Source organism: Prionailurus bengalensis, chromosome D4 (genome assembly GCF_016509475.1).
Source record: "Prionailurus bengalensis isolate Pbe53 chromosome D4, Fcat_Pben_1.1_paternal_pri, whole genome shotgun sequence".
In the NCBI taxonomy this organism is placed as follows: Eukaryota; Metazoa; Chordata; class Mammalia; order Carnivora; family Felidae; genus Prionailurus; species Prionailurus bengalensis.
This window is the reverse complement of record NC_057359.1, coordinates 82,567,165-83,719,093: the sequence shown is the minus strand read 5'-3', so window position 1 is coordinate 83,719,093 and position 1,151,929 is coordinate 82,567,165. Positions and strand designations below refer to the sequence as shown.

Here is a 1,151,929-nt window from a genome sequence, read left to right as displayed (position 1 = left end):
TGATCTCCTGTAATTCCCAGAACAGCTTTATAAGGTGTAGGCTTCATTCCCATTTTACTCCTAAGCAAATTGAGGCCCAAAGAAATTAAGCTCTTTGCCTAAGATGACATATGAGTAAGTGGCAGAGTTGGCTTTTGAATCCAGGTCTATCTGATACCAAAGTTACAACAGGCTTCCTCCCTGCTCTGCCTGAGCAGTTCAACAGTGCTGAATATGAATGTCTGGAGTTTGTAACAAAACTCAATAATGGCCTTTGGTTGAACTTTTTGCTATTAACAAAACAAAACCCTATGAAACTAATAAAGGATTAATTTCTGTAAGAGGTGAGTAAATGGACCTAGCCAAATTAATCTGAAAAGTGGTGCCATCCCCCAAATAGGTACAGTACTACAGACACTGAATCTATGGTTTCTCAGAACACAGACAACCCAACAAGGTGGCTTCCTGGAAAAAGTAGGAGCGCCACTGCCAAAAACCTGGGAAATACTGCACTCAGTCTACCTTCCTCTTAACTGATTCCCAACCTTCGTTGGCATATTAAAGGCTCTGAGAAATCGTACCTGAAGAAAGCTAATTTCTGTTTAGCCCAGGGCCTACAGAAAAGTATTTAAACATGGAATATTTTTTTCTTCCTGTTAAAATTCTGCTGGGACAGTGTTCCATGGAACAAAATGTAGAACATTGCTCTAAATTTATAAATTGCTATGGAACTAATGCTGAGCTTTTGGTTTCCTTGAGTGCCAGGCAATAATCTGGAAGAATAATAAAGAAACATACATAGAGCAAGGCAAAGCACAGTACTTGGCGTTTTATACGCATTACATTACTGATTCCTCAAAGTCACCCTCTGAAGTTGATGCTGTGAAGATCCCATTTTACAGATAAGAAAACCGAGGCCCAGAAAGGGTAAGTAATTTGCCCAAGGTTACATAACTCATGTAACCTCAGGAATTAGCATAAGCGAGCACTGAGTGCCTCCTGTTACGTAGGATTTGTGCTGACTTCCTTATCCTAACGCAAACCCTCTGAGGTGAGTAAGATCATCTCTAGGGCCACAGCTCTGGCTTATGTCAGAGTCTGAAGCCAGAAACCACCAAGAAAATGATGGGTGTTGAGATCAGATTGGATGTGGCTACATGGATCCCTCCCTTAGGAATCATTTCCCTCAGGCAGCTTGTGTGACAGGCACTTCAGGGGTCTCACCACTCGAGGTCTAATTCCAGCTCTTCCCCTTACCAGTTGTATGTGGCCTTGACCCAGACTGATACCTCTCACTTTCCTGGCCAGATAAATGGAGATGACGTGCCTGTCTTAGGAGTTAAGGAGGACTCACTGTCCCCGGTTGGAAGCTGTTATGAGGGGAGCCACAAACCCTCACACCCCAATAACAGAAGCCCAGAAGAGCCACAGTCCACCTCTCTGGCTTTGGCTGCCCACCAGGGTTTTAAGTCCACAGTGGTAACCAGCTCTCTGAGATGCTGTGGCAAAAGTGCCCAACCGTCAGACCTAGGGCTCTCGGAGTCTTGTTCCCTTGGCAACAAGTCTCACCATGGAGACCACAGCCCCATCCTTGCCCTCCCGGCAAGCTCCCTCTCCACAGACCTTTCCTGTTCAATACCTAGTCCGAGGAGAAGTGTAGGAACTGAGGAAAGCTCCAAGGAGGCCCCTCCTCAGGGTGAGGAGTTTGAGGCACAGCCAGCAGGAGAGGCAAAAGGAACTCCCATTCTTGTGTCCACTCTATGCCCGGCAAGGTTCTGAGGAGTCTACATACCGTGTCTTTTAGGTTAAAAGCCCAGCACTTTTACATAGTGGAGACCAAGGCTCAAGGAGACAAAACGGACCAGCCCAAAGTCTCACAGCTGGTCACTGTTGGAGCTGACACTTGCATCCAGGGTGTCTGACCCAGGACCCCTTGTTTCCTCTGCAACTCCCTACCCACACTGTGAGTCACCACGGCTACGAACTGGGGAGGGTCAGATGGTTGCGTGAATCCCCTCCGCCCTGGTTGTCGCATGAGTAGCAGCCAGCAGCCCGTTGAGGCTTGGGCCGGGCCCTGCGGCAGCAGAGGAACTGCACTATTTTAAGCCAGGGCCAGCAGGCCCCATGTGGGCACAGGGAGGGTGGCCTCGGGCCCTTGGCCAGCTTCCCGGAAGTCACCATGGCCTCCCTCCTCTCCCCTGAACAGCTTTCTGAGGCAGTCACTTCCCAACAAACAGGAAGGAGGCCCTCAGGCCAGGAGACCTCCAGCCCCAGCTTCCTTCTCCTACCCACCCCCCTCCCCCCATCTTCTCTACATGGGGAAGCCCACCAGCTAGCTACGTGCCATTATCTGGACTGACTCTTAGCAGGTGGGTGGCAGGGGGTCTGGACTTCTGCTTGGGCTGCCCCAGTTCACCCATTGTGAGTCTAGGGCCTCCACTTGCCCAGGCCCTTTGCGCCCTTGCCTACAGCCTTATTTCTCATATCCATTCCCATTGAAGCTGGCCACTGTGAGCCAGAGAGCAGAGCAGATGTATCCCCAGACTGGTCCGACTCCAGGACCCTAGAGAAAGACAGACTAAGAGACTGAAACAGAAACAAACTGGGACATTGCCAGAGAAAGATTGAGGCAAAAACAGTGATAGACACAGATTAATCATGGCAGAGACAATATTAGAGAGATGCTCAGAGACAAAAGCCGAGAGAAGCAAAGAGACAGCTGCAAAGGTCTGGGGCCAAGAGGCCAGCAGAATGGCTCTGAGTGGTTTGCTCCCGACCACCCCCCAAGTACAGGCCCTGTCTCAGGGCTGTGGGGGGCCCACCGGCTGCGCGGCTGAAGAGGAATGTGGGGAGCAAGGCTGGGTCACCCCTTGAGGGCCAAGCGTGTGCACTGTGAGATAAACTACTCCAGGAAGGGGGCCCCAGCTGCGGCTGCACGCTCCAGGAGCATGGCGGAGAGGCCCAGGCCCAAGGCTGAAGCCCCAGCCCTGTCAGACACCAAGCCCCTGCACCTCCTCCAGAGGATCTCTGCCAGGCCTCAGATTCTAGAAGGTCCCAGGTTCCTCAGCCCAGCCGTTAAGGGCATGCAGATTAGGTGAGTATCCCATTTGTAGACCTGGAAACCCTGCCAGCCATAGAGCCTCACCTCTCCAGCTCCAGCCGTGGTCCTGGCTCAGGCGAGGGGGTGACCAGGCAGAGCAGGGACTCGTGCAGAGGAGTGCAGTGGAGGGGGCGGCTGTGCACAGGCCGCTGAGTTGTCCCCATGCAGCTTTGTGCACTCATGTGCGCCAGTGTGGGTCTGTGTGCGTTATCCATGTGCTTCCAGACACGTGGGCGTTTGTACACATGTATGCATCCACGTGCTGCCAGGAGTCCTACTCTGCCTCCACTAGCCCCTGCCTTCAGACTAGAGACGTAGCCCCCGGAGGCACCTGGTGTCTCCCACCCCCACCAGGTGGCCCAGTCCAGAGAACCAGGAGAAGAGCAAGCAGGTCTACTGCCATCCCCCTACCCCCCTCCCCACACCGCAGCTGAGGCTCCCGCTGGCCACGGCCTTGACCTGGCACTACGGACTTCTCTGACATTGGCATCGGATCTGAACATCTGGCAGCAGGCTGATAAGGGGTGCAGCGGAAACAGCCTCCGCTGCTGCCAGCAGCCCCACCCCCTCCTGCCCTGCGAGGGGTCTCCACATCCACACTCCCCCTGCCTCCAGCTCCAGGCCTGGCCCCTCTCTTGTCTCCTTCCCTGCCTCAGTCTCCCTCTCCCCCATTGCCACTTTGTCTCTCTCTCTCTCTCTCTCTCTCTTTCTCTCTCTCTCTCTCTCTCTCTCTCTGAATTGCTCTCATTCTTTCCACCTCTCTCCCCTTCCTCTGTCCTGTTCTTTCTTTCTCTCTCTCCCCGTCCCTCTCCCTTTCCCTTTCCCTCTCTCTCTTTATTTCTGGGTCTGTTAAATGCTGTCAATGGGTCTCTTTTCTCCTCTTCTGCCTTGTTTCTCTATGGGTTCTTTCTTTGTCTTTCTACACTGTGCCCCAACCCCAGCCTGATGATTCTCTCTCTCTCCTCTCCATTTCAGTTTCTAGGTCTCTAGTTTGTTTGTTCCTTGTTCCACCGCCAGGAAATAGGCCTGGCACTTTGGGAAAGTCCCCACTTAGAAGAGAGACCCTGGGCTTTGTTTGCTTGGGGAGGGAGGGAGGGGAGCCTGGGTCAGGACTACACCCCTTCTCCTTCCCCTCTGGGTGGGTCTCATGGCCTGGGACCACCTGGGCTGGAGCTTGAAGCAAAGGACAAATAATAGGCCACCCAGGGGCTCTGGCAGAGCAGAGAGGATTCTCACTCTGCAAGCCCGCTGTGTGGATTCAAATCCTAGTTCCATCACACCCTTGCTTTGTGACTTTGGGAAGACACCTCGTCTCCCTGAACCTGAGTTTCTTCATCTCTCAAATGCTGCTCATGGAAGGTGAGGAGAAAATACTGCTTAGCTCCCAGGATGGTGGAGGCTGACCACAGGTGTGGAATAGAGGGGACCCAGCACATAGGCACTTCCGTGTCAGGGCCTTGCCATTCCCTGCCAGCCTCACCCAGTAAGGGTGAGGGCAGAGGAGGGGCTGTGCAGAGGAAGGGGATGCCCATAAACATATCCAGGGCAATCAGAGGAGAGGAGCTCCCAGCCTGAGTGGCAGAAAGCTTCCGCTGACTGCCTAGGGACAGGAGGGGGAGACAGCAGAACTCTCCCTCCCACCCCCCGCCGGCAGCATGTGGGGCCTGTGGGGCCTTTGGTGCCCTGTGAGTAGTCATTCAACAAATGCTCACAGATGCTTGCTTGCTCTGTGCTGGCTGCTGTGGCCCCAGAGATAAATCAGCCCTGAGCCTTTCCTTGAGGGTTCCCCAGGCCGGGGTGAGTCACCCTATCACAGAAGGGCAAACAGTGTTCAGGATGATGGTGCAATCTCAGACTCAACACAGAAAGGGCCCCTGAGGACTGACTGGCCAGGCCTTCGGCTTGCTGCTTGTTTGTGTTTTGCTAACATTTACTGAGCACACATGACATGCCAGGCAGCCACTGAGCATGTTACATGTATTGTCTCATTTTGTCCCCATTTTATGGAGAGAATGTGAGGCTCAGACAGAGAGGTGATTGGTCCCAGGTCACACAGCTGGGAAATGGCAGAACCCGGATTTAAGCCAGAGTCTCCACCATGAATCCCCCTCAGCAGTTCTACTCAGGGCCCAGAGGCTCACCAGGAGACTGACAAAGCCAGGCTAGTTCTTTCCATGACACCACAGTGTTGAAAGACCCTGTTTTGTCCTATTATAAGAAGGCAGTGAAAGTGGACCTCATTTCATGGTCTCCCATCAAATGACGTGCAAAGGACCATGGTTGTTTGTTGTTACATGTATGTGACATGTTGGTGATGATAAGGTGGTTGCTGGGATATTTCTTTCTTAAATTCAGAGGACTGAATGGTATCAATCCAGAAACAAAATCATTACATCGAAATAGGGAGACAATGGGGCGCCCTTGATTTCTGCTCAGGTCATGATCTCATGGTTCGTGAGTTCGAGTCCCATGTCAGGCTCTGTGCTGACAGCGCAGAACCTGCTTGGGATTCTCTCTCCCTCTCTCTCTCTCTCTTCCCCACCCCTGCTCACTCTCTCCCTCAAAATAAATAAATAAGCTTAAAAAAAATGGGGAGACTAGTTAGGTTCAGTCATATGCAAGAGAAGTATATCTTATAAGATGAATTTTTTCGGTGGATGAAGAAGGCATAATTATGAGGTCATGCATGTTGAGAAGTAAGTGATATGTTATGTCACAGGTAGAAATTAGAATTTAAATATAGTAAAATTAGACTATAGTAGTCCCAGGTGCCTGGGTTGCTTAGCTGGTTAAGCGTCTGACTTAATCTCAGCTCAGGTCTTGATCTCAGGGTCGTGAGTTCAAGCCCTGCATTGGGCTCTGCGCTGGGCATGAAGGGCTATTAAAAAAAAAAAAAAAAAAAAAGAATAAAATAGTCCCCCGTATCTGCAGAGGATACATTCCAAGACCCCCTCCGGATGGCTGAAACCATGGATAGTACTGAACCCTGAATACACTATGCTTTTTCCTATACATACATACCTATGACAGAGTTTAATTTATAACTTAGGCACAGTAACAATAACTAATAATAAAATGGAACAATTATAATATATCCTATATATCCTACCTATAATAATAAAAGTTATGTGCATGTGGTCTCTCTCAAAATATCTTGTACTGTACTCCTCCTCCTTGTGAGGTGATAAAGTGCCTGCGTGATGAGAAGTGAGGGGAATGATGGAGGCACTGTGACAAGGCGTTAGGCCACTACGTGTTGACCTTCTAACAACACGTCACAAAGAGGATCATCTACTCCCTGACCCTGGTTGACCACAGGTAGCTGAAACAGTGGAAGGCAAAACCACGGATAAGTGGGGACTACTGTATACTTAATCGGTAGAATCAATTAGTTATGACCGTCAGGAAGATTTTTGTCTTGTATGTACTTTCACAAAGCGAAAGTGTGTTCAGTGGCCCAATGAGGAAGACACACTAGGTTTTAAATAGAGTTGACCTCAGTTATCCAGAAAATCCCTGTTCCTCCCAAGCCAGATAAGTGAGGTGCTGTGTGATTGGCCTCCTTCCTCAAATGAAGGGGTGTGGTGAGAGTTTTCAACAATGATTGTCCCATGGACACCTGTGCCCTGCCCCAACCCCCAGGACCAATGTCTATGAGGTAAATCCTCCAAGAACTGAGACTTCTTCCCTTTTTTTCCCTTTTATCCTGTGCCTGGCATCTAGTGTGCACTCAGTGAACGTGAGGTGAATGAAGGAATGCACAAAAGAGGGTGTCAGGCAGCAGAAGGGTGCAGAACAGAGCTCTTTTCCCTATGGGACCAAGACAGTTCAGGACCTGTCTGGACCTGGAGGTTGGACAGGGACATCCCTGGCTGCGTGGGGAGGCCCAGCCTACTAGACAAAACCCCCTGCCCTCTGCCCTGCCCTATCCTGCCCTATCCTAGCTACCCACTTGGCCCAATCCTGGCCTAGCTAACCACCTGGCCCTGAATACACTAATACAGTCCAGCCTCAGCTTCCCCAGCTAGCAGCCCCCAGCAGATGGTGACATTCAGGAAAGCCAACATGGAACGCACCGGGGAGGTGTTTAGTCAGCTCACCTGATTGCCTTCCATTCCCCTCTTCCTCTCTTCACCTTCCGGAAGAGTAAAAAGATCAAGCCAAAGCAGCAGGGCCACCTGGTCAAGTCATCCATGCCCCTGTCTCCACTCCAGGATGACCTGACTCCACTCCCATGTCTGGGCCAGGCCGGACCCTGCCGGGCCAGGCCCCAGGGAGGTAGCCATTCAAGGGGAGAGAGGCCAGGCTGCAGGCCTGGTGGGGGAGCCGCCCATAAATCAGGCCCCACTCCCACCCAGTCGCTAACAAGCGGGGCTGCCTACCCGCCTACATGGGGTCCCTGCCTCTGGGCTCCCACAGCGGCCTGGAACAGCCAGCTGGCCAAGGCCTCCAGAGTGCCTTGGCCTCCACCCCCACCACGGCCCCCAGATAGATAGGGGTATTTTTTTTTCTTTTAGGAGAAGAAAAAAAAATAGACCTAAATGAAGAGAAACACCAACAAAGAAGGAGAGAGGCCTGCAGAGTCACGTGGGGGCAGAGACCAATTGGGCCTCCGGTGCCCCCCCGCCCAGGGCGGGGAGGAGGAGGACGGACGGACAGGGCCAGCCTACTGTCCGCCTGCCGCCCGCCGTGGCGTGAAGGAGTTCCTGTGTGCCCACCGTCACCGCTGCCCCACCTGGGCTGCCGGAGTCTTCCCTTGGACCCCTGGTGCCCGCTGTCCACCCTCATCCGGCCTGAGAGTTCGCCTTCCGCTCCGTAAGTGAGGGCCTGGGCCCAGGCCTCTAATGGCCAGCCTCCCTCCTCAGTGCCTCCCTGCGGCCTGGGCCGGCCACTGCCTGCTCTGCTGAGTGACTGGTGCCCGCAGCTCTGGGTAGGGAAAGGGCCAGAGATCGCCCCAAACCTGCCCTCCCATCTTGCCACCCCCTCTTCTTCCCCGGGCAGCTAATGGGAGGAGCTAGTAGGCCTGTGGGGACAGGCCCTATGGGCGTCTGCGGTGTCCCGCTGTCTACTGGTGGCCGAGCGTTCACAGCGCTGTGTTGGCCCAAGCCTAGCAGTCTGCGAACGTGTCCATGTTCCCTGGGCCTGTCTCTGGGTCTCTGCGTCTCCCTGCCTGTGTATTTGTGTGTCTCTCTGGATTTGCGTGTCTGTCTCCAACGCACTTCTGTCTGTCAGTCCCTGTTCTGTGGCCCGTCCAGATCAATGTGTGTTTCCCTGGGTAGGTGGGTGAGGGGCTTTGAGTCCCCACATGTTGAGCTGGCACCTGGGGCCGTGAGGGGTGGGTGCAGTGTTGCCTTGTTCAACCTCAGGGCTCCCAACCTGTGATAGTGTGACCTCTGGGGAGGGGGGGAAGGTGAAGGGAGAGGAGGAGAACCGCCTCTGAGCCCAGCTCCCTAGACCACTGGGTCCCCCAGCCCAGACTTGTGCTTACACTGCCTGGGTCTTCTTCAACAATGTCCAGGAGACCCTAGCCTTTCCCCTCCATACCCTCCACTGCCCACTCCTGTTTTCCTCTTTCTGAGGGTCCCTCCCTGATGGAGCTCAGAGCGCCTCCAGCTCCGGCAGCCGCTAGTGTTTCTCAGGGGTCAGATGTGGGGATTCTGCAGCTAAACCCCAGCGGCTCTCCTTCCTCAGCAAGATTCATCCATGGCATCTCACAGAAACCACAGAACCCCTTCTGTAGGGCCAAATGTTTCCATTTTACATGAGGAGAAACTGAGGCTCAGAGAAGCAAAGGAACCTGGCCGAGTTTGCACAGCAAGTGGGCTGGCTACCCATTCCGTCCTTAATTCCACAGGGTGAAAGACTGAGGAATGGTCTGCGCGGAGTCTCTAGCCCGAGGGACCAAGGTGCCAACTCCAACCCAAGCCGGGTGGTGGGGGCGGCTCAGGTCAGGGTCCCAGACAAAGTCAGTCGAGGCCAAGGGCCAGAGCCTTCAGATCGGTTGCATCCCTGTGGGTACATAATTGTGGTTTCCCGCACCGCCCCCCCCCCCCCACACCCCTTGAAGACCCGGCATTTTGGCCTTGCTGATCTCAACACTTTTCTCCGCAAAGGGGGCAGGGGCAACATGTGAGGTGGTGCCTTTCTCTGGTAAATGAGTAATGGGGTAGACTTTCCCCACCCAGAGCAAGTGCTCAGCCTGGTGCAGCCCAGGGACCCCTTTGTCCCCGGGGATGCTGGGCACTCCCTTACCCCCTCCCCCAGCCCAGGTAAAAGGCTCAGAATGGGATGGGGGAGGGGTTCCTCTATTCTCCTAGCTCCCGCTCCGCGCCGGTGACTTCGGGTCCTCGCCAGACCTCGGAAGATTCCCATTTCTGGCAGAGCAAACTGAGGCCCACGGAGGAGAGAGGGCGTGCCGCAGGTCTCCCAGCTGGATACTACTAAACTCTGCCGCAGTGCTAAGGCATGCGTTTTGCCAACACCACTTCGGTTCATCCGCATGCCCATTCTTACGGAAGTCCAGTCGTCATTACCACTTCGCAGATAAGGAAACTGAGGACCAGTGTGTGTGTGTGTGTGTGTGTGTGTGTGTGTGTGTGTGTGTGTGTGTAGATTTGCCTAAGTCTCCAGTGAGGAAATACGGCATGGCCAGGGCGAGACCGGGTTTCTAGCCTTGAACCCGTGCCTTGGCCACGGACCCCCACGTTCGCCCTTACCCACTTCCATGCTGCAAAACGATCAGCGCCCCCAGCGTGGTCCTTGCCACGACTAAGCTGGATTCGCAAACAGAGGCTCGCCTCCTGGGTGGCTCGAGGCTCCCCGGCGCTCAGCACCTGCCCGGATTCCGAGGCGCCCGGGCTGGGAATGGGGGGCCGAGAGGGTGAGGGTAAAGGCGCTAGCCAGCCTAGGTGGCGGGGGAGGGCGCGGGCCGGGCCTCCGCCCCCGGATACCGCACGCGCTGATATAGAGGGGCCGGCCCCTGGCCCCTGCGAGGCGGGTTCGCGCAGCGCGCATTGGCGGCGGAGGGGCCCGGGTCCCAGGTGCGGCCCGGGAGGCGGCGGGGGGCGGGGAGGCAGGGTGGTGGTGGGGGGGGGGCGCCGAGGCCCCGCGCCCCCGCCTCCCCGCCCCCGGCCCGATCGGCCGTCATCGCGGGCAGGCGGCGCTGCGCCCGGGTGCGGCTCATCGCCGGCGGCGGCGCGGCCAGGAGGTGCGGGGCTCCGCGCGGGCGGGACGCGGGGCGCTGCTGCTCGCAGGAGCCGCCAGGTGGGCGCCGGGCGGGCCGCGGCCGCCGTCGCGCCCCTTCTCGCTTCCTGGGCCCCGGCTCCGCGCACTTCCCTCCTTGGGACTTCGACTCTCCGCCCGAGGTCGCTCCCCCGCCTTGGGCTCGGTCCCCCCGGAGCCCGGGAGGTCTCCGCCCGAGGTCTCGCGCCCGGCCTGCGACTCCACGCCCGGCGTCTCGGCTGCGCCCTCCCTCCGCCCGACGTCTCGGCCTCGGCGGCACGGACTGCGCCTCCCGTTGCCGTCGCTGCCGCGGGCTTTGTCTCCCTCCCGGCCCGGGGGCCCCGGGCGGCTCGGCGCTTTCGGGCTCTCAGTCCCGGCGCCGTCGTTCTCTGCCTTTCCCGGCGCGAGCCCCTGGCGGGGTCCGACCCTGCGGGGCCACGCCTCGGAGCTCGGGCTCCCGGCTCCGGCCGCGTTCCGCGCGTCTTCCCGTCCCCGGCCCCCTTGCTGGGCGCCTCCGTCTCTCCAGGTTTTCTCTCGGTGTCTCTGTCGCCCCTCTCTGCCTTCTTCTTTCCCGGTTTCTCTTGCCTCTCGGTGTCTCGGGCTGTCTGTCTCTTGTCTACCGCTGTGTCTCTGGCTCTGCATCTGCCTTTCCCAGGTTTTCTCTTGGGCCTCTGTCTCTCGGTGTCTTTGATCTCTCTCTCTCTCTCTCTTTCGTTCTCTCTCTAGCTCCCTATCTCTCTGTCTGTCTCGTCTCCCCCTGGTTTTCTCCGCTCGGCATCAGTGTGTCTGTCAGTCTCGGGTTTTCGTTGTCTCTGTCGCCCCAGGGTGCTCGCTCCGTTAGGCAGCGTCGGTCGGTATCTCTCGCTTTCGCTCTGCCCATCTCTCTGTCTCCCTCGGACTCTGTCTCTGCCTCCTTCGTCCCTGTCCGATTCCCCAGGACACTCCGGCCCCACTTTGGCCGGGTTCATTGGTGTCTCCCTCGCGGCCGAGCCCATCTCGTTTTCTCAGAATCGGGGTTTTGTTCTCAGACCAACGAATCCGGATCCAAGCGCACCGAATCCGAGGGTCCCCGATCGGGCGCCACGCAGACCACGCCGGGAGGGCCCCTGGCCCGGGCGGGGGGCGGGGGGGGGGGGAGGGACGCGGGGCAGGAACGCTGGGACAGGGTCGGTAAAGGCCGAGCAGGGGCCGCCCCGGCCACATCCCACTGCGGGCTGCTCAGGGCGCTCCGATGGGTGGCCTGCCACGAGCGGCCTTGACCCCCGCGCGCTAATGGGGGACAGCGCCGTGGGGGCGCCGGGCCCTCGGCCCCCAAGTCTGCCGCGCTGCGGGTCGCGTCCCGCCCGCGGTGACCCCCTCCTTCCTCCGCAGGCGGACGCCGCGGGCATGGACTATTCGTACGACGAGGACCTGGATGAGCTGTGCCCCGTGTGTGGGGACAAGGTGTCCGGCTACCACTACGGGCTGCTCACATGCGAGAGCTGCAAGGTGAGCAGGCGGCGGGCTGCGGGCCGGCAGGGCTAGCTAGGCGCGCGGACGGCGGGCGAGCCGGTGGGACGCGGGGCGGGGGCAGGCCCTGCCGGGCGGTACAGAAGGAACCGGGCCCCGGGGAGGGGACGCGCGGCCTGCCCGCCTCCCGCGCTGACTCCGCTCTCCCCAAGGGCTTCTTCAAGCGCACGGTGCAGAACAACAAGCACTACACGTGCACCGAGAGCCAGAGCTGCAAGATCGACAAGACGCAGCGCAAGCGCTGTCCCTTCTGCCGCTTCCAGAAGTGCCTGACGGTGGGGATGCGCCTGGAAGGTGCGCGCGCCGCGCTGTGGGCCTCCGACCGCTGACCTCGCTGTCTGTGGGTGCGGGTGGTAGGAGCGGTGAGAGGAGGGCACGAGTGGCCTTCTTAAAGTTTCCGGAGCCGGCCGGTGGCCCCTCACTGTGACGCTAGAGCCCGATCTCTGCTGGGGAGGGGTGAGAAGTGGCCGGCTCTGTCTGGAGAGGAGGTATAGAGAGGCTCAGGCCCTCTCTACAGCCTCTGAGAGCCGGGGCAGCACAGGGCAGAGCCCTGCAGAGCTCCTCTTCTGCAAGGAGACCTACAACACCCCCACTGACCCCCCAACAGCCGCGAGAGCCAAGGTGACCAACACCTTTACCAGAGTTCAAGTCCCAGTGCCTCCACTCACAGGCTGAGTGACACTGGGCAAGTTCCTTAACCTCTCTGAGCTGCAGATACCCCATCTGAAAACTAGAGCTGATAGTAGTGTCTTCCTCCTAGAGTCAGTGTGAGGGAATGGTACGGAAAAGCCAGCACGTAGTAAATGCTATTATTGTTGTTATTGTTGTTGTTGTTGTTATTGTTATTACTATTATTATTATCATTGTCATCACTTAGGTTACTATCTGTCCATCATCAGGCTTCACGCAGCCAGCCCACCCAAAAGGTTCACTCAGGCCATTCACTCAGTGGATGAGAGTCCTTCCACCATGTTCTTGGGTGGGCCCTGAGAGGTTGAGGGAAAGGGGAACAATTGGTCCCACAGGACCCAGGCCCATCCTTCCCTTCCCAACCCCTTCCTCCCGGCTCTCAGTCCAGAGGGGAGGAAAAACGTTTCGGCAGGAAGAACTCAAACTTTCTGAGGGTGGACACTCGTAGGCTTCCACCCTGCTGGCCCCAGCCGGGCTGTGCGCCGAGCAGACAGCTGTTGGCTAAAGTTTTTAAGCAACGTGGAAGCCCCTAGTGGCCCTGAGAGCCGCTGACCACACGTCCTGCCACCTAGAGGAAGGACTCCTAGATGTGAGGGGGATGTCCCGACGTCCCCAGCTCCAGGTCCTCACTGGTCAGGAGAGCTTGTTGCTGCAAGCAGCAAAACCACCCTGACGGAGCCTGAGGGAGCAGAGCTGGGCTGTGCACCCCCGTGGCAGGAAGATTGGCTGAGTGGACCCCCAAGACACCTCCCTTGCTGAGCCCTCTGCCTCCTACTGTCTCCCTTCTCCCAGGGCCCAGGGTGGGGTCCTGTCTGAGCAGGGGCTGGGGCCACACTGCAGCTGCAGAGATGCACCTGTTGGATCTCGCTGGTGACACATTCTTGGCCAGACGGAGGGACATCTGGTCAGCCGGGGAGGTCCCTTCTCCTAGCACAGAGCCCTGGCCAGCCCTAAACTCAGCTTCATACTTGAAGGCAGTGGGGGAAGCCAGAGTCATTTTGCAGTAGGGGTTTGCCAGAGACAGGCAGTCAGAGTCCAGGAGCAGCTGGATCCTGGAGACAGGACTGGATGCTGTGAATAAAGCTGACTAGGGTCTCCTTCCTGTTACCTACCATCTCTCGGCTCAGCCTTGTGCTAGGCCCCTGAACCCACTCTTGAGTCACCAGCAGCTCTCCGGTTGAGTCACGTGGCCCGATACCACTCAGAAGGATGAGGGTGGGCAAGAGGCAGGACATCTGGGCCAAGGATAGTGAATTCTGCCTGGACGAATCCAGGAACACTTCTGGAGGTTGTGACCCTGGGGGCTGGGTGTTTGGCAGGCATGAGAGAAGGAAAGGGTTTGAGGCAGAAGGAATATCCAAGGCAAGGTGGAGGAAGAAGGAGCCATGCCAAGCAGAGGAGCAGAGAGATGAGGAGTGGAAAGAACATGGGGTCTTGTAAGGGATGACCCAGGAATGGTAAACAGGGCCTTGAATGCTGTGCTAAAGGAGATTGATTTCACCCGTGGGCAGTGGGAGCCATGGAAAGCTATTGAGCGGGGAAGTGACACAGGTCTGTTTGGGAAAGATCCGTGAGTGTGGCATTATGGCAGGAGGCTTGGAGGGCGTGAGTCTGACCCTCTGCTTCTGCCCACAGCTGTGCGTGCTGACCGCATGCGGGGTGGCCGGAACAAGTTTGGGCCCATGTACAAACGGGACCGAGCCCTGAAGCAGCAGAAGAAGGCACAGATTCGAGCCAATGGCTTCAAGCTGGAGACAGGCCCTCCAATGGGGGTGCCCCCCCCACCCCCTCCCCCACCGGACTACATGCTGCCCCCTGGCCTGCATGCACCTGAGCCCAAGGGCCTGGCCTCTGGTCCACCTGCTGGGCCACTGGGCGACTTTGGGGCCCCAGCACTGCCCATGGCCGTGCCCAGTGCCCACGGGCCACTGGCTGGCTACCTCTATCCCACCTTCCCTGGCCGTGCTATCAAGTCTGAGTACCCAGAACCCTATGCCAGTCCCCCACAGCCTGGGCCACCCTACGGCTACCCAGAGCCCTTCTCCGGAGGGCCTGGTGTGCCTGAGCTCATCCTGCAGCTGCTACAGCTGGAGCCGGACGAGGACCAGGTCCGGGCACGCATTGTGGGCTGCCTGCAGGAGCCGGCCAAGGGCCGCCCTGACCAGCCTGCGGCCTTCAGCCTCCTATGCAGGATGGCTGACCAGACCTTCATCTCCATCGTGGACTGGGCACGCAGGTGCATGGTCTTCAAGGAGCTGGAGGTGAGTCCCTCCTCCTGCCTGGCTTGCCATTGGGGTGTCCTCTTGGCTGCCCTAGTCTCAGTTTCAGTTACCCCTTGGATGGAGCTGTTCTGCCCACTGGCTTTGGGCAGTGTCTGGGCACAGGGAAGCCACACTGGGGACACTGAGGACTGTTTCTTACCCCTATCCCCCTCTCCTTCATCCCTCCCACCCTCTTTCCTTCTTCTTCTCTGTTTCTTGAGTCTCTATCTCAAGACTCTGCTTCTTTTGTCTCTGCCTCTGTCTCTTTCTGTTGTCTTAGCCCTGGTGTGCTATCTCTCTGTATGTCTATTTCTCCAGCCCCTTCAGTCGCTGTTTCTCATCTGGTCGGGTCTCTGTAGGCATTTATCTCTCTTTCTTTGAGACCCTGAGCTCCCCCAAAAGACTAGCTGAATCCTTTGGAAGCTGTCTGTGGCTGTCCCAGCCCAGTGTCTGGAAGAGGAGACAACTGATCCTGGCCTCCCATTTGGAGAGGCCACCAACCCCTATCAGCCTCAAATGTCATAGTTGGGGGTCTTTGTATCTCAGAGTTTGGGGTGCTTGTGGATGTTCTTCTTCCCAGCTAAGGTGAAAGCTCTTGCTGTCCCTGCATCTCTTGTGCATGATGGTTGGTCCCACGAGTGGGTGTCTGTGTGTGCAGGGGGAGCTGGGGGGTGCGGATTGCAGGGCCTGTCACCGATCTTCCCAGAGGAGACCACCTTCCTTTTCTGAAAGGCTTTCCTTCCCCTGGTTTGGAGTACCTGCAGCTAAAGTAAGCCAGAAAGCAGCAGGAGAGACTGAGGCCAGCAAGGGGAGACCTTCCCAGTCATCCTGCCTGGTGCTCTGATGGGCCCAAGGCCCGGGAGCTGCCCCTCTAGTGCCCTGGCTCCCTGCGATCAGGGTGCCAATATCAGAGGTCCCTCGAGCCCAGCCAAGGCCCAGCCCTCGTTGGCCTGGGGACAGACAGTCTTTAGTCCAGGCCTATCGGTGTTTGCCTTTCCCAGGCCAGCCCCACTGGCTGTTCCGGGGCGGGGTGTAAACAGCAGGGCCTGTTGCCCTCCCTGCTGGGGCCACTGCAGCCTTGAGCAGCATTGTCAGTGCTGACGCCTGGGCTTCCTCCAGGGGCATGTGGCCGGATGGGCCGGGGGCACTGCCTGCCTGGGCTGGGCACAGGGCGGGATAAGATAGGAGGTGGGCACTGTCAGCCCTTGAGGTGTCATGGGACTGGGGGCCTGGGTTACTCCAGGAGTCAAGAGTTGGTGGTGATGATTCCTGCTTCCACGATGGAGGGTCTGGGGATATGTCATGTATCTGCCACGGGGTGGGACTTCTCACCCTTACCCCCTATCTAGGCCAACCGCATGGATGGGATAAGAGGCAGGGTCTTGAACAATCCCATCTGCCTCTCACTGATGGCTGGAGGCCCTGGTTGGGGATGAGGATCCCAGGACCCTTGGGTTGGTTGCCAGCTTCTCCTCCAGACTTCCCATGAGGCCCCTGTGCAGAGGGGAGGAGGAGCAGAGCATTCCTGGCTTTCCAGAACTCTGGATCCAGGGGCAGGGCACTTCCTCTGGCCGCCTTCCTAGTCTCTTGGGGTTTTTCACACAGGATGGGAAGGGCTTTTGTCCCAGCTTTGCTGAGTGTTTTTTCCTGCTTCTGGCTTCTCTGTGGTCCAAACTTTCCTGCTTCCCCTTCCCAGAATCTCTGAATCGTGCCCAGGAATATGAACCATGGTCACCATCCTCTGTAAAGGAGCCTTGCAAATAAGTACCAGCCCAGCCCATGAAAGGGCCTCTCATCAGCCATGTGGAACTTCTTTCCTACTGGTCCAGTGAGCCCTGGCTGGTGTCTGTTTGCAAAGCCAGAGGTGGGGAAGCAGAAAAGTGGGAGTGGTGCTGAATGACCCTGGACTCCCTTTTGGGTGACCATCTCCCTACCTCCAGGCAGCATACATCTTAGGAAACAGACTCTCTAGCTCTGAGAGTGGGGCACTTGGGCTGGGCACAGGGGACATTGAAATGAACTGGACCCAGGAGGCCTCCAGGCTATTGGAGGAGACAGACACACACACAGAGCTGATGCCCACACAGGCTGCCGAGGGCTCTGAGAACGATGCAGAGGGGGCGGTGGGGCCCAGGAGGAGGGAAAACTGACTCTGTCTAAGGAAATCAGAGGTTTCTTTGATCTCTGCCTTTCCAGGAAGCAGTCCGAGAAGGTTGAGGACATTCCAGGAAGGGGGAATAGCATAGAGTAAGATCTAGGAATGTGAAAAGGCATCATGTGGTAGGGGATTTCAGGTGGCCCTCTGTGTCCGGAGAGGTTGGCAGGGTCAGAAGCAGAGCTTGGACCAGAAGTGGGTCCTCTGGCAGTAGGTGACAGACAGCCTGCCAGAGCTGGCGGGGCCCCACATCCTGGGTCAGAGAGGGCTCCTACCACAGAGCCGGAGCTCTCCCTAGAGGCCACTCACCCCTCTATGGTGCTGATATCATCTCGCTGCCCAGGGGAAGGCCTGGGGTCTTTGCTGAGCTGTAGGGATGCTGTGGGCGCTGTGCCCTCTTGGAGTTCTCCTCATCCCTCCTCTTTCCCAGCTTAGATGTCCCTTGGTCTCTATTTTTCCATCTCACACAATTGTGGAGTGTTAGATCTGACAGTGGCACCGAAGTTAGTAACAAAGACCAGAATCAGAGAAGCCTGTGTTCAAGTTCCAGCTCTGTCAGCCCTGCCACTTACCACAGGTGTGACTTTGGGCAGGTGACTACTACTCTGGGCCTCGGTTTCCTTATCTATAAAATAAAGGGAGTTGAAATATCATCTTCCGCATGGGGTGGTGGTTGTAAGGATTCAGTGAACCAGGACAGGTAAAGATTTCCCACAGGGTACGGCACACAGGTTAGCAGGAATAGGAGCTCCCGTCTGTCCCCTCGGCTGCTGCCCCGTGTAATCTATACTCTCAGGAGGCGCACAGGCCCGGCCAGGAGGCATGAGAAGGGATAGACTGCACCCAAGCTCCTCTGAGCACTAGTGTTCCTCTGGGAGCAGACGGGGTCTGCCTTGCCCTGGGCTTATGAAGCACCTTTGTATGATTCAGGGTAGCAGAAACACCTGTACCCGCTGCCCGGTGGAGGGCAGCGTGTAGGTCCGGGCACTCAGCCTCTCTGGACAGTTCCCGGGAAAGACAGGCTGGGAGGCTGCAAGATAGGAATCAGGGAGGGGGAGGGGAGGGCCAAGAGTGCCTAATGACCCATCTTGACATCACTTCACCCCTCAACATCCAGCTCGGAGGCCCCCGATTGGCAACAGATTTAACTGCTCTGATATATGGTTTCGTTTAAACAGCAGTAACTCTGTCAGTCCCGGGCTGACAAACGATGGCCTGCCGACCACTTGGCTGAGAGAACGCCATGGCTGGCCCGTGGCATGTCAGCCACCAGAGAATTACAGAGCCCACTGGCCTTCGGCTGCCAGACTGATCAGACCCCAGGGGGCTCCAGAGGGGGACCTGCTGGGAGGGAGGTCAGCTTGGCACCCATAAATACCCCTTCTCCAGGGCAGGCTGCAAAGTGTCAAGGCTCCAGGAAGATTTATGGCAGACCGGCAGGAGGGGTGGGTGGCTGGTAGGCTGAGCAGACAGACCAGGCCAGTGAGGGACCCCAGGGCCGGGATGCAAATGTCCTTGTTCCCAGGGTGGCAAGGAGGTCTGAGGGCAGAGGAGGAACCTTTGCTTAGGGAGAAAGCTAAGGAAGGTGAAACCACCCTCTTTGGTTAAGTGAGCCTCTTAGCCACCTGCTGTCCTGTGGAGAGGGGCTGGCAGCTACAGCTTTCTGATTTTCTTTTAAATAAAGAGAAGTGTGTGTGTGTGTGTGTGTGTGTGTGTGTGTGTGTGTGTGTGTATTCATCTGTGTGGGCAGCGATTTGGAGTTTGGTGTCTTTATGTGTCCATCTGTCCATCTAGAGGAAGAGCAAGTGAAAAGTCCATTTGGCTGGGGGTAGATGGGAACCCAGGCTGGGGCAGCATCCACAGGAGTGCCAACCATGGGTCCACAGAGCCCTTCACCACTGATGCCCCTGTGCTCATATGTTTTCTCTAACCAAAAGAGGGAGGATTTTATTTTTCCAATTTCTCAGAACAGAAAATCAGGGCAGAGTTGGATATGTGGCTCAGCTGGGAATCAAACAGAGGGCACAGGGCACCAAAGCTTAGCCACCATATTGCATCTCTCTGCCCTGTGCCTCTCCCCCCACCCCACCCCCCCACCCGTCAGCCCGTAGGCAGGGCTGCCCCCACTCCTGGGGTCTGAGGTCTGGGTACAGAGTCTGCTCCCAGGGCTTGGCCAGCTGGGTCACTGTGACCCTCTTGCTTTGTGCCCGAAGCTCAGCCTGCTTATCTCCTAATTCTCCCCCTTATCTCTCACTTTCCCACCTCCCCCCCCCCCCCCCCGTTCCTTCAAGCCAGGCAAAGGGGCCCCGATGGGGAGGGGGAGCCAAGCCCAGCCCTGCATGCCCTCCCTCCCACTCTGCTTCCAACTGGGTTGTCCAAGGTAGGCCAGTTGACCCCCTGGCAGGTACCTTCTGCTTGGGCCTTAAGACCTCCTGGGGACCTCCAGAAGACCAGCCCAGTCAGGAGCATCTGAACAGAGCCCAGATCCCTGTGGTTCCTTTAGGCAAGCCACTGTCTCCTTATCTATAACATGACAGAATGGTGATAGGACAGAGGTGAGGAGTCCAGGGTGTGCTGGGAATGGGCCTGGCCACAGGTGCTCACTGAGGCTTGCCTCCCTCCTTTAAAACTAGTGGGGAACCACTCCTGCCAGTGGTTCTTCAGGGATTGGCCATTTCTTGAGGAGAGATAGGAGAGATGTCTCTGTGATTCAGCCCTGCCTGAGTCTCAATCTCTTCTGGCCCCTCCAGTTCAGGGCCAGGGGTGGCTGAGATCTGGGGCCCCCTGCTGGGCTCCTCGCTCTGATGGTACTGGGGGTCTAGAAAGCACTTCCTTCCAGGAGAGGAAGGGACAGGTGTGTGGGTTCTTGACACAGAGATGAAGTGAGCAAGGGAAGGTGGGGGGCTGGTGACTCAGGGCAGGACAGAGATAAGCCCTCCCTCTCGTTCTTAGCACGTGGGGTCAGGCAGGTGAGGCCGAAGGGAGCCTGATTGTGTGTCCAGCTGCTCCCCCACTCTTCCTGCACTTGTTCTTGCCCTCGGCCTGAGGACAGGCCCCAGGCTGCCCCCAGGAGGGGGCAGGGACAGAGGGTTGCAGAAGGAGGCTTCTACCCCTCAGAAGAGAGAGTTATTCATTAGGCATTGCCAGTTCTCCTCAGGCCAGGGGCGGCCTGGGTCTCTCTGGCCCCCGAGTTGGGGGCTGTTTCTCTGTGCTCTCTGTACCTGTCTTGGGAGCACATATCTGTGCATCAACTGCTCACCGACCCGTCCTCCGGGAGCCCAGAGATGAGCTGGACACCTGCCATGCCTTCCCAGACCACACAGGTATTGGGGAAGACAGAGGCGTGAATTGGTGCCATCAAATGTTGTGACATCCAGAGGACAGGATTGGGGAGAGCTTTACGGGGATGGTAACAAGAGTGCCATGAACTCCTAGGTGGCCAGGGTGAGTCTTCTTCCATACCTTGTGGTTTAGGGCACAGATCTAGAGCCAGACAGAGCAGTGTGACCTTGGGTGAGTTGCTTGATCTCTCTGGGTGTCCTTTCTCCATAGATTGGGGATAACAGCTATACCACCCTAGCTTCGTGGAGGTGCAGTGCAAAGACTAATAGCTATCACGGTCTGCATTCATCACAGGGCAGGGCCCGGTAGGGTACCCGGGAAGCACCTGCCAGGTAGCTGGTGGTGGGCTAATGAGCTGCAGATGCTGAGGGGCACCGGAGTCTGTACTGTGTCTTCCGAGGGTGGCGTGCAGTGCCCCGTGCAGGTCTGGACACCCAGGAGAGCTCAGTATTTTGTCACCATAGAGGGTCGTGGACTGAGAAGGCCAGCTATGTCTCTGGCCTGGCTCTATCTCTCTCCCAGGAGAGTCCCTCGCCTTCTCCAAGTGGTAGATTCTCATCTGAAAAAATATGGGTTTTGGCCTGGGGATCCCCAAGGACCCATCTGGCTCTGGCATCCGATGGTTCCGAGTCCCATTTGCCATTGTCACGAGTGTCCTTTCTTGCCAGGCTAGAATGTAGTGACCCTCCAGGGTGGAAGGACATCCCACACAGAGGTAGTCTCTGCCCTCTCGCTGGGTGCCCGACTGCAGCCTGGGTGTTCAGAATCTGCCCTCCTTGTATTTCTGTTCCTGCTTCAGATGGACCATTGCCAGCCACCTGCTCATTCCAGGCCAGATCTTGGGCCAGAAGGGCGCTCCCTTCTCACAAGCCTGAAAGTTGTGGATAAGGCCCAGGGAAGCCCTCTGTTTCCTCTTCAGGGCTTGTTTTTTGAGCTACTGAGGCTGCCAGAGATGCGACCACAGGCCAAATGGGCACAAGGTTGAAATTAATCATCTCCCCTCGCATTTGAAGGACGTCTTCACAAATTACTTTCATGAACATCATTCACCAATACTTATTGAGTACCTAACATGTGCCGAACCACCTTCTAATACTGTGCCCACTTTACAGATGAGAAAACAGAGGCTCAGAAGGCTATAGAATTTGCTTAAGGTCATGCAACTTGTAGAAGCAGAGCTGGGGCCTGAAGCCCGGCCCGTGTGAGCTCTAAGCACCCCCATTGAACCTTGGTTTTGGTTTGTTTTGCTAGAACCTTGCCACACTTTGATGAAGTAGGCAGCTAGGCAAAAAGGGCACAGACAGGTTAAGTAGCTTGCCCAGGTCACATACCCAAGGGAGCCCCTGAATTATGAGTTGGAAGAGGGAGGGGTGAGGGGAAGGTACCTGGCTGGACCCCGCACCGGCATATGCCTCTTCCCTCCAGGTGGCCGACCAGATGACCCTGCTACAGAACTGCTGGAGCGAGCTGCTGGTATTTGACCACATCTACCGCCAGATCCAACACGGCAAGGAGGGCAGCATCCTGCTGGTCACCGGGCAGGAGGTGACCAGACCCTACTGTGCCCTGTGCCAGGCCCTCATGTGCACTTCCAGAGTTCTGAGCCCGGAACAGATCGTAGGCCTCTCCAGGGCTGGCCCTGGGCTGCCGAAATGTCAGCCCTTCCCCCAAGTTCATGCCCGATCTCCCTCTGACCTGCCCTGGCCCTGGCCTTGACAGGAGGCAGCCCCTGGGAAGCATCTCAGGGATGTGGGGAGGTCAGGGAGGAGGTGATGGTGACACTGGGTCTAGAAGAACAAATAGGGGTTGGTCAGGTAGTAAAAGGTTGTGGGGGAATCAGCCTCACCCACACCACAGCAGAGGGGACAGCATGGGCAAAGGCGTACAGGAGGACGTTTAGAACTGCTGAGCCACCAGGGGCTGCCAGTATATGGAGGTGGGGGGCAGGAGCCCTGTGGTGGGCGGGGTGAGATGAGAGGTAAGCCTGGAGGGGTTGCTGGGGGCTGAGGTGGGCAAGACCTTGCAGGCCCTAAATCCTGAATAAACAGAGGAAGGGCAAAGGAATTTGCTCCTCTGTCCAGAGCGAGCGATTAAGGGCACTAGGGTACGAGCTGGGAACTCCTGAGATTCAACAGGACCAACTGGAGAGTTTCAAGCGCAGAAGGGCTCATGCAGGCTGTTTCTGAGGAAGCCCAGGGAGAGGGCAAGATAGTGGCTGAGGGCATTGAGGCCACTGTGTAGTGCTGGGGACCTGGAAGGGGACAATGCAAGGAGGAAGACCCCAACTGCGGGGAGGAGGTGTGGGAAAAGTGGAGGGAAGGAGGGAGAAAAAGAAGAGAGGCTGATGCCAGGGCCTGGGCTGGTGGAGGGAGCATCAGTCCTGAGGGGGCCACAGGAGCAAGAGTGGGTCGCCAGGCCCCCTAGGGGTGGGGGGCGGGGAGGCTGAGGCCCTGCTCCCCATCCCCTATCTGTAACCCAGGCCCTCAGTCATCGTGCTCAGTTCTTATCCTGAGAGTCTCAGGACATCCAGGGCCAGGGAGTGCTGGTCCCAAGGGTGTGACTTGAAGGTCACCTATGAATGCACTGAGGAGAGTCTGAGGTGTGAGTGTGTTTGTACTGGCCCATGTCAGCATGTGTGCGGGCTGAAGCGTCTGAAGGCCATGGGGATGTCCAGTGTGCGTGTGCGTGTGTGTGTGTGTATGCATGTGTGTGTGTGTGTGCCTGTATTTTATTGTACAAAATCTCCACACAGGTAAATGTGTGGTTGTTGAGATGTGCCTGTCACCATGTCAGTGGAGACTCGTACACGGGCACGTGTCTGTCGTGTTACCTTGTGATGTGACCATACCAGGGCATGTGTGTGTGTGCGTGTTCCCTTCATGAAGTGGGTAGACCGCCCTGGGAGTGTGTCCGGGTGTGTGCGTGTGTGAGCGAGCGTGAGCTGAGGTGTGACCACATCCCCAGTCTGGGTGTCCACGTGTGGCTGTGTGTGGGGCCCTGAGCAGTCAGTGGCCCAACCCATGTGCGGCCAGGTGGACCGCCCCCGACCCTGCCCCACACTCTGCCGCGTGGCCTTTGCTGCAGATATCACCCAAAACGCAAAAGCCGCTTGTACCACGGGCCTGGTGGCAGCTCTTTGTGTGCAAAGGACCCGCCAGCTCTGCCCCTGCACCCACCTGCCCCGTGTTGGCTCTGCTGCCGTGAGGCCCTCAGCTCCCGGCAGCGTGGGGAGACCTGGGAAAGCTGGGCCCAGCGTGGGGAGAACTGGGGCTTGGAGGGCTCCTGGGGCGCGGAGAGATGTTGCTCCCCCCCCGCCCCCCCAACGCACCCGACCCAGCGCCAAGGATGGGCACTCCTGCCCACCCCGCCCAGGGCCTCCCATCCGCCCCGCCCCTCCCCCCACCGTCCCTCGTCCGAGCCTCCCGCCCACGGCCCGCGGAACCCCTGGCCCGTCCTGTGGCCCGCGCCTCCCGACGCTGACGTCTGTCTGTCCAGGTGGAGCTGACCGCGGTGGCCGCCCAGGCGGGCTCCCTGCTGCACAGCCTGGTGCTGCGGGCGCAGGAGCTGGTGCTGCAGTTACACGCGCTGCAGCTGGACCGCCAGGAGTTCGTCTGCCTCAAATTCCTCATCCTCTTCAGCCTCGGTGAGTAGGCCCGGCGCGGGGCGGCGCCGGGGGCCAGGCGGGTAGCCGGCCAGGCGTCGAGAGGCCTCCATGAGGCTGTGCCCCTGGCGGCCTTGGCGGGGCACGGACCCCTCCTGTCGTGAACAAGGGTATGAAGGGACCTGGCCCGGCGCCTGGCTCTTAAAATGGGGGTTGTTTCCTCTCCGGGCCTCAGTTTCTCTGTGTGAAAGTACAGAGGACCAAGACAATGTCTAAGATTTGCCCGTGTGGGATATGGACACCTTCTGAGAATTCGTAAAGTCCTGTCTGGCTGCCCTAGAAAGGTGCTCATCCCTCCTCCAGAAAACACCTGTGTGATTTCAGAAGCTTCTGTTCCCTGGCTGCCATCCCAGGCTCCCTGTTTTCCCTGATTCCCTGCTCTGGGGGGGGGGTCCACATTCTGGCTCTGGGTTCCTTGGGGCCCAGACCCTTTACTCACTCACTCACTTATTCATTCTACAAACACTTGCTGACCATCCGCACTCTGCAAGGCACTGGGGACATGGAGTGAACAGAAAAGATCCTAAATCCATATTGTCACAGAGCTGACCTTCTCTTGGGGGAGAGACCATAAGCACAATGTGATTAGTGAGATATAGAAATCACTGAAATGATTAGTAGAACGTATCACCTGGAAGACTGTGGTCAGTGCTAAGGAGGGAAATAAAGCAGAGAAGTGGCAGAGGGTGAGCCCAGCTCACCAGACCTACTCCCCAAGTCAGGTGCCTCCCTCTCACTGCCTTCTGGACCCGCCCAGCCTCCACCCTCCTCTGGGCTCTCCTCAGGCTGGCCTGCCATCCTCCTTCACCTAACAAGCCATCTCCAGCGTCTTCCCTGTGTCCAGCAATGCTGTGAACATAGACATGTCCTTGCTGTCTGGTGGCTCCCAGTCCAGGAGAGGCCTTCAGCTAGCGCTGTCACTGTCAGGATGGGGACAGACAGATGGGGAACCCCATGTGGGGAGCAAGGGCTCTGCCTAGAAGGTTTCCTGGAAGAGGGACATCTGAGCAGGGTTTTGGAGGATGAGTAGGAGCTTGCCGGAGGGATAGATCTTTCAGCAGAGGTATAGATGGGATGGAAGGTCAGAACAGAGGGGCATGAATGCTTTGTCATTCGGGGAGGAGGCAGGATTCAGATGTCATTTTTGTGGCAGATGACATCGGCCCCAGTCAGTGAGGGAGGGCCTGCTCAAAAGTGGGTGGGGGGAGTTGGGGAAGCCAAGGGGAAGGAGTCAGCTGGGTGGGGGGTGGTGATTAATGAAGCGTTGATTGCGATTGTGGGAAGCCCAGTGCTCAGGCTGTGGCCCTGTGGCTGGGTGCCTGGGCTGGTCTCCCGACCCCAGCACAGCAGGGGGGTAGCTGGAGGGCTTACCTGTAAGGCTGCACAGGTTGGTAGGGGACGGCTAAGGTGTGGGATAGGGACAGAATCTTGGGCTGCCAGTGAGGAGCTGGGACCTAGAGCCCTTGCAGGTCCTCAGGGGCCCAGGCCAGGCTGGGGGAAGCCCCTTCCTTTCTCCCCACAGTGGTACCCACTTCCAAGCCTTGTCTTTGTGAGCTGCCAGGCTCTGGGAACTGGCTCAGGCCAAAGCCATGGTTGAGTGTGGTTGGGGGTATGGACACCCCAGGAGGTATGTGCGTGTCGGTGCCTTTGCTTCTGTATCTTTGTTTTCGCACATGTGCAGACTAAGAACTTTCACAGGCTTGTGGGGTTTTACGGGTCATGTTGTATAAAGAATCTGTAATTGGCGAGTGATGGGAGATTGGAGGCAAGAGGGATTTAGCGATCTGCGGCGGTGTAGGGGCTGTTGTGAGGTGACAGTTCTTGACCTGACCGTCAAGAGGCCCCTGGGGAGATCCAGAGGAGGGGTGGGTGGAAGGTGGGATGCCAGCCATCAGTCTCCTTGGCCAGGCCTTCCTGCAGAGAGGGCACCATGTCTCCGGCCTGAGGCACACCCCTGCAGCCTCGGCCCCTCTTCCCAACAAAGCCCTGGGTGCTGGGGACTGCTAGGCCAGCATGGCTCTGGCCTCTACCGGGCGATTAATGCAGGACTCCTCCTGGTATGGGTGTAAGGACAGCAAGGCTGAGCCCAGCCCTCTTTTCCTGGGTCCAGGTGAGTGGCTGAGTTCAGAAGCATGAGTGCTGGCCCCTCCTTCTTGCCAGCCTTCATCCTGCTTTCCAGAGGAGGTGGCTGAGGCCTGGGAGATGGGGACTGTCTGCAGTGCTTGGCTGGCATAGGCCGGAGGGGCCGGACTCAGGAGCGAGAGCACGTGCATGCATGTGTGCACCTGGGCACATGTGCGAGGCAGGGTGGAACAGCAGTTAGGGATGGGGACTAGGGACGGACCACCTGGATTCTAAATCTGGACTCTGGCTGTGTGCCCTTGAGCAAGTCACCCCACTCTCTGAGCCTCTATTTTTCCCATCTGTAAGATGGCCGTCGTAATAATCCTTAATTTGCTATGAGGATTTGATGAGGGGATTCCCCCCAAGTACTCAGAGCGTGGCCTGGCCCCTTGGATTGTGTGGGTATTGTTTTCCTTCTAACGGTCATTACCATCAGTGAGCAAATGAACAAAGGAATGAATGAAGTGAATGAATGAATCAGTCTCCATCTTTATCATGTGCTGTGTCTGGCACAGTGCCTTGTCACAGGCGTGAGGGTCTGGCTGAGGTGGGTGGGGGAAATGCCCAGCCCCAGCAAGTCAGAAACAAACTCCAGTGAGGCTGAGTCTGGGATGGGTGGTGGGGAGGAGGTCCCGGTGCCTGGGCCTGCCTGAGCTCCTGGGAAGGTAGTGGGAGAGGAGGCCAGGTAAGCCACAGAGGCTGTTGGCTGATAGGTTCCGGGTTCCAGAAGGAGACTGAGCAGTCCAGTGTGATCAGATTTGGGCCAAAGAAAAGGAGCCAACCCCACCTAAGATATCAAGGAAGGCTTTTCGGAGGAAGAGGGGCCTCTGAGCTGGGCCTTGAGGTATGAGTAGGAGTGTTCTAGGTGAAACAAAGCAAGCAGCAGCAAGGGCATTCCAGACGGAAGCCAGAGCTTGTGCAAAGGGATGGGGAATCCTGAAAGTCTGGTGTGACTGTGGGGCAGGGAGGGGGGTGGAGAGGAGGCTGGGAGGTTGGGCAGGGACGGAGCTGTGTGAGGCCTCCAATGCCAGGCCAAGTACCTTGACCCTTACCTTGGGAAGGCTTTTCAGCTGAAGTAACATGATCACATTTGCATTTTAGCAAGGTCCTTCCAACTGCAGCCTGGGAGCGGGATGGCAGGTGGCAGCCCGGAGCCCTGCAAGAGGCTAGACCCAGGGCTGGAGTGAAGGAGACAAGTTTGGGCAAGAGGAGGGGGAAGATTTGCCCAGAGTCGGGAAGGTGGGAGGGGATTTCTCCCCTGTTCCAGCCCCAGACCACCAGGAATAGGTCCCCAAGGGAACTGGAGCCCAGAGAGGATGGCCACTTGCCCGTAGACCTCCAACGGGTGTGGTGGGCGTCACCCTTGGGGCGGTGGCTCCCTGGGCTGGGCAGCCCGAGCCCCTGTGACGACTGTCCCCCACCGCACCCCGCCTCCAGCCCACTCAGCGCCTCCTTCCCGCCTGCCTCCGCACAAGGGTGCCATTTGGCGTCTAAATAGCTGTCTCCCTGCAGGCGTGGAGGCAGGTAAGGAGGTTTAATTAAAATTAGTGCCTCTCTCCTGGCGATCACGGTGTTTATGAAGATGGGCCCGGCTGGCATTGTTCCGCAGAGGACTTAATCGAAGCTTAATGGATTGACCTAACATTCGATTTCCTGACTTCCATTGAGGCGGCGGCAACAGCGTTCCCTCAAGCGTTTGCAATTTCCCCACTGCTCCGCGCCAACAAAAGGCGGCCTGAATAGCAGCCCCACTCGAGGGGCCATTGTGCGCGGGGGCGCCTGCCTGAGTCACCGCGATTGGGACAACATTCTTTATGCCTCGCAGGAATGAAAGGATTATTCAAATATTCAATTAAACCGTGAAAAGGGGGCTTTTCTGAGAACCGGGGGGCCCCCAGCTCCGCAGAGCTATAGCAGGCTGCTCTCTGAGGCGGGGGGGGGGGGGGGGGTGCATCTCCCAGCCCCCTCCCGCCTCCCCCCTCCCAGCCTCCGCCTCTGGGATCACTGGAACCGCAGGCTGGGGTTGGGGGGGGGGGGGAGCACGCCAGGCTTTTCTCCCACGTACCCGTCTCCAACCTGCGGCATCCCAGGGCCCAGAGCTGGCATACAGATGAGGTCCGGACCTGGGGTGCCCTGTGAGGCAGAGATTGGTTTGGCCCCATTTTGCAGATGACAAGGAAACTCAGCTCAGGGGAAGGGCCTTGCCCAAGGTCGCCGGGCTGGTGGTGGAGCTGGGATTGGAACCCTGGCATGTTAAGGGGGTGTCTCCAGGTTTGTGTGACCCCCCGCTCCCGTGTCCAGTGGGAGAAAGGCATGGTGTTTGGTGGGGTGGTGGCTCTGTCACACCCATCATCCCGCAGGGTCTTCACAGCAGTCCCTTTAGATGGAGGCGCGGGGAGGTGGGAGACGGCATATGACTTGGCAATGGTCCCCTCCAGGGTGAGGAGAAAGGTGAGTATGGAGTCCAGAGTCGACCCTCTGGGGAAACCTAGGATCCCAGAGATGAGGGCCCTTGGACAGGACCCCTGGATTGGATGAAATGTCAAGTTTTCACATCCAGTCTCTCAGGAACCCATGTCCAAGCTTGACCCTGCCTGTGCTTACCCACTGGACTTTGGAGCCAGCAGACCTGGGTTCGAATCCAGACTCGGGCATCTCCTGGGTGTCCCAGGCTCAGCCCACTGTCCCTGCACCTGGGGGATGCCCTTTCCTGCCTGCCTGGGTGTCTGTGGGGATTCACTGAGCCAGTGCACGGTGCCCAGCGGGCGCCTGGGAAACCGGATGCACTTATACTGTAGTCATTGGGGCTCAACTGGTGACTGCTTCCTTCCCCCAGCCCTGTAGCCCACCACATGGGGACAGCGGGGGTCTCCAGTCTGCAGAGAGCTAGGAATGGGGGCTGTCCCTGAGAGCTGTCCTTGCTCTGCACCCACCCCCTGCACTCCACCTCATTGTCCCTGGTCCGGGGCTGTGGAGAACAGTAAATCCTGGTAAAGCCAAGGCTCTGGTCCTCCCAGTCCCCTCCCACTGCAGACTCCACTGCAGCATCCTAGCCCATCCTCCTCCACCCCCAGATGTTTCCTCTGGGCTCCCTTACTGCTGTGTGGCCTTGAGCTGGTCCCTACTTTTCTCTGGACCCCCAGGTCAGAAGACAATGTCAGGAGAATTGCCCAGCCTCAGGAGTGGTGGGAGGTGAAGGTAGACAGGACCCTATGGGATGAAAAGAGGTTGGGGTAGACATGGGGCCAATAGTCACCTCTTATGCCTAGGAGGTCAGCTTTGGAGGGGGTGGGAGCTTCCCATGACCTTTGAGTGTATCTGGAGGAGTCCAGGCTAAGGAGCAGGGCTGCAATGTACAGTTGAACAGGCTGTTCACTGCACAAGGGCACCTAGGCAGGGGGTGAATAGGGGCTGAAATCCAGCTTGTGTGCCCCTTGCCATACCGTCTCTGTGGACAAAAGGGAACTTCTTTCTAATTGCCACAGAGGCACCTTATGGGCTAATGGCGATCCTGGGCAGGCGAGGAAGAATATGACTGTGGCTCACTTACTGAAGGGAGATGAGGGGGCCAGGGATGGGGGTGGAGGATTGGGGCCAGATCCTGCCATACGCCCTGGGCCCAGCTCGGGTTTCCCTAAATCCGACTTTGGACAACATAGGCCTCAGCGGGCACACTGGGGGCGGCTGGGGATCAGGGTTGCCAGGAGCATCAGGCCCTCCTGGCGCAGTGGGTGTTAAGAGGGATTAGAAGGGCCAAGGGCTGCACATGCTGGGCTCCCGACTCCCCCGCAGCAGTAGGGCTGGTAGTCATGGGGGCAGAGGGAAAGTGGATGGATGACCATTTTCTGAGCCACTGGACGCCACATCCCAGGCAAGGCCCTGCTGGATTGGGGGATGGGGGACCAGTTCTGTGGATTCGTGCTGAACCTCACCCAATAGGCAGGTCACCAGCTGGAGGTGCTGCCCAGGAGCTGAAAGAGGCCTGCCAAGCAGTGATGAGGACTCTAGTGACAAGAAATGGACCCTCTCTGGGTGCCCCTGGGGGCCTAGGCCCCTGTGCAGGCCCCCAGACCCAAGCTCCGGCCCCTGCAAGGTGGGCACGCCCCTTTCATAGCAAAAGAAGACCTTGCAGGCCAGGAGGGGACAGGGCACAAAGCCACTGCTCCTAAATCGTGGGGCCGGGATTTGAACCCCCATCGGCCTCACTCCAGAGACATTTTATTTTTTGTGTCTTCACTGGACCTCCACTGGGTGTGGAGGAGGCATTGGTCACACCCCTCTTTCCCTGGCACAGGTGATCCCTGGTCCACGCAGAGCCGACTGCCCTCCCGTGCCTCCCACAGGCAGCCATGCCTTCACGTTTAACCTGGATTCCTTGTTTTGTCCCTGTTCTCACATAAAGTGCACACTCTGTACAAGCACTTTTAATTTATGTAGATGACTCTGTCTTGTAGATCTCATTCTGGATCTTCCTTCTCTGTTTTTTTTTTCCACTTAGCCCTATGCTTTTAAAGATCTGTCCATTTTTTCTGTCTGCTCCATTACTTCTACTGCACAGGACTCTCTGTGGTGCGGCCACCACACAGCCATCCAGGCCACCTCCATAAATGCTGCTGCAGTGAACATCCGTGTCCCCCCAGGGGCCCCAGGAGAGAATCTCCTTGGGGTTCTGGAGCTTCTTGATTGGTCACAGGAGTGCCTGTCACTGTCTAGAATAGGGCCACCAGTACATGTGCCTGGAGGCTGGGAGATGGGACCCTTGCAATTACAGTGTGCCTGTCTGGTGATAGTGCTGATGGTGGCCACGATGAGGATGATGGTGACAGGAAGGTTTTGACCCGGCGATGGGGACGGTGTTGATCATGGTGGGGTGAGAGTAGAGATAGCAATGGTAACAAATTGGTCTTGTTACGTGCCAGACGCTGTTCTCCAAGCATTTTCCACCTGTCAAGTCCCCAAATTCTCCCAACGGTCTTGTGAACTAGGTGCTGTTGTCACCGTTCTGTAGGAAATTGAGAAGTCGAATAACACGTCCAGGGATACAGCTGGTGATGTTGGTGTGGTTTTGGAGACGATGAGGGCGTTCATCATGACCAATGTGATGATGACAGTGGCAGTAATGATGGTGACAGGTGATGGTGGTTGGGTGGGTGATGGTGGCAGTGGCCGTGTTTGTGATAATGACGGGGGTCAGGGTTGGTGACTGCCGATGATGGCAGTGACTGGAATGGCTGCAGTTTGGTTGATGATGGTGGCAGTGGCCGAGTTTGGGAGAAAGCCGGGGCCGTCAATATCGGTGATTGAAGGTGGCGGTGTTCCTCAGCCATGGCGATTGGAAGACTACGTCGTTGACGGTGGCAGCGCCCCTGTCTTTGGTGCTGATGGGGATGTTGGCGCTCATGTTGCCAGTGACCGTTGATGATGCGATGGGCTGGTGATCGTGACAGAGCTCCTCCCTTTGCAGATGTGAAGTTCCTGAACAACCACAGCCTGGTGAAGGATGCTCAGGAGAAGGCCAATGCCGCCTTGCTCGATTACACCCTGTGCCACTACCCGCACTGCGGGGACAAGTTCCAGCAGCTGCTGCTGTGCCTGGTGGAGGTGCGGGCACTGAGCATGCAGGCCAAGGAATACCTGTACCACAAACACCTGGGCAATGAGATGCCCCGCAACAACCTGCTCATCGAGATGCTGCAAGCCAAGCAGACTTGAGCCTGGGCTGGGTGGGGCTGGGCCCGGGGCTGGGGTGGGGGTCCAGCCAAGCCCGGGGCCCTCCAGATGGTTTATTTTATTATGCCGATCCAGGAGCCCCCACCCTGTAAGCCCCTGCCCCTGGGCTCCCTGAAGCCCTGTGTTTGGGAAGGTGGGTGAGGGTGGACAGGGCCTGGCTGAGGTAGGGCCGCCCCACCGGCACTTGCCTGCCACTCCGAGTGTCCCAAGGAGGCAGCTGCTCACCACCCCTCCCCCTCCCCTTGCTCCCAGCTGTCTGTCCGGAATCCGGAGCACAGGTCCAGGGAGGAGGTTCGGGATTCCCTGGCGGGCCTCCATGTCCCTTGGGTCAGAAGTCATCCCTTCCCCCTCTCCAGGAAACAGAAGCAGAGAGAGGTTGAGCGGGCATCAACTGGGGGAGAAGAGAGGGTCTCCAGAACCCCCTTCCAGAGACCAGGAAGGAAGCCCTCTGTTTTGTAAACTAGGGGTAACTGAGTTTGCAAAATTGGGCAGGCGCTGTGGGGCCTAGAGGGCTCCGGGGGGACGGGTTAGGACACAGACCTCCTCCCTAGCCCTTCTACCCCATCTGACTTCTGCAGGGGAAACTCTGACACGCTATCTGAAAACAGTTTCACCTAAATCGTCTTTCTGCCCCTCTCCCACCAGAGGAGAAGCTTGGCACACTCCACGTTCTCCCCCCACCCACAGTTGGCCAGCCCGGGCTGGTATGTATCTGCAAGGCTGTAGTCAAGAGGTTTGTGGGCTTAGGGGTTTTGTTTCTTTCCAGATGCTCCTTGAAAGGTATGTATGTCCAGGGCAGGGGACAGAGTTGAGGATTGAGGCTGGGATTTGGGGATTAGCACCAAGTACAGCCCATGGTTTCTCCCCAAACACCCGCATGCCAAGTACCCCATGGGCGGTGCCAGACCACTGTTTCTGAGCCCCCACTTCAATCCGGAGAAGAGCTGTTGCTTGCCCCTCCTCAATGAACAGCAGAGTGCCCTGTCGGGGGTGATGGGCTCCAGAGTGTCTGTGTATGGGAATATGGGTGAACTTGAGGAGGGCGTATGGGTCTCCAGCTTGGGGACATTGCTGATAAGCCCCTCCCTTGTTGGCCTCATCCCCTTGGGTCCCTTGCTGCAAACCCTTGAAGCTGGGCTTCGGCTCCCTGGCCTCCTGCCCTATGTCCTGAAAGACACGGTCCAGGGCCAGGCACTAGGGAGTGGCCTTAGCTGTCCTCTGTCCGGGGCTGGGCGTCCACTGTTTTTCCTGCTTTCACGTTGCCACTGCAGCTTGTGCTGAGCCTGCCCAGTGGGAGGTGACTGGGCATCCGTGCTCCCCTGCCTTCCACTGCCCTGTCTTGGTCCCTGCCCCTGCCCACTGTGATGTGTGCCCCTGCCAAGGCCAGAGACCCACAGCCCCAAAACAAGAAGTGCCCTTAAGAATCTCCCCAGCCCCTGCAGCCCTGGAATAAATTTTGCAATTAGTTTCCAGCTCCCTTTGTCTATTTATGTTCCGGGGCCAAAGCGGAACCTCCCAGGTGGGTGTGGGTGGTCGAGGGTGGTGCAATGCTCTGATTGGGATGGAGGTGACAGATAACCTTTGGTTCAAAATCTGGGGCCAAAGTTGGGGCACACCAGCCACTGTTGGGGAGCCTTTTGGCCCCACCTCATACCTGGGACCTTGCGGTACCCAGGAGGCTTGGGAGATGCTTAGGTCTTCCTGGGCTTCAGCCTCAGTTCCACTACAGCCATGCAGATGGGGGCACCTCAACCACCTTGGGCAGATGGGGGCAGTCATTTAATGAGCACCTACTGTGTGCCACCCCTCGTATCCCTGCCCCTACCACAGCCCTGTGAGGTAGGGGTTAGAATCCAGGAGAGGGACTTGGTCAGTGACCTGCAGGGGCAGATTCAAACCTGGGTCCTCTCGATTTTGGAGCACTGGCCCTTTCCTCTCTGTCCATCTGGTGGCCCCAGGGCCGGTCCCTCTCACTGATTCTCTTGCCCTCCCACCCCCGCTGAGCACAGCTGAGACCTGAGGAATGCCTCCTCTGCTCTAGACCTTGTCCCAGGGCTTCGCCGGCTTTCTCTGTCCATTTTGTCTTCCCATCTGCTTCTCAAAGCCTCTTTGGCAAGTGGCAGCTCCAGATTACAGCCAAAGAAACCAAGATACAGAGGGGGCGAAGTGACCTGTCTGAGGTCACACACCAAGAGGGAGTAGAGCCATCATTCAAACCTCCATCGTCCTGACCAACCTGACTACTCCTGCGGCCACCCCTGGTCCACTTCTGGCCTCTGTGCACGTTAGAAAAAGATGCCGGGGCACACAGCTTGGCAGTGGCTTTTATGCAACGAAAGCGTCCCTTTCCCTCCCGGCACCTTCAGAAGGGAAGTAGGTGCTCTTTTTCCTGCCTCTGGGGAGCATCAGGTCTTTTGGGAAGGCTCTCTTAGTCATCTCACGTTCCTGTGTGATCCATCGTGTCCCAGGGCCGGGTAAGATGAGGAAGTGAATGATTCTGCCCCTGGGGGGGGGAGGGGGGGACAGGAAGTGTTCACAGCAGCGGGGTCATCCAAACTGGGTTTTGAAGGTTTTGAAGGTCCACCGGTTAAACAACAGTTGGGGGCAGTGTGGGCAGAGGCAAGAGTTGGAGCAAAGGGATGGAGGGGTGTCAGCCACGGGTATCTGGGGACCGAAGCAAAGTTACTCTGGCTGGAGAGTAAAGAGAGTGGGTGGTGGGGAGGGAGGGTATGGAGCAGGAGGAGGGAAGACCCGAAAGGACTCCTGGGTGCCCACCCCTGGACCTCTCCTCCTGCCAGTGCATATGATTAGTTGGTGGGGAGGCAGGAACCTCCTGGAAGGCGGCAGAGGTCTCTGCAAAAGCAGGCCGTAGAGACCAAGTGCCTGCCCAACTCAGAGCCACCTCTTTGCTTCCCTGGCAACCCTGCTTCTGCACTGGGGCAGCAGGTGGCCGGGCTGAGCGCCCTGTTCTGTGGACCTTCGGTGGTGGTACCCAGCCTGCCCCGCCCCGCCCCTCCCCCCTGCAGCACCACTGTGTCTTCCTGGAGCAGGCAGGACGGCCTCTGTCTCCCCCTCCCTCTGAGCCCGCTGTCTTTCATCTCTTTCTTTGCCTGGGGTGGGGAGGGGGGGGTCTTCAAGGGCTTAAACATCATCTCCATGCAGCAGGTTCTGCGGTCCCACGGTTCCCTGAACATCTCTGAAGACAGCTGACATTCCTGAGTGCCTACCGTGTGCTGGGCCCAGGGACTACCACACAGGACTGCATTTACCCCTCTTGTCATCTGTGGGGTGGGCCTGATGTCCCCCATTCTGCAGATGACGGGCTTTGGAAGGTTCAACAGCCCCCGTCTCCAGAATGAAATAACCAGACCTCTGGCCTTTCATGGTGGGTCCACCACCCCCGGACAGACAACCCAGGTGGGGCCCCGAGCAGAAGTGGCACATAAGGTGGAGAGAGCAGGGAACAGCTTGTGCCTCCCTGGGTCTCAGGGCTTCTCACACAGCCCTGCCCTGCCTCCACTCACTTGTGTCTGGAGTGGCTTGCTGCCTCCTCCAGGGAGGCTGCTCTCCCGCTCCTCCCTCCTGGGTTGTGCCACATCCTCTGGCCCCAGGAGCATTTGAGCCAGGCTGAGGGCAGGAGGGCAGTGTTAGCAGCCCCTGGGCCCCTGCTTCACCTGGCTTCCAGCTCAGGGCCCGCCTTGGCACAAAGCCCTAACACATCATCACTGCTGCTCACCTCGGCCCCCAGCCCAGCTCTAAGAAGGGACCCGTGGCCCGTGGTCACAGAATCAGTGGTGGCAGGACCTGCTCCCACAGCCAGACTCCAAGTCCTCCTGCAGGATGACCCATCATACCTGGAGCTCGTCCCACCTGCCCCCTGCCTTCTCCAAGCAGTCTGCCTGGGTGACTCCCACTCACAGTGACTGCCCCCGCCCCCTGACCCCCATGTTACCCAGCCGGGAGACTGTCTCTGGCCTCAGTTTCTTCCTCTGTACAATAGGGGTGATAGTGTTCACGGGGCTGAGGTGAGGACTCACAGCTCTAAGGTGGTCAAGGGCTCAGTACCAGCCAGGTACACAGTAGGTGCTAATAGATGTTGGCTGCACCTACCCTGTTGAAGCTGGGGCTGTCTTGAGACCAAAAGACAAAGTGGCAGCTTCCCTTGTCCCACCCTTTTCCCAGGAAGCCTGGCAGGTGACCCCCAGAGAGGAACAGGTCACAAGAGTACCCTTTATTGCTAGCGATACCACAGGGCTGTCAGAATTTCAAGGCAGGTGGGGAGGGTCAGAGCGGGTAACAATCTTGGACAGAAAGTTAGGGGGACTGAGCTGTGGGACCTGGCAGGGTTAGCACAGCACCTGGGAGGGGTTGGGGGGGTGCTCCTGAGGGAGAGGCAGTAGGTGGTGGCGGAGGCTGCTGTCTGTCCCTGGGGGGGCCCCCAGTTGGGCCTTTTAGAGGCTTGGAGTCAAGTCCGCATGCACTCTCTCTAGAAACCTGGGAGGAAAATGTTGGGCTGAGCTGGCAGATAATCACGGTGGGGACCCCTGGAGGGGAACTGAGGCTGGGGGAAGACGTTGGTGGGGATTCTGGACTGGGGAGACCCTGGGCAGTCTCCCATAAGCCCTCTACGAGCCTCAGTTTCTCTAAAGAACACCTGATGCCCAGAGGGCTCCCTGGTTTCAGGAGGGGCGGTGGCCGGCAGGTATCGCGAGGGACACGGAGCTGGCAGCCTTCACTCCCCGGCACCTTGTGTTCAGGCCACCTGAGAAGGTCGCAGGGTGCGGGGTGGGGGTGGCGAGGGCGCCCGAAGGGCGGGGCAGGTTGGGGGTCCGGAGGAGGGCGGGGCCGGCCGCAGAGCGAGGTGGAAGCGGCTCCGTTGCTACGAGCGCCCTTAGCAACGCACCCATTCAGCAGAGACAAAGGCGCTGTCACTTGAGCGCAGAGGCGCCGCTGCCGCTCTTGTTCCCACCCGCGCCGCGCCTGCGAGGGTGGGGGGAGGGGCGGGATGGGGGCGCCGGCAGGCCCCGCGGAGGGCCTACCGCGCGCTGGCCTGCAGGGGGCGCCTCCTGCGCACTTTGCAGAAGGGGAGCTGAGACTCCAGGGGACGGGGACACCAGCTAAGGGTGGAGGCCCGCTGGGAGGCTGGAGTCCTACAGACTTGGGTTTCAAATGTGCCTCCGCTGACACCTCTGTGACTGCCCCTGTGCCTCACTTTCCCCATCTGCGGGGTGGGGCCTGACCCCAGCTCTGACACTGCTCAATTTCCTCATCTGCACGGTGGGAGGATGGTTTCCCCGTGTCCCCGGATTAAAGGAGTCAGCAGATGCCGGGCTTTATAAAGCCCAGAACCCAGCTCTGGTTAGGGCTGCACGAACATGCCTCTTGCCCATGCCAGAAGGAATCCCTTGGTTGGTTTGAGGCTGGGCAGTGCCTGGCGGCCCCTCCTACCTATGTAGTCTTAAACCTATGTTTTAAGACTGAGGGAACTCAGGCTCAGAGAAGCTGACAGTGACCACAGTCCCCTCAGCTCGCCTAGGGCCAGGCTGAACTCCCCAGGCTCAGTCCTCTCTCCTTGAGCTGCGCCTGGGATGGGCCCAACCTTGCCCCGCTGCCCCCAGGCCCCCCTCATCTGTCCAGCTGGGGAAACAACCCAGAAGGAAAGCACTTGCCTCTCACCGGGTTTGGAAGTCATTTCAGGGCACAAGGCATCAGAACAGGGGCTCTGAGTGGGATGTGGCCAGGAGGCTGAGGGGGGTGGGGGAGGCAGACAGAGTGGGTGCACAGAGGAAGGCGGGCTCCTTGCGCACTGGCCCTCCTGCAGCACCAGCTCTGGGAAGGGTCCCAAACCCATTCCCTAAGTACACCTCTCCCAAAGAGCACCGTGTCTCCGGGCCAGGCCTACAGTGTGCTAATGGAAGACTTCAGGCTTCCACGAGGCGTCAGGTGTGGCTGCTTCTCAAATCCCTTCCATCCTGGTGCAGTGGGGCTGAGGGGGTGTCCGGGTGCCAAGGGCAGAGGGGGGACCCCCCTGAGATGGGAGCTGTACCTGATGCCTTGAATGCTGTCAGCTCCACAGCCTGAGGACAGAGGAGGCTGTCAGGGGGGTGGGCCCCTACTCCTTCTGCTCCCCCTTGCCCTGGGGGCCCTCGGCTCCCTTGGTGATGACTCCCCCACTACCCATGGCCTTGGCATTCAGGTTCTGCCAGTGTGCAGTGAGCACCTCCCATTGGCTCCCAGTGCCCTCGCACCTCCTGAGGAATGGGGCCCCTTGGATCCCCAGAGGAAGCCCCCCCCCCCCCCACCCTACCCTAGTCCCTGTGGGACATACTTGCTAGCCCCTTGGCAAAACCCTGCCACCCCTGTCCCAGCCTCACCGGTCTCTCAGGTTCTGCAATGGAGGAGAAGGTTGTGGAGATTCTGGGGCTGTGGGTCCCTAGCCGGGGAAAAACACTCGAGTAGGTGAACTTTTAGGAGGCTGAGGCAGGAAGCTCTTTCTCTGCTCTCCTGCCCTGGACAGGACCTCATTATCAAAGACTCTAAGGTTCCACTCAGACTTATTCCACAGATTAATGATGGAGAAACTAAGGCCCAGGGAGGGAAGGTAACTTGCCCAAGTGCACACAGCAGGTAAGCTAGGAAGCTCGTATTGAAACTCCTGGCCTGGCCTTACCCCCGTGCCCTGTCACAGGGCCCCAAACCTCATCCACCCACCTGACTTTGGGAACCCCTAAACCCCATCTGCGTGGAGACCCAAGGAAGACGACCCTGGGCAAACCCTGCCTCTGGGCTAGGAAGCAGGGGCCCCTGTTCCCTGGTGGTGTGGGAAAAAATAAGCCATTTCTAAGCTACCTTCCAGGCCCCATGTTTGCAGAATTCCCTGGGCCTCAGTCTCCTTGTCTCTCAGATGGGTTGACATGATCTGCCATTGCCTTCTCAGCTTTACCTGAGCACTGGGGAAACTGAGGCACTGGGTAGTACTCAGACTGGAGGGTGGTGTGGCCTTACCTCTAATAGCCAGGTGTCTTCGGGCTGGAGCCAAGGCTACAGGGTTGTTCTGAGAGACCTCCCAGGGACCAAGGGACCTAGGGTGGGACCCTGGGCCTATGGGGCTGGAGCAGACCTGAAAGAAAGGGGTGTCAGCACTGGAATCCTGGCTGTGAGTGGGACCTCCTGGCTCCCAGGATCCCCACCTGCCTGCACCCACCATAAATGCCTCTGTTGCCTTTTTCTCAGTCATCCTCTGCAGGGCATTCCGGACCTAGGGGATGGGAATTTGGGGTCAGTCCTGGGACCCTCCCCTGACCCCCTGGCCACAGGTCCCCAGCAAGTAAGCCCTACCCACCTCACCCCCCGGCAGCCAGCGCCCTTGACTCACCTCCCCGTTGTAGGCAGCGTAGACCAGGAAAATGTATGGCCCCTGGGGACAGACCCAGGATGAGGGTGGGTGTCACTGCCCGGGACCCCCTCCCTCCCACCTGGCCTGGGGCCGCAACAGAAACACACCCAGAGATACCCCGAGACATTCAGAGATGCAGGCTGATGATCACAAACCCTGCTGACCCACTGTGCCCTCCTGCACTTGGGAGGGGGCATCTGTGACATTCTACAGCAGAGAGAACCAGAAGGGGGCTTGCCCCACTACCCCCCATACCTTCAGCCTCTGGCCATCAGGCAGCCTCTTGTCCTCTATGCCTCTGTCCCCTGCCACCTGCCCCATCCTCATGGCTGCAGGAGTGGGTGGTGGGAGGGGGCACACCTTCCTGTAATCAAGGCTAAATCAAGTCCTGGAACAGCAGACCTGTGAATGCATTCTGACTCGTGCCTCTAGCTGAGTGTCTCTCCCAACCTCCTCCGTGTCAGAGGCCTGGCCTCCCGCTGTGTGAAGGACTCAGCACAGTGGCCGAGTCATAGCTGGCTCTTACTCCCCACGCATGGGAGGACCAAGAGGTCTTGGCCACTCACAAAGTAACTTGGGGTTACAACCCTCATAGCAGCTCCATGATGGGGGTGGGGGTGGGGGTGGATTAATCCTATTTGATGGGGAGGGACCCTGGGGCCTGGGGCAGGAGACAGAGCAATGAGTCCCAGGCCCTGGAGTGTGGCTAAGCAGAATGGAATTTAGAGCCTGGGCCTTCCTGATTCTACCTGGATAGGCAACAGCCCCTGTCCTGAGGTCAGACTAGAGCACACGGGTTGGGGTCCAGGGGGCTCCTTGAGGCCTCAGACAGACCCTGGCGTCTCCCCCCCACCACCCCCCCCCACCGGTCCCCACAGCCAGCCTGTCCTCTCACTGCAACTTCTGCACTGCCTTCCCTGTCCTGTCTCCTTTTACCGGCTCCTCATACCCGAAGGCATCTTTCCAGACTCCAGCCCAACCACACCAGCGCCTGCCTAGCATCCTCCCAGGCTCTCTGGTGCCCCTGGGATCATGTGTGAGGTCCTTACAATGGCTCAGGGGACCCTGTGCGGTCTGGCCCCCATGTCTCCTCCTGTCCCATTTCTCACCAGCTCACGTGACCCCCGTTCATGTCTCCATTGGATCTCACCATGCTCCCCTGACTTCATTCTTTCCCCTCACCGTGTCTGGGTGTTAGCTGAGAATCATTCTCTCCAGGGAGCACCCTCTCTGCCTCCCCATGAGTGGCTCCTCTGTCCCCACACTGCCCCCACGTTCCTCTGGTCTCTCAGCCTCAATCATGCCAGGCTGTCGGAGTGTGGTCTTGGTGTTTGTCTCTCCCTCAGGCTGAGACCTCCAAGGATAGATTCTTTGATTCTGTGCACGACTATCCTCTTTAGTAAAGAACACAGAGCAGGTGCGGACTGGCTGAATGAAACCGATCCGCTCCCGTTCACGGTGCTTCCGGTGTGTGCCAGGTATTTGGCTTTGCCCTTTGCAAGTATCCTCTCAGTTGAACCCCACAATGACCCCATGAGGTGGAGAATATGATCCCCCTTATAGAGATGTGGAAACTGAGGCCTGTTTCAATGTGTCGGGGCCCTCTAACAAGACTCAGCCCAGGTAAGTGTGAGCCAGAGCTGGTTAAAAGTGAGGCCCAGCTCTCCCACCACAAAACCCGACACGGGAGCCACAAAGAAACAAATCAGCCCTGAAGAGCAAACGAGGCCCGGCTGAGCTCAGTCCCTGTACCCCAGGCCTGCTCCTTGCTCAACTCAGTAGGGAAGGAAGGCGGTCCTGAGGGCAGGTGCTGCCCGGTGTATGCCCCAGACAGAGAGAGGGACGGCGGGAGGTGGGCAGGGAGAGGAAGACAGGGAGGGACAGCAGGTAGATGGAGGAGAGGGGAGAGGAAAGGCAGGCCTGGGGAGGGAAGCTGGGCAGGGACCCAGAGCCTGACCGGGGGACCTGCCCGCAGATGGTCACAGGACATCAGGGTGGGCCCAGGTCTCACGCCATCTGACCCCGCAAGGCAGCCTGTCCCCTCCTTCACCGGGAGACCTTGGTAAGGAAGGTCTGAGGCTGACTGGGAGGGGAAGAGAGGTCATGCTCAGAGACAAAAGCTAGAAGGGTCAGGGGTCAACAAAAAGGGAGACAGCGAGAGGCCCACGGAGGGAGGGCCGGGTGGGATCCAGGCCAGAGGCGGAGGGGGCTGTGATGGAGACAGCCTGAGACAGAGAAGGAACCTCAGAGAAAGTTCAGAGACGGAGACATGGCTCCGCCTCTGCCCACCTGAGGGCCACGCAGGGACGAAGCTACAGTGGTCGCCATGGCGATGGGCCGCTGCTGCCCTGGATGCCACTTGGGAGGCAGGGTGGAGGGCTAACCGGGCAGTGGCCCAAATTCGAACTGGGGGAGCTCCAGGAGCGTGGGGCTTGTTGTGTCAGGGAAGGGGTGCAGCACCGCCCCTGTCCCCTGGCCACTCAGGCCCACGCAGGTCTCTGGGAGCTGTGCTTCTTTGGGAATAACTGGAACCCCAGTTTTTCTTCACTTTCTGGGCCCCTCTCTTGGCATGGCCTCCATTCTCCCCCAGCAGTGGCCCCCGTCTTTCCTCTCTCCACTCCCACACCTGGCCGAGAGTGACGAGTCCCCACGGCCCTGGGGGAGCCGACACCATGGACCGGGACCCTGGTAATCACCACCCTCTGCACCCTTCCTCGCTCCCTGCCCTCTCCCACCCTCCACACTTCACTCCCTGGCCTTGGCCATGGTCAGCGCCACAGGAGCATGGCATTTTGCTGCTTCCTTTCCTGCCCTGTCCCCTGTGCCTGGAACGGTGCCTGGCACCTGGTAGGCATTTGGCAAATACCACGTGGATGGAAGAAAAGCTGGGTCAGAGCCCTTCCCGACCTCAGCCCCACACCCTGCCCAATCTGGGCAGCTCTTCCAGGAACAGACCAGGCCCACGTGCAGAGGGCTGAGAACACAGACTCTGGACTTGGGCCCCAGCACTGCTCCTTCCTCCTGCGGGGCCCTGGAAATGACCTCATGGGGTCTCAGTTTCCCCATTTGTAAGGCTTATTCGGAGATAGAAGTACGAACCTGGCCCGGGGCCCGCAACACTGAGGTACCCCAAGTGGCTGCTGACAGCCTCGGGCCCCTTCTCCCAGGAGAGGACAGAGGATCCCCAGGATGAGCTCCAGGTCCCATGACTCTACAGAATTCGTACCCGATTTCCTGAGCTTGCTTTGTCTCTCCCTGGGTCACCCCACTTCTCAGCCCTGACAGGAGCTGGGAGGAGTAGGTGCAGACAACAGGGAGGGGTGCTGGGGGTGCAAGGGAGGCCGAGGGCAAGGGCAGGGGCAGGGGCAGGAAGGGCCCTGCTTGGACCCACCTCCCTCCCAGCACTCGGTCCCCTGGGTCGTGCCTGTCTGTGTCCATGTCTGGGTTGCCCACACGGCTGCAAACCCCCTGAGGACAGGGACCCAGTCTGTCCCCTCTCCGTGGTGGCTCCCGGACACGGGACCTGACAGGCACCCAGGAGGGTTCCTGCAGCCCCACTGTTACTGCCTCACCTAGGCGGGCTGGGCACTGTCCTCCTAACCAAACCCTTTTCTGAAGTGTTGTCCTCACCAATGCAGCAGCCGATACTGTCCCACAGCGGGCCACCCGCTGACCCCGAGGGGAGAGGTCACCAGCGTCCTGCACCCCTTCCTTGGCTTCTTGCCGAGACCCAAAGAGTCTCTAGTACCAGCCAGGGGGCTGGAACTTCTGCCGCATCCCTGAGTCTCTGGACCTCAGCTTCCTCAGCTGTGAAATGGGCCTCAAATCCTTCCCAAAGAGGCGCTGCCTCTTTGATTTGAGGCTTTGTTCCCACTCTTGCCCTCACCCTCTGGCCTCTTGACAATGCCTCTGGTTGCCGTGGTGACTCCCATGACGGAGAAGACACTCCTTCCCCCAACTCTTGACAAACCAGTCACTCTGAGCTCCACCGAGTGTCAGAGCCCTGGTCCCAGATGGTCCGGGGCCCAGAGGTACCTGGAAGGAATTGAGGCCCACGGCGGCGTAGGCCCAGGCCGGGCTGAGGTGCACCAGCGTGCCGACCAGCCAGGTCAGGCCCAGGACGGGCAGCAGGACCAGCACCGGCTTCACTGTGGCCCTGCAGGAGAGCGGTCGGGGCTGAGGGAGGCCAGCACGGCCCGGGGGCCCTGCAGGGTGCTGGGGAGGGCTGCAGCTGGGAGGTGCCTGGAGAGGAGCCGGAGCTACACATCAGGAGCCGCTCCTGACTTAGGTGTAGCTGGAAGCTTCGGCTGGACCTCCTGCCCCTTCTCAGACACAGAAGTGGTATGAAGTAGGGTAGCGGCACTTGGGAGACGGGGTCCCGGTCCCAAACCTGGCTCAGAGGAAGGGCAGGGCAGCCGTCCCGAGGGACGGCTGAGGACTGGGCAGTGGATCCAGGGGGCGTGGAGTCTAAAGAAGTCTTCCCTCCTCAGGGGCCCCTGGGGCTCCCTGGCTTTTCGGGGACCTGCTGACTTAGGCCTCACTGCCTTTGGCAGAGAACGGGGGGAAGAGGAGGGTCAGGGGTGTCCTCCTTCTGGCAGGATGTGGCCCTGGAGAGTGAGGGGCATTCTTGGCAGGGGTAGGGACCTAAATCCTCACTCTGAACCTGAACTTCTGGGGACTGCCTGAACCCCGGGTCTCCCCTACCTTGTCCCTACTGGGTCATCAGTGCCATCGGTACAAGGTGAGCCCCCAGGACAGAGGCTTGTGTCTATATCCCCTCCCACTCACATACACTCAGGATTGATTACCATCCCCCCAGGGGACATGCATGGGCACGTGCTCACACGTATGAGTGTGCAGGTATGCACAAGCCGGGACACATGTGCACACGCAGGCCCGTACATAGCCTTGCACACGTGGCCACGTGACCACGTACCGCCACCCTGGACTCACACATGCTCACACCCGACGAGCCTCACATCTGGCTGCCCCACTTCTGGCCCTCACCATATCTGGATTGTGACTTGCTGCCGCAGGCAGGGCTGGGGGCTCAGCATGCGGGCACGGCGGCGGGCACTGGACACAGTGACCATCACTACGCGGACCAGGATGCAGGTGTTGGCCTGGAGACCCGGTGTCAGTGGGTGAAACGGCTTCCCCCTTTCCCAGTACGACCCTCCCCTCCAGGACCCTAGGCCTCCCTGCTCACAGTCAGCACGAAGAGCACGGGCCCCACAAAGGCCCAGATGGTGTCCGTGTGCACATTGAGCCAGCAGTGGCCAGTGGCCACATAGTCGTCGGGGGACATGGCCACCGTGATGGCCACGATGGCCACGGGCACGCCTAGGGGAAGAATAAATGCCCTCAGGACCTCGCCACGCATTCTGTCCTCTCCAGGACCTGGCCTCCAACCCAGAGCCGCAGCCCACAGCTGTCCCACGGTAGCAGGTGCACTAGCGGGCACGGGGAGCTCTGGGAAGGGGGCTGGGTGGGCCCGATCCTTCTGGGGTGGCCTTGGAGCCCTGAGTAGCTGGGGAGCGGGAGAGCGAAACTGAGCTGAGGGCTCAGGCACGGGAGTCAGGGGGGATGGAGGGTGGTGACTGGCACGGGGGTCAGCGGGCCACGAATCGGGGAGACGGCGCTAGCAGTGGGGGGTTGAAGTGGTGGGAGTGGAGAGGGTTAAGAAGGGCTGGGGCTGGGTAAAGCTGGAGGGCGACTGGGCTGAGGAAACTGAGCTTGCATCAGGGATGGGGGTGCTGGGCGCCAGGTGGAGATGGGGATCGGGTGGTGTCGGGGTGGGGTGGGGTGGGACAGCAACAGAGGCCATGCGAGGTAGAGTAGGGAACAGAGCAGGAGTGGGGAGCAGAGGGGCCTCACCCCAGCCCGTGGCGTAGTAGAGAGTCATCCTGGGGCCTGGGCGCATGCGCACGGCCACCACCTTGCTCCATAGCAATAGGCCCTCCACCAACATCCAGGAGAATGCGACCAAAAAGAGGAGATGCATTGCAGCTGTGACGGCCACACACGCCACCTGTGGGCGGGAGGGTGGCAGATCCCTACCAAGGCCAGCCGTGGCCACAGCCCTGCCCTGGGTCCCATACCCATGCCTGGCATTGCCAACCCAAAGAGGTACCGGCGGGGAACATCTCGGGGAAGTGCCCTGGGCCCAGCTCCACCATTCTGGCCGTGTCCCCACCCAGCCCAGGAAAATGGAGCCAAGTGACGATGTGGGGGGCGACCCAGGAAAGATTGGCACCCCTCTGAACTCACAAGCACGCCTGCCGGGTGCCCACCTTGTTGGCCTTTGCCCACTCGCTGGCCATGAGGAAGCCCTCGGCAGAGGCCAGGGAGAAGGTGAGGTTCTTGTGGACCGTGGCTCGCTCTGACCTGGGGACCCTGGACAGGCAGGGGTCGGTTAACAAGGACACCACCACCAGCCCCCACGCCCCTACCAGCCCCTGCCTGCTGGGGTCCCTGGGGGTGGGCTAACCATGGGCAGAGACGGCAGCTCCACGGGAGGCCCACAACCCTAAGGGGGGCCCTGGGGCAGGCTCTTCCGGGGCCAGGGGGAGACGTGCCCGGAGGAGGCCCACGGAGGTGGCCCACGGAGGCCCCCATGGGTGGGCTGGGCCCCGGGGTGCCGGGCGGCTGTGCTGAGCTCATCTCACCCAGCTGCCAGGAAGAGCAAGAAGGCGGTGGCCAAGGCGCAGAAGGACACTCCGCAGCCCACAAACGACAGCGTCCTCAGCAGCGACTCCTCCCCGGGGCTTCTCTGTGGGAGGGCCGGAGACCCCAAAGTACAGCGAGCCCGTCACGGCCCTGACCTGTCCAGACCAGGCCTTACCCTGCCCTGGTCCGGCGAGGCTCCCCAAGGCTCCCCGTCTGCAGTGAAGCAGGGGTGGGGACAGCACCGGCCAGCCAGGCCAGGCCAGGCCTGCACACAGCAGGCACTTAATAAGAGAGCGTTTGCATGGCCTCTCCTGCTGGCCCTCCCTAAACTGGCCCTGATGGGTCCCGCTTTCCGCTTTCGCTGCTGCAGCCGCTAAGAGCTGGCTCGGAAGCGACAGACACACCCACTGGGAGCAGACTGCGTGTGACCGCCCCCCGCTGAGGAAGGGGCCTGGAGCTGACAGGCAAAAAACGGCCACGCTCTGTTTCCACAGGGCAAATGTGTCGGGAGCACGCTTTTCTGGCATGCTCCCCAACGCACCAAGTGACCCCCGCATTCCTGAGGCTCTGGCTCTGCCTCACTCAACCTCAGAGTCCCTTGGTGGCTCTAGTAATGCACCTCCCCCGCTCTCCTCCGGGGATTTGGGAATTTGTAAATGCTGGGCCCTCCCAGGGGCCTCCCCTGGGTCAGTCTCCTTTCACGTCTGAGGTCCGAGTTCGGCTCAGCCGTGGCTTTACCTACAGGCTCTTCGCCTCCAGCTGAGACCTCTTCGGCCCTGACACCCACGGGCCCCACGGCCCTTCACCCTGAGGCCTGTCTAAACCTGCTACCCGCCTGTGCCCTCTCCAAGATGACTCCCTTGTCCCCCAGCTGCCCAGACCTTTGTGCTGGGCCACCCCTTCCTCCCCCAGTCTGCCCACTGTTCCCCAGTGCAGGGCCCCTGCCCTCTGCCTAGGCGACTGGCCCACAGACCCCTCTTTGCTCTTTGCTCTGCCAGCCCACTCCTGGCACCAGTGGGGCTCCCTCAGGGCCATCCAACACCTGCTTAACATGTCCACGTCCGTGCTCTGCCCATCGGGTCTCCTCTAGGCTCTGTGCCACCTGACCCACGCCACCTTGCTCCTCCGCCTTCTTCTACTCCAGGACCTAGCACTGGAAGCTCCAGACAGTCAAAGTTCTAGAATGTGTCCAGCCTGCCTGTCAGTCTAGCCTCCTTGCCTTTGCTCAGACTGGCCCTCTGCTTGGAATGCCTTTCTGTTCAGTTCTTGGTCATCCTTAGACTTGGTTCTGACATCACCTTCGCCCACTCCACCCGCCCAGCCCTACCCGCCCCCCCCCCCCCCGCCCCGGTACTCACCTGGACGTCATACACCTGCAACAGGACAGCAAAGTTGGTGCTGTGGTTGCAGAAGCACGCGGTAGAGTCCCGGTACAGGGTGGCCACAGAGCAGCCGGTAGTGGCCCAGGAGCCCCCTGTGTCTGGGCTGGGGGAGGGGAGGGAAGAGAAGGGCTCCTGAAATGGGGTGGACATGGGGCTGGGGGTAGGTGGCAAGCAGGGGAAAGCCTCTCTCCAAAGCGTGGGGCCCATCAATGCTCTGCCTCTAACCAGCTTTGTGACCTTGGGCACACCTCTGCTCTTCCCTGGGCCTCAGTTTCCCATCTGTAAAGTGTACTTAACGCTCTCAGGGACGGTAGGGGGATGGGGCTAATACTGGCGATTACCACTGATTAACTGCATAACTTACTAAGCAACAGTGATTGATGTTCGGCTAAAGATACAGGGCAGGGAGCTGGGGCTAATCTCTGAACCCTCCTCTGCTCCTTCAAATGCCCAAGGGCCATGGCTTTGGATAGATGTCAAGTCTAATGCTTATTTGATGGATGAATCTCTTCCCAGGCATCCCACAGAGTGAGCCTGCATATCTCCTATGATGGGGTGCTCATTACCTCCTGGGTCACAGATTCTCTTGCTCCGGTTTGTCCTGGAGCTGCTAGGTAAGAGATTGAGGCCACCCCCATAAGAAAGGTGGCAAATGGAGACCAAAAACACACCTCATCTTCAAGAAGAATGGATGTCTTAAAAAAAAAACAACAACCCAATTGTCTTATTTAAAGAACTTGAAAATGGCAACTCACCTGATGCTGAAGTTCCAGAAGGCACAGACAGGTTCCACCAGTTCCTTCGGGAAGGCCTAAGGGCAGGAAACAGGTGTAGAGCAGGTGTGTGTGTGTATGTATGGAAGGGAGAGAGAGTCTAAGAGGATGCAGGGGGACATTGAGGCCTCTTTGAGTTTGAGGGTCCAGGGGTTTGCCCAACGCGGGTCATGGGTGAAGAGGTGGGAGAAAATGCCAGCAAGGAGGCAGAGGGGAGGAGGGGTGAGTAGGCTTTCATGCTAATATTGAAATATTTCATGCATAATATTGAAATACTGGGAGCAAGCTAAATGTCCATCTTTTGGGGAGCGGTTAAATCGTGGTGACTCTTCCCTCTTGGGATGCTCTGCACCCAGCAAGAGGAACAAGCAGGTGTCAGTCTACTGGCAGGGAAAGAGCTCTGTTATACGTTGTTCAATAAAGACAAAAGCTGCACCTTGTTATACATGGTATGAGCTCATTTGCATAAAAAATACATCCGGTCTATATAATTGTGAAAACACACACACAAGGCCTGGGATTAAATGCACAGCTAATTTAACAATGGCTAGGTCTCAGTTTGAATGTGTTATGATGAACATGCCAGTTCTTTGGTAATTAAACAACGACAACAGTGTTGATTTTATGTCATTAAGCAGTGAGGAGACATCAGGCAACCGGTGGCAACAGCCCCAGTCCAGACAGGGAAAGCAGCCCGAGCTTAGGACTTGGGCTATTTGTCCCGACTGGAAAGAGTAACAGCAATGTCACCTTACTAGACTATGACACTGTGTGTCACATTCTTCATGTTTTTTATTGTGGGCGATCATCCTAGTAACCTAGGAGACAGGTATAAATTCATGTAATTTCAAACAAGGAAACAGCTTCAGAGAGGGAAATTAATCTGCTCAAGATCACACAGCACAGAGCTGAGGCTGGGTCCTGACTTGGTTATGCTCTTTCCAATAGTCCATGACGATGCCTCCAGGGAATGTAGTATTTCTTGGGTTGACTGAATTATCACCCCATGTATTCATTCGTCCATAATATTTTCCCCGGGGTCTCAGATACTATGTTGGGTGCTGGGAACACAAAGAAAACCTGCTGTTTGCTTTTGAAACGGATAATCATTACACTGCCGGTAGCATTTTCAAGTGGTATAAACGGAAAAAGCAGTGTTGACTGTACAATCAAAAGCCAAAAAATTATGTATTTGTGTCCAGGAGCCCTATACCTGGCCACATGTCCCCAGGAAACAGTCACCAGAATCAAAACGTATTATGAGTTGGAGTGCCCGGGTGGCTCAGTCTGTTAAGCATCTGACTCTTGGTTTCAGCTCAGGTCATGATCTCACAGTTCATGAGCCCAAGTCTCACATCGGGCTCTGTGCTGACAGCACAGAGCCTGCTTGGTATCTCTCTCCCCCCCTCTCTCCCCCTCCCCCACTCATGCTGTCTCTGTCTCTCTCAAAATAAATCAATAAACTTAAAAAAAATTTTTTTAAATGTATTATGAGTGAGGATTTTCACAGGGTTAGGCAGGGTTACTTGTAATAGAAAAAAAAAAAAAACACGCTGCAGATACTCAGGACGCATGACCAGGAGACGGGCACGTTCATTTTGGACCATCCCTGGGGAAGGTGGTGGAGCTGGACTTGACCTCAGTCAAGGCTTATACATGCTAGGACTAAACAGCAATGAGAAAGGATGTCTATGACCAAGACAGTGCCAAAAACACCAGCAGGGAAAACAAGAGACATAAATGTTTACATGGCTCGGCTGAAAGAGCAAGGACTTTGATTTTGCAAAAGCAAAAGCAAAAAAAAAAAATTATGGTTTTAGGAAAAATTTAAGAAAAATTGCAGGCATTAGGAAAAACAAATTATGGTACATCCATGTAGTGGAATCTTACTCAGCAGTACAGAGGAGCAAATTATTGAAACAGGCAATAATATAGATGATTCTCAAAAACACCAGCTGACAAATGAACCTTGAGCACAGCATGTACTATATGATTCCATTTATGCGAAACTTTGGAAAAGAGAGACATAATCTATAGTCACGAGAAGTAGATCACTGATTTGGGGAGAAGGCTGCCTGGGGAGGGGCCCAAACAAGCCCTTTGGGAACGTGGAAATGTTCTTTACCTTGACTGGGGCAGTGGTACCTAAGTGTGTATACTGCTCAAAACCCATCAGGTTGTCTAGTTAAAGTGGATGTTTTAGTGTCTGTAGATTTATCTACTTCAATCAAATCGGTTTTTAAAGTCTTGGGATGACATACAAAAGACTGATAAGATGTGGTGTGGTGTGGTGTGGTGTGTGTGTGTGTGTGTGTGTGTGTGTGTGTGTGTGAGTGTGTGTGTGTGTGTGTGTGTGTGTGTGTGTGTGTGTGTGTCCAGGATTAGTGGTTGTGGGCAAAGCAGACTTTGGCTTTCTCTGAAACTACTGTTTCAAAAGCAGGAAGGAATTTGTGTATTTCATGTAATGAAATTAAACATTTCTTGGCCATCTTTCCATGTCAGTTTATGGAAAAATATCTCATTCCTTATATGACTTCTGCTGACTGTTCCACTGTGTAGCCCCACATGGCTTTTTGAGCCATCCCCTCTTGGTGGACATTTAGGCTATTTCCTCTCTTATGAGCACATTGCAGGGTCCTTGAGGACAATGGGATGGCTTGTGAGTTATTTTTCTTGAACATTTTTAGACTTTGGTTTAAATGAACAAATATTGGGGTATGGGAAGACCAAATCAGGCTAAGTGTACCGGTGGTGGTGGTTCCCAGAAGCACCCCCAGTACCTGGGTCTGGTGTTGCAAGTGAAAGGTCACGGCCGTGCTGACCTCCCCGGTTTCATCCCATACCTCAGAGGAGATGATGGCTGACCCCACCTGGGTGCTTAGAAACCTGTGGGGAGAAGGGGAGCTTTTAAGGGCACCATATCAGTTGGCTGTGCGGCAGAGGTCATGGATGGCTGAGGTCATCTCATCCAGGCCCCTGTGTGGGAGATGACACCCTCTGTGTCCAAAGAAACACCAGGAAATATCCTGTGCTTGAAATTTGGGCATCTGGGTTCCAGTCTTGCCTTGGGGACTTGGTGGTAAATTCAGTAAGCCCTGTCTTCTCTCTGAGTCTCTGCACTGACACCAGGACCCTAGACAGTAGTTGAGCCAGGTTCCAGCAGCATATCTTTGGAAGGCCCAGAGATGTGCGTGTCTCAGGGATGGGGAGGGTTTGGCTCTGGTTGCTAAGGGCAGAATTACCTACCAGAATGATGGCTCTGGGATGGGATGGAGGCCTGGCCTTCCCTGGGGAGGGGATCCAGACCCTCAGCAGCCTACTGGGTAGGGCCCACTCACCTCTGCAATTTGCTTGCCTCTTCTGAGCTGTCAGGGGCCTGGGGCTCCAGGCCAGGCTCCCCTAGGGTTTGCCGGAAGACACTCGAGCTGAACCAGCTGTGGATCACGGTGACTCCAGAGAGGCCTGGCTGAGTGGGAGGAGGCCTAAGACCCCACCCTGTGGCTGAGCAAGCACCACAGGTTGGCCCCGAGGGAGATGCTCTGCCCACCTTACTATCAGGGAAACTGAGGCTCAGAGAGATTAATTGACTTCCCAAAGATCACCCGGTTAATAAGTGGAGAAACGAGAATTCCAACCAGCAACAGGGCATGCACTTAACCTGGCAGCTCTAAAGCCCTTTGCCTCATGTCCTGATTCCCCAGCCCCGGGTGACAGCAAGGGTGGCGGCTCCCTCCACCACCCACTTCTAAGAGGAAATGGGTGGGGTTCAGCGGAGGAGACCAAGTGAACACCTACTATGTGATAAGCACTTTTAACCCCACAGCAGCTTACAAGGCAAGTACTAGCATGAGTCTTCCAGATAAGGAAACAGGCTGTGAACAGTGAGGTGACTTATTCAAAACGGCAGAGTTAACCCAGGGCTAACTGGCACTAACCCAGACCCCAGCAGGGCCCCACCACCCCCTCACCCTCACCCACCTTTCCCGAGGAGGCGCTCCACTTCACCTGCGGGGATGCGGATGTGGCCGGGCCCCTCCGGGTGCCCACCGGGCACCGTGAACACATAGCCCTCCGTGCCAGCCTCCGTCAAGCGTAGACTCCGCACCTCCAGGCCTGGGATCAAATGGGGTTGGGTGGCTGGACCTTCCAAGGGAGGTCTTTCTGCAGAGCTGGCCTAGCCAGCAGGGGCTGCCTTCCCTCTCCCCACCACAGGCCTGGGCCACTATTCCAGCTCAGAGAGGTTCAGCGACTCGCCCAAGGGAGATCTGACTTCTTCAGGTCTGGGGGAGGGGATCACTAGAAGCAGGTCCCTGGGGGTGGGGCAGGACCTGACTATCAGTGAGCCATCAGAAACCACTGGGCGCCTGGAGGACACAAGTTTTGCCAAAGTTCCCCATAAGTGATCTCCCCCAGTCAATCTACAAATACTCACTGAGTGTGTACTTGGGTCTGGCCTGAGATCCAGAAATGACTCAGAAATACCCCCTGGCTTTCAGGGAGCTTTGGCAAAAACGAAGTAATTATCACAAAATGCAACAGGAGATATTTCCAAGACATAGGGGTAACAGCAAGAGGAGGAACTGTCAGGAGAGAGCTAAAACCAGGCAAGGCATCCTAGAGGAGCTGATGCCCAAACAAGGTTCTGAAGGCTATACGGGAGTTTGCTAGGAGGTCGAGGAAGAAAGGGCATTGTGGATGGAGGGCGCAGCACAGACAAAGGCAGGGGACAGAATGGAGTGTCTGCGGTGGTGCTGACAGCTCCCAGTGACCAAAGCTGAGAAGAAATGTCTGAGCCCGGGCCCCCCCAGGGCCCAGATGTGTGGGACGGGTGCACAGCAGGCTCACCGACACAGCGACGCTGGATGTGCATTCGGGGCCGCCCAGGGGTCAGCGTGGTGCTCAGCAGGGGTGCCAAGCGCTGTAGACTTGCCACCAGGGCCATGGGTCCGCCAACCACCTGGGAGGAGCCACATCTCAGCCCCTCCTGCTTTGCACCTGCGGCTGCCAGCCACGACCGCTGTAGTTAACACATTCTCAGAGATCTGTGAAGTGGCCTGCCTGCTCCAGACCCTCGGTGGCCCCGTAGGGCCTCCAGGATCAAGTCCTGGGTCCTCAGGCTGGTGTTTGAGGCCCTGCCCGATCGGCCTCCTCTGACGCCTCCAAGCCACGTCATCCTCCAGCCCAGGAGAAGGCCTGGTAGTCCTCCGTGCCTGCTGGCCGGTTGTTTGCTAGCTGGGCACACTCTGCAGGCGGGGCCATGCCTCCCCCTCCTTTGATCTCACTCTGTGCTAGACCTATAGAAGGGACTCGACCTTTCGGTTCCAAAAGGGAAGCCGTGTGGGGGGTGAGGCCAGGTGGGGGCGGAGGGAGGGGGCTTGCACTAATGGAACAGCTACTCTAGGCAGGGCAGGTATGATCACCTCTGTTCTCCAGGGAGGAACACCAGGGTTCAGAGTCCAGCTTTTCCTAGCCTACCACAGTGCCTCAGTCCCTCAGCCAAAAATGGGTTTATACCCTTCCCAGGTTGGACGCTCGCTGCCCAAACAGGGGAACCGTTCTGTGGAGCCGGCCTCCCTCGCTGTGTCATCTCCATCCCGTCCCCAAGCCTAGGTCCCTGTTCTGTCCTCTGAGGCCACAGAGGCACCATCTCTGCTCCTTCTGCCCCAAAGGCTTTCAGGTGATGTCTATGATCCCTTGTTCTCTCCTTTCTCTAGGCCAATCACTCCCAAGCCTACAGCCACTTCTGCCAGGATGACGTTTCCAGCACCCATGCCATCTGGATAGCATCTCTCTATGCTCTCCTGAGTGTCTGGGCTGTTTTGGAAGACAAGATGGCTGAATACTCAGCATAGAGGACCTGCCTCTGAAGGTGGTCAGCAGAATCTTGGATATGGGGGGGGATCCTTATGGATTCCTGGCTCTTATTTTCAACCACAGAAGCTATTATTCAAGAACAGTTGTATGTGGAAGTTCAAGTTACATCATAGGTAAAAGAGGAGCTTCTCTCAAATGCAGAGACGGACCCAGCGATGGGTGCTGACTCACCCACGGCTACACAACAAGCTGGTGGCAAGGACGGCAAGCCCCCCTGCCCCACCCAGCCCTGCCAGCCTCACCTCGCTGATTGAGAGCCACGCACCAGCCAGCTGCTCCTCCAGGACCAAGCTGGCCACAGACACGATCCCCTGGCCTAGCTGCTCCCAGGGCCCTGTTAAGGGCTCTGGCTCCCCAGCCCCGAGGGCCGTCACTCTCTTTAGGAAGTGCACGACAGCCAGCAGTGCAGCCGGCCCCAGTGGAGCTGACTCCTTTGCCAGGACCCTCTCCAGGATACCCAGGAAGCTGGAGGCCTCAGCCAGCGACAGGTGTCCAGGGGCTTCAGAGAGGGGGTCAGGAAGCAGCTGTGGGCAGAGGAACCACTTACTGCCGGCCTGGCTGTTAGGAAGAGATCTCCCAGGGATCACACTTGGGCCCCATTAGGGTCTTCTTAGTGGGCACGTGTCTAACCCAGCTCTCCAGAGCTCCAAAATAGGGAATACAAATAACCTTAATCCCTGAAGACACATTTGGTGGGTGTCCCCTTTATAGGTGAGGAAACTGGGCGGCAGGGAGGTGACCCATAGTGTCCCCAGACTCTTCAGCCCCCAGGAAGGGGGCTCACCACTATGGTCTTGGCCAAGGCATTGACTCGGCTGATAACATCCTGGCCAGGCCACGACTGGGCATCCTGCAGCCGCTGATAAGTGTCTGCAAAGGAGGGAATGCCAGGCTGGGTCCTGAGCAACACCGCCCAGAGGTGCTCCACCCACCATTTGCTGCCGAGGGAGGAAGAGCATGTCGATAGCTGTGCGTCCGGAGCCTTACACAGTGTTCTAGATGGGGAAACTGAGGCATACAATGGCAAAATCATTTGCCCAAGGACACACACCTGGGGTTCGTCCCCAGGTCTGTCTGGCCCCGCTGTCCTGTGGTTTGAACTCCGTGGAGACCCTGAGACTTTGAGAAGATTCTAAATTCCCAGTTTGTGCCAAGTGCTCACTCCCTCTCAGCCTACACTGGTCCATGCCCAGTTTCCCCTTCAGCAGAGCCCTGGGGACTGCCAGGGCGCACCTGTCCGGTAACAGCAAAGGAAGAAATGTGGTTGAAGGCAGAGCAAAGAGCCCTCAGTGCCGGATCCTGGGTTCCACGTAGGGCACTCTTCTGAGGGCACTGGCAGGGATGGGAGAAGTGTCAGCGCTTTATCCTGGTTCTCCAGCAGTCCCTGGAGTCACCTGTTCGGGCCTTGAAGGCACCTGCACACCTTAGGGGGCCAGGACGCGTAGCCCCGGAGTTAGGGGGCGACGTGGTAACCCGGGTGAAGGACGCTGCAGCCAACACAAGGCTGGGCAAGGCGGCCAAGGGTCGAGCCTACTCAGGCTACTGGGACTGGGCTTTTTGCCCGACGTCTGGGCGGCTTGGGGGAACGTGACCAGAGCTGGGCGTGGCCAGGTTCACAAGTGGTGGGCTGGATTTTGAGCTCACAAGGAAGTGCGCAGAAGCCAGGGGGTGGGGCGTTGAGCAGAAAGGCGGGGCGGGGCCTACGAGCCAGAGGGCGGGGCGGGCCATACCTGGACAGAGCAGGCGCACCCGCAGAGGCGGCAACAGCGAGGGCGTGACGTCCAGGGCGCCCAGGTCCCAGCGGAAGAGCAGGCCGCCGGGTGGCGGCGCGCAGGCCCGTGCCCGACGCAGCTGCGCGGGGCTCAGGGCCCGAGCCCACAGGTGGAAGTCGGTGAGGTTGCCGCTGAAGGCATCGCGCGCCGAGAAACCACCGCCCAGAGAGTCCTGATCCTGGCCCAGCACGAGGATGCCGCCCGCTGGCACCGGGTGGCCCGCGCCCAGTCCCCGCGCCCCGGCGCGCCGCCGCCCGTCGGCAAACAGCGCCCAGCGCCCGCCGCGCTGCTCCCACGTGGTGCACACGTGGTGCCAGCGGCCGTCGGCGCGGAAGGCGGCGCGGAAGGGCGCGTGGTGGCCGCGCACCACCAGCGCCGCGTGCACGGCGCCGCCCGGCTCGGCGAAGGCGCGCAGCTGCAGCGCGTTGGCGAGGGAGGGCGCGGCGAGGGAGAAGAGCGCGGCGGCGTCCGGCGAGGCGGCGTCCCACTGCACGTGCGCGCACGCGGTCAGCGCCCCCAGCGCGGGTAGGGGCGTCCGCAGCCGCGCCGCCCTGTCCGCGGTCCGCTCGCCGAACACCAGCGCGGCCGTGGGGAGCGCGCCTGTGGGGACACGCGGGCCGGGACCTCAGTGTCCTCAATCTGCGCACTGCCTCTGACCACCCACTGGCGGAGCTCCGGGGCCCCTCCTGGGCTTTCGGGTGTCTCCCAAACTCGGGAAGGAAGAAATGGGGGCTCCAGTGCCCATACCCAGGCGGTCAACCCTGCATTTCAGTTCTGGACGAGGGAACCTGAAGGTGCGACGGGGACTTCTGGGCTCCATTCGGTAGGACTGTCACTGTGAGCTCCGGTCTCTGGAGCCCCCCCCCCCCCCCCCCGCCACCTCCTCCTTCCCACTTCCCAGGCCCTGGGCCCACACTCACGCCTCTGGGGGGGTCTTCGCAGAGGGGCCTCCCTTTGGCCCACCCAGATGGGGTTGGGCAGCCGTGGAGCAAGGACCTCAGCTGGGGGCGCCAGTGCCAGGTGGCCAAAATGCTGCTCACATGACTCTTGAGCCTGCCACCAGCTCAGCTGCTGCCCTGGGAACTTGCACACCCCGTCTGGGGTCTCCACCACCTCACCGGGGTCCACTGGAGCTGCAGGGTCAGAGGAGACACAGTGTGGGAGAGCAGTGTGTGGGCCTGTGACCCTTGGAGTGGGCTGGGCGTGGTGGATACTGAGCTAGGAGTCATTTGGGTCCGAATGCTCTATGACCTGGTGGGTCTAGTCCTTTTGTTTTGTCATCTGTATATTAGCAAGAATAAAATAGACACAAGTGAAACCTTCACCCCATGGCCGGGGATGGTGGGGCTGAACTAAATGGCATCTGCTCCCTTCCTTTGCCTTAGAGGCCAGTGCACCAGGTGGACCACAGGCTGGCGGAGCTGGGGAAAGGGGAGCCTCTCTGGGGCCCTCATACCAACCTGGGAGCCAAGAGTTCCTTGCTTCACCTGGGGAGTTGGAGGGTGTCCCAGAGAGACTCCTTATCTGAGAGAGAAGAAGACAGGTTGGGGCTGGGTTGGGTCCCCACCCCAGTGTGTGCAGTTAATGGGTGCTCTGGCAGGGTGCACCGGAAGCTGCAAGCTCTGCAGTCAGACCTGGGTTCAAGTCCCACCCAGAGTGTGATCTTGGGCAGGCGCTTCACTGCCTTGAACCTGTTTCTCCCGCGTGAGGAATAAACAAGCTGATGAGTGAATGCAAAAGGTGTAGCATCAGTGGATGCTTTTAGTCTGTTGTTATGCCAGGGGCTTAGCCTGTGTGACCTTTGCAGTGGCCTCAGAGGTGGCCACTTGGAACCCAGCAGCTTTGAGTCTCCCTTGGCTTCCTCCCCCACATCCCCCCACCAAGTTCAGGTACCAGGAAGTAGAGGAGGCAGTAGCACCAGGAAGCCATTCTGGATCCAGCAGGGGCCAGTGAGGGACAGCAGGGGTCACAGGTGTGGCCAATGTGGACTGAAAAGGAAAAACGCAAAGGAAAGTAGCTCAGCATCCTGCCTTACTACCCGCTCTGGCACCTACGGGGTCATATTCCCCATGTTTGGCTCCCAGACCTCACTGGGCTGGGAGCCCAGGATGGGCTGGGCACATCTATGTGACATTTACTTGTACAAAAGGATGGTCTCCAGGAGCCCCTTCTAGGACCACAGCTGGGAAACACTGTAGCCCTGGTGAGCTGGGAATGGCAGGGGGTCAGGGGGAGGGAAGGCCAGAGAATGGTGGGAACAGAGTGCAGGACCCTTGTAGGTCTCCTTGTGTTCTTTTGGGCTCATAGGTTGGCATTCAAGGTTCTGCTTAATGAGGCCTCTTCCAAGCTTTCTGGCCTCACCAGTCTCACTATCCGCCCCTGCAACCACCTTTCCCCCTGCCCCCCAAGCTGCTCCCATTCCCCCATTTCTCCAGGCAGCAGCTCTTCTCCAGAGCTTTGACCATCCTGTAGCTCTTGCCCGGACTGGCCTTCCTCCCTCAGTGGCACCTCCTACAAGATCAGCTTGTGATCCCTTCATCTGCTCAGCACCCTGGCCAGGCGCTGTAGTGAGCTGAGGATCCCCTAATTGTGGGTGGTTTGGGCATTACTCTTAAAAGTCTGGGGGGCTTCAGGCCTCCTGGGTCTCTGCTCCAGCAGTGGCCAAGCACAAATGGGTCTCAGAAAACACTGGAGATGAAATAATGCTCCACTGTGTCCTGCCAGCTGGCCTCATGCCATCTGGAAGTCTGAAGCCGTCACCAGTGATAATTCATACCCTTTCCCCCTTTCCAGATAAAGTGCCTAAATATGAAAATCAAGCACATCCCAGCATGGGAAAACATGGGGGTTCACACTTTGGACTCTGAAAAGCACCAATTTATTGTCGCTTTTCCCCTTTTTAAACAGCACCTATGTCCGCCCTCCTCCACCCCCCCCCAACCCCCACTTTAGTGGGTGGGAAATGGTATGAGTCTGGCCCAAGACTGAGGCTTGGTGCCTAGTCTGTGCTGGGCACACAGTGTGGGCTCAATAAATGCTGATTGTCTCACTCCCCTGTTCACTCTGCCTGTATTTGCCCCCACATACTCCTGGCCCCCCCTTCCTTGCTCACCAAATACTCGTTGGCACCCAAAAGGGAGATGCGAGGTCTGGCCGCCACTGCGTGTCCCTCCTCCGCAAGGGGCCAGTGGGGAATCCCTCTTGGGCTGATGGGCCAGGACCAGGGCCTCCCCTTCACCCGCGCTGATCCCTCTCCTCTTCAAAACCCGGGTCCTCACCTGCTTCGTCTGGCCCGGCGCCTACGGTCGGCTCACTCGCTGCGAACTGTTTCTGGGACGGAAATCCAGCAGCGGAAATCTGCTAGCTCTCTGCCGTGCGGTGGAAACCTCGGGTGCGGGGCGGGGCCGAGGCGGTTCCGGGGGCGGTACTAGCAGACCCCGCCCCTCGACCCCAGCCCCGCAGTCAGGGACGCCCGCCGTCTGGGCGCGCGGAGGGCAGGGCAGGCGCCCCAGCCGCGAGAGCAGTGGGAGGGCACGTGGGGCGGGCCGCGGGGAGTTCCCCCGTTTCTGGACTGGACCCGCCGTGCCTCTCCCCCCTTGAGTAGAAGGGGTCACCTTGGGAGGCTTGGATCCCAAATAAATTTGTGGATCCTTTGAACCAATCCCATCTCAGGCTGGACCGTGGGAAAGGAGGGAGCGTTCAGTAGCCTGCGCTGGCCCCCTGCAGGCCTCATTTCCTTTACCTTCAACCCACCGCGAGGAGGGGCCACCATGAGGACTGAGGGCTCTCCCCCAGGTTAGACAGCTAATGAGTCGCAGAGCCCAGCCTTGAACCTGGGTCTTTCGGTCTTCATCCAGGCCATTCAAAACGTAAGGGCGAGGTGACAGGAGAGGCCGCGCGCGTGCGTGCGTGCGTGTGTGTGTGTGTGTGTGTGTGTGAGGTGGGGGGAATTGAAAAGTTTTGGCCTCTGAGGGCAGAGCCTGGGACAAGTGGTGGGGCCAGGAGCAGGGAGAGAAGCTAAGGGGACGGGGGAGGGACACAGAGGTGGAGCTCCCAGGAGGAATGATGTGCATCTGGGACCCGTGACACTCTCCTGCCTCAGTAGCAGGGATTCCTGCTTGGGAGGGAGATCAGACAGATCCAAGATCACCTCGACTGACCTGAAGCACGTTGCCTAATTTCTCTGAGCCTCAGTTTCCCCATATGTAACATGTGGATAATAGTACACAAGTCATGGGGCTGCTGTGTGATTTAAGTGACTGACAAAGCCTGTGGCTTCTACCTGGTGCGAGGCATACAGTCCGTTTAATATCCTTTATTTTTTTTATTTTTTTTAATTTTTTTTTTTTCCGTTTAATATCCTTGTCAAAACTTACCTTACAGTTGTTAAAGTAGCCTGCTGGCTGGGGTCCCTGGGTGGCTCAGTTGGTTGAGCATCGGGCTCTTTTTTTTAAACTTAAAAAAAAAAATGTTTATTTTTGAGAGAGAGAGACAGAGCATGAGCAGGGGAGAGGCAGAAAGAGGGAGACACAGAATCTGAAGCAGGCTCCAGGCTCTGAGCTGTCAGCGCAGAGCCCGATGCGGGGTTTGAACTCACGAACCGTGAGATCATGACCTGAGCCGAAGTCGGACTCAACTGACTGAGCCACCCAGGCGCCCCAAGCATGGGACTCTTGATTTTGGCTCAGGTCATGATCTCAGGGTTTGTGATTTTATATTAAATATAAATATATATATTTATATAAATAAATAAATAAAATAGCTTGCTAGCAACATGATGGTTTATATTTTTTCAATTGTTTTTATTGTGGTAAAATACATATTAAAAAAATTACCATCTTATGATGATTTTTTTTTTTTACTTTTATTTTCTTAAGTAATCTCTACACCCAATGTGGGGCTTGAACTTACAGCCCTGAGATCAAGCGTTGCATGCTCTACTGACTGAGCCAGCCAGGCACCCCAATGGTTTCTTTTTAAAAGAATAGGGAAGGGAATCAAAATGATGATATATTGGTGTCCAGTGTGCTCTTCCTCCAGCTTTCCCTAGGCTCGAGAATTTTCAAAATAAAAGTTGGAAGATAAGAGGTCCCCATTGGGGCAGAGTTCTGAGCACTTCCCAGGTTCCTGGGCCTGCAGACTGTCTGCAGAACTTGACTCTCTTGTGTCTTTGTGGCCCACTCACCGCCCCCCCCCCCAGGGGAAGCGGAGATGGTGGGCCCTCCCACATTTGCCCTCTCTTATTCAAGGCAAAGACTCTTGGGGCCCCATTTTGAGTATGTGCAAACTGAGCCCAGAGAGAACACTGAGCTTCACATAGCAAGGAAGAGGTGAACCCAAGGTCTGCCTCTTAAGTCCACCCTCATTCTCTCGGTGGGTGCAGTACGCTTTGTATCGACCCCAATTCTCCCAGCCTCCTTTGCATGCCTCCTGTGTCTCCTAACCTTCCTGTCACATCCCAAATCTCTCCCCATTGCCTAAGTTACCACCTTCCCAGCATTGGTAACGCCCCTGCCCAGGGACTCTGAGCCAACTCCCTCCCTTCAGTGGGGTCACATTTCCTAGGAGTCAGTCCTGGAGATGGCCAAGTACTAGGGGGCGAGAGTGGGCCTCCACGGAGCCTGAGCTGTTGAGACCAGTTTGGGCCACATTCTAACCTAATCTCTCCTCCCCAGAGCCTGGGTATTGTCCGACTGGCAGCCTAGGGCCATTCATCGCCTTTACTGGCGGGTGGCTCTGACAGGCCTCTTGTCTCCGTAGACAGGGCCTGGAGGCTGTGAGTGAGTGATAGCCACTGGGGTCCCTGGGCTCATTGTCTGTGTAGATGGGGTGAGGGGCAGTGGGAGCTGCCAGAGGTGCTCATCCTGGGGCCTGGCCCTGCTTTGGCCCCTCAGCCAAACTGTCCATAGTCCAAGCCTAGGAATTTTGGAGGGAGGAGCCAGCAACCAGGACATTTTCACTTCAGGGTTGCCACAAACCCAACAGAATTGGAGCTTAGCCATCAACCAGCTTTTCTGTGACCTGGGCAAGTCTCTGTACCCTGTATTTTCTCACACAGAATGTAGAGAATCACCCCTTCTTCTCAGGGACATAAAGGGTGGCTATGAGAAGAGAAGTGTGAGTATCAGAGCTGGGGGAGCCCCACAACCTGCCCAATTGTCACTTTTCTCCAGGAGCGACTGGCTCCTGCTCTGTAGATAAAAGTGAGTCCCTTCCCCTGCCCCTATCCCCCTGCTAGCCTGGGTCCTGAGAAACCGGATGGGCCCAGGACCAGCCTTGCCTCCCTCTTGCCCACTCCAGCCCCTTCTCCACTCAGCAGTCAGAGTGAGCTCTGCAAAGGGTCCATCTGCTCCTGTCCCTCCCCTGCTCAAAACCTTTCTGTGGGTCCCTGATGCTCCAGGAGAAAGTCCAACCACTGCGTGTGGCTAACACTATCCATCTCTGCCCTCCGTCCTCCCTCACTGGGCTGCTGCCCTGTTACACTACAGCCTGTAGCCAGAGTGAAGATCTTTCTGTTCACACCACCAGACCTTCACACATCCCATTCCCTTTGCCCAGGAATGGGCAGGAGGGCCCCTCCTCCAAGGCCTTTGTAGCTCATTTCTACTCATCCTGCAGGTCTCAGACTTCCTAGGACGCTTTCCCTGCCCCCAACGTTAAACTGTTTCAGAAACCCCCAGGTCCCCATAAATGCCGGGGAACTGACTGCCTGTCTGCTCCTCCTCACCACCTCCCCCTCCCCTGCCCCCCAGCACCCGGGCCAGAGCCTGCCAGAGTGAGTGCTTTGTGTTTGTTGAAGGACTGAAGGAATGATCTAACAGATGTAGACACACCCAGACGGACGCCTTGTGACTCTAAGATTGGTGGGTGTGTGCTTGGGTTGGTGTGGGGGGCAGTGGGAAGAGAATTCTGCTTTAGCGGACCCCCACGCCAGATACCCACACCACTCATTATGGCCGCTAGAGGGCGAAACAGCTATTTCTTGGCCAAGCTGTTTCCGGCCCTTCTCAGCCAGCGTGAAAAGATAAGTTCCTCCTAATCCTGTCCCCACCTGTCCCCACTTGTCCCCACCTGTCACTGGGGTAGCTCCATAAGCCAGAGGCAGCTGATGAAGTGGCCTCGAGCCGGGAGTCAAGACCCCTCCTTGCCCCAACCTCCGTTCCAGGCCCCCCTCTGGCACTGACACGCACAGGGACCCAGGTGACCATGTCTCTGCACTTGCTCTTGGTTTCCCTCTCTTGTAAAGTTGGGCTTCTTGCCCCAGCTTAGAGAGAATGCGCATGCATATCTGTGACATATTTGGTCTGAAGACTGGTATGCAGCAGGCGCTCCATAAATACCTGTACGTATTAGGGGAAACCAAGAACCAGAGACAGAAAGTGAGCTGTGGTCGCGTAGCAAATCCACGGCACGGCCTAGCCCTCCCCTTTCCTCACACAGCCCACCCCACCCCACCCATCTGTTTTCTCCAAGTGCAAAAATATTTTTACCTCTATCTGACATGACAGTGCTCCAGCAGGTGCAGAGTTTCTTTTGGGGGTGATGAAGGATTCTAAAATTGACTCTGGTGACGGTGGCACAATTGTGTCAATGTACTAAAAACAATTAAATTGTGTACTTTAAGTGAGCGAATTGTGTGGCATGTGAATTATATCGCAATAAAATGTTATTTTAAAAAATATAATGTGCAAGAAAAAGTGGCAGACTAGGAGTCAGAAGACATGGCTCCTAGTAGCTGCATGGATTCTTGGGCCCTGTTCCCTTCCCCGGTGACTTGGATCCTATGCCCCACTCTGGCTTCCTGCCAGCAATTTTTAGGGTAAATTGGAAAGTTGAGTCGTAATATGAGCAGAGTTGAAACCAGCATCAACAGTGTGGCCATTTCTATAAAAATGAATCTCTTACTCTCCAAGATGACTGGCTAAAGAAATGAACAAATACTTTACCAAAGAGGAAAAAAGAAAGTGAAAAATACATGGGGAAAAATTTTCCTCCTCAGTTTTAAACAAAAGAGTGAAAACAAAAGCAACTTTAAGATACCGTTTTAAAATGGTAAAATTGGGGGCACCTGGGTGGCTCAGTCGGTTGAACATCCGACTCTTGATTTTGGCTCCTGTCATGACCCCAGTGTCGTGGGATCAATCCCCACGTTGAGCTCTGCACAGAGTGTGGAGCCTGCTTAAGATTCTCTCTCTCTTGGGACGCCTGGATGGGTCAGTCAGTTAAGCGTCCGACTTCGGCCCAGGTCACAATCTCGCGGTTAGTGAGTTCGAGCCCTGTGTCGGGCTCTGTGTTGACAGCTCAGAGCCTGGAGCCTGCTTCGGATTCTGTGTCTTCCTCTCTCTCTGCCCCTCCCTAGCGCGTGCTCGCTCTCTCTCTCTCTCTCTCTCTCTCTCTGTCAAAAATAAATAAACTTAAAAAAAATAATTCTCTCTCTGTCTCTGCCTCTGCCCCCTCCCCTGCTTGTGCACACTCTCTCTAAACAAACAAACAGCAAAGCTAAAACAATAAAAATGGTGAAACTCTGTGCTGGCACAGTTGTAGTGAGATCAATATCCAAATACTGTTACACCATGTAAAATAGCACACTCACTCTTGGAAAGTGATAGGCTAATATATTAAGAGCACCAAAAATGTTAAAATCTTTGACCCAAGCAATTCAATTTATGTTTGGGAGAGACATCCAACTAAATGAAAATGCTTCATGCATGAATATGTTCATCATAGTAGTACGTACAATATTGGAAATGTCGGCAGCTCGTGTCCAACAAATACATTATGGCTTATCCACTTGAAGAAATACTTATTGTCAGACCATTAAAAAGGAGAATTACAAAAACAGTGTACAGATAAGGAAATTATAAGTGACATAAATTAAAGGGGGAAAAGTAGGAGTTAACTTATGATAAAGGAGCCAAGAACATTCAAAAGGGAAAGGAGAGTCTCTTCAGTAAGTGGTGCTGGGAAAACTGGAAAACCACATGCCAAAGAATGAAACTGGACCACTATCTTATACCATATACAAAAATTAACTCAAAATGAGTTAAAGACTTGAGCATAAGGCCTGAAACCATAAAACTCACGGAAGAAAACATAGGCAGTAAGCTGCTTGACATCGGTCTTCATGACGATTTTTTGGATTTTACACCAAAACCAAAAGCAACAAAGGCAAAAACGAACAAGTGGAACCATATCAAACTGAAAAGTGTCTACCCAGCGAGGGAAGACATCAACAACACGAAAAGGCAATCTGCTGAATGGGAGAAAATATTTGCAAACTGTGTGTCTGATAGTTAATCCAAAATACATCAAGAACTCGTACAACTCAGTTGCAAAACAAACAAGCAAAAAGCAACCCAATTAAAAAATAGGCTGAAGATCTGAATAGACGTCTTTCCAAAGGCATACCGACAGGTGCAACAGACACATGAAAAGACAGACGCTCAAATTCACGCATCATCAGGGAAACGCAAATCAAAACCACAATGAGATATCGCCTCGCACCTGTCAAAATGGCTATTACCAAAAAGACCAGAAATAAGAAGTGTTGGCGAGGGTATGGAGAAACGGGGACCCTTGTGCACTGTTGGTGGGAATGCGAACTGGTGCAGCCACTGGGGAAAACAGTATGGGAGGTCCCCCCAAACATCAAAAATAGAACTACCATATGATCCAGCGTCTGAGTTCTGGGTATTTCACTGAAGAAAATGAAAACACGAACTTCAAAAGGTACCTGCATCCCCGTGTTCATTGCAGTGTTATTTGCAATATTACAAATCATGGAAACAACCTAAGGGTCCGTTGGTAGATGAGTGGATAATGAAGATGTGGTGTATGTATATATATGAAATATGATTCAGCCATAAAAAAGAATGAAGTCTTGCCATTTGGGAACTTGAGAACATCATGCTAAATGAAATAAGTCAGATAGAGAAAGACAAATACTATATAATTTCCCTTATGTGTGGAATCTAAAAACCAAACTAAGCCAAACCACTGAGCTCACAGACAGAGACAACGGATTGGTGGTTGCCAGAGCTGGTGGGTGGGGGTGGGCAAAATGGGTGAAGGGAGTCAAAAGGTACAAACTTCCAGTTCAAAAATAAATAGTTCATGGGGAGGTAATGTACAGTACGGTGACTCTAATAATACTGTAGTGCATATTTGAAAGTTGCTAAGAGGATAGATCTTAGAAGTCCTTATAAGAAAAAAAAATCTGTATGTACAGTAATAAATGTTAACTAGATTTATTGTGGTGATCATTCTGCAATATAGACAAATATTTTAAACCACTGTGTTGTACCCCTGAAACTAATATAATGTATGTCAGTTTTACCTCAATTTTTAAAAAAAGGAAAGGAAAAAGTAGGAAGCAAAAAATTATGTGTTGTATAATTGTAACCAAGTACAACTCTAAGTAAACTCATAGACATTATTGGAGACCAACGTAGCATTTGTGTCCTCCTTTGTTTTCAGCATGTTCTTTCTCCACCTCCCTTGCAGCTACAGATAGTCATGTTCCCATTAAGATATAAACCAAAGTCTCCTGGAGGAATTCAGAAAAATCTTTTTGCTTTTCTGATAAAAGGGATTATCACTGTTTTCACCATCCTCTCCTCCTATTCTCTTCTGTCTGGAATGCAGGTGAGGTGCCTGGAGCTGCAGCAGCCATTTTGTGACCATGAGGCCCCAAGAGGTTGAAAAGCAACCTATCAAGGATGGTAGGAACAGCAAGATTTAAAAATCCTGGGTCGATGGCATCATTGTGCTGCCTCCCAACCTAGAAACCACCTACTGTCAGTCTTTTGTTATACAAGGAAAATAGGCCACCATTTCTTTATTTTATTTTTTTAAATTTTAATGTTTATTTATTTTTGAGAGAGATAGAGAGAGAAAGAGAGTGTGAGCAGGAGAAGTGCAGAGAGAGAGGGAGACACAGAATTCAAAGCAGGCTCCAGGCTCCAAGCTGTCAGCACAGAGCCCGACGCGGGGCTCGAACCCATGAACTGCGAGATCATAACCCGAGTTGAAGTCGGATGCCCAACCAGCTGAGCCACCCAGGAAGTCACCCAGGAAGCACCGTTGTTGTTAGTTGCAACTGAGAGCATTCTTAACTGATACGTGGACAAAGACGTGAAAATACACTGGACGGTGTATGAGATTTGCAGGTAGATAAACGGATTCAGATCCCATTTCTTCCATTCTGTTTTTGTATCTGTGAGTTCAGGCAAGCCACTTTGCCTCTGAGCCTCAATGTCCTCAGCAATGAAACAGAGCTAAGGACACCCACCTGTTGGGCTTTTCAAGGCTAGAATGACAAGGCAGATTTAGAAGTGCTTAGTGATATGATATCCATGTTTAGTCTTATCAAACTAAAAGTCTGAACTGATACAAAAACAACAAATGAGCTCATTGTGGTAGGAAGGGGAATTTGTCATGAATTTTCTCCCTTCCTTCCTTCCTTTCTTTCTTCCTTCCTTCCTTCCTTCCTTCCTTCTTTCCTTTCTTCCTTCCTTCCTTCTTTCCTTCCCTCCTTCTTTCCTTCTTTCTTCCCTCCCTCCTTCCTTCCTTCCTTCCTTCCTTCCTTCCTTCCTTCCTTCTTTCCTTCCCTCCTTCTTTCCTTCTTTCTTCCTTCCTTCCTTCCTTCCTTCCTTCCTTCCTTCCTTCCTTCCTTTCTTCCTTCCTTCCTCTCTTCTTTCCTCCCTTCCTCCCTTCCTTCCTTCCTTCCTTCCTTCCTTCCTTCCTTCCTTCCTTCCTTCTTGTCCCAAGTAATCTTTAAGGCTGCTCTTGCTCTCTGGCTTCCAGGCAGTGACCCCACCTTTGAGTGGAGTGTCTGGACCTGAGACAGAGGGCTGGCGTTCGGTCCTGTGTGAAGGTAGCGGTAGGTGGAGCTCGAGGCTCACGGCAGAGCTGGGCCGGGGCGCTGGGCTCTTCACCTGGTCCTGGCAGGCGGGCGGGCACTGGGGAGGCTGAGCATCACGGCTGTGACTCGAGGTAAAAATAATCAGGGAAGGACAGCTGCTTCCTTGTCAGCAACCAAGAGGGAAATAAAGCTCATGTCCCCTCCAGCGAAAACCTGCTCTCCGGGTCCCCTGGCTCCTGCCACCAACTGCTCGAAGTCTGCGTGCCAATCCAATTTGAACGCCTGCGATTCACCCCAGAGACGGCTTATTTTAACTTCATCAAGCGCAGAGAAAAACATCCAGACTGGAGTAAGTGGGAGGGAGGAGAAGCCGCTTGGGGGCCTAGGCCGGGAACGGGGCCCAGCGCTTCTGCCCCTCCAGCGGGTAGACTTGGGGTCCCCTCCTCCTGACCTGGTTCAACAATTGCCCATGTGGTTAATTCAGCCGAGGCTCAGTGTGCGTGTCATGGGTGTTCCCTGAAATCAAGGGGGTAAGTTAACCACACGGCCCAGCTCAGAAGTTCGTCTCTGATGTCCTCAACCTCCTGTCCTGTCCCCTCTCTTCTCCGGTGCCCTCTCTGGGGCTGTAGCGGAAGGCCCAGATGTGCCGTATTCTCTCAGGCCTCCGTGCCTTTGCACGGCCGCCGTGCCTTCCACCTGAACTGCCTTTCCTATTTCTCTGTCCACAAGTTCTAGAGAGTTCCCAGTCATTCCTTAAGACTCTGCTTTCTTGGTGTCACTGGCTGCTTCCACGCCCCTCCAGGCAGATTGAGCTGTTCTCTGTGGGTCCCCCCAGGATTCTGTTTTAGCAAGGAAGTGGGGTGTCTCCTCTCCTTCCTTCTTGTCCTTTTTATCCATCTCTCCTCTCCTCGTTTCCGGCAAACATACGCAGCCTCTCCTCTCCACCAGGCCCTCTGTTAGCTGCTTGGGACAGATGCGGATCCCAGCTAGTCCCTGCCCCCAGGTGGGGTCTCTGGAGACAGTTGTCAGCATGAGGAGAGGTGATCTGTGGGGGCAGCCACACAGCCGCCTCCAAATGACAAAGTGAAGGATAGTGTTTGCGTTTCTCGTTTTCCTCCTTTATTATTATTATTTTTAATCAAGGGATAGCACAAGGAACATTTCTGACTTCTGCTCTGATTACCAGGGACTCACATTTTAGTTTATTCATTACTCTCTTGTTTTTGTGAGCATGCGGTACCTTATTAATGAAAATAATAACAAAATAACAAATATTTAAATAACAAAGTTTAAATACTATGTATCAGAAAACCCAGTACATTAAATAAAAAATTAAAAAATTGAGATAATAATAAAAGAACTGTAATTTAAAATTAAAATTCTTTTTATGTTTATTTATTTTGAGAGAGAGAGAGAGAGAGAGAGAGAGTAGGGGAGATGCAGAGAGAGTGAGAGACACAGAATCTGAAGCAGGCTCCAGGCTCTGAGCTGTCAGCACAGAGCCTGAACAGGGCTCGAACCTGAGAACTGTGAGATCGTGACCTGAGCCGAAGTTGGACGCTTGACTGACAGAGCCACCCAGGCGCCCCTCAAATCAAAAAAAAATTTTTTTTAATGTTTATTTGTGAAGGAGAGAGAGAGAGAGAGAGAGAGAGACAGAGCACAAGTGGGAGAGGGGCAGAGAGAGACAACGGAGACCCAGAATCCGAAGCAGTCTACAGGCTCCGAGTTGTCAGCACAGAGCCCGACACGGAACTTGAACCCACAAACTGAGAGATCATGACCCGAGCTGAAGTTGGACGCCTAACCAACTGAGCCACCCAGGTGCCCCCCAATTTTTTTTTAATGTTTATTCATTTTTGAGAGAAAGAGGGAGAGCATGAGTGGGGGTGGGGGTCGGGGGGAGAGAGAGAGAGAGAGAGAGATAGAGAGAGAGAGAGAGAGAGAGGGAGGGAGGATCCGGAGTGGGCTTTGCACCGACAGCAGAGAGCCCAATGTGGGGCTTGAACTCACGGACCATGAAATTACGACCTGAGCCCAAGTCGGACGCTTAACTAACTGAGCCATCCAGGTGCTCCTGAAAGTAATTTTAAAATTAAGGTTTACTTTTTTGCCTGGCTTAGTCTTGCTTGCCCTGCCTCCCCAGGGGGGCATTTAGTCTGCATGCATGGTTAGGTTAGGAAAACGCAGTGTCCTGGGCTCCAGTGGGATGAAGAACTTACCTTCTGCCACCTCCCTGCTCTGGGGTAGGAATCCGGGGCTTGTTGATCTGTGACCCCCCCCCCCCACTGCTGAGCCTGGGGGGTCAGTTGTGCAGGGACAGGACTCGGGGCTGGACAGAAGTTGTCCGTTCTGCAGGTCTGGTAATTTGGAATTTCTGGAAGTTGTATTGTTTCTCAGGCTGCATCGGAATGGCCTGGCATCCGGGAGAGAGTGTTAGCACAACCCAGGCTCAGTCTTGGGGGGTGTGGGGTGGGAGATAAGGGGATGGGGAGGGTGGGTGCTGCTGAGGCAGGCCTTTTGGAGGGTAGGTAGACGGGGTGAGAGGCAGAAGGTGGGATCCTAGATGTGTGTGGGACTGGCAGGGAGGGAGCGATGACAGACCGGGAGATAGAAAAGAGGGAACTGGTGTGGTGGCTCAGAGAGGTAAAGCAAGTCACCCAAGGCCACACAGCTGCAGTGGCTGAGGTGGGCTTTGACCTCAGCTCTGTCTGACTCCAACACCCACACTCACCTCCCGTGAGTAGTGGGCGGGGCCAGCTTGAGACACGATCCCTGGGGTTGACCTTGGAGTCCTCCACACCTTTGTCCTCTTGCCTCCACACACTGTGGCCTCCAGATGGACCTCCTTGCAAGAGGTCAGGCTGACCCCAGTGGGTTCCTTCAATGGTGTCCACACCTGAAAGGTTGGATAGGGAAGCTATCCCGTGAAGACTGCCACAGAGTAGGGTGGAGAGTGCCCAGCCTGGGGGTCAGGCCAACTGGGAGTCCCCACGTGCTAGCTGTAGTAGGCACCCATCGCTTCCCGGGTGCCAGCACACCCCCTTCTTCGGGGAAATCCCCCTTCGCCACCACTCATGTGACCCCACTCTGGCTGCCTCTCCTCAAAAGCAAACAAATGAGGAACACAAAACACACCAACTGTAGGCTTGGGCCACGGTTTGTCCATTTCTCTGGTCATGTGTGGAGCTGTGGAGTGAAGAGAGCAGGGGCCCTGACTCGGAGTTTCTGAGTAGGAACAATGTGAAATCAGAACTGCTTGTGGCCAGGTATCATGGGGTTAAGTTTGGCTGCCTCTAACAAAAATTGCAAATAAAAGTAGTTTAAACGTGCAAGGGTTTGTTTGTTTGTCATGTAAAAGAAGCCTTGTGGTGTCCAGTCCAGGGCTCATATTACTGGCATGGACATCCAGCCTCATGTCATGGCCCCAAATGGTTGCCAGAGCTCCAGCCATTACACCCACGGTTTAGGCAACAAGAAGGAGAAAGTGGAGAAGGGCAAAAGAGGTGCTCCCTCCAGCGGAGTCAGCTTGTCTTCCCTTAGGCAACCTTCCCATAAATACCATAGAATACCTTCATTTACATATCGCTGGTCATAAGGGAGAAATGTTATTTATCACCTGGACATTTTACTGTCCAAATAAAACCAGGCTTTCATCTCTGCCAGGGGCTACATTTCTTGTTGTATCCGTATGCAGGGGGAGGGCATAAAGCAAGCCAAGAGGAGGGCGCTCATGAGATAGGAGACAGAAAGGAACAACCACACAGAGAGGGAAGGAGGGTGGAAGGGAGAGAAAGGTACAGAGACAGGCAGAGAGAGAGAGAGAGGCTGAGGGACTCACTGAGTCCCTGAAGGCAGCCCCCTCCTCGGTCTTCCTGGTCTCCTGCTCCAACACATGCTCCTTTTTCTCAAGTGAGGTTGTACTGAGTCTCTGTCACTTGTAACTGGAAGAGCAGGCAAGGATTTACCTTTTGTGAGCCTTGATTTTTTTTTTTTTTTGTTCTGAGAAATGGGGATCCTATTGCCCACGAGGCAGAGCTGTGACAATGACTAATGGTGGCAGTGCCCACCAAGCACACAGCACAGGGAGCCCTGCCCGGGCATCCCGTGACCTGGAGCACCTGCCGTTTCTCCTGTTACTTCCTCCTGTCCAACTCCAGTGATCCTGCACCACGAGGGTTTACATGGAAACTGCATCATGTCTGACCCAGGGAGCTGGCCAGGCTCGGGTGAGTTTTCTGGACGCCTGCGTAGTGTGGGGTGAAAACTGAAGAAGCCAGAAAAACGGAGAAAAGGGAAGGGCGGGGCTGGAGAAGTGCCAGGGGCAGAGAAAGCCACTGCCACCTTGTTCTAGGGGCATTGTCAGAGCCTGAGGCCGGGTGCCAGGGTGCCAGGCATCGGGGAGTCCATTCTGAGCTTGGACACTGTGGTGGACCCTGTTCAGGACCCTTTCCTGCTCCTTCTGGGAACAACACCTGATTTGGGGGGAGCCCCTCCCTTAAAGGTAAGCCTCTGTGCTGTTGGGAAGGGCTGATCCTGCTCGGTGCTCCGTGGGTGGTATATTTGTTTTCTAATTACTGCCATAGCGAATTACACAAATTTAGCTGCTCCGTATATCACAGATCGATGACCTCACAGTTTGGTGGGTCAGATCTCTCCGTCGGCTCAACTGGCTGGCTCCTCTGCTCTGGGTCTCACAAGGCCAAAATCAAGGTATTGGCTGGGCTGTGTGTGTTTCTGGAGGTGCTGTGGGTAAATCACTTGCAAGCCCATTCAGGGTGTCAGCCAGATTCTGTTCCTATGGTTGTGGGACTGAGGTCCTTCTTCCTTGCTGGCTGTCATTCAGAGGCTGGGCTTTGTCCTGGAGAATCGTGTGTTGTGTGTGTGTGTGTGTGTGTGTGTGTATGTATATGTATGTGTGTGTATATATATATATATACACACACACACACATATATGTATATAAAAATATATATGTAAATATATAGAAAAATATATATATAAAACATATAGAATATGGAGAGGGAGACAGAGACAGAAGGACAGATTTACTTTAAGGAATTGGCTTGTAGAGGATTATTGAGGCTTGGTCAATCCAAAATCTACAGGGCAGGCTGGTGGGCTGGAGACCCAGGAAAGAGTCGTAGTTCAAATTCAAATGTAGTTGGCTGGCAGAATTCCTTCTTGCTCTGAGGAGGTCGGTCTTTAGTTCTATTAAGGCCTTCAACTGATTGGATGAGGCCCACCCACACTACAGAGGAGAATCTTCTTTTTTTCAGGCGCCACTGCTTTACATGTGAATCTCATCCAAAAACACCTTTACAAAAACATCCTGAATAATGTTTTGCCCAACATCTGGGTAAAACTTGACACATAAAATTAACCCATCATAGAGCAGTACCTAGGTTAGTGCTTAGTTGAATAGCCAATGATGGAAATCAGGCTGGGGAGGGCATCTTTAGAATTCTGCCTCCCACAGGGGGGCATATAACCCAGGTTTATCCAGTCAGGGTATGATTCTATGTCCCCGGCCCAGGAGATGGGTTGTAGGATGGACACATGACCCAGGTAGCTCCCTGGGTCTCCTACGAGAATTGCCGAAGGAGTCATTGCAACTGGGGCAGCCAGACTGGGAGAATGGTGCTCATCTCTGCCACGCTTTAGGGAAAAGTCAAGTGAACACAAAGCCAAGCAAGAAGAGAGCAAAACCAAGAACAGGAAGAAGTTCTTGAGGCTATTATTTGTGTGCTGAATCCAGCCATCTCTGAAGTCGGCACTGATCAGTGTTGCTGAAAACCGATTCTCCCAAGCCAGTTCACCGCCAATCAATTAACGAATGATTACATCTCTAAAGAAACAGGCAATTGGCCAAATGAATCGAATGTATCTGTTAAACAAAAATTATTTCTTTTCACTAGGGCTTAGAAGCACGTCCATGACCCCTGTAGCCAGAGAATTAGCTCCTGGCATCCTGCTGCCCCAGTAGATGGGACATCTGGTGACTACGGGATTGAGCTATGCATCACGAGCTGGCATTTCGGGTCCTCAAAGTCTTAGGTCCGGTGGGTGCAGTGGCACCACCTCATCATATATGAAAATTGTACATTAGTGTTTGGGCTCAACCAGGTTCAGAGGACAGAGCTCTGTGACTCTGAGGCCCGGGCCTGGGGCTCGCGAGGGCTGCTGTAGATACTCACCCTTCAGGCCTCAACTCCAAGCCTCCTGCCCCCCTCTCATAAGGACCCTATGACTACATTCCGGCCACAGCTCCTTTCCACTTGACCTCGAGGCTTGGCCACTGCCCTACTCTGGATGCGGGCTCACGAGGGCAGGTCACTGGGCTCAGCCTCTCTCGGCTGGAGACCGAAATGAACAAGTCTGCCTCTGATCCAGCAACGCTCACAGAGCATCTGTTGTATGCCTGGCACTTCATTTGCTTTTGCCAGTCTGGGGGGCAGGCTTCTCATCTCCTTTGTGGGCATGGAAGACTCAGAGAAGCCAAGCGGCTTGCCCAAGGTCACACAGAGCGGAAGTAGCAGGTTGGAAATGAGGTCCAGGGGACTCAGGCCCATAGACGGCCTCAAGGACGTCAGCCTCTCCTCATCTCCAAGTCATTTTTCCAGGGCCCCCAATTTTAGAGTTCTAGCTCAGTTCCCTCTGAGTTCCGCAGGAGTCGGCTGGGGGCTCTTGGGAACAGAAGACATTAGGTTTCCTGTGCTGGGGGCCCCCTGCCACCCGGCCCCCAAACTACTGTCACCTTTTAATAGATTTCTCAGGGAATGAGTAATTTGTTGCTGGTGCCGGCTTGGCATTCGGCAGGAAGTCCCTGCAGGCCTGGAAGGTCAGCATGGAGCCACTCAAAGGCAACCGCTGGAGGAAGATAGTGGGTCAGTGCTGGCCGCTTAGCACAGCTGTGCCGCCAATTACTGCCCGGCCTGCTTCCTGCCGCAGACGTGCCCAGGGCCAGGGCTTTGAACCCTTGCAGGGAGGCCAGCTTCCAGTAAACAACCCAGGGCAGCGGGCAGATTGACAGCAGAAATGCGGGCGGCCGGCCGGCCACTGGTGCTGCTCACTGCTTCTGCTGGCAGATGGACAAGACCATAGTCCCCTGGGGGTCCCCCGGTCAGGGGCTCGGGGGCCGTCAGAGCGTCTGAGCCTCACTGCTGGGTAGACAGGCTCCTGCTACGTCCAGGGGGATTTCTAGGCCATAGTTTCTGGGCCACCGAAGATGAATTTTTTTCTGGGTCGGGAAATGAGCCTGGTCTGGGATCCCTTCCCAGCCACCAGCCTGGGAGCAGGGATTTGGAGAAAGAACTTGCAGACGGACAGCAGCGTCCTGCTTCTTCCTCTCTCCCCAGGAAAGCTCCAGAAAGATCTGGGGTGCAATGGTGGCACTGCCAGGCTCTCCAACACCATCTTATTTGGCAGCTAAAAGGAAGGAGGTGCGCTCACTGCACGACTCTGTTTATGTGAAGTTCTAGAATGTTTGGGTATTAGAAAGTGATGGTCTCTTTGAGGGACCGACTGGAGGTAGCAGGAGGGAACTTTCTGGGCGGGGAGTGGAAGTGTTCATATCCATCTTCGTACTCTACTTCACATCCTTCCATGCACAAGCAGTAAATAGATGGATGTGAAGTGATATATGTGGGCTGGTGCTTGTCCCTAAGCAGCCACCTCAAGGCAACTGGCCCTATCCCCGTGGGGTGGGGCCATTAACTAAAGCCCCGGCTGTTGACACTTTGGAGAGAGAACTTGGGGTGCCCACCAGCCCCCGATGCTTCACTCACTGTCTGCCATGTTCCTTCAGGGCTCCCATGGGTCCAGAGGTGAATGGCTGTTTCTGTGCCCATGAGGCTGGATGGACCTAGCACGTGCTCCGTTGAAACATCGCATTGTGCCAGAGAGCAGACGGGGACTAAAACTTGTGGGGAGCCATTTTGAAAGGGCTCCAATGGCCAAATTTGGGGCAATGGAAGATCAAAATGATGAAGAACGTGAATGGGTTATGACATAGAATAAAAAAGAAATCCTTGAATTTGAAAAAAAAAAGAATTAAAAAAACCCCAAGGGATTCCTTACAAAAGAGGGTCAACTAAGGAGCGATGGAAACAGAAAATGGCATCTTATAGTGAACAAAATCTGGGCAGAAATCATCAGTGGGTGTTACCACCAGTGGGTGAAAGACTACTGGGAATAGGGTACGCACGCAGTTTTCAAAGAATTAACCCACAAATTGGCATTCTAATTATGTAGAGGAGAAAATTGTTTTACAAAAAGAGAAATCTGACAGATACCACCTCACCCAAATGGTTAAACCTCAGACCACTAATTTTGGGGGACACCTGGGTGGCTCAGTTGGTTAAGCATCCAGCCCTTGATTTTGGCTCAGGTCGTGATTTCATGGTTCGTGGGATCAAGCTTCCCATTGGGCTCCATGCTGAGTGTGGAGCCTGCTCGGATTCTGTCTCTCTCCTCTCCTGCTGCTCCTCCCCACCCCCCTCAAAATAAATAAATAAATAAATAAATAAATAAATAAATAAATAAATAAGCATTAAAAAAACCCACCAATACTGGGATAAGCCAATATCTTCTGCACCCTGAGAAAGGACACATCACTTACGAAGAACTCCTTCCAAAAAATGCTTACCTGCCCAAATCGTCAGACAAGTCTATGCTGAGGACCATCCTTCAGAACCACTGACCTGGCCTCTTCAAGAGAGAAGAACAAAAAGCCTGGAGACTGTTCCAGATTGAAGGAGGCTAAAGGGTCACAATGACCAATTCAATGGGGATCTCTGATTGCATCCAGATCACAAAAGTCATAAAGGTGACACTGGAGAATATGCAGACTAAATATTAGATAATTATATTGAAACCTTATTAAATTGCCTGAATGTGACAATGGTAATATGGGGGTTTTCGGTCTTTTTTTTTTTTCTCCTCAAATCTTATTAGGGAATAAGTGACAAACATAATTGTGTATATCTAGAGTGTACAGCATGATGATTTCATTACATATGACAAAATGATTACCAGTATCAAGGAAATTAAACACATCCATCATCTCCCATAGTTAACTTATGTGTATGCGGGTGGAGGGGAGGGCGGGGTCAGAGTGCTTACCATTTCCTCTCGGCAACTTTTAAGTATGCAAAAAATGTCTACATATGTATCCTTCCCCAAGGAACAATTACAATACTTAGCTTTCTTTCTTTTTTTTTTTTTTCAACGTTTATTTATTTTTGGGACAGAGAGAGACAGAGCATGAACGGGGGAGGGGCAGAGAGAGAGGGAGACACAGAATCGGAAACAGGCTCCAGGCTCTGAGCCATCAGCCCAGAGCCTGACGCGGGGCTCGAACTCACGAACCGCGAGATCGTGACCTGGCTGAAGTCGGACGCTTAACTGACTGCTCCACCCAGGCACCCCAATACTTAGCTTTCAATTCATCAATGTTTACTACCCATTGACAGTGTGCCCAGTGCTGTGCTGGGTGCCGAAATAGAAACAAAAAGAGAGTATCTGCTCTCAGCCCTCAGGGACCCCCAACCTCACCGGGAGACCACAGCTAGATTCCCAGGCTCCAAGCCAACCCCTGGTACCAGATGAGATTAGGGTCCCCAGCGATCCAAAGCTATCTGCTCTGTTAGCGGGGGTTGAGACTAATCCACTGGTCTCTAAACTTCTTCTTCTTCCTTTTTTTTAAAGGTGTGTGTGTGTGTGTGTGTGTGTGTGTGTGTGTGTGTGTGTGTGTAAGTAATCTCTACACCAAATGTGGGGCTTGAACTCACAACCCCGAGATCAAGTGTCACATGCTCCATCGACTGAGCCAGCCAGGTGCCCCATCCAAACTTCTTAATTTCTTGTTTCTTTATCTACAACATGATTTCCACTTGGGAAAATAAATATATATATATAAAGTATGTATTTATATTTGTATATATATTTTATTTATTTATTTATTATATATATATTTTCATATAAAATTAAAAGCTAACTTGAGTGTATGACAACACATCTAATATTTACAAGGATGCATTTTTTCCCTTCCAGTTTTATTGAGGTATAATTGACACGTAATATTGTACAAGTTTAAGGTATCCAAATAGTGATTTGAGATATACATATATTGAGAAATGATTCCCACAACTAGTTAACACCCGTCACCTTATGTAGTGACAAATCTTTTTTATCTTGTGATGGGAACTTTTAAGATTTACTAAGTAGCTTTCAAAAATAGAATACAGTACTGCTACCCAGAACTCATTTATCGTTTTTTTTTTTTTTTTATGCATCATTGACATACAATGTCATTCGCTCCAAATATTACTTTCAGGTGTACAACCTAGTGATCTGACAATTCTATACATTACTCAATGCTCACCAAGGTTTCCCCGTATGATATTATTACAGTATTATTGGCTTTATGCTCTATGCTAGACTTTTCATCTCTGTGACTTATTTATTTTATAACTGTAGGTTTGTGCCTCTTTATCCCCATCACCTATTTAACCTACCCTCCACCCCCCTCCCCTCTGGGAACCATCAGTTTATTCTCTGTATTTAAGAGTCTGTTTGGTTTTTGTTTGTTTGTGTTTGTTTTGTTTTTTAGATTCCACATATAAGTGAAATCATAGGGTATTTGTCTTTCTCCCTCTGACTTGTCTCACCTCGCATAATGTCCTTTAGGTCCATCCGTGTTGTCATAAATGGCAAGATTTCATTCTTTTTTATGGATGAGTGATATTCCATTGAGTATATATACTACACCTTCTTTATCCATTCATCATCTATCGCTGGACACTTCGGTTGCTTCTATATCTTGGCTATTATAAATAATGCTGCAATAAATATACAGATGCATGTATCTTTTCAAATTAGTGTTTTTGTTTTCTCTGGGTAAATACCCAGTAGCAGAATTACTGGATCTTATGGTATTTGTAGGCATTGTGGTTTTGCAGGAGAATGCCCTGTAGAAGTATTTTTGGGGACAACTGAATTCAGTGTGTGATATTTGACTGGCTCCTGGATCACAAAAATCATAATGGATGGGTTTTTTAATTAAAAAAAATTTTTAGGTGATCTCTATGCCCAACGTAAGACTCAGACTCATGACCCCAACATCAAGGGTCATACACTCTACTAACTGAACCAGCCAGATACCCGCATAATGGTTGTTATTGAGATAACTGGGGAAATTTGAAAGTAGATTGAATAATAGAGAGCAATACTGCATCCACACAATGGTATTGTGGTTAGGTAGGAGTATGTCCTTGCTTTTAGGAGATTCATGCTCTAGTTTTTAGGGGTGGATCGTTGTGTAAAGTCATGTAACTTTCAGTTGGTTCATCGGAGAGACGGGGAGGGGGGATTGTTCATTGCATTACTCTTGCAACTTTCTGAAGGTTTGAAAAATTCCAACATAAAAAGTTGGGGAAAAATAATGGCTATGTAGAGAATTTGAAAACAAAATGCAGAGAGGCACAAGGAGTAAAATGGGAATAGCCTGATATCCCACCAGTGAGGAATTACAGCTGTTAGTAACATGATTTTTTTTACATACATAATGTACATATACGTTATAAAGTTGGAACCACGTATACTCTGCTCACTTCTCACTCTTTCTTCTGTCATTAAACATGCATTGAGGGGCGCCTGGGTGGCACAGTCGGTTAAGCGTCCGACTTCAGCCAGGTCACGATCTCGCGGTCCGGGAGTTCGAGCCCCGCGTCGGGCTCTGGGCTGATGGCTCAGAGCCTGGAGCCTGTTTCCGATTCTGTGTCTCCCTCTCTCTCTGCCCCTCCCCCGTTCATGCTCTGTCTCTCTCTGTCCCAAAAATAAATAAACGTTGAAAAAAATTAAAATAAAATAAAATAAAATAAACATGCATTGAAAACACATTTTTTAATGGCCTCTTATGTTCCATCAAAAAATATTCAGTTACTCTCCTGTTGTTTGACATTAAAGCGGTTTCCAGATTTTCTTTAGATTATTGCTATATATTATAATATAAAGAATCCAGTATAATATCTAATATGTGTAATCCACTATCTAATATATACCCAATATATAATACATTATAAAATTCAATATAATCCATTTTAAATAACCCCACAATGAACATCTTTGAGGATAAGAGTCCTAGGAGTGGAATTTTGGGGTTAAATGCCCTGAACTTTTTCAAGGATCTTGAACTTAAAAAAAATCCAGCTTTCCTGAGGTACAATTGATACACCAGAAAAAAAACTGTATAGATTTAATACACACCGTTGGATGAGTTTGGACATGTGTATGCATACATCTGTGATGCCCTTACCACAATCAAGGCAATAAACGTATCCATATACCTCCAGTAGTTTCCTTTTTTTCTTATGGGGTGTGTGTGTGTCCCAAGGACACTCACCATGAGCGCTACCCTCTTAACAAATTTTGAGGTGCACAATACCGTGTTGTGAATCGTAAGCGCTGTGTCATATAGGATTCTGAACTATTTGGCAAATGGCTTTTCAGGAAGCTTGGATCATTTTACACTCCCACTAACAAACTACAAAAGTTAGGCACATCATTGCTAACACTGAGTGTTATTATTAGAAAAAATGTCTTTGCTAGATTTGATAGTGACAACAGCACAGTCAGTGAGAATGGTCCGGTGGACACAGTTTGGTCCTTCTCTTGCCTGACTGTCCTCGGGACCCTCCCTCCATCTCCAGCCTTCTCCCCCGTCGTGGTGGCTGTGATGTCATTCTCCCCTGGTCCCCGCCTGCCTCCCCGCCTGTGCCTTCCCTCCCCACTTCGCCCGTGCCTCATCTTTACTTGCCTGATAAATTACCGTCCCTGGCCTCTGTCCTTGGCTCCCCTCTCTCCCTCTGCCCACCCTCCTGTGGCATCGTATCCACACTCGGGACTTGCACCACTTTCTCGAGAACTCTTGTACCTCTCCCCAGCCCAGCCCTCCAAGGCAAGATGTCCTAAGGGAACCCACGTGGAAATTCCTGCCCCCCAAGTCAGAGCCCTGGAGAATGTCACCATCTCCAACCTCTGACCACATCCTGTCTATCCGACTTTCTGTATCAAGACTTTCTGTCTTGAAACTGTTCCCTTCTTGCCAAGGTCACTGCCATCACTCAAGTTCAGGCCACCTTCGTCTCCTCCCTGCTCTCCTACTTCCGGCCTCTCCCTGTCCATCCATCTTCTGACCAGTTGCCAGGTTGATTTTCACAACACGCTGTGTGATCGCGTCGTCCCCCTGATTAATACCAGAGGAGGGGCTCCCAGGTCCCGCCTGCCTTGCTTCCTGCCGAGTGTCCAACTCCCCTGCCCCCAACCCCTCTCATTTAATGCTTCCCCACATGCCCGGCTCTTTAATGCCTGCACAGGTCTGCTCAGCCTGTCCCTTCCTTCGGGAGTGCACATTCTCTTCCTCCTGCCACCCCAGCTAGCCAGCTCCTGCTCCTCCTCAAAGTTCTGTTCACACTCCCACGTTTTGTTTAAAGGACTCGCTGACGCCTTTCCTCCCCTGGGGGAGCTGCCCTCTCTTTCTTTGTACTTCTTTGTACCCTGTGCAGTCCCTATCAGAAACTTCTGGTCTTTTAACTCTCTTATTCATTTCTGTATTCGTTTTTCTTGAGGGCAGAGTCTTTGTGTTCCTGTGCCCGGCACAGTGCCAGACACAGAAGTGAAGTTTGTTCAAGGAATGTCTGAATGAATGAATGAATGAATGAGGTAGCATTTGCCTCGCTGTGGAAAGGCACGGCAAGTCTAGGACCGTAGAGAAGATACAGAGGAGGATGTGCCTCGGAGACACATTCAGAGGTAGGCTTAGCTGGAGAAAGCATCCGTCAGCTGTGGTCCAGCAGCCCCAGGATGCCTTGTTTGGGTGAAATGCTCTGCTCAAACTCTCTTTGTCAAGTAAGCAGCCCCTTCTCCCAAGAGAGGACGTGCTGCTTCTCTGCTCACAAGCCTTCCATGGCTCCCCAGGGCCCTTGGGACACGCCCAGGCTTCAGAGCCAGCCTACCTGTCCCGTATAGTTGGAGCCCACCCAGCTTACTATCCTCACCTCCCCACCTCGCCCCTGCCCTGCGGCCACACCCACCTACCTACTCTTCTGCAGACCTGGTAAGCCCTATAACCTGCCCCCCCCCCCCCCCACGCCTTTGTATGGGCTGTACTTCTCTTTGGAAAGCTCTTCCCTTCTCTCTACTCTCTTCCTCAAAGGCCTGGTGTCAGCTTCACCTCCCCAAGGAGGCCTGCCCTCACCGACCAGGTACTCACATCTACCCGAATCTCCTCTGTGATGCAAACAATCCCACTTTCTGCAGCCCACACTCCAGGGACCCACATGTCAGCCTTGACTCTCCCTCCTTGAGGCCATGGGCCTGTCCCTTGTCACTCTGAGTCTCAGATGCTCTTTCTGTTCCTTCCCACTCAGGGCATCCCCCCTGTGATTCCTGCCCTCATGGCTTATTAAGAGAATCAGATATGTTGAAAGGAGAGGCCGGGACAGACCTGGGTTCAAATTCTGGTTCCTTTGCTAACCAGCTACGTGACCTTGGGCCAGGCACCTCCTCTCTCTCAGCTTGCAGTTCCCCACCCTTGCGCTGGAAATCTAACAGCACCACCTGGGTAGCTGGGAGGATTAATGAGGTTGTGGCATGTAAAGTGCTTAACAGAACACCTGTTCTACATCTGGAAAGCTCTCAATTGGTGTTGACCGTGATGATTAAACCAGGCAGAGAAAGGATTTATAATAAATTCTAACGTGCTACGGTAGCGGGAGGTATTCGCTGATTTCCCAGAGACTTGTACAAGCTCCAGATGGGAAAAGGGGGGGGTGGTGCCCACTCCTGCTCACCGTCAGCTGGGGGGGTCACTCCACAAGGGCTCATTTCATTCTCTGGGGTTAGGTAGTGAAACACCCATCCCAGGCCTTGTTTACAGTGATTGGGATTTTGTGGGTCTCCTCAGGGAACCCCAAATCCGCTAAGTGTCCCAGGGGAGTCCGGAGTGGGTGGCGGGAATCCACATGGCTGGGACACGGCCGTGGGCCCGCTGTGCCTTCCCACTGGGCGTCTGTGGCTGGGCAGCGCGGTTCGGCACCTGGGCGCTGTGCCAGGCGCCCTGAAGCCTGGAGCAGCTGCTCTAATTCATGCAAAGGAAGGCGCCCAGGTTTGCCCTGTCTATTTATAGCTTATTTATGAAGAAGGAAAAACAAGGGCCCAGTTGCCTTAGCAACCAGGAGCATCATGGGCTGCTTTCCCTGCGGTGGGAAATTGGCCAAGACTCCCGGTGGGGGGCACCCCCGGATGTGTGTGTATCCTGACAGAGGATGGGGGTGAACCTTCTAGGACCTGTCCCACTCTGGATTCCTAGCAGCCTACAGGCCACCTCCAGAGGCCCCAAGACAGGGAGGGTGCTTGCCAGGCCCTTGGAAAATCCGGGGTGGTGCAGGGGGCCACGCACACCTGAACTCTCTGTGGAAAGGCACATTCTGGTCTCTCGGTCTCGGTGCTGACTCCTGTCCTGTGGGTGCCCACCCTGCTGCCTCAGACCCTCTTGGGAACGTCTTCTGGCTGTGATCTGATGCCCCTAAAGGGCACTTAGTGCAGTGAACTGAAGATGTAGTTCCCAGACCAGCACTCCTTAAGGCTGTGATCTGGCCAAGAGCCTGGCACCAAGGAGGGGCTTTAATAAATACTGAATGAACGCATAAATGAAGTGCTTTCATTCAAAGTGCATGGTCTTAGGACGCATGAGGTAAGGGGAGCATTGTAATGTTCTCTCATTTTACACATGGGGAAACTGAGATTCAGAGACATGAAGAGACCAGCCTGAGATCACACAGCTGGGAAATAGCTGGGCTGGATGAGAATCCTTGGGGAGGAAACCTTGCTTTTGCTCGGGCAAAGCCCCAGGGAACATGGGAACTTGGGTTCCAGCTGAGCCGTAATCGAAGGGAGGTGTGGTTCTGTGTCTGGTCTGGGGCTGAGAGGCATGTGGTTTATATCTTGACTGCCAGTTGTCAGCTGTGCAGCCTTGAATCATTGGCTTCACCTCTCTGGGCGTCAGCTGTTTCATCTGTAAAGTGGGGCAGTGATGCCCGGTCCTTGGGGACCTCTAGCTCCCCGAGAGGGTGGGGACAGTATCTGTCTCCTAATCGTCTGTTTTTCCAGTGTTGGCACAGTCTCAGCGCCTGGGATGATCAGGAGATCCTGTGTACACAGCAGATTGGGTGTTCTCAGGGAAGGTGGGTTGTTAACTATATTACTAGGGAACTGAGGCACAGAGAGCTTGATGGTTCCCCTGAGATCACACAGCCAAATCCAGAGCTTTACTGGTCTGTCAAGTTTTGGGGCCCTTGCTGGGGATTAAGTGGGACTGTGTCCACACCCTGGGGAGAGCATTCTGGATGGGGTTGCAGTCCCAGGGGACAGCAGTCATGTTGGACAGGGAGGCTGAAGCAGGGGTCTCTGAGTGCTGGGGACTGGGAGCTGCCCTTCAAACCACTGAAGGGACCGAGGCCCTGTCACAGGCTGAGTGGAGCTTGCCTGGCCTTGGGCTGAGCCTCTCAAAGGCCAGGCCCAGGCTGCCTGGAGGCTCTCTGTCGCCCTCTGCTGGCTCCAACTGTCTTTGCTGGGCCACCTCCAGAGGCCCCAAGACAGGCAATGCCTCCCCTCCAGCTGTCTGAGAGCGATAAAGGTACCTAAGAGATCCACGTAAGAGGAATGCCCCGGGACAAACCGAGATCACAAATCATTTCCATACCCTCTCCTGGCTCCTCTGGGTCTCACCCAGACTCTATGGCAACACAGGCGCCCTGCCACCGCCCTCTGTGGGCTGCGGGCTGCTGTGCTTCCTTTGCCGCAATCGCATTCGAGTCATCACTGTATCTGGTGATTGACTGCCCATCGTTGACGTTCCTTGGCGTGTAGAAGCATCGCACACTTCTGCCTTCAAGTCCACAAAGCTCTCCCTGTGTGAATGTCTGTCTGTAAACTCGCCCCACCTTTATTTATTTATTTATTTATTTATTTATTTATTTAGAGACAATGCAAGTGGGGGAGGGGCAGAGAGAGAGAGAGGGAGAGAGAGAGAGAATCCCAAGCAGGCTCTGTGTCATCAGCACAGAGTCCGATGTGGGGCTTGAGCCCAAGAACCATGAGGTCATGACCTGAGTCAAAATCAAGAGTCGTCACTTAACCAACTAAGCCACCCAGGCGCCCATAAATTTCCCCTTGTTAATAGGACATCAGTCATACTGGGTTAGGAGCTACCCTAATGCCCTTTTTCTTGTTGTTTTTTTAATGGTTATTTTTGAGAGAGAGAGACAGAGAGAGAGTGCGAGAGGGGGAGGGGCAGAGAGAGAGGAAGACAGAAGTTCGGAAGCAGGGTCTGTGCTGATAGCAGAGAGCCAATGTGGGGCTCAAAACCCAATGTGTGTGTGGGGGGGGCCTGGGTGGCTCACTTGGTTGAGCGTCCAACTCCGGCTCGGACATGATCTCACAGTTCGTGAGTTCGAGCCCCATGCCGGGCTCTGTGCTGACAGCTCAGACCAGGCTTCGGATCTTCTCTCTCTCTCTCTCTCTCTCTCTGCTCCTCCGCTGCTCACGTTCCATCTGGCTCTCTCTCAAAAAAAAATAAACATTAAAAAAATTAATTAAAAAAAAAAAGAAAAGAAACCAATGCGGGGTTCATAAGATCATGACCTGAGCTGAAGTTGGATGCTTAACTGACTGAGCCACCCAGGCACCCCCCTAATGACCTCTGTAACTTAATTCCCTCTGTAAAGGCCCTGCATCCAAATTGGGTCACATTCTGAGGTATTGGGGGTTGGGACTTCAACATAAGAATCTAGGGATGACAGGGGCGCCTGGGTGGCTCAGTCAGTTGGGTGTCTGACTTTGGCTCAGGTCGTGATCTCACAGTTCGTGGGTTCGAGCCCCACATTGGGGTCTGTGCTGACAGCTCAGAGCCTGGAACCTGCTTCGGATTCTGTGTCTCCCTCTCTGCCCCTGCTGATGCTCTGTCTCTCCCTCAAAAATAAAGAAATTAAAAAAATAAAAAATATATATAAAAAATAATCTTGGGGTGACAAAATTCAGCCCCTAACATGCGGAGAGGAGGTACATCTGGTTCATCTTGTGTTCATTCCCTTGAGGCTGGGCCCAGGGCAGGAGTGAGAGAGTTTGATGAATATTGTAGAGGCCGTTCTAGGATTATTTCCTGACTCCCACGGCGTCCAGGGCATGTCAAACTGTCCTGTCTTGGTCTTATGGTGATGAGTCTCTGTCATCAGGAAATGGACTTCTCTAGAGCAGAGCTCAGATCTTCTCATTTTTGACAATCACCAGAGGATACAGTCAGACTTTTTCATCAGTAGATTCCTGTGGAGGTAGGTAGGTGAGGCTTCATTTTCCTAATTCCACACAAAAGGCCCAGAAAAGTAATGAAAGAGAATTCAATCTTTGACAAATATTTATTGAACACACAGTTGTGACAGACTCTGTCACTTCATTCCACAGTTACCGAGGCTGTCGCTTACTTGCTATGAAATGAATGTATTAATATTAAGTACTATTTATTGAAAAGCTGCTATACGCCAGGGATACAAGCTTTCCGTGTACAATTTTTCAATTCTTACAGCAGCCTTTTACAAATCAAAATAAAATTAATCTAACATAAAATGCACCGTGCAGTTCGGTGGTTTTTAGTATATTCACAATGTCATGTAATCATTACCACAGCCTAATTCCAGAACATTGTCATCACTCCAAAAAGAGACTTTGTGCCTCTCAAACAGTCACTCCCCATTTTCTCCTCCCCCCATTTTCTAGCAACCACTAATCTAGTTTCTCACTGGAAACTAGTGATTTGCCTAGTATGGATTTCACAGAAATGGAACCATATTACATGTGATTTTTTTGTTTTTGTTTTTGTGCTGAGCTTCTTTCACTTAGTGTGTAGTATTTTCAAAGTTCATTCCTGTTGTAGTATTTATCAATGCTTCATTCCTTTTTATGGCCGAGCAATATTCTGTTGTATGGATGTACCACATTTTGTTTCCAAATGATGGACATTTGGGTGGTTTCTATTATTTGGCTATTATGAATAATGCTGCTATGAATGTGTACACGTTTTTGTGAACATATGCTTTTGATTCTCTTGGGTATATACTTCAGAGACAAATTGCTCAGTCTATGTTTAACATTTTGGGCAACCGCTGAACCGCTTCCCACCAGGCGTGTATGAGGGTTCGGGGTTCCCCATAATCCTCACCAACTTTTGTTATTTTCTGTCTTTTTAATTATAGCCATCCTAGCGGGTGTCCATTGTGGTTTTGGCTTGCATTTCCCTAATGACTGATGATGTTGAGCATCTTCTCATGTGCTTCTTGTTCATTTTCACAGCAGTCTCTTGAGATAGCTGTTATTTCCATTTGGCAGCAGAGGAAAGAGATTCAGAACTGAGAGGACTCGCTCAGTGTAAGGAGGACGTGGCACTGTGCCTGGAACTCGCGTGTGTCTGTGTCCTAAACCCCCATGGAGTCTGATCAACAGTAGACACAGCTCTTGTGTGGTCAGCAGGAGTCTGGTCTCCGTGCCACCAACTTGGACAAGTCCTTTCCCGGCCCCCAGCGTTAGTTACTCCTCCGCGCCACTTGGGGCGAAATACTCCAAACACGTCCGGGCTCCTCTAGGAGTCCAGAACTCTAAGATCAATCGCCCAGGCGCGGAGTTTGCCCCGCCCCTTCAGGCCAGGTCGCCGCAGGCGCCGGAAGTGCCCTGCTCTTTTTTTACTAGTTCCCGCCCGTGTTCCGGAAATACTTTCTCGGGAAGATGGCGGCTGTGTCGGTCTATGAGTCCCCGGTCGGAGGTTTCTCTTTTGATAACTGTCGCAGGTGTGGCCATGCCCGGGGCCAGGTTCAGGGCGGGAGTGGGAGTGCGGTGCCGGGGTCGGAGCTGGGCCGCGGTCTGATCTGGGAAGTCCAAATGAAGGGTGAACGGCGGGGCCTGCGGCCTGCGCCCCGCGGCCCGTGTGACTCAGGGGAATGAGGGCCTGAGAGTGGGTTTCTCTCAAAGCCGAGTCTGCCTTTCCGCTTGCCCAGCGCACCCGGCCAGTCCCCATCTCTGCCTCCTTGGGCGAGATGCGACCCCTCTCTGACGCTTTGCATGCCGAATAACGCGACACTAGTCCTGATCTTGAGGGGATTCGGTGAACAGAGGGATGGAAAGCGAATAGTAGCTTTTCTCTTCCTGAGTTCCCTGTTAGACATTCTTCGTGCCAGTGCGGCGCAAGGTGGTCCTGCCCTTCGACGCTTTATTCTCTGCTTTGCTTTCAGAAATGCCGTCTTGGAAGCTGATTTTGCGAAGAAAGGGTACAAGCTTCCAACGGCCCGGAAGACTGGCACGACCATCGCGGGGGTGGTCTATAAGGTGAGCAGGGATAGGCCGGCAGCAGCAGCAGTGACAGCTGATTACAGGATGCAGGCCACTTGGCCTCCTTTCGCTTCTCTGGGCTCTGTCAAGAAGGGTGCATATTTCAGAGAACGTCAGGAAAAGGGCCTTTGGGATTTGTCGGGAGGTTTTGTGCGTTTATCAACAGTTTATATTCTTTTCTCACTTTGCAGAATTTTTGACAGGAGACCAGTACTTTTCTGTCTTAATGTACTGCTTTGGGAAGCGGGGTGATATAACGGGAGAATACAAGATTTCTGGTCAGACAGGTGTATGTAGCCATTTAACTTTTATGCTGCTTCCAACTTTGGGCAAGTCACTTCTCACAGCCACGCTTTCCTGCCCATCAAATGAACAGAGTAACTCCTGCCTTAAATTGTTGAAAGGTCGAAAGAGAGAATGGTTATCGTGGTTAAAGATAAAGGGTGGCATATTTTATTTTATTTTATTTTTTGAACTTTATTTATTTTGAGAGAGAGCGAGCTTGCACACATGCGTGAGCAAGGGAGGGGCAGAGAGAGAAGGAGAGAATCCCAAGCAGGCTCCATGCTGTCAGCGCAGAGCCGGACTTGGGGCTCCATCTCACCAACTCCTCAAGGGTTTGGGGGAAGCACGGGACGGCTAACATTGTTTTCCCTAGAGTAGAGAGGTGTGGGTTTGTATATGTGAACTTGTTTTAAAATATATGTTTTTAAAAATAGGATGGCATAGTTCTTGGAGCAGATACAAGGGCAACTGAAGGGATGGTTGTTGCTGACAAGAACTGTTCAAAAATACACTTCATATCTCCTAACATTTAGTAAGTATCAGTTGGTTTGAATAGCTCTTATATTTTCAAACTTGCCAGAGCCAACATGGAATTTACTGTGTTCCTTACTAAAACCTGTTGTTTAACTTGTATTTTCTTTTTATCTCCCTTAAATGGTATTTTCATCTGCCTGTCACCTGAGCTGGTTATCCTCACGTTCTCTCTTTGCTTTAGTCTTTAATTCGCTTGGTCCCAGTTCTGTTTCAGCTGTTCCGTCTGCTAAAGCCTTAGTTCATATGCTTGTTTCTCAGCTGGACTATTGCATTTGTCATTTATCTGTTTGTTTGTTTGTTTGTTTATAGCAGATTAAAACCCCCAAATCGTTTTTTACCTTGAGAGAGAGCTCAGGGGAGGGGCAGAGAGAGAGAATCCCAAGCAGGCTGTGCAGGGTCAGTGCAGAGCTTGTTGTAGGACTTGAACTCATAAACCGTGAGATCATGACCTGAGCCAAAGTCACCTGCTTAGCTGGCTGAGCCACCCGGGTGCCCCTGCATTTGTCATTTAAATGGCCTCTTTGCCTTTGGTCTCTTTATTATCTGTTCTTTTGCCATATTGAAGTTTGTAAAACACAGATCTGATTATGTCCTTTTCTTCTTTAAAAACATTTCAAGAGACTTTTCACATTTCCACACTGCTTTCAGAATAAAATTGAAACTCTGTAGCATGATATTTAAGATCTTGCACAATGTCACAAAAATTTACCTTTTCAGCGTATTTCGCTGCCATCGTCTTGTGTTCCAGTTACAGCCAGACTCTATCTGTTCGCTTCATCTCTAAGCTCTTTCACCTTTGCTTTTGCCAGTCCCTCTGCTTAGAATTGCCCTTTCTTCTTGTTTTTGCAGTGTTTCTTATTTGATCCTTTCAAATCCAGCTCATATGAAACCTCTTCTCAAAAATCAGAATTAATCGCTCTCTCCAGTTTCCCATAGCATTTTGTGCTAATGCTACTATATCGTATTATATAAGGTATTATAAATTTTGCCTACTTTTGTTTCCTGCACTCAACTTTGCAATCAAATACTAGGACTGTTTCATATTTTCTTTATTCTCAGCACTTTGGAATGGCTGGTACCTGGTGGTAAATGCTTGGTGAATGTTAAATTTTAAGGTTTTTAATATGTCTTGCTCTTTGGTACAACTCAGATATGTTTTTAGGAGTAGTAAAATGCTCAGTCTGGTAACAGCACAGAAGGTAATGATTTGCAATGTTCTGTTGAGGCGCAGAAAATATATTTGCATATAACAAGATGAGTGTTCTCAGTTTCACGTTTATGTAAGATTAGTTAACAGTGCAGAATATGCGCAAAAACATCTCTCTGTGTACCTAAACTTGATGGAAGTTATCCAAGAAGCTCCACTTCTAATTGAGCCCTTTGGTAATTGAATTTCATCTAAGTTTCTAATTGTATTTTTTAGTTGTTGTGGTGCTGGGACAGCTGCAGACACAGACATGACAACCCAGCTCATTTCTTCCAATTTGGAGCTCCACTCTCTCTCCACTGGCCGCCTTCCCAGGGTTGTGACGGCCAATCGGATGCTGAAGCAGATGCTTTTCAGGTAAGATTCCAGGATAGGGGTTTCTATAGCATCTTTTTCTTATGTCTTAGGTTTTTGGCATCTGGGAACCTAGAAACTACAGAAAAAGCATTCAGGTATACACATTTTATTCTAGAAATCAGGTGTTAACCATTTTAATTTCAGAAGGCTTTTGATTATGTATTTGAATTTATGGGGTCTGTTTTTTTCCCCCATGAAGGTAACACATGTGACCAACCAAGTCATTTCCGGAGGCATAGGGTATTACTGGATTACAAACAGTCCTCTTTTGTTTATAGAAAGAAAGTTACCTTTGAGTTCATCTTGTGAACACAGACACAGACACTTGGTTTTTTTCTCTCTCTTGTAGGGACAAAGTAGCAGTGAAATAAAAAATTGTATTTGTAGTTGGCTGTGAGTGGGTATAATAACATTAATATTAACCCACATTTACCTGTTTCTTTGTGCTGGGTCCTGTGCTTCGTGCTTTATGCATGATCTCCTTTTATCCTTGGAACTCTGAGATGGGGACTGTTAACATCAATATTTAAGTGAAACTGAGGCTTACAGAAGTATAGTCACTTGCCTGATCTGACCTTCATGCCATGCTGACTCCCACCCACAGCTCCTCTCAGTTTTGTCTCCTTTTTTTCCTTAATCACATCATCACTTTACGTTTGTGTAGGTCTCCTGGTTTTCAAATCCTAAGTCTCTTTTCTCATTTGCTTCTCATTTGCTCCTTGTAAAGAGAAGAGAGACCGTGTATTAGAGCAGAGCTTGGAAACAGCCTGAGCATTTAGTCATGGGTTAGAATACTAGCTTCTCTTTTGGAGACCTGCATTACCTTTAATAGATTCTCTCTTTCTTTTTCTCTCTCTCTCTCTTTTTTTTCTTTTTGAAGTTGACCAGAGGCCTTTATTATTCTGGTCCTCCTCATTCATTAAGCAGCTTACAAAAAACATTTTCTTTATCTCTGCTGCAAGCAGCAGCAGCTGTATCGAGGCCTGCAAGATTAAAGGGAAGCAGGAATAGAAAGCAAAGATTGTAAGCTGCCAGCACACAGGCCATGTTCTGCTTGTAGAGAAATTATATTTGGGTCACAGTGTCTTTAAAATTATAGTGGTCAATAAATCTAAATTGGGGAGATTGGAATTAAAAATCTGGATTTCTAGCTTTTTAAAAACATTTTTATTTTTCCTGGCTTCTTTTGAAAAAATTCAGAAAGAGGGTGGGATGATAGGTGGCAGTAATCTTCTGGAACTGAGTGGCAGATGTTGCCTTTAGAAGTGGGAGAAGTGCTGTGGTCTGTCGGTGCTTGCCTGGTTTCACTTCCTGCTTGCCTGGCCCTTGCCTTCCTGTGAACTTGTGGGTCTTTGTCTGTCAGTCTAGCATGGCCCTGGGCTCTCAGCACGTGGCTGTGAGGCACAGCGTAGCTGTGTAGCAAGGGCTGTGGCATAGTTCCCATTTTACAGGTGGGAAGACCAGGACTTAGAAGTTTATGGGTAGGAAGTCTAGTCGTATCTACCTAATCCGTGCTCTGGCTGTACTGAGCCCTTATGTCAGTGATTTCCTTTTATGTCCATGGTCATCGTTGTAATCCTGGAGAATTATCGCTTATCAAATAAATTTTCCCAGTACAGTGGTGAGAACTTGTTAAAGCACATCTGTTATCAAGAGGTCTGAAGACCTTTGTGATTTTGATTTTAAATTTAAAGCTCCCTCTGGTGGTTTGTGTGGTGCATTACATTTAAAACAATTTTTAAACTTGTAAAATTGCAGTTAATAGCAAATGTTCAAGATGCTTTCCAGTCATCTCGCTAAACCTAGCAGATGTTTCTGTTAATCTCTTTAGAGTGTTTTAGGAATTCTAAATTCACTTTTTTCAATGTTTTAATGTTTTTACTTACTTTGCAAAATTTGCAAAATTTTAGTTACTTTGCACAAATTAAATTTTACCAAAGTTTTGAGAGGAACATTTAAAAATTTAACCGGGATGCTTGCGGTTCATTATATCTTCTTACATTTTTGTTGAGTTACTTAAAATGAGTTACAAAAAATTAAGTGGTATAAGGGGGTTTGACTTTAGAGGTTTTGGTTCAGGTCTCAATAAAGCACTTAGAGTTGTGTGACCTTGGGCTGTTCATCTGACCTTTCTTAACCTCATTTTCTTCCTCAGTAAAACGAGGATAATAGTTTCTGACTCTGACTGGAGGAGGAAATGAATAAAGAAGCAAGGCTTACAATAATGCCTAGTACAGGGCCTGATGCACAGTTAGATCCCCATAAAATTCAGAGGCTGAGAAAGAGAACAAGATGTAGTCAGGGTGCTATTACTGTTCTATTTTTCCCAGAATGACCCATTTCTGTGTAGGTGAGTTGGTGAAGAAAGGGGGTTTGATAAATAGAAGTGGACATCTTTTTCCTCATTTAAGCAGTTTTTTTATTTTACTTGTATGATGGCTGGATGTATTACTGTTCCTTCTGAGCATGAGCCTCCTAGTTGAATCTAATAGAAGTCTTTGTGGTTCTGTATTCTAGAAACTCTTTGAATATATAGAGACTCTTTTATTTATTATATTAGTGGTGCTTTTTTTCATAGGAAAGAATAAATATACATTGTAAAAAGGTTGGAAAATACTGAAAAGCCCAAAGGAAAAAATAAAGATTTTACAATTCAGGGAGAATCATGTTTTGGTTGGGTGTGTGTACTCCCACTCTTTTAAGTTGTTTGTTCACCCATTCATTTGTTCCTTCTTTGCTTCCTTCCTTATTACTAGCGTGTGTTCACAGTAAAACTTAAGACAGAAGATAAGAGATAAACTAAAAATACAAAAATTATCTGAGTTCCTACTACCCATAAGCAGTTGGTGCTAGCAGGTTACTGTATGCCTTTCAAGCTTTTTTTCCATTTACTAATACATATTTTGTTCCATAAAAATGGGATCATAGTTGTGTATTCTATCCTAGAATACAACCTAATCTTCCCATCTGCCAGTTCATGTTGCATAGTTTCCATTTGGAGCATTTCAAAATGAATATCACCTTTGAAACAATTTTTGTAAAAGTAACATGCGATGATTATAAAAAATTCCTACGGTGGAAATGTGAAAAGAAGGAAGTAAATGTCACGCGATGTTTCGTTACCTAGACACAGATATTGTAAACCTTTGAGAACTATTTCTTCCAGACGTTTTATACTGTTGCTTATGTGCTCATTTATTACCAAAATGGAATCCTGTGTGTGGTTTTGTAACTGACCTGTTCTCATAATAGTATATCGTGATTGCTGTTCCCAGTAGTAGAAGGGTTTTTACCTTGAGCCCACAGAGGTGTTCCGGAGACCTGTAACCCTCCCAAAACAGTAGAACCTGTGTGTACATTGTTATGGGGTCAGGGTTTTTACCTTGAGCCCACAGAGGTGTTCCGGAGACCTGTAACCCTCCCAAAACAGTAGAACCTGTGTGTACATTGTTATGGGGTCAGGGTTCCACAATATGAATCCGTTTTTCAAAGGGGTCTATGACCCATCAGTATTAACTTTTGGTGGTATCGCAGTATTCCATTCTCTAGATGTGCCATAATTTAACCAGTTTTTAATTTTAACAATATTGCTCGTTTTAAGGTAGTCCATGAACCTTTGAAACATAGAACCTTTAGGTACTTAACTTGTGTGATTGATTTCTCAGGCTGTATTCTAAAGTAAATTCCTAGAAGTGGATTATTGAGTCAAAGGTATGCATGTTGAACATTTTGATACATACTGCCAAAACCACCCTTTGGAAAGGTTGTACTAAGTTGCACTACCATCAGTAGTGTAGGAGAAATAGCCAAACTATGGAAAGAGCCCAAATGTCCATTGACTGATGAATGGATAAAGAAGATGTGGTATATATGTTCAATGGAATATTACTCAGCCATCAAAAAGAATGAAACCTTGCCATTGAAATCTTGCAACCACGTGGATGGAGCTAGAATGTATTATGCTAAGTGAAATAAGTCGGTTAGAGAAAGGCGGATACCATATAATTTCACTCGTGGAATTTAAGAAACAAAACAGGTGAACATAAGGGAAGGGAGATAAAAGAAGAGAGTTGGAAGCAAACCTTAGGAGACTTTTTTTTTTTTTTTTAAATGTTTGTTTGTTTTGGGGAGTGGGGAGGGACAGAGAGATGGAGACACAGAATCCACATCAGGTTCCAGGCTCTGATCTGTCAGCACAGAGCCCGATGCGGGGCTCGAACTCACAGACTATGAGATCATAAACTGAGCCGAAGTCAGTCGCTTAACCAACTGAGCCACCCAGGCGCCCCAAGAGACTTTTAACTATAGAGAACAAACTGAAGGTTGGTGAAAGGAGATAGGTGGGGGATGGGCTAGATGGGTGATGGGTATTAAGGAGGAAACTTGTGATGGGCGCTCGGTGTTATATGTAAGCAATGAATCACTAAATTGCACACCCTGAAACCAGTTTTACTGTATATGTTAACTAGAATTTAAATAAAAACTTGAAATTAACAAAAATAGTGTATGAGAAAATGTCACACAGATCTGGATCGTGTAGTGTTCTGTTGCATAGCTATATATATCAGTTTGTTTAGCTAGATCTGTTTCCGCTTTTTTGGCATCATAAACTGTTGCAGTAAACATCCTTGTGCATTTATTTCTGTGTATCTGTCTTAGTATATCCTTAGAATTTGATTCCTGGAAGTAGCGTTTCTGGGTCAGTTTTTGAGGATTACAATAACTTGCCAAAGTATTTTGGATTCTTTTAAAGACATCAGACAGAGGTTATATTTAGCTTGGAAGGGAACTAACTGATTATTGTTGACTTTATGTAAACACTGTGTCTGGTAGGCAGTTGGGGTAGTGGGTCAGGCACTGGACCTTGCTGGGGGTGGTGGGTCTGGTAATTCCCCCTCCTTATCCCAGAGCCCAGAGAGCTAGTCTTGACCCTGCTATTACCTCATGTGGCTTAGGACTTGTTTCTTTTCCTCTGCCTGGGCCTCTGTTTTAAGACTGTTTTAAAATCCTTTCCTGCTCTTTGATTTTTCACTTCTAACTGGAAGATTCTTTTTTAAGATTTTATTTCTTTAATTTCTATACCTAGTGATCAAGATCAAGATCAGGAGTCACACGCTGTACCAGGCGCTCCTGGAAGATTCTTTCTGAAAGAACAGTTTGGTAGTCAGGCATGGGGGAAATATTGGACTTGACTATTCTGGTTACCTAGAGCACTTCGTGATGAGTAGTTATGTCTCAGACAGTCTATAGTTAGGGCTTTGATTGGTTCTTGTGTTTATTTGTATCAGTTTTAACAATTATATCATTAGGCAAATTCAGCATGTGCTCATTTCGTTTTTCTTCCCAAAGAGCTAAAGGCACATAGTGGAGGGCTTTAAATCTAGCACATTTGTCTAGCATAGCAATTCTAATGGTAAAAAATGGAACAAATACAGGGAAAGCAATCTGTAGAGGTAGAAAACCAACCAGATAAAGGACACAGAGGAGGAGATAAGTGCACAATTACACAGAGGTAGGGTGGGGTGGGAAAGGTATCCCCTGCCATGTTCCTGAAGAGGCGTAGCTTCGTCCCGTGGGCAGCAGCAGTGGGTTTTATAGGGTATTGTGGAGTTATTCCGCCGTTCACTTCCACGTATGATGAAATATTTTTCTCTTACCCAATATGAGCTTATATGTATGATGATAATTTTGTGGGTTTATTCAAAAGAGAAGGTGTTATTGACATGAGCCATCTTCCTGTGAGGCTGCGGTGAGGTGAGGTTGAGAATTTGAACAGCTTGAGTTTAGCCGCTCCTCAGAGTTCACTTTGAAAGTAGCTTATCTGCTAATCACTGAGAGGTGTGATGGGAAGGGTGCCGATAAATTTTGGAGTAAGCCAAGCTTGGCTCTGAGAGATTGGGCTGGCACTTAAGGTCTTTGGGTTCGTTTTCTCTTCTCTAAAGTGAGAATGATCCTCTTTTAAAGGGAGTTCTGTGACTAAGGAAATAGGCACGTTGGAGGGCCTCACACAATTGAGTCTGTATGGGCTGATCGTGGTGTTCCAACTCATGTTCCTTCAGTCCACATTTTGTTCCCATCAAACAGTAACCACTAATGAAACAGTAGCAGTATAAGAAAGCCTTTTGTTGTCTGACTTCTCATACAGCTTTTGGGTAAGTTACAGTGATGCATTGTAGACTCATTTTTTTTTTTTTTTTCTTATACATACTCTGATCACCAGGTATCAAGGTTACATTGGTGCAGCCCTAGTTTTGGGGGGAGTAGATGTTACTGGACCTCACCTCTACAGCATCTATCCTCATGGATCAACTGATAAGTTGCCTTATGTCACGATGGGTGAGTGTAACATTTCCCTGATGCTTCAGAATCCTCTTATTTGCCAAGGTGGTCTCTTAAAGAGCTGGGCTATTTCCCATTAGAGGAGCCAGGGCAATATAGTGCTTTGATTCATTCTGCAACATTTATTGAGTTCCTCCTATGGGTTAGGCCCTGTTCTAGGTGCTTGGGATATAGCAGTGAACACAAGTTAAAGATTCTTGCTTGCAAGGAGTTTGTATTTTAGTGGGGGTAGACAGACAGTAACAACAACTGTTATGAATATATTAATATTTTAGAAAGTGATAAATACTAGGAGAAAAAGTTATGCAGGTGATTCTGTACTACAGTTACACAAGATACTACCTTTGGGGGAAACTGGGTCGAGGCCGTATAGAAACCCAGTGTATTATTTCTTATATCTGCATGTGAATTTACCATCATCTCAAAACAAAAGGTTAAAAAAATTAACGCAGGGTAAGGGGGCTTTGGAGTGTGGGAGTGGAAGTCAGAATATAGTATTAAATAGAACAAAGTAGGCCTCAGGGTCAGGTTTCAGCAGAGAGAAGTTAGAGTGGAAGCCTCGTGGTGGGAACACGTCTAGTACATGCATTGACTTTTTTTTTTAAGCGAGGGTGACTGGGGCCCCTCTTAACTTCTGAGAGATCAGAGGCATTTAATTCCTCTCTGAACCTTGATTTCCTCACCTGTGAAATGGTATCAATAATATCTGCCATATACACCAGGTTGTAAGGATTAGAAGTAATGTATATAAAGCATCTGGTCAAATGCCTGGTCTATGATAATGGTTACTCTTTTCAGACTAGCTTTCTACATTTGTATTTAGCTCTAAAGGCTAGTCAAGAGTATTTTTTTTTTTTTTTTAAAGTTTATTCATTTTTGGGGCACCTGGGTGGCGCAGTCGGTTAAGCGTCCGACTTCAGCCAGGTCACGATCTCGCGGCCCGTGAGTTCGAGCCCCGCGTCAGGCTCTGGGCTGATGGCTCAGAGCCTGGAGCCTGTTTCCGATTCTGTGTCTCCCTCTCTCTCTGCCCCTCCCCCGTTCATGCTCTGTCTCTCTCTGTCCCCAAAATAAATAAATGTTAAAGTTTATTCATTTTTGAGAGACACAGAGCACTAGTGGGGGAGGAGCAGAGAGAGAGGGAGACACAGAATCCGAAGCAGGCTCCAGGCTCTGAGCTGTCAGCACAGAGCCCGACACGGGGCTCGAACCCACAAACTGTGAGATCATGACCTGAGCTGAAGTCAGACGCTTAACCGACTGAGCCACCCAGGTGCCCCAAGAGTGATTTTTGCTTTTAATGATCACACACACGTGCGTGCACACACTTACACACAAAGGAGTGATAAAATTGGGATTTTCAAATTACGACTTTTATGTTAAATTTCTGAGTCAAATTGGGTAGGTGCAGAAATTTGAACAGGTCATGTGTAGCTGGTATTTTTCCAGCTGTTGTTTACCTCTTATGTTTTTTGTCTTGGTATCTTGGCTCTGAAGAGCTAGGAGAACTGCCTTGAATAGTTTGGAAATTGCCAGTTTGAGACCTTGCTATTCCATCATGCTCTCTAGCCTCTTAGAAGGTTTTTAGACAACAGATGTTCCGTTTGCTGGGGAGAATGATTTACCCCCAGATACCATCTGGGCGAGTCTTTTGTAATTATTTTAAAATGAAGATACTTACAGTAATTTTAGAATTGTTCGGAACTGCTTTATTCAAATATATTTGTTATCTCCATCAAAGTACTGTTTTTATTTCTCCCTGTTTGATTGATGCCCTTAAATGGAGGTAAAGATGAATTAGCTCTTTCTCTTAAGTAGTTGCTTTTCTTCTTTTTTTTAACTGTAAAAGAATTTCACACTTGCAGAAAAGTAACAGTAATGTACAATGGACAGTCATATGTACTCTTTACTCATATGTGTCAGTTAACATTTTAGGACACTTGTTCTCGCTTTCTCAGACCTTATTACCGTTAACTTTTTGTGTGGAATCATTTGAGAGTAAGTAGCGGACACCATTATCCACCTCTGAGTCCTTTACCTTGTTCTCTTACGTTACCTTGATAAAATCATCACATTCAGGAAATTTAACGTTGTTACAAAGCAGGTTCAGTTTTAAGCTGGGAAAATTGGTTTCTTTTGCTTTTGACCTGTAGTAATTTGTCTTCTGAGCCCAATCCCGAATTCAGGAAAAGTTGTTGAAAGTGAGCAGTCAGGCGGTTGTGCCGCATGTACTCTCCCTCCTGGTCGACAGTGAACTTGCTCTTCCAAGTCTAGCGTGTCTCCAGGGTGATGCTTCTCAGCCTGAACTCAACGTGGCCTACTTCTGTTGAGAGATCTTTGCTCTACAGAGTCTGCTTTTGCTACCGTGAAAGACCAGATTAAGGAGCAGACATTTGTAACATCTGATGAATACACGAGTAAATGATTACTTTGAGCTGCAGTTTGTTCATCTGTTCATTTATGTGCCAACTATTTCTTGCCTTCTCTGTCTAGGCACTGTGGCTGGCTCCACAGATAGAGATGAACGCGTGGATCTTTGCCCTCGATATAGTCGCAGTGTAGTGAGGGAACCAGATGTATGAACTGACAAGGGCAGTAGGTAGCAAGGCCAGTGGAGGCCCGAGGGAGAAGGGATCACATGGAAATGGGAGGATCTCAGGAAAAGCTTTGCTTCACATGAACAGAATCTTAAAAGAAGCATAAGTTACCTTCATTCATCTATCAGATACTTTACTTAGCACTCACGGTGTGCTGGGCACTGTGCTAGGTGCAGGAATACAGTGGTCAGTACAGCACCTGCCCTCAGAGCTTAGAGCCTCATCTGGGAGACAGGAATTTAAAAAGTAAGTACAGGGGCGCCTGGGTGGCGCAGTCGGTTAAGCGTCCGACTTCAGCCGGGTCACGATCTCGCGGTCCGTGAGTTCGAGCCCCGCGTCGGGCTCTGGGCTGATGGCTCAGAGCCTGGAGCCTGTTTCTGATTCTGTGTCTCCCTCTCTCTCTGCCCCTCCCCCGTTCATGCTCTGTCTCTCTCTGTCCCCCAAAAAATAAATAAACGTTGAAAAAAAAATTAAAAAAAAAAAAAATAAAAAGTAAGTACGCATTCATCTGAAAGAATGCGCTGTGCTAAGTGCCCTGGAGGAAAAGAACAGTAATACGAGAAAGTAACAGGCAGGAATATGTGGATAATGGCTGTTTGGGAGGTCCTTACTGAGCAAGTGACATTAAAACATTTTCTAATGATAGTAATTTACGAACATGACAAAACATTCAAGTGGGAATATTACATGAAAAATAAGTGTGTTTCGTATCCCTCCTCCAAAGTAACCACCTTTAAGGTTTTTTTGGTGTTTTTTTCCAGATAATGTTTTATGAAACCGCTTCATGTATCTGTATCAGTCTGTCACTATTAAAGATACACAAATGAAGTCATACCAAACACACTGTTCCCTTACTGTTAACTTGTTTTGGAGAGGTTCTTTATCAGCACAAAAGAAGTTCTTTATCATGTAGATCTGTATCACAATGACAACTGCATAGAAATGCATTATATGGCTGTATGAGGACTTAACCTATTCTATTGATGCATATTTCTGTACTTCAGATCAATTCCTAGCAGTGGAATTTCAGGATGAGGGTATGTGTATGTATTGTTCCTGGTCCTCTGTGGCAAGCGACAGAATTACTGGATCATTTAAGGAAAAGAGAAATATGTTGGAAAGGATAGTAGGTGGCTCATGGAATAGCTGGGAGGGCAGGAGCTGGATGTGGGGCTGCGAGCAGTGTCAGAAATCCTTCTGTGGCATAGGCTGCCACAGGCGAGCACAAAGTGCTCCAGACCGCGCTGGGGCCACAGGTGCTGCTGGGGCCTGGCTCAGCCTCCCTGACTCTTCTGGAATGGATTCTTCCTGACATCCCTTTCACCACTGCTGGAGAGTTCCTTATTGGCTGGGGGGGGGGGGGGGGCGGGGGGGAGGAGGGGGGGCAGAGATGCTTCTAATTGATGAAGTTTGGTCACTCCTAAGGGGGTGGGGTTCCCCAGAATAGGAAGGGAGTCCTACTATACACACTGCCACTGATCAGCCCAGCAAAGTGGCAAAGGGCCATATAGCTCATTCTGCTTTTTGAGAGCTGTTGCCAAATTGCCCTCCGAAAAGATTGTACTAGTTTATATTCCCACCAAGAGAATGAGATTGCCGTTCTCTTAACAACCTTACCAACACTGGGTATTTGTGCCAGTCTGATGGGTGAAAGATGGGAAGACGTAGCACGTAAGCAGAGACCTGAATGGTAAGTAGAAATTTGCCAGGAATTCCTGCCCTGCTCCTTGTCCGCAAGGAGAGACTTCAGGCCCTGTGTGCACTAGGGACCTGTACGGTCGAGGAACTAAAGGGCCAGAGTTTGCTGGACGAGTGAGGCAAGTGCTCTGGGTGGGGGGAGTGCTCAATGCAGGGGGCAGAGCTGAAGCTAAGACCTTCTGGAAGGTGGAGTAGAGGTATGACTGGAAAGCTAGGCCCGAGAGGGTCTCAGTGATAGAGGCCAAGTTGTTTGGCTTTTGTCCTGGAGGTTCCCATCTAAAGTTTTCACGCCAGAGAAGGATGGGATAAGGTTTGCTTGTTAGAGCAGTCTTACGGCTGTCGGAAGGAGGATTGGCATCAGGGAGTCTGAGGCAGAGATGGAGATTGTATCTGGCCAGAAATATTGAGGGTGTGGCGGGGTTTGGTGACGGTAGCGGTGGCCACTGTCTTTACAGCGAGCCCTCGGTAACCAGCTGACCATTAGACCAGATCGCAGGCGTCTGGCTTCCATCCTCTCCTGACTTCTCAATGCCGGTTCCTTCCTGGTTCTTGACTGCAGTGGCGCAGTTAGCTCCTTCACCTGGGGTCACCTCCCTTCCAGTTGGGCTGTAGGCCCCTTTTCCTGTCTCGTTTCCTGTTCCTCCTCTACCTGTCCCCTAGGCCTTTGTTGTAACAGAGGCACCTTGTACCTCTCGCCCTCCCCTGGGTTGGCTCCTACACCCCGCTGTTGTAGTGCTGCCTTCCTTCCGAAAGGCCTTTTCTGCCCCCAGTGTTCCTGCTGCTCATCGGGGGTCTAGCCCAGAAGCCAGTCCCTCGTGACTGCGCCAGGCTGAGTTAGCAGGTCCCTCTCGGGGCATTCCAGGATTCCCGCCTTGTCTGCTCGGCCCAGCTCTTGTCCCTTCCACGCATGCGAATGTTTGGCGAATGTTTGAAATCTCTCAGAGCATAGAATCTGTCTTGCCTCCAGTGCCCCAGAGTCCTGTGTGACTCAGTGAATATTTGATGGCGAAATAATTTTCTGATTCGCTAACTGGCTTGTATCAAAGAGTATCTGAAACTTAGCGTTAGAAACCTTAGCTACTCATTATTTTTGATGAACAGTTTCCAGTACCCTTGGAATGGAGTTGATTTATGATTTAGGTTGTGGTGCATATGGGGGGCCTGAGGTCCGCTGTGAGAGAATGGCACAAAGCATTGGGGTAAGGTTGTTGGTTTTTTTTTTTTTTTCCTTTAAAACTCAGTATCATTTCACATTTAAAGCGTCTTTGTGCCAGAGTCTCCTAGCGCTCTAGTGCTGTCACATTATTTTCAGTTAAAATTCTATGCGAGGGATGCTGCAATTGCTGTTTTATTGACGAGAGGCCTGAACTCAGATTAAGTGGTAACTTGCTTGTTATTGCGGCAAAGCTGGGATCTGGACTCTTCCGGCTCGGGCAGCCCTGGTACAACACGGCTGCTTTGATTTTACCTCTTACAGATGTTACTTCATTAAGCTATTAAGCCTTGCTTCTGAATACTGAAAATACCTCTACAGATTCCCAAAGGGCATTTATTTGTTTTGCCTATTTTCGACTGCCTGTGTGCGGATTTTCTATCCTGCATATTAAAAACGGTATTTGCTGAAACCACTTTGTAGTATCAAAGGAAAAATTTAAAAATTATACAGTTTTACCATCCAAGACAGCATGCTTTTTATTTTTTTGATTTTTATTTTTTCCAATCCAAGTCCGTTGTGAAGAGGAACGCTTTAGCAGAGAATATAAAATAAAACATAGTTTTTGTACTGCCCTGGCTTGGTGTTTGTCATTTTTTAAGTTGCTTTTAGCCATCGTTCCCTTTGGAGCAGGGCTGGCTCGAGTCTCTCCCTATGGCGATGGCAGGTGCCGCACTGCCTTTCTTCCTAACCAGCCAGTTCTTCTGGCTTCCGGCTTCCAGTCGTTGCTGTCGTCTTCCCTCCCTCCCTTCTCCTTTCCTTAGTTCTTTTTTTTTTTTTTTTTTTTTTTTTTGAGAGGGTAGGGAGCTGGATGTTGAGAGAAAAACCCCGCAATGGCCAAAATTTGGTGGATCTTGTTTTAATTCATGTTACAGCAGGGGCAGGACATGGATTGAGGGTCCTGACACACTCCGCCCCCCACCCCCCAAACCCCCTCCCCCCTGGGCACAGTTGAAAAATTTGCATGCAACTTTTGTTTTTAATGTTTGTTGATTGCGTGAGAGAGAGAGGGAGTGAGAGAATCCCAAGCAGGCTCCACGCCATCAGTGTGGAGCCCGACACAGGACTTGAACTCATGAACTGTGGGATCGTGACCTCAGCTTAACTGATTGAGCCACTGAGGTGCCCCTGAAAAATTTGCGTGTAACTTTTGACTCCCTCAGCACTTAAGTACATAGTAGCCTATTGGTGACTGGGTAGCCTTGCTGATAACGTAAACAGTCCAGTAACACATATTTTGTATGTATTATGTACTGTGTTTTGTTTTTTGTTTGTTTTTTTTTTAAATTTTTTTTTCAACGTTTATTTATTTTTGGGACAGAGAGAGACAGAGCATGAACGGGGGAGGGGCAGAGAGAGAGGGAGACACAGAATTGGAAACAGGCTCCAGGCTCTGAGCCATCAGCCCAGAGCCCGAAGCGGGGCTCGAACTCACGGACCGCGAGATTGTGACCTGGCTGAAGTCGGACGCTTAACCGACTGCGCCACCCAGGCGCCCCTGTACTGTGTTCTTTTGATAGAGTAAGCTGGAGAAAATGTTATTAAGAAAATCCTAAAGAAGAGAAAATACATTTAAAGTGCTGCCCTGTATCAGAAAAAAATGCATGTCTAAGTGGACCCATACGGTTCAAACCTGTTGTTATTGGGGGTGAGCTATAAACCAAACGTCAAACTACAGACACAATAGAAGGCCTTCCTGAACGAGATGTCCCACGCAGCATTAGCATCCACTGTGGAACTGAGGCTTTTCCTAAGTGTAGCTTAAGTGAGAAAATGAATATTTCATGGAAATTCCCATGTTTTAGTTAAGTTACGAGTTTTTTATTGCGAGAAATAACAAAACTTTGTAATTAATCTTCTTTTTTTTTTTCTTCCCTGAATGATTTGACAGTAAGAGCTGGAAGCTACAAATTACCCGTAAGACAAGGGTGTCTAAATTTTGTCTACCCATGGGCTTGCATTGGCCACTAGCCAGGTGCCTGAAGGCTACTCTTAATTTACATGGAATAGAAGACACCTGTCTTGTCTTGTGCATCTTTAACATGTTGGCACAGCTTAGTGAGCACGGAGTCCAGGAGCCCCTCTCTGAGGTCTTGCTTTCCTCAGGATTTACTTGGGAGAAGAATGTATCCAGTTCCTTGAGGTGTGGCCCTTGGACAGCTTCTGTCCTAAAACCTGTTGTGGACGTGATGTTGACCGTAATGACAGCAACGTTCAGTCAGCAGCTTACCCGTTGCATTGCCGGCAGCTGTCGTGAGATGCTTTACTGATTGAATCTTTGCAACATTGTGAAGCGGTTACGATCGTCCCTGTCTCACAGGTGCAGAAATCGAGGCTCAGAGAGGTGTGCTCACGGTAGACAGCCAGGGTGTGCGTGAACTGGGATGGGGACCCCAGCCTCTGTGACTTTTCTCCCTTGGCCGTATTATTGCTGTGAATGGTGTGTGGCATGTGGTCCAGACCAAATGTGATTTGGTGCATTCTCAAAGAAGAGGAGAGGGCCCCTTAGGTTTTGTTTATTATTTTTTTTAAGAGAATAATTTGCAAGAGACTGCAGGTGATTGATTAGTGTGATTGTTGAAAGCCAGGCAGGATTCTTTGATTTTTCTTTATTAAGAAAGGGAAAAGGGTTTGGGTTGTATATTATTTTATAGACAAAATGGGGGCTCTTTTAATTCTCAGATTAATTAGCTTTTTCTTTTAACTTGCCAGCTTTTCTTTATTAGGCAAACTGAAATAGTGTCAGGAGAAGCTTGGGGACCATCTTTTGCTATTAGTTTGGCAGTGTTCCTTGTAGCGGCATTGGCAAGGTATATAAAATTTTTATTTTTGCCCACTTATTCACATAAGAATTAATATGAATACAATTTCAAGCATGACATTCCTGGAAATGAGGCCCTTGGACAATTTAGGAATACTAACTTAAGGAATAAACATTGGTATGCACCATTAGGGAAGACTTGGGGTCATTGCCAAGGCCATCCAGGTAAAATTTGATCTCTAGGTAAACTGGTTGTAGGATTTCCTAATTACTGGAATGTACCTCTCAAGCCCCAGTTTACAGAGCCCCCTAGTAATTAAAAAGATTTGGGACAGGGTAGTAAACGTACTGGATGTCTCACCTTGTGGGCAAAAAAAAACGAGTCTTAGAATTAACTTGGAACATCAGTAGGGAATTCAGACCTGCCATTTTCTCCGTATTTTTACACTAAAGTGCAACCTTTGTGCAGACATTTTGATATCTCCGCATGACTTGATTTTGAAAATTTTCCTGCTCTGGATCAAATTAGTGCACTGCAAGATGACAAATGTTTCTTCTTTTTTTACTTTTTTTATTAAAAAGAATTTTTTTTCTTCTTAACGTTTATTTATTATTGAGAGAGCATGAGTATGGGAGGGGCAGAGAGAGGTGGAGGCACAGAATCTGAAGCAGGCTGCAGGCTCTGAGCTGTCAGCACAGAGCCCGATGCGGGGCTCGAACTCAAAAACCGCGAGATCACGACCTGAGCCGAAGTTGGACCCTCAACCGACTGAGCCACCCAGGTGCCCCTACTTTTTAAAATTTTTTAAACTTTATTTATTTTGAGAGTGAGAGAAAGTGCAAGTGAGGGAGGGGCAGAGAGATAGAGAGAATGAGAGAGAGAATCCCAAGCGAGCTCCACACTGTCAGCATGGAGCCTGATGTGGGGCCCGAACTCACAAACTGTGAGATCATGGCCTGAGTCGTAGTGGGATACTTAACCAACCGAGCCACCCAGGTGCCCCAGCAGTTGTTGCTTCTGTGTTCATTTTCAACTCTTAAATCAGGTGTGGACTCAGCATCACCGCATGTGGTTCATAGGCCTACATAAAAGTCATTTTGGAGGCCGTGTGGACTTCATGGCTCCAGCATTGCTGGGGAGTCTTTTCCTAATAGTGTGGGCTGAGTGACTGTGTAGGGGTTCCACAAACATGAGTCTCTGTCAGTCCTAGACTGATGCTCAGACCCTGCTTTCCGCAGGTCAGGGGCTCTGCAGTGGACGGCACCCCATGCTGTTGGGGGCTTTGTCAGACAGGGACTTCTCAGAGCGGCATTTCTGTAAACCACCTGAGGCATAACCTAGAATCCTAGAGAAAGGCGGAGCCCCTGGCTCAGTCCTAGTCCTCCTTGTCCAGGGCTGCTCACCTAACCTTTCTGAACCCCAAGTCCCTCATTTCAAAAAAGAAACTGCTTTTTTTTTTTTTTTTTGACTTGGGAAGGTCCCAGGGTTATTGGGATGCTGCAGTGTCACGTTGTGTGTGAACACACTGTAAGAAACCATGTATTTTTCTGTGCATCTGGTGCTCTTGACATTGTTTTTCGAGGTAGTGTGGGAGTCCAGTTGGGCTCAGATCTAAGTCCGACATTTACTAGCTTTTGACCATGAGCATTGATTTCATCTGTAGAATGGGGGTTAGAGGAGCTCTCCCATGGGAAACCATACATAAAACATTCTTCGTAGCCCAGGGAAGGTGTTCAGTGCACGATATCTTGATTATTTTAGTGCTGATACATTCCCTGTGTGCAGTTCTGTACACTAAGATTTCTCTGGCAGTTTTCCTTGCTTCGATTAAGTACGGTGCATTTCAGAGGATTTAAAATGTACAATGCATGGATTTTATATTTTAACATTTGTGCTGCTGTGGAATACCAGGAAACGAAACCACTGGAAACCAAAGATTCACGGAAGTGGGATCATGCATCTTGATTCCTGGTTACTGTGAAGGTGGTATATGAAGCCAATAGATGGTGCCGTTATGTAAGAAAAAGAGACAAATGTTTACTTTTAAAATTCATCATGTTGTTGCAGGGGATGTTATCTAGCCAGCCCTCCGCAGCTCTTAATCTTTTCTAATTAAAGTGGACTTTGTTCTTGGTTCCGTGTAAGAAAATATTTAATGTCTCCTCTAGGTAAAATTGAATTAATACGTAGGGTGCTATTCCACCTGTTTTTTTCCTGCTCTGACATTTTACCGTCAAAGTCTTTTCTGACTTGAGTTCAGTCCTTCGTCTACCCCCAAGTCAAAGCCCTTGCCGGCAGTACTCTCAGAACAGTGAAATGCAGCCCTTGGAGTTTTAATTTCTTTGCTTTAAACCCTGCTGCAGAGAGAGTGAGGCTAACTAATTCATCTTTACCTGCTCTTGTTTCAGAAGTGGGCCAGAATTGGCCCTGCTACAGAAAAGGGCCTTTATTCTCTTATAACCTAGTGTTCGATGGTCTTTCACTTATGAGACAGACTAAGCGGAAAGGCATTTTATGCATTGGAACACTTTTCACTGTGGAGTTCATTAGAGCAGGGATTTGCTGTCAGCCGTATCTGTCATGACTAGCTGTGTGACTTTGGGTAGGTTCCTTCACTTGTCTGGACTTAGTTTTTTTCAGTCTATAAAATGGAGGTAAAACCAGCTCGTCCCCAGATGGACTATGTGAGAAAATACATGTAACGGTGCTTTGCGCATTTTTTCCACCCTGTAGGATTTCTTATTTGCGCACAGGCTCTGTGGACCAGATAAACCTTTCATGGTGATTCAGGCCGGGTGTGTCTTACAAATGATTAAACTCTGTGGTCCTTGGTCCTTGAGGGTCTGAGGGACATGAAAACTTGAGAAAGGCCTGCGAAGTGGGACAACCTGTAATTTGGGAAGTTGTTTTGAAACGTGGACCAGAGTGAAGGATGCCTGTGAAAGACCTGTCCGTTCGGACTGCCTTGAGCTCCTCCAGCAGGAGGGAGGAGTGGGTGCCCCGCGCCCACGGTGCTGAGTGAGCTTCGGTGTCCTGGGGGGGCCTAGTGCTGCGGGAGACTGAGTGAGAGAGGCCTGTTTTACGAGGATTTCATCCTCCGTCTTATCCCCGAAGCATAGGGTTAGGTGGCTTCTCTGCTGGAAGGAGAACCATTTCCATCCTCATACCGTGGCGTTTCTTAAAGATACATTAATGAAACTTTCACTTTTGAGGCCTGGATGCCCTGATTTTAGTCTTTTCTTAAGAATTCGTGTTTTTAGCCTGTCAGGTCAGTGAGATGTTGCAGTTGCAGTTATAAAAAAAAGTCCCTGTTTCCTTCAAGTGGCATTTTAAATTACTTAGAGTAAAATTTAACCCCTTTTTGACTATATCTAGAAAAGGAACTGCATTTTTTTGGGACATTAGTTTTTGAGTGAAAATGTCGGATGCTTTAAAAATCTATTTCTAAGCATATTAAATGGAATAATTTTTTTTTTTTATTCATTGGGAATAAAAGGTAGACTCTTTGACATTGAGGTACATTTGCTGATGAAAAGGAAGCATTCTATCCCCTCACGAGGGGTTTAAATGTAATACTCAGTGCTTACTCAGGAGTGAAAACATCAAATTAAACTGTTTATGCTGACAAAGGACAAATCTGGATTTCAGCAACCCATGCAAGATTGTCTGATTGCTTGGCCTGCCTCGCCTGGAAGCTTTTGGCCAGGACTTATAATGAAATGCACGCATACAATTAAACCATTTCAAGTCGGTGTCTTGGGTTTTCCCGAGCGATGTGAGGTGCTCCACTGCTCTCTAGTGGCTGAATGTGGTCCCCTAGCGCCAACATTGCTTTATATTCATAAATCAGCTCTTCATACATTGGCAGTGTTGGCCTCCAGAGCAGGCACTAACACCGGGAGACTAGTCCTTGTAGACAGGAACGGAGTGAAAAATGATCCCAACCCATGGGTCTGCGGAAAGCACCGAATTTTACCCGGGACGAGTAGCCAGTTGACAAACAATGAGCAAGTGTGAGTAAGCACTCTGTCTGGGAGATCTGACACTGATGGATTAGAATGTTCTGTGTGTTACTCTCTTATCGCTGCATACATCTTACACCTTGGCAGGCCACAGTGGCAAACAGGTCCTTGGGCACTTAAAACAGACCGCTCCTTAGCAGAAGGAGCAGCTTTTTTCCTGAAAAGCTCTGGTTAAATTGATTTGGGGGAAAAGCAGTAGAAATCCATTTCCGGCTGCCTGTCAGAACTTCGTGACTTTGAGAAAAGAAATTTTGAAGACCTCTGTTTCCATTAAAACTGCCAACCCTGGAACTTGTTGAGGATGATTGTATAAAATAGCTCCTGGAGGACGGGGACTTTGTCTCAGAGTAATTACAATAGCTAGTTTTTATTGGGCTTTTCCTGAGTGCCAGGCCTTCTGCTTTCTGTGTCCTTCAAGCTTCCCAGCCACGCAGTGAGGAAGATCCATTCTGCCGTCCTCTCCGTTGTACGTTGTACGGGGGTGGAAGCTAAGGCCGGGGCGGCGTGGCTGCCATACTTGCAGCTTTCGGGCGACAGTTGCACTGGGCTCGGAGTGATGGTGCGTCCTGGAGCAGCTTGGCCGCCTTGCGGGGCGGGGCTCTCAGCGCCTCAGTGATGTGCTGGGGCAGACGGTGAAGTGCCGGAATTGTGCCCCCTCCTGCACAGCAGTGTGCCCTCTGAGCCCTCTGCCTGGCGGGCTCCTGGGATGGTTTGTTTGAAGGAAGGAGGGGAAGTCGCCCTTCTGAAACGTGGAGCCACGAGACCTGGGCTTGAATCTTGGCTCCACTTCTTATTGACTGTATTGCTTTTGCCAGTTGAGCCTGTTTCCTTGCCTGTAAAGAGAGGAAATACCTACATCGCTTGAGTTCAGGGTCTGGGACCTAAAAGGCTCTCAGTAAATGCTTTCCCCTTTTCCCGTCTGGGATTTTGTGAGCATAGACCTTCTTAGAAAAAAGCCAAATTCTGCCTGCTGGCTTTCAGTTCCTTCTAAGAGTTGGACTTAGAGCATTGGGTTTTAGAAAATTCTTTCAGTCTTTAATTTCTTCAGCATGTCTAAAAACATAGATTCTAGAATTGCTGAGTTTGATTTCGTGCTTTAAAGAACACTATGAAAATAACATTTCATGGCTTTTCAACAAAATTCTTCTGCCCTCGAGCTCTGTCAGTTCAGGTGTTTTTGAATATACAGAACAGGTAAAAGTGATCGATAGTAAAATTTTCTTGATACCCTTCCTATTTTGTCCTGAATTCCTTCTGAAAAAGTGAAGGTCGCACTCACTGAAGTACTGATGTTGATAAGCTAAGATCAGAAATACCTTCAGAGGTTTTAGAAAATGGAGACTAATTTCATTGTTCTTTTTATTAAAAAAATTTTTTTGAATGGGCTTGTTTTAAAATAAATAGAACAGGTTCTTGAGTGGCATTGCTAAACAGTGAACGGCATCTGTTTAATCATTTAAAACATTTAACTAAAATTTCAATCCCATTTGAATTTCCAAGCAAAACTACACAAATTAACCATACTCAGATGTGTGCTAATCATTCTGCTGAAATCCGAAGAAAAAGCAATTTAGAAAGCATGCTTTTTTTGCAGTGGGGAGCTAAGAAAATATAGCCGTTTCCAGGCTTACTTGTTAATCTCGATTTCACGCGTTTGGTTTTGCTACGTAAGAGGCCACGTGGTGGAATGGAAGGAGCATCAGAACGATCTGGGTTCAAAATCCCAGATTTGCTGATCAGATTGGTTATGTGATGTGGGCAAGTTCCTCACCTCCTAGATTCTGTCTCCCCTTTTGTAAGATGGGACTACTCCGATCTGCCATGTCTGAAGAGCAGACAAAACCAACGGGACTGTGCTTTGAAATTTTTTAAACACTATGTGTACTGTGTTATTGTGGTCTGTTTAGTGATTTGTGTGCCACAGTGTAGACTTCTGGATAAGTGGGAGCTGGCTTGGGGCTGATCTGCTCAGAGGACTTCATGATAAAGATGCTTTTACCTTGAAGGCCGTACTAAGGAGGCCCTCCTCAGGACGGTGGTAGACACGGTGTGTATATTTGTTTGAGATGATTGATTGCTGTCGTTCCTTGGAAGTATTGACTCCTGCATGGATTGACCTTCAGGCCCCTGGACACAAATTTCAGGAATTAGCTGCATGCTGCTGCTCTTAGCATGATGGTGACAGCTGGCAAGATCTTGGGGTTTTTACTTTTGCTTTTGGCTTTTTCCATCCCTGTACCATGTCAAATTCTTACTTTCTCCAAGTTTATACCTTAAAAAAATTGTAAGTAATGTCTGGTCTTTTGAAGAAAAAAAAAATGTGAGTAAACAAAATAGTATCACTCAGATATAAGCATAATATTTTGACTTATATTTTTCTAGATTTGTGTAGTATGTGTCATAGAAGCTTCTGTGTTAACATTGCTTTGGAACATGTTTTTCCCCTCTTGAATATTTTATCATGGACATCTTATTGCCAAAAAAATATTGTGTTAATGACTGTATACATAATATTGTTTATTTTTTCCTATTGTCTGATTGTTTACCTCTAGTGTTTTGTTTTTTGTTCTTCTAATCTAAACAGTGATCTTTTTATATACATAGTTTGGGTACTTATCCATTTATTTCTTTAAAATAACTCTAGCAGTGGAATTGCTGGTGGAGATGTATAACTTTATCCTTTCTGATTGATGTTTCTAAGTTGCCTGATAAAAAAGTTCTATTCATTTTTGCTTCTACGAGTGTGTTAGATTTGCCTGTTTCACAACACCTTTGTCAGCCCTGGGTATTATTTTTTTAATCTTTGTTAAATGTAAAAGTCAAAAAAATGATTATTTAATTTAAATTCATATTTCTTTGATTACTAGTGAACTTGAACAGTGTTTCTAAATGTACAGGCCTGTCACATTTTTTCTTTTTTTGTCAACTGCTGTGTCCTTTTTTCTGTTGGCATATTGGTGTCCTTTATCTGTGAGCCCTTTTTATTTATTGATGCCCTACATGTTGCATATATTTTCCTGAGTTTCACAGCCTATATTTTACATTGTTTACAGAAGTTGGTCCCCCCCCCCCCGCCCCCAAACCAGTGGCCTGCTGTTAATAAGAGCAGATACTTCATTTTAAAAGATTGGCTGGAGGTGTGGCCCCTTGGCATTTTTGCCTGGGACCCCCTTCTCCTGGAGGTTAGCAGTGTGGATGGCCCCGCCCCCACTGTCATCTTGAAGCGGGTTAGGCCCCGACAGTCAGAGATGGGGAGCAGACCTGCTTTCCGGGACCCCACAGGGTATCTGTTGTGGGAGGAATTCTTTTAATGGCCACTAAACAGGAGCAGCCAGGGTGCAGTGGTACCCACCTGGTGGCTGCAGTGGATCAGGGAGCGCAGGGCAGTTCCTGGCCCCCTCAGGCGGAAGAGGGCTGCGTTCTGTATCCTTCCCCCATCCCTGTCTCCACAGCTTGGCTGCTGGGTGGTTTGGGAGTCCCAAGGGGTTGATCAGGGAGGAGGTGGGAGGTGAACTAGGGACATACGGTGGGTGCAGGAGGTGAGTCAGTGGATAGGGAGCCACCACTATGTCTTGCACCATTCTCTTTTCTCTTTCTTTCTTTCTTTCTTTTATTATTTATTATTTATTTATTTGGAGAGAGAGAGGGGGAGAGAGAGAATCCCAAGCAGACTCCTGCTTGTCCGCACAGAGCCCGAAGCGGGGCTCGATCTTACGACCGCAAGATCATGACTTCAGTTGCTGTCAAGAGTCGGACGCTTAACCAACTGAGCCACCCAGGTGCCCCGCACCATCGTCTTTCTAAAAGCTGGTCACTGATCGCACCTCGTTTTTCTGTTTTTTTTTTTTTTAATTTTTTTTTTTAACGTTTATTTATTTTTGAGACAGAGAGAGAGCATGAACGGGGGAGGGTCAGAGAGAAGGAGACACAGAATCTGAAACAGGCTCCAGGCTCTGAGCTGTCAGCACAGAACCCGACACGGGGCTCGAAGTCACGGACCGCGAGATCATGACCTGAGCCGAAGTCGGCCGCCTAACCGACTGAGCCACCCAGGCGCCCCTCGTTTTTCTGTTTTAAAGAGCTTCGTTCTGGAAGCAACACTGGCTACTCAGCAACTGTGGGTGGGCTGCAAAAGGCAGCCTTGGTGGAGGTTGCTAAGGAGCAGCTACATGGAGACTACGAATGAGACGGGCTGTCTAGTAAAATGCAGGAGCCCACGGAAGGCATTTTACCCCTGTGGTATCACAGAGGTTTGGACCAGACCAGGACATATAATATGACATGGTTTTGTGGGTGTAAAGCCTTTTTTTCCTTTTGAACACTGAACTTGCTTCACATCTGAGTTTGTCTTATATTCACCCCAGTATGGTAAATTAGGCAATAAATGTCTTTTCCACTTTATCAAGGCATTTATTGCTATCATCACTCCTTCAGGGCCAGCTCAGAGTTTTCCCCAGCTCCTTCATTTGGACAGGTGCCCTCAAATCAGCCTGGCTTAATTCAGCAGATTCTATTTAGTGCTTGCTGTGTGCCTGAGACTGCTAGGGATGGGGGTGCAGATACGAACCCTCGTGGTGGGGGTTGGTCAGGGAAAGCTTGTGGGAAGAAGCAGTCTCTCGGCTGGGGTTTGAAAGGTGACTAGGAATCCTATAGACCGTCAAGGGGGCAAAGGGCATAGCATGTGCCAAGGTGGGATTGGCTTGAAGTGGTATAATTTAGGAAATTATTATCAGTTTTATGTTGGTGGGATGTCAAGTGTATGTGTCAGGGCTGAGAAGGGGGTCGAGGGAGACAGAGACCCGATCGTGGAAGGTCGTGCACGTCTGCTCTGGTCAGTTGTGGTAGGAGAGGGTGACTGCCTCAGGTCACGCCTGAGACAGAGTCCTGCCGTGTGTTTATTCTGTAATGCCAGACAAGAAGCTTTACTGCTTTAGTGGGGTGACTGAATGGCATGACGTGATGCGTAGCCCATGGCGGGTGCTCAGTGTGCCCTGGTTTCTTCCTTCTTGGCTGCCTTCTCCTCCCTGCTGTTAGATAAGCTCTTTGAGGTCAGGCCTCACACCTCTTGCTCCTTGAGCCCATCCTGCATTTGTGGAAAGCATCCTCTCTCTGACCTGTGTTTCCTTCACCTGACATGCCTGCCGTCTGAAGCAGAGGCCCTCGTCTCCTGGCCTTTCTGTTCATGCATTCCTGAACGGGAAGCCAGGTACTTCTGACTAATTGTCTAAGGTGACCTTGGTTTTGGAATAGAAAAACCAGTGTAAATGCTCCTTAGAAGATCGTTTGCCTTGGTTTTGGATTTGGAAGTGCCACGTTTGGGTAGGTTGATGCTGAAATAATGGAATGTATCAGGGCATTACTGTGGCTTAAAAATGGGATATAATATTTAAACATTTTGTCGGTCCGTGGCTGCTATACTAGTGTGGCATTAGGTGATTTACTGTATATAGTTTTAAGTGGCATGGAAACAAGATCTAGGAAACCTGAGTGAAATTATTAAAGAATACTGGTCTCCTGGAGTTTACCATCTGTTTTTTCTTTTGAATGGCCAGCTTCCGTTCCTTCCCCCAGTTGCATTGCCTTGAAATTATGTGAGGATTTGCATCTTGTTCTCTGGCCACTTTGGGCAATTGCAGTCATTTTTGAAATTCTGACTTCAGTTTTCTAAATAGCCGACACACGTTCAGGGTTTCCTAGAAACCTGTTGACAAAAAGTCCACGGCTCTCCGTCTCCTAGCGCTTCCACGGATTTCTGAAAAGGGGGCGCCAGAGTCCTCCTTTCCTAAAAAGCTGGGAGCAGGAGCTAATTTGCAAGTGATTTAGAAATTGTTTTTAATGTTGAATTTCCCTTTCTTTTCAAGTTTATTTGGAGTCTGCTTATCTTTGATCTCCGGAGCAGCAGAATCAGGCAGTTTAGCAAGCTTCTGCCTTCCAGAAGACTTCTCCATACCATGCCTGTGCTCTGTAGGTTGGAGTGTGTGTGTTGGGGGCGTGGTGTGAAAGGGGAAGTGGAAATACAGCGGGATAAATACCCCCGTGTCCTTTCTACATTGACCTCACCTGCAGCTTCCAGCTCTTGAAAAAAAAGTCATCCTCTCTGATAATGTGAGAAGCATCCCCACACTGAAGAGACTCTTTTTTGGGCAACAGTTTAGACATAGTACATAATTTCTGCTTATAGAAATTTTGCCTGCAGCATTGTTCCCTAACAGGAAAAATAATATTTTTGATAAGGGAAGAATTATTACATTGAGAGGAAAGTACTTTTCATTCTTTAAAATATTAGATGAAGCTAAACAGAAGGAAATATATGTGCCCAGGAAAAATTAGAGTAAAATTAACCTGTTTATTATGGTGAACTGCCAAAGAAAGGGTGACCTGAGAGAAAAAGAACAGGGCTGGTAATTTTTAAGGAAAAATGTCTTTTAAGGTAAGCTTAAGCTTAGTTTTCTCTTATACAGTAATTGATTACAGTTTTCCACAAAGTTGTTAGCTTTTAGGTTCCCTGCCCTTCCCTGTCTTGTCCTAACGTTTATTTCAGGCCTCTGGTACATTTACCCGTAGCTCTTCAGAGGGAGATGCTTGAGCCAGATTGGATTAGGCAAGGCTGCTCTTGGGCACATTTGGTGTCTAGAAATGTTTTCTTCCGAGATTTTCTTATTTGCAGTTTTCTTGTTTCTTCATGAGAGCTGGCCTCTGTTTTCCGCACAGAACCAGCTTGTCTTTTTACTGAAGTCCAAGACTGGCTCTCACCTGGGCCTTAAAACTGGAGTTACTTTTTCTTCTTGATCCCTGAATCTCAGAGTAAATGAGTGACTCACAGAACGTTGGTGGACTTTGACTCTATTTTCAGGTTTTCAAGGACATGTTTATTAACGAAATTCAGAGGCTTGGCTTTGGTGAATTTGCTCTTGCTTATCTGCTGGTTTTATTTGGATGCACTGGTTTTATAGCTGTTTAATTTCTCTCCTTTCCAAAGGGCTTTTAATATCTCTTTAGATCCCCCCCCCTTTTTTTTAAGGAGAAAAAAAATGGTAAGAGGGGAGAATGGGGTTGCCTTTTGCTCCCAAGCCTAAATGAATAGTCATTGCTTGTAATACCGGTCTACACTTGACGCTTCCTACTGCTTTAGATGTGATGTATCCGGTGCTGGGAAGGTAATGATCCTCAACCACAGCAATATTCCATAACAGGAGTATCTGTCATATTCATCGGGATTACCATGTTCGTTGATTTGTGTCTGTAAATCTGCTGTTTCTACCCTTTAAATTTGATCTATAATTGGACCTCCTTAAATGGTTCAGATAAGGTAGTCTGTATTTTCTCAATGCAGCGTGGCTGTCAGCTTCTCCTTTTTCATTATACATTCAGCAGACTTGATAAAATCAGCAGGACACCTCATTTGAAACTGTTTAATCGCTGCCTTTTTCCTTTGCTAAAACCATTGAGGTGGTCAAGCGATGTACACAAATCATTTTAAATAGAAAATATGGTTTTCTCTGTGACCCAGCTAAATAGATAGTGTTATGCAAAACAAGTTAAAAAGTAATAAATGCCAAAAAAATCTTCTAATTGGAGTAAAAAATTGTGGGCAACTCTATCCTCTCTCCAAAAGTACAGTATCCTGAAATATTGCCAGGACTCTGTAAAGACAAGATGATGGTTTTCTAAAGATTCTCTGGTTTCTGAACAAAGCAAGTTTAAATTTTCAAATAGTGCTGAGCTGCCTTTTACATTCATTCAAAGGGGGCCCACGCTTATTTGTAATGCCTTTATATCCTACTTTTGTAGGGAGAATTTGCTGTCTGTTAATATCTATGCAGCATAACCTTTCAGCCATTTGCTATTGTGATAATAAATTTTTGTTTCTTTGTCTGTCATTTTGTCTACTCAGCTGTTACTCTTCAAAGTGCGAACTAAAAATAATAGCTCCAAATAAATGCCACATAATAAAGTGTTTTACAGTTGAAGCCGGAATAACCTGGTGGCTGCGGCTCGCAGGCCTATTACCACTGCCGGTGCTGTGGTTTCTTCCCCGTGTGTCAAGGTGACTCTACCAGGGCCAGCTCATTAAAACAATCTATTCTTTCTAACTGGCCTGGTATTTAGCGCTGTACCCAGCAGCCTGCCAAGGCACAGTTGTGGAGCACAGGTCTCAACAGCGTAGGATGTATGAAATTATGTGCCATTCACTTTTCTGAAAAAATACAAATTCCCCATAACCTCATTTTCATGCTTCAGCGTTTTATTGTGAATAATTTACAATTACTCCTGTCAGTGGTGGATGTTGGGCCAGTTGCGGGCTTACCCGAGATAGTGGTAAGTGTGACTTCAGGCTTTTGAAGAGCATTGTTTACCTGGTTTATGTGGCCCTGTAGGATTAATATTTACACCGCGCTTGAGTGGGACGCTGGGCGTATTTTGCCATTTTTGCTGCCCCAAAGTAAACTCGACATGGAGAAGCTGGGAGTTGGTAAATACACTAAAAATGCATCTTTTTTCTTTCAGGTTCTGGTTCCTTGGCAGCAATGGCTGTGTTTGAAGATAAGTTTAGGCCAGATATGGAGGTATGTCGGTCCCTGCAGTTTTCTTCTCTTTCACGTGTTTTTCCAGTTGTATGTTGGACATTTACAGATCGGTTGCCAATTCCTCCAGAGCTCCTATAGCACTGCTGTTAGCTGGAACGCTCTTCGGCGCAGATAAGCATATTTGCTGAGAAGACAGGTTGGTTGCGAGAGCCTCGTTTTGGAGTGGCCCTGCCGTGCCCTCCCTCAGGCTTGGGGAGCCAGCACCCCTCAGCTATTTGCTCTGGCCTCTGGGCTGTCCGGGAGTCTTCTTGGCTGTAGATGCTGCTGCACCGTGGAATGTTTTTGTGTGCACTCAGCTTTCTGTGTTACGGTATCTTAAAATGACAAGTTTTTTTGTTTGTTTGTTTGTTTGTTTGTCTTCTCACCGAGAACAGAGAAACTGTGTATATCTTTGCATGTCACACAGACCTGGTCTGAAAATGGAGGCCGCTTAAAAAGTCCCTATAGATGGTTCTGCATCTGCCAGAAGATGGGGACAAGATCGCGTGTGTAGTGGACCATGCTCAGAGGGTGATCAGGCTCTGGTGTCTCTAATATATTTTTAGGAGGTTCCGTATTATATTTTCTTTGGTGGTGGGGGAGGGTGGTACCTTCTGAATGGCATTCCACCTGTCTGCCTTAGTGATAGATGTACCCACCATTAAGCAACTTCCCTGTCTCCCAGACCTCCAAGAACAAACCCACAGGTCTTCCATTGTCCCTTTCGAAGGAGTGTTCCGTATGCTTGTGTGCATGAGACCGCATTATTCCTCCACTGTGCTTTGTCTCTGCCGCTCAGCCAGCTTGTGGGCACAGAGGTCCTGAAGGCAGCCTTCACTACCTGCTCTTGGTCTGTTGATAGTTGTTAATTTTGTGATAGGGAGTAGCAACTTGTTTTCGACAATTTAGTAGGCTCTTTATACCCTCTTCTTTAATAGGTAGGCATCTGCCGTTTCTGCCTTCACAATATTGTTTTCTTTAGATACCAGAAGATGTCTCTGGGAGTTGCTTTTTTTTTTTTTTTTTTAATTTTTTTTTTTCAACGTTTATTTATTTTTGGGACAGAGAGAGACAGAGCACGAACGGGGGAGGGGCAGAGAGAGAGGGAGACACAGAATCGGAAACAGGCTCCAGGCTCCGAGCCATCAGCCCAGAGCCCGACGCGGGGCTCGAACTCACGGACCGTGAGATCGTGACCTGGCTGAAGTCGGACGCTTAACCGACTGCGCCACCCAGGCGCCCCTGGGAGTTGCTTTTTGACAATGCTTTATGCCTAATCATCTTCGGAGAAGATTGCATGTTAAAACTTTTTGATTTTTCCACCAGCTCATTGTCATCAGAGCACCAGCTGTCATTGGAACCCTGAAGCTCTCTCTCTGCCCTTTAGGTTTGGGCCAAGTGCCCTGAGAGCCAGAGGATGTAGGGTTATGGATGCTGCCCAAGCAGGACAGGGGTCTCCTGCCAGAAGCCTTGTTGCCCTTGGTACGTGACGTTAGCACACACAAGTGACTTCGTCACAGATCGCTGGATTTCTCCCCTTTGTTGGACATCTGCTGGAATTGAAACATAATGACTAAAGATAGGATTTAGCTAGGTGTTTCGTAGTAAAGATAATAGAGTCTTGCTCCAATTAAGGATAGTAAGCAGGTCTAAGTATCAACTATAAATGAGATTAGGATTCTGTTCTCATTTCTCAATGTGAAAATTTATTCCCAGATCAGCATTATTTTCTGTTTGGGGTTCTTAAGTACTGAGAAAAAATAAGATGTACTAGGTCACTTAAAAAGAAAAAGAAAAAAAGGTCTCCCAGTCTCCAGACTAAAGGAGAGGAGTTCCTGAGGCTTCACAAATCTATTAGAACTAACGAAGGTATGGGGAGAAAGACTCTGATGATTTTTGTTTAGAAAATCACCTCAGTAATGTCAAGCCCTCCTTTAAACCACATTAATCTTTTCAAATTTTCTTGAAAGCTTTGTCTGTTTCCAATTGATTGGAACCTCCATATGTTAGAGAAAAATGGGAACTGCAGAAAAAGTTGAAAGCATGAGGTATATTAAAAGTGACTTTAACCCTCTGCTAAAGTAATTTTACATTATTTAGAGTTTGGATTTGAAGTGACTCAAAGGCCATGAATTTAATATTGATGTGATTCGAGGAAGTAAAGGGAAATGTGGTCATCCCTTCAATAAAATTTGTGCTATTATCAGTCTGAAGAATGTGTTCCTTAGATCAATTTTGTATGCATCTCAGACCACTTAGTGTTCTGTATTAGCTATGAGACCTTCAAACAGCCTGACCAGATTCCCATTTCAGATTGATTAATTAATTTCCCAATTTCAGGTGACTGGTTTTGTTCACTGAAGTTGTTGAAACTTGACACAGATGGACAGTGAACAGAATCACTTCATTGTGAAGATGGTAGTAACCTGTTTCCCCAGTGAAGTGGGTTTAAATGTAAATAGAAAGCAAATAATAGTATAACAACTATCTGTGGATAGTATTTACTCTAACGGGACGTTAATAGATACCAAGAGAATTTATTATAGAGACTGAGCAGCTGACTGCTGGCCACCGTGCTTTGTTTTGATGGAGATTATGTGATGTGGTTTCAGCGGAGGCTAAGACTGCCAGTCAAGGTTGAGAGGATGAGTTTTAGTGACTTCTTTGCTATGAGAAAGAATTCAGCAAGGTGTCGTTTCTGGTTTGCATAGAGCTCGTGGAAACATTTTGGTTTCAGATTTCCCAACTTTATTTTCCTTCTTTCCGGGAAGGCTTTCTGTCTCCGTGACAAGAAGCCTTCCGTGACTTTTCTTTCTTGCCTGTCTAGAGATTGCAGGCTCGGGTGGCTAAATCTGCTTATTCCTTCCAGTATGAGAAAGGATTATGGACATGTCTCACGCAGAGACCCAGGAGAGCGTTGCTGCCTCTCAGAGTGTACGTGGATTGCTAGGACGGTAGCTGTTCTACACGTCACAGAATTGCGTAGGGAAGGGGCCATTTTAGGCTAGCATAATTACGTATTTTTTGCCAGACAGTCATTTTTAGTCCAGACTCATTGAACAAACTCTTGGCTTTTTTATTGTCAAAACAAATCCATAAGAGGTACTCCATAGCCCCCCTCTCCTTTTTTTCTTTTTTAAAACTACAGACCTGTGCCTCAGACAGTGCTGGTCCTAGACGATAGTATTTGTAGACTGAGAGCCCCTGTCTCCTCAAAAACCTCGTGTTCTTATTGCCTTTTGCTACACGGTCCAGCGTGGTAGCCAGCAACCCCACATAGCTACTGAGCATTTGAATGTGGCTAGTCTGACTTGAGAACACACTGAGTGGAAAATACACACCAGATTTCAAAGACTTAGTATAAAAAGATTGGAAAATAAATTTCATTAATAATACTCTATTGATTACATATTGAAACAGTGCTACTTTAAGTATATTGGGTTAAATAACAAATTACTAAAACTTAATTTCACCTAATTTTACTTTTTTTAAAATGTAGCTAGTAGAAAATATAAAACTACATAGGTGGTTCACATTATTTCTGTTGGACAGGGCTGGGATAGCATTGTTTCTTGAACTTGTCATTTGCACATCACATTTAAGGTTTCTGCCATATCCAGGTGCCACCTGTACTACTACTACTGTTATTATTTAAATATTTATTTTTTTAGAGACAGAGACAGAGTGTGAGTGGGGGAGGGGCAGAGAGGGAGAGAGAGGGAGGGAGACACAGGATCTGAAGCAGGCGACACAGGATCTGAGCTGTCAGCACAGAGCCCGATGAGGGGCTTGAACTCACAGACCACAAGATCATGACCTGAGCTGACGTTGGATGCTTAACTGACTGAGCCACCCAGGTGCCCCTGTGCTATTATTTTTCTTGAAAAATATTTTAAAAATGAATTCACTGTTTTACAAATTGAGACATTACCATTTACATGTAATAAAATGCATAGATCTTAATTAAGTGTACAGTTAGAGAGGTTTTGGCATTTGGGTTTTTGTTGTTAAGGTTTATTTATTTATTTTGAGAGAGAGCGTGAGCAGGAGAGGGTCAGAGAGAGAGAGATAGAGAAAGAATCCCAAGCAGGCTCCACGCTGTCAGCATCGAGCCCGATGCGGGGCTCAATCTCATGAACCATGAGATCATGACCTGAGTCAAGATCAAGAGTTTGGGATGCTTAACCGACTGCATTACCCGGGCACCCCAGATTTTGGCATTTGTGATTCATTTCCTTTCTTGTCAGTTCCCTTTCTCTTCTTCCCTACAACCACTTCAGTTCACCTTTTTAATATAAATTTAGTTTTTAAATATAGTTTGTAGCTGTGAAATCCTGGGTTTGATGTGTTGGTTACTTTTCCCCCCAAAACACATGAAAGTGAGTGCACACTATTAATAGAAATTAAAAATGTATTCATGGCATCACCCATCGTGTGTCAGCCCAGGGGTATGAATATTAAACTTTGGGAAATGTAGGGCTACATTTCCACTCTACCACGGCCCGTCTTGGCAGCTTGCTGTTCTTTGAATTTTTTTTTTTTTAATGTTTATTTATTTTTGAGAGAGTGAGCGCAAGCATGAGTGGGGGAGGGGCAGAGAGAGAGGGAGACACAGAATCTGAAACAGGCTCCAGGCTCTGAGCTGTCAGTGCCGAGCCTGACGCGGGCCTCGAACCCATGAACTGGGAGATCATGACCTGAGCCGAAGTCAGACGTTTTAACTGAGTGAGCCACCCAGGCACCCCGGCTTGCTGTTCTTTGAGTACAGGGTGTACATGCTTGTCATTGAATCTTCACTGCTGGTGTCAGCCAGCAATGCATGCCCTCAGTTGCTTCTTCCTTTATTTGTGTCCTTGTCCTCCGTTGTACACCCCTGTCCCATTGTTTTAAGGCTGTTTTCGGGGACATCTCCCTCACTTGCCCTTGATAGGGGGAGATCCTTGAGGGCAGAGGCCATGAAATCATCTCTGTTCTTCAGCTTCTTATGTTCAGTAGGTGTTTGTTGAGTTGAGACAGAGTAACCCTGCACGAAAGTAAAATCTGAGTCATCAGAAACCACTTGGGAAATTGAGGGGACTTTCTCTCCTTCCGACCTGGAAAGTGCTGAACGTTTGTTTGAGATAACGGAGGAAGATAACTACTACAGTTCTCAAATAACATACAGCGTTGGGCAGAGTCAACAGAGCAAACACCCCCATTAAGTACACAGGTGACACAAAGATGGAGCAAAGGGCAGATGCTCATTGGGAAATTATAGGCCAAAAAGCAGAGCAATGAAACCCAGCTGGGATTCATGAATGGCTAAGACAGGCCTCTGCTGTTTCAAGTTATCTGAGCCGATGATTTGCCTCAGGTAGAAGCCCTGGTTCGTGGTTGCACAGAAGCTGTCAGCTAACCATGTGAGTTTAAGGGACAAGTAGAGTCTTTAAAAACCTTCAGGGTACCTGGGTGGCTCAGTCAGATGAGCGTCTGACTTCAGCTCAGGTCATGATCTCACAGTTCCCGAGTTTGAGCCCCACGTCGGGCTCGCTGCTGTCAGCACAGAGCCCGCTTTGAATTCTCTGTCCCCTTCTCTCTGCCCCTGCCCCACTTGTGTGCTCGCTGTCTCTCTCAAAAATAAATAAACATTTAAAAATTAAAAAAAAAAAAATCCCCAACCCGGTTGTGACCCTGACACTGCTTTTAGTGGTCTTGCAATTTTCGTCTTCTCGTCCTTCTCCTTGCTGTTCGTCTGGAAGTCCTCTGAGGGCAGGAACTGTGCTTCTTCATTTCTCTTTCCTCACACCTAGCATGGTAACTGGTGCATGGTGGGCATTAAACCAGCATTTGCTGAGTGAGTGGTTGAAAAGGTGTCAAAAACTGCTTTACTTCATCGTTCCCAGATTAACCCTCCTTCGATGTGGCTTGATAACTTCACCTTTGGTGTTCATAGTACTCAGCTGTGATAGAAATGAAAGCAGAAAAAAATTGAATTACTTGTGATAAATTCCCGCTTTATTTTTATCAGCAAAGGTGCTTATTTGCTCTGTATTAGCAGAGTAGTGAATCTTGAAATGTGTGAGTTGACCTAATGACAAGGGGTCAGTTACGTTAGAGGTTTTTTTTGGTGATGATGAATTGCACGGAGCCGTTCCCCCAGATTTTTTTTTTTTTCTATTGTTAAAGCTGGGATAAGAATTAAGCCCCTGATCCTGGTTATTACCCAAGGCTGGCTAGACAGGAAAAATTGTGATAACCACACTGTGGCCTTTTGAGTCCATTTTCCAGTTAAGTATAAGGGATTTGACTGAAATACCTGGAAATAATGGTGTTAGCTTTGTGAGGGTATGTATCTTGAAAATTGTTACAATTGCTGAAATAAAAACATTTTATTTTAGGGCGGGGAAGGAATGAAAGGAATCCATCAGATAACTTGGGTTAGTTTTCTTTCCATCCCACTTCTTTGTAAGAAGGAATGTTTTCATTTTGCCCAGTGAGAAATTTAAACTCTTGAAGATTATAATTCATTAAAACGGGTAGAAGATTAATATTTAGTCTGTCAAGATCAATACTGTCCCCTCTTTGCACTAATTGTCAGAAGAGCGTGCGAGGGCCGCTGAAGGGTAGCGGTGTGCGGCAGGACCCTCACATCACAGGGAGATGATTCAAAGGCAAACTGTCCTGCACCCTCTGGTATCGACTTGCAAATTAGCATCTGGAATCTAATTAAACAAGCTTAATGAAAGTAGCAGCTGAATGCTGCTGGAAAAGACAATCAGCTTTTTTCCCCCTCTCTGATACATATTCTGTACTATTGAAGTTGGTCACCAAACACATCGTGTGAGCACAGTTAAAAAAAATTAGCATTTATTTGAAGAATAGAAACTGTTTTTCATTCTGTTATGCATTTGGCATGCTCTGGCGTCCCATGAGAGCCATGCCACAGCAGATAGTGCACAATATTTATAAATCCATGACAGGCAATAATAGCAACTTGAAAAATTCTTTTGCTAGAATCTCAAGTTGAGAGCTGCCAAAAGCGGAGAGGATCAGATCTGCAGTGGCAGCTGCTGTGCCCTACAGTTAGAATTCTAGACTTTGAAGATGCTCAGCTTAAAGAAATGAAGACTGCAGGCTTAGCCAATTTTTGCAGGTTTCTAGAGCTCTGGCGCTCTGCCTTTTGAAGATGAGTTGCTGAAGCTCCTACCACTGCCTGAGGCGTGCTAACACCAGCAGGATCTTTTTTTTTCCCCAGTCTTAGTGTGTCTTCAGTTTTAAGTAGCACATGCTTAGTCAGTGCCAACTCTGATGGTCCTTTCTCTGGTCACAATACCGAGGGATGAGCTCTTACCCTGTACCCTTCAGAGGGAAGCCGCGAAGATAGATGGTGACGTATACAAGTGCCACTTCAGCCGTCTGATTTATGGAGTCATATTTCATCGCTCGGCAAGTGCTGGCCTCTAGAGAAGCCCTTATAGATTGCTAAAGATGTGAGCAGCTATCGCCCTAAAGGCTTGTGGTTACCTCACAGACGTGATGCCAAACACCTAGCTACCGAAGAAACAGAATTAATCTGTCATCGCAGGCAGCTATAGATCCACTTTAAATAATGAAAGAGTTCATACCAATATGGTGTCCTGACAGCAAATCTTGGAAGTAACTATAGTTGGGTTTTTTTTCTTTTTAAGTCTGGTAGTAGAAAGATACTGAAGTTACAGATTCGTTTGTCCTTTGCAGATGGACAGTAGTGTAAGTGAGCTGCATTATTTTGATTGAAAAGAAGAATTTCTTCAGTTTGGCACATAGACGGGTCCCCAAGGAACACATGGAGGATGGGTTCAGTGTGGTCAGGTGGAAAGGGGCAGGGTTGCTTGGGAGCTAGAGGATTGGGCTGTGAGCCTGTCTCCACTGTCCTCAGGGCATGACTCTTGAGTAAGCCACGGCCCGAGACTGTTCATCTAGAAGATGGGGATCCAGAGACCTGCCTCGAGGTCGCTGTCAGGATTAGATGTGGTCTGTAAAACACCTTATATGGTGGCTCACACAAAATTGGCTCTAAAATATGGCAGCTGCTTCTGTCTTTTAGTTACTCAGTGGTAGGATACAAACCTCACATAGCAACGACTAGATATGATTATTTGTACTTGCATCAGGCTTGGAGATTATAGCAGAATATAGAGGCGATTTCTCTTTCCCATCTAGAAGCTTAAAATCCGAGACAGACTTATGGGGAGGTCATAATGACAGTAGAAGAAGCCTGCTCAACACATACCACGGGCTGTGGAAGGATTTGCCTTTCTGCGGTGATGGGGGAGGAGGTGATGAAGATCCAGTAATCACGGTAGCCGATGCTCGTTGAGTGTTGGCACACTGTGCCAGACTTTTCTAACCGCTTCCTCGGCATTCTCTCCTTTACTTTTCAATAACTGTGCGGGGTCTGTACTTTGTTAGCGCTGTTTTGTGGAGCGGAACATGAGGATGTGGGGAGGTCAGATACCTTGCCCCGGGTCACACAACTAGTCAGCGGTGGAGTCACCATTTGAATCCCGGTCGGTCTGTCGGTCTGGCTTTAGAGCCCTCCGGCGCGATCCGTCACTGTGCCATTCTGCCTCTTTGCTAGGCTTGAGATTCTCTGACAACAGAGTGGGGAAGACATCTTACTCCAGGTGAGCAGAGGTCTGGGCTGCTCGGGCTGTTCCTTTTCTCTGATGAGGTCTTGTGAAGACGGCAGGAAGCCAAACAAATGTCAGTGGAGGTGCGTAAACCTCTTCGGTGAGCTCAGCGATTGGAAGGAGCCCAGGAACAGAAAGACGCAAGGAAGTTTAGAAATCCAGAGATACTGGGATCTATAAAAAAAAGTCACTTGGCTGTGAAAAATATATTTTTTCCTCTTTGAATTCATCGGACTTTTTCATCTTTTAACCCTTCTTCACCCCAAATACCCCGTGACTGGCTTTCTTCCCCCGCGAGTTTTCAGATATTTACAAGGGAGCTGTTTTCTCTATATAGGTAGCGTTTAGCTGGTATAAGCCTCTTCAGATTTAGTAATGAGACCAAGAAGTCCTTAAATATTGGTGAATGGCATTTGTCCATTTGAGGCAAATCATGAATAACTTGAACAAAAATAAAAAAAAAATAAGCAAGACTATCATATTTGAATAATGAGGTGCTCTTTTTTTTCCCAACTGCCAAAACTTTTTAATCTTCGTCAACAATTGTTCTGTCCTCCGTCTTATTTCGGTTGCATCTGTGCGACTCTGAGCTCAGGAGCCCTGACAAGCGGCATATGAATTCTGTATTCATTAGTGATCTTGATCCAAATGCCTCTGTCCCTGCCACGGGGGCTCAGGTGTGGAAGCTGCTGGCTAATCCCGCCAGCTGACATTCAGAGGTTTAATGACTCCATGGGTAGGTGACCACTCGCTGGGAGGGTTGCTGGCGGAACCCACACAGCAGACAATGGAGATCAAGGAAGACTATCAGTGTTTAGCCGAAGCACCTTCCTGTGCGACTTGAACCCTGTTGGCATCAAACAGAGTTTTAAGTAAATGCAAAATTAAAAAAAAAAAAAAAATCTGACCTTCGCTAGCTCTTATAAACAATGGTTTTTCTGTCCTGTATTGATATTGATGGGGTTTAAGACTGTTTTTCTTGTTACACTTTAATGGGTGTCAGCTTAATGAGATGAACTTGACGCACTTTTCCAGATTTTACGTTTGTCTGGTTGCTACATCTGTTTAGGGGTCGTATGTATGTCTGGGAAAAATACATATAGTTAGAGCCTAAATTCTTTCATATTAAATGCTTTTAAGGATCTGTGCTGACGTTTTTGTTTACTGTGATCTCTAGCTTTGAAAAAAATACTATTAGAATGTGAGTTCTTTGACTTGTGATGTGTCATAGGATGTTTTGACTCTTCTTTATTAGGTCCTGTAGTCTAAAAATGTTGGATGCCGGGGTGCCTGGGTGGCTCAGTCGGTTGAACGTCCGATTCTTGATTTCAGCTCAGGCAGGTCATGACCCCAGGGTGGTGGGATCGGGCCCTGCATCGGGCTCTGTGCTGAGATTAGATTGGAGCCTGCATGAGATTCTCTCTCTTTGTCCCTCTGCCCCTCTCCCCCACTCATGCTCTCGCTCTCTCTGAAATAAGTAAGTGAGATAAAAATGTTGCAGGCCTTTTTTTAAATAGTAGCTTCTTCAAGACATAATTTACATCTGTACAGCTCAGCTACTGTAAGTGTACAGTTCCGTGATTTTTGGGCTGTTCACAGAGTTGCACAGCTATCATCACAGTCACTTTGGGAACATCTCCATCACCCGCAGAAGAAATCCCATCCTCATTAGTAGTCACTCCTCATTTACCCTCAACCTCCCCAGCCCTGGGCAATAACTAATCTACCTTTTGTCTCTATAGGCTTGCATTTTCTGGACATTTTGTATAATAGGAATTATACAACATGTGGTCTTTTGTGACTGGCTCCTGTAACTTCCAATGTTTTCATAATATTTCATCCATGTTGTAGCATGTATTGGTACTTCATTCCTTTTTATGGTTTAATACTATTCCATTGTGTGGACATAACCACATTTTATTTACCCATTCATTCGTTGATGGACATATGGATTGATTTTACTTTTAGGCTATTATGAATAATGATGCTATGAATGTTTGTGTACAAGTTTTTGTGTGGGGCATCTACTGTCATTTCTCTTGGGTATACATACCGTGGAGTGGGATTGCCGGGTTGTATGGTAACTCTACGTTTAACCTTTGAGGAACCATCAGACTGGTTTCCAAAGTGGGCTGGGTCACTAGATGTGCATTAGTTGTGTCTTTACTGTTGAATAAAACATGTATTAATGTTCCTTAATAATTTTGTCTCTTTTTGGCCCTGTGTAGAATTCTTAAGTAGCAATTTCCAGTGCAGTTAAACAGTTAATTTTAGAAATAAACAGATAGTGAAGTTGGTGTTACGATTCCATGGGTGATTAGGAGAATCACTATTAAACCTTTAGATGATAAGGAGACCCTACTGATGGTTGTTAAAGCTTCTTACCAGATCAGATATGTTGAGTTGTCCCCCGTTTACAAAGTGAGTATGTTCTCTTAAGTTGGAGCACACTAGTGAATCTAATTTGCAGAGGCACAAAGGGACTTCTTGAGTTAAGGTTACTCCCTTGGATCTTTTCCTTTTGTGATGTTTTATAAGGCAGATGGAAGTTTGGTCTTACTCCTGATGATTCAAGAGCAGGACTTTGCTCCCTATGGTACAGAGTTTGGGATTTCACAAGTAAATGCTTCTCTCCCCCTGATTCTGTGGGATTCTTTAGTCTCCCTTGACTTAGGAATGGCCACTTCAGTGTCCATTCATCTGGCTGAGTCTGTTTGTCCTCCTCGCCTCTCTGTCCTCAGACCCTCAGTTAATGGTGGTGGCGGGCCATCATGTCCACTGTCACCGTTTTTCTTCTGTCTGTGATACAAGTTGAAGTTCAGAGTGGAATATTTCTGGGAAGGGGCAAAGAAATTTTAGAAAGGGTGTCTTAATTTTTCTCACTTAGTTTCAGGAAATAAAAGGGGACTGGATGGGAGGAGGCCCAGAAAGAAAGGTGTAGCTTACCAAAATCTCCGGCGTGCTGGGAATGGGCTCCTCTGGGGGCCAGGCCTCTAGGCTTCAGTAGTCCGCAGATCTTCGGGAAGTGATCCTGTGTAAAATGCGAAGTCCTCTATCTCCAGATCTTTGAGGCCGTGTGGAGAGTACTGCAGGTGCCACACTGCCACAGTCACTGGCTTGGAGAATTCTTTGTTGGTTTTCTGCCAAAAACATTTCTGTGCAAAAATTTTTCCCACTGTGCTTATGTACACTGAATTTCATTTTCTTGTAAAGTCAATATGTAATCAATCAGCAGGTACTTATTGGGCACCAGCTGAATGCGAGACATTACACGACACTTGGTGCTGCGATCCAGAGGTAGGATTGCAGGAGGCTGTTCTGTATGATGGTGGAACGTTCTTATACGGCTATGGGCAAAGTAGATTGAAAAGGAGGGATTATTTTACTCTGTGGTATATAGGTAATTATTTATGATGCATTTCTTTGGAGCAGGTGTTCCCATTTGAAATGTTTTCACTTTACATATTTCCTGTAACTGAGAAAGGCAGGGGGAAATATTCCATACAGGAGAAATATTTCAGAGTATATTGCTTGCTGCACCTGTGGCAAAGATCCAGCAGGCAAAATGTAACTTCTTTGTGACCAGCAACTCTTCAATCAGAGAGAGGCAAGAGCTAGTTTCTAATGTTGAATAGAAATAAATGTTTGGTGACTTTCAACTGCATGGGTAGAATTAATAGGAAGTTATTATTGTTAACACAGTATTCTGGATCATGTTATTAAAGAGAAAAAATGAACTTCTTTATCCGTCTCTTACCAAATTAAATGGTCTTTGCTAAGTTGGGTCTCAGGGACATAATTTAAGACACTAAAAATGTCCCCTTTTTCTGTTACTCAAGCCAAGACTGGACTGCCATAGCTCCTTGGAAAAAGAAATACACTCTTTTATTATTTTTATTATTCACTGATTTCTTTCCATCCTGCAACTCTTATTTTATAAAAATTTTGAATCGTAGCTACTTACTGAACAGTGGCTTTCAGGAGAAGAGGGGGAAACTCCCCTGAATTTCACTGTCAAGTAAGGCTGTGTGTCAGGAATCCAAGAGGCTGTCTGTGGTTAGAGGCTCGTGGCTCTTAAACAATGGATTTCCACTTTTCTTGTATATAAGTTAGAGGAATATAAGAAATGAAATATAGGACTGAGTGTTATTGGATGGTAGCTTAGAATCTTATAAGTTTTGCCTTGGCAGGTAATTTGGCATAAATTGTTAATGTAAATCTGGGTTAGTGGTGAAGACGTTATTTTAGTAAAAAAGATAAACTGCTGATTAATTCAGCATAGAACTCAATTACAAATTGAAAGTGTCTCTGCGGGACTCCCGGACCCTAAAGACAGCAGATGTTGAATTGATACTCCAGCATATTTCACAGTGGTGTGAAATATTAACATGGTTTATTATACTTGTGTGTGTGTGATATCAGACAGGGAGGGGGAGAGGTGGTGGGCTTGTGGGTGTGCAAAGCAGCCAAACATTACACATTCGCTCATATACACTCAGTGTGATTAAGAATTTTAGGAAAGTTTCATCTTTTTTTTTTTTTTTTTTTTTTAAATGAAATAGCTCTGTGGAAAAATGAAGTGTAAAAGAACATTTGGGGCTAAATATTTAAATGTGGTACCTGTGTACATTTACGTTATACATGTAAATGAACATAAAACAAAGATGGTAAACTTACACAAGATATTTAAATGTTTTTTAAATTTTTTTAATGTTTATTTATTTTTCAGAGACAGCATGCGAGAGGGGGAGGGGTGGAGAGAGAGGGAGACACAGAATCCTAAGCAGGCTGCAGGCTCTGAGCTGTTAGTACAGAGCCTGATGCGGGACTCAAACTCACGAAGTGTGAGACCACGACCTGAGCTGGAGTCAGATGCTCGAGCAGCTGAGCTACCCAGGTGCCCCAGATACTTAAATGTTAAATGGGACCAATGTGCACAAGAGTAGGGGAACTTGAGCAGTTGATCTGTCAGCTTTCATGGGCTGGGAGGTTTTCATGGGCTGCTGTCCTAGTTTTACCTTCTGATCCAGAGTGGATGGGAATTTAATAATGCCCCTGTAATTTGCATGGGCACAGAAGTTTTGTTTCACACTCTTCATATATCTGTATCAACTCAAGGGGGAAAATCAGCAAATATTATGTATCGGAAGATCTGAATAAATGGAACTGCCAATATTTGAAGAGATTAGCAATTTTTAAGAGGCGTGAGAGTAAAGTTGGCTTAGATGAGCTATCTCAAAGCCATTACTACAGTTATGACAGGTTTTTTGTTTGTTTTGTTTTTTTGCATCACAGCCTAGTCTAGGTTTTGCTAGCTGAAGTAAAAACTGTTCCAAAAATAGCCAGATGATTATGGTCAGAACGAATATACCCTGGATACCTTCTGTTGTTATGAAGGCTTTAAGAAATGGTGCTTTCTCAAAAACACCAAAATTGGCAAAGGCGGAAGGGTAGTGCGGGAAGAAACGAGAAGTTTCTGGGTACCTGCGTCATCAGAAGGACCTCTTTTATATCCCCATTGAGTCACCATGAGAACCCTTGGAAAGTATTGAGACGCGGGCCTCATTCAGAGATGCGAAGGGTGGCCTTATGTTCCGTTCACCTAAATCGTATTTTGATCTCCGAATGGGTGCCAAGCTCTGTGCCTGGGTATGAGCCATGGTCCCTTCCTTAGCGACATTTATAACTTAGCGGGGCCGACAGGCCTACGAGCCACTACTGAAAGTAGGGCATGAAAAGCACAAGAATGCAACATCTAAGGGGGGCACAGAGGTAACCCAGGAGGGGAATTGGTGGGATCTGTCTCGGTACTTTAAGATGACCTCAAAGCACATGTGACTCCTCGCTTGAATTTTTTCATCTTGGGGTTTGAGGAAGAGGTGGGACAGGGAGCCTGCAGAAAAGGAGAGACCATCCAGCCAAGGGGCATCATGTTACGTACAAGGGTGCAGGGTGGGGAGAGGTTCCTGCTGTAACTGTTTCTCAGTTGTATAACCCTGGAAGTTTGGACAGCTGAAGATATTTGGAAATAGGAAAACGAAACTCCAGACGGTGTCCAGAGTTGTCTGGGCGGTCATTTCCTGAGTCAGTGTGGCCTTTTAATTAGCATCCGCTCTTCAGTGTGGGATAAGGCCGAGCCTAGCATCCCTGTCCCTGCGTGTGAATATTTAGTGTAGAAAGCTGCCACGTTCCATTAGAGGTGGTTGTGCTTCGGCAGTGGGTGCAGGAGCTGCGTAGACTTTTCAAATGTCCTTTGAGATTTACGTGGCAGTGTAATTGGGAGATGCTGGTACTTAGTGTGTTGTGCATGGTGGAATGTGAGATTACCTGCCGTAATGAGACCCCAGCAGCATACCTCAGGAAGGTAGTTAAAGTTTTAACCTTAACGGGTAATGTTACTTGTGGGTTTCTGTGAGGTAATTTATACTGCTCTCCCCTAACCCTGAAACTGTGTGGAAACAAAAATAAGAAAATGGTATGAAGTTGTGCTAAATTGATATTTTAAAATTCTACCCGGTAGTACAGATTTTGGAAACTGTTTGCGGCGGACAGCGTGTAGAGCAGAGTCGCGCTTGGAGTCGTTGTCACCCTGTCATAACGTTGGAATACGGTTTTTCTAAACTTGGAACTGCGGTGATACCAGAATATTGAAGAGATTTAAGGACTCACTGACTTTGATTCCTTGACAAGTACAGTGATTTCTTTTAACTGAGGTAAATTGAGTAGGGGTGACAGAGGAGCGAAAACGAGGCACGATGGAAAGTGCGTGCCTGGGCTTTGAAGATGTCTGGGCGCGAAGATTGATTTTTGCCTCTTGTGTAACCCCTGGAGCCCCAGTGTATGAAATCCAAAATCCAGGCGTGAAATGGGCTTAAGTCAGTACTTGAGGGTACTCTTAGGAGGACCCTGTTTGTAAATTGCACTCAGCTTAACAAAAGTTTGTTCTCTTATCCTCTGACTACTACTTGCCCTGAAATGTCAAGAGAAAATGAAACTGCACTTGCCTTTCTTGATCAGTTTTGGTTAAGATTTATAATCAACCCGTGGCCTGATGGGAAAATAAAGTTAAATGGTATCTTTTTTTGATATACTGGGTGGTTGGAAAACAATTTGACTCATTCTGTTTGCTGAGAGGTTTTATCCATGTAGGCAAAGGAAAACCTTTGAATGTGGTACTGATGTGGTGAATCGATAGGCTGTTGTTTTGGAGTTTGAGGAATGTACATTCTGTATTAGAGAAATTCATCAGGATGTTCTTAGTTTTACCAATTGTTAACAAGCACGATGAATTGCTGGAATGTTTGAGTGGCATTATGTAAGCTTGCAGCCTTGAAGAATTTTAGAGGTGAACTATTTTAAAAAGGTGAACCCGTGAGCGGTCATCAGTTACACCTAAGGATTAGGCGAGCATCGTTATTGATTTTGGAGACCAGTCGTTCTGAGGTTCTCGTCTTGAGTGAAAAAAAAAACATGGGCTTGTGAGTCCGACAAAACTGTGTAGAATCTCAGACCTTCTGTTGTTGGCCATGTGCCTTTGGGTTAGTCCTTTTCCCGGTCTGAGCCTTTGTCTCCTGGATTTGTAAATTGGACGTAAGGATTGTTTCTACCTTAAAGGGTTATTCGGAATAGTAAGTGGAAGAATGCACTTGGCACGGTGCCTGCACACAGTAATGTAAGTTCTTTTACTGTTTTCTTTTAGGATATAATTTATAATGAAATACAATAAGTGAAAATGTGCTACTTAGTACAGTTCTTATTGACATGGCAATAAATTCTGTATGGAAGGTGTTCATGTGAACACAGGGTTTTATGGCATCATTTTGAATTTCATTTTTAGTATAATGGTTACTCATAATTGATTTGCTCCGAACTGGGGGTTGAAAAAGCAGAATACTGAGTTACGATCCGATGCCCATTGCATCAGTAGTTCTGCACGAGTTAGGCTTTTGGTAGCGGTGTTTGTGAACATTAGAGAAAGGGGGAGAATTAGATCAGGTTAGCATCTATCATGGATTTCCTGTGTATCAGGCACTGTGCTAGCAGTTTCTCCTGTGCATAGAGTACGTTGGTTTAATCCTTCTGACCACCCCGGTGCCAGATGGTTTTAGGCCTCTTTTGCAGATGAGGAAATTGGGACTTAAAAATGTTGACTTTACCACCAGGGTCACATAGTTCATAAGTAACAGGACTTGGATCTCCTGGGTCTTCATTTTCTTAAATTCTTTGCCGCAGCTCCTCCCTCCCTCCTAACAACCTTAAGTAAATGAGAGGGTATCTGAAGGCCGCGTGTGCCTGGGATCCCGGGAAAAGGTGATCAGCCGGGAGCCTCACGGAGGAGCGTCTGAGTTGGTAGCTCCGCACGATCTCCACCCACCTCTTGCCCCATAACTCCCCCCATCTGCTGTCTGCTTTACTTAGGTCTGTTCACTTTTACTTCCTTATAACTTTACTTTGCACACGGCCAAAACCTCATGACCACGATTTTCCCTTAGAACTTCACATTCTTTTGGCTCTTGCCCCCACAGTTGACGAACTCCCATACTTTTTCTGCCACACTCCAGAGGCCAGACAAGCATACTTGGAGAGCCCCTGCCACCAATGAAGTGGCATCTAAAAGTTGGCAAATGTTTTGGTTTTTTTCCAGAACAATAGCTTTTACTGGCTCTACCATTATCTTGTCTGTTTTTGGTGACACCTGTTAGGGGTGCCTACCGCAGGAGCTTACTGGTGCCTAGAATGTATAATTTAAGTTAATCATTGCCTCCCATCAACCTACCAGAAAAACAGCTGCCAGGAAGTTATAAAAGGCCTTTCTGTGGTGGCCGAGTTTGTTGAGAGTTGGGTCAGTGCCCGTGACTGATGCTGGAAGTCTGGGCGGCACCCTCCACTTCCCGTCTCCTGCACTCCCACCTGACCACCGTTTCCTCCTCGCCATGCCGGCCTCCCAGTGCTGTTGATGGTCCCTCTCCCTGCCCCTGCCAGCCCACCACCATCTCACTGAGGACGCTGTAATCACCTGCTCCACTTTCGCCTGCTTTGGCCTCTCCTCCCCTCCTGCTTCTGGGTTGCGGTTTCGTAAAGCTCAAACCTAACTACATCGTTTGCCGGCTTAAAATCTCCACTTCCTCTCACCACCTCACATGCAGGGCCCGTGAGGTTCTCTGGCATTCAGCCACCCTGAACTACCTACCTGACCACACCTTTGTCCTCCTCCCCACTGTCATGGTTCTACTCCTTCCATCACTTCTGCCCCTTGGCTTGGCTATCATTTACTTGTATGTCAAGACTCAGCCCAGTCTTCATCACCTGAGCCCCATGACACCTCTGTACCTGTAGTTCTCCCATCAGGCCTGCCTCTTAAGACTTCTTTACCACATTGTAATGAGCTTATCTTCTTTTATAAATATTTTAATGTTTATGTATTTTTGAGACAGAGACAGAGTGTGAGTGGGGGAAGGGCAGAGAGAGACACACACACACAGAATCCGAAGCAGGCTCCAGGCTCTGAGCCGTCAGCACAGAGCCCAGCATGGAGCCCAAACTCACTAACTGCAAGATCATGACCTGAGTAGAAGTTGGATGCTTAACCGACTGAGCCACCCAGGCCTGTAGTGAGATTATCTTCTTGTTTCCCTTCTCAACTCTACACTTTGGGCAAGGTCTTTGCTCAGACCTTATTTCCAGTGTTTAGCACAGTGTCTGCGGAGCACAGGAGTTTCAGCGTTAGTAAATGTTTGCTGAACCAAGCTGACCCGTACATTTCTTTCAGAGGTTTTGCATCATTTGAAATTTGCTTCGTACGTGGTCATCTTTAAACTTCCTCAGACAAAGGTGCTCTGTATTACGATGGATCTCCTTCTAGTCCTTCATAATCCTTGTGAGACTCCAGAAGCAGGATTGTGCTATAACACAGGCCCCGTAATAACCTTCCCACATGTGCCCTGCACTCTGCAGTGCTTTCTGTCCTCCAGACTTTGGAGGTGGGAAAGGCTCAATGTGAGCGTGGCTCTTGTTTTTTATCTTTGTTGTGACCCAAGGAACAAATTCAGTTCATTTTTCCCCCCTCTGTTTTCATCTGCAGGAATTTATTGGCAGAGTTATCACTGACCGCTGGAGAGAGAGAAATATTATGAAGATCTTATTACTACCTGGGGCAACTTGGTTTTCATTTGGAGGATTGTTGAGCATATTTCTTACTCTTTCTTTAAATCCAGTCTTGTTTTTTTCTCTGATTATATTTGATTCACTGCAGCCTTGGAAATATATATTTGTATACACATATGCTGTGAACGCTGATTTCTTCTTCTTGCAGAAAGCAATATGTTCCTGTCTCTCTTGGTCCTTTTCCCTCTGGAAGCTTAGGTGTTTTTCCTTCCATTCACAGTCTCAGAATCCAGCAAGACCTCTTGCTCCCCACTGATCTTCCTGTGGCGGGATAGGAGCACCTAGGCTTTGGTGATGCAAGGCACTGACCTGGCACCCATCCCTGACTCCCAGTCAGACACGGCCGTGTGCCATGAGTGCGTCAGCCAGCCTTTCTGGAGCCTCAGTTTCCTCTGCTCTCAGGCGACGATGAGGAGGATTAACTAAGTAACATAAACATTTGGCTCAGACCCAGGGACGTGGTGGGTTCCCCTGTTTTCTCACACCCTGGCCTCTCCTTCTACCCTAGAACTTGCTAACAATTCTGTTTGTAAAGTCTGTGCGTCGGGGACGTTTCTGTCCCTTTATTCCTCCCAACAGCCCCTGGACAGAGGCATTAACTCTGTTCTTCCAACAGGCACCCCGTGGCTCCCAGAGTTCAGTGCCGTGTCCGTCAGTGACCCAGCTGTCCTGGCTTTTCTCTTTCCGTAGTGGCAGCTTCTGGCCCATTTTGGCTCTGCAGCCTCAGACCTCTCTTCTCCTGGCCCTGAGTTGCGATCAGGCTCTTGCATCCTTCAGTGATCTGGGACAGGCCAGCTTGGCAGTGGCGTTGTTGGTAGTTCCTTGAATGTGAACACCCCTTCCCATCCCTGCTGAAAACCTCTGAAATCACTCCTGCACTCCCCGCAGGTTGGTCCTTCCCTGTTTGCATCACCTGGGTCCTGGGTGCCCAAACAGCTGTGGGGGAAAGAAGTGGCAGCACCCTGTAGACCTTAAAGACACAGTCACTGCCTCGCTCCCCACCAGCTGCACCTCAGTTATGCCTGACAACCCGCAGGATCACACTGGCGGGCCGGGCCCCGTGGACCCCAACAGTTCGAGCCACAACCAAAACTTGGACACCTTTGCTTTTGTCACATAGCCCAGTCTGAAAAAAAATTAACCTTTTCCACCGTAAAATATGTGGCTACACGTGGGGTACGTCACATCTGTTACACAGTGCGGGAAGCATTCTGCTTGTGGGGGGGGACTGTTTTAAACACTTTTTTGAGCTCTTTAAATTTTATTCAGCCATCAGCCACAAATGACTCCTTCAGGCCACATCAGTGGCATAGGCAGAACCCCGGTGTGTCCACAGGCCACTGTGGAATGTTACGTTTAAACCTCTTCTTCTCACGTGTTTAAGGGTCTTTGAGTGCTCTTGTTCCCTGGTCCCCAGTTGGGACTGGTGCACTTCTGGAACTATCCCTTTTGGTCTGATCTGTCTCATAACTCATTTCATCTCTGAGTTTGGCAAAGCCACGAATGCGTTTGAAGATGGTGTTTCATGTTTTCATTTGTCGACATCCGCACCAAGCCCCGTGCTAGCAGCCTGGGATCCGGGGATGGAGACGGGGTGATTTTGGTCCTTTCGTTTGAACCCAGGCTCTCACCACACACCTGGACTTGTAATCTTTTCGGCTGCGGATCATCAGAGCAATAGCAGTTTTTGCCGTTTCGAGAAAATCGAAGTGACAAAAGATAATGCAGGTTTCCCAAGATGAATTTGGACTGCTTCAGTTCTCTTTGGCTAAAATTCTTAGTTTTTAGTAAAGGAGCAAACTGTCATGAACTAAATGGTCCTTGCAGATTTCCTAGCAAACGGGAAAAGTGATGGAAGCTGTGAGAGAGTTCAGCTGTGTCGCCATCCACAGCTCTCCCCGGAGCAGAGGTAGGACAGCCACTGTCCCCTGACTCCCGTGGGACGGTGGGGTGGAGGGCAAAGGGAGGCACCTGCGGTACCCCAAAGCCAGGAGAGCCAGGGCAGCCCTGTTCTTCGTGAAGAAGGCTGAGTGTTTCTTCCTTTTTCATTCAGTGCCTCAGCCACACAAATGGGCCAAGTTTCCCAGCAAATAACTCATTGCATTTCTTTCTCAATTCTTAAAAAAGTTCTAGGTCAAGTTAGCTGTTTCGGATGGCTTGCCATCACAGGTACTCTCATACTCCAAAGCCGTATCTAAAAGTAGTGTGCCAGGGTTTCCATCAGATGCACATTTAATGTTTCGCCCGCCCCTAATGCATGTAAAACGCTGCTCAGCACGCGTAACTGAATGGTAGAACGTAGAGGGTTTATTTAAAGGGTAGTAATTTGATGCTGAACTGTCCAGGGTGCCCATTGGCTGGGGCACCTGCATTTTCCTCTGGCGACATTCCCAATCTAAAAATCACTTAAGTGAGAAGAGAAATTCCATTGTAGCCGTAGGCAAGGATGATGTGGAAAAGTTTCTTTGCAGTACTATTTTGGACCTGCACCATAGTGGATGCCGAGGTAATCTATCAGTTTGTGAGTGTCTACAAAATGCAACTCTCTAGATAACAGGTTTAAAGTAAAGATTTAATACAGTCTCCATCTCCTATGATGTTGCAGTGACAGTTTAAAACTCATTCTCTAAATCTCAGCAGACTTTATAGCTAGCAGTGGGCCAATATAAAGTTTAATGGCATTACAACACATAAATCATCTTTTAAAGATGCTACTAGTAGCTCCAATATTAAATGCAGACAATCGCCTGTGTTATAAATAATTTATCAAACACCATTTCAGATTAGCCTTCCATGCTGAGTTATTTATTTTAGCCTTTTCTGTACGATTCCTAAGGCACTTTTTGAAAGATCCATTACTGGTCAGTTTAATGAACTTGGGGGTCTGTTTTGTCCCCTCAAGCACTCGGGTACAGCTGTGGTGACCATTACATGGCCGACGTGGACCTCTTTGTGCCTTTTACAAGTGCTGCCCATTTGTCATGTAGCGGTAAATGGAGCTGCACATTGGAGTCGAGGGACACATTGCACGATGCAGTGATGGAGACAAACAGATAGCTCTATAAAGTGCTGCTTGTCACAGCTGACTTGTAGTACAGTACATCACTCTTATTGTAATCTCATTTAAGAAGCCGGGGTGGCCCGGGGGACTGATATTCCCAGTTAGTTTGGGCTTTGTAGCCATAAAGCAGGAAGTGCTCCTTTTATATTCTCTGAACTTTTAGGGAGTGTGCTTTTTGCTTGGATTAATTATTACAGGAACTTCTTCACAGAACTGGGTGCAGATTCGTCAGCAGGTTTGTTTGGACCTCCTTCTCCTGGCCTGGGGTCTGGTCCAGGCGGTTGCTGCTTAGAGATAAACGGTCTCTGTGCTTCCAGGAGCCCTCTGGCTTGCTTCATTAAATAAGTTACCTTTTATTAAGCAACAGCTATATGCCAGACACTATAATAGGTGCTTTCTATACCTTATTTCTAATTCTTGCAGAAGTCCTGTGGTAAATCCTAATTTGTCATCACCGTACTACAGGGAGGGGAGAGTAAACTCAGAGAGGTGAAGTGACTTGTCTATGTTTGCATAGCAGTAAGTAAGAAACGGGGTTCAGACCCAGTCTTTCTGCCTCCACCTCTGCCAGATTAACTTTTAATCACCAGGTGGTGGTGTTTTGGCTGAGGGTCTCAAAGTAAAAGGAAGCAGCCATTGGGCCAGAGGGCCATTTTTCCGGAAGCCAGGATGAGTCCTACTGGTTGGTGTGCACACTGAATCCAAGTTCCCCTGTGACTAGCAACGTAAATCCATGAGCAGCTGGCTGGGGGAGGACGCCGGCCTGGCAATGGGAAAGAGCATGGCACCTGGGCCTGACCAGCTGGGGTCACGGGCTCTGCAGGGTCCTCATGAGAGCCCCTCTGTAGCAGCTGTCCCTGGGCAGATGCTCCTCAGAACTCAGGTTACCCCATGGCTTCCAGAAAAGGGAGCTGCAATTTCTCTATGACGAATGAATTCTAAAGGAAGAAACGGTGCTTCCTGCATTTATTGTGGGCCAGAGATGGATAAAAATGTGGTGTTTTCCCCAGCTCTTGCTTTTAGTTTGTGGTTCTTCTCGATGGTATTCTTAAATATTTGGTAGAACTTGTTAAAGACAAGAGTTGTTTAATTGTGAAACTCCACTATAAAGAAAACACAGTATGAATATGCCCAGTAGCATATTTGCATATGTGTCTAGAATTCTGAGCATGGAAATACAGTGGTAAAAGACAGTCTTCGACATACGAAGCATTTCCTGGAACATAGTAGGTGTCTTTTAAATATTTGTTGAAGACATTAACTGTGTAAATAACGGGTAGACAACAAGTCCTTGGTAATTTTCACCCTGTTCGCCTTTTGACAGGTTTTGGTGGGGGTGGGGAACATGGGAAATAAGACATGGCTTCTTAGTACTGATCTCTACCATATTATTACAGTATAGAAATGTGTAAGGCGTGGTCTGTGGGCAAGGGAAACAGTGCTCCCCCACCAGTTGTGGAAATGACCACTGGAGGAACTGCTAGTTGGCCCAGAGATTAGTTGGCAGCCACCATCCTTCTCTTGAACATCCCCGGCTTCCAAAGATCCTAGGTGATTGAGGAGTGACATACCCCGAGTCAGGGAACTGCTGTCCACTGTCCCTAAGTCACCAAGCAGTCCCCAGCCCCCAGCTGAGCAGGTTACTTGTGAGCTGGTGTGGGGCTGTGGCATTCTGGCTCTGAAGTCCAGTGGACCTGTTTTACTGGTTACTAGCTTGGTGACCGTGGGCAGGCCATTCACCCTCTCAGCTATAGTTTCTTTTCAGTACTAACTTCAGAAGAGGGTGAAGGGCAGAGGTAAAAACGATGATTGGCAGTATGCCTGACTCAGCACTTGACACGTTGTAGTTGGTGCTCAATAAAATGTAAGGTTCATTCCATTTCATGGCAGCTTCAATCCTGTGTACATGAGATGGGGGTGGGACTGGAAATAAGATTGCAGGCTTGTGAGATTTTCTTCCTTAAGGAATTATCTTCTCTAGAATTGGTGGGGAGGAGAAGAATTTAAAAGGCATATTTTCTCAATTTTTAAAAGCCTTTTATACGTAAACAATAGCACACACGATAATTTATCAATAAATCAAGCTATACATAGTACATTTTGTACATTTTTAAGTTATTTAAGTTCATCTATTTACATCACAGAATATTTGCAAAATAGAGGCAGATTCACCTGTGATCTCTGCACTGTCGCATTCTGGTATCTGTGTGCCCAGTTGAATTCATGGACATTAGATATGCATGCCTGATATCATGGGTAGATCTCCGTTTCCTCGGAGTCTTCCCCCATCCCCGTCCCCAAAATCTGCATTCAGTCCTGAGTGCTGCCAGTAGGGTTTGTGACACCCACCGGGTGCTGTTGGCTGGCTCGAGGCACCGGCAGCAGTGACGAGAAAAGCCGTGATGACAGAGCAAAGGAAATCCTCAAACAACAGAGAAGAGAAAGGAAGAGGAGAGGGTTGGTCAGGAGCAGGGGAATAAGGAAGGTGCCCTACACACACGCGCATGCGCACATGTGCAAATCTAGCCATTTAGTAAGAGAAACAAGTTGGAATGAGGCTTGACGGGCAAGTGTGTTAAGTTACTGGTTGGTTTTTGCTGTCTGTTTGGTAGCAGCAGCCATCTCCCTAAGATGCTTGCTTTGCTACCACTTTCACTGGCTTTTGGCCTGTTGGGAGCCCCAGGAGAGAATTCCTGGTTAGAGGATCCTCTGTGAACGGATTCTCACGGGGCCGTAAATGCACAAGAGATAAACCAGCTCCGTTGGTCCCACATGGGTGCCACTCAGGAAGTGAAAAAACCTGGTGGCGTAAAGATCCAAATAACCCCTCAGCTCCTACTGCTGGGTTGCTGAGGATCCCACTTCCAGCAGAGCCCTCTCTATCCTTCTCCGAGTCTGTAGAGGGCGCTCATGTCACTGGAATCCCACTTCCTGGCCTAGGGCAGGCAGAGGAGCAGGAACCCTGAGTGCCTCAGATCCTTTCGCCAGGGAAAGTCAGCAATCTGCCCTTCGGCGATCTCAGGACGCCTTTGGGGCAGGGAGTGATATTTCTCAAAGGGTGGTATTTAGATGAGCTCTTTAGTTCAGCTTGCACGCTTAGGCACTCACGTCCTGGTGGATTAGGAAGGGGCAGCACAGGTTAGAGTCCCTTCCTTGGGAGAATGGTTCGTTTTTGTCCTTCTTGCCTGGAGAACTTGTATTTGATGTTCTCCACGTCCCACTGTGCTGCCTCCATCACCTGCCTTCGGTTTTACTGCCTTGTTTTCTACATGCCAGGCACATGGCCTTTCAGCCCTTCCCGAAGCTTTGCTGACCCGGCTGGTGTTCCCACGGCTCCTTCTCAGTTATCTGTTAGCCCATATCACACTTGCCTTGTAGTTACTTAGGTCTCATACCCCCACCGGACTCTAAACCCCTACAGGGCAGAGACCTTGGGGCCTCATCCATCTCTTCAGCCCTAGCTTCTAGCATAGGACCTGGCGTGTGAGAGGCCTTCTCGGGTAAGAAATGAATTAATCCACTTAAGTAACTGTTGGTGACTTAGACTTGCTTCTAAAATGAGTAGAAGAGAGAGTGATTCAAAGAAACGAGTCACTTCGGTGAATTCGTAGGCTCTTTATTAGAAGGCAGTAGATTTTCTTGGGTAAGAGGTCCTGCCCTTGGCTTTGCCACCATTTTTCTAGAACTATAATGTTTTGGTGTGTGTCCTACCACCCTCCCTCCCCATGATACTGACTTCTTCATTATGTTACCTGGAGGCGGGTTCCAACCATTATTGCACACTTTTGACCAGGGGTTAGCAAACTACAACCCATGTGCCAAATCTGGCCCACCGCCTATTGTTAATAAAGTTTTATTGGCACGCAGCCACACACATTTGTTTATATATTGAGTGTGACTGTTTTGTGCTACCATGACTGAGTTGAGTAGTTATGACAGAGACAGTAGATCTACAAAACCTAAAATATTTACTTCCTGGCCTTTTACAAGAACAGTGTACTGACCCCTCTTTTAGATGACCCGTTGCTGTCTGCCAGCCCACAGTCCTCGGTTATGCAGGGATTATCTGATGTGAAGCAGCATGTTGAAGAAGGGGTACGTGCATAAAGGGTTTGAAACACCTGGTTCCAGCACTTGCCATTCGAGGAACATTCAGCACATTGTTGTGGTACTGTGAGATCTCTTCTTCATCTATAAAACGGGCATGGAAAATGTCTGCCTCACAGGTGATTCTGTGCCCTGCTTGTGAAAGCACTCTGTGGATGTCCGAGCAGGCCCTCAGAGCAACTGTGGACATTATTGCTGCTGTTCTCTTTCTCAGGAGGAGGAAGCCAAGAAACTGGTGAGTGAAGCCATTGCAGCTGGCATCTTCAATGACCTGGGGTCTGGAAGTAACATTGATCTCTGTGTCATCAGCAAGAGCAAGCTGGACTTTCTCCGCCCGTACTCCGTGCCCAACAAGAAGGGGACTAGGTGAGTGAAGGAGATGAAATTCTGCCTGTGGCCCTAACTTCCTTGGCCACTCTCAATCTCTCCGTGGCATTTCAACTGGGTTTTCTTGACTGTTAGCCACGTTAGGTTTAAGTAAATCCAGTGTCCCTGGGCCGGCCTTACACAACAGACCTGTGAGTCATTATTTGCTTTATTTGCTGTCAGGTGTAGAAAAGTGATTTAATTTGAAAATGTTGGTGGGAGAGGGAGAGCAGGGCCCAGGAAAGAGCCCTACCCTGGAGGGTTGTGGGGGAGAGGTTCGAATCACCTGGTGTTCTTTCTCTGGTCTCTTAAAGAAGCCCCTGAATTCTGTATGAAATTCTGCGAGAAGCATTTTTTGGGGAAACCAGCCCATAGCTTTTCTCAGAGTGGTCCAGGAGTCGCAAGCAGTTATAAACCATTCGTTAGGAGTCTCTGAAAGTCTTGGGAGCTGACTGGTGCCTCCTGCCCTCCAGGGAGCCCTGTCCTTTAGCCCGTGGCCATGTGCCGAGCAGGCAGGCTCTGTGTGTCGGTGGTGCAGCCCGGGCTCGGACTGGGGGACAGGGTTCTAGACGATTTGCTGAATAGAAGTGGAAGGTTTCCAGCCCTCGTGGCTGGAGCATGCGGACGAGCTGCTCATTTGTGGTCTCCCGTGGCCGTCCGGCCGTCCTCTGGCTCCCGGCCTCTTCTGTGGCCTGCGTGGCTCAAGACGTGGCTCCTGACCGCTGCTTCCAGCCGTGTCCGTGCGAATGCAGCACGGCAGGATTTATAAACTCGACCGCTTCCATTTCGCCCCACATCTAGCCCAGAGTGTGGCAAGCACCTTCTGGAATGCTTACTTTAACGCTCACTACTCATACCCAGATTCCAAATCGGGATTAATTACAAGGAAAGAGTAGAACATTGAGAACCAGCACTGCGCTCGGCATTGTGGGAACTCCCGTGTGCTCATGGAGGGTAGGGCAGCTCAGCAGCAAGAAGTTCTCGCTCAGGGGTTGGAGAAATGTCGTTGCCTGGCGTGTGACTTTGGGCGTGTCATTGTCCCAGTCTTCGAAATGATGGAGCTAGATTAGGTGATCTCTAACGACCTGTGGGGTACCTGGCGCCGTACTGGGGGAGCAGGCTTTGCCAAGCTCCCTGATGGACTGCCTCCCCCATTATTTGCAAGATGCTTCGTGAGCTGAACAAGTCCATGGCGAAGAGTTCGGGGAGGGGGCGTGGTTACACTCCATCCAGACTGAACGGTGTCCTGGGTGAGGATTCCGGAAGCCATGTTTGAGCCACGGAAAAGTATTTGTGTTGGACAAGGAACCTGTGCTCAGCAGTAGCACATCTTACGCTGGCTTTCCTCTGGAAAGGAGACTGAACGAGAACAGAAACAAAATGATCCCGTCGGCTGGTTGTGAAGATTCAGTGAGGTGGTGTGAAAGGTGCTGGGCCCGTGGCAGGTGTGGGCAGCCTGTTCTCTAGACAGAGCTTGCTCGCTCCTCGGTGCCTGGGCCCTGAGGCAGGTGCCATGTGGCGTCAGGCCCTGTGATGACAGTGTGTACTCTGGGATCTTCCTGTCACCTTTTCTGCCAGTGGCTGATCGCTGGGGCACTCCCTGGGGTAGGGGAACCTCTCCCAGAGTGGGCAGTCCGGGGGGAGAGCGTGGGGGCAGAGCCTCAGGCCTGGGCAGGTGCAGACCCGGCCCTGCACCTTCCTCTCGGCTCTGCCCCCAGTCCTCCGCAGCCCTGCTCCGGGAAGGAAGCCCTCTCTGCATGCCGACACGGGGCACCATGACCAGGGTGGCGGGCGGCTCCCGCGGCCAGGCCTCCCACAGATGTTGTGCTTCGGAGGAGTTGGGCACAGCAGCCACGTGGGGCTCTGGCTCCAAGAGGACAGGCTGCCAAGGGCCGGTCTGGGGGAGGGAGCCATGTCTTCACACCGGCACGGGCGGGTGGGGCACATCTTTAAAAGGTGCTGCTGGTCCCTCCTTGGGACCCGAAGGTTTGGCAGAAACGCGGCCAGCCATTCTTTGCTGCTCAGGCTCCTCTGACGTCACCCACTTTTTTCTGCTTCCTTCTCCCTGTTTGAGCACAAGTGCCCATTCGAGGGGGTGATTTTCGAGGAGCATGTGGTCATGGCACAGCTAGCAGCCTTCTGTTAGTCCGTGCCAGATTGACAGAAATAATGTCCCAGCTGGGGACAGACCAGAGGAACAGTTGGATTTGTACTGTTTGACGATATTGTAATTCCTGGCCCCAGTGTGAGAATTAGCAGCTCAAATGTGGATCTCACAGACCACTTGTGCTCAGAGAAACCGCTGTCGACTCAGAGAGAGGTGTGGGGAGTGTCGTCGCGGTGATCCGCCACGCCGCCACAGGCAGCAGGCCACCCTCCTCGAGGCTCAAGGGTGTCGTCAACAGTGACAAGCCCAGAGTGCGGCTGTGGGCCATTTTTATACTTAAAATGTTCTTGAAGTGTTCAAGATAACATTTAAGTCATCCTTTTTTCTATACAAGAGAAGGGTGATGGCGGCTTAACAGATCTGCTTCCCGCTGATACTGAAAGGTGCTCTTGGGAGGTTGATGCTCGAAGGCAAATGACCAAGTGTTTCCCAGCATCTTCTGGGGATGGTAAGGTGCTGGGGAAGGAAATCTTAGTGCCCATTAAGTGCCACGTGCTCTACAGGAGTGCTTTTAATGCACATCTCTCCCAGGCGTCCCTATTTTGTGGCACTTGAGCACCGAGGAGAGCGAGCCTTGGGACGGCTGAATGAATCCCCCCCAGGCTACAGAGCAGGGAGTCAGGAGAGCCAGGCTCTGCGTCCGGGCTGTTCGCCACCTTACCTGAGCGCATGTCCCTCACTCCGGCCCCGTGTGGGGCCCCTTGAGGAGATCCTAACTCGGCCTTTGTTTCTGTCCCGTTAGGTTTGGCCGGTACAGGTGTGAGAAAGGGACCACCGCAGTCCTCACGGAAAGGGTCACTAGCCTGGAAGTCGAGGTGCTGGAAGAAACCGTGCAGACGATGGACACTTCCTGAATGGTGTCCGTGGATTGGGGTGGCGGGGTTACTGCTCTACCAGACAGGGGGCAGTGGAGGCTCCCCCGTGAGACATTCATTTGGCAGTGTGTGCTGATGAAACCCAATAAAAAATGAAAACCAAACTGAGTGGCTGAGGTCTGGGGGTCGTGTGGTTTTTTTGGCCACCAAGGCCCAGTGACCCGGCCCGAGTGCCAGTCTGTGTTCAAGCAGGCGTGAGAGCAACGTAACCCTCCTGAAAGCGGGTGAGGCCTCATCCGTTGCAGAAGTCAGATGGACCTTTCTCCCCACCCCTTGTGCTACTTCTCTTTCTTCAGGGCGGTCCCAGGTTTTCTTGTTTTGTTTTTTTAGGGTGAGGGCAGCACAGCCTTTTACCTCAGCAGCCAAATAGGAAGAAAGTAGAGACGATCAGTTCTAAGTACCCAGAAAATGCAGGTAGGTTAGGTGGACGGTTTGCTTCTCCGTGGCTGTGTACAACTGGGTGCGCTCCACTTGGGCCAGTTTCACGAAGTCAGAGGAACGCTTTGGGGCTGTCGGTAATGAGTAGGATACCATCATTTCACAGGCACTCAGGCCTGCCGAATGGTTGAAATCTCACGCCTCCAGAGCGTTCTGGAGTAGGCGGTGTTGCTCTCATAGTGTTGGACGTAGATGGCATGCAGAAAGCAAGTTCATCTGGGTCTGAGGCGGATTCTGCCAAGGGTGACACAGTAGAGACTCAGAGCCTTAAAGAGTAGGTGTTAAAAAAACCTGTGTGGAATCAGAAAAACCTTCAGTGGTAGAGGCGAGGCGGAAGATAGGGCTTCGACTCTCCCCTAGAGATGGCGTGCTGGGATACACAAGAAAGAGTCCCGGCACCAAGGTCTTCCAGAAGGAACCCACTCTCGGTCCAGCCCCCCTGGTTAAAACTGCAGGGAGAGGGGTAGGGAGGACAATGCAATTACTTAGGGCAGCATTGTGGCTGACCATTGTCAGAATTATCTGGGGAGCTGAAGAAAATTCCAAGATTACTCAGAATGCCTGGGGTCGGAGAAATGTTTTTTAAAGGCGCCTCAAGAAATGTTGCTGACACACGAAGCTGTTGTAAAATTATGAATCCATGAATTGTACACATTCACAGAAGTGACCCCTCTTACCCCGTTTTATTTCAAACATGGAGAACAAGTACAAAGCAAAGGTTGCATCTGAAGAAAATGTCTCAAACCCGACAGTGTTACAGTAGAACAGAGTTCACACATGGAAACAGAGCAGTGGCCCAGCCCAAGTCCTTCATCCCCAGGGAGGCCTGGGCCCCTGGTCAGCAAGTTGGCTGCAAGCGGACCACCTGACCAGAACGCTAACAGAGCGGGCGGGCATGTCTCTATCTAGCTGGAGGGCTGAACTGTCACCAAGTCAGCGGGTGACAACTTAGACCATTTGAGGATTAACTTGAGTATAAGCAAACGATTTCCTTCAGAGCTTGAGTTTTCCTTACGTTCACATTTATAAATTAGTCTTCACAGTTAATCCTATTTGGGAACAAATAAATGAACATAGTTCTGGTTTCCTACGCATAATACAGCTGTATGTTAACTCTTGACTTACATGGTCCATGGGTCAGTTTTGTGAAGGGGGAGGGGGGGAGTGGCAACCATTTTGGGATCGTCTGCAAGGCAATGATGCTAGGTAACTTGCAGATTTTATTTCAAATTCTGTCAGCAACGCTGAAGGTAGATAGTCCCAGTTTACAGATGAAGAAATTAAGGCTCAGGCTAAGGAAGATGCCCAGGGTCGCGGCAGGAAGTTGCAGAACCAGAACTTGCACAGAGAACAGCCCAAGGGCATGTTTTATATTTGTATTTTTTTTTTTTTTTGTACCCCATGCTTCCTTCCCACAGAGGACAACGCTTAACACTGATAAGTGACCTGCCAGCACTGAAGCAGGTGACGGAAGTGCCTGCTACATGGCAGGTGTTCAGGAGAAGGCGGCTGAGCCGGACTGCATGGAAGGCACACGTGGCTTCCCAATATTATTTGCCTTCTGAAGCTCTGTGCCAGATGCTGAGCTCTCCTCATCGTCATTCGAGTTATAAACATAGAGAAAATATTAGGAAAATCACTCTGCTTAAAAAAAAATTATTTCCACCTTATCCTTTTACAACAGAGCAAGCACACAGCTCGATTTTTTAAAAAAGATTCTAAGAGCTAAACCGAACTTGCTACTAACCATTTTGAAAGGCTCACTACAAGTCACACGGTCTCCTGCAACCCCCCTGTTCTTACAAACCTTGACAGGTCACTGAAGGAATTATCCTCAAGATTCACATTACAGTCCAGACACATGGGGCGCGTCAGTGGCTCGCCCAACCACTCACCCTTGGTAACAACCCAGCTGAGATTGTCCACAAAAGTTTAAAGAAAGGACTTTCGAATTTGACCACCAGTTAACGTGTGACCAGTGCCCCTCCCCCCAGCTGCTCTGCATTCGGCATCTGCTGTAAAGCCCGGCCCCCTTGGGGAACCCGCTGAACCCTCTTGTCTTAGTTGATCTAGGCTACCAGGCGGCCACTTTGGAGAGAAGACTCAAGTAAGGCAAAGTGGTGCGGCTCTGATAAGGCACGCCGCGTCCACATTCAGGTGCTTGAAGTCCACACGTGCATCTGTTTGGCAACCTGGTGCACATATCCGATGTCCGGTCTCTGGTTGGGGTCGGGGTAGATGCACATACTGACCAGTTCTCGCAACTGTAAGAGAGAGAACGCTGCGTGTTATTTGTAAGGAAGCAGCAGCCTCTTGAGGCTCTGCCGGCACTTGACCTGTCTCGACTCCTTCAACCCTCGCGGCTCTGGGGGGTGAGGGCTGGCACTTCCAGTAAGTGACAGGTGTGCAGGCACGGCCACCGCGGAGAGCCAGCCGAGAGCAGTCCTGCACCTGTCCGGCCCCGAAGGCCATGCTCCGAGACCTCGCAAGCGGGTACGTCCAATCGTGAACTTCCAGCTGCCCACGCTGCTGTGTGCGTGTGTGTGTGCGCGCGCGTTGTCGGTCATGCGGATACCCAAACCAGAGGACAAAACTCAAGGCGAGGGCTTATTGATGATAATAAATGCATTAACATGCAGCAGGGCTGCAGTCTGCCCACCCCCTGGCCTCTTTATTGTGCTCATGAAAGACAGAGCTTTTAATTATACAGACACCGAAGGCTGCTCCTGCCTCGGGGTGGGGGAGGGGCGCCTTGAGCCTCTGATCGCCTCGTTCTTCTGATAGCCAGAGTGCCAATTATTTTAATGGTAATTAAAATAATGACCTTAAAAAGCCTACGTCTCAACTTGCATCACTGGGCTCGCTGCAGTTTTAAATACCTGGTGCTGGAGGGGCTGGCCGGCCCTGGGGTCGGGGGCAACGGCGGAGAGACTCTTGGTTCCCAATAAGGGGGCTCGTGCGGACTCGGTGGCCACGCTCAGGGAGTCTGGGGAGGGCGGAGGGGTCACACGGAGGCCCCGGGGCTACTGTACGTGCTCCACGTTTCACACCTGAGGTGTTTCGGGGTGCAGACGAGGTTTTTCCGGGTCGGGCATTGGGAGCATCTCCTCCAATCCGCGTGCCGCCTTTTTGGGGTTCCGCTGCTTTCTCGGCACCGGGGAGCCCCCCGACAGGCGCTGAGGCCGAGTCTGCGGTCAGCCCAACACGCCTGGAGTCTGAGGCTGCCCACGACAAGCACGTACTTTTCAGAGCCCGACGGCAGTCGGGAAGGTGGCGGCTGGCCCCTGACAGCTTAATGTACCCAAGAAAAACACATCAGGGTAAAGTCATTGTGACTCCCAGTTACTCCTCTGTGAGTGGACTGTGCGGTTGGCAAGAAGAGCAAGTTTGGTAAACTTCAGACATCAAGAGAAACAGACAATAAAGTGTCTTTATACCCATTTCTAAGAGGTGATGTAAACTTCAAAAGTGAGGTGTACTGAGTGACTCCAGTGCTAAGAAGCATCTCTCCTTAACACACTGCCTAGAAATGCTGGGTGTACGAGGTGAAAGCCAGATGCCCTGGGGAGTACGAGGTCACGGAGTTGGAATGATGGACTTGGGAGGGAAGGGGGCTGAGGGCTTTACTCAGCAGATTCATTCATTTCAGCTTCTGTCTGGAAGGCAGAGAGAAGTTGTGATCTGCTCCAAATTGCAAGTCTAAGCTTCTAAATGGTACAGAGTTCCAAATTTGTTCATTTACTTATTTTTTAAAGTTTTGAAAATGCTATTTGTTTATTTATTTATTTATTTGAGGGGGGGGGGGACAGAATCTGAAGCAGGCTCCAGGCTCTGAGCACAGAGCCCGACACGGGGCTGGAACTTGTGAACCGTGAAATCATGACATGAAGTCGGATGCTTAACTGACTGAGCCATCCAGGCACCCCTCCCAATTTAAAACGGTAAGAAAAGAGGGGCCCCTGGGTGGCCCAGCTGGTTAAGCATCCAGCTCTTGATACTGGGTCAGGTCATGATCTCACAGTCATGGGATCGAGCCCCTTGTCGGGCTCCATGCTGAGCATGGAGCCTGCATGGGATTCTCTCTCTGCCCCTCCCTCTCCCTCACACACACACACACACGCACACACACACTCTCTCTCTCTCAAAAATAAACTTAAAAAAAAAAAGGTAAGAAAAGAAAAACCAAATGCAACTATTGGTTAAGAAATCTAGTTTTTCCTTTCCTGCCAACTTCCACTCCAGAGCACTTTGACTTCTTCCAACGATATGTAGAAGAATTCTGTAAACCACTGAGGCAAAGGCCATGAGACTGTGTACTGAACAACCCAAGGAATGTGTACTCCTGGTCCTCTCTCTCTCCTCTGGGAGCGTGCAAAGCCAGTGAGCACGGCCTTAAGTACGAAGGCTGCCAAGAGAAGGGTGGCTGACGACCCTTTTGGCCGGCCTGCCTGGACATGGGGTTCAAGCACGTTGGGAGACCTGGTCTCTGCAGCTCAAGCCCCTGGGAGACCAGGGCTGCCCCTTTCAGAACCTTCGGGATGGGGATCGCAGCGAACTGCACAGGTGGCGCCTCATCCCAGCTGGACACCTGGGTACTGGAGACATGCGCCATCAAGATACGCTGGCACAGTGGTTGGGGGCGGAGTCTCTGGGTTCAAATCCTGCCTCCACCGCTCGCAAGTTATGTGACCTTGGGAAAGTTACTTTAACCTATCCGTGTCTCTGTTTCCTCAGTAAAATGGGAGTTGGGGAGCGGGGAGGACTCAACGGTAAGTCATAAACGTGGGCTGTTACCGTGACAGTAGCTTCCGGTCAGTGTTAGCCTGGTGCTAAACTGAGCGCATCACGTGCATTACCCTCATCCCTACGCCGACCCTGTGAGGTAGAGTCTAGGATCATCGCCACGTTACAGATGAGGAAACGGAGACTCAGAAGGGACTCACCCGAGAGCGGTGAAGGGAGCGTGCAAGTGAACACATCTGTCTACGCCCTCAGCCAGGCTGTGTCGTAAACCTGCCCTTTCATCTTCACATTTGATTCACAAAGGTGAAATCTTAGCCCTATTTTCAAGAAGACGGACCTGAGGAAGGGGACACTCAGCCAGTAGCTGGCACGACCCAATGCCAGACCTGCCCGTCTGTACCCAGAGCAGAACGCTGATGGTAAGAACCCAAGGTGTGACTCAGGTCTGTGACAGTAGGGAGACCAGTCCGCTTGCCGTGGCTTCCGGTCGTGGGAGCGGAGTAGCAGCCGGCCGGCCGGGCTACGGGGCCAGCCAAGGCCCCGCCGCCTCCCGCCTCCGCATCTGGTTCCTGTTGTCCGACACCACGTGGAGCCCGTCTCCGCGACCCGCAGCAGCGAGCGTCCCACTCAAGCACCGGGTTGGGAGCCAAATGGGCAGAAGTGTGCCCACGGGGCCTCCCCGGCCAGCTCCTGCTGGATTCGGTGCCGGTGGGCAGGCCACAGACTGCTGCTGGGGGCCCACACTGGTGTCTGTGAAACCTCTCCCGTAAAACTAATCTACTTTGCCCCCTCACTGAGTCGCTTTCCCAGAAATGTCCACCCGGCGAGGTGAACCCCCGCTCAACCCCACAAGATGCCTCTGCTCGTGAGCCACTGCTGGCCATCGGAGTCCCCAGGTCTGGTGACAGCAAACCCACCTTCTCAGAGTAATGTTCTCCAGGGAGAGGTGGGTAGTCACATTGCTCGATCTTCTGACAGAGGGAGAAGAGGTTCATTTTATCTCCATAGAAGGGGCTCTGGAGAGCTGCCATCTGCAAGGGGAGAGGGTGAGAGGCATGAGTTTGCAGCCCTGAGGTCCGGGGACAAAAGGGACCGCTCCGGATGGCCGTACGGTCCTTCTCTGGTCCTTGCTGCGACTGTCGGGCAGGCTGTCTTCACAACCCCGACGAACCTGGGATTCAATAGAAAGCAGCAGTTTTAACGTGATCCTTGTCATATAAGCAAAGCAAGCGGCACAAGGTTTCAGTGACAAAACCCGAAGGGCAACGAGGCGGGTGGAGCCGCGGGCAGGCACACCCCGCCTCACACCTCAGCTCCCAAGGCCTGAGTTTTGGCCGTGCGTGCCGCGCCGGCAGACGGAAAGAGGCTCTGCTCACCGGGATCGGGGCCCAGCAGGCCCGCTCTGGTACCCTGTCTTCTACTTCTAAGAAGCAATTCCAAAGACACCCGTGGGAGGATGTCCGAGGAGTACATTCAGGGAATTACTTACCCGAGGACTAGCGTGTTGGGGGGTGGTGGGGAGGTAAGGCTTTGGTTTGCATGCTGGCTATTTCGCTAGCTGCGAGTTCAGGGTTCTCTGTGGAAGCTGGACGCCCAGACATCATCAGGGAGGAGGGGCGGGAGGAAGAAGGCTGGCCGTTGGCCGCCGACGGCAGGGGCCTGGGACCCTCCGCTCGGCAGAAGCTCCAGGGTGGAAGCAAGTGCCCGGCTCTGCGCTCTGCCTGCTGTGTCTTCTGTCTTCTGCCCTCTGGTCTCTTCGTCCATAAAACGGAAAGACGCTCCACGCACAGGGCTTTGGTGAGGTGTGGCTGGCACCAGAGGTGCCAGGAGCTGGGGCTTCCTGGACTCCCCACCCCGACCGTTCAGGGCTCTACTGGCGGGGTGTCTTCAGAGGGGGTACGTGGGAGCTACGGGCGGCTCCGTCAGGCAGCCGCGTGGCGGCCCAGTTCAGGGCCCGCCGGCCCCATCTGCTGATTCATCCACGATGGGATTCAAGTGCTTCTTGTCACTCCCACTCACTGTCGCCTGCCTCCGAGAGATGGCCCAACGCCTCCCGCTGATGAAGTGCCCTTGGGTAATTGTGCCTGCCCGTCCGTTTGGCCTCGGTTCCCTTCGAGGAGCCGGGCTGCCAAGGCCACTCTGTGCAGACTCCTTGGCCGGGGCACTGGGCTACCCGAGGACTCCTCACTTGTCCTCGGGCCCCGGAGGACAGGCCAGCAAGCGTGATCTCAGGGCAGGAAGGAGCCCATGGGTGCTGGGTTTATGGGTGCCCGCTAGCTTTAGTGTCCCAGTCTGCCCCCCATCCTCTGTTCACCCCCGTGAACAGGTCTGGCGGCCTCCAGGGCAGGGAGGCCTCCTTCAGGAGGGCCCAGGGGGCTTCAGACCTAGGCAGCATCCTTGGGTCTACACACGGCCTTTGGGGAAGCAGCCGAGCGTGACCTGGAGACTGGTTTCCTCTGACCCCGGTCCAGGCGTCTGCCCGGGGCGGCACCTGTGCGCCCAGGTGCCTGGGCCACGCTCGAGCTTTCAGGTGGACGTTTAGGGCCGGCCTCACCCCTCCTCCCATGACCAGGGACTCCGACCCCCCCTGAGGAGGGCTGCGGGGAGTGGCCCTGGTCCTCGGCAGGGAAGGCTGTGTACGTGGAGGCCCTGCCCGCCGCAGGCTCCGCCAGCCTGACAGGGAGCTGGCTTTACCACTGAGTGTGCAAAATGGCATCGCTCGGGCGATGCGTTTCCAATAGTTAAAATGAGAGCCTCGGGTGCAAAGGGTTAATTGGGCAGCTTCAAAAGGACATCTGTTGCCACAGCGGAGAGCAGCTGAGGCTCCGGGGCGGTCACTCGGGGTGATCTGCGTGCCCCGCGAGTCGTGGCTAGATGATTAAGACAGATTTTCCTGGAAAGTGTTTCTGCTCAGAGTAGAAAGGACATTTAAAATGTTGGTCCACTAACACAGGCCCTGGCTTTCCATGTGTTGGAGCTGGGAGGCTGGTGAAGCCCTTCGACGAGCCAACCTGGTCTGCACGAACCTTGCTGTTTAGGAGTCCAAAAGGGCCCCAGAAATTGGTGGCCTTCAGCGCACCCCTGCCTCCTTTCCGGCATCCTCCCACACAGGCCTGACCGGGGTCGGCAGCGGCTCCACCAGGGAAGCCCTCCCCACCGGCCTCCCCGCTGACAGCGGCTTCTCCATCCACACAGGCAGATTCTAGTGGCAGCGACGTCCCCCCACCGCTGCCCCTCCAGCTGCGGGCCCTGGGCCTTCCACCCGGATCAGGGCACTGGGCTGTGAAGGAACCTCGGGCTGCCCGAGAGGCTGGGATTAGAACGATTACCCCGAACGACGAGATCCTCGCACCGGCGACCACCCACGTCTGCACGGGCGACGCGGAGGAGGAATCGCCATTTGGGGCCGATCCTGGCTGTCTGTCAGGGCTGCCGGAGCCGTGGCTCTCAGCGCTGCTCCTCAAATGCAGAACTGTCCCTCTGCAGTGTTATCGGGATGACACACGACCGGGGACCTGGGAGAGTGCCGGCACTCGCCCCCGCGGGGGGTGCTCGGAGAGACTGGTGTGCGATCTGAGATGTCACAGGAAGAAGGGCAACTGCCTTTGACTCCTGCTCTGTCGGGGCCTCCGACGCCCATCTTGTCACCTAGTGTCTCCTAGAGGCCAATCACCAAGCGGTCTGCGGCCCTGTTCCGCCACGAGGTAAAGGGCAGCAGGACCACGCTCTGGGTCAAGCCATGATTCCAAACGCGCCTCTGCGCCAGGGGCGGCTGATTCTTAGTCTGTCTCCCCGACTGCTTTCTTGCTGGGTCTCAGTCCCTTGAGGCTGCTGCGAGAAGGTCCCCTGCCGAAGATCCTGAGGCTGGCACCGGATGAGCCAATTCCTTTAGCTCGTGCTTCAGAGCTGAGCTCTCGTGTAAATAAATAAATTCCGCAGAGCCCAGGCAGTCCGCCGGACTGTAGTGAAAACAAAGCCCCGGGCCTTCTAACAAGGCCAAGCCCCAGCATCTCTGGGACAGAGGGGAGGCTGCTGAAGTCACTTGGGGCACCTGGCTCCTCACTACCTGGTCTTTCGTCTCCCAGGGGCTCTGGGCAGAGGCCCGGGTCCCTTTCTCCACCAGGGGTGCCTACTCCAGAAGGCCTGCCCGTCCTGTGTGGCCAGGGCCTGGCTCCTGTCCACAGGGGAGTGGGCTCTGACAGGCAGCCTGGGGACAAGCGCCCATCCTGGCCACTTTCCTGCTGTGTGACCCTGGGAAGTCTCTCCACTTCTCCGAGCCTCAGTTTCCTCCCACAGAGCCAGGCAGGGACTGGCCTAACGTGATTTCCCTGATTCACCCCAACGTCCCGGGCGGCGCTGGCCTGGCGGGGCTCCCCGCTGCTGAGCCAATTGGCCGGTTTCTCCTGGTGCTGACCTTTTCAAGACAGATCCCGGTTTGCGCCCACTCCTGGGGGACACAAGCCGGTGCTTTGTGGCAGCTCCTCACTAGCCACGGGTCCAACATCAGCATCTTAAAGTGACCTCAGGAGTTCCTCCCTGGATACGGGGATGCCGTGAAAGGGGCATGGTGGGCTGAATAAAGGCTCCCAGAAACGTCTGTCTCTTAATCCTTGAAGCCTGTGAACGTGTTACCTTAAATTCCAAAAGGGAGTCAGCAGATGTGATCGAATTAAGTACCCCAGATGGCAGGTTCTTCTGGGTGGTCCAAGTGGGTCCTATATGTAACCACAAGTGTCCTTACATGAGGGAGGCTGAGGGGGATTTGACTGCAGAGGAGGAGACGTGTCGCCAGAGTGCTATGGGAGGGGGTCACGAGCCAAGGAATGCAGGTCACCTATTTTCCATGGAAAAGGCAAGGAAACGGGCTCTCCCTAGAACCTGGAGAAGGAACCAGCCTCACCAACACGTGCTGTCCACTGAAATCGATTCTGGATTTCCGGCCCCCAGAACGGTAAGCGGATAATGTTGTTTTCGACTTCGTGATAACCTGTTACAGCAGCCAGAGGAAACTCACACGGGGGGCTTTTGAGACTTCCAGTCCATGCTGGGGCTCCGGGAAGGGCAGGCCTGGCCGCATCGGGCAGGTTTTCTCTCGCTCTGTGCTGTTGCCCCAGACCTCACGCGCCCCCCGCCCCCACTGGGCTCAGGTGTGTCCCTCCGGAGCCATGCCGAATCCTCAGATGTGGTCTGGAGGGGCTGCGTGGGCGCGGAGCCTCTGTGACAGCTCCTCTCGCCGGCGCTCCTGGAACCCACCACAGGCTGCTTAGCGGGAGCTCCAGCCGTGTCTGCGGGATGCTTCCTCCCAATTACCAAGCCCTGGGCACAGATGCATCTCCCTCCCTGTCTGCTGGGAAAACATCCGCTCCCCGCGGGGCCGGGGGTGTGGGGAGAGGGGTGGTGTCCTGCAGCAGAGCCCCTGCCGCCTGACATCCTCTGAGAGGCTGGCCACGGCTGGCCACATCAGCCACACTAGCCCTCTTCTGTGGGAGGCCCAGGTCCTTAGATCAGTGCCCGCTGTCCCCAAGGATGTCAATGCCCGAAGGACTTGACTGATTTCATTGACCTCCCACTGCCAACACGTCCCTCCCCGGCTGCCAGCTGTGCGGCCCCCCATCCTGCCGACATGTAAATCAGCTCGGCCGAACGAGAGACTGGTGCTGGTGAGCCACAAACGCGGACGCTGCCTTGTTTAGACGCGTGTTTAGGTGCCACCGAGACCCAGAGGACCGCCTACCGGGAACCCACGGGCCGAGTGTGGCGGGCCTGGGTGGGCATCGGCCTCCAGAAGCCGAGACAAAGGCTCGGGCAGGGAGCAGGGCGGCTCTGTGCCCGGGGCTTGGCACAAGCACAGGGAGCCAGCTGCCACCCTCTGGCCCCGGGGAGATGAGCCTGCTGCCTGCCGCACCCACCCTGGGCTCACACCCTGGTCGGCGGCCTGCGTGTCTGTCTGTTTATGTTTGCAGACCCTCGGGGTTCACAGAGGTAGGAAGCGGCTTACGGAAATCCCAAGCCTGGAATGGAAAAATAAGAGGACCAAACCATCTGGACCAGGGACGATATCCATGAGGGCAGGGGGACAAAGCTGAGTCCTCCATGGAAAAGGGGGCCAAGCTGCACTCTGGTTTCCTGCTGGCCAAAGCAAAAAGGGAAATGTGGCCAGTTGTGGAGTAGATGCCAACTGATCGGCCTGCACTGGGTCAGCAGCTCCAGGCAGCGGGTGGTGGTGGGGGGGGGGGCAGGGGTGGGGGATAATGAACTTCAGTGACCTGCCTGCCATTGCCAGAGGGCTTTCTCTGAGCCACGCTCTGTTGGTGCCTCACAGCAAGGGACGGTGTGACCCCATTTTGTACTGGGGCGACGGAAGCTCCTGGAAGGAGACGCTGACTTGCCCCAGGGCCTTCATGGGGTGAGGGGGCAGCTGAGCTCTGAACGCAGGTCCTTCTGCCCAAAGTGGCCCCACACCAGGATCCTGCGCGCTCTCACCCAAATTACCGCAGCAGCCATGTGAGTTAGCTGCATGCACACGTGTGCACAGTCGGATTCAAACTCGCACGCCCTGCCCCCTGCTACGCGGAGGGCATCTGCCTGGTCCTGGGAGACCGGGAGCGGCAGCCCGGCCCCCTGAAGACTGACCCCGGGGTGGACGACGCCCGGTTAGTGGGGGGCTGGAACCCCCTCCTCAGAGGGGCAGGGGGGGCAGGGCTGTGGGTACAGGAGCACGGAGCCCGGGGAGGGTGGGCTTGGCTTTGTCACTGGCCTTAGCCCTGGTGGCCCTGGTGTTCACCTGAAGAAGAGACTGTACTTGGAGAGATGGCTGGAGAGACCCCGAAGTCATGATTCATCTTGGGAGGCAGATCCCGGTGCCAGAGATTCTGAGACTCCGGAGCTTTGCCCACCTGGCTTTCATTCGTTGTAGGCAAAACGCAACCGAACAAGCCCTCTGGGGCCATTACGAATGTGCAGGCACGTGGGGCACCCAGTAAAAGCGGGTTTCTTTCCTTTCCTGTCATCCTTGCTGAGGAGAGTTCCGACTTTCATCTCTTTTCTCTTGTTGCTAAAGACGCCAATTCCCCTCCACATTCCCTCCCGCACCCACTGTCCTTCCCAAGGTCACCGCCCACCCCCCTGCTCAACCACTCTGACTCCCAAACCCCACGGCAGCCGGGCTGTGGAGGGAGACAGGGACGGGGAAGGATACAGAACGCAGCCCTCTTCCGCCTGAGGGGGCCAGGAACTGCCCTGTGCTCCCTGATCCACTGCGGCCACCAGGTGGGCACCACCACACCCCGGCTGCTCCCGTTTGGTGGCCATTAAAAGAATTCCTCCCACAACAGATGCCCTGTGGGGTCCCGGAAAGCAGGTCTGCTCCCCATCTCTGACAGTCAGGGTCCGACTCCCCCTCAGACCTTCAAGATGACACCGTGGGTGGCCCACACTGCTGACCCCCGGGAGAAGGGGGTCCCAGGCACAAATGCCACCTGGCTTCCTCTTTAACCACTAGGTTGCTTATTTAAAATGAAATGTCTGCTGCTCTTAAAAGCATTTGAGTTGCTGTGAAGTTTCAACCTTGCAAAGGGATCAGTTTTGACCTCAGAGTCTCAATCAGTAACGTGGGGAGGGGGGACCCTACTGCCAAAGGCCCTGACCACAGAGGCAACCACGGTCCCCACGTGGATCAGCAGCGGGCAGCTTTTTCCTTAAGTTCACGCCCAAGGACTGTGAGGTCAATTCCCAGAGGCAACAGTCCCAAGGAAGCCAAGAAACCAGTCTCCGTGACACCCACACACTCCCGGTGGCCCCTGGCTGCTACCTTGAGCGTCGCCGCCCTGGCGGTCACGGGCCACGTCAGCGTGATAAGGGGCCTCTTCAGCTTCTCACTTCTGAGCCAGACCCCACATGTGCTCAAGTCAGCTCCGGGGAAAGCAGAAAAATAATCAAGGTTCCAATTTTGAAAGCAAACCGTGCTTTCTGGTCTCCTGGCCCTTGGAGGATTGTCAAAGCCTTTCACATCTGTTGTTGCATTTATCTGGACGGTGACGGTGCAGGATGGGTACTATTCCCATTTTACAGATGGAGAGGCGGGCTCAGCAGGATGCACAGAATCCCAGAGCTGCCCAGCACGACGGGGCCAGGGCCAGGGTGCTGGAGGGTGTGGCTGCCAGCGTGAAGACACGGGAGGGCTCAGGCCCCCTGCCCTCCCACTGGCGGCTGCAACAGCTTCATGGCTAAGAATGGCTTGTGCTCCCAGACCCCCAAGGGTGGCTGGCCAGAATGAGCGGGAGCTTCTATTTGTTCATGGCGTCTCATGTCTGAGCCTGCCAAGACTCAGAAATATTCCCGTCCTGGGGCGCCTGGGTGGCGCAGTCGGTTAAGCATCCGACTTCAGCCAGGTCACGATCTCGCGGTCCGTGAGTTCGAGCCCCGCGTCAGGCTCTGGGCTGATGGCTCAGAGCCTGGAGCCTGTTTCCGATTCTGTGTCTCCCTCTCTCTCTGCCCCTCCCCGTTCATGCTCTGTCTCTCTCTGTCCCAAAAATAAATAAACGTTGAAAAAAAAATTAAAAAAAAAAAAAGAAATATTCCCGTCCTTCCATCCAGATTGACCACCACATCTGGAAGTGGCCATTTGGTGGCTCCATTTCATGGCTCACGGGAGGGAACAGTGGTCTTTGGTGAGACCCATATTGCTGAGCCCGGGAGAGTGTGGACACCCTCTGTGGCGAGGGCTTCGGAAGCACGGGCCAGAGCTGACCCCTTCTGTCCCCAACAGAAGCCTGAGGCATGGGTGAATGTCAAACAGTGGACAGGAGCACCCTGGTTACCAGGGAAACTGGGGCAACCAGACCCCCTGCCTGTGCCACAAGCAGACACTGGACTCCGTTTCTAGTCTGTCTCCCTCTGAGCTGCCCAAGGGTGGCATGGAACCCAGTCTGCCACTGGTCACACATCTAACAATGTCCTCCAGCCCAACGGTGTTACTCAGGCAGACGATGGGCTGAGTGGGGTGAAGGGGACAGGACCCGGATGGTGCCCATGTCACAGGTGGACGCCGTACATCCCTGGGTTCCCACCTTGAGCTGGTCGGGGGAGCCCTGCCCCGGCTGGGTCCCTGACACGCGTGCCTCCCTGAACGCCGCTGAGCCGTGAGGCAGACACTCACCTCATACAGCAAACAGCCCAGAGACCAGATGTCGGACTTGAAGTTGTAGCCATACTCGTGGATCCTCTCCGGGGACATGTAGTACGGCGTCCCCACTGCAACACAGGAAGACGGAAGAGGGGTGGGTGCTTATGCTCTGTGTGGGGAAGGACGTAAGGGGGAGGGGAAGGTGTGGAGGCCGGGGAGAGATCCAGCCTTGGTCTCCCCGGGCGCCTGGGCAGCCCCCTCTCGCTCTCCGCCTGTCCCTCCTCAGCCAGAGGAGACGCTGGACAGGACTGGAGCTCCCACACCGGGTAGGGTGCTAAAGCCCCTGGGGACAGGGACCTCCTCGGACCTGAGAATCAGCCTGGGGGCTGGGCAGCTGGGGACAGTGTTTCTGCCAAGGGCCTGGGGGTGTGGGATGCAGTGGCCAGGCTCTGGAAAGCAAATGATCAAATGTCCTTTAGGGTGAGTGCTTGAATCCTAGAAGAGTCCAGATTTCTCAACAGTGGGAAGGAAAAAAAAAAAAACACCCAAAACCTGTTAATGCTGACCTAACATTCGTGTTCCTAACAGTCCCCCAAGGAGGCATACCCACTTTACAGATGGGGAAATGGAGGCTCAGAAAAGCGGCGGGACTACGGTTCAAACACAGATCTTTAGGCTCCAGGAAGTGAGCTCTTAGCCACTACCCTTGGCTGGCACCAAACGGCATGTCCAGACTTGGGGTTGGCCAAGATGTCTTAAATCAAACCGAGGACAGAAAAGATAGTAACCATAAAAGAAAAGACTGATAAATTGGACTTCACTAAAATTACGGACTTCAGTTCCCCAAAAGACCATTTAGAGAGTCAAGGCAAGCTGCAGGCTGGAAGAAATCAGTCCTTCCATACATATACCCAACAACGGCCCCATACACAGAATATTTTAAAGCATCTATAATTCAGTAAGTAGAAGACAAACAACCCCCCTCTCTCAAGTTAGCAAAAGGCTTGAAAGGGCACTTCACAAAAGAGAATTTCCAAGCGGCCAATAAGCACATGAAATGATATTTGTCTCATTACTCATCAAGGCAACACAGATTAAAAGCATAGCAAATTACCACCATCCACCCACCTGAGGTTAAAGTTAAAAAGACAGATATAAACCAAGCCTGATGATGTGTGTGGGGGGGGCAACTGGAACCCTCGCGTATTGCCGATGGGGACAAAAAAATAGTACACCCACCTTGGAAAACCATCTATCGAGCTGAAAACGCTGCTGATCCCATAACCTGCCAGGTCTGTTCCCAGGTCAATGTCCAAGAAAAATGAGTGCTTCTGTCCATCAAGAGCCACGATCAAGAATGTGCAAAGTGGCTTTAGTCACGATAGCCAGAAACTAGAAACAAAAGCCAATCGACGCTAGAATGGATAAATTGCGAACGTGGCCTGTTCACACAATGGAACAGTAAACATCAACAAACAGGAGCCACGAAACCGATCGATCTCGCAGACACGGTGTTGAGTGAAAGCAACCGTGACAGAAGGGCATGCGCTATCTGATTCCATTTTTATCAAGAACAGGATATGTATATACGTGAGAATTCAGTTAAAAAGCAGAGGGGGCACACCCTTGACGATGCGGAATTAATTGTACAAAGATGAGAGGGTTTCCTGAGAGGAGGTGAGCTCCTCATCACCAGAGGCATGCAAACTGCAGCAGAGGGGCTGCTTTGGCGGGGCGGAGGAGGGGCCCAGAGCCAGGATTTGTAAACAGATCTGTGGTCTGAGACTCTGATCCCAGTCCATTCGGAGGATGACTGTCCTGGATGCTTTGCAATAGACCTTAAAGGTTGCTACACAGAGAACATTTCCACTGGCCTGCAGATGCCATCTGGACATGATGGTGGCTGCTGCTGCTCCAGCCAGAGTCTGTGTAAGGAGCCGGAGTCCAGGGGCGCCTGGGTGGCTCAGTCGATTAAGCGTCCGACTTCAGCTCAGGTCATGATCTCACAGTTTGGGAGTTCGAGCCCCGCGTCAGGCTCTGTGCGGAAGCTCGGAGCCTGGAGCCTGCTTCGGATTCTGTGTCTCCCTCTCTCTCTGCCCCCCCACCCCGCCCCGTTCATTCTCTCTCTCTCTCAAAAATAAATAAACTTTAAAAAAAAAAAAAAGGGAGCCGGAGTCCAGCTCGGCAGAGGCTGAGCCTGACATGTGGCTTGTGACCTGCGATGGAAGGATGTCCTGCGTCACAAAACATGCGCGACCCTGAGGGAGAACAGGCCTTTCAGTGAGCTGGAAAACGACAGGTGCCCTAAACCAGGGGCCCAGGCTTCAGAAACTCGTGGGCCAAAGACATGCTGGGGCAACTTTGATTTTGCCAGGTAAGGTGGTTTTAAAAGTACAAAACCCCAACTTCCAGTTAGTGGCACTATTATTATAAAAAGAGAAGGCAGTTTAACACTAGAATAAGTGGGAGAACTCACAATCTCAAACTCGAGGACGGTCCTTTACATTGAAAAGTTTAGCTGTTTGAAAACTTGATTACCTTCTAGCGTTTTCTCAAGTCATTGGAGACGGATGAGGACTTACCATGGCCAACTTGTAAAGGCTGTGAAGAGTGATGGGAAGCCCTGCTCTGGGCTTGAGCGCCCTGGGGCAGGACCTTGTTAACCAAAGGGTCCCGGTGCCCTGTGCAGGACCAGGCCCCGGGGGGCATCTTCTAAGTGCCTACTCACACAGTCAATGAATCCGTCCTCGCGTCACTGTTAACACCTTTTTCTTGCAGCCTAATGCACCGCCTGTTTAATGTACTGCCGTGGAGGAGCCTACTGGTTGGTGCTGTATGTGGACACCAACACCCTTGGATGGCAGCAGTCCTCAGCAAGGGCAGCAGCCATCACTTAAATGCATGTTGGAGAGACGGCGTCCTATATGCAACCTCTTGTATATTCTGGTCACGAGGGAGCAAAATGAATGGGCAAATACGAAGTGGATGACCAGCTCTCAGACCAGACGGTAAGGGACTCTGGCACCAGGAAGGCTGTGGATGGAGGTCAGGGGCCCTGTCCCTCAGCGAGGGACAGCAGTGTCCACTCCTGGCCACATTTCACCCCTACACCTGGGCCTCTACGGAAGCAACTTGGGACAGATGCCCTGCAGCGTGGCCAGGCCCACCTGAAAGAGAAAACTTCGAGTGCCCGGCCCCTGCTTGAGACCCCCATACTGCCACCCCAGCCCAACCCTACCTGCTCTTCAGTTCACCTCTGTGCCTTTGCACATGCTGTCCAGGTAGGCTGCCCCTCCCCCAGCCAGGGAAAGCTAGCTGCTCGGTGAGGCCTGGACTTCTGGGTTGTCCCTCTTTTCCGTCACCACTTTCTCCCTCCTCGGGCCTGCCTGTGGTGAAGGCCTTGGGGAACGTGGGGAAAGAAAGGTCAGGGAGCACCCCTTCTCTCCCATGCTGCACCCAACCTCCAACCTCTCCATGGCTCCTTCTGCTTCTACCCGTTTCCACAGTGCGGGGGAAAGGCAAACACCCAGATGAACGTGGACTTTCTTCTAAGATGCCAGTGCTGCAGATTCTATCCATCTGCCTGTCCATCCATCCATCCATCCATAATCACCCATCTATTGTCTGCTTATCTACCCATCCATCAGTCTATCTATGGTCTGTTCATCTATCCATCAGTCCACCCATTCATCTGTCCTGCATCCAGTGTTAACTGAGCCTTGATGTTGTGCTGGGCCCTCCCAGGAGTGGGCCCATCAGGAAGTAGTGAGTTTCCAGTCCCCGAAAGTATCTAGAAGGACACAGAGAAAGGCTGGGGTGACCAGGAGCTGCAGCTGAATCACTTGTAGAAACCTGTTAAAAACGTGGACCCCGGCCCATCCCCAGACCTGTGGGATCAGAATCTCTGGGGCCAGCGCTCGGGACACGGCATCTCTCCCTAGCTCCGGGGAGATGCTGACACATGTCACAGTCTGGGGGGGCTGCCCACCCCCCATGGTTATGCTTTCAGATGCCAAGACACCTGTGGAGCAACCAAGCTTACGAAGTGTTAACTTAGGGAAATCTGGCCTGTCCCCGCTGGGCACTGGGTCCTCGTGCCCCCACCCCTGGGCCGATTCTCCAGATCTCTTGACCCCACCCGTGAGCCTTAAAGTTGGGGTGCTCAGCTTGCGCTGGGTGAACACAGCACCTCTTCCTGTTTTGTCAGCTTTTCCTGGGAATAAGTCTGTAAGACCTGCTTTCTATACTGACAACAGATACTCAAACGCAACGAAGCACAATGCACAACTTGCATGAGTTTGAAAGATAAAATGAGACACTTCAAAGAAATCCCAAGCTTGCGGCTGGCCCTGGAGGATGCATCCCAAGCCCCAAGGGAGCGGTGATTCTGGGGAAGACTGGGAGAAGCCAACAAGAGGAGGGGCCCTGAAGGCCACAGCCGACTGGGTCCCCAGTCCTGCCCCAGGGGCCCCTGGTCACTGCCAGCAAAGCAGCAGCGCAGACTCTGAGACACTCAGGCGGGCCCAAGCCCCCTTCCAGCAGCCTTCCCATTGGAGCCCCAGCCCCGCCAGATCCCAGCCAGCCCCCACCCTCACTCCTCGCAGTGGGGGACGGAGCTGGCGTATGAAACAGGAGCCTAACAAACCCGACCTTCCCCGCGTCTTTGCCTAGAACTCCCGGATTTCAAACCGGGTGGATATCAGAGGAGAACGTGGGACCTCAAAGCGGAGGCTGATTAAAGGGGCCGCATCCCAGAGATGCGCCACTCCTGTCAAAACAAACTTTGCTGCGTCTGGAGATGCTTGCCGTGTTTGAAACGTGTTCATTAGATATGAAAAAGGCAAAGATTTCACATGAAGGAGACGCTGGCGTCTGTGGGCTGCACTTCTTCCCCACTCGGCAGTTTTGAAAATGGCTGGAGAGATGGGGGTCCCCGCCGGACACCCACCTGCCAGGTGTGACTGGGGGCTGGGACCCCGAGTGCAATCGTGGCGGCAGAGGTGGGGACCGCATGGACTCGAGGCGGCACGCGCTTCAACCCCTCAGCAGGAGGGAACTGAAATTCTCTCTCCCAGCCTCAGTTTCCCCAGTGGTGCAACAGAGGGGTTGCACTTGAGGGTCCCCGGAGGCCTCCGCTCCACCTCGTGGAGCCTTGGCTTCTCTCTCTGGAAAACAGGGACAGGACAACTGACCCACCGGTGCAGGTGGAGGGGCTCTGGGAGGCCCCCTCGGGCCCCAAGAGGGAGAGGTGGACTGCAGCCAGGAGGGCGGGGGAGGGGGCAAAGCGAGCGAGCAAGTGAGGGAGTGGGGGAAGAACACAGGAGGGAGTGAGGACCAGATTCCGGAACCCAAGGAGTGGCTGGCTCCCTCCGGGCTGGGCCCTGTGACCCACATTTCCATCTCACTGTGACCTGTCTTGTGAAACTCCCTCCCCACCCCCAACATCCAACCAGGCCCCACATCCTGAGAGTGCTCCCCTCCCCTCCACCCACCGACTGGCTTGGCCCTCCCTGTCCTGCCTATTCCCACCCTTCCTCTGCCCCAAGGCGGGGGCCCCTGCCCCCCATGCCCAGCTGGCTTCTTATCCCCCCAAGGGAGAAAGGCCAGGTCCTCAGCCTGGCATTCGAGGCCTCTCCAGACTGTCCCCGCTCCCCGCGACACTGGATCTTTGGGCAGCCACATAGGCACCTCCCTGCCACTCTGTGCAGCACCCTGTTATCCAGGTGTTAGGGTCTCACCCAAGACGGCCCGGGGGTGTCAGATGGGAAGGCGGGCGGCCGCGCTTCGGGCTCTGGCTGGAGCACCCCGCGGGCACCGCGAAGGTGCTCACCTGGCGGCACCCAGGCTTCCTCCTTTGTTAATGGACGGGGATGCTCCCCTCCCCCAGGAAGGCTGCAGCACTGTCGCCCGTAACACCCGGGGTACAATTATTAGAACTGCACTAGGACGGGGGAGACTCTAAGTGGATTCTGCATCCTGCCCCCCCTCCCGCCCCCAGGCTGTAAGTTCCAGAGAGCAGGGGCCTTCCTGGTGAGCGGGCCGGGGCCGGCCTGGCACAGAGCCGGCCAGGTGAATGGGCGGACAAACAGGTGAGCTGCAGTTTGCTTCCCAGGCAGGATCCCATCTTCCTGTGCTGTCCTCTTGAGACCCTCTCCTTCCCTCTCTGGTGTCAGCTCAACCAGGAACAGCCTGTGCCCTGAAAAATGCCAGGGTGTGGCAGACAAGCCAGGTGCCCCTTGCCAGCCAGGTGTGATCTCCCGGGACCTCCACCAGATCAGAGTTCAGAAACCAGATGTACCTGCCGAAGCAGGTTCTCTAGGCCAGTTACTCCCAAGCGTCCCGGCTGCTGGAACGGGCAGGAGGTGGCCCAGGGGACGTATCTACACGAAGCGGGGCCCCCAGGGGCGCTTGGCTGTGAGGTCCGTGTGCCCACTCAGCAGCTGTTCCCCAGGGCCCACCCGGTGCCAAGCGTGGGCACGCTCACGGGACTGTCAGCGTGGCAAGGACCGGAGGCCATCCTCCCTGCCTGCAGCCCTGCCGGGAGGGTAGATGAGCTTCTCCCCTGAGTGGCTGGGCACCCAGAAAGCTCATCTGGACTCAAGCCCATTTCCCAGGATGCCGTGGGTGTGCCTGGAGAGGAGCGGACATCTCAAGGAGCTCTAGTCCCTGCGGGCCAGGTGACTACAGGGATGTGGTATCCCTCCCTCTAGGCCTCAGTTTCCTCATCTGTCAAATGGAGATAATAAACCTCGTCTGGGCTGACTTTTTAAAAAGCCACACATGTTTCAGACATCTTTTAAGCCTTGTCTTCTTTGTTAACTCACGTCTTCGGTGAGGTCGGTGATTACAGAAAACAGAAGCAAAGGGGCAGCCCTGGGAGGATCGGGCGTGGCCCCGGACCCCCCCAGGGCTGGTCAGGGCACAGTTTAGAGACAGGAGCCCGGCACCCAGCCCGCACACAGGGGCCCTCAGGGGACAGTTTTGCCTGCCCCTTCCCACACCACCCTGGGACTGGCTGTGTCTGGGGGCCTCCTGAGAGCAGGGAAGGCTGCGGGATCCCATCTCCAGCACCCAGCCCTGGGCCAGGGCGGTCGGCCAGGAGAAGGGAGAAGGAAGGAAGTTCTGCCCTGTGGTCAGGCCAGGGGTTGACAGCCTGGGAAAGCCAGTGCGCCCTGACCGCTGTACCTGTCTGGGCTGCCCCCACTCGGACCCTGCGAGGTGGCTGAGGCCCGGCACGCGCCCTGGGCACAGGCTGCCTCCCTGCCCACCCCTGATCCCAGCCTGCGGCCGCCCCGTCACTGCCGCCGAACAAGCAGGGCCTGCTCTCCCAGCCCTACAATTTGTCTTGCAGCTGCCGCCGTTGCTCGGAGCCAGACACTTGCTTGTAGCTTGTGAGCTGTGTATGGGCAAATCTTTCATTTTTCTTTCATTACGCCGGCGTGTACTGTCACTTAATTTTTATGTATGCAATCCTTCCTGACAAATATGATCTGCTGCCTGGTAATTCGTCTGACGCTCATTCTGTTCCGCGCTCTAATTACGGCTCCTATTCCTGACACCGAGGCAGCCGCTCTGCCACCGCTGGGTACCGCACCTGTCAGCCCGGCCATGGCATGACTAATGCCCTTTCATGCCAGCCTCGTGTTAGCAAATACAGAGGCGGGGAGGGGCCCGGGGGAGGGAGAGGCAGAAGGGGATGCGATTTGCATAAGCCTTGCCAGGGGGTCAGCAGCCTCAGGAGAGGAGGTGGTTGCCAGGGTAACGTGGCTCCCGCCACCGCATCCCCACATAGTAGGTGTGCAGGGACAGCGGATACATAATTCATACTCACGCGCGGGGCGTGAAGGAGCCCTGACCCCCGAGTCCCTTTCTGAGTCACGATGCAACGGCAATTAGTCTGATATCTTGCCGGAGCAAATGTGTGCAGGAGACTTAGCTGTGGCAGACCCGCACTGTGGAGAGGGGGCCTTTCTCCCACGTCGGGGGGGGGGGGGGACTTCGGGCCCTGGGTTTCAGCTCTGTGCCGTCTTGTGGTGGAGCCCAGCCCTCGGTTCTGAGAGTGGTCCTGGGGGCAGGGCCTCGCCAAGCCCCCTGCGGCCTCTCAGCTCCCTGGCGTCCCCTGGACACGGGCACAAGGCCCCAGGAGGGCTCCTTCCATCCACCACTGGGCCCCGGTCGCTGCTCGGAGGCCTCGGGAAGACCCCGGCCTAGCAAGCAGCCTTTTCCCCAGTTCCAATTCCTTCTCATTAATATAATAAGTGCACCAGTCCGAGTCGATAAACTCACACTGTCGGACGAGCCCGTATTTCTGCCCGTTCCTAATGATGTGATCTTAACTGGCTCTGACGAGCGCGCAGTCTCCTCCGTGGAGGGACCGAGAGGAGGGACCTGACTGACAGGGGACAGAGGCAGTGGCTTTAACTCTTCTCTTTGACAGTTGCCCTTGAGTGTCTGGCCTTTTGAAGCTCTTAAACCAGAGAGGTAAACAGTCCCAAACCCACCGAAGCACTGATTTTCATAAGGAAGGGTCTGAGGGGACCAGGGAACAAGGCTTCCTCTCGGCACGGCAGGCTGGGGGGCTCTGGAGGGAGAGCCAGCACAGCTTCCACGGCCCAGCCCTGGTCTTCTGGAGGAAGCGTGGGCTCCGGAGGAGAGGCCCGTGTTCGAGTCCTGGCTCTGCTGCTATGTGACTCAGAAGAATCCCTCAAGCTCCCAGGTTCCAGATTCCTCGTTGGCACAAAGGAAGGGTCCTGTGGACCCTCACGGCTATTGGAGGTGTGAGTAAAGTGTCATAAACGCAGGGGACGTCCTTTCAAGCCCTGCCCACACCCCACATTCAGACACACACACACACACACACACACACACACACTCGCTCAGGTCGGAGCTGCTGATCTCTTAGTGCACTTCTCCTGATCGTGTGCTTTACCCGAAAGCCTCTAAGCCATCGGGACCTGTATGAACAGTGACAGATTCCACCAGGAAAGTGTGTCTCCGGGAGAACACCTCGCTGTCACCAGAAGCTGCTGTCTGTACTCACAGCATGCCGCAGGCACTTGGGGAGAGGGTAGGGGACACACGGGCTGGGGCCGCGGAGAAAAGAGTCGTTCCCAAGGGAGGGAGTTGGCCTTCACAGGGCAGGTAAGCCTCAGGAGCACCTTCCCCGGCGAACGCCACCTCCAAGAACCAGGGACAGGCTCGCTGGGAGCAGGATGCCCCTGCCATATCTGCATCCTTCCCACCAGCCCTGGTTAAATGCGGATATGCCCTGCTGTAACGCACAGGGGACCCCCACGTCTGTGTTCCACTGGGGGCCTCCCGGTTTCTCTTTCCTAATCAAATGAAAACTCCTCATCCTCCAACATTCCACGTTTCATACCCAGTCACATACCCGGTGTATGGATTCGGAACTGGCATTGCTTCACGGAACCCGAAACCCATGCGTGCCCAAGTATATCCCCAAGCCCAGCCCTCAGGTGCTCTCCAACTCCAGGAACGGTACCGCCCCAGCGAGCCTGGCGCTTAGGCGCCCCCGTCTGCGGCGCCCCCGCGCTCCCCACTCTCCGGCTCACCCGTCCCCTGCTCCCTGCACCACAAGCTCCCCTGCACCCTTCACAGTCCAGCGACAATGTCACCTCCTGCTGGGTGAGACCCTGGTAACCTGGTCCCTGCGGCTTCAAAACTGCCGTGTAAAAGCCAAAACCTGAAAGAGTGCCAGTGTCCCCCACCAGGAGGACTGGACCGAGCGTGGGGCATCCATGGGATGGAACACGACGGGAGAAAGAGAAAGACGGGACCGCCGTCCCGGACGGGCTCTGCCGTGCTTTCCTGGAACGGGCGGCGAGGCAGTGTGAGGACGCAGGGGACCCCAATCCGAGGCCTCTCAGTTCGCCCCGCTCTGGGTCACTGTGGTGAAGAGGTGAGTAAAGACTAGGGCTCAGGAAGGTAAGTTCCTGCGTTAACGGACCAAAGGCCCTGTGTGGTGAACATTCGCATCTCCCCACAGGGTCGCCCAGGACCGCCAGCCGCTGCTGGGATGTGTGCACAGGCTCCTTACCTAGGGAGTGGGCTGCGGTGGTCTCGGAGCTGAAGAAGCGACCCAGGCCGAGGTCACCAAGCTTCACGACGCCCGTGGCCGTGATGAACACGTTGGCAGGCTTGATGTCTACAGAGGAAGAAGGCAGCTGGTGTGGGGGCAGAAGTTGAGGGGGGTGGCGGGTAGGGTAGGACCCACGGTGTCGAGCATCTTGCGGGTCCTCGGGGGAATCAGAGAATGGGCACGTGCGAGGCCCTGGGCTGGACTCCCGGACTCCCCGAAGGCCAGGCAAGATGCTCACACGCCCCTGTCCGGGGAGTACAAAGTGGTCCAGCTTCCTCACGGATGTCCCCAGACCATTCTCCCCAGAGCACGGAACGCTGCCTCCTGGGCCCCAGGGGTGCCCAGCACCCCCCCCCCACCCGCGGGCTCTGGGGGGGAGTGGCAGTGCCCGGACCCCGCGGGCTCTGGGCGGGGGAGTGGCGGTGCCCGCACCCCGCGGGCTCTGGTGGACGCGTACCTCGGTGCATCACCCGGCGAGAGTGCATGTGTTCCACGGCGCTGCACAGCTGTGCGAAGTACTTCCACACCGTCCTCTCGGGGATGAGCCGCTTCTGCTTCTTAAAGTACTGCAGTGGGGAAGACAGACAGGCCTGGGGGACGGGCCACAAGGGAGGTGGCCACGGGGCAGTGCCCCTGTCCTGTCCCCAGTGGTAGCTGGCACCTGGCACGGGGGCGGGTGGTCAGGCTGCTGAACAAACAATACATCTGGAACAGAGGGTGCTGTGCTCCCGTCTACACTTCAGCCCCAGACGGCCCTCCGTGGCCACCGGTCCGCCCCCACCCAGCGCTGACCTCCCTGCGGGTGGAGCAGGTCTGGCCCAGAGTGAAGGTCCTAGAGGACTTTGCAGAACGGATGCCTGGTCTGCATCTTGAAGGCTTCTCTCAATCACACTTTTCCTGGCATTTTCCGGACACATGCCCGTCTCCCACACAGCCTGATGGGGAAGCTCCTTGCTGGAGCAGATAGGCACGGACTCTGTCTGCCCCTCGCCCCAGCTTGGCCCAGAATGGGGGTACCCGATGCCTGGTGGTTAAATCCCAGCTGCCCTGTCCCCGGGAACCGGCAAATCTCAGTGCAGCAAGGAAATGGCAGGGCATTCTTGAAAGGACCCCCCAGTTTCAACAGGCACTAATCTACTTCATTGCCTGAAAAAACATATTTAATGCTCCAGAAAACAGAACGAAACCCAAAATGCCACCCAAGCTGCACTGAGTGAGCCGTAGGTAACCAAAGGTCCCGGAAGGAGCACACGGGGAAGAGGTCCTCACCCATGTCCCTCCGGGGAGTCTCCTGTGAGCCAGGCCTGAGGGGTGGCGTGGGGGGTGGGGCAGTGACTCACGCACACCGTTAACCTGAGTACTGGGTTTTTGTTCAGAGGCTTTTTGCTCCAGAACAACCACCTTTTCCAAAGCAGCCAGAGGCGAAGCCATAGGCCCATTTGTTCGGGCAGCTGCTTGGGTGCAGGGAAGACAGTGGCCGCCCCAGGACACGCTCCTGGCCTAGGGAAGGGAGTTTGTGGCGGAAGACAGGACCTGGGCTCACACGGGTAAGCACCCACCTTGTGCAGCCACTGTGCTGGGCCCTCAGCAGGAGTGACCGCACCCTTCTTACACACGAGGAAACCAAGGGCCACACAGTAGCTGGTAAGGGGCTCAACCCCAACCTCCCAGGGCCAAGCTCTTAACCCTAATTAACTCTGAATGACACCGGTAACCACCGGATGAGGGACTGAGCTCAGAGAGGTTCAGGAACTTGCCCAAGGTCACGCAGCTGGAGTGCCAGAGCGGGGACTTGATCTGGGCACCTCCGACAATGGGACGGTCATGGCCGAAAGCCCCTGGCCTGGCAGTAAAGCCCCATGAGGCTCTCCCGAGGCTCCATTCTGGGACAGGGACCTCACGGGTGAGCTGCCGAGGCTCCCAGCACAGACCGCTGGCGCAGGACCCCACTCCCCTCCACGCTGCCCCGGGTCTCTGTGGTGGGTTGGGCTGGAACGTTGTTTACGCTGTGATGTTGGTTAATCCTCATTACAGCTTTTAAGCTCGGCTGCGAATGGTGCTTTTCTAAATGTCACGTCCTGTAAGCGCCGTGTGACATTTAGCAGGAAGGCGCAGAGTCTCTGGTGGGTTTTGGGGTGGCGGCAACTCTCAGCTTCACTGTCCGTCATAAATAACGTTGGCGCTGTGGCGGTGGTGGCACTGCTTGGCCTGAGGCTGCGGGCCCTTGGGACACAGGGCCTAGGCCAGTAGCCTTCAGGCTAGCCCAATGGGGCGGCCGTGGTGCAGCCTGGCCTGGGGCCCCGGCAAGGTCCCCAGCTCCCCTCAGTACCCAGAGGCAGCCAGAGAGTGGGAAAGGCCACTCGGGGAAACTGAGCTCCTACCAAGTCCCAGGCGTCGTGAAGAGCGTATTACAGATGGGGAAACTGAGGCATAAGGCCCCCTTCCCGCCAAGGGAGGAGGGTCTAGCAGGTGTGTCTGCCTCCAGACCGAGGGTGTCTCTCCTGCCCTGCCTCTCCCGCTTGCTGGGGGCAGCACCCAGCCAGGGCCCTGCAGGGGAAGCGGCTGGCACTGCAGCAGAGGGAACAGGAACAGGCACGGGGGAGGGCCCTGTGACCGAGGGAGAGGAGGTACCGTGTCAGGAGGGGAGGGCTCCTGAGATGGGGCCGGGAGGCCGTCCCCCAGAAACCCGGCGGGTATGTGACCAACTTGATCTCTGGGCTGGTGTGGGCCCTGAGGAGGCCAGGGAGAAGGGGAGGGCAGCTGGGGAGGGGGCACCCCACCCCCCAGGCCAGGCACAAGGTGCTGGACACCCACACGCCTCCCTTCTCTCTTTCACCCGGAAGGAGCCTGCACCCAGCCCCGTACCCAGCACCCCCCTCCCCCACCCCACAGTCCCTCACGCACCCCCAGGACAGAGATGGAAACCGGGCTTTGTGGGCAAGGGGTTTGATTTGCCCAGTCGCCAACCCCCGACTGTTTGATTCCAGCCCCGCTCTGCTGACTGAGATGCTGCAAGGGGCCTGGGGTCTGCAGGGGCTTCAGGGTGCAGCACCCTCGCCATGGGCCACGTCCCAGGGCCCTTCCTCTGTCTCCCCTCCACCTCCTGCTCACGGATTCCACTCCCACCCTCCACCCCACCTTCTGCTGGGCATCTAGTCTTTCTTCTAGAACACCATACAAACCATATCTATTCCCCACCATGAGTCCCGTGGAAGCTCCCTGCTGACCTTGGGGCAAGGTCTCGAATCCTGGGCCCAGACGGTGAGGCCCTGGGCGACCTGACTGCCCCACCTCCCCCCGCACTCCCTGCCTCCACCTCACCCAGTACTTTGTGGACTCTGGACTGCTCATCCCACTGGGTTCTTGCAAGGTGTTCTGCCACAACACCCCCTTCCCCCCCTGCGCTGTCTCCTTCAGGTCTCAGCTCAGGCCACCTCCTCCAGGAAGCCTTCCCTGGCTCCCACAGGTCCTGAACTTGGCTCGCTCACATGGACTTGTGACTTTTTGTTCATGGGTCTGCCCTCCTGTTAGAAGGCAAGCTCCCTGAGGGCAGCACCCACGCCTAGGTCTCGGCACCCAGCGGGTGCTGGATGCGTGTGTGTTCAGCAAGAGAACGACATGTGAAGGAGAAACACAGGGTGGGGGGGTGGGGGGGAGAAGGAAGAACTAAGACATGATAGAGCACATCTGTTCCCACCAGGGATCTGTGTGGAGATTAACATCCCGGCAAACACATTAATATGTCAACGAAAATATAAAAGCAGGTGATAACAGCTCAAGTAATGCCGCTTCCCAACGACGCCCGAATTCCTAGGAGCCAGATTTCAGAAGAGCAAGCGCTGAGCAATTGCTCAATCCCCAGCGCCTGGTGGGAAAGACGGAAAACCCATGTCTGGCCCCTTTTGCAAGTGTTGCCGGGAGCAAGGTGGGGGCTCCGGTGTAGCTGGCCTCGCTCAGAAGCAGATGGACTGGGCTGGGGGAAGGAGGCGGTGGGGGCCCATGGCCAACAGCCTGCAGGCTGGTCAAGCCAGCAGGGAAGTCAGGGCCTTGAGGGAGGAGCACAGAGCGGGGTGGGGGGCTGAGGGCTGGGGCTTGGGGGTCCCACAGAGAGGCTGTGTGGCCTCAGGCAGGCCACTAAACCTCTCTGAGCTCTGCTGAGGACGGTGTGTGCTTAGTGAGTGATGTGTGTGCTCAGCACGGTTGTGGCTCACAGGAGGTGCTCCAGCAATGGAGCTGTGATGGTTCCTGAGTCCAGAGTCTCGGTTGGCCTGGGCCTGGGCCTGGGCCTCAGGATGGGGGGCAGTGGGGGTAGGGCAGTATGGGGGCTGCCGTGGGACACAGAGCAAGAGCCAGACCTGGTAAGTCATTCAACCTCTCAGAGACCCCCGCCTCAGCCACTGCATGGAGTGAGGTGTCCCTCCAGCGCCGGAGCGGCCCCAGGGGGATCACTTGGGTGCTGATGCCTGGAGGCCCTGGCTAGGAAACAGAGAGCGGCGCCACACAGGCACGGCGCTATCCCCCGTGTTACTGGGTATCCTCGGGTAAGTCTCTTAGCCTTTCTGGGCTTAGTTTTCCCTTTGGAAAGTTGGACGCACAACACCTTTTCCCAGATTCTGTGAGCTGGGGTCTGACCTAACATGGGGTTCTATCCCTGTTTCTACCGTGAGGCAGCCTGTGGGCAGCCTGGGGCAGTGGGGACAGCCAGAGGCGTGCTTTCTGTCCATGGCTGACCCTCTCCCAGAGCCTGAGCGGGCACCCTCCAGGCCACGGCTGAGGCCTGTGAGGCACTGGCCAGGGAGGCTGAGTGGCCCTGGTGGACAGCCTCCACCCGAGGCCACAGCAGCAAAGACCCCAGGCCGAGGGGCTGCCTGATCCTGGGCTCCCTGTGTCTGGACGGCCCCCGGGGCCGGCCTGCCTGCCGGCCTCACTCACCTTGATCATCTGCGAGAGGTCACCCGCATCGGCCAGCTCCAGCACAATGTTCAGCTCGTTGTCCTCAATAAACGAGTCCAAATACTTGATGATGTTGGGATGGTTTAGTTGCTGTCCAAAGAGAGAAAGAGGGGGAGGCAGAACCAATGAGGGCCGGTCCAGCCTAGCGCCTGCCCCGTGCTGGCTCACAGCACGTATTCATTAGCAGGGCCCTGGCTTTGCTACACAGGGGAGTGTCTTGGGGGAAAGGCCTGTGCTTGGGAGTCAGGCAGACCCAGGCAACACTGGGAATGCCTTTCTGCATCTCTGAGTCTCAGTTTCCCCATCTGTACAATGGGCATAATGTATTCATGAGTAGTGAGCATTAGATGCGCCAAGGCCTCTAACGCAATGTCTAACTTGGTGACTGCCCGGACCTGAGACTCCACGGACACCTGTGGACAGCATCCTCCTCCTCCTCCTCCTCCTCACCACCCGTGACCCTCGGCAGCAGGGCTGGGCCCCCACCGCCCTACTGCTGTGCTCAGCAGGCCTGTGTTGGTGCTCCCAAGTGCGCCCATCTCCCTTCTTCCTCCCTCCTCTCATTTTGACACATCCTTGTGAAATCCTGAAAAAAAAACCCAACAGTTCCTGGCGTGCTCCGTGCTGAAGCCCTGCCTCTGGCCTGACCACCATGGCCCACGTGCTTTCCAGACAGGACAGCTCCCCACCAGCTGGAAGTCAGCCCCCGCCTGGCTAAGAGGGGACAGACCTTGGCAACTTTTTATAACTCAGACTGACTGTTTCCACCAAATGATTCCAGAGTCTGGGAAAGCAGAGGGGACTCAAATATTCTGCCAGGGCTTGGTCGGCCAAGTCCACGGGGGCGGCTGTCAGCAGACAAGCAGAGGCCACCGTCGCACACATTTTCTAGAAGACCTGGAAGTTGCTGTGAGAGGGGTGTGGATTTGTGCTGTGTGCCGACCTGTGCCTGTCTTCGGATTCTAAAATGAGGGGGACCTTGGCAGACATCACATGGCTGTGCTATCTGCCATTCGTTCTTTTCCCAAGCCAGGTCTGGGTGCGCAGACACCCCTCAATCAGAAGCCACAGGTGGCCTCTGTCGCTGGCCATGTGTCTGCCCCTCCCTCGACTCCACTCTCTCCTGGTGTCCACTGCCTGTCCGAGCCCTCAGGTCCCTTGTCCTGGGTCTCACCCCCTTTGTCAGCACAGCAAACAGCATGATTATAGTCTTAGCCTCTACATTTAGGGCTATGATCCGTTTCAAATAAATTTTTATGTACAGTGTGAGGCAGCGGTCAAGGCTCACTTCTGTCCCTTTGGACGTCCAGTTTTCCCAGCACCTGGGTTAAGAGTCTTTCCTTCGTCCACTGAACTGTTGTGGTGCCTTCGTCAAAAGTCACCTTTACCCGGATTTTGTTTTGAGGCCTTCCCGGAGTGAACGCTGGCCATCACATCAGCTGATATTTTCCATTTACCAAAAAAAAATATCAAAGCGAGTGGAATGCTGGCACTTGATCAAGTTGAAAATGCTTTGAAGTCTCGAATGCACCTTATGATGTGCCAGCGCTGTTGTTATTATAAACGAGAGTCCCCTGCTCTTTCAGCCCACTCTTGGAGCTCACCTCCCCACCTCCCCACCTCCCCGGGGGAACCTTACATCCTCCCAGGGAGGCCTCCCCGACACCCACCAAGGTCATCAGCAGACTGGGCAGCACAGTTTTTCAAATGACTTGGGAAGACTGGAGGGGGTTTGGGTGGGAATGAAAGCTTCCGTCAAGGGGGCTGTTACCTCGAGGTGCTGGCTCCTGGGGGGAGGAGGGGGAAGCCTCTCTCCCTGCTCCCAGGGCAGGCCTGAGGAGGGCAGGTGACGTAAGGGCTCCCTCGAATACCCCGCCAGGCTACAAAGGTACAGGCTGGGGCAAAAAGGGACCCCCAGAGGTCAGCTGGGGGCAATCCCCAAGGCCTGGAGAGGGAAGGGACTGACTCTAGAGGATGAAGCTCGGTCCAGAACCTGGTCCAGTAACCGAGGGCTGCTGTCCACCCAGAGTCCCCTTCTGAGCCTGCAGCCTGTTGGGGAGCTCAGGCGTGTCTCAAAGGGGACACACCTGGGCCAAGGATGTAGAAAGTGCTCCAAAGATGCGAGTGGTGGGGTTTCATGGTTTGTGAGCGGGGGAGGGGTAGCTGCTTTGGCTTCGTGTATCTAGGGTTCAGGTAAGTAACACCTCAAGATTCATCTCCAGTGCGGCTCCTCCTGGCAGCATCGATCACCCTCTCACTCTCTGGCATCCCGACAATCCACGCCCACGTCTCTCTCTCTCTCTCACAACCTGGAGCTCCACAGGGTGGGGCTGTCCCTGAGGTCCCGTGCCATGCCCTGGCGGTCGTGCTGGCTGCCGAGGGATGGACGACGGACAGATGGCCAGACGGAAGGAAGGCAGAGGTAACAGTAAAGGGCTCAGGTCCCCCCCCCCCCCCTTGAATCTCTGCCACCAGGGGCTTTGCTCCGTCCCACTCGTGGCCCCGCTGGGACGTGACACGGCAGTCTGTGAGGATCTGTCTTCCCTGCTGGCTGCAACCTTGTGCCCAGCACTCAGTGCTGCTCAAAACTGTGCTGACTGTATGAACACATGATCTCTGCCCGTGTTCCGACAGGGTCCGCCTTCCCGCCCCACGTCTGGGGGGGCGGGCCTCTGCACTAGGAGGTTTTGGGGTTCGGGTCCTGGCATGAATGACGTGAATGATGTTGCCCAGTGGGCCCTCTGAGAACTGTGGTTCCCTTTGTTTTGCAGGAAACACCTCGCGCCCTGGCGCATCCTGTTGACTTCCTCTGGGCAGGCGGGGAGCTGGATCGGCGTTCTGGAAAAGGGCTGGCGGTGAGCGGCAGAGGTTGTGACCACGATGACAAGGGCTGCCTGTGACCGAGCACTTGCACACAACAGATGCTACACTGAGCCCTTCCAACCCATTTTCTAATTCCCCCGGCACCTGAGGACAGTCCTGTTGTCATCACTCCCTTCTACAGATGACAAAACGGAGGCCGTGAGTGGTCAACAGCTTGCCTACAGCCACATAGCTAGTGAGTAAGGGGTATGCCCACTTCCAGAGCCATGGTCAATGGCACACGGCCACACTGCAGCCTGAGGAAGCCCCCGGAATAGGCCCAGGTCGCACCAAGCCTCACCTATGACTTCACTGAAGCCCAGGGACCCAGAACAAGCTGGCTCAGTACGAGCACACGTACAATTCCTTACTCGTTGTGAATGGCACATGTGCATTCTTGGCCACAAGAGAGGAGAGAGGGTGGGTGACCATGACAGCAGGTCCCCAGGGCTGGGAAATCAGTCTGAGTCCTGAGACCACACCCAGGTCCCAAAGTCGACTGCTAAGGTAAAACTTTAAAAAGGTTATCCGAAGGGGATTTTTGGACCTGTAACAGTTGGAGTTAAGGACACCTCCCTGTAAGCCTCCCTGGGACCCATCATAGGCAGGGTCACAAATCACATCAGGCCGCATCCCCCGCTGCTCTCAGCCACTTCAGGGGCCTCCCCGTTCCCGCGTTCGAGTCCCACATCCCAAGGGTGGCGTCCGAGGCCGCCACCACCTGGCTCCCCAATTCCACACTGCGGGGATCCCCCAGCCTTCCAGAGTCTGGGACGGGACCCTGCCCTCCTTGGGCCCTGGGTCAGCCGGCATCCCTCGCACAGTCACACCGGCTGCCTGCCCACTCCCTGCTGCCTGGAAGCGGCTGAGGGCAGGCAGGGACCAGGCCTGAGAGCCCAGGGAAGACCCGACAGTGTAAACCGCTAACCAGAAATCCCGCAGTGGGACTTCCACATCGTTGCGACCAGCAGCCCCACTTTACCAGAAGGTGTGGAGCGAGCCCTCTGTCTCCTGAAAGGGGAGGACCTACTGTGTGCTCCACTGTGCTGGGCCCTCCTCGGATACTATTTTACCTCATCTTCTCCAACTGCCCGTATCCCGTGAGGCAGGTGTTCTCACCACTGAGCAGATGGGCAAACTGAGGCTCCCGGAGGCTAAGGCACTTGCTTAAGGTCACACAGCTCGTAAATGAAGACATGAGGATTTGAACCTAGGCTCCTGGGCCTCCGATACGCGGAACATTCCTCCTCCTCCACCACCCGTGAGACCCCAGGCAGAATCCCAAGCCTGGGGAGTAGGGAGGGATCTCCAGGAGAAAGCAGCCCTAGTCTGGGGGCGAGTCTAGTCCAGAGAGTTCTGTTGTCTCTGACTCTGGGGAGACCAAGGAGGAAGCCAGCAGGGAGGAGAAAGGAAAGGACACAGATACCACCACCCCCGCCCCCCAGCCTCCTGTTTGGGTAGGTCTGGGAAGAGCTAACAGGGTGACAACCCTCCAGCACCAGGAGCCCCGGGCCAGACAACTGGCTGTGAATCCTCTCCTGCATCCCGGGCTGGCCTTGCTGAGTCACCCGGGTGGGGGCATCTCCCGGGTGGCAGTGATTTGGTGCCCTCGGGGGAGGACTTTGGTGCCAGGTGCTGGTGTCCATAAACAGAATCAACGTGGGGCAAGGACGGCCAGTCTGGGGGCGCCATGAGGCCTGGGCAGAGGTGAGGTGGGGCCCACGCCCGCCCAATCATGAGAAAACAAATGGACCACTAACCCTCAAAAGGGTGTTGTTTCTGAACCTAACCGGCTGCGGTCTGTGACAGCCAACAGGTGGCCCAGGGCGGGGACCAGGCCACCGCAAGGAAGCAAGGGGCTCCTGCTCAGCCCAGGGCACTCACCTTTAGGAGGCCAATCTCCTTGACGCAGTCCTGCCTGGCTTTGGCGTCCATCATCTCGAATATCTTGGGTGAGAGGAAAAAGAGAGAGAGTGGTCAAAACCCAGCTCCCGGGACCCCCACCGGGAGCCACAAGAATGGGAACTCCCACCCTGGCTCTCCCACCTCCTCGCCGAGGGACGCCATAAACACAACGGCTGTTTACCGGGTGCCCATCCTGAATCCTGGGAGGATTCAGCCAGGCGCTCTGGGCTGAATCCTCCCGTGAGGCAGGGGTTACTGGTGCCGACTTATAAAGACCGAGAAATGCAGTGACTTGCTGAGGTCACCCACTGGTAAGTGGGAGGCCAGGAAACGTGCTTGGAGCCTCAGTCTTCACCTCTGGAAATGGGGCCAATAGCCTGGCCTGACCTCCCAGGTGGTCACGTGGGCTGAGTGAGAGGGTGTAAGCACAGCACCTGCCACCGCACACCCTCCCCCCCGCCACCCCGGGGCCCGTTCAGTGCCCGTTCGCCGTGGGCCCTCAGAATACCTTCTGACTCCCGGCAACAAACAGAAGGTCCCCACTACAAAACCCGACATGGCACAGAAAAGCAGGACAAAGAGGGCCAGGCGAGCCCCTCCTTGGAAGACAAATCAGAGCAGAAAATGGGCCTTTTCTAAAGAGAGGAGCCCGCCTCTCCTCCAGCGACCCGGAGCCACATGTGCGGTTTACAGACCAGCAAAGAAACCATCTGTCGCCTGGGTCCCCACCCGTGGCTGCGTCTGCGTCCCCTCCTCTGCCCAGGCTGTTAGGCTCATTCTCGAAGGACAAATGAGCAAACTGAGGTGTCGGGAAACTCTGCTGGGGGATTTAAAGCCACCTTCTGTGGCAACGTGCTGTTCAAACGTGCCCAGTGGCTCTCACTGAAACGCATCCTGGCAGGACTCTGCGGCTGCCAACCCATCTGCTTGAGCCCCCTCCTCCATTTCGGGGGGACACGGAGGTCAGGAAAGGCTCTCAAACCCAGAGGCGACCAGCAAGTGCTGAGTCGGTGTGGGTCAGAGGCTGAGCTCCCCCTCAGCTCGCTCTGTGGGCCCGGCGAGATGGATACTCACGCCTCTGCGGTTCTTCTGATCTGAGAAATGGGGTGACTGCCCTCACCCACAGGACCGTTCTCAAGACACGACCCGGTATACAGTGGTGCTCAATGCATGCTCATTTGCCTTTTCCTCTAAGGCTCACGATGAGCTTTCATCAACAGGAGCCCACCTAATCCTTCCCACAGCCCAGTGAGCTGGGTGCCGATTTCAGAGGAAGGGTCGAGGACTGGCCGAGGGCCACAATGTTTAGACACAGAAGCTGGCTCCCGTGATGTGGTTTTGACCCCATGGGCTCACCTGCACCTTCTTTAGAGCCACCGTCTTCCTGTCCAGCAGGCAGGTGGCCTTGTACACCTCGCTGAACTGTCCTCGGCCTATCTTCTTCTCGATCTGGAAGTCTGCCAGCGAGCAGCGAAAAGACAGGGTGTTCGGGTGCCTCTGGAGGAGATGGACAGAGGGGTATCAGTAGCCAGGCTGTGGTGAGGGGCCGGGCCCTGGGCAGCTGGGGCCCCTTCCAGAACCTGGCAACTCCAGCAATGCTCCTCCAAGGCCACGGAGAGACTTTGAATGCCAACCTCACTGTCAGAGACTCCATCGGCCCCCTGGGTGCTGTCCACACCACAACACCCCCCACTCTGTAGATGAGAATCTGAGGCTGCTGGTTTCCCCCATGGCACTTAGCACCACCCCTCATTACCTGATCCCACGGTCATCTGCTTGTTTCTGTCCCGCACTCCCAGAAAGCTGACTCCCTGGGGCCAGGGCCTCGCCCACCTTGTTCACTCCTGAAGCCCTTGTGCCCAGGCTGGAGCCAGCAAGCAGAGCAGGTGTGAAGGAAGTGACCCACCAAGATCACACAGCTAGGGCGAGGCCCCGCTGGGTCTCACTGGCCCCAAGGCCCTCCACGTGTCGGCCCCAACCCTAACCCTACGAGTCATTGTAAGATGTGACTTCCCCTCCCGGGGTAGCCAATCCCATCCAAGAGATGAGAAAACCAAGATTAAATCTGCAGTCTCACCAGTCCGAGCCCCTTCTTTGAATAAACAGGCCCCTTTATGGCAACATGAGGGATCCAGACACTTCACGGTGACTCTCCAGGGGCCAGCACAGAAACCCACAACTGAGCAGTATGACCTGCCCAGGGATGGTGCTGCCCAGTGAGGCAGCAGTGGCCACGTAGCCCCTTGCCACCCCCCCCCCGCCCCCCACAACACATGTGCAAAGTGCTCTGGGGAGAAGGAGAGGAGGGGGTGCCTTCTTGGGCCCTGGAAAGGGGAAGAGGAGGGGAGGACGGCGAGGATGCCTTGGCTCTGGTCTGCCCCGCGCTGGCCTGCCAAAATACGTCCTCCTCCTGCTACCCGCCCCCTCGCGCCACTCTGGGACAGGGGGTCACCGCCACTGGGGACCCGCCCCGGCTGGGCGGCGGTGTGAGGACAGGGTCTCACATATAGAAGGGGGACAGAAACATCTGTGGAGTTCATTTTAGGGGGTGAGGGTGAGGCAAGAGGCACAGAGAGCCCCACCCAGGCAGGAAGGGACAAGTGTCTGAATTTTCTGATGCGAAAAGGCCTCTTCCAGACTTGGGCCGGAAGCATCCAAGAGGGTGGAAGATCAGGAACTTTATTGGGCTGCCTTCTGGAACTCTCCTTCGCCCGAATACCAACTTTTAGACAAATAAGCCCCGGAAGGAGCCTCCGGAGCCCTGTGGGGCTGGCATCCGTCTCAGTACGTCTGCTCTCAATCAACCTCGAGTTTTTCCTTCTTTTTCTTTGCTACACGAATATGTTCGGTTTGAACTGTGAAACAGGCGAAGATAAGGAGAGCACGCCATCGCGGCGAGGTGAGTAGAGTTAGCAACCTGTTATGGTAACTCAAAGTCCTCGCCCGACAACCACCCACGAAGCCTTTAAGACCCCACGTGCTCTGCCCACCCACATCCTCACACCTCTGCGTCCTTGCTATTTTATGACTTTCTCCTGGTCACTTCGCTTCTTCCACACTGACTATCCTTTTTTGTTCTCGCTGGGCCTTCTACCTGGAATGTCCCTCGGACGCCTCCCTGCTTCTCTCCCTTCCACACTTCCGACTCTTCCCCCTTGGTGTTCACCTTCCAGCATTCCCAATCCCATATTTTACTTAGTTATCTTCTTTGTGTCCCGACCACGAGAAGGTATGCCCCACAGAACGATGTGACATGCTGTAGGCACTCAATAAATGTTTGTTCAGTGAACAAATATTCACATATATGGAGATGGTGTACTTTTTAAAAACACAAAATCGTGGGTGCCTGGGTGGCTCAGTCGGTTAAGCATCCGACTCTTGATTTCGGCTCGGGTCATGATCTCACGGTTTGTGAGTTCGAGCCCCGCACAGGGCTCCTCGCGGAGAGTGCGGATCCCTGCTTGGGATTCTCCCTCTCTTTCTGCCCCTCCCCCACTCACACGTGTGTGTGTGTGTGTGTGTGTGTGTGTGTGTGTGTGTGCGCGTGCACGCTCTCTCAAATAAACTTTAAAAAACTCCACAAAATGGTGTGAACGTTTTACTCTAAGACTTGCTTTCCCCTCTCTCAGCAACTGATGGATATTGTCCACTGACAGTGAGTTAAATAACTGCCAAATATAGTCCACAGTAGGCTTGTTTCTAGTCTCTCATCACTACAAATAACGTTGCGATAAACATCCTTATGTAGATCTCCTTATGCCTATTTTCTGGGTTGCTCACTGGTGACCTTGGGCAATTACACAAGCTGCTGGGTCTCAGTTGCCTTGTAAGGCAGAGGTATAGAAGCATGCCTGTCTTATAGGGTTGCTTTAAGGATCACGTGAGATTGCTGAGTACCACCCCCAGCACACAGTAGGTGCTCAGTGGTTTTTATTACTGACAAGTGGGGGTGGATCAGGAGAGAGGGGCCCTGAGCTGCTACTCCTCACCCCGGCCTTTCTGAACCTGCCCAGACCCAGCTCTGTGCCAAGGAAACCCTAACAGCACCCGCCTGCCAGGAGTGAGCGATGGAAGTCCGAGGCTCACAGCCTGCTGCCTCCTTCCCTCAGCAAGGTAACGGTGGGGCCAACCTTGGCTCTGAAGTCTTGAGGCATAATTACCTCTCCTGGTGAGAGATTTGAAGATGCTTCCTAGGGGGGCGCTGAGCAGAAGGCAGGGCTGGTGGAGGAGGAAGACCACAATCTTATCCACCCTATGCCAGTGCCTGTTCTAGTAAGTTGTTCAGTAACAATTAACCTACTTATATACAAAGTGCCCATGTAAGAAAGTACAAGCATTTATTGAGCACTTACTGTGTGCCAGGTACCGTGCAGAATACTTCCCACGACCCTGTGAGTAGGCATCACTGTTATCGCCATTTTAGGAAACTGAGGCTCAGAGGGGAGGCAGTGACCAGCTCCAGACCTCGAAGTGAGTAATGGGAGGGATTTGAACCTGGGACCCGAGACTCCAGAGTCCACGCCCTTTGCGCTATGCTGTGTGGCCTCCCAACTCAGATTCCTCCTCGGCTTTTCCTTCAAGATCCCGTGACTGGCCAGGTCTAGGCTTCTTGCTTCTTGCTTCCAGTCACCTGAGCCCCACCCTGTCCCCCGAACAGGGGCCTCTCCAAAACTGCGCCCCTTAGTCCCCTCCATGTCCCCTGAGCTGAGGCCCTCACGTGCCCAGAGCGAGTGCTCAGGGCACGTGTGTCCAATGACACAATGGAACGGGCTCAAAGCAACCTGGTGCGCTGTGGGACTTGGTAATGCAGCCACTGTCACTTGTGAAGTGCAGCTGAAATCACACACCCTCAGAAAAAGTCACCTACAATGCATCAGTTACTGTACTAGCTGCCTACACAGATTTTGTGACTTAAGTCTCCTCACAGCTGGTCAGTGGGGAGCTGAGACCTGAACTCCCTGACCACATAGAGTCAGCTGCACTGAGAGGTGACATGGGCAGGGCCCCTCCCCTCTCCAGGCCTCAGTTTCCCCCCTGGGACAGCGAAGAGTTTGGAGGAGGTGATCTCCTAGGGTCCTTGCTCTGCAAACACTAGGTGAGAAGCCATCGCAAGTGGCTGGAGTCCCCAGCACTCTCTTGTCCACCCCAGAGATGTGCCCTGAAGGCCATGCTGCCCAGAGGAAACTCCCAGAGGACAGAGGTGACATCCCGGCTGGCATCCAGAGACTCCAGATGCACATCTGCATATGCGATGACCCAGATTTGCATTTCCTGTCACAACCCAATTCGACCTAATTAGAGGAGTGAGCTCCTGTGTGGGGGTGGGGGGAGGGGGGTAGGGAGCAGGGGCGGGTTCCTCTGGCAGCAGCACAGCCTGTGAGGGGGACAGTCTGGGCAGGCTCAGGGCCACCACCATCCTCACAGGGGTGGGGATGGGGCCCTGTCCCCAGGGTGGCCTCTGTTCAGGTAGGGGACACCGCGGGCCACACGGTGCAGTGCCCGAGCCAGGAGAGCCCTGACTCAGATTTAACTCAGGGGATGTGAGCAGAAGAGGAAGAGGTGAAAGGAGTCATGGCCCCATAAGGCCAGACCTCTCTCCTCAGCCACCTCCAAGGCTTCCTCCCCTGCTGGGGCAGCCCTCAGCCAGCTCGCTCTTGCCCTACAGCTGAGGTCATCCACAACAGGGGGACGTTAGCGTTATCAGCCCCAGGATTCCTCGGAGGATTCCAGATGATGTTGGTGCCAACCATCCAGGGAGCTCTGAGCTGCTGGGCAGACCGGGGGGCAGACCGGGGGCTGGTGGCGAGCAGCTTGCACTATGGAGATGTCAAGGTAATACCTCAGCCCTGATGGCCTTTCTGAAAACTGTTCGTCTAATAATCCTCACTGCCCCCTGTTACATCTTGGACCCCACGCTGGCTCCCGGGGAAAACAGGCACCAGCCCTGGAGCACGGGTTGGCAGAGGGGTGACCCCTGCTCTGGCTCCATCAGCTGAGACACGGACACTGGGGTGCAGAGGCTGGAGTTCCCATCCCAGATCTGCCACTTCCTGGCCGGGGGCCTTGGAGAAGCCCTCTGGGCCTCAGTTTCCTCAACTGGACAATTAAGGTAATAATAGTGCCTCCTTTAGAGGGCTGCTAGGGGGTAAGAAAGTTACCGAATGAAGGCTCTTGGAAGGGCGCCTGGCACGTGGGAGATGCTACAGGGTTGTTAATGTCATTACTGGTATTGGCATTGCTCTGTCCGAGGTGTGGACCTCGGACAAGGTCGGCGCCTGCCTCCTAGGGGGCTGGGGACGAGCTGAGGCAGCGAGGTCGTGGCTGTTGTTATCACCATCACCATCACCATCATCCCCACCCCACGGAAGGTCTGCACTGGGCCTATTTCAAGCTGTGGGCTCTTTGGCTGTGAAAACTACAATGAATTTTAAAATAGGAGAATAAGATCAATGGTATGCCATTTCCTTAACACCCACCATGTCAGACGCCACGTTGGGGGTTTAAAGTATACCATCTTGGGGCGACTGGCTCAGTCGGTTAAGCATCCGACTTCCGCTCAGGTCGTGATCTCACAGTTTGTGAGCTTGAGCCCCGCTTCGGGCTCCACACTCTCTCCCTCTCTCACTGGTCCTCACTCATTCATGCTCTCTCTCTCAAAAAAAAAAAAAAAAAATATATATATATATATATATATATATATACACACCATCTCAGTCTTCACGGCCCCATTTTACAGATGAGGAAACTGAGGCTCAGAGAGGTCACTTACCCATCGTCACCTGACTGCAGTAAAGCAGTGAGGTGGACGTGCCCCCGTAGCCTTCTGACTTCATGGTCCCCTACACGGGTCGTCCAGGACTGTTTGCCAAGGGACTGAGCTAGACCACAGGCTCGCTCGCCTCCCTTTGGAGGGCTATTCTGTGAGCCACTCACTGGGAAAATGTGGCTGGAAATTCTGACTCCTCACCCCCCTTCCCCAAGGTGGGAGCCCCTTACTTCTCCCCCAGAGGAGGAGCAGATGGGCAGAGAGGCCGGGAGGCGGCGGCAGGGGTGCTGACCCGCTCTGGTGCTAGCTGCGGTGAGCCCGCGGGGGAAACACCATCTCAGAGAGAAGAAGAGCCTCTGGGCGACTCCCTGGGCAGCAGGAGGCTCGGCTGAACCAGGAGTCCCCTCTTTCCCTGATCCCATCCCTCCCCCAAGAAATACCACCAGCCTTCTCAGGCCAAGGCCAGACATGGCGGGCTGGTGAACCACCCCAGGACAGCCCCTCCCCAGAAAGCTCAGAGAAACCCAGGCTCTCTTCTGCAAGTCAGATCAAATTAGGCCACGAACACCTCCCACCCTGCGCTAAGTTGAGTTTAAAATGTTTGAACCACAATAAGCCTCAGCTCAGCCATCGACAAATCCTTAAAAAAAAAAAAAAAAAAGGAGCATAAAATTACATGTTAAAAGAATAAAAATGCATTCGCCCAATTAATTTTCTGAAATCTCATTAAAAAATTTAGCCTGACTAAGTCAGACTTCTGACCTGAATTTTAATCATCTTTACACTGAATGGGTCTTTTTTTTTCCCTGATATTTGCAATGCATCATTAATTTTAAGGCAACTGTTTCTGTGATTTTAAAAAGCATACTTCATCAGAATGACATTTCCTGTAAACGAATTTCACCTTTAAAGACATCTGACATTGTGTGTAGGGAACTTCTAATGGGTTCGGTATACGTGTATACGGTGATGTGTTTTAAATCTGTGTTACACAGAAGAGGGGCATGATTTACAGAGAGTCCATATTGTCAGGCTCTTCACGAGGCCATCCCTGCTCAGCTCTTCACAATCTGGCTAATTTCAAGCCCAAAGCTCATCTTCCCTCTCGTAGATCTCGTGACGAGAAGGCGGGGTGCCGTGGGGCCCCAGGACCCGGGGTGACTCCTGGCTCTGCCCCTCAAGAGCAAAACGCACACGTTATTTACCTCGATTTCCTTCCCTGCGAAACAGAGTTCTGAATAAGACCTGGTTCTCTGAGTCGGGAGGAGGATGGGATGAGGTCAATGCCAGGTGTCACTACTGGCAGCATGGCCGCCATGACCGTCCCAACCTGAAAGTCTAGACTCTGCTCCGAGGGCCACAGGCGCGTGGGAACAGTGAGCAAGATGCCCAAAACTTGGAAGTCACCTGGTAACAAACCTAGAATCATCTCAGCTGCGGTGCGTCCCCCAGGACAATTCCCACTAACTGAGCTCAGAGAAAGCTGAGCTTAAACATACATAAAAGAATCTGGAACCAGCCCCGATGACTAACGAGCCAAGACTTGAAAGGGGAAAGGCATAGAGAGCGTCAGTCATCCCACCACGAGGTTGGATACATCCTCGACTTCTCTCTCCCTCACCCCTTCAGTTACCAAGTGCAGTTGCCTTTCCCCCCCGGAAGTCTCTGGAATCTTTTCTCCCTGTGTTCAGCCATTTAAGACCGAGACAGGGAAGGGAAGGGAAGGGAAGGGAAGGGAAGGGAAGGCAGGCTTCCTCCTATTTTCACCTTACTTGTGCCTTGAGCGCCAGCAACCGGTGTTCTTTCAAAAACGCAAACTCCCCTGTCCACCTAAGACCCTTAATGGGCTCATCATTCATTCACTATAGACTCAATTTCAGATGACACAGCCTTTCATCAACACCAGGAAGCACTGGCATTTAAACACCTGCCTAACCTGACTGGTCCTGCACCTTCAAGACTGGCTCCTTCCTCCTCCTGGGACATCCTCTCCGTCCTGCCCCACACTCCTGATCGTTGCCAGCCCACACATCATCCCTCTAGAGCTCCCCCGTCCCACCCCACCCTCTGGGCTCCCTCAGCATCTGCCCATCCCTCCGTGGGGCCTTCCACCTCTCGTACGGACTGTCTCTACTTCTGTGTGGGGCTCTTTAGCAGACCCAAGGCAGAAATGAGACAGGTCCTTGCTGAATTTATGACACGTCGGCAAACACTTCTTGAATTTTAAAAGCTGTTAATATTTGGCCATTAAATCTTACCTAACTACCAACACTGCTTTGGGAAGATTTTTATAAAGATTTTGGCCTGTGTGATTCAGATCTAAGAGGCAGCTGTCTATCCATCCCGTGAAAAGTAACGTGCATTCCTCTTTCTCTGAATAGGGCCGAATGTAACTGAACTTGGCGTGCCCCAAGCAGGTTTGCAAAGACTTTCCAGATGGAAGACACATTAACCAGGGCTTTCTCAGACAAGAGCACCTTTCTCCTTCTTGGAAATTCACGTGGTTCTTAGTGGGTCAGCTATGTTTCATTCCTGACGATAATGGTCTGCAGCACGCTGGTAAAATCATAAGGCATCGGGACATTAACGCTTTTTTTCTCAACTGCATTCATTCGTTCATTCATTCATTCACTCATTCATTCATTCATTCATCTGAAATCTCAATGATTTCACATGTGATTCCACTGGGTTCAGCAAACATATTTTCATAAGCTGACAGCTCTCACAGCTAGAAAGCTCCTTGAAATGACAAACCATTAGCCTGCAGCACAGAAAGTTAACGAAACCAGTTTGGAGTGTTTGTTAAGTTGTTCTTTTGACACTGTGGGTATTTCCAACTCTGGGCTCCTGAGTCGTGAAAACTAAAATGAATGTTAAAATATGAGAATAAAATCAGTGACAGGGGCGCCTGGGTGGCTCAGTGAGTTAAGGGGGGGGGACTCTTGGTTTCAGCTCAGGTCATGATCTCACGGTTTGTGAGATTGAGCCCCACACCAGGCTCTGTGCTGACAGTGAGGAGCCTGCTTGGGACTCTCTCTCTCCTTCTCTCTCTCTGCCCCTCCCCAACTCACACTCACGCTCTCTCTCTCAATAAGTCAATTTTCAAAAAAGAGTAAAATCAGTGACACACATCTCCTTGACACCCACAATGAAAGTATACCATCTCACAGCTCCATTTTACAGATGCGGGAACTGAGGCTCAGACAGGTCTTTTACCCAATGTCACCTGGCTGGTGACGGATGGAGTTGGGAAGTGAGCCCCACCTGGTCTAGAGCACAGTATTTTTGTCACTGTGGGCCCTGGCTCCTTCCTCTAAGGATGATTTCAGGGAAACAGCAGGGTGTCCTGCCCCGAAGGAAAATGCCTCTGTGGTCAATTTGAGGAGTTTCTATGGCCCGAAACTGGCAAGATTTGGGCCATGATGTCTCCCCAGCTGGGGTTTAAATACCGGTGCTTCCTGAGTGGAGGAGAGAGGAAGCGTCTGTCTTCATTCCCGCGCGAACCTGCAACAGTGCCGGTGTGAACACGGCTGTGGACCCCAGTTCTGCAAACCTGGCCAGATGCTGGTGGGTGTGGGGGCACCTTCACCGACAGCCGCTGCCCAACGACGAGTAATCGCGTCTAATTACACTTAACTATGTCATTACCCACTCCAGCACGTGCGACGAGAGGCCCGGACGCTGCGGCCGCCGCAGCCCGCCGCCGCCTCGCCTTGTTCGTGAAATAATTACGGGGCTCTCTCCTCTGCCAAATGAGGCTGTAATTAACCCTAATTGCTCAAAATGCAACTGGCTAATTCTGGGAGATTAATCAAGGGGGACTCAATTGTTAGTGAATGACTTAATATGACAAATTGCTACATCACCCGAGGAGGCCCCACTGCCCCCAGCCATCAGTGAGATGTCCTGGTGGACTCTGGACCAGCCGTGTCCATAGGCCTTTGGGCTTTCTGGGATCTGTGTCTCCAAATTCCACATAGGAAATGGGCCCGCATCCCATCCAGTAATGGGAACGAAGTACGAACAGTGTAGATGTGCTTGGACAGCCTGCGAGTGCAAGAGCATGGGTACACACACACACACACACACACACACACAGCGTCTACCAGTTCACACATCTGGCCTCTGCGTGAACCTATAAAGGTGCTCCCTCCCTTGGGCTGACGCAGCTCTACCCTGGGAAGCATGGCTTGATGAGAGCTCGGGTGTAGAAGGATTTCAGACCCGTCTGCCTCCTTGGCCAGGCGCCTTTGTGCAGCGTGCACCTGTACAACTGCACATGGCAACCCTGGCCAAGCAGGTCAAACACCAGCCCACCTGAAGTCCTCTGACAAGAACTAGGCAGTTAGTAAAGGCTGGTACAAGCCTTCCGTGCCTCAAGGAGGTAGCTGTCTCCGAATCTCCCCCTGATTCAGGTCTCACGGCTTTGGGGAAAAAGCCAACCCTGGACCTGACTTTTCATCATTCTAGGCTGTGCACCAGACCCTACAGCACCTGGCCCTGGCTCTCTGTCCTCCCTAGGCCTTTGTATGCCACTTCCTCAAGAAGCCTCTCTGGCCATCTAGTTTGGATCGTGTGCCTTTTTCGAGCTCCATGGGCCCCCGAGTTTCTTCTGCCTGGCTCATCTTTCTCCCCCAGGAGGCTGTGTGCTTTCTAGGAGCAGAACTGGGTCCGTCGCACACACTGCCAGGGCTATACTACACGTATCTGTAGTTCATCCAGTCAGCAGGCATCGAGGGGCTCCTCTGTGCCTGGCCTGGGATGATGTGACCAGTGATGCCTCGCCCCAGAAGGTCCTCTGTTTAGGAAGGGAGACAGACTCAGGAACCAGCTCCCCAGCGGGACGCTGTGGCCATAACCCAGCACCCGTGCGGCACAGAAGAAGGAGTGGGGTGGAGCCGGAAGGCTTCCTAGAAGCAGCAGCATTTGGACTGAGGCCTGGAGGAGTTGGGGAGGGCACCCAGGCCCAGGGAACAGTGTGCACAAAGGCACGGAGTGCACAAAGGCTCGGAACCCCAGAAACTGTCTTCAGGGAAGCTGCAGGTGGCTGCCTGGCTCTCCAAGGATCTACATCAAGGCCGAGGCAGGTGTGAGGAAACCAGCGTCCTGAAGCTCTGCTGGTTCTAGACAAAGAGGCTGAAGAGGGCCAGGGCACAGCTAAATCCAAAAGGAAGGCCGGCCTCAGCTCAGAGCGAGGAAGCACTTTCCGACCCCGCGCACAGGCTGCCCCAGAGCCCCTCACTCTCTCCTTGGGGCCTCCACAACATGGCCTTTCTACCCAGCGTGGATCCCACCGAAATAAAGCTGTTCCAGGCACATGGCAATCCCAGGGACAGACCAGAGTCCGGCACAGAGAAGGCTTCTCTGAGTGCTGCTGAAACAAGGGCTGAGCTGGTGGGCAGTGAGCCCCACTCCCACCCCTGGATGCATTCGAGAAGCGACTCTGTCTAGTGGCTGCTGAGGGGCGTCCTCCAGTGCCCGGGATAAAGCAGCCTCAGGGATCTGTGTTCCTCGGTGAATCCCCAATGCTCTGCAGACAAAGGAAGAGGCCTCACCTGTGGGTCAGGAGGGTGTGCGGGCCCCGGCGTGTGGCAGAGGTTGTTCGGGCTCCCTCCGTGGGGCATGTGGCTGGGCTGTCCGGCCATTCTGCATGCCAGCCTCACAAGGCACAGGCTGCAAAAGAAAACAAGGGCTTTCTTAGACACACGCCTGTTTGCTTTCTCTGCCGGATGGCACTGGGATGAGGCGGGACTGTCAGATTTTACATTTTCCAGATAGACCAGCCCGGGTGCTGGGCGGCCATCCAGCCCAGCAGTGCCTGGGCTAAGACTCGATACCCGATGTGACACGCTTTCCCTCCATTATCCTGTCTGACTAGGTCGCTGGGGTTATCTCTCCCCACTGGATAGAGGAGGTGGAAACATGCTCTGTGCAGGGAAAAGTCTAAAGGTGGCCCCCCTTCCAGCCAAGGATGTGTCAGATTCAACCCCACAAGTGCTAGGCTCCAAAGCCTTGTTCTTTCCACATTACTGTCCACCCCATGCCTCCTGGCAGAAAGTTACAAAGCCCCGTCCCCCATTACCACCCCCACAAAAACCCAGGTTGGCAGCCTGGGTGGTCAGGAGAGAGACCGTGAGCCAGACTGCATGCAGCGGCTGCAAGAAGGACCCAACCTCTCCATCCTCGCTGATGCCCTGATGCACAAAGCACTGGGAAGGCCAAGGCCATGGGGGCCCCTCACAGTGCCGCATACTCCTCGGGGCAGGCGCAGAGCCCTCTGTACAGGGGAACCGCCCCTTCTACCCCCAGGGGTTGGGCTGCCACGTCAGAGGCCCCCAGAAGAGTCAAGGACGCTAGCCACAGCAGCCGCTCCTGATTAAGCACCCACTAGGTGCCCAGGCCTGCGCTAAATGCCATCTAAGAATCACTCCCAGTGTCCCTTCCACCCCCGGGGTCACAGGCAGCCTCTGCTGGCCTCCCTAGCAGAGGCCGGCCTCGGGGGCAGGGACCAAGGCTGAGGCACACAGAGGCAGCTGTACAGCCAGAGGGGAGAGCCAGCATCCGGCTACCATGAGCCTCCTGGATGCAAGGGGAAAAGCCCTCCTTGGGAGGAAAGCCTTTCCTCCACCCACAGGCATTTCTGCAGCGCCTTGTCTGTCCAGGGCCAGGCCTGCGGAGGATGAAAGGGGCTGACGCCCAGGAGGCACCCGTCACACTGCAGGCATAAGGTGAAGGCCCCCGAATCTGGCTGCCTCTACTTCTACCAGACCCCGCCCTGGCTGTCCCACGGACTCGACACATCCCAAATAGAGCCCCTGAGGACTGGCCCAGGCTATTGGAGCAGCTTCGTCTATATCCTCTGGAGAGCCAGAGTCCCTAGGAATCAATGACCTCCGTCAATGACCAAGGGGTCCAGATGAAAGTCAGTGCCCTTGCCTTGGGTCAGGATACTCTGAGGTGTAACCCACACTCCAGAGCCCTGGGTGGGGCCTCCCCCGCTCCCTTATGGTCTTCCCCACTCGGCCCTCTCCGGGTCTGCTACTGGGGAACCAACCTAAGACATCACTTTCTCCCCGGACACACTCTGCCTCTCTCAATCTTGAACCTGGTCATCTATACCAGTCAAATCCCAAACGGAGAGCCTTCCCCTGGTCTAGTGGCTCAGCAAGCTGCGGTACCTACCTCCTAAGTGAACACATGCCCCCATTAACAGGGGTGTCTGGGCTGCGGGAAGGGAATCTCTTCCTTCCTCCCCGCCGTAGGTTTTTCCAGCCACAGTGGGTGGCATCCAGCCCTCCCAGGCTCAGGGATGTCTGTGATGCCTTCTGATCTATCAAAGCATGTCCACCAAGCCCCAAATGACCCACGATGCTTGCCTCCCCAGCTCTGCCCCCGAAGGGACCCCCGGCCACTCTAGAGCCTGCACACTGGCATGATGGGGTCCAGTGCCCATGCTTCCTCTGCCCTCCAGACGGGCCCAGCTCCTCCCTCACACGTTTTCTCAGCTGTTTCGGGGGGAAAGCCGCTCTCCGGCACACCAAGTAGACGGCAGAAATCAAGGCACCCAACTCAGGCTAGCAGGGGGAGCCTCCGGCGGCGGAGAGGGCATGCAGGGTGGGGGCTGCGTCCCGCCAAAGCACAGTCCGTGCTGTCTCCTGTCTGTGAAGCTGCCAAGACGGAGCCAGTTTTGACCCACAAACATGGCATTTTATGTGATAGATGTCTTGCTCCCTTTTTTCTCTTATCTCGAATAGGCAGCAAGGGGAGGGCACCGTGGGGGTGTCTATACCTCTGAGGCCTCTCCCCCCATCAAACCCCTCCCTCTGTCCCAGCGCGGGACTCACCTCCCACCTGGGTCCCCGGGTCTCCCAGTGCCTGTGCCCCGCTCACTGAGCCCCGCTCCACGTGGGCCACGGAGGCTTCCGGAGATGGGACCACAGCCCCCTCGGCATCTCCCGGCCATCTGTGCCTGAGCTCCCACACCGGAGTGCACGCCCCCAGGGTGACAGGGTGAGGACCAGGAGGAAGAGCCCCAGGATAAACAGACAAACACGAGCAGCTTCCTGAGGCAGCGCTGTTACTCAGGGGGGTAAACGTGTGCAACAATAAACCGGGTTTGGAGGGAACAGAATGTAAAATGCGCATGCATTTTAAGATAAAACCGGAGACTCCTGCAGGCTCTGCGGCTGCTCGGGGCTGCACCCCCAGACCCCTCAGGGTGACATGTTCACCGTCCTCTGCCCTTAGGGAGACCTCCAGGGAAAGGTTGGAGAAGAACTGTCTTCAGCAAGAAGGTTCTGTCTTTATCTTAGAAGGTGCCAGAGTGGCCTAGAGGCCAGGTGCACGCATGTACTTGCTCATCCGCCCACCTGCTGACTCCGGATGCCCCTTCCCTCATCACACCCCACCCAGCCTGTGGGGGGCCGTGGGCCTGGGTTTGTATCTCAACACTGTCACTCACCAGCCAGGAGCCTGGGCGCCACACTGGGCAGAAGCTTAGCAGGCGTTTGCCTGGGTCATTCCTACCCGCCCCCGCCCCACCTCGTGTGGTATTAACAGCGCCCTCCCAACATCTGCACCCAGAGGCAGCAGACTGCACGCACTCAGGGCTTCTCGGGAGACCCCAGACCTCACACGGGGCTCCGGGGGCACTGTCCAGGGGTCCCTGGCCTCATCAGAAAAAGAGTAATTAATAATGGTAAGTCAACGATTATGTACCCTTCTTATGCTAGGCCTTGCTCTATACACTTCACCTCTTAGCCCACCTCGTTTTAACAACGCCATGAGAGAGGGTCTATTATTGTCCCATTTTTCAGAAGAGGAAACCGAGGCACAAGAAGGTTAAGAGATTTTTCCCAGATCCACAGCAGTGGAGCCAGGACTCAAACCCACGGTGGCATCGTTGCCTAAAACCACCACGCTGCACTCCTCACAGGCTCTCAGTGGCAATTCATCATCTTTCTTTGTTACATACAAAGTTGAAAACTTCCTATGTCGTCTCCCCACCGAACAAACAGTCCCCTCAAAAACAGGACCTGTGCTGGGTGGGCAGGGGTGAGGGGCACGAGGGGCCATTTCCCCCACAGGGGCCCCACAGACAGGAGCCCCCAGGGTCCATGCCCTTTGGGACGGCACCGGCACCGTGGTGACTCAGCTCTGCCGTCCCCGGTACCTTTGCTGCCAACCCCCTGGAGCTTTGGTAAATTACTGTGCCTCGGAGTGGTTCTGTCCAGAACCTAATGGAAGGGTGGCTCCATGTCCTCCCCAGTGAGGAAGAGGGGCCTTTGTTCTAGGAAAGAAGCAGCCAAGGGGGACTCTGCAAGTCACAGAGTCCCAAGTGTCAGAGAGGGACACTACACAGGGGAAGGAGGGAAGAGGGAACGGGAGGGGGAGAGGAGGAGGAGGAAGGGGAGGAGAGAAGGAGTGGGAAGGGAGGGAGGGAGGGAGGTAGAGAAGGAAGAGGGGATGGTTGGGAGAAAGGCATGGAAGGTTCTCTGAAAAGAACCTTCAGTTTTTTCCGGTGGGCCAGATCTTTCCCTTGCATCCTGGGGCTGTTGGGAGACCCATTTTATAGATGAGGACACAGGCTCAGAGAGGGGAGGCTGGAGGTCATGTGGCCAGTAAGCTGCATGGGGAGATTTACTCTCACTGACTCCAAAGCCCTTCCTGGGTCCAAGATAGCCACTGCCTCTCACTCTCCAGGGGCGCTGGATTTCAGAGATTTTGCATTCTGTCTGTCTATACCTCAGTGGAAACCCAACCCCTTCACCCTGGAAATTCCTGCCAAAAACTGCTTCTTAGGGAGTGTTGATGCAGAAAGCCCGAGGCACACAGACACAGAGAGCAGGGAAAGTCCCTCAGCACTCATGGGCATCTCATGGGCATCTCTGGGTAGCACAGGGAGCAAGCTGGCTGCCTGTGCCTGGTGGCTCCCGCCAAGTTGCAGAACAATGAGGCTCAGGCAGCCAAAGCCCAAGTCAGGGGCCAAAAATCCGTGGAATGTGAGACCCAGGCACAGACCACACTGAGGGCCACCTAAAAGAGGGCCTTTCTTCTACAGGAAGCAAGGGCTCTGCGTTTCCAAGGCAGGGGGGATGCACAGTGTGGCTCCCAGCCTGGGTTTTCAATGTGTGGGCGTCTACCAGGTGCCCGGGGACCGAATCAGGATGCATCTAAGGGTTTAAGCAAGGCCTGCTGGGGAGTCCAACTGCCTAGGTTCAAATCCTGGCCTGGCTTCATTTAACCACGCAGTGTCTCAGTTTCCTCATCTGGAAAATGGGGCTAATAAGTAAGATGTTCCTTCCTCTTAGGGTCACTGAGAGCATTAAACGTGTTACCAGATGTAAATGCTTACAGCAGAGCCCGACACAGGTGAAGGCCCTCTGAGATGCTAGTCGCTCTCAGTATGGTTATCACTAACCCTCACTGGGCAACAGAGGGCTGAGTGATCGCCTCCATGTGACAGACACGGGAACTGGTGCTCAGAGAGGGGTAGGGGCTTGCCCAGGGTCACGTAGCTGGTAAGTGACAGAGCTGGGGCTCTTGGCCCCCAGATCTTGCTCTTTCTGCCTCACTGCACGTCCTCCTCAGGACCATTCTGGAACAAATGCTTTTATCACTCATGTGAAGCATGGCTACCTTCGCAAAGCCCCCCGAAACTCTCCTCCAAGCCCTGGCCTTTGGACAAGGCTCTTACTAATATGGGGCCTGGGTTTCATCTGGGCGCTCCCTGGAAGGGATCGGCTTCTGGGCTGGGCAGTGAGGTGTCTCCAGTGGCCTCTCTGACCAGGACTGTCACCTGGACCTTGCCTCCCAACTTCTGGAAACTTCACCTAGAAGAGTCGTGTCCCTCCTTACCCTACTGACAAATGCCACGCCTCGCGGAGGCTGGCAGCTCAGTGGGGCCCTTGCCCTCCCCGTGAAAGATGACTCAAGACTCCAGGTAGGCTCAGAAAGGCTCAGGGCGAGGCCCCGGCTTGGGGCGGGTTCAGGGGGGTCTGTGCGCGTGAGGATCTGTGTGTTGGGGGTCTCATGGTGGTGCATTCCTACACCGTGTGGGCGCAAGTATGTGTTTATACCCCACTTTGTTCCCAGACCCTGAGGCAGAAACAGCGTGTCCTGCCTGCCCTTCTCAAAACGTGTGCACGCAGGTCGGGTCCTCCTGATGACCGCGAGACTTTGAGCCCGGCCACATTCTGGGTCCGTCAACTGAGGCAGGGGCGTCACTGCCCCTCATTCAGGGGTGGGAGTGGTGAAGGCCAACGCGGCTCCCCGGCTGCCAGGCTCTGCCAGGCCCTCAGCCTCCGAGGCTCAGCCTCCACCGGAAGCCAGCCCCCACGCCAGTTTCCCTGAGGAAGGCCCCTCTCGGACCTTCCAACGGAGTGAACAGCTTTACGGGTTGTTTTCCCAATGCAGGAAACTATCGCTGTGACTTCCCACCCTCCCCTTTCCTCCCTGAACAAGTGACCCAACACCAGCGTGGGCACCAGGGACTTTCCGTCTGTCCAGCAGGCTCCCGGTGGCGGAAGCCCAGGATGGATGCCCACCGCCCGAAGCCGTCGGCCAACCCAGAGAGGAGAGACGCCACAGACCAGCACTGCCTAACACACCCCTTCACTTACGGAGATCCGAGGCCCAGCCAGGAAACGCGGCAGCTCGCGGAGCCTGGCCGCTGGTAGGGTCAAGGCTAGACCAGCTTCAGCACCACAACACCCACTTCGAGCTCCTCCCCTGAGCTGAGTCACCTGAACAGCTCCCAAGAAGCCCAAGAGGTGCCATCACCCCCATTTTGCAGATGAGGAAACTGAGGCTCTGAGGAGAAACAGCCCTTGCCAGAATCTACACATCAGAGAATGCTGCCATTTAAATGTGCTTCTCAGACCAGCGAGGCCGTGAACAACCAAAGAAACTCCACTGACTTCATGCCCCAGGACGAGGCCTGGGGCCGTAAGGAATGTCCTACCCACGCAGACCGGCTGGTGGGGAGAACATAACAGCCGCCACTAATGGAACATGTGCCGTGTTTGTACCCGGCCCGTGCCCAGTGCTGTGCGTACCCTGCTCCCTTACAGCAACCTTACGGCGGTTGCTATAATCTGCATTGTGCAGAAGAGGACACACAAGTTCAGACTGGTTAAGTGATGAGCCCAAGGTCACATAGCACACAACAGGCAGAACTGACCCTTGAAGCCAAGTCTGTGTGACTCCCCCGGTCCATACTGCCTTGGGAGAGTGAATGAATGAATGAGTGAGTGAGTGAGTGAGTGAATTCTGGCCCAGAGGTTTGGTTCTGGCTGCTGCGTCCTTCCCCCACCCTGGCCTCACTTCTCTTCTGGTCTTGGGATAAGCAGACGTTACCCATTCATCATTTGACAGGAAGCAGCCAGATCTCAGGCCAGAGTCGTGGGGGCCTGGGAGCCATAGGGGATGAGCCACAGATGGTGTCTGGTTTCCTGACTGGTCCTATGTCCCCTCACTCCCCACCCCCAAAGCCACACATGCTGCTCCGATTCCTCAGCTCCAGGACCAGTAGAAGACTGTCTTCTCTAAGACACGGGACCGCGACCAGCCCCGTCCTTCCAGGATGGCAGGACCTCTGTACAGCGTGGGCCTGCAGAACCTAGAGGTCGGCAGCTGATCTCCTGCCTCGTAACCCAACCGCCAGCCCACAACGGGAAGGTTCCCTCCCCTGAACACACAAATCCCAATCTGCTGCTTCCCACCCACAGCTCCCCAGGCCAAGGCCCACGTGCCTGGACACGGCATTCCAAGTCCTGCCCGGCCGGCATGGGCCTGCCCTCCTGCATTTCCCAACTCCTCCACCCCACCCCAGGCCCCTGAACAGAAGGGCCTCCCCTTCCCGACCACATACCCGTGTGGCAAAGTCCCACCCGTACATCAGGACCAGATCCTGGGTCCTACTCAGACTTGACACTTCCTGGGAGGTCTTGGTAAAGTCTCACCTCAGATGTCTCCATCCACAGAGAAGCAACAGTCGAACCCTGAAGAGCGGGCACACAGGGGCAGTGGGGCGCTACCAAGGCCCCCCTTCCCCATCTGCTGGCGTCTAACTGATTTCTTGGTCATTCTCTCTTCCTCCTCTGCTGGCCTCTCAAACAGGAAACCCATCTGTGTGGTCATCTCTAAACCGTCAGTGTCTCGCCCAGGGCCTGGCGGAGGGAGCAGGCTGAATAAACTTCTGACCAGCCAGGGTGGGGAAGCCGGTGGTTCCTCCCACGCTCCTGAAACCCAAGCAAGAAACGTGTGCCTGGGTGCGCAGGGCCCCCCTGTCTCCGATCAGACAGAAATCACCGAGCCACTCAAAACAGACCTCTCCTCACACTGCAGGGCTTCCCAGAGCCTTTTTAAAATTGAGAAGGTTCCTAATCACCTTTCATTTCCTCCTGCTTGTTTAATCAAACTCGATTCTGGGGAGAAAAAAAATATATATATAGGAGCGGGACACATCTCGTCCTTCAGTTAAAGGAGCAGTGAGGCAACTCGTTTCTGTCCAGGAAGGCCTTTGGCTCCAGGACCTGGTGAAGGCCATGCCTCATCCCACCCGCTGGGAAGAGGAAGACACTTGGCACTTCCTCTGGGCCAACGCGGCACCTCAGCACATCCCCGCCGTGAGGTCTGCAATGACCCCATTTCACGGAAGGAGAAACCAAGGCACAGAGAAGTGACCCACCAAGCCCCGGCCTCCAGCAGGATGGCAAGTCCTGTGTTTGAACCGAAACCTAACTCTCTCCAAAGTCTGGGCTTTAATCTCATTCGCTTGGGGCAATCCTTGGAGACCACCTCGGAGCTGGAGGAAGCTGGGATCTCACTCACTCACCCCTTGGGCAATCCCACCATCCCAAGGACCCCTGCCCTTTAGATAAATGACTTCAGTCTCTCCTCAAGGCCTTCGCAGACTCTGCTCCCCCTCCCTGGCATGAACTGCCTCCAGGCAAACCTGGCTCCTGCTTCAGAACCCAACCTGGGCTACCTCCTCCAGGTAGTTTTCCTGGACTCCCTCAGTCAGCTACTCCTTGGCTCCACAGCCTTTGTCCTCGTGTTGTCGCTGCCTGTTCACATGCTTTTCCCTCCCCAGATGAAGATTTCCTTGAAGGCAGAGACCAAGCCACTCATCTCTGCAGCCCCAGCAGGCCACAAAGGGAGGGCCAGGTAAATGGCTCTCATCTAGTCCGTAAACGCCAGAGGCCAGAAAGGAGAAGCCTGAGGTCCTGGGGCCAGCTCATCCCAGGGGCCACTGGCAATGGATAATTTCAGGGAGAAATTCCTCTACCCCCATCTCCTGTCTCAGACCACAGCTACTGCCCTGACAACCAATAACGAAAGGAAGAAACCCAGCGGAGCGGCCCCCAGCTTCGGTGTTTGGGAAAAGCGTGCCCTGGGAGCCACCATAATCCCACCCAGGGATTTCCACACGTGGGACGGTCTTGACCCCCTTGCCTTGCCTTATTTGGTTTCCCGCCCCCGTCTTAAGGTTTGAAGGGAGAGCTATCCCTGGTGGGAGAATGTTCTGCGGAGAACTCACTGCTCAGACATCAGACACGAGCCCAGGCAGCCGAACTTCACCCGGGAGAAATAAAAGAATTTTTTCTGCCTCCCTCATAACCTCAGGGCTTCTGGCAGAGCCCGCGAAGACGCAGTGTGAAACCTGGTATTGACAACTGCCCTCCCCCGCAAGCTGGGTGGTGGCAAAGGTCATGCCGGGCTAGAGATGGTGCTGACCCCGCTGGCAGCCCCCACCAGGCGGATGATCAAGTGAGCAGCAGTGACAGAGGTACAGCCAGGTCGGGTGCCCCAGGAGTCCAGGCCCCAGAAGTCTCTCCTGCCTGCCTCCCTGCCACTTGCTGTGCACACCCTTGCGGCAAAGGTGGCAGCAGGAAAGAGTGAGGGCTTCCCCGTAGCTGGAGACAGGGCAGAGGCCAGTACCTTGCAAAGTGGCTCCTGAGAAGCTCGGGAGAAGTGCTGCTCAGCTCAGGGTCGAGGGTGGGTACGTGCAGTGCAGGGGCCTCTGGGCATCTGGGAGGCCTCTCTGTGCCAGGGCGGGTGAGGGAAGAGGGGCCGGCCCTGTCTCGGTGTGGGACTTCCCCTGCCCGAGACTCCCATCCCCAGTTCCTGCCAAAAGGAAACTCCCCCACCACCCGCTGCTCCAGAAATAACTCCGCTGCCACCTCCGTGGTGAATGGAACTTGTCACAGCCACCGGGGAGCCCTATGCTCACCAGGGACTGGAATCTGATGGCAGCAGCCACCAGACAGCCTAGGAAAACACAAGCGTGCCCCAAACCAGCAGGCTGGGAATGCAATCAGAAGGCACTCTGGGATCGCCCAGGCCTGCTCCCCTTTTACCTTCCGGGAAACTGAGGCTGGAGGACAAGAGGCTGGCTAGGGCCGTGAGCACAGCAGTGGCAGCATGTGGCCAGGACCCAGCCTCCCTAACCCCTTCCATACCCTACGATGCTCAGGCAAAGGGATGTGCTCTCCAGGCTCTTTATGAACCCCTTTCCCCCAACCCAGAACCAGGCACACTGCCAGCAGACGGCAGGATTAAACCAGCCTGGGCTTTGGGAAGGACAAGGTGTCCCTTCCCTTGTCCCTTGCACTCCATCCCCACCCGTCCCTGCTGGGGCCCAGCAAATGCTAAGAAGTATAAAAGTTCTTGCTGTCCCTTGAAAAGCCTAACCCTTTCTAGTCTCTTCCTTTGTAAGCTGGGACAAAGATATCTGTTGCCTGAGAGAGGAGAGCTTTGGTAGGAGGTGGCCCTGCTTCGGAGTCCTGGGTCTGCCATGCCCCAGCTGCGGGTACCCCAGCGTTACCACCCTGGGCTGCTGGAGGGGGCCGTGATGTTACATGAATCAAAAGTACTTAGCCATGGGCCCGGCACATAATAGACACCCAATCAATGGAGTTACTATTGATTATTATTACATCCTTATTCAGGACCCATACTCTCCCACCAAGGCTGTGGATCCTGGAGCTGAGGACTCAGCGTGTCCCTGCCTTCCCTTCTTCCATACGTCTTCCCAGCTGCTCTGTGTGTGCAGGGTCTAGGCTGATGGCCGGTCACCCTGAGGTGACTCAGACAAAACCCCGCTGCCTTTATAGTCTCCACAGGAGAGGACCCCCAAAACACAGAAGCAGATCCAAAGGCCAGAAAAGAACATGAAAGGTACCTCCAGGAAAAAGACTGATGCATTCTCACTTTGGGCCAGGCAAGGTCACGGACAGCTTTCTACAATAGGTGGAGTATGAGGTGGCCTAGATGGATGGGCAGGTTTAGGAGCAGAGGGGAAGGGACACAGTGGGATCAAGGGCACGGAGGCTGGTGGACCTGAGCAGATGTGAACTTGGGAAGGCTCCAGGCCGGCCCCGGACCTCGGTCTCCAAAAAGCACCCCTGTGGCCAGCACCTGCCTCCTCCTCCAGAACAAGAGCCACCTCTACCCTGGGCAAACTACCCCCCCTCCCCCCCACCAATGCCCCATCTGCAGCTCGACCGCTGGGACTGACACAGGCATATGGCAGCTGAGGCCCCAGAGGGCACATGGAGCCAGATCCTGGCACCATGGCTCGGCCACCTGCCAGCATACCTTCCCCGCCGGCCGGGCCCAACTGTCGGGCATATGCCAGGTGCTGGGCCCCTGGGTGGCCGCTGCTGGGTCCAGGCCAGCCTTCCACAGGCCTGTGGGGTAGACTCTGTGCCCAGGCCCTGGTGCGTACAGCACTCAAGGACCATCCTCCATAACCTCGCTATGGGGGTGTCATCGGCCTTGACTCACAGAGGAAGCTCCAGACTGGCTGGACCAGGTCCCTGAGTTGGGCACTGTCTAATGTTTTTCTTCTGCTTCTGGGATCCTGTCTGCTGGAGAGGAATTCTCTCCAGGGCAGAGAGCTGCCTCTGAGGGGAGAGTGTGCTCCTGTCCCTCGGGACACAGCACAGCACCCAGGGAAAACAGATTCACACCGTGTGAGCCAACCCCAGGGAGCCTTCCTCTTCCTCCTGGGCCTGAGGTGGTGAGAGACCTCCAGAAGTCTAACTCAGCTCTGCTCAGCCCCTGTGCCCTCGAACACTCATGTTCACTGCTGGTCGCTCCCCACGCCTGTCCACCTGGGACATGGAAGAAGGGGCAGAGCGGTGCTGGGGGGGGTGCCGACAGGTGCACCAGCCCCTCTGTCAGCTGCAGGGCCTCCTGAGCTACCACGTGCCTCCGGCACCATCTCCACAAGGCTGAGCTCCACTTCTCCATCCAGTCCTGCCACCCGGCACGGAGTTACTGGCCAACAGACAATCACAGCTTCTGGGGCCATACCTTCTGGGACAGGTGAGGTCCCTGCGCCTTCCTGTGTCAGGATCCTCGCTGACCCAAGCAGGGCCTGGGAAACGCAAGGCCATTTGTGACCCATACAGGTGATTTCTGCTCGGAGCGGTGGCATGTGGCATGGTGGCTGGCCGGGGAGGGGGTGTCGGGGTGGGGCGAGGCTAGGGCCTGGGACTCTCCCAGGACTGCGTGGCCTTGGGGAAATCTCGGCCTGTGTCTGGGCCTCAGTTCCCCACCTACAACATAGTGGGTCAGCTCCACAGTCGAGGGGTTCTTTCTGTGCTGACGCTTTGTCAGCTGACGCTACAACCTCCTTTGTAGGAGGTTGACGGAGGCCTTGCTGGTGTCCCCGGCTGAGCTCAGGGATCCTGTATCTAATCATGTGTGTAGTGCTGGGAGGAAAACCAGATCTTCTGGGTCTGGAATTGCTGAGGGGACACCTGTCTGGTTCGAGAAGACTTTCAGAAGCCCCCTGAACACTGCCCTTCCCCACTCATGACAAGCCACAGCATATGGGGGCATGGCTCACACTCACCACCCCCCCCACCCCGCCCCGGGCTCCCAGACACACAACCACGGAGTTGAGTACGTATGTGGGAGGATCACACACAGAGTACCCCCTAAGTGCGGCGTGCTGGGCCTGGTCCTTCTGGAGTGAGAGCTGCACACACTCGAGCCACTCGTGTGCTCATAAAATAACCCTGCAAGGCAGACACTGCATCCATCTGACAGTTGGGAGAACTGAGGCTCAGAGGTCACGTGGCTTGCCGGAGGCATCCCAGCTGGAGAGAGGCCGACCCTGGATGAAAAATGCAGGCCTGAATCCTCGCTCACCTGGACATCCCCTGCAGTGTATAGACTAGGTTCCTGCCCTCAGGGAAAAAGGCAAATGTGGTGGAGAGGGGACGAGAGCAAAGTGCTTATCTAACGTTGCAAAATCACAAAAGGGGCCACTGCTTCTAACTTGAGCCAATCAAGGGGGCTTCAGGGAGGTGGTGGCTCTTGGTCCACCTGGGACCAGAGGGCCAGGGAGTCAGGAGGCAGCCCGGCACAGGCTCTAGAGTCAGAGAGCCCCAAGTTCAAATCCTGTGCTGCCTCTGTCCAGCCACATGAGCTCCAGGCCAGTCCCGAAGTCACCTCGTTGTCGCTCCCTCCTCTGTAAACAGGGGGCTGGGGAGGACCCACTTCTTAGGGTTGTTAAATGAGGACATGCAGGCAAAATACCAGCCTAGGACTATCAGGACCCTGGAACACACAAGAGCTCAATAAACGTGGCTGTTGCTATTATGATTACTCGTTATCATCGTGAAAAGGACAGTGCTTGTTCAATAGCAAACCGTTCTGGCAGCTCACTCTGCAAACCAACTGTTCACAATAAGGCCAGTCTTCATTCTCCAGGGGACCCCAGTCTCATGGCCAACCGGGCCCTTGGGCCTGCGGATGTGGCTGGAGGCACCCGTGGTCTCTGGGGGATCCCCCCTTTCCGGAAACACGGGCAAGGCCACGCTAGCTCCTGCGGCATTCTCTCGGAAGCTGGGAAGTGATGGCAAAGCGTTTCACAAAGTTACCAGGACGATGAACCTGGGCCGCCCCCCTCCCCCAACCGTCTCAATAAAATAAATCTTGGCCCGCGGCTGGCGAGAGACCCTATATATTTACATGACGATCGTGCCTCATGATCACAGGGCTCGTGGTTCCGGCAGGCGGCGTGTGGCAGGGACGCCGGCGGTCCTAGGAGACTCACTATTTTCCGGCGACTTTTATTGTCCATTATATCCTGGCGTTTACAGGGCTCTGCTCCGGGCCTGGCAGGAATATCGCACACAGTGGGGCCGGCCGCCGCACAGCAGCTGTGTCTCCGGGGCTCATCCATCCCGCCCAAGTCTCTGGGCGACACCAAGACCCCCAGGAGCCGCGGGGGCTCCGGCGGGACAGGGCTAGGGATGTGTCCCAGGCACAGCTATCACCCCCCACACGGACCCCCAAGCCGTCTGCTTGGCTCCAGTCTGGGGTCCCAGGCCGGGGACACTGCTAACTCTGTGGCCTTGGGCCTGCACAGGGGAGGGTGCAGAGGGGCGCTGGAGCCACTGCTGGCTCGTGAGGGCCGCTGGCTACATTCTCAGGGATTTGGGGAGACAGTTGCTATCACTTTGGTTGCTTGAAATCAAACACGGGAGGAAGATTTACACCGTGGAATTTGGCAAACACTAGGCGCCGGGGCTCTGGACAAGTGCCTCCCTCCACCCCCTCCCAGGGAGCTGTTCGTTCAACACTTGGCAGCAGACTCGGGGAGGGAGTGACCCAGTGGGCCGCTGTGGGGTACGGGAACTTCAGAGTCAGGTGTGGATCCTAATTTCCTCAACCACTTGCCGTGTGGCCAGAGAGGAGTTATTTCCCCTTCTGAACCTCAGCTTTCTTATTGGTAAGATGGGGACATACCTAAGTTCCCAGGGCCGCTGCGAGGCTTAGAGCACCTTATGGGAAACCCCCCTGTGTCGTGCTTAATACGTATCAGGTGCTTAATAAACAGTAACTTTTGTCACTTATTCATTCAACACCTACCTGAGCACCTACTCTGTACCAGACACTGGGGTGGGGGTGGGGGATACGTAAATGCCCCGGGGTGGGGGGGGAGGGATAAATATTTAATTCTTCACATCTGGACAGTTCTTGAACGTCTGCACAGGGATTTATACCCACACCATCTTATGAAGCCGCATGACAACCTGGAGAGGTGGGCAGAGCGGCATTTCTGAGACAGGGGCTCAGGGGTGGGCATGATTTGCCTGAGGCCCCTGTGTGGGGGTAGCAAGGTGGGGCTCAGCCTTGAATCCCCCACCTCCTGCTGCAGGTCCACCGTGGCACCCATCTCCGAATTCCCAGGCTCAGCCGGGCTGGCCCCCCGATGGTGCCCGGCTGACCTCAGAGTGAACCCACACACAGAAGACAGGAGAACTAGGAGCCAGGCGACACCGGTCCAGCATCCTGGCCGCTAGTCTCGGCTCCGCGGCCTCCCTGCTCCAGGCCCTCCCCTCTGGGCCCCAGGATCTCCATCAGAAGGTTGACAGGGCTGCACTCGGGACGCTGTTGGCCCTGACGGGCCAGCATCTGTCTCCAGGCTTCCTGGCTTGGCCAAGTGTCCCCTCCTGTCCACAGCCAGAGAGGACTCGGGCGTGTCAACACCTCTTATGCTCCAGCTGGGTCCCAGGTAAGCCAGGGCCTTGTGGGGGGGAAGAAAGAGGGGAGTGAGACGGCACAGGACTCCGACCCAGCTACCCTGGGTTTGCTAACTCACCCTGCTGGGCAGGGCTCGCCTACCCACTTCATAGGTGAGGAGAGTTAAGTTCGGAGGGGTGACCCCAGGCTGGCAGCATCCAGGGCTCAGGGCTGGGGTCCCCAGCAGAGATCAGGAGGCCGCCAAGCCCCTCGGTTCTGACGCCCTGGAAGCCTACGGATGGGACGCTCCTGGCTACCCTGGACTCAGCCCAGAGGGACTGCAGAGCATTTTGCCGAAACAGGGGAGTGAGAAAAAACACAGGCAACACCGATGACTCAAAGAACCTTTGCAACAGGAGGTGGGCGGAAGTGGGTGGCATGCCTGGTGGGCTTCAGCTCACTTCCTAGAAGGATGTGCCACCAGCTTTTGCGCCCGTCACACGACGGTCAGCATGGACCTGTATTCGGGTGGTACCTCCTGGCCCGCCCGCCCCCAGGGCCATCACAGGCTGGCAGGTGGGGGCCGTCCACCTGTCAAGGGACGGAAACTTCTCATTCCACAGATGGGGAAACTGAGGCCCGGGAAGCGGGGTGGGTGGGCTGGCTCAGGGATACACAGTAGGGACTGAAGTCTTTAAACTCCTTTACCAAAAAGGTAATTTTTCTATTTGGGGAAACAGGAAAGGAGAAATCCTCTGGAGCTTCAAAAGAAAAAAAAAAAAAGGGAGAAAAAAGAACTAGCAGCCGAACAGAATTGCAGCAAGGCCCCCAGCCAGCCCAAAGAGGTTTCCGAAATTCTGTGCAGTCTGAAGTTTTGCGGGCTGGAGGGTCACGCGATTTCCTTTGCAAGAGGCAGAGTTGAAAAAGTCTGACTGAGGGTGAAGGGGGAGGAGGGAAACGTCCACGGGACTAGAAATCATGAGTTTCAGCCTGGCTGCCCCAGTGACTTGCTGGATGACCGCAGACGAGTCCCTTGCCCTTTCTGGGCCTCAGTTTACCCTTATTCATTTACCACGTGCCAAGCCTTGTTCTAACGCCACTTAAGTGACGTGAATCACCCCTCATAGGTACATTATTATCTCCGTTTACAGAAGGGGAAAACTGAGGCATAAAAAGGTCAGGCACGCTGTGCTGGTGAAGGGCTGGGATCTGGAGCAAGGTGATGCGGTTCCAGAACCCACGCTCCCAATGACAAGGCCCTCTCGCCTGCAGCATGCTGATCTCCAGCGGGCATCCTGCTTTTAGGGCCTTTGCATCTGGGGCTTGGATGCCAGCAGGCCTGTTTCTGAAGACACTGGGCCATCCTCCTCAATCTCGGCTGCCGTTCTGAGCTGCTGTCTTTTCTGTGACCTCTGATTGTGTCTGTTTGCTCAGCAGCCTTTATAACCACAGCCTGGGGCTTCGGGAGGCTCCCAGGTCACTGCAGCCATCGACTCATCTCTTTGAGCCTCCCTGGGTGCCGGGAGTCGGCGCAGGAATGGACGGCCCCGCTCTGATGTCCATTTTGGAGTTTTACACACAGGTCGGCCTCTGGGACCGCGGGAGGGAGACTTGCCATTCAGGCATCCAAGAAAGAGGGAAAAAAACATCTATTCATAGCCAGACAGAGCCCGCTCTGTGGAAATGATGCTACCGACGTGACAGGCAGCCCAGCTGTGTAAGAGATTCCCGAAAAGCCTGACCTGGGAACGTCCACGTGGAAGGCTCAAAGGCTTGGGTGGTCACCGAGCTTATAAAATAACGCCTGGATGCTCAACCATGAAATTCCTGAGGGAATCAGGTTCTGACCCAAAACCTGTCTTCCAAAACAAAATTCTTCAGACGACAGACATTTTTTGGCTTAAGCAAGCAGACTGCTGATCTGTTTCACCCTGATCTCTAACGTAAGGAATACTCAGGCTAAGAACAGCCACCGTATCATGTGATCCTACCCCAGGCCACACACCACGTCACATATTTCGTCCACTTGCTCATCCCCACAGGGCGGGGATTACTATCTCCATTTTGCAGGTAAGGAGACTGAGGCTCGGAGAGGAAGATGTTTGCACAGCTGGGAGACCGCGGAGGTGGAGGTTTGAAATCCGGTGCCAGCCTGGAGCGGAGGGAGCTGGGGACAGACCCAGCGGAACCACGGAGGCCTGGCACACGTGGAAGAGGAGAGAGAGAGGTCTCCACACCTCCATCCCTCCACAGGCCTGGGAATAAGTCCTGCAGAGGGAACGGGGCGGGAAGGGCCGCCATGACTGCAGTTAAAACGACCAGCGAGGCTGCCTCAGTCCTGCCCTTTCAAAGACACCGGAATCCATTAACTGAGGATGTTGCGCTGAGTACCCAGAAAGTCCCCCATACCACGTTCAAACTGTTGCACGTCCGTGGCAACTGCTAGCCCAACGTGTGCCATTGCCACACTTCTGTTTATTCCTGGGAGCAGGAGAAACTCTGAATCCATTCGAGAGCTCATGTCTCATCAGAGACCTCAGAAGGGCCCCAAGGAAGCCAGCAGTCCCCATCCTATATCTTCAAGACCGGAAACCAAGGAACCGAGCAAGGAAGTGTCCAAGGACGTTCAATCGTTTGTTCACTCAATTTTCAAACACGTACTATGACCAGCCTCTGTCCTCAACGGGGCTCCTTGTTTACAGACAGGAGTCTCACACCAACACCTACAGCCCAGCGACATCACTGTTGTGTATGCCCAGGGTGTGGTGACCCAGGGAAAGGTATGTGCAGTCTGTGTGTCCCATCTCAGAATGGGAAGCAGCTCTGAGCAGAGGAGCAGGGGGAGGGCACTCCAGGCAGGGAGAACAGCAGGTGCAAAGGCCTGACGGCTAGGCAAGTCCGGCATCAGCTGTGGGACAGAGGCCCAAATGACAGCAGTGGCCTCAGGTCCACAGCAGAAAGTCTAAAGCAGGACTGATCACGGCCCGTGAGCATCTGCACACAGGGCTCATAAGGGCTGCAAAGCCCTTCCAGTGCTCTTCTGCACACCCCTCTGCCTCCCACGGCACCAAGCCCAGGCATAATTTTACTCAGTGCATCACGTGAGGAATCAAAGCCCCACATGTGGTTTAGCGGCACCTTCCCTCCACCAATGCTACTGCACACACTTGACCTCCTCACGCCTACCATGATTAGCTCAGGTAACTGTGTCCATCCCCAGGAGCAAGGAAATGCCTACAGAACCTTCCTCTCAAGGGACTATGTTGGGACCAGGTCTCAAGAGTGCTGTGAAGTGTACTTCAGGCCCCACGATACTCTCTCTTATCTGGCTTGTTTTTCAACGTTTATTTATTTTTGGGACAGAGAGAGACAGAGCGTGAACGGGGGAGGGGCAGAGAGAGAGGGAGACACAGAATCGGAAACAGGCTCCAGGCTCTGAGCCATCAGCCCAGGGCCCGACGCGGGGCTCGAACTCACGGACCGCGAGATCGTGACCTGGCTGAAGTCGGACGCTTAACCGACTGCGCCACCCAGGCGCCCCTTATCTGGCTTGTTTTTATTGAGCACCTACTGTGCACCAGGCTCCGTGCGAGGCACTGGGAAGATTCACAAAAGGGGGTTACAAGCCACTAAGTCACACAGCCATCTCCTAATCGTTCGGGGCTGGAATCATTACTCCAATTTCAGAGTGGAGGCGATGCAGAGCTCAGAGAGGCCCTGGGACTTGCTTGAGCGAGATCACTGGCGAGGAGGTGTCAGGGCTGGGATGCTAACCCAGAAACGTCTGACCACAGAGCCTGTGCCAAACTAGATAAGGGTCCCTGGAGGAAGAGAAGAGACTGGATCCCTCCTCCCTGCCACACAAGCAGCCTTTTATCCACAAAGCAGGCAGAGGCTTCACTGGTGGTACTGCTGGGAGTGGCGGGGCCCTGTCATTGCCGGGAGGGGCCCCCTCCACGCCAAAAGCACAGCCAGACTTATGCAGAGCACTGGGGGGGGGGGGGGGGGCTCTCGGTGCCAAGGTGTCCTAGCAGGTGCCACCGAAAGACTAGATACTGATGGCCTGTCTTTCAAAAAGTTGAAGTGAACCGATCCACTCATGTGTGGTGCCTGCATTAAAGGACAGAAAGAAGTCTAGGACGCAGAGCACAGACTCTGGAGTCAGAGTGCAGGGTGGCTAGGTCCCCTCCCATGAGACTGTCCAGTAGGGAGGGTGTCACACGACCTGGCCCTGGCTGTGGCGATGGCGCTCCCTCCCTGGATCTGGGTCCTTGAGTGCATCTGTCCCCTCCAGCAAGCACGTCAGCAGGGATGCTGGGGCCACCTGGGTCCTGCAATCATAGGCGGCCTTAGCAGTCCATCTTGGGGACCCTGTTTTAACTCAAACAGCGGCAGACACTCCCAAGTATGAACACTTGGCAATGCCCTATCCAGAACAGGCCTTCCTCCTCACCCCCTCAAGTCCCTGTCCCAGGCTGAACAGTGTCCTCACAAAACTCGTGTGTACCTGGAATGTGGGAATATGGCCTCATCTGGGAATAGGGTCTTTGTGGATGTCATCAGTGGAAGATGAGGTCACACAGGATTAGGGTGGCCCAAACCCAACGACCGGTGTCTTTATAAGAAGAGGGACACACAGGGAGAAGGGCATGTTATGACAGAGGAAGGGACTGGAGTGATGAGTCTACGATCCAAGGGGCGCCAAGCATCGCTGGCAACCACCAGCAGCCAGGAGAGAGACGTGAAACACTCTCTCCCTCGGAACCTCCAGAAGGAACCAACCCCTGCCAACACCTTGATTTTAGGCTTCTGGCCCCAGGACTGTGAGAGACTAAACTGCCGTTGTGATAAGCCCCCAGTTAGGGGGTGATTTGTTATGGGGGCTCTGGGTAACTCATCCACTCCCACCTCACCCCCAAGCATGGCCGCTGTTCACAGGCCGCCAGCTCCCCAGCCTCCCCAAGCACTGAAGACTTCCTGGAAGACTCCAGGCTCAACTTCTGTTTCTCAGGCTGCAGAGGAAATAAATCAGTGGTTCCCAGGTCTGGGGATTTCACAGGCCTGTAGCGTTTCCCCTAAATTCTGAAGATGGACCTTAGAAGGTTGCCAACTTTTTTTCTGGCACCTACGATAAAATTCCCACCTATTATCACCGTCCTGCGTGAAAGAGGACACCTGACATAAGAAAGTAGTTGACGCCAGGCCTGTCTTTAAGTTTTCTCATTTCCTATAGATGGGTGAGAATCTCACACAGCCCTGGGCCTGGCGTGGATTTGGCATTGGGGAACCGGCAAACTCAAGCCAGCGTGCCCTCCCGAGTGATTATTTTTATTCAATCCTGGCCGAGGAGAAGTGAGGCTGGCCTCCCCCACTCTCCTCTGTGGACGAAAAAGGTTTTCTCCCTCTCAGAAATTTGCCCAATATACCCCAGTTAACCTGTGGGTCATTCCAGACTGGGTGATCTCCCAGCCCCAGGGAGAAGGCATTCCAGGCCAGTCAGTGAGGGAGGGTCCTAAGGAAAAGAAAATACAAAGGAAAAAGCAGGGGAAGGAGAAAGAAGCCCAGACCCTTCTTTTGAAAAGAAAAAAAAACCAAAGCGTGAAATTACTCAATGTACAGACATCACGGGCCGGATGACTCCAGCTCTCTTCAAAGACACCTCGTAAACCCGCACCCGGCCTCAGAGGGAAAGGCCAGATGCCAGGCACTCCAGAAGGAGCTTTTCGAAACATCTGGCCCTGGCGGCTTGATGACCCAATGGAAGCCAGTCACCCTGTGCTTCATGAACGTCGCACCCACGTGTGCCACGTGGTAACCCGTGAGGTGTGCTGGGAGAGCCGTCCAAGGGATAAAGCTTTGTATGAGCGTGAGGAATGCTTCTTTTCCAGTAACTCAAGAGCGCTAATTCCCCCACAGAAGATGCCCCAAAAGTGGAGAAACTTTTGCCTGGAGTGCTAGGATTAACGGCCATGCAGGGGTGGCCTTGCTGGGACAGTCTCGGGCACAGGGCGGCCAACCTCAGATGATAAGGTCTGATGCTGTCGCTTTCCGGGCCGGAGCCCATCGCTCCCTCCCTCCCATTCTGCAGGCCAGGGGCAGGGTGGGCCCCAGTTCTCAGGAAGCCAGGAAACACACTCTCTTCTGGGCGAAAGGCCCAGATTCCTTGAGCGGTCACAGGACACGCTTTTTCAGAGCTGATCCAAAGCCACAAGCGCAGACTGGAAGTTTCTTTGGGCAGCGTGAACCTGTGGGGACACAGACAGGCACACCTGGAACTCCAGGCTGAGAGCCGGCCAGTGAGCAAGGCCCCAGCTGGCGGCAGACTGGCCGGGGCTCTACGGACCTCAGTTTCCTTTTCATCCCGTTGTCATGCATCAAGTATTTCTTGAGAAGCCTACAAAGCCAAGCGCTGTCTGAGGCACAGACCCTACCCATCCCCCCCCCCCGAGGGGTCAAGTGGTGGACACAGACATTGGACCGCAGTAAGCACTATGGGGAAAGTGTAGCTGAGGAAGGGGTCAGGCCATGCAAATAAGGACATGTGGCTTCACAGGGTCCCTGGCACAACTAATTCAGACTGGGTAGCAAACTGCTTAGCATGTAATCAGCACTCAGATAAGCCAGGTCCTCCCGTCCTCCCGCTGCCCAGGTAGAGCACCCGAAGCCAGAAAGAGGTGGGCTGGGTGGGTGCTCGGGGACCAAGTGGGTTTGGGGCCCTATCTAGCCCCACATTTCCTGGGGAACCAAGGGGCCGCCCCCCTACCCTGCCCAACCCTGGCAGACTCCCTGCTTTTTCTGCGTGGGAAAGTTCTGCCTCTGACATCATGCCCACAGTAACGGGTCAAAGCCACCCCTTCTCTAGCCAGCAGGTGACTGTCCTTCCTGAATTTGAACCTGGGCCCCATCACTTGTTTGCTGGGAAACCCTGGCCAAGTTTCATTCACCTCTCTGAGCCTCGCCTTCATGATCTGAAAATGGGGAGGAGACCTACCTAAAAGGCTCGCTTGTTCAATGACGTGGCGTAGATCAAGTCCGCAGGGTGTGACCGGCACACAGGAGGTGCACCTGCCCCATCTCCGCCCAGCACTGAGGGGAGGGGGGGCTTACAGGAGGGAGGGGCCCTGGTGCAGGAGCAGGAGCGCAGGCCTGGTCTGGGCAGGCCACGTCCAGCCCTGGGGGAGCTCGGTGTCCGGAAGGAAAGGCCAGACAGAGGGACCAGTGCTCTACTGGGAGCGGAAGTTCACACACGTGGGCAGACCAGCCTCAAGGCTTCTCTGCTGGGTGTCTTGGCCACAATCCTCACCTCTCTGAATCTCAGTCTCCCCAACTGAAATATGGCTTCTGGAGATAATAAAAATGAGACCCTAGATACATGAAGTCACCCAGCCAGTAAGTGACACATTTATCTCCTTACCCTCCTCTGTCCACTCAACATAAAAACACTCAGACTGCATCCCCAGCAGGTGCTAGGACCTTTGGTGGGCGGGGTGGCTAAGCCCCTTAATGGCAGGCAGAACCCAGTCTCCTTTAGAACCACCTGGCTCCGTGGGATGATACCCAGCGGCTCCTGGGCTAGCCCAGGCTCACCCTCCTGGGAATCTTGCCTCCGTGGAAAACTACACCTGGACAGATCCCAGGAACAGCCAGCTTCTCCGCTGGGCGCGCCTACCACACCACACTGCCTTACACCAAACCTGAGGCTGTGAGCGCCCCTCACTGCACAGCTGACGTCGGTTGCCAGACGGGCCGACTCCCAGCGGGCAGGGGCGGGGGGAAGCTGTGGCCCCAGCCCGCCCCTCAACACACACCACGTGTCACAGAACGCAGAACTCAGGAGAACTTTGCCTCTTTCACGGCTTTGCCTCTGACTTCTCCAGATCAATCAACCGACCAAGCAATCAATCAATCAAGGGAGGATCAGAATTCAATCACAGTGACAACACAACTCGATCCTTGGGAAGCACATTAGAACCAGGGATCCTGCAGATTAATGAGACGGCCTGGAAATCGGGAAACGAATGTAGTTAGGGACAGACAGCTCAAATGGGCCTGGCCCTTGGCTGATGCACTGGCACGAACTCCGACTTCTCTCATCCCCAAGAATCAGAACTGCTTCTCTGACGGGGAAGAAAGAAATGACAAGCAGAAATAGGATTTAGGGAAAATAACACACCCATGGCACCTTTCCCCCCCCTTCCCAGAGCAGTGCTGCAAGCTTTACATATTTTATCATTTATTCTCACGTTGTCCCCAGCAAGTCCTAGGCGTTGGCCTTGCCTTTCACAAGAAAGCTGTGAGGGAGGCTGGGGTGCGGAGGTGAGGGGCCTCCCGCCAGACACCCAGCAGGAAGGGTTGGGGTGGCGGGTGGGGAGGTGGGCGGCTGGGGTCGAGTCAAAGGGATGGGACTGCAGCCTCAGGCGGCTGAGAGGCTCCGAGACCATCCACACTGTCATCCACGCCGGCGCCTCTTCACCCCCTCCTGGTCTTATCACCTACCCTCACCAAGCCATTTTCCACACACGCCGCCAACACCACCACCCCTCCCGTGTCAGCCTTCGAGGCAGCCAGGTAAAGCCATCACTCCAGAGCTTAGCATCGAAGGCCTCCTTGCCTGTCAGACCCCAATCCCAGGTGGCACCTGTCATCCACCACGTCGGCCCCAGAGAGCGTCTTCTGGTTTCCCGCAACCCCTGCTTCCCACCCCCAGTGCTCCACCCAGCATGCCCTCTCCACCCGACTATCCCCTGAAGATCCTCCCAGGTTATCAGCACACGGGCTCCCAGAGGAAACAGATCTGGGTCCAAATCCTTGCTGTGTGACCTTGGAGAAGTCCCTTTACCTCTCTGAGCCTGGGATTCACTTACACAATGGAGCTGTTTAAAGGTGAAGACTAGCTGATGATAGCAATGTGAACCCCTGAGGGGTGCTCTGATGAAAAAGTATTAATAGCAATAAGAGGAGAAGCTGTTTAGGAAAAGATAGCTGATGATTCTATAGAAACAACACGCTGTTAAGAGAATTGGCACTGGCAGAGGAGGTGCTGGGCACAGGGTTGGGGGGCCTCCACCCCTGGCTGGGTGGAGGCCTAGGGGCAGAACTTTCCCCCCTGAACACACCCCAGTGACACACAGGCCCCAAGCTCACTCTGAGCTAACCAGGGACCAAGAGATGCCTCAGTGTGCTGCAGGGTCATGACTGCTTTGTAATTCTTCTGCGTTCCCTCTGGTTGCTAGCCTCGCCCTATGGCTTTCGTGGGCCTTGCCCTCACCCCAAAGCCAGGTATCAAGGGCCAACCAAGGAGACTCAAAGGGCACAGAGCTCATGGTCCCTCCCTTTACTGATGAGAACAGAGAGCCTGCCCCCCCCCCCGCCCCATACCCCCCTCCCCCCGCAGCTGCCCATCAGGAAGTCGCTCCTGACATCTTGAAGCGGCTCAAGCCACGGTGGAACGTTCTTTCTAACCTGCAGCCCCAACAGCTTTGCTCCCTGACACAGGGTCTCCAGGTAGGATCCCAGATTGCCGACCCCAGGCCCCATCACTTGTGCCGTCTGCTCTCCTCTGAGAGGCTCACGGCACTTCCTGCCCGGGAATGTGAGCAGGAAGCGGGGCTGAACCCGCCCGGCTGCCTCTTTCCTCCTGAGCCCAGGCTCTTAAGACCTAAGGAACCAGCCATTTGTGGGAGTTTGGTTTTTCTCTCTTTTTCTTTCCTTTCCCCTCTAAGCAAAACTGCGTGGCAGCCGCTCCTGCCTCTGTCCCCAAGGCAGTTCGAACGGGCCCATCTTGTCCTTGCAGCAGTGACGGCGGTAATTCCGTTAATGGGAAGCAAGACGGATGGTTCATGGTGCCCAAAGTGCAGGAGGCAAGGAATCGGGCCGCCCCCGGGGGGGAAGGAAAATGTTGCCGGAACACACCCTCCTTTGGGGCCTTATTAGGTCTTGAAAGAGCTGCCGCACTCGCTAAAACCTGCTTTTGCCAGCAGAAGCCTCACTTTACAAATACACAACAAAAAAACCCGTAAATGGGAAGAAAACCCTGCAGATTAGGCTCCCCTGCTGCAGTGAGGCGGCGCGCCCGCTCAGAGCTCAAGTCTTTAGCCTCGTCGTCTCCGGGTTTAAATAAATAGGTCTGATCGCCGGCTCACCATTTCATGAATATGGAATATACGGCAGTTTCCTTGCTGTTTGAGGGCTGTCTGCTAATGGAGGAATGGGACAGTCCTGGAAGCATTTCCTTTGAAAAGGCCTGTCTGTCCCTGATGTCAGGAAACCCTATCGCCCTGGTTGTCAGTCCGGGGAGGACCCTTGACACCTTATCTTATCACCTACCCCCGCCTCCATTCCCCAGGCCCGGTCCCCAGGCCCACGCTTGCCAGGCCGTCAACTGCTATAATTTCTCTGGTCTTCTGCCCTGAGGGTCAGGGGCATCTCAAAAGCAATTTCACTGTGGAAAGGGTGTCCATTTCCAAAAGTTCGCCAGGACCCACCCTCCTCCAATTCAGAATCAAGCCGCTGAATTGCTCTTTGGGCTTCAGTTGGTCCAAGCGCAAAATGAGGGTGGAGGGTGACGCCGGCAGGAGACAGCGGTGGAACAAGTGGAGGCAGGCAGCTGGGGCTGTGTGACCCTGGCAAGCTGAGGAACCTCTCTGGGCCTCAGCCTCCTCATCCCTAACACGGGGCTAACACTACCCGCCTCACAGGCGTGGAGGAAAGAGTAACTGCAATCACTTCTCAGGCCAATCCGAGCGTTCTTCTCGACCACGCCCTCCCGCGGCACCCAGCACAGCCTTGACACATAGTAGGTGCTTGCTGAACATCTGCTGCTCTGGGCGGAGCACGCGGTTTTTGACGCCCAGAGAAACAGAAACACCCGTCCGCACTAGAACACAGTGGTTTAGGATGTGTGCTCTGGGAGCCAAAGGCCTGGGTTCGAATCCTGACTTGGCCACAGACCCACTGTGGGCCCCTGGGCAAGTGACTCAGCTTCGCTCGGCCTCCCTCTCCCTGTCTGTAAAATGGGACTAAAGAGCCTGGCTCACAGGGTCACCAAGAGGAGTCAGTGCAATAATACGTGGCCAGCGCCTGCCCAGGTTGGCCCTGGTAACCAGCAGCCCTGAGACCGAGCAGTCCAAAGTCTTGGGAATGCCTGAGGGAAAGTTCCCACATTCTAGCTGGGAAAACCACTTTCTCAAAGCAAGCCCCGTGATGCCATCCCAGCACCTCCCGGGAGAGCTGGGACCTGGAACAACAGGCAGTATGTGAACTCTCAGGAGACTGCCCTTGGAGGGAAGAGAGAGACTGCAGGAGCATCACCCCAGGAGGGAGCCTCATGGCGGGGATGGGGGGGCACCCTCACCCCTCCCCACACCACAACTCCCATTCATCTGCCTCCAACACTCGGAGGCAGTAACACTGGACACACTTGACTCATTTCTTGCTTGTGACGGCTCTCCCCAACCAGAATGCCAGCCCCGTTTTGTCTCTTTTGTTCATTATGCCCCTTAGAACAGTGCCTGGCTCTGTTGGATGGATGAATGGCGAAACAAAGCAAGGAAGGGACGAATTCTTCCGGGAGGGCAGCTCTGGGCTGAGTGATGGCTAACGTGGTCCCCGTGTGCAGAGGAGCTCCTGAACATCACAGGTGACACCAAACTACAGTCCTCGCCCCACACAGGGTTGCTTGTTGTCAATACAGTAACAGTCTCTAACTGCTGAATGGCTGTTATGTGCGTTGCTTACCTCCCCGGGTCAGGAAAACTCCCCCAGGGACAGGAACTGAGATTTCCCCCTCGCTCTGCCACGTGAGAAAACTGACGCCCCCGGTGGGAAGCAACAAGTCAAGGAGAGTGGTGAGCAAAAGGCGGAGGCGTGGCTCATATCCAGGGTGTCCAGGTTAACCCCCCCCACCTCCCTCCTCCGTATCTGGACCTAAGCCCGCCGCACGGCTGGCTGGTCTCGGAGGGGAAGAGCTGGAGCGAGAGCCTCGGGACGTGCTCCCTGCCAAGAAGGGTGTTTGCTCACAGGCAGGAGCTGACAAGCAGCAGGGTCTGGCTCCCGTCCCGTCCCCGTGCACACGCAACGGATAGTGGAGGCAGAAGACTCAGCCAGGTGATGGCCCCAGCCACCCAGCCGAAGAGCACTCACTGGCTTTAGGGGTCAGCCAGGCCTGGGTTCAAGTCTCAGTTTCCAAACCACGTGGCTTATAGCTTTAGACCGGTGGCCTCAATCTCTGAACCTCAGTTATCCTCACCTGAAAAATGGGGCCAGCCCAAAGTTGTGGGGATTAACTAAGGTAACACGGATAAAGCGTTTGGTCACGCTGCTGGCACACAGTAGGTACTAAACAATAAGCAATAGTTAACTTTCCCAAGCCTCCCTCATTCATGTTTTCAAGAGTGGCCAGATGTCCACATCTTGTAGCTGCCAGGCCCCCCAGTTTCAGGGCTGAGAACAGCGTGGGAAGCTGGTGGAATCTGAGCTCCCCACCCTCTCTGATCTCTGGGGCACCACCTGCTTGGCATTCTTCCTGAGCGAATGGGTCAGGACCTTGTCATTTGGTTTCTGACCCTTGTCACTCAAGGATAAGAAGGCGGAGGGGATGGGTTTGTCGGTACGATAACATCTGGCAACAACATGAGGAGTGAAATCAGGGAAGGGGGTGGCATTTCCAGTTGGCTCGTGTCCATGTCTATGGTGTGGGCTTGGCAAGAGAGGCCCAGGGTGAGGAGAGGGACCAGCTGGCCAGCTGATAGCATTCACATTGCAGGCCAGTGGTCTGCAGATAGCACCTCACAGGGGAGCTTCTCCCCCGGGTAAGATCCGGCCCCAAGCCCGTGCGGGGACGATACAGGGGCCGTGCTCTTGAAATTGGCGTCCTGGTGGGAGGAGGCTGCAGCCCTCCCACTGGGGCCAGCTTTGCACGCACTGCACGTGACCAGCGCAGTCTCGTCTTGCCCTGCCCTCGGAAGGGAGCCCCGTGCTTGGGAGTTTCATACTTGTGTCCGCTGCCTTTCAAGTCTTCACTTTACCTTTGAACTTGTGTTTTTTAAGTGAAGTCTGGTGGAATAGTGGTGCACGTGCTGGGGGCTTGGGGCCCGAGCCTACAGGGACTTCCACTCCTGACCCCTAACTCATAACCCCTGCCACCCTCCACCCTTGGCAGGGGCCCGAGTGCAATCAGGGGGTCAGGTGTGCCACAGGGTAACTGCAAGGGTCTGTCCTTGCCCTGTGAGTGTCCCTGCGCCCAAGGAAGCACGGCATTTAACAGCCAATAAAAACCACCGTGACGGATGGAGAGAGACTGACGAGGAACGGGTTTTTTTCCTGCTTTTTAAACAAGAAGACCTGCATTTTCACCTTGTGCTGGGCTTCACAAATTATGTAGTTGACCCTACCTTCCATTTATACGACCTTCTGACTCCTATCCCCTAGCCTGGAGGCCCTTGGGGACATCCCTAGGCCTCCACAGATTAGAAGATACCACGTGGTCTGCGACGATCACTGGCCCTTCCCTCACCCCTGCCCCCAGACCTTCTTTTTGGAACCCCTGTAGTTGGTCACTTACTGCTGTCTTGTGGACCAGGCCCAGTTTCCAGGGCTGGGGATGTGACGATCAACAGGATGCCGAGCAGTGACAAAAACAGGCAGGGCCGATGGTGGCACAGACAGGTGGAGGGAGCCTCGTCCAGCGGAGCCTCGGGGAGGCAGGGAAGGAATGGTCCACACAGGCGCACTGCCTCCCGAGGTGGGGAGTGGCCTCTGGGAGATGGCAGGAGCCCCTCATCTGTAGGGTGGTGACCCAGGGCTTACCTCGCAGGGCTGTCGGGAGACCCAGGGGCTACTGTTTTTAGCGCCCCCGCGTCGCACTGCAGGGACAGGGTAAGGCTCAGGTAAAGGCTGGGGCCCAGGACGGACTGCAGACAGCACCCTCCTGAATGACCACAAAGCCAACAGAGAAAAGCATGGCAGAGGGGCAGAACTGCCACTTCCTGCGTCCCCACCTCGTGCCAGGCACGTGGCCTGGTGGCTCTGCTGGCACACAGTCACCCCTGCTGGGCTAGACATTTGTTCCCAGGGTTTCTACTCCTGCCTGACATGTCACAGACGTCATCTTTCTTTCTGTGATTCAGGAAGTCCAGTCGGTACCAGGTGGCAGTGGCAGCTTTTCCGACAGGACTGGTCACGGGCAGAGCAGAAGACACAGTGACTATGAGCTCAGACTGCAGCCAGCCTGGGTTTGGTCCTGGGCCCCTCCAGCTGTGGAGTCTAGGGCAGATCTGACCTGCCCGGGCCTCGGTGTCCCCTAGGTCACGTGGGATTATCAAGAGCCTCATCCTCGTGGGGTTGCTCTGAGGATCAAATGAAATGACATCGGTGAAGGGTATGGCTCACAGCAAGTGCTCAATAAATGGCAGCCACTGCTATTGTCACGAAACCCAAAAACATCAAATCAAAACCCTGAGCGTCGCGTGGTGCTTCCCAGGATCGCGTGAATCCGCTCCCTCCTTTCCAGCATCTGCCCCGACTCTGCTCCAAGACTACACTCTCCCCCCATTGTCATGGCGCATCAGTCCATAAATATTTAAACAACATGTCATCAGATTATTATAACATATGATCTATAGCACTGATGTGCTGCAGTTCTGCACATTTGGGCTTCGTTTTCAGAATATCGAGACATAAAATATTTATGTATTTAGCCAACCACGAGATCTCACATTCTGTCTCAAAATGCTGGGTGGCGGCAAGATGCGGAACTGAGACGCAACGTGTGAAGGAGATGCCTTGTTCTCACGTCGGTTCCTGGGGCATCTGGATTGTTTCTGGTTCATTCCAGGGCCTGTGAACGGTGGCTGGCTGGATTTGCCACAGGAAGCGGGGGGCCAGGACCAAAAGACCCCATCAAAATGCAGTGAGAGTTCAAGCCACAAGGCACTGGATCATTTTCATTCAGCATCTCTATGGGTCTGTGCATAGTAGGTGCTCAGTAAACGACCACAGGGAAATGAATTCACCTGTAGCCCACACCACCACCCAGAGGGCTGGCACCCAGCGGGGATTCGGTAACATTTGCTCTTCTGTTTCATTCTGTCCCCAGTGCCCAGCACCAGTCCAGGCACAGAGTGGGACCCGGTAAATGTTGCCAATGAACAGCAATGGAAAGAATAACGCGTGACCAGATAAATCACTTAATTAGCTAATAAATTAATGAGGGATAATGACTCCCTGTCTGCTGGTCCGGATCACACAGTGTGAGACCTTCCTCCTGAGAAATAAAGGCTCTCCAGTAACCCGTAGTGGATAGGCAAAGGGTTTTTTTCTGGGTAATTAAATATCTCGATTGCTAACATTAGCACATCACAGTGACCATATGTCCTAGAATTTTCAGCACCGTGCAATTTCAAAGATGCCGCCCCGTAAGCCATTCAAGCATCCATGAACTTCTTACATACTAGCGACCAAAGAGCATCTTCCACACTGCCTCTCTTGTCCCCAAATGTCACTAAAATGCTTGTACAGACCACTGCCCTTTTGAGAGTTTGGAAACTGTGCTCATCATGTGCCTAAGCTCTAGATGGGTGATATCTGAAGGCCTGGGATGCCACAAAAGCATGTGCAAACCAAAGTTGTTAGCTTGAAGTACAAGTATTTTCTGTGCATTAGTTCCCAGATGCTGTGCTGTCACCACTAAGAGCGGGCAGCCCTCACCCTTGTCCCCAGCCTCTCCACAGAGAAAAATCCAGTCTTCATTTCCTCTTGGGTTAGCTGAGGAGGCTGGCATTTAAAACAAACACAAAAGGCCACTAAAATTCCTGGGGGAGATGAACGAAGGAAATGCATACACACTGAGTCAGGCACACCAAGTCTGCACTTGAGATGCTAGTGTAACTAAATCCGGCTGGACTCAGCCGGACCCGCCAAACGTATGGGGGGGCTCCCTCTTCCCCAGCTCCCTGTATGTCTGCCATGTGGTCCCCGGTGGTCCCGCAATCTGGGCACCCACCCTGGTGGCCTGCCAAGGCCACACCAGCTAGGGAATCACTTCCTCTTTCAACTCCCAACCCCCCGTTTTCTGGGCTGGGTGAACTGCAGGCTCTGCTCATTTGCTGCACAGCAGTGTCTGTGCCCAGAGGTGGCTTGGGAAGGTTAAACACCTCCCTTTCCCTAAGCAAACCCCAAAAGATATGTGCTCTGAGAAAAAGAAGTATGCCTGATAAAAAATGTAGCTTTAAGACGTGCACCCACTCAATCCAACCCAATGCTGCTCCTATACGGGCATCAAGAATGGCCCCTGCAGCGCCTGGGTGGCGCAGTCGGTTAAGCGTCCGACTTCAGCCAGGTCACGATCTCATGGTCCGTGAGTTCGAGCCCCGCGTCAGGCTCTGGGCTGATGGCTCGGAGCCTGGAGCCTGTTTCTGATTCTGTGTCTCCCTCTCTCTCTGCCCCTCCCCATTCATGCTCTGTCTCTCTCTGTCCCAAAAATAAATAAACGTTGAAAAAAAAAATTTAAAAAAAAAAAAAAAAGAATGGCCCCTGCAGAGAAGGAGCAAAGAAAAAGACCCCAATAACTCTGGGAGGTACAAGCCCTCTATAAGTGTAGGTTTCTCCCTTGGAATAATTTGAGCCTTTCTCTAAGAAACCTTTTCTGAACAGAGAAGGGTCAGTTGGACACAACTCAGCCCTTGTCTGTCCACTGGGAGAAGCAAAGTTTGCTAACAGGTTTAGTAACTTCACAAAGACACTCTTCAAGGATCCTGCCACTTGCTCACTTGAAACTTTCCATTCATTCAGTAAATACCCATTGAGCACCGACTACGTGCCAGGCCTAGTGCTGGGCACGGGGGATACAGTGGTGGTTCGCAGGTCAAGTCTTACCCTCATGGAGCTTACGTTCCAGTCTGGGAGGGAAACAACAAACACAGGAAATCAGGAAGGGGTAGGGGTGCCGAAGAAAAATAAGGCCAGGTCAGGGAAAGAGGAGTAAAGGAGCGAGGGACTCATTTTGACAGGATGGGGATAACAGGGTCACTTTGGAGAAGTGACTTTTGGGGTGTCCTCAATGAAGGCTAGGAGCAAGTCAGGGGAACACTGGGGGGGGGGGAGGGGGAGGATTTCAGGAAGAGGGGACAGAGGGCAGTATCTGCTTGACCCATCTGAGGAAAGGTTTAAGGAGGCCACATAGCTGGAACATAGCAAGCAAAAGAAACACTGCTGAGCATCGAGGCTCCAGAGGGAGCAGAGCCCCACTGCCCTTCCAATAAAGGCCAACCCCCCCCCCCAACCGCCAAGGTCCCGCAGGCCTCAGCAGTGTCTTTTCCCACCATTTGCTCCTTGCCACGTGCTGTTCCTTCCAGCTGCCTAGGAGGCCCTCTCCCAGGCCCTGGACCTGGCCACCAACTCACAGCCCACATGACAGGCACTTCCAGATGGCAGCCTCTGCCCTCTGACTCTGCAGACCAGACCCCGATGCGGCCGGCTTCCATCCAGCACACATGCTGATGGTAATTAACTAAGCACATATATCCTGGATTCCCAGTGTCTGTTTCTTCGTTCACACAGTGGGCATAATGATGACATCTACATCAGAGAACTGCTGGGAGGACCAAATGAGTTAATCCCCGTAAAGGGTGGGGCGCCTGGGTGGCTCAGTCAGCTAAGCATCCGACTTCGGCTCAGGTCACAGTCTCGTGGGCCGTGGGTTCGAGCCCCACGTTGGGCTCTGTGCTGACAGCTCAGAACCTGGAGCCTGTTTCGGATTCTGTGTCTCCCTCTCTCTCTGCCCCTCCCATGCTCATGCTCTCTCTCACTCTGCCTCTCAAAAATAAAATAAACGTTTAAAAAAAAAAATCCACGTAAAGGGTTAGAATGGAATGACGCATACAGTAGGTGCCAGGTCTATGGAAGGGGTCAAGAGCTGGGGAAGTGGCAGAGGTCTCTGATTTCACACTGCTGGGGGTCTGCCCACAGCCCACGACCCCATCCCGCAGCCCACCCACCCACTCACCCTGTGGTCTACCTGCCCTTCACCCCAGCCCTCTGAGACCTCCAGGCAAACCTCGCGTTTCCCTCAAGGCTGGCTCGGATGCCCTCCCTCCTGGAAAGGGTTCCTGCTTCCCCAGAGAACGAGCCCCAGAAAGATGCCTACTGCAGACGTTCACCAGCACCCAGAGGAGCTCGTGACACAACCTCTGTCCTTACCAGGTTGTTAGAGGCTGTGGGGTGGGGCCCTGAGAGGGTCTCTGGGACCCAGCTCCCAGAATAAGGCCTGACCCAGACATTGGGATGTATGACTCGAATCAATGAGTGAACGGACGGCCGCATACCAGCCGGCACAGGCGGGTCTGGTTAACCAGAGTCCATTCCACCCGCACAACTGTGCACGGGTCTGTGTTTCTGCATCGGACTCCTCGCCCACAGCCCAGGCTCAAGCACCATGACCAGAGCCTTGGCCTGAGAAGCAGGACAGCGTCCATGACCTTGGGAACTGGTCACAGTCTCTCGGGGCCTCAGTCTCCCCATCTGTAAAATGAGAGGCTTTCGTGCTTTTATTTTTAAGCATTGGAACCTTGTGAACATTTTTTCCACGTAACATAAAGTTGACCGTTCTGAAGTGACCAATTCGGTGGCGTTTAGCACATTCGCAGTGTTATGCAACCGCCACCTCTCTCTGGTTCGGAAACATTGTCATCACGCAAAAGGAAACCCTGTACCCATTAAGTGGTAGTTCCCCATGCTCCCCTCCCTCAGCCCCTGGTAACCACCAATCTGCTTTCTGTCCCCACATGGACTTATAGATTATGGATGTTTCATATGAGAATGTTTTCTTTTTTTTTTTTTCTTTTTAACGTTTATTTATTTTTGAGACAGAGAGAGACAGAGCATGAACAGGGGAGGGTCAGAGAGAGGGAGACAGAGAATCTGAAACAGGCTCCAGGCTCTGAGCTGTCAGCACAGAGCCCGATGCGGGGCTCGAACTCACCGACCATGAGATCATGACCTGAGCCGAGGTCGGACGCTTAACCGACTGAGCCACCCAGGCGCCCCGAGAATCTTTTCTTAAAATGACTCCTGTGCGAAGCCTCCTTATGTAAAACAGGTAATGGGGTTAGTGCTGTGGGAAGACAGGTCTGCCCTGCGCGACAACCCCCCCCCCCCCCCCACCGAGCTAGAGTCCCTCTCCCTTAGTGACCCTTCAGGGAAGGCTCTGATCCCAGACCCCTTTCTTTTCACAATTCTGGTTCTAACGTTGGATTTCTTTTTTTTTTTTTTTTTAACTTTTTTTGGAAGTTTATTCATTTTTGAGAGACAGAGGCAGAGCATGAGCAGAGGCGGGGCAGAGAGAGAGAGGGAGACACGGAATCCGAAGCGGGCTCCAGACTCTGAGCTGTCAGCACAGAGCCCGACGAGGGGCTCGAACTCAGGAACCTCGAGATCCTGACCTGGGCTGAGGTCAGACGCTTAACTGATGGAGTCACCCAGGCGTCCCTCTTTTTTTTTTTTTTTTTAATGTTTATTTATTCATTTTTTGAGGGGGAGGAGGGGCAGAGAGAGCTGGAAACAGAGAATCCCAAGCAGGCTCAGCACTGTCAGCGCAGAGCCCCACGCAGGGCTCGAAATCACAAACCGCGAGACGGTGACCTGAACCGAAATCAAGAGGGTGTCGTTTAACCGACTGAGCCACCCAGGCGCCCTAAAGTTGGATTTCTAAGGCAAGTCCCCCCTTCACCCTCCTCCCTGCCAAACAGTGTCCAAGAATCAAGGGCCTCAAGCCTGGTGCTACTGGCCCATTTTCCCAATGAGGGAGTAGAGGTGCAATATTCCAAGGTGGCTCCGGAGCCCACTGAGGCTCTCCCCTCCCCACACACAGCACGGCAGGGTCTCAGGTGTGAAGAGCGTTTGTGGCCCATGGAAGCTGCCTCAGGAGGGGCGGCCACTTCCGTGGGACAAGGACCCCCCCCCCCCTTTAGGGACAAGCCAGCCTGACAGAACCCCAAATGGCTTAGGAGGGAGCGCCAAACACGCACGGCCTCTCCCCGCCCCCACCCGGGGCCCGGGCCTCGCTGTGCGGACCCTCCGCGAGGGCTCCCTGCCCCCGGGCCCGGGGCTGTGACAGCCGCTTCTGTCAGCACAGACCTCTGATGGGGCCCGACGCTGTGTAAATAATTAACAAAACATCTGCCTTGCTTAATAACACACTGTGGCTGACACAGCTCTCGGGGCCTCCCGAGACCCTCCGACTCCAAGAGGACGCGTCAAAACCTTATAAGGCTCCCTTTCCGAGCCTCGTGGGGGGGCGGACGGAGGGCAGCACAAGACACTGACTTCTACACGTTTTCCTGGGCCGCCCAGAGCACCCGGACTTAAAGCCCGCCTCGGTCCAAACCGCGCGTCTCTTCCCGGTCTATTTTGAGGGTCATGATCACGGGGAAGTGCTTCAGCGGCCCCTGACACTGCTTTCAGCCTCACTTAGGGCCTCAGTAGGCAGGGGCGCTGAAAATGCTCCGGACAGAGAAACAACCTTCCTGGCCCAGTGACCCCGGCCCGGTGACCCTAGGAAACAACTAGTTTCCTCACCTCCCATAAAATCTCGGGGCAGCACTTCTGGGGTGCCACCCATGTGCTGAGGGGTTTATATCCATTGTTTCCTGTAGTTCTTCCCTCAAACGTTATGAGGTTCTGATATTGTCTCTGTTCCCCAGTTGGGGAAACTGAGGCTCCGGGAGGTGAATGGCTTGCTCTGGGACTCCCACCTCGCTCCATTTGGTGCCAAAGCTCAAGTCCCTAATGTGATCGTGGGTTAGTGCCTTCCCCTCCTTGGGCCCCAGTCTTCATTCTGTAAAGTGGGCGTGTGGTTCTTCTCTGGACTGCTCTGGACTCACCAGAGCTGAAGGTCACTTGCAAGGCAACGGGTACCCCTTTGCACGTCTCTTCCTGACAACTCCCAGTTTCAAAGACTTTGGGGACAACAAGGAACAAGGCAGGGCAGACCTCGGGGAGAGGGGTGGTGGACAAATTCCAAGTCTGCCACTCACCTGCAGTGACAAGGGCTCTGAGGGACCAACCCCATATCCTCAACTACAACTTGGGGGCTTTGGGGAGCTCTCCTCTAAGGCGCCAGCTCCGTTTCTCAAGGTCAAGCACCGCCCCACCCCCAGCCTAATTTTGAAGTGTGGGGCTTCAACAACTCGAGGAAATGCAGAACCGCAGGCTCTCAATGGCAGCTTCCCTCCCCCTTCCCCTGCAGAAATTCCTTCACACTCTATGGAATTCCTACATAAAGCCCCTTTTTCTTTTCTATGAGGTCACCATCACACAGATGTCTAAGAGAAAGAAAGATCGGCTCCATGCGGATCAAGGCAGTTGGAACTGAATGCATTTCAGATCCCGACTGCACCACCTTTCAATTCGGCTGGCCCCTCGCTCGTCCGTCCCCCAGAATCCAGCCAAAGCAACCAGTTGGGTTTGGGGTGCGGTGATCCTGCTCGTGGATGCCAAGAGACCCAGCCAGAAGACCGGGCCTTTGCCACCAGACCACCCGAGCAGTCGTCTGTGGAAAAATCCAGAATTGGAGACAACACAGCAGAGGCTGTATATGTGGGTCTGTTTCCACACAAGCAAGTCCGTTGGAAGGACAGATGTCAAACTGCTAGATCACACTCCACGTTCAAGTTCCCAAATTGAACGTCACAGGAAATTACACCACCAACTGATTTGCCCCAATGTCCGCTCCTGTCTGGAAGCTGAGTCTGAGAAGGCTGTTGGTTTAATTCAGTCTGGGCCAAAGGAAGAGACTGCGAGTATGTCACCCAGCTCAGACAAGAATGGGCGAAGCCACTGACCTGATTTTTTTCTTTTTAAAATAAAAATATTTTCGGGGCACATGGCTGGCTCAGTCGGTAGAACATCTGACTCTTGATCTCGGGGTCGTGAGTTCAAGCTCCACAATGGGCATACGGCTTAGCTTAAAAAAATACAAGTCTAAAAAAAAAATAAACATAAAACATAAAACCTTTTCTCCAAAGGCCATCTTGTCACTACCCAAAAGTCAGACATTAGAAGATGGTCACACACCAAAAAGCCACTGAAGATCTTTGGCCAATCCTGGTCATCATCTACCACCCACGCATTTCGAAGCCATTTCCCAGACCCCCCCGGGAGGTGCTTAGACCACCCCAGATGACGCCCCACACACATGCCAGGAGCAGCCTTGCTCCCCAAAGCTCCACATTCTGGTCACCAGCACTCTGGCAACCATCCGAAGTGATGGCCAAAAGAAAGGCCCGTGGTATGTGCACACCGCTTCCTAAGAATGACATCAGCAAAAATAAATAAATAAATAAATAAATAAAGATAAAAATGTAGGAACAAGGACTATTTTTACCTCCCCAAATCGCAGGCCAGACGGGAGAGAAATCCATCAATGCCAGAAATGTGGCTGAGCCTTCGCACAAGATCTATTATTTCACACCTTAAATTAACGCATCTCAAAGCAATTTGCAAATGTTCATCAATGTGCAGAACACGCTCAGAAGGGAGAGGAATGCCTTTTCCTTCCCAACATCAAAGGACACTTGCAGGGGCCCCACACACCCCAAGCGGCACAGGTCCGCACGCACAACATTCCTTTCAAGAACAGCATAGTATAAACCGTGATAAAAAGGAAAACGAACAAGGAAGAGAGACAGGCACGGGGCTAAAATGGCAAGTGACAAGCAGCCTACATGGAAATGATCCTGTTGTCAGGTATTCAGCATTGGGAGTCGGGGCCCTGGGGGTAACGCGCCATCACTGGGGGTCCAGCACTGGGCTCTGCCTGAGGGCAGTGCCCCAGCTTGCTCCCTCCCCACGCAGGCCCAGAGATGCCAACCCATGTTTAATCTCGGATGACTCACCAGGGTCCTCCACTCCCCACCCGCTAACTCCCTTGCTTGGTCTGACCCGAGAAGAGGAAGGGAATATTCTTCTCTTTTCGACAATTGTTTTGACACTTCCCTTCTGAAACCAATCTTTGGCACTTCATGAGCAAAGAAAAAAATGTGAACTGTAGACCTTTCTCTCTGACAGTCCTGGCCCTGGGCGTGGGTCATCCACAGCAGAAGGGCAAGAGTGGACAAGGAAGGAGGGCAGCACCTTCAGGAAGCCCTGTCCCGGAAGGCTGGAGCCGGCCGACGAACCCAGCCCTGAAGGAACCTGGAAGACAGTGACCATTACTTTCCAGGTCCAGTGGGAAGACTGCTGGCTCTGCTCAGACCAGCCTGAATTCAACTCCAGGGTCAACCGCACGGCAGTCCACGATCCTCGGCACGTTATTTAATCTGTGTCCCCAGTTTCCTGTAAAATGGGCATCAAGATAGTTCCCATCTAAGGGTGCCTGGGTGGCCCCGTCGATTGTGGGTCCAACTCTTGATTTCAGCTGAGGTCATGATCCCAGCGTCGTGGGATTGAGCCTTGTGTTGTCAGGCTGCATGCTGAGCGTGGAGCCTGCCTAAGATTCTCTACGCCTCTCCCTCTGCCCCTTCCCTGTGTTCTCTCTCTCTCTCTTTCTCTCTCTCTCTCTCAAAAAAAAAAAAAAAGTTTTAAGTATTCAAATAGTTCCTATCTCATAGTGTTGCTGAGTGGATTGAGGGAAATAAGCCTAAAGCTTTCAGTATCGTGCCTGGCACACAGGAGACCCTCAATAAATGGTGGCCCCTAATTGTAGCGCTACCTACAGAAAATTATGCACATCGTTTCATCTCTTTGAGCCTCAGTTACCCATCTGTAAAATGGAGATAATAACCCCCTACATCCTCATGAAGGTTAAATGAATAGATGTGTGAAAACACCGAGCACCCCGTCCGCGCACCTTCAGAGGACAGGCCTGAAGTCAGGCAGGTGACAGGATCCTGCCTCCACCTCCTTTCAGCAGTCCCAGGACACAGGCTCGACCTCTCTGTGGCACAACTGTGATCAGGGCACCGTAGGGGGCTCCATGAGCATGGCTTCCTTTCCCCCTTCCCTGCCCCTTCCTTGCTCGGAGCCACTGGAAACGCCACCGGGCAAAACCAGGAGCTTTGATTCTTCAAACCCTCTTGAAACCCCAAGCCCAGACCAACCTGGGCCACCGCTTCAGTCTGAGACTTTGTTTTGTGAGGACAGAAACTACTTTTTAGTCATTTCCGAAGCAGACTGGGACGGCAGTGGCTGACAAACCACAGGGACCATTTTAAATCCTGGGCCTTTTCTTCTGGGAAGTTAGGCAAGAACCTTCCCAAATGTTTGCCCGTGGGGCTCTCTGCCAGGGAGTGACTCATCTACAGCTCCCCACAGGCATATTTTATTTGGGGGTGGGGGATGGAGGGAGGGCCTGGCCTTGAGGGGAGAAGGAGAGGCAGCATTTCCAGCAAACCCAGAAGGTGTTTTCTTCGTTTTTTGGGGGTTTTTTTTTTAGGACAAAAAAGAAAAAGAATGTGGGTCTTTTTGTTTCCTTCCAGGTTTTGTTTGCTAAAAGAGACGTCCAAAGTTCACTCTGTAAGCTGCTGCTTGGGGAACGGGGCGCTTCCAGCCGGCTCTACATCCCTTTCAATGAAATTCTTCTTCCATTAACACCACGGATTTTTAAATGTGCCTCCAAGATTTGCCTGCGCACGACATTTTCCCCTCAGAGAGGCAAGCTGAGTTCTGAAAACGCAGGGGAACTAGGGCGCTCCGGAGTTTCCGAAGTTGGCCTTGAAGCAATTGAGACCTTCAACTGCAGAGATTTTCAACATTTCTAAAGCCCCCCCCCCAAAAGCCGTCCCTCAAAGCTGCAGGACAGACCTTGGAAACCAGCATCCCCAGCGTGCTGTGCTGTTTCTTACTGTCTTGGGGACTCACGCTTGGAGCCCAGGCTCAACAAATGCATCAACTGGACGAGTATTCATCTACTTAGCAGAGTAAGCAGAGACAGAGAGACCCCCGGATACACAGACTAGTATCCTGGGACCCCTAGTCTCCCCAGGGTCAGGCCCCCCAGGCACAGGGGAAAGGTTAAAATCTGCCAGGGCCGGAGAGGGGCGAGAACAAAGCCAGGAGACCCAGAAAGAGTATTTAGGAAGAAGTGAACACAAGTCCTCCGACACCAGGCCAAGTAGCTCTGCCAGACCCACCATAGCGCCAGCCCAGCCTGGGCACCCGGGGGCCCCATGCAGGGTCCCGACAGCGGGCCCCACCAAACGCCTGGCTCTGAGGCTTCCCTCTCTGCCAGGCCCAGCCTGGCTCCACCGGTCTGACCGCTGGCCCTCATTCACCACACAAGGCCCAGCACCCACCAGGTGCCCACCCCTGGCCTACTTCTCTCTCCATGGGCTCCCTGGCATCGGGGCCAGGGGCTGACGCATCATGCAAAACGCCCTGTGGGTGCCAAGGGGGGCCCTCGGCCTCCATAATAAACACACTCCCACACTCCCGGACACAAAATACACATCCGCACGCACGTCTGTACACTTTAGTCCTCAAAGGCTCACAAATGCACACAGAAACCACTTGTGAACGCTCACACACGTGCGCGCACGTACTCCCCGAACCCACACAACTCCTTCACAAAAATGGGATCCCACGTGAAGCGCTTGGCACACTCCTTGGCAAACAGTAAACAATAAACGTCCAAAAGGGAGCCACGCGCGCGTCCCCCGCACTCCTTCACCGCAAACCCCACCACCCAGACCCTCCGCCGTGCACGCGCACACTCGGGCGCACACCCCGAGGGGCAGACGGACACACGCCGCCCACGCACGCTCGGACGCACGGCCGCCGACACACTCGGGCTCTCGCGTACACTCGAGTCCCGGCCTCCCGCGTACACCCCCGCCCGCCGTCCCCCGCCGAGTCGCGGCCGCGCGCGCGAGCACGCGCACCCCTCTCGGCCCGGCTGCGGGTGACTGCCCCGCCGCCCGGCCCCCGCCCCTTCCCCGGCCCGATCCCGCCGGGCCCCGGCCCCAGGCCACTCACCGGCGCGCGGGCGGCTCGGCTGCCGGCGGGAAGAGCGGCGCGCGGCCCGGCGGGCGGCCGGCCGGAGCGGAGGGTCCCACACGAGTCGGCGGCGCCGCGGCCGCACGCCCGTCCGCTCGGTTCCGCCGCCGCCTGCGCGGGCCCGCGCGCGCTCCCGCCCCTCCCCACCGCGGGGCCGCGCCGCCCCCTGCGCTCGTGCGCGCTGCCGCCACGCTGGCCCGGGGGGCGCCCCGCGGCTACCGCCCGGCGCCGGGACCGCTCCGCGCCCCCGAGCCGTTTGGACCCCGGGTGGTCCGCTCGGCCGAGCCGCACCCCGCGCCCTACTTCGAAGATGGGGAAACTGAGGCCCAAACTCTCACAGCGAGTCAGGCCCAGCAGACTCCCCTCCACCCCTCCTCGGGTTCTAGACGTTTAGGATTAGGGTCCGCGATCAGAGGACTCGTGGACCCCTCCCATCCATTCTTGTGTACCCATCACCTAACGTTGCTCCCTTCACGGCCCTGGGCATACTGGCCAGTCAACCAGCGCTTATTGTGCGCCTACTGCATGTAGGCACTGAGGTAGGCTCCAAGGATATCTTGATGTGGCAAAGGTGCTGCTCCCTGCCCTCAAAGTGCCAACATCTCCTCATCTGGAGCTCCCCACTTCCTGTGGACCCCAGGACTAGTAAGAGTCAATGTGCAGAGCTTTCTAGGAGAAGGCTCTACTAACGAATGCTTAGGAGACAGAGTCTCCATGGGGCCTCAAAGGTTGCTGCTCAGTTCCCTGCCTCACTTCCTAAGGGAACCCGTCTCCCCCACCCCACCCCCCATCCCCAGAGGGGACGCTTCTAGCTTACACGGTTCCTGTTTCCACACTGGCTGCTTCTCCTCCACATGCAAAACTGTGCTATGTTCCCGAGGAGGACTGGAACCAGGGACTGACACTGACTGCCTGACTACTGTCCAGCTTGGTCACAACACCGTGCTGGGCACAGAGAGGATACCCCAGTATTGCACCTGGCTGTGATCTGTAACAACAATGATACCAACCGAGTACCCACTGTGTGCCAGTCTTACGACCGCACCGCCATTCTGTGAAGGAGGCATGAGGCTGCTTTCGTGTCCATTTTACAGAAGGGATACATGAGGTTTAGAATAGAGGCTGGAAGAAACAAATTCTCTTGCTTAAAGTCACCCAGATGGTAAGCGGTTGAACAGGTAGCTGGGCCACAGATTGTCTAATTCCAGTGCCTGCTAATCTAGGCAATCCTACCGCATGAACAACATAGCCCTGGGCTGCCGGTATAAGGGAGGACAGATGGGGAGGCAGCTGGCCCAGAGGACCCAGCTCAGTCCCAGCCCTTCCACAAACCAGCAGGAGCAGAGTGGATCATTCGGCACATTTGTTAGCCGTTTAGTAGGGGACTCATTTACAACCTCACTTCACATGATATACGTGACAATAAATACCAGGTAGATCGAAGAGATAACTATAAGCAATAACATTGCAAAAAGTAATAGAAATAAATAGAAGTTCTGAGACAATGTGTTGCATGCAGGGTTACTAGCAGATCAGTGGTATTGACCACATCCACTCAGCAAACAGTAATTGCTTCATTCAATCACCCGACGCCTATCTCTGCACACCTGATACCGGTCAGGTACTATTCTAGGCCCTGGGATATGCTTGGGAACAAAATACAGCCCTGACTCTCCTGGGGCTTCAATCTGGAGGGTGGGGCGTGGGGAGAAGAAATTGCTAATATGCATGGTGTGGTTAATAAGTTTGGTGGAGAAAATAAAATAGGAAAGGGCTAGGAGAGCTCAGGGGTGCTTTTTCATAGAAGGTGCTGGAAGAAGGCCTCTCTGATGAAGTGATACTTGAGCAGAGGGGAGGTGATGAGAGGTCTTCTGTATGTAGGACAGGCCCAAGGTTCCAAGAACAGTCCTGGTAGGCTACAGGACAACCTGAAATTTCCCTTGGAAGGAAACTTTGAGAGCAGTGTCAGACCGCCAGGAAGAGAAGCCCTGGTGTAGGATTTTGCAGTTTGCAAAGCCCTACCCCAGCCTCGTGGAGCCCCTTTAACAGGTACTCCTAATATCCTCATTTTCTAGTTAGGAAACTGAGGCTCAGAGAGGCCAAGCAGCATGCCCCAGGTCACACAGCACGCAGCCAGCTGCAATCAGCAGAGATGGTTCACACCTCCCGCGAGCTGACGCCAATGCAGAGTGTTAGGGGGATAAAGAAGGCTTGTGCACCTCCCCGCCCCCTTCCTGCCCTCTTGGACTATAATTCAGGAGCTGGCAGGGTGGAGCATTCACTGTTTTCCCGGCCTTTCTCCTCCTCACCCATTTCCTTCCCTCTGGCATGGTCCCAGCCCCAGGTGGATACGCTGAGGGCAAAAAAAAGCAGGTCAAATTCAGCCCAGAGACCCTCCAGGTTCCCTGCACTCCCCCCACTATGTTGGCCAGGGTAGGGGGTAGAGGGAAATGGGTGCAACCTGAGCCCCATTCAACTTTTGTTTTTAACTCAAAGGATTTTTCAGCGAGTCCCCAAATGAGTCACCGTGAAGAGGTGCTTCGCAAAATGACTCCCAGAATTAGAATCAGCATCTCCCTGCGCACGCTGCCTGACACCTCCTCCCACGGTGGCATTTGTGAATCTAGTCTGGGAGAAAGCCTCTCTCTGTTCACCCCCGAGAGTTTCAGGATTAAGCCCATGTCGTTTCATTATTTCTCTGCATTAGGGGAAGAGAAGCTACCATTGCTGGCCCCTTCTCCACACCCAGCTCTGCATGAGGCATTTCATTCTCCCAGCGTGCCTCGAGATGGGGGCCGTGCTCTCTGTTTTACAGATGAAGAAACTGAGGCTCAGGGTAATAGAGTGGTTTGAACACAGCCAGGATTTGAACCCGGGTTTGCTGTTGTTGTCAGTATTTGGGGAGGGAGCAGTGGGGGACGAGAGAAGGCCTGAGAGACTAGAATCAGAACCAGGCCCTTTGGACACAAGGTCGTCTTGCCGGGTTCCCAACGATGGGAATTTTTGGTGGGGGGACAATCTCGGTTTTCCCAGGAAGTCTCAACTCTGCTTATTGTCTGGACGAGATTACTGTTAACAGCATCCCTTTTCAGTCCAAGAAAGTCTCGGTTCGGGTGATCGACGTTAGGGTCACCTGGTTGTATGCAAACGTCACTGCATTGGGGGTTTCAGTTTTTACATTATATGCGGTGCAAAATGGGGGCCCCTTGTCTGCGGGGCCTTGTCCACATCCTGATGACTGCACTTCCAACCGAGAGTTCATGGAACTTTCTAGGAGTAGCAAAACCCAGCTGGCTGGGGAAGGAGTCAGGGCTGTGTGTCAGGACTCTGTCCCACCCCAGCTCTGCCACTTACTCCCTGTGTGACCCTGGGCCAGTTTCCCAGCTGGCAAAGTGAAGGGCGGATCTCCAAAAGCCCTGTCAACTTTGACCTTCTAGGGTTTCCCATTGCCCGGTGCATGCTGGGAAACCAACTAACAATTTTGGTAAGGACCAGGAATGCAGGGAGCCTCCTTCCCTTCCAGGCCATCATACGGTTCACTTTTTTTTAAACAACGTACCTCATTTTTAGCTATTTTAAGTTTTAAAATAGTGTTCTAATTTATTTTTTGAATAGCTAATACCCACAGCTCGAAATTCAAAAGGTGCCGGAAAGGTACGCGGTGAATTCCCCTCCAGCTACCTCCTTCTTTTCCCTGGAAGTAACCAGTATTGCCAAACACACTCTGTTCCCAGGCAGTGTGTTTTGTGTGGTTGTGTGTGTGTGTGTGTGTGTGTGTGTGTGTTTTCTCATTTTTCATACAAATGATAGTGTCTGGTCCACACTGCTGTATGCCTTGTGTTTTCTTCACTTCCTTGGAGACTGGTTGCTATCACTTCGCAAAGAGCTACTTCCTTGTTTATGACTGTGTAGTACTCCAAAATATTTGCATTTCATCCCCCTTACATTGGCATTTGCTCTGTGTACTGTTCTAAGCACGGTGGGAGATAACAGAAGTTTTGGTCATGGCTCCAGCTCCCAGGGACTTACAGTCTGGTTGGGAGACAAGAAAAACCGAAAATACTGGCGGGATGAAGAAGCACAGGTTCTCTAATGATCCCCAAGTTCATTTGTGAGGTTTGGCTTCGGCGCTAATTTGTTTCCAGCTCCAGGTATGGGTAGGGCTGTTGGAAGAGCCCCGACGCGGGTGCTTTAAGACTTGAAAACTCAGGAGTGCAGATTCAGGCATTCTGCTTCTTCATTCTGGGCCTCGGTGTGCTCATCTATACAACGGGGGCAGTCGCCCTCTCTGCAGGACGGTGGTAGTCACGTGAGATCGTGTTCCTGAAAAGGCTTGATGAAGAGTGAAATGCTCCCGGGCCGGAGGGGCAGGGAGCCTGATGCAGCTGTAAGGAACGGAATATTAAGTGAGGCTAGCGTGCCTCTTCCTGGCCAGAGAGAAGCATCTGATTAAGCTTTTTGTGCTTTTCTGATCCTGTGCTAGGAGCTGTTAAACAGTTATCTCCTCCCATCTTTGGCAGTGACATTCGCCAATTCCGGGTGTGCTACAGGCCAGTCCCGGAAGACCCCACACCCGGAAGAGGCCCTGGAACGTGGAAACGACATAAGCCAACAATCTTAAGTTAAGGCATGGAGGGCTGTTGGGGATCACATCCCTACTCTCGTAACAGATGGGACTGGTTCCAAGCCACCCCAGCAAGAGGCAGAGTTGCACCCAGGGATGTTGCCACACCCCTGCACCTCCCTGCAGTTCCCTCCACCACCTTCCGCTACTTGCCATTTCAAGGAACAAATTCAAATGCTACTGACGAACTGACGAGGGGCAACAATCCAGCACCATTAATACTAGTGTGTCCTTTTAAAAAAATTTTTTTAATATTTATTTATTTTTGAGAGAGTGGGGAGGGGCAGAGAGAGAGGGAGACACAGAATCCGAAGCAGGCTCCAGGCTCTGAGCTGTCAGCACAGAGCCTGACGCGGGGCTCGAACTCATGAACCATGAGATCGTGAGGTCATGACCCGAGCCAAAGTCAGATGGTTAATCAACTGAGCCACCCAGGCTACTAGTGTCCCCTTTGCTTCTCCAAAGTGACTTAGATCAACAACCAAGTATATGGCCCCCTTGTTATTCAGCTCAAATGGGTCAATTACTGTCCAGGTGAGTAAATCAATCATCACCTGCAGCGGGTACAGAGTCAGGCACTGGTGTGGTCCACGCATCTGTTCTGTGACGTAGGTAACAGTGTCCCCGATGAGAAAGTTTACAGAAGAGAAAACTGATGACGTTCGCCAGTGTGTCTAAAACACGGTTTAAGGGGGCATCTGATGGTTGCACAGTCTGTGTTCCCACCCACTCGGCTTTGAACCCAGACAGCAGGTCCCAGGCTGGCCCCCAGGCATCCAGGCATCCAGTTGGCTCTGGGTGCCAAATGAGGGGTCCAACTATCCTTCTAAAAGCATGTGGCTAAGGTGAGCCTCCTCTGGGCCCTCCCCTGCATGCCTAGTTATGCTGGCCACTCTCAGAGCAGACAGAGGCAAGGGGCCCTCTGGATTTAGGGCCGATGACACCAGCCATCCATCCATCAACCCCAGATCCCAGACGTGTAGGGAGTGTTCCTAAGGAGGAGACGAGCATTCGGTTGTTGCATTTCTCAGCCCTGCCCCTCCCCACCCCCAGTTTTCTGGGAACAGGTACAGTTTTTCCAGGCATCAGGACATGCCAGGCACATCTTGGGGACACAAAGAGGAGGAACCAGTGGAGACTGGAGACTGGCAACTGGGAGTGAGGACAAAGAAGGCAAGGCAGGGAATCAGAAAAGGGTTGATTGTTTGAGAAGGTGCTTGCCCGAGTCTGAACCTTGCCACTCCCTACCCACATCCTCAGACCGGCCCTCTGTACGAGGAATGGGGGCAGCGAGGGGCTAACCCGTCACTGGGAAAGAAAATCCATTTTCCCTCATCCGATGATATTCTGAGGGACTTGGTTTTGGGGTGGCCATTGCTGTTTGGGGGTGATTCCCCCGAGGCAGGATACATGGGTAGAGGAGCACACCAGTGGAGAAGCAGTCAGTCTGGGGATTCCAGAACCCCTGAAGAAAGAGACGTATGCGGGCACTGCCTGGCTCAGGAATGCAGGCTTTGGGCACTGAAGGGAGTCGCTCTGGCAGACCCCCGGGATAGGCAGCCATGCTGACCCCACGCCTTCCGCCCGAAGCCGGTTGTCAAATAGCACAACCTGGTCTCATTTCTCAGCCCCCCAGAACTGGGCTGGGGCCAAGGGGCTTGGCAGAAACCCAACCTCGGAGCCAGTCAGACCAGGGTTCGAAGCCTGGTTTGCCACCTGCTAGCCATATGGCCATGAACGAATCCCTCACTAACCAGAGCCTCAGTTTCCTCAGTGGGAGACTGGAAGTGATGACCCCTTTCTCACCAGGTCATGATTAGGCGAGGATACCAAGTCATCACGTGGCTGAAAATAATATTAACGTCAATGGTTTATCAGGCTTAAGACCTAGCGCTTTACATTTTAATTTTTTTTTAACTTTTATTTATTTTTGAGAGGAAGAGAGAGAGAGTACGAGCAGGGAAGGGGCAGAGAGAGGGGGAGACAGAGAATCTAAAGCAGGCTCCACGCTGCCAGCGCAAAGCCCAACGTTGGGCTCGAACACATGAACCAAGAGACCGTGACCTGAACTGAAGCTGGGTGCTCCACTGACTGAGCCACCCAGGCGCCCTGTACTTTACCTTTTACACGTGTCATTTCATTTCATTATCCCAACAAGCCCTTGAAATGAGTGCCAGCGTTATCTCCTTTTCAGATATCCACACAGCTGGGGATTTACCTCAGTTTCTACACCAGACCAAAAAAAAGGCTCAGAGAGGTAAAGTGACTTGCCCAAGGTCACGCAGCCAGGGGGAAATAGTGAAGCTGCAACTTCTAATAGATATGCAGACATATTGAGCTGGCACAGCTAACCCCAGACTCTCATCTGTAAAATAAGCATAATGATACCATGAATCACTTCCCACTTCTGGCAAATCCCATCCTATATGCCTTTATTAAAAAAAAAAAAAAAATCCCTGATTTGTAGCGCTTGCCAATTTCCATGGTGTAAATACTCCCACCATGGCTGATTTAAAGCTACCAACAACAGCCTTCACAGTTCCCAAATACTGAGCCGCCGGTTCTTAAGGATCAGCTCTCGCCAGCCAGTGCAAACCTGGCCAGCACATTGCTGGTCCCATCTATCCCCCTCTCCAGGTTCTAAAGGGTGGCCCTGGTATCAGTGCCTTAATATCCAAATTTCCTCTGTTAGGGAAGAAGGAAGGCAGCCAGCCTGTCCTGAGTACCTACTGTGTGCCAGGAGCTATGCCCCTACATCCAAACCTAGGACCTCTTTTTATCTTTGCAACAACCCCTCAATGAAGGTATTAGGATCTCTGTTTAATAGATGGGAAGAGTGAAGCTCAAAAAGAGTAACATCCACTGGCTAAGGTCACCCAGAAAGTAAATGGCAGAACCAGGATTCAAACCCAATTTGCCTGCTGACCAGACTCTTCCTTCCTTCTTTCCTTCCCTCCTTCCTTCCTTCCTTCCTGCCTTCCTGCCTTCCTTCTCCTCTCTCCCTTTCCTCCTTTCTTTCTCCCTTTTTTCCTCCCTTTCTTTTTTCTCCCTTTCTCTCTCTCTCTCTCTCTTCCTTCCTTCCTTCCTTCCTCCCTTCCTTTTCTTTCTTTCCCTTCCTCTTTCCTTCTTTCTTTTTTTCTTTTTCAGACTCTTTCCACCGAAGCAGGCTGTGTCCAAGTAGTCTGACGTGAACAGGTCATTGCCCCTTTCTGGGTCTCAGTTATTGTATCCATAAGGAGAAGGAATTGGGTGGATCAATATCTAATGATCCGTTCTGGCTTCAGCGAGTCACAATTTTAAGATTCCAAGTGGGATCTCAGTGGGGATGGGTGCTCATATCAATGGGCTGAATGCATCCCTGAAGAATTGTTCCCGTTAACCAGGGAGAGACGCACGCGGGAAGGGCATAGTGCCAACACGTACCTGGGATACGTGCACTTGGGAATCAGGGTGGTGTTATACAACCAACTTGGATCTGAACCCCGACCCCTCCGCTTCCTGGCTATGTGATCCTGGGCTAACAGCTTCACCTCCCGGGTTGTTTTTGGTGCTGCTAGAAGCCTGCCCTGTTGTCCTGGAAGCCTAAAGGGGCCACGAAGGGTCCCAAAGTGGAATCCTTTGCTGCAGGTAAAAATGGCAAAAATCCTCCGTCTTTGTAAACTACCACAACTCCTTCCCTTCTCCAGCCCCCCGTCTCCCCAAGTGGATTTTAGCAAAAGCCAATGCTCTTTGCTCCCCAGTCTGGAAGCCCAAACCAGCTGAAAGCAGAGGGGAAGGCCTGAGGTTTCTGTTTCCAGCGAAGGCAGAAGCCAAGTCCCTCCCCCCTCCCCACCCCCGCCAGTCTGGGCCCACCTCCCTCTGGCCTGCACCGGCTGGCTGGTCTTCTCAGGTTTCTGAAAGCCTGTGTTCCCAGAGGAGGCATTAAGGATGGAGGAATGCAGACCCGGGTGTGACGGTTGAGGGGCTGTGCTGAGAAGCAGTCTGGAGAGAGAGCCCCCCCAACCCCGCCAGCTGCGCCCCAGCCCAGCCCCCACTGGAGAGGAGGAGAAAGGAAGCGGAAAGGAAGCCAATCCAGCAGGCTCTCAGAGGAGTTCCTGTGCTCTGGGTTAGGAATTCTTGTGTGGGGAGGGGTGGGGAGTCGGGAGGGCTCAGACCGGTCAGAGAGAATGAAGGAATTGGTTAATCAGGGGGCTTGAGACAAGAGCGGACAGGGTCCTGGTCAAAGGCGCCTGATGGTGAATATGAGAAGGGACGGATATTTACTGAGCAGCTATTGCTTTCCAGGCATCGGAAAGCCTCTTTACCCGGGTAACCCAGCTATAAAATTGGGCCCTCTTGCTCCCAGCCCACCACCCATCTCAGCAGGGAGTCACATCCAAGAAAAACACGAAGCAAGCAACCCGCAAGCAAATGCATAGGATTTAAAACAAAGATTATCCAACCCAAATCCAATTCCCAAACTCTGCAAGGCAAAGCGGCTCTTTACTGAAGCCCTCTGGAGCACGGTGGATGGAGACACACGGAATCAGCACGTCCTGCTGGGAGACTTCCTAAAGTCAGCTCCAGACAGCACGCCCTCTCTCCAAAGTTTGCTTCTCGGAGCTCCTGCGGATGTCTCTCTTCACCTCTGCCTCTCCCGGATTTCTACACTCCTCTGTCACCAGGGGGTCATGGATTCTGGTTTCCTCCGGACAGCCCTGGCTTAAGTCTGTTTATTACTAACAGCGCCCCCTTGCATGCTCAAAAGGGTCCTGGGAGAACAGTAAATGCCCCGGCTTTCCTCCTCACTCCCTGCCGACCTCCGGTCAGCCAGGGTCCCTCTGCCTAGCAGGCTTGCAAGCAAAGGGCACCCTTAGAAGTCAAGGGAAGGAAAGAGGTTCTTCTGCCAGCACTTTTATTGTCTTGTCTCCAGCACCTGAGAGTTTTCTCGTTTATTCTAGACAGCAGTGACTTCGCCAATCAGTCTGCATTCTCTCGATGAGAAAATTTAAGGCCCAGAGCTTAACACTTGGTCAAAGCCAAACATCCAGTGTATCCCAAAGTGGAGACTCAGACTCAGCTCTGCGTGAGTCCAGACCCCTTATGTTTCCCATGAGATCAGGTAGAGTGACTGGAAGGTGAGGATCAGCGTGGCACATCCTTAATTTCCAAGAGAGGAATCAACAAGAAACCAACAAGCTCCCTCATGCTACATACAGAGACCCTAAGGCCCAGAGAGGGTTTGTGCCTTGCTCAAGATCACATAGCGCGTAATGACAGAACTTGAGCTAGAACCAGGCACACTTAATCCCAAAACATTCCTGGTTTTTCCTGAGCAGACAAGAAGGCTTGGTGCTACTCGAGGAGAAAGCCAGAGAGGCCTCGGTCACCAGTGTTTCCACCCCCACCCCCAACCCCCACCCTGTGTTGGTCCCACCCATACAACTAAGTATCTGTCTTAGTTTCCTTGTCCAACAGACCTTTCTGGAGTCACTTGAAGGAACTCTTCTCCTGGCCTGTCCTTGACGGCCCCTCTCCCAGAGAAAAGAGCCTGCTCCCAGACCCCAAGCAATCCCACAGATCGGAGGAGATGTCACGAGTGTGGGAATAGTGTTCACACCCTGGAAGCTCTCACCGCAGTCCCCATTTGTCAAAGGCACCAGTGTGGAATGCCACATCAGAGGTGTCTTGGGTAACCATGTCACCCAAACTTAATATGGTATTTAAGACCCTCTCTCCCATATGTATTCTATGCTCCAGCCATTCAGTTCTAAGTGGACCCTGTTTTTTCTAGTCATCAGGCCTTAGCACATGCTGTTCCCTCTGCCTGGAGTGTCCTTTTCCTTACCTGTCTGAAGAACTCTTGTTCATCCATCAGGATCCACATCAAATGACCCTTCCTGGGGCATTAATAATCACACTGAGGGGTCCTATGGATTATTTACAACCAGTATCCTTCTGATTGGTCAGTGACCAGGACAAGTAGGTTTTTAAATATTAAGGATCTTTCCCAGCCTGTCCCTCTCTGAAGTCTTCCTTGACCCTAGACAGGGTCATCCTTCCATCTCCCAGGGTCCCTTGTCCCTCCCTCTGCTGTAGCCCTTCTCCCCCTGGCTGGCGTGGTTGTATGTGCCTCCCCCCTAGATGGTGAGCTCCCGAAGGGCAGGGACACTGACTGGTCATCGTGGTGTCTCCTTAGGTCATGCCAATGCCCAAGCGGCCATGCTAGCCCTTTGGGTACAGGTGCTGATCCCTGGAGGTGACTGCCAGGAGCTGGAGGAGCACCAGGACACTTCGAATTTGTCCCCGTTTTTGACAGGAGGTGCATCCTATGGGCTCTCACATCGTGTGTGCTCTCACATCAGCCCACCCCTTCTAGCTGACAGGAGTTGGTCCCACTTTACAGATAGAGAAACCGAGGTATACAGAGATAAAGAAACTTGGCTAACTAAGTGACGGGCCTGGGATTTGAACCCTGGTCTCAACCTAAACTGTCTACTCTTTCCATGCAGTTGCTGAGTCCCAAGCAACCTTGCGTGGAGAAGGGCATGCTCACAATGGGGAACTGAGGAGCATACACTCACTCTCCCCACCTGCAGCAGCCCCAGGCCAGGGGGGGGTCACAGAAGTGGGACTGACCCTTTGCCGTGAGCCCCCCATCACAAGCCTCTAGGTCAAGCTGGCTTTGGCTGCCCTTAACATACATTCCAGACAAGGATTCTAGGAAACGGTTTTGCAGAAGCTGTGGGGCTTTCCAATGAACCAAAGGCACAAATGACCCTCCCACAGGGTCACATTTGCACGGAGCCCTTAGAAGATCTTCTTTGTCCCAGATGCCACCCACATGTCCAGCTCTGTGTTGCTTTCAAGGGGAGTTCAAGGTGGCTTGGTGGAAGCAGCCCCAAGCCTTGGGTCATGGCATCTGAGTTCAAATCCTCACTCCAGTGTTTAACTTGCCCTATAACCTTGGCAAGCCACTTGACCTTCCTGACCCTTACTGGCTTTGTAAGGTGAGGGGTTGTTGGGAAAATTAAACGTGGTGATTAGTACCAAGTGCCTGGCATGGGGCTGACGTTTCCTCTACAATGGGGATTGACCGGGAGCCTAGAATATTCCCGTCTTTCCGGAGAGGGTCCCTAGTCTCCTTCCCTCCAGTCTCAGTAATCTACAAATTCCCCAGGTAAGAGCACCACACCCCCTTCCTTAACATAACCAGGTTTGACCTTCAGGCTTGTGGGTGGGGAAAGCACAGTCTTTTTCCCTCTGTCCAGAACACTCTCCTTTGAAGCCCACGTGGGAGGCCCCGGGCCTCTTTTAGATGAGACTTTGCTTGAGAGAAAGTCCCTGTACTCCAAGAAACAGAAAGCAGAGTCTTGTCACCTCCACCTCCATGTGGTTTGGACAAACTTTTCAGTATCTGGCTGAGCTGCAAACGCAATATATGAAAATTCCAATTTATTGAATACAAAAGTCACGCCTGGGGATTCACTGGTGGGTTCATTTAAGTAGTCGGCTCCCCTACTTACATTGTAAATGGGTCTCCCTTTATAGAATTGCAAACCACACACAACTTCTCAGATGCCTCCGTAGAGTCAGATAAAGTAGTCTTCCTGAAGTTCTACTGCATGCTGGAAGGTACCTGAGCAGGCATCTCAAGTGAACGCTTCTACCCTGAGCTTCACCGATGATGAAGCCAGCACACATCCAGCATCTCACCTAACTCACCAGAGAAACTATTATCTCCATTTTCTTTCTTCGCCTTCGCCTTCTCCTTTCTCCTTCTCCTCCTCCTCCTCTTTCTTCTTTTAATGTTTATTTATTTTTGGGGGGAGGAGGGAGAGAGAGACAGGGAGACAGAGGATCTGAAGCGGGCTCTGTGCTGACAGCAGAAAGCCCAATGCGGGGCTCGAACCCACAAAAACCATGAGCTCATGACCTGAGCAGAAGTCCAATGCTTCATGGACTGAGCCACCCAGGCGCCCCTATTATCTCCATTTTCCAATCTGAAAAACCAAAGCCCGCACAGCGGAAGAAACTCACATCAACTCCCACACAGAGTTAGGACCCAACAGGACTAGAGTGACCTCTCTCCTTTCCCTGTGAACTCATCTCTTAAGGCAGAGTTTGCAACCTTTCCTCCAGCTCCCATAGAGTTGGTTTCTCTTCTCTGGGTTCCCTGCAACCAACAAGGTGAAGTCTCAACTCCTGAGAATGACAAGCTGCGTTCTGACAGCTACCGGTTTCTCCAGCCCCAGCGTCATCTGTGTTCCAGCTTCACAGAACACCCCTCCTGGCCCCCAAAATGTGACTTAGAATTATCACCCATGTGAATGCTTCAAAGCTGCTAATGTGGAATGGGAAGGGTGCCACGGGCATGAAGGTCATAGATGGGTGCGTGTGGACCAGGGCTGGGCTAGGATGCAACAAGCTAGACGCCCAAGGCGCAAAATGTCAGGAAATGGTTTGTCGATAAGTTAAACACAGAATTAGCATATGACCCAACAATTCCCCTCCTAGGTATGTACCCCCAAAGGACTGGTGTCCACAGCGGCTCTATTCACGATAGCCAAACGGTGGAAACAGTTAAAATGTCCATCAACAGATGAGTAGGTAAATGAAATATGCTATATCCATACAATGGAATATTATTCAGCCAGAGAAAGAAATAAAGCGCACCGATACGAGTGACCACACGAATGAACCTTCAAAACATTCTGCCAAATGAAAGAAGCCGGTCACAAACGGCCACATATTGTGTGACGTCCAGAACAGGCAAACTCATAGAGACACAAAGCAGATGAGTGGTTGCCGGGGGCCGTAGGAGGGGCGAGATGGGAGTTTCCTTTGGGAGTGATGAAAATCGTCTGGAACTAGATGGTTCCACAACAGTGTGAATGTAGTCAAAACCACTGAAATGTACACTTTAAAATGATTTCAGTGGTAAATTTTATGTCGTGTGTATTTCACCACAATGAAAAGAAAATGTAAGGAAGCAGTCACTCTTGGGTGCCGACCCGTCCCGCATACCCTGTGCGCACACGTTTTGTGCCTGGGTGCCTCAGCCACCCATTCTCACCCTGGTCCTGGTGTCTGCAGTCTTCTCCGTGGAAGAGAGAATTCTGTGTTTGCTCTGTAAGTTCTCTGCCTACCACCGCCCCTGAGAATCCTTTCTTTGGCAGTCCCGTTCATGGGCTGATGCAGAATAAAAACATTTGGTAAGCAGACTCAGAGATAGGGAATTCAGAGCAGGGATTGCCTGGGAACAGCCAAGAAATAGTTATTGGAGAGAAAAAAGAAATTATAGAGAAAGAAAACAGAGAGGGGGAGGAAAGAGAAGAATTATGAGGCTCAGTTTTTAGAAGAGCTTTATTGAGATATAATTTACATACCATACAGCTCACCCATTCAAAGCGTACAATTCAGGGGTGCCTGGGTGGCTCTGTCGGTTAAGCAGCTGACTTCAGCTCAGGTCATGATCTCACGGTTCGTGGATTCGAGCCCCACGTCGGGCTCTGTGCTGGCAGCTTGGAGCCTGGAGACTGCTTCAGATTCTGTGTCTCCCTCTCTCTCTGCCCCTCCCCTGCTCACACTCTGTCTCTTTCTCTCTCTAAAAAATAAACATTTTAAAACAGTGTACAATTCAATAACTTTTGTGTATAAAAAGGGTACAAACTGCCACTTATAAGATAGATGTCTGAAGTACAGTGTGGTACCTATAGATCATAATACTCTATTGTATACTTGAAAGTTGCTAAGAAAGTAGATCTTAAAAAGCTTTCACCTCCCTCCACACACACACACAGTAACCAAGTGAGGTGATGGATGTGCTAACTAACCTGACTGTGGTACTCCTTTTGCAGTGTATGCTTGTATCAAATCATTGTACCTTACATTGTACCTTAAACTTACACGATGTTGTATGTCAATTACATGTCAATGCAGCCGGAAACAAAACAAATTTTAAAATGGTTTTTAGTATAGTCACAAATAGGTCAGCTGTCACCAAGGTCAATTTTAGGGCATTGAAAATTTTTTTTAATGTTTACTTATTTTTGAAGGAGAGAGACAGAACGTGAGGGGCGGGGGGCAGAGAGAAAGAGAGAGACTCAGAATCTGAAGCAGGGTCCAGGTTCCAAGCGGTCAACACAGCACCCGATGGCGGGACTTGAACTCACAAACCATGAGATCATGTCAGACGTTCAACTGACTGAGCCACCCAGGTGCTCCAGTTTGAGGGCATTTTTTATGACCCAAAGAGAAACCATTTTTCTCTTCCTTCAACTCTTGGTTACTGCTTCTAGGGATCAGGGTCAATGTCTGCCTGTGGGAATGGGACATCTCTGGAAGGAGGAGCTGAGGCCAGAGCCGGGGGGGAGCATGGCAGCAAAAGGCCCTGAGCAGACACGAGGTAGAGGGACACGTGGTTCAACCACTGAGGACAGCAACCTTAGGATCGCTAGCAAAGGCGAAGATTCACATGTCTAAAGACCTAGCTGTTCCACTCCCGGTTTAAAACCGAGGGGCTTTTGCATTTGTGCAAGAAAATGAAGTAAGGGTGATGAAAGGAAAAGGAAACAACTTTAGTATCCCTCAGCAGAGCAAAGAATCCTCCTACTGTGGAACATGTGCACGGGGGCTGTTACATGACAAGAAAGTGCATGACTCCCTGTGCACGTAGCAACACTTTTCAAAAACATGGTGTCCCATGAAAAAGATCAAGTTGTGAGAGACCGTATGTAGTCTAAATACTATATGTGCATTTTGTCACACATTTTATCATACAAAAGCAATCATATATAATTTTTAACTTCTTTTAGACGGAGAGAGAGAGAAAGAGAGAGAGAATGTGGCCACACGCACACGTGAGCAGGGGAGGGGTAGAGAGAGGGGGAGAGAGAGAATCCCAAGCAGCCTCCACACTCAGCACGAGCCTGATGCCCAGCTCAATCAGTCCCATGACCCTGGGTCATGGCCTGAGCCAAATCAAAAGTTAGATGCTTAACTGACTGAGCTACCCAGGCGGCCGTTAACTTTATTTTGAAACAATTTCAGACTTAGGAAAAGGCTGCAAAATAGAACAAAGAATGTCTGTATACTTTCAGATTCCCTAAGTGTTAACATTTTACCATGTTTGCTTTGTCAGCGTCTCCTCACTATATAAACACATATATGTACTTTATCATTCTTACCCCTCTAATCTCTGTAGGGGTATAGATATAGATACATATATAGATATATACACATACATACATATATACATATACATGTAGGAGGCATGCACAAAGAAACACACAAGCATATTCTTTTTCTCTGAGCTATTTGTCTTTTGTCTTGTTTTTTAAAGATTTGATTTTTAAAATAATCTCTGCATCCAATGTGGGGCTCAAACGTACAGCCCCAAGATCAAGAGTCTCATGCTCTACTGACTGAACCAGCCAGGTGCCCCTCCTCTGAGCTATTTGAACGTCAGTTTTACTGAGATATAATTTACATATGATTAACGTATGCCTTCTAAGTGTAGGATTTGAAGACTCTTGAAAATAGAATATGGTCTTGTAACTACCACCACAATCAACACACAGAACATTTCCGTCACCCCCAAACTCTTCCATGCCCCCTTGTAGTCCTTCCCCCCCCCAGCTCCCCCTTATAGAAATTTTATGAGTTTTGTTAAGTCTAGAAGTTCTAGAAGTTTTATAGTATTATATTTTATGTCATTCAAGGAATTTTCCTCTTTCATCTAAGTTGTCAAGTTTATGGTCATAAAGTTAGGCATAACATTCCCTGATTATCTTTTCAATATTCTTAGCATCTACAGGGATGTACTTGCTTCCTTTTTGATATTGCAACGTGTGTCTGTCTGTTCTTCCTGATCAGTTTGGCTAGAGGTTTATCAATTTTATTTACATTTTCAAAGAGCCAGTGTTTGGTTTCATTTATCTTCTCTATTGTTTTTCTGTTTTCTATTCAGTGATTTCTAATCTTATCTTTGCTTTTTCCTTCTTCTTGCTTGCTTTGGGTTTGATTTGCTCTGTTCTGTCTAGTTTCTTAAGATGAAAGCTTAGGTAATTGATTTTGGAACTTTCTTCTTCTTGAATATATTCACTTTGGAGCACTTGGGTGGCTCAGTTGGTTAAGCATCAAACTCCTGATTTTGGCTCAGGTCATGATCTCATGATTCATGAGTTTGAGACCCATATCGAGTTCTGTGCTAACAATGCAGAGCCCGCTTGGGATTCTCTCTCTCCCTTTCTCTGCCCCTCCCTCGTGTGTACCCTCTCTCTCACTCTCTCTCAAAATAAATAAGCTTAAAAAAAAAAGAAAATGAGTATATTCATTTTTAATACTATAACTTTCCCTCTATTATGCGGCTTTAGCTGCATCACACAGACTTTGATATGTTGTGTTTCCACTGTCATTCAGTTCCAAATATTTTATAATTTTCTTTGTGATTTCTTTCCACCTATTATTTGCTTATGCATACAGGTATATTAAAAGTCAAAACAAAATCCGTAGACGAAAATGATACACAACAGCTTCCAGATGGGGCTTATCCCTGGGAGTTGAGTGACAGATGGAAATAGGATAGAAGAAGCGGTAGATATTAACAAAGCTCACCAACATTTCAGTTCTTCTTCTGAGCACATGAAACGATTACACTTCACTGACCCTTTGAAGTTGTACAGGGACATATGACTTGCTTTAGGCAATGAAACGTGAGCAGAAGTGACATATGCCGCTTCCAAATGGAAACATCTAAGAGCAAATGTGTGAGTCTTCGTGCTCCCTTCCCTGCATGGTGAGCCTTGGAGTCTCTTGTTGAGATCACAGCATCATAAAATGATAGAGCAGCCATCAGCCTGGGGTCCTGGGAGACTACAATAAATACAGCTCTCTCCAGGCAATCCTCACTGGATATAGAGAACAAGAGAGAAATAGACCTTTGTTAATTTAAAGCTACTGCGGTTTGGGGATTGTTTGCATAACCTAGTCTTTCCTGATGAATAAGGGAGCTTTGATGGGGTAGTTGGTGCGTGAGTGTTTGTCATAAAATCTTCTGTAATTTCTGCACATTTTAAATATTTAGTTTTTGAAAGGAAAGCAATATTAGGGAAAGAGGGGAAGTAGAAGAGGAGGAGGCGGCTACTGGGGTGTTGGGCTCCTTTGTTCTAGCTGTTTCTCTATCTCTAGCCTCTGGGTTTGGGCGAGTCGGGGGAGGGGGGCCTGACTGATTGTTTCTTCAACCAGATCATCATCAGGCCACTTGTCACCATCTGGTACATTATATACTTATTCGTACGTTTATTGTCTCTCACCCTGTAGAAAGTGAAGTCCTTCAGACCGGGGACTTGACGACCCCAGCATCTAGAACAGTGTCTGGCATCCAGCAGCAACTCAGTACCTGTTTGTTAAAAGAACTTACGCAGAAGGTTGATTCCGCTGGTTATCTCTGCCCAGAGAGGACACGGACCTCGTCTTTACATTCCTTCTCACTTCCCTCAAAGCGAACATACAGTGGAGTTGATGGAAGTGTGAGCAGCTGTTTACTCAAAGGCTCATTTATAAGTTCCTAAGCCATGTTTCTGTGCAACGTGTGTGTGTGTATGTGTGTGTGTGTGTGTGTGCACGCCTGCATCTGTCTGGGCTTGGGATGAGGGGGTTGGGGGCCGTGTCCTTGTGTAGACATCTTCTTCTACTCCATCCCCTGGCCAGGAGGCAGGCACAGACAGCGCCTCCTCACCAGGGCCTTCCCCACAACCTCAGGGAAGAGCCTGGAGCTTGGCTTTCTCCAGCGGACGCAGGGAACATGGGCCTTGCTCCCAGGGCTGTGGTGAGCTCCTCTGGCAGCCCCTGCCCTGGGACTCGGCTGAAGAAGTTCCCTGGCCACTTGGGCCCAGAGACGCTCTGGCTCCACCAGCCCACGCAGAAGCCTGAACTCGTGTAATTAGACATAATGACACATGGCGGGAGCTTCCAGCATCTCATGCTCTAATGACACATCAGCCTCCCAGCCCATCTCAGGGGCCAGCGAGGCTCTAATTAGGTCTGGCACCAGCAGGTGGGACAGCCAAGGGGTGAGGGGGCAAGGAAAGAACCTTGGCCTCGGAGTTCATCAACCTGCGTGCCGAGTCCCGTTGGGCTACTTTTTGACTAGGAGGCGCTGGGCGAGCCAGTTCATTTTCCCAAGGTTTCATTTTCTCATCTGTAAGATGGGGCCGTAAATTCATACCACACAGGGCGGTGGTGAGGAGGGTGAGTCCTCCCCAGGGTGCTGCTGGGGGACTGGGGCTGGACTGCGGTGGGAATGGCCTGTGTTTGGGGGAGGGTCTGGGTGCAGGGGAAACCACCAAACCTCCCAAGGCCAGTTTGGCCAAAGTTAGTCCTCCAAAGGCTCGTTGAGGGACCACTGCCCCATATTACCAAATCGTCCGGTTTCCCAAAAACTTGTTTAAGAGATATTCTTTTCAGTTGTGTTAAGCGTACATTTTTCTGTTAAAAAATTTTTTTTGAATGTTTTTATTTATTTTTGAGACAGAGAGAGACAGAGCATGAGCAGGGGAGGGGCAGAGGGAGAGGGAGACACAAAATCCGAAGCAGGCTCCAGGCTCCGAGCTGTCAGCACAGCGCCTGACGCGGGGCTCGAACGCATGGACGGTGAGATCATGACCTGAGGTGAAGTCAGAAGCGTTCATTTTTCTAATGGATCTAGTCCCTTCCTGGCAGCGTGTCAGGGGTTATTCAATGTGACCAAAGCTCAGCATCGTAAGACCCACACTCTTCTAGTTTATTCTTCTTTTAAGATAATATCCTATGAATATTTTTTCATTGTATCACAGGGGAAATTTTCATTTTAGACTGATTTTGAAAAAATCCCTTAAGAAGTCCTTTTCTGTTTTCTCAGGCCTCTAGCATCTGGGGGATTCTCTAGCAGATTTTGCTAAATAGGCAACTCCATAAATTGTCCAACTGCATTGCTTTGCTCAAAACGTGTTTCTGTTCATTATATTTCTCGATTTTGATTTCAATTTTTATTAAAATTGTACATGCCCTGTGTTCTGCAAGACTTACAGTGCAGCGTCCTATCTAATCTCTTTGCCCTCGATTCCCAGCCACCAGAGGCAACCGCTTTCAACAAGACACAGCAGTTTCTGTTTCTTTTACTTTTGCGCTTCTAAATAACATGCTCATATTGGGTTTTTTTTTTAATTTTATATGAATTCATTGTTTATTGTTGAAAAATCCTTTATCGAATTAAATGTATGAAATATCAATGTATATACAAAGGGATCTCACACAATATATACCATCACCTTTAAAAAGGCAGGATGAGGGGCGCCTGGGTGGCTCAGTCAGTTAAGCGTCCGACTTCGGCTCAGGTCATGATCTCACGGTCCGTGAGTTCGAGCCCCGAGTCGAGCTCTGTGCTGACAGCTCGGAGCCTGGAGCCTGTTTCAGATTCTGTGTCTCCCTCTCTCTCTGAGCCTCCCCCGTTCATGGTCTATCTCTCTCTGTCTCAAAAATAAACATTAAAAAAAATTTTTTTAAAGGCAGGATGTAAGTCATAATAATGGGTTCTCTCTATTCCCTTTTATTTCTTTTCCTTAGTCCTTTCTGTTTGCTTGTTTAAGTAAACTCTATACCCACTGTGGGGCTCAAACCCATGACCCTGAGATCAAGAGTTGCACATTCTACTGACTGAGCCAGACAGGTGCCCCTGTTCCCTTTTATTTCTTGATTTTCAGTTTTATTTATTTATTTTCATTTTTTTGTAAAGAAGTTTACTTTTTAATATTTATTTATTTTTATTTTTGAGAGAAAGAGAGAGAAAGAGAGCAAGCAGGGCAGGGGCGGAAAGAGAGAGATACACAGAATCCAAAGCACGCTCCAGGCTCTGAGCTGTCAGTGCAGAGCCGGACGCGGGGCTGGAACTCACGAACTGTGAGATCACGACCTGACCTGAAGTCAGACACGTCACCACCTGAGCCACCCAGGTGCCCCTTGATTATCAGTTTTAGATTGAATTTACTGCATTTTCTACTTTAGCAAATAAGAGTTTCCTTCCCATACGATCCCCTTCCCTGCTTCTCCTGGTAACATCTTCCTTATATGATCAGATCATAGTTTTGGGTTAGATAAATATTCACAGTTTATTTTGTGACAACGTAAATGTTATTGATAGCCCAGCCACGGAGAGTACTATGATTGCATTTACTTTCTTGTACATGTTTCTGTTGCTCCTGGAGTTATTCATCGTCCTGGTTTTTGCTTGCTTGGTTTCAGGGTGTCCATCCCGATTAACCCCAAACTCTCTACCAGGAGATGCGATCATCACACAACCCTCAGCTTCCTCTTTTTCTCAGAGATATACACCAGCAGTCTCCTTCAGCACTTTTACAAAGTTGTGCTGCGTGGGATTAAAAAAGAATTTTAAGGGTGCTTGGGTGGCTTAGTGCATTGAGTGTCCAACTCTTGATTTCAGCTCAGGTATGGCCCCAGGGTCATGGGATCGAGCCCTGCATTGGGTTCATAGCAGAACGTGGAGACTGTTTGATATGTTCTCTCTCTCCCTCTGACCCTCACCTGCTCTCTCTTTCTCTCTCTCTCTCTAAAATAAAAACAAAATAATTTTAAGATACTTCAAATTAAGGAAAAGATGCACCAATGATGCTAAGAACTCCGAACGCCCACCCACGTTTCACCAGTTGCCCCATGATATGACTTATAGAAAGTGAACCAGCCCAGTGTCCTTTCCTCCATCCTGCCTTGGGTTTCACACTCTTGATGTTTTAAAGATAACAGGGCGGTCATTTTGCAGAACGTTGCTCGGTTTGGGTTTGTTTGTGTTTCCTGGTAATTATGCCAGGATTGTGCATTTCAGGGCAGGGCGCCACAGGAGAGACACTGTGCTATCTCACTGCCCCTGTCAGGTGCCGCTCAATGTCACCTTGTTCCCACTGGTGGTATTAACTTCAATCAATTCACCATTTGACCCGGTTTCTCCATTGCCGAGGGCTTGTGTTATTTTGGTATGAACGAGCTTCTGGGTGGGGATACTTTAGCACTATGTAAACACAGCACTCCTGGGTCGCCTGGGTGGCTCAGTCGGTTGAGCATCTGACCGCGGCTCAGGTCGTGATCTTGTGGTTCGTGAGTCTGAGCCCCACGTCAGGCTCTGTGCTGACAGGTCAGAGCCTGAAGCCCGCTTCAGATTTTGTCTCCCTCTCTCCCTGTCCCTCCCCGGCTCACACTTTGTCTGTCTGTCTCTCTCTCTCAAAAATAAATTTGAAACATTTTAAAAATTGAAAAAAGAACCCCACTCCTTATTTCACTTAGGTTTAGCCTCCCTTGTGGTCGCTTACTTGAAATCATCATCACGATCATAGCTGCCAAGAGGTGATTTTTCTTCTTCCTTTATTGGTTGGCATTTTCTGGTAAGGAAAAGCCTTCTCTTCTGCCCCTTTGTTCATTTGTTTGTTCACAGCCGCGTGGCTTCGTGGATTCCTATTTTGTTTGATGGGCTATGCTCTATTGCTCATTTGTTTTGATATTTGAATTATATGAGGTTTGGTCCCGGCTGGTTCTTGTGCCCTTTCAACCTGTCCCTTTGATCTCCGGGCACTTTCTGACACCAGGCGCATCTTGTGCTACTCTGGCCCCGCCTCAGAGCCAGCCATTCCTCCAAAGAGCTCGATTTCTGTCTAGGGGGAGGACGGTATTTGGAAAACGAGCTCTCGGTGCTCAGTGTGCTTGTTACTGGAATGTTGCTTCTCCCAGACCTTTTTGGTGAACAAGCTGGAGAAAAACACATGCACACACATGTGGGCACACACACACATGCACATATGCATACGCATGCACACACGTGTGCAGCCCACACCTGCACATATACACACACACACACATATGCACACACATACACACAAACACACACTTTAAAGGACACATTCTTGCTAACAGCTCCAATTCCAATCCAACACCACAGGGTTCTTCAGTGTCCTCCTTTCCACATTCACGCCTGCCTCCCTTGTCAGCGAGAAACCTGCCTCCTTTAACCTGCGGTGGTTGATTCATCTGCTCCATCCCCTGTCTATACCCGTCCTCTGACCCTCCAGGCTGTGGTCCCACCCGATTTTAACTCTGGCCTCACCAGGGCCACCAGCACCTGCCCGGTGACTTTCAATGGGATGCACTGAGAAAGGAAGGCAGGCAGGAGGAAGAAAGAGAAAAATAGGCCGACAGGCATGGGATGGTTTTTATAGCTTTAGCAGATTGCAGGGATTTATAGGAATGTTCACATTGTCTCTACCCCACCTCCCCGATGGAAAGAACTAGAACAAAGACTCAGGGGAGAATGGGCCGCACCCCAGGCTGCGCGGCAGATCCCAGAGATGGAGGGATCTGAGGGCCCCAGACCCTGGCTTCTGGTGGCCCTTTGAAGGCCTTGCCAATTCATCTCCTGCACATTGTTAAAGAAACAAATTTTAAGTCAGGCTAAGTGTGGCTAGCCCCAAGAATTGGTGATATGGCAAACCAATTCTCTGCTGAATTAACTCAGTCTAGGTGGGGGGTGGGGGGCGAAAAGTGGTCGCTCCTCACGCACTCTCGGGTCCCCCCCCCCCTTTCATCCAGAGTGCTTCTGCTCATCTGTGTTTAAACTATGGGGCCTCACTATGATCTTCTTAGGTTTAGAAAGAAGATTGAGCCTGGACGCAAGCCCCACTGGGCCTCCAGCTTGCTGTGTGACCCTGGGCAGGCTCCCTGCCTTCCCTGGGCCTCAGCTTCCCCTTTGGGAAAGGAGAGGTTGGGTTATAAGTTCTGTGCGTCTCTGCCTTGGCGTGTGGCACACACAGCTGGGGACCAGTGGAGTCCTCTTTGGCCATCAGTTCCCAGGGCAAAGGAGCCACCTTCCTTCCCATTCTCCTCCCCCCCCCTCCCCTCCCAGGAATAGGGTGGCTGGCTGGGCCTGGGCTTGTGGCCAAGGGGAAGCGCAGACAATAAGCCAGAGTCACCCTGACTGCCTGGGGCAGGTTGTGCAACTTCCCCCGGCAAATAAGACTTTGGCCCCAGGACTTTGAGCTCTGGGCAGCCCGCTCCCCTCCCCCAGGCCACCCAGCTTAGGGGACAAGGCTGGGGGAGTGGCCAGGGTGCTTTCGGAGTCCCAGGAGCAGCCAGACTGCTCTGGGTTCGTGAAGAGGGGCTCAGCAAGAGGGGTCGGCCCACATGCTGTGGGAGCCGAAGGAGGAAGCCGGCCGGCCAAGGGGAGGCTCTGTGTGAGGGTGTGTGTGTGCATGTGTGTGTGGGCAGCAGCTCCTGCGGGCTGGGGGGAGGCCTTGCCTGTGACGTGGTGATCCCCATGGTCACGGTCATCAGGGGAGTTATACTAGAATGGTGGGCCCGGCTGGGTGCACGGGAGTAAACGCACCAGTCTGCATGTGTTTGAGGGCGCCTTGGTGAGCCGATGTACGCACGTGTTAGCTGTGGTGTGCGTGCACGTTGTGGGACATATGCTGCAGATTACATACATGTGAGATGACGCACACTGTCGTGATCCCACGGGGCCACGTGAGGGCTGCGTGGCTCTGAGTGTGTACTGATGAGTGCGCATGTGAGCGTGGATCCATGTATGTGTGCACGTGTGGGTGGTCGTGTCTGCCCGTTAGGGGTACACATGTGTGCGTGTGCTTATGCATGTGTTAAGTGCCCGGTTGCTGAGCCCGTGGTCTCTGTGGGGGGTGTGACGGTTTGTAGACACGTGTGGCCTCTGGGGCACATGTGTGCGTAGGAAGTCTGGACACTCATGCGAGTGCTCGCGTAGGACACATGTCCCCGGGGTCTTGGTCCAGCTCCTCACCTGCTTCACCCCACCCCCTCCCACCAACCTGCCAAGGACGCTGTGTGCTTCCAGTAGGTCTGCATTCCGACCCCCAATTTCCCTCCCTGTACCACGGAGGGCGAGGTTGGACTAGAGCTATCAGGCTCCTCCTTACTTTGGGGGAGTTTGTGTAATCACCCCAAGGAACATGCACAACATGAGGGCGTCGAGAGCCCAGGAATCCTGGGATTTACCTTGGCCCCTGGGTGAGGGGAAGGAGGCCTCAAAGGAATAGGTGAGGCCAAGGGCCCGGAGCCTGGGATGGGGCACTCCCAGAAAGGGCCTGAGGGGACCTGCTGGAGCCACGCTTCTGACCAGGCCCTGCTGTGGCCTAGAGGCAGGGGGCTGCCTGGAGTGACCTCTACCTCGGACTCCAGAAAGGAAGAAGGGAGTAGGGGGATCACGGCCAGGGGACCTCCGTGAGCAGCCCCCAATAGGAGCCTCAGGGGGCACTGGTTGGGAGGCAGGACTACACCCCTCCACTCACTCAAAGGAGTCTGGCCTGGCTTCTTTGCTCCTTGAGGAGCGGGGCCCTGGGTGGCTGTCCTTTCACGGAGAAAGCCTTCATTCCCCTCAGAGCTTTGGCCTGAGTTTTAAAATTCAAGGCTTTGGCCTGAGTCCCAGGGAGGATCCTGAAGCTGGAGGAAAAGTTACACTTGCTGATACACAGGTCTGTCCAGGCTCTCTGCAGGGGTGGCAGGATGGGGTGCTCTTTGCCTCCTTCACTGTTTTCTTTCCTACCCCGGCTCCCAGCCAGTCCTCCCAGCCTTCGTGCAGACGAGCCTTTGTGCAGGGCAGCAAAAAGGAAGCATCGCAGCATCCTGGCACACTCTGTCTGTCACACAAAGGGCAGGGGTACCACTAGAGAGTTCTGTTTGCTGGGAGCAGGTTCACTGCAAAGAGCTCAAGGGAGCTAGAGTCCTGTCCAGTCCTGGTGTGGCACGCCTGCCGGGCTCGGACCCTGACCCCAACCACCCAGGACAGGGACCCTGGGCTTGGACAAGAGGGAGGAGATTCCATGGGAAGGAAAGTCCTAGAGGTCTCCTGCAAAAGTCAGGTCCAGTGGGAGACAAAAAAAAAAAAAAAACAGAAACCACTCTAGGTATTTTGAACAGGGGAAATTTAATACAGGGGATTGATTCCATGGGAGAGGAAAGAGCTGAAAAGCCCTACAGCAAATGGGAAGGCAGTCTAGCTAGGGCACGAGCTACTACCACTCCAGGCCGGAGCAGCACAGGGAGGAGATGATGATTCCGCCCAGGGGTGGCTGAATCATGGCGGGGATCGCCGTGGGGCTGAGCCACAGGAGAATGGGTGGTTCTGCGGGAGCTGAAGACAAGGAGGCAGCAGTCAGCGCTGGAACCCTGGCTTCCCCCACCCTCCAGTCCCGTCCCAGCACTTCCCATTGGCCCGGCCTCGCAAGAAGCCAGTTGGCAAAGGAGCCTGGGAAAAGCAGGCTGCGGGAGATGGGCAGTCGCGAGCGAGCGCAGACGGACAATGCCCAGTACTTCCCCATGTTGCACTCTGCAGGGGCTGGGAACTCGGGAAAAGCAAAGACATAATTGGCACCGTCCCCGAGACTGGGGATATGACTAAGTTTTGATTAAGAGTTCGATGGGCTTCGTGCACGCACACACACGCACACGTACACACACCTGCCCCGGGCCGCATGCCCCCTGAACGTTGGATTCACGCTGTCCCCACCAGAGCCCAATGAACTCAGGACAAGGCCCTCACACCAAAGTCGAGGACACTGAGGCTTTCGGAAGGGAAGTGGCTTCTCTCAGGCACCACGGCTGGAAAACGGCCGAGCCAGGGCTCACACCCACGTCAGTGTGACTCCAGGGACCCAGGGCCTAAGAGGAAAGTGGTAAGTCGGCCGTCCGGTGCTATTGTTGGGAGCAGATGCTGACAGACAACCAGCCCGGGTTGGAGGCACTGGGTAAAATTCTCAGGAGGAGAGAGGCGTTGAACCGGGTGAGATGGGCTGGGGAGAGAGCCACGGATGGCTGATTGGGGAGCATCACGTGAGTGGCAAAGAGCAGGACTTGGGGACCCAACAGCCTGGGTCAGATCTGCCCTGCCACATACCAGTTGTGTGACTGGATCTCTGTGCCTCGGTTTCCTCATCGGTAAAATGGGCATAATAGTGATAGTCCCTGCTCCACGGGGCTGTGTGAGAACTGAAAGTTGGAGAAGTGTTTGCTCCTATTATGTGTGATTCTTATTTCTGTTTTATAGGTGAGGAAATTGAGGCTCTGAGAGGTAAATCAGATGGCACCACTAGGAAGTAGAATATGACTCAAGTCTGTGCTGAGTCTGTGTCACCCTCTCCCACCCCTTCCTTCCCTGCCTGGTCCCCCAGACTGCTTGCTCACCCCCTGTGAGCACAACCCATCCCCGCCGTGGTGTGAAGTGCCCTTCTCCTCGTGTCTCCCTCTGATCAGTCACCTCCTCCCGTTGGCCTCCAGGCTTGGAGGTGCCACCAGCTTCCTGCTGTCGCTCATCTGTGGGTAGCAGCACTATCCCCCCACTGGGTTTCTTCTAACCTTCTTGCCAGTCCCTGTATTGACTTCCTTCTGTTAGAAACCTAGTGTTTCAAGAGCGCCTGGATGGTTCAGTCGGTTAAGCGTCTGACTTCGGCTCAGGTCATGATCTCACGGGTCGTGAGTTCGAGTCCTGCTTCGGGCTCTGTGCTGACAGCTCGGAGCCTGGAGCCTGCTTCGGATTCTGTGTCTCCCTCTCTCCCTGCCCCTCCCCTGCTCACGCTCTGTCTCTCAAAAGTAAATAAATGTTGAAGATAATTTAGAAACCGAGTGTTTTGGTTTTCCTGCAGAGACCCTGCCTGGTACAGTAGTCGCTGTTTGTTGCGGATTCCTTGGACCAGGGACGCTTCCAGGTGCCTTTCAGAGGCTAATGTCCAGGTTAGGGACCCTCACCACTTGACGGAAGAGGAAGCAGGGCAAAGGAGAGAGGAAGCCGTGTGCCTGCGGTCACGAAGCTAGTGAGAGGCAGGACCGGGGCCCCGAGTCAGGAGGTTGAGATCCAGAGCCCACGGCCTGCCCACCTCCCCGCCTGCCAGTGGCCACCCTAACTGCTAGGTGACTGCCTAGGTCACCTCTGTGACCTCCCTGTCTGGCTGCTCTGCCCCACGCCAGCCCTCAGAGACGCGACTGTGGATGGTATCTCTGCACGTCCTCTCCCGCTAAAGACCACCAGGGTCTGCAGGTGATTTCACGTCCTCCACGTTCGGTGGCCTCCTAGCTCTCCCTCCTCGTGGTGGCACCCCTTCCTGCCAGGCTCTTCTCCCCGCCCCGTGCCACTCCCGGCAGGCCCCTCCAGGCCAGGACCCTCGATGACTCACCCACGCCGGGCTTTCACTTCCTCCTCGGATGAGGCTCTTGACCTGCTGCAGCTGCAGAAAGGAGGTGCCTCCTTGGAGGCTTGAAGGCCTGGAGGACGAGTCGTGGGCCCTGTTGAGAGCTCAGGGCCCAGGCTTGAGGGGCTGGAGGGCTGTCTCCGCAGAGGGCAAGGTGGCAGGAGGGCTCCTGGGGCTCCCTGTCTGGCACTGGGCTGGGCGAACTCTCTCCGAATGACCAGTCTTCTACACAGGCTGGCACACAGGGAGATTGGTCTAAGAACGTTTAAGCTGGAATTACGCCTCTCATCCTTACTGATGGCATTCAGTATACCCATAAACAGAAAGCCCAGTACCGTAGGGAAGCCTTGGAAATACTTCTGGGATCTCTTCACACAGTTTACCAAAAGTGTTTACACAGAAATACTTCCTCATTACAACCTGGCTTCCTCTCTCCCTTTAAAGCACTCTCTAACTCCCAGCTGCTCCAAGGAGTGGGGAAGGGCAAGGCTGAAAAGTAAGCCTCCTCGGTGCAGGTGCATTATACAACTTCCGGGGCCCCCATTCCTATCCTGGTTAAATGACCCTGCTGTGGAGTCAGACCTCCATTACACTCCTGGTCATTTTCTGACCGTGTGACCTTAAGGAAGATGGTCATCTTCTCTGAGCCTTGGTTTACTCATCTGTAAAATGAAGCTATTGATAACAACTACAGCATCGTGTTTCTGTGAGAATTCGATGAGCTCAGCCAGGCAGGGCACCCGGCACATTGTCAACATTGAAACGCTCGGTAAATGCCAGCTGTCACAATAAATACTCCTGTTTACGATGAGGGTCTACGGGCGCCTGATCCCGTCTGTGCTCGCGTGTTTGGGCCTGTGTCTGTCTACGGGGTGGTCAGGGAAGGCTTCCCAGAAGAGGTGACACTGGCCTTGTGTCTTACGGGAGAAAGTAGTGGAAAGGGTAAGGCCAGACGCCGTTAGAGTGTGGGGAGTGCGTTGGGGCAGGAGAAGGGACCGGGCCAAGAGTGGCCTGAAGGGGAGGCCTGAGCTCCTGGGGCCTCCACGCTGCAGCCTGGCTGGAACCGACTGTTGGATCTGGGTGGGTGGGGGCTGCCCCAGCTCAGTCTCTGAAATGCTGGCAGCTCTCACCCTTCTGCCCCCTCCCGTTTCTGGGCCTCCACTTCCTTCCCCTGCACAGACCACAGAGGCGTTTCAGAGGAAGCTGCTACTTATTTTAGCAGTGATCCCTGGACACCCCCACCCGCAGCTGCCCCTGCCCCTCTGGGCCCCTGAAGAGGCACCAGGCTATTCTTCTGAGTCACAGCCCAAAGCACTTATGGGTGAGGGTCAGGTCCCACCCCTTCCCCGCTGCAAACTGGGCACTGGAAGACATGGGTTCAAGCCCCGCTCTGACGCTAACTTACTGGACGATGTCCCGGCCCCTTTATCTTCCAAGCCCCAGGTCCCCAACGGGGCTCTGGGACCTGCGGCGGGGTGGGCACTGACTTCTGGGCAGAAAGGGGGGTGGGGCTGGATATGCCCTGGAAGAAGCAGAGAGAGAGTCTCAGGCAGGTCAGGTTTGGGGAGCCAGAGCTTATATTTTGGGGGTCTGTCTTTAAGAAAAACAGAATCACAGGGGCGCCCGGGTGGCTCAGTTAAGTGTCCGACCTCGGCTCAGGTCATGATCTCACGGCTCGTGGGTTCAAGCCCCGCCGTTGGGGTCTGTGCTGACAGCTCAGAGCCTGGAACCTGCTTTGGATTCTGTGCGTGTGTGTGTCTCTCTTTCTCTCTGCCCTTCTTTGCTCAGATTCTGTCTCTCTCTCTTTAATTTACATAAACATCAAAAAATTAAAAAAGAAAGAAAAACAGAATCACAAACACAGATTTGCTTATGAAAGTGAATTTCTATTTAGTGAGGAGGAGCCCCGAAGTTGTTTTTTTTTTTTTTTTTTTGCAGCGTCCTGCAAATCTGCCTTTGGAAAGGCTCCTCCAAATCCTCAGGAGACAGTGGGGAGGGAAACTGAGGCAGAGAGAGAGGACGTCACAGGCTCTGCACAGCCACACAGCTGGGGAGTGGAAGGCTAGCCTTTGCACCCAGATTTGTCAAAAATCGATACCCACATTTTACCCCCTACCCTCAGCGGCCCCTCGTAGCGCCACTGAGGTGAGGAGGGCATTAGGGAGGAGGGATGAGAGACTGACAGACTGACAGCCAGGGCAGGGCAGTGCTGGAGAGAACACAGGACTGTGGTCAGACTCTGACCCAAGTCCCAGCTCTGCCCCTTTCTAGCCATGTGACCTTTCTGGAGTCTCTGTGTCCTCATGTGTAAAATGGGCTGACGGAAGAGCACTTGTGGGTCCTGCGCAAGGCAGTTCTATTTCTGTCTTCACCTGGATCTCGTAAGTTCAGCCTGAACCACACTGATAATGCCAATGCCTAAAGCTTGTCTAGCGCTTACCTTGTACCAGACGTGGCTCTGAATACAGCTACTGAACTTCACAACGGCATGATGAGGTAGGTGCCGTGATCACTCCCGTGTTCCAGATGAGGAAACTGAGGCCCTGAATCCATACCAGGCTCTGGGCTGGGCGCCAGGCATGCAGTTGTGACACGGGGATGGTCTTTGTTCCTCAGGACCCCAGAACTCCAGAAGGATGCTGGTAAGTGTAACATTTGGGATCTAAGGGAAGTCTCGAGGGAGCAGAAGGGAAGGAGACGTTCCTTGGGACCGGAGGGTTCGTACAGGACCTGGCATTTGAGCAGAGCCCTATGGATTCCTAAAGGAGTTTTCCACATTGATCATAGTGGGGGGGCATTGCGGGCAGAGGGAACAGCACATGCAAAGTCAAGAGGCAGAAGGATGTTGGTGGGGAGGGGACAGGAAGCAGGAGCTTGTGGATCTGGGGGGAGTTTGTGGGCCAGGAGCAGTACGGAGGAGGCTGAAGAATTAGCTCCCTGGTTTCTGGTTTTCTTCTTGGGTTCCAGCCCCCGAGTGGCAGCTTCAGTCCTGCGGGACAAGTGTCTGCGAGGGGCAGCCCTGTGTGTGTGCAGGGCAAGTGTAGGACATAGAGTCTCAGTTGGGGGGCAGTCCCTGACATCAGTCTTTGGGTTGGGAAAGCCCGTGGCAATGACCCTTTGCTGCCTTCCCTCCTGTTCTTCTAGCTTTGACAATTCAGAAGCCTTCACCGGTGAAATGAAGCAGGAGAAGATGTGGTCCTTAGGGTCACCCCACTGACCAGCTCCTCTCTCCCCAGCTCCCTGACCCCTTGTCCACCCTCACGTCCAGCCATGAGTCCACACGTACAATGTTTACCCGGAGCAGATGCTGTTCGTGCATTGCCCCTATTCCCTCGTTCTGAGGTCCCCTGCTCCGTAATGACTGTTCCCACTGCAAAGGGGGATACCCCCTATCCCGTCCCCAGCCGTCACATCTCCACTTCCCTGCCTGGAACTTTCTCTGGCACCGCAGGAACCAACTTCCCACAGGGTACCCAGAAACGCCAGGGCCGGAATGTCCACGGGGGCAGCCTTGACCCAGTGATGGCTGGTGGCCAGTGACCAAACACTCCAGCCTACCGGTCACTGGGTAGGACGCCTCTAGGCACACTGCTCACAGTCGCTCAGTGGACCCCCAGGGGGGCCGAGCCCCAGGTGCCCACTGGGTAGCCTGCTCCCTTTTCCCCCTTATTGGCTTTCCCCTCTTCCCCATCACACTTTCCCACTCACCCCTCCTTCCCTAGATTAGCGCCTCCTGGAGAAGCCACATGCTCCCATCGTCTGCCCCATGTCCCCCCACCCCGCTCACCTGCTCTCGCGCTTGTCCAGACAGCAAATATGCACGGTACCCACTCTGCCGGACCCTCGTGAGATAAGGGAGGCACAGCCCTGCCCTTGAGAGCCCGCTAACTTGCGTAGATGGACACGGGCTCCTGGGGGCCACGACCTGTCCGCCAGGTGGGCTGGGACAAGAGGAGGGTAAGTGCTGAGCTAAGCCACTTCCTCATCCAGTCATGGGTCCCCACCCTTGGCTCTCTCCTGTGTGTAACTTTCCAAGGAAGCTTCCGGCAGCCTGGGCTGTGCGCGGCAGGCAGGCAGGAAGAACAATAGTTAACATTTGTGCTCGCCTCACTCGAACTGCTTCACACATATTAAGCCCATTCATCTTCCCATCCGCCCTGGGACGGATACTCTTAACCTGAACTCCATTTTGCAGATGGGGAAAGTGAGGGACCAAGAGGCTCCCCCAAAGTGGTACAGGTAAGAAGTAGAGATTTTGGTCCAGGCAGCATGACCTCGAGAGCCTGTGGTTCGGCTTCTGTGCTCTACTTTTTGCGGAAGGAGGGAAGGCAGGACGGGTGTCGGTTTGATGCAGAAGGGAGGATTCAAATGCACGTGAGGGCCTGGGCAGAGAAGGCAGGTCAGCACCCCCCAAAAATGCCTGGACCCCCCCCACTTCCACACCAGTGTGCTTTAGCATGAATGCCACGTACACGCAAAGACAAGTCTACACAAAAGTGTGTGTTTCGCTAAATGCTGCCGTAGCCACCCAAGTGTGTAAATACGCGCACGCCCTCCGCACCCAGGGGCTTGTTCACACACACGTGCATGCATCTGGGCATCCAGAGGCCACCACACACACACACACATGCACACACACACACACACAGGTTTGCACGTGTGCACAGGCATCGGCACGCGTGCACATCCACACACATCGGCACACGCGAATACAAATTAGCGGTCGCTTCGAATTCTTTGCTTAAAGAAAACTTGTGACTGTATTAAAAATGTAGGACACATTGGCCAAATAATTAAAGCGAGGAGCGAGGCAGTGGGACTTCTCACCACTCTCTCGGGGCCGCCTGTGCTGGGCTGTGCTCAGCGTGGCTTCGTCCTATATATTTGAGGAAGAGGCACTTTATTACAGTAATTTATCACCCCCATAAATGTGGCTCCTCTGTAACGCGGAATAATTTGGGAAGAAATATGTGTTAAAAATTAAAAATGCAGTCGGCATGCGCCCCGGCGGGTCTGCAGGGAGACATCGCCGCACCTCCGGTAACTGCCCGTGTAGCTCTAATACCTACAACTTCCATTATTTAAAGTGTGATTATATTTTTCCTGCTTGGAGCTTTGTCAGCTATAAATAAAAGATAAGGGTGAATTGTTGCGGGGCCTAGTAAGCACTTCCATTATTGGTACTTAAGGGGGCTTGGGGATGGAGGGAGCGGGCAGGGGGTGGGGAAGGATGGGAGGCCACCTGGGGGGTACCGCCTGGGTCTGGAAGGCGAGTTATGGGCATGGGTGGGCCCAGTCCTTTCTCTGGTTGAGTTTTCCACTGGGTCCAGAGCAACGTGACCCCACGAGCCTGGGTTCTGTTGTCCACCGTGGACCGCGGCGAAAGCCACCCACAGAGGTTGCCGCCTGCTGTGGCTCCCTACGTGCCGACCCGCTCCTGTTCTCCCCAGGGACCCCACGACCATGGGACACCCAGGGGAGAAGGATGTCACCCATTTGAAGAGAAAGGGATTCATCCACTTGAACGTGTTTGTTTTTTCACAACCAAGAGTTGGTGCTTTGAAGTGAGTCCAGACCGTGGCTGTGAGAGCAAAAGGGTTCACAAGAGAGTGTACGTGTGGGGGGTGCCTTTATTAGCCAAAGCAGGTCCTTGGCCTCTGAGCCAGAGAGCTGTTCTAATTAAACAGAGAGTAACACGCCTCTAAGAACAATCAGATGGGAAAACAAATGTGTTTGTTTTGTCACAAGGAGAAAAGGAGCAAAATAAAGCTAAATGAAAAAGAAAAAAACTGGAAATCATCTCTTTGTCCCGTTTCCCCAAGTCGTGCCCGGTTCTCTAAAGTTTTCTCACTTCCCTGAGCCTCTGTTTGCTCGTCTGTAAATTGGGCATGACAGCACCCATCTCCAGGGTTATTGTGGCAATTAAATAAGATAACATCTGTACAGCATTGGGACTGGGTGTCGCCATACCCCAGTTAGAGCTCCAGCCGTCACACTCTTTGGTGTTTACCAAAACGATTTGAAAACTTCGGTCCGCACAAAACTTTATAGCAGCTTTATTCATGACGGCCCAAACCTGGAAGCAACCCAAGATATCCATCAGTAAGGGAAACGGATAACCAAACTGTTGGCCTAACCAGACAGCAGACTATTACTCGCAGATAAAAGGAAATGAGTTACAGGAATGGCACATTATTGTCTTATGGGTATGGAGTTTCATCTTGGGAAAGCGAAAACAGTTCTGGAGGCAGTGGGGAGGCTTGCACAACACTGTGACTGTGCTTACGGCCACTGACCCGTACACTTAAAAAGAGTTCAAATGGAAACGTTTAATGCTACGTATATATTTTTTTAAAATTTTAGCATTTATCTATTTTTGAGAGAGAGAGAGAGAGAGACAGAGCGTGAGTGGGGGAGGGGCAGAGAGAGAGGCAGACACAGAATCAGAAGCAGGCTCCAGGCTCCGAGCTGTCAGCACAGAGCCTGACGCCCCACGGACCACGAGATCGTGACCTGAGCCGAAGTTGGACACTCAACTGACTGAGCCACCTTGGCGCCCGTTATGTTATTTATATTTTACCACCAAAAAAAAAAAAAAAAAAAAAAGAAAAGAAAAGAAAAATAAAAAAGAAATGGGCTGTCAGGCTATGAAAAGACCTGGAGGAATCTTAAATGCATGTTGCTAAATGGAAGAAGCCAGTCTGCAAAGGCTACATGCTATATGATTTCGGCTGTAGGACATTCTGGAAAAGGCAAAATGGCGGAGACAGTTTGGGATGGGGAGGAGAGGGAGGGTTGAAGAGCCTAAGTTCAGAGGATTTGGGGGCAGTGTCACGGTACTGCATGATTCTGTAGTGATAGATGCACGTCATTACACATTTGCCAAAACCCGTAGGGTGCACAACACAAGGGGTGAGCCCCTACATAAACTACGGACTTCAGTTGATAATAATAATGCATTGATACTGGCTCATCAGTGGTGGCAAATGTACCACAGTGAGGTTAATATCAGGGGAAGCGGATGGGGGGATTATAGGAGAACTCTGTGTACTTCCTGCTCCGTCTTAAACCCCAAACGGCTCTGAAAATCGAAATCTAAATATTTAAAATTCAAATGAAAAATAGGGGTGCCCAGATGGCTCAGTCGCTTAGGTCTCCGACTCTTGATGTTGGCTCAGGTCATGATCTCGAAGACGTGAGATGGAGCCCCGGGTCCAGTTCCATGTTGGGCGCTTGGGATTCTCTCTCTCTCTCTCTCTCTCTCTCTACCCCTCCCCCACTCCTGCTTGCGTTCTCTCTCTCTCAAAATAAATAAATAAACTTAAAAGAATAAAATTCAAATAAAAAATAAAAACTTAGGATTAAGGGGCACCTGGGTGGCTCAGTTGTTTGAACATCAGACTTCGACTCGGGTCACGATCTCACAATTTGTGAGTCTGAGCCCCCCACATCGGGCTGAATGCTGTCAGCTCGGAGCCCGGAGCCTGCTTCGGATTCTGTGTCTCCCTCTCTCTCTGCCCCTCCCCTGCTCCCACTCGTGCTCTCTTTCTCTCAAAAATAAAATAGAACCTTAAAGCAAACAAGCAACAACAAAAAAACCCCGAACACTTAAGATGAAACTTAAAGCTCTAAAAATTAATTTTAGTAATTGGACGGAAGTCATTTTCTCAGTTCTCGACACCACGGAAAGCAGCCTGGAAGCTATCTTAGCAATCATTCCGCCCGGTGACTTCCAAACGCTTTGTTTCTTTTTCCATCCCAACATTTAGAGGGCCCCCCAATACACTTACAAAGCCTACCGTGACCAGAGCACGTTGGATGGGAGCAGCAAACAGGTTTGGACTGGCTCAAGCCACATCCTGCCTGCTGGGGCTCCCTGACGGGTAACTGTCCACAAGCCCTCGAGTTGGCCTGCGTCAGCCAGGCCGGATCAGGGGAATTCGTCTGAGCTCCACAAACGGAAGCGGCTGATTCAGACCCTTTGGAGCTGGTCCTGGCTGGTTGCATTTGTCCTAAACCAGCTCAAACCACTTGCAATTGGCTGAAATTAGCCCCCAACCTAGAGCCAAGGGGTATGCCCCCAAAAGGAGCTCCAAAGGGAAGAGAAGCTGAGATTCCACTTGGGGTGATCAAAGGAGTCTGGGCGCAGGTCAGGCTGGATCAGACCTGTCGGGACTGATGAGCCCATTGCAGCTGAGGCCGGAGAGAGAGGCTCTGGCGGACACAGAGTTCCTCGCCTCCCTCCCCAGCCCCTGGAGCACCTCCCTGGGTGAGTGGCTCTGAGGAACAGAGGCCGGTTGGGTTGGGCTGGGGAGAAGATCAGGCAGGTGAGGAGGAGGAAGAGACTCTTCTGAGAAGATGGGGGGAGAGGAGGTGCAGTGGGGCCCAAGGGAAGGCTTTGTAAAGAAGCAAGACCCTGGAGCTGATCTGTGCGCGGATGGGCATGGACTGGCAGGGAGGGAGGTGCTGCTGATGGAAGGGAAAGAGAGATAATGAAGGGTTCCAGTCCTTGAAAAGGTGAGAAGCAACAGGACCGGGGGCACAAGTGGCAAGATCAGCCTCTGAGAGGAGAAGGGTCGCAGCCTTTAGGTGTCAGGAGGGAGGCAGCAAAGACCAAGGCAGATACAATAGGTCCACGGGATGGGGCGGGGGAGACTAGGGTGGCAGTCACATCTCGTGGCACCTGTTCTTTCAATGACATTTGGGACAAGGTCACCTACTGAGAGCGAGGTGGGTGGCAAGGGGGTGGCGAGTTTGAAAGGAGAGAAGATAGGGCATGGTCACCCCAGAGAAGCAAAACACAGGGGGCTCTGGGGGGCAGCTTGAAGGGCCCATTGGAGGTCTGTGGTCACGAATTTAGAGCGAAACCCAGCAGCTCGGGGTGTGATTTTCTCCTACGATATTCACTGACATGCAATAGCACAGGTCTCCAGAGTACCCAGTAATGCGATGGTTGGGCTGAATAAGACCAGAAATGCCAGGAGGGAACCACTGGACGGAACCAATGGCAAATGGCAAGGGAGCCAATCAAATGCATGGCAGTCCCCACAAGAATCCCAGAACCACGATAGGGGTGGTGCTTGAGCAGTGAGGCAAGTGTCGGTGTGGGGTGTTTATAGAGTGGGAAACTGAGGCCAGGCTAGAGAGGAGACTTATCCGAGGTCACACCGTTATCTGTGGCTGTGGAAGAAACTTCCGGTTTTTAATCACGTCTTACGTCATTCACTCGTTTAATCGCTAAATTCCCGTTGAGTGCCAACTATGGGCTAGATGCTCTGCACACTGAGGCCAAAAGATCTGATTCCCACTCTCAAATGACTCACTGGATGTAAATATGAAATTAATTCATCATTTTCTTAATGTAGTACGTCTATCATTAAATAGGAACATGGACATTGTTAAACAAAACACAGCACCGTTATGGCTTGTGTGGAGCTTGACATATAGTGACTTACTAGCTGGATGTTGGGCCAGGATCTTGGCTTCGTATCTTTGTGTCTCAGTTTCCTCATCTGTAAAATGCGGATCTTAATAGTAGTCGTCCCACCAGTGGAGATGGAATGAGTTAATAGTATATAAAGGGCTTCAACATAGTATGCTCTCAGTAATGTAGCTATTTTTGCTCTGTGGTAATTTGAATGCACGTATATCCTAGATTCTCAAAAGACCTGTTGCGGCAGCCATTGTGGGTGTTGAACCCATATCCCCTGTGCACTCTCTTTTCCCAGACGTGGTGATGGTGTCCGACACAAGCCTGAGCCCTTCCTCTTGAACCCGGTGCAGAGTTGGTGAACGTGGGCCAGAGGCACTGAGTGGTTAACACCTCCAGGAGCACCCTTTAGCCAAGGGTGCGTGGGAATGGGACACCCTTGGGTGTGCCCCTTGGGTCAGACATTTCTTGGGCATGTTCTATTCTGCCAGTCCCCAGTGAGTCTGAGGCTCAGCTGCCCACAGTGGGCATCTGTTCCTTAATACACACATTATCGGCCTTCCTTCTCTGTGTCCCTTCCCCATTCTTTACTGCTATTTCTGGGGATTAGCTTTAATTTTTTTTTTAATGTTTATTCATTTTTGAGAGAAAGAGAGAGAGAGAGAGGGAGAGGCAGAGAGAGAGACACACACAGAACTTGAAGACAGCTCCAGGCTCCACACTGTCAGCACAGAGCTCGATGCGGGGCTCAAACCCACAAACCATGAGATCATGACCTGAGCCGAAGTCCGACGCTTGACTGACTAAGCCACCAAGGCTCCCCTGGGGATCGGCTTTAAAACAAGCTAGCTGCTTTCCTCCATCCTTGTCTCAGATCTGCTCCTGAGCTCAACCAAAGACAGTTGTGATACAAATGGTCCTAGGAAGTAGACTCTCGGGATGGGTCCCTGGGACTGAATCACTCACCGGCCAGTTGGCACCAAGGACCACATTGCTGGTAGGGGCAGAGTGGTTCCAGCCCCTGGTGTGCAGATTCTGTCACCTGACTGGGTTAGGAAGAGGTGCGGGTGGGAGAGAATGCCCTGGTTTATCTCGCGGCCCTAGCATCGGAGAGGAGGGGAGCCGGGGGGGCCGCTCGTAACTCAGGACTGCAGAGTTGTTTAGGTGAGGTTAACTGCCGTGAAAGCCCTGAAGGAGGAAAGTGTTGGTCAGCCCTCTATCAACCTAGGACCCAGTGCGAAAGCCAGAAGCCTGTGCGCTCAACTAGACCTCTCATTCCCAAAGCTGGAGGGCAGACTGTGCCGAAAATCAGACCCAAGATCTGAACCGGAGGAGTAGAGAAGGCTAAATTCTCAGCCCGGCGGGCCTTCTGTGTTGAAGTCAGCGAGCTGATAGAGAGAAGCGGGGGCCGTGAGACCTCGGATGGGAATGTTCGTGTGGATATGCTTGATAAACCTGAGCCTTGGGGCTGGGAGAAGCGGCCCCTCCTCTTTGCTAGAGCTTCCCGTGGGTGAGACACAATGCCGAGGCCTCACCTGCACCTGCGCTGGACGGTGTGGGCCCCTCCACAACACCCCCGCCCCGGCTTCTCCTCCTTGTGGTCCACACCAATAACTAGGTCTCAGCATGGCCTGAGGGGGTTGGGATTGTCTCTTTAGGAGGAGGAAATGGACTCTACCAAAAGAACTGCCAGACCTGGCTGATGCGTAGTGGCGGGAACCAGGAGAACACCCCCAGGAGCGGGTCCTGAACGTCCTGTACCAGGGCAGCGAGGCTGTAAGGCTGAATGGGGAGATGACTGATACGGGAGCACTCTCCCGTGACTCAGCGCATGAGCCCATCTCCTGGTGCCGCCGGGATGGCTTCCAATGGCTTAGATACGAAGTCAGTCCACAGTACATGAGATGGAGATGATAAAACTGTGGTCGCAGAGCGCCAAGGGGGGACCAAAAGGCTCCGAGAGGTGGACTTGTCACAATGGGCATAGTACGACATAAGACCAGCGAATTCACCAACGTGCCATGCTGGGCGTACCGAGGCAACGCGTGGAGTGCTGGCCTAAGTCCATCTCGCAGCGGGCCTCGTGGGTCCGCAGACCCACCCGTGGTCATTTCCCCAGTCCCTGCGTGGGGCATTGGCTTGGACGCGCTCAACGGCTGGCAGAGCCCTCAGTGTGGTTCCTTACCCTGTGGTGTAAAAGGCCTCCTCATAGGGAACGTGGAGCGGAGGCCCCTAAAACTGTCCCCACCCCAGCCAAGATAGTAAATCAGAGCCATACCACATTCTGGGAGGCTGGCCGAGATTAGAGCCGCTCTCGAGGACGTAAAGAATGCGGGAGTGCTGGTTCCTATCAGATCCCCATTTTGTTCGGGCGTACAGCCCCTGTAAAACCTGAAGGATCACAGGAGATGATGGGGAATTAGCACAATCTCAACTACGTGCGGGAGCCTCGATCTCACCGCCTGCCGATCGCGTCGCCTCGGGCACTTAGTAAGCGCCTACTGATCTGCGGAATGTTACCTTCCACCCCCACGGGACACACGGGAGGGGCAGAAGCACTTCAGAGTCACCTGGGGCAGAGGGCGGTGCGCATTCAGTGTCTTACCCTTGCTCTCCCTGTCACCGAGGTTATGGGAACTCTCCTGCTCTGTCACCACAGAATCCGAAGGGACCCCGATCATCTGAACCGGGCTCGCTTGGCGCCCGGGTCAGCCTAACTAAGTGGAATCCACGTTTCCCAGAATTCCGTTTCCTGCGTCTCTCTGGGGTAGCTCGGGTCGCGAGAAGGACGGTTTGAGAGGTTTAGCCAAGATGGGACTGAAGCCACGGACATGTTCATTTCACGCCTGGAAGGTGATGGCTCAGCGTGAGACGCGGCTGCGACCCCGTCTGTGGTCACTTAGCTGCTGACTTGTGTTGTCAGGGGGTAGCAGCCGTGTCTCCAGCTTTGCCACCTCTTGCCACTACGTGTGCCAGCCCCACTTCAGGTGCTGGGGATGTGGCAAGACAGGACACGTTCCTGCTCTTACTGAGCGCACAGTCTCTCCGAGGTCAGTGAAGGGGGTGGAAAGTGCTTCACAAACCGGTTCTTTGCAGCAACCCTGTCCTCTTAACCCTCCTAGGATCTAAATGACCTCCCGGGACAGTATGATCCTACCGTTGGGGTTACGATGACCAAGGCCATCCCAGCCTTTCCATCTCTCCCTCTCGGTTTCTATCTTTCTCTCTCTTCTGGGTTTGCATCTTGAAAGAGAAGAGTCTGCAAAGACACCCTCTGAACCGTTAGCAGGGGTCACTTCGGAGGAGTGACTTTGGGAACAGGGTTTTCCTGCTCCTTTAACACACCAGGGAGGCAGAGAAATTACATAATGTGCCCGAGATCACACGGCTGGCAGTTACAGAGCAGAGCGGAGGCCTTGTCCCCCTGACTGCTTCACACATCCCAGTTCCTCCCATGACCAAAGACAGTCCTTTGCACCTCTCATCCCTTCCGGCTCAACTCGGCCTCCAGACTTCCAACTCGGACTTTCCCCTGAAATCCCCTCGTGCCCTCACTGCCTTGGCCGAGGCTCCGCGGTAGAGGGACAGAATTAGAACTTGCCTCGTGGTGGGAGGTGGTAGCAATGGCTGCAGAAGAGAAGTGACTTTCAACTTCTAGGAATTGACTCTGACAATCAGATCGGGCAAGGGGCTGAGTCACCGGCAGGCCCCTCCGGCTGGGTTTTAATCAGGTCAGATGGTGCAGGGCGTGGGGGCGGGTGGGGGTGCAGAGGGCTCGGTTCCGCTTCCTCCCGTAGAGGCCCAGGCCCTTTCTTGCAGTTTCTGTCTCTTTGATGGGGAGGACTTGCCCAGCAGGTGTCAATCCAGGCCACCTGGGTGGGCTAAATTTAGGTCCCAAGATGTCAAAGCTGTGAGGACCCAGTATCTTGTTTTGCAGGTGAAGAACCTGAAATGGAGAGAGGTCAAGAGACCTGCCCCAGGCCCCACAGCTGGACTCACAGCTGGAACTCAAACCCAGGCCTCTCCAAAAGTCACCACACCAACTCCAGAATGAGTGCCCTTTCCAAACACCCACCAACCTGGGCTACCGTCCTGAGGTCAGCCCTGCCTTGGGGTTGAGGGTAGGGAATGGGGCACTGCTCTGTGTCTGAGACCAAACACTGTTTTGGGGGCAGACATCTGGCTTCTAATTCTGGTTCTGCGATTTACTGTATGACCTTAGGCAGCTTCTTCATTTCTCTTTGAAAGTAGGCATCATGGATATTGTTGGATTCAAGACACAACTGTAACCCAATTGCCTCGGACATAGTAGATAGTCAATGAATGCGAGTTCTGTTTTCTTTATGGAATGATTTCCTAAGTGACTTTGGTGGAATCCTGGGGCTCTTTGACAATATCTCAGGGGTCCTGGCTGGGTGGGACCAAACAAACAGGGGCTTGGAGCTCCCCACCCCCATCCTTCTTCCCTACCCCCACTGCCACGAATGTATGTCCCCCATGAACCAGAGTATTGCTGTCTTTATCTGTCATATGGTTTGAGTTATGCCTGAAATTTTTTAAATGAGTCTGCTACTAAAAATCTGGTCATCCTCCACGGCCTTAAGTTTGCAAACTCAGAGAGGACCTAGTGGAATCGCAGAGAAATAAGAATCACGGCGCTATTTTAACGTTCATGCATTTGGAACCTGCATTAAGGAATGTTGTGTTTGATTGTTGGTTTCCTGGGGTGGCAGGAGGCTGTGGCCACCTTGTGGGTTCCCACTCAAGTGCCATGGCCCACTTCCTTTCATGCTAATGGAACCCACATTTCAGTTGACCACCGGGTGCCCCTATGATTCACAGAACCCCTTCCCCACCACAAGGAGGGAAAAAACGTGCATTAATATGAACAAATCACAGTGGTTCCATCCTTCTTGCCAGTGATCAACTAGGGCGTGGGTGACAGGCCTGTGCCAAGACTCTGCCCATGAGACAAGAGGAGATGTTTATGGGGGAGGAGGCTTCTGGAAAAAGATGTCCCTTTTGATTGAAAACAAAAAGCTACGTGGAGAAAAGCTGTCCCCTTCTTCTGCCTGCCCATGTAGCTGTGTGGCCACCTGACCTTCAGCACCCATCTGAGACTTGAGGGCACAGGCCCGAGGACAAAGTGAACCCCCAAGAGCATCTGTACTAATCCCCAATTGCTACAATAATGTCACAAAACAACCATTCCCCAAACCCAGTGACTGACAATAGGCATGTGTTTGCGTGCTCACAGGTCACAGGTCAGCAGGTTCACCACGGTTCAGCTAATTTAGGCTGGGCTGGGCTGGGCCACTCTGCTTCAGGCTGTGGGTCAAGTTCCAGTCTGTTCCACATGTGTTTATTCTGGGGCCCTATGGAAGGGGCCGCAGCGAAACCAGGGACAGCTCTTCCCCCAGCAGATCACAGGAGCTCAAGGCCAAACCAACTGGCACAAGCACATTTAAGGCCTTGGCTCATGTCATGCCTGCTACATTCCAGTGACTAAAGAAAGCCACAGGCTGGGCCCAACATAGCGGGTCGGGATGTACATTCTCCCCAGGGGAAAGAAGGCCAGTAAATATTTGCTGACCAATACTACTCCAGCCTATCACAGAGGCATGCACCTGAGAATGGCCCTGTCTCCCTGCGGCTTCCTCCTCTGTGACACAGGAAATTCTGCCAGCTGAGAATGGCCAATGGAAGGCGGGGTGCAGGGAGCGGCTGCGTGGCCTCCTAGGGAGAATTAATTGTGAGAAAACGTGGATTCTGGAGTAAGTGATGGGACCTGAGCACAAAGCAGAGTCCCAGAATTGAGGCAGTGCCTGGAAACTGAAAGCCCCCTAATTCCACTCTCCTAGCGAGATATGTGCTACACCCAAGGGAGAAAGGCATCGTGTGGGTTTGAACTAACAGAACAGCTTCACTGGGGTGCCTTGCTGGCTCAGTCAGCGGAGTATGTGATTCTTTTTTTTTTTTTTTAATGTTTATTTTTTGAGAGAGAGAGTGGGAGAGGGGTGGAGACAGTGGGAAACAGGATCAGAAGCACTGACAGCACAGAGCCCGACGTGGGGCTCAAACTCACAAACCGCAAGATCACAACCTGAGCCAAAGTCAGATGCTTAACCAGCTGAGCCATCCAGGCACCCTAAGCATGTGGCTCTTGATTATGGGGTTATGACTTCAAGCCCCAACTGGGTATATACAGCTTACTTAAAAAAATAAAAAATCATCATCTCTTTCTCTGTAAAAGAACAACTTCATCAACTTATGCATCGTATTAGGACTTAAGCACTTTTACTCCAGGGACTTCCTGACTGACCAGAGTGTTTGTCACAGACCTGGGAGCTGCCTGGGCCTCAGGCCCTGGAACCTTCGGTAAGGGTCTGAAGCCGGTCCAAGACCAAGGCAGAGTCTAGGTGGAGCAGAGGCTGGTGCGGGAGACTGAGCACCTCAGAGGACGGCCAAGGTGCCCAGCAGGCCCTGAGAGGTCCACCACACAAACAGAGGGGCGGAGGCCAACTGAGGTCCATGCCGCCTGGTCAGATTCATGGGCCCGTGGAAGGCCCCACTGGAGGACAGCCAGAACTACCCAGGGGAAGTAGCAGGCAGGGGTTTGTGCTGGACCAGAGGTCTGGGCAAGGATGTGGGCCTGGGGGGGCTGGGTGTGATCTCTTTGTACCCATAGGCTGGTGAGACCTGGACAGACTTATGTCTTGGGCTGAGGATCCCGGGTTCAGTACCCACGTCTGCTGTGTCTCTAGATCCCCTGTGCCCAGCCCCGGGTCAGAAGAGAGTGGGCAGTGGGGAAGTCTGCTCAACGGGCAAGAAAATAATAACACGAACAAGAAACTTAACAACAGCAGCTGCTTCTGTCCACAGGGTGTGGACGGTGTCCCAGGAGACCCTAAAAAACACCTGGGGCATTTGATGTCTTACAGGCCCAGGTGTTTCCCTGCCTCCCTCCCCGCGCTGCCTGGGGTGCCCCACTGATTCCAGGTGGGGCTCTGGGGGACGGGCTGGTCCACAGGGAGCTCAGCCAGTCTGACCACGAGGCTCAGTGACAGAGAATGTGGTCAAGTTTGTGGCTTCAGTGGCCAATTACAGGCACTCTGGTGCGTGCCCCAAATTAGTGAGATGCGTGTGGTGGAAGGGGTGGGCGGCATGTCTCGCTGGGCATGATCGGGCACCCAGGGGCCACACCGGCAGAGGTGAAGCCTGGTGGTGGCAAGAGAAGAAGGGAGGAGGGTGGTGGCTGGTGAGGAGCAGGGGACCTTTGGGGACTTTAGGGAAGTCAAATGTGTCATGGTCTACTGTGACCAGCCAGGCCCTGGGCACTCTGCCCACGTGATCTCATAACCGCCCTGCTTTGCAGGCTGTCCCCATCTTGCAGATGAGGAAGCTGAGACTCGAGGAGGGAAGTAGCTTGTACTGGAATTCAGAGAATGCCGATCGGCCAATCATTCAAATTTTAAGCCAATCTCTGAAAGGGTCTAGCTGGGTGGGCAGGTGTGGCAGACACCCTCTGTGGCCCTCCAGCCCCTATCTCCTTTTCTGAGACCTGCACCTCCCCGGGGATGGCACCCCACAGGCCCTGTTAGCGGCCCACCTCTCTGGCCCCCTGATGACACCAGGGGTGAACGCTGACTCAGGCTGGGCCAATCAGCTTCTTTCTTTTGCAACTTAGCACTGAGGGTCAGTGATGCTGGGCTGCCTTTTGGTTAGCTATTCGAAATGAAACATAAAGCAGGGTCAGACTGGCTGTATTGGGCCACGCGTTCATAAAATGGCAGAGAAAAGACACGATCGTAGAGAATCTGAAAGCTGCTTAGGGGAGAGAAAGGGAGACAGGGAGGGTGGGGAGGGTACCTGAAACAGAGGAGCCAGGCAAATGGGGGCCAGAACCCAGACGTTAAAGCCCAAAGAGTCAGAGCAAGCACTGAGCTGCCGTCAACCTGGAATCCACAGATGCTCTGTAAACCCGCCCTCTTGTCAACTACAACCAAGCATTTGTTGGCAGTTTGTAGCATTTGCCAATTTCCGTGGTGTAAATATACCCCCGTGGTTGATTTCAAGCTACCGACAGATGTCCCGGGGAAGAGACAGCTGGAAAGACAGCCAACTCCATCCAGCACAGCCAACCAGGAAATGGGGATGAGGACTAGGAGCCCTGGCAGGTGGCCTGGAGAGACCTGGGGCAGGAAGGGAGGGGAGGGGGTCAAGGTAATACTCCCAAAGTATCACTGCAGGAACTTGGCAGGGGTGGCAGTTCCGTTTAAAGGAGCCAGAAAAGACAGCAATACCTGGTTTGCTGTGGGCCTGTGTTTGTGCCCCAGGGGACCACACTCGTGAGGCCTCTGTCTGGCAAACAAGGAGACAGTCCATTTCTCAGAACTCTGGGCTGAAAGCAGAGCTACACTAGCAGCAAAGGTGGGGGAGGTTTCATTAATTCATTCATTCATTCATTCAACAAGCAGTTAATGAGCTCTGACTATGCACTGGGCACCAGAGTTATAGCAGAGAACAGGACAAACACTGATTTTCCCTTCCCTCAGGGAATTTGGAGTCAGATAGAGGATGTGGGCATAGAAATAGGCAGAGAAAATGCACTGTGAGAAGGGCTGGAGGGGGTGCACAGAGCCCTGGGGAGCCCTAAGAAGCAGCATCGAACCCCCAGTGGGGAGGGAGCATCAAGAGAGGCTGTCTAGGGGAAGGGTCTGTAAGCTGAGGGCTGCAGGAAGCATGGAGGAAGGGGCCTAGGGCAGGAGAAGGGAGAGGATTCTAGGCAAGGGAACAGCCTGTGCCAAGACCCCAGAGGCGGGAGGAATGAGGGCCATTCAGTCTGGTGGGAGGGTGGGGAGAAAATGACAGAGTCAGCAGGGGCCTGAAGGAGTGGTCGGAAGCCGTCAGGAGCTTTCGAGCTGAGGGCTGCTGTATCAGATACCCCTTCCCCTCAAGATTCTGGCTGCTCTGGAGGCAAAAGAGGGTCAGGGAGACTAGTTACTAATGTCCCAGCAAGAGCCAGATGGGGCTCGAGCTGAAGAGAAGGGAGACTGACTCAAAACATATTTTGGAGGTACATGGATGAATGTAGGGGATGAGAAATAAGTCATCAAGGATCCTGGCAAGATGGTTGGTCTGAAAAATGGAGCGATGGTGGTACCATTTACCAAAGTGTGTGTGGGGGGGGGGGTGGCGGGGGGTGGGGGGACCTGGGAGAGGAATGAGTTGGGGTGAGAAGCTTATTATGGGGGTGTTTTACCATTTTTTACACTAAGCTTTTTCCTTCCTTTGGAGAGCTTTCCACCTTGGGAGTCTTGGTGGGAGCAGAGACTTCTACCAATGCAAATGCAGACAGAGTCCCTTGTTCAAAAATTATGAATTTCAAAAGATGGCAAGAGCAGACCAGTGAACCAAGCACAAGGCTGTATAGGCCACATGTCCTTGGAGTTGGCCTGACAGAGGCACTGATTTTCCCAGCATGACTTGCAGCTCAGGATGATATTTCAATAGATGGTTTTTTTTTTTTCAACGTTTATTTATTTTTGGGACAGAGAGAGACAGAGCATGAACAGGGGAGGGGCAGAGAGAGAGGGAGACACACAATCGGAAACAGGCTCCAGGCTCTGAGCCATCAGCCCAGAGCCCGACGCGGGGCTCGAACTCACGGACCGCGAGATCGTGACCTGGCTGAAGTCGGACGCTTAATCGACTGCGCCACCCAGGCGCCCCACAATAGATGGTTTTAGACGAACCATGGAATCAGGTGAAGACACCTAGGGATAGAGGGCCACAGAGAACCCAACACAGCCGTGGGCATTCAAACATTCAGAGGTCCGGGGAAGACAAGAATCAAGGACAAAAATGAGAAGGATCCAGAAATGTAGAAAACAGAAGGGTGTGGCATGATGGAAGGCGAGGGAGGGAGTTTTTCAAGCCTGAACTATTCAACAACATTGAATGCCTGCTGAGAGGCTGAGGGATGCTACCATTGAGGGATGCTCCATCAAGGGGTGGAGTTGAGGGTAAGAGGATGAGGTCCTTGGGGGCACCGTTTATCAAATGCTAATGTGCACAGACTTGTCTTGGGGTCTTGTCAAGATGTGAATTCTGAGCCCTCAGGTCCAGGGAGGGGCCTGAGATTCCACATGTCTAGCTCCCAGGGGATGTTGGTCTTGGACCACACTTTGAGTAGCAAGTCCTTAGGGTAGCGGTTTGGCTGCATAGGAGAGACATCTGGAGAACTTGACCAGCATGGAGCACACCCTAGATTCAGAATCAAAGTCTCCAGGTGTGGGGCCAAGGCACTGGGAATTTTTAAAGTTCCACAGATGATTCTAATGTGTAGCTGGAGTCCAAGACTCATACTTGGGAGTTCAGGGCATAAGGCAGTGTTTGAGGCTTAAGCTAGCTCTTCTTTGAATCCTTCCAAGTATATTATTATTATATATTTATATTATGTATATAATTATTATCATTATTATTATTTAATACTATTGTTCTTAAAGTTACCATTTATTGCCCATTCATTGAGCTGAACACTTTACATTCATTACCAACATCATTATTATTTTTGTGATTTTATTTATTTATTTATTTTTAATGTTTATTTATTTTTGAGAGAGAGAGAGAACGTGAGCAGGGGAAGGGCAGAGAGAGACAGGGAGACACAGAATCTGAAGCAGGCTCCAGGCTCCGAGCTGTCAGCACAGAGCCCAATGTGGGGTTCAAACCCACGAACCATGAGATCATGACCTGAACCAAAGTTGGATGCTTAACCAACTGAGCCACCCAGGCACCCATATTGTTGTTATTTTAAAAATAGGAAGAGTTAATGTTTATTGCAGGCCCGTCCTAGACCAGACACTACGCTAAGCGATTTGCATACATTATCTTATTTCACAAATGAAGAAACAGGTTCGGAGAGGTTAAAAAACTTGCCCATGATTCCATAGCTAATACATGGTGGAGACAGTTTGCAACCTCAGATCTGTCTGAATCAAGCCTATGATATTATCCATGATTGTATAAAACTGCATTTCACAAATGTTCCTGATAATAAAGATGATCATCTGACATTTGTTAAAAAATACAGATTTCCGGGGCCCTCTCTTGGAGAACCTGGTTTATTAGCTCTGAATTAAGACTCAGGTCTTTATATTTATTTTATTTTATTTTTTAATTTTTAAAAAATATTTATTTTTGAGGGGGGGTGGGAGGGTCAGAGAGAGAGGGAGACACAGAATCTGAAGCAGGCTCCAGGCTCCGAGCCGTCAGCACAGAGCCCGACGCAGGGCTCAAACTCACGGACCCTCAGGTCATGACCTGAGCAGAGATCAAGAGTCAGACACTTAACCGACTGAACCACCCAGGCACCTCTCAGGTCTCTATATTTTGATCCCCAGGAGATTTTTATTGTCAGGCAAGCTTGGGAAACCCTGCTATCACACCTAGTGATAGGACTGTAATGAATTCTTTTATTGTTGACAATTATTTGTTCCCTTCCTGGTAAGAGGATGGTATAGCCACACCCTGGCCCTACCCCCTGGTAGGCTGGAACATAGTTCTTGGCACCACTGCCAGGCTTGGCAGTGTGAATTACTCTGACCACCAGAAAGTAAGCAGTATGGCCTCCAAATGTCTAGCACAAGCTTTGAATACGGTTGTACGGTTCAGCTTGCTCTCTTGCACTTTTGTCCTCTGCCATGAAAATGACATGTCCCAGAGAAGGGGCTATTTCTTCAGCCTGGCTTCCAGAACAAGAAGTCATATGAGGCAATGCTAACTTGCAGTCCCCATGAGAAATAAAGATTTGTTATTGTGACCCTTTGAGATTTGGGGGGGAGTTTGTTACACAGCACCACTGACTAATACGGTATTTATTTATAATACTATACAATAATAGTGGCATCTGTTGAGGACTTCTTATGCGTGAAGCATTTTATTTATATATTTCGTCTCTAATCACAGCAAAAGCAAATTGTAAGCTAGGGATTATTGTCTCCACTTTAGACATGAGGAAACTAAACTCAAAGAGGTGAGGTGACTTGTCCAAAGTTGGGAGCAGCAAAGCCACTGCTTCCAGAGCTCTTCGTCCATGAGTGAGTCTTCTTGCCCCCTCCCCGTCCCCCTCTTTTCCACCTCTCCCCTCTGCTTTCCACCATCATCAGTCTCAAGTGCAACCTGTTGGCAGAAACAGACATGTGCAATATGTAATTCACTTTAATTAAAATATATTTTAGTGGATTTTTTTTCTCTGGGACATAACTCATTTTGATGGGAACCCATTGGATTTTAATGGGAAACCTATTAGAGGAACATATTGTGATCTTTAATGAAGCTGGGCTGTGTGGAGAACCACCTACAGGTAATTAGAAACCCTTCAGGCCCTTGGGGAATAAGGTGAGACGAACTTCGGTTTGTTTAAGACAATTAATGCAGACAATGATCTGGGAACGAATTAAATGGTCCTTGATTAGGAGCAGCTGTGCAGGTGACGTCCTCAGGAAAATGGGACACGCAAGTGGGGCTTTTAAGAAAGAGTGATTATTAATGCTTATCTGTTTATATTGGCAGCCAACTTCACCAGGCTGTCAGTTTGATCAAGTGGCTCCATCTCGCCCATCCCACCTCTTCACGCTACCTCCCCTCATTGATAACTTCTGGGTCTGCCAGTGTCTCAAGGGAACTGCCTGCCTCCGCTAGCAGATGGGTGCGTCCACATCGGCAGGCTGGGAGCTCCCACTCTCCCGCCGGTAGATGCTTCCATACTGATGGGCACTTCTACATCGGTGGGATTGGGAACCTCTGTATCCTCAAGGATGGCTATTTCTACAGTAGTTAGAATGAGGACTTCTATGCTTATTTGCATGAATGTTTTGTATTTGCAGCTCTAGGATACTTTGTACCCCAAAAGGACTTTTTGTACTCCAAAAAGGAAGCATTGCTCCAAGTCTGGGATGGGCTCATTCCTGCTGGAATACTGAAGAAATCCACATTGGAGGATATAATAAACAGTGGTTTGTACTGCAGAGAGGAGCATGTTTCTCCTTTGCCTTGGCTGAGGGCCCCTCTGCACATGTAGGGAGATGCATCTTCACTGGAAGAATGGGAAGGCTGCCTGGAAGAAGAGACATCTAAATTGGGTCCGGGTGGGAGTTAGCAAGAGGGCACTTCTATATTGACAGGAATGGAGCTCACAGCTGTGGGTGCTTCTATGTACATCAAAAGAAAAGTATCTGCAGTGATTGGGCTGGGAGTGTCCTCATGGACGGGAATGGGTATGATTATCTTGAAAGAAAGAACCGGTGAGTCTATACTGGCAGGGAAGGGTGCCTCACACAGGTAGATGGGGCATGTTGACACTCACGTGAATAGGAATCCCTACATTTGCTAGAATGAGCGCTTGTATAGATGGGCATGTCTACATTAGCAAGGATGGGCCCTTCTATGCCGACAGGGCTAAATCCCAGAAAAGAACGGAGATTTCATACTGGAAGAGATGGTTGTCTCTTCATCGGTGAGCATGAGCACTCCCACACTGCTCTCTGACATTTCCTGACCCCTGACCAGTACAACCAGAGCGATTCCACTGACTTCTCCGAAGTCCCAGACCATTCCCTCAACTTAAGGCAACTCAGCTCACAGTCCAGGGCCACTTTGTCCAGAGGTAGAGGAAGTGGCCACACTGTGGGTGGCACAGGACGGGGAGAGATAATGGAGAGAGGAAGCAGAACCACTGGTCACCTACCTGCCCAGGAGTGGGTTAGGAAGGGAAGAGCTCAGTGGATTCCAAGCAACTTTCTGGTACTCAGAACTGATGAGGCCGGGAGGGTGGCAGCCAGGACCCCCCACCAACACCAATCAGCCCCAAGCCCCTTCCCCAATCCCCTCACAGCTCAAGCTTCTGGCAGGGGCTGCTGTGAGATTCCCCATGCAACCCTGACACGGGGCTGTAGCTAAAACATTGGTCTGGCAGTTTTCCCTCTTTAAGTTGAAGTGTGATGTTGGCAGGCAGTGAGCTGTGGTGGCAGGCTGCCAGAGGGAGCATGTGTTGGAAATCCTTGTTCCACGTTGCAGCAATCTGGGGCTCCCCCACCCACAAACTGCTCCAGAGCCAGCCAGCCATGGGGGCCAGAGCCTTTCCCTGATGGGGAGCAGCCACCAAGGATAGGGAGGATGAGACACAGGATTAGAGAAACCAGGAAGAGAGGAAGACGTGAATAGAAATGGAGCCACAGAGAGACACAGAAACAGAACCACAGCCAGAGACAGACATAGAGAGACACATGGAGACCCAAGGTCAGAGAGATCCAAGGAGGACAGAATTGAAACAAAATAAGACGCTTGGGAGATTGGATAAAAATGATAGACTGGGTCCAGTTCACTCTCCTCAAATCTCCAGTTACAACAGAAAAAATATATGTATTGATGTAAGTGTATATACTATTGTTAACAGTTGTAGAAAACAAGAAAGCCCTCAGTGGATCAGAAACTCTGTGCAATTCCTGAAAGATGGAAAGTAGACAGGCCTGGATTGACAGAAGAGCCCATAGCCCCAAACGCACAAAGATAGCATTACTGTGCAAAGTGGGGCTGGTTCCAGGAATGCTCCGAGCTCAAAGTCAACAGGACCACAGGCTATCCAGAGCAACAGGGGAGCCAGTGCAATAATCAAAATGAGCAACTGAGAGCTGCATTTGGAGCAGACAGGCTGGCCTATTCCTGCCCAACTGCCCCCCCCACCCACCCCCCGCCATTGCTCGTGCTGAGCAGCTGACAGCAGGGGAGTTTACCCATAAGCCAAAGCAGCGAGTGGACATATTTAGCTCTGAGAGTCAGGGACATGCCCTGGGGAATCTAGTGACACACTGGGAAGTGGGAAGAAGACCAACTTCCATCACATACCACTGACAACACTCAGCCACAGTGATCACCAGAGACAAGCTCTTGTGCAAAACCATCCTTCAGAGAGAGCAAATAGAGCAAATCACCACAGAAAACCAAGAAGGCCCAAGCATTTGAGGAAAATCAACACTGCGAAAGAGAGGACTCAAATTTAACAAACGGAAGACCTAAGACTCAAGGGAATAGACTTAAGGGGGCAAACACACAAGAAAGAAGACTTTAAAGTAGTATAATTACCATCCCTGGGGAGATTGGAGAAGATATCATATCCATAAATTGAGAACAGGCTGTTACTAAAATGAAGCACTGAGATCTTGGAATTTTAAAATAATTGTTCAAATTTAAAACTCAGTAGGTTGGCTGAATAGTACAAAATACAGCTAAAGGGAAAACTGGAATAAATTCAAAGACATGCAGCCCCTATACCACTTCTAGGTGTATGCTTAGAAAAACTTTTACATGTATGTAAGGAAATATGTGAGTGTTTACTGTCGAATTGTTTGTATTAGCAAAAAATTGGAAACAATCCATAATCTAACAGAGAATGGATAAGTAAATTGTGGCTTGTTCACACTACAGAATCTTATGCAGCAGGTTAAATAAATTACCTGGAGCTACATGACTCCACAGGGATCAGTTTTTTTCTTTTTTTTAATGTTTTATTTATTTTTGTGAGAGGGAGAGGCAGAGAGAGGGGGCCAGGGACAGAGGATCTGAAGTGGGCTCTCTGCTGACACCAGTGAGCCTGATATGGGGCTCGAACTCAGGAACTGCAAGATCATGACCTGAGCCAAAGTCAGATGCTCAACCTACTAAGCCACCCAGGTGTCCCAGAGATCAATTTCAAAAATATAATGCAAAGTGAATAAAAAGTAATTTCAGAATGATAGATTGGTACACTGTCATATAAAGTTAAAATATGAAAACAATAGTATATGCCTTTTCTATGAATTCAGTATAACATTGATGGTCATATTTCAAGAAAATGTACATTAAAATTGGAACATGTGTATCTAAAATATATAAAGAACTGTTACAATGTGATAGTAAGACAAACAATCCAATAACAATGGACAAAAGATTTGAATTCCACAAAGGAAGATAAATAAATGGCAATAATCACATTAAAAATCCCTAGCTTCATTAGTCATTACAGAAATACAAATTAAAATAATAATGAAGCACTACACACACTATAGTTAAAAAGACTGGCAATACCAAGTGTTGGCAAGAATATGGAGGAACTGAAACTCTCGTAGGTTGCTGGTGGGAATGATGCAAAATGGCACAGCCACTTTGGAAAACAGTATGTTAGCATCTTATAAAGTTAAACACGCACTTACCCCATAATGTAGCAATTCTACTTTCGTGTATTTACCTACAGAAATTAAAACATATGTTACACAAAGATCTGAACACAAATGTTCATAGTTGCATTATTCAGAATAGTCCCAAACTGGAAGTAATTAGAATGTTCATCAACTGGTGAATGGATAAATGAATTGTTGTACAGACATACTACTCAGCAATAAAAAGTAATTAAACATGAATAATGCATGCAAAAATGTGGCTGAATCTCAGAAATGTTATGTTAAGTGAAATGAACTGAACATAAAAGAGTATGCACTATCTGATCCCATATATGAAATTCTGAAAAAGGGAAAGCTATAGTGACAGAAAGTGGTTGTTGTCTAGGGCCAGGGTAGAAGCAGGCAATCAACTGCCAAGGGGCACAAGAAAACTTTTTTGGGTGATGGAATTGTTTTATATCTTGACTGTGATGGTGGTTACACAATTTCATACAAATACCAAAATTCATCAAATGGCACACTTAAAAATAAGTGAATTGTATAGTATATAAATATACCTTAATATAAAGGTAATTTAAAAATCATAAAGACAAAATTCAACATAGTTGTTACCTATGGGGAGAAAAGAAGAAGAAAGGAATTGGGAGAGAACACAAAAGAACTTCAACTTTATTGATAATATTTTATTTCTTAGAAATAGAAATGTAAAGCAAATATGGCAAAATGTTAAGATCTGACAAATCTGGTGTGTACTAATGTGTACTAGTTTGTTATATTGTTTATTCTTTATACTTTTCTATATTATTGAAATATTTCAAAATTGTTTTTGAAATAATGGATTAGTGAGTTAAAAATAAGCTGAGGAATTCACTAAGACAGTGGTGTAGAATGGCCAAGAAATATGGAGAATGAAAAAAATAGTTAAGTGACATAGAAACTAGATACTGAAGTGTCAACATTTTTGTAGTACTTAGTAGGAGTTTCATAAGCAGAAGGTGGGGTTGGGGAAGATAATCAATCAATAGGAGATCATTTCCCAAAGCTGAAGACAGGCAAGAGACTTGAAGTTGAGAGGATCAATCAAATGCTAAGCAAGATAAAGGGAGGGAGAAAGACTCATTCCTGACACACAGTTGGTAAAATTTCAGAAGGAAAAGTCTTAAAAGACAGAGGAGGGACGGAGGGCACTGCTTATTCTCAGAGGAATAAGATTCAGACTGGCAAATGATTTCTATTTGGCAACACTGGAAAACAATGGAAAAAGAGCTTCAAATTTCTGGAGAAAATTGTTTTGATCCTAAGATTCTGTGCATAACTCAACTGGCCTTCAAGAGCGAGGGAGGATCAAAGATATTTTGGACAGAGTGTCTCTGAACAAATATATTATTCACAGACTCTCTAAAAGAATTACTCAAGGATGTACTGCCATAAAAGAAAAATAAAATGAATACAAGACCAAAAAAGACATGGGGTATGGGAAACAGTGATTAAAAAAAAAAAAAAGTAGTATAAGCTAACTAACTTGGATGCAAATTAAATAAATAAAAATATTTTAAAAAGCAGTAAAACTTTGTAGTTAAGTCTAAATTTTGATGCTTAATATAACAGCAGTAGCAGCATCAACAGAATAACAGCAATAACAACCCAGGAACTTGCACTCCAGGTGATCTCAATGTAAGATGTACTCAGGAGTGGGGATGGGGATTGAAAGTGTTTTTAACTTGTTCAAGGAGAGGATATAGATCTAGACATATATAGAAAAGTGCAAGTTCAAATACGTGTTAAAAGAAGGAGATTTCTCTTTCTGAGTAGGGTATAGTGGCTAAGGCAAGTCAGCCTCTCACTACATTAGCTAGGAAAAAAAAAGATAAATTACAAAATCATACTATTAAAAACATCACAAAGCTGTGGGAATGAAGACTAGATGAGCTAAAACCCAGAGCAGGAGGAGCCCTTTCTAGAGGAGTTGGTGATCAGCCTTGGGAATATTTCCCAGAATTGGGATGCTTGTCTGAGGATCCTGTTTGGCTCAGGCTGAGAGGCTTTACTGAAGCAAAGAAAAAACAGCAAAGCTTTTGGTGATCTTGTAGCACCAGTGTGGTAGGTGGAAACTGTCGAAGCCCACAATGCACTGTCCCCACAGAACATTTCTTGAGGTCTGGGCTGTGTGGGAGGCTGACTGGCTAGACCAGAATCTTCTTAAGAATTATGTGAAATCTGTGGCTTCACAGTACTTGGTCCCAATAGAGAGAGGAGACTGCTTCAAACACTAGTGTTCTCTCTATTAAGAGGCCAAACCTCCAGAGAGAAGAATAGAATCTCTCAGTCATGTAGGGATGAGGAGACAGACCTTCCAGTCTCTCAATCAGAAGCTCAGGAGGCTATACCCAAAAAACAGAAATAAATCAGAGATAGGCTGAGACTTTCTAAACTGAGGGGGCGCCTGGGTGGCTCAGGCAGTTGAGCGTCCGACTTTGGCTCGGGTCATGATCTCACAGTCCGTAAGTTTGAGCCCCGCATCCAGCTCTGTGCTGACAGCTCGGAACCTGGAGCCTGCTTCAGATTCTGTGTCTCTCTCTCTCTCTGACCCTCCCCCATTCATGCTCTGTCTTTCTCTGTCTCAAAAATAAATAAAACATTAAAAAGAATTTTTAAAGTCAACTCAGCCCTCATCCAACTCAATTCCTCATTGTATTGAACTGATCAGCCTCCATCTTGTCTAACAGGGGGATGGGTAAGCCTTCATCTGGAGCATCTATGATTGTTTTATACACAGTGTGTGGCATAACATTTTTAAAACAATTGTTAAACATGTATAAGGGCAGGGAAATGTGACCAATAATCAATGGAAAATATAAACAATAGAAAAAACTCGTAGATGAATGAAATATTGGAATTATCAGACAAAGACTTAATAACTATGATTAATATGTTAAATTAAATCATTGAAAAAATGGGAAATATGAATGAGAAGATGGAGAACTTCACGATATTTGAAATTAATAAAAATAATCAAATGAGCATTCTAAAATAAAAATATGAAAACTGAAATTAAAAACTCATTAAGAGATGCATGTGGCTCAGTCAGTTAAGTGTCTGACTTAGGCTCAGGTCATGATCTCACAGTTCACGGTTCGAGACCCATATCAGGCTCTGTGCTGATAGCTCAGAGCCTGGAACCTGCTTGGGATTCTGTGTCTTCCTCTCTCTCTCTATTCCTCCCCCACTCATGCTCTGTCTCTCTCTGTCTCTCAAAAATAAATACACATTAAAAAATATTTTTTTAAATAAAAACTCATTAAAAGGGGTTAACAGCAGTTTAGACACAGCTAATGAGATAATTAGTGAAGTGGAGAATAGGTCAGAAGAAAATATTCAGATAGGTTAGAGGTATGGAGAGAGGCAAAGAATGCAATACACAGAAAAGAGACAAAGACATATGAGATACAATGAAAACAGGGAGTCTATCTCCCTTTTCTCTATGTTTTTAAAAATATTTTCTTAAAGTCTTTATTTATTTTTGAGACAGAGAGAGACAGAGCATGAGCAGGGGAGGGGCAGAGAGAGAGGGAGATACAGAATCTGAAGCAAGCTCCAGGCTCTGAGCTGTCAGCACAGAGCCTGACGCAGGGCTTGAACTCATAGACTGTGAGATCCTGACCTGAGCTGAAGTCGGATGCTTAACCGACTGAGCCACCCAGGAGCCCCTCACTTTTCTCTATTATAACTGTAGTTCAAGAAGGAGAGAAAAGAGGAAATGAGGGAGAAAAGATATCCAGAGAGATAATGCCTAAGAACTTTTCAAGACTGGAAAGTTAGTAGCCCCCAAATACAGGAAGTTCAGCAAACTACAAGGAGATTAAAACAGGTAAACCACATGTAAGGGCATTGATATAATCTCAAAAACAGAAAGAGACACAGAAGGAGAAGACACACATTACTACATTTCCATCAAAGAATTACAGTAAGACAGCTGACTTCTCAATGGAAACCACAGAAGCCAGAAGGCAATGGAATGAAAATTTTAAAGTATAGAAGAAAAAAGAACCTGTCAACATAGAATGCTATCACAACAAAAATAGCCTTCAAAACTGACATTTAAAATAAATAAAAGTAAAAAAATTCATTGCCAGACCATTTGTACTACAAGAACTACTGAAGAAAACTTTTCAGACTGAAGAAAGCTTTCTCAGACTAGGAAAGTAAGCTCAGATGTGTGTATGAAACTACAGGAAAGAATGAAGAATGAAGAAAATAGATAAACATAAGGCTAAAAACTCTTTATAACAACAATGAGGCAAATGTGTTTTGACCTTAGAAACTATGTAAAGGTAAAATATATGACAACAGTACCAAAAAGATCAGGAAGAGGTAAATAGAGTTAAACTGCTATAATTTTCTTACGTCCTTCAGAAAATGATAAAAGGATATAAGAAAGCTACAGCAGTTTGACTCTATTTACCACTTCCTGATCTTTTTGGTATTATTGTCATATATTTTACCTTTACATAGGACTAACTTAAGACCTGAAGCTATGGAACAATATCAAATGGTCTAATATACATGTAACTGAAATTCCAGAAGTAAAAGAGAGAGGAAAACCAGGTCAGAAGAAATATTTGAAATGATAACAACTGAGAATTTCCCAAAACCAAGATCCAAGAAGCTCAGAACACAACAAGGAGGATTAACATTTTTTAAAAGAGAGTTACATCATATTCACACTGCTGAAAATTAAAGATGAACTGAAAAACCTTAAATCTTAAAGGCAGCCAGAGAAAAAAGTCACATTACATACAAAGGAGCAGACTTCTCCCAGAAGCCACAGAAGCCAGTAGTGCTTAGAATGTCATCATTAATGTTTTAAAGAAAAATAACTAGCAACCCGGAATTATCTACCTAGTGAAAATATTTTTCAAATATTCCGGATAAATTAAAACTATCCTTCTTTGAAGACAATAAAAGTAGAGAATCCAACAGGAACATAATGAAAAACTATTATAAACTGATAAGAGAATTCAGTAAAGAGGCAGATATAAAAACAACACACAAAAACCCATAGCTTTCTTCTTTTTTTTTTTTTAATTTTTTTTTCAACGTTTATTTATTTTTGGGACAGAGAGAGACAGAGCATGAATGGGGGAGGGGCAGAGAGAGAGGGAGACACAGAATCAGAAACAGGCTCCAGGCTCTGAGCCATCAGCCCAGAGCCTGATGCGGGGCTCGAACTCGCAGACCGCGAAATCGTGACCTGGCTGAAGTCGGATGCTTAACCGACTGCGCCACCCAGGCGCCCCAAACCCATAGCTTTCTGAGCCATTGGTACTAACCAATTACAAGACTTCCCAGGGAAAACCCCACTCACAATAGTATCAAAAAGTAATAAGTGTCTAGGAGTATAAAGCGCCTGGGTGGCTCAGTTCGTTGAGCATCAAACTCTTGGTTTTGGCTCGGGTCATGATGCCAGGGTCATGGAATTGAGCTTCGTGTCAGGCTCCACACTCAGCATGGAACCTGCTTAAGATTCTCTCTCTCTCTCCCTCTCTCTCTCTCCCTACCCCCTCCCCCCCGCTACTCTCCCTCTGCTCACACACACACACACTCTCTCTCTCTCTCTCTGTGTCAAATAAAATTTTAAAAAATTCCCAGGAGTAAACTTAACAGGGAATTTGTTCACATCTATGAAGAAATGTACACAACTTTATTGATGTAAATAAAGGAAGACTTAAAGAAAGACACACAGCATTCCTAAAGGGGAAGGCTTTATGTCACCAAAAAACAACAACAACAACAACAACAACAAAAAACAACAACTCCATTTCCCTAAGTTAGTTTATAAATTCAATGCAATCCCAATTAAAATTCTACTGGAATTTTTCCAACTGATTCTAAGGTTTATTGAAGGAGGAAACATGTACAAGGATAGTAAAGAAACTTTGTAAACTTTATAAAGAGAACAACAATGGAATCTTTAAGTATAAACTATACAAATATAAAGTTATAGTTATTAAAACATTATGGTATTGATGAGGGAAGATGTGAATGAACCAACAAAACACACGGGATTTAAAAAATAATCATAAAAGTTTTAGAAGAAAAAGTAAAAGAATATTTTCAAAATCTCATGGCAGGAAAACCCTCATTAAAAACCAAACCAAAACCAAAACCAAAAGTAAACCTAAAAGAAAAAGATAGATATGGCAAAACATATATAAAATTCTATATGTACCCTAAGGGCTCATCTAGAATACGCAAATAGCAAACGTCTCATGGCTTACTGATTTTCCACTTGTGGCAGACATCATTAATCAATCTCAGAACAATTTCCTGCTGAACCTATACAAGTTTTCACAGTTCTGTCCAAAAGAGTACATTGGGCAGCTATTACCAGTTCCTTATACTTGGCATAAAAAGTGAAGCCATCTGACACCCCAGGGTTATATAATTCTTCCCTATGGATGTGACTTATAGGGGTATTCATGAACTTCTCAGGATAAAAGCCTTTTGTCCCCAGATCATCCAGGAGTACAGCTCCCTCAGAGCTCTCCTTGGTGCTGAAAAGTAGTCTCCATTTGCCTGTAGGTCCCTGGATCTTGCCACTTCCTACCCTGCCATCACTGTTCACATGGTCGAAATTTCCTATAGCTGCCAGAGATGTACCTTGTAAATAAACAGGACACAGACTATATTAAAGGATGAGTAAAGAACAGTTTTGAAATAACTAATTCTGAAAGGGAAGTGTTAGAATTTGTTATAAGGTATGATCTAACAAAACCAGAACCCAGGTAATTGTGGCAGTCAGAATCAGAGAAACTTCGGTGAACATTAGAGCATCCTGCAAACTATGAGTGACGGTGTGCATGTGGGGGAGTGAGAATCTAATGTTTTCAACCTGAAGCACACCTGAGACAGAGTGAAGATGAAGCAGATCTCAGACACAGGAAATCAGAACCAAATTCAGGCACTGGGAAAGGTGAGTGACAAAGAATTATATGGACATTGATGAAATTCAATTGAAACGATCCTTATTGGCTAATGGATACTTATTTCTTCATGATTACTTCTTTATCATGTGGCTCAAAGACCCAACCCTCTAATCACATGGCTTGACTTTCTGGAATGCTCAGTGTCCATCCTAAGTCTTCTCATTAGCATAAACTTTCTTGGGGTCTATAAGTCACTTCATTAGCGTAAGCCATCAGGTGATTTCTGAGGGGCCCATCATGAATAACAAAGATACTCCTATTACCCAGAAAATTCCGAGGATTAGGTGGTACCTCCCAGGAACGAGGGACAAAGACCAGCCAAATTCTTTATTATACTCTGCCTGTACTTTTGTAATTATCCTTATATTTAGCTCCCTTTAATTTACCTGATTTGAGGGTGCCATCTCTTTCCTACTGGGACCTTGACTAGTACAATAAATGAAACTAAAGTTAAACACATCCCTTCTAGCACTTCCATTGGCAAGAATTTAGTGACATGGCCATACCTAGCTGCAAAGCAGCCTGGGAAATATAGTCTACAACTGTGAGTCCATGTGCCCACCTGTAACTCTGCTACAATGGCAGAAAAAAAGGATGTGTTTGAAGGAATAAATAGCAGTCTGTCACATTGCCTAAGCATTTTAAACATCTCAAAATCTTTGCCTGTTTGATAAGCAAAAAATGGTATTTTGTCATTTTATTTTATTTTATTTTTTATTTTAGAGGGAGAGTGGTAGTGGGGAAGAGGGGCAGAGGGAGGAAGAGAGGGAGGGAGGGAGGGAGGGAGAGAGAGACAGAGAGAGAGAGGGAGGGAGAGAGAGAGAACGTTAAGGCAGACTCCAAGCTCAGTGTGAAGCCCAACGCAGGGCTTGATTCCATGACCATGGGATCATGACCTGAGTCCAAATCAAGAGTTGGATGCTGAACTCACTGAGCAACACAGGTGCCCCATATTTTGTCATTTGAATTTTCATTTTTTGTTCACTAGAAAGAAAAACATGTTTTCATTTCCTATTGACCATTTGTCTTTATTGTACAATGATTTAGTTTTCAGGTCTTTGGTCCATTTTCCATTGACTTTTTAGAGAGTTTTATTGATCAAATGAGCTCGTTAAAGTTTAAAGATAACTCTTTTTCTTGTCAAAGGAACTTAAAAAAATGTTAGTTCAAAACCGAAATGAAGAAAGTAATAGACAAATCACAAAAAAGACAAAGTTCACTAAGCCTCACATAAGGTAACTTCTTCCTGGTGACTTATTCCTCATGGATTCATACACACTTTGTCTTCGTCTCTCTCTCTGCTAGTTCAGGTCTCCACGTGGCCATTCTAAGTGCCATCACCTTGGAGCAAGCAAATTAAAAATATTGCTATGGGGGCGCCTGGGTGGCTCAGTCGGTTAAGTGTCGGACTTCAGCTCAGGTCACGATCTCGCGGTCCGTGCATTCGAGCCCCGCGTCGGGCTCTGGGCTGATGGCTCAGAGCCTGGAGCCTGCTTCCAATTCTGTGTCTCCCTCTCTCTCTGCCCCTCCCCCGTTAATGCTCTGTCTCTCTCTGTCTCAAAAATAAATAAACGTTAAAAAAATAAAAAATAAAAATAAAAATAAAAATATTGCTATGTTCCCTTCTTTCCAGAAGGTACAAATCTCCTCCTGTTCAGATTGCACCTAACTTGCAGCCTATTTCTCAAGCCCAGGAGACTGTCTTTACTGTAGAGGTCCAGTGAGTGTTAGCTCTTTCGGGGGTTTTCAAGCTGACCACTTCTGGAGAATTCTGGTTAGCCCAGTCACCAGGCTGGGACTTCACAAAATATGATTCTAATGTCTTAATTTGTATTCCTCCCTAAAGTAGAGCCAGAGTCAAGGACTTGGGAACCAAGAGTTTCATGCTGAGGTAATATCACAAAACTGGAGTAACGGAGAAGGGGAGTGGGAAAGGGGTAGGAAACTCCAGGGAGGGGTTGCATTAGACTGGACAAGTGACAGAGTCTTCTGGGAAATCTCTAAGGAAATATGTAGAATACACACTTGCAAATAGTCTCTCTAAAAGACAGTAGAGACATTTGTCCACTGGCTTCCCTCCCCCTATTGGCAGAAGTTGACCGCAGGACTGTTAACTCCCCTAGACTTCCCAGCTGCCTTGGAAAATCCCTAAGTGGCCACCATAGCTGCAATTGAACTTAGAGTTGGGTCAAGCGGATATGGTGTGGGCCACAAATAGCATGGCTCTGTTGCATTTTTTTTCAATATGTAAATACTTCAACCACATACTAAGAAAAATACACTTGTTATATTTTGGGTGGCCCATTCCCAAAGTGGCTGGGACCTCAGCAATATGGCGGTGGAAGGGCTAGAAGCTGGACCACATGGAGAGGGTCTCCAGGTGGCACCCAGTGAATCAAACTCAGACAGGGAGTGGGATGCAGAGTGCGAAGACATGTAGCTCCAGGCAGTAGTTTGACAGGCTGAGGCTGCTGATACAGCCCTCAAGGGCTGGACGGCCTGGCCCAAAGGTGAGACCGGTGTCCCAACCATGCCCTATCAGAGCAAGGTATCCACAAGCAGGCAAGGGAGTGTGTGCAAGGATGTTCCTCGTAGCGTGGCTAATTACAGCAATTCAAAAAGATATGCTGGGCAAGCAGAAGGCACTGGTTACAAATTACGATGCAACCATTAAAAATAAAGCCAATTTGCATGAATTGCAGAAGACAAGGGACAAATTGAATTTCACTGGACAAAACCCAGACTGTGGGAAACTCTATAGGCCAAACAGCCAGCGTTTCTTAACAGTCAGATTTTAAAGAGAAGGACAGGGAGGAGGCAAACCTGTAGGTGAAAAGAACTTCAATGACATATCAATTTTTTTTTAAAAGGCCAACTTAACTACAGTGTCTAAGTATTTCCACTTGGGTGACAAAACCACAGAGAAATGCAAAGGAGTGATTGACATAAAATAAGGACAGTGGTTATTTTGGGGTGCAAGGAACAGTTGTGGCCCAGCAGGGCACAGGGAGGCATTAGGGAGGCTGGCCAAGTCCTCTGTCTTGAACCAGGTGGTGGTCACAATGGTGTTGATCATAATTCATTAAGCTATACATTCATCTTACTGTGGCTTCTGTCTCTATGTTTTATTTTTATAATAAAAAGGTGGGCTTTTTCTGACCTGTGTTTCCTTTTACCTTTCTGTATTATCTGACTCTTACACAGTGAATCTTTTTGTTTGCATTGAATCATTTAAATAACTATTACTTTTATTTCTTTAAGGCCAATTTTATTTTAGGGGGAAAAAAAAGAATAAAGCACAGGCAGTCACCATGCCAAGCCCGTGCCACCTGTCCCCAAGTCCCAACCAGCCCTGTCCTCCTGCCCTCATCTCAGCTGTGTGGTTCTGGCAGGCACATCCTCACTCCCCGGCACTTCATAGTGGCCCATGTTCATGGAACACTCAGGGCCTCACCCTCTGGCACTGGCTTCTTCACTCTTCATGTCTCCAGTGACAGGACCTCCAAGGTGTCAAGAGGATGGCACACCTAGAGCATGGAAGCTGTGTGCCCCCTCCACCTCACACCTGCAAACACAAGTAAAGTATTTTTCCGTCAGGGGTTATAGGTGCACTCAATACGGATTTCTTCCAGGAGTCCAGTAGGGACCTGGAAGAGTCTCTGAGACTGGAGCAAGAACCTGGGATCCCGTGGAGGCAACAGCCTCTGGTGAGACCTGGCCAGGTCCCTAGACTCTGTCAGGGACATGAACCTCTCCCTGGAGGCTCAGCTCGGAGTGGGACTTTATCTGGTGAGAGTCAAAGGTGGGAGGAAGCCCATGGGTCTCCTCCCATGCTGCAGGACAGGTGGGGACTGGAGGCTGGGGATAGGGGAGGCTCACAGGAGCCACAGACTCATCATCCTCCCCAAACCTGCTCAGCCTGCAGGTCCCCCAAATAAGTGGGCAGAACTGCCGCCCTCCCAGGCCCCACCCCCACCAGGACAGAGTGAGGATATATCTTTGACTCTTCCTTTCCCATCCTTTCCCTCTCCATGATCTCACCCATTCCACCCCCCTACATCTCTCGAGTTCCCCATTTCTCTCCACCCCTGAGCTACTTTCCACATCCAGGCCTCTTTGCTGGGTTGATGGTTAACTGCTGTGACTCCATGATGGAAGGCATGTGCTCCCCCAGGACACTATGACATAGTGACAGTGCCCTGCCTGCAGGCACCTTGCCAAGCACTTTGTTCTCACAACCCTACGAGGTGATGCTATTATTAACCCCACTTTACATATGAGGACACTGAGGCCCAGACCTGTTATGTCGGTTGCCACATTATGTCAGATGTCACATGCTGCAGTAAGGATGGGATTCAAATCCAGGCAGCCTGGATCCAGGCTTGGAGACTGAGAGTGAGGGCTCTGGTATCTGTTAGGTCTGAACTGGAATCTCCCAGTTTCTTGCCTAGAATCTTCCAGGTCAGTTGGGTTTTTCCCAAGCTCCTAGGAGCTTGCAAGCTGTGTAGCCTTAGGAAATTCACTTCATCTCTTGAGTCCCAGTTTTTCCATCTGTAAAATGGAGACGCTGATCTTACCTCGGGTTGTGGAGAAGGTAGGAGGAAGCCATGCACGTAAGGCTCAATGGACGGTACCTACTATCTCGTTGCTGATGGTGCGTCCTGCTTCCCACCTCCCCTGCTGAGTCCCACCCACCACCCAGCAGGCAGAGTAGTCTTTCTAAAAAAAAAAAATCAATTCTTAAAAAAATAAAAGCCATCTTGATCCCATTATTCCCTGGTTAAAACATTCTACATTTCCCCCAAGTCTCCTCCTTGCTGCAAGACAAATCCTCTCTCTTTCCCCCAGAATTCAAGGCCTCCCTGATAATGCCTCTGATGTTCTGTCCCTGGCAAATCTCCTCCTCTGCCCCTCCTGCCCTGGGTTCTCCCTCTCACATCCCACACTCCATTCCCTGGCCTTTTTCTTTACCTATCAGGCTCCTCACACACCCTCTCCTCTGCACGTGCAGTCCCTGCCTCCTAGGACACAATTCCCCACCATGTCCACTTGGCACTCTCCAGCTCAGACCTTAAGACTCAAGTTCAATTTCACCACCTCTGTGGCTCCCCTTCTCTGCCAAGGTGAATTAGCCAACACTCTCCCCTCCACCCTTGCCTTGCAACGCCTTTATCCTTTATCCTTACTCTTACAATGCAAGGTGGAGTTATGGCATCTGTCTCCTTTACTAGAATATACGCTCTTCGCTCTTCGAGGCAGAGACCATATGCAGACGAGCCACACCCAGCTTGAGGTTGGGAATGCCAAGTGGCCCTCCTCCTGGGTCCTGAGATCCTCTTTAGCCTTTCTATCTGCCTCCCTGGAGGACAGAGAAGCACCTGCTGTGGGAGGAAGCCCTGGCACCCAGGGTCAGGAGTGCCCCTTGTTGGAAGATGCCTTTTGGAGGGCTCTGCCCAGCTCACAAGGACTTCTCCTCCAGACTGCTCTCCCGTCCAGTGGTGGACCAGCTCCCTTGGACACATCTGATCAGACTATAGGCAGTGGCCCCGAATGTCCAGTCTCAGCACAGAATCAGATGCAAAGACATAAACCACAGCCACCAAATAGGGAATTAAAAAGAATTCCAGCCCTCACCTGAATGTCAAGAACAATGAAGGAATCCAGACTAGAACTCACAGCAGCACTTCCTGCCTGTCCTTCCCTCTTCCCCGCCCCCACTAGCACCTGCTCCACTGCTTTTCACACACCAAATCCCCAAGATCCCCCTTAGGTCTCTGTTTTTCTCTCCTTCCTTCTTTATCACGTAGATTGTCTTAACCTCTCACCTGTCTCCTTCCTTCTTTCTGCTCCTATCCCCTATGCCCATTCTTCCGATTCTTCAGAACCGGGGAACCAGGTTGGCAAATGATGGTTGGAGAACAGGGCAGGGGTAGGGAATGTACCTGACCTTGGCACATTGATAAATATCATCCCCACCACGTACACAGGGAACCGGGCACTTTCTGTTAGTCTTTTATTCCTGACACTGGTCTTGTGCACAATTTGCATATCATTACCATATTTATCCTCAGGTCTTGCAGCAATCCTGTGACACCTGTCTTTTCCCATGACTTGTCTGCCTTTTATAGTTTACAAAGCCCTTTTGTATTCCCTGTCTCACTAGAACTGCACGATAACCCTGGGAAGGTGGAGACTAATATAGTCCCCATTGTACAGATGGAAAAACTGAAAGAAACGAAATCACCTGCTTAAGGTGTCACAGGCAGGATTTGAACCCAGATCTTCCTGAGTCCAGGGTATGGCTCTTTTGTTCGTTTGTTTGTTTTTAATGTTTATTTATTTTTGAGAGAGAGAGAGAGAGGAGGAGGGGCAGAGAGAGAGGGAGACACAGAATCTGAAGCAGTCAGGGTACAGCTCTTAAACACTACTCTCTCTCTTTCTCTCTCTCTCTTTTTTTTTTTTTTTTTTTTTTTAGAGAGAGAGACAGACAGAGAGGCAGGGGGAGGGGTAAGAGAGAGAATCTTAAACAGGCTTCACATGACCGACCATAAGATCATGACCTGAGCTGAATCAAGAGTCAGATGCTTAACCAACTGAGCCACCCAGGAACCCCAGCTCTCCTGTCTTTTAAACTAAATCTTCTTTCAGCCAATGCTGAGACCACTGTATTCATATTAAGATACACACACATATACACGCAGAATCACATCCATCCACACAGAAACAAATCTAGATTCACACACATCTATACACTCCAACATGCAGAATAACCTGTGGATGCCAAGTGGTGCACGCGTCCACAGGGGCGAGCACAACACCCGGGCACACGTGTCCACACACAGTATAGTCTCCAGCAACCCACGTGTGCATCCTCTACTAGAAAAGCTTCATCAATATGGACAAGAGTGAGGCTAACCCCACTGCTCCCCCTGTGGTCCTCCAAGGCCCTGAACTCCTCCCAGGCCCCCCAGTACTGGGGCCTGCCCCTGCCTGAGACCCTCCACCCCCCTTCCCCCCTGCACATTTCTTTCGTTGTGCCCTTTCCTGAACTCAGCTCTGCCACCAGGCTCTGCTGGGACCTTGTTATTTTTACAGCTGCAGGGAGCAAACTCTCAGAGAGAAGGGAAGGCTTTGCTAAGAGGGCGGGTGCCTAATGTTCTGAGTCACTGTCAGCCCAGCCTAGAGGGGCAAAGTTTTCCCCTGTTCAGCTGGGATGGTGGCTGTGGTCAGCCTGCACCAGCTCCGAGGCCTGCCGGAGGGACCTTCCCTGGCAAGCTGGCTCAGTACCTCTGCCAAGTCTCCCCTCGGGGCTGGGGACAGTCTGGGTTGGCTCTGGGCTCTGCGCCCAGAAAGGTCTCTAGACCAGCAGCCAGGAGAAGGGGATTCTGCATCAGTGAGGATGTGAGCAGAGCCCTGGAATTCTCCCTGTTTCACTTCCCCTTGCAGGGTGGGGAGCTCCAGGGCTCTGTCCCTTTGTGTGGGTCAGAGAACCTATTGGGTGGTTCACAGCGTCAGGAGACAGGAGGGGAGGGCTGGTTCTGGGAATCTACATGAGGGAAGAAAAGTGTGGGGGAGAGAGGAAGGGAGAGGCTTGGGGACAAAAGGAGGGAAGAAGAGAGCATATTATGGGTAGGGTCTCCTGTTGGATGTAGAAGCCAGAGACGACCACCTCCTGAAGACACGTTCATGTTGCCATCTTGCTCCCACCTCCGTGAATCTGCCAAGAGAGCAGAAGGACTCTGGATTCTTACCGCTAACTTCCATCCCACTCACTGCGATCACTTTAGCTAAAGCGGCATCTTCCCTCCCTGACATCTGGCTGTAAAGACCCAGTGTGACATCAGATGTTCTCCTTCCAAGCCTCCCCTCTTGCTGCCCTGCCTCTCAGACCCACATCCAGCCTCCTAGGCCCCAGAGTCTCTGCCAAGAATTGTCTGTGAGATTGGACACCTCTGAGTCCCTGGCTGTGCAAGGAATGGCCCCTGGGACAGCCTGGAGGCCCCATCCTGGCACAGGGTCTGGGAGAGGCCTCTGAGGGCTCCCCCAAAAAGATGCTCTGCATCTTTCTGCTGCAGAGCAAGGATGTTGTTGATTTTAGCGCAAAGAACTCATTATTTCGTTTTCCAGCCCAGAAAGCCCCACGCATGGAGTTAATTCCCCATCCTGACTTAGGGCTAGTGCCAGCCAGAATCGAGAGTTTTACTAAATACCCACTGGGCACCACTGTTTCCATCACAGGGTTAATTGGTCCCCACGAGCCTCAGCCAAGGAAGGCTGCTTGGGCTGGGAGTCCAGAGACCCGGCTGTCGAATCTACATTTGCCAACGCCTGTCAGCTCTATCAGACAAGGCCCTTCCCCTCTCTCGGCCTCAGTTTTCCTATCTGCAAAATGAGCAGCTGAACCTGGACAATTCCCAGAGTCCCTTCCAGCCGGCTCAAACTTTCCATGACATTCTGTGATGCTGACATTTCTATAATAGCCAACCACACGGTCTAGGATGACGTTCTAAGTCATTCCGTGACATTACAGCCATCTACAGCCTTCTCGGATGACATGGAAGGTTGGTCCTTGACATCTGATGACATTTACAACCATCTACAGCATTCTATGACATGTCTTGACATTTACAACAATCTGTGACATTTACAAGAATTCACGATATCCTGTGACATTGACATTCCAGAGCATTTTACGACATTCCTTGACATTCAACAGCACTCTATGGCATTCTAGCCGTGATATTCTGTGGCATTCTGTGACATTCTAAATTTATACCTCTCTTCCGAGGGGCCCCCTGATGTAGCCAGAGAAGCCTCATGCCCCCTCAAGAGCCTCCCCCAAATCTCCTACCCAAGGTACACGATCCCTCTGTGGCCAGAGGTCATTGAACTTGGGCCTCTTGCGCCATCTGGCCACAATCCTGATGTGGGCTTTGGGGTTGGAGGGGACAATCTCTACAGTCATCTCCTCAGGAGGCTTTGCTCCCAAAGAGATTCCCCCTCTCACCCCGCCACCAGAATGTTCCAATTAATGACTCCTTCCTTCAGGATAAGGGAGTCCCCTTGTCATAGCATTAAACTTAAGCATACCAGATATTTGTAAAACTTTGACCTATGGGAATGGCAAGTTTATATAGTTCAACCTAACGCAACAGAAAGAATGTGGGTTCGGGAATCAGTCCTGGGACAAATACCCCTGCTACCATTGCTTATAGCTGTGAAACCCAGGCAACCTCACCAGGTCTCACTTTCCTTATCCATAAATACAAATAAGAACTTTTTATTTAAGGGATTGGTGTAGGGGTCGATGGAATAATGCAGGTATAGAGTAAGGCCAAAGATCCAGAACAGAATAAGAAGGCCTCAAAGATCATCTTCCTTCTCCTTTGTTCCCTTCCCCTAAAACAATAGGAAAACAATGCATGTGTGAGGTAGCACAAGTCAAAAAAGAAGACCTACGTTTTGGTCTTGGTCCAGCTACGTCCCCACAGTGTACCCTTGAGACAATGATTCTGTTCTGTGGACCTCAGCTTTCTCATCTGTAAAATGGGATGGGAAACACATCAATTCGAAGACCTTCTGGCTCTGATGGCCTGGGCTTCTTTGGCTGGGGAGGCGAGGGTGATAGAACACGGAATCCTGAGGTCTGGTGGGGCAAGCACTGGGGAGCAATGGGCCACCATAGTCTGTGAGGACAGGACACTGGCAAACGGGAGGAGGCAGACCTGAAGAAGCGCTTCCTTCTAACCACTGTGAGATGACAGGCTTGGTTGGAATGCTGCTCCTCCAGTGTTTTAGGAGAATGGCCCCAGTCTCCAGCTGAGGGGGTTGACAGGTACCCCACCTGGTGGGTGGTGCGGGTTCCAGCCTTGCAGGCCCTGAGTGGTGGGAAGGATTCGGGACCGGCGCTGAAACCTTAAGAGACTGCGCCCCCTGGTGGCCAGCCTCTGTCACTGCAGCACAGGGCTCCAGGCCCAGGAGGCTGACTCACCCCCCTGACCGCTGGCTTGGTCTTAGCAGGGCAAATTTCTTTTTGAGGGGACACTGGGATCGGGGCTTGGAAAGACGTGACTCAAGTGGGGGCAAGCCTATAGGGTGGAAGTCTGGTAAAGACCCTTAGTCTTTTCAACAAAGTTTAGTGAGCACCTACTGTGTGCCAAGCAGTGTATTGAGCTCTCCTGCTTAGTGTTGAACAAGACAAGGCCCTTGCTTTGCTTGGAGCTCACACAGTCCAGGGCTCCTAGACTGGCTGAGGACCTACTATGGACCCAGTTCTTATCTCTGGACTCTTCACAGTAGTCCTGGGAGGTGAGAATTATCGTCCCCATTTTACAGGCAAGGAAACTGAGGCCTGAGAGGCCCACATAGCTGTAGCGGGCAGAGCTGGGATTCATTCTTAGGTGTAGATGATTCCAAAGCTTCCCATCACCCTGAGGTTTGTGTGGCAGGAAGAGCCCATCCCGGGCAAGCCTCTCATCCCAGGTAGCCTCCTTTGGGACATGGGGTCTGTGAGGTGCCAGTGGGTTCAGCAAGGGAGGGAGTGTCCTGACGCTCACGCCCTGTGCCCAGTGGGACCTCCTTCCAGAGTGGGGGGTGCTCCAGGGAAGCAGGCGTCCGGGAGGCTGGGCGTTGTTCTCATTGTCTCGGCCTTCTCTTTGTCTGAGGAGCATCCGGGGCTCACTCCTCCCCTGGCGGAGATGGGGGCCAGCTGCCTGGAGGGTCTGCTGCTGCTCATTAGAGCCCTCACAGATGCCTCTCTCACGGGACTCCCCACCCCAGGGTCTGAGGGAGAATTTGACACGAAGCTAAAAATAGCTGCTGTTTTGTTCCTTTGTTGGGGGGGAGGGGCTGGCAGAGGGCTCTGGCTCCCCTTAATGACCTGCCCACAAAGAACAAAGCCTTTGCTCTGGATTTGCTCTGCTTCTGCAGTGCCCCCGCCTCCCCAGCTCCTGGAGATGGACGGCGAATGGTGGTCCGGCTGGCAGGGGCAGGGCCGGGGCCCAGGACGCTGAGTCAGACAACCTAGGCCCCAACAGCACACAATGTGCAGTGACACCTGTGGGCAGGGCTCTGTGGGGGGAGGGGTCTGCCCATGCCATGTGACATAGCGTGTGATGTCATATCTCCAGCACCACTGATAGAGTAAGGGACAACAGATCACTGTGTGAGGCTCGTTGTAGGACTCTGTGGGATTGTGTGCAACTGAGCTGGAGACACCGTGTGGCTGTGTGCGGGTGACACCATGAGTGAGTGATGGCTGTTCATAGTGAGCTTCACTACGTGCAGGTGACACTGCGTGTGACTATTGGTGACATTGGGAGGTGGGGCTAGCTGCGCAGGTGACATAGCAAGTGGCCCTGTGACTGTGCAGGTGATAGTGACTAACCAAAGGTCAGGAAGCCACAGCAGCCCCCATAGTCTGTCACAAGCTTGACCCAGCTTCTAATTCCCTGTCTCTCTGGGCAGCTCATGGGGCCTCCTTCTTAGGGTTTCTCTTGCCCATGGCTCCTGTTCTGTTCTGCTCACTTCCTGTTGCCTTGCTCCCCTGGCATCTCTCTGCATCTGTGCTTGACTCTCGGGGGTCCCACAGATGTGGCCATCCATCACTCACTGTTGGGAGAAAAGCTGGACCAGAAGTAAGTATACCACACTCCTACCGAGGCTTGTCCAGGGAAAGGAGGCAGCAGTGGGACGTGGGGACGGGCCGGGAGGTTCTCAGCTTCACCTGTAATGTTTGGGTTACTTCCCAAGGGGACAATACGTACATATATTACTGCATATAAAAAGAATTGAAGCAGATGTGACAAAAAAAAGTAATTTGTTGTTAATCTGGTTGGTGTGATTAAGAGTGATTATTACACTATTCTTTTGACCTCTCTGAATTTTTAATCTCTCAAAATAATTAAACAACAGCAATACATGCATGTGATAGAGTTTATTATACATAAAAGTGAACATTGATGTCAGGCATTGTGCTGAGTGCTTTATGTGGATTATCTCATTGGATGTTTGCCACAATCCTAGAAAGGGGTATTACTAGCATCCTCTGTTTTATAGATGGGGAAACTGAGGCTCTAAGGCCCTGTGGCAGGTCTGCTGGCTTTGACATCAACTTCCACACTGCATGGGAGCTCAGGAAAGCCCTGAGTTTCCCTTTGCTGGATAACGTGGCACAGGGGGGAATGAGACCCGTGTCCTATGTATTAGTTATCTATTCCATACAAAAATCGTCCCCAACTGCAATGGCTTACAACAACAGTAATAATTTGATATCTCTCACAGTTTCTCTTAAGTCAGGAATCTGGGGCTGGGCTGGGCTGGGCAGTCTTGCTTATTGATCTTGAGTTTTCAATAAGATGTTGAGGGGCTGCACTCATCTGAAGGTTGGACTGGGACTGGAGCGTCTACTTGCAAGTTGGTTGACTCACGTGTCTGACAAACTGGCAAGACTTATCAATTCCTCTCCATGTGGGCCTCTCCTCAAGGCATCTGGAACCTCCTCACAGCATGGGTACTGAGACCCAAGAGTGAACACCCCAAGAGAACCAGGCAGAAGCTATCTTGTCTTTTATGACTTGGTCTTGAAGTAACATAGCAGCACTTCCATGGTATTCTACTGGCTGCAAAGGAAGGACTGTCAAGGACTGTGCAGAGTTTGAAATTTTACCCTAATTGCATGCTAATAAGTTAGCCTGCCTCTGCTTCTTGGGTGCTGGCAGAGGACGTGAAACAGACTAGAAGTTTGATACTCACAACAATAGCCGTAGTCAGGATTATAACAGAGGAACCCTGATTCCCACAGATCAGTATGAAGGGGGCTAGAAATCACCTGTACACACAGTGGGTTGTGTTACAGGAGCAAATCTGAGCTTAGGGGACCCAAATCTTCTATCACAGGCAGTAGCACGCTTGCTCTTTGCCCCAGATGGGGGCACTATGTCTTCTAGGGGGTTTGCCACACAAACGTCCATGACAAGAGAGCCCAGAACAGAGGATAGTCAGTGCCTGGCTCACAAGTCATGCCAAATGTGAGAGCTCTGTCTTAGTCAACTGGGGCTGCTGTCACATAATACCACATTAGGGGGCTTAAACAGCAGAACTTGATTTCTCAGTTTCAGAGACTGGAAAGTCCAAGATTAAGGCACTGGTCAATTTGGTTCCTGGTGAGAGTTCTCCCATTGGCTTGCAGATGGCCACCTTCTCACTGTGTCCTCACATAGCAAAGAGACAGAGAGATCTCTTACGAGGCCATCAGTCTAAGGGATTAGGGCTAAATTAACTCCCAAGAGCCCTATTTCCAAATATAGTCACATTGGGGGTTGGGACTCTTACATAAAAATTTTGGAGGCACACAATTCAGTCCATATCTAGCTCCAGGTGAATTGTCTCCCAACAGGCACTGCCCAGGAAGGTGAAACGTCATCTTGGAGGCTGGCTATCACAGCTCAAGTTCTGTAGCAGCATCCTTAGGTAATCTCTTCTTTGTGCAGCAAGTGGGGAATGGAGGCCATAGCCTCTTTGTTGTTAGTGATAACATCCTTTGACTAACACCCTTAACTAACTGACTGATAACCCTCCTCCAAGCCCAGGTCCCAAAAGGTAGGAACTAGGGCCCTCATCTCTCACTGTGTCTCTGCCTTCTCTGCCTTTCTTTCTCTCCCACTTTTATCTCTGGGGCAGGCTTTCCTCAATGTCACATCCCTTCTCCTGGCTCTATCCATATGGTTATATATTTAATTGATAAATAGGACCAACAAGAAGTTGACTATTGTGTGGCCACAAAATCCTATTTTTGAATGTCCAAAGCTGAAATTTGTCTTTCTCTTATTTCTTCTGGAACATTCCTAATTCCCCCAAGGCAGATGGATGTTCCCTAATGAACCATTGCCAAGATCAGAAAATTTTTAAAAATTACATTGATCATTTTTAAAACCATTAAGTCAGTTTGCACACAGAATGGTTCAGAAACACAAGTAGGATTATCTAATACATACTGTTTAAAAATGTACTTTTTACATTAGAAAGCATATTATAGATTCTATGTTAGTAGTACAGATCTGTTTTTAAATTTATTTTTAATTTATTTTTTACATTTTTAAAGTTTATTTATTTATTTATTTAAAGAGAGCATGAGGGAGAGCAGGGGAGGGGCAGAGAGAGAGGGAGATAGAGGACGCATCCCAAACAGGCTCCATGCACAGCTCCATGCAGGACTCGGTCCCACAAACTGTGAGATCATGACCTGAGCCAAAACCAAGAGTTAGACGCTCAACTGAGCCACCCAGCTTCCCCAGATCTACATTTTTTAAAAAAACAGTGATCTCGGGGCGCCTGGGTGGCGCAGTCGGTTAAGCGTCCGGCTTCAGCCAGGTCACGATCTTGCGGTCCGTGAGTTCGAGCCCCGCGTCAGGCTCTGGGCTGATGGCTCAGAGCCTGGAGGCTGTTTCCAATTCTGTGTCTCCCTCTCTCTCTGCCCCTCCCCCATTCATGCTCTGTGTCTCTCTCTGTCCCAAAAATAAATAAACGTTAAAAAAAAAAAATTTAAAAAAAAAAAAAAAAAAAAAAAACAGTGCTCTCCTGTTCCAGAGTATAGATACACCACAGTTTATTCAACCATAATTCTTCTGAAGGACATTTAAGTTGTTTCTAAATATTTCTGTATTACTGCAATGCTGTAGGGAATAACCTTACAAATATATCTTTGCCTGCATGTGCTAGTAGTTTTGTAGGATGGATTTTTACAAGTGGAATTGCTGGGATTTAGAATATACATATTTTATATTTTGATAGACATTTGAGTGTGCTCACTTCTCCACACCCACTCCATCACTGAATATCATCAAGCTTCTTAGTTTAGTAAATCTGTTGGGCAAAAAGTGGTTTCCTCACACATTTTAGTTTTAATTGCTGTTAGTGAGCTTAAGCTTTCTTCATCATTTACTGGCCATTTGTGATATTTCTTTCTGAAATACTTGACCATGTATCTAGCCCATTGTACTATTGGATTGCTGCTCTTTTCTTATTTGTTTACAGCAACTCTTTATATGTTATAGATATTACTCTTTGTCTATAATATAAATTTTAGAGACTTATTTCCAGTCAATTTGTTTATCCTTTAAATTTCCTTGATTCCTTTCACTGCACAAAAAAATATTTTTATAGAGTTGGATCTCTTTATCATTTGCTTTATAACTTCTGGGCTTCCTGTTTTTCTTCCACAAGCCCTTTATGAAATAAAGGCATTAACCCTGTCAGTAAGGCTGGATCTTGCTCTCTGAACATTGTCTGATGCTGCCATTTGAGGTCCTGAGACTGCAGCCAAAAGAGGTTACCTCCCCCTAGCCTGGCACTAAAAAGGGGGGCATCCCAGAGGATGATGATGGAGGCAGTGAGGGCCCCCCAGTGGTGTTTGTTGAACAAAACAAGCTGAACTCCCAGGAGCAGGTCTCTCTGGAAGGGCCAAGCTTTTTAAGAGGCCCCAGGGGGAGTCTGGGAGGGGCAACTCTGGATCCTCGCTGCCTGGGAGGCTGTAGGAGGAGACTGCACCTGACACCATCAAGCTTCCTCCCTGTTGTGCCTCTGCCAGCACACACTCATAGCCACTCACAATCGGTGTCACCCAAGAACAGCGAACACAGCTGAAATACACACCCAGGGAGGGACAGCAGAAATTCAATAAAAAATGCATGCGTGTGTGTGTGTACGCTCATGGACATACATGTTATGTGGCCCTATTGATACAAGGTAACACGTGCACATATAAGCATGCTCACATATACAAAGCACATGTACATGTGTGCACAAATATATAGAAACGTGTCCACAGGTCCTTCCACGTACATTTCTACTAAAAGATGCAGTATGTATCCAATGTATGCATATCCAAATGTATGCATCTGCTGTCTCAGAATTCCAGCAAGAAATAGTTGGAACACTCAAATAAGGTGAACAGAATTTAATAAAGGGGCCATTCACAAAGGTGAGGGTAGGGTAAAGGGAAACTAGAAGCAATAGTGATGCACCTGGGCGCTGGCAATAGCAAGGAGCCAGATTGCCAAGCCTAAGCCTGGAGGGTCAGGGGAAGGAGCCATGTGGGAGTTAGGGAGAGCTGTCGCCTTGCAGTGGACTGCCCAATAGAAATTGTGGTAGTTAGACCATCAGATCACAGCCACTACTGAGCCACAGCCTGATGGGGAAGGAGCCAACCTGTCCAGCCCCCTGCCCTGCAATCTGTTGGCCAGGTTTCCCATTGACCAAACCCAACTAGAAGCCAGACAAGTGTCTGATTGATGTGTTCCCAGGGTCGGGGTCTTGGGGGGCATGACACAGGGTAGAGAGCAAGTCTGAGGGGGACAGAGTATGTCTAACATCTGTGCATGTGTGGTGATGCCCACACTCAGGACACTAGGGTATACACACACACACACACACACACACAGAAAGATACACAATGCACACATGTTCACACGTGTACGTCTGCCTGCATGCAGTTTAGAGCTCTGTGTACACAAGCTCAAACAGGCACAGACCCACACTGGCCTGTAAGGAAGGCTGAAAGCAACACTCTGGGCCTGGCCTAGGCCAGAGGCAAGCCCCTCCCCCTTTGCCCCCCCCTTCCCTACCCCTCCCTCCAAGCCCAGAGCCAGCTCTTTGCTGAGCTCTTTGTTACTCTTGGCAAAGACCGAATCCCAGCAGGACAATGGGCCAGCCAGGCCTGCACAAATCACCAGCTCTTTGGGGGCCTTTCAAGGCCTGGCCTGCCTGAGTGACAGCTGAATCAGGTCCAGAAAGGGCAGGGGTGGGGGGCACTCCTGGAGGCAGGCCCTATAGCCACAGAGCTTGGTCGTGTCCAGACTCCTGCCTGACTCCACCCCCAACAAGCTCCCCCCAGCCCACCATTGACTCCCTGTACAGGGGCATCTGGCCTAAGTCAGGGAAAGTGGAGCCCCTCACTCCTCTCAAAGCCTTACTCCCCACTCACATCTGGCCCACCCCCAAATCCTATCCATTTTGCCTTCTGAGCCCCACCAATGCCACCCCCAGTCCGAGTCCTGGTTTCCTCACGGCCTGGATGCCGGCCCAGGAGCTCCCTGCCTCCAGGGAGCTGCTACTCTTCAGCCAGAGGAAATTTTTTGAAATGTAAATCAAATCGTTTTCCTCTCCTGCTTAAGATCCTTCAATGACTCCCATTTGTCCCTCCAGATGAAGTGCCATCTCAGCCTCCTCGTACACTGTCTGGTCCCTGACCCCATACCAGCCTCTTGGCTCACTAGCTGCCCCCCTCCCTCACCCTGGGCTCCCAGTTCTCCCCAGGCCTTAGCACATGTTGTTCTCTCTGCCAAAAAGCCTTTACCCCAAGTACTTCCTACTGACTCCTCCCAGAGGAAAACTCCTCAAACTAACTGTGGGATGGGATCAAGTTGGGGTTTTTCCGTTTCAGCCCATCATGAAGAAGTGCTGTTGTAAAACACAATAAAATTAGGGGGGGAATTGGAAAACAAAGTAAGGAAAAACCACCTTGGAAAATAACAGTTTCTTGTAAAGTTAAATATTCACTTACCATGTGACTCAGCAATCCCCACTCCTAGGCACATACCTAAGAGAAATGAAAACATATGCCCACACAAATCCTGTACAAGAACATGTACAGTGGTTTTATCACGATCACGCCCAACTGGAAACAACTGAAATGCCCCTCACTGGTGACTGGATAAATAAACTGTGATACATCTATACATTGGACTACCACTCGGTAACAAATGGAAAGAACTACTGATTCTCACAACATAGATGAATTTCAGAGACATTACGCGAAATGAAAGAAGGTTGCATTCTGCATGAGCTGGTCTATATGACATTCTGGAAGAAACAAACGATAAACACAGAAAACAGGTAACTGGTTGCAAGAGCTGGGTTATTGCAGGGGGGCGGGAGTGAGCACTGATGACAAAGGAGCATGAAGGAACTTTTGGGGATGAAGGAAATGTTCCGTATCTTGATTGCGGTGGAAGTAACACGACTATACATATTTGCCAAAACTCACAGAACTATACAGTCGAAAGGGTGAATTTCACTGTGTGTACATTAGCTCCAATAGATCCAACTCTTAAAAAAATGCAAACTCCAACTCCATTTTTCTTACTGTGCTAAAATTGGCACAATGCAAAATTTACCATTTTAACCCTTTTCGAGTGTAAAATTGAGTAGCATTAAGTTGATTCACAATGTACAGTCATGTTGTACAACCATCACCACCTTGCATCTCCAGAACGTTTTTCATCTTGCAAAACTGAATCTTTGTACCCATGAATTACAACTCCCGTTTCCCTCTCCCTCAGTCCTTGGCAGCCATCATGGTGCTTCTGTGTCTATGAATTTGACTATTCTAGGTGCCTCACGTAAGTGGAATCATACAGTATTTGTCTCTTGTGACTGGCTTATTTCACTCAGCACAATGTCCTCAAGGTTCATCCATGTTGTAGCAGATGACAGAATTTCTTTCCTTTTTAAGGTTGAATAATATTTCATTGTTATACCACATTTTGTCCATTCATCCGTCGATGGATGTTTGGGTTGGCTCCACCTTTTGGCTGTTGTGAATAATTCCATTATGAACATTGGTGTGCAAATGCAAGACCTATTTTTATTTTATTTTATTTTATTTTTTTCTATTCTATTTTATTTTATTTCATTTATTATTTTTGAGAGAGAGAGAGAGAGAGAGAGAGAGAGAGAACATGAGCAGGGGAGGGGCAGAGAGAGAGGGAGACACAGAATCCGAAGCAGGCTCCAGACTCCAAGCTCCAAGCTGTCAGCACAGAGCCCGATGCAGGGCTCGAACCCATGAACCACGAGATCATGACCTGAGCCGAAGTTGGACACTTACCGACTGAGCCACCCAGGAGCCCCTCAAGACCTATTTTGAAAAACTATTAGACTTAACACACAGAAAACTATTTTGTCCATTTGCTAAGCACTTACTCTCAATTTTATTATCCATCTCCCTAGTCTGCCTTTTTGGTAGCAAAGTTGGCCCGTTCCCTGGGCTGGCTGGATCCTACCCTTCCTGAGCCCCCAGTTATCTCCCACAACTCCCTGGCTATGTCACACCCACTGGAGTGTCCTGTTTGGGATGCAGGGCTCTCTGAGGTAGCACTAGGCTTGAGTCTTTTCTAATTGCAGCCCCTAACTATCCCCTAACTGGGGTTAGGGGAAGGCCCAGGCAAGGGACTCAGTGCAATCCTGTCTGGGGACTATTGGGGGAGCAGGGGTCTGAACCCACATCTGTCTGGCTCCAGGTTTGTATTCTTTGCTGTAAGATACGCACAGTAACAATAGCCCTGAGTTAGAGACAGAACTCAAGGCCTGCCTCTCTCTAGCTGTCATGCTCAGGATTTTTATGGCTTGCAGAGACTTCTACTCATTTCCAAGTTCAAGGTGGGTCACTGGTCAAGAAGTATTAGTTGTTGTCTGCCTTGTGTTGGTGTTACCTGAAACTGGGTTCTCTTGGTGGGTGTTGAGCCAAAATACACAACCAAGCCAAGGAATAGGAAAAAGAAAGGTTTCACTTACAACAAGTGAAAAAGAATACTGCGGATATTTGCCAAAGCAGTGTCTCCTCGAACAGAAAATTCAGCATGGAATTGGAACAAAAGTCATCTTAAGGTGACAGAGTCCAGGTCAATTCTCTGGCTTTAGTAGGTCAGGTATCTGAGTGCTCAAAGGGGTTTAGATCCTGCAGAGATAGGTCAAGAATGTGCATCAGGTCAATCTTTACTTTTGAATCAGCCTTGGGAGTTTTACCACTGACTTATTGTTCCTGACGTGATTGAGCTATCTCCCGGCCTGATAGTGGCTGTTTGTTCTTACATTCTTTTGTTCCCTTAAAAGCATTATCCACTGAGGTCTATTCTTCTGCAATTTCAACATATTTCAGGAAGTTCTGCAAGAAAGGCGCTTTGGGTAAGTAGTGCTGGTCGGGCATATCACAGATGGGCAGGAGCCTGAAATGACTTTTCTTGTGTCTTGTTTTTTTTTTTTTTTTTCAGGGGACCACAAACTCTTTCTGCTTACACTGGCTCCTGGGCTGTGGGCTGGGATGTACTACTAATATGCGTGGGCACACGCGTGTACCACAAATATGTTACCTAGGTCTGGGGGTTCAAAACGTGTGTGTCTGAGTTTCAGATGACTCAATTTTTTATTCTTTTTGAAAGAACAGTCATCTCTTTTCAAAGTTCTAGGGTCAGGGAAGGAGCTTTTAAGGGGTGATAGGAGCATAAATCTCTTTTCTAGTGGTTTCCTTGGCACTTGAGCTCTCAGAGGATCATAGGAAGTTTTTTTTTAAGCTGCAATATACATACAGCATCATGCTGACATACATGCTTACACATAAACATACAATACTATGTGTTTAACCACAGACTGGCCCCTAAACACCTGCTTAGATGGATACATAAATCCAAAGGCAACCATATACCCATAAATACACATAAAACAAATAATTGCCAGTATTCATTAACTGTTTCCTACAATCCAGGTATGGTGCTAAGTATTTTACATGCACTGCTTTACTAATCCCTTTGCAAAAATCAACCAATATGGGCATTCTAATTTTCACCCCTGTTTTACAGATGAGGAAAATAAAGCTCAGAAAAATCACTTCACTTCCCAAGGTCACGGAGCTAGGAAGTGGCTGAGCTGAGATTTGAACGTCCGTGGGCGAAAGTCTGAAACCAGAGTGCATAATCATTAGACAATTTGCGAACACAACTGCATACATCACATACTTGTGAATTCACACATAGATCACATGTACTGACACATTGATTCACACCTATAGGCATACACACGCACATGGACCCCCACATATGACATACTTGTGCACAGAGACACATATACACACAGACATACAGTCAGATACCAGCAGACTCATAGCCACACATTTAAATGTAGACCACATGCATTCATACACACTGAGCTTATGGACATGAGTCCGTACGGAGCTGAATCTAAGACTTAGGTCTAGGTTCTGGCATAGACTTCCTGCCCCTTGTTGCCTGCCCTGCTCCCTCCTGGCAGGTAAGTGCTTGCAGGGTTGGGCAGGGCTGCATTGAGCCCTGCCAGCTGGTGGCTCAGATCCTCTGGGGACAGGCTCCTGCCTCCTGCTCCCATCCATCAGGTAAGCAGAACCACCCTTGGGGCCAGCATCACAAAGCGCCACACCTGGCCCCCACCCAGGAGAGTCTGAACTCAAGAAAACTTCCAGGTGGCCGCCACAGTGGCTCTCCCCAGACTCAGCCCACAGCTCCTGCTGCTTTGCAGCACCTTCTGTAGTCGCAGGTGTGGATTATGGAGGCAATGACCTCCTACCTCTTGTGTCTCACCTTCCATTCATCCCCCCAAGACCCCCCCACACCCTGGTGCACGTGGGGCCCCAGGGAACACAGAGCAGCAATACCTAGCCAGACTGGAAGTCAAGGAAAGCTTCCTGAAGAAAGAGGCATCTAAGCTGAATTCTTAACCTGAAGGTAGAATGGGAATGAGTGCATGAGTCAGAGCAGAGGAGAACTTTAGGCAGAGGGCAGCATGTGCAAAGTCCCAGAAGTGAGAGAAAATAACACCTTCGGGGACTTGCAATTGATTCATCATGACTGACAGGAACGAAGAGGATTCCAGAATGATCAAAAGCTTTGCTTTGTGTGCGGGGAGGCTGGGCCTTCCCTGGGGGACAGAGGTGAGCTCAGAACTACAAAGGCCTTGGGCAACTGCCAGAGCGGCCACTAATTCAGGCCTCCATGAATGCTCTCGGACCCAGAGCACTGGCTCACTGTCCTAGGGCCACCTGGCAGCCCAGGACTTGCTCAGATGACTCAATGGTCATGTCTCACCTTCATGAGCCAAGCTAGTGACACTTCTGGGTGGGTATTAGTAGTCTCATTTTACAAGTGAGGGAATTGAGCCTTGAAGAGGTGAATTTGTAAAGCAAGAGTATGATCTGTCCAGAGCTAGCCATGAGGAGAAAGATCCCTCTGGGTGTGGCTGGGAAAGCAGCCTAGGAAGCCTGTGCTGTTATCTGGGTGGGGGTGAGGGGAGTGACAGGAGAGAATTAGTGGGGCTGAGGGGCCTAGAGAAAGGGGCCTCAGAGACCAGAGACCGAAGCTGGACTTCCTGGGCGGGAGTGGGTCTCCCATCCTTGGTGTGACCTAAAAGGCACTCCTTTGCTTTGCTTCATGCCATACCCAGCTTCAACCCCCTCCCTGAGAGTCCAGAGACTACCCACCCCCATGTCCATGTTGACAGTCTTAAATAAAACTTTCTAAGAATCCTAGAAAATTCCATTAATTTGTATGGTTCCCAAGTAATTTCCCTGTGAGTTGGGTTTATGACTGTAACTGTGGTGACTACACTCCTAATGAGACAGACGCTGCAGTCCCCTCTGCCCAGCCTCCAGCTCAGGCCTTCTCCTGAGTCAGGTCCTTGGCCTATAGAGAGTCAATGACCCTTGGCCATGAGAGGAAGGACTAGGAGGTACAAAAACCAGAGTTTTCATCCTGGTTCTGCCCCAGAACCAGCTTTGTGACCTCGGACAAGTCCCTTCCCTCCTCTGTGCCTTAGTTTCATCACCTGGAAGAAAGGGGATGATTATAACTATCTCAAGGTAATTCATTACAAAACTGTAGTGAGGATTTAATTAGAAAATGTATGGAAATGGCCAAGCCCTATGCCTGGTTCTTAGTAGAGTCTCTATGGATGGTGATTTTTTTTTAAGGGGGCTCCATATTTTCCATGGGAAATAATGTAATATTCTATAGTTCATAATTCAAAACTCTTCTAAAGTGGACCTCAGTCAAGCTTCTCCACCTTATCTTTCCCACAGAACTGGCAGAGCTCAGCAGTAAGGCTCAGAGAGCAGGAGGTGGTAGATGTCAATGGAGCAGCACCCACTAGGGGAGGGTACTAATGCGGTCTCAACCTCTGTTAGTCTGAAAGGGCTCTGGGATGGGGGATCCAAGCCTGTGGGTGGAGATCTCTGTGCCTCCTTCTTAGGTGACCTGCATAACACCTCATCCACTTTATTTACTAGGGCTGCCATAATCTCCCGCTGACCAAAACCTTGGCTCTGGGTGGAAGACAGGTGGGTGGTTGGGAATGAATAGGACAGTCCATTTCCCAGATACTCCTAGGACAAAAAGACTCACAAATCAACCCTTCACCAGCGTGGACCCAAGGTCACCAGTGTTTGATGATTTACCTGATGATGAAATCCGGGGTGGACTCCCCACCTTGTGAGGATGGGGAGTGGGAGGTCTCTGAGATCTGTGGCAGCAGCATGAAAGAGGGACTAGATCACTAGCCAAATCATTTTAGATTCAAATGCTAGTTCTATTACTTGCTGTGTACACATAGACAAGGTGCTCTGTGTCACTGATCTTCAGTCTTTGCACCTGCAAAATGGGGGAAATGACATCTACATCTCAAGTCCATTGGGCATATTAAATGAGATGACATATGTACACCATTGGAATGGTGCCTGGCACTTAGTCGATATGATAAATGTCCTCTTCTCCCAGCTGTTAGCACTAGTACCCAGGACAGCTCCCCACCCTTGCCTGCTTGGCTGCTGTCCACGGTTCTGATAAAAGATTACAATCTGCTATTCTCTCCCCCTCGCTTCATGTCATTGACCACTGTAGCATTTGCAGAGGTCTTGGAGATCAAGTCTTGAAAAATTCTTGTCTCCTCTTCTTTTCCAGTCATGATAATCTGTAGAAAAAAAGCACTTGTCCTCCTGGATCTCTCAGTCCCAGTACTGTAGTCAGGGATGTAGTCAAACCCTTGATGATTCTCTCAGCACATCTTCTAGCAGGATGAATCACAGGTACACACACAACAGAGTATAGGATTTGGACTCTGCCAGACCTGAGTTTGAGTCCCAGCTGTGTTACCTCACCAGCTCTATGACTTTGGCAACTTCTCTGAGCCACAGATTTCTCATCTACACAGTGAAGTTAGTAACTGTACCTCCTCCTTAGGGCTATTGGGAGGACCAACAGGAGATGTTGTTCCTAAAATGATTAGTAGTGTCTCAATAAATTCTCAATTAGTTGGTAGCTATTATTACTTCAGACATCTGACTCTGAATCTCTCAGTGAGGCAATACCAATCACCATGTGTCCTTTCCAGTAAAGTCAGCTGCAGACCCCTTAATATTGGGGACGGTCATGGAAGCCTGGCTTTCCTTCTACTAGCATGGGCTGTTGTACCTCCCAGGATACTAGTTCCTTTCTTTTTATTTATCTGTTCAGGATAACACCTGCCCACTCTCACTCCCTGTCTTTATCAATTCTTGTTTGGTTCAAGTCCATCCTGTACAGAGTTTGGTTAATATCTATTTGAGAAAGACAGGCAAACTTGGGTTTGAATTCTGACTCTGCACCTGCTAGCTGGCTCTGAATTCGGGCAAGTCACTTAGGCTCTCTAGCCTCAGCTTCCTCATCTATAAAATGGTGATGGCTACATCCCCTTCCTCATGAGATTGTTGCAAGGAGCAAAGGGAAAATGCATTAAAGGTCTTAGCACAGATGTACATGGCAAGTGCCCAATACCTATTGTCCTTATTATCGTTCTTCTTGACTTCCTGATTTTTGCTTCTACCACTCTTTTCTTGGGATGTTCTGCCTTCTCTATGACAAGCTGGAGAGTAGAGAATCATATCTCCAGCTGCTGTCCTCTCTTCAGAAGCAAAGTGAACACCTGTATTTGGAGCTCATCTGGTGTACTTTCATCTCTGGAGGGGAAGACATGCACAGAGCACATCCTCAGTCCTCTGGGACCTTTATCTCTTACCTAGGGTTGTGATCCTAAGGGGAATGTTCAGCCTTTGTGGTTGTTTTTGCTTTGGGGTGTGTGTGTGTGTGTGTGTGTGTGTGTGTGTATGTGTGTCTGTGTCTGCGCACAAACATACACAAGATTATGAGTATGTATATCTGAGTGTATAAATAGGTATGTCATGTGATTGTAGGTAACTTTTTATGGAATTACATGTAATATGGCACGTAAGAACATGTGCAAATGAGGAACAGTAGTGTGTGTGAGGTTGTGCACATGTGTGTGTGTATGTGTGTGTGGGTGTAGCTGTTAGACATGGTGCCAGCTCTTTAGCCATCTGCAGGCTTGAGGCATCTGGGGCCATTCACGAAGTTGCTGGTTGCCAGCACCTGCCACTCTGAGGAGCATTCCCAGCCCGTTGTTTTGGGAATAGCCATGCTTCGATGACTCACAATCCTGCTTACTCAGAATTTTTCACAATCTGACCTCGGCAAGGGATTGTGAAAAGATTTGCCAAGCACATAAGTGGTACTGGGAATATGGTTAGCTTTGTAAAGACAAAGTTCCCCAGTACTTTTAAAACCACCCAGATTGAAACCCCTTGCTTACAGTGAGTGCTTAATTACCCGAGATTCTTATCTGTTCATTAAAGCAACTCTCCTGAGGGACCTTTTTTTGACAATACAATGTTAGCCATTCGTTCGCATTAATTTAAAAGTAATAAAAATTTTGCAATGTTCTATAATTCAGACTTATCACTAATTCACCAACACCCTCCCTCCAATTATTCCAAATCAGGAAAGTTCTATTATTTAACAGCAATATATCCAATACTCAAGGGAAATAATTTCTATGTCACCATTTAGAATTCAATAGCAATAACCTAACTATAGAATCCCTTCATCTGGACAGAGCAGAAAATTTCCAAACCCTTAACCACACATTGTTTTCTCTGATTTTCACAACAGGTCAGGGGGTATAGTGCCCGTTTATCAGGGAACTGATGCTCACAGTGGTGAAGTGAGCTGCAGCCCAGGGCTCACAAAGCTGATTAGTGAAGGCAGTGAGAATTGGATCCAAGGGGTCTCAGTGGCCTCAGTTTCTCAACACACAATTGCCCCCAGAAAAAGCCAGACTGAACTCTCGTCCTTGGCTATAGGCTCAGGAAAGATGTAGTTTTTGGCAGTTTGTCGTTTCACTTACCCCAGGGTATTGTTTCAGGAAATAGTAAGAAGCAGAGAGATTTTAGCAACAGGGAGAAATTCCTCAAAAACCTATTTCTTCCCTGCCTCCTCCAGCTTATCCTCAGCCCCATCCTAAATATCCACTGTGTGCATAACCTTGTGCTAGGGCCAAAGACTGGCTCCCAGGTGGGTCTGTTAGCTGAACCCAAGGACCTCAAGGTCCGATAAGGAGAGATGGAGACAGAAAAAACTATTCCAACCCAGAATGACCTGTGGGGGCAGGGTGGGCAGGGCAAGGGACCGTGGAAGTGCAGAGAAGGGTGGCCAATGCACCCTGCGGAGTGGGGAGTCAGGGAAGCGGAATAACGTGGAGTTGGGTCAGCCAGGCAGAGTATTATGGGCTGAATTGTGTCCCCCAGGAATTCACATTAAGGTCCTAACCCCCCAGTACCTCAGAATGTGACTGTATTTGGAGAAAGGGTCTTTGAGGAGGTAATTAAGGTAAAATGAGGTCATATGAATAGACACTAATCCAATATGACTGGTGTCCTTATAAGAAAAAGGACACAGCCACGTACAGAGGGAAGATGATATGAAGACAGGGAGAAGATGGCCACTTATACGCCAGGAAGAGAGAACGGATCCTTCCTTTACCATTGCCAACACCATGATCTTGCACTTCGAGCCTCCAGAACTGTGGGAAACTAAACCTCTGTTGTCTAAGCCATCCGGTCTGAGGTACCATGTTCTGGCAGGCCTAAGGCAAGTGTGAGGAGTTGCAAGTGCTTGGCTGCTGTGGGCTGTCCTGGGCAGGGGGGCGGGGGCAAGACTAGAGAGGGAGCCAGAACCAGAAGATGGGGGAACTGCGCATGCCAGGCTCAAGATTTTAGATTTTTCCAAAGGCCGTGTAGTGCCGTGGAAACTTTTAAGCAAGAGAGAAACAGTTCTCTAACTACAGGTACCCAAAAGGAAAAAACAAAACAAAACAAAACACCTAACAAGACGATGACAGAACAAACAAATCTTGGCAATGGCCCCCTGAGGCCTCTGGCTCATGGAAACAGCTCCAAAGCAGGCCATAGAGGAGAGGGAAGTACACAGGCTTTTAAGTCAAACAGATCCAGGTATGAACTTTAGCTCCACTATTTTGTTCATGCCTTTATCAATTTGCTTGGCTAGCAACTATTTACTGAGCACCTACTATGTGTTCTAGGCACTGGGAATACGTCAGTGATCCAAACACAAAGTCTTTGCTCTTTTGGAGCGAGCCTCCGTTCTGCCATACACAATAAACAAATTCATCACTAAATATGGACATGGCAGGTTGTGATAAGAGCTGTGGACGGAAGTCAAGCAGGGGAAAGGACACAGATGGAGAGAAGGATACTTTTTTTTTTTTTTTTAGATCAGGTGGTTAGGGAAATGACATTGAAGCAGACAACTGGAGGAAGGAAAGGGATTGAGTCAAGCAAAAATCTGGGCAAGTACACTCCAAGTGGTGGGAACAGCAGGAGCAAAGGGTTGGCAGGGGTGACAGGCTGACTTATAGGTGCTTCCTAACCCCCTCCAGAGGGCAGAGGCCAAGGATCCAGAAGCCGCAGTTCCTGGACTTCGGTGTCTTGACCAGAGTGTCCTCAGGAGGGGTAGGGATGAAGGTCTGACCTGGAAAGCTGAGGAGTGAACGGGAGAGGGAATGGAGACCACAGCTCCAGGTAGCTCTGGCAAGAAGTTTTGCTCCAAAGGAGGTCAGAGGAGTAGGGTGGTGCCTGGAGGGGATGTGGAGTCACGGGAAGGTTTTCTTCCGGGGGATATCAGACGTGTTTGTGTGATGGGTGTGATGCAGTGGAGGGGGAGAGCGAGGGCTCAGGAAGCAGGTGCAGTCACTGCAGAGGTCAGATCCTTGCTGGCGAGATGGGAGGGTCCGGGGGCATTTCCACGCGGGTCCTGGCCCCACCAAGGAGCAGGGAAGGTGGAAAAGCGAGTGAAGGGTGGAAGAAGGTTGGGGAGACTGGGGCGTGTCGACCCAGCCCTGTGCTGCACTGGTGCCGACTCAGAAGAACAGATGGTTATATTTAAGGACTTTTCATGAGCTGGTTATTAAGCCATCGGCAGCTGGAAGTAGGCTGTAGCGGGAATATTTACACCACGGAAATCAGCAGGCGCTACAAATCAGGGCCTTCTGTTTTTAAATTTTTAATACTTATTTACTTATTAAAAATTGTTAATGTTTATTTATTTATTTTTAATGTTTATTTTTGAGAGAGAGAGGGGGAGACAGAGCACGAGTGGGGGAGGGACAGAGGGAGAAGGAGACACAGAATCCGAAGCAGGCTCCAGGGTCTGAGCTGTCAGTGCAGAGCCAGATGCGGGGCTCAGACTCACAGACGGCGAGATCATGACCTGAGCCGAAGGTCATGCTCAACTGACTGAGCCACCCGTCTGGTGGCTTAATAAATAAAAATAAATAATGCTTATTTATTTTTGAGAGAGAGAGAGAGAGCACCCAAGTGGGGCAGGGGCAGAGAGAGGGAGACACAGAATCTGAAGCAGGCTCCATGTTCCAAGCTGTCAGCACAGAGCCCAACGCGGGGCTCAAACTCACAAACCACGAGATCGTGACCTTAACCAACTGAGCCACCCAGGCGTCCCTATTTATTTTTTGAAAGAGAGATTGAGAGCAAGCCAGGGAGGGACAGAGAGAGAGAGAGAGAGAGAGAGAGAGTGAGAGAGAAATCCCAAGCAGTCTCTGTGCTGTCAGCACAGAGCCCAGCTCGGGGCTCAGTCTCACAGACCATGAGATCATGACCTGAGCTGAAACCAAGAATCAGACACTTAACAGACTGAGCCAGCCAGCTGCCCCAGAAATCAGGGCCGCCTTATCCAACAGCCGGTTGCTGAACCTTTTCCAACACATCCAATCCAAAGAGGCAGTTGTCTTCCGATCGCCTCATGCTCTCAGTGAAACAAGAAAGTGAGGTGGTGGGCTGACCAGGAGGAGGGGGAAAGGGAGCCAGAGAGGCGAGGAAAAAGACAAAGATATACAGCCATCATCTTGGAGTCAGAAAATCGTCATCTCGCCCAGGAAACTTTCTGGACGGTGTAACCCACTTCTTCCCACTTCCCACTTCCCACTTCGGAGAGCCCCCTTCCTGGCCACGTGCCCCTGGGAAATTTGCTCAGTCACTTTGAGCCTCGGTTTGCACGTCTGTAAGCGTGGAGTCCCGATTCCAAGGTGATTGGGAGCACGAAGTGAGGTAAGGCACACAAAACATCTGCCCAGGAGAAGAGGGCAGTGGACTGGTTGAATGGCCAGTGATCTGGGTCTCAGGTTTGTAGAGGCAGAAAAAGCTGGGGGTAGTTCTCGCTTTTGGCCACTGCAGGAGGTGGCTGACGCCCCCTGCCCACCTCCAGCCGACCTCCTCTGTGGACCGGGATAGATGGAGTCCAGCTTCAGGCTCAGAACGTATTACCCCAACTTCCCCTGATCTATATATTTATCACAATACAGCAACTGCATAATTTAAAGTGGGTGTTAAAAAATATTCCAATGTGTTATGTGATTTTGCATTCCTGGGTGAAGAAAAATTGCTACAAGAAGGTGGTTAATTATTTCAAAAGACAAATTCCATGCAATAAAATAAAAATAGACTCCTTGTCCAGAGGGAAAGTGAGAAAAAAAAAGGCAGGGGGGGAGACATGAGGAATGGTCCTCTCTAAATAGAATGTGGATGTTTCCTCAAGTAGTGAGAGGGTCCATGGGACAGAGGCGGACTCTGGGCACCTGTCACGTGGCCAGGAGAGGAGAGGACAAGGGGCAGCGAGAGTGCCAGTGCGGAGCCCCGTGAGGAGGCTGTGATTGCTCTGGACGTGGGACGCGGCGATGCCCTAGTCAAGGGGAGGGCGTGGTGGTGGAGTGAAATGGTGAGGTCCAAGAGAACGTGCTGGCAGGCATTGGAAAATAGGGCCCATGGGCCCCCCGGGAAGTGTTGAAGTGGGGAGACTGCCCAGGAGGCTCTGGTGGCCCAGAGGGGGAGCAGATGAGACCTCCCGCTCCCTGTGGTCAGCTTGCTCCCAGGGATAAAAGGAAAGCACCAGACCCAGTTTATTCTCCCTACGTGAATCAGTCGGAACCGTCACTCCGCCTCCTCTGGGACAGAAGAGTGGAGGGAGGGAGAGAGGCCGGAGTTACACCCACCCAGCCACGTGCAAGGTGGCCTCCGGCATCACCCCAGAACCCCTGCACAGAAATGAGGCAACAGAGGACAAGCAGGCTTCAGGGAGGGTGATGGGCTCCGCGTCGGCTGGGAGACACCCGGCACCGTATGACCAGTTCATTAGCCATCGGACACATCATCCCAGAGCGCGCGAGAGACCCCGAGACATTTGTGTCCAGCACGGTGAGCTTCCCCTCACCTGCCTTCTCGTGTGGTTTCTTGAGCAGGAGGGGAAGAAGGGGCTTCGGGACAAGTGCCAGGAACTTTGCAGAAATCCTCTGTGCTCAGTCTGCACACATCTGTGAAGCCTTCTGGGTCCCCACTGCTCGGTCTCCTCCGTGCCTCGTGGCTTCTGGGTCTTCTCTGCCTGCCTCTCCCGGACAGAGGACTCCCAGAGGGTTTGCTGAATGAAGGAAGGGAGTTGACCATCAGAAGAGAGGGGGAGGCGAGCCCTTCTCTCTAAGGCGGCAGGAATTTTCCTTCTGAGCACAGAACGAGTGAGGTGTGGCCTCAGCCAGGTGACTTAGCTCAGCATTTCTTCACGGCATGATTGTTGGGGGGCAAGTCGTGTGCTGATGTGATGAGACCAGAGAAACTACTTTTATGAAAGGTGGCAGGAGCTGTGAGCCGGCTGGCTTGGGAGGGTGCAGAGCCCTTCTTGGGGGAACCCTGCTCCCTTATTAAGGCAAAACACCCCCGCGGGCCAGTTTGGTCAGGTAGGGCTCAGGGGGGAGGAGGTCAGGCAGCGAGGAGTCAGTGGTTCTGCCCATAGCTGCTCGTGGGCACTGAGAGGGAGGGGCCCTGGGGGAGAAGGGTCTGGAGAGGGGACAAATGCAATCCAGCAGGCTGAACAGAGCGGAGTCGCGGGCAGTTCCCGTGGCGGGAGGGCCTGAGCTCAGCCGGCAGGGACCATGTCTGACTTCCAGACGAAGGCGCTTCCTCTTGCACCCAACGACAGGTTGGGTGGGTAGGTCTTTGGGGAATGAGGAAGAGGGAGAGCAGTGCCAAGGTTCCACGCTGTGCTCACAGCCTGGGGTGCAGTGGCCTGAGAGGGAGCGGGGCATCAGAGAAACAGGCTGCCGCACGGTCTTGAGACAACCCCTTTCCCCAAAGAAAGTGACAAGGTGACCTTTAGGGGCAGGGCTAATGTGAGAACGAGGCAGGAAGGGGGCTAGGTCCTGCTGTTCATGGGATGAGGGTGGTCGTTTTGTTTCAATATTGAGGCTAAGGGTGACCCCGGGGTTGCAAAGGCCTTGGAGGTCCAAGGGCAGCACTAATGACGAGTTACGTCCCCCGTGACTTAGGGTCATCTCCGTGAGGACATCCCACCCACTCTCTGGCTTTCTGTTTGACTTCTTGAGTGGGAGAGAAGGGGTGGGCATTTCAGCTGGTGCCTGCATGTGCCAGGGAGTGAGTGAGTGGCTCACATGAATGTCACATGTCACATTGGTGACGTGGGAGAAAAGGTCTCATCTCACTGGCCGGGTGTAGATAACGGGCTGGATTGGTGATGGACGGTGGACGGGTTCAGCCATCTCTGAGGCCGAGAGGCACTGGCCTCCTCCAGCCCCCACAGACCGGCAGTGGTGGGAGTCTCAAAAGTTCAGCTGGCCCACCACGGGCCTCTGTGGGCTGCACACCGTGGGCGCACAAAGAAGCAAACACAGCTTCTGCCCTCAGTGAGCGGGTTGGGGGGGGGTGCGGATCCGTGGGGGAACTTCCATGGTCTGTGTTAAGAATTGTAAGATGTCAGCCTGTGGGGAGTTTGGAGATTGCAGTCACGTCCAGGCACACATCCTTCACCACGCTTGGGCTTAGTTCGAGCAGCTGGGTACCTGTTGTGAGGCTTTTCAGGGGAGGGGAGGGGATGTGGCATATTTGTGTTTGAGCGTGAATGGGGGATAAGGGGGCGGATACACGCGTGTGCTTGAAGGTACACATTTGCGTGTGTAACTGGGTGTGTGCACGTGTGAGGATCGGTCGGTGCGTGTGAGCACCGGTTGGGAGGGGGGGCAAGCATTTGATTGTTTCTGGGAAATGTCCCTGAGTGTCTGCGAGTGTCAGAGGGTGGAGCTTTACTGGGGAACGCAGACATACGCACGTCTCCGTGTGTGGGTGCGTGTCTGCGGGTCGCCGTGGCTGTGCGTTATCCACCGGGAGACCTTGGGCGAGTTACCCAACCCCTCTGTGCCTTAGTTTCCCCGGGGGTGAAATGAGGATCCTTAGTACCCACCTCGTAGCTTGCGGCGAGGGCTCCGTGAGATGGTTGGCGTGGACCCAAGAGAGCGCCTGGAAAGCGTTAAGCGCCGTGTCCACGTTTGCTATTGTTATTACTGAAGTGTGAGTTCGCCTACGTGAGTACCCATGTGTGAGCATGAGCGTGTGTGTGTCACGCCCTCGTGAAGGGGCGGGAGTCTCCGGTCTCAGGTAGGGGACTCCCGGCACAAGGAATTCGGAGACAGATGGACGGGAGGCCTAAGGCCTGCAGCCGGGCATTGAAGCCAACGCCCGAGGCGAGACCCAGGCCCGGGCTCCTCTCCGGGAGGCATCGAGCCCCTTCCCGCCGCCTCCTGGGAGGACGGAGGACCTGAGCCAGACCGGGGTTCCCAGGGCCCTCCTGCCCTCCTGGGCCCGCTGCCTGCCCAAAGATCTGACAGAAGGTGGGGGGCTGGGGACAGACAAGCCAAGGGACCAACCCCTCCTGCTCGGCAACCTGACAGCTGTGGCCCAATTAAAATCAACAGTTCACAGGTGTTCCTGGTAATGACTCACGCGCAGAAAGCTCGGCTCCCTTTAGGGCTCTTCTAAAAAAATTTAGAGCTCTTTAAATTTTATTCACCCACAACATCAAACCCAGGGAGGAAGTCATAAACGTGGGGGGGGGGCACTGCACACACGTGTGTGCACGCACACACTCACTCATAGGTACATGCGTGAACTAGCACACCCTTGCCAACACACACGAACACACGCCATCCAAATCCCTACCCGCTGTCCCACACCCACCACGTGACCCACACCACGTGAGACACACTCACCCATGCCCCAACTGTTCTGGTGCTCTCTTGCTGCTCAGCAAATGACCTGTTGGCTTAAAGCAACACGTATTTATTACCTCGCAGTTTCCGCGGGTCAGCGGTCTGGCCGTGGCTCGGCTGGGCCCTCAGCTCTGGGTCTCCCGACGCCGCAGTCAACGTGGTGGCTGGGCTGTATTCTTACCTGGATGCTCGGCTGCCAGAAAATCCCCACCTAAACTCATTCAGGTTGTCGGCAGAATGAGGTTCTTTTTGGACTGTGACTAAGGGCCCGGCTCCCTGCTGGCTGCTGGCTGAAGATTCCCGTGGTTCTTTGTCCCTCGGGCCTCCTCGGCGTGGCCACTAAGCTCATCGAGCCAGCCGGGAGGATTTCCCTAGTCTGGGCTAGCCAGCCAGAGCTCTGTGCGTGTGCGTGTGTGTGTGTGTGTGTGTGTGTGTGTGGTACCTAATCACAGGAGTGACATCCCATCACCTTTGCCATGTTCTGTCTGTTAGAAGTAAGTCAGAGACGCCACGACACTTAAAGTGAAGAGATTATACAGGTGTGAATGTCGGCCACCCTTGGGTCTGTTCACACCTGCTCACATTCGTTTACCCACCGTTGGATGCGCGCACTCAGAGATCACACACCACACGAGCCCATTCACCAACCCCTTTTGCCGGCCCTTGTATACACACTCAGCAGCCTTCAGGCCATCCGGAAGGTTCTGCCTAGCCTGGTCAGACAGGTGAGGACTTGACACTAAAAGCACTCTGGTGGGGGCACCTGGGTGGCTCATTCGGTTAGGCATCTGCCTTCGGCTTAGGTCACGATCTCACAGTTCGTGAGATCAAGTCCCACATCGGGCTCCATGCTGACAGTGTAAAGCCTGCTTGGGATTCTCTCTCTCCCTCTCTCTGCCCCTCCCCCAGTCAGACTTTCTCAAAATAAGTAAACTTAAAAAAAAATAAAGGTAGCCAAACACCTTCAGAAACTGGAAGCAAACCCACTGGCCAGCAGCTGTTCCCAGTGTCACTGCCTCTGAAGTCCTTTCCTGATTGCCCAGCTCTTGATCTCGCTCAGTCCTACCTCTTCTCCACATGTTCACATTCCCAGCGTCCACAGGGGCTTGGTCCCCAGACTCCACCCTTGGATCCTGGACTCAGTCTAACACCCACCCGGTGAACTGCCAATTCCTTTTGTTTTCTTTTAAAATTGTATTAAATATTTATTTTTGAGACAGAGACAGAGACAGAGAGATAGAGTGTGAGCAGGGGAGAGGCAGAGAGAAAAAGACACAGAATCCGAAGCAGGCTCCAGGCTCCAAGCTGTCAGCACAGAGCCCGATGCAGGCCTCGAATTTATGGACTGTGAGATTATGACCTGAGCTGAAGTGAGATGCTCAACCGACTGAACCACCCAGGAGCCCTTGACAATTCCTTTTTTCAATTTATTTTATTTTTAATTTTTGTAATGTTTATTTATTTTTGAGAGGGAAAGAGACTGAGCAGGGGAGGGGCAGAGAGAGGGAGGCTCCAAGCTGCATCCATGCAGAGCCTGATGCAGGGGTTGAACCCACAGACCGTGAGATCATGACCTGAGTCAAAGTCAGATGCTTAACTGACTGAGCCACCCAGGCGCCCCATGACAATGATTTTTTAAAGTGAAATCCATGACACTTTTTAAAGTCCCAACACTTGCACCATACCTCCCAACTTCAGATCAGCACATCAATTTTCCGTGTGTCTTTGACAAGTTTATTCAATTGTCTGAGAATGTTAAATTAAATTACAGAGCCTTATGGCACACCACTGGAGACTTCTCTGAAGGCCAATACCATGGGAGGGCATGGTGGAGGTTTGGGAGCCCAGGAACTGGACAAAATCTTCTGACTCTCCATCCTTTTGTTTATAAAATGTAAGAATTGTTCCTAATCAGAATCAACTACAGTTAAATCTATACCTATCCTATGACCAGTAACTCCACTCCTAAGTGTAGACCACAGAAATACGTACAAATGTCCATCAAAGCGCAATTATAGAATGTTCACAGCAGAGCTATTCATAACAGCCCCCAAAATGGAAACCACACAAATGTTCATCAGAATAGAATGGATTCTCTCTCTCCTTCATTTCTCTCTCTCAATGTGTGTGTGTGTGTGCGCGTGCGTGCGTGCATACACACACACGCACGCATGCACACACATTTTTTAATGCAAGGACATTCTCTTACATACCTTTTCTTACTCAAGAAATCTAATCCTGATTGAACGTGGACTGTATAGTAAAGGCAGAAAAAAAGAAAGAAAAGAATTGGGTCGGGGTGCCTGGGTGGCTCAGTCGGTTAAGCATCCGACTTCGGCTCAGGTCATGATCTCACAGTTCATGGGTTCGAGCCCCGTGTTGGGCTCTGGGCTGACAGCTCAGAGCCTGGAGCCTGCTTCAGAGTCTGTGTCTCCCTCTCGCTCTGTCCCTCCCCTGCTTGTGCTCTGTCTCTGTCTCCCTCAAAAATAAACACTAAAAAAAAGAATTGAGTGGATACACACATTGTGCATACACAAAACAGCAATGAAAAAGAGCCGACCACAGCCACGTGCACCCGTAGGCGTGAATCTCCCAACAGTGAGCAAAAGAAGCCTGACACAGAGGTGAACATACCTCGTGATTCCACTTGTAGGAAGTTCAGAAAGGAGCCAAACCAACCTACAGTGTCAGGAATCAGGGCAGTAGCTGTCCTTGGGGGAGATGGTGCCTGGAAAGGGGACACAAGAGGTGCAGGCTGTGTGGGTGAAAAGTCACTGAGCTGTGCACCTGTTTGTGCAATTTTTCGTATGCATGTGTTACCGCCACAAAAAACGTAAAAATAACAGAAGACTGCCTAATGCCTGATTTGCACCTGGTACATCATAGCGACTCCCATTAAGATTAGCTCCTCCTTCTCCTTTGTGAAGAATGTTCTCCTTTGTGAGGGGGCAGGAAGAAAACCAGAATGTTCTGTCTTTCTGTTAGCATTACATTCCCAACAAGCAGTGAGTCTGTATCTTGTGTCTCTCTCCCCAGACACACCCCCGAAGCACCTTTGGTTTGTTGCAAACATTTTTCACAAGCTTTGACTTTTCCCTAGCCTTCAAACCTTCAAAACCCTCTTGCGCTCCTCTGGATCCTTCTTAATTATGCTCCTCCTGCCACCCTGGGTAGTGCACTGGGGTTGTTCCCACTGATGTCCCCTTCCTCATGGGCCCCCTCGCAGTTAGATTGTCAGAATTTCCTCTCTGCTCTCTCATTCTGCAACTTAATAACCAGCCTTGGCCTTCCTGCAAATTCTTTGACATCCACTCTCCAAAGGAAGTGGAAAGCCAGGGAGCAGTCTGATGTGGGGCCTGGCAGGATGCGGGGACAGCTGGGAACACCCGGGCATCCTATTTGCATGAGGACTCACCAGGCTTCCAGGGAGATAACCTGGTAATGACTTTGGAACTGACAGGTGGGTCCAGGAAAAACCAGGACTCACAGTTTCGAATTAAAAATGGAGATCATTATCTGTTAATCTCGGGGGCTGTCCGAGTCCCGCTCTGTGGAAGTCGTTGCTTTCTGGGGCTGGGTGACAATGGCGATGAGAAGGAGCTGGGGCCAAATCGGTGTGGAACAAGAGTCTGAAAACTTTCTCCGTAGAAAGCAAAATCAATATTTTAGGCTTTGCAGGCAAAATAATACATAAATGAATGAGCGGGTTGTGTTCGAATCAACTGTCTTTACAAGACAGGCATGATTTACGGATACAGAAGATCGTCTGTCCTTTAAGAAATTCCTTCAGCCTCTTGACAAAGGTAGCCGTGCAAACATCAGTCTCGGGGGCCCTTTGCGAGATTAACAGAATCAAACTCACTGCCGTGCGATGAGAATTGATCTCAGGCCCTCTTCTCTCTTCAGCCACCCTGGGAAGGGACTCAGGTGGATTCCAGATGGGAAGCCTCATTCCCATCACCCTACGCACTATTGAATGGGCCCCACATCGCCGGGACCATAGACCGGATCCGTCCCAACTGCTTCCTACCACGCATTCCCCACTGTTTACCTGCATCCCACTCCTCTTCTGCCTGCTTTGTTACCCCTAATGCTGGTCCCGTCACTTCCCTCCTGGAAAACTGTAGTGGCCTCCACTGGTTTCCCGTCTCCTCCCTTCTTCCTCTGCACCCCTAGGGGAATAATCCCTCCTAACTCTGATCATGCTATGCCTCCGAAACCTTCCATGGCTTCCACGGCCTGTTTAACAAAGCCCACATTCCTTAACGTAGTGTAGTGGACACTTATTATTTCTGGGATTCCTGTCCTCTTTCTGGAAACTTCTTCATCTCCCATCCCTAACAGACACATCCGTGCATTCCATCCACAGGATTCTGGCATGAGCAGTTGTGTTAGTCAACATGACCCTTCCTTGAGCCACAATCGGTTAGTCAAGATGTGGGCAAATGACTCAAGCTGCATCAATCAGAGGACTTGCCTGGAAATTTAGACCTGGAGCTGAAATGAAAGGTCAGGCTCTTTGGATGGCTGAACCTTAAGACACAGAAACCTAACAGCCTTGTTGGCTATGCCCTGCCATGGCCCAGGAGAAGAAAAGGCCAGGTGTCAGAGGGAAGAAAGCAGACTGGAAGCCTAGAGGGAAGTGGGGTGTAAGACAGAGAGCATTTCCTGGGTTGGTTATTGGAGATGTCAGGCCCTGGTTCTGTCTGCACCCAACGCGTGCCCTCAGGGAACTGGCCAGGCCCTCCAATTCTCCTTCTCTTGGACTTGAGTCTCCTAGAGGTGCCCCCCATTACTAGCAACCAGAAGCGAGATTCCAAATATCACGATTGGGCCATGTGACCCTGACAATCAGAGGCAGTGGTTCCTGGAGCAGGGTCCCAAGGTCCTCTGGTCTTCAGGACATTAACCTTTTAACTGAGAATGGAGAGATCTAGCAGTTCCGGAAAGAGCCAGGGTGGCCTGGTATCAGAGTGGGCAAGGGTTGCTGCCAGGGATTTGGGCCAGCGACTAGTTACCAACCAAACAGGTGTCATAATATCTAAAGAAGATGCCAGCTGCAAATAAGCCATACCTGCCAGCAGAACTGACCAAGCCAATACAGCCGGAGCCTTTACCTCTTAGCCAGCTCAGGTGGCCACACACACTGAATGGCTAAAGCCACAGAAATGTATTTTCTTGCAGTTCTGGAGGCTGGGATCATGGTGCCAATTGATTTGGTTCCTGGATCTCTATTCCTGACTTATGTGGCCTTCCTAGTGTGTCCTCCCATGGCTAAGGGAGAGAAAGAGACCGCAAGCTCGCTGAGGTCTCTTCTTATAAGAGCACTAATCCCATCATGAGAGCCCCACCCTCATGACCTCATATAATCCTAATCATCTCCCAAAGGCCCCACCTCCAAATACTGCAGTGGGGTTTAGGGGCTCCATATGTGGATATTGAGGGGACACAAACAAGAGAAAGAGGAGGGATCCCGTGGGATCAGTCCATAATACCACCTTACTATCAGCATTCACTCAACAAACATTTGTGGAACACCAACTTTGAGCAAGGTGCTGGGATCAATAGTGTTGAAGACAGTGCTGGGCCCGCCCTCTTACTCAATAGGTTGTGCATTCTCCCAGGGCCCCCTGTGGGCTTCCCTCTGGAATGCCCTTGCCCTTCTTCTCTGACCTCATACCAGCCTCCAGCCAGCCTCCTCCTCATAGAAGTCCTCTCAGAACCTCCAGTCTACATGGGCTTCTCCCTTCTGTCCCTTTTATTCCCAGCATGCTTCATGCTGCCAGAATCTTCTGGAATCCACCTCATGTTCACGTTCTCTCTGTGGATCTCCCACCACCCCACACCTCCAAACACACGAAGGTTGAGGGCTTTTAGAGGACAGGGATGGGGTCAGGGTTATCTCCGTGTTGCCCAGCAGTAGCTAGACTTGAGCTCTGCACGTAGTAGGGACTTTAACTGTCCTCCTTGATTGCTGATAATCCAGTTTTATTCTGCAGATATGCTCTGCTGATGGGGCTTGGTGAGAAGCAGGAGTGAACGGATGCTGATAATTCCATAAGGTCACACTCATTACATCTCTCCCCTCTCTGAGCTTTTCACTGCTTTCCCCATCTATTTCCTTTTGGATAAAGGTCAAGCCCCTTAATGTTAAGGGCTGATGAGTTGCTACCTGATCTGAGCCCTGCTTACAGCTCCAGCTCACCTGGAAACTCCAATCACCCTGAACCACCAGCCTTTGCTCCCCTCTCTTGCCTCTGGGCCTTTGCACATGATATTCTGTCTGCCTGCATCAATCTCCCCGGGATCCCTCCTCTTTCTCTTGGCTAACACTTAGCTTGCTCCAGGAAGTCGTTCATGATCCCTCCACCCCCACTCCCAAAGCCTGGTCCAATGGTCCCCCACACACTCTTCCCCTGTCATAACATTTGTCATTGTCATCACCTATTGAATTGCCCGTACTCTTTGTAAGATTTATGCAGGCAGTAACTACCTCTGCCCAGCCTAACTCAGTACCCAAGCCCCTAACAGAGTGCCCAGAGCCTTGCTATTCAAAGTGTGGTCCTCAGACCAGCAGCATCACCGTCACCCAGGCACTTGTTAGAAACGCAGCTCTTGGGGCACCTGGGTGGCTCAGTCAGTTAAGCGTCCAACTTTGGCTCAGGTCATGATCCTGCAGTCCATGAGTTCAAGCCCCACGTCTGGCTCTGTGCCGACAGCTCAGAACCTGGAGCCTGCTCCGAGTTCTATGTCTCCCTCTCTCTCTACCCCTTCCCCCACTCATGCTCTGTCTCTGTCTCTCAAAAATAAACATTAAGAAAATGCAGGTCTTAGCAACCCTGCCCCACCCCCTGACCTAGTCTACCATATTCTGTGTTTTAACACATCCCAGGGAACTCATGTGCACATACAAGTCTGGGAAGCCCTCATTCAGGTCAGTTGTTCTCAAACATTGGTAAGTCCTGGGTAATCTTTTAAACTACTGACGCCTCCTCAACCTGAGAATCTGATGTATTTGATATGAGGGGGGGCCTGCAGACCTGGAGCGTTAAAACTCCCCACGTGATCCTAATGTACAACAGAACTTAAGAACCCCCGGTCTGCTCAGTAGACACCCCTTGAATGAATGAACGAACATCTATTGAGCATTTCATACAATCTTCACAACGACCCTGTGAGGTATGAAATAATACTGTTCCCATTTCACAGACGAGGCAGGTGAGGCTCAGCCAGGAGAAGAATTGCCGAAAGCAGTGGCAAAGTCCGAAGCCCATGATCTTAGTCCTGCTCCAAGCTGCTTCCTGGGACAAGGACGAGGATAGTCCTCAGGAATGAAACTTGGCTGCATCCTGGCTCTTCCTCCCTGCATGCAGCAGCCCCTGTAGGCACACGGGAAAACAAGCCCCTTGGGGCACCAGGAGGCAAAAACACACATAAATAAAACTTGAACCCCTGTGCCCGCTGCGAAGATTAGGCATATATTTATAAAAATCACCAGAGCCACTGTTCCTCGGTTTCGTGTTTCATTTACGGCGAACACAAATAGCTTCAGCACGAATATCTGGGATCAAAACAGAGCTTCAGGTTCCGGAGCATCTGTGCTATAGGAGGTGCAGTATGCGCTGAGATAATTTTAGCCAAATGTGTTATAAACAAGATCTGCAGAACTGCGCGGCGGGCTGAGTTTTGAAAACTTAGGATTCTAAATGTATAAATTGTTTGGAACATTTAACATCTAGTCATTAAGCAGTCACCCCCCTGCCCTCCGCTTTCAGTGAGAAGCCTGCCGCACGGCAGCCTCCAGCTGACACCCCCTTCCCAAGTATTAAATAGGGACCACTAGGCTGTGATGCACACACACATGCACGCACACACACACGTGCGCGCGCACATACGCACACGCACACAGGCACGCGCGCACACACACCAGCTGGTCCAGACCGTTCCTTGGAAGGCTGTAGCAGCACGGAGGCAAAACATCCATTCACCGCTGTGCTGCAAAGACCGTTTCTCAGACACTGAGGCCTCTTTTTTTTTTTTTTTTCTATTGAATTTTTAAAGCCAGTCTTACACCTCAGGTTCCAAAAAGCCTCCTTGGATGGTGGAGAGGGAGGCAGAGAGGCAGGGAGGGAAGGAGGGAGGCACTGGGATGTTTATATCTCATCATGTAGTCTGTGCTACTTTGACCAGGTAAGGATATCGTTCCCTCTTTACCAGGGATAAAACTGAGGCAGAGAGTAGTGACATGCCCAAATCAGAGAACTGTCAGGAAGCAAAGCTGGGATTTCAACAGAAGGGGAAATTGTCTAAATGGCAGCCATATGGCAGACAGGGAGTGTTGATACCCACTTGAGTTGTTTCTTTTAGAATACCTGAAATCGTTCTTTCCCCGATTAAACAATCCCTTTTGAACCATAGCACTATGTGCACACACACAGCAACAAATCAAATGGTACAGAAATGGTTGTGATCAAAAGCAAGTCTTCCACTCGTTCCTACCCCTCCCACCTACCCAATTCCACCGGGGAAAAACAACTCAAAAAAAAAATAGTTTGTCTTTCTAACTCTCTCTAGCTAATTTGTTTTTCTTTCTCTTTCTTGGTTTATCATCTTTGTACAATATCAACTCCATGATCTAAAAGATGGGAATTCGGCTCACTTAGTTTATCTCTTTTTTTCTTTTTCTCCCAATATGTGGTGCTTAATTATTTTTAAACCCCCTATTTGTTACCTTTGAAACTAAATGATATGTGAATAATTTACTTAAAACCATTGTGTCTTGTTCACAACACATAAACTACTTTTCAAAAAATATTTCTTGACTCCTCACTTTGAAAGTAAGTATTTTGCACTCCTGCCCTTTGCTTCTCCTTTCTGTCAGACTCAGTTTTATATTCACATTGTCACTAGCATTTACATTCTGATCTTCAACCACAACTAATACCTCTGTGCTTGGTCCACAGTTTGACTGTAGGTTGAGAGTCAAGAAATAGCATTTGAATTATTAACATGGTATAAATATTACTTACTGATGAGTCAAGTGATATCTTAGGGTCTCACTGCTCTTAAAATCAAATTTCAGGACCTTTGGTTCACTGGTGGGAAACTTTTCCTAACATCACAGGCAAATCGATTTTCTTTTCATATGATCTATCAAACACTAAAAACATTGCCACAGTTTAGTGTACTTTGTATCTGGACCATGACTTTCTTACAAATGTTTGTTTCTCCTGGAGTTTATAATTGCCTTTTCTTTTTTATACTTCATTACATCTTCCATTTTTTTTTTCAAATTTTCTATTATATATTTCTATTTATTTCTATTATATATTCTATTTCTATTTCTATTTCTATTCACTAATCTGTTGAATTAATCCCCACTCCTTCAGATACTTCTCTTTCTAACCCACCCATTCTCCTCCTCTCCTTTCAACCCTAGAACCTCACTGTCATTCTTCTGTTTTGGGATTGGACTCACTGTTTCTAATTTTCATGCCTTTTTCTTTCTAGGTTTATTTCCTTATTAATACTAGAAGACATCTTCAAATAACCTCCTGAAAAAGGGTGCATGGAAAGTAAAATTTTGTGAGTCATTGCATGCCTAAAAATAGTCTCTTCCTCACATTTGACTGGTAAATAATGATGGGCATTGCATCTAAGTTGAAAATAATTTTCTTTCAGAATGTTAAAAAATATTTCTTTCATCTTTTTGAACCCAGTGTTGCTGATGAAATGGCTAGTGCTAATCTGACTCCATTCTTTTGTTGGTGGACTGCTTTTTATCTCTGAAAATTTTTAGGACTTCTCCTTTACCTTGATATTTCACAAAGATGTGCCTAGGTGCAGGTATTTTCTGATCCTTTGTGCTGGGTACCTGGTGGTCCTTTCAATGTAAAGATTATCTGCAAAATTGTGTGCTCCTATTTCTTTGGCTGCTTCCAACCCCTTCTGTTTTCTGTCCACTCTTTCTAAGGCTCAAACTGGTCCATATAGATTTATTTTTCTAAGACATACATACCTATGTGTTTCAGGGTCTTGTGAATTTTTTTTATAATCATAATTTTAATCCTTCAGAGTTATTTCTTATCCTCTGTTAATTTTTTTCATGACAACTTGTCTTGGTTTTATGGGCATAATACTTTATAACCTGAGTATATTAATTAGAGGATATTTTAAAAATTTCTTCTGTTCTCAGAATTAGTTCTATTTCCTCTCAGGTCAGTTTTTCTGTTTAGCTTGATCTTTTCTGAAAATTTAATAATGTTGGTTCCCTTCATATGCTTGCTGCTCCTTGGGTGTCTGTTAATATTTATAAAAGGACAGTGGGTTTCCTCTGCTTTTTTGTAATAAGTTTAGTTTTCTACTGGGACTCCCACCAACTGAAGATTTTGACTGCATGTTCTGCAAATGGTAGGGTGCAGTGTGTGACTGGCAAGGCTTTGTTTTAAGGCAAGTATGCCAAGAGTCAGCCCCCAAATGTTATAATGAGAAAACTTTCACTCTAGGTCACTAAAATGCATACCAGGAGATTTAGCTTTCCCAGACAACTTTCTTAGCTCTTTATAAAAGAGTCTTCCAGAGGTGCCTGGGTGGCTCAGTTGGTTGAGTGTCCAGCTCTTGATTTTAGCTCAGGTCATGATCCCAGGATCGCAGGATGGAGCCCTGCATCAAGCCCTGCATTGAGCTCCACACTGAACGTGAAGCCTGTTTAAGTTTCTCTCTCTCTCTCTCTGCCTCTCTCCCCCATTCATGGTCTCTCTCAAATCAATCAATCAATCAATCAATCTTCTGTTTTTTGGCCTGGGGTAAATGCTGCAGCCTGCTTTCTATGCAAGGTAAAAGACAGGGCTGAAGAGACATACATGTAATCCCATGTACAGGCCTACAGGTAACATGCTGCCTTTAGCCCCTTCTTCTCTTTTGTCCTCCACCAAACCTGCTGACTCTAGGACTGAATGTGCCCATGGACCTCCACTGCCACCTTCTCTGTGACCCTCTAGGAGTGTATTCTATGTTGGGCCCACTCTACCCATCAACCCTCTCCTATCTGTTTTCTACCTTTTACACATTTGCTGAATCTGTTGTTTTAAGAGAAAGATGGTGAGCCTCCCCATCCCCAGCATTTGCTATTGTGGACATATTCTTTCTTTAACTTAACTCTTCTTCTTTTATTTCTGTGGTATGTCAGGAACAAAGATAGGGGACAAAGGCATGGGTCCAGTGGTTCATCTTAAACTTGAAGTACTGAATGCCTGGATTCTGCTAGGAATGACCAATGGGTACCACATTTTACAGGTTCTAAACAGTAAGAGTAATGACTTTGCATTAAATAAAGTAAGTTTGTAGAATAAGATAATTCAGTATCTACAATTTACATTAAGTAAATGTCCACCAAATGGTAACACTTTTACAAACTTGAAGTAGGTTTAAGGCAGATTCTAATTGTAATGGCTATTGGGTACTCTGTTTTCCAGATGGCTTTCATTTCCTCACCATGTCCAGTTCTCCCAATGACCCAGTGAAGCAGGTGTTTTTGCCTACCCTTTGCAGGTAAAGAAACTGAAGCTGAGAGAGGCTGAGTTGCTTGTTCAAGGTCACACAGTCAAAAAGGAACATTTCCCATGGATTTAGCAGAGCTGAGATCAGAGCAGCATCTGGAATGAGAGACTCCAACTTAAGAGAGAAGGAACCCATAAGTGGGAGGAAATATTTGCAAATCATATATCTGAGAAAAGATTTGTATCCAGAAGATACAAAGAATACTTACAACTCAATAATAAAAAGACAAATAACCCAATTAGAAATTGGGCAAAGGATCTAAATAGACATTTCTTCAAAGAATTTATCCAGTAGCCAGTGTGTGAATTATATCTCAATAGAGCTGTGTAAAAAAAGAAAGAAGAAAACAGATGGGAAAAAAAGAAGGAATGAAGCCAGAATATCATCTTTTCATTCATGATGCAGTGACAGGATGAAGCCAGGAGGACCCAGGCTGAAGTAGGGGTGGGTGACAAGTGGGACCTTATCAGGAGTATGGAGGCACAAGCAGGAGACTAGACAAAGATGGCAAGTCAGTGAGATCTTTTAACAGTTAGTTACCCTTGTCCCATTGGGTAGCTGCGCCTGTCTTAAAGTGACACTTGCATTATAATGACACTCCCATCTCCCTCAACTGCAGCAGGGTGGGGTCCTCTTATGGAAAAGCTCCTCCCACTCTCGCCTACCTCCGCCTCACCCCTGCCTTCCAAGAACAGGCTTCATTTATAATAATAGCTACATTAGTGGCAGGCAACTGGGATAAACTCTTTAAAAACATTTTTTACTATAGAAGATTTCAAACATGTACAAAAATAGGATGGTATAATGAACCCCCATGTACTCATGCTTCAGCTTCAACAGCTATTGATGTTTTGCTAATCTTGTTTCATTTATGCACCCCACCACCACCATATGCTAAGCTCTCTACTTATGCATATATTATCTTGTTGAATCCTCACAGCAAGCCCATGATGTAGGTGCTCTGATTATCCCCACTTTTCAAACTAAGGCCCAGAGAGGTGAAGTCACTTGCCCAAGGAAGTGGCAATGTTGGAGTTCGAACCCAGGACCATCTGATTTCAGACCCTGTGTTTTTATGCTATCCCCAGCTGTGTGCAGCAGAAGGATAGAGAAGGATATCCCCATCCCCGCCACCAGCAACCCTCAATCCAACACCTGCTCTCTTTGACCCACCTTGCAGTGAGCACTGACCCAGGGAGTGCTTATTTTTTCCCCACCTTTATTGAGATATAATGGACATAGAACCTTGTGTAAGTTTAAGGTGTCCAACACGATAGTGTGATACATGTGTATGCTGTTAGCCTTGTGAGCATGTGTGGTGAGAACATCTAAGATCTACTCCCTTAGCAACTTTCAAGTGCACAACACAGTTATTATAGTTAACTGTAGTCGCTGGGCTGTACATTAGATCCCCAGAATCTCTTGATCTTTTAACTGGAAGTCTGTACTCTTCTTTGACCACTTTCACCATTTCTCCCACACCCCTGCCCCTGGCCACCATGAACCTACTCTCTTTTTCTATGAGTTCAGGTTTTTTAAGATTCCACATATAAGTGAGATCACACAGTATTTGTCTTTCTCTGTCTGGCTTGTTTCAGTGAGCATAATGTACTCAAGGCCCATCCACATTGTTTCAAATGGTAGGATTTTTTCTTTCCTATGGCTGAATAATATTCCATTATATGTGTACTAGATGTGTATATACACATATATATCACATTTTCATGTATATATACATATATTAACACATTTTCTTTATTGGCTCATCCATCAGTGGACACTTAGGTTGTTTCCATGTCTTGGCTATAGTAAATAATACTGCAAAGAACATGAAGATGTTCTCGTTGAGACAGTAATTTCATTTCCTTTTGATATACACATAAAGTGGGATTGCTGGATCATAAGGTGGTTCCATTTTTTTTAACTTTAAAAAAATTATTTATTATTGAGAGACAGAGACAGTGCATGAGCATGGGAGGGGCAGAGAGAGAGGGAGACACAGAATCTGAAGCGGGATCCAGGCTCTGAGCTGTCAGCACAGAGCCCGACGCAGGGCTCAAACCCATGAACCGTGACATCATGACCTGAGCTGAAGTTGGGTGCTTAACTGACTGAGCCACCCAGGAGCCCCAGTTCCATTTTTTAAAAGTTTATTTGTTGAGAGAGAGAGAGAGAGGCAGAGAAAGGGGGAGAGAAAGAATCCCAAACAGGCTGCACACTAAGAGTGGAGCCCAACACAGAGCTTGAACTCACAAACCACAAGATCATGATCTGAGCCAAAATCAAGAGTCAGACGTTCAACCAACTGAGCCACCCAGGCACCCCAGAGTAGTTTCATTTTTAATTTTTTGAGGACTCTCCATACTGTTTTCCATAGTAGCTGTACCATTTATACTGGTTGCCTTTTCTCTGCATCCTCACCAACACTTGTTATCTCTTGTCTTTTTATAACCGCCATTCTAACAGGTGTGAGGTGATATACCTCATTGTGTTTTGGTTTGCATTTCCCTGATGGTTAATGATGGTGAGCACCTTTTCTTTAGAAAAATGTCTGTCCAGATCTTTTGCCCATCTTGAGATTGGATTATTTGTTTTGCTGCCATTGAGTTGTATGAATTCCTTATATATTTTGGATATTAACATCTTATCAGATATATATTTTGCAAATACTTTCTATCATTCCATAGGTTGCCTTTTCATTTTGTTGATTGTTTTTTTCACTGTGCAGAGGCTTTTAGATTTGATGTAGCCCCATTTGTTTGTATTTGCTTTTCTTGCTCGTGCTTTTGATATCATATCCAAAAAGTCATTGCCAAGACCAATGTCAAGGAGCTTTTCTCCTATGTTTTATTTTCTAGCAGTTTTATGGTTTCAGGTCTTTAATCTATTTCAAGTTAATTTGGGGGACTGGTGTAAGGTGGGAGTCTGATTTCATTCTTCTGCATGTGAATATCCAGTTTTTCCAACACCATTTATTGAAGAGACTATCCTTTCCCCATTGAGTGTTCTTAGCTCCCTTGTCAAATACTCGTTGACCATAGATTGTTGGGTTTATTTCTGAGCTCTCAGCTCTGTTCCATTGGTCTATTTTTATGCCGGTACCATACTGTTTTGATTATAGTTTTGTAACATACTTTGAAAGCAGGCAGCATGATGCCTCCAGCTTTGCTCTTCTTTTCCAGAATTGGTTTTGTGTTTTCAGGGTCTTCTGTGGTTCCATATGGATTTGAGGATTGTTTTTTCTATTTCTTTAAAAAAAAAGTCATTAGAATCTTGATAGGGACCGCATTGTATCTACAGGTTGCTTTGGATAGTATGGACGTTGTAACAATATTAATTCTTCCAATCCCTGAGCATGGAATACCTTTCCATTTGTTTGTGTCTTCTTCAATTTCTTCCATCAGTGTCTAACAGTTTTTGTTGTACAGATCTTTCACCTCCTTGGTTAAATGTATTCCTCAGCATTTTATTGTTTGTAATGCTATTGTGAGGGGGATTATTTTCTTTATTTCTTTTTCAAAGAGTTTGTTGTCAGTGTATAGAAATGCAACCGATGTTTCTGTGTTGATTTTGTTCCCGGCAACTTTGCTGGATTTGTTTATTCTAACAGGGTTTTTTTTTTTTTTTTTTTTTTTTTTTTTGCTGGAGACTTTAAAGCTTTCTGGGCATCCCATTTTTCAAAACATCCCATGTTAATGATGTAGAAACTGAGACTCAGAGTAGTTAAATAACACACCCGGGGTCACAGCTAGAATTCACAATCTGGGCTCCATTCAAAGTCTGCCTAACTCCAAAGCTTGGGATCTTCCTAGCACAAGATATTGCTTCTGCTGTTCAGCCCCTGAAACAGCCCTAAGCACTGGATGGTGCAATACCTAATAGAGAAGAAACAGAGAAGGAAAAGAAAGATCAGATTATGCACTTCAGCGCCTATAGCTTCTTCCCCACTTTAACTGCTATGCCCCCACCTGAGTGCATATGTGATGTGCGGCTGCCTATATGGAGGTGGGGAGTGACCATGGGCATCTGCGTGTGTCTCTGGATGTTTGTGTGTCTGTGAACATGTGGTGCGTGCTATCATTGTAGCATGTGCTGATATGTCTGTGTGATATGTGCGTGTATATGGGGGTATGTGTAGCGTAAGTCCTGTGTTGGTATGTGTTTGTGTGTGTGTGTGTGTGTGAGGGGTTGCGATATATATGGAGACCTGTTTGTGTGGAGTGGCATGGGCTTGTGAGCCATGATGTGTGCTGTGTGTATGGGGGGAGGGGGGGTGCGTGATGTGTAGCATAGCGTGTGTTCCAGGAGAGGAGATCCAGGGACTGGTCTCGGGCGTGTTTTCCCTCCTCGAGCATCCCAGCATCTTGCTGACACTGATCTGGGTCTGAGAACGTCTTTCCTGAATAAACATGATGTCATTTCCATTCCATTCAGCCTGCGCCGGGACAGCTGCTGTCAGCATCACTGAGGGAAATGCCACCTCGGCCCTGACAGCTGCCACTTGGCACACTTTGTAGAGAGCTTCTCCGGGAAGAAAAAAACCAGCCAGTCATGCAGATGCTATTTAAAGTATGTTGCATCTTGATGAGAAATGTAGAGGAAGCTAAAGTGTGCTGCAGGGATGGCTCGGGACCCCGGGCTGGGGGGAGGGGGAGACTTGGGTGTCTATCGCACAGGTTCCATGTATCTCGAGCTAAGTCTAGCCTTACGTCCCATTTTACAGATGATGAAACTGAGGCCCAGAAAGGGGAAGGGGCTTGTCCAAGATCAAAGAGCAAGTCAGAGTCACAGAACATGAGAGCTAGAAGTCACAGTCAAAATTTTCAAATGTAACTCCTGCAATGCATCAACGGGGAAACTTTGGCCCAGACGAGAGAAGAAATGTGCCCCAGTTCATGCAGCGAATCAACGGCAGAATAGAATCCAGTTCTCAGGGCTGAGTATTTGACCTTTGGCTGGAACACACCGAGAGCTTCTGTCTTGCATACAGTAGGAGCTAAACAAATACTTGCTAAATGAGACTTGCGTTGCTTTGGATGGCTTGGAAATGCATTGAATTGTCCTTATCCCATCCCTGCCTTTCACACTCAGGAATATCACATTGCTTGCTATGCAGCTGCCTCTAGACCTTCCAACATCCTGGAATTGTTTTCTACTCCATCAGGGAGTATATATGATGTGCCTGGTCAGGTCAGGGGACTTCTTACTCCTTTAACTGAGTGTTATGCAAACCATGGCTTGAGTTTGACTCCACCTGGCTGACTTCTCCTCCCCGTTCAAACTCCTTTCAATGACATTCAAAGCTTTTCATCACCTGGTCTCTTTTCACTTTCCATGCTTTTCCCATTAATCCTATAATTTCTCATTCTCCCAGAGTAAACTATGGTCTTTCATGCTTCCATATGCTTCTGCATATGCTTTTGCTTAGAAGGACCTTTCCCTGCCTGTCAAACTCCTACTCATCCTTCAAGGCCCCACTCTAATGTCATGGAACAGGTAGGGGAGCTGTTCTTGGACTCACAGCCTCATGGACATCCCTTGGTCACAAACCTCATCACAATGAGTTATATTTGATGATCTGACTCCTTTATAAGATCAAGAGCAATCAGGCAGTAACAGGGGCTGAGCAGTGTCTGTATCTCCAGCATCCAACTCAGAGCCTGAAGTAGAAAGGTCTTGAAGAAATGTTTATTGAATGAATATCGTGCACAACGACTTACTGATGGACCATGGCAGAAACTCTGGCCCAAAAGGCTAGGATAGCCCTGAAGAAGTGAAAGGAAAGAATGACACCAGCATGGCATTGTATTCCAGGTCAAATGAAGAGGTCAACCTCTAGCAATTCATAAAATTCAGCCAATTGTGTCTTTGAGATCTTACTTCTCCCCTTTCATGGCCCCCGTCTGACTCCATTCTCACACTCGTCTTGCACCTCACCGATACCTAGAACATCTACCAGGCTGCTTGTCTCTTGATGGAGCAAGGCTCTAGAGTGACCTCTTATTTCTCCCTTAGCTTCCAGAAAAATTCCATTACTCTCATTGAGATGGATTGTCTTGGATGTTGGGAAAGCAATCTGACTTATAATTCAAATATAACAAAATAGAAATAGAATACGATCAAAACTTGAGCATTCAAGTGAAAACCGAGTTTGACAACCGCCTTATACTTAAAGACTAACGAGATGTCGTCAAGTGCGGCTTTCTGATGTTGTATATCAAGATGTGTCAATATTTGGAATCTTTGCACAATACAGTCAACCAATATTTTCCAAATGACAATGAGTTATAATACAAAATTATGCAAAACCTCCATTCAAGATGCAAGATATCAACTATACTCAAATTTTCAAAATCGAAATTAAAAAAATAGACGTATTTTATTTTAAAAATGCAAAGTAGACCAGTGGATTTTTATGAAGCAGAATATGAAAAACTCATTGCTATGATTCAGAGTAAACATTGCAATGAGCTTTTTAGAAACTACTACTTCTCGGGGCGCCTGGGTGCCTCAGTCAGTTAAGCAGCTGCGTCTTGATTTCTGCTCAGGTCATGATCACGCAGTTCGTGAATCTGAGCTCCGCGTTGGGCTCTGTGTTGATCTTGTGGAGCCTGCTTGGGATTGTCTCTCTCTCCCTCTCTCTCTGCCCCTCCCCTTCTCTCTCGCTCGCTCAAAATAAATAAATAAACTTTTAAAAAACTACTACCTCTCAAGTTTTAGTGTAGTATCGAAGAATATATCTATAGTTATCTGAAAAAAACTATTAAAATTCTCCTCCTTTTCCCAACTACTATTTGCATGAGATCAGAGTTTTCTTACGTACTTCAACCAAAACAACATATCACAATAGATAGAATGCCAAATACAAATGTAAGGATCTAATTTTCTTCTATTTTTTTAATGTTTATTTATTTGAGAGAGAGAGAGAGAGAGAGAGAGACAGAGTATGAATGGGGGGAGGGGCCGAGAGAGAGACACACACACACAGAATCCCAAGAGACTCAGAGAAATGCAGTGTCTTTGCCCAAGGTTCCAGCGGGAAGGTGCAAAGCTGGGATTTGAGCCAGTCTTATTCAGTTACAGAATTTGCCTTCTTTCTGCCCCTCTCGGGTGAGCCAGTGTGTACGTCCATCCACACATACAATCCTCATGCAATCACTTGTTGGAAGTGCTTTATTTGTTTCAAGTCACCCTGTGATAGTTACTTGAGATGCACTTTATAATTTGGAGTGAGGCTTGTTCAGATTTCTTAGATACAGAAAATTTCTAGTGCATTTAGAGGGCAGGGGGGAAATTATGAATGCCAGGATAAAATACCAGGACTATTTTTGGTCTCTCGAGCAATGGATTGATTCAGAAGGACTCAAATAAATTAGCTTTCTTACATTGAGTGATTCATTTGCTGAAAGACAAAATTTTCATACTATTTATCTTAGTTTGGAGTCTTCGAGACAACTATTTGGGTGCAAATAGCTTATTTGAGAGATGGTCCCAAGGAGGATGGTGAAGGAGCAGGGAAGTGGGTCAGAGAGAAAGGAACAAAGCGGGTAACGGTGCATTACTGCAGGGGTGACCACCGTGGGCAGTCTGGGCTTAGTCCACCTGGGGATCTTCAAGCAAGGGCATGGAACATGCCTCAAACGGTCAGCTGAGGGGCAAGAAGCTGGGGGATTCATCCACCAGTTCCATCCTCTCAGCAATGCTGAGGATTGCTGCTAGGGCAGTAACTCTCCAGCATTTCCCCGTGCCTACAGGTGGGCAGAGCATGACCAGAGAACAGCCTCAGGTAGAGAGAGCAGGCTCCCAGCTTGTAGGGAATTGTCTGCCTGTGACCTTGGGATAAGCTGAAGGGACATGGAGGGCCGCTGATAGCATGTGCCCAACAGCCACACCTTTCATCCCTTTATTCAATAAATCCTTACGGGAGCCTCTGTGTGTGTGCCAGGTCTTGTCCCAGGCCCTGGGGCTACAGAGACGATCGACCAGCACAAGCCCCACCCTCATGAAGTTACCCACGGGCTGGCCCTTCACACCCACACTTCCCTGAAGCAGGAGTGTAGATTGGGAGGCTTTCTTAGTAGAAACAGATACTGTTGAATAGCTGGATAACAAGCATATAGAAGCAGAAAGACTCTTCTTTCCTTTTGTCTTTTTTTTTTTTTAAGAGAGAGAACGTAAGTAGGACAGAGGCAGAGGAAGAGGGAGAGAGAGAATCTCAAGCAGGCTCTATGCCTAGCACAGAGCCTGACTCAGGGCTCGATCTCACGACTGTGAGTTCATGACCCGAGCTGAAATCAGGAGTCGGACACTGAACCTACTGAGACACCCAGGTGCTTTTTTCTTTCTTTCCTTCTTTCTTTCTTTCTTCTTTCCTTCTTATGATGCCACCATGGGCCTCTGACTGGCATATAAAAGCAATGAGTACCATTTTTGCTGTCCCTGTTTTGGGACAGTTTATGCTTTGCTGTCCCTGTTATAGGACACTTTGCACACATTATGTCATTTAATTCAAACAACCCTGCTGGTCGGGAACTGTGAGCCCCATTTTACAGATGGAAAATTGAGGATCAGAGCGATGCAGTGACTTTATCAAAGACATAGCAGCTTAAAACCAAAGTCAATATCAATCCACCATCCTGGTTCTTTCTCCCCGCCACGCCATGGAAGGGAAGAGTGAAGAGGGGAACAGTGAGCAGGAGTGGGGAGAAGAGAGAAAGTGGGGAAAGGAAGAAGAAGGAAAGGAGAGAAACAGGGGTAGAAGAGGGAGAGCCTGTGGGGACAGAGAGAGCTTCGTGTTACCTAACACGTGTCTTTGTCCATATTAGGAAAAGTCACCCCTCTGAGCCATCGCAGCCCTACAAGCTTAGCTGCAAGGAACACATTGTGTGTAAAAAAAAAAAAAAAAAAGAAAGAAAGAAAAAGATGTCCCTTCCTACTGATGGATGAAGCTCTTCCCAGGGCATGAGGTTTGGCAAGAAGAATGAGGGCTGGATTTCGGGCCTTCTTTTCCCCTTGCTTGGTCCCCCTGAGCAGGAAGGTGAATCAGAAGAGCACAAAGGCCAGTTTGTATTGATTCAAGAGAAGCAGGTGAGCTCCTAACAGAGGCAATCTTTGCAGGTCCCACAGGCAGAATCGTGAAGACACTTAGTGTCTAGAGGTCATAGGAGAGCACTCAACAGAGTGCTCTCCTAACTTCCTCCTATCATTCACACTTCCGTCTTTCGCCCATCTTGTTCATCTACCCAACCTTCCACCACTCCTTCATGCTTCTGCCTCCTTCCATCTGCACATCCATCCACGCATCGATTCAGTCACTGCAAAAACCCTTTGAATGCACTCTGTACAAAAGTCTCCATTGGATTCTGGGCAGAGGTAGTCAAGCAGGCACGTTCTTCCAGACCTTCACTGAGATGCAAACAATAGACACTACGAACCAAAGGAGAAAATTAGAGAGAGGAGGTATGGGGCTGGGGAAGAGAGAGGACGAGGGAGAGGGAAGGGGAAAGAGAGAGAGGTCACAGTCGAAGAGGAATTGTGTGAAAACAGGAAGAGAGGGGAAAACTACATGCAGGAGGTAACTGGTCTAGGCTTTGAAGAGGGGGTAGAATTTATCAGGGAAATGCAAGTCATCAAAACCACAACGAGATACCACCTCACATGCATCCCCTTATGATAGCTACTATGCAAAAAAATAAAATGAAATAACAAGTATTGGAGGTGATGTGGAGAAATTGGAACCCTTGTGCACCGTTTGTGGGAATGCAAAATGGCACAGTCACAATGGGAAACAGTAGGCAAGTTCCTCAAAAAAATTAAAAATAGAATTAGCATATGATCCAGCAGTCCCACTTCTGGCTGTATACCCCAAGTAATGGAAAGCAGTCTCTCAAAAAGATATTTTAACACTCATGTTCATAGCAGCATTGCTAACGGTAGCCCAAACGGGGAAGCAACCCAAGTGTCCACTGAGGGATGAATGGATAAAGAAAGTGTGTTATGTGCATACAATGAAATATTATGCAGCCTTAGAAAGGAAGGAAATTGAGACACATGCCACGAAATGAGTGAACCTTAAGGACATTAAGGTAAGCAAATAATCCAGTCCCCCCCCCCCAAAATACTGTATGATTCCACTCAACATGATGTACTACAGCAGTCAAATTCTTGGAGACAGATAGTAGAATGGTGTTGCCAGGGGCTGTGGGGGGAGAAAGGAATGGTGAGTTGTTGTTTAACAAGCACAGAGTTTGGGATGTACAAGATGCAAAGAGTTCCGGGGATTGGTGGCACAGAGATGTGAATGTATTTAACACCTACTGAATGTACACTTATCCATGGTTAAGACAGCAACTAAGGACACAGGAAGGGCACCTGTGGCTGCTCCTCCCTGAGTGGTTGGCAAATGACCACATGGCACCTGGAACTGAAGGATGCATTCTGAGCACTTGCCAGTCCCCCCATCCCTGGGGACAAATCAAACAAGTGGAGAGGCTGATGGCACAGCTGAAGCCTTGCAAGCAACTAGGCAGAGACCAGGACCAGCTGGGACTTGGGGGCTAATGTCGATGACATAGCCTTCGTCTTTATAGACTAGTGAAGTCCAAGGTGGCCAGGCTGCCCTTACACTTCTGATCCAAATATATCTATTAAAATTAAAAATGTGTATGCTCTTTGACCTAGCGGTGCCACTTGTAGGTATTCATCCTACAGAAATACAAGAGACCAAACATATATGTTTATAAGGATGTTCATTGCAGTGTTGCTTATAACTTGGCAAGATTAGAAACAACTTAAATGTCCCTCAGTAAGGGGAGGGGGTGAAATTTATTCTGAGACATCAGTACCATGGAATACTGTGCAGCAATTTTGTTTAAATGAAGTCGTTACAGATAGGGTACAATAATCATGGCATATCGTTATACGAAAACAAGAAAGTTGCAAAAGAGTGTGCATGGAATGATGACGCCATTTTTTGAAAAAGTCATTACTACTGCAGATCTTCATTTTGCATAGAAAAAGCTGTCTAGAAGATTAGACAGCAAAATATTCACAGAGATTTCTCTTGCCAGGCAAAGCCACGGGGAAACATTTGCTTACTATATTAGTGTCCGTAGGCAGTCTATGCAGTAGGTAATAAGAACCAACACTACAGTCTCACTGCCCAGGATGGGACAGCGCCCCGTTGCAACACCAACAAGCAGAGTGACCTCTGCAAGGCGTTCGACAGTCGTCCATCCCCTTCTCTGTAAAGTGGGAATGATGGTTACTTATCTCAGGGAGGGGTGAGGACTAAAATGAGCCAGTGGACCCAGAGGCTGCAAAGCGTAGAGGTTCAACATTGAGGGTTTGTGCCAGGCAGACCCAACAGGTTGGATCCCCTGTTCCACTGCTCAGAAGCCTTGGGCAAGTCACTTAACCTCTGTATCTCAATTGTCTCATGCATCAGATGAGAATGAACTTAACTACCTTAGTACAACAGCCCTTAAATACAACCACCTTATAAACTACGGTTTATACAGTTTATATATATAAACTGACATATAGTAAGTACCCAACACACGTTGTTTGGTATATGGTTGTGTGATATTTGCATTTTTATGATGTATATGCATTTTATCTTTTTCAACACCTCTATTGAGACATATTTTTACATATTATAAAATTCACACATTTCAAGTGTATAATACAGCAATTTTTAGCAACTTTACCGACCAGTGTAAACATCACCATAAATCAGTTTTCAGACAATTTCCTTCTCCATGAGGTTCCTCGTGCCTGTTTGCTGCTGATCCCCATTCACAGCACTCTGACCACAGGCATCCACTCTTCCTTCTGTCTCTATATTTTTGCCCTTTCTGGTCATTTCATATCAACAGAATCATACAATATGTGGTTTCTTATATCTGGCATGTTTCACTCAACATCGTGTTTCTAAGGTTTGTCCATAATATATTACGTGCCTTTCATTTGCTCCCTTATTTGATGAATACTATTCCATTGTACGGATATACAACATTCCGTCTGTCTGCTCACCAGTCAATGAACATTTCAGTTGGCTACAATTTTTGGCCATTATGAATCGTGCTGCTAGGAGCATTCATGTACGAGTCTTTGTGTAGACATACATTTTCATTTATCTTGCGTAGAAGATGCCTAGGTGTGAATTTGCTGGGTCTTATAGTAAGTGCATGTTTAACTTTTTGAGAGACTGCCGAGCTATTTTCCAAAGTGGCTGCACCATTTTACACTCCCCCCCAGTGCTATATGAGCATTCCCACTGCTCCACATCCTCGCCAACACTTGCTATTATCTCTTTTGTTTATTTTAGCCATTCTAGTAGGTGTGAAGTGGCATCTCCTTGTGGCTTTAGTTTGCATTTCCCTAATGACTAGACTGCATTTTACTCTTGTAGTCAGAAAACAGGGGCACCCAGGTGGCTCAGGCGGTTAAGCATCCGACTTCGTCTCAGGTCATGATCTCACGGTTCGTGAGTTCAAGCCCCACGTCGGGCTCTGTGCTGACAGCTTCGGAGCCTGCTTCGGATTCTGTGTCTCCCTCTCTCCCTGTCCCTCCCCCCTCTCAAAAATAAATAAACATTATAAAAAATAAGAAAACAAAAAGAGTTTGGATGAGTAACCGTTCCTCTCTAGTGAGTGAAAGCTCTCCCTGCCCCTTTCCTGCCTCTCTCATTCCTGTCCCACCTCAACATGGACAAACACCCCCCCATCTGCCTGGGGGAGGAGGCCAGAGCAGACCCAGCGATATCAGCACCTGTTCTCCAGCAAAGGAACCCTGGCAGCTAGGCTGTTGAATATAATGGGACCCTCTGTCCTGCCCCAGACTATCTCCTCCCCCTGCACACCTGCCCAGACTTACCCAGGGGGAGCCTAGGGCATGCCATCTTAGAAGGTCACAGGAAAGGAACAAACCACAGGGACTACGCGGGGTGTCCAGATGGAGGGTTTAGCCCACCTGCCTCCCTCCCTCCACTCAGGGCTAGGAACAAGCTCTAGACGTGAGAGCAGGTCAACCCACAGCTGCCTGGGCCCAACCTGAGTTGCAGGGCTCTCCACAGGGCGCTCACGAGGGACCTGGAAACTGGGTGATAAAGGCTGGGTCCTTCCCTGGTGTCCGGAAGGATGCCTGGCACTGAATAGTGGCACTGTGCCCCAGTACCTGTGTGCACATGCAGCGTATGGTTTAGCGGTCAAGGGCACAAGTTTTGGAGGCAGACACCATATCAAACCCCAGCACTGGGCTCTAAGGAAACAGAGAAGCCCCCACAGTGTAAGGAGTCAGTCACTAACCCTCACAAGCCAGGGTGACGAGTCCCGTGACAGGACATACAAGGGACCTGGGGTTCAGGGGAGCGGCCAGAACAACAGTTTGCCGAGGGCCCTCCCATGCTGGGCAGAGGCCTGAATGTTCCCGATCCTCCCTGGGGCCTTGTGACGTATGCGAGGTAGAGGTTATCTAAACCGACCTGCACTTAACCGATTTGCGGGACTGATGGCTACCCTCCCTTCCCTGGTGGAAACACACTGACGCTGCCCACCAAGGCTGACGGCTCAACCTTCTGCAGCCTTCTCCACCCTGCCTGAGCTCTGCTCCCCCTGGCTGAGCTGTGAGCTACCAGAATCTGCAGAGTTTGTCTCCAGAAAGGATTGGCCAATTTGCGTTGATCGTTATAATTATGTAATTTAGCTAAATAAAAACAAGAAGTGAAATCTGAGATAGAGAGAGAGAGAGGAAGTAATGCTTTGAGAACAACTAAGTCCAATGCTTTGGAAATAGGCAATAAAGACAGATTGCTAAAATTAGATCTGTTGCTGTAGTTTGGGGGAAGATGTAGGGTGGGTGGGAGGGAATAATAACAATGCAGAATTACAAACTCAGACGGCTTCACAAGGGTTCTAACGATCCATTTAGAAAGAAAAAGGGGCCGGAAATCTTTCGTAGGGCTCTGTGGCCGCAGGCAAACAGGCACAGGAGAACTCCAGCCAGAGGATTCGAACCCGAGGCAGCAGCTCCAGCCCCCTGTGATTATTTTATGTTACAATAAAGTGTTTAAAGTATTTGTAAATCCATTATAGTGACTACCTTTCTCAGCTGACCTTTCGATTATGTAATCAACTGTTTCGTTTTGTTTTTAATGTTTATTTATTTTGAGAGAGAGAGCACGCTAGAGCACACTCGAGCAGGGAGGGGCAGTGGGAGGGAGAGAGAGAGAGAGAGAGAGAGAGAGAGAGAGAGTCTCAAGCAGGCTCCACGCTGTCAGTGCAGAGCCCCACTTGCAGCTCGATCCCACAAGCCATGAGATCAGCACCGGAGCCGAAATCAAGAGTCAGACACTTAACCGACTGAGCCACCCGGATGCCCCGCTAATCAACTACTTGTTAGCTGAGAGGTTTCTACTGGGTTATTATTATGCCCATTTCACAGACGAGGAGAGTAACGCAGGGGAAGCGAAGTACCCTGTTTAAGGTCACACGGCCAAGAAATGCTGGCATTGGAACCCGGGCCTGAGCAGCTCCTGAGCCAAGATCCTCCCGCCCCTCACACAGCCTCTGGTGGGTGGGGGCACTGAGTGTGAAGAGGAGACTGTGTGAGTGTGGGTGTGAGAATGGGTGTGTGGAGGGTGGTGTGGTGACAGTGTCTGCAGGTGACAGTGTGACAGTGTAAGTCCTGGGCATATGTGTATGTGTGGAGATGAGCGTGTGTGTGTGTGTGTGTGTGTGTGCGCGTGTGCGCACGCACATGTTCCTGACACGGTCTCGGTGCCAGCCTGGCCCACCTCCTCAAGTTTCCTCTGATAACTACACTCAGAAGCCAGTCCGGGTCCCAGCAGCATGGCCTCCAGAGGGGCACCTGCCCGGTGCAGAGACGCGTCTAAATAACCCTGGCAGAGGGAGCCTCAGGGATCTGGGACCCAAGGAGAACGCTTGGACATAAGTGATCAGGGCACAGCCCAGAAATGGCCCCACCTCATCTGCCCTCCTGGCCCCAAGGGGTCAGAAGGTGGTCGGCCCTGCCCAGTCCTACACCCCAAGGAGGGCCCAGCCGTATTGGTAATGTCAAGCCCTGCCCCCTCCTCAGCCCAAAGAGGCTGCCCACCTGGGCCTGCCGGGGACCTCCACCTTTCCAGCCGGCAGCCTCACCCTTTTCCGGGGGCAGTGGGCCTGGCTTCTGCTTGGGAAACCTGGGGGCCCAAAGGACCCCCCATTTGGAACCCCCACGCTGTGCCATTTTTCCTGGGGGTATGTGGGTTCCAGGGCACATCAGGATGGTGCAGGAGAAAAGCCAGGCAGCCTGGGTTGAAATCAGCACTACTCACTCAGGGAGGCCTGGGCAACCCGGGCACTTGCCCTTTCCACAGCTCGTTCTCTCCATCTGTTCAATGGGAGCGGGGGCACCCCCTTGTGAAAGGCAGGGAAAGGCTCACACTCAGGACTCTCTAGGTCCAAGCTCTTGTTCTGACACTTGCTTGCCGTGTCAGCTTGGGCAAGTGACTTAACCACCCTGTCCTTCAGTTTTTCTCATGTATAAGAAGGGACTGATAATAGTACCTATTTATTTGTAGTTATGAAGGTAAAATGAATTAATGTATGTAAAAACTTAGAATAAACATGCAAGACACATAAATCTATAGCTGTTTGTTATTATGATTGTCATCATTATAATCATTATGTTTAACGTTGCAGAGTTTAGGTGAACGTGAAATTAAATGCACTCAGCACAGTGCCCATAGGAGCCCGGGACATCTTGGCTGCCCCTCCCAGCCTGGGGAGAAGGCGGGGGAAGACACATGAGGAGAGACCTGGGAACGTCCCAGTTTCCCTACCAGCCTCTCCTATACTTTCTAGGACACGAACATCCTTCCCACATGCTCAGTACTGTCCGCTATGCGCGTATTCCCTGTCTCCTACCTCGTTTAGGCTAATAGCAGACTTCAGCGGGGGTTCTCGCCCCCATTTTCGAGATGAGATAACTGAGAAAGTTTCCAGGGTGTTTTACTGCCACCCAGAGGTCAGGATCCCAGAACATTCAAGTCAGAAAGAGCCTCAAGGCTCCCCAACCCCAGGAGTGGTTTCATCTCCCATGCAGCTGGGGCGGACTGGCCCTGGAGGCCTGCTTGAGGCTATGTGGGACCTCAGACGGAAAAGGTGCTGTGATTGATCAGCGAGGTGTTCCATGAACACAGAAGTGTTATTGGTCATCCCGTTCTCACCCGTCCCCCTAACTTAGTGTATGACTTACAGGTGGGAGCCACTTGCCCATGGTCTCAAAGGACATAGATGGTGCCCAGTGGAGACAGACACTGCCCAGGCCAGGGTCTTTCCCCCATCTGGCACTGGATCATTCCTGCTTTCTCGGGGAGAAATTTTCTTGGTGCTTCCTTCCCCATCTGTGAGTTTTCTAGGAATTAAGTTATGCAGAGTGGACTGAGAAGCTTGTGGGAGGCTGCCCCTGCCTCTGCCCAGGCTCCTGCCGGATCCCGATGAGCCTCATGCCCCTGTAGCCTCCCACGCTGGGGCTGTTGGTTATCCGGAAACTTCAGGAGCGGTATGAACAAAGTAGGTCTCTGATATACCATCAAGCTGTCCTTGTCACCCAAGTCACTGGGTGCAGACCCAGCAAGCCTGCCCCCACCATGCCACAAGAATGTGTACAGCAGCAGAAGATGCCAGCAAGGCAGCCAGAGCAAACAGGAACATGGGAAATACACAGAGATGCGCATATCCCTTAAGCAAAGATGCGAAATTCACATATGTGCATGATACATATATGGTCACACATACACAGTCAGGAGTAACAGAGAACCCAGAGAATATAGCGTAACAAAACCCACACACACCTGCTACCTTGAGTTAAGACGTGGATGCAATGAATCATTTTTGCTTTAGACGGTTTTTATGAAAGAAACCGATGTTGAAGACTTTTAAATTGAAGTCCTTTATGATACCCCTCCCCAGCCCTATTTCCCTTCCTTATGCAGAAGCAACTACCATCAAGAATTTGGTATGCCTCCTCCCCAGGCCGTTTTTTAAAACCCACAAACAATACATAGTATTGTGTGAGTTTTAAAATTTTGCACAGATGATGTCATGTTATACTTAGCATTTTCCAACTTACTTTATGTATGAGTTTCCTAGGGCTGCTCTAACAAAGTACCACAAGCCAGGCGGCTCGAAACAACAGAAGTTTATTCTCTTGCAGTTTCGGAGGCAAGAAGTCTGAAATCAAGTGTTGGCAGGACTGTGCTCCTCTGAGGTTCTGGCCTCTTGTGATGTCCAGTGGTTGGCTGTCAGTCCTTGGCTTCCCGCTGCATTTCTCCAGCCTCTGCTTTTGTCATTATGTGGCCATCTCCCTCTGTGTCTCCACCTTCACCTGGCATTCTCCCTTTTGAGCGTGTCTGTGTCCAAATATCCCTCTTCTTATAAGGTCACTGGTGATATTGGATTAGGGCTCGCCCTAATGACCTCACTTTAGCTTGATTGCATCTGCAGACACCCTGTTTCCAAATAAGGCCACGCTCATAAGTAGGACCTCAACATACCTTTCAGGGCGACACAATTCAATCCGTAACACTTTTAAAAATCAAAATTAGGGGCGCCTGGGTGGCTCAGTCGGTTGGGCGTCCGACTTCGGCTCAGGTCGGGATCTCACGGTCCGTGAGTTCGAGCCCCGCGTCGGGCTCTGGGCTGATGGCTCAGAGCCTGGAACCTGCTTCCGATTCTGTGTCTCCCTCTCTCTCTGCCCCTCCCCCGTTCGTGTTCTGTCTCTCTCTGTCTCAAAAATAAAATAAACGTTAAAAAAAATCAAAATTATACTCTTTAATATTTATCCAGTATTGATAGATGTAAGGCGAGGCCCTTTGGTGTACGGTATGATGTTCTCTTTTATAAATAGGTAATACCGATTTATTTAATTACTCTATTGAGAGATACGCGAGTTGTGTCCTAGTTTAATATCCATGACATTTCTTTGACCACCGTGCAGGGATTTCTCTGGGGTGCATTCTGGGGAGCAGAACGGCTGGCCACTTGGTATGCGTATTTCCAACTTGCGAAAGTTACTGCCAAATTGCAGTATTTGAGAGTTCACATTTTCCCACATCTTCACCAACACTTAACAGCATCAAGCTTTGAACCTTTGCCAATCGATGGGTGTGAAATGGAATCTCTGCTGTGTAATGTGCATCGCTTCGAAGCAGTGAGGCTAAGTGTCTTTCGTATGCTTATTCACCATTCCTGCTTCCTTTTTTTGTGAACCGTTCATAGCCTTTACCCGTTTTTCTATTGGTTTGTCTTTCTCTTATTGATTTATGAGAGTTCTTTACATATGTGGACATCAATCCTACGTATGCTGCAAATGTCTTCCCGCAGACTCTTGCTGAGATTTTTACCTTTGCAAAGGGCCTTTTATTGCACTACAGTATTGGATTCGGTTGAGCCTAAAGCAAATAATATTTTCCTTTATGATTTCTGGCTTTTATAATTTACTCCTTTCCTATCCCAAGTCATAAAGAAATTCTCCTATTCATTCTCTACAAACTTTTAAGATTGTTTTTCACATCTAAGGCCTTAATTCATGTTGCTTATTTTGCGTGCACTGTGAGATAGGGCCTGATTTCATTTTTTCCCATACAGAAAGCTTCTCCAACCCCCATTTTTTTATAGTCCATCCCTTCCCCTCACAGATTTGTGATGCCTTTTGAACCTACACTATGGTCCCATATAAGTTGGGTCTGTTTCTGGGATTTCTCTTCTGTTCCATTGATCTATTAGTCCACTCCTGTGCTAATCACCAGGATACATTCTTATCAAAGCTTTGAAATAAATCTGGATACGTTTAGGATAAGAGCCCTACCTTGTTCTTCCTCAGATTTATCCTCAGATTTTTATTTGTGATCTTAGCTATTCATGCACTTTTACCTTTCTGGGTGGATTTTAGAATCAGCTTAACAAGTTTGATGAGAAATGCTGTTGGGGGAATTTTAAATCGAGATTACGTAGACTTTATGAATTAATTGTGGAAGAGTTACAGTAGTTATGAAATTGAGTCTTCCTTTCCGTAGACATGGTACATATCTTCATTTCTGTGTGTGTGCCTGTGTGTGTATGTGTGTGTGTTCTCCAATAATATTTTGTATTTTCTTCACTAAGTTATTACACACCCTTTGTTCGTTCATTACTAGACCATTTAAAATCCTATCTTTTTTTCTGTTACATTTGTGGTCTCATTGGTTCCTGGTAGATAAGCACATGATGGATTTTCTATGTTAATCTCATATCCAGCAACCTCAATCCCTTTCTTTCTAGTTCCAGCAAGAAAGATGGGGAGCTTTGGACTTGCTGACTTACAGAACCCAAGTCAGGACACAGTGTAGGCTATGTGTTTCGCGCACGGATTTTGCCATCTGACAGGTGAACCTGGGTTTGAGTCTTGGATTTACCACTTACTAGCTGGATAAATTACTTAGTCTCTCTGAACTAATGATCACATCCATCCCCTGAGTTATTTCGAGAAATCAGGGAGATGAAGTGCATAAAAGGGCCTAGCACAGTGCCGGGCACAGAGAAAATGTTTAACAGATGCTGGTTCTTATAATGTTTACCGAGTGGCTTCCCCTGCTTAGCTGGGGAGATAATAACCCATAGTAAAATAAATCACTACCTGCCTCTATTTATCATGAAGCAGCTATACAGAGTTGCCAGCATTTGAAGCAGCTTGATTATAAATTAACACCCACATTCAGTGACTTCCCTAGTGACTGCTGATTTGGAATTCATGTTTAAACCCCAGTTGTTCTCTCTGCCATTTTAATACACGTGGCCTCCCAATCAGCAAGCAATGGATTGTCAATAACCATTGATGTGAGAAGCCTTGGAGGACAAGGATGGGTAATGCCCATCTCTCTGACCCTGCCCCATGCCCCCCGTCCTAAACCACTCTTGAGTGATGTGGTGGACATCAAGTGCTTTAGACTGGATGTATCCACCTGTCCAAATACGTATGTTGAAATCCTAACCCCCAATGTGATGGTATTTGACGATGGGGCCTTGAGGAGGCCATAAGGTCATTCCTAATGAATGGGCTGAGTGTCCATATAAAAGAGATCCAGGGAGCTCCCGCACCTCTTTTACCATGTGAGAACACAACAAGAAATGGCTGCCTATGACCCGGGAAGAGGTCCTCACCAGACACGCAATCTTCCAGCTCCTTATTCTTGGACTTCTGGGTCTCCAGAACCATAAGAAATAAATTTGTGTTGTCTATTAACCACCCGGGCTATGGTATTTTTGGTGTAGCAGCCCAAACAGACAAAGACACCCAGTCAGACCATCCCAAACATACCCTCCAAACAATTCATGTGGGTACTTCTTCATAATGTGGAAAAAGATAAAAGGGGAGAATTCTATCAATTATATTGATATTAGTAGTAGTGTCACTACAACTCCTAATACACTGTAATCAACCATGTACACAGGGCTCAAATCCAATAGCTCTGAAGCCAGAGCCCAGAAAAAAACTAGATGGTGGCTGTTGTTGATAAAGAAGGAGAAATGGATCTGAGTAGGGGTCAGGGCTTTCTAAGACACAGTCAAAGGAAAACCAGAAAGTACACCTGAAAACATACCCTGAAGGGTCGCATGATATTTCAAGCTGTGTGTAATGCTCACGTGTTTTGTTCAAAGAAGCCATCCCATGGGGCTCCTGGGTGGCTCAGTCAGTTAAGCCTCCGACTCCGGCTCAGGTCATGATCTCATGGTTTGTGTGTTCAAGCCCCATGCTGGGCTTTGTGCTGACAGCTCGGAACCTGGAGCCTGCTTCAGATTGTGTGTCTCCCTCTCTCTCTACTCCTCAACCACTTCCATTGTGTCTCTCTCTGCCTCTCAAAAATAAATAAATGTAAACACATTCACACACACACACACACACACACACGGAGTGAATATCCCTACAGAAGAAGTTTAGCTCAGGAAGGGGCAGGGCCAGGATGTGAACCCAGAGCCAGTCCAATGTTTCTAGTTTTTGTTGCTTTCCAAGAGAGCGAGTGCTTGTGGATGGATCCGCACCACTCCAGGCTTAGTGAGTGTCTTCAGCCGCCTGTGAGTGGTGTCACTGGGCTGCCGAGTCATTTCAACGCGCTGCTGACTCTGGTCGCCAGGCCGAGGAGTATTTGATCACGCTGGTAAGCACTTCTGCCCAGCGGCCGGGTATGGGTGCAAGTCCTAAGCTCATCCGGGGGTGAACTGAGCACACAGCCGTGGCCAGGGCCCTGGCTCTGGCACCTCCCTTGGGTGCCCCCTTGGCAGGATGGCTTCCCAAAGTACACAGCAGCTGTTCTGACTCCATGGAAATAGTTGAGGCTGGCACACCTTACCCCTTCTCCCCCTGCCTCCCCCAGATCCCCCACTCCCACTTCCCAGGGAGCCTGAGGCACAGCTGAGGCCAGGTTGAGGGTAGGAGGAAGCCTCTGGGGCCCAGTTCCACAGAGCCTACCCTGGCAGAACTTTGGGGCCCAGGGCATTGCCCCACCCCTTAAAACCAGCCAGAGTCAGTACTGCCGCAGACAGCAGCCTAGGGGGTCGGAGGAGAGGGGCTAAAAGAGAAGGCCGCCAGAAGACTGCCAAGACCCCAAAGCCTCAGAAGTCACTGAGTCCACCACTTTCCGGCCCATTGCACAGGTAGGGAGAGTGAGGCCCCAAATCGGACTCTACAGGAATGCCCATCAGATCTGCCCATTGGAGAAAACATACAGGCAGACCCTGTCCTCTCTTCCCTGGAAGGGGACCTGAGAAGGCCCAGGCACAGCTAATTATCTCCCAGCCCACCCCCCAAATACCTGTGCTTGACCTTCCCCTCTGGAATCCAAGCCACATACCCAGAAGCTGGAACTGGGGCCCCTGAAGGTTGTGGGCTCACCTTCCACGTGGCACTCTCTATGTGCTCCTTCTAAAGTGACATGAACTCACTTGTCGACTCTTCCAAATTTCTTTTATAACAAAGGTGGTACATGCTTTGCTAAATAAATACACACCGACTCTACGGCCCAGCAATTCCACTCCTACTCGTGTATGCAGACATGAGTGCGTATGGCCACGAAAGGACCTGACGCACGTGTTCACAGCAGCCTTGTTTGGAATGGCTCCAAACCGGAGACAAGTCAATGCCATCAAGGGATAAATGAGTCGTGTGTTTGCACGATGAGGTGTTGCACAGCAGTAAGAAGGGGATGAGCCACCGACATGTGCAGCAACACGGATGAATCACACCTTTATTATGCTGAACCAAGAAAGCCAGACAGACAAGAGGACTCTCTGTATTATGCCATACACATGAAGTTCAAGAACAGGTAAAACTATTACAGACAATAGAAGACAGGACAGCGCTTACCTCTGGGGGCAGATACATACTGCGCAGGGGCACTTTCTGGGGTGTTGGAAATGCCCACACCTTGACCTGGGTCGTTACATGGGTGTACATACATAAGTAAAAAGATTACCAAACCATACATTTTTACACACGTTACTGCATGTAATGCCACTTTCAAAAATAAAAATGTTTTCAGTGTATATAAGCTATAAAAGTACATGGGGGTGCCTGGCTGGCTCAGTCAGGAGAACATGTGACTCTTAATCTCAGGGTCGTGAATTCGAGCCCGGTGCTGGGTGTAGAGATGACTTAACATAAAGAAGAAATAAGCTCACGGTCACTGATAGGAGTTGACAAATGCAAAGTTCTTTAAAGAAATTCTAGCTCTCCTTCTCCCAACACCAACCACTCTTCCCTGCTGAGTGTCAGATTCCATTGTGGGTCTTGGAGTCCGTCTGGAGGAACATTCTTGGGAGATGAACCAGGAGGACTTCCCTGCCTCCAGAAACCCACCACTCATTTTTAAAAATGTTTTTATTTCTTTTTGAGAGAGAGAACGAGAACGGGAGAGGGGCAGAGAGAGAGGGGGACAGAGGATCCAAAGCAGGCTCTGTGCTGAGAGCAGACAGCCCAATGTGGGGCTCGAACTCACAGACCATGAGCTCATGACCTGAGCCAAAGTCAGATGGTCAACCAACTGAGCCACTCAGGAGCCCCCAGAAACCCACCATTCATTTGATGGAGGCAGGAGACGAGTTGCAGCCCACCGCCATACCCACCCTTCCAAGGCCCAGCAGGAAGGGGAGGAGGAGGAGGACCCCCCCGGGCTTGGCAGGAGCACCACTAGCCACGTGACATATAGGCCAACTCTGCCCACTCATGCTCCTCCTAAGCCATACAGAGGAACATTCAGCCACCAAACAGCAACTGAGCCTTCGGCTTGTCTCTGTCTTCTCCAGGGACCCTGGAACTTGGAACAAAGCAACGATCCCACCCCTCCACCCAAGATAAGATCACTCAAGAATCCCAAAGAGTTAGGGAGAAAAATAGGAAAGTTAAGGAGTCTCCACCTCCTGCTTTCACATCTCCCATGATGGGGAGCTTACTACCTTCCAAGGTACCTCTCCTCTCCCTAACTGGTCCTAACTAAACAAGTACTTGCTCTCAAGGAGAGGAAATCTGTGGCTTGTAGCTCCATCACTAGGGTGACCAACTTGTCCCAGTTTGGCCGGGCCTTTCCCAATTCGGGTGCTGCAAGTCCAGTGTCCCAGGAAAGCCCTCAATCTGGAGCAAACCAGGAGGTTCGTCACCCCGTTCCTAGCTCCACCCTCTGGGCCAGTTAGGAGACATCGCCTCAGGGATCCTCTCCCTGGGGTACCACGTCCAGGCCCAGCCGCCACCCCAGGCCTGATAGCGTAGCATTTCTTCATTCATACATTTACGTATAGCCCTTCAGAATGGCCTAGAGACGTTCAGGCCTGGGCGCTGCTTCGGGACAAACCTGGGTTCACATTCTGGCTGTGTGACTTTGTACTTGTTACTTAGCCTCTCAGTGCTTCTACTCGGTCTTCTCAAAGTGGAGATACTAAGCATCTACCTCCCAGGAGTTTTGTACATATTAAATGAGATAATGAATGGGAAATGTTTCACATAAGGCCTGGCATCTAGTAACTACTCATAGACTGTTAGCTTTTATTCTAGTATTCACTCATTCAAAACCATTTATCGTATATTTAGTCTGTTTGGGCCCCAGTTTAGGCACTGAGGACACACAAATAACCCAGACATGCTCCCCCTCCCCGCCCCACACACACCAAGTTGCTCACAGGCTGGTTGGAAAGCAGAGGAAGACACAGGCAGTTATAGTCCAGTATGAAACAGGCTGAGGGAAAGACCTGGGAAGTTTCCCAGAGGAAGTGACTTCATTCTGGGCCCGAGAGAAGCCAGGGCGAAAGGTGTCCCGTGAAAGAGGGACTAGTTTGGGGGCAAGGACTAGAAAGCATGAAACAACAGAGCTGCTCAGGGATTAACGAGGGATCCTGTACCACAGAGTCTAGGCTGTACGTGGAAGAGGCCAGAGAAGGAGGCAGTTTAGAAAGAATTTTTTTTCTTGATAAAATAGGAAAATATTGAAATGCAATAGAATATATTTATTTTAGTTCTATTTTTAGAGAGAGCAGGTGAGAGGGGCAGAGGGAGAGAGAGAGAATTTTAAGCAGGCTCCACGCTCAGCCCAGAGCCCAACGTGGGGCTCTATCCCACAATCTTGGGATCATGACCTGAGCCAAAATCAAGAGTTGGACTCTCAGATGACTGAGCCAGCAAGACACCCCTAGAATATATTTATTTTAACCCAAAAGCCAGTGTCATGTTTTTAGGGGAGATCCTTAAAGGCATTCCCATTACGATGAAAAATAAGAAAAGCGTGTCTATTTTCAACACTATTATCTAAAATAGTCTGAAGATACCAACCCTTATGATTAGACAAGAAAAAGAAACGAAAGGTATAAAAATCAAAAAGGAGGAAAATTGATCATTACTTACAGAATCAACGGAAAAACCTTTGTAAATAATAAGGGACTTCAGTAAGATGGCTGGGTGCAAAATTAATATACTGAAATGAAAAGCCTGCATAAAAATAAAATAGTCAGTGAGAAGAGATAATGAAAGAGAAGTCCCTGTTTACAATAGAAGCAAAAACGATAGAATATTTAGAAATAAATTTAACAAAAATAAAATATACAAGATTATTAGGAATGTACTTTACACCTGAAACTAATATAATGCTGTATAGTTACTGGAATTAAATTTTATTTTATTTTATTTTTGGAAATAAAATTTAAAACTAGAAAGAAAGAAAGAAAGAAAGAAAGAAAAAAAGGGACTTTAATAAATTGCTGAGGGGCTTAGAAGAAAGCTTGAACATGTAGAATGGTTAAATATGTACCAAATCTTTCCTAGTTTACATATTATATATTTGTATATAATATATATATATGCATATATATATTCTGAATATATGTATTATGTTCTGGATACATATAATACATATATTCTGGTAAAAGGCCAATAGGAAGCTCCTTCTAAAGTCCTTATGGCAATGTGAATAAAAGGAAATTCTGAAAAATTCTGAAAAAAGAAAAATATGAGTGGGGACCAGTCCTAGATATTAGAACATAATATAAAACTACAATATTTTAAGGGGCGCCTGGGTGGCTCAGTTGGTTAAGCATCCGACTTCAGCTCAGGTCATGATCTCACGGTCCGTGAGTTCGAGCCCCGCCTTGGGCTCTGTGCTGACAGCTCAGAGCCTGGAGCCTGCTTTGGATTCTGTCTCCCTCTCTCTCTCTGCCCCTCCCCTGCTCACACTCTGTCTCTCTCAGAAATAAATAAACGTTAAAAAAATTTTTTAAACTACAATATTTTAAACAGTGTGCTAATTTTAGATAGATGGACCAATAGAACAGAATAAGACATTTGAAAGCATACTTGTGGATAAAATTGTGTCCCCCCAAAAGTTATGATCAAGTCCTAACCTAGTGAATATGACCTAATTGAAAATGGGTCTTTGCAGATATAATCAAATTAAGATGAGGCCATATTGAATTCAAGTCATATTGGATTAGGCCGTCATCCAATGGCTGGCGTCCTTAGGAGAAGAAGGAAATTTGGACACTGACATAAACTCACAGGAGAGGCCATATGAACACTGAGGCAGATATTGGAGTTACACTGCAACGACCCATGCAATGGCAAGGGTTTTTGGAAGTCACCAGAAGCTAGGACAGTCCAGTTGCATGTTGTGACCCACCAGAGGCACCACAGGGAGTCTGGCTTTGCTGACATCTTGGTTTCAGGCTTCTGGCCTCCAGAACTTTGAGAGAAGACATTTCGGTTGTTACATGCTACCCAGTTTGTGTGCTAATTTGTTACAGCAACCCTGGGAAATTAACACAGTAGCTAAATGTGTATAGGAATTTAGTTAGAACAAAAGCGATACTGCTAATCAGTACCAAAAAGATGGATTATTCAATAAAGATGTTGAGACAACTCGGTAGCCAACCAGAGAAAGAGCTGAACCCCTACCTCACACCTTACGCCAAAACAAATTCTAGAGTGAGTAAGACCTGGTAGTAATTTCAAAAGTGTTCTTAGACTAAGGAAGGCCTTATGAAACATAAAACAATTTAATGAATCCATAAATGAAAAGATTGATAAATCTGGCTACACAAAATTATGTTTAATCCTTTATGAAAAATAATATAAACAAAGTCAAAAGGCACATATTATAGACATATCACATGTTCCTGACAAAGGGCTGATAGCCTTGCTATTTTAAGAGCTCCTACATAATCAGGAAGAAAAAAAAAAACAACCTAATTAAAAGATAGGCAAAGGATATAAACAAACAGTTCCCAGGAAAGGAAATGTAAATGATTCTTAGTCATACGAATACATGGTCAACCTCCCTTGTAGCAGGAGAAATGAAATGACAGCTACGAGATATCATTTTCTATCTAACAGATTGACAAAGATCCAAAAGTTTGATAACATGCTGTGCTGGCAAGGCTGTGGGAAACAGACTCTGTCATTCATTGCAAGTGGGAGGGCAAATTGGTCCGATCTCCCTGAAGTGCGGATTTGGCAATATCTAAGTAAATTAGAAATCTACATACCCTTCCACCAACAACCCCATTTCTAGGAATTTACCATACAAAATACACGCGCATGGCAAGTTGACTATGGATATGGATATTTATTGCAGCTTGTAGTGTAGCAGTAGATTGGAAATAGACTAATTTTCCATCAGGAGGGGACTGGCGAAATAAGTTCTGGAACATCCATTCTGTGGAATACTATGGACCGTTTTGAAAATGGAGCAGTTTCCTATTTCTGACGTGGAAAAAATCTCTGATATGTAGTTAAAAGCAGGGAGTGGGGGGCGGGGAGCAAAGCTCAGAACCACACGGACAGTGTAATACCATTTGTGTAAGACCTACTTTATGGACGTGTTTTCATAGGCATAGAACGTCTCCCCAAAGATACAGAAAACACGAATAACAGAGACTGCCTTTAATTAAGGAACCAGGACGCTGGATCAAGGTGACTACATACTTAAAACCTTCCTATTTCACATACAGGTGTTCCTCATCCAAAAAGAAATCGAATATATTAAACAAACAACAACAACAAATCCTGAAGAAAGCCCCAAAAAGTGAAAGTTTTCATCTGAGATCCGAGTTTAACTGCTAGCTCCACCATTTTCTTGGACACGTTTTTTTTCAGCCCTTGAACTTCAGCTTCCCCAGCTGTAAAGTGAGAATGGTAACACTGCCCACCTAAGGATGGAGAGAAGGCACACAAGTGGCGAAGGTTAACAACTGGTGAATCTCCAAAGGGGTTCATGGCGTTATTGTATTATCGCCTTCTCTGCAATTTTGAAATTTTTCCCAAATAAAGTGGGGTTTTTTTGTTTGTTTGTTTGTTTGTTTGTTTAAAAGTTGCTGATTCCTGTGTCCCCGCCCGACCTCTTAAGTCAGAACCCCTGGAGGTAAGGCTGGCAAACCAACTTTTTCTCCCAAGCACCCTTGTACTCTGAGCACCACCGGACCAGGACGTAGGTGGGACGAGAAGCCAGGTGACCGAGCCTGGTGACTGGGCCACCCCAGCATCTCACTGCTGGCCGCTTCCCTCCAGGACGCAGGTAAAGAGGGCCCTGTTCCCTTTGGGCACCTGCCTGACAGGGGACTGGGAACCGGGCTTTGGGGACAGAGACTGGGGAAGGGGACCCTGTGCTTTCTGCCTCGGGATTGAGCGAGAGAAGCAGAGCCCCAGGCGCCAAACCCCGCCCCCCCACCCACCGCCAGGGCTCCCTTCGCAGGGCCTGTGCCGGGACACGCAGGGAACCCCGGCCCTGGCCCAGCCCCCATCAGATAAGGCCGCCTCCCCCGCGCTGGCAGCCCTCGGAGCCGGCGAGGAGTTTACGTAAGCCTGTTGTTGATGGAAAAACAAATGCACCAGCAGGCGTTTCCTGGCCTGCTTGGAGCCGCGGGCCCCAGACGCTGGCTCACCCTGGAGAGGCTCCGTCCAGACAGCTCCCCGGGGGGCTCAGGCGAAACTCTGGGGGTCCCCTGTGCCGGAAGACTGGCTCTTAGGGGGCCACCCAGAGCCCCACCGCCAAGCCCAGGCCGCCTCGCCCTTGAGCCCAGCATGCAGGAGACGGTTAATCAGTGCGGGTCTTCACCCCTCTCCCTCCGGCCCTAGCACCGGCCTGGGCCTCCCGGGGAGGCGGCTCTGGCCCTCCTCTCCCCGCCCCAGCCTGGAGCCCAGGAGGGGCCGCTTCAGGCATCCGTCAGCACCGCTTCACCGGGCGCTCGCTGCATGCCCGGCCCTGCTCCGGGGGGCGGCGGCGATGGAGGTATGGGAACCAGGAAAGAGCCGAGAATGAGCCTGTGCTAGGAGAACCTTAGCGGGGAATCGCAGCCGTCCGCGGGGCCTCCTTTCTTGCTTTTCAGAATGAAGGAGAGCCGAGGCAGACCTTCACGGAGCTGTCAAAGGCAGAAAGGAGACAACCAACCGAGGAGGACGTCCCCCCTCCCCAGCCCATACCCATCTTTGCCAGGAGGGAGGCAGATGACCAGGGTTCAGATCCCAGCTCTGCCAGCGGCACGACCTCATCACCTTATGCCCGAGTCTCTTTATCTATAAAATGAAGCTGATTCTTGTACCAACCTCAAGTTTTGAGACCGTAACGAGACATTTTGAGGATTAAATGTGATAATGAATACGAAACCCTTAAAGTATGCCTATCATAATGTCTGGCGCAGAATATCACACAGGAGCATGTCCCCGTAGATGTCAATATCCGCCTTTCCATCTAAGCATGGACATCTGCCTTTCAGGGTGGCCTTTCCTGACCCCCGCCATAGGTCAGGTGCCCCAGTTACACTCCCTCCCAAGTCCCCCTTCTCCACTCCTCCTGGAAGCCCTCTTCGCCCACGTAACCACCCCAGACCTGTGTCTTCTCCATCAGACTCTGCACCCGCTGTGTGCCAGGCTTCGTGCTGGCCCTGGGCATCCAGAGGCAAATCACATTCTGGCCCACATTCCTCCAGGGGTTCCTAGCCTGGTGGGGTAAAGATGGGTACACAGAGCAAGGGGCAATGAGGAGACCCAGTGGATTTGGACATCACTAAGAAAGTTATGGGAATTACAATGAAATCACGTGCACAGAGCACTGGCATGCAGCGGGACACACAGTAGGTACACCCCAAAACCTTAATTACATAAAGCGATACTATTTAATAGTGGAAAGGCCTAGAATGAAACACTGACTCTGCCGCTTACTTGCTGTGTAAGCTCTAGCGAAGTACTCTTTCTCGGGGCCTCGGTTTCTCTGATTATCATGGGAGATGCTATTATTAATGACCCATTGGGAGGCTCCAGTGGGATTCAAACAAGTCGATGCAGGTGGAAGCACTTTCTAGGCTCTCAGAGGGTTCATTCTACCAGCTACAAACTAGCCTATCAAGGCCAGTGGGGCGAATACAGCCGCGGACAAGGCTTTGGTATCAGACCTGGTCTCAGGACCCAGCCTGGACACCTTTTTGTTTTGTGACCTACGGCTAATGGCTCAGCCTCAGTTTCCTCATCTGTAAAGGGGGGATAACAATATCTCCCAGGGTGCTGTGAGGAGCCAAGAAAATCACAGTAAGAGATCGGATTTGTTGCACACTTATTCAATGCCAGACAGGGCTTTAAAGTGATTTTTATTTATGAATTTGTCCACTGTTATTTTACGGCTGGGAAAATTGAGGCAGAGGGATTTTAAGCAACCTACCCAAGGTCACACAGCTGGGAAGTGTTGCCAGGAAACGATCCTGGCAGTCTGGCTGGCACTGGAGCCCAAGGTCCTGGCCACCCTGCCTCCCTGCCTCCCCGAAGCTGCGTAAAGCACTTAGAAATGGCACATGGTCCAGCCTCAGCGAACAGTAGCCGTTATTATGATTTTATTAATATATGTGTTGATATCATCACGATCTTAATTACTCATCAATCCCTTCTTCGAGCAGGGCAAGCTGGAGCTCTCCGGCCCTGGGTGGGTGCCAGCTGAGAGCTGGTGCCAGGAGCCTAAACTGTGGGCAAAGTTTTATTTCCTGGTCACACCCAATGACAGTCAGCCCATGGGGTGGTGAGGCTAGTGGGTCCAGTGCTGGGCTGGCTCCCAGGGGAGCATGAATGTCACAAGTGGCCATCTTTGCCCAGTCTGTCACTGGACACCCACTCGGCTCTTGGAGCAGGGCAGGGCCAGGAAGGGGAGGCGAGGGCAGACACTGGGCCTTTTGTGTCCTGCTCCCCACGCGGCCCAGCCCCGAAACCTGTCCCCACCCCTGCCCCGGGCTGGGCAAAGGGTGTGCAGTGCCCTTCTGGGAGAGGAAAAACTTCAGGCGGGAGTCAAGAGTCTGACCAATACCCTGGCTCCACTGCTTTCTGGTGGAGGGTCCTTGGGCCTGTCCCTCCCGGCTCTAAGCCCGGTTTCCTCATCTCCAAAATGAGGCTTAGAGAGCTGGGCTCAGGTACAGGTGAGGGTTAGGAAGGGAGAGGAAAAGAAGATAGTGGTCCTGAGAAGGCTGCAGCAAAGGGATGGGGCGGGGGCCTGGCCACCTCTCTGTTGGGTGGAAACGTGGTTAGGGTTTTTCACCCCCTCCACGGACAGGCCCCGATCGCCCTTGAACCCCAACACACACTTCCCAACCTGCAGTACACAGCAACCACCTTGAACGCCTGTGTGCACCCCAACACACAGAGGCACACACACACCTGAATACAGACACACCCCTGATCTCACACACACACACACACACCCTTGATCACAGGCGTACGTAGACCCATATCGACACACTCCTAGTAAGAGACACACATAGACACACCCCGGAATACGCACACACACACACACACATCTGATCACAGACACACACATCTCAACAATACAAAGGCGCCCCCAAATTAACACCCACACCAACATGATCGCACACACCCCCTTACACCCACCACACCTCAATGCAAGCTACATCTCCGACCCCCGCCCCACAACCCGCCCCCATCACACACGGGCTCCAGTGCTCAAGGAGGCCACTGGAGGGCAGAGTGAGCCCCTCGGGGAGCCCAGGGTGAGTGCCTGGAACTGCACCTCCTCACCCCTTCCCGTACTTGGGGAGCTCTTCAGGCTTGAGCCCAACACTGCTGCCCATAGGAGCACAGGAATGAACCTAAAAGGAGGGCAATGGGGGGACCTACTGTGTGCCAGTCTCTGCGCTGTGGGCTTCCATATGCTGTCACAGCCACTAGACCGGACACACACGTTAAGGGGCTCAAAATTATCACTCCCGTTTTGAAACTGAGGAGAGAGTCCGGAGCCCGGAATAGATCTCAGGTCTCTGATTCTCTCCTGCGAGTTTTCTTTAGTGTAGACACCTCCCGGCCAGGAGTGTCTGGGGCAGGCGAGGGGGTTGGAAACCCCAGGGCTATGCCGCGGTGCACCGCCAGGGGGCGCCCTCCGCCCGGCCCCTGCCGGGGCTCAGTCGCCTCGCGTCCGGCGTCCCTCTTCCCAGCCCCGCGGTGCCCGCGGTGCCCCCGCGGCTCCCCTGGGAGCTTCCCTAGGTCCTGGCGGGCGCCCCCGCAGGATGTCTCGGCTCCCCACCCCGCCGGATCCGACCTCGGCTCCGGCTTCCGCCCCCTCCCTGGTCCCCAGGGGCCATCTCCAACAGCTCCGGGCCCGCGGCCACCCCCTCGGCCCGGAACCGCCCCAAGCCCACCCCCACCCCGGGCTCTGAGAACCTCGGAGACCATCCCACAGCGCACGCAGAGACTCATAGAGGTGCCTGAGCTGAAAGACCGCGCCGTTTCCCACGAGCAGCGCATTCCTGCGTGCGTGCCAGGCACCCTGCTCGACGCTGCGGCTGCCTGAGTTCTAACAGTGTTCACAACACCCTGGGAAGCGGGTGTTACCGTTACCCGTGTTGCAGATTTAAAACGCTAGAAGCTCAGAGAGGTTAAGTATTTTGCACAGGATCCTTGGAGCATGAGGTGGCAGGACAGGGTCTAGGGCCAAATTTCTAAGGATTAGACAGACCCTCAACCACAGTGATTGCCCCTACTAACATTTCTACTCTGCAGGATTTAGAAAGTATTTAAGGACCCACCCCCTACCTGCCAGGCATCGTCTGGGTGTAATATAAAGACAGACGCACTGAGTCATGGAACTTACAGTGGCAGGAAAAATAGTAAAATAGTCCCAGAATACGCACCTACAGTTCATCATTAATTGGCTCACTTACTAAAGATGTGTTACTAGGAGCTAGGTGCTGGCCGTGGCAGGGAGGGCCCACCTGCCATGTAAAGCTTGGATGAATTTGGTGCACTTGGCCGACTTTGAGCCCAGAGACAGGTGGGTCCCAAGTCCTGCCGGAGAGGTGGGCAGGGACCAGCTTGTGCCCGAGTCTCAAACACCAGCTTAAGGACCAACTTGCTCAGGAGGGATGGGAAACTCAAAGAAGAGAAGCAATGGGTAAATGTCTCAGGTCTCTTTCGTGCCTTTCTCATGTGGCTTGGAGGCCCCAAAGGGAAGAACCAGCTAGCGCTATGTCTTAAGGCATCAAAAATTCAGCAAGTCCCAACCCCAAATCCTTAATTCTCATCCCTCCACCACCCCCCCCCAACATCCTTTTTCCCAGTGACTTCTCCCATTGCAGTGAAGGGCATCACCATCTACCCAGTTATGGCTCTGTCCCCCGCTTCCCTCCTTCCCCCTCATAGTCAGTCTGCCTTCTCTCCACCCAGTCAGATGCCTCATCATCTGACTGATCTCAAGAGCCTCCTCTCAGCCATCCCTGTCCCCTCCTGCCTTGATTCATCATTCCCAACTTCCTGGTGCTACCAGAATGAATACCTAATCATGCTGCCAGGAAAGCCCATGGCTGTGTCTTCAGCCACCTCCCCCCCCCCCCACCATTCTGGCCCTTCCTCTGAGAGCCCCAGCCACACTGGAGGGGTACACCTTTTAATGCCTTGGACCAGCTGGGCTCAGGGCCTTTGCACACACCGTTACTCCTTTTTCTCCACCTCCCTGTCCCACCTGCTAAGTTAATTGCCACCCGCTTGTCTGATTTCTCAGTGATACCTTTCTCCAGGAAGCTGTCCTTTTCCTCATGTGTGTATACGCGGTCATGGTCCCACATATGCCTTATCACAGACATCATTAAGAAGTTACTCTCGGGGCGCCTGGGTGGCGCAATCGGTTAAGCGTCCGACTTCAGCCAGGTCACGATCTCGCGGTCTGTGAGTTCGAGCCCCGCATCGGGCTCTGGGCTGACGGCTCAGAGCCTGGAGCCTGCTTCCGATTCTGTGTCTCCCTCTCTCTCTGCCCCTCCCCCGTTCATGCTCTGTCTCTCTCTGTCCCAAAAATAAATAAACGTTGAAAAAAAAAATTAAAAAAAAAAAAAAAAAGAAGTTACTCTCGAGGCTGTTGGACATTTGTATTCTCCACTAGTCTCTGAGTTGCCCTACTAGGAGGGCAAGGACCATCTCATTCACTGGTATCCCCAGTGACCGACACAGGACCTGCCACTCAATAAGGGTCCTTACACAGGATAAACCCAGTTCTGCTGCTTCCTGACTGGGCACCCTTAGCTAAGTCCCTTCCCCTCTGTGAGCTTACACTGCTCTTCCCTAAAATGAAGGCGCTAGGTCCCCAAGTGGCGCTGCCTATCAGAATCCCTGAGGGACTTTTCAAAACCACCCAGGTGACCACCATCGACATCATCGAATTGGGAGTGGTGGGTACATGGAGGGACAGTCGTTACAAGACTGAGTGAATGTTGATACCTCCGGGAGCCGGGCAGTGAGTGCACGGGCGGGCGTTCAGTACACTCTTCTGTTTACTTTGTATATGTTTGAAATTGTTCAAAATAAAAAGCTTTTTATAGGATACGCCAGCCAGGGCTCCTCCCCAGTGAGTGGTGGAGAGCTAGTAAGGGTATTTGGGAGAAGCTGCTGGAACGGTTCGGAAGCACGTCTCTGGCTAGAGGCTCTCTGAGGCTGCTTCCAAAAATTGGCAGTGATTCTCTGCTGCCCACGTGAGTGCCGTTCACTGGTGGAAAAATACCACACCCTGAGCGCACGCTTCTGTCCTCTCCCTTAATCCCCCTGTGGCCCCAAACACTTCTAGGTCAGTCGCCTGATCTTCCAACTCAAAAAGTCCCCCCACCCCAGCATCAGTCTCTGCCAGGAGCCTCTTCTGGGCTTCCCCCGCATCTGGAAACCCCAGTCCCAGCTACAGTCGCACCCGGTCTGCTTCTGTAAGATCCTAGCCTGGGCCTGAATTGTCAAGGTGCCCCCCGCCACAGTGCCTGGCATGGCGGGGGAACTGGTACGGGTCAACTGGATTGGCTGAATTGCGATGAAGGTATCTTTGGGGCCCCCAAACTGTGTGATCCTGGGCAAAATGCTTCTCCTTGCCTTCTCACTCTGTGAAATGGATGATAATCCCTGTCTCGTAAAGCTGTGGGGAGGACTCAGTGAGATCATGACTGTAAAGGTGTGGCAAGTTGTGTGGCAAGATGGTCACCCCATGCAGAGCCAGCCTCTCCCTCCTGGGGGCGGGGGGGGGGGGGTCCTGTAACCCCCTGGGATTCCCTCATGTTGGGAAGTGGCTGGCAGGTGACACGTCCGTCTCCCAGAGAGCCCCGGGAGCCAGAGGGAGGGGCTGTTGCCCAAATAATCTCCATGTCCCCAGTCCCCAATGCCCAGCACTGGGCCAAGGAGGGGAGGGGCAGAAGAAGGGAAAGGTGGAAAGGGAGAAATGAAGGGCCTACTGGCATGCTTACAGTCCCCAGGGGCCAGAGGGCCAGGTGGCCCTCCCTGGGGCTTCTGCTGGCAGATGAAGCCTGACAGCCTCCACTCTTACAGCAGGACACATAGGTCACAGCAGCAAACACTTCCTCTCCAGAAAGTCCCATGTGGGACTCCAGCCTGAACGCAAGGTGGGAAAGGGGGTCTGTCGGGCCCGCAGCCTAGGAGAGAAGAGGGGTGTCAGAGGCAGCCCCCAGGATGAAGTTCCTGGTGTTCAAGGTTATCTGTGCTGAAATTTCACCCACCTGTCCAGGGGCACCCCCACCGTTAAATCACTCTCCACTCCTGAATGTGCTCTGTGGCCTCTCGGCTGTGCCCTGGCTATTTCCCCAGCCAGGAGTGCTCCCCTGCTCCCCTCCTCCACCCAGTCACATTTGGTTCATCCAAGTTTCCAGCTCAAATATCATCTCCTCCTTGGAGTCTCCCCACTTCGCAGGACGCTTCCTCACATCTCCTCCATGGCTCCCCCCCCGTATTTGGTCAAATACAACATGTACACAAATACAGCACGTACACATGGGTCCTGACAATGCCCCTGTCAAGTGGATACCCTTGGCCCCATCTTACGGATTAAGACCCTGGAGTTCAGAGTGGCTAAGTACCTTGCCAAAATTATTTCAAAGCAGAGAAGACTCTGGAAGATCTGCCCTAGACCTCCCCACTATGGGGAAAAGGAGACTTGGTGGGCTGGGACAGGACGGGGGGAAAGTCACGGCCGAGACCTCAGCTCCTGTAGAGTGCCTAACGACGATCTTGGGCATGCGTCCCAAGAACCAAGAGACTCCCCATATTCACAACAAGTGGAGAGCCCAGAGGGTCTTGGAGACGGTGCCTCGGTCTCCTCTGTGGCAGCATGAGGGGAGGTGGGGACAGTGCCCCAGAGCCACAGATGGCAGTGCTGAGAGGACCTCCTCCTTCGATCCCAGCACAGGTAGACCGAGCTGGACTGGCAGCCTCAGCGCCTTCCCCACTAAGCACCTGCCCTCCTATGTCTGTCTCTCCCTCGGCCTGGGACTCTGTCTCCCTTCTCCCTCTCTGAGAGTCTCCCTTTATCAGTCTCTAAGCGCCCTTCACTGTTTCTCTGGCTCTCTCCGTCTTGGCCTCTCTCAGTCTCTGAATGTGTCCCGGGGTCTGCCTTTATCTCTGAGGCTTCTCTTCTCAGTCTCTTTGTCTTGTCATCTGTCCTCTGTGCCTTGACACTCTGAATCTTGGCCCCCGTCTTTGTCTGTCTGCCTCTCTGCCTCTTCACTACTCTGCTGCTGTTTCTCTCTTTTCAAAAGTCTGTCTATTGTTGATCCGTGTGTCTCTGCCTCCTGCCCCCTGTACGTTTGTCACTGTCCCTTTCTTTCTCTGTCACCCAGACTCTGCACTATCTCTCTGCCACCCTCCCTATCTCCCTGTCTCGAGCACTATCTTTCCGAGTCTCTGTGTGTGTGTCTCTCCCAGTCTCTGACTCTGGGGAGAGCAGTGTCTCCTCCACAGCGCCCCCATCCCTGGCCTGACAGCAGGCCCTGCTTCTAAAGCTGCTCCCATGCAGGGGGAGGGGGACCCCCGGGCATCATTCCAGGGTCTGCTCCATCTGGGTGGCAGTGCTGACAGACGAGATAGGGATCGGACTCGGCTCTGTCCGGGCCTGAGCAAGGGGGCACAACCAGGCTATGCGGGGGCGCCTGGGTGCCTGCAAACGTTTGCACGTGTGCACATCTGGGTTTGTGTGCGGGTCTCCCTGTGTGGGGTGGTCTGGGTGTCTGTCTAGATGTATTTGTGAGTGTCTGGGCCTGTTTATGTCTGTCTGCGAGCTTGTATGTGTGTCTGTATGTAGGGCTGTCTGGGTGTAAGCAGCCTCCGTGAGCGTCTCCAGAGCGGACACGTGCGCTTGTCTGTGGGCACGTGTACAAGCCCCCGGGAGTACCTGGACTTGTATCTTGTGCTCATCCAACACGCCAGGCCCCCTGCTCGCGTTCTCTCATGCAGCCATCCGTGCGGTGCAGATCCTATTACCCTGTCTGACAGAACTTGGGGTCTGGAGACAGATCTGGTTCAAATCCTGGCTTCGTCACCACTAGCCGCCTGACCTCAGGCAAGTTGGCTAATCCTGAACAATCCTGAATTCATTCAGCAGAGATGTATCGATCGAAACCAGATAAAACGAATCCATGGTGCTAGAAGTCAGGATAGGAGCTACCTTGGGAGGGGTTCACAGGGAGGAGGCCCAAGGGAGCCTTTTGGGTGCCGTCGATGTCCTATATCTTGATCTGGGTGGTGTTTCCATGGTTGTTGTTCTTTTAGAAAACATTAATCAAGCTGTTCGTTTCAGATGTGGGCACTTTATGTACATTATACATCAATAGAATAGTTTACAAAAACTTACTGAGCTCCTGCCGTTTTCCAGGCACTCAACAGCAATAACCGCGGTAGTGTTTGTGAGTGTGTGTTTTTACCATTTCGGGAAGTGAGTCAGTCCAGGCTTTAAGCACTCCCAACCCATTCCTCCCCAATCCTGTCCCAACCAGGATGGCACAGGGAGGACAGGGGAGTCCCCAGTCCTGGGCTGGATTGTTCCCCTGCCCAGTCTCTCTTGGTTGTTTTCTCCTGAGGGCAGCTCTGATTTTCCCTCTGGATTTTCACATTGGCAGGCCGCTAAGGGACATTTTGCTAGGTAACTGCTGGCATTCGATGAAGCTGGGAACAAGATGCTCTGCAGCAGGGCTCAGAGCAAGAAATCAGGGATGTAAGATGCCCAGTGGACAGATACCACACCCACTTGATGCATCCGGCAATGGCAGGCGATGCCTGGATACACACATGCCTGCTCTCCACCTGCAACATCCTCATGAGTCATGTCTGTGACCCAGTAAGAGATAGTGGGCCTCTACTATAGGCCAGGCCCTTTGCTGGGCCCTTCAACACACCTTGCCTCGTCCTCACTAGAGCTGTTTATAAAGGTCACTATCTTCATCTTCCGGCTGAGGAAATGGAGGCCCACAGAGGTAAAGTGACTTCCCTCAGTTCACACTGCAACAGGAGAGACTCCAGCCTCATTCCGCCTGTCGCTAATCCTCTGTCCTCCCTGGATGTGTCTTTTCTGTGGGTTTCTGAGGTTGCCTGAAGCCTTAATAAAGGAGCTAAATTCATTTGCTTCTGCCCTCTAGGCAAATGATTTATTGACTTAATGAATTATTTTTTATTCATTAGGAAAACTGGAGTTTAAGCTGCCCTTTGGTGACAGGGTTCACTCTTAATAGGGATAGGCCTTCCTCATTGCCTGAACCACCCTCCCAGCCCAAAGAAGAGCAGAAAAGGCAGATGTGATGACCTTTGACTTCTATATTCAGCAGGATGTACATAATATTTGAAATGAATGAACTAATGATATACTTTGTGGACATACTCTCCACTCGGCACCTATGGCACCATGTTAAGATGGTCTCTTCTGGGGCACCTGGGTGGCTCAGTCGGTTAAGCATCTGATTCTTGGTTTTGGCTCAGGTCGCGATCTCATGGTTCGTGAGTTTGAGCCCCACATAGGGCTCCACTCTGACAGCACGGAGTCTGCTTGGGATTCTCTCTCTCTCTCTCTCTCTCTCTCTCTCTGCCCTTCCCCTGCTCGCTTTCTCTCAAAAATGAATAAATAAATAAACTTAAAAAAAAAAAGATGATCTCTTCTGTCTCTGCCTCCACTCTAAATTCCTTGATGGCAGGGCCTGTAGGGACTTCGTCTCTGGATCCAAATTTCTGGCATTCCAAAGCCTGGCACAGAAGAAGGGGCCCCATGCACATTAAAAATAAATATTATAGATAAATAAGGGTAGACCCCAGATATATGTCTGGACTTCAGTAAGATGGTTAAGTCCTGTGAATTTCGCGCCCAACTAAACGGCAGTGACACCAACTAGTTTCAATAAGTGGTTTTATTACTGGTTAGATTTTACAAATTCTGATATTCGAACAGACTTCCACCTTAAAATTCTAAAACAACAAAGCGACCGTTGGAGGGGGTTTGATTTTTCTTTTTTTTTTTTTCTTTTTTTAGGACTATTCAAAGTAACAAACTTTTTTTTTTGTTTTTTTTTGTTTTTGTTTTTGTTTTTGTTTTTTTTTTGCATTTTTGCTCTGGTCATAAATATACAGAGAGAAAAAGAGGGAGAGAAAAATGAACAAGTCATCCAAAGTATGGACATAAAACAGTATTCCTAAGGCACGTGGCAGTCTTTGAAAATACAGAAGCTCTAGCCAACTTAAATTATTTGTTGTTTTTCCTCGCTCAGTCCACAAAACTGTACAGTGACACAAATGTTGTGTTGCAGATAGATTTTCCAAGTAACTCCTCAATCCACACCGCTGCATTAGCCGGACGCACAATTTTTTCTTCCTCTGTTTCCAGGCGAGATCCTAAAATGTGGTTAGTTAGTTGCTCAAAGCCTCTATTTTAAAATACACTTGGAATTCAACTAAAGATAATTTCTTTTTTAAAGAAATTGTGGGGCGGGGGGGGTGGGTGGGGAGGGCGTGAGTCACTAGAAAAGGTTGGTGAGAGTCGTTTGTGAGGGGCTGTGAGGCTCGTGGCCCTCCAGGTTGCCAGGCACAGAAGTTAAGACTGACGTCACAGTTGGCAGGGCGGGGCTAGTCAAGTCTGTGAGGGTGGTGGGCGTGCTGGAGGGGCTGAGCGAGGCATTGGAGAGCTCCGAGGCTGGCCCCGAAGGCGTCCCGGTCTGCAACGCTGCCTCCGTAGACTTGTCCACACCCGTGTTTTCCTGCCGTAAGAGGTTGCGCCTGAACTTGGCCCTGGCGTTCTGAAACCAGACCTGCGTGGGGCAAGAGAGAGAGAGAGAGAAGGACTGGTTAGGGGAAGAGAGGCAGGGACTGGAGAGTAGCAGAGCATTCCCCAGGGATGCTAATCTGGGTTTTCGGGGTGGGGGGGGGGGGGGGAAGGGGGCGCGGATAAAAAATTGGGCTGGCAATATTTTGCTCTTCATAAAATAAAATTTGCCTTTGCCCTAATTGGCTATTACTGGGTTTCCCTTTCTGTTAGAAGGTTCTAGAGCTAAACAACATGGTAGGCACTAGCCATAGGTGGCTACTGAGCACTTGAAATATGTATGACTAGGGGGCGTCTGGGTGGTGCAGTCGGTTAAATGTTCAGACTCTTGATCTCGGCTTGGGTCATGATCTCATGGTTCTGTGGGTTCGAGTCCCACATAGGGCTCTGTGCTGATGGCGGGGAGCCTGCTTGGGATTCTATCTCTCCTTCTCTCTGTCCCTCCCCTGCTTGTGCTCTCTCTCTCTCTCTCTCTCAAAATAAATAAATAAACTTAAAAAAAAAAAGTATGACTAGCCAAAAAGTGGCTCCTTGTAGATGAAAACACAGAATTACATTGGAAGATTCAGTATGAAAAAAAGAAGGTAGGATATCTCAATAATAATGTTTCTACCTGTTATATGTTGAAATGATAATATTTTGGATATATTGGGCTAAATGAAATATATTCTTAAAATTAATTTTATCAGCTTCTTTTTGTGTTTTGAATGTAGCTGCTAAAAAATTTAACAATTTTTTCTTAACATTTATTTATTTTTGAGAGAGAGAGAGCATGAGCAGAGGAGGGGAAGAGAGAGAGGGAGACACAGAATCTGAAGCAGCCTCCAGGCTCTGAGCTGTCAGCCCAGAGCCTGACGTGGGGCTCGAACCCACAAACCATGAGATCATGACCTGAGCTGAAGTTGGCCACTTACCCGACTGAGCCACCCAGACGACCCCCTTTTTTTTTTTTCAATTTTTTTTTATAAAAAATTTTTAAATGGAAAATTACATACGTGGCTCACGTTGCATTTCTATTTGACAGCACTGTTCTGGAAGATGTGCACAAATCAAATCTTGATCATTGTTCACAATGGTTGAGAGATTTTTTTTTTCCCCTTGAAAGTCACCTTTAAGTAGGCAACAGAGGGGCACCTGGGTGGCTCAGTGGGTTAAGCATCTGACTCTTGTTTTCTGCTCCGGTCATGATCTCATGGTTTGTGGACTGTAGCCCCACATGGCACTACCAGTGCCGAACCTGCTTGGGATTCTCTCTCTCCCTGCCCCTTCCCTGCTTGCGCTTGTGTGCTCTCTCTCTCTCTCTCTCTGCCCCTCCTCCGCTCTCTTTCTTTTGCAAAAATAAACAAACATTAAAAATTTTTTTTAAAAAGAACTGAGCTTGGTATGAAAAGAATACAAAAGAGAAAGAATAAGGGTTTATTTTCATTTTTCCTTGGGCACAGACACACACACACAGACACACACACAGACACACACACACACACCCTTCCACGCCCATACCTTTGCACACAAGCCTGTTCGCTCTCAGGAAGACATGTGTGGAAACTCATCTCCACGGCACCCCCTCCCCCAACTATGACCACCTGTCTAACTGCACAGAGAGATCTAGCTGTACCCAGAGGTCCTCAGAGTACTTTGAGAGAGGCCTAGGAAATCCAGGCCACCGTGGGGCTGGGGGGGGGGGGGGTGTTGTGTCTCCTAAAGAAAAAAGCCTGAAAGGCAGGGCCCCTTCACTTCCCTTTGCATGAGAAAAACACCCGCCAGAAGCCTCCCCATAAAACAAAGGGCCTTAGAGAATTCTACGGATTCTGGGGTGTCCAGTTGCATATTTCCAGATGTGCCTGCATCTGCCTGTCTTCCCAGTGTCTCAGGCAGGGGTGGGAAGACCTCACCCCTGGCCCCACCTTCCCCTGGGGACCACCCCACAACTTGGGCCTATGGTGTCAAACTAGCCTTTCTAGTTGCCTGATAAGATTTGTGCTCATTTAAAAAGCACATCCAGGAGAATCCTGGGGTAAGGAGAGAGACTTGGACCCTGTGAAGTCAGGAAATAAAGCTCTTTCCCCAGCATGCTGGATCTTCCTGGGAAGAAAAGCACATTTTCCCCTGGCCTTCTGCCCAAAGCAAGCCCATCACCTCTTCTGGAGGTTTGCAGATAAGTATAGTGCTTCTAAGACCACCCTCAACGTGCTCCTCTTAGGGTAGGGAATCCTTCCCTGCCCAGCCTGCAGAAGTCTGCAGGGGTGAGACTGTCTCGCTGGCCCCAGGAATGGCTGATGGTAAAATGGATAAAGTCTGCAGAGGCCCTCAGGGACAGGAAGCGACTTCCCCAAAGTCTCACGGCCTGGCCTCCGACAAGGCGAGAGCCTTGGGGCCACCCTTTGCCTCTGTCCTGGCCTGTGTGTCTCTCTCCAAGCAGTAGCTGGAGCAGGGAGCCCCGGGGGGTGGGGTGCACGGCTCCCAGGTCCAGGGCTCTAAGCCCTCGGGAAGGGCTGGAACCAGTTAGCTGCCAGCTGTTTGCTCTTTCTCCTGCGTTGCCCCTAACAGTGATTTGTAAACAATGACACCATCTTCCACAACCGCCCTCTCTGCTTTACTGAATCTGAGGCGCTGGAAATCTGGCGGGTGAAAATCAACAACTCAACTAGAAGCCGGGTTGCTGTGGGGTTTGGTGTTGTGTTTTTCACCTGAAGCAGGGCTTCGCCAGAATTCTCTCCTGACCATTTTACAAAGTCCCCTCCTGAGCGTTTTGCTGGGGCAGGGCCCCCTGTCTAAGTCCACTTCACGTCCTTGGGATGTGGTACAGGGACCGGCAAAGACTAAGATTCAATAATATGCATTGAATTAATAGCAATGATGATAGATAACATTTGTGGACCACCATGTCCCAGACACCATGCCACCCTCTAACGTGCAGTCGTAGGTTATCTTCAAGATAAGCTAAGCATCCCCACTTTATAGATTTGAAACCAGACAGGCTCAGAGAGGTGAAGTCACTTGCCCAAGGTCACACAGAGGCCAAGCTGAGACTGGAATCCAGGAATATCTGCCATTACGTCCATACGCTCCCTACCACATGATCCTGAGTCAGCAAACAAATGAATGAATGAATGAGTGCGTGAATGAGTGAATGAGCACAAAAGCAACTGTGGCGAGGTGGACAGAGCACCAGCTGCAGTTTCCAGTTCTGGTTCTGCCGCTGACCAGTCCAGTGACCTTGTGCTAGTCCCTTACCTCTGGGTCTGCCTCAGTTTCCCTACCTGCACAACAAGAGGGTCGGACCACCCCCGCTTGACCTCTATGGCCCTTGGGGTTCTGACAGTCTGGGATTTCCAGCAGGCGCGAGATGATCTGCCCCACCCACCCGTCTTCTTAAACTGGCAGCCCCTTTTCTTCATCCACGAGGAGTGCCTTCGCCTGGTGCCCGGGGGACCCCCAGTAAGTCCTGGGTGAATGAAGAAGCCCACACTACCGCATGCCCCTCCTCAGGCACCCACTGGCCCTGCACGCTGTGTTTTGACTCACAAATTCCCTTCCTTAAGATTCTTTCATCAAGGGGACCAAGGGAGTAAGTGGAAAACCCATTTTGCCTCACAAATCCCTTTCTGGGTCACTAAGGGAACCAGCCCAACGACAAAATCTTTATGCCCAAAGATGTCCATTGTGGCATTAAAAAAAAAAAAAAAAGATTTTATTTTTAAGTAATCTCCACACCCAACGTGGGGCTCAAACCCACAACCCCAGAGATCAAGAGTTGTGTGCTCCACTGACCGAGCCAGCCGGGCACCGTTTCCCCTCCCACCCCACCCCCCACCCCCCCCGGCTTTATTAACATTTCATTTTTCCATTGTGGTATTTTTAAATAACATCAACTAATGGCCGCGTGCAAAGTGTCCAACCAGATGGGGCAAGTGGAAATCATGACACAGACACTCCATGCAGTTGCAGGGGTAATGTCTTATGATGAATGTTATATGAGAAAAAAAAGGAATAAAGAGGCTATGTCTTGGGGAGCCCGGCTGGCTGGCTCGGTCGGTGAAGTGTGCGACTCTTGATCTCGGGGTTGAGAGTTCAAGCCTCGCTTTGGGTGTAGAGATTACTTAAAAACAAAAGCTTAAAAAAAAAGAGAGAGAGAATTTGTCCTCTGGTACAGCAACTTCATAAAGAAAGTAATGACGACAAATAATATTCACTCACTAAGTAGCAGGCATTGTCTAAGGAGAGTTTTAAGCATTTCACACATAGTAACTCATTAGTGCTTTACAAGGTGAGCGCTAACATTATTTTTTTTTAAGTTTATTTACTTTGATGGGTGCCTCAGTAGCTCAGTCAGTTGAATGTCCGACTTTGGCTCAAGTCATGATCTTGCGGCTCATGGGTTTGAGCCCCGTGTCGGGCTCTGTGCTGACAACTCAGAGCCTGGAGCCTGCTTTGGATTCTGTGTCTCCCTCTCTCTCTGCCCCTCCCCTGCTCATGCTCTGTCTCTCTCTGTCTCTCAAAAAATAAAATAAAAAACCTGAGAGAATCCCAAGTAGGCTCCTCGCTGTTAGCACAGAGCCCAAGGCGGGTTCAAACTCACAGAACCGAGAAATCATGACCTGAGCCGAAATCAGGAGTCAGACACTTAAACGACTGAGCCACGCGGGCGCCCCACAAGTGAGCGCTAACACGATTGCCATTTGCAATTCTTTGTTGCACATCTGTCTCCCTTCTGGATTGGAGTTCCAGCTCCAGCGGGTCCCATTCACTGTCTGGGTCACACCCCACCCAGAACATGGCGGAAGGTCAGCGTATTTGTTGAACAAATGGGTGGCCAGAGAAAAGCTATCATTCCCGGTTCCTGTGTTCTCACACAAGTCAGTGACCGCTAACCAGTCATCTGAAGAATGTTTTTAAGCTGTTGGTGGCTAAAATATACTTTCTGCCAAAGTCACACCGGGAAGCCCTAAGGAGACTTTCAGCCACCCAAATCAGTCCGCTCACCTCCCCTGTCCCGAAGCCTGGCCTACTCTGCCTTCCTGACCCTTCCCCAGGAAGGAAGAGGGACTGCTCAGACAGGCATCTGTGTGCTGCGGGAAGGTCTGCAAGCATTTACAAAGCTTAAGGCCTTCGTGGACCTCTGTCCAAGGGACCATTCTCTCTCCCAGTGACCTCGCCCGCTGGTAGAATGTGAGAATGGTGGTGGCCGTGCCGTGATGACAATTTTGAGCACTTTTTATGCATTTACGGCTTTACAGCAGGATCCATGCTTTGCTACCAAGACATGGCATCTATGACCCGCCCCTTCCCTTCCCTTCTCTCCACCTGTACCGCTGCATTCTACAGCTAGACCCAAGGGGGGAGGGCCACAGCCCTACACTGGGCGATGCTGGAAAGAGCTGTGGAAACAGACCGATCTAGGCTCGACTCCTGGCTTCCTCACTGACTAGCTGTGGGACTTAGGGCTAGGGTCCTAGTCTCTCTGAACCTCAGTTTCTTCATCTGCAAAATAAAGATAATTAAATTTTTTTATTGTGTATGAGAGGTAGGTTGACTGAACCCTACTGTATAAAAGTGTGTGTGAAGTCCTCCCTAATCTGTAAATTTTTTTAATGCTTTTATTTATTTATTTTTTAACATTTATTCATTTTTTTTTAATTTTTTTTCAATGTTTTTTATTTATTTTTGGGACAGAGAGAGACAGAGCATGAACGGGGGAGGGGCAGAGAGAGAGGGAGACACAGAATCGGAAACAGGCTCCAGGCTCTGAGTTGTCAGCCCAGAGCCCGACGCGGGGCTCGAACTCCCGGACCGCGAGATCGTGACCTGGCTGAAGTCGGACGCTTAACTGACTGCGCCACCCAGGCGCCCCTTCATTTTTTGATATAGAGAGACAGAGTATGAGCAGGGGAGAGGCAGAGAGAGAGGGAGATGCAGAATCTGAAGCAGGATCCAGGCTCTGAACTGACAGCACAGAGCCCGACGTGGGGCTAGAACTCACGGACCGTGAGATCATGATCTGAGCTGAAGTTGGATGCTTAACCAACTGAGCCACCCAGGCGCCCCATGTTTTTATTTATTTTGACACAGAGAGAGAGACAGAGCATGAGTGGGGTAGGGGCAGAGAGAGGGGGAGACAGAATTTGAAGCAGGCTCCAGGCTCCGAGCTGTCAGCACAGAGCCTGACGCGGGTCTCAAACTCATGAGCTGTGAGATGATGACCTGAGCCGAAGTTGGACGCTCAACCAACTGAGCCACCCAGGCGCCCCCCTAATCTGTACTTTATACATTACACTTGAAGTCATCTCATTGGCAAACACCCAGTGAGTATTAGTATCGTCTCCATTTTATAGCTGAGGCTGCTGGGGCCCAGAGAGGTTAAGTCACTTGCTCAATATTGCTCAGAAAGTGGGTGAGAGAGCTGAGCCTGGACCTCACATCAACTGACTCCAAATTCCAGCAGGGTTACTGCATCCCAGGACTCCCATATTGATGGTGCTTCTGCATTACAGATCCAGGAACAGCCCAGAAAACCTACACACACACACACACACACACACACACACACACACACACACACCTTATATCACCGACCTCTGGGAACACAGCCTCAATCTCAACCTGTCCCTGCCACACAGACTCTCTCCAAAGGGTGGAGGTAGACCACCACCTCCGCGGGGCCCCCAAGGCCTAGTACCATTAAGCTGGTGCAGACAAGTGATGAGGAACCATTTCATGGGCACCTACTTGTAGCAGGCAGCACGCTGCCAACGCCTTCTCAATCCTCAGTTCTCAAGATACAAACTATTATTACCTTCGTTTCGTAGATAAGTAATCAGGCTCCAGGAGGAGATGTTAAAGTGCCTAAATCACACTGCTGGTAAGTCCAAAAGGATCTGAACCACTCTGTTAACCTTCCAAAGCCACACCACCACCTGCCTGGCCCAAACTGCCCTCACCCCGCCTCCCCCAGCTGGCCCAGCAGCAGTTAGAACCCCTGGGAGAGAGCCCCACCCTGCCAAAGCCTGGCTCCTGAGACCTCTAGCAAATCACTTCATCTCGCTACTTCTTAAGCTTCTCATCTGTAACATGGGCAGGAAAACATTAAGGGAAGGTAGATGAGTGGCTGGAAAGATAATGTTTTGCAAACTGCTGCATAATCATGAACAGTTGTGCTTTAGGGACTATTAAGGATCAGTGCAAGAGACCTGGATGTCTGCGAAGAGGGAGAAAAGTGGTCTAGTACGCCCCCACTCCCAGCAACATACAGGCCCTACATGATCCTCCCACTCAGGAGCGGGCACTGTCGGGTTGGCTTAGTGGAGAAAGAGCTACATCCATGGACCAGACAGGCCTGGATTTGGGTCCAGCTCTGCTACTTACTAGCAAAGTATGACTTGGGGCAAGTGGAAAGCATTTGGGCCTCAATGTTCTCATCTGTGCAGTGGGGAGGAGGTTATCATGATGCCTACCAGTGAGAACTCAATGAGCAAATGTATTTCACGGGCCTTTCAAAGTGCCTGACACACAGTAGTGCACTCAAACATTCATTGATTGGTAGACCCACCATGACTGTCCGTGCTCTTCTCTCTCAGCTAGTTCCATGTCCCTGGCTTTTCTGAGTCCCCATGGTAGAGGGGACACACAGGTGTGAGCAGGCCTGGCTCGGGATTGTAGGGGAGGAAGGCTCAGGGCAAGCATTCACCCAGGTCCCTCTGGTGAACCTTCCCTTAAACAAAGAACAGTTAGTTCTTCCTCTGGTCTCCAACAGAACGCCCCTCCCAACTGATCACACTATGGAGAAACCAAATGTGGGTCTGTCTCTACAGCTAATAGGTGAGTTTCTTCTGGGCCAGGACTGTGGTTCATTCATCTCTGTGTCTCCAAGGCCAATAGATATTGGCACCCCAAGGTGCCAATAGATATTTGGCCAGATGAAAGAATGAGAGACAACGATACTGGAAATCCGATTTGTTCCTAAAACAGGTAACCAAGCCTCTTGCCTCAAAGGCCAGCAGAGTGTGGCTCCTTATGCGGATTCAGACTCAACAATGGACACTTAGTCTCTATCATTTAGTCAGGATAACAGGGAGAGGTATATGTCCTAATGGTACCCATTATATAGGTGAGAAAGCTATGGCTCAGAGAGGGTAACTAATTTGTTTAAAATGCACAGCCAGCGAGTGAGTAGAGGGACAGAACTGAACCGAGGCCCTCCTGAACCGAGCTCTCTGCTTGACTCCAAGTGCCTGCTCCTGTCCTGGCCTGATTCACCAAATGGCCCCCACCAACATGCCATAAGGGGCTCTAGAGAGGGGAAGGGACAAAGTATCCTAATAACCAGAGAAGAGGCTGATGATCAGATTCGCCCAGGGCTGAGGAATGGCGGTGTGTGTGTGTGTGTGTGGTGGGGTGCCAAGAAGGGTCCCCAGACTTAACCCAAGAAGGTCAAGTCCAAGGGAAATGGACAAGGGGGAATCTGAGACCCAGCCAGGCGCAGCAACGTCCTCACCCCTTCTCAAGCCCAAGCCAGAGGGACCCCTCAGACAAAAGGGACGCAAGGAGGGGAGGGTCCCACAAGGAGCAGAGCCCCGGGGGTAGGGGGCGGGCCCAGAGAGGCGCATCGGCGCCCCATTGGCCAGCACTCAACTCCCTCAGCTACGTCATTGAGCCCTCCAGAGACCGGCTCCCCTCGCGTTGCGCAGGGGTGCAGGCCCAACTACAGGAATCAACCAACCAGCGCCCCAGTCACAGTCCATCCCGCCGCTGCCATCACACCCAAAATGCCCCCGCCCCCCCCCCCCCCCGCCCATGACATACTCGCAGGAGATCTTAGGGTGACTGCGCAGCCCTTGGTTTCCATTATCGTCATTCTCACTACCCCCCCCCGCCCCCCCCCCCCCCCCCCCCCCCCCCCCCCCCGCAGTGTTGCAGTCCCCCAGCCCTAAGTCCCCAACCACCTGGGGCTGGAGGGGGAGATCAGACTGGCCTGGACTTGAATCTCAGTACCTCCCCTCCAGTTGTGAGACTCTGGTCAGATCTTCCTCTCTCGATTTCCTCCCCCCCCCCACCCCCCGCAATGTAAATTGCTCTCCCCACAGCCACAGGTTCTAAAGAATAAACTGGTTACATTGTGCTATAAAGAAAGATGCTGTCCCACCTTATCGCTGTACAGATGGGGAAACTGAAGTCCAGTGACCAGAAGAATCGTTCCTACTACTTAATGCCAGTTGACTTCTTAACCTAGCTCATGTTATTCTTAGCTACCATCCACTGAGCAGATCCATGTCAGCTACCGTGGTGGACACCTCCTCATCTCAATGGCTCCTCAAATAAGCCTGCAGCAAGATAATTTCTTGCGTCCATTTCACATATGAGGGAACTGAGGCCCAGAGGGGTTAAATGATTTGCCCAGGACTGTGAAATGAGTAACAGGGAGAGCTAAAGATTTGAGAAGTGCTACTCCAAATCCCTGCCATGAATCTGGGTCAAACAGGAGCCTGGGACTCCCCAAACTGGGCCTCTGAACGTCTCTGAGGTAGGGACAGGACCTTCAAAGTCTAGGGAAAGCTCTGGATCCTCTATCCGGAAAGCGCCCTCACATACAAGTGCAATTCTGCGCAGTTTCAGAGGTGCCCATCTGCCTCCAGCTCCCTGCAGGCGGATGAGCCTCCCGGGCCCACCCAGGGGATCAGCCCACACACCCCCCCAACCTTGCTTCTGGGAGAGTCTAAGAAACAACAAAGAGACAGAAGAAAAATCTAGAGAAAGAAAGAGAAACTGGAGACGGCAAGTCAGGAAAAGAAGCAGAAGGAGGAAAGAGCTAACAGCAATTGGCTTGGACAGCCATCCTGGGATGCGCTGGGTTTATCTGAAATGCTTGAACCTTTTACTACGTGAACATATTTGAGTGTCACTCTAGTAATAAAGAGCAACTAAGAAGTGTTTACAAGAAAGAAAGAGGCTGAGTGTAGAGACAAAGAGGAAGAGGGACACACATACACAAAATAGAAAGATTAGACAAAAATTGGAAGAGAAGAGGAAAAGTTAGAAAGAAAAAAAAATCCCTGAAATACAGCTAGAGTCTGAGGAGGTAGAGAAAGCGTAGAGAGTGACAAAGAGAAGGGCACACATAGAATGGAAGGTCCTTCCAAAGCCCATGGCAGCTACGGGGTTCGGCCGCAGGCCCTGCAGGCCCCGGGTGCCCCCGCCCTCATCCCCTGTCCCGGCCCAGCTGACCTGGAGGACCCGTTTGGTGAGGCCCGTCTTTTGCGCAAGCTGCTTCAAGTCCTTGGCGTCGGGGTTGTGGTTAATGGCAAAGTAAGACTTCATGGTCCGAAGCTGGTGGTGCTTGAAGGAGGTGCGCATGCGCTTTGTCTTCTGGCTGCTCGGGTAGGGCTGGTCGCGGTCCAGGTGCTCCGCGTCGTTCTCGTTGCAGCTCAGCGCTGGGGAGGGGACGCAGAGGCGGCGGGTGAACCTCCTGACCTGCCCCTACACCGCCCCACCTGCCACCAAATGTTTCTAGCCTCAGGACCGCACGGCGGGAACTGCACCGCGCTGAGGTGAAAACATTATCCCCATCTTCTAGATCTATAGGAGAATCTGAGGCTCCCGGAGAGCCACCTGCCCGAGTCACTCAGCTAGGAAATGGCGGGATTCAAACCCAGCTCTAAGAGAATCCAAAAACCATTCTGTGCCATCGTGTCAGAATAATAGCAACCAACAGCTACAACTTGTTGATGGCTATTCGACTCCAGATGGATGATGTGCGTAAAGGTTTTATATATTTTCACCGAATCCTTAAAACAACTCTAAGAGCCTAGCATTATTTCCTCCTTTTTACAAACGTTGAAACTGAGGATTAGAAACGGGAGTCACTTGACTTGAATACAGAGCAGTGTTCAGGACTCCTGGGCCCACACTCTTCCTGTTTCCCCCTGCACTCTCTAAGGAGGGAGGCTGTCTCCCCCCCACAGTGTGGGCACCCGGCACCTGAAAGTGGATGACTGACTGACATCTCTCCACTCACTTTGATTTCACCCTCATCGGTTCCCCAAACCAGAAGTTCTGGATGACACTGGGCCGCCGGCACTGGGCTAAGGTCGGAAATTGTATCTTGCAGTTTAATCCTCATCCTCACCACTGCCCTGGGAAGTACTTGTTTTCCAGTTACACAAATGGGCTGAAGGGGCCAGAGAGGTTAAGCGATCTCTAGAAATCTCACGGAGTGGTAGGATTCTAACCCGAAAGAGAAGGAAGTTGGAGGAAGAAATGGACATGTATCTGACACCGAGGGCATGCTTTTGGCTTTACATACATCATAGGGCCTTCACTACTGCTCCAAGAGGTGGCTACTGCTTTTCATCCCATTTTTGAGATGAGGAAAGTCCTGCGAAGGGAAATGAAGCCATGTGTACACAGCCACACCACTGGTAAGGGCTGAGCCTAGATTCAGTCCTTGCCCGTTTCCTTCCACCACGCCACAAAGGCAGGCAAAGATGACGCACGACTCTTTGGGGAGCCGGTCCCCATCCAGAAGGGGCCCAGCTGGGGCCTGGCTGCCAATGCCTGGAAGGCAATGGGGGTGAGGGACAGGGGTGGAAACCTAAGGCCTCAGAAAGTTGCTTGGTAACCTGGTGCCTGATGGGGACATCAAGAACTCCAAGATTCCTTCATCACATCCCCAGCCATCCTACATGTAAAGTCTTAGTTTGGGGAAAACCTCAGAGGAGACCAATTCGGTCCCCTTAAAGCGGACAACTGGGAATATGTCTTGTGCCCCATCACATGCCCGTAACAGAGCTGCTAGATTTAGCAAATAAAAATGCAGGACATCCAGTGAAATCTGAATTTCAGATAAACAACGAACAGTTTTTTAGTACGGCTTTAATTTTGCATGGGACATACCTATACTGAAAAATTAATTTGCTGTTTACCTAAAATCCAAATATTGCATTGGATACAATTACGCTAAAAAATTACTCATGTATTTAAAATTCAAATACTGCACTGGATACTCACACTAAAAAATGTATTTGTTGTTTACCTGAAATTCAAGTGTAATTGGATGTCCGGCATTTTATCTGGCAAAACCACTTCAGAAGTACTCCCGATCTCCTGGTGACCTACTCCACCCACTGCTCAGGTGGGGAACAGTCCCTTGCAGAAAGAATTTGCAAGATGCTGGTCTTGTCACAAATCTTGAAGCTGTCAGCAAGTGGCTACACTTCCTAAGCGTCCCTTCCCACATGCACCCAGGCACCCAAGTCCCCCACCAGGGCTGTACTCCCACTGAGAGCGCCCAGGGTGAAGAACGGGGGTCCAGCAATTTAAAAGGGATCAGAAAATGACTCCAAACGGAATCCATGGAAACTGCCCTGCCCCCACTGCAGGGAGCGACCCTCTCCTTGCCCCCAGTCCCCAGCTCCACGGGGGGGTGGGGCAGGCCTCCCCACGGGGGATCTCTGGGCCCATCCCTCTGCCCAGTCCCCGCCTGGGCCTTGCTGCTCTTAATGAGCTCCGTGGGGACCCCGGCGCCCCATTCACCCAAGGGACATGCCCTGAGTGCGGCCTAGATGGGAGGAGGTGGTTTGGGGGAGGGAGACAGAAAGGGCACAGAAAGGAGAGAAAGACACAGAGGTAGAAAGACAGACAGAAGGGAGAGAGAGTAAAGGAGAGGGGGGAGGGAGGGGAGGTGGACAGGGCTAGGAAGAAAGAGAGGAGAGACGGAGGAAAAGAAAACAGTGGAGATGGGGAGAACCGGAGAGAGACGGCTACAAAGACAGAAAAAAAAATCAGGAAAAGACACAGAGAGAGCCTGAGGGGACAGCGAGGCCTGGAAAAAAAAAGGAGGACTGTGTGGTGGAGGGCCCAGGTTAAGGAACAGAATCCCGGATCTCAAGGAAACCAGGTCCCTTCGGGGAAGCGTATTCCAGAGCCGTTACTGGCCGGGGAGTGGCGAAAAGGGGAGAGAGGGGAAAAGAGGGGAGGGCAGAAAAGGAGCTGGCCCAAGATTGGGAGGCCGAGGTGGCCAGTGGCCCGGGCAGGGGGGCTGCGCTGGGGGAGTGAAAGCAGCCGGGAAGCAGCCGTTGAGTCCAGATTTGCCCGGTACCCCAGGCGCCCTCACTCCCGCCTCCCTCCCCACGCCCCGGCCGGGTCGAGATTCCCCAAGATCGGATCCGGGGAGGAGCGAGGGGCTGAGGGGAGGGGGAGGAACAGGCTTTCTCTCTCCTTTTTTTTTTTTTTTTCCTCTCAATTAGGCCGATTCAATGGAGCTAAAGAGCTCGTAAAATCATGAATAATTTACTCGTGATCTGTTATTAACCCATCGGGTTTCGAGCTCTTGTCGCTGGGACTGAACCTGTAATCAAATCTGACTTCGCCTCATTTTACTAAAGACGAGATTGTAGGTTCAATTGTCTAAATAATGGATTGGAATCAAATCAGTAATTACGCCGCCAGGCACACACACAAAAAGCTGGGGCTGGGGGAGGCCCGGGCGTCCGGCCGGTCCGCGCGGGACTCCCGCGGCCGTGGCTTACAAACCCCGGCGCAAAGTGCGCGGCCCGGGCCTCGTCCGCGCCCCGGCCCGCTGGCAACCCCGCTCAGGGGTTTCCTTCTGCCTCTGGGACCGGGGCTGCGCTCTCGGACCCGAGGGGCAGCCGGAGCAGGGCTGCCGCGGCCACCGCCCCGGAAGGACTTTCCGACCCTGCGGCCCCGCCGCTTCGGCTGCCCTTCCCCAGGCGGCGGGCTGGGCGCACCGACGGCCGTCCCTCCCCAGTCTGCCCGAGCTCGCCGCCCTGGAATAAGGTGCCGCCGCTCCGCCACCGCACTGGCCCACAGAGCGAAGGGCTTTGCAAGGGGTCGGTGTAGCTGGGCTCCCGGGTGTGGGACACTCACACCAGCAAGCTCGTGTCCTCAACGGTCAGAAACACGCACACGCGCTCTCGCCCATACACACGACCCGCAGTGCACCCTCCACCCTCCACGGTGCCCTTTCCAGCCGCCCCACGGCCCACACTGCGGCCATTTCTCTCCTGCCCGGTGCGGGGAGAGGCGGAGAACGGCAGCCAGACCCGGGGAGGCCTGGCTGGGCCCGGCGCGGCCAGGGAGGCGCCCCCTTTTCCCAACCCGGCCCCGGGAGCCCCGAATACGCGAGCGGCGCGGCCACCGCCGCCGGCGCGCCGTGTGCGGTTTCTTCCGCCTGAGTCAAGGCCAGAGACGCGCGCCGGGAGAGAGAAAAAGACCGGAACAGAGAAACCCAGACAAAAACACACAGAGGGAGAGAGACAGAGAGAAAGGGGGATCGAGAGAGTTGAAAGGTAAAAAAAGAGAGAAGGGTCAAAGAAAAACAAAAAACAAAAACCGAGGAGATGGCATGGGTGGGGAATGCCTTGTAGTGGTGCCAGATCCCTTGAAACTCAGCCTCCAGCCACATCTTCTCGCTCGGTGCCGCCGGACCTCGCCAGGGAAGGCGGCAGAGCAGCAAGAAGCACAAATAAATTTCTGAAACTCTTCTGCCTTTCAATTCCAAACCCAGTTGCAAACCTGCCTACCTAGAAAAACATGATCCCACTCCCCACGCGCTCTGCGGCCAAGTCAGCCTGCTGCTTCCTACTGGGGGCCGACCCCATTTGATAAATAGACGTGGCTTTGTTTGGGGGGGGGGACCCGGCCTGGACCCGATTTAGTTTATTTTCAGGGTGCTGAGAGATGAAGGATGGAAGTTTTTGAGAGCCGGCATCTCCGGCAGAACCTTCGACAAATCTTTAATCTGCCGCCACAGACCTGTCTGCGGCCACTTCACCATTTACCAGACTGGGGGCTGCATTTTCCTCCCAACTCCACACACTGAGACACATACACCCATCCATCTTCCAACAAGCAACTTCGTTGGATCGAACAGGGGACAACCCCCACCCCACCCTGCCCCTGGCTGAATTTTCCTCCCCAGCCAGCTCAGATTTTTAAAGATCAAAATAACCCTGACTTCTTCCCCACGCTGCCCTCTCCCCCCAATCCTGGGTTTTTGTTTTGTTTTGTTTCCACTTGCGCATTAGACTAAGGGGAAAAGGAGGAAGAAAACAAAATCCCGGAATCCGATTCTGTCGCAAACGAAAGAAAGAAAATAATTGCAAATAAACTCTATCTAGTTCAGAAGCCCGGGGAGTCATAAACCTTTCCCGGCCTTGCAGACGTCGGGCAGATGTTGACGGTTCAATTTGCCGGGCCCCAGAACCTCCACAGCTGTCCAGAGCGGGGAGGGGTGCGGGAGGGGGCAGAGCCTCTCCTGGAAAGGCTTGGGGTTCTGAGATGCCGGAAATGTGAAATGAGCCCTCCACCCGACTCCGGGAGAGGCCAGGCCTACTCCGGTCTTCTCATCCCCGGGCGCCGCCGGCCTCCAAGGGTCGCCGCTCTCATCCCAGCACCCCGCTGGCGCCCAGAACTCCGAGGAAGGAGCCCGGGGAAAATCGAGACCTGGCGGAGCAAGAGGATCCGCGGGGCACAGTGACCCGCTCTTGTTCATAAGGGTCCTGGGCCCAAGTTTCCGGAGCCTGCTGCCCTCAGTACATTTCACCTGACAGGCCCAACGCCAGGCCCAGCAAGTTACCCCAGGCCACCACCAGTCCCTTCTCTTGGGACCGTCGCTGCCCTGCCTCGTTCATCCATCGCCACAGCTCCCTGTCCTCAGCCCCGCCAACCCAGAGCCTGTTTGGTGCCGGCTCCTCCTTGCTTTCTCTATCCTCACGCTTTCTGACCAACAAAGTGGGGGAGAGGCCCAAACCAAAAAACTGCCTCTAAAAATTCTCTCAGCGACGAGGCCCTGCACCGGGGTCAGCAAGACTCTAATGCACCTTCTCCTTCCACCCCAGCCAAGGGCGCGGAGGCTGGAGCCGAGGAGCCTAAACGTCCCTTCTGCTAGGTCCTGTAGCACCTAGGGTCTGGGGAATCTAAGGACTAGAGTACCCAGAGTGATATATACATATGCGTATCACACGGAGATTCACTCCGGCTTCAGGCGGTGGTCAGCCACGCACTTTCCCCCAACCCGACGGGGGCGCTCGGTGCGCCTCGAACTCACCAGCGTTGTAGGCCGCCAGATCCGCCCCGGGGCCGGGGCTCTTGCGCTTCCTCGGCCGCCCCTTCTGCACCGTGCCCACGCCATTGTAGTAGGGAAGACCCAGCGGATTGGCCCCTGCTGCGCCCAGCCCGGCGCTCTTGGCCGCCGCCGCTGCGGCTGCCGCTGCCGCCACGTCGGCGTGGTTGAAGTGCGCGGGGTACTCGCCCTGCAGCAGCGCTTCGAAGTGCAAGCGGCAGTAGACCAGGCTGTCCTTCATGCCGAAGTGGTCACCCGTGGTCAGCATCTTGTTACACGTGGTGCATGTGAAGCAGTTGAGGTGATAAACCAAGTCCCGAGCGCGCATCACCATCTCCGAGGCCGAGATGCCCAGGTGGCAGCGGGCGCAGCGCTGCACAGAGAACCGCCTGTAGGGACCATGGAGGGAGGGACTGTGGGGACACACGGTTGGGTACCCCCCATATCCCTCCTCCAGGTGCCGCTGCTGCCACGGGGGGAGATCTACTCCTTAAAATGGGAACCAGTCTTAAGTTGGAGGATGGGGAAAGAGGGAACTAGATTTTGGGCCAGGTCTTGTCCTACCCTAAAATACAGTTTCCCTTAAGCATATGTATGTCCACAATGCTTCGACCTTACCCAGGGTCTGGGCAAGCCCCAGGAAAGCCTTTGCTTGGGAACGCAGGGAGAGGGGGGCTACCCACTTACCCTTTCTCAACCTTTACCCCTGCCCTCCATACCGGTACCTGACGATCCTACAGACTTTTGTAATTTGGCAGGGGGGCGGGGGAACAGAGACAGGGAAAAAGAGAGAGGGGAAGGGAGAAAGAGAGAAAGAGAGAGAGAGAGAGAGAGAGAGAGAGAGAGAGAGAGAGAGAGAAGGAATATAAACAGACCCTAACCCTAAACAAGAGGGGAGAAACAAGAAACTTGTAGCCTGTTAGTGACTCTGGCTCTTTAACCCTACAGGCAGCTTTCACCCCCATCTCCACGAAAGACCCGGAAACGCACCCAACTGATCCCCCAGCTCTCCCTCCAACTTTGTGGCACACCAGCCCAGGCTGCCTGGGCTTGGTGTGGGGGGGAGGTGGTGCTGCCTGTTTCTGTTCCCTCTGCTTGACCCAAGAAACTTCAAAGGGAGAGGGGTGCAAAGACCCCCCCCCTCCAACCCAAGCTTATTTATGGTCTAAGCTCAGAAGAGAGCCCTTTACTCTGGGTCCCTATAGTTCTCAGACCTTTCCAGGAGTTCCCTCAAATTCCTGTTTGAAAAGGTTGTCACCCCATTTGTACTGGCTTGGAGAAGGGGGGACCCAGGTGGGGAACCCTCCCTTGGGACTGGAGGCCAAGAAGACCGGGTCAGATTGTGTCTGAGATTAGGGGGGCCTGGGGGGCAGAGGGTCCTGAGTTGGGGGTACCTGTAGTAGTCTTCCTTGCAGTAGATGCTCCCATCCTTGCTGAAACAGGTGAGCTCCGACTCCAGGTTGAGCTTGCACTCGCAGCACTTGAGGCAGCGCATGTGCCACTGCTTGTCCACCGCCAGCAGGTAGTAGCGGTCTGAGATCTTGCCCCCGCAGCCAGCGCACAGCGCGGCTCGGTCACTGCTGATGGACGGCATGGTCTGCGGAGGGAGGGAGGCGGGAGACCGCAGCGCCTGCGTCAGCCTGCGACTTCACCACCGCTTGGAAACGGGCACCCTCAGCTCCCCCCGGTTGCTCAGGCTAGCCCTAAACCCGGAGAGGGCCGCCGGGGTGTGCGGTGGCTTCCTCGTCCCTAAAAGGCCCATAGTGAGGAGGCTCAGAACCCAGGCCCGCCCACACAGCCCAAGCCGGCCACAGGCCCAGGCCTGGCTGCTGGCCTGGACGGATCTCCCTCCTTAGTTCTCCCCCTTCCTGCCCCCTCTGCCCTTTTCCCAGAAAGGCTTGGGCTGTGTTTGAGGGCTGGGGCAGCAGTGGCTACTCCAGTCAAGCCCTCCAAAAGCTCTCTCAAAACTGTTTCTTAAAGGAGCCACTCTGCTGGGCCCCAGGAAAAGGGGTAAGATGACCATTAAAAGTCCCCCTCTCTCTACACAGACTCCTCTCCTCTCGGGAGACACACAGAGTTCCTGGCCCCGAGCCCCAGTGATCTCTGGATCCGTATGCCAAAGGTTTAGGCCAGGACAGGTCGCAGCCACGTCTGCCCCTCCACTACCTTGGCCACACTGGCTGGGGCCCTCTTGGGTTCTGGGAGATGGTGAGTGGAGTGCAGAGGCACCCTCAAAGTCTCCGAGTGCAGGACAGAATGAGAGTTTAATCCAGGAAGAAGAACTCAGAAGCCGGAGGCACTGAGGCTGCTGCCCTTGCTTTCCAAGTGGAGAGGCTTCCCTCCTCCCCACCTCCTCGGCCTGGCCTCTAAAGGTCACTTCTGGGCCCAACTTGGATAGCGACTGCTTGCCTGGCCCTCTGGGAGGTCTGAGGTGAGGAACTGTCTATTTGGAGCTGGGCTGGCAAAGCCAGGTGTGGAGATCCAAATGGACTCCCCTTCCACAAGAACCAGGCCAGGGCCTGAAGTCCCAGCCCTGGCCTGGCCTGGCCAGGTCGGCCGGCCAGGAGGCCAGGGGCGTGATCAACGAAAAGCACTGGCCCAGAAGACTTGGACCCCTGAAATTGTGTTGGGGAGGGAACTCCGATTGCCAGGAGGCGGGACGCGAGCGGCCCACGCCGGCTGGAGCCCCAGTGCTCCCGTTTGGTTCGCCTTTCCCAGCGCCGCAGGCGGCGCCGCCAGCAGCTACAGCCGAGTAGTGGAGGGGAACGCGGAGCTGGCGACCAGAGGGGCCCGGTGTAGTGAGAAGAGGGCCATCCCGGGACGCGGGTAGGACTTCGCTCCCACTTCGGGAGAAATGCTCTCTTGCACCCTCGGGGTCTGAAATTTCGGTTTAAACCTTGTTTCCCTCCTCCGCCCCAGCAGCCGGGTTTCCCCCGAGCCGGGAGCTACGGGCCTTGCATCCTGTCCGCGGATCCCCAGCGCCCAGTCCCGTGCGGCACGAAGGACGCTCCCCAAAGTGCCCCCAAACTTCGGAGAGCAGAAGCGCGGACCGACCCGGCCCCGTCCCAGCTTTCAGCCCCGACCCCGCAGCCGTGCGCCTACCGTCTCCGTGTCGCCGCGGTCGATGGCGGAGCTGATGGCGGGAGCCTCGCTCTTGGCCCTGCGGTCCATCTCGTCGATGACCCCGTGCACCTCGGGGCCCGACAGACTGTGGAACAGCATCGCGGCGGGACCGGCGGGGCCGGGGGCGCGGCTCCTCCGCGGGAGGGCTTGCCCCCCGCCTCAGCTGCCTGGCGCTCCCGGCGCTAACGGGCCCGGTGCATCGCCACCGCGGCCCCGGCCCCGCCCGAGCTCGGCTGCGCCCCCAGGCCGGGCTCCGGGCCCCGGGCGCCCGCGGGCCAGGACGCCTCCCGCCGAGGCGCAGGGGCAGCTACATCGCGGGGCGCCTGGGCGGCGGCGCCAAAGCCAGGGTCACAAGGGCAAGGGGCGGGGGGGGGGGGGCGGGAAGGGGGAAGCCGAGGGCAGAGGTCGGCGCCCGCCGCGGGCGCTTTCACGCCGCGGGCATCGCCCGCCCGGCTTCAGCGCCCGGGGCGCAAAGCAGGAGCGCAAACTCTGCCCGAGGCGGCGACGGCTGCGGTCGGGGCTCACTCGGGAACGGCTAGGTGCCCGCGGCGGCCCAGCTGCCTGGACCTCTCCCCTCCCTGGGGTGTGCCCCCAGCCCTAGGCGACCCGCTTAGGCGCTGGGTCGGCGACTGTAGTACGGGTTTCTCCGAAGCCAGCGAGCCGAGCCGAGACACCGAGAGAATTGAAGAGGAGGAGGAAGAGGAGGAGGAGGTGGTGGTGGTGGTGATGGTGGTGGTGGTGGTGGTGGTGGTGGTGGTGGTGGTGGTGGAGGAGGAGGAGGAGGAGGAGGAGGAGGAGGAGGAGGAGGAGAAAAAGGAGGAGGAGCAGAGTGGGAGGTGGAGCCGCCGACCGCGGGCCCAGCCGCGCGCAATGCTCTCCAAGAGCGCGCCGAGCCCAGCCCCGGCTCTGCAGTCCGCGCCAGCCAAGCGTCCGCGCCTTTTCTACAGCCGCGCCTTACATCACGTCCTGCCGCCGCGCCATTGGCCGCCCAGCACCCCGGGCCCTGGCAGCGCGTGCTCCGGGAAGGCGGGAGACCCGAGAGGGAGGGGAGAAGCAGGAGGAGGAGAGGAGCGACGAGATGGTGGGAGCTGGTGGGCAAGGCTGGAGGGAGGGGGCGGGAGGAAGGGAGGGAGGAGGGAGAGCGCGGGGTTTGGAGTTTTTAAGCTACGAACAGTTTCCTGCGATTCTTTGGGACGGAAAATTAAACCCTCTCTCCCCGCCGTCTCCATCCTAAGAAGGCGCAGCCAGAGGATGCTTGAGGAGCTCTCACTCGGGTCTCCCCTCGGCCCAGAGCCGCCGCCTCGGGCACCGGCTGGGGAGGCTTGGGAAGGCAAGCCTGGGGCAGAGCTGCGGGAGCCTTCGGCTGCTTCCCGCGGAGCTCAGCCTTCGGCCCAGGCTCCGCGCTGCGGGTTGCGGGCGGCCGCGCAGGCCTCCTGAGGACCGGGCTGAGCCAGAGCGGCAAGAGCCAGCGGGAGCTGTTAAGACTCCGGGGAGAGGAGGGCCAGCCGGAATAGCCTCGCTCCAAGCAAGCTAGGGCCCACTTTATGGGAGCGTGTAGCTCATTCCTGCACTTCCCTGTCCCTCTGCAGCCTGGAAGAGTGGACGGGCGCATGGCTTTAGGGACTAGGAAAGGAATAGGTTCGAATCCCAGTTCTGCCATTTACGTGCAATGTAACCTTAGGCAAGTGACTTAACTTCCTTTAGCCTGTTTCTGATCTTTCCACCGAGGGCCAAGACAGCACCCTCCACACAGATGTAATGAAGAAAAAAAGATCATGGATTTAAAGTACCTAGAATACAGTAGGCACTCACCAAACTTTCATCACTCCCTCTTTTCTTTTTCCATCTCCCCCTATTAAAAACTTTCCTACTGCAACATACATTCAGTGTTCCTGAGGTTCCTAAAGACCACAGGCCCATCCTCTGCTGGCTGGTTGCATCATGCCACAGACCCAGCTGTTGACAGACGTCCACCCTGCCGCCTGACTGCACCACTTCTCCAAGATCAACAACCCGGCCTGTGGGTAAATCTCAACTGCCACCCCAGCCCCCCGACTTCAGGCTCAACCTAGTCTCTTGGGGACTCAAGGATGACACCTAGGTGTGTGGTGAAGCTGAGATTTAGGAGATAAAAAGTGACTGTGGGGAAAAACTCAGTGAGCAAGTCAGTGACAGAGTCCCATTTTCTGGGTCTGCTTTGGAGGCGGGTCAGTCTGATCTGTGCGGTTCATCTTACAGGGCAGAGCTTGGGGGGGGGGGGGCACAAAGTCCTACCTTCTACCTACCGGACGTAACTTTCAAACATAAATATATGTGTGCTTGTACTGCCCAAGCACATGCACTAGTGTTCGTGTGTGCAAACACACATGTTCATCTCTGTTGGCATAAAATACGACCGGCAGCGATGTAGAGCTAGGGTCTACACAGACACATCAAGTGTAAGTGTCCAGTGCCAGGCGGGAGGATGCACTTGTAAACGGGTAAATTGCATGTTATACATGCAATTGCATGTTCAGACAATACTACCTAAATCACTGCGTGCGCTTCTCCGAGACCACGTTTTGCGTATTTGAAAAAACTCCTTAAGTTACAAGTATGTGTGTACACGCTGCACATGCACAGATGCCCCAATGCGACGGAAGGACCATCAACCCAAAGACGCGCGCGTGCGCGAGTGTTCACACAGACGTGTGCCTTGGCGCCTGCACACGGCCCGCGCCCAGGCACGCGGACGCCTACACGTATACACAGGCATGTTTTACCGACGCATCTGGGGCACTTTCTTTCAAAGAAAGTAAGGAATGAAAACCTAATCTGGGAGTCACCGGGGTTTATCTGGAAGTCGCCCAAAGGGTAGAAAAAAATGTAACAACGCTGGAGAGGGTGTCCTTGGTGCAGCTCCGCGCCCAGGCTAGATGGATACAATACGCTTTCGAGAATTCTAGGGGCTGCTTTAGGAAGAGGGGGGCGGGTGGGGGAGGAGGAGCACTCGGCAACTCTTGCCGCGGGCTTCTCAAGAAACAGGGAAACGCACCCTGCGGCTCTTCACTCCCCCCCACCCTTACAAATGTAAGTACACGATTTTATCGCCTGTCCGACCTGCAGCCCACGCCTATCCCTGACCGACCCCAAATTCCCTGGCAGTCAAGATTCCCGCCGGTGCGCCCGCTTAAGCATCCCTAGGTGTCAGGCTGGGACGCGCCCGGGTCGGCTAGAGACTCAAAAGCATCTCCCGCCGCGGGGCGGGATCTGGGTGCCCTAGCCCTGGGCTCAGAGGCGGGTAACTTTGCTAATCTCCCCCAGCGGCGGGGCGGGGGTGGGGGGTGGGGGGGACGTCGCACAACCGCTGAGCCCTGTCCGTGAAGACTAAACAAGGAAAGGAACAGGCTGTAAACACACATCCTGACACGAGAGTGACATTTACACGGTGCGAGAAGCCGCAGCCGAGGGGAAGGCAGGGGGTAGGGGAAGCAGGTAAAAGTAATATTCCGAGGCGTCGGAAACGGCGGCCCCTCGACGCCCCTCCCCCAGGTAGGGAAAAAGAATCCCGAAATCCCCAGAACCTGCCTTTTGTGGGAGGTGACAGGTGAACGGGATTCAGGTCTGGCTACTCACGCCGCTGCCTACCTCCCCACCATCTGCTTCCTCGCAGACAAGCAGACCCGGCGCATAATGAGGTAGCAGCCTCCAGCCGGCCACCGTGACTAACTCAGAACAAAAGCGCTCCCTCCACGCCTCTTCCAACAAAGGGGCCACCAGCCCCGGCGCTCCCCGAAGGCTGCGGGGCTCCCGGCTGCCGGCTGCGGAGCTGCCGCGCGCAAACTTCCCGGGGCTCCCGGGGCTGCCGGCGCCACGGAGCCTGGGCCGCGGAGGGAGGAAGCACATGCGGCCCAGAGAAAGTGAGGCCGGGCGGGGCGGGGGACGAGGGGGTGGGATCCGGGGAGCCGCGGAAGGAGGGTGATTGATCAGTGCGCTGTTCCCGGCGCTCGGTCCCGTTATTAGAGGCGGCCAAAGCAGGGCCACGCAATAACCTCCGAATCGCCAACTAATTGACGCTGCAGGCAACTACTTCATTGTGCGCGCTGGTTTTATGTCTTCATAGCCGGTGATTGACAAGGTGTAATTAGTCATCTCACTCGGTGATAAACATGGGCACCCTCCTCCCGCGGCATCAGGCCGTGTGTACCAGCAGAGGAAGCGATAGTTGACGCTGATATACCATTAAATCAAAATGAAGACGTTCAGAAGTGTGTGTTTGCTGTGACGCTCTGATGGTTTATTTCTCAAATACGGCACCAACAGATTTACTTGATTTGCAAGTTAACTACAACATTAACTGGTTTTATTTATTTTGCCTCTTCCTTCCTCTTCCTAGGCAGGGATGTTGCTCTTGGAGAATGTGAAGACAGTTTGCTTCTTGACAAGCGAGCGAGCGGGCGCCCAGATTTTTGCAGCCTCTCCGAGAGTCTCCCCCGAGGGAAAGGCAGGCAGAGAAATCGCCGGATTTGGGAGTCACTAGGGAAGGATTCCGCGCGGAGGGAGCCGCCCTCCTTGGCCCCAGACCGGCTGCCTAGGGCCCCCCCTTTGGGCACTGCCAGTGGATGACCTGAAACTCTGAGGATGGTCTTGGGGATTGGGGTCGGGGAAGCCTCTCGGATAATAACTGCAAATAGAAAAAGAGGCAAAAACAATTTCTTCTCTGCCTTGAAGCAGAAAGGACTGTGTTCTTAAAGCCGCTGGTTGCAGTCACAAGGCCAGTTGCCTGCCTCCGTTGCCTGCGTAAAGTGTAATGTCGCCGGTTTTTCCAGTAGCACCATTCAACAAATTATATTCCTTGCTCCCGGGAGTGGGGAGTGTGTGTGTGTGTGTGTGTGTGTGTGTGTGTGTGTGTGTGTGTGTCCCTCTACAGTGAAGCTGCTACCAGAAGTGCTGGTTACTCCTTCCAGAAACCTGAAGGTTTAAATTTTAAAAGAAGAGGGAGCATTGCTCCCTGGGATTGCTATAGTCTGTCTTGACCCTAATTCTGGTTAGAGAATGGCAGGGACTGAACAAAGCCACCAACATCTGAAAGTCCACTTCGAAGGTATCACACTAGCCCCCAGGATCCGCCCCCCCCCCCCCCCCCCCGCCGCCCTCCAGTGGGGTAGGCTTCCTGCACTTTCCCCTTTCTAACCTCTGTCTCCTGTTTATACAGCAGAGGGATTAATGGTGGTTTTTTGCCACTGCGCAGGAATGTGGGGTTGTGGACATCTTCAAGAAAAGATGGGGTGAGGCCAAGTCACAGGGATGGCAGAAAAGCCCCGTATCTTCAACAAGGATTCCCCCCTCCCTTCCCAGGCCTGTGGGCCTCCTTCAGCAAAGAGGGGGAGTGTTTTATATTGATGTGAGAGGCTGTCAGTCAGCAGCAAATCAGCTCAGGCATGGCTACCTCTTTATGAAATCAGCTCATTGCCTTGGTCACACCTTAGAGAAAATCCGGTGGTCGCCGCTATCGATAATAAAAACTGGTGGGGCCTTAGTTGTTTCCAAGAAGAACCTCATGTCTGTGGACAGATAAATGCCCATCTCAGGCAGAGAAAGCCCAATTCTCCCTTCCCTTCTCCCTGCAGCGATCTGAACAATTCCGAAACCGCCTCCCTGGGCGTCAGCTGAGCAGGTTGGGGGAACTAACCAGGGCCCTCTCTCTAGGGCCCTGTTAAATGCACAGAACTTAAAATGAAACACGAAGTGTGAATTTCAGGTTTGAACATGATGCATCAGGATACGTGGAGGCTGGCAGCCCCTTTCCTCCCTCCTGCATTTCGGTAGCAGGTATTAATATTGTATTAAATGTTATGAGGAAGTAAGGGCTGCGGAGAGGAATATGCTCAGATGCAATTTTGTCAAGGTTTTTATCTGTGATTATGATTCCAGATGTAGAAACTCCCGGAGGAGGGAAATGAGGGGCTGCTGGCGTGTGACATGTGTTTTAAGGTGTTTGGCAGTGTTTCTCAAAGTGGTGACAAAATGTTCAATTTTATTACAGCAAATCGGTAAAAAAAATATGAATACTAGGTCAGAGACGGTTCACCCCAGCAAACGGATTTACCCTTATTGATTTGGGTGGGGAAAGTTTGTATCTGGGTCCTGCTTAAATCACATTGTCAACAATGTAAATCTGTCATATCAGATTATTCTTAAAGAACACTTGTAACAAAATACACAATAGCTGATTGTATCTCCCCCACCTACTAATTTCCATGCAAAGATGTAGATTGCCCTGGGCTGGGGCACACATACACACACACACACACACACACACACACAGTAAATATTGCAACAAGATGGTCAATTTTTTTTTTCAGCCGGTATAACTACAGCCATTCCTTGAGGGTAATTTCTTTTTAATCTAACCCAGAATACGACCCAGTCCTAGAGGGGCCATTTTGCTAATCTCACTGCCTTTTAGGTTGAAACACAAATAAACGGCAATAAATTTCTTCACACAGGGAACCACGTTTTGCTGAAAGGAAAATCAGGAAGACTTTGTGTGAAAAAAAGGGGGGATGGGGGAGGAAGAAGCTGAACTCTCGACTAGCTGGCAACTCTTGTATCTACATGCATGCCCTGGAGACTGGGAGTATTTCCCACCACAGTCTTTTTTAATTTAGAGGCATCTCTGCCATCCCTCTCTGACAGCAGGATACCCCTAAACTCTTTCTAAGCGAAGGTTTCCCCATAAACATTTTATGAGCTTTACATACACTAATCGACACGGGTGCCCAGCCAGCACTGACCATACCAGGGAATGGGTTTGGTAAACATTTCCAGAGAACAAAAAGAGGGGTTTTTGGCTAAAGATGCTGGACCTGGCTCCTCCTTGGGTCCCCAGTCATAGGATGAGAGTCTCTACACACTCGCTGTAGGCATTGTTGTATAGATCACCCTGTGTCTAGCAGACCCAGTACGTTTCTCAGCCCAGTTCACGAAGAAACCCACACATAGCGCCAGCGTCTACTTAATTTAGGCTAAAGAATGTTGATTTTGGCTTCCCAGCCACTGGCACTATTTTACCATCACAAAACATTCTAGGCTCCTAGAAGAAATTGCACCTTCCTTCGAGGTAAGAAGGTTCCTCTTCTGTGAGGTGATGTAGGATGTACGTTTCTGAGGGGAGCAGTAAGGTTGCAGGAAGGGAAAATGCTCACTGTGGCCACCATCTCTCACCCTGAACTTCCGGCAGAACCTTTCCCCTACCCCAGCCCAACTTCCCACTGGACCCATTAGCAAATCTCTACTGCTATTTGGGAAGCTGGCATTGTCCCTTTAGGCGAGGAACAGTCATTTCCCACATGTTTCAGCTGAAGCCCAGCCCCTCATGCCTTCCCCCCCCCCCATTTTTATTCTTCCATTAATTAAAACAACTAATGTCCCATCGATTATCTTTGCGTGAATGAAAATCATTATGGGCCCTTGCAGGTATACCGGAAATTCTGTTTGCTTAAGTATTCACACTTTGATTTCCAATAGACTCATTTTCTCAGGCATAAAGAAATTCAAACAAAACAAAACAAAACAAAACAAAACAAAACAAACACAAAAACAAAATCTCCTGACACTTTGCAATAAAGCAGGAAGACTAGTAGTAACGAGCTTGTGCTGATCTCTTACTAGAAGTGTTCAGATGGCCCCCGTTTTAGAGCTGAATTATACTACCTGGTAAAGGATTCTAGACAGTTAAAGCAAACATTGATAGGTCATCAGACACAGGTTTTGAATTTGTGCTTGTGTTGAGTCAGATGAGCTGATCCAAATTCACTTTTACATTACTGTGCTAGTCCTCGAAAGTAAAAAAAAAAAAAAAAAAAAGGCAGGGGACAATCAGCTCTATTTGGAATTTCTCAGCTACTTGGCCATTTCAGCTTGTATCTCCATTTCTGGGGGCTGCCATAATTAGAGCAATCTATTTTGCATTTACTTCTCTTTGCAAGCACTACATTATTCACTCTTTCCTGTGCTTATTAAACAGTGCCACCTGCACCAAATTCAACAAAGCTCTTCCATCAGTCAACCCAGCTAAGGATCCCGGACCATATATTATCATTAATTGAGGCTCAATTGAATAGTTGACGATAGAGGCATGAGTAAAAGCAACACATTTTCTAGGACCTGTTTATAAAAATATTTTAAGCAAAAAACAACCCCCCCCCACATTTATTCTCCAAATTGTTATCTTTTATAAACTCATTTCATTCTCTCTGTACAGTAATTCAAGTAGCAATTAGCAAGTCTTTTAATTAATGAACTATTCCCTGTAAGTCACCAAGGTGCCTCCAGTACAAATGTCCTCCTTCACAAGGTACTAGCAAATGCAGTCAATATTTTGTCACCCAAAGCCTTCGAAGCTGACCGCCTCGATTGTCCTAAAGCTATAAAAAGGATCTGAAGACTCAGAGACAAGGCTGGGAAGCAGAAGACAATTTTCAGTAAACCAACCATGGATAGTCTGAATCCAGAGAAGGAGTGGCAGAAAGAAGGGGACCATCAGAGAGGAGAGGCAGAAAATGAATGTAGGTAGGTATCAGTGGTTAAAGAAAGACACAGAAAGTTTTGTGCAGAGATGGGACCACCTCGGCTCCAGCTATGTTATAACAAACTCTCCATCTAAATGCTGATGATTTACACATTTTTAAGAGCCTCAAACCTCACTATGCCTTGTTCTTTAAAAAGCGTCTTGCTTTGTTCAAAATACTGCTTATCTTTGGCATTGTCAACAGCTCTGCATCTGGGAGAGATTAATTAAGTGATAGGTCAGACACAATGAGGTGAAAGGGCATGTCCACCCAATCAGGACTGATTCATCCATTTCTTGGTGGATCAACTTTTTTGAGGGATGCCAATTTCAGTTCTATTTCCAGGGAGGATTTATCAATAGGAATGCCTCAGCTCCCCCAGTGAGCCGCTCTTAGCTGGAAAAGATTTTTCTGCAGATAGAGAAATCTAAAATCTACACCCTGTCTTTTTAAGATGTGAAACCAAAACCTAACTATAAATTGTATGCTTAAGTTTCACTGATCTGGGTGAAGGCTGATTTTCTTGAACATGATCCTTCTATAAAATAACTAATTGGATGATTGCAAATAAGATTGCCAAGCAACTCAATCAAAAAAATGAAAAGTTTGCTCTCTCTCCTCCCCCTTCCCAACTATTTCTTATTACCCCTTCCTTCCAAAGTCCACTTTTAACTTCTAGAAGGCAAAAGGAGAGAAAGAGATGTGAAAGAGAGTAGGAGAGGAGGCGAGAGGGGAAAAGAATGAAAGGGAAAGGTTTTCTAGATGTCGACTGATTTTTTTTAGACCAATTAGAGGTTATCTTTAAATCTCTATTCCTCCACCCCTTCCACACCTTTCTAAATAGATCTTTAGATTAGCGAGAAATTAGTTAATTGGAAAGGACTTGTGGCCAGTTCACCCTGTTCCTAACCAAAAAGGTCTTAAGGACCTTAGACTCCACTCCCAGAAATGACACCTTCTCCATCTCTTTAATAGCACATCAGTCTGGAGCAAAATTGTGGCTACCAGTGTGTGTGTGTGTGTGTGTGTGTGTGTGTGTGTGTGTGTGTGAGAGAGAGAGAGAGAGAGAGAGAGAGAGAGAGAGAGAGAGAGAGAGAGAAACCGAGACAGAGAGAAGGAAGTATACTCCCAGTCTGTGAATAAGCCTCAAATAAAGTGACTGTTTTGGGTAGACTCCCCCCAAAAACACTTGGAATATCGTTACCCTATTTGTGAACACCGTTTCAAATGAAGTTCACATTTTCCAAAGCACTTGGTGGTGGTGGTGGGGGGGGCAGTTAAACAATGGTTTGTGTTTTTTGTAACTGACCAGCTATTTCTACTTCTCTAAAGAAATGCAGAATGCCAGTTTTTGTAACTATCCAATTCTTTAAATCATCTGGGATCCATCTATATTTATAAAACCGAGCAGAAATACTTAACAGCCTGATCAATAGCCATTGACCGTCAGTGAACCCCACACCCTAACATGCACAGCTTGATCATGTATATTTGATCATCAAAAAATTCAAAGCATCTTGCAGCACTGTATCAAGCTTCCCATAAAATAGCCTGCCTTTTTCTGTGGTCTTGAAAAGAGTGTGAGCTTCTCTCTCTTCTGCATTCATCTATCTATCTATCCATCTATTTACTCACACACACACACACACACACACACGCCCCTCCCTTCTGGAGAATTTATTGCTCATATATTTGATGAAGAACAAGGTAATTAACTGCGAGGCTGTACATCTGGGTGGCACTTCATATCCATTGCAATAATAAAACACTTTTTTCCCATTTTAGCAGAAGAAAGGCTAGTCCTGCCCACAGATTCAGAGGACCCCAGAGTCTCCGTCTGCAAAGCCTCCTTGTTATAAATCCTGCCTCCCTCTTAAGTGATGGCACGCACAATTGCACCAAGGGGCACTAAGTTTATCTGTGCAAAAGCATCATTGGGGAAGCTTGTCCCTTCTCAGACCTTCAGCATCAGCTTGTGAGGGTTTGAAATAGATGTGGCTGGCTCCTCTGTCCTCAGTCTGCTTGCCAGCAAACAGGGACAAGAGTCCAAAGGGTCTGTCTTGCTTGCAAAGGGCCACAAGTAGAAGAGGTGTATTTTGGGATCTCAAGGGCTGATGTCCCGAGCATGTGCCAGTAACCTCCAGTACCCCCAAAAAGGACCTAGCCCTGCAGACTCTTCTGATATGCAGGGGTCAGAAGGCTGGTTCTAAGTTTCTCCATAAGGTATGCCCGATCTGTCCAAGCTGCTCCAAGGGTCCAGCCCAGGAATACCAGCTGGCAAGCCTGCTCCAAGGCTACAGCACAGTCATCTAACCCCAGCTCCAGAGATCACCCTCACCCCCCTCTCCCAGCCAGTGAAACATATTACCTGCAGAACCTCCCATTTCGGGAGTCCCCTGCTCTGTATTCCGAACCGTGCCGGGACAAATTTCTTGGGGCCCTTCCTTCTACAAGCAGCAGCATCTGGGCTGAGGCTCCCTCCTTTATATGGGGGGGGGGGGAGACTTCATATGATAATACGTGTAATATGATATGGAATGACAGAATGCATGACAGTTGCCCATAATACGGAGAAGTCAGTCAAAGGACAGAGGGGACATTTGGATAATTACCATCCATTGGCTAGTCAATCACGCGAACAGAGAGAAACTGCACAAAACCCACAATGGAGTTGGGAAACAAAAGAGACCCGAGCCAGACTCAGGATTAACCGGTCTAAAGCGATCTAAATGCTTTTGTATCTGAAGAACTGAGGCTCCCCGGTTACCCCCCCTTCCCAATCCCAGGGAACTAATTGCGGGGATCAGAGTTAAAGCTCTCTCTCTCCTTTCCCCATTCTCTTTGTAGACTGCTCACCACGCAGAAAAAAAAAAAAATGATTTCTCTCTGTGTTCATTAAACTATTTTAAAGTTAAAGGGATGGGGGAGGGAGGCTCGATGTGGCCCCTCAGCCCAGAGGCTGGGATTCTTCAGCCTTCGAAGGGGCTGGGACAGTCTCCTTGCCCTCAATTCTTTGTTTCGGGGTAAAGTCTTCCCTCCCTGCCCCTGGAAACAAATGCCCTGTTCACTGGGGAAGTTGCCCTTTGCCTGAAGGCTAACATGGATGGCTGGTACCCTGCTTTGGGTGATGAGTCCCCATAACTGGCCCCTGCACCAGAAAAACACAAGGTCCAACCCCTGGCCGAAACCTCAAATTGAGTCTGCACACTCAGAATTAAGTGGGCTAAAAGGGTGACAGAGAAGGGGATCTAGGCTTCAAAATGGGAGAGTGAGACAGAAGACGGTTGTAAATTGTAAGGAGAGAGAACTTCCTTATAAACTGGGGAGTGAGAAAGAGGAAGAAAATCCTAAATCGGAGCAGGGAGAGAATACGCTTAATTGGGGAAAGAAACGAGAAGAGTCTCTTTCTGCCGGAGAAAGAGAGAGGCAAAGAGTTGCATCCTCAAAAGAGACACAGGAAAATGGTCCCATAAATTTTTAGAGACACAGAGATGAAGGCGAGAGAGGATGAGGATTCCTTGAAAGATAAACGACAAGAACAGAGATCTCTGTCCCCGAGAGCAAGACCCCCCACCCCCACCCCCACCCCCTCGCCCCCGATCCCAGGACGCAAGGACGGGTAACTACCTCACCCATTTCCCACCAGGTCCTCCCTGTGCAATTCTAACTCGCCCAAAGCCCTCCCGGCCCCGGCGGGGCTCTCGCGCGTCCCCGGCTCGGTGGCAGAGGTAGCTCCGGGTCAGAGTCCGCGGGTGCCCTCTGGGCCCCTGCGCGCGCCGCCCCCACCCCCACCCCCGCGCAGCCCCCAGACTCCTGGGGCGAGCCTCGGCGCCTCCTTACCTTTCCGAGTCCTCCGCAGCGGGTGTGGCCGGCTCTGCGGGCGGCCCCGGGCCGGGGCCGGGGGGCAGGGGGCGGGAGCGCCGGGCTGGGGGGGAGCGGCAGGGTGAGAGCTGGGGGGGCTGGCACGGTGCCCAGGGGGGGCGACGGGGCAGTTGGCAGCCCCGGGACGTGGGGAAGAGCCCGGCCCAGCCGGAGGAGGTGCGAGATGGGGGAGGCCGAGGAGGGGCGCCGGGGCCCGGGCCGGGGGGCAGGGGGCTCCAGCCTGCGGGACCGGCCCGGGAGCCGGCCGAGGCGCCGGGGAGGGAGGCCCGGCGCCCGGGCGGCCGAGGACCGGGCGCGCGGATCAGAGGGGCTGTTTTGTCGCCTCGGCTGACAAATCAATCAGGGCCCGCCGAGCCGGGGGACTGGCACCGTGTCTGCGGCGCTCTCGGCTCCCCGGCCGGCCCCGCGCCGCCAGCTGCCGGCCGCCTCGAGTGGGCGCGGGCCGCGCGTCTCCGGCTGGGTTGCGGTCATTGGGCTGCGGGCGCGTGCGGCCGGGGGCGGGGGCGGGGGCGGCGGCGCGGCGCCGGGAGGGGGCGGGAGGAGGCGGCCCCGCGGCGCACCCTCCCCGGCCTCCCCCGCCCCGCCCGCCGCCGTCCCGCGCCCGCTCCGCGCGCTCTTGGGCCCCCAAGCCCCCGGTGGCTGTCACTAGCTCTGGCTGTTGGATCTGGCCGTCCCTGCCGTCCTCCCTCTGTCTCTCTTCATCTCCTGGTCCCTGTCGCGTCTCTCTGTCTGCCCTCCTCTGCCGGTCTCTCACTGTGTCCCCAGCGCTCCTGCTCACTGCGCCTCTCTTTTTCTCTTTGGATGGTGGTGCTGACTGTCTTACCCCTCTCCCCTCGGTCGTTCCCACCATCTTCTCCCTCTCTTCCTTCTTGCTACCTCCCCTCACTCTCCACCCTTCTCTCCCTTTGCTAGGAGGACTCGCTGTCCCTCCCTCTATCCCTTCTTGGAACGGCAGCCCAGGAATGCAGCTTAAGTCATTTCTCCGCTGAGACCTCGAACAAGTCACTTCCTCCCAGCTGCAGTGTCCTTTTCTCTAAAAGGCGTTAAGCGGCTCTTGGTGGTGAGGCTGGGAGGGGCACTGGGTGGGGGGCACGCAGGAGGTGCTCAGTGACTCTGGTTTCCCCTCTCGGAGTTCATACTTACCCGGAGGCAGCAGTCACTGTGGTAGCCGCCTGGAACCAGGGCTCCTGGGGTGCCACGTGTGCCCCGCAAAACCCTTGTCGCCAGCCTTGAGGGCCAGGACGAGTACCAGAAAGCCAGTTGATCAGAGAGAGTCAAGGGCTTTTTAGGGTCCCCAAAGTCCCTCCTGGGAAGCCTCTGTGCCAGCTCTCTCCACCTCCCCAGAGCTGGAACGGACATTTCAGCCTCTGTCACCTGCTGGTTCTCCCTCACTGACACCAAGCAGAGGGGCAGTACTCTCCTGTCCTTAGACCCAAGCAGGAGAAAACCTATTTCTCCTGACTTTACACCCGCATACGTGCGCGCACGGGCACGCGCTCACACACACACACACACACACACACACACACACACACACACACCCACACCATGAGTGACTTTAAGTTTCAAAGATGTTTCCTGGATGGAGTGTGATTTCAGAGTCAGACAGATTCGGGGTCAAGACCACTTACCTAGTGCATGGCCTTGGGCTAGTCCTACCACTCTAAGCTTCAGTGTCCTCATCTGTAAATGGGAACAATAACTACCTCCTTTCTAGGATTATTTTAGGATTATCCGTAGTATGCATAAAGTGCCCTGCCTATAGAAGGTTATTCATTCTGTTCAGCTTTTATTCAACAAATACTTATTAAGTATTTTTGCTTGGCACTGAGGACACAGCAATTCGCAAAGCAGGCGTGGTCTCTGCCTTCGTGCAATTTGCAGTCTAGCTAGGGAGACAGACTGTGAACAGCAATTCCATAATTATTTCACGACAGTTGTACAAGTGCCATGGGGGAAGACAGAGTGCAGTGAGACCTAACATCAGGGAAACTGCCCTGGGTGGGGGCTCAGGAAGGGTTTTCTCAAGGTGCCATAGAAGCTGAGACCTGAAGATAGGTGTGGGGCGAGGGTTGCAGTTGGCAGGAAGTGGAAAGGAGCTGCTAAAGGGAGACTGTTCTTGGCAGGGTGACCAGCATGTGACAGGGCTGGGAGGCAGCAGGGAGCCTGGCGGGTGGTAGGAAGGCCAGTGTAGCTGGACCAGAAGGAAGGAGGGGCATGAGGCTAAAAAGGGTGGGGATGAGGCTGGAAAGGTGGGCCGAGCCAGGCATGGAGGGGGCGGGGCTTGTAGATTCTGAGGAGGAGCCTGTACCAAGGTACAGGGGAACCCCAGGAGTCCTGATTTCTCCTGTTCTGAAGTGGAAGGAAGACTGAAGCCAGACCCACTTCGCATATACGTCCTTTGCCTTTGGTCCTTCTTGGGGATGTCATCTCTTGTCCCCTCCTCTGCTCTGTCCCAGCACTGTCCACTCCACAGTGTCATCGCCTGCTTTGGCACCTATGTCCCTGCCCCTATGTCCCTGGGACCTGTGTCCCCGCCCCCTGGGCACACACCCAGGCTTGGTTCCTCTCTGGGCCCTTCCAGTCAGTCCCACAGGAGGTGCCCACAGCCGGCATTTGATATTTGAACAATCAGTAGCTACCAAGTGCCTGATGTGTGCCGGGCTCTATGCTGGGCATTGCCCCTGCCATCACAAAGTGCTCGTTTGGTGGGGACGACACTTTGGAACAGACAGGACTAGGACGGCCATCAGGAAGGAGTCCCACAGGAACTTGGGATGTGGGATCGGAAGCTCTTTGATGGCAGGCCCGTCCCAGGTTTACTCGCCTGGTGTGGTCTTAAGGGTGTGGCACAAGGTGGGCACTCGGTGACATGTGTTGAGAGGATGAGAAAGAAAACTAAGGTTTAAATGATCCTATAGTTAAACTAAGGGTGAAGGACAAGTAGGAGTTCAGTGAGCCAAGCGAGGATAAGGAGACTTGCCTGTGGAGATCTGGTTAGTAGCAATACACAGACGGGAGGAGACCCAGGAGTCTGTATACAGGGAGGGAGATAATGGTTACTGAGCTTCTCCAGGCCAGGCGGGTACTGGGCACTTTCGTGCAGTTGCCTTAGCTGACCTCCACAGTGCCCCTGCCTCATCAGCACTATTGACCTCGATTTTCTGAATAAGCGCTGGGGCCCAGAGACGTGAAGTCACTGGGCTCAGGTTGCACAGCTGGCAAGAGACTGCATATGCACTTGAACCCAGGTCCGCCCGCTCTCCTTCACTAAAGAAGAAAGCAAAAGAGGAGGGAAAAGGCAGAGGAAAGAGACAACGGAGAACAAAAGAAGAGCTGTGGCAAAGGAGTGAGCTCCACGAGTAATTTTTCCGCTTAAAAACAATTCCCATTTCCCAGCCCTGCAGAGGCGGGCGCAGCGGATCTGAGGCGAGGCCGGCCCTCTGACTCGCAGGAGCCTGCCGAGGGGCCCCGGCAAGCTGCTTCAAAGCCAGCCTCCTCAGCACAAGCGCTTTTCAACTTCACACGGGAAACTTTCCAGGGCTGACTTCTTGCACTTTGTTTCCAAATCAAGAGATGGGGAAGTCCCTCTCAGCCCAGCGGGGAGGAGATCGCACTGAGAGACTTGCCCTGGGGTTCCCCACTTGGCACCGGGCTCCCCCACCTCCCAAGGCAACCTCCCAAGGCAGGGAGCCTCCCAAGGCAACCTCAGTGGGGTGAGGGCAAACTGCCCCCTGCCCTAAGTGGGTCCCCAGGGAGGATTCAGGATGTGGGCTTGACAGCAGCTTCCTCCTGGATGGATAAGGCCTCTCTTCCTGTGTCCTCCCAAGCCTGGTCTCTGCCAGGGTTCCCGGTGGTATTTGCTGACCAGGTGCGACCGTCTCCCAAGGCTTATTATAAAAATACACCTTGCTCTTCTCTGGGCAGCGGCTTCAAAACAAAACCACACTCACTGTCATCTCGTGATCACCATCTCGAGCGGCGGCGAAGGGTTTTCCTAACCCTCGGCTCCCTCTGATTTTTGGAATTCAGATTTGGATTTTGGATGTACATCAAGAGGCTGGCTCCATGCATTTTAATTAAGCTGTCTTTTTTCATTTATTACTAATACGCTCCTCTTAACTATGATTTATTTGTTAAACAAAGCACCATAAGCCGTCACTTATTCATCTTAATTTCAACAAAATTAAAGTAGTCGCTGTTAGATTGCACCTAATTGCTCTTGCAATGAAAAGAACGGAGATGTTAATCAAAATAAATTGAAGATAAACAATAAAATCATTACATCTTTGCAGCGGTAAGTGTAACTAATCAGTTTTGACTCTCAGCGACCAAACAGGAATAATGAATGTGTCACTGAAGGCGCGCTCATTAAGGAAAGCCGCTGCGGCCTGGGTCCTCAGGGCAGCAGACGGCCACCCTGCCCATGCGGCCCTGAGGGTTCTTGCCTCTTGGGTTGGGCAGAGGGGCCTGTAGGAACAGAGAGGGCAGGGAGGAAGCTCATAGAATGGGAGACAGTCCCGAGTGAGGGATCCTGAGGTTGGCCTGCTACAGAGGCGTTCTCTCACTCTGATGCGAAAGCAAGAGGTCCCAGGTCTATTTCCGGACATCCCAACTAACCAAGGACGGGGAGAGAGACAGGCAGAGATCCAGGGGACACAGACAGCTGGACACACACTGGGGGACATAGTAGAGAAGAGTCCAGGAGAAAGAGACAGGAGAAAGAGACATAGGCCGACGAAAAGAGACCGGGACAAGAGACAAAGGAAGAGGGGCAGAGCAAGGACAGGAATGGATGGTCAGACAGGACCTGTGAGGAAGAGGCAGCTGGGATAGGGTGGTGGAGGAGGGATGGAGAATGAGCCCAGTAGGGAGACGGAGACAAAGAGACAGAACCAGAAGGGTCTGCAGAGGTGGATGCTTGTTAATATCGAGCCAGTTAAAGCTCAGGAGGTCTCAGGCTAGGATTCCGGAGACAGAAGCCATCCTCGAGAGTCTGTTCAGGCAAGTGACCATCAGGTTGGGACCCCAGGACTGGGCTCTTGGAATACAGAAGGGTGGGGGACACTGAGACAGATGAAGAAGAAGACCACCCTGGGGGGTCTCCTGGGCTCATCCTCTAATGACAGGGATTTGCTGGGCCGAAAGGGTCCAGACTGTAGTCCCTTCCACATTTCATAGGCTTCTTCTTCTTCTTCTTTTTAATTTTTTATTTATTTTTGAGAGAACACAAGTGGGGGAGGGACAGAGAGAGGAGACAGAGGATTCGAAAAGGGCTCTGTGCTGATAGGCTGACAGCAGCAAGCCCAGTGTGGGGCTCGAACTCACGAACTGCGAGATCATGACCTGAGCTGAAGTTGGATACTCAACCAACTGAGCCACCCAGGTTCCCCTCACATTTCATAGACTTCTGTACCAGCCCTTGGGTCGCTAGCCTGGGCACCAGATGCTTAGCCAGAGAGATACAGCTCAGGGTGTTCTGGCTGAGGCTGCCTCAGCAACGCCCCTTTCCAGGCTGGGAAGACCCAGAATGTGGGCCACTTTGGGAAATGGGGCAATGCGAGGATATGGCTATTGTGGTAAGATTGGACAACCAGGAGAGACAACCTAAAAGACATATTTTTTGAATGCCAACCATGTATCTTGCCCTGAGCTGGGCCCAGGAAATAGAGATGAATCAGATATGATCTTCCTGTGTCAATTTCCTTAGCTTTAAGCTGAGGTTAATAATTGAGCCTACTTTCTGTGTTTATTATGAGGATTAACTGAGTTAATATTTGTAAAGAGCTTAGAATGGTGGTTGGCCCCGGATAGGGCCGTGTGTGTGTGTGTGTGTGTGTGTGTGTGTTAAATAAAATAAAAATAAAAAAATAAAATAAAATAAATCTCTGCCCTCATGGAGAACAGAGTTCGAAAGAAGAGATACATTCATTAGCAGTCAAGTTTACTCCAGTGGAGTAAGGGTCGGTACAGACGCACTTCAGGATGCTGTGGGGGATCCAGAGTGGAGGTAAAGCCTCCAGCTGAGCAATCTTTTTTTTTTTTTCAACGTTTATTTATTTTTGGGACAGAGAGAGACAGAGCATGAACGGGGGAGGGGCAGAGAGAGAGGGAGACACAGAATCGGAAACAGGCTCCAGGCTCCGAGCCATCAGCCCAGAGCCCGACGCGGGGCTCGAACTCCCGGACCGCGAGATCGTGACCTGATTGAAGTCGGAGGCTTAACCGACTGCGCCACCCAGGCGCCCCTCCAGCTGAGCAATCTTGAAGGAGGAGTAGAAATCAGTCAGATGAAGAGTGTGGGGAAGGGGAAAAGAATCTTCTGAGTAAAGGGGACCATGAGCAAAACCATGTGGGCAAGACACGGCAGGATACATCTGGGATGTCAAGGGAATCGGAATTGAGGTCAGGCAGGAGACCAGGGGCTCGAATCTTGATGCGTCTTGGCATAACCGTTGACGAGCACCAGGGCGGGCATTTACGGTTTGTTTGTTTGTTTGTTTGTTTGTGCCTGTTCAGCATGCACTTGCTATCCTCGGACTGGCACTTTTCTTTGGGAATTGTGCTTCCCTGCCTTTTCCTCCTCCTTCCTTTCCAGTCCACCTGGTTCTGGTAGAAGCAACTCCACCAAGACGCCAACGGAGGGAGCACGTGACCTAGGCCCAAGCCAATCAGCACATCCCATTCCTGTGGCCACAGCGATTGGCTGAGGGATGGACAATGGGGGAGAGCCGCTCCTGGGCTCAGGCTCAAGGGCCTGGGGGAGGTCTTTGAGTTTTCTGTCCCTCTCTAATATAGCAGGATGTAGGGCCCAGGGCTGCTGCCACCCTCCCGCTGCCACGCAGAGCTCGACACCAAAGCCAACAGAGCAGAAGGCAGCACCACACATCAAAAGGAGTTCCAGTAACATCGTTTGGCCTTCAAGCCCAGCCAAGATGAAGTTAGCTAGCCCTAGCCCCCCGTTTCGTGAGCCAATAAATTCCTTTTTGTGTAAGCCAGTTTGGGTTGGGTTTTCCGTCACTTGGAACGGGAAATTCTAGCTGATAGGCTTCAAACGGGAATGTGACACCATGTGTATTTTAGTAACATGACTGTCAGTCACGGTGTAGCTGAGCGACGGAAGGGGGTGAACTTGGAGGCAAGGAGGCCAGAGGGGAGGCTGGCTTATGATGAAGCCACCCAAGACGGCTTATGAGGAAGAGCAGGCAGGGCTAGGAGCTCTGGTCGCCACCAGTCCGCAAGTTTCTTGCTGCTGTTGTAACAGATCACCGCAAGCTGGGTGGCTGAAAACGAGGAAGGTGTATTCCCTCACAACCCTGGAGGCTGGAGGTCGGATTCGAGACTCAGCAGGGTCGGACTCCCTCTGAAGGCTGTAGGGGAGGATGTTTCTTTCCCTCTCCCAGCTTTGGCTGGTTCTAGGTGTTCCTTGGCTGGTGGCTGTCTAATTCCCATCTCCGCTTCCGTCTTCACGTGGCTTTTTTCTCCTCCGTGTCTTCTCTTCTGTCTCTTAGAAGGACACCCGCCATTGATTGGATATAGGCCCCACCTGTGTAATACAAGATGCTCTCATCTCAAGACCCTTAATTATGTCTCCCAAGACCCCTTTTCACGAATATGTTCACGTTCATAGGTTCCAGGACATGGACGTGACTTTTTGGGGTCAACCCACTGCAACCAGCAAGGAAAATGATCCCCAGACCCCGAGAGACCTGAATGAATATTGCTGATTAGAATCAGGAGGCCAGGAAAGATGAGGCAGTGGTGAGAGGGCACCAGGGGGCACAGAATTTAACATATCCCGGCTGGGAGGAGTTCATTCCAGGGCAACAAGAGAATTTGCACACAGGATTGCCAAGCCACTGTTTTGGTTTCCCAGGGAATCTTGGAGAACCACAGAAGGCTCAAGACCCTAAGAAGTGGACAAGGGTGGTTTGCATTTTCAAAGTCTGCAGGCCAAGACATTCGGCAAACACAGTGGTGGTGAGCTTGACATTACTCTGAGCAGCTTTCCAGAAAACTCGGGGCTTGCAAGAGCACTTAAAAGAGAAGGCAGTGGGGGCGCCTGGGTAGCGCAGTCGGTTAAGCGTCCGACTTCAGCCAGGTCACGATCTCGCGGTCCGTGAGTTCGAGCCCCGCGTCGGGCTCTGGGCTAATGGCTCAGAGCCTGGAGCCTGTTTCCGATTCTGTGTCTCCCTCTCTCTCTGCCCCTCCCCCGTTCATGCTCTGTCTCTCTCTGTCCCAAAAATAAAAATAAACATTGAAAAAAAAATTTTAAAAAAAAAGAGAAGGCAGTGATTCTCAGGACTGCACACTGATTCCCTAAGAACAAGGCGTGCCAGATCAGTCTCATTTCTTTCTTTGCCGGAGTCACTGGATGGGTAGATCATGAAGGATATGGTGAATGGAGCGAGCCCAGCCTCTCACTGTGTTCTTACGAACAAGACAGAGAGACATATGATGGATGTGAAGATGACTAGGAAGTTGACTACCCGTAATCAAAGGGTGTTGACAGGTCTCTGTTTCATGGAAAAAGAACTCTAGTGGGGTACCTTAGCTCCTCTATACTAGGCCCTGTTCTGTCCATCCAAGTCACACGTGATGGTGCCAATCATTGGACAGCCTGCTTGTCCCACTGGCAGATGGTTTCGGGAAGGAAGAACCAGAGATTGCTGAATGATGACACTCTTTTTTTTTTTTTTGATGGGGGAGTAGTAGAGGGGTGCCTACTATGCCAGGACCTGAACTAGGCTCTGGTAGAATAATGAAGAATCAGACAGAGAGACAGACAGGTACCTGCCCTTATAGAGCTCACTGTTCAGTGGAGAAATCATACAAGCACATTTAGTGTGATAAGCATCCAAAATGATCTCAACAGGATGGGGTTTACAAGATGAGGGGAGGCAGGGGAAAACATGAACACCTGCCCCTGGCTCCAAAGCACCGACAGCATCAGCTCAGAAGGGAGACCTGGCCAACAGCAGCCCAAGTGAAGTGGAGAGGGCACTGATGGGGGGGGGGGGGTCCTCCGGCCCTGCCATGCTTGGACCTTGGCTGACCTGCACTCTCTAATTTCATGTAGAGCCTTTCTGCTTCTATAGAGTAGCATAGAAGAGGGTCTGAAAGTGGGGACAAGGAGTGGTAAAGATTCTAAGGACAACCGGAGGCAAGAATAGGAAGGTTCAGAATCATACTGTTGATTATTGTGGGACCTGGAAAACCAAGGGTTGGGGCAGGGGTGGCTGGGAGTGAGGCAGTGTGGTGTCCTCCTTCCTCACCCCAGGCCAAGATACAGCTGATCGTGACTTAGGAGCCCTAGAAGCCACCCCAGAGCAGCATGGGTTGAGGGGGGGCAAGGAGGATTGCAGATACAGAGCCACTGACTCTTCTAGGAAACTTGTCTACTCCCAGGCCAAGGACAGAAGAAATCCTGTTACATGGGAGGGAGGGAGAGACTCACACCCACATCATCACCATCTCCCAGGCCCTGCACCTAGCTCAGTGCCTGGCACACGACACGGACTTAGTGAGGGTGGCCTGAAGTAGAGCAATTTCCAACTCCGGTTCTCTGTGGCGCCCATCTCAGAAGCTCATTTTTACCATCTGTAAAGTGGGCCAACATGACCAACGCACCATGTGACAGAATTGTGTGAAAATTGAACAGAAAAACTGAACAGAAAGCCCTGTTCAAACACAGGGAGTTAAAGAAATATAAGAAAGCAACCTCCGTATGACTGCCTCATGCCCTTTTAGTCGTATTTTAGTGGCAAAAAACAGGACCAATTTTCTGATAAAAATTTTTCTCTTCAATTAAAGAAGGATAAATTAAGTTGTAGGGACTGACACTTTTTCTGTGAGACACAAGGCATACTAGCGATATTCCATAAATGTGTGTTTGCTTCCCCACCATGGGTTTATATTAAGGAAGGGGAATTTAAATGGAGATAGGCCCGGGACGCCTGCTTGGCTGTCAGTCGAGCGTCCAACTTCGGCTTAGGTCATGATCTCACGGTTTCATGGGTTCGAGCCCCACTTCGGGCTCTGTGCTGACAGCCTGCTTTGGATTCTGTGTCTCCCTCCCTCTCTGCCCCTCCCCTGCTCGTGCCGTCTGTCTTTCTCAAAAATAAATAAACATTTGACAAAAATTAAATGGAGATAGATAGACCTGTGCAGAGGAGAGAGGTTTGGCCAACCTGAGATCTGCTTCCAAATGTCCTCAGCTGGGACCCTGAAGTGTCTCACCATCCTAGCTCTCTTCCATCTGGAAGCTTCACCTCCTTCAGTCTGGTGACCAGATGATGGCCTTGGTCGTGAAAGTTCCATTTATGGTACCAGGCAGAGGGCTTAGGGATTTCACTGGATTGGCTCACTTTTCTTATTAACAGAGCCTATCACTGTCCCCTTTTATAGGTGAGGAAACCGAGGCTCAGAGGGAGAAGTGACTTTCTCCAAGTCACACGGCCAGCAACTGCCAGAACTATGTGTCAAGCCCAAATTTGTCTGGTCCCGGAGCCCATGACTGTAACTAGACACTAAGCTGCTTGGGTGCACACTCTGGAGAGCCGGTGGGGCTGGAAGACAATGATGCCCTGGGAGTGGGGTTCCCTGGGCTGTCAGCAGGAAGAGGTAATCTTCCCAGTCGGTGGCGCTTTAAGGCAATTGGACTCCATGGTGTCTATGCTTCAGCCTCATCTAGGGATTTCCATGAAACAGGTGGTGGCTCCTAAATTCCCCTTTGAAGTGAGAGCAAGAAGCAGGAGCTCCTGACGAGGGATGGCTGGATGGCGTGTGTCAGCGGAGGGCCAGGAACACACAATGACACCATCATAGTGGAGGTCAGCATGGCCCAGAGGAGCCTTGGGTTGGGTGCAAAGCCTGGTGGTGGGGAGAACCTGCGTTAACTCTGTGCCGGGCCTGGGAAAGGTGGAGAAGAGCCCCGATTTGGCCATCGTGTCTCCGTTTAAGCTGAAGAAATGGAGACTTCAAAACACACTATATAGGGACGCCTGGGTGGTTCAGTCGGCTGAACGTCCAACTCTTGATCTTGGCTTGGGTCATGATCTCACAGTGTGTGAGTTCAAAACCCGCTTCAGGCTCTGTGCTGACAGCACAGAGCCTGCTTGGAATTCTTTGTCTCCCTCTTTCTCTGCCCCCGCCCCCCCGGGCTCGCTCGTGCTCTCTCTCTCTCTCTCTCTCTCAAAAAATAAATAAATAAACATGAAAAAACACACACTGTAAAAATGAAACATGGAATTATCACAGGATCAGGGTGACTGGGTAGCTCCGTGGGTTAAGCATCTGACTTTTGATTTCAGCCCAGGTCAAGATCTCACATTGTGGGATTGAGCCTCACATCGGGCTCTGTGCTGACAGCATAGAGCCCGCTCGGAATTCTCTCTTTCTCCCTCTCTCTCTGTCCCTCTCCCACTTGTGTTCGTGCTCTCTCTCTCTCTCTCTCTCTCTCTCCTAAAAATAAATAAATAAACTTGGAAAAAAAAGAATTTTCACATGATCTAGCAATTCCTCTCCTAGATATATGCGTCCAAAAGAATTGAAAGCAGAGACTCTAACACCCATGTTCATACAATATTATTTACAATAACCAAAAGGTAAAAGCAACTCAAGTGTCCATTGACAGACGAAAGGACAAACAAGATATGGTCTCTGAATACAGTGGATTATTATCCAGCCTTAAAAAGGAAAGAAATTCTGACCCCTGCTGCAACACGGATGAGCCTCGAGGACATTGTGCTGACATTCAGCCGTCACACAAAAGGATGAATGCTGTACGGACCCACTTATATAAGGTTCCTCGAATGGGCAAGTTCCCAGGGATGGAAATGGTAATTGCCAGGGGCTGGGGACTGGGGAATGGGGAGTCCTCATGTTCATGAGGACAGAGTTGAAGATTGGGAAGATGAGAGGAACACCTGGGTGGCCCCGTCGTCTGTTAAGCGTCTGACTCTTGATCTCAGCTCAGGTCTCGATCTCAAGGTTGCGAGTTCGAGCCCCATTTTGGGCTCTACACTGGGCATGAAGCCCACTTAAAAAAAAAAAGATTAGGAAGATGAGAAAGTGGAACATGGATGGTGGTGAGGGTTGCACAACAGTGTGAATGCGCTTAATGGCACTGAAAACTTAAAATGGTTAAAATGATAAATTCTAAATTATGAATATTTTAACACCATTAAAAAAACCAAAGCTGACATTGTCCCTACTTCTTTTTTTTTAAAGATCTAATTTTTAAGTAGTCTCTACACCCAATGCAGGGCTCGAACTCACAACCCCAAGATCAAGAGTTGCATGCTCTACCGACTGAGCCACCCAGTAACTCCGCCCCTATTTCTAATAAAATGTCTTCCCAGATGAAAAGGTAAAAACAAAAATCAAGAACAATGTGCTATGTAATCTTTTTTTAAAAAAAATTATTTATTTATTTGAGAGCAAGAGCACAAGAACAGGGGAGGGGTAGAGAGAGGGACAGAAGGAGGATCCCAAGCAGGCTCTGCGATGTCAGCACAGAGCCCAGCGTGTGGCTCGAACTCGTGAATCTCGAGATCCTGACCTGAGCCAAAATCGAGAGTTGGATGCTTGGGGCTCCCGGGTGGCTCAGTTGGTTAAGTATTCAACTTCGCCTCAGGTCACGGTCTCACGGTTTGTGGGTTCGAGCCTCACGTCGGGCTCTGTGCTGACAGCTCGGAGCCCGGAGCCGGCTTGGGATTCTGTGTCTCCCTCTCTCTCTGCCCCTCCCCCTGCTCGTGCTCTGTCTCTCTTTCTCTCAAAAAGCAAATAAACATTAAAAAAACAAAAACAAAAACTTGGATGCTTACCTGACTGAACCACCCAGGGGCCCCTGTGCAGTGTGATCTTTAGTGAGGGCTCACAGCGTGCCGGGTACCGTGGCAACTGAGTTCCATGCATCATCTGTTTAGTCCTTTGGAACCGTCACAGCGGTACCCGTTTTCCACGTGAGGAGGCTGAGTATCACAGAGATACACCCCAGGCCTTACAGCTAGGAAGTAACTAAAGCCTGTGCTCTTTTGTTTTGTTTTGTTTTGTGACTTTTTAATTTAATTTAATTTAATTTAATTTAATTTAATTTAATTTTATTTTATTTTATTTTATTTTTAAAAATATTTATTTATTTTTTGAGAGAGAGAGCGCACGAGCAGGCCAGGGGCAAAGAGAGGGGGACAGAGGATCCAAAGTGGGCTCTGTGCTGATAGCACAGAGCCCAATGTGGGGCTCGAGCTCGTGAACTGTGAGATCAAGACCTGAGCTGAAGTCAGACCTGAGCTGCTTAACGGACAGAGCCACCCAGACTCCCTTTTTTGTGTGTGATTTTAAATGTGTGTTTATTTATTTTTATTTGCTTCAACAGTTTTTTAAAATGTTTATTTGTTTTAGAGACAGAGACAGAGAGACAGAGCCTGAGCGGGGGAGGAACAGAGAGAGACAGAGACACAGAATCTGAAGCAGGTTCCAGGCCCTGAGCTGTCAGCACAGAGCCCCACACGGGGCTCAGACTTATGAACTGCAAGATCAAGGCCTGAGCCGATGTGGGACGCTTAACCCACTGAGCCACCTAGGTGCCCCTAAATGTTTATTTTAGAAAGACAGAGAGAGAGAGAGAGAGAGAGAGAGAGAGAGAGAGCACATCAACAGGGGAGGGGCAGAGGGAGGGAAGGACAGAGGATCTGAAGCAGGTTCTGTGTTGATTGATAGCAGACAGCCGGACATGGGGCTCAAACTCGCAAACCACAAGCTCATGACCGGAGCCGATGTGGGACACTTAACCGACTGAGCCACCCAGGTGCCCGGAGCCCATGTGCTGACACAGGGGACTTGCCCAAAGGAGCACAGCCTAAAGTGGCAGCCCTGTTTGTCAGACTCTTTTTGGTGCAGAGGCAGAGTGAAAAGCGGGGAGAAGTCAAAGTCCTTGGCATACTTGACCTCTAGGCAGGGTGGACAGGCAGCCCAGGGGCTGGCAAAGAGGGTCTATGAGAGGCCGGTAGGGAGCCCTTCCTATGGCGGACACCCTTTTTGTATCTTAGAAAAGTCCTTGGGGCAGCTTCTCCTCCCCGTGTTTTATTGCCTGCTGGGAATTGCAAGCAATCAGAGCATGTCCAATAAATGTTTTATTCTATCCTGAGCTGGCTCTCTTGGGCAAAATAAGCTCCTTTCTCCGGGAGGAAATGAAGGGGCAAGCATTTTTTAAGGCACCTATGTGGCAAGTTGTCTCTTTATTTCACCTGGAATAACTTTTGACTCAGAGAGGTAAAGCAACTTGCCTAGGCCCACACAGCTGGTCAGTTCCCAAGGCCCAAAACCAGCTTCTGGCTTCTGGCCCAGGACCCAGCAGATATTACCCTCCACTCTGGAGCTTTCTGAGAGCTGAGGCTGCTTCCTTCCTAGCCTCTGGGGGCCCCCTGTCTGGTTGTCCAGCAAGAGGAACACCCAGCAGGGCTGTGGGCCCAGGAAATCTCTTGGCATTGAAACTACAGAAATCCTCTTCCGGCCCCAAAGGGCACTGGACTGATTAAGTCATTAAAGATCTGTGAAGGTGACTTTTCTTTTCTTTTCTTTTCTTTTTTTTTTTTTAATTTTTATTTATTTTTGAGACAGAGACAGAGCATGAACGGGGGGAGGGTCAGAGAGAGAGGGAGACACAGAATCTAAGCAGGCTCCAGGCTCCGAGCTGTCAGCACAGAGCCCGATGCGGGGCTCGAACTCACAAACCGTGAGATCATGACCTGAGCCGAAGTCAGACGCTTAACCAGCTGAGCCACCCAGGCGCCCCTGAAGGTGACTTTTCTTGGGATGGCCCTCCACGCACAGATCCCTGCCTGCTTCTGCAGCCTCATTTGTCACCAGCCTCTGTCTTCCCTCCTCCCAACTCCCCCAAGCCACTGTGCTCTTTCTCTCCCCAGGCCTTTGCCCCTGCTGTTCCCTTCCCACAGGCACCCTCACACCCCCTCTCTGCTGATCTAATCACTTCTCATTGCTAGGTCTCACTTAGCTTACGCATCACTTCTTCCGGGAAGCCCTCCCGGATTCTCGCCTGCAGCCCGCACCACACATATGTTCCTAGATACTTGTATATATACACTCACTCTCACACACACATACGCTCACACTTACATACTCTCACGTGCTCACACACTCACACGCATGCTCACACAGACCTTCTCTAGTGTTCACGGTTGCGTCCCCAGTGCCTACAACAACACCTGGCCCAGAGCAGGCCCTCAGTACATTTTGGTTAATTGAAAAAAATACATTCAGACTTTGTTAACAATCTGGGATTTGCCACTAAGCAGCTGGAGAGGCCTTGGGCAAGATGCTCAAGCTCTCCAGGACTCAGTTTTCTCATGGGTAAAATGGGTATGATAAAAGGCCCTACCTCACAAGGGGTGTGGAGTCAATGGGAGATTCTACATAAAGTGCCTGGCACACTCACTCATTGTGAGGCCTTAGCAAATTGTAGGTACCATATGCTGGGGTAAATGTGCCCTCATCATAGCCCTCAAGCTTCCTTTGAAGCTTGAACTCCAGGGGCGCCTGGGCGGCTCAGTCAGTTAAGCGTCCAACTCCTGATTTTGGCTCAGGTCACGATCTCACAGTTGATGAGATTGAGCCCTGCGCTGATAGCGAGGAGCCTGCTTGGGAGTCTCTCTCTCCCTCTCTCTCTCTGCCCCTCCCCTCTGTCAAAATAAATAAATAAACTTAAAAAAAAAAAAAAAAAGAAATCTTATGAGCTCCAGAATTAGAAGTTTGAGGCATAAGTACCTTGACCTTCAAGGAGTTTATGCTGCCATGGGGGAGAAAGGCCCTTCATAGACAGTGACAGAGAGGGCTGTGGTAGGGGGTCCTGGTGGGAGCCCCAAGCATGGTTTTCCGGATGAGGCAATGCTGGAGCTTTACCAGGAGAGAAAAGGCAGAGACTTAGGTGGAGGGACATCCTTCAGGCAGCGGAAGAGGCGTGGGCAAAGGTATGGGGGCACCACTGAGGAACAGCGAATCGGTCAGAAGGACTGGGCACTTGCTGGGGCTGGAGGAGGCTGGGGGAGGGTGGGCACTGGCCAGTGAAGGGTGGAGGGAGCCGCCATCTTAAGGAAGCTTTGAGCTGTAGGCCAAGAGGGCCATGGCAAGTTTCCGAGCGACTGAAGGTGAGGTTGAGAAGGTGGCATCACCAGATTCACTCTCTGGAAAGAGCATGGCCGGGGCTGAGACTGACAGAAGAGATTCCGTAGGGGGCACATAAAACATGACCCCCCTAAGTTCATAGAAATAAGTCACTGGGTTTGGGGTCGGATGGGCCTTGCTTCCTCTCTCGCTCTTCTTAAAGCTGTGTGACAGGTGGCTGGCCCTTTCTGAGCCTATAGTTCTCACTGTGAGTCAGGGACAAGGAGACTGACCTGCAAGGGTGCTGAGGGGATTGGGTGGGATTCTGGATGTGCGAGCACCCGTGGGTGTGGTGGGCACCACACCAAGGCTCACTCCTTCCTCTCTGGGCCTAAGGGGGACATTATCCCAATTAGCCAAAGGACTTGGGTGTAACCAAAGCTCCAGGTCTGTTTTGTGCCCATGTTAACCAGGTTCCTTCCAGAAGCAGCCTTCGGGACTTTCTGGAACACACCCAGCATCTCCAACACCCCTCATTAAAGACACCCTCCAAAAAGGCTGGAGTGTCATCACCTCAGGAATGGGCAGGTGGACCTTTGTAGCCGCACATCAAAGCTGCCCATCCCTGGTTGCAGAGTTTATAACCAGAGTGACGCAGACACAAGATCTTGTGCTCAGGGAGATGTCCCTGATGCAGACCTCCCATCCACCTCGCTAGTCTGCCCCCCAAGACATGGGGAAGTGAGGGAACTTCAGGAGATTCAAGGCATACTGGATGCAAGCTATGAGTCCCAAAGGCTCACCAAGTAGCTGAGAATATGTCATATTCCTTCCCTCTCAGCTCTGCACACACATTAAATGTCACTCTTGTCCCCTACGATGTCGCCCTTTGTTAATAATAATCACATCTCTCATTTCTTGACCCTGACTGCGTGCCAGGCACCTTGCTAAGTTCTTTCCTTGGACAAATTCTCTTTACAACATCAAGAGATGTTTAATTGCTAGTCCCACTTTACAGATGAAGAAACTGAGGCTCCCAGAGGTTACTTCACTTGCCGAAGTTATCGAGCTGAGAACTGGTAGGCTAGGGCTCGAATCTGGGTCTGTGAGCTCTAGATCCTTTACTTATCACGGTTGCACTTTTCAGTTTGTTTAAAAAGACCCTGTCTAGGAGTACCTGGGTGGCTCAGTTGTTTGGCCGTTGGACTCTTGGTTTCGGCTCAGGTCATGATCTCGCGGTTCGTGAGTTCGAGCTCTGCGTCAGGGTCTGCGCTGAGAGTGTGGAGCCTGCTTGGGATTCTCTGTCTCTCCCTCTCTCTCTGGCCCTCCCCTGCTCCTGCTCACTCTCTGTCTGTCAAAATACATAAATAAACTTTAAAAAAAGCTCCTGGCTAGACAAGGGGATGGGGGCAAAGATCCTATCAGTTGGGCCAAGGCCGGGCTTTGTTGCAATCTGCAAGGCAGGTAGTGGAGTCTACAGGAGGTTGCTAAGTCTCACTAAGGAGAGACTGGAAACAGAGCAGGGACTGGTCTCTTTGGGGCTGCACTGCCGGAGACCAAGGTGGAAACAGGGGGCTGGAGGACCCCACTGGGTGCTTCTCACAGCCAAACGCAGCTCTTACCTAGTCCCTCACCCCAAAGACCCTTGCTGGCTCCCTGTTGATGCTGGGACAAAGTACAACCCCCTGTCTGGCACACGAGGCTTTTCCTAAGCTCTCCACGTCTAACCCTGTACTCCCCAGCCCTACTTCCTGCCACTCGGCCCCTCCTGAGAGCCTCACCACTCTTCCATAGCCCTGTGCCGTTGTACATGCTGATCCAGCTGCCTGAGATCCCCTTCCTGCTTTTCCCATTCAGCGAACTCCTGTCCATTCTTCAGCACCGAGCTCAGACATCAGGGAAACCAACTCAATCTTTCCCGCTGGGACATCTCCTCTCTCTCTCTTAATCTCTGTCTCTCTCTCTACCTCTATTCCTGCCTCTACCTCTTTTTGAATGTTTATTTATTTGTTTTGAGAGAGAGAGAGAGCACAGAGGGGGAGGGGCAGAGAGAGAGAATCCCAAGCAGGCTCCACACTGTCAGTGCAGAGCCCAATGCAGGGCTCGATCTCATGAACTGTGAGATCATGACCTGGGCCGAAATCAAGAGTTGGACACTTAGCCGACTGAGCCGCTCAGGCCCCGGCCTCTCTCTCTTATTTCTACCTCCACTTCTAGCTCTCTGTCCCTAGCACAGGGTGCGGTACAGACGAGGCATGTGAGATGCTTGGAAAAGAACAGATGAGCCAAGGGGATAGACGAAGGTTATGGATGTGGATACGGGAGGCTCAAAATGCTGTCCCTGGGAAAGGAGAGAAGCAAAAGCCTGAGGGAGAGGTCAGCGTGGCTGGAGGGAGATTCCAGTTTCTTTTGACTGGCTAAATGAAAAGCGATGCCCCAAGATTCTTTTTCAAGAAATATTTTTAATGGGCTTTAGGACAACTAATTCTTTGACAGCTTCATTACACTCATAACTTCTTCTTTTTGTTAATTTTTTAACTGTTTATTTATTCCTGCGACAGAGAGACAGAGTGTGAGTGGGGGAAGGCCAGAGAGAGCGGGAGACACAGAATCCAAAGCAGCCTCCAGGCTCTGAGCTGTCAGCACAGAACCCGACGGGGTTTGAACACATGGACTGTGAGATCATGACCTGAGCCGAAGTCGGATGTTCAACCGACTGAGCCACCCAGGCACCCCATACACTCATAACTTCTGAAGGGGCCTCGTGCCCCTGTCCAAACCCAGAAAACTTCCCTTAGTTCCGCTCCATTTCCTTACTGATTCCAGAAGTCAGAATAGGATAAGATCTGCTGCGGTAACAACCACCCCAGAATTTCAGTGGCTCCTTCTGTGTGCACATTGCGGGGTGGCCGGGAACCTCTTCTCTACATTGTTCTTCCTCAGGGAACCAAGCTCAGGAGGGCTCCTTCTCTGTGCCCCTATGATTGCTGAGGCAGAGAAAAGCCAACACCACAAATCGCTCGCTCGCTCTTAAAGCTTCTGTTCAGAGGTGACTCACGTCATTTCTGCTCATATTTCACTGGCCAAGACAAGTCACGTAACCTAATTTTACAAATTGGCAGAGAAGTGCAATCCTAGCACGTGCCTTGAAAGCAGAGCAACGGAAATATTTAGCAAGTGGCACGAAGTACAACCACACGCATCAACATTTACTGTGCACCTACTATGTGGCATGTGTGGTAGGAGTTCCGGAATGGGAGGTGGGAAGTGCTCTGCCCCCGCGTTACCCCTGGGGTGTCCCTGGGGACTCCTGCCGGGCTCAGTTACCCCTTCTTCACACTGTGACGTTGCCAAAACTCTGCACACATAGTTCCTTCTGCTTCGAATGCCCTTTCTCTCTTTAGCACTTGGCAAATTCCCATCCTTCCTTCTTCCTTCTCTTCCTCCCTCCCTTCCTTCTTTCATTTCATAAATATATACTGAGCACCTCGGTGTGCCAGCACAGTGCGTGGTGTTTCAAGATTCAGTACAAATATATCATGTGTTCTTGGAGATTTTCCCTGATTCTCTCACTTGAGTAACAAATGCTTTCTGCTCTCGGTTCCCAGCACTTTGGATAGCCCTCTGCTTATCCTCTTGGCCTCCAGGTATCTGTGTCCACACTGTATTTGCCCACTAGACTATAAGCTTTGCGAGGGCGAGGACTGTCTCTCATTCATCTCCATATTCTCATTCCCTGTGCTTGTGTTCAGAAAAGGATTGTTGACTGACCAGTCAACTGGCTGAATGAATGAATGAATGAATGAGCAAATGAATGAATGTCTGATAATAAGTTGCATACAACTTATGGACATGACTTCCCACTGCATTTATTTTTTATTTTTATTAAAAAAATTTTTTATTGTTTGTTTTTGAGAGAGAGGGAGAGAGAGAGAGAGAGTGAGCAGGGGAGGGGCAGAGAGAGAGAGAGGGAGGCACAGAATCCAAAACAGGCTTCTGGTCTCTGAGCCGTCAGCACAGAGCCTAACACGGGGCTTGAACCCATGAGCCATGAGATCATGACCTGAGCTGAAGTCAGATGCTTAACCAGCTGAGCCACCCAGGTGCCCCTGGATTTTATTTTAAATGCAGTGGGATGGGACACCTGGGTGGCTCAGTCAGTTAAGCATCCGACTTTGGCTCAGGTCATGATCTCATGGCTCGTGGATTCAAGCCCCGTGTCAGGCTCTGTGCTGACGGCTCAGAGACCAGGAGCCTGTTTTGGATTCTGTGTCTCCCCCTCGCCCCACCCCCCCGCCCCTTCCCTGCTCACTCTGTTTCTCTCTCAAGTATAAATAAACATTAAAATAATTTAAAATTTTTTTTTAACATTTATTTATTTTTGAGATAGAGAGAGAGACGGCATGAACAGGGGAGGGTCAGAGAGAGAGAGAGACACAGAATCTGAAACAGGCTCCAGGCTCTGAGCTGTCAGCACAGAGCCCGACGCGGGGCTCGAACCCACAGACCGCGAGATCATGACCTGAGCCGAAGTTGGACGCTTAACCGACTGAGCCACCCAGGCGCCCCTAAAATAATTTTAAATAAAATAAAATAAAACCCAGGGGTGCCTGGCTAGCTCAGTCAGTAGAGTAAGTGACTCTTGATCTCAGGGTTGAGAGTTCAAGCCCCACGGTGGGTGTAGAGATTGTTTAAAAATAAAGTCTTTAGAAAAGGCAAAATAAAATTCAACCCCCTTTCCACAGCCTCCCAGGCCCTGCCTGATCTGACCCTGGCCCACCATGTTCAGTTCTATTCATCTTGCAGACAACCAAAACAGCAAGTTCATTCTTGCATCAGGGCCTTGGTGCCTGTCATGCCCTCCTCCTGAAACACTGTATTTCCAGTTCATCGCTGGGCTGGCTCCCTCTTCTCATTCTAGCCCCAGCTCGATTGCTGCCTCTTCGGGGAGGACTTCCCTGACCACCCAGTCTAAAGCAACTTTCCACTGCTCTCGTTAGCGCACTCTCTGTTTTATTCCGTTCAAAACACTTCCTCTGAAGTTATTTAGTTTCTTTATTTGCCTCTGCTCCTCTGTTCTGCGCCCTCCTTCTAAAATACAAAGTTTATGAGAGCAGAGACCTTATCTGACCTCTTCCTACTGCTGTCACTGGGGCGCTGAGTGGTGCCTGGCACGTAATAGGTGTTCAGTTCTTATCTGTTGGATGAATGAGGGAAAGGTACAATGTGAGCCATTATCTAAGAGTGGGGCAGCCTAAACAAGGGGGGGGGGGTTCCGTTGCTCCCCGCCTGCCAGCAAAGCCACAGGCCAATCAAGCCACAGGCCTTGAACCTCCTGGCCCTCCCACTGCTTCCTTAAAGGTGCGTGAACCGCAGAGCAGTCTGTGAGATGTCTGCACATCGAGGACATTGACATTCTCAACAGGCACACGCCTGAAACCCCACCGGGCCATCCCTCCGGTCAGAAGCAAGAACTTGACTCGGAGCAGAGAGGTCCCGCGGGCCATCTCCTCGCTCACCTCACTCCTGGCCCCCGGGCCGCGTCGCTGCCTGCTGCCTGAGTTCCCGGCCCCGGAGCAGCTGCGGCGCAGCCCCGGGCTTTAAAGCCAGACTGGGTTTTGCTGCTGTTCTTCCTCAGAGGATGGGGCACGGGGCAGCCATAGCCCGGCTGGCAAGGTAGACACAGATTTCAAAGTCTGCTTCTTTAACCGCTCGTTGCCAGGCAGCCGGAGGCCAAGGGGCTGCGGGCAGGGTGGGGTGCGGCCTGCATCGGGCAGTGCTGCACTTGCTGGGGTCGGGGAGGGGGCCGTCTCCCCTGCTGGGGCCAACCAGGTTCCTATTTGCTTTCTTCTCTCGGTAGCAGGTGAGAGCGCCACGAGGAAGCATCGGGAAGATTCATGGCTGGCTTCCCCGTGTCCTGTATGGGACTAAGTGGAATACACTATACTCTCTCGAACGCTCCAAGTGTCTTCCTTGCGGTGTGGAAACCAGCCCTCTCATTCCCCCACGTTGGTTCACTTTTTCCAGAGGGCAACTTTGCAACCCATGAACATGCTCTGAAAATGCATACCCTGGGACCTGGTGGGTCTCCTGAGGACTGTGCCCTGTAGAAGCTAATACAAGTATGCGTTGATTCGTACGGGAAGTTGTTCCTTTACTGTTCACATAAAATGAACTGTTGGGGTCCTATTAGGTGCAAGGCACTGAACTAGGTACTAAGAATGTGTTCATGAACACACAGACGTGATCCCTTAGGATGCCTTAAAAATCTCAGAGCTTAGTGGGGGAGAGAAAAGTCGAACAGCCATTCACAGAGCTCCTTAGTTGAGATTATACCAAGTCCTTTAAATGAGCAATGCAAGGCATGGTGGGACAAGGTACAAGCAATGCTTTTGCAAGTGAAGAAAGGCGGCAGCCCAGGTATCTATCCATGGGTTAGCGGCAAGGGAAGTTGGGGTGCATCCATGACTTGGGATTCCCGTGCACCTATGTCTTGGTCCGTGAGCACTGCCATAACCAAAAAGTCCCATAGACTGGGTGACTTATGAGCGGCAAATATTCATTTCTCACGGTTCTGAAGGCTGAGAAGTCCAAGGCCGAGGTGCTAGAACCTTTGGTGTCTGGTGAGGGCCCACTTTCTGATTCACAGATGACTGTCTTCTTGCTGTGTCCTCACATGGCAGAAGGGCTGAGGGAGCTCTCCGGGGTCCCTTTTATAAGGGCACTAATCCCACTTATTAGGGCCCTGTCCTCATGACCTAATCACCTCTCAAACCTTTACCTCTCAGTACCCTCACAGTGGGGATTAGCTTCAACCTACAAATTTGGTGGTGGGGTGGGGGTGGGGGTGGGGGACAAACATTGGGTCTATAGCAATCTGTTAAAAAGAATGAGGCACATTAAATGCGCTGACAGTAAAAGATGTTCTCGATGTAGTGTTAAATTTTTTTTTAAGGTGTATGGTGTGCTTAATTTCTGTAACACTAACAATTATTATGTTATTTGTGTGTGTTATTAATATTTGCATGGGAAGAGACTGAGAGAATATGTTCCATGTTGTTAACAGCTGTTATTTTAGGGGAGGGGAATACCTGTGACTTTCACTTTTTAAACATTCTGATAATGTTTGAATTGTTAAAAATAGACACGCAATACCTTGGTAAAAAGAAAAAATAAAGATGGGGGTGGGGTGGAATCTGATGCCGACCATTCTTGTGACTATCCAGCCATCCAGAATCAAGGCTTATTCAGAGAGTGGAATCTTCCTTCTGGGAGACATAGTTCCTTCCACCCAGGCCAAGAATCACAGTAATTAGGGAGTGGAAAGGTCTGTAAATGTCAGTATGGTGCAGTGAACAAAGTTGGGGAGAAGCGGGTTCTAATCCTGTCTCTGCCATTCTCGAGCTGGCGATCTGCATGGATTGTTGGGTCTCAGTTTCCTCCTCTGTGGGAAGGATCTAATAATCTCTCCCTCACAGGGTCGTCTGCAAATGCTACCTTAGAGTTTTCTCGGAAAGCTACTAACTCGGTGGTTTTAAGTGGAGGGAGTGCCTTTGCCAGACCTGGAAGCATCATATGGAATCGTTGGAAGAGGAGAAACAATTTTGCTCTTGGGTTTTCTTGCAGGGAAGTGGAGTTTGCTTACATCATCCACCTAGGAAAATCCAGGAACCCGCCTGCTTGCTGATAAGAAGTGGTGATTTCAGGGTGCTTTGCTCAGCATCCCTCTCTGCCACAGAGAAGGTATCGGAGTTTGTTGACCGAATACATGAGCGAACTACTCGAACCTAGAAGTGACTTGCGGTTGTCACCCAGTGTGGAAATCAGCTGAACAGTTCACCAAACAAAACCCACATCTCTCTGCCCAAAGAGTCTGGATTGTGAAACGTCTTAGGCATAATCCCACCAGGCACACTTCCTCATCCAATATGAGCCTGGGGGATGCTCGGACTCAAGCTGGCTCTCAGGGGTCTTGGCTTCAGTAGGCAGCTCCAAACCAGAGAAAATAGTACAATTCAGGCAGGAAACTCCAGTAAGAAGATAATATTCTGAGTTGATTATGTAGCAGACATTGTTGTAAGCCCTGCTCCCGGATTGACTCATAAACCCCTACAGGACATGATACCACTACCCAGATCCTTCTGTGGCCTGATGTTGAGGTGTTCCTACCAAGCCGACCCTCAGCCAGCATGTGGGTGGGCAAGAGCTGAGCCCAGGGTGCACCTGGGGCCTCAGAGTTTCCCCCAGACACATGGGTATCAGATGGGTGATGGCCAGACTGCTCCTGGGCTCCACCTGCCCAAAGGGCAGGTGTCTGTGCCCTCCCTCCACCGCCCCGCCCTGGTCAAGACAAGTCCAGAAGCCTGGTGCGCTGTGGGCCAAGGCTATGCCTGGGGTCAGGACAGCCCTGTGTGGGACGGCCCCTCCTGGCCAGTCCTGCAGGCCTTCTTGGAGAAGGGAGTGTGGTCACCTCGTAATGAGCTAGTCTCTGGCACACCAAGCCCAAGGTGGAGGCAGAGGGTGATGGAAGACGGCCCACGGTCCTCACTGGAGGGCCAGGGGCACTAGAGAGAGGCAGAGGCTCCTCTCTGCTCTCCCTGCTTCCCACTCCTCTTGTACCCCGAAGCCGTGGGGGTCTTTTGAAAACACAAACCCGACTTTACCATTCATTCTCTGTTAATGGCCCTCAGAATAAAGCAGTGGCTGTTTATCTTGGCGTTCAAGGTCCTCTGACCTGGCCTTTGCCTTCCTCTCTAGGATCATTTCTGACCATATCCTCCACCCCCACTCTAAACACACACTCAAACACACTCACATACACTCAGACACACACACACACACACACACACACACTGCCATTCTGAACAGTTTCCTGGAAGCTCTCTTAAGCTTCTATGACTTTCCATCTGCTGTTTCTTTTGCCTAGAATGTTCTGTTCCCCTTCCTCACCCAGCTAGCTCCTACTTCTCCTTCACGTTGACCTTCACGACTCAGCTCTGGCAACATCTCCTCCAGAAAGACTCACTGACCCCCAAACTGGATTAGGTGCCCTCCCTGGTGTCTCGTGCCCCCTCCCTCCGTCACTGTGTGTATCAGGCTGGAGTTGAACTGTTTTTCTGTGTGTCTCCCTCCTTAGACCATGAGCGCCTCCTCTCTCAGGCTGGACTGGGGGTGTCTCACCGCCGTCCCCCCCGAGCCTCGCCAGGCCCCGTGGAGGGCAGGTCACCGTTCGGGCGATGGTTGCTGAGTGAATGAATGGATAATAGACAAGAGACCCTCAAAGTCTCTCCCTTCTGCCTCTTTTCCTTCAAGATTGTGAGACTGGCAGCAAGAGGGTTAAAGCATGGAGATGCTCCAACATTGTTAGCAGCGTGAGGACCAGGTGAAACCAAATGGTTACCAGGCTGCCAGGCCACATCCGCCAGGCTCTGCTTGTTCCTGGCACCACATATGGTCTGCACGCCTGCCCGCCTGCCCAGGAGAAGGGCTGAGCCAGGAGGGCTCTGGGGGCTGCAGGGCTCAAAGTGTGCGTGCCTGGTGCAGGGAGGAGGAGGGGAGAACCGAGGGGATGCAGGGGAGATAAATGAGGAGGGAAAGGAGGAGGAGAGAGAAAAAGAGAGTGATCGAGGATGAAAGAAGAAAGAGAAGGCGGGATGGAGAGGAGAAGGCGGGGGTGGGGGTGGGGGAAGTAGGCAACATTTACCCAAAAGAGAAATGGACATGACGCTGTGATTCTTGGGAGCTAGACAGCGAGTGGACCAAGAACTCAGCTGGCCCACGGGACTTTCAGGTGACACGGAAGCCAGGGGAAAGTGAGCAGGAGAGAGAAAGGGAACTGTGAAGGTTTGACCAGGAAAGGCCTACCAGGGGACCCTGTTGGCACTCTGGTGTGACCCAGAACGGCACATGCTTTGGGGTGTCTTGACATTTTCTGGGCCCCCTTCTCACGGCTGGCACTGGCTAAGCTGGCTGTGTCATCTGCCTGGGACACCCTGAGCTCGGGCTAGAAATTTGTGGACCACAGAAACCATTTCTTCCCCTCAGTCCGATGCCTGGAGAGTTTCAAGTCTTGTGCTTGTGCGGGCTGGCCAGACTCCAGTTCTAGGAAGGTGGCCTGGCAAGCCAGTCGTTCCTGGTGGCTAATGCAGAATTTTGCAGAATCTTGTGAGATTAGGCCACCAAAACGATGCTGACTTGCTGGTTTTGAGGGACCCAGACTGTTCACATAGGACCTGCAAGAAATATATGCCCGGTGCTCCGCCAACCTTAGGAGGACCCACTGGGTTGGAAGGGGAAAGGAGTGTCTGTTTGAGGAAGGGCAGCCTTGGCTTCCCTGCTGAGCAGTTCTGAGCTGAAAAGGGCGGCAGGTGCAGCACGTGCAGCTGTGACGGTTGCCGGTCCAGCCAGCATCTCTCTCCCCGCTATGTCCGCCAACCGGGGTCCTGAGTTTCTTTGCCCACCTGGAGAGGACATCCTCTCTCTCCTCCTCCATCAGCCAGGACAAGGTAAGGAGGGAAGGTGATGGAGCATGTTGCGGGGAAAGAGAGGGGACGTGGGTACAGAGGAGTCAGAAAGCTCACAGAGGAAAGTAGCTTTTATTCAGCTCTAAATGTGAAAGCTGAAACACAGGCTTCCCCAAGAAAACAAAGGCGACTATCTTCATGACCTTGGGTTCGCGAAGATTTTTTTTAAAACCGGACACACAAAAACCTTCCACCATAAAGAAAAATATTGATACACTGAACTTCACCAAAAGTTCTGTTCATCAAAACCCATCATGAAGAGAGTAAAAAGCAAGCCACGAACCGAGAGTATTTGCAATGTGTTTATCCAACAAAGAACTTCTACCTATACAAAGAGCCCTACAAATCAATACCAGAAAACTCCCCAGATAATCCAATAGAAAACTGGACCAAAACCTTAACAAGACACTTAACAAAATCAGGAATCCAAATGTCCAGTAAACGTAGGATAAAATACTCAGCATCATTAGAAATCACAGAGGTGGAGGGGTGCCTGGTTGGCTCAGTTGGTGGAGTGTGCAACTCTTGATCTTGGGGCTATGAGTTCAAGCCCCACATTGATCATAGATATTTCCTTAAAAAATTTTAAAATCTGGGGCACCTGGGTGGCTCGGTCGGTTGAGCATCGACTTCGGCTCAGGTCATGATCTCACAGTTCGTGGGTTCGAGCCCCGCATCGGGCTCTGTGCTGACAGCTCAGAGCCTGGAGCCTGCTTCGGATTCTGTGTCTCCCTCTCTCTCTGCCCTTCCCCCACTCGCACTCTGTCTCTCTCTCTCTCTCTCTCTCTCTCTCAAAAATAAGTTTTTTTCTGCTTTCATGTTTTCTATTTGAATTATTTACATTTTTTTTCAAAAATAAATTTAAAAAAATTAAACAATTTTTTTTTAATTTTAAAATCTTAAAAAAAAAAAAAAGGAAATCACGGAGGTGGAAGTCACCATCACAGTGAGATATCACCCCACACCTTGAATGGCTAAGATTTAAAAATCTGACACTCTTGGGGCACCTGGGTGGCTCAGTCAGTTGAGTGTCTGACTTCAGTTCAGGTCATTATCTCACCGTTCATGAGTTTGAGCCCCGCATCGGGCTCTCTGCTGTCAGAGCTGAGCCTGCTTCGGATCCTCTGCCCTCCTCTCTCTCTGCCCCTCCCCTGCTTGTGCCCTCTCTCTTAAAGACAAATAAAACATTTTAAAAATGTTTAAAAATTAAAAAAATAAAATAAAAATCTGACACTCTCAAGTCTTGGTGAGGATGTACAGCAACAGAATTCTGTACTCTGCCGGTGGGAGTGTGAATTTGCACAACCATTTTGGGAAACTGGCATTATCTTCAAAGGCTGATCACATGCACACTTAACATAGCCATTATTAAGTATTTAGTAATAGAAACGAGAGCGCAGATGCACGAAAATGTATGTACAACGATGTTCAGAGATTCAGAGACAGAAAGTAGAATGTGGTTACCAGGGGCTGGGGAGGTGAGAGTGGGGAACTATCTTTTAACGGGTACAGGTTTTCAGTTTGGGAAGATAAAAACATTCCGGGAATGAATACCATGATGGTTGCACAACAACGTGCCTGTACTTAATGACCTAAACTGTGCACTGAAACCTGGCAGAAATGGTCACTATGATGTCCATTTTGCCACAGTAAAAGAAAAGAATATTCAGAGCGACTTTTTTCATATTCATCCACCTAGAAATGACCTAAATATCCATTCAGGATAGAACGGATCAGAAACAAAAGGGAATAGAATGGATAATAAATTGTGATAACTCTGTATAAGGGACTACCACTCTACAGCAATAAGGACGAATAAATCATTACTATAAGCAACCACAGGAATAAATCTTACAGACAGAATGTTGAGTGAAGGAAGCCGGTTTCCATCTACGTAGAGTTCAAAAACAAGCAAAATGAATTTATGGTGTTAGAGGTCAGAAAAATGGTCATCTTAGGGGAGCAGGTAGGGAGCAGTGAGTATGTTTTGATGTGCTGGTAATGTTTGGTTATCTTCTTGTGAATGATGGTTACACTGGGGTGCTTATTTGAGAAAGTTCATCAAGCTTATGATTTGTAAATTGTGAATATTTCTGTGTTCCTGTTGTATTTCAGTAAAAAGTTTAGGGGCGCCTGGTGGCTCAGTCGGCTGAGCTCCGACTTCAGCTCAGGTCATGATCTCACAGTCTGTGAGTTCAAGCCCCGTGTCGGGCTCCGTGCTGACAGCTCAGAGCCTGGAGCCTGTTTCGGATTCCGTGTCTCTCCCTCTCTCTGCCCCTCCCCTGCTCACACTCTGTCTCTGTCTCTCTCTCTCTCAAAAATAAATAAACATTAAAAAAAATTTTTTTTTAAGTTTAGTTAAAAAAGAAAAAAAAACTAACCTTGTTGTTGGGGAGACATGCATAAATGACTCTCATGCCACCAATAATCTATTCTGTGCCTGACACCTTCTGTATTAGTCAGGGCTGTCCAGGGAAACAGAAACAACAAGAGGTATATATTTATTATAAGGAATAGGCTCACATGATTATGGACGCTGACAAGTCCCAAAATCTGCCGTGGGCGAGCTAAATCCCCAGGAGAGCCAACGGTGTAGTTTGAGTCCGAAGGCTGGCAGGCTCAGACCCAGGAAGAACCATGTTTCACGTCAAGTCATAAGACAGGGAGAGACTGAAGCCCAAGCTCAAAGGCAGTCAGGCAGAAGGAGTTGCCGCTAACTCAGCTTTTTTGTTCTATTCAGACCTTCAACTGACAAGATGCGGCCCACCAACATTAAGGAGGGCCATCTGCTTTATTCTGTCTACTGAGTCAAATTGATCTCATCTCATCCAGATACACGTAGAATAATGTTTGACCAAATATCTGGGCACCTTGTGGCTCAGTCAAGTTGACCCATAACATTAACCATCACACCTTCCCTGCATCAGCTCAGTTAGTCCTCCCAGAAGCACTAGAGAAGAGCTTAGGCTTTAAGGCACCCTACACACTTCCTCAGTGTCTATTGGCCTCCAATTTCTGCCATATGCATAAGCTTGGGCTAACTTGTTGGAAGAGGAGAGAGCTCATGTAGAAGACTGCTGAGTCACCTAGCCACAGCCACCCAAGACCACCAGCCCCCAGTGCACCCACAGGCTGACCTCATAGCCACTGGAGAGCTTTACAAAGTTCAGCCAAGGTTGGCTTGAAGCAGTAGAACTGCCCAGCTCATCTATAGGCTCATAAGCTAAAGAAATTGTTTTAAGTCTAAGGTTTGGGATGATGTGTTAGGCAAAAATACCTAATGGATACATCCCCGAGGCCCTGTGTGATCCCCAGTGGCATTGGCGCTCCAGCCTTGAGTTCCCAGTGAGGATGTTCCTCAATCTGATGATACAGTGGCACAGAGATGCATCCCATCTCTCCTCTTAGACCGTGAACCCCTTGAAGGGAAGGACTCTGGCTTGGCTTCTTTGCCCGACTCTAGGACCCTTAGCAGTCAGGTGCGCGATCCTTGTTGGTGCGTGAACACATGGGCGGCACCAACCCACTCATTAACATGTGACACAGTCAGCCAAGGGAGTCCTATCAAGCTCACAGCATTTCACCACCCTGTGCATATGAATTCCATTCATTCATTCACAGGCAGAGATGGCTCAGCTCCAGTCCCCACAAGTTGAGGAACTCACAGCCAAGTTGGAGAGAGAAACTCATGAAGAATGAACTGCAGCAAGGAACTGAGCACCCTGATGTCAAGTGCAGCAAAGAACGGCAGTTCAGGTGGGGCCGAGAGGGTGGGCCGTGGCATCAGAAAGGCTGTGAGTTCAGGTCTCAGCTGTTAACTTACTAGGACAAGTTACTGAGACTTTTCATCCCTCCTGGTGTCATAAGGATGAGATCATTTATGTCAACTGCTTTGCATAATTCTTAGTGAATAGCAAGCCATTGTATTCATCCTAAAGATCGTTATTATTACACCGGGAGAACCAAAGATGGAATCATCATCATCATCATCCAGGCCCCCAATTCAAAAATCCTAAATGCCCTGAAAAACAGCACCAACACACCAACGTTTTCTTTCAGAACTGACTAAAACCTCACCTGACCTGACACGAAGCTATTTTAGTCCTCATTTAGCGTGTGAATATTCATGCAGTCACTGCAGACACATTAATGAGTTTTGTTATGGGGACCTGCTCCATATTCTGTTTAAGTTCTTGTATACAATATGGTATATGAGCTTTATATATTTTGCAAGATCGAGAAAATTCCGAATTTCGAGGCCCACCCAGCCCTGATGCTTACTGTCCTAAGCATTTTATGTGAAGTGGCTGATTTAGTGGATATGTCGATTGGGGGGAGCAGGAGACAGGGAAAGGCCTGGGAAGTTTTGTGGGGAATCATCGCTTCAGCTGAGCCTGAAGCAGAGCGCAGATTAACCATGGCAACAAGGCAGAGAAGGTGCAGCGGGCAGCGGCAGCCTCTGTAAGATGTTGGAGGAACAGAAGTGAGGATGTTCTGTGGAACCGCAGTTCTTTAGTGTAGCTGACAAGGGGAGGGCCGGGGAGAGCACCAGGGTAGGAGGCCGGGAGGTGTGGTAGAGACCGGATCATTGAAGGTCTTACATGCACAGCTGAGGAGTTCACTATCTATCCTACAGGCAATGTGGAGTTGTGGGTTCTAGCAGAGGAGGGCCAGGTCAGACTTGTGTTTTAGGGAGTTCCAGGTAGGCGAGACCCTCCTTCGAGCGGCTTGCTGAAATCCAGACTCACTCTGCCTACAGCCTCCCCCAATCCACCCCGACCACACATGGAAATGAGGCTGCTTTGGCATGGTTTGCCTGGCACAACTCGACTTCTAGAAAACATATCTGTAAGAATCGATCATGTTGTGGCAGGAAACCAACAAAGAAGCAGGCAAGTGTGGCTTTGAGAAGTCGATAAGCAAGGTTCTGTGGGCAACCTCCAACCACGACTTCCTCAGCTGCCCCCTCCCCTGCCCCCCTCCCGGCTGCTATGCCATCGGGGCCGACCTGGCCTGCGGGCCAGGCCCAGCCGGAGAAGGGCTCACAGCTCCGCTGCTTACTGGTCTCTGCTCCATGACGCTGTCACACACACTCAACAGCACCCATTTGCAGCCCAAACAGACACTGTTCACTTCTCAAGTTGGTTTTAAATTTTGCTCTTTTTGTTCCTGTTTTTCATTTAGATTTTTGGCTGGTTCAAGTTCGACAGGCAATTTCAACACTGAGATCGAGGGGAGAGAATATAGCCTGTAAAAGAGCAGACGACGTGCGTGTCTTGTGATGTTACTGATTTTAGAGGGACCCTAAGAAGGTACATACGTGCATTGAGTCCGTTCGGCCAGGTCTCCAGATTCGTGGCATCCCACTGTCTTCATCTAGTATGACCCCCGTCCCTAGTTTTTTGGTCCACTACCTTTCTTTCACAACCTTGACCCTGCCCCCAAGGCATCCACCTTTGCCTATCGGGTGTGTGTTCTTTCAGTCCATCTTCCGTATCTTTATTCACATGTACGTAAATATATAGCATTGCTTTGCGTGCACTTTTAAAATTCTACAGAGGTGATATCAGCATGCATCTAATCCTGTTTCTTACTTTCTTCTTTTGACATTATCTGTAAGTGGATGTAAGTCATTCCCTTTGACAGGTGTCGTATTTCATCCCATGCATTGCCCACATTTGACTTACTCATCTCCTTGCTGACGGACATCCAGGTTGCTTCCGGTCCTTTGCCATTTTAAACGACACTGTGATGAGCATCTTTATGCCCGACTAGGACAGAAGCTACGCAATCCTGGAAGGAGTTCGACTTGTACCACCCATTCATTGCATGAACGTAAGCGTCAATTTCATCATCTGTTAAAAAAAGGGGGGGTAGGTGAAATAATAGCAACCCTCCCTAATAAGGCGCTCCATCCCCAAGCTCTCAGAGCCTGGCACAAAGTAGGTACTCAATAAATGTATATTGACTGGAACGACTCTTGTAAGGATCAGCTGAGATACTGCATACGAAAGGCCCTTGGAAATGCTGAATATATATATATACACAAATGGGAGTTCTTATTACTTTTATTAAATAACCATTACTTATGGTTATTTAAGTGAAATTAACCAGCAATGTATAATCCCAATAAAATGAAACTTATTTTAAAAATTAAGGTTTTAGATTTATTTCACATTTTTTTTAACGTTTATTTATTTTTGAGAGAGAGACAGACCGTGAGTGGGGTTGGGGCAGAGAGAGAGGGAGACACAGCATCCGAAGCAGGCTCCAGGCTCTGAGCTGTCAGCACAGAGCCCGACCCGTGGCTCAAACTCATGAACTGCGAGATCATGACCTGAGCCGAAGTCAGACGCTCAGCCGACTGAGCCACCCAGGCGCCCCTTTAGATTTATTTATTTTAAGAGAGAAAGAGAGAGCGGGGGAGGGGCAGAGAGCGAGGGAGAGAGAGAATCCCAAGCAAGTTCTGCACTGCCAGGGTGGAGCCCAACGTGGGGCTCGAACTCACATACAGTGAGATCATGACCTGAACTGAAACCAAGAGTCAGACGCTCAATCGACTGAGCCACCCAGGTGTCCTAAAATGAAACATATTTAAATGACGACAACACCAGGACTTACATCCTGCATGTGTCCCCAGTTTTTCTGCCTCTTCTTCCTATCCACCTTTCTTCACATCAGGAAACATTTTCTGAAGATTAATCGAGTGGGCCTGGCTTGGGATTGGGAAATCTGAGACTGGCCTGCCAGACCATCCAAAGGCCTCCCCTGGGCCACCTTGGCCTATAAAACCCGGGTAATGCCATGCACCCACCTCACTAAGGTGTTGCAAAGATTAATTATGGCTTGTAAAGGGCTTTGAAGATGAAACGTGCTTGTTATGGAAATAAATGGCTTGAGACGCAAAGCTTTCTTCAAGTCTTCCTTCGTGCCCTCTCTCTTGCTGTTCTTGCCTTTAAAGAGCCCCGGATGAGTTCAGAGGTGAGGGTGACCTCCCCATGACTCCTGTGGCAAGCCAGGGTTGGACGCAGACTTCCCTGAACAACATATAGATGTGACCCCTCGCTGCCACTTTCAAATTGAAACTCCTACTCCATTTCCTAACCAGCTGAGCTAGGCTGGTTCAAATGCATTAAACAGATTCAGCAATCGGGTGGTGAAATGTATTTCCGATACCAAGCTTTCTGCTGCCAAATGTAATTATTCAAATTAGTAATTAAAAAAAAAATGGGGTTTCTTCCCCCACCATGTCCTCCTAGATTTAGAGGTATCAGAAGTGGAGAAAATGTGGGCCAAATGTCTTCCAGTGGCAAAGTGGAGAAAGCATGGGTGTTAATGTCTGACAGACCTGAGTTCAGATCCCGACACAGCCTCTCACCTGCCATGAGCAAGTTATATAACCTCTTTGAACTTCAGTTTCCTAACCTGTCAAATGGGGATAAGAATCACCCTTATAAGAGTTATTGTCAGTGTTAATTGAGTGGCTTCAGGAAATGCACATAAAGGGCACTCAATAAATGTTAGCCATTCATAATAACGCAACCAAAACCTGGTGAGAAAGGTGTTATCATTCCCATTTCACAAATAAGGAATCTGAGCTCAGAGAGGTGATGTGTCTTGTCATAACTTGCAGAGGGAAAGTGGGGTGCCAGGATTCAAACCTTGATCTTCCTGACTCCAGAGCCCTGGGGTCACCCACACGTGACCTCATCCCTGCACGGAAGCTTGTTTTCCAGAACTGGAACGTGCAGTAACTGCCAATGCAAGCAGAGAGAGAAAGAGGGAGCCCAGCAGAGTGTTGGAGCCTGGAGGGTGGCTGTTCCCATGCCACTGAGTTGTTTAATCCCACGTTTCTGTATTACATTGGCATTCCATATGTTCACTCCTCATTTCTCGCTTCTCATGTTAACCCTTGCTTACCCAAGTAGGGAGTGCTGGCTAGAAGCATGTTTTCTCAGGCACCCTGGTGGGGCCAAGAATGTCCTGGTAGCTTTGAGGGCTCCTGACCCCTGAGCGGTGCTTCTGCTGTGGAAAATCTAGAGGCTGCTCAGCCTTTCCTGGGTCTAGGCCCGTGGGCCTCATCTTAGCGCATGTGGAAGTCAGTGTGGCCAGATCCCTAATGGAAAACCAGGATCTTTGTTCGTATTAACTCGTGTGCATTCAACGCTCTTCATTCTTTTCCTCAACAGACGTTAATAGAACTTCTACTGGTTCTGAACGCTGCTTAATTACAATGGTCCTGTTTGATATTTCCCATCTGTCAGCCACTGCACTTTCAAGGCATCATCTCATTTAAACCTTACAAAAGATGGGGCGCCTGGGTGGCTCAGTCAGTTAAATGTCCAACCTCGGCTCAGGTCACGATCTCACATTTCGTGGGTTTGAGCCCCACGTTGGGCTCTGTGCTGACAGCTCAGAGCCTGGAGCCTGCTTCAGATTCTGTGCCTCCCTCTCTCTTTGCCCCTCCCCCACTCATGCTCTGTCTCTCTCTCTCTCTCAAAAATAAGTAAAAACATTAAAAAAAAAACTTTAAAAAAACTTACAAAAGGGCTTTGGGTTAAATATTAATATCATCATCATTTTGCAGTTGAAGAAAAAGGACTCAGGGCAAAAATGAATGCCAGAATAAGGAACAGAACCCAGGTTTTTTTGTCTCTACCATCTGTGCTCTTAGCCATGACAACATACTTCCTCCTTGAGAGCATGCATGGCATCTCATTCATTTCTTCTCTCCAGCCCCCCAGCACCGTATACAGTAGGTGCTCAATAAGTGTTTGCTGTTGAATAAATACATAAAGTGCTAGATAATCACTAAGATGTGTATAGTGCTCTACAGAGTTTACAGAATGCCTGTCTTTTGCATCAGACGGAGGAGGTAGGTTTCATGATCCCATTTCACAGATGAAGCTTGTGCGGTAACTGAACTAGGGCCACAGGAAGAATAAGAGGCTGGAGCTTGGGCGAGACTCCAAAATAAACTCACAGGGAAGACACAACATCCAACGGAGCTGCAGAGTGGAGAAGTATCCGTCTGGCTGAAAAAATACGGATGTTACAAAAGCACTAGAATTTAAGCCGAAATCATATGCCCAGCACATGTTTTCTGAAAACATTCACATCACTTAACGTGGCCGGTGTGAGGTTTCAGATATTAAAATTATGAAAGAGCAAAGCAAGATGTGAAAGGCAGAGGCGGAAAGAGAACAAAGTAAACTTCAGCCTTGTCACCACCTTCCAGAAACTTCTCAAGGATCCAAGTTTCTGACCCAAATTCACCTTCAATGGTATAGCTTGTGGGTGGGAACCATGCTGTAAATAGACAGATTTGAAGATTTGAAGCTGGGTTCCAACTCAGACTCAGTTACTTTCCAGCTATGTGGCCTTGGTCAAGTGTCCTTGACCTCCATGTCTGAATCTGTACAGTGGAGATCAATCATGGCTTATTGGAATAATGACATGTTTTGTAAATTATTATGCATGTTATTTTTTTTACTTCCTTTTTAGAATTGTAGGAAGTAAAAATTATAATAGTTATTTAATATAACAGCAATACAGGTTGGAATAAGCTAGATTTTGCTATAATAATAAACAACCCCAAAAACTCAGTGGCTTAACACAACAAATGTTTATTTCTTTTTTCTTAATGTTCATTTTATATTCTAAAGAGAAAGAGAGAGAGGAAGAGAGAGAATGAGCAGGGGAGGGGCAGAAAGAGAGGGAGACAGAGGATCTGAAGTGGGCTCGCGATGACAGCCGAGAGCCCAATGCAGGGCTCAAACTCGTGAACAGGGAGATCATGACCTGAGTCAGAATCAAGAGTCACACACTTAACTAAGCCACCAAGGCACCCCCACAAATGTTTATTTCTCACTCATGTTCCGTGTTCATCATGGGTCAACATGAGAACATGCTGTTCATTGCGGTCACAGAGGGAGTCAGGATAAGCCACCATCTTGTTTATGATTATTGTATCCAAGGGGAAAAAGGGATTTAGGGGGTCTCCGAGGGTTAATTAACTGCGTTAGCCTGGAAGTGACACATGTCACTTTTTGTTCACAATTCTGTGGGCCAGAACATGTCACATGGCCCAAGCAATCACCAGTGGGTCAAGGTGAGCCTATTGTGTGCCTGTTAGTGGAGAGAATCAGAAACATTTGTTGGGGCTCCTGGGTGACTCAGTCGGTTAAGCATCCGACTTCGGCTCAGGTCACGATCTCGCAGTCTGTGAGTTGGAGCCCCGCATCTGGCTCTGCGCTGACAGCTCAGAGCCTGGAGCCTGTTTCGGATTCCGTGTCTCCCTCTCTCTCTGCCCCTCTCCCTCTCACACTCTGTCTCTCTCTCAAAAATAAATAAACATTTTAAAAATTAAAAAAAAAAAGAAATATTTGTCAAATGGTATCCACCATTCATTGAGTACTTATCACATGCCAGGCATTGTGCTGAGGGTTTTTTGGATGTATCTGTTCATGCCTTCAACAATCCTCCGAAGCAGGGACTTCTATCTTCAGTTAATCCTGGAGCAAGCTGGCACTCAGAGATGTGAAGTAGCTTGCTCCAGGCTGCACGATGAGTAAATAGCAGAGTCAGACCTGACAGTCAGGTAAGAGCGCCTGCCCCTTCCCCTTCGTGTGCTCCGACAGCGAGGCAGGTGTCCAAACCAGGTAGGTGGTCAAGTATTTTCTTGTTCCAAGAGCTGATATTAACAGAGCTCCTCCTCTGTATTAACCCCTTTACTACCCTCTCAGGTTATACCTGAGAGTTCATTTCCATGTGAATGATAAAGGATCGGAGGCTCAGAAAGATGAAACAACTTGCCTTGGAGAGGTAGCTCTTGAACGCAAGCCTTTCTGGGTCTAAAACCTATGCTTGTTTTATACCCGCTCTTCTCTACTCCTCCTCATTATTTGTCATCATTTACTATAGTAACGATAGTACGGAGGAGTGGGAGGCAGAGAGGGTAAAAGCATGGATGTTAGAGCTAGATTGCAGCTGCATTTGAATTTGGGCTCTGCCGTTTCCTGGCCGCGTGACCTTGGGTGAGGATATCACCTCTCTGGGTTTCCGAGTCCGCAACATGGGCTGATAACCGTACCTACCTCATAGGCTTGCTGTGAGGAATAAATGAGATTGCCATTGTGGTGAAAATAATAACTAATATTTTTCAAGAACTTACTGGGTCCAGGTCCTGTGCTCAGGGCTTTACCTGTGTTGCTTTATAACTTTTTATTTGGGAATAATTTTAGATTTATAAAAAAGTTGCAAGGATAGTACAAAGTGCTCCTGTATCGCCTTCACTCCACTTTCCCCTAATGTTAACTAACGTCTTACGTAATCAAAGCACCTTTGGCAAAATAAGTTAATAGTCGTATGACACTATTAAGTAAATGATAGACTTTATTCAGATATTATGAGCTTTCCTACTAATGTCCTTTTTCTGTCCTACAGTTCAATCCATTGCACTTAGTCATGTCTCCTTAGTCTCTGCAAATCTTTAAGTGCATTCTTTTATTCTCGTTTTCAGTTGAGGAAACCGAGGGTCAGGTAATTAAGTCCCTGGCCAAGGTCACAGAGCCAGTAGGGGGTGGAGTTAGAATTCCACCCCAGGTCTGTCTGACTCAAAGCCCAAGTCTTTACCATTCATAAAGAAATTATCGGAAAGAAGTCCAATGTTCCGAATCACATCAGCACACAGAGAATAAGAAGCTCAGAGGGAGAAAAAAAGACTAAAGCACAGAGAACTGGCTTTACAGCTTTAGAATACTAACTCAGCATGATCTACTCGAAACACAGCCAAAGTCCGGGTAATCTGTTCAGTAAGGAAGAGACTCAGGCTGGTGAGTGTGTACCTTGGGAGTCATGCAAAGCCATCAAGCTAAGCTCTGGCTTAGCCACTGGCAGAGGGGGTCCCTCCAAGGGCCAGACTGCTCACACCCTGGCAGCAAAGCCTGTTGCAGAGCACCCTGGTAGAGGCAGGAGGTCAGCAGGACGAGGGCCAGAGACAGGACCACAGAATTCCTTTAATAGGTGTTTCCCGGGGGCTCCTGCTGTCCAGTGCACACGATGGAGTGACTGCACCCAAACCACCTACCGCAGATTTGACCTGGTGAATACCTACTATAAATCGTCCCTGCTTGCCTGGCATTTTATGTGTCTAAGCTCCAGGGAGGGGGAAACAAGAGGAGGGTCCTGACATTCTGTGTCTTCAAGGAAAGAGAAAGGATCGGATGGATTGGACAGTCCGTGCGTGGAAAACTGAGGGAGGGCGCCCCGATCCTTCCTGGACCCCTAAACCCTGGATGTTGAGCCCGGGCGTGGCTGCTCTGGCACAGAGTTGGGCAAAGAGCAGGTACCAGTGATTACCTGTTGAGTGTGTGAGCAAGTGAATTAATTAATTTGCACGTACTCCAGTACCCGGCATCAAGCATGGCACCTGCTAGGAACTCAAGACGAAATAAATTAATCAGACCACTTAGATCTGGGCCAACATGCACGACTCTGGCTGGCACTTAGGAGCTCTTTAAATGTTTTTTGACCCAGTTGGTGGGCCATGGCTAGGGTCTCCGGGGAGAGATTTCTACCTTGTGGTTTGCAGTCTATTCGCATGGAGACACAGTATGCCATAGCTGCTGGGAGTCTGGGGCCTGGCTTCTCAGGTTTGAATCTTAGGTTTGTTACCTACTGATTGCCTGACCTTGGACAGATCACTTAAACTTGTCTATAAAATGGGGAATGAAGATGATGATATTATGTACTTTAAGAGCTGGCATGAAGATTGAGTCAACACACGCACGAATATATGTGTGTGTGTTTTAATCTGTTCACGTAAAATTTAGCTCGATTTTATAACAGAGGCTGACCCATAGTAAGTACCTCCCAGGGTTAGTTATTATACGAAAACTTCCCAGCCTCCTCCCTGCCCCAGCCCCAATTCCGATTTAAATGCCTCTCTAAATCTGACTTATCTGTAATCTATTACAGAATCTGTTTAAGTTAGTTAATATTAAGTGAATTCTGCAATCAATATTTATAATGTCAAATAAAACAGAAGTTAGAGTGCATCACACAGAATAGGGAAACGTCCTATTTGATGTTTCTGCTATAATACATACGCATGTGTGTGCTCAGGGTTGCAATGTTAAAGAAATTTTTTCCAGGGGCGCCTGGGTGGCGCAGTCGGTTAAGCGTCCGACTTCAGCCAGGTCATGATCTCACGGTCCGTGAGTTCGAGCCCCGCGTCAGGCTCTGGGCTGATGGCTCGGAGCCTGGAGCCTGTTTCCGATTCTGTGTCTCCCTCTCTCTCTGTCCCTCCCCCGTTCATGCTCTGTCTCTCTCTGTCCCAAAAATAAATGAACGTTGAAAAAAAAAAAAGAAATTTTTTCCAGTGGGTCACAGTAAAAAGCCAATGCCTCCAGAGGCAAATGGTGAATGGCTTTCAGCAGAGAGGGAGGAGGAGCAGAGGAGAGGGCTGGCTAGCCCCCCAAATGAGCTTCGCAGCCTACCTCTTCCTTCTGGCCTCTGTTGCCAAATGACCTCTGGGAAGACGCCTCTCCTATTTGGCCTGCCCCCTGTCACACTGGCCCACATAGCTCTATGGTTTCTACAGAGAACTTACTGAGCACTGCACCGGGCCTTGCATACACCTTAGCTCACAGAATTGGCCCCATCAGGCCACAGAAGTGGCTCTCAAAGTGTGGTCTCCCTGTGAGCTTGTTAGAAATGCAAATTCAAGCCGCAGCCCAGACCTACCCCATCAGAAACTCCAGGGCTCAGCAACCTGTGCTTTACCTCCAAGTGATTCCAATGTAATCCGAAGTTGGCAAGCCACTCCCCTTTGAGGAAACTGTTTTCCTTTGGGACAACTGAGGCTTCGAAAGAGGAAGTGACATCCCCAAGACCACTTAGGGAGGAAACAATTGGGTCAGGATTCTAACGCTATTAGCACACAGTAGTGCAATTTCTTACGTGTCTATCCCTCCACTGGATAGTGAGTCCTTCCCAGAAGAGACCAAGACTGACTGATGTGTTCCTTTTTTCTCATCTTTATAAATGAGCGGGCCTGAAACACAAGTGCTGTGTGACCTCTGATGGCTGGGTGAAAAATCACACATGTCCTTTAAAAAGTCAGTCCCGGTGAATGCTCGCATCACGTTCAAATGGACACAACCACCTCAGATTGGAAGAGAAGATACACACGGGATTGAGGAGTTCTTGATTAGCAAAATTCCCCAGAGCCCCTCATGCAAATCATAGCCCAGAGCTGAGTCATACTCAACTTTGACTCCTCTCTTAAAAGGGTGTCAGTTCCAAGTGGAGCTGTGTGGGGGCGGGAGGGGATGGGAGCCAGAAAATGGTTAACAGTTTGATAAAGTTAAAAAAAAATTCTCTACTGGTTGTGAGACTTTGCAATAATGAGAAGTCAACACAATTAGACAAGGCACTAAATTTTTGTGCAGAATGCCAGCTGTCACTCTTCTTGCCTAGCTCAGATCAAAGAAACGTATTTTATCTCCTAAGTTATTAGACATGATGGGGCCATTAAGTGGAGATATTGTCATAAGAAATGTAAGAACATAAGAAAAATGTTGCTTGCTTTGAAAATAAACATCTCACCTTTGCTTCTTTTTCCCTGTGAAAAGCTGAGAGCCATCAAACTATTAGCTTGGGCCTTTCCAACATGCTTGCATCCTGCCATCTTTTCCGGCAGTGAGACCTGGGGTTTCAGTCCTTCCTCTCGGTCCCTAATGTCTGTGGGTCGGAACCATGACATTGAGAACCCAGCAGAGGTTCCTGTTAGCTGTAGCCCATCCCTGCTTTCACCAGTCATAACACAACCTACCACTGATCCAAAGCTCTACGTGCTTTGAAAGGAGCTCATCCTTAGATGTCTTTCCAAGTGCCTCACCTTACTTAACCTTTCTTCATCTCTAACTTGGATCGGAAAGAGCTCCCTCTTCATTTCTTTAAGGAACACGGCCACTTGTCTGGCCCGAGAACGGGCCCTGGGTTGGTGACGTTTACTTATATTCGCTGATTGCAGGGGAGCTGGGGAGCTCCGGGGAAAAGACTTCATATCACTCAGGGGCCAGGATGGGAAGAAGGGACGCATTCAAAAGGGAATGCTTAAGAAGAGTTTGGTGTGAAGGGACTATTTCCAAGGACGGGCAGCATTGAAGATGGTGAAACACCGCAGGGGCAACACCAGGGCGACATTACTCTCCTTGGTGTGAGGAGGCAAGGAGAAGGGGAAGTTACCGGAAATTGATGAGAGTAGTAGCTGAGGACAGATGTCACCGATAGAACCTGTGGCCCTGGAGACCAGAGGCAGCCTCTGCCAAACCACATGCAGCCCCACCCCTCCCCCTCCCCCTCCCCCCCTCCAGTCTGCTGCTGGTGTTTCCCATTGTCTGGACCTGACCGGAAGCCAGACTGTAAGGGAGCCTGGTGGACTCAGTCTGTATGCTGAGCCTCCAGGGCCTAGAGCAGAGTGGAGAGCGGATCTGGGGAGTACACGGAGAATTCCCAGCACACGCTGAATCCTAAGCACCACGGAGGTTTGGACATATCCAGACAAGATAGGGTTGGGTGATGGAGACCCTGCAAAAGCCACACTGCAGGGTAAGGATGAGGGCTCGAGAGACTTTAACATCAAGTGGTTTGGCATAATGAGTGAGACTTTACCAGGAAGGTGAACATAGGCACTAAGGAAACTCGTCCTGCGGTTGCCCCAGGGAGCAAAGGGCTTTGTTCCCGCCCGAATGGAAAGAACTTCAATACCTCGCTGACTTCTGTGACTCTCAGGGCTCAAACAGCCTTGCTCTGAGGACCCGCTCTCACCAACTGAGCACACAGGAGGCATGTTCTCACCTGACAAGGGTCATGAGGGGGGCTTCCAGCTTTCCAGCTTCCTGGTCCCTAGATGGTGGCTCAAACATAGGCCCAGAGGCACCTGAAGTGCCCCTCTGTGCAGGTGTGGGTCGCAGCAGGGATGGGTGTGGGTCCCACCCTGCCGGGTCATATAGCGAGCAACGTCCAGGTCTGTGATGCAGACACACGTAGGCGCGCTGAGAATCCCAGAACCGCTTTGCAACCGCGAAAGCCTGGACTTTTTAACGAGAGAGAGAAGACTTTGGCGTACTAATTAATGCATTGTCCTCAAGGCCATGGAAGCCAAAGATCTTTTCCCACCCTTGTGGCTGATCTTCAAGGTAGGAATTCTGGCCCCAGTTTTATTAAAAAATTTTTTTTAAGTTTATTTATTTATTTTGGTGGGGGAAGGGGCAGAGAGAGAGACAGAGACAGAATCCCAAGCAGGCTCCACGCTGTCGGAGCAGAGCCCAACGTGGGGCTCGAACTCACCACCCGTGAGATCACGATGTGAGCTGAAGTCAAGAGATGCTTAACCAACTAAGCCACCCAGACGCCCCATTGGAAATGAGGATTCGATCCAGAGAAGACAGCCTCGGCAGACCGTGGGCACCCCTCCCAGGCTCTTCCTCTTCCCTCTGCTTCCATCACACCAGCCTCCTTGCTCAGCTAGAACTTGCCAGGCTCATCCTTGTTCCAGCACATTTGTGCCTGCCCTTCCCTCTGCCTGGAAATTTCTTCCCCCCAGATAGCCACACCCCTACTCCTTCACCTCATTTAGATCTTTGTTAAGTGACACCTCTTCAGAAAGCCTGAGTGTTGACCTAGAACACCCCCCTCCCCATCCCGTTTTTTCTAGCTCCTTACCTTGCTTTGCATTGCCATCACCTTGTTTTTGTTTTGTTTTGTTTGCTTGTTTGTTGACAGCCTGTCCTAGGCTCCATGGGAGCTGGGCTTTGTCTCATTCTTAGAACAAGCACCTAAATGCCTAAGCCCCTAAAAATCACATAAGGATTTTATTATTTTATTTTATTTTATTTTATTTTATTTTATTTTATTTTATTTTATTTTTTAATTTGAGAGAGAACAAAAGCAAGCAGGGGAGAGGGGCCGAGGGAGGGAGAGAGAATCTTAAGCAGGCTCCCCACTCAGCACGGAGCCTGATGGGGCCTCAATCCCACCACCCTGGGATCATGACCTGAGCCGAAATCAAGAGTCAGACGCTCACCTGACTGAGCCATCCAGATGTCCCTAGGATTTTTTTCCTTTAAAGTTTTTTCTTAAGTTTATTTATTTTAAGAGAGAGAGAGAGAGAAAGAGCAAGAGTGGGGAAGGGACAGAGAGAGAGGGAGAGAGAGAGAATTCCAAGTAGGGTCTGCACTGACAGTGCAGTTTGATGTGGGGCTCAAACTCATAAACCACGAGACCATGCCCTGAGCCGAAATCAAGAGTCAGGCACCTCACTGACTGAGCCAACCCGGTGGCCCGGATTTTATTTTTTGAGATGAAATTCACATAACATAAAATTAACCATTTTTAAATGGACCATCCAGTGGCATGCAGTACATTCACAATGTTGTGCAACCTTCACCTTTATCTAGTCTCAAAACATTTTTATCACCCCAGAATCGTCCCTTGTGCCCACTAAGTAGTCGCTCCCCATTCCCTCCTGCCTTCAACCCCTGATAACCACCAGTCGGCTTTCTGTCTCTATGGATTTGCCTATTCTGGGCATTTCATAAAAGATGTGGCCTTTGTGACCAGCTTCTGTCACTTAGTATCATGTTTTCAAGGTTCTTCCCTATTGTAGCCCCATCAGTCCTTCATTCCTTTTCCTGGCTGAATAATATTCTATTGTGTGGATATACCACAATTTGTGTATCCATTGGCCAGTGGATGGATATTTTTGTTGTTTCTACCTTTTGCTATTGTGAATAAAACTGATAAGAACATGCATAAGTGTTTGCTTGAATACCTGTTTTCAATTAGTTTGGTTATCTACCTAGTAGAATTGCGAGGTCGATGGTAATTCCATGTCTACATGTGGGGGCTTTTCATAAATATTTATGGAATGAATTAGCAAATGAAAGAAAGAAAGAAAGAAAGAAAGAAAGAAAGAAAGAAAGAACTAGAAATCCAGGTTTTTGCAATTCCCGAGTGCCCTCTAATCTGCCACATTACCTTCCAGAGGAGGGGACTGATGACTGTGGGTACCCTGAGGCCTAATCAACCTTAGGACAGTATCATGCATTAGCTGACATATAATAGGTGCTCAACTAAACTAAAAAAATGAGACAAATAAATGCTGCCGTGACCATTTTTATGCATTTATTTTGTCTACAGCATTGATTGTTAACGTCAGACAGATTCTGAGAGGGAAATTACTATATCAAAGAGAATTAACTTTTAAAAGTCTTTTGATGTGTACACGAAACTGCTTTCTGAAAAGGCTGAAAAATTTTCATTACCCATCTCAAGAATGTTTAGGCTCATTTAGATGGTTCTACCTGGTGGGTGCTTCCTGTTGGAGGAGAGTTTTCTGGAACTGTCTCTACTGTCCTCTTCAGCTAGGTAAACAGAAGCTAGGCTGATTGCTATTGTTGCTTTGCTTTTCCGTATGGTTTCTCCACCTGTATGATGCGCTCCAGCCAACGTGTGCTTCTTAAAGTCGATAGCCTTCTTTCTCTTGAACACTGGCCCCCGCCTGAGCCCCGGATGCACCCAGCCAGTTGGAATTTCTGGACTTAGGGACCTCAGGAATGCAGCCTGATGGAAATGAGGCTAAATTAGTTCTTCCAAAGAAAATGCCCATTTGGAAAATGACTTCCCGTGTCTGTGCAGCCACAGGCTTGCCATTCTGGAGAGACGTGTCAGGATACGTTGTGCTTGGCGGCAAATGAAAGCTGAGGGGTTTATTGCCACTATTAGTGATTATTTGTATGGGGCCGTAGGTGTATACAGCCCCTCACAATGCCCAGAGGAAACTGGAACAGAGGGCAAAGTTTCCGCCCTCAAGGGGTATCCTGCCTTGGCTGGTGGTGAGAATGGGTGCCCATAGGAACTGAATGGACTGGCACAAACCAGGACTGTCTGAATGACTGGGAAGAACAAACTGGGAGAAGGAGCAAAGAAGCGTTCCTCAAGCGCCTCTGTGTGCCCGGTATTTTAAGAGACATGTCTTGTTTAATCTGCTAAATAATCCTAGGATTTAGGGATTTTTATTTCCATTTGCACGTGAAGGGATTGAAGTTTAGCCTCTTTCTCTCACGTTTTCTGGATGCTCCTTCTCCCACATTGTCTTAGCATTTCCCAACTGTGTGAAGGGTGATGATACCACCGTGGATATACTACTAGGGTGAGAATTGCAGGAGGCAGCAGAATGGGTGAAAGTGGGGCTAGAAAGAAAGGACTGAGACGTTTTTTATGGATTCTGTGCTCTTTGCACTAGAATCTGCCTGACTTGGGAGTTTGTGTGAGCATCCGGGGTTCAGAATCCAGCAGACCTGGGTTCAAGATCGGCTCTAACCCAGGAGCCTGGGATGCATCGCTTCTCTTTCTGAGCTTCCATTTTCTCCTCTGTACATGGAGGTAAGGACCTCTGCCCACCCGGTGGTTCATGTGAGGATTAAACAAAGCAGTGTATGAATATTGGTGCACAGATGTCAACAGTTGTTGACCTACCACCAGAAAGAGTTGAGGAGGAACAAGCGGTGGGGAGGTACGATGGGTGCTGTCACTCACATGTTGCTTAATAGCTTGATGCCTCAGTTTCCTCATCTGTAAAAGAGGAATGATCAGGCGTCTTCCTCATCAGGTGAATGGGAGGATTAAAGGAATTAATACAGGTAACACACTTAGAACAGTGCCTGCTACAGGGTAAGCTCTCAATACATCTCCACTGTTAATATTATCTAATTCCAAGGGGCGCCTGGGTGGCTCAGTCGGTTAAGCGTGCGACTTCGGCTCAGGTCACGATCTCGCAGTTTGTGAGTTCGAGCCCTGCGTCAAGCTCTGTGCTGAGAGCTCGGAGCCTGGAGCCTGCTTCGGATTCTGTGTCTCCTCCTCTCTCTGCCCCTCCCCCGCTTGTGCTCTGTCTCTATCAAAAATAGATAAATGTAAAAAAAAATTTTTTTTAATATTATCTTATTCCTCTTGACTTTAGGTTGAATCAGGAGGCTATACAAAATGAATCAGTCATTTGCTGGGGCGGTGGGGAGAGTAGAAGTCACAATGAGGATCACTTGATCCCCTAGCAGGGAGGGGAAGGACCCAGTGTTGTCTGTTCTACCTCTGGGTGCGGGGGTCTGGTCTGATACCTGGCATCACCCAATCCTGAGAGAAGAGCTGTGTCAAGAACCTAGTCTGCCAAGGTCAAGTGGGACATGAGTGAATGGTGACTTATCATAATGGAAGAATGGAAGAACTCGGAATTTGGGATTTTCCCTAGCTGTGAAGATGGTGCCTAACCTCACTGAATGTTGTGAGTTTGAACTCTGATTTTATATATGTATGTGTATATATATATATATATATGTGTGTGTGTGTGTGTGTGTGTGTCTGTGTGTGTGTGTGTGTGTGTCCAAAAGAGACACACACACATATGTATATATACAGGTGCATGTTAAATAGCATTATTTTTTAAATGTTTATTTATTTTGAGAGAGAGAGAGAGAGCACTATCAGGGGAGGGGCAGAGGGAGAGAGAATCCAAAGCAGGCTCTACACTCAGCGTGGAGCCTGATGTGGAGCTCTAACCTACAAACCGTGAGATCATGACCTGAGCTGAAATCAAGAGTCAGATGCTTAACTGACTGAGCCACCCAGGCACCCCTAAACAGTATTATTTATTGATTTCTTACTAATGTTCACAAGAGAGGAGAAGAGGGGTGGGCACATATTGAGCCTTTGCACATGCTGTTCCTTGCATGGAATCCCCAACCCCCATGCCAGCCCTGCTATTTTCTTTGTCAATTAACAAATATGCATGTATGTGTACTATAGGCCGGACACTGATGTTGAGTGGGTCCTTGCTTCCTAGAGCTTAGCTCAAATAGTAAGGCAGGTACCATTGACTTCCCAGGTGCCATAGAAGCTTTCCCTCAGACAGAAGAGAAAACCAAAGACTTTCTTTGATGTCTTGATGAAACCTGAAAGCAACCACTTAGGTCCATTGCCCCCTGCTGCTCTTTGGCTGGGTAACTTCTCCTATTAATTGGGATGTCAGCTTAAAGTTCACTTTTTCTAAAAGATGCCATTGATGGCCCATGCCAGAGGTCAGGTCCCCTGTTTCCTTAACATCGTGGACTTCTCCCTCATCCTACTCATCATGATTTGCCATTATTTGTCACATAATTTAACATCACTACTACTCCGTCCCCCCCCCCCCCCCCCCCGCTAGACTGCCAAGTCTGGGAGGGGCAGGGGTGGCGTCTCTTCTCAGGTCCATATCCCTTGGCAACAATTGCATAGCAATCAGTGAGGTCTCTATAGAACCCTATCGAGTGAGGAAAAGAACAGAAGAGAAAGCATTCTGAGGGCAATAATATGAAATAAATGGACACACACATTAAAAACCCTTGTCTTTCCTCCTGCTTGTGCAGCAGAGATGAGAAAGCAGTGCTTTGGCAAACCAGGCTGAACTCAGCCTTTTGGGGCCAAACCAAGTAGAGGGATAATTATTTTTTATTTTTCTCATCCGCTTCTTGTTGCCGTAGGTGCTGAAGGCCGACGAACTGTGGGCTTTGCTGAGTCCACAAGGAAAGCCCCTCAGGGTCTCTCTGCTGGAGGCCTGTCTCCCCCCCTGCCAGATCTGTACCTCTGCCTGGGGTTTCATCCACTCTTTCATGTCTGGCTCCTCCCCTTTACTTGAAAATTCGTCTCCTTGTTTTCTGGAAAGTGCCTCATTTCTCCCAGGAGGCCCAGGGCTGTCTCCACTCAGGGGCTGGAGACCTTGGGCTGGACTTGCTGGTGGGCCCCAGCCAGCGCCCCCCCGCCCCCCCCCTCCCCGCCAGACCCCAGCGTGGCCTTGATTTCTTTCCTCAGAAGCTGTGCAGGCTGGGCTGGGTGGGATCCGGCGACAGTTCCCACCAAACTCCCAAGCTGACTGCAGACATTTGTGCTGTCAACAGAATTGCAAAAAATGCAATTCGTGTTGTTAATGAGCAGCTTGTTTGGGTAAACAAACCAGGTGAGGTGAAAAAAGCGATGCTCTCCAGTAGGAAACACAAGTGAACATTAGCCAGATGGAGAGCCGTGCTTCCCCACGCTTCCTTTTCGGCAAGGCTCTGGGTGGCTGGAAAGGACGTTGCCTGCGCTGCATGGTAGCTGGGACCGTGCACACCTCCCACCTGGCCTGGATTTCCTCCTGAGGGAGAAGAGCCACCTTGTACCCAGCACAATCCTGAGCCTGGCACTGTGCCTCATGTCCCGCCAGGCCTTTATCCGCTTTATTACTAGTTCTCAAGCACCTCGTAAGATGGCTGTTACGAAACCAGTTTCACAGCTGGGGAAACCGAGGCTCCGACATGAGAAAGAGGCTTGCCCAAAGTCAAAGTGGTGGGTTTGAACCTCCTTCCACCTTACTCTTCAGGTCTCTGATCCCCCCGCTCTCCCACATAATTCTCCCTGCCCTCATTCCTGCCTACCCAGTTCCTTAGTCTAATGGAGGTGTCTGCGGCTGCCACTAACGACCTCCTCTCTCAGACTGTGAGGCTAAAGAAAGTTTTAACTTCCCATAGTGGGGGCCCCCCATCTGCCTAGTGAGGGTGGCATGGCTTTCTGAAATTCGTGCGGGTTGATCTTGGACCAGCTTCCCCATGACAACAAAGAGAGTGTGTGCATGTGTGTGTGCATGCGTGAATATGTACATTTACCCATCCATTCCGAGAGGAAATGCTTGCCCCTGGAAAGTCAATAACTTAGGAGCATTCACAGTCCTGTGTGTATAAACTGACTGCATATTCTGTTTTGTTAGCCTCAGATCATTCCAGAAAACACAAGCACAAACACACACACACGCACACACACACGGATAGGCTATACTTTACAAACGTGAATGATTTGGGTGATTGCAGTGGCTAAATCTTCTCCTTGTATAGACAGGGCCGGGACGAGGGAGATTCAAAGTATAGGCTCAAGTCCACATATGTTTCTGAATTTCTCTCCACATTGCTCAAGAGAAAAACCCCATATTACATTCATATGTTATAATGCCATGAGTTATTTTCTCCTTAGCATTCAAGGGTAAAGAGTCCATTAAGCTGTCATCGGCCACATTACCAGCAGGAGAAGCCAGGGCAGACAGTTCGGCTTTAGCTGCCCGGAGCACGTGTGCTCCGCCCCAGGATGAACACTCTGTGGTGTCCGTGTATGCGTTGCCCTAGAAGCAGAAATCAATTACTCCCACTGCTATTAGAGAGATGATCTGGTTGGGAAGGCTTGCTGTGAATGCAGCCACCGTTCATTATCGAGCTCTTTATATGTATTATATCTTTTTTACTCTAGGAAAACCGAGGCTTGGGGAGAGAAAGAAACTGTCACAGAACCAGAGCATGCTATGTGCTGGGGTCTGATCCAGCCCCCTCCTGTGCACTTAACCACGAGGCTATCCTGCCTCTCCTGCGAGTGTTGGTGATTTACTCCACGCACATGGCCTGTATCACAGAAGCTCCCAGCTTTTGACGGACCACATATTGCATGTCAGGCTCCATGGATTATCGTTACTCAATCTTCACCAGAACTCTAAGGCAAGTGCTTCTATGAGCTCAGTGTAACAGCCAGGGAGACTGGCTCTTGAGAAATGAGTAGGGACTTGCCCAAATGTGGTGGGAATGTGTGAATGATGGGGGGTTGTTTTCCACTCTGCTATGCTGCCATCCAGCTAGAGACACAAGCCTGGAAGCGGGGGGGGGGGGGGGGGGGGCTCAACAGGCAGCTCCCTTTTCTGAATTCAGATGAGTTTTCACTCAAGGAAAGGAACAGCTCAGCTCCTTCCTTCCTGTTGGTGGGAGCCTTTTCTTTGAATGAACTGATTATGTTCAAAAAAGCAAAAAATAATGTATGCATATTAGCTGATGAGGATGCTGTTCTAGATATTTTTAGCCGAGCTGAGAGAGAGGGTGAGAGAATGGAGCTTGGTAGAAGTTGTTTTGGAAGAAGAGGCAGCTTGGGAATCAGACAGCCCTTTAACATTACTATCAGTTCTCACTGCTTTTGGCTGGGTGACCGTGGGCAAATCACCTTCCCTTTTGGAAAATGTGTATCACCGTACCAACCTTTCTGGGGTGTTGTAAAAACTGAGGATAACGTGAATAAAGCATGTGGTCACTGGTTACCCATTGTACCTATGATAATTATTCATTTATCAAATACTCATTGTCACTGGGTTCTCGGTGTTTATGGATATAATCATCTTATCCTCATCACCATACCATGAAGCAAGTACTGACAGTATTTTCATTTTCCAGGTGAGGAAACTAAATTAAGGTTGAGTAATTTGCTCTTGCAGGGCCACGATGCAACCCCAGGCAACCTGTGCCCTAACCACCATTCAATGCTGCCTGCATCACTCCTAAAGAGATTGGACTTTCACTACTGGAAACAGAGCTCACAGGAGGGTCATTGTTTTTAGGGGGAAGAATCTCCTTTGAGAACCTCACAAAGCTCCCTACAAACTAGGAACAACACTGTCACAGAACTGGGTCAGAAGATCTCTCTAATACCATGGCCACTCTGACCAGTGGAAGCTCTGCTCAGGCCAAGAGGTCAGAGAACAGGGGTCTTAATCTCCACTCGGATGCTAGGCAGGCCACCACTGTCACTCATTTTGTGTGCCCAGATGTGGGAAATGGGAGGAATGCTAGGACTGAAACTTGAGAATTCAGTTGATTTTTTGCTCACAACCAAAATACTAAAATGGTTAGGTGAGATATTAGTTTAGGAGAAAGGGTAGTTGAAATCAAGAGGGAAAAATAACATATAATACCTATAGTAATGATATATATATATATGTATATATATATATATGTATATATATGCATACATATGGGGTGGAAAAGTATAAAATAAAGGAAAACTGGCAAGAGAGTCCAAGAGTACAATGGGGCAGAGTCCTGCAAACTCTTTGGTTTACTTCCAAAAGGGTAGAGGCCCATGGTTACCATCTTCAAAGTGGAAGGGAGGAACAGGGCTGTGCCTCTGGAGTTCAGGCCTGAGTCTTGCCTAGAAGACTGGGTTAAACAGATGGAAATGGGAGCAGCCCTAGGACAAAGGGTCAGGACTGGGAGGACAATGGGTGTCGAATCCCAGAGTTGCAGAGAGGAGGATGTGGAATAACACATTGCAAGAGAGTGAGCCAGAGAGCTCAGAGATCTGAGGACCGGGACAGGGGTAAGGGTCTTGGAAGCAAGTTCCAGAACACGGAGGTCCTTTTGCAGGGTGTCCAGCATGAGACACCAGGAGCAAGCAAGGTGACTGTAGGGATCACACCAGGCCAGACCCTGTACTGTGTCTAATCTACTGACCATCTCATTTGTAGCTGTATCCTTAGCACAGGCATGGGGATCAACCACACAGTAATCTCACAGGGAATGTTTGCTGAAGGCTACACCACAGGGGTGGGGAGAGGGATGGGCCTCAGCTGGGAGCGAGAAATAGTCCTCAGCACTGGACCTGGCACGAAGGAGGAATTTGGTGCATGAGTGAATTGTTTGTTGATGACACCTCCCTTGGGTCTCCGAGTACTAACGAGGCTCAGCCCAATGCACTGACTGTCTTAGGAAGCCAGCAGGTGGAATGCAGGATCTAGAGCTGGAGGCTGGTGAATCTTGGGAGAGGAGCAGGTGTCTTGCTGAGCTCTGTAGGTACTAATGGGAATTCAATTCTTATTGGCATCTGGGTAAGGCTTAAATCAGTGATTCCCTACCTGGTTGTGGATCTGCATTACTTGTGGAACTTGTTAAAATACAGAGGCTCTGATCTTGCTTCTGAATCAGAGTTTCCTGGACCAGAACTCCGGACTCCACATTACAAACAAGCTCCACCAGTGGTGCTGATGCACAGAGCTCCTTATGGGAAGCAAAGCCTTAAATCATCAATTCTCATTGGCCTTTCTTAAAATTTGTCTTTTAGAGTTTGTTGTTAAGAAGACACTATATAACAGCTCGCATTGAGCCATTACTAAATTCAAGGCTGATCTATGTGGTTCATATATATTCACACATTTAATTCTCACAACAACCCCATGAGGAAGGTACTATTATCCCCACTTTACAGATGAGGAAACTGAGTCTGAGAGAGGTTAGTAATTTGTCCGAGTTCACACACATAGCCAGGCAGTCTGGCTCCAGAGTCCATGCTTCTTAGCTTCAACCAGAAAAGACTTAAGCACATAATTTCAAATTCATGTAGAGCCAGGAAAGGACTGCAAAGGGATTGTATGTGCTATTTATTCTTTTTAAATTTTTTTTAATAATTTAAAATGATTAATATCACTAAGAAAAATAATATTTGATGAATTAATGAATAAATCAACGAAGGAAAAGCAGAGGGAGATAAAACACTGTATCCTAGGGAACTAACAAATAAACCCACAAGTGGGAGCTGGGGAAGTTGAGTTGAGTCCTGGCTTCTCTTTTCTAGCTGTTTGATTTCAGGGAAGTCGCTTAAGCCAGCTGTGTATCAGCAAGCAAGGATAACAGTTCTTCCCAGTTATTGAGCAGTTAGAAAAATCGAAACCATTAAGTATTTACAAGGTGATATTATTAAACACTAGAAAAAGAATGAACCTTGTACTCAGAGAGCAGGTGAGCTTTCTTGCTGGGGTTACTGATCACATGAGAGGGAGGGTTCAATCCCTGTTTGCCCTCAAAAGAAGGTAAAGACCTTTACAGTACATACAAACATTAGCTCTAAATGCATTAAAGACCTGGATGTAAGAGCTGAAAGTATAAAACTCAAAGAAGCACAGGAGAAAACTTTATGGCATTGGCTTTGGCAATAATTTCTTGGACATGACACCAGAGATACATGTAACAAAAGGAAAAATAGATAAACTGGATTACATCAAAATTTAAAACTTTTCTGCATCAAAGGACTCTATCACCAGAGTGAAAAGGCAACCCACAGAATGGTAGAATATATTTGCAAATCATATATCTGTCAAGAGGTTAAAAATCCACAATATATGGGGCGCCTGGGTGCCTCAGTCGGTTAAGCGTCCAACTTCGACTCAGGTCACGATCTCGCGGTCCGTGAGTTCGAGCCCCGCGTCAGTCTCTGGGCTGATGGCTCGGAGCCTGGAGCCTGCGTCTGATTCTGTGTCTCCCTCTCTCTCTGCCCCTCCCTCATTCATGCTCTGTCTCTCTCTATCTCAAAAATAAATAAACGTTAAAAAAATTAAAAAAAAATCCACAATATATAAATAACTCCTGTAACTCAATGACAACAACAAAAAACAACCCATTTTAAAAAATGAACAGGGCGCCTGGGCGGCTCGGTCAGTTGGGCGGCCAACTTGGGCTCAGGTCATGATCTCGTGGTCTGTGAGTTCGAGCCCCGTGTCAGGCTCTGTGCTGACAGCTCAGAGCCTGGAGCCTGCTTTGGATTCTGTGTCCCCTCCTCCCTCTGCCCCTCCCCGACTAGTGCTCTGTCTCCCAAAAACAAATAAATGTTAAAAAAATTTTTTTTTCTAAAAATGAACAAAGAACTGGAATCAACATTTCTCCAAAGAAGATATGCAAACAGCCAGCAAGTATGTAAAAAGATGTTTAGCATTGCTATCTTTAAGAAAATGCAAATCAAAACCACAGTGAGATACCACCTCCCACCCATTAGGATGGCTACCATGAAAAAACCGAAAACAGCAAGTGGTGGTGAGGACGTGGAGAAATTGGAACTCGTGTGCCCTGCTGGTGGGAATGTACAATGGTGCAGCCCCTGTGGAAAACAGTATGGGGGTTCCTCAAAAAATTGAAAATAGAATTACCATATGACCTGGCAACTCCACTTCTGCATATGTACCCAAAAGAACCGAAAGCAGGGATTCACGATATTCAGATACCTATGTTTATAGCAGCATTAAAAAACAGTGGCCGAAAAGGTGGAAGCAAACCATTGACGGATCAATAGATAAACAAAATGTGGTATACACATGAAATGGAAAGGAAGAGAATTCTGACATATGCTTCAACATGGATGAACCTTGAGGACATTATGCTAAATGAAATAAACCAGTCACAGGAGGATAAATACTGTATGATTCCACTTACGTGAGGTTCCTAAAGTAGTCAAATTCATAGAGACAGAAAGTAGCATACTGGTTGCCAGGGGCTGGAGGAGGGAGGAATGGGGAGTTATTGCTTAATGGGTACAGAGTTTCAGTTTGGGGAGGTTTTAAAAAAAGTTCTGGAGATGGATGGTGGTGATGGTAGGGAAACATTCTGAATATCTTTAATGCCACTAAATTGTATACTTAAGCATGGTGAAAGTGGTAAATTTCATGTTATGTATATTTTTCTTTTTTTTTAATTTTTTAACGTTTATTTATTTTTGAGACAGAGAGAGACAGAGCATGAACAGGGGAGACACAGAATCTGAAACAGGCTCCAGGCTCTGAGCAGTCAGCACAGAGCCCGAGGCAGGGCTTGAACTCATGGACTGTGAGATCATGACCTGAGCCGAAGTCGGACGCTTAACCAACTGAGCCACCCAGGCGCCCCAACATGTTATGTATATTTTATCACAATTTTAAAAAGAAAAGATAAGGGGTGCCTGGGTGGCTCAGTTGAGCATCCGACACTTGATTTCAGCTCAGGTCATGATCTCATGGTTTGTGGGTTTGAGCCTCGCATTGAGCTCTGTGCTGACAGCATGGAGCCTGCTTGGGATTCTCTCTCTACCTCTCTCTGCTCCTCCCCCCGCCAAAGTAAATAAATAAACTTAAAAAAATAGAAAGTAAAGAAATATATTAATTTAATACACTAAGTTGAAATTTAAGAAAGAAAGCATTTCCCAAATCTTATTCTGTGGCTTATTATTTCTAGGAGATGAGCCTCAAAATGAAGGTTTTGAGGTCATTTATTTATTCAGTAAATATTTGTTGGTCACTGCACGCATGCCAGGCTCTGTACTATATATTGAGGTCTAGGTATGAATGAGCCTGATGTGGTTTCTGTCTTTATCAATCTGGCATTTGCGACAATAATATTTCCATTTATCAAATACCAAATATATACACAGCAGGAATCCTACATTATTTATTTCATTTCATCTTCATGAGGTGGGTATTATCATCCCCTTATAAAAAACGAGAAAATTAAGGCTCAAAGAGTTTAAGTAACTTTCTCTAAATTCACTCAACTAGCAAGCTGGGTCTCCTCGGTTCCGGTGTCCATTCTCTTAACTACCGGGAGTGCCTGTGCTCCCCTCTTAGGAGATCCCCAATACACGTTGCCACATGAACGTCCATGAGATGTTCAGGGAAAAAAAAAAACTAACTTGATATGGTTCTGTATATCCCAAACTTACTTCATTATATAATGTCTTCTTTTTTGGGTGAAGGGAGAAGTACCCTCTATTAATGAGCTGTGGATTCTCTCCAAAGAATATAACCACAACACCCAAGAGAATTATCAACATATGTCTGCACAAAAGCTTATATGTGAGTGTTCATAGCAGCACTATTTATAATAGCCAAAAAGTGGAAACAACCTAAATGTCCATCAATAACAAAATGTGGTCTAGTCACACAATAGAATATTATACGACAATAAAAAAGAATGATGTATTGAGAGGTAGTACAAGATGCATAAACTTTGAAAACATTATGGTAGGTAAAAGAAGCCAGACAGAATGGCCACATTATTATATGATTCCTCTTGTATGAAATATCCTGAATAGACAAATCCATAAAGACAGAAAGTAGATTCAAGGCCAGGGGCTGGGGGGAGGGCAGGAAAAGTGAGTGTGTGCTGATGGGTACAGACTTTTCTGGGGCGTGATGAAGTGTTACAAAGTTAAGGTGGTGATAACTGTCCAACTTTGTGACTATACTAACAACCATTGACTTATACACATTAAAATGGTGAATTAAAAAAATTTTTAATGTTTATTTTTGAGAGAGAGAGAGAGAGAGCAAGAGCAGGGGAGGGGCAAAGACAGGAGACACAGAATCCGAAGCAGGTTCCAGGCGCTGGGCTGTCAGCACAGAGCCCGATGCAGGGCTCAAACCCACGAACCATGAGATCATGACCTGAGCTAAAGTTGGATGCTTAACTGACTGAGCCACCCAGGCGCCCCTAAAATGGTGAATTTTATAGCATGGGAATTCTATCTCCATTTAAAAAAAAATTTTTTTTTTCAACGTTTATTTATTTTTGGGATAGAGAGAGACAGAGCATGAACGGGGGAGGGGCAGAGACAGAGGGAGACACAGAATCGGAAACAGGCTCCAGGCTCCGAGCCATCAGCCCAGAGCCTGACGCGGGGCTCGAACTCACAGAGCGCGAGATCGTGACCTGGCTGAAGTCGGACGCTTAACCGACTGCGCCACCCAGGCGCCCCTCTATCTCCATTTTTAAAAAAATATATAGGGGTGCCTGGGTGGCTCAGTCGGTTGAGCATCCGACTTCGGCTCAGGTCATGATCTCACGGTTCGGGAGTTCGAGCCCCGCGTCAGGCTCTGTGCTGATGGCTCGGAGCCTGGAGCCTGCTTCAGATTCTGTGTCTCCCTCTCTCTTCCCCACTCATGCTCTGTCTCTCAAAAATGAATAAACGTTAAAAAAAATTAAAAAAAATATATATATAATCACAACTAAGTGTGCTAGGAACAACATGTCACCGACCCATTGGTCCCGGTGTTTCATACTGTATTGTTGATGAGGTATTAGAAATCTTTGGGGTTGCAGGTCCTTCCCTAAGTAGATACAGATCTCAAAATCCTAAGCAGCAAAACCCAAACAGGTACAGAGAGTGGGGGCAAGCTTGGAAACAGGAGCATCAAAGTGTCTGTGCGGGTGGTATCACACACACTGTTGGACTATTTATCTGCCAGGTACGCTTAGCCTATTTTGACAACAGTCCAGAAGGCAAAGTTCCCAAGCCCTTCCTCATCACCGGAAGGTTTCAATTCCAACAATTGATTATGCCATGTACTTGGCAGAGAGGCCTCCTTTTATTTGAATAACATCAGATTTACCTAGGTTTATAAAACAATAAGCCAATGAATTATAGACTTTTAGAACTGGTAAGGACTTTGAAGAGCAGTCGTCTGGCCTATTTCTCCTACTTTGGATATAGGGAAACTAAGGCCCAGAGAAACACCGTGACTTGCCCAAGGTCATATAGCCACACCCAGCTTGGCTGAGACTGCTGGTTGTCTTGCACTGTCTGTTCTCCCTTTCTTCCCTGGAAATGACCCCCTTCACCTATGCACATGATTGTCTGAAAAAAAGGGCTATATTTCTTAACGAGATGTGGTTGTATTAAGTTCCGGCCAATAGAACGTACATGGAAGTGGTGGGAGGAACTACAGGGAAGTGTACTTAAAGATGGGTTGGGATAGGCATGACCTCCTTTCTTCCTGCTGGCTGGGTTGCGGATTAGATGGCCAGAGTTCAAGCAGCTTTCCTGGACCATGAGGTAGAAGATCGGGAGAACAGGGGAGCAATATGATGGATTTCCGGGTCACCCAAAGAGTCTGACACAGACAGAGGACAGGTACACAGGCTAATGCAGAGTAAACACTACCACAGCACCAAATCAGCTGCCCTGTCCTGTTTCTGTGCCTTCAAATCCTAGAGTATGCTTTGTAGAACTGCCATGCCAGCTCTGGAATGTGCAGCTTCAGACCTTAGGTGAAAGAGAAATTTCTTTTTCTTTCTTTTTTTTTTTTCTTCTGTCACTGTTATTTGAGTCTTCCATAATTTACAGTTGAACTAAATTGTGCTTCAGAATATAAACAATTGCATTCTGGGTTGGAAACTCAGGTCTCCCGAATCCAAGTACAGGACTATTTATTATGAAGATTATTACTGTTAATCATGAAAGCAAAACTGGGCCGAGTTGTGCATATAATAGTTGCTGATAACTTTTGTGTGCTTTTCATAAGCTATTCACTGTTTAAATACTTTATAGATGTCATGTATTCATTTAAATCTCAGGTCAACTCAGCAAGATCTATGACCATCATTTCCATTTTACAGGCAGAGAAACTGAGGCACAGAGAGAGTGAATACCTTCTCAAGGGTACACATTTAGTGAGAGGTAGAGCTGCGATCTGAACCCAGGTAGCCTGGCTCCAGATCTTGGGCTCTTAACTCCTACATTATACTCTCTCTTATGATGTGAGCTCCTCCTCATCCTCTATAGCCATTTTACCGAGGAGGAAACTGAAGCAGGCAATTTTCTGATCATTTGCTTTAAATTGCTCTGCTAGACAGTGGTGCAGTTAGCATTAGAAGCCAAACCTCTAACTCCCAGTTCAATGCTCTCTCCCCAGACCACCCTGTAGTCTCAGAGGCCACCTGGACAGATATATAACCCCCCAAGCCCACTTCCAGTCTTCCCCTCCAACACACATACACACACACACCACCCAGCAGGCACCCAGACATTTTTGTGGCCAGGATGGCTACAACCTCCTTTGAAAGGCAGCCAGCTTTGCCCTCCACCAAATAACTTTGTTTTATTTATAGTCTCCTGCTCAGAGCTTTTGAACTGGCTGCTCATTCCAGGGAAGATCTTGATAACAACTGTTCTTTGGAGAGGGTCCACAAGAAACAAGGTGAATAAACACCACAGAGGCCCTGCCCGTCTAGCAGAGTTTTGCTCCTGGGGGTGTTTATAAGTCGGTGTTGGTGTCTGGGTGCAGAAGACTTGGAATTCAAAATGGCGGTTTGGATTTTCAATTTCTTTCTTTTTTCTTTTTTGCTTTAATTCAAAAAAGTTTATTCTTTTAACAATCTCAAGGGCATAGGTCAAAGAGAGAAATTACCTTTATACTGAATACAACTCCAAAAGAAGCAGTTCTTCTTGCTTTCTTTGCTCCCTGCCTGGCTGGGACCTAGGGCCAGTTACTGTAGTGATTGAGGGGTGGGGGGGACACTTCACGAATTTACAAGAGCCAAAACGGCAGAAAGAATGAATGGCATCTTAGGACAGAAGACTGTAAAAGAAAAAGAAGTGGAGGAAGAAGGAGAAGAAAGAAAAGACTAATTTCAAAAGTGAACCATGAACCTGGCATGTTTTCTGACTTGTGGCCAAAGGTGCCATCCTAAAGCATAACTGTGTCACATGTGTTTGGAATTATTCAGCCTGGATGCTAATCTCCGGTCCACCAGTTGCTAGTTATGTAACCTTTCCTCTTTGAGAGATGGAGGTGGGGGGGGGGGTGCTGTAAACTCACTAGATTATCGTGAGATGCTAACCATGTAGGGGAAATATAGTGCCCGGCTCAGTGAGAACACTCACTCACCCACTCAGCCAACAGTAGCTATTGGTAGCTGTCTTTATTACTCCCTCTGTGATTCCTCTAGGCTTAGAGGGAAGGATACTGAGGTGTTCATGAAAGTAGCCCCAAGGGGGAAAGGAGGCAGGCAGCATGTTGGTGCTTGACTCAAATACGTTCATTGGCGTTGTTACTCTTTGTCAGGGGCCGTTACGGTGACACGACCTTCCTGCATGGGAACCTCCCAAATGGCTTATAAAGGGTAGGGTGGAGCGGAGCCACTAAACGGGTAGTACAAAGCCCCCAGGTGGCGTTCCTGCGGGTATGTGAGGTCTCCTTACAGATCTAAGGGGAGAGGAAGGGGCTTCCATCAAGCACCATGCTGGGGAAGTGGATAGCGTGCTAGAGGAGAGGGTCTGCGGTTCCCTTAAGGAACTTACTGGAAGGTATGGCATTTAAAAAAGGGAAAACTTGTGCTTTCACGGAAGCCTGATTGGGAGACATGATCTCAACGCCAAAGCTACTGAGCGGGAGGACTCCAAGGGGAGGAATGGGTGCAGGCTTCTTCAGGTGAGCTCGGGAGTCTCTAAGGGACGAGGGTCTCTCTTCAGGGGACTGTAAGGTCTCTACCGGGGCGCAGTCGGAGTGGGGGGAGGCCCTCGGGAACACCGCGCCCCCAGCTCCGCGAGGCCGGCGGACCGACGCGCCCTTCCCGCCCCCCACCGCCCTCAGGCGGCCCCGCCTCCCGGCAGCGGACTACACTTCCCGGCAGCCCCCGCGGGTGGCGGCGGCGGCGGCGGCGGCGCGGACAGGAGGAGGCGGCTGTGTGAGAGGCGGAGGGGGCGGTGCGCGCCGGGTACGCGCGCCGGCGACCATGGCGTTCGCCGGGCTGGAGCGAGTACATTAACCCCGGGAGGCGGCGGCGGCGGCGACGAGGGAGCGAGCTGCGAGCGGGCGGGCCCAGCCTGAGGGAAGGGAGGAAGGGGCGGGGAGAGCGCCGGAGGGAGGCCGGTCGGCCGCGGGCGGGCGGGCAGCGCAGCGCCGAGCGGGGCCCGCGGGCCCATGAGGAGGCCCGGGGACCATGGGCTCCAGGATCAAGTGAGTGCGGCCGGGCGGAGCCGGGCCGGGCGCGGGGCGGCGAGGCCGGGCGAGGGCTGCAGGCCGCGGGCGGCGCGGGGGACTTGTTGCCGGGGCCTGAGGGGCGCCCCGCGTGCCGGCGTCACGCGGGGAGGGGGACGGTTGCCATGACGATCCAGGGAGGCGCGAGGGCGGGGTACGCGGGGGGGGGGTGGTGGTGGTGGTGGTGGAAGGGCTCTGGTGGTCAGGTGTCCCCTGTTCACCTGAGGGCGGGAGCCGCAGAGATTACGAGGTGGCCCCTTTCCTGGGGTAACAGAATCTCTGAAAATGCTCATACAACTGTTGGGGGGGGGGGGAGGGCGAGAAGCCTCCGGAAGCAACTCCCCAAATGGGCGTGTGTGGGGCTCCCCTGAGAGTCGGGCAGGTCCTGAGAGGTCTGCTTAGGGCCTGCGGTTCTCGGAGGGGCCACTCGTGGATTTAAGGTCTGGATGGCCTGAGGGAGGAGGGCCCTTTTCTCTTTCCTCCTTTAAAAGCCCTGTTATCTGTGAAAGTCTCCACACAGCAAGGGCCAAAGGCTATGAAGATGCCTCTCTGTGTCGTAATTGAGCACCTGATCCTGATGGTGGTTGGAAAGGCTTTGTAATCCAATCTGGCAAATTCCTTCACTCATTCATTCACCTGGAATCCTCAGTGGGGGATTCGTTTTCCGGGGATGTTGTTGATACATGGAACTTCAGAACCCGTGGAAACATTGTTGCCTTTGCTTCTAGAGCTAGGAGTTGACTTTGGAAAGTGCAAACTTTTACGCAGTCCAATTTGGGTGTGTTGCTTTGGGCTCTATCTGCCCTCCCAGCCGGGTCCTTTTTCGGCCTCTCCCTTCCTCAGCTCCAGAGCATGAGATGCCTTATCTCTAATCACTAACAAATGTTCAGTTTTCTCTATGAGTAATAGAATTGTTTAAGGGCGCTTAAAGTGGACAGCACAGGCTTTTCCCTAAACGGCTTTCATAGGACACTTGAAACCTGCTTAGGAGAAAGTCTGCGGAATGTGTTTATTTCAGCGCTTTGAGAATGTTGCTTGGGAAGTTTGAAAGGGGAAGGAAGGGCCTTGAGGATGAACTCTCCTACTTAGTCAAACGCTGCCTCTCAGGTGCAGTCCGTGTCCTTGCAGCGTGACCCTTGCCCACCCTTGTAGTCCCCTGATTGACTCAGGCTTCCCATTCACTAAATGTCTCCTGTGCTGCCGCAGCCCTGAGACATGCGCTAAGTGAAGCTGTGAAAGTTTGCTTATGAGAATGAAAACGGAAGAGGTGCGGGAGCCCACTGTTCATTCTTGACTTTGTGGAAAGGAGGGGAGAAAGTTACAAGTGTGCTCCAAACGAGAGCTTAAGGGGTTTGGGAGGTAAAAAGACGTGGTGTGTGAAGCCTCGGGATTAAGGAGGTACTCCACGTTCAGCTCCTGCTTCCAAGTAAGAGTTGTGAACTTGGATTTCGATAGCACTTAGAAACACTTCCCAAAAAGCCACCTTACGGTCGCAGAGTATGCTTGTGAGGATGCTTACCCTTGTTACAGAGGCGTTCAGAAACTTGGCCGACCTGAGGCGGTCAGTGTCAGAACTAGCGTGAAAATCCAACAAGTGGAAGGTCAGATGACGGGGCATCAGGTCTCTTGATCTTGAAGGTTGCAGGTTAACGTGCATCTCAGGCGCGTTTTGTGGAACCCATAAGCGTTCTGAGCACTTGGGCAAGGGAACTTACTAAGGTGTGAAATTAGCATGAAGAATAACCTTCTTGGTCTTGAAACTGGACTGCTCTGGGATAAAAAACTTAGGCTTGGGGAAGTATGTTTGCTTTACCTGTGGTGAGACTGGAAGAGGAGCTCTGAAAAGTAGCTGTAATTTACGGTGACTTCTGACTCAGCAGCGTCTGTGTGCGGCTGGGAATGGGGATGGACAGGTGGCTTGGGACCATCTACTTCGATGCTGCCCTAGTCTTTGGAGGAAACAGAGCTTTGGCCACTACTGCCTGTCTCACCCTGACAGGAAAGAACAGACTTCGCTCAAGGTGTTGAGCTGCCTGAGTTGAAATCTAAGTGTACAGGCTCTGTTGTGTAGGGACAGTTGGGGGGGGGGGGTGCGGATTTGTAGGGGGAGTGTGAAACAGAAAGCACTGTGGGGCCCCTCTGGGCAGGAGAGCATTGTGGCTGCCAGGCTTCCCACTTTCTGCTGCCGTGTGTCCCAGTCAGGCTAACGATGTAGAACCAGATCTGGGTTCAAATTCCAGCTCTTTTGTCTACTGACTGTGAAACTTGGCACAGACTACTTCTTTCACCCTCAGTTTCCCTGAGGGTAAAATGGGGGAGACTATAATGCTGCAGAGTCATAATGAACAAATAAATGCAGTGTCCACGTGATTGCTGGGCCCGGATTAAAAATTCAGTAACTGTTAGTTTTCTTTTATACCTTCTCTATCAAAAAAACCCCAAGAAAACCAGTCTGTTTTATGCCAGGAATGTCAGGGAATGGCTTGCTTCGAGAAATGGAAGAAAGTTTTGATGATCAAGGAATTAGACTGTTAATGCGAAGAGCAGGACTTAACACTCTCATTATTAAAAAATAAAAGTTGATTAAAAACAATGTGTGTAATTGTGCAGCTGGTGTCTCTTGTATCATCAGTAAAGCAGGTGAGTTGCCAGGCACAGGTGCTGAGATTTTAGTGCTTGATCAGACTTTGAGGCTAAGGCTGGTTGAGCACAATCTCTGTGTCAGGCGTGGTGGTATTGCCTTGTGTGAACCATTTTATCAGATCCCACAACTGTCCAATGATTAGGTACTACTAACCACATTTTTCAAATGAGAGAATGGGAATTTATTGCCTAAGATTCGATGCCATCCCCAGGAAGCCTGCCCTGATGCTGGTTCTGCACCCTGAGTCTCCTCCCCAGCCTAGGCCGGCCGCCCTCCTCTCTGCATCCCCCTCCCCAGCCTGGGCTGGGTGCCCCTCAGCTGTGTGTCCCCTCTTCAGCCTAGGACAGGTGCCCTTTATCTGTGCACCCCGTGCCCAGCCGAGGCCACTTGCCCCTTGTGTTTCTCGCCATCACAGCACTAAAGTTAGTTCCTTGACCGTCTTCCGCATTAAGCCAGGCATACTTGAGAGCAGGGACTCTCTTGGTCTTTGAGTTCTCTGTGTCAGACCCAGTACCTGCCATATAAGGTTGTTTAGGAAGAATTTATGGAATGATTTAAGAAGTCTGCTAGGATCTGAGTTAAGATCCTAACTAAGGCTCTGGGTTGAGTACACGTAGAGTTAAAAGAATAGTTTGCTACCTAAACTCTTGAGGACAAGAGTTTTTATGTTTTTAAGTCAAGTTGCCCTGGTCTGTGCAGAGAATTACTTACTTTTTTCTGAAGAGTGTTTTTTAGTTCATGTTCACTTAAGTAAAGGAATATCGTCTGGCTTCAGACCAAACATTTACTTGACCAGGGAAGGAAAACGTCACCAGTATGCAGGTAGCACCCTGGAAAGCAGACCTTTATCTAGAGGGATGAAAGGAGCAGGGGTAACTGGCAGTCTTCGACAGGTATGTTTAAATCTTATTTAGTGTTTGAGTGATCCCGGTGGACTAGAATGTGGTTAATGTGAAGCAATTTAACTGATAATGGAGACATATAGCAGGAAACTGTGTGGCAGTTTAATATTGCTTGTGGTGACATCTTAGAAATTGTTTCCAGGCACCGAGGGCAGGAAGTGGATTGTAAGTAATCGAAGGAAGTATTCTAAGTGAGTTTGAGGAAACCTGACATTTATGGATGCAGAGAAGAGCATACTCTAAGATTTGAAGGCATAGGGACAGGGCAGAGCAGCTCATTTGGCCTTGTGGTGGTATTTATTTTGCATTAGCCTGTGTACCTGTCTTCTGTCCCTGTCAGACTGTGACCTCTTTGAGGTTGGTGACCCAGAAGCGTATCCGTTTATTCATTCACTCACTGTGGAACTAAGTGTGAAGCACATATTGAACATTCACCCACAAAATGTTGGTGATTATTATGTTAGTATTGTCGTAATTAGTAGTACTATATCATGTGCCTGGTAGTGGGCTGAGTGCCCGGGACACAAAAATAAAGGTTTTTCTTAAAAAAAAAAAACAAAACAAAACAAAAAAAACCAAACTAAATAAAAAATAAAGGTTTTCCTTCACGTTAAGGTTTTCCAAAATAGTAGTGAGACAGAAATGCAAAATAAACTCCGTCTGGGGCCCCGCCCCACCAAAAAACCCGAGTATGATACAGTACGAGGAGTGCTATGGTAGAGATGCAGCTTGTGCTGAGAAGGTGAAGGGATGGAGAGGCTGTCTGCCAAGGTGGCTTCAAGGAAGGAAGGCCAGCTGGCTTCATAGAGCTGTTTTAGCTGAGACAGGAGAGGTGATAAGGGTGTGAAAAGGGCAAGTGGTGGCAGTAGTCCCCACCGAGGGAGCAGTATGTGTGAAGATGTGGCATACTAAGAAGATAAAGACGTTAATTACCATTTTTAGGCACATGCCAGGAATTGTGTTAGACACTGAGAATTACGGTGCTGAATAATGCATATTCATTCCTACTCTCATGGAGCTTATAGTCTGGTGGACCCAACAGATGAAAAATCACAGATCAATTCCCATAAAGCTATGTGGATGTGCTAGAAAGGAAACAAGATGCTGAGTGACAATGCAGGGTGGCTGTCCTGTTTCAAAGCAGTGAGGGAGGGTTTACTGTAGAGCTGACATTTGAGCTGAGACTTCAAGGATGAGAAATCATTAGTCCTGTAAAGAGACTGGGCAAGACTTTCCATTCCGGACAGAGTTGAGCATATACAAAGGCCTCGAGGCAAGACATCCTAGACCCGTTTCAGGATCTGCTAGAAGTCCACAGGTTTGGGTAGTGACTGATGGGACAGAGCCTTGTTGTAAGGTCTGAGATCAAGACTGGGGCCTGAGTAGGGCCTTGTAGGCCATGGCAGTCAGAAAACAACTTGAGATGTAATTCACACAACTATAACGTTTTTTTTTTTTTTTTTAACGTATAATTAAATGATTTTTAGCTTGCTCACAAAAGTGTGGTCAATAACTACTATCCAACTTAACATTTTCATCCACCCCAGAAGGAAACCTCATGCCCATTAGCATTTGTTTCTCATTCCCCCCAAACCCTCTCAGCCCTGAGCAATCACTAATCTACTTACAGTTGCTGTAGATTTATACTGGGCATTTCGTATAAGTGGAATCATACAATAATTGCTGAATAATATTTCATTGTATTGAGAAACCACATTTTCATCCTCTCATCAGTTGTTAGGTGTTTGGGTTGTTTCCACTTTTCCACTGTTATGAATAATGTTGCTGTGAACATTTTGTGTGGGCATATGTTTTCCTTTCTCTTGGGTATATACCTAGGAGTGGAATTGCTGGATCATATGGTAACTCTGTTTAAGAAACCGTTAAACTGTTTTCCGAAGCAATTGTACCACTTTGTGTAAAGTGGTTATCTCCTTGTGGTTTTGATTTGGCCCAGATGAGTTGGGTGGAAAACAAAAGATCAGTGTAGAAAGAGATAGGTTTCTCAGCAGAGGTTGGAACTTGAACTGAAAGAAAGGTGGTGTTTGTCTCTTTTCCTCCCAGACTTTTGGGGTTCAAAGTCCTTTGGCTTCAGCCCTTGTTTGTTTGGGAGACGCGGGAAGTACGAATCCCCCTACTTCTCCGCCATGTTGGCCTTCTCGTAGAGAGGTGATATTTGGAGAAGGGAGGAGGCATTCCTAGAGGAAGAACAGCGGAAGTTTTATGACTTGGGAGTGGGAGAACCCCTTCTTACTGTTTTCTGGTACAGAGAAGCAGCTTTGGTTTCTTAGGATAGCTCGGCTCCAGTCTTGTTTTCAGACTGCTCCTCAAAGGATCCCATTACCAAAATACACTACAGACTTCCTTCTTTGTGAGGCCTGTGTGTAGCATGGCTGACATGTCTCCCTAGTGTGGGATGAGAGCAGAAGTTGATATGTGCCTTCCTCCAGGGCTTCTCCCACTATTGTCTCTTCTGTTTCCTCTCGCCACCACAGTGCTCCCCTGCCAGTCCCCGTGGAAGATGGTACGAAGGGTGGCAGAATGAGAGCCTTATTGCAGACCGTGCTCCCCATTGTCAGTGCCCAGAATCAGTCACTTGAATTGTCATGACTTTTCTGAACAGTGTATTGGGTGCCACTCTGTCATTCTCGTCTTAGCCCGTTGCAGTCAACTTCAAGGGTTTTGCACAGCAGCTAGGAAGGTTGAAACAGGGAATGTAAAACCTGGAATGTTGCTTTAGGAAAATATGTTTCAGACTGTTACATCTGTGTGTAAGCTCCTAGCTGGAATTCTAGTTGTGGGTTGCAAAGATGCAGCCTTTTTCCTGGCCCTAGAGGGAACTAATCTCTGGATTTACAACATCCTTTTGCTTAAAAGGATTTTGTTGGGAAATGGAAAGATAAACAAGGAAGAAAAATAAATCAAAGAAAACAAAAACAAAGTTGGTCTCCTTGACTTTTATTGGAATCCATACCCATTCTTTCCAAGTATTTAGGACTTGAAAAGGAGCCAACTAAAGGAAGTAACAAAAGGTATGTTCAAAACATTTGACTTCCTATAGAAAAGATAGGTTACCTTCCCAAAATTCATTTGTAAATTGGTTACAGTATTTAGAATGTATTTTTTTCTTAGAGACATGTTACTATACATGAATCAGTGGTTGTCAAAGATAAAGACTTTGTAGGCAGAAGGAACTGTGTAAAAGACAGGTATAGCTGAAATATAGGATATGTGAATAAAGGTTAGGGGTGAAATTGAAAAAGTAGGCTTATGCCACCGGGACATGATGCCATTGAAAGATTGAGTTGGGAATGTGATACGATCAGATTTGGGTTTTTAGGAAGATTACTGTGGCAGCAGTAGTTTAGAACAGTGATATCTCAGGCTTGTACAAGATGATGCACTGGGGTGTGAAAAGAATATGTTAGAACTTATCTTTGTTTTTATTCTTACTTTTCTTAAAGTAGGCTTCACACCCAGTGTGGAGCCCAATGTGGGGCTTAAACTCATGACTCTGAGATCAAGACCTGAGTTGAGATCAAGAGTTGGGGGCTTAACTAACTGAGCCACCCAGGTACCCCTTCTATATGTATACGTTTTTTTATCAATCTTCAAAATTTTCTTCTGTGTTTTCATGTGTATATATTAGTATAGTAAGACATTCTTATAATTTATAAGTCATTGTATCAAATGCATGCTTAAATTTTTTGATAGGGAAGGAGTGCATGGAAAAAAAAATTGGAGACCACTGGTTCATGGAACTGTGTTACAGATGCTGTAGAAGATCAAGGCCTGATGTGAGGTTTTAGTTGTCAAAAGAAAAAGGACAGATTTGAGAGAGATTTTGGGTAGAATTGACAGGACTTGGTGACAAATTACATGTAAGGGGCGAGAGAAGAATCAAAGACGATTTGCCGAGGTTAGCAAAGTTACATTAGAAATGAGTGTTTGGAAGGTGAGGGCCAGTTATGTAACGTGTTTGCTTTTCTGAGGAAAAGTGGAAAGTTATAATTGGGAGAAGGCGTTTTAGTCTGCAGCGAGAAGGGAAGAAATCTTTTAAGGGCCTCGTAGTGAATGTGTGTGCTTCATTTGATGAGTAAGACTTTAAGTGGCCTGAGCCAAGTTGCTGAAGGGAAATCTGTCCATGTTAGATGTTAGAGAAGAAATAAACTTTTGAACTCACTTGAGCCACAGGAAAGGTTTCAGGGATGTTTCATTGATCTCGCTTAGGCTGTATGAATAAATAGGAGGAAGGAAACTAATGTAGAGAAAGATGCTGTTTGACTCCGAGCAAACAGTTCTTGTACTCCAGGGTGTGAGAGGAGTTGGGAAATGTGGGCCTTGGAGACCCGTGCAGTCCCCATCTGAGTCCTGAAGCTAACAGATTCACCTGTAAGGTGGTTGTGAGGGCTAGAAGCGACCTTGCATCTCGCCTTCAGTGGAGAAAGGATTGTTGAGTAAATGGCAACTGTCACTACTACTGCTTGGAGAGGACGAGCACGCCTGTCTGAACCACCTGGAGTCAAAGCAAGTGTTCTTTTTTATAGGCTTTTTTTTTTTTTTTTTTAAAGCCAGAGAGAAAGTATTTGCTTGCTCTCTGTGAGTATGATACGATGGTGTGTTTTACATTTTACTGAATTTATTTGAAGGTTTGTGATCCTATGCAAGGCACTGTTCCTCTTGCTGGTTGGGAGAAAAGAAGCTCAAAGTCCACTGAGAGAGATAAGAGAAGCATGCAAATAATTAGAACAATAGTGATTAACATCATGTCTCTTCTCTCACAAACTATTTGAAGATTTTATTCACCTTTACATAAGATTTATACCTTCTTATATTTATCTTTGTGTAGCTGGTGCTGTTGTTCACGTCTAGCCTTTTTTTTAATTAAAAAAAATTTTTTTTTAATTTACATCCGAGTTAGTTAGCATATAGTGCAATAATGATTTCAGGAGTAGAATCCAGTAACTTATCCCCTACATGTGACACCCAGTGCTCATCCCAACAAGTGTCCTCCTTAATGCCTCTTACCTATTTAGCCCATCCCCCCAACCACAACCCCTCCAGCAACCCTGTTTGTTCTCTATATTTGAGTCTCTTATGTTTTGTCCCCCACCCTGTTTTTCTATTTTTTTGCTTCCCTTAGCTTCGTCTGTTTTGTATCTTAAATTCCACATATGAGTGAAATCACATTTGTTTTTTTCTGACTAATTTCAATTAGATAATACACTAGTTCCATCCAGATTGTTGCAAATGGCAAGATTTCATTCTTTTTGATTGCCAAGTAATACCCCACTGTGTGTATATACCACATCTTTTTTTTTTTTTTTTAATATGATGTATTGTCAGATTGTCTATCATAACAGTGTGTAAAGTGTGCTTTTGGTTTTTGGGGTAGATTCCCATTGTTCATCGTTTACATACAACACCCAGTGCTCATCCCAAAGTGCCCTCTTCAATGCCCATCACTCATTTTCCCCTCTCCCCCACTCCCCCATTCACCCTCAGTTTGTTTTCTGTATGAGTCTCTTATGGTTTGCTTCCCTCCCTCTCCGTTTGTAACTGTTTTTTCCCCCTTCTCTTCCCCCGTGGTCTTTTGTTAAGTTTCTCAAGATACACATACGAGTAAAAAACATATCTGTCCTCTGACTTATTTCACTCAGCATAATACCTTCCACTTCCATTCACATTGCTGCAAATGGCATGATTTCATCCTTTCTTATTGCCAAGTAGTATTCCATTGTATATATAAACCACATCTTTATCCATTCATCAGTTGGTGGGCATTTAGGGTCTTTCCATAATTTGGCTATTGTTGACAGTGCTGCTATAAACATTGGGGTACATGTGCCCCTATGTATCAGCATTCCTGGATCTCTTGGATAAATTCCTAGTAGTGCTATTGCTGGGTCGTAGGTACCATATATTCTTTATCCATTCATCTGTCGATGGACATTTGGGCTCTTTCCATACTTTGGCTATTGTTGATAGCACTGCTATAAACATTGGGGTGCATGTGCCCTTTTGAAACAACACAGCTGTATTCTTTGGACAAATACCTTGTAGTGCAATTGCTGGGTTGTAGGGTAGTTCTATTTTTAGTTTTTTGAGGAACCTTCATACTGTTTTCCAGAGTGGCTGCACCAGGTTGCCTTCCCACCAGCAGTGCAAAGGAGATCCTCTTTCTCCACATCGCCCACATCTGTTGTTGCCTGAGTTGTTAATGTTTGCCATTTTGACAGGTGTGAGGTGGTATCTCGTGGTTTTGATTTGTATTTCCTGGGTGATGAGTGATGTTGAGCATTTTTTCATGTGTCAATTGGCCATCTGGATGTCTTCCTTGGAGAAGTGTCTATTCGTGTCTTTCACCCATTTCTTCACTGGGTTATTTGTTTTTTGGGTGTTGAGTTTGGTAAGTTCTTTATAGATTGACTACTAACCCTTTATCCAATATGTTATTTGCAAATATCTTCTCCCATTCCGTAGGTTGCCTTTTAGTTTTGCTGATTGTTTTCTTCACCGTGCGGAAGCTTTTTATCTTGATGAGATCCCAGTAGTTATTTTTGCTTTTGTTTCCCTTGCCTTCAGAGACCTGTTAAGAAGTTGCTGCAGCCAGGGTCAAAGAGGTTGTTGCCTGCATTCTCCTCTAGGATTTTGAAGCTTCCTGTCTTACGTTTAGGTCTTTCATCCATTTTGAGTTTATTTTTTGTGTATGGTGTAAGAAAGTGGTCCAGGTTCATTCTCCTGCATATCGCTGTTCAGTTGTCCCAACACCATTTGCTGAAGAGACCGTATTTGCTCCATCGGATATTTTTTCCTGCTTTGTCAAAGATTAGTTGGCTATACATTTGTGTCCATTTCTGGGTTCTCTATTCTGTTCTGTTGATCTGAGTGTTTTTGTGCGAGTACCATACTGTCTTGATGATTACAGCTTTGTAATACATCTTGAAGTCTGGAATTGTGATGCCTCCAGCTTTGATTTTCTTTTTCAGGATTGCTTTGGCTATTTGGGGTCTTTTCTGGCTCCATATAAATTTTAGGATTGTTCTAGCTTTGTGAAGAATGCTGATGTTATTTTGATAGGGATTGCATTGAATATATAGATTGCTTTGGGTAGTATCAATATTTAATATTCTTCCAATCCAAGAGCATGGAATATTTTTCCGTGTGTGTGTGTGTGTGTGTGTGTGTGTGTGTGGTCTTCAATTTCTTTCATAAGCTTTGTATAGTTTTCATTGTATAGATTTTTCACCTCTTTGGTTAGGTTTATTCCTAGGTATTTTATGGTTGTTCACTTCTACTCTTTAACTGCTGATTTCTTTTTCTTGGGTGCTTAAAATGATTGTTTGTAAAACTTTTTTTAGGGAAATTTTAAACATCTACAAAAGTAGAGAGAATAGTATAATGAGCCCTCAAATGACCATCACTGTTTCAACACTTACTAATTTATGGCGTATCTAGTTCCATTTATAGGTAACTACCCATAACTCCTTCTGCCCTCCAGTTCTGAATTATTTTGAAGTGAATCCCAACTGTCATATCTCATTCTTAAATATTTCCATATGTGTCTCTAAAAGAGAGACATTATTTTTAAAAAGGTGACATCACACCTAAAAAAAAAATTCCTTTGTGTCATCAAATATCTATAGTCACTAAAAAGTTTTCTAGTTACATCGCTTTTTAAGGGTTGATATATTTAAATCAAGTAAGATCATACTTTTCAATTGGTTGATGTGTATCTTTTTTTTTTGCAATTTATTTATTGAAGTGTGTTATTTATGCTATGTAGTTTACACTGCATCCTGTTTAATATGTTCTGTCCCCTTTATTTCCTACAAATTGGTAGTTAGATTTAGTTACTTGATCAGATTCAAGTTCATTTTCTTGGCAAGCATACTTAAAATGTGATAGGTACTTCCATCAGGAGGCACATTATGTCTGATTATCTCTCTTTTTGGTCCATTAATTTATTAGGGGATATTAAATGGTGATATTTTGCTTCTATCATTGCTTCATATTAGCTAGAATACTTCTATATAGAAAAAGTTTACCATATCCACTATTTGGTTACCCTGAGGTATAGTTTATCTAGGAAAAGCAGGATAAATATTTGTTTCCTTTAATCATTTTTCAAACTGAGTTAATTGGCTAGTGTTTTCCAGAGGGGACTGCTTTTTGTTTTTTTTCCCAAGTGTCACTTTAAACACATGAATTTAAACCTATTTATTATATTTGAATCTACTGTAGTTCTCAATGATGTTTAATTTGTCCTTTGTCTAGTGACTGCTTCAAGTTAACTTCCAGAATCCTTTTGACAGGATCCAAGTAGTTTTTTTTTTTTTAATGTTTATTTTTGAGAGAGGCAGTGTGAGCAGGGGAGGGGCAGAAAGAGAGGGAGACACAGAATCTGAAGCAGGCTCCAGGCTTGGCACCATTAGCACAGAGCCCGACTCAGGGCTTGAACCCATGAACCGTGAGATCATGACCTGAGCTAAAGTCAGAAGTTCAACCGATGAGCTACCCAGGCAACCCTCCCAGTAGTTTTTAATATCTCCCTTGCTTTTTGGTATGACAAGATGTTCTAGGCTTATCTTGTATTTTTCTTGCTCCAGACCTGTATTCCTGTTTCTTTAAGGAGTCTTGTTTCCTTTTAGTGGGAAATGGTATTAGAGATTTCACTTTGGGTTTTAGGACTCTTGTTTTTGTTTTTGTTTTTGTTTTGAATGACTACTGTTGTCAGTCATTATTCTAGACTTTTCCAGGGATCAGCACTAGGAAGTTTTGTGTGTGTGTGTGTGTGTGTGTGTTAAAGGTAAACTTCATATTGATATTTCCAGTTCAAGTCTATAGCATTGTTATTTAACTTTATCACTCTTGTATCTGAATCTCCTGTCATTCATACCAAAAAGTGCTGATTTCCAGTGACACCAACATAAGTATCTTTGCTTTATCACACAAGACCCACATAACTCAGCAGCAACACCAACATTACTATAAACAATATGATTACTGAAAACTGGTTGGTTTTGTTTTTAATTTGGCAATTCTTTCAAGCCTTGCGTTGGGTTCTGTGCTGACAGCTCAGAGCCTGGAGCCTGTGGATTCCAGGTCTCCCTTTCTCTCTGCTCCTCCCCCTACATGCTGTCTCTGTCTCTGTCTCTCTCTCTCAAAAATAAACATAGTATAAACAAGGTTTTAATGTAGCCTTTAAAACAAAAAACAAAAAAAAAAATGTTTAACTTCTATCCCTCCCTCATCACTCTGTTCCTTCCCTCCTTCGTAGGTAGTTTTTAAAAAAATGTTAATTTGTCGTTAAGAAAAAAAGGTAAATACATAATGTGTATTCACACCTTCTCCCACCAGTCCTTCAGGTAATGATAGCATTCTGAATGTGCTTTTCTCTCTTTGTCTCATTTTATACCTTGTAAAGAAGTCCCTTCTAGCAGTGTCTAGGGGTCATCCTCATTTCCTTTTTTTTTTTTTTCCTTTTTATTTTAGAGAGGGAGTGTGAATGGGAGAGAGGGGCAGAAGGACAGAGGGACAGAGAGTGAGAATCTTAAGCGGGCAATATTTGTTAACTCCCTGAAGTGAAAGACGATGAGCACCTTTATAGTAATTATCTTTTCCTCTTCTAGTGTTTTAGATATTTATATTATTTCGAATTCTTAGAATGGTTTTATTTTGACATAATTACTTAATCCTTTTTATTCCATTAACTTTCAATAATGTCTCTTAATTCCTTACTCTCTAAGGGAAGGATACCTTTTTTCTAGTTTCTTCTAAGCTATACTTTTATGTGGTTATTTTAGTTCTGATCCATGGCCAGAACCAAGTCTTTTATTTTTTTTCTTTATTTTTTTAAATCTTTATTTCTTTTTGAGAGAAAGAAACAGAGCATGAGTGGGGGAGGAGCAGAGAGAAAGGGAGACACAGAATCTGAAGCAGGCTTCAGGCTCTGAGCCATCAGCACAGAGCCTGACATGGGGCTCGAACCCACGAACCGTGAGATCATGACCTGAGCCGAAGTCAGAGCTTAACCAACTGAGCTACCCAGGTACCCCTCCAAGTCTTTTATTATATATCCTTAGGTTAAGCTTAACAATTAAATGTTATTGGGGCACCAGGATGGCCCAATCAATTAAGTGCCAAAGTCTTGATTTTGGCTCAGGTCACGATCTCACGGTTCATAGGTTCGATCCTTGCACTGGGCTCCGTGCTGATGGTGTGGAGCCTGCTTGGGATTCTGTCTCCCTTTCTCTCTGCTCCTCTCCTGCTTGCTCTCTGTCTCTCTCTCTCTCTCTCTCTCTCACTCTCACTCTCAAAATAAACATTATTTTAAAGCATTAAAAAAAATTAAATGTTATGAGTATTTAAATACTATTCAACATAGGCCGGGTAGGGTGCTGGAATAACCTTTTCTTTCTTCTTGGTGCATTACCATCCCGTTTGAGGGAGAATGTGCTTAACATCAGGGTCACAGAAACTTTTTTCCATATAATCCATCTAGAATAAAAAATTATGCTCTATATGCTAATACATACATTAGTGTTGCATTTATTTGCACAAAAAACAGGGGGACACCTCCCTGTATAGAGAGCAGCACAAGGTGTCATGTGAGTACTGCCATCCTCATGTTGGCAGACAGAAGCCTCTACTTTGCAGTCCTTGTGGGGGCTGGGGCACTTTTGGGAGCATGAGCCTTGGCTTTGATTTTGACCTTGTTGGTAGTCTCAGTCCAGCAGAGAGAGGCTGGCACCCTGGCAGTGTTGTAATAAGCTTGTTTCTTAAGCTTGGGGCCCATGCCTTTCAGAACTTTGAACTTGACAAAGGCCTTGATGGTCTTAGTTTTTTGTTTTTTGGTTTTTTTTTTAAATTTTGTTTTAATGTTTGTTTGTTTGTTTATTTATTTATTTATTTATTTATTTATTTATTTTTAACGTTTATTTATTTTTGGGACAGAGAGAGACAGAGCATGAACGGGGGAGGGGCAGAGAGAGAGGGAGACACAGGATCAGAAACAGGCTCCAGGCTCTGAGCCATCAGCCCAGAGCCTGACGCGGGGCTCAAACTCCCGGACCGCGAGATCGTGACCTGGCTGAAGTCGGATGCTTAACCGACTGCGCCACCCAGGCGCCCCATGTTTGTTTATTTTTGAGAGAGAGAGTGTCTCTCTGCGGGGGAGGGGCAGAGAGAGGGAGACAGAACCCACAGCAGGCTCCAGGCTCTGAGCTGTTGGCACAGAGCCCGAAGTAGGGCTTGAACCCATGAGCAGTGAGATCATGACCTGAGCTGAAGTCGGAGGCTCAACTGACTGAGCCACTCAGGTGCCCTGATGGTCTTAGTTTTATTTTATTGTTCTGCATCTTCATTAGATCCTTCGTGTGTTTTCTTGACAAAGTTTGAGGTTCTCAGGAACTTGACAAAGTGTATCTTTATGATTAGGGCTTCCTGATGCCGTTTCTGACCCATTTTGCAACTGATTATGTGTGGTGTGGTTCTTGGACTTGGCTGTGTCTGCATTGCTGCCCGCAGTCCAGAAAGTGCTTGAGACTGGAAAAGAACGAGCTATATCTGGATTTTGATTTTTTAAAATCATAAGTCTCTTCTTCCCCTTCTCCCTGAGTTTCTAGTCTTTTTTCTCATCTTGCATTATTTGCTTTATCACATCGTTAATTTTTCCAAACTTGAGATCATACTTGCAGTTTTATTAAGGCTCTTTTTTTTTTTTCCTTCTTGGTTTCTTCCCATCTTCCTGTTGTGATCTGTGCAAAGCTAGCTATTTTGTTGTAATCCTGGAATGTCCCTATTTCATTATTTCCTGGCCCCTGTGTTCTTTTAATTTATTTGCTGGGGTACATATTCAAGTTTTTTGTTTTGTTTTTTTAAGTTTTGGAGAGAGCAGGGGATGGGTAGAGGGAAAGAATCTTTTTTAATGTTTATTAAAAAAATTTTTTTTTATGTTTATTTCTGAGAGAGAGAGAGAGAGAGAGAGAGAGAGAGAGAGAGAGAGAGAGAGACAGGGCATGAGTGGGGGAGGGTTAGAGAGAGGGAGACACAGAATCTGAAACAGGCTTCAGTCTCTGAGCTGTCAGCACAGAGCCTGACATGGGGCTCAAACTTGTGAACTGTGAGATCATGACCTGAGCCGAAGTGGGCCGCTTAACCGACTGAGCCACCCAGGCACCCCTTAAATGTTTATTTTTGAGAGAAATAGAGACGGAGACAGAGACAAACAGCATGAGTGGGGAAGGGGCAGAGAGAGAGGGAGACACAGAATCCAAAGCAGGCTCCAGACTCTGAGCTGTCAGCACAGAGCTCGATGTGGGGTTTGAACTTGCGAACTGCGAGATCATGACCTGAGCCAAAGCTGGACACTTAACCAACTGAGCCACCCAGGCACTCCAAAAGAGAGAATCTTAAGCAGATTCCACGTTCCGCTTGGAGCCTGATGCGAGGCTAGATTCCACAACCTGGGATCATGACCTGAGCTGAAATCAAGAGTCTGATGCTCAACCAACTGAGCCACCCAGGAGCCCCTCAAGTTCTTGTAAGAGACAACCACACCAGTGGACTTGCAGGAAGGATGCATTTGAGTTTTTGCATGTCTGAAAAATGTCTACTCCCTTACACCTGATCAGTAGTTTGTATGGTTGCTAGAGTTCTGGGCTGAAAAAATTGCCCACAGAACTTGAAGAAAGTTTCCCGCTTTCACCTGACTTCCTTTGACACTGCTTCGGAAGGGGAAGGGAGTACTTGCCCTCCTGTTGACTGTTAGGGTATATGTGTAGGTTCCCTGTTGAGGCTTTGTTAACACAAAGTTAACAAAGGGTAGGGAATTCCCTTTACCTAGGGAGTAGGTGGGAGTTCTGATTCCCCAAGAGGCTTCTGCTGACACCTCTCTGGGTAGAGTGGTGCCTTTTTGCTGCTCTCCCCATGGCCTCAGTGACTGCCACGGGTGAGCGGACGTCCAGGTTTTCCAGTTTCCACCGAAGCCACATCGAGGGGCTCCTCATTACTGCTGGGGATGATGAAAGTCCCAGCCCCCTACTTGACTTTCTTGGCAGTGGTGGGTGGATGGGATTCTTGATGACAGCCCCGCCAAGGTAGAAATTTGGTTTCTTCTCTGTTTGTCCTTTGCTGACCTGAGTGAAGGTGAGGCTGAACAGGTTTTTCTGGGGTGCTTGGCTGGTGTTTGGTGGTGGGTTTTTGTCTTTGTTTTTCTTTTCCTAAAAGGTTTCTGACTTGTTAGGCTGGCCCTTTGGCAGACTTTTGTTGGAGTTTTTTTTGGTCTGCATCAATTGGGATTTATGGGTTGCCAGCTTTAGTCATGAATGGAGGTTGAATTTTATCAAATGCTTTTTCTACATCTATTGAGATGATCATAGGATTTCTTTCCCATGTGTTAATGTAAGTGATGTTTATTTTCAAATGTTAAACTAACTCTGCATCCCTGGGACAAACCCATTTGGTCATGATGTATTATTCTTTTTATATATACTGCTGGATTCAATTTACTGATATTTATTTTATGGTCACATCTATATTCATAAGAGATTTTGGCTGTAATTTTCCTTTATTGTAATGGTCTTGTTAGTTTTTGGTATCAAGGTCATTCTGGCATCACAAAAAGGATAGGAAATAGTTTAAAAAACTGTTACAGAAGTGGTGTGGTTTTAGTATAATAAATTATTGGTGATTGTAGATTTTTGGATGAGCATTGAATTTAGGAAAATTAAACATTACTCATAAGCATTTCCTTAACCCCAGTGGTTATTTGTGTTTCCCTATAATATGAGGGGATAAGTAATCCCTTCTCCCACCCTCCTTATATACACATATTTATTTTACTTTTTTTGGCTGGATAATTCCATGTCAGGTGAAGGCCATCATTATGTTTCATCTGTTCGTATTTTGGTGCATGTCTCTTAAGAACACCTGTATTTTTCTATATAATGAGTGTACTTTTGTCACCATCAAGAAATTTCATACACCATATTATCCAATAAACAATCCAAGTTTACATCTTCCCATTTGTGCCAGTGATGTCTTTTGCAGCTGTTTATTTTTGAACCTGGGTCCAGTTAGGGATCATATGTTGCCATTTAGTTGTCATGTCTCTTATTCCCTTTTACTTAGAACAGTTCTGGGGTGCCTGGGTGGCTCAGTCGGTTGAGCGTCCGACTTTGGCTCAGGTCATGATCTCACCGTCCGTGAGTTCGAGCCCTGCGTCGGGCTCTGTGCTGACAGCTCAGAGCCTGGAGCCTGTTTCAGATTCTGTGTCTCCCTCTCTCTCTGACCCTCCCCCGTTCATGCTCTGTCTCTCTCTGTCTCAAAAATGAATAAAATGTTAAAAAAATTAAAAAAAGAACAGTTCTTCTGCCCTCCACCTTTTGCCTCTAAAACTGACTTAAATTTTTTTTTTTCTAAGTTTATTTATTTTGAGAGAGTGTGTGAGCAGGGGAGGGACAGAAAGAGAGGGAGAGAGAGAATCCCAAGCAGGCTCTGTGCTGCCAGCGTGGAGCCAGATACGGGCTTGATCTCACAAAACCATGAGATCATAACCTGAGCTGAAATCAAGAGTTGGACACTTAGCCCCCCTAGGCATCCAGGCGCCCCTGAAGTTGACTTTTTAAAGCATCCAGACCAGTTGTTTTATAGAATGTCTCTGATTTAGAATTTGTGTTATTGTTTCCTCATGCTTAAGTTCATGTTAAAACATTTTGGCAACAAAACAATAGGTAATGTGTCTAATGCCATGCATTTTTTTTTTTTTTTAAGTAGGCTCCACGTCCAACATGGGGCTCAAACTCACAACCCTGAGATCAAGACCTGAGCTGAGATCAAGAGTCGGGTGCTTAACCGACTGAGCTACTCACGTGCCCATAATGCATTTTTATTCTCTTTGGAGTTACTCTGTTACTCTTTTTTCTTCCATTCCCCCCCCCCCCCTTTTTTTTAAAGGCTTTTATTTGTCATCTTTTTTATCCTCTTGTAGCTTTCTGTTCCTGTTTTGTAAAACTCATGTTTTTTTTTTTTTCTGTTCTATTTAAGGATACCAGTTTCCTGAAACATATTTCTTAATCATTTTCAGAGATATATTCTTCTTCCAAGAGATGATGTTCCCTTTCCTCCATTTTTAAAAGGTCTTTTATTTTCCACATGGCCTTGAGCTAGGTGAGCCCTATCTAGATCTGCTGTTTGCCATAAGCGGGGTGAATGGGTTACCATGGGCACTGTTTTTTGTGCCCTGGGTGACTATCCGGTCCCCTTCTCAGATCTTGCAGCTGAAGAACTGGTTCATGTTCGCTGTTCCTGTTGAATTCCTAGTGACTAGCAGGCATTTATGCCACTGAGGTAGAATTTTATTCCCTCACTGCCTGATACTCTCCTATTTTAAACTAATGATATACAGAAAAACTACAGTTCCCAAAGTATACTTCTTTAGAGTTGTTCTTGTCTCTGTTCTCACTGTATTTTTTGTGTGCAATTATTATAACCAGTGTAACTCATTTTAAAAGTAATTCAAGAGATAAGTGACTCTACCTACCTATTAAAATGTGTGTGTGTGTGTGTGTGTGTGTGTGTGTGTGTGTGTACGATCCATGACTATAACCAGGATTGAAGGGCACGGTGAATAAAGGTAACCCATTATAATACAAGAGCCGTAATGAGGACTGATATTTGGGTATTTCCTTTTGGTTTACATCACATTGTCTTCAAGAGTCCAGCTATCAGTGACGGTTGTCAAGAAGTAATATCAGAAGAGGAGAAAGTCTTCACAGCTAGATGGATGATGACTCAAAGGTTTGTCACTTGGGTGACCAAGAAAAAGGTGACAGAACTTGCTTTAAGAAGAGGGAAATTGAGATTTTCTGGGTTTTGATTTTTTATTGGTTTGATTTGGTTTCTATGGAGTGTGAGGTTACTGTCCATGTGGAGCTCTCCAGTGACAGTTGTAATCTTGGACCTGAAGGTCACTGGAAAGGTGGGAGCTAAAGATAGAGTTTGCGAGTTGGCTACAGAGTGGTGAGCAGGGAGAACTAAAGACATTTCATGAATCCTTAGCAGGCAGATAGAGGGCCGGAGGAAGGGAAGGGTCAGTGAGACCTCTTACCTCCTAAATCCAAACATCAAGTCGTGTGTGTATGTGTATGTGTGTGTGTATGTATATATAATATATACACATATACACGTATACTGTATATACATGTATATACAGACTAATACTGTTATGCTATACACACACACACACACACACACTTGCCTCCTTCTCTATTGCTGTCCTCTTGGTCCTGGCCACCATCTCTCACCATAGTGGCTGTAATCCCTCCCGACTGGGTTGTTTACCACTCTTGCCTCTCTCCAGTCCTATCTCTGCAGTATCCACAGTGAGCCTTCCAGAGGGCAAATCTGATCCTGTCAACTCACTGATTAAAATCTTTTAGTTGTTCCCCATGCTTCCAGATTAAAGTCCACACACCTGACATGGCTTATGAGGCCCTTTGAGATCTTGACTCTGTTATTATACAAATAGCGACTAACATTTATTGAAGTCTTTTGAATGTTAGTATTTATTCTAAGTACTTGATATGTGTTATCTCTCTGAATCTTCACACTTAATCTTTCAATTTACTCTTAACAACCTGATGGAGAAGGTACTGCTATGATCCACATTTTGCAGATGAGACAGACACAGAGAGGTTTCCAGTTGCCTAAGGTGACAGAGCTGACCAGGGGCATCTACTGTATATTATGTAGTCCTTACCATAAATCTAGGAGGTAAGTATTGCTACCCTCTTTTACAAATGAAGTAATTCCAGTCAGAGGTGATGTTTGCCCAGATGGCACAGATTATGGGTGGTGGAATTGGGATTGAATCCCAGATCTGTGTGACCCTGAGCATGTTTTCTCCTCCATTCTGTCTGACCCTGGCCTGATCTCTAGTACCCCTTATGTCCTACTTCTAAGCACACATGCATGTACCCTTGGTTCACTTCCAATCATTCTTCAGGTTTTAGCTCAGATAGAGCTCTGGAGAAACCTCTGAGCATCCCCTTTACCTTTCCTGCTGCACTTGGAGGAGCTTTGCCCATCAGCCCTAGTTGTTACTGTTGTTGATTTTCCCCAGAGTGTACGAACTTCATGAAGTCAGGTACTGTGAGAGCCTTGCTCACTATTAAACTTTGAAGGACTTGCACAGTACATGGCACATAGTGAGTACTCAGTTAATACAGATTGAAAAATTAATGTTTAATACAGCGTAGAAGTTTGGTGTTGACCAGGTTTCATCTTTAAAGAGTATATAATCAGTAGTCTTTTTGTATCTTTAACTCCCAACTATTTATGATTTTTCCAAATAACTGATGATCCTCAAATCATGTGGTTTTTGGCAGATTCCCTTTGGGATTGTAAGTATTTACTTTTTGGAGACTAATACTGTTATGCTTTATTCCTGGAGCAGAGAAAGTCCAGAAAGTGCTGATTTAACTGGAGGATGCAGCCTGGATGTGCCTCACTTGTGGTGACTACAGTATAAATTCATTTATTCTTATACTGATCATTGAAAGTTGTTTCTACTCTACTTGTAAGATGGTTATTCTCTTTGGTGCCAGAAGATGGGCATTCACAGCCTGGAATTAAAGAGGAAGAAATTTATAGAGTGTTCTGATGGCCTACTTCTTAATCTTTTCTCAGGCAAATTGGTCTCACCTTTCCCATCTTGGACTGACTTCCTCATTGGAAAAGTTTCACACTGCGTAGGAAAGAACAATCTAGCAGGAATATGAGTTGCACATTATTAGCTCAGTGGTGCTCAAACGTGTTCAGGTGATCGAGTGCCTGAAAGTCATGGTATTGTGTGGAATACTCTGAAATATTTATACATTAAATGTCAAACTACATTTCCCCTCCCTAAATCTGATACTATTTTATATTCTATTTTAGAAGAGACAGGGAATAGCAGGTGAGAAAGGTTTAAGAAAAACTTATGGTAGGAAAACTTAAAATTAGATTACATTATTTTTCTCATGCAAATTGAGAAGAGGCCATTTTTGGCCTCTTAGTCTAGTTCCCAAACCTCCAGTGTTTTAAGTAGCATAGCTGAAGAACTATTAAATTCATTGAATATGGGGGAGAGAAGAGAGAACTAAAATAGAAGGTGACAATGTCAAGGTTTTCAATTTGGGAGCATCAAAACACCACTGACAGAAACTGGTGAGTCAGGAGGGAGAACTGGCAGTGAGGTCAAGAAGAATGACTTCGGTTGACGGTAAACTTAATGACAGGCCAACGAGAAAAATGCAACAGGCAGTTAGAAGGTAGCTTTAGCACCTATCACATAGTATGGCCTTCAGAAAAATACTGGATGGCACTGTTACCAGGAAGAGACTGTAGAGCTTTGGAAACTATTGGCACGGATGAGAAACATGAAGCTCTGAGCGTTGTTTTCAGACTGAATATAGCAAAGCACAGTTCAGGGTTTGAACCTAAGAGGAAAGAGGAGAGACCAAGATAAGCAGCGTAGCATGCTGTTGGGATCGCAGTGGAAATGGGAATCCAGAGAAGATGATTTAGTTTAACAGTGGGTTGTGGATGTCCTTTGAGAAAATGGTCTCAGGGTGGTGTTCCACTAATTCACTCCTGCAAGGCAGAAATCTAGGAGTTGTCCTTGATTATCTCCCATATCATTTGTCCCTTCAGTACAGTGAGGGAGTGCTGTCAAATTCACCCTCCTAAGCAGGACACAAAAGTGAAACTATACAAGAGTAATGGATACGTTAGACTTTATCAAAATTAAAATCTTTTGCTCATCGAAAGACACTCTTCAGGGAAATGAAAAGACAAGCCATCAAGTTCTGAAAACTCAATTTGTAAACTCTTGCTACTCAATAAGGAAATCCAGTAAAGAAAAACGGGCAAAAGATTTGAACACTTTATCAAAGATGATTTACAGATGGCAAATAAGCTTATGAAAAGATGCTTAGCATCATCAGTCATTAGGAACATGCAAATTAAAACTACCTTTGGAAGGCTCTGTACAACCAGAAGAGTGGCTAAAATTAAAAAGACTTACACTATGAAGGGTTAGTAAGGATGTGGAGCAGTTGGCATCCTCATGCATTGCTGACAGACTCAGATGAGCCTTGGTCGTCAAAATCCACTTCATGGGGTCATTTTCCTGAGCTCCTCTCCTTCTCTTATCTCCCTGTTTCCCTGGGCCTCTCCGTTTGTTCTGCAGGTCAGAAAACTGGGGCTTTGTTTATCCTGTTCTGGGCACTTCCCACGACTACATCTGTAGTCCAGACCTAGCAGTGGGAGGACACAGAGGAAAAGAAAGTAATTGGGATTTGCCCCATTCTCTTAAGGTTGCACTACTGATTGGAGAGGAAGGTTCTTCACACACTGCTTTAGGTACCTGTTAATCCCCCTGCTTCTTTTCCACTCCTTGAGCCTGAACTAGAGTGCTTTTCCTGGAACTCTGTCTATGCTGTTGTCAACTCCAGTTTTTATGCTGCCTACATCCATGCTGAGTGATGCCAGAGGAAAGAAAGTGGTAAATGTATGGTTTATCACTGGGTTGGTGCAACTGAATTCTAGTTTTCTACCCCAATCCATATACTATTATTTCCCTTTTTGATTCCTCAGACAGGTGCTCCATGAATTTTGCCCTAGTTGTAGAGAGGTGTAGCTATGAGAGACCAGGTAGAGTATGCCTACTATATTTTTACTTGGAACCAGAACTTCTACATTTCTTTTTATCTTGCTCTGCATTGATTGGACTTCTTGAATGTGTATCTGTTGTCAGTTTTGGAACATTGTCAGCTTTTTTTCAGACCGAGAACTAAGTGAAGATGGGAACCCAAAAAAGGTAAATAGAGCATTAAAACCAGTTTGGGTTATACCCCATTTTCTTTACCTCTTCTGGAGTATTAGTCTCATAATTTCTGTGTCTACCTTTGTCTTTTACTTTAATAATTTCTGTCTCTGAACACTGTTCTAAGTAATTTCTGTAAATTCTTGAGCTCATTTTGGTTGTATCTCTAATTCATGTTGGTTGTGACCTTTCTGCTCTTAACCAACCATAGAGTTATTCTTATTTTGAGAAATGCTTTGTTGTTCTTCAGTTTTGCTTGGTCATGTCATAGTTTATTACTCTTTACTAATTTTCAATCCTTTTTTTTCCTTTAAGCTTATTGAACATTTATTCCATATCCTGTCTTTTGTAATTGTAATATCTGAAATCTTCAAAAGTTGGATTCTGCCATCTTTTATTTCTGAGGTTCTTGTTTATGGGCTTTGTTTCCCTGAGGATTCTAATTTTTGCCCACAAACGCGTATTTCTTAGAGCTGTGTATGTGTGTGTATTTGTGTGTGTGTGTGTGTGTGTGTGTGTGTGTGTGTGTGTGTGTGTGTGTGTGTGTTTAGGCCAAGGTTGAAGTGATTTTTCCAGAGAAGATTTACATACTTTTTGTTAGTGTTCTGCAGCCACTTTCAGTTTGTGACCACTTCAACTTGAATTCCTGGGCTGAGGTTTTTGACCATTCAGTAGCAGCCCCTTGTGAGGGCCAGCTTGTGGTTGAACTTGCAGGAAGATTGCCAAGTTTTGAGAGTAGTGGTTTTCATTATAGTTCTTGATGTGTATGTGTGTGGATGGGTTTCTATCTTGACCACCTTTGTAGTCCAAGTTTAAATTATGAGGTGGGGAGCATATGTTATTCTTTCTGCCTCAGGCTGGATGTTACTTTTGTCTTGTATTCCTTGAGCCCCTTTTAAATGGGAGAATGAATTTTGCATTGAACTATGCAAATGCCTTCAAGGGGAAAGCTAGTTTTTGTGTTTTGCTTACCCTGTTGGGTTTCTCTCGGCACTTAGTTCTTCTTCATCTGAATCTTCCTGATTTTCTTCCAGGCTCGTTAATGTATTTATTGGAGAAGATAAAAACATCCATTATTTGTAATTATTTTCAGTAGAGGATCAGAAAGTTACTTAGCTTGTCATATTGCCAGAAATAGAATTCACAGCTGCAATTTTTCCAAGTTTCAGCCTGATTTAGTTACTATCCTTCAAACTTTACAGGAACACTTATGCCTCAGTACTTTGATCAGGCTGTTTCCCCTGCTTAAAATCTCCTGTTTTCCCCACCTAGCCAAATCCTGTTCACTATCCAGTGTTCACTTCAAGTTCTACCTCTTCAGGAGAAGCATCACAGAATGCCCTAGCTCAGTACTTCCCAACTGTTTGGAATGCTTGTACCAATAAAATCTCAAAAACAAGTTTTGTGGAACCACATGGAAATGATTATCTCCCATCATTATTTTTGAAAAGAAATGACATTTTTACAGCAAAGAGCAGGAAGAACATGTCAGATTAAGGACGGTTTTAAAAATTGAATTAAACACTTTTATATGGAGACCACACTGCAAAGTCCCTGCTCTCCCCCTCATTTTGCTTCTGACTGTAAATAGCTTCATTGCAGACTGTCCACAGGTAATTGGACCCATTGCCTTCAGCCAGGATGAGGTCTTCAACTTGCAAGCCCACAGCATTTTATTACCAATTATGTGGCATACATGTAGTCATGTATTTTCTCATGGCAGTTCATGTTTGACTGTTTACATTTTGTTAAAAAAATTTTTTTTTAATGTTTAATGTTTTTGAGAGAGAGTTGGAGCATAAGCAGGGGAGGGGCAGAGAGAGAGGGAGACACAGAATCTGAAGCGGGTTCCACGCCTGAGCTGTCAGCACAGAGCCCAACACAGGGCTTGAATTCACGAACCGCGAGATCATGACCTGAGCCGAAGTCAGACGCCTGAGCCACCAGGCACCCCATACCTTTACATTTTATTATATTTTATCTCCTTGACTGGGTTGTAAGCTCCTTAAGAGCCATTATATGTATGTATTTAGATTATTCATAAATATGTGTTGAATGAGTTAAATTTAGATGCCTCTGATGATAGTTGAAACCTAGAAATATTTATAGAGCACACATTTGAGTATATCACAGCTTTGAATGTTGTTTATTTCTTGAGGAAAAAGAAGTTCTAATATGAATCATGAGTCTCTTACTCATCTCCCTTCTCCTCAGGGAAATTCATTCAATTAACGAACTTACTGAGTGCTTGTTAAAAGCCAGGCCTTTTGTTAGAGGCTGAGAATACAAAGCTGAAGTGAAACAAGGTTCCAGTCTAGTGGGTAATATGTACATAAAAGTAGAAAGCATGGAATACCACCTGGGAAGCCTTTTAATAGAGCTTTGAAACCGGTCTTGTGACAATGGGGAGAGAGCAACTGACTTTTGTAAGGGAGTCAGAGAAGCCTCCAGAGAGGAGGAGAAGGCATTTGTTCATTTATTCATTGATTCAGCAAATAATCTCAAGTCCCTATTATTTGCCAAGCACTGTTCTAGATGCATCTTGAATAAACAGGATGTTTGGAGGTAGAGCACATTTTAGGAAGGAAAATTGTGATCAAGAACATACCCTTTGAAGGAACAACAGACCTGGGTCTGAGTTCATACACTGCTACTTACTAGATATTTGTCCTTGGGGCAAGTTATTTAATTTCTACAAGGCATTTATTTATGTATGTACGTATGTACGTGTGTATGAGAAAGAGCTTGAGCAGGGGAGGGGGAGAGGGAGAGGGAGAATCCCAGGCCCATGCCCAGTGCAGAGCCCAACTCAGGGCTTGATCTCATGGCTGTGAGATCATCACCTGAGCTGAAATCTCAAGTCAGATGCTTAACTGACTGAGCCACACAGGCGCCCCATCTACAAGACTGGTTTGTAAAATCCACAGACACTCCCTACATCACAGGATCGTCATGTGGATAAAATGAGGTGTGGTATGTAAAATACTTAGCACAGTTCCCTGCCCTTCTGAAACAGCTCAATAAAAAGTAAGTGTACATACAAGGCATGGGCGATTGAGGCCTGATGAGAAGCTGAATGTGACTGTAACATGGGAGGTGTGTGTGTGTGTGTGTTGGTAGTGAGTAGTGGCAGAAGCTGAAGGGTCTGGCTGGGGCTCAGTTGGAAACAACCTTGCTTGTCATGTTAATTAGTATCTTTATTATTAAAAAAATTTTTTTTTTAAATGTTTATTTTTGAGAGAGAGAGAGAGAGAGATACAGAGTGCAAGCTGGGGAGGGGCAGAGCAAGAGGGAGGCCCAGAATCCCAAGCAGGCTCCAGGCTCCGAGCTGTCAGCACAGAGTCCGACTGAGGCTGGAAGTCAGGAACCATGAGATCATGACCTGAGCTGAAGTCGACTGCTTAACTGACTGAGCCACTCAGGCACCCTTCTTTTTTTTTTTTTTTTAAGTTTATTTGTTTTGAGAGCGAAAGAGAACAGGCATACAAGTTGGGGAGGAGCCAAGAAAGAGGGAGAGAGAGAATGCCAAACAGGTTGCACACTGTCAGCACATAGCCTGATGTGGGGCTCCATCCCACGAACTGTGAGATCATGACCTGAGCTGAAATAAAGAGTCGGATGTTTAACCGACTGAGCCAGCCAGGTGCCCCAATATCTTTATTTTGAATGCATTTGGGAGTCTTGGAGATTTATGTTTTTGTCTTTATTGACTAAACCGTGTTGTGACATGTAGAGCTTAGCACAGTAGTTAGGAGCATGGACTCTGAAGCCAAAATGCCTGGGTTCTGGGTCCCAGCTTCCTCATTTCCTAATTGTGTGACTTCAGACAGGTACTTGAACCTATCTGTACCTTAGTTTCTTCACTGGTAAACTGGATTGTAAATTAACCTATCTTACATGTTTGTTTTGTTTGCATATATGCTTTTTGAGCTACTTTTCTTTTTAAAGGTGTCAGAAGAAATATTTAAAATTTAGAATAAAAAGCAGTAAAAGTAGATCTATATGATGGGTCTCTTCCCTTCCCCCTAAGGCCTCTGAGACATGTCTGCCCTACACTGAAAACCACTGCCCTAGAAAAGTGACCATCTTTCACTTGTTCATTGAATTGATATTCAGGACAAATAACTTATGAAAGTTGGGAAGTTAGCATTTGTATTAATCTAAATATTTTGATAAAAAATCATGAGCCTTCATATTAATTAAAACATAACTTTGTATTTTACCAAAAAAAGATTTTGCAAAATCTTTTTTTTTTAAATTTATTTATTTTGAGAGAGGGGGAGAGAGCATGAGCAGGGGAGGGACAGAAAGGGAGAGAGAGAATCCCAAGTAGGCTCCACACTGCTGGCAAAGAGCCCCGTGCAGGGCTCAAACCCATGAACCTGAGATCACGATATGAACCAAAGTCGGATGCAAATCTTTTTGACTTAGAATGCTAGCGCTACAAGATGTCAGAACTAGAAAAGATCTTAGTGATCTGTTTATAGATAGGGAAATTGGATTCTACAGAGGGAGGTCTTTAAAGCTGTGCTATAGCCAGTCCCCATGTGCTCATGTTTTAGACCTTTTGGCCCAGTGTTGTCTCATTTCTTGCCCAGAGTGGCATAGCCAGTTCATTGCCAGAAGCAGGGCAAGCAGACAGTTTTCACCATTCTAGGAGTCCTGCTGCTTCTACCTCTTGCTGTTTTGCAGTATGTATTCTTGGCTTTAATGTTGACTTTGCTCTGAAAGCTTACTCGGTGAGTCTATGGGTTGTTTTTTGTTCTCCTGATTGATCTTAGAGCTCTCGGAGAGTACCTAAGGATTGGGACTTGGGCTGATTAGGTATTCCAAGATGCCTTTCCTATATTGTTAAGTTTTAATAGCTGTGATTAATAACCATCTATCCATAAATCTAGGATGTAGGTAAACTGTGAAAAATAAAGATATTCTAAATTAAAAGTGGGTATTATTATTTACCTGGGTGAGTAAGCAGACCCACCATAGCTGAAAATCATAAGGAAAATTAAAGTTGTTTTCCTCTCTGTTAATAGTCTTTATATTAAGGAAATGGCAGACCCTTGAATGGGTGTCCATGACTGGTCACACAGAGCCTGCACGCTCCTGAACATGCACTCAGGAACTAAGGTTCTGCAATTAGGCTCTCAAAACATTCTGACAGTGTTTAGGCTTTTCTAGTCTCTCAGGGACCATACAGACTCTTGTGTTGGATTTTCTGTCTTTCTTAGTCTTTCATTTTTAAGCACTGTTATTTAAACCTGGGTCCTAAACCTGGCTGGCTATGCACCAGAATCACCTGGGGAACTTAAAAAAAATTTTTGGGGGGGAGGGCCACTGTAGATCCTCTGAACCAGAACCTCTGGGACACCTGGGAATCTGTATTTTCAAAAAGTTTCCTCAGGTGATTTTCTTCAAACAGTTCACTGACCGAAGTTCTAGAACAGTTGTATAACTGACATCAGCTCTGAGGTTTCATTCTGGATTCTTAGGAGAGAGAATCTGACTCAACTTATTCTCAATCCTTGTCCATGTATTTTTTCTAATTGAATAGTCCTATATTTTGCTTCTTAGTGATGGATGAATTTATAGCAGTTTTCAAGCTATATTCCCATAGAACTTTGGTTTTCCATGAGTTGCTGTTAAAATTGAATGATGCTGGATATTTTTCCCCAGGTCTGTCTCTTTCTGCCCCCCCCCCCATAAATGGACAGAATATTTCCATTTAAAGTAAAAATTTCTGTTGTTGGACAGAAACTCTTAATTTTTATATAATCAAACCTCTTCAGTTTTCACATATGGTTCTTTTTAAAAAAGTTTATTTTCATTATTAGTAATCTATACATATCATGTGGAGCTTGAACTCACGACCCCAATATCAAGAGTCATGTGCTCTTCTGACTGAGCCAGCCAGGTGCCCCACTGGTTTGTGCTTTTGAAGTCTCCTATCCTTTGCTATCCAGATCTATGGTTTGGGCTTTGAACACTATCAGAGAAGGAGTTCAAAGAGAAGGAGATTAGATGGAAATGGAAGAGTTGTAGATGGAAGAGAGAGAATGAAATTATCTTGATTTCAGTTCCAAATTCCTTTCTGCATAGATGGTCCTGTTGTCTGCGTGACAACATGACCTTTTCAGTCCATATGCCTTCAATTTTTCTTGCCTTATTTCCCTGGCTGGACTGTCCAGGACAATGGTGAAGTGGTGTTGGTGGACATCCTTGGCTTGTTTCCAATCCTGGAAGGAAGGTATTCAGTATTTTACCATCAAGTATAAGGTTAACTGTAGGTTTTTCATAGAGGTTCTTTATTAGGTTGAGGAAGATCTCCTCTATCCCTAGTTTTCTGAATTTTTTTTTATCATGAATGCGTATTAAATTTTATGAAATGCTTTTTGTGGATTGATTGATAGAATTGTGATTTTTCTTCTTTAGCCTATTAAGATGGGATAGACTGTATTGACTGATTTATCGATATTGAGCCAGCCTTACATCGTTGGAATAAACTCCACTTGGTCATGGTGTATCTTGTTGAATTCTATTTGCTATTTGCTACTATTTTGGTAAGGAGTTTTTTTGTCTGTATTTGGGAAGGATATTGACCTATTGTGTGTATGTGTGGAAGTTATATTTTTGGTAGTGTCTTTGTCTGGTTTTGGTATTAGAATAATACTGGCTTCATAAAATGAGTTGAAATGATTCCTCTTCTGTCTTCTGGAAGATACTGTAAAGAATTGTTTGTTTTTACATTGAAGTATCTCTATGTACAGTGAGTTATTAAGGTAGGTATCTTGGGTGTCTGCAGTTAAGGTATCTGGGGTATCTGTAGTAAGGGAGGCATCTTGGAAGACCCATTCAGGCAGTTCATTTAACCCAACTTAAGCTTATATCCTTCGTGTACTGACGGAAACACTGGCAGCACACAATGAGGCCCTATTTCCGGATCAGACTGTGCCAATTTGAGTACATGTGGCAAGGATGAGAACCCTCGCCAGATTTCCTCGGATGGCTCCAGGAGAGCTGCTGGTGACGTCTTGCTCTCTTGGGTGCATTGAGGCAAAAGGTAGAATTGGTATTCTTTAAATGTTGGGTAGATGTCTCCAGTGAAACCATCTGCATCTATTGAGATGATCATTTGACTTTTTTTATATAGTTCTTGTAGTACCATTTCTGATGCTCTTTATTTCTTGGTGTAGATCCATATTTCCATCTGGCATCATTTGTTTCTGCTTGAAGGACTTCTAACATTTCTTGTAGTGTAGGTCTGCTGCTGATGAATTCTTTCAGCATTTGTGATGTCTGAAAAATCTTTATTTTGCCTTCACTTTTGAAATATTCTCTGGGAATAGAATTTGAGGTTGTCAATTTCTTTCTTTCTGTACTTAAAAGATGTTGCTCTACTGTTCACTCATTTGCCTTGCTTCTGACAAATCTGTCATTCTAATCTTCGTTCTTGTGAATGTAACGTGTTTTTTGTTCTACTTTTAAGATTTTCTCTTTATTACTGATTTTGAACAATTTGATTATGATGTGCCTTAGATTTCTTCCTGTTTCTTGTGCTTGAGGTTTGTTGAGCTTTTCGGATTTGTGCTTTTATAGTTTTCATCAAATTTAGAAAGTTCTTGGTCATTATTTACTTAAAATAGGTTTTCTGCCTCTTCTCCACCTTTGGGGATTCCAATTACTGATATATTAGGCTGTGTGATGTTGTTCCATAGGTCAGTGATGCTTTGGGTTTGTTAGTTTGTTCCCCATTCCCCTTGTGTGTTTCATCTTGGGTATATTCTAAAGATCTTCAAGTTCACTAATCTTTTCCTTTGCAGTGTTTACTCTGCAGTTAATCTTATTTGGTGGATTTTTCATTGTAGTTTTTATCTCTAGAAATTCAGTTGGGTCTTTTTTGAATCTCCTGTGTCTCTTAATTTTGTGAACACTTGGAATACAGTTAGAACAATGGTTTGAATGTCCTGTCTTCTGATTCTAACATCTGTGTCAGTTCTAGGATGTCTTCAGTTGATTTTTCTCCTTGTTATGGGTCATATTTTCCTGATTCTATGCATGTCTGGTAATTTTTTATTGACTGCCAGCCATTGTGTATTTAATTTTGTCGGGTGTGGGGTATTTTTGTATTTTTCTGAATAATCTTGGCCTTAAGGCAGTGATTGGAGGCAATTGAAGGGTCTTCTCATTTGTTTTGCATCTCTCAAGGGATTGCTGTGCTTTGCTGCCTGATATCTTGAAAAACATTGTTTCATACGTTACATTAGTCGAGTTTGAAAGAGTTTGATCCTTCTGGGTCTTGCCTTTAAGATTTGCTAGGTGGGACTGAAGCAATAATCAACCTACGGCCAATTATTCCCCATTCCTAAGGTAATACCCTTTTCTATCCAATGCACTATGAATTGTGAGTTTTTCCGCCTTGGCTTGGTTTTTTAAGTTTTTTATTTGGTTTTAAACAATCAAAATCTTAACAGAAAGTTGGTAATACAATGTGAAGAACTTAAAAAAAAAAAAAAAACCCAAATCAAAACAATTTTAAGTGAGGTGATGATCTGATGCCCCCTGAAAAATTCAGTGGGCTTTTCCTACAAATAAGGACATTCTCCTATGAAACCACAATCTAAACCTCAAAATCAGGAAATTAACATCAATGCATTACAACTCTAATCCTTAGACCCCATCCACATTTCAGTAATTCCAATAACATTTTTTTTTTTATTATAGCAAAAAAAAAAAAAAAATTCAGGTCAGAATCACACATTGCATTCAGTTGTCATGTCTCTTTGGTTTCCATCAGTCTGGAAGAACTCTTAGTCTTTTCTTGATTTTCATGACTTTGATACTTGTAAAGATTACAGGCCAAATATTTTTTAGAAGATCCCTCAATTTGAATTTGATTGTCTGAGGTTTCTTAAGATTAGATGCTGGTCAAGCATCTTTGGCAGGAATATCATGGAAACGATGCTAGTTTTCCCATTGCTTTCTAACAGGTTGTCTCATTACTTAAGTTGATCACTTTAACGAGTTAATTAAGGTAGGTTTTGCTGAACTTCTACACTGAAAAGGTACTGTTTTCCCTCTTGCAATTAGTATTTTGTGGGAAGGTACTTTGAAACTATGTAAGTGTTTTGTTTCTCATTCAGTTTTCAACTTACTTATGTCAATGTGGACTCATTTTCCTATTTTATTTGATGGGTTAATAATCTGTTAATGTCATTATTGAACTTGATGCTCAAATGACCCCAGATCAGGCCAGCGGGAACCTTTTCAAGCTTGTCTTTTTGACAGTTCCCATCATTCTTTGAGCACTTCTTTGCTTTCTGACACAATAAGATGTTCCAAACTTATCTTGTACTTTCTCTGCCCCAGCCCTGGAATCGGCTATTTCCCCAAGGAGTTCTGGTTCCTTTTAGAGAAGAATTGTATTTAGAACTTAATGTCTGGGTACTAGGTATATTCATTGCTATTGGGTGTTGCTGCTTCCAGACTGAGCCAGGAAATATGTGTATGTTCAAAAGTCACATTACAGGGGCTCTTGGGTGGCTCAGTTGGTTAAACATCCTACTTCAGCTCAGGTGATGATCTCACTGTTCGTGAGTTGAGCCCCGCATTGGGCTCCATGCGGACAGCCCGGAGCCTGGAGCCTGGAGCCTGCTTCAGATTCTGTGTCTCTTTCTCTCTCTCTGCCCCTCCCCTGCTCTCATTCTGTCTCTCTCAAAAATAAACATTAAAAGAAACTTCCCTTATAAAAAAAAAAAAGATTACATTTACATTTTATTTCCTTATGGATACATTTATTGAAAACTTTGAGTTCACAGTAATACTTCCAATTCAAACCTAACTCTACAGAATTCTGGTTTCTTGTTCACTTCGCTTGTAAGAAAACAGGCCCTCCTTACTGGTCTTGGGCTCCAGTTAGGCACATTGCCCCCTCACCCCTACCCCATGTGGATGCTCTCCTCTTTCACCTTGCTTTCCTGGGATCACAGCACCTACTCTGGTGGTTTGAAATGCCACTGCCGTCCCTGCTGCCCTGTGGGTACCTTGCTTGGACTCTGATGCTCCATCATGCTGAGCAAGCCTGACCCAGCCCCACATGGCCAACCTCTTTATACCTACCCAGGCTTCCACACCCCACTCTAGGGTGCCCTTGTGCTTGGACATGCTCCTCACCCTCTTGGGTTCTGACACCCATGTACCTCTGTGCAGCACACTCCTCACTCCACTTATGTTTCAGTATCCTTGGCCCGGCTGCCCCTGTGTGTGAACACACTTCTCCCTCCACTCAAGTTCTGGCTCCCCCTGAGGGAATGTCTTCCTTATCCACTTGGGTTTTGCATTGTATTGCGAGGCCATCCCTTAGGATGGATGTCCTCCTACCCTGCTTATGTTCTGACATGCCTTGTCAGGGTCTTTGAGGGACATTTTCCTCACCGTGTTCAGGTTCTGACACCCCACACTGGGCCATTGTCCACATGGACATCTACCTTGCTTTGCCTATGTAATAACTTTAGCACTAAACTGTTCAGAAAGAGCAGAGGAAACGTTAGGGAAAGGGAGGCTTTTAAGTATTTTTTAAGAACAAAAGTTTATCAGTTGTGAAATAGATATGATCTTTGCACATGTTATAAATATGGTTGAAGACTATTTCACACTGCAGCTCAGCACGGGAGAGAATTTCTTAAAACTGTATGGAGTATTGTACATGGCTGAGGGGTGTGCAGGCACTGTTTTTCTTGAAATCCAGCTAAATTTCTTCCATTTGCTTGCTTTGCTCATAGTGGCATGAGAATCTTTCCATAGACATATATGGAAAAGTGAAACTTTGAAAGTCCTCGCACAGCAGGATCTGTGTATCTTTATTAATCTGATCCTGAGAGCATTATTAGAAATGAAAAGTTAAGTGTAAAATCTTGAAACGACTTGTTTGTGTAATTACACAACTAAGTTAATCATTTTCTAACAAGTCTCAACAATGACTGCATTCTTCTATGGAGGTGTTAACTTGTTACGGGTTAGAAAGCACCCTTTGATACAGCATTTTCGGCCTGGAAAACGGCTTTAATTTCAGAGTTCACTGAAACAAATGGAGACTTGTTGGAAATATTAACACTACTCTTTTGCTTGTTTGTCTGGCTTAAAGGAATCAATGTTCAGTAGGTGATGTTTGCTAGCATGTTCTGAAGCATATACAGTTTCTCTTGACTATGTTGTCAACTTGAAGACAGTTCAACTGGTGTGAATTTTGAAATATACCTTAGCCTCCTCAGCATATAAGTCTGTAACTAAAGAAACAGTGTGGTAAAGTCAGATCATTAGACTAGGTTGCTATTTTGCTTGATAGATAGTAGCTATCTAGTGTGTGAAGATTTGATGCTGTGAAATGGGCGAGGGGTCCTAACACTGTGTTGCAGTTTGTAGCTCAAAGTAACACTTGAAGGGATGAGGGCCTAGCATTATAGCATGGTTACCATATGCGGGGAAGATTCATTTTGTGAGGAGTTAGTGTTATATTTTTCTCCTAATCTCATAATACGTTGTAATTGAAGAAAAGTAGATCCTAATTGAAAGCTGATGATCCAGCAGGGTGATCAATAGCATGATGCTCTAAAACAACAACAACAAAAAAACCCATTAAGCTTTCCTGCTGCCTGAATATTGTCAAAGCCTTTGTCTGTTTCATGACTTCAAGCTGAGTGTACTTAATCATTTTGAGAACATGGCCCTGAGCACTGAGCATGGCCCTTCCAGTGAATCACTGAGAATTGTGTTTAGAAGAGTGGTATTGAATAGAAATGCTCTCTTGGCTTACTTTCAGGCTTCATTCTCCCAGAAGCAAGAACTGAACAGACCTCCCTTCTTTCAAACACATTTTAGCTGTTTGTGTGTCATTTTTCTGTATTTAAGAGCCAAGGCTGTTGTCAGCAGGTGTGACTTATTGATACCTTTGACTCTAAAGAGGAACAGTTGTGTGTAAGCAGTGTGTTCAGTAAGTTACCTCTTGTCAGAGAGAGAAACAATTATTGGGAGTTGGAAACCACATGTCAGGTGTTGGAGGAAGACTCATTCGTCAAACACTTACTATGCCAGGTGTCAGACTGGGGTTATGAGAAGACAGTCGGTGCCCTCATGGAGCTGCCAGTCTAGTGGGGAAGATGGATATTTAATTAGAGGTACATGGGTGGTTCTCCACTGGTTGCCCATTAGAATAAGTTGGGGGAGCTTTAGACAAATACTGATGCCTGGAGATTCTGATTTAATTGTTCTGGGGTGTGGCCTGGGCATTAGGACTTCTAAAAGCTCCTCGTGTGGGGCTCCTGGAAGCATCCAACTCTTGATCTTGCCTCAGGTCATGATCTCACGGTTTTTGAGTTTGAGTCCCACGTTGGGCTCTGTGTTGATGACGTGGAGCCTGCTTGGGATTCTGCCCCTTACCTGCTTGTGTGCATGTGCACGCGCGCGCGCTCTCTCAAAATAATCTTTGAAAAAAAGCCCCTCGGGTAATTGTAATTGCATCAGAGTGGAATGTGGTAAGGACAGCAAGAGTGGCGGAAGCACAGGGAGCCCTGGGAAGGTAGAGGAGGGGCTCTTAACCCAGTCTGGGTTATGGGTATGGGGCATTGAGGAAGGCTTCCCAGAAAAGAGGAAGTGCTGAGCTGAGGCCTGATGAGTGCATTTGTCAAGGGCGAAAGACCGGAAAGACTATTCCTCCCAGAAGAGCACCTGAATAATGTCGAATGGTAAAGTGGTTCGATCATCCTTTGGCTGCTCCGTGTTGATTCAGCTGCTCCCTTGCTTTGACTGTGGTTAGTTTATCCTCTGAGTGTCGGTACCTCCTCTTTAAATGGGACAACAACACGTACAGGGTGGTTGAAGGTTAACTGAGATAATGCACGCAAAGTGCTTAGCATCACACCTGGCACATAGAAACAGTCACTAGTGGAAGTGTGCAGTGACGATGTTATTAGAGAACCAGAGCACGGTTTGTTCAGATGGCTGCAAGTAGTTCTGTCCAGCTGGATGTTCGGGTACAAGACTGCAGGAGATCAGGGTGGGTGGCAAAAATATTGGTTGGCAGGTGGGCAGGGTTCCAGATCATTGAGGTATACGAATGTAAGGCAATTAGTAGTGGGATATCATGGCAGAACCAGGACATTTCCATGGTAATATGTTAAGCTAGATCATGAAGTGTTCTGGGAAAACTTGGGTCCATATTGGAAAATTGGCTCCGAATATGGTATTCTCAGCATCATTACGTGTACTGAATTAGCAGTGAGTGTTAATAGGACAGAAATAGGATTTTCGGTTCCTTTAGCCAAGTAGTTAAAAATATTGAGCATCTTGAAGAGTAATGGAGGAAATAAGCAGTCTCAAGGTAGTCCCAGAGACTCTCTGGAAAGTGTTACAGGCTTAGTTGTTTATAGGCTTAATGAAAATATTAAGAGTCTCTTGGCCATTTGCATTTAGAAGAGACACTTTTAAATTTGTTTGTTTTTTTTTTTTTGATTTGCAGAGAAATAGAAAATGCTTCCATCTGCATTGGCTTCACTGGCCCTTAAAATAACTTATGTATATTTGTTGGTATGTTATATAACTTGTCACAACATTAGTCACCACTTCTTCCATAAGGCAACATGTAAGTGATCATGGATAAGCATGACTATAACTTATAATTATAGTCCAGTTTGTTCTTAGTGTTTTTAGTCAGCTTTTTGCTTTTTTTTTTTTTTTTTTTTTAAACTGTCATAATCTTTGGCTCCATGTAATAAGAACTCTGGCAGCTATTTGAACTGAGTGAAAAACTTAGGTAGTTTTATTATTTCTCATTAGGATGAGGCAGTAACCGTGGATAGCAAGAGAAGAGGAGTAAGCTTCAGTGCTTCTACAAATGCTGCTTTTCTTTGAAATCATTTTATTGCAAAAGCGCTGTGGAAATGATGGATTCTTGAGGTATACCTTAGGATTATTTTATGTTGTATGTACTAAATTATTTGGAAGAAGAGTTCCATTTAACTAGATCAATGGTTCATTCTTAGAGTGAGATCACTAGTCCAGCAGCGTCGCTGTTACGTGTTAGTAAACAAATACTTGGGTACTTGTTAGAAATGCTTATGCTTGGGTCCTACCCTGCCCCCCCCCCCCAGCCCCCAAACTCTGGAGGGGGCTGGAAATCTCTCTTTTCACATTTTGACCATCATGGAAGTGTATAATCACTTCTGTCATTTATTGAAATCTTTCAGACCCCAGGAAGGCTAGTCTGTACTTCCTTTATTCCTTCTACTTAATGTTTGATTCTGATTATGTGCCAGGCACTGTTTAGGTACCTGGGAAACACTAGTGGGTATGATCAATGAAATCCTTGCTCTCCTGCAGTTTACATTCAAAGGAGGGAAACTGACAATGATCCAGATTGTGACAGGTATGCTGTGGAAAATTAAAATTAGATGGTAGAGAATGTGTTGGGGAAGGCCTTTCTGAGGAGGTCAAGTAGAAGCTGAGTTTTGAATGGCAGGAAGGGTCACCCGTATGAAGATCGATGCAAAGACTGTAGATAGGAATGAGTTCGGTGTGTTTGAGGAGCTGGAAGAAGGCCAGTGTGGCTGGAGTGCAGTGAGCACAGGGGAAATGTATGAAATGAAGTTGGAGAGATAGAGGCCAGATCATGTAGACCCTTGTAAGGACTTTTTTTCCCCTCCTCAGTTTTTAAAAATTTTTTTCTATTAGAGAGAGTGAGTGTGCGTGTGCACATATGTGCACGTAAGTGGGGACGGAGGAGGGGGAGAGAATCTTAAGCAGACTCCATGTGCAATGCAACACATAGCTTGATCCCAGGACCCTTGGGATCATGACCTGAGCTGGAATCAGGAATTGGACACTCAAAAGACTGAGTCACCAGGTGCCCCAGTTTTGTTTGATTTTTTTTTTTTAATTTTAACTTGCTTTATTTTTTATTTTTTTAAATTTACATCCGGATTAGTTAGCATATAGTGCAACATATGCTAGATGATTTCAGGGGTAGATTCCTTAGTACCCCTTACCCATTTAGCCCATCCCCCCTCCCACAACGCCTCCCATAACCCTCAGTTCTCCATATTTATGAGTCTCTTCTGTTTTGTCCCCCTCCCTGCTTTTATATTATTTTTGTTTCCCTTTCCTTATGTTCATCTGTTTTGTCTCTTAAAATCCTCGTATGAGTGAAGTCATGATTTTTGTCTTTCTCTAATTTCGCTTAGTAGAAATTCCATCCACGTAGTTGCAAATGGCACGATTTCATTCTTTTTGATTGCTGAGTAATACTCCATCGTATATATGTGCCACATCTTCTTTATCCATTCATCCATTGATGGACATTTGGGCTCTTTCCATCCTTTGGCTATTGTCGATAGTGCTGCTATAAACATGGGGGTGCATGTGTATCTTTGAAACAGCACACCTGTATCCCGTGGAGAAATGCCTAGTAGTGCAATTGCTGGGTTGTAGGTTTGTATTGTTTTGTTTTGTTTTGTTTTTAATTAGGATAAAATACATATAAAATTGACCATCTTAACCATTTCTGTAGTGTACAGTTCAGTAGTTTGAAATATGTGCATCTTGTTGTGCAACCATCCCCATCATCCATCTCCAGAACTAAGACTTGACTTTGACTTTGTGTGATGTGAAACACTTTGGGGAGGTTTTGAGCACAGGCCTAACATAAACTGACCTTTACAATAAATGGATTACTGGCCACTAAGGTGAAATCTGACTGAAGGAGGGCAAGAGAGGAAGCAAGATGAGTCAGGAGAGTATTAGAGTCATCGAGGTGAGATGATGGTGACATGGCAAGGATAGTAGGGTTGGGATGCTGAGAAGCATTCAGATTCTGGATATATTTTGAAGATCAAACCAACGGAATTGGCTGCTTCTGACATGTAAATGATTGTGGTATATTGAACAGAGGAGTCAAAGACGATAGCAAGTTTTTTTTTGGTCTGAATAATTGGTGGATTTCAGGTGATGCGGATTTAAGGAAGAAAAGCATCATTTGTTAAATTAGAAATGCTTCTAATGTCTATCCAAGCGGGGATGTTGAGTAGGCAGTTGAATAAGGGAGTCTGGAGTCGGGGAAGGTTGGAGACATGATTTTGGGGCTTGTCAGTATTTGCATGGTAATTAAAGCCATGAGGCTGAATGAGATCATCTTAAGTAATGAGTGGAGACCAGGAGAGGTCCAGGACTAAATTCGAGGGTAGGAGAGCTTACCCTCTGTTGCATTACCCTAATGCAAGGGGATTAGTAACGGAGCAGCCAGTAAGGTAGGAAGAGAACCAATAGAGAGAGTGATATCTTGGAAGGCCAGAGAAGAAAGTGTTTCAGGTAGGGAAAAATCGATCACCTGTGTCAAATGCTGCTGAGAGATTAAGACAAACCCTGAGAATTGGTCATTTTAGCACATTTTAGCAATGTGGAGGTTATTGGTAATCGTGACAAGGTGTTGCAGTGTTGTGGTGGGTTCAGAAGCCTGGTTGAAGTGGATTAGAGAAAGGAGAAGCAGCAGAGACAGCATAGACAACGTTAGGACACTCTTCACTTAGTAGGTCTGTACAAAATGCCTCAAGCTAGTGGCACAGGTTAGTGTATCAGAGCTCCAGTGTTTAAAACTTTGGTATGTAACACCTTTCTATGCGCATTATTTGCTATTTTAATTTTCCAAATGAAATTTTGAGATGAAATAAAGCCAGTTGCAAAATAGGCTTAAGAAAGCTTTGTTTAGGTCTTAGAAGGAATCTTCCTGATGTTCTTTAGATGACCTAAGAACTTTACTTTTCTTTCATCAAACACTCCACTTTGAGATCCTTTGAATGAAAGGCATGTTTCCATATGACATTTTCCACAATATTTGGTGGCTGTAGGATGCTGACCTGGTAGAGCTTTTTGTACCCTCCTGCAGGGAAAAAAGCACAAAAAATTTTAAGGCTCCTTTTAAAAAAATTTTTTAATGTTTGTTTATTTTTGAGAGAGAGAGAGAGCATGAGCAGGGGAGGGGCAGAGAGAGAGGGAGACACAGAATCTGAAGCAGGCTCCAGGCTCTGAGCTGTCAGCAGAGAGTCTGACACAGGGCTCGAACTCCTTGACCACAAGATCATGACCTGAGCCAAAGTGGGAAGCTTAACTGACTGAAGCACCCAGGCGCCCCTTCAGGCTCTTTTAAAACTTCAGTTTACTTTGTTTTATTCTGCTTTTCAAATAAAATAGTCTGCTTTACTATCTGCTTTTAAAATTATGTTTGACAATGTGTATTTAAATACCTTGAACTTTAGAGCAGCCAACTCTTTTCACTGTAGGTACTTATTTAAAGCAAAATCTTAAAGTTTCTCTTTAGTGAAGGAGTGATGATCTTCACAAGACAACTAAATAGACCCTTGATCGACAAAACAGAGTTCTCTTACTTCTAAGAAGAGGGAGTATTAACATACTTTATTGAATCTAAGATGCCATTATTTGTAAAATGCACTGTTATATGTATTACTAAGAAAGAAAAAAAAATGCTGCCATTTAGCATTGTAAGATGCAATAGATTGTAAGAGGTGTGGAAATGTGGGGAAAAAAGTTCATCTTAGAATCAGTGGAGCACGGAATTTGTGCACCAGGAGGGTGAATTCTGACTACTGACAGGCACGTAGAATCTTTTTGCCTCAGGTTCCTCACCTGTATGTTGAGAATAATAATAACTGATCCACCTGCCCTCATAGGATTATAGTGAGGTTGAAATGAGATGAATGAGAGTTATTTTGAAACGTGGAGTATACTGAGCAAATTCAAAGTATTTATTTGATTGAAATTAACCCTTAGAACTGACCAGGTGACTCGGTTTCTTCTCTGAGCCTTGTCAGGTTTAGAATACAATTCAGTTACAGACATTTAAAAGTATAACATTTTTGGGGCGCCTGGGTGGCTCAGTTGGTTAAGTGTCCGGCTTCGGCTCAGGTCATGATCTCATGGTTTGTGAGTTCGAGCCCCACGTCGGGCTCTGTGCTGACAGCTCGGAGCCTGGAGCCTGCTTCGGATTCTGTCTCCCTCTCTCTCTGCCCCTCCCCCACTCACGCTCTGTCTCTCAAAAATAAATAAACATTAAAAATTAAAATTATAACATTTTCTTCTGAACGATTTTCAGTCAATCTGGAATTTAGTCAATCTGAATTTCATTTAATCATTTTTTTAAATGTTTATTTTTGAGACAGAGAGCGAGTGAGAACAGGCTCCAGGCTCTGCTGTCAGCACAGAGCCTGATGTGGGACTCTAACTCAGACCTCATGGACCTGGAGATCATGACCTGAGCTTAAGTCGGATGTTCCACCTACTGAGCCACCCAGGCGCCCCTTAAATGTTTGTTTATTTTGACAGAGGGAGGGGCCGGGGGAGGGAGAGAGAAGAGTGTGAGTGGGGGAGGGGCAGGGAGAGAGAATCCCAAGCAGCTCGGAGGCTTTATCTCTCGAACTGTGAGAGAACATGACCTGAGCCAAAATCAAGAGTGGACACTTAACTGAGCAACCCAAGTGTCCCAATCTGGAAATACCTTTTTACTATAGTTTCAGAATCAAAGAGAAAATTCAAAGATAATATAACCCAATGTTCTCGTCACTCAGAATTAACAACTGTTAATATCCTGTTAGTGCTGTGATCTTTTTCAAACTTATTATGAAATATTTATGACATAAAGAGGTAAAAGGATATAATAATGAACACTCATATGCTTGCCATTGCCGATACTGGTGAAGCCCCCTTTGTGGGAATGTTACGTTAAGAACAATTTTTTTTTCTAGTGTTTGTTTATTTTTGAGAGAGAGCATGAGCAGGGGAGGGATAGAGAGAGGGGGAGATACAGAATCCGAAGCAGGCTCCAGGCTCCGAGCTGTCAGCACAGAGCCCCACGTGGGTCTCAAGCCCACGAACCGCGAGATCATGACCTGAGCCGAAGTCGGACGCTTAACCGACTGAGCCACACAGGTGCCCCAGGAATGGTATCTTTTATTTAGATTAGCGTCTTGTCTTCGTAATAGCCTAGTGGTGTAGGGTACTGTTTCTCTTGTTTCAGTCTTTAAGTGAAAATGAGCAAGCTGACTTCATCATATGTATTGTATCCTGGAATACGTGGGAAAGCTACTTTGTGCTAGTGTTGCCTGGGTTTGAGTTTCCTCAGAATTCTACCTGTGGCTTTGGAGATACAGCTGTGTAAATTCAAAATATGGCACCTATGGAATCATAGTAACGGCTAGCCTGTTATTTGCCTGGCATTGAACCTAGACAGTTTTTGTGTGTTTTAAGTTTCACAATAATTCTTCTGGTTAGGTATTTTCATTTTAGAAATGAGGAAGGGCATGGCTCAGAGAAGCTGAGGACCTTGGCCAAAGCTATTAAGTTGTGGAGCTAATGATTTTGATGAAGGTCTGCTTTATACCATAGCCCACATGTTCTATACCACGCTGCCTCAATCCTTGTCAGTAATCACGATCTGTTTCTTTTGTAGGCAGAACCCAGAGACCACGTTTGAAGTGTATGTTGAAGTGGCCTATCCTAGGACAGGTGGCACTCTTTCAGGTATTTGCATGTTCCATTATGATATGTTTATTGTGTGAGATAGCTGTGCATGTGGGGTATGCAGATATTTCAAACAGTGGTTTATCTTTATGTTTAGTTGTTTTTCCTTTTATATGTGCCTGCATCATCCCAAGGAATGGAGAATAAGCACAGTGAACAATTTAGAGTCACTGCTATAAGAGGCTTGAAACATGGCTCTTTTCATTGTAACCATTGGGTTTCGGTTTGTATCTCACAGATGCCTGGAAGTCAGCTGTTTAATATGAACTATTGTCACCTTGCTAATGAGGAAGGCTAAGAATTAGGTTACAAAATAATATAAAGGGCAATCGCGGCCACTAAACTGGAAGGAGATGTTTGAAATGGATTTAATGTAGTATAAGTTTTATGTCTGCCGGTAAAAGAAGGTTGGAAATTAGTTGAAGGAAGTACCTCCTCTGGCTTTAGTTTTTGGAATAATTTGGACATGTATTCCTGGACAAACAGGGTCCTGATAAAGTAAGAGTATCTTGCAAAGGCTGAGTATATTATTTCTCAACCTAAAATCTTTCTTGGTTAATGAGAAAAAAATAACCCTCTAACCTAGTGCTCTTTTTCTTGGTGAGTAAGAGAGTGATGCATTTGCCAGAGGTAGTCAGGGAGCAACTCTTGGTCCACACACACAGACGATTGTGTTATATTACTTGGTGTTTTAAGGGGAGTGAATTTACTTGGATTAGAAACTTGGAATAATCAGGATTCCAGTGATAGTTATGCTCTTAATTGGCTATGCAAGATTTTCAGTTTCATTATGTTAGACTGTAACACTCCTAACATAGCTGCCTTTCGTTCAGTCTCTGTTGTTCTGTTGTCCTGTGTGCTTGACGTACATAGTCCATCCTTACAACAGCCCTCTAAAGGGAGCTGGGTGGCATCTTCATTATACCTACGAGAAAATGGAATCTCTGGTCAAATAACTTCCCAAGATCACATAGCTACTGTGTGGGATAACCAAGATTTTTGGTTCAAGTCTTCTTTACTCTGCTAAGTTGAGGGCAGTGACCATGTTGGGCACGTCTCTTCATGTCACCTGCAGGGCTTTGCAGAAGGTCACTAATATTAAAATGCATGAATTTCTCTTAATATCAAAAGAGATAACTGTGTGCTTCACTTTCTGGATTATGGAATGAAGGCTGTGAAACATGTTACAAATTTGTGGTCATTCCAGAAGTAGAATGTTAATATCCATGTCAAGTTATGCCTCTTATTCTGCATCTGCTATTAGGTATGCCCCTGCAGCAGCTTCTCGGTAGGCTGACTTCACAGAGTGACCATTTGATGATGGCTATGATTTGACAGATTTAAGGACAAACCTTTTCTTATTTCTACAGTTGCTAATATTTCCTCTTGCAATGTTCTAGGATTTCTTCCCCCCCCCCAAGTTAAGATGAAATCTTTTTCAAATATGAACAAAATGCGAAACGTACCAATATGATGGAAAAATAGGCAAAATGCAAAGTCTTTATCATAATTCTCTTACCCAGTCACCTAGTTCCTCTTCCCATAGACAATGTCTTTCTTGTTTAACCCTTTATTGTATTTTGAGAACTTACTATGAAAATCTTAAAAAAAAAAATGAAAGTTATAAGAATGGTCAAGTGCGTATGCCCTTTCCTTGGATTCATCAGTTGTTACCACTTTGTCATATTTGCTTTAACACGCTGTATGTGTATACATATTATTTTTGCTGAGCCATCTGAGAATAAGTTGCAGACATAATGACCCTCTACCCCTAACTACTTCACCATATATCTCCTAAGAATTTTCTTACATAACTCTAGTAAAATTACTGAAATCAGAGAATTTAATGTTGATATAATGTCAGTTGTCCATATTTAAATGTAATCAGTTGTCCCAGTAGTATCCTTTATAGCATTTTCCTTTCTGATCCAGAATCCGATTCAGGATCATGCAGTCCATTCAGTTTCACATGTATTTAGTTTCTTTCAGTAAAGAATAGTTTTGCAGTCTTTCTTTACCTTTTATGACAGACACATTTTGAAGAAGTTCGGTCTGTTGTTTTGCAGAAAGTCCCTAGATTTGGATCTGATCATCTCATGATTAGATTCAGGTTATGGATTTTTGGCAGGGGTCTCTTTGTGATATTGTGTATCAGATCAGCATGCACATGATGTCTATCCCATTATTTGTGGCAAGAAGTACATGAAACTTATAGGTACATTTTAACAAACAGTTAGCAAGTCAGTGCCCATGTTACTGCTGTCCAGGCTAAGAAATAGAATGTTGCATGGGTCTAAGGAAATATTGTTCCTGGCAAGAGGAATTCTTCCCTGGCCCTGTGCTTCAGTGGGCCTTGCTTTGGCCATCTTCTGTGGGGCAGAGAGTCTGTGGAGCCCATGGGACATGCCCACTTAGAGCCTGAACCCTTCCATGGTAGACCACACTTAAGTACCTAGGATCTCAGAATTTCTTGCCCACATGGCTCTGAGCCTGTTTCCAGAGCCTGTGTGAGTCCCTTTCCTAGGGTCCGTCCTTCTGAGGGTGGACTAGGCTGCTGGTGTAGACAAGAGATGGCCTAAGTGTGGCTGTTTGTGGAGAGTAGGGTATGGGGTGGAGCTTGGACTTGTGAGTGGAGGTGCGAGGTCCTTGGCAGTGTGGGATGGAGAAGGGGGTGATGAGCAGTGGGCCAGTGGCTCTTTCTCTCTGTACCACCATGTTTCTGCATGGAATGCTAAGGAACCCAAAAATTCTCTGTATGAGTCTGTCTTTCCAGGCAATTATAAAGGTATGTTTGTCATGATAGGAAGATAGATCAGATTTTATGTAATAGTTTGTAAGCTTGCTTCATATCTTTTAAATATTTACCCATGGGGTATGTGGGCCTCTATTCGTACTCTTGCTGAGGCCCTGTAAATGTTGGAGGTGGGTTTGGTTGGCACCCCAGAGGTACCTCCTTTGCTTTCTCCAGAGTAACAACTATCCTGACTTTTAGGATAATCATTTCTTTGTTTTTCTTTCCAGTTTTACAACATAAGGATACCTCCTTGAAAAATATAACTTAGTGCCTGTTTCTGAATTTTGTAGAAATAGGATGATTTTTTGTGGAGTTTTGCTTTTTTGCTCAAGACTATGTTTGTAGGGTCCTTCATGTTGTGTGTAGCACAACATTCATTTTCGTTACTGTCAATGCACGTTAGGATTATATCCATTTTATCCATTCCACTGTTGAAAACACTTGCTGTTATTTGCCGAAACAATACTTCTGTGATCTTTCCTTATACATGAATCCTGGCACACTTAAACATATATTTCCTTAGGATGGATACCATACTTAATTACTGGATCATACTAAACTGTTTTTCAGAATTGACTGTGCTCGTCTATACGTCCTCCAGCAGTGTTTGAGACTCCTTATGGGCCTACAACTTTGTCAGTCCTTCGTACGATTAGATGTGTTGATTTTTGCCAAGCTGATGGTTCTTTAGCAGTATCTCCTTGTTTTTACTTGCAGTTTCCTGATGACTAATGAAACCAAGCACCTTTTGTTTATTGGCCTCTTGAATAGTTTCTTTTTTTTAAGTGCCTGTTCAAGTCTCTTGCTAATTTTTCTTACTGAGTTTTCTGCCTTTTCCTCATTGATTTATAAGATTATCTTTGTCTTATGGATGCCGATTATCTGGTTGTATGTATTAGGAATGTCCTCTTCCACTGTATGGTTTTTCACTCTCTTTATGTTACCTTTGATCAGAACGTCTAGATTTTAATGTAGTAGAGTTGATCAATATTTTCCTACTCTCCAGATATGAAGGTGTTTTCCTTTAAGAAATTTATAGTTTTGCCTTTAAGTCTTTATTAAGGATTTTAGTTTTCTATTAGGTGACTAGCTGATTTAAAAATTGGGAAACTGGGGGTGTCTGGGTGGCTCAGTCAGTTAAGTGTCTGACTCTTGATTTCGGCTCAGGTCATGATCTCAAGGTTGTGAGATGGAGTCCCACGTAGGGCTCAGGCTCACGCTGGATGTGGAGCCTGCTTAAGATTCTGTCTCCCTCTCTCTGACTCACCCCCACTCATGAGCGCATGTGTGTGTGTGTGGTCACTGTTTTTCTCAAAAATAACCATAAAAAAAAAGATTCTCTCCCTTCCTCTCATTCTGCTCCCCGCTGCTTCAAAAAAAGAAAAAAAAAATTGGGAAACTAAATAGGGACACGTGGCTGGTTCAGTCAGTAGAGCATGCAGCTCTTGTTCTCAGAGTTGTGACTTCAAGCCCCACACTGGGCATGGAGCCTACTTAAAATTTTCTTTCTTTTTTTTTTTTTTAGGGGCGCCTGGGTGGCGCAGTCAGTTAAGTGTCCGACTTCAGCCAGGTCACGATCTCGTGGTCCGTGAGTTCGAGCCCCGCGTCAGGCTCTGGGCTGATGGCTCGGAGCCTGGAGCCTGTTTCCGATTCTGTGTCTCCCTCTCTCTCTGCCCCTCCCCCGCTCATGCTCTGTCTCTCTCTGTCCCAAAAATAAATAAAAACGTTGAAAAAAAATTAAAAAAAAAATTAAAAAAAAATTTTTTTTTAAATGTTTTTATTTTTGAGACAGAGACAGTGCATGAGCAGGGGAGGGGCAGAGAGAGAGGGGGACACAGAATCTGAAGCAGGCCCCACGCTCTGAGCTGTCAGCACAGAGCCTGACGTGGGGCTCAAACCCACAGACTGTGAGATCATGACCTGAGCTGAAGTCGGATGCCCAACCGACTGAGCCACCCAGGCGCCCCGAGCCTACTTTAAAAAAAAAATTGGGAAACTAAATAAGGATGAATTACTGGGATCTGCTACTCCTTTACTTAAAACATCTTAAGGAAATGATCAGGTACTTACTTCTAGGAGTGCCTGGTTGGGTAGAGTGTGTAACTCTTGATCTTGGGGTTGTAAGTTTGAGCCCCATGCTGGGTGTAGAGATTACTCAAAAATAAAATCATAGAAAAAAAAAAATGATCAGGTACTTCAAAATCATACCTAAAAAAAAAAAAAAAAAAAAATTCCCCCACAAAAATGACAGATGTGAGAAAGGCCAGTAAGAAAAATTACTAAACTTTAAAAACAGTTCTTTTCCCCTCGATTACATGTCTACATTACAAAAGACATGTATCGTAAGCTCTCTGTGTGCTGTGCTCTGAAGAGCATCCCATGACATCCATGGAAGGGACATGTGATCTGTCAGTTTCACTTAGTGCATCAAGACCCATGACACTGAATGGGACACCTTGGAAACATTGTGCCAGTAAGGTTTGGAAACACAAACCGAACTCACGGTGCCGCTCGCTTTCTTTGGGAGTTTGTAAGACTTCTTAGTTGCTATTACCAGGAACTAAGCTGTCACTTAGTATTTGATTTAAGGTACCCTTTGTCTATTTCTACAGTCTTCTTGTTTTTAATAAAACTTACTATGTTTGCCTTTTTCTGATGTTATTGAGTGTATTATTGTCTGCCACTTTAAATGATTACAAGGAATCTCCCTTAAGATTAGTCTTTGTTCCTTGGATCTGCATCTCTGATCTCTGCCAAAGTATCTGAGCAAACTTAGGTATAAACCTTATGCTCTACAGTACTGGTGTCTGGGCATAATCTTCTCTTTGAAGTTTGTTTGCATCCCCCAGAGGGATTAATTCCCTGCTGTGAGAAGGTGGGTTAGAAAGCACTGAAACTACTTTACGGGCCTTTAATTGGAGGATTTAGTATACATTTTGTTCTATAAACTTCTGTGGGAGTTTCATTCTTACAATTTTTCTTATACTGTGGTATGTTATATCCTCATTGTAAATAAAAAAAACCTAAAAATTTTCTCAGGTTATTTGAGTACATATTGACTGATTATCCTAGCTTGTGTGGTTGCTTTTTTTTTTTTCTCTTTAAATTTTTAGTAGTTTTCTGATTGGGTTTTGAATATGTGTACAATTTAGACATTTTTGAAAAATTAGAGAAAAATCCTCACTCAGTGGGTAAACACTGTTAATGTTTTGGTATACTTATTTCCTTGTAGTCTTCTTTTGTGGGTGGGTGTGTATAAATAACACCTATAAACTTTTTCCCCGAACTCCTGCTGTATGTGTGTTTTCCTTGCCATCTCCCCCAAATCATTAAGCTTTTTCTGAAATTATTTGTATAGTTTTGTGAAAATCCTTTCAGTTGCTGTGAATTATTATATCATGTTAATGAGCAATATTAACTTATAATTGGATCTTTAGACTGTTTCCAGAGTTCTCTTGTTGTAAATAATGCCGGCATACATCTCTGTACAGTGCTCGCTACTTAGGTGTGTGATTTTAAAAAGAAGCTGGAACATTTCGAGTAGAGATTTGATTTACTTTGCTCTTCATTTTTATGCTTCTTTGGCTGTGTCCCATTTTGTGTACTCCCAATTTATGCATTTGTTCAAGAGCCCACCTTTACCCAGGGATCCCGGAAAACGAACAGAGCCATCTCGAGCCGTGAAAGCTGCCCAGGCTGAGTTCAGCCTGTCTGACAGAAGGTCTCGGAAGAGGGTGCTCTTGCAAGAGGGATGAGCCGGCCGGTCCCATGATCAGATGGTTCTGGCCATGCCGAAACTCTGGAATGCATTCCAGACACAAGTGTCTCCTTACAGCTGGCATCCCTGGGCCACTGCGTGGGCAGCCGCTTGGCCCCGGAGACTGGCAGCAGCATCAGGTTCTCCAAGGCTGTTCGTGCCCCCACCGGCTTCCTGCAGTGTCGGCTCCCCGCCCAGTGTCCTAAGGCAGTAGCCCAGGGGCCGGTTGGTAAAGAGACGTGGACGGCCCAGTTGAGACACTTGTGGGAACTCGGAAGGAGGTTAGCTGAGGTTTGCAGCTCTAATCCGTTAACGTTAAACCAACAAAAACCCTGGCTTTACAATGTCCCTTGAATATCTGTTCCCATTTCTGGATCAGCAGTATCCTGAAGAAAACTGAGTCTCATCCAACTGAAGGGATTGAATGAGCCTGATTTGTTATATTCTGAATTTGAGCTCTCACTTTGCAGGACTCCTAATTCTATGAACTTCGCCTAGATCTGTGACCCCAGTGGACACTCAACTTTGTTAGATGTTTTAAAAATTTTTTTTTTCAACGTTTATTTATTTTTTTTGGGACAGAGCGAGACAGAGCATGAACGGGGGAGGGGCAGAGAGAGAGGGAGACACAGAATCGGAAACAGGCTCCAGGCTCTGAGCCATCAGCCCAGAGCCTGACGCGGGCCTCGAACTCACGGACCGTGAGATCGTGACCTGGCTGAAGTCGGACGCTTAACCGACTGCGCCACCCAGGCGCCCCATCAACTTTGTTAGATGTTTTTAAAAAATTGATTTAGAAAAATAACGATTTACGCTGTCTCTTTAGAAGTGGAGCAGAGGGAAAAAAAGAAAAGCCCTTTGAGAGTTGTTTTACTTCAGATTAAAATACTATTAGAGGTACTAGCTAAATTTATTATCTTCTTTTCAGTAATAAGGTAATCATAGCAAGCTTTTGAAGAGTGGTGATAAAGTAAGCTGACTTTTACTGACTTTTCATAGTATTGCCTTTTCATAGTATTTGACTTTTCATAGTCAAAAGTTGACTTTTCATAGTATTACTTTGTTACACCTTAACCCTATAAGATGGCTCTTATTTTTGAGGAAACTGAGGCTCAGAAAGGTTAATTTGCTTGCCTGGATTGGACAACCACCAAGTTGTAAAATCAGGATTTTAACTTCATTCTTGTAGCATTGTCCCAAAAAGTACCGGCTAAGAATACCTGCATATGCAGTGATTAGAAACATCAGATATTGGGAAGGAAGAAAAATCAGGCTTGTACAGAAAATCAGGGGAAGGGCAGTTTTCATTCATGAGCTGTACAAGGATTTCTTTCTTTTTGTTGTTTTTTTAAACGAGTCAGCATGATTACTTTAGCTTTTCTTTCTTGTTCTTCTCTTGAATTTTCCGGTGAAAGTGAGTCCATATTGATGGAGTATTAAGGTATGAACCATGATTGGCAGTAATGGAGGGACAGATTACCACTCACTCAAAAGATATGGATTCCCTAAAAGTCTTTGTAATTTTTCCTGACTCCTAAGTACTTGACATGCCTGTTGGAAAACCTCTTACTTGGGCTAGAGATGTGGAACCTCATCTCACTGTACTTTTTTTTTTTTTTAGTTTTTTAATGGTTTTTTAAATTTATGTTTGAGAGGCAGAGAGAGGCAGAACATGAGCAGGGGAGGAGTAGAGAGAGAGGGAGACACAGAATCTGAAGCAGGCTCCAGGCTCTGAGCTGTCAGCAGGGAGCCTGACATGGGGCTTGAACTCACGGACTTCAAGATCATGACCTGAGCTGAAGTCGGATGCTTAACCAAATGAGTCACCCAGGCGCCCCTCAGTGTACTTTTGAAGCTGATTTTCAAAAGGGGTACCTTTGAGAATCGTAATGTGCCTATGTTTTAGTATTGTTGGAATATTTCTTTAAACTATAGTTGAGCCTAGTTGAGCTCATTGTGTTAAAGTTTTTGCCTACCACCTAATGAAGTAAAAAGTATTAGCTGAATTATATAGGTAAGAAAAGTAGCATTCCATGTGGGCAGAAATTACTTTCTTGTATCTGTATATTCCAGCAGATAGAACAGTACCTGGCATATAGTAGGCCCTCAATAAGTATTGGGTAATTAAAGCGTAGAAATAAGAAGTGACTTGTCCAAAGGACAGAGTTGGAATGGGTGTGTGTGTGTTTTTAAGCTTATTTATTTATTATGAGAGAGCTCATGCGTGTGTAAGGGGGGGAGGGATAGAGAGAGAGAGAGAGAGAGAGAGAGAGAGAGAGAGAATATCTCAAGCAGGCTCTGCACCGTGAGCATGGAGTGGGGCTCAAACTCCCAAACTGTGAGATCGTGACCTGAGCTGAAATCGAGTCAGAGGCTCAACTGAACTGAGCCACTCAGATGCCCCCCCAAGAGTTGGGATTTGAAGTCTAGTCTGACTGTGTTCTTTACACAAGTTTATGAAAACTGTCATGCAAATTATATGTGTGAGTACAGCTTAAAGAATAAACAAAAATGTACATACCACCACTCAATTTAGGAAATAGAACATTTTGTATCTTTGAATCCCTTCTCAAGTTGCCTTTCTTTACTGAGATTACATTTTGAGTTTTACCTTAATTATGTATGCTTGCTTGAAGCTTATGCTTTTTTTTTTTTTACACTATGCTGATGCTCTAAATTGGTGAGGTAGAATGACTTTGAATTGCTGTTCTTAAAAAGTCACAGAAATTGAGCCACATCTTTTCTTAATATTTAGTTATTTGAAGCTGATTCCAGATTTCATCCTAAAGTGTGCCATTTAGGGGCCATCTGGGTGTAAATTACAGTGTAGGAGAGTTTCAGGATTTTTGGTAATTCGTGGCAGTATGATTCGTGCTGCATTTGTGGTTCACAGTGTAAGGCCTTTGGCCCTCTAGGTGGAACAGCAGTTCATTGATCTACTAAACCATAAAATGTGTGTGAGCAGCAAGTTTGTTGATACAGATTTTAGTTCCCTCAAAATACAGTTTTAGTCTCATTTTGTCAACTATAAAATGGAAGCCTTAATAGTACCTACTTCATTTAGTTGAAAGGTCAAATGGGAGTGCACCGAGCATGAGACATGGAAAATTCTTAGTAAATGAGAGCTATTATTTATCATTTGTTTTAAAAGTTATTTTAGAGAAGGTTTAGGTTTACTGCAAAACTGAGAGGCAGTTGGAGACGTTTCCCGTATTCCCCACCCCAGGCTTCCACAGCCTCACCCATTGTCAACATGCCCCACCGAAGCAGGACATTTGTTAACTATCCAAGAACCTACACTGACATATCGTAACCACCCCAAGTCCATTGTTTATGTCCTGGTTTACTCTTGGTGTTGTATATTCTGTGGTTTTAGAGAAATGTATAGTAACATGGGCCCATCATTACAGTATCATCCAGAGTATTTTCAGTGCCCCCCAAATCCTCTGTGCTCTGCCTGTTTATCCCTTCATGCACCCCCAACCCTGGCAACCACTGACCTTTTTTATTGTCTCCGTGATTTGGCCTTTTCCAGAATGTCATATAGCTAGAATTATACAGTATGTAGCCTTTTCAGATGGGCTTCTGTCCCTCAATAGTACACATTTAAGGTGACTCCATGTCTTTTCATGGCTTCCTAGCTCATTTCTATATAGTGCTTAATCACACTGCATCGTCTGGATGTGCTACAGAGTATTTATCCACTCACTTACTGAAAGACATCTTGGTTCTTTCAGGTTTGACAATTATGAATAAAGGTGCTCTAAACATTCACGTGCAAGCGTTTGGGTGGATGTAAATTTTCAACTTCTTTGGGTAAATACCAGTGTGACTGCTGGATGGCAAAAGTATGTTTAGTTTTTTTGTTTGTTTGTTTTTGTTTTTGTTTTTTTTAAGAAACCACCACAGCTGTCTTTCAAAGTAGCTGGACCCTTTTGTATTCTGCCAGCAGTGAATAAGAGTTTCTACTTCTCCATATCCTCACCGGCATTCGGTTTTGTCGGTGTTCCAGATTTTGGGCATTCTAATACATGTGTAGTGGTATCTTGTTTTATTTTGTTTTGTTTTATTTTTTAAAAAAATTTTAATGTGTATTCATTTTTGAGAGAGAGAGAAAGCAAGCAACCAAACAAGCAAGTAGGGGAGGGGCAGAGAGAGAACGAGGGAGACACAGAAACTGAAGCAGGCTCCATGCTCAGAGCTGTCAGCACAGAGCCAGATGCGGGACTTGAACTCCCAAACTGTGAGATCATGACCTGAGCCGAAGTCAGACGCCCACCTGACTGAGCCACCCGGGCTCTCTGGTATCTTGTTTTAATTTGCATCTCCTGATGACATATATGGAACTTTCACATGCTGATTTGCCATCTATATATCTTTTTTGGTGAGGTGTCTGTTAAGGTGTTGGGCTCACTTTAAAAAATTGGGTTGTTTTCCTACTGAGTTTTTTGTTTGTTTGTTTTTTTAAGAGAATGAGCATGTACATGAGTAGGGGAGGGGAAGAGAGAGGGAGAGAGAGAGAGACAATCTGAAGCAGGCTCCATGCGCATCATGGAGCCTGATGCAGGGCTCGATGTCATGACTCTGAGATCATGACCTGAGCCAAAATGAAGAGTCAGTCACTTACCCGACTGAGCTACCCAGGTGCCCCTCTTATTGAGTTTTAAGAGTTCTTTGTATATTTTAGATAACAGTTCATTATCAGATGTGTCTTTTGCAAATATTTGCTCCAAGTTTGTGGCTTGTCTTTTCATTCTCTTGGCAGTGTCTTTGGTAGAGCAGAAGTTTCTAATTTTATTTTTATTTTTATTTTTATTTTTGAAGTTTCTAATTTTAATAGAAGTCTAGATTATCAGTTATTTCTTTCATGGAGCATGTCTGTGGTGGTATATCTAAAATTCCTTGACCCGGAGTCATCTAGATTTTTGCCTATGTTATCTCTAGTAGTTTTATACTTGTGTGTTTTATGTTTTGATCTATGAACGATTTTTTAAAAAATATTGTCGTTTTTATGTTTATTTTTGATAGAGACAGAGCACAAGTGGGGGAGGGGCAGAGAGAGACAGAGACACAGAATCCGAAGCAGGCTCCAGGCTCCCAGCTGTCAGCACAGAGCCCAATGCGGGGCTCGAACTCACAGACTGCGACTGTGAGATCATGACTTGAGAGGAAGTCGGACCCTTAACCTACTGAGCCACCCAGGCGCCCCATGAACGATTTTTTTAAGGAAAACTTTCAAAAGTTTTTTAGAGAGCACGCGTGCACAAAAAGGGGAGGGGCAGAAAGAGAGGGAGAGAATCCCAAGCAGGCTCTGTGCTGTCAGTGCAGAACCCAACACAGGGCTTGATCCCACAAACTGTGAGATCATGACCTTAGCCAAAATCAAGAGTTGGACACTTAGCTGGCTGAGCCACCCAGGTGCCTCGATCTAGGATTCATTTTGAGTTAATTTTTGTGAAGGGCGTAAGGAAGGTCTGTGTGTAGATTCAGTTGATTGCATGTGGATGTTCACCTGTTCCAGCATCATTTGTGGACTAACTTGCTCCTTTGGCAAAGATCAGTTACTATATGTGGGTCTCTTTCTGGGTTCTCTCTTGATCTATTGTTTCGCCAATACCGTCTTATGTTGGTGACTGTAGCTTCATAGTAAGTCTTGAAGTCAGTCAGTGTCAGTCTTCCAACTTTGTTCTCCCTAATATTGTGTTCACTCTTCTGCGTCTTTTACCTCTCCATGTAAACTTTCAAGTCAGTTTGTCAGTACCCAGAAAGTAACTTGCTGATATTTTGATTGTGATTGCGTTGAGTCTAAGATCAAATTACAAAGAGCTGACAGCTTGACATTGAGTTGTCTTATCCATGGACGTGCAGTCTCTCTCCATTTATTTAGTTCTTTGATTTCATTCATCAGAGTTTTATAGTTTTCCTCATGTAGTTCTTGTACATTTGTTAGATGTATACCTAAGTAACTTATTTTAAAATACTACTTTTAAGTCAAGAGTTCATGTCTGCATAGAACTCTGTTATTCAGCAATTGTTAATCAAGCTAACACAGCTGAAAAATGGGAAGTAAATAAAAGTGATGAGCCAAAGTAGATTTCTCAGAATCCAGGCATTTAAACTTAAATCTTTTATTCACGGAAAAGCCCTTTACTTACGCCCTATGTGCTTTGGTTTGCCCTGAGGACTTTTCTTTCTTTTTTTTTAAACTTTTTAAAATGTTTATTTATTTTTGAGACAGAGAGAGACAGAGCATGAGTGGGGAGGGTCAGAGAGAGAGGGAGACACAGAATCCGAAGCAGGCTCCAGGCTGCGAGCTATCAGCACAGAGCCTGACGCGGGGCTCGAACGCACAGACCGTGAGATCATGACCTGAGCCGGAGTCGGAAGCTCAACAGACTGAGCCACCCAGGTGCCCCAAGGATTTTTCTATTATATTGATTGCTCAGCAGGGTTATTGATCATGTTGATGACATTGTATCATTGTATTAGTCAGGATTCTTTTTAAGTGGCAGAAACCCAGTGAAATCTGGCTCGAGCAAAGGAGGGGATTTTTTGCTTCTCAGTACCGCGAAGCGTAGTAGTAAAGCTGGCTTTCGGTTTTGGTACATCTAGGTCATCTACTTGCATTTTCAGAGATTTGTCACCTCTTTATCTCTTGGTTTCCTGTCTAGTGTGTTGGGTTCATTTCTGGGCAAGTGCTTCCCATACAGTGCCAGAGACGGCTACTGGCAAATCCAAGTTTATATTCTATCAGTCTAGTCACCCAAGTGGAAAAAGAGGGCCTTACATTATTTTGAGCCATAGTCCCAGGGCTGACTGTGACAGGCCCAGTTTGGGTCATAGGCTGATCTGTGAACCAATCACCAAGAGATTGGGTGGGGACTCTGAAATATTGGTGGGGTGTTGAGGGAGGACGTCTGTGGGGGCCTGTTTAGTGCCACCTGGATTCTGTAGCCTGATAGTGGGGCAGGGGAGTTCTGCAGAGAAAATCTGGTGCTGTTAGCAGAAGAAGGGAGAATGGATGCTAGGCAGCCAAAACAGATGTCCATTGCAGTCATCAAGAAAATGTTTTATTCAAAATATTCTTTTCAGAAAAGCAGTGAGATGTATAATCTAGCTTGGAAAGATTTACAACCAAAATGTTTCAGTGCTTAAAAGTATAGGTCTTCAGCTTTTTCAAAAATTGCCATATAAGCCTGATTCCCCAGGAGTCTGTGACTGAGATCTTATCATCATCCATCTAATTTTTAGAGTTCTTTAATCACTTATTCTTTGAGCACTCACATTTAGGTTCAGCACTGTGCTAGACTCTCTGGAAAGTGGAGTGTAAGCTCTATAAAACAGGAACTAGACCTCATATTTTAAATGCTTAAGAGACTTTTTTTTTTTTTTTTTTTAAACCTTTAGGAAATTGTATTCCAGCTTTTGAACTTCTCTGGTATTATTTCACAACACATTTTGCATTTCCTTCTTTATGTTACATTGAAAGCATGCGGTGTGCTCAGAGGCTTTCATTAGAAAAAGAAAGCTTTACTGAAGATTTCACTATGAGCTTGCTTTGCCCAGCAGGAAACTGTAATAAGTTGCTTGATTTAAAGACAGTTTTCTTACCTTTAATGTGTTCACAGGCATTAGAATTTTATGCTATCACAAAGCCTTATTTGAAGAGAAAATAGATGCAGATGAATTGCTGTCTAGATTATAACAATGTCATTAAGTATCTTCATGGATAATTTGTAATAAAAACAATGTAATGGGAAAGACTGTAGGCTTTGAAATCAGATTTCTTCTGCCACTCACTAATTGTTTGACCTCGGGGAAGTTATTAAACTGAATTCTAACTTGGCCATTGTTTAAATGGGACTTATATCTATTTGGCAGGTTGTTTTGTAAAGTAGAAACAATATGTATTTAAATGTCTAATGTAGACACTTGTACAAATTAGGCATTCTTGGAGTGACTTAATTCAACATTATACTTAAATGAAAAACAAAAAACCTAAACTCCAAACCAAAACCAAACAACAAAACTTCCTGCAATTGTGATTTTGTTAAGAGATTAAATCTTCCTTCTGATAGAATTAATTTAAATTCCTTTTTGAAAGGGTTCAAGGGGCGCCTCGGTGGCTTAGTCAGTTAAGTGTCTGACTCTTGATTTCTGCTCAGGTCATGATCTCATGGTTTGTGAGTTTGAGCCCTGAGTCAGGCTCTGTGCTCACAGCACGGAGCCTGCTTGGTATTCTCTCTCTCCCTCTCTCTCCCCCTCTCTCTGCCTCTCTCTCCCTCCCCCTCTCTCTCTCTCTCAAAAATAAATAGACATTGAAAAAAAAAAAAACATTCAAATACCAGAATAATAGTATGATGAAGATTGAAACTTGATGAAAAGAAAACTGAGTGACAGTTTTCTCTTTCAGAAAATGTAGGATTTACTCTGGGTTTCCAGAAAAGCATACTCTGGATAATTTCAAATGATTAACTTATATATATTTTCCCTCTACTTACATGTTAAACTTTAACAAAAACAATGATCAATTTTAGTTACCAGAGTTTCTTATTTGAACTGGCTTTTTGTGAGGCGAGCCAGATACCAAGAAAATAAACTGGTATCAGGGACGTAATAATTAACAGCCCATTTCTAAAATTTGGTGTATAGTTCATGTATATGCAGCTCAATTCTCTGTCCTTAGCAGTAATCATCACTGATATTCAGAATGATGGAATTGGGTTCTAAAACACGAAAGGAAAGAGTTTTATTAGTTAGATTGTGCTTCTATGAAAGGAAAATTGACAAAAGAATTTGGGAAAGATTTTCTATAAAGACTGGAGTGAAGGATGTTTTCATCGTGGCTGTCAATGAGGTAGAAAATCAACTAAGCAAAACATTTACCTTATTCCCTCTTCCTACCAAATATTTTGGTTAATAAGAGTTTCTTCCCTGCCTCCCCCCGCCCCCCTCCCCCACCCCAAATTTCAAACATATAATCAGCAAAATCTAGCTAAGAGCATGGTTTTTAGAATCAGATCATCTGGATTCAGATTTCAGTTACACCACTTATGACTTCCATCCCTATGTGATTTGGGGCAAATTACGTAATCTCTCTCTTTGTTTTAGTTTCCTAAATCATAAAATGGGGTGACGATAATAGTATCTCCTAGTGTTGTTGTAAAGGTTAAATGAGAAATAAAAGTTGAAGAATTAAACATAGGATGAGTACTTCTCAGTTTGAGCTTTCATTAAAGAAAAATAGGTTGGGTTTGTTTTGATTCTTCGCACTAAAAGTTGAGGATCATTGCGGGGCTGAACTGGGGTAATGTCACTTGCTCCTGTTGTAGGTTCTTTCCTTCCGTATTCGGGATGGAAGGGCATTGAGACTGGATCTAAGGAAGGCCCAGGCCCAGGGCCTTTGGGAGGCTTGACTAGGTTTCTCTGTTGCCTCCAGCCGCCCCTGCAAGTCCGGTTTAGGTTTTTAAAAAATTCTTAATCCCTGGGGTGGACCCTGGAACAAGCTGACCTATTTTCTCTTGCTGAATGGAGATTGAGTTGACTCAGGTTTTATTTGGGCTTCTCTGGATCTGATGCAGGATAAAAGCTCAGGTCTAGACCAATTTAAATTGAGATTTAAGGCTGACCACTGTTATATTTCCTCCTTTTTGTTTAGGGAGATCTTTTTATATCACCCTACATTCCTCCAGCAATATTGGTTACAAGCCTGTGGTGTGATAGGTGGTGGGGTGGGGGTGGGGAGGGGATTCCAGACAGAAGGCAAAGCATTTGCAAAGCTATGGAGGGATACTTTTTTTTAATTAATAAAAATACGATTTTTAGCCAGATGATCAATTTGAGGAGACCCTGTACAATCACACTCAGCCTGGCAGTTCTACAAGACCAGAGATCTTTATTTGGTTCACTGATACGGCCCAAGCACCTAGAACAGTGAGTGCTGCATAGTAGTAGCTATATCTGTTGGAAAAATGAATTAACACAATTCCAAGTTGAGGATGATCGGATCCTTTGATTGCTGTGAACCTTGATATTTTGATGAATCTCTGCGGTTTCATTGCAGACTAATAAGTCATGTCCAGTAAGCGAATGGCTGTTCAATTCACTATATTCTGTTTTTTAATGGAAATTCTTGGACAGCACTAGGGGAGGGTATTTATGGTAGAAGCAAGAGTTGTCTTAGTTTCGTCCAGCAGTTTTTTGGAAGAGCTCTTTCTGCCTTTTCTGTGAGCAGATGTGCTCAGGATGAAAAGTTTAAAGGAAGGCGCACTCACATTCGGCTCACTAGGCGAGGAATGCCTTTTCCTCTTCATTTAGTAAGTGTCCATCAGACTTCCCAGAGTACAATGAGGCATTTACCCAAGGCCTCAGCGGCAGCCCATACTTTCTGCATTTTAGGCTTTTTCTGCCACCCCTGGGAAACTGCCTGGTGGTCTGGCATCATGGGAATTTGTCTCACTGAAAGCTCTTTCTCCACCCTTTCCTTCTGGAGAGGCAGCGGGTGTAGTGGCAGGAGCTCTGGCCTTGGCATCTGAATTTTGGCCACAACTAATAATAGCATTCTGGCCTTCAGGAAGTTCTTCATCATTTTTGCTGAGTCTCCTCGATTGCAAATATGAGTTCGATAATGCTTAAGATTGCTGTGCGGACTGAATCAAACACTAACAGCAAAATAATGAACAGAGCCTTGTTAGTTTTCTTTCTTCTGTCACATCAAATCATTGTTTTCCACTCTTCTCCTACTGACACAAAAGGACACCCATATTTTTCCTCGCTCGGACAACTTAGTCTTTGGAACACTCAATAAGAATTTTCTGTGTGTGTGTGTGTGTGTGTGTGTGTATTTGGTGAAGCAATGTGGAGTTTTGTTAATGTATTTCCAAAAACATGGAGAAGCTACGTTAAAAAAAACACAACAAAACGACGACGACAAAACCGCCTCGTATACTTAATTTAGAAGTTTTCCACAATGTGGCCTTTAAAGTAAGGATCTTCCAAGGCCGATCCTATGCCCATAGTCTGCTTCCTATAGAGGGCATAGCATGTTTTCGTGTTTATGTGTTGGTGAGTGAGTGAGCGTGTGTATGTGAGAGAGAGAAAGAGAGAGAGAGAGAATGAAAATATGTGTGGTGAAAGAGATATTTTAGCCTGCTTTTGTAACTTTAGCTTTCTGAGCAATGTGCCAAAAGTTATTTCTCCCTAGGGAGTGTCTCTTTCAACAGTTTTTGAAGGCAGCATAAATTCTCACTTGGTGTTCAAGGAAGATGGTAATACAATTTAGTACAGCCAGAGTATTTTTCTTTAACTTGTTAGGAACCAAAATGTGATTGCCGTGGCAAAGTTGTCAGCCCACTCAAGTTTAACAAGCCTTGGAAGGATTAGTAAAGGAAATGTAGTTTACTCTGCAGCTTTTATGACAAAGAATTTAAAAGGTTTTGCTTTAAGCCCCTCCGTGTGTTTCTTCCTTTTCTCCAAAACATACCTCTAAGTTGAAAAGAGAGATGAATCTCTTAGGGAGAAACTATTAACTCTGAGGGAGTTTATCATTGTTTGAGAGGAAGCAGAACATTTACATTTGAATCAGCGCTGAGTGTAGCTTGTGCCCTAATCTCGTTCCTCCTAGAAGTTGGTGAAGAGTTTAAGTACTTCCTACTTTGTGTTCTGGTCCTTGTAGTGCCATCCTAATTTTCTCCGGGATCATAAATTTCCTAATTCAAAGTAAGCAAACTTCGGAGACAATGTGCATTGGCATTGCTTGGAAATGCTTTCTGTGGTTGTCACAGCTCTCTGAGCAGGGCCACTGGCCAGAATGGTCCTTGTTTTCACAGCACGGATTACCACACTAAAAAATACCATAAAAAAGGACAGAATATTAAAGGAAGTGTGAAATAGAGCAGATAAAATCACCTCTGTCACATTCCCACCCCAGAGTTTTGAATATTCCAGTTGACGTCGTTGCGACTGGTGTATAATTTTAAATGGGAAAGTAACACCTTATTTGTCATGAACATTTTGATCAGTGTTTGAAGGCTCTCTCAAAGTCTTCCAGTTTGTTAATCAGTTCTCTATTATTGCACATACAAATTCGGCCCCCTTTAAGACAATACTACTCACAAGTTTATGGACTTTTGGGACCAAATCTTTGGTATTGCCTTTTTTTTTTTTTTTTTTTTAAAGCTGTGTGGGACAGAGAAGGGTTGGGGACATGGAGAGGCAGGTAGAGGAACAGAGAGCTGACAAGGACTTTGCCAAAGATTAACTGTTACAGATGGAAATGTTTTCCTAACTCTACATCTTGTAAAAAGCCTTAAATTGAGACATTTTCTGAGATTAAAAAAAATACTTCTGTTTTGCTCTATCATGGATTAAAGGACAAATTCTTTTAAAAAATTAGACTTTAGGGATTCTTGGGTTATTTTTAATGCATGCTTCTATCACTGATTTTTATTTTCTTATTTTACTTGAGGACCACTGGTGGATTTAGGTCATTTTAGCTTAAAGAGAATAGGAACCATCTACCTAAAAGACTGGTTGGTGGGAGAAATTCTTTGTATTTGCTCTTATGTCTTGTTAAGACAGCTGTGTCCTGGACTGGAGTTAGCTTTTGTAGCAGCTGTGAAGTCCTCACCTTACATGAAATGTTCCCAGTGAACGGTTGTTTCTATAACTTGGGACCGTCATTCAAACCCACCCCAAAGAAACAGCCTATGTATAATACTTCCTAGGTGTCAGATGAAGAAATCTTGTTGGAACTATAGTTTAATTAAACCCAGTTGTGTGTGTGTGTGTGTGTGTGTATTTTTTTTTTTTTTTTTTTCCTTAAAGGAATTTAGTCAGGGTTTGGGGAGGTAACCTGTGTTCATTCCTTAGAGATTGGGACAAGAATTTTGCCTTTGCTGAAAGAGCTTATGTAGTTAGGGACTAGCCTGAAAATGATTTGCCTGGCATTTGCACTGGGCATATTTGGAAAGGAAAGCCTCTTTGCATTGTGCATTTAGAAAAGTGTCTGTAAGCGTGCTTAGAAAATGGCAGCATTTGCTGGTCTTGGCTGTCAATGTCTTGCTGCTACTGACTGTGTTTAACCAGAAAGGGAAACTCAGAGTAGAAAAAGTCTCACTCCCAAGACTTTACAAGAAAACCCCTCTTTGTTGATTTATATATATATATTTTAAAGGAGCTTGACATCTTCATCAAGTTCACAGTGGGCTTGCTTTGTTTGCTTTCTCTTGAATGCTTGATAAGATTTTTCTTCTATTGTTTTGTGCAGCAAGAACAGATCTTTCCATGGCTGGGGTGGGTTTTTTGTAAATCCACAATATGGTCATTGTCTGGTGGTGAATAATTGTGGCTGCTTTTTGTACAACCAGAACTAAGGCTTTGGCTGTGAACAGATTCCTTCTTAGCGTGAAAAGGGACTAATCCATGTAAATACAGCCCCAAAATAAAGCTTTACAGAAAAAGGGGAAGGCCGCTAAGCAGGAGGGCACAGGTCAGCAATTTAACCTTTAACCTAACAAATAAGAAGCATGAAAGTTCCAGAATTGGTTTACAAAAGAAAGCTCCTGTGATCTGTCAGTTTTTCTTTTCAGGAGGGAGCTGGGTGAGAGATCTGACTGACAGCTAGTGCCTTTTAACTGCAGACTGAAATTAACTGCCAAATCGAAACTTGAATATGTGAAGGAGATTTTTTCTTAAATAAATTGAGGTAGCAGAATAGGCTAACATAAGCGTTGGTCAGGCCGGGTCTCCCAGGAGGGTTTTACCCTTGGAGCTGGGGCATAGGCATTTGACTGGACTACCTTTAAGGTCCCTTCCAAGTTTAATAAAGAGTCTGTGGTCTGCCGCTTACCAAAGTAGACATGAACTTAGCAGTTTAAGGCCAGATGAAACTCCTTCCTCTTTTGTTACTATCATTGATCCCTTTGTAGACTTTTCATGGCTCCATAAATTAATTGCAGCCTTTACTAAAGATTGGTTAAGAGCTTTTTGTAAATATAATTGATGCGTTTGTCACAAAATAGCTATCTAGAGATTTCATACTATGTACAACTTTTACGACCTGATGCACTATTAGAAACCCTATTGAGCCACGTGAGCACTGTAAAGCAGAGGACACGGGCTTTCTTTCATGTGCTGCTGCTTTGTTCAACATGCTTAGGCATTATTAGCAGATACAATTGAGGAAGTTAAAGCTGCAGAGAGTGAAGTAGAGGTGTTTATTAGGCAATGCAGCGGGGGGAAATGGTAAGCTGTGAAAAATGAGGGAACTGCCCTGTTTCGTACTTGGGCTTGAAGAGTTAACAAAGTAAGGTTTTGTGCTAAGTGGTAAGTTTTACTTTTATGCTGTTGTTGTACTCATTTACAAACTTTGTAAACAGTTTGTATTTATTTAATCACAACAGGTAATCTTGTTAATGAGTGTTATTTTTTGCTTAAAGCGTAATACATCTGAAGTCAGCTGTTCTGTTTCACTATAGAGAATTCTGTAACTGATAAAAAAAAAAACTTTAATTAATGAGAATCATTCTGATTAAAAAGAAACAATGAACTAATGACTTTAAAGTAGGCTCCCTGTAGATTAATAAGAATGGTAATTATGCTGTGTGATTCATTGTGGAAACAAAATCCCAGGGATGATTGTTTTAGTTTTGCAGGTGTCCATAGCATGACTGTATAGGTTGTTTAAAACTTGCTTTTTCTGAGGGCCTCCCAGGCTGCCTCAGTTTCCCCAAGGGTGTTAGAGACCAGAGACAACATAATGTTGCGGATTAAAATTAGCATGAAGTTAAGTGGCCACCTTCGGTTTAGCTTAGGCATCTACACTCTTTTTCCCAGCTTATTATGATAGCCTCCTCACTGGCCTTTATGCTTTCCTTCACATCCGTATTTAATGCTGTCATCTGAGAGCTCTTTCGGAAGCACAGCTGAGACCACAGGACTCCCATTCTTAGAGCTCTCCGTGTCCTCTTATCCCCACAAGCTCAAGTCAGGCTCGTTAGCCGGGCCAATGAGGTCTTCAGTGATCTATCCCCTGCCTATCCCAGCATCATCTTGGCTAGCTCATTCCCTGCTAAATAGGCATCTTCCAGTATGTCCCAAGCAAAGTGCATGCATGTTTTCTATTTCTGTGTCCTATCTGGTTTCCCCAAAATGTAAGAAGGCTGGTATCTTTAAAGGGGGAATCTGATGCTGATGCTTTGAAAACAGCTAACGTGTATAGGCTTCACCCTGTAAACAGCGCCGTGTTCTTTTCTTTGCTTCTCACAGCAGCAATACAGAATAGGCCATGTTTTCTGAGAGGTACTTAATATTTGAATGGATGGATGAATAAACGAATGAGCGAACTGTGGAGTCAGAAAACAGGAGCGACAGTCCAAATTCTTCTAATTAGCCATGTAATTTTAGATTAAGTAATTTGACCTCTCAGCCGATTTGCTGATCTGTAAAATTAGGTGTGTACTGGTGTTCCTTGTCACGCTAGACGGTGTGAGGTCTGAGTGAAAGAATGCGCAGTAAATAAAAATGCTTCTCAAACTATAAACCCCATGCAAATGTTGGTTTCTGCTGCGAATATCCTTACTGTATTCCAGGTCCTATAAAGGAAGAGCAAGCATTCACGGATATAGATAGATTTGTGTTTTAATGACTGAAAGAACATCAGAACTGTTTTATTCATATCGTGTGAAAATATAAGCCCACTTTGATAGCAAACAGAAAACAGTATACCCTTGTTTTCTTTCATGAAGAAAATGTCAGGTTTATACTGTTAGTAAATGCTAACAAAGGAAGCACACACTCTGTGGTAAACTGGTGTTCACATGTAGCATTTAGAGGCTTGTCTTTGCTCTGCCTTCTCCTTGGGTTGCTGCTCAGGAACCTTAGAGCCTTTCTTGCCTTCCAGTTCTGTGAACTACATGCAGCTCTTTGGGTAAGCTATTATTTTTGTATGCATTTTTTTTTGACATTATGCGTTTTTGTATGCTGTTATGATCTCCGGCTTGATGTGTCCTCCTTTTATTCTTAGCCTCTTAGTTTACACGTGTATTTTTTATCCTTTGAACTATATATATTTTTGTAAGATACCTCAAATTGTTTCTAGAATGTGGTGGAGTGTAAACTCTTCCAGCGTGATCTTAGTCCTACCTTGGTTTCTCCTGTCATCTGCAGACCGATAGATAGTTGCCCAGTCTGTGTCTTTGGCCCAGACTCTTGAGTGACAGGCTTGGATCCTTTGCCAGTGCTGCTTCTAGATGTGCCACAGGTAACTCACATTGAATTTAACAACCCCCCCCCCCCCCCAACACATCTGTCCTCCCAGGCTTCTACCCCCCACCCCTCTCCCCACGGCCACCCAGCAAAGCAAAACTGAAAAGCCAGTCCTAAACTGTTCCTTCTGTTCTGGGGTCTTGTTGAATGGTATTAATACCCATTCACTCGCTCATGCCAGAAACCTGAAAGTCATCCTGTACATCCAATTAAATCTCAATATTTTTTTTTCATGTTTTTAAAAGCCTTTAAAAGTATTTTAAATAATCTCAGAGTTGGAGAAAAGCTACAATTACACTGCAAGGAACTTGTTTTCTCCTGCACCGTTTGTGAATGAGTTGCAGACTTCACCCTCAGATAATTCAGTGAGTGTTTGCCACGAACCGGGTGACTCTCCTGTATTACCACAGTATACCCATCAAAATGAGGACACGAACACTGATCCAGTCCTGCCACTTAATTCTCACAGTTTTGTCGGTTGTCCCAGTAATGTTCTTTAAAGCAAAAGGACTCCGTTCAGGACCACATACTGCATTTCGTTTTATGTGTCTTTGGTCTCTCTCAGTCTCAGCTTGGAAGAGTGCTCAAGCTCTCCTTGATTTTCGTAACCTTGATATCTGAAGATTCTCAGGCCTCCTGTTTTTGTCGGTCTGATGTTTTCTTATGGTTAGATATAGGTCAATAAGGATCTTTGGCAGAAAAATCATAGAAGTGATGTTGTGCTGTTCTCGTATCGGATAATGGGACAATTTCAACTTGTCCCATTACTGATGATCATTTGATTAAAATCGCATTTGCCAGCCTTCTATATTGAAAAGTTACTCTTTACTGCTTTGCAATGAACAAATGTTTTGAGGACAGTACTTTGAAATTATACAGATGTTCCACGACACTTTCAATTTGTTTGACTTTGGACTCATTTCCTTTTTTAATTCAAGGCTCTTATTGAATTACTCACATTATTATTTGAATACATTGCATTATTCAGTCTGTTCCAGCTTTGACCAGCAGGAGCCAGCTTGAAGGAGCTCTTATGCTCTTTTGACATGTCCTCCTCATTCTTTGCTTTCTGGCATAAGATGTTCTGTGGTCATCTTTTACTTTCCTTTTCTTAGACCTGACCTCTGCCATTTCTCCAAGGAGTTCCAGTTCCTTTTAGTGGAGGAGGCTATTTAAGAGCCAAAGTCTGGATGGTAGGTGTGCTCATTGCTGTTTGGGTCTTGCTGCCCGTAGGCCTTCTTAGTGGACAGAGCTAGAGAGTATGTGACGTGTATGTGCGCACACATTTACATTTGTATGTATTTCTGTACCCATCTGTGTATATTGAAAAGTGTGAGTTCGTGCCAGTACTTCCAATTTCAATCTAACACCACGAGACTCATTCTAGTTTTCTCCCTTTGCATATTTGTAACTTCCTCCTTTGGCAGCAAGCAGCCTGGTTCCCGTTATACTTAATACATCTACTTATTTTGTCAATCTCTGGTATATGACGATCATGGCTGCCACCACCCCCTTCCCAGCACGAATGCCCTTATCCACAAGGGTTCTGATACTGAATGCTACTCTGCCTCAGCTGCTTGGATGCCCACCTCATCCAGCTTGGGCTTTGACAACCCACGACGGGCTGGTCCTTCCTTATGCATGCTTTCTTCTTCTTGGGTTTTGAGACCCCGTACATGACTGCCGCTTCCTTCCATGTTGCCCTCTTCATCCTGTTTGGGATTTGACACCCTATATTAAGCGGACTGTGCATGGATGGCCCTTTAGCTTACTCAGGTGCTCTGACACCTCACATCAGGCAGCTGCTCCCTGTGGATGCCTCGTCCCTTTTTGTGCTCTGACTTCCGGCACTGGGCAGCTCCCCCTGTATGGACACCTTTGTTACTCTTCTTGGGTTCTGACACCCTGTGCCTACAACAAGGATACCCTCCTCATATTGCTTGGACTCTGTCTCCCCATGTTAGGTGCCTTCCGTTGTAGGTACCGTCCTTAACCTGTTCTGGACCCCTATGGCTACTCTTGCAAGTGTGGATGTGTCCCTTGCCCTTAGAATTAAATAGTCAACTAGGAAGAGGGGAAGGGAAAGGGGAAGTTGAATGTCTTGATCTCGTTCCTATCTTCTTTTTTGTCATCCTACTCCATTGTCTTAGTTCTGGCCCTTCTTATTCTTTCTTGGATTTTTGCCACTTAATTGGTTTTCTTGGCTGGAATCTTTGCCATTTCTATCTATCTTCCATCTTGCAGTTAGTGAGAAGTGTGTATTAAAGAGATATGATCATGCTTGTGCCTTGCTTAAACTCTGTAACGCCTTTCCATTACCTACCGGGCAATACTCCTGAGTATGACATACAAAGCCCTTCATGACTTGGCTGACCTCTTCTCCCTCATTTCTCACCAACCCCTGGCATTGACCTGTGCTCTAGCTGAATCACTTTAATTTCTTCTACCTCCATGCCGTGGCACTTGCTTTCTCCTTTGTGTACCATTGTCTTTCTCCTTATTTTCCTGATATACTTACATTGTCCTTTAGGACTCAGTTCTGGTACCCCCTCTTCTAGAAGGCTGCCCTTAATTGTCTCTCTTACTTCTCCCTCTCCCTTACCCCATGCAGACTTGGTCAGATGACTTTCCTCTTGGTATCCTGCATATTGTATTATAACTGTCTTTTCCTTAGGGGCAGGAACCATATTGTCCAAATTCTTTTCCAAAGGATTACCCTATTCAGTAAGTAGCTTGCTAAATGAAGAGATATTTAAAAATACTTGTTTTAGAGTATCTCTCAGTTAGTGGGATTTGTTTTGTCCAAATAAGCAAGGCAATATTAGTATCAGTTGTTTGTGAAGCTTTTGAAATAGCCCCATTTACATAGGACTGGACACTGTAATTGTATTTCTTTAGACTGGGGTTTTACCTATAGTTACATTTACTTCTAGAATATCTCCATGGATTTATCCTTTTTTCTCCTAGCAGGGTGAAAAAGAGATTTAGAATGTAGCAAAGATTGGCTCATTACCTTCTGTTTCTCATCCATTGCATTTATTATCACTATGCATGCAGTAGGCCACTATCTAGGTAGCTGATAAAGATATGCTTGACTGAGAGAAGAGGGGAGACAGACTTCACCTAGATTGTTAACCATTTGCCTAATTGGTGAAATTGTTCAATTCGTTGTTTTTTGGCTTATTTTGCTTTCTGGATCAATTTGAATTTAGTTTTTTGCTCTTAGACAAAGTTGTAACCTCAAGGGTCCTATAATTTACAATAATTGTTTATTTATTTATTTTTGAGAGACAGAGAGAGACAGCGTGCGCAGGGATGGGGCAGAGAGAGAGGGAGAGAGAATATTTAGCAAGCTCTATGCTCAGCACAGAGCCTGACATGGGGCTCCATCTCACGAACCATGAGCAGAAATTAAAATTCAGATGCTCAACTGACTGAGCCACCCAGGCACCCTGCAGTAGTTCTTTAGAAAGGTTGTGATTGGGATCAAGAAATAGTCTCAGGTTCACAGGCAGGAGAGTTAGCCCAGGGCTGGAATGAATGTTCACTACTTAACATTTTGTTCAGAGAGACTAGGAGGGCTGATTGTCAGAAGAGAAGTACTATGAATGATCAGGCTTAAAATGAGATAATGTAACAAATTCAAAACTGATTTGTAAATACTTCCACCTGCCTGAGTTATTGCTGCCCAATACTTGTGTCCCCGTGGGTTTCCTTTTTCCTGCAGATTGTACGCTCAGATAATACAAGTGACTTGAAGTTGAAGGTGTATACTTAATTTTTATTTCAGAAGTAGCTCATTCAGGTGTATTGTAATAAGTTTCTGAAAGAGGTGATTCTTAACCTGAGAAATTTTCCAGCCCAGTGAGAGAGGGACAGTAGCCTTGTGGAGAAGCGGACATCTCCAGACAGAAAGCTGTCTCTAAGTGCTGCCCTAGAGTGATACTGAGTGGTTTCTTTACTCTGTCATTAGCCCTTATTGTGTCATGAAAGAAATCTCTTAGAAACCCTCACGGAAGAATTTGTTCCTGAAAACCTGAGTATTAGCAGAGTAAACTAGCTAGAACTCATAATTTCAGTATCTTCCATTCAGGGCCTTTCATGAAAGTGTTGTTTTAAATGAGATATTTCCTTCTATCCCTCCCTCTTCTCTTACACAACATCTGGGGGAGTCATCTCTACCCTGCCCTGTGCATAATCTATCACTGGTTGTTTATAGTCAAATTTAAAATGAAGATAATCATCTTTGGGACTTTTTTTCTTAACCAATTGTATTCTGATCAGACAATATTTTTGAGTATGTCAGGCTGTTAAGATACAGTTCATAGGGCAATGTTTTCAGGATGTTCTTGAGACTCAGTCCTGCGTTTCAATATTCCATATGCTGCTGTGGTCCACAAAGTGACCCTTCTTGTTTTTAATCGCTTAGTGATCCTAAAAATGTTTTACTGGGGACTCACAAGTGCACTCACGATGTGGTGTCATTGCCGTCAGCATGGATTTGCATGGTCTGACTCCCTGACGGTCTGGGTTTTCTTCGTATACTGACTGATGTAATTCAAACAGGTATTTGAGGGACCAGTAAGTGTGGGGAATATAAATAAAACACTTTGTTTTTAAGGAGTTTAAATCCGGTGAGGAAAACAAACATTAAACCAGTAACTATAGATATTTGGGATAAGTATATTAGAAGTAGGCCCAGGGGTGCCTGGGTGGCTCAGTTGGGTAGGTGGGGTTAGGTGTCTGACTCTTTTTTTAATTTCTTTTTTCTAATGTTTATTTATTTTTGAGACAGAGTGCGAGCAGGGGAGGGGCAGAGAGAGAGGGAGACACAGAATCTGAAGCAGGCTCCAGGCTCTGAGCTGTCAGCACAGAGCCTGAGATGGGGCTCGAACTCACGAACAGTGAGATCATGACATGAGCCCAAGTCAGATGCTTAACCGACTGAGCCACCCAGGCACCCTGGTGTCTGACTCTTGATTTCAGCTCATCTCATGACAGTCTAACAGTCATGAGATTGAACCTCCCATTGGGCTCAGTGCTGACAGCTTGGGATTCTCTCTCTCTCCCTCTCGCTGCCCCTTCCCTCCTCAAAATAAATAAACATTTAAAAAAAATAATTTAAAAAAAAGGAAATAGGCTAGAGTGCTGTGGGAGCTTAATAGAGGGAGCAGGGAGCAAACAATTGTCTACCCTATTGTGATGGAAATCTGTGTACCCCCAGCATCTCTCAAGCCCCTCCCCTCTTTCATTCCATTACAGCCTCAGCTCAGAGCCCTCTATCCCCTGAACTAGATCAGGCCTAGATGGGGATGAGGCACCTTAGATACAGTTCCTGAAGTACAGCTTCTCAAGCACAGGTCCTTCTAACTTTTTTAAAAAAAAAAATTTATTTATTTTTTCAATGTTTATTTTTGAGAGAGAGAGAGAGCCAGAGACAAAACACAAGTGGAAGAGGGGCAGAGAGAGAGGGAGACACAGAATCTGAAGCAGGCGCCAGGCTCTGAGCCATCAGCACAGAGCCTGATGTAGGGCTTGAGATCTCAAGAACTGTGAGATCATGACCTGAGCTGAAGTCAGAAGCTCAACCAACTGAGCTGCCCAGGTGCCCCCTAACTTGTAAACTAAGAGAAGTTATCTGTTCCCCCACCCCAACATATAATGATGAGACAGTTATAGGATGACTACTGTAGACACCTTTCTTCTAGAAGCAGGATAGTGGAAGGCACACAGGAGCACTCAGAAGGCCCTGCTCCATAGCAGTTCTGAAATAAGGTTTGGCAAATATCAGAAATGTCTTGATGGAGACTCAGTCCTACTCCTGAGAATGATTCTTCAGGGCTCTTAGTCCCACCTTCTAGGCTTTTGGATTCTGAGTTATCTTTTTATATTTTATTTTATTTTTTAATTAAAAGGGAATGTTTGTAACTCAGTTTTTGCAGCCTGTTTCTTGCCTGTAGAGTTTGGTGATTCCAATGCCTGTTTTGTTTTTCCAATGCCATTTTGTGTTGTGTTTGTTAGTTTTAGTTGGCAGTGTCTTTCCCAACACACTTCTGTGAAGTCCTTGGTTCTCCTCTGAATCTTTGGAATTTACTCCTTCACGTTATATTCATATCCACAAATGTCTTTTGAGATTAGCCTGTTTCTGCTTTGGGTTTCTGATGAGGCCACTGAGGGAATTATACTCTTAATCTTATAAAAAGCCCTCTTGTTTGACTGAATGGTTCTCTGTAATAGCACCTTGGATCTTTCACTGGTCTTACAAAGACTTTAAAATTTTTTCCTTCAGCTTCATCTTTAGACAGTGTTTTCCTAGGAATGCCCTGGATTTGATCTCTACTCAGAGGCCATTTCTTTAAGTTTAACATCATTTGTCATCTGGAGAGGCTAGAAATGGATAAAGAAATTGACTTATATGCGTATGTGATAGAATACTAGTAAGTAATAAAAAGGAACAAAGTATCGATACATTCAGCAACATGAATGGATCTCAACCTGGTGATGCTGAGTGAAAGAAACCAGACAAGAAAGGATACGTACTTTCTGATTCCGTTTATATAATCTGGTTGAAAGTGCAAACTAATCTACAATCAGTGGTCTCCTAGGGATGGGTAGTGTGGAGTAGAGGGGAGGGGTAGATTACAAAAGAGCAGGAGGAAATTTGGGGGAGTGATTGATGTGGCCATGGTTTCATCAGTGAAAAAATAGGTTAAAACTCATCAAATTGTACACTTCTATCCTTTTATTTTCTTATTTTTTCAATCTTGTGTTGAAATGTGTCTCTTATAGTAACATTTAGGTGGATCTTCTTTTAAAAAAAATTTTTTTTTAAGTTTATTTTTTTTTGACACAGAGCGAGCGTGAGCTAGGGAGGGGCAGAGAGAGAGGGAGACACCATCTGAAGCAGGCTCCAGGCTCCAGGCTCCAGGCTCTGAGCTGTCAGCACGGAGCCTGACGTGGGGCCTTAACTCACGAACCGTGAGATCATGACCTGGGCCAAAGTCGGATGCTTAACCGAGTGAGCCACCCAGGCACCCCTAGCTGGATCTTCTTCAATTCAGTCTGATTATCTGTATCTTTCACTGAGAGAATGCTTTTTTACATTTCATATTTTCTTCTTTTTTTGCTTTCTTTTGGATTAATCAAGCATTTTTTTTGTTTTGTTTGTTCTCTCTTATAGTTTCAACTTAGTGTTTTTTTAACGTTTTATTTATTTTTGAGAGACAGGCAGAGTGCGAGTGGGAGAGGGGCAGAAAGAGAGGGAGACAGAGAATCTGAAGCAGGCTGTAGGCTCTGAGCTGTCAGCACAGAGCCCGACACGGGGCTCGAACCCACGCACAGTGAGATCATGACCTGGAGCCAAAGTCGGACGCCTTAACCCACTGAGCCACCCAGGCACCCCTCTATATTTTTAACAGTTACACTAAAAATAATAGCAGCTATTATTCTGTGTGTTCAATGTGTAAAGCACATTGTTCTATGTGTTTTACATGTATGTAGCTCATTTAATCCTCATTAAAATGCTGTGAGACAGATAGTATCATTGTCTCGATTTTACAGGTGGGGAAGCAGTTGGCATGGAGAGGTTATGTAATCTGCACAAGGCCACACAGCTATCAAGTAGTAGATCTACTCTAGTACTACACTACTCACATAGAATGCCTTTAGAATCCATGGTGTTTGTTAAAATAAATATGTAGTCTCTGAGCAATTTTAGCTTGCTTATGTAACTTAGCAAGTTAATTAGCATATTCTCCTTCCTCCTGAAAAATGTAAAGGACCTGATGTTTAAACTTTAATCCCTCCTCTCCAGCTTGTATGCTTTTATTGTGGTGTATTTTACTTTAAACCTATATGACATTAATTTTTATGTAGCCGATTATTTAGATTTACCCACATACTTTCCATTTTCCTTTTTCTTCATGGCTTCCTGTGTCTTGGAGTTTTTCTACTTGGTGTACTTTTATTCTAGCTTGAGTAATATTCCTTTGTTGCTGGCAAATCTCTCAGTTTTTGTTTACCTGAAAAGTTTATTGTTGTGTTTGTCCCCCCCCCCCCGCCCCCCCAGATTGATAGTTACCCTCTTTAAGCACGTTGGAGATATCCTTTAATTGTCTTCTGGCTTCTCTTGGTGCTGTCGAAGTCACTTTGCATTCTACTTATCCAGTTTAGCAATCACCTATGTCTGGCAGTGGATTTTTCTTCTCAATATCCTGATTAAAATTTAGCTCTTTGAATCTGAGGACTGAGACCTTTTTAATATTTGATTCTCATTTCTTTCCCCACTCTCTCCTTCCTTCTCACTTTTTTCCTTCACAATTTTTTAAAACTTATTATTTATTTTAAGGAGGCTTCACTCCCAGCATGGAGCCCAACTTGAGGTTTGAACTGAAGGCGCTGAGATCAAGAGTTGGATGCTAATGACAAAGCCCCCCAGGCACCCCTTCCTTCATAATTTTAAACCATGTTATTTTGTGTTTTCTATCACTTCCAGTCTTTTTTTTTTCCTTTTTCCAGTTTCCAGTTTCCTAGTTCTCTTTTCAGCTGTGTCTAATTGCTGTTAAAGCCATCAATTTAGTGTTTAATTATTTTTTAACAGCTTTGTGGGGATATATAATTTACATATCATTCAGTTCTTCTATGTAGGGAGTACCATTCAGTGGTGTTTGGTGTATTACATTAATCTATTTAAATTGTGGCAATATCTATCCTAAAATTTGCCATGTCAGCCATTTTTAGTGTACAATTCAGTGGCTTTAATTATATTCACCCTGTTGTGCCAGCATCATCACTATTATTACCAAAACCTTTCCATCACCCCAAACACAAACTCTGTAACCATGAAGCAGTAACTCATTATTCTCCCTCTCACCAGCCCCTGATAACCCCTAATCTACTCTGTCTCTGAATCTGATTATTCTAGGTCATTCAGATGAGCAGACTTACACAATGTTTATCCTTTGTGGCTGGCTTATTTCACTTACCATGATGTTTTCAAGATTTGTCTGTGTTGTAGCATGTATCGGAACTTCGTTTTTTGTTTTTTTTTTATGGCTGAATAATATTCCATTGTATGTCCGTACCACATGTTGTTTATCCATTCATTTGTTGATGGATACCTGGGTTTCTGCCTTTCGGCAGTTGTGAATCGTGCTGCAATGAATAATAACATATAGGTATCTGAGTCCTTGCTTTCAATTCCTTTGGGTATTGCTGTGGAATTATTGGATCTTATGGTAATTCTATTTTCAGCCTTTTGAGAAACTGCCAAAATTTTTTCAAAAGCAGATGCACCATTTTCCATTCTTCGAAATAATAAATAATACATATTGGTCTCTGCCTCTGGTCCCTGTCACAGGCCTCCTAAAAGTTTTGTAAGTAGAGATACTAGGAGAATCTTTTGTTCTCATGTTTCGTCTTTGACCATAGTTCTCAGCACAGACCTCCTACAACCTTTGTAATTTCCTAAGTGATAAGAGCACTAGGAGCATGTTTTATTTTATTATGTGGATTTGACCCCAGTTCCTGACACAGGGCTTTCAAAGCCTTTGGAATTCCCTAGGGAATAGGAGTGTCTTTTATTTTAATGAGATGACTCTGAGTGAGCTCCTGGATGGCTCCTGGATGGGGGCTGGTCTGAGACCAAGCCATGATTAGAAGCTTGGAATCTTCAGCCCTAACTTCCATTCTCTAGAGAGGAGAATGAGGTTGGATATGGAGTTAGTAATTGATGGAGCGTAGGTGATGAAACCTCTGCAAAAATAGTATGGGAGCCTCCAGTTTATGAAGACATCTATGTTCTGGGAGGGTTACATACCCTAACTTCATGGGAATGGAAGGTACTGTGCTCGGGACTCTCATAGACCTTGCCCTATGTCTCTATTTCACTGTCTCCATTATCATGCCTTTTATTTTATAATAAACTGGTAAACGTATTTCCCTGAGTTCTGTGAGCTGCTCTAGCAAATAATCCAGTTCAAAGGGGAGGAGGTCAAGGGAACCTTTGCTTTTGGCCAAGCCAGACAGAAGTTGTGGGTAATCTGGGGACAACTGTTTCCTCTGCCACCTACCTCCCTTCTGATAACCATCAGTCGTCTCTAGTTATGAGTCTGTTTCTTGGTTTGTCTCACTCTTTTTTCCCCGTTATTCATTTGTTTTGTTTCTTAAATTCCACATATGAGTGAAATCATGTGGTATTTGTCTTCTCGCTGACTTATTTCACTTAGCATTATACTCTCTAGTGTCATCCATGTTGTTACAAATGGCAAGATTTCATGCTTTTTTATGGCTAAGTAATATTCCATTATATACATACACCACATCTTCTTTATCCATTCAGCTATTGAAGGACACTTGGGCTGCTTCCATAATTTGGCTATTGCAAATCATGCTGCAATAAATAAACATAAGGGTGCGTACATCTTTTCAAATTAGTGTCTTTGTATTTTTGGGGGTAAATACACAGTAGTGTGATTACTGGATCATACAGTAGTTCTATTTGTAACTTTTTGAGGAACCTCCATACTGTTTTCCACAGTGGCTGCACCAGTTTGCATTCCCACCAATAGTGCCTTTCCTCCACATCTTTGCCAACACCTGTTGTTTCTTGTGTTAATTGATTTTAGCCATTCTGACAGGTGTGAGGTGATACCTCATTGTAGTTTTGATTTGTTTCCCTGATGACGAGTGATGTTGAGCATCTTTTAATGTGTCTGTTGGCCATCTGTCTGTCTTCTTTGGAGAAATGTCTGTTCATGTGAAGCAGAGAGGGATAGAGAGGGAGAATCCCAAGCAGGCACTATGCTGACAGCGCTGAGGAACTAGATCTCACAAACTGTGAGATCACGACCTGAGTCATAAACCGTGAGTTGGACGCTCAACTTACTGAGCCACCCAGGTGCCCTCTGAAGCACAGAAGTTTTTAATTTTGATGATGCCTTATCTATTTTTTGTTTTGTTGTTTGTGCTTTGGTGTTGTATCTAAGAAACCATTTTCCATCCTAAGGTTTCAAGGATTTATTCCTATGTTTTCTTCTATATAACTTTTTTATAGTTATATTTCTTACATTTGAGTCCATAATCAATTTTGGGTTCGTTTTTGAGTATGGTATAAAGAGCAAGTCTAACTTCATTCTTTTGCATGTGGCTATCCAGTTGTCTTAGAACTATTTGTTGAGAAGCACTGGGGTGGCTCAGTCTTTTAAGTGTACAGCTCTTGGTTTTGGCTCAGGTCGTGATTTTGCGGTTTCATGAGTTCAAGCCCAGCATTGGGCTCTGTGTTGGTCATGCAGAGCATACTTGGGATTCTCTGTCTCCTCTCTATCTGCCCCTCCCTCACTTTACACTATCTCTGTCTCTTTCAAAGTAAATAAACTTAAAAAAGAAAAAAACTATTGAGACGACTGTTCTTTTTCTGATTGAATTGTCTTGGCTCCTTTGTTAAACATTGGCAGTTACAGTGCACAATTGTAAATATTTATTTTTAGACTCTTCCATTCACATTCTTATGCAAATACTATGCTGTCTTGATTGCTGTAGCTTTAAATGTTGAAATTGAGAAGTGTGAATCTTCCAAGTTTGTTCTTTTCTAAGGTGGTTTTGGCCATTTTGGGTTCCCCGCATTTCCATATGAACTTTAGGGTCAGTTTATCAATTTCTGAAAGAAACAAACAGCTGGGTTTTTGATAAGGATTAAGTTGAATCTTAACATCACCATCTCAACATCGAGTCTTTCAGTCCATGAACATAGAATGTCTTTCAATTTGTTTTGATAATGTTATTTTTTCCTATAATGTTTTGTAGTTTTCAGAGTAGAAGTTTTGCAAATTCTCTTGTTAAATTTATTCCCATGTATCTTACTCTTTTTGATGTTATTGGAAGTGGAATTTTCTTAATTTCACTTTCATACGTTCATTGGTAGTGTATAGAAAAAATTCAGTTTTGTATATTGATCTTTATCCTACTGCAATTTTGCTGAGCTAGTTTACTAGTTATAATAGTTTTTAGTGAATTTCCTAGGATTTTCTTGATATAAAATCATGTCATCTGTGAATAGAGATAATTTTACTTTTTTTTTTTTTTTTTTTTTTTTGAGAGAGAGAGAAACAGCACAAGCAGGGAGACACAGAATCCAAAGCAGGCTCCAGACTCTGGGCTGTCAGCACAGAACTCAAGAACTGACATTCTTGACCTGAGCTGAGTCAAAGTTGGATACTTAACTGACTGAACCACCCAGTTGCCCCTAGATAATTTTACTTCTTGCTTTCCAATCTTGATGACTTTTATTTCTTCCTTAATTGCCCTGACTGGAACCTCCAATACAATATTGAATAGAAGTTGCAGGAGTGAGTATACTTGTCTTGTTTTTTATCCTAAAGGGAAATATTCAATCTTTTACCCTAAAGTATGATATTAGCTGTAGGTTTTTTGAAGATGCCCTTTATCAGGTTAACCCTATTGAAGATCTGGTCCCCTTCTGGTGACCAACACTTTTTTTTTTAATCCAGTGTATAATTGGCTAGAAACCTGTTAGCTTTGTCCTGGTTGCCTATCTTCTCACTCATCCTCCATATTCAATATATAAGAAAAGTTTGATTTACCTAAATGTCTTAAAAAAAAATTTTTTTTTTTAATGTTTATTTTTGAGACAGAGACAGAGTGTGAGCAGGGGAGGGGCAGAGAGAGAGGGAGACACAGAATTTGAAACAGGCTCCAGGCTCTGAGCTGTCAGCACAGAGCCCGATGAGGGGCTCAAACCCACAAACTGTGAGCTCATGACCTGAGCCTAAGTCGAACGCTTAACCAACTGAGCCACCCAGGCGCCCCTACCTAAATGTCTTTAAAAGCGAGGTATTTCTTTATTCTTCTTCTTCTTCTTTTTTTTTTAAGTTTATTTATTTTGAGAGAGACAGAGACAGCGCCAGTGAGGGAGAGGCAGAGAGAGACGGGAAGAGAGAGAATCCCAAGCAGGCCCCTCATCACTAGTGCAGAACCCGGCACGGGGCTTGAACTCACATAAACACAAGGTCATGACCTGCGCCAAAACCAAGAGTTGGACACTGAACCTACTGAGCCACCCAGACACTCCCAAAACTAGGTATTTCGTTGTCTCAACTATCATTATCCTTAAGTCCCCCCCCCCCCCCGCCTTTTTTTTCTCACTGGGTGACTCCCCTTCCTTCAGATCATACTTCATACATTACATCTTCAGGGAAACCTTTTCAGATCACCAAAGTAAACTTGTTCCTTACACTGTATGCTCTTGTAGCACTTATCATAGCTTGCAGTTAAGCTGCTACAAGTCTGTAAGGGTAGGATTACCTTCTGTTTTCTTTACTGCTGTATGGCCAGTGTTGAATACTAAGAAGATTTAGTAAATACAGAATGAATGAACCAGTGAAAATGAGCTAACTTGTGTGGAAATACTTTTAAAATGAACATTGCTAGAGAAACACATATTATTTTGATGATCTCAACATTTAGAATAACTGTGATTACTTTATTGAATTTACAGTATTTTGCTTGGGTGTAGAGAAATTCCAAGGTCTGGTGATACTTCACGGTGGATCATCTTGGATAGACTCATTACCGATTAGATTTTGTTTACTTGGATTATGGAGTTAGTATGACAGTAACAAAGGGTATGGAAAGGTCTCTCTAGAAAACACTATAGGACTTCCTAAATGACACCTTCTTGGTAATAATCACATTTGGTTTAAGATTTCACTTAGCACAAAATGGGTTGCAGAAAGCCAAACCTTCGTATATATTCAAGTAAAGGTGATGACTTTCTTCACAATAGAGCAGAGATGAGAAAGCTCCCACATTTGTTATTCTGAATGGAGCCTTGGGATGAAATTCCAAGCAGCAGAATGCCACTTAACATTCTGCATGCTATTTTGCTCTTTAGTAGTATAATTGTAAAATGAGGCAATAAAACCAGAGAGGATATAATATTTATACCTGTGCAGGCACTTCACATGATAAAATGTCACACGGGACTGTTTACTCCATGCTGGTTATTTGGATAATGCCCCACCTGCCTACTGACAGGAGGTGCTGAGTCTTGCATAAATCTTGAAAAGAAGGTTAGGGTTAATATAGTGAATTTTTCAGCAGGAAAAAAGAATACATCATATGTGATAATAATAATGGCTACTCTTTGAGCACTGTTTTTGTGCCAGCACTGTACTGGGTCTTTGGGGACCAGAGAGGGACAAAAGGGGAGAGAATTAATAACAGTGAATACCTTCCATGTGTCAGTTACTCTGCTACACACTTCACTTAAAATCTAAACCTTAACAACTCTCCCAGGTAGGTGGTGGTATCCCCATGTATATGTGACTGACTCTTGTTTATGTCATAAAAAAATTCTAATGACCTCACTAGAGTTCTGTTATAATTATCATGTTTAAACTTTGGGGTGTGTGTGTGTGTGTGTGTGTGTCTGTGTGTGTGTGTGTGTAATTTTTTTTTTTTTAGTTTAAATAGCCTTTTTTTTGAGACAAAAAAAAATTAATGAGAAGAGACAAAGAAACATCAAAGAGCTTTTTCCTCTGATTGCTGTGTTAGAACTTTTGCCTGAAAATAGGTTACATTCCTTCTGTTTTCAGCTGAATCCTCATTAACTTTACATTTTAATGATGTCCAGGGCAAATTACACCATTTATGGTCAGTGCCTTAAAGGGATGCTTAACAGGGACTTAAAAAAATTTTTTTTTCTTAAAATGGTAGATGCATTTACCCTGGGAATATAAATTGATGCAGAATTCTTTAAAAAAATAAATAACAAAAAACTCTTGAAGTGGGGGGTTGAATTCCTGTTTCCGACTATTCTGACAACTTAATTCAGAGGAAATTATTTTCAGCTTAAAGTAAAATGAATCATTGAAGAGTGTATTTATAATATTTGGGAGTATGTAACTGAAACCAAGGTCCTCCATTTATTTTTGAAAATAGTTTCAGTTTCTCATTTACTTGGATTTAAATTCAATTTTACTGCTTAGCTTTAGAAATAATTCATAGGAGGTAGACGCTCCATAGGAATAAATGAAGACAGCTTCTCCCAGTTATGAAAAAAAGCAAGGGTGATTGAAATGCTAATATGTTGATAGACAGATTGTATTTGCACAAGAATGAGGGAATATGCTGTAAGGTGGAACTCTTCACAGGATTCCAAATTATTCAATTTAAAAGAACAATATGAACTACGGAGCTGTGCTTTCATTGTAAGCTTTGAATGCTTAATTATTATTAGATGATAAGTTAGAATAAAGTGTCATGTTGTGTCAAATACTGTTTATTTCCTTAACAATTATTTGATAAGTGGATTAAGGGAAATTGGCCTGTCTGTCGAGGGAACTGTAATTATAGGAATACCCACCTAACATCAGGTATTTGGTAAGGTTTGTGCTTCTGTTTTTTAAATGCGTTTAACTGAATCCCTTCTGTGTGCTAGACCGTGGGCTGATGTCCTTGTGAAGGCTTTTTTGAATGCAAGGAGAGGAATTTCACTAAAACTAGCTCATGAAGGGCAGGGATGGAAATGGAGGGATCTGTTGTAGAGGGAAGAACAGGAAGCCAAATACGGCTGGGGTTCCTCAGGACAAACTAGGACTGGAAAGTCATGGACCAAGTGATTTTCTCTCTTTCTTTGTGGCTTTCCTCATTCTCATCCCCCACCCCCACCGGCTTCCTTGGTTACTGTCACGACACGGTTCACATTGATGCACGCAGACTATATGATCTTTCAGACCTGGCTTCCCATGGCTAACAGACATTTTTGTGTTTGTTCCCAGCACAGAGCATGTGGCTCAGCTTAGGCCCTGGATGATCCCTGTGGTCACCCAGGTGTCATGCTGCATGCCTTTCCATGCCTCACCTGTGGGTGAGCAGAGAGTGAAATGTAACCGGATGGTTAAGACATGGCCTTTGCCTGTGGGCAGCCTTTTGTGAGGATGATGATGCACATAAAAACGATAGTCTCTACTTAATGTGCTGAGGACTTCCCTGTAAATAAAAACGGATGGACTGTCGTAGTCATCTGTGATGTTTGGAGACTGAGGAAATGGTGGCAGGGCTTGGGGGTTACCATTGAGGGCAGATGGAATGATTTTCTTTTGGAATGACATTTCCGAGGTAGGACTCCTCAAGGGTCCAGATCCTTAATTGGATCCTGCCTGCAATTGTGCAAAGAAACTGAGTTTAGAAAGAAAAGTAAAACTTCTTAGTTGGGTTTTCCTTCCAGGTGTGTGCAGCACTGAACAGTTGGCCGAAGTACCTGATACAGTTCAAGGAAGTTTTGCAGTGTTGGAGTTGGGTCCATTGCGGCTAATGACTCTTGATATGGCTCTTTCCCTACTTGTCAACATTTCAGTTTTCTAATGACCTAATTAAAGTACTAGTAGATTTTTGCATTTGCTTTTCAACCATCCTCTCCTCATCTTTCTTCTTTTATAACTGAGCCTTGAAATGGAGCAAACTCCAGGGGGGTAGTAAAGATTGTGGATATTGATGTGGGAAACAGAGGCAAAAGAAAAAATTAAATTTCCTTAGTACCTACAACCCATTGACAAGTCCTTGAAACAGGCAGAGTGACCTTCCTTTTGGGAGCTCGGCTGCCTCCATGTTGACACTTTGCTAAGGGCAAAAGGCAATCTTAGCTTAACATTATCCCTACCGCCTAGGATCCTGTAAGTCTGCTTTAACATAAAGAAATTCCTTTGGCAACTTCCTTTATCTCTACCCCCAAGATATATGTTAGCATTCGTCCTCTAGGCATAGGGCGCACTAATAAACATCTGAAGGGTCTCCTGACTGAGGGTTTACTAAACTGTAATAAATGACCTTTTCCTAACAATAGCTAGCCTCCCCCCTCCCCCCAGGGGCCTGGAAATCTTGTTTCCTACATTCCCTGGAGGCTTGTGCTGTCCCTAACCCACTCCCAACCTGAAAGTATATATGGTAATCTGTCAACCCTCACAGCCCCTGTACAGCCCTTTCTGCCCACAGGTCCTGTCCCTGTGCTTTAATAAAAACACCATTTTGCACTCAAGAGGTCTCAATTCTTTCTTGACCATTTGCTCCAAACCCCAGCATTTCCACATCAGATATGGCATTTGTTGAGTTTCTATTTGCTGTATATATACACACACATACATGCGCACACACGTGTGTGTATTTTATTCTTCCTAGAGCCCATAAGGTATGAATTCTTGTCTCCCTTTTACAGCTGTTGCAAACAAAGGCACAGAGAGATTAAGTAACTTGTCCTAAGGTAATCGAGCCACTAAGTAGTGGATTGGTGATTTGATTCTAGATCTATTTTTTCCCCACTCTACCATGCTGCCTCCAAAAATATACACCGATGTCTGTGATATCTCTGTTTAAGGATAGCGGTTCAGGGGCGCCTGGGTGGCTCAGTCGGTTAAGGATAGTGGTTCATTTGTGTTCTGGAATGTTCAGCTTCTCTGATGGAGCAGGGTGTTTTGTTTTGTTTTGTTTTGTTTTTTTCCAGTATAGTTCAGCTATAAAAGCATAAGTTCAAGTATAGCCATTTATATAAGCTGTGTGATGATAGGCTGTGTGAGGCTATGATGATAGGCTCTTTATTTTTTAATTTGTAAAATGCAGTTAATAATGGGCCTGTCCTAGAGGCTTGGTATGAAGAATAAAGGATCTAGTACAGTTTTTGTCACATGTGTTTCTGTCATGCAAATTCGCTCATAGCCAATTGGTAAAGAGAGGAGTGTTAAGTAATGTAGAAGTTGCATCGGTTTGTATATTTTATACTTCCAAGTTACATTAGGTGAATTCAGAGTAGATTAATGCTGTTTTTCTTGGTCTTTACCTTTGAGCAGATTTTCCACTTTAAGTTCTGCCTTTTTTGGGGGGAGGTCTTTAGGAAGAGAGGTTTTGACCTTGAGGTTTAGGATGGGATTGGCACTGATAGGGTAAGGCCTCCTGAATTAATGCTTGCTGCCTTTCTTTGTAGAAATTACATAGTTTTGAAAAATAATTTAAAAACAGTTTTGTATTTCAGTTTTCAGAAAAGCTATATGTGTATGTATGTTTTTATCCATATTTTTACTCCCCGGACAGGAGAATGTGGTCACTTCTGGGTTGTGGTGATCTAACAAGACTATTTTGAAGTTTTGTTTTCTCCTCCTTTAACTTCACCTGGTTTGTTGAAAAACAGTCCTTTCAGGAGCAAGCAAGGGGGTGCTAATTGTGGACTGTTTGAGTGATGAGACACTGGTGTCTGAATGCTTTGGGGCAGTGTATTGCTTTGCTTATTTTAATTACAAAAACATAGTAATACGGGAAGAAAACAGCATGCACTGTGTAAAAGGCACAGGCTCTGTTCTCAGCTTGGAATTTAAATCCTGGCCCTTCAATGGCCAGTAAACTGACTTGAACAAGGCACTTAATCTTTTTGAATCTCCGTTTTCTCACCAATAATACAGAATTATCCTCGTCTGCCTCACATAGTTCTCTTGAGAATTTCATGACATTAGAAATTTAATGATATGATGTATTCAGAGTGCCTCACTCGTAGTAGGTATTTAATAAATGTTTAGTAAGGGAACTAGAGAAGATCACAGAGATACACTTGTAATGTGTTTTGTGCAATAAATACTCCAAATAATTTCACATTGTTACTGTTTTTGTAATAAGTCACTGTCAAGTGAAAAAGAAATGGAACTTCTTTTGCAAAAGTCTGGCGAATCTTATATGTGAATAACCACTTGTAAGACAGCCTTAAAAGTTATTTTTAAAAAAGCAATGTACACCTGTATAAAAATTTGTTATACTGCAGTAGTATTTTCTCAAAGTTGAAATGAATACATTTCTCAAAGTTGAAATGAATTGGTTATGTCAAATCAGTTAAAAAAATCCTGTAATATGAAATATTTAAAAGCTTAGACTCAAAGTAGAATATATTTTACCTTTTGGGTCACTTTTCTTTGGAAATTGTACTTTAGATTCTCCCCCTTTAATAAAAAAAAAAAAAAACCACAAAACTATATTAGCTCTTTTTCTTAAGCCACCTTTTTCTTCTTTATAAGCCACCTTTTTCTTCTTTATAATTTTATTTGAAAAAATAAATTTGTATTACTTTCTTTTCTCTCACAGGCAGCCAAGGCTAGTGAGTGAAACACCCATAGTCCGCTAATTTGCATGAGCTGGGTTACACCGTTAACTCCCGGGTTTCCTCCAGTCCTGTTATTTCATATGTGAGTGAACCCAGGGCTATCATTGCCCATTAGCCTTTCCTCACAGTTATTTTGTGAAAGTCAGAATTGATGTGTGAGTGTTGTGAACTCTTTGGAGACACAGTGCCTTGGACCTACTGGGGTAAATTTTGTTCACAGTTGGCACCTAACAAAGTACCATAATCTGCCGGTGCCTTGTTTATGTCAGTAAAATTTCTGGTTCAGCAAAGACTTTTTATTATCCTTGAAACTTAACCTAGAGTGTGCTACAAGTCTAGAAGAAATCATGATCGTAACTGCTACACACCTACTGTGTGTCAGGCACACTGCTGGATACTTTACAGATAGGATCTTCAATCCTCATCACAGCAACATGGAACATATTTGTCATTTGATGGAGGCGAAGAAAACTGCCCCAGCCACACTGCTTTTGCCAGGCTTCATAGCTGGAGCTCTCCCCACTTTTATATTCTGTATTCATAGCAACCCCAATGGAGCTAATGGAAATCAGAATGTATTTTGATGGAAAGTTAGTGATTCTCTTCTGCTTAGTTGTTTGTTTTGTGTTTTCCATTGGAGTACATGAAATGTGTTGTGGAGGAACGGGAGAAAGGTACTTAGATTTTCCCTCATGTCTTATGAAAATGAAGAGGAAAACGTTGATATCCAAGACAAAAGAGTGAGGGAAGTTAGTAGTTTGTGGGCAGAGTTTAGATTCACCAGACTTCTGGAAGGGCCGTTGGATTTTTAAGTTTATTATTATTATGCTTGGATATTTGTGTGGTGGGGCTGGGGGAGTGGTCCTGTGTGTGCTTGGCCCTCATAAACCAGAGGGACAACAGATTTTTTTGTTTTCCTTCCATGACTGTATAGTTGAAAGCTTTCTTTTATCATTTTGCTGCCATATGTGTTTGTGAAAATCAGCTGCGCTGTAAAAATTCTTACTTCCTGGAAACCAGAAACCCATTCAGTAAGTGTCCCTGCCTTGACCACTTCCTCTTCGTTATTTCTAAATGATAGTGCTGCTCTGGAGCATTCCAGACATTCAGCTAGCTAGGATTCCTTTTTCACGTTTGCTATTTGGTGCATTTTCTCCTGTCTTATTTCACTTCTTTGTCCTGATGAGTTCACCAAGTATAATAGAGGAGACATTTTCTTTGTTTTTTTTTCTAAAGCAAGTTATTTTAGAGAGAGAGTTTACTAGTGATAAGAGCTGTTTATGTCCTAAGCGATTGATTTGTAATTAATGTTGCCTGGGCTCTCACATGTTGGCAGAATTGGTAACAGCTTGCAGAATTTTTTAAATTCACTTTTCTTTTTGGTATTTTGACAATGTCATTCATATCTCATGAAAAAGTACCTCAGACAGGTTAAATGTGTTAAAACATGGAATGAAAAGGATGGAAGGAGACCCAGTGCTGCCTAGAAACCTTGATCTTTTGCCAAAGTATTTAAACAATTTAGTGTTTTGGTTTCCTAGCTCCAAGCTGCTTCTCAAATCCCTTGCTAATTAATCCAGTTAATGCTTTGTGGACTTACTATATGCAGTGCTTTGGCTTGCTCGGCTATCATTGAGAAGTCCGTTTTGTTTCTTGGAGCAAACCTAAGCTCTGTTCGGGTGCAGTGATACACAGGAGATTTGCAGACGTGAGTATAGTTTTTCGTCTTTAAAACCATCGTTAAGTGTGTATATCTGTACGTGTATGTGCAGTTCCCTGCTCTACATGGTACTTAAGGCTTACAAATCTCAAGATAAAAAAAAATTGACACAAAGCAGAAAATATAAATAGAAAACATCTTTCACACCAAACTAGAGAACTGATTAACTGTGTGAATTATGCAAATTGTTTGACTTCTCTACGCCTCAGTGTTCTCATCTGCAAAATGGGGAAAGTGATCTTTCTTGTAGTGCTGTTGTTATAATAAAGTGAATATCTTAAATGCTTAGCCAGTGCCTAGCACTTGGTGAGACTCAGTAAATAATGACTACTTTCATTATCATGTTATGTTGAACAAATTCTTAGGGTGCTTTGCTAAAATTTGGAGTAGGTAGATTCCTTTCGTCTGTTTTTCTTTTGGCAAAGGAATTTTGAAGGTCTCGGTTTGTGTCAAGGATGTAAAATTCAAGCACTCATTCTTTTAAGAAGAATGATAAGAAACAAACAGCTAACTGTATTTTGCTTCAAACAGTGGTTTTAAGACCCACTGATGTGGATTGTCAGTACAAGTGGTTTCTTAAAACATTTTGAAAGGTAAATTTCTCTCATTTGCTCACTTGAAAGCTTAGGTGCAAAAAAATACATGAGCTGTTCCCTTGCCCCCTCTGCATCCCGCCCTGCCAGTTAAATCAAACATGGATGCAAATTCGGAAATCTTCACTGCTGGTGAAGCTGATGGTGGCTTTCAGCCACTCCATTTCTGAAATCCTATATTACGCCTTTTAACCTCATGGTGTGTCCTAGTGATTCAGAATTAATCGGGTCCTCATTTGATCATTAGGGGAAATACTCCCCCTTCCCTGAGGATTTCAGAAAAGAAATTGGCTGACAAAACATGTCACATTCTAATTTTTTTCCCCTTGCATACTTTAACAACTTGATGAACTATCGCAGAGTCAAAAGATCCCTGTAACTCCCATCCAGGCCAAGAAATGGAACATTGCTTAGGTCTTACAAACCATTCTTACATGTCATTCCAATCACTACCCTTCCATTCTCTCTAAAGAGAAACATTATCTTCTAAGAGCATTGATCATTTTTGCCCATTTTTGAACATCTGTAAGTGGAATCATTAAATAGAGTCATGAGTGAATTTTGTTTTCTTTTGCTAAACGTTAAATTTGTGAGATTATCTTTGCTGTGTGGTCCTGTGATTTGCTTGTTTCATTCATTGCTATACGGTGTTCCATTATATGAATATGCCATAATCGATCCATTCCGCTATCAACAGACATTAATATTTCTTTCTTGTTTGGGCTATTTCGAGTATTGTAGCCATATGTCATTATTGTGACTATATCTGGTGCTTACATACTCACATTTCTGTTCTGCTAATATAATTAGGAGTGAAATTGCTAGGCCGTGGTATATGTGTGTGTGTTTAACGTTAGCATAAAATGCAGCGGTTTTCCAATGTGGTTGAACCAGTTTGCATCCCATCTATGTGTGAGAGTTTCTATTGTTCCATATCTTCACCAACACTTAATATAAAGTATCTGTCCAATTTTAACTTTTCTGGGTAGTGTATAATGTATTTCATTTTGGTTTTAGTTTGCATTTTCCTGATTAGCAATAACATTGAACATCTTTTAATATATTGATTGGTTATTTGGCTATCTTTTTTTTTTCTTTGTGTATTCTGGTTATAAGCCCTTTGATGGTTAATATACGTTATAGTCCTCTTGTATTCTGTGGCTTATATTTCCACTTTTTAAAACATTTTTCATTTTTTAAAATTTAAAAAAATATATTTTATTTTTATATTTTTGAGTGAGAGTGCATGCTGGGGAGAAGGACAGAGGGAGAGAGAGAGAATCTTAAGTGGGCTCTACCCTCAGCATGGAGCCTGACAGGGGGCTGGATCTCACAACCATGAGACGACCTGAGTTGAAATCAAGACTCAGACACTTAACTGACTGAGCCACCCAGGCGCCCTCTATCTTTCCACTTAAAAAAAAAAAAAATTATTTATTTTGAGCGAGAGAGAAAAGCGCAAATGGAGGAGGGGTAGAGAGAGAGGGAGTGAGAAAGAATCCCAAGCAAGCTCTGCACCATCAGCGTGGAGCCCGATATGGGGCCTAAACTCATGAACTGTGAGATCGTGACCTGAGCCAAAGCCGGATGGTTAACCAACTGAGTCACCCAGGTGCCCCGTGTCTTTCCACTTTTGATGAAATCTTTTGCTCAACAGAAATTTTTACTTTTCATGAAATCCAATTTATTCATATTTTTCTTTATGCTTAGTGTTTTGTGTGCTGTTTTAAAACTCTTTCCCTATTCCAGGGATTTAAAAGATTTTCTCCTATATTATGTTCTTGAGGTTTTAACATTTAATTTTACCTTTCACATATAGTCTGTAATTCACCTGGAATTGTGTGTGTGTGTGTGTGTGTGTGTGTACACACATCTACACGATGAGGTATAGGGTGATAGGGCGGCAGGGGCAAAGAAAAGTGTTGCCGATCCCCTGCTCTATATTACTTAATTCTGTGAAATTTGTCGAGACTTGCTTTTCGGCTCAGAATTTGGTACGTTCTTCTAAATGTTCCATGTGTACTTTAAAGTATATTGTGTGGTTGTGTTTACGGTGTTCTATCTACATCAGATCAGGTGTTTTTCCATTTATCTATGCCCTGACCAATTTTTTGTCTTCTTGTTCTTTCAGTTGCTTGCAGAAGATATGTGTATTAAAATTTTATTCTGTGATTATGGTTGTTTTTCATTTATGCTTGTAGTTCTGTCAACTTTCTTTTTTTTTAATGGTTGTCTATTTTGAGAGAGAGAGAGAGCATGTACATGCTGGGGGGAGGGAAAGAAAATTCCAAGTAGGCTCCATGCTCAACGTGGAGCCAGATGTGGGGCTTGATCTCACAATTGTGAGATCATGACCTGAGCTGAAATCAAGAGTTGGACGTTTAACCAACAGAACCACCCAGGCACTCCCAATTTTTGTTTTTTATATTTTATGTGGTATTGGCATTGTACACTTAGAATTATTTCTTCCTAGTAAGTTGATCCTTTTATTATGAAATGAATTTTATATTTATTAACGGTTTTTGCCTTAAGGTTTACCTCATCTGATATTTTAAAAATCGAGATACAATTTATATACTATAAAATTCACCATTAAAAAAATTTTTTTTTAATGTTTGTTTATTTTTGAGAGACAGAGAGACAGATCGTGAGCAGGGGAGGGGCAGAGAGAGAGGAAGACACAGAATCCGAAGCAAGCTCCGGGCTCTGAGCTGTCAGCACAGAGCCTGACACGGGGCTTGAACTCATGGACCATGAGATCATGACCTGAGCCAATGTCGGACACTTAACCTACTGAGCCACCCAGATGCCGCAAAATTCACCATTTTAAAGTGTACTAGTCAGTGCTTTCGCAGTATATTCACAAGTTGTGCAATCATCACCACTATCTAATTCTAGAATATTTTTATCTTTGAAAAAGTAACCCCATGCCCATTAGCAATTACTCCCCATTCCCTTTCTCCTCATCCTTTGGTAACTATTAGTCTACTTTTTGTCTTTATGGATTCACCTATTCTGGACATTTCATGGAAATGGAATCATATGGTATGTGGCCTTTTGTGTCTGTCCGCTTTCACTTAGCATAATGTTTTCAAGGTTCATCCATGTTATAGCATTTATCACCACTGCATTCCTTTTTATGACTGAATAACATTTCATATGGCCCACCCTAATCTTCATTCCTTCTCTTAAAATAATCACTATCATAACTCTACAGTAATTACTTTCTGTGTTTCTTTATCATTTTATCACTTGAATGTACCTCCTAGGGAGCATAGTTTAATCTTGCCCATTTAAAGATTTTTAGTGTGTCCCTTTAAATTTCTTCTACATTAGAAACTTACCTTTCATTGCTTTGTTTTTATTGATATTTATCTGTTGATGAATGAATACCAGTCATGTGACTAATAGAGTTTCCCATAGTCTCTATTTTGCTGATTGTGTACTCAGGGTGCACTTTAACATGTTCCTTTCTCTTTGTATTTTCTACAAATTGGCTGTTGGGTCCATAGGCTTGATTGGAATTATGTTTGATCTCATTGTCAAGGCATAGGTGGTGGCATGTTTTTTCATGCAGAGACATCTAGTGTCTAGTGACCTCTGTTTTTATGTTAACAGCTGTTGTTGCCCACTGTCTAGATCTACTTATTAGTAGGACTACTTTTATAAGGAGACACTATCCCTTGTTTACTATTTGCTAAATGTGTTACTCTTCATGATAAAGGTTGGATAATGGTGGTTTCTTTCCCTTTACCAGTTTTCAGGATAATGAATTAGTTTGTATTTTTCTGCTTCTTTGCATGGCCTGATAATCTTTAATTTGATGCCACAAATAGTGAATTTACCTTGTTGAGTGCTGGATATTTTTGTATTCCTATAAATATTAGTGATCTTTGTTCTGGGACATAGGTAATTTACTGTTCGAATGGGAAGCAATTTGATCCTTTTGGGTCTTACTCTTAAGATTTGTTAGGGCCAAAGCACCATTTAATCTGGGACTGAGGCTAGACCCTTCTTTGTACCCTACCTGGTGCCCAGTGAATCATGAGTATTTTTCCAGCCTCACTGGAAGAGCAGTCACTATTCTTGACCTTGTATTAGTATGGGCACTGTTCCCTCCAATTCTCTTGGGTGATTCTTTCCTCATCTTTGGGTAGTTTCCTCATGTGCACTTGTAGATCAGCAGGGTTCTGAATACTTAAGGGAGCCTTCAAAGATTTCTAGAGTTCTCTGTGCAGCTGTTTCCTTTTTGGTATACTTCCATGCTAACTGTAATCACTTTTGAGTTCCCTTTACACCCTTAGCTGTGTCTTTTCAACTCAAGGTATCTGATGGGATCCTCCTGTGCATTGGCCTGGAAACCTTCTATAGGCAGCAAGCTGGTGCAGTTACAACTGCTTACTTCATTTGTTTGCCATTTTAAGGGGCCACTTTTGTTCATTTCCTGAAAACTCTTGTTTCATGTTTTTGTTTTTGTGTTATTGTTGTCGTTGTTGTTGCTCCGGCAGGAGGTGAATCCTATCTCTTGTTCTTCCATCTTGAGCCAAAGCCAAGTAATTTTACTAGACTATGTGATGGTTGGTTGTTCTAGGTCAGTATTCTCCGGGACTAGGTGTGCTTTTTCAATATGTAATTTCAAGTCTTTTTTTGTTGTTGTTAATTTTGAGAAGTTTTCTTGAATTGTTTTAGTATTTCCTTGTTTTTGTTCTTTTTGTCTTTTATTATGCATGCGTTTGATTTTCTTTGCCTCTCTTCAATATTTGCTACTTTATTTTGAATTCTTTTCATCTGTTTCTTCACTTACTTTAGCAATGACTCCCCTTTCCCCTTACCTTCTGTTTCTCTTCAGGTTGTGATTGTTTGGTTTTTGTGTTTCCTCTGATTCATTTTCCTCTCCTTTTTTCCTAATTCTGATTCTTTCCTGAGTTTATTACCTCATTTGTACATTTTTACAGTTCTGTCTTCTTTCATGTCTATACAGTTTTCTTAATGTATTTTAACTAGTTTGAAATAGAAAGTTACAGTTTTGATTCTCATGGTCCTGTTTTTCTGGCTGTAGGGATATCGGTCTGAATCTTATTCTGATTTTTCTTATTATAACTTCCTATCTATTCAGTTTTGGTTCCACTGCAGCAGTTTCCCTTTAGTGGAGGGCCGTATCCTGGAAGAGAGCCCTATATGAGGACTCAGAGTTTCAAAAATTAAGCTGCTGTCCTCCAGCCTCCTCCCCAGAATATTCTCTTCATCTGTAATATCTTAATTGGCTATAAAAATCTAGTTATCTGCAGTTATTTTCCCCCCAGAATCTTAAAACTATTATCTCATTGTCTTCTGGCTTCCATTGTTTCTACTGGGAAGTCAGCCTTAAGTCTTGTTGTTCCTTCAGTGGTAATTTTCTTTCTTTTTTCTGGCTGCTCTTAAGGTTTTCCTCTTCATGTTTTTTTGTTTTGTTTTATTTTAAAGAGAGCACAAGCAGGGGCAGAGAGAAGAGGGGCAGAGGGAAGAGAGAGAGAATGCCAAGCAGCCTCCAAGCTTAGCACGGAGTCTGATGCAGGACTTGATCCTGTGACCTGGGGATCATGACTTCAGCCAAGATCAAGAGTTGGATGCTCAACCAACCGAGCAACCCAGGAACCCTCATCTTTTGTCTTCGTGCTATGTTGTGTTGCTTTATATTTGTCCTGCTTGAAGTCTGGAGTATTTCTTGAATCTAGGATTGGATTTTTCTCAACTGTTTTCAGCCTTTCTCACCATTATTTGCCTAACTATTGCTTGTAATCCTAGTCTCTCCTCACGCTGCACCCCCCCTGCCCCCAACCCGGTGGTCCAATTACAATTTAGACTTATTTATAGTAATTCATATATTTTTTTATTCTCTATTTTTTATTTTCCAGTCTTGTCTATTTTGGCCTAATCTGGAGATTTTCTTCTGGTTTATCTACCAATTGACTAACTTTTCACCTTATTTGACTTTCTGTTAAAATTTGTCCAGAGGGGCACCTGGGTGGCTCAGTTGGTTGAGTGTCTGACTCTCTTTTGGCTCAGGTCTTGTCCATTGAATTTTTAATTATGTTTCCAGTTCTCAAATCTGTTTTTTATTGTTTCTAATTCTATGCAGAATCCTTCCATCTTTCCTTCCTTCCTCCCTTCACCCTTAGGCAACATTATTTTAGTGTCTGTGTCTTTTAACACCATTATTTGAATATTTTATGAGTCTGTTTTTCTTGCCTCTGGGACCCTCTAGTTTTCAGTCATTTTGCTTTTCTTGTTTTCTTGGTTATTTTTTGAGTACCAGTTATTAGCTATTCAAAAGTGTAGATCTATTTTAAGGCCTAGGGTAAGGATTTACATTTATTTTTGGCATTGAGGCTAGGAGCATTAGCAGTCTGCCATCTTTCTTTCTCTCCCAATCAGGGATTTAGATCTGTGAGGGTTCACCTATTTCCTTTTTACTTTCTCATGAGAAGTTCTAATTATCTAAGGTCCCAAACCAAAACCTGACGTGCTTCCTGGGACCTTTTCCCCTTTATAGGCTCTGAATTCTGGTTTTGTCCTCTTAACCTGTTGGTGATTTGAAAACTCCGATCAGCTTTTAGCCTCCTACTCTCCTGGAATCAGTCTGTATCTTTAGGAGAAATGTGGCCTCAAACGCTAGAATAATTTTTTTTTTTTTTTTTTTTTGAAGATTTCTTCTCCGGGATCTCGGCTCAGTGTAATTTGCTACTTTTTTGGTAATTCTTTGATGCCTTTGAACAGTTGCTCTTTTTTTATATTTTATTCATCTGTTCTATTTTTTCTGAATAGGAACATTGATCTAAATCCTAATTCACCTTAACTGGAGTGGAAATCCAGCTCGCTTTTTAAAAAGGAGCCCTTTTTATTCGGGCAGTGGTTTAAGTTTGTTATAATGTATCCTAATCCTAACATTTGCTCTTTGAGGAGGATGGTATTTATCCCCATTTTCCTTATGAGGAAACCTATGCCTGAATAGGTTAATGAAGTTGTCTAAGGTCACAACAAAATTGTTACCTTGAGACACTAAGTAATTCTGTTCCAGGCCTACTTCTCTTTCAGACTTTGAACTTTAGGATAGCAAGTACCTCGATATTGTATGGCAGGTACACAGGAAATCTAAGTGATAGAGAAACGAGTCCAAAGAAGATGAGTGTTATGTGGGTGTATATATGTAATGTAGACTATAGAAAACCTATAATTAATTTCATATGCATGAATAATTGGGTGTGAATCCTCCCACACAATCAGTTGAGTAGTATTTAGCTATTTTTCAATGTAAAAATCATCTTCCAAGTATTTGTCATACATTACAAGCTTTGATTCCTTGTTGAATCTCTCTGTGTATAATTTTCAGTCCATACTGTGTGATTAATCCTGGGTGTGTTAGAATTACAGAAATTATTTTCCAGCTTTCAGTCGCATTTAAATTATTTCTAGAGTTGTACTTTGTACTTTGTTGTCTGTTTCCATACTGCTTGGGATCACATTCAGTTTGAGAGAGGAACTTTTAATTTTTTTTTCAGAAACATTGTATTTTATTTCGTTTCATTTTTAATTTATTTAAATTCAAGTTAGTTAACATACAGTGCAGTACTTGGTTTCAGGAGTAGAACCCAGTGATTCATCACTTACATACAACACCAAGTGCTCATTTTAACAAATGCCCTCCTTAATGCCCATCACCCACCTCCCCTCCAGCAACCCTCAGTTTGTTCTCTGTATTTAAGAGTCTCTTATGGGAGCACCTGGGTGGCTCAGTGGTTAAGCATCCGATTTCGGCTCAGGACATGAACTCGCGGTTTGTGAGTTCAAGTTCCGCATCCGGCTCTGTGCTGACAGCTCAGAGCCTGGAGCCTGCTTTGGATTCTGTGTCTCCCTCTCTCTGTTCCTCCCCCACTCTCTCTCTCTCTCAAAAATAAATAAAGATTAAAAATAAAAAAAGAGTCTCTTACGGTTTGGTTCACTCTCTGTTTTTATCTTATTTTTCCTTTCCTTCCCTGTGTTCATCTGTTTTGTTTGCTAAATTCCACATATGAGTGAAATCATATGATATTTTTCTCTGACTTATTTTGCTTAGCAAAGTACACTCTGGTTCCATCCATGTTGTTGCAGATGGCACGATTTCATTCTTTTTGATCACCGAGTAATATTCAAGAGAGGAATTTTTAAAGTACTTTTTGGTAGATCTCCAGCTAAGAGAATCTAGTTGTTGTTTGGACCTTATGTCTGATGCAAAATCTGCATTCACATTTCTTTGGCCACGACTTCCACAGAGAAGGCCACGCAAATCATGTGCCAACAGGCAGGGATGCAGAATTCTCTCCAGGAAGGAGCAGTGAAAAACCGGGTACAAAATTTACAATCAGCCACATCTTCTTTTCCAGATGAGACTTTCATATGATAAATGGATGATCTTGTAGAATTCAAGCCAGTTTACCTTACTGGTTCTAGGATGGCTTTTCTCCCATAGTTTAATGTCTGAAATCATGATGCGTCTACAGTAGATGGGATCTTATAATCGCTGCAAGCCCAACAGCTGTTGTGATGTCATTGCGTAGGCATGGAAGAACTTGGCTGTGAGTCCTGGTGGTACTATCGGACACCTGCAACTACTGACCTTTCAGGATCATTTGAGAAAGTAATACGAGGCGTGATTTTAATCTGAAAACTTTCTCTTGACATCCTTTTGCAAGATCAGCATCTATTAGAGATGAGTGTCAGCAACTTGGGAAAAAGGTCTCAGAGGCCATAGAGAAACATTTAATTTTGTTTCAGAAAAGCTGCATTATCAAGTGCTCCTGGCAACAAGGGATCATACTGTGTGGAAAACCTGGATGGAGGACCCTGAGTTGAAAAGTGATTCAGAAGAGTTGCGCTCTGAATGTGGAAACATTTTAGGAATACTTTCATTAATTTATCATGCTTATATTTTATGTTTTATGTATGCACAGTAGTGTCTGATTAAAAACTCTGTTCTAGGGGCGCCTGGGTGGCGCAGTCGGTTAAGCGTCCGACTTCAGCCAGGTCACGATCTCGCGGTCCGTGAGTTCGAGCCCCGCGTCAGGCTCTGGGCTGATGGCTCAGAGCCTGGAGCCTGTTTCCGATTCTGTGTCTCCCTCTCTCTCTGCCCCTCCCCCATTCATGCTCTGTCTCTCTCTGTCCCAAAAATAAATAAAAACATTGAAAAAAAAAATTAAAAAAAAACCAAAACTCTGTTCTAAAAAACTGAAGAAGTTATTTTTACTTAAGAAACCATTGCGCCGTAATTTAATTTTCCCTCCTTTCTTTTGGGATAGTGATAGACTGGTGCATCTTACTCTCAGTGGTTTCTGAGATTCTCTGAAGTACAATAACTTGTTTCTTGCATACTTAAAAAATGTTCAGTATTTATTGGGTAAATGGGGCCGAAGTTTCTTTCTTAGAAGGAATTTTTATAGTACATGCCTTGAGATTAATTTTGAACTAACTTTATTCATTCTAGTTTTAAGTAAGATATATATAAGATGGATTAGTTATACTAGTGTTCTTTTTTTTTTTTAACATTTATTTATTTTTGAGAGACAGGGCACAAGTGCAGGAGGGGCAGAGAGAGAAGGAGACACAGAATCCGAAGCAGGCTCCAGGCTGTGAGCTGTCAGCACAGAGCCTGACGTGGGGCTTGAACTCACAAACCGCGAGTTCATGACCTGAGCCAAAGTCAGACACTCAACCGACTGAGCCACCCAGGCACCCCTGTTTTATTTTTCTAATTTAATCTTATATTGGGGTAGGTGGCTAAAACCTTCTCTTTTGAAACGAAATGTTTATAGTAGTAGATTGAGGGGGGTATGCTGGTATCAGAAAACAATTGGATGATACGTGTAAGAACACATCTGGAAGAATATTTTTGACATCTTTTTTATTTCATTTTGTAGCCCTCTCGGTTTTGAAGTTACCTTTATGTTTTGAATTTAAATTACATACATTATTTATAAAAGTTAATGATATGCCATCTCTTGGTGATTTTCCAAATCTAAAACTTGATTTAACAGCAAATCGAGGGAATGTGCCTTCTTGACATTGCATTCAGCAAACCATTAATGATGCATTGTGGTAGAATTTACAGAGCCAAGCTGAACACTGTTCTGCCTTCAAAGAACTTTATTTGTTATTAAAAAAAATTTTTTTTAAAATGTTTATTTTAGAGAGAGAGAGCACGAGGAGAGGAGGGGCAGAGAGAGAGGGAGACACAGAATCTGAAGCAGGCTCCGGGCTCTGAGCTCTCAGCACAGAGCCTGATGCAGGGCCCGAACTCATGAACCGTGAGATCACAACCTGAGCCGAAGTCAGACACTTAACCAACTGAGCCACTTAGGCGCCCCTGCCTTCATAGAACTTTAAATCTCTTGTTGGCAGGTGGTTGGGAGTTAAAGGTCTTGGCGGTCCCACTCTGGATTTCAGCGTCATTGTGGTTTAGAGGTTAGGAGCATAACTTCTGCAGTATGTCTAGATCTGAGTTTAAATCCTAGTATTGCTCCTTTGTCAGCTTCTTCAACGTTCCTCACCGCTCCAAGCATGGTTGTGGTTGTGAGTACCTAGCACACTGTAGAAGTTCAGTAACTGTTGATGCTGTATCGTATTCCTCATTATCACCGTCATAATTCTCATCTGCATTTCAGTGTAGTGAGAGAACTTTGATGTCAGGTAGACCTGGCAGGATTCCAGTCTGTCTCTGACATTTATTAGGTGTGTGGTATCACACCGTCTACTTGAAGGCTCCTCTTGAATTTCTCCTTATGGACATCTTAGACCGAGCTTAGGATCTTTCCCTCAAACTTGGCTCCTTCTACAGCTTTCCCATCTTAGAGTTGTTTGTATCAGAAACCTGGGAGTCATTCTCTCTGTCTTCATCTCTCCTCTCGCTCACTCATTCATCTTTCATGTCCAGTTCTGTCTCTCATCTCAAGTCTGCTAACTTGTCTTCCATTGCCATCACCTGCATCAAAGCCCCTCCCATTTCTCACTCCGACGATTGCTGTGGCCGCCTAACTAAACTTACTTTAGGCTTTGCCTATTTACAGTTAATTCTCCACAGAACAGCTAGAGTACTCTTTGGGAAACATATCTGATCCTGTTCCCTACCTCCCAGTCCTTGTCCAGAACTTTTCAGTGGCTTCCTTGTACACCTGAATAAAGTCCAAAGCCCTTAATGTGCCCCGTGAAACCCTGCATGGCTTGGCACCAGGCTCTTCTGGCTTCGTTTCCCTTGTGCTCAGCGATTGTTACACTGGCCTTCTTTTATTTCTTCTCTTGACCCAAATTCCTTCCTGTCTCACGCGTGCTTCTCGTCAACACTGTTCCTTCCTTCCACCCGTACCACGTTTCCCTACTTTTGTCTGCCTGATTCCTTTGCATCCTTGAAGTCTGTGCTCTTGTGATAATTCTTTTGGGAACCTTTTAAAATCTCTCCTTCTAAGTTGGATCTCTCTGTTAGGTACCGTCATAGCATGCCATGCTTTTCTCTGTACCACTTACCTCCCATTTAAGGTCTTCCTTCCATGGGATCTAGTTTTTTCAGGGCAAAGACTGTATGGGTTTGTTCATTGCTCGGTTATTCCCAGATTGTTGGCACTAGTACCTAACACAGAATAAGCGATCAGTCAACATTTGTTGAAAGGAAGTTACGTTTGTTGAAATGACTAAACATGACCTGACTTATTGGGTTGGTGTAAGAATTAGGACACAAATTGTATCTTATTGCATATTATTAGGTGGCACATAGTGGGTTTGTGGTATTATTCTTTTTTCCCCTTCGTCCTAAGCATCACAAAAGGCCTGCTGGTAGTTTTTAAATGAACTAGGTTGTGACCCACTCGTGGGTGATGAAATCAATTCAGTGGATCTTAAAGTAAATGAAAAAAAAATTAAATAGCAGTTCTCAGAGAAAATAACATCTAGTAAGGAAAAGCATTGTTTCCTGAAACTTCTGTTCTGTGGGCATAATGTGTGTACAAGTGGAGATATAACATATTTCTTAATGTGGGTAATTAATGGGCAAAAGAAGTTTGGAAGCCACTATTACAGCTGTAACACAATATAGTATGTAGCTTCTGAGCAACTCAGTGTTTACGTTAGGGCAGCTAAATGTGAATTTATCCAGTTCTTAAAGAAAGGTAATTCCATATACTCCTGCTGACTTGTTAGTATTGCTGAAGTCCCTGGAATCTTTTTTAGGCATCAATGTTATCACCAAAACTTCTGGGATTTCTAATTTTTCCCTTTTATATAGAGTCTGTAACTATCTATCTCTAACCTGCATATTTTTTGAAAGTAATTTTTACTTCTGTATGTTATGCACCATGACCTCGTCCAGGGTATTGAAAAGATAGCTCCAGTATTGTTAGTATTTATTACGGTGACATCTGTCTTATATAAACCATATAGTGATGATGATAACATTATGTTATAATGGCATTCTCTAATAGCTCAAAGTATTGCTCTTATTAAATTTTATTGCCTTAGTGACTTTATAGGCTAGTATTACTAGTTTGATAAAATCAAGCGCTGTACAGATAAATAAAAACCCAGATTATATGTATGGTCATAGAAAGACCCAGACGAAAGGAGACCAAAGCATTTCAAGATTAAGACCGTAATAGTTATGACTGTGGTAGCTTGGTAAGTGATTTCATTTTTCAATGAATTTTTAAAATACAGGTTCGATAAGCATTTGTGTAACTGAACTACGATTTTCTTCTTTAAGGCCAGTGGTCACTTCCAAACCTTTGATGCTGTTGGCTTCCTCAGCATTAATCATTGTTTTATACTCAGGTCTCCAAGGATGCATAAATTATGATAATGGAAGCAAGAGGAGGGCTGAAGCTTGTGGTTGCTGCTGCCTTATTGTGTCCACTGGGATGGTGTATTCTGTGTGCTTGTCCTCTGCAGATTGTTGGTCTGAGAACTGGATCCCGTTCCCTGCAAAGCTAGAGACAACAATGAATTTTAAAAGGCACGAGAGTAGTCCTATTCATCTGTTTGGAACTCTTATAGACTTGATGGACCAAAATTATTCTGGGGATCTTAGGAAATCTGACGCAAGCATAGATTGTCTCCTTCCTCACAGTTAATCTGTTTTGTAGGGATTAGTGGCAAATGCTCAAATAATTCACATTGTTACCTCTAACCCCCCATAAGGAAAGACAGCAGTCAAGCCACAGAGTTTAGTTTTCAGGTTTTCTCATGACTGGTCTCTGTCAGCCATTGCAGACTGTTGAGCTCGGTGTGGTCCTGTTCTCCGAGCAGGAGCCAGACAGTGGTTCCTTGTTTACTCTTCACATTTTTCATTTTAAAAGTGTTTTGGGAAATTTGGGAAATAGGATATTTAAAATGAAATATAAAATTTTCCCAACACTCAGGTAAATTCCTGTTATTTTATAACGTATATTTTTCAGTCTGTTGTCTGTTTACATATGAGAGAATACTGCGTGTATTTTTTTCTGATAAATTTGAGATGAAATGAATATTTTTAGGGAAAATACATTACCAAAGTAGATGAAGAAGAGGTAGAACACTTACCTGGAATGATGTGCATGGAGGAATTTGATAAAGTTGTCAAAACACTATTTGTAAAAAGTTGCTAGTTCCAGATGGCTTAGCTAGTCAGTATTCACATCTTTGTGTAGAGGATGCCTGTGTTATTTAAGTTGTTCTAAAATATGCTTTCCGATGTCTTGCTACTTCATCTTGCTAAGTTGCTGTAACCCAAATACAAAAATGCTGGACAAAAAGATAAGATCAGTCTGTACTTTTCTTTTTGGTCTTATGACAAGGAAAACTGACATTGGATAATCCACAATCGTGGTGGTGTTCCAGCCATGTGTTTGAAATCCCACAAGAAAATAAACTTCGTTATATTTTGAATATAAAATGCTATTACATTATTCACTTTAGATATAAATAACTTATACATTAAAGCTTTTATCCTACAAAAGATGATTTATCATCTCTAAGTTATCAAAAACAGCAATAAAAAATTTATTTTCCATTCTCTGTGGCTGCCTCTCAAAATCACCTCGAAATTGCCTTACGTGATGCAGTACTTCTCACACTTCTGTGGGTTGGCTGGGCTCTCACCTCAGCGTTTCTGCTCCATACGTTGTTGGCTGGAGCCACTCATTCAGCTCGGAGCTCTGATGTCCAAGATGGCTTCACAACTGTGTCTCATGCTTCACCTGGGTGGCTGGAACAGCTGGGTCCAAACTGGGCCTTTCTCTGTCTCCATGGCCCCTCTCCTTTCGGGAGCCCAGCCTGAGATACATGGCGGCCAGATTCCAAAAAGATGCAAACAGCTCCAAGCTGCCAAGCCTGCAGAGGCCCAGGTCCCAAAGTGGATCTGTGTAATTTCTGCTGCGTTGGGTTGTTCAGAGCAAGTCACTAAGGCAGCCTGACTGAAGGAGACGGCAGCAGGCTCCATGGCTGGGGGGGAGGTGGCGTGTACCAGAGGCGAGGGACATGTCTGAGGATAGTCTACCATATTAGTTTAAACAGAGCATTGCTAAGATCTGCAAGCCCTCTGTGTGCTCCTTCCCTGAATTTACCCTCCTCTTGTCCCTCACTCCCGTCCCGCATAACCTCTGCTCCTCCCCCCACTGTTTTCATTGTCTTGCTTTTCATGATCGCTTACCACATATGTAGGTATCTCTAAATAATATATTATTTAGTTCGCATAGTTGACATATATATTTCTTCGAGTGATCTCTGAAGTTTCAATTTAGAGTACCTACATTGAAGATTATTTACAAAACTCAGAGAAGCAACCAGAACAAAACTAAATTAGCTTCTGCTCCCAATTCTTAGGTATAATCATTGGTAACATTCTGGTATATGTTAACACGTGTGTATACCCCCAAATTTATATCAAACATCTCTTGTTCTCTGAATCTATTTCTTGAGTTAGAGTGGTAAGGACTTCTGCTTTATCTGATTTTGTAATAACTGGTTCCTGAATTTTGTATGACAAATGGCAAGAACTTGGATTTACTAGAGATTGATTTAAACATTATTTGACTCTGTTAGGTTGGTTAGAGTTTGCATAGTGAAGGATGAGATACGTGTGTGTGTGTGTGTGTGTGTGTTTGTGTGGTGTGTAACTTTAAGCAAAGGAGGCAGAGGATCATATAGAAATGCTGCTCTTTAAAATTTAGGATGGGGAGGGGTGCCTGGGTGGCTCAGTTGGTTAAGCATATGACTTCAGCTCAGATCATGATCTCGTGGTTCGTGAGTTCGAGTACCGCATCAGGCTCTGTGCTCACCACTCAGAGCCTGGAACCTGTTTTGGATTCTGTGTCTCCCTCTCTCTGCACCACCCCCCCCCCCCCACCCCAAATAAATAAACATTAAAAAAAAAACATTTTAAAGTTTAGGATGAAGAAATGGTCTTAGTAAGTAGGTGACAAATGTTATTCTGTCACAGTCCTCAAATTTTAGTGTGCATGACAGTCACTTGGAGAGCTTGTGAAAGCACAGCTTGCTGGACCTCAAGCCCAAAATTTAAGTAGGTGTGGTGTAGGCCTGAGAACTTGTATTTTTAAATTTCTAAGTTACAATTCTGCTGGGCCGGGGACCACACTCTGAGAACTTCTGTTCTACAATATGATTTTTTTTTTTTTTAAACGTTTATTTATTTTTGAGACAGAGAGAGACAGAGCATGAATGGGGGAGGGTCAGAGAGAGGGAGACACAGAATCTGAAACAGGCTCCAGGCTCTGAGCTGTCAGCACAGAGCCCGACGCGGGGCTTGAACTCATGGACCGCGAGATCATGACCTGAGCCGAAGTCGGCCGCTCAACCGACTGAGCCACCCAGGCGCCCCTCTACAATATGATTTTTAATGGAGGTATTGTATTTCATTACATAAATGTGTCATACTTTATTTAGTCAATCCCATATAAGTCAGGTATCTAGTGTTGTTATTATAAACAATATGGTAATGATCATCATGTACATTTATTAGCATTTCATTTGAATATATTTCTAGAAGTTGAATTACCTGGTCAAAGGGTTGGCACATTCTTTTTTAATTTTTTTTTTTTATTACGTTTCTTTATTTTTGAGAGGCCGAGACAGAGAATGAGCGGGGGAGGGGCAGAGAGAGAGAGAGAGGGAGACACAGAATCCGAAGCAGGCTCCAGGCTCTGAGCTGTCAGCCCAGAGCCCGACGTGGGGCTCGGACCCACACACTGTGAGATCATGATCTGAGCCGAAGTCGGACGCTCAACTGACTGAGCCACCCAGGTGCCCCAAAGGGTTGTTACATTCTTAAGACCTTTAGTATGTAAATCCTAATCATATGCCAGAAGACTGTATTCATTATATTCCCAACTAGGAAAATATGAGAGATTTAAATGAACATTCCAAAGTCTCTGAGGGACATTTCCAAATGGGACTCTCAAAATAATTTAACTGAAATAAATGTACTGCCAACATAAGGTTATTATTTTGTGAGGGTGGTACTCCTTTGGATGTAAAAATTCCGATATATTAAAAAAGCATTGCACATAGATTTTAAATATGTCTTCCTCAACCCTCCCAAGGGTTGAGGCATGCCGTTTATCATTTATAATCTTATAGTGAAATCTCTAATTTTCATTTCCTGTTGTAATTTGACATAAAGATATCTTTCAAAGCAGTTCTTCCGGGGATAATAATTTCTAATCTTGAAGGCTAAAGATTGGATCTGAATCTCATGTCTGCCACTTACTTTGTGACTACATTAATAATCTAAGCTCTGGGGCGCCAGGGTAGCTCAGTCGGTTAAGTGTCTGACTTCGGCTCGGGTCATGATCTTACGGCCTATGGGTTCGAGCCACATGTTGGGCTCTGTGCCGACAGCTCAGAACCTGGAGCTACTTCGGATTCTGTGTCTCCCTCTCTCTCTCTCTGCCCTTCCCCCGCTTGCACTCTGTCTCTCTCGCTCTCTCAAAAAGAAATAAATGTTAAAAAAAAAAAAATCTAAGCTCTGATTGTCATTTCTGAAATGACAGTAACCCTTGGAGTTGTTTATGTAGAGAGAGTGGGTATTTATGGAACAGGGCCATATTCTCTTGCTATAGCCCATGGAGTTCTGCCTGAAGTCACCTCCTTGTGTGAGCCTCAAGGGAGGATCACAGTGAGAGACCAGTTGGTGGATTACTGCACTTTTTATTCTGGTGGCCATGTTTTTGCCTTGAGAGGGTGTGGGGGATAGAGTTAGCTTGGGACTGATGACTACTCTTGCCTGTGTTTAGAATACCTCTCTTTATTTTCCTGTTTAGGTATCCGCTATATTCCTTTAATCTTTTCACTGGATTGTTTTGAGGATTTTATGAATGCTAAAACATGTGAAAGCTCTTTGAAAACTATAGTCTTTTTTGAACTCAAAGTAACATGATGTTTGGCTCTATTCAGAGACTAATGGAAAGAATCACTTAATGGTCCCCGAGGATAGTTAGTATTAGAGAGCCAGGTAATTATTTATATTCCTCTAAATTGTTTTCTGATATTTGTTACAGATTTTTGTTACAGATCTTTGTCATGGATTTTTGATGTATCAAATGTTCCCAACTTAAGAGGGGGTCATTTAAATAAGTTTATAAAATATGTATTTGGAATTATAAGTCTCCTTAGACACAACTTCATCCACAGCATTTAATTTCTCAGACCAGTCCATACAGGCCATTTCATCCTTTGTTTGTTTGTTTGTTTGTTTTTGGTGAGGAGAACTTGGTGCAAATGACAGTTTGGACTTTAAAGTCATACAGACTTGAGGTTCAATCTCGGTTTTGTCCCTTAGCTGCGTAACCTTGGGGAAGTCTGTTAACTTCTGAGATGTGCTTTCTTCTTCCATAAAGAATGATTGTGCCTATTTCATAGGATGGCTGTGAAGATTGAAAAAGGAAAATGTGAAGTCAGTTTGGGGCCCATTGGCAAACAGGTCCTCAATAATCATTTTCTTTCTTCTTACCCTCTGAATATATTGCTGTAAGTTTTCCTATTCTTTTTGAGTTACTACAATACCTTTGGGTGTTGTTTGTTTGTTTTTTGTTTTTTTGGTACGTATTGCTAGATTGCCCTGAACGACTAAATTATAGATATATTTTAGCCTCTTCATATTGGTAGATGTTATGTAATAAAGGAGAATAAAGTCAGTTTGGAAAATTAGGTCATAATAATGTATATCTTTAGGAATTTTCTTAGAAAACATGCTTTTAATTAATTAAACAGTTACCCCATTTTAGGTACTAGAAGTTATTCCTGATCTGCCGCACAATGGCTGTTTGCAATAACTGACTTTTTGATCCTTTTATGAATTAGATTTGTTCAGTGTGTGCAGTTGTTTATAGTCACGCAAATTTATTGAAGCAGTTCTGTGGTCAAATGTGTATTTGGGAGGGGGGATGTCAGACTTTACACATTTGCTGATTATCTAGTTAGGAATACTGCTTATGCTGGTCAATGGTTCCTGCTGATTTAAAAACAGAAGGTGCATCTGTAGACAGTGCTTAGATGGTATAAAATTGGTTGCATTAGCATCTGACACTGCAGGAGAGCAAATTATATCTTGAACGAATAATTTTAAAGAATACAGCTGTTTGTGATATCTTTGTAATGAAGGTACCATTTTATCTCCATCATTTTACTTTCAATAAGATTTTAATTTCCTACCTAACCACATCACTTCTTTTCTAGTGGGATTTAGTCTTTATGGGTTGAATCGTTTCTAGTTTTATATTTTTAATGAAGAAGATTGTCAGCATTAGGAATTCCTGTAAGGCATTTTAATTCATTTGTTTTCAGCTGAAGTTGGAACTGTTGCTAACCTCACACAAATATCAGTGAATAAGACTGTAACTGATTGGCTTTAAACATATTTTATTAGTATTAATATTATTCCAATTATTGCATCTTTGGTTTTTCTTGTTTAAATATCTTTTAGGTAGCATCACTTGGACACAGGAAACTAACGTGCATTGTTCTCTTAATAAAGACGTGGTTGTTCTCTGATTTGATTGTTCGAATTGTGTGAATTGGAGAGTAATGTTTTTTTAGCATGACACTTTGGGAACTGCTACTTGGTTAGGATACTTTTGTTCCAAGGTCTCTTTGAGTCAGTTCCTATTAAAAGTGAAATGTGACAACCTGTATAACAATGAGAATATTTGAACAATACAAACTTGTATTATTATTGTATGGCTTTGAGGAAAACCTCATACTGTGTCTAATTGAATTGATAATGCTTAATGAATTTTTAAGCCAAAGAGTACCTTTTTTGTTTCCTTGACCATTGAGTTTACGTTTTTAAGTATATGTAAAATATACTATAAAGTAGGTAGAATGCTGAAAATTTGCAGCCTAAAAGATAATTATACAGCAGTTGCATTATAGCATTTCCAAAGAAATACTGCTAAAAATTGTATTCTCAATAAGTTCTAATAGATGGCAGAAGGAAAGGGTAAAGAATATTAAGTTAACATTTGCTTTCATTAATAGTTCCTGTGAATTTTTATAAAAGAATTGATCACAGTGAATTTATTTGGTAAATTATCAATCTCCGTATTACATACCTTTGTAAGAATGCCTTGGAGTGTCATATTCAGAAACATATCATTAACTTAAAATGGTGTTCTTTCCCTTTTTCAAGAGAACAAGGAATTTACATTTAACTGCTTGATACTAGCTATATTATGTAAATTATTATGGTAAATGTAAAATTATGTAAAAGCCTCCCAAGTAGTTATAAAGTAGTAGTAGTTATGAGGATTTCTATCCAGTGAAATAATTTTTGTTATTTAAGAATATCACTGTGAATGAAGTTTAGTGATGATTACAGCAGTAGCAAGTAAGCATTTCTCTTTTCTTCATGTTGTAACTATTGAAATAAACATTACTTAAGTGACCCTTTTCTAAATCTAAGCTTTGGAAAAGAAAGGAAAGCCATGAGAGTCTGAATTTTGAGGGCTAGGTAAAAGTTGGGGTTTGTGTCCCCATGAAACTCTTAAAATTTGGTATTTCGTGACTGTTAAAGAAAGCTGGTAGGAATGTCTGACCACTTTGCTCATTGCCCAGTATTTTCACTTGCTAGATGGTTTTGTATCTGGATTCCTTGTGCTTTTATTGGATAAAGACATATTGGTCTTTTTTTCTTGGGTCTAAGAAAAGTTGACCCAGTATGTTCTGTTCTACCAAATATCCCTAGCTATGGCTTGCCATGTTGAAGGGATATTAAAAAATACCCAACCCTTTCTTTAAACATTTTTTTTTTTTTTTTTTTTTTTTTTTTTTGATGAGGAGGGCTTTGCCAAGAGCCCTTAGGAATTAGGAGTAAATGGCTGTGATCAGACTGTTCTGCTATTTTGGAGAAACAACTGACTATCCACTTAAAAACAGTTGCCTGCTCATAGCCTTCATAAAAATAAATTTCAGTTGGATTAAAGACCTACATTAAAAAAGGAAAAGTTCATAATATTTGAAGAAAATGTGAGAATAGTTTTAGAATTATAGATAGGAAAGAATTTCTTGACTAAGATATGAAAAAGCACAAATCCTGATGGAAAGGACTTGATGTAACCACACCTAAAATTTAAAACCTTGGTATGGCAAAAGAAACTATAAACAAAATAAAAATTTCAGATTAAAGGGAAATTTTTGCAAGGCTTGGGACCCAAATACATAAGGGAACATATATATGCAAGAAAGAAATAGGAAAACAGGCAAAAAGTATTAAACAGGTCACAGAAGAAGAAACCCAAATGGTTGATAATCCTATAAAAAGATTGCATCATTAAAAATCAGGGAAATACCAATCAATGCCAAGAGATACCATTTCTTACATGAGAGTGGCAGAAAAATTTAAAAGTTGAATAATACCAAGTATTGGTGAAAATGTGGGCGGACAAAAACTCATAACTCTTTTGGTAATACCTAGTAGAGTGAAAGGTGCTCATACCCTAGGAACCAGCAGTTTCACTTTTGAGTAGATAATGTAAGGAAATTCTCACATATGCACAAGGAGGTGTAATCAGTATGTTCATAGCATCATTTTTTAAATAGAAAAATATTGAAAACTTAAATGGCCACCAGTAGAGGAAATGGATAAACTATGACTTATGTGTAATCAGAGAATTTTATAGCCATTAAAACGAATGAATCCAAATTGGACAAATCTCAAAAAATATAATTGAGTGAAAAAGCATGCTGAAAAGGCAGTATCCAGATATGTCAACGTTAAAACCGCAAAACAACTCTGTATTTTTGCCATGCGTGCATTCATGTGTATTAACAGTGTACAAGCAAGGGGAAGGCTGCACACTAACCTCAAGATGATGGTGATTCTCTAGAAGGAGGAGAATGGGATGAGTGTAGGAGGCAGTGCTTTAGCTAGATTTGTAAATAGAAATGTTGCAGAAGTTAATGTTTCTGCCCATCGGTTGGTGAATTAATAGATAAAATGTGTTAGACTCGTATAATGGGAAGGTATTCAGCTATATAAAGAAACTACTGATATATGCCACGGCGTGGATGCACTTCCCAAACATTACTCCAAGTGAAAGAAACAAGACACAAGAGGCCAGGTATTGTACGATTGTATTTAGGTGAATGTCCAGAAAAAGCAAAGCTAGAAGGATAGAGTAGATTAAGGGTAGGAAAATAGGTTAATGGTAAAGGGGCATGAGGATTTCATTGGGGTGATAAAAATGTTCTAAAACTGATTTATGGTGATGGCTGCACAAGTTGGTAAATTTACTAATAATCATCGAAGTATACAGTTCAAACTGGTGAATTATGCCATGCGTAAAATGTACTGAAGTCACCCCATAAAAAGTTAATATTAAATCTTTGTAGCAGTCAATATGAAAGTATTTCCGGGTCCAATTAAAAATTATTAAGGGGTGCCTGGGTGACTCAGTTGGTTAGGTGTCCTGACTCTTGGTTTCAGCTCAGGTCATGAACTCATGGTCTGTGGGATCAAGCCCTGCATTGGGCTTGGGCTTCAAACTGACAGCACGGAAACTGCTTGGGATTCTGTCTCTCTCACCCTCTCTGCGCCCCTCCCCTGCTTGTGCACATGCATGCACGCTCTCTCTCTTTCTCTCTGAAATAAACTGTAAAAAAAAGTATTAAAAAGGACACTTTTTCATGTCATTTACAGTTCCAGATCACTTTATTATTTTTAAAAATGTATTGAGATTTAGAAAGAGGTTAAATCCACGAAAGTAAGTATATAGCTTCATGAATGTATATAGTCCTGTAACCCTTACCCAGATCAAGATCATTTGGAGTACAGCAATGTGATTATAGTTAACAATACTGAATTATGTACTTGAAATTTGCTAAGAGGGTACATCTTCAGTAAGTGTTCTCACCACACACAAAAACGGTAACTGTGCAAAGTGATGGATATGTTGTGCAGCTGGATTGTGGTGATCGTATAAGAATATCAAAACATCAAATTGTACACCTTAAATATATACAGTTTTTTGTTTGTCAGTTATACCTCACTATAAAGATTGGGTGAAACATCCTGTGTGGCACCCCAGAAGGCTCTGTTGTGTTTCCTCTTAGCGTCCTCCCTTCTCCTGCCCTCAAAGACAACTACTGATTTGATTTTTATTGCCAAGTATTAGTCTTATTTTTGAACTTCATGGAAGTGGGCTCATATAGTTTTATTCAAAAATATGTCTATGAGATTCACCCATGTTGCATATAGTTCATTCTTTCTCATTGCTATACAGTCTTCCACTGTAAATATACTACAGTTCATCCCTCTGTTGATTGACACTTTTGTTTTATAATAAAGCTACAATAAGCAATAAAGCTACAGTGAATATTCTTGTACATGTCTTTTGGTATACATATACATTTGGTTCTCCTGGGTATATATCTAAGAGGGAATTGCTAGGTCACGAGGTGGGTGTATGTGACTTTCACTAAATATTGTCAAATTTCTAAAGTGGTTGTCGAACTTATTCTCCCTCTAGCAGTATATGAGTTCTGGTTGCTCCACATCATCCTAAACCACTCTTAATGGCTCCATTGCGTGGGTTTACCATAATTTATTTACCCATTTCCCTGTTGATTGATATTTGGGTGGTTTCATAGTTACAGTATTTTGAAAAACACTCTAATGAACTTTTTTGTAGAAGGCAGTGGCTTCCATGAGTTCTATAAATGCTTTCCTAGAAGTAAAATTGGTGATTTAAAAGGCATGGGCATTTAAAATTGATTCTATTTGTGCTTCTGAAAAATTATAATTAGTTACTTTCCATCCAACCACATTCTCTGTTGCTGACTGCGTGAGAGTGCTTCTTTCCCCAGATGCTTCGGCCTCCAGAAGTTTTCCATACTTTTAACCTTTGCTTACCTGATGAGGGGAAGACAATGACAGGACTTATGGGACTGTAAAATTTCAGCACCTCTTTCCAACCCTTTTCTGGCATCTTGCAGGGTCGTAAGGTATGGGGCCTGGTGTCCCATCTCCTTTGGAAATGCTTTCAGTTTTGGAGTCTGCGAGGGGAAGGAAGGCCAGGTCGATCGCTTAACAGGATCTAGTCAAGGCTTCGTGCAAGAAAGGTGAACAAATTCAAGCTCAAATGGAAATATTGGCTACCTAGATAACTGTGGACTATGTTGGTGTGGGATAGGGAGCAGATACATTTCTTTGGCAGAGGCTGCCACCTCTCTTCCCTCATCTGAGTAGGAATGAGAGTCCTTGTTGACCCTTTCTTTCAAAACTCTCCTAATTTCTGTTGTACTTGAGCAACTTTGGCAGAGTATTTGTTACCTCTTATGAGGGAGAGAACACAGGTCATGTCTCTTGATGCCCTCTTAGTGCCTAACATGCTGCTTACCAGTAGTGGGTGTATAAAAAATAATTTTTCAGTGAATGACTCCTTCACTGAAAGACTCTTTTTTATCACCTTGGAAAGGCAATATCAGGATAGTTTGACAACCTCGTATTACTGCTCAAGATTAGACCTTCTTGGAGAGGGCCAATTGTGATCAGCTGAGGGCAAGGACAGGCTAGGAGCCCAGTGTGGGTTAGCAAAGGCTCCTGTCTGGCTGAACCAGGATAATGGACAAATGTAAAAGATCAAACGTCTTACCGGGAAAGGAAGGGGAGCACTAAGACAGCAGGGCTGACCAGGAAGGGTCAGGATTTTAAGTAGAGCTCAGAAATAGAGCTGAGGTGAAGACTCCAATCATAGGTAAGCAGACGGTCGCAGAGAGGAACTGAATCATTGGCTACTTTGGAAGCTGTTTAGTGTCTTTTTTTTTTTTTTTTAAGTTTATTAATTTTGAGAGAGAGAAAGAGAGGCAGTGCAAGTGAGGGAGGGGCAGAGAGAGAAAGAGACAGACACACACACACACACACACACACACACACACACACACACAGAGGGGGAGGGGGGGGAATGAATCCTAAGCAGGCTCCGCACTGAGCCCAATGTGGGGCTCGAACCCCTGAACTGTGAGATCATGACCTGAGGCAAAAATCAAGAGTCGAACACCTAACTGACTGAGCCACTCAGGCACCCCAAAGCTTCTTAGTGTTTTTATCTGCCTTATGCATAATGGGGGCCTTGGGAGGAAAACGAGTATTAAGCATCTGCTAGGTGCCAGCTACTGTTCAAAGTGCTTCACATCCACTATTAATCTTGAAAATTCTGTGAGGCAGATAATTATTATGCCCAATTTGTATATAGATCAGGGCCCTGGGGCTCAGAAAAACAGGTTTGTGCAGGATCACACAGCTGATAAGTAGTTGAATCAAGATTCTAATTTAGGACTGAGTTCAGTGCTCATTCTCTTTTTTGCTTGCCACACGATTATGAAAAATATTAAAAAGGATAGTAATGCTTAAATTTTTTTTTTTTTTCAACGTTTATTTATTTTTTTTGGGACAGAGAGAGACAGAGCATGAGCGGGGGAGGGGCAGAGAGAGAGGGAGACACAGAATCGGAAACAGGCTCCGGGCTCTGAGCCATCAACCCAGAGCCTGACGCGGGGCTCGAACTCACAGACCGCGAGATCGTGACCTGGCTGAAGTCGGACGCTTAACCGACTGCGCCACCCAGGTGCCCCAAGGATAGTAATGCTTAATATATACTGGTAGCTTACACATGCCGGCCCTTAGTTCAACTTCTTTAAGTGCATTATTTCATTTATTATGTCATAGCAGCCCTATAAAACAGATACTGTCTTAATCCCCATTTTACAGATGAGGAAGCGAAGCCCAGAGAGGTTAAGTAGCCAACACAAAGTCACACAGCTGATTACTAGAAGAGTAAGTGTCGAAATCCAGTTCATGCCAGCTTCTCGGGTTGTAGTCTGGAGTGATCTTGCCCAGATGGTGTCCAAACAACTTCATTAGCCTTGAGGGTCTGCAGCTTTCTCCTGTCAGGCACGGGGATCACCTTACTGTTCACTGTTTGCATAATCCTGCAGGTGCCAGGGCCTTCCAGAAGAAATAGATCTAGAGTTGGCTGTGTATGTTGAGCTAACCCATATAAGCTACTTATATGGGTTGTCTTCCATCAGGTGAGATGGACTGTGTAAGTCCTAGGAGAGGGCCATGGTGGTGTGGGCCAGGTTCGTCCTGACTAGGATGTGTAGAGAGAAAGGCCTGATCAATGCCCTGAGATAACACTCCACAGCCAGAGTTTACTGCATCCTGTGAACTCAGTTACTCACCCCCGCCCCCTGTTGCGTCTGGGAAGAGTCAACCCTGACAAAGTCCCATTCCTATTCTTGGGGGATGATTTGCTTGTTTATACAAAGGTATCTACGTGAGGGACTGTGTGAGCAAGTCTGAGAGAAGAGCCATAACTGTCTTTGCTACACCTTTATCTCAAAGTGCCCTGAGCACAGACTAATTCTCTGAGAACCCTAGTTTATTTGGTCTTGAAGAGCTTGAAGAACTTACTGGAATTTTGACAGTGGTTAGCTTTAGGCACTATAGGGTTTGCATAGGGTCTGTTTTGTCTACCAGCCTTCTGCTGCCCTCTTAACTGCTCCCTTCTCTCCCCTGCCGGCCCACATTTCCTGTGGGTCCTGTTTCTCCAGCTCTGGCTCCTCACCTGGCTCTACAGAGCTTGCCTTCCCTTGTGATTCAGCATGGATGCAGAGTCCAGAGCGTAGGGAAACCCTGAGTGAACTTCATCCAGAAGAGAGTTGTGCTTTTAAGACTGTTGAGGAAATGCAAGTGGAAGAGGAGAGATCTCACAGTGTTATTACAAGCCAAGAATTCTTGTGTTATCTCCTACAAAGTGTTATTGGTTGAAATGGAGGCTGGGCCTTTATAGAATGCAGGTTTTATAGTAATGGAAGGAGGGAGGAAACCCCTCCAGATAATGAGGCGAAACCACAGAAGCAAAGTCATGGAACCAAGCAGAGGACGAAAGGAGTCTTTAAAATTCTCATTGTTATGTCAAGTGTATCGGTCTAGTTTAGGACAGTTATTGAATTAATTGCTTCTTTTCTTTCTTTTCTTTTAAGTTTATTTACTAGAGAGACAGCGCAAGCGGGGGAGGGACAGAAAGGAAGAGGGAGACACAGAATCCAAGACAGGCTCCAGGCTCTGAGCTGTCAGTGCAGAGCCTGGCACGGGTCTCGAACTCACGAGCAGTGAGATCATGCCCTGAGCTGAAGTCAGACGCTCGACCAACTGAGCTACCCAGGTGCCCTGAGTTAATTGCTTCTTAATGGAAAATAAATATTTCAGTGTGCAGACTTCCTAAATCCTTAAAAAGGGCCTATATAGAATGGTATTTCAGTATTAGCCACTACTGCTTAAATTTAAAATTTCACTTCATTGAAAGGACTTTATTTTGTTTTCTGTCTTTTATGAGAGTCTTGTTAACTCGGTAGGATGGTTGGCCACAGGGAAAACCAGAAAGAAGTGCTTTCCTCAGGGCCATTTTCCTTTAAAGGGTACTTGTAGATATGGATGTTTTACCAAAGCAGTGAGTTGTCTGAGGATTTTAGATCACAGGATGACAGAATTTTAGAGTACAAAACACTCTTTTAGTCAACACTTCCAGTTTATGTTTCAGAGAATTCACATTCAAAGTCTTACTTATGATCACATAGTGGCAGAATCTAGGCCTGCTGATTCCCAATCTGATACTTTAGTATTCGTGCTAAATCTTTTTCATGTTATAATGGTTATTGCAATTTTCTGAAAGCTTACTGAAAATGATTGTGGGTTAAGAGTCAGATATTGTTCTAGGTGCAGAAGACACAAAGATAAATAAAAGTGGTTCTACGTTCAAGAAGGGTAGGGTTAGGTAGGGAAAGTCAGCAAGTACATGGAAGATTGTCCAGTGTGATAATAGCACAGAGGTATGCACAGGAAGCGTATCAGTCAAGGTCTAGTTGAAGATAAGAGAAACCACTCTATCAGAAAAGGAGTGAATACAGAGAATTCAGTCTTACGGAATCATTAGAAATCCTGAGTGTAGGAATACGCTTTAAGTTGAATCTCCAGGAATGACTTTCAGAGTCACACTGTAGAGGTAGCTGGAAGATTCTGGAAGCTGCTATCCCAAATGTCAGCCCCAGGGTATTCCCACCTTTGACCACTTGGGCTTAGGAAGTGTCTAACAAATTTGTTGCCTCCAGAGCCATCATGCCATTCCTGCTAGTTCTGCATTAGAAAAAAAAAAAAATCTTTTTGTTCCCTCCTGGCTCTCTTCTTGCCTGTGCTCTGATTTCAGGTCTCACCAAGTGGATCTGATTGGTGGAGCCCAAATCATAGCTGGTACCCTAGTGTCAGGGGCCTTAGAGAAATAAAATTTTTAGCTTTCCAGCCTTTATAATACTAGAGGACCCATTGAAGGAGGTTATAGTAGGGGTCTTACTAGTAATAGTGTTAGTAATAGTAACAGGGCGCCTGGGGGCCCAGTCGGTTAAGCATCTGACTCCTGATTTCGCCTCAGGTCATGATCTCACAGTTTATGAGTTCGAGCCCTGCATCAGGCCCTGTGCAGTTAGCACTGAGCCTGCTTGAGAGTCTCTCTCTCTCTCTGCCCCTCCCCTGTTGATGCTTGCTCTCTGTCTCTCAAAACAAACAAAACATAGTAATAGTAACAATGTAACATATACATATAACAACGTAATATATACGTATAATATATAGAACACATGATTTATATAATACATTGTGTACGCACGTAATGTAATTGTAACATAATGCTCAAAGTAGAGTGAGCCAGTCTATAGTTAACTGTGATCAAGGCCTGAGAGGGGCAATCAACCTGCTAGTGGTGGGAAAGAAAGGCCAGAGAATTTTCACGGAAAGGAGTACCTGACCTGAGACTCAAAGATGGAATTGAAGCTGTCTCACCTTTTCTGAGGAACGTTGTACCTGTTGCTGGTATTCATCAAGTCTGTAAAATAGCTATCCTCAGAGCTCTGTCCTCAGACGAGCAACATCAGTACGACTTTGGGACTTGTTAGAAATGGAATTTCTTGGGTGCCACCCAGACTTACTGAGACAGAAGCTGAATGAAGCCGTTCAGGTGATTTTGATGCACACCCAAGTTTCATAACCTCTGCTGTATTAGTCCAGTGAGTAAGACCTATAGTCAGCGGTAGTAGATTCCTGGAAGAGGCTGGTGGGGGGCATAATAAGCTATATATGCACCATGATTAAAATCTATAGATTTTTGAGTTAAATCTATGGGTTTGAATCTTGGCTTTTACATTTGCCCATCTGTGTGATTAAGAGCCAGTGACGTCACCTCTCCTGGTCTTCTGGGGATAACAATACTTGCAGGATTGTTGAGCTTCAGTGACACGGGTCTGTGCCTCTCACAGATGGGACGCAGGATGGGCATAAAGTCTTTTGGAGGAGACTTGATGAGAAACACCCTTAAATTAATCTTTCTTGGGAAATTTTATAAAGGCATTTCAGAGTAGAGTTCAATTCAGAAAGCATTTATGGCAGGCAGTCTGCTCTGTGTTTGGCACTGTGCTTGAATGCCATGGTGCCTTGATTCTTGGGAAGAGTACAGATGGTAGAGAGATGTGGGTCCCGGCCTTGGGAACTGCTTATTTTATTAAGAAGACAAGTACTTAGACAAGGCAAGTAACAGTCTAAGATAGTAAAATAATTAGATGCACAGTCAGGTGTTAATAATTTATGATGCTACGAAAACAGTAAATATTACAGAAGCTCAGAGGAAATCAGTCATTGTGAATTGAAGTAATCAGGGGTAGATTCCTGGAAGAGGCAGATGGGGACGTTATATGTGGGCCGTTTAAGTCAAATTTCTCAGGAGCATATTCCTTTATTTACAGAGGTTTTTTTCTCCTTTTTTCTTTTTCTTTTTAAATTATGAACGTTGTTTAAAAATGTGAAAAATTCAGGAAATAAGGCAAAAAAAAAAAACCACCTGTAATTCCACAACTCAGACACATAGCTAGAAGTTTTGCTGGGTTTCCATTTTGTGTCTTCCGAAAAAATAATTTTTTTTTACGTTTTTTTTTTTTTTTTAATTTATTTTTGGGACAGAGAGAGACAGAGCATGAACGGGGGAGGGGCAGGGAGAGAGGGAGACACAGAATCGGAAACAGGCTCCAGGCTCTGAGCCATCAGCCCAGAGCCTGACGCGGGGCTCGAACTCACGGACCGCGAGATCGGGACCTGGCTGAAGTCGGAGGCTTAACCGACTGCGCCACCCAGGCGCCCCCCAAAAAATTTTTTTTAATAGCAGTTGTTGTTACAGTGTGATACATCTTTATATTCCATTGTGAGTTAATTCTTCTTAATGCAGTGATGTTAGCATTCTCCCATGTTATTATAGACAAAACCTAATTTTGATGGTGGCATATAGGTGTTGGGTCACTTGAGTTTATTAACACTCCCAATTTTGGAAATGATGTTTGAAAAAACATAAAAGCAATTGTATTTCCTTGGGATAGATTCTGAGAAGTGGAATTACAAGGGTATGGATTGTGGGCTCAGGAAACATGTTGCCAAATTATTTGCTGGAAGGAGTGGTTGAATTTATGCTCCCTTTCTTCCTTCATTCTCTTTGACTCATTCAGTATTTATGTGCTAGGCCCTATTCCAGGTTCTGGGGATATAGTAGTGAATGAAATAGGCAAAATTCCCTGCCATCAGAAAGCATACACACTAGTAGGGGGAAACAGATAATAAGAAAGTATGTAGTATGTTGGATGATAAAATGTGCTAAGGAGAAAAATAAGACCGGGAGAGAGAACAAGGAATTGTGGGGAGAGGGAAATTATAATTTTAAATAAGGTGATTGGGCAAGGCAGCGCTGGGAAAGGAACTTGTGAATGAAGACAGATAACACATGCTTCATTCCTGGGTATTTATCTCACAGAGCGAACGGTGAGGGAAAGGGCCGCGAAGTGGAAGCATGGCTTGCGTGTTTGCAGAAAGGCAAGGAGGCCTGTACGGCTGGAACAGAGTCAGGGGGCAGGCTAGTAGGAAGCGAGGTCAGAGGGTTGCTGGTGAAGGACGACCTGACTTAAGTGATAGGATTACTCTGGCTGCTGTGTGGAGAACAGTCTGTAGGGAATCAGAGGCAGGAGCAAGAGAACCCTTTGTTAGGACACTGTTGTAGTGGAAATGATGGTGACTTAGACCAGAGTGATAGTGGTGGGGATGGAGAGAAATGGTCAGAACTTGAGTTTATTTTGAAGATTCAGTTGACAGGATTGGCTGACAGATTGGATCTGAAATGTGGGAGAAAGATCAGGAGCTTGGCGTTGGACATGTTAAATTTGAGATGTCTGCTAAGGCATCCAAGTGGAGATGTTGAGTAGACAGTGAGATAAATGAGATTGGAGTTGGAAGAGGCCTGAGCTGGAGAAATAAGTGTAAAGTTGACAGTGTATGTTTGTATTTGTAGTGATGAGACTGAAAGAGACTGGCGAAGGAGGACATCAAGAAAGAAAAGTGAAGTCCAAGGACTGAGGTCTGGGGCCCTTCAGCAGGGAGAGGTTACAAGGAGCTTAAAACAGAAGCCGTGAGTCAGAGGGACGACGCTCTGGAAGAGTGTCGAGTGGTGCTTATAGGCCAGGTAAGATGAGGAAGGAGGACTGATATTGATGTTAGGAGTAAGAAGTGAGTTGGTGTGGTCATTAGTACGGGAGCAGTTTTACAGAAGTGCTGGGGCATAGAAGCTTGGTTGCCGTGGGTTCGAAGAGAGGAATTGGCAAGCGCGAGTATACTCTTGAAGTATATAGCTGTAAAGACAGTGAAAGAAATGGGGTGGTAGCAATGGGGGGCTTGCCCTTTTACTTTTTTTGTTTTTTTTACGTTTGTTTGTTTATTTTGAGAGAGACAATGTGAGTGGGGGAGGGGCAGAGAGAGAGAGGGAGAGAGAATCCCAAGCAGACTCCACACCAGCAGCACAGAGCCCAAAGTGGGGTCTGAACTCATGAAACCGTGAGATCATGACCTGTAACTGAGACTAAGAGTTGGACACTTAACTGATTGAGCCACCCAGGCGCCCCAGGGGCTTGACCTTTTAAAGAAGCATAGCAGAAATAACTGCATGTTGGCATGCTGATGGGAAAGATCCAGTAGAGAGGTAAAATTAATAACATAGAATTGGTAGAGCAATGTCTGAGTTGGCGAGAGGGGATGGGGTCCTGGTGCACAAGTGGAAGAAGGGCCTTTGCAAGGGCACAGACAGTTCATCGTATCAGTAGGACAAAGGCGGAGTCTGTGGGTCAGTGATCTCAAGTGGCTAGAAGACGTGGCAGAGGCTTGTGGGAGTTCTCTTCTGATTAGTTTTCTCAGTGAAGGGGCAAATGAGGTAATTAGTGGCAATTGAGGATGGAGAAGGTTTGCGGGGAGAGAAGAAAGTATGAAATCCTCACCGTGGAGAACAAGAGAGTGAATGAATTAAGGAGAATGTGGTATAATTACCTAAGCTCACTTAGAGTAAAGAATCCAAATTTAAAGCTAGATTAGTCAGCAGAGTTGGATGTTTTTCTCTAGCCGGTACCGGGGTACAGGTGGATCATTGGATTTTTGCCAAGTAAGATTGACAAAGTAAGGGAGGCATAAAGATGTCGAAGTATGGAAAAGAATGGTTATAAAATAGAATTTAAACTGGGTGAGAAGGATAGTGTGGACCTGAGGTGGATGAAGGGGAATGAAAAGATTAGTAGAGTGTCCCTGTGGGGTTGAAGAATGAAGACAATACTGTAGGGACTGAACTAGAAGGGAAGGTCATGGTTGGAGGCTTAGGTGCTGGAAACTGATTATTGAGGGATTTTCCGGTTTTGGTAACTGCAGAGTTTGGGTATGACCATGGGAGTGAGTAGCTGAAATTGGGTAGAGGATCAGATCCTTGGCACGGAGGAGGCCAAGGAATCAAGAATTCAGGGATTCGGAAGGATTGTCTGTGTGCATAGTGGAATCACTAAGACTTGTGGTGGGAGTGGCAGTGGAGTCAGTGTCCGTGCACCAGGATCCGTGTGACTCAAGGAACGAGGAGTAACCCCGGGATTGGTAGATGAGAACAGAGTGGGGGTTGGGGAGTGTAGTCGGAGAGTAGTTTGGTGACCTCAGGTTAAAATCTGGAATTTTGGACGATGAGGGAGAAAGGTCCAGAAGTGGAAACAAGGAACAGAGGCTTCCAGGATGGAGAGGAAGCATTCGGCAGTGGAGAGGGCTCCAGAGGAAGCCAGCAATAGGTCAGGGTGAGAACGTAAGCGTGGGAAGGGAGCTTAGTGCGAAGAGATTGAGAGTTCTACTGATCACTGACCAGGAGTGCCAGAAGGCGAGTGAAGGAGTTTCAGTGAGTGTGCCAGTTTTGTTGTTCCTTTGCCAGCTACACTTCAAATTCATTGCACTTGTGATGGAGGACATGGTTCTCTGTCTTTTTAATTTTTTGAAGTGCCAGTGTAATTGAATGTTAATTCATAGAAGAATATACAGTTGGCCATGTTTGTAGATTGTGCTGCCTGACAGCATGAACCGGAAGGGTCTGATTTGGATGTGGGAGGAGGAGAAAGATGAGCAGAGCATGTCCCGTTTTGTGGCAAAGCCGATTGATCAGGCTGGCTAGGTTTGGAGATTGATTTTTAAGAAACAGAGGTGAAATTGGGTGGTTTGGTCTTAATGGCCAGGCCAAGGATTCTAGACAAGTCTAGCTTTACAGCACAAAGGTCTTGAAAGATGTTAAAAGTGGAAAAGGTCCTCAAAAAAAAATGGAGTGTAGAATTGTCAAATGATCCAGCCATTCCAATTTTGGACATATATCCAGAAGAAGTGAAAACAGGGACTTGCACAAATATTTGTACACTCCTGTTCATAGCAGCATTATTTACGATAGCCAGAGCTAGAAGAAACTCAAGTGTCCACAGATAGATGAATGGATAAATAAAATGTATACCCATTCAATGGAGTATTATTCACCCTTAAAAAGGAGGGAGGGGCGCCTGGGTGACTCAATCGGTTAAGCATCTGACTCTTGGTTTCTGCTCAGGTCATGATCTCAGTTTCGTGAGTTCGAGCGGGGTTGTCTCTGTCTCCCTTCTCTGTCTGCCCCTCCCTGGCTCACGCCATCTCTGTCTCTCTCAAAATAAATATATAAACTCAGGGGGAAAACGGGAAATTCTGACACATGGCCACAACATGGATGAGCCTTGAAGACCTTGTGCTGAGTGAAATAAGCCAGTCACACAAGGATACGTACTGTATAATTCCACTTATATGAGGCACCTAGAGACGGAAAGTAGAATGGTGATTGCTAGGGGTTTTGGGGAGGGGGGAAAATTGGAAGTTATTTAGTGGGTTCAGAGTTTTAGTTAGAGAAATATGAGAAAGTTTTGGCAGTAGATGATAGTGATGGTTGTACAGTAATTCAGTAGCTGGATTGTGTACTTAAAAATGTTAAAATGGCAAATTATATATATATTTTACTCTCTGCTACCCTCCCACCCCCCACAAGTGGTATAGGATATATAGGTGCTGCTTCTTTAATGGTACAGACAAGGACTAGGCAGCAATAGCTTGTTTCCAGGGCAAGAGAGGCAGAATTCTGTCTATAAGAGAGTCTTCTGGTTGACAGGCACAGTATATATCCCTTGCTGAGGTGTCAGCTCTATCAGTACTAATGTGGTAGTTTGGCCTTAGCAGTGGGGTTCTCAGTATGGTTTAGAGGCAGTGGAAACACATTTCCCAAGTAGGAAAACATTTTCTCTGTGTTCTTATTCATTCAGTTTAGCAAATAATTTCTTTCGTAGATAATCCAAGGATAACCTCTACTCTATAAAAATACTCAAAGTTCATCGGAATTCATCTTTTCATTCTTTTTTTTTTTAATGTTTATTTATTTTGAGAGCTAGAGAGAGCGAGTGCCAGCAAGTTTGAGCAGGGGAGGGGCAGATCCCTCCCTCGAGATCGTGGCCTGAGCCAAAATCAAGAGTCGGACGCTTAACCGACTGAGCCATCCAGGCGCCCCTTGGAATTCATCTTTTAATTATCCTATTTACTAGTTGAATTGAGTGCTAGTTACTTTGGAGTCATTTTATTTATATCCTCAACTTGGCAAAGGAGTTTAAATCGAGAAATTGGAAAGCTCTCATTCATAATCTGCTAAGGCCCATTTCATGACAACATGTTTTGGTTATTTGTCCAGATGTATTCTTATTGTTGAGTCACAATAATAACTAGAAGACAGATCCACAGGAGGACATACATAAATAAAGCCAAAAAAGAAAGCCACTGTTGGATTCTTGGGAGTCTGATGGATCCATGCTGAATCCCAACTCTGTTTCTTAACTGAATTTGTTCTTAGCCTCACCTCTCTTATTTATAAAACAGGGATACATGTACTTACCTGGCAGAGTTGTTGTTATGATTAATTAAGATAATAAAATAAACCATCTCTGGCAACAACTGGGATACATAGGCATTCAGTAAATGGTAGCTGGTAGGTAATATTGTAATTATTACTGCAAAAATGTTTAACGGAACTGTTTCTGAACCCCGGAATGCAAACTTAGAACGCAAAGAAATTAGCAGAAAGGTCCTTCCATTTATACAGAGATTCACCTCAGGGTTTCTGTAAATCTGGGAGAGTCCCTAGTGCATTTGATGTTTACAGATCATTAGCAAACAGATGCCAGGAGGCAAATAAACTGTAGCTTAAGGATTTTCGAACCACTGACGATGAAGAGAAAAGCAGTTTCTGATAAAGTTATAACATCTCTAAGTACGTAGTGGCAGGCAATGGGAAAATTTTAATTGGGTTTATAAAAGTTTATTTCAGGAACACATGTACTTCCAATTTGAGGCATACCTATACATCTGTAGCCATCTAATTTATAGTGCTTGCTTATTTCTCCACTGGGGTTAATAATAAAACAACAACTAATATTTATTGTGTGCTTACTTATATGCCAATGTGTCTTTAGGAAGGAAGCCTGTAGTGTTCAGAGGCTTGTTTTCAATGGGATGTTTTAAAATTGGCCTTTTATCCATTTAGAGAGGCGGGTATTTAAGGAGTGTGTTCTGTTTATTCTATTTTGCCAAAATATGTGTTGAGCAGTTGTAACAGGGCAGACCTTTTGCAGGAGACCAAGCTAAATAGAACACGGGCCCTGGCCTCGCCAGATACTGACTCCCTGTCCCCTGGACTGTTCACAAGGGGGCCTGTGGTAGCACGAGATGAACCATGCATGGTCTGGTCCTAGATTCCACGTCTGGCTCTGTCACTTCTTCCCTGAAGCTTTTCCTGTCCTTGTGAAAATTGGGTTCGATGCCCTTCTTCTAATCCTGGCACAGCACTTGGCAAGCTCTGTGGTTATTGTTTAATTCTGCGGATTCTCCGCTAGGGTTACACTGTAGACTCCTTGAGAGAGCAAGGACTGGCCCCTTTCTCATCTGGGCCAGTCACTTCTGCATATTTATGCCGTGAATAAATACTGATTTCTAATTTTGGACAAATGGTAACCTATTGCTTTCTTTAACGATGATGCACTTATGGTAGTCCTAATGTCATAGCTTTGTTATGAAGATAAAATTAGAAATTTTATTTTAAATTCCTATCACAGAGCCTGGCACATAGTGGGTACATGGTCAGTCGTTGTATTTGAATAACTGATGAAGTTCTCTCTCCCCCCCTGGATCTGATAGAGGTGTTCTATCTATTTGTGAAAAGACTGTATGCAGTGATGTTACATTTGTAGTACACAAAGGACACAGCTTCATTTAGGTTGAGTCTGAAATAGTTATTCACATTGGAATAAAAGTCGGACACTTATGGTACACATTCAAAAGAGGGGCTAAAACAAATCCTAACTTACAGGGAAGTTAAATGGAAACCTGGGATTTTAACCATTAAAAAAAAAACAAAAAAGGACCTTCATCAATATGTATCAGTTTGATAGATTTTAGCAATTAGTTCCAAACTTAGAACTGATTTTTAAGAACCTAAATATTTAAATAACAATGAAAGTTGAAAGCTAGGATGTTCGGCAGGCAAAAAAGAGAAGTATAAGTGCACGTATTCTCTTGACTTTTTTCGTCTCTCCGGTACACCCCCTTTTTCCATTTTAAAGCTCCCTTTGGGGGGCGCCTAGGTGACTCAGTTGGTTAAGTGTCTGACTCTGGATTTCAGCTCAGGTCATGATCTCTCACAGTTTATTGGTTCGAGCCCCACATTGGGCTCTGTACTGACAGTGCAGAGCCTGCTTGGGATTCTCTGTCTCCCTCTCTCTGCTTCTCTGCCTTTCTCTCTTTCCATCTCTGTCTGTGTGTCTCTCTCACATACATACATACATACATACATACACACACACACAAACATTAAAAAAAAAAAACAAAGCCCCCTCTGGAATTTGACTTGTGTTTGATTTGGGGGTTCGTGTGGCATAAGTTTGATTGAGAATCAGGTTTTCCTAGACCTTTTGTGGATGGAATTAATTACGAAAAATATTTCAAATGATTGGTAAGTAGCGGCATTTGCTAGTCAAAAATCTATCGCCCTTCCCTAGAAAGAGAGATGAAACTCCCAAGATTTTACTGCGTAATGTCAGTGGACTTATTATTTGTAGAACAGTTGATGCATTTAGGACTTGCTGATTCACTTAATTGGTAACTGTACTACATTCATAAGTCCAACAACTGAAAACAATAGGTCAGTGTCTGCTGTTTATGCATAAATAGTCACATCAGAGCGGGATATGTCTGAAAGGCAGAATCTGTTAGTTTGAGGAGGAATCTGGCACGTGAATGGTTCCATTGCTTACCCTTCTGAGGTGGGTCGTGCTCTCCTTCCCTGAATAATGTTGTTTGGGTTTTTGTTGTAGGTGTAGACGGTGACCTGTTCTTGTGTTATCAAGCTGGCTGCTGTTAAGTAGTATTTGAATGTGTTTTAAATGCCAGTGTTGAGGGAAAAGGCTAGACTGGATACATAGTTTTAAAACCAGTGATGACTCCAAGTTTTCTGTTTTACCGCCTTTATGTTTTAGAGCAAAAAGTTAAAACGTACAATAATTTTTGTTTACGAAATTCCATTTTTACATGGAAACCAAATGTTCATTTAAAGGACTTTGAAATGCCTTTTTATAATAGTGAATTATATTCCTTTGTAATTTCAGGGTAAAACCTGCATTTTGAAATCAATAATTTTTTGAGAAGAAGTAATTTTTAATTTAAAAACATTTTTAAAGGAAAGACAACATAAATTATTTTGTTCCACTGTTAAGAAGAAGGAAATCATGTTGATGGTTTTTTTAACTATGTACAACATTTGTAATATTCCTTTCAAAAATACATTATTTTTAATAAGTAAATTTTAACTATGATAAGTGGAATAGTTTAGTAGAATAATTGTATTTAGTTAAAATGCTATACTAATGATTTAGGTATTTTGCAATATAAAGTAAGTGAAACTGACTCTTTATAACAGTAATGAGTTTAATAGGTAGTGTCCTTAAAGCTCTGTTTCAGTGCAGTCCAGTTTGCATTCATACTGTCCAGAAACTTTAATGCTACATTTAAAAAAAAAAAAAAAAAGAACTTTTCTTCATGAAGATTAAAAAAAAAAAGTTAATTTCTGAGTGCGTTTTGGGGAAGATTGAGCTCGTCCTCAAAATATACGACTTCTCAGACTACTTTCTGAGAGTGACCATTTTCAGTGTATAAAATTTGAAAATGTCATTAGGGAAAGAGCAGGGTAATGGACTATTTACCCGTTTGCAGCATATTCTCATCTTCTCATCTGGAAAATTAAATCTGATTACAGCTTGGATTAACATTTACGGTTGTGGGAGAGAGGAAGATGGTACCTTAAACAACATGGAATTGAACAATGAGATTATATCGTTTATAGCTAATTTTAAAGGCTAGCTTTTGAAGGGAAGATTTTTATAATTGTAAGCTTTAATATGTTCACTGTTTTGTTTCTTACTGACTGAAATATCCTAGAGGTAATGACTGGATAAACTGAGAGGGCATTAAATGTAATGCTTTCTGCCTTGATGCCTACCATGTTAAAAGTGAAAGCAATGTAGATTCCCGTGTTAACGGCTACATTTGCAGTTTCTCTGAAATTTCCTAAAAGAGCTCCAGCTCTAGAAGATTGTGACATTTGGTTAGTGTGCCGTTGTTACACATTTCATAGAAAAATGAAGTCAGTGTATTTTTCGATAGTTAAAGTGTCACGCCTTGACCCTTCAAATGGAGTCCTTGGTGTGACAGGGAAAAACAGGCAAATAACTTGGTAAGGTGTGAGTGTGTGCACACATACTAGTTCCTGATCTACAAATGAGCCCTCATACATAACCACAGTACTTTTATGAATTATTTTGCATTTCTGTTGTAAAAGATCTGTCTACCACGTTTTCTAGGAACTTGAAGCCTAAGGCAGAACTCAAGGTTTTGGAGCCTGTGTAAAATAATTTATAGCACCGTTCCAGCAAGTCTTGCCCAAACTCTTATTCTATTAATTAAACATCCTGTGGCAATCTGGTATATCTTAAAGATTTAAAGTATGTTATGGTAGAAGACTAGAAAACATGAACAATTGAGGTTGAAGAAAATTAACCTTTCTTTAAAAAAAAAAAAAATCAAGACATATTTGTTCTGAGACTTCCCCCCCCCCTCCCCCGCTGTGAAGACATAGCCTCTTAAGCATGGTCATGTTCGGTGCCTGAATCAGATCGTGCTGTTGGGATTCCCGTGCTGTGAAATGTCTTAAGTATGGAAATGCTTCTGGTGGCTTCCAGTGGAAGTGGTGTCCATGTGTCTTTGTGGAGACCTCCTCTTGCAGGGCCACGGTGCTGGAAGCAGGGAGTAGCCCATCACATGGACATAATGCAAAGCCTTGTCCCAGAGCCAGCTGCCTCTTTGAGGTGTATGTAGTTAAGAGATGTATGGACTCTACCATACCATGCGTCTTGTGGCGAGATATTTTTAATATATTTTTTGTCGAAAAGTATTTTCCTGAGAGATGATGAAATTAGTTTTTAATTTTGTTAAGAATCAGCCACTTAAATCTGGAGAAAGTTGCCGAGAGAGAAGGAAAAGGAATGTTCTTAATTTTCCTTCAGGGGGACAATTCTTAGAGAAAAAGCTTGACATATGCCCATGCTTCTCTTCTTACTGCCAATTGCCTAAGCAAATTGTTGCTTTTTTCCTTGGTAGTTCTCTGATCTGCAGATTTTTGTGTTGAAAGTTAGCTGTTTGGTGACACTGCATTTGGTGGTGAGGGTATGAATGTGAGAAGGTGTTTTGGAACATTAGCAATTACAGTATTGGATGGTGGATAAAGAAATAGATATATAAATATTAGACCGATGCACAGTTTTCCAGTGTATGTTATTTTCCATATAAAGATATAGAACATTTCATAAAATGTTCCCAGACCATTTAAAACTCAAAGAAATGCAGCTGATGCAATGAAATACATAGAGTCCTTGTAAAAACATACAGACACGCAAGTGGATTGCTGCCAGACAGAAAATTTAAAGGCGGTTTGCTTAACTGCAGGGTGCTACGTTTTGCACAATGTGCCATGCTGAAACTGTTAGTAAGGCGGGTGTTGTGTTGCTTGAGAAAAGCAGATTGTATTTGGACCTTTTAAACTCAGATGTTTCCAATGTCGATATTTTGGTGACATTATGGCATTATGATCGACTCAATGTGAAAAAAGAGGATTTCACTCTACTGTGCAAAATAGACATTTTAAGGAAACTCAAATCAATTATTTTCGTCTTTTTTGTTAATTTTTACAAAATTCCTTTCATAGTGTTTTATCAGATCGGATCTTTAGCTAATTGAATGGGACTTAGTAGGTTGGGCTTTGGGTTTTAAAAAGCATTGCCCTCCCTATCTGCCCCCATTCTGCTTTAAAAAAAAATATTGCTTTAGAGAATGTTAAGAACCCATGAAGTTTGCTTTTGTGACCCTCAAGGCCTTAAAGGAAAGCACAAGCTTTATGCTTGGATCGTAGTAAATAATAATCCATGTATTCTCTTGGAACGTGATTCTGTAAAACTCTGGGCATCTCACTTTGGGGTTAGTCTGAGGACAGTTGAAGGAATTTGATGATGATGGTGATTATGCCTACCACTGAGGCAGTGTTGAGGATGGCATGATTTGAATGAGTTCCATCTTGGCATTCCATGGTCATCTTTACCGTTAGTATATTAAAATAAGTTGAGTTTTCTTTTTATCCATGCTTTCTTCTTGTTTTAAAGTTCTAGACTGCATATATGAATAAAATACATTTTCTAATTATTAATGTAGTTTCTTATTAACGTAGTTGACCAAGGATGTAAAACCTTCCTTCTCCCACCCATGAGTAGGAAACTTATTTTTTAACTTGAAGAATATATCACAAATTTTGGTTTTTGACATTTGTCCCCTCAGAGAATGGTGATAAAAAGATAAGTCTTTGTGTTTTTTGCCATCTTTATTTTCATGAGTATTTTTGTGGTTCCTGAGAAGCATCAACTACTGCAAGAAAGAGGACATGATATTAAAGATGTACATGTGAGTCATTTCTATATGAGGTTTTCTGGTTAAAGAGTGTTAATCACATGACAGTTGGAAGAAAAAGAAGCCTTAGATTATTTTGTGGCTTTCTGAGCTTGTTTTTCACCATTTCCCTCAGTGGCTTGCTTACAAGTGCATTTTTGTTTCAGTCTTGGGCGCAAATTTTAAATCCTAATATGCCAGTTTTTTTCTGCACCAGGGTGACGTACGTATGTTTTAGGAATTGGAACCACTGCCTCTTACGGAAGCTCTCCCCACCCCCACCCCAGCAGCACACTTTGAGAGGTTTGATAGGCATCTGGCTGTATCTTTGCATCCTGCTGACTAATTCTTCCCTGTAGACCTAGTGCTGCTCAGCCCACACTGTTAGCGCCCTCTGGCCTCCTGTCCCAAGAGGGCCAAGTTCTTGAGTGATTTCAGCCCTTCCGGCCAGAGAGAAGCAACAGCTTCTTCCTCAGGCTTACTGGGGCAGCCGTGCACAGTACCTCAGAGGGGGTCACTCCAGAATTCTGCTGGTCACAGTCTACACGGGTCCTTTGTCCCATCTACTACTTGCAGATGAAGGTTAAGAAGGAAATTGGTCCCCAGTTTGTAAGTCAACCAGAAGATCCTTCAAGAAGAGTTGAAATGGTCTACAAATAGTTTCAGCTTTTTTGCATCACCCACTGGTGGAAGCTTTGTTTTTTTGGTATGCCTTTTTGAATATTCCTGCTTTTGTTACTAGTCTTGGGTTTTGAAAAAATAACATCCATTGACTTGAATGACTTGAAAACTGGTATTTCTAGGGTTTAAATGTAGTATGTGAATAGGCTCTTTGTTTTCTCCCTTTTTGATTCTTTGCTGCAGAAAGGTTCTTGGCTGCATTGTTGTGTTGTGATTTGGAGGGTTTTAACTTTTAATGTGGATTCACTCATCGAGAAGTAAATTGATGTTTTAAAAGTTATGAAAAAAAAAAAAGATAGCTATGAAAACCGAGTAGTGTATTTTGTGATCAGTGTGCGAGGGGACCCTCAAATATTATGCTTTTCCACAAGCCTTTGCACTGATATGTGATTTCTCAAATATGTAATATTATTATCACTCCCCCATAATGTGTCTCTGAGGAACCAAGTCTTACTCTTATTAGAAAAGATTGAATGTTTTCCTAATCAATAGCAAATGGAGTGCTAATAGCTTTTAATTAGTACACTTCTGTATTGACTTACAGACGATGGCATTGGATTATCCTGCAATTATGATTGAGGAATCAAGTGAACCCTTTGGTAATTCCATTTTAAACAGATGGTCATAAAAGGTGTTTTCACCTATGTATTTTTATAGTTTCTATGCAAGTCTTGTTATGTTCAGTAGAACATAATATCTCATTTCATGATATTTTGTCTGCACTGCCAAGCCAAAAGTCTATTGTTTGGTTCTGTTTTGAAGAAAACTTCATCTGGTTTTATCTGTATTTTCAAGAGTTCATGAGTGTTTTGCTAAGGGTATATTTTATTTTGAAAAGCAAAGAGTTTTGCATTTGTTCCTTGAAAGAATTCTTCTCTTACTCCCCCCCACCCCCGCCAACACACACACACACACACACACACACACACACACACACACACACACGCATGCAATCTGAAACTGGTGTTTAAGGTGGTTTATCAAGCCCACATCTGTAACTGTGAAAAGGAGGCTTCTGATTAGAGAAAAAAAAGCCAAGCCAGGTTTAAGACTCATTTTCTTTGGAAAAATATATTGAGTGCAATTTGCAGCAGGCAAGATTTTTGCATTAGGTAATAGTCTAAAGTTAACAGTAGCATCAGGTCTTCAGAATTTTTCTTTTTTGTATTTCTGGAGGAGGGTAATGGGAGTGCCTTGCCGAGTCCGTCCTTGTGCTCATCAACATAGCAGCCTCAGCTGCCCCCCTTGGATCCCCTGCCAGGGCTGCTATCATCTTCTGATCAAATATTAATGTGTGATCCTCTGCTTGCTCACTAATCCAAAGCCAATTAATATTATCTGTCAATTATTTACAGATCCTGAGGTGCAGAGGCAATTCCCGGAGGACTACAGTGACCAGGTTCGGAATGCGTAATTAATTTTTTACATGACAAAATTTATTTCAGAGTTGTTCAACATATTATTACTGTTCTTTTTACTGAAAGAGATAAATGAATTTTTAGAGGGAAGAGAAATAGCAATTAGGAACCCAAGACAAAAAGTAAAAACAGATGAGGTATCGGATTGAAAATATTGGTGCTAGATTTGGGGTGTTAACCTTCAGGAACAAATGCACAAAAAATAAGGAAGAAAAATCTATCACAAATTTTTACTTTTTACTTTGAGGTATGCTGTAGTCTGCAGTTCGTTAGGAAATCCTTTTTGGGCTGCCTGTGAACTTTTATTTATTTATTTATTTATTTATTTATTTATTTATTTATTATTTAAATGCTATTTAAGCAGTCAAGAACCAGCATAACAAAAAAAGAGAGGATGTGGAGGGAAGTTTATAACATTTCCTGGAATTTGAAATAGATTATGAAGCTGTGTGTTACGGTAGTACTCCAAGAAGAAGATACGCATTCAGGAACGGTCTTCAGGGTGAGGTTAGTTCTAATGATGGTAGTGAAAGTTGAGGTTGGTTGGTTGGCCCTGCCGTCTCGAATTTCCTGTATCCCGCAAGCATGGAGTGAAGTGAAAGGAAATATTTTAGTCACAGAATATCGCTGAAGTTGTGATGTTGCTCTACTCTTGATAATTAGATCTGGGTTATACATTCTGGATTCCAGTGTCTATCTTAAGAAATATTAGAGATGTTTTATAGCTCTTTGGGGGGCATCTTACATTTTTACTTCAAATAAGCAATTTGGGATGCTTTTTAAAGCCATTTCAAGATAGAAGCATCCTTGATTACACTGAGTAAAACAATTATAAGGTCTTTCACATGTAGAATATTGTACACAATAAAAACATGTTTCTGAAGTACCTCCATTGGATTTTGTCTATTAAAAAATGTCCTTGAATGAGGATAAGTACAATGGAATAGAAATATCCAGTACAATAGTCGTAACACCTTTGCAATGTGGCGTGTTATATAGAGGGCAAGGTATCTGAGACATCTTTATGAATACAGGGGACATAATGTGACCAGGAATATAACTGGATAATCAGTATAATGAGATGCTTTGTAATGAGATTTTATTGTACAAGAACCCAAGAGAACTGGTATGGTTTGCTTTGTGTGTGATCTCAAGACTCTTGAATGAGATTTTAAAAATACTAATCTTCTCTAACCCTTGCTTCGTCTTCCAACAGGAGAGTTACATTTTTATCTTGCCTTAAATTGCTGTGTGATTGATTGAACCCATTGGATTTAAACTGCACAATCCAAAGATTATAAGACCTCATTATTAATAATTTTTTTCATCAAACAATGTCTAAAGAGTGAAAAATCTCAAAGTGTGGTTCTGAATAGACTTGAGTTCATAGCTCTTAAGAAAATCATAATTCTAAAATCTTTTGTCTAGGTAAATAACCTTTGTGGTCCCAGGTTCTGAATTAGCCAACAAGAGAAAATTTTGTGGGACAAACCTGAAAATAATATGGCTAACATCTGCATCTATTCCTTTAAACATAGTTTCTTGCTATATCTGAAACTTTTTGACCAGAATGACTATTTCCTCTTTTTGGTGTAGCTTTTAAAAATCACATGGGTAGTATGTTCATGACAAAATACTTAGGAAATATGGATAAATCAGCAATAAGTTTAAAAAAGAATGAAAAGAAAGCAAACGTAATTCATCTATAGTTTTTACTCAGAGATAACCACTATGACAATTTGGTATTTACCTTCCCATGTTTGTTTTTCTGAGTATATGTTTGTATGTTTGGGAGGCACATATGTGTATATACACATACGTATGTACAGTCCCCATATATATAGTATGTGTGTGTATATAGAGAAATACTCTTCTGTTGCATGTGAAACTCAGTTTAGAGATTAAATATTATGTTATGAACTTAGTTCCCTTTACTTTGGTTAATGGATGTTATCACAAGTATTTCATATGTTGAAGTTGGAATAATTTAAAATTACGGTAAGAACCTAAAAAAAATGATGATTTTCAGCTATTTTAAAGTATTCACAGGAGAGTTACTTGTTTTCTTTGTTTAGATCTGTTAACATAATGTTAAAATTTGGAGGACGGTAGTCATGGGCTAGATGCAGACTTAGGAGAGTCTTATTTAACATTTCTTCCAACTCGGCATACGTGGTTTCCCTTCCTTATCACATATAACTCGAGAACGAAGGGTGAATGAAAGGTCTGCTTTGCTTTTGGGGAAGTTACCTCCACGTTCCCAGAAATTGATTTGACAGTTGATTGGATGGTCAAGGGAATGAGACCTGCATGTTTCTTATTTACCTTTTTATCAGTTGGGTGCCAATCTTCTATTTTTTCCTCCTCTTCTCAGCATTTTTTGGATTAAACCAAATTATCTTTCCCCTTGGTGTGCTATATTAAAGGGTTCTTAGAAATGTTTTATTCCATAGAAATCTTAAATGCTGAATATGTGCTTGATCTAGACAACATTTCTAGTATTAAAACATTTATGATGTAATCCGTAAGGAATATGGGAGCTAATTCACCACAAAGCATAGTGCTTGTTACTACATACGCACGCACACAAAATTCCCTCCTCCAGTTTTCCTCCTCATTCGCCTAACCTACCAGTGCTTGTTTTTACATATAGTGTATTTCCCATGTACCAGCACACTTGATCAGAGACACTTGCTGCTGCTAGATGTTTTATTCTGTGTGTTCTTTGTACCTTACAGTAAAAGAATCTGTCACAAATTATTGTGGCTCACTGCTTTAGAAACTGAGAAAAAAGGGAGGTTAGATTGACATCTGTGACTGAATAATGATGACCAGCCTTTTGGCTCTCCTTGAGCCACAAAGCTAGCACTGCCTTTAGAGTGGAAAAAGAAGTAAGAAGAAAGGGGAGGGATAAAAGAGAGTTACAAATCTGTGGTCCCGGAGATGTATTACTGTTGGGCCAGTTGTCTGCGTGGTATGATAATCCATTTTGATCTTCTCTGTCTTAATTGTCTGCTAAAGACAAATGGGCAGTAAAAGTTCATCAGTTTCATCTTTTTGCTTCTCGTTTAGAAGCAGAATAAATGATCCATCACTACAGAAGTAGCCTTTCTTTCTGACACGGAAGTAATGCAGACCCAACACGTTTTATTAAAATGTTTTCCCCTCATTATTTCGCTCCTCTCAGCTCTGATAGATCTTACTGTTTCATAAAAAATGTAATCTGAAATGTAAATAAGGGTCTCGATTCAGAAAGAAGAAGTAATGAGCAGCCTGAGCCACATCTTAGGACTCTTGATTGTAATTACTGACAAAGTGATTTCTCTGTGCCCCATTTTTTTTTTCTTCCTTAAGTTGTCTGTGACACCCTCAGACCGCAACGACATCTATGGTTTAAAACCATTAAATCACTGTAGCACTCAATATTTCATTTAAAATCTGGTAAGCCTGCTATCTTGAAACCTGAAAGTATAGGCTTTGTTAATTCCGGAAAGACATGCAATTCCTGTATTTTTGAAAATAGAGGAACAAACCAAAAAGGCAAAAGCAAGGGCTTCTCAGAGTTCACATTATTTATTCATCTGCTTTTGTTTAATGCTTAGCTGGTTTAAGTACTGAAACATCAACATTGATAGGATCCTGACTTGAATCCTGCATTTAAAAAAATAAATCTTGTAACAACGTATTTAAGGAATTTAAAAAATTGTGTCCCTAAGCGTAATATGAAGTAGTCTAAATTTTTTTTGGTGGGGGGGGGGGTGGTGTTAACATTCCAAAATCACGGATATGATTTTTTGGTTACTTTGGTTTTGGTAGCTTAAACCACATTCTTTTCAATCTCTCACTCCAGGTTTAGATAATGAAGTTCTTAATAAAGCCTGGACCATAGAAAAATTTGTTAAAAAAGACCAGAATCGCAATAAGATTATTTTTCATTTCTAGAAATGGTTCTCAAAGATATCAGCATGTCAATCTAGCGTTAAAAATAAAATACAAAACATGAATACCTTTTTTTGTTGGAAACAGCCTGTAGTTAATTAAGTAGATTTATAATTATTCTGTTTACTGTATTCATTCATAATTATGGAAATAATTGGTAAAACTTTATTCATTGTGATTAGTGTAGTTTTAATGAATACTAATTGAATTAAGGGAGGAAAGGATAGTTAACATGTTAGCAAATTATGGTCAACCATTCTCATCAAAATCCCATCTTTGGTTTCAAAACATTATATGCTTTTCCAGATTAAAAAAGGCCTTTAGTAATTATAACATGTACTATGGGATAATTTGGAGTAAAGCTATGGTAACCTATCAGAAGATTACCATAAATAGCCTTGTAATATGTCAAGTGTAATAGGCATTACACATACCATTTTAAAACATGTTAGTTATAATACGATTACCTCTTGTCCTAAAACATGAAGAATTAATAATTTGTTCTCACAGTTGCACTTTTTACAGCCTGTTTGTTCCAAGAGTAGTGCTTAGAGGGGGTGTACAAGAAGTTGCTTCTCCAGTGTGCTCATCTATATTTTGTTGAAATATAGCCAGTGTCTTAGAGGTTTTTGAATAGAGGTCTGAGCACCCTTACTCGCCCTATTTATATAGTTCGCTGTTTAGAGTTGCAGGTAATTTTTCTTTCCACTGGCACTGAAACAGAGGTTATAATGAAACCAACAATCTTTATGCATTTATAGAAACTATAAAAATTTTATGGAAATCTTTATATAGAAACTAACAGTGTTTCTTGTACAAGCTCTATAAGCAATGTAGAAACATGGGACACTGGGAAAAATAAAAAGGTACCCTTTCTTTTATGGTTTTATATGGTCTGTGTGATTTTAAAATTTCACTATAGGCAGTTAAGCAAATTATAAAAACATACATCACCTATATACTAAAAAGGAACAAAAATATGTTGCATAACTTAGGCTAATTGTGATGGAAATTGGCATTTGTGAGTTGCGTGTAATTGCTTAAATATGGAGTTTTCATCTGTTCATACTTCAGGTATGCTCTAAAGAAAACATTTTTTAAGCTCACAATTATTCATAGTGTAACCTATGTAAATGGTTTGGAAGATTCTGATTAGAAAGACAACAGAGATAATATTTACTCAAGACTTAAACTACCTGTATGTTGGTGATGGCCTCAGTTCTTTTGGTGAGCTCCTGTTTAAAAACTTTTGTGTTGGGGCGCCTGGGTGGCGCAGTTGGTTGAGCGTCCGACTTCAGCCAGGTCACGATCTCGCGGTCCGCGAGTTCGAGCCCCGCGTCGGGCTCTGGGCTGATGGCTCAGAGCCCGGAGCCTGTTTCCGATTCTGTGTCTCCCTCTCTCTCTGCCCCTCCCCCGTTCATGCTCTGTCTCTCTCTGTCCCAAAGGTAAATAAACGTTGAAAAAAAAAAAAAATTTAAAAACTTTTGTGTTACTTTTTTTTTTCTAAATCTTGATAAGCCAGAGACTAAACATTTCTATTCAAAACTTGTTCATGCCCTGATTCATTGAAAGAATACAGATATAGTAACAGTATAATATATAATAATACAGAAAATTACAGATATAGTCCACAGCTCCTAAATTTTCTGTTACTGTGAAAGGAAGTCTCATACTGACATTATATAATATGACATACGTGTGTAATATTCACACAAGATTTAAAACAAATGACACAATTTGATTTTTCTCATTATTGTTAGGTGGAGAACCACACTGCTGTGCGCCTGGTTTGCATAAATGTGACGTTGATTCCAGAAGGATTCTGCCAGTCTTTCTATAGTGACTTATCTAAGCTGTAGAATCTTCAAATTGGAATTGAGACTTTGGGCCTTGCTTTCACCAAACTCACAAAGAGTAGAATCAGACCTGGGTATATCCCATTTCTCTTGGAAACTTGAGCTTCCTTCCCCCCCACCCCCATTCTTCTCCAAGGTGTGGGTGCTGTCCTACTTCCAATCTGCTCATATAATCTGCTCAGATTTGATCCACTTTAAATGGTGAGGTCAAGTTTGGTCCTGGAAACCATATACATGGGAACAGAATATATTGATTCGTTTGAATCTCAGTCAAAGGGTCAAATAGATCACACTTTAAAATGGCTCTACAGGGGCACCTGGGTGGCTCAGTTGGTTAAGCATCCAACTTCGGCTCAGGTCATGATCTTGCAGTCTGTGAGTTGGAGCCCCGCGTCAGGCTCTGTGCTGACAGCTCAGAGCCTGGAGCCCATTTCAGATTCTGTGTCTTCCTCTTTCTCTGACCCTCCCCTGTTCATGCTCTTCCTCTCTCTGCCTCAAAAATAAATAAATGTTAAAAAAATTTTTTTTTAAATGGCTCTACAACCCAACCTTTAAAAGACTAACTTATAAGTGGCTGCATTTTCTGATTTTTTTTTCCCCCTTGTGCCTTTGATGGCAGAAACTGGGAGACTAGATTTGATTTTATGCATTAATTGAATGAGAGATTGATAAGTGTAGTGTCTGCACACTGTGAGCCAGATACCGTATCAGGTAAAGAAGAGAGAAGTAGTAGATTCCATCTTTCCCCTGAAGGACCTTAGTGTCTAGTAGGCTACCGGGGTAATGGGGTCTAGTAGGGTCTAGACCTTACGGTCTAGTAGGCTACAGGGGTTGTTTTGTTGGACTGTTAGAACAATGGCATGACCAGAAATTGGGGATGTCTCTGAAAACTAGGACCTTTGGGTAGGGATGCCACCATGTAATCACATTCCTCCAATTTCTTGTCCTTTGTGTTATGACGCTGTAGAAGGTAATAAAGTTAATCAGAGTAGTACAGAGAAACCCAAGTGGAAAGTCCTGAAGCTGCCTTTAAAGATCATCTTTTAAGTTTGTTTTAGATGTGTGCTTTTTCCAAGAGTCACTGTTGATTTATGGATTTTTCCACCTCTTGCTCAAAAAGGTCCGTTTCCATATTTCTTAGTAACTTGGCAGTCTGGGACTGTAGATGGAAACATAATTTTCTCATCCACAGATATAAACTCTCAATCTCTTTAGACCCTAGGAGGTGATTGTTTAGCATAATAGCAACAGAGCACCCCGCTGAAGCAGCTTTCTTCAAGTAGTGCGTCAGTATCCACGATTGCCATCCAGTGTAGCCATTTTGATGGACCACATTACAGATTTTGAAAAGATTCATTGATAGATTGCAGATGTATAAATGCAATCCAGATTAAACATCTGCTTCCTTGTATATGTTTAAGAGTGTCCTGTTCTTGATGATTGTCTTGGTTTTAATGTTTTTTCGAGTATAAGTTCACGGATGGGTAAACAATAATCCTAAAAAAAAAAAAAAATCTGTCACGTGTTGCTTTTATTTCTCCCAGTGTTGTTACAAGTCAAATTTATCACCTTGGATGAATGTCAAAATTCATGCTTGTTAAAGTGTGTGCTGAAGAGAAAGCCACCTTGTATATAAGAGCAGCTATCCTGTCATATCTATATCATGAGTTTCCCCCTCTCCCCCATTTCCAGAAAAGGGTGAATTTAAGAATGGGATAGGGTTGGGCTGACTTCTTAATGAAAACTGTATTTCAAAACCTTAAACATGTAGCTGAACTCAATTGAAAAATTGATACATTTTCTGACTTAAGGCTTTTCTTTTAAGTTGAAGATTTCTTCCCAATTTGGTCACTCCCCAGCTGTTACAGTTATATAGAAGGAACTCATTAAAAAGACAAATTCTTTCTGAGCTATTCTTTCTGAAAGCGCGCCAGGCTATGCAGCTACGTTGTACTACTACTTACTTGAATCTAACGCCAGGAAATGGTAATTATGCAATCCTTACTTACACATTCTTATTAGAAGTGTTCTTCTGGTTTTATTCTGGCTCCAAAAAAGCCCCACTAAATTTTAGACATCTGTGAATACTATTGGATGGTCTTGTTTCTGGTGAGTTACTCCATGATTATGACTAAATGGACTGTGGCTGTTTTTGAGAGTTGTAGTCTGAGTCTTAACTTTAGCCTCACGTAACCAGTCTGTTACACATAGGGCAAGTCTGTAGTCATCCAGTCTCATTCATTATCCCTCCTAAGGTGCTCTCCAGTCTCCCTAGTGTGCCATTTCTCTCTGCATTCAACTCTCAACTTCTCTCATGTGGACTCTTCCTAATGGCCTACAACCCAATGTCCTTATAATCACTACCTTCCATAAGATGGCCAAAGATAATTTTCTAAAACCTACGTCAAATCACACCATTTCTCTTTAGTCAAAACTCTTGATGGTTCCCTGGTGCCTTCAAGATTGACACCAAATTTCTTAACTTGGATTTAAGGCCCTTCACAGCCTGACCTTGACTCAGCCTCCAGCCTGCTGTCCTACCACTTTTCACTTTATAAGCAGACATAGAACACCTCACTGTTTTCCAACATGGTTTGCTTTCTCCCACTTCTGTTTTTGTCCAAGCTGTTTTTATGGTTGAAATGCCTTCCTCAAGCTCCCACCAGGTATCCCCCAGGTATACTTCTGTTCAGCATTAATTGCCCTGCTTTATATCACTTCCTCTGTGAAATTTGCCCTGACTGATCAGTTATTCCATCTCAGCACTTGGAGAGCACTTGGAACATTGACTCCTTACACTGTATTATTGTCTGTCAATCTGAATTCTTCAAGTAGAGGAATGACTGTAGTCCATGTTAGAGACTCTTTTCAGCAGATAGGATAAATTACAGGCCCGTGAATAATTGTGAATGTGAAGTATGTAATACACAGACATAATTGCTGAGGAGTCCAGGTTCCAGAAAGGAGGCTACAGGCGCATGGCAGTGGTAATCAAGAGCATGGACTTTGGAGCTAGACTGATTGGGTTTGAATCCCAGCTCTGTCATTTAGTGGGATTTACCTCTTTGGGATGTCATTTCCTTCTCTATGAACTAGAGATAATCAGAGTAAAGACCTCCTAGGACTTTTGTGAGGGTTAAGTGATTTTGAAATGTGTAAGAGTGCTCAGAATGAGAACAGGCATCTAATAACCAATAGTTATGTAGTGCCTCCTCCTTCTAGGGGGCAGATTTAAGGTAGCAGTTACCCCGGTTTGGGTACTTTTGTCAGGTATTAGGGTTATATGTGATGAGCTTTGCCTCTAGAATTTGACAGGTCCTAAGAAGAATTCTAGAAAACCTTTCCTTCATAAGCCTGCGCTATTCCAGAGCAAAATTTAGAGAAGTCGTAAAAGGAAGAGAGAGTACTTTATCAAGTAGAGATGAAGAGATATAATCAGAAACCGTTTGAGTATTTATGTTCTAAAACGTACTGAAAATGTGGAAACTCTTGTAATGGTGATGAAGGGGTTTCAAATAACTAATTATTTTTCATTTATTTCATTTCCATCGTGAAATCTGTTTTGAGACTTTCCATGTTCAAAACCCCAGAAATTTAGTAACGGGGCCCACAGTCCTTGTGAATTAGCCCTTTTTGTTGCATATAGTGATTTGTACTATTGTGTTAGCTTTCATCTTTTAAGTACTTACATGCAGCAGAGTTAAGAGTCTTGTGGCTACCATAATTTCAAACTGTCAACTTTGGTCAGTTTCAGATTTCAAATGTGAACTAGCACGAAGCCCAGACTATTGGACTACTCTGTGGTGTGTGCCTGTGTGTGTGTTTGCAAGTGGGGATTGGTGGGTAGAAATGAAATGGTATTTATGAAAGAATTAAGATTGTCTTTGAAAGAGCATTGAGTTGACCAGAGTCACTTGCTTGTATATCAACCTTGTGAAATGTGTGATATAATACGGTTTCACGTTGCTTTTATTCCTGGAACATTCTTACCCGGCACTTTGTCTAATAAATACTGACTCATCTCTCAAAAGTCAGGTCACATGTCACCACCTCTGAGGAGTCTTCCACATCCCCTTGGTAGAACCTGACAGTACCTTCCTTACTCCTTGACCATACTTTCTGTCAGAAAACCCAGCACACTTTATTGCATGTATCTTCATGCATGTGTCTTCTTCCTCCCCTAGGCAGGAAGTCAGGGAATCTTACTTGCTTCCTATCCATATCTCTAGGACCTGGTACTGTGTATGGGTATATGTATTCCAAATATTTGCTATATAATAATAAATGATTGTTTGAATAATGTTCCCACTGTGATCTTGGGCTCAGAATTTGAATGAGGTAGGACAAACCAAAACCCACATTTATTGAATCCTATCTTACCTAGCAGAGGCTTTTAAGGTTCTTGTATTTGAATGTATTTCAAACAGGATGCCTGTTTAGTAACATCTAATTTTAGAAGTGTAAACTGTAAATTGTTGAGAGTATCATTTTTATCAGAGAACTCTTCCAACCTCCCAGATACTTCTCATCTCTAGAGCTCTAAACCGCTGGTAAATTGAGTGTTTCTAAATTTCTAAAATATATCTGTTATAATAAACAGATTTAATGGCAGCTAAAATCTTTGCATTATTCATGTCTCACTTCTTTCTTTTTTAAAATTATACTTCTTTATTTTGAGAGAGAGTGAGTGAGCGTGACTGGGGGGAGGGGCTTAGAGAGAGGGAGAGTGAGAATCCCAAGTGGGCTCTGAGCTATCAGCAGAGACCCCAACACAGGGTTCGATCTGATGACCTGTGAGATCATGACCTGAGCCAAAATCAAGAGTCGGATGCTTAATTGACTGAGCCCCACCCAGGTGTGCCCCATCTTAACAATAATCCCCCCTACAAATTTTAAGTGCCCCCCCTTTTTGTGTGTACATTTGGCCCAAAGAAAAGTAGAAGGCAAGTATGCCCATGTTATATGAGGTCTGGCTTTGTAAAGGTCACGTTGGGCAAAGGCTTTAGTTTTTCAGCCTATTTTTTTTTTCATCTTTAAAACGGGAAGTATAGTAATTTTGTAGAACTGACAGGAGAAGTGGGCATGATATATACACAACACCTGGATTAGTCTGGTTCGATAAAGATTATCTGATGCAGCATGAGGAGAATGAAGCAAAGAGAAGATTTTCCTGTTTCCATGTAATTGATGATGTCTGGTATTGTATTAAGTCCTAGAATATAGATAAGTTTTTAATGTGGATAAAGAGCCTAGAGTCAAGTGATAAAAACTATTCTAACCTCTCTCCCCAGTTTCCCATCACAAGGCAGATAGAACAGCTGTGTGTTCTTTCACTACCCTCCCGACAAGCCATGGGTTTCTCTCTAAGACTCTGATGACCGTAGCATCTAGGGCACTTTCGAGAGTGAAATGGGCACCATGATAACACAGAAATCATGAGCAGACCAGGATGTCTTGGGCAGGCTGGCACATGAGACTCCCCTACCTAAGAGCCTGTGACCCAACAACATGAATCTTTCACTCCACTGCTGCAATTGGAAAGTGAGGTGGGAGAGAGGCTTTAGCTTCATTTGGCGTGGAGGGCTACCACTGCAAAGGTGTAGGTGTGTGAGTGTTTGTAACTGTGGAGACAGAATCCTAATCAAGTAGGGACCAAGAATGAGACTCTCCTTTGTAGTCAGCAAAGCAGCAAGCTGAGAATTGTGGGAAGAGCTTAAGCTCCAGGGGTAGATGAACTTGGGTTTGAATGTTGGCTTGTCCATTCACTGTCTGCTTGCAGTTAGGCAAGTTATTTCACTCTTCTCTCTGAAACTAATGTTATTCTGCTTTCAAAGTTCAGTTCACACGTAAGAAGTTGATAATCGTTGTAATACATAAGATTACTGGCAGGATCGTTGAGCATCTGTACTTCTAGCACAGGTTGTGCAATGTATTAGCTGCTTTGTCAGTCTCCTTCTGCTGGTCACTTTACCCCCTCCAGAGAGCAGATGACCATTGGTATATGAGGAACATAATGAAGGCTGGATCAGAAGAGACTTACATAGGTCAATTAGATACTTTAAATTATATACATAATTCTTTTTTTTAATGTTTATTTATTTTTGAGAGAGAGAGGAAGAAAGAAAGAAAGAAAGAAAGAAAGAAAGAAAGAAAGAAAGAAAGAAAAGAAAGAAAGAAAGAAAGAATGAATGAATGAATGAATGAATGAATGAATGAATGAATATCCCAAGCAGGCTCCACACTACGAGTGAGAGCCAGATGCGGGGCTTGAACTCTTAAAAGGTGAGGTCATGTCCTGAGCCGAAACCAAGAGTCGGCCACTTAACTGACTGAGCCACCAGGTGCCCCTAAATTATATACATAATTCTTATGTTTATTGGGCACAGATGGTAAGCTTTTGACAGAAATGACTGATACTACATTTATACCAACATTAATCATTTCTTCCATTCCTTTCATTTTCTATATCAAAAATAAATATTGATTCTCTGGTAAATTCCGGTCTCCTTTGGCCCATTTGGTCTCATGGTTTCCTATGAAAGTTAAACAAGAAGACATGTAGGCTGTTAGCACAGTGCTTGGTAGTAACAAGTGCTCAGTTAATGCTATGTTTTTTCTTCTAAATCCCCTTAGTATCACCCAATCATTTTTCAGCACCATCTTTCACTGGAAGTTTCCTCTGTGCTGGGTACTCCACTGGACACTGGCAGTGGGTGTAATCCCTAGCATTCTTAGCTCAGTCTAGTGGGAAAGACATGTAAATAAATGTATTCCATTAATTCTAAGAGGCACACATTTTCACATCTTAACATCTTAACGTCTCTGAAGTTGGGATGCATCTTAGAGTCGATGGTAGATCATTTATGGCCATTTTTTCCCCTAGTGGTACTGAAAGATAATGGTCTTACAATCAGTGGCTTCTTAGATGCAATGATATACAACAGGTTACCGCAGTAAGAAGTCTGCTTTCTTTGTATACGGGAAAATGGACTTTGGGAATCTCAGAAGAAATAACAGATTATCAGGAGCATGTTCTGAAGAGAGAGTTAAGCTGATCCTGTGTTCAAATTTGTTACACATCTTTTGTTCTCTTCAACTACAGTCCCTCTCCATGCTGCTGGGTTATTATTAAGGCTCCTGTGTGAGGCCCCTCTTCCTTCTCAGGGGCCTGGCAGGCACCCTATTGTGTGTCTTTACGGTCCTGAAAGAATGTAGGGTCCTAAGATTATGGTCAGTGTAATCCTAGGAATGATAGCAGTAGGATTGGCGTGGGAGCTCAGGTGAAGAGCTCACTGAGGGTAGCTTCTGAACCCCTCACAATCTGGAAGACTTTGCGGGTGGCAGCAAAGTTAGAAAGCAGCATGCAAATGGATGTAAAGGATTCAAACCCTCTTCGTGACTTCCAGTGCTCTAGAATAACGTCCAGACTCCTTAACATGCCCTGTAAGGCCCCTCATGATTTGGCCTCTGCCACCTTGTCCAACCTCATCTTCTTGCGTTCTCTTTCTCTGCTGCCTCTGCTTCAACATGCTAGGCTGACTTCAGTTCTTTGAACGTGCCCAGGTTCTTGTTCAGTGGCTCCTGCTCATGCTTTTACTTTTTTTTTTTCTTTGCCTTGCCTCTCCCTGTTCCTCTTCCAATCTTTGGTGAACACCTCCTTGTTCCTAACATCCCAGCTGAGAATGCCACTTCCTGAGATGCCTTTCGTGACCCTTCCATCTAATTTCAGGCCCTGTCATTCTGTCGTAGAGCACTCTCTTCTGTCATAGCTCCTGCCACGGTCACCTTCTACCTTTGCGAGGCATCCATCTCTCCAACCAGATCACGAGCTCCGCACAGACGGGGCCTTTAGCACATCGTTTTGAAAAGATTATCTTGCTTAGGGAAAAATAACCCTCTTCATCTTCTAAGATGACTGAAATATTTCTTCTAAAATACATCTTCTAAAAATATTCCTCTTCTAAGATGACTGAAATGCTCTTGATTCCAGGGGCTCCCTTGTGTCTCCTTTCTTGTTTGTTAACATTGGAGAAGCTTTTAAGGAGTTGGAAGCTTCTCTTCACGGATTTATTTCAAAATTCAACAACCATGGCAAATAAGTTGAATCTAAGTCACACAAATGGATCGTTTGTCCCCCAGTGAGTAATAGTGGTGCCTTGAGTTCTTTTCTTGTTTCAGTGGGGTGAAAGAGCTGAATGAGTGGTGGGGTTCCAGGAACCTAGATGATGCATCTGGATTTTCAACACGTTAAGCTTGAGGTACTTAGGGGACATGGGGCAGTAATGTCCAAAAGGCGGGGGGCCTGGGTGGCTCGGTCAGTTGGGCGGCCCACTACAGCTCAGGTCATGATCTCGCAGTCTGTGGGTTTGAGCCCCACATTGGGCTCTGTGCTAACAGCTCAGAGCCTGGAGCCTGCTTCTGATTCTGTGTTTCTGTCTCTCTGCCCCTTCCCTGCTTGCTCTCTCTTTCTCTCTCAAGATAATAAACATTAAAAAAAATTTTTTTTTAATTAAAAAAAAAGAGAAAAAGAAATGTCCAAAAGGCAGTTGGAATAGAGCCTGGTGCTAGATGTAGTCTAGGAAGTGAAGATTTGAATCGGACTCTCTTACAAAGCAATGATAATTGGAATTAAAGTGTAAATAGACTATGAATGGAGGAGAGTGCAGAGTTAGAAGAAAGAAGATAATATCCTGGAAAACACACTTAAGGGGAAGAAGTTGAAAGAAGGGCCAGAAATTAAGTAATGAGAAGGCCCTGGTACATTCTACATCTAATAGCACGTTGGGTCCGTAACATGTTGTTCGCATGAGTGGTGAGTAAAGTGCTAGAAAAGACTTTTCTTTTAATTTTTTTTTCCACGTTTTTATTTATTTTTGGGAGAGAGACAGAGCATGAATGGGGGAGAGGCAGAGAGAGAGGGAGACACAGAATCGGAAACAGGCTCCAGGCTCCGAGCCATCGGCCCAGAGCCTGACGCGGGGCTCGAACTCACGGACCGCGAGATCGTGACCTGGCTGAAGTCGGATGCTTAACCGACTGCGCCACCCAGGCGCCCCAAGACTTTTCTTTTAATACTGCTTTTTGTGATACTGTAAACAAAATAATTCTCAAATTGAAGAGCTGTCCATGATCCGGAGAACATCAGTCTATCTGTTAAGAAAACCCTGAACCTTACCTGTAGTAATAGTGAACTGTTAATTTAAGAAGTTGTTTCTCTGAAGGGTTTGTGCCAAAAAACAGTTGTGAATTTTGAATAGTGAAATATGGTTGGTTTGTAATTCTTTGGTTTTTATTTTTGACAATTTTTTTAAAGTTTATTTTGTTTAGAGAGAGAGCATGAGCAGGGGAGGGCAGAGAGAGAGAGAAGAGAGAGAAAGAGAGAGATTCAGAAGCAGAGCCCGATGTGGGGCTTAAACCCATGAACTATGAGATCATGACCTGAGATGAAACCAAGAGTCGGACACTTAAGTGATTGAGCCACCCAGGTGCCCCTGTTTCTGTTTCTGTATTTTAAATAATTTACTAAAAAGAGAGCATGTTGGAATGCAGTAGATATTGGCCATTTAGCAATATCCATGTGTGAATTGTTGGCTCACCATAGAGCCAATATGATTGGCATGGCCATTTGACCTTTCAGAAATTTCTGGATTGGGGGCTGGCACACTACAGCCACCTGGCCAAGTACTGCCTCGGGGTGGCTCTTATGTGTGTCCTTTGAGCTAAGGTGGTTTTTACTTTTATGAAGAGTTTTTTTTTTTTTAATTTTTAATTTAATTTTTATTTTAGAGAGAGAGTGCAAGGCAGGGAGAGAGGCAGAGGGAAAGAGAGAATCTTGAGCAGACTCCAAGCTCAGCATGGAGCCCGATGTAGGGCTCAATCTCATGACTGAGATCGTGACTGGAGCCTAATTCAAGAGTCAGTCACTCAACCGACTGATCCACCCCAGGTGCTCCTATGAAGAGTTATTTAAAAAAAAAAAAAAAAAAAAAAAAAAAGCCCTAGAAGAATCTTTGATGGAGTCCATAAATGTCCTGCAAAGCCTTCAAATATTTACTATCTGGCCCTTTAGAGAAAAAGTTTGCCAGCTCCTTCTTTACTTGGTAAGTTGTAAGTGAAATGAACCAAAAATTCCTTAGGAAAACCTCAAATTGATGATTGTTGTTCCAGAATGTCTTGCATGTCATAAAGCTTTTCTTTTAAATAGTGACTTAGCTGTTGAATTACGAGAACATATTTTCGTTGGTCAATCAACACTTGACTGATGGATAACTGCCTTGTGTGACTTGATAGTGTGGTCAGAGGGTGGAGGCTTTCAAGATTGTATGGTATCTTCTAGAAATGATCTGAAAAGTGTTTAAATCTATTCAGATACTGTTGTTGTGTTTACAGTTTATCCCAGCCTCAGGTAAACACTGGCATCCACTTGTTAGAGCAAGATATGTAAAGTAAAATAAAACATATATATGTGGAATTATTTTCTTTGTTTACATTTTGCTGGCCCTCTGAAGAGCGGTCTCTAGCTTCAAAAGAAAGAAATCCTTGAGTATTAGATTTTGGAGAATTATTTAAATTGCATACTTTTTTTAATTTCAATACTGTTTCATATCACCTGCCTTCTGTCTGTATAGTGGGATGTCATTGATCTGTTCTGAGTATAAATTTCCTCAGTTCTCGAGTCCTCCTGATACCATTTTATTAGGATCTGCAAGTTGTGGGAAATAAAAGTTGATTTGAAACCGTTCTGTAATTGGAGATGACTGTTCAGTGACGCCCTGTCTAATCAATTGCTAAATAATTCTCTCTCAAAAGCAGATTTGATATTTACATTTTGATCTTCATAGTCTGTTCCCAGTGTTTGTTGATGGCGTCTGACATCTCCCGCCACTGGATAAATAAAGCCTATTATTTCCTTTTCAACGTTTTAAGCGATTACTCTCATACAAGAGCTGAGAAGCAGAAGGTTAGATATATTATCAAACTATGATCCTGCCTATCCAAAGAAGCTGGGAACCTTGATTAATATGCCTTGTTAACTGATGATTTCAGTTCCATACTGGTAGTGCTAGAATAATTTGTATAAACCAAGCAGTACAGATTCCTTATTTTAGCACTAAGACTTACAAAGGCTTCTTTTAGCAGCCTTTAATTTTGTACTTATGTATGTGACATAGCCTGTGGCTGTGATAGCTACTGTGAATCTCCAGTTGTTTGGGGATGAAAGGAGGAGGCAGCTGGAAACTCGGTAGCTACATCTAGCTGTCTACCTAGAGAAGGCCTTGATTTCAAGTTTATCTAAACAAGCTCGACTAATCCCAACTATCTAGGGGGATCCACTGTCAAAACAAGCAGCGTGGCCCTGAGGCAAACACAGCTATACAGAAATGAAGGCTGGGGCTTCCAATACTCCGATGACTGCATACTGGAGGCTTTTTTCCCCCCTGAAAGAGGGTAAGAGAGGTAGAATTTGCATAATGCCTTTTCATTGGAAACTTTTGGAAAGCTGACAGACCTCCAGCTTATAGATCTGCAGCCACAATACAGAGTCTATAGGAGAATCCTTGAATGACCTAACCATATTGAAAGAAAATATAAAAGCGTCCAAGTATAGCCAAGTGAGAGAGGGAAAGAGGCTGATGCATTGTCTAACATCTGCTGTACTTCTCGTTAGTTTTGTTCTTTGCTATTCTGTGTGGACTTTGGAGAAGCCTAAGACAGCCTAACACGAATCCTATAATCTTCCTTCTGAATATTTATGTAGTGTGCCAGCTTCTAAGCTGTCCTTTGCGTTTCCCTACTTCCCCCTCATTTTCATGCTCTCAAATGAGGCCAACATTTCAAAAGCTAAATAAATGTTTGTGAATGTTTATAAAAGATTTGCATAAATTTGTCCTTGTCTGACAGAGATCACTTTTTTCTTATGCCAGTTCTGAAAAAAATTTTTTTAAGGTTTTGGTGCTTGTCTGGACAACAAAGTCCTGCATCCCAGAACAATGATTGCTGATTAAGTGGGTATGCAATTGTGACTGAATAGGCTTTCAAGATACTGGGTAAAAAGGCCTATCATCTGAAGGCCGAATCATAGCATTTAGAAAATGTTATCAGAAGTACACATTTAAATCTATTTTTTTGGTACCGTGTCATTAGGTAAGACAGAGTGCTTACAAGTTTAAAAGTATAACTGCCCACCGGTTTTAAAAATTCTTCTGTATACATTTCAATAATCAGAACGTTTCAGTAACTCAGAACATCACTGGTCTTTCCTACGGTTGGACACATTTAAAAATAATTTTTAGACCTGGAGGCACTCTTTGGAAACTGTAAGTCTACCAGTTGTGTGTGTTTAACACGGTTACTGGGGTGGTGATCAGAGGAAATCGGGCACTCCTTCAAGACATCTGAATGCACAATCATACCTTGAGAAAATATAAACTACACGAAATATGTGTTAGGGCTTAATTATAGGACACACACACACACGCACACACACAGCCCAGACACTTGTGCCGCCGACGTGTTTTGCTGAATTCATTTATCTTTTAAAATTAGAATAGATTTTGTGGGGTGGCAGGGGATGTTGTGGGTAGAGGTGCTAATTCAGTTCAGAGATATTCAAAGATTGGCAGGAGAGAGAGGTAACAGCCAGTTCTGTTAGTCCTTTGGTTGTATTGGTTTAGAGGCTTAAGTTGTCATTAAGGCACAAACTAGAGCCACTTCTCTGACACAGTTTTTATCACATCTGCTAGGCTTGTGTCCCAAGAGGAGACGTGGAGAGCAGTGAATTCAGCATGGGCCCATTATCGACTGCTTTTTCGTGTGTTGTAAAAGGAGTGAGACCTCAGGGAGGCTTGGAGCCTCCTCCCGTGTAATGTCCAAGTCAGATTTGAAGGACTGGTGGCAGGAAAGCTTTGGCCTTTGGGTGTGAATTCTTAGAAATAGAGGCACAATTAAGTTTAAAAAATTCAAGGACTTTGAGCTTGATAATGAAAGATTTTTTTTTTCTAGACTAATGTGAGCAGAAAAGTTGCCCATCTGTGCACATTTTTGTGTGCATTTAAAATATTTAAAAGCTGACAGCTTTTAATATGCTTACAAAATACTATTTCTATCAGTGCTCTTTTTTTTTTTTTTTTTTTAATAGCATCTTCCTGAGGGCCAGTTACTTCTTCAGTGAAATCACGTTTGTACTTTTACTGTTGGGACCCTATTCCTTTGGTAGGTGTTGACTTGTATTCCCTCCTCGCCCATTTTCCCTATTCTTTCTTCCTTTTAGGTATATTGATAACATAAATGTTCAGATGACAGGACTTAAAATGTTTAAGGAAATGAAACAAGGCAAAATATTTTATAGTAATAATGTTAGGGCCAACCAGTGCCACCAAATGCTAACTGTAAGAGATTCTAACCAAATCATTTGTTCATCTTCTAAGTATTTGAAACAAGTGTCAAGAAGTTTATTGGTGTTTAATACTGACCTTAAAAATATAGCTCTCTCATTTTCACCTCTCTGCTATAAGCTTTTACGTTAATAAAATGAAATGTTAGAACAGAGGATTTTACATAACACTGTAATTTGGGAACGACTTTAAGTAATTTTTTTGAAGAAAAAGAGGGATAGAAAGAGAAATTTTGTTAGTTGTTTTTTTTTTTAAATAAGATCCAGTATTTTTACTTTTGGATTTCACTTCCTGAAGCTCTGTACTTAAAAGTAGTTCTAGAAGAGAGGTGGCTCTCCTGCTGTTGTTAGCATTCCACCGATGTACTTAGTATCCATGATAATTTAGATATAAAATTTATATGATACATGTTACAGAATATAATGAATTTCTGTACTCTTTTGTAATTTTATCTTTGAATGACAACAGCGAATGTGTATATTAGATATTGCACAAATTAGCATGATAACATAGGTAGAACTCAAAATTAACATTTATATTTAAAAAAAGAGTAAGGTAGGAGTAAACATTGAAATATACCAAGGAAAGGAAGCAGATTCTGTAGCATTGGAGCAGCACTGTTAGAAATTTGACCTGGCTTTTATGTTTAGGTTGAAAGGCCTTTCTATAAAATCCCTTATGCAAAGATTTTTCTCACTGAATAACATTTTTTTAAAGTTTGGTTGTAAGTATAATATGGATCTTGGATTTAATTTGACATTTACAGAGAAAGAAAAAAATTGTATTTCCTCTTTTCATATTTAGAAATTTCTGATCAACATTCTTGAACTTGGTGCTAATTAGGCCTCTAAAACCTTGTTACCATTCCGCTTTACCCTTCTCAGTCGTACGCATTAAAACCTCTGGTAGCTTTTACTTGGAGTCCCTGGTTTTAACCTGAAATGGTTTAAAATAGAAATTTTGTTAGCTTTTTGCGTGTTTGGATTTTGTGTGTGTTCTGTTTTTAACTTTCAACTTGAGTTTTAAGATCATCAATCAAAGGCTTTTCTTTCAAGTCAGTGCCACTCATCTCAATTGCAGGACTTGGACGGTCAGCATTTCCCTCATGCTATTAAAAACAAAAAATTAAACATTGAAATAGAGTATTTTAGGAATTTAAGCTCCACTGATCTTTTCATCACAGTCTACATTTTGAAATGAACAAATAAATTGGATATAAAAAAACTCAGGAAACGTTCTCCCACTCTGTTTCCCTGTCTGTCCCTCCTTAACTCTTTTTGGACAAAGGTAAATTATCGACCGCTGTATGAGCTTTCAGCAAGCTACAAGAGGGGCTGATTATAGCTCTCCGTGTTTTAAAATATACATTCATTTACTCAAGCTGTCTGCTTCCTTTATTTGAATGTTTGCCTGCACACATTTCCTTTTTCCTTTTGAACTATTGAAAATGTGTCTCATCTCCCAGCATTCTATAACCCCAGTGGACATTATAGTCAGCCTGCACTTTTGTCTTTCAGATGGCATTTATTTGTGGGGTGTGTATGTCTGTGTCTGACTGTCGGTGGTTTTCATCTGCTGAATACAACGAATTTTTGTTTATGGGTTTCAGTGAAGCAATGAAAACAAAGTATGGACATCCAAATTGATGGCCGTTGCAGGATCTCGTACCCCAAATTCAGAGTGAACTGGTTAGCCTCATTATTCATAATCTCAGTTGACTGCATCAAATGTAGTCTTCGAAGTTTTGCTTCCAGATAGAATTCTATGATGAATAATATTATAAATTAAAAACTTTACCTTTTTTTTTTTTTTTACATTTATTTATTTTTGAGAGACAGAGCATGAGCAGGAGAGGGGCAGAGAGAGAGGGGGAGACACAGAACCCGAAGCAGGCTCCAGGCTCCAAGCTGTCAGCACAGAGCCCAGCGCGGGGCTCGAACCCACGAACCGTGAGATCATGACCTGAGCCGAAGTCGGACGCTTAACCGACTGAGCCACCCAGGCGCCCCGTAAACTTTACCAGGTTTTTAAGAGCACATCTCAGTTTCAGCGAAAATTCAATTTACTTTATCCAGATTGGAGCAAGTCCCCTCCATGGGCCTTCTCACCAGATGAGAATTCACACTGGGGGAAACGAATCCAAAGGAGACTGACGTGAATCTCGAGTTCTTTTCTGATTTCCTTTTGCAAGTGAATCCAGTGTTAGGTGTGTTGATTTCGTGTTTGGTTCATACTCTGAGGCTTGGTATCTCCTTGTGGGCAGAGCTTTGTAGCTGTTGTTTCTCTCCTATACTGTGCAATCTGCTGTTTGATATATGCATAACTGAAGGTTTGTGCAACTGTCTGTCCTCCATGCATCTCCCCACCCCCTCTGCTCTGCTTTCCTCCCACATGAAGTATCGTTGATTTCGTTAGGAAGAAAAGCCCTTTTAGAAATCGCCTATTTCATAAATTGTCTGGTGACACAAGGGGTTGAATGCTGCATTCTTGTCTCATTTATTTTGAAAACTTTGCTACTGAACTCACCTTAATCAATGAGCTCGGTGTTGTCTCCAATAAGTTATGTGTTGGATATATTGATTGGGAAGGATTTTAGAAAACCCGTCTGGGGTTTATAATGTCAGCAGTGTTTTGATTATGAAAAGAGTTGGAACCTGGGGACGTGGAACCAGGTGGCGAATGTCCTAAAGCCAGCGGTGACATGGTGGACTGGTTCTCTCCTGGGATCTAGTTCATGCCCTGCACTTTAACTGTGGTGACTGGCTACTATAGATGCACTTTTTTTGCTCATTAAAATGTTAAGAAATCAAACTGTACATAAAAAGATTTGTGAAAATATAAACTTGGGAATTGATCTGGAGAGCTGGCACGATTTTCCCCACCCCCTGCCTTAGCAATGAGGTCATTTACATTTCATCAGCCGTACTACATCTTGAAGATCTGATTTATGTGGCAGTAGTTGAGGTTGTACTGAGGCTGGTTGTCTGAAAGAGCTTGTGTGGGCGAGAGAAAAAGGGGAGAAAACAGGAAGATTACCATTTACAAAGAAAGTTCCCCAGCCAAAGACACAGAGAGGGCAAAAAGGGGTTGCTGACTGCCTAGTGACTTTGGCCAGTAGAGTTAACATTGAAAGACACTCTGCCATAAATATAATGCTCAAAATATATTTATATCAGGGTTTTGAAGTCCCCTCTATTAGGGAGTGGTACTTTTCCTATCCAGGTAATTGTGTTTTTTCCTTTGGAAAAGGATGATACGGTAGTTAGATGTGTATATATAGGGAAAAATCAGTATTAAGAAAACTGGTCTATTTCAGCAGTTTTTATGTATAAGATACATTGCTTGTTTCCCCCTTCCCAAACTAAGACGTAGATTTTTCAGTTCTGATTGAGATAATGTGTGAATATGCCTAACACAGAGTAGATGCTCATTTTTGTTTTCTCCTCTGACAGCACACCACTGTCTTGTTTGACTTAAATTGGAATATCAAGCTCTTGTAATATCACAAACATGAAGAAACATATTGTAATGCACAAACATGTGCCTACATTTGCCTATATTCCCTTCCCTCCTCCCCTTCTCCTGCCCTATTGCTTAATTAGACTTATCACTGCTTTCTTGGGTAAAAGGAAAGCTCTTGGGAGGTGGGTTATACCCAGCCCACATTGGGTATTTTGATATTTGTTCTAATATTATCTGACAGACAAGTTCACGGTTGGTTATTACTCTTGACATTAGAAAGTGGTAAGTAGTTTCTATATTGTAGTGAGTAATAAGTTGGGCATATTAGATTCCTTTGACTCTGCTGTAGAGCACAATGCTTCCTCGGAGCCATGGGGGTCCTTTCTTTCAAAAATCTTGAGGCCTTTTGGCAGCTCCACTCCAGCATAGAGTAGAGAAGCACTTCTGCACCTGTCACTTCTGAGGGGCGAGGATAACTGTCTTTGTAGCTGATGTTGGCAGTGAGTGAGCACCGGGTACTGAGTTTTAAAGGATGCTCAGTACATATACTGAAGTCAGGAGATGCTTTGTGGTATCTGGAACCTGATGGAAAAGGAATTTGCAAGGGTTTCTTTTTTGCATGTAAATCATAAGAGTTTTGTATACGTGGGTTAGAGTATGTTTTAGAATTAAGACCGCAGACGTTGAATGTTTTCTGTGACCGTTTTCCCAATATTTGCCTGATACTGACATTATGCACTAAGAAATGGCTCATTTTTTCTGATTCTCAATTAGCTTTTGCAATTCATTTAAACATGACTGGTTTTAAAACAATATGTATGGACTTCTGAATGCCAAATTATGGTGTCAGTGATGCCTCATAGAACATGCTGAAGTATTCTTATCCACTCTTTTTCATTTTTTAGTTTCCTCTGCCTTCACTCTTTCATGACATGCCTTAACAGTACTGCGATATACACAGTAGCAGTCCAAGATGATATTAAAAAATAGGATATGCTCAATTGAATTATGTAGGCGGAACATGCCTGGCAGAGCAAGTCAGTGTGCTTTCTGCTTCATTGAGTGGGTTATTAGATTGATGTGGTTTATTTCTTGAATGATAGAACTGGTTTTAAAAATAAATGAAGCGAGAAGCATCAATTCAGTTAGCATTGATAATTCATTATTATTGGTTAGAAAAGTGCTACATTTGTAAACTGATCTATAATTTATCACTTGGATTAGGATTTGCAATGGGCAGGTTTGTTTTAATTTGAACCAGCTTCTCAATGGCCGAACAATGTGTTCTTCATTTTGTCTTGAGGTTGGGATTTTAAATAGTTAAAGAGCAAATCAAATGCATGAGAGGAATACTTTTTTAAAATTTATAACGTTGGTCTGTGAACTTATGATAAGCACCAACTGTGGGCTGTCCAAGTCTGCAGTTAAATTAAGTCAAGCTAGAGAAAATTTTATGAAGGAAGTAATAATTAATTACTTGTATATGTGTTTAGCTATGTGTATATATGCCATATATGTGGAAATGTGTCTCTTGGGAAAAGACACACACACACACACACACACACACACACACACACACGCACGCACATGCACACACACACACAGTGTATTGTGTCTTATGTAGTGGTGGTCTTAATGTCAGAAGCCTCTCCTTTATGAATCTTCGCAATGTTGCTCTGCTTTTTATTCCCTTTTTGTACACTTTCCCTAAATATTATGTTTGGTTTTATGTACATGTTTGTAAAAAGGTATCTAATCTGGTAGTTTGCTTTGGATTTTCACAAATTACAAGCAGGTAAGTGTGCCCATCTATAATGACATTTAACTGAAAATAGTGCATACTTAAAATTGCTGGTGTTGTGATTACAAAATAAATCTATGCCAGAGATGGCAGCTTCTTTATAAAGTAAGTAAATGAAGTTTTAAACTCTAAAAAATGTAGTTGACAATGTTCAGGGACAATTACCGTCAAGTTGGCTTTCTCTTCTGCTTGCGATTTGGCCTATTGATGTAGGGAAGCGTTGTCTAATCCCGGCCCCCTCTGTTCCTAGGTAACAGGCAAAAACGGTGCCAGCAACAGCGGCCCTGCCAGGCCAAACCCATGTGGCTCGGTGTTATTCACTCTGATCCATATGGTCAGGCTGGAGATGGTCCCTGGAGGGGTGTTAACACTCAGCAACCCAACCGCCTCCCTCCCTTCAGAGCTTTCCTGCACAGCTCCTGCTGCTCGCCCATGTGTGATTCTTGATTAATTTTTCATTTTTAATGAAGTTTGATCATGTTTATTATTTCTCATGATTGACTGCCTGTACTCCTCCCATGTAATTGATAAAGCCCATATTTCTTCATCTGTCTCCTCTTTCTTTAGGGTAAAGTTGCTAGATTGTGTGCCGTGGTTAATGCTAGATTTATTGGTCCCATTAGATGTATAAATTATCTCTCTTTCTCTCCACAGGAAGTTCTACAGACTTTGACCAAGTTTTGTTTCCCCTTCTATGTGGACAGGTAGTGTCAGATTTTCAAACTTTACTAGAAAAAAAAGTGTCAATAAACCTGCTATGGAAAATAAAAACCACACCATTCTTAACATTCTGTCTGTTTAACCAAGATTTAAAACATCTATGTTTGAAGGAGAGTTGCAATATTCTCCTTTCCTGGGGATTTTATTGACACTATCAAAAAGTTTAAAGCTTAGAGCTTTGCATTGGTCAGTCTGTGAGATGTTTTTCACATGGCATTAAATTTTTGATTTTGGTTATCAGTCTCAAACCATGATTAAGAATGGTTGGTATTTATTCCAATGCTATTTAATTTTACTTAAATATGAATATATTTAACTTAAGCAAGCAATGTTGCATTATTCCATGGCCTTACGAATATTATATAGACTTTGTTTTTCCTTGATTCAACTTAAAATTTAAATGATCACAGGCCTATCTTGTTTAAAGGTGTTCAGCTATTTAAAAGACATGTTGTTAAACAGCATCTTGCGTTTTAGGTGGCTAAGAATGGCATCTGTGGGAAAATAAGCATTTTCTATAGCTTTCTAGACTAAAAACATACAAAACCATCTGAATATTACCTTAGATTTTGCATTCTGGTAAGCTGTTGGAAAGGTATCGATATAAGAACTCCCAAGATAATTAAAATAGTCCGAGGGTTAAGAAAACAAAAAAACATTAATTAATGGTAACAATTTTGGAAGAACTTTTTTTTAACTGTATAAAAACTATACTTGACTAACAATATTAATAAAGTGTCGAAGCAGTCTTCTTAATCTTATTTTCAAGAAATGTCTCCTGTGTGTTTCATTACAGTTTAAGCATTATTTTTGCAACCTACATTATGCCTTAAAAAGCCCACTTTTAGTGACAGGGCTTTTAGAAAATATCATTATAAGTAACAGCTGCCATAATGTGTTCTGAGGAAACTATACAATGGCCCATCCTCAGGAAGGTTCCGTCTTGTATTTTAGTGTGCCCAAACCAGGCAGGTCTGAAGGGTTTTGGTGGTTTAGAGAGCACGTGGGGAGTGTGCTGTTTGGTCTTCTCTACACTTGGTAGGAGGGGCGTTCCGCTTTGTTTGGCAGCAACCTGAAAATGGTGTGAGATGAGAATTGGTAGCCAAAGGAGTTTAAAAGAGTATTAAAAGGAAAAAGAGTACTAAAAAGCAGCACTGGAATGTTGCCAACTACTTATAATCACTATTTTCCCTGGTTCTAACATGTTATTTTTAAGCCAATCAGCCATTGTAGTATTTCCAGACTTGGGCCTTTTTAAATCCTGGTACCCATGTTGTTTTAGCAGTGGATTCATGCTCAAAACAGAATGGCCTTAGTTTTAAGAGGGTCAGTCTTTGTAATGAGAGTCCTCTTGTCTCTTCTTTATCCTGTTCCTTCTTAAAATAGCAAGGAGGTAGGGTTTTCTTGAGAGACATTTAATGCAAACTTCACACTTATATGTATGAATTAGCGATGCATGAAATTTCCTCCAGTCGCCTATAAAATGTATTACAAATTATTGCAAATTATTTATACAAATTAATAAAGCTGAGATGTTTTTAAGGTTTTTTTTTAATTTTTTTTTTAAGTTTTTAAAGTTTTTGTTTTTGTTTTTGTTTTTTTTTTTTGAAGTAATTTCTACACCCAACATGGGGCTTGAACTCATGACCCTGAGATCAAGAGTTGCACGCTTTGGTGATGGAACCAGCCAGGCCTGGAGCCCTAAAGCTGAAATGTTTTAAAATGTGGTTACGGGGCGCCTGGGTGGCGCAGTCAGTTAAGTGTCCGACTTCAGCCAGGTCACGATCTCGCGGTCTGTGAGTTCGAGCCCCGCGTCAGGCTCTGGGCTGATGGCTCAGAGCCTGGAGCCTGTTTCCGATTCTGTGTCTCCCTCTCTCTCTGCCCCTCCCCCGTTCATGCTCTGTCTCTCTCTGTCCCAAAAATAAATAAATGTTGAAAAAAAATTTTTTTTAAATGTGGTTAGGAATCTAACAAAGAAAAATGAGAGAGCACGTTTTTACATGACTTCTTGTAGTGGTGATCAGTTTGGGAGAGGTATTCCTTAACTGACTTTAAAATCGAACTTTGGAAGAAATGCACAATGTGATTAGATCCAGCCTAGTTCGCCCCTCTTTTCCTCTCATGGCAACCACACCCCTCTACTTACCTACCTGTCTGGGTGATTACATTCTTGAAAGAAAGCAGAGTCTTTAAATAGTTCTAAAGGTTTTTTGTTTTGGTCACCAAATCCCCTGATACCTTTTTTTCTGTTGTTAGAAAATTTTTTTTCTTCTAAAATGCTTCTCTTTAGCTCACTCTCCCCTAATCAGGTTTCTCATATTTTTAAACAGAATGATTTGGGACAGACATGTCCCTTAATGGATCTGCTTTAACCCTTGCTTTGTATAATGGATCTTCTTTTTTTTATGTTTGTTTATTTTGAGAGAGAGAGAGAGAGAGAGAGAGAGAGAGAGAGAGAGAAAGCACGAGTGGGGGAGGGGGAGGGGCAGAGGGAGGGAGAGAAAGAATCCCAAGTAGGCTCCACACTGTCAGCCCAGAGCCCAATGCAGGCTCAGTCTCATGAACTGTTAGATCATGGCCTGAGCCAAAATGAAGAGTTGGACGTTCAGTCGACTGAGCCACCCACGTGCCCCTATAATGGTTCTTTCTTACATTTCGTTATGTTCCACACCCTGTAAGTGTTGATAACTTTTATTGATTAAAAAAAAAAAAACCCACCTCACTTTATTTTGGGGACTGTATTTTTTTCTCTTCTCTTTCCCTACTTGTAACCTTTGCATACTTTAATGCCGAAGAGATAATAATGATGGAGTTTACTTACAATAAACACAAAGGTTTTAATGTTACTATTTTTTTTTTATTACTTTGCAGTTGGCCCTGTCGAATGGATATGCCCAGATTCTGAGGCCCACAACCCCCCCACCCCCAATGTATTTATGATATCGTTTGCTTTAGAAAATATGTCAGCATGAGAGATGAGTAATGCCCTAGGTGATTACGTTCAAAAAAGAAAGCTTCCTAATCTTTTTAGTATTTGTACTTTTCTACCCCAAGGAACAGTAATGCAACTTTCCGACACTTCTAGTCTATATCAAGAGTGAGATTTTCACAGTCATCATCAAATCACCCGTTAACATTGACATCTTACTGTCTCTTGTGTTGTTTTAAGATTTTTCTTTCTGAAACTAGGACTTATGAAAAATAATAATGCCAGTGGCTCTTCAGAAGAAAGTGCTTTCTCATGTGTTACCTCACTTTATCCTCCTATCCTAAGAGATGAGAACGGGTGCTATTATCCTCATTTGAACAAACTCTAAGCTGCAGAGAAATTAGGATTTGCCCACAGCCCCCTTAGGCTGCTGGCACAACGTAGATGTCCATCTCCCAAATGAATACATTTTTCTAGAACATTGTTGTGGGAGCATCAGTCACCAAACAGAGCAGAAAGGAAGGAAATTTGTATTTGAGCCCTTAATTGACTCTAGTCAGCGTGCTGGACACGTCCACACTGGTACTTCATTTGTTTCTTCTAAAAGATGGATGATGGTGGTATCTCTTTTACAAAAGAGCAAAGGAAGTTTCCAAATGTGTAGCCCTCTGTCGGGCGGCACGGAAATGGTATTGGACTTGGGGTCCCGCCCACCATGTGTTTCTCAGTGTAGTTCAGGAAGTATTACAAGCACGCATTAAAGAGTATCTCTCCAAATGGACAGTGAGGTTAGAGAAGACTGAGATGGTCAGAGAAAACTTCTTACGGTGGGGGAGACGTGGGTTGAGTCTGCAAGGACAGTAAGAAGGGGGTAAGTGGAAGGGAGAGCCTCCCTCCCCATCTGTGCTGAAGAGCAAAGCAGAGGAGAAACCACGAGTGAGCCTAGAGCTTGCTCAGCCAGAGCAGATGGAGCCTGTTGGGGAGAGGGTGACGTGTACCGTGATAGCTTGGGCTCTGGCTACAGGAGGCCTTGAAAGTGTGTGGGAGCAAGATGAAATTCATCTGGTTCAGACGTCCCATTTTACAGAAGGGAAACCAGGATTTGTAGAGGTGAAATGATTTACTTATGGTCACAACGAAGTAATCACAGCTGGGAAAGAAACACATACTTTTACTCCTAGTGCAGAGTTATTTCCACCCTATGCTGTACTTGAGGCTCTTGGTGGAAAGGAGTCTTGACGTGACCTGTTGAATGGCTCAGTCGGTTAAACGTTGGGCTTCGGCTCAGGTCATGATCTTGCGGTTCGTGAGTTCGAGCCCCATGTCAGGCTCTGTGCTGACAGCTCAGAGCCTGGAGCCTGTTTCGGATTCTGTGTCTCCCCCTCTCTCTTTCTCTCTCAAAAATAAACATTAAAAAAATTTTTTTTTAAAAAAGAGGGAAGAAAAAAGATTTATGTGCCATTTCATACCATGGTGCTACTTGCTTGCCCTTGGTAGCTGGCAACCTGCTTCAGTCGGAGCACTCAGGAGACTCGCTGGAGGATGGAAAAGCTCTTCCTTCCTTCCAGGTTTGTGCTTCTCCTCTTTCAGAACCCAGCAAGTCAGCCACCGTTCGATTGCCCTATAAATCATCCTGTACCCCAGTACACACAGATGACATGAGCACAGGATGAAATGACATGATCTTTTAAGGGTCAAGGGAAGGTGCAGTTTGTTGGTTTAGGATGTAACCAGGGATGCAGATGGGATTCACACGCTGTTTGCTGTTTTGTTATGTATCTGTTATGTGCCAGGCAGTGTGCTGTGTTCTCCTGTACTAAAGGTTTACACATTTGACAGCTTACCATCACCATAATGCCAAATATGAGGAAACGGGCTCAGAGAGCTTCAAAACCTTGCCCGAGGTCCCACTCCTAGTAAGTGGTAGAGCAGCTCTCAGAACCCACATTTATCTGACTTCCAATTCCACCTTACTTTTTCTCTATCACACCACCTCCATTAGATCCATCACACCAGAAATAAAGTAACCAGGGGCACCTGGGCGACTCAGTCGGTTAAGTGTCTGACTCTTGGTTTTGGCTCAGATCACAATCTTACAGTTTGTGGATTCGGGCTCCGCATCAGACTCTCTGCTGACAGCACGGAGCCTGCTTGGGATACTGTCTCCCTCTTTTTCTGCTCCTCCCCTGTGTGCACGCGTGCACACGTCCTCTCTCTGTCTCTCAAAAATAAACATTACAAAAATTAAAAAGAAATAAAGAAATACCAAAAAAAAGTCAAAGTTTCTTTCAAAGCAATGTATATTTGTTGTAGAAAAGCAGAAAATTCTAATGGAAGAGAACGAAACCTAAGGCAGAAAATGAAACTGATGTGCGTGATTAGTGTGTCAGTCTCTGCCTGCCCAGACCTTGGCCCTTATTCTGTGTCTATACATTCATCATATTCTGCTTTGTGAAACCGGATTCGTTTGGCCCACTTTCATCCCTGTCTGTCGTCTTTGGTTTTGTCCCGTGACTTTTCTTACCAAGGTCATCTGCAACCTCTGTTTTGCTCCTCGCGCCTTGTGGTCACTGTCCACGGCATTTGACAACAGTGAAGCAGCAGGGCTTTAGTGGGCAGATCACTGGGGGTAGCAGCCTGGAGGACCTAGGTTTTATTTTTTGTTCTGCCACCGACTTGGTGCCTGATGTGTGGCAAGTGACGTTTCCCCTAAGGGCCTTAGTTTTCTTCATGGGTAAAATGAGGGGACTGGATTAGATCTCTCCTGTTCCTTCTGGTTTTGATACTGTTTTGATTTTCCAGTTTAGGATTCAGTTTTGCTCTGTCAGGTTCATGCAGGCGAAGGAGTGGAGAGATCTCTCTAAATCATCTGGTGAGTTTCTCGAGCAGATAGGTATTGCCCTGTATCTGGCAGTGTGTAACCTACTCTAGGTCCCCAGACATTTTGGGTCAATGCCATTCTTGCCACTTGGATCTTTGAGCTTGGAATGTGAGAAACTTGAGTCTTAGGCAGATGAAAGGTTTATGGAAGGAGGCTTTGAGGCTCATGTAACTTAAGGTTGAGATGTGGTAGTATGATAAAACCTGATCCCTGCCCGATGTCCTGTATGCACAGAAGGAAAGGAAAAGCAGCACTAGGGGGGCCCTGCAGTGGTGCTTGACAGGTAATTGTTAGTGAGCCATATTAAATTGAGGATGACAGAACGTTAGGTTCCATGTCTCGAATTTTATAATTTCATAACGACTATTTTCACTTTGTATCTACTATATGCTGGTTACTTTGCATACATTGTTTCTACTCCCCAAAACCACTCTGCAAAGTGTTTTCATTTTGTAGGTGAGGGTCAGAGAGGTACAAACTTGCCTGCCCTCCCAGAGCTAATGACCAGCATATCTGGGATTCGAATCCAAAGGCCTGTTTCTTCCCGGTCCTGCGTCATGAATCTCTGCCTCTGGTGAATCATCAAGAGCAGCTTAAAAACCAGTTCTGCTATTTCTCTATCCTCTTGTTCCCGTTCATTGTCCTTCTTGGAAGAGTTAGCTACACACTCCAGCTTACCCCTCAGCCCTCTTCAGTCTTTCTTCTGCCTCTGTCATTCACCTCGAGCTTTTCTTATCAAGGGCATCTGCAACCTGTATATCGCTCACCTCAACTTTTCTGTCCCATCTTGATTCATGGGTACAGTTGACCATTCCTTCCTGCCTGTTCTCCACTTTTCCTTTGATGGTCTTTTATCTATGGGTAATCTCGTCCTGATCCTCTTTTGTTTCTCTGAATGCTCTGGCTAAGTGACCTTGTATTTTACTGTGACATTAAATACATCTGGGTGTAGACGACATCAATTTATAGCTCCAACCCAAACCTTCCCTCTGATTTCCTAGGTAGTACGTTCAACCATGTACTTGACATTTCTATCTCAGGGTTTCTCAGACTTACCATATCCTGAATGGAACTCTTAGCTCTCCCCCCAAACTGGTGTTTTGTATCATGAAAGAGTAATTTGCTGTCTTTCTACTCTCCGTACATCTGCAAGCCTGTCATTATGCACACCAGCTGGCTGTAATTTGGAACTCTCCACCCGGACCCCACCTTCACTCTTCCCACCATGAGTTAAGCCTCTACCTTGTCTCACCTGGACTAGTCCAGTAGCCTCCTGATTATTTTCTCTGCCTCTACTTCTGCCTTCTCCTAAACTATTCTCCACGTAACATTTACAATTGGATTAGACTGTTATTCCCTTGATGAAAACCTGTCAGTGGCTTTCCATCACCTTTACAAAAAACAAACAAAAAAAAATCCCAAATTTTTACCATGACCGATGAGGCTTTCTGTATGATCTGGCTTTTGCTTTTATCTAGCAACTTCCTATCATGCCACTTTCCCTTTAGCTGCACTGGTGTCCTTTGAGATCCTTGAACATGCCTAGCTCTTTCCCACCTGAGAATCTTTGCCCTGCTCATTCCTCTGCCTGAAACACCCAGTCCCCTGTTTCTGAAGTCATTGCTCCGGCTCGTCCTTTGTCATCTTTGAGAAGCTGTCTCTAACCTCCTTGTCTGAATAGGGCTTTGCCTTTTCTTGCATTTTCTTCCCTCCTTGTTCTTACTTTGGTTTCATAAAACACTGGTACAAGCTGTATGCTTTGTGGTACACTTGTTTATTCCTTTCCAGCTAGCTGGGAATCTCTGTAGCAGGACAGATGGTGAGCACTTTTTACGGGATGGCAGTCTAGTAGTTGCTCATGTAAGATGGACAGCTAAACTGAAAGTGAGATAATACGGAAAATCCCATCTCTCCCTGGAAGGTTGAAATCACCCTGTCTGTTGACATGCTTCCTGTCATTTATACACTGAACCTGTAAATAACTTCGAGATTAAGCAAAATGCTGCTGGAGGAGCCTTGAATGGTTCACAGGCATTTCCAAGTCAGCCTGAATGTTAACATCTGGTTTGAATATTCGTTGCTTTTCTCCCTTGTTTTCCATATTCATCTAGGCTTGGGAAGTGCAGTGAAGGGTGGTGTTGGCCCTGGTCTCCTGGGCTTATTTCTGGAAATACTCAAATTTGGTTTCCCTTGCTCAGTGGGCAGTGGGTCTGTTTGAGAAGACAACTATCTGGATCCCTCACATACCTGAGTTCCTTCAGTGGAGTTGAACGCTGGAGGTGAGGGAAGGGTTTCATCGTGTTTAGTGGAGGCTGGCAGGATGGAGAGGGCTTTGAAGCAGAATGGGGCTTGGAATTTCGTTTTAGTCCTGATACCTTGAGAAAACAAAACCAACAAAACAAAAAGACCGTGTGCCTCAGTTTTCCCATCTTATAAAGCAAGAGACTCGAGCTAGATGGTTTCTGCAGTTCCTCCCCGTTTTAATCATTGTGAAATCTCTGATCCCTGTTAAAAAGTTCTGGATTCTGATACTGGAGGTAGACACAAACCCTGCAGCGTCTAACGGAGCAGACCCTTTCCCCAAAGTCATTTTTATGGAGAAAGAGTGAAACTCTCCCAGAGTACAGCAGCAAGCGGAGAGGGAATGACAAGATTCCTCAGAGATTGAGAACCCTTCAACTTAACCTCTGAGCACCCTTGCCTAACTTTTAGTTTATTGCAGATTGTCCAAGGAGAAGAGATTTGAGAGTTTGCTGCTTTCGGACCCCTTTTGCTTGTTTGTTTAAGTGGCTTGTACTTTATTAGTGTTTAAACTTTTTTTTTTAATCTTTTTTTATTTTTGAGAGAGAGTGCACACGATTGGGGGAGGGGCGGAGAGAGGGAGACAGAATCCGAAGCAGAATCTGAGCTATGAGCACAGAGCCTGATGAAGGGCTCAAACCCACAAACCATGATATCGTGACCTGAGCTGAAGCTGGATGCCTAACTGAATGAGCTACTACTACCCAGGCGCCCCTACCCTGTTAGGATTTAAAAACGGTGAATCAACTGAGAATAACAAATGTTGTCTCCTAAGCTGTGTCCCTTTACTCGTTTACATTACTGTAAGCATGAGCAGCTCCCTTGGTCTCCCAAAGGACTGTCCTTTACTGAAAAGATGCGACTGAGAAGAGAGAAAGGCAGGCTTCCTTTCTCCACTCGTAAGGATTACAAAAATGAGTCCGTCAGGAAGATGCTGAGCAAACGCATGATTTTAATATGAATTTTTGTTTTCCTTCCGACAGTAACTTGACAGCTTGAGTCTCTCTTATTAATTGTTTTTATTATGGACTGGCCTTTATGGTAAATGCTTACCTCACTTATTCCCAAAACCTCCTTTGGGTTGAGCAGTGGTCTCTCATTGTTATTCCAGGTAAAGAAACTGAGGTGCTTAGAGGTTAAGTAACTTGCTAAATGAAGGCCCCGTTAGCAAGTGATTGAGTTGGGATTTGAACCAAGTAAATGAGTAATGAATCTTTCTTTGAGCCTAGGATGTCGCTAAAAGCATTTTCAGCATTTTTAATGGTGGTGAAAAGATAAATAGGGAAATTAATGACACTCACTTCACAAACCAAGTTGTGTTCATTCTGTGTCCTTTTCCTAAGGATCCCGGGTGTTTTCTTTTCATTCAGTCCTATCAATACCCTTTCCTTCTCAGATGCCTCATTTTAAACATTCTAGAAGTGAAATCGCACCCTGAGTTAAAATAATGAACAGTCATATTTTATATGATCACATAATAGTATGTCACAAAAGCATGACCTTATTTGTAATTTAGAAATCATTGTGACCTGTTGCTTTAAATATTTTAATAATTCAAGTTTTTTTCTCCTCCCCCCAGTGAGGCCCACTTTTCTCCCCAATCACTTTAATTATGTGAGCTAGAATCCTGTTTCTCACACATCTTCAGTTCTCAACCTTGTTAAAATTAATCATATAATCCCCCTTTAAAACATAGTATTAAATCACCATAGTAACACAGTATCCAAGCTTTATTGATAAAACATAACAGCCATAGGAAGGTAGAGTTTGGTGTCCCCTGGACAGCTCTATAACTTTTATAGAAATGTGTTCCTTCTCCTGGCTTGTGTAAGGTGGAGGGGTAGCATTACTTACACCTGTTTTATTACACGTTGCTTTTAAATTGCCACCTTGTTTTTGCTCACCTTCCTAGTTAAGAAGGGAGAGTGGAACACTTTCTTTTCTTTCTGAATTATTTTCTTGTACTCTGTAACCACCCTCTAGGGGATGGAATTGTTTCCTTAAACATGACCAGGTAGGGTCCATTGACCCTGTTGTACTGGGATACCTTGAAAGTCTCTTTCATTTTAATTTTCTGGTGTGGCTTGTATAAGGAAGTGTTAGAAATGAAGGCTATCCATATTTGAAAAATTAACTACATATCCTATTCCAAAGACTCAGTAAATCTGTCTGCCTTTGGAAGGGGCTTGGTGAATGATTTTTCATTTCTGCTGGCATCTTATAAAGTAAATTACAGGTGAGAGCATTGATTTGAGTATTTATCAATTTGAGTATATTTTGTAAAATACAATATATGTAAAATACAATGTAAGTTAATGAGTTAGTTTAATAATTCAATGTCAAATTCTAAAATATTATGGTAGCATAGATTTGTGTATTAGAATTTGGAATATTTAAGTTTTTAAAAAGGAATCCAAGCTAAGTGGTAAACCGATTTTAAAAAGGGGGTTTTAAAAACATTTTGCAAACGCCAGAAACATTTCTAGATTAATCTGATTAGTAACACTTTTTAATCTCTTGAAACATATTTCCTATTTTATGTTTTATGCGTGGCTTGCTGATTTTTGTGTCGATGCAGGAATTTTTGGCTTTTTTTCTTTACTGTTTGTCTTTAAAGCCTGTTTCCATTTCTTAGCACCTTGCATTATTAAGACATTTGGTATTTCTGTCCTGTAACATACATGTTCCTCCTGAACCCCAATGTTGTGAAAGATACAAGGATTCAGGACAATAGTAACTAACCTTGCCCTCTTGAATTCCACCTCCTCCCCTTGGAAACTCTGTGAGCATGATTCGCTTACATGCCTATTCCGTCCTGTAGTTGCCTTTCCTGTAAAATGGGAACATCATCTAAATTCCAGGGTTGTTTGGAGAATAAATGAGATGGAATGTATCAAGTGTCCAGCTTGGTGACTGGCACACAGTAGACACTTAAGTTCTGTTGCCATTTTGTTTTCTGAACTAGAGGAATGGTCAGGTGAACATCGTTAACAGCAAGCTGGCAGGGTAGGCTTTGGCGTCACAAAGGCCTAGGTTTAAAACCCAGCTTTTTGCAGCTAACCAGCTGGCACCTTAGGCAGTGCTGCCCTAGGCTGTTGCCTTGTCTATAAAATGAGGTTAATAGAATGCTCCTTTCAGGATTCGGTGGAATGATTAACAGGGCTACCTGCCTGAACTCAATCTGTGGAAGGCATGGGAGCTCCAATGAGGTGATGAGGCGGTCACTATGTATAAAATGAGGTTAATAGGATGTGTCTTCAGGATTTGATGAGATGATTAACAGGGCTACCTGCCTGAACTCCGTAAATGGAAGGTTTGGTAGCTACTTTGGTAGTGAGGTGGTCACTAGAATGGGCTGCTTGCGGTCTTTTTTGTTTGTTTGTTTGTTTGTTTGTTTTTTACTAGCTCACAGTCTGTTCCCTTCAAGTGTGTAAATTTTGAGTTCATTTGTAAAGAGTTTCACTGAGAAAGGAAATGTTACAGGTTCGACTTGTCGTGATTAGATACTTTATCAAGAAACTCACTGCACATTCGTTTTTCTCTTTGTTCTGTCTTTGCCGCAGCCTCACAGTTAGCCAAGTTGGCCAGAACTTCACGTTCGTGCTCACTGACATTGACAGCAAACAGAGATTCGGGTTCTGCCGCTTATCTTCAGGGGCGAAGAGCTGCTTCTGTATCTTAAGGTAAGGGAGAGTGGCTTTGGCTCTTGGCTACTTCCGTGAAACAATGTCAGCCTCCACGTTGTTCCTCTGCAATTAAATTTTCCAGCTGTTCTCCTTATTTTCCTATCTGTTTCCCACAAGTCACTGCATTCGGGGAGAAGGACTCCACAGCGTTGTTCTTGCACTCTAAGTTCTGCAGATAATTGTATTTATTTGCATCACGTCCCTTGGGTGGGAAAGGGATCATGGCTTCTGTGGAGTTTGTGGAAGCTGGGGAGTCAGCATGGCTTCGGTTTGTCCCGCTGTTATCTGGAGCTGTCAGAAATTCGCCTGTTAGGCTTTCCCTTGGACATTTTGTGTATGTAAGATTATTAATAAAGTATGTGTCTGCAGCTCAGGACGTCTTGCAGACACTGATTGTGTCCTCCTCAAAGTAACACCCTTGCCCTCTCTGGGTCAGTGAGGGAGTAACTGTTTCCCCAACTGGGCTACTTCTCTAGAGGTTTGAAAAAAGTATGGGATCCTGGAAGAAGGCTTCTTTAGGTCTTCCAAACCCCTTTGTACACCAGAACCACACTTGGCCTAATGCTCTGTTTCCTCCTGCCAGAGGGCCAAGGTGTGTTCCGAGGAGGCGAGGAGGGGGAGGATGTGTGGAAATCCGATTTTGGAGCTGCTGGCTCTGTGGGCTCCTGCTGGGCGCCTCCTAAGGGGGAAGTAAAGGCATCCCACACACTCTCCTCTCCATCTGCCTCGGTTAAGTAGGTGTCAGAGGGGCCTGCCTCCTGTCTCTCTCTGCTCGTGTGGAGCAGCCCCGGGCAGGACAGCAGGGAGGCGCCCCTGACAAAACCCGGGTCCCCAGTCTTGGGCTTGCGCCCAGGGATAAAAGGCCAGACTCTATGAATTCCAGAAAGAGTGGTTCTCTGGTACATTAGTTTTTGCACTTTCTTCCTCTCCTCACCAAGAAAAGACCTCCCATCCCAGCCCCCCAAACACATACACACTCCTACCATAGGAGAAAGAGGGGCTGACTTTCGAAGTACCTTTGCTCAATAACTGTCAGTCTGGCTTACATTTCTCCGCACAAATGTTGTTATTGTTGTTGTTAATCAGCAAAGTCAGCTCTCTTCTTCACCAAGCATAAGGTCTGTAATTCGGCCCTAGAGGGCAACCGCTGGAAAGACCACGGGAAGGAGGTACAATGCGGATGCTCTGTGAGATTAAATGTGTGTAACTGCTCTCAAGCTGGCTCAGGAGCCCAGGCCCAAGGGTTACCCACTTGGAGCATTAGCGTCTGATGTAAATGATGATTTACATTTTGATTCAGCAATGTTGGATTATTTTTTTCTTTTTAAACAAAGTTTTCTCTTCCATTTTGCCTAACGTTGCATTTTAGACTTGGCTAGGGCGCTGATATTTATATAGTCATTTAGAGGAGATGGGGGTTTAAGACAAGTTCTTAAAGTTTTGCAGAAAGGCTTTTTTGTTGTTGTTTTTTGTTTTTGCATAATGTTTTGGTTTACAATGTTTCTTCCTTTCAAAGCTGGGATGTGCATGTTTGGGGGGCGGGGTGGGACTCTGAACTGGCACTATCTCGTTCACTCAAGAAATTTCTGAGAGTGTGAGAGTGGAAAACTGTTGATGTAAAAACATCAACAGTGTGTATTTGACTTTGCGTGTCTGTGCGTAGGGTCATGGATGGCATGCTTACAAGAAGCTGGTTGATTAGCCTTCATGCTGCCATCATTTAGAATGAAAAAAAAGCAGCAATTGGACTGTTTTCTCTCTGTTATCCCAGCTTGGAACTGTGGGAAGAATTTGGTGGGTTAATTCATTCATTTGTTCGTCAGCCCTTACTTGAGTGCCTAGTATTAGCTGGTCCCTGCCCTAGAGGAGTTCCCAGAACAAACGGGAGAAGTATGATCATGCTGTAGTATGCTATATATAAAGCATAGGACGGTTCCGCGGCACAATGTCTCCTTACTATTGATGTTCTAGGGCCGGAGGATAGGGATTGTGGTTAAAAATAGAGTCCAGATGAAGTCTGGGACACACGTTTCACGGGTATTCAGCATGGCGGGCGGAAAGCTCACTTCCCTTGCCCAGGTTGTACATATGCAAAAAGCATGCACAGGGCCACCTCCCCCTGTGGCTTCGTTTGGGAACATTGCTGAATTGAGACTGGCATTTGAATGGAAGGGTCTGCTGTTCACCATGGGTGACCAGTTGGCAGCATGTTCAGTGGAGAGTGGAGAGGTCTGCCGGGAGAATGCAGGTGCGATTTAGGCCTAGGTTCTATTATTAGCATTTTCAGTCTCCTTGCTTTTTCGAGATGCTTCATCTCCTTGCTTGTTTTTCAGATGCTTTTCCTTTATTATTATTATTTTTTAATGTAATTTATTGTCAAATTGGCTAACATACAGTGTGTAAAGTGTGCTCTTGGTTTCTGGGGTAGGTTCCCGTGGTTCAGTCACTTACATATAACACCCAGTGCTCATCCCAACAAATGCCGTCCTCAATGCCCATCACCCATTTTCCCTTCTCCCCCAGCCCTCCATCCACCCTCAGTTTGTTCTCTGTATCTAAGAGGCTTTTATGTTTTGCCTCCCTCCCTCCCTCTATTTTTTTCCCCTTCCTCTCCCCCATGATCTTCTGTTAAGTTTCTCAAGATCCACATATAAGTGAAAACATATGATATCTGTCCTCCTCTGACTGACTTATTTCACTTAGCATAACAGTCTCCAGTTCCATCCACGTTGCTACAAAAGGCCATATTTCATTCTTTCTCGTTGCCATGTAGTATTCCATTGTATATATAAACCACATCTTCTTTACCTTTTCATCAGTTGATGGACATTTGGGCTCTTTCCATAATTTGGCCACTGTTGAAAGCGCTGCTGTAAACATTGGGGTACAAGTGCCCCTATGTATCAGCGCTCCTGTATCCTTGGATAAATTCCTAGCAGTGCAATTGCTGGGTCATAGGGTAGTTCTATTTTTAACTTTTTGAGGAACCTCCACACTGTTTTCCAGAGAGGCTGCCCCAGTTTTCATTCCCACTAACAGTGCAAGAGGGTTCCTGTTTTTCCACATCCTCACCAGCAATAGATGCTTTCCCTTTAGTTCACCAGTGCCTTGAGGTCCAGTGTCTGTTCGCAGTGTGCCCGGTGCTCTAGCTCGTGTGCTCATGAGCCACCTCTACTTGTGCTCTCCATTTCTTCTCATGGTGGGGAGGGCTGGGTAGCTCCCAGTGATTGTGTCTTGTGCAGACATCGTCTCCACTGTTCTAGGATTTGGCTTCTTAGGATCGCTCCCTCTCTGACTGCTCTCCCAAGCTCATGTGCTTCCTGGCCCATATGAGTCTCTGGGCCTTTCTGCCTTCACACCTTTATCCATCCACCCACAGCAGCTTTTTCCAGGCAGAAGTAATCATCCTCACCTCTGGGGGCACCTAGCATGCTTTGCATACTTCAGTTACATGCTCATAAACCTGGATCATCCTTTTACCTCTTCCTCCTCTTCCTCTAAAATGAACTCATTAAGGGTAAAGATAGTGTCTTAAGCAACTTTGTATCTCCAGCACTTAGTGCAGTCCTTGGCCAACATACTGTGTGCATGGCCTTCAGACACGGAGATGTATTCCATTTGAATGCAAGAATAGGACACTGAAGGCTCTGAGTGACAGGACAGGCCTCATGGGACACCAGTTCAAGAGAAAGTGTGAAATACAGTAGTAGAGAGATGTGGTTCATACTCTCAGACTTATTTCTGTTAGTTACAAGAGGTACTCTTGAATCTCACTGTGGAGATCTAGTGTTGAATGACAGGCATTGTGTCCATAAAGTCCGTAAAGGACTAGGCCATCAGTATTAGAAACTTTAAACTTAATTTCACAATGAAAGGTTCTTAGAGACCTGTCATAGAATATAAGTTATTGGGTCCATTGTTAGAAGTGTTGTCTGTTCCTTCCCCCTAGAATATAAGCTCCATGAAGCCTGGGAATTTTTATCTGTTTTGTTCCCAAATATACCCAACGTATAGAGTAATGGCTATGCATAGTAGGCACTTAGTAATACTTGTTTCATGAAGGAAAGAATTCCTGATGAATAAGCCCTGTGTTTATTTTTAACACAGGTTTAATTCTGTCACCAGCTAACCTTGACAGAAATGTAGTTGTGCTAGGGTATGAACAAGTCTCATTAACACAAATACCATGGTTTGTAAAGTTCAAATGCATTATTTTGTCCCACGGTTGACTAGTTCTTTATATTTAGGCATTTTACTTTTCCTTGAGTTTTGCCATAATATTATTTAACTATTTGCTGGATGGTAGTCAATACTGGATTAAAAGCACAGCTGGGGATGGGGGTACCTGGGTGGCTCAGTCGGTTAAGCATCTGACTTTGGCTCAGGTCATGATCTCATGGCTCGTGAGTTCGAGCCCTGCATCGGGCTCTGTGCTGACAGCTCAGAGCCTGGAGCCTGTTTCGGATTGTGTCTCCCTCTCTCTCTGTCCCTCCCTTGCTCCCCCTCTGTCTCTCTGTCTCTCTGTCACTCTCTCTCTCTCTTTGTCTCTCTCTCAAAAATAAACAAACATTAAAAGAATTAAAAAAGCACAGCTAGAGAGCAATAGATATGGGTAAGTTTGTCCTTCTTCATTATAAACCCAGGAATGTGAGACAGAATTAGCATTTTCAGGTAGCACCAGCTGAGTCTGTTATGGTATAAGCATTTACCTCTGAAATCCTTCAAGTGTCATAAAGTGACCTAGAACCATACTTTTTTCATGACTTCCGACTTGTCCAAATGGCACATGTTTCATCAAGGCTAAAACTGTATGAAATATGTTATTTATAGCCAACTTCTGGTTGTGGAGAAACAGAAGGAGCGTAAGAGTTCAAAGCCATAACTGTGTTGTTTGTGGGTGTGGATTATGGGAGATATGTCACATAATAATTAAATTTTTTACTTTTTATAAAGGAGCTTTTTAAATTTTTTTCGAATCTTTATTTATTTTTGAGAGACAGACAGAGTGCAAGTGGGGGAGGAACAGAGGGAGAGGGAGACATAGAATCCAAATCAAGCTCCAGGCTCCAAGCTGTCAGCACAGAGCCTGACTCGAGGCTTGAACTCAGGAACCGTGAGATTGTGACCTGAGCTGAAGCTGGTCGCTTAACCAACTGAGCCACCCAGAAGCCCCAAAAGGAGCTTTTTAACAAAAATTTTTTATTTAATTAATTATTTTTTAATTTACATCCAAGTTAGTTACCATATAGTGCAACAATGATTTCAGGAGTAGATTCCTTAATGCCCCTTACCTGTTTAGCCCATCCCCCCTCCCACCACCCCTCCAGTAAAAGAGTCTCTTATGTTTTTGTCCCCCTTCCCGTTTTTATATTATTTTTGCTTCCCTTCCCTTATGTTCATCTGTTTTGTATCTTAAAGTCCTCATATGAGTGAAGTCATAAGATATTTGTCTTTCTCTGACTAATTTCATTTAGCATAATACCCTCTAGTTCCATCCATGTAGTTGCAAATGACAGGATTTCATTCTTGTTGATTGTTGAGTCAATACTGTATTGTGTGTGTATGTATGTGTATATATATATATATATATATATATATACCACATCTTCTTTATCCATTCGTCCATCGATGGACATTTGGGCTCTTTCCATCCTTTGGCTATTGTCGATAGTGCTGCTATAAACATGGGGGTGCATGTGCCCCTTCGAAACAACATACCTGTATCCCTTGGATAAATACCTAGTAGTGCAATTGTTGTGTCGTAGGGTAGTTCTATTTTTAATTTTTTGAGGAACCTCCATACTGTTTTCCAGTATGTTTTCCAGTATGTTTTCTAGTGGCTGCACCAGCTTGCATTCCCACCAACAATGCAAAAGAGATCCTCTTTCTCCACATCCTCGCCAACATCTGTTGTTGCCTGAGTTGTTAATGTTAGCCATTCTGACAGGGGTGAGGTGGTATCTCATTGCAGTTTTGATTTGTATTTTCCTGATGATGAGTGATATTGAGCATCTTTTCGTGTGTCGCCTAGCCATCTGGATGTCTTCTTTGGAGAAGTGTCTATTCATGTCTTTTGCCCATTTCTTCACTGGATTATTTGCTTTCTGCGTGTTGAGTTTAATAAGTTCTTTATAGATTTTGGATACTAACCCTTTATCTGATATTTCCTTTGCAAGTATCTTCTCCCATTCTGTAGGTTGCCTTTTAGTTTTGCTGATTGTTTCCTTCGCTGTGCAGAAGCCTTTTATTTTGGTGAGTTTATTTTTGCTTTTGTTTCCCTTGCCTCTGGAGACATGTTGAGTAAGAAGTTGCTGCGGCCGAGGTCAAAGAGGTTTTTGCCTGCTTTCTCCTCGAGGCTTTTGATGGCTTCCTGTCTTACATTTAGGTCTTTCATCCATTTTCAGTTTATTTTTGTATATGGTGTAAGAAAGTGGTCCAGGTTCATATTTGTGTTCTACAATTTTCTTATGTATGGGAATCTTATTTAAGCTCTTGAGAAAGTTTAAGTTGCTTTTTTTTTTTTAATGTTTGTTTATTTTTGAGAGAGACAGAGACAGAGTGCCAGTGGAGGAGGGACAGAGAGAGAGGGAGACACAGAATCCAATCTGTTATCACAGAGCCCGACGTGGGGCTTGAACCCATGAACTATAAGATCATGACCTGAGCCAAAGTTGGGCATTTAACAGACTGAGCTACCCAGACGCCCCTGAGTAACTCCCTTAGTACCTATATCAAACTGTTCAGTCCCTATTATACATTTTGGGAAGAAATAACTTGTTTCATCAAGACAGGATCTAAATTTTTTTTTTAGTTTAACATGTAAGATTTTTCTTCAATTAATGAGTATCTTAGTAGGTAGTATAAACCAGGAATGAACAGTGTGTAACACTTGGTCTTTGGCTTTTTATTCACTTTAAGTTCCCTTGATACAGAGGTAAAGATCTCTCCCCAGTTCTCTATAAGAACCTTTCAGGTATCATGTTCAGATATCATTCAAGATTTTGATGAGCTGAACTTTTTTTTTTTTTTTTAATTTTTTTTTTTCAAAGTTTATTTATTTTTGGGACAGAGAGAGACAGAGCATGAAAGGGGGAGGGGCAGAGAGAGAGGGAGACACAGAATCGGAAACAGGCTCCAGGCTCTGAGCCATCAGCCCAGAGCCTGACGCGGGGCTCGAACTCACAGACCGCGAGATCGTGACCTGGCTGAAGTCGGACGCTTAACCGACTGCGCCACCCAGGCACCCCTGAGCTGAACTTTTAAAGTTGGTCTTACAAACTGAAAACAATATATACTTTTGGTCCTTTACCAAATTTAAAACTTAATATGCTTCTGGGTGCACCGTTCCCAGACCACCTCTGATTTTGTTACTTCCCCTCCTGTTTCGGTTTGGCTACGCTTACTATCCTAGGAGCCACTAAGTCTTTGGGAAGGGACTATGTAAACAAGGAAAATATGATGTGATAAGTGCTATTTAAATCAAAAATATGTATGTGCGAGTTTCTTTGGGGTCACTGATTAGGCAGTGCCCATCTCTGGCTTGGAATCAGAGAAAGTGTTGCTGACGGTTTCCAGTTAAACTAGGTCTTACAGAATCACTGGGGGCTGGTCTGGAGGAGAATTGGAGAAGAGCTTTCTAGGCAGTGAGAACTGACATGTAAGGCCCAGAGAAATGAAGGATATAGCAAGATGGAATACTGATGTGATGGTAGGGGATGATACCATAAATGTCTTGGGGCCAGGTTGGGAAAGCCCTTGTGGGACATGCTCAAGAATTTGGATTTACCCCATAGCAAATGGAGCATGCTCAGATGATAGGGCAGGCGTTAGAAATATGGATGTTTATAGACCAAAAGGAAAGTGGCTTTTTATACATGTAACTGGTATTTACACATGCTTGGGATTTTCTGGATAGTGTTAGAAGGGTTGCTGCACATCACCTTGGGGGTAGCACTCTGATTTAGATGAGAAGTTTTAAGCCTCAACTTTAGTTGTTTGTTTGTTTTAAACTATAACAACGAAATACATTTCTGGGACCTTGCTGGGGAATTACTGTCCTTTCCATGCAGATTGGCATATGGGCTTGTGTTTCAACATTAATTGTGTTAAGTGATAACCCATCTTCCTTCTGGAATACTTTCTGACTTAATGGCAGGAACAACTATTGCGTCCTTTTTCATCTGAATTGTACTCATTTCTACTATAAACACAGAAGAGCTCAGTTTTCACAGAGAAAAAAGAAGCTAGAAGTAATAAAATAGTGTGGTTTTAAGAACTTTGGTTTCTCCCCCTAACTGTTCTAGTGTTTTTAAAACAAGACATATAGTTCAGGAGAAAAATCAAAGGACTCTTTCCTTAAGCAGGTGCGGTGGCAGAGCCCTTTTGGATGGATTGTGTGTTAGCTGCTTTGGTTTAAAATAAGTGTATGGGGGGTGGGGAAGGGAGTCGGGAAGGAAGGCAGTGGGGACGGCTCCCAGATTTTTACCTTGAAAGCAGGTGCTGCTGAAATATTCCAGAAACAGATGGAATCTCCTATTCTTGTTTTAAGCTATTTATGGTTGTCTCGCCTGAGGGTACCCTGCTATACAAAACTACACAGCCTGATGTTTGAGGGCAGTTTGGGCATCAAAGCTGGGGCCCCTCTGGGAGAAATCAGCCTTTCTTCCCAATGCCTTAAATACCATTTGGGAAACCTGGATCTTTCATACTATTTAACAGAGAACTTTCCTCTGCTTTTCAAGTGTTTCCATCTCTCTGGAGCTGTTTGATTTCTTCTTAATTTCTCCCCCTTCAAAGTATGGTAGGGTACAGTGTTGTCTTCTGAATCGTCAGCTGGGAGAAGACCCAGTTGCTATGGCAGATTATAATTCCACCCGTTGTGGATCTGTCAGGAATTGAACCCATGGCTTGGGTCCTGTGAAGTCTCTGGTTTAGTAGCCTCAGGACCCTTTCTGACATCTTCAGTATTTTGAAAGGCCTGCATGGGGAATGTGTTCATCAGGACATCATTTTGTGGGATGTGATAACTTTTTTTTTTCTTAATTAAAGAAAATGTACTGGTTGGGGAATGTTGCACATTTTATTGCCACACAGATGCCTCCATGCTTAGAAACGTATAATCCTCTGGGGAGCCACAGTTCAACAATAGTAACAAGCTGTACAGTTTAAAAAAAAAGTCACCTTTGAAGAGAAGAAAGGGACATAAACGAAACTGCTCTTACTGTCCAAGCAGAGCCTGCTGTTTGAGGGCTGGGAAGCTGGGCAGTTGGAAGGACAGGTGTATCTTCTGTAGCAGCGGCCAGCCTCAGGGCTGTCCACTGTAGGAGGAAGCTTCTTTTCTCCTCCTGGTCCCTTTCAAAGGACCCCAGCCTGGCTCAGCCTTCCCTCAAGCAACCTGAGCCCAGCATTGTGGGTATTTGAAATTTCAAGACTTTGGCTACAAGAAATTTCTCCTTTTGGGACTGAATGAGTTGGAAATGACAAGAGACACGGTATTTTGTTGATCTGTTCTGAATTTTTTTTAACTTTTATTTATTTTTGAGCAGAGAGAGACAGAGCATGAACGGGGGAGGGTCAGAGAGAGGGAGACACAGAATCTGAAACAGGCTCCAGGCTCTGAGCTGTCAGCACAGAGCCCGACGCGGGGCTCGAACTCACGGACCGCGAGATCATGACCTGAGCCGAAGTCGGCCGCTTAACCGACTGAGCCACCCAGGCGCCCCTTGTTGATCTGTTTTGAAAGCAGAATGTTTCCTTGTCTTAATGATCACAAAGCTTACCATAGGGCAGCAAGTGAAACCACCCTAAGTAGGAACTCCAGGAGTGCACTTTGGTTCTTTTGTTAGTTTCCCCCATATGTCACTCATCTTGCCACCTCCACCACCTACTGCTGACGGTTAATGTTGTTATACCATTTCGTAGATGGATAGACTAAGTCAGGAGAACTCATTACAGAGGATTTGGAAAGGAGCAGGGGTGGGGGTGGGAATGATCATTTGTTAGCATTTATTTAATAAGGCAGGTGGCTTATATAATTCTCATTCTTATTGCAACTTGATGAAATTATGTCCATTATAGAGAAGTAGGGATTGAGACCGAAAGAGCTGCCGTGTGACTTGGCCAAGATCTCACCAGGAAGGAGTAAGTGAGGGAATTTGGTTTGGAACCCAGAATCCAACCCAAAGCTCATGCGCTCAACAGCTTTGGGCTTATTTCTCATAACTTCCTTTTGGCTCTGATTCAAAGTTTCAAATTTTATTTTCTTGCCACCAGAGCAACCATTATGAGTTTCAAAAGTTTTTTTGTCTGTGTATATTTAGTTAAAAGAGCCATGATGGGTAGTTTGCCACTGCTCCAGGATTTCAGAGGTGAGCTTGCAAAAATCAGTATACTACATACAGCCCACCCTCATTTTATAAATAATGAAACTGAGACCTGAAAAGAGATTGTTGTGCCAAGTTCTTTAGCTGGCTAATAGCAATCTTTTGCCCCCCACTCCCACTCCAGTCCAGAGTTTGTCCAGGATATGGCAATGATTCTTCCAACTCAGGAGAATAAGGCCAAGGCCACCTGGACCTAAAGTTTTTTTTAAGACTCCGTAACCTCCAGTTAGCGTCAAGGAGTCACGTTGCCTTTTGGCCAGCATCATTGCAGTCTATGTGAACAATCCAACCATATGATTATAGAGTAAAGAAAATGATCCGCTCTGTTTAAATCTGATGCAAAGTCTGTTTGAATGGAAAACCAGTAAAACTGAGCCTGCCTTCTGAAAGAAAGAGTCTTAAGAATTCCACATGAGGGACTCTTTTTGGGAGTTGGAAAACATTCTATAGGAGAAGCCAATTGATGCTTTTTGGTGGAGTTTGAGTGTCAGCAATTTTTTTGGACCCCCACCCCCAACCCCCTCCCCTTGCTAGCAAACCACTTTCCCATAACAGCAACAACAAGCAGAAGGCATTTATTTGAGCCTTATCTTTGCTTTTCACTGGGCAGGAAGTGGAAAGGAAAATAACTCAATATGCTTCACACCTAAAATTGCCCTTTGGATCTAAGCTGCACTCTTATTTTAAGAGCAAGTTAGATTTGTGAATACAAAGAGGAGTCTGAATTTAGGTTGTCTGGCCCTTCCAGTGATCAGTTTAGAAGCAGTGGGAAGCCTAGCATTTGTCCCTCGTGGAGAAGCTCCAGAAGACTGAGATAATTGTGTACCTCTTTATATCATGTCAAACAGAAAAATCATTGTGCCATCTAAAGTTTGAAGATGCCACAATTCTCGTAATCACTTATGAGCCATTGATTTTTAGGGTGTTGTTTTATGAGACTGTGAAGATATACTTCCTCATTAGAGGAATTTAGAAAACCTTACAGAAGTAAGAGGAGTTTATCATCCCATGACTCTAATAGTGACTTAGAGGTGTTTTGTTCCTTGCATGGGATCATGCTGTAGGTGGAGCTTTGTACCTAGCCTTTTCACTTAGTATATTGTAAGCATCTTTGCATATCGTTAAATGTTCTTTCCTGGGAATGTTTTTGACTGTGTACTTTGTGTGAGGCTGATTTACAAGGGAAGAAAGCTCTTAGTAAAATCTGAGAAAGTATTTTTTGTCAAGACTTATGTTCTTTTAAAAAATGCATTTGCTGTAGTGAATTTGTCATTGCGCTAATTACTTTGGTAATTCCGTAAAAACAACCCAAACAACCCAAAAGCCCTCAACTACTTTTTGCCTTCACATGTGAGATATTACCAGATTCTCGATAGGGAAGATAGTTCTTAGCTTCTGAAAACAATGAACATAAAAGTATGGAAATAGTATCAAAGTGTTCATTAAATCAGGTGGTAAATAATGTACTTAGTTTACTTTTCCTTTCCATATTTCACTTTGTACATTTACGTCTTTAATCCTTTTCATCAGTATGAGTTGTATTGTGAATGGCAAAAACAGTAATGTGGCATAAAGGGAGTACTTTTAAAGTTAGATAGCAATACATTCTGAATGAGAACTAATTACACATATCTCAAGACTTTATGTAAAACTGTACGGAAGTTTTAAACATTGTAGGCAAAATTAAGTTCTGCATTCTAGTATGCAGTGGAAATTGCCTAGATTTTTATTTCCTAGACATGGGTCATGAAACTTGGCAATCTTCAGTACAGCCAAGGTCAGTTGCCCTTTAACTCAGTTCACAGGTGTTAGGCTGCTACTCTGGAGCTTTTTAATCCCTTATCTATAACACAAAGCAATATTTATTATAAAATTAATTCTGAGAGGCATCGTTTAGGATTTCTAATCCATTCTATTTCAGATGCCTTTGAAGTAAAGTGGGTGGAGCTTTGTATGTGGGGTTAATTGTCCCATTGTTCATTTATTCAGTCTGGTATTTTAACTAGCTCTTTATTTGTATTAATGAGCCCAAAATGCGGCAAAAAAATCCTTGGCTCTAAAAAACTTGAGATTAAAAAAAAAAACCTTATTTTAAAAGTGTGATGGAAAATGGAGTTGGGTGAAATTTAGTGCCCTGTACTTTTTTGCCTGAGCTCTTAATGACTGGTTTCCTTTTTTTCTTTTTTTAAAATATAGTCCCATAGGAAAGCAAGAAGTCTTTGGGGGGAATAAAAAGCAAAAAACAAAAAGCCACTGCAAGCAAAAACAACTCCAAGCCCAAAGACTCTAGGAAAGTATATTTCCTAGTGTCTAGTTAGGATTCTGCTAAGTTCTGCTAAGTTAGGATTTTTATGGTCCCCTCTGCTTAAAAAAAAAAAAAAGAATTTTGGATACCAATTTTAGAGAAATTTTTAGTTTGTACTTTCTCTTTTTTATTAGTATAAGAAAGTAAACTAGAGGCGCCTGTGTGGCTCAATCGGTTAAGTGTCTGACTTCAGCTCAGGTCATGATCTTGCGGTTTGTGGGTTCAAGCCCCGCATTGGGTTCTGCCCTGACAGCTCGGAGCCTGGACCCTGCTTCAGATTCTGTGTCTCCCTCTCTCTCTGTTCCTCTGTTGCTTGTGCTTTGTCTCTCAAAAATAAATAAACATTAAAAAAAATTAAAAAGAAAGTATACCAAATGTTGATCATCCTCATTAAAGATAACCAATGTTTCCTGACCACTGGAGACTATACTTGTTTTTTTACTTGGTTTTTTTTTTTTTTTTTTTTTTTTTTTTTTACTATTCACTAATATTTCCCAGTTATATATATCCCCAAGTATTATAATTTTAGATCTTTTTATTTGAAGAGGTAGTTTAACTTTCATATGGTGGAGCTCCTCCCTGAACTTGTCCTTTCCTTGATTTCAGTCCCTGTGTTGTGATAGAAAACACTTGCGCTGCATGAGTTAAAAAAAAAAAAAAAAATCTTCTTAAGAATTGCATTTATAATAAACATGTGTTTTACTTATCTGTCACTCATTTTTGTCTCTGTTACTTTAGTGGTGAATTGAGGATAATACTAACTCAGAATATTGTGGTAGGAGATTAAATAGTGAACGCTTGATAAAGCTCTTTATATATTGTATTTACTATGTTTAATTACAACCTTGTGCCTTCCTTTTGTAAATTGTGAAATATAACCTGCAAATAGAAAAGTGCATTGAGTTTAACTACATACGTACACACACACACATATACACATAAATATATACATATTTATATATATGCACACACATACACTAACTTAAGTACACACTAATAATTATATAGCAAATATCCATGTAATCCTCCAGTAAGAAATCTGTACCCCAGAATAATTTTTTTCAGCTGCGTATGCCTAAATAATGTTGGTATAGTTTTGTCTGGTTTTTGAAATCTGTATGAATGAATTTTACAGTTTGGAATTGGTAAGTCTTATTTCTTTTGCTGAACACTTTTGAGATTCAACCGTGCTGTTGCTTATAGTTGTAGCTTGTTTTCTTTGCTATCTAGCATTCCGCATTGTGTTTGAGCATGCAATTACAAGTGTCCATTTGGGCTGTTTCCGGTTCATGGCTTTAATGAACATTCTTGAACAGGTAGCTCGCTGTGTACAGACGCTAGGTTTTTTGGCGTGTAAACCTAGGAGCCGAATGGCTATGTCACAGGGTACGTGTATCTTCGATTTTATTGGATAATGCCAAATTGTTTTCTAAAGCGGCATTAGAATCTTATGGTTCTGGCAGCTGTGTATGAGAGTCGCCATAGTCCCACGCTGCTGCTTACATCCTGCTTTTTAAAGACGTGCAACATGCTCTTTCCTTTCTCAAAGCCTGTGAGATCCAGGGACTGTCCTTCTTCATTGACCTCATTGTCTAAAGAGGCGTTTCTAGAGAAGGAGGCAGTCCCTGGGGAGGTGAGAGGAAGGTCAACCGTCCCTGAAAGGTAAAATGAGCTATGAGGTGGCGGGGCCTTCAGAGCATGGTCAGCGGTCTGTACAGGGCTTAAATCCTAGTGCTGCCAGTGTGGATGTGGGCTTTTGGGTGCCCCATTTACTCTTTTTGAATCTTAATTTCCTCCTATCCACTCTTTTGGTGAGGATTAGAGCTAATATAAGCAAAGATGTCGGCAGGGCAGTTGTTGGCACCTTCCAGTATTACACAGTGCTAGAGTTATTGCTAGAAGGTTAGGCCAGTTGTAACATACATGTCTTTGGCATAGGTGTGGTTTGTGTGGGCATGTACATGACCAAGTCTACATGAACCTGGTCGTGTCAGCATAAAGATGACACTTGGTGGCCATGAGGTAGGCATTTACAAACTTGTGGCTGCGGGTATAAAAAGGTTCGGCATTCTTAGAAAACAGTTGGCAGTATATATTCAAAACCCTTCAATTATTCCCACTTTTGAGATTCTGTTCCTAAGGAAAACTCAGGAATATATGTACAGAAACATGCATGAGGATGCTTATTAGCATGTAGAATGAAAAATTAGAAACCATTTGTGGAGAGGGGATAGCTACAATATAGCCATTAAAATGATGTTTTTTGGTGATTAATGACTTAGAGAACATTTTGGACATAATGTTATGCAGGAGAAGCAAGAGATGAATTATGGTATGATCTGTGTTTTGTAAGAAATTTTTTAGAAAAGCGATGGGTTGATTTGGTAACAAAGTATTAACAATAAGAATAATTAGGTAATAGAATTATGAGGATTCTAATTTTCTTCTTTTTTTGTCTTTAAAAAATTTTCTTCTTTTATGTCTCTCTCGTCATACCCAATCCAAATGTTCTTCGTACCACAGTTTACAGATTTTTTTTAACTTGGAAAAATGATATCTACCATCATATAGCACATGATTTCAAATACAGAATGCTACAAACAGTAGTGCTTTAAGTACCCAATGGATGACTAATGCTGTAGTGGGTTTTTCTCCCCCTGAGTTTGTGGTATAGACTTGAGCCCTAGGAAGACCTGTGTTCAAATGTTGATTCTACCACTTACTAGATCAGAATGTAAGCAGGTCATATCACCTTTTTGAGCCTGTTTCCTGGTCTGCAGAATAGAAGATAGTTCCCATGGCACCGTGAGGATTAAGTGAGATTTTTGATGTTCAATCCAAAGTCATTATTCCTGTGTTGCCTTGCAAGATTTAAAATACCACCATCAAGGGACACCTGGGTGGGTGGGTCAGCTGGTTAAGCTTCTGACGTTGGCTCAGGTCATGATCACACGGTTCCTGAGTTTGAGCCCCACATAGGGCTCTGCGTTGACAGCTCAGAGCCTGGAGCCCACCATGGATTCTGTGTCTCCCTCTCTCTCTGCCCCTCCCCCACTCATGCTCTGTCTCTGTCTCAGAAATAAACAAACATTAAATAAACAAATAAATAAATGGATGTTAAAAAATTAAAAAATAACGACCATCAGTTATGAAATGTACCGTTGATGTGAAAATGGCTTTTCCTTGCTTTCAAGAAGCATCTTGATTCAAAAATGTTAAAAGTGAGTTAGAGTTCATCTTAACTGAGAAACGATTGTATTAATTTCACAGCGGGATATTTAGCATCTGTCCCATAGATTATTGCTATTCTCCAGTCACCTAGTTGACCTTTTAATTTTCTCAGAAATTTCTATCTTATTTGTGTAAAGGGACTAGGAGCCTATTCCCAATGCGTGCCTCAAACCTGCTTTTTATGGCCTCAGGATCTCTGTCATAACCCGTTTTATTCTTTCACAAACTGAGCCCCTGGGGAGCTGTCTGCACTTTTCAGTGTGATCCAGCTGAATTCCTTCCCTTCCCCACTCGAGCCCTTTGATTTGCCAGGTTTTTGTTCATCTACCCTAAGGATGGACTGAGATCGCTGAGCTCGGCCTCTCTTGTGGTGCAAAGTGAGAATTGTTTTTAATTGGGCAGAAACATGTGGAAGGATCAGGAATATCTCAAGGGATTACAGAGAAATTCCAAATTTGTACTACTTACAGCTTGTGTTTAGAACAGGGTCTGCTGGGAATAAATGTTAGTTAGTGTGGCCTGTGACCTTAAAAACTGTTGACATGGACTTCAGCCAGAAACTAGCCACAGACCTCCTTTGTTAAACTCATTCATAGCTCCTTGAAAACTCTAGTCAGTGAAAGTTGCCAGCTCCAATCTAAGCAGAGCGCCTTTTTTTTTTTTTTTTTTCCCATGCTTTGGAAACAGAGGACGCCCCTTAACCAGCAAGGCTTCTTTAATAGGACTACATGGCCTTAAACGCAATTGGAATTGACAACTTCCTGGCTTGGGTTTGCCAACTGGCAGGGCTCTGAGGCCGAGGGGACAAACAGCGTTGGGGCGCTGTGCACTTGTGTTTGTGTATGTGCAGGGGAGACTGAACTCCAGAGCGTTGCGATACCCCTTCACTCCAAAAGCCACACTCTGGCCTGAATTGGACACGTCTTCCTAGTGTTCTGGCTGGGACAACTCTGGATTCTCTCTCCATATGAGGGAGGAAAAGAAAACTGCCCTTTCTTTTCAGTGGTGTTAGGCCTAGCTTTTCCCTTCTCCCCCTCCAAACCCTTGATTTAATCTTCTTTTCATCTGTGTTGTGTTGCTCAGATACAGAGTAAGAGTTTGCAACTGAGATTGGAGAATTGTTAGTGTTGAGCGGTACCCCTCCCCCACTCAGGAGCTTTACGTGACAGATTTTAGTTTCTAAAACTGAAGCTGAAGGGGCAGCCAGAGTATGTCTTCATTTTACTTATTGAGGAAACTGAGGCATGGAGAGGTTAAGCTCTCTATCAAAAAGGATCCTAAAAACAGGCCTTACACAATTGGCTGCCTCTGCAAACCAGCATCTTAATTAAACAAAAAACCAGTATTTTTCCTAGTTCTTGTCTTTAATCCAAAGACTACATTATCTGAATTTGAAGACAGGGAGGCAAATAAAATGCGTTGAAAAATGAGTAAGTTAATCCTACTAAAAAGAGGAAACAGTTATTCTGCTTACAAAGTTTATTTATTTTAATACTGCAACATGTTGATGGTGGGTAGGGAATCTATCTTAGTTATCAGCTGTCATCCTGAGATACACAGTCATATCCGTCGGTCTCTCTCTCTCTCTCTCTCTCTCTCTCTCTCTCTACTTAACCATTTGTTAAATTTTGGTGGTTGGGAAATAATACTTCTTTTCCGTTATGCTGTGGAAATTGTTATTTTTAACATAAATGCTCTAGCAAACCCCATCACTTCTAAAAGCTGCTGAGGTTTGGTGTGATTTCAGCCAGGCATGTGTGAGGGGAAAAAAGGGGATGTCATGTTGGCCTAGGAATCAATGGCACATAGGCCTTAGGAACATGACAACTCTGGAAAGAGAAATTATATGATTTCCTAGAGACTTCACAAGAGTTTAGATGTAATTAAGAGAGAACACTCACATGTACCTGATCTGAAGACGCTGTGTAAGTGTTTGTTGAATGAATAAAGTGGGTGAAATAAGTTATTTCCCAGTCTCAGTTTCCCTTCTCACCACCCTTACCTTAGAGCATTTATTCCTCCCACAGAAGATAGATGATGCTCTCGTGTTGAGTCACCTAAAGTTCTACAGAAATCTTTTAGATTTAGTCAGAACTAGACTCAAGTTCTGACTTCTTAGCCATGTGACAAATCAGAACACTTTTCTGATCCTCATTTCCCATATCTATAAAATAAAGATAATGAGACCTACTTTGTAAAGTTGTTAACATACAGGTAAAAATGTTATATAAAACATCTAATTTGGGAGTGAGTAATGTGGATTTTTTTTTCCAGAAAGGAACTTATATTTTCATCATCTGCTTCTCTTTTCCTTCTATCAAAGGGAATCCAATGAAAAGGTCTCAAATACTTTGCTGCCTCTGTGACTCTCACTGCTCATTCAGGGAATGTAGCTACTCTGTAGACCAGCTAAGAATGATTGAAAATGTCCCAGACTCTACATAGAAAATCGTTACAGAGCCCCTTTTCATGACATTACTGATTGCATCTTTGTCTGTGTTTCATACTTTGTATTGGAAAATTTAAATGCTGCGATTTGTGTAGATTTCCGTACCAAAGACAGAAGTAGATGGTTTTTCCATATACTTTCTTGCCTTATGCAGCTCTTGTGTAATACGGTGAATCAGAGTGATATTTCACTTTGTAGTATTTTATAAACATGTCAATACAACAAATAGTTATTACTTGCATTAAATTGAAAAAAATCTTTCGTGGACTGTGGAAATTGTTTAATGGTTGCTTACCATACTAAGAATAGATTATGTTGTTAGACAAGATATTTAGATAGATTAATAGGTGATTAAGAAAGCCAGATTCTGTGTTTGATTGCTTTTTTGACAAAAAAATGATAGTAATCTCAGAACATTAAGCAGTACAGAGAATTATGTAGAATTCTTCAAATTTGTGTTGAGTTCCCCTTCGTATGGGAATTCACTATAAATTATCTCTTTCTTAAACACACTTAAAAGTTGCTTTATAAGAATTCTAAAAGTCTCCTCCATTTGAGCTGATGAATCCATTGGGTTTCATAACCTCTGTATTTATTGTGTGAGTCTCACTCTTGGTGTTTTGCGTGAATAGCAAATTATAGGAAGCCCATTTTCTGTCTCCTACATACCAGGGGATTAAGAATGTGCTCCGGACAAGGTGGAGGAGGGTGAGGAATTCTGGTGTGTAGAGAAGGGAAGATTATTTTTCAGATTTCATGTTACTGGAATATTCCCTCTCCCCCCTGCCCCCCCGCCCAAGAGTTCATAAGATGAGAGTATGTCATCTTTTTTTCTAAAGATTTGCCCCTCTAATGCTACCTCATTTTCTAAACTTTCATTAATAGCTCTTTGCAGCTGAAGCAAATATTTTAGATCTTTCTTGTACTCTCCTCCAGCTGGGAGTGTCTTTCACACATCAAAGGCAGATATGAGCCTCTCATTAAAAATGATAGTATGAGTTCATCATCTCAGAAGAGTAGGACCTGAAAACTTGAGATAACTTTCAGCTACAAGTCAGATCTAAGCCGGACTGAGATTTTTCCATGGGTTACCACATTTCTTTTCTCAATTTGTCACTCCAGATGCTTTAAAGTCTGCCCCCCCCCCCCAGCTTTATTATATCTGAAGATTATCTTTATTTAGTATAGGAAGTTAGTTGTAGAGCTTAGGAATGATAAATGCCTTAGAATTTATTCTTAATGAGAAAATAAGGCATCCCGAAGCTTAGGAAGAAAGCCTAGGGTGTGCCTGTTTTTTTCCCTCCCTCTTCTCCTAGTTTTGGGCTAGGCTGTCATACTCCCTAACTGCACTGCCTGGCCTAGTGTCTGCAAGATAATTAAAACTTAAGTCAGCTCTGAAAATTCACAAATTCCTTTTCTCCTACCTTTTGCTAGTGAAAAGCAACACTAAAGTCAGAGTGGTTGGCAGTGTTTTTGAGAGTATGGGAGGACAACAGATTGGGTCCTTTAGATTTTATTTTTGAAAACATTTGTAGACTGAGGTAAAAGCTGGAATGTTAGATTCTAGCTAAAAGCCATACTAAGTATCTTTAGCTGCTTTTGTACATATGTGTGCGCGCACACACACATGAACATGTTATAACAAAGTCTTATGGGTTCCATCATTTCCATCAATAGCCACAGCAAATCCAGATTAAGCCTTTTCCATGGTATTTACTTTCCTTACTTTGGTCAATTTCAAGCTCTGTGTTAGTATTTTCTAGCCAAAGGTGAAGGTTGTCCCCAGATAAATATTAGGATGGCCTGCCAGCCAAATCCCAGGCAACCCACTGAATTGCTCTCTTTGATAGCAGAAAGGTCCATCCAGTTCAAGTTGCTCTGAATGGTATTTAACTATAAAACAATAGCCTTAACAAAAGTTACTGGTGTCCTTCAAATGGTTTCTGAGCCAGGAGCCAATTCTTTTGGCATTTTAGCATATGAGGCTTGTTCCATAATAAATCAGAGTACAAGTTTTCAGAGCATTACGTAGCCAACAAATGGTGGGGCAGCGGGGGTAGGGGGGTTGGGAGAGAAAAGTACATAGATGTATTGCAAATGCATGAAGCAAAAAATGAAAGGCAAGCAAGCAAACAAAAACATCACCCCCCACTCACTCACACGCACATGCACATGTACGCACACACAAACCCAGAAGCTGTTGACTCGGCAGATTTTCATTCTTTATGGCTCTAGGGACAGGTTTAAATTGGGAAAAAATTTTTTATTCTCTTGCGCTATGTTGAACAGAAATGCAGTGTTTGATGTAATCTGGCCCAGATGTCAGCAATGCGCAGTTTTGTGATGATTATTTATCTTCAGGTTTTTACTCTGTAAAAGGAGAATCCGCAAACAATTGTTTAGGGTTGTAAGTTCCATTTAGTGACTGTTTTTGAAATCCTGTGTAACAAATAAACATATAGATTAGGTTAAATATGTATTAAATTTCATTTCATTTTAGCTATTAATCTTAAAATCCTCTTTAACAAATGCTGTTTACGAGTCCCCTGATAAATGTTAATATGTTCAGCGCTTTTCATTCTGGGTATTGTTCCTCTTACTTCAATTTCTTATTCTTATAGGAAGTTTTCTCAGCTAAGATCATTAAACTCATGGACTCTTTTATATGGTCTTTGAAAGAATTTTCTCATGTAAATTTCCCAGAGGGATATTTGTGTTTTTTGGTTACATAATAGCTTCAAGTGTAAATGGTGAATTTCAATAACAGCTACCAAATGGCAGTCTATTTACTTACTTGGAAGTCAGGTGTATTTGTTTTAAGACTATTGTTTTCAAAGTATTTTCAAAGGATGGGAATTGCTCATAATTTACACCAATCCATTGTTGGCCCCCTTGGCCCCCTTTGAAGTGCTCCAATGGCTGCTAAGTCCCCTGAAGAGAGTGGGGTTAGAAATTTGTTTTCAGAGGTTGGAGAGAGGATGTCCTGTTGTCACATACTCCTATTTTAAAGATCAAGGGACTCACACAAAAATCTTTGCTTCTGTTATGTTTCTTCCAAACACAACTAGGTTTTCTTAGGAAATTTCATTCAAATTACTCAATTATATGGTGGGCTGCCCTTTCAGGACTGAGTTCAATTCAAGGTTAAATTAAAAATTTTTTAAATGTTTTCCATATTAGATGCCAACACTAATTCAAACCTAATATAATTATAATCCTAACTCAGGCAGGATTAACTACTGTGCTCCTTTAGGTCTCCTCATTGGCTTTAACAAAAATTGTCTTAAAAATGTTGAATAAATTATATTGACATTCTGTAACTTTAAGTGCCAATGTGGGGCTACTGATCTTAATCAATTAAGGCAGTCTTCGTTGGCAGCATTTTAATATGTATAGAAAAGATTAGGTTTAATATCCAGGTTCAAGTTTCATACATGTAGCACTAATAGGCCAAGTGACATGGGACCAGTATCATCCTCAACTGTAAAATAAGGGAGTTGGACTACATACTTGTCATCATCCCTTAAGACTCAAATATTCTGTAACTTTAAAAAAATGTATTTGTTTTTGATAGAGCACGTGCATGCGCATGTGGGAGAGGGCAGAGAGAGAGACTCTCAAGCAGGGTGTGCACTGTTAGCATGGAACCCGATGTGGGTCTCAGTCTCATGAACCCCTAGATCATGACTTGAGCCAAAATCAAGAGTCGGTCGCTTAACTGACCGAGCCACCCAGGTGCCCCTGTGATCTTTTTTTTTTTTTTTTTTTTAAATCACACCATCTTATTAAGTTCCAATGAGCTTATTAGAGCTTTATTGCCACGATGCACATTTCCTGGATGATTTCCTTATTCCCATGAATGTGTTTGAGATACATGATCAGAGGGATTATAGAAATTTTAGTACATTCTTGCTAATGTGTGGCAGTGTTTAAAACTTTTAAAGTTGCATTTGATTATTAGCATTTTCGTAACTTTTAGATGGAACATTAAATATGAGACCTCACCCATTTTTTTTTAAAGCAGGTAGAAACAGTGGCTTTATGTTGTCATCATCTTTTCCCCCCTGACAGCTCTCCCTGGGGAAACGAAGAGAGCAAGGGACTTTCTCCTTGCAACAACATAACATGACCTAGCCTGAAACCCTGATGTAGTAAGAGAAGACCACTGCATAAGAGCAGTCAAGACCTTTGATCTAGACTCTGCTTAGACTCATGGGCTGTGTGACTTTGGTTAAGATGCTGGATTTTTCTCCCTCTGTTAAATGGAAATGATAATGTTGGCCCTTCCAAGCTCACAGGTCCTGTTCTCAAACACTTACTGAAGACCTTCTTTTCATTTATTCGTGCCGTCAGCCTCAATTAAGACAAAATTGCTATTGGTGTGTTTACTTATTGTGAGGAATTTTGCCTCTCAGTAGAACTGCATGTCTAGGTCTGAGTACCTATGGAGAAGGTGCAGTCTAACTGCCTTCAGTGATTTTTCTAAAAGGTAGATGTTGCTTTGGCAATTCTGAATTCTTGGTTAATAATAAAAACTTCTCCAAAGGAAATACATCTCAACGCTTACTATTTTGAAAGGATAATTTCTAGATGTTCAGGCGAATATTCAGTGCTTGTGTATGCAGTGAGGGTGATGTAAGGAAATCATGAAGTTGGCCCCTTTGGAAATTTAAAAATCATAATAGCATCCTAAAGCTTCCGGAAGTGAGCGCTGTGGTATAGTGGGCAGAATGGGAGCTTTGGAATCAGATGGGTTTGTGTTTGCTTCCCAGCCCCCCACTTGACAGCTTATGATCTTTGTTAAGTTATCTAACCGCTTGAAACCATTTTCCTCCATCTCTGAAATTCAGACATAAAGATTTGCCTCAAGGTGTTGTTGTTTGAGACGGTATTTGCAAATCAGCAGAGTGCCTGGTAAATAGTAGGGACTCTGAATGGTACTATGCATGCCTCCCTGGATTGACAGGTGTAGAGCATTGAGAAGTGATCATAGTAGCAATTGGACTATTTTAATTTTCATCAACTGGTTAATACTGGGAAGGTCACTGAGCCTTTAGATGGCTGTATCTTTTTATTTGTTCCTTGATTCTCCTGGGTTGAAAAGCCCAGAATAGGGGTGCCTGGCTAACTTGTTGGTTGAGTGTCCAACTTCGGCTCAGGTCATGATCTCACGGTTCGTGAGTTCAAACCCCACGTTGGGCTCTGTGCTGACAGCTCAGAGCCTGGAGCCTGCTTGGGATTCTGTATCTCCCTCTCTCTCTGTCCCTCCCCTACTCATGTGCATGCGTGCTCTCTCTCTCTCAAAAATAAAATAAACATTAAAAAAAAAAAAGCCAAGAATATAAACTCAGAAGGTTCAAGTCCCAGCTTTTGTTTTTTTAAGCTACGTCTCCATAAGCATACCCTCACTTTTCTGGACTTCTTTTCCTCATCTATATAATGAGAACAGTCATAAGTCCTTCAAAGGATTGTTATGAGTATCAAAAAAATAACATGATACAACTTTGTAGTATTGATCCCTATACAAGTTTTACCTGGTGACCAACTAGAAATCTAATATGGCTTTTAATTTTTATTACTTAAAAATGTTTCCCACGCCGTGTTTTGGATGTGTTAATATAAGAGAATAAGATAGAAATTTGCCAAAGAGGTAGAAGCCATTACATTTGGGGAACTGAGTGCTTGGTATGGTGATGAACATGATCCCATTCTGTCTTTACGACAGTCTGGCAAGGGAAACTGTATTTTCATTTTATAGAAGAGGAAAAGGAGCCTTGGACATTAGTTATTAGCTAATAAGTTAATATTAGTTATTAACTAATAGTGTCAGTATTTGAACCTAGCTCATCTGATTCTAAAACCTGTATGCATTTGACTCTTCTCTGCTGCCCCCATCCCATACTTTCTGTCTTATCGGAGTTAGGTTAAGGAGACAATTATTAGGTGTCTATAGGTCTGGATATGCCACTGGAGGCCCAGGGGTCTGATTGGAAGACACATAACCAATCAGTTGTAATGTTGAACACTGCTAAGAAAAACACAGAGTATTAGATGATTGTGTAAATGGTTGTCATCTGTGTATTTTAAACAATTTCCTCTGAAAAACTGACTTCTTTTGGTTTTTCAGGTATCATATAGCCTTATAACCTTAAAGTAGTTCTGGTTTTTGAGTGAATGCAACATCCTTTATTTCCATAACTTAAAAAACTTGCTAAAATATGCATACAAATTCAATAACAGCTCATATTTATTAAATACTTGATATTTGCTGAATGCTTTCCATGCACTTGCCACTTCTCATTTAATCCTTATAAGGACCTTAGGAGAGGGTGCTATGGTCTCCGTTGTACAGATGAAGAAACTGAGACTTGGAGAGATTAAGTAGTTTGCCTAAAGTGATACAACTAAAAAAAATGACAGGATTCTTCTGATTCTAGAACCTGCATTTCTTTTAAAAATTTTTTAATGTTTATTTATTTTTGAGAGAGACCAAGAGAGCACAAGTCGGGGAGGGGCAGAGAAAGATGGAGACACAGAATCTGAAGCAGGCTCCAGGCTCTGATCTGTTGGCACAGAGCCCGGCTTGGGGCTCGAACTCACAAACCACCGCTAGATCATGACCTGAGCCAAAGTTGGATGCTTAACCGATTGAGCCACCCATGTGCCCCTAGAGCCTGCATTTCTAAACAAACTTGATCAAATAAGGATATTAGAGAAGTTTAAATCTATTTCCTTTTAAAATTAAGAGATACTGCAATCCCTATCAAAATAACACCAGCATTCTTTACAGAGCTAGAATAAACAATCCTAAAATTTGTATGGAACCAGAAAAGACCCTGAATAGCCAAAGCAATCCTGAAAAAGAAAACCAAGGCTGGAGGAATCACAACCCTGGACGTCAAGCTGTATTACAAAGCTGTAATCATCAAGACAGTATGGTATTGGCACAAAAACAGACACTCAGATCAGTGAAACAGAATAAAGAACCCAAAAATGGACCCACAAAAGGATGTTCAACTAATCTTTGACAAAGCAGGAAAGAATATCTAATGGAATAAAGACAGTCTCTTCAGCAAATGGTGCTGGGAAAACTGGACAGCAACATGCAGAAAAATGAACCTGTACCACTTTCTTACACCAATACACAAAAATAAACTCAAAATGGATGAAAGACCTAAACGTAAGACAGGAAGCCATCAAAATCGTAGAGGAGAAAGAAGGCAAAAACCTCTTTGACCTTGGCCGCAGCAACTTCTTACTTAACACGCCTCCAGAGGCAAGAGAAACGAAAGCAAAAATGAACTATTGGGACCTCATCAAGATAAAATCTTCTGCACAGCGAAGGAAACAATCAGCAAAACTAAAAGGCAACCGATGGAATGGGAGAAGATATTTGCAAACGACATATCAGATAAAAGGTTAGTGTCCAAAATCTATAAAGAACTTAATCAAATTCAACACCCAAAAAGCAAATAACCCAGTGAAGAAATGGGCAAAAGACACGAATAGACACTTCTCCAAAGAAGACATCCAGATGGCCAACTGACATGTGAAAAAATGCTCCACATCATTCATTATCAGGGAAATACAAATCAAAACCACACTGAGATAGCACCTCATGCCTGTCAGAATGGCTAACATTAACAACCTCAGACAACAACAGATGTTGGGAGGATGTGAAGAAAGAGAATCTCTTTTGCACCGCTGGTGGGAGTGCAAACTGGTGTAGCCACTTTGAAAAATAGTATGGAGGTTCCTCAAAAAAGTAAAAATAGAAATACCCTATGACCCAGCAATTGCACTAGGAGGTATTTTTCCACAGGATACAGGTGTGCTGTTTCAAAGTGGCACATGCACCCCAATGTTTATAGCAGTGCTATCGACAATAGCCAAAGTATGGAAAGAGCCCAAATGTTCATTGACGGATGAATGGATAAAGAAGATGTGTGTGTGGGTGTGGGTGTGTGTGCGCGCGCATGTGTGTGCGTACATACATATATATATACATGTATGTATGTACACACACACGCACACACACTATATATACATGTATACACACATGCATACATACACACAATGGAGTATTACTTGGCAATCAAAAATAATGAAATCTTGTCATTTGTGGCTACGTGGATGGAACTAGAGGGTATTATGCTAAACGAAATTAGTCAGAGAAAGACAAATATCATATGACTTCACTCATATGAGGACTTTAAGGTATAAAACAGATGAACATAAGGGAAGGGAAGCAAAAGTAATATAAAAGCAGGGAGAGGGACAAAATGTAAGAGACTCTTAAATATAGAAAACAAACAGAGGGTTGCTGGAGGGGTTATGGGAGGGGGGGATGGGCTAAATGGGTAAGGGGCATTAAGGAATCTACTCCTGAAATCATTGTTGCTATATGTTAACTAACTTGGTTGTAAATTTAGAAATAATAATGAAATTAAAAAGTAGATACTATGACTAATTTAAAAATTGTTCAGTTTACATACAATAAAATTCACTTCTTTAATGTACAGTTTTAAAGTTTGACAAGTGCATAGGCTTATATCTAAACTGCAGTCAAGATGCAGACAATTCCAAATTTCCTTGTGTTGCCTGTTATAGTCAAATCCTCCTCCTGTTGCTAACCCCTGATGATGACTGATCTGTTCTCCATCCTGATTTTTGCTTTTTCTGAAGTGCCACTAAAACGTAATCATATGATCTGTTTCTTTTGGGGACTGGTTTCTTTCACATAGCAAAATGCATTTGAGATACATCTATGTGGTGCATATCAGTGACTCATTCCTTTTTATCATTGAATAGACCTTCCATTGTATGGATGTAACCACAGTTTGTTTATCCATTCATTATCGAAGGGCTTTTGGGTTGTTTCCAGTTTTTGTGATTATGAATAAGACTGTTACATACATTTGCATACAGATTTCTGTGTGAACACAAGTTTTTGTTTCTCTTGGGTAAACATCTAGGAGTGGGATTGCTGGGTCATATGCTGACTCTATGTTCCACCTTACAAGAAACTGCCAAACTGTTTCCCCAAAATGGCTGCCTCATTTTGCATTTCTACCAGCAACATATGAGAGTTCCAGTTGCTCCACATCTTCACCAGCATTTGGTATTGTCACTTTTTTTTTTTTTTTTTTTTTTTTACTTTTTATTCTGTTAGGTGTTAGTGGGATCTGTTGTGGCTTTCATTTGCATTTCCTTAATGACTAGTGATTTTCAGCATCTTTTTATGGCTTATTTGCCATCTGTGTATCATTTTTGGTAGCATCTATTCAAATGTCTTGCCCATTTAAAAAAATTGGTTTGTTCATCTATTGTTAAGTTTTTTTTTTTTTTTTAATTTTTTTTTTTAACGTTTATTTATTTTTGAGACAGAGAGAGACAGAGCATGAATGGGGGAGGGTCAGAGAGAGGGAGACACAGAATCTGAAACAGGCTCCAGGCTCTGAGCTGTCAGCACAGAGCCCGACGCGGGGCTCGAACTCACAGACCGCGAGATCATGACCTGAGCCGAAGTCGGACGCTTAACCGACCGAGCCACCCAGGCGCCCCTATTGTTAAGTTTTAAGAGTTTTTAAAGTGTTCTTGATACAAACCTTTTGTCAGTTATAATTTGCAAATATTTTCTTTCTGTGGCTTGTCTATTCATTCTCTCAGGGTTATTTCACAAAGCAAAGGATTATCATCTTGGGAAGGTTTATTAACACATCAGTCTTTTATGGATCATGCTTTTAGTGTCACATCTAAGAACTATTGGCCTTCCTCAAGGCCACAAAGATTTTCTCCTGTGTTTTATTTTTGGGAATTTTGTGTGGTTTTATAGTTTACATTTGGATCTGTGATCCATTTTGAGTTTTTTTTTTTTTTTTAGGGTATGAGGTTGAGATTTTTTGGTGTTTTTGATTTTTGCATCTGGATGTCTAGTTGTTACAGCACCATTTTTTGAATAGTTCATCTTTGTTGAATTACCTTTATGCCTTTGTCAAAATGAACTATATTTGGATGGGTTTATGAACTCCATCCTGTTTCACTGGTCATTGTGTCTGTCAATACCATACTGTCTTGGTTACTGTAGCTTTATTGTAAGTCTTGAAATCAGCACGGTTCTTCTAGTTGTGTTTTTTTAAAAAAAATTGTGCTTGCTACTCTAGTTCTTTTGCCTTATTGCATAAATCCACTGGGATTTGGATTAATATTGAGTTGAATGTACAAATCAGTTTGTGAGATTTGGCATTTTAACAATGTTTGAGTCTTCCATGAACACGGTACATCTCTCCATCTATTTAGGACTGAATTAATTTCTTTCTTTGGTATTTGGAGATTTTCAGCATTCAATTCCCATACAGATTTTCTTACATTTATACCTAAATGTTTCTTTCCTGTTTTTGTTGTTGTTGTTGGCTTTTTTGAGGGAGGAGGTGCTAATGCAAGTGGTATAGTTAAAAAATTAAATACTACTTTTTCATTAATTTCACTCTAACTTAGAATCTTTGTTTTCTGAGGGTATTTTCCTATCATTTAAGGTCTTTAGCGAGTAAAAGATTGTTTCTTGATGTTCGTTCTCTGATTCTTCATCTGTTTGTGACTTCATGGCCCTTACACCATTTTGTAATTATGATGTCAAAGCAGAAGCTTCAGAGGATACATCTGGGAGGATCCGAAAAGGGTTCTCTGTGGACTAGTTTTGAGACAATCCACGTTTCCTTCTTTCAGTTGGTGTCATAGCATTTTAGAATTTCTTTTGTTTTGCTATGCATATGAAAATACAATTCAACTTCTTTTACCTCAAAATCTTGTCTAAAGTATGTGTATTAACTTTTAGCTTGATTTAGAATGAGGCTTTGTAGTATACACTCTGGAAAAAGAGGGTGCTTTCCGGATCTTTCCTCTTCGATGACTTAAGAAGAGAATAGTTTCAGGGAAAATAACAGCAGCTGTTACCTCCATTGTATTTCCTTCAGTGGTTCTGTACCATCTCCTGTTCATGGTTTATTGTTGTATAGCATACACACTTGGTGTGCGACCAGGTAGAGGACGTATCCTGCCTTAATGCTTTCAACACTCATCGTCTGATTTAGTTCTTTTGGCAACTATGTAAATTACAGATGACAGCACTGACCTGAAGGTCAGCAGTGACATGACCAATGTGGAGTGGCTGCCGGAGGGCATGACTTGAACACAGGCCCCCCCCCCCCCCCGCCCCCCAGCACCAGGATTCCTGGTCTTCCCTACTCTGCTCTCTCAAGATATATCTTCTCCAATTTAATACTTTGTGGGGCTAACCTTTGGGATGATGGGAATCCTTTGAAAATCTGCTGAAAGCTCCAGGAACTATTTTCAACAAAGTGTTTTAGGGATGTCCTTATAAAGTTTTACGGGGTTTTCACAGAGCCCCTTCTATGGTCTTGAATCCTAGGATGAAAATCCATATTCAGGACTTCCTCTTTGCACACTAATTTCTTTTTTCCAGTTACCGAGAGCCACCCAAGTGCTGTATTCTCTCCTGTGACACTTGGATGCTCATTGACCCTCCCCAGCATGGATGCTTGCTTGTGGGCAAGGGGGAAAGGCCTCAGGCGCCTCTTCCTACTCTCTTCACTTCCTTCTACTCGCTCCATTCATTTTTTTTTTTTTTTTTCTTCATTCGTTCTCGGTCTGTGCTGGCCCTGGGGATTCAGCTGTGAATAAAACCCTATCCCTGTCCTCAAGGGCTTCATGGTCTAGTGCATTTCGGAAATAGTCATGCTTAGAATGGCTAAAGTTTGTTCCAATGATGCAGAGAGGCACCATGGAGGAGTGGAAGAATCTGGATTTGTAGTCAGCCCCTGGGTTAAATCTTAGGCAGGTTATTATTGAGTTATTCTAGGCCTTTGTGTGAAGGGAATAATGATCATGGCACCTACCTTACGTCATTTCTAAATGAGAGCTTTTCCTGGTAAAAAAAAATGACTTTTTCTAGAAATTTAATACACATAAAGTCTTCAGAAGAATGACTGTTGCAGACTTAGCCTTTATTAATGTTTCATCGTTATTAGCAATTAAGACTTTTTATTCTAAAATGTTTGAGGGTGAGTCAATGCTGTGAGTCGGGACCTGTTAATGGAGACAGAGCAGTAGCCTAGCGCAACAGAAACTTTGATATTTTAAGGTCTGTATTTGCTAACATCCGGCCAGATTTTACTGACAATGGGTTTAGACAGTGAGGAGAAGTTCTATTTGGCTGTGCAGTTTTTCTTCCTTGCTAAAAGCTGCCCTCGGTTTTCTTTTGTCGTGTGCCGTTGACCTGTGAGAATCCAGTTTTTAAGTGACCACACAGGTATTTCCTCGGGACGAACACTGCCTCAAGATTTCCATGGCATAATTTGTGACAGGATTAAGTTATGCCACCTTTGAAGTCAGTCACAGCCTGAGAGCACAAGAAGTTGTTTACAAAAGGAGCCCATCGATTCTCCCTCTTTCTCTGGAAGCATCCGAGCAGTGAGACTCGCACAGTCTGTTTGGCACAGTGGCCGCTCTCAGCTGGCCTGGGGCCCTCCTGCCGCTGGGCAGAGAGAGAGGAGGCACCAGGGCCCTGCTTGTGGCTGAGCAGAGCCCGCCTGCCGGTCTGTGCGAGCTTAGCTGGGACCTTGCAACTGTGTGCCGCAGCCTGCTGGTTTCGTTGCAATATCTTTTCCTTAATATTTTCCATCTGGCCAACAATGACCTATACAAAGACAGACACAAACCAGGATTTGAATTATGAGGAGTGTGATGCTAAAATGCTTCCAAATCACACTCTAGAACCTGGAGTCACGGGCGGCTGACTTTGCATACTGGAGCGAAGGAAACTTTTCCCAAGTTGGTTTGTAAAGCATTCAGTCACATCAAAGACCTGAGCCATTCAGCTTTTAAGTGTCTTAAAAGGCTTTGTAAGTTGTCTCTGAACGTCACTGAATTTTTGCATTTAATTCACAATTATGCACTAATATTGGGAACTTTTTGAGCAAAAATATAATGAGGGTCATGAGCCAGTTTCATATGCAGCAGCTACATTTTTAGCTAAATCTAAAGCTTTAATAGTTAGTGAGGCTTGGGGCATAATTGGTTATCATTGCGGTCTGAATGGCATTACAGTTGCCGGGATGATATACTATAAACTTGGAACTCCTTGAAAATGAGATTTCGGAACCGAATGAAGAGTTGCCTTTGAGTTTCTCTTTGCTGAGAATTTTCCCGATGATGCGTTTGTTAATGGCTTTTGAACCAGACTGAAATGGTATAGAGTAAAGCCAGTTTCATGGTCTTGAGTCATTAGAAACCAATTTAGAATATTAGGCAAAATTAGAAGGCACGTTTACATTTTGACAATTTTGTATCCACTCTCAGAACACTTAGGGATGGTTTGTAATTTTTTTTACAGCTCGGTTCTTTGAAGAATTGCTAATCCTCTCAGTCTTTTTGTTCTTAGAGTGTCCTGTAGACGAACAGAGGTGAGTTGCTCCTTCCTTTTTCAGAGGACAGACATGTGCTCAGAGAGGTTATGATCCGGCGTCTGTGGCCCAGCCTTGAAGGAGAGGCTGGGTGGGGAGGCCTGGCCAGGCATTTTGATGCTCAGACCTCAAGTCCATGCTGCCACCTCCTGTCTGCATCCTAGCTTTCATTTGAAATCAACCCGGCTTTTCTTCTGAAGTTTGCTCCATGAATGTATATATATATATTTTTGCCATTTTGTGCTCCTCCGGCTTCTCCTCACTTTTCTCTTCTCCTCCCCTCTCCTCCCCCTCACTCCAGGTGGTTAACTCTCAGTGCCAAAGTTGAAGACAGATTTGGCCTGGAGCCAGCATTGGGAAGGCAGTGTTTATTTTTCAGTACCACTAAAGGATGAAATTCATGCTAAAGTCTTATGAGGAAAGTTTAGGTGTGTGTGGTTTTAGAACCTGACTGGATGCTCCACATCTGTGACCCTGGCCCTCCCTCTTTCCAGTCTGCCCTGATGAGTGGTGCTGGTTTTATATTGTGGCTCTCAGTTTCCAACTCTGGGGGTTAGGATGAGAAATGCAGGTTAATTGGAGCAACTCAATTGACTTTAAAAATGGGAGCGAGCGCCGACTGCTGAGACTACAAAGGTTAGACTAGTTCAGTGCCTTTGAGAAGAATAAGGAAGGAAGGGAAATCTGGAATTTTCTCTCTCTCTCTCTCTCTTTCTCTCTCTTTCTCTCTCTTTCTCTCTCTTCCCTTCCTCTTTCTTTCCTTCCTCTTTCTTTCTTTCATTCTTTCATTCTTTCATTCTTTCTGCAATCAGGGCAGCAGGCACAAAGATCATACCAGAATATGGTTAGTGTTACAGTCTATTCCTTCATTCACTAAACGTCAGTTCAGTAAACATTTACTGTGTTCTACACGAAGCAGCAGTGCGGAGACGAGGTGTTCTTGTGGGAGAATGTGGTCAAGCCAACAGTTTCAACGTGGTGAGTGCGTGAAAGAGGAGAGCCCCGGGGGAGGTGGGAAGTAAACTGAGACTGACAGGGCAAGTGAGCATGTTTAACCCAGGGAATTGGGGAGCAGGGGTAGGAATGGGGAAGAGAAAGAGCATTAGAGGCAGACTGAATCACACAGCAGAGAGGCCAGGCAGCAAGGCGGCTAGGCACGGCCAGGTGCCTCTGCCTAGTGGCAAGTCATTAACTGTGCCTCCAGCAGAGTGCCTCTGGCAGGGGGAGCCTGAGAGCAAGGACCTCACATGCCACGTCGTGGCTTTTGGACTTGAACCTGAAGTCAGTGAAGAGTGACCTGGAGAATCTTAAGTAAGGGAGTGACATAATCGGATTTGTGTCTGAGAAAATCCTTTTCACTCCAGTGTGGAGATGCCGATGTGGGTCCCAAGCCTCGCTTCCTGACCTGTGTTAGTGCCGAGGGGTAGAGGAGAGCGAGGAAGCAAGCTTGCGGTCGAAGGTGAGAGACAGGCCGTCACTTCCACACTTGGAAAGACTATCATTTATGATCTAGAAATCTTGAAGGCTAATAATTGAAAAGTCCTGTTTTGTATACCTAAATTCCTAGCGTTTTGTCTCTTAAATGCCCATGAGATGTCTGTTGGAAGAATGAACACCATTTCTTTTCGGCAAAGGTGGCCGATTTAGTCTTTTCATTCCATTTTGCTTGAACTCTCCTATCTTGTGTTTCCCAGGTGTACGCTCACAAACCACAGAACTGAAATAACGCACACAGATCCTGGGTGGCAGCAGGAAGCCAATCTTGGCTTCCGAAACTTGCCAATGATAAGTAAGAGTGAGTTGTAAATTATCGCGGACCAAACCATGAAGGAATGGTAAAGTTAATTCTGCTAAGATTAGTCAGAAAATAGTTTGAATGTGTTTTGAATCGCCCTGACAGAAAGGTGAGCATGTGTCTGTACTGTTTGCTGGGCCTGGTCAAAAGACCGTATTTTGCTGAATGAAAGGATCGGAGGGGCAATTCTTCTGATCTTTTGCTAGGCTGAACTGAGTCCTCCACTTTGATGACATTTGAAGTTGCAGGCCCATTAATGAGAACACTTTAGCTGGTCTCAGACCAATCTTTCTTCTTCTTCTCTTTACCTTTGTTCATTTGGGGCCCCCCTCTTTGGTCCCTCAGCATGGGCAGACCTTCTTCCATTAAAGAATAAGAGCATTTTCCCCTGGAGCTCAGGCCATCTGAGACAGCTGCCCCTTCTCTCTCCCCGCCCCCCGCCCCCCATCCCCAGCCCCTCTTGTTTTCTGTCTTCTTTAAGAGTTAGCTGAGGGGGTGAAGAAAACCTTTTTTCCTCTCGCCAATCCATTACACTGCTCTCAGGGACCTTCCCCTGTTTGAGTACATGGTGATTTTGAGTTACATTTTGATGTAGAAGGTGCAGTCTTTAAAGAAGAGTTCACATATTTAATTGATGATCATGGCATGGAGGGAATAGAGTAATTGAGTATATTGTCCATTTTCAGGATGGAAATTAAATTAGAGCCAGCCTTTAATTAAGAGCTGTGGTAGTTACTGAGGCAGTGTGCCATGGTGAAAAGGGGGAAGGCTTTGACTCCACAGACTTGAGTTCAAGTGTTGGTTTCCTCATTGACAGATTTGTGACGTTGGGCAAATACTTAACTTGGCTTCACTCTCCTTCTCTTTAGAATGGGAATTAATAACACCAGCAAAATCTCGGTTGTTGAAAAGGATGAAGGTCAAATAAAATAGTAGATATTGAGTACCAGCTCTGTTTTTGACACCTAGTGAGAACTCTCTGTAGGACAGTTGTCCTCATGATTGTCATCCACAGCGGTGGCAGCATAGTGCCCTGTGGAGCGAGTGGACCCGGGGTCAGGACAGGGTGTGTGTCCTAACCTGAAGCCACATTCTGGCGGTAGGTGTGATGCTGAGGAGGGGGCACTTCGCCTCCCAGAGCCTTAGCTTATACAGCGAGGGCTGCGATTTCTACCCTAAAGGGCTGTGGAAACTGAGATGGTGAACGTCCAGCACTAGTCCAGACCTCGGCAAGTCATGGGCATCCCAAACGCAGACCTTGGTCAATGTCATCTGGACTCTCCTTTGAAAACATTTTTTTTTTTTCCAACAAAGCCCCTAATTCAAATTCAACGTTGGCCTCAAATTTTGATTACTCTCAACGTTGCTGCAACAGAAGCACGCCCAGAAAATAATCATTCCAGTGTTCCTCTGAACCTGGAATGTACGAGGAATCAAATGCAAACATATAATCCTCGATATGAATCTTGGTAGGAGACTCTCGTTTCAACTGCCTTGAGAAATTGCACTGAGTATGGAAAGGATGTCAGAACTTTAGCCAGAGCTGCAACTATAATCACATTATTTTGCTGCTGCTCAGTGGAGCTAAGAAAGCTTAAGAGTATTACCATCTGGGCAAAGCCAACCAATGGTGAACTGTGAACTGCTTACCAACTTAACAGAAACTCTTGCTACCTCATTCATTAATTAGGCCTTTATGGCACACCTTCTCTTGGTTGCCTGGCAACCATAATAGCAGTCATTAAATTCTGTCATTTTGTATTAACCCTTTGGCCCTGGGTGGATTGGGAGCCCCCACCTTAACACTAATGCATTTTACATTAGTACATCTACCTGGGAAATCCCATTCCCTTGACACATAAGCCATAAAGAGCAAATAGCCAGAGTCCAAAACCAGAAAAATTTCCTTTTTTTCCTTCACATTAGTGTATGTGCTTTTAAGGCTTTACAAAATGTATCTGTCAGGATGGAGGCCATTTCCCAATTTGCTGACAGACAGACATAACATACACCCAGCAAGATGAAAAGACTGCTGGTTTCCCAGAAAACAGGAGCTGACTGTGACTTCTGTGGGCTTATGGAGGAAGGAGCCCGTGTGAAAACCAGATGGGAGAGCTGTGAAGAGTTGTATGTTTCCAAAATTGCCTTTGTAGCTGCTTTACAAAAATTTGGACCATGCATGCTGGAGGGATAGGGGCCATTCCAACGACACACTGCTTGGCATCTCAGCGATGGATTAGCATGGTAGAGAATAAACTCACAGCAAAAGCTGTGAGGAAATGGAGTGGCCAAAAGGCAGCCTCTAGGAGACGGTCAAGGGCTCCCGCAGTGTTCCGTCCCCTATTACTCACAATTCCGTAAATGTAAACACGGGGTAAAAGTCCTAAATTAAAATAGGGTTTAGGAATTTAAAATGATATATTCTCTTTTCTTGAATGGACTGAAATGATTTGGGGCATGTGTGGTGTAAGTAAAATAAAATAATTCAGTTTCAAGGAAATAGTATTTTTCTCTCACCGAAAGGAAGTTAGGTTTTGGCTACACAAACCTAGGTTCAAATCCCCACTCTACCCGGTGGCTGTGTGATTTTACACAGCTGGCTTGCTTTCTTTTTGAACTCCCTTTCCTTATCTATGAAGTGGGGGTAATCCTTTCCCCCATAGGATTGTTGCAGGGGTTGAATGAATTATATACATCTATGGTCAGAACTTGGCCCATGATGTGTATTCCATACATTTTTTCAGCAAACGAGTACTGGGACTACCGTGGTGAGCCAGACACTCTGCGTTTCTCAGGAAATTTTACCGCCACAGTTGGTGTCAGATCCCCTTTTCCCCCCAGTTTACCAGTAAGTCCCAGAGAAGGTGTCGCCTGCCCAGATTATTTGACCAGATCTGAGAGTCGTATTTGGGTCACCTGACTAATCTGGCGGCTTCTCGATTAATTTTGTAAGAAGTGAAAAGCAGCCACGTGCATTCACTCACTAAGCCGGAGTTGTTTTATCAGACGTAAAAACTAGATGGTGCATTTGTGGCTCGTGTGATTACAGTGGGGTGGCCCTGTCTTAAAGTTGTTGGCATGGTTTATTGAGAAGTTAACATAAAAATGTATTCTTCATCCCGCCAAGAATGCATGTGATACTAAGAGCATCTGGGATTTTAAGTGGCTACTGTTTGTTAACAAAGCAGTAACTTCCCCAAAGGAGTTTTGCGAGTTGGGAGAACTCACAAAGGCAATTAATTTTGTTCTTCGGAGCAGTGCCTCCACTGCATTCGTTTGCACTTCATGCAAGCTTAAATTATAACCCAGGAGCCAGTCCTACCATGATCCGATTTGATATTTAGTTTTGATTTTATTAGTAGTTGTCTTTAATAGATGTCTTGTCATGTAGGTTTCCTGATTATTAGTAATTTAAATTGACTCTGAGAATGAAAGGAAACCGCAGGCAAGAAACTGATGGGCTGTGACCACAGCGGTCCTCCAGCTCTCACGGCAGCTGTGACGCCTCGGCCCCCCCACCCAACCCCCTCCAAGGCTTTGAACAGTCTTGCAGCTAATGCTGAAAATGAGAGCTTAATACCGTTAGTGTATGGGAACCTGTAAAAGCAAATGAGCATCGTAAGTGTTCTTTCCTCTTTGAAGGTAAGTGTTGTCCATGGGTCCCCTCTCTACTTGATCAGATCAATTTGACCCAGGAGTAGCGATCTGGGAGGATGCTGACTGAAAAACAGTGATCGCAGGAGAAGTAATTTCCCTTGTTCTTATGCAGGGCCTTTCCACCACCCTCTGGAATTGCTTATGGTGTCTTTGTGAAGGGAATAGATGAACACTTGCTTTTCTCTGCTGTGCTTTAGGTAGTGGCCAGATGCACATGTATACTAAAAGAGGCTGTTCCCTGGAGTGGTCCAGGGCAGTGCAAGTCACGCTCTTCAGGGGCATTTCTTGTGGGCTTTAAGATCCAGTGCTTCAGCACTAATTTCCCTGAGCTCCAGTCCTACGGTTGATGACCCTGGAATCTCGTACCTTAGGGTAGATTTAGCTTACTTTAAATCCAGAGATTTGAAAGCCAACTCTAGGTCATTTGCTAAATAATTCTACTCATTAACCAAGCATGTATTAAGTACCTACTTATTCAGGCATTTATGTGAAGGAAGGAGGGAAGGACATTATTTGGGTGAGTCACTTTCTGTCTTGAGGGTAGCTCCCAGTCCCTCAAAGGATGGTCTGACCAAGGCAGTTTTTATAGGAGTTCTGGAACCTCATGTGATCTGGCCCCACCCCAGGGTCTCTAAGCCACAGTTACTTTTTTGCAATAATTTTGTATTCTCATTTTTCTTGCCGATCCAGAAAGTTAAATTGTGAACAAAATATATTTTAGAAGTGAGTGAAAAAAAAGAATTTTTAAGAAGTCAGTGAAATCTGTTACGGAGAAATGTTTGTTCCTGGCAACCAACCTGAAGACTTTTCTTACGGAGCTAGAGCCTAGAAGGGAATCCATTTTCAACTTATCTGTCCCTCCCCTTCTCCCCCCTACCCCAGCCCAGTTTTCACCGTTTTTATAGTTGTGGTAACATACAGGCATGTGATAGTGTGTGGAAGCATGCTGCTTTTCTCCTGCCACAGCACTCCTGGCTCCCTCTCCAAGAAGGGCTGGCTCTGAGAGGTTTTGTCCTCCCAGCCTGCTGGTAAACAAGGTGGCCCAGAGGAAGTCACCAGCACAGCCTCCCACACCTCTGGGGCTGATGTCTGTGACTGAAGCAGGCTCAGTGAAAATTCAAGAGGACACCAGTCCCAGCCTGCCAGAATGACTTTTTTGGAGTATTCGAGGGTGGGCACTGGTTACCGCCGCCCAGGCTGATCCCACTATAAATGTACGTTTTCCAGCATGTGATAATGCCCGTACTTTGCCTTTTGCTTACTTGATCAATTCTAACGTGCCTGCTATAGGCAAGAATGCTTTTAATTGTACACAATAATTTTTAAGCAATTTCAGAAGTAAATTTCAATTTCTGGATAGCTTTTGTTTGTAAGCCATGGGTCTAGCTTTAAAAAGGGACATCATCTTACGATTTATTTTTAACCTCCCCTCCCCATATGAAAAAGTAGAGTGGGAAAGTCATGTCTACACTCAAACCTCAGCTTATCTTTTATGAACTAGGTGTCCCTGGGCAAGATATTTCACTTCCAAACTCCAGTTTCGAGAGAAAACCAATTAATTAATTAACAAATTAATCCCCTCTCGTTGCTAGAATTAAATATAATGTATATATGAAATATCGGCAGACTGTGATGCTTAGGAGAGTCCAGCCTTTTCATGTTCTCATTCTCTTTAGTTTAAATTTTAAAATGTATTCATTGTCTTTACCGTGATTTGTGGGAAAACTGTGTAGTTTGAAATGCCATAATAAGGAGTTTGTGCAAAGCCGTGATGAAAAGCCCGAAGTCCCATTGCCCTGCTCCTATGAACAGTTGCTGTGAAGAAATGGAAATGCTATTCTGAATTGACCTGAGCCAGTGGTCCTGTGCTCTAGTCTCTGATTCCCAGATGATAACAGATGTCTCTTAAGTGATTCCAGGTGTTCTGAACATTGTGAAATCTCTTATCTGCCACCTCCACGGTTACTCCTTAAAGTTCTTTTATATCGCCTCTTTAATAGTATTTGAAGGATCGGGGTTCCTTGACAGCTGTTGGAACTCTAACTCCCTACTTGAAGGGACGCTGCTTTTAGTCCTCAGGTGATCTCCAGACTTTCATGCTGTACTGTTTGATTCGAGCCCACATGCCAAATAGTTTTTAATATGTTCTCCTTTTTTATTAAACAGATTTTGTCATGTCCAGGAGATTTCCTGCCGGTAGCAGCTCTAACTTTTTCTCACCATCAAGGCATTCCCTGCCCCTTGTTAACTCTCGGCCTGGGATTTTCTGCATACTTCTGTTCACAGTATTCCTGTTGGCATCCCGTGGGCTAGGAAACCTTCCCTGACCACCTTCAGAATCCAGTCCTCCCTCTCCCATAATTTAGAGTGTTTTATGCATACTTGTAGGTTCAGGCCTTTCAAAGCCCACATTCACTTTGGGGGAAGTTCTCGTGTGTCACATCTGAGCTTCACTTCTGTAGCGGGAGTTGAGGTATTTCGGTAGAACATTCTGTCAGATTAAATACGATGGGAAGTATTTAAGTATGTAAGTATGTAAGTCCATTACAGAGCTGGACGTGATGTCTAAGTTAAGCTGTACATCTTAACAGCTTTATGACCTTGGCCTAGTATTTCGGCTTCTGAGGCTTCTCGCATTAGGCTGTTGCAGTGGTTTTGTTTTCATCCTGCCCCAAACCCAGTGAAAAGAAGGGGAGTGGAGGTATTGGCTTGAGATGGAAGGAGACATAGACAATTTCCTATGTTTTAGCAGAAGGGAAGGAAGACGAGGCGAACGTACGTTTGCATGTACATCCCATGTCTGGCCATGTAGCTGTCGTCCTGGTGGTGGTAATGGCTGATATTTATGGCATGCTTACTCTGTGCCACCCACCATTCTAAATGCTCCAAATATGTTATTTGACTTTCCTGCAGTCCTGTGAGGTCGGTGCTACTCTTATCCCCCATTTAGAAATGAATAAATAGCACAAAAAGGTTGACTTACCCAAAGGACAAGGGAGAGAATAAGGGCCTCGGTGATCTGGTTCCAGAGCCCAGCCATCCAGTGGCGTTTAATAAATATTTATTGAATGAATGTGTTTATGGAAAGTTGAGGCAATTCCTGTCTGTTAGCTTCTATTTTCTTGATGAAGTAGGTGGTGAGATGAGACACTGAGAGTGAAGAAGAGTGTGTGTGGAGAGGAGATGTTTGAGTGGAGAATGGAGGAGATGTAAAATAGTTATGTAGGCTGACTGGTGAAAACAGAATTGCTGGATGGTGTTGAAGGCTTAGTTGGTACTGTAGACTCTGGAAGTGTGGAATTTTTAGAGGCACAATATGTTTGTGGGGAATTTTTTTTCCCCGACCATGCTTATCAGCCCAAATGTAGGCACAGAGAAGGTAACTAGCTGTATTCATTCAGGAATTAGGTGTTTCCATGCATATGTGATGAAACGGAAAGAAACATGATAGACCACAGAACTCAGCTAGGTGAGGCAGCAGTGAAGAATGAAGGGTCTAACACATGGGGAGGTGTATGGTCTGGTAACAGTTGTGAGATGAGTAAGCACCAGTGACAGGAAACTGGTTTCAGAATTGGGGATTCTGAATTGGTGACTTCAGAGGCAGAAGAGGTTTGGGAGTGGCAAGGTCAGAGGGACACTAAAGGAGAAGGTACAGTACAGAAGGTGGCCGAGGTACAGTACAGAAGATGGTCAGAAAGATGACAGGTCATTGAAACTCCTGAGAGGCCAGGGTATTGGACGCAGTCAAATATGCAGTTCTGTTTTTAGGTAATATTTCCCAGTAGCAGGGGAATCATTAATACTGATGTATATTTGTTTATTCCCTTTTGTGTGAACATTCTCAGGTACATATTACTCATCCCAGCAGGTGAGGGAGATGAATGGAAACAACCTCTTCCAAGGTGTTTTAGTTATATTATAATTTTCAAGGAGGTGGGATGACCCTAGCAACATTTAAAGATTATCAGAACTTTCTAAAAGTGCAAACCAGGGACGCCTGGGTAGCTCAGTCAGTTAAACGTCCGACTCTTGATTTCAGCTCAGGTCATGGTCTCACAGTTTGTGAGTTCAAGCCCCATGTCTGGGTCTGCCCTGACTGCCGAGCCTGCTTGGGATACTCCCTCTTGCTTCCTCACCTACCCACCCACCCCCCTGCCCCTCCCCTGCACCTGCTCTCTTGGTCTCTCTCAAAATAAATAAATAAACACTTAAAAAAAGTGCAAACCAAATTTTTATAATACTGAATTTTTAAAAAAATAAGGTACTTTTAGATGCAGGGCAGTTGCACTTTGGGGTTATCTTTCATTGGCTGGTGAGTGACCAGAATGTATTCCCTAGAGCAATAGTTTTGTTGAACCTTGCACATTTGGCTTTCAAACTCTGATAATGATATCCCGATTGTTTGTTGCTTGCGACTTAAAAAAAGGCCGTCGAAACTCATGATACGTGGTGCCTTGTTAGAAAATTTGGTTGGTGGTATAAAAAACAGAACAGGACAAACAAAAGACTCTTGCATCAGAATGCTCTGTAATTACTTTATTTTAGTTTTTATAACTTTAAATGCATGCTTTTTGATTAGTGAATATAAAATGTTTATAAATCTGAGTATTATTTACACAGGTAGGTAAGGAACTTGCAAATGCTTTGGTAGCTCATAAGTATGTTGGTTTGATGAAAAGAGCATTAACTTGAAATCAGAAAGACCTGAGTTCAAAACTTGCTCTATCGAGTGCTATGGGTTCTTTAATGGTAATTCTTAATTCATCGAGTTGTGACAAGGATTAAATAGCTTGTGTAGGTAAATGTTTGGCAGGTAGTAGTTGCTGAACAAATATTAATTTTCCCCATTATTCCAGTGATTTTTAGATCATTTGGCTTGAGGAAACTTTGGTTTTTCAAGTTCCTTAGAAATCCTAAGTGGAGGGGCACCAGGGTGGCTCAGTCAGTTAAGTGTCCGACTCTTGATTTTGGCTCAGGTCATGATCTCATGGTTGGTGAGATCGAGCCACAGTCCAGCCACTGCGCTGACAGTGCAGAGTCTGCTTGGGATTCTCTCCTTCTCTCTCTCTGCCTCTCCCTTGCTCACGTACTTGCACACTCTCTCAAACTTAAAAAAAAAAAAATTCTAAGTGGAAAGTTTGTCATACATTTTCCAGCTTTCATGAGTGTGGCCAAGTTTTAGGAGAAATTTCAGTAGGTACTATCAGAAATACAGTTCATAATGTAGGGATATTTGCCAGAATTGACCCTTGTAGCGATTGACCTATATGGGTGGATAGTAGCCATTGTTGAGGCGGCCATGCACCAAGGGGGTAGAAATAAGCCTTGATGCTAGAGGAAGGTGGGTATTTGCAGAACGCTTAACAGGACTAGGGAAGTGCCCAGGGGAGAGGTGTAGGGAGTAAGAGGCCTCTGACATTTGTCCTCTGAGGTCAAGTTCAGGAGTTAGCAAAGCAGAGGCAGTGCCAGGCCAAGCATAGAGACTCCAGGGAAATCACTTTGGGGAGAATGAGACAGAGAAGGCTTTAGAGCAGAGTTGATCCCAATGTGAGTCAGTTCTTGATCATTACAACAATTCCATCCAAAAGGCATGAGAACAAAGAACATACCTTCTCACCTGGAAACGGGGGCACTGGTGCTCAGAGAGGGGCCAGAGGCAGGGGCAGGGCTGGGAAAGAGAAGTCCCTGGAATTAAGGAGACCTCATACAGAGGGGCCGCTGAGCTGACAGGAGACTTGTCTACTCCACTTAGGCCTTCCCCCCTGATAGGGTTGCATAATGCTTGGCATCTCCACTTTTAGACAGAGAACAGACCTGACCATTTTCCATCCTGCTGGGTTGTGGAACGACAGCTCTTGATATGCTGACCAGCTGCCTCAAGGTTGATTCCAGGGGAACAGTGGGAAACTTACTGATAGCCAAAAGAGGCTGAGACAGAAGTAGTTATCACAAAACTGTAAATGAAATTCAAGTCATATGTTTAACCCAGGGTCACGTATTTATTATGCAATACCTGAGAATGAAGGGTCAAAACCAATGACATCACAAAGAAATCAAGTGATCATTTATTAAGAGATTAGAATCCAGTTAAAAACAAAACTCAGTTTTGGGTATGTTAAAAGAGGTGGAAAGAAGCAGAAGGCTCTAGGAGTTTTGTTTTGTTTTAATTTTACTCCTGATTATATAATCAATATACGCTCATTGCTCAGCCTACTCCCCTAGCAAATTGAAGGTGCTATAAGAAAATAGAAGAAAAAAACCCACACAACCCTACCATCTGCATGCAACAATTATGACATATTCTTTTAGTGTTTTTCATGTACTTATATTTTATATATGGTTATTTAAAATTTATTTTTTCCGTCATGAATATATTTAGGCTCTCGCGTAAATGTAGAGCATGCCAAAATTGAAGAAAGTGACCCATAATCCCCTCTACCCTGAGAATGTAGATGTCCAAAACTATTAAGCAAGCAGTATATCAACATTTTCTTGGTAAATCGTTAATATAGAAATATGTAATTGAGATAATACAGGTTAATAAAAGGGTACAGTTGACAACCCTTCAATTCCACTTCTCTATCCAGAATATCTCTTTTATGCATAGTTATTACATGTGTTATGTGATGCATATGAAAGAACAGAACATGTATAAGGTGTCATAAATTGAATACCTGAGAATCTGCTGCCCTAAGAATATGACCACTGGCATTAAAACTATTCCTGTGGGACACGTGGACTGTTTCCAGTTGTTTTTCACTTGTTTGTTGTTATTTTGCTGTAACAAACACTATTATGGACGGTCAGAAGAGAAAGCCTGGAAGCTGCTACCACATCTTCTGACCCATCTGTACATTTGTCTGTGAGTTCTGCTTTTTCTCCTGCTCTCACGGATGTACTGTCCAGATTCTTGGCAAGAGGAGAACCCGCATCTGCTAGGTTCCATCCGCTCTCGCCTACTCAAGATGTGATTCCATCACCTCTCCCCTTTCTATTCTATATTATCGCTTCCCTCGCTCTGTACTCTATCTTTCCCCTCATTGTACAAGTGTGTGGCTGTTTTCCCCCCTCTTAGAGGGGGTGTGAGAAATCACTCTGTTGGATCAAATTTTTTTTTTTAATGTTTATTTTTGAGAGAGAGAGAGAGAGAGAGAGCACGCGCACACACGCAAGTGGGGGAGGGGCAAAGAGAGAAAGGAGGACGCAGGATCCAAAGCGGGCTCTGTGCTGACAGCAGACAGCCCGATGTGGGGCTCCACCTCCCCAACTGTGAGATCATGACCCGAGCCGAAGTCGGAGGCTTAACCGACTAAGCCATCCAGGCACCCCTGAACCAAGTTCTGATATCTTTCATCATCTGATCTCCAAGGAACCCTATTTTCCTGTTTTCTTCCTACTTTCCAGGCTTTTCTGTCTCCTTTGCTGATTCTTGTATGGTCTCCCAAATCTTTCAACATCTGCGTGCCCCAGGGCTCAGTCCTTGGACTGACTTCTTTCTCTTTGAAATGTATTTAATCTGCTGATTACATCCAGTGTCATGTGATGGCTCTAAGTGCCATCTGACAGCTCTTAAAATTAAACATCAATCTCAAGCCCGGACTTCCCTGTGAATTCCAGTTGTCTACAATTCTGCTTGGCTGTTTGACATGCAGTTTTTTATAGCATATCCAAAATTCAGCTTCTGATTCTCTCAGTCTTCCCCATTTTACTTAATAGTAATGCCATCTTGCCTTGTGATCATGCCAGAAACCTTAGAGCTGTCCTTGACCTCCCTCTTTTGCTCACACATTCTGTATCTAGTCTCCTGGTCAGCTTTCGCTTCTATTCAGGTATATCTTAAGGATGTAATCACTTCTCTTCACCTTACTGCTACCACCCTGGCCCAAGCCATAACCATTTCTTGCTGGATTACTACAAGTGGCTTCCTGGTTTTCAGTTTTAACCTCTTAAATATTTTTATATTTTATGTTATGTTATGTTATGTTATGTTATGTTATGTTATGTTATGTTATGTTATTTTAGAGAGAGAGAGAGAGACTATGAGTTGGGGAGAGGGACAGACTGGGAGAGAGAGAGAGAAAGAATCCCAAGCAAGCTCCACTTTCAGCGTGGAGTCCAACTCAGGGCTCGATCCCATGGCCCTGGGATCATGACCTGAACTGAAATCAAGAATTGGATGCTCAACCAGCTGAGCCTTCCAGGCACCTCCAGTTTAAAAAAAAAAAAATTAATGTTTTTATTTATTTTTGAGACAGAGACAGAGCATGAGCAGGGGAGGGGCAGAGAGAGGGACACTGAATCCAAAGCAGGCTCCAGGCTCTGAGCTGTCAGCACAGAGCCCGGCGCGGGGCTCGAACTCATGGATTGTGAGATCATGACCTGAGCCGAAGTCGAACTCTCAACCAACTGTGCCACCCAGGCGCCCGGGGCACCCCCAGTCTTAACCTCTTAGCTGCAACTTTTCTCAAAAAGCATTCCTCATCGGATCCCACAATGCAGAAAAGGGTTTGAATGACTATTTTCTCAACTCTCTCAAGGAGGGAACATAAATAGTATCATTCTTGATCTATAGAAGTGTAGTTAATCCTTTACATACAAAGGAATACTTAAGGCATTAAGCATCCCCCTACCCCAGTTTCACTGACATACAACATTGTATTAAGGCACACAATACAATGATATATGCATATATTATAAAATGATTACCACAGTGCATTAAGGCTTAATTCTTTCCTTAGAATTTTGAGAAGAGAATGACAGTGTCTACAGTAGGCACAGCACCTCGAGGGATTTTAAAAAAATTGTCAGACCACTCCTTGGCCCCATCCTCCAGTGGTTTTGTTTTGTAGGCCACGTCTTTACAGTACAAGGCCCGAGGTAATGTGGTCCCCTATTTACCTCTCCTTATTTTCATTCCATTTCACGCTTCCTCTCACTCACTCTGCTCCAAACATATTGTCCCCTGCATTGTTTCGTCTGGTCAGTGTTCTTTCAGATAACGACATGATTTGCTCTCACCTCTGATTCACGTCACCTGCTTAGTGAGACCTTCTCCGACCCCTGTGTTTAAAATCACCCCTTTAGGGGCGTCTGGGTGGCGCAGTCAGTTGGGCGTCCGACTTCAGCCAGGTCACGATCTCGCGGTCCGTGAGTTCTAGCCCCGCATCAGGCTCTGGGCTGATGGCTCGGAGCCTGGAGCCTGCTTCCGATTCTGTGTCTCCCTCTCTCTCTGCCCCTCCCCCATTCATGCTCTGTCTCTCTCTGTCTCAAAAATAAATAAAACATTAAAAAAAAAATTAAAAAAAAAATAAAATCACCCCTTTATATACCTCATCCCCCTTCCTTGACTTACTTGTTTCATGCTATTTCAGTTCTCTTTTTCTCATCCTTCCGTTTGCTCTCATTATCCTAGGAAACTTGATTTTCCTGTTATCATTTCCCACTTCATTTTGTGCTTTTTTCTTCAACTTTTAACATTCATATATTCATCACCTAGATTTTAAAATTAACATTTTACTATACTTGCTCTACCACATGTCTATCCATCCATCAATACATCTTTTTTATGCATTTCAGAGGAAGTTGCAGACATTAGTACACTTCACCTCTAAACACTTCTGCTTATTTATGTATTACTAACTAGAATTCAGTATTTGTTTATCATTCTTTCCCCACCCTTCCTAGAGAAAAGTTACGTACAATGAAATGTATAAATCTTAAGTCAACTATTTGGTGAGTTTTGACAAATGCATACACCTGTGTGGTCCAAGCTCTTCTCAAAATATGGAGCATTCTCATTACCCCAGAAAGTTCCCTCATGGTTTTTCACAGCCAAACCCTGCACCTGTCCCCAAAGGAAGCTACTTTTATTATTTTCTTCCATAGGCGAGTTTTCCCTGTTCTAAAACTTCATGTACTCTTTTGTGTAAGGATTCTTTCCTCATTGTGATGTTTTTGATATCCATGGTGGTGTTGGTTTATCAACAGTTCTTTGCTATCTATTGCTGAATATTTGTCTATTATATGATTATGTCCCAGTTTGTTTATCCTTGCTCCTATTGATGGACGGCTGGGTCATTCTAGTGTTTGACTATTGTGAGCAACGTTGCTATGAACACTCTTATAGAAGTCTTTCTGTGATCACATATTTTCATTTCCCTTCGGAAATACAAGAAGTAAAAGTGTTGGGTCATAGGATAGTTGTATATTTAGTTTTATAAGAAATTGCCAGGCCTTTTCTTAAGGTGGTTGTACCATTTTGCACTCCCCCCATGTATGAGAGTTCCAGTTTGGCATCTGCACCAATATTTTGTGTTGTCAGTCTCTTTATTTTCAGTCATTCTGGTAGGTGTATCTCACTGTGGTTTTAATTTGCATTTCCCTGGGGACTAATAAGTCCTTAATGTGCTTATTGGCACGTGCAGAAAGTTGGTTAAACCTTTGACTTTTTCTTTATTGAGTTGTAGAAATTCTTTATATATTTTAATACCAATCCTTTGTCAGATATATATATTTCACAGGTATTTTCTCCCAGTCTAGAGCTTGCTTTCTTAATAGGCTCTTTTGATAAACAGGGGTTTTTTTTATGTTGATGAAGTTTATGAATACTTTCCCTTTATGATCAATATTTGCTCTGCTTTACAAAACTTCTGCCTGCCCTCAAGTTGCTCTTATGTTTTCTCTTATGCGTTCATCTAGAAACTTTATAATTTTTGCATTTAAATTTGTTCTCTATCCTAAATTAATTTTTGTACCTGGAATGAGGTGGGGATTTGGTGTTCATTTTTTTTCTTTCCATATGTTTATCCAGTCTTTCCACATCATTTGTTGTGAAGACTGTTTTCTCTGTTGGGTTGCTCTGGCGCCTTAATGATTGTATAAGTGTGAGTCTATTCTGTGCCATTGTTGGATTTATTTATCTTTATGCCACAGTCTTGAGTACTATAGTTTTGAAGTGTCTATTGAAGACTGGTAGTATATATGCTCCAACTGTGGTATCTAGATTGCTTTAGATATTCTAGATCATTTGCATTTCCATGTATATTTTAGAATCAGTGTGGCAGTTTCTACAAAAACATCTGATTGCAACTGTATTGAATCTATTGCTCAGTTTAGAGAGAAGACATCATAACAGTATTGAATCTTTTAATCCATGAACATGGCCTATCTCTCCATTTATACATATCTTTAATTTCTTTCAGCAGTATTTTTTACTTTTCAGTTTCAAGGTCTTACATGTCTTTCGTTACATTTATTCCTAGGTATTTTAGGTTTTTTTGTTTTGTTTCGTTTTACAATGCTGTAAACAGAATTGTTTATTTTATTGTATTAGCCAGTTTGATATACATGTAATTGATTTTTTTGTATATTGACACTGTATCCTGTGACCTTGTTGATTTTAGTTATTAGCTGTTATAGTACTTTATTAGATTCTCTAGGTCATATAAACAATCATGTATCCTGCATATATAGAGAGACAGTTTTACTTCTTCCTTTTGGATTTTTATGCCTTTAACTTTTGTTTCCTTCCTTATTGCACTGGGTAGGACCTCCAGTGCCATGTGGAATGTTGAACACAAGTGGTGAGAGCAAATATCTTTATCTTGTTTTCAGTGTTTTACTATAACGTATAACAAAGAACTGTAGATTTTTTTTTTAGAGATACCCTTAAAGGGAGGAAGTTTCCTTCTATTCCGAGTTAACAGAGGTGTTTGTTGTTGTTGTTGTTGTTGTTGTTGTTGCTTTTTATCATGGATGGGTATTGACCTTTGTTTTTTATTCTGCATCTATTGCTATGAACACCTGTCTTTCTCCTATATTCTTTTAAAATGGTAAATTACAGGGGCACCTAGGTGGCTCAGTTGGTAAAGCTTCTGATTCTTGATTTTTGGCTCAGGTCATGATCTCACAGTTTGTGGGATTGAGCGCTGAACTGGGCTCTGCACTGACAGCGCAGAGCCTGCTTGGGATTCTCTCTCTCCCTCTGTCTCTCTGCCCCTCCCCTGCTCATTCTCTCTTTCTTTCTGTCTCTCAAAATAAATAAAACACTTAAAGATTGAAAAAAGTAATCTTAAAAAAATAAAATGGTAAATTATAATCAATTGCTTTTAAATGTTCTAAACTACTTGATAATATTTTATCCTTTTTATATGTTACTGGACTTTGTTGAATATTTAGTGTAGAAATTTTGTCTCTGTTCATGAGAGATATTAGGTTATATTTTTTAAATATCTTTAAATTCTTTAAATATCTTTAAAGATATTTAAATATCTTTAAATATCTTTAAATTCAGTATTATTATTGGGGTTATTTTTCTTTTGGATGTTTGAAGTTTCTGCCTTTCACATTTAAATTTTTAATCTACCTGGAATTGCTTTTTATGGGTATTGTGCAGTTGAATTCCAATTTCATTTTTTTTTTCTCCATTTGGAAATCTAGTTGCCCCTGTAATGTGCTTTGAATAGCCATTCTTTCCCCTAGGGGTTTGCGTTGTCCACCTTGTCATATATCTATATCAAGTTTTCCTTTATCTACAGGTCTTATTTCGGGTTTTTCATTCTGTTAGCTACTTTGTCTATCCCTATGCTAATATTTTGTTGTGTTGGTTACTGTAGTCTTAATATTTGTCAATAAAGTTTCCTCACCTTCTTTTCTTCAAAAATGTCTTGCTTTTCTTAGTCCATATACATTTTAGACTTGTGTTACTAAGTTTCATAAAAGCCATGTTGAGATTTTGATTAGACTTTCATTGAATATGTAGATCGGACTGTGGTGGATTAACATCTTTATGTTAATGAATCTATCCAATTTCAAATGTGATGTCGGTTTTTTTAGGTCTCGTTTTAATATCTTCTAATAACATCTAAACATATCTTCCATAGTGGTCCTGCACATCGTTGAGTCATTTTTTCCTGAAGAACTTATTTTTTGTGTGTGTGAGTTTATCAATGGCACGTATCTTTAATTTTCTGTTGTTTAGCAATTCAGTTTTTAATATCTTGATCTTTGGCCCCTGTACCTAATTAACTCTAGTTATTTATTACATGTTCTTTTGGGTTTCAGATGGAAATTCATGTAATTTATAAATGACTATTTTGTCTTCTTTCCCTTTTTAAAAATGTTTATTTATTTTGAGAGAGAGCGAGTGAATGTGCACATGGGTGCCCAAGTGCATGTGAGTTGGGGAAGGGCAGACAGAGAGGGAGAGCGAGAATGCCAAGCAGGCTCTGTGCTGTCGGTGCAGAGCCTGACCTGGGGCTCAGTCTCAGGAGCTGTGTGATCAAGTCCTGAGCCGAAATCAAAAGTCAGATGCTAAAGCGACTGAGCCACCTAGGCGCCCCTCTTTCCTCTTCTTTATACCCTTTATTTCGTTTTTGGTTTTTTTTTTTTGTCCAGTTGTGCTGTCCAGTATCTCTAATACAGTGTTGAGTGGAATTAAAGATAGTGGATTTTTTTTTTACTGTGTCTGATCTTAAAGAGTATTTTAACATTCCTCCAGTAAGATAGGTCTTAATTAGTTATTTATTAGGTTAAAGAGGTTCTTTTGTGTTTCTGATTTGCTTTTACTTGTTTGTTTCATTTACTTGCCACAAATTAGTGTTTCTAATTGTTGATCTTAAATGAATTTGCTTATTCCATCTTCCTGATTTGTCTTTGGAGTTCTGTAATTTCACAATGCTTTATCTCTGATATAGATTTCTTTTATTTCTCTTGCTTGGGATATCTGGATCAGAAGTTCTGGAATGTTATCAGCCATTATTTCTTTGAGTTTTGCCTCTTCTCCATTCTTTTTATTACATTCTTTTAGAAATCTGATTAGAATGTGTTAGGCTTTTTCACTCTCTCTTCTTAGTTGCATATCTTTTGCAGACTTTCAGGGTGGTATGGCCATAGACTATCTTCTTTTTCACATGTAATTTTTTTCTCTTTGTCTATTTAGACCGTATTATGGGTAACATATCTGGGTTTATTTTTCAGTTCACTAATTTTACCTTTACATGTGTCTAATTTTTTCGATTTGTGAAATTCCATTTTATTCTTTTATAGATCTGCTTGGCTATTTATAGTCTTTTGTACTCATTTTCAGTCTTTTATTTTTTAAACATATTGAACAGTTTTTAATATTGTTTCTGATTATTTTAGTTGTCTATAAAGTGATATTTGTAGGACATTTTTGAGGCCTTGGTTAAATTTTGAGTCCCTCTACACTAGATCTGTATTTCACTTATGCTTCTGTCACCTAGATGTACTGATAATTAATTATGCTGCCCTATAAATTATCTGTTTGCCATTTTATGAGACCATAGTAGGTGAATTTGGGTTACAAATCCATGTGAGAGCATATTTTAGTTTGAAATTCTCAGTGGAGATGTTTGTTTCCACCCTGCAAGAGCATCCAGAATAGAACATTTTCTGCTGGCAGAATTTATGCAGATTTAAAAATTTTTACACTAAAGATGTAGCCCTCAAGCACCTAAATTTAGGCTGTAGTATACTTAGGAGGTTTCTAGGCTTTACCTCTTTTCACTTCTGCCTTGTATCTCCATCATTTGGGAACTCAAAATGCCCACAGCTTGGTAAAGGGTTTCAAGGTAAAAGCCAGCTTTGTTGCTAATTTACCTGAGTTCCTGTTTCCATTTCATCTTCGGCTCTCTGGAGTATTTGCTTTTTGCCAGATTAGCAATTTGTTTTTCCGAATATCTAATCTTCCGTACGCCAAAATGGAAGACCTAACAATATGCAAACACACACAAGCACAAATTCGCCGATTTTAAGTGTACAGTTCAGCAAATTTGACAAAAGTATACAGTTGTGTAACTACTACCATAGTCAAGATACACAACATTTGTTACCCTGAAAAGTTCCTCATTCCCCTTCTCAGTCATCCCCTCCCAACTTTGGCCCTAGGCAACTGAAGACCTGTGTTCCTTCACTAGAGATTAGCTTTGTCTGTCCTGGGATTTCATGTGACTGGAATCATATATTATGTACTCTTTTATGTCCGTCTTCTTTTGTGCATCTTAACATTTTTGTGATTCATCCATGTTGTTATGTATATGAATAGTTTGTTCCTTTTTATTGCAGAGTGGTATTCCATTGTATGGATATATCTCCGTTTATTCCCTTGTTGGTGGCCATTTGGGTTGTTTCCAGATTTTGGTTACCCTAAATAAAAGTGATATGTTTAAGCTTTTGTATGAATGTATGATTTCTGGGTCTTGCGGTATAATAACTTCATAGGAAACTGTCAAATTTTTCAACAATATATAATCGTTCAATTGCTCCTTGACTTCATCAACTGTTGATATTATCTTTTTCATTTTAGCCATTCTATTAAAATCATGGTAGTGTCTCATTGTGGTTTTCATTTGCATTTCCTTGATGACTTACAATGTTGAAAGTCTTTTCATGTGCTTATTTCCTAGAAGATAACTATATCATGTATTTCCTTTGGTGAAATGTCTATTCAAATCTATTGACTATTTATTAGTTGGGTTCTTTGTCTTACTGTTACTCAGTTGTAGGGGTTCTTTATATACTTCAGCTACAAACCTTTTATTAGATATGTGGTTTGCAAATATTTTCTCTTAATCTGTGGCTTTTCTTAAATTTCCATAACATTTTCTTAATTTCAGAGTCCAGTTTTTCCCCAATTGTTTCTTTAATGGTTCGTGTTTGTTTTGTGTATTTTATGAAATCTCTGCACAACCCAAGAACACAAACATTTTCTCCTATATTATAGATGTTTCATAGATTTTTCTCTTATACTTAGAGATCTATTTCAATTACTTTTATATTTGATGTGAGGTAAGGAAATTGATATTAAAAATTATGAATTGAAATTAATAACATACTATTTTTTAGTAGCATTGAAATATGAAATACTTACACCTGAAATTAATATATTCTGTGTCAACCTTAATTTTTAAAAAAATGAAATAGGGGTAAATTGAACAAAATAGTTGCATTCCCTGGACACCGGAAGGTGTGAAGCCTTTCTGAGAAATGTTCACAGAAGATCTACATAAATGAAGTGATAAGCCATGTTCATGGATTCTAGAACTCAATGTTGTCAGGATGTTGTGATGGTTTATTGTACATATCAATTGCGCTATGCTGTGGTGCCCGGTTGTTGGGGCAGACGCTAGTCTAGGTGGTGCTGTGATTAACATTTATAATCTGTTGACTTGAAATAAAGGAGATAATGCTCCAGTACTTGGTTGGGCCTCATCCAGTTAAAGTCCTTAAAAGCAAAAACTGAGCTTTCTTTGAGAAAAAGGGATTTTTGCCTCAGGACTAAAACATAGAAATCCTGTCTGAGTTTACAGCCCACTGGCCCACCCTACACATTTTGGACTCAAGAATGCAGTATCTCCTCTTACCTGAGTTTCTAGCCTGCTGCCTGCCCTAGAGATTTTGAACCAGTTCCTTAAAATAAATCTTTCCGTGTGTGTGTGTGTGTGTGTGTGTGTGTGTGTGTGTGTGTGTGTACACACACCCCCTATCGATACGGTTTTTCCCTGGAGTACTGTTACAAAGATGTCAGTTCTTCCCAGGTTGACCTATGGAGTGCAGTGCAATACCACTAGGCTTTTTTTCTAGAATTCAGTAAGCTGATTCTAAAATTTGTATGGAGATTTATATGGCAAAGGCTTTAGCTAAAATAAGTTTGAAAAGGAAGAATGAAGTTGGAGGAACCACATTACCTGATTTTAGGTCTTATTGTAAAGCTGTCGTAATCAAGACATTGTGGTATTGGCACAAAGATGGACATACAGATCAGTAGAACAGAATAGAGAATCTGTTTGTTTGTTTGTTTGTTTGTTTTTGACAAAGGTGCCAGAGTCATTCATGGGTGGGGAGGGGAAAGGATAGTCCATTTTAAAAAATGTCAATGGAACAATTGGAGATCTACAGAGGAAAAATGAAAGTGACTTTTGAATGAATGAATGTACTTCTTTTCAGTACAGAACCAAAAAATAATTAACACCATCCTAAAATAGAAATTGTTGTGTATTTCCTTTTCGATCTTTTCTAATGATACACGTAATATACATATGGTACACATGTACGTATTTGAAAATTTACATATTTGAGATCATGTACCTTTTTTATCGTACTCTCTTTTTACATATTTTTGTAATATTAAAGTGTCCTCTCTGGAGGACATTTTTTTCCTGAAGGACATTTTAATGGCCACATAATGCTAAATCATGAAGGTGTTTCCATACCTCACTGATCCTTCACTGTCGAAATTAATAATAGTAATAGTAGCTGCTATTTATTGGTTACTCGCTACCTAGGAACTGTTAAGCATGTTACATGAATGTTACTGTTGAATCCTTATGACAACTTTAAGATATTTAGCTCCATTTTAAAGAAAAAGAGGGACACCTGGGTGGCTCAGTCAGTTGAGCGTCCGACTTTGGCTCAGGTCATGATCTCACAGTCTGTGAGTTCGAGCCCCGTGTCAGGCTCTGTGCTGACAGCTCAGAGCCTGGAGCCTGCTTCGGATTCTGTGTCTCCCTCTCTCTCTGCCCCTCCCCCCGCTCATGCTCTGTCTCTCTCTGTCAAAAATAAATAAACATTTAAAAAATTTTTAAAGAAAAAGAAACCAAGGGTTTAAGTAACTTGCCTGTCTCTAATGTGTGAAGCTTGGATTTATAATCAAATTTCTTTTATTCCAGTCCCTGAGAAAAGCAGACTGCCAATTTTTATTCTCTTTACAATTTTTTGCCATCATAAGAAGCTCTGAGCTGGGTATGTTTGTGTTTAAATCATTGTCTACATTTCAGGGGCGCTCGGGTGGCTCAGTTGGTTAAGCCTCTGACTTCAGAGCATGTCATGATCTCACAGCTTGTGAGTTTGAGCCCCGTGTCTGGCTCTGTGCTGACAGCCTAGAGCCTGCTTCAGATTCTGTGTCTCCCTCTCTTTCTGCCCCTCCCCTGCTCATGCTCTCTTTCTCCTTCGAAATAAATAAACATTAAAAAAATTTTTTTAATGGAATTACATGATGCTGGTCAAGTCACTTAACTCTTCTCTGACTTGTTTTCTGTCTGTGAGAAGGTCACTAGGTTTATAGCTTTGTGACCAAGTGAAGTGTCCTAAGGAGGGAGTGTTTCCCAGTGAGCAAAACCTTACCTATTCTTGATTGGGAAGACACTAAGGAGGCAACATGGTGTTTTGGCTTTGGATCCAAAGAGAGCTGGATTCAAATATAGCCCTAACATTTATCAAGTGATCTCACACACATTTCCTGAGGCTCAGCCCCACTTTTCTAATATCTCAGAATGTAGAACAAACACATGCTGATCTTCTAAACAAAAGGATCTCAAGAGTCCTTGATTTGTTCTCCAGTGCACACACTGCCGCCCTCCCCCCTCACGTCCTACCCCCCCATTAGGGTACAAGAAGCAGGGTAATCCCGCTTTCATATGATGCCAGTCTTTCTTCCTCTGAGGAGTTACTCAGTTCAGCCTCTTCCATATGACATGGTAATGGTGGAGTTAAATCTTCTTGGTTCTTGACTTCTGTCATCTGCAGGTCTGTTATCCTTTGCATTCTCTTAACCTGTTGTTTGAGATCATAAGACCCAAGTGAGATAGGAGGTCACGTCTAAGTTTATGGAAAAGATTGCTTTTAAGCAGCCTAAGGATTGTGTTTACATTTAGAATATCCTTTCATTTTCATTTCCAAGTTTAAGGCTTAAGTACCCACCCTTGGTGTTAGGGGAGGAAAGATAAAGACAACTCTAACTGTCCATTACACCTGGTGTCGGTCTATAACTCCTTCTGCAGTTCCCGGGATTTGCACTAAGGCGCCAAGAATCTCAGAAACCCACCACAGAAGAGGAGGAAGAGGAGAAAGGCTGATAAATTAAAAGTTGGAGAAGATTAGCTAGTAGGTAGAATAATGCCCATCCACTTGTGCTCACTTCTGCTGATGGGAGCATGCACTTTTAAATTTTGTCTATATTAATAGAGCCGTGGTGATTTTTGCTTAGAGAAACCTCTGTTAAAGATGATTGTTTTTAAGTGCAAGAAGAGAGGAATACGGAACCTAGGTGGAGATTAAATAATTATGCATGTGTGCATGTTTATAAATATGCATGCTTTCTTCCTTTTCTCTTCCTAAAATGGCAAGAAGGATATCTGGGGAACAGAATGTACTTCTTCTACAAGCAGATCTTTACCTTGTTGGAATTTGGGGATTCCTCTTAATGCATAAGGCATGCCTCTTTCACTGTTTAGCTCTGATTTCCATTTTAAATTTAATGGGCTTGGTTAAATTAGTGTAGTGGCAGGTATTTGGTAAGGCATACTGTTAGGTAGCATCTTAAAAAGTTTGTTTAGAGTGAGCCACAAAGGGTCCTGGTGAGCTTTGTGGTTTTTATTTCTTGTTTTCAATGCCTTAAGTAACCTTAAGAGGACATGATATGTATAAAATAGCCATCGTAATTTAGAAAGGAACATGCTCGATCCCTGTCTTTCTCCGTCTAATGAGTTCATGTAAAAAATATATCAAAAGAAGGACTCATAGCAGAATCCTCACATTTCAAAGGGGAGTATATTTATTATAAGAACTGCTGATTCATTAGGAATGCTTCCTAATTCGAACAGCAGCAGCTGCTTCTGGTTAGAATAAACTCCATCTCTTCTGTGCCCTCTGTCTCCAAGGGGATGTTAAATTTTGGTTTAAGACTTTTCTCCTGCTTTAGCTTTTTCTCTCCCTTCCTCACCCTTTCCTCAATTAGGATGCTTTATCCTTTTCAGTGTTCGCACGATTTGAACAACCCCCACCTTTAAAGAATGACTTTTGCTAAGATTACAGATGCTAATAAAACCCTTCTGATAATGTGTTTTGTTTGTATTCACAGTGGCAGTGGAGTGCACTGTGCAGCAGAAAGAAAAAAAGTTGAGACATGTTGTAGTCGTGAATTCTAAGTGCAATAATTTAAAATACAGAGAACATTTGAGAAACTGCCATTGTCCATTAAATGAAACCACCGTATTAACGTATCATAGCATGCTGTTCTAATCACTTTTCTCCAAATACCAGCTTTTGAAAGAAACATGGTGGTATTTTTCATACAAAATCTGAAATCGTGTAATTGAATGGCTTGGCAGAATAGGTAAATGAATGTAGCAACATGCATTCAAATATGTCTCTTTGGTTTGTAATGAGCTGATTGAAGTTCACAGTTGTAAGACTCGCCATTTTATTTCCTGATTTTACATTCTCAACCCAGACAAAGGTGCCAGTTTTTTATATTAACAGAAAAAGGAAGAAGAAAATTGTTCATAAAAATCAGGTGAGCTCTTTTTGGGGGTCACTATTGGATTCTGTGCGCCAGTAGCTTTTACTCAACTGTCCTTCTATAAAATAAAGAATCCTCTAGTGTGACCATTTCTGTTTGATTTTAGGATTATTAACAACCCCTCCTAGGGCTTAAGGAAATTCTGTCACATCTGATGGAGTTGGTCATCTGCCACGTGTGTGTGTGCTCTCATGAGAAAGATAATTGGTGCCTGTGCATACTTCTCTCACAGCACTTATCTTGGTAATTACACTTGTTGATTTATGCATCTGATTTTCCCTCTGGGCACTGAGCTCCTTAAAATTAGAGACTGTTTGTGGTACCTGTTAGCCCCAGGACCCAGCAAAGAGCCTCCCAGTCAATGAATGTTTGATGACCAAATGAGCCATGGAATACTAAAGGCAAATGGGGGTCAGAGTAGATGTCAAAATACACAGTAGACGGAAAGATCATCATGTTTGGAGCTAAACAGGAATTATTTTAAATCCTGGTAAATAAAGGACTCTGGGAATACCATGTGGAATCCAATTAAATTTTTGATGTTTCAGGACAATTCTAAGTATTGAAGACCACAGCTGCTCTACGTTCTCTCAGACAAGAGAATCCATGGTTTGTTTTTTTTTTTCCGTTTTGTTTTGTTTTGTTTTGTTTTTTCACTCTTCTTGGTAGGAGGTACAGCAGAAAAAAGAGAATAATACCAGGGGGTTGCAGGGCCATGCATTAGGGACAGAGATAACTACTTCTGGGTTTGTCGGGATGTCCTTTTGGCTGTGCAAATGTGTGGCTCTGGGTTTTGACTCCCATTCTTGCTACAACATAAGAGTGTTGAGTAGTTCAGAACGGCTGGCTGCTCTTATACCTCCTTTGTCTCACATGCATGGGTCAGGTGGCAGAGAACTTTTGTTACGCCTTTTCTGATCATGGAGCAACCCCTTGCCACCGCCCATAGTACTATAGTTAAACCTCTGGACCGGGCATGGTTTCTTTTTTTTTTTTTTTAATTTTTTTTTTTTTAATATTTATTTATTTTTGAGACAGAGAGAGAGACAGAGCATGAACAGGGGGAGGGCCAGAGAGAGAGGGAGACACAGAATCTGAAGCAGGCTCCAGGCTCTGAGCTGTCAGCACAGAGCCTGATGCGGGGCTCGAACTCACGGACCTGAGATCGTGACCTGAGCGAAGTCGGACGCTCAACCGACTGAGCCACCCAGGCGCCCCCGGGCATGGTTTCTTAACTAGGAGAAGACATGATACAATACGGAGGTACAATACATTACCACCCCAGTGTAGACAGACTGGTTTATTTCATTCACATGTGAGATGCATCTCAAGTCATCTGTTAATGTTAAGTTACATAGCTAATGAAGCTTGTGAATGTTACACTGTTTTAGTATGTTAGGTGGACTGGAGGTATTCCTGTAATATCTCCTCACTTGGGATAGAGTGACAGCTCGCACCGTGAAATTGTGATACACGGGCATGCCCACGGGGATATGTTACTATTAAAATGTGTCCTTCATTGGTCAGCACTGGGGACAAGGCTAAAGTATATGGTGTGGCTTAAGAGATCATATATAGAATTATAGGACTGCATACTCAAAAGAGTGAATTTTAATTGATATTTAAAAGATATGAACTTTGGGGTGCCTGGGTGGCGCAGTCGGTTAAGCGTCCGACTTCAGCCAGGTCACGATCTCGCGGTCCGGGAGTTCGAGCCCCGCGTCAGGCTCTGGGCTGATGGCTCAGAGCCTGGAGCCTGTTTCCGATTCTGTGTCTCCCTCTCTCTCTGCCCCTCCCCCGTTCATGCTCTGTCTCTCTCTGTCCCAAAAATAAATAAACGTTGAAAAAAAAATTAAAAAAAAAAAAAAAGATACGAACTTTAAAAAGGTAGATGGTGGTCAGAAGAGGTAGTAAACAGATGATCTCAATATAGTGTGGTAGGAACTGGGATACATTAGTGGACACCCCATACGGGGTGAGGAGGGTTGACTTAGATGGGGCAAAAGGAAACATTTTGGGGTCCTGGAAATGTTCTATGTGTTGATTGTGGTGGTGCACACAGCTGTGTGCAGAGTTATCAAAACTCCTCTAAGTGCACACGTGGAATGGATGGATTTTATTATATGTAAACCACAATTCAAAGTTGATTTATAAAAAAAAAAAGAGGATTATGAGCTCTGGAACAGGAAGACCTTACTTCAAATCCTGACTGCTACTTAACTACCTTGGTGATTGCTACGCATCTTTGAACCTCCATTTCTTAATCTGTCAGTCGCAGCTGAAGATACCTGTGTCATGTAGCTGAGGTGAGGAGAGATAATGGCCTTGAAACTGTGTAGTCCGATGCCTAACATAGCTGAGGTGTACTAGATATTTTCACTCCCATCCCACAAACGGCTCAGTATGCTGAACTGGTCTTTAGCTGAAGCTGCTTTATTTTATACCCATAAAAGTTAAGTTCAAACATTTGTGAAAGGTAAAAATGTTAACATCCATATGTTTGTTTAATGATAGCTCTCATAGTATTTACTGTTGCTATCTTTTATATCACCATAGCATACTAAATCTTATAGGGTTAAGTCTTATTTAATTAGGAACAATATATGGTATTCCTTCAGTCAGGAAAGCACAAGGAATTATTTGCAGTGTTATTTTGAAAAGAGTCATTCATTGAAGAATGATTGAAAAAAAAATACTGGTGATACAGTTATGATCCCTACCTTTTTTTCTTTTGCTTTCATTCTGTCTTTGAAATGAAATCTTTATCTTGCATCAAGTAGAGAAATATTAATAAAATCCCTATTGACCTAGCCCATTCTTTTGTGACAAATACAATCTTAAAAGTAACTGTGAAGAATATACATAGGCCTGTGGCACCTTAGCATTTTAAAGGCATTTAGAATAACCCAGAATACAGCTTAGAACCACTCCGTGGCCTGAGAGAGCAAGTAGACCTCCTCTACCCAATAATCGTCACAGGAGTTACCTATTTTGAGTACCTGATATGGTCTGTGAACTGTAGTGGGCACTTGGTATTATTTATGTTACTTTGTTATTGAGTTGCTTAATTTGTTCTGCCTTGTTGGGTCAATAGGAAGTGGCATCCTTTTGTAGAAGAAAGTGGGCTGGGAGAGGTGAAGAACAACTCTGGGGGCCCTTTGGTAGGTGGGGGGACCACACCTGTTGCTCTGGGCTGTCCACACCAACCTCTTCTCCCACTGTGTCACACAGCAATGCTCCCTCTTTAGGCCATCCTTTGCCTAAAAGGAGCTCATTTTTTTTTTAGCTCTTCTCCTGGAGCCAAATCCTAGGATTTAATTGCATTTAGTAATTTCTGTAAGTAATTAAAAGGGCTCTGACAAAAGCCTTTACTTTCAGAAACTTCCTTCTTCCTTGAGGACGTAGGCCAGCTACATGGGTCTTAAGACCTTTGAGTTTATCTGCTTCCAGACTTCCACTCTGTTAAAGTGATACCCTATAAAAAGATAAATCTGATCAAATTCCTCCTCTGCTTAAAACTCTGCTTTCAGGAAAAGAACTAAACTCCCTAGTCTCACACATAAAACTCATAAGCTGGTCTCTCTGGACTTCTCTGGGTCATCTTCTGCCAGGATTTCCCTGCCCCTCCCCCACTTCACAAAACATTACATAGAGAACCCTCTCACCCCACCGATAGGTGGGATCCAACCACCTCAAGTCATTTATGGTTCCTTGTCTCTGCCTCTGAAAAATTTTGTTCCCTTCAGACGGAAGCGCTCCTTTGGCTTTCCTCGTTTGGCTGACACCCTGGTCTAGTCAAGATGCTCTCTCCTTCCACGTTCCCATAATGCTTGGTGCCCACCTGTATCACAGCATCCTCATGTCGCACTGTGAGGAACTGTTTACATGTCTGTCTTCTCCTCAGAGACCTATGTCCCTTGGGGACAGGCAGCACTGTGTCATGTATTTACCCTGGCTGTTGAGCACAGGGCTGGCATGTATTGATGCTTACTAAATGTTCATATAAATGTCCTGGTTTTAAAGATTTGGCCTCACGATCTAAATCTTCTTTCCTTTCTCAACTTAGGGTAGCCTTGGATAAGTGAGGGGGTCTCACTTTCTGAGGCTCAGTAGAGTTTATTGAGACTAACTGTTCCCACATGAAGGAAGGTCACTGAAAACCTTATTAGCCAACCACCCCTTCCCTTGAACCGAGATCTCTGATAAACATGGTGCAGTGGAAAGAGCACAGACTCTGGCATGACCAGTAAAGAGTGCAAACTTCCATTTCATCCAGAGAGCCTGTTGGGGAACTGGGTCATCATAGTTATTAAGCATGCTTAAGGAAATAAGGTAGGCTTTTGATTCCACTCCCTGAACAATTCATTTCCCTACCACCAAGCGAGATGACTTGGAAGTTGGTAGGCAGAGAGGAATTGAACATGTGGCTATTTTTTAATTTAAAAGTTAATAACAGTAGGGGTGCCTGGGTGGCTCAGTTGGTTGGGCATCTGACTCCTGAAAGTTAATAAAAGTAATATGTATTGATTGTAGAAAGTTTGGAGAATATAGGAAAACAAAAATGAAAAATTATTTGTACATATTACAGAGCCTGCTTTTATATCTAAATCTATTGCAAATATTTTTCTGTTAAAATATTTTCCTGTAGTCTGATTTTAATGAATATATAACTCCATCATTTGGATAGTTCATAATTTATTGTGAACTACTGTACATTTAGCTTGCTTCCAAGTATTTGCACTTATTTAAAAATTTTTTTTTAATGTTTATTTTTGAGAGAGCAAGAGAGAGAGAGCGAGCGAGCGAGCATGAGCAGGGGAGGGACAGAGAGAGAGGGAGACACAGACTCCAAAGCAGGATCCAGGCTCCGAGCTGTCAGCACAGACCCCGATGTGGGGCTTGAACCCATGAACTGTGAGATCATGACCTGAGCTGAAGTCGGATATTTAACCGACTGAGCCACCCAGGGGCCCCAGTACTTGCCCTTACGAACAGTACAGAGTACTAAAAGATGAAACAACCTTTTCCTAATTTTTAATAGATTTTTTAAGTTTACTTATTTTATTTTGAGAGAGAAAGAGCAAGGAAGGGGCAGAGGGAGAGGGAGAGAGAGAGAATCCTAATCAAATTCCACACTGTCAGCGCAGAGCCTGACGTGGGGCTTGATCTCATGAACCATGAGATCATGACCTGAGCCAAAATCAAGAGTTGGAGGCTTAACTGACTGAGCCATCCAAGTGCCCCGACTTTTTTTTTTTTCTAATTTTTAAGACACTGCATGTTTAGTACATAAGCCATAGAAATTGGAGAAAAGAATGTAAAAGGAAACAAAAATTGTCTACAAATTCCATAACCTGGAAATAACCACTGTTAATTTATCTTCTAGTCTTCCTATGAATGTATATGATTACCTATGAAACATAGTTGTGGACATTGCTTCTTTTCAATCTATATTATGTCATGGATATCTTCCTGTATCATTAAGGATTTTATTTATTTATTTATTTATTTATTTATTTATTTATTTATTTATTTAATATGAAATTTATTGTCAAGTTGGGTTCCATACAACACCCAGTGCTCATCGCAACAGGTGCCCTCCTCAATGCCCATCACCCACTTTCCCCTACCTTCCACCCCCATCAACCCTCAGTTTATTCTCAGTTTTTAAGATTCTCTTACGATTTGCCTCCTTCCCTCTCTGTAACTTTTTTTTTTTCTCCTTCCCACCCCCATGGTCTTCTGTTAAGTTTCTCAGGATCCACATAAGAGTGAAAACATATGGTATCTGTCTTTCTCTGACTGACTTATTTCACTTAGCATAACATTCTCCAGTTCCATCCATGTTGCTACAAAAGGCCATATTTCGTTCTTTCTCATTGCCAAGTAGTATTCCATTATATATATAAACCACAACTTCTTTATCCATTCATCAGTTGATGGACATTTAGGCTCTTTTCATTAAGGACATTTTAAAACCTCATTTTCTGTTTCTTGGATTTAACCTAACTTAACCATTCTCTTAGCACATGTTTAGGTGTGTGTATGAATGTATTGCTATTATACATAATAAAGAACTACCGTTTAAAATATATTCCCCCCAAAATTAAGCCACAACATTTAATGCTGGTGAAAATACAGTAAAAACAATTCATGCGTACATTTTTGGACCTTCATTTTAATGTTCTGCTTTTAGTAGTTACTCATTGAAGGACAACTTTACTGCTCTCTTTCAAACTATGTGAGTTTAAGAATTTATATCCAAGAAACCTGTTTCTGCCAGGTTTGCTGTTTGAGCCTCCTTTCTCTAAAGATTAGTTTTTTAGGCACTCTTTTGAGGAAGACTCACAACTGGTACTGTCACTGGGGATTTAAGACTTACGCCATTTTTAACCAAACACTTCACCTCCCTCTCCATGTTTTGAGTGAGTTTAACACCACCAGTTTTAGGCTTTTGTAACATTGCCAACTGCTCTTCTAGGTTTATAATAAATCAGTCAGTCGTAGGCACCAATATTATTTAAAAAATAAGGAGTGGCTGGGAGGTGTAGGGTTGTTTTTGTATTTATTATTGTTTTTAAATCAGGGCAACAAAACAGAGTGATTGATGGCATGTTGTTTCAACTCAGTCTCCCTGTTAGTGGATCCTCAGCTCCTCCTCGGCTCTGGATGGGGTCTGCCCAGCCTGTTGAAGGGCTCACCTGAGGAAACTAGTTCGTGCTATGGCTGTGTTATGTGTTATGAGGAAATGCACACCTCACCTCTTCTCAGGGGGGCCCAACCGCTACTCATAATTTTCAAGTTGTGTTTTTATTGCCTCTGTCAGATCATTCCTAACGCCATAGTGGTTTCACATACAAATCTAAACCAGGGACCTGCATGCGTGGAGGCTACCCTTTATTCGCCTCTACCCAGTGCTTGGCTTATATTAGGCAGTGACTGGATGAATGAGAGCTAGCTACAGAGCAGATGAGTTTAATGGTTGTTCTGTTGCGACAATTTGAAAACACGTAATCAAATGTCAAGTGCACGTGTCATCTATGGCATTTCACTGATGCCATTTCATTGATACCATTCCCTGAGAGATTTTTTTTTTTTAGTAAAGAACCTGCTGGTATAGTAAAGCACACACACCTACCTGAATTTAACCCTGATCTGCTTTGTGGCTGCGGGACTCTGAGCGGGTTACTTACCGTGTCTGTGCTTCAGTTTTCTTATTTGTTACTGGGGAGATTTAATGGTACCTGTTTAATAGAATTACTATGAGGAATAAATAGGCAAATGCATCTAAAGCTCTTGACACATGGCGATTTCGGAATATTGGTGGTCTCTACCATTATTACTTTTATGTTTGGTGCACGACAAGGAGCACAGCAGTAAAGGTTCTTGGATCTAGATGGGTCTTGCAGTTGGATAGATGATGCTACCCTGTTTGGGGTGGCTGTGTCTCTGTGTGATTAATTTTGTATAAAGAAATCTGCTTCCCTCAGCCTGGCCCATGTGCGCTAAATGAGATCGCGGTAGAGGTTTTCTCCAGGGTAAGAGAATCCCATGAGCAAGACAGAGGCCTGTGGCAGAATGAAGCAGGGGAAGGGCTGCCGGGCTTGCACAAATTCCTTTTTCCTTCCCTCAAAACCTTTAGCCTCATTTCCAAGAACATCTTGGGAGAGACCTCTTGGTGAGAGAGTTGCTCTGTCACAAAAGGTAACTTGAGAGCAGTTTCCTGTCTGTCCTTGTTGCTAGCTCTTAGTAAGGTCCTGCTTTGTACCCAAAGGAGGCTTTGAACATCAGTTGTCTCGAACAATCCCTAGTCTTATCACTTATTTTAATGTTCCTTGCACAGGTCACTCTTGGATGTGGTGCTCTGGGCAATCTCACCCCAGAATGCTTCCCTTCCTTTATTTAACCTCTGACCTGTGAAAACAAGAGTTAATCAAGAGTTCTAAGGTAGCTAAGAGGAAGGGGAAGTGTTTGGTTACAAATTAAATATGAACAAGTCATAAGTCATAAATCCCCAGTAGCGCTACCAGTTGTGTGTCTCAAGTTGCATATGGTACAGGGTGTTTGGGTTATAAATTCAAGTTCAGGGCTCTCTGATTGCTTGAGGTTAGATGCCCGGTTGGTTTTCTTTGGGCCTAAAATCTCTTTGCCTTTTAAAACATTACTTTTATTGGACCGGCTACCTTCACATCCTACTTTCTCTCCGTGTGCCTGTCTGTCCTTCTTCCTTTCTTTACCTGCCTGCCTGCTTGTCGTGATTGGTGTGCTGTTCTGTGAATTGAGACAGAACTGCCCTGAAAGAAGTGAAGCATATGGAAAAAGTTGCCAAGGAAAGGCATTGAAGCATAGAGCGTAAATGGGTTTAAGAGACAGCCAGACACTTTTATAGAGAGATTTGCGATGGAATGATACAGCCTTCGAGCAGAGATCAGGGGCGGACCTGAGCTCAAATGAGTGCTACTCGTGGAAAACTGATGCCCTGTCTAATCCAGCATTTCCTTAATTGTCACCATAAGCATACATTTAAAGCTTTATACTCTAAATTTAAAAAGGCAACACAGCCTGTTTAAGAATCTGTGACCCGGGCCATGGTTTGTCTAGATAAATTCTTAGAAATCCAGATCTAAGGTAGCAGAGGCATTGGGTCTTGGCATGAAGCTCTGGAAACTTGAAAACTGAAAACACCGAAGACATTTTAAATCCAGCCATTTATATTTGTGTTTCTGGATCTAACATGTACACTAATACCTAAAGCAATAAAGAGCTGACACATGACTAGTGTCCCTGGAGCTGGCAGAGTAAGAAAACATGCTGAATGGCTGGGAGGAAGCCAAAGTTGGATTGCTCAGAACACTTCCAGCAGAGGGACTTTTGGAGGCAGGCTTTCATTTATCAGGGCATCACAGTGAGAACCACAGGTAAGAATTCTAAATCCTAATTTCAGGATTGATCATTGCATGGGATCGTGCTGTGCAATTAATAATGTGTTGCATGGAGCGGGTAGGGCAGAAATCCTACGGGACTAGTTTTGTGTCTCGCGTTGTGCTTTTAGTAGCTGTGTTGTCCCAGGTAGGTCACTTCACTTCTCCGTGACTCCGTTTTTCTCACCTGTAAAATGGGATGATGATCCATCTTCTAGAGTTGTAAAGAATGATACTTCAGAGCTCCTGAAGCTTGGTAAATGTTTTCCCTCTTTCTCCACTTCTTCGCTCTGAAACGAGAATATCATCAAACGGTGTCTCAGTGGGTTCATTAATTTTGTTGTTTACTCCTGAAAGTAGGACAGGATCTCTTGTGTAGTCATTTCTTCTCCTTGCTGTGGTTTTTTTTCAGTAGAGACAATGTATTTCTCTTTTAGTCTATGAAAGATTCTGTAAGGTGGGCCTTGGTTAGAACCTCCCTAACCCATTATATTATATTATGGTAGTAATTTAAAACCATAGAATAAGATGCTCTGAATGGGGGGAAAAAACTTGTAGGTGTGTGAATACAGGAGCGGGCTGCATCATAAGCTCTCTTAGGAAAATGATGAAAGGCCTGTGCGCTCGCCCTCTCTGGGCTCAATGGAAAATATCTGAGAATTACACTCAATTGTCAGTGCAGGTGTCATTACTCCAAAGATCTTCTGTTACCAACACTTCACCGGTGATAACAGAAAAGTGCCTCTGTGCTTTCCTCCTGAGCAATCTCCCTCAATCACAGCAACGCTGTCATCGAGAAGACGACAGCAGATCTGCTCTCTAAAAGCAACAATTATTGAATACCCATCAGGAGAGAAAAGAGCCTTCTTACCAAAGTCAAATCCAAGTGTGTGTTTGGGTAGATTTATGTAAGCACAGATGTTTTATGGGAACTTTTTGTGTTTTTTTCCTAATGCAAATTAATATTTCTACTCATTCAGTACATGCGATATATTTTCCTGCATAGATGTAGTAGGTATCACAATGGGATGCTAATTATGGACATAAATCAGAGATTTTTGAGCTTAACTGGCTACCGTAATAAATTTACAGTTCGACGTTAGCAGCTGTGAGCAAAGCAGAATGCTCACATTGAGTGAGACTAGCTTTAATCTCCCAAAGGGGGTTGTTTGTTGCCCTAGTCAAGTTCCTCTGACTTCTGATCTTCCTAGCGCTACGAGTATGGTCTTGGCAGGGAAAAACATTGATTACTGCGTTCCAGGCACAGTGGTAGGCACCCTCACATATGTCACCCTCACAACAGTTGTGTGAGCGTAGGTAGTGTATCCCCATTTTATACATGGAGGGGGGAAAAAATGCCTCAGGCCACAGCTAGGGACAGAAGTGATACTCAGACCCAGGTCAGTCTTCTGACTTTGCACTCTGTGTAAAAGAGATCAGCAAGGTCATTTCTGTGGGAAGCCTTCCCAGAACTTCTCCTCTGTTCCCTTTATGCACCTCTGCCCTCACACAGGCGCTGTGTTGCTGACGTCATCTGCCCATGTGTCTGCTTTTCCCTCCTTAGACTGTGGGCTCCCCAAATGCTGAGACCTTGGTCTCTTTCCCCGTGTACCTGATACAATGCCAGGCATTTACTGGATGGGCCTCAGTAAGTGTGGAGAAATGTGTGGTTTGACGGACGATTGACTGTCACATTTGCAGAATGAATGATCTGGAAACGTGTGATGTTTGGACTGTAAACGTCACTTCGGTTTTAAATTCCAGAAAAGCATTTATTGAAGCCTAATGTGGTTAGCTCAGGAGGATGTGGTGTGCTTTTCTCATAAGGATGAATGTGGACTCTTTGGTGCTAAAGCCGTAGTTTGAAAACTGTGGACCAGCACACATGGGTGGTTTTGTTATGCGTACAGATGGGAGCGCTAAGAAGATAGGTCTTCTAGAAGGCAGTGTAGTTGGGATCTAGGGTCTTCTCTACTTCCCAGCTCCTGTTAGGAGGGCAGGCATGAAAAGTCTAGAAGTGGAAGAGAGGAAAACTCATGGTGGAGCTTTTCTCTGCAGGTAAGTGTGGAGACCAGAGTATCTTCTGAAGAGCCGGAGAAATGGGTTAGAGATGGTAAAAGAAGGGAAAGTTTAGAGCAGACTCTCTTGGGGAACTTGGCCTGACAGAGGATTCTTGAGTAATTCTAAAGGCTCACCTGTGCTTGAAAAATTAAGTGGCCCAATTAAAACAATCAGCTTGGTTTTGTGACATTTTCCCCACAGTGCTTGAAGTCGGAACAAAAAAAAGTAGGTGCTGGTGTTCACTTGTATTGGATGGGTGGGCTAAGGACAAGAAATCGTAACTTTGTGGGTCCTTCGTGATCTACTTTGACTTTTACTCACTCCAATTATTTGTCACAGACTCCAGCAGTCCACTGGCAGGGGTCATTTTTGGTTCTGGATCATTTTCCTAACCCAAATGCCCTGCCTTCCAGTAAGAGTTGATTGACTGTTAACTCTAGTGGCAGTGGCCTTAGTAGAAACTGCAGTCATGAGTTACAACTGTCAAGGGAACTTCTGACTTACTGAATGTCTAACATGTGCCAGGCACACCTTAGAGATTAAATAGTCAACACACAGCCGTGATGCCTGCTCTCATGGAATTGACACTAACGGAGAAGACAAAGAAAAGAAAGCATACATTATAAACCATGGTGACTCTGCATGTAGGGTGAGCCCAGAGGGCCTAACGTTCTGGGAATAAAATCTCTATTTAAGTGGGGACCAAAATTTTATACTAAAAATTAGGGGAAACTTCCTTTAGGATTTTATCTAGAAAGAAATAAACGCAAATTTTGGAAATAAATTGAGTTTGGCAAAACCTAGCTTTTATACCAATGATACATTCTTTCTTAGAAAGAGTAACTAACGAGTCCACAATGGTTTTGTTTTTTTTTTTGTTTTGTTTTTTTAGGGGAGAGGTTGTGATTTTTCTGACAAAATGACACTCTATGTTTGACTTTCTCAGCATAGTCATAAAAAGCCATTTTTCCAAAAGTATTTGAAGACTTTATCAATTTCCCCAAGGCCTCTCTTAATCTTTTGATATTGAATTCATCTTCTTTTGATGTGACTGTGGTGCCTCCATCCTTGCTTTTCTTGACTTTTCTCTTTGTCCCTTGTTATCTGGTCTGAAGCTCCCACGTCTTCATTTGTGGGTTACTTTCCTCAAATCCAAGCACGTGGCCAGCATCTTAAACCAGGGCTTCATGAAATCCTGCATCCTTTGCAATGGTTGTGGTTTTGTTTACATTTTATCGTAGATGTTTGGCCACCAAGACCCTGACGGAGGAGCAGGGATAGATACTATGCCAAACCAGAAGGGGCGAGTGGGGACTTACTGGTTTAAGTGGCCACATCATTGGTTTTTCCTCTCGTAATGGCTCATGCTCTCCTGTTCACTCTCGTGACTGCAGGGCATGAGGATTTCCTGTACAGAGTCCTGAAGGCACCTCTGTCCCAGACAGAATCAAAAAGAGCTTCTCAAAGCTGAGATTGGCGAGAACGTTAGGTAGAGATTCCAGGCACCAGACTTGGGTGTGTCTGCATCCCTCAGTTACATTCGTTAGGTGGCGTATATCTTCTTATGGAAGAAGAAACCGAGTCTTCAAGAGATTGCTTTCCTGAGGCGGCACAGCTAGAAAGTTTCAGAACTGAGATTGACCCAGGGTTATTTCTCTCCAGCACATGCCGCCCTGTTCTGCATTTTTTTTTTTTTTCTTAATTGTGGGCCGGGGGTGGTTTTTTGAAAACTTTACATACTGAATGCCAGATAGCCTTAACCAAAGGATGCTTTGTCATCCGATGAATCTTGGCAACATCTGACAGGAAACAGGGAAAAGAGGGATATGTCTCTTCTCTTCAAGTACCCAACGTGGAGTTTTACAAACTCCTTCGGCAGTGGAAATCACTGAGAAAAATTGAAGAGCGTATTCAATTCAATTGTGTCACTCTTTTCAGCGTTAAGTTCATTCCAGACGTCAGTTAAAAGCAGCTGTAGAGTGCTCAGGGAGGTGCTACTTCATTGTATTTCTAATATAATGGTGTCTCAGTGTTTAAATGTTAAAATTTTATTATAAAGTACTCTTTATTATTTATATTGGAGCCCAAACATCCTCTTGATTGTCTTAAAAATTAGGTATATAACTAGATTATCAAAGACTTTCGGGTAACAAAGTGGACATGATCTGGGCAGGCTGAGATCCACTGGACCGTGCTGAGGGGGAAACCATCACTCTCCACCTGGTTCTAAATACTCATCCTCCGACTGTTACTTCTCTTTAATTGTCGCTTTGGTTTCCCAGTGATAACAGAATGAAGGGATGAAGGGGAGGCCCATCAGTTCGGCATGTGACAGGCCCTCTGGAGTCTGGCTTTTTTGACCCCTACCTTGCCTTGGGTCCTGCAGCCAGCACCCCCTTCTCTCTGCCTCCTCCAGCTGCGCACAGGTCTCCAATCGGGCCCTGAGGGACAAGCCTGCGAGTCATTGCTCTTGAGATTTTTTTCTGTCTCTAATGCTTTTTATCCCCGCCCCTGCCAGCCTTCCTCCCATACATGGAGAACGACTTCTTGAAAACTTAGCTGTCGCTCAACCTTCTCTGTGCCCTGGGGATTGACTTCCCCCACTGCAAGCAGCTGTTCTCTCTATTGCATGCCCCTCCCGATAGCCATGGTTTTAGATTTTTTATTTTCCTTGCTCATATTATTATTCTGTATGCTCTAATTGGTCTACGTATGCTATTTTTTAAAAAAGTTTATTTATTTTGAGAGAGAAAGAAAGAGAAAGAAGGAAGGAAAGAAGGGATGGAAGGATGGATATCCCAGGCAGGCTTCACACTGTCAGTGCAGAGCCTGATGCGGGGCTTGAACTCACCAACTCTGAGATCATGTCCTGAACTGAAACTAGACACTTAACCAGCAGAGCCACCCAGGTGCCCCTACTTACAGTATTTCTGATGATACAAAAGACCTTTTCGATTCTCTCCTCTCCATTTTATTACAATTTTGAAACAATAACATACAGAAAAGTTGTGAATACAACACAAATGCTCCATTTGAGAGATGTTGCCAAAATAATACCCAGTAGCCCCCAAATACCTTAGTGTATTTTTTAAAAAGGACACATGCTTTTACATAACTACATTATAATCATCACAATCAGAAAATTAGTATTGGTTTTGATACAGTGCTGCCATGTAATACTTGGACCACCTGTATACGTGGAGACGCAAGCTGTAGTTAGAATCACGTGTTGCATTTAGTTTCGTGCCTCTCTCGTTGTCTTACTCTGGAAGAGCTCCTCAACATTTCCTACGCTTCTGTGAACTTGACATTTGGCTGTTAGCTTGTAGAAGGTCCCTCAATTTGGATTTATCTGATTTTTCTTCCTTCCGTGCCTAGAACTCGATGGAAGTATTCTGTCCTGTTTCATTGCATTCTGCCAGTTGATACACCAGTTCAGTTCGCCCCGTTACTTGATTGAGGTCATGTCTCCCAGGCTTTTTCCTTCTTTTTCCCTTTGTAGTTCAAAAGTGTATTGTGAATATCCTCATCCTCTCTCATCCTCATCAAACTTTCAATTCATTTATTCCTATTAGCCCAGACTCACGATTTCCTAATTTATTTATTGTTCTATTATCTCTTTCTATCATAATTTGTTTTGGTGCTCAGATTGTCACAGATTTTGTCAGCCAGAACCCCCCTCCCCCAACTGGCTTTTGTGTCCTGTCGGCATGCCCTGATCATGTGTTGAGCACTGCCTTTTTTGTAGTACAACAAGATATTTCCCAGCCCCAGCCTTGGAGTCAGACATTTCTTCAAGGAGCTCTGGTTCCTTTTTGTGGCAGATGGTCCTTAGAAACCAAGACCTGGACACGAAGCATGCTCATCGTAATTGGGGTGTCTCTGCTTCCAAGCCCCCTCAGTGGCTAGAGCTAGAGAATATATGTACATATAAGGTGTATATGCACATTATGTACACACATACATTTGTCTTTCTGCTCATTTTATCTGTCTCCTTGATTTCATACAGTTTCATCGAATTCCAACGTGACACCATAGGTTCATTCTTGTTTTTTCCTGGTCCATATTTGTAACTCTCTTCTCTGATAGTAGTAATGGTTTCCATTATGCATTTACATACTTGATCGGACTCGCTCCGCTGCAGGTCCTTTCCTCCGTGGCCGCCCTCCTCACCCCACTTGGACTCTGACATCTTAGGGCTATTCTGTTTGGACTCTGACCTCTGAGGCTCTGCTGCCTCCTCCTACCGTAGACATTCTTCTCGACTGCTTGGACTCTGCCTCACCACCCTTCATGGAAGCCCTCCTACCCAGTCAGGCTCTGACACCCCACACTGAACTGCCTTCCAGATGCTTTTTTCGCTCCTCTTAGGTTCCAATACCAGTCTAGCCAACCTCTTTCTCTTGACCTAGATGCTTTCCTACCAGTACCAGGCCTTTGCCCCTCCTTAAATCTTTACCCCCTCTTGAGTGCTGACATTCCAAGCCAGGCCACCTTCTGTGTGGATGCTTTTCTTATCTTGCTGGAGCCCTGGCTTTCCCTTGCCAGGGAACCCTCCTCACCCCACTCAGACCCCAGCACTCTGTGCCGGGTTGCCCCTGAAGGAGGCTCTCCTCCTCCCCCTCCTCCTCACGCTTGAACTCTGACCTCCCGCTCACAGCTTTTGCTCTCTCAGGTGGCCACCTTCCTCAGCTTGGTCAGTGGCTGCCTCTGTTGCTCCCTATCACGCACACCCCTGCCTTGTTTGGGCTCGTCTGATGTCTCTGAACTGAACTATTAGCAAGAGATGTGGGGAGAGCTCTTTCAAATTTGTGATGGCTTTCTATCTAAATGCTTAACGACACTGGCGTGGAATCCCATCATACATACACTTACACAAGGTCACTTAGACACATGTACACACACAAAACAGTGGGAACGATTATCCTAACAGTCCATTCAGTGGAGCGAGATTAGAAAAGTAAGTCATCTGTCCTCAGTTGGACTTGGTTCCTGAGTTCAGCCGGAGGGTAAGCAGCTCTCCAAGCTGACAGATTGGAACAGAGTTTTCATTCACCGTGTCCCCCAAACTCAGGCCGGCTACTTGGTGTCTACAAAACCATGTCTGCTCTATGTTGGGGGTAATTTAAGGACCTTTTACAGGTGATTTTGCGTGTCATCCTTGCGCAGGGGCCATGCTAATCTTCTCTGTATCGTTCCAATTTTAGTATATGTGCTGCCGAAGCGAGCACTTACAGGTGATTTTTACTGTGGGCCATTTGACTCTAAGCACGGTCTCTGGAACCTACCCCTGCACATCCTGCCAGGGCCTGTGATGGCCCCATGTCAGTGAGGCCGTGTATGTAGGAATACTCGGCTACTACCTGAGTTCTCAAGTTTAAGGCTCTGTATTGCTTCACACAAAACAAGAGCCTGTTGTCCATTTGACTGTTAGGCCAGGGAGTGACGGCAGAGCCCCAGGGACAAAGTTACCTGAGCCACAGTTTGGTGAGAGAAGCATGGATCATGGCCAGTGCCTTGGAAGCGAGCTTGTCCTGTTTTGGCTTTGTCCCATCGAGGCTCTGCTGGTTGGTTATGATAGCTTTATAAATTGATCCAAAGTGGGAGCTGAATAAAGCCCTGGGAAAAGAATTCCAGCTCCCCCTACCCAAACTATTTTGTTGGGTATGTCTCTCTTCCCTGCTAGGACCATGGCCTTCCTGAATGCAGGGACCGTTTGTCCTCTGGCGATTGTGCCCTGGCCTTGGACTGAGCCCACCGCACAGTGATGCTCTGCATCGCAGACTCGAGCAGTTGCATAAAGGTAGCGAGCAGAGCAGGCCCAGGGATGTTTGGAACTGCTTTAGATGTCTAGGGACAAACAGTGTAATGGAGTGTTTGTTTCCTGTCTCTGGACCGGGAAGTAGTGTTTACTCCATGATGACAGACACGCACAGAATGGAGTGGAGGGTCTCCATATCCTCACCTGCAACCTCGCAGGCCATGCAAAGCCGTTGTGCCAGCACTAATGAAGCGATACAGGAAACGCCACTGGATAAAGTTCAGCTGTGAACCCTGGCCTCCCAACAGGGGAAAAGAGGGATCCTTTGAAGAAGAAGACAGCTGGGTTTTGGTTTCAAGACCTTAACACTGCCATCACTGGATATTCATCTGTCAGTGAACAGGGGACAACATGTGGGGAACAGTTGTGTCCGGTCAGGCCAGAGGGAGAAAGAAATGGCTGATCTCCAGGGTAACTGCAAAATCTCCCAGGACTGAGGGTTCTGCTTAGTGTAGCCAAGAAGAATTGATTCGGTGAGGTGGAGGCCCAGCGTGAGAAGCTGGGTGCTGTCTGGCCACGTCCCCTAGCAGCGGAGCACGTAGAGGCTTGAAGGTCAGGGCCCGTGCTAGTTGATCAGCTGAACCTAGCAGCAAAAGCCTCTTGCACGAATACTGCAGTCCTGACTTCCCAGAGAATCCGGCCTGCCCCATCACTTCATCAAGCATTCCTAAAATGACTTCAGCTTTTCTCTCATTTACTTGAGGCCGTGGTTTCCTTGCGAGAAAATATTTTCTCTTCTTCCTTTCCTACCCACCCCCCCTCCTCCCCTCCTTCCTTCCTGACTTGGAGTTGCTGGATTTAACTAGTGGCATTTTTTCTTTCAAGGGATAAAAAAAAAAAAAAAAAAAAAATTGTAAGCCTTGGTTGAATTTGTTTACTAAGAGTCCTCTAATCTGGGCAAGAGTTTTCGTCTGAGGGGATTTATTGTTCCCACTATAATGGCTTTTAACTCAGCCGAGGTTTATTTAACAGAATAGGAAGGGAGAAACTTATCTCCTCCCTAATCCCTCTTGAATGTTTACATTGCTCTGCCAAAGTAAATGCTGCGTAAAGTGGCAGCAGTCATTTGCTGTGTAATAGTCAATATGCAGCTGCCAGGGCTGATTGAAACATATTAACAGAAGTGATAATACTGTCATAGAAGTGAAAAGTTAAGTTGCTTATCAGTATATTTTGATAAGCTACTTAAATTTTACAGTAGCATGTGCTGGCTTCAGACAGACGTTAATGATGGAGAACTGTGCACTTTATCTGTCCCCTGGATTGCCTCTCACTTCATCTATTACCCTCGGCCGTACAGCTGGTAATCTGTACGGGGTGCTGAGTTCCCTCCGCCGGCAGGATCAGCGCTCTCTGCGCGTCCAGCTCTATCAGGAACAGACCCTGTGAGCTCAGCAGGGCGGACGTGAGCAGGACAGCAAGAGCTTGCCTGGTACGCCACTCTCCTCGTTTGATTCTCTGTCACTTTGGAAAAGTCTCTTATGGAAAACAAAGCCATTTCAGTGAAGTGACAATACTTCTTGGGAGGCGGGGCGGGGGGCGGGGAGATCGTTCAACAACAATTCTGTAACATTAACGTGCTTTTTGCTCGTAGTCTTTGTATAGTTCTGTTTGTTCAGTCAACACCAAGTGCTGGGCCCCATGCTTGGCCCTGGAAAGACAAAGTGAAGAAAGATGTGATCCTTCCTGTCTGTTTGTGCACAGTGTGTTAGCAAGACAGACAGGCCATTGAGTGCCACATGGCGTGTGGAATGTTATAACGGGAATATGCATGTGACCGGGGCAGCACAGAGAAGAGGGAATTAGGGCATCAGGGGTGGGAACGGGACGTGCAAGGGGGAACATCAGGAGGGTGAGTGGAAACCCGCTAGAGTAGACCGTGAAGGTCAGAGGGAGGGAAGGGCCAAGTGTCTGCAAGGTCGGGCAGGTTTCAGGATGCCTGGCCATTCTCAGAGGGAGGCTGCAGTGAGAGAAGAGTGCATGTGGGGAGGTGGAGAGGGCAGCCAGAGAGCAGTCGAGGACCTGATGGTGAAGAGTCTCCAACATCAACCTAAAAAGTCCGGTAGTGATGGGGCACCACTGCAGGAGCTGGGTCAGCGTGCCGCTTAGATGTGCATTTTGGAAGGAGCATTCTTGAAGCCACACAGAGGGTAGAGTCAGGTCAGGACCAGACTGTCCTCAGAGTGCAGGAGCAGCATGGTGAGGACCCAGCGGAGGCCAGTGGGGACAGAATTAGAACTGGTCCTGCAGTAAGTATGGAGGGCGTGCGGTACAGGTGGGACGTCTGATTTAATGTTATGACTGGTTTCGGGCTCGTGGGGCCTTTGGGACACCAAAGTGCTGTGTGCTTGCTTGTGTGTCCGTGTGTGTCCAGTCACGGGCACTTGATTAGAGGCTTTCCTGGAAAGGGCGAGTGTGGTGGGAGAGGCCTGGGGGCCTATTCAGAGATGGTTCCTGATAGCAGAGTCTGCTTTGAATTTCTTCTCTGTGAACCTGTTCTAGCTCTGAGGCATGGGAATAATTTATAATGGACATTCAATCCTCTACCTTACATAGACAATTTTTTTAAATCCCAGAAATAATTAGCATTCTACTAGTCTGTGTTTCCAGGAGCCTATGACGGGAAGCCTCTTGCAGGATGTAGAAGAAAATCTGAAACCTTCCAGTCTTGCATTAGCTCCTGGTTAAAGTTTTTGACCTGCATACTAATAGTTCGTGTTTCTGCCCTTCTTTCCACAGCTATCTCCCCTGGTTCGAAGTATTTTATAAGCTGCTTAACATCTTGGCGGATTACACGACAAAAGGCCAGGTATTTACCTTATATTTTATTCTTTTTAGCAAGTAACTTTAACATTTTGATTATTAAAGTAATACATGCCTTATGTGTCACCAAAATGTTTACCAAAAAGTAATGCATGCCCATTATAGAACGTTTGGGAAATTCGGGAACTAGGAAGGAAGAGAAAATCACTCCTAATATGTCCCCCTAACCGCCCTCCCTAAAATAAGAATCGCTAGTATTTGGAGATGTTTCTTCCTTTGCTTTTTGAGTTAAAAAATAAATAGACCTTTAGCATTCAGAGTTAATATTCACAATATCTGATATTCCCAAGCAGCCCTGAAAGTTCATGACATGTATTAAATTATAATTTTGCTGAATTTGAATTGCTCATGTCATGCTTGCAGGGCTCGGATCTGTGAATAAAACACTTAACTGGCAAGTGACCTAGCCACCTGTCCCAAGTTCCCATTTCCATAAGGCTTTGTTGTGCTCTTTCAGTAACTTCTCTAAGGGTCTTGGAATTACTTAAAAAGTTATCTGTACCTTATTGTACTTCTGGAAGAAATGATAGGCTGAAGGTCTTCTGTGGATGTGAAGGGTCGACGGGAGCTGTGTTTAGACTTTCATAGCTCACGGTTTTCAGGTGCAATAGCGACAGAAGCATTTCCCCATGCTAGTGAAAACATTGTGAATATTTTTCATGGCTGCATGGCATTTTATTATGGACCTTGGAAGCATTTCCCTACTGTTGGGAGTTTTTATTACTTGGGATTCCCTGCCCCCCCCCCCCCCCCCCCCCCCCCCGCCTTGTAAGCCATTAGCCATTAGCATCTTTGAATGTAAGGCATTTCCTTCATTTTGGATTATTTACTTAAGAGGAGAATCTCAGATGGGCCCTTTTAAGGGCAGTGCACATAAACATTTAAAAACTATTTGCCAAGGGGCGCCTGGGTGGCGCAGTCGGTTAAGCGTCCGACTTCAACCAGGTCACGATCTCGCGGTCCGTGAGTTCGAGCCCCGCGTCGGGCTCTGGGCTGATGGCTCAGAGCCTGGAGCCTGTTTCCGATTCTGTGTCTCCCTCTCTCTGCCCCTCCCCCGTTCATGCTCTGTCTCTCTCTGTCCCAAAAATAAATAAACGTTGAAAAAAAAAAATTTAAAAACTATTTGCCAAACTGTTTTCCAAAAGAATTGTACCAGTTTCTTAAAAGATACCCTTTGCTGCCAACATACAGGAATGCCTGGTCACCAAGCTCTCACCAGTATCGTTGGTTGAATTCACTGTTTATCTGATAAGTGAATAGTCCACTGTTTTCATTGCATTTCTTTGATTATTAGTGAGTTGGATGTTTGTCCATATATCTAACCTCTTATATATTCCTTTTTGTAAGTGGCGTTAGATTTTTTAATTGGTGATACGTTATTATTCAATGCTACAGAAATTTTTTCCCCTCATACTTTCTACAGAACATTAGTTCTGAGAAATGCTCCATGCAAAAAGGTGCCGTAGTTCAGTAATACTGCGGTTGGGGAGAGGGAACGTTGTGTTTCATTTTTGTCTCCTGAAGATTCATGTCCTGGTGGTTCTTATGTCCTGGTGGTTCTAAGAAGGTCCTGCAGTGGAGAAATGTATGTTACTGAGTGCTTCCCATCCTGTTTGGCCCCAAACCCTTTTTATTCCATGACAAATAATAATATTCTGAGATACTAGTGTTGCCTGGAACATACTTTAGGAAATGCTGTTTTGGAGAAAAAGTGGAAATTGTGTGTGTAATCAAATCTTTCCTTCAAGTTAGATTTACTCGCCAGCAATATATTCCAGAGGCCACAGTAAACAGAAGGAATAACCAATAGAAATGACTCTGAAAGGGTGCTTAGGTATCAGGGAATTCTGTCACACAGGAAGTGATTTATTCTTTAATGAATGAATTCAGAGGCCATCTTGGGTCTCTTCATCGATTTCTGTTCACAATTCACTTCACTCAAACATTCAGGTTTTCACTCAAATTTGAAAGATGTCTTTAGTAAATAGAATGGCAGCACATGTAAGCTCTTAACAGTCTTAGAATTGGAGACTGACTCATGTAATTTTTTTTCTTCCATATTCATGCTCCAGTCAGTTAAAACATAATGGACTTTTAAAAACATGTCTTGTGATACAGGAAAGATTGGGTGTGCACAACCCATGCGTAGGAGAAGGTAGGATTATTGCCCTGTAAAATTGGTGTACCAGTCCTCTGGGCCATTGCCCCAGGAAGGACCCTGCCTCTTGGAGTGAAGAGTTGAGATCAGTGATATGTTTTAGTGGAGTCTCTTTCCACTGTACCTAATACTCTTTCTGTTAAATTCTTTCTGGTTAAAGGAATTATGACGCAGATGAAAGGGAATCTGTGTACAACTGGCTTACTTGTCGGCAAGCCATGGGTTATCAGATTAGAACGGGGAGGAAGAGCTTTTATTAAAAGAACAGAATCCCCTCCCCAAATCCAAAAGTCACTAGGAAGTTAGGCTTCAGCTGGGGGGCTTAGGTGTGGCTGGTGACCATGATGGCTCAGAGTGGAGTGTTGGAACCTAAGCTACATGATGAGGGTGTCTGTCTGGGTCGCTGACCCTTTTTGGTTATTTTTGGTTATTTTTGGTTGTCAGACTGTGGATGGGGCATGGAGGGCATCCCTGTGGAAGAGTTGGCAGGGGTCGAAGAGGGCATCTGAGCCAGAGAGCAGCCTGGTTGAGAGTGTTGGAGCCTGAGGGATGAAACGGTTCATTACGTGGGATAGTGGTGGCAGTGGCTTGGCAGCAGATATCCGAATGCTGGGAGGATCTAGAGGGATCCACAAAGGAAAGGAGACGGCAGTGGCCCAGCACTGGAGGGTTGGAACCCAGGGTGGGGAGGGCTTTTTTGTTGGGAAAGAGTGAACAGTGGTGGCCTAGCACTGGATAGCCATATTCAAGCAGGGCAAGAAGGGCCCCTGGGTGGATAGCGTCAGCCGTAAAAGGTTACATACAAATTAGTAAGTATATTAAGAAAATAGGATCGGTTGTTCACTTCTGTGGAATTTAGTTACAAATATGAAAAGGAAGGAAACTAGAAGGATTCCTATGTTGGATTGGAATTAGACCCATTAGTATGAACCCTATGGCTTTTGATATATGTGGTAGATATAGAAATCAATAAAGATGTGTATATTGTGCATCTCTCTGTGTGTGGTATATTCTCTGGCTCTAACCACTAAGAGAGTCTGGGATCAGCAATACCCAAGTAGCAGTGAGCACATCTAGTGTGTAAATTGTGGTTTCTAAATAACATTTTCCACTAAAAGGAGCCAGAACTCTGAAGAAATGTCTAATTCCAGGGCTGGAGCAGGGAAAGTATAAAATGAGCCTGGAATATATTTTTGTGCCAAAAAGTGCTCAAAGGAAATGCTCAAAACATGATGGGGACATGTCAGAAAGACCAAAAAAGTGAGCTTGAAAGACATAATAGGTTCCCACTGGTCCGATCTGGGACAATTTCAAGCATCAAAACAACTAGCAATAGCAAAGGATTGCAGTCAGTGAGTAAAATAGGAAACTGTGTGTCCTTACGTGTGTGTGTGTGTGTGTGTGTGTGTGTGTGTGTGTGTGTGTGTACAGACAAATTAAAAGTTTGATGAGGAATGGGATATTTACCTAAAGTATCACTCCACAAAATGCTTGCTAAACACAGAGGGAAAATGAGTACCTTCATAATAGAGACTTCAGATGAATTAATGAAATGATCAAAGTGGAACATCATCAATCATGGAACAAATTGAAGTCTGAATCAATAGAAAACATCAAACAATTGAGAGTTATTCCACAGAATGACTGGACTCACTGTCAAGTGCCTATGAATCTAAGAAAGACTCAAACTGTTCCAGACTGATGAAGACCAGAGAATCCTAACAACTAAACGCAACATGTGATTCTGAATTGGATTATTTTGCTAACCAAGGACATTATGGGCACATTTATAAAACTTGATGAGATCTGAGGATTAGATGGGAATGTTCTATCAATATTAATTTCCTGATTTTGATGATTAATTGTGGTTATACAGGAGAATGTCCTTTGTATATATGGATGATGGGGCATAATGTCAGCAACTCACTTGTACATAGTTCAGGAAATAAAAAATTGCTGTCTTACAATTACTCTGTAAATTCGAGATTTTTTGCAGACCAGAAGTAAACGTGTGCATGTGCACACATTCATTTATCTGTGAGAGACTGGAACGATTTATCAGAGTTCGGAATGAAACAGGTTTTTTTTTAAATCATTTATTCATTTTTGAGAGACAGAGTGTGAGTCGGGGAGGGGCAGAGAGAGAGGGAGACACAGAATCCGAAGCAGGCTCCAGGTGAGCTGTCAGCACAGAGCCTGACATGGGGCTTGAACTCAACGGACCTCGAGATCATGACCTGAGCCGAAGTCAGACGCTTAACCAACTGAGCCACCCAGGTGCCCCTGAAACAGGTTTTTGATCTGGACTCATCCTCTTTCCCTCTCCTTTAAGTTTATTCCAAAGACTGCCATAGAGCAGCGGAGAGGCCTCTGGGCTTGAACACAGAAAACTTGCATGCGGCTCCTGGCTGTGCAACTTACTAACTGGCTGACTTGAGCCAAGTTGTTGCACCCTCCGGAGCCTCAGTTTTCAATCTGTGAAGTGGGGTAGTTGTGAGGATCAAACAGGTAACAAATGGATAGAACTGCAAGCTTAATACTATTCTGTCAGCACAGAGAATTCCACAGAGTGGGAGAAATGGCTTTTGCATAATTCTATAAGCAGTGTTCTTTTGAGCATTTTAAAAGTGAATCTGTTCTCAATAGAATAATTTGTACTGCTTTGTATTTCATTCTGTGGCTCAATTTCACTAATTAAAATGCACAGCCACCATACTATATTGCATGCTGTTGTATGTAGTTCATTTTAACTTTCCATAATTGGATGCTGCTGTGTACATCCAGCGAGCACTCAATAAAATTAATTGAGGGTAATGATGATGAAGACAAGATCTATAGTGTCGTCGTTGTTTCTCCCAACCACCCCCGCCCTGTAAGCTGGGATTGTTTGCATTTAAAAGTTGTTGCTATGGAGTTGAGAGGGTAGGTTTGCTGAGAGCTTATGGTATATGATCCATAAAAGGCGGTCATGGTAGGTGTCTTACTCAGTAGAAAATGTCAAACTTGGTGTAGGAGGATCTGTTTGGCTCTTATATTGAGCCATAAAGCAGTGTCTTTTGTCCAACCTACTTGAATATCAAGCCTGTTTCTATGCTGCGGCCACTACCTCCCCAGCCCCCTCTGTCAGGAGGGCCTCCAGCTCACTGTGTGCCCAGACCTCCCTGCTGGCCTCTGACTGAGGGCTCAGCCTTGCTTTTGTTACTTAGGCCTTTTATTTCTTTCAGGAAAATCAGTGGAATGAGCTTCTTGAAACTCTGCACAAACTTCCCATTCCTGACCCAGGAGTGTCTGTTCATCTCAGTGTGGTAAGTTGGGGCAGAAAATTAACGATCGCCGAGAAACCATTTCATCATTAACAGTAAGATGGAGTTAGCCGAACAGGATCGTCTTTTGTTGTCTGCACCTTCCCCAGCCCTGCCTCTGAAGCCTCTGGACTCAAGACAGGCCAGAGAGTTAAAGTTCTTCCCTTTCTTTGGGATTCCATGAGGAATGGATCCCAAGTGTCCCCAGGCTCCCCTCTTCCTGGTTGGCATCCCATCACTAGCATCTCCTGGATGGCAGGTGCCGGGCTTGGGATGTGATGGCTGGCCCCTTCCCGCCTCCTCAGCCCCCTGCCTCATGCTTTCCTTCCCTTCTCATCATTGCTGTGCATGCCCCTTTGCTGAAGCCCATGCTGTCGCCCCTGAGCCCTCAACACTGCCTCTCTCCTCCTAACTAAGGTAACCCACATTTATCCTTCAGAACTCACCTTGGATTTTATTTATAGAGAAATCCTCCCCTTGCCTCCCTTCTGTCCACAAGGCTTAGACGAGGTTTTCTTCTTTGCCCCGAGCATCTTGTACGCTTTGCAGTGTTTAGTCACACCGCATCTGTTCTCTGGTCTCGGCCACTAGCCCCTCAAGGACAGGAATGGAGAGAGCCTAGCATGGTTCCTGGCCCACAGGAATGATTGTTTCTTTGAACTCTTTTAAGTACACGCTACGTGATGTGTGGTGCGCTCAGCTGAAAACCCTCCACACTGGGAAGTTTCAGTCTAGCTGTAGTTTTGCCGGTGACCTCGGTGATCTTAAAACCTTTAGCCTGTGGGTCCCAAGCTCCTCATTGATCGGATAAGATGTCAGAAGAGGTGTAGGGATCTTTTTCATATTTCAGTTACTGGAGTTCTCTGATTCTCCAGGCCAAACCTTTGCCACCACCTTCATCAAAATTCTCAGATGGACACCCATTGGCCAGCTATTGACTGATTACCCAGGGGCTATTTTCCCTATGTTGTGGGATCTGAATGTTTAAAAAATTGTGTTGGATGTGTGATGTGACATCTGTCACCCCGCTGATCACAGGATCCAGCTGATTTTGCCCATCCCCTTCCTCCCTCATCTCTCCATGTGTGTCCCTCCCAAAGCTGTGCCTTCGGTCAAAGAGCACGACCTTCCCCTGATAGAGGGAGGATCGTTCTTTAGTCCAGGGCATAGGAGTAGCTGTGCTCTCCTGCTAGAATCTCCAAACAAGCTCTCAAGTGTTGTAGGAGAACATAGGGTAGTTAAGCTTCCAAGGCTCTAGGTACATCCAAATGATGTGTTGCATGTGACAGTCTGCCTTTCTTTAGACAGACAGACAGATAGATAGATAGATAGATAGATAGATAGATAGATAGATAGATAGATAGACAGACCGACAGACAGACAGACAGACAGACTGACCGACCGGCCTGGTAGATAAGAAGATTTATTTTTGAAATAATGGAAAGTTTTGTTGTTCAGCTTCACTAGGACCAGGTGCAGCATTGGTATTCAGTGGTTAGTGTATTTGCCCTCATAAAGAAAACATATCTCACAGGGTTTTTTTAATGATCAAATTGAAAGCAGTATTACTACCAATAACTAATAATAGATCTTCTATTTCGTTAAGTTCTTAATTTCTGCCAAGTATGCATCTCTAATGCTCAAAACAACTCTACAGAACAGATAGTAGCATTCTCGTCTCATAGATGAGGCTTAGAGAGAAAAAGGTACTTGCTCACCCAAGGCTGTGTGGTTAATAAGTGAGAAGACTGGGGTTTTCAAACCCAGGGCTAACTTCCAAGCCCATGTTCTTTCCACTAGGCCATGAGTGTTGAAAGAAAGGGAGCAAAGAAGAAACTGGTGTTAGAGGTTTTTGTTCATTCTAATAGAAGAGAGGAAGGAAAGGAACCTTGTTAGAGAAATTCTTGAAGGGAAGACTGCACGGAAAAGATGATGAAGAAATGAGCTTTAAACCTGTTCGGGTCATTGCCAGATAGCTAAGCAACCTTGCCTTTGTCCCTGTCCCTTTTCCTCAAGCAGCTTGAGCTCTCTGCTTCAGTCTGTAATGACATCCGACAGGTAGCTGTGGAGTAGCCTGGCTGGGTCACCAGCTGCTGGGGAGGAAGGGCCACTCCTTCCCCTGAGTGGCTGCCAGACCTCAAGGACAAGTCATCCCAGGGGCAGGAGAAACTGTTGGGGGGAGGAGGTGCAGCTGTTTCGTGCCAGTGGTTCCTAGGAATGTTTCTGACCTCCTCTGGTTGCTGCATTTCATGGGTGATGGAGCAAGACAGAATCTCAAAGGACAGCCTGGGGACTACTTGGTTTTGGAATTGCGTTGCCTCACTGTTTACAATCCATTGCATCTGTAAAGGCAGATATTTGTTTCTTTCCTATTCGGGAGGAATTCTCTCCATGTTGCATTTCGGATTTTGAAGGGCTAGTCACATTCAGCTTATAAAACCTGACATGTGGGAAAATGGCAATCCTAGACTTTGTGTCTTTGGCCAGAAGAGACTACTTCTGTGTGTCTGGTAGAGGCAATTGAGAAAAAATACAAATGCAAATTAGCAGTCGAGAAGTAATAATTTTCTATTAAAATATAATGTATGGAATGCTAGGCACTTCACGTGTATAACGTTTATTCTTCAGAACAGTTTTGAAGGAGACCTCAGGTTTCCCATTTACAGGTTCAAAAACTGAAGTTCTGAGCTATCAAGCGAAGTTAACTAAGTTCACGTAACTATTAAATGGTGACTCTCTGGTCCTTGTTCCTTCTCCCTTGCTGTGCCGGCCACTATTTTGTCACTCCATCACCATGTGGACATCCATTACTGAACATTTCTTGGGACTCCCCCTAGCCGTTTGTGATAGAAGTTGGTATCTCAGCATCAAATTTAACCTTGTATTTTACAACTTATTGTTAAATTGAATCGGATGTTAACTAGCGTTTTTTTAAATGTTTATTTATTTATTTTTGAGAGAGAGAGATTGTGAGCAGGGGAGGGGCAGAGAGAGAGGGAGAGAGAGAATCCTAAGAGCCTGACAGAGTTCGAGGGGCTCGAACTCACAAATGTGGGATCATGACCTGAGCCAAGATCAAGAGTTGGACAGTTAACTGACTGAGCCGCCCAGGTGCCCCAATTGTTAACTAGTTTTCATGCTGCATAGTCTCTATTATAAGACTTCATAGGTGGTATTTTGGCACAGACATGCAGCTTTTGGAATGATGCTTTGCAGAGAGGGTTTTTTTTTTTTTAAGTGGTCTTTTCATAATTTTTGTTTCTGCCTTTTAGTTTACTTTAGTTCAAGAGGCTTTAGCTATAATTTGTTCATAAAAAGTGTAGGTATAGCAATCTGTTACAGTGGGAAGAGAATAGCTCTCGTTCTCTGGACCTGGTTTCAGTTCCTGGTTCTGTTACCTGCTAGCTGTGTGCCCTTAGCCTTAATTTACCCATTTATACTATGGAGATAATATCATCTTAAAATTTGTTATGGAAATTAGAGATAACATTTATACAACTCCCTGACATAAAGCCTTCCATGTAGCGGTATCCAGCAGTCAGTATCTGTTGAATATCAGGCAAGTAGCTTATACTATTACTGTTGTTGTTGTCATTATTGCAGTTGTCACCCAGCCTTTCATTTCAGGAAGTCTATACAACCCATTCTTCTTGAGACCTACTTATTTTGCAATTATCCAAGAATGGAGGGGAGGGACTTCCTGAAATGTCACTTGGGGGTCCAGGTTTGAACTTTGGCCGTGGCTAAGCTGACCTTCTCTGCTGCGACCTTTCCTGCCCTTTGCACAATCCCATTTTTAATTGGCTAGCACCAGCCTCTCCCGTCCTGCTTGCCATTGTCCTCCTTGTCTTTAGTAGCACAGAAGAGGTGTCATCAGTTCAGCCTGTTGTCATTTAACTCAGGGACATATGCTCGTTACATACATGGGGATGCCTCCTTGAAAGTTCTTTGAACAGGTCAGGCTTTCAGCTCCATTGAGTCTCCCACTCCCTTCACTGGAGATTACACTGGAAGTCAGGAGGCTTATTTGCAGAGCCTGCATAGGGGACAGAATTCTCCACTGTTAGCCATCTGTAGTGATCTCAGTGCAGCAGACCTTCAGTTAGAGCTGTCCTTAACGTCACTTGGGCCTTTGGGGCAGATTTTGCCTGCAGCTTGTATATGGATATAACCTCAGATGCTAAAATGAAATGGCAGGTTTGGTTGGTAAGACCATTGCTGAGTGAACCTAGTGATACTTGGTCCCTTGAGTCCACTTGCCTCATTGAACAATAAATTATGAAGCCTGCAGCTTTCATGTGTTCAGAAATGTGCAAACATTGTAGGGGAATTTAGCCTTTAACCTCGTTGAGCTGTTCATTTATATCTCCTAAAGATGTTCATCTCTCATAGAAAAGAATTCCGTCTACCAAACCGATGATTTAACATGTCTGGCTGTAATCCAACATTATCCAAAGAAAATATTCTGTGGTCGTTTCCTATGAGTGAAACTTTTCTCAATTGAGTAAGGAACTATCTTCAGATCCCTTACTGGATTTCTGAGTAATATGCTTGTGGCATATGTTTACAAAAATAAATAGCATTTGCTTTTCTTTTCCAGCATTCTTACTTTACTGTGCCTGATACCAGAGAACTTCCCAGCATACCTGAAAATGTGAGTACTTGGGGAGAAAAGTTAAGTTTTTCGTCTTGTTTTTTACTTAATTTATTTTATTTTTGTTAATGTTTATTTAATTTTGAGAGAAGGAGAGACAGAGCACAAGTAGGTGAAGGGCAGAGAGAGAGGGAGACGCAGAATCCAAAGAAGACTCCAGGCTCTGAGCTGTCAGCACAGAGCCCGACACAGGGCTCGAACTCACAAACCATGAGATTATGACCTGAGCCAAAGTTGGACACTTAACTGACTGAGCCACCCAGGCGCCCCTACTTAGTTTTAAAATAAAGTAAAAGGATACATTTTCCCATTATAAAAATAATGAGTTACAAAAGCAAAGGCAAATAGAGACTGTTTGAAAGGAAGAGAAAGTGTAAAGACAAGGAGGGATCATTCCTCATACTTCTCAAAGGTAATCCCCTATTAACATGTTGATGTCTCATTCTATTCTTTTGGGAATGTATGTTTCACATAGTTAAAATCACCTATCGCATAAACATTTGTCTATCTTATTCATAAAAATCATATTTGGTGGTTGCATAGTATTTCATTTGCTATGTGGTTTACTTAGCTCTTCCCTTAGTGTTGTATATTTAGATGGTTTTTAGTTTTTCTCTTATAAAGAAAATGCTTCTGTATGAAGAACTTACCTGTAAAGATTTTTTTATTCAGGTAGGTTTACTCAAGTACAATTATACTATGGTTCTATATTCGCTTTTAAGAGAGTAAAAGAAAATATTTGTGGGTATGAGTGTGAGGCCCCTCCAGTCCCACCTCTTAAAGAGTTTGGAGCAGTGAACTTGAGTCTGAGGGAGCAGAGGTTAATGTTTGCCCTCTGAACAAGATGAATTATGTATCTAGCCTTAAAACATATTTCCAAAATGTTTTACTTCGATTATAAATAGTACTATGTAGGGGCACCTGGGTGCCTCAGTCGTTTGGGTGTCTGACTCTTAATTTTGGCTTAGGTTGTGGTCTCATGGTTCATGGGATCGAGCCCTGCATCAGGTTCCACATTGGAACCTGCCTGGAATTCATTCATTCATTCATTCATTCATTCATTCATTCATTCTCTCTCTCTCTCAAAATAAATAAATACATAAACACATAAATAAATAAACATTTAAAAATAAATAAATAATACTATGTTGAATTAAATATAGATTCACCACCATGTAGGCACTTGATTACTTTTTAAAAATTGTATCAAAATATAATATCTAATTTACCATTTTAACCATCTTTGTGTATACATTTCATTAGTGTATATATATTCACATCGTTGTGCAGTCATCATCAGCATTCATCTCCAGGACTTTTTCATCTTTCCCAACTGAAACTGTGTACCCATTAAAAATCAACTCCCCATTTACCCTCTCCTCTCATCCCCTGGCAACCACTATTTTTTCTGTCTCTCTCTCTCTCTCTCTCTCTCTCTCAATTTGATTAGGTATCTTCTTTAAGTAGAACCATAGAATATTTGTCCTTTTGTGTTTTACTTATTTCATTTAGCATCACGCCTTTGTGGTTCATCCATGTTGTAGCATGTATCAGAACTTCCTTCTTTAAGACTGAGTAATATTCCACTGTAGGCATAACAGCCCTCTCCATTTTGTTTATCCATTGATGGACACTTGAGTTGTTTCTACATTTTGGCCATTGTGAATAATGCTGCTGTGAACATTGGTGTACAAACATCTAGATGTTCAAGTCCCTGCTTTTCATTCTTTTGGGTATATATTTGATTATTAAAGTACTGGAATAAGTGGTATATTTCTTTATAACTACTACAGATGCACAGAAAGGAAATTCTTTTAAATGTCTGTAAAACAGATAAATTATAAGTGTCAAGTAACCATGCTTTATTAATGAAGTTATTAGACTGTAGAATTGTCCTTAGGTAAACATCTTAGTCAGTTGGGACTATCAAATATATCCATAAAATTTATTATCTATATGATCAGGCTCTGGTGTAAAACACTGTTTTCTTTTTGTTTGACATTAAGTAGTAAAAAGTTTGGTCTGTCATTCCCATTTCAACGTTTATTTATTTTTGGGACAGAGAGAGAGACAGAGCATGAACGGGGGAGGGGCAGAGAGAGAGGGAGACACAGAATCGGAAACAGGCTCCAGGCTCTGAGCCATCAGCCCAGATCCCGACGCGGGGCTCAAACTCACGGACCGCGAGATCGTGACCTGGCTGAAGTCGGACGCTTAACCGACTGCACCACCCAGGCGCCCCTGTCATTCCCATTTCAGCAACAATAGCTAATATTACTGGGTACTACTGCTTGTCAAATGATGTATTCAGTGATTACCTGCATTTTTTCATTTACCACTCTTAATAAGCTTAGTTGCTAACTATCATAATTATTATTTTATATATGGAAACAGAGGCCCTGAAAATTTAAGCAACGTGTTCAAGATTCTACAGCCAAGAAGTAGTAGGATTAGAGTTCAAACATTGGTCTTTCTGATTCTAGAGATGAGCCTTCATATGCTATGCTACACTTCGAGCCCACAATTTTACCTTTCACCTCTCAAAAAATTCCATGGAAATGACAAAAGAACTATAAAATATAGTTCCAGAGGGAGCTGCCATGCACCAGAAAATTTCAGGAATTTCCACAACATAAAGGAAATGATTATGGATACTTAGCAGTCAGTAAGTAGACAATGGAAGAACCCAAAAAAGAACTAGAAAAATCCTGTGGAAGAGAAGAAGCAGGGTCTTACTGTGGACAAATAGCAAAAGGCTGTTTGTCGCGGGATTATTTTCAAATGCTATGAAACATTTATAAAAATTGATTATGTCCCAGATCACACTGAAAACTTTTAAAGAGAGAAACTCAAAGTCTTACAGGCCAGTCTCTTTTATGGCAATGCATACGACTAGAAATTAATGATAAATAAAAATTTAAAAATAATCATCTACTTGAAATAGTGACTGGTTCAAAGAGGATAAAACATTAAAGTTGTGTATTATTTAGATATTAATGGTAACAACACAAACAACAAAAAGCCAACGGATGCAGCTAAAACTACCCTCAGGGGGAAACTGATAGCTTCTAATGCTTTATTATAAATGAAAAACTTAGAAAGTAATGAACTTGACTTTTAGCTCAAAAAGCTGGAAAATGAATAGCAATAAAAAAGCCAAAGTAGAAAAATGAATTACGGTTTAGGTAAAAAATTTTGTTAAAGTAGAATTGAAAAATAAGACTTTTTAAAAACTGAATTTTTGAAAAGAAAACTAAAGTAAAATTAAAATTATGCAATAAATTTGGAACAGGCAGTAGAAAATTTTCTAGAAAAATATAAGTGATTGAAGTCAACCTAAGAAACAGGAAATATGAATATAGAACCAGAACTTGAAAAGATTAATGAAGATTTTTTTGGCCATCTCTACACCCTGCTGTTACAAATGTGCCAGCTTTAGGTGGTTGTATAGGCATGTTAAGGAACAGATATTATGTAAACTGTTCCAAATCATAGGAAAGGTATGTACGTATATGTATTATACAAAAGCAAAAGAAAAAATCACTTGTAATCCCATATCTCAGAGAAAGTCACGTTCCAAATTTTTCTTCCCTTCCTCTTTACAATAGTACTAGTCTTCACACTATGTAGCCTAGAGCCCCAAGGTTGCTATAGGACCCTGGATGGCCGGGGGGAGATAGGTGTCTGGCTGGCCAGAGCACAGGTCACTGCTCCTGCTTTATTCATAGCAAGTTTATTTCTAGCCACTTAAGTTGGGAATTAGATAATACTTTGAGATAAAAGTGTCCTCTTGATTAAAAAAAAACAAAACAGTTTCAGAAGCTACGTTTTAAAAAACATAGTGGGAGGGGTACCTGGGTGGCTTAGTCGGCTAAGCGTCCGACTTTGGCTCAGGTCATGATCTTACAGTTCTTGAGTTCAAGTTCCGCGTTAGGCTCTGGCTGACAGCTCAGGGCCTGGAGCCTGCTTCAATTCTGTGGCTGACAGCTCAGGGCCTGGAGCCTGCTTCAATTCTGTGTCTGTCTGTCTGTCTCTCTCTCTCTCTCTCTCTCTCTCTCTCTCAAAAATAAATGTACATTAAAAAAAAAACACAGTGGGGATCATACCAAATATATACCTTTATGTCAACTTTTTTTTTTATGACAGTGTATTATGGACATCTACCCTTGTCATTAAAATTTGTTATAGAATATCTTTGTTATAAAAAACATTGAACAAGTAAGAAGTACATATAGAAAATGAATTAACATTGTCCGTCCCCTACCCCTAGTCCCATTCTCCCTCAAGTTTGTATGTCCTTCCAGACCTTTTAGGCCTTTCTCTATGTATGTGCAGTGTCTGTCGTATGTGTGAGTACCTGCGTGTGTTGTAGACATTTTTTTAAGACATAAATGTGATACTATTCATATTGTTTTACAACTCACTTTTTTAGTTTAGTGTATTTTTTTTTTCAACGTTTATTTATTTTTGGGACAGAGAGAGACAGAGCATGAACGGGGGAGGGGCAGAGAGAGAGGGAGACACAGAATCGGAAACAGGCTCCAGGCTCCGAGCCATCAGCCCAGAGCCTGACGCGGGGCTCGAACTCACGGACCGCGAGATCGTGACCTGGCTGAAGTCGGACGCTTAACCGACTGTGCCACCCAGGCGCCCCTTTAGTTTAGTGTATTCTAAAACCTGTTTATATTTACTTCATCCTTTTTTAATGATTTTTTAATTTAATGGTATTACTATTCTTATGAAAATTATGCCTATTAATGCCTTAAAAAATCATATAGTACCACATAATTGTTGATGAAAATTTCAAATTCTCCTTACTTTCCACTTCTCAGAGGCAGCTACTTTCAAGTTTTTAGCAATTGCAGTATTTCTGTCCATGTTTTAAACCAATGTGTATATGGCTACCTCTTAATTTTTCTGTCTCAGATATCACCTGTTAATTTTCTTATGGAAATTGAGAGTTTAGGTCTTTTACCGTCTCTGAGCCCCTCTCTCCCCAGAAAAAAAAACTTTTTATCACTTGCATGTTTTCCCTCCCCCATTTTTCCTCTATCTTCAGGAAAAATTTTAAATCCATAATGTTTATAAATAAGCATGCAGAAGGAGACATTCGATTATGATTGCGTTTCCTTTCTTGTACAACTTTTTGTCAATTAAGAGTTTCTGGATTTCACATCTTCCTGTTTATTTTATTCCCTTCTGGTGAAACATTCTCCAGTAGTTTCCTCAGAAAGTATTGTGTTGGGGGCAACATTTTGAAACTTTCCATCACTGAGAATGATTATCCTACTCCGGAATGAGTTGGAAGTTTGCCTTCAGAATTTTGAAGATGGAACTTTGTTGACTTCTAGTTTTCCTGTTAAAACTTGGAAGTTGTAAGCCTTTCTGATTCCTGATTTATTTTTTAGGATCCTTTATTTGTCTCTGGTATTCTGAAATTGTACAACGATTTGCTTTGCTCTGGCTCATTTTCATCTGCTGTGCTGGGCACTTGGTGGGTTCATTCAGTCTAGAAACTCATGTCCTTTAGAGCTGGGAAGTGTTGTCACATTATTTCTCTGAAAAAATTGTTCTTCATTTTTCTCTTTTCTCTGGGGCCTCTATGGTAGGATGTTCAACTTTTGTGTTGATCCTCTAATTTTCTTTTCTGTTTTCTGTCATTCCCTTTTAGTTTTCCTTTTCCTTTTCCTTTTTCCAATGAGTCTTTCTTCCCTGATGAATTTCTTCTGCTGTCATTGTTGATATCATGAAGAATTGATTATAAAGTTTCAAGTTCAATGCTTGGTCTAAGAGAGATACGGCTTTTGATGGTCCTTTTCTTTCCCTTCTTATTGAAGAGTCTTTTGGTTCTGTTCAATAACTTGTTGTTTAATGGCATCTTGTTTTAGGAGTGCAATATTTTTTTTCTCGTCTCTTTGAGACTATTGTGTATAGATTTAAAAAATTGTTCTTCTTGCATGTTTTTTTCTTCAATGTTTTCTCTCTTCTGTTTCGTTCTATATCTTTGATTGTAGAGGCTTTCTTCAAGTGGGTGTCCAGCCCTGTTTAGCACTAAAAAGCTAAGTGGAAGGTCTGTGTTCATGAATGGGGCTTGTTACCTGGGGCCTTTATTGTAGATGATGGATCAGAGGTCTGGTTACTTAGGGGGTCTACGGGGGAGCTCTCAAATGTCAGTATCAGAATCTTTTCTTTAGATCTAGTAAGTTTTGTTTGTGTCTGTGAGCATAAGCTTCACCTACCAGCATTCTGGAAGCTGAGGAGGGTGGTGAGTTATGGGATATCAACATTTAGGATGTGTTCTTTAAGTCCCCCTCCCATTTTTTATTTAGTGCTTTATCCTCTGTCCTTAACTATACCTGGTGTCCCCAAGATTTTCTGGTTCAGTGCCTCCAGAAAGGTTCAGTGCCTTTCTGCTGGAGGGGTGTCAGAGTGAGCCTCTTGAGAGAGAAGAATCTTATTTTCACTGGCACCCTTTTTCCAACCTTCAGAGGTTCTGGGTGTCTCGATTCCCGAGCCTTTTTGGAGTTCTGTGGCCTGCATTGGGCTTGAGCTTGCAGCCTGTCCCTCTGTCCCAGCTTTCGTGTTCAGCCATTTGTCAGCTTCCAGGTCACCCTCCATGAGTTTTTCAACCTCAGTTGGTGCTGTGATTGGTGTTGTGGGCACGTTGGGCCAGATAATTCTTTGTTGTGTGGGATGGTCTTGTGTGTTGTGGGGTGTTAGCAGCATTCCTGAGATCATGTAGTGATATGATGGTAGCACACACCTCTCCAGCTGTGACAGCTGAAATGTCTCCAGACATTGCCACATGTCTCTTGGGATGAATGACCCAGCCTGAGAACCATTTCTTTAGTAACATCTGCGTTCTGGCTTCTGAAAATTTGACCTCTCTCTTCCAGTAATGTCTTTTCTCTTGTTCTTTGGGGTTTATGTCTTTTAAAATTCTTTCAGTGTGACTTTTCCTGGGGGGTTATTGGGGAGGGATGGTATCAGAAAGTAAAGACAAATATGTGTGTTTAGTCTGCCATATTTTACTGGAAGTCCCTCTAGTGTTTTAACTGTACCTCTCCTACTAATAGACGTTTAGATGGTCTCTAATGTCTTGCTATTATAAATAATGTTGTAACAATTATTGCCTAGGTGAGGTTCATTATTTTAGTTTTTTAAAATTTTAAGGACTGAGAATTCCTTCAGAACTTAAATTTAAGGTACTTGAAAGTTCTGATAATTTCTTAATTTTCAAAACTGCTATAACTAAGGTTAGAAATAGGTTAGGAAGAAAAAACAAACCTGTCTTCTTCATAGCCTCAGCTCCAATTCCTGTCTGCACTGCCCCCACCATTAAAAAAAAAAAATTTTTTTTTTTTTTGCATTCCCTCTGCTGGTTTTGCCACTAATGAACCAATTCCCTGTGTATGACCCATTGTCCCCTAAATCCTCCTTTGCAAATCGGTAAAAGGCTGGCCTTGTTTGTTTCTAAGCGGGAATAATAAAAACAATCTGCCAGACTCCTAACATACATGGTTCCATTTAAATCCTTACAGCTCCTCTGTGAGAGGTAGACGTGAGCCCCATTTTATATGTAGGGACCCGAGGCTCACAGACCTGAGGTTACCAGCCCAAGGTCTGTACCTAAGTGGGGTGTAGTGACTGAGGTTGGTAAGGAAACCAAGCATTTTGTTTTCATTACGCCAGCCTGCCTCCCTGCAGTTGGCTTTTGATATTCATGAGGAAAGAGAAAAAAATTATTTTTCATGTCTCAAATATGAAGTGAAGCAGGAACGCTTTTCCTCTAAGGAGAATCTGAACTTTTGTAGGACCAATTTGTGTGATTTTTGACATAGAGTCAGTACTGAGCTCTAGCCATGTTGAAATTTGCATTTTAATCTCTTGGTGATTTTTCAAGGATTAATTTAAAATGACTAAATTGGTGCATTGCAGATTGAAACAAGCAATAACCACGGGGTTGTTAATATGACATAGTCTGCGGTAGTGGAAGGAACATGAGTTGTGGACACAGCCAGACACTGGGCTCCACCACTTGGGGACCTTGGACTACTTACATATATTCTCGGAGCCTCAGTGTCCTTATGTAATTAAAAAAAAAAAAAAATGGGAGGAACAAATGAAGCATTGAATGTAAAGTTCCAAGTTCAATGCTTGGTGCAAGAGAGATACAGCTTTTGATGGTCCTTTTCTTTCCCTTCTTCTCTTTGCTTTCCTACAATCCTAGTCTTAACCTCTTTTGAGGTCTGTGTTGTGGCTACGGGCTAGGGCACATTACTTCTGGGGGCTTGTCTTTCTCTGGGTTTTTGCTAACATTCTGGGTTGTGAAGATCATTTCCTTTCATGGAGTGTGTGTCTGACCACACAAGTCTCTTAGCAGCTTCCAATGACACCGTAATTTTTGAAGCTTAGAAATGGTGCCAGGAATGAAGTCCAGGACTCCAGTGCCTACCACATGGGGGGTTCTGTAAACATTTATTGACTATCTCCTCTAAGGGGCATACTGAACTTAAGAGAATAAGCAAAGAAAAGGATGGAAGGACTTTGGCACATGGAACTTAATTCTGCCGCCAGAGAATCCTGTTGCTCTGGACAGCTTCAGAGAACGGTTAATGTAAGAAAGAGATAACACCTACCATGGATCAGTTCAGGCAGTATTTGTTATGTCATGGGATCTTCACAGCAGCTTGTGGTGTGGTTGCTCTCCCTGCTCTGAAGAAGAAATGAAGCCCAGAGACCTGAAGTAACTTGCCCCTAGTCAGCCGGCCAATAAATGCTAAAACCGGTCATCACACGCAGGTCAATCTGATCCCAGTGCTGAGATGCTGCTGAGCCCTGGGCCTTAGGCTCCATGGCTTCCTACGCCCTTCTAAGAAATTGCTCATCGGCAGTTTCAGTTCTGTCATTAATTTTGTGAACATGTTTAATGTCATTTCTCCTTCCAGAATGAGAGGGATTAGTATTTTTTTGTCGCTGCATCTCTGTAATTAGCACTTTACCTAGAACATAGTAGATTGTCAATATATATTTATAGAATGACTGAATGGTTGGCTGGCTGGCTGAGTGAATGAGTGAGCAATGCAGCCACCCCGCAGAAAGGGGAAAATAACAATTCTTCTCACTTGGCTTTTGGGTCAGTGTGTCTGCAAGACATTAATGAAAAGCAAACATAGAAAATTCTTTCCACTTTTAGATCGCTGTTGAAGTTAATTCTCATTAATCCTGCAATTTCTGCGTCGAAATATTTTCTTCCTTTTCACTGAAAAAGCATCACTAGGTAATTGTTCATCAGGGTTTTTCTCCATCAAGATAACACATGTAGGAGTGAATTTTATACAGGCAATAGTCAAATGAGCATAAATCTTTATAAATTTTAAACAATTGACCTGCACTAAAAAGAAATCCCAGATCAGGAACAATAATAATAGGTATGGGTAGTAATAATAACATTGTAAACTGGCTGTATAAGGGACTTTTTTTTTTTTTTAAGCACCCAGGTTTTGAAGTTTACTTTTGATTAATGGATAATCATATAGACCTTCATTTGGGATATTAAACAAACCTGTCTTAATTATCTGGTCAGTGTCATACTGAGTGGTTAATGATGTAGGAAAAGCATTTAGAATGGACAGTTACATATAACATTGCCCAGGCTCCACTTTGTCAAAAGATGTACCATGATATAGAAAAGATTTATGAACTCATCGTGACTTTGAGAAATAAACAAAGTTGAGGTGGTACTAGAAGGCCTATTATCAAGTACTGAGATTGTAGAGAATTCCATTGTTGCTCTTAAGGGTTGTCAGGTAATTGTTTATTCTAATGGTTTTTCCATTCACACAGGAGGGATAAAAGTTGACCTCTGGGTAAACCCTGCCTTCTTTCCTATAATATACTTCTCTGATGTGATTGCTTAAGTGAGTTTGTGGAATTCTTAGACAGATTATTTTAGAATGCAAATTTATAATTCCCTCTTAAGAATCCCACACAACTAAAGTAACCTAAATTCTTAAAAAAAAAAAAAAATCAATTGAGGATTCTAAAGGTTTACGTTATGGGAAAATAATCTGAGCAAGAGTTATTTCAGGAAGTAAGCCCATTGGCAAAACCAAGCCTCTTGCCTGAGAAGCCTCCTCCAGACACAGTACAGTAAGTCTTTATCATGTGTACTGTGTATGAAGCTGAAAGTCACAAAGACTAATAAAATGACAGACCGTGGGGCGGATTAGCATCTGTTTCGAAGGCTCCAAGGAGTACCCAGCTTAGAGTCGGTTCTTTGGTTTGGGGATTATCTCATTTCCCCAAGGTATTGAACCTAAGACGCTTTTTCTCTAAGCCCCACTATATCCCCTCCCATCCTTGGCCCATCCCCCCAAACCCCCACCTGCTTCCTAACCCCGGGCGTGGATCACAGTGAGCCTGAAGTCCCCAGCCACCTGGATCGGCACAGGAGCCAGCAGGGATGGCTAGAAGTCAGCAGCTATTATGGGGCTTCTCCTGGGGGAAATGAGGTTTGTCAGGTGCCTTCCCCTCCTCTTTGTCTGGATTTAGAGCCACAGAGGGTTAGAGCTGGAAGGGACCTTTACTGTCATTTCTTTGTAGAGATGAGAAACGGGAGCCTGGAGAGGCTAAGGAGCTTGTGCAGCACACGCCTTTTCCGAAACTCAACTTCAAGGCTGTTTTGGGCCTGTTGACTAGAAACCTTCCTTGGACCTGAGCCCTTCCCAGCCCAAGTAGTGGTCAGCTTCATATCCCTGCTACCCAGCCCTACAGAGTAGGCCCATAATACATGCTAGGCAGATAGGAGAATGCTCACAAGGCACATCATTGATATGTAACTGAAATAATGCTTGAGCTCTATGAATGGAAACAGAATGTCCTTAAACCTAAAAACGTACTGGCACTGAGAAAACTGAACCCTTCTGAGTCTGGACACTGGAAATAGTCCCTCTAAGCAAGATTTTCCTTCCCAGCAGGTGAGTCACACAGAGATTTCATTGTCAGGGAATAAAGGGAATGGTGATTTAGACTTAGCCTTGGTGGCATTATAATCCAGGAGACTAGGCCCAAGACCAGGTGAGCGGCAACACCTTGCTTGACAGGATTGATGGTTCTTTACAAGGAGGACTGATCCCACATTAAGTGAGTGGACTCTCCCTCTAAAAAACCGGGCAAGTGGACAAGTGTGGTACTCCGTAACCTGGAAGTCCTGAGCGTTGTCTGAGATTCTTCCTCCCCCCTCCACTTCTCAGGTCTAATTCATTATCAAGTCCTGTGATTCCACTTTACAGAGATCTGTCACATCCATATCCAAAGCTTTCATCTCAATAGTTTTTTTGCTGTAGTCATTCGTTCTGGGAATATGGCGCCAGCCTGTTAACTGATTGTGCTGCCTCCCGCTTGCCCTCTCCTGTGCATCCTCCATAGGACCTCCAGGAAGATCTTTCCGAAACACATATGTGATTATATCATGATCCTTCAGCAACTCTCTCTGACCCACAAGGGAAGTCTAGGCTCTCACAGAATCTGCACCCAGTTCCCCTGCCCCAGCATGTCCCCTGCTCTAAACCCCGCTCTTCATTTTACTGAACTGCTAAGAGCTCTTCTCTCCTCCTTGCCTCTGTCTCTGCCTGGAATACGCTTCTTCCTGTGTCCACTGAGTGAACCGTTGGTGGGAGGCCCAGACCTAATATCTTCTCCTCTGTCAAGCCTTCCTCCCGTATCGGTCCAGCAAAGTTGAATCTGCCCTTCTCAGGCGGCCCTGGAGTGTGTGCGGCCTGGACCACAGTACTTTGCACACCATACTGATGCCATTGCCATCCCCAGGCTAAATTCCTGGAAAATGGGGATCATCTTTTCTTTAATCTCTGCAGGCCCAGCTCCCAGGTTGGTACTAAACACATAGTAGGAGTTAAATACGTTTGTTGATTGGCTGATTACAGGAGACAGAAATGGGAGGTTGAAGATTTAGTCCCACTGAAGGAAAGTGCTAGGAGAGTGGTATACCTTGTGTCCTTTATAAATATAAGCTCACAGTATGTTCTGGCTGCAGTCTTGACCTAGGACAACTTGCTATGGAAGTCGTCTCTTCTCGTTATTCTCTACACTCTTGTCTTACCCATCAGACATACATGATTGAGCTGGCTGTGAAATAAACACCCGCTTCTGCATGCAGCCCCTCCCCCACTACCTGATGAACAAACCACCTATTTCTTTACACTTTTAATAAATAGAGCCACACACACCTTAAACAAGTCCCAATCCCACCCCCCTGCCATTTTATCTGACTTTGTGAGTTGCTAGTGTCAATTTTGTTTTCCATGAGCCCTTCACCATTGATCCCTTCATCCAACCCAGACCCAGGTTTTCTGACGTCAATGCTGTGTTCTTCCTAATACACCACCTTGTCTGTCTTCCAGGCTGGTGTGTTCCTCTTAGTCCAGCTAAGGAGTCTTAGTCACTGCTTTCTCTACTTATTGATTCTTTCATCAAACTGCTAGGTGATGGGATATGTCATTATACCCAGAGGGACCTCAGTGAAGTGACAGAAACCTACTTGTAACTGAGTGGTTATAAGATAGAGACCAATCACCATGCCTGCTCAAAGTGGAGGAGCTTGACAAATGAGGAATCTAGGAAGACTTCCAGGGGGAGGTGACATCTCAGCTGGGTCTTGGAAAGTAAATGGGTGTTCTCAAGGAGGAGAAGAGCATTCTAGGAGGAGGAAACAACAGAAGTAAAGACCTGAGGGTAAGAAAAGGCATGGCAGGTTTGAGAAATTGGGGATTGGTGGGGCTTAAGCCACTGGATCCTTTAAGGCACAAGGGAGAAAACCCCTTTCTCCAAGGGGTGTTCTTCGGAGATGAAGCATGGTGGAAACTGTAAATGTTCCCCGCAGCTGCTCCCAAGGCCTGCTGTGCCCCACAGATGCTCCCATGGCCTGCTCTGCCCCACAGGTGCTCCCAAGGCTGAGTGAAGTTCCCGGGGCTGTCGCCACTCCCACCCACTCCCACCCGCCTGGGCGGGTGGCTTCCCAGAAGGAAAGAGGCAGGGGAGGAAGCAGATAAGAAAGACAGCTTCTGTTTAGACACAAATATCTTGGTAATCAGCACAGATGGGATGAGAAATACCAAAAAAAGTACATGACAGTTTAGAGAGAATTTGGCTAAATGTTACATATTTTTAACATACCTGTGTAGAGTTTTTGGAACAAGCACCTGAATCCCTCCGAACCCGATTGGGCCTGGGGGTTATGCCTCAACCAAGTGGTGTTTTTATTTCAGAAATGTTTCCTTCCCCATCCACAAAAGTATCCTTATGATTTTTTTTTTTCTCCCACCAAAATAAGGTGCAGGATTTGTCTCTGACGCTGTGTCTCCTTATTTGGACGGCAAGCTGTGTAACATATTTCTACCCAGCGTGAAGCTTCTTGGCAGACTCTTGAGGCCACGTTTTGGTGGCTTCAGAGTTATCTTTGGATCTGTCAAAAGTGCTAATGGGCTTTCTGGCCTTCTTTAAGCTCCTCATTTCTATTTTCTTTTTACTTCCATCCTCTCCTAAAAGAAAAATTTATGTAATTCATCAGCAGTTAAGCATTTTACTGAAATGCTCAGCTGAGGGCCTTGTATTTTTGTTTGCGAGAATAGCTCTGCCATGTCACGGTCTTCAGAACAAACCCCACCCTGACATCATCAGCTCAGCACTCCTCAGTCCACCGGGCAAGAGATCCACTTGTTGACTCATTGAGACTGCCTTTCTTGTTTTTGGTTTTCAAGTTTGTTAAGAGGCAAATCGGCATGGTGGTCAGAGCAAGGGTTTCAGATTCAGGAGACCTGGTTTTGAAACTGGGCTCTGCCTTTTCTAGCTGGGTGACCTTTGCAGACTACTTACCCCTCCTGAGCCTCAGTTTCTACATCTGTAAAATGGAAATGAAACTGCCTTTTTCAGCGTTGTTGAGAAAGATTAGAGAGAACACAGGTAAAGTACCTGTTGTCCAGCACATAAGGATTACTCAGTAAATGGGATAACAGTTCTTAACAGCAGTGTTTCTCTTTCAGCAGGCATACTTTGATCCTGCTTTGTTCCTGTGCTGTGCTTTCTTTCCTGAGTACAACTTTTACCTACAATTTTTAGTGATATAAACGATGAGCACAGGCTTAGAGACAAACTCACCCAAGACTGAATATGTACATAGTGTGTAACCTTGGTCATATTACTTCATTTTCTCTGTTGCCTCTGTTTTCTTATCTGTATGTAGAGACGATAATACCTGTTCAAGGAGTGGTTTCAAGATCAAATGAAATAACGTATGTAAAGCTGTGTGTATTGTAGATGTTTAAAAATGTTTAAGTGGGTCAATGTAACGTAAGGGAAAATATATGGGCTCTGGAGTTGGATCTGAGTCCAAATTCTGACTCTACCAGCTACTGAATCTCTCTCAGACGTACTTTATATATTGGGGGAGAAATGCCTCATTGGAGTTTTGTGGAAAGTGCGTAAAATCACACATACAAAGTATCTGCTATAGTACCTGGTACTTGGTAGGTAGTCAGTATATGGAACTGTTAATTCACTCACTATAAAGGTCACTGGTTAACCTGGTATTCCAATCAAACAACAATAAATCATAAGATAAGTGCCCATTCTTTTTCCCAACCCGTAATATTGTTGAAAAGCACTTTATGCTATTTTGCATGGAAAATCCACCTGGTTTTCTTGAATTTATGGGTTATGGCTCTTTCATCATTATACATTGCAACCCCTTGGCAGTAGTGTTCCCTCCCTGACCCCCTTCATTTTCAGAGGATTATATTGTGTGGCATTGAAAACCTGTAACATTGAGGAAATTAACATATTCATGTATATTATTAAAGTCAGGTGGGTATAGAAAGGATTGCAGAAATGAAACACATTGTATTTTTTCTGAAACCTAAAGAGGGCCAATCTAGAGTACTAATTAAAGAAATGAAGTCCCGGCTACAGACAAAAGCTGGTTAAAACACTGCTTTGTCACCACTTGCTGCTTGTCTGCAATTTTTTTTTTGCCTTTTGAGTGAAATACCTGGAAATTGTAAATCTTCGAAATTGCTCCAATTCCTGCCGAGTCCTTTCAGAGAGTGTAAACTGTGGAGGAGGGGGACGCCAGCAGTGATGACAAGAGAGGAGTGTGCCCAGCCTTTGCGGGTGGGATCTGTTGGACAGAAACGGGCTCTGTGCCAAAAGCATTTTGGTCCTTGGGTACTTTCTCTTGACTACGCGTATGGTGCAGTGCATTGGGAAAGTCTTAGGATCTGGGGTCAGAAGATCAGAGCTGCAGTCCTGTCTTTATTGCTCATGAGACTCTTTGATCTTGGCATCCCTCTCTGAGCCTCGGTTTCCTCATTTGTAAGATTGCAGACTTCCTGTCCTGCTCACCCTTTGGAACTGATAAGAAAAGCAACACAGTGCTGCCTGTGACCTCACGTAAACTGTAGTCACCACACACAAGTGCTTCATCTCTAAAGTCTCTTCCAACTTTGCATTTCATGATTTTACACACAGTGGGATTCAGCCTCCCAGGTGGAAAGAATAGGACAGGGGCAGAGGAGAGTATACTTTCTGATGATTTTTTGCTTCACATGCTTTTTTAGATACTGCCTGTAACAAGAGCAAACAAAATAAGCTACGATCTCCCCTTCTTGTTTCTCCTAGAGAAATCTGACAGAATATTTTGTGGCTGTGGATGTAAACAACATGTTACATCTGTATGCCAGTATGCTGTATGAACGCCGGATTCTCATCATCTGCAGCAAACTCAGCACTGTGAGTAGACTCATGAGATGGGCTTTTTAATTGCTGTAATTGAAAGATGGATCAGAAAGATTAAAGACGATTTTAGAAAAAAAATCAGCCACAATCCCCTCAACATGTCATTTTCATTAATTATTCATGTTTCTTTACAGTGCATGTTTCATTTATTCTTATAGCTTCACAATCAGTTATAAATAGTTTTCCATTTGGTCGTGTCATGAACACTTTGCATATTTTCACATAAGCTTCCGTCATTGTCATTTTCTTTACATGTCTGCATCATATTCCATTGTATTGATGTGTCATCATTCCCTAGATCTTTCTTCTCTCGATGGCCATTTAGGTTGTTCATAGTTTAATCCTTTAGTAGATAATACTGCCGTGAACATCTTGTGGCTGCTTTGGACGGATGCAGTTCGTATTTGAATGAGTTAGACCATCAGGTCAAAGGACTTGATGAACACTGTGACTTAGGGACTGCCAGACCACTTGCCAAACAGGCTGTATTTGTTTATAGTGAATGCTGCCAGCTGTATATGAGTTACCATTTCTGCTGCAGTCTTGCCAGAATTGTGTGTGTGTTCATGCATTTGTGTGTTAATTTTGCTAATAAAATATGTATAAAGTGGTATTGCAGGTTTGCTTTGTTTCTCTTTGGTTACAGGTTACTGAATATTTTCCATGGGTTTGTTTTCTGTTTATATTTTGTTAATGTCTTTTCCCATTTATCTTATAGGACTCTTGTTTTTTGTTGTTTAATAAATTGGAATGAGGTCTTTTATATTGTAATAGCTTTTGCTATATGTAAATATAAACATTTTTTCATATTTTTATTTTAGTTTTTTGTTTTTAACTTGCCAAGTATAGGAGTTTGTATCATTCCCTATATTTCATAAGGAAAATTCTCAAAGACAGAAAGTAGAAATCATTTTACAGTAAACACCCATAGAATTCAGTCTAGGTTTTTCCATTAACACTTGACTGTGCTTGTTTTGACACATATTTATTTACCTGCCCATCCCACATGCTATCCATCAATCCATCATATTTTATGACGCATTTTAAAGTAAATCACAGACATCAGTATACATCCGCCTAAATAATTGAGCATGTTTATTATTAACTGAAGTTCAATATCTCTTTATAGTATTATTTTTCTTTTGAGGTTAAACTTACATACAGAAATTGACTGGGAGTGGAATGCCTAACAGGTACCTCTCTGTTAGAGAGGGTAGAAAGACCTTCTTATAGTGAGTTTCCCTAATGAAGGGTGTATGGATAAAATCAGTTGAGTGTTTACATATTACTATAAGTCACCTAATAATGAAAACTTTGTGAGGCTATTAGAGTTTTCTTTATGATTTTCATCATAACTTCATTATTTTATTATTTCTTTGGTGTTGTTTGCTTGTCAAGAACTCACAGTTTTTTCATTGTGCCAGGCTCATAGCATATGCTTGGTGATAAAAGCATGGCCCTTGCCCTCAAGGGGAAAACATCCCAGAGTAGACTTCTTGCTTTGTTTTGCATTTTATTTTAAAGTAGGAGTGCAGTTCATAATCTTAGGACCTGAACACCCGGACTGAGTTTCAGAACTAGAGGATTGCCGCTGTGTCTTTATGAGGCCAATTAGAATAAAAGTACGGTCAGGGAGCACCTGGCTGGGTCAGTCGGAGGAGCCTGTGACTGTTGCTCTCGGGGTCGTGAATTCAAGCCCCAGGTTGGGTATAGAAATTACTTAAATAAAACTTTGGAAAAAAAATGAAAAAAGAATAGAAGTACAGTTGAAAGAGTCTAGTCCAGGGGTGCCTGTCTGGCTCAGTCGGTTTGGCATCTGATTCTTGATTTCGGCTCAGGTCATGATCTCATGGTTTGTGGGTTCGAGCCCCGCATTGGGCTGGCTCTGCGTTGGCAGTACAGACCCTATTCAGGATTCTCTGTCTTCCTCTTTCTATGTCCCTGCCGTGCTCCCTCTCTCTCAAAAATAAAGAAACATTAGGGGTGGCTGGGTGACTCAGTCGGTTAAGTGTCCGACTTCAGCTCAGGTCATGATCTCACAGTTCATGGGTTCGAGCCCTGTGCTGACAGCTCAGAGCCTAGAGCCTGCTTTGGATTCTGTGTCTCCCTCTCTCTCTCTGGCCCTCCCCCCCACCCCGACCACATGCTCTGTCTCTGTCTCTCTCAAAAATAAAGAAACACTAAAAATTTTTTTTGAAGTGTAGTCCATAACCAGTTACTGTTATATTGGAGTATTAAATTTCAGTAGAACAAAAAGGCATCATATTGATTTAATTTAAATTCCCTATAATAAAATAATGATATTTTGAACTCTTAATATGTGCCAGGCACTGTGCTAAGCACTTTGCAATTACTAACTCATTTAATCCTCACTAAAAGAGTGTGTGGTAGGTTCTGGTATTGCCTCCTTTTTATAGATAAGGAAGAATGTACCTTCTGTGTGATTTTCTATTTAGGTAAATATAATAGATTAAACACACAAAACTATTTCTGTTGTTTCCCAAAACTAAAATGAATTCAAGAATAAATCAACAAGCACAAAGAGCAGATGAAGCAGAGATTTTTAAAAATAATAAGAAAATACTATTATCAGTGTTATGCCCATATTTAAAAACTAAGGTGCAATGGACAGTAAAACATAATTTATCAAAATTGAATCAAGAAAGAAAAATTGAATAGGTCATTTAATTTATAGAAGTTGAGTCAGTATATAATTTCTTTTTTTCTGAAACACTCAGATGGTTTTACAGATATGTTTTATCAAACATCTCAAGGAACAGATAGATCCCTGCAGTCTTAGACAAACTTCTTGAGAGTCTAGAAAGAAGGAATACACTCCACCTTTTCTTGTGATAATTGTGTAACCTTGACATTCAGCCACACAGGAGATAATACAGGAAAGAAAGTTTATCAGCCAATCTCAGTCATAAACATAATAGTTTTAAACAAACTGGTAGCAAATGTATGAAAAATATAATTCATAATAACTAAGTTGGGTTTATTCCAGAAATGTAAGGTTGATAATATTAGAAAAGTCTGTTCGTATAGCTTACCACATTAACATATTAAAAGGGAAGATTCATAGGGTCACCAATAGACCGAGAAGCATGGTAAGTTCATGAATAGGAAGACAATGTATTTAAGATGCCATTCCACTCTAAAATGATCTATCTAGATTGCATACAGTTCCATCGAAAATCCCATTAGGATTTTACACAGTGCTTGGCAAACTGATTCTAAAATTAATGCAGAAGAGTCCAAGGAAGAGCGAAGACCTACTTGAAGAAAAAGAATGGGTCATGGAAACTTGCTTTACCCGCTATCAACATTTTTTGTAGGGCTGTAGTAATTAAGATGCTAGTAATGCACAGGAATACACAAATCGTCTTGACGGAACAGGATCGACATTGCAGAAACAGGCCATGTGTGTGGGGCTCTCGATAGACAACTGAAGTGGCATTGTAAAATCTGAGGGAACGGATGGAGCTTTCAATAATTGATTATCCACATGGGGAAGAAAAGGGAGACGATTTCTATCTTATACTCTCTGCAAAACCGAATCTCAAATGCGTCAAGGACTTAAGTGTGAAAGGCAAAGTTTTAAAACTTCTAGAAGACAAAATAGAATAATATCTGTGATCTTGGAATAGGGAGAAATTTAACCAAATAATCCAAAATGTACATTGTATAAAGGAAAAGATTAAAATTGGGAAAGTCTGTTCATTAAAAAATATTCAGAGAATGAAAAGACACATCACAAGCTGGAGTTGAGATATTTGCCATATGTAACAACTGACAGAGTATTAATATCTGAAATATATAAAGAACTACTGCAGTTGAAAAGCAGAAGACAAGTCTATCAATGGAAACATTGGCCAAAAGCACAAATCGGCATTTCACAGAAGAAAATGGCTAATAAAATATGTGGAAAGATGCTCAACTGCCTTAGTAATCATAGACAAGCAAATTAAAATTACAATGATTAAAATACTAGGTTTGCAAAAATGCGATGTCTGATAAAGTCAAGTGTTCTATCGAAATTGCATTGGGGAAATTCATGAACTACTCTGAAAAGTATGTGGCACAATTATTTGCATACACTCAAAACTCAGCACTTCCATCCCTGGGTAGAATTGTGTGTGTGTACATGTGCATGCATGTGTGTGTGCATACACCTACCTACACACACTCATTGGTCATTTATAGTAGGGTTCATGTACAAGTATGTTCATAGCAGCATTGGGTCTTTTGCTTTTGTTTCTTAAACTGGACAGAGGCTGCATGACCACCAACAGAGAACAGATAAATTATGGTATAGTCATACAATGGAGTCCTGTTATCACTGAAAAAGAACTAACCTACCAACATGATTAGGTCTTTAATACAGACTTTTGAGTGAAAGAAGCTACTGAAGAATATACAGTATGGTTTCATTCACATAAAATTCAAGTAAGAGAAATTAAAAGGGATATTACTTACGGATACATACAAACTGCATGGGGGCAAAAGATATGACAACACAAAATTTAGGTAGCAGTTTCCTCAAAAGGAGTGAAAGCAGTATAGTCAGAAAGAGGCATACAAGGGACATCAACAGTATTGTTTTCTGTGTTGAGCTTGGTTAGGGAATCGGCAAACTATTCTGTCAGGCGTCCAATAGTAAATATTGCTTTGTAATCCAAATGGTCTTGTAATTACTGGACTACAACCTTATAGTTTACACTCCGTAAACTAGTGAGAGAGCCTGTGTTCCAGCAAAACTTTATTTACAAAAATAGGCAGGACAGACTTGGCCTTCAGGCTGTAGTTTGCCAACCATGAAGCCAGGGTGCTGGATTTCAGATTCTTAAGTGTTTTTTTTTTGTTTTAAAAGTTGATTATATGGGAGCACCTGAGTGGCTCAGTCGATAAAGCGTCCAACTTTGGCTCAAGTCATGATCTCACAGTTCATGGGTTTGAGCCCTGCGTTGAGCTCTGTGCTGACAGCTGGGAGTCTGGAGCCTGCTTTGGTTTCTGTGTCTCCCTCTCTCTGCCTCTCCGCCACTTGCACTCTGTCTCTCAAAAGCGAATAAACTTAAAAAAAATTTTTTTACGTTGATTATATGATATACATCATTTTATATGTATATATATTTCAGAATTTTTGGAAAGTTGAAAAAGAAGATACCAAGCCCCTTCATCATGAAATGTTACAACACAGAGAGAGACAAAGCAGTTCTTTTTTTTTTTTTTTAAATATATGAAATTTATTGACAAATTGGTTTCCATAGAGACAAAGCAGTTCTTATGCAAAGGTTAAGAATTAAAATTGCATGAGATTTGGCAGGGGCAGTTCTAGAACCCAGAAGATGGTGCAGCAGTATCTGGTGCTTCTCGGGGAAAAATGATTTCTCACCTGAAATTCCATGTGTATCTAATGGAAGCCGCTACCATACCTCATCAACCTCCTGAGGTCCCTGTTCCTCCACTCTGCCTTCTCGGTTGTGGATACACCATCAGTTCTCTTGAGGGCCAACCACTCTGCTGATCCACCTGACTTCATTCAACTGGTATTTTTCATGGCCCCATTTTAAGGCAGTGGGGATACAACAGACAAAAATCCCTGTCCTCACGAAGCTTACGTTCTAGTAGGTAGACCTTCAGTAAACTAAGTTAAATATATAGTACAGTAGCTAATGATTAATACTAAGGAGTAAAATAAAATGAAGAAGGAGACTGGGAAGGGTAAGGCATTGCATTTTTAGGTAGATGGTCAAAGAATGCCTTATTCGGAAGGTGATGCTACAGGTTCCTTCTTACTACCTTAAGAGAATTCCTCTGACATTGAGCTCCTCTCTGATGTGTCTGTTTGCTTCTCTATTGGCTATTCTTAGGAGCTTGCTGATATGGTGGAATAGCTCCCAAACTTCAAAACTTCCACATCCCCTTTATCCCATTTTTATTCTCCCTTTTAGAACAAAATTCCTTGAGAGTTACTTCTATTAAGTGTCTAATTCTCCCCCTCCCCTCTCCCCAGTCTGCTGTTAGGATTTAGCCTCATCCTTTCCACTGAAACCGCTTTGTTCAGGGCACCGATGACCTCATATCAAGTAAAATTCAAATGAATTAGTGCTTACAGAGTCCTTAGAATGGAGTCTGGCCTATAGTGTGTGTGTGTGTGTGTGTGTGTGTGTGTGTGTGTGTGTGTGTATAAATATATATTATATACATAAATATATATATTTATAAGAAGTTAATAACATCTATAATGGGAAGTAAAATACTGTTTAAAATTAGGAAATCGTTATTTAGAAATAGATAAATACTGTGTTGAATGTGAATACTAGGAATTAAGGTTAAGGACTTTTTTTTGAGCTTTTTGTAGTTTTGTTTTAAGGCTATACACATGTATCACTTTGACTTAAACTTTTTGTTTAAAAACAGTTGATTTTTAAATAACTTCTGAATTTTAATGATTCATAGTAGAAACCTCTTTAGGAAGAAGGGGGTGGTTCTTCTTATATCTCACATGTGGTCAACAGCATCCCAATGTGTAATTTCTCCCGGGATACAGTAGGTGAGCAGACATCAATTTTATCCAAGCCTTTGTACTTCTCCAATTTAAGAATTTAAAGTGTTTTTTTAATTTTTTTAAGTTTTATTTACTTAAGTAATCTCTGTGCCCAACGTAGGGCTTGAACTCATGACCCTGAGACCAAGAGTTGCCTGCTGTTCCAGCTGAGCCAGCCAGGTGCCCCTAAAGTTTTCTAATTGTTGCCTTTTATTTCCTTAGTAGTGACTTTTCATTGTCTTTTCAATGACATGGGGAATGCAAAGGTTGTTTTAATAGCCTGAGGTTTCTTCTTCTTCTTCTTTTTTTTTTTTTTAATGTTTATTTGTTTTTGAGAGAGAGACACAGAGCATGAGCAGGAGAGGGGTAGAGAGAGGGAGACACAGAATCTGAAGCAGGCTCCAGGCTCTGAGCTGTCAGCACAGAGTCCGACACGGGGCTCGAACTCACAGACCATGAGATCATGACCTGAGTCCAAGTGGGATGCTTAACCAACTGAGCCACCCAGGTGCCCCTCTTGCCTGAGGTTTCTGATGGCCGTCTCTTGATAAACCAAGATGTGGCCTATCATTACCTTGGCAAACCACATTTTTCTCAATTTTGTTTGATAAGATGTAGGCTTGATCCTCCTCAGGACCATCAAGCATCTGAAAGATGAAAACTGTCGAACACTCCAGAGTGCCATTTTCTGTATAGATGACTGTGTCAATAGAGATGAACCCAGCAATATTTAGTTCAGAGTCAAGTAATACTCATTTCGGGCTTTTCTTGGCCAATAATGTGATACTCTATATAAGAAAAATGTGAGTTTTTGTTCTCTTTGCTCAGTTAATGCATATTGATTGTTTTCCTTTATAAATGATAAATAGGGAAGGCTTACCTAAATCTTGTTCTCTAATGTAAATACTTCAGTGTGATCTCTTCTGGCACAAAGGCCCCATTTTTCTTCCAGATTTTTATAACTGAATTTAACTCCTGGTGCTTTTTTTAAATTATTTTTTGTAAGTCTTATGGATAGCAGGTCGGTCTAAGACAAGACCTTTATGGACATGGTGTCCTGTAATTCCAAGAAGAGTCCTGGAAGATCAGTATTATCCCCATTTCACAGAATGGTTCATCCCCTCAGAGAGATGAAGTAAACTGACCAAGGTTAGGTCCTAGGACCTTAGGGCCTTAGGATGCTGTGTGGCTTCAGGAAAGGGAGAAACAGCCAGGAGGATGACACATACAAATGACTCATAGTCCCTTCACCGCGCTTGCCTTGGGGATCAGGTATGTTTATTGGGTGTCACCTCAAACTATTATCAGAACCCTAGCCGTGGGAACTGTCAAAGGAGCCAGAGGCACATTGTTAAAATATCCTCCCACTGAGGGAATTTGAGAATTCTCCTAGAGAGCCAAAGAAATAGTCTGAGCCCAGTCCGAAGGATAAGGTGGCTGATGCAGCTGGTTAATACTGGTTTGGGTAAAAAATAAGTCCCTGATTGTATAGTAATTAGAGGAACTTCTTGTGTAGCTTGTAAATCGTTCCAAGACTGCCAAAGAGGTGTGTTGACCGCATCAGTGGACTAAGTGTGTAGAACGCCCTCATTCAGATTCATACCCCTGTGTTTTATAAGGGAGGTCCCCAGTTCTCCCTCACACCCTGTTAAAATTCTCCTAAGGTAACCTTTTTCAACCACCTACGATGTGCCGGGCATTGTGCTAATCCTGTGTGTGTGTGTGTTCATTAGTTTTTGCAGCAACCCTAGGAGCTAGTTGGTTGGTTCTCTTCTCCCTTTGCAGATGAGAGTATCTGGCCCTGGGGAGGTTGCAGTGTCTTGTCTAAGATGCTTGTCTCTGCCAGCAGAGATGGGATGGAAACCCATCACCTTTGAATGCACACTCAGAACATTTTATTTCAGATTTTGTAAGCACTTGCTATATGCCCGGCCCCACCCAGCACCAGGGAAAAAGAAGGGCGATACGTGAATTTCTAACTGACGCACTCGCCCATGAGCACTGCTCAGATTGAACCCACTGTGTCTGTGGTTGTTACATTCACCCGTCCCCTGGCCTCACCCCAGCCATGAGCGCGGCCTTGGTGGGTCCCTGGGCGGTGTCTTCCCCAATTCACTGTGGCTTCAGGCCTCTATTACTGCAGTTCCTGTCAGCCCCTGGGCATCTTGGCCCTAATCGCTCCTTCTATAATTTAGGGGTAGTGCAAGAAGTTTTGTAAACCGAGAATATCCAGTAAATGATGACAAAGGCATACTTACTTTCTAAAGGAAAGTATTTTATTTGTTTTAGTTAATTAATTTGTTTGTTTTATTCAGCGGACTTGTTTTTAATGTTTATTTCTTTTTGGGAGAGAGAGAACGTGAGCAGGGGAAGGTCAGAGAGGGAGGGAGACACAGAATCCAAAGCAAGCTCCAGGCTCCAAGCTATCAGCACAGAGCCCAGTGCGGGGCTCGAACTCACGAAAACGTGAGATCATGACCTGAGCTGAAGTCAGGCGCTTAACCGACTGAGCCACCCAGGCGCCCCTCAGCAGACGTTTTTTAAAACAATTTCTGAGGAAGGAAGCACAGTTGAGTGACAAGACCATCACCTAATTAATTGAGCCTCCACATCTAATTATTTATGTAGTACTCACAACTATGAAAAGAATGGTTACTTTTCTGATAGTACCTCATTTAGGGGAGAAAAACCGCCAAATGTCTTCTCCCTGTCAGTTTCTTCCTAAGTGTAGTGGTGGAGGACGTGGGTGAGTGATACTGAGTGTCGTAGGTGTGCAGAGACGGGTACCTTCCCAACCTTGCCCCAGTCCCACCCCACCCACTCCCGCTAACAGCATCCATTTACCTTGGTGCCGCCTGGTCTCGTCACCTAAGAGGGCCAGTTTGTGCACGAGGCTGTTTTTTCAGACCTGGCTTCATTTTCGCTCCTTTCCTGATGAACTCCACCTGTTCCTGACTATGCCAGCCTGTGTCATGGGACGGGTACCCGAATGATGTGTGTAAAGCTTTCCTAGCTCTCCTGGCCTAGAAATAACTAATCCTGTTTGCTTATCTGCAGCTCTTGAAGCAGAGAGGAGAGTGGCAGTTTAAGAAGGTTGGAAATGCTGGACCGGAGCCAGGCCCTCTCTGCCTGCACACTCCACTCTGCATGTTCCAGCCGTAGGAACAAACTGCATTATTTTGTTTCAAACTGTGCTCAAGGGAAGCCAAGACCTTGTAACTGGAAACTTACCAAACAGAGAATTCTAAGACTAAATTTAGTGTTCTATTTAAAAAATAAAATAAAATCGAACATTTTGTTTGTTCATCTTTTATATGTTAAAAAAAGAGAGATTAACCTAGTTCACACTAACAACCTAAGAAGAGTATTCAAAGAAGTGAGAAGAAAACTAATCCTCTTGGTGAAGAGGGAAATCCTTAACAAAATGTAATGAAGTGGCGTGAAATACAGACTCTGCAGCCAAACTCTCAAACAGCGTAGCCTCTCTAATCTTCATCACATAAAATTTTATTGTGGCTCAGAGAATATTAAAAACTTAGAAAGAAATGAAAGGAACTTCCACTGGCAGGAAGTTGGAGAGAAAAGATTGGTATGTTTTCTTTATGTGGGTTTTTCTCTGGTTTTGAAACGTAAATACAATTACCTGCTTTTTGAACTGTGTTCTTCATTTAATTACGTGTGCATTGGTTTTCTCCTGTTCATGTTGAGCTGTAACTAGAAAGAAGAACCTGGAGATGTTACAGCGGCTACGTAATATAGAATCAACCGTTTAATTTGTGAGACTTGAAAATTTGCTGTGATTCTGGGGCGCCGGGGTGGCTCAGTCGGTTAAGCGTCTGACTTGGCTTCAGGTCATGATCTCACGGCTCTTGAGTTCAAGCCCTCCTTCAGGCTCTGTTCTGACAGCTCAGAGCCTGGAGCCTGCTGGATTCTGTGTCTCCCTCTCTCTCTGCCCCTCCCTGGCTCACGCTCTCTTTTTCAAAAATAAGAAAATATTAAAAAAAAAAATTGCTGTGATTCAACCAACCCTGGTATCCCTGACTAGTTTTTGCTGCACCTCTCCTGCTTCTGCTCCCATTGCTTCGGTAAGCATCAAGCACCTGCTTTAGACGAGGTACAGGATTCAGATTGCTAGTGATTCCCAAATGCTCATCCGTGGGTTATTTGTGTTAAAATGGCCCAGAGTACTCATCTAAAAATTCAGTTTTTTGGCCACCATCTCCAGACATTCTGGTTCATAAGGTCTAGCATGAAATCACAAAAGTCTATTTTTTTTTTTTTAACGTTCCTTAAATGATTGATACACAGCCAGATTCGGAAACAGTGAATAGACTGTTCTCTAAGACAAAAACAATATTTTTTCTTTGAATACTGTTATTTTGCCTCATTAGACTAATTTGCATTTTGAGACTGCATAATGGAGGCCATTTAAGTTTGTTTAGAAGATGTGAGTATAGACTAGCACTAAAAAATTCTTTGTTTCCATGTTTCTCTTTAGGAGAGCTTTGATTTTGGCACTAGTGAGTCTAGGATAGGACACAGCTAAGTATAACCTATTTAAGCTGTCAGTAATGTTGGTTGCTGATGCATTCCGCGGTTATAATTTGGGGTGCATGTGTATAAAGGAGACCTAGAGAGGTGATATTTCTTTCCAGCCATTGCATTGAGAGCACAGCAGAGAATTTTATTTATTATTTTAGTGGTGTGGTCAATTTGTGAAATAGTATATTCTTTAGGTTATAGGACTGATTATAGCTTATTTGTTATTATGCCTCTTCTGAACCAAATCTCTACCCTAAAGCACTAATGGGTAATGTATTCAAGTCATTGGTATCTTAATATGCTTGAAAAGCCCTAAATGGCACCCATGTTGGCAGATGTCATATTGATGTTGTTAAAGAAATTTGAGCACCTACCAGGTGCTAAGTCAGCAAGAACAAGGAGTCCTGATTTCCTGCGGTGTCTGTAGGCTGAAAGTGTGGTCCCTTTGAGCTAGAGCCTGATGCGAGATTAGGCTGTGCTGTTGGGTTGCTACAGATCTTATGAAAACTCACATTTTTTCTCTTTTGCTATCTTGATAGCTATGTAGTCTGCCAGCTAGATGATTCAGCCAGCGTGCTGGTGATCTTTTCCCAAGAAAAAGGACAGCAGGGCTGGATGAGAGAGTACCAGACTTCAAATCAGGATGGTGATGTTCAGTTCCTACCTGTGTACTTAATCCTGCCTACCCATCTGGTCTTGGGCCACTTACTTGATTTTTCTGAATCTTTCTGTCCTTTTCTTTTAAAAATGGGGATAGTATTGGGGCGCCTGGGTGGCTTATTCAGTTGAGTGTTTAACTCTTGATCTGGGCTCAGGTCATGATCTCATGGTTTGTGGGTTTGAGCCCCACATCAGGCTTTGTGCACTGACCACACGGACAGAGCGTTCTCCCTCTCTCCCTGTCTCTGCCCTTGCCCCCACCCTGAGCTCTCTCTGTCTCTCTCAAATAAACTTTAAAGAGATAAAATAAAAATGGAGACAGTAGTAACACCCACGTTAGGGTTGTTGAAAGAATTCAGTGGTCATAGATATGAAAGCACGCTGCCCAGTGCTGGCTACATACTGCCCAGTCAGCAGAAGTAAGTGGGCTCCAAAGGGCAGCCAACTCTGATTTGACTTTTAGAAGTAAAGAAGGCTGTAGAGATCCTGGAAGTGTTGTGAGGATTTAATTTGTATAAACGGTAATAGTAGATGTTGAATGAATCTAGGCAACAGAGGATAGTCATGGCAACTCATGAGGTTTTCCGTATCTACCCACTTCTCATTAGTCACTTAGTCATTGACTAAATTGTCATTTCTTGTTCAAGTCTCCACAGTCATGACTACATAGAGATTGAGTGGCCTAAAAAGTTGCTCTATTTACTTGACCCAGTGTTACCACATGACCAGGCTCCCAGGGAGAGGTCTAGCAGCTTCCTGTCTGCATCCTACCAGGCTCTGATTTCTCTGTCTCTCTCTGTCTCTGTCTCTCTGTCTCTCTGTCTCTCTGTCTCTCTGTCTCTCTGTCTCTCTCTCTCTCTCTCTCTCTCTCTCTGAAGTAGACCTGATTCTTGCCCCAGGCAGAATTAATGATTCCTTCTTCATAGGCTAACACACTTGAACCTCTATCATAGCACCTCTTTCATAATGCCTTTGTGTTGAAGTTGATTGTTGGCATTTTGATCTTTCTCTCTCTATTTTGAATTGCTTGAGGGCATGGCTTGTACACATAGTGGATTCTCAGTAATTGTCAGATTAATACAGATCCTAGCACAGAGGCAGTTTCCTGTGAGCTAAGAGCACAGGCTCCAGAGCTAGACTCCCTAAGTTCATATCCTAGCTCTGGCACTAGCTCTGTGACCTTGCACAAGCTCCTTAAGTATGTAGTCACCTTAGTTTCCTCATCTGTAAAGTGGGGACACTGCGGCTACCCACCTTGCAGTGGTATTATGAAGATGAGATGAGTATATAGAAACACTTAGTACAGTGCTTGGCGGTAGTGAATACAGAGGAAGTGGTCGTGGTGGCTAGAGCATGGCTTCAATCTATCTGAGTTGACTGGTACTTTCTAAGGTTGGATTTGCCTGAAAAAATGCTACAGGGGCGATTCTCCCCACCCCCTCATGCCTTCATATCTAGTAACTCCCACCACCTGAGGTTTCCTCAGTTTCTTCACATATGGCTACCTGAGAGATGGGTACTCATGATTCCATGTTCAGTTACACCATCTTTCTTTTTTAAAAAATGTGATCCTTTATTAGAGCGTTAGTGTAAATTGGCTAAACATAAATGAAGAGCTTAGGAATATTTTCAAAGAACTGTTAATATCCACTTACCCAAGAATTGAGGCGGCACATTTCTTTTTGAGTGCCAGCTTGGATCCATTGGCAATGGTTGCGTGGTTGGAGGAATCTTCAGGCCGTGGCCTGACTCCGTAGTTACTCATGTCCATCAGGCACAGAATGGAAGACAGCACCTTGCTGTCCCTGTGTTTAAATGAATTATCAATCCCCATGTAACTTTGCCTTTTTCTCTTTCACTTTCCTCACTCTTGGTGCTAGGGGCCTATTGGCATAATAGTTTACCATAGTTTACCATACCATAGCTTCTGCCCCTGCTTTGGAAGCTAGAGCTTTACTCTGGCAGTTTTAGCTGCTTTGCTATTTTGAAGTGTCAAATCTTGACACAAAAGCTTATCGTCCTGGCTAATAACTTACTCTAATTACTTTACCTAGTAGATAGCTTAAAAAAAAAAAAAAATGGAAGCCAGAAGTAGTTAAGCAGGACATCGCCTGAGAAAGCTTCCTCTTGACTGGCTGCTCCTGCTCTCAGAGGAATGCACTCTGCTTGATTCCATGTTGGTGGGTTGGATTTTTTTTTTTTTCCTTTCCCCAGAGGATAGTGGAGAAACAAGAGGTAGGATGAGTTCCATCCAACTAAAAGAGAAAACTACTGGAAGAAAGATTGTCTCCACCCCCTGCAAAAAAATAAAATAAAGAAGCATTACATTTTGGCTTCTAAGGAAAGCAGGACTTTCTTTGCTCTTTTCCCTCTTTCCACGCACATGTCTGGCATCTGTCTAGACCAGCTGAAGGTCTTTGACTTCTGAGGCCTTATAAGTTGTCTTTATGTTAAAGCATCTTTGATAGTTTCTTAAAAGCCAACTCTTCCCTCACTAAATATAGTAAACACAATGTGATCATAGCTGAACCGTTTGTAATGAAAGGTTTTTCTTATACCCTTGGAAGGGTTGAGTAGATTAACTTTCATAGTCCCTGCAAAAAACCTTTTTGTTGATTTCATTGTGGGTTTTCTATTTGAGAATAAGTAAAAATCAAAAACAAACGAAATCCACAACACTACTTGATTCACGGCACCGTTTATTTCCTGATGACTACAAAGGTGGTTTATAATTAAACAGAAGAATCTAGTTCTCAAACTGAGAGAGCTGACAACTTCTACAAGGCATACAACATTTTCTGCAACTGTCCTGCTTTGGAAAGTTCTTGGTTGAAATGAGTCGACTTAAAAATGACCTATCTTTAAAGTTAGAAATCTGGTATTCTTTCTGTACTCTGTGTTTGTTCGTTTGTAATCAATTTCCTGGTGTTTGGCTTCAGAGGGGAGATCCAGATGCTGCCTCTGACTAACCCCGTGATGAAGCAGGTGTCAGTTTGATCTTTCCTGAGTTCTAGGCTGTGAAGAGTGACTGTGCCCATCTGATTGTCTGTCAGCCTTTGGAACTCAGAATCTCAATACCTTTTAGAGATGTGCAGCTTCAATTGTGATCTCTTAAGCAATTACAATTTGTTAAATGTCTGGTAATTGTGCCTGCCGTTCCTCATGGTGTGAAGCTGAAGGCATCCTAACATTCCCCAGCATTTGCTCAGCACCTGCTCTGTGTCCAGCATAGTAAGAGAAGAGGAAGGGAAATCCAATGTGGTCTCTGCCCTTGAGGAACTCACATCTTTGGTTTCACGCCCCTGGTCTCCTAAGATCATCTACCTCTGAGATATCCAGAGTGTTGGGGGTCAAGCACAGAGGAAGGCTGTGCCCTCCACAGTCAGGTGATAAGGCTGCAGTGGTTCTGAGGTAGCACATGAATTCCAGGTGGACCCCTATAACTGTAGACACGAAAAAGCAAGACTAGCTTTGAGACAGACCCTGTTTTACTTAGTCAGTCATAGCTTAGTATAGCTGAGGAAGGTGAGCTGGGGCAAAGGGGGCACATTCTTCACGTCAAAGGATGGCAGTTCCTCTAGATCAGAAATTGTCAGAGCTGGAAGAGGGCACAGAGATTACAGAGTCCAACTTCTCGTTTTCCATGTAGGTGAAATTGAGGCCCAGGAGAGGAAGCAGCTTGCTCAGATCAAAAAGAGTTAATGGAAGCTCCATGGAAGTATATGAAAGGGAACATGACAGAAAGCCGGGCTTTCAAATAGGTGTGCCAGATTGGGGTATAAGCCTTTCCATTTGACCAACAATCATTATGCCACTGTCTAGAATTTCCAGTGGATTGAAGACCGTATAACACTTGAGTTAAGTATCACTAATCCCCAGGAAATTATCACATCTGTGTTTGTTTTAAAAATGATTATTTTCTGTTAATTGGCACTTTACCAGATGATTTGGTCATCTAACAGCACGGCAAATGTATTTCTACATAACGTGGCTATACTGATAGGAGCAGTATCTTGCCTAACTCAGAATCCTCCGTATGATGTGTAGACACAGGGTGGACACTCAGAAATTTTTTTAGTTAACTTACATGTTGTGGAAACACAGCGGCTATTATAGCCTGACAGACCTGGATGTGAGTCCCAGTTCTGTCACTTATGAGCCGTGTGGCTTTGGGCAAGCTATTTCACCTTTGAGGCTGTTTCCGTATCTGAAATGTGGTGATGACTGTATATGTATGTAAACTTGCACACTTCTTAAACAATACTTTGCAATATCCTAAAATCCCCAACATGGTACCTGGCACATGACACTGTTGGGATTCCTTTTTTTTTTTTTCTTTCCATGGAGAGAGTCTTACTTTTGTTTCATGTTGAACTGCCGAGCTGCCATTAGGAATCTTTACACACACACACACACACACACACACACACACACACTCTCTCTCTCTCTCTCTCTCTCTCTCTCTCTTTGTGATTTTTCCAGCTCTATCATTGATCACTCTCCATGTCCTATCCCTATTGCCTTCTTTCTTTCTCTCCCTTTGCCTCAGAGAAAACTAATGGAGCCATACAGAAAGCTCCAAGATAGAACTGACCTTGTGCACCTTTAATTGAGGACAGAATTTACTAAAAGTGCGTCTAGAAACCCACCAGTGGTTTACTTTACAATCTGTGTCCTGGCTAGACTGGCTGTTGGCTGTATAATTTGTCTAGTTTTGTCTGGAGTCTTAGACTATTCAGCTGCTTCAGGGCAAAATCTTTTGGGGTGTCATTAAATGGGATTGATAATTGGCTTCTGATGAATATTCATTGTGACTAATGACTTTGGGCAAATTTTACACATACTATCTTTCTATTCTCCCACTGAGTGAGATTTTGATAGGATCATTTTCTTCAACTTGCACTTCAATTAAATATTCACAATGCCCCTTTGTTGCCTATAATCCAAATTGTATACTTCCATTACTTTAAAATTTTGTATTCTGTAAGGAATGAGCATAGGCTTTTAGGAACCTTAGTTTTGAAAATGGAGTTGGCCTTAGAGGTGTTTTTAAATTAAGTGGCTGATGATAATTTATGGGATATAATGTTATTTCTGATGAAGCTCTGATAAATCCCAACACTTTTCTTGTGGTTGCCTCACCACTATTCCTAAGTAACGATGTACATTGTTTTGCCACTTAGTGTTTTGGAAAAGAGTCAAACCGTTTTCCTGTTTGTTTGTTTTCATAATCAAATGGGTAAATGCATTTTACTTCAATTGCAGAGATTTGGCCTTTAGAAAACTCCCAATGAAGATGATGATGAAACACCTTAAAAGTTTGATTTTTATGAGAGATAGGTAATTTTAAAATCTTGACATTTAACTTTTAGGGTTTTTGTTTTTTGTTTTTATAGGGAAAAGGAGACATGAAAAGAACATTGTCTGGAGCTAAGATCTCTGCCACTTTATTGCTTGAAATAGGATTTTGACTCAAACCAACTCAAGCTAAAGAGAGGCAGGGAATCAAGTTCTATCTCAACCCAGGAACATTCTATTGAATGACTTTTTCAAAGAGAATTACAAGTGAATTCGTGTGATGAGGACATCTTATGTTTGTATGTCACCTTATAGATTTTGAAGGGCTTTTACTTACTTATTTGATGTGTTGCAGAGTTACAGAATAGACATTTGTTGAATGAATGGATGAATGAATCCATTGACACGATTTCCCAAAAGTGGCATATTTGTGTGTCTGGGCTTGCCCTTATTGTTTTGGAATTTGAGTCATGTACCCCAGTCTGTGAGACTCATGGAAATGTTGGTCCGATAGTTGAAAGCCAGGCCACTATGTTTATATTGTGAATATATTTTAAGTTGGAATTGTTTTTTTATTTATGGAAGAAACATTGCATTAACTTCCAGCTACATCTGTGCTGTGCCACTGAGAGAACATGGGGAAGAAGAGAGACATGGTCTTTCTGGGCCTTACAGTGAGAGGACAAATATGCAGACAGGTCTAGTCCCATTAATAATGGGGGCTTACACCCAGGAGAGCCATGAGGAGAACGTAGTGCTTTCGCAGAGACCCAGAAGAGGAGGAGTTTGCTAGGGGCACAGATCCAGGAAAGGAGTACATAGCTACTCCTAAGTCTGAAATGATTTATTCAAAGGATAAAGTTGGAGAAGGCAGTAAAGACCATGGAGCTGCTCTACAGGTAGACTGAAAGTTGATGGAGACAGGCCTGCTCCAGACGTGCTCCCAAAGACTCCAAGTAGGATGTTACATGACCGGACCTGCATTTTAGGATGAGTACTTTGGCAGCTGGTTAAAGTATGGGCAGGAAGAACTGGGGCCCAAAGCCAGGGTAGCCCTCCGGCCTGACTTCAGGGTGCAGTTGGAGTGAAGTTTGTTCATTTTCCATTCATACGACACCAGCAAAGATTTTTCATCTCTTCTAACCCTGAAGAGATTAGTCATGTAAAATGTGACAGCCTTCTTTATTTGGAATCCTACTGAAATGGGTTGAGAAGGGATGGATTAAACCTACAAGCCTTGGCGGAGTCGCTGGGAACAGCTCTTGAGAGCTTGCTGGATCAGCTCCTGTTCATGACATGTACCTGATTTAAAGAACAGGGTCTGGAGGGAAAAGGAGGCGGGGGAGAAAGTAGCGGCCCTGGATTTAATACACAGCTCTCACAACTGTGAAACATCAGCAGAATATCCAATTTAAAGCTGTTCATGTTACACTAACCTCTGGGATTCTTTTAACTGGGCCTTGGCACGTCACTCTTTCGCCACGTAAATGTCCTTCTGTCAGCAAAGGCCAGTTAACAGCTTCCAAAAGAAGCAAAGTCCTCATGGGAACAGGCTTCCCAGAAACCAAAGAAACATTAAAGAAGAAAGGCAGAAAGAAACATGTGTTGTTGGCTTTTGTCGCTTCATAGCCATATCTCCAAAGGTGTTGGGTTTTTTTCCTTCTATATTGAATTTTGTAGCAATTTTATTCCATTATATCTTTGTCCCTAATTTTTAAATCTCTCAAATCCTCAGATGATGTGTCTAGCTCTTAAGAAAAAGAAGGAATATGTCAAAAGAAGACGGAGCGGAAGGATTAGTCAATAAACAGTGTTGGGGCAATTGATTAACTGTGTGGAAAAAATAAATTCTCACCTCCGTCCTTAAACCTAAATTAATTCCAGATGGATCAAAGAGTTAAATACTGGGGAAGAATTTGGAGGACTTTCTTAGTATAACAGCAGTAGAAACCATCATGAAGGAAAAGATTTGTCTGTGTAATTATTTAAGCCTTCTCTTCCCCCAGAAGCGCAAAGGAAATTACAGAAGGATAAATTATTTTCAGGAATGTTACAAAGGATTAGCATCCTTTGTATATCCAGTGTTTGCTTGTAAATTACTTTTTCAAAATACTAATGCTCAAAATACTAAGAATGCGAACAGACCATATTTACCTAAGAAATATTACCAAGAACAGTGATAAGAGGTTAAGCCTTAGTCATGATCAGAGGAATAAGAAGAAAATCCAGATAGATACACTTTCAAAGCTACTAACTTGACTACGTTCTTAGTGCTGGTGAAGTATGGAGAGAACATTCTAGTACATGGCTGTGGGAGTGCAAAGAGACTCCATTCTTTATTATATTATTACATTTATTATATTATAGTTATTAAGTGCCTTAAAATATTTATAACCTTTGTCTCTGAATCCTATATTTAGGAACCATGCATAAAAAGTATTGACATGGGGCGGACTGAGTGGCTCAATCTGTTAAGCGTCTGACTCTTGATTCAGCTCAGGTCATGATCTTATTGGTTCGTGGGATTGAGCCATGCATCAGGCTCTGTGCTAACAGCATGGAGTCTGCTTGGGATTCTCTCTCTCCCTCTCTCTCTCTCTCTCTCTCTCTGCCCCTCCCCTGCTCAGGCTCTCTGTCTCAAATAAATAAATTTAAAAAAAAATGTATGGACATGATCTGATTATATAACATAATGGTGGGAGAGTAGTTAAATGTAGTTTGGGAAATTCACTGAGTGTCATTAGAAGATAATGTTTTCTAAGAATATTTGAGGACGTGGGAAAATGCCAGCAAATAAACATAAACTTAAAAAAAGATAAACGAGCACTGTATTTACAGTAATCCTAATTTTATTAGAAAAGGAAATAAAAGTGCCAATGTATGTAATACCCCAAAATGTCAAGTTATTTTCAGATGGTGAAGACTTTTATTTTCTTTTATCCCTTTTCTCCATTTTCTAAAACTTTTACTGTCCATTGTGCATCAGCCTCATAATCGGGGCAGGTGGGGGGAGATTTCTTTTGAAAAGCAAGCTCTCACTAAATTTGAATTAGAGTGATTGGATTAGCTTACAATTTTAAATATGTTGAAAAGTATGTATTTAATTTCATTGCTCAACTCCAGTGACAGCATCTCCTTACTTTGATTTTCTTTAAATGTTTGAGAAAGACACACACACACACACACACACACACACACACACAGAGGAAGAGAGAATGAGTGGGGGAGGGGAAGAGGGGGGGTAGACAAAGTATCCGCGCCGATAGCAGAGAGCCCGATGCGGGGTTCGAACTCAAGAACCACAAGATCGTGACCCGAGCTGAAGTCGGATACTTAAAAGACTGAGCCGCCCGGGTGCCCCCTCACTGTGATTTTTTAGCTCTGATTCTTTGATTTGCTTCTGTTGCAGTTGACTGCCTGCATCCACGGGTCTGCCGCGATGCTCTACCCCATGTTCTGGCAGCACGTGTACATCCCCGTCCTTCCTCCACACCTGTTGGACTACTGCTGGTAAGGCTGCTACTCCCCCTGTCCTCTGCTGTTCCTTCTCTAGGAACTGATGAGGATGTTAGGTCTGTAACTTGTGATGCAGCTGGTGACTAAACTAGAAATAGTAACTGGAAAATGACATGGATTTTCGACCATGCGATCACATGGCCCTTTTGTTTCCAAACTGTTCTCATCTATGTGATGGCATTCTTAAAAGTTCAAGGCAGTAGATCATACTTCCCATTTCTCACTTTGGGGAAACCAAAGCACCAAGTAGTGGTGTGATTTCTTCCCCCCAAGGTGGACTGGGGACTGGTGAGAAGAACACTTGAGGTACCCGAGGTCTCCACGTTTCGGCCGTACCCTGGCACATTCTGTAGGAGTCGCTCTGCCTGTGGTTGGGGAGCACCAGCCAGACCTCAAAGCCCTCTGCACTTCTTTGACGGGAGTTTCGCTGTTCAGGGGAAATGTATTTTAGTGGAAGGCACGCGGCCTTAGAGTCCGCTCTGCCACCTTGGGCAAGTCACTCAGCCTAAGGAGCCTTTGTCTCCTCATCTGTAAAATGAAGTTGTGCCATAAATAATATATGAAGATAAATGATACAGCAGAATAAAGGACATGATGTAGAAAACCTGACTCATGGTAGGCACTCACAAAATGTTTCTGCAGATACATTGTCACTATCTGTCCTCCACGGATTACCAAAAAAGAGTGTGTCTGTAACTGATTTGGATCTGTTTTTCTTCTGAATAATTTCTTTCTCTGGTGTAATGTTACTAAAGACATTGTCTCCAGACAGCTCAAGTCAGCAGACGTTGATAAAGGAGCACTGTACACGTATAGGAAAAAATACCGCCTGAGAGAAATTAAGAGCTTCAGGAGGAAAGGACCCATTGAGGGATCACAGCCCTGTCACTTAAGAACAGATGATTTAGGGGGCACCTGGGTGGCTCAGTTGGTTGAGTGTCTGACTTCAGCCCAGGTCATGATCTCCTGGTTTGCGAGTTCAAGCCCCCGTCAGGCTCGCTAATGTCAGCGCGGAGCCCGCTTTGGATCCTCGGTACTCTCCTAACCTCTCTCTGCCCCTCTCCTGCTCACGTGTGCTCACGCTCTCTCTCTCAAAAATAAATAAACATTAAAAAAAAAAAAAAAGGTGATTTAGGATACTTGCCATCAGTTCACATTGAGTCCAGGTCATAATTCTTGCTGGGTTCTTCCAGCCCATTTTGCAATCCTGTCACTGAAAAGGTTCGTCGAGGTAGTCAAATTGTCCTGGGAGCTTAAAGGTATTCCGCAGGACTCCTAATCTGAATGTGTTGTGCTCGCTCTCATCCCAACAAGTCATGTGTACAACCAAGATGTAACTCAGAGCCATCAAGTAAAAATCAGTCACCCTCTCCAGGGCAGTGCAGGGCATTAAGTACCTTATCAAGGTAGGTGTTTTTATCTGTGCCTTTCTCCCACCTCTTAAGAAATTAAGGGACTGTCCCTCTGCTTAGACTTGCCACTTCCTCTTGAGCTTCTAAACCAACTCTCTTGGTTTTTCCATTCTGCCACATATCTCAGAGGAGAGGACTGTGTTTCCTATCTAGTAGTTTGTTGTTGTTTGAGTGAAAGACTGGGGGGCTGGGTGGAGGAGGACCGTGAGGCTCTGAAAGGAAGAAAGAGGTAGGGGGAGTGAGAGGGGGGAAGAGGACAAGACACAGAGCCAGGGGAGGTGGAGGAGGATGGTGAGGGGAGTAGATGGAAAAGGTAGAAAGGGGACATGTGTTCCCTAAGACTCACACAGTGAGTCCCAGTTTCCTTAGCACACCTCCTGCCCCCCACCATGTAATAGTGTCACAGGCACCTACTCCCACACAGACAGGGGGCCCCCTGTACCCATACATACACACTGACATGGGTCCCTTCCCTGTGCCTGTGTCTCTGGTCCCACCCTCCCCCCCCCCCCCGACTCTCCCTGCACACCTCAGCTCAGGCACGTGCTCTAAGAAGAAGCCCTCATGTTATCCCTGGAAGAGACACCCCCGTGTGTCTTGATGCTGAGCCTCAGATTGGAGCACTGGTGGGCTTCTGAGTGACGGTATTGGTAGGAGGGGGCGGAGTCATTGCAGTTCCTCTGCCTCCCAAATAGTACAACTTTTTTTTTTTCCATTATTTGGGAAGCTTTGGTGGCTAAATTGTCAGCTAGCTTAAAACTAGCAGCTTACGTTCCCAGAACCGTGCAGAGAAAAATGCTTTGTCAGTTACAGCGATAACAGTAGCTGCCATTGTTGAACATCTCCTGTGCCCCAGTCTGTGATGTCACTTCATTCTTCTAGCAACCCCATAAGGCAGGTATTATTAGCTCCATTTCACAGATAGGTAAACCAAGGCCCCAAGAGGTTTAGTAACTTGCTCCAACATAGATAGCGTGTACTGTATGATTCCATTTTTATAAAAACAAACGTGTGTGCATATAAAACTCAAAAATGTGGATATATGTACATATGTAGATGTATGAATGTGGATATATGTAGACACACACAGATACACACAGGCAGAAATCAAAGAGGACATACACCACGGTGTTGGCAGGGATTGGTGATGGGGAAGAGGGAGAAGAATGCTGCATGATTTTTGTTTTATTTTATTCTGTTTCTCCAGCGAAAAGTATGGTTTCCATAGCTTACAAGTTTCCCTTTAAGAAAATCATTTATTCTAGCCAGTTGTTATTTCCAGCCCTCCATTCTTGTTTGCTTAAAGGATTTATCGGCTGTATTGCTCTTTGCTGTGGAAGGTGATCCCAGATCCTCTTTCCAACTTCCTCTCTCACGCCAGCCCTCTCATGAGCTGTGGTAGCGGCCTGTCCGAGAGCGACGATGCCGACAGGTCTTCCTTAAGAGGGAGACTTGACAATGAAAACTATTAAGCCCTTGTCTCCCCCACCTTGCACTCCAAAAAATCCAAGTGAAGACTTGTCTTTTTCAGAGCCTGAGTGGGTTTTTTTGATTAGGCTCCATCTTAGAGGTTTCTGTGTATGTGATCGCGGTGCCTCTCCTGGTCTCTTGTTTTCACAGAACTTTTTTTGACATTTGACCAGAGGATGATTGCAGGCCAGTGGGGGTTGGTATCTGTTTGTTAACTACAAGATGTAAGAATGATGAAATAAAAGACCCCAAGAGGAAAAACAGATCCTCCATTCAAGGCTTGATTTGATCACCTTCAGCCTGCTACCAACTGCTTTGGTCAGAAACTACAAATGTCCTGAAATTTGAGTCAATGCTAATAACTTTATTCTATTGTGCTCGGTGACTTTCACCACTGTTGAGTTTAATCCTTGGTGGTAAGAGCCAGCAGGGATAACTAGCATTTTGAGTAAAGTGCTAGGAGCTTGAAACATGTAAATTTGAAGGAGGTTTGTTCCTCTGCAGATGATTTAAATGTTAAGTACGTCCCCATGCAGGGGATACACGAAATGGAATCTGAAAACTATTATCTCCTGTAGAAATGAACTCTCAATTTACTCACTGCACAGGAAGGGCAGATTCTAGTCATTTTCACTGCCAGCAGGTGCCCTTTCTATGCATAATAGACTTCGAAAGTGTAATTAACACATGAGGACCACTGCTGCCAGTTTTTCTTCAGGTACATGCTGCTCGGGGTTTTCAGGACAACAGTGTAGGCTGTAAGAGCTTTTTACATGGCACTTGAAGATGAGGTGTTCATTGACTTCTGGACAAAGACATGTTAAATGAGGCTGAGTCCAGATCCTGCTGTTGGTATCGCAAGTCATGGTGCTTGGGCCCAGAGCCCCCAAGAGCTCTAATGCAGCCTAGTGTAGAACAGAGGCCAGGAGCCCAAAGCTCTGGGATGTGGTGAATGTGTGGAAAGTATGATGCTGAAATCCCCGCAATTATGTGGACTAATTGCACATTCACAAATACAGCAACCAATTATCTGAGTTAACTTTAATTAGAGGTATAATCACAGATTTTAATTATCTGAATAAATCAGTTTAGTACAAATAGTCTGTCCTGAATATTTCCCAAATTAAAATTTTCAGCTCCCTTCCCATTTTTGGAGAGGGTGGTAAAGAAAGTGCTGAGGCTTTGGATTCGGACAGACCTGGGTTCAAATCTCAATTTCATCTCTTATTAGCTGTGTCACCATTAAAAATCTATTTTATCTCTCTGATCTTCAATATCTTTTTCTGTAAAGTGGGTTTAATTTACCTACTTTGAAGAGCAGCTTTAGGAATCAGAGATGTTGGTCATCCAGTGGTACACAGGCTATTTAGTAAATGGTGGTTGTTCTTATCATGGTTATTATAAACATGGGACATGGATTTTTGGTTTCCAGAAGGTTTAACTCACATCAAACATTCTTGCTTCTGCTGCTTTGTGAGCTCAGGGGAAAACTTTATAATTCATCTTTTCTTTTTACCCCTCAGATTGTTTTTATTTTGATTTTTTTTTTTATTTAACTTGAGTTATTGTATGGTTGTTTTCATTTGCAGCTGTGGCATAAGAATGAAAAGAAAAGAAACAAAAGCAGATGGCAGAGAAAACGAAAGGAGTAAGACATTTCCAGCCCTTATGAATATTTAAAAACATGTGCTGCTGGTTCCTTTCTACTTTAGATCTGTACCATTTTCTTGACTTTGAAAGTGAAAATGAGAATGTTCCCCTACCTTGGCTGATGGCAGCCCTGACCTTGGCCAGTGTTGGGAGAGCCTGCCCATTTCTGGGACAGAAGGACTAACTTGCTGATGAGAATCTGCATTTCCTTTCATTGTAATAATCACCATCTCTTGAGTAGTGTGTACCAAACTCTTTATAAACACTATTGCAGATCTTCAAAATCAGGCCATAAAGTAAATAGTACTGGCTCCACTGTATGGATTAGGAAATTGAACCTCAGGGAGGTTTAGTGATTTCAGCCACTGTGACACAGCTAAGAAATGGTAGAGCTTGCCCTTGAAATGTAAGGCTTCCTCATGTTAAAGCTTTCCTTATTAATATCCTCCAAAGTTTTAGAGAATAAGTTGCACCCATCACCAAGATTTGGTGAAAAATTTTTTCATGTAGGCTGCTTGATAACTTGCTAATTATAGATTTACGTTGTTCATTCAGAAAACATTTATAGGGCCCTTACTGTGTACTGGGCACTATGCTAATTAAATGTTGCTAATAAAAGGTCCCAATAGAAACCACATGGTATTTCCCACATAAATTCCTTTTTCTGCCTTATTCTTTCAGAAGTAGTCCTAAATAAGGACTCCAGTCAGTTCCCAAATTGAATTGTGTCTTTGGGTTATTCTGGACACTTGTGGACCCACCTTTGTGACAAAATATTTCCAGAGCAGATCAGGGCAAGTTCACGTTGTCCCCCAGGGGCCAGCCAGATCAAGAGCCACGTTAGTAGCTAATTCTGATGCTCTCTGAGGACACGGTTGAACCAAAAAGTTATATCCTATGTGTACAATTAAGGTGTGAATTTTGCATTTGTCTTTGTAAAATGCATTCTATTTCCTGACATTTCTAGAGGATTCTGTAAGCCGTTTTTCCACTCAGCTTGGGCATGCTCAGATTCTCTGTGAGAGATACCAGTTCTAGATCCTTTATCCATGCTGCCTGTCATGTTCTGAATCGGTCCCCACATGCTGCATCATGCATTCCGTCTAGAATTTTTAGCAAACGGTCTGAAATATGCCAGGGTGCACGGTCCATGTGGGTGGAGGGCATCAGTCTGGACACAGCTATGAAGTGATTTCTGGATGACCGGAGCTAGGCCCAGTCGAATCTCTGTCTTCATTGATGCCATGAGATTTTGCATAGGGAGTAAATTGATTCTCAAGTTAGTGGGATTCTTGATATTCTTAGTGACAGAAATAAAAATCAATGAAGTGTGGTGTGGTGGAAACAGAAAAACCTGGCTTTGTTCTGGCTTCCCCATTCACTAGCTTGAACCTCTCTGAACCTCTCTGAGCCTCCTTTCTCTTCTGTCAAACATGGATAGTAATTACTACTGACACAAAGCAGGTGTTCTATAAATAGTACGTACTATTTTTTGTTATTAATAACTACATATACGTATTTATAGTTCTATTAATACGAATGTATATAAATGGCCCAAGAAAATCCAGTCGAAATACACAACCCCCAGGTAGAATGGGAGTAGATTAGGTAGACAGGTGTGGCTAAAATTCTCCTATATATACCAAACCCTGGGATAGGTAGGTTTTGTTAAAGATTGAATTCTAGAGGCTCCTGGGTGGCTCAAGTTGGTTAGGCGTCCAAGTTCGGCTCAGGTCATGATCTCAAGGTCCGTGAGTTCGAGCTCTGCGTTGGGCTCTGTGCTGACAGCTCAGAGCCTGGAGCCTGTTTCGGATTCTGTGTCTTCCCTCTCTCTCTGCCCCTCCCCCATTCATGCTCTGTCTCTGCCTCTCAAAAATAAATGTTAAAAAAAAAGATTTTAAAGATTGAATTCCAATAAGTGAACAAAAACTGTCATTTCTATTGTGCAGCAAGTATTTATGAGTGCCTACTACAACCCATTGGGTTGGCATTGGGCATAGAAAGGTAGGAGAAAACAGTCCTTCACAAAAGAACTCAGGTCTCCAGGCAAGAATGGGAGAACAGATTTTTTTAAGCTAAGAAGCAACAAGTCACCAAGACAGGGTGGAACACCACACCAGGAGCTCCTCTGGGAGCAGGAGGACGGGATAAGGGCCAGGGTTTCAGTTCCAGATAGAAGAAGCAGGGAGATGCACCGTGTGTGTTGGTTGAATAAAAGGAAATTATAGATTTCCAGATAAATCTCTTAGTAAGAATTGGCTAAACTTGACCCTGACATTTGAACAGAGAGGCTGAGTAGGAGACAAGTTAAGTTTTGGGTCCAAATTCTGGCTCTGGTCCCACTGAATATATGTCTTTGGGTGAATCACATAACGTCTCCAAGCCTCAGTTTCCTCATCCACCAAAGTATAGCTAAAAATATGGTTGTCCATGAAAAGACTGACAACCTGAAAATTTGTTTGCTGTCCACCATCAGAGCCCTACGTCAAGATGCACGTGCATTTCCTTCAGCAGTACCCAAGACTGAGAATGCTGAGAGCCTTTGGAGGAAGTTTTGGACAATTTATGAGTAAAGTGTCTTCCTGGTGAAAAAATGGCAGAGAGAAGAGACTGGGCTCTTTGTATTATCGATGCTATAGATTCTGTAGGAAGGTAGGGTTCTGTAGGTTCTATAGGTTCAAGTTCTCCATTTGATGTAAACAAAATTTTTAAATATTTATTTATTTATTTATTTATTTATTTATTTATTTATTTATTTATTTAAGAGAGAAAGCACAAGCAGGGGAGGGGCAGAGAGAGAGGGAGATACAGAATCCGAAGTAGGCCCCAGGCTCCGAGCTATCAGCACAGAGCCTGACACGGGGCTCAAACTCACAAACTGTGAGATCATGACCTGAGCCGAAGTTGGACACTTAACCAACTGAGCCACCCAGGCGCCCCCCCATTTGATTTTTTTAATTAAAATGTAATTCATATACTGCAAAAATTACCCTTTTTAAAACTCTACAATTCAGTGGGTTTATGTATATTCCCAAGGTTGTGCAACCATCATCACTATTTCCAGGTCCATTAGATTTTTTTTAATAAATATTTTTTAATGTTTGTTTATTTTTGAGAGAGCACAAGTGGGGGAGGGGTAGAGAGGGAGACACAGAATCTGAAGCAGGCTCCAGGCTCTGAGCTGTCAGCGCAGAGCCCAACGCGGGGCTCAAACTCACGAACCAAGATCATGAAACAAGGTCATGACCTGAGCTCAGTGATCAATGGATCCTGACCTGGATCCATTAGAAATTTGATACATTCTTTATTGTTAGTAAGGTAATTCATCCTTATTTTAAAACATACATTTTTTTTTAACCTTCCACAAACATATCCAGCAGAAAGCAAATGTCCTGTGAAAATGAGCAATCCATGTAGGTGGTTGGCATCAGACCCTTTACTTGGCCCCTCCAGGGTGCTGCTGTTGGCCCAGACGCTAGGGATGCAGCGGAACAGCTTGTCCGGCCTCAGCATCGTGTGCCCGCAACGGGGCAGAGACTTGTAGGGTTAGAGAAGACATCGTGCCCCTTTACCACGGGATTGGCCCTTCCGCAGTTGGGGGTGGGGATTGTCGGCTCACCCACCCGCCCTGCTGCCCTCCATCTCCTCTGCTGCCACATATACCTCTGAGCGGCAGAACCCGCCCTGCTGGGCCCACCTTGCCAGTCCCCGCCCTGCTGCCTGATGTGTTACAGGGCAGCACAGCTTGCCTCCCTTGCCCCGGTGTCTGACTGGCCTCCCTGGAACACAGCTGGCCCTGACCTCTGCTTATACGACCAAGCCTTGGCCTGGCTTTCCATTTCTTGAGACACATTCTGTGTCTGATTCCTCACTCCTCCCTGACATGGAGCCTGTCTTAGACCCAGTACTTAGAAGATTGTGGCACTTCTGTGGCACAGCATAGCGGTCTCTATAGCAAAAAGATTCTAGACACGTTCCTGGACACCAATAGAGCAGGAGCCACAGTAGTGCCGTCGTGCCTCAGCAGTGGAGGAAGTTACCTCATGGCAGGACTCTGGGGACAAGTGCCCCTGCCTCTCTCCATTGTTGGGACAAGGGAGAGTCCGTGGGGCCACCAGCACAGTGCTAGGCTCAGCATAATCTCTCAACCAAAGTGGGTTTGTGATCGCCCTTAAATATTTGAAAGACTGAGAGGCCAGGCTAAGAAGTAATTGGATGCTGTGCATCTTGACACGTGACATATCTTAGTCCTGGAAAGACAAAAAGAAGAAATTTTCCCCACTTATTAGTTGCATTCTGAATTTTTACATTGACAAGAGGGGCTTGCTTTCTTTTGATTTATCCATAAACCTCTTTTACGCTCTCTCTTTCTCTCCTCATTTCTTTCAAACCTCCCTCATTCATTCCTGCATTTCTATGAGAGTCTCACAGGCTGTTGGTGGATCCCAACTTGAGATTTCCCTTTGCATCTGGCTCCGGCTGTTATGGTTCTCATTGAACTCTCTGGGGCAATAGAGAGCCCTGTCTCCTGACCTTTTTTTTCTGTGATTAACTTCTCCTGCTGCAGCGGTCTTAGCCATGGAGCCCTGCTTGATGTTTTCCAAGTATGTCTCCTTCCGGTAGACTGAGGAGGCACAAAAGGGCGGACCACTTCAGGCTTTGATGTTGACCTTTCCAGGTTTTCACCCAGGCGTTATCTTTGTAGCTCATGTATTCGTTTAGGTTGGGTTCGGGGGGCTTAAAGCTCTGAAAGCCATCTCCCCCCTCCCCTTCCAGGGTTACCCCAGGAAGCCACAGGGCCCCACTCAGAAGGGCACTGTCCCCTCTCCCCCCTTTCATGCATCAGCTGCAGCGATAGACATGTGTCGCATTAGCAAACCATCTCTGGCGCCCGAACCATGCACACCCAGCTCCCCCACTGTTGTGAGCCCTGTGCTCTGGCTACCCAAGCACACATGAAAGTGGACGGTCTGTGCCTCCTCTCCCGGTCTGGGATTGCTCTTGTCCTCTCACGGGTCCTCATCCTGGGCTATTGCTCATAAATCAGGGACGGTGGGGTGGAAACCAGGCACGAAGTTAAATACCTTTTTCCCCTAAGAGAACCTTGATTAACTCATGGCATTTGTGCCCCTTCCACTTTTCAAGCCATATTTTCTGCCTCTTACCAGCTGTGACCTTTGTCGAGTCACTTAATCTGTTTGAGCCATAGATTCCTCTGTAAATTATGGAGATCAGCCTTTCAAGACTGCTGCCACGATGAAGTGAGGTCATCTGAGGTCCGCCCCACCACGCCTTGTATGTTTCCTTATAGCACTTTATACACATACTCTAATACGCTTATTTAATGCCTACTCTTAACTGTAAATTCCAGATAGGCAGGGACCAGAACTGTTCTCTCCTGTGTCCCCAGCCCGATGTGATGCCTGACACCTAGTAATATTTGTTGGTTGACTGACCAGCATATGAAAGACACTGAGCACATAATAAATGTGCCATCAGATGTTAGTTTTCTCTTTTCTGTCCCCAGTTGCCTTTTTAAAATTCAAGCTCCTGAGCGGCTAGTTTATTTTTCTCTACGGACGCCGTGAATCCTGTTACGATCTTATTTTCCTGGGTGGGTGTCGGCAGCTGGAGTGTCACAGCCAGATTTGTGGCCCTCCCAGCCAGTGTGCGAAACCTCACCCCAGCTTGCGATTTTTCCCTTTGCCCCTGTTTCCTTTCCTGCTTTTGTTGCTGTGTTAACCTGCTTTAAAGCTTGTTTAGAACAAAAAAAAAAAAAAAAAAGAGTATCAATTCATTTAAGGGAGTAAGGCTAACGGATTTATTCTGTGGAGTATCTAGTTGCTGTTTTATTTTTCAATTACAGTTGTCAAGTGACTTTTTTTTCTTTAAGTTAGCATAATGGTTAAGGGAGGTTCATATTTAGCAGGAGTAGTATAAAAGACTTTGCAGTAGAGGGATTTGAGCTGGAATCACCATTAACTGTGACCATGGGCAGGTTTCTGAGAATCCTTTTTTTAATCCGTAAAATGGATGGTATAAATTGGATTCTTTGGGGGATTAAATGAGATAAGGTAGCTAAAGCCTCCTGCACAGCCCTCTGACTCCGGGAAACAGGAAACAGTTGGGTTCTCCTGTGGCTGACCATCTAGAATAACTGTGCAAATTAACCTGTGCTTTATGCCAAGTGGGCAACCCACACAGAAGCCTCTAAGAAGGGGGGTGTTTGCAACCACTGGGGTTCTGTGAGAAGTGGTGCTTAATGGGCACGCAGGTTCAGGAGGACCTGAAGGAAGAGGGCTTGAGGCCCAGGGGACACCGTATGACTAAGGGCTCAGAGGCAGGCTGGGAACAAGAGGATTCCTCTGGTGAGGGGAGGTGGGGATTGGCGTTGACGGGACATGATGTGACACGGCTGAGACCTGGTCCAGCTGCTGACCGGCCCTCGGAAAACAGATTAGAGGAGATCTAATCTCCTTCCCCTCCTCCTTCCACTGGCCTCGCCGAGGCTAGGCTTCTGGGAAACATCTTGTCTCAGCAGAGCAGACTTGGGTTCTGGTCTGTTCTGTCATTTTGCCAGCTGTGTGACCTGCATGACCTTCACGTCTTCACCTTTATGGTGGCAGTAGCGGTAGTGCCTGCCTCACACTGCTGCCGCGAGGAGCCGCCGAGAAAATGCCTGGTGAGCCCCTAGCCTGATGCTGGCTGGCTCTTGGCGGGCGTGCGGTGAACGGTGGCCGCTGTTGTCGACTCCCTGTGCACACTGGCCCTTATACCGGCCTGCACGCCATCCGTCGGAGACCAGAACTACGATCGTGTGCGCTCTCTGATAAGATGTGCTGTGAGGTCTTCGCTCGAGCCCTTTCTCCCACCTCTTGTCCTTTAACCTGCCCACCCATGCCGGGCCCCGCTGTTTCAGAGCAGAATTGGAAACCATTTGGCAAGCTGTATTTGCGCTTTTGTTTCTTTTCCAAAGAAGAAAGAGAAGCTCAAATGATTAAGACTTCTTTCAGAGTTTGCCTTTCCTTTCAAAGTAGTAGACTGAGGAAAGACGCCTGGGCTCCCCGTAGCCGGTCCGTCCGGGATGTGATTGAGGAGGTGTGTGCCTCGCAGAGGTCCACTGGGCCCTGCAGCATGCGAACTCCAGTGCTGACTTTGCATTTTTATGGGGATGAGCAAAGCAGCAGACCTTCCATCCCCCCTCCCCACCCCCTCCAGCCCCAGGGGCTAGTAGCTGATTCCTTCCTGAGGTCGAAGAAGAGGTGTCTCTCACCTGGGGGTGGGGGGGCCCCCCACCTCTCCGCGGGTCCTCCCGCCCCTCCCCCTTTGTCCTGGGAAGCTTTGTTTTGTGTCTCTGAGCAGCCAACCTTCTTTTAGTAAACCTCACTCTTTTCCAATTAGTAGCCACTCACCTCAGGGGAACATAATTAAGAGGGCTCTAGTTGTCTGGAGAAGGGAATGAAACAAATTGTGGAAGTGCAGTAATCGTGAACGGGGCCGCAGCACCATTCCTAAGTCTGCGGGAGCCATAGCGGTGTGGGGAATGAGCTCCTGCGTAGAATTCAGCTGTAAGAAAGGCCTGAGTTCATAGGAGGATTGGGTGAGTAGCCCCCTTGGGACATCAGCACTTCTTTTGGCTTAAGGTACCAAGTGTGTTTCGGGAGACAGCATGGGCACAGCCACCCAACAGCCCCAGGTTGGAACTGTGGTTCCAGGTTCACCGTTTACTAGCTGTGTGACGTTGGACAAATTACTTCACCTTTCTGAGCCCGTTTCCCAGTCTGAAAATGTGGATAATAGTGCTACCTTGCAGTGTTGTCTTGAGAACTGTGTGTAAGTAACGCCTAAAAGCGGCTGGGTTGTAGTAGCTCGATAAATACTAGTTCTTTTCCCCCTTAGTAGGATTCAAATTAAACATACCTCTCAGGTAAAGGTCACTGCCTTGACACCAGCTTCCCTTTGCAGGGAAGAAGGAAGGAAGAATAGTTTTTATTCTTCCAGAATGTAACTCATGAAGTCAGATACTGCAGTAATTCCCAGAGAACAAAGGCCTAATAGAGACGTACCCTGTTATGCTATTCGGAGAAGCACGATGCATCCCACAGTTGCCATCGGCCATAGGGTCGTTGTGACACAGTTGTCATGGCCTGCCTCTGTGTGAACTTGGTCATAGCTGTTAACATTATCACCGCTTTAATTATGTGCATTATTGGTTCTGCACACGTTGCGTCTAAATGCCATTTAAAATGGCTTCAACATCACACTTAGAATCGCCATTAAAATGTAAAGTCACTGCGAATGCTGAAAGGCACCAACAGCAGATAAGCATGGTGTTCATTTGCTGTTGAGCAGATGTTTGCATTGCTGTGTTCTTGAGAAGCAACGGACAAGTTCTTTTGGGGACCTAATAAAGGAAGACAGGTTCTAGATGAGGTTTGATTGCATCTTGTTCCTGAGATACAATCAAACCATCCTTTGGGCGCTCAGAGAATGGGTCCAGTGGGACCTGCCATGTCAGGGACTCAAAGAGAACCCATCTGGACTTGATAGGTTACCGAGCCTACCACGTGCTGTTCCTGTGCCTGGCACTTCGTGCGTTATTGCAGTAGTCCTGAAGGATTCCCACCTTAACAGAGCCTGCCTATTTATTTATTTATTTATTTATTTATTTAAAAATTGTTTTCCTTTTTAATGTTTGTTTATTTTTGAGAGAGAGAGAAAAAACAAATTATATGCACTCTAGAATTTCAAAGATAGAAATCTGTTCCTTATTGTGGGCCGATGTTGGGTGAGGAAAACGTGAAAACAAAAGTACCGTTCAGGTGATGTGATCCCCTCTCCTCTAAATTTCTCCTTACCATAAAAAGTCAAAGAAAAGAAGATTTCCAAAGAAAACGAGTCAGTATCTGCAGTAACAACTGAGGTTTATGGAGAACAGAAACTTTCAGGACCCACCTAGGATTACCCAGTTACATATTTGCCACATTGAGATGTTAAGCGGACTCTGGGTTTCTTTTTTCTTTTCTTTTCTGTTCTTTTTCTTTTTCCTTTTTTTTTTTTCTTCCATTTTCCTCTCCCCACTTGGAATTTGTAATTAGTATCTTTGCCTAGTGAAAATGCAGTCAATTCAGGGAAGTATTTGAGGCTTTGTAAGCAAATGATGACAGTGTAAAAGGTATTTGTCCAAATTTGCATTTATACAAAAGCTGGGGCTGCTGTGATTTCAGAGTAAGTGTGCTTTCAATATTTTCTAAATACAGAGCTGCTGCAGCCCTAGCAATACTTGGCTAAAAAATTGCACTTCTATGATAGGCCGTGATTACTCTTTGGAAAATTATTGGGCTTAAAAAAAAATGCCTACCTAATGATACCTGAATGGTGAGTCTCACTTTGTCCCTCTTTGCACGTGCAGTCACTTCTGCAAGACTACTGTTTCTGTCTTTCAAAATATCGTTGATTTTTATTGCAGGACAAAAGGGCATGGCATTAAAACCTATGCATTTAAAATTCTAGAAAACATTTCTTTTTCAGGGAAGAGACTTGGGGTAGACGGAGACTTGCTCCGTATTCGTTTTCACCTTTTCCTCACAGTTGTTTGAATGGTCTTTTTCTGTACATTAACTCACCAGCTAGAATTTCAATTCTGAAATTCTGATGAAAACCCCACGTCATTTGTCAATTGCATGAGTCAATGCAGGAGCTGGAAAAGTTGCTAAGATTCGGTTAAATGTTACAGATTGGAGTTTTTCCTCCCTTCTATGTGTTAGGCTGTGCGGCTGGACAAATTAATAAGTGGCCATTTTTCTGGAATTCTCTCTTCCTGCTTCCTTTCATTACATTAGGCAAGGTTCCACGAGATGAGACATTTGCAGTCTTAAGACTTCCTGCCAGGGTTCAGACTTTGTATTTTTGACATTGAAGCTGTCGTGTTCCTGAAGCTACTTAATTAGAAACACATTCATTTCAGCGTACCCTGGAGAAAGCTTGGACAGCAGAGCCCGGCACACTGGGAAGTTCGAGTATTTGTGTAACTGGCAGCTAAACTAATGGTTTACAGTTTAAGGGGAAAAAATATCGCAGGGCATTTCCTTGCCCCTAGAAGCGAAGAGAAGCTGAATGTGCACAGCAGATACCTTTTTTAAAAAGGAGAGAGGAAGAAGAAGAAGAAAGCACAGAAAAGACAACTCCACTTTCAGTGCAGTTGTGTGCATAATTCTTTCTTTGGCTATTATCAAACACAAAAAGTCTTCTAGAAGAATAGTTCCCAAACTGTGCTGCTAATATTCAAGTCTGTTTTACAGGCTCCCAAGATCTATTACTGCTGAGATCTGTAGTGAGGAGGACATTTTATATTCTGGGGAAGGATTTTTGCTTGAAGAATTTTATTTGTTGAATGGTAATGAGGGAATTGTGCCCTCTCTTATTTTTAAATGTTTGAGCAATTTTAAAATGCACATCTGATGTTTAAAAACCTTCATTCCCTATCGATTGCTTTCAGAATAAAGCCTAAACTCCTTAGTATTCAAGTGGATGCACCCCTCTCCTTTCTCATTTCTACCCTTGTGGTTCTCCCAACGCTGTCCCCAAGAAAGCCATCCTTGTAGGTGCACTTCCGCTCTCCTGGCTGCCCCAGAGGGAAGGTGCCTGGTCACCTTGGTTGGAGCCAGGTACCCTTCCCTGACGCCCACAGAACACCCTTGACCTTTCATAGGATGTGTCGCATACTGGAGAGACACTCCGTTCCTCCTACTCCTTGACTGCCGTCCCCTACTCCCCAGGAAATACATGCATGGGAGGTGAGCCCCGGGGTTTTAGGTTCAGTATTATGAAGTCAGCGTGGCCCAGAAGGAGGAAATTCAGAGCCACCCCAGGTTTGCTGCTTCCTGTGTTTTGTGGCATTAGACAAGTGATTTCAGCTCTCTGGGGGCTATTCTTTCCTCTGTCAACTGGGGATAAAGCCTACCTGATGCCATTGTTGGTGTGGATTAGGAAAGATGAATTTGCAGTTCCTCACATAACGCCTAGCACATTTATTATTGGTAAGTAGCATCATAATGTGATGCACACAATGTGTGCGAGCATGCTTGCACACACGCACGCACGCACACACACACACACGCGCGCGCTCCTGAAACCAAAGAAGATCAATCCGTAGTGCCCAGGTTTTAAGAGCTTTGGAGTTGGGTTCTCATCTTCTGCTCATTTGATGACTTAGGGAACCATTGCGCTGTGAATGAAGCAGTCGGAAGGGGCTTTTTGAATTGGGTGGTGTGTGTGCAGTCGGGGAGGGGAGGCTTGCTCGAAGTTCCCCATGTACTTAGGCCAGTCAGAATGGACAGTTAGATCACATCTCTTGAGGTCAGAAGGAAACATCAAATAAAAAAAAAAAAAAAATCAGTCTTCTTTGAAACCTATTATACCTCGCGTCCAACCTTGTTAACTGCTTTTTCTGTTGTAACTGTGGCAATTTGTTGTCACTAGTGTCCATTTGTGCCACGAACTCTACTAACCGCTTTACGTGTATGTTCTCTCGTTCTGATCACAAGCTGCCAGTTTGATTCCGGTATCCCATTTTAAAGATAAGGCAACTGAGGCTGTGTGCTCACATGGGGCTACTTAGGGATTGACACCAAGGTCAGTGCTCTTCCCACACCGCCCATGCTGCCTCTAATGCTGCCCACGTTTTGAAATTCTTCTGAAGTTTCTAGGCTTGGGAACAAAATGTCACATTAAGATTTTTGTTGTGAAAGGAAATGTAACTGTGCATACGTTTATTAAAACAGTTTTTCTCCAAATAGTGAACCATCTGTAATTTTCTGTCGGAAGCAACAGACATTAAAGCAGCTGTGTGTCTCTGTTTCTCTTCACAGTGCTCCCATGCCCTACCTCATAGGAATCCATTTAAGTTTAATGGAGGTAAGTTGGCGCCTTTCCTCCCCAGATCTCTCTACTCGCGGCTTTGTTTTGCTATGCGGCAGTGGAAAAGACACAGTCTCGGGATTCACAGCTCTGCACATGGGAGCGTGTCGAACCAACACCTCATGCTCAGCCCCCTCGCAGGTGCACAGAGCTGAGCATCCGGCGGAGGCCCTTTCCCCTGGGCTCTGCTTTCCAGTGTTTTTCCGCTTTGCTTGGAGGTTGTCAGTTTTCATGGGTGAGGGAGAGAGGTTCAGAGAGGCAGGAGGAAAGGGAAGGGAAATTGTTTGCTTTTCCAAATGATGTTTATTATAAATCACTGTAACAGTATGACATTTTTCATTGTCAAAAACATGGTATAAAAAAGTAGGTAGGTATATAAAGAAGGAAGTTGAAAAGTGTCCACGATACCATTATTTCAGACTCAACTACTATTAGCATTTTATTATTCTTCCTCCTAGTCTATATTCTGTGAATATATATTTTGTATAAATATGCATAACTGACATATATATGTATACATATTATATATATAGTTTTAGGTCTGTTTCACTTAATATTATGGCATGGAGATTTCTACATATTTTAATCCACTCTCAATATGAATAATTTTTAATTTGTTGCCTGTCCATCCACTGTTTGGATATACCACAACCTAACCATTTTCCTATAATTGTTGGACACTTGGGTTGTTTATCATTTTTCACTATTATAAATAGCATTTCAGTGAACATCTTTATGCATAAGGCTCTCTCCGCACCCTGACTTATTTCTTTAGCACAGAACCCCCCCCGCCCCCCCGCCCCAAAGTAGAAATGCTTGGTCAAAGCTAGGAATCTGGTGCCAGATTGCTTTCTGCATGGCTGTACCAATTAGATAGCAGTTCTTTTAAAGGGCTTTTGTGTGCTTTTGTAAGTGCCATTGGTTTGTAGACATGAACCTTAAGCTTTTCCCTCCTCGAGAGAGAGAGCTTAAATTTGTACTAGAGCAAAATGGGGTGGGAGGTGGGGGGCTTGCCTGTTTTGCACAGGAGATAAGCTCCCAGAGGGAAAATCTAGAGCCCTGTCCGTCTGTGATGATGCTTTGCATGTCTTAAAGGAAGTGCTACTTCTCTTCTTCTGTTGCCTTCATTTCACGTCGACGAGGACCACCTGCTTCTTCACTAACTGTTGCACACTGTGCTATTGTGCTTACGAAAATGAAACAAGTTGGTTATCGAAAAACCTGTTTGTTTGACATTGAGAATCTTGATCAAAATAGACCACAGAAATCTGCTCAAATTTCTAATTTGACAGGACGGCCATGTGGCTCCTACATTCTGTTAACAGTTCCTCCTTGTCGTCACCCAGCCCTGAGCACATACAGTACACAGTTTATGGACGATCTCGGGTGGTGTATTTAGATCAGATTGAAGAGATTTCTTCTGTGTTTTACCTTTGTTTGTCAAGTTTAGGGGTGTATTCAAGGCTCCTGTGTGAAAAATTGAAAGTGAATACTTTTCTAACCGACCTTTCATGCCAGTCGCTGCAGAGTTTGAGACACAAATGTAAAGACCATTTGGTCTATCAGAGTCCACAGCTCTTTCCGGCCCCTCCTCCTGCCTTCCAGGCTGTTCTAGTACAGGCTTTTTCAGACTCTTTCATGTCCCTTTACCTTCAGCATTGTCCACGTTTCTAGTCTTAGCTTGCTTTTCTTCTCCACATGCCCTCTAGTCATCTCTCGTAAGGCTTTTGCTTCAGCTACCAACGTGATATTTGTGACTCTCAGCTCTGAACTTCCTCTGGCTTCTCTTTCTCTGAACTTCAGATGCCAAGTTTCAAGTGCTGATGGATTGTCACCTAATGGACTACAGATGTCTCAGACTCAGTCTTCCCCAGACAATGCGTTGCGCACGCCACACACACACACACACACACACACACACACACACACACACAACCTTCTGGTGTTCCCGGTCTGTGAGTGGCACCGTTGCCCGCAGAGGCACCAAAGTGGGACACACCAAGCATGGCTGAGTTCTCCTCTCTTCCTCATTCTTTCTCTCGAAATAGTCACCAGGTTTCTGACATCTCTCTCCACCTGTTCCTTCCTCACTGCCTTCGATGACCTTTTTCTTTGCTTTCTTGGATTCCTGTGAAGCCTTATTCATTCCTTTGATAAGCAAAATGAAGGCCTCTCTGTTCTGAACAGTTTGCTAGGCCGTAGAGAGAGGGAGACGGACATGAACTAGGCCAAAGTCCCGACACGTGGTGGGGTGCCTTCTGCCTCGCCGCCGTACCTCCGTAGCCTGCCTTCCAGCCTCTCTCTGCCCTCCCCCATGTCCTGCTGTCTTCACTGCTGTCCTCTCACTGTCCCTTGCTAGCCAGTGCTCTCCCTGATCCATAAGCACACCCACATCCCTCCTCAACACCCCATCCCTCCGGCTAAGCTTGCCCTTCTCCACCTCTTCCCGGAAGTCCCCAGTTGTCATCTTTCACGTACTGTACTTCTTGCCCCGGATGATAGCTGTCTGCTGCTCTGTCCTCTCCGTCATCCCTAGAAGTATGAGTTCTTTGAGAACAAAGACTGTGCTGCATTCATGTGGTGGCCTCAGCACCTAGCAGGACGCCGAGCACGTACTTTCTGAAAAGAAGGATTGAGTGCGTGCTTGGAAAACTGGATTCCAGGACACATTCAGAGCCTCACTGTTTCCGGGGAACCAGCACCATAAGTTTACTTAAAGGTGGAGTAAATTTTTTACTTTTTATATGATCGTAAGGAATTTTTGAAAAGACCTCTGGTAGTAAAACATGTAATGCAAAATATACGTAAATTCTGAAGCTGAAACTTGAGACAGTTTTGCCTTTAGGTGAATGGGTGCAAATCCACTCTCCTTCCTCAGCCTTTGAGGGATTTTACGTGAGAAGGTTCAGGAAGCATTGGGCAAGATCAGTCTTAGACCTGTTTGACTGAAGTTGGGGAGGGGGTTGCCATGCCAAATTCTTGTGTGATCAGCAGTAAAAGAAAAGCCAGATCAGTCGTTGCCCCATTCTTGAGGCCAGCTAAACCACTTTTCCAAGCAAAGTCGTGTTTCCCGGGTGTGTTGGGTAGCCGTGAACTACCAAATCGTGGAATTTAGTCTCTTAATCTCCTCCCGTGGATTTCAGCTCAGACTCGGAATGCTCTAGTCATTCTTTTTGACTGGGTTTATCTGGTTCTGTTATACTCTTCAAGGGAGAGAAATGCTTCCCTGAGATTTCTTCCAGGCACCATGGGCTGTAACGCTTGGGGAGGAGCTCGTACCTGGGGCCAAAGGAAAGCTCTTTAAGGAAGGAGCTTGGGAAGGCCCATCTCCTCTCGCACACTAGTTTTCTTACTGGCAATTCAGCAAAAGGCTTATTTTTGACTGTCTTGTTATTTTTTCTTGAAAGCTATAGGCACCTTATTATGCCTTTGCATATGTGCCAGAATTTTTTAAACTTCAAATGAATGTGGCAGATGTTCATAAAAGTTTAGAAAAAGCTACCATAGGAAGACTTTTTAACCATTTTTATGACACTCAAATTTGTTGCACAAAAGGAAATATAAATTATAACCTAGTGTTCTCATTTGAAAAAAAGGTTATTTTGGGGAAAGACCTCATTCTGGTCTTCCGTTCTAACAGGGTGCCCCTGCTATTTGTTGAATGGTAACCCAGTCACCTTCAAGAGTCTGCCTTCCTTCTGAAGTGACAAGTTTATAGTCAATCCGGATTCTTACCCCTCCTTCCGCCTTTTTATATTCTTTCTCTCATTTAAGCAAACATTAATTTGAGGCTAGTGGTAAGTTAGCAGGATAGCCAAGGGTATTGGCATGGACCTAGTTTCTTCTTGGAGAGAGTGATCTTGTTAGCTGGCAGCTAGGAAATACCGAAACGTGGCCAGATTCCACAGGGCCTGTTTCCTTTCGTTCTCTCCACCTCGGTTCAGTTCAGGAGACGTTTCTGCCGCCCCTCTTCTGTGCCTGGTCTGGTGGCAGGTGCCAGGTTACATCTGGTGGATGGTGCTTCTCCGTTTTGATAAAGGAAGACTTTCCTCTCCAAGCCTCACAAACAATGCTTTGTGTCCAGGCCTCAGAGTGCTACGAGGGATGTCGGCAGAATATCGTATGCATGTATCCCGGTGGTCAGGAGGGAGGAAGGAGAAGCGATAGCTATGGCACAGTTGCAGACAGAGGCTCGGGTTAGCCTGTGTATCATACCCCACCTGTACACAGAGGCGGTGAAGTGCAGTGGTTAGAACGTGGACTCTGGATTTTAGCCCTCCGAACCTCCTGCTTACGCGATCCTGGGGAAGGTAATGACCTCTTAACGTCTGTTGTCTTACCTATGAAACGAGGACAGTGGCCACATCTCCCTTACAGGATTGTTGGGAGATCCAGTGAGCTAATGCTTGTTGGGTGCCTCACATAGTGCCTGGCACATAAAGAGTTCAACAGAGATCAACAACCGTTGATGTTTTTATTTCCTCAGTGGGCTTAAAGCCATTTACGTTGTTAAGTCGGTAGCTTTGGGAGCACGTTTCAGAGACTCTTAGGTTACCAGGGCCATCGTCCTCATTACCTAGGGAAGGAGAGTTTGTGGTCGCCCTATTTTCTCCTGGTCTGCAGTGCTAGAGACACTTTTTCGGGGATGGGAGCGGTCCTTTTGTAGAATTTGAGTGCGCTCTCGACCCTCTGCTTGACCACTGTCCTGCTGTAGTAATTTCGGGCAAGATACGTTGTCTCTCTGTCTCTCCCTTTCTTCATCTGTAATAGCGGTTAGCACCCATCTTTTAGAATCATGGGAAGGATTAAATAAATACATGAGTCCTGTGTGTGTCCAGCATACGTGAGTGCCTGGTCTGTGCCGGGCACACGGTCCACGTCCCCTTCTACGGTGATGTTTTGAGAGCCTTCTGAGTACCAACTACCGCATCCTGCTAGGGGTTCTGTACGAAATGGTGAGCGTCACATAATCCCTGCCTTCACAGGGTTTCGTCTAGAGCAGATGCAGGCAAGTAGAAAGTAATTACAGTGAATTTGGGAGGCCATGGGTCCGGTAGGGGAAACACCAAATCTAGCCTCGAGGGCTGTTCCTCTGACAGGAAGGGAACACCTAAGCTGAAGCCAGGGAAACCGGGAACAGCATCTGCAAAGACTTAAAATGACCACCATGGAGCTTTCCAGGAAGTAGGAGTAGTTCAGTGTGTGACGGGAGCACAGAGCCGAAGGGAGAGAGCAGAGCTGAGGTAGGCAGGCAAGGACCAGGCCATCCAGGGCCTTGTAAGCCTTGTTAAAGAGTTTGAACTTTATAGGGCAATGGAGAGCCATTGAAGTGTGTAAATAGGGGAGGGACATGGTCAGGCCTTCTCCTTCTGGGCCATTAGAAACACAGTCCTTCCATATAAAATGCTTGGAAACTGCTTAACCATGTTAATAAAGTAAATTGATATTTATAAAGATCAAGGTAATTCTTAAGTAAATTACACACCACAACCATATATATAAAATTCAGATGTGTTGGCATCCCAAACCCAAGCTTCCGAACGGCTCCCTTGCTACCATGCTGTGGCCGAGGTGTTTGCAGCGATGACTTTCTTCGAGGGTTTAAGCACCGCTTTTACTAGATTTTGTCTTTTCCTCTCCGTTTCTAAGTACTTTTCATGAATTAGATATTCTTTCTACAGCCCAGTTTGAGGATATAAATTTATTTTTTAATCCATGAAATGTTTGTTTATTTGAGAGAGAGAGAGAGCCTGCGTGCGTGTGATGAGCGGGGGAGGGGCAGAGAGAGAGAGAGAGAGAGAGAGAGAGAGAGAGAGAAGGAGGGAGGGAGACAGACAGACAGAGAATCCCAAGCAGGCTCCCAGCTGTCAGCACAGAGCCCGACGTGGGGCTCGAACTCCCCAACCTGGAGATCATGAGCTGAGACGAAGTTGGACGCTCAACCAACTGGGCCACCCAGGCGCCCAGAGGATAGACATTTAGACTGGCAGTCGGAACAGGGGGAATGTGACCCAGAAACCAAATTCCCCGGCCCCTTGCTACCTCTGCCACCGTCGCAATTTCAAGAGGCATGTGATGGGTTCACGAGGGCACGAGACCAGGCTTCCGGCATTCTGTTCTCTTTCTCGCCATCCTCTCCCTGGGGAGGCTTGGCGGGAGCTCCTAGAAAGACACCTGGTTTTGCAGATGCACCAGGTGCTTGGCACAGCCCTGAGGCAGCGCTCCTGAGGCCACACCCGGGTGCCAAGGCAGAGCTCCTTTCAGTCTCTGGGAGCCAGAGGGGCTCCCGGTGTAAGTAGCGGCTTTTTGCACAAAATAACAGGATTTCCTTATTTACAGAAAAGAAAAATAACCCTTCCCCCCTGCCTTTGCATCTCAAAGAATCTGAATTTCTGTCAAATGAGTAGGCACAATTTTAACTAGTTCTTTCTTTTCCCTTTTTCCCTCAGCAGAGAAAGTCTTTAATCCTTTATTCATTTTTTTAATAGATACATATTTATCTTTAAACAGTTTCATATGAGTGGGGAGTGTTTCCTGTTCACCATCGTGCCATTTGCTTCTTCGCAGGACTCCACAGGTAGAGGTAATGAGATGTAGTTCACCCTTGTTAAAGCTGAGACTGGTGCAGAGCTCGGAGCCACAATTCTATTCTAGATGGGAGTGGGGACCTGTATATGTATCCTCACAGGAGTTGAGAAATCCCGGGTGAGGTTTGTTAGTGCTGAGTAGTCCTTGTCCTGCTTTGTAAGAAGGTGATATTTGCCTGAAACATTCCACCTGGGAGTTTCAGTCGCAGGCTCGCGGGGAGAGCTCTGGCAAGAGAGGCCAAGGGTTGGGACATCTTCTGAGTCCTTGCTCAACACCGGACACGGTGCCAGGTACTTTACCCATTTTCACTTTGGAGCATTCCTCGGAATCTCTCCGCCAGGAAGGGGTATCCACATTTGCAAATGGGGAAGCTGAGGCTCAGGTAAAATAATTTCTGTCTAGTCCCTCGGCCACGATGGGGTTGTGAGGACCCAGAGACTCTGCCCTGCGCGCCATCTACTCAGGCCGTGTGGATCATGCCTAACCCCACCTCAGTCTTGAGCAAAGGCCCAGCTTCACCTGAGGTTTTCCTTCTCGGGTGGCCTCCATGCCGTGCACGGACGGGGGATGGTGGCCAAGGGACCCGGGAGTTCGTGTCTGGCGGCCTCATGTGTGTCCAGAGAAGGGCTCTGACTATACTTGTACCCGGGGCTGGGTTACTTAGCCTCTTCACGATGTCATTCTCTCGTCAGTAAAATTAGGATTGTATTTGCTCCCTCAAGGAGTTGTGAGAATTCAGTGATATAACAGATGTGAAGGGCTTTTTAAAAATACTACACTGGGGCGCCTGGGTGGCGCAGTCGGTTGAGCGTCCGACTTCAGCCAGGTCACGATCTCACGGTCCGGGAGTTCGAGCCCCGCGTCGGGCTCTGGGCTGATGGCTCAGAGCCTGGAGCCTGTTTCCGATTCTGTGTCTCCCTCTCTCTCTGCCCCTCCCCCATTCACGCTCTGTCTCTCTCTGTCTCAAAAATAAATAAACGTTAAAAAAAAATTTTTTTTTTTAAAAAATAAAAATACTACACCAATAAATTATATGTAAAAAAAAAAAAATACCACGCCAAACATGATTCTTTATAGTTAAGAGCAACGTTTAGGTCACTTGCTGGCACTTGCTTTATTATATAAAGAAAAAAAGTAATCAGACAGTAGCTCGGCTTTGCTGGAATTTCCTCAGCATACTGTTTGTTATCCGGCAGAATCGTCACATGTGAGTCTGTCACACGCGCAGCATTCAGGGTGACCATTCAGAAGCTCCATTCAACTTTGGGCCCGAAGGAGGTCCTGGACTGTGCCTGATGAGTTTCCCCCAGAAGCTCTCTCCTCTTCACAGCGGCTTCTACATTTACAATAAGTGGGATTTGTTTTGTTTCTGAATTGTTTTAGGTTTTAAAGAATTTTTTATTTTAGAGAGCATGGGCTGGGGGGCGGGGCAGAGGGAGAGGGAGAGAGGATCTTAAGCAGGCTCAGTGCTCAGCACTGAGCCCAACACAGGGCTCAATCCCACAACCGTGAAATCATGACCTGAGCTGAAACCAAGAGTCGGATGCTTAACTGCCTGAGCCGCCCAGGCGCCCCTGAATGCGATTCTTAAATGTCACTTATCCTGATGTTGAATTAGTTAATACAAAGCAATTTAAAGCTCTAGTAGTAATTTATGTAATCAAAGGGAACAAGTAATTCTGGCTGATTTAAGTATCTCTTGCAGTCAGTACATTTTCAGTCTAATTTGTTGTGACTGAAATGTTCTCTTGTGAGATGAGATAAGCCTCTGTTATAGATTAGAAAAACTGAGTAATTTATGAGGGAGAATCCCAGTAGAAAATGTGAAACCATCGTTGATGCTCTTGTTTGCCAATTTTCCTATCATCACTTAGCCAGTCATTATATGTAAGTTCCGCTTAGCAATGTGAAAACCGACTTCAAAGAAAATTTAGTTTATAAACTGTTACTAAGAGAAAGCTTGAACTAATCAAAATCCTATCAGGTTAAGAGAAAGAGCTGCACACAGGGGGGCGTGTGGCGGAGTGAAACGGACTCTTGGGCTCTAGAGTTAGATGGCCCTGGATTCAAATTCTAGCCCTAGTTAACGTCTGGTTAGAGTCCAGATGACTTTAAACAACCTCCTTTGTTGAGCTGAGAGGTCAGTTTGGCAGGCGGGGAGGGTGTTGTCATTGCATCACACAGTTGGACCACTCTGTGCAAAAGGATTATTGTGTTATCTTCTTAAGAGATGCGTGTTGGAAGTACTCAGTGATATCAACCATTGAGTGAAGGTCTGCCAGTGTACGTGGCACTTGAGCCCTGTCGTTTCTAGTTGTCACCCCCGTGAAGGAAGTGTAGATTTTGTAGGAGGTCGGGTGCTTCTTTGAGCCTTAGACACGTCGCTCATAAAATGGGTACGTTCCCCACTTTGTGGGAGTTTTTAATGAGGAGCAAGTGAGGGAATTGGTACCTGACGCATGGTAGGTGCCAAATAAATGGAAGGGGCTATATGTGTATCGATATTTGTGTAGAACCGAGAAATCTTCTTTAAAGCCAGTTAAAAGGCATCTACCTAAGTTTGACTCTGCCCTCTTTTTCAGCTTCCTTTTGTATTTTTTAGAGAGTGACTTTTTCTAAATCGACATTAACTCAAAGGCACTTTTAACTGAGCAGAGCCACATGGGACTGGTGACTTCTTAAAGTCCTTGGAAGTGAATAGGGGCGGGGCTGTTGTGGGAGCTCAGAGACCAGTCTCGTGATGATTGAAGAGCCGTACCCTTGGCCTAGGCAGATCCCACTTGGAATCCGGGCACATGTGGTTTTGTTTAACACCATGCTCCACAGACTCACAGTCCGAGTTTGTGACCATCAGACATTTGTTGTTGATATGTGAGGTCACCCCAGTAGGGGTGTTTGTCAACCAAATTAAACTTCCTCTTAATGACCTAAAATAATTGATTCGGAAGGCCTTTAAATGGGCCGTGGCAATAGGTGAGCAGGCTGGAATCTGGCATTTTCTGCACAGATTATTGCGTGTTATTCTTTTGCTTTTAGGGGGAAGACATGGGTGGACAATGGGCTTTTGGGGCAGGCAGTGAACCTAAGTTTGAATCCCAGCTCCACCATTTATCTAAGTGTGACACGGGCAAGTCACTGAACTCCTGTGCGTGTGTGCCTTAACACCTCCATCTGTGAAATGGGACACCTGCCTTAAAGTGATGACAGCTAGAAGTAACATGGCTGACGTTCCATGCATGTTAGTAGACCCTCACTGGATGGTAGATATTATTATTAATAAAGTGTTTCTAGTAGGCATCTGTGAAGAAGATAGCTTAGTACTAATTTTGTGCAAAGCGGTCAAACTCTGATGTAGTAACCGTACCTTTTTTTTCCCCCCTGCTAAACTGATTTCTCCATAAACTGCTTTCTGTACTAAACTTAAACGCCCATAGAGAAGAGTGTGACTAAAATTGGAGTCTGTAAACCTCTCTTTACATATTGTTTGATTCTCAGCTGATTTCAAAATGCATTTAAAGTTGAATATTTAAGATCTACGCCATGTGGGCTACACAAGGAGTGAGTTTTTTCTTTGCCTTTGGATTCGGACATTAATGACCTAAGCTCTGGCCTTTGCAGGTAGAGTGGGGCCACCGCATTATATTTGTTAGAAGTAAAACACTGGCTCAGAGCTCTTCCTGATCAACAGTGGCGCTAAAGTTTCCTTGTGTGTTTGGAAGTTATCAGTATCCCACAGAGTGGTTTATGTGTCCTGCGTAAAATTCTTCCCTCCATAGACACAAATATCTGACAGAAACTAAAAGCCGCAGGCTGGGGCTGCCCAGGGGCCTGGACATGGCTTTAACCAAATATAATACCTGTTAAGCTTTGGCATCTATTGTTTTTAAATGATTCGATGGTAATAAATTTATATCCCGCCTCTTCAGCATTTTATTGCAGATATTTTGTACTGACCGAATGGGTTAAATTATGAAGCTTGATAAGTACATATGCACATTACCCATCCCTAGCTTTAGAAGAAAAAAAAAAAAAGGAAGAAAAAGATAGCTATGAGTTTGGAAGTCATCCCAATTTTTAAAAATAAGAGAATTTGGACATTTTGGCATATGGGGCTTTTTAAATGAAATTTCATGGAACTGAAAACAGTCAATTTTAGGTTTCCAAAAATTGTTTTGATTTTCATTGGTATAAATTTGCTGCACATGGTTTTAGGGAAGTTCTGAGAGATGCATTTGGGACTTCGGGGTTGATTTTCTTTTTTTTTTTTTTTTTTTTTTTTTTTTTTTTTTTTTTGAGATTTGTGATTTATTTTTAAAAGGTGATTTTTTTTTTCTCCCCTAACTCAAAGTATAAATCGGAGGAGACAGAGTTCCATTTCTAGGACAGCTTTTTTGTAATGACATCGTTAAGCATTGCCAAACAACTGGACTCGGGGCAGAATTATCGAGCATCATTTTGGCACCCACCGTTTGGACACGGAGCAGCCGACTCCTCTCCCCCCCGTCTCGGAGCTAGAATCTCGAGGCCAAATGATTTGGGCCATTCCATTAGCAGCAGCTGCTGGTGATAAGCACCGTGAGAGTCACCTGTGTAGGGTCAGGCTTATTGCACATCAAGGTTCGGCAGTGTCGGAAGAGAGGGAAGATGCCCAGGAGGGGGCTCTAGGCCACCTGCTGGGTGAGGATCAAAGGGTTGAAAGGTCAGAGGGCGCAGCTCCCTTAACCATATCTGTCTGTGCAATAGCTGTTTCAGATTGTAAATCTTGGCGATTTCATTAAGTCCTCCTGGCTGCTACTGGGGCATTGAAATAATAAAATTTTATATCTGTTGCCTTTCCTGCCTCTGGCAGCCAGGCTGATACATTCTCTGCAAAATGGGGCGTCTTTATGAAAAGCTTTCCTGGAATGATCAGAGCGGCCCTGGTGAAGCTTCACATTGGGAAGTTGGGGTTCACAGAACCTCATCCTCTGGAATGGTTTAAACGCACGCACGCACAGACCGGTTAGCAGCCTTTGTGATTTATGTAACACCTCTTTTCCGAAAAGCAGGTCACCAAAGTATTACGTATTGCTGAATGCTTAATCTTACACGTAGGAGGAAAGCTTTGCTTTCTCAGTGCTGTATTAAATAGCCCCTGTTCTAATGACTCCAGGGTCCGTCCTCTTGGGCCATCCCGAGCCTCTCTACGGGCATTACTTCCCACTCGGCAGACCATTTGGGTGTTTTTAGAGACGTGTCTCCTGAATATGATTTTCCAAACACTTTTCCTAGATCTTAAAGTTGTTATGGACCTTTAGGGCTCCTTGGCTCTTGGGCAAGACAAATCACAGTAATGGCTGCCCCTTTACTGCCCATATGTTTAAGACCCCCTGTAGTTTGTTTGAAAAGTTAAGAGATTTTCACAGTGAAGGTGCCATTTCTGAAATTTAAAGTGTTCCTTTTCACCGGGAGATAAGTTCACTCTGATTAAGTCCGTAATTCTCACTAAGCCATGTTTATGGGGGCAATAAACAATGTTTCAGCGTGCTTGTTAAATTGGGTTTCCAACCTCTCCACTCTTTAAAAATTGACATTTCAAATAAAAGGCAGGTGGAGATGGGAGTCCGGGTTTTCTGTGCCTAGTGATGAATGAATGATGGCAAGTGGCAGTTGTGTGGGAGGAATGAGGTCCTGTTTTATGGGAGGGTGACCCCAAACCATTTTGGGACTAGGGAATCAACGTCCCCTTATACCCCCAGTGAAACTCTTAAATTGAAGTTTCACGGTTTCAAATTGGACGGATGCTGTTTTTGAAATACTGCCAGCCACATTGCACACATTATTTAATTTCACAGCAAGCCTGTGTTCCGATAGTGGTGGCCCCCTTTTACAGATGATGAAATTTGGGCACAGAGAGGTTAAGTGACCCGTCCAAAGTCACATTGCTAACAATGACAGGACCAGAATCCAAACCCAGTTATTTCATTGTGTGAAGTGGTTTAGTGTATACAAAAGAAGAACATGATACTGGTCCAACTTTTAGGGTCTGTTTGCTGTTAGGTGTCTGGCCTCTGGTAAGTCTATCCACGAAGGTTACAAAATAAATATGTGACCTCGTCACTGTCCGGTCTTTGCTAAGCCAGGAAAGTGGAAGGGGCTGCACAGACAGGAGAAGGAGACCACTGGGCTTTGGGGTCGGACAGCCCCAAGCTCTAGTCCTGGCTCTGTTGTTACCCCGGGGCCTGGTGCAAGAGTTTCAGTCTTCTGTGCTATAAAATGGGAATAATCATGCCTGTTCCATGGGACTGCTCTGAGGATCAGATGAAATAAGGTATCTTAAAATAATAGTGTTTATATTATACTTTATAGATGACAGTAGTAAGCCTTAGTACAGTATCTGTGGATATAGTAAGGTTGAAACGGTTATTTAAAAATTTTTTTTTAACGTTTACTTATTTTTGAGAGAGAGAGAGAGAGAGACAGAGTGGGCGGGGGAGGGGCAGAGAGAGAGGGGGAGACACAGAATCCGAAGCAGGCTCCAGGCCTTGAGCTGTCAACACAGAGCCCGATCTGGGGCTCGAACTCAGGAACTGTGAGATCATGACCTGAGCCGAAGTCGGATGCTTCACCGACTGAGCCACCCAGGCGCCCCAAAACAGTTATTTTAAAGGCAGAGTGCTCTCTCTCCCTCCGCCCCTCTCCCCCACTTGGTTTCTCTCTCTCTTTCTAAAATAAATACAATGGAAAAAATAAAAAATAAATAAAATCTAAAAAGAAGAGGCACCTAGGTGGCTCAGTTACTTGAGCGTCTGACTCTTGATCTGGGCTCAGATCATGATCCCAGGGTCCTGGGATTGAGCCCCATGTCGGGCTCCACGATGAACATGGAGCTCGCTTAAGATTCTCCCCACATACACACACTCCTGCTCCCTCTCCCTGTCCCATGCCCTTCTTCCCCACTCCCCTTCTTGCTCTCTAAAATAAATAAAATAAGTTAATGAAAATAAAGGAAAAGTGATAGGGGCAGCATGAAACGGAGACGTCACTAAACAAGTTTTATTTTCGTTTTCGTTTTTTGAGGGCCCAGCCCCGTGTTGTCCACCGTGCTTGGCGCTTAGGCCTTTGAGAAGGCAGTGTGCTGTGGGACAGGAATAATCAGGAAGGTTTTGTGGAAGAGCAGGGCCTCGTGGGACGGAGATGATGACGGCGACCTTCGGGCCGTCTTCACGTCTCACCCAGGGTTCCACACTTCATCTCTCGTTCGTGCTTTGCAACAGGCCTTCCTCGTCTTCTGTTCACAGATGAGAAAGCGGAGTCTCCAGCATAGGGAGGGTGCTTCAGTTGGAGGCAAAACACCACCAGCCCAAGGGCGGACTTGTCCAGTGTGCTGCCGGGAGAACTGGCAGAACCGGGGTCTCAACAGAGGCTGCTGGTACCTACCTGCCTTCTAGCTGGCCCTCTGTGAGATGCGTGCCCTGCTTAACCTTTAGTCTTCTCGACAGTCCTGAGGCTAAGGACAGTGACTCCCGTGTCACACAGAAGAAAACTGATACCCAGGGAGGTAAAGTGCCACGCCCGCAGCTACCTGGCTAGTGAGCAAAAGAGCCAGGACACCAACCTCGTGACTTTTTTACCTTGGGCTCTGGACCATCCAGCAGAGGAAATCGAGCAAGTTCCGTGTGAATAGAGATGCTCTCTTTCCCTATACATTGCTGTGCCTTTTCTTTTCTTTTCTTTTCTTTTCTTTTCTTTTCTTTTCTTTTCTTTTCTTTTCTTTCTCTTTTTCCTTCTTTCTCTCTCTCTCTCTCTCTCTCTCTTTCAAATTCTTTAATGTTTATTTTTGAGAGACAGAGCACGAGCGGGGGAGGGGCCGAGAGAGCGGGAGACACAGAACCGGAAGCAGGCTCCAGGCTCCGAGCTGTCAGCACAGAGCCCGACGTGGGGCTCTGACTCTCACACCTCGAGATCATGACCTGAGCCGAAGTCAGACACTTAACTGACTGAGCCACCCAGGCACCCCGGCTGTGCCTTTTCTTAGGCCATTTGGTTATAGTTTACCTCACCACTCCTTATCCAGGCCATCTCGTAGGTAGGCCGAGGGCCTCTTCAGTTCAGAGATCATGCTTTATTATCTCTCTGTCCTTAAAACCTAGCATGAAGTTGACGTGAATGACCGACTGACATATGACTGACTGAATGAGTGAATGAATGGGTGAGGGAGTGAATGAATGCCCAGGAGATGTATGGTCAAGAAAGGAAAAATGGCCCATTGGAGAAAAAGCTCTGTGCTGACCCGGGTTGAAAATCCTTGGACTTGTTAATGAGAGTCAGTGCTTATTACCTTGTGAGGAGTGGATTTGGCCTGACCTGTGAGGGGCTTACACCACTTCCCTCCCCTGTCAAGCTTCTGTTTCTGTTTAAAGCACACTGGGAAATTCCAGCGGTGTTTTCAGGGGTCCTCTGAACTGTCGGGCTTAGATTTTTAATTTTGTGGAGCAGGAAGGAGCAAATCAGTGACTCCTGGCTCCAAAGAAAAACCACTGCGTTTATCAACCGCTTGGCAGTTCAGTGACCTTTGGGGCCTGAGGAAGGGAAGGAAAATGTCACTCTTGCCTCTGTGTATATCTGAGATTTCAGGAGGGAATAAAGAGTTTAGAGTACCTGAAGGTTTGCCTTTCCTCTTCTTGTCCTTTCCACTTTCCCTTTTATTTCTCTTTCCTTTCTTCCTAGGAGGCCACCAGCTCCCATGCTGTTCTTTGTTATGTGCTCATATATATGCGCATGCATTTGAGCACATTTTATATGTGCTGTATAGTGGAAAGAACATTGGCACGTGGAACCCAGATTCAAATCCTTTCTCTGACACACACCACATTGTAAGAACATGGGCAAACCATTTACTCTCTTTAGGCTCAGTTTCTTCATCCATCAAATGGGTATGATATTCTGCAGAAAACCCTCTCCCTGGGGAATTTTAATGGAGTCTGGGCCAACCCTCGAGCTATGAAGGGCTTGATTCTTCTGCTACGTGCTTGACAAACTTCCGCTAAGTTACAGTTGCTCAATATGCTTGTTGGTTGAAACAGTGGCAGAACAATTAATAAGATGCACTGGGTAACTGGGCGTTGGTGTTCAGCTGCTTGCAGTGTGTAACACCACTGCTTCTAAGCCCTACGACTTTGGACCAGCTATTTTTCCTCCCCGAGCCTCAATTTCCTTCTCTCCACGGGAGTGTCATGAGCATTGCATTGTATGGTACTCAGAAAGGTTTGGGCCGTGGGAGGACCACACCAGCTAACAGCTCTCACGTCGTTGTTGTAAGAGCCCGTACGATGATGGAGGCAGAGCGTGTGCCCCAGTCCCCGGCCCGTGCCGGCCCTCTGTCGGCCTAGCTGTGGCTTGGCCCGTCAGGCGCATGGTTGGCCTAAGAGGGGACTGCACGAACCCAGCATCGATCATGTGGTATAACATTTGGATTAACACCCTATTAAGACTGAAGAGCCATATTCGCTACCTTCCAAAATTAAAACAGTGGCTGAGCAGTCAGGCTTAAGGGAGACATAGTGTCAGAAGCCATATCAGTTTGCCTCCCTCCCGGAGGGACAAAGACTAGACTTTCTTGGAGCCAAAGCAGAGCATTTTGTGTTCTGATCCGGGAAGATGCTGCGTCATCTTGAAACAAGACGTCCTTGCAGGAAGGACCTTGTCTGGACCTGTCCCCTTTGCTTGGTGCTCTAGTTGCTGGTCTCAGAGGTGCTGCCTCAGCCTTGGGGAGAGGCGACTAGGCTTGCAGACCTCAGAGGTCACTGCAGCAGGGATTAGGCCTGCCTGTGGTCAAGGCCAGTGCCCAGGTCAGATGGGAACATGGACATGCTGTTGCAAACAAATATTTCTTTTTTTTTTTTTTCTGGTTATTTAATCTTCTCACAACGCTAAGTATGTGGTGATAACCACATTTTATAAACGAAGAACCTGAGGTTCAACGAGATTTAAATTCCCTGCCCTGGGTCCCATTTGCAGTAATTAAAGAAGATAAAACCCAAAGCCCAGTCCACATGACTCCTTCTTCCACTTGGTCCTGCTGCTCCCCCAAACTGAGCTGTCACAGGACCACGGGGGTCTCTCAGAAGGTACGCAGATAACATTGCTGCTTCGATCCTCCCTGGAGAAGCAACAGGACAGATTGAAGAAGTAACATGTACCCTGGAGGTGTCGACTTTTACACATAGATTTTCTTTTTTTAATTTTTTTAAGAAACGTTTATTTATTTTGAGAGAGAGAAAGTGTGAGTAGGGGAGGGGTAGAGAGAGAGGGAGAGCGAGAATCCCAAGCAGGCTCCGTGCTGTCAGCGCAGAGCCCCACGCACGGCCTGATCCCACGAGCCAGGAGATCATGATCTGAGCTGAAATCCAGAGTCAGACGCTCAACCTACTGAGCCACCCAGGCGCCCCTACGGATAGATTTTTCTGACAGTGAAATACATTCTAGAGTGAATCCTTTTTATCAGAATAATTACTGTTACTTTGTTTTTCATAATAATAATAAACACCCAGTGTTTATTATATACCAAACATTATCCAAAGTACTTATACGTATTTTAACTCATTTAATCACCATAACAATCCAGTGAAGTCCATGTTATTTGCTTTTTGTTTACATACTATTGAAATATGAAATGGATAGGGCAAAGTACACTCATCCAAAGTGCACAGCGAGATTTGTGTTTACGAGGCAGGTACACCCGTGCGACCACCACCAGATTGAGAAACAACGTTACCAGTCCCCCAGAGGCTCCTCTTGTGTCCTCTTGTGGTCATTCTCCCTCTGACCCAAAAGTAACCATTATTCCCGGTGTCCTGTCTGAATCGCATTGAACAGATGAGTAAACTGAGGCACAGGGAGCTTAAGGGGTTTGCACGTGGTAGCACAGCTGTAACTGGCAGAGTTGGGAATTCAGACTGAGGCAGACGCTCCAGAGAATGTGCTCATATCCCTGAGACCAAGCCAGGAAAAGAACACTAGATTGGTGGTGGTTTGAATTGTAATAGCACAAAATCATCAGACTGAAATCTTACTAGCTTCTGCCTTTGGTCTGAAAATCAGTTTACATTCTTACAGTCTTGGGGCACCTGGGTGGCTCCGTTGGCCGAGCGTCCGACTCTTAATCTCAGCGCAGGTCATGATCTCACAGTTGGTGAGCTCGAGCCCCACATGGGGCTCTGTGCTGACAACACAGGGACTGCTTGGGATTTCTCTCACCCTCTGTCTCTGTTCCTCCTCAGCTTCCTCTCTCTCGCTGTCTCTCAAAAAATAAATATATAAACATGCTTTAAAAAATTAAATTCTTACAGTCTTGCAGCTCTAATCTATTTTATTGGCATAACTTTGAAATTGCAAGGATGGAAACTCACTTCTGTTCCTCCCCCACCCCCCATGTATTGCTCACCCGCTGCAGTCAGGTGCTGTGTTAATTCTTTACACACGTTGTATCACTTAACCCTCACAGGTCGCCTGTGCGGTAGGTAGTATTCCCATCTTAAAGATACGAACACTGAGGCTCAGAGGTAAAGAGCTTGCTGGAGGTTACACAGTCACAGAGACAAGGCTTGAATCTGACCATCTCATTCCGGAGCCCACGGTTTTAACCACCGTGTTAACTCCTATCTTACTTCCTGTGTCAACTGTGAGTTAATTCTACACTAATTAATCATGATAATTTCACATAATTATTGTCATTGCCATCATTATTCTTATTCCCCTCTCACTTCCCTGAGCAAATTCCATTTTGCTTACTTTGGGCTTACGTTGTCCATTTGGGCTTTACACTGACATCTGCTTCCCGGCTGCCTCCCAGCAGAGTGGGTCCAGCCACAGTATTAGTTTATTCTCCAGTTCACGAGCATTTGCCCTGTGTCAGGCACTGCGCTGGGCACTGGAGAGGCAGAGACATATATGCCCCGGCTCTGCCCTGGCGATGGTCCTACTGGAAGGACAAGAATAAAAATGCACTGCATGCTGGCTCGCCGGCCTCCACCCTAAATAGGGAGCCAGCCCAAGGCTCAGCTGAAGAGGCTGAGTGGAGCTGGGCCCCTGCTCCTCAATGTCTAGGACCAGCTTTCCTCCACATCCTGCTCCTAGCTTCCTCAGCCAGGGAAGTATCACATTCTCCTGACCACTCTTGGAATCCCCTGGATTACACTGCCAGTGCAAACCCTTGCTTTTCATCTTACAGGCTTCTGTTGGGTCCTAACTTTTGTCACTAGTTGTTCAATCCCTTCCTTGGACAGGCAGGATCCTCCCCATCTGTGGGGGGTATTGGTGTGGTTTGAACTAGTGTCACTACTATGTTAGGGGAGGAAATCCATTGTTTTCAGACCACCAGTTTTAGAAAGTGAGGCTCAATAAAGTCTTGGTTTCAGGGGAAACACCAAAGGTAGAGTGTTTCTCAAATAGATTCCACTTTTATGTAGAGAAGTATACTAGAATCTCTAGGGGCATTGGATTTTTATGTTTATCCTAAGAGGTCATGAGTGGAAAAGCAAAGTTAAAAAAAAAAAAAATTCCTGAGCTAGACAAAAGAAAAGAAGGAACAGGGAGCCAAACTCAGCTGCAAATCTGAATGTAGCAGGGACAAATGACCTTGTCAGATAGCATTCATTCACCATTCGTGCATTATTAATTTTTTGCCGTCTTTTCTGATTTTATTCTCTGTTCTGGACATAGTACTAATGTTTTTATCAACTTCATTAGGTTACAGTTTATGTGCAGACCCTCTATTTAAAGCACACAATTTAATGAATTTTGACAGTTTCATACATTTGTGAAATCACCACCACCACAGTAAAGATATAGAATATTCCCACCACCCTCAAAAGATTGTTGTTGTTGTTGTTGTTGTTGTTGTTTTAAAGATTTTATTTTTAAGTAAACTCTGTACCCAACATGGGGATTGAACTCACAACCCTGAGATCAAGAGTCACGTGCTCTTCCGGCTGGGCCAGCCAGGTGCCCTAAGTGATTGTTCATTTTTATTTAACAAAATAAAGCTCACTTATCTTGAGCTTCTCGTGTGCCAGGTGCCACTGTACCACTTTAAAAATGTTGGGGCGCCTGGGTGTCTCAGTCAGTTAAGCATCCGACTTTGGCTCAGGTCACGATCTCACAGTCCGTGGGTTCGAGCCCCGCGTCGGGCTCTGGGCTGATGGCTCAGAGCCTGGAGCCTGCTTCCGATTCTGTGTCTCCCTCTCCCTCTGCCCCTCCCCCGTTCATGCTCTGTCTCTCTCTGTCTCAAAAATAAGTAAACGTTAAAAAAAAAAAAATGTTAACCCATTTAATCCTTACCACATTCTTATGAGGGAGGCACTGTTGTCACCTGCAGTATATAGAGGATGACACAGGGGGCACAGAGAGAGTGAAATGCCCACATTTGTACAGCTGGTGAGTGTTAAAGCTAGGTTAGAACTCACAGACTGGCTTCCAGATCCTGTGTTCACCTCTCGCCTCTGGTGCCTCCCGTTCGTTCATTCATTCATTCATTCGTTCGTTCAGGAATTGCCTCCTGTGGGCCAAGTGCTGGAGTAGGAGCTGACAGTGTAGAGTTCTCTGTCTTATTACCCTAAGAAGCCCGTGGACTAGGGGAGGAATTGAATACTTCTATAAATAACTCTAGGTTGGCATATTATTCTGGTTGTAGGAATGACCTCAGGGCAGCACAGGGAAAGGCAAACTTACTGCCAGCCGGGGCCCTCTGCAGTGAGGCTGGCCAGGCTTTGCTGAGTTCTCAGGAACCATCAAAGGAAAGGGAACAGACAGGCAGGAGAGCCACTGTTTGATGAATGCCTGTTCGGGTGTCCCTGGAATCCTGCCGACTCTTCCACGTACATTCGCTTATCCAATCCTCCCAGCAGATCTGTGAGGGGGTACTATCTTGAACCCCATTTCACAGATGAAAACCTGGAGGATTTTGGAGGTTGAGTGAATTGCCTTAAGGCAGCCCTGGAGGTAGGGGGCAAGCCTTAAGTGAAGCCTGTGTGTTAGAACCCAACCCCTCTGCTGCCCCCACCACCTCCCGACTATGATGTTCCCCTCCCCTGTCCTGAAAGGCCGGGGTCAGGCTGAGTCTGTCTGTGACAAAGCATAAAGAGAAAGACATTTTTGATTAACAATATTTATGGGAGGATGCCATTTTTGTGTGTTTCTCTGTGCAAGAAATGCCATTTGGAAAGTCGGTGTGCATGTCAGTATTTTTTTTTTTTTCATTCTGAGAAAAAGCCTATAGAGTCTGGTGGGGGGAGGGTTTGCAGCTGGCAGGAGCTTTGGCATATGTTGTAACTAAAAAGAGAGGGAACGTGTTGGTGGGACAAGCTACCGGAGAGCTGTCTCGGTGTGCCGCGGTACTCGTAAGTGTTTTAATTGGGTAGGGTTTTTGGAGGACTATTTTGACATCTGCTCGTGTCTTTGCTGATTTTTCTTCACTTAGAGTAGGAAACACAAGCTGTGGATAAAATGACTTTAAAATAATTGGAAGTAAAGATATCTCCCTCAAAGTCGAATTTGAGAGGGACACTTTTTAAGAAGTGGAAAGGAAATTCCACTTCTAGGAACCTGTCCTAAAGCCCAAGGCGTTATGCCTACAAATTTCATGACAATATCATATATAAAAATTATTTAAAAACCGGCGGTAACGGCCAACGGGAGGGGCTTGGTCGAGTTTGTTTCCACGAAGTGGAACATTTTGTAGCAATTAGCGGTGATCTTTACAAAGTTTTTAATGAAGTGGAGCATTCCTATATTGTAATGAGAGAGAATCGGGAAGAAATATTAAGAACTATTTTAACTATGTTTTTAGAAGTAGGGATTGAGGTGAAAGGATATGGAAGGAGACATCAAAACACGATCTCCAAATGGAGGGATGAGCGTCACTATACTTTCCTTCTTTGAAATTTTTTGTCTGTATTTTTTTTTTTTTGAACAGGCCCATGTGATTTTTATGATACAAAAGGCAAGTGGTTTTTTTGTGTGTAAGAGCAAGCTCGGCCCTGAGAGGATCCATATAGCTTCATGCCCTACAGGTACTCGTTCTGAGGTCTGAGCAATTGGATTTGGGACGTCTTCAGAAATAGCGAGGCTTTCGAGTCAGAGCGGGTTCAAAAGTCAGCTCTGCCACTCACCAGCCGTGTGATTTGGGGCAGTTTATTTGACGTCTCCAAGCCTTATTTTCTCATCCCTACCACGGAGATGGTAATATCTGCCTCCTGGCGTGGTCGGGATTCAGTGAGATTCAGTGAGCTGGCTCCCAGTAATGGTCTAGCTTCCTCCTCCACCAGCTCTTCCCACCCCCACCCCAGTTTGAAGGGTTTTGTGGGGTTGGTTTTGTGTGTGTGTGTGTGTGTGTGTGTGTGTTGACGAGGGAGGGTTTGGCCTTTCTTCATTGCTCTTGTTTCCTTGAGCCTTTCAGGGATAAGGCACCATCCGGCTGAGCTGGCCTCCGATTCTTTCCTTGGGAACACTGAGCTTCAGGAAGGCCCTTGAGTCTACGCCAGCCTCTTTGGAAGAGGCCTTGTTGCCAGGAGGGCAGCTTTGTCCTGTAAGAGGAAACTGTGCCGACCCAGCTCCTTGCCTGGAGCCTGGTGCTTGGGCATTTTGGTTACTAAGGGGACCCTGGCCTGCTAAGTCAGAAAAAAGGGCCAGGTTTTTTCCTCTTCTTCAGCCTGCTGCCATTGTTGAAAAAGTAAACACTCCACACAGCTTAACCGGCAGGCCCTCCAGTCAGGAGTGGGAAGAAATCAAAAGCCTGTTCCAGCCCAGGCCGCGGAGAGCCCACAAGGGCTGGTCTGTGCTGCTGGGGCCCCTCTGGGAACGCAGAAACAACGCCCAATTCTGGTCCAGAATCAACATCCCTCTTGCTGGGCCTTTCAGCCCCTGAGGCTTCTCTCCAGTGGCCAAGCCCCCTGCCCCCTTCTGTTTGGGACTATTTTAGAAGGTCAGATGAGACAGAATAGGCAGTTCTGGGGTGCAGTGGCCCTCAGCGCAGTCCTCCAGGCCTGGAGTCTCCCCTGCTGAGTTTTGGGGTTCCTTGTGGCCTCTTCTCCAGTTCCATTTCTGGTGTTTCAGCTTTTGAGGTGAGAGCCCATTAGCCTCCAAGAAGGGGCCAGATGGTTTTTGCCCTTAGGCCATTGGCACTACGGCTTTCAGACTTGCTGTAGCAGATGTGTGAATTATGAAAGTAATAACAACAACCACTATTTATAAATCCTGTGTGCCTGGCACCGTGCACGTATTACCTCTACTCCCTCACAGCAGCCCAGGGGGCAGGGGTTAGAGGACGGTTGTCACAGTCATTGGACCAGTTTTACGGATGAGGTAGCCAAACTGTAGCCACATAATCCGGGGCGAGCCACTTCACCTCTCTGAGCCTCAGTTTCTCATTCCTGCAAACAGGAATGGTGATACTTTGCCTCCAGCTATGTTGTTGACAATGAAAGAATGTGTGTGAGCTCCACGGGTGATATGAGTGAAAGAGATTGTTGTTGAGGCTATTTCTGTAACTTCCTGCCAGCACACTGCTAGGTCTTAAACTTTTTGGACTGAAAAATGAGGTGGCAGTGGAGCCCCGGACAGTTCACCAGGAGTCTTAACGTTCTCATCTGAAAAATGGGGGTTGTGCTTTATGAAACCCTGGTGATTTGTATTATTATCAAGGCTGTTTGCTGCCAAGTTTTTACTCTGTAAAAGTTTTACTCTGTAATTAATGTTTGGAGGGGAGAATAAACTTGTAAGTAGGCAGGGAATCTTGTCTCTCCTCTGCGGTTCTTAGCCCATAGTGAGCACTTAGGAAATGTTGACGAATGGATTGAAAGGCTTGCGGGCTAGCCCCTGGTGGCATGGAAAACTCAACAGCAAAAGGAGTTTGAGGCTCTTAGGTGTGTTAAGTGGAAGGGTTCCCGGACTCTGCCACCTGGGACCATTTTTCAACCCTAGGAGGCTTCTGACCAGCTCAGCTCCACCCTCCTGCTGGGAGGAATCTCAAAACGTTTACTTAGGTACAGGCTATGTCCTAGAGACTGGGGTTTAGCAGCCATCGGGATGATCCAGGCCCATCACTAGGCTGTGCAGTTCTCTTCGATGAATTAGGAAAAGGCGTCTATCTCCTCTCTTCCACGGCCACCACCCCTGACCCAGACACACGGCTTAGCTGATTTCAGCCCCAGGTGGCTGGTGGGACGTCCCTGGGCAGTACATACCTGCACGGATATATTCAGTGCCTCAGAGAGTAGCTAATAAATTGATCGCTTATATATGTAAGGTGACTGTATGTCCCGTTGGATGTCTTCTGCCCTAGCATAATATGCCCTCTTTCACACCAACAAGCGTTCCAGTTTTGACCACAAATGATAAGGTCTTCCTAATTAACTGGGCCAAGTGAGATAAAGACAACAGTTGTGAAGTTCTAGACTCTAAAGGAATGAGCTTTGATATTGGACAGGAGAAGAGGGTTGAATGAGATTGGGGAGCGGTGGGTAGGCGGGAGAAAAATGGAGGAGGATTCTAGCAGTGGGTGAATAGTGTGATTAAAAATTAAAAACTCAAGGGGCACCTGGGTGGCGCAGTCGGTTAAGCGTCCGGCTTCAGCCAGGTCACGATCTCGCGGTCCGTGAGTTCGAGCCCCGCGTCGGGCTCTGGGCTGATGGCTCAGAGCCTGGAGCCTGTTTCCGATTCTGTGTCTCCCTCTCTCTCTGACCCTCCCCCGTTCATGCTCTGTCTCTCTCTGTCCCAAAAATAAATAAACGTTGAAAAAAAAAAATTAAAAAAAAAAAAATTAAAAACTCAAGCTACACATAATCTTGTACTTCTGCAGACTATGGAGAGCTGCTCCCAGAGGGTGGGCCTTTCCTTTCTCCATATTTTACCTATCCCTTCTTCCCCGCACAAACATGCGCACCTAATAAGCACGTCTCCCTTATCTTTTCCATTACTGCGCCAGTAGAGTAATGGCTCATGGCCAGAGCCTCTGAGCCTTGACTGACTTGCTAGGTTTCTGTGGAAAATGGAACCCAACTGAAAGCGTGACCTCCCTACTCCATGTTTAAGGGAAATGTTGACATGGTAACACCAGTCCATCTACCATATTCCATCCCAAGAATGGTAAGATCCAAAAGAGAGATGGGCAAGTGGCTTTTGGTAAGTGAGTGGGGACAGATTGAAGGGTGTCATTTGGGCTTAGCTGTACATCAGAATTCCTGCAGCCAGAGTTTTAGACTATAGCTCCTAGGGTTAAAAAAAGAAAAGAAAAGAAAAAAAGTTGAGGTGTAAAGATCTCTCTTCCTAACCGTGTGACCTGAGCATATTAACTTAGTCATCTTCATTCTTGTGAAACCCTTTCCCCTGCTGCGACTTGGGGGGGACTGTAGAGCCCCCAGAGTTTTTGTGACAGTTAAAAGGCCTAAGAGATGTGACCCACCTAGCATTGGGCCTGCCACAAAATGAGCCTTTGGCAAATGTCACTGTTCTTCCTTATTCTGCTTCCCCGGAGAGGGCCAGTGGAAATATCCGTGTCCTCATGGTGCTTCAATTATTTTTTCTTTCGGAATTTTTTTATTTGCAGAAAGTCAGAAACATGGCCCTGGATGATGTCGTGATCCTCAACGTGGACACCAACACCCTGGAAACTCCCTTTGATGACCTCCAGAGCCTCCCAAATGATGTGGTGGGTAATGAGCTCTTGAGGTCTGACTCCTGTGAGTTCGGGCAGTGGACATGAACATGACTTTCGGGAACGGAAAGGAGGGGAGACGGTCGTGGTTTTCTTCTGGCCTAAGAACTACAGTTTGTTTCTCTGCTGCGTCTGCCACCTTTGTCTCAGTGAAGGAAAGTTGGAGGGTGGTTCATTTTGTTTAGTGGCTTTGCTCTCATAACGTGCATCTGGGGGGCTGTGTAGTGATCCCAGCGTCTAGTCAGCTCCTCTTTGTGTGGGAGCCTCGGGGACTTGCGTCCCCTCTCCAGCATATTGCCGCTTCCCAAGGACAGCACAGCTTCCCCTGAGCAACCCCGGAGGGCTTTCTGTGTGCGTGATATGGGACACTTCAGATCTGTATGTCTTTCCTGGACCATCATCAAGCAGCCATTTTCCCATGTAGCAAGATATCTGCTGACAGTGCTCTGAATGTGGCTCTCTGTCCCATAAATCTTAAATACCTAACGTCTAGACAGATAGTGGGCTCTCTTTAGCAAAAGCAACCGGCTGCCACATTTGCCATGCCGACACCTGACCACCTACCTGTCTCAACGTTGCTACTCAGGCTGCCTCATGGGCAGCTGTGCGAAGCAGACCCAATCTCCCCCATCGTCCACAGGAATGAGGAGGACTGGGGCTCACTGGGAAATAGGGTTTTGATGTTTCTGGTGTGACCTCCATGGCTCTGTCTGCTGGAGGATCTATAAAGTTATTCTGACTTCCAGGCTGAAGGGGGTAGATGTTCCCGGCCCCATGTGCTGACGTGGGATCGGGTCTGGGCTGCTGGGTTTGTGTCATGGGAAGTGGAGCTCCATTCCTGCCGGAGGTCCCCGTGGCACTTTGGGGTTAGCTGTCTGGAAGAGATGCTGCTGTTTGTTGATGAACAACTTGCAACGTGGTTTCAAACTCCTCTACTCTTAACAGTGTAAGATTTGGGGAAGTCATTTGTGCTACATAAAGATATTCTGGGGCACCTGGGTGGCTCAGTCAGTTGAGCGTCTGACTCTTGATTTTGGCTCAGGTCATGATTCCGGGGTCACAGGATTGAGCCCTGTGTCCAGCTCCGCGCTGTGCGTGGAGCCTGCTTAAGAGTCTGTCTTCCCCACCTCCCGCCTCCACTCTGCTCCACTCCCCTGCTCTTGTGCGTGCGTGCGTTCTCTCTCTCTCTCTCTCTCTCTCTCTCTCTCTCTCTCTCTCTCTCTAATAAAACTTTAAAAAACCCACAAAATTTAAAGATGTTCCATTTGTAGTCTAATTAAACAATGGCTACCATTCATTGACTTCCTATGTGCTAAGCTCTATGCTAAGAGCTCGTACTGACCCCTCATTTCCTCTTCACACTGCCCTGAGGAAGGCATTTTCCTTATTCCTGCTTCATGCCCAGAGCTAGAAAGAGGAGGAGCCAGGAAGTGAACCCAACTCTGTCTCTCCTGAGAGCTGCCAAGCCCCACATCCTCTCTAGGGGCCGTCTGCATTCAGGGATCGCATGCAGTTAGCATTATAGCCCAGTGGAGTAGGTGTTCTCTCCTTTACATAGGGCAGATGAGCCTCAGAGAGCACGTGCCCTGCTATAGGTCATATGACTGGCTGGGGCAGAGCTGAGATTGGACGGCACCAAAGCCCACACTGCCTCCTCTCCTTGTACCCTGTCCCCCGCCCCCTTCTGAGGCAAACAGATGGCAGAAGCAGGGAAAGGGAAAGGACCAGACACCATGAGGCTACCTATTCGTGTCAGGACAAGGTATGGGCTTGGGATCTCAGGGCCTCCTGACCATAGTTTGAATCATTGGTCCAAAGAATATGTGGCTTCCACCCTGGTTCCTTCCTAGGGAAAAGCTTTCCCCTTAATCCATGGGTGCCATATGTATGGACCTGTCAGTTCCTGAATGAATTTTGTAAGTGAGCCTGAGGTATCAGATGCTAGGAATGGCCAGGGGCCTGGGGCAGCCCAGAATGACTGGCTGATAGCTAGGAAACAGTGGGGTAGACTGGTCCCATCTGCCGTGTGCAGGCCCAGTGCTGGGCATCAAACAGCAAAGATGAAATAGATCTAGTCCTTTCCTTCAAAGAGGAAAGTAGGGGAAACAGATATGTTAAAAAAAAAAAAAAAATATATATATATATATATATAAGTATATAAAAAATATATATATCAATATATATCTATATCTATATCTATATATATCTATATCTATATCTATATCTATATATATATATATATATAGATATATATATATCACGATGTAGCATAATAGGGGTCACAAGGGAAATAGGAATCAGGCACAGAAGGGCCCAGGGATGACAAAGTTTGGGAGACGGAAATAGAGGCTTCCTGAAGATGGCACATTCCAAGATGCTTTTTAAGTGATTGTCGCAGTGGTCTCGGGGAACCAAAGGAATGTAGGCAAGTTCTTTTTTTCTCTCTGAGCTCAGGCTCCCGTGTTGGAAGGAGGAGTGTGAGCCCTGTAGTTAGGATTGCTGTAGCAAATAAACAAGATGGTTATGTTCCTCGAATGCTTAGAACAGTGCTCACGTATTGTTAGTGTTCAATAAATGGTACCTGCATTTGTTTTTCATAAAATTGTTGTTAATCATTGCAGCCAGAGTTGGAGGACAGTTATGTTCCCTAAAAGTCCTCTGCCTACACAAAAACGAGGTCTGTGGCAGGGTTGAGAACGTTCTACCACAGTGTTCAGCATGGGGCTCCAGAGCCATGAAAGACTCCAAATAATGGATAGGGAATGTGGTCCGTAAGGCATTTGTGTTTCTGGGGAATGCATAGGTTTGCTCCCATAAGACTGTGTGAACTGTCACATCCTTGAGAGAAGAAACCACATGCTGTGCATCTTCGTGTCCCTTGCCTTCAGCACAGAGCCGGGACTTGCAGGGCACCGCCATGTCCACAGCTGACCTCACAATTTCCCCTTTGGTTGGAGGTGCTTGTTTGTGGCGTCTGACAGATTCTGCTTCTTCAGCCGTTTGTCAAATTCTCTTCTCGTGTTCTCCCTCCACCACCTAATCCAGGCTCTTCGTTTTCTCCCCACACCATTAACCACCAGCCCGTGAACTTGCTCCTCTGACTCCAGCCTGTCCTCCTCTTGCACCAGAGCAGCCTTTCCAAAAATAAATTTAACTGTATTTCCCTCTTAAAACTACTCCATTAATGAACATAATTAAAAAACGGAAACAAACAAGCAAAAAAACAAAACGAAACAAAAACCCATTACCTCCCAGTGCCTATAGCTTAGAGGCGAATTCCTTCTGTTGGCTTTGAAATCAGACAGACGCGTGTTTCAATCCTGGCTTCTCCACGTACTAACCGTGTGATCTTGATCAAAATTACTTAGGCTCTCTGAGCCTTAGTTTCCTCATAGGTTGTTGTGCGAATTGAAGGTAATGTATATAATATATGTAAAACATACATCCTACGAGTGTGATAGATGGTAGTTAGTGATGATGATTATGGATGATGATTTATGGATATTTACAATGAGCATGGCATTCAGGGTCCTCTTTCATATTCTGACTCTCCTGGGTGTTTTTCTGATAGCTTTAGCTCTCTCCCCTCCCAGCTCCAAACTCCGTACATAATTGGAACTGTTACTAGTTCTGCAAACCTTGCATGTTATTTTATAACTTCAAACTTTGCATATAGTCCCCCGCCCCCCGCCCCAAATATCCTGCCCCACCCGCCAATCTCCTACTCAATCGTCAAGACTTACTCTAAATGTAAAACTATAAAATCTTCCCTGGAGCACTTGGCTGGCTCAGTTGGTAGAGCATGTGACTCTTAATCTCAGGGTCGTGAGTTCAAGCCCCACATGGGATGTGGAGCCTACTTAAATAAATAAAGAAGTAAGTAAGTAAGTAAATAAATAAATAAATAAATAAATAAAACCTTTCGTCACCTCTACAGGTCATTTCACTATATCTTGCTCTTTGTGTTCACAGCCCCTTGTATAATTGTGTAATTATACTTGTGTAATTCTACTTCTCACCCAACAGTATAATTGAGTATATACTTCTGGCTTTTCCTGTGAATTGTGACTTCTTTAAAGGCAGGAGTCAGGTTTTATTCATCTTTGTTTCCCAGAGATGCAGCAGCCACTGAATAGATAGATAGAAGGGCAGAAGGGACACATGGATTGGGTTATTTTGGTAGATGAAATCTTGCAAAATGTGGCACCCGTGCTGGAAATTTTACTGAAGGAGGCCTCTGTCCCGCTTCTAGCCATGATGGAATAATTGGAACTGGCTTTATCTTCCCACCATTAACAACTACAAGTCTGGACAATTTTAAAAAACAGTAGTTTTCACATATTAGACAACAGGCCGTGCAGGACTTCGATTCCTGAGAGAAAGGAAGCAAGTGAGGTGAGGCCTGCCATTCCCCTGGCTTTTTGCCTTGAGGCATTTCTGGACCATGGTGCCAGGAGGGGGTCCCCAGCAAAGCACACCAGTTTTGCTGAGTCGAGGGGTCAGAAAGCTGAGCTTAAGGGCGAGATGGTTTTTAAATTTGTGGGTCAGAGTACCGGACTGGAAGAAGGCACTCATCACAAGAGCTCTAGAAATCTGACTCAAGTCCTCTTGACTAATGTGCTAAAGACTGACCTGCCCCTGTGTAGGGTGGAGCTCATACAGACTCTCGCTCACACAAGCTCTGACCAGCCAGAGTAAGATCTTGCTGTTCAAGGAGGACAGTCATTAGAGACCGCCGGAGACCATGCCTTGGTAGGACTCTAAGTTCGCTCTAGAGTAAGGATTCTTTTAGCCTGGCCCTAACCGAGGTTAAAAGCAAGCCTTGAGAAGATAATCTCTCTTGTTTAATCTGAGTACCAGTTACGTGGGCAGGAATTCATTCATCAAGCTGAACACCAATGTTATGTGTGTGTTGTATATTTAAACTTCAGTAAAAGTTTTAAAACTATTTCTTTAAAAAGAAAAGGCCTTGAAAGGTTCAACCTCATATGCAAGGAATTTAACTTCCCATCAAAATAAACTACAACTCTCTTTAAAAGAAGACAGTAGGGGCACCTGGCTGATTCAGTCACTGGAGCATCCACTCTTGATCTCAGGTTTGTGAGTTCAGACTCTATGTTGGGTGTAGAGATTACTTTAAAGAAAAAAAAAAGCCAATAAAATCCATACACAACAGTGTAACATTCACAGTATCTGGCAACCTATTTTAAATATATGAGAAGTGTTGAGATCAGAAGAAATGTAGCCCATAACAAAGAGAAAAATCAGTAAAGAAACAAGCTCAGAAATGGTGGAATTAGACAAAGGTCTTGAGATGTAAAGGATTATAAATCAATGTGCTCATGAATTTAAAGGAAGACCTGAACTATTTGAGAAGAGAAATAGAAAACATAAAAAGAATGAAAAGAACTTGTAGAGGTGAAAAACAGAATACCTGGAATGAAAATTTCATTGATAGGATTAAGAGGATATTAGACACCACAGCATAAAAGATCAATGAACTTAAAAACTTAGGAATAAAAACTACCCACTGTGAGGCAGAGAAAGGGAAAACACTGGAAAAGATTAATAGACCCTCTAGGACCCATAGCACAATATCAAGAGGATTAAAATGCTTATCATCCTAGAAGGAGAGGAAGGTGGGGAAAGACAGAAGAAAAAATATTTAAAGAAATTATAGCATTTTTCTTTACTTTTGATGAACATTGTAAATTCAGAGTTCCAAGAAGCTCAAGGAACCTCAAGCATAGTAGATCCACACAAAACCAGAGCCCAGAACGATAATTACTCAGAACCAGTGATAAAAACAAAGGCTTAACATTAGCTGGAGAAAAAAGACACATTACGTAAAAGGAAGAAGTAATGACTGAAGACTTCTTATAAGAAACCACATAAGCCAGAAGGTAATGGAATGACATTTTTAAAGTAATGTAGAGAAATTTTTATCAACCTAGAAATCTATATCCTTCAACAGGATGAAAATATCCTGCAAAATTGAAGACAAAATTTAAGACCTTTTCAGATGAAAAAAGTGAGAGAAAAATCACTGTCAGCAAAGACTACGAGAAATATTAAAGGAAGTTCTTCAGATAAAAGAAAAGTGAAACCATTGAGAAACTTCAACAATAAAGGAGGGAAGAGTGCCAGAAATAGTTAATATGTGGGTAAATATAAGAGACTTCTTTCGTCATTTTTTGTATCCAAAAAAAAATTTTTTTGACGTTTATTCATTTTTGAGAGACAGAGTGCAAGCAGGGGCAGTGAAAAGAGAGAGGGAGACACAGAATCTGAAGCAGGCTCCAGGCTCTGAGGTGTTAGCACAGAGCCCGACGCGGGGGCTCGAACCCACAGACCGCGAGATCACGACCTGAGCCGAAGTCGGACGCTTAACCAACTGAGCCACCTAAGTGCCCCTAGACTTCTTTATTCATTTTTAATTTCTATAAATGATAACTTGAGTATTTAAATTAAAAAAAACTAACGTATTGTGTGTTGTAACATGGGTAGAAGTGAAATGAAATGTATGGCAGCGGTAACAACAGAGGACAGTGTGTAGATGGAGAAAGGAAGCATATAGTTTTCAGATTCTTAAATTCTATGTAAAATGGTATAACATTGTTTGAAGGTAGCCTCTTCAGTTAAAGATGTATACCGTAAACCTTAGAGGAACCGCTAAGGGGGAAAACAAGATGTACAGCCAATAAGCCAATATTGAAGATCCAAACCATTTAGAGGGAGGGGGAAGGATGACAGAACCAAACACAGAGGGAACAAGTAGAAAAGTTAGCAAGATGAGAGATTGACCCACTATATTGATTATTGCATTAAATGTACATGGTCTAAATATTCCAATTAAAGGAGAGTAATTATATAAATAATCAGGACCCAGTGGGATGCTGTCCACAAGAATTTCATCTCAAAGAGCCAGCCAGATGAAAAGGAAAAGCATGGGAGAGGTACACCATGCAAATACCAGCCAATAGAGAGTTGGTGGGAGATGAGAGGCAAATGTTGCTCATAGAAGAGTTCCAAATATCTGTAGATACTGTCCTCTCAGGAGAAGGAGTTTAATCATCCCCACCCCACCCCACCCCACCCCCCCCCTGCAACACACATACACTTGAGTGGGGGCTGGACTTACTTCCAAGAAACAGAGTCTGTAAAGGGAGAAAGTGTAACTTGAATGGACAGATGTCAAGCACTTCTTCAAGTGATCAAGTTTAATGTCACCAGTGATGTTGTGTGAAGATTATGTAACCTTGATATGATGAGAAGGATACATGACCTCTCAGGCATTCTTTCCAAAAACCCAAATAATGACAAAAAAACTTCAGTTAACCGAAAATTGAGGGACATCTTATAACATACCTGACTAGTACTTTTCAAAACTGTCAAGGCCAGGGGCACCTTGGGTGGCTCAGTTGGTTGAGTGTCTGACTCTTAGTTTCGGCTCAGGTCATGATCCCAGGGTTGTAGGTTTGAGTGTGGAGCCTGCCTAAGTTTCACTCCCTCTTTCCCTCTCCCCCATTCATGTGTGTCTCTCTCTTTCCCTAAAATAAAATTTGAAAAGCTGTCAAGGTCATAAAAAACATAGCAAAGCCTGAGGAACTGTCACAGACCAGAGAGGACTGAAGAGAAATGACAAACTAAATACAAGGTGGAATTCTGGATTGGATACTGGGATAGAAAAAGAACACTACTGGAAAAATTGGTGAAATCACAATGAGGTTTAGAGTTTAGTTAATAATGTGCCGGAGTTGGTGTTAGTTTTGACAAATGTGCTCTCGTAATATAAGATCTACTAGGGAAACAAACCGTGGAGTGTATAGGTACTCCCTGTAGTATCTTTGCAACTTTTCTGGAAGTATAAAAATATTGCAAAATAAAAAGGATATTTAAAAAAAATTTTTTTTAACGTTTATTCATTTTGTGAGAGAGAGAGAGAGAGCGAGCGAGCGAGCATGAGTGGGGGAGAGGCAGAGAGATAGGGAGACACAGAATCCGAAGCAGGCTCCAGGCTCTGAGCTGTCAGCACAGAGCCTGACGCAGGGCTCGACCCCACAGACCGTGAGATCATGACCTGAACCTAAGTTGGATGCTTAACTGACTGAGCCACCCAGGTGCCCCAAAAGGATATTTTTTAAAAAGGAAATAAGAGAGTTTTATAAAGAACTCTGTGCCTATGATTTTGATAAATTAGATAATCAAATTCTTTGAATACACAAATTACTGAAAGTTACTCAATAAGAAATAGAAAACAGAAAAAGTAGCACTATTTCTATTAAATAAATTTGAATTTGTAATTAAAACTTTCCCACAGAGAAAATTCCAGTGCCAGATAGTTTGGCTAATTCTATCATGCATTTAAGGAAGAACAAATAGCAACCTTACACTAACCTTTTTGAGAAAATAAAGTGGAAAGGAACAGCTCCCGCCTTATTTTCGGAGGTTAGCATTACTCTGACATGAAAAGCACATGAAGAATCTACAAGAAAAGAAAAGTGCTGGCCAATATGGCTCATAAATACAGATGTAAAAATCTTTAACAAAATTTTGACGAATTGAATACAATCTATAAAAAGGCCAATACCTCATAGAACCACATATTTTAGGAAAAATTCAACCCCTCTCATGTTAAGAGCTCTTTACAAACGAGGTTTCCTCATTGTGATCAAGAGCATCTTGGAAAAACCTACAGCTAACATCTTACTTACTGATGAAAGAATGAATGCTTTTTCCTCTCAGAATGACAACCAAAAGAATGTCTGCTCTTCCCATTTCTATTCAGCAATGTACTAGTGGTTCTAACCAGCTTGCTAAGACAAGGAAGAAAAAAAGGATGAAGTAAAATCGTCTTTTTTTCAGATATGATCATGTGTATGGAAGATCCTTAGGAGGAGTCTTGTAAATTAATTTAGCAAGCACGTAGGATAAGGTCAGTATACAGGAGCTAAATATATTTCTATATAGTGGTGATAAGCAGTTGAAAAGTGAAAAATTTTAAGTGCCATTTAAAATGCCACAGAAAATATTTAGGAATAAATTTAACAAAACATGTGAGATTTGTATACTAAAAGCTATAAAATATTTCTGAGAAAAAAACCTAAAAGACCTAAACAAATGGAGAGATATTCCATATTTTCGATTGGAAGACTCCACATTTTAAAGATGTTAATTTTCCCTGAATTGATCTATAGATTCAATATATTCCCAACCCAAATTCCAGATGGCTTAAAAAAAAAAATTTGACAAGCTAATTCTAAAATGTATATGAATATGCGAAAGATCTAGAATAGCCAAAACAATGTTGAAAAAGAACAAAGTTGTAGGACTTACATTGCCTACTTTCGAGACTTACTATAAAATTACAATAAGTGTACATATATAGTTCGATAGAACAGAATAAATATTTCAGAATTAGACCCAACTGATCTCCAACAAATATGCCAAAGTAATTTAATAGAGAGATGTTAGGTTTTTTCAACAAATGTTACCAGAGCAACTGGATATCCACACAGAAACAAAATGAATCTACTTTTACCTCACGTAAATTCTAGTTCAAAATGGATTCTGGACGTAGATATAGAAGCAAAAACTATAAAATGAGCAGAAGAAAATAGAGGAGAAAATCTTCATGAGCTTGGGGTAGGCAAAGATTTCGTAGACATAGAAGGCACGCATCATAAAAGCAAAAGCAATCAATCAAACCTAATAAAAGTAAAAACTTCCCCTCTTCAAAAGACTCCATTGAAAAAATGAAGAGGCAAACCATAGCCTGAGAGAAAATATTCTCCCTACCTATATATGAAAATGGGTTTTTATCCAGGTTATATGAAGAAGTCTTAAACCCTGTAATAAGGAGACAGCCCAGTTAAACTTGAAGAGACACTTAACAGTAAAAGATCTTCAAATGGCCAATGAATACGCAAAAACATGCTCCTTGAAGGAGCAGGTTAATATTACAATGAGTGTACCACCATATACCCACTGGTATAACCCAAATAAAATGACTACAGTTCTTATAAATGTGTATGTTAAACATATGTTTACTATCTGACCAACTATTTCATTCCTAAGTATTCACCCAAGAAAATTAAAACTTATGTGCACACAAATATCTGTACATGTTTTCAGCGGCTTTGTTCATAATCGCCAAAAACTGAAACAAGCCAGGTGTCCTTCACCTGGTGATTGTATAAACAGTGATATACTTATAAAATGGAATACTACTCAGCAACAAAAAGAAACAACTGATCTGCCCGACAACATAGATGAATCTGAAATACCTAACACTGAGTAAAAGAAGTCAGGTGTAAGAGAATATACTATATGATTTTATTTATATAGAATTCTAGAAGAGCAAAAGCTAGTCTTTGGTAGATGAAAGCAGATCAGTGGTTGCCTTGGGCTGGGTTGGAGAAGGCAAGGAGTGACTGACAAGGGTACCAGGGCACATTTTGGGGTGAAGAAAGCATTCTGTATCTTGATTTTGGTGGTGGTTACACGGGTCCATACATTTGTCAGAACTCCTCCAGCTGTACTTTCTATGCATTCTATCATACATCAGTTATGACTTATGTTCATTTTTAAAAACGAGAGGACTTGGAAATAAGTTTAAAAAGGAGGCTCCAATATCGAGTTGCTTTCAGAACATCACTCTTGATTTTCATGTGATCTATGAACATGGGGAAAGGGGTAACTTGGGAGGTAGGGTGGTTCTGGCTTTCTAGTAGGTACCTAGATAGTTTGGTCTCAACTTCTGTAATCTTACGTCAGTTATCTTTTTTCTACCTTAAAAAAAAAAAAAGAAAGAAAGAAAAACAGATTGACCAGGTTAATGCTATTGTATTTTGCTGGGTTCCATGAGACTTGCAGATTTGCCGTTCTCACTGACAATATTGTATTGTTCCCCAGCTGTGGATTTTAGAGGAGGAATGTTGCAAAGATAGTACGTCTCTTATTGATTTCCACGCCTGTTTATAGACTTCATGTTTATCTCAAGCCCATGTGGATGCTGAGAACAGAAACATAATGTCCCCTCCCTCCGCAGCCATTTAACGAAACACTCTTCATCTGTTTCTCTCCTAAATTTTAAATAACATCTCTTGTTCCTTCAAGAGCATTAAGTAAGTATAGGCTGCTTGGCCAGTACATAGTTTGGAGAGCTTTTAAAAAGCTTGATAAAAGGGAACTCAAATTCTTCCAGGCTTCCAGTGATGTGGACGTACCACATTTTATTACTGGGGAACAAGATTTCCCATGGCTCAGTTAGGGCCCTTTTTTTAATATTCTTTGGCCTGAAATTTGTAGGCTTTTGTGTAAGCACATGTATGTGGAGGCCTTTACTGTCTGCTTACTCTTTTCCTTTTTTCACTCCATGCTTTTTGTAGCCTGAGTGATGCTCTTTTATAACAGGCTTTGTTATATCATGACATATTTAAATAGGACGTTAAGGTGTGTATTCTTTTTTTGACTCAATAATTCGACTTCTAAGATTTTTTTTCTAAATGGAGAAAGCCACCTAACCAAATAGCATTGTTGATGTTTTGTTAACCAAAGTTGGAAGCAACCTTAATCTCCAAAATTAGGAGGAGTAATTAAGGTAATGTATCCGTTTGCCATTCAGTGGAGTGCACCCTACAAGTCATTAAAAATGATGGTTATGAAGACTGGGCAACACAGAGAATGCTAAAGATGCAACTCAGTGAAAAAAAGCAGAATAAATGTCACATCTACTATGAGACAATGAAGAAAAATAGCCATATACACAGAAGTAAAAGTTTTTTAAAAGATCTCCCAAATTGCCAGCAGTAGGGTGTTAAGATAGTAAAGCTGTGGGGCACCTGGGTGGCTCAGTCGGTTAAGCGTCCGACTTCGGCTCAGGTCATGATCTCACAGTTTGTGAGTTCGAGCCCCGCATTGGGCTCTTGCTGACAGCTTAGAGCCTGGAGCCTGCTTCGGATTCCTTGTCTCCCTCGCTCTCTGCTCCTCCCCTGTTCATGCTCTGTCTCTCTCCCCTTCAAAAATAAATAAACATTAAAAAAAAAAAAAAAAGATAGTAAAGCTATGAGTTAACATTTTTCTCCTCTATTTTTCTAAATTTTCTATGATATTATCACCAGGTTTATGATAGAAAAATCATCTTTCTTCCCCTCATCTGAAACACTTGAATGTTTGGGCTTTGGGCTTCCTGGTTTGTATGTCTTCAGGTGTCTACCTGTCTCCATTCATCCCTCATGCTTTTAAGTCCTTGTCTGTAGGACTCTGTTCTGTGTTGGCCACTCTCCTTGACGGCGTCCACTCCATGACTTGTAAATTTCATGCAGCGAGGGCAGGAGCATCCTGACCCAGTGGGCCTTGCCCTGAGTGTGTGCGTACGATTTGTCAACAATCAAGTATTTTATGGGGGTTTATGGGACTTCATTAAAGATGCTGGAGCAGGAGCACTGTGGGACATCAGAAGAGACCTCAGCAATAAACCGCAACTCCAAGCTTTGGAATGCAGTAAATGTTTAAAAGACTTCCTTCCTTTCATTACTGAATTTTACTTTACTTTTATACCAGTAAAGAGTTGTGTTTTATTGGTTGAAATTTCTTGATTCCGTTTCCCCAGGTCTGTTTAAAAGCTACATTTTATCTTTGAGGATGTTTGGCTCGTGGTAGAGGAAGGGCTGCCAGCGGATTCAATTAACTGGCAGAGCTCACAGATATTGTACACGGGTTTCTTTTTTTCTCCTTTTTCACAACTGCTACATAAACACAGCTGGGTTTAATATTTGTCGTAACAAAGATTTAACTTGAATCCTTGTACTCCGGGTAATTAACGCTTGGAATCTCGGCTACTTTTTCGTTCGTCCGTTTGTAATCCTCTTCATTTCTTTACTCTGGCTATCCAGATAATGAAGTGCGCTCCTCTAGGTCTTTGCCCTGCCTTAAAACTGCTTAATATTTGGCCGTTCCCACTAGAGAGCAGATGCTTTTCTTTGCAAGAATTGAATTTCTGTCAGCTCTTTTATGCATCATGTGTTTGGAACTGTAAGTGGATCAAGTTGTTCATCACAGCAGGGACACTGTGAAACACATCTATTATACACACTTCCCACCCCCCCCCCCTTCCTGTGTTTTTTCTCCCCCGAGGAGGTGGAGATGCCCAGATCCCATTGGAAGATAGCTCACTCTGTGGGGATGTATCCATGTGATCCACCATGGATCCGGCCTGGCTGCATCCCTGAGCATGGAAATCTACATCCATCCAGCCCAGGATTGTTGCTGAGACAAATCCCGCTTTTATCTTTGTAAACACCATGCACTTCATTAACTCCCAAATACACACCGAGTTTGGGTCACTAAATAAACCCACCGGGTTTAGCATAGCATAATGAGTGACATTTCAGTAATTGATGCCCTAGAAAATGTTAATTGTGAGTCCGCTATTTTATTTTTATGCTACAGTAGTGGCTAGGGTTGTTTTGGCTTTGGAGTGGAGTTGTATGGAAAAATAGTCACCATCTATGAGGCTCCTACTCTGTGCCAGGCACTGTGCTAGAGGCTCAGAAAATGTTGACATTTAATCTGCGTAACAGTTCTGAAACAAATGTGGTGGGGGAGGGGTACTTTGCCCCTTTTTTATAGATGAAGAGAAGAGGTTAAGTCACCAGCAAATAGCCAGCATCTAAAGCAGAATTTGACCCCAGACTAAATCAACACACTTTTGGGTATGGTACCTTCATGCTCAGGGTTTGCTAGACATACATTCATTCATTGGTCAATCAACGCACTGATTCATTACACGTGCATGTTACATGCTGCGGTCCTTCCATTTGAGTTGCCTCATTCTTCCTCAAGTCCAAAAGACAGTTGGCTTTTAGCAACCAAGCACCTTTGTATCCATCCATCTAAATCTGAGCTGCTGGTGGTACTTGGAATTGTTTATTTAATTTTGCTTTTTCCATCAGAGCTCAGTGTGAATATGATCCAACTTCCCCAAGCAACGGTACCGTGTTCTTACAGTTTTCATTTTGAGAATTTCCATCCCTAGATTTAGCTTTGAACTGATGGCTAAAGATTCCCAGTCCGAGTAGTTTTGTTTGTCAACATCACTTTGAAAGGCAGGAGTCTTGATGATGTTCCTGCTGTGATATACTCATCTTTTAGGTCTCAGATAGTGGTGGTGAGGGCAAAAGTGCCTTTTGGTACATTTTTAATAGATATCATTCAATTTGCAGGAGTCATTCTGAGACGTTCACATGTCTGACTGAAATACCGCTGATCTATAGAATTATAGTTAAATGGATAGATGGCTTTTGCCCATGAAGAACGTCATTAATCTCTTGATCAACATTTTTAGTTATGATTAACTTTAGTCTTCCTGCAAATACTTCAAATTAGAACCAGGCATTAGTGTCCTGGTTCATTAAAAATAGACCAACCCCTTTATTTTTGATTTGCAGTCCGTTTTGTTGTTGAAAGATGTTGGCATTTAAAAAAAAATCGGCAGAGAATATGTTGTAAAAAAAAAAAAAACGTATAACTTCCCTTTTGCAAGTGTGTATCTGTTTTTTCAAAGGTAACTTACATTTGTATTTTGTGCCTTGTGTTTGCAAGAGAATGGTTCTTGGTTTATTCATGTTGACAACTGAAAAGCCTTAGACCTAATTAAAAGAATTTCCACGAGCACCTTTACTGAACCATTTCATTACGCGGCACTGCACAGATTGCATTGTGAAACATGGTGATAGTTTAAATCTGACCTTTAAACCTAAACTGCCAGAAGTATGGGGGAGAAAACCCTTCTTTTAAAATACTCCCCGGATGCATGTATATATATAGGCATACTCGCATGCACATATTTGGTTAGAAATAATCCCTTTATTGAATGACCACCTAATAATATAAATACACATTTACTCAGAGCTCAGCTCTTGCTTGTAGCCTCCTTTAGCTTGGGCAGGATTTTCAGCTGCATTAATTGTGTGTGTGTGTGTGTGTGTGTGTGTGTGTTAAAGCTAAATTGTTTTATAGGGAAAACAAAGACAATTTCACTTCCTCTGGGCAAAAAAAAAAAGGGGGGGGGCTTTTGGAAGAAGAAGAAGATTACAAATAGGTAGAAGAATGTAAAGTTGTTGCTTCTGTGTTTCAGTTTAAAATGCCAGGGTACTTAGATTAAATGCATGAGGTTGGGGGGCTGGAGGGCTCTAGTCTGTGGCGCACTATTGTTAGGCAGATAGTGGAAATGGGCCTTTTTGTTTCAAAATTCTACTTTTTTACTCCAAGAGTGGCATTTTAAGGACTTGATAGTTCTTAAGATGCTCAACAAAGCCATTATAGCCTATAGTGAAGTAGCCATTCACATAATGAAAATTGATCCTTTTGTCTAACAGAAACTGCTTAGATTGTAAGGCTTGCCTCCAACTTTCTGACTTAATGCTCAACCAGTGAGATGTCAGGAGAGAGACAGAGGGGAGCAGCAGCCTGGGCCCCGAGGGTCATAGCCAGCTCCTGCTTGGAGCTCCACGTAACTAGCACGGTCTCCACTCCCCCATGGAGAACCAGGATCTTTGAGGGGAAAATGGGATGCAGAAGAAGCAATTAAAGCCAACTGAGGTCAAGGTACAACCATGTTCTCAAGAAAGAAACAGAAAAACAAGGAATGAGAGGAAGCAATAATGGAGATAGATTTAAGTTGGGAAAGAAATAAACCAGTATCAAGGACAAATCTAATTTGCTGGTCTTAAGAAATCCTGGCAGCAGTGAGAATCCATGAAGTTGCACAGACTTGGAGTAAGACAGACCTGGGCTTGACTTTGGTCTGGCCATGTGACATGGGGCTGTGGCTCACTTTCCTTATCTATATAGTGGGGATAACCATGCCTGTCTAGCCCAGTTGTAACTTTTTTTTTTTATTTTTTTTTAACGTTTATTTATTTTTGAGACAGAGAGAGACAGAGTATGAACAGGGGAGGGGCAGAGAGAGAGGGAGACACAGAATCTGAAACAGGCTCCAGGCTCTGAGCCGTCAGCACAGAGCCCGACGCGGGGCTCGAACTCACGGACCGTGAGATCATGACCTGAGCCGAAGTCGGACGCTTAACCGACCAAGCCACTCAGGTGCCCCCAGCTATAACGTTTTTAATACAATGCTGGGTATGAAAACACCTGCCATGGTGTTTGGTACCTAGTCAGGGGCTTGATAAATACTAATTCCTCTTCCTTTCTCCTAATGAATTCCTGGTTTCAGACAGTCGGGTGGGATTGCCTTTACACATCAAGACTTTGTGCTTCAAATTTGAGGCAAGAACGAAGGCATTGGTAGATACACTGCCATTTTTCATTGCCCATGTGAAGGTAGTAGAGAGAGCCAATGTATCTGTGTCCCTGAAAATAGGAAAACAAGGCAATTAGTTCCTTCTCTCCTCTCCAGACCCAGAATTGCGCGGGGGATCTTATAGCAGCCTTGATATCTAGTCTGTTCAGGAAAGGAAAAATCAATGTGGCTTGGTCCTTACAGGCCATTTAAAAAAAAATTTGTTTTTTAATGTTTATTTGTCTTTGAGAGAGAGAAACAGAGTGTGAGCAAGGGAGGAGCGGAGAGAGAGGGAGACACAGAATCTGAAGCAAGCTCCAGGCTCTGAGCTGTCAGCGCAGAGCCCGATATGGGGCCCAAACTCCTGAACCAGGAGATCATGACCTGAGCTGAAGTCAGACGTTTAACCAACTGAGCCACCCAGGAGCCCCCTTACAGGCCATTTTTAAAGGGAGAAAGAAAGTGTGATTCTAGTGCCTCTTTCCATGTGCTGCTGGATGTCTGGGCAAAACAAAAAAATCTTTTAACTTCATTTCTTTTTTTTTTTTTTAACGTTTATTTATTTTTGAGACAGAGAGAGACAGAGCACGAACAGGGGAGGGTCAGAGAGAGAGGGAGACACAGAATCTGAAACAGGCTCCAGGCTCTGAGCTGTCAGCACAGAGCCCAACGTGGGGCTCGAACTCACAGACCACAAGATCATGACCTGAGCCGAAGTCAGACGCCTAACCGACTGAGCCACCCAGGCGCCCCCTTTTGACTTCATTTCTAACACTGGGCAGTTAAGGCGAGAAGTGGGGCCCTTTGCACAGGCTACCTGAGTCAGACTTTTTAAAACTCTCTGCTTGAAGTGTTTATTGTGCCAGCCCTGAGGATGGTCACGGTTCCTGCCTTCCTAGAACGTCCAGCCTAATAGAAAAGAGACATTTATGGGATTGTTGCAACATGCACCATTTCACATTGAAGGAACGGTACAAGGAGAGTATGTGACAGGGAACCTTGGTCTACTCTGAGGGGTCAGACCCAGGAAGTGATTATATTTGAGCTGAGACCTGGAGGATGACAGGTCGTTGTTCAGTACGGCAGCCACTATTCGCATGTGGCTATTTAAATTTTAATTGATTACAATGGAATAAAATAAAAACTTCAGTTCCTCAATCACACCAGGAGCATTTCGAGCACTCAGTTGCAGCTACCACAGCAGACGACACAGACAATAAATTATTGGCAGACAGGCCTATCGGACAGCGCTGGGTTGTGGGCAAGGGGGTCATGGTGTTGGGAGCATTCCGGAGGACCAGGCCCACCAGAGGTCTTGGGGTGCACGAGAGGCCAGTGTGACCAGAGTCCAGAGGGTGGACGCCATGGAGGGGATGCAGAGCCTCGAATCTGAGAGAGGCTGAGGCCAATCACCCCGGGCCTTGCAGGCCAGGCTAGGACTTTAGTCTTTATCCTCCAAGCAGTGGGGATGCTACTGAAAGATCCTAACAATCAGAAGTGCATAAAATAGACAGTGAAAGCATCCCTGCATAGTTCATGCTTGATACGTGGCGCTTTCGATTTTTGCCATATATACTGCTCAGCAACTTGCGTTTTTCCCCATCTGGCAGTATTTTGTAGATCCCTTTTCCTGTCAGAAGTGGATAGGAGCGTCTTAGAGGGGGATAGGTGAATCGTGGGCCGTCTTTATCTCCACCTTCCTGCCTCCCCGCCTACAAGTTGCAACCGAGTAATAACAAAATAAATCCGGGGCGCCTGGGTGGGTCCGTTGATTAAGCGTCCGACTTCGGCTCAGGTCATGATCTCACAGTTCGTGAGTTCGAGCCCCGCGTTCGGTTCTGTGCTGACAGCGCGGAGCCTGGAGCCCACTTCGAGTTCTGTGTCTCCTCCTTTCTCTGCCCTTCCCCCGCTCCCACACTGTCTCTCTCTCTCTCTCTCTCAAAAATAAGTAAACATTAAAAAAAGTAAAATAAAATAAAAAGAAACCTATATCTGTTGAGCGCTGATAAGTTATCTTCATTCTGGTGGGGAAGAAGATATGTAAAAATACTGGTTATTCAGAAAGCTGAATATGAGGATGATGATATATACCACCCGAGAGCCCCTTTTGGAGTAGTAGCAAGCTGCCTGTGGCTCTTCTGGGGGAGCCTGACTACAGACAGCTCTCCTGCACTGGGTCCTGGCCATCCGCACCTGTTCCCGGCACATCTCCAGCATGGGGCCTGCGAAGATTAGGATCAATGGAAGGAGTAAGCTACTGTGCCCTAAGAAAGAGTTATTTGTTCTGACAGAGGGTGTCACAGAAAGGGGCTTTTTTTTTTTTAATGAAAGGATTTTGTTCAAGAATAGGATAAAGAATATCCCAGGCTTAGGGGTGGTTTGGAGACCTCTGAAATTCAGTAGAAGGCAGCGTTGGAAATGGAGCTTGAGCCGAGCCCATAGAGGGCCTTGAATATTGTGCTAAGAAATTTGGACTTTGATTATGTGAGCACTATAGAGCCACCAAAAATTAAAAAATTGTTTTCAACGTCTATTTATTTTTGAGAGAGAGAGACTGAGACAGAGCACAAACACAGGAGAGTCAGAGAGAGAGAGAGACACAGAATCTGAAGCAGGCTCCGGGCTCCGAGCTGTCAGCACAGAACCCAACATGGGGCTCGAACCCAAGAACCACAAGATCATGACCTGAGCCGAAGTCAGAGGCTTAACCGACTGAGCCACCCAGCACCACTGGAGCCATCAAAAATTTTAGAGGAAGGGAGTGATACGATGTAGCCTCTTGTTTTAGAAAGGCAAGTTCACGCAAAGGTTGTCTGAGACCAGGGTGAAAATAGAAGGGCCACCAATTGAAAGATGGTCGCAATAGTCCAGGTAAGAGGAAGCATGAATACCAAAGCAAATTAGGCTATCCGCTCCACCCGCTATCCATTTTACGCCCATCGTATTGTAATCTTCACAACGTAAGTAGGCTGCAGTTGCAGATACGTCATTTTACAGCAAAGGAAATGGAAGCTCAGAAAGGTTAAGAAAGTAGGAAAGCCAGGTTTCTGATCTTAAAATTCGGTGAGTCAGGCTACCCTGCCACCTGAGGAGTGCATGGGGACAGAGAAGCAGATGAAATCAAGATCTGTGAGGTAGAGCCTTCCGTGACCAGGTGAAGCAAGAACACGGTACAGGGGTCGGGGGTGGGGGTGGGGTGGGAAATACTGCTTTTGCCATTGCACATGTTGCATTTACAGTGTTAAGACTGGGCTGGCTGTCCGCCTCAACTGCTTCAGCATCCGGAGGTTCCTTTTCCCTGCAGTTCTGGTTGCATCTGAGTGGTGGCTTTCTGCAGAAGGGGAATGGGTGGGTATCTGTTTCTCCCCCAGTCCTTCCCAACTGAGACCAGGTTCTTGTAGTGATCAGTCTGCTTGAAGAATGTGATCCTAGACTTTCCTCCAAGCAGAATGGCTCAGCCCCTGGAAATGCCACTTAGGATATCAAAACATTCTTTTGCCTGTTCCTTCATGTAGCAGCAAGGGCGGAATGGTTACACCAGCCAAGCACTGCTGGCCCTTCTGGGAACTCAGTCGAGCAGGAGACGTGGTAGCCCCAGTTCACCTTTGCGGTCCAAGCGGCCTCAGCAGGGTGTCATTAACCCTGTCTTAGGGGTCAGGGAAGGCTTTGCAGATGAGGGGACATCTGGATTCCCTCTTTTCCCTTAACCCAGGGCAATCTTTCATTTGACCATTAAGGAAAAATACCTCATTTAAATTCTTTATTATAAAAGGAACATATGCTTTTTAATAAAGGATAATCAAAACAATCAAAAGTGCATAAAACGGAAAACAAAAGCATCCCTGCATACTTAAAGTTTGATACATGGCATTTTAGATTTTTACTACATATATAAGCATATATGTATGTATATGCATATATAAATTTTTAAATGATTCATGCTGTATATATTGCTCTGCAACTTTCATTTTTCCTCCCACTTGGCAGTATTTGGTGGACATCTTTTCACATCAGTTCAACTACTATCACATACTTCTTAGCAGTTATGCAATATTTCATCGTGAGGATGGGGTATAATGTACTTCCTTGGCCCCCGTTTATGGGCATCTGGATGCTCTCTCAGAGGGTGCATAGATGTTCACAAAAAGGACAGGAAGGGACAAGAGACCATGCTGTCTGAGTAGTCACCATGTGTATGGGCTGGACAGTGGTGTAGGCTTCTGGATAGTAATTCACCACCCGTCCAATATACGTTAAGTGGGGCTGAGGGAAGTGAGGCCAGTTGAGCAGAGTGTCAACAACGACTCTTGAGACATTGTGATGTTTTTCTGCAGGTGGTGATGGCCGAGGGTGGGGGCGTTGAAGGATCTTGACGGAGGGATTGAAGTGACTGGATTCGTATGTTTCTGACATTACTGGGACAGCTGTGGGTGGGTGGCACTGAGGGGACACTGGAGACCGAGAGCTCGTCTAGGAAGCTACTCCACCAGTCTGGGCCAGAGAGGGTGGATGGAGCTGGATGGCACAGTGCCATGGTCATGGGCACGGAGAGGAGAGGGCGGATTTGGGACCTGTTTGGGGTGGTGGAGGATGGTAGTGGGTGAGGAAGGGGAAGTGTGGAATCTAACATCTGCCTCTGGCCCTGGAAAAGAGGAGCTGGGTGACACTGCAGTGACCAAGATGGGGTGGGGGGGGGGAGAAGCTGATGCATTCGATTTAGTATCCTCTTCTGTTTGTTTCTGTCTTCCTCCCGATACCTCATTAAAGGAGGAAGCCATCCTCATCAGCATTTCCATCGCCCCCAGATTATGCCCAGCGAACCCCGATGTTAATGATTTGACCAGAACCCCTGCGAGTACTCCCGGCAAGTTCAGTTTTAGATGTATGACTGTGGGTTATGTTAAGCCTTCGTCGGCCCTCGCTTTTATTTAAAGGACAAAATGCTATCACCGGTTATCAGATGCACATATGCTTGAAGTTTCCAAGTTGGAAGTGCTGACAGAAGCTTCTCCATGTTGCCGGGTGAGGAGAGGTCTTCCGAAGTCTTGGCCTAAGTGGTCATGGGGGCAGCGAGAGCCCGGGACCACTTGGCTGGTTTCAGACCAGCTGGGGCAGGCGGGAAGGCACACACTCGTATTTGCTCAGTTACAATCAGCAACGACTTCTTTGTGTAAAATGATAATGAGGCCATTAGGAGAGGCTCACCTGAAGTGCAGCGTTGTGAATCCAAGGTAATTAAACACCTCCCGAATGAAAGGGAAAGGCCGGGGAAGGTTAAGTGAGGAATAATCTGCAGCACAGGTGGCCCAAGGCCTTTGAGGAGCTAGGAGAGTGACAGTGGCATGCACCATTTCAAAGGATGGAAATGTCACCCTAGTCCCTGGGAGAGGCAGCATTTCTGTTACTGGGAGGGTGGGAAGTGGGCGATATATATATACATATATATATATATATATATATATATATATATATATACACACACACATATATATGTATATATATATGTGTATATATATATATATATTTTTTTTTTTTTAACATTTTAATAAAGCATGTTTCTTTTTCACATTGCTGTTTCAAGTTGAAAGTCCGTGACAGAGTCTGCCTGGGTGCCGAGTGGCCTGCCTTGCTCTTCATGGGCTCTCACGACGGGCGAGGGGCTTATGTGTCCCAGAACAGGAGAGGTCACCATCAATGGGATATTTACTCCCAGGTGTTGAGACATACTCAGAACTCCTTCTAGAGGAAAACTGTTTTCCTTGGCCTACTTCCAAGCAGAGAGAGGGTAACCACCCCCCTCTGTGAATATTCCCATCGCTTCTGACTTCCCAGAGAAGGACATCAGCCATAGCCCGACCTTCGCTCAGTTTACTGCTCAAACACATAGCACGCCCCATTAGCAACAGCATGGGATTTTTTTCCCTCGGCTCGGTAAACCCTCCATGGTGACTTACTGTGTGCCAAGCACAGTGCTCCATGACTTCGTGTGCCCTTCCAGCTCATCTTCATAGGCTCTGGCAACAGAGGATTTTTTTTATCCCTTCAGTTTCTTCAAAATCTCTGCTGTCTCCATAGCGTTATTCGTAATGGCCAAAATGCGGAGACAACCCAGGTGCCCATTCCCTAGATAAATACATACGATAGATAAGATGTGGTATGTCCGTATGGCGGAATATTATTCACCTGTGAAAGAGAATGAAGTATTGATAAGTGCTACAACATGGAGTAACTTTGTTTATAATGAGCGTGATGCGAAGTGAAGGGAGCCAGTCACAAAAGACCGCATATTGTATGATTCCATTGATGTGAAATGTCCAGAATAGGCAAATCCATAGAGAAAGAAGGGGGATTACTGGGTACATAGGACAGGGTGAAGGAGGGAGGTGGGGGAGACTGGTCGGGAATGAGAAGTAACTGACAGTAAGATGAGTTTCTTTTGGGGGTGATAAAAATATTTGGGGATTAGATAATAGTGATAGTTCTTTTTTTTTTTAATTTTTTTTTTCAATGTTTATTTATTTTTGGGACAGAGAGAGACAGAGCATGAACGGGGGAGGGGCAGAGAGAGAGGGAGACACAGAATCGGAAACAGGCTCCAGGCTCCGAGCCATCAGCCCAGAGCCCGACGCGGGGCTCGAACTCCCGGACCGTGAGATCGTGACCTGGCTGAAGTCGGACGCTTAACCCACTGCGCCACCCAGGCGCCCCAATAATAGTGATAGTTCTACAACCTTGTCATTATACTAAAAATGGCTGAACTATATACTTCAAATGAGTGCATTTTATGGTATGTAAAATATATCTTCATAAACCACTAAAAAATCCCTTATGAGCAGCTTGTTAATAAGAAATAATGTCCTAGGAGCATTTCTAAAGTCTATGTAATCTATCCCAGATCTGGGATCCTTAATATTTTTAGGTTCACAGGCACCTTTAGGGATCTGAGGAAAACTGTGGAGCCTATGCCCAGAAAAATGAGCATCACTCGTTCATATTAAAATTTGTAGATGATTCATGGGCCACCTGCATCTAATTTTTCTATTTTATTCGTGAATAATGTCAGGCCGTTACATAGTCCTACATCTAAGCCCATACACCTTCCTGAAATGTCACCTGTGTGCTTAAAAACCGTCATTAGGTTTACATTTCCCTCAAGAAGAAGGAAAAAACTCCTTAATGTACTCACAGCACCTCTGACCTCTGCCTCCCTCCCGCCCCCCCGCCTCGTTTTAAGCCATATTCTCCACCATTCTCTCCACGGAACCTACAGTCCTTTCTATTCACTGAACTCCTTCTCACCATCGGGTTTTTTCCCCTGTGTTTGGTACTGTTCCTTCCCCTCTTTGCCAAGTTATACTTCCCCCTCCAGATTTCTTTTTTTCTTTTTTTTTAGAATTTTTAAAAAATGTTTATTTATTTTTGAGAGAGAGGGAGACCCAGAATCCGAAGCAGTCTCCAGCCTCTGAGCTGTCAGCACAGAGCCTGATGCGGGGCTGGAACCCACGAACTGTGAGATCGTAACCTGAGCCAAAGTCGGATGCTCAACCGACTGAGCCACCCAGGCGCCCCCACCCTCTAGATTTCTGTTCAAGCCTGATTTCCTCTAGGAAGCCTTCTTTGACCTCCTTAGTGAGCTCTGTCATACACACATCACAGTAGCAAGGTCACACGGATTGGTATTTTCCTTCCTGGAATGTCAGCTTCATGAGGGCAGGGCCCATGTCTGGTCCTGCTCACCACTGACTCAAGGCTACCATATTGCCATGTTCCCGGGGTACTTTTCATATGGAACACAGTGTGAATGGTGTGCCCAGAAGTTGTGCAGTGTGGCATCCTGAGGGGGATGGAAAGCATGTTCAAAACAGACCAGGAAGCTTGATGTTGTCTCTGTCATTGGGGGCAACAGCCACCATGTTACACAGTCTTTCCCGCGTTGAGGATTCACAGGGAAAAATCTCTTTTAGTTCCCACTTCCAGGAAAACGTGTTTTCATTTGTTCGGCTGGTTTGTTTGTAATACATGGACGCACAGAATCTCACAACTCGTGTTTCTCTTTTTGCTTTGACCACGAGGAGGCCCTTAAGTCAAATTTGCAATGTAGTTCTAGCCACCATGTAAGACCTTATAGCTTACATTTATATACTAAGTATTTCTGGCGGCTTTTCCCAGTTCCATGGCTTTCTTGTCTATTTTTTAAAATCTCTTGAGGAAATATCTACAAGCTGCTACTGTTTCTTCAGAGTATGAATTATATAATAATTTGTATTATACATATATTTGTATACATTTGATAAACAATTATTAATATACTTATTTAACATATAGAGTATGAGGTGTGAGATATATATTGTATGTTCTAAATAAGCCATTTATTTCTAATATATAAGTAAGTAATAATATGTAAGTAATTTGAAGAGGAAGTAGAATTGGCACCAAGATAATGTGTGTGGTTTGGGCTCAGATTCTAAGACTTTCAATTCATATTCCAATTAACCACTTCTTGGATTTGTTCCTAGACCTGTATTCTAACCTCTGTGAGACTCTTTCGCCCTTGTGAGACAGGAACACTAATCCCTCCCTTGCAAGATTATTGACAGAATTAAATTAGAAAATTGATGTGAAAGCACTTACCTGGTACACTGAAACTACTTAGAAAGTGGTTTTGTTTTTGTTCTTATCTGATACCCTCTAATAGGAACGACCTTCTATTCCAGTTGGAGAACCTACCCTAATACTGAATGCAATTTTGTCCTCCCAGCAGCGGCGATATGAAAGCCATCCCCCGCCCGGGGAATTGCTGGAGCTCCGTGCGTGTTGGGCTTAGCTGGCCATGCTCCCACCCTGCCCTCAACCTGTGTCTCCTCTCTCTCTGTCACCAGATCTCTTCACTGAAGAACCGGCTGAAGAAGGTCTCCACAACTACGGGGGATGGTGTGGCCAGGGCCTTCCTCAAAGCCCAGGCCGCTTTCTTTGGCAGCTACCGAAACGCTCTGAAAATTGAGCCGGTGAGTAGCTTCTTGGCATTTACAAATCCATGTTTGGTCAGGGCTGAGAAATGTACCGCAGGGGTCACAAGAAGCCAGCTCTTCATCTGGTTGCTGAATTCACCTAGAAGAGTGTGTGTGTGTGTGTGTGTGTGTGTGTGTGTGTGTGTGGTGAGGCCAGGAGGGCGCCCTCTCCTCACCCTACCTCTTGGCATAAAGAGGTCGTACTGCCCCTGTGACTCTTAAGATCCCTCCCCTCCCGGGTAGCCCCAGCTGCATGTAAATACGGTGCCCAGACCTCACACTCACCTGCTCTCACTGCGGATCCTCTCCACTTAACAAATGGGGAAACTGAGGCTCAGAGAAGCAACACGACTTGCTAACCAGTGGAGGAGCCGGATAGTCCCAAAGCCTGTGCTTTCCCTCTCTGTCCCAGTGCCCTTTTCCTTTAAAGGGGCCTCTACTCCACCCTTGAGAAAGCAAGGTGTCCTGGGGATTCACTTCTTAGGTGTGGCCAAGGTGGAGTGTGCAGAGGACTGGGAAACAGTGTTACCCGCCTCCATGGCCCTTCAGCCTTCCTGAGCCTCAGTTGCCTCATCCATGTCCCCCGCCTGCCCTGTGAGGTGAGAAGTTATTGTGGAGATATCAAGACATCGGGTCAAACCAAAGAAAGTACCCACTGTCCCAGCTTCAGTGGGAAGCTTTCATCTAATACCCCTCTACCCGGCCCACTCCTGGCCAAGGAGAACGGAGAAGTTGGCTTGGGGACCTGGGTCACTCTGTATAGGAGAGAACGTGGAGGGCAACCTTGCCGACAGCCCTTTTCTGTCAGGAGCACAGAGTTCCCTTCATCCTGAGCCGGCGGGTGATGGCAGCCGACCCCGGTCGGAGTGGGGATGAGGGGCCAGCTTAGGCTGCGCTGTCTGTCGGCCAGGCCTGTTTGTTTCTGTCTTTTGTTTTAACTTGTAGCATTTTATTGTCTTAAATGACAGCAGGTGAGTATATGTCAGACGGTACATTTCGTGTGCAAACTCTGATAGTGACTCTCGGTTATGCTTCCCCATGAGCCACAGTTACATGTTAAGATTTTTATTTTTTTTACCACTTTGATTCGGTCATGTGTCTCAGCGAGACCCAGAATAGGAGCAAACACCTGCTTTCCCTTCACCCAGGACATACTGTCCGCAAAGTGGGGGTCAGGGAGCGGCGGCCTCGTGCCACCAGCCTCCTGTTCCTTGTCTCCCGTCTCGCACTGAGGCCTCACTTGCTGAGCTGCCTCAGCCTCAGGCAGTGTCATGGTCACGTAACATAAGGGATGCACTCTCTTCGTGCTTCCTGTGAACGACTTCCTTGGGGTCCTCTAAAGCCCTTAAAGCACATTCTCTAGGTCTGCCTCCTGGTCTCCAAGCGAGGCAGCTCTCCTTCTGTGTCCTGACCTCGGGCCCAGCCAAACCAGTCAGGTTTAGGGCTGATTTGAGCGCCCGTATAATTCAAGAAAAATTTGGCTGTCTTCCCATCCTTAGAAGGAGAATGGGATAACTGGCCCGGTCCTTCCCCTGTGTTGCTGGGAACTGACAGACGTGCGGTGTCTCCACTTTTAAAACGATCTCGTTATCGTCGTGTATGTGTCGAGAATCCGAAGGCTGTTGGATCTTGGTAGGCATTGCTGGATATATGATCTGGGCACAAGTTGCTCCTCAGAAGAAGTTTATGGTTGTACTTTGCACTTGGCTCTAAAAGGCATTGGGTTTAAGGACGGAAGCCCTGGAGTTCAAAGCCTGGCTGTGTACTTCCAAGCGGTACGACCTTGAACAAGCCACTTAATCTCTTTAAACTTCAGTGTCTTCACCTGTGAAATGAGGATTAGGATACCTATCATTCTGCATCCCCAGATGGTTATAAGGATCAAATAAGCCATAAAACGTTTCATAGGGAAGGTGAAACTTGACCTGGGTCTGATGGTTTAGGTTTGGAAAAAGAAAGAGCCTCCGTTGGTGTGGTGGCTGTGGAGTTAACTGAGCGAGCAAAGGCTCGGAGGCAGTACCCCTCACGGCCACTTTGTCTGGGGCCGTGAGTTTGGGTAAGGAGAGGGGGCTGCAGGAGAGAGGTTGGAGCCAAATTTGACAGAGCCTGGGATGCTAGACTAGAAGTGTAAACTTCACCCCATAGGGAATGTTAGTTTTTCAGCAGAGATGTGTTTGAACAGTAAATACAGGAAGCAGGACCAGGAGACCGGCAGGGGGACTCAGAAGAGAGCCCTCTGGTGGTGACACCGGGAAGAGGTACCATGAAGAAGAAATGTCTAGATGGGTCTACAAAGGTAAAAAATAAAGGGCAAAGATAAAAAATTATGGGGCAAGAAACGTCAAAATGCTTCCCAAGACTTCTGGGAGAAGATGATGATGCCCATAAGTAGAAAAAGAAAAAACTTAATGCAAACGTGTTCCCAGTAGCTGTATTTATCATGGTAAAATCATAAACAGACTAAGTGTTCCGAATAGGCAACTGGTTAAATAAATTTAAAAATATCCATCTGCTAGAATATTACATAGTCGCTAAAAGTAGTGTTTTGAGGATAGGATAACGAGTTTGGTTGTAAACATGGTACCTTTCGTGGAGTCTCAGCTGCCATTCGATCGTAAAATGCACCCTTACTTTAGGTACCATTACGAAACAGGAAAGGGTGCTGCCGATGACAATTGGATGCCATCAGTTGTAAGACACATCCAGATTCCAGAGATGTGTGTGTCTGTGTGAAGAAATCTGCGCCCTAGAATCAGTGAGATATGGCAGATTTGTCGTGCTTTCTGTCCCATTCATCTGCTCCCAAAGAGGTTTTTTCTGGAAGGCCGGGAGGGAAGCCAGAGGGCCTAAAATTTTCTGGCCAAGAATCATCACCATGTTACCTGGATGGTTTTTGAACCATAGATTTAATTCTAGGCAATTCCTCTCATCTGAAAGATGGGATAACAACACTTTCAATGCAAGATTGTTTGGGGGATTAATTAAAATATTGACTGCAAAGCACATGTGAGCCCAAGAAGGGATGACGGATAGGGAGCACTGGCCACATGGGGGTGGCGTGGGGAATGGTGCCTTGGGTGGCAGTCAGCACAGTGCTGAGAGGGAGGTTAGGATGACCTCCCCGGGGCCACTTGTCTTTTAGTTGTTTCTCTGGTTATAAAAATAGCACCTGTTCTTGGTTTAAAAAAAAAAAAAAAAAAGTTTAAAGTAACAGAGAACTAGAAATGAGAAAACACCCGTGATCCCATCATCTGGAATTAAGACATGTCAGCATGTTTCTACCTAGGCTTTAGGGTTTGGGGGTCCTTTTTGTTTCATTCTGATTGTTTTTTTGGTTTTTCACTTTCAGACAGTTGAGATATTCCTGGCAAGGCTGTCCAGTTCCCAGTTAATTTGGTTATGCCTTTAGTATATTGCAAGCATTTTTTCACATTATATAAAAACTCTTCTTAAACATCATTTGTAATGGTGGCACATATCTCATCAGATGACCCCAGTGGTTCTCCACCCTGGTGTGGATCAGAATCATCTGTGGGGCTCTTTAAAAAGGCAAGTGTCTGAGGTTTGTGTCAAGTCCCCACAGGCTGCCATCCGTTCCGAGGCCCACCACATTATCCTAATGCTGGTTCTTTCGATCGTCGGTAACCTTTCACCATTTTAAATCACACTGTGATGAACATCTTTATATAAATCTTCGTGCACGGGCTGAATCATTTCCTCAGGCAGAATCCCTGACGTGGATTCACTCGGTCAAAGGATCGGGGTACACTGAGGCCTTTGATACATAAGGGGAGGGGAGAAAGCTGGTGGCCAGAAGCAGGCGGTAGCCTGGAGGGGAGAGCCTCTGAGGCAGACTGCAGCACAGGGCCCAAGCAGCAGCCTTGTGTGCGGAGAACATTCCATGGCTGATGGCAGAGGAGAGCCCGCGAGACGGAGGGCACAGCCAGCTGCTGGGAGCTCCTGTGGCTTGTCTGCTATGGCCACTTTGTCGCATGTCCACGGTGACCACCACGCTGCTACGGTGTGGCGGCCTCCCACCCTGGGCCGACCCGCGTAGTCGCGGGACTTGGGTCACTGCAAAGTCACAGCGTTTGGGTTTTTTAAAACACGAGACATGACAGACTAGACTTGTGCTCCTTTCTACTCTGCTTGGCGGCCAGCTCCTGCTGTGCCCCTTGGTGCCCCCCTGGCTTTGGGAGGAGGGCGAGCCCCAGGCTGAGGGGCCCAGAGCTCACTGGAGACTTTTAACTCTTTGGCCTTTTTTTTTTTTTTTTTTTTTTTGTCTCTCCTACTGGAAAAATTTCAAAATGCAGCTGGCTGGGGAATCTCGAGCTTCGTTTTCTTTCCCCTGCCCGGAAGGGAAGAGGGAGGCAGCCCCCTGCTGAGGCCGGCCACATGCCAGAGCTAGGCTGCTCCCGTCCATGCCTTCTGCCGTGTGCTTGTGCCCGGCCAGGAGGGCCTGTGTTGGCTCCCTGGCGGTGTCTCTTCAGGGCCCCCGTGAAGTCTTTCTCCCAAGGGTCAGAGACTGAGACACCAAGGGTGTCCAGTTAGAGCCAAGTCTACCTGCTCGGCGGCCTCCCACGAGGCTGGAGCCCGGTTCATCTCCAAGTCGGTCCATATCTGTGATGTCAACAGTTCCCTACAAATGCCCCCTTACTATCCATTTTACAGGGCGGGGGTGGGGGGTGGGGGTGCGGGAACAAAGGCCCAGCTGGCCAGCGACTTCCTGGTGAGCAGTAGAGCCAGGAGGCAGCCTCAGGTCGACCTGACTCCAAAACTCAGGTTCCTTCCACCACACCCTCTTGCCTGTCTTTGTTCTGGTTTCCTCATGCTCCGTGTTAACGACTCTGTCTCTGCATTTCCAGCACTGGGCCCGGGGCATGACACGGTGCAGGCATCAATGAGTATGTTCTGGAATAGCAGGTGGCAGGACGGTTGAAAGAAAGTAAGAAACAGAGAAGTGTATGAGGCCAGGATTGTGCTCAGGGTGCTCAACACAAACCCGCCGCATCCTGCCTTGTCTCTGAGGCTTTGGAGGTTGGTGCTACCTGGCAGAGGGGAGGGTGTCTGCAGATCACGGGACCCATTTTTCCGTCACCCAGAGGATATGAGGCGCAAGGCCCAAGATATTTAACAGTATCGGCCATGCCAACTTGCTCTCTTCCACTTAAAGGACAGAACCACAAGCGGCGAGGCAGCCCCGTTCGGAAAAACCCCCTTTATCCATGTCAAGCGGCGGCCCAGGCTCCAGCTCATTTATTTAGGCCTTTCTTGCTCTCTGACACGCCTCCTAGCAGTTGCCAGGCAACTCTGGGAGGAGCAGTGTGTGTTAGGGATTAACTAGTTAGGGCTGGGGTCCTTTTTGGCAAGAAGGGGATGAAAGACAAATGATTTTAATTGCTGGCCCAAGGATCCTTTCTGTGCCTGGTGGAAGATTGCAACTTTTCGAGGATAGGTGATAGCAGTGTGGTTCTTAATTTGCCTCGAACGAATGAATTTTTAAGACTCTTACTTTTGCCACACTCCTTTGTTTAAAATTATATCATCGCGAAATCTGAACGAGACTAACCCTACCACCCTCCCTGTGGAAGACGAACCACAGTGGCCTCAGTTTTAAAGAACTTTCCAAAAGAGAATTGGGTGCTTTCATTTCATCCCTTTTCCTGTTCAGAGTTTCTCGCAGCTCACACATGGAGTCATCTTAAGGCAGTGCATTTGAAAGTAGCCGCTCCCCCCTCCGGCCCGCTGCGCGTCTTGGTAAATGTTAGCAAAACTGACGCCTCCTGTTCTGGGCCGGTCATCTGCCGAAAGGCCGGTATAGATGGAGCGCCATGAGAGTTGTTGACTCGGCAAGCCGGTGCGGCTCTCTCTGGGCCAGCCTGCCAGCCAGACCCCCCGCACCCCCTCCCCATGAATGGAGCACAGCCCCTGCCCTCAGGGAGCCGGCGCTGGGGTGGAGGCGGTGAACCGAGTGAGATCACTGTTGTATGTTCTGCAGGAGGCCATGCGGGCGGCATCCTGCTCGCTTCGTCTAGCCCAAGAGGCCCAGCTTCCAGATCAGCTGTGGGTATGCTGGCATCATCCACCTTACAGCCCCTGATTTTGCACGTGATTCTGCTGAGTCATATTTATCCACCTAAAAAACCCCTTAAAGACGGAGAAGTTAAGATGAAAGCAGATTGATAGCCTGGCTTTCAAGCATGAGCGGGTGAGGCTGTGTCGGAACGGGTCGGAAAAACACCACGAATATCTGTGTCCTGGTTGAGTGACACCATTGATCTCATGGTTTCGAAAAAGCGCAACTGTGTGTGTGTGTTTATTTTCAGCGTGCCAGAAAATAGAAGAATGTTTAGACACCAGAAAAATTAAAACATCACGACCGTCCCACTGAACTAGCCCAACTACCTCAACCACCTTTCATAATATTCTCTTAAATTATTTTTTCATTTTGCAGAGCGTCTACATAGCTGCTGTCAAATCTAAGTGAGAAGTTTGTTTCCCTTCCGTTTAACATCACCTCCCACGCATTTCTGGATAGCTGCAGAGCATTCCTTCAGGCATAGCTACCATAATTTCTGGAACTACTCACATCGGACCTCTAGGTCGTTTCCAGTCTTGTAACGCTATAGTTAATACCGCGCTGAACATCTTTGTGAATAAAGCTCTGAAACACCATTTCGAGGGCTCCCGAGTAGAAGAAATACAAGTGAGATGCAGGGACCTGACGGGGTGCCAGTGCGTCACCACGTGGGAAGGAGCAGATTTGCACTGACCCCGTCTAACAGCTCTGGGGGGGGGGGGGGGGGGGGGGGGGGGGGGGGGGGGGGGGGGGGGGGGGGGGGGGGGGGGGGGGGAGGGGCGGAAGCATGAAGAGCGCTTTGTGGTGTGAGTGGCCTGCTCTCCACATAGGCGAGCGGAGGGCACCCAGAACACATATAAGGGTGTTACTAAGTTATGCCTCCATCTTGTGCTAAAAAAAGGTTTGAGGACCCTTCAAAACAATGTGTACTGCAAGACAAGAGTCGGGATGTGAGGGAAGCGGGGGTGGTGGGGGGAGGAGAAAGCCCGGAAGAGGCCGGTGTGTGCGCCTCTGTGCTGACTCTCAGATTCTCCGTACAGCTTGGGAGTAGAGGGCTGGACGTGGAACCCACGTCTGTCTTCCAAAGCCACGGTTTTCTCTTTTCTTCCTTTTTTTTTTTTTTTTTTTTTTGGTGGTAAAACGTAACATAAATTTTTTAACTTTAACCATCGCTAATGCCATTCGGTGGCGGTAGGGACAGTCCCAATACTGTACAACCACCATCACTATGTGTTTTCAACATTTTTCATTACCCCAAACAGGAACTCTGAGCCCCGGAAGCAATAGCTCCCCATTCCCCCAAACCACCAGCCCTCGCTAACCTCTCGTCTACTTTTTATGAATTTTCCTATTCTAGATACATCATGTAAGTGAAATTAGACCGTATTTTGTCCTCCTGTGTATGGCTTATTTCACTCAGCGTAACATTTTCAGGGTTCGTCCACGTTGTAACGCGTGTCAGCCCTTCATCCCTTTTTCAGGCTAAGTGATATTCTACCATATATACATACATACCCCATTTTGCTTATCCATCCTTCTGTTGATGGACACTTGGGTGGCTATCACCTTTTAGCTATGGCGAATACTGCTGTGAACATTCCTGTGCATCTATCTGCGGGCGCCCCTGTTTTCAGTTCTTCTGGGTATATACCTAGGAGTGGAATTGTTGGGTCATATGGTAATTTTATTTTTGAGGAGCCACCAAATTGTTTTCCACACAGAGCCCATGCTGTCTTTAAGCAGACAGTGGTGTGTTTGTGAAGCATGGATATGTACCCATGAATATTCTGTAGGAAAAGTTGGTGAAAGATTTTATTTTTCCAGTTTATTTTAGGCAAGCAGATAGGGAATTAAAGCCAAAACCTACAGTCCTGAGCTACACAGATGCATTGATGAGAGGAACCTTGAGTGGACTAGAGAAGGGGCTAGTGACTTACTAGTCACCGTTTTTTTCTCCGTGTAGTGTTCATCCCAGGTCGAGATCACAACCCTGGGAATGAAGCAGGGAGAGGAGAGGTGTGACCACCTCCGGGACCCCAGGGACCACCACTGTAGCTCCGTGGGTCTGAGCAGCCAAGGAGGCAGAGTGGGATGGACAGAAGATGTCTTCAGCCACCTGGGTTTTTGTCCTGGCTCTGTCATCTGCCAGAAGATGGCCTTGGAAACCACTTAACTTCTCTGAGCCTCAGTTTTCTCATCTGTAAAATGCAAATAATGCCTACCTTACAGGACTGCTGAGAAAAACAGCAGTAATGTATGTCAAGCACAGCACAGTGTTTCTGCTGACAGTAGATATTAACTAAATGATAGTGACGACCATTCCTGGGTCAAGGGAGTAAAGGAGGAAGAGGAGAATGCCATCTTCTGGAACAGTGGGGTCCATTCTTGCTTAAGTGTCAGATTACCTGAAACCAGTCACAACACAGTGAGATTCTGGCCCATTTATTCCTGTCTTTTGAAGTAACTGAAAGTTTGGCTTTTATCTCAAATGCTACATAAAGGATGTGTGAGAAGACACATAATATCAAATAAATACTGGAGGAAATAATTATTAATGGTGTTGCTCACCAGCACTTACAGGCAAATACGGGGGTGGTAGGTACCAAGGGTTTAAAATTAAGAAATACATTAGAGTCGATTTTCTTTAAATGTGCAAGAGAAAATATAGTTAATATTTTTTCTGTTTCATTCAAACGTTTCTTGCCTCTTGGGAGAAGATGACCGTCATTCGATATTGGCCCCAATCTCCACGGTCCACCTCCCAGGGCAGGGACCCCTATGTTGCTGGCATCTTGAAGCCACACCACAAATGCTCACTGGTCTGAGAGCCATTGCTCTAGACTGCCCAAGGACAACGTAGGTCCTTACGTTAAAGAAGATGAGAACTGGAAGGAAATCCTCTTAAACACGATAACCGAGCTTATCTGAATGAGTTCGAAAAGCATCACTGAATATGACCAAAATGAAATTCCTGTATGTCCTAAAATACTTGAAAAAATAAACCACAGCGAGTGTATCTTAGACCATCCAGGAGGAGTTCTGTGCTTCCACTTGATCTCCTATCATAATCCTGGCTCCTTTCTTACTTTGTTCCTATAGGACGGGACCACATTTTGTACTCCTTGGGGTCCCTCACATAGTCTGATATTTAGCAGGTGCTCATTAAATATTTGTTGAATGTGTCGATGGACAAATGAATGAATGGTACCTGTTTTCCCATGCTGTGCATCGGGAAGACTAGTGGTCATATTCCAGTGTTACATAATAGAGATGCTTAGTTTAAAAAGCAAAACAAAACGCAGCTCCATTAGAGTGTGAGAAGAAGAATGTGACACAAACACCATGTTGTGAATGTATAAATGTAAAACAAAGGCACAACCCATCAGCTACCTGGTAGCTAACCACAGGCAGTTAGGGTCTGCAGAAGATCGCCCTGCACGAAATCACCATGTGCAGTAAATGCTCAGTTCTAGTTAGGAGCATTCGAGAGGTGAGTGTGTTAATGGAATAAACTCAGTTTTCAATACTGTATCTTTGCAGAAGCAGCAGCAAAGAGAAGTGGTTGCTATTATTGGAGTTTTAAGTCAAATGATCTCACTTGAGGGTCTTTTACTTTTTTATGGAGACTCTGAAAAGGAAACCTTTCTGATCCATTTCCAAGCAGTGATAACATTTGACAATTTAGAGCCTGCAACAGTGAGCTGTGGCTCCGTGAACTAGGCAGACTGTGAGCTTAAGAACAGGATTCTGTCTTATTGTTTCTTCTACCCCTGGCACACAGTAGTGGCTCAGTAACCTAAGACAGAGTGATGATGGATTTGTTCTCTGGAGGACATTATGGTGTTTGTGATGATTAGAAGATAACATTGTGGATTTATTTCCCTCTCCCCACCTCCCAGACATGCATCCACGCTAACTTTCTGTGGGATGTGGGTATTCTCAGAAATACCCGGCTGTATCACATTCAGTCTTGTGTTGCCCTTTCACAAAGAAATAGAAACCTCTGGAAGGCAGTAGAGTGTCATGATTACTCATGTATCCCTGGCACAGAGCCTGATACACAGAAGGGGCTTAATAATTATCTGTGGAGGGAGTGACATTATAATAGTCCTTACCTATAATGTCCTTAGTTGTTTGGGAGCTGAAACATAGCTTGGTTAAGTAAATCATTAAGACCTGAAGTCTTAAAAGAAAACAGTATAAAGCATTTGTTATATGCTAGACTGTCCGTTATTTGATTTTTACAGCCCCCATATGGAGAGAGTGTCCCCATTTTACTGATGAGAAACCAAGGCTAAGAAAGGTCATGTCACTTTTTCAAGAAGTGGCAGAGCCAGGATTCGGACCATCCATCTGTCTGATTCTAGCAACCGTGCTCTTTCCTCTGACCACTTGCCGCAACGGTGATTACCATATGGTCCATGTTACGTACAGTTTGAGGGCATTTCAGAAGCAAACTGAGCTGGTTCCCTCTTAGGAGTCAATGTCTCCAATCTGTGCAAATGTTTCTTGAAAAATACAGGTTAAACTAACACCATTTATAAATTCTTTTGCAAAGGGGAAATGTCAAAATTTTAGACGTCTTTTAAAAAAAACATTCCTTTAATAGATAATTTTAATTGCCTAATATTTTGTTGTTTAAATATTTGATACTTGTGGTGATAATTGGATGAAAAAGTAAAACATTTGAAAGGGCAGCCCGCCCTCCTCTTTTCCTGGGCTGACACCTAGTGGTGAGTTTTGTCATGGCAGTGTTAATCCGGGTGCTGAACTTTCTTGATAGTCCGTTGATTTTAGGATTTTTAAAAAATCAGTTATTTACATCATAAAAGTAGCTGCATTCATATAAAGTTAACTTATGAGGGAGAATCATAACAATGGAACTTTTATTTGATTTAATGTGAGATTTAATTATAATCCAGCCTTGCTAGCTGAAAGTGATACATACAAGTATTTAAAATCTTGGTGTACTGGGGGTGCCTAGCTAGCTCAGTTGGTAGAGCATTGCAGCCCTTAATCTCAGGTTTGTGAGTCTGAGCCCCACACTGGGCATAGAGATAAATTAAGTAAATAAAAAAAGAAATATAAATTCTTGGGACAAACAACGCTTCCCTGCCCCCCCCCCCCCAAACTTGGCCAGTAACCACCCTGCCCTGGGCACTGGCTCGCACACGCCGTGCCTAAGACTCGATCGCTGTGCTTAAAGACAGTGCGGGGCAGAGAGAGAGTTGCATTGAGGCGTGGTAACTGCGACGGTAGAATGTCGTATGAGGTGGTAGGCATCCGAATGCAAGGCGAATCGCTCCGCCCGGGTGCAAAGGGGAAGTTTGCGAGGAACGGACGCATGTATGTGGCACTACGAGAGGAGGAGCAGTTAGTTCCCCAGGAGCAGGGCAGAGAGTAGCTCACGCAAAGGCGAGGAGCTTTGGAACTCCACGGCATGGTTGAGTGCCGAGGACCGTCGCCTGACTGGAGCGTGGACAGGAGAGTTAACCCAGGGTAAAGTGGAGAAGGGGTCAGGTCCAGTCCATGAAAGACCTAGATGGTCACAAAAGAGCCTTTGCACCAATACCATAGACCAGCATTTCTGGAACAATGTTCCTGGAAATACTAGATCCACAAGATATTATGTTTTCTGATCACATAAAATTTGGGATTGTCGCACAACGCATACTGTAACTCCTTTTTTTTTTTCTTTAAGATATTTGCTATGCACGTTACTGAAGCCTTGCTGTAAAGAAATCTGGTTAACTTTGTTTAACCTAGCATTTTTCCAAAACCCTTTCCCCGACCAAAATACCTATTAGCATTGCACGCATCTACTATCCTCACCACAGTTTGGGAAACACTTCTGTAGCTAATGATTGATGATGAATTTTCCTCACTCTGAGGTCATGGAATTAGGATGCCAACTGTGGTCATTTTACCCCTGTCTCTTTGCTGTGAACCTCAGAGAAAAGCGTGCTCCTTTTCCAAAGCATTTTTTGTCTGGCCAGACAGAGGTTTGTGGCCAACATGTGGCCTTGAGACATAGAGCCCAGCCATCACTAGACTCTCTCAGTTCAGGATCACAGGCTGCCAGCTGGTCCCCTCAGTCCAGCACCTCGATCAGGGTGTGAGTCAGGATCTATCCAGGACGACAAAAACCCCTTCAGATGTTTACAAGAGGGAAAATAATTCAAAGGAATGGCCGTCCAGCTGATAGAGGAGATGAGACTCAGGGCAGGGAGGTAATCCAGAGATCAGCAACAACGGAGGTGGTGTACCTGAGTTCCAGCGTCAGGGTCAGGGTCACCGGACTAAAGCTGGACCCTCTGGGTGTGTGCACTGGGCGCCTGAGTCAGAGAGGAGGCGAACCACAGCTTCTCCCTCCTGTCCTCCTCCCCCTCCTCATCACTCCTCACAGGCCCTCGCATGGGCCCAACCGGGCAGGAAGCCAGCCGACCTGGGCGCCCGGGTATCAGCCTGCCTTCTACACAGAATAGAACCGAAGAGCAGAGAGTTGGTCCGAGGTCAGACAGGGAGCAACCAGAACCCAGATAATCTTTGTAGTAGCACGCTCCCCACCCCCACCCCTGGCAAATAATGTACAACCCGGTAAAGTTAAAAACCCCTGATTTCTAGTTGGACTTGATGCCAACCTGGACCCTGCCTCTTCTCAGCTGTGTGACTCTGGGCCAATTATTCTGCCCCTCTGAACCTTAGTTCTTCAGTTGTGAAATAGGAAGAAGAATCTCCACTGAAACGATACCTTCACAGGGCCTCCTTGACATATTCGTGGCCGGTTCCTGTTTTATGATGAAATACGAACGAGGTATTTACAGCTTTTCGAGCTTAGCGTGAAACTAACGGGAGTGTTTTGCAAGTCACGTATGTCGGTTGACCACTCTGAACTTCAGTGAATTGGCTGAAGTTTTATTAGCTAGCAGTCATTACCTAGTAGGTGTTTTATTTCTTATCTTAATGTATTCACATCCCGGGGACATGGGGGGGAAGCTTGAAAAATGTGCCCTGGAACGTTCACGTGCTGGAGAGGTTCTCTGCGTGTATTATTGTTACCAGTTCAGTACGAGCTAAAGAAAATTGAGATTCCAGGAGAAGGACCACTGAAGAGATGTTGCACCTTGGGAATCACTTCCTTCTTGAACCACAGATTTTTTATTTTGTGAGCAGAAAAATGCTATCCTCATAAAACTATTTAAAAAATGTTTTTAAGCATTTATTTATTTTTGAGAGAGAACAAGCAGGGGAGGGGCAGAGAGAGAGGGAGACCCAGGATCCGAAGCAGGCTCCAGGCTCTGAGCTGTCAGCACAGAGCCCGATGCGGAGCTCGAACTCACGAACCGTGAGGTCATGACCTGAACCAATGTCGGACACAACCGACTGAGCTCCCCAGGCGCCCCTATAATTACTTTAAGAATTAAATGAGATGGCACATGTAAAGTACTTGTTCTCTGCCCTCCGCAACAAACTGTGGAGGCAGCTTTCACTTTATCCAGCGAATGTCCAATTCACCAGCAGCCACATTGCGCGTTGGTGTGGCAGGATTTGGGGGAAGCCTTAATGGGAGATTATTTGTGTTTGGTTTGCTGTCCCTGTTAGTGATGTGACCTGGCAGGCCTCCGCTCCTGCTCTTCTCGTCGGTCACAGCTCACTGGCATTATTCATAAGCCATTTGCTTAAGACTTTCTTTGCCCATATTCCCACTGTGATGCATTTTTAGTCTCCTCTTCTCCTCCTTTCAAAATGGTCTGTAGGTTTTGAGACTGTCCTGAGCAAGTCATTTGTCAGCTTAAAAGGTCATTATCCTTTGAAGGGGAACTTTTATCCTGAGTTCATTAGTTTTATCCTCGTTTGATGAGTGTTAAGCAAAAAAAAAAAAAAAAAAAAAAAAGTGGGGGGGGGAAGCCCATCTATTGAACACGTGCTTCTTGCCTTTTATTTTTATCTTCTTGGTTAAACGTGTATGGTATTATCCCCAAATTGATAGTTAAGGAACTTAAAGCAGAGAGACTTGAAATAATTTACATCAGCAACTTGGAACAAACATTACTGAGACCCTACTCTCCCAGACGCATTCTAGATGCTTGGAGATAGAGCAGTGAACAAAATAAAGTCCCAGCCCCTGAATCCCTTATATTCTAGGCAGACACAGGAAACAAAGATGAAAGTATGTAATGTGTCGGGTGGTGATAAGTGTGCATAAAAGGAAAGCCGTGGAAGGGGATAGAGAGCCCCGGATGAGGTAGATGCTATAATAAGAGAGAGAGCTGGATTGAGGCCAGGTCTGTCTGCCTGTAGAACTCATGTTTTTGCCACTGGTCCCAGTCTGCTGCTGGTCCTCTTTGGTGATGGCTTCAGTGAAGCACCATAAACTGGGACATTTTGCTTCTCAGTCTGGACTTGACAATTCAGTGTTTCGGGGCGGTGACATTGCATTCCAAGGGTACAAAAGACATTTTTGCTGCACTCCCTGCTGTCAGCCGCATGTAGCCTTTTCCTTCATCTCTCTGGTTTCCCAAACACATTTCATCTTGGTGCAGAAAGCATCTTGCCGGCTTGGACTCAAGCCCTAGTTCTGAGCAGACCAGTCTGTCCTAGAGGAGGGTCCCTGTGACTGCTGGCTCAAAGGAACTCATTGCCTCTTTTCTCTCTACTTCCAAAAAGTGATGTCACAGGTAGTAGCTTATGTAGTCTTAATTTCTGTTTCCTGATCTTTAGTATTCAGTAAGGCAGTTGAATTCCATGAGTAGGTACTGGGCACCAAGAGATGGACCAAGTATGGAACCTGCCCACAGGATTCAGCTGGACCTGGGTTCCACTTTTCTATTTATGTAACTTTGAACAAGTTAATTAAGCCCTCTGTGCTTCAGTTTCCTCATCTGTAAAAGGGCAGAACAAATGTTATTTGCCCCAGAGGATTAGAAGATTCAATGTAGTACAGCATGGTGCCTGGCATATGAAAGGAACTTCATATTAGTTGGGCTTTTTAAAAAGTAAACTATATTTCAGAACAGTTTTATGTTCACAGAAAAATTAAGTGGAAGGTATCGAGGTTTCCCAAATCCCTCCTGTTCCCATGCATGCATAGCCTCCTCCATTAATAATACTCATTTTTATATAAAAATAACTCTTTAATTTATAGCTGAGTTCTCTCTACTTTCTATCCTATGAGGAAACAGTAGAGTAGATAGGAAGTATCCTTTTTCATAGTGAAGACCGTATACGTGTTTTAATGAAAACGATGGTAAAAATTCTCATCATGATGACAGTTTATAAAGACATGTTGATATTCAATCTTTACAATTCTTCCCACTGGATAGATATTATACGCTTAAAAAAAAAAGTACTGTATTGTAAAACAGATCGAGAAAACTGCCTTAATCACGCAAATAGCTTAACCAATTTTTATAAGACTAACATTGCCTGAGATGAGAAATAAGATTTTACTACCCATCACAGAAACCCCCTTCCCTGAATGCCCTTTCCCCCTTGCCAAAAGTAACCACCATCCTAAATTTCCTATTTTTTAAAAATAGTTTTATTACCCAAATGTTTATTCCTAGATTCTATAGTTTAGTATTGGCCATTTTAAAAAAAAGTATGGTTTTTGATTCCCTTTTATATGTTCCTCCTCCACCCCTTTCATTTCATTACAATTTATCTGTTGAAGACCCCTGACCTACAGATTTCCAGGGTGGGTTTTGCCAGTTGTATAATCATGGTGCTGTTCACCATGTTCCTCTGTCTTTTGTATTTCTTGCTAATTGGCAACTGGATCCTGAGATTGGATACAGTATGGTTCACTCCCTTTGTCAAGACTGTGGGTGGTATTTAGGAAGACGATCAGAAGCATGTCAAAGTCTGGTTGTGTCTCTTGTAGTGTTTTTAGTAGCCAGTGATGCTTAAGCCTACCTCTGTTTATTCGTTGGGAGTTGCAAAATGGTGATTGATGTTCTAAGTTTATCACTTAATTCTCATTTATTGGTTGGAATATTTTTATAAAGAGACATTTTCCCTCATTTACCATTTTGTTACCCAGTGGTACAGTTCATATGGCAAAGGTAAGATAAATACTTGGTTCTTTCCCTTTATGTGCCAGTTTTAATATAATGAATTAGTTCTCTAACACCCTCAAAATGGGCCAGTTCTTTTTTATATGTAGATTATGACCTGGTGGATTTAAACATTTGATGGTTTGGGGTCTCTTACAATTGTTATTATTAATAAAATTCAAACTCAGGTTTGTGCCTGAGTACTTTTTTCTTTTTTTAAACGTGATCCTAGTAGTCTTTGATAGCTCCCTTGTTATCTGATATTACAAGACGTTCCAGGGCTTATCGTGGACATTTCCCACCCCCAAACCTGGAATCATACATTTCTTCAGGTAGCCCTGGGTTTGTTTTAGTGGGAAAGAATATCTCAAGACTAAAACCTGGGTGCTAAGTATACTTGCTGCTCCTTGACTGGTCAGTTTCCAGGCCTCTTCAGTGGAAGAGTTAGGACACACACACACACACACACACACACACGCATGCACGCACATGCACACGTGTATATATATTGATGCTTCCAATCCAAATTCAAGACTATAGAACTTTTGCCTAACCTCTTCTCTGTTAGGTTTGTATTTCCTTTCTTCCATACTGAGAATTCTGGTTCTCAAAAGGACACAGTGGATAATAGAATTAGAATATCCCATAATTACTAATTTGTTTTCATACACAGCAGCCTCAGTAAACAGTACTAACGCTAGCAGCAGCACGATTACAGAAAACCTTTTAATCCTTGTTTGCATATTCTGTCCCTAGTCTCCCCAGCTTTTGGCTAGTTGTACTGTTTTTCCACTGCTGCAATGTTCAGCCTTTACTTGCCCTTCGCTCTCCCTCTCAGCCCTCCTGGTCTTAGTCTTCAGGTCGTAGTAACCAGTTTGAATGGTGATGTCTCTTCAGTCATTTTTGGTTGTATCAGACGCTCACTCCCTGGTGGATTCCTCAGGAGAGGCTCATGAGAACAAGTACTCCCTCTTGTTATTAAAGGTTGATCATTTTCCTGTGCCCTTTCCACATGAGTCAGTTTGGCTGGATATAAAATCCTTGGCTCATACTTTCTTACCTCAAGGATCTTAAATATGTTATTCCATTTTCTTCTGACAGAAAGTGTTGCTGTCAAAGTCTGATGATAATCCTAACATTCGTTAAGTTACATGTTCTTGGGGGGCCTGGGTGGCTCAGTCAGTTAAGTATCCAACTTCGGCTCAGGTCATGATCTCACAGTTCATGAGCTGGAGCTGTGCATCAGACTCTGAGTTGACAGCCTGGAGCCTGCTTTGGATTCTGTGTCTCGCTCTCTCTCTGCCCCTCCCCCATTCACACTCTGTTTCTCTCTCTCTCTCTCTCTCTCTCTCTCTCTCTCTCTCTCTCTCTCTAATGAACATTAAAAAAACTTTTTTTAAGTTACATGTTCTCTTTTACTAGGTGCCAGGGATTTTTTCTTTTTCTTTTAAAGTCCAGTAATTTTATTAAACTATCTTGGGTGGTCATTCTGGGTCTTACAGGGATATAATGTCTTACAATGTATGTGAAGCAGATAGTTTCAAGTTTTTTTTTTTCTTTTTTAATTTCAAGAAAATTGTTCTCAAATGATAGGCTTTAGCTTCTGTTCTTAATTTTTCTTCTTCAGGGGTTTCAATTCTTATATATATATATTTTTTTTCAACGTTTATTTATTTGTGGGACAGAGAGAGACAGCATGAACGGGGGAGGGGCAGAGAGAGAGGGAGACACAGAATTGGAAACAGGCTCCAGGCTCTGAGCCATCAGCCCAGAGCCTGACGCGGGGCTCGAACCCACAGACCGCGAGATCGTGACCTGGCTGAAGTCGGACGCTTAACCGACTGCGCCACCCAGGCGCCCCTCAATTCTTATATTTGATCATACTTGCCTATCTTCAGTATTTTTCACTTAAAAATTTTCTCTCTTTATTTCTTTTTTTAACTTCTTATATTATTATTGAAGTAGAATTTCTCTTTAATTTTTATTTTTAATATTTTTCTCTTTTGTTAAAACATGATCTGGCCAGTTGATTTGCCCTTATATCCCCTCTAAGTTTGTTTCTAATCCTTTTGTGCATTCTATCTTCTCATTTCTAAGTTTTTATGATTCAGATATATGTTGCTCTTTGATGCTTTGTATATTTTCTTAATGTCTTTAGCACATTTGGACACCGCAGATTTCAGTTTGAATCTATTTTGTAGACATATGTTCAGGATATATTTTTGTGGACATTTCTTTCTTTTTTCTTATAACTTTCTGTAGGATTTGACCTCAGTGCCTTTATGTTATTAATTTTTACGTGAACTTCGTTTTCCTGACTTGAGAATGAGATGGAGTTCAAGAACGCTTTCCTAACTTCATAGAGCTCCCTCTTCTGTCATTTTTGGTAGCGTTCAAAAATTCTGCAGCTGCTTTCTGAACTTTTCTGGCTGTGTTCCCTTCTCCCACTTTGATGTAGCTCTTCTTTTCCCTTCCTCTCTCGTGTCTCCGTCCTGCTCAGTTTTGCTCACTCTTGATTCCACTCCCAGAAGCTTCTCTCCCCAGCGTGGATCCCTTTCTTGAAACGGGGTCCTGACACATTTTGTCCAGTGTCCACAGGGGCTTCTAAGACTTGTTGGGGCGGACCCATCCAACGCTCAGTCCTTCTTCCTGCCGGCCCCTTGTGCTGACTGCTGTCGCAGAGGTCAGAACCATCCCAGTTTCACCGACTTTTCTCAGACTGGCCCACCGAGCTTTCTGCAAGATCCTGTCAGCTGTTCTCGTGTCTGTCTGTCAGCGACGATGCTGGCACCGAGCAGGTCTGTAGATTCACGGTGTTGACGGTTTGCACTCACCTGCCTGCCTTCTGGGACCCACTGTTCATCTCGTTTTGTCGTCAGTGTTGCACCTTTGAGGTTTTGCTACCTAGTGGTACCTTAGTTTTAAAGGTGGGGATTTGAAGACACTAAAAAAACAAAACAAGCAAACAAACAAAAAACCTGTGCTGCTGCCATTATCACCACCACTAAATTTCCAGAATTCCCCATTTCTTCCTGAGAAGTCCGGGGGAGGTAATGTATCACCACAAGTGTAGGACGTGCCCTTGTGGAACTTACGTTGCACTGGGGGAGGACCAGTAGTAAACATGAACAAAAGATGGAAGCATATGATCTCAGACAGTGAAGAAAAGAAAACACCAGAACAGGTAGCGAGTGATCAGTGTGAGGGGTGTAGGGAGGTGCTCTTCTTTTCGGTGCTTTTCCTCCAAGGAGCGGGCATCTGCACTAAAACATGAATGATAGGAGGTAACGGGTATACAGGCGCCCGGGATGAGAGTGTTCTGGGCAGAACAAACAACCAGGACAGAGACTGGAGGTAGGAGTGGGTTTGGCCCATTTGAGGCTCAGAGTGCAAGGCAGTGTGACTGACGTGGAGCAAACACGGGCAGAGTCCCAGGAGACAAAGCCAGAGAGGCAGCCAGGGCCAGATCGTGAAGGAATCGCCATCCTTTCGGGCTCAGGAAAGAGTTTGGATTCTGAGCCAGGTACAGTGGAAGCCAGCGGAAGAACTTTAAGCAGAAACGTAGCATGACCAGTTCAAGTTTCAAGAAGCTTGTTGGCCGCTGTGTGGAGAAAATGCTGTGGGCGCTCCAGAGTAGAAGTCAGGGAACAGTCAAGGAGTCCGACTGTTGGGGAGAGACCCTGTGGCCAAGTGGAGATGGAGAGGAGTAGTCAGATTTGGGGTATAATTTCGTGACAGGACTTGCTAATGGGTTGGATGAGGGTAAGAGAAGAATCAGGGATTCTTCTAGGTTCTTGGTCTACTTCCAGTTTTTTGTCTTTTTTTTTTTAAATTTGTTTTAACATTTATTTATTTTTTGAGAGACAGAGTGTGAGCGGGGGAGGGCTAGAGAGAGAGGGAGTCACAGATTCCGAAGCAGGCTCCGGGCTCTGAGCTGTCATCACAGAGCCCGACGCGGGGCTCAAACTCATAAACCGTGAGATCACCGCTGAGCCGAAGTCAGTGCCCAACCAACTGAGCCACCCAGGCACCCTCAGTTTTTTGTGTTTTTGAATCTTATTTCTCTGAGAAGATCCAACAGAACTTTGCTCCTGAACAAATAAATAGATAATACTATAAAGCAAGTGAAAAATAACAAGCCACAGACTGAAAGAAGATATTTGCAACTGAACAGAGCCTTGGTAGAGTATATAAAGAATTTCTGTAAACCAGGAAACATTAAAACAGGGCAAAGGTATGAGCAGACATTATACAGGAGAATTAACATCAGTGGTCCATAAACTTACTGAAAATATACTCAACTTTATAATAATAAATCAAGGAAACTGAAATTAAGACCACCATCACTTTTTGCACCTACTGAACTGGCGAAAATTAGGAAGTCTGTGACTATGTGGAGCCATGGGAGCTCTTATTTTGCTGGTTGAAGCATAAAATCGGTACCTGAATTTTATAAAACTGAAACTCTGGCTCATTTAGGCTAAGAGACACGCACAAAAATTGCCACAGCGACAAAAAAACTGGAAACAATTCAAACGCCATTGAAGGATAGCAGGCAAAGTACAGTATGTTTATTTGATGCAGAGTTTTTTTCCCCAATTTTTAAAAATGTTTGTTTATTTTTGAGAGAGAGAGAGAGGGACAGAATGTGTGAGAGAGAGACACACAGAATCCAAAGCAAGCTCCAGGCTCTGAGCTGTCAGCACAGGGCCTGATGCGGGTTTCGAACCCACGAACCACCAAGATCATGACCAGAGCTGAAGTCAGACACTTAACTGACTGAGCCACCCAGGCGCCCCTATATGGTGTAGTATTTATTATACCACCATGAAAAACAGTGAGTTAGTGAAGCAGCAACGTGGATGAATCTTAGCAACTTGCAATGTGATACCAATTTTTAAGGCTCAATAGTAAGTAAAATTAATTATTATTTAGGCCACATAATGTGTGCTAAAACTTTTTTTTTTTAATGAGAATGGGAATGAGAAACATAGAATTGAGGATAGGAATTTGTGGAGTATGGGGAGAGGGACAAGAGGAGGCAGTGGAGGGGATACCAAGACAAGGCAATGATAACGTCTGTTTTCTTAATCTCAGCCGTGGGTTCACAGATGCTCATTTTATTATTATGCTGCACAACTCAGTATAGGTTACATATAGTCTTTCGTGCATAAATATAAATTGCACGATAAATAAAATTCAGTGGAATTACAAAGTAGGTAAAGTATTAATGATTTCCAAATACCATAATCTCATACCATGATGTTTAATATCCAGCTCAGAGTCTGTGAGATCTGGACCCTTCTAGTATAAAACGTTTCAGACCTCTTAAAGGATCTCAAAATGCGGCCTCCCCCCCCCCCACCCCCGGTACGTTGAGGTTGTGGATCTCCTTCGTGGCTGTGAAAGAGGGGGTGGCCCAACCTGAACGTGAGTACACGTTCTCTCCCAGGTTTTCGGTGACCAAACGCAGAAAAGCCAAAAGCAAGAAAGAATTCAGAAATACTTTCAGCAGATGAATTGCTCCCTGCAGCTTTGAACAGAAAGTCTCAGAATGATCTGCTGAGTCCCTCTCCATAGCGGCCTCGTCATGTCTCCTATTCTAAGACTACGTGACTCACTGGAAGACTCTTCTCAAGTTGCCAACACTTCAGACACCCCACAGGACGCATCCATGCAAATCATGGTCACCAGCCTCAAAATTCCAAGAAGTCTATCTTTCTGAACCCATTTATAGCACAGAGAACGGCAAGTCAACTTTAAAATCTGAGAAAGTCAGACTCCAGTGTGGCGCCAGCTAGAGGAATTACAAGGAATTCGCTGTTGTAGAGAAGTTACAGTATTATTACACCATTTCTTTTTATCTATTGTTTAAAACTGTCCTCTTCTAAACCTCAGAATGCCAAGAATAGTGGCTCAGTTGCTTAAGCGTCCAACTTTGGCTCAGGTCATGACCTCATGGTTTGTGAGTTTGAGCCCCCACATCGGGCTCTGTGCTGACAGCTCAGAGCCTGGAGCCTGCTTGGGATTCTGTGTCTCCCTTTCTCTCTGTCCCTCCCCTGTTTGCGCTCTCTCTCAAAAAAAAAAAAAAAAAAAAAAATGCCAAAGGATAACAGAATGTTCCTATAGATTCCTTAGCCTTGTTCTTGGAGTGCTAAGGAAAGTGAGTGAATTGGTGGATGGATGGATAGATGGATTTGTGCCATTTTCTTTTTAGTCAAGCTAAGAATCCCATTGGGGGAAAAAAAGCCCACCACTAAAATGAGTAAAAGCATTAAGAAAAAATTTTTTAACATTTATTTATTATTGAGAGACAGACACAGAGCATGAACAGGGGAGGGGCCGAGAGATGGAGAGACACAGAATCTGAAACAGGCTCCAGGCTCTGAGCTGTCAGCACAGAGCCCGATGCGGGGCTCGAACTCACAAACCGCAAGATCATGACCTGAGCTGAAGTCGGATGCTTAACCGACTGAGCCACCCAGGCGCCCCAAAAAGCATTTTTTAATGCTTTTTTTTTTTTTTTACAACATCTGTTCAGTACCTACTGTGTGCTCGACACAGCTCAGCACTTTGCAGCCACATGGCACGTTAGAGGTAGAACTGTGATCCAGATACGGAACTTGGCTGTGGAGAAAATGTGCTCTACCTTTTGCCGGAGAAACACATTGCAACAGCAGAAACCGAGGAAGCCCACATGAGAGAATTCACCCAAACGTTAACTTGTAGCCCTGCAATTTCCACATAAAAATGCCCTAGACGTACTCGTGCGTGGGTGAGTGCCACCTCTGGGTAAAGCAGTGGCCGCCACTCCCTGTTACTTATCCATATCTCACATGCTGCTTCTCTGATTCATTTTCCGCCCTGGACTGCAGCCTTACTGGTTCCTTTTCTGTTGACTAATACACAGAAGAACCCTTGCAATTCTTAGAAGATACAGTGAGAAAGAGTGCAAGATTTAGAGAACAGACAGGAGTCCATCCTGGCTGAGTCTCCTTATCTATCAAAGTGGAACCTTACCAGCAATTTCAGAAGCTGTTAAGAAGGATGAAGTGCATATTACCGTAACGTGTATAATCACCACATTGTAGATGCTCGGAAAATGTCAGTTTCCAGTCTTCCTTCCCCAGTCAGTCACCACAGCCTTCCTGGAATGTTAATCCGAACGTCAGATTTAGGAAAATGGCCAGTGGAGAGTATGTACTTCCTACATGTTGGGTGATGCTAAGCCAATGACTTTCTGGCGTGAGCAGGTTTTCTGTGTGTCTTTTAGTTTTTAATTCTCTTAAAAGAAGGGATTTTTATTTTCAGGGCAGTTATTTTACTTTAACTGCTATTTTCTAGGTTCCCCGATGCAGATTTCACATGAGTTTTCAAAGAGAGCTATGATAGAAGCTACAGACCCCACCTCCGCACTTGAATCACATTCAGAAGATTTTAGGCATTCCTAGTGCTTTAGCCAACAGTGATAGTTTGAGGTAAGAGTAGAGGGTTTGACCTGAGTTGAGGAACGTTCTACACGATAGCTGGCCAGTACTCTTCAAAACTGTTAATGTCTTGCAACAAAGAAAGACCCAAGAATTATTCTAGATAAAAGGAGAGTGAGAGGAGAGCTGCATGTAGTGTATGATCCAGGATTTTCTTTTGCTATGGAAAGACATCATTGGGACAATTGGTGAATTCCAAATAAAGTCCGTAGATGAGATTTTTACTGTATCAATGTCAAATTTCCTGATTTTGATCATTATACTGTGGATATGTTCTTGATTTTAGGAAATAGAGTCAGTTTGCTATAATGCCTGTTTTGACAACACAAGATTGTTCTAATGCAACTGGTAGATTCGGGAACAGTTGCAGCATAATGTGAATTTCATGTTTGGTTATGCACGATCTCACCTGTGAGAAATACCAGGTGAATGCAGAAGACTGTGCCCAGAATAACCAAGATGTGTAGGAATACACAGAACGCACACCGGCACACACCCCTCGTATCTGCTGGCTGCCTCAGTTTACCGCATGTGTTATGAGCCACACGTTCTGTCCACAGCAGTGTTATATCCCTCCATCCTTTTCCCACCACGCCATATGCCGCGGTCCTCCTGACACACACTTCCACAGTGAACTTCAGGTCTTTTTCTAACATGTCACCAATGAAGTTTTTGAGCAGTATGCCCCTAAGCATGGTGCTTTTTAGGAGCATGTATGTTACACTGTAGCATAACTGATTCTACTTAAGTATATAGGGGTAGGATATCATGTCTTAAATTTATTCTCAAATGGTTCAAAAAAATACTTTATGCAGATAAAATGTATTTATAATATATAATTGTACATATATGTTCACATGCACATGCAAGGGAAAGGAGGAAGGATAAAGCCATTATGGTAAAATGTTAATATTTGGGGAATCTAGGTGAAGGGTAAATGGGAATTCTGTATACTATTCTTGCAACTTCTCTATAAATCTGAAATTGTGTCAAAATAATGTTAAATAAAAGGTTCAAAGGGGAAAAAAGAGTAGAGTATTGGGGAATGTTTTTTAATTTAATTTTAGAGACAGAGCACTTGGGAAGAGGGGCAGAGGAAGAGAGAATCTTTTTTAAGTTTATTAGAGAAAGAGAGAGAGAGCATGGGGGAGGGGCAGAGAGAGAGAGAGAAAGAGAGAGTGTCCCAAGAAGGCTCCACGTTGTCAGTGGAAAGCCCAGTGCAGGGCTCAAACTCACAAACTGTGAGATCATGACCTGAGTGGAAACCAAGAGTCAAACACTAAATGACTAAGCCACCCCAGTGCCCCAGAGAGAGAGAGAATTTTAAGCAGGCTCCACACTCAGCACAGAACTGGACATGGGGCTCGATCCCATGACCCTGAGATCACAACCTGAGCTGAAATCAAGAGTCAGACACCCAACGGACTGAGCCACCCAGGCACCCCAGGAAATTTTGTTTTAATTGAAGTTCAGATGTGAAAAGGAAGGAAATTAAAAGGGAAGGGAAAAGGACTCATCTGGGGAAAAGAGCAAAGCAGATGGGGGGAGAGGATCCTAAACACACCTTCCACAGAGTAGATTAAAACATGAGCTGAGTTTGAAGCAAGCATTTATAAAATATTATAGGAAGACTACATCTACAAAATGGAAAAGAGAGACATTTTGCTTTTCCAGGAAGATTTTTTTTGGGAGTCTAGCCCAGAATACTGAAAAACAGAATAAACTTACATATATGGAAATCACATAAATTAACAATTCTAAATTAGCATCTTTATTCTCTTCCTAAATAATACAGAATTCCTGTATTACTAGACTTATTTGGACACCCCCGTGTACAAATCTTATCATTATTAGAATATTAGTTTCACTTTTTAAAAGAACATTACCAATAAAACTGTAATTAGTTTTATAATTTATCAGTGTGTCCACTACTGTTTCTCCTTGGGGTGATTTTTGTCTTTGCAGGTCTGAAAATATATTTTGCTATGACTTTTGAAAGGATAGTTTATCTGGGTATGAAACTATATATTAATAGCTTTCCTGCTGCCCTTTAAAGTTTAGTCTTTTCTCATCTGTTTTTATTGGCAAAAAGTCTGTTATCAATACAACTATTATTTCTTTTTATAAAAATATCATCTTTTCTCTCTAGGAACTTTTTCATCTTATATTCTGCAATTTTACTATACTATATCTAGGAATGGGTTTATTTTTATTAATCTACTTGGTACTAATAGTGTCTTTTCAATCCGAGAGCTCATGTATTTTCTCAATTCTGGAATATTTGTAGCCACGATCTCTTCAAATATTACTTCTCTGCCAAGCCTAGGGTTTCTTTGTTTTTTTTTTTTATTCTGGAGACTCTTATATAAATATGTTGGAGCTTCCCAACCTGTTAGCCATGCCTTCAAGTGTTCTTCTTTTCCTCTTGATCTGCTTTGTTCGACTGAACTCTTCAGAGGTATCTTCCAAAATAGGTGATCATTTTCTAATTCTGTGACTTAAAAAATCCTGAGATTGTAAAATATCTAGTAATATAGAGAACCTGGATTTGACCCCAGGTCTGCCTAACTTCTGACCTAGGCTCTATCATCTGTGACTTAATAAGTTCATCCCCAAAAGTTAAAACCCCAGAACAGTGAAATCGCTTCAGATCACTGTGTTATCCTGTCATGTGAGTGGATGTAATTGGGAGGATGAATGTGACTTCAGCCCAGACTGAGCAGGATGCCACGTGCTGGAAGACCTGGGAGGTGGTTAAGAGTTTTATTTGGCCTCTTTCCCATCATCACCCTCAGTTGTTTCTGAGAAAGAGAACTTTAATTCCTCTTTGTCTTTTATGATACACAAATTTCCATCTTTCCCATTCTTTTGGCCGTCTAAATAGATTGTTTACCAAGATTTGTTTGTATACCACTTGTCTCTTCTCAGTGGCAGAATTTTGGTTTTGTTTTATTGGGCAGATGTTGTTAAACTTAGAATTTTTCAACCACAGGGAAGTGATGAAATGTTTACAATGTTATTCTATAAATATAAAAGAGTCCATTGTTGTTATTATTCAACATTTGTTAAGCGCCCACAGAGTGTTGGGTGTTGAATATCACTGGGGGTGGGGGTGGGGGGTGGCAGGGAGGAAGGGTCCAAGCTCACAAGTTTTTTTTCTGTGCAAATCACATCCCTTAAAATTTCTTTGTAATATTATATCTGTTGTTTATTTCAAGTCGTTCGGTAACATTTTGAAGGCGCTCACACCACCCAGCTTGGGCATTACAGCCAAAGAGGAGGGTGACACATATATTAATTTGTCATTCACTCATTTAAAAAAAATATTATATTGATCATCTGTTACTTGACAGGGGAACTCACGGTCCCATAAGGAAAACAAACACGAAAAGCACTTGCAGTGCAGCATAATGAAGAAACGTGCTAGATAAGAGAGCGGCACAAAAGAAGACATGATGAGCTCTGCTCGGATAGGTTAGGGGTGGCTTCCCACAGGGGGAGATACTCACTCAAAATGGGTCTTGAAGGAGTTTCCCAAAAAGCAAAATATTACTTTAAATTGAGAGGACAGCAAAGCAACCCTTTAGAAAAAACTCCAGCTGTTCTGCATGGTTGGATTATACGGCTGTCTTTGAAAGACATCACCAAGAGGTAGGGGCCAGTCTGTGGAATTCTCTGCTTCGTGGGAAATTTGGGTGTCTTTCTGTGGGCAGTGACAGCGGAGGATTTTAAGCAGGGAGCATTTGCATTTCTGGGGGCATCAAGGAAGCTGGCTGGAAGGAGGGGAGACCCTGGCAGAGACCGGTGAGAAGGCTGTTGTCATCGCTCTGGGAAGAAAAACAACCCAGAACTCTAAAACAGTGGAAATGGAGCAAAGAGAACACATGTGAGGAGAATGAGAAGAGGTGGAGTCAATCTGTCAAAAACGAGGGGCCAGCTGGAACGCGAGTGGGCTAGGATGCTCTCGAGGGCTCCGGCTTGGGACATCCATCCTGATGGAGGACACCATCAGCCTCCAGCAGGAAATCCAACAGGTATTTCTTTGCACCCTGGTTTCTGACGAGCGATCCCCGGTCCTGGAGGGAACCAACAATATTGCTTTCCCACAAGAACAGCGTCCTGGAGAGGCCGCCCGAGGGAAAAAATGGCTTCACTTTCTCAGCTGCTTGCTAAGAAAGTAATGAGAACAACGTGTGGAAACTTAGTTCTTCTGATTTAACGTCTTTGGAGGAATCCTCTCCTTTGCACAGAAGAGCTTTGATATTGAGTTCGTGACTCCTGCCTTTAGCTTTCTTTCATCATTGCAGATGGAGTGCTGGTCATGTGTCTTACCAGCCAGCTCTATTCTCATGTGCCTCAAAATGTTCTTTTTGAATAATTAGACTTTTTCACTTAATTTTAAAAAAACACACATCTCTGATGCCTATTATGCACCCTGCATGGTGGCAGGAGTTTTCATGTGCCATCTCATTTAATACTGCAACCCGAGAGATAGGTAGTGACACCAGTTTTACAGATGAGGAGCTGAGATTCCAAGACATTAAATAATCAATCCCAGGTCACAAAGTCAATCAGTTGCAGAATCAAGGTTGGAAGCTGATTCATACCACAAATCTGTGGATTTTTTTTTTCTACCAGTCTGTGGCTGTCCACTCAGAACTCGAACTTCTTTTCATTATCAGATGCATCTTTGGGATTTCTCTCATTCGTCCATTCACTGTTGTAACCACAAATAGCCCCTCTTAGGTGTCAGTAAGCAGATTAGGCACTGGATAGGCAACAAGGAATGAGACAGACCAGTGGAGAGGATGACAAGCAAATAGGCAATTATAATATGGTCTAGCGAGTGCTCTGGAGAGGAAACAGTGGATGATGTGGGAGATCTTAGGAGGGGTGCCCAACCAGGAACCGGGGTTGTGGGAAGGTGCCCCAGAGGAAGTGATACCCAGGCTGAGACCTGAGGAGTGAGTGAGAGGTAGCCAGGAGCGGGAGGGAAAGCAGCCCCCAGGCACAGGGAGTAGCGGACACTGGCCCAGGGAGGGCATGGCAGGGGATGGAATTTAAAGATAGATTTGGGTCAGATCAGGGAGGACCTTATAAGCCAAATCAGGAAGCTTCAGATGAATTCTAATGTCAGTTGGGGCAGCTCTGGAAGAGTTTTGAAGCAGGAAAGTTACATGAATATGTAGGCATTTTCAGAGGTGGCTGTGGTGGTAGTGTCCAAAGGGAAACGACAAGCATGAAGGCAGAGACCACCCTGGAGGTGGTTACCGTGTGATCCAGGGGTGAGAGGATGGTGACCTGGCCTGCAGAAGCGACCACAGGCATAGAAGAAGTGGATGGGCTTGAGAGACGTGACAGGCGGAATCCACCGGTCTTGGTGCCCGAGGGGACAGAGAGGAGACAGAAAAGTAAAGCAAGACTGGCCCTCAAGACTAAGTGGGGCCATTCACTGGGATGAAGGAGGAAGAACCGGCTTGGGAAGGACGAGGAGTTCAATTTTATTCATGCTGAGTATGTCAGTGGACATCTGACCAAGAAACGCCCTGTGAGGCAGCTTTGGATATGATTCCATGAGGTCAGGAGAGAGGGGTGGGATGGAGACACAGTTTTAAGAGATGTCAGCATACGGATGGTAAATAATTAACTGGGGAAAGGGTGTAAAGTAGGAAGTAAAGAGAATGTATGCCAGAGAACATCCGTATCTAAAATACCAAAGACAGAGGAGGCAGTAGAGGAACCAGGAAAGGTCCATCCAGAGAGAGGGGTTAAAACCAAGATAACATACCAAAGCCAAGGGATGAGAGTGATTATGTGTGTCCAGCCACTGAAAAGAGGCTAATGAGATAAAGAGAGAATCTCCTGTGGGCTTTAGCCACAAGGTCTTGGGAACCTTGGGTGAAATTAGATAGCTTGTGTGGGCAGTTTGACTGGTAGGAGGCAGAGAGAAAGATGGTGACACCCATGTGGTTTTATAGGGATGAGGGAAAACTTGGGGGAGGAGGGTTGGTGTGTGTGTGTTGCTTTAACATCGGAAGAAACTCGAGCACAGCGAAATGCAATGAGAACGAAGCAAGGCGCTGAGATGGAAGGGGTTTGGCAAAGCAGAGTGGTGGGTTGGCCTTGGAGCAGGGGAGAGGCCCTCTGCCTGAGCATCACTGGGGAAGGAAGCCTGGGGGTGGAGATCCAGGAAGGACAGGGGGGGAGGGGGGAGGGGCTTTCATCTGATGGCTCTAGTTTGTGACACTCAGGTGAAGAGTGTGGGGGGGGGGGTGGGTTGAGGACGAAGAGGAACAGGGGTCAGCGGCTGGGGAGAGTGGAGCAGGTTTCAACAGAGAATGGTGGAGAACACTAGGCGAGTGAACCTGGAAGGTTCATGGTTTTCTTTGACCTAATGCTGGGGGGTTTACCCACTTGTGGAGAGGAAGTAGACTTTCCATGATCTGTCTCGTTTTGTCCGGTTTGCAACACGGTCTCAAATTTTTTTCCCCTGTGGCTCCTGTGGAGAAGGGTCGTAATGCCGGCTGATTATTGTTCAGTGAGTTATCAATCAGAGAGAGAAGGATCCAGTTAAAGTAGTCTTCTCTCTGCCCTCTGGCGTGTGGCATTTGCCCACCACCTACGTTAGTACACAGCAGTTTAGGTGAACTCTTGAATCGTGTCTTCTCTCTTGGAGTTTAAACAGTTAGCACATATATCAGGGATGCCCTCAAAACGGGAGGCTGCAATTCTTGCTCTTCTCCTTCCTTCGGCCAACCCCCCACTCCCCCAGCAAGGGTCAGTTTAACCCAGGAGGCCAGGTCATACGTAATGGCAGGTCCTGAGCATGGGGGAAGAGCCTTCCTACAGAGACCTCTCCCGGAAGAGGGCTTCTCTCCTGGGCCAGGTTCCTGCACCGACATCTCCAGTCTCCCTGTAGAAATAAAACACGTGTTTAAAAGGAAGCCTTGCCTAATTTCAGATCCTGGCTCTGAGGCTCATTCACAGCGTGACCTTGAATGTGTCTCCCCCTTTCCTGAGTCTCAGTATTATCATCTGTAAAATGGAGTGATTATACCTATTTCCCAGCATGCTTCAGGGAAATTCATGACTGTTCCCTGTCCTTTCCCCACTTCCAGTTATTGAAATAAAGAGTAATCCCCGGCTTTTCAGAGGTGGGAACATACTGAGTTGAAGCCCCATCTGCCTCCTGCTAGGTGGCTAAGTCAGAGATAAGCATTTGGTTATGCGCCTCAGTTTCCGTAATGAGGTTGCACACCGCCATCCGCTCATCTGAGCACTGAAGGACCCAAAGGTACAAATGCTTCATCAGTACGACAGAGTGACGGCCCTTCAGACTCCCTCTCTGAGATGAGGCCCCTGTCCATGGCCAATCTAAGACATTAATCGCAGAGGCATTTTTGATGGGAAGACAAATGTGGTCCATCCACTCCTCTGTCAGAGGTCAAAACTGGCAGCCTGTGGGCCACATTCAACAAACCCACTTATGGGTGGTAGTTTGTCAAGTGGTATTTTATATTTTAACCTTTATGGGGGGATGCTTGCAAATAGGAGGACACGGAGACGGGGCGTGACGGCTCTGTCTACACCACTCGCTGCTGTCTTACGCCCTGCTCCATCACTCATCTCGTTTATTATGCTCCTTGTGGGTCCGTGAGGACGTTTTGAGTTTGCAGCCTTTATTTCTAGATCAACTCTAGTTTCAGTCCTGAAGTAAGCCTGACCATTAACCCCACAGACACCACTGAGTTTTTTTTAATCTTCTTGTTGTATTTGCCAAAGGGTATTGTTGGGGATGTTATTCGCTTATTCATTCAAAGTCTGTTTATTGGATGAATGCCTACTATGTGCCAAGTATGATATATACCCTGTTCTCAGCATCTCTGTGCCCTCTGTCGGAAGCCCAGCATAAGTGGCCTCTTTCAGATAGGTGCAATTCATTGCCAAGTCAACTTCCCCATTTACATATCTTTTCATCCCCAAGACGCCACCGGATCCTTCTCTCTTTCTCTCTCAGACTGCATGCTCAGATCACCCGTTCTGTCACCATGCTGTTTCTACAGGTGCAAAGGGCCTGCTCTGTCATTTCCTTAGTTTTTAGGGAGTCTCGGGCTCCTGCTTTCATCACCTCCCAGAAGCTCCAGCTTGTGGCCTAAATTTCTAATTTGTCGAATGCAAAGTTGATTCCATAGAGCAGACCCAGATAGTTTCTACAAGTATCCCATACACTGAAGTACTTCCAGGTAAATTCATTCTAAACTCTGACCCCGGGATGCAGTTCGCCTTTTCCAGGTCAAGCAGGCTGAGGAGCAGAGCCCTTGGCGCCCAGCCACTTAGCATCTCTGGTATGAGATCTCTTCCACTCTTTTGAGTTGCCACTCTTTCCCCCCCACCCACCATTTAACTAGTCCTCCTTTTCATTAGAAGTAGGTTAATTTAATGGTATGAGGTATCTTTCAGTTTCAGCTCAACTATTCCAAGAACAAGCTGTGACCTTTTCAATGAGTGACGTGTCAGCCTGAAATCTGTTCAGCCTACCAAATAAACACTACGGGTGTTTTACCAAGACATCTTGGGTTCACTACTGTGTAACTTCTTAGCTGTATGACCCTGAAAGCAAGTCACAACTTAGCCTTGGTTCCATATCCTGTTGTTCACATGGAATAAGAACTATCACTTCCCATGGTTCTGGTGAGAAAGGCCTCAACAGGATGAGGAACATGAAGTGTTGAGCAGACCATGTGGCCTGCGGTTGGGGACTAGCCTACTGGTGCCGTAACATGTACAGGAGGTTTATTGTCGTCCTGAAATCTGTTTTGTTAAGGAAATTACCGATTGTGGTCTCCTGACTCCATATGTTAGCAATTAGATGTGGCCTCACATGTTTCCTCCATGTTTCTTCCCTCCGCCCCGCCCCGGAACACATACTATACTGTGAGTTTTCTGAAGGAAAAGGAAGTTTCTTATTCATCTTGGTGGATGCCCACTGAGTGTTCATTCAAGACTTGGCTCAGATGCCGCCCCCTCCCCTAAGCAGATTTGCTTATGGCTTTCTCTCACTAGACTTCAGGCTCCTTGCAGGTGGGGACAGCATCCGGGATGTCTCATGTCCCCAGAGCAGATAGAGTTTGCACTCAGTAGATGCCAGCTGATGGAATGAAGTGAAGTCATCAGCGCAAGGCCCAGGACATAGTAGGAGCTCATTAAAAGGTAGCTGCTGTTATCATTATTAGGACCAAAAGAGAGAGAGACAGAGAGAGAGAGAGAAGAGAAGAAGAAGAAGGAAAAGAAGGTAGGCATCTATCTAGTCACCCACTTTGGCATGAAGCATGGACATTGATTGCAAGACTATTTTAGAGAAACAAAATGGCCCTTTATTCATTTTTGGGGAGGGGAGGGGGCTTAACAAGAGAGTCTTTTTCAAGTGTTTGCTCCATCTTGCTGCCACTTTACTATGTGTGGCTGCTGTTGCTATGGCAATTCTTTAAGCAGTTGAATAGAACAGCACTGAGTTGTTGCAAACCGGCTCTAATTGCTCCCATGCACCAGGCCTGCCCACACGACCACTCTCTGCACAGCAATCCCTTTTTCAGATGCGTATTTTCATAAATCTCTGGGCATTGTGCAGCTCCCTTGCTCTTGTGACACTGCCATCCTCGGGCAGAGGGCACGAGCAGCAGCTCCGAGTAGGGGAGAGGGGTCTGCCAATTTTCTCTGTGTGAGCGAGAGGCGCAGACCCCCACGTTCAAGGGGGTGGCAGGATGCAGGCACAGCAGGGCCTTGAAACCAAAGAAAACATTTGTGGGATAGGTTTATTATATGTAGTTGCCATTGTTGGGCAATTTAGTCATCTTTTTCAAGCCACCGGTACCATTCCTGTGCCCTCCTGCCAGGGGACCCAGTTCACTGTGTAGTGAGAACTTCTGGTTTTAACCCGAACGTGATTGGGAAGAACGGAGGCAGGAGTTAGCAGGTTCTGTGGCTCTCCTGTGTGCCAGGCACTGTCCCAGACACTTTCCATGTACGCTGTTACTCAGTCCACTGATAACGTTGGGCTGGGGGTGGGGGCGGTATGATCCCCGTCACGGGTGAAGAAACTGAAGAGCAGAGATTTGGTGTCAAACCCAAGGTCACAGCCATTGAGTGTACGGCTGGGATAAGACCCCCAACTATGACTGACTCCAAGGCCTATGCCCTTTTCACTGGGCCACGCCGTCTCCCAGGAGGAAGGCCAGCTTTTGGCAACACTGGGAATCCAGATCTCACCTGCCTTGTGGCACGTGACATTCTGCTAACTCCCGTGTCCTTCAACATGTAAGGCCCTTCTTTAAGGAATCGTGACACTTAAAGATTGCCCTAGGAGCAGCTTCATTGTAACTAAAGCTTTTTTTGAGAATTAGCAATATACCAAGCTCAGTACCATATGAGTACCACAGTTAATCTTACGCCTCCCCAAAAATCTATGAATTTGATATCGTTCCCATTTTATAGACGGAGAAGCTGAGGCTCAGAGAAGGCAAGTCACTTGCCCAAAGTCACAGCAACTAGGGGTGACAAAGCCAGGATTCAAATCCAGGTCTGACTGCAAAGCCATAACCAAGAGGCGGCCTCCCTTGGGGCTGATTCGGAAACGGATACTCACTCCGTATCCACGGAAAACTTTTCCTGTGAATATTCCGGGAAGCTTAATCACCAAGGGGAAATTTTTCTTCCTGTTCCTGAGCTATGTGTAAAGTTACTTGAAACTTAGACTGCACACAGAGGGACTGCCAGTACCCCCTGGGAAACTGCATTCTGTAAGCTGCCCCAGTGCATGGGGTCTGTGTTTCCAGAAGAACCTTCACTTTAACAGCTCAGTTCTGCACTACATTAGGATGGTAGAACTGTGCTTACAGTTTTTTTTTTCCTTTTTCCTTTAATGAAGTTGGTGTCATAAAAAGGAGGAACAAAAATTGAATACGTGTCTCATAGAAATGGTATGACTCCTACTTTAGCAGCAGGATTTTTTTTTTCCTAAATTGGTTTTTTTTTTAATGTTTATTTTTGAGACAGAGAGAGACAGAGCATGAGCAGGGAAGGGGCAGAGAGAGAGAGGGAGACACAGAATCCGAAGCAGGCTCCAGGCTCCGAGCTGTCAGCAAAGAGCCCAACGCCGGGCTCGAACTCATCAACTGCGAGATCATGACCTGAGCCGAAGTCAGATGCTCAACTGACTGAGCCACCCAGGCGCCCCAGGATTGTTTTTTCTTAATACTCTACAGTGCACACTGATTTCATTCATTCAAATAAGTTTTATTGAGCCTACTATGTGTTAGACCCTACACCAGATGGAGGAACAGAATACTGTACCAAGAAGCTTTCAGCTGCAGGTGTGGCTAAAAGAATGTGGCCTTTTATGATCGATCATGGGAGGGTCAGAGGTAGGCAGCTCAGTGATTGGCTGCTTTAGTAATTGACTGATAATATCAAGAACTCTGTTCTTTTATTCTTTAGTCTCGTAACTTCAGCCTGTTGGTCATGCCATCAGGCAGTCTTCCTTCCTGGTCTCAAGATGACTATGTCACTTCAATGCATTACTTCCTCACAACAATCTTTCAAGGCCGGGAAAGGATGGGTATCTCTTAAGATCAGAAAACCTTTGCCCGAAACTCTCCTGGTGACTTCTCATGTGTCATTGACCAGAATTGAGTCCCATGCCCATACCCTGACCAATCACTGGTAAGGGCATGAGACCACTGGGATTGGCTGTGAGGACCCACCCCCTGCCTCTGGGATAGGACCTAAATGACTTGTCCTCATAGAGGGGGATGGTGGCATGAACGAACTGGGGGTTGTGTTAGGAAAGAGAGGGGAGAGAATGAGGGTTGGGGAGGCAGCCAACAGTAGGGACTAGAAACAGAGTACATTCTGGTAAAATAGGTACAGAAAACAGGGAGACAGACACATCATTTGAAACGTGTCATCTGAGTTCTTCCATGATTCTACTTCAGACGGGGTGGTCAAGGAAGTCTTTTTGGAGCTGACATCTCACCCAAGAGGTGAAGGATGAATTGGGTGAGGGAAGAAAATGTTCCAAGCAGAGGGAAGGAGGTAACCCAGCGCCTTAGAAGGACTAAAGGGAACTGGGGAGCCCAGGATGGAGCGAGCAAAGAGGCAAGTGGCCTGAGTTGAAGTTAGAGATCTAGGCAGGGCTGGATGACATAAGGTCTTACAGGCCACACAGAGTTGGGACTTTATTCTCAGTCAGTGAAAAGCCGTGAGGGTTTTTAAAACAGGTGTAACACAATCAATTGTATGCTTTCTACAAAAAAAAAAATCACGCTGGCTGCTGGGAGGCGGGGGCCTTCATGGAAGCACGGAGAGCAATTAGAAGCTGCCTGTGATCACCCAGGCAGGAGATGAGGGTTCCTGGACTCTCGTGGCGAGAGTGGGAACGGAGGGAAAAGTTCTTCGGGAAATGGGGTCCCTAAGACTCGCCAGGCACTGTGCTAAGTGCATCCCTATGCCTCTCTCGTCCAGTCTTCTCTGTGCTCGTGTACAGAGTTTTCTTTTTGTAAATTAGTATGCCCACTTTATAAATAAGAAAGTTCCAAGAAGTGGCCTGCACTGGGTCATAGCATGCAGACCAAGCCCGGGGAGGAGAGGAGCTGGGTTCTGGGAGAGGTGGGCGGGACCACTCAATCGGTGTTGCACTGGGCTCATTTGCCTGGATGGAGTTTTTGTTTCCAAGGGTGATTTTCAGCACTGCTGTCTCCGTGGGAATCTTCGTTGGGTACAGCAGAACCATGTCTGTGTCTGCATTTCCTTGTGTAACACACGGCTGTCTTTATAATGAGTGCCTTCTTCGGTATGGGGTTATCAGAGTAACTCTGAATCTGTTCTACAACTAAATTAATGATATCCAGGAAACATTTATTTGGCTCCTTTTCTACTTATAATATTGTTACCAACTAATTGCCTTTGAGTGTTCCTACTTAGAGGGTCCTTTCTGCTAGTTAAAATCCGTCCCACGTAGGTGTAGCCCTAATACCACTCAGGGCTACCCAGTCAGTTGCGAAGTTTATCTTCTTGGTATAATAACAGGAGCAATCATAGAAATTTACACCAGGGCGAAGGGCCAGGTTGAGACAACATCTGAAAAATCATGATGTGTATTGTTTTTTCTGATTATAAAAGTAATATGTTTTCACTGCAGAAATTTTAAAAAGGCAGAAGAACGTGTGAAAAAAGGTCACTCACGTTCCCACTACCCCGAGGCAACCAGCATTAAGTTCTGGTGCATCTTTTCACATGTTTTTATGCCTCTTTACATAATTGAGCTTACATATAGTCCGTACAGTTTTCTTCCCTTTTCATGTGGCCCTCTTCATACGGATTTTTCTCCGACCTAGAGACAGCGTCTTTATAAACAGTTGTATAATTCCTTTGACTAGTTGTGAAACAATGTACCTAACTGTGCCCCTCCCGAGGAAAATTTAAATTTTTGTTGTCGTTTTGCTTGAACAATTTTGTATACAGAGACTCCTTAGCATTTGAGTTTTTCCTTAAACTAAACCCCCAGCAGTTCCAATACTAGATTAAAAGACCAGCATACTTTTAAGGTTCTTAATATACTTGCCAAATTATTTTCCATAACTGTTACTACCGTCTGTAATTTTTTTTTCCTATTGAGACAGCAGAAGCAGGGGAGGATCAGAGAGAGTGGGAGAGAGGATCCCAAGCAGACTCCATGCTGTCCGCACAGAGCCCATTGTGGGGCCTGATCCCATGACCGTGAGATCATGACCTGAGCTGAAATCAAGGGTCAGATGCTTAACTGACTGAGCCACCCAGGCGCCCCTGCCATCCATTCTTATCTACATTTCCATTTACAGTGCCCCTGGGCTACAACTAGGAGTCCTTGATCTTGTGAACATTTTACATGATTTTTTTTAATGTTTATTTATTTATTTTTGAGAGGGAGAGAGCATGCGCACGAGTGGGGTAGGAGCGGGGAGAGAGAGAGAGGGAAAGAGAATCCCAAGCAGGCTCCACACTGTCAGCGCAGAGCCCTATGTGGGGCTTCAACTCACGAACTGTGAGATCATGGCCTGAGCTGAAATCAGGAGTCAGACGCTCAACCAACTGAGCCACCCAGGCGCCCCAACATGATTTTAAATATATAACAAGGTTCATTCAAACCAGGCTTTCATCCCACTTTCTTCTACCCCACATCTTCACTCCCTCCTAACCCCTCTCCATTACTTAAACACACACACACACACACACACACACACACACACACACACAAGGTAGCTACTACATATAATCATTTTCTATTTTCCTAAGTATACGTTTGGGGTAGGTCAGATTGCTGGGTCAGAGGGCAACTGCATATATAACTCTGCTGGATGTTGCCAAATCCCCCTCCACAGGGTTGCATCTTCTTTCATTCTGTCCTTTTATCCCGCGGCTTTACCGGTAAAGTGTGTTGCTAAATTTATGGATTATTTCCAATCTGATGGGTACAAAGTGATGTCTCAGGGAAATTTCATATAGCTCTATTACTGCAAGCGGGGCTGAATCTCTTTTCTTACACTTAAGGGTAATTTGTGTTTCTTGTGCTGTGAACTATAGGATTCTCTTGTCCATTTTTCTATGGAGTATTTATTCTTTTTCTTGATTTTTAGGAACTTTTTATGTATTGGATTAATACGCCTTTGTTTACGATACAGATGACAAATATTTTTTTCAGGCTGGGAATTCATAAAACGACTGTTGACCTTGCATTTCTCGAGTATTATACATATACATATATATACATATATACATATATATACATATATACATATACATATATGTACACACATATGTATATATATATATAGCTTCTGTTTGACCCCCACTGTTTCCTTCCTATCTTTTTCATCCTACAGAATAGAGGCTTTGGGGGTAGGTGTTGGGCAAGGCCACAGAGAGGAGGTGTGGAAGGTTCTGAGTTCTCATCCAGGATCTATCTCAAGCAGACACTATAGCAGGCAGTGCAGGAAATCATTAGCGGGGAGATGTTTCTCTATTCTGCACGGCCATTACCCTTCCAGGCAGCAGTAAGCCCGGCTGTACTGATCACCCCATCCTGTCCATGAAGCAGCAAACCAGCCCCTTCCTACCAGTGGTCAGGGGCAAGGCTCTGTATGTTGTCTTTAGAGGCAGAGCAGGGCAGCACCAACCCCAACCCCAACCCCAACCAATACTTCCAGTTCCTTGTGTAACCTGGGGGTAAATTGCCTGACCCTTTGGGCTTCCCTTGCTCCAATAGTTAAAGAAAGAGATGGACTTGATGAAATCCAGAGACTCTTCCAGCTCTGACATCCTTAGACCCTGGGCCTTATTGGCTTCCTAGCAACCAGGAAAAGAGGTAGAGATCTTGACTGAGAAAATTATCGTGTAGCACTGGAGTCTATAGAGTATCTTCTGGTTGTATTAGTTTTGTTGGATCTCCTCTGTCCAGTAGGACTCACCCTAAAAAAAAAAAAAAAAAGTATTTCCTGTTTGAAATTTCTGGTACCACATGCATGCAATGTGTATCGAGAAACAACCTCTACCACAGCGAGCCAGGGGTAGTTTTGGGCCTCTAACCAGAGTCTCTGACCCCAAAGCCTGAGCTCCTTCCCCTGTGCCAGGCTGACTCTTGTTGTGGCTGTGGAGTAAACAAGGAAGCCTGGGCTGCACTGAGAATAGGAGTCGACAGAGAGACTCGTCCTGAGCTCTTCCTCCGAAGCTCAGTCCAGGGCCGCCTCATAGGGCGCTGGAGAAGAAAGGCCAAAAGGTAAACAGACCTCAGAATGACATTCCAATGGTAATAAACCTGAAAGATCCAAGTTCCTGTAGCCCATTCAGAGAAGAGCCACAAGTGATGCAGCTCGTTCTCTGGTTTCCAGAAATACCAGACATGTTTTCAAATATGGCAGCATGACTTCTTCAGATTGCCTAGACCGAACAACTGTGAGGCAGACACCCTGCCGGGCATCTTCCCATCTCATTTAGCTTCACCCCCCCAGCAGCTCTTGAGGTGTGTGTCATTATCCCCGTTTTCCGGTTTAGGAAACCGAGACTCAGAGGGATGAGATAATTTTAGCCAAGATCACATAACCATTATTGGCAGAGCTGGTATTAGAACCAACATCTGCTGGCTCCGAATCGACTCCTCCTTCCACTGTTCCAAGCTGCCCACAGGTCTTTATTGTTGCCAACCCAGTTTACGTACACCCTTTCTGGGGCCACCCCGCAGATTTGGGAGTCTCCCAGTTGTATTGCTTCTGGTAAGTTTCTGCCTGCGGCTTTGTTGAGCCGTGCGGCACTCTGTCGTCGCCGGCTGCTGCGACAGCCAGGGGGCCGTGCAGCAAGGAAGGCCGCTGAAAAGAGGAGCGAAGGAACTCTAGTCCCCGTGATGCCGAGGACACTCACCTCTCGTCATTTGAATCTATAAGTCCACGTCCCAGGATGCTGTTCTTGCCTGAGATCTGTATGTATAGAGGCCTCTGAGCTTTCAAGTGAAGTGAGCCAAGTGCCGGCCCATTCACTCGCACCCCACTCCCGTGGCCAGGGGCCACGCTCCCCCCCGAAGCTAGCACAAGGCGAGGTCTTCATGGGGCCTGGCCCTCGGCGTTCACAGAGGAAAAATGAAAGTTGCTTTATTCCCCGGCCTCTTCATAGCTCCCATTATGACGAGAGGGCTCCACAGTGAGGAGCCGGGGCTGTGATATTTCTGCTTCAGCATGAGAGATTCATATGTTTGACTAATCAATTCTTTGGCACTGACTTCCCGTCCTGCATTTTGTTCTCCTGCTTTTGATCGTCTGTTTGCCTTTTTGCCATTCTGCTGGTTCTTGTTTGGAGCTTTTATTTTCCAGGAACACTTTGACCTACTGGATCCTCTATACTCTTCTCTCTCTCTCCCTTTGTCATTTTCCTCTCTGATTTTGGTTTCCCGTGTGATTGACCGCACACAGCTTCCACATACAAGCGAAGTGGAGACCCTCCAGTCACGAGGCCCTGATAACTGCGGGGTTTTGTTTTGAGAGCCCAGGGACCCTGGACTGCAGCCAGCCCCGAGCCGCCCAGCCAAGCTGGGCGGCAGCTTTTCTGTCCCCCATCCCAGCCTCGCCCTGCGTCATGCAGTCGCCGATGGCTTGGCGCTCTGTGGTCCACAAAGCCCGCCGTTAAGGGGGGAGGTGCACAGAACTAGTTTTTGGTCCCGTTTCTCAACGGAAAGAACTGGGGCTTGGAAGGACGAGGTGACTTTCCCAGCGTTTCAAGCCCGTAAAGTGGCCAACCTAGGAGCAGACCCAGGTCTGCTGAGAAGCCAGGCTGTGTTCTGCGGTGCCACCGCTGCTGTCATCGGTCGATTGTCAGTGTCTTCCATTGTCGGCCGACGTTGGCCGAGCAGCTGCTTTGTCCCCAGCATGAGCTTGTCCGGCGAAGCTGCCCATGCCGGGACGGCTGCCACTTCCTGAGCACTTGCTCCGTGCCAGGCACGGGGCCGACTTCTTCGCCTACGTTAGTTCTCAGACCCTCGCGGCAACCTGAGCTCGGAGCGGCAGAGGAGCTTTGTTGAGGCCACCCTACTAATGCCACGGCCGGGACTGGGGCCAGGTCTGGCTCCCCCTGACATCTGGGCTCTTAGCAGAGAGCCAGAAGCATAGCAGAGGGGGCGCCTGGGTGACCCAGTCGTTTAAGCGTCTGACTCTTGGCTTTGGGCTCCGGCCATGATCTCATGCTTTGTGAGTTCGAGCCCCATGTGGGGCTTTGCACTGACGGTGCAGAGCCTACTTGAGATTCTCTGTCACTCTCCCCCTCTCTCTCTGCCCCTCTCCTGCTTACACACACTCTCTCTCTCTCTCTCTCTCTCAAATAAGTAAACTAAAAAAACAAAACAAAAACAAAAAAAGAAACAAAGCATAGCAGAGGGATTCTTGCCTTGCAAAGGAGTCTGGGAAGTCTCTCTAGAGGCAGGGATATTCGAATGGGGCCTTCGGGCTGAGTAGGAGTTCGGCAGTCACAGGAAGAAGATGACTTCTTTGCGTCCTGCTTCCTGACCTGTTCTGGGCTCACCTTGTTTTCCTAATCCGTATTTTGCGTTTGAGGATCTTAAGACTAGAGGGATCTTATCACCTGTTCCACACTTGAGTCTCTTCCACGACAATCCTCCACAGCCCGCCCCCAACCCCACCATGAGGCCTTCCAGCCTCTGCTTGCACACCTCCCATGCCAGGAAGCTGGCTTTCTTCTGACGCAACTGTTCCGTCTTTAAAATGCTCCTATTGTTAGGAAGCTTTGCTTATTTTAGTGAAAAGGACCCAGGCTCTCCCCGCCACACACACACCCCCACCCCCTCCGGGTCGGAGAATGCCTCAGGACCACGACGCTCCTTGGAAGCAGTTGACAACAGTAGCTGGAATGTGAGCTGGAGGTGAGGTGTGTGCATTTCTGGCTGCGGGGAGGGAAATACGGAAAGGCCAGCCAAGTGGCGTCCCAAGCCCTGGGTTGCATCTCACTCTGTCAGTTTTGCCGTGTGACCTCACATGGGTTACTCTCCTCCCCTTAACTTCCTCCCCTGTCGGATGGGAATAACAACCCCCCCCCCCCCCACTCTACCCATCTCAGGTGGCCGCCGTTCACTAACGGCAGGTAGACGCATGCTTAATAAGGCAGGAAGTGCCTCGGAATGATGCAGTGCCGGGGTAGATGCAGGGAACATGAGGAGCTCTCAGTGTGGCAGGAGGCACGAGAGTGAAACTCTGGGACGCTCAGGGCCTCAGGCAGTGCTGCTGAGGCTGTGGGGAGGACAGCGGTGCTTGGCACGTTTGTCTGGACTTGTGAGCTGTCCTTGAAGAGGCCGACTCTGCTGACCCGAGAGGGGGAGGAAAAAGGAGTGAGGAGGCAGGGACAGCTGGAGATACTTTGCAGGTGGTTTCATCCGAAGTAGGTGGCTTCTCAGAAGTGGAGGAGGAGCAGAGACGGGCAAGTTGGAGACGGGGCCAAACACAGAACCCAGCGAGTGAATGAGTGGAGATTTCTTGGCCGAGGCCCGGAACGCCTACAGGCTGAGTGGCGGGGCAGAGACTTCAGTGACGGGAGTGCCAGGTTTGAGGACCGCGTGGGTCATCCCAGGGGTGGCGCTCAGCGTGCTGGGAAGACAGGCCTTGGAGTTTCAGAGGAAAGTCGGGCCTGGAGCTGGAGAATCAGAAGGCTTTTATCCCTCGTCAGTTCATCTAACATTGTAGAGGCCTGTTTGGTGCCACCCAGGAGTACTGAAGGCACCCTTGTGCGCTCCCTGGGAGTGTGCCATCCGTCGGCAGCTCGGAGAGAAGTCTGGGAAGAAGGTGGTGAAGATGGGGCGGTCCCTGCCAGGTCCCTCTGTGGAGCGGGCACCTCCGCGTGTGAGATGCTGCGCTGCAGCGCCCCTAATCCGCCCCCCCCCCAGCCCTTCCCAGTGAGTGTTGCCATCCCCACTTTACAGATAAGGAAACTGAGGTCCAGACGAGTTTAGGCAGCCGACTGGTGCCTAGAAGACACCCCCCCCCCCCGCCATGCCGCTGTACTTGCTCGTGCGCTGTCTAGCGGTGAGCGCCTTCGACAGACTGAAGCTCCTGACGTTTGCCCAGAGCCGAGCCAGTCCGCGATTCCGTGTGTGTATTCATTATCCAGCGGGCACCTTCTTTTTGCAAATTATCTCCATGTGCTGGTGTGTGCGTGAGCGTGAAGATCATCAGGCGAACCATCCCCTGCTCACCTTTGAAACGGTATCCCTACTGCACAGCCCAACAGACGCACAACGGCCTTCCCCCATCTGTTTCCTTCCTTCATTTCCTGTCCGGTTCTTTCGCTGCGCCTTCTGAGGGCTAATGGTAGATCGTGACGTCAATATGCGTTATGTAAGTCGTAATTCTGCTTTATATTTAAATGAACTGTGTGCACACGGAACATAAGATGTATGCAGGCCACAGTCGGGGGTCCCCGACTCTGAATTCCTCTGGCTTCTGTGGGTTTTTTTTCAAGTTTGAAAATGTGTTAGGAAGAAGGCAACATTATGATAATTGGAAGTTCAGTATATCTGTCTTTTTCCTCTATTCTTTTATACTTTTTTAGATACAATTAACACTTCACACTTCACCTGGTCCCTCCTTGGTTACCTCTGACACTTCCTTGATATTTATTTAGATGTTCATGGCACCTTCGCTTTGAACTCTGGTTAAGAAAATCAATAACTTTAACATAAGCATTTTTTCTTCACTGCAGAAATGCAATTAGTGAATTACATACATGTGGACATCCCTTTACCTTTCTTTCAACGTGTCAAAGGATCACGGCACAATTATGTGAAAATAGTAAAGAAAAGTGATTTACCATCAAATCAGAATACCTGCTGTGACGTTGCAAGAAACAGCTCATTTTATTACATTTCCCAGAACAGAGCCTCTCACGGAAGATGGGAAAATGTAGAGCGAGAACTTCATGGGTGTCGTCTTGGAACTTACAAACCATGAATGACGCATTTATTTGAAAATGGCTCTCTCTTCTGTAAGCGTGTGTGAATGCAAATTTCAAGACCTACTGGGATGCAACTCTTTCCTATCAGGTGCAGATAATATAATCTATCGTCCTCACTGAGAATGAAAGTAAAAAAATGTGCCTTTTGCCAAAACTTTTGCTACTTTCCCAGTCTCATTTTAGGAGGCTTGTCTTGTGTAATGTTGGCTCTGGGTTTGCCGAGTCTAACTGAGGCAATGTTTTTCTTGATTAGTTCCATCCCTCTTTGCCTCTGCTGTTTGGGAACTGTCAGATAATGTCGTCATTAACCCGTTGCCGACACGCTTGACAAAAAATTCTGAAACTCCAGATGGATTTTGATGCTAGAACTTGAAAGATAGAAAGAGAGCTGTTTTCTGAGTGAACGCAGTTTAAGGGAAACCGAACAAAATGGAACGAGATTTCACTGTAGAAATGGAAAACTGTCTTTTGACTCTCTGAACACTAGTTATTTTAAGACAAAAAAAAATTATTTTCCTATGTTAATATTTCCCTGCTTTCATCCATTTGGGAGAGAAGATCCTAATCTCACAGAATCAACTTGCGTGGCTCTCAGCCTAGAGCCTTGCCCATAAACGCACAGTGAAGGAGTTAATACACTTAATCGTAACTATTGTTCTTCTCCGTTATAATAAAGAGGCCAGTTTTTGTGCTTGAATCATTTGCTACATCAGATGACTTAGGTCATCTTTTTGGAGATCATAAAATCTACTGGAATTTCCTTTTGGACAGAAGTTATGGATCTCGCAAGAGAAAATGGTAGTGATTACACTTACTCCTCTCTGCCCAGTTACCCAGACAAAAATATTATAAGCGTTTCAGCATATGTGGAAATTTGGAGCCATCTCTGGGTTCTGAAGTTTCAATAGGTGTTTACTCCGTTTTATGCCAGAAGCGACATCTCTTAGTGGAAAAGAGACTGAACTGAAGACAAGTCTGGGTTGAAATGGCTGTGTGAACAGATAACTCACCCTCTCTGAGCCTATTTCTTCATTTGTGAAAGGGCTGTACTCACCCGTACCTCAGTAAACTGTCGTGAGGACAAATGTGGAAATATTTATTAAAAACAATAGTGGTCACAACGCTTACTCGGTGCCGAGCACTCTTCAAAGCACTTGACACGTTACCCATCTAGCTTCACACCAACCCTGTGAAGTGGACACTATTATTTTTCCTATCGTACGGATGAGAGAACCACAGCAGAAGCAGAAAATGACTTGCCCAAGGTCGCACCGATGGGTAAGCATTAGGGTTGTCATTCTGACGCAGAGGGTCTAGCTCCAGAGTCCTTGCCCTTGGTCACCATACTACGTCGTCTTTCAGAGCCTGGCATGCAGGAGGTGTTTGATAAGTGCCTGTCGCATCTGGAACCTTCCAGCTCAGGCATTTACAGGGGGCATACTCCTGCCTGCTGAGGGGCAGTAGCACGATAGATGGCATTTCTAGCCCACTCTTGGTGACCACAAGGCGCTCGTCCAAGGGAAGCCACGTTGCTGAATAGAAGAAATAGCACCTCTGACCCAAGGCTATCTGGGATCATCATGTCACTGGGGAGTCTCTAAATATGCTATTTCTAAATTTCAAAGCTAGTTTGAACTATATTTACAGCGTTTAGCATATGAAAAAGCATTGGGAAAGTGGGCTTTTAAGTGGAACGGTTGTGTAATGGAATATTTCACGTTCCGGTTCAGCCATAAAGCTCAGGGCTGATAAACAAAGCATCTGAAACCAAATGGCTCCTCGTCTGACCCCAATTAAAATAAAGATTTCATTCCATTCTGTCCTGACAGAGAGGAACATATTGTTGCCTTTAAGGGAGTTTGGTTTAGTTAATGAAAGAATTTTATTTCATTTTTTCCCCCCAAATACAATATCTAATTAAATAAGATTCAATTTGTTAGGACTTCTGGTAGGGATATGTTAACTCTTTTAAAGCTGTGTTGCCCACGTGCCTCAAGATGTAGAGGGTACTTGTAAAGCCCACCTCACAATCTATTGTTTAGAGAAGAAATAAGTTCAAGTCATTTTAAAGACAAACATCTTCAAGGCTTATCTGTTGATACATCTATCACGGCAACCTGTGTATGTAGGTAGCATGGGTTCTATATAAAATATCACATATTTACATAAAGCCCCATTTCCTAGAAGCATTTGTACTTGTACATATTGTAATTTACCAATCACCATAGATCTGTCCATATAGAATATCTCACACAGGGAGTTGTAGCTGCTAAAATATGTTAGGTAACATAAGTTGGATATTGATGCCAAATTATCACCGAGTTCCTTCAGAGTTATCTTGAAGAAATATGTGACTGTCTAAAGAATTCATCATTTAACATTAAGAGTGAACACCAGCCAACTCTTCTGGGGGGGTGGGTGGCGGAGGGGGGGTGGTTCTGGTGTCGTGCTGTCACTTTTTTGTAGCCTTTTCTATATGTGCTGCAGCCCATCATGACTGTTGAGTTCATAATTACCAAGCAGAACATTTCAGTGTCATTGTGGGAAGTTCTCTTCACTCAGCTGGGCATGAGGGAGGCGTCTGGCTTGCAAGACCCCGATGGGTCATCTCTACACCTCTGAAGACTTGACTGTGTAGTTCATGACGCTAAAGGGAAAGAGGGTGGCCTGGACATCAGGGCACCCGCCCCCGGGCAAGCCCCTCCCATCTCGGGGCTTCCGTTTCTTCATCTTTAAAATCACTGAGCAGGGTCAGTGGATCCCTGAAAAGCCCCTTGGCTCTGCCTTGTTCAGATTCTGCATTCAGTAGAGCAGAAAGTACAAGACACTTTAAATCCACTAAGAATTTATAGTCAGATGCTAAGGATTTATGTTCTGAGAAATAAAAAGTCTTTAAGACTATAAAACCTAAGGCATTTAAACCACGTTAAAAAAAAATCTATGACTTTGCGTGCAGTGGCTCCTTCTGACATTCGGTGGGCATTGACTCAGCGTAATCGAGCACCTATTCTGTGCACGCCCAGTGCAAGGTGTACAGAGGCAAATTATTCGCGGCCCTGCCTTCCACGAGCTTATCTGCTGGGCAGAGGACAGGGGAGTGAGAAGCAAGTAAAGAGGTCAGCCCTTTATTAAAAGTGTACTCTGGGACCGAGGGAGTGGGGGGTGAGATGGGACGAGGGGCAGGTGTCACAGAGGTGGGGATATTTTGGCTGGACCTTGAAGGGTGAGTGCAGTTTTTCCAGTTGGAGATGGGTGTTCACTGTAGGCAGAGATACACAGAAATGTGGGGGCAAAGCAGTAAGTTCTGCACTATCGGAACATGGGCTTGGGCCGAGGGAGGAATAAAACTAGAAAGGAAGGCTTTGTGAAAAATCTTAAACTCTTACAAGTTCCATTCTAAGGTGTGTGCTCGATGTTTTTCAAACTGGTAGTAATGAGCGTTCTTTGAATATAAAGGATTCTGTGGCTTGGAGATTCTGGGAATGCAGTTGAATTAGTTCCCCTTTTAGAAGTAGACAGTGTACGATAAATACGTACACCTCAGCAGTCATGTGTGCTAAACTTGGTTTAACCCAGTGTTGCTCAGTCTTTTGGCCGTTGAACCCTTCTGAAGCAGAAGACCTCTTGATGCCGTGGGGCCAACTTTAGATGGGGAGTTCCGCTGGAGAGCTGTGGTCAGTGGAAATACAAGATCCGGTCTGCATTTTAGAAAGATCATTCTGGCCTGGAAGAGAAGTGGAGCTGGGGGAGAATGGCAGGGACAGTGGCACAGATATCAGGAAGGTGACTAGACCCCTGGTTACGCTTGGAGTTGTTTGAGGTGCATTTCAAGGAGAACCCCGTCCCAATACAAGCCACGCCTTCTCCACGCTGATTTGTGAGCCTTGCAGGAGTCCTACCAACAGGAGCTCTCCAGATGCTGACATTTAAAGTCATCTCCCTGGCGGGGCGCCTGGGTGGCGCAGTCGGTTAAGCGTCCAACTTCAGCCAGGTCACGCTCTCGCGGTCCGTGAGTTCGAGCCCCGCGTCAGGCTCTGAGCTGATGGCCCAGAGCCTGGAACCTGTTTCCGATTCTGTGTCTCCCTCTCTCTCTGCCCCTCCCCCGTTCATGCTCTGTCTCTCTCTGTCCCAAAAATAAATAAACGTTGAAAAAAAAATTTAAAAAGTCATCTCCCTGGCAGCCTTTCAGGAGTGCACAGATAACGTTGGTGACTGGCACAGGAATGAACTTGGTGTTGGGATGTTGGAGGCAGGAGGTGAAAACTGATGCTGAAGTCTCCGTGGCTCCCTGAAGCCATTTTTGAGGGCCTACTACGTGCAAGGACTATGCTAGGTACTTGTACGGACACTCCCAATTATTCCTTGAAACCATCTAAAGGCACTGCTGCTGTTCCACCTGGATGAGGAAAGAGAAGCGTAGAGAGGGTGGTTGACTATCCCAATGTACCATGGCTGACAGGCCTTAAACCCATCTGACTAACCTAAGTTCATGGCCTTTACAACTGAGCTGTCCTGCCTCCCCTAAGTAGCCTCCATTTAAAAGCACTGACCATCTACCAGGCACTGTGCAAAGCATTATGTGTTATTTAATTTACTCTCCCCAGCAGCCCTATAAAGCAAGTGGTGTTATCCCTGCCTGATCCACAGGCAAACTAAGGCTTTTGTCAAGTAGCCAAAGTCATAGCTGGACATTGCAAAGCCAGGAATTGAACTCCAGTGTGGCTGCTCTCTTCTCCCCCTAAATAATTCTGAGGAGGTTGTTCAAGAAATTGCTCAGAAATGTTTCTCTATAGAAATACTAGGGGGGTCACCTGGGTGGCTCAGTCGGTTAAGCGTCTGACTTCAGCTCAGGTTATGATCTCACGGTTCAGGAGTTCGAGCCCTGCGTCGAGCTCTGTGCTGACAGCTTAGAGCCTGGAGCCTGCTTCAGATTCTGTGTCGGCCTTTCTCTCTGCCCCTCCCCCATTCACACTCTGTCTCTCTCTCTCTCTCTCTCTCTCTCTCTCTCTCTCTCTCTCTCTCAAAAATAAACATTAAAAAAAAATATTAGGAAATGGGTGGGCCTTATTTTTGGTGCAACAAAATTCCAGCTCTGGGCTAAGAGTTGAGCCCGATGGTTCGATCCTTGCCTTGACACTGGCGATGCAAAACCCAGATTCGAGTGAAGCAGTTGTTGCGTTAAATTCATCGCACGTTATCAAGCCCCTACTCCAGGCCTTTCGCCGGGCTCACAGCTGGAGACCCAGGCTTGAGCAGAACCCTGCCTCTGCCCTTGCTGTCAGCTGGGATACCCATACAGAGAACTCTCAGTGCCATGTGTTAAGTGCAATTACAGAAACCTGTTGAAGTAACCCAGGAGAGGGAGAAATTAACTCCATCTGGGACATAAGGGCAGGCTTCACGGGAGGTATGTCTGCCATGGGTTTTAAAGGATGAATAGGAGTTTGCCAAACAGCGAAGGGGGAAATGCCCAAGCTTCTTTTTCGCTCTTGGATTGGATGTTGATGATCCACTTAAGAACCGCAGCAGCATGCCTACAGAGCTTGAAATCCGTGCCCTCGTTGTCTTGATTTGCTGTTAAGAAAAATCTAATCCCACCCTGTCTGCCAGCCTGACATGATTGGAATCCTGAGATGTGGTGACCTGTGGAGGCCTTTTACGTCTGTCTTCTCTGAGCGGCGTTTACAAATGTTTGTTCATTTAGAGACCCTAGTGTATCCAGGTGACATGCTTCACTTAAAATCGTTCAAATGATGAAACCTAGGGAAAAAGTAAGTAAATTATTAGACTGTCTGCTTTTTAATTAAACCCGCCCGCCCTCCTCCCCCCACGTGGGCTGACTGGCTGGAGTGAATGCGGGGGGGGGGGGGGGGGGGGCCGGGGAGGGATGTTTGCCCGGGTGTGAAGGGATCGCATGCTTCCTTGCTCATCCATTCATTCGGTGGTGGCAGGATGCTTGCTCTGGGCTGGGCTCCGAGGGTACAAGGACAGGCTGCTTGCCAGGTGCTCACAGATGAGTAGAGGAGTCAGAGGTGTTTGTGGGTAAGAAGTACTATGGGAGCAGCCAGCTCAGCCAGAGGAGAGGTTGCTTAGCAGCATTTGCCTAAAGCAGTGACTGAGCCGAGCCTTGAAGGATGAATGAACCACCATCGCCATCAACCTGTAAGCAGGAGGAGGTGGTGGGGAAGCATGTGGGCTTGGGAGGCAAACTGCAGGGTCCCGGTGCCAGCTCTGAGTGCCCTTGGCAAGTCCTTAATCTCCGTGTCCATTGTCTCCTCATCTGTAAGACGCGACTCGCTAATAGGCTCTCCCCTCTTAGGGTTGTTGTAAGCATGAATTGAGTCATTACTCTGCCTGGTACCTTGTGAGAGCAGTAAACAACCATTGCCTTGTACCTGATGCCGGATTATAAGTACTTTGGCTCCTCCCCACAAGCCTTCCTGGTGTGTGGTTTTATCCCCGTCATCCAGATGAGGAAACCAGGTGTTGAAAATGGCTAGTGATTTACCTAAAACCATGCGCCTTGTACGTGGCTGAGCCAGGAGTTGAATGCCAGCGTCCCGGGCCCCAAAGCCCTGACTCCCTCCCTTCCTCTGTGCTCACATCTTTACTGTGTACCTCCTTCCAAGCTCCAGGATTTTGTGAATGGTGTTTTTGCTTCATTGATAGTGAAAGCTCTCTTCCTCAGAGGAAAATTGTTGACCTTTGTCAGAGTATGGTAGAGAGAGAAAGGATGGGCTCGGAACAAGAAAGACCTGACTTTCACTTCCCAGCCCCACTCCTGCCCGGCACACTGGTGATCTCGGACTCTGCTCTGGCCCAGTGCACTGGTGATCTTGCCCAAGTCCCCTTACTTCCTGAGCCCCTTCAGGGACACTAATTCCTGCCTCACAGGAACGGTCGTGGAGGCGAACGAGCAATGTGTGTAAAGCTAGTGTGTGCCGAGTGCACAGAGTAAGGACTCTGCAAATGTCAAGTGTCCCTTTGTCTTTCCCTACCCTTCCGTGTTGTACAAAACCCTTCTTTATAATTAGAATTCCCCCGCGGTGATTGCATTCAAGGCTGGACATATTTAAACCATCTCTTAGCGTCAGCATGTAAATTCTTCTATTAAAACTGTCTTTCTGACACGAACCCTAAAATCGCACCCATCTTTTTTCCGTAGCGCGTCCGTCTCCACGGACATTCTTCGGACTCCTTGCCCGGTAATTACGGCCTTTCCCTCTCCCAGCGTGGGGTCTGGCTTGAGGAGGCAACTGCTACTTCTGTGGTTCTGCTCATAAAATCCGTGTCCCATTTCCCAAGGTTTGGGATGTAACTTGAGGAGTGGAGTTTTTGTTTTTTGGTTTTTGGTTTTTGGTTTTTGTTTTGGGGTTTTTTTGTTTTTGTTTTTGTTTTTTTAGGTGGGAGGTAGACGGGTCTGCGGAACTAAAACTCAAAACAGACAATATTTGTGTGGCTAGCCACAGAAGATGGATTCAGCGTACTGTTTTTACGATCGGAATAATGCCCGTAGGCCCTCGTCTAGGGAAGCAGGGTAGCAGATCGCATCAAGGGCCTCCAAAACACTCATGCCAGCGGACTCAGCGAGCTTTCCTTGAGTCCCTGCCGCGTGCCGAGCCCCGCGTTAGCAGTCACCCCTCTGCTCTGGCTGCGCACGTTCGGGTAAAGGGGGTCAGCCTCCCCAAAACGCTTCCAAAACGGCATCAGGAGCTGCCCAGTAAAGGGGAGCATGGAAGTTATGAAGCCCCGCGGAGGGCATGCCAAATCCAGCCCAAAAAGGGGCTGCAGGGACTCAGTGTTGAACGTTGTCACCCCAGGAAAGTTGTCACTCCACCTGTCATGGAGGCGAGCTGCACGGGTAGCCGTGTAGCTAGAACAGCCCAGAAGAGGTCGGGAGACTGCACGGAACAAGCAAACGGGGTCCAGATCCTGGGAAACCGAGGGATGCACGTTCCGGTCCTGAACCCGAAATGAGTTGGATTTCAGCCCCGCGTGAGCGGCCTCACCGAAACGGTGCCCCCCAGCACGCGAAGGACAACGTCCTAATAGCGGCTTCTAATGAAAATTTTATCATGGTCCTGGATGCACCGCTGATGCGCGCACTTATAAGTGGGGCTGATTCATAGGACATTTGCGCGGCTCTGCACATTTCCTGAGGAGGCATTTTGTCTCATTGTTGCTTCCTGGTCCGGCAGAAGGTCTAGTTTGTGTGAGGCGGCTTCGGTAATTAACCAAGTGTGTTCTGTGGAGGGAAGCGGGAGGACTCCGGGCCCGGCCGTCTCGCTCGGCGTGTTCATGTGCTTAGTTGTAAATACCGGTGAAATCCTCAACAAGGACGACCTGGTTGTGTGAAAAATAAAAAAGAACCCGCGCCGAACGTGTCCTGTTCAGAATCACTTGATGAAGCGGAGTTTTTTGAACTCTGACTGGAACTTAATTTTAGCTACTTTTTTTGGGTAAAGCTCCAGAGGAAAGCAGCAAGACTTTGAGATCTTTAAATTTCCTTTTTTGGGAGCGATGACAGTGCTCCTCTAAAGTTTGTTTCTTACCTTTCCACCTTTGAGCAATTGATTTTGATTAGAAACATTACACCCAGCATTTACTTTGACGTCCCTGAGTACAAACAGTCATTTTAATGGTTTTTTTAAAAACAAAATCATGACAGGGACATCAATCCTTTGCCTGGTGTATGAAGGCCTGGTATATTAATTGGCTGTCAGATTCTGAAGAAATAATGGATTAATGTGCTTGATCGTAACGCTGTGTTCAGAGACTGAAGTTTGATCCTGATGTCCCCAGTCTCTCTGCTTAATGCAATTACAGATATGCATTCAGGACATTTGAGTGGATTGCATTTCATTAATATGATTTGAGCGGACAACATTAGGCTGCTGTCGGGTCCTCTCTGACAGCTAATTACTAGAATGAAGCGTGTATACCGCTAAGGAACAATGGTGCCCTTATTGGGGCCATTAAAACAATAGAAAAATAGTGCTTTAAAACACTCGGAGAGTTACTTTCCATACTAGTCATGAGCCATGAAGACCGCTCAGAGGGGGATGTTGGAAAGAAAGGCATGGACAAACACTGGAGGAGTCTCTAAGAGCAGGACTCTCTTGTCTTTCAACTAATTCAAAAGTTTAACCAATAGGTTAGATCCTTCCAAAGGAATTGGGGGCATCGCTGGCTCAGTATTGATCTGGGGGTTCTTTCAGGAAGTATCATAATCTCTGACCATTCAGACCTCATATCTTGCCTCCTCCCCACCCGCCCACCCACCCTAAAAGGTCTTTCACAATGGAGAAAGTGGCAATGTGGAATACCCATGGTTTATTACATTTTTCCTTTGAGGAGAAAAAGTGGCCTTTGTCTCGTGGGGTTATAACTCAGCCATATGGGCTATCTGAATGTCTACCCATGGAGGGAAGAGGTGCTGGTGGTAATGAAAGTTTGTCATCCTGGGGGTATCTCTAGCTCTCCGAACCCCCTGAGTCTTACGAAGCGTTCACCTGGCTCCCATCGTGTGTCCAGCACTGCTGATAGCTGGTGACAAAAAGATGAATCAGGCACAGTCCCTCATCCCTGAGCTCCTCAAGTCCTGTGAGGGACAGACATAAAGAAAGAAAGGGAGGGGGAAGGGAAGGGAAAGGAAAGAATGAGGCGGTGCTGGATTGGAACAGATGGATGTTTAAGAGAAGGGAAGCCTGAGGGCTTCTCAGAAGAGAACCTAAGAGGCTGATCTTGAAAGACGAGTAGGAGTTTGCTACAAAGTTAGGAAGTGAGCGGGGGCTTCTAGACAGAGGCTGCCGTGCAGGGTGGTCTGAACTGGGAGGAGCTGCCTTAATGATCCATCTAGGACCAAACTGGAATGGAATTCTTAGCTGCACTCTCGAGGGTGTGTTCTGCGACCTTGAGGCACCTTTGGCCAATGCTCCCGAGAGGCTGTGGACAAATCTTGAACTCAGCAATAAGGTTCCTGGATTCTAGCCCTAGATTTACTCCCTAAAAGCCATGTAAATCCCCCAAAAGTCATTTGGCCTCATTTTTCTCATCTGTGAAATGGAGGTAGCACCCGCTCTGTCTGTCAGCCTCACGACGGGTCAGGTTTGATTTAAGAGGATGCCGTTGTTACGTATGCCCAGGTTCCCCTGGCTGCTGGTAGGTGTCAGAATCCAGAGTCAGACTCAAGTTAGGCCAACTCCGTGGCCTGTATGCCACACTGCTCCTGGTTCCTTTGGAGAACCAGTGTGAGAATCAGCTAAGTGGGAAAGCTCGGGGGAGATCCAGTCTCCTCTTTGGAACCTCTTCTAGCAATACAAGGTGACATGAAAATCCCTGCCACACTACCAGGAAATGTGACGAGCCTCCGGCCACCTGCCCGGTTCTGTATCCCTAGGAGGTAGCACCTCTGGTGGAGGGCACCTCCCCAGAAACCGGGACGGGCTGTTCCTAGAGTCCCAGAGACAGATCACCACCCTCCTTCCCCCTGAGATGTCTCCTTTTTATCCAAACTGCCACCAGGAGAGAGGGCCAGAAGCTGTTCGTGAAGTGATGGTGGTACAAGCTGTCACCCTCTGGTCTCCTGGCCTCTACTGTCTCCTCCGTCGCTCTCCGCACCCTGTCCCTTCCCACCTGTAACTCAGGCAGCTCTTCATCACCCGGGTGCACTTCTCAGATGCCCTGAAGGCAGTGTGTCCAACTCTGACCCCCAGAAATCAGGTCCTTGGCCAAGCTACATTTCTTCAAGTATGCATACCCCGGTTAGAAATGCCAGCCCCAACGGGACAGCTTAGGGCACAGGCTGTGATTACTCCTCTGTGTTCCCTAGCTCCTGGCCTAAGGTAGGCGCCCTGGGAGACTCTTGGATTTGGGGGTACCGGAAGCCAGAGAGAGTTGCTGATGTGATAGCCCCACTCCCTGGATAACCCCCATCTGCCATAACGGCAGTTCTCGGTTTTCATTCTGACCAGTGAGTCGCCTCTCCTCTTATGCTCTTGATCTCCAACGATTGCAATGACAAGAGGACCCTGGTGTAAGTCAAGTAGCAGGGAATGGGCGTGTGAGTAAACGGCATCCCTCCCCGCCATGGCCCAGAGTTATGGGATGGGGATGACGAGGCGAGGCCCGCCCTGCCTCTCTCCAGGCTCGGATAACCACCACATCAGGGAGTGTGAGCTTCCTGGGGACCAAGTGGTGCCTTAGTCGTCACGCATGCCTGGTGCATCACCCGGTGCCTGGAAGAGGGCCCCAGGGGTGATGGGCTTGGGGACCACGGCCCTGCCTGGGAAGGACGCTCTGCTCACCCGAAGCCTGTCACAGAATGTCGGACACGTCTGCTGCCTCATCAAGGGTTCCTCAGGTGGGAGCCACATGTGCCATTATTCCCCAGGAGCCCCACGGGGTGAGCCCAGAAGCCCCCGCTTTCTTCTCTGAATTTTATTTGCTAATTTCTCCATGGGAAACACAGCCCTGCCAAGACCTGTTTCCCTCCTATTACCTGGCTGGCGTTTTTCTAATGGTTCCCTTCCTAATGATCCTCAAACAAAGAGACGATGGTGGAGGGTAATGCATCACTCCTGCCTCTCGCTCCCTGGTCATTCTTGCTAACAGGCTTAGCCGCGCTTCACAGTCATTATCACATGTCGCACTGTCTTTGGGATGCAGAAATGATTTGCCAGCCCCATAATGCTTCATTTTTACTAAAATGAAGGCAGGACAAAAAAATTCTTATAATAAAAAAGTGTACACTTACTCCTGACAGATGTGATCTTAAAACCCTCCTCTGTCCCCTGGTCCATACAGGATAGTGTCTCAACTCCTTGGCCGGGCATCCGAGACCTTCACGACCTGGTCAGCGATCTCTTTTCACTTCGCGGTCTCCTCTCGTCACCCTCAGGCCCCTTGTGGAGACACTTGTTCCCAAAGGCCCCAGCTCTTCCTCTTGCGTTCCTACTCATCTCTGTAGGCGAGACGCCCCGCGGGGTCTGCAGAACCGGGCTTTCCAAGCTTAGTACCAGTGTCACCACCCTCTGTTCCTCTGTGACACTTACCCTGACAGCCCAGGTAGGATGGGCGCCTTCTTTCCGGCCTCCTTTCTGCCCAGGCAAGCCTCTACCTAATGTCCAAGCCCCTCAGTGACAGGTGCCCCATCCCCATTAGCGTCCTTGGTGGTCCCTGGTGCCCAGCACAGAGCCTGACACACAGCGACCCGTATGAACATCTGGGAAAGGAAAGGAAGTCCTTCCCCGAGAGGTCCCCCACGTGAGGGTTTTGAGGTCCAGCACCCAGGTCAGAGAGGGCTGACTAGCTTAATGGCGAGCTCCCCCAAATCTGGACTCACAGAGGAACAAGTTGAGGGTTGGGGTAACAGAGAAGGAGCCGCGTCTGGGACATGTTACTGTTGTGTCCATGGCACGTTCAGGTAGAGATGACCAATGGGTACTGAGACCTTCAAAGCAGAGCTCTGGGCTTCCCAGGATCTTTGATGAGCCAGAGGCCCCTCCGGCCTGGAAATCCATAAGGGCAACTGAAGTGTTCTTTTTCCGTGAGATGGCAAGAGGGGCACTCACACAGAGTCTTACGTGGAGAGGGCCTCAGAGACCCGTCTAGTACTTTCTGCTCACCATAGTCAGCTGAGGGCCAGCACGCCGACAACATTACTCTGGGAATGTTCACTGCAGGCACTCGCTTCCAAGCTCCTTGAGGGCTGGAACTATACAAAGTAAGGCCCTACGATCCCTATTTCCCACAACCAGAATTATACAGGCAGCCTGTGAGGTTTGGCCGGAATAGACCTGCCCCCTCCCAAGAAGACTACTTGAAGGAGAAGACATCTTTGGGTGTGTATGTTCTGGTCTGTTGGCTAGACAGTCATTTTACTTGACGGTCGTACTTAGTGTCTCCAAGCCTTGAATCCCAGAGTTGGTAGGCAACTTTGATGCGTGTATCACTCTCTTGTGGGTCAGCTGGCTTCTGCTGGCACACCTTTGATGTTGGGGAAACTTACTTTTACAGAGCCAAAATCTTCCTACAGTTTTCATCCACTGGTCCTAGTTTTTTGTTTTTGTTTTTGTTTTTTTCCCTTGGTAGTCACGTAACATCAGTATCGTTGGTGATTTTTCTACTGGTACTAGAGGGGCACAGTCCTTTTGGACTGAGCCTTCTCATCCAGTTCTTCACCTGGTCTCTGGAGGGCTATGCTTTGCCATTGTCCTACCTCAAATGTCTGGAACACCAGATGCTCCGGGTGTGGCTGACGAGAACAGAACTCAGTGGACCCCTCAACCTTACTTTAGCCGTACGGTGTCCAATCCAGGAGCCGCCGTCTGTGTTTGGCCTCTGAGCGCGTGAAGTGTGGCTGGTGCGGGTGGAGATGTGCCGTAAGGGTAAAACATACACCAGATGTCTAAGACTTAGTATGAATAAAAGAATGTAAAACTCATTAATAATTTCCTATATAGATTACAGCTTGAAATTATAATTGTTGTATACGCTGGGTAAAATGTAATATATCAGAATTTCCCTATTGCTTCTCGGCCTTTTGGCCAAGATCAAGTGTAGAATTTCCCACATTTCTTTTTACTTTCCATACTTGCTACTTAGTAAACTTAAAATTACGTATGTGACTCGCATTATTGTTCAATTAGACTCCACTGCCCTTGAGTGCAGTCTGAGATTGTCTACTTCTGTGAATGGTTACGGGTTGCATTATTCTTTTTTTGAACCGTATCACACGTGGGCCATTGCTGAACACATACCAAACATAAAATTCTGCCTCTTTTACACCTACCATATAAACTGCTTTTAAAACAGGTCTGCCTTGACTAGTATATCTAGAGTTGATTTTTTTGAACCTAAGTGTAGAAATTTACATTTGTCCCAAATACATCTCAACTTGTTAGTTTCAGCCCATGGTTCCAGTCTCCTGAGAATTTTTTTAATCCTTACTGTCACCAGCTCCTTTACAGATCTGATCAGCATTTTCTATGTTTCTAAGTCACTATCGATGATGTTGGTCGAGATTAGAACAAAGTAGAGAGTTCTACTGCCCGCCAAGCACATTGGCCAACAGTTTTAACAACAGCTACAAACCCATTATCCAGCTGTGGTTGTTTAGCCCATGTTTGTCCATTCTGCCCACACGAAGACTGGGTTTTTCCAGATGTCTCATGAACACCAGCCTGTGTTGTATCTAAAGTAGCCTCCACTTCTCCCACCCAGTCTCACCCCCAAGCTGACTTACCCCCTATTAAGAATGGGAACACAAAATATGGTATGACTTCTTCTGGTTTTAGACACCAAATGGATGGACTCCTTTTCACTAAAGTGTTAATGACTGGTAAGGTCTGAACTTCACCTTTGTGTTAAAAAAAATAATAATAATACATGATTTAACCGGGGCCTTCGGTACCACAGGCAGGTGGAGAACTTTATTTGGAGCTCATGCCGCTAAGGCAGAGTCAACAGGGAAGGAGTCTTGAGACTTAGTGGAGGAGGAATAGGGGCCTCAAGTCTTTCCTATAGTTGATGATGAAGACCCATCAGTGTAATCCAGCAAGTGCCAGGATTCGTCCGTGGGAGCATGTCCTTTGTGTACCCACCGCGGTGCTGGCAGTTCAATGAGCACTTCTACCCACACTGTGTGTCTTTTTTTTTTTTTTTAAGTTTATTTATTTTGAGAGAGTGAGAGCAGGGGAGGGGCAGAGAGAGGGAGGAAGAATCCCAAGCAGGCTCTGCACTGTCAGCGTGGAGCCCGAGGTGGGGCTCCATCCCATGAACCATGAGATCATGACCTGAGCCAAATTCAAGAGCGGTACACTTAGCCGACTGAGCCACCCGGGTGCCCCCCACACCCTCTGTCTTAATCTCCTTTCGTCTTCATATTTTTTGGAACTAGGAATTGAGCCTCTGACTTTAGATCACATGGTTTGGCGTGACCTTCATCTGCAGTCTCAAGCCCAGTCCCCTCCTTTCTAGCTAGGCGTGTACTTTGGGTTCTCTTCTGCAGCTGTGTGCACGTGGTTTGTGTGTGCGTATGTGTGTGTGTGTGTGTGCACGTGTGCACTCGCACGCATGCATCGCAGAGGGAACAGAAAGATATTCTCTCAGCTGTTATAGGGCAGAGGGAAAATCTTTTTCCCACTTCTACCTTTGAAGCCTTTACTCTAGCAAATGTTTTGAGTGTGGGAGGCCAGAGGGGAGCATTTGCAGACCTCCTGCCTGGCCGAATTGTAAGCATTAGCTGTTTTTCCTGGGTGGCTTGGCAGGCCCTTTCTCCCTTTCTTTGGGGCTGAAGAAAAAGAAGGCAGGCACTACACAAAGGTGCCTGTTTTCAAGTGCACTGCATGAGGGACACTCACTTTATTTCTAGTTTATGAAGCATCCCCCCCTCCGGGAAGACAGAACTTACTTTGTGTAAGCAGACATCTCTCTGTAACACCGTCTCTTTAAGAAAACTACATCCTCTGCTTTAAAGACTTTGAAGTTCTTGGGGCGCCCAGGTGGCTCAGTCGTTTGGGTGTCCAACTTCAGCTCAGGTCATGATCTCGCGGGTTCTTGAGTTCGAGCCCCGCATCGGGCTCTGTGCTGACGGCTCAGAGCCTGGAGCCTGCTTCAGATTCTGTGTCTCCCTCTCTCTCTGCCCTTCCCTCGCTGGTGCTGTGTCTCAAAAATACATAAACACTAAAATGAATAAATAAATAAAAGATTTTGAAGTTCTTGCCATGAGGGTCACTAGTCCAGCACCATCAGGTGACAAGGCCTCTCCAGGACCATAGGGAGGGTCCCTTACAGAACTAAAACTGAGGCAGGCTTGTGGGGGGTAAGGGGTGGTGGATGGAGAGCCTTGTGAATATCTTGCCCAGCAAGAAGAGCATGATTTCTTGAGTCAGACCAAACAATTCTGGTCCACTCTTCAAACCGCTGCAAACCAGACTCCTTCATTGGGGTCTGTCTCAGAAGACGTGGTGTCCTTTGCATTTAGAATTAGCTGGATGTAATGAATTCTGGGTTTTACATATTTATTACCATTGTCCGTGCTCCCTCTGGTCTTGTAACCACTTCTACTACCCAGCCTGACTCCCTCCGGGGAGAACAAGAGGGAGGCTCAGAGGTGCTGGCAGTCACGGAGGCAGCTGGGGGAGGGGAAGCCCTGGCTGGCTTACATTTGAACCAGCAGGGTTCAGATCACGACTCCCTCATCCATTTCTTTCCTCCAGCAAACATTCATTGCAACCCTGCCCTGGGCCAAGCCCTGTGCTGGTGGATAGAATGTGGAGATGAGTGAAATCCAGCCTCTGCCTTGAGATCTTGTCTAATGGTAGAGGCGCACCTGTAACCGACGGGAGGGATACCCTGTGGTAACCGCCGGATGGAGGAATTGGGGACTTTGCTGGAATTCCAGGACAGAGGCTTTAGTTCACGTGGGAGACACTACTGGAACTGGGCCTCGAGAGGGGAGAAGGACGCATTTGCCAAGAAGCGTGATAGAAAGCAACTTACTTAACACTCTTCAAGCCTCAGTTTCTACATCTGTAAAAGGGGGTTATAATACATCCGTTACAACATAAAGGCTGCAAACGTATCAGCATTTGCTTTCAGAGTGCTTCATACTGTTCAATGGGCAGATCTTTGGTTTCCCCCTCCCTCCTCTTTTTCCCAATTATTTGAAAGCTATTGATATTATAGGATATTGTGTATATTTATGTTTTTGTGATTTTTGTTCAGACCAAGAAAATGATGGAAAACATTCCAAGGGATCTTCGGGCAAAAACAAACAAACTTTGAGAAACAAACAGGGGCCTTTATAAGGAGCATGTGGGGCCAGAAAGTGTCCACAGGACATCTGCACCCAGGAGAGCCATTTGGGGGCCACAGGCATTGATCTGAAAGCAGCCTTGGGCCCTGCCATGTCCTTGTTTGCCTCATATCAAGAACTGAGACTTTGGTTTATAACGAAAAGACAGGAGGGGGGTAGAAATGACCATGGAGACTGTTCTAATTTAGGACAGTAGCAGCAGTGAGATTGAGGAGGGAAGAAAAACATACCTGCGAGCAGACTGAAACGGCCCTAGACCTGGTTAAACTCTGGCTTGGCCTCTCTCGGTTGTAGATGACAGAAGTCCAGCCTAACTTGGGCAGAAAAGGCAGGAGGGAGAATTTCTTGGCTCATGTGACTGAGAAGTCCCAGGCTTCTCTCACTATGAGCAGGCTGGATTCAGGAGCTCCCGTGATGTTGGCTAATCTCTCACTGACCACTGTTTGGCTCTTCTTTTCCCATCAGTTTTTATTTTCAAACATTCTCTTGCTTTTTGATAGAGGCATGAGGGCCTGTGTGGTCCGTAGAGCTTGAAGTGAGGCATGCACATTCATAGGAGCCTGCTTGGCCCAGCTTGGCCACATCTGGGCCCCCCTGAACCAATCACTGTGACCAGAGGATGGGTCCTTATATTGGTCAGGCCAGGGTCACATGCCCACCCGTTGGCTGGGTGTGGGTTGGCAAGATGAACCCCAGCCGGAAAAGGGGATTTTGCTACTTTCCGTTCACATGGGAATGAAGAGACAAATGTGGGAACGAAGCATCCGGACAGCAGGTCAGTGGTGGGGCGGAGGGAGAAGTGGTTATCATGGAGGGCTTCACCGAGGTACTTGCGTCGGAGCTGAGGCTCTAAGGACAAGGACGACATCACCAGCAAAGTGACCCTCAGAGTTTGTTAGCTGGACCCTTGCGGCTCTGTTGGTAGGACTTTCTGAGAGCTCCCGTTGGACATGGCTGCAGGTGTAGAAGATCAGTGGGGTGTGCTCTGTGGAGTGGATCTCATGGGGGGGACAGGTTGCCAAGCTGCCTCCTTCCCTGCCTCCCAGGAGTCTCTGAGGGCATGTTGCTGAGATGCGAAGCCTCCTGGGTGGGCTGGTGGCAGGGCCCAAAAGCCATGGCAAGTGAACTCTGTAAACAGTGCAGACATAGGGGCGCCTGGGTGGCTCAGTCGGTTAAATGTCCAGCTTCAGCTCAGGTCATGATCTCGCGGTCTGTGAGTTCAAGCCCCGCGTCCAGCTCTGTGCTGACAGCTCAGAGCCTGGAGCCTGCCTCGGGTTCTGTGTCTCCACTCTCTCTCTGCCCTTCCCCTACCCACACTCTGTTTTTCTCTTTCTCAAAAATAACATTAAAAAAATAAATAAATAAAATTAAAAAAACAAAAACAGTGCAGACCCTCCCTGGCGCCAGCATCCAGATCCCGGTTTCCCAGGTGTAAGTCTCTCCGCTCCTGTGACCTTGCCCGAGGACTACCCTTTGGCTACCTCAAGCCCAGCGTGGGGGCTGTATTGGAATTATTTTCCCCCTTCCGTCATGATCCGCCCCTCTCTCCTTTTACGGGAGTTTTAAACACGCGATAATTGTAAGTGAGCTACTTTTACAAACGGTTTATTTATTATTTTTTTAAAATGCTCTTGGGCCGTGATTTTCTTATGCTCCTTTTACAGATGAGGGAATTAGGGCCCGTTTGTGACTTGACCAAAGCCACCGCAGAGCTGAGAAAAGAGGCAGTGCCGGAACCCCTCCATCTCTTCTCTCCCTGCCACCCCACGCACATCCACCGTATTGATGATTTCTTGGGAGGCCGGCCACTGAAGATCCCAGGGGGAATCACTCCCCTGTCCGCGGGTCACTGAGCTCACAGGCCAGGGAGGAGGTAGATCCAGAAAGAGAAATGTGCCCAGTGCTAGCTAAACGTTCGTGGTGGCTAGAAAATCTGGAAATCGAGGCATGAGGGTTTTATCTTCCACATGTGGAAGCCAAGAAGGAGATCCTTTGATCCATTCCTTAGGTTTAGGAAAGCTTGTGGTAAAAACCCAATGCGCAGCTTCCGGTACATGCTCCTCAAAGATAAGTGAACACTAAGAGGGAGGCATCTCCTCGGATGGTCTGGCTCCTTTCCCTGGAAGCTGACCCCATGCTGTCTGTGTGTGTGTGTGTCTGTGTGTGTGTGTGTCTGTGTCTGTGGTGCGTCTCCTGGCGGAGCATGGCGGGGGGAGAGCTAAGGCCCTTCAGCCTCTCCAAAGCCTGTGGTCAGGTACTCAGGTGTGGGAGCCCTGCTCGCAGCCCCTGAGCCTGATCTGCTTGTGTTCAGTGGAGATTACAGAGCTTAATGATTAGCTCCTCCAAGCTGCAGCTGATGCCAGCCTCTACCCCCTTTACACCTAATTAGTCTCATTAATGAGCTCCTCTGCTCTCCATAGAGAGAGTTTCCTCTTTGGAATAAGAGGCAAAAATACCTTGCCCAGGTAGATTGCTGAAGCCTTTAATTATTGCCCACACCTGCTAAGCCTTGTGACTCACACCCAGTGATAGTGCTGAGCGGAGATGGGGCTTGTTTATAAGCATGAGCAGATTTTAACTCTCTCCACGCCAAGAAGCCTTTTGATTTAAAGAGACACATTTCCCCAAGACCTCACAGCTGCTCATTTCAAGCGCACCAGGCTCCGCCACTCACGTGGGTCGTCTCTAGATGGCGGAGGCACAGCTTTTGCCCTCAGGGAGCTCACAGTCTAGTGAGACGACAGGCAGGAAACTACGTGGACAGTTGTTCTGACCTCTATGGCCAGTGTACTCCCCACTCTCACCCAGGGCCTCCGTTTCATGCCACGCCACGCCACGCCGTGGGGGCCACGGTGGACGCGAGCTCGTGCTGTGAGCCTGGGACCGGGCAGGAGTTACGGGCAGGTGGATGACCATCGAAGGACTACCCAAGCAGAAAGAACCCGAGCAAGACTCAGAAGTGAGAGCATGCCCCGTGCACCCACAGACCTGCCAGCCTTTAGTATGGCTTAAGTCGAGGGTTGGGGGGGCGGGGGGCGGGCTATGGGGCAGCAAAGCAGGAAGGGGAGACCGGGACCAGAGCAGGAGGCCCTGCGATGCAGGGTGAAGACTTTGGACTTCCTGTCCGTGTCCCCGCACCCTCCCCAGGACCTAGCATGGCTTTTAAAGTAGGTTTGCGGTCAATGTTGGCAAACAGAGGGACGCCCAGCCTGAAGGTAGGACATCCACTGAAAGATTTAAGGCAGCGGAGGGACCGTGCGTGAGGGCTGGCTGGAGGGATCCCTGGGTGGATCTCCCTCTGCTCGTGCTCTGATGGAGGAGAGGACGCTGGGATTTGAGGGTCAAGTCCTCGCCACAGCCCTTTGCCCCCGCGTGAGAGGGTTGCCCTGGGCTGCCCCACCCTGGGTAGTGGGGGGTGGGATTCAAACCCAGACCCGTGGGCCCGCGGAGTCCAACTGTCTGTCTTCACTGTGTGGCCTGCTAGATGGGGGCTTACTAAATGTCCTGGAGGGCAAACAGAGAGTTTCCTGGCATGGGCTCTTTGGATGCTGAGTAAGAAACTCTGAGGACAGGCACACAGGCTTCCCAAAAACCAGAGCAGCCGACTCAGCACAGCCGAGTCACTCTAACCAATTTAGACGAACTTTAAGATGAATAAAGAGAACATCTAACAGCTTACATGCGGTGAGCACATGCACTAACCAGTTTGCTGTATAGTCCCAGGAGAGAGAGAATGAACCTTTTTTTATAAAAACAAAGCCATGTCTCAAGGACAGTAGTGACAGCCCCCAACCACCGAGCCTCTATTACATGTCTGGCCCCGAGTCAGGTGCTTTGCATGAAGTCTGCCCCGCACGACAACTCTGTGAGGTAGGTTGTGTTATGCCCATTTTACAAACGCCAAGCTGAGGCTGGGAGAGCTAAAAACTTTCCCACGGTCCCACGGAGAGTGAACGGCAGAAATCCTCAGCCCAGCCCGTCCCACCTCAGAGCCCGAGCCACCCCAGAAGGCCCTCCCTCGGCCGCCCGGAACGTGACGCTGATCGACTCGGGGCGCCTGCTTCGTGACAGATGGAGTGCGGGACAGACTCTGGCAAACTGAGTGTGCAAGCATTCGGTCAGACAAGAACCGGGGCGCCTGGCAGCACCCCCCGGGACCGGGCTGGCAATCCTTTCCGGACAGAGATGGTCTGCACACAGAGGCAAGCATGCAAGGCACACGCTTTGCTCTACTTGGAGCTTGTTCCCTGGGTCCCTGGGGGATGCCGTGAGGGGTCATCAGGCAGCCGGGCAGAAGGGCCCAGCTGCTAGCCTTGGAGCGGCTCGCTAGCCCCTGGTCCGTACAGTGAGCAGTGCGAGAGCACTTTCTGCGTGCCAGGCCCTGCCCTCAGGGTCGGGGATTTAGCAGTGAGCACGACAGCCCCTGCTCGGGGCCTCTGCTGGGCTCTCGGGGAGGAGGGGAGCGCCGGGGCTCTCACCTGGTCCCACCCGCCTCTCCAGGGCCCTCGGCCTGGTAGGGGGGATGGTCCGTCTGCCGGATCTAGGCCGTGCCAGTCCGTGTCAACTCTGACCTCCTGAAATAGCTCTTGAGTCCCTCCGTTTCCATTCCTGCCCCCTCGCTTCCGCGTCTCTCACCTGCGTTCCCCTGGCGGCATCTCAGCGGGCGCCTTGCTTCCACTGTGCCTCTTTGGCAGACACATTCCGGGGGCCAGAATGACCTGAAGTGCAAATATCTACTCCTCCCCCTTCGCCCCCAAGCTTTAGGGCTTCCCCGTTGCTTTAGAACATCTTGGCCTAGAAGGGCCTGCGTGATGTGGGCCCAGCCTGCCCCCCCGCCCTGACTCACGCCCTTGCCCCTCGGTTTCTGTATTCCAGCTGGTTTGGCCCTGTTCTCGGCTCCTTTGCACCCCTCCACCCCACCGAGGCTGGGGGAGGTCCTGCGTGCCTTCCTCTGTCAGCACACCCGTCACTCCCCCGGGCAGCACTTCTGCTGCCTCCGGGCCAGACCGGATCCTGGCACCCTGGCACATGCTCTGCCAGCGGCAGGAACTCCTTCAAAGCCATTACCCCAGGTGGGAATTGCACCGCGCGAGGTTGCTTGACTACTACCCTCAGGTAGCTGACCGTGAGAGCCCAGCAGGACCCTGGCAACTTGTGGCTGAATCGATGAGCGAAAGGCAAGGACCACCCCGCAAACTTGGGAAGGCAGAGTCCTTTGAGTCGGGTCCTGAAGGATGAGTACACATTTGCCAGACCAAGGGAATGAGCTACCATGCGTGGAACGCACAACGTACATAACGGTGACCTACATACTGAGCCGATGCCACACACCAGCGCTTCCAGTCCCGGCGGCGTCCCCCTGAGGTTGGCGGCATCAGCTCCAGTTGCCAGGGGAGATAGCTAGGTTCAGACAGGCCCAAGCTCGCTTTGCTCACAGGTGCCGGCCACACTGGTTCAGCAGGGGCACAGAATCCGCCATGGAGGACAGGCGTGTTCAAAACCTCATGACACCGGGGGCGGGGGTGGGGGGGGTCTGCTCATGAGGCTTTGCTGAGATGAGACCCACTTTCTTAAAAGCTAACAACTCTTTTCTGAGCAGGGACAGAGGAGCGTAATCAGATTCAGTTCAAGCATTCCTCCTCCAGGAAGCCTTCCTTGATCCCCCCACATATGGCAAATAGCCGGGACAGCGATGCCTACGGCAAACCCTTTCTTGGTCACTAGCTGGTGGCAGCATGGCTGGCGGAACCTGACCTACCGTTTCCTTATTTGGGTTTCTTAACCTCTCAGACCCACAGTGTCTTCACCTTCACGGTGGGAATAATGACACCTAGGGGGGCAGAGGCTGCATGCGTGAAGCCATCTTCCGTAGCACCCGGCACAGGCAGGCGTTCGGTAAACGTGCGCTTCCTGTGGCTGAGGCTTCTCCCCGCCATTTCGTTCCCCCCTCCCCCACTGCCACTGCTTTCTGTGCATCGTCGCTGCTCCTGTAGGTTTCTAGGTAGCTGCCACCGTGCCTTCACTGTCTCCACCAACTAATAACTGCTGTTTAGCTCACCCATGCATATTTTAGCCTCATAATTTTTCCTTCTGAATCAGCCTCTGCAGATTCTAATCACCTCGCTTTCTCTTCCCTGAATTCCCTCCAATTTGGAGATTCAAAAGAGGCGCTTCTCTGCATGAACATGCTGTGATTCAATTTGAAAATAAATTTCTCCTGGCAGCAGCCATCTCTCTGAAAAGTGACATTTAAGACTGACAGTGGACAAGATTGTAAACAGGTTTCCAATAGGAAAAAAAAGTCAGTGTTAAGTGCATTCTATGAATTTTTTTAAACAATGTGTGCATGTGTGTGCACACGTCTATAATTGCAGCCTTGCTGTGACACCGTCTGCTTCAGGAAGAATTCTGGGATAGCGCAGGTCTGTTTCGAACTATCTTGGTATTCTTTTACTTCTCAGAAATCAACTTCATTTCCTGGGACTCACTCCCATACAGGATTGTGGATGCTTAGTTCATTCAGTCATTCAACACGCAGGTAGTCAGTGCCGCTGTGTGTGAGGCCGTGTGCTCAGAAAGGTATCGCAAACCGATATTCTCTATCCGTAAAGAGCTTACGTCCTCAAGAGGGAGGCCAGTGGGTAAGCAGGTAACTATATGTCATGTGGTAGAGACAGGCTCGGGTTTCACGGGAGCCCAGAGGATGTTCCACAGTGGGGAGGCCGTGGGGACAGGGACGGCTTGGGGGGTTAGCCTTGTGAAGGGAGGAAAGGACATTCCAGGCAAAGGGAGAAGCAGGAAGGTCTGAAACGGTGCCCTGTACCCGAAGCTGTAGGCAATGTGCGGTGACTGAGATGTCTGGGTCTGGTTTGCAGGGGGCGGTGTTAGGAAATATGGCTGGAGAGGCCTTCGGGGGGCTCGCAGGCCAACCAAGAGCCTTGGAGCCCCCACAAAGACAGCAAGGAACAGTGTGGGCTTTAGGCATGTGTGATGTGATCAGGGGGTCAGAGGGACTCTTTGGGAAGATCCCTCGGGGTAGCGCTGCAACAACATTGGGTGGAGAGAGCCTAGAAGCAACCGGGCGAGACCCTCGAACCAACCGGGGCGGCCTGACAAGGTCAGAGGGAGGGCTCAGGAGATCAGAGCTTTTAGAAGGTAAAGAAGGTGGCCCTGAAGCAGAAAATCTCTTATCTTGTGTTTCTCTTAAAACAGCTTTGTTCCTAATAGCCAAGTTACCAGCTGGCTTTTATTGTTGCTGTATTGTGTTGTGTTGGTCTATCCACACAGGGAATGAATTGCTAGTAAGACGAGTTCAGCTGACACTTGCCTTCTCCTCATCATTACTAGGTAAAATCTCTTTCCGAGGGTTCTTGAAATGGTTTTGACTCTTGAAGTGTTTGGCCGGACCACAGATTACCCTGCAGTTACTTTCTAAAGGAAGAAGTGGGAGGCTCCCGATGTACGACCAGAGCAAGAGGGAGAATCCTTTGGTCGCTGTAGAGAAGTTATTGGCAAGAGGCCGTTGGGGTCCTGGTGGGGCAGACAGACCCAGTGGGCAGTGAAAGGCCTGGAACTGTCGGGGCAGCTCTCATCCAGATGCTCCAGACTGACCAGCCCCCAGGAGCCCTGGGGCAGAGGGAAGTGGAGGCCTGAGCAGACAGCCTGTCACAGTTCAAATGGGTTGCTAACTACCACGGGAATTCCAGAGCCATCTTTTAGGGTCACGTGAGGATTAAATGCGGTAATGATTGGGAAGCCACCTTAAAAGCCGAAAGGTTTCCCTTTGGGTGAAAGGGAAAAGAATGCAAACTGTTAATTGCTGGTGTGCTGGGACTTAGTCTGATGAGGGGCAAGGTTGAAAAGAAGGACTAGAAATTTGGCAGTGACCTTGGGATGCTGCTCTTCCCTGTAGCTCCTCTCATCAAGAGCAAATGAGATTTGTGGTGCCTGGGTGGCTCAGTTGGTTAAGCATCCGACTTCTCAGGTCAGGATCTTGTGGTTTGTAGGTTCAAGCCCCACATCGGGCTCTCTACTGTCATTGCAGAGCCCACTTTAGATCCTCTGTCCCCCCCGCCCACGCACACACTCTCTCTCAGAAATAGAAAATAAATATTAAAAAAAAAAAAGCAAATGAGATTTGATGATGGTAGTGGCCTTTTGAAAGGTAGCAGGCAACAGCAAAGAACCCAGACCTTAGACTCAGACATGCCTAGATGTGAACCCCACACCCCCACCTCCTCATTACATGGTCTTGGGCAAGTCCCTTGACCTTTCAGAGCTTTGTTTCTGGAGCTGTAAAAGAGAGTAGATGCCTCCATGTGCTTGTCACATGTACATTTGTGTATGTGCCCACGTGAGAGAGCGAGAGAGATCTCCCCACCTCTTTCAGGGGAGGGACCCTGACTGGTTTAGCCATTACTAGCCCGGTGCTTAAACAGTGCGAGGCTCACAGCAGATGTACGATAGTTTGTTTTTCATTTATAACTCACTTGTAATACCTCCTGTCACTAGATGAGCAGTAAATTAGATGACACGGTGTCATGGTTGGAGTCTCGTCAGGACAAGTTGACTATAGAACAGCACATCCTGCTACCACCCACACCCCTCCAAAGTCTGATATTCTGTGTCCCCTTGCGGGAGTTTTACAGTGAACGTTCTCATGCCTACCATCTAGACTGTACCATTAACGTTTTACTACGCTCACTTTGTATAGACTTATCTGTCCATTAATCACTGCATTTTAAAGTTAGTTCAGATATCAGCCCTTTACTCTAAACAATTGAACATGTATATCTCTAATTATAATAAATACTTTTTATGAATAGCAGACACACTCAGTAAATTGTTGCTATCATCATCATCAAGGAAAGGAGGACAGTCGTGGTGATTTGATATTCCCAAAGACAAGACACCTGCTAGCCTTGGTGTTAGGACGAGCCCACCATTTCCTGGGAACCAGGCTGTCTTTATTTCATGGACTAGCCTCAGGCAAGGAAATGGCTGGAAGTCACAGCCACCGTGGTGCCCCCAGGCACAGACTTCAGACTTCAGCCCATCCCCTGGATGCACATCCCGTTGACGATGTCCAAAAGCCTTGGCAAGACTCAATAATGCAACTGTAAAAGGGAGGTTTGGGTTTTCACAATGGATTTCTGCAGAGCTAGTTGGAGTTTGGTTATCTGGGCTTGGTCTGTCCCAAGTTCTGCTGGGTCAGATACAGTCCCACCCTCCTCTCTCAACATTGTCTATCACAGAAGGGACCTGGGGCACAGAGGTCAGGAGCTGAAAGGTCATGAGTACAGGTTCTAGTAAGTCAGCATCTGGGGCACTGACCGGTGGCCTTGGCCTCACCTAGGACTGTTATTGTCCACATGTCCCAGTGAAAGAGCCCAGGATATAAAAGACTCTGAGAACCTGCTCTTTCCCAAGAACGATGTGGGGTCATAGTCACAATTGGTATGTTTATAGTCAGTTAACAAATGTTCATTGAGCCCCCCTTGTCTTTGAAGCTAACCACCTTGGGAGAAACCGAGGCCATCAATCAGAAGGATTTGAAAAGCAATTTAGTCTATAACGGCGTCTCATGTCCATTTAATCCTTACATCCATCTCATGGAGCCAGGAATTTGCTACCATGTCCCACTAGGCTATGGCAGGAGATGAAGGAGTGAGCCAGGCTTGGCCTCAAATCCCAGTCCCGCCCTCACTGTGAAATGGCCTCAAGTTGCTTAATGCGCTGTCCAGCCCTCGATTTCATCTGAAAATGCAGGGATGTGATCCCAGCTTCCTTGGGATAGTGTGTGATACAGCCTATGTAAAAGTGCCTACGTGTTTAATGAATATGTCCACTACCTACTCCAGAAGATTCTGCCCTGGGCACCGGGGATATGGTGATGAAAAAGAGGAGCAGAGCCCCTGCCCTTGTGGTGCTTACAGTCTAGGTCAGGCACAGACCAGAGCCAGACTACCCGGGGTGAATCCTGCCTGTGTGAACCCAGGGAAGTCGCCTTACATTTCTGTGCCTCAGTCTCCCATTTGTAAAGTGGGACGGCAGCATTATCTACATCTCGGGGTTGTTAACGAGGATTACATGAGTGGGTGTACGTAAAAGGCTTAGGTACCCGGCACAGAGAACGCACAGGCGTTTGTTACTCTTATTACTGTTATACCTACCACCCCCACCCCCCAGGTTCCCAAACGCATTAGAACCATCTAAGCAGCTTTGCAAAGGTACGAACTGGGGCCCAGAATCTGCATTTAAAAACCTCCCTAGGTGAGTCTCTTTGTGATACCAGATGTAGGAACCACTGATCAAAGTTAGCTTCCCATACAGGTGTGGAAACTGAGACTCGGGGACAGAGGGGAGCATGCCCAAGGGGTCACGGCTAGCAAGCCCTAGACCCAGAACACCGTCTCAGACTGCTGGACCTTGAACCACATCTGGGTTCTGCATTCCATTGTGACAAGTTCTCATGTAAAGGGTCCAGCAGACCTGAATCAGCTATTTGGTCTGGAGAAGATCATCTCTCAAATAAGAGAATCCCTATATCAGGCACATCAAGACCCTGCCCAGATAGTTTAACCAAGCCGCCTCCAAATATGTAGAGTCCACCAGCCATGAAATAACTCCTTGGAGGAGGTGTGTAAGAAGTTGTCTCCCCCAAATGGTCTCTTCATCTGCATATGTAGATGCGGGAATATTTACACAACTCCAGCACTCTATCTGGGTGACTCTTATAATTAATATTTACTTAAAACAATCATTAGTCTCTGCTGGGCGACATTAAACCCACGTTAGCAGTATTTTTAGCTGGGCCTTCCCCACACCTGTGATGGCAGGCGAGCACGTGGCAGCGGGAAGCCCTGCGTGCTTTATAAATAAGCCTCCCTGCACCTGCACGAGCCTGCTGCACGGTACTCGGGCAGCAGGCCAGGGGGCCTGGGTGGACAGCTGTCCTGATGTGCGCCCAGGGCCACCCACACCTCCGCTCGGGGTCCTTCCTTCACTCTGCTTCCCCAACATCAGAAATGAAATGCATTTCTCTTGTGACCATGTGGCATCCGTGCCCCGGGCTGGACCCACATAAAAGACATGATTTTTCCCAAAAGGGTGAAGGATTTCTCCAGTAAGGGTGAGGGGGGATCACAGCAACAGTCGCTTGCTGGATGCTCACGTCTGGTTTTATGTTCATTCTTCCCTTTAAGCCACACAACAGCAACATGACAAGGTAGGTCCTCTTGCCCTCCTCTTCCGGAAGAGGACACCGAGGCTCAGAAAAGACGAGTGTTTCCCCAAGACTACACAGCCAATAGAGAAGGAAAATGGAACTGACATTTACCGAGTGCCTACTACGTGCTGGGCAGTTTGCATATATCGTCCCAATTAATTCTCGCAAGTGGAATTCGCTCACGGGAGATAAGAATGATTATTCCCATTTTGTAGATGAAGAAACTGAGGCTGTACAGAGTTTTAAGTTACATGCTCAAGATCACATCGCTAAGTGTCAGAGCCAGAATTCAAACCCAGCTTGACTCTCCAACACGAGGTGTTTTCTCACCTCAGCGGAGACCTTAATGAGAGACATTTGCCACACATGTGGGCAAAAAAGTATGGTTTCATACGGAGCCTAAGATTTTGTCATTTTCCTAGGACTCTGCTGGTAAGTCTTTCTACTTAAAATTTTTGAGGTTTGTGAAGAAATTTTATCCCAGTAAAAAAAATGTATGTAGAGTTTTATAATTTTCAGGGATCTTCTGTAATTATTTAATCCTTGTAATAGTCTTCTGAAAGTAGGTGTTACAGAGGCCCGTTTCACAGAGAAGTAAACTGAGCTCAGAGGGACCGAGTGCATACCCAAGGTGAATACCTGGCCGGCCAGTGCTCCGCCTCAAAGCTCGTGTTTTCTGCACACTCACACAACGTTGCTCCCAGGTCTGGATCTGTTCTGTAGGGCCCAAAGAGTGAGGAATTTAGACCCTTTTCATCGAGAAAGAGATAGGGGTGGGGGGTGGAGCCGATGGCAAGTGGAGCCCAGCTGCCGAGCATCCCCCCCGTTAAAGGCGGTGACATTTCCTCACCCATAGGAGCAGGCCGGAAGTTGTGATGGTCGGAGAACTACAAAAATAGCAGCTTTCACACGGATTCCTACATGGGCGGAACTGGTGGTTCCAGGGCAGATGAGAATGACTTTACAAGATGAAAATGATCAGTGAGGGCACGCAGGTCTGGAGGGGAGCGGAGTTGGCATTTTTTGGCCCTGCAAATAGCTGCCCATCTGCTCTCTGTCAGAATATGTTACGAGTGCATCTGGATTGCTGCCCCTGAGTCTCCGCTCCAGGCTGGTCATGTGGTTGTCTCCACGACAACTCCAGGAGCGGTGGAAACTGCTGTGCTTTGAGCCAGATGCTGTTCTGCACATGTGGTCTAATTAGACGGTGTTCCCGGCCTCCCGCCTCCCTCCTCGGCCCCTCCTTGCGCACACACCGCGCTCTCTCGTCTCCCTTCCTCCCTCCCGCCAGCCCTCTTCTTCCCGTCCTCAGTCTGTCTGTCTTGCTCTCCACCCCATTGGCCTCTTCCTCAGAAATGCTCCTGTTGCCTTGTCTGTGGTGAATAATTCATCCAACAAGCACGGGATTGTCTGCGCTGACCCGGGCCCCGTGCTAGGAACCGGCGATGGCAGAGACAAATAAGCCGCTGCCCGCACCGTCGAGGAGCCCGCCATCTAGCGAGGGAACTGACAGGCAGATGGGCAGTGCAGATACGGCTGCGAGTCCCAGGGTGGAGGTGAGCACAGGAGCTGTGGACCCCGGAGCAGGGACACCTAAACCCGAGCCCAGGCAGGAGGGAGGCGAGGTGGTGCGTCCGGGGCAGCCGTCCCCAAGTTAAGGCTTGAAGGATGAGGGGGACTTCTGCAGCCTGAGAAAGCAGGAGGCCCTCCTGGCAGAGGGCACAGCGCGTGCGGAGGCGGGAGCCAGCGACCAGTCTGGACGGCCGGCTCTGTGTTGCGGGAGTGCAGGGCATTTGAGGAGGCTTGGAGCCGCGGTTGACGTGCCGCACAGGGCCACACTTGGAGCACGTCTCTCCAACTCCGCACCCCGCCTGGACGCGCAGGCGCTGGGAGCTGGGAAGGGGGCGTGACGTGGTGGCCGTTGCAGCGGCCAGGCCTACAGGGGGTGCTTTCAGGGGCGAGGCTCCAAGTAAACGAAGCCCCTTCGGCAGTCGTCCCTGTGGATGAGGTCTGCTCTTTGGACACAGGAGGCTCGGTTCAGGGCCGGGCGGGTCGCTCGGGCAGCAGCTCCCGGCATATGCCGAGCGTGTGTGTGTTCTGGGGTCCGGCATCCCCCGCTTCTCAGTGAAGATGCCCCCAAGTGAAGAAGGAGAGTGTCAGCATCTCACTTGTCCCACCTGTGATGTGCCCCTCCAGCCCCAAGGACACCAGCTCCTCACTGTGCCCCATCACGGGGCCTTGTCACAGCCCCACTCCTGCTCACGCTGTCCTCTGCTTTTCCATCTAGTGAGTCCCTGCTCCCCAATTTTTACGGCACCTCTTTCCCCGTGTGGCCTTTCTTGGACACCCCCCACCCCCGCCCAACAGAGCCACCTGGCAGTGCTGTCTCAGCACCCCTGTCACAAGTTTTTGTTGAGTGAAAGGTACAGAAGGTCCCGACAAGAGGCGGCTGGGTGGCTCAGTCGGGTAAGCGTCCAACTTTGGCTCAGGTCATGATCTCATGTTTTGTGAGTTTGAGCCCCACATCAAGCACTGTGCCATGAGCATGGAGCCTGCTTGGGGTTGTCTCTCTCTCCCTGTCTCTCTGCCCCTCCCCTACTCTCTCTCTCTCTCTCTCTCTCTCTCTCTCTCTCTCTCTCTCTCTCTCCTCTCTCTCTCAAAAAAATAAACCTAAAAAGAAAAAGGTCCCAACAAATGTAACACCCAGCTCTCACAGGGCATCTGAAAGAGCTGTTAGGACTTCGACCTCCATTAAGCGCCTGCTGTGTGCTACTCAGTAGTGTCACCTTGACAAATACTGTATCATTTCAAAACTCTCAATAGGACGTAGGTAATATCCCCAATTTACAGATGAGGAAAGTGATGCTCACAGAGGCTCACTGGCTTCCCCATTCGTGGAGCTCTGGGCTGCACTGAGCCTCTTTTGAGTCCCCCGACCACACATAATCCCCACCTAGAGACACCGGACTCCTTGGACTGGAGCTGCACTATGTGGAAAAGGACATTTTTGTGTGGGAAATCAGCTGTATCTTGAAATCCCCAGAAACCCGAAGGAGAAAAAAAATATGTTTGGGCAACTGAGCATGCTCAGAGTGCCTTGGGGTGTCATGGGAAGAGTCTGCTTGGGCTTTGGGGTCAGACAGAATTGACTTCAAGTACAGTTCTGGCTCTCCCCAGCTCTGTGGCCTTGGGCAAGTCAGATCCCCTCTCTCTGTAAGATGAGGGATAAAAGAGCCTCTCTTAATAGGGTTATTCAGGTCCAACCCTCAACCACAGTTAGCCTGTGCCTGCTGGGCCCGGTCGGTGGCAGACGGCAGCTTTGGTGGTGGTGCCTCTTCTCCTTGCTCTGAGTCATGGTCTTGACTCCAGCGACCCCCACACGTGTCCTGGGCAGGCAGTGCACGTCCCATGCCCTGAAACGAAGCTGAAAGCATGTTTTGGGCGGAGAACCGTCATTTGGGGCAGAAGACTGATAAATGTTCAGCCCCTCTAGAGGTCAAGCCCTGAGCCAAGCAGCTTATGTGAATCACCTGCTGATCCCACGCAGCCCTGCGGGGAAGTATCTCCTCCATTTTATGAATGAGAAAACGGCCTCAGAGGGTTTAGGCTATCCACCACATTCCAGATGCAGTAAGTAGAGCCGTCTTTCCCACTCGAGTTCGTTCTCCGTTCCCAGCTCTGCACCTTCCCATTTTACAGATGAAGAAACTGAGGCCTGAGCAAAGAAAAGGAGTCAAGGCCGAGTTGGGTTGTTTTTTTTTTAATTTTTTTTTTAACGTTTATTTATTTTTGAGACAGAGACAGAGCATGAACAGGGGAGGATCAGAGAGACAGGGAGACACAGAATCTGAAACAGGCTCCAGGCTCTGAGCGGTCAGCACAGAGCCCGAAGGGGGGCTCGAACTCACGGACCGTGAGATCATGACCCGAGCCGAAGTCGGACACTTAACCGACTGAGCCACCCAGGCGCCCCCGGAGTTGGGTGCTTTGACGCCTCTTGGGTTATTTCGCCTTCACATTGCTGCCACCCGTTCATGGCTAAAAGCTCGCTGCCGAAGCCGCCTGGGCACGAGCCCCCACCAGGCACCAGAGATCGGGCCTGGATCAGTGACCTTCGGGAGAGGGGTGATCCTGAGTGAAGCAGCCAGTGAGCCCGAGAACTCAGAGTGCAGACAGTGCTGCTCCGGAGGACCATCCGGAGGGCCTTGCGGACTGGCGGGCAGCACTCACCTCAGAGGCTTGGGATTTTTCCTTCCCACAGACTTATTTGTGCTTCCTCAGTTTTATCTCCACGTCCTTTAGCCTCATGACCCATGAGTCCCCCATTTTCCTGCGCCTACAACTACTGTTAGCCTTCCTGCCGGTCACTTTCAGGCCCACTGTCTTCTGTCCCGGGGACCCAGCAGGCCTTCAAGGCCACCGTCTCTGCAGTAAGCTCCCTGAAGTCATCTTCTCCTCGCTCTCAGGAAGCCGAAACCCTCTTCTCCAATCAGTTTAGCACCTCCTTTCCTGGGACTTAGGGATGTGACCATCACTGTGTTAAACCCAGAATCTGGCTCTCAGTGACAGGCAAAGTCTGGTGTGGCCAAGACGGCTGAGCAAACAGGAGTTAGACACCGTGATCTCGGCATGTCCGGTGCAGGGTCCGTACCGGGGAGGGGAGCTTTCGCTCTCCTGCAGCAAGGGGACGGCCACCAGCTTTCTCTCACTTCCAGCCGAGCACCGTTCTTGGACCTGCCACCATAATGGGACTGGGTGGTTAGAGCGCGCGGCAGGTATCATTCCCCGCGTATCGGGAAGCAGACAGGGGCTCCAGGTGGTGAGATGGCTTCCGCAAGCCCATCGTGGAGCCAGAACACGCTCGATTCTCCGAAGCCCGCTCTCTTCCTCGCCGCCTTCCGATCTATCTCTTTAAACTGCTAGAGCACCCCCCCCCCCGCGGGCGGCTGCTTGGTCAAATGCCATCGTGTGACTTTGCTTCCCACTCTGGCTCTGCACTCGGCTACGGGAGCCTCAATATCCTTGTCTGTAAAATGGAGATCATACCTCCACCTAACCTCGCGGGCTTGCCGGGAACAGTAAGTGAGATAATGCATGTGAAACCACCTAGCACGGGGGGCAGCGCTCAGTGAGCGGGAGCTGGTTTTAATCACTGCACCTGCTTTCCTAGTAGAGCCGATTCCCATCTGCATTTCTTACGGAAAGCAAATCTTAAGCCAGTATGCACGGAGACCCTCTTCATTGTGCCTCAGCTTCCACAGGCCTCCCCGCTCATCTGCCGTTCCCGTGCTAATCAGAATTTCCTGACTTCTCCCTGTTTGTCTCGGTTAATGCAGAAGGAAGGGGCTGCTGGCACAGAGGAGCCAGGCGTGGGCCGACGCGCCTGTGATTTGAATGTCTTTACTGTAATCTAGCGAGTGTGTGTGTGGGGGTTTCTGTCAATACCGGAGCGGCTGGCCGGGACGGGCAAATGCTGTCATCCCGGCAGCCCCTGCCCCGTGCAAATCAGCAGAGGAGCTCTTGTTGGGCACCCACATTCCCCCTGACTTAAATCATCCGAACGGCGAGGCGGCCTCCCAGGGACACATTGATTCTTTGTTTAGGGCTTGTTACAGTGACAGGGGCCCAGGCTGGGAGTCTGCCCCTGGCGTGCCTGGACCGCCGCACAAATGGTTCACAAAGCTATCTCGGTCCCGTCACCCCAGACCGTGGCTCAGCCCGGGCCAGCCTGAACCGTCCGACTGTAGCCGTGTCGCACCCACCCTGCCAGGCCCACTTTGGTGAGGGGAGAGCGTGTGTGGACTTGGGAGTCGTTCGGACCCACCCACCCCGGGAGGACCTCAAGCAAAAACACTTCGCCCGCGTGGGCGTCCGTTCCTCATCTGTGGAATGGGAGGCCTGTATAAACGTTTGTGAGCTCTGGTGAGGATTCAGTCAGGGTGAGGGTCAGGTAGGTCCACGGCGAGAGCTCGGCCGACCTCGGGCCCCTTTCTCCCGGACTTGTGGCTGCTGTGGCTAACCTGAAATTATAGTACTCTAACCCTGCCGCCCCACCCCTCCTCCTCTGCCTCCAGGAAGGGTTCGGCATTCTCTAGGCGAGACACCACGCTAAGCCTTTCCTGTGTTGGCTGGGAACTCACCCTGGTTTCTTGGCAGCTGCCACAGCGGACCGTGTGAAGAGCGGCCCCTGGGACCCAGCTCTGGGAGCAGCACCGTGGCCCTGGGCAGGGGGCTCAGCGTGAGATTCCCAGCGTGGCCTGTGGGGTAGTACTAGCTACCCGCCAGGGGCTGTGGAAGCCCCCTTTGCACACTTCAGAACAGGGTTCCTGGCTGTGCTGCACTTTAGCCAGGGACTCGGGTGTTTTATTAGGAACGTGGAGGTATTGAAACAAGATGCAACCACGTTGGGACTGCTGGTGATAGATGGGGCCAGATTTTCCAATTTTCCTCATTCGTACATTTTAAAAACTGAATGTTGATTGGGCTAGGCGCTGTGCTAGTCTCTTGTACCTACAGCAGTGATTATCCGCCTCGAGTACGTTGGAGTCCTGGAGAGTTTTAGGAACTGCGGCCTCGTAATGGTGCCTGGGTGACTCAGTTAAGCGTCTGACTTCGGCTCAGGTCATGATCTCGCGGTTTGTGGGTTTGAGCCCCACGTCGGGCTCTGTGCTGACAGCTCAGAACCTGCAGCCTGCTTCAGATTCTGCGTCTCCCTCTCTCTTTGCCCCTCCCCCACTCACGCTCTGTCTCTCTCTCTCAAAAATAAATAAACATTAAAAAGTTGTTTAAAAAAAAAAGAAACAGTGGCCCTGTGGCATGGGGATTTGAAAGGCACCCATGGTGATTCCAGTGCGTGGCCAGGGTCGAGCACAATTGACCACAGCACTGCATCCTTCCCAGTGTAACCCCTGGCACCCCCCCTGAGGCTGGCGGGAGAGTGAGGATCTGAGAGCTGCTGTCATCTGCGTCATTTGCCCACAGGGCAGAGCCAGGACTGGAACCCGGCTCCGTGTCCCACTCCCCTGCCTGCCTCTTCGTGCAGCTGACGCCACATGCCCGGTCCTGAGGGTAGCCCGCCCTCCGGGGAGCCTGCAGCACGTTGGGGGTGTCGGCTGGCCCAGGTGGCGTTGGTGTGGAGGCGCCGGGTGGAACTGAGGGCTTCTTTCCCCCTGAAGGCATCAGGCAAGGTTCTCAGAGGACGTAAAGTGAAGAAGGAAGCCAGAGGAGTGCGTGTGCGGGGAGAGGTTGGGTGTGGCGGGCAGTCCAGAGTCTCTGGGGCAGGAGATGAGTGTGTGGATGAAGTAGACAGGATGTCGTAGCCAGAAAATTCAGCTGGGGAAGCGTCCTGCGCACGAGTTTAGAAACCCCACCTCCATGGGCCCAAAACTTGCTTGAAGCTATTCTAGGCTGCTGTTACTAAGTCAGATGGCAAACAGAGGTCAACCTCCAGAGCCCCTACTGAGTATTTATCCCGTAAAGGGAAAGGGGAGAAGTGTCAGTCCTGTGCCCACTTTTATGCTTTTCTGCCATCTTGAAATTCTTAATTTTACCTTCAAACTTGTGTTCGGTAAAAGTAGCCCGAGGGGGCATCCATCCAGGATGGAGCGTGTGCATGAGCAGAGAAGGCCTGCACAGATTTCCTCCCCGGAGTCTTGCCATCCCAGCCACATAGAACTTCTCGGAGCCGCACGCACACAGTCCCAGTGGACCCACAGGGTCTGGGGGTTCGGGGAGACTCAAAGCGCTGACAAGGTAAAGCTGTCATGTCCACATCGAGAAGGAGGGGCGCCGGCAGCCCCAAGAGAGCCACATTCTATGTTAGAACTAAAACTTGTTTCAATGCCAGCAGAAGGCAGCGCTGTTGTAAGAACCTCAAATGATCGCATTTCCCATTCACGCGGTATTAGCCGCCTACTTACCGTGAAAATGATGACCAAGAAGGAAAGGAAAAGATGGAGCAACCATAGTTCCTCTTCCTTTCTCATCAGTCAGCGGAAGGCAGAGAGTGTTAGTAGGACGTGTGTATATCAGGAATTGAAATAAAAACATTTAATTAGTTTTGTGCAGCATTTCCACTGGCTGATAAGAACAAAACACAAATGCATTTGTGAGTTATGAAATACGATCCCACATGTTAGCATTTAAAACTGGCACATTGCACAGTATAAAGTTGAGCAACAATGCTAATAATTAGCTATATTATTAGCTAATAATTGCTAATATTAGCAATCATGCTAATAATTTAAATTTTTATTTTTTCTTTACATAGAATGACATTAAATAGTAAACTTAAAAAGCACCATTATGGGCCTAGAAAGAAACCATGAAAGAAAGAAAAAGCCTTATATTTTAGCATGGCGCTTATAGACTTAACAGCACTTTTTTTTCCTGCATATTCTTGTTGCACTGTGTCCCCCACATTATGTTGCCAGCCCTGGTAAAACCCAATCTCTGCCCTTAAGAAAATGGTTACTGGGGTGCCTGGGTGGCTCAGTCGGTTGAGCGTCTGACTTCAGCTCAGGTCATGATCTCACGGTTCGTGAGTTCGAGCCCCGCGTGGGGGTCTGTGCTAATGGCTTGGAGCCTGGAGCCTGCTTCGGATTCTGTGTCTCCCTCTCTCTCTGTCCGTCCCCTACTCACGCTCTGTCTCTGTCTCAAAAATTAAACATTAAAAAAGAAAGAAAGAAAATGGTGATTTGTGGAAAACCTACTTGCTGTAATTTGTTGTCACCTTCCACATTGATGGACCAGGCTTGATTAAGTGTCACAGGTGAGGGATGAAATCCCCTGACATCACATAACTAGTGTGGTCAGAGTCACAGATCGAGACCAGGTCTTTCTGATTCCAAGACACGTTCTCTCTCCACTGTGTTGTGTTACATTAACTGGATCAAAAAAAAAAAATTTTTTTTAAGGTTTGTTTTTTTTTTTTTAAGTGCCTTTACCCCCTGCCCACCCCGCAGTATTCAAAAATAACCAGCCCTCAGGTACGCCAGTTTTCGCACTGTATTGTGGTTTTTAGTTGCCTGAACTAGACGGAATTCCTTGATAATAGGAACTTGTCTTTTGGACTTTTTATTATGGAAAACTTCAAATTTATGCAAAGTAAATGAACTCCCACATACCCATTACCCAGCTTCCACAATTATAAACATTCTGTCTTTTTTATAGATTAAAAAAATTCTAATTATAGTAAAACACACATAACATAAAATTCACCACAATAACCATTGTTAAATGTACAGTTCAGTGGCATTAAGCACATTCATATTGTTGTGCAGCCATCACCACCATCCATTTCTGGAACTTTTTTCATCTTGCAAAGAGGAAAGTCCTGTTAACCAGCCCCCCATCCCTCCCCATCCAGCCTCTGGCAACCACCTTTCTACTTTCTGTCCACAGGAAGTTGACTACTCTAGATATACGTAGAATCAGACAGTATTTGTCCGTTTGTTCTTGGCTTATTTTATTTAACATGATGTTTTAAAGGTTCAAACATATTATGGAATGTGCCAGAAATTCTTTCCCTTTTAAGGCTGAATGATACTTCGTTGTACGTATATCCATTCACCTGCAGACCTTTGGGTTGCTTCTGGCTTTTTGGCTACTCTGAGTAATGTCTGTAAACATAACATCCTGCCATTCTTGGATCATCTCCACCTTCGGCTACTCCCCACCCCTCAACTGATAGTAGTATTACTTACAGGAAATGTGTTTTATTCATGTTTATATTCCTCTAATATAGATCCTGGCACATAGTGGGTGTTTTTTAAATGTTTGAATGGCTCAATCTTGCAAAATTACTGTTTATATATTTTTAAGCAAGGGCCATAAAGGAGTGCCTCGTTTTTTCCCCTTAGAATTGCAGAGTAAACGTGCACATAAAATTTTGATAAATCGGGGCGCCTGGGTGGCTCAGTCGGTTGAGCGTCCGACTTCGGCCCGGGTCATGATCTCGCGGTCCGTGGGTTCGAGCCCCGCATCGGGCTCGGTGCTGACAGCTCAGAGCCCGGAGCCTGTTTCAGATTCTGTGTCTCCCTCTCTCTGACCCTCCCCTGTTCATGCTCTGTCTCTCTCTGTCTCAAAAATAAATAAACATTAAAAAAAATTAAAAAAAATTTTTTTTAAATAAATTTGTGCAGGAAAATAAGGAATGTAGTACTTTAAGTATGGACCAGCAGAACGAGGAAAGTTGTCTCCTCAGAAGACTATAAGAGGAGATTTTATTTTTACGCCAGTACCCACAAAGCTGTGGATAAAAGCCATTCATTTCTAGGAGTCTCAAAAACCTCTGGAATCACCAACTTCACCTGTTAACAAAGATTGATTCATTAGTAATGAAGTTTTCAATTGGTTCCATATGTCAAGAAGATAATCCAGGAGTAAAACTTGTCTGTTGGTACCAAAGTCTTTGATAGGGTTAAGCAGCTGTGTTTTACTGTCCTCCGGGTCATAGATGGAAAACTCTACTAATGTGATCTAAGCTTGAACACTCACGGTCTGCCTTGCCTGCATTCATGTAGCTGTCCGCCAGTGGTCCCATGGCTAAATGTCGCCTAAGAAGACAAAAGGTTTAATCAGCATAACAGGAGAACTAAATCAGCAATTCTTACAAAGGAGGGTTTCAGGAGACACCCACCCTTACTCCTCTCCGCTGCAGGGAGTGGAGTGGGGTGGCCTTTTCAACCACAGGAGGGAGAACCGAATAGCTGGGGCAAATGGTTCAGCTTCCTTGGTCTGGACCTGTGGCAGAAAGCCTTCACGGTCGGTTGCTTACCCCTGGGAGTGTTCATCTCTGTGGGGCTGGTGCGTGGGACATCTGTCCACACTGAGACCACAGGCTCCTGTGGCAGCAACCAGGGTCAAGCTCATGACCCTGAAAACATGAGGGGTCCCAACCTGAAGGAGTCACACGCTCTCTTACAGATGACCAAACAGAACTGGGGCCTCGGAGACAACCTGGGCCTGGAGTGGACCTCATGCGTGATGGCTGGGCTTTGAAGGCCATTGCCATTTATGGGTCTCGTGACCTCGGGCAAGTGACCCTCCCCGTTATTCTGTAAAGATTTAGGTGAACTGTGGTGATTACCATTTCCTTAGATGGTGAGTAGCTCCAGGGAAGTGAGCCCTCTGTGCCTGTGGTCAGCCAGACCCCTATACGTGACAAGGGGTGACAGTGTCCCTGTTCTTCACCAGGATTAGAATTAAACAGTTGCTCTACATAGATGGGATTTGCTTACCTGACTTCTGTTCACGCTTTCAGGATCCGCCAAGATGTGCCCACTTTCTCGTACAGTTTCTGGCCTGCTACCCTGGGAGGATTAGCCTTTTCGTCTCCTGGCTCCTGTGGACATTTTGCCGCCCACCCCACTCCAGTAGCTCTGCACTGTATGTTAGCATTTGTCCCCGTGTCTAACTGACACTGCTGATGCTGTCCTTTAAGCTTTTTACAGAAAAAGCCCCCATTGTCACATTTTCCCTGAATCTTTCCCATCCGTGCCCTTTTGTCCATTTTTATGGCGCAGACATCTGATCCAGGGGGGATGTCACCTCCAGTAAGTAGGCAACAGGCCCAAACTGTTCATGTCTCCATAGAGCTGAGATTCTTTCTGCTCTCCTACAACTAAATTCTGCCTCAGGCTACCCTTACATACAAATCTGGTTGCAAACTCTCTCGAATTTATTGGTCCCTCCGCAGACTTCTTCCTGGCAATACTGGGCCACAGCTCTAGGAGTGAATGCTAACAGCTCCAGTGAGCATTTCCTCCAAGGAGCTCTAAGCTCCCTGGACACCAGTGTCACTCACCTGGCATCGTGATCGGAGACCTCTTTACCATCAGGCCAAGTGGTGTCTCAGCCACACCAAGACCACGGGGCTCCTGGGGCAGGAACCAGGGTCAGGCTCATCCTGTGGTTCTTTAAGCAACATTCCTGAGCTGCTAGCAGCGGCAGGCGTGGAGGTGGGGATATAGAGGGGGGCTCTGCACTGTGTCTGGGCAGTGTAGCCCGAAGTCCAGCAGGACTTCTGCCCTCTTTAGCTCCTGGTCATAGGGACACCAGTGAAGATTACTCAGCACCCAGGGAGTATGCCAGGCAGGGTGGGAGCATTGAGCAGGGGTGAGTGACTGCCACACAGAGGCCTGTGTTTAAGAGGAAGATAGTCCAGGGGCGCCTGGGTGGCTCAGTCGGTTGAGCATCTGACTTCGGCTCAGGTCATGATCTCACAGTTCGTGGGTTCAAGCCCTGTGACGGGCTCTGTGCTGACAGCTCGGAGCCCGGAGCCTGCTTCGGATTCTGTGTCCCCCTCTCTCTCTGCTCCTCCCCTGCTCATGCTCTGTCTCTCTCCTTCAAAAATAAATAAAAACATTTTTAAAAATTTAAAAAATTTTTTTAAAAAAAGAGGAAAATAGTCCAGGTGCAAGGAACAGAACTGGCAAACACAAGGAAGCAAGTGGAAAAGGACATGCCATGTGATCAGGAGAAATGCACTTAGAGCAGAAGGTACCTGTGGGGGGGGGGGGGGGGGGGGGGGGGGGGGGGGGGGGGGGGGGGGGGGGGGGGGGGGGGGGGGGAGGAATGAGGGACACAAAAGGACTCTGGAAAAGAAAGCTGGGCTCAGCTTAGGAAGGATTTATCTGCCCAGCTAAGGAGCTAGGACCGTTTCTCTCCTCTCCCACACGGGACCCTGTGTCCATAATTCCCGAGCTGCTAAGTGTGCGATGTTGAGTGAAACAGGTGCCCTCTTGCCAGCGTGAGGCTTATAGTCTGGTGGAAGAAGTCAACATTAACCAGATCGTCACGAAGTTTAACCCCTCTGCAGTCACAGTTCCTGAGTAGGATAGTAGCATGATCTAACGTGCATTTTAGAAATCCTGAAGAACTGGAGTAGACAGGAGGGGACATAGAATTCAGTCTCCACCATGGTGAGCAGGCCTGTGCCAGGCAGTGATGGCAAATAGGGACAAACTTGAGACCTCCCTGGCAAACCAAGGAGGACTTGGGCAGTGTGATAGGTTCATGGGTAGCTGTGGACAGTGCCAGCTTAAGAAAGAAACATGGGGCGCCTGGGTGGCTTAGTCACTTGAACGTTCTACTTCAGCTCAGGTCATGATCTCACTGCTTATGGGTTCAGGCCCCTCATCAGGCTCTGTGCTGACAGCTCAGAGCCTGGAGCCTGCTACGGATTCTTTGTCTCCCTCTCTCTCTGCCTCTCCTTGCTCACGTGCGCTCTCTCTCTCTCTCTCTCTCTCTCTCTCAGAAGTAAAGATTTAAAAAAATTTGTTTTAGAAAGAAACAGATTTGGGGTAAAGTCTGGGTGGGATTATAATTGAGAGTTTTGGCCATTTTGAGTTTAAGGTGCTAAAGGACCATCCAGATGGAGACTGAGACAGATATGGTTTTAGAGCGAAGGATGCCAAGCTATAGTATTATCAGGAGTCATCCGTGTATGGATGACACTGCTCATGAATGAGATGGCCTGGAGAGGGACTTCATTGCCCTGCTGTGGTTCCCACGATGGGAAGCAGAACTTGCAGGCCACAAGGATGGGATGTTAGGTGGGCCTTTGCTATCACTAGCCCATCTCAGCTGTTCAACAAGGAAGGTGTAGATACATGTCAGAGTAGCAAGTGTCATGAAAAGCTCTTTTTCCTGAGGAACCACTATGCTTTTTGTCCTCATGGACAATTGTAAAGTTTGCACATTTCCCTTCTTGCTTTTGCAGCCAGGAAACTCAGAGCTAATTTTGTAACTTTGTTTTAGGAACCATATGTACAGGATGTGCATATCCAGATACTCTTTTCCTAAGTAAACACGTTTTATATATTTACGTATTCTTCAGCTCTGATTTTTTTCTTTGTTTCAGGTGCCGGTGTAGGCTGTCTCCGATCCTTTGTAAAATTAGGTGGGGTTTAACTGTATAAAAATAAGCACTCCCCCCACCCTAATTGGGGGGGGGGGGCATCCTGGCACCTTTTGTAGAATGTCTGCCCAATTGCTGAGCTAATATTGGCTAGACTGAAGCAGGAGGAACCCTTGGAATTTACAGCAACCAGACAGTAAATTTAACACTCACACAACTCATTAAAACAGGATAAAAGTGCAGCTTCAAACATCTCTGTGTTTGCCACCAAGTCTGTGAAGGGAGGAGTCCCTTTAATTCAGTTCAAGGTAGAAAAGTCTGATCTTTCAGAATTGAGGATCCACCACTGGAATTAAAGACTTGTCTGAGTAGATGAGCACTCCAGATACCTTCAAAGAAGGATCGAGGTGTTGACTACAAGGATGGGCTGTGTCTTCCGCTTAGGGTGTTATTTTCTTCACTCATAAAGTGTAGTTGGGTTAAAGCGTACCTTCCTCGTCAAACGTCATAAGCACACAGTTGACTGGATGGTAAATCTTATTTTTCATCATCCCCGCTTTTTAATATAAATAATCATTTTAGGGGCGCCTGGGTGGCTCCGTTGATTAAGCATCCAGCTCTTGGTTTTTGCTCAGGTGGCGATCTCGAGGTCGTGAGATCGAGCCTACCTCTGGCTCCGTGCTGAGCACGGAGTGTGCTTGGGATATTCGTTCTCTCTCCCTCATAAGCGTTTTCAAAGTAAATAAGTAAATATTTTAAATGTATAATTTGCTAATGGTTGAGAGCCCTGTGTAAATGGTTTCCAAACTGTGTTCCATGGCCGAGGCCTCAGGGACTGCAAAGGTACTGGGGTGAGAGAGGAGGCCCAGCAAGGAGAGCCCAGCCACCACCACCCCTGCCCCTTGCTTCCCGAAGAGCATCTGGGCAGTTTTACTATCAGGGCTCCATCTGTACAAGGTGCTACCCGAAGAAAGGATTCTCTTCAAAGTGAAGAGAAAAGCTTGGAAATTAATCACGTTGGAAGGCACATCCCACTGGCTTGCTGTCGGGATATGACTGGCTCCTATGGAAGGGGCCAGGGGTGGGGTTCAGAAGCTCCGCCTCCCACCAGCTCTGGGACTTTGGGGGGTGGCTTTTCCTCTCTGAAACCGCCTCCTCTTCCACAGAATAGAATGCCTTCAATGACAGTAGCCACTTCGCCAGGTAAACGAGGATTAAATAAATTAGCAGATGGAGAAGTGCCGTCTAACTGAGTCTAAGAACTGACCGCCTTCGCCCTGTGCCTCCAACCCTCCTCTCCCATCTCCATTTCTCAGGAGGAGCCAATCACCTTCTGTGAAGAAGCCTTTGTGTCCCATTATCGCTCGGGAGCCATGAGGCAGTTCCTGCAGAATGCCATCCAGCTACAGCTCTTCAAACAGGTACCAGCCCTCCTGAGGGTGGCCCGTGTCTGGAACCCCGATGGGGCTGTCTGCAGCTGTCATGTTGGATGGACCGAGGCTCAGCCTGAAGGGGCTCAGGGTCTGGGGAGGGGGAGTGGGCTCAGAGGGTGGTCAGCGACCAGACGGACCCTTCACAAATGTGCCATTCGATTTCACAAGTTATCATAAACATGCAGCCAGTATTTTGAAAACTCACTTTAAAAAACAAAACAAAACAAAAACCTCACGGTTCCAAAGGCCCTTTCCTGTCTTGGGAAACATAGCGGTTCTTTGGTTGTACCCTCAGGTGCCCAGCTGAATGGTTTTCCCTCTGTTTCTTTGCATAAGCTGTTGCGCTTTTGTTCTTTCTTTATATAGTTTATCGATGGTAGACTGGATCTTCTCAATTCTGGCGAAGGTTTCAGTGACGTTTTTGAAGAGGAGATCAGCATGGGCGAGTATGCTGGTGAGAAAGCGTTTTATTTTCCTTTCCGTGCTGTGGGCCGTTATGTGGGACTAGAGTGTGCGTGGCAAGGAGTGACATTAGCTTCTTTTTCCCTTCAGTGGGGGTTAGGGAGAGACTGATTTCACCCTTGAAATGCTTGAGGAATCCCTCTTCATTTTCTGATACGACAGAGGTACCTTGGCCTGTCTGAGATCTTCTGTCCTGAGGTCACCTGCTTCCCCTGGGTGGCCAAAGTCTAGTTAAATGTAGTGGCCAGCATGCTACAGCACAAAGCACTCAGGATGTCGAGTTAGAAGAGCTGGCTTCAAATCAGGGCCCCCACTTCCAGCAAAGTGGTGAGAACTTGGTCAGGCCATGTCCCCTCTTCAGCTGAAGCGTCCCCATCTAAGCACCGAGGAGAACGCTGCCCACCTCACAGGAATCCTGTGGAGATTAACTCAGAGTCCATGAGGAAAGGCCCGTGCAGCCATCAGGACAGGATGCTAGCACAGGTTCACTGCTAAGTGGGCATTTCTTTTTTTTTTTTTAATTTTTTTTTTCAATGTTTATTTATTTTTGGGACAGAGAGAGACAGAGCATGAACGGGGGAGGGGCAGAGAGAGAGGGAGACACAGAATTGGAAACAGGCTCCAGGCTCTGAGCCATCAGCCCAGAGCCTGACGCGGGGCTCGAACTCACGGACCGCAAGATCGTGACCTGGCTGAAGTCGGACACTTAACCGACTGCGCCACCCAGGCGCCCCGGGCATTTCTTTAAAAGGTGACAGTCATCACAGCGTGCCCGGTCGCCACAGACTATTAGACCTGGAGAGGTCAGCCTCTCCTCTTTCGGAGGAGGCATCTGAGGCCCAGAGAGGTGTTAGTGACTCTCCAATCCCAATCTGGCCTTCTTTCCGAGTCCCGAAGCCTTAGTCTTTGTTAGTGAAGCCAAAACCAAGCGCAAAATCATAATACTCATGCTGTCAGCCCCCTCATTGCTGGGTGTGTGTCTGGTCTGGACTGAGTTTATAATCCAACTCCTAGAGTCGGGCAGAATCTCACCTATAAAACCCCGTTTACAGGCCTGACCAGCCTGTGCTGCACGGGGAGCGCAAGTCCCCAATAAACCGAGTCTGTGGACAGTGACAGCGGGTCACTGATAGACATTTCCAGAGCCCCATGGAGTAAGAACCCGAGGACCCGGTTTTGCCCTCGAGGAGCTTTTACTGGTGGGAGAAAGAGATGCGTAACTAAAGACAAACACAGATGAACCAGTGGAGGAAAAAAGAGCAGAAATAGGCTCTCATGCAGTTAGACTAGGACTCCACTAATCCTCATGCTAACGTGAGAGCTTCACAAAGGAGACCGCACTCTCAGAGTTGAATGCCAATTCTGAGGACAAGATGGGGCTTCCTGTGTTATTAAACTAAGTCAAGTCATTCAGAGCTTCTAGAAAAGCTGTCCGGTGATAAGACCTCCTTATCCCCCCAGATAAAATGAGTAAGTTCCCCAACAGCGCCTCCCTTGCCTTTCCCTGTCGCTGTCCCGGTGTGTTGGGGGGCTGAGTGTGTGTCCAGCAGTGTGGGGACACGCAGCCCTGTGGTTCCTGCCCTGGGCTGGCTCACAGAACTTCAGAGAATGTGGACTTCTGAGTGAGTGTTGCCTGTTTTAGAGGGCTGGTCAGAGGAAGGGGCGGGAGAGGCTTAGCGAGGAAATGACATCGGAGCCGGTCCCTCAGCACAGAGAGTGGGGAATGGTGGCCGCCAAGGAAACAGCATTGGTGAGGGAATGGAGAAAGCGGGGAATGCAAGTACGGGATGGAAAGGCTGAATGTGGGAGGGGCCCAGAGCAGACTGGAGAAGAGAGTCAGGGCTGCTAAGGGGTTGCACCCGAACTCTATCCAGTAGACCAATGGGGGAGGAGGATTTGGGTTGGCGCTCAGGGCACTGATAGGATCAGATCTCAGTTTGAGAAAGAAAACTCGCGGCGGCAACTCACGGCTGCCTCCTGCAGGGAGTAGAGCACGGGAGCCTCACGTGTTTCTCTAGATTTTGAACTTTCCAAGTCCTGCTCGCTGTAAGCAATTGGAGGAACTCCTGAGGGCACATGACATTAACCCGTTCTCTGATTCCTCTTTCCCCAGGCAGCGATAAACTCTACCATCAGTGGCTCTCCACAGTCCGGGTAAGTGTGCACCCCCTCGGAGCTACCCGGGCCCCTCTGAGCCTCCTGGTAGCCCTCTGCCTCCCCTGCCACCCACAGGGTGGTCATCCCGCCTGGGCCCTCCATTCTTTCAGCTGAAGATGCTTCTGTTTGTAAAGCCAGGCCATCGAGTGCCAGGTGGAGGCTTGCAGGAGGAGTCTGTCCGAAGCATCCTTCTGTGAGGGCAAGGAGAGCCAGGAGAAGCTTCCTCGTCTCAGGAAGCTGGCCCAGGAGTATTGAGTGGATGTTGTCATCCTAGAGCGTTTTCTGGGGCGTCTCCTTCCAGACCAGCACGACTGGGACATTTTCGTGGGAAAACCAAAAATGTGTCCCTCTTGCCGCCCTGCAGTGTTTTTCACAGCAAAGGCTCCCAGGAGGGTGGAGAACAAATCACTGGTTTATTTATTTATTTTTTTTTTTTATCCCCTCTCTGTGGTTATGAACAGTTTCTGGCTGTGTTAGAAGCCAGGTGCCTAGGTCTTCAGAAGCCACTAAAGAATTCAACTTCTCGCCTTTGCCCGGGTTTATCAGTGTGCATGTGCTGAAGGCTTCCTGTGTACCGGAGGCCATGCTGGGGACACAGTGGGGAGCAGAAAGACGCAGGCCCTGCCCTGGGGAGCTTGCTGTCTTCTTGGGGAGGCACACGTAAACAGGCAACTGCAACATAATGTGATAAGTGTTCTTTTCTGCTTACGAGCCAAGCACACCACTGCCAAGTCAGGTCCCTTGGAAGTGGCTGCATTTGGCCGAGAGTAAGGAATTCCTCAATGAAAGACCTCTTTTGTTCTTCTTGTATGGCCAAACACTGCACTTGGCAAATCACAGACCAGCAATAAGGACTTGCTGATTGATTGATAAAAGGAGTTTTAATATTCCAAAGGACCATTGAAATAGGATACTGAGTAATTTTGGAAAGCAGTATGGAATAAATGAGCAGGTCAAAATTTCATATCGTCCTATGACACAGAATGCTTTCTGGGTCAGACTGCAATGTTTTTTAATTAAAGCTCAAAATTTCTAATACGGGCTGTTACCAAAAATTGTGCTAAGTGTTAATCCTAATAATTACATTACTGTATCTTATTCTTTTATATGCCCACTTGATCCAGTCTCCTTGATCGAATCAGTTAGAATTATCTTTCCAAACCAGCACAAATCAGATTATGTGATACATTTGATTAAAAATCCTCTGGAGTGCCGGCTCCATATCCTGGCCCTTCGTGAGCTGACCTCACCTGGCCTCAGCCCCGCTGGCCATTCCTCCCATGATGCACTGACCACTTCCTAGGATCGCATGGCTTTTCAGCCTCTGCACTTTTTTTAATGTGCTCTTCCCTATCTCTCGAATGCCCTTACCCATCCTATCCCCCTGTGTGAACTCCTCATCATCCCTCATGGACCAGGCCAAATGCTTCATCCTCTTAACTCCTTCTCTGACCTTGTAGACCATGAGCTGCCTCCACCTGCCTTGTGCACACAGGTAGTGCGGCCCTCAGGACCTTCAGCTGTGGCTATTTACCCTGGAGCACGCCCCCCCCCCCCCCATACTGGAGGTCCTTGACGGCTTAGGCCAGCCTTCCCGTGACTCCATATCCTGCAAGGCTAACACAGGTGCCTCCGCAGTGAGGGCTCACAAAATACCTAGAGCCTGTGCACTACGTATCCATCCCTTGGCCTCCTTTGTGTCCTGGGAAAGCCATCTTTCCTCCTCTTCTCCCCGCTCTCCCAGAGAACCTAAACCAAGAAATTGATATGTCGGATGTGTACGAGAGCCATGATTGATGTTGATGGCTACTCATTCTTTCCTTCTCTCAAGATATCAATGTTAAGGGAGGCAGCCTGCCAGAGTGATTAAAACTAACAACACAGAAAACCAAGGTGAGGAAAGGAAGGCACATGATTCCGGGTAGCCAAATAAACTAGAATTTCTTGAGAAGTCATAGATTGCCATGGGGAAAGCTTGCCTCAGAGAGCCTGGGAAGAGCTTTTCTTCCAGCCAGCAGACTGGTGCCAACCAAAATACTGGGCCCCCCTGCTCCTAGTTATCAGTGTCTGGATCCGCACCCTGCTCTCCCAGAACCACCCATAGTGATTCTACCATGGCCGTAACTACTTGCCCAGGACCAGTTACCATCTAGGCCTGTTTCGCTAATTAAATTACACGCTCTTGGAATGTTGCTTAACTTGTTTAAAGGGAAGAGGTTTCTGTTGGTGTTGGCCTACTGTTCTCTTCAGTCCAAGTTGCCAATTGATGTTTTTATTATAGAAAGGAAGCGGAGCCATTCTGAATACCGTGAAAACAAAGGCGAATCCAGCTATGAAGACTGTCTATAAGTTTGTGAGTACGGGTCTTGCACTCAGGATCCAAACAGATCTGTCCCTTAGCATGACAAAACCCTTAAATACACCTGACCCTGCCTTGCAGAGGTGAATCAGGGGCTGGCTGTATCCTAAAGCTTCCGAGGCTCTTAGAATCATGTAGTGTTGATATTTTGTGACCAGGTCAGTGATGTTTTTCATTGAAACTGTTTGTGCTCACAGTTGCTGCCCTCAAGAAATGGGAAGCTACGGGTTTTAGCTTGTACTAAAATAGAGACTGGGTGGCTTAAGATGCTGGCTGTTCTGTGCCGGTGTCCCTGGGACCTGGAGGCGTGGTCTGCGGAGTGTTCTGGTAAAACCTTTCCTGTGGGTATCCCCATTATCACGTCAAAATAAAGCAGCTCCTTTGCTGGTTACTGAAGACCGTTCACAGTGGGACACACTCCCTGATTTTTGTCCCCAATTCTTCATCAATCTCTCTCACCACTGCCCTGTAGGACGTGCATTGTTTGTGAAACCCATGCCCACAAGCAGAGAGAAAATAGGAGAACACGTCAGTTCCCGATCCGATGTGCCATCTTTTACAAGCCTCAAGTATTTTTTTTTTTTCTCATGGTTTCTCTTGCTTGCTAATTTGACTGTGAGCCACTTAACTGGGGTGGTTTTGTTTTATTTCCATTTTTAATTTTGTTAGTCCTTTCCGTGCTTAAACTGTAGTTATTTTAACCGGGCGGGTGGCCTGCCAAGAGAACCACACAGGTCTGAAATGACAGAAAATAAAAGCTAGGGTGTGTGCCGAAATGAGATTTAAGGAACGGCACTAGGGGCACCCAGCAACGTGTCTGCTCAGGCCATTCAGCCCCGGCAGAAAATTGGTCCTGAGGCCCTGCCCTGGTGAAATGTAATAGATATTCAGATTATGGCAGCCTCAAAAGCTGCTGCTCGACACTTACTGGTGGCTATCACCGGGCTGCTGAGATAAATAATCATAGAGAGCAGATGAAGGGCTTTGGAAGGGGGGGAAAAAAATCAGTGCCATCAAAATGCAGAAAATAAAATCTCCGTAGCCTCTTTAAGGGATTTTTTTTTTAACCTCTTAACATTGTATTTGTTTTCATAGCCATTATGTTTTCGACTTGATGATCCCATTTTTCCTTCCTTTTTCTAGTAATCAGAGAAGGTGATTCACGACGGATTGAAATCAAGCATAGTCCCTGCTGGAAACAGAGAGGGAATCTTAACTTAAATTAATTTTTCATGCAGGCAAAAGATCATGCAAAAATGGGAATAAAAGAGGTGAAAAACCGCTTGAAGCAAAAGGTACTTGAAGTTCTTATTCAAAATGTATAAGCACCGTGTATGAAATGCGTGGCCACAAAAAAGTATGATGTGATCAATAGAGGGCTGTTTGATACAGTGTTGTTAGCACACTTCAAAATGCATTACCAGCTGTCCGGGAGTTTTCACACTGTTATAAATATTCACAGACAAAAAACTGTCTTCAAATAACATTAAGACTGGCTTAAACCCACAAAGGCAAGCAAGTTCAGAGTCCCCACTGCCAGTCTGCCCCTTGCCCACCCCACCAGGCCTGGGGTTCACCGGGCTGTATCGAAATTGGCTCAGCGCCACCCCCACCCCCCACCCCCCATCTGGGCACCACAGCCGACCTCTGCCCTGGGGCTGCTTAGGACCAAAACCCAGAAGCATCTCCAGGGAAATGACTGCCATGATCCCAGCAGGCACCTGGCCACCATGCAGACACTGGGCACAAAGGGTGGGTTTCTGGAGGACGCCGCGGGCTCTCCTCACGGTGGTGGGTTCACCAAGAGGAGCCCAGCAGTTCCCATTTCAGACTCTCGGGAGACAGGGAGAGGACTTTGATTATCTTCCTGGACCATCAGTAAAATGGTATGAAACCTACAGCTGCACGCTGGCCCGGAGTCCCCTGCCTGATTCTCTAGCCTTGTACAGGGAGGTGAACATAGCAGAGGGCATTTTTATATTATGATGAATGTCATCAGTATTACTGTTGTCACCCTTCAGTCACCACTTCCTAAGGATGGTCCGTGCTGGGGGCTTTTACATTTAAGCCTTAGAACAGCCCCGGGGCGGGGTATTATTCCTATTTTGTGTGTAAAGAGACTAGACTGTGGTTCGGAGGTGAAGGAATTTGCCCAAGGACACACTGCCGGAGCCTACAGAAGTGGGATCAGGTTCCAGACCCGTCCATTTCTAGCATCCATGCTCTTACGACAACAGCATTTCTTACTGCCCGTCTAAAACAAGTGTTTGCTTTTCCAAAAGATGTTTGGGAGCACTTGACTTCGTTATCCCACACCCCCCAGTGTGCATCTCGAACGAGGGCCTTTGTCTATCTTGGCAGTTTTTAAAAAATTGAAAGCAGTTTTAATTTTATGAAGTCAGAAAGGACCTCTCATTAACTTGCAATGGTCAAAGGAATTGATTCCTTTCTTTTAATTGCAAAATAATTTGTTCTGACTAAGCATTTAAATTCCTAGTTTCAGCTGAGAGTGAATTTTTAACGGCCAAGATTCAAGTCCCGAAATAAAACTCCTGTCATGTAAATCCAGATAGACCTTAACTGTGGTCTGTTGCACCCTGCCAGAGGCCGGCAGGTGGAATTCTTGGATGTTAAGTCCTATACATACTTTTTTATCTCCTACCCCAGCCGCGTGTAACCGAGTGCGATAAAATACAGAGTGACAGGGAAGGGGGAGTTCTCTCACCAAATTTTCCCTCCTTGATGACCTGATCTCGGCTCAGCTGGTGTTAGAATACTACTGGAAGTAAGTAAAGAAAGGGGTCCCTCCTCAGGCGGAGGACAGATGTTCCTTATTGGTCGGATCTGCTCTCTGCAGGCCATCGCCTCCCTCCTGGTACACGGAAGCGCTGGGCCTTCCGAAAATCCCCTTTTTATGATAACGTAGCATTTCTGCAAATAACCGGTTCCGCTCCGGTTTTGTGATGTTGTTGTTCAAAGCTTCACTTAAACAATCCAGATCGAGATCCTTCCACGCCGCCCCCCCCCCCCCTTCCTCTCCTTGATAGTATCTAAAGCAGATTTTTCCCTCCCCTTCTCCTCTTCCCCCTGCCAGTCTTTTCAAGAATAGCTTCAGGAGATAATGTTCTATAGAAAGTGTCAGTACATTTCAGGTGACACAAATGGTGAAGGCATTTTATAGAAATGTGGCTTGTCACCATCGGACTGTTGACAGATCTATTAGTGCACCTTTTTCAATTTTCACTTTTCCCCCCTTCGGTCTTACAGATTTCTACAGGCTTGATATTTTGCAGTTGTTCTTGGAAGAGCTATTTTGTAATTGAAACTCTAGCATTGTTCCGTGCAGACAGGACTTGGTCTTCAGTGATGTGCTCTCCTGCTCCCTTTCTTGAGCTAATTTAGGATTTGGCTTCATCTGACCTCTCTCACTGCGGCAGAAAATATTTCCTTGGCTTTTTTTTTGTTCCCCTCCCCCCCCCACCCCCACCCCCCCTTCACACAGCAACATATCCGTGTGGCTCCCCAGATGCGTCTAACACAGACATCTCAAGTTTGGTTTCTGCTATGAAATTGAGGCAGTTCCCAACAAAGATCCAATTTTCAAATGTACTGGGTTGCCACCTGGCCTCCTCTAACTCTGCATAGTGATGGTGACCTCGCAGATATAATCAAGAACCCAATCTTGCCCTCTGCGCTCCCGCCTTGGGTTTGAATTGCAAATAGAAAATGTGGGGCCGACCTGCGGAGAGGTCACCATGGTGTGTGGAGGGTCCATCTCTAATATGACTGCACAGGGCCCCTTTTCCATCCCTTGTTCATTTGTGCAGCAGATTTTCAAAGCATCTGAAAGAGGAGCTTTCACGGTATCCGTGTGACCATTGGCAAATAATTGTTAATAGATACTATAGTGTGGCTTTATTCCGTACCTGCTCTGCTTCAGCCCAACAACAAAAAAAAAAAAAAAAAGAAGAAGAAGAAGGAGGATGGATAATAACATGTTTCTCGGGATAAATGCAGCAAGGTGGTCAAGTTCTTCTGTAGCTTGGCCTTCTTTGAAGTCAAGCTCAAAATTAGGAAGAAGAAGAAATGGCCAAGATGCTTCCCGGCTGTCGCTTTCTAAACAGAGTGTAGTGCTTTCCTCCAGAGCATCTCCCCCCCACCCACCAGACCTGGCCTCCAGAAGAGCGCCGCCGTGTGGCTGGGCTTGTGACTGTCAACAGATTGCACTCCTACAGCGTCACACGAGGGTGGCCTCGGAGTGCTGTTTGGAAAACAGTGGCCGCACACACGCTCCTTCTCACCTGCACGGAGCATTAAGATATTCACATCAGAATGTCATTTTGTCGTCTCCTGGGAAACCCCTGAAGAATTACCTTTTTTCTTCCGTATTAGAGTGACTGAATCGAATGGGCCCATTTCACAGCCCTTTTAAAAGTTTTAAATCTTTGATCTTGGAGACACAAATCGAGCTTGTTGATAAAGAGCTTTTGATGGAAAGGAGCAAATTCACAGCTGGGTTAGCGAAGCCTCGAGTTTCTGGCCAAACATGTCCTGGTGTACTGAAGGGAGTAAGCGCGTGTGGGGCAGGCAGATCTAGGTAGACTCGCGTAGAACAGACATTTTCACACCTTATCACACAACTGTCAGCTCCCTGTCTCCAACACATTAAAATAACGGCGCAGCCTCATTCACAGAAATTTCCAACTTTGGATATTGTTTCGATATCAATATCCACATTTTAATTTTCATTTGCTGCGGCGTGAGGTAGACTGGAAAAGAAGGGCGCTGCACGAATCTGAACTTGGAGACCAGTAATCTGAGTCGCAGATATTAAGGGCTCAGCCTCACACCCGCCTTTAAACCCCTGGTGCCACGGGGTGGTAGTTGAGCTCCTGAGGTAGATAAGCCGGTTGTGTAGGATATTAACTGTGTGACCTTGAGTAAGTTACTAGACCTCTCTGAACCCAGTTCTTTCTCATCTATAACTAGGAGAAGGATCCATTTTTACTGGATTGTTGTAAGGATTAGAAGAGGTAATACCTTGCAGCAGCAGCACTTAGTAGCCACTCATTAAGTGGGAATTTTCATCCTATTCGTTTCCTCATGTCCCACATCGGAGCAGCCGATCTGCCCAGACACCCACGTGTGCATATACCCTGAGAGCATGGCTGACATGGGGTCACCGTCCTTTTGGTCATCCACACGGCCACCAGAGCAATTTTTCTAGGCCACAGCTCTGAGTCACTCTCTTGATTAAAACCTTTCAGACTTTTCAAACCTTCCTCCACCTCAGCCAGGGGGTTCTTGAAATGCCCCAGCCGCTGGGTCACCTGCCCTTCCTTAACCGGGCTGTGCTCTCTACATACCCCTGGGCCAGGAAGTCTCCACCTACATCTCTGCCTCATGAAGTCCTGTCCTCAGCTCCTTCTGGGTCCAGCCCCCTCCCTAGCTTGTACCCAAGGCCACTCAGCGCCCCCCGCCTCCCCTAGGTTTCTGCTTTCTGCCTTCTCAGAGGTACTCTGTCCGGTGACTTACTGTACATGTCCCTGCCTCTTCCACGGACAGGTGGAGGTTAGACCCTAGTCATGCTTTTTGATTCCAGCAAACCCTTAGGGAAGGTGACGGGAATTGAATTATTTTCTGACTCCCTGGCTTTACCAAGAGATGGGAACTGGTAGGGCCCCCAGGGCTCCTGGTAAGAGATTCACCACCCTGTCTTGGCCTCCGATCTACAGCTGTGTCTAGTGCCTCCCTCCCCTGTGACCCTTCGGGAAGGAAGCAACAGATTTACCCTTCCTGTCAGCTTCTTGGTTTTGCTTTTTCAAAATGACATTTCCATAGTCTTTTTTTTCCCTTCTGTTTACAAACAAACAAACAACAACAGCAAAAAACATGTTTATTGGAGACAATTCAACAAATCAGACAAACAAAAAGAAAATGACCTTGTTTTATAACCTGCATTTTCACTTACTATATTCTGAGCATTTCCCAGACCGCTAAAGGTCGCTCTCTTCCGCTCGTCCTTGTTTTGCGTGGCTGCGGAAAATTTTATCTGATGGGCATATATACATTAGTCAGTCCCTTTGTTGGATACTTAAGTTAGTTCCAGTTTCTTCTAGGCAGGTATTCTCATAAGTAAAACGTTGCAGGAATTCTTAATTGTTTCATTAGGATAAATTTCTAGGAATGTAATTAATGGGCCAGAGGGCATGCACCTCTTTTAAGGTTTTGATATAAATTGCCAATTTGTATTCCCTCCAGAAGGGGTTGGGAGTGCCGGTTTTCCCAAACCCTTTGCTGACAGCTTCTCAGTTCTTAGACCACAATTTCTTTAATCACAGGATCTCTACTATGTGTGAGATCTCTGCCGGTAGGTACAACAGAGTTGGCCGCATTTCTTTCTTTACCAGGGCTCCTCCCAGCTCTGCTCTCCCTGGGAGGAAGCAGTGAGGTGTCCTTCCCCAGCTGTAGGAAAGAGTGAAGAAGTTAGTAAGTTAGCGGGGCAAGCCACGGGACTGTGAGAAGTCTTACGCACTTCAGGATCTCCTAACTGAAGAAAATTAACGTGCAGCATTGTTTTTTGATACACAAGCACATTTGTATATTGGACACGTTTGCCTTCCAAATGTTCAATTCGATTTACAAAGATTTGTTAGAGAGCATGTACTACTATATATTGCAGGCTCTGGGGCAGAGAACCCAAACCCCAAGGAAGGCAGTCTTTAGGGACAAGCAGATAAGTGCAAAGAGACCGTGAGGCACGGCAGCATAAGGTCAGTGTTAACAGTAGGGATTTCCAGGGATCACACCTCACGGTCTCTTGAGCACCTCCTCAGCTCACGATGTCTTCACGCGTGCTGCTGTTATGAGTTGATGTCAGTATAAGTGCCAGAAATCCTGTAGTTCTTGGTTCCTCCACTTTCTAGTTTGTGTGGCTTTGGGTGAGTTGCCCTCTTTAAGCCTTGTTTCCTCACCTATAAAAGAGCCATCATCCTGTTTACCTCATGGTTGCTGTGGAAACTAAGTACGATGGTGAAGGTCAAGGGTCTGGAAAAGTGCCTGCCAATAGTGGGCGCTCAACACAACCAAGGGAGCTCCTCTTAGATAGCGCTCTTTCCATTTTCCCCCCGGGGATAGAGATCGAAGGTTCCGTTTGCACGGGAATGTAACATTTTTCAAGCTCCCTTGTGTTCTGTCTCCTTTAATTCATTCTTCCCGTAGCTTTGAAGTTCACCAGGCGGGTGGTGGTCTCCCCGTTGTACAAATGAATAGGTACAAAAAGGTTGGAAAGATCAGCTAGTTGATGGTAAAAACAAAACTAGAAGACAGTGCTTACTTACAAGCTTAAACTAAGACACTCTGCCCCAAACCACCACATATATTTTTTTAAAAAGGCTATCATCTTATGATTTTATTATTGTGAATATTTTCTTACCATGTAACCTTACTGCTTCTTATAGCCAGTCACTCACACACACGCACAATATTTTTCCTGAACTAAAAGTGGATTTATTTTTTCTTTTTCTCTCTCTCTTTTTTTTTTTTCTTTTTTTTTTTTTTTTTTACTCTTTGGCTTTACCCAACCTTTGTGTCTGTCTTCTCAGTAACCCCACCTGGATCCAGAATGCCCCCTTTGCCCTTTGTTACTTTCTGGTGCAGATGGAGCCCCTCCCCCTCTTTGTTCCACTTGACCTGAGCACCTTAGGGCAGCCCCTTTCCAAAAGAGCCCTTTCTAATTGGCTGTCGGCAGCCTCTCATCACGCAGCCTCAGCCAAGCTAAGACTTGGGGGCCACTTAATGCAAGCCCTTCCTGTGAAACCAAGAGGCCATCACCTCCCTGTGTTGTCACCAGGCAGGACCAGAGTCTGCAGCTGAGTGTGTGGGGTTGAATATAGATAGATAGATCCCTGGAGTTTATTATAATAAAGTCTATACCTTATTAGTAGTAAGTACTCCATTATTATTAAGTGCTGTACATAGGACATTATTGAGTAATAATGTTCTAGACGCACTTATGTTGCTTTATCTCCTTTACTCCTCCTACCTACCATATCCCCATTTTACAGATGAGGAGATTGAGGCTCACAAATGTTATGTGTGTTTCTTCCTTAATGCATTATTATCCGAGAGAGGACCACTTTGTTCCATTGGCCACCATTCTCTTTATTTGGCTAGGTTAAAAGCAACCAGTTGTCAAGTCTTGTGTGTGCAGAATTTAATGAGTACTAAAGGCGTGTGTCTTGACCGAAATGTCTTTGTTTTAGCAATGAAAAGAATTGGAAATTTCCTTTATTATTTCATTCTTTAAAAAAAATTGTTTTTTAATGTTTATTTATTTTTGAGAGAGCGAGAGACAGAGTATGAGCGGGTGAGGGGCAGAGAGAGAGGGAGAGACAGAATCCGAAGCAGGATCCAGGCTCCAAGCTGTCAGCACAGAGCCTGATGCGGGGCTCGAACTCACAAGCTGTGAGATCATGACCTGAGCGAAGTTGGATACCCAACCAACTGAACCACCCAGGCGCCCTTCCTTTATTATTTCATTCTGACTGGGAGTTATTTTTACTTGGTAAAAAAAAAATTATTATCATTTAAGTGGGGTTTTAAAAATTTTTTTATTTGTACATTTATTCTCTGCCTTGTTCCAATGAGAATCTAAGCAACGTTCATGACTTGAGTAAAACACGTGGTCCATAGAGCACAAGTGGGCACCATCATCCTCCCAAAGAACCAAAGGAACCATTCCCTGCCTTTTGCACAGTGGGGTTTTTCTTTTCTTTATACTTTGACTTCATTCACCAGAAGTCCAAATTCAGTGTAAATTTCTGAATTTAAAAATATTACTTTTTGGTTCCTTAAGTGTTCTCCAAGTCATAAAATCCTAACTCAGACCTGGGTCTCATCATTCTTTGCCAGAAAGATAAAGGCTAAGAAAGATAGAGCATAAACACCTCATTCTCACAGACAGTAACATCATCAGGAAGCAAGTGTGGAGAAAGCGTCCACACTCACAAATAACAAAGTATGCAAATTAAAACAACAATGAGGTCTAATTTTGCACCTCTTAAATTAGCAATACATTTTTTTAAATGATAAGGCTAACAAGTACCATGAAGCTGATAACTCATCCATTGTCAGTAGTTGGTGTAAATTGCAAGGCAATTTGGTAGAATGAATAAAAAGGCTTAGAATGTTTATATCTTTTGACTTAGTAATTTTATTCCTAGGGATTTCTATAAAAGAAATAATCCAAAAGAAAGAAAAACTGCAATGTTTATCACTACGGTGTTTAGAAAGACACACACACACACACACACACACACACACACACACACGGAATAGCCTAAATGCCCAATAACAGTAGAGTGGGTTAAGTTATTATATAGCCACTCAATGAAATATTATGCATCTATTAAAATTATCATTAAAATGACTAGTACTGTGGAAATGCTTATAATATAGTAGGAGAAAATAGAATGTAAAATTATGCATGAGCTGTGATTGCAAGTAATTTTTAAATGTCTGCATGTGGACAAAGTGAATATGTAAAAATGGAAATAGCTGTGCAAGGTAATAGAACAAAAAGACTTTCCCCCCACTGTTACGAATTGTTACCTGGTTTTTGTAATTTAACGTGTATGATTTGGGTTTCTCTAATCCTTAAAAGTCAAAGAGCCAAGTTAGCCTTCTGCTTCCTCCATCGCCCAGAGGAAAACGGGCTCTGAACATCCCAGAGGGTGTGTTCCGGGGCAGGCCCCTTGGCCATGGGCCTGGAGGGAGCATCTGCACACAGCAGGTGCCGCGACCCCAACACCAACCTCCACTGGCTTCTCTCTGCAGGACATCACCGAGAATGGCTGTGCCCCCACCATGGAAGAGCAGCCTCCAAAGACTGTGCCGTCCCCACTGGTGGAGGCCAAGGACCCTAAGCTCCGAGAAGACCGGAGGCCAATCACTGTCCACTTCGGACAGGTACGTACCCTGCCCTTTGGTTTTTTAGCAGAAGCTATACATAGCACCTGCAGCAGACAGGCTTTCCACTGCCGCTCTCGTTGGCAAAACAACTCCGTGGAGTTTTGCACACCTTTGAACGTTTATTTGGTTACAAGCGTGTTTTGAAGGTGAACTCTCAAAAATTTTGAGACAGCGTGGCTCTGCTCGTAAACTAGCTCAACTCTTGAATGAAGTCATTAAATGCAGCTACCGCCTCCCCCACTCCAAGGCACTCCGTTTAAGGTGCCTCCGTTAGCTAAGCATCTCATTAGAACACTTTAGCATCCCAGGCCCTTCTTTGCACCTTCAAATAAAAGGCAACAAGCGAAGTCTTAAAAAAAAAATCAATTAGGAGTTCTTTATTAATGTACTTCCTGAAAATCAATATCGGGAGTGGTGCTTCTCAGAGTAAACACCCACGCTACTATTCTAGAGATGCGATTCTTTCTCCAACTATTTTTGATGACCTGGGCATTTGAAAAATTGTCTTATTTGTTTGATTTTTTTCCCCCTTAAGTAAAACATTGTATTCTGTAGAAAAACGGAATTTTTAAATCTATTTCCAAGTGGTGGCTGTATTTTAGTTGAAAAAGATTGTGCACTCTCCCTTATTTCTCTTCAATTGACTCTCCTGATGAGCAAAAGTCATAATTATTTGGTTTGTGAAAAATGGCTGTCAGCAAGATGTGACTGTAACAAGAATTCGCAAGGTTATGTATTTTTAAATCGCTTGACTCTTTAGCCATTTATCAGATGGAGCATAATTAAAATAGCCTCTTTTATTTTATCTTAAATATGATTGCTTTTCCGTCACATAAAGGATCTAGATACATTTTTAAATGCCCTGTTTTGAACAGACATTTATTTATCAAGTGCCTACTGTGTACCGGCATTGAGCTATTTAGGAATGAAGAGAATTAATGAAATGGTTGCTTTGGGTTATTATTGTAAGGGGTGAGTTTGTTGACACATAAGAATCTTCCTGTGTAATCAGTATTTTCAGATAATACGTTCATATGTCGTAAAGTTGTGGGGGGTCACCCCTTTTCCTGATTTTACACTTAAAAGGGACGTGATAAAAATGGAAATGTAGTACAAGAAAGAGGCATTCTTGGGGGCAGTGCTCCCTTGGTTGAATGCTTATCTTCAGATTGTGTTTGTTGCTTTTGCACCCTCAAGAGCGGCCTCCTCCGGGGCTCAGGCCCTGCTGGAGACATCTGCACCCCATTTCCCTGGCGGTGTTTGCTGAAAGCACAGCCCCCATTGTAGCCAGCGTGGCATTCTAGAGCCAGCTTCCTGCTTTCCTTTGTCCTCATTCCTGCACACACTAACCTTCCCATGAAAAGAGCCCCTCGCTGGAGTTTGAAGCCCATTACAGAGAAAGAGGGGGCGGGGGAGAGGGATTTCATGGTGTTAAACATTCCATTTTCGAAACACAAAAAAGGAGGCCCTATTTGAAATGGAGAAAAACCTTCTTTCCATTTCAGCAAGAAGTGGAGACGCTTTAATGTCATTCCCAGCTAAATGCAGAATAAGAGTGTATGTGTGCGGGTGGGGGATAAACAATTAAAAAAGCCACCCCAAACTCTGTTGAAATAAGAACTGTCTGTGCCTTCACAGGTCTGTAAACTGGAGAGGATGAAAGTGGCTTTTTCTCCCCGTTTGTCACTTCCCTCACGTGGCTGCCAGCATTATGCAAGTGTACAGGAAGGCAGGATTTTTTTTTTTCTTAATGCATGCATGCGGATTAAGGTCAAGCCCCAAGTATCAGCCATGCAGCGGGCTCTCCCTTACAGCTGCAGCCACAGAGCCTACCCGCAGCCGCGAGATGCCTTAATTGAGACGTGCTGTCAAAGTGACAAACACATTTGCATACAGTCTACACTCTATTTATTTTCTCTGGAAAGGTCTACAGTCTGCTGTTGGTTGAACATTCTTAATCAGTTTGCCGTAAGTGAACTGCCAGCCAGCTCACTGCTGCCGGCCGCTTCTTCATTAGGTGACAGATTAGCTGTGGGGGGGATGGGCCGGGGAAACCGCAGACCCCTTTCTTTTAACTCTTTCCGGCTTTGCCCCTCACCCCCCCCAGGCTGGGGTGTCCGGTGCTTTTCCAGGCACCCCGGTTTGATGGGCCGCTGACCGGAACCCGCGGTGTTTCTAGAGCGCCTACTACTGGCAAGCAGGAATTTTAGGGACTTTCTATTCTCAAAGAACAGGCTTTCGAGTTCCACTTCAAAAATTTTGGCCACACCCTCCTACCATCTGTGCTATTCTTGTACTTGCTGTGTTTCTTTAAATAGGCTCAGACCTGACGTCGGTACCAGCTTTAGCCTCGTCCTAAGTAATGACGTTGACAGAATCACAGGTCTGACGTCTCAGTCCAGTTTTTTTCTCTAAGGCATATCAAAAAAATCTTGTTAAGTGTCCGTCCATATGTCACCTGAAATACTCATGTGACCCCGACAGTACACATTCTGTTTTTGGAAAACGTGTCATCTGTGCCCTCGCCCTTTGAGGAAGGGATCATTAGGCACATTTTAAGGATCCAGCACTAAAGCCCGGGGACCCAGGGGGACCTGGCCGGGGCCACAGTGCCAGCACCTAGCACAGTCCACCTGCGAAGCCTACTCCGGCTCCCTCACCAGGCAGGGATTTCAGCTGTTTGATGTGTCTGTTAAAGCGAGTGTGTCCCAGCAAAAGAATTTGAACTAGCCAGACAGTACAGGCGAACCTCGGAAAGAGTTGGCCTTGGCTGTGCGTTTCTGTGGATCTCATTCTTTAAGGACGCTTAGCTTTCCATCTGGGCTAGAGACTGTAGAGACGGTTATCACATTCGAGGAGTACGTGTGGCCAGCCAGGGGAGGTCGGTGGGGACACTGCGGGGGGAGGGGGGTGGTTGTGCCCGGGAGCTGGCAGAGGGAGGCCTTCGAGGAGCCGGGCGGGGCCAGAGCCGACTCTGCGGGGGGGGAGAGGAGGTGCTCTCTGCCTCTGTGCCTCCCTGCAGCTTCCTCCTCTGAGGCTCTGACCATCCCTCCATTTATTTATGCATCTATCTGTTCATCCGTGTCTTGAGACCTACCACGTACAAAAAACAATAATAAGTCCTTGTGGGGCGTAATGAGGGAGACAGACTAGCAAATGGACAGTCCAGCCCTCGGTGATGAGCACCGATGTGGGGTGAGCTTCGGTCACTCTCAGGGCCCCCAGAGGCAACCCCTTCCCCCCGAGGACCGCTCCCCACAGTCCCAAGTTGGGCCCTATAATTTAAAAATGTTTTGTCAACAAACTGACCTCACAAAGGATTCGATTGTTTCCTAAGATTGTTTCCTAAAGCAGACCTGAGGAGCCGTGTCGATGGTTCCAGACAAGAGCAAAGTGAATGGATCCTCAGTTAGCTCCTGCATCCTGATCATGCGTGCTTTCTCTTAAAGAGTTCAAAAACCTCAAAGAACTTGACAATGCCCGTCCCTACCTTGGAAAGTATTTAGGTTTAGAGAGGCTTTAAATACCTCTTTCTTCCCCTCCCAAGTTCAGAATAGTTGAGAAATAAGGCCCAGGAGATAGTCAAATGAGATAAGAATGCCAGCTTTTTTACTGATAAGGCTGAAAGGAGAATACTGTTTTAGACCTGAGGCCAGATGGGCTTGCTAAAACTTCACTTCAGAATTAAAAAGACCGAGCTACCCCGCACAGGAGAAGGGGGACAGTTGCGGGCAGCGCCTGCGACTGGCTGCTCCGCAGGAGGGAGGCGCCAGGGTGCAGGGAGCAAAGCGCATGGGCAGTTCTTCTCCCACGCCCCCGCCCCCGGGGAAGCACTCCTCCCCCCTGGCAGGGGTGCAGAGAGAAGCTAAGGGGTGCCCCCCCCGCTTTTCTCTCCTGGGAGGGGGAATGGACATTCCCTCCTCTCCGTGGCGGTGGAGGGGTGAAGAAGCCGTGTCCTCTGCTCACCCTTCAGCCAGAACACCTTGCCTTGACCCCTTCTTTGGAGAAGTCCTCAAAGGTAGCACCACCCTGGAAACCGCTTTGCTCCCTGTGTCTAATAAGGTGGACAGGCCGCTAGGTGCTCTCACCTCTGTGCTGGTAAGGAAGAAAAGCACAACACCCGTTGTACAAATGAGGAAAGAGTCTCAGGAGATGCGTGCTTGAGTAGCTGATTCACGCCGCGCAGCCAACGGCACCTCTGTTTCTCGGCCCCCACCCTGGCTGGCGGGACCCGACTGGCCGCACGAGCCTAGTGACTGGGTTCTAGTCCTGCTTACGTGCTGGCCACGCTATGCGTCTCAGAAGTAGGACAGCACCCCCCGCCCCACCAGCAAAAACATCATGGTAAACCCCCTCCAGGGCCCCATTCGTGTGTTTCCTCCAGATGATTGGTCCTGAAAACAACAGGATCGCCTGCCTTCCAACCTGGAGATCCCCAAAAGCGCATCGAAAGGTGCTCTGCTCTCCCACTTGAGCAGAGGCTTCTAAATCTCTTTAACATAAAGTTTGAAAAGCTGGCTAAACCGAAGCCCAAACTAGGCACTAGCGTGTCTTCCAGAGATCTGGGACAGAGTGGTTTGGATACACCCCCGGGAGCAAATCTTGGAATATGGTTGCCTGCTCGTCTGTGCATATGGAGAGCTCTTGCTTGACAAGCATGAGCTGGGCCATTTAGTGCCAGTCTCGCACTAGGCTGGAAAAGCTGCCCAGCCCGTGACTGCCTTCTCAGCACCGTTGGCTCTGAGTGCCCTGAGAAACCCCTTCTGCCCCATTGAGCTTGGAAGTCACACGCGATTCCTTTCAAGTTAGCCATTGCCTCCCAACCACCTCCCACAGACGTTCCCGTAATCCCCGGGCACCTCAAACCACAAGCCTGCAGTCTGAACACACACATTCCCCGCCAAACTCACTCCTTGACCTCCGTCTCCACCTCAGTGAATGGCCGCTCTCTCTCCAGAAGCCTGGGTCCACTCACCCCCTCCTCAGAGCCTCTCCCTTCCGCCTCCCGGGCACTGCTCAGTCCCTCTCCTCTCCATGGCCTCCATCACAGCTTTGGTTCAAGCTGTGTCATCACTCAGATGGACTGGCCCACCGTCTCCTGACTGGCGTCTGGCCTGCAGACTTACCCCCGACTACATACCCCACATGGCCTCTCAGGGTCCACTTGAAGCGTGTACAAGTGGCCTTGTCACCTCCCTGCTCCTCCCCACCCCCAAACATTCCCCCTTCTTCCTTGGCTTAGCACACAAGGCCCCTCATGGTCTACCTGTCTGCCCTCACAGCAGGACCCTTTTGTAAATCCTCTCCTGGGAAGAGTTAGCCGCTCCTGTCTCTGTGCTACCCTAGAACTTGGCACACGCCGTGCGTCTCGCACAGCCTTGTAATTATTTCTTTGATGCGTGTCCTCCCCTGTGAGAATGTGAGCCTCTGGAAAGTCTGCCACAAGACCTGGCGCTGAACTGGCGTTCCGTAAACATCTCAGGGTTTTATTATTGATGTGGATTTTTAAATTGATTAATAATTGATTGATTATTGTTTAAGTACTTGCGGTGTGTCCAGCCAGTCATTTGGTTTTATTGCAGTTGCTCTGCTTATAATTCTGTTCACGTGAAGAAGAAAAATGAATATTCCATTAGTGGCCAAAAACTACTTCCAAATCACTTTCCATAAATAAGGGGTTTATTTCCAAGTGGAAACAGCTTTGTATTATAGGAATTTAGATCCTCTTATTTTGTGTTTTTATGAGCTCCCAAGTCTAGTCCCGTGTGCCTGGGGAAAGGAAGGGAGGGGAAAGAGGCAGAGGAATGGGGGTACCCCCTGTTCCCAGGGTGGGTTGAGCCAGGGAGGAGGGGAGCCAGGGAGAGCAGTCAAGGGAAGGAAAAGTCTGGCATCCCTTGAATTACATAAAGCAAAGATTTTGTCTATAAAAGAGACTAAACCGCATGACCAAATGCAAAGGAAGAACTTAACTTGGATTATGGTGGGGGTTTTTTTTCTTAAGCTTTAAAGACATTCTTGGGGAAGTTGGCAGATTTGAAGATGGACTAGGATGTTAGTTGATATGATGGAATTATTGTTAATATCATGGTTGGTGGGGGGCTATCTTTATTCCTAGGAGATGCATACTGAAACATTTAGGGGCAAAGAACCATGATGTCTAAAACTTGCTTTCAAGTCGCGTGGTCAAAATATTATGCGTGCACACACACGCGTATATACCATCCATTCACAGAGACAGAAGAAGCAAACACAGCCCGTGTCCCCCCACCCCTCAAAATGTAACTACTGAAAAGGCAGATGCTGATCGGTTGCTGGGGGACAGGGTAGTAGAGAGAAGAAAGCACAGGTTTTAGCATCAGGCAGCTCTGGAATTAAATTTCAGCTCTGTTACTAACTAGCTGTTCCTAACTAACCTCAGTGAAATGAGTTTCCCCATCTTGGGCGTGGGGATGGTAGTACCCATGTCCCAGGTTGTTGTAAGGATTTAGTGCGATATTATCTGTCCAGCTAAGTGCTGCACATAGGCCCTCGGTAAATACGTGTATTTCTCCAGTGGGGAAGCAAGAGCCAGCTGGTGGTCACCCACTGACACGGCCCCCCAGCCAGCCTGGCTGCCCAGGCCCTGACCATCATCGTGGCTCTCAGAACCCATACCCCTCAATGGCAGCCTTCCTGCCTGTGTGCGCTGGTGACTGACCTGTGTCCCCACAGCTCTTGGTGGGAAAGCCAACACCTCCACTGAGCAAGGGTTGCCTCGTGGAAGAGAGGGCGATGGGCTGGCGGCATGGCCAGGAGATGGCGCCAGAAGGAGCAGATGTGACTAGGACAGCAAGCACAAGAGGCAGGTTGTGGGGCAGGTTGGGGCACCAGACGGGAGGGAGCCGATGAGCATCGTGGTCTGTAGTCCAAAGTCATTTTCGTGCTCTGATTCGTCAGCCGTGTTTTCACAGTCCACAGAGTCCCCGTTGTTTCCAAATCCTGGTTCCCCTTTTTCCATCGCCCCTCTTCCTGCTCTCTCAGCCATGTCTGTGCGTGAGAAGGCCGATGCTACTGTGGTGGTCCCCCACTCCAGCCCCTCTGGCTCCACTCCAGCTTTTGTGCCAGCTGCAGCCTGACCACAGCCTACTCTGCCTTCCGTCCTGGTGGGGTGGCTGTCCAGAGTTGTTGGGACTCATTCACTGCCATTCCAAAAGCAGCGAGGCCTCTAATTGCTGGTGGGTCTGTCAGGTCTGCCCAGAGAGGGTGGCTGGCAGGCCTGTCTTTCCACGCGGACTCACTTTTTCAGGAGCCCAGGCTAGCCCAGAGACAGCTTTCCAATGGAAGGTTAACAAGGCCAGGGTTTGCTCCTCTGGGCACACATGTTCGATTTGGGAGGGGAACCTTGCCAATCAAAGAGAGAACTCAGATTCTGGAAATTCATAACAAGTGGAAAACTCAGGAGAATTCTGATTAAGCCTTCTCAGATGCTATTCGTCTCGTCACCGGGAGCTTGAGAAGGCCAGAGAGTTCAGCACTGCGGGGTGAATTTCCTGATGCACCCTGGAAGGGCCGGGAAGTGTCAGCAGCCAGGAGAAAATCCGGGTTCGGACAGCAATGTAGCTGGCTAAGCTACGGCACCTGGTCTCCACTCAGCACACGTGAGGATGGTCAGCTCCCTCCCTGACCACCCACCTTCCAGAACTTTTGAGCAGTTTACCAACAGTTTGAGCTCCTCTTGTATGCGAGGCATTGGATGGTCTCAGGGCAGTTGTGGGAAGGGCGTGAGGACGAATTGCTCATGTCGCGCCGGGCACTGAACGGAGACCCGGAGAACTGTGCTCCAACCCCAGGTACAGTGCCCGGCAGTACCCACAGGTTAGCCCACAATCCTTTCAGCCACCTGGGGGAGTTTCAGGTATTCTCTCCCCTTGCAGAGGGGAAGACGGGCCAGACAGAGCGAGGATGGAGACTTAGCCAGGGTGTACAGCTTAGAAGCAACAGATTCTTTTTTTGTTTTGTTTTGTTTAAAAATTTTTTTAGCATTTATTTATTTTTGAGACAGAGAGAGACAGAGCATGAACGGGGGAGGGTCAGAGAGAGGGAGACACAGAATCTGAAACAGGCTCCAGGCTCTGAGCTGTCAGCACAGAGCCCGACACGGGGCTTGAACTCACGGACCGTGAGATCATGACCTGAGCTGAAGTCGGCCGCTTAACCGACTGAGCCACCCAGGCACCCCAGCAACAGTCAGATTCTAAGCCATGTCGTTTGTGACTAGAGCTTGGGTTTGTACCCCAGCTCTGTGCTGAGAACACAGCATCTTTGTTCTGGTCGCCGCGGTATCTGCTTTTGCCTCATCCCTGTTTCGTGAGCTTCTCTCACTGCCCTTGGCCTCCCCCAAACCTGCCCCACCCCAGTTCTACCAGGACGCCAGCCCACTGTACCCATACATCCCTCTATTTCTGGGGTCACATGTTGCTCTCCTCAACTGGTCTGTGAGGCATAGGGACATCAGAAAACATCAGCAAGCAATGAGATAGGCAGGCCCTTTGGCCCTCCAGAATATGGGACCCTCCCCAGGATTTCCCTCCCCGATCACAGACTCACCTGGTGGTCGGAGAAGTTACCCAGTCTTCAGGGCTCTGCCGGAATGACCCCCCTCTCAAGCTCCCCTGCCCACCGCTGAGCCTTTTGGGCTGCAAGTACCTGCCATCCTCCATGTCAAGCCAGTGCTTCTCCCCCTGTGAGGCTCTGCTAAGTGCCCTCCAACCTGGACAGGGCCCCATCCTTTCCTCTTGTCCCCAGCACACAATTTGTACTCGTTCATTCCACTGCTCTTCCTGGGTATCTTCTCCAGGCCAGATCCCATGCTGGGTGCCGGGGGGAGCCCCTCGGTGAACCAGCTCCTACTTTGTCCACTGCCAGGAAGGAATGTCCTTCCTCCTCTGTTCCTCCTGACAAAAGCCCATCAACGTTTCAGGGCCCCCCTCAAGCCCCTCTTTCCCGAGGAGCCCTCCCTGACTCCTCCAAGCAGAGCTCTTCCCTCCCTGCTCTGGATCGGCCCCATCCCCATGCCTGACACACTGTCCCGAGACGGGGACGGTATCAGCTTCAGCTCTGTGACCTTGGCAGCCTCACGGGGCCCGGCACAGAGGACTTGTCCAGGCAGAGTTTGGGGAATGACCGAGTGCTGAGTGAGTACATGAAAGGTGGAGAATTGCAGGAAAAGGTGGGAGTAGCTCCGTGCACGCCTCGAGCAGCCGCTCAGTTCGGCAGAGCAGGAGAAACTGAAAACAGGGGTGGCTGGTATTCTGAAGGGCCTGTGTTCCCTTTGAAACCCCCGTGCGCGGTGCCGTGCGTGAGCGACAGGCCTCCTGCGTCCCCCGAGTCTGTGCACGCTCCGCAGCGTGACAGCGGGGCCTCTTTGCCAGAGGACTGACCAGAGCCTAAAAACAGCATTTCTTTTAAGGTCTGTGCTGGAGCAGCTCCGAATCCAGCTCCCTGCCAGCGAGATATTGAGCCCAGCAGGACAAGAGCAGGAAATCGGATTCAGCGAGACCAGAGGAGGCATTTTCTCAGATTAGAATTCTCTGTGCCAAAGGTGGGGAGTTTATCACGGTAGGGAAGGGGAAATAAAACATAAAATATTGAAAATAAGTTATTTCCCACAAGCAAGATCCTCTGGGAGAATGGACTCGAATGGTGTCAGGGGCCATGCCGGGAGTCCCCACCCCATGGCTATAAGCGTGCTATGCCAGGAGCCGCCTGTCGTGTTGTCCCCCGTCCATCCCTAAGCACATCTGTGAACTAGGTAAATTATTAACCTGGCCATGCCGAGAAGGAAGGGATGACAGACTGAGCAGTGGCACCATAAGGACGGGTCAGGTGGACTGGGTTGGTTTTCATTATAACGTGGACCTACTCTGCGGGATTCGGGCCTCTCAGCGGCAAATCACCTCACTTAATCTTCTCAACAACCGTGTAAGATTGATAATTATCTCCAGAAAGCCAGTCCCAGAGAGGTTAAGCGACTTGCCCAAGGTCACACAGTAAGTGGCAGAGTAAGAATTCCACACCAGGTCTGTCTGACGCCGGAGACCAGGCTCTCCCCTCGCTCTGAGCCTCTCGTCAAACTCTCGTCGTCATTTCTGCCTGGTTTCCTGAGGCGTCTGGTGGTAGCTGCCAGCGGCGTGGGGCCTGTTTAGACTCCAGCAGTGTGGACAGGATGGCCGTGGAGGTCAAGGGCACTTTGTTCTGCCTCTGCTCATGGCTGCTGCCTGAATTTGGGACCTGGCTTTCTCCCCAGAATAAACCTACAGAGTCCCGGATTCCTTACCACCATGGAGTGAGGAGCGTACAAGGGACAGTGATGTTGCCCTTCTGAATGCCTGGGTACTGGGTGCTTGCCTTTTCTCACATTATCTTACCCAGACTGATGCAGTGGGGTCTAGACCGCCCTCCTCTTCAGTAGGGTCAAGGGCCTCACCCTATTTCCCCGGCTGGTACGACGGATTCAGACTCAGAGCCCCAGCTGCTTTTCCCTTTACCTCCAGGCCCCCTGACCTTGGGGCACCTTGGCAGCAAAGGCTGCGTGCCAGCCTCCTGCACACTGGATCTGGGATCGCCCTGACCGTGTCCCTCATTTGAGCTATTGCTTTGCCACGTTGGTTTTATCGTCAGTCTGCTTGGTTCCGCGTCTTCTGCGGTGTTGCGGTGCGTTTGTTTGTTGATACTGCAGAGAATTTTAAAATGTAATCAAAGTACGAAAACAGAACGTATAAAAGGGACTGCTCCCAAGGGATCGTTGATTCTATCCCACTTGAAATGCAAAGTGTGGTAGGGGATTATCATTGCCTGGGAGCCGTTGAAACTGAGTTTCTGAGGTGTTGCTCCCCATCAGCCTTCCGGTTCCATGGTTACGGGTACATCCCGGCCCTCCCTGGGATGCCCCGGTCCCAAACTCCTTCTAGGTGGATCCCTGTTTGCACTCTCTTTCCGGAGAAGAGACAGTAAAATCTTTGCAGAGGGCCAGTAGGTGGGGTCTTGGCAAGATGGTGCCTTGAGGCCGGCTGGAATAAAGCAGTCAGGAAGCCCAGGAGACTGTCACTTCCCAGGCCTGCTAACCAAGGGGTTGTTTTTTCTACAGATGGGGGAAGCAGGGTGGGAGGGAAGCTTCTGCCCCAGGGCTATCTCCCAGACACCTTCAGTTGCCCAAGCCATGATGACCAGCTAAGAATTCTTCTTCCCCTGCCGCCCTTCTGTCTTTGGGAGTAAAAATCCTGAAGACTTGGAGTGGTTTTTTTGCCAGGCAGAACTCTGAGTTATTCTTTTATGTCCTCATTAATGCCTTCCTTCACTTATCCAACATATAACGAGGCGTATCGGCTGCAAGCCCTGTCCAAGGCCCCAGGGTCACAGAGGAATAAGATATGGTCCTGCCTTCATGGCATTCTTTCCAAACCATATGGAGAGAGAAATGCTAATGGACGTAGTGTACTGGCTGGAGAGGGGCCCTAAGATGTTTGGCCGAACCAGGGCAGGCTTCTCAGAAGAGGTGACATTTCTGCTGCATCTTGAAAGAGAAGTTGTATATTAGGTGGAGACGGAGGAGGAGGGCATTCCAGGGAAGCAGAGTGACCTATGTAAGGATAGGAGAAGCTGACTCTTCAGAGAAGACGGGGGCTAACACGGGGAAGCAAGAGGCCGGGAAGCAATTGGCAAGGCTGGGAGCCAAACCGCGTAGGTGGGCAGTGCCCAGGTCTCCGGGGAGCTTGAAATGCGTCTTGTGGGTGTCAGGGAGCCAGTGAAGATTGTATTTGAGGGAGTGGCATCCGGGAACTTTCTTGGCCACATGGGAAGGGGTGGGAGGTGGGTGAAGCAGGGAGGCTGCTGACGAGGTCGCTAACTCACAGTCAAGAGCTAGTGGGAGTCTGACCTAGGACCCCGCTTATGGGGGTGAAGAGGAGGGAAAGGTTTGAGAGAGATCCGGGAGACACAACCTGGTGGTGGGCTGGCTGCCCTCCGCGGGAGCTATTGAAGTTCACCTTAGAATGACCCAAGGCTAGACAGAGGCTGAGCTTCTCTTCCGCCCGCCAACGTGCTCTCATGAGATTTGAGGCACAGCCCATGAGAGCGGGAGTATCTGTCGGGGTGTGCAGACCCAATGGACATCCCCCTCCGTAGCCCAGTGTGAAAGGTTCTGCCGAGGGACAGAACGGCCAGCTTGGGGGAAATAGGGTACAGTGACCTCCACCCTCTCTGTCCCGCTTTTGGCCCAAGGCTGTCTACCAGCCGCCTTTCTTTTTCCGCTCTCTCTGGGTCCTGTTACCCATACCTTATTCCACCCTCTCCCCCTTCCCGGGGTGTGGAGTGTTACGGCTCCTGCTCTCTGGGTTGCCAGCTTTCCGGTGTCCCAGGTCATCTCTGCCAAGGATGATGGACGGTATTATGCTAAACTTTACGGGCAGCCCCTTAAAATGCAAGCCTCTGCCCGTGATGGATGGAGAACATCCGGTTGTTTAGCCGACCACTTAAGGTTTGTTGCAAACCTGCAAGAACCACGCACAGGCGTCTTGTTAGGCCCGTTGCGACAAGGACCCCATAAATAAATAGCAGAGCGTGCCTTGGTGCGTCAGGGCTGGAGTATGGAAATAGAGGCACCGTATAAATAATACATATTTACAAAATAAATACATCAGTATGTTAGTATATGCAGCCATAACCAAATCACCCAGCGTAACAACCCGACAAGCTCCGAGGGTCGGCCACGTGATTGACTTCCATCCATCAGTGTGTATCAGTGGAAGGGAGGGGGTCCTCCTGCCCGCTGACCTCGAGGCCTTTGTATTGAGGCAAGTGGTGAGGATGCAGGTGGGCATCCTGACACGCAGCTTTCCTGCCAGGGTTTGAAACCTGCCGCGGCCGTGTGTTCCTACAGATGTCTTAAGGTCTGCCACCAAACAGAAGGCTGATTAGCACCAAGTTGCAGGATGTAATGGGTTGTGCCTACAGGAAGATGGCTGGCTGGGGTGGGGGGTGGGGGTGGAGAGGGGAGCGGATTTTCAAATTCTGCAGATTCGCTTCAGCTTACGAAGAGAACCCGTGGGTCGACGTTCCGGGTGACGCGTAGCCGAGGCCTGTAACCTTCAGCCTTTCGCCCTGAAGGTAGGGCTGGGCTTTTCAGAAGGTCGGCTCCCCATCTCTGCTGCCCCTTGCCGAGCCGTGAACCCCACTGGGCATCTGGCTCCAGCATCTGGAGCTCCGAAGAAGCGGCTGACAGAATGGCCACTGGAGCGAGCGCCCCTCCCCTCTCTCGTAATGGCACAATGCTGGATTTCAGTATTTTAAATGAAAAGTATATGCAGTTAGCTGTGCGCTGACAATGTCCTTGAGGATTTGACAGTGAGATTTTCCAGTAGTTGGTCTTCGTTAGGATCCTGGCGGTGTTTAATAAGGCAGTCGAACTGCTGGCACCTTGGGTTCCTGTTTGTTCTCCGAGGGCTCTGGGGCTGCTGCGGTAAGCACATCGACCAGAGCTGATCATTACAAGGGCGTACGCCACCATGAATAAAAATGTCACACGTTTTCCCATCTCACAGCGGTACAAAATGTCAGTCCTGTCAAACACACATTGCAGGGAGCTGTGTGCAGTCCGTACAAATTGGAGAGCCGCATATTCCCCCGGCCTTCTGATATTCTCCATTTGAAGCTGAAGAAAAACAGTTGTTAACCTATTAGCTAGGATTTTAAACTCTGCTGAGGCGGTGGAGGGGTAGACTTTGACACAGATAGAAATGTATTCCAGGGTCCAGGAATTTTAAAACCAGGTCCTCCATCCATTTGTTCCGAGGGAGGGGAAAAAAAAAAAAAAAAACCCTCTGTCTCCTGAACCTGACTGTCTTTCTTTAACAGACACACTGGGGAAACTTGGGGATGTTTCACATCTGGGCATCGTATTGCTTCTCACTTTCGCATTCCTCTCAAAAAGTCTCCAGCTTTTCGGCATGGCCCTGGGGCTCAACCTGTTGGACCGGGATACCTCTCGGTTGGGAGTTTTTCCTGATCAAAAGCATGCCGGAGATGCCGCCGGCCTTCTGGGCGTAGCGGCTAGGGTCTGGGGACAATGACTAGCTGGTCTGGGTGAGTCAAATGCTGGGCGATGGCCTCCCTGATCATTTGGTCCCGGTTCCACAGTCTTGGGCAAGCAAGTACTTTGCACTTAACCACGCGCCGGCCTTGTGCCCAGAGCCGGTGGTCCAGGTGTGAACAGGACGCGGTGCCACCTGTGAGGGGCCCAGTGTCATCAGCAGAGGGACAGAAGAAAGAAGCCCGGCCCCGTAGAGCCAGGAAGAGACAGGTGGCTTCCAGGGAAGGGGCAGGGGCCTGAGGGATGAGAAGGATCCATCGGGGAGGCAAGAGCAAGACGGGCACACAATATGAGCATTTGACCGTGAAGACGGGTGGCACAGGACGGACAGGGCGGGGTCTGTTTGGGGCTAGACAGAGGGGCTGCTTGTTGTGGGGTGAGTCATGGGGCTGGTGGGGGCAGGGCTGGCCTCGGACAGCCTGCTAAGGACAGTCTGTGGGGCTGGGCCCAGCTCTCCTGGGCGGCGAGCGGACCAGGGAGAGCAGTGGAGAGGCTTTCGTGACATCAGGCTCTCTATCCAGAGGATGCCATGTGGTTCTAGCTGTACAACTGCAAAATCAGGAGAAGATTTTTATTTTAATTTGCTAGTGGCGTACTGCTTGGGGTGGACATCATTCGGGAGATGATAAATTAGCCTCGGTTTTGCTGAGCTGGCCCTGGCCCTTAAATGCACTGAGCAAACCCTCACCGAGCCAGGACACAGGCCCGGTGAAATGCAGGTGGCTGCAGAGGTGAACGCTTCTGTGTGGTCAGAACAGACGTAGCAGGGCCAAAAGCTCAAAGGATAGTGTGGGAGATCTCCCCAGGGAGAGGAGAGAACCCTCGGCCTTGAGGGGATACGTTTCTGCATCTTCCTTCTGCTAGTTGGATATCGGGTCTGATGGAAGGAATGTGGGCTTCTTTGGAGTCAGACATACCTACCTGGGCTTGGATCCTGGCTCCGCCACCTGTTAGCTGTGAGGTCTGGCCTGGGCAAGTCACTGAGCCATGTGGCCTCAGTTTCTTCATCTACCAAATGGGGATTTTTCCCCATTTTTCCCTTCTCTGCAGGGTTGTTGATGTCATTAGAGGCCTTACGTGTAACGCTCCTAGCACAGGCCCCGGTATGTAGCAAGGGCCAAGAAAACAGTAGCCCATGTTGATATCGCAGGACTTTTGTCTCCCGACATCTGAAAGCCCCTCCCCATGACCCCCCACCTCCTGGGAATGTCACCCAGGCACCCTCGATGGCATCCCCGATGGCTACCCTGGTGTAGGTAGCAGCGAAGCACCCGCCTCCTGCTTCTGTCCGGGCAGAGAATGGTACGCGTCAGCAAAGCTCCCTGCCCAGCCACCAGCCGCATCTGGTGCCCGACCCCCGGCCACCAATGGGATGCCACCTATTCAGACCGAGCAGCTGCACCTGACTAAAAACAAAAGGCACCCCTCCCCCACCCCACTGCCGGCCCTCCTCTCTACCCCCGCCTCTGTCCCCCAAGCGGCTGGGGTCACCCGGCCCCCTCGCAGCCTTCCTCACAGCTGCCTTGCCGCTTTTGTTCAGCATGTGAACTTCCCCATCAGCCAAGCTCCTTGCACGGGAGGTAATCAGGGATCTTGACAAGGCTTCAAACCACAAATGCCACTACAAATTAACCAGCACCACTACAAAATACTACTCCTGTCAACATCAGGGAGGAACGCACCGCTCTTTGGGACCGGGCTGAGATGTCTTTCAGCTCTACACTCACTGCGGAGAAAGTGCCCGGGACCAACCTGAGAGAATGGCCTCGCAAGGTGACCTGTTGAGGGGACCGTAACCTAAGCATCCCCTTTCCAGAGATGATGGCTTACAGACCTAGTGGCAGGTGCCACGGCTTCTCTCAGAGGACCACCTTTGGTCCTGAGTGTCCCCTCACAGATGATGCCTTGGGACGGCAAGTCACGGCATGTCGAGACCCTCCTCTGCCCGACAGCCAGCCTCACTGACTTCCTAACTATGTTGTATGAGTTTCAGCAAGAGGCTTCAGTTTCTACGTCTATAGAACAGGGATCATGATGGAGCCTCTGTCCAGAGTTTTAGGACTGACTGGGATATTTGGAGTAACACTGGCCCATCCAGGGTGCTCCAAGATAAGAGCCCCCCACCAGCCTCCCTTTCCCATGTACAAGCACCTCCTTGCCACCTGCTGCGGGCAGGTTGGAAACTTCATCCTCGGCCGTGATGTAGAAAGTCCACCCTGTGCCGCATCTTGTAAGGAGCGTCCCTCCAAGATTACAGCCTGGAGCATGGAGGTAACTCTGCAGGTGCTCAGGACTGGAAGGTTCCGGAATGCTGTCTAGGGGCCCAGGGCCCTGCCCAGCGCTGTCGGCACAGAGCGAGTACCCCGGGACACCAGCGCCCAGCCCCTCCAGCTGTCCTTGCTGAAATGCTGAAGCAGAGGCAGGCATTTGATCCTCCCACAGGCAGGACCAGCTCTCAAGGGTGGACGAGAGGACTGCAGGTAATGACAGGAGTTAGGAAACAGGTAGGAGCTGTGCCCAAAAGAGCTGGTTGGGCATTTCAAAGGCGACGCTCTCCGCAAAATATAGCCCCAGTACGGTCCTTTTTGGAGGCATATCAAAAGGAACCTTCTTTTATTTCCATATCTTGCATAATAGCAGCTTTCCAGTCCCGAGGAGTAGAGGAGGCCTACTCTCAGCCCAGAGGCCCTTTGTAAAGCCACAGAACGCTTTGCCTTCCTCTCCCAACCAGGGCCGTCTCACGCACAGGTCAGAGAATTGATGTGGCTACTAGCCAGGAAAATTAACCAGGTGAACTCCTTCCTCCTTAAACAGTGACAGAGTTTAATTGTGAATTTTCTCTTTCTCCCTCTCCTTCCTGGCAACATACCTGGTTGGGGCACATCCCTAGGATAGAGAAATCCCAGGCATCTCTCCAGCCTCCCCTTTGGGGACGCTGGGGCAGCTTCCTTATGGGCTACACAGAGTCTGACGGGGAAGAGGCAGCTCAGAGCACCATTCGGACATAGGACCCAAGACCTCCAGCTGCCATCAGGCACATTCACTATCTCCAGCCCTCAGAAGGGGGAAGTGCAAGGGCCCTGGCTGCCTCCACACCCCAAGCTTTGTATGCACAGCCTTCTGCTTTCAACAAAGCTCATCGATCGCGTGGGCCTCCGGCATCTCTGTTCTTATGCCTCCCTTGCCATGCCACCAGTCTCTGATTGGGGTCTGGCCTATCTCCCCACTGACTTTGACATTTCACCTTCTGTGTGGCCTTAGGTAGCACCTGTCCCTCTACTCCCTCCTGCCCCTACATTCCCAGCAGCCAAATGGCGATGCCGATTGTGACCTCGAAGCATGTTGAAGGGATAGTCCAAGATGTGTCCCACTTGGGGACTGAGTAAATCCATGCTTTGCTTCCTAAACAGCCAGCCCCTCCCACTTAGATCACAGGACCCCGCCCCGACCCACAATTGACTTCAGATGAGCTCTTTGACCCTCTTCCGGAGGCCTGTCATACACTGCCCTATGTGGCCCTGGGCAAGTCTTTGCTTCCCCTCATCTGTGAAATGGGGTAATGACCCTCGTTTCCATCCAGAGGATTCCCCCGGCAAGCAAGCAAGCTGGTTAGACGCCATACCACACAGGCAGGCCATGCTCTGGCTGTGCCTACTGTGCAGGCTGCCCCCCCCACCCCGACCCCCACCAAGCACGCACTGCACCCTCTGCTCCAGAGCCGTGCCTCCAGTCAAGCATTTGCCACCCGGAGCCTTGTGCAGGGCACCCGCTCATCCATGCCGCCCAGGTAATTAAGTTGATATTCCAACACGGCTTCCCCTCCTGACCTTTTGGAAACAATGTGTTTTGCTGCATCAACAAATTAACTGCAAATCAGATGCTGTCCTCATAAATGTGGGCTTCATAGCCAGTGAGCATACTCACCTGGCTCACACGGCTGACAGATACAAACGCCAAGGGCCGGGCAGAGGCCAAAGAGTTCCTCTCTTCTCTGGGACTTCCGTGTCAATCACACTTTCGGGCTTACTCTCTCACGTTTACATTGCGCAGTAGTCAGGTGGCCGGGAGCAGTGAGTTCACAACATGGAGGCCTGGGCAGGGCCCTGTGGCTGGCGGTGGGCAGAGGGGGGGAATGCCTGTCCTTAGAAGCCCACCCATCCTCCTCCTCCCATCCAACTTCTACACCAAGGCTTTGATATGTCCCCCCAACCCCTTACCTAAATCCCTCCCGACTGCTCCCAAGAGAACAGCCACAGTCCTTAGCCTGATATTCAAGGACCTATATTATGTGACCCCACCGGCCCATCCAGGGTCCTGGCCTGACCTGTCCTCACATTTATCCTTGCTCTAGCCATGTTGGGCCACCGTAGTTCCCCTGTACCGTGCACTAGAACTCTCTACCACCCCTATCCAGTAGAGAAGCTCCCCCTGCGGACCTCCACAACCTCCACACCCCTCTATCCCCCCTGCATCACTACCCATTCTATCAGGACTGTGTCGTCTTCACTGATGTGCACTGTTTGTTAAATGAATGAACAAATGAATTTCATACCTCCTTTGGAAGGCACTGGAAAGACATGCTCAAGGAAGGAAGGGGAAGATGTGAGTCACTCTCTCATGCACGTTTTCTCCTAGGCACAGATCTCTAACAACAGATTCTGTCTGCAGACGGATTAGAAAAACCACATCAAAAAGGATTCCAGAGGACTTTGGAAATTTGGGTTGACAAGGGTAGTGCAATGCACTAAGAATACCTGCTTGTTTAGTTCCTGCTACTAGCTGTGTGACCTCATACTAGTCCCTTAACCTCTCTGGGCCTCCTGTTTCCTGCCACTCTAGCAGAGAAATGATCCTCCTTTAACTTGCCTCACTGAGGGATATGAGTCTCAGAGGAAAGAGGAGAAGCAGAAATGCTTTGAAAGGAAAACGCATCGTATAAATAAGAGAGATTATTATTAAAATCCAGTCACTTTCAACAGTGCCTTGCTGACAGTACACTCCCTTGGAAAACCAAGGTCTTCACATCCACGGGACCTTTCTGGGAAGACTTGTCAGTCCAACAGGGGAAGAGGGGATTGGCTGGTCCTGTTCATCATCAGGCGCTGGGCCAAAGCCCCCAAGGCCACAACTGCACTCCTGTTGTAGCATCCTTACACCAGTGCATGTGACTCAAGAGTTATTTCCATTTTGCGGAAGAGTGAACTGGGACTTGGGTTAAATGACTCACCCAAGTGGCAGAACCAGTATTGAACTCAACTGGAAAACGGCAGAGCTGACACACGAACCCACGTCTTTCTAACTCGAAGTATATCTCTTGGTTTTAGCCCAAATACTCTTTATAAACTAAGAAAGGTGTTTTTCTACGATAGGTCAAATGCCACCAGGCCATACATTTCTTAAGGACAGGAACTGTATCTTACTCTCCTGAGTCTCTGGGCCTGGCCCCAAGCAGTTGTTCCGCAAACATACGTAGGAGGAATGCTTCCGCTCTGTGAGCATGAATCTGCTTCCCTGATTGGACACGACCTTCAGGAAAACAGGTGTATGTGTTGATGATCAAAACCTCCAGCCCCACCATCCCTCCTACCCTAGCCCAGCTCAGGAAGTGCCAGATGAAATGCTGAATGGAACTCTTCTTAGCAAAAGATTGCCAAAGGCCCAGCCTTTTGAACTCACTTAAGAAACAGCAGTCAGTGTAGCCGCGTTTTGATCCAGCCAGGGAATTGAGGGCCGCGTACAACGTGATTTCTGTGCACAGGTGCCCGGACCTGGCTTTCTCAGTGCTCTGCTCCTTCTGATTTAAGGCTCTTCTGGTTTTGTCTCCACCTACTCCAGCGGTGGGAAGCACATTGGTTCCAGAGTTGAGGCCCGAGACCCACTCTCAGGACTCCCCAGTACCAGTTGGGGCCACGAGCGGGTCACTTTGCCTCGCTGCAGTCTGTTTCCTTGTTCACAGATAGATATGCTCCTCATACTAGGGCCATGCGAAGAGAAGAACAAGTCGGTACCGGCCCTGGACTGGGGACTGTGGAGAAGAATGTGAGCGGGTCTCCGCCCTTAGGGAGTAGGGGACAGGGCTCCTGGCCAGCTCTGCAGCCTCCCTGGGCCCCCGCTCACACTGCCAGAGCCCCCGTTTTCTTTTTTTTCTTCTTAATGTTTATTTCCTTATCAGAGCGTGGCCAAAAGAGAGGCAGAGAGAGAACCCCAAGCAGGCTGCGCACCCTCAACGCAGAGCCCAGCGCAGGGCCCGATCCTGCGAACTAGGAGATCGTGACTTGAGCCAAAACCAAGAGTCAGATGTTTAACCAACTGAGCCACCCAGGCCACCCTGCCCCCACGTTCAGTTAGTCCCTGAATCAGCTTCCACGCACTGGGGCCACGTTGTGCAAAGTGGTGTGTTGAGTTTATCCTTCCCCGACTTCTTTCTTCACTCCCTCTTCTCACCCAAATCACCACCACTCACCCTTGTGGCCTCTTCTGATTGTCCCCAGGGCACTCAGCTCTCCCCAGCCTGTGTCCCCAGCTGCCATCCCACCCCAGTAGACTTGGGAAGTTCTCGGAGTGGTGTGTCCACTGATGCGTGGCCCTGTGGGAAGTGCCATATACCCCATATACCCCAGCAGTGGGACCCTAACATAGGTACCACATCACCCTTTCATAGTGACTTTAAATCCCCCTGACTTACTCTGCTGGCTTCTGGGTCGGGTGTGATCGAGAGTCTACGTTCTCCCCACCATGTATAAATTCAGTTGCAAAAGGACCAGCACTTCCTGGTGACAGTCAAAGGGAAAGAAGTTAAATACGAAATCTGGAGAACGAACATTTGTCAAATCTCTGCACGTGCCAGAAACTTTAAGCCAAGGATCTTTTGCTGAGCGCCTATTATGTACCAGCACTCAACTAGATCCCAAGATAAACAGAGAAATGACACCCTGTGTGCTGTGAATACACTGGTAGCAGGGAAGTGCAGGGAGGGACTCCTGGGGGCGGTGACACCTGAGCCAGGCATCAGAGGACAAATATGAGGCACCCAGGGTGAGACACAAGGAAATGAAAAGGTGCTTCAGGCAAGGGGACCAGTATTGAAGCACTCAGGGAGAACAGGAGGGTAAGCCGAGTGGGATGGGGTAGAGGGGCTGGGGAGGGATGGAGCGGTGTGGGGGGGGGGGGAACACCAGGGAGGAGACAGCAGAGGTCTGTGGGTGGCACCCAGTGCCTGGAGGGCTTTGAACGCTGCAGGTAGCATTTTCCAGGGAAGATTAACAGCTGTTATAGGGAAAGTGAGTCTGTGTTCAAATAAATTGGGAGAAATAGGACATACAAGAAAAAAGTTAATAGGGATTTGCCTGTTTAAGGTGGGTTTTTTACTGCAAGCCTTGGCAGCCTTTGCTGTGCTAACTGGCATTGTGAATCTCCAAAAGGAGCAAGGCGGTAGGCAGCATTTCCCGGACGTGTCAGGCTAGGGAACCCCCTTTTCTTCCTTCATACAATGCATCTCCCGGGATGCACTGGGAGATGCCTTGGGAGACGCTGGCCTTCCGCTGAGATGATTTAAGCTGGCAAATGACACGATTGGGTGTATATATATATATATTTTTTTTTTTAAGTCCACTCTGGAACAAGTGTGGAGATGGATGGGGAGGGGAGAGGCTGGAGGGGGAGAGACCTGCTAACGGTGATGGTTGCTAAAGTCTGCTGGCGGCATGGTGGGAAGATCTTGGCGAACATGTCTCACTGAATCTCCCTAACGGCCCCCTGGGGTGGGTAATCCACTACCTGCTTTTACAGATGAGGAAAGTGAGGCACAGGTGGTTATATCATGGGCCTGTGGAAATCCAAATGGTGGGGTGGGGGGCTGGGGTTCAGCCCAAGACTCTCTGACCCCAGAGGCCGCCTCCTGGGGGTTCTGCCACCCCCGCCAGCAGGGTGGCAATGACTCGGTCGGAGGCGATGAGCCGCAAGGACTGTGGGCTGGAGAACTGGTCATCCAGAAGTAGAGTGGCCAAAAACAAGTGAAGCGGGGCTTGGGGGGGGGGAGGGCGGGGTGACGAGGAGAGGCGGGGGAGGGATGAGGCGGCAGCCTGTGCACACTGCAGGAGGCACCCCTCTCCCTGCCCTTTTACTTTCCCTTGATCAGTGTGGGCTGAGGGGCTCCATTCCCTTTTGCCCCACACTTTTCCTGTAAACATGATGGAGAAGAAATAGGGTGCAGTGGGCTGTCGGGCTCATTTCACTGGCATTTCCACCTGGGTGGCATTTCCAACCCCCGGGTGGGCTCCAGCCAAGGACAGGTCTGTGAGCACGGTTGGGCCCATGCTGCCAGCTAAATAGCACAGGGCCCAGAAAGCCTCAGTGTATCTCCAGTGTATCTCCATCCAGACATGCTCTGGACGTGCTACAGGGGGCCCAATTCTCTACCGAGTGCCTCTGCCATCTCTCCCCTTGGGCCACTCTGACAGACCCTGTGCCGGGACCCAGGGACCCCCGAGACATGGCCCCTACTCTCCAGGAGTTGGGTCCAGAGAGTGAGCTCCAAGGCAGGTCTGGTATCCAAAGAATTTCTGCAACCAAATGAGGCTTTAACGCACCGTCCAGGAGAAACCTAGCGGGAGCCTCCCATGCAAGTCACACGTGGAATTCTAAAAATGTTTTAGTAACTACATCGAAAGAGTAGAAAGGAACACGAAATTAATCGTAATGATATTAAACCAAATAGCCAAAATGCTTTCATTTCAACACGTAATCAATATAAAAAATTTAGACGCTTTACATACTTGTTTCTAACTGAGTATCTGAAAGCCAGTGTGTATTTTATACATACCGCACGTCTTAATTCAGACCTGCCACCCATGGCCATCGGCTGCCGAAGGGAGCAGTGCAGGTGTAAACTTTGTGAACCTCCTGGGTGAAGGGGGAGGAACCAACCGGAAGCTTCCCAGGGTTTGCGGAGGGTCGTGGTTTGGTCTAGTGTGAAGGCTTCCTTTCCTTCCTCTGTCTGCCCACCCCCCCCCCCACTTGTCTGGGGCATCTACTCACGCAGGCCATTGAAAGGACAAAGTTTGACTTTCAAAATAAAGGGTCGGAGGAGACAGCCAACAAGCCTGTGCTCTGTTGGTTTTTATTCAGATCCTGATTTCAAAAGCCAAGCGTTTTGTTTCATTTTATTTGTTCATCAGACATTTATTTTGCAAATTCCACCCCCCCCCCCCCCAGGGAACAGGGATGAATCCCTCAAGGAAATGAACATTTGAAAGATAGTGCAGGGGAGGGGGCGCTGGGAGGGAGACACCGGGTGATAAGTCCCAGGTAGCAGGGAGCACTGGGCAGGGGGAGCATTGAAGGCAGCCTGTGACCCACTATCTTGAATGACAAGTAGACATTTATTTGCCAGGCAGATCAGGATGGGGTGGGTCATTCGACCCTAAGAGGCAGGCAGGAAACGAGGCATGAGAGTCCAGGGCCATTTGAGGATCTGCCCTGGTGAGCAAGGATGAAGATTGGGAGGGGTCTGTATGGGGCACAAGAGAGCCCAGGTCTTGGAATGCCAGCCCACGGCCTTGCTGAGCTGTCCCCCAAGGAGGCAGGAAGGGCAGCAGAGGTCTCGAGGTTGGGGTGCAACAAGGTCGTATTGCATTTTAGAAGATCCCCCCGGGCCCGTGTGGAGAATGGCTGGAGGAGATCCTGTTGGAAGATGATTACAGTGATCCAGGCCTCAGAAATGCATGCGCAGGGTCCGGCAACCAGTTGACATGGGAGTGAGAGAGCGGGAGGCATCGAGGACGCTTCTTGGGGTCTGGCTTGGGCGACTGGATGCGTCCTCTCGTGTGCCGTGTGTGGAAATGCATCAAACCGTCTCCATGTGTACTGATGTTTTAAGTTTCGCTTTAATGCAGCCACAAAGACTCCGTCCCACTCGCCCGCCGCCTCCCAAGATACAGCGCTCGAGGCCCGTGAGTAGCCAGTGGTTCTGCCCTCTGCCTAACACTGCCTGAGCCGTCCTCCCTGCCTGACTAAACCTCGGGAGTTTGAACTCAGCTGCCTTGCAAAACAAAACCGGGAATTGGGTTTTTCAGCTTCCCTCTCTGCGTGGCATGAACCCAAACTTGCATTTTCTGGGCTTCTGTCTCCTTTTCCCCGAACCAGTTTGACGACTTGTAGGCCAGAGCTGTAGGTAGCCGTGGGCCACCGTGTGGTGTGTTTGCCGTGTGTGCGTGTGTGCGTCACTTGAGCACATCTCCTAGGTTGACTCCTACTTCTAGCCAGTGAGCTTTAAAGCCCAGCTCCAACTGCCTTTCCTCACAAAGGAAGCAGAAGTCTGGCAGCAGGGGTCTCATTCCTGCCTGCTCTTGGTTTGGAAATGCGTTTGATGTCCCTTTGCGAGGGCAGAGGCTACGCCCAGAGAATCTCGAGCCAGCTCGGATGGAGACAGGGCCTCCTGTTCCAGGCCTCACGTGGAGCTCCACCTTGCCCAGTGAAGTCCCAAGTCAGGGCGACAAACCCACCGACACCTTGGAATGGGGTGGGCGAAGCAGAGAGACCTATCCGAGTTGTTTTTGTTCTTGTTTTTAAGTTTATTTATTTGGGGTGGGGGGAGCACGATCAGGGGAGGGGCGGAGAGAGAGGAGAGAGCAAGAATCCCAAGCAGGCTCTGCACTGCCAGCGTGGACCCCAATGCAGGGCTCTAGCTCGCAAACCATGAGATCATGACCTGAGCTGAAGTCAGACGCTTAACCGACCGAGCCACCCAGGTGCCCCCCCCATCCAAGGTTTTTAAAGACAAATGCCATGGAAAAGTATTGGGTGTGGGGCCCCGTTTTCCTTAGAAGCTCAGACTTGGGCTGTGCTGAGGCATAACCACTTTAACGGGTTCCTTCAAAGTGGAAACTTGCCAGGACCATTTGGTGAGGCCTGTTTACCAAGAGAAGAGTTTCTATGTCTCAAAGCAGACTCAAAGCAGCAGTCTCTATATTCAAAGCAGCCACCGCTCCTGCAGCCCAGCAAGAGGTCAGGTTCCCATCCAGCTGCGACCAGAGTGCCCCACAAACCCACATGCCAACCCCTGCTCCCCCTTTTCCAATGCACACATCCAAATTGATCTTGTGACACGTGGCAGCCGAGGGGTGCAGGTGGCCAGGCCCTACCGTGTCTGTTTTTAATCCTTGGTGCACACGCCCAGCATCGATTGGGTGGCTGCTCTCTGTGCGGATGTTGGAAAATTCTGTGGTGCTCTTTTCCTTCCCTTCCCTCCTGTGTGTAGGAGTTAGAGGGCAGGGGTGGAGGTGGGGGGGGGCGAGGGCAGTGGGGACTTAGATACCTTCACCTAAAGCACGCTCAACCAACTGAGCCACCCAGGTACCCCACCTCTCTCCCTTTAACACACCTTCTGGGGGCACCTGGGTGGCTCAGTTGGTTGAGTGTCCGACTTCAGCTCGGGTCATGATATCACGGTCCATGAGTTCGAGCCCCGCATCAGGCTCTGTGCTGACAGCTCAGAGCCTGGAGCCTGCTTCAGATTCTGTGTCACCCTCTCTCTCTGACCCTCCCCTGTTCATGCTCTGTCTCTCTCTGTCTCAAAAATAAATAAACATTAAAAAAAAAAAAAAAAAACACCTTCTGTCGAACATGCCCTCATTCCCCAGAGGCCTTGAGAGAAAAAACATAGACTATCCTTGTAAAGCACCGAGCACAGTGCCTGCCACACAGCAGTGGCTCGTACTCTTAACAGGCTTTTAAACCTTAGAACTTCCTTTTTTTTTTAAATGTTTGTTTGTTTGTTTGTTTGTTTATTTTTGAGAGAGAAAGAGAGAAACAGAGTGTGAGCAGGGGAGGGGCAGAGAGAGGGAGAGACACAGAATCCGAAATGGGTTCCCGGCTCTGAGCTGTCAGCACAGGGCCAGACGCAGGGCTCAAACCCACAAGCCAGGAGATCGTGACCTGAGCCGAAGTCGGTCGCTTAACCGACTGAGCCACCCCGGCGCCCCTGAACCTCAGAAGTTCTAAGGAGTGACTCAGTTTCTTAGTGACTATCATTTGCCGAGGATTTTTTTATAGTCAGCAAGTAATCCTAGCTGGGCCTCACAGTAGCTCTGTGAAGTAGACATCATCTCCACCCATTTTAGAGATGAGAAAACTGATGCTTGGTAACCTAACCCAAGTCCCTCAAATGCAGAAAGGGGTCACCAGACTCTAGAACCCATGGTCTTTCTGGCATACTGAGCTCTCCCAGGACCCTCCACCTGCAGTTCCATGGAATCTGCCTTAGTGTGAAATACTGGGCCAGAGCCTTTGATGGAGAAAAAGTAATCATTAGCAGTGAGCTGGGCTTTCTGTGGAATCTCTGGGGTAGTGTTGGGGCTTGGCAAAGACACAGAGGTGAAGAGAATTAACAATTACGTACTGAGCGCCTTTTCCGTGCCTAGGACTGTGCTGGGCCCTCGTGTGATTATGGTCTCATGTGTCCCCACCACAGCCTGGAGGAGGCAGAGCTATTTACCCAGCAGGCAGCCGAGACCACAGAGATGCTAAGAGGCCAAGCTGGCCGCGGAGCCCGGGCCTGCCTCTCCACACTCCTCACCAAGCAGCCTCTCCTTCAGCCAGCCCTACAGAGGGCTGCCCTCAGAATTCCCTGTAGAGACCTGGGATCCAAGGCAGGCAGGGACTCTCTTGCAAAGCGTGATCCGGGACAGGACTGCTCCTGCTGGAATAGCTCAGGTATTGGAGACAGTGCCTGTGGATTCCGTGCGGTCTCACCAGCGTGGGGATCCGTGTGGACTGGGGGAGGCCCAGCCACACCCACCGGCAACTGAGGACTTGGGAAGGCAAACGTTACCCCAAGAAACACTCGAGTAGTACCTGCCTGTGCCACTGCTCTGGTGTAGGAGGCGAGCGGATCGGTACCCTGGGCTCTGCCCACCCTGCGTTATGGTACCCTCGGGGCAATGTGCCTGGCAGAACCATTTCTCCTGAGCTTGGAAGTCGAAGAGGCCTGACCCGATTTGAATCACAGGTTGGCAATTCCTGACTGTATAACTTCAGGCAAGACGTTTAATTCTCGGACCCTTAGTTTGATCATCTGTAAAATAGGTTCAGCAGCCCCCGGCCTGGTGAGGGTAGTGAGATCACATGTGTGTGGTGCCTGGCATGAGGTGGGCATGTATACCACACTTCTGCCACCCCACACCCCCTCTGCCAAGCAGGGTCACTATGGGACTAAATTGGGGGTCCTGGAAGGCTCGTGCTTTCTGGGCCCGGCAGCGCCCCGTGCCCCGGAATCTGCCCGCTGAGTGTACCCGTGTAAGCCTTTCCAGTATGCACCGCTGTCGCTCCGGGTGACCCTGGGAGACACGGGGCCCCTCGAGGGCCTTGAAAAGAATGGCTCGACCGGCTCTCCTGTCAGGAGCCTCTGGCCCCCAGCCGGGCTTTACCGCGTACTTGGCCACAAACGTCTGGTTAGCAGTGTGGCCGTTGGCCCCGGGGTAGCAGGAGCATGGGGGCTAGCCGTTCAGCCCTTCTGGAAGAAGCTTTGTAGCCAGGCACCTGTGGCTGGAGTTCAGATGTTACCAGAGGATTTAGATTTTCTTTTTAACAAGAAGAGAAAGGAAAGAGCAGAAGAAAGCCTTGCCAGTGTCTGGTGGACTAGGGGGAGTGGGCTGGGGCGTGCAGGGGAGAGGCAGGCTGTGCCCGGCCGCATGTGAAGCACTTTATAAGCTCTGTATTTATTATTTCTTGCTCACCATTAAAATCAAATGTACTCGGTGCTTTTGTATTCAATACACATTTAACCCTGCCGACTTAGATTTCTCAGGTTTTAAATCCAGTGGGGAATTGGCTGGTTTCCCAACTTTCCCCACAAGTCCCCCTTGAACAGAGCTCAAAATCCCTGTTTAGCATTTTCTCCCCTGGCGCTGCTGGGATCCCAACACCGGAGGGGCCGGTGGCTGTGGTGCGTGCATGTGTTTTCTTCCCCCTCCCCCAGCCCCCGCCCCTGCTAAGCACCCCCCAAAGACGATGTGATCGCTGAAATCTGACGGGCCAGTAGTCGGCATCGTCTTGTGATTCGGGCTTCATTAAACCATTTTGTCTGTGTGTGTGTGTGTGTGTGTGTGTGTGTGTGTGTGTGCGCGCGCGCGTGTGTGTGCCTGGTTGCGGCTCCAGCTGAACGTCTGTGGCCGTGTGTGTGCACGCAAGTGTGTGATTCGTGCACGTACCTTCGACTCTCGTGAGTGTGTATTTGTGAGGCTGAATGCCGGCGCCTGGAGGCCTCTGTGCGTGTCTCTGGATGGTTGTCTGTGAGTGTAATTTGTGTCTGGCTTTGTCCACACCAGTCAGGTGTGTGTGACTCTGGGTGTGTCTGTAGCTGTGCAGGTGACTGACTGTCTCCGGGTCTGTTGTGCCTTCCTCTCCCTCCCCCGCCTCCCTGCCTCCCCGCTCCCCTCCCCCACTCCCTCTCCCTGCTCTGTCTGTTTTATCATCCCTAATGAAGCAGTCTTCTCCATCGATCCTGCTGATTGCCAACCCATTCCTTTTGTTTGTTGGCGCTGAGCCATTCGGCGGCACTCTGACAGCTCAGCTCGTCTAATTAGCTCTGTTGTTCTTTTTCCCCATGTTTCACCACGTTGCAAGTTCAGTTGAAGTTGCCACAAACTTAATCCCCCCATTTCAGCCACAAGTTCACATTCCAAACCCGCCTTTATTGTAGCGAGGAGCAGCCGTGTGCGAAGAGGACAGGCTGACAGGCCTTAATATCTGACCTTTCCCGAAACCCCCACCCCGGGACCTCTGGGGCAGGGCAGAACTGCTCCGTCAGCCCACGCTGCACATCCGCCTTTGTGCTGAAAAGTCTGGGGGAGCGTTCCAACCCCGTGATCCTGCTGAGCAGCAGCGAGAGGGAGAGGAGTCTGGCTCTGTGCTGGGAAACCAGTTCAGAGTTTGAGCGGACGTAGCCTGGACGTCTGCTTCGGAGCAGACACGGTTCTGATAACCGTGGTAACAATAATAGCAACGTTCTTATGCGCTTCTTAGATTCCAAGCAGCAACATTCACCTGTTCCTCAAAGTCTTGCTGAGTGACCACTGTAACACTACACACGGAGCAGGATGCTAGGCAAGGGTCATCCTGGATGGCATCTTCTAATTCAGAGATAGCCCACCCTCCTCCTCTTTTTTGTTATTGATAAGGTCACGGGGAAGCCCGGCTGGTGCCAGACTCCTTGCTGGTGCTTTCCCGCGACCATCTCATTGGATCCTCATTCAGAGTAACCCTGGTGGAGGGGGGGGGTAATGGGGTGGGGGGAAGACCACAAGTGTCGTGGAATGCACTTGGCTGTTACCGTGTGTCTGATTTGCCAAATAAGGCTGAGATCAGACTGGCCACTCCACAGGAAAAACTTCGGTTAGATCAGACATGCAGAGACCTGAGGGCTTGATGAGACTCTATAAAGACTTGTCTTTCATGCAGCCAACTTCTGTAATCTGTGTTCCTCAGCCATTGTGCTGTGTTGCCCACAAATTGCTGGGGGGTGGGGAGCAGGGGGCTCAGGAAAGGGGGGGCAATAAACGGAGTATGTGTGTGCTCTTCCTTGTCTTGTCTGAGGACCTCAGCATATTGTGGCATTGTGTCCACTTTGGCCCTTCATCTGCAGAGAGAGAGCCAGCCCTCTGCATGGGGACGTCCAGGCATTTTTATTGGCAACAAAAGTCACAGATAGACTTTCTTGGTTTAGCTGTCTCCAGTCCCTCTCTGGCACTGGAAATGTTCAGAGAGGATGGGGTCAAAATTAAAGCCACGTAACGTGGACTGGAACAGACGAGGATCCTTCTAAGGACACCTAGAAATGCTTAGCCTAACTCCCATCACAGGCTCTGGTGGGGGAGGAGGGAGGTGTCCTTTTCTGTGGGCCCACATCTTGTTGCCACAGGCCAGCTGTGGATTAGGAAGCCGTATGCTTCCCCGTCACGCACCCCCACCACCGACCCTCAAGCTAGGTCCCCGTGAATGTAGGAGCCCCACGGGGTGTGTGGCATCCAGGCCGAGCCGTGCTCAGGAGGACTGCACGGACACAACCTGGGGAACAGAAAAATGATTTTTATTGGTGCTCGGTGATGGCTCTCACTTGCTTTATTCCCCGTTCCTCCTCAGGAAAACAAGCATCCTGTAATTCAGTTGTAAAAAGAAGGAAATAAGCACGTGTACCCTAGAAATAAAGCCCGAGTGAAACCTTTTCATTGTACCAAACCAGTTTCAGGGTTCTAGAAGAAGGCGAGGGGGGACTTACCATCAAGGAGGGCCTCCGCATCCCGGTCCCGCGTGGACGGTGTCTGGTCGAACTCCCACGGCAGCCCCGCAAGGAGGGGGCGGGTGGAGCTGTCCCCTCCTTGCAGATGAGGAGACCAAGCTCTTCAGAAGAACCTTTCCCACTTAAATAGGCCACGGATTTCCCTTGCGGGTATCTGCTGCACACTCAGTGCCACGTTCTCACGAGAAGCAGAGGCTTCGTAGCCTGTACTATGCAAATGCCTCCACGTTTATTTTGGGGCTGCTCATCTAGATGTGTGGAATGTCCCTGTGTGGCTTTTCCAACTCACTCCTCGGGGACTTCCCTCTGTGCCCGCTGCAGGTGCGCCCTCCCCGTCCACATGTGGTAAAGAGACCAAAGAGCAACATCACGGTGGAAGGCCGGAGGACGTCCGTCTCAAGCCCCGAGCAGTGAGTACCCCGTCGCTCGCCTCCCCTCTGTCTGCCAGAGCCCAGTGGGCCAGGCCTTTGCGGGGTCCACGCTGCAACCCTGGCCTTTGAAAGGCTTCCTGGAGCCCTGAGCGGGTGTTTCAACAAAGAGGTCAGTCGGGGAGCTAGGCTTGATCTTCCGCATCGGCGTTTGCTCGCAGTTCTCATGCCGGTGGGAGGCCCCGGAGGCCTCTAGCCAGGCATCTGGGCTGGGTTTTGAGTGGTGACACCCAAAGCGTACTCAAACAGGCTCAGAAGAAGGTTCCAGGCCTTTTCTTATGCCAAAGGTATAAGGTCAGCAGGAGAGAGCTAGGAACCTGGTCAAGGAGCTGACCCATTTAACAAGGGTCCTAGGCCTGGGGTGCTCGAGGTCTCTAAAGCTTGGCTTTACACCCAGGACAGTCCTTATCCGTCGCCCCACACCCATCAGTACTTTTTCTCACCTGTGCCATAGCATTTATTTTACTAGGGCTTGGTTTTTCCACTTCCCCTCGGGCCCAGAGTTCTGCAGGCAGGCACTAGGTGTTCTGCCCGGAAGCCAGCAGAGGACCCGACTCAGAATCGATGCAGGACAGATGCTGGATAGACAAGGGAGACAACAGGTGGGCAAGCAACGCCTGAGATTGAGCTGCCCGGATGATGTGAGGCTTAAAGCGGCACACGGCCCCAAGTCCCGAACTGTCTGGAGTGCTTCCCTTTGTCCCAAGGCCCACAGCCCTGGGGCTCTCCCCAAACAACTCAGCAGCTACACACCAGCTTCCTGCGATGCTTTGAAAAAGTCCACGAAAGCCTCTCAGTCTAGGGTTTGTTAGGGGAACCAAAACTGTTGCCCCGGGGACCCTGAAGTCCCTTGGCTGAGGCGAGGAACGCGCCTCCTGTCTGCTCTACCTTCAGAAAAGTTGTCAGGAAACAAGCTAAAGGAAATGGCAGGCCCTAGCCAGAAAAGGAGCCAAAAGGAAGAAGAAATTCTGAAATGGCCACTTGTGGCCTAACCCAGGTTGCAGCACACTTGAGCTCTTCCAGGATTTCTGGTTTATAGTATGGCATTGCTGGAGGCCACCGTGTTGTTACAGAACCAGCAGACCTAGGCCTACACAACCTTGCCCAGAAAGCAATGGGAGATGGCCTGTGTGTGTGTGTGTGTGTGTGTGTGTGTATGTGTGCACAAGCACACACATCTTGAGAGATGCTTGGTTATGCGAACTGTGGAAGAGAGGAGTCCTGAAGTTGGTTGTAGGTACAACTTGTCCTCTGCACAATAGGACGGTGGGAATCTTAATAGTTTTGGCCCTGACTGGCATGGATTATGACTGCCCCCGTGTGGACAAAGTCCTCCATGGCTCCAGAGTTCCTCAGACCCTGAAGATTTCTCCTTAGGAAGAGATGAAATTAGTTTACTTTCCTTTAAAACCACGTCTTTAAAACCGGGCTAAACCTTTTAGACACCGTGCTGGGATAGAGAGTTGTGGGTCTGTAGATACTGAAATGCAAGCCTAGAGTCGCCGTGCATGCCCAAGAGCACCCAGAGCCAGCAACACTCCACGTTTTACTGAAAACCATTTCCTATTTTGTGGCCAGGGCACCAATTAGAGGTTAGAATTCCTGATTTCGTTCATTTATGCCGCTGCTGTCCCAGCCCAGTGATAGGGGAAGCCTCTTCAGTCCATGCCCCAGAGCCAGCGTCTGGCCATCCCATCATCCTGGTCGTTAGCCCAACTGCGCCGGTATCACTTTTCATTTCTTTGTGCAATACGCCTTGTTTTAGGTTTCTGTTCCGGAAACATTTGGGTTGAAATGAACCAGTGGGAACACGGGCGCTAGTTCAATGGCAGGTTCTCTGTCCGCCACGGCAGCTCCAGCCCTGCAGGTGGTAGAGAAGTACGTTTGGGGATGTTATTCCAAGAGTTTCTGTTCGTATTTTTTTAGTGGGGGGGAGGGGTGCTGTTCTCCCCTACTACCAGCGACATTTCTGGTGCAACCGGGGTATTTTCCTGCATCTCTTCCCATGCTGCCTACCCATCCCCCCCACCTCCCTACCCCCACCCCCCCCCACCCCCGTTGTGCTCCTCCACTTCCAAATGCCATGTCACAACAGCACTTGGATGTGTTTTTCTCAACTGTCATCAGCTCCAGCTGGCAAGACCAAGTTCTTGAAACACAGGAAGCATCCAGCGGAAAATATTTTAATAAAACAGACTCCTCATAAAATATTGTTCTGGGGGGGAAAGAAAGCAGCTCCACCAATCTGTCAGCATTGTGTTGGGAGACACGAGAAGACAAGCCGGCAGGCAGGAGCCAGATCCTAATGGGCCTTTGTTGCCGGTGGTTCCGTGTGGGGCACGTGGACTCGGTGCCTGGCCCTTTAATCTGGCCTGGATTTTCTGGACTCACGGATCTTTGTCTCCGCTGGGAATATCAAAGTGCATCGGCAACTTAGAGGGTTCGGACGGCAGCAAGAGACAGGAGATCTTTGAAGTGGAGCGAGAGGTTCCGTCCTCCCGGCTTCTGCCCCAACTCTCACTTCCAAATAGACCATTAAATAATTAACTTTGTGGACGGCAAGATGGAGCTGATTAACAATAAGACAGTCTCCTTGGCCTCCCGCAGCAGCTCGGAGTCTGGAATTCATCAAGGCCCAGGAATATCGGCTGCCAGCTCTCTGGCTGGCCCACCCGTTGGACTCTAGTTCTTTCTTTCCAGATGATGTCCATCTGTCCATTCATGCATCCATTCATTCAGCAAATAGCTTCAAAACCCTACCAGGTGTGAGCTATTTGGGACCTTTTAAAGACGGCCTTTAAAGAGAATCCCCGTGCCGATTCTTTTTTGACTTGCGTTTCCCCAAAATGAAATTTTCTCCTATGTCAAATGCTCTTTCCGAATCAAAGGTGGGTGTCCCAGCCCCTGACAACCGTCTGATGACAACTGGAGGAACACTTCAGAAAGATTTCTGGGGAAAACATTCCCTCTGTTTTTCAGTTAACACCAGCTAATTAATATTCAGTGACTATTTCTTCTCCAGAAGTACTAGCTACTTCCATTATTATTCAGAACGGGCTGCCGGAATGCCCTGAGGATTCCCCAGGGTGAGAGCCAGGGCTGGGAGGGGTCAGGCAGTGCGGGCTGGGGGTCAGAGACCAGTTAGCGGCAAGCACAGCCCAGCGCCTGTTGTGTTCTAGGCCCTCTTCAGCGGGTATTTGTTTCTTCTTCCACCAAATGGGAACTAGAGCTCAGAAAATGCATCTGACCGGTGTTCCCGGGGTCATCTGGTCAGAAGGTGGCGGGGCCAGGACTCCACATGCTACTTGATTTCATTCTCTCCGCTACACTCTGCCACCCACGGGGTCCCCTCGTCATTTTGGTGATTCTGTGTCCTAAGATGAGTTGCCCCACGCGCTACCCTTTCTGTCTGGCTCCTTGAAGTTGGGATCTAGAGCCGTTCAGTCGTCTTCCTGGCAAAGAAGCAGTGTCCCCCGGTGCCTGAGTGCTTCTGCCTACGACCTTTACTGAACCATCCCTTAAGCTTGAGAAAGGTAGGTGGTGGCTTTCCCCTCTCACAGAGAAACTGAGGCTCAGAGAGAGATCTTCTAGAACTGGCTGAAGGTCTCTGGGCTAGAAAATGGTGCGATCGACCGTCTGATAACACAGGCCTACCCCTTCTTCGATACCATCAAGCTTTTTGGTTACGAACCTAAGTATGACCATGAGTTACTGTGAGTAATGAGGACAGTGGGGGTTGCGGTGGGCACGAGAAGTTTCCCATCTCCCGCCTGTTAAAGGCTATTTAGGCCGCAGTGTGCATGGCTGTCAGGCCCCAACTTATTTTCCCTTTGGCCTGCCAGGGATCGGAGAATTTCTCATCCAACGTGACGCTTAGAAGGAGCCGGCGGCAAACTCTCAAAGGCAGCGCTGGGCTCAGTACCGCCCGCCCCTCAGGATGGCACGTGGTGTGCAGACAGAGGAGTGGCCTGCTGGTCCCCAGGTGCCTCTGGCGGGCCGGGCTGCTCGTCATCTGTTCCCCGTGGTGGGGGCCGGGCAGTGGCCCTCGCAGAGTTGCTGAGGGTACAGACAGAGTCACGTACAGCCTCCACCTCGCTTAATCTTCACAACAACCCAGAAGGGTAGGGCTGTCTTCTGAGCCTTAATGGCGAAGAGGCTTGCAGTCAGTATAGATCAGAGACGAGCCCTGTGCCGACCGGCTGCAGAGCCTGAACCCTTTTGACAGGACACCTTTGTCTCCCCTCCAGCGGGCGAGCCAGGCACCACCCCCACAGGAGTCCTGACTGGCTGCAGGCCGCTTATTTGAAGTTTCATTGTACTAAGTAGGAATGGTCAGGATTCAGGCACCGAGGGCCCACCAGCCATTGCCCTGCTCACCTCGCTGGCCAGATCTGTACAGCCTCTGGTCTTTTCAAGTGATTTTGTTTGTCTATAAAAATAACCCCATAACCTTACAATCCAGAAGTTGGGCAAAAGAGACAAGATCATTCTGAACCTCCCTGCCTACCAGCATTTCTGCAGGTTCCCCTCCGGTCTTTTTCCTATATATATCTCGTAGAGCTGCAGAGCCCTTGCAGTATTCCGTCCTGTGGACTTGCCCGTGTCCTTGTAACCCCTGCCGTGCGTGACTGTGCCAAGATCGCATTTTGCGTCCATGCATGGGCCGCCTCACCATGCCCCCTCCTATTGGATCTGTACACTGCTCTAGATTGGATCTGTAGACCTGAAACGCCGGAAAAAAATGCCCCTGTTCTTAAAGCTTTTCTCATCTGATATCGTCATAAGGAATGGAATGATTAACAGCTACCATTAATGCTGGCCAAGCACTTTATATACACCGTTTCATTTAATCCTCGCAAGAAATCTTGGGAGTGAGGGTAAGGTATCATTGGCTCTATATTATAGAAGAAGTAGCTGAGACCCTGAGAGGTTGTCACTGCCCTGTACCCTTACCCAGTCATAGAGGCAAATTTCTAAATTGCTAAATAACTTGCTGAAAGATCTGTACCACTTTGCACTCCCACCAAAACTCTGGACTGCCTGCGAATCTGAGTCTGGGGGGACCCAGAGGAGCATGTGGCTGCATTAGGAATCCTTTTTTTAAGTTTGTTTGTTTGTTTATTTACTTATTAATTAGAGAGTGCAAGTGAGTGAGGAAGGGGCAGAGAGAGAGAGAGAATGAATCCCAAGCAGGTCCACACTGTTAGCACAGAGCCCCACGCGGGGCTTGAACTTACGAACTACGAGATCATGACCCGAGCCGAAACCAAGAGTCGGAGGCTTAACCGACTGAGCCACCCAGGTGCCCCAGGAATCCTTCTGACCAAGGCGAAATTCCGCAGGCTGTGCTGGCTGGGCTCATAGTCTATGCACCAAATGGCCAGCCCCTACTGCTTAGGAATTTGTAGAGTCTGATCATCCAAATTGCACTGCGTGACCCCAGCACCCAAAGCCCCAGAAGATTAAAATAAGATCAGAGGAAGCTGCCAGAAGCATTTAGTGAGAGCTCTACCCACAGACGAGGTCTCAGAACACTGCTGTTGTATCTCTTTGGGCCAGGTGCACACGTGCTCTGGCCAAAGACGATGTTCCACACCCTGCCATGTCCTCAAGACCAGGGCTCAGCACAGCCCTGGTGGTGCTGGCCACAGAGCACAGCGGGTTAGAGCCCCGTTCCCTCCTACCCAGGCCCAGAGCTGCCCCAGGGGTGTGGTTGGTGAACTGTTGCCAGGGCAGTGGCCTAGGACTCTGGTGCCAGGGACAGACCTGGGTCAGCATCTTGCCCACTAGCTGCCAGCCAGAGACCCTGGGCAAGACTTTTTGCCTTTTCTTTCTTTTTTTTTTTTTTTTTAGAGAGCATGAGCTGAGGGGCGGGGGGGGGGGGAGAGAGAGAGAGAATGACAGAGAACGAACGAACCCCAAACAGGCTCCACGCTTAAGACCGGGGACCCTGGGATCATAACCTGAGCCGAAACCAAGAGTCAGACGCTCAGCCAACTGAGCCGCCCAGGCACCCCTGCCCTTTTTTTTTTTTTTTTTTTTTTTAAACACAATGCCTGTTCACATCCCAAAGAACATGATTTGGGAAACCGCCCACAGGAGCCACACTGGCATGCTAGGTTGGCGGGGCACAGCGGTCTCCCCTCCTGCAGGGACTGCTGCTGTCAACAATCCGATGCCCACCCTGTTGTCCTCCCCCATCAGCTGCCCCTCCCTCCCATGCCCACAGCCCCCTGGCTGCCCCCCCCCCAATACCACACTGACCTGCCCCTTGTATTCTCTTTACATCACACACACACAGGGGTCTAGGAGCCCCTCCAGGGCAAGGGCCATGTGCCCTTTGGCTTTGACTCTTCAACTCCCAGACCGGAGCCTAGCTTAGGGCTCTGCTCGGGGACATTTACTAAATGAATGGACAAGGGAATCACTGAAGGCTTATAGCTCATAGCACCCTGGAGATGGGGAGGGGATGTCAGTTAACCACAAATATGGAAAGAGTGCCTACTGTGTGCCAAATATGATTGGGTGTGACTGTGAAGCTACCAGCACCTGTCCCGCGCAGGCCATCTAAGAGCCAGAAACTGCCATCAGCCCCAGGAGCAAGTCTCCAAGATGCCAGCTGGGCTCTGGGCCCCAGGGGTAGGGACAGCTGTCTCGGTACTGACCCCCTGGCAGCCTGCCAGGACCCACTCCCTGAGCAGCCAAGAGTTCAAACCCTGGAGCAGAGGGTCCCAGACCCAATTAGCAATGTGAGAGAGGCCCCTGACCCCACTCAGGCCCCCCTCCCCCTCTCCAGCAGTAGGTTCTGGGCCCTGGAGACAAAGCCACACAGCAGAAGCCAGACGTGGAGCCTGAGCCCAGACCGGAAAAGAAGGAACTGCTGAGGAGTCCCCAGGGATGCGCAGCGGCCCAGGCAAACACAGGTCTCCCTTGTCCCCAGCCACTTCTGCCTGCCACTCAGAGGGAAGGAGCCTCCCAGGAGCTGTCATGACAGGGAGAGTTAGTTCCAGCTGAGAACCAAAGCCTTTAGTGCACCCCCGGGAGAGGAGGTGCCCCACCCCCAAGACCTGCTGCTTTCAGCCTCCTTTGAAAGTTTCGCCACCTCTCCTGAGCCCCTCCCTCTTCCAGGAGCCCCGTCACCCTTTCTCAGGGCCTGTTTCAGGCCCAGCACTTCTACATGTCACCTTGGTTGACCTACTCTCCCCCCTCACCTGCCCCCAAAAGTCATCACGGCTCAGGTGTGTTCACCTGTTCAGCCAGTTAGGGAACCAAGGCTCTAACAGGTGGAATGGTGGCCTTAGATCCAGGATGTGCACCTAGGTCTGCAGGGTCCCATGGCCACGTCCACTGCTTTCTCACCAGACACCCTGTCCTCCACCACTGCTCCCAGGGCCCCCACAGGAGACTCAGGCTCAGGGCAGGCAGAGGCGGTCCTTGGGGTGAGGGCTACTTGTTGTTTACAGTCTACACGGTTTCTCTTCTGGGTAGGAAACGTGTAGATGGTGTCCCCACCGCCGTCTTCTCTCTACCAAAGAGCCTGAAGAATGGGAAGGTGAAGCCTGGGTCCTGTGTTCGGGCTTCTCTGCCTATGAGAAGGACTAGGAAGGAGGACTTCTCAGGGCGTCTCGGGGATGGGTATGGAACATGTGAAGTTGACGCTAGTGATTTTTCAAAAGAAGGGATGAATGAATGAACATAAACGTTGACAGACAGATGGAATGATGAAGAATGGAAAGATAAAGGGTACAGCCAACCCTCTCAAGAGAGAAAGAGATGAGGCCAAGCCAGTAAGGCCCCCTCCCCAGTCCTCACATCACCCCCTAATCTGGCACGTCACCTCAGTCCTCCTGTGGGTTCAAGGCCCTCCTCCACCACCTGGTCCCTACCAACCCTGCCAGTCTTTTCTTGAAACTCCCACCCTGACCTCAAGCCCCTTGTGCCCACTCCTCCCAGAGACCCCTCCAGGCCATCCTGCAGCCTCCTCCATACTCAGCATTGGAAGCCCAGCTCCCACATCACCTCCCGAATGGAGCCTCAACCAAGAGCCCCTGAACCAGGGGTACCCCCCCCCCCCACTGCCCTCTGGCAGGGCACGTTCCCAGTGGGGTGAGAAAAAGTTGATCTCACACCCACCCATCCCCACCAGACCAGTTGACCTGACAGGAAGAACACCCTCTGCTGGTGATCTTGACTCATGACAGCAGTGATTCAGTCTTCCTGTTTTAGAGTAGATCATCACGTACAACTGAGTGCAAAGATCCAGTGTCCAGCAGGTTCTGTATCTGTCTCCAGTTTTTCCTCCCTGAGAATGGTCCTAGCTCTTAACCCAGGTCACACAGAGAATAGCTCCAGTGCAGTTCTGGAGCTTCCCTTGGGGGCTGTGCACCAACTTATTTCCCCCAAAGACCCTCTGACTTGCTTCAGGGCTCTGTTCTATTGTTTTCATCTATGCGTATGCCCGGGTGTGGTCTGGAGTCTTGGTCCTGTGTTATGGTGATGGAGAGATGGCGTGGGAATTCTGGAAGGCAGCTACGCTCACCCCTATACCACCAACACATGGCGTGGGAATTGTGATGTGCTACCACAGGCCCAACTGACCCGAACCCTCTAGGTTAGGGGACCTAACCCTGACCTAACCAGTTAGGGGACCACTAACCCTGACCAGGAAAGTCTTTGAAAGCAGGAGCCACCTTATATTCGTCCTTGAACACCTAGGGAAGACCCTACACCAGATGAAAATGCCCAGACTCTGTCTGTTAGCAGGTGAATGTGGCATATGGATAGTAATTGAGTATGTACTATCCCTGGGCATGAGGCCAAACCCTTTACGAATAATTTCATTCAACTTTGTGACAACACCACTCAGGAGGGCTGTAGAACCCCCATTTTGCAGATAAGATATTGAGGTGCAGGGAGGTAAAATGACTTTCCCAAGGTCATCTGGCTGGGAAGTGGGGGGTGATGGGAAGCTGCACAGAATGGCACATCTACTGGGCAGGGAGGACCTGGCCTTGTCCTGGGGCCTGTCCCCGCTCATCGGCCCAACAGGAGCCTTGTAATCAAAGGATGCCAGGGCGGCCATTTACAAAGTGAAGATCCTTTGTGCTGGAGTGAAATGATCCCTTAAAAAATGATCACCGGCTCCCCTCGTTACCTCTGGAGACCAAGTCCTTGCTGATTTTTCCCTTCCTTATCTCAAGTACATTTAAATGTCAATTAAATTTGAAATATCTACATTTGTCAGCATTTCATTTTGGGCCAGCGTGACGTGCTGCTGATTTGTCCACGCGATGTGACACATGAAAAAAACTCTCGAGATGCAGATCTTCCTCATTAAAAAATAAGCCCATGCGATCCCGGCACGGCGGAGAGCCACAGAGCACGTCCCCGCTTCCTGACGCCGTGTCTCTGACATGGTATTTAAAAAGGAACAGCCGCGCCTGTCACCACTGTCACACGCGTGCGCTAACCGGCGACACGTTAAACCAAACATTAGAAAGGGTTCGGGAAGTCATCTGCATGGGAACTCCGAGATGAGGTGGGCAGAGGCGGGAGCAGCCGTGGGAGATGATGGGGTCTGAATGGTGATGGACAGCGGGCCTTTCTTTCTCGCCAAGACTCTGGCAGCCCCTCGCTGGGTAGCCAAGTTCACCACGACCTGCCTTTTCACAGACAGCTCTTTGTGTGTAATCAAATCCAGGCGAGTGGTGGGTGGCAGACTGCAGGCTACTAGCTGAATTGGGTTAATGAGGGAAGAGGTACGCTTTTTTTTCCCCCCGTATTCTGCCTTAAGCTAATAAAAAATTTAAACCTGGACATTTTCAACGATTCATCCTTTATCTCTGACAAATATCTGACTCTGTGTTTCAGAGGAGGACATGAGCAGCTGAATTTAAATCAGTTTATTTTGAAATCTCACCTTTTATTAAAAGTGGAAGGGGGCACACCCTGCCCCTTATCGCGTTGTTTCAGATACACAGAACTGAAGAGGCGGGATCACAAAGTGGTTTGGAGTCAAACAGATCCAGACTCCTGGCTCCACCTATGGCTGCTGTGTGACGCTGGGCAAGTGACTGGCCCTCTCTGAGCCTTGGCGTTCTCTGCCAAGTGAGCACGTGATAAAGGAATTAAGGAAACTGTACGGCCAGCGTTTAGCTTGCATCGTCATCATCATCCATGTGGCCCGAAGCCTGAAAACACTCTGATCTGACCAAACCACCTGGCAAGGGTTTTCATCACTCTCGAGGGACAGACGGCATGTTCCGGAGACACCCTGGGCCTCTTGTGGAAGCCACTGTCCAGCCCGGCTGGCCTGGCCAGGCCAGGAGAGCTGACTGGAGAGGGAAAGTGGTTCCCTCCTGCCCCTCTCACCCCGCAGGCCTGCTACGTGACCACACCAACGTGGGGAGGCCCTGGACTCTGACAGGTGTGAACTACGGCAGCCGGGTTGAGTGAAGCCAAGGTCCAGTCCAGCACAAAGGCTGCTTGCTCTTCTGTGAATCCAGACCTTCCTGGCATTCGGCTCACGTGCCAAGCTGTGATTGCTGCTTTCTGGTCGAAGCCAGAGGAGGAGACCATACTTGGATGGGTGTTGGAAGGGCACGCAGGATGGATTTGAGGGACACCAAAGAGCTTCATTCGGGTTGACCTAAGCAGAGGTGTGTGTCCCCTCGTGCGCCTCTACCAGCAGCCCAGCTGACGGGACAGTGAGGGCCCTGGCCTAGAATCTCTGCTTGTCACTCCCTGGCCAGGTCACGTGGTTGCCTCTCTCTCCTTCACAGCGACGCCCAGTGCTCACCTAGCACTCGGGAAGTGCCTCTATCTGGAAGTGTGGGTGGGTGGGTGGGTGGATGGGTGGATGGATGGATGGTTGGTTGGATGGACAGACGGACGGACGGACGGACTAATGACAGTCCCATCCTCTGTAAAATCAGCACAGTGATACACCTCCCTGCTAGGCTGTTGGGAGGGGTGGAAATAATCCATGTAAAGCCCCTGGCACAGTGGATATTATTTTACACATTTTTCCAAGACTCCTGCCTGCTCCTATGTACCCAACACCCTCACCCCCAAATGTGCTCCCACTCTGCAGCCTCAACGTCTCAGAGGATAGATGGGGAACCTCACGGGACACTTTTATACCGTAGCCCCAAGCTGATGAAAGGGACAGGTGCTGTGCTGGGGCTCCAGAAAGGTGGGTGAGATGGATGGGGGCTGCCTCATCTCCCCAGCACACTGGCTTCCAGACATTTGACTGCAAACCTCCATCGCACTAATGTTGTGCCCCATGTGGGGATAAAGAGAAGAAGGAGCCAGGCCCCTGCCCTTGAGGAACTCGACTTAGAAAGAGAATTGCAAGAGGTTAAATGGTATGGATGAAGTGCTAAAACATTCAGCCCAAGGGGAAGCTAGCTTCATCTAAGGGGAAAGCTCCAGCTGGGGATTCCAGGGAGACTTTCTAGAGGGCCCATTGAGCCAAGTCTTCAAGACCTCAGTCGGTGCAGCAGGCAGAGCAGGAAAAGATGTCAGGGAGGTCTGCGGGGCGTGTAGGGGGGCGACAGGAGGAGGCTGCAGGGGTGGACAGGCTCAGGCGGACAGCATGGTGTCTATCCTGCCTGCAGCTGGCGCTGGGCACTGCCTCCCTGCAGCCCTCACCCCTGCCCACCCAGCACATTCCAGAGCTCCCCAGAGTGGAGCAGGAGGCCACCCTCCTCTCCACCCTCCACCCCTCCTCACCTGCTCAGGAGAGCCGTCCGGTGCTGGATTTAAACAGTTGAGTAAATCATCCTGTGAATACCTGGATGTTATTATTCTTAACACTTACTGGGTCTACTCACCACACAACCAGCTGCCTCAGGATTGCTCTGCAGTGTCGTAGATTTGCAGGTGTCCAGCGGGAGAGTGACAAGGTTGAGTTGGTGAATCAGAGCAGGATTCCAGTGGCTGTGTGGGGTGGCCCGTCTGCGCCTTGTTTTGTGTCCCAGTGGGTGTGACAGGAGCTGGGTGGCCTCGTTTCTGTGAATCACATCTTCTTGCCCTCTGTCCTGAGTCCAGAGAACACCCCACCTAGGCTGATGCTATCTCTGGTCTGGGAAGGACAAGTCCCTGACACCCAGGCAGGCAGCCTGGGCAAGGGGAAGAGCCCAGCTACCCGCCACCTTCCTGCGTGTGGCCCTGGGCAAGTGGCTTCCCCTCTGGGAGCCTCGGTCTCCACCTCAGTATGAGGACAAACCGCTTAGCCTGCCTAACTTCCAAGGATGACGCAAGGAGTGAGGGGGTTTGGGTATGCGAGTGCCGGGGAGCTCTGCAGCTCTGGGAGCCAGCCCCGGGTTCTCCTTTTAAAAGAATAGCATATTCTTGGTGACAACTGCCTTAGCACTGGCCATGGCAAATCACAGCCCAGCCTGCTCTCCTGGTCCACCAGGAATAGCTGCTGTCCGTCACGGACCCTCCGGTGTGGTTCCCATTCACTCTTATGGACATGGTGCCCTTTTATGAAAGGAAAGCTGGAAAGAAGCGCATCAGAAAGCAGAGAAAGGAGGGGTGCCTAGGTGGCTCAGTCCGTTAAGCCTCCGACTTCGGCTCAGGTCATGATCTCGTGGTTTACGGGTTCGAGCCTCGCGTCGGGCTCTGTGCTGACAGCTCAGAGCCTGGAGCCTGCTTCAGATTCTGTGTCTGCCTCTCTCTCTCTGCCCCTCCCCTGCTCATGCTGTCTCTGTCTCAAAAATAAATAAACATCAAAAAAATTAAAAAAAAAAAAAAAGAGAGAGAGAGAAAGGAGCCAGCTCTGGCTGGGGGTGTTGGAGAGGAGACTGCCCCCCACCCAGGCACCCCTATGCTTCCTGCTCCATCGTCCCCCGAACTTCACCTCTGCCCCCCTCACTGGTATCTGAGCATGCCCAGCCCGGTGTGTAGGCCCGAGCAGCAGCTGTGGGGCCCAGATGTGACCCCGGGTCTGTCTGGCCCAGCTCCCCCTCTCCCAGGCCCGCACCTCTCCCGGGCCCTGGTCAGTGTATAATTCATGGCAGCCACGCGGACTTTCTCGGGGCTGCAGAGTGTTTGTGTTTATAGAGGTAGAGCTCACAGGTGGCTGACAAGGGAGATGTATTTTTTATAACAATGAATATTTAATTTCCACATCACAGATGAAAAAGACTCTCTGAAGAGGCATGTGAGGGAGACTCCAGAGAGCAGCCGCTAATCAGAAAAGGGCCTTCTAGCCAGTGCCCCTCCACGTGGCTCACTTTCTTCTTTAACTTTCTATTTTTATTTTTCCCTGATTATTGAAGTAGGTATGCACATTGAAGAAAGTGTAGAAGACACAGAAAAATAAAAAGAGGCAGTGTGTGTGTGTGGGGGGGGATTTGCCCCTAATCCCGCTAGATTTTGTGGACATTTAGGTACATCCCTTTCCAGTCTTTTTTCTGTGCGGTTTCCCGTAAGTAGCTGCGAGAGAACGCAGTGCAATTACAATTCTGCATCCTGGCTTTTAGATTCTTCTTTCTTAGACACACTATAGTTGATGGGTGGGTAATATTCAGCCAAATGTACCATAATTCACTCCAGCAGACTCCTGTTGCTGGAAGTTTAAGCTGTCCCGTGTTTTGATATCCTCAGTATGGCAGCAGTGAGTGTCTTTGTGTCTCCTTCTTTGCTACATTTAGGGTTTTCTAGACAGACGTGGGGTTGCGAGGTCATAGGTGGCTGGATCCGTGTTTAAGGCTCTCGACACCTATGGCAAACTCACGGTTTCTTTTCTGTTCGGGACCAGCTTCCTCACCTTGGGGGACCGGTCAGGCCTCCAGCGCCCTCTGGCCTTCTCCAGGGAGCCTCTACCCCAGGTTGGCAGGGGGAGGCGGGGGCCAGGAGCCGAACGCAGATGCCCCCCTCCCACCGGCCACATGGAGTTCTGAGGGTGCCTCCTAACTGCCTCTTCTCTCTTGTCTTCCTCTGCCCCAGCCTGGTAAAGCCCTTGCGACACTATGCGGTCTTCCTCTCCGAAGACTCCTCTGACGATGAATGCCAGCGGGAAGAGGGCCCGAGCTCTGGCTTCACCGAAAGCTTTTTCTTCTCCGCTCCCTTTGAATGGTCTCTCCTTCCTTCTTCCATTTCCCTGAGCTCTGCTTGGTGACTCTCCTGGGCCGCGTGGGGGAGGGGGCCGGTGCTGCTTGCCCTTGTGTGCGGGGAGGGCTGTCTGGAGCCACTGCCTTCCGGTGCCCCTGTGCCACCGCGTGGGGTGAGTGTCCCCCGTGTGTGCCTCTGCCCAGGGTGTTCATTCTGCCAGCCCCGTGGGCTCTGTGGTGAGGAGTGAGGTGACGGGGGGGGGGGGGTGGCAGGGCCGACAGGTGTGAGACGGGAGCATGAGTCTCTGTCCCTTACCCAGGAGACTGCACTTGACCGTTAATGGAAGTGGTTGTGGATGCCTGGGTCCTCCTCCAGCTCAGCACATCTCGGAAAACTACAGAGACGGAGGGTCAGATTTTAACCTTAAAAGAAAAAACACGTATTGCTATGGAGCGTATATGTTATTGCTGACAGATCCAAATGTTGTATCGATCTGCCTGACTGTAAGATAATTTATATCATCGCCGTTTATCAAGCCTGTGCCTCATGCTAATTGTAAATTGCAACTTAGAAAGAAAAAAGAAGGTTCGCCCCCAATCCAGCCACCGCCCAGTGTTAAGCTTTGGTAGTTCCCCCTTCTTTACCAGTTCTTGCCCTTCTACCCACAAGTTTTTCCCAGCTGGGCTCAAGCAGAGGGACAGCTTTTGTCTGCGTTTGTTAGCGAAGTTGTAATGTTTTTAACGGGAGCCTTTTAGAGAAGGGAGCTGCCCTTTGCTGAACACCCACGGGGCCACAACCAGCCTCTAGGGAGTGAGCTATGAAAACCATCTTAGGGAAGAGGGGAGTCTTGCCCTCCACCCCGTCCCAGCCCCTTCCCCTGAGCCAGGCCTGTGAGCCGCTCAGGGCACCTGATAAACCCACCACTTCTGCTCCTCCCATCGCCCCCTGGGGGAGCAGGGTTCTGCCACCAGCTCACCTGTGACCGCAGGCAAGTCAGTCCCCTCCCGTTGTCCTCACTTAGAAAGTGGTGGCCTAAGTCAGTGTTGCCCGAGTTTCACAGGCCACCTTGTCTGTACCTTGAATCTTTTTCTTTAAAATGTTTCTGTCAAAACTTCAAAAAATTAACCTTCTCCTCAGCAATAATATCTCTAATACCATAGGCCTAATGTGTCGATTATTATCTCTACTGTTAGTTAAAATAAAGGTAGAACCATTGGAATAAGACCTGTTCATCCACATAATCAACTCAAAGTCACCTTGCAGATAAAAACGCCCTGCCTCAGTGATGTCCAAGGACCCCCCACCACCACCACAGAGTGCGGGGGTCTCGTTCTTTTTAAATTAATTGATGCCTTAATTATTTAAATAGTGAATAGCGCTCACTCCTTTGGCCATGACCTAAGAAAAGTAGAGGTTCTTGTGTGTGGTGTGTGTTATTAAACAGGAACTGGCTCATAAGTTAACTATACTGGAGTAAAAATAAATAAAAATAAGTCACACAGGAAAGGCAAGGAACTGGCCCATCGCAAGTCCAAATAAAATGGTTTCTTTTTAAAGAATACTATTTCCTTCCTTAAGTGTAAGGAGCACGTTGACTTTTCTTTACCCCTTGGTTGTGTTCAAGCTTGGTTAAAAGGTCTTTAATTCCTTGGTCAGATGGCTCAGAGTCAGTGGAAACTTTTGAAGTCTCTCCAACTCGGCATCCATTGCTACCTTTTGTTCTGTGGCCTAGGGTGAGTTACTTAGCCTCTCTGAACTTCAGCAAGATACTAAAGGCTGATGGAGTCCTGACTGCTGAGCCCTCTCTCTGCTGTCGGTTCCCTACCCTGGTTCCTGCAAGTGTGACTTTGGGACCAGCAGGTGGCGCCCTTCCCCTACTCTACCAGAGCCGTGAGCAGTTTCTGCTGAGACACAGGGGACAGAGCCAGCCCTAGCCTCTGTCCTGGTCTTCACTAGAGTCAAGTCAGGGTTTATCCAGGCACCGTTCTCCATGTACCCAGTGGTGCCCTGGGGGCTGAGGCTTGTGAAAAAGGAAAGTTAGAGAAACCTTTCGTCACCTATGCCTGAGTCAAACGTACAGAAGGCTGTTAACAGCCTCTGTGCCTGACATTTGCCAGGCACCGTGGTAGGTAGTTCACATAACCACCACCACCACCAGCAAGGGAGATACACTCTGGAATGGGGAAGAGGCTGAGGTTCAGAGAGGTTAAGAGACTTGCCCAAGGTCCCACAGCAAGTGATGGCAAGACCAGAGCTAGAACAGAGGTCAGCACAGGCTGAGGCCCAGACAGTTATTCCTGAGGGTCCTGAGGCGTGCTGGGTAGTTCCCCGGGGGGAGAATGTCTCCCAGCTCAGTTCCTCATGAGCCACGGGGAGGTGGGAGGGCAGAGACTGGACTCAGGAATGGGCAGGCTGCCTGTTCCCTTTCTAATCACGTCCCGTTCCTCATGCCTTGTCTGGATGGCTTGCAAGCCCCCTCCCCAGTCATATGGTGGGTCCTGTGGTTTTCAGAGGAACTAAGTGGATCCCCTTAGTGCAAATTAGAGCCAAAGCAATTTGCCCAGGGTCCCACAATAAACAACAGAACCCAAATTCAGCCCCAGGTCTGTCAGATTGCCAGTGCCCAGACTCCGGCACTCAAGGGGACCCCAGGACACTCACCTGTCCCCAAGCCTCCCGGGTGTACTCTTCCTGGGGGTGGGGGCTGCTGGCTCCTCCCGTGGAGGCTCTGGGCGGGAGGATCCAGCCTGCTCTGCCTCCTCCCAGGCCTCAGCCATATCGGACACTCAAGGAGTCAGACAGCGCAGAAGGTGACGAGGCAGAGAGCCCAGAGCAGCGAGTGCGGGAGCCCACAGGCCCTGCCCCAGCTCCACCTGACCGAGCTGCCAGCATCGACCTCCTGGAAGACGTCTTCAACAACCTGGACATGGATGTCCCACTGCAGCCACTGGGCCAGGCCAAGAGCTTGGAGGACCTTCGGACCCCCAAAGACCTGAGGGAGCAGCCAGGAACCTTTGACTATCAGGTATGATACCAGGGTGGGGTGGGTACCTGTCAGGGCCGGTGCCTTCCACACACGAGGCAGATACCCCCGTGTGACAGCGAAGGAGACCAAGGGAGAAACAGTGACTTTTCCAGGGTCCTCGGCCGAAGCTCAGGGTCAGTCTGACTGCAAACCCTGCCGGGCGGGCCAACAGCCTGGCCAACAGCCAGCCAGTGAGCCACCCTCACAGCGATCACCGTAGAAGTTGCTACGCCTGGTGGAAATCCACCCCTCACTTCCATTTGTGCATCAGACAGGGGTGTGCTGGTGCTCCACTCTCCCAGGACCCCAGCCCCACCGCCAGGCGGGGCTTTGACCCCTGATCCAAGTGAGCGTGCTCCCGTGCCCATTGAGTCTCCTTGGAGAACCTTTGGATCAGAATTCCTGGATTCCGGATTATTTGCATGGGACCGCTGATCCGCCATCGCGACTTCCGATCTGTCTCATCCCCTCTCTGCGCCTGTCTCCCCACTTGCAAGTGGAGGCTGCTGAGTCTCTGGGTCTGTGGAACTGACAAGAGCTCCCGTGGGTCCAGTGATTCGAGCGCACCCTCCTGCAGGGAGTCCCATGTTCCCCTGCCGCTGAGGACCAAGTCCGGGCCAAGAGAGGGGAAGTGGCGCCCAGGTAGTGTCACTTGCGAGTGGCAGAGCCGGGACATGAGCCCAGTCCTGTTTTCCTGCCAGCCAGGGAAGAAACCTTTGCTCAGACCCCGTGCCTCACTCACCTTCAAGCTCACAGGTGATTAAAAGTGCCCACATGCTTTGAAAAGTAAAAAAGGCCCAGCCAGTAGACGGTCAATAAATGGAGTCATTTTCCTAAAACTGCCTGGCAACACTGACGTAAGAGGACAAGGGCTTTCTCCGGAATCCCTTTGTGCGGTGAGAAAAAAGCCTGACTTGGAGTCGGAAAAGAGGAAAACAGAGAAGCCTGGGCTTGGCGTCCGGACGGACCCGGGCTCTCTGCTGGTGCCCTGGGCCCGGCTGCTCTGAGTCCCAGGGACCCGATCGGCCACACGCCTGGGATCCCGGTCTCAGCGCCCACCCGGCACACGGGAGGGGCACGGGGATGGATATGTGCTGCCTTCCAGTCTGTCCAGGTCAGTCTCTGGTCACTGCCTCCCTCTTTCTCTCCAACAGAGGCTGGACCTGAGCAGGAGCGACAGGAGCCGCGGGATGCCAGTGGCCTTGAAGCTCACCCACCCGTACAACAAGCTCTGGAGCCTCGGCCAGGACGACATGGCCATCCCCAGCAAGCTCCCGGCCAGCTCCCCTGAGAAGCCCTCGTCCCTGCTTGGGAGCTCCCTGGCTCTGCCCCGCAGGCCACCGGCCCAGGACAGCATCCTGAACCCCAGTGACAAGGAGGAGGCGCCCACCCCCACTCCGGGCAGCATTACCATCCCCCGGCCTCAGGGCAGGAAGACCCCGGAGTTGGGCATCGTGCCTCCGCCCCCCACTGCCCGCCCGGCCAAACTTCAGGCGGCCAGCGCCGCCCTCGGGGACTTCTCAGAGCGGCCGCAGGCTGAGTGGGAAAGGCGAGCCCCCCTGAGTCCAGCCCCGTTCCCCGGGCTCCTCCCCAGCGCCGCCCGCCAAGGACCCACCGAACCACTGCAGCCGCTCAGCCTGGCCCCAGGGGCTGCAGGCACAAGTGGTGACGCCCTGCTGGCCCTCCTGGACCCACTTAACACAGCCTGGCCAGGCAGTACCCTTCCACCAGGACCTTCGGCCCCAAATGTAGCCACCTCATTCACACCCCAGTTCAGCTTCCCCCCAACGGGGACCCCCACCCCATTTCCACAGCCATCGCTCAATCCCTTTGTGCCAACCGTGCCAGCGGCTCTGCCCGCCATGCCCCTGGTCTCCACACCAGCCGGGCCTTTTGGGGCCCCTCCTGCTCCCCTGGGGCCAGCTTTTGCCCCCAGCCTCCTGCTGTCCAGTTCTGGCTTCTGTGTCCCACATAGATCTCAGCCCAACCTGTCTGCCCTCTCCATGCCTAACCTCTTCGGCCAGATGCCCATGGGTGCCCACACCAGTCCCCTGCAGCCCCTGGGCCCCCCAATGGTCGCCCCTTCGAGGATCCGAACATTGCCCCTGGCCCGCTCAAGTGCCAGGGCCGCTGAGGCCAAGCAGGGGCTGGCCCTGAGGCCCGGAGAGGCCCCCCTCCTTCCTCCCAGACCCCCGCAGGGCCTGGAGCCAGCACTGCAGCCCTCTGCTCCTCAAGAGGCCAGAGACCCCTTTGAGGATTTGTTACGGAAAACCAAGCAAGATGTGAGCCCGGCCCCGGCCCCAGGCTCAGTAGAGCAGCTCAGGAAGCAGTGGGAGACCTTCGAGTGAGCCAGGCACCGAGAGCGAGGGCAAGCCGGGCCACGCGCTGTGCCGCCCGCCGCTGTGCTCCGAGGCTGGCCGGCCCTGCTTCCCCTGCTGTTCTGTTTCCGCCCAGGTTCTGCCGGTGGGAAGGGATGGGTCCCCTCTCTGCCGCCCCTCTTTCCCCTCCACGCCACCCATCTCTGAGGTCTGGCCGCTAGCAGATGGTGCCAGTTCTGGCCTGGGAATGGACCCAGCTCCTGGGCACCCACCCCAGTAGCCCTGCCATCACCCCTCCCCTGCACCCTTGATTAGGTTTTGCACTAAAGAGGTCAGCTGGGCGAATGACTGCCCCAGACCAAGTCCTACCCACCGTCCCCCTGGAAACCTCCCGCCGGGAGCCCCAGGGCTCCACAAGGCCTCCCCTCCCCAGCTCTGTTCTCTTGCCCCAGCCGCAGCCCGGCCCTGCACATCCCCGCAGGAACCAGCACAGGCATCGGTGGTGGCCTCGGTGTGAGCTCGTCTATACCAGACACGTGGTCTGGAGTTTGGAGTAAGGAGCCCCCCTCCCGGGCTGGAGAGCCTGCCTACCTGGAAGGGCATTTACAACCCTCTCTAGCAATACCCTCACTCGTTCTTTCTTTCTTGAGTCTTCACCCAACCCCAACCTTCAGTTGTTTCTGGCTTGGGAGGGATTTGGGGCTGAGGGATCCTTGGGAACCCTCTGACAGCCAGACACAGTCGCAGCCAGCCCTGCGTGGGGGCTGGGAGCACCAGCAACTCTTGATTCATAGAAGAGAAAATAGCAACAGGTAAACTGAGTGCATCCAGAGGAGTGGGGTTGCCGTCCTGTGCTCTGCCTCTAGTATGTACTGAAATGGGGCCCAGCTTCTTGTCGCGTGGGACCTCGGGGGAAGAGCTGAGAAGCAGGCACCCAGATCCCAACTGGGAAGCCAAGCTGAATGCCACAGACTGATGCAAGAGTCCCAGCTGCTGTTCAGGAATGGGCAGGGGCTCTGAGCCCTTCTTCAGGCCCTGGGGGAGTGCATGAACTTGGCTTCTTGCAGCCTGGAGGCCAGAGAAGGGCCAGGAGCCACCCCCCTCCCCCGCCCACATAGCGTAGAAATTCCTGAGGCCAACGTCACCAAAGCTAAATTGAAATGTTTTGTTATTGTTTCTTTTATCTATCTTTTCCTTTCTACTTTATTGATTTGACGATTCTTAAAATTGACTAGTTTCAATAAACCGAGTTAAAATACGGCCCAACCATTTAAGAAAACAACCATCTGAGACATGCAGGAAATTGTGAGCATTTTGACCTGATTTCTCATTTCCTATTTGTGAATGGTCAGACACACAGTCTCAGAGGTGTCTGACAGGGCCAGGGGGCTCCTGGAGGCCCCCGGAACCCCAAGGAGCCTTGTCATCGTCTGAGGGACCCTGTGTGGGTCCGTGAGGCCGGGAGGGCTGGCCCGGAGTTTCTCGGACACCAGGTGCGAGGAGCTGCTGGCGCACAGCCCCTTCCGGAGCCGGTCACGGCCCCTTGGGCAAGCCCTCTCTCTCTCAATCTCTGCGTGTTCTCGGCCCGCTGAGGTGGCGAGGGAGCCACGTGGTGTCTGGGCACATGGGCACCTCCAGGATTCTCAGGTGTTTCCGCACCGGTTCCATATCCGCCCACCCACCCCGGGTGGCCCCCCAAGCCCCGTCGGAGACAAAGTGTGAGATGAGGGATGCTGTGGGGCCCCAGGGAAGCAGAGCCCACCCCGTGGTCGGTCCCCCCAGCTGTGCTGGGGGCTGGTGGCGAGCACTCCGTGTTCTCGAGAGCATTGTTGTCTCTTCACTGGCTGGATTGAATTTGCACCCAAGGGTGAATGTTGTGTGTGCGTTCAATAAAATCTTCTTGGGGAGACGGTTGGTATCCCTGTGTCCTGAGGAAGCTCTGGGGGAAAGGGAGGGCTCAGAGCAGTCAGGGAAGAACTTGACCCCTGGCCCACTTCCCAGCCTCTGTTCCATTTGAGCCTCTGAGACCAGGTCCTTCTCCCTCTGGAGTAGGGCATGGGCGGGGGGTAGTCACAGGCATGCCCAGGCCTGGCCAGTCCTTGGAGCAGGGCTGCAGGTCACCGGTGGTGTTGAAAGTGCCCACGCTCCAGGAAACAAGTTCAAGGGAACAGCAGGAAATTCAGCCCCATAGATAGGTCATTAGCAAGGGCAGAGCCTTAAAAACCAACACCTCTGTTGTGTTGGGGGAGATTGGGACCAAGCACCCAGAGTAGGTATTAAACACACCCAGTCACCCTTCATGTGCCCATCATCCGGTCGTGTCCCCGTCCCTGGGCTGTCCTTGAAAAGGACAAGAGAGGAGGACAACATAGGGCTCCCCAAAAAGTGGCACTTTTATTTATTGGGGTTCCGTGTGTCTTAGGAGTCTGCAAGGACACAGGTGTGTCAAATCCCTGACTTAATAAAGTAAATAACCAAAGCACCAGCTGTGGCTAAGGTGCTGGTACCAGATGTTTCCTCCCCCACCTTCCCAGGAGTCCTAGTGGAGAAGGTTGGGGGAAAGGTCCCACCTCCTACAGGATAAGGACTCATCAAGCCCCTTACCCTAGTGTTCAGGGCCCTTCCTGTCCCAGCCTCAGCTGAACCCCTCAGTCTGAGCCGCCCACATGCTCCCTTACCCCTCATCACCACGTGGTTCTCCCACAGATTTGATCCTGTGCCTCTGGAAGCTGCCTGAGACCCCGAGGGGAGCCGGGGAAAGTCAACCGCCAATCTAAAACTGGGAAGGGGTCCCCTGGCCGTGGCACAGGAGGTGCTGGCCAAGGAAACAGGAGGGACAGAAGGGCATGTCTCCAGGTCAGGGACAAAGGGACTCCGTGGGGCTGGGAGGAGGCCCAGCACCGGGTGCCGAGAGGGCGGGTGCTCCTCTGGGATCAGTGTGATGGCATTACCAGGGAAGGGACTGACTGGAAGGAAAGCAGCACATTCTTCCTCTGTGTCTGTGTCTGTGTCTGCAGGACCAGCCCTGACACAAAGAGGCCATGCCAACATTTGCTGAGTTCAGCAAACAACTCGGAGGACTTCCTGTGAGTCCTGAATCCACCTCCCCCCTGCCCCCCAGCCATTTAGAGAGATGACTGGTCTGTAGGTGAAGGAATGGCCTCGCCAGGCAGCTGTGACTGGGGAGTGCTTGCCCTGGAGAACCAGAGGTGGTCAGGCGGGACGTGGCGGGGGGGGGGGGGTGCGGGGGGGAGGCAGAAGTTTTGCTCCTTTATCCTCTGGCCCGCTTGCAGGCCCCCGGGAAAGCCTACCCCCAACTTTCTCTCGGCTCCAGCCAGAGGGACAACCCTTCCTGAAAGCTAAAAGGGTGATCCAGACAACCCAGTAGTGCACACCATCCCAGGCTCTTTCCCCGCTGTCATCCACTGATCCTCACCACAGCGCCGTGAGGTAGGCGGAGGCCGCAAGGTGGGACGGCTGGGGCAGCCCGTCCTCTGCTCCCGCAGATCCGCCCTGGCTGTGGTCCGACTCTGCCACACAACTGCCGAAAGGAGCATTTGTCCTGGGAGCCAGGGGCCGCTGGCTGATGACCACCCTCCTTCCGGTTTCCCAGTTGCCTCCAGGTTGGGGACAGCCTCAGACATGGGAGAAGACGCCAGAGCTGGGGGGCTCTCGGTCCCTGGGCAAGCCTTGGCCTGGCCTCCCGGAGAACACGTACTGCCCCTGCCCCAGGGCTGCGAAGGGTATCCCCGCTGCCCAGCCGCACCTCTATGGGGCCTGCATCCACTACACGGTCCTGCACGCCCACAGCAAAGGCACGGACAGGCCCACGAGCCCCATCCAGAACACTCTCACTGGCATCTGCAGATCAGCAGTCCCCAGGTACGTGCCCACACGCACTTCTGAACGCACCGTGTGCACCTGCGTGTGCCCCTCCCGGCACAGCAGTCCGCCTGCCAGGGCAAGAGCTGGCAGGTCCGATGGAGACGTCCACGGCCTTACCAGGCCCCGGTCTGCATCCCTGAGTGCTTCCCGCGGTGCTCCCCTCTCCCGTCCACAAATGGGGCGCAGGCAGGGGCTGCCGGCAAAGGTGACACTTGCCCAGCAGGTCTCCCAGGCTCTCCGGCAGCTCCCCAAGGCTGGTAAGAGGCCAGCCACTTCCCCGCAGGCTCCTGAAAGCGGCTTCCTTGGGTCCTCAGTAGACGCACCTCGCAGGTGCCAGAGCCCGCAGCCAGGCAGGCCTAGATGAGTCTCTCCTCGGGCGGCACCTTGAGGACACTGTCCATCTCCAGCCGGGCCCCAGCCACCTCCTGCTGGCTCGGGCTGTAGGTGCCCTCTGACTGGCGGCGCTTCCTGGCTGCCAGGATCCCTGAGAGGAGGCCCAGGAGGAGGAGGAGGAGGCAGGCGCAGGCCGCGGGCACCGCCACCTCCAGCAGCGGGAACGGCAGTGGCAGCGGCAGGCTCTTCTGCAAGAGACCAAGTCACCAGGCCTGAGACCGGGGAGAAGGAGGGTGCGAGCCTGTGCATGGGGTTTTACGTGACACTTACAGCGGTCTAACGAAGGGGGAGTGAGGACACTCCCTCGTGTCCCTAAGGACGGGAATCTTTGCTTTATTTTGTTCACCAGTAAATTCCAAGTGCCCAGAGCAAGGCCTGCGTGGTAGCTCTTGGTAAGTACTGAAGGAGAAAACAGGGGCTTTTCCCAGATTCCCCCACATGACTAGCAAGCCAGGACGGCAGTCTCCTCCGTCTGCCCCCAGTGCCCATGCCGTGGCCACACCACCGTCCTTCAGTCTTGAATTCCAGCTGCAGGCCCTTCCTTTAGTGGCCAGAGATGGCCCCTGCCACCCAGCCTCCCAACTCGGCCTCCCCCGCCCTGCAGTAAACTCTTCCAATCTGAGGCCACGGGGACTTGATCCCTCTCCATCCCAAAGGGTGGTCTGGTTTTTTAGTGTCTGTGGAGACCATGCTTAACTCTAAAGTGGGAGGCCTCTCGGGAAGCAGTAAGAGAGGCTCCCCGGCCAGGTGGCCTGTGCAGGGCAGGAAGGAGGGGGCAGGCCGACCTAGCTGATGGGGAGCTCAGAATCCACCAGGGTCTGCCCAGCTAGGGAGACTGAGACCAAGCTTTAGGGAGCCCAGAAGACCTCTCCATCTCCAGTCACAGACTGCCAGGATGCCACCAGCGAAGATTCTACGGGCCTGGAATTGTTAAGCGCCCCCCCCCCCCCCACCTCCCACTAAATCACCAAATTCCTGGATTCTGGAGCCTAAGAGTCTCACACTCCCCGGCCCTCCCTCTGTCCCGTGAAGCCTCTCAGCCCATTGTGACCTGCATCCCAAGTCCCAGTACCCAGCCCTGAATGAGAAAAGGCATCCAAGGCTGTAGAGAAAAATTCATAGCAGCCCCGAGTGGGCCCTCACCAGCCTCCACCCCTGGGCACTTCTTGGGGAGCTGTAAAGCCATCTCCTCCCTTGGCCCTGGGAGGAGGGTAGGTGGAGGAGACAGAGGCCGTAAAGCTCAACTTGAAAGGAAACATTCCCCAGAAGCAGAGGGGATTTGCGGGTTTATGACCCGGGCTGCCAGAAGCCTGTGGAGATCAAGGCTCCTCCCCAGGCCTCCCGGCCTACGTCTCTCCCATTAGCACCCACTGTGGGCTCACTGCCCACTGGGCCTATGGCACCTGTTCCACCCCTCGGTGGGAAGGAGGTTTAAGCTCAAGCGGCCTGCTGGGCCCCATCTATTGGGCCCCTCCTCAGCTGAGCCTCCCTGCGGTCACGGACTGCCTTGGGCGCAGAGCCTGCTCTGGCTCAGAATCCTGGGCTCTCCAAATCGTCCTGCTCTAGAATTCTGGCACACAGACGACTGGAGATTACAGGCTCGTGTATCGGCCAACTGAAATCCCAGAATTCCAAGATCCTGTGGGTCCCGAATCCTGATCCCCAGTAGGACTTGGCCGTGCCCAGCCATTTCCCTGCCAGTCCCCAGAGGGAGGGCGGGCCCCCCAGGCTCTCCCCACTAGTCCGTACCCCAGGACAGGGTTGGTCCAGGAACAGTGGGCCGTACATGCTCTCCGCACCACCCCCCATCCCCCAATCATCTCGCTAACGTCCAAGACAGGACACCCCCCAAGCCCCTGTAGCATCACTCACCACCACTTCACAGAACTGGCCTGAGAACCTCGCACTGCAGATACATTCATACACCCCACCGGCTGCCCGGCAGGTGCCCCCGTTCAAGCAGGGGTTGGCTTCACAGGGGATCTGACATCTGGGAAGCAGAGAAGGTAAAGGCTGAGGAAGCTGCCTTCTTCCCCCATCTGCTTTAGCTTCTCAACACTCCCCCCACCCTCAACCAATACACAGGTGTCCATCCGCTGTCCCCATGGGCTGTCCCCGGCAGGTGACTGAAGCATACTGGGACGTCCACCACCACCCCCCTCTGCCCCAGCTCATGGCTGAGGATGACTGGCTCCATCGGAAGCACAGGGCGGCTGCCCAGGTGTGCTGATGCCCTCTCTGCGGAGTGGGCCCAGAACTTGCACCTGTCCAGTCCCCCTGGGCGACCCGAGGCAGGCGGGCTGAGGACGAGGCTCTAAGAAACACCACCAGGCAACTACTTCCCCAGGTGACAGCATAACAGAGGACGGCCTTGGAAAGCCCAGGAGAAAAGCACTCGAGTGGCAGAGGTAGGTTGTCTGGCACTGTGATCACAGTGAGGGGTGGGATGGTGAGCAAGGATCCACACCCCACTTTGCCTGCCCTGGTTGGAGGGCATCCAGGGGCCCACCGTGCCCAGCTCCCAGGCCCCCGGCCCCCAGACCCACCTCTGGCCAGAAAAGCCCTCCTGGCAGCTGCAGTTGGCAGCCCGGGGCCCACCCTCACAGGGGCCACCATTGAGGCAGGTGAAGTTCAAGCTGCACGCCTCTGGCAGGACAGGCAGTCTGGGGAGAAAACACAATGTCTACGCTGGGGGCGGCATCCGGGGGACCTGGCCCCAGCCCCTGAGGCTACAACAGGCCACTGGAGCCTCTGTGTTCTGAGCTGTGGAATTTGGGGCCCACCTGCCACAGACTTAGTGGTGTCTGAGGTGGAAGGGATGGGGCATAGGGTGGTCCCCACCCCCAACATAGTGCACAACCTTCAGACCCTGGACGGGAACCTCTCCCCACAGAGAGAGTCCTTTGAGAAGCTGATGAAATGTCAGGACTCTCCTTGGAACAAAAACCATGTTCCTAAACGTAAAATTTGAGCCTGGGGAAGGGGGAAGTCAGGCCAGACAACCCTCCCTAAGCTTGCTTCCGAACGGAGTAGGGAGTCGAAACCAGACTGACAGGGGGAAGTGTCAAAACTTCCAACCATCTCCTTCTGCCCCTGTCATCATCCTCAGGGGACTAATGGGCATGAACGTGAATGGTGGGCGGCTAGGCAGGAAAGCCTCCAGGTGTTCTTCCAAACCTAGCCCTGTGTTCCCCCTGCACCCCCAGACGAGAGCGTTATTTATCTCAAATTCAAACTGTTCTGGGTCTTAGCTGGCAACCCTAGGGGCCTGCTGTTCCCATTTCACAGATGAGGGCACGGAGGCTCCGAGAAGGGAAGTGACTGGCCCACGGAACCAGAGCATCGGCTGCGGGGGGGGGGGGGGGGGGGGGCTTCGGCGCCCCCACCCCACCCCTGAGGGCCGCACCCCCACCCCCACCCGCCCGGACAACCCACAGGGCCCCTTGAGCGCAGGCCGCGCCGGCCCTCCGCACCTGCAGCGCGGGCCCACGAAGCCAGGCGGGCAGCGGCACTCGAAACTGCCGTCGGGGCGCGAGTGGCAGCGGCCTCGAGCACAGGGCGCCGAGCGACACGGGTCGGCGCGGGCCTCGCAGCGCGGGCCCTCCCAGCCCGGGCCGCAGGCGCAGGCGAAGGCGTCGAAGAGGTCTCGGCAGCCGCCGCCGTGCAGGCAGGGTGAGGGGACACACACGCGCGCGCCGTGGCAGCCGAGGGGCGGGGCCGGCGCCCCGGGCCAGGCCGAGAAGTGCTCCCGCGAGCCGGGGGCCGCGCCGGGCCGCGGGGACGCCAGGGGCAGCGGGAGGCCGCCCACGGCCACGCGACCCAGGCAGCCGGTGAAGTTCTCGGCCAGCTGGACGAGCGCGGCGCCCGGACCGCGCAGGAAGCCCAGGTCGCCGGCCAGGCCGCGCAGCGCCACGGGCGTCGCCGCACCGTCCAGCCACAGCAGCCAGCGCGACGCGGCGGCCTCCGGGCGCTCCATGGCCAGGCGCACGCGGTGCCAGGCGCCGTCGGCCACGCGCGGCCCCGACGCCGGCAGCACCGCCCCGGGCTGGCCGCGGCCGCTGCGCACGCCCGCCGCCAGGGAGCCGTTGCGCACGGCCAGCCAGACGGTGTGGGCGCCCGCGGCGGCGCGCAGCAGAGCGGCCTCGGAGTCACGCGTGCGGAAGGCCAGCGAGAGGCCGCTGAGCGAGCGCCCCGACGACGCGTTGTGCCCGCTGAAAGCGACGGCGGGGCCCTCGCGGAACGTGGCTTCGGCCACACCTGCGGGGAGAGGGAGCGTCAGGGAATGGCCCAGCGGCCTCCACCCGGGCCCGAACACCCGGGTGAGACACCTGCCGTCCCCACTGCCCCTGTCCATCTCGAGGGGTCACACACACCGGCCTGTCATCTAATCCCAGGAACTACTCCCCTCCCCCCCCCCCCCCCCCCCCCCCCCCCCCCCCGGCTGTGGCTTCCACTCACTCATAATTCTGTACCTCGGAGAACCAACTTCCGGCCGTGCTGGGGACACCTGCCCCTACCCTACCATGGCCCACCCTACCCTCCAGGTCACAGACCAGGCAATAGTTACGCCTCAAAAAATCTGCCCCCTTCCCTCCTCAGTGTACTGGCTCTGTCTCATCACTGAGGCTATTCACTGCAGCATCTTTTTTAAACGCAGATTTTTAAATGCTGATCATGCATTTTAATGAAATGCAGTCATCTCTTTAAAATGCTGATCATGTCCTTCTCCTGCTTAAAACGGCCCCATGGCTCCCCACGACTCTTGGGAACAAGTCCTGAGCTGCCTGGCCTAGTTTTCAAGGCCCCTCCTGGCAATAGCTCCACTCTAACACCTGTAACTATGTTTCACTTGTTCTTATAAACCCCAGGGCCTTTGCGGGTGCTATTGTTCTTCCCTAAAATGTCCTCCCCTATGCCCAGTCTTGCCCTTGGAAACCTGGTCAATGCTGTCTTCCTCCAGAAAACCTGTCCCTCTGCATGCAGCGGCCTAACCATGCTGGGCTGGGGGTGTTGGCATCCTGGTCCACTATGTGCCCTCAGGGTAAGAGCGGGCTCTAACTCAGCTTGGGTGTCCAGGATCCAGCATGTGGGCTGCCCACGGTACACACTCACAGACAAAGCCATCGGGGACTTCCTCACAGGTGGCAGGCGGGAGGCAGGGCTGGCCAGGACACCACAGCCGCTGGGAACATGTTGGCCCCGTGAAGTTGACAGGGCAGGTGCAGTGGAAGTCATTCCAGGTGACGAGACACATTCCACCATTGAGACAGGGGTCAGGCTGCAGAAGAATCAGGGCAGGGATTGGCTCAGGCCTGGGGGCTATCACCACCCCTCCATAACCACTACAGACACATTAACTCCTCACAGACAATTAGAGAGGATGTCACCATTGTCCCTATTTTACAGATCGAGAAACTGAGGCTCAGAGAGGAGAAGCCACTTGCCTGACTCACCCAGCCAGTAAACAGAGGAGCCAGAGTTCAAACTCCCGTCTATTCCAAGGCTGGTGCTTTGTTCATGGACCCAGGGATGTCCCTGTCCCCCAGGTAGCTCCTACAGAAAGGCTCAGCCAGCCCTCTGCCTGGGCCCGGGTGTCTGTCTCAGACCAAGACTGGGGAGGGAGGTATGGGGACCACCAGAGGGCAAGAGCAGCTGGGCCAGAGAGAATAATGTGAATCCAGTCTCTAGCAGCGGTGACCTGGACACAGTGCTTCACCTCCTGCCATTTTCCTCACCAGTAGAAGGGGATGCTAACCCCCCGTGATGCACGACAGACCCTGGAGAAAGGGACCCACCCCTTTCCCCAGGGAACTCACACTGCATGTGTCCTCGGAGACGCAGCCCTTGGTGAGGTTCCAGGACTGCCTGCTGCCCAGCTCGCCGGGCTGGCTTGAGTTCCCCGGCAGCGGCGGAAAGAATGGGAGGTGGAGGTCATTGAGTCGCAGGTCCTGGAGGCAGCCTCGGAAGGGCCCACCCCAGGGCTGGGCGTCCGCAGGGAGGAGCCTCCCACCCACGTGCACCTCCTGCCCCAAGCCCTGCAGCTGGTCAGGCCCGAAGCTGAGCGTCACCAGGTGGCGGAGCCCATCATCCCAGCGCCCAGGGAGCACCAGAGCGGGCCCGCCCAGCACCTCAGCCTGGATCTGGCCCTTGCTCAGGAATACTGTTAGCCCAGCTACTGAGTCATTGGCAAGTTGGAGCAGCAGGCCAGCAGGTTCCCGAGTACGGAGGAGGAAGGACACGGTGAGGTTGGGGCCTGGCAGCTGGTGGAGCAAGAAGGAGGCAGAGCTCAGGGTGCCCCCCAAGCCAAAGGTGGCAGCAGGAACCTCTGCGGGGAGAGAGGGTATCAGGTGAGAGGCCTGTGAGCGAGGGGAAGGCATACTCTCTGCCCCAGGGTCCCCCGGGCTTATTCCTCACCATCAGCACATGTAGGACCACTGTAGGGCCGGGGGCATTTGCAGTGGAAGTGAGTCCACAGGTCCACACAGGCCCCTCCATGGGCACAAGGCGGAGGCTGACACTGTTCACGGCGCTCGCAGCCCAGGAGGACATTCTTGCCGAGATCCTCAGGCAGCAGGAGGTGACCGTCCACACGCACGTCCTGGAGGCAGCCTTCGAAGGCTGCGCCACCCAGCTGGGCAGAGCAGAACCTGGCAGGCGTCGGGGCCACAGAAGCCACGGGAGCTGGGGCCACAGGACTGGAAGCCACACACAGCCGGGCAGGGCAGTCCTCATGCCAGAGCCGCAGCTCCAGGACCCCCGGGCGGAGCGAAATCTCGGCTTGGTGCCAGTGGCCATCATTTAGGGCCAGGTCCAGCGGCCCCAGGGGAAGCACGGTGGTGTTGCCATGGCTCCAGAGTGTGGCCTGAAGCGTGCCCCCCGCCAGTGCCAGCTCCAAGCTGTCCTGAGTGTCAGTGCGAGTGGCCAAGGCACCGGCAGGTAGTGTGGTGCGAAACCTCAGTGCCAGACCCCGGGGACCTCCAGCTGGCACCGAGGCCCGCACAGGGCTCCCCGCCACCACAGAGAAGGTGGTGTTCTGGCCACAAAAAGGTCCGTGGGTACCAGGTGGGCAGCGGCAGGCATAGCTATGGAGCCCAGACTTGAAGATGGGGATGCAGGTGGCAGCGGGTGGGCAAGTGTGGCCCTGGCAGCCGGTGAGCCGCACAGAGCAGTCGTGCCCGCCCCAGGTCTCCGGGCACCAGCAGGTATAGCCTGCCACAGTGTTATCACAGGTCCCGCCATGGAGGCAGGGCTCCGACAGGCATTCGTCCACATCTTCCTGACACGTCAGGCCTTCAGGAGAGACCAGGCCAAGGTTCAGCACTCAAGGCAAGAACCACAATCTTGATGCAGAACTTACACACCTTTTGGGACAGGGATCTCAGCACCTGTCAACCAAACCAATTCCTAATTCCCAAAAGATTTCTCATGGTCTCCTGAAGTCCCTGGAGGCTGGTATCTAAGATGCCCCTTCCCTTACCATGTCTGGTGGGCCTCCATGCCCCGTGGATTCAATCCCCTAAGCACTCTCTGTCCCCCCTCCCCCCGCCTTTCCCCTACTCCACCCGTCTGCCTCATCGGCTCTGAGGGCCACAGTCTAGTGTCCTCTACTTTGCCTGCCTTCAACCACCCCTACCATCCATCTCCTGGCCCGGCCAGATTCCCCTACTGCTTAAGGTTCACTCACTCACCTTGGCATTCCACATCCCTTGGGGGCTGGGCCCTCCCAGGCCCTCAAGTCTCAACCCTGCTCCCCACACACCTCCAACTGCCTGTTCCTCCAGGCATTTCCTGGACAGCATTTCTCTGGGGGCTTTGCTCATACTGTTCCCTGGAATGCCTCCGCCTCCTCCTCACTGACCCTGCCTTCAAACTCCTATTCACCCTGCAAAGCCCAAATTCAAAGGGTCAGTCCCCTAAGGGGCTTTTTCTCTGATTCCCAAGCTATCGTGTCACTCCCGACTCCTTGCCCATCCCCAGACATAGCTCCCCAGAACCCTGTACTGAAAGTATCTGTTTACTCAGCTGGGATCTCCTCCAGGGACCTGAATACGTCCTTGGTGCCCAGCAAGGGGTCTGGCACAGCTTTTGTGGACAGAGTGCCAGATGGAGGAGGGAGCGGGGGTGGGCATATGCATCCAGTCTTCATCCCCCAGTCCCTCTGCCCCCAGGGCCCCATGCTGAAGGGGCCACATCACCCTCCCCTCCAAGAGCTCCCACACGAGGTGCTCTGGTCCCAGTTTGGGTCAAGAGACCACAGCCCAACCCCAACTCAGTCAGAGCCTCCATAAAACAACCAAGGCTGGCCCTTGACCCGACCCATATCCCAGCTGGAGGGGCCCAGGCCCAGAAAAGCCACCAGGATTTGAATCCTGGTCCCAGTCAGCCCACAGACACCACGGCCTCCTGGGGACAGCCGGCCACACCTCACCCTGTCCAAGGCCCTGCATACCTGCCAGGAGCCACAGGCCCCCCAGGAAGGTCCACAGAGCCCGCGGCCCCATTGCATTTTCCCATGGATGGCCGAGACTGGTGGGTGGGTGCTGAGCCCAGGGAGCAGAGCTCCCCGCCTGGCCAGCCGCCTCCTTCAGAACTGCCTCAGGAATGCCAGGCACTGGCCTCCCCCAGGCCAGCACGACCCAAAGGGAGGATGGGGGTGGACAGTGGCAAGCAGCACAGCCCTACAGCGGGGTTCCCCCGCCCTGTCCCTGACCTCAGACCTGACCTCCCTGTCACCCGTCCGCTGAGCTCAGCTTGGGGAGGAGCTGGGCTTTGGCTGACGCTGGTGAACCTCGGGAAATGACACCCCTCTCTCAAGCATCCATTGCTTCATGTGTAAGAACCCTACCTCACGGGGGTGGGGTGACAAGGAGGGAACGAAATGCACAGAAACGCTGTTCAGAGGCAGCATGTGCTGTGTGTGGGGGGGGGGGGGGGCAGTGTGTGCCAGGGGCCTGCAAGGCCACTGCTCCCGGGCAGGACTTGGGAATCTTGGCCCGCGGGGCACAGAAGACGGGCTTTCAGGGCACCCGGGGGTGGTGGCCACCCCGGGGGTAGGGGACACCGAGCCCAGCATCTCTGGGCAGCTGAGGTGGGAGGGACGGTAATCACCACCTCGTTCCCCTGGGCAGGGGAGCCAGTGCCCAGGAAACCTGCCAGGGAGAGGAGGCAGTGTGCCCAGGCAGGAATGTGGGCCGGTGTGGGGGAAGTGTCACAGGCATTCCAGAGGGGGCAGGGACACTCAGAGAGCGTGTGAGTTCTTCGGGTTCACCAGTATCTGCGCAAGAGTAACTGTGTGTCTACGCATCTGCGGTACCCAAGGCAGGGAGAGGCTTTCTGCAGCCCAACTCCTGCCCCATAGGCAGCAGCTCCCCAGAGGTCAAGTGGTGATGCCCCCCTTCACCTCTTCTGTCCTGGCCAAACTGCCGTCCTCTCCCTGCAGGCCCGTCGGCTTCTGCCCAGCCCTTGGATGCCAGGTGCCTAGAGTTCTCTCTGCGCATGACTGCACACATTCTCCCGGACAGCCTTGGCCACCCGTGGCCCCAGCTGCCACAATTGTACTCCTGACCCTCAGTCTGTGGCTTTTCCCAGGCCCCAGTCCCAGGACTGCCAACCCCCACCCAGGCTCCTCCCTATGGGTGCTCCACAGACACCCGGACTCAGAACGGACAAGGCTCACCCAACATCACCCAGGGCAGAAGCAGCCAGCATTCCTGACATCTCCCACTCACACCTGGACTAACCCCTAGGGCCGGCAGACTGTCCCTCCTAAGGGTTCTCAGTCCAATTAGTTTCCTCCGCTTTCACCTCCAAAGCCCGGTCAGTCCCCACTCAGCCCCTCTTAGCTGTCACCTGGACCCCCACACCCACCTCCTTCCTGATCTCCTCATCCCCATCATTCCAGCCTCCACATATCAGCCAGAGGAACCTTCTCACCCCAGGCCCACCAACTCTGCCCTGGCTCTGCCCCGGAGCCCAGCCCACCCCCAGGCACCTGTGTAGCCATCCGGACAGTGGCACTGGAAGCCATTGGGCAGGTCCTGGCAGCGGCCTCCACTGAGGCATGGCCGTGAGGCACACTCGTCCACATCCACGTCACATTCGTCCCCTGCAAGAGGGCCAGCCGTGGTTCCCACCTGTGCCCTCAGAACCAGACTAGAGTTGGAAGGGCCCATTTTAGAGCTATGGAGACTGAGACCCGGCAAGAAGTGCCACTCAGGCAGGTGGCATCCTGTGTGGCAGGGCCAGGCCTGCATCCGGACACCGAGGGACCTGCTTCCCTGGAAGGGTGTAGGGGGACTCACCCTCAAAGCCCGGAGGGCAGCGGCATAGGAAACCCTCAGCGTGACGGAAGCTGAAGGTGCCGGGGAAGGCAGCCTGGACGCCTCCGTAGAGGGCTGGGTCTGAGCGCTGCAGGCACTGTCCCCCATGCTGGCAGGGGCCCGACGCACACTCGTCCTCGTCCACCTCGCACCGCTGGCCACTGTAGCCTGGAGGCACACGTGCGCGGGCAGCCTGTCACACGGTGTCACCGGGCCGCACCCCACCACTGGTGCCAGGCCAACCCAGGGCCAGGCTGGGACGACAACTCAGAATAGGGGCACCAACGGTGAGGGAGGGATGCAATGAGGAGGATAGGCACGACCGTGGCAGCCCTCAACAGGGTCCTGTTACCATTATTAGCAGCACTAGGGAGCACTTTGCACCTGTCGAGGCTCCACGGGCATTACACCTTTCCCTTCCTCGCAACAACGCTAGGAGCAGGTGCTGTGATGAGCCCTATTTGGCAGATTACTGCAAACCTTGAGTTCTGAGAAGCTGCAGTCACCCGCACACCCTCGGAGGGCAGGCGAGCGCAGGCGCACACCGGCCCCACGGCCCGGGGCCGCGCCCGTGCGCCCCAGCACGCGCACGCACCTGGCCAGCAGAGGCAGCGGAAGGTCCCGAGGCCCTCGAGGCAGGACGCGTTGTTCGCGCAGGGAGCCGACGCGCACTCCAGCACCTCCTGCTCGCAGCGCGCGCCCTCGTAGCCCGTGTCCGCGCAGTCGCACCGGAACCTGGAGCGGGGAGCGAGGCCCGGCCGGCCCGGACTGAGCACTACGGCACCTGGGGCCCACCTGCCTCCACCGCCTTCCCGCCCCGCGCAGCCCCCTCCCACGCCTCCGTCCGCTCACCCGTTGACCAGGTCGTGGCACCGGCCCCCGTGCGCGCACGGCTGGCTCTGGCACTCGTCCAGGTCCAGCTGGCAGCTCGCGCCCCCGTAGCCCGGCGCGCACACGCAGCGGTAGGAGCCCACGCCGTCCAGGCACGAGCCCCCGTGCAGGCAGGGCCCCGAGGCACACTCGTCCACCTCCGTCTCGCAGGTCACCCCTGGACAGGGCCGAAGACACAGACAGACGGATGGACTCCCAGAGGGAGGTCGAAAGAGGCCCAGGCAGGCCGCCCTGAAACCAGCTCCAGACAGTTCCAAGGAGCGGAAACTTGAGGCTCCGGAGAGAAGCCGTTGGTCCGTTCATCTAGAGCAGGTATTTCTTGAGCCAGCAGTGGCAATGGGGTAGAAACCAGACACACGTCCCTGTCTCCTGAGCCCACAGCGGTCTAGCCGGGGAGACGGTGATTGGGCCAGTATTACATAGATGAGGACTTTTAATTGTGATAAACTCGGCAATGGGAGCATGCTGGATCCCAAAAAAGCAAGAGCCAGGGTTTTGGCCTTGGGTATTGGGAGTCAGGGAAGGCTTCTTGGAAGAAGAGCCTTTTGAAAGATGAGTGGCACGCACTACATTGGGATGGGGCTGTGATGGCAGCTGGATTCCAGGGTGGGGAACTGGTCAGGAGTAGCTAAGGGCTGGGGCATGATGCCCTCAGGAAGGGGAGGATGGAGGGGCAGGAGCAAAGGAGAGAGGGGAGGAGGCAAGGCAGGGGTGGAGGTATTGGGGCATTGGGGGCCCCAATCTGGGCTTATCCTAAAAGTTGGAAGCAGCTGAATCACCCGGTGCTGTGGACACTGCAGAAGGCTCACTCTGCTGGCTTTGAAGAGCGTGTAGGGAGGGCCTCCATGGTGGAGGGACGTGCCCCTGCGAGAAATGCTGGAGTGACCAGCCTCTCCTGGCTCCCCCTGTACCGTCTTGCTTCGAAAACTGCAAGTCCTGGGTCCTGGGAACCCCCTCAGTCCGAGCCAAAACTGAGACAGTTGGCCAGGGACTGGGGATGTGTGGAGATAGAGGGAGATGGAGAATTTCAGGGTCTGGGGATGTGCCGCCTGAGTTCATCCGGGAGCCCACATGTCATGGTAGACTCCGGAGGCCCTGCCCCCTGCCCCCTGCCCCCTAAACGGGGTTGGTTCTGGGGGGCCAGGAGCTGAGCTGGTTCCAGCTGGAAACGTCCCCCCTTCCCAGCTCAGTGAGCACAAAGCATGACCCCTCCTTCCCGTGACCCCCTCACTCCTCCCACCCCAGTCCTACTCCCACCCTCCCTGTGCCAGGGGGAGCCAGGCCCTGGCCGCCTGGAATCCCAGCCTCCCCCGCCTGGCTTGGAACGGAAGGAGGAGGAGAGAAATGAGTCATGGCAGACTCTGCCCCCACTCACATCCACAACTCAGCCAGAAAGTGTTCCCGCAAAGCGCCCAAGCACCGCACATCTGGCACACGCACACCTGCTAACACACCTACGTTTCCCACAAATACTTTCAGGGAGCCCAGACACCCCGCAGGTGCTGGCAGACACACAGGCCCTTGGCGTGACCTCCCTCCCACACACACAACTGATACTCCAGACACCGAGACTCTCGAGTGGTGAGAAAGACACATGGGACCCGTTTCCAAAGTGCCGAGATCCATCTCCCCTGGAACCCAGTCCCTCTGGCCTGTACCCCTTGCTCCGGGGTGACCTGAAACTGCCTTCTGCCCTCAGAGCACAGTTGTCTGAATTCAGGGATGACATAGAACCAGCAGTGTCTATACTGCAGGCTCCCCACTGCGGTATAGACTGCAGCACCAAACTGCAGTCTATACCAAACTGAACTCTAGAAGGGACTGAAATAACATTTGTGCAGTGTCTGTTAAATGTCAGGCACCATGCGCACTCACACGTTCGTACTCTCATCCCGAGCTGCCAGATCAGCCCGAGAAGCATCAGTTCTGTAGCAAGACCCAGAGTGGATGTCTCTACACTAAAGTCGGAGCTGAATTCATGATTTGACACCCTGAGCCGCTGACGGGATGGACAGGATGGACATTACAGACCTCCTCCCAGGGCGGCTGAGGCTGTTACCTGCATAGCCAAGGGGGCAGTGGCATTCATAGCGATCAGCCAGGTTGCGACAGGTGGCCCCGTGGTGGCAGGGCCGGGATGCACACTCATCAATGTCCAGCTCACAGCGTGGGCCCTGGAATCCGGGCACGCAGTAACAGCGGAAGCCATCGGGATCTGGGCCCTGGGGCACACATAGAGCGCCATGGTGGCATGGCTGGCTGGCACAGCCCCGGGGCTCCGTGGGCCCACAGGTGTAGCCACCATTCTCCATAGCCTGGCACTCGGCCCCTGGAGCGCACGGGTCTGAGGCACAGACACTTGGGGTCTCCGATGGCACTGTTCCTGCAAAGAGAGAAAGTTGGCTGGGTGGGGGGAGCCAGGACGTTCCCCTCCCCACAACTCAGGCGCACCCCAGAGCCGGAAAGCAGCATGGCTCTGTCTGTTTTCAGGAGGATAGAGGCAGGGCCAGGGACTCTACAGGCCACGCGCATCAGGAGGGTCTCCGTAGCAGAGAAATGGGACCCGGATGCCTGGCTACCCACCCCCACCCGGGCAGGATTAGAGGGCAGACACCCTCTGACTCTGGGAGCTTTGCGCTCCACTGTCTGACCCCCTCCCTGCAGGGGCCCTTTGGGGCAGGCTCTGTCATACCCATTTTACTAAAGAGCAAATTGAGGCTCAAGAGAAAGCAAAGCCTCTTGCCTGAGGTCTCACGGCAAGTTAGCACTGGGAGGACCTTCAAGCCTGTCACATGTTTCAGCCCCCTGGGGGGAGGGGAGTCTGCTCTGGGTCTCCCTTCTGTGGCTCCTCCGTTTCCTGGGCGGGGGGGGGGGGGTGTCCTCCCACTGTCCCCTCCACCTCTCTTGCTAGGGGTCTGGCAGCTCCATCCCCGTGTGAAACCGGAGATGAAGGACTTCAAAGGCAGGGACTGTGAGCTGGGCCCCCTCCCTGTCCCTCCTTCCCACCCCCTTCTTTCCCCTCGGGCCTAGAAACCTCTCAGGGGATCCCTGGCCCTCACTGTATCTCCCCTCAGCAACTGCCTGACCACTGGCATGGCCAAGGTCACAGGGTACAGGACAGGTATTGAGACCTGCTGACAGACACCTGGCTCAGGCCACTGTGCTGCCTCCACCGTGTTAGAGGGTCACCGGCTGATCTAGAAGCCAAGTTACCGAGAGAGCCAGCTCCCCGCCCCCTGCCCCACCTGCCTGAGAGCCTGTAGTGCTGGATTAAGAGTTTAGTCTTTGACATGATTTCACTCATATGAGGAATTTAAGAAAAAAACAGATGAACATTTGGAAAGGGGGGGGTGGGGGGAGAGGGAAATAAACCATAAGAGACTCTTAATGATAGAGAACAAACTGAGGGGTGGTGGAGGGAGGTGGGTGGGGGAGGAGCTAGTTTGGGGATGGGTATTGAGGGTACTTGTTGGGATGAGCACTGGGTGTTGTATGTAATTGACAAATCACTGAGTTCTATTCGTGAAACTGATATTGCACTGTAGAATTTACATAAAAATTTGGAAGAAAAAAAAAGAACTTAGGCTTTAAGTAAAACTGCCCTGGGTTCAGATCCCAGCTCAATTACTAGCTCTAAGACCTTGAGCAAGTCATTTCTCCTACTGAGCTTCTGTCTCCCATCAGAAAAGAGATGATAATAGGGCATGCCTCATAGAATGTGGGAGGATTCAAAGCCTCAGGTATGCAGTTGCCCGCTTGTGGGAACTCAGTAAGTGATGGGGGGAGAGGAACCACCCACGAGCAGGAGCCCCCCCCCCCCCAACCTGGGGCTCTGAGAGGTGTTCCTCCTCTGCCCAGGTTGTCATCCAGACACTAACCAGGCCTGGAACAGCTTCAGGCCCTGTGCCTCCCTTCCCCCACCTTGGTGAAGACCCCCCCCCCCATCCCCCAGATAAGGCTCAACAGCCTCTCCAGAGCCATCCACATTCCACCAGGCAGGGCCGTCCACTGGCCGACCCCCACCCTTCCCAGCCAGGGCCCAGCAGGATGGGGGACAGGGATATGGAGATGTGGACCATGGCGCCAGGGAGAGAACCTGGCTGTCAGCCCCACCCCCGAGTGCCCAGAGCACCTGGTACAGCTCAACACGGGCTCCCTCACTCCCTGACCGGGGCTCTCGTGCCCACCCAGGGCTAAGCGCGTTGCAAGGGGCAGGCGGACATAACCCTGTAGGACTCCTGCATCCACAGGCCCCTCCCCAGCTCAAGGCATCAGTCCCCAGCCCCCCTCCCAAGCCAGGTCACGTAGGTGAGGGCAGCGTGTCTGTGTCTCTCTGAGGGGCTTCTGGGAAGCTCATCCTTCTTTTTCCCACCCCAGCCACTGTGGCTGATCAGTTTAGAGCCATGTCCTTTAGGGCTAGATTGTCTGATGGGGGTGGGAAGATGGTCTGATGGGGGTGGAAAGATGGTCTGAGGGAGGTGGAAAGATGGTCTGAGGGAGGTGGGAAGATGCCCGGATGGGGGTGGGGGTGAATCAAGCTCCTTGAGGAAAGGACACAAGTTTGGGCATCAGACAGGCCTGGCTTATGGGGTTCTAACAGTGCCACCTCATAGGGTGTTGTGAGGAGCCACTGAGGTGACCTGTCTGAAGCCTGGTGCCTGGTGAGGGCTGTGGCCATTCTGATCAGGGTCCGTCAACCCAGCACAGCCCAGGACTGGGAGACAGTAACCATAGCGCCCACTCTGAGGAGCCCTAGCTTCCGGGTCCTGCACCAGCAGGCCCTTCATTTAATGCCAACAAGGCGCTGCTCCTTACCGTGTGGCCTAAGGGACCCCCACCCGGATTGGGGCTTTGCCCCCAGTGCAGAGCCTTCCATTTCAGAGCAGATGGGACCAGGATGGGGAGACAGTGTGTGAGGGAAATGGGGCAGGTGATGCATCACCGTGGGGCAGGTGACCCATGACCCCAGGAGACACAGTCCAGCCACAGGGGAGGAAGGAGCTCCTCCAGTGAGAGCCAGGTGGAGAGGGAGGGAGCTGCCTGTCCCAAAAGGCATGCAGTAGCCCCGAAAGCCTGCCTGTGAGAGACAGCCGTCTTTCTTGTGCATTCCCATTAATCTTAATTAATGTTCACCTTAGGAGATAGACGGTGCTGTTATTCCTGTTCTACAGCTAAGGAAAGTGAGGCTTGAGATGAAGTGACTTCACCGTCCCACAGCCCATAAGAGGCTGGAATCCAAACTCAGGTCTTCACCCCAGGGGTTTCCAGACCCTCCGGCCTGTGTTAAGAATACAGATTTCTGACCCCTGCTCCAGACCTGGAGATTCAGAGCTCTGGGGCCTGGGGCCTGGGAATCTGCACTGCAGCATGCTTCCTGGGAATCCTCTGCACGTCGAGGCACGGAACCGCTGACCTTAGGTCCTCTGTGTTGCAGGAGTGAGACCATAAAGCCAGACTGGCTCTGGGCTGAGAGGCAGAGAGGTGAGGGCAGTGGGGCAAAGGGGGGCCGTCCTTGAGCCAGCCTGGGGGGGCGTGGCCTGTCGCCAGGGCAACGAGGGGCCTGTGCTTATCTTTACAAATCCTTCCTGACCTCTCAGGCTGCCTGGGACGACCTGGCAGGGGAGGGATTAACTGACACATGCCCCTCCCCTTTGACCCGCTGCCCTGTCCCCCCGGAAGGCCCAGATCCCGACACCAGGAAGGGAATTCTCTCCCCAGAGAGAACGACCATAATAATATAACAGCAATCATTTACTGAGCTCGTACTATATGCTCCAGGCTGTGGTGCACGTGTTGCATCTATAATTACATTATTACATTTGATTCAAACCAGGAAAGGTGGGCCCGGGTGAGAAAACCGTCTTCCCACTCGGAGAGGTTATAAACTTGCCCCAAATTATCCCTCAAAAAACTAAGTAGATTGCCATCTCCAGACTTCTGAAAGGTCCACATCGCCCAAAGCCTGTGAAATTCCCACTTTGCAAATGCCAAATCACCAGCCATGTATTGTCATTTTAGTGCATTCCAGCCCAGCCTTCCCCAGGCACTGGAAAAAGTCTCTAAAGGCTGGAGCAGGCACGGAGGTTCCAGGATCAGCCTGGGCAGAGCGAGCTGTCCTTGACTCAGTGCTTAGTAACTCCTACTTTACGTGCACTTATAACAGGCCTAGTGATCACTGCTGACAACCCATGGGAAGTGTTTACTCATGGGTGGATTTTGAGAAGCTTCTTGTCTTGACAAGGCAAGAAAGAGGAAATTTCTTTCTCTTCTATTTTCTTTTTTAAAATTTTAATGCTTAAAAAAAAATGTTTACTTTTGAGAGAGAGGGAGGGCACCGTCACGTTGGGGAGGGGCAGAGAGAGAGGGAGACAGAGGATACAGAGGATCTGAAGCGGGCTCCGTGCTGACGGCAGAGAGCCCGATGCGGGGCTTGAACTCACGAACTGTGAGATCATGCCCTTAAGCCGAAGTCAAACGCTTAACCGACTGAGCCATCCAGGCACTCCAAGAAAGAGGATATTTCTAAGAAGTGGCCCAAGATCTTGTAAGATGTGGGAGCTTCTGACACAGGGGCAAAAACTGTCCATCTAGTAATATCACTAGGCCGCGAGGACAGGACTGAATAACAGTACCATATGATACAAATACTGCCTCAGAGCCATCAGGAAAGGGCTAAGTTACTCTAACAAGACAGGAGAGTTTGGAGTACTCTTTTACAAAAAGGTTTATTCCCCAAGGCTAAAAGGGGGCAGGGGGTAAATATTTATAATTTTGGTAACAGTTATGGCAACAATGGCTGTCAGGACTCACCGCCTCCCCGCTGCCTGGCACTGGCTTTGGTCTCAGAGCCCTAGGGCCGTGGAGACACTGCCCCTGTGAGGGCCAGACGGACTTGGTGAGGTTCTGCCGCCCAAACAGGCCACTGTTAACTATTAGTGGTCTCCATCTAAAATGTGCTTAGAAACTGGGACTTCCACGCCAAACCTAAGTTGGGGAACCACTGTGTTTTCTCATCAAATTCTTGTGATGGCCCTCAGAGCTACATGGCTTGCCCTCTTTCAGCAGAAGCACGGAGAAGGGGCGTGACTTTGCACAGGCTAGCACTGAAGCCAGCTGTGAAATGCAGGCCCTGCCACACACTAGCTTTGTGACTCTGGGCAAGTTCCTGACCCTCTCTGGGCCTCATTTCCTCCTCTGTAAACTGGGGGGGGTGAGAGCCGACCTCACAGGGCAATGGTGAGATTCAAAGTCCATCCTGTGGCGCGCCTGGCTGGCTCCGTCGGTAGAGCATGCGACTCTTGATCTCAGGGTTGTGAGTTCGAGCCCCACGCTGGGTGTGGAGGTTACTTAAAAATAATAAGTAAGTAAGTAAATAAATAAATAAATAAAATCTTTAACAAAAACAAAAACAACAAAGCCCATCATGTTAGTTCATTAGCACAGCATCTTCCAGGTGGCGGTCAGTGGTAATATTTATTCGTTGACCAACGAACCTTTACCTGGAGCAGAGGGTGTCTATCCAGCCGGTCTTGAGGTTGGTTCACATGTGTGTGGCGCCCCGTTCCACCCCTGCCTCTGTCCCACAGTCTGCCCGCCGGCCCCCCCTGGTTGGAGGAGGGGCCAGACTTGGGGGACTGAACTGCTGTCCCTTTGTCAGCGGGCTCCCAGGGTGTGGGGAGGGATGTGAGAGCCCAGCACGCCCCATTGTACTCCAAGATGCTTGGCCCTCTCCACAGCAACCAGCCAGGCTTTTGTGGCAGCGTGGGCCCAGGGTGGAGGGGCTCGGCTCCGGGCCTGGCAAGCAAGAGCAGCGGAGCCAGGGGCCCAAGGGCTTCCAGAAACCCCCATCCCCTCTGGGATAGAAACTCCTTTTCAGGTGGCACAATCCCCAGCCCCTCTCCTGGCACTCAGGCCTCGGGTGCTGGTATCCAGAAACGCTCATGCCCACGGTGCCCTCACCCCAGCCTTTGGGGATCCCGGAGGAGGCCCCCCTCACAGCAATCACAGTGGGAAAGGCCGCCCCTGGGCACCCCAGCAGGGTTGTGCGGAGGTGAGCACGTACATCAGTGTCCGTTTTTCCTGTAGCACCCATCTACTTTGTGTCGACTCTGCGTCGGGGTTCGCGTGAACGTACATTTCAGCATGAATGCACATGTCGACACACGCACACTGGTGTGTGCAGGCGTGTGCCTGTGGACACCTGTTCATGTGGTGCTGTGTGCCCTTGTGCATGCCACACCAGTGTGCAGGTGTGTGTGTGTGTGTGTGCATGCATGTGTGTGATTTGTGTGTTCATGTGTGCATGTGTTTGCAGGTAGCCTGTCATTTTTCTGTGTGCACATGCATATGCGAGTGCAGACATTGGAGGGCAGGGACGGATAGCAGATCCACAGACCAGGATTTCATGCCCCTCACGTGCAGAGAGCAGAGAGCAGACCCTCACCTCCTCTCATGAGCCCAGATTTGCCTCAGGGGCCCAGCTCGTAAGCCCCCATCCCTGCCAGAGCCTCAGTGCCCTCCACTACAAAATGGGGTCCTCGTCCTCCCCAAGGGCCCTGCAGAGAGGAGGAGATGAAGCCTTCGTGAGGCAGGCCCCGTGAATGGGGAGGAAGCCCCCAGGGGCCTGGGGAGGCTTGACCTCCCACCCTGAGAGTCTGAGGGGTGAGTCCCCTCACCGCCTCCCCTCCCACTGCAGTGAGGCCCAGGCCACCCGCCCAGGTTGGCTCCCCCTCCCTCCTCCAGCACTGGAGGCGGGGTCAGGGGACTTCCCAGGCCTGGCCCTGTAGCTATAGTGACCGAGACAAAGCGTCCCCCAGACCCCCCAGGAAGAAGTCCAGGCGTGCACACGTGAATCCATGAATCTGCTCGGACAAAAGCAAAACCGTTTGGCGAATGGGGTCGGGCTTCAGGAAGCCCTTTCAGCTTGGCGTGGGAGTGCCAAAGAGGGGACAGCGGTGGGCACACATGCTCCTGAGTGCCTGGCCACCCCCAGGGGCCCCAGAGCACCCCCAGCCCCCCAGTGCAGGCAAGGCTAATACACAAATGGAGGGATGCAGGTAGCTGCCGGGTTTCCCTGATCTCCTCCTCCCCCTTCACTGCAATCCACTGGGCTGGGGTCTGCTGCCCCCACCCCACGTCCCCATGTCCCCATGTCCAGAGCTAAGACACAGTTCAACCCACTTGACAGCTTCTGTCCCACAAGTTGTGCTCGGACACAGCACACCTCACCCAGAAAGCCTCAGACAACGGCTCACCGCTCACCCGGGACAGCTCACAACTTTAACACACCCACGGCTCGCACCCCACAGCCCAGCGCACGCTCACAGCAGACCCTGGGGTGAGGCTCACACTACCTGCAACCCCCCACACTCACAGCCCAGGACTTCCCAGCCCCAGCACCCCTCCCAAGCCGCACAGCCCATCCCAGGATCCCTTCACAAAGCCCCCCCACCACCCCACACAGCAACAAAGTCCCAGGACGCACTCTCTTCCACACAAGTTCCGGCAGCAGCGCACCCCTCTGCACCCACATCTTGGCCTGCGCCCAGCCCTGCAGTCCATCCTGGCACCCACACAGAGAGCCCCGGGGCCTGGCGTGTCTGCTTTGGGAGACAGACCCCCAGCCCCCCACCCCCCAAGGCTTGTGCCCCAACTCACCACCCAGGAGGGCCAGGGCAGGACTCAAGAGCAGCAGCTGCAGCAGAAGAGGGGCCGGGGGCCTGGGGGCCAGGGTCCCCGGCCTGGCCAGCGCCATGGCAGCACGCTCAGCTCGCGGCTGTGGGAACAGGCGGCCTGGCTGGCTCCACACCCCCCTCTCCCTCCAACCAGCACTAATGCCGTGGACAGAGGCCCGGCCCCTCCCTCCCTCTCCTCCCGCCTCCTCCCCCACCCCAGGCCCTCCCAGGCTGCTCCACTGGGGACAGACTGGAGAGGAGGGGTCTGACCCACCCTGTCTCCCCAGGCCCCAGGGCTCCAGACAGTCCTTAGGGGCCCCTGCAGTCGGATCTGATCTCTGTGCCCCCCCAACCCCCCCTCCTCCCACCTCTCAAGTCCCACTGCCTCAGCTTCTAAGGGAAGGGGGGATTTCTGTTCTCCCCAGATGATGCCAGCTACTCCCAAGTCCTAGGTTATCCCACCCTGCTGGGCCCCCGTTCCAATCTCCTCTCAGCCTGGGCCTCCCTCCCCAGCCTAGGCCTGAGCATCCAGCAGCCTCTCACACCTCTTCTCTGCTCAGAAGCCCCAGCCCCTCCCACCCAGCCCGTTCCCTCCCAGTGCTCCCCACCTGAACGAGGCCTCGGCCACCCTGCGGCCAAAGCCCCCTTCCCCTCCCCACACTCAGTCCACCAGCTCCTGGGGGCTCTTCTTCTCACTGTCTCTTAATCCCATCCCTCCCCTTCACTCCCTGGGGCCCCACGCTGCCGCACACAGCCCCTCATACCATAGCCCTCAGGATAAGGCCCCTGACTCTCTCACCAGCCAAACTGAACTTTTTCTGTTTCTCCGCCTTGGCCTAAATCTTTGCCTCTGCTGTTTGCAACTCGGGAAACCTCACTGCAATCCAAGGCAGCCCATTCTACTGAATGGCAGCTCTAGCTAAGCAAACTTTCCCTCTCCCCTGCTGGGAAGTCCTTCTTGTTGTCTGACCTTACCATCTCTTGCTGCATTTGATGTTTGCTTGCTGCTGGCTGGAGAAGGGAATGTTGTTTGCATGGAGGGGAGAGGTTCTTTGGGGGACCTGGCCCCGGGAATCCAAGCCATCCCTAAGGCACCACAGCATCAAAAAGCAGCCCATTCTTTCCTCCCCTGCACTCAGCTCCGGGGGAGGAAGAAACTGTTGCTGAAAGGACTTTCTGAACGTAGCCACTGGCCTCTGCCAGTGTACCCCATTTGGCTCAATTCAACGACCATGGACTCTGGCCACCCAGACCTTGTGCTGGGCTGTGGGATGTGACCTGACACCCAGAGGGCATAGTCTGGAGAGACAGACCTGACTGACTGATTGACTGATTGATTGATTGATTGATTGGGGGAGCTCAGGCTGTGCTCGCAGGTCCACAGAAGAGCAGGGAGAAGAGTGGTGACATCACATGCCACATGCGTGGCCTATGGCCCCGCTGGTCCTCCAACCCTGGCAAAGTGCTCAGAGAGGGAGCCGAGGGCCTGGGTGGACCCCTCATCCACATCCTGCCCCATCCCCACCCTGGAGTCTTGTTCCCTCTGGGGTGGGAGGTGCTCCTTGGTCTCTGGGACCCTCCTCACTCCCAAACCACCTTTATTTAAATTCCCTGCCTCTCACAGATACCAGGAGCTCCCCACCAGCACCAAGCCCCTCTCAACTCTGCAGGGAAAAGCACAGGCCCCACAGCTGGATAGATCCCAGTTTGCACCCAGCTCTACCAGTGATTAGCAGAGTGACCTCGGCATATGACTTCCTTCCCTGGGACTCAGTTTCCTAATCTGTGAAACAAATAAATTCCCACCCTGTAAAGCTCTTTAATGAGCTGCAGCGGCAGAGCAACGTCTGTTTATTCTGTGTCTCAGAGGTTCCTAAGAGATCCAAGCAGCCAGGGAGGAGGCGGACAGGAGGACAGCAAGGCTCCCACAGCCCCCTGGGGCTCTGGATACACAGACACAAACATCCACGCTTTTACAATGAGCCCTGAGGTCAGGACGCCAGCCCAAACTCCTGTTCGCGCCCCAGCCCGCGTCCTGCAGCCGCTGGGCACCACCTTGTGGCCAGACCTGGAAGTGCCCTGCAAAGTCTGGAGGACGGGTGGATGTGGACGGGGAGGGAGGGATGCAGAAAATGAACAGCCTGGGCCAGGGAGCCCCACGTGAGCGAGAAGGAGGAGGCCAGGAGCCACGGCATGGCAGGCGAGCGGAGGTTAGACAGGGCAAACCGCTCCCTGTCCGGGTCTGGAGAAGAGACAGTGAGAGTAGGCCAGCCCGTCTACAGAGACGGGCCCTTAGGAGAATCCGTTTCCCCATCCTCCCGGCCTGGGGGGCAGGTGTGAGGAGGGGGAAAGGGAACCAGCATAACCTCATTTCACCCCCTCAACAGCACTGCAAGGTGAGCATTGCCCCCACTTTGCAGATGAGAAAACGGAGGCTCCAAGAGGTGAGATTGGCTGCTGGGGTCCCACAGCTAGCTAGTCAGTGCAGGGGTGGGATTTGAACTCGGGGTGGCCTGACACCAGCCCTTTCCACTCCTTGAATCCTTGACTCAAGGCTGAGTAGCTGCACTCCACTCTGCTCAGGAATTACTTGCTGGCTTCTCCCTGGTTGAGGGCACCCACCCCCTCTGGAGCCTAGGGAGATATGCCGGTAAAGCCCAGCTTCGGCATCCCCCCTGCTTCGTATGAATCCTGGTTCTACCCTGTGGCCTTAGGCAAGTTTTGTTGGTCTGTTTTACTCTTCTGGACCCCAGTTTTCCCATCTGTAAGTTGGGATAATTGTATCTACCTCAGGGTACAGTGAGGAGGGGGCTGCTGCCACCAGGGACTGGATGGGGGAGGGGATGGTGCCCGGGGCTGCTCCCCACTGAGGCGATCTCCAAGGTGGATCCCCCCACTTGGGTCCTGCATCTCCCTTCTCCAGGGGCCGTGTCCACTCTTCTGTCTCCCACTCTCTACACAGATCCCTCCTCTCCTCCCCTCCACCCCACTGGTCCCAAGGACTGCCTTCGCTCTGGCTTCTGGGAGGGGGCCAGTGGAGGCACAGCAGGAGAGAAGAGGGAGGGAGGAGGGGGAGCGGGGCATTTCCTCCTCCTCCTCCTCCTCCTCCTCCTCCTCCACCTCCTCTGCCTCAGCTCAAACCAGCTCAGGTAACCCTGCTCCTTTGAGCAAACCTGCTCAAAGGTAACCCTTTGTGGCCACATGGGGCCACCTTCAGCCCTGACCTCTCTGATCTCTCAGAGGCCTTCCCCACTCTCACCTACTCCCCCATCCTTGGAGTCTCCCCGTCTCCCCTGGCTTCCCTTCTGCCTTCCTGGCCTTCTCTTGCTCTCTTTCCTCCCAAAATGTTGGGGTGCATTGGGATCTGTTCCCAGCCCCCTACCCTTCTCACACCTCCCTCCCTGGGTGAGCCTGTTTATACCTGTGAGCTCTCCGCCAGTGAGTCTTAACCATTTCAGTGCCCCCTGGACAGATATCTTGTATCACCCTTTATTCCCTTGAAATGAAATGGCATATGTTTGTATATAGTTCCCCAAGGAGAACCATCCCAATGCCCTAACTGAAATATCAGAACGAGCCATTAGAGGCTAGTGGTGAAATGCACAGATGCTGGTTCAAATAATGGCTTCTACACTTTCCAGCTGTGTGACCTTGGGTAAGTCACTTCACCTCTCTGTGCCTCACTTAGCCCTCCAGTAAAAAAAGAAGGGGGGGATCTTTTTTTCTTCTGTGCAGCACTTTGCTGCATAGAATATTATGAGGATTACTAATTATTCATGAAGCACTTAGAACAGTGCCTGGCACACATTAAGAGCTAAGCAAGTTTTGGTTAAACTAATAAGGAAAGTAATTTAAGAGGATGTGTATTGCAAGTTGTAAATACTTTTATCGACTACGCTAGAAGACATGGTGAAGTAACGAGACACTTCTGCCTATACATAGAGCCCCTCCGAATGTGACAGCCACAAGTGTGGACTGTTAAGGAGAATGTCAAGTTGGCAACTCAAATACCATGAGTAGTGTTGACATTAAGTATGTAATTTTCCGAAGTGGTGACAACTCAGGGTAAGGTTCTGAACACGATAAAGAGCAATCTTCCCTCAATTTACATGGGAGTTGTATTTCTGGCAATTTCGGTGTATGTCGAAATTCAGAATATTCATACAAAAGTGCTCTGTATTTATTTGCAAGACTTGGGCTCTTGCTCAGACACAAACAGGTGTTTTTTCCTCTACTTAGATGTCTGGTAGAACGTTCCGAAGTCAAAGGGCATATGGGACATTCTTCATGGTGTGGACTCTTCTGCACGTCACAGGGTGTCCAGAACCCCGGGCCCCACCCACTAAATGCCGGTGGTGGCCCCCAGTCATAATGAAAGCAGACAGCACCCCCAAAATCCCCCCAGTAAAGCACCTAGGAGTTCCCTGAGTTCTATAGCAACTGCCAGAAGGACTTTGTCAAATCCCTAATTGTGTCTCCTGCTTGTTGACTTCCGATTACTTCAGGACAAGTTCATATTCCTGAGCCTGATGCCCAAAGTCCTCATAATTCAGCTCCCTGCTTACCTTCCCCCAGTTGCGGACCCACACCAGTAACCCCGCCCTCTCCCCTAACCCCTGCTCCTTGCTGCCAACTGAACACACACACACACACACCAAGTTGGCTTTTTGCTGGCAAGTCTTTGCTCCCAGGGTCTGCTCCCTGGAAATCCCACCACTCCTCCCTCCACCTGGTTCAATGCTGTGCTGAGGCCTTGCTAATCCTTTAAGACCTGGTTCTGGCACCCCCTCCAGGCTGGGTTGGGTTCTGGGTCACCTCCAGGCTTGGTTGGGGCCTCTCCTGTGCTCCCACAGAACTCTGGGCTTCCCCGGAAGACCTCAGCACTGACCATAACCTGTTTTAGTTGCCAGTCTAGTCTTAGGTCCGCACCATCCTAAGGCAGAACACATAGCAGGTGAGAGCCACTCAGCCCTCGGCCTTCAGGAACTCACATCTAGTGGAAGGACAGACACGTGGACAATGCCAGGAGACACTCGCTCAGAGCCTGCTGGGAGCCCCAAGGACAGAGAGGCCAGCCGCCAAAGGGCAGTTTCCCAGAGGAGGTGGAACCTTGGGGTGTGGATAGTTTTCCAGGTAGAGAGGAGGCAGAAGGCTTACCTGGCTGAAGACTCAGTGGGGGCAAAGGTCAGGTGAGTGTGGCCTGAGGTCAGGAGCTGAGGGGCTGTGATCGGAGGTGAGGCTGGTGCATCAGCAGAGGACAGTTCATGTAGAGCTTATAAGGTGCCAAGGAGGTTGGGCTTTGTCCTTGGGGGCACTGGGGAGCCATGGGAGGGGTTGAAGCACGGGAATGAGACGATCGGTCTGCAACCTCTGGGAGGAGTGTAGAAGATGCACTATAGGAGGGTGAGAGTAGAAATAATCCAGGGAAAGGTCACAAGTCTAATTAGGACAGGGACGAGGGTGGAGAGAAGGGAGGGCATTTGTGTGGCAGAAACAACAGACCTTTGGGTCTGCTGGGGCTGAGAAAGAGAAGGCCAGAGGGTACTGCAGCATTCCCGCTTGGTGAACCCCGCGATGATCAGGGTGGAGATGGGAAGAGTCAGGATGGCTTGGGGAGGGTGGTCCCCCAAAACTCAGTCCTCCCCACCCTGCAGGATTGGCTGCAGGCCCCCCTGGAGTCACTAGAGGGAGCTCCAGGATAGGCCAGGCTGCCCTCTCTAGCCAGGTGCCAGTTTCCACCCCTTCCCCAGGGGATAGGACACCACACTGCTCAGATGTGGGCTTTGGGGGGCCCGCCAGGGCCTGGCCCAAGTGCAGCTGCTTACAGACTTGGGTCACCCCGTCCTCCAGCCACTGGGTTTGCCGGAGGGGAAGGGCACTTCTTGAGCTGAGAGCAGGTGGCGGGCAGAGGTTGGGGACTGTGGCAAGCAGCAGTGACAGCCTGTCCTGTCTTACCTTGCGCCTCCCCCTCTATTCTTACGGAGTGAAGGGGAGCAACCCACTCGAGTTCATATCACTGTCAGAGGCAACACCAATCACCAATGCCAGCCAGAACTGCTGTCCTCAGCTAGGGATGGAAATGGGCCAGAGCTCCCCAAGTCAGAGCGGCTCTTGAACTAGGACAGTGCAAGTGACCTTGACGAGACCCCCTGACTCTTCCTAAAAGAACCTGGGGTGAGGGGAAGATCCCTTGAGCCACCTCCTGCATCCTCTGGGACCCCCAGGCATGGGGAAGATAGCATTCCAGGTGGGGCGGGGCGGGGTGGGGGGGAGCCTCTGTCCATAGGCAAAGGCCTGGAGGCAGGGAAAGGCTGGCAGGTTTAAGGAATGGGGCAGAGGGCAAGTTGGCCGGAGTACAGGCAGCAGGGAAGTGGCCCAGAGGCTGCTGGGAGAATGGGGGCACCATTAGGGAGTCCAGATGCTGCCTGAGAGCAAGGGTGGGGGGGCTTCAGCAGGCCTCTTGCGAGGCAGTGCCAGGAGAGCTCAATGCCAGAACAGCCTGGCATCTGCAAAGGATCACTCCAGCTGCAGAGAGGGGAGTGGCAGAACAGTTCTTGGAAAAGTGGCCTCTCTACTTGAGTCTAAATGGTACAATCTCTTAAAGTTTTATGAAAACAAAAAATGAATAACGAATGGAGATCCTGAAAGAGGAAATCCATTTCCTTTTAAATCTGATGGAAAGAGCACATCCACCCCAAAATAATACCAGCAGGATTTTAATAATCTGTAGCAAAACACGCAGTGCCATCAGAACTCACTCCAAGCTGCCTCCTCAGCTGAACCAAGAACCCTGAACCTGAAGTCTGTTTCGACAACATAGCGCTCACTGCCCACATGGAGAAATTGAGGCTTGGGTGGGGTCAGGGACTAACCCAGGGTCATATGGCAAAGTTGGAACTGGAACAAAGACTCCTGACGCTCAAGTTTGGGTCTCCTCTCTCTGTACAAGGCTGCTTGTCTGCACACATTTCACACACACACCCACACACACACCTCACACCGCTGCACAACACACAGGAAATGCTTTCCAAACTCATATATGCAAGGGCGCCTGGGTGGCTCAGTTGGTTAAGCGTCTGACTTTGGCTCAGGTCATGCTTTCTCGGTTCGTGGGTTCGAACCCCGTTTCAGGCTCCGTGCTGACAGCTCAGAGCCTAGAGCTTGCTTTGGATTCTGTGTCTCCCTCTCTCTCTCTGCACCTTCCCCACATGTGCTCTGTCTCCTTCTCAAAAATAATAAAATTAAAAGAAAACTCGTACGTGCAAATATCTGCATACATATGAGATCCACAAACTCACAGATATGCTCACATAGAAGTATGCGGACATCCACACAGTTCCCCCCCACCCCCCCCCCAGAAAACCCAAACACCTAAACAGACATACTCACATTCACACACACAGGGGATTGTGCACACAACTATCTGATCAGTCCAAATCTGAATCCTCGAATGTATCCAGGTACCTACACAGGGCACACATGCATATATCTACAGAAAGACATAAGATGCAAAAACATCCCTCGGGGGCCCCTGGGTGGCTGGCTGTTGAGCGTCTGACTCTTGATTTCAGCTCAGGTCATGATCCCAGGGTCGTGGGATCAAGCCCCGCGTCAGGCTCCACCCACCTAAGATTCTCTCTCTCCCTCTGCCCCACTTCCCTGCCCCCACCTCCCTGCTCACACGTGCTCTTTTTTTTTCTAAAATTAAAAAGTAAAAACCCACCAACACATCCCTCAGTACACATCTACAAACACAGCACTCACGCATCAACAGACCCAGAGACTCCTAAAACTTTCACAGACATGCTCACACATACGGCGTACCTCTCACCCCGTGAGACCCACAGGCCAACACTCTGGCCTAAACAGCCATATCCTCTTGTTCACCCCCAGGCTGTGCTGGCACCAAGGTCAGCGTGGAGTGTCCCAGAGACCCTGTCATGCCTCTGCAAGGGCCTGGGAATCTGAGACGGACAAGGGCCTGTAAGAGGCCAAGGACACCACGCCCTCTGGAAAGAGCTGGCAGTGATTCAGAGCAAGTGCCCAGGCAGCTGGGGGCCGGGAGCTCAGCCCCCACATTCTCCCCACCCAACAGGAGTAAGTGGGTGGGTGTTCCTTAATGGGGGGGGGCACAGGGGCAGAGTAAAGATGGAGGAGTTCAGCTACTATGTGGGTTTAGGATTCCTTCTTTCATTCATTCATTTGATACTTAACATTTTCTGAATCAGGCAAAACGAAGACAAATAGACAAAGCCTCTGCCCCCAGGAGTGCAGTCTAAGGGATGAGCAGGCACACCCAGAGCTGTGCTGTTGTTTTACACATTGTGACAATGTCTACGAGGCCTCCAGAGGTCTGGGTTGCATCTGAGGCCTTGGGCCACTGAGCAACTCACATTCTTCTCTGGGCCTCAGTTTCCTCATCTGAGAAATAGGGACCACAGTCTCCCTGACCACCTGCCGGGTTTGTTGTTAGAATCAAATTCGATGATGGATGTGGCAGCGCTTTGGGGGGAATGGGAAAGTTTTAGTAAAATAAGACATTTATTAGGCACCGGCTGTGTGCCAGATCTATGGTATAGGACTGTGGGTAGGTGCATGGGCCCTGGAGTCAGAGAAACCCAGCTGGGTTCTAATCTCTGCTTTGCCAGGACTAGCTGTGTGAGCTTGAGCAGGTTCCTTAACCTCTCTGAGGTTCTACTTTCTCACCCATAAGTGTTGTGTAATAATAATACTCACTTTATATGAATGCAGTGGGATAGTGCACCTAAAAGCATGGGGCCTGTCACAAAGCAGATGTGCGAGTAAGTCGGTTCCTATATTTATGTATAAGCTTTCTCTTATTCATTCACCAAACTCTTGCTGAGCATTTACCGTGAACCAGGCATGATTCTAAGGGCTCTCCAAATTCTGACTCATTTAATCCTTCTAGCAACTCTACTATTATCCCTGTTTTACAGCCAAGGAAACTGAGGCCCAGAGAGGTCCCGGTCACTTATTTGAGGTCACACAGCTGCTAGAAGTCAGAGATGGAATTGGAACCCAGGTCTGTCAGTGTCTCTAAGCCCATCTATAAGACATGCATTTCCCTCTTAGGGCTCAAAGTCCTCCCCTCTCCCAAGCAGCAAGCAACCCCTATTAAATAAATCATCCAGTAACGGTTTCTAATTCCCAGACTTGGTTGCAAATGAATTATTCACATTGTAGGGCCTGCAAACGGCCGGCTGGGCCTCATTACCCAAGAAGGGCTCCCCGCCCGCAAGATGCTACTCCCTCCCCTGGGCATGGGTCCTGGTGGGCCAGCCAGAGGCTGCCAGAGTGTTGGCGGGTGTCGGGGCTGCTCAGGGAACTAGGGGGAGGGACTCTCCTCCTCCCATTCGCAGCCTTTGCTTTCTAATAAGCTCACGGCCTGGCATTGTTAAGAGAACGTAAGCTCTGGACTCCGCCAGTGCTGGGTTCCCATCCTGGCTCTGCCCTGAGCAGCTGTGTGACCTCAGCTAGGTGGTCTACCCTCTCTGGGCCTCTGGAAAGGCTGACCGGCCCACCCCACTTCACACGTTCCCTTCTTCTTCCATTTGTGGGCTGAGGCTTGTGCTGCCCAGCCAGGTCCTGTGCTGGAAGCTGGGGACAGAGGTCCTGTCCTGCGGGGATGCTCAGTCTCCTGTGTCTCATCTTCTATCCCCGGTATCCGGCTGAAAGCCAGGTCTGAGCCAGAGCCCGGGGCTGGTTGTGGGGGATATTGGGTGCTCCAGGGCCAATTACCCACCCCAGCTGCTCAGAACACCGACTGCTGATGGCTCACTCGGTTACCCCTGCTGCCTGGGCAGCAGGAACCAGTGCCTGACCCATGTGAAGGTACCAAGGCCCAGCTCTCTTGCCCCAATTGGGACAACCTGAAGGACTGTCCCAGCCCCAGGGGTCTTCACAGGGGCCTCGGCTGCAGCCTCATTGTGGGTCAGCCTCTCCCTCTGCCCAGTCCTGCCTTCCTCCTTCCTTCCATGGTATCTCCCCAGGGCATGCCATGACAAACCTGTGTGTAACCCTCCAGCTCAGTGGGTTTCCAGGAACTCCGCATAACGTATCTGTCACAGACAGGGCCCAATCTCAGCCTCAAATGGGACCCAGTCCAGGTCACCAGTACTCAGTACCGCTTATGGGCCGAGCCTACATTCTGCCCCAGTCCGAGCTCTGCTTCTCGTCCCACACTGAGCCCAGGTATCCCATGGGAAGCAGAGGATTGCCGAAGGCAGAAGTAAGGGATAATAAATGGAAGGTTGAAGGGGATTGGAGCCTGGCGTAGACTGAGAACAGGACCAGAGCAGACCTCCCTGGAGAAGATGAACCGACAGCCCAGTCAGCCAGGAGGTGGGGGGTCACAGAATCTCACTTCCCAGAGAGGGCTTTTTCAGAGACAACTGAACAGGATTTTCTATATGGAAAAACCAGATCTGAACCGAGAATGATAAGAATGATCCTAATAGCTGCCATTTCTCGAGCAAGGAGTGTGTGTCCTGGGCACCGTGCCATGGGGTCTACATGATGGTCTTACTGCCTCCTCAGAACAGCCTCATGAGGTTCCATTATGACCCACTTTACAGATGAGGAAGCTGAGGCTCAGAGAGCTGAAATGACTTGCCTTGTGCCTCAGACATGGCAGAGCCAGCATTCGAACCCTGGACCATTCTGTGCTTCTGTGGGATCTAGGCTCAAGCAGAGACTGGTCTCCCAAAGCAAGATCCAGAAGGGGCTTCTAGGCCCCATGGGTCATCTGAACAAGCTGTTCACCAAGTCCCTGCAAGTGCCCAGGGCTGCAGAGGAGTCAGGAAAAGAGTGGTGAGCAGTCCGCAGGCCCGTGTAAGGTGACCTGGCCCCAGCTTCAGGCAGCCCACCGTTCTCAGGGCCCTCCAGTTCCCATTATTTGATTCCTACAGCCATGCACATATCCATCCACCCACGCTTCTGTGCATTCTTCCATCCGCAGCTGTGCAGTGAGCGTTCTCTGTGGACCAGGTCTGGCCTGGGTGCTTGGGACGGAGCGGGCACAGCCCGCCCTCGTGGAGTGTACAGGCTGGCAGGGGAGCCACATGTTAAACAAACAGCCCACGAAGCCCGGATGCATCACCACTGTGCTAAGTGCTGGGAAGAGCAGCTCAGGATGTCGTGAGTGGATGTAACAAGGACGTCTCTCTTGGGAGTGTTCTCTGGGCCCCAGGGAACTAGTGGGCGGGAAACCTGCTGAGACAGCCCCATGGGCTTGGCCTCAGGGGACAGAAGCTGTGAGAAAAGGGTGAATAATGCCCCAGTGGAGCCAACTGGCCCGGTGAGGCTGCAGCCAGCCCACCTTCAGATGGGGGTTCCTTGGCTGCAGCAGGAGGTAAGTCGGGAGGTAAGTGAGGGTTGGGGGTCTTTTGAAAATCTCCCTCCAGATTTCATTTGTGAGCCTTCCCAGCTGGAGCCTGAAGCCTCCAAGAACTGTATCAGAGTTTTAGGAAACACAAGAGAAGTTATTTCAGGAGAAGGGAACAGCATGAGCATACGTGTGGAGGTGGGGATAGTAGACAGACTCAGGAAGGTAGAGCAAGGAGAGAAAAGGGAGGAGAAACTGAGCTGTGGTCCTCAGGGGTTTCATTAGCACCCTGGGGGCTTGGTCCCCATCCTATACCAGTAGTAGGGATTACTGTGGAAAGCTGTGTGCCCCAAGAAGGTCATGTGTGACCCCCACTTCGTCCTCACCAGATCCAGTAAGATTTTTACAGCTGGACCCCATTTTACAGACAGCAGAACCAAAGCCAGGGGAGGTTAACTGTGTCACCCAAGAGCACAGAGTTAGCAAGTAAAGGGTCAGGATTCAATCCCAGCCCGTGATCTTTTTTTTTTTTTTTTTTTTTTTTTCAAATCCCAGCCCATATTCTTAACAACTCCCCTAGTGTGCTCAGCAAACAGTGGGAGGAAATCCGGATATATGATGGGCAGCGCCCATGCTCACTCCACTGTGGTCTTGTCTGGCCCTCAAACAGAGTTTATTTACCTCTGTCACCGCACGACACTGCACCCACAACTGGTGCTTAGAAAATACCGTGAATAAATAACCATCCTGAGTGCTCACCATGTGCCACATCAGCACAGCCCCACGAGGTTGATACGATTATTAGCCCCATTTCACAGGTGGGGAAACTGAGACTCGGCTAGTAGGGGGCAAGGCCGTGATTCACTAAGCAGCAGGTAAATAAATCAGCAAACTCACTGATAAGCGTGAGTAACGACCAGTGAATGGATAAGAGCAAAGGTAAATAAGTAAGTAAGGAGTTGACGGAGGGACAGAGGGAGCCAAGGTGAGATGTAGGTCTCCGTGGCATGCAGGAGAGGTGAAGGCCATTACACCTGTCCCACCTCCGGCTCCCAGGAAAAGGGCTTTTTCTGCTCCCAGGATGGCCTGGGGGTCTTTCCAGGCTGTTGCCTAGCAACAATGCCCTCACCCCGGCCCCTCCCCCTTTGGCCAGAGCTGGGGCACAAGCAGCCAGCCCCAAGCCCTCCATGGGAATGGGGACCCTGGGCTCTCAGGCTGGGGGCACGAAGGCCAGGGCCAGAGAGGTGGGCCTGGCTGGGCTCCAAGGCTGAGAGAAATGCCCCAAGACCTACCCGAGGGAAGGGCTGCTTCCATTTATTCTGCAGACTGTCCATCTGTCACTGGGTTCATAGCTGCCCAGAGCAGTGACCTGGGGCCCTGAGTTCAAAGCCCTGGGCTGGAGATCTTGTATGAGTCACTTCCCTTCCTGAATCCATTTCCTCATCTGTAGAATGGGGACACGGTGCCCACTCGTCGGGGGGACAGTGTGGGAATAGAGCGGGGCCAGGCAAGCCTTCACGCCAGGAGTATGCCGGCCACTTCTAGAGGAGAAAGATCTGGGGCGAAGACCTGTCAACAGCCCCCTCCAAGAGAGGATAGCGTGCCCTGCGTGGGAGTGGAGGCCTCGAGGGCTCTCTGAGGAGGTGGGCCTGTGGGACCTCCCTCAGTGGGCATGGCAGAGGAAGCAAACATCCTTTCTAAGGCCCTGAGGCCAGAGACGGGAGCCCACCCAGTAGCAGTGACTATTTGCCCACGGCCAGGCACATTTACGTTTAGTCCTTACTGCAGCTCCAGAGTTTGGAAGCTGTGCCCCCGACTCAGAGGAAACCACGGGTTGGCTCAGAAAGGTAAAGAGACTTGCTCTGGGTCACACCGCTGGTGAGCCGAGTGGCAGTGAAGTCCAGCTCCCTTTCCCCTGCTCCGACGGGTGGAGCCGAGAGCAAGTGGCAAAACAATGCCACCGTGGAGTCCTGAGGGGCCCCTCCCGGCCCCGTGAGGGAGTCTGGACTTTGTGCAGAGGGCAGTGGGGAGCCACTGATGGTTTCTGAGCTGGGAGAGAAATGACCCAGGCTGGGTCCTCAGGTCCCTAGGTGCTGTCCTGGGCCATCTGTCTCCACCTCCCACCCCTGCCACCCTCTGCATCCACCCACCCCCCCGCTTCTCAACCACACCGAGAAGCCATGTGTGACGGAGGAGAATGTAAAAATATATGTGTAACTGAACAACAACGTGCTGACAGAACACAGCTATAAATACTCTGACGGTGCAGCACCATTCCGCGGATCCTGCTTCCTGCTGCCTGAGGAGTGGGGGCACGGGGTTTGACAGGTGGGGTGGGAACTCGGAAGGAAAGGGGACGGCCACTTGTGGCCCCACTTTGTGCCAAAAGCTTCACGAGTAGTACGTCTCTGATTCTTTCTCCAAACCCCAAAACCCCCTCAGAGAATCACTACTGTCGTCCCCAGTTCACAGGTGAGGAAACTCAAATTCAGAGAGGGAGGTCGTCTGGTCAAGGTCACACAGCGAGGAGGCAGTGGAGCTGGGATTCCCGCAAGCCCTGCCACGGGCCAGCCCCAGCCGTCCAAAGAACAGTAAGCGGGCTTCAGACTCTGCTTCCCTCACTCCCCGTCCGGGGCCAGAGAGAGCTTTAGGCTTCCAGGCACTCCCCTGCTTCCATGCCTTCCATGGCTCCCCAGTGCCCTCTAGATAAAGACCAAACTCAGTGAGGCCCTTAAGATCCTGTGCTCTGGCCTCTGACCATCTCTGGAGCCCACCTCCCGCCATGTCCTGCTCTCTGTGCCACAGAGATCTGTGCCTCCGTACCTCCCGTTCCCTTTGCCAGGCATGCTGTCCCTCTACCTAGGGGCTTCAGCTCAAGTGCCACCTCCCCCCGACCTCCCACCACAGCTGAGGCCCTCCCGTGCTTTCCCTGCGATTTGTGAAGCCCCATTGTGACCCGGTGGGTCGTTAGGGGTGGCGGCCACAGCCGGTGAGGGCGGAGACAGGGCAAGCTGCAGGCAGCGCGGCCACAGGGCGGGTGCCCCCAAGTGCTCGGCCCCTCAGGAGGTGCCATGTCACATAAATGCCCCTCTCTGATGCACGGGCGGGGCCGGGCAATGACCACGCCAGGTGAAGTGGCCTTCGATCTGTCAGAGACAATCTGGGGTGGCGTGAGACAGACGTGGAAGGGAGCTGGCCTCTGGGCTCCGGGGTGAGCAGGAAAGGAAATGGAGGAGGAAGAGAGGCAAGGGGGCTCCCGGGGCCCCTGCAGAGGGCACTGGATACCCACTGAGAAGTCTTGGGAGTAAGTTGGCCCCGTCTCTCGGACCCTCACTGTGTCCGGACCAGCCTTCCACACGCGGCCTGAACCTGTCTGCACCTCTGGCCAGCGTGGGGGCAAAGGTAAGGCCGCCAGCAGGTTCCCTGTTCATCTTCAGACCTTCCCAACGGACCGGTGCGGCCCCATACAATGCCCCACCTACGGCATTTTTACTTTGCATTTTCTAGTAGCCACTTAAAAAAAAAAAAGCAGCTGAAGTTAATTTTAATGTTTTATTTTTTTAGTGTTTATTTTTGAGAGAGAGAGAGAGAGAGTTCGAGCAGGGGAGGGGCAAGGACGGAGGGGGACAGAGGAGCCAAAGCAGGCTCTGTGCTGACAGCAGTGAGCCCAGTGATGGGACTTGAACTCACGAACCGTGAAATCATGACCTGAGCCAAAGTCGGACGTGTCACTGACTGAGCCACCCAGGGGCCCCAAATTTTAATGTTCTATTTAACCCAGTAGACTCCAATATCATCTCATGCAATCCAGCTTTTTTAAATTGTTGAGATTTTTTAAAAACTTTTTTTTCTTACTAAGTGTTCAAAATCCAGCGTGTGTTATATACTTACAACACATCTCAGGTTGGAGTAGACACATTTCAAGTTCTCAACGGCTACATGCGGCTACTGGACTGGCCACTGGGAAGCACTGCTCTAGATGATCCCCTGACAAGAGCCGGGACCATGACTGTATTCACCACAATTATCTCTAGGGTCTGGCATGTAACACATACTCAGGAAATGTTTGTTGAATGACTGGCTGACCAACTGGGTAAGTGGAAGAATGAATGAATGAATAAATGAACAAACGATCTGAGACGTTGTTAGATCAAAAGCCAGATTCCCAACATGTGCCATGAGAAGAGCCTAGAAATAAATTCTAGTCCCACTTTTGCATCTAAGCCTTTGAATGACCATAAGTGAGTCCCTCCCCTCTCTGGATCTCAGTTTCCCCATCTGTACGATGGGTTGTGGGTTGGACTGCATGATTTTTTTCTCTGCCTTTCACTAGAGGTGCTCAAGGGGAGGCTGCTGTCCTCTCTGCAGCTCCCTTCCCTATGTCAGGCCCCCGGGGAAGTTCCCTGCCCCATTCCCCCAACTACCCCACTCTCCCTCCTCCTGTGTGTGAGACAGGAGGTCTCAGGAGAGGCCTCCAGGTGACCTTCTGTGCAAAACAGAGCCAGGCCTCAGTGGACTCCTGCCAAAAATAGCCGTGGCACAGGGAATGAGGCTACCATGTATCCTCGGGCTTGGCCTTCCTCCTTGGTCACTTCCATATCTCACATTTGTTCAGAACTAGGAAGAGAGCAGGGAGGGCAGCGCTTATCCCTTTGATTCTGTAGAGAAGGAAAAGGGAGGCCAAGAGATGTGCACAGTCCTGTCCAAGGTCACACAGTGAACAGGGCAGAAGTGGGCCTCTATTTGCCTCATCTGAAAAATGGGCACAAAACCTGCCTTCCTCCCATCGAATGTCAGTGCCTCAAACCCAGCCTCTGCTACCTACAGCCCTGTGATACTGTCTCGCTGTACCTCTGGAACTCCTTCTTTGTCAATGGGGATAACAATCATCCGATTGCCGTGCCACTGCAATGTGTTAACATAGGTAAAGTGCTTCGAAAGTGATAGATATTATTATTAGCCTTCACAGGGGAGCGGTCCGCAGTTCAAATGAGGCGAGGGGTGCGACTGGGATTTACAAACTGTAAAGTCCTCTCTTGAGAGGCGGGCACTTTTTGGCTGCAAACGAGGTTGCAAACTGTACTCCACACAGTGACTTGCAAAGTGTTTTGTGAACGTTGCCGCATTAAGGAGGCTGTTGCAGATTAGCTTTTTATAATCTGAAAGGCACTTCAAATTCATAAATCACTTTGGAGACCTTAGGGCTCTTTGTAAGGGCTTTCTAGACTGTCGAGTGCAAGTCTGAAACGAGTGGCCTTTCAAAGCCATGGGCAAGAAGCAGGGTGGGAGCGGGTAGAGGAAGAAACTAGAACCAGAGAATCACGACAGCAGCCCATTTCCCCTCTGATCTCGGCACCATCGCCACCCATGCCAGCCGGTGCGGAGAAATTCCAGCGCATCTGCAGATTCCTGCTATTCTCCTCTGAGGCCAGGGAGGCCTCGCTGCATTGCTGACTCAGCCAAACGGGATGAGTTAAGCAGGAATTGGGCCCCATCTTCCTTGCACTTCTGCCTTGTCTTTTTTCTTTTTTCTACCACAAAGGCAATGAACCTGACACCATTTAAAGATTTCCCTGTGGGCTGGGAAGGTGGTGAGCTCCTGGGCTGCCCGATGACCTTGCTCTGAGGCCCAGACTTGGGCCTGCTCTAGAGACCCAGCCCAGAATGCCTGCTACCCCCGAGTTGACAGAGTAGCAGGGGTTCAAGGGCTGGGGGTAGGTGGAGGCCACTGCCTTCAAACAGATGTGGGGGGCGGTGCAAAGGCCCCAGGTTCTTGGGTTCCAATCCCAGCCCTGCAAGTTTCTTGCCTACGACCTTGGGCAAGTTCCCTTACTCTGAGCCGGGAGTCCCTCAGCTGTAACTTAGACTAATAATGCTCTTTTTTTTTTAAATTTTCTTTTAATGTTTATTCATTTTTTGAGAGACAGAGACAGAGTGCAAGCAGGGGTGGGGCAGAGAGAGAGGGAGACACAGAATCTGAAGTAGGCTCCAGGTTCTGAGCTGTCAGCACAGAGTCCAAGGCAGGGCTCGAGCTCATGAACCATGAGATCATGACCTGAGCTGAAGTGGGGTGCTTAACCGACTGAGCCACCCAGGCGCCCCTGATAATGCACATTTGCTTGCAGGCTTTGGGTGACCTGGTGTGCATGCAAATTCTGTCCCTTCTGCTATCCATAGGCCTGTGGGCTTTCCAATAAGTGAGAAATAGAAGGTGAGGCAGCCTTTACAGCTTCAGGGTCATGAGCATGGCATTTCAAGTCCTAAAGACCTGGATTCAAATCCTGGCTCTGTGACACACAGCTTTGTGTCTTTAGGCAAGTCACATCAACTCCTTGAGTCTTCCATTTCCTCAGCTATAAAATGGGTGGAATAATAGTTGCTACCTTGCAAAAAGCTGGTGAGTATTTGTGTGGCACAAAATGGCACCTAAGGACTGTTCCATCAATGGTAACTGTGATCTGCCTCTCCCCAAACCATGTGGGGAACCCCAGTGTACTTCCTAAGGCCATGCAATTCCCCTTCCTGTGCCTCCTCACATTTGGGCAATTCCTTGATAAAAAGCCTGCCTTACCATGTGACCCAGATGACATCTGGGGCCCTGAGCCCTCTTCATCCAGCTAGTCTTCTGCCCCTGCCGTTTCTGCAGATACCTTTTCTTTTTTTTCCACAGCCCCATCTCCTTATGGTCCCTGGACTGCATGATGTTGGCCCCAGAGTGGAAGCTGCTCTGAGCTCCTTATACAAACCACGCACAGGCAACGCGCCCTTTGCTGTGGGTGTCGCAAAGGGGGGTCTACCGGAATCTGCTCCAGAGCCGTCTCCCTGAGCTCACCCCAGGCTTTCTCCACCTGCTGGCTTCTGCCTCTCTCCCTCCTGCCCTGCCTTCTCTTCCTCTCCTCCGTTTTCAGGAGCAAGACATCAACATTTTGCCTTCTGCCTCCCGCAGCGTACCTCATTTTTTTGAACCAAGCCAGGCTCTTCCCGGGATTGTAGTGAATGCGAGTTTGCTTCATCTAGTTGCATCCGTGGGTCTGTGTGATATTTCAGGGCTGGTACCATGTCCCTGCGTACTGTTGTATCCCCAGCCCCCAGCCCAGTATTTGGCCCCTACTAGGCATTTGGTAAATATGTAGCGAGTAAAAATGAGTGGGACAGGGGCTACCGAGGAAGGGGACTGAGAAAGTTGCTTTCTGTGGCTGTCTGGGGCCTCTTGCTCTTGGAGGTCAGTTCTGTGGCAGAGGGACTAATTCAGGACGAGGCTGAAGCTGATGTGTGTCCATCTCAGGCCCCAGAAACGACACAGTGCTAACACATTCTTGGCTCCTCCAAGGGCCGTGTGAACAGTAACACTCGGGGGTCCTTCTTTAGGGTCTAACACATCGGCCTGTCCTGAGGGGTACAAAGGGCAACAAAGAAACAGGGCAGGGGCTCCCAGGACAGGCTTCCCATCAGACTCCCTGGGACTTTACTCCCCATAAAGTATTTAACCACCAGAGCCACCTGGGCCTCACACCTCCTTCCCAAGACCTGATTCAAATGTCTGATGTGGGACGTGGTGATTGATTTATTAAAAGTCCTAGGTGATTCCAATATACCTCCCTGACACAGAGAAAAGAACTGTTTCTTTTTTTGTTTTTAAACTAATCTGTCTGTAATGCCTGTGAGGTTTCCACATCGGGCCCCCTGAGGAGCAGGCTGTCGGTAGGCCGGTGGTTGAGGGTGAGGGCCTGGCCAGATGGGAGAGAGGAAGGGACATGGGCTTTGCAGGCATTGGAGAACCTGGGTTTGAACCCTGTCCTCCAGCATCCCAGCTCTGTGGCCTTGGGCAAGTCACTTCAGCTGTGTGCATGTCGGTGTCCTCTGTTAATTGACAGAATTCCTACCGCACAGGTTGGCTGGGATCAATCGCCTAACACAGGGTCCAGCCTAGAGCCGGTGCTCCATAAAGTGTGGTTCCGTTACCTTCCTGACCAAGCTACGGGGTGGGAGGGGAGGTCACGTGGGGCCCCCAGTACCTGACGGGAAGAACCCCGGCCTGGGAGAATGTTCTAGTGCTGACCCATCATGATATGTGACCTTGGCCAAGTCCGCCTCGGTGACCCCATTCAGCTCTGACCCGGGAGACAGGTGAGGGCTGACATTTAAGGGGGTGAATAGATCTGTTTCAGCCAATTCTCTGGGGCAGATCACTCAACCTCTCTGAGCCTCAGTTTCCTCACCTGTGAACAGAGATCCAGCAGTGTGCACATCTCACTGCAACTCTGTTTGGTGACGTCATGTTGCTAGCTTAGAGTGGGCCATGGTGGGAGTATTGACACCACGTAAATTGGCAAACATTACAAATCAGGATTTCCTCGGCCTCCCCTTCCATCCCCACTCTGCCCCTGACAGTCAGTTCACCAGCACATCGGCCACCGGGACTCCGATAAATCAACTTTCACCATGGTTGTTGGGAGATTCAGAGAAGTATTGCCTGTTAAGCAATTAGCACAGCACCTGGGACTTAGCACAGCACCTGGGCACTAATATGCGCTAGTCACACACACTTAAAATTTATCAGCTATCACTTTGTCTCCGGCCTGATAAATGGTGATCACATGTGTGATCTCATATAGCTTTAACAACCCTAGGAAATATCTAGAAGAGGAAATTCAGGCTCAGACGGGCTCGCTGGCTTCAAATGCAATTAGATTTTGCAGGCCTACTATGTGCTGAGTTTATTTTTATATACCCATCTCAGTTCAACCTCACCAACCCCTTTTTCTCACTACAGTTGAAAGGCCCAGAATGGGCAAGCGACCCGCCCAAGGTCCCACGTTGCGCACGGGGCCTTGTATCTGTCTTGAACCTACATGCACGGGTCTCCGCTTCTGCCCGGCTCCCTCCGAACCACATCCAGCTGCATTCTCTTCTGAATCAGGGTAAGCTTTGCCGATATGATCTCTCTGGCCCTTTCTAGCTCTGACATCCTCAGTATTTAAATCAGCACATGAATATTTCACAAGCATCCCCGGCGAAAATAACCCCCTGCCTGGTTATGTCAGGCCGAGGCCCCAGTGGCTGCCGGGCGCTTCAGCTATTTGCGAGACCTGCAATTCCGCGAGGCCGCCCGGCAGCAGCCAAGGAATCGATAGCCTTTAAATAAGTAATTAGAGGAGCTGAGGACGTCGGCACAGCCAGGAGTGAGCAGGGGAATATAAACTCATAACTCTCCCAGACTCACTGTGGAAGGCCGGGCTCTGTTTCTTGCTCAAGACATGTGGCGGGGCCTGGGGCAGGGCGAGGGGTGGGGGAAGCACAGGGAAGCGGAAGATGAGGCATTTATTGAGCCCTCCCCATGTGTCAGGGCTTGCCCTCATCATTGCCATGCCCAGTGTTCTCCAAAGATGTTAAGGCTCAGAGAGGGGAAGTCAGTTGCCCAGGGCCACACAGCTAGGAAATGGCAGAGGCTGCAGGCCTGTCTGACTTGAGCACAGATTTCTCTCAGCTTTGGCACTATTGACATCTTTTTGGCCAGGTAATTCTTTGTTTTGGGGGTGGGGGGCCCTCCTGTGCATTATAGGATGTCTTAGCCCTGGCCTCTACCCTCTAGATGCTGGTAGCACGTCCTCCTCACTTGTGACCCTCGAAGATGTCTCTGAACATTGCCGTATGTCCCCTCGGGGGCAAAATCCCCCTCCGCCCCGGTGAGAGCCCCTGCTTTAGAGTCTGTGTTTACTAGGCTGTTCCTCTCCTCTGCTGCCGGTGTCTTTTAGGATAAGGATCAAAATCTTTCTCCCCACCGAGAGAGGCAGTTCTGGAACCAAAGCCAGGCCAGGTGAGAGCACACCAGCTGTGTGACCTTGGGCTAGTTCTCCACCTCTCCGTGCCCCGGTTTCCCTATCTGTAAAATGAGCCCTCGCCCCCACAAAAGGTGATCGTGAGGTTTAAATGAGTTAGCGTATGTGAAGCATTCAGAGCAGTGCCTGGCACACACAGTGTGAGCCATCACGACAGTCCAAGGGCCTGCGTGACCAAGTCCCAGCCCATGCCTGTTCTCCCCATCAGAAAGGGGAGGAGGACCCCAGCTCCTGCTGGGGAGCTCCACAACAACTTCTGCTGTTCACCGTCCTCCCCTCACACTCCCCCTCCTGCCAGCCTTGGAGATGTTGGAGAAAACAGCGACAAGGACGGCCACATAGTCCCACAGGATCACAAGGCACTAAGAACAAAAACTGCCTCTTCCTCTTTCCCTGCAGTACTGGTGGTGCATAGAGAGGCGTGTGGAGGCCCGCACCTGATTTACAAAAGCATCCGATTAAAATACAATTCCTTTTATTATCCAGTACACTATAAAAATACATATAAACAAACACATTTTGTCACTGGAGTTGGTCAGCACATTTTACTGGTCATTAGCGTGTGTTTTGTTACACTGACGTCTGTTAAAAACAAGGTTCCAGAATGCTGTCCTCCTTTGGGTGCTTGGGAGAAATAGTATCTAGAAAGGCATTCCAGGGTGTCCTTACAGGAACAGCTCCCAGTGCAGGAGCATATGTGGGCGTGGCTTAAATCTTCCCTTTCTTTAGAAGGAAGGGTCCCTAGACATTACCAGGTCTAGTCTTCTCCTAGTGGAGGAATCTGAGGCCCAGGACTGTCCTTTGTCCAAGATCAGAGAACAACTTGTTCAGCAACCGTGTTCTGAGTGTATTAGTGAGCCCCAGCTGCTGTAATAGATAGGCCCTCAACCTCAGTGGCACAATGGAGTTGTCTTTCTTGCTCACATGGCAGGTGTTCTGGTTAATGAATGAGCCTTCTGGATGGTGATTCATGGACCCAGGTTCCTTACTTGTGGCTGCACCCTCCTCTAGGGCCTCAGAATCATCTGCTTTCAGCTGGATGGGGAAAGAATTCTGAAGATTGCACATTTTTACAGATTTTTACAGGTTTTTTTTAATTAAAAAATTTTTTTAATGCTTATCTATTTTGGGGAGAGAGAGAGACAGAGCGTGAGTGGAAGAGGGGCAGAGAGAGAGGGAGACAGAGAATCTGAAGCAGGCTCCAGGCTCCAAGCTGTCAACACAGAGCCCGACATGGGGCTTGAACTCATGAACCATGAGATCATGACCTGAGCCATGTTTAACCATAGATGTTTAACCAACTGAGCCACCCAAGTGCCTGGAGTCTTTTTTTTTGTTTTAATTAATGTCAGGCTGGGGAGTGGCCCATGTTGCTTCTATGCATGTTCCATTGGCCATTCCTAAGTCATATTCCATACCTAACTGCAAATGAGGTTGGGAAGTGTAGTCTGGCTGTGTGTTCAGAAGGAAGAAGACACAGGCTGGTGGGTAGTGGACCAGGTCTCAGTGTCTGGCCCTGGGCTAGAAGCTGCCTGGGCAGGGATGGCTAAGAAGGCAGACCTGCCCTCTTGAGGCTCACAGCGTGGAGGCGGTGGGGTGCGGTAGCAGGTGCAGGCAGCTAATGTCCTCAGCCTGAGGTTCAGAATAAGGACTTGTCTTTTTGAGCCCTCCCTCCCATTGATCACTGGAAGTCTATTTACTTCTCTCTAGAGAGACCCCATCCCACGATAAGTCTGAGACTGCTGGGGTCCTTGCCAACTCAGTCCAAAAGGAGTCAGCAATCCCTGTTTCTAAAAGACTGCAGAGAAGAAACTGGAACGCCTGGTTCATTTTCTGAAAGGCCCTATTCTCTGCAGTCTTTCCTTTTCGGGGGAGGTGGAGGGAGCCTCTCTCCCCAAGTCACCTGTCACTTCACACTGCCACAGGCCTGGGCTCTCAATAGAACAGCTCTGGAGAGATGGCCTGGCTCCTCAGTTCACCTGCACGTGTGTGCACACGCACATGCACACATGCATGTATGCACACGTCCCTCAGAGCCACCTATAGCAGGGCATCTGGGTGGCTCAGCTGGTTAAGTGTCCGACTTCAGCTCATGTCATGATCTTGGAGTTCGTGGGTTTAAGCCCCGCATCGTTGGGCTCCATGCGGGCAGCACAGAGCCTGCTTGGGATTCTCTCTGCCCCTCCCCAGCTCACACACACACACACTCTCTCTCTCTCTCTCTCTCTCTCAAAATACATATATGAACTTTAAAAAAAAGAAAATAACTAGCTATAGCACACATTTGCCACTTTAGTTAACCAGTATCTATTTGGGGGATCTCAAGATGGTGAGAGGACCTCCCATTACAGAAGCTGATCGGGGCAGATATCTGCACCCCCATCAGCTAGAATAGGGACATGTGGCCCAGAGTGTGGCCAAACGGACGTGCCCTCCCAGGACTTTGTTTTGTTTTGTATTTTAATTTTTTCCAACATTTATTATGTTTGAGAGACAGAGAAAGAGCACAAGCAGGGGAGGGGCAGAGAGAGAGGGAGACGCAGAATCCGAAGCAGGCTCCAGGCTCTGAGCTGTCAGCACAGAGCCTGACTCGGGGCTGGAACTCAGGAACGGCGAGATAGTGACCTGAGCCAAAGTCGGATGCTCAACGGACCAAGACACCCAGGCGCACCCCAAGGACTTTGAATCTTTACAGTAACACAGGCACAAGGCCAGTGGAACTTTAAAGGCCACTGCAGCAGAATGGCATCTAATGATGTGTGATACATCATCTCCATGGCCCAAGGTGCCAGCAGGAGCCCCAGGGACCAGCTGGCAGATGGCACCTTGGCTGGGCCTTAACTCTCTGGGTTCCTGTTAAGCCTGTTTCTCCAGTTCCCTTGCATGCACCACCTGACACTTTTCCAGACAATTCCTTTAGGTTAACTGGAGTCAGTTTTTACTAACTGCAGCCGAGAACCCTTCTTATGCAGCCCGTGCTGGAGCCAGGCCACCAACCCACACCCTCCAGGATTTCCTTTGCTGCCAGCTTCACCCATGGCCATCCCAGATCCCCCCCCCCCCCCCCCCCCCCCGCCACACACACACACAGGACTAACAGCTTCCACACTCAAGGGAGAAGCCAAGGCTCCTGGCTCTTTCCTCCAGGAGATTCTGAGCAAATCTCTAATTAACCTGTCTGTTCACACTCCTTCGACATCCAAAGTTCTCAAGAGGGCTGTGGGCAGAACCAACATAATTGGTTTTCTTTGCAATCCTGTGTATTTTATGCATTTAAAACTGTTATTCTGAGAAGAGATCCATCGTCCTCACTCAGTGCCAAAGGGGTCTGGGGTGCCAGAAAGGTGAGGATCCCCCTGGACTGCTGGTAACAGGATTCCCTCCTCCATGATGCAAGGCCCCTTTGCTTTATGAGACCCCTAATGGGTTGGAGAACCACCCCATCCTCCCGGGGCCATTCTTTCTGGAAAGAAATCCCTACTTCCTTCTGGGGCCAGCTCCTCTCCCCACCCTAGAGGTAGGTGGTCCCAGTAGAGACCGCCATGTTGTCACATAACCCCACTCTCCAGCTTCAGCTGACTGGTTAGGGAGGGCCGGGCTCTGGACCCAAGCCAGGCCAGACAGGCCCTTCTCTGCAGTTGCTTTTTCTTTTGATTCTTCTTTCTCTTTCTCTTTTTTTCTTTTCCTTTCCTTTCTTTTGAGAGAGAGAGCATGAGCAGGGGAGAGGGGCAGAGGGAGAGAGAGAGAGAGAGAGAGAGACTCTCAAGTAGGCTTCATACTCAGCATGGAGCAGGATGCGTGGCTTGATCCCATGACCCAGGGATCACGACTTAAACCAAAATCAAGAGTTGGACACTCAACTGACTGAGCCACCCAGGTGCCCCTCTGCAGTTGGTTTTCTAAAGTGGAACTCGGGGTCACCAGTTACACTCTTCCCTGTGGGGGGTCAGAGTTGAGAGTGGTCAAGTTTCCCACGAAGTAAGGGAAGCCAATTGAGTAGGACAGGGAGGCTGAAGAGAGAGAGACAGAGAGAGAAGAAAGGAAGAAAGAGAAGGGGAGGATGCGGGGAGGGGAGGGGAAAGGGAAGGAGAGGGAGCTGGCTGCATCCTGGCCCATGGTTTGTTTAGTTGTGACCCTGCTGGTTTGGTATTCATTTAGGTATGGTTATTCATTGCTTCCTTAAGTTCCCCATTTTTGGCCTCAGCTAGTGGGAAATGTAGTTTGTCACTGTCTGTCTTATTCCCACTGAATCCCCAGGGTCTGCACAGAGACTGGCACATAGTAGGTGTGCAGTCAGCACCCGTGAATGAAGGAATGAATGAATGAACAAGGTACGGAGGAGAGGGTGAGCGTGTCTACATGGGGAGATGTCAGGAATCATATGGGGCGGGAGGTGATGTTCAAAGTGGGATTTAAAGGGTTAATAGGAGCTTTCTGGATGACAGCTGTGGGGGAAGAGGCTGGAAAAGACAGCAGAGACTAGGTTGAAAAAGGCTTAACTATCAGACTAAAAATTGGGATTTTTAAATTATTTCTCATGCCTCTTCATTTTGAGAGAGAGGGAGAGAGAGAAAGTGTGAGCAGGAAAGGGGCAGAGAGAGATGTGGATGTAAAATCCAAAGCAGGCTCTGTGCTGACAGCAGCAAGCCCGGTGTGGGGCTCAAACTCATGAACCGAAATGCAAGAACGTGACCTGAGCTGAAGCCAGATACTCAACCAACTGAGTTACCCAGAGCCCCAGGGTTTTGGGTTTTTTTTTTTAATTGTATTTAAATCTAAGTTAGTTAATATATAGTGTAATAATGGTTTCAGGATTAGAATTTAGTGATTAAACATTAGGATTTTTAGGGGCACCTGGGTGGCTCAGTCAGTCAAGGTTAAGCATCTGCCTTCAGCTCAGGCCAAGATCTCACGGGTCCATGGGTTTAAGCCCCGCATTGGGCTCTGTGCTGTCAATGTAGAGCCTGCTTTGGATCATCTGTCCCCTTCTTTCTCTGCCCCTCCCCCCCATGCTCTCTGTTTCTCTCAAAAAATAAACATCAAAAAAAGTTTTTTTTTAATTGGGATTTTTACAAGTAGTGGCTTATCTAGGTCTAAATTCTAAGTGTTCCTAATGATGCCTGAGCTCCATCTATATGAGCAAACGTGTGGGTGCTCTTAGGCTCCCCTCATGGCCCTGCCTCTAGAGACCAATGGTTCCTGCTAATAGGAACATCAGGCTCTCTTTCCATCCCACCCAACACCCTCTCTCATCCCCGACTGCCCCCACAGCGGTCCTGCTAAGCCTTCTTGTGGCTCCATCCAGCAGGTCCTGACCTTCACCGACCTCTGGGCAGCCTTCCACCTTCTGACCTTCACCCCCACTGCTTCTCCCCTGCAGCTCCTTGTCTGTCCCTCTCGAGGTCTCTTCTTCCTGGACCCACAGCCATTCCTTAAATATCAGTGGCCTTCAGTGCCTGTACTGCTTCCTTCCCTCGCTCTGCACTCCCCCTGGATGGCCCCTTCCCCTCCTGTGGCTTCAGGGACCACTTCAAGCTGCACATTCCCATCGGCTCCAGACGCAATTATCCGGAGACTGGACCTTCTCCTCCGGGCTCTGCCGTGGGCACTTTGGACGCAAACACATCCCAAATCAGACTCATCATCTTCCCCTCCTGCCCACTGTTTACACCCTCCTCCTGATGTACATACCGCCTCCTGTTCTGTGAAGAGCCTGTGAGGAGAGGGAAGGAAACAGGCTCGGAGGAGGGCAGGACTGAGCACATGGACTGTCTGCCTGACTCCGGTCATGCTGCTCGATTAGGACTCAGGATGGGGCAGTATTTCTCACCTCTGACCCCCAGGCCTCCGGGGGCCCGGCCAGTAAACGTTGACCAGATCGATTTCCACCGTGTTGGGAAGTCAGCGGTCAGCTGCTGACCACACTGTCAATTATTCAGGCTCCCTGGGATTCCACCAAGAGCAACGATTTAACTAAATCATGGCTCCATTGTCCTCACGCACCCAACTTTCCCTCAGAGGCCTGGGCGGGGGGGCCGCCTCTTGGAGCAGCCAGGCAGAGGTCTGACCCAGCCCCTGCTCCCACTCCCCAACCCATATGTCCATCCAGGACTTGAGAGCGTCTTCATCATGCCGTGTCTTGGAGGTTTTCCTGGGCCAAGGCGGGGGAGGGGGCTGAGGCCTTGAAGGCAGAGCTGGGACCAATGGCCAGAAGTTACCTGAGGCAGGTCCCGGCAGGTGTAAGCTAGCGGGCAGCAGACCGCCATCCGGAGGCACAGCTATCACACAGAGAGACTGGACTGTCAAGGAGAAATAATGATCATTTTCAGGGTGCTTTAAATTTGCAAACTTTTCATGACATGCATCATCATGTGGCCTCCAGCCTTTTTTGGGAACCAGGTGATACATAAATAAAAACACGTTCATTTGATAGTTGCTTATTGAACAGGCCAGGCACTTTGCTAGGTGCTGTGGATGAGATAAATATCAATTTGGCCCCGCCCTTGAGTAATACTAGCACTAATGCTAATAATAAGGGGAACTCTGATGTGTCACGGAAGGTTCTAAACACTCGACATGCTTCAAGGCACACTACCCTCATAACAACCCAGTGAGGTGGCTGCTGGAGCTGTCTCCATTTTATAGGCAAGGCAAGATTTTACAGGTGAGGCACAGAGAGGTACAAAACGTGCCCAAGGTCACACAGCCTCTGCAAATGATGTAGCTGGAATTAGAGCCCAGGTGCCTGATTTTGAGCCCCTGCTCTCAGCCTCTCTGATCAAAGTTGTGTGTGTGTGTGGGGGGGGGGGTTCGTTGGGGTTAGGTAGATGATCGCATATGTAATGATCTAACAGAGCTGTGGAGGGGAGATCAGAACTAATCTATCCAGGTTGCAGGGAGGAGGTGACGAGTCAGTGAAGGCTTTCTAGAAGTGTCCTTTAAGCCAAGAACTTCGGGAAGAAGAGTTGGATGGGGGAAGAGTCCAGGGAAGGAGGAACATTTACAGTGGTAGCACTTCTAGCTGGAAGACCCTGCAGCCCCAGTGCCCTGGGAGGACCCCCTCTGGGCCTGGGCAAAGGGGAGCAGGCAGACGGGGCCGCGGCTGCGCTTCAGCCTCCCCCTCACTGTGCCCACTTCCTCTCTGTCTGCCAGCTGTATTTTTAGAACTCTTACTTTCCGATGGCTGGTGGGCTGGCAGTATCTGGGCCTTTCTCGGGACTTTTATAGTCTCCTACCGCGGGTGTCTCCATCACAGCCCTCCCTTCGGAGACCTGAGCTGCTGGGCTGATCGGAAGCCCCTGAAGCCCTGACTGCTTCACCGACACAGTCGGGAACCGGTCCCCTGGGGTCAAGGGGCCCACACTCAATTGCCAGTTGACACTGGCCACCTCTTTCCCCTCTGTCTGCTTTCTCTCTTTCTTCCTGCCAGTTCAGTGCCGCTCGGCTCCACAGTCCCGATCTGTGTCAGACACCGGGCTGCTGGGCGCCGACAAGACAGACCTAAAACTGACTTGAGTGCCTTTAGCATCGCCTGTGCTAGAGGCAGGGTGAGTGTACACGATTCATATCCCAAACTGGGACATGCGTGAAAGCAAAGGGGTGCTGTTGACAGTTCTGCTGGGAGCACAGCATCAACCCAAGCAAACGGAGATGGGAGGTCACCGCAGTTCAACAGAAGGATGGAAAAGTGAGGAGAGACTTGATGAATGCAGGGGCAGGTAGAAGGAAGTCTTGGTCAGGGTAATGGCACTTGCAAGGATGCAGCAAGTTTGGGGATAAGTGGAGAGTTTATGGTGGCCATAACCCAGTACCTGGACCATGGAGAGGGGGCGGGAGGAGAGCCCAGGGTGGACTCTTGGTGGGAAAAGGTGGACAGTTCGGTACAAGTGGAATAGAGTGGCAAGACCTGTCACCCCTGGGCCCATGGCAGGCGTCACCAATTGATCATTGCACTCTCCTTCCCATGGATTCAACCTGCCAGCCGTCAGCACAGTGCTGGGGCTGGTCACTTCCAGCTGTCAAGCTGTGCACTAGAGGAAACCTATTTGCCACAAGGGGCTCAGCAATGGGCACAGGGTGTACTTTAGCCCGAGAAAAGGCTGGAGTTCAAATAGAGAGAGGCCCAGAATGCGGGACCAAGGAGCTGGAATCTTCTCCAGGTGTTAGGGAGTCGTGTTAGGGGGAGGGATGTACCAAAGACTAACATTTCAGGAGTCTCGGGAAGGTTGCCGAGGTGGCAGGGAAGCCAGTGAGGGGGTGCTGACATCCAGGTGAGAGAGGAAGACCTCTCCCCTCCCCTGAACTGGGAGCAGAGAAGGTTGTCTGATGACTGAGCAGATGCTGTGGGGCAGGAAGAGAAGAAGAAGGCATTGAGGATGCCTCCCAGGCTTCCCCGGGGCCTGACTTGGAGTCGGAGCACACTGTCTGCCAGGCAGGTGTGTCAGCACTGTGGGGGGTCCTGATGGGAAGCTTTGCTCCAGAGGTCACCAAACAGTGCAGGATCTCCGAGGAGAGGGCCAACCTGGACTCGGTGCCCCCAGGATGGGGGTGGGGCAAACTGGTTCAGCAGGTGTTACCAGAGAGAAATTTGCCTTTTTAGGGAATGAACCATCACAAAGATCTCATCCCTGCCCCTCAGGACCCTACAGAGGAGAAGGGGGGCCTGCAGTGGTTCCCGCCCCATCTCTGAGCAATGGGAGCCCAAGGGAGCTGCTTGCAAAGTTTCAGGGTGACTTCCACAGAGGGAAACTGACGCTTCATTCCCTGGTTGGATGTCCGCTTAGCCATGGGCTGCCACCTGCCCCAGGGTCACCAGAGTGGGACATGGACACACGGCCAGGGTAAGGCCCTGGGGTCTGGTTCTGGAGAGGAGCAGGGACTGAGCCGAGTAGTCTGTGGAGGGCCAAAGGGAGCGGGGGCTGCAGACTCCCCGGGGCCCTCTCGGCAGGGGGGGCAATGTGGCTGCGGAGCCAGCTGACAGGTGCAGACTTGTCTGGAGAGGGACCCCCGGTGCCTGGGGGAGGGCCCGGGAATTGAGTCTCTGGTCAGTGGGATCTTTGGGAGCCTCCACCCACTATCACCAGACCTACAGGCTTTGAGCTAAGTCCGCCCCAGCCCTGACTCCCAACAAGGGAACCAGAGCCTGGCCGTATGTCATGAGAGGAACGGCCATTTCCCTCTTCCTTCTCCCCCCCTCCACCCTAGAGGTGAACCTGGAGGTGTGTGCATGTGCGTGTGTGTGTGACAGAGACCACCCTGCCCTCTCCAGCCCTCCCCCAAGTGCATGTGCTATTGTGCATGCACACACACACACACACACACACACACACACACACACACAATTTGAGGCCCTAGCTTAGCTTACCTTGAACTCCCAGCTTAGCTTACCTTGTGGAAAAAGAAGAAAGTTTTGGGTCAAATCTGAACCTGAAGTTTTAAAATGACCAGGTGTTTTTTTTTTTTTTTTTTCTTTTTTAAGTAGGCTCCACACCCAACATGGGGCTGGAACTCATGATCCTGAGATCGAGTTACTTGCTCTACTGACTGAGCCAGCCAGATGCCCCTAAAAATGATCAGGTGTTAACCAGAATGAGACTTTTTTTTTTTTTAAGTTTGAGAGAGAGAGAGAGGGAGAGGGAGAGAGAGAAAAGGATAGAGGGAATCCCAAGCAGTCTCCCCACTGTCAGTGCAGAGCCTGATTCAGGGATTGAACGCACAAACTGAGTTTATGACCTGAGCCTACGTTGCATGCTTAACCGACTGAGCAGCCCAGGCACCCCTGATCCTTCTTTTATAACCAAAAGGTCTGAAAGCTAAAAAATGGACCAAAGCAACTGTCAAAGGTGCATGTCTCCCAACTGGTAGGAGAGTTCACAGGGCCCGGTTGGTAGCCATTATTAGAAAAATAACTGTAACCTAATGAGCTGAAAGTCCTTAACAAGCTGTTTACAAAGGGAACCCCAAAAGGGAATTGGATTTGAAGGGAGAAAGATGATTAGACATAAGGATGGAGTGAGGTGTTGTTGAATGAACGAGGCAGAGGGACCCAGGAAGGTTGGATACCTGCCTCTGCACTCACCCCTCCCTACAAGGTCTGGGGGAGCCGTATTTATGGGAAACGGGGTCACTGTGATATTGGTTGGGCTTCCGCTCCCAGGCCTGACTCCGAGCCCTCCCTAGGCCAGCTTCCTCCCAAGCCAGACCCAAATCTCAGGATCCCTTTGTTAAGTGGGCCCAGTGGGATGGGTGTGAGGCAGGGGATCATGCAAATGACCTTCCAGGGGGGAAGGAGCCAACAGAAGCAAGCCTCTGGCCCCCACTTAGCCCACCGCTTCTACAGCATGGCTGGGAAGGTAGCAGAGGTGGAGCACAGGGTCCAGAAGGAAGGAGGGGAGAACACCGGCATGAGGCATCGGGTCCCTCCTGGCACCCACCTGCTGGTAAACATGGCTCAGTCCAGGGATCTGACTCCTGAGGTCTAGTTCCTTGTGGGTGGAGGTGGGGAAAGGGAAGCAAGGGGGTGAAGGAGGGAGCTCTTGCCTCCCCCAGCTCCCCATGCCTAGGGCTGTAGAGAGGGGTTCAGCCTGGGCCCTGAATTTGGGGGGGCCTGTGGCATATCCAGGGGTGAAGGATAAGAGGTCAGGGGCTCTCAGGAGAGAACTTGGGTAGAAGACAGAAATCTGGGAGTCATCGGGGGATGCCTCCAACCTCGGTGCAAACGTGCAAACGCAGAGAGGAGGAGAAAAGGCAGCGAGGAGAAGGGAGCCTGGGGGAAGCCAACTTTTGGAAACCGGAGGAAGAGCTGCAGGAACTCGCCTAAGAGCCTGCAGCTGCCAGATCCTGGCCACCCTCCGGGCCAGACCCCCTCTGGCAGCTGCCAAGACGCATCTCTGCTGCTCTGGGAAACCTAATGGCCTGCGTCTGCCCAGGTGGGCAGCGGGACAAGTTCACCTCCCCGCTTCCTGCCTCCCCCTCCTCCAGCGTCGGCTACTGCTCTGGGCCGCTGTCCGGGGCCAGCCAGCGCTGCCCTCCCCCTCAGGCCCCACGTTCCAGCCTTTCTCCTCATCAGTTTACCAGCCTGGTCTCATTCCCTCTCCGGAGCCTCTCGCCAAGTTCTGCCTGGCTCCCTGCCCCTCTCTTCTCCTCTCCTTAGAGCAGGAGCCAGTTGGGGCCCCTTCTGCAGACGCAGCCTCGTGCCAGGCCCGGGGACCCCTCCCACCAAGCTAGCACTCTCAGCCTTCCCAGCGCGTCTGCGTCTGTCTTCACACCCAGTTCTGACAAGAGGGTTTATGCTCCGTGTCTGAGACTGAGCCCCCGGCACTGGTCTCCGTCCCATGTTTGTCACACATGCCCAACCTGGGCCACCCAGACTGGAGTCAGGATCTTCAAACCCTAGCCCCAGGCTGCAGCCACAGGGATGCAGACGGGAGCTGATATTCTCAGGGTTCAGGGCCTCTCTGAGCCTCAGTCGGCCATCTGTAGGCAACCTGTTTGTCAGCTGGGGTCCCCCAGTCCCGTACGATTTTAAAAATACCGGTTCAGATCCATATTCCACAGCCTGTGGAAATGCAAAAATATCTTTAATATCCTTTGGAGAGTTCTGGAATGGTTTGCTTTTTCACACTCCCCTCTGCATCAGAGCTGTGGCTTCTGGTAAATTCGTTTAGTGTCTGGATTGGGCCGCTGACCCAGGCCTGCTGTTTCGTTTTTACACAGCTCTGGCCGAGACAGGGAATGCAGTGGCCACCTTCCTCTATTTCCACCAGAAACCCATGGAGGGAGGTATCTGTGTGTAAGGCAGGCAGGCACAGGGAGATTTAGGGAAGTGGGGTGGATGGTTCCAAGTGCTACAATTAAATCAACTTCAAACGGAACACTGGACATCCTGTTCTTAAAAGTTCTCGGGTCACCCCACCCCTGGGAAGTTTCATGAGCCCTTTGACCTCACTCAGTTCCCTGGCCAGTCCTGGCTCTTTATCTGCCTTGTTTGCATGTCTCTTCCTTGAAAGGCAAAATAATGCAGTGGTTCAATGCAAGGGCCTGTCTCTGTGAGCTTGGCTGTGCATCTTATCAGCTGTGTGATCATAGGAGAATTACTTAACCTCTCTGAACCTCAAGCTTATCTTTTATGAGAATCGTAAAAGTTGAAGGTAACAGGATTTGTGGTGAGGATTTCATAAAGCAATTCATGGGAAGCCCTTAGCACAGTGTTAGCTCAATGATGTTAGTCATTACTACTACTACCATTATTATTATTATTATTGTTTATTTTTGAGAGAGAGAGAGAGAGAGAGAGAGAGAGAGAGAGAGAAAGAACACAAGTGGGGGAGGGGCAGAGAGAGAAAGGGAGACAGAATCTGAAGCAGGCTCCAGGCTCTGAGCTGTCAGCACAGAGCCTGACATGGCGCTTGAACCCATAAACCATGAGATCATGACCTGAGCCGAAATGAAGAGTCAGACGCTCAACCAACTGAGCCACCCAGGCGCCCCTTTTACTACTATTATTATTAACCCCTCCAAATTCTCTTCTTACTCTCCTCCGCAGAACAATTCATCCTTCTTGGGCATTATCCCAAATACTGCACATCTGTACATATGTAAGCCCAGGAAGGGCTGAGGCACAGAAAAGACTTATTCTTTGAAAAGGATTGACCCTCCTCTGAAAGGGGGCCAGCTGAGACTGCGAATGGGCCTAACAGTGACCCCACGGTGGTGGTAAATACTAAACAAACATATGCCCTTCCTTCCTCTTTCTCTATCTCCCCACCCTGCTCCCCATTAGGCTGAAAGTGTATAGCCGTGACCAGCAGTGGCAGATCCGGGGCCTCATGGGAATTAGCTCGATTTTCCTGAAGTATTGAGAAAGAGGTGCCCTTTTGCAGGGGTTCCTACACAGCCTGGAGTTGCTGTGGGACCGTTTTTTCTACCTCATGGGAAATCCTAAGAATGAAGCCAACATAAACAAAAAGACAGTTTCTGGGTGATCTCATTTGAGTTCCTGTAACCTACCACACTTAGATTCAGCTCTTGAGTTTTCTTTCCAATCATATAAGCCCAGAAATCCCCTTTTTCTTTTTTAAGCTGGTTTGATTTGAGCTTCTGTCATGTAAAATTGGATGAATCTTGACTAAAGATTATTGAATCTTGAATTTCAACTACAAATGGGGTATATTATAAAGCAAGGGGGGATAGCATGGAATTCACTGCAGGAAGTACAACCAGAAATCACAGAAATGGAAAGGTTCCTCTGACTCCATTTCTCTCTCTCTTTCTCAGGCCAACACATACAATCTCCCATTTCTGCTTTTTCTCTGCATATCTGCTTCTTGTTTTTTAGTTCTGCTGAGCTGTGTTTTTGCTGGCTCATCCAGGTAAAGGTCCCAGGGCTAATGTTCATTGGCCCAGATTTGGATCGTGTGACCACCCTGAACCATTCATTGTGATTGGTCAAACAGTGAGCCATTACCTCTGGATCTGGGGATTAGGATCAGGCCCACCTAAACCAAACAAACTAAGAGGATGAAGAATGGTTTAAAAAAAAAATCAAAGTATTGTTTCCAGACCCATGGGGAATGAATGCCCCCCCCTCACACACACACACTCAGCATCTCTAACATGGAGTTAAGTGAATTTCTGTTTGACCAACCAGTCAAGCCCTGAATAAGCTCAGGGCCAGCCTCTTGTCCCAGAAGAGCACCTCTAATGGAAACTTCCACCTGTGACAACAGCTTCTGGAGATCTGGTTTTGCTTGGGCTTTCTTTAATCTCTTTTCAAATCTTACCACATGCTAGAGGGGAGCTGGTTCTGACTCTGGCCCCTGCATGAGGCTCTGGCATGGCATCACTTGAATTTTAAATGCCCCATGACATGGAATGATGATGGGGAGGTGGGGAGCTCCAAAGGAAGACGCCAGGGAGCGAGGAAGGGATCACTGCAGAGGGACCCTCTGAGTGAGGCCTTCAAGGATGGACAGCAAGAACTCAGGGCTAGAATCAAGAAAACAAATGATCACAAGTGTAAGTGAGGGTGCAGAGAACTTGGAGCCCTCATACATTGCTGATGGGAATACAAAATGGTACAGCCACTTTGGAAAACAACCTGGCAGGTCCTCAAAAAGTTGAACACAGAGCTACAGTATGACCCAGCAACTCCACTCCTAGCCATACACCCAGGAGAAATGAAGACTCATGTCCACAAAAAACCTTGTACATGAATCTTCATAGCAGCATTAGTCATAATTTCCCAGAGTAGAGACAATCCAAATGTCCATCAACTGGTGAATGGATAAATAAAATGTGGTACATCCATTCATCAGAATATGATTCCCCCATGAGAAGAAATAAACTGGTACCTGTTACCACATGGTTGAACCTTGAAAGTCTTTTTTCCTTCTTTCTTTTGGCAGATCATCAAACCTTTTCTATTTTAAAGCTAGAAGGATTCTTAGGGTTGGCAAACTGTGGTCCACAGGCCACATTGGCCTGGTTCCTATTTTAATACCTTTAGGGTTTTTTAATTGATTTATTTTTTAAATTCCAGTATGGTTAACATATAGTGTTACATTAGTTTCAGGTGTACAATATAGTGATTTACCAATTCTATACATTATTCAGTGCCCATCACAGTAATTGTACTCTTAATCCCCTTCACCTATTTCACCCATCCCCCCACCCACCTCCCCTCTGGTTTTCAGTTCTTTATAGTTAAGAGTCTCTGGGGGATTTTTGTCTCTTTTTTCCTTCGTTTTGTTTTGTTTCTTAAATTACACATGTGAGTGAAATCATACGGTATTTGTCTTTCTCTGACTGGTTTATTTCATTTAGCATTATACCTTCTAGATCTATCCATGTTCTGCAAATTGCAAGATTTCATTTTTCTATGGCTGAGTAATATTCCATGATACACACACACACACACACACACACACACACACACACACACCATCTTCTTTATTCATCTATCGATGGACACTTGGGTGGCTTCCATATTTTGGCTATTGTAAATAATGCTGCAATAAATGTAGGGGTGCATATATCTTTTCAAATTCGTGTTTTTTGTATTCTTTGGGTTAATACCCAGTAGTGCAATTGCTGGGTCGTAGGGTAGTTCTATTTTTAATTTGTTGAGGAACTTCCATACTGTTTTCCAGAGCGGCTGCACCAGTTTGTGCTCCCACCAACAGTGCACGAGAGTTCATTTTTCTCCACATCCTTGCCAACATTTGTTGTTTCTTGTGTTTTTGATTTTAGCCATTCTGACGGGTGGGAGGTGATAGCTTATTGTGGTTTTGATTTGCAATTCCGTGGTGATGAGTGATGTTGAGCATCTCTTCATGTGTCTATTGGCCAGAACGTTGAAAATCTTCTTAAGTGAAAGAAGCCAATCATAAAACATCATATATTATGAGATTCCACTTGAATGAAATGTCCAGCATAGGCAAATACATAGAGACAGAATGTAGAGGAGGGGTAGTCTATGGCTGGGCAGAGGTGGGGGTATTAGGGGGAGAAAGTGACACTAATGGGGATTGGTGGGGGGGAATGTTGGAAAGTGATTGTTGAGAATACACAAAAAACATTGAATTGTACACTTTAAGTGAGTGAATTGTATGGTATGTGAATTATATCTCAGTAAAGCTATTACCAAAAAAGAAGTATTATGTATATAGATATAAATATAGATATATCTACATATACATATATAGATATATCTACATATATCTATATCTATATCTATCTATTTATCTATATTTTTTAGGAGGTAGGAGAAGAGGAGCCTATGGCACATATCAGCCTGGGAACTCTGGGGGCCAAAGGTCTGATAAGCTGGCCCCCTCCCCACCTTTCATTCCTTGGATTCCAAAGCAATTAAAAGGAATTTGGGGCCTGAGAATCCAGCTCTGGGGCATAAGGGAAAAATGCTCAGATGAAAAAAGGGGAGAGGAGAAAGGCTGTCTCTGACAACCCGAGGTGGGTAGGAAGCTCCATAAGGAAGCAGAGCATCGCCAGCGTGGGTCATCAGTTCAATGTTGAGGAGAGAGCTGTAGGCACAGTGCAGCTTCTGATGGATGCCAGTGTCCTTGGTGTGGAGGACCTCTAGCTGGTACCATTAGTGGTGTCTGCTTGGCTCTCAACAACCCCCCCCCCCCCGCTGTTGCCCACTCTCTAGCCACAGAGGTGGGCTCCTGGCAGCCAAGTTTGTGCTGCGGGGCCCTCGGCTATAGCAGACTGTCCCGGTGTGAACATCTGACCCAAGCTGAATCAGTCATGGTCCCTTCTCTGGAATTTGGGGTCTTGACCGAGGAAGAGGACTTCTCTCCCAATGGCTAGAATATGTGAACTAGGGGGCTTTAAGACAGCCACACCTCATTCCCCAAAGTCCCTGTGGGCAGGGCTGAAAAGACTAGAAAGCTGATTCCCCAGCCCATTGGAATATTCTAGGTTCCCAGTGGAAGTAGCTCTAAAGTGAAAGCACCTGGGGACCCTTTGGGAGCCTGAAGGAGAGCTGTGAGCCCTGAGCTGCCAGAGCTGCAGCGGTGAAGTGGGGAAGCAGGTAAGGAGGATTCTAGATGAACAGCACTGATGGGAGAAGGCAGGGAGAGGCTGGGTGTCCTAGCAACTTCCCCAGAGAGGGTTTGGGCATCAAAGACCATGGCCATTGGTAACCACGGCTCCTGGCCAACAAGTACCAGGGAAGCAAAACTTCCACAAATAGCGACCTAATGGCCTTGTTAGTGTTATCAATAATTAATATTTTGTGCCAGTACAGCCCATTATACTTTTCAAAAGCATATCCACCTTCACAACCTCATTTGCTCCTTCTCCATCTGTACTGGGGAGAGATGTGTTATGCTCTGAGAGTTCCCACGCCCACTGCCCCTTCTAGAATAAAGCTACCTGTGTGACCCATCCCTCTCACACTGGAATAAGGTTTGCACCTGACAAAAAGGTAGCCCCTCCACGGTGGCAGCAGCTTTGGAGGTGGCACAGCAAGAGACCAGTCCCCAGCTCAGATCACAGTGACCACTGGAGCCAACACAACCTTTCTCTTGGGGTTTGACAGTGAGCCTCCAGAGAGAGGCAGCGCTCTGTTTTTTGCAAGGGCAGAAGCCAAGAGACACAGAGAAGGCAGTGACTAGAAGCCAAGAATGAGTAAGAAGTGACGGTGGTAGCCAGGAGATGAAATGAAGGTACGGGAGAAACGTTCACGGGCAGGGGAAGCAACAGGCTGGCCGAGGTGGAGGAGACAAGGGAAGGGCCCTAAACAGAGAACAGTTTTGGCAGATGGCAGCCCATGGCCTGGGCGCTAGAACAACAATGGACCCTGAAGCACATTCAGGGTTTTGTCACCACAAAACACAGTCAGGTGGCATAGATTCCCATCTCCCTTATTGTCACAGGTATCCTCAATGGAATCCCTAAACAGTAACCACCTGAGTCCTCTATTCCTTAAGGCAGCCTTACAGCACCATTTCAGCCCCAGCCCCGCCAGGCGCCAGGCGGAGGTGATTTCTGGCCAGTGTCAGCACATCTCAGCAGGAGCCTTCCTCTTGTCTGCTTTTGAACCTTCTCTTCCCCAGAGGGGTGCCTGTTGGGGGCGGGGCAGACTACAGGAAGAACCCTGCTGTGATGTGGTGACATCAGTCAGGATGTCACCTGCCTTCAGCCTGAGTAGTTCAGAGGTATATCTCATCAGAGATGACCAACTCCTTGATTAATAGCTGACCAAATTGAATCAAGATATGATAAAGAAATCCTTTTTTCCTCCCTCCCTCCCCTTCTCCCTTGTTCTCTCCCTCCTTGTTTCCTCAAGCAAACTTGACTCTCAAATGAGTCACTTGCTGTCTCAAGCACCCAGCAGAGTCTGACTGGTATCTGTCCCAATTCTAAATTCAGTCTGGCCCAGTTTGGGTCAGGTGACCACCTCTGGTTCAACTACAGCTAAGGGAACAGGGTTGTGTAGTATTAATATGGCTACTGTGGCTTCTGAGGGGGAAAAGGGAGGACAATGCAGACCAAGACCTAAAATGTGTGCACGAAACAGAACTAAGATCGGGGGACAGGAATTAACATTTTTAAAAATTGACATATTGAGTGCTTCAGAAACAGTCCATACAGTTTTAAATTGATTTTGATCTTCACAACTCTGTGAGATAAGCATTAATAACATGCTTTTGCAAATGAGGGAAGCTAGACTTGTGAAGTTAGGGCACTTGCTCAAGACACTAGTAAGGGGTGCAGCTGGCTAAGAATCCAGAACTGTTGAACTCCAGGGATTATGTCCTTTCTGCTAGCACACTGCCCGCCATGGACTTGAAACGGTGTTTCTGCCCTGGCTTTGCTAACGGCTCAGACTCCACCGACTCAGCCTCACGGAAGGGCCTTTGAAGCTTTCTAGGTCACATTCATCAACATATAGCCGAGGAAGTAAAAAAGAGACAGTTAGTGACCAGCCCGTGGTCACACAGGAATTCAAAGAAAGGGGGACAAGCACCCAGGTCTCCCAAGTCCCAGGCTGGGACTCTTCCCTGCACAGCGTGCTGCCTTGGAGGTGTCCTGAGAGCCTGTTCCAGGGCTGCTTTTCTCCCTGCAGAGCTAAGGGGCGAGGGTACCCCATGCTGCTTCCTTTTCTATGTCTCTGACTCTGCTCCTTCTCTGGTTCCTCTGTTCTTCTCTTGAATGTAACATTGGTCCCTCTCACCTGAAGTCCCCCAGCAGCAGAGTAATTTGGCTTCACAACTGACCCCTTTGTTCTGCCCTTGGGACTCTCTCTCTCCAAATAGACTGCAAATGTCTTCTTTGACATTCCCTAAATTCCTAACATGACCCAAACATCCAGAAAGTGCTTCATAAGGGCTAAGATAAGTGTTAGATAAGATCATTGGAGTATGTGTCCCTCTGTGGTCACTGCATCCATTCACCCACTGTCCATCCATCCATCTGCCCATTCATCTATCTGTCAGTCATCTGTCAAGCCTTGGGTCCAGGCAGACTGGGTTTAGGAGGGGATCCCTGGGATGCCATACTTATTCACCACTCCATGTCTTTGTTTTTTTAGTTTATTTATTTATTTTGAGAGAGAGAGAGAGAGCTAGTGGGGCAAGGGCAGAGAGAGAGAGAGGGAGAGAGAGAATCCTAAGAAGGCTCCACACTGTCAGCAGCACAGAGCCCAACACGGGACTTGAACCCATGAACTTCAAGATCATGACCTGAGCTGAAATCAAGAGTTGGATGCTTAACTGACTGAGCCACCCAGGCACCCCACCCCTCCATGTCTTTATCCATGCTGTTACTTCTTCATGGAATGCCCTTCCCATCTTCCACCGTCTGACACGCATCGTCCAGCCGTGGCTATAACATCATCTCTACTGAAGAGTTTTTCCCAAAGCCCACGCTTGACTAAGATCTCTTCTGTGTCCCAAAACACCTTTTACACTTTTGAAAGGAACACTTTTACATTTTTGAAAGGAACAGCTTTAATAAGATATAATGCATATAGCACAAAATTCACCCTCTTGAATTATACAATTCAGTGGTACATTCAGAACTGTGCAACAATAACAATCACAATCAGAATAATCTGAAATTCTAATTTCAGAATATTTTCAGCACCCCCTGAAGGAACCCATACCTATAGTAGTCCCTCATCATTCTCCCTCAATTCCTCCAGCCCCTGGCAATGATGAATCGACTCTCTGTCTCTATAGATTTGCCTATTCTGGAGATTTCATATACATGGAATCAAACCATATGTAGCTTTTTGTGACTGGCTTCTTTCACTTGGCATGTTTTTAAGGTTCATCCATGTTGTTCCATGTATCAGGACACTTAAGGGTTGTGACAACCTGGAGCCCCATTTGGTTGCTTTCGCCCTTTTTGGTCCTGGGGTGAGTTGAGTGAAAAAGAGACCCATAGACTTAGAGTCCTATTAGATCCAAAGTGGTCATCCTAGAAGGCTTATTAAAATCAAAAGGCAAAGAACAGAACTTCTCCATTCCAACTGTTCATAACCCTTCCTCCCCAAAATTCAGCTCCCCCTCCAAACTGTAACAATATCTAATGACAGGCGTTATCTGTCAGCTTTGCACTGTATCTTTGTCCTGAACTCAGAGTTGTTCATCCTGACATGTGTTGTACTATCTCAACAGCTCTTGGCATCCTGAGACCCTCTACTCACAAATATGAAAGAATCCAGACTTTATAGACATCTCTGTCTCTGGTACAAGCTCTGTCCCCCGGGGTCTTTCCCCCATGTCCGTCACCAATAGATGAGGCAATTACCAAAATCACTTATATCCTGGATATTAACCAGTGGGGGAGAAGTGGCAAAACCCTAAGATACAGGGATTGTAGGTTGTCGTTGACAAGACTGTTTCATGAATAAGGTGGTGTAAGAGTCCTAGAAAAGAACAGGTGAAATTATTAGCTTGAGTAGCTTTGATTTCAGGCCATAGGAACTCAGCACATTCTCCTTCTACTAAGACCCTCCCCCCACCCTCAGATGAAAGGATTTATATCTATGCCAGTCACCCTATCCAACCCCTGAGCTACCTGTGGTAGGCAGAATAATAGCCTCTAAAGATGTTAATGTCCTAATTCTGGAACCAGTGAGCATATTAGGTTACATAGCAGAGGAGAATTAAGGTAGTGCATGGAATTAAGTTTGTTAATCAACTGATTTTTATGATAGAGAGATTATCCTGGATTATCTGGAGGTACCCAATGGGACCACAAGGGTCCTTCCTTATAACTGAACAAAGGAGGTGAGAGAGAAGTTAAAATGAAACATGGGAGAAAGACTCAAGCAGCCATTGCTGGCTTTAAAGATGGAGGAAGGAACCATATGCAGAGGAATACAGGTGACTTCTAGAGGTTGGAGAAGATGAGAAAGTGGATTTTCCCCCAGAGCCTCCAGAAAGAATGCAGCCCTGCTCACATCTTTATTTTAGCCTAGTAAGACCCAGTGGGGACTTTGCCCTCCAGAACTATAAGATAATACATCTGTGTTGTTTTAAGTCCCGAAGTTTTGTTAACTTGTTATAGCAGCAATAGGAAACTGATGCAGATTATGGTATCTGGAAGTGGGGTGCCAGACCATACCTAATTCATCGCAGAAGCATAGGGAGACACTACACACCAATGAAGCATTCGGATTCTGCCTCGGATAATCCAGGATTTGTATTCCAATATTGGCATGCTGTGTGCCTTGAGCAATGACTTGTCCTTTCTCTAGAATTTCCTCATCAGTAAAATGGGAGTAACTATACTTCCTCATGAGATTGCTGTAAAGGTTAACAAAGAGCATCTGTGTAACTGCTTAGCCTAGTGCCAGGCCCATAGTAAGCACTGAGTAAATAAATGTTACCCAATATTATTATTATCACCATGCATCATTACCTGTTTTGGGGGACAACTCAAATCAGAGCTAACTCCAATCAGAGCTAACTCCCCCTTCCCTGTTGTATCTAAAAGGACAGTACCCAAAGGGTACTTGGGCTCAATGTGGATTGGACTTGGTAGCCAAGAACATTAGTTCCTAAGAGCTGAGGCTCCAGATAGCTGGCGTGCTCTTCATACAGGTGGCCTTACACGGTTCTAGATGTTTGTCTAGTTTGGAGTGGGGCAATCACAATGGTACAAAGAGACAAAGGTGTCTCCACGCATAGGAAGGTGAGGGATAGAACCAGGGGAAGGATGTGGGTTGCTAGGTGGAAACAAGTATGAGGTCTAAGGTCAAAGATGGGCCAGTGTGGTCAAAGATGGGCAACAGGGAAGCTGGGTGGACTCTTGAACCCAGAATGTACACTAGACCGAACAATTAATATTAAGTGCTACTCCCACTAGAATGACTACAACAAAGAAGACAGAAAATGCCAAGTGTTGATGAGAATGTGGAGAAATTAGGACCCTCCCACATTGCTGGTGAGAAGGTAAAATGCTACAACCACGCTGGAAGTTTGGCATTTCTTCAGATAGTTAAATACATGGTTGCCACATGACTCAGCATTTCCATTACTAGGTATTTACCCATGTCCACATGTACGTCTACCCGAAAACTTGTACATAAATACTCACAGAAGCATTTTTATAATCACCCAAAGCAGAAACAACCCAAATGTCCATCAAATGAGGAATGGATAAATAAAATGTGACATATCCACTTAATGGAACATTATCTGGCAATAAGAAAATGAATTATTGATGCATATGCTAGAACATGGATGAACCTTGAAAACATTATGGTAAAGAAGATGGACATGAAAGACCACAATTTGTATGATTCTCTTCGTATGAAATTTCCAGAATAGGCAAATCCATATAGACAGAAGGTGGATCCATGGTTACCAAGGACTAGAGAAGTGGAGGTATGGGGAGGGGCTCCTGATGGGTACAGGGTTTTTAGGGGGTGATGAAAATGTTTTGAAAATAGATAAGAATGATAGTTGCACAACTCTGAAGAGATCACTGAATCGTGCACTTTAAAGGGGTAAATTTCGGGGTATCCATGTGGCTCAGTTGGTTGAGCATCCAACTCTTGGTTTTGGCTCAGGTCATGATCCGAGGGTTCAAGCCCCACGTCCGGCTCTGTGCTAGCAGTGCAGAGCCCTCTTGGGATTCTCTCTGTCTCCCTCTCTCTCTGCTCCTCCCCACTCACACTGTCTCTGTCTCTCTCAAAATAAATAAATAAATTTTTAAAATTTTTAAAAAAAAATAATAAAAGCTAAAGGAGTGAATTTCATGGTATGTGAATTACAATCCCAAAAAAGCAGTTGTGGGGGCACCTGGGTGGCTCAGTCGGTTAAGTGTCTGACTTCGGCTCAGGTCATGATCTCGCAGTTTGTGAGTTCGAGCCCCGCATCAGGCTCTGTGCTGACAACTCGGAGCCTGTAGACTGCTTCAGATTCTGTGTCTCCATTGTCTCTCTCTGCCCCTCTCCCACTTGTGCTCTGTCTCTCTATCAAAAATAAATAAAATGTAAAAAAAAAAATTTTTAAAAAAGCAGTTGTGAAGCAAATTTAGGTAGTACCAGTCTTTGAGTGCCTACAGTGTGCCAGCAAGTGAGCTGAGCGTATGCCTGAGTTTGTTACCAGGCTGTAGGAACAGGGCTGATCTACTTGGTGAGCCTGAGCTGGTATGAATTCCTGGAGGAAGGTGAGGAGGAAAGGGGGCAAGTGGCCCAGCTTGGCTGACAGGTGCTCCAAGATCTCCATGGGGATCTCTCACCCAAGGGGGTGATGCTAGAGAGTGAGCCGGCCTGAGACATGTGGTCACCTGGCGACAAATCAGATCACCTAAGTCAGACAGGGGTTCTGAAAGTGTCTCCATCTGTGGCCACCTGCTGTCAGGTGCTCAAGAACAGGGAGCCTGGACATCTCTCACTATACGACCTTCTGTAGCCCACAGGAAACCTTCAGGACTTTAAGCAGGAGAAGGACATGCCCAGTTTGTGGGAAATGGTACAGGAAGAGGCGAAAGGAGAACCAGACAGATGAAGGAGGAGGCTGGAGGCATCATCAGGAAGTGAGGCAAGTGGGAGAGCTCACACTTCAGTAGGGAGATGGGCAATGTGTCAGGGTTCTCCAGAGAAACAGAACCAACAGGATCTATCTACACCGATATTTATATCTAGATCTGTATCTATATATCTATATCAAGAGATTTATTCTAAGGAATTAGCTCATGCAGTTATGGAGGCTAAGAAGTCCCAGGATCTGAGTTTGGCAAGCTGGAAGCCCAGGAAAGCCAGTGATCTAATTGCAGCCTGAGTCCAAAGACCCGAAAACCAGGGCAGCCCACGGTGCATGTTCCAGATTGAGGGTAGGAAGAATCCAATGTCCCAGCTCAATAGTCAGGAGGGTAAAGTTCCCTCTTCTTCCGTACTTTTGTTCTACTTATCTCCTAAATGATTGGAAAAGGGCCACCCACCTTAGGGAGAGCAATCTGCTTTACTAAGTCTATTGAATCAAATGTTAATCTTATCCAAAAACACTGTCACAGCCACCCCCAGAATAACGTTTGACCAAACGTCTAGCCACCTTTGAGCCCAGTTCAAGTTGACACACAAAATTGACCACCACAGGCAATAAGCAAGTAAACAATACACTTACAATATTTGTTCTGGTAGCAATAAACAAGTAAGAGAAAAAGTGAAGCAGGATGAGGGACTAGAGAAGGGTGGGGACAGAATGACAGGCATGGAGCGTCAAAAACAAATATTTGTGGAATGAATGGCTGGATCTTGCACTTCTGTAAATGTGACTTCTTTCTTTCTGTCCCAAATTACTTTGCCTTATGTTAGGTTTCAGTTGCGGTGAATGCTATTTTTGCTGGGGACGAGGTATTTTCTTTTTCTTTTTTTTTTTTTTTCAAAGAATCAGCAGCTTGAAAGATGCCATGTTCACACGTTCATTAGGAATGTCACAATTGATATGGCCACTGGACACGCTTGACTTCTTCTTTACTTATGATTTCTGGCGCTTTTCCTTTGAGGCCGCTCAGAATAGCTTCTGACCCTGCTCACTCACAGAAACGGTGAGATCAAATCTTCCTGCACTAACCCCATCGTAAGTGACTTTGCTTTCGCAAGCTTCCTCTGCCCTCAGCGAGTAACCGGGTGGTTAGAGCAGATTTCAAATGTGGCTCTCTACACATAGCCATCCTTGATTTACCTGCTATCTTCTGGTAAAGCGCGTTTGTTTCCAGAAATCTCGCTGCAATCAATAGAAGTTGTGTGCCCACTACTGAAGGCCAAGTTTGGGCCATTTGATGTGGGTCTTGAACCCACGAGCTGTGAGATCATGACCTGAGCCGAAGTCGGACCCTTAGCCAACTGAGTCACCCAGGTGCTGCTATAGCATGATGCATATATGTATGAATGTCTCTGCATGAGTGCGAGCATATGGAACCTAATACAGTTGCAAGAACTCAGAATTCGAACTCAAACAGATCAAGGTTAAAGGGGCAGTTCGACCATGTTCTAGCTGGTACCTTAGGGCACGTCGCCACATGAGGCCTGTTTCCGCGCCTGTAAAACAGAAATATAGGCAGATAGCCAAGAGAAACGAAAATCTGTATCCACACAAAAACTTGTACATGGATGTTCACAGCAGCGTTTTTCATATAATGGGGAATGAAACCCAAGTGTCCTTCAACTAATGAACAGATACATAAAAAATGTGGTATATTCATATGATGTAATCCATACAATGGACTATTATTTGGTCATAAACAGGCGGTAAGGTACTGCTACCTACTATAATATGGGTGAACCTCGAAACACGCTAGGTGAAGGAGGCCAGTCACAAAAGACCATGTGTGTTAGTCCACTGCTGTAACAAAGTACCACAAAATGGGTGGCTTAAATAACAGAAATGTATTGTGTCATGGTTATGGAGGCTGGAAGTCCAAGATCAAGGAATCAGCAATGTTGATTTCTTCTCAGGGCCACGAGGGAGAACCTGTTGGATGCCCCTCACCTAGCTTCTGGTGGTTTGCTGCAATCACTGCTCCAATTCCTTGCCTTGGAGAAACACTGCCCTCAGCCTTACCCTCACCTTCACATAGTGTTTCCCCCCATGTCCAAATCTCCCCTTTTTATAAGGACATCAGTCATGTTGGAGTAAGGCCTACACTAATGATCTCATCTTAACTAATTGCATCTGCAATGACCCCATTTCCAAATAAGGTCGCATTCTAAGGTACTGGGGGCTCTGACTTTTGAGGGGAAATTTTGAGAGAACACAGTACAACCTGTAACACTACATATTATAGGATTCTGTTTGTATGAAATATCTAGAATAGGTAAATCCATCGAGACAGAAAATAGATTAGTGGTTGCCAGGGACCGGGGAAAAGAAGGAATTTGGAATGACTGCTAATGGGTACAGGGTTTATTTTCAAAAATGTTCTGGAATTAGATAGTGGTGATGTTTGCACAAGTCTGTGAATGTACCGGAAGCCAATGGATTGTGCACTTTAAATGGGTGAGCTACATGGTATGCGAATCATATCTCAAACAAAAAAGCTATTTTAAAAAATAAAAAGTGTAGGGGCACCTGGGTGGTGCAGTCGGTTGAGCGTCCAACTTGGGCTCAGGTCATGATCTCACTGCTCACGGGTTTGAGCCTCACGTTGGACTCTGTGCTGACAGCTCAGAGCCTGGAGCCTGTTTCAGATTCTGTCTCCGTCTCTCTGTCCCTCCCCTGCTCATGCTCTGTCTGTCTGTCTCTCTCAAATATAAAATAAAACATTTAAAAAAATGTTTTAATAAAAATAAAAAGTGTAATGCTGCCTACTCTTCTGCCGTATTAGGGTTATGCAGATCACGTGATATCATAAAAATTGAGTGGGTTTGGGAAACGCTGTGAAGACAAAAAACACTTGCGACTTTTGGTGTTTATTTTTTTATTTTTATTTTTATTATTATTATTTTTTATTACGAAATGTATTGTCAAATTGGTTTCCATACAACACCCAGTGTTCATCCCAACAGGCGCCCTCCTCAATACCCATCACCCACCCACCCCTCCCTCCCACCCCCATAAACCCTCAGTTTGTTCTCAGTTTTTAGGAGTCTCTTATGTTTTGGCTCCCTCCCTCTCTAACCATTTTTTTTCTTCCCCTCCCCCATGGTCTTCTGTTAAGTTTCTCAGGATCCACATAAGAGTGAAAACATATGGAATCTGTCCTTCTCTGTATGACTTATTTCACTTAGCATAACACTCTCCAGTTCCATCCATGTTGCTACAAAAGGCCATATTTCATTCTTTCGCATTGCCACGTAGTATTCCATTGTGTATATAAACCACGATTTCTTTATCCATTCGTCAGTTGATGGACATTTAGGCTCTTTCCATAATTTGGCTATTGTTGAGAGTGATGTTGTAAACATTGGGGTACAAGTGCCCCTATGCATCAGCACTCCTGTATCCCTTGGGTAAATTCCTAGCAGTGCTACTGCTGGGTCATAGGGTAGGTCTATTTTTAATTTTTTGAGGAAACTCCACATTGTTTTCCAGAGCGGCTGCACCAGTTTGCATTCCAGTGTTTTTTTAATGCTTTTTTTGTAACGTTTACTTTTGAGAGAGAGAGAGAGCAAATGCAAGCAGGAGAGGTGCAGAGAGAGAGGGGACAGAGGATCCGAAGCAGGCTCTGCGCTGACAGCAGAGAGCCCCATGTGGGGCCTGAACCCATGAATTGTGAGATCATGACCTGAGCTTAAGTTGGACACTCAACCAACTGAGCCACCCAGGCAATTTTTTTTAAGTTTATTTATTTATTTTGAGAGAGAGAGAGAGAGAGAGAGAGAGAGAGAGAGCACGTACATGCTTGGGGAAGGGGCAGAGAGAGAGAGAGAGAAAAAGAGAATCCCAAGAAGGCTCCTAACTGTCAGCACGGAGCCCGATGAGAGGCTGAAACTCATGAACCATGAGATCATGCATGACCTGAGCTGAAGTCAGACACTTAACCAGCTGAGCCACCCAGTGGCCCCTTGGTGTTTAATTTTTAAATACCTTTGGTTTTTGTTATGTGCATTCCACCCTAACTACATGCTGAATTCCCTATTGATCCCAAACCCATGTAACGTAACAAAGAGAAGCCTAGCATTCCTTAAAAGCTAACTTTGTCACTCAAAGTCTCACTCATAATACTTAGAAGACTGTCTTCTCTAAACCTGCCCTGTGATTCCCATGAAATGTTCATCCTTTCTGAACGGATGTCTGACAGAGATTGGCAATGAGTTGGCTGGCTGTCTCCTGTGCGGGATCTCTGGGTATGAGGGATATGGATCAGTAGATTGTAGGTAAACAGTCCAGTGTCAAATCCATGTGGGCCAAACCCATTCTACAATCCCTTCAATGCCCTCTTCTTCTATCTACCTGCTAGACTTTATCTTTGGGGCCTAATTGTACTGGGACCCCATCTTTGCTGTGTATCTTTGGCTGAGTTGCTTGACCTCTCTGAGCCTTAGTTTCTTTAATGGTGAAAGAGGTCACCATTTTCATCTAAGGTTGTGATGAGAAAGCACTGAGATTTTTCTGGTATGGTCTGGGAGCCCTACTTAATGTTGGTGCTCTGTCTCCCCTTCCCTCCCCCCCAGCCTTCAAGGAAAGCCTGATCCCCCAGGTCTATCTTGACTGAGAACTAGGGACAGTGGAAGGAGCGTGGCCTTCGGGGTCAGATACACCTAATTTCCAGTCCCAGCTTTGGTTGTGACCTTGGGCAGACTCATTTAACCCATGCCATGGCGTTGGGGTGAGGTGAGAAGCACATGGGAAGTCTCTAGGGGACTGTGTGGCTACAAGCACCTCTTGTTGCCACTGCCCTCTGACCTGACACCCTCATGGCCTGACCCCGGCTGCTCCTCATGGGACCCCCACACTCTGATCCTCTGTAACTCACTCATCTACGACATGGTGAGGTTCCCCGGCTCCAGGTCCCTCTCTGCAGCCCTGTGTGTTTTCCTCGCTCACCATCCTCCCAGCAGACCTTTTATTAGCCTGAGACAGCTTCCAGGAGCCCTGGGTCAGCTGCCAGTCTCTAGTCCTGGCCTTGCTCCTGGTGGGTGTGGAGCACCCGAGGGACCGGGAGGGGCCCCTCAGTCCTTCCTCACTCTGTCCCTAGAGTTGTGGGGCCTTGGGCAAGTTCCTCAAGTCCTCTGTGCTTCAGATGCCTCCTCTGTAAGTTGGTGATGGTAACAGCACCTCCCTCTAGGGTAGGTGGCTGTGTAGACTTAGTAAATCATCCTGAGTGAAGAATTTAGATCACAGTCTGGCACACAGTAAGTACTCAGTAACTATCTGATATTACTGTTGCCTATTCATTCAATTATTCACTCACTGCTGTGCTCTAGGGACACAGATGAACCAGATGAGACCCTCCCCTCATGGAGTTCTCAGTCCAGATGGGCAGGCAGGCAGGCAGGACCGCAGGCTGTTACCGTACATGGTGACAACACAGGGCCGGTGCCATGAGAGCTGGTAGGAGAGAGGCACTGACTCCTCCACGGTGGGTCAGAAGAAGCCTCCTGGAGAGAGACCATCTGGCTGGGCCGTGAAGGAGGTGTCCTAGTTCACCGGGTGGTGGAGAAGAGGCCCAGAAGAGGGCAGTTCAGGGATGGGAACAGCATAAGCAAAGTCACAGAGGCCTGGGGAATGGGCCCACATTTGAGACGAAGACTAACAAACTTAGCAGCCCCTGTGGCTGTCCCCTCCACCCCCTCCCACTCATCTGGAGCCTGCCTGTGGGGCTCCAGATCCACAGATGCCCAGGAGTAAACGCTCGGGGGGATCTCCCCTCACCCAAGACAAATGGAAGATGGCAGGTAAATACCCCCAGTATCAGTGGAACAACTCTAAGCCATGTTTCACCCCATTTCCCAGAAATTTCTGGGGAGATGAGGCCTCAGGCACTCAGAATGACACCTGCTCATGAAAGAACCCTATGTGGGTGCTCACCGCCCAAATGCCTCATTTGGACCCCAGCTGTTTTCTCTGGGTCTGCTTGCTGGGGCACCCCACCTAATACATCAGGTTACGTCAGAGCCTACCAGACAGGTTCATTGTCCGGAATCCTGTTATCCACTGTTTGGTGACTTGGTTAGTTCTTGCTGCAATTAGTGAGCATTCGGGCCATAGCCAGCACCGGCTAGACATGGAAGGCGACTCAAAGTGGAGAAGACAGTCCCTCAAGGAATTGAGAAGGCACGATATATCTGAAAAGGAAAAAAAAAAACCCAAAAAATGGGAAAGGCAGAGTTCATTTAGGGAAGAGCAAGAGGCAGTACCACAGAGCGAGGTGGGAAGGGAGGCAGAAGAGACACGAAGACTGGGCCAGCACGTGGACACAGAGGCCTGGAAGGCGTTGTATGGAGGGGTCCCTGAACTATAGGAAATGGGGCATTGTGGGAGGGTTTTGAGCAGTGGAGGGATGGTGCAATCTGTATGTGAGAAGGACACCTTGGTGGAGGGGGAAGACTGGAGTCAGGGAGGCCCAGGAGGAGGCTGTGGGAGTAGTTTCAGCCGGACCTCTGTGGTTCGGATCCCTGTTCAGCTGACCCAGGCTCCTGGGGGCTCCTCCCAAAGCTCAGGAGGGCCATCTTTTCATAAAAGTGTGGAAAACTTCCTGCCTTCCCACCCTTCCTCTCGGACCGGCTTCCTGCTTGGCCTCCAAACCTGTTCCCATTCCTCCTACCTTCTCTCATTATCTCTGGTTTCAGAATGTTTGCTTTGGCTCCCACTGTCTCCCGTCTGCTCTCTCCTGCGGTTAGTGGTGGATGCTCAGCAAAAAAACCCTCCTTCCTGCAAGCTGGCTCGGACTCACGGGGCAGGGATCGTCTTCTTTCTACTTTAAGTAAGCGGAATTGGAGCAACCTTGGCCTTGGAAGGCAGACTTTGTCTTCTAACGACTTTCCTCCAAAACCACAAATGCATTTTGTCTCGATTTGAGGTGGTTCTTGCCTCTGTCTCAGCAACCTCAGGGTGAGTGTGAAGCAGCACCTGGCAGCCTTAAGATGTCACAGCGGATGCTGTGCTTTTGTGAAAAGTCGATTTCTCTGCAAACCGGCCGAGAGGGCAAAGATAGCACCAGACTCCGTCCATTCAGTAAATGACTGTGATCCAGGCCTTGAGCAGGGAGTCATCAGATAAGACGTCTGCTCCCCAGGCCTCCATGAACAGTGAGACTGGTCACGTGAAAAGGTGCCAAGTGCCGGGCGTGGGCTCTCAGAGGCGGCGTGTGCAGTCTCCAATGAACTTGCACGTGCCTAGCACCATAGCTGTGCAACCTCTCACAAGTTATTGAACCTCTCTCTGCTTCAATTCCTTGTCTACAGGTATAAGAAAGTTCTTCCCTGGTAGTCTTGTTGTAAGGATTAAATAAAGTAATATAGGAGGAGCTTAATGCAGAGCTTGGAGGAATAAACACCAAGTAAATGCTAGCTATCCTTTTTTTTCTTTTTCTTTAATTCTCATGCCAGAAAGTTCTCTCTTTTAAAGGGTACAATTTAGGGGCACCTGGGTGGCTCAGTTGGTTAAGCGTCCGGCTTTGGTTCAGGTTATGATCTCATGGTTCTGAGTTCGAGCCCTGCATCGGGCTCTGTGCTGACAGCTCAGAGCCTGGAGCCTGCTTTGAATTCTGTGTCTCCCTCTCTCTCTGCCCCTCCCCTGCTCATGCTCTGTCTCTCTCTCAAAAATAAACAAACAAATAAATAAATGAAGTGTACAATTTCGTGGTTTTTAGTATATTCATAAGGTTGTGCACCCATCACCACTGTTTCCAGAACATTTTTATTACCCCCAAAGAGACTTCTGTACCTGTTAGCAGTCACTCTCCCCAACTTCCCTGCCCCAGGCAATCACTGATATACTTTCTGTCTCTATGGATTTGCCAATCCCAGACATTTTATAGGAATGTAATGATACAGGGGCGCCTGGGTGGCTCCATCGATTAAGCGTCTGACTCTTGATATTCTCTCAGGTCATGATCTCACAGTTTGTGAGTTCGAGCCCCACACAAGGCTCCCACTGTCAGCAGTGCGGAACCTGCTTGGGATTCTCTCTCTGTCCATCTCTCTCTGCCCCTCTCCTGCTCTCTCTCCCTCAAAATAAATAAATAAACATTAAAAAATGTAATCATACATATATATGTGGCTTTTTATGCCTGGTTTCTTTCACTGAGCGTAAAGTTTTCAAGGTTCATACATGTTGTAGTATGGAAGCAGTACTTGATTCTTTTTTTTTTAATGATTTTTTTTAAAGTTTACTTATTCATTTTGAAAGGGAGAGAGACAGAGAGAGGGAGAGAGCATCCCAAACAGGCTCCACACCGGCAGCGCAAAGCCTGATGTGGGGCTCGAACTCATGAACCGTGAGATCGTGACCTGAGCTGAAACCAAGAGTTGGACGCTTAACCCACTGAGCCACCCAGGCGCCCCTTGATTCATTTTTAAGGCTGAATCACGTTCTACTATTGTAAGGATATTTTGTTCATTCATTCGTCAGCTGATGGACATTTGGGTTGTTTCCACTTTGGGGCTATTCTGAGCATACTGTCATGAACATTCGGGTACGCGTTTTTGTGTGAACATATGCTTTCATTTCTTCGGGTAGATACCTAGGAGTGCAATTGCTGGGTCACGCGGGAACTCTGTGTTTCACTTTTCGAGGAGCCGCCAGACTGTTTTCCAAAGCGGCTGCACCAGCTGTTCTTGACTGTAGCTCTCAAAACACTTTCCCACACACATCATTGCACAGCCCCAAGCACCGGGAGGGAAAGTGATATGCCAGAGTCCCAGGGACAGTTAGTGGCAGAGCCAGGACCTGAGCCAAGAACTTTGGGGCCCGGATTTATTAAGTCATTTGAGGCACCCAGGCAGGATCAATCACCTGGGTTTTACATTGTGCCCCCAATGGATGAGAAGTGGTATGAGTTGTTGCTTCTGCTCACGGCAGCTCACTTTCCGGCAGGTGTACACGGTGATAGCTCTAGCTTTTTCGACCCCCATCCCAGACACAAGAAGGCCCTGAGCCCCCCATTTCCACCCTTGTCAGCAGACATAGCCCCACCTGGTTCCTGAGCCCAAAGCCAAGGGGAACGGTGGCAGGTATGATCTAGAAATGGCTGTGCCGTGCCAGACAGGTGGGTGGTGTTTTGGATGGGAGGAAGCCCTGGGAAGCTTCCTTTCCCAGCTTTCACTTCTCCTGCCTTGATTGGAGGCCAGCCCTGCTTCTCTGCCTTCCTGGTGGGGCCCCTGTGCCATTCCTGACCTACACCAGACTCTCCTCTTTTGTGACCCTCCCGTTTATCCAGTGCCTCACCCAGACCAGGATCTGCTCACAGCTGAGTTCCCAGGCCTCTCTGATGCTCTGCTGAAATGACCTTGAACTATGACTTGACCTGGCCCAAACTCCGTTTTCTCATCTCTCACACCTATTCCATCAGGTGGTGTAGGAGCAGCATAGAGCACTGGTGAAGGGGATGGAGTTGGCACTGAGACAAGGGCTTTTAGATACCTAAATACCTGCTGGGTAAGCAGCCAGATCTATTTAAAGGACCAGGGATTGAGCAGTTGCTTTGGAGATGACTTAAGCTTCCTAGGCTGATGAGCCACATCCCAGCATGTTTGATAGCATCGCATGACACTTGTATCTCATGCAAGTGGGACAGAAAACCGAGTGTGAGCTAGAGAGCCCAGAAGCCTGCTGAGATCATGGCAGGCTTCCTGGAGGAGCAGGCCTTGCAGGATGGGCAGGGTTCGCAGGGAATCTAGAGAGAGGGCAGGAATCTGGGAGGGAGAGAGGCACAAAGGCAGGACAACAAAAGTTGCTTCAGGGGGAAAAAGCAAAGAGATGAATCTCCTTTTTAAAGTGTAATACAGGGCCACCTGGGTGCTTCAGTTGGTTAAGCGTCCGACACTTGATTTTGGCTCAGGTCATGATCTCACAGTTGGTGGGACTGAGTCCTACATCAGGCTCTGCTTTGACAGCATAGAACTTGCTTGGGATTCTCTCTCTTCCTCTCTCTCTCTCTCCCTCTCTCTCTGTCTCCGCTCCCCCCCCCCCGCTCTCAAAATAAATAAACATTAAAAAAATAAAATCTAATACAATGTTGTCTTATTCAAAGTGATGCACTTTGGTTGTAAGACATTTAGCAGGGAGGGGGAATTGTAAAAATACAATTAACGAAAGGAGGTAGTCTTGGGGATCCTCACTCCCCAGAGGTAACTAATTCTAACATTTTGGTGTGGTTTCCTCCTCCTCTTTTAATGAGCATATGTTCATCATACCTGTTCTTTTTCTTTTTTAAAAAAGCAAAAATGGACTCATGTACTATATACTGTCTGTGACCTACTTTTAAAAATGCAGCATGAACTGCGTTCCCTGTCACTAGATATTCTTCTTCACCACTATTTAATAACTTTATAGTATTCTCTCATATGAATGGCGCATAATTTATTTAAGTAATTTTCTATTCTTGGATATTTAAGTGGTTCCCAAGTTTTCAATATCATAAGCATCTTCTACATGAACATCCTTGTGGCTGAAACTCGGTGTACATCCTTAATTATGTCCTTGGGATAAGTTTCTAGTAAAGGAAGTGCTAGGATACCACGATGCAGACTTTAAAGAATCTTAATACATATTGTCAAATTGCCCCCCGGACTTGAACTTATCTATATTCCGACCAGCAGAACATAGGGTGCCCGTTCTAGTGTTTCCACGAACATGGGGTGCGATTTTTGTCTTTGTGAATTTTATAAATTCAAAACCAGCACTCATGAACCCAAGTTTCCTGAGATGGAAACGGAGGGGCTAATAATGGTATCTATCACAGATTTGTGGTGACAGTCAAAACACATAGGGTGCATTGTCGGCTTTAAACACACACACACAATTTACAGTTGTTAGTGATTATTCTAACTCGATCATCCCTGGAATGAGGAGGCCCTATGAGTCAAGGTTGAAAAGATAGTTGGAAGCCAGCTTTGTAAAGGGCTTTGTTTATCTTCCTCTGAACTATAAAATTAATACATGCTTGTTAAAATTGAAACAGCCCACAGCTTTGACGGTGAAAGTGAAAGCACTCCTTTACCTCCCCACGGTTCTCCCCCAAGAGATTAGATGTGTAACCTGCTAATCTTCCCCCCTACCTTTACAAACTATGTGTGTGTGTGCACACCTGTGGTTGTAATCTATTGTTGCTGTTTTGTAGAATGGAATCCTGTATAGGATTTTGCTGCCATCTCATAACAAAACACCTACCTTATTCTTTTGAACATCTGCTTGGATGCTAGCACTGGATAAAGCATAATTTTTTTTAATGTTTAAAATGTTTATTTTTGAGAGAGAGAGAGAGAGCGCCAGGGAGGGGCAGAGAGAGGGGAGACACAGAATCTGAAGCAGGTTCCAGGCTCTGAGCTGTCAGCACAGAGCCCGATGCGGGACTCAAACCCACAAACCGAGAGATCATGACCTGAGCCGAAGTCGGATGCTTAACTGGCTGCGCCACCTAGGCGCCCCTGGATAAAGCATCATTTGCTTATTCTTTCCCTGAACAACACAGTAACAGCTCCTCCTCAGATGCAGACCCTGACGCACTTGAGCTGGTATTTCTATAGTGTGGGTTCCTTGCAGTAGGATGCGAGGTCAGAGTGGTTAGACATTGTCACGCTGTCCAATTGCTCTCTGAGTAGATTGTACCAATTAATTTATTCTCCGGCCAATCCTCCAGGAGTGTGTGGAAGGCTGGGGATGCCAAACTCAGGAGAATTAGGGCAGCCCTTCTGTGGCTTGGTCTAGGTTAGAAACAGCACCTGGCACCCCCGTAAGTCTCTTAACTCTAAAAGTTCTGAGAGGATGCAGAAGCGGGCCAAGATCCGTCTCTGGCACAAGCTTCTTGCTGTCCTCCGCTGCGAAGCAAACCACAAAGGAATCTTTTTCTTGTTAATTAACTAGGGTTTTATTAAACACCTTAGCAGCTAGCCAACTGCTCTGACCCAGCTGTTCCTAGGAGACATTTTGATGAGAAGTTTTGTGTTTTAATTTATACATCTTCAGTGACAGTTTTTGTGTCAGGGTGTGTGCTCTATAATCAAATATTAAATTATCTGAGAGACTCAGCATGAAGCCTTTACTCTCTGCCAGGCACTAGTCTGGGCACTGGAGAGGTAGACGTGAGCACAAAGTTCCTGCCTGTAAGGACGCAGAGTGTAGTGGAGGAACCACGAGTGACAAGGTATAAACCTTGCGTTATGGGGGCACAGGGGTGGGACCAAAGCTCTCTCTCTTTGGGGAATCAGGAATGTGGACAGTGTCTGGATCTCAAAGGCCCAGGAGGCCTTTGTCAGTTGAAGAAGGGAGAAGGATTCTAGACAGGGGGAACAGTATGGGTAATATATCTGAATGGGAAATAGCAAGTCGGGGTCTGGTGTGGCTAAGAGATTAGTTGTGGGTCAAAGAGGTGAAGTCTGGGGGATATGCACAGGAGAGGAGGCTGGAAAGAGAGGCTGAGGCAAAACCATGAAGGCCCTCAAATGTCAGGCTAAGGAGCTTGGTCTCTATCCTCTAGGCGATAGTGAGTCATTGAAGGCTTTAGACCGAAGTATGACACAATCAGAGCTCTGGTCTAGAAAGATCACTCATGCTATTTGGAGAGTGATTTGCAAGAGGGCAAAGCTGGAGGCAGAAAAGACTAGTAGGTTTTTAAATAAAGCTATTAATGTTAGTAGAAGTATTTTAAAATTCTAAGTAAGTAACAAAGATGGCTTGAAAACATCATGCCTAGCTCTATGGCCAGTGGCAGAGGAAGATACTGAGCATAGAGAACATACTTTCTCCACCTCAACACCGTCAGCTGGACTGGAGAAGGAAGACTCATGATCAGTTCATTCTCAGTCTCGTTTCTTTGTTTTAATTTTTTTTTTATCATGAGAAGTATACTCTTCAATCCCCACGCCCTCTCTCACCCATCCCTCCACTCCCTCCTCTCTGGCAACCACCAGTTTGTTCTCTAGAGTTAAGGGCCTGTTTCTTGGTTTCTCTCTCTCTCTCTCTCTCTCTCTCTCTTTCCCTTTGCTCATTTTTGTTTCTTAAATTCCACATATGAGTGAAATCATAAGGCATTTGTCTTTCTCTGACTGGCTGACTTACTTTGCTTAACATTATACCCTCTAGCTCCATCCATGTTGTTGCAAATGGCAAATTTTCATTCTTTTTTACAGCTAAGTAATATTCCACTGTACATATGTATGTACCACATCTTCTTTATCCATTCTTCTGTCGATGGACACTTGAGCTGCTTCCATAATTTGGCTATTGTAGATAATGACTACAATAAATATAAGGGTGCATATATCCCTTTGAATTAGTGTTTTTGTATTTTTGGGTAAATATCCAGTAATGCAATTACTGGGTAGTAGGGTAGTTCTATTTTTAATTTTTTGAGGAACTTCTATATTGTTTTCCACAATGGCTGTACCAATTTGCATTCCCACCAACAGTGCATGAGGGTTCCTTTTTCTCCACATCCTCACCAACACTTGTGCCTTGTGTTTTTGATTTTAGCCATTCTGATAAGTGTGAGGTAATATCTTATTGCAGTTTTGATTTGCATTTCCCTGATGATGAGCAATGCTGAACATCTTTTCATGTGTCTCTTGACCATCTGTATGTCTTCTTTGGAGAATGCCTGTTCATGTTCTTTTGCCCATTTTTTAATTGAAGGATTTGTTTTTTGGGTGTTGAGTTGTATCTGTTCTTTATAGATTTGGATACTAACCCTTTATCAGATTACGTTATTTGCAAATATCTTCTCCCACTCCATAGGTTGCCTTTTAGTTTTGTTGGTTGTTTCCTTTGCTGTGTAGAAGCTTTTTATTTTTATGTAGTCTCAACAGTTTATTTTTGCTTTTATTTCCCTTGCCTCAGGAAACATATCTTGAAAAATATTGCTATGACCAATGTCAGAGAAATTACTGCCTGTGCTCTCATCAAGGATTTTTATGGTTTTAGGTCTCACCTCTGTAGGTCTTTTATCCATTTTGAGTTTATTTTTGTGTATGGTGTAAGAAAGTGTTCCAGTTTCAATCTTTTACAAGCGGGTGTCCAATTTTCCCAACACTATTTGTTGAAGAGACTGTCTTTTGCCATTGTATATTCATTCCTCCTTTGTCAAAGATTAATTGACCATATAAATTGTGGGTTTATTTCTGGGTTTTCTATCCTATTCCATTGATCTATGTGTCTGTTTTTATGCCAGAACCACACTATTTTGATTACTGCCACTTTGTAATATAACTGAAAATCTAGAATTGTGATACTTCTAGCTTTGTTTTTCTTTTTCAAGATATTTTGGACATTTGGGGTCATCTGTGGTTCCATACAAATTTTAGGATGGTTTTTTTCTAGTTCTGTGAAAAATTTTGTGAGAATTTGATAGGGATTGTATTAAATCTGTAGATTGCTTTGGGTAATATAGACATTTTAACAATATTTGTTCTTGCAACCCATGAGCATGGAATGTCTTTCCATTTCTTTGTGTTGCCTTGAATTTCTTTAATCAGTGTTTTATAGTTTACAGAGTACAGGTCTCTTACCTCTTTGGTTAAGTTTATTTCTAGATATTTTACTGTTTTTGGTGCAATTGTGAGTGGGATTATTTTCTTGATTTCACTTTCTGCTTCTTCATTATTAGTGTGTAGAAATGCAACAGATTTCCTCACACTGATTTTGTATCCTGCAACTATACTGAGTTCATTTATCAGTTCTACTTTTTTGTTTTGTTTTTATTCTTTTTTGTGGAGTCTTTAGGGTTTTCTATACATAGCATCATGTCATCTGCAAATGGTGAGAGTGTTACTTCTTCCTTACCAATTTGGATGCCTTTTATTTCTTCATGTTGTCTATTTGCTGTGGCTAGCTTTTCCAGTACTATGTTGAATAAAAGTGGTAAGGGTGGACATCCCCATCTTGTTTCTCTCAGTCTCATTTCCAATCAAAGAACAAGACTGAAATTAACAACGAGACACCTTATTTCACTAATATTTTGAAACCCACTTTCACAAGAGGGTCAGTAAACAGGCACTTTTTTAATATGGTAACGGCAGTGTGCATCAGACCAGAGTTTGACAGGATGTATGGCAAACCTTTAAATAATTCTTTGCATCTTTCTATCTAAACATTTTTCCTCCAGGAATTTATGCTAAAGGTAATAAAAAATGAAAAAAGAAAAACCATTGAGGATAAAGATGTTTATCATTCTGTTATTTATGAAAGCAAAAAAGTGGAAGAGAGTATATGTCTAAATTAGGGCAGTTTTTAAGTTAATTGTGGTCAAACTGTATTTTTGCACATATTAAATCCAGTTTTTATTTATTTTTTTTATTTTTTTTTCAACGTTTATTTATTTTTGGGACAGAGAGAGACAGAGCATGAACGGGGGAGGGGCAGAGAGAGAGGGAGACACAGAATCAGAAACAGGCTCCAGGCTCTGAGCCATCAGCCCAGAGCCTGACGCGGGGCTCGAACTCCCGGACCGCGAGATCGTGACCTGGCTGAAGTCGGACGCTTAACCGACTGCGCCACCCAGGCGCCCCATTAAATCTAGTTTTTAAAATAATACCTAATAACATAGGAAAAGTACTGTTCTGCAATACATTCAAAAGCAGTATATAATGCTATACAGAACATGATCCTATTTTGGTTTTCTAAATAGTGATCTGTTTCCAACCCTCTCTATCTGGAAAAAAAAATCCACAGTAGGGTTAACTGTGGCTATCTCACTAAATTTTGTTTTCTTCCCTATATTTATTATTCTCTAAATTGTCTACAGTGAGGCTGTAGCGTTCTAATAATTAGAAAAAGCAATGAAATTATTTTTTGTGATAAAAAAAAGGCAAAGGAAATCCATGAAAATGGAAATGACACAACTAATAAACCCAAAAAAGGCTCAACCTTGCTAATTCTTAAAAATGCAAATTAAAGCATTGTTGTGATCCTATGTTTTAAAGGACCGACTTTAGAAGAAGAGCCTGCTAGTTACACAGTATGCATTGGCAACAGCGTGAAGAGAAGCACTTGTATGCTGCAGATCTGGGTAAAATTTGGTTCCGGCTTCTTGAAGAACAATTTGCCAGTCTACCTCAGAATCCTTCCAAATGTGTAATTTCTCTATAAAGTGGGTTTTATTTTTTTTTTAATTTATTTATTTATCTTGAGAGAGATAGAGGGAGCAAGCAGGGGAGAGGCAGAGAGAGAGAGAGGGAGAGAGAGAGAATCCCAAGCAGGCTCTGTGCTGCCAGCAGATCATGACCTGAGCCAAAATCAGGAGTCGGATGCTTAACCGACTGAGCCACCCAGGCGCCCCTGTAAAGTTCATTAAAAAAGATTTTTTTTTAATGTTTATTTATTTTTCAGGGGAGGGGTAGAGAGAGAGGGAAACACAGAACTTGAAGTAGGCCCCAGGCCCAAGGTGGGGCTCAAACCCATGAACTGTGAGATCATGACCTGAGCCGAAGTCAGATGCTTAGCCAACTGAGCCACCCAAGAGCCCCTGATTTTACAGATGTGTAGAGATGCCTGAGTGACTCAGTCGGTTAAGTGTCCAACTTCACCTCAGGTCATGATCTCACAGTCGTGGGTTCATGCCCCGTGTCGGGCTCTGTGCTGACAGCTCAGAGCCTGGAGCCTGCTTCAGATTCTGTGTCCCCCTGTCTCTCTGCCCTTCCCCTACTCATGCTCTGTCTCTCCCTGTCTTTCTCTCTCTCAAAAATAAACACTTAAAAAAATTATAAAAGAAGATTGTATTGTAATTGTATTCCTCAGATAACTTAAAGACGTAGTTAAGGAATTGTGTACAAGTTTATGAGCAGGAAAGCCTTTCACAGCATTAAAAAAAATACTAGTAAAGAGTATTTACAGTAATGTTATAGACTATATTTATGGATGTGGAAATGTGTATTACATATTTAAAATTTTTCAATGTAGATCAAAACCTTCCCTTGGTGTGATCCCTTTAAAAAAAAAACAACAAAACAAATTTTAGGTAGCTCAGTTGGTTAAGCATCTGACTCTTGATTTTGGCTCAAGTCATGATCTCATGGTTTGTGGGATCGAGCCCCCATGTCAGGCTCCATACTCACAGCATAGAGCCTGCTGGGGATTCTTTCTCTCCCTCTCTCTCTGCCCCTCATCTTCTCTCAAAATAAATAAGGACTAAGTTTTATATATATGATATATAAATGTATATAAATATATATTTCTGTATTATATATATTTATAGATATATGTTGTATATATAAAGGGTCTGGAAGAAGAAGAATATACACCTAAATGCTAATATTGGTCATATCTGGGTAGGTGGGGACTATGGCTATTTTAAAATATCTTCAAAATAATAATTTTCAAAACAAGTGTAAAAAATCTTTATAGATTTTGAAATAGATTATGGGTATTAAAACCCACCAGTTGAGGGGCGCCTGGGTGGCTCAGTCGGTTAAGCCTCCGACTTCAGCTCAGGTCACGATCTCACGGTCTGTGAGTTCGAGCCCCGCGTCAGGCTCTGGGCTGATGGCTCAGAGCCTGGAGCCTGTTTCCGATTCTGTGTCTCCCTCTCTCTCTGCCCCTCCCCCGTTCATGCTCTGTCTCTCTCTGTCTCAAAAATAAATAAACATTAAAAAAATTAAAAAAATAAATAAATAAAACCCACCAGTTAACTGCCGTCCTGAAGGCTCAAAGCTAAGAGCGAGTGCTACCATGGGTTCTGCAAGGTTAGTCTCCAGAAATAGGCTACAGAAGCAGCAACCTGGTCCCTGGATGAGCAAGAACCCTGCTCGTCTGATCCATGGAAGAAACACTTCCAATTCGCCTTTTCCTGGGGACCAGGCTGACACGTCGTAGGACAGGGAGGCTGGAGAAGCCTAGACACCAAGGGTGGGATCCTGGGCAGGCTTGCTGTCATCTGACTCCTGGAACTGCTCCTGCCCCCCTTTTGTCGGATCTCCTTAGCCACCCACCCCCAACACTGCATTTCAGCAATTCAGATTTTCTTTCATTCTCTCACCTGAAATTTCCTTTTTCTTTCCATAGAAACTTTAGCTGGAACGGTCCCTTCTCCCTGAAACATTTCCTTTCCCACTCCTCTGTCACCTGGGCAACTTGTACTTCATGTTTAATTTTTTTAATGCTTATTTGAGAGAGAGAAAGAGAGAGAGACAGAGAGTGAGCAGGGGAGGGGCAGAGAGAGAGGGACACAGAGAATCCCAAGCAGGCTCCACAGGGTCAGCACGGAGCCCCACGCAGGGCTTGAACCCACGAGCCGTGAGACCATGACCTGAGCTGAAATCAAGAGCCAGACGCTTAACCGACTGAGCCACCCGGGCGCCCCTCATGTTTTATCTTAAAAGTCATTTTCTACTTTCGAAGATGATGGTTAGGTTTATTATTTTGATTGTAGTGATGGTTTATGGGTATAATATATATCAAAATGTACCAAAACATGTATTTTCAATATATGTTCAGTTTATTGAGTATGAATTATACTTCAAGAAAATTGTAAAAAAAGAGGTCACTTTCTCAGGGAGACAGGTCCTGAACTCCCCCAGTCCCCACCTCCAATTCCAAGCTGTATAAGCCTTCTTTGGTATATGTGATGAGTATGAGTAAATGATTCATGTCCTATGGTGATGAATGAATGAGTGAGGGCACAGACTCAGCCTGTGCCCAGAAGGCTAAGGAGTGGCAGAGACCCCAGGAGTGAGGAGGGGGCAAGGGAGTCTGGAGATGGCATTAAAACAAGTTAAGAGGGGTGCTCAGAAGTTGGAGTCAAGCCAGAAGCTGGGCCGGGCAGATACTGTGCCTCAGTTTCCCCAGGCTGGAAATTGAAGAGGATAGTAATACTATTAATAGCTATCTTATAATTGCTGTGGACTATTTTTGTTGAGGATTAAATGAGTTAATCCGCATGCAGGGTTTGGAACAGTGCCTGATGCCTGACTCCATTGGAGGTACTAAGTGTTCATATCAAGCCTTATTTGGTTGTGAACAGCCATCAATAAGTCTGGGAGCCCCTGCTGCAAACCTGTGATTGATTTGGATTCAGGTTAACGGTGGGTGACTTCAGGGGTCATGTCCTTTCCCTAAGAGACCCCTCTTGTCCTCTGTCTCCCTTCACCCAGCTGCTGGACAACCTCTATCCTTTCAACCTTCCTGCCGGTACTTGGAAACCCCTGCCAGTGTCTCTACCTTATTTTGCAAAGCTGTGTTTCTGAAGCCTCCTCTCTCCAAACGGCAGGAAGGCACATATGCTGCAGCTTATGCTTCTATTTAGAGGTGGGGATTTGAAAAGAGAGTGAACACACGTGGATAAGCATTTGTGTGCTTGCTTGTGTGGTCTTATAGTTGTGAATGTGCGTGTGCCTGCGCTTGCAGGCACATGGTTGTGCATTTACGCGTGTTCACAGGCATGTGAACTTGTGAATGACTGCCTGAGCATGTAGATGAGAATGCACTTGGGTACATGCACATGGATTTGTGAGCATGCATGTGTGCCCATGACCGTGTGTGTGTGTGTGTGTGTGTGTGTGTGTGTGTGTGTAGTGTTGTAGGGTGTATTTCATGTGCATCTCGGTTTGTGTGCATGTTTGCACATGCGTGCTTTTGTGTATCTGTGTGCATATGGTGTAAGCTTGCCTCTCTTCACGCCCCAGGAGGCATCAAGGCAAGTGCAAACCACAAGGAACAAAGGAATAATCTGCATAATTTAGCCTTTGATCTCAGGCCACCCCCAATCCTCCCTAGCTCTCACTCCAGCTGCCAAGCTATTTCCCCAGCCCTGTGGAACCCGTCTTCGAGCTTTGTCTTATAGAAACCCCAGCCTCTCCTTGCTACCGCAGCAGAGGAATTGGGCTAGACAGGGTAATGAACATTTATTGAGTACCTATGGTGCATCAGGCATCTGTACAAGATGCCTCACAGACATTCTCAAATCTTCCCATCAATCCCACAAAGTGTAACAGTTCTTCCCATTTGGTGTTCAAGGAAGCTGAGGATCAGAGGGATTAAGCTATTTGTGTAAGTGGTGGATCTGGATTTGAACTCAAGACTGTGTAGGCAGAGAGCCTCCGCTCTCTCTGCTTCATGAAGTTGTCCTCCGGGAGCATGTCCAGCCAGCGGTACGGAGAAGATGAAGTGCAGCCAGAGCTCCTGGACACACAGATGTGAGGGGAAAGGGATGCGGGCAGGAATCAGTAGGGAGTGCAAAAGTTGCCCTTCCTCTGTTTTCATAAGAAGGGCTGGATGGAGAAATCCCCGGTGTGCAAATGGTCCACAGATGGAGCAGGGGAAAGCAAGGGATGGTCCGAGAGCAGAAACAGCAAAGGTGAAAAAGCATCATTTTTGCCACCCCTATCTTCAGGACCCTGCGAATGCCACATCAAATCTCTCCGTTTTCTCAGCTGGAAAATCTGCCTGGGAGATGGGTTTTATAAGCTCTTGCTGAAACTAGCATTTGTTGATCTACTGTGCTAAGTCATGGAGCCTCATAATCAATTTGTAAAATAGTTACTACTGTTGTTCCCATGTTACAGACGAGAACACGAGGGCTCTGAGAGGTTATATTGCTTGCCCAAGTGGCAGAGCAGGACACAAACCTGAGGGTTGTCTGACCCCCAAAACTCGATTAGGCTTCCCTGTTTCAAAGCTTATTTTTTTAATGTTTATTTATTTATTTTTGAGAGAGAGAGAGAGAGAGAGAGAGGAAGGGACAAAGAGAGAGGGAGACAGAGAACCCCAAGCATACTCCATGCTGCCGGCACAGAGTCTGATGCGGGGCTTGAACCCACGAACTGTGAGATCATGACCTGTGCTGAAACCAAGAGTTGGACGCTCAACTGACTGAGCCACCCAGGCACCCATCTGTTTTAGAGTTTAAAACAGGTAGTATATAAAATACCACAGACATAGTAGGCACTCAACAATGGTAGCTGATAATAATGATAATGATGATAAAGAATGTGGAGGAGGAGGAGGAGGAGGAGGAGGAGGAGGAGAAGGAGGAAGAAGAAAGGGTATTTTGCTGAGAGTTGAGGTGGCATTAGGTTCCTCAGGTGTCAAAATTTCTGGAAAATCCCACACCGTTAGCAATCATTTTTAGAACAATGAGTTGCTTTCCTTAGAGAGCCCAGTGATGTCTGTTCCTGTGACAGCTAGGCCAGACCCAAAGCCCAGCTACCACTTTTTAGCTCTGTGGCCCTGAATACCCTAACATCTCTGGCCATTATTTCCTGATCTATAATGTGACGATAATAATAGCCCTGCCAGGTTCCTCAAAAGGGTAAACATACAGTTACCACATGACCCAGTAATTCCACTCCTAGGTGTTTACCCAAGAGAAAGGAAAACAGATGTCCACACAAAAACTTGTACACAAATATTTATAGTGCCATTATTCATTAACAGCTAAAAAGTGGAAACAGCCCCAATATCTATCGGCGAGTGAAAGGATAAGCAAAATGTGGTAGACCCCTATAATGGGCTAGTATTCAGCAATAAAGGGGAGTAAAGTGCCAGGATGAGCTACATCATGAATACGATGTGAATGACCCTTGAAAACATAATACCGAGTGGAAGGAGCCAGTCACCAACGCTCGCATGGTGTAGGATTCCACTTGTATGAGATGTCCAGAATAGGCGGGCCCGTAGAGATGGAGGGTAGCTAGGTGGTGGCCCAAGGGAAGATGGAGAATGGCTGTTAAGGAGTAGGGGGTTTTCTTTTTGGGGTGACAAACATGTTCTGAAAGTAGAGAGTGGCGCTGAGTGCACAACTCTGTGAATATACCAAAAACCAGTGAATCGTATAACTAAAGAGAGTGAATTTGGGGGCACCTGGGTTGCTCAGTTGGTTATGCGCCTGACTCTTGATATTGGCTCAGGTCGTGATCTCATGGTTTGTGAGTTCAAGTCCCACGTCGTCGGGCCGACAGTACGGAGCCTGCTTGGGATTCTCTCTCTCTCAAAATAAATAAATAAACTTCAAAGAATGAATTCTGTGGTGTGTGTATTACATCTAGAGAAAAAACATAATCTGTTTTTTTGTGAAGTTTAAATGAGAGCCTTTAGGTAAATCCCCTAGCACAGAGCATGCCTTGCAGGAAGCACTCATTCAGTGCTGCATAATTCAAATAAATGCTACTATGACCATTATTATCCTTACTAGACTAGCTGGCGATTTTACTTCCTTTAACCTCCGAGAGCTTCTGACTCCTCACCTCAAACAGGAGTAATGATACTTTAATTAGGGTTTTTTAGTCAGAGGCAACAGACACCTACTTGGGCTCTTGAGTGAAAAAGGAGTTGTTCATTGGAAAATGCAATGCAAATGACTGACTTAGAGAAAAGGACAAAGGGCGGGCTCAGAAAGAAAAGACCCAAGGGACAGAATCTAAAGAAGAGTATCTGAGAAGCTATGGACTTCTGGTGAAGCATGCGGTCCAGAGTCAGGCTATAGGGTCTTGAACCTAGCTCAGTCCAGAAAGGCTGTGTGGCTTTGCTTTGTTGCCTCGGTCTGTTCGTCTGCTAGACAGGGAAGATACGGAAGATATCAAGGATTAAATGAATTAACGTCTGGAATGCCTTATTATTATTATTATTATTATTATTATTATTGACAGGGCCCCGTTGCTGGGATGATTCAACTTAGTTTCTCTGACTGTGCATGGCTCTGTCCAAGGTGAGATCCCTAGGGAGTATGATGGGGCTTACCTACACCCCTACTCCAGGAGAGGCTGGAGCGTATTGATTGATAGCCCCACTGAGGCTACCAAACTATGGGGGCAGAAGTGATACCCAATGGAGAATCCAGCAGAAAGGGGAGGAGGCACTTAGCAGCAAAGCCAACCCAGGTCTCCTGCAAATAAATCCTTCAGAGGATCACAGATAGTACATGCAAAATGCATGGCACACGGTAGGCCCTTAACTACTGGGATTCTTCTTCTCAGCTGATGGCTATTCTCTACCTGGGGGCTCTGAATTTTTCATTACCGTTGCAATAAGGATCTGGGACAGATTGTAAAAGGCTCTGAATGCTGTGTTTAAGGCATCTGTATTTTATTCTGAGAAACAAGTAAGGTGCACCATCTCCTGAAAACCCCATGACATTCTCAGTCCCTGCGAATAATACTCTGCCTTCCCCAAGCCTCCCAGCTGTGTGACGATGGGCCTCAGCTTCCCCGTGCCTAAAATGTGGTCGCCTTTTAGGTTCTGTGGGGCTTAAATGAGATAGTATTTATAAAGTACTTAGAATAGTGTCTGGCCCGAGGTAAATGCCCAATGAATTGTAGTGGTTATAATAAATAAAATGAAGCTCAAGAGCCCCGCCTTATGATGTTGATGGGAGAATCGATTAGAATCGAAGAGGATATAGCACTTTGCACATGGCACAAGGCTGTGTCCCAGAAAGAGGTGTCCTTGATTATAATCCCCACTGGCATAAGACACACCTTTAGTCTAAGCCTTACTGTTTTTTGTGAAATAAAATAATGTTAAGGGTGCACATGTAATGACAAGATGGAGCCTGACCTCAGAAGCATTGAAAGATCAAAAGGGTGTGTCTTAGAATGTGAGGAAATAAAGTATTGATAATTCAATATTTCACATAATTAAAGAATGTTCTCATAGAGTCTATTACCAGTTTCCCAAAACTTAGAACACAATATTGCTTACTTAATGCTAAAAGGGCACTGAGCATAATTTAATCTTTCCTTGAAGCTTTTGAATTTCCTTGAAGGCAAGATCAGCAATTTTAAAATACACTTTTAGATCCTACAGCTCAATGGTTCTCAACCCTGACTACACATTAGCATCCCCCTTGAGAGCTTTTAAAAAATGCTGTTGCCTGGGTCCCATTTCAGACCAATTAAATTTGAGTCTCTGGGGGAGGAGCCTGAGCACTAGAATTTTTGCAATTTCCCAGGTAGTTCTGATGTACAGAGATTATGAGAACCGTTCCTCCCAGCAGGGGCTGAGCCCACCGAGGGTGTATTTGCAGATGAGGTTGAAGAGATCTGCAGAGACTGGGTCACGGAGGGTTCCATACACCAGGTAACAAAATAGCCCACAAATCCAGGGGCTGAAAGCAGTGATTTCTTATTTCTCCTGATTCTGTAGGTTGGCTGGGCACTTCTTCTGCAGGCCTGACCTGTGCTCTGTCCTCACTCGCGCAGCTGAATTCAGTTGGTGGTTTGGCTGGGGACTGGCCTAGCTGGAACAGCTGGACCTCTTTCAACGTGGTCTTTGATCCTTGATTTCTTCTCTGCATGGTGCTCTCAGGACAGTATTCTAAGAGAATGAGGGTAGAAACTGCAAGGTCTTTTAAGGCCTAGCCTTGGGAGTCATGTAATGTTACTTCTGCCTCATTTCTTAGAGCAATTCACAAGGTCAGCACAGACTCAAGCGCTGGGAAAATGGGCTCTACCTCTTGACAGAAGGCGTGGCAAAGTCACATTGCAAAGGGGGATGCATCTGATAGGATGAGTTTGTGGCCATATTTTGCAGGCTACCACACGGATGGAAGATGGTGAAGCCTGGCCTAAAGCAAGGGCAGCAGAAAAAAGTGAATTCATTTATTCAGTCAGTCAGTGTTCAGTAAATATCCACTGAATGAATATTTATTGAACACTACCTTTATAGAAGGCACTTTTCAAGGCATTGGGGAGACAATGGCAGAGTACTGCTAGTGTGGAGCTTACAATCTAGGGAGGGAGGCACACAAAAAGCAAATCAATATACTGTATAATGTGAAATTCAAAAGTGCTATGAAGAAATGTAAAGCAGGATAAGGGATTAGAGAGGGCTCTTCCAGACGGAATAGTTAGGGAAGGCCTCTTTGGGTAAGTGAAAGCAGCAGAAACCTGAGTGAAGTGAACCATACAGATGTTTAGAGTTTGGGAGGAGATCAGCAAGTACAAAGGCCCTGAGGCAGCAACAGGTTTCATGTTTGAGAAACAGCCAGTCCAATGTGGCTGGGCACAGGGGGTGAGGGAGAGAGCGAAAGATGATGAGGTAGGAGAGGCAGGCAGGGTTCACAATGTGTGGGAGCATAATTTGTAGAGCATAAAGATTTAGGATTTTTATTTCAGTTGTAAAGGGAGAGGCCTTTGGAAGATTGTGTGCAAGATTGAGCTTTCTTTCAAAAGGCTCATTCTAGCTACTGGGTTGAGAGAGATTGAAAAAGCAGGGGTTGGGGAGCAGCTGGGTGGCTCAGTCAGTTAAGCATCCAACTTTGGCCCAGGTCATGATCTCACGGTTCATGGGTTTGAGCCCTGCGTAGGGCTCTGTGCTGACAGCTCAGAGCCTGGAGCCTGCTTCAGATTCTGTATCTCCCTCTGTCTCTACCCCTCCCCTGCTCATGTTCTGTCTCTCTCTGTCTCTCAAAAATAAATACATGTGGAAAAAAAATTTTTTTAAAGAAAAGAAAAAGCAGGAGGGTTGATTGAGAGGTTATTACTCGGACAATATTTGGAATGGAGAAAGTGGTATATTTTGAAGGCACAGCCAGTAAGGTTTCCTGAAATATTGGCTATAAGGTGTGGGAGGAGAGATTAAGGAGAAGTCCAAAGCTGTTGGCTTGAGCAACTGGGTGAATTGTGGTGCCATTTACTGAGATAAGGGGGAACCTTATCCCCTCTGGGATAAGGGGGGTATTCCTGGGGAAGAAACTAATGAGTTGAGACTAATCAAACATTTGGTTTTAGGTATGTTAAGTTTGAGATACCTTTTAGACCTGAGTAGGCAGTTAGCCACTGAGTCTGGAGTCCACATTGGATGGAGTTCCAGATAGAAATCTGTGTGTTATCAAGGGTTACGTCAAATCTGGAGATTGGATGGATCACTTAGGGAGTGAGTTTGACAGTGTGGAGAGCTGAAGACTGAGCCCTGGGGCACTGCGACATTTACTGGTTCATCCAGCCGAGGAGACTGAGAAGGAGTGGCCAGTGAGGTGGAAGATACGGAGGAGGTGTGGAATCCTGGAAGCCCAGGAAGAGAGTGCTTCTAGAAGAGAGGGGGATCAATACTGTTGAGTGCTGCTGAGGAGGCAGGTAAGCTGAGGCAGAGAAAGAACCATTTGGATGTGGCAACATGGAAGCCACTGGTGATTTTAAGATTAAATGGAGCAGAGTGGAGGGGGTTGAGGAAAGAATTAGGATAATCACAGAGACAGGTTGTATGTGTGTGTGTGTGTGTGTGTGTGTGTGTGTGTGTATGCGTGTGCATTTAGCTGAGAAAAAGTACGGAGTATTTCTCTGTTGTGCAAGCAGTTTACTAGAAAGGGAAATTATCAATGATGCAGGAGAAAGTGGGACAAATGAAGGAACAAAGGGCACGTGAGCCAGTGGACACGGGGGAGCAGCTGGCCTTAAGGCAGCAGGGAGGACACTTCTTCCATTGTGTCCAGAGTGGAGGCAGACCACACGGGCTCAGATCGGGCTAGATGCAGGTAGATCGGAAGACTTTGCAGTAGGGTGTGGAGAGAGTCAGGAGAGGCATTCGGAGAGCAGAACAGGAATGAAAGAGTCCCTTCAGGACTTACTGCATGTCCCAGTGAGGCCATCTCTTATCAACAGCCTCTCCCAACACCTGTCTGTGCCAGGCGCCAGGCAGAGGGGCTAGCAGATGACTTACCCAGTGCCCCTGCTGATGAGAAGTTCACAGTCTAAGAAGGGAGACAGACCTGTAAACTGACAACTTCAATACAATGTGCTATTAATAAAGATGTGTACAGAGCGTTTTGAGAACAAAGAGGGAGTGAGTAACTCTGCCTGGAGGGGTCAGAAAAGGCTTCACAGAGGTGAAATTTAAATTAGGCTGCAAGGAGGAGGAGAACATTATCAGGTTGGCTAGAGGAGGAAGGTCGTTCAAGGTGGAAAGAACTCACGCAGCGCAGCGAAAACCTCAGAGATGAGAAAGATCTATTACTTCTTTTTTTGTTCCACCTGCCTCTTCCCACCTCTCCCCTCCCCATTCCCGAGCTGTCGTCTCTCAGGCTTGCTTAGTTCAAGAGGAAATTTTTCTTTCTGGAAAGTTTAATAAACTTCCGTTCAGCCTGTACTGAGTCATGACAAAGGTGTGTTTCACACTTAAACAAACGTCTCAGATGTTATTTTTTGCACTTGAAGAACAAGCTATTTTTAAAGAAATCCAAACTCACTGGGACTCAGCACGGACGAGTTCTGTGACCTGTTTTTAAGAAGTGAGCTTTGGAAAGGAACATAGTGACCAGCTGTGGCAGAATCAGAGGACCTGGCAATTCTTTCCTTTAAATGTTTCAGTGAGCCAGTGAGTAGTTTCACCTTACTAAGTTGCTCCTTTTATCTTGGCTATCTGGTCTTCTAGAAAGCTCTCAGGAAGCATGCAACAATTATCCAACAACAGAATGAGGGAAGATGAGGCCAGCACTCTCTCAGAGTGGCAGAGAAGACAGAGAAGGGGGTGGATTTGAGAGGGGTTTAAATGGTGCAGTGAACAAAGGGAAAGATATTTCCACATGCCCCAGTAGGGTTGATATACCCATCTAGGTAGCTGGCCTTCTTGTTGGATGGGCCATTAATTCCTTTCCTTCCCTCCCAGAGCATGCATCCCCTTCCCTCATTGAGTCTATGCCTCTGCTCCCTTGAATAGGGTCTGTTCTGTGACTACTTTGACCAACTGAACACAGGGGAAGTGACTCTGGGCCAGTCCTACAACAAATCTTTAATAGTTTATAAGAGCTATTGCTGTGAGAAGCCCAAGATAGATGAAGAGGCTACATATGGGTAGTCCAGCTAACATTTCAGCTGCTCCCCGGCCAACAGTCAGTGTCTGTTGCTAAGTACATGAGTGCGCCATCTTGGACATTCAGCCCATTGAGCCTTCAGATGAATCCAGCCCCTGCTGACATCTGAGTACAATTGTGTGAGTGACCCCAAGTGAGAACTACCCAGCTGAGCCCAGTTAACCTACAGGACCATGAGAGACAATGATAAATTGTGTTAAGCTGGTAAATTTTAGGGTGGTTTGTTACACAGAAAGAGCTGACCAGAATATCATATATTTTCATCAATCTTTGCTAACACTAGGCACTGTGCTAGGCACTTTTCATTTTACTGCTCACTACAACTTGGAATTAAGTATTATTATACTCCTTTTGGAACATGAAACGATGCTCAGAGATGTTTCAGAACTGACCACATACCACTCTAGCACGTGTCCCATAGGTGCTACAGCTGGACACTTTCCTATTATATACATCATTTCATTTCTCTCAACCCAGCCCCTCCTCTCGAGCACTTCGGCTCAGAGAGGGGTGCTAGACTGCCCAAGCTTTCAGCCCGAAATGCCTGCACTGCCTTTGTCCACTTGGTTGAAACGGAAACAGCTTGGATCTTTAGAGTCAGGAGACCTGGAGCTGAGTCCCAGCTCTGCCACTCAGTTGCCGTTTTATTTTTGGCAAATCACTTCCCCTCCCTGGGCTTTCATTTCCTTTTCTGAGAATAAGGTGATTGGGGTAGAATTGGGTTGTTTCTAAAGCCCGAGTAATATATTAATTCCTCCATGTAAAAAACTTTTCTTATAAAAATTTCCAAACATACCCAGATGCAGAGAGCACAGTGAACTTTCATGTGCCCTTTATCTAGTTTTGATAAATCATTTCCATTTTGCCATACTGTATTTAATTTTTGTCCCCACCTTTCTCCCCCCTTACTAGAACATGGCATATCTAAATTAGGGTTGCCAGACTTAGTAAATGACAATACAGGACACTCAGTTAAATTGGATAACAACAAATAATTTTTTAGTATAAGTATGTTTTGTGCAACATTGTATTTTATCTTGCAGCCCTACCTTAAATGCTTCAGTTTGCAGTTTTAAAATGAGAGATTTTGGGGTGCCTGGGTGGCGCAGTCGGTTAAGCGTCCGACTTCAGCCAGGTCACGATCTCGCGGTCTGGGAGTTCGAGCCCCACGTCAGGCTCTGGGCTGATGGCTCGGAGCCTGGAGCCTGTTTCTGATTCTGTGTCTCCCTCTCTCTCTGCCTCTCCCCCGTTCATGCTCTGTCTCTCTCTGTCCCAAAAATAAATAAACGTTGAAAAAAAATTTTTAAAAAGAGAGATTTTATTATACAATTACAAGGTTCTGACGACACCTGATGATATCAACAATAATTCCTTAATGGCATTTAATATGTAGTACACATCTAAATTTTCATGTTTTTCTAGAAAACGTCTCTCACTGGTAGTTTGTTCAAAAGGAGATATATTTGGTATTTGTATTTACAAATTGTAGTTTGTATTTTGTTCCTAAAGCTCTTTAAAAAATACTTATATTTTATTATTTAAAAAATTTTTTTCAACATTTATTTATTTTTGAGAGACAGAGACAGAGCATGAGAGGGGGAAGGGCAGAGAGAGAGAGGGAGACAGAGAATCTGAAGCAGGCTCCAGGCTCTGAGCCGTCAGCACAGAGCCTGATGCGGGGCTCGAACTCACAAATTGTGAGATCATGATCTGAGCCAAAGTTGGACACTTAACTGACTGAGCCACCTGGGCACCCCCAAAAAGATTTTTATTTTTAAGTAAACTTGGGGCTCAAACTTACAACCTTGAGATCAAGAGTCACATGCTCTACCAACTGAGTCAGTCAGGCATTCCTGGTTGTTAAAACTCTTAAAGTCACTTGTGATCTAGAACAATCCCTTCTTCCTCCCCTGCCTACTGCCAGCTTTTCTTTTTTCGTGTTATTAATTTATTGAAGTAATTGGGCCACTTGTCTTGTAGATTACATGTTCTGAATTTAGCCAGTTGCTTCTTTATAGTGTGTCATTTACTTGCTCCTCTAGCCCTTGGACTTCCTATAGATGGTAAGTTTTATTTAAAAGCTTCATTGGGGGGCGCCTGGGTGGCGCAGTCGGTTAAGCATCCGACTTCAGCCAGGTCACGATCTCGCGGTCCGTGAGTTCGAGCCCCGCGTCAGGCTCTGGGCTGATGGCTCAGAGCCTGGAGCCTGCTTCCAATTCTGTGTCTCCCTCTCTCTCTGCCCCTCCCCCGTTCATGCTCTGTCTCTCTCTGTCCCAAAAATAAATAAACGTTGAAAAAAAAATTTTTTTTTTAAATAAAAGCTTCATCGGATTCAGTCTTTTTGGCCCAAATAGAGATGCTGTGTAGTTTAGAATGCATCTCACCTGGAGGCACAGAATGTACTTTCATGTAACTTTTAGTAATGCTAACATTTGTTAGTGGATTCAGGTAGTGACACCCTTATTTCTTCTTTGTCATGTTCCCTGTCAATCCTTGATGAAAATTTTACCATCTATTGATGACCATTGCCTAAATCAGGTATATTGTTAGGGTTTACAAAATGACGATGATCTAATTTTAACATGCCTTCTGATTTATTAGCTGAAATTGTTTTGTATAGAACTTTTTCTTAGCCTCTGGGGGTTGTTGATTACCTGAAATTTAGTTCATAATAAAAGGCAGAATAAATGCTCAACTTTTTTTAAAAACAGAACCCTCCAGTTTTTATGAAATTTCCAAGCAATGACGATATTACCAATTTAAATGATCATAAATTTTTTTTTTTACTTCTCTGCTATTACAATTGTGTCACTTTTGTCCTAAAAATTTTGAATCTTTTTTTTTTTTAATTTTTTTTCAATGTTTATTTATTTTTGGGGCAGAGAGAGACAGAGCATGAACGGGGAAGGGGCAGAGAGAGAGGGAGACACAGAATCGGAAACAGGCTCCAGGCTCCGAGCCATCAGCCCAGAGCCCCACGCGGGGCTCGAACTCACGGACCGCGAGATCGTGACCTGGCTGAAGTCGGATGCTTAACCGACTGCACCACCCAGGCGCCCCTAAAAATTTTGAATCTTAACAACATTGATGTTGCTAATATGTTTTATCCCATGATAGACCTATTTTAAAGTAGCAGCACTAATATCATTACTAACAGTAAGACTATTGAGAAAAGTTTAAGATTCCTCCCCCCCCCCCCCACTTTATCCTTAGAATATATCTCATTAATGATATATGGTCAAAAATACTTTGTTTTAGGGTCAATTGGAGTGATTCTTTTTTCTTCTGTGGTCATGTTATCAACCTGATTATAAAGTCATGTCCACGTTTTGGCTTGTTTTTCATTTTAGGGCTTATTTAAAAATTTATATGATTTAATAATTTAAATATTTACATGAATCACTTATGTGATTTCAAAGTCAAAGGTATCTAAGAAGGCTAATTCAGAGAAGCCTCACTTCCAATCTTTTCTCTTCCACTCTGTTCATTTTCTCCCCTATAGAAACCCCCCCTTTTTAAATGTTTGTTTATTTTTGGGAGAGAGAGAGAGAGAGAGAGAGAGAGCAAGTGGGGGAGGGACAAAAAGAGAGTAGGAGACACAGAATCTGAATCAGGCTCCAGGCTCTGAGCTGTCAGCACAGAGCCCTACACAGGGCTTGAATTCATGAACTGTGATATCATGACCAGAGCCAAAGTTGGCTGCTTAACCAACTGGGCCACCCAGGTGCCCATCCTATAGAAACCCTTTTAAAGCTTTCTCCACCCCAGCATTTGACATTTGGGCTGATGTCATATTGGGCATATTGGGCAGCATATTGACATTTTGGGCTGACAATCCTTTGTTATGGGGGGTGATCCTGTGTATTGAGGGTATTTGGTAGCATCTCTGGTATGTACTTACTGGATGCCAGTTGTTGTAACTAAAAATGTCTCTAGACATTGCTAACGTGTGTGGGGGCGGGGTGGGGGGGACAACATTACACCTACTTGAGAATCACCATTGAAAATTTTTTTAATGTTTATTTTATTTTCGAGAAGTGGGGGAGGGGCCGAGAGAGAGGGAGACACAGAATCTGAAGCAGGCTCCAGGCTCTGAGCCGTCAGCACAGAGCCTGACGCGTGGCTCGAACCCATGAACTGTGAGATCATGACCTGAGTTGAAGTCAGACGCTTAACCAACTGAGCCACCCAGGTGCCCCAAGAATCACCATTTTAAAGAAGACAGTTTCTTGCTGGCTTGAAAATTTGACCTCTGATCTAAGGTATCTGCATTAAAGTTTGTCACTTTAGACATTAAAGTGACACTTTAGACAATCACTTTCACACCAACATGAGCACTAAATTTGGGATACTAGGAATCATTTACAAGGTGACTGTCACAGTGCTCCATAATATGCTTATTTTATTGTTTTTTGTAGATTGTAATTGAAACTGAGACATGCATTTAGAAACTTCTCCTATAACTTGTGGCCCCTGAAAATGTGTCCACCTAGAGATCCAGACACCTCCGTATTTTCCCTGCTTTGCAAAACCCTGGGGCTAGGTGATTTCTTAGGGCTTTCCCACTGCCTGAAAGCTTTTGTATTCTAAAAGTCCAGAAGCTTGCTTTTCAAACTGGGGTGGACAGGATACTAATTGAGAGCACTGGGTTGGATCCTAGGTCTCTAACTTATCAACTCTGTGATGTAGTGCCAGTGACTTACCTTCTTGGAGCCTTAGTCTCGCCAATGATAAATTAAGAGGAAAATTGTACCTACTTGATAGGATTGTTGTGAGGATTAAAGACATAATGCATGTTAAGTGCTTAATATACTTACTGCCTGGCATATAATAAGTGCTTAATAAATGTTGGCTGTTAGTATAATTACCACCAGGGCTAGGTGGTGGTGTGCCAGGAAATACTCAGAGCCACAGGATAGATCAGGAGCATCTTCATGGAGTGTGAATTTCTACTTGAAGAGTTGGAAAAAGAGGGTTTGAATTTTTCTCCTAAAGAGAAGTAATCAGAAACATTATTTTCATGTTAAAACAAACATGGGAATAAGAGGTAAAATTTGCATGGATTTTAAAGATAAAACATGAGACTTCATGAGGTGCCTGGATGGCTCAGTTGGTTACACGTCTGCCTTTGGCTCAGGTCATGATCTCGCAGTTGATGAGTTTGAGCCCCACAATGGGCTCTGTGCTGACAGCTCAGAGCTAGATCCTGCTTAGGATTCTGTGTGTCTCCCTCTCTCTCTGCCCCTCCCCGCTCATGCTCTCTCCCTCTCTCTCAAAAATAAAAAATAAACATTAAAAAAATTTTTAATAAAGATAAAACATGAGACTTCAAAGAAATTTTGTACTTGAGCCTGATGAATTTGGGCTTCATCCCCAGACCTTAGGGAGGCTGTCTCCATCTCCCCGGCTGTGAGACAGCTTTGGTGGGAGCGTTTCAGCAGTAGCTCTGGGCTGTTTTGCATCTTTGACTGATAAAAGTATCAGGGATATTGGAAGAAATTCTGTAAGAAGCCAGGACTTCCTGACCAGGAATCCTTGCTACTTTCTTGTCTTCTTTGGGGTTTGTTCCCTGAGGAATGGGAAAATTTGCTGGGTAGTCATTCAATAAATATTTATTAAGTAACTACTATATGCCTGGTACATTCTAAAGCGTGCAAATGGAATAAATTAAACAGTCTGCCCACATGAAACCTTCAGTCTACTGATCATTCAATATCAGTAGCTACCATAGTCTTGATAAGGGAATTGAAAAGGAGAACAGTAGGGGGGAATGGGTTTGAGGTTTAGGGGAAAGACCTGGCTGTTATGGACAGTCAAGTAGCGTCTGAGACTTCCAAATAGAGACCCTGAGTCCGAGTAAGCTGTTGAATGAGAGTCTAGAGCCATCATTCTCACATTGGGCTTTTAGACAATTGTGGTGGAGTATGGGTAGTCATAATGGCATTTACCAGGGGGAAGCCAGGAATGCCAAATGTCCTGTACTGCATGGACAGTATCGTATGGCTTTTGAATGTTGCACTGGACATTTATGTAGATGAAAGTCCTATATGCAATGATCTGAGCCTAACAACTAACTCCATCTTTCACATAGAGACCAAGTACATTCTAGTGTGATTTTAATATTCCAGGGAGGTGGGGCACCTAGGTGGCTCAGTCCGTTTCTACTCAGGTCATGATTTCCTGATTCATAAGTTTGAGCCCCATGCCAGGCTCTGTGCTGACAGCCCAGGGCCCAGAGTTTGCTTTGGATTCTGTGTGGTCTCTCTCTCTGCCCCTCCCCTGCTTGTACTCTGTATCTCTCTCTCTCAAAAATAAAATAAAACATTAAAAAATTTAAAAAAATTTTCCATGGAGGCAAATACCATGTAAAATGAATGAAGATTATACCTTGGTGTGCTCAGACTCTACCAAGAGTTATTCACTGTTTCTTTTAATTGTTTTAATGTTTATTTTTGTGACAGAGAAAGAGAGAGAGAGAGAGAGAGAGAGAGCGAGAGAGCACAAGAGCGCAGGAGTGGGGGAGGGACAAAGAGAGAGGGAGACACAGAATCCAAAGCAGGCTCCAGGCTCTGAACTGTCACTGCAGAGCCTGATGCAGGGCTCAAACTCACGAACCATGAGATCATGACCTGAGATGAAGCTGGATGCTTAACTGACTAAGCCACCCAGGTGCCCCTTATTCACCATTTCTAAAAATCATGTCAGTGACAGCAATTCTGCTGTGGTCTTCAAGTCTTCAATTGGTATCTGTAGCTACTGATTTTGGGGCCATGCTTCTTAACTGTAAGGTGTATGTGATCACCTGGGAATCTTGTTTCCCACTCCTTCCCTCCCCTTTCATCCTCCCTTAGAATAGAAAAGATATTTGGGCAATAAAATCTAAAGAATCAGAAGGAAGGGAGAGGCTGACATAACAGAGGGGGTGGATTAAAGAATGAAGTTCTTTAGAGGGTAGGAAAGAAGAGCATCCAGGCCCAGGAAAAGGACCTGGTCTTTGGTGAGAGGAGTTGGTTTTTGTAAAAGTGGGGAAGGAGAGAATGACTGGAGGTGTGTGGGTAGATTTAGAACCATGGCAGCAAGAAGTTGAAGGATGTAACATTCCCTATGTCCCACCCCTCAGCCACAACATGACTAGCCACCTTTCTGTCTTCAGCTTCTCTCTGTAGAGCTGGCCTATGGTAGGGAGAGGCGTAGGGAAATCGGACTGACCTCTCTATCTCCCAGGGCAAGTGCTTTGGTAAATAATATACAAGTAAAGTATTATTACTATTACTACTATACTATTGTTATTTTTTTTCCTTTAGATCAGCACTAACCAATAGGACTTTCTGCAATGATGGAAATATTTTATTTATTTATTTAGTAATTAAATTCTTTTAAAAAAGATTTTAGTTTTAAGTAATTTCTCCACCCAACAGGGGGCTCGAACTTACAACCCCAAGATCAAGAGTTGCATGCTCTACTGACTGAGGCAGCTGGGCACCCCAGAAATGTTTTACGTCAGTGCTGTTCAATATGGTAGCCACTAGCCACATGTAGCTATGGAACACTTAAAACATGCCTAATGCAACTGAGGAACTAAATTTTAAATTGAATTAAATTATTTGATGTAATCCCCTCCCCCCAACGTGGGGTTTATGACCCTGAGATCAAGAGTCACATGCTGTACTGACTGAGCCAGCCAGGCACCCCTATTTAATTTTAATTTATTTAAATTAATTAATTAATTTATTTATTAATGTTTATTCATTTTTGAAAGAGAGCAAGCATGAGCAGGTGAGAGTGGCAGAGAGAGAGGGAGACACAGAACTTGAAGCAGGCTCCAGGCTCTGAGCTGTCAGCACAGAGCCTGACATGGGGCTTGAACCCACGAACAGTGAGATCATGACCTGAGCCGAAGTCAGACGCTTAACTGACGGGGCCACCCAGGTGCCCCTTCATTTATTTAAATAGCCACATGTGGCTAGTGTCTATTGCATCAGAGAGTGCAGTGTTGTGTGTTTTCTGCCTCTATCTCCACGTGGTTCTTCAAAGATGAGCCCCGTCTATAGAGGGCAGTGTCATTTGTGGCCCAGAACACTGGGTTAGGAGTCACACCAGAGTTCAATTTCAGCTGTGCCCTTGGTGACTCCGGGTAATTCACTTCCTTATCTGGGCTCAATATCTTCTGTTCTCTTCAGGGGGTGCAGCGAGTGGATCAATAGAGCTAAGGGTGTAAACTGTGAAGGGCTACCCATTGTTCATACAGGGGCCAATCCACATCCCTTTACCAACAATGACAGAGTGCTGTCCCAAGGGGGTCTTCCCGAGATGCCTCTTCAGAAACCCTTTGAGAACCAGATCTGTCCCCCTCTGTTGGCTGTTCCCTTCTCTGTGGGGCCCTTCAATGTTATTTGATTAATGTACATTGGCCTCTAGCCCCACAGGGGTAGGGCAGTGTAGCTGTTTTCTTGCGTTTATATCTCTAGGGACTAGCACATACTAGGTTCTCAGTAAATATTTGTGCAATGAATGGATGAAACAAGTGCTAGTATCTGAACTTAGGTGTGATTTAAAAGCTCACCGAATTCTGTAAGTTTACAATATCTAATATTTTACCTTTTTTATAGCAGTGGAAATATTGGAAAATAACCAAATACCCAACATAGGGGGCTGGTTTAATTAAATGATTCTTTACAAACTTTTTTTTAATGTTTGTTTATTTTTGAGAGAGAGAGACACAGAGAGAGAGAGAGAGAGAGAGAGAGAGAGAGAGGGAGGGAGAGAGAACAAGTGGGGGAGGGGCAGAGAGCAAGGGAGACACAGAATCTGAAGCAGTAATCTGAAGCAGGTTCTGTGTGTCAGCACAGAACCTGATGCGGGGCTCAAACACCTGAACCATGAGATCATGACCTGAGCTGAAATCGGACATTTAACTGACTGGGCCTCCCAGGTGCCCCTAATTACATGATTCTTAAGATGTGTTATGCCAGAGAGTATTCAATGCCACAATAAATGGTGTATTTACTTTATATTGTTTAATGAAAAAATAAAAACTGAAGGTATACTATAATTTTACTTTGTAAAAGTTATATATTTATATGCATAGGACAAGTTTGGAACTATATATATATGAACAATGATTACTATCACTGGGTGGGATTAAGAGGTGAAACACTTTTCTTTCTTTCTTCCTTCTTTGTTTTTGAGAGAGAGATAGCTCAAGCAGGGGAGGGGGAGGGATAGAGAGAGAGGGAGAGAGAGAATCTCAAGCAGTCTCCACACCCAGTGTGAAGCCTGACGGTGGGGCTCAATCTCATGACTGTGAGATCATGACCTGAGCCAAAAAAAGACCTGGATACTCAACTGACTGAGCCGCCCAGGTGCCCCTTATTTTTCTTTCTAAAACATCTATTTGATTTAAAAAAATGTATCTAATATTTCCAAAAAAAAGCAAAAATGTAGAGACAGTAGATCAATGGTTGCCTGTGGCTGGGAGTGGGAATGGGATTAACAGTAAATGAGTCTGAGGGATTTTATGGAGAATCTGTAAATGTTCTACAACTGATTTGATTTGCATCACTTGGTAACATTACTAAAAATCCTTGATCTGTGCACTTGAAATGCATGAATTTTTATGATATGTAAATATGCCTCAATAACATTAAAAAGTCTTTCTTTTATATATATTTACAGATATTCTTTTTTTAAAGTTTATTTATTTTGAGAGAAAGAGATGTGGGGGGGGGCAGAGAGAGAGAGAGGGAGAGAGAGAATCACGAGCAGGCTCTGCACTGTCATTGCGAAGTCTGTTACAGGGCTTGAACTCATGAACTGTGAGATCATGACCTGAGTGAAAATCAGGAGTCGGACTCTTAACTGACTGAACCACCCAGGTGCCTCTATTTATATGTATCTTTAAAAAAATTAAAGCAACGCACAAGTATTTAAAGTGCTCTATTCCCACACCTAGCTCTACTTTCAAAGCATAACAGTAGTAGTTGGTGTTTAACCCTGTCTAGCCTTTTTTCTACACAGAATCCAAGGATAACATACACATTATAGATACATAATTTTTTGCAACTCTCTTCTCTCTCTAGACATACACTGTAGGGCACGATAAAGTTAACAGTAGCTGCTCTGGGATATGGGATTAGGGGTGGAGGGAGTCAAATGGGGGTGGGAAGGGAGAGGCACACTTGAAAGTTTTAGTTTCTTTACTTTCCTATCATTTGCATGTTTTTGTTTTTTTGGTCAGGAATGTTTGGAGTTATCAACCCAATAAAGATATTGGAATAAGTGATACCATTGAATGCTTCATGCCATGCCGTCCACCTATTTAAAACAATTTAGAAATTAATCTAGTGCCAGGCACTATACTGAGTGCCTGAGATATACTGTCTCATTGAATCCTTATAACAATCCTACGAGGTATGCAATACTAAGGCCTCACTTGACAGATGAGTTAACTAAGACCTGGAGAGACTGATTCACCAAGGTCACACAGCTAGTATGCACAGACCCCAGACCTGTATACCACAGCATCTCTTCTCCCTGAAGCAGATTCATGTTCTTCTTGGAAAGCCCAGCTTTAATGAGCTCATTGCATGTGCATGTGTAGTCCTCCCTAACCCACTCATGTCTTCAAGGTGCTTACAGTCTGGGGAGGTGACAGTCAAAACAATTACGATCTAGTGCTATAAGATCTAAGAACCTCAAGGACTCTTTCAGGAGGGTAAAGAAAGGTGAGGGCGATTGGAGGTAGGGGCAGGTGTAGAAAGGGATTTGAGGCCTGGCTCAGGTGGCTCAGAAGTGTTACAGATTCTGGTAACTACAGTGTCGAAGTTCAGTGTGGCTGGAGGGTTAAGGTGGCCTGAAGGAGGGGCAAAGGTAAGGACAAGTAAGTACCTTGAAACTTAAGGCCAGATCACCAAACTTTTTAAGTTGACTTAGAGTATTCATATTTTATTCCGTGAATGACGCAGAGCTGTTAAAATATTTGAATCTGGCGTGTTAAAAAGGGGCCCAGAAGGAGCTGTTGTGGGGGATCCCTCCTGGACTCCCAGCTCTCCAAATCCTGTTGCTGGGTGGTCAGGTCGTTTCCACCCTAGGCTGGGAACTCCTTTGGGGCAAGGACCTTGTGTCATTCACCTGTGCATCTTAACATCCAGCACGGCACCTGGTATGCAGCAGGGGCTCAGTAAGGGGCTGAACTGGCTGGCAGAATGCTATACCAAGAAAGTGCCCAGGCGTGATTCTGTAAAATAAAAAAGCAAAACTTCATTTCTTCCCTAGCATTGCCTAGGTAGGTGTTCAGCCAGTCTGACCCAACTATAAGGAGGTCAGAGAGGTCCTGGCCTCAAACTCAATTCCAGGTAGGTCCACTGGGGTGGGAAAAGGAGAGGTGGTTGCTAAGCTGCAACTTCTGTTCAGTACCTGCTATGCGGTGGGAGAATTCACACCTATTGTCTTTTTCCATGTCTCCAACAGCTCCTAAATCGGAATTATTGACCTAGTTTCCCTTACCATAACACGGACTATCAGAATGGTTCTCTAATTTGGTCAAGGTCACACAGCCGGTAAGTGTAGGAGGGGCGGAGGCTGGGAGAGAGTCTTTTAAGTCAAAGCCCACTGGCCTCTCTGTCCTTCACCTGGGGAGGCGTAGCGAAGCCTACTCGGCGGCATAGCCTTTGGGTTTGGGGGGCATTCCGCACCGGGGCGCAGGGCCGAAGAGGCCCGCTTGCCGCGGCATCCGGGAGCCGCTCCCAGATTCGGAAGTTACGAAGTTTCCGTGGATTTCGCTTGCCTCCCTGCGCAGCTCGTCCCCGCTCCGCAGCAGTTACGCCGCTAGCGCAGCAGGGCTCAGGTGCTGCAGCGGGCGGGGGCCTGGCGCCGGGAGAAAGGCGGGGACGCAGCTTACGTAAGCGTCCGCTCGCAGGTGCATGAGGCCTCCACCGGCGTGTGGTCCCTGCGCGCTCCCAGGTGCGCAGTTGGCGCAGGCGGCGGCGCGGCACGGCGCCGGCGGGCGCTGGCTGGCGCTCTCAGGTACGGCAGAGTGCGCGTGGAGGGGGCGCGCAGCGAGCGAAGGGGCGGGCTTTCCGTTCCCCAGCAGCCGCGGGGCCCGCCCCCCGGCTCGGCCAATGGGCGCGCTGGGCGGTGTCACGTGCTCGCCGCCGCCGCCGCCGCCGAAGCGGAGACCGGAGCCGCGAGCGCCACCAGGGCAGCAGCCGCCGCAGCCGCCGCCGCTGGGCAGAGGAGCCGGAGACGCGGGCGGACGAGGTGGCGGCGGCGGCGGAGCGGGAGCGGGGACCGGGCGCGGGCAGAGCGCGGCGGCGCGGGTAGGCTGCGGCGGCGGGGTAGGCGCCTGCGCGGCGGGCCGTCCCGGGCGGGCGGCGGTTAAGGCGGCGGTTGAGGCGGTTGGCGGAGCCGGCCCGGGCCCCGCATTGTTTGTTGTGCGTCCTTAGCAGCGGCGGCGGCGGCCGCGGCGGCCCGGGCGGAGAGCCGGGAGCAATCCTGGCCCCCGTGGCTCCGGCATTGTGGCCGCCGCTGCGGTGCCCCGGTCGCTTCGGGCAAGGGCAGCGGGCAGCCTTCCTCACCTTCGTGGGGACGGGGTCCCGGCCCCGAGCGAGGGGAGGGCGTGGGCAGTGTGGGGGGACCCGGCGCCGGGGGTCTGGGTAGGATGGAGGGCCAGGGGCTCCGGGCAGGTGTTGGAGGACGTTGGGGGCAGGGGCAGGGAGCGAGGCTTCGGGGGGCTGGTGGAGGGTGTGGGCAGACTTGGGGGGAGAATGAAGGGTGGAGGGATCCGGCCCAACGGGGCTGGAGGGCCTTCGGGCAGGTTCGGGGGCCCACTGGGGCCAGGGCGAGTGCGAGAGGGATGGAGGACATTGAGGCGTGTGGGGGGCAGTCTGTGGGGGGTTCGGGAGGGTGTGAGGGAGGCCTTGGGGAAGGTAGGGGCGAGTGTGATGGGCATAGAAGGAGAAGATTAGGGACTCGAGGGAGGAGTAGAAGAAGCGGATGTCCCGGTTGGGGCTGCGTGTGAGGGCAGGAAGAGGGGGCAGATAGAAGGAAGGCCACGGGACAAATGTGAAGAGAAATGTGGAGGAAGGTGCCCAGGTAGGGGCTAGTGTGGTGGGGAGAGAGGGACCGGAGGTGTCTAGGGAACTCTGGAGTGATGATGAGGGAAATGGAGGTTTCCAGGCAGGAGGTGTGTGTGAGGGTAGGCCCAGAGGCTTCTGGAGACCTGTGAGGGATGTGAGGACTGTATCTGGCCAGCAGGTGTGTAGGGGAGACAGGAAGGAGGCAGGAGAGTGTTGAGGCTGGACAGGTGGGCCATGTGAAGGAAGGGCATGTTAGAGGAGAAGGCAGGTGTTAGTGTTGCTCTGGGGAGATCAGTATGGGGGGGGGGGAGGAGGAAGGTGATTGGAACAGGGCCAGAGTTTGAGAGAAGTGAGGACAGTAGAGTAGGGTGATGGGCAGTGACAGGAGATGTCTGGACAGGAGGTGTGCAGGGTATTTAGCGGGTAGCAGGAGAAGTGAGTGAAATGGAGGGTGTTCTTGTGGGAAGTATAGATGTAGGTGGGGGAGCAGAAAGAGGAAACTTTGGGGTTGGACATCAGAGCGGACAAGTGGAGTGGGCTATGTGTGAGGTAGAGGGCCAGAGGTGTGAGGGGTGAGGGGAATGTTCTTGGAGTGGCTGCTAAGGTACGAAAACAGATGGAAGGAAATGTTTTGGGGGCAGGAAGTGTGGAGGGAAGTTGGGGAGGAGGGGGGTGGTACGTGTGTGAAGGGAAATCAGTAGAGGGAGGTGGTAGGGGATGGGTTGGGAGGGGAGGGATGCAGGTCTAGAGTACAGTATGTAGAGAGAGGGAAGTGTGGCTTGGAGGTGCTAGATTTTGTCTGGTAGAAGGGGTTAGGCAGGGAAGAGACGAAAGAAAGGTGGAGAAGACAGGATATTTTTGGATAGAGGATGTAGAAGAATGCATAGTATCTATAATGGGGTAAAAGAAGAGCAAGGTAGGGAGGTGTGTGAATGTGTCTGTGACTAGGAAGGGGTAGGTTCTGTATGGTATTGGGGTGGTGGTAATGGAAGCAGATTGCCTAGGTTTAGGGGCAGGAAATAGACTATTCAGGTTGGAGAGAGTTAGGAAAACAGGTTGCTTAAAAGAGAATGAAGGAGCAGGATGCTGAAAAGTGAGAGATTGGAGCACTTTGAGTCTTGAGAAATTAAGAGAGCTAAAAATTTTAGGTCACTGGAAATATAAGAAAAGGCAGAGTGCAGAAGTTGGAAAAACAAAAAGCAAAACAAAAGAGAGGGAATTACATTCTAGGCATAGAACTGAAGTGTGTGTGAGTGTGTGTGTGTGTGTATGTATCCTGGAATGATATTAATGAAAAATGGAGGACATTAAGCCCTTGTACCATATTTGAAAGTTCACGCCTCTAGGATCAGAGAGATCAAGAAGCCCGATTTTAGTTCCAGAACTCTGTGAATGGGAAGGGATAAGGGAGAGCTCAGTAGTACACACTCCCAAGTTTGGAGGAGGTGTGTGGTGGGATATTGTCCTAGCACATTGGCCTGACAAGTGGGCAAGTAGAAGAGCCATCCAGGGTTGTTTGGAGTGTACCACAAGTGAATAGAAATAGGATTGCAGCAGGTGCAGGGCAGATGTCTTTGTGAAGATACTGCAAGAGAGCAGGGCCCGGTGTCAGTAGCCTTTGAAGGCTATGTATCAGGGAGGAAGGGATACCTTGGTGCAGTGTCTCAGCTTCCCTGGTGCTTTCTGGGTAATGGGGCAGTTTTCAGGCTTTGAGTGATGTAATATCTGAGTCCCATGCTAGAGGCAGACAGAGGTAATGTACATCCAGCTCCTAAAAGTGGCAGCAATGGAGCTCTGAGATTCTTTAACTCCCTTTCAGGGTGCAAAGAGCTGATCCTGGTTTGTCGACTTTTTCTCCCAAATAGTTGAAGAAAAATTTAGTTGGAGGCTGTTGGATTTTCTGGTATTTTGATTTGAGTTAGGGAGTATAGTGTTAGCTTTATTGAGGAAAGACTTTTGGGGTTGTGTGGACATGAAGCCAATCAGCTTGCCAAACACATAGGAAATAACCTTCAGGGGTTTGAGCACAGATATTTCAGTGCAGGTCTCACTCAGTGTTCTGTGGCTTGTGTTAGATTCTTTGGGATTTGGAAGGATTAAGGAAACTACTTTGAGACTGCCTTAGTAAGCACGGTTTTCTAGAATCTTGAAAAACGATTTCCCTTTTGACAGTAGAAAATTCAGTCCTGTCAGATTTTGCAAAAAAATAAATTATTTCATCATGTTTCAGAAATAACTTCAATTATCGCTTTGAGAGCTTCATGTAGTGTGTAATGTAGTACCTAGTATGATTTCAAATAAAAGGGCTGCTTTGATACCTTGGGAAGCTTTCTGGGTTGATTAGTTTTCTCCGTTTGTCAATTTAGGAAGTATCTTAATGCAGCCATTGTATGTTCAGATAAAAAGTTTGAGTGGAAATGGGAACCTTGCCTAAATATAATGAGGGCTGAGCAGAATAACACATTTTAAGTAATCTGAATCTGTAAATATAAATATTTAAAAAATAAACTGGGAGCTAATCATTTTTAAAATCCAAGCTTGAAGTGCATCATGAAGGCAACAAAATAATGCTCTGAAGGCATTGCTGTAAGATTTTATTTTTGGAGGGAAAGGTTTTTAAAGTATAATACACCTTTCATTGAAATTCTTTGCAGTATTTTGAGATTTGATTTTTGTATAGAACGTAATCATAAGGAACATGTTTGACCCCTTTGGCTCCCTGGCAGAGAATTTGAGGAGTAGGGTATAAGATGAATAGAGTGACCTTTGAAAATTTTCTCCAATATGGCTATTGTTTCCTCCTTGTATTTTTTAAGTCCATCGTGTTAGTTCATTTTATTGATTTGGGGCAAGCAGTACTTTTCTTGCTCTGAATACTCAATTCTGGAATAGTGTTCTGATTATATGTATTGTTCCGTGAAATTCTGTGGTTTGAGATACATTGTAGGCACTTGAAAATACTGTCCTAAGTTTATGAACCAAGGAAAGCAGGTTATTTAGACTTTGTAGGCTAAATAATTGGGTCTGGTTTTATTTTCGCTGTTGACTTGCTGGACAAGATACTTAATCCCTTAGTGCTTGTTTTTCCTCCAGAAACCTGACTCTATCTACCTCCCATGAGAATTGAGATGGTTTATATAAAACAAGTTTAAGTCTTTCAGGAAGATTACAAGTATGAAAATACAGGGAATAGATGTTATTTCTTTGGTTCCTTTTTTCTTCTTAGCGTGGTCAAGTAATAATTGGTACTTCAGAATTTGGTGTTAGGCGGATTAATTTGTAGTGAGAAACTTGGATAGAGATGAAACTTCTGTGAATGTCAGAGATGTCTGCAAATTGAAATTTGTTCATTCTTGCTCTACTGTCTCTATCTTTCCTGGCTCATTTTTGCAGTTGAGTGTTGGTGCTGATTTGAATTCTTGCATATGAGCAGAAGATTGTGAGAGACATTCTGCGTTGTGGCTGTAGCCCGAGATTGCTTCTAAGCGTGAATTTTCCAGGGATGGAGCACTTCTGTCACTCAGTGAATTCACTTCCTAAATCAGGAATAATAAATACATTTTCCTAGGTATTTTGCAGGAAATCAGCTAATCCTAGGTGACTTGAACAGGAGAATAAAGCTATTCCTCTTCCAGTGGCATTAAGCCTTCTTTTGTTATTACTGTTTTTTGTACTTTTTAATTTATTTTGAGAGAGCGTTTGGGGAAGGGGCAGAGAGAGAGGGAGAGAGCAAGAGTATCCCAGGTAGGCTCCACACTGTCAGCAGAGAGCCCATCGTGGGCTCGAACTCACAAACCAACAGATCATGGACCTGAGCTGAAATCAGGAGTCCCACGCTTAACTGACTTAGCCACCCAGGTGCCCCATTAAACCTCATTTTTATGATTTATTGAATACTTTTTCCTTTTTCAAGTTTTAATTCTCAAATTATTACCTATTCTTTTGGCATTTCTGACAGGTTATATACACTGTTTGAGGAGGAATGATATTTAAATGCTTTAAAAATGTTTATTAGTTGGGTGCCTGGATGGCTCAGTTGGTTAAGTGTCTGACTTCGGCTCAGGTCATGATTTCACAGTTCGTGAGTTCATGTCCCATGTCGGGCTCTGTGCTGACAGCTCAGAGCCTGGAGCCTGCTTCAGATTTTGTGTCTCTGTCTCTCTCTGCCCCTCTGTGCTTGCTCTCTCTCTCTCTCTCTCTCTTTCTCTCTCTCTCTCTCTCTCTCTCTCTCTCTCTCCCTTCCTCAAAAATAAATGAATATTTTAAAAAATGTTTATTAGTTGTAAAAAGTCTTCAAAATGCTGGTTGTGATTGACATTACAAAAATGTAAATAGTAAGTTGCTTTTTAGACCTTAATTTAGTTGGGCTTGATAATTCCCAGTCCCGATAATAGTCTTTCTGTGCTAGGTGACTTTCTTTTCTTTTCTTTTCTCTTTTTTTTTTTGAGGCGCAGAGGGAGAGGGAGAGAATCTTAAGCAGGCTAGCGCAGAGCCCAATGCAGGGCTTGATCTCATGACTGTGAGATCATGACCTGGGCCAAAATCAAAGTCAGATGCTCAACCAACTGAGCCACCCAGGCGCTCTGATCTATTTTTTTTTTTTTTTTAAGATTTTATTTTTAAGTAATCTCCACATCTAATGTGGGGGGTCAAACCCATAACCGCAATCAAGAGTCCCATACTCCACCAGCTGAGCCAGCCAGGTGCCCTGCTGATCTGTTCTTTACTCTCTTATATAAGGTTTGGACCTCTCCCTGTTACCCATCTTACTGCTCTTTGTTTTCATTTGTTTTGCATAGTTCCTTTCATTGGAAAATTAGTTGTTTTTAAAAATTTGTTCAACTGTGGAAAATCTGTTTCTGACAGGTAATTATGAGAGGCTTCATAATCCAGTCTAATTTTAGAAAACTTTATTGAGAAATGTAAGTTAAATTTATGTCAGTTAAAACAGAAAAGAGTAAAGTAATGAGGCCAAATTAGTGGTGATATAAATATTTAAATGGTTTGAGCCTGAAAGATCTGCAAGTCTGTAACTTTTAGGTCTTGCATTGAATAGTGAGGTAACCACATGACCTGGATTGTCACTTTCATGCCTAATCTAACGCAGATCTTGTTTGAAGGGTCCTTGAAGTACATCTTTTTTGAGGAGTATGGTGTTTGTGTCACAAAAGACATTCCATATACGTGTGTTGCTGTGTGAATGAATGCCATCCTAAATTTTAGTTATTTGATACTGAAATTCTCTTAACTTATGACATAGCTAACACTGTGTAGAACATCTGCTTTCTTTAGTTAACTTTAGCACAACTTGAAGGGTTATAGTTCATTATATCCATTATAAAATCACAGCCTTGCATTGTGTGACTTCATGGTTCATTTCCACTTAAAGAGTGAGAATTCTGCAGCATGTTGTGTAATAAATTCTGAGGCGTTTCTGGGTCATGGATAAGATGTAGTTTCTTAATGCACCTGCAGAATTTCCTGTTCTTTGCAGTTTTCCAGGTACCAGGACTTTACACAATATCCTATCGGGCAGATCAGCGTTTTGCTTATAAATTGAATTTAACCAGGGGCGCCTGGGTGGCGCAGTCGGTTAAGCGTCCGACTTCAGCCAGGTCACGATCTCGCGGTCTGTGAGTTCGAGCCCCGCATCGGGCTCTGGGCTGATGGCTCAGAGCCTGGAGCCTGTTTCCGATTCTGTGTCTCCCTCTCGCTCTGCCCCTCCCCTGTTCATGCTCTGTCTCTCTCTGTCCCAAAAATAAAAATAAACGTTGAAAAAAAAAATTAAAAAAAAATACAAAAAAAAAATTGAATTTAACCATATTAATACAATTGGCATAAAGCGAATAGTAATTGTCCTAAAGACTGTCTAGATTTCTTTTTTTAATCATGCTTACCTGTTCTACCAGTTTAATTCAGCAAACATGCATTGACTTTAGGCTCAAAGGCATGTTTTGTGCCAGACTGAAGATTTTTTAGTAGGGCCTAATAATACTCTTTTGAGTAAAGAATAGATCCTTCCCTAGGTAGATTGACCCTTAATGTGAAAATGGGGTCTGTGTCTTTGGTTACCAATGTTCAGTTGGCATAACTGAAAATCAGTGTACTTTAAAAGACAGATGGGTAGTGACCTGATAAAGAGATGATTTGTTTCTAACAGTTAAAATGGAGGCAGTTTATTCTTACGATGTTTATAACTCCAAATAAATCTAAAAGTCCTCAAACATTGGATCTAATCACAGACTTTTGTGTGACTTAGACAACCTACATTTTAACCTAATGAAGTACAGAGTAATGAGTAGCTCTTGACTTAACTCTGGAAAATTCAGTTTTAGTTAGCAAAGCTAGTGAACCAGAGGGGAAAGGTGTTACAATTTTGATAATGTAGGTTAGTGGCTGCAGAGAGTAACATCTGGAGCCCTTGGTATGCATATTTTCAGTTGTTTTTGAAGCTGTAAATAGGCTTTTAATGTCAAGGTTAGTATGGAAGAACAGGTATGAAACATATTAGTGATGAGGTGCTGTCTTGGGGCACGTGCGTGGCTCAGTCAGCTGAGCATCAGACTCTTGATTTTAGCTCAAGTCATAATCCCATGGTTGTGGGATTAAGGCCTGTGTTGGGCTCTTTATTGAGCATGGGACCTGCTTGAGATTCTCTTTCTCTCCTGCCCTCTCCCCCTGCTCGTGCGCCCTCTCTCTCTCTAAAATAAAAAAAAATTTTTTTAAAGGTGGTATCTAAAAAGTAAGTATTAACTGTGATGCTCTCATATGCCAGCTTTGTGGTAAATGTTGTGGAATTATACAAAATTGGCTTTTGAGGGGTGCCTGGCTGGCTCAGTCGGTAGCATGCATCTCTTGATCTTGCGGTTGTAAGTTTGAGCCCCATGTTGGGTGTAGAGATTACTTAAATAAAATCTTCAAAATTGGCTTTTGAAATTGGTCAGTATTATTGTTTGGTAGTGTTCCTTATTTCTAGAGCTCAGGTTTCACATACCTGGACTTTGGTCTCTGTTGTAGTTGTATAATGTGGGTGGACAGCAGAGTGTTACATTTGGAGAAATGGAGGTCCAAAGAGTTGACTCTAGAGCAGAGATAGGCAGACTCTCAGAACACTGTTTGAGAGATTCCATATCAAATACCTGTTGGTTCCCAAATTTGGCCAGGAAGGTTGATGGCCGGGCAAATTTGAAACCTGCCTGTTTGAATCAAGCCTTTGAGTGCAAGTCAATGCGTGGGCTTCCTAGGAAATTTGGGGTCCTAGGATTATGCAGTAGTAATCTAAAGAAAGTGGCTAGCTAGCACTTGAGTGGACTCTCCTTTTCTGTATGCCTGGGTGTAACCTTGACTGCTGTATTGGACAGTAGAATGTTGTTGACACCAGAAGACCTGGCTTTGAGGTCTGATCCTGTTATTTATTAGTTGTAGATCTCTCTCCTCATGTATAAAATTGGAATAAAACCCTTAATTACAGAGTTATAGTGAGGATTAAAGAAGAAAACTGTAAGCTCTGAAGCACATAACTTTTTTTTTTTGAAGGGAGGATTGAGGAGAAATTAAGGGCAAGCTTTGAAGTAATGAGAAAAATTTGACTCAGAAGGACCTGGATTTTTATTTTTTTATCATGACATTTTCGAATGTGCATGAAAGAGAACAGTGAACTTCCATACACCCGTCAGCTAGCTTCAACAATTACTGGCATTTTGCTGCTTTTGTTTCATCCGTTCCTCACAATTACTTTCTGTTGTTGTTTTTGTTGGAGTATTTACAGCAAATCTTAGACATCATATTCTTACATCCATAAATTCTTCAGTATGTATTTCTAACAGATAGGAGTCTAAAAAAGACATAACCACAAAACTTTTAACTGTCTAAATTAACTATAATTCCTTATCTAATGCTCAGGAGGAGCTGGATTTGAAACATAGCTCTACCACTCACCAGTTTTGTGTGTTGATCAAATTACTTGCTCTCTCTGAGCTTCTGGTTCCTTATCTGTAACATAAAGATAATACCTCATGAAGTTATTTTGAGCTTAAATGAAGGAACAGGAAAGCCCTAACATGAAAGTTCTCAGTAAATGGCCCAATCTCTCTTCTGAGCCTCCTGTGGCATGTAAATTAGTATTATGGGTTTGCCCTCCTTCCTTCTTTAGTATCACAAACAGATACACAAACAGATACTCTGGAATTAATGCCCACTAACCCAGTGAAATTTTTCTTCATTGGGCTATTTGACCCTCTTAGTGAAACTCTAGAGCAGTTGAAATCCTGTTCGTTCTCCCCCTCCCTCCTGCAACATCATTATTCTCCTGTCTAGTGGCTCATTCTAGTCAGTATATACATGGTGTTACTTTGTTTTTTTTAAAACAGTCCTTTCTTGACCACATTGTTTCTTGTAGATACAACCCAATTTCTCAACATCTTGAAAAAGTTGTTTCTACTCATCTCCAGTTCTCCTATTTTCTCCTGAACCTACGGTAGTGAGACTTTCAACCTAATTACTGAAATTGCTCTTGCCAAAACCACCAAGTTGAATTCACTAGACTTGTTAGCAGCATGTGGTGCAGTGGATGTCTCCTTCCTTGAAATACTCTCTGCTCTGGTTTCTGGGACACCATACTCGGCTGATTTTCCTCCTACCCCCTTGGCTTCTCCTTTGTTGGTTCTTCCTCATTACTGCTGTCTTTTGATACTGGACCACTTCATGGAATCTCTTCTCTTTATTCTCATTCATCCCTGGTGATCTCATCCAATCTCTGGCTTTAAATACTGTGTATATGCTGACAGCTCCCAAATTTTTATCTCTGAAACTCCAGACTCGTGTGTTCTACTGCCTGTATGGACACTTCTACTTACGTATTTTATTGGCATCTCAAACTAAACTTATTCCCACCAGACTCCTGATCTTTACCCTGCCCTCTCTTTCTTCTGCCCTCCTTGTAGTCTTCCCCATGTTAGTGAATTGCAACTTCCTCCATCTTTCTAGTTGCTAAGGCCAAAACTAAGAGTCACGCTTGACTCTCTCTCACACGCTGTATCTGACCCATCAGGAAATCTTGCCAGTTCTACCTTCAAAATATATTCAGACTCTGACCGCTTTTCATTAACTCTAGTAATTAAGTTTACATCAACTCTTCTGAATTATTACAGAAGAATTATTGGCCCGTTTTTTGCTCTTGCCCCTTTATATTCTGTTCTCAATATCATAGCAAGAATGATCCTTTTAAAAAGGTAAGTCAGATTTTGTTTCTTTCTGGTCACATCCCCTATCTTGCTCAGAATGAGTCCTGTCAAGGTCTTACGCGATCAGATCCCTTTTTCTTTCCTTTCTGACCTCGTCTCCTCTTACTTTTTGCTTATTCCATTCTGGCCACAGTGGCCTTCTTGCTGTTCTTTAATGTGTCAGGCATATGTTCCTATCTCAGGTCCGTCGCACTTGCTGTGTGCCCGCCTAGAATGCTGTTGTTCACATATACACTCAGCTCCGTCTTTGTCAGTTTTTGTGCGTATTTGCCCATTCTGGTGAGGCCTTCCCTTACCACCCTGTTAAAATGACAGCTCCTCCATTTCTGGCCCTCCCTCGCCTTCCTTTCCCACCTTCTTTTTCTCATTACCACTTAAACCATTTAACTTACATTTTGCGTATTTATTCTGTTTATTGCCTTTTCCCCTTCACTACAGTATAAGCTCCATAAAGGTGAGGATTAATGCTGGTTTTGTATTCTGTCGATTCTGAGCACCTAGAACAGTGCCTGGCCCTAAGTAAGTCCTTGAGGATTTGTTGAATGAATTATTCTTTTATTAGTTGTAGTATTACTTGGTAAAGATGCTATAATGCTAGCATTTTAGTTGGAATTTCAGGTTTTCCTATGGAATACTATGTACCTTGAGGTCTTTATGATGTATTTCTGTTTTTCTTCTTTATGAGTATCCTTTCATAAGACTGCTGTTCGTTTTACTATTAATTTGTTCATCATAATTTTCAGTCTTTTAAAAATTATTTATTAAACTTTTTTTTAATGTTTATTTATTTTTGAGAGAGGGGGGGGGGCAGAGCATGAGTGGGGGAGGGTCAGAGAGAGGGAGACACAGAATCCAGAGGCTCCAGGCTCTGGGCTGTCAGCACAGAGCCCTGCCTGGGGCTTGAACTCAACTAATTGTGAACCAAAGTCGGACACTTAACTGAATGAGCCACACAGGTGCTCTAAATCTTTTTTTTCATTTCTATTTTTATTTTTTTGAGAGAAGAGAGAGAGAGAGAGAGCTTGTGCATGTGTCCTAGTAGGGAAGGGCAGAGAGGGGGGACAGAGGATCTGAATGGGGGCCCAAACCAGCAGACCATGAAATTATGACCCGAGCCCAAGTTAGATGCTTAACTGACTGAGCCACCCAGGCCCCCCCCCCCCCCGCCCCAGTTTTGAGTTGTATTATACATTGTGCTAGTTGGATTGGGGGGATACAAGAATAAAGTATACATAGACGCTGATCTTTAAGAGCTTAGAGTCTGTTAGGACAGATGATGTGTGTGTGTATGTGCGTGTATATATATGTGTATGTATGTATATATCTGAGTATGTGTGTGTGAGTATATATATGTGTCTGTGTATATATGTATACATATAAATGCATATATATACATATATATGTGTATGTATATATGCATACATATACGTGTGTGTGTATGTGTGTGTGTATATACCTATATACACACACTTAAATATTTCTTTGAGAGAGGGATAGAGGAGACAGAGTGTCCCAAGCAGGCTCTGTGCTGTCAGTGCAAATCTGGACTCGGGGCTCAATCTCACAAACCATGAGGTCATGACCTGAGCCAAAATTAAGAGACACCCAACTGACTGGGCTACCCAGGTGCCCCTATATTTTTAAAGTTTATGTACTTTGATAAAATGGTTCAGGAATTCAGAAGAGCAAGGAATTATTTCTAGCTAAGAGAAGAATAAGGGAGAGACCTCAGAGAGAATGTGACATGTGTATCTGTGTTCAGCCACGGAAAACAAGTAGGATTAGATAATGAGAAAATAGGGAAGAGAATTGCATATGGAGGAAGTTGCATTAGCAAAATAAGAATGCTCAAGATTTGTATATGAGAAAGAACAAGTGGTTCAGTAGTTAAAGGTGAGGTAATATGGAACGAATTGGTAAGAATGTAAGTTTGGAGAGGAATGTTGGAGCCGTTGATAGAAGGCTTGAATGCAAGAGTGAGGAACACAGACTTAGTACTCTATAGTAAGGCTTAATGAAAGGTTTTTGAGCAAGAATGGAGGGATGGCACTATTAGGGCTGTATTTATGAATTTGACAACTTTATGTGAAAAGAGAGGCTGAAACATATACACTAAGATGCTGTTGTAATATTTTGTAGAAAAATGTGATAAAGGTAGTGGAAATAAATGGGTATAGAAGGGATGCCTTCAAACTGATGAAACTTGGTAACTGGATGTAAGGGCTAAGTGACAGTCTGCAAAGTTTCAAGCAGGCTAGGGTGCCCTGAAGAGAAGTAGGGAATCCAAGAGAAGTGGGGTCGGGAGGCAGGTTTAGTTTTGGTATTGAGTTTGCAAGTGTGGTTTAGGTGATGATTGGTTTGATAAAAAGAAAATCAGGAATCTTTAGAAAGGATATGCCTCTGTGGCTTTATGCTTTCACTTTTTAAAAATGTTTATTTTTGAGAGAGAGAGACGGGGGAGAGGGAGAGAGGATGAATCTCAGGCAGGCTCTGTGCTTTCATTTTGATACTCACTGCCAGAAAGAGAAGACTTGATTGCTGAATCTATTACTGAGGTCTGAATCTAGATAATTGATTTGGAAAGCTTCTGATAAGGCATCCAAACTTTTGATTTGTAAGTGGCTCTAGTTGCTCTAGGTTGTAAAGTACTTCATGTAGTCTCAGCAACTTGTTACAACTTAGATGTCATCCTTTGAGCTTTCAAAAAAAAGCATTAAAAACTGCTTCATGGGCTATGCATATTTAAGCAGTGTCTGTCCCACCCTTTTGAAAACAACAGATTGAGAGTTCCCAACTAAGTCACCTTGATCACTTTGTTGAGATCATGTTGAGTTAAAAGGTTTGCATGATCATGCCAAACCCCCTGTTCTTCCCCTTAGGACTTAGAAGCATATTGGAAGAAGATAAGCCTGCTACCCTAATTAGTGGTAGTTAAGGTGTTAGTTGCCAAAAACATGTCTTTAACAACCGACACTTAACAAAATACCAGAAGATATCAGAGGATTTAGCTTCTCTTCCAGTCATATGTAAGAACAGAATAAGATTCCTTTAGATTTATATCTTTTTCAGAACCTGGGAGCAGGAAGAGTTTTTAACCCAAAGGTCATTTATAGGAAAAAATAAATATTTGCAAAATAATGTTGATTAATGTGTACAATTTTTATTTATAGGCTAATGATGCATTATATTTATATTTTTATACTTAATGCATTTTTAATAGATTAAAAGACATCCTTGAGTTTATCAGTTATAAACTTGTAGTTTACCAGCTTGGTTTAGAATGCTGACCTTGAGATTACCACATTAAGTCATCTCTGAATTAAGTCTTTTCCTTTGTGCTTAGATCATAATGTCAGTGAATGTGATCTTGGCACTGTCATTATAGGGTCTGTTTTTGTTTTCCAGTAAATAGGAGTCAGTAGGACCCCATTACCCTGAAATGAGAAAATCTTCCTGTATAGGATAACACATTTTTCAGCTCACTGGAGGTTTGGTGGCTTTTAGTCAGTCAGATTTGGCATATATTATAGTTAAACTTTTTTTTTTTTTAATTTAGGCAATTTTATTTCACATAATTGGTTTGCCAGGAATGTAAAGTATAACATCTTAATCTTATGAGAAACCTGTGAGGTTCTTTTAGCCCTGCTGTGCTCTTTGAGAGATGAAGAACTCAGCATATATCTTGAGTAGTTAAGGGGCTTGTCCAGAATCACACACCTAACTAGTGACAGAGTTGAAGTGAGAGGTGGATATCTTGACCTTCAGGCTTGGGCTCCTCCCACTATGTCAGGCCGCTTCTTTAGAAATGTTGACTAGAAAACCTTGAATAAACTCAGTTTAACTGGTCACATTGCTGGTGTCTAATGATGTTTAAGTAGGAATAATTATGGTATTTTTTTCCTTGTTCCCTCTGAAAATTAATTTTTTTAATTAACTATTTATTTATTTAATGTTTTTATTTGTTTTTTTTTTTAAATTTTTTTCAACGTTTTTTATTTATTTTTGGGACAGAGAGAGACAGAGCATGAACGGGGGAGGGGCAGAGAGAGAGGGAGACACAGAATCGGAAACAGGCTCCAGGCTCTGAGCCATCAGCCCAGAGCCCGACGCGGGGCTCGAACTCACGGACCGCGAGATAGTGACCTGGCTGAAGTCAGACGCTTAACCGACTGCGCCACCCAGGCGCCCCTGTTTTTATTTGTTTTTGAGAGAGAGAGAGAGAGAGAGAGAGAGAGAGAGAGAGAGAGACAGAGTGCAAGCGGGGGTAGGGCAGAGACAGAGGGAGACAACAGAATCTGAAGCAGGCTCCAAGCTGTCGGCACAGAGCCTGACATGGGGCTTGAACTCACAAGCTGTGAGATCATGACCTGAGCTGAAGTTGGACGCTCAACTGACTGAGCCACCCAGGTGCCCCTAAATTAACCATTTTAAACTGAACATTTAGTACATTTACATTATTGCAACCACCACCCTACCTATTTCCAGAACATTTACATCACTCCAAAGTGAAACCCCTGACTCATTAAATAGTTTGAAAATTTTTTAGCAATTAAAATATAAGTCTTTACCATGAAGAGGTTGACAGTAGCAGGTTTGTATTTGTGGTCACCCCTAGTTCTTTGCCACCTGTCTCTGGTTTGTCAGAAATAAAGTGAATCCTCTTTATGTTGATTAGTAATGGATGTATTATACTTACAAACAGTGACAACATTAAGAAAGAAAGTGTCAGGCACATAATGATTAACAATAACTAATAGTAGGTATGCATTATGCATATTATCTCGAATCTTCACACTAGCCTTTATTTATTTATTTATTTATTTATTTATTTATTTATTTATTTATATTCATACTAGCCTTTTTCAGAGTCTTGCTGTATTTCAGATAAGAAAACAGCCTTGTTGGGCGCCTGGGTGGCTCAGTCGGTTAAGCGTCCGACTTCAGCCAGGTCACGATCTCGCGGTCCGTGAGTTCGAGCCCCGCGTCGGGCTCTGGGCTGATGGCTCAGAGCCTGGAGCCTGTTTCTGATTCTGTGTCTCCCTCTCTCTCTGCCCCTCCCCCGTTCATGCTCTGTCTCTCTCTGTCCCAAAAATAAAATAAACGTTGAAAAAAAAAAGAAAACAGCCTTGTTCAGTAAGTCCAGAATCACTTAATTGGTAAGTTGTGGACCTGGGTTTCAAATCCATGTCTATTTGGTTCCAAAAGCTGGGTATTCTCTTCACTAAATCTGGAAGTAGACAGGCAAAAAGCAACAAATGGAAGGAGTCATCTTGTATAGGGATTTGGTACTGTTTTAGCAGAGCAGTGTATAAAGGAAGGGGAATTGAGTTTGCTGGTTGCAATAGTAGCCACTTTCTCCTGACCAGTCGTGATCTGTATTGCATATAGGGAAAGCAAAATATGAAATAACCTTTGGAACTCTTTAGAGGACATTATAAATGATTAGAAGAAATCAAAATCTAGCATCTGAGATTTTGTTTTTAGAAATTCTTTTTTTCCCCTGATCATTTATTTTTAGTGAATTACTGGTGTGATTGTAAAATCGTAAGTTGATTTGAGTAGTTAAAAATTAGGCTTTTTAAAACTTTTATTTATTTTTTTAGTTAATTATTAATCTTTAACAGTATTGGAACTCAGTTGATTTCCCATTTTAAGATACTTTTAAAAGTTCATATCAATGAAGAGTAAAATTACATTGGTGTTGAAAGATTTTGTAATTCTACTTTGCCCCAATTTAAAAAACCCCTCCTTTTAGTTTTTTTAAAGTTTGAAAGAATTTTAATAGTTTTTAATAGTTTCCAGTCATTCTTCTGAAAGTGGCTACGAAGTCACTTCATAAACCTTGTTATTTTTCTTTTTTATTCTTTTTTTAAAACAATTTTAAAATATTTTTTTAATGTTTATTTTTGAGATAGAGTGTGAGTGGCGGAGGGGCGGGGAGAGAGAGGAAGACACAGAATTTAAAGCAGGCTCCAGACTCTGAGCTGTCAGCACAGAGCCCGTCATGGGGCTTGAACCCATGAACTGTGAGGTCGTGACCTGAGCTGAAGTTGGACGCCTAATTGGCTGAGCCACCCAGCTGCCCCTTTTTTCTTCTTTTTTTAAAGATTTTATTTTATTATTTGCAAAAAAATTTTTTTAATGTTTATTTATTTTTGAGAGAGACAGAGGGAGAGAGAGAGAGAGAGACAGAGACACAGAATTGAAAGCAGGCCCCAGGCTCTGAGCTGTCAACACACAGCCCGCGTCACACGGGGCTCAAACCCATGAACTGTGAGATCATGACTTGAGCTGGAGTTGGATGTTTAACCGACTGAGCCACCCAGGTGTCCCTAAATATTTTATTTTTTAAGTAATCTCTACACCTAGCGTGGGGCTTGAGCCCACAACCCCAAGATAGAGTCACATGCTCTACTGACAGAACTCTCCAGGGGCCCCCTTATCTTTTTCCTCCTGTGTTTTGAATGACATGACTTCTCTTCTCTTGGAATAGTTTGCTTCACTATGCTGGGTTTAGGGTAAGAGGGATAGTAAAGTAAAAGATAGCTTCCTGGCCACTTTGGACAGAAGAGATTTTTTTAGGTTATGTGAGCATACGTACCGAGAATGTAAGCTATAGCAACAGCAGCCACCTGAAATGACTTGAGTTTAAGTATATTGATAGGTATCCAAAGAAGTATAGATTTTTGACAGTGACCTTGTGACTTTGGTAATATCTAAATGGTAGGTACTTCCATAAATGGATTTCAAGCTTTTAAAAACTTTTATTTAAAAAATTTAAAATGCCCTTGTAACTTGGCTCAAACATTACACATTATTTTTCTGTTTTGACCTAGAGATCAAGTTTTATTCATTCTGGAACCAGCCAAAATATGTTGTAAAGAACACAGGCCTTGCAGTTGGTTAGTTTTATTTTCAAAGTCTTTCTCTACCACTTACTAGCTGTAAGACCTTTCACTTTTTAAAATGCACATGTAGGATAAGATTAGAGGGTGATGTCTCAAAGGGGCTCAGCACAATGTCTGGCACATACTAAATTGTGTTGTTTGTAACTGTTGCACAATGAAGTCTTAAATTTTGGTAGCTTGGACAAATATCAATGTATGCAAAAACAGTAAAACCTCAGGGCGCCTGGGTGACTCGGTCAGTTAAGCGTCCGACTTCGGCTCAGGTCATGATCTCATGGTCTGTGAGTTCGAGCCCCGCGTCGGGCTCTGTGCTGACCACTCAGAGCCTGGAGCCTGTTTCAGATTCTGTGTCTCCCTCTCTTTCTGCCCCTCCTCTGTTCATGCTCTGTCTCTCTCTGTTTCAAAAATAAATAAATGTTAAAAAAAAATTAAAAAATAAACAAACAGTAAAACCTCATCTCATAATGTACACTGTCCTGCAATCAATACATTTCTTGGATTTTTTTGTTTCTTTGTGTGTGTTGAAGAGCTGTGTGTCAGTTTTCCCTATTTCCTGTAGCTTGCCCTCCTTTTCTCAGAAATGCTTGGCAAATATGTCCATTGATTATTGTATAATTTACCTCAAAGAATAGATGGTGCTTCCTATAGAGGTTAATGATGAGGCATTTGCTTCCCATAGCAATCCTTCAGTTAGATGTTATTGTGTTGCATGCTAACAGGTTCTTACCACCTTTAGAGATGTCTGCTGGCAGAGTGCCCAAGCTTTTGTCAAAGAAGGAAGGCCTGGTTGCCTGGAATGAAAGGAGTACATAGTGCCTGCTTAGTGTTTATAGTATATTTTATGATGATTGTTAATATTAAGCATGAAGAGCTATATCCTGGTCTATCAATTGTGTTCATTACTTCCCCATTACTTGTATTGCTTCTCTTATTGTGTTCAGAAAAGCAGACAGAGGACCTTTTACTCTCCAACTGTAGGGTTGAAGTTGTGATGAATCATAATCCAAGACTATTAGCTATGGAGGGGACTTTGGAGATCAGGTAGACTAACCCTCTTGTAGATGAGAAAACTGGCTGACGGAAGTTGTGACTTGCTCAAGGACATTGAACAAGTGACAGGTCTGATTTCCAGTCTAGTTGTTATGAAGGTAACCTGGTAGAGTGGAAAGTGTGCTGGACTTTGGAGTCACACAGTCCTGGTTCTGAGTCCTGATTCCACCATTTATTAACAGTGTGACCTTTGACAAGTGCATCTGAGTCTCTTAGCTGCTCTGTTACACATTGTTTGGAGGGTAGTGAAGATTATGAGGTAATGTAAGTAAAGCACAGTGGCTGGCATATGTTACGGGCTCAATAAAATGCTGTCTGTTGCATTGTACAGTTTTTTTTGATTACTTAAAACAGGTTGTATAGCTAAGTGATTATTCTTTACGAAATAGGAATCAATGAGAATGGTTGATGTTTTTGCCAAATCCTTTCACTGAAAATCTAAGTAGTTATTCATTGTAGGAGGACTGCTTACTGCAAAAAGAGTGCAGAACATTCATCAAGAGCTTAGTGAATACTGCTCCAAGTTGTACAGTGTCCACACGGTTCCTTTCTGGGTAATTTTTGCATTTCTCAAGTGAAATGGACCTAGTATGAGGAACATCCAAATCAATGTACATGTGGTTAGGCCAGCAGTTCTCAAACTTTTAAACTTGGTACTACTTTACACTCCTTAGAAACTTTTGAGGACTCCAAAGACCTCTTGTTTATGTGTTGTATCTGTTGTTATTTGGATTATTGGAAATTATATCTGATAAAATTTACATATTTATTACTCATTAAAAATACCCATTATATGTTAGTATAAATTATATACAAATATGTATATAAATATATATTTTAAGATTTTAGGTTTTGAAGTTTTTGTTTCAAATTACAAAAGTAGTACATGTAAATTAAAATAATATAGAATCAAAGTAAAAAATTATTTCATTCCTGTCATATGCACATTCCAACTCCTGCAGTCAAGAATTTAGCATGTATTCTTCTAGAACTATTTCTATGTGATTATAAATTCTGTCTTTCATACTGCAGATGTTCTTTGGTGAGCTGCTTTTTAGAAATGTGTATATTTTATTTTAAACTGTTTTTATTATTTAAAAAATTTTTTTAAATCTTTGTTTATTTTTGAGAGAGACAGAGTGTGAGTGGGGGAGGGGCAGAGAGAGGGGGAGGCAGAATCTGAAGCAGGCTTCAGGCTCTGAGCCGTCAGCACAGAGCACAATGCAGGGCTCGAACTCACAGACCATGAGATCATGACCTGAGCCGAAGTTGGACGCTTAACTGACTGAGCCACACAGGCGCCCCTTTAAATTGTTTTTAATGTTTGTTTACTTTTGAGAGAGAGAGAGTGAGCATGAGCAGGGGAGGGGCAAAGAGAGCAGGGACAGAAGATCTGAAGTGGGCTCTGTGCTGACAGCCTGATACAGGACTTGAACTCATGAACCATGAGACCATGACCTGAGCTGAAGTCTGATACTTAACCAATCGAGCCACTCAGGTGCCCCCTATTGTATATATTTTAGAAGTACAACTTGATTTGATATACATATACCTAGTGAATGATTACTAATAGTCAACCTAATTAACATATCTGTCTCTTTTACAGTTACTGTGTGTGTGCGCACGCACGCACGTGTGTGTGTGTTTGTGTGGTGAGAGCACCTGAGGTCTACTCTGAGCAAATTTCCAGTATCTAATACGGTATTATTACCTATAGCTTTCATACTTTACGTTAGATCTCTAGACTTTTTCATCCTACATAGCTACAGCTTTGTACCCATTGACCAATATCTACCCATTTCCCCCACTTCCTACAAATGATATGTATGTGTGTGTGTGTGATTGAACATAAAAAAATTTTTTTTAACATTAAGTTTTGAGAGGCAGAGCATGCGCACGTGTGAGTGTGAGTTGGGGAGGGGCAGAGAGAGAAGGAGACCCAGAATCCGAAGCAGGCTCCAGCCTCTGAGTGTCAGCAGAGCCTGATGTGGGGGCTCGAACTCATGAACCACAAGATCACGAGCTGAAGTTGGATGCTTAACCGACTGAGCCACTCAGGTGCCCCACAAATGATACATTTTTAATGAAAAATAATGTTTCCAAAACAAAAATTTAATGAGAAGAGTGACATTGCTTTACATTTTTGCAAATCTCATTAATGTGTAGATTAATAGAGGACAGCTGGGTTCTGATTGCTGCTGTATTTAGCCTGTTGTATTATGTTCTGGTTGAAGTATATAAAGGAGAAAATTTGGCTTCATAAGATTTGAAGCTGGAAAAGGGTAGGAGTATTGTGAATGTTCTTCTTTGATATACTATACCAAAACTTGACAAATTGTAGTTTCTTAATGGAATCTGAAGCCAGATCAGTGAACTTTTCTTACTCTGTTACATTAAAGTCCATTGGTCTGTTGTATTTCAAATGGATTTTTTATCCATACATGATCATAATATCATGCATTGGTCATTTCGAAAATGTTGGTTCACTGAATTATGTTGAGCTTCCACATGTGACACATTTCATTATATATCTCCACACATTATGTAGCCTCTGGAAAACTACACTCATGAGAGGAGAGTTAAAAAGGCACATAATGCCTTCCTACCTCTTGGAAAATACTTTTGGTCTTGTATGACCCTGAAAGGGTCCTGAATACTCCTAGTGTGCCTGACCCATGGAGTTACTTTAACCGTAGGTTAACTAACTGAAGGTAGTGACCACGATTGCAGACTGCAGCTTTAATAATGGATAATCTGGAAATTAAAATGGAATAGATTGTTGTACAAGCCCTAGTCTTAGAAACCATCTTACTGGTTTTTTATAGTGTTTTTTATAGACAAGACATTGTGTTGAGGTACTACTAAAGATATATTATGAAAAAGGATTCTTTTGCAGTAGTTTGTAGTCTAGCTGGAGAGGTTAAGACATAGTTTCGTGAAAAGATAATTAATACAGTGTCCTCTGGTAACAAGTGTGACGTACAGTGCTGGGTAGAATGAGTTTTACATAGGTAAAGGAGAGAAGAGGCCATTTTTCTTGGGAAGAGAACTACAGTGCTCTTTCAGATAGTCATTACATGAGTTGTGCTACACTGGAAAGTTCATATAGAATAATTAAGGTAGGCTTGCAAAATTAAGTTGCAGTTTATATTTTTATTCTTACATTGTTGCTCTATTTTTGTAGGATTGTACGGTTTCCAGTATTTTTTATAGGTTCTTGTTTGCCTTTTTAAAGACTAATTCACTGTTATGTGGGTAGGATAGATCTATCAAATATCTATCAAAATGTTGCCATTATTTGGTAGATAAGAAAACAAGATTAAGTAAAATCTGCCAAGAGCACACATATATATGAGTAATATGTTATTTGCACATATTAAAATATATGTATACTCAGAGGAGAATAAAAAATACTTAGATTCCTTTCTTTGGGGAAAAATATATATGAATGCATATACACGGTATATATCTCCACTCAAGACTTTGTAGAACTATTTTAATGCTTCCTAAGGTGCCTTTGTATACCTTGTACTTGGTTGTTCCCTTATTGGACTGTTATAAAGATTAAAAAAAAAAATTATAAAATGCCTAGCACCAGAAGGTGCTCATGACAGCTATTATTATTGTTGCTGCTGTTGTAAGTTGTTCAGCTCAGAATTATCTCTAATGTACCAGTTTGATAAGACATCCAACTTCTCACTCTTCAGAGAATTCTGACATCCACGGGTGCCTGGGTGGCTCAGTTGGTTAAGCATCCGACTTCAACTCAGGTCATGATCTCATGGTTTGTGAGTTCGAGCCCCACGTTGAGCTCTCTGCTGTCAGCACAGAGCCCACTTTGGATCCTCTGTCCCCCTCTCTTTCTGCCCCTCCCCAGCTTGTTCTCTTTCTCTCTCAAATAGGTAAACTTAAAAAAAAGATTTAGAGTATTGTGATATCCATTTGTTGAATGGTAGTAATTCAAGTGTTGTGGCCTCTGTTCATGGAGTGCTTATTATTGTGTTTCAGGCACTGTGCTAGGTGCTTTACATGCATTGCCTCTTTAGATCTTTACAACAGTTTCACTATGAGGCTTCCATTTTATAATGGGAAAAGTGAGGCTGGGAATGGTTAGTTGCTCAAGGTTCTTACTAGCTAAGAAGTTGTATAGCTGGGATTTGAACCCTCATTTATCTCCAAGGTGTTATCTTTTACCTTTCCATTTGAGCAGCAAGTTGAAGGCAAATTTTTCTAATGTAGTAGGGGTTTAGCTATTTTTCAAAGGACAGTTTTTTTGTTTGTGTGTGTGTGGGTGAGGGGAGCTGGATGGTGGTTATTCTCCCCTTTTACATGTATTGGTATTTGGATTCCAGAGTTTTGTTTTTTTTTTTTTAATGATTGAGTCATTTACTTAATTGCTTGATGAAATCATGGTCAAATAGAAATGAATTAAAGTTTTCAAGATCTCTTTTTTTCAAGGTGACATTTCACTATATTGGTGAGGAACAGTTTGTGGGCTTTTACAGCTTGTTTTAGGCCAAGAATTGACTTACTTTTACTGTCTAATACATTACTCTTTGATTGAATAATATGGTTATAGTCACTTTTGAAACAGTATTGTGGCTTACAAAGCTTGTATGAGGAAAAAAATTCATTTGTACTGGCAGTCAGCCAGTATTTTATAAGCTACAATTTTCTTTTGAATAGCTGGTGGTTTGTAGCTCCATAATTTGTGGTTCTTCTGAACTTGTAAAAAGATTACACATATTTAAAAATGACCTTATCACTTCAATGTTTCAAGCAACTTACAACTGTCAAATTTTGTTATGTTATAGTGTACTTGTTTTCTTACTTAATTTTCCTGGGCTGAGAATGTTTTAAATTAATAATTTATATAGTTTAATTACCTTCCCCACTCCAAACCTAAAACCCAAAACTACTTTGGTAATATAATAGGCGTGGTTAAAGGCAAAGGAAATGTGATTCTCTTTACATCAGTCTGCCAAATCCTCGTAGTATCCATGCTGTTCCATTCCTTAGCCACTGCTGCCCGGATGTGTTGAATTATGTGGTATGTGGGTTTGTTTGGGTGTGTTTAGTGTTCCTGCATGACATTTAGTTTTAAACCAGTTTTTGTGTTGCTGCCATTGTTGCTTTTTCACATGCAGGTGGAAAAGAGCACTTCATTTGAAATTCTTCATGTTCTGTACCGTGTTCTCATGGTTTGTGTGTAGGTAGTTAAATTTGTGAAAGTCATTTTATATCCTTTTGATTTTAGGTTAAATCCTAAATGGAATATGGTAACCTTTTTTGCTTGAAAGATTTTAGAAAGGCAGATTAATTAGTTCCATTTTAGAACTTGTAGAATTTGTAGAAATTTCACAGATAAAAATGAATTTAGTATTCAACTTCTGACTCAAACTCGATTGCCAAGTAGGGACATTATTTAAAAATATACTGTAATGAACTGTTGTCTTTTTTTTTTTTTTTTTTTCTTTAAGTTTATTTATTTTGAGAGAGAGGGAGAGAGACAGACAGAATGACTGGGGAAGGGGCAGGAGGAGACAGGGAATCACAAGCAGGGGCTCAAACCCACAAACTGTGAGATCTTGACCTGAGCCTAAACCAGGAGTTGGACGCTTAACCAACTGAGCCACTCAGGCACCCCGAACTGTTGTCTTTCTTGAGCTAATTTTTTGAGTCTTTTATTTCTGTAAAGTGGTTGAGATTTGTATTAAAGTTCCATTTATTAGTGAAATGATTTTAGTAGCTAAGATTTTAGCAAATTGTTAATGGCCAAATCCTTAATGCTTTTTAATAATCTTGGCATGCTAATAAAAGGTTGCTGTTTAAAAGACTTGCTCTGCAAGATAGTCTTGATTGCACATTGTAATTACTTGAGAGCTTAAAAAATACAGATGCCTGGGTTTCATCTTAAGGGAGTCTTTTTTTTTTTTTTTTAAGTTTATTTATTTATTTTGGGAGGGAGGGGCAGAGAGAGAGGGAGAGACAGAATCCCAAGTAAGCTCTGCACTGTCCGCACAGAGCCCGACACAGGGCTCAAACTCATGAGCCATGAGACCCACTGCTTTGGGAAATTTGTCAGCCCACCCAAGGGAAAATACTTGATTTTGAAGTATAATTATATCTTTACCTTTGGAGCTTAAAATACATCTTATTTTGAGATAATTGTAGGATCGCTTGCTGTTGTAAGAAATATTCAATAATAATTTCTCTGTATAATTTCATCATTTGAAGAATGTCATAAATGGAATCATATAATATGTAAACTTTTAAGATTGGCTTTTTTCACTCAGCATAATTCCATCAGATATCCAAGTTGTTGCATGGATCAATAGTTTTTTTCCTTTTTATAGCTGAATAGTATTCCATGGTGGGTAGGTATGTCACAGTTTGTTTAATCGTTTGTTGAAGGATATTTGGATTGTTTTCGGTTTTTGGCTATTACCAATAAAGCTGATGTAATCATTAGCATACAGGCTTTTTTATGGTCATAAATTTTCATTTCTCTGGGATCAGTGCCCAAGAGTGCAATTGCTGGGTTGAATGGTAAATGCCTTTTTAGTTTTCTAAGTCACTGCTGTACCTTTCCAGAGAGGCTGTAGCATTTTACATCCTCACTAACAATGTATCAGTGGTTCAGTTTCTCTACATCTTCACTGGCATTTGATGTTATCACTGCTTTTTAAGAAATATTAGACTTTATTATTTAGAGAAGTTTTAGGTTTATAGAAAATTGAACAGATAATGCAGAGTTCCCATATATACCTTCCTCTTTTACTGGCTTCCCCTTTTATTAACATCTTGTGTTAGCATGGTGAATTTGTTAAAATTGATGGATCAATGTTGATACATCATTATGTGCTAAAGTCCATAGTTTACTTTAGGGTTGCTCTTTGTGTTGTACATTCTGTGGGTTTTTGACAAGTGTGTATGTATCTACCATTATGGTATCATACAGAACAGCCTAAAAAATCTCCTGGACTCAATTCATTCCACCCTAACCCTGGCAACCACTGATCTGTCACTTTCTATAGTTTTACCTTTTCCTGAATGTCACATAATTGGAATTGTACATATGTAACCTTTTCAGGTTGGCTTCTTTCACTTAGCAAATAGGCATTTAAAATTCCTCCATGTCTTTTGGTGGTTTGATGGCTCTTTTTCTTCTTTTGATGGCTCATTTAAAAAATTGCTGGATAATTTTCCACTGTATGGATGGATATATTGTGGTTTATTTATTCACCTATTGAAAGGCATCTTAGTTGCTTCCAGTTTTGAGAAGTTATGAATAAAGCTGCTATAAACATTTATGTGCAGGTATTTGGACATAAATTTTCAACTCATTTGGGTGAATACCTAAGACTGCGATTCCTGGATTGTATGTTAAGACTATGCTTAGCTTTGTAAAAAATTGCCAGATGTTTTTTTAAAGTAGCTGTACTATTTTGCATTCCTTCCAGCAATGAATTCTTTTTTATTTTATAATTATTTTAAAATATATTTTTAGTTTTAATTTTATTTTTTATGACAGGGGGCAAAGGGGGAGAGAGAGAGAGAGAGAGAGAGAGAGAGAGAGAGAGAGAGAGAATGAATGAATGAATATACCAAGCAGGCTCCACGCCCAGTGCGGAGCCTGACATGGGGCTCCATCTCACAACCAAAACATCATGACCTGAGCCGAAATCATGAGTCTGACACTTAACCAACAGACACTCAGGCGCCCCAAGTTATTTTTTATTTTAGCCATTTAGATCAATAAGTAGTGATACCTTGTTGTGGTTTTAATTTGTATTTCTCTAATGGCAAATGATATTGAATATCTTTTCTTATGCTTATTTGTCATGTGTATGTCCTTTTCAGTTAAATTTCATGTTTTTCGCCCATTTAACAGTTGGATTGCTTGTTTTTTTACTGTTGATTTTTAAAAGTTTTCTTTATTTATTTTCAGAGAGACAGAGACAGCATGAGTAGGGGAGGGACAGAGAGAGAGAGAGAGAGAGAGAGAGAGAGAGAGAGAGAGAGGAGTGAGAGAGAGAATCCCAAGCAGGCTCCACTCCACCAGCACAGAGCCTAACGCAGGGCTCGAACTCATGAAACTGTGAGATCATGAGCTAAAATCAAGAGTTGAATGTTTAACTGACTGAGCCACCCAGGCACCCCTTTAGTGTTGATTTTTGAGAGTTCTTTATATGTTCTGGATAGAATTCTTACTGAATACTTGGTTTGCAGGTATTTTCTCCTAGTCTTTAGCTTGTCCTTTCATCTTTTTTTTTTTTTTTTAAGTTTATTTATCTTGAGAGAGACTGAGAGAGACTGCCAGCAGAAGAGGGGCAGAGAGAGGGGGATAGAGGATCTGAAGCAGGCTCTGGGCTGACAGCAGAGAGCCTGATGGAGGGCTCAAACTCATGAACCCTGAGATCATGATCCAAGCTGAAGTTGGACGCTTAATTGACTGAGCCATCCAGATGCCCCTGTCCTTTTTTCTCCTTAACTGGCTGTTTCATAGAACAAAAGTTTTTTTAATTTTGATGAGGTCTAATTTATCAGGTTTTCCTTTTATGGATCTTGCTTTTCATGTCACCTCCAAGAACTTTTGACCTAACTCTATGTCCTGAAGATTTCCTCCTATAATTTTTCCCTGAACGTTTTTATAAGTTTTACATTTAAGTCTGTGATCCATTTTGAATCCATTTTTTGTATAAAATGTGAGGTTTAGATCAAAGTTCTTTCTCTCTTTCTTTTTTTTTTTTTTCGGTCTTTGGATATCTGCTTCCTGCGGCATCATTTGTTGTAAAGGCTGTCCTTCCTCCATTGAATTGCTTTTTGCACCTTTGTCAAAACCCAATTGGGCATGTTTGTGTGGATCTATTTCTGGGTTCTGTACTCTGTTCCATTGAGCTGTGTGTGTCTGTCCTGCCAATACCAGGCACTCTTGATTATGGTAGCTTATAATTAGTGTAAATTGTGTGGAATGACTCCTCCCCTTTTATTCTTTTTCAAAATTGTTTTAGCAGTTCTAGGTCTTGTACCTTTCCATATAAATTTTGGAATAAGTTTGTGTCTAAAAATAACCTTGATAGGAGTTTCATTAAATCTGTGGATCAGTTTGGGGAGACTTGATAGCTTTACCATGGCTATCTTTACCACTGGGTTTTAATAGATTGGAATGAGATTAGAAAGAAGTAGTTCTGCAGAGAAAGTACTTAAACTGGACGGAGAGATTTGTTTGTAACTAACATAATGTTAACTTTTTAGGCCCTCCCGCCTTCTTTGGTGCTATCAAAACACCATTAACAGAGCAATGGAAATGGAAGCAGTTGTTCATTTATTCATAATTGTATTCATTCAGCATTTTTTGAGTGTCTGTTGTAGGCTAGGCACTGTTCTAGGCACTGGAATTCAGTGGTAAATGAGACAGGCAAGGTCCCTACTCTCATTGATTTTATGTTCCTGTGGGGAAGTAGTAAGCAAATAATCAAGAAATACATCAGTTAAGTGCTATGTGGATAATTAAAATGGATTGATAATTAGAGTAGAGTGATAGGGTGGCTACTTGACTAGATGACCAGGGAAAGCCTTTGAAGAGATGTTGTTTATGGTTAGATCTGAATGTTAAAGAGTCAGCATTAGGAAGAAGAGGGAGAAGACTATTCCAGTAAGAGGGAACAGCTAGTGCAGTGCAGGGACACAATTGTTATGTGGGAGGAACTAAAAAGGACAGAGGGATTGGAGTATAATGAGCAAGAGGGAGAGAGAAGAAGCAGGGGGGTAGGGGAGAGAGGGAGAGGTACAGATACAGATGAATTTCGTGAGGGAGGCAATGACCAGACCAACTGGTACTTCGTAAGCCAGGGTGAGGAGTATGTTTTTTTTTTTTTTTTTTTTTAAGTTTATTTATTATGGGAGTGGGGAGAGAGAGAGAATCCCAAGCAGGCAGAGCCCAAGGTGCGGCTCGAATTCAAGAACTGCAGAATCATGACCTGAGCCAAAATCAAGAGTCCGGATACTTAAACGACTGAGCCACCCAAGTGCCCTGAGGAGTATGATTTTTATTCTGAGAATGATGATAAGATGTTGGAAGATTTTGAATAAGGGAGTGAAAGGTTTGATGTTTTAAACGATGATTTGGTTGTATGGAGAAGAGATTGTATTAGGGCCAGAATAAAAGCAGGAGGACCAGTTAGGAGGTTATTTCAGTTCAGATGAAAGATGATGCTGGGAAAGGATTCAGGATGTATTTTAGAGGTACAAGTTGATAGGATATGTTGACAGTCTGTATAGCAGGACTATTTTTTTTTTTTTTTTTTTTTAAGAGTTTGGGTAGAAGGTTACGGTGTTTAGTGAGATTGGTGAGACTTGGGAGAGGAGTTGGTTTTGGGGGAAAATTTTCATAGTCCTGTTTTGATCACTTTGTTTTCAGTGATATCAGTCAGCAGTTGGTAGAGGCCAGAATTACAGGTATAGTATGGTGATCTGTATATAGACAATATTTAGAGTCATGAAACTGGGATAGGCCAAAAGAAAGTATGATGATAGATGAGGGGGCCCAGGACAGGGCCTTTGAACACTGGAACATTTCAAGGTCTGGAAGAGGTGGAGGCAGAGTCAGCAAAGAGTAAGAACGTTTAGCCTTGGTGCCGGGCTCTTTTTAGTTTGCCCCCTTGAATCCATTAACTTGATAACATTAAAGAAAATGCAGTATCCCTAGATTTCAGTGTGGTGGGCAGATAGTACTTAGAATTTTTTTCTTTTTTAAAATTTACATCCCAATTAGTTAGCATATAGTGCAACAATGATTTCAGGAGTAGATTCCTTAGTGCCCCTTACCCATTTAGTCCATCCTCCCTCCCACAACCCCTCCAGTAACCCTCAGTTTGTTCTCCATATTTATGAGTCTCTTCTGTTTTGTCCCCCTCCCTGTTTTTATATTATTTTTGTTTCCCTTCCCTTATGTTCATCTGTTTTGTCTCTTAAAGTCCTCATATGAGTGAAGAAGTCATATGATTTTTGTCTTTCTCTGACTAATTTCACTTCGCTTAATACCCTCCAGTTCCATCCCCGTAGTTGCAAGTGGCAAGATTTCATTCTTTGTGATTGCTGAGTAATACTCCTTTGTGTATATATATCACATCTTCTTTATCCATTCGTCCATCGATGGTATTTGGGCCCTTTCCATACTTTAGCTATTGTTGGTAGTGCTGCTATAAACATGGGGGTGCATGTGTCCCTTCGAAACAGCACACCTGTATCCTGTGGAGAAATGCCTAGTAATGTAATTGCTGGGTCATAGGGTAGTTCTGTTTTTAGTTTTTTGAGGAACCTCCATACTGTTTTCCAGAGTGGCTGCACCAGCTTGCATTCCCACCAACAATGCAAAAGAGATCCTCTTTCTCCACATCCTCACCAACATCTGTTGTTGCCTGAGTTGTTCATGTTAGCCATTCTGACAGGTGTAAGGTGGTATCTCAGTGTGGTTTTGATTTGTATTTCCCTGATGATGAGTAATGTTGAGCATTTTTTCATGTGTCGGTTGGCCATCTTTGGAGAAGTGTCTATTCATGACTTTTGCCCATTTATTCACTGGATTATTTATTTTGGGGGTGTTGAGTTTGATAAGTTCTCTATAGATTTTGTATACTAACCCTTTATCTGATATGTCATTTGTAAATATCTTCTCCCTTTCTGTGTTGCCTTTTAGTTTTGCTGATTGTTTTCCTCGCTGTGCAGAAGTTTTTTATTTTGATGAGGTCCCGATAGTTCATTTTTGCTTTTGTTTCCCTTGCCTCTGAAGACGTGTTGAGTAAGAAGTTGCTGCGGCCAAGATCAAAGAGGTTTTTGCCTGCTTTCTCCTCCAGGATTTTGATGGCTTTCTGTCTTACATTGAGGTCTTTCATCCATTTTGAGTTTATTTTTGTGTATGGTGTAAGAAAGTGGTCCAGGTTCATTCTTCTGCATCTCTGTCGAGTTTTCCCAGCACCGCTTGCTGAAGAGACGGTCTTTATTCCATTGGATATTCTTTCCTGCTTTGTCAAAGATTAGTTGGCCATACGTTTGTAGGTCCATTTCTGGGTTCTCTTTTCTGTTCCACTGATCCGAGTGTCTGTTCTTGTGCCAGTACCATACTGTCTTGATGATTACATCTTTGTAGTATAGCTTGAAGTCTGGGATTGTGATGCCTCCTGCTTTGGTTTTCTTTTTCAGGATTACTTTGGCTATTCGGTTCTGGTTCCATACAAATTTTAGGATTATTTGTTCTAACTCTGTGAAGAATGCTGGTGTTATTTTGATAGGGATTGCATTGAATATGTAGATTGCTTTGGGTAGTATCAACATTTTAACAATATTTGTTCTTCCTATCCAGGAGCATGGAATCTTTTTCCATTTTTTTGTGTTGTCTTCAACTTCTTTCATAAGCTTTCTATAGTTTTCAGTGTATAGATTTTTCACCTCTTTGGTTGGATTTATTCCTAGGTATTTTATGTTTTTTTGTGCAACTGTAAGTGGGGTTGATTCCTTGATTTCTCTTTCTGTCGCTTCATTGTTGGTGTATAAGAATGCAACTGATTTCTATGCGTTGATTTTATATCCTGCAATTTTGCTGAATTCATGAATCAATTCTAGCAGTTTTCTGGTGGCATATTTTGGGTTTTCCATAAAGAGTATCATGTCATCTGCAAAGAGTGAAAGTTTGACCTCCTCCTGGCTGATTTGGATGCCTTTTATTTTTTTGTGTTGTCTGATTGCAGAGGCTAAGACTTCCAATACTATGTTGAATAACAGTGGCAAGAGTGGACGTCCCTGTCTTGTTCCTGACCTTAGGGGGAAAGCTGTCAGTTTTTCCCCATTGAGGATGATATTAGCATTGGGTTGTTCATATATGGCTTTTATGATCTCGAGGTATGTTCCTTCTATCCCTACTTTCTTGAGGGTTTTTAACAAGAAAGGATGCTGTATTTTGTTAAATGCTTTCTCTGCATCTATTGAGAGGATCATATGGTTCTTGTCCTTTCTTTTATTGATGTGATGAATCCTGTTAATTGTTTTGTGGATATTGAACCAGCCCTGCATCCCAGGTATAAATCCCACTTGGTCGTGGTGAATAATTTTTTTAATGTATTGTTGGAGCCGGTTGGCTAATATCTTGTTGAGGATTTTTGCATCCATGTTCATCAGGGAAATTGGTCTATGGAGTACTTAGAATTTTTATGTGGAAGAATGGAATGGCTACATCAGGAAAGCATATACATAGTAAGTGATTGAGTAACTACTCTGGGTCTAGCATAGTACTAAAATTGGGGGATACAAAAGAAGTGTAAAATGTAGACCTTGCTTTTATTGAACTTTGATGAAATGAGGCAAAAAAGAATACTAATGTCTAAGCTAGTGTAGCTGCAGAGGATTTCTTAGAGGAATTGGGGCTTGAAGAATAAGTAGGACTTAAGTAGGCAGAGGAGAAGAGCAAATCCAGGTAATAGAATAAGGTGTGGTGGAAAGGCAGTCAGCTTTTTAGTCAGAAGACTGGTTTGAATGTGAGCTATATCTCTTAATAATAGCCTGTGAACTTGGTTGAGTCCCTTTGAACCTCTATTCCCCTGGTGGCATACCTGCTTGCCTCATAGGGCTGCTGGGAAGATAAGACTCTGAGTTGCTTCACCTGTAATGGCAATGTACTCATTCTCATGTTGGATGGTTGGTTTTCAGGTACTCACTTTATTTATATGCTTCATAAATTCAAATGTTTCATCTAGTAATTTGTATTATCAAATATTTCATAACTTTCCATTAAAAATTATTTATGTGTAGTGCCTAGCTCAACATGAAGCATTCAGTAAATTGTAGGTGATAAAACCATTATTATTTCTCTGCTGTGGCTGTCAGAATTGCAGAGCAGAAGGAGATGATGATCTCTGCCATTCTAGAGTTTTTGTTCTGGGTGGTAAGTGATACTCATGTTAATGTAAGGCAGACCAGAAGTCTCCGCCCCAGTGCCTAAATTTGTGGTACACATACAAATAAAGAGGACAGTCTTCCTTGGGCCTCATTGTGGCAATGAGACTAAATGTGGCCTAGAAAAAAAAAAAAGGTAAAATGTGGACAGTCAGGGAGGGTGGGATAGACATTCTATATACTAAGAGGGCTTTTATTTTGTTTTATTTATTTTATTTTACGTGTAGTTTATTTTTAGGGGTAGCAAAGCATAAATGTTATTGCCACTGCTGAGGAAATCATTAGTAACACTTAAAAAATTCTCATTCTGGAACTTATGTAATGTTATAATGAAATTTACCTTTCTCTCTGTACAATTTATTGAACTTGTGCCTGCTCTCCAGATGGCATTATAGGATAGAATTTATTTTGGTAATGTCTTTTTTTTTAAAATATGGAGTTGCTTTTATGATATACCTAGGACTAATGTCTGTTAGGGGGTTTCTTTTTATATGTCTAAATCACAAAGCCTTCTCTATGCTGTAAGATTTATTGTGAGAAAGGTGGGGCAGATTTCTGAAATTTCCTTGGGTAATCTCTCTTCACATCTTTAGATTATTTGCATCTCAACTATTTATAAATTCACATACATATGTGGGGTGCTGGGATGACTCTTTTTGTTTTGGAAAATAGTGCCATCAGAGTCCCTGTACAGCCTGTGTTGAAATTGGGTTGTGGTAATACAATGCACTGTTCTCTCTTGGTCACTGTAATGATTTGTAAATAGCCAGACCCTAGGTCATGCTTCTTTTATGCAGCTTTTTTTGGCTACTGGAAGTTAGATGCTTTTAATTTGCCTTTAAGGGAATCTAGGTTTAGTTGCATATCTACTTGAATACTGTGTATCACCAGCTGGACTACAGGGAATTTTTGATAGCATTCTAGTAGCCTTTCTTATTGATACGTGACCAACTCAGTGAAATTGTACAGTAGCCTGATGAATTTTATAATTTTAGTAATAAAAGTTAACATTTGCTGAGTACACTTGTCATGCACTCTGCCAAGCTTATAGATTTAAAATTGCGTATAGAATATGTTTCATTTAAATATCACAACAACTCAGTGAGATGAGTATTGCTTTTTTTTTCACTTTAGATGTGAGACAGACGTTAGTTTTCTATCCCAAGGTTACACACTTACTTAAGTAGTAGAGCAGGGATCAGGGCCTATTCTCTTATCCACTGTGCTTTACAGTCTTCTCAGATAATGTCTTCCTGGGAAACTGTCATATCGGGAATTTAATTTTAACTTTTATGTGTTACTTTGTGGGAGGGCATTCATTGTAAGCTTGTTAAGTTCCTGGTAGAGATTTTAATAGTTGTACCCGTTGTCTTGTGTGAGGGGTTTGGCCATTGTATTAGTTAACTAACCCTAGCTGTTGCTTTAGAGCCCTGAAATACATTGCCTAAAACCTCAAACACAGTGTAGAATAGTCCAGAGCAAGTGTCCACGTCAGCATGTAGTTCTCCTTTGTATAGGCATTTAGGGCTTTCAGGCATTAGGGCCGGTGGGGATTCTGCTGTCTTCAATACGTGGCTTCCAAGGTTCTGCTTGGAAGTATAGGGCAAGAGATTTTCTCTTGAGCAGGTGAGGTAAAAAGTGCGAATACAATGTTGGCTTACTTCCATTGCTGAGGGCTTAGTTTCATTGTGTTGTGTAGCTGCAGAGGGATTGGGAAATATGATGGCCTTTCTCCTTGTTGACCCTAGGAGGTTAGAGGCCATTCTTTAGTATTTTGAGTATTTCATCAATGTTGAAGTCTTGGTGAAGTACATTTACAGTGGCAGAGTTTGTGATAATCTGATTTAGGGATTGGAAGCTATAGACTGTGGCAGAATGTTAAGTATTTGTATGGATGGCTTATTAATCAGAAAGTAAGAGGCAGCTATACATTCCCATTTTATTTATTTTTTTAATATATATTTTTTTATTTAAAAAAAAATTTTTTTTTTTCAACGTTTATTTATTTTTGGGACAGAGAGAGACAGAGCATGAACGGGGGAGGGGCAGAGAGAGAGGGAGACACAGAATCGGAAACAGGCTCCAGGCTCTGAGCCATCAGCCCAGAGCCCGACGCGGGGCTCGAACTCGCGGACCGCGAGATCGTGACCTGGCTGAAGTCGGACGCTTAACCGACTGCGCCACCCAGGCTCCCCTAATATATATTTTTTTAATGTTTATTTATTTTTGAGACAGACAGAGACAGAGCATGAACGGGGGAGGGTCAGAGAGAGGGAGACACAGAATCTGAAACCGGCTCCAGGCTCTGAGCTATCAGCACAGAGCCCGATGCGGGGCTCGAACTCACAGACCGCGAGATCGTGACCTGAGCCGAAGTCGGACGCTCAACCGACTGAGCCACCCAGGCGCCTACATTCCCGTTTTAATATAACAAAGGCAGCAAGCTCATTCTGGTTGACTTATTTTTTATTATTTTTCTTGGAACTCTGTCTTGTTAAGCGCTCTATTCCTAAGTTATCTCAGTAGAGGTGACTTTAGTACAGATGAATTTTAATAGATGGAAGTAGCATGATCTAAATTTATTTTCCATATCATAAACTAGCCTTTTTGACATTCCTTATGGCTTTAATTTTGCCACGAATGGTACAAAGATCAGACAAAGAAATACCATTCTGTTTGCATTTGGTTGGTGACCTATAGCTCTCTGGGATGACATTGTATTTTGCTGAGGTTTCACCTTAAGTGATCCAGTCTTTTCTTAGATTTTCAGTTGTGTGGTAAGATCTCGATAGAAATATAGTGGTTATAATCATAAATTCACTGAAGCCTAATTGAGGTCCTCATACAATAAGACTAGAATTCTTTGAATGCTTTTGTAATAAAAATACACTTACCCAGATCTTCTATAATCCTTTATTTCAACATATACACTCTGAATAAAAAGTCCAAAAAATAGACTGAATTAAAAAAAAGTTTATCCTCCAGCTTTTATAGCTTTGGGTTATGTGCTTTTTGGGAAATAACTTGTAGACTTTTGGCCTTCTACCACAGACCAGGAATGCAAACACGTGTACTGCTAAAATTCTTTTAGGGCCTCTTTATTTGCCTAAAACGGGACAGGACTGTTCAGGCCATTTTAATGAAGTTCAGTTACAGTGAATTATAAAGTATGTCATTTGAATCCTGGATATAATGTGATTCTTGTATTCATTTATGTTTATAACCTGAATGCCTAGTCCAAAAAAATTAGATGAGTTGGACAAATACAGAATATTTGAGCTGAGATGAGGCATTACATGCAATATTGCTCTTTAAAGAAAGGAAAGAGTCTAAAACTACAAAGGAGGATGGAAAGAACACTGGACTTTTAGACATGAGTCCAGGGTTTGATGGAGTCTGAGCCTTGCTGGAAAGTTGGTGACTTTGGGCAAGGTACTTCACCTCTTTAGGTGTTAGTTTTTCTCTTTGAAAAGTAAGGATCTTGTATTGTTACTGTATTTGTCATTGTATTTGGCCAGTTTTAGCATTCTGTGTTTCTTTTTTTTTTTTTTTTTTCAGTTTGATTCTTTTATTTTTTTTTTTTTAAAGCAGGGTATAATTGACATAACGTTATTTCAGTTTCAGGTATACAACATAATGATTTGATATTTGTACATACTATAAAATGATCAATACAGGAAGTCTAGTTAGCATCCATCATCGTACATAATTATAGTTTTTTTTCTTGTGATGAGACCATTTAAGATCTGGTCTCCTAGCTACTTTCAAATATGCAATACAGTATTGTTAGGTATAATCACCATACTATACCTTACATCTCCATGATTTATTCATTTTATAACTGAAAGTTTATAACTTTTGACCCCTTCACCTGTTTTGCCCACTCCCCATCCCCACTACTGGTCTGTGCTCTATATCTGTGAGCTCATTTTTTGTTTGGCTTTGTTTTTTCTTTAGATTCCACATACCAGTGAGATCACATGGTAGTTTTCTTTTTTTGTCTGACTTATTTCATTTAGCATAAGGCCCTCAAGGTCCATCCATGTTATCACAAATGGCAGGATTTCTTTTTTATTTTTGTGGCTGACTGATACTCGTTTGTGTATATATACATATATATATACATATATATATGTATATATATATATATATACCGCCATTTCTTTTTTTAGTTTTAGTTTTTAGTTTTATTTTTTATTTTTTTAATTTTATTTTCTATTTTTAAAAATTTACATCCAAATTAGTATAAGTGAAACAATGATATTTTTTCTTTTTTAAAATTTACATCCCAATTAGTTAGCATATAGTGCAACAATGATTTCAAGAGTAGATTCCTTAGTGCCCCTTACCATTTAGCCCATCCCCCCTCCCACAACCCCTCCAGTAGCCCTCAGTTTGTTCTCCATATTTATGAGTCTCTTCTGTTTTATCCCCGTCCCTGTTTTTATATTATTTTTGTTTCCCTTCCCTTATGTTCATCTGTTTTGTCTCTTAAAGTCCTCATATGAGTGAAGTCATATGATTTTTGTCTTTCTCTGACTAATTTCACTTCGCATAATACCCTTCAGTTCCATCCCCATAGTTGCAAATGGCAAGATTTCATTCTTTTTGATTGCCAAGTCATACTCCATTGTATATGTATACCACATCTTCTTTATCCATTTTATCCATCAATGGACATTTGGGCTCTTTCCATACTTTGGCTATTGACGATAGTGCTGCTATAAACATGGGGGTGCATGTGTCCCTTTGAAACAGCACACCTGTATTCCTTGGATAAATACCCAGTAGTGCAATTGCTGGGTCGTAGGGTAGTTCTATTTTTAGTTTTTTGAGGAACCTCTATACTGTTTTCCAGAGTGGCTCCACCAGCTTGCATTCCCAAGCATTCTGTGTTTCTAATTATCTCCTAATTCTCCTAAGGTGTTTTTCTGTCTTATCAAGAGAAAATTAACAATATAAAGCTGCCAGTTCTTTCTCTTTTGTCTTGATGAATGGTCTTGATAATAGAAAACATGATTTAACTTACCCTAACCTTATTATTATTTTTTTTAATGTTTATTTATTTTGAGAGAGAGAGAGAGAGAGAGAGAGGGAAAGAGAATGGGAAGGGGCAGAGAGAGAGGGGGAGCAAGAATCCCAAGCAGGCTTTGCGCCATCAGTGCAGAGCTCGTTGTGGGGCTTGATCTCGCAAACTGTGAGATCATGACCTGAGCTGAAATCAAGAATTGGACGCTTAACTGACTGAGCCACCCAGGCGCCCCATTTATCCTAACTTTAATATGTTTTCTAAAATTAGTTTTAAAGGAGGCATAAAATTAGAAATATTTTGTTACATATTTTAGAAGGCCACTGTGCTGTCCATTGCACCACAAAACCAGGTTGGTTATACATGGTAATTGTGCCTCACTGCACTCACTACTATAAAATAAGCATGTGAACTGGAAAGACAGACAAAACACTTGGAAAACCTCATCAGTGAAAGGAAATCTCCTAGGTATCTATTGCATGTATTAAAGTTCTTTGACTTTCCATTTTTAGGCACAGGACAATACAATCAGTTAATATGAGTATGTGAATGGACCTTTTCCATATAAGTCAGTGCAAATGTATTGCTGTTACATTTTTCTGTAAGCATTTTATTAAAAAAGTTTAAACATGAAAAATGGAAAGCATTATACAGTGAACACATATTCTACAATTAACTCAACCTCAATACCTAACATTTTCTTTTATTTGCTTTATCACATATCCATATCTATTTATCCCACTGTCCCATCTATCAGACCATCTTATTTTTTAAAAAAATATTTAAGAGATATAGACACCTGACATGGGGCTTGAACCCGAGATCAAAAGTCATATGCTATACCAACTGAGCCAGCCAGGTGTCCCAAGTCCATCTTATTTTTGATGTGCTTCAAAATGAGTTGCAAACATCCTTACAATTTACCCCTAAACCCTTGGATATGCATGTAATTAGCTAGAGTTCAGTAGTTTACACTTTTTTTAAGTTAAAATTTACATGTGTAAAAATCTACAGTTCTTAAGTGTGCCATGGAGGCCAGTCATTAATTGAGTACCTGACATTTTCTAAGGTCTCTGCTAGCCTGGGAAATAGATGACGACATGGTCTGTGCCTTCATGGTGCTTGTAGGATAAATAGGGGAAAGATGTGTAAGAAAGTAAATTCAGTATTGTACATAAACCTTTTAGTCACAAATTATAGAAACTGGCAGTATTTAAAGATGCAGATCTTGCTTTTAGAAGCCAAGAGCAGGAATTCAGAGGAGGTTTTGGACGGACTGAAACCGAGACCTGACTTACCCATGTGACTGTCTTGTCTTACCTGTATTTCACTTTGCCCATCTGTTCATTCTTTTCTCTTTGAAGATATGCTTTCTCCCCTTTTTAGTACATATGGTAGAATATGGCTGCCCCCACAGCCTTTCTTTTAAAACTAACAATTCTCAGCCACACAGAGACACTAATTTTCTATTTTAATTTCAATTCCAAATTCCTGGGAGGTAGAATCTTCATTGGCTCAGTCCTGCTTCAGCATTGGTCGCTGGCAGGGTTTTGAAGTACTTATCTCCTGTTGGAATCCTACCTTTGTAGATGGAGTGCAGTACAGGGAGGAGAAGAGACACTTCTCAGAGCAAGTATGAAGCTATTGTAAGTGAGGAGGCTGACACTGAAAAATGCTTCTAACTACAAGTGTGATAAATAATTCTATAGACAAGAACAGGGTACAAAAATAGCATAGAGGGCAAATGAATCACTATTTAGGGATGGAGTGGGGGTCAGTGACAGCTTCCTGGAGAAATTGGTGGCTGAGTTGAGTTTTGAAAGATAATCAAGTACAGCAATGGAAAGGAAGGATATGTCCTACAGAAGAGCAGCAGTAGAAAGATAGCAAATAGCATAATGTGTTTTGGTAATTGAAGCATGTTATACATTTGTAGTATAATTGTTGAAGTAGGGCAGGTTTGTTAGTGTCTAGAGAGGGAGATCAGGCCCAGATCATGGAGAAACCTTAACTTGCTAAGATATGGGAAGCCAGAAAGAGTGGGTGACAATCAGATTTGTTTCCTTAAGAGATCATTTCACTGGATGAACTGGAGGCAGGTTCATTGAGAGCCTGGACTAAGAAAGTAGCGGTGAAAAAGAAGAGGGGAGATATTTAGGCAGTAAAGTCTTTACTACTTGGGATTTATTGGATGTAAAGGGAGAAGGAGAATTCTTAAGATGAGGCCCCCTGATCTATTGACCTGAGTGACTAGATGAATTGGGATACCATCCAAGATATGAGATAGGAAACTGAGGTGCTGTTAGTGGTATAATTCTTGATCTGGCAGCTAATTAATTACCAGGGCACTTTTTTAGGACTATTAAATTGTGCTTGTATGTTTTGATGCATTTAAGTTATATTTCACAATCTAAAATGTTGAAGAAAAAAGAAACAACAGGAAAAATACATTTGGGGTAAAATGCTGACTTTAGGATTGCACATTTGCATTTGGGGTGTCTAGGGCAGTTGGATATGAAATCTGAAGTATAAAAGTATGGGCTGCCAAAACTTAAGAAGGGGTTAGGTTAGATTAGATTAGGTTTGTAGTTCTCAAGCCTGGCTATATAGTAAAATCTTCTGGAGAGTTTAAAAAATTACCAATAACCTAGATCCCACCCCAGGCCAATTAAATTGGTCTCTGGGGGTGTGAGGGCATAATATCTAGCTAAAAAAGCTCCCTGTACTTCTAATGCACAGAAATGAGAACCAGTGGGTTACAGGAAGATCACTTATTCCCTACATTCTGTGACAGAGGGAGAGTTGTGCAAAGAGGATTTTGTAATTGCTTTAGAACTCGGTATAGGTTTATTCTTTTTTTGGGACATAATTCATCTGCCTTTTGCTTTTCTCCCATTAATACTTGAGATTAAAAAATTATACTTTTTGTTAAAACAGTGACGCACATGTATTCTTAGAAATATGTGGAAGATGTAGCTATTTTAGTTACAACAGTTTTAAAACAACTTTCCTTTGATGAAATGGCTGTCTTCTCTAATTTCAAGTACTAATAGTGTATAGTCTTTGCAGCCAAACATAGACTATTGCCTCATCAGCTGCAGTGTCTTTGAATAGTAAATATGAAGGACAATGATTGGTAAATGAATTGTGTGTATAATGTAGTCTGGAAGGCAGACAGCTATAAATGGTGAGAGATTGTCTCCAATATTTGTGATATGGAAAGGACAATTGCTCACTCATCTGTTCTTTCATTCTCTCACTGCATGGCTTTGTAACTCATCAAGGTTCTGTATCCATCAGTAAGTATTAATAGCACCTGGAATATGCCCAGGAGTATATTGGGAAATTTATGTAAGTTACTAAACAAATAGATAAAATGAATAGATAAAAATGCATGGGACTTGCACCAGGCATGCCAGTGTTTGAGTTGAGGAGGGCATGTAAATGACAGTTGAATGCAAAATTATCTGGTAACTGTAAGAATCCATTTGCTGTTCAGAAACCAGAATGCTTTCTTGGGCCTGAGCATTTAGGGATGACTGACACATAGATGATTCTTCTAACACATTGGCCTCTGGTTCCTTGAACTCTCCTCCTCTAGCGATCTTGTTTTCTGTGGATATCAGTCAGATCATGGACCTCAGATCCATTGATCCTACCATTTTTTTCATTGTCTTTTACCTTCTTGATGTACACACTGCCTTCCTCACCCAGCTTAAATTCCATAGTCATACAAACTTCTCATATACCCTCAACTCCCAGGCCCTTCTTGCTTTATCACTGACTTAGCTAATGTTATAACTCTGGTTAAACCTGATTCTTCTACTCCATGTGCACCAGTACATCTGAATGTATCAGAAAACACGCACACACAGGTGTTTGCACACACGTGCACTCACGCACTCCCATACCCGTGCCAACTGATCTTATTTTTAAATCATGACCTTGGACCTTGAGTGGGTCCTTAATGCTCCCAGGCAATCATATGTCCCTAGTCCATTCATTTTGTCACTCTCTCTTAGACTGCTCTTTTACACCATCTACTTTCTCTTTAAACCTGTAACACCTCTCCCATTCAAGCAAGATGACCTTGCTTTCTGCTTCACTAAGAAAACTGAAGCACTCTGTACTTATGCTTTCTGCCCTCATTCCTGTTACTATAGTTGAACTGTCTGTGCATCTGTCAAAGACCACCCCTTTATTTGTGTACTACATACCACCCCCTCTCAACTACTCAAGGATATTGCTCCAAGAATCCCCCCTAACTCCAGTTCTCCTGCATCACTGTTTTGATATGTATTGGATCATTCAGAGCATATAAACATGTTATTTTTCCCACTTTAAAAATATTTTCTCTTAATCCCACTTTCACTGCCAGATACTGTCCCATTTATTTGCCCTCCTTTGTAGCAAAACTTAGAGAAAGGGTTGTCTCTATTCAACTGTTTAATTTCTTTCTTCCTATACCATACCATACCATACCATACCATACCATACCATACCATACCATACCATACTTCACATACCATAAAATTCATCATCTTAAATGTATAATTCAGTACATTCACAGAGTTGTATGCCCATCACCACTGTCTTAATTCCAGAACATTTTCATTATCCCATAACAAACCTCATTCTTAGCAATATCTCACTATTTCTTCCTGCTGCCAGTCTTTGGCAACTGCTAGTCTGCTTTTTGTCTTTATGGATCTGCCTATTCTGGATATTTCATGTAAATGGAATCATACAATATATGACCATTTTTGGCTGGCTTCTTAGTAATGTGTTCAAGGTTTATCCATGTTGTGACATGTATCAGTACTTCATTGCTGAATACTCCATTGTTTGAGTGGATGTACCACATTTTGTTCATCAGTTGGTGGACATTTGGGTTGTTACCACTTATTGGCTGTTACGAAATATACTACTATGAACATTCATATTCAGGTTCTTGTGTGAATGGATGTTTTCAGTCCTCTGGGTGCATACCTAGGACTTGAATTGCTGGGTCATATGGTAACTGTATGTTTAATACTTTGAGGAACCATCGAACTTTTCCGAAAGGACTGCATTACATTACCATCAACAATGTTTGTGAGTTCTAGTTTCTCCATCTCATTATTTCATAAGCTTTTTTTCCTACTTCTCAGTTGAAACAACCTTTCACCTAAATTCAAAGTCAGTTCTCAGTTCTCATTGTGTTTGTCCTATAAACAGCATTTGACATGGTTAATTACTCATTTCTCCTTTGGTACACTGTTTTCACTTTTGGCTTCCAGGATACCACACATTTTTGTCACCCCCCGCCCCCTTCCATTTTATTGGTTAGTTCTTATCAGTTTCCTTTGTTGTTTCTTCCTTTCTCCTCTTTAAAATTGGAGTTCCCATTAGGGATCTTATGCATACTTACACATCTTTTGATACTATTAGTACACTGGCTCCCAAGTTGGTATCTCTAAGATCTCTTTTTTTGTAATTCAGAGCTATATATCCAACTGCCTACTTAATAGCCTCACCAGGATGTCTACTAGACATCTTAAATGGAAAATGTCTAAAACCAAGCCCCTTTTCTTCTCCTCATAATCTGTTCTACTTATGGGTCTCCCCATGTCTAATGAAAATTCCATCCTCCAGTTGTTCAGACCAAAAACTTCGGTGTTAGCTTTCATTTCTCCTTTCTCACACTCCATATCCAATCTTCTAGGAAGTCCTGGCAGCTTTACCTTCAAAGTATACACAGTCATATCCCTTCTCACCACCTTTATTGTTTGCCATCATACGGACTGGTCATCATCTTTCACCTGGATCTTTGTAAAAGATTCTTAGTTAGATTCCCTGCTAAGGTATCTTTGCTTCCAACAGTCTACCTCAATACAATAATTGGAATAATCCTTGAGAATATGTCCTGTCCTACTCATTTTCTGCCGAAACTCTGCATGGGCTTTCCATTTCACTCTGTTTCATCTGACCCTATTTCTTTTCTTTTTTTTTTTTTTTTTAATGTTTTGTTAGTGTTTTTATTTATTTTTGAGAGAAAGAGACACAGAGTGAGTGGGGAATGGGTAGAGAGAGAGGGCGACACAGAATCCCAAACAGGCTCCAGCCTCTTAGCTATCCACTCATGAACCAGGAGATCATGACCTGAGCCAAAGTTGGATACTTAACCGACTTAGCCACCCAGGGGCCCCTGACCCTATTACTTTTCTAACCTCATCTACCATTATTCTGTCTGGTTCACTCAGTTGGCTTCCTTGCTGTTTTCAAACAGGTCAGGCATGCTTTAGACTCAGGGCCTTTGCATTTGCTGTTCCTTGTGCTTAAAATTTTCTTCACCTCTTTAAACTTGTAAGCTTACTCTAATTTTTATTTTTATTTAGTTATTTTTAAGTTATTTTTAATGTTTATTTTTGAGAGAGAGAGAGCGAGCGCCTGCGCACGCACTTGAGCGGGGGAGGGGCAGAGAGAAGGAGACACAGAATTTGAAGCAGCCTCCAGGGCTCTGAGCTATCAGCACAGAGCCCAACGAAGGGCTCGAACTCATGAACCATGAGATCACCACCTGAGCTGAAGTCAGATATTTTAACCAACTGAGCCATCCAGGTGCTCCTGCTTACTCTAATTTTTAATTCTGCAATTTGCTCTTTCCACACTCTGGGTTCCTCTTATTTTGCTCTCTTTTATTTTTGCATAACACTTGACTTTAACATTGATTGGCTGCATTATTGACTTATTTATGATGTTTTTCAACGTTTATTTATTTTTGGGACAGAGAGAGACAGAGCATGAACGGGGGAGGGGCAGAGAGAGAGGGAGACACAGAATTGGAAACAGGCTCCAGGCCCTGAGCCATCAGCCCAGAGCCTGATGCGGGGCTCGAACTCACGGACCACGAGATCGTGACCTGGCTGAAGTCGGATGCTTAACCGACTGCGCCACCCAGGCGCCCCTATGATGTTTTTGATGTATTGCTCCCCCTCCCAACCCCTCTGCTAGGCTGAAGCTCCACAAGGACGGAGATTTTTGTTTTGTTTACTGATGTGTCCTAAATATTTAGGACAGTGGATGGCACATAGTAGCCATTCAACAAATATTTGTGGAATGAACAAATAAGTGGATGGCTATATGAGGGAGATGGTATCAGAGGCAGGTCTTGAAATATTTTCATAAGCAAAAGTTTGGGGGAGAAAAGAATAGCATAGAATCTATTTTCCTTCCCACTCCCTTCTTCTCTGTGCCTTTCACAAATTCTGTCTTTCGGGACATGGGCATATGAATTAGGACTGAATCTGCTTCTTACTGTATATATGAGTATTTTAAAACAGTCAAGGGACACTGTACATTGAAACAGTCAAGTACATTGAGGTACATACTTTACATTTAGTAAAGTTCACCCTCTTTTGGGTATACAGTTCTATGAAGTTTGACGATTTCTCAATCATGTCATTACCACCACAACCAAGATATAAAATATTTCCATCACTGCAAGAAGTTCCTTTGGGTCCCTTTGTAGTCAGTCACCTCCCTTTATCTCCCATCCCTGGCAACCACTGATCTAATTTCTTTTCCTATAGTTTTACTTTTTCCAGAATGCCATACACATGGAATCACTAGGTGTGACTCCTTTTGAGTCAGACCTTTTTCATTTAGCCCTAATGCTTTTGAGATTCATTCATGTTATTACATGTATCAGGAGTTGATATCTTTTTATTGCTGACTAGTATTCCAGTATATGGATATACTAACAATTTGTTTATTCATTCACCAGTTGATGTATTTTATTGCTAACTTTTTAAGTTTATTCTGAGACATCATGAGCAAATGGGGGAGAGGCAGAGAGAGAGAGAGAGAGAGAGAGAATGAATGAATGAATGAATGAATGAATCCCAAGCAGGCTCTGCACTGTCAGTGAGGAGCCCGATGTGGGGCTCGAACTCACACCATGAGATCATGACTGAGCCAAAGTCAGACACTTAACTGACTGAGCCACACAGGTGCCCCTGTTTCTAGTTTTTAACAATTATGAGTAAAGCTGTTACACATTTTTGTGTATCATATGTATATTCAAAATATTTTCGGGGGTCTGGACATATGTTTTCATTTTTCTTAGGTAAATAGTGGGATTGCTGGGCTGGATGGTAAGTGTATTTCACTTTATAAAAAACTGCCTGTTTTTCAGAGTGATGAGTCTTATTGTACATTTATCAAATGGGTTGTTAGGACTCTTAATGGCAAGCAAGAAAAATGGACTCTGGCAAGGGAACTTAGGAATAGGATATTATTTGGTGATTCACAGAATCCCTTGGAGGGCTAGAGAAAGAGGCTCAGAAGTTCTGTATCTAGGAACATTATCCTAGGCACAGACACTACAGTTTGAACTGCCAAAACCATCAGGGGACACAGACATTGTAAGTCAAACTGCTGTCCCTGGAAACCTGATAAAGCTTCAGTGCAGCTAGCACTTGCCTGAATGGATTCTCTGAAGACTTAGCTTTTTGAGTCGTTACTTTTGAATCACTTTCTGGAGTGGGCTCTGCTTCATAAGGTAGGGGGATCCCCAAACATAGGAAAGGGGGTTCAGATGTGGGGCTACTAAAATGACACATGTGTACCTCAAATATCTACCTCCAGAGGTGGCTGTGATTAGATAAAATAATTTCCATGCAGTGTCTAGAACTTATTAGGTGCTTTCCACTTAGTAGGATGTAAATGCTAGTTTACTTACCTACTTCTTTCTCATCTGTCTTCTTAAAAAATGTTTATTTATTTTGAGAGAGACAGACAGAGCATGTGAGCAGGGGAGGGAGCAGAGAAAGGGAAAGAGAGAATCTCAAGCAGGCCCCATGCTGTCAGCGCAGAGCCCAATGAGAGACTCCATCCCACAAACAGTGAAATCATGACCTGAGCCGAAATCAAGAGTTGGATGCTTAACTGACTGAGTCATCCAGGTGCTCCATCAGCTGTCTTTTTTTTTTTTTTTTTAACATTTATTTATTTTTGAGAGACAGAGACAGGTCATGAGCAGGGGTGGGGGAGAGAGAGAGGGAGACAAAGAATCCGAAGCAGGCTCCAGGCTCTGAGCTGTCAGCACAGAGCCCCACACAGGGCTCAAACTCACAAACCGTGAGATCATGACCTGAGCCAAAGTCAGACACTTAAGCGCCTGAGCATCCAGGCACTGCCCACCCCCCCATCACTTGTCTTTTTAAATAAATTTCTCATTGAAGGAAAATGAAGCAGTGCATAAATCCTAAGTATATAGAGCCTGGATTTTACAATATGGATTTTCATGAAGTGAATTCATCCTTTTAACCAGTACCCAGAAGAAGAAATAGAGTATTACTAACAGAAGCCTCTCTCATGCCCTCTCGTAGAAACTCCCCACTTTCTCCTCCACTGGGTGACAACTATCTTGACATTGACTAGTTTTTGTCTCTTAACAACTTTATATAATCAAAGCTGTATGTTATGTTTGGTATGTATGATTTCTTTCAACACTTCAACATTGATTAGCTTCATCCATGTTCTTGTGTGTGTTAAGAGTTTATTTCATATTGATCTATTGTATGAATGTAACACTATCCATTCTATTGATGGAAGTATGGGTTATTTCCAGTTTTTGACTAATACAAGTAAGTGCTGCTGTGAACATTCTTGCACATCTTTTGGTTTACATATATACACATTTCTGTGGGTATGTAACATGGAGTGGAGTTACTGGGTCATGGATTCTGTGTTGGTTTAGCTTTAAGAGAGAATGCCAAAAAGTTTTCTCAATTACTTTTTCCACTTTACACTCCTGTCAGTAGTACATGTGAGTTCCAGTTGGTAACATCTTTTTTGACATCTCTTTCCTTTCAGTAAGACTTTGTACCCCAGGATAATACTTGTTTGATTCTACCTAATCAGTCCCATGTGTCTATTACATTATTAACTCTTTGATAGGAGATTTCATTTTTTAAAAAAATCTCTATCCTCTTAGTGGTAAGTACAGGGTATAGAATGTATATCAAGGGAAACTCGAAAGCAAATATGAGCTATCCTATTCATCAAGATAGAATGTGTGTAGTAAATACTCAGTGGAAGTTGCATGAAAAAGGTAAAAGACTGTAGGCTGGGATAATCTTGGCATTTTTTGAGGGGCGAGAACTTCGTGATGACCGAATTAGAAGTGGTATGGGGGCACCTAGGTGGCTTAGTTGGTTAACTGTCTGACTCTTGGTTTCAGCTCAGGTCTTGATCTCATGGTTTGTGGGTTCAAGCCCTGCATTGGGTTCTGTGCTGACAGCACCTAGCCTGCTTGGTTGGGATTCTCTCTCTGGCTCCCTCTCTTTCTGCCCCTTCCCTGCGTGCATGTGCGTGCGTGCGTGCGTGTGTGTATGCGCTCACACTCTCTGTCTCTTTCCAAAAAAAAAAAGTGAGTGGTGTGTTAGAAACAGTGGTGATGGGGTTGAATTGAGCCAGATGGAATCTGATTGGATGCTGTAGGTAATAGATAGCCCTTTTTAGTTTCTGAACTGGGAGAGAGAGTTAATGAAAGCTTTTTTGTTCTATGAATGAAGAACTGCATTTTTGTTTAACGGTGTGCCCAGCTCTTAGGAAAAAAGATTACAGAAAAAGATTTGGGCCCATGATTGGACACAGATTAGACAAGGCCTGGTCTGGTATCTATTTGGTCAGCTTTATCTCTTAGTTCTTAGTTGTTTGTTTATTTTATTAAAAAAATTTTTTTTAATGTTTATTTATTTTTGAGAGAGACAGAAACAGAATGCGAGTGGGTTAGGGGCAGAGAGAGAGGGAGACACAGAATCCGAAGCAGGCTCCAGGCTCCAGGCTCCAAGCTGTCGGCACAGAGCCCGACATGGGGCTCGAACTCACAGACTGTGAGATCACGACCTGAGCCAAAGTCGGAAGCTCAACCGACTGAGCCACCAGGCGCCACTTAGTTGTTTCTTTACAAAGGGAGCTCACATCTGTTTTATAAAAGATTAGAACTAATATAAAAATGTGAATGGATTTTTTTCTTTTTATCAGCATATTTTATCCTGTGGCATTCCAAGATTTGGAACTTTAAAATGTATGTTACAGAGTGTAATTTAGGAAAGAAAGGACGTTCACCTTCTGCCAGTGTCAATCCATGTGGAATTTTGACTAGCTAATGATAGTATTTCCAGAGTGGCTTGTCTACCTTCTCTTCTGCTTTGTTGTTATTTTACTAGCACCCTTGTTGTTTGTCAGAAATCAAAAATAAAACATTTATAAAGTGGCATGAAGCATCTTGCCTCTGAAGGCTTATACCATAAAGAGATGTCAAGCCTCGTTTCATAACTTTTGTTAACTAAAAAGCACATACATTAAGTGCTTTTTAGAATCAGATTTTTAGTGGAAGAAAATAAAACCAAGAAGAAAAAAACCTTGTAATGTTAAATCTGACATGGAAATATCAATATGAACTTATGATTTAAAAAATAAATACATTTACTTGGTCTGTCTACTGAAAGGGCCCAGCACCGGCCCAGCAGAGAAAAGCATACCCAGTGCCCAGATAATTCAATTTTCAGTACTATTTCCCTCTAAAAGGAGTCTTAGAGAAATGTTCCTTGGAGCTGGTTCCAGGTATGGGACAGGAAAAGTGCTAGCTGACTGTGTGACATCTTGTACCAAAAATCAGGAGAGCTATCAAAGACTAGCAGTTCAGGTTCAAAGGTTCAAAGCTTGTAAAGCCTGCTACTGGCCAAATTGGATACAACTTGAGTATGCATGACAAAGAATGATGCTAATGGGAATTGAATTTTAAGAATATTCTATTAGTTAATAATGAGTAGGGTGGGGAGGAAGGAAAGATGTGGAGAGAAAGATTGTGGTCTTCTTTGCATAAGATGACCAGAAAAATCAATGTAAAAGGAATGATATAATTAGAAAATCACCTTTTTGCATACCCCAGTGTAATTTGGTTCAGGCAGGGATCATTAGTAAATGCTAAAACTGCTAAATTGTTAGGGAAAAAGGATATTCACACGGTATTAAAGTATCACATCACAGATTACTTACTATTTAGATAAGGAAAATAATTTTACTCGGTGGAGACCTGCCTGGCATTTACCACCTTAACCAAGTGATTAAACTTAGGATCACCAAGCTGACATCAAGTATTTCCTGATTTGATGCAGTAAGAACTGTGTAACATTACCTCTGGTTGTATTATTGCCAGAAATGAGGAAGTAATCAGAGAAATCATAATGTGGGGCATTCCATAAGATAGTTGACCTGGACTCCTAAAAAAGACATTGACACAAAAAACAAAAAGGTAAGGAGACTGGGGCCTTTTTAAATAACCTTTTTCCCTTTGGTTACTTTGGAGGTTGTATAGTCTTTTTTCAGTTCTTTTGATGGTTTTTTAAAGAAAATTCATCATGCATCTTTTTAAGTTATTTATTTAAGTAATCTCTACACCTAATGTGGGGCTCAAACTCACGACCCCAAGATCAAAGGTTGCATGCTCAGTCTTCTGACTGAGCCAGCCAGGTGCTTCTTGTCATGCCTCTTTGAGTTGTTAGAGTCCATTTTTACTTGGTACCATTATCCTTTATCTTGACAATGTATGCATCTTGGAACACTTTAACTTCCTTTACCCTCATCTCAACTTTTATGTTGTTATTAGCTGTGTACTTATGTGTTTAAACCCCATAAGTCAGTATTGTTATTTTTTGTAACATTAGAACTGTTAACATTAATTTGGATTTATAGTTGACCCTTGAACAACACAGGTTTGAACTGTGTAGGTCCCTTTGTATGTGGATTTTTTCGATACAGGACAGTACTGTAAATGTATTTTCTCTTCCTTACGATTTTTTAAATAATATTTTCTCTAGCATACATTATTGTAAGAGTACAATAATACCTGTAACATACGCAGTATGTGCTAATTGAGTATTTATGTTATTGGGGCCATTTCAGCGTAACAGTGGGCTCTTAGTACTACTGTTACATTTTGGTGGAGTCAAAAGTTATATGCAGATTTTCTACTGCATGGGAAGGGGTCAGCACCCATAATCCCTTGTGTTGTTCAAGGGTCAACTGTATTTATCACTTTCTTTGCTCCTCTCCTGTCCGATCTTTTTTTTTTTTTTCTTTAATGTGTATTTATTTTTGAGAGAGAGAGACAGAGCGTGAATGGGGGTGGAGCAGAGCGAGAGGGAGACACAGAATCCAAAGTAGGGTCCAGGCTCTGAGCTCTCAGCACAGAGCCCGACATGGGGCTTGAACCCACAAACTGTGAGATCATGACCTGAGCTGAAGTTGGACACCCAGCCGACTGAGCCACCCAGGCACCCCTCCTGTCCGATCTTTTATCTGTGATAATTTTCTTTCTGCTGGAAGAACAGCCTTTAGAATTTCTTTTAATACAGGTGTTAAAAGTTTGCTGGTGGCAAACTTTTTTTTTTCTTTCTTTTTCTTTTCTGGAAAGTGCATTCATTTCTGAAGGATATATTCCTTGGATGCAGAATCCTATATTGCAAGTTACTTTCTTAAGCACCTTGAAGATATTCCTCCATTTTCTGGCTTCCATTGTACATATTGAGAGCTGTCAGTCTGCCTCTCCTTTGAAGGTAATTTGTCTTTTTTCTCTCACTTAAATTTTATAACAACCCTGTGGGGTGTAGGTTTTATTTTGTTTGTACAGATGAGAATAGAAATACTCAGAACAACTTGCCAATGTCAAACAGTTAGCAAATGGAAGATGAAAATCCAGGTCTATTAGACATCAACACCTATACTTTCCCCACTTTGCCTTACTGCCTGTCACTAAAGAAAAGTGTATATTCATTTTTTTTTTAAGTTTATTATTTATTTTGAGAGAGAAAGAAAGAGCAAGTCAGGGAGGGGCAGAGAGAGAGGGTGAGAGAGAGAATGCCAAGTAGGCTCCCTACTGTCAGTGCAGAGCCCCATGTGGGGCTCAAACCCATGAACCAAACCGTGAGATCCTGAACCTAAGTTGAACGCTTAACCTGCTGAGCCAACCAGGTGCCCCTATATTCATTTTTTCAACAGTATTTATCCAGCTCCTGTTATATGTATAACACTGCTACAGACTGAGGCAGATATCAGATTTTGAGAAATAATTCTGACCCTCAATTTATAGTTTGGAGAAAAGCATGCCAAAAACATTCAAGTTGCAATGAGGCAGTATATTGCTGTTAGCTAAAATGGTGATCGGTTGCAGTAATTACTGAAAGAGTTTATGTGCAGGGAATCTCACAATTCGTTGGAAGTGTCAAAGAGTGTCCTGGAAAGGAGGTGGAATGTTGTCTGAACCCCAGGCAGAATTTGTTGAGGGTAGAGAATTGTAGAGGCTGTTTTAGGCAGGGCCAAATCACATGAAGAAAGGCATGGATAATGGTTTTGGAGATGGCAGCACCGTTGATTGGCTCTAGCTGAAGATTGTAAATGTTGGAGATAAGGTTGTATGTGAGGTGGGGCCTCATTACCGAGAGCCATAAATTCCTCTTCTCTGTCTTTTAGGTGACAGGGAGTGGAGTCTTGGAAAGAAGTTGGGGGTGGGGGTGCTATAATGAAAGCAGAAAGTATTACTTAGAGGGTAAGAGCTTGTCCTGACTCCATATTCCAACCTCAGTTTCAGTTATGGCTCTATCACTTCCTTACTTATGCTGTCCATTAGTTAACTTTTCAAAGCCTGTTTCCTTATTTGTGGATTTAAAATAATCATAGTACTTATCTCATAATTGTAAGGATTAAATAAATTAATATATGCAACGTATTTAGAACAATGGCTGGAACAGAGTAAGCACAATTTAAGTATTCGACATCATTTTATTCTTGTTATTACTGAATAAGATGATGTACATTATAGTAACCAATCCTATAACCAATGATTATAGTAATCACAATCCTAGTTACCGGTAGAATGAGTATAGGGTAAGTAGTATGAACCAAATTATTGTTTCATACCTCTGCACCTAGGTGTAGGGGATATTAAACCTTTGAAGTTGTGTTAATGTATATAAAGCTATGTAATTCACTTAGGTCATTTCCCCATTGCATCACTTTTGTGATTATATATTACGTATCATTTCTAATCTGTTCCTCAGTTAATTCATTTTGTCAGTAGCAATAATAGTGAAGAAAGCATTCCATGTTAAGAATCTGTAGTCAGAAGAGAGGGAAGGAGGTATTGTTAAACCTGTGACAAAACAGTGTATCGTAGGAGGGAGCTGTAAATATGTCATAGGAAAGATGTAGGAATTGTACTGGTTGCTGAATTTAGAAACATCTCTGGGTTCTGTTTAATACGGTCTCTTCGGGAAATGGAGTGTAACCTCAGGATGCTAACTAAGCTTCTGCCATAGGTATGAAGAGTAAAAAAAAAAAAAAAAAAAAAAAAAAACCGCTTTTTTTTCCAAGGGAAATTGTATAAAGCCATTGAAGCATCAGGACTGACGGACTGGGAATGCATTTAAGTGAGGGCTCATTAATCTTTTAAGAAATAGAAAAGCAAACATATGTCAGAGAAACATTGTGGATTTACAATATTAAAATGCCAGTGTCTTCAAATATTGTCATAAAGCAGAAAGGGAAATGATTTAAGAATGGACACCACTTATGTATTTCTTTTAAGGTTAGAATAGTTCAGCATTAAACCAAATGCCTTTACTGGCAGCAAGTAGCTAATTGTAATTTTAAGTGAGGTTTAACGTTAGTCACTGTATTAAAAATCTTGTAGATATGCATTATTGGAATGATTTTGCTAGAGAAATTGCCTTTCAGTGAACATACTCTAAGTCTAGAGGAACTAAACACATAGTGCAGTTTTTTAGATTGTATGTCAGATGTTCTGTGGTCTCTACTAATGATTTGAACCTTTTGTTTTAATTGGCAGCTTTTTTTAAAAAAGAAAATTCTTGTAAATACTGTCACATTTTTCCTATTTTCCATATTCTTTGTGTTTTCTGTAAATTGGCAAGGGAACAACTTCGCATATGGTCCATTTTTCTTGGAATAGGAGATTTTTTTTCTTTCTTCCTCTCTTCTGGTCTGCTTTCCTAACCTTTAACCACCCTGTTAACAGATGGTCAGTTTATCCTTGTACTCATCGTTTTGATTAACTGTTTTGAAAAAAGCTCAGCTTCTAACAGTGACTTAAATGTTCTCATGACAGCCTCATTTAAGACTGTATAACTCTCATTATGACAATTTTGATTATTTTTTTTTTAAGTTTATTTTGAGAGAGAACGTATGCACTGGAGAGAGTGGGGGAGGGGCAGAGAGAGAGGGAGACAATCCCAAGCAGGCCCTGTGCTGTCATCATAGGGCTCCCAACTCTTGAACTGTGAGATCATGACCTGAGCTGAAGTCAGATGCTTAACTGACTGAGCTACCCAGGAGCCTTGACAGTTTTGGTTCTTGAAGCGCCTTTTATCTTTTGAATTGAGTTTGAATCTATTTAAAGCTGAATGGAAAGCCTCATCTTACATTTTAAGTTCTTGGATGATTGTTTCTTTCTGACCCCTTTAGCTCAATTTTTAGTTGTTTAACTGACCATACCTTATGAAACAATCAAGGCAGATATCTTTTATTTGAAGACACTTTAGTGTAGAGATCCACAGGTTTGTGGCACCTAACAGATTTGGGTTCAAATTATAGATTTATCCTTGTGAGTTTCATTTCCTCAACCGAGGAACCTTAAAATGGAGACTGATCATGGGCTGATGCAAATAGAAAATCAGATGATTAATGTAAAGTGTCTTGTACACGCTGTGGAGCACGGAGGATCAAAAATGAAGTAACTGCCAAGGTGATCATTTCACAAGATAGGTCATGTAATTGTGTATGCTGTGGTGGCAGTGTTTGCTGTTTATATGAGCAGGTCCTTCAAGTGAATTATCTGGGAATAAAGCACCTGTAGAATGAATTGCAGTCAGCATCTCAGTTGAAGTACACCCTTATAAGCTTTAATTTACTTCCCAGCAAGCAAAGGGTGCACAGTAACTGTGGTCATAGCACCTGCTTGAACAGAGCCCAGTAGAGAGACAGCCCTATGGCAAGATTGTCTAAGTTAACGAGTTCACGCTACAGCTATGGAGAATGATGAAGAGGTTTCTCATATGCCTCCCACAAAAGTACCAAGACAGAGTCATAATTGGGTCATCAGTCATTTATTCATTTGACAAATATTTGAGAGTTTACTGTCCAGGTACTGTGATATATACAAGGAATACAGCAGAGAGCAAAACATAGTATCTGCCTTCAAGGATCATGTAGTTACAGAACTGGTAAGCTGTGCAACATAAGGCAACGCTAGTGTAGTGGAAGAATATGGGAGGGCTAATTAATTCAGTCCAGGTTGGGCAAAGGGTTAGGAAGAGGCAGAGTTCAAGATCAGGGAAGGCTATGTGCAGAAGGCGCTGTCTAAGCTGAGGGCCTAGTGAAGGTAAAGGGTTTAAGAAGTTAAGGGTGGTATTTTGAAAATTTTATTCCAAGAGGTAAGCATCTTCTTTGTTTTTTTCTTTTTAAAAGTTTATTTATTTTGAGAGAGAGAACGAGAGATGGGTTGGGGGGGAGGGAGAGAGAGAGAATATTCCAAGTAGGCTCCGTGCTGGCAGCACAGACCAGGGGCTTGATCCCACGGAACTCCGAGATCACGACCTAAGCCAAAATCAAGGGTTGGACCCTTAATCGACTGAGCCACCAGGTACCCCAAGCATCTTATTTCTGAGAATAGGTTACTGAGTAAGCATGCTTGAGTCTAATTTTCAGCAAAATTGGGAAATCAGATTTTAGAAATCCTTTCTTTTTCTCATTGTTATTCGGGATAGGGAGGGAGTAGGCCTGACTTTGTGCTCTAGAAAACCTGTAGTCCAGAATCTCCCTTGGAAGCTGAAGGCTTTTTCTCTCATGGAGTTTTAAACATTACCAACAATGTACTTAATTTCTATAATTTTGCTACAGTAAATATTTGTTGATTCAGTAGCAAATGAGATTGACATGGCCTGGTCCTTACCCCACCTTCATCTTTAAGAATTAAGATCTGAGGGGCGCCTGGGTGACTCAGTTGGTTAAGCATCCGACTTCGGCTCAGGTCAGGATCTCTTGACTTGTGTGTTGGAGCCTTGTGTTGGGCTGTGCTGACAGCTGAGAGCCTGGAGCCTGCTTTGGATTCTGTGTCTCCCTCCCTTGGCTCCTCCCCTGTTCACGCTCTGTCTCTCTCTCTCTCAAAAATAAATAAAAATTAAAAAAAAATTAAACATGAATTAAGATCTGAGAGGCTAAATGATTAGGTGAGCAATGTACATAGTACTAAGAATCAGGCAGCTGACTGAGTAATGTAAGTTACTATGTAAATAAACATGAATTCATATCTTGGCTCTGTCACTCACCCTATGGTATAGGGCAAATAACTTCATGTCTCTGTTAAGAATGTTTGAAGACATTCTTGTTTAGTTTCAAAATGGTCTTGATGTGGATGGTTCTTTAGGGTGGAAGCACTCAAGACTCAGATAGTTACATGTTTGCTCTTCTATGCACATATGCGTGTGTATGTATGTATATGTATGTCAAGATTCATAATAATGTTCATAGACTTTTGCATTTGTTCTTTCATAACTGTATAAGATAGGCAGATAGAGGTGTCACTACAGAAGGAATGAAATGGTGCTTTGTGAGACAATTGGTTTTAGGCTTGGATGAAGGAAGGCTTCCTGGAGAGGTAGCCTTTGAGATGAGTGGGCTTTTTTGGTGGCTGCTTCAGAGCAGAATGAGTCATGAGGAGCTGCAGGTTGTCGACTCTGTAGACAGGTTGTCTGTTTCGAATCCTGACTGCCATTGACTGGCTGCTTGATCTCAGATAAATTAATCATTCTTCTAGACTATTTCCTCTGTAAAATTGATATAGTCACATCTCCTACAGAGGGTTTTTGAGGATTAAATGAAGTAAAGCATGTAAAATGCTTAGCCAAATCCTTGGCATATAGCAAGCATTGCTGTTATTACTGTGGCCTCATCATTATTACTGATAGGGATTGAGGAGGCCTTTTTAGGCAAGAGAGAATTTATTCTGCTCTCCTGTCTTGATAAACTATCAAATTTTGATAAATGAACCCAGTGGTTGTATTTTTCCATTTATGAATCACACACTGAATAATTGAGACTTAGTCTGAATTCTTCTTGAACTGCAGAATTTGTTGCAGACTGAAAAAAAAAACACCAGTCACAAGCTCATGGTGTTGTGTTGCTGTCCCTTGAGTTCACGACTCACTGTCATTGGTTAGGTTGGAAGGGTCATCTTCCCTGTTTATATAACACTGTAACTTCCAAAGTCTTTGCACAACTGTTAGTCTGTGATCCTCAGAGTAGCCTTGTGAAGCACTTAGGGTGGGAGGTATTATTTTTCAGGAAGTAGAATCCACAGGGCCAGGGGAAAGGTCTCTGTGGCTCTTTGTAGCCATTCCAACACTAGATAGCCCTGGTCTCCTGACTTATATTCTATTTTTTTTCCATTTAGTTTTTTGTAAATCGAAGTCTGTCAGTAGATTTGAGTTTGCATTTATTATTATTTTTTAATGTTTATTTATTTTTGAGAGAGGGAGAGACAGAGTGCAGGTAGGGGAGGAGCAGAGAGAGAGAGAAGGAGATATAGAACCTGGAGCAGGCTCCAGGCTCTGAACTGTCAGCACAGAGCCCCACGCGGGGCTCAAACCCACAAACCGTGAGATCACGACCTAAGCTGGAGTCAGAGGCTCAACCATCTGAGCCACCCAGGTGTCCCTAGTTTGCATTTAATTGCTGCCATTTACTAGTTGAGTGATCTTGTAAGGGTTCTTAAATTTATGAGTCTGTTTTTCCATCTGTCAGATGATGAGACTTTGAATCACACAGGATTGTGTGTGATGCTGAATTTACTTTGTATAATCGCTTTATGAGAATTGTTTTGTATAATGTTGTAAGGTAGTGTGTATTAAGACACAAGTTTATTCACTAGTTGGTGTCTTATCTGCCTAATGATAATGCCGGTAGGAAATGTTCCTATTTCTATATTGCCTTTAATGTTCTAATCCTACTTACTTGAGAGTAACATCCTTGATAGTGATGTGAATGCTCTACCCTGGAAAACCTAGATCTGGGAGTGTTTGACAGGTGAATGATAACACTTCATAAAATAACAGTTCATTTTTCACATTATTACTTGTGTTCCTTGGTCGTTCCCCTTTTATCTTTCTCTCTCACTTTTTTGGTTTAGTGTTATTACCCAAATGGTTAAACAACTTAAAACTTTCCAGCTAATAAATAGATTATTTCAGAAGTTTGAAGTTTGTCTCCCCCCCCCCCCCCCCCACTGAAACAAGAGAGAGAAACAATAGAGAAGGGGACCTCTTTTACATATGAATATCATTTTTCATGTGTGTTTATCAGTTATTTATGTGCTGTTTTCCTCTTGAACCTGTGTCAGAGGTAGGTAAATGTGGAGTTTAAAAACCATATTAGCTGGAAATTACAAAATGCGCAAATTGAGTAGAACAAATTGTTTTTACAGTCTTATCTTTTTGAATGTTAAATATATACGTAGACACTTAAATGGTTGTGTTGTTATGAAAACCCTAAGTTTAAGATTTCTGATAGCTGAGAAAATCTGCATTAAGGAAAAATTTTTGCACTTGCTCTTTTCCCGAACAGAAGTTTGTGGAAAAAATACCGAGGTTGACTTAAAAGTGTCATTTATGAGTTATGAGACTCTTTTGAGTTGGCATCTATATTTTAAGGGTTAGGCGAGAAACAAGTCATTTTGTAAAATGCAAGGGTATTTTCTATGGATCGTGGAAGTTTTTGTTCCCTTTCCAGTATGTAGCAAGCTAAGAGTACTTACTAAATTGCGGTTTCATGAATATCGTTGTATTGGGTGTGCCAGGAGTACAATCATAGTATGTGACTTAGACATAATAACTGGCATAATAACTTAGGATACTATGTCAGCAATTCATATTTTTAAAGTTACCACACTAGGAAAAATAACAGCTATTTACAGTTGAGTAGATTTGACTTAAAAAAAGTTATACTCCAATCAAGAAAACGAAAACTCAGTTTAGTCAGCATAGGCTCTAGTTAACATAGGCTTGGAAGCTTTTTAAAAAGTTGGATATAGGGGTGCCTGATTGGCTCAGTCGGTTGAGCATCCGACTTCGGCTCAGGTCATGATCACACTCTGAGTTGGAGCCCCACGTTGGGCTCTGTGCTGACAGCTCAGAGCCTGGAGCCTGCTTCAGATTCTGTGTCTCCCCCCTCTCTGCCCTTCCCCTGCTCATGCTCTCTCTCTCTGTCTCAAAAATAAATTAAAAACATTAAAAAAATAAAATAAAATAAAGTAAAAAATTGGATATACTGTGGATAGAATTAGATAGTGGATTAGCCATAATCCTTGTTTAGGGCATGCTCTTATTAGCTCACATATAGCCTGTTTTTAATTTATATTTAAAAACTTAATAAGCCCCTGTGAACCTACTACCAGAACAAAAGGATAGATCCTTAATAATCTACATCTGACTTTTTAGGTTCCCCAACCCCATTCCTCCCCCTTCACCCAGACCTCACAGCCTGAATTCTCTAGTTTTCTGATTTTGTATAGCTTCATCACATCTTTATGGATTCTTAAAAAGTGTATATTTTTATTTTGGTTGTAACTTTACAAAAAAGACATTCTATGTGTAATCATTTGAGACTTAATATTTTTACTTAATGTTGCATTGCTAAGATTTATCCACGTTGTTGCATGTCACTGTAGTTCCTT

At 47.2% G+C, this 1,151,929-nt stretch overlaps 8 protein-coding genes, 1 non-coding gene and 1 pseudogene across 22 annotated transcripts; 4 read left to right on the top strand and 6 right to left on the bottom strand.

Moving 5' to 3' along the window:
- The first annotated feature begins 7,617 nt into the window (after positions 1-7,617).
- Positions 7,618-33,244, top strand: NR5A1 (nuclear receptor subfamily 5 group A member 1). The gene is made up of 7 exons (XM_043566898.1): positions 7,618-7,894; positions 11,672-11,788; positions 11,962-12,103; positions 14,135-14,760; positions 21,683-21,802; positions 23,753-23,900; positions 31,507-33,244. The coding sequence occupies exons 2-7, from the start codon at positions 11,687-11,689 to the stop codon at positions 31,752-31,754; spliced, it is 1,386 nt and encodes a 461-aa protein (XP_043422833.1). The 5' UTR covers positions 7,618-7,894; positions 11,672-11,686; the 3' UTR covers positions 31,755-33,244.
- A 4,640-nt stretch (positions 33,245-37,884) lies between these two features.
- On the bottom strand, positions 37,885-57,567 carry ADGRD2 (adhesion G protein-coupled receptor D2). Its single transcript, XM_043565312.1, has 22 exons — positions 57,532-57,567; positions 56,559-56,856; positions 55,597-56,238; positions 55,100-55,198; positions 54,651-54,736; positions 54,109-54,390; positions 52,838-52,949; positions 51,971-52,105; positions 51,331-51,454; positions 50,773-50,878; positions 47,975-48,030; positions 47,196-47,322; positions 45,837-45,940; positions 45,462-45,564; positions 45,046-45,199; positions 44,378-44,511; positions 44,176-44,291; positions 43,204-43,324; positions 39,148-39,189; positions 38,986-39,030; positions 38,147-38,205; positions 37,885-38,023 (listed from the first exon to the last, which is right to left on the bottom strand). Exons 1-22 carry the CDS (start codon positions 57,565-57,567, stop codon positions 37,885-37,887), a joined length of 3,120 nt encoding a protein of 1,039 aa, XP_043421247.1.
- A 29,711-nt stretch (positions 57,568-87,278) lies between these two features.
- Positions 87,279-147,011, top strand: PSMB7 (proteasome 20S subunit beta 7). 2 transcript variants are annotated; one of them, XM_043566897.1, is made up of 8 exons: positions 87,279-87,396; positions 87,838-87,931; positions 88,654-88,751; positions 90,177-90,317; positions 96,538-96,653; positions 117,454-117,512; positions 143,710-143,861; positions 146,771-147,011. In XM_043566897.1, exons 1-8 carry the CDS (start codon positions 87,335-87,337, stop codon positions 146,880-146,882), a joined length of 834 nt encoding a protein of 277 aa, XP_043422832.1. In that variant the 5' UTR covers positions 87,279-87,334; the 3' UTR covers positions 146,883-147,011. The 2 variants fall into 2 exon arrangements, with proteins under 2 accessions (XP_043422832.1, XP_043422831.1); XM_043566896.1 differs by lacking the exons at positions 143,710-143,861; positions 146,771-147,011 and adding an exon at positions 136,245-143,709.
- A 994-nt stretch (positions 147,012-148,005) lies between these two features.
- NEK6 (NIMA related kinase 6) lies at positions 148,006-234,408 on the bottom strand. 3 transcript variants are annotated; one of them, XM_043566893.1, is made up of 10 exons: positions 234,246-234,408; positions 193,349-193,466; positions 182,384-182,524; positions 181,007-181,069; positions 176,240-176,350; positions 171,765-171,873; positions 171,266-171,373; positions 161,242-161,336; positions 153,002-153,115; positions 148,006-149,605 (listed from the first exon to the last, which is right to left on the bottom strand). In XM_043566893.1, exons 2-10 carry the CDS (start codon positions 193,436-193,438, stop codon positions 149,495-149,497), a joined length of 942 nt encoding a protein of 313 aa, XP_043422828.1. In that variant the 5' UTR covers positions 193,439-193,466; positions 234,246-234,408; the 3' UTR covers positions 148,006-149,494. The 3 variants fall into 3 exon arrangements, with proteins under 3 accessions (XP_043422828.1, XP_043422830.1, XP_043422829.1); XM_043566895.1 differs by lacking the exon at positions 234,246-234,408 and adding an exon at positions 202,737-202,838; XM_043566894.1 differs by lacking the exon at positions 234,246-234,408 and adding an exon at positions 200,756-200,863.
- Positions 234,409-378,762: 144,354 nt separating this feature from the next.
- On the bottom strand, positions 378,763-399,119 carry LHX2 (LIM homeobox 2). The gene is made up of 5 exons (XM_043566892.1): positions 398,866-399,119; positions 397,158-397,360; positions 395,749-396,152; positions 389,907-390,112; positions 378,763-379,674 (listed from the first exon to the last, which is right to left on the bottom strand). The coding sequence occupies exons 1-5, from the start codon at positions 398,983-398,985 to the stop codon at positions 379,387-379,389; spliced, it is 1,221 nt and encodes a 406-aa protein (XP_043422827.1). The 5' UTR covers positions 398,986-399,119; the 3' UTR covers positions 378,763-379,386.
- Positions 399,120-472,114: 72,995 nt separating this feature from the next.
- Positions 472,115-985,124, top strand: DENND1A (DENN domain containing 1A). Of its 11 annotated transcripts, XM_043566880.1 has the most exons (24): positions 472,116-472,370; positions 515,309-515,379; positions 602,710-602,753; positions 627,879-627,928; positions 639,619-639,738; positions 716,904-716,973; positions 722,370-722,450; positions 727,048-727,101; positions 742,795-742,905; positions 763,371-763,471; positions 779,880-779,925; positions 805,100-805,201; positions 830,390-830,515; positions 917,895-917,999; positions 918,378-918,465; positions 920,587-920,627; positions 922,912-922,983; positions 924,228-924,284; positions 932,827-932,958; positions 956,980-957,036; positions 963,702-963,790; positions 977,768-977,896; positions 980,639-980,897; positions 982,052-985,124. In XM_043566880.1, the coding sequence occupies exons 1-24, from the start codon at positions 472,354-472,356 to the stop codon at positions 983,243-983,245; spliced, it is 3,216 nt and encodes a 1,071-aa protein (XP_043422815.1). In that variant the 5' UTR covers positions 472,116-472,353; the 3' UTR covers positions 983,246-985,124. The 11 variants fall into 11 exon arrangements, with proteins under 11 accessions (XP_043422825.1, XP_043422815.1, XP_043422818.1 ...); XM_043566883.1 differs by lacking the exon at positions 805,100-805,201; XM_043566881.1 differs by lacking the exon at positions 956,980-957,036.
- Positions 713,466-713,574, bottom strand: LOC122475553. The gene has a single exon (XR_006295235.1). It is a non-coding gene; the product is annotated as a U6 spliceosomal RNA (small nuclear RNA).
- LOC122475532 lies at positions 888,199-888,347 on the top strand (annotated as a pseudogene).
- Positions 985,125-985,590: 466 nt separating the features above from the next.
- CRB2 (crumbs cell polarity complex component 2) lies at positions 985,591-1,008,532 on the bottom strand. The gene is made up of 13 exons (XM_043566879.1): positions 1,008,361-1,008,532; positions 1,000,763-1,001,086; positions 998,665-998,860; positions 998,408-998,547; positions 997,795-997,980; positions 997,485-997,598; positions 993,908-994,783; positions 993,310-993,818; positions 992,606-992,771; positions 990,967-991,750; positions 990,040-990,156; positions 989,366-989,483; positions 985,591-987,681 (listed from the first exon to the last, which is right to left on the bottom strand). The coding sequence occupies exons 1-13, from the start codon at positions 1,008,455-1,008,457 to the stop codon at positions 987,457-987,459; spliced, it is 3,852 nt and encodes a 1,283-aa protein (XP_043422814.1). The 5' UTR covers positions 1,008,458-1,008,532; the 3' UTR covers positions 985,591-987,456.
- An 83,272-nt stretch (positions 1,008,533-1,091,804) lies between these two features.
- On the bottom strand, positions 1,091,805-1,093,745 carry LOC122474440 (translation initiation factor IF-2-like). The gene is made up of 4 exons (XM_043565311.1): positions 1,093,710-1,093,745; positions 1,093,457-1,093,612; positions 1,092,781-1,093,224; positions 1,091,805-1,092,117 (listed from the first exon to the last, which is right to left on the bottom strand). Exons 1-4 carry the CDS (start codon positions 1,093,743-1,093,745, stop codon positions 1,092,058-1,092,060), a joined length of 696 nt encoding a protein of 231 aa, XP_043421246.1. The 3' UTR covers positions 1,091,805-1,092,057.
- Positions 1,093,746-1,151,929: the final 58,184 nt, after the last annotated feature.

What these genes read in the sequence shown, in the direction of transcription:
- CRB2 (XM_043566879.1), bottom strand. Translation starts at nt 1,008,457, where the DNA reads ATGGCGCTGGCCAGGCCGGGGACCCTGGCCCCCAGGCCCCCGGCCCCT. An exon ending in CCGCTGCCTCTGCTGGCCAG is followed by an intron (nt 997,981 to 998,407) that starts GTGCGTGCGCGT and finishes GTGTGCCTCCAG; the next exon opens with GCTACAGTGGCCAGCGGTGC. An exon ending in TGGTCCTACATGTGCTGATG is followed by an intron (nt 993,819 to 993,907) that starts GTGAGGAATAAG and finishes CTCTCCCCGCAG; the next exon opens with AGGTTCCTGCTGCCACCTTT.
- ADGRD2 (XM_043565312.1), bottom strand. Translation starts at nt 57,567, where the DNA reads ATGGCTTCCTGGTGCTACTGCCTCCTCTACTTCCTG. An exon ending in ACTGCCTCCTCTACTTCCTG is followed by an intron (nt 56,857 to 57,531) that starts GTACCTGAACTT and finishes AATGACTCCTAG; the next exon opens with CTCAGTATCCACCACGCCCA. An exon ending in TTGCAGAACCTGAGAGACCG is followed by an intron (nt 38,024 to 38,146) that starts GTGAGGCTGGGA and finishes CCCATTCCTCAG; the next exon opens with GAGGTGCGAGGGCACTGGGA.
- PSMB7 (XM_043566896.1), top strand. Translation starts at nt 87,335, where the DNA reads ATGGCGGCTGTGTCGGTCTATGAGTCCCCGGTCGGAGGTTTCTCTTTT. An exon ending in TTCATATCTCCTAACATTTA is followed by an intron (nt 88,752 to 90,176) that starts GTAAGTATCAGT and finishes TGTATTTTTTAG; the next exon opens with TTGTTGTGGTGCTGGGACAG. An exon ending in CTGAAGCAGATGCTTTTCAG is followed by an intron (nt 90,318 to 96,537) that starts GTAAGATTCCAG and finishes TCTGATCACCAG; the next exon opens with GTATCAAGGTTACATTGGTG.
- NR5A1 (XM_043566898.1), top strand. Translation starts at nt 11,687, where the DNA reads ATGGACTATTCGTACGACGAGGACCTGGATGAGCTGTGCCCCGTGTGT. An exon ending in GGTGGGGATGCGCCTGGAAG is followed by an intron (nt 12,104 to 14,134) that starts GTGCGCGCGCCG and finishes TTCTGCCCACAG; the next exon opens with CTGTGCGTGCTGACCGCATG. An exon ending in CCTCATCCTCTTCAGCCTCG is followed by an intron (nt 23,901 to 31,506) that starts GTGAGTAGGCCC and finishes CTCCCTTTGCAG; the next exon opens with ATGTGAAGTTCCTGAACAAC.
- LOC122474440 (XM_043565311.1), bottom strand. Translation starts at nt 1,093,745, where the DNA reads ATGTCCTCCATCCCTCTCGCACTCGCCCTGGCCCCA. An exon ending in TCGCACTCGCCCTGGCCCCA is followed by an intron (nt 1,093,613 to 1,093,709) that starts GTGGGCCCCCGA and finishes ACCCTCCACCAG; the next exon opens with CCCCCCGAAGCCTCGCTCCC. An exon ending in ACCTGCGAGCGGACGCTTAC is followed by an intron (nt 1,092,118 to 1,092,780) that starts GTAAGCTGCGTC and finishes TTTATTTTACAG; the next exon opens with AATCACGCCTGGGCACTTTC.
- DENND1A (XM_043566880.1), top strand. An exon ending in GACAGGTGGCACTCTTTCAG is followed by an intron (nt 515,380 to 602,709) that starts GTATTTGCATGT and finishes AATTATTTACAG; the next exon opens with ATCCTGAGGTGCAGAGGCAA. An exon ending in CGGAGGACTACAGTGACCAG is followed by an intron (nt 602,754 to 627,878) that starts GTTCGGAATGCG and finishes TTCTCTCCACAG; the next exon opens with GAAGTTCTACAGACTTTGAC.
- NEK6 (XM_043566893.1), bottom strand. Translation starts at nt 193,438, where the DNA reads ATGGCCGGACAGCCCAGCCACATGCCCCACGGAGGGAGCCCGAACAAC. An exon ending in CACACCCTCCTGACCCACAG is followed by an intron (nt 182,525 to 193,348) that starts GTGAGGCCTCTT and finishes CATCTCCTCCAG; the next exon opens with AGGCACCCGAACACCCTGTC. An exon ending in AGGAGATTGGCCTCCTAAAG is followed by an intron (nt 176,351 to 181,006) that starts GTGAGTGCCCTG and finishes CTCTTTGGACAG; the next exon opens with CAACTAAACCATCCCAACAT.
- LHX2 (XM_043566892.1), bottom strand. Translation starts at nt 398,985, where the DNA reads ATGCTGTTCCACAGTCTGTCGGGCCCCGAGGTGCACGGGGTCATCGAC. An exon ending in ACCGCGGCGACACGGAGACG is followed by an intron (nt 397,361 to 398,865) that starts GTAGGCGCACGG and finishes CTCCCTCCGCAG; the next exon opens with ACCATGCCGTCCATCAGCAG. An exon ending in TCACCAAACGGGTCCTCCAG is followed by an intron (nt 379,675 to 389,906) that starts GTCAGCTGGGCC and finishes TGCCCCACGCAG; the next exon opens with GTCTGGTTTCAGAACGCCAG.